We start from the raw sequence: 837315 nt of genomic DNA, 5'->3' as shown, positions 1-837315 counted from the left end.
ACTAAGGAGGTATGAAGGGGGCAACAAAGTACCTCAGTGATAGGTGCGTTTTATTTAGAAATCGTAAATAAAACATTGGTCGCAGTGTTGGGATCCATTAACTTAGGAAGTCTTTCAATATTATTACATTTCGACAGCCAGGCTGTTTTACCCGTTCTGATTTTATGTACGCTGGCTTTATTTTGTTATTTTTGTACATTTTCAATTATGAAATAATAATGCTCAAATGTCTTGCTTAGACTAAATTAATCGCTAATAACCAAAAAACGAAATTCGCCAAGCTTTAAAGAAGTATCTATATTACTCTCTAACTGTTAAGTTACATAATACTCCTATTTAAATTATTTAAAAAAAAAATTCTAAAACTAAACAATGAAATTATTTTGATTGTAGCTGAGCGCGCGAACCTTGGCTAAAAGTGTTTTGTTTTTATTTAGAAGGAATGATTTGTTGGGTAATTGCTTTGTAACCGTCCATAAGTATTTGATAAAAATGGCAGATTTGATCTAATTTTTAAAAAAATATCAAAAAAAATGATATTTTTAATCGTTACTCCTGTTCTTAATGTTTGAAGACTTGAGGTTTGTGACTAAATATAATTGTAAAGGCAACTAGTGTGTTTTAGTAACTAAATTTTTTATCTTAAATGTTGATAAACACTCGCAACTTTAAAATATGCTACGCACTTTGCCATGAAATCAATACTCTACTCTTAGTTATGAATATTCTTGCCAAAAATACATAAATACAATTCCAATTATTACATATAAGAATATTAAACTTAACAATATTCCCAATTAAGCATAGTTTTTAATGCAAAACCTTTACAAAACTTGCTTAGTAAAACAAATTATCAGTATTAAATCCTTTATTAGTCAATAAAAAAAAAAAAAAATTTAAAAATCGAAATAAAACTTATTTCTAAAATCGAACAAATATATGTTTACACAAATGAGTGTTCTAATTAAAGATAGAAATTAAAGATCATAGTAGATCCATTTTAAAAATCGATTTTGAAGTAGGCATTGTGTTGCATACGATTTTCAGTGATTCGCCGGTGAATTGAAAAACCAATGTTTTTTCTAGTTATAATTTAGACATATAGCATCCTGTTTCATATCCAACCACAGTAGGAAATGGAAAGTGGATATTGAATTGGACAATTTTTTATAATTAGCAAAATTGTAGAAAACACTCTTTACTACAATTCTTTATTCTAACAGTTTCTCTAAGCCTAATATTAACAGAAATATTTGCAGTTTAATGTTTTTTGCACCTAAAATATTTCGGTGATGGAAATTGGACACCTTTGGACTACGTCGAAATTTATTAATAAATTTTTACACATTTCCCTATTTTGATTTGTTGAAAGAATTTAGAAAGAAACAGACACGTGATTTTACAGGGTACTTCAAGATTTTAGAATTAATTTTGATATACTATGGCTGACAATGAACTTTTGAATGCAGGCAAATCCATATTTGACCGAGTAAGGAAAATGAAATTTAATGGAAGATTTTTTTTCCTAATCGATCATATTTGAAATCACTGACGATTTTTAAAACAAAATTTATTTTTAAAATGGAATTAGCTACAAAAAAATATCTAATCTTATGATAGACTAAGTCATAAAATGATTCGTAGATCTACATTTAATTTAATTATTATAAAATTTATGAAGTTCTAGATTTTCAGCTTCAGAACAAAATTTATCTTTACTGATCATTTGTAACAATTTTAGATGTAGAAATTGTGATCTTAATAAGAATTCTTAGCTAGAAAAAATTTAATAAACCTAACAATTTTCAAACAAACCGATTGTTGGTTAATACTGAAGAAAAGGCCATTACATTTTTGAAAAATTAATTATATAGAGATAACAGTTTGGAGAAAAAGAACACTGAATTAATTTATTTTAGCGAATATTAAAGTTAAAATTCCGATCGAAATCAGTCAATTTATAAATTTATGATTTTGTTTGGATAATGATATCGTTATAATTAATTAGTCTTCCCCAATTTGGGTAATTAAAATTAATGCCTTGTGTCTTTTAAATAAAAAAAAGGCCTTTGTAAAGTAATAAATAATTATAATTAAATAAAATTGAAAAAAGTTAACTCAAATTGTTATTAAATTATTAGAGAATAGTTCGTTTGTTAATCAATTTTAGAAAATTTTTTATAAATATATTGAATAAAATAAGTTATAATCTCAATTGAGTTTTGTTTTATTTTCTTACACTGTTCATTCTAATCATTAAATGCGTTTGCTGTGGGTCGTTTATATTTACAGATTTCAATTAATATAATTTTACCTTTTGATACGCTCACAAGTTTTGGTTGCAGTGGGTTCGTACGCACAGGTAGGATTTTGTAGCTCACTTCCCCTCCATTGAGAATCACTTCACATAAATTTGAATTAACATTATAATCCTAAACCAAGAAAACCAGAATCTTTGCAAGACTGTCAAACTGACTAATGATATAAGACGGATTTTGATTGAAAGAAGAGAAAACTCTGTAGAAGAGGAGAATAATTCAGAAAATTTTTTTAAACTATGAGCGACTTCTGCGATAAATACGACATGGAATTGCGGAAGCCAAGGCTCGCGTTAAACAGACTCAATACTCCAATATCGAACATCGATTTCTTTCTGACACTAATTGCATAATTGAATAATTGTCTGAAAAATTGAATAATTGTCTGAAAAATTGAATAATCTGTGGACGCTTGTACAATATATATCGCGGTATAGATCCGAGTTTTGGAAAATACTTTTCTGTGCCTCGCAGAATTAAGTCATTGAAAAATGGTAACAGAAAATCACATTTTGACAAATAAAATGTTCTCTTACTCGAAAAATGTGTTTCGTGTTTTTATTTCAACTCTCGTGTCTGATTTGAATCGAAAATAATTCGTGTGATATTAGGTAATTTGTATAAACTTACTCCGTTGACTTTTGGGTGATTCTAACAACTGCCATGAGTGGTGTCTAGATTAGGACCACGACAAATTGTTCGAGCCCGGGACTGGTTTACTCAAATTAATACAATAATTCAACAATTCAAATACAAGTATTCGCTTTAAGTTAGACACAAAGGTTCTTCGTGCGCCAAAATTGTTCGATTTTTATTTCATAGAAAATCTATTTTAATTTGTTTTTAGGAAATGAAAGGTGTGGCCGGTTGATCTTAAAGTAGTCAATCTCATTCCTGTCTTAGCTAGAAAAACAGCATTGCTTGAATTTACATATTATTTGCTAAACATAGGCTTTTCTAAGTTTTAAGTTATTAATTTAGGCAATTCATATTAATTGCTTTATTTTTACCAAACACCTGGTACAAACGTTTATTTAAATCAAGGCCACAAAAAAATAATGATTTCAGAGTAAAATAAATTTTTATTGCTAAGTATCCAGTCATGAACGTTGACAAAACAAATTAGTAACATGTTATTAAAAATTAATAATAACAAAAATATTTCAATACATATTATTACAAAAAGTTTATTAATGTTTACCAATTATTAAAATGCTAATTATTCTCTTTTAGATTCGTCTAGTTTTTAATGTGCGATTTTTTCCGACCGTGATAAAAACTTTGAAATATTAGCAAAAAACTGTGTAGTCCAAGTTAGTCTTTATACAACATTTATATTGTTAACGAAGGTGCTGCCGAAAAATTCGCTTTGACATTTAAATATTCTGTGTAGGTGTTGAAAAATGGCATTTATACCAAAAAGAACTGGTACTAACAAATAAGAAATGTACAAACGGCTATAATAAATTTTTAGGTGTGTTATGAGAGAATATTGAAGTGAAAACTTGTTTTAGCACGATGAACACTTTTTGTGTGAATATATATACATACATACATACCTCAATAAAAACAAGAATTCTCGCCCGATCACGGAGGTGTACGCAGCCTCTCAAATAAATAAAGAGCTGATAAGTAAAATTATCAGCGGAAAAGGTGGTAAAACGCATAGAATTCAATAGACTCTAGGGCCTAAGCGTGTCACTGGAGACCCAATATAACCTAACCTAGCCTAGCCTATCACTTGGAGACCTTTACTTTTCATAGTAAGCCATCACTTAATCAGTTGTGCCTTGAAAAATTTGGTTGTGGTATACACGGGAAAATTAACTCACCTAAACTGAACAGTTTCATTGTTTCTGCAATTCTGAAAGAGATCAAAGTGAGTAAATTATAGTTTTCATTTCCAGGTTAGGTTAGATTATATTGGCTGTCCACGAAGGACACACTCAGGCTATAGAGCTCATTATGACACCATATATGTGTTTTACCACCTATCCGCTGATAACTTCATTCATCAACTCCTCAATTTCAGAGGCTGAGTGCATCTCCTTCATGCATATACCATACACTACACCAGCCCATGACAACTATTAATTAAATTAATTTTGTTTCGGCGGTGGGAATCGAACCCGCTACCCTATGTATAACGCGGACGGAATTGGTTACGCCTTAACCAACTGAGCTAATAGGGCGACTTCATTCCCAAAAATAGAAACAAATTTATGAACATGAAAATAATAGAATTTGCGTATCTAAAAAGATTAGAGATTAGAGAAAAGACACAATTATTTTGTGGTAAATATTTATAATTATATTGTGGTTAAGTTAATTTGTATTTCACTATTCATCAAACTTATCTGTAATAAAAATGAAATGTATTCAGTTTTAATTTTTTTGTTGTTGAAAAAGATATTGAAAGTAGCTATCTTAATTGACTTGATTTAATACAGATTATTAGTCCATTAAGTTAATAATATACTTTTATTGTATGCACGAATTAATCCAAAACTGATAGTGATGTATTGCAAAAAAAATGCTTATACGTGCTTCTTCGTTCAATTGAAATCACTTTAGAAACCTCTTTCCAAATTGGTTACCTTTAGGTAACTGGATCAGCATGGATTCCAAGGTATTTCCAAGTTTTTTGTGTTAATTTTCTAAGAGTTATAGAAGTTTTCTCCTAATTGAAAGTATGAAAATTGATGTAAATAATATTGGTATGTCTACAAATGCTCAAGTGATCAAAGGCATCGAAAATTATTTCTATCCATTTAAGTTGATTCTGAAATACTTTCCGATCCTCTCCGAGTCGGAAGCGAGAAAAGGAGCTACTCAGATCCATCTTGTATAGGCTTGTCTTTACATTTGAAAACGCTGATATCTTAAATACAAAATAACAACCAAATTTTTATTTTTGAAATTTGATTTCCAGTAATGGAGTGCAAACAGCAGGCGTTGCTTAGGTAATATTTGTCCACAAAGCAGTCGCATACTATCGATTGTACACTTATTCGATAGAAACGCGATTGCAATGTCGTAACATTTGTGTAGTAACGAACTAAGAATAAAATAAATTTTCGTTTCCAGATATTTTTCTCGGAATGAAAAAAAAAACAAACTTAAAAAAAAATTGATTTTTGTGATTGTTCGTAGTTGGGGAAAAACCACAAAAAAGAAAAATTAGCTTAGGTATATAAATCAGTTTAAACATTATCATTATCGTTTAGTGATCGACTAAGGCAGCTCACTTGTAAAATGATTTTTCTGATCCATTGAAATATAAGATAAATATGAAATATAAAGATTAATAAAAGTATTCTGTATTTAATTTTAAAAAAATTCACCGTTTGAGGAATGAGATATTAGCAATCAAAAGGTGCATAATTAATATGCTGGAGGTATATCGGGTATAGAAAAAATTGATACGTTTCTATATATTTCGAAAACGGTTCTTACCATTTTTTTCAAAAACAAATATTTATAAATTTGTAGCTGTGTATAATTGGTCAATGTATGGATACAATGTCTAAGTATTGTGCACTGTTGTCACAAATAGTGCACGAGTATAAGCGGATGATTTTATGGACTTGACTTTAACTATCTTAAGTAACTTTTAACTATTTTAATATTCCTTAAGTAACTTTGCTATTTCTTGATCACCAACGACATGTCTATCTCTGCCAGCTTTCTGGACCGATAACTAGTTTTAATATAAAGGTAAAAATACGCAGGTACTACTCTGATATATAAAAATTACATTTATTGCTGTATTTCAATCAAATGCGTTTTGCTTGTTTGTTTACATTCTATAGACAGCGAACAACAAAAACGGTTAGTTCAAACACTCAGTAGCCAGCATAAAGATAAATTATTAACGGTATTGAGATTTTATATGGTTTATTTGTTAACTAACATTTATATAAAGATCATAATACTCTTAAACACGACAACAGATAGATACATGAAATTATTTATTTAAAAAGTGTGAAATTATTCTATTTTTGTGTGATATTTTGTTCTACTTTGTGCTGATTTTGTTTGAAGGTTTGTATGCATTTCTTTAATTTATTTTATAACAAATTTTCTTTTAATATTCAGTAATTATCGATATTTTTATTGACGTTGGATATTTATTAACGTCGTTTCGTCGGTTTTAATGAAATTTTTTGAATTTTTATTTAAGATATAATGTATTTGGAAATATTAAAGCAATAATTCAGGTTGAAAAAATTATTTAACATTTTTTATTAGCTAACAATTTGTGTTACTTTCTCGCTAAGGCCTGTGAAAGTATTTTGCACTTTAGTTAGAAGGTTTCTATCAAATTTTGTTAATTTATGCATCCTAATCGTCCTAGTTTGGAAGTATTCTGTACCATAAAGCCCTAAAAACTCGGAGCTATGAAACATGGGCGTCCAATTTAAAAATAGACAATGAAGTAACTGTTCGGCAGATATCTGGCATAACCGTATAATATTCGTTTGAGGATAAAAGTCAATGAATAATTTTTATTATATTTATTACTAAAAGCATGCTCAATAAGAACTAATACAATTTATTTTCCGCTTATTTTGTGTTCATTGCAGTCTCCACATTTTGAGTAAATGACATGTCTCAAAAGTTTAGGTCAGCATATTTAAGAACACTCTTTCCGTTAAATTACATTTTTCATTAGAGTCTTCTCCCGACTGAACCGATTTTGAAGATCATCACCTAGTTTTTAGTTGTTCCCGGTTCGAAACCCTAAACTCGCACTTAAAACATAGCTAAGAATACTCTCCATTAAATTACCTTTTAAAGAAAAGAAAATCAAATGCGTTTCATCTGACAGACAGACACACACACAGCGGTCAATCTTATAACAACCCTTTTTTCTGGTTTGGGGGTTAAAAATACATATATAAACGGGTAATTTCAATAAAATAGAAAATTAATTACATGGATATTTGGAAAAAAAAAACAGAAATAAATTTGACAAGCAAATAGCTGCGTATTTCGTGCCGATTGAAATTGAATTGAAATAATTACATATATTAATAGTGGCGGTCAATGGCCTCAAATCTTAGTAATTAATTTAAACTAGCAAAAGAAATACAATTTTAAAATTATACAAGATTGTATTTCGGAAGCAATAAATTCAATAAAATAAAGAGTAACTTTAACCGTTCATTGATGTATTTTAAGATTTACTGAATAAGAACTGCCAACCAAAGCCAGTGGGATATAAAGTTTTAAATCATTCGGTAATTCTTATTTTTAAATAATGATGAACTGGGTAAGACTTCATACCGGCTTTTTTTTGGAATAATTCTCGTTCCCTGTAAAGCAATAAGATTTATCTGAAATAAAGGGGTACCTTGTATTATCTTGGAAACATTCGTAGTAGAATATATTAAATTACTTTCTAAATATTTAATTTATTTATTTAAATAGTAATATGTACAACCTTAAACTGAAACTAATTAGAATCTAAAAATTAAAGCAAGGTTCTTTTCATAGTTTCATCTGATGATAAGAACATTTAATCCACCAAAGCGTTTAATTGTTTTATTACTTAAGAATATATTATTATATATAAACTTCCGTTTCCCTTCAGAATACCTACAAAATAGGTAATGATTTCACAAAATTATAATCATATTCAACTTTCTCAACTAGGTACTTAATTTTAATTTTTTTTACATACATTCGTTCTTTTTAAAATTATCGTTATTTAAGTTTTAATAAAATAAATTATAATCAAAACAATATTATTACACACGATTAAAATTTATTGAGAGTTATGCAAAACCATGTAATACTTTATAGCTTCTAAGTAAAATGTAAAAGTGAAATAAGTCCTGTCTTTACACTTATAATGCCAAAGGTTGAAATAAGTGAAATTTACATAATTGAAAAAAACCCATGTCGTAAAGCATAAAAGTATCATACTCTTTCGCTTTTTTTAAAATATATTTTTACCATGTATATGAAATATACCAAGGTATACTCCAGTATATTCGCCAAAATACAACGGAAATAAACCCCCCCCCCCCCCGATTTTGATCAGGAGTATAGAGTATAATTTATACTCGGTTAATAAAAATATAGCTGACATAATATTACAGTAGAGTGATTTTTTTCTTATTAGGTTGGAAAACTCAATTTGGATTACTCCTTACATTTTGTAATTATCAGAATGTAATGTTCAATCACTTACTTTTCTCAAGGCTTTAACAAGAGCCTATTATCTTCTCCTTAAAAAAAAAAATAGACAAATGCTCGCTAAAATAAGTTTTTATCATAAAATATCAGAGGTCCGAAAAGTGTGAGTAAATAGTTTCGTGAAAAGCGCAACAAGTTTTATTTTGCAATAATTTTCTTTCATTAATTGCTGAGAATAGTGACTGTTGAGTACTCAATGTTAAGCCTTGCAAAATTCAATTGATCCTTAGAAAACAGCTAAATAAAGTGAGACATCTATAAATAACTAAAAATAATAGTTTCAACCGCTTGGGTTTGATAGATCAAATGTATAAATTGGATTAACCGTTTTAAAACTGAATGCCTCAGGCTCTTATTTGTAAAGTCAAATGTCGGTGACACAGCAAAATTATTTTTTATTTCGAATGGTAAGATATTTTATAATAGATATTCAAAACAAAATCTTATTATAAAATGAATAAAAATTTAATATAATTGAAACTCGATTGATCAAAATTATATAATTTCTAAATTAAAATATCATACAATGCATGTATTGAAAAATATTAAAAACGGAAGTAAATTAGACTGAAATAATTTGAAAGTAAATTCTGCTAAAAATATTATATTTCAATCAATTATTCAAATAAGCTGATTATATTTCTACTGATATAAATGATTTTTTAATTTGGTTTTAAATATCATTTATTATATTAAAATAAAATTTATTTGTGTTGGGTTAACCTTGTTCGATTCAAAACTTAAATCAATTTAAATTTTCCAACAAGATTCCTTTGATGTCTTTATTGAATATTAAACATCTTTATCGTGAAAAATCATTAACCTCTGCAAAAACAATAGAGGGTTGCAGTTTTGACTGTATCAATATACAGTCAAATCTGATCTGATAGATCTGATCCAATAAAAATGTTAAAATTTTTACATAATAATTGAAATATTAAAATGAGTAGTTTTATACGCTTTCATAATTAAAATTTTATGGCTAATAACGACTAACATATTATGGAAGGTGCTTCTAATTTTTTTTAAAAATATTTACATACCAAATAATTTCATATAGTTATTAATATTTCATGTTTATACCATGTAGGTATATATGAAATATATCCAGGTATATTAATTTAATCCCAAGTTTGTAAAGCTTAAAAATATTAATGCTACGAACAAAAATTATGGGTGTTTATAAAAACCATTTCCAGTTGTCCGTCTGAATGTCTATCTGTCCGTCTGCCCATCCGCCTGACTTTAAACACGATAACTCAAAAAAAAGATATATCAAGTTGAAATTTTTATGGCGTGCTCAGGACGTAAAAAGTAGGATTGGTCCGTAAATGGGCAACATAGGTCAATTTGGTCTTGGATCCGTAGGACCTATCTTGTAAACTGTTAGCGATAGAACAAAAGTTTAAATGTAAAAAATGTTCCTTAAAAAAAAGGAACCTTTGTTATCAAACATTTTTAATTTTTTTGCGACGGCGGGTTTCGAACCTGCTACCCTAAGCATACCGCTAAGCTCGCCCTAAGCTTATAGGGCGACGTCAAGCTAATAAAAGCGTGCTAAAAAATTCAATGTTCATTTCTATGTATTGAAATTTTTGAATTGAAATAAATTGATCAAAATGTTCTGTTGATACAATCAATAATATCTTTAAAATTATTTTTGTTTATATTTCTTTTGTTTTTTTAATCAATGGTGGTTAATCAATCATTTATAATGTCTTTTATTATATTAAATATATCATTTTGTATTGTTTTGATTTGACATGCAATAGCTATCTATACAACAATACGCTTCATGATTACTTCCTGTTTGTAAATTTACGTATTTTGCTAGAAAAGATTTATCTATGTACATAATACGTAATATGTAATTTACTATAAACAGATAAATGTTTAAATAAAAACTAAAAACTAAAAAAATTAATTTGAGAGTAAAAGTTAGATATAGATGGATTAGTAGTTACTTGAGTTGAATAAAAACTAAAAAATTAAATTAGATAGTAAATTGATGTAAATTTATATAAAGTTTGAATAAAATGTGCGGTAGAAACTTAGCCAGATTAAGTTCTCAGCATGATGTTGAAAATTTAACGCTTTAGTACGATATTTTATATTACTCCCCGACTCAAATCTGACGAATACTTTTTTTTTCGTTATTCTCATAAGAAGGTAAATAAAAAAAACGCAAGAAAAAAATCTTTTGTTCGACACTTTTCGACACTTCTTCGGCATTTGGTATCGTTTTACGAGCATTAGTTAGCTTGATTAGATAAGAGGATTTTAGCATTTGTTTTTTATTTATTTTTTTGTAGGAAAATCGAATATGCACCCATTTGAAGATGGTAAGGAAAAGTAAAATTTGTAGGATACCTACTGTTATTGAATAGCAACATCTTTTTTACAGTTATCTAGCACGTCTTTATTACAGTTATCTAGCTATTTAAGGGCCAAAAAACTGTTACTTGCTGCAGTTCATGTTAAATATGCAGGGTGACCGTGACTAGATGAATATAGTTTAAGAACGCATTTTTTGGACAATTATAAGTAGAAATTGCCTCACATACTTTTTTTTCGAAACCCAGGGCATAGTTTAACAGCCACATATACTTTTATTCGAAATCTAGGGCATAGTTTGAGAGCCTCATAAACTTTTATTTGAAACCCAATAGTTAAGGAGTTATATGCACTATTAAATTTAACCAATAAAGTACAGAACTTATTCAGTGAAGTAGTATACTGTTTGTTAATTAAAAATTTGTGTAATGCTAACACAAATGTAAAGTTTTAGTTCAAAATGTCCCACCCCACTGCCTCAAAACACATAATTTCTTTTCTAATAATTAAAGACGTAGCCCCCTGAAGACTACCTTGATCGTCTCGGATGGAAGCAGCCGCAGCCATAATATTTTGAATTAGCTCTCTGAACTGTGGTTTATTTGAATACGCTAGATTTTTCATATAGTGAGGTAGACCGACCGACCCTTAAATTTTATTACATCTTACACCATCAATTTTATGCACGAGATCTAACAAATTAAGTCGAAAGTATCGAGTTATAGGTCATTGAACACAACAAAAACAAAATTTGCATATTTATAATACCACCAGCATAAGAATAAAAAAAAAAAAACAAACACCTGCTCTAATTATTACATTCTAATCATTTTGAAATAATTATTGCATGTATAATTAATTTATTAGTATTAATTAGCAACCTTGAATTATATTTTTGTTATGAATGAACTTTCAAATTCTTACAAAGTTTTGTATTAGTTATTAGAATTTTTAATGTATTGAAAATGTCATATTTTTTGCTGCATGATGAAAGCTGAAACATTTAAGGTTTAAACATTTTATTTGTTTTGTACGAAATTTTCTTGCTAATCATGGATACTTTTCGTATTCTCAAAAAAATATTTTGCAAGATTGGTGATTCCCAAACAATTTTTGACTCTGCTACTGCAAAAAAAAAACTACTGACGTCAAGTAATTATTATGGCAGTCATAAACAAGCATCTATCTAAAGTGATATATGATTCATTTCCCTTCATATTAAATGCTTTGCTTAACCTCTAATGGTTGACCCCAAAAAGCTCTTAAAGTTCAGTAATTATGAAAAATTTCTAAACGTTGTTCTGCTATTCTGCGTTTCTATCTTTGATATTCACATTTTATATTATTACTTTCTTCGTTGTAGTAGATATAGGATTCATCGTCGTAGCTGGCCGCAGTATAAGATAAACAAGTAATAATAAATATATGACGATTAAATATAATTTATCCTTTTTTATCTTCAGATCTATATTTATCATAATCCATATAAATAAAAGATGTTTCAATAAAAGTTTATAAAAGTTGATTATTGGATATTTTCACTTATATGGTACGAAAACGAAATTAAAAAAAAAACAAACACAATTGATTTACCATAAAAAATTGCTTAGTTTTTACCATATATGATATAAATTTATTAATAAATAGATCTTATTTATATAACAATATTGTCTTGTTCAAATTGAATCTTTACTTATTGATAGGTTTTTATTAACTCACTTTGTGTAACTTCCCGATGAGCTAGAGACTTTAAATTTGAACCACAGCTCAGAAGTAGATGACAATGTATGAAAATAGTGAAAAAAAAGGAGAACAGAAAGTTGAAGAAAACGTTTTTTAGGGTTCGGGTGGAACTTTGTAATTGATTTTAAACTATTTTCCGATGAGCTTAAGTCTTTTAGTTTTGTAATTGATTTTATGCTATTTTCCGATGAGCTAAAGTCTTGAAATTTGGACCATAGCATAGAAGTGGACATCCGCTAGTACTCTGGTACTCTGTACTAGACAAAAATGTATCTCATTTTACTACTGTTATACTCTGACATCAGATTGAACCTAGTTCTTCCGATTGTTTTAATAGAAAATTTAAATTCTAAACGGTAAGAGATAGAATAACACTTTAAATTAGAAAGTTGATCCTCATAAAAAAAAAACTAACAATTTTTGTTTAAAACATTTTTTCGAAGAACGTTATCTTTCTGAAGAAATGCGACTTATGTCATTATTGCAATTAATCGAAATAAAACACGCTTAAAGTTTATCGATATTGTAGGTCTAAGCCATGGATACAGGCAAATGTCCTCTACCTTTGAACACTTTTAGCTAAAGCATTTTTCCTAACTTAGCGTGTTTTCTTTCGATTAAATGCAATAATGACATTTTTTATTCGTATTTCCTCCTTAAGCTGGCGATATTCGAAAAAATGGGGTAGATGAAAAATGTTAGTTTTTTTATTAGGATAAAATTTATAATTTAAAGTGTCATTATAAATTTTACCGTTTAGGAACTATATTGGCTATTTAAGAACTAGGTCCACAAAGAACTAGGTCCAAGCTAATATCAGAACATAATGTCCCCTATTAAACTCTGCAACTTTTACCTTAGTTATTTTTTGATTAGCTAGCTACAAAACAAGCTATTAGCCATTATACATAAATATGACCTTCCCTGGATAAAATTTGACAATATTGTAGCGGGGTAATTACCTTAAATGAACAATATTTTCATTATAGTTCCGAAATATTTTCGAGTCAAACCGAAAAAATAAACAAAAAACCTCAATTAAATTATTCATTTTAAAAGTTGGAATTACTTTTACCGGCAAGTAGGTTTTAATGTAATTAGAAGAACATAAAAAGGCTAGTCGCAGTAAAACCCCATTAATCACCATGTAAGAGAAAGTAAATCTTGCAATATGTGTGAAAACTATTAGTAAACTGAGAGATGAAAAAACTACATCTCGATCACTTAAATATTAATATTTTATTTTGATTAAACATTTGTCGATGTTGGTATTACTATCAATTTATACATAGATGCAATTAAATTATAAAATGAATTAGTGTCTATCATTCATGTGCACGTTGTTGGTTGATTATTTAATCGCTTGATTAATTTTTATGAATTAAAAATATTCATTATTGCGTACTTTTACTTTTTTAATCATTGTAAAAGTTTATTTATTATAAAATTAATTGTAAATATAATATCATTGTATGAGTAAAACTATATGACTAAGCCTAATAACAAACAAGTGAAAACAAACAGTTGACTGAGTTAATTGTTGAAATACCATGTAGAGACAGCGTTGATTACGCAATCGTTTGTTTTTTATGTCATGTAAGTAAGAAAGATAGCAACACATACAAACATGTCACCAAACTAAGCAACTAAAAGACGATTTTGCGGTTTAAAAAGCATAGGAAATTATCTCTCAAGCTTAATTTTTAAAGTCCATATAACCAGGGCTTGCAGTAAATTTCCTATCAAAAGTTATTATTATTTTTATAAAAGTAAATATATATTCATTTTTATCCATTTTTTTTTCGTACTTCAAGTTATAAATTGCACAAGCAATTGAAATACGAGTTGAATTTATTTTTGTTTTATTTCTAAATGCAAATATTTCATGCTTTTAATTTATTAAGTTATAATTGAAAAAATGTTTGTTCTAGATTTCAAGAACATTTAGCAAACTCAATTATAAAATCAATATTTGCAAAATATAATCAAAGTAGATTAAAAAAATTACATTGATCTGGTTTAAATCAATTTTATAAAAATCTAATGAAATCAAGTTAAACTGCATTCATAACAGAATGCTATAGGTTCAATTAACTATAAGGATAAGCTACTATATCTAAGTCTGAAATCTCTGTTGAAAAAACCATATAAATGACTTTTACACGAATCAAATTAAAAAAAAAAAAAATACTTAAACAAATTTTTTTTTTATGCATAATTTTTTCACTTGAGTATTAATGAAATAAAACGGCGATGTAAAATTAAGGCTAAATTGTTTCTCGTTACCATGTATTTTTTTCTATGACAAATAAACTGACAAATAACCGAAATTTTCTTAATTTCACTTCGTTGTTAATTGTAAACAAAATATTACTATCTTCAAATGATTAAACTAGCAAATATCAAATAAATAATTTTATTTTACAGATTCAATATGGCAGCCATAAAAATCTTATTCAGTTGTTTAATTGCTTCATTGTTGATTGTTCAAATAATAAATGGAGCCACAACATCACCACGAAATATTGATAGTTTATATGTAAGTATTTAGTTATGAAACATATTTCGATTGAGTCCCGATAATTAATGATTTATTTTTTCCAAAGGCTACAGCAGCAGTTGATGCAAATTCAGTATTAGATCAAAAAAATCGTGTGTTACCAGCGTCAGAAATTATAACCGCTGTTAAACCCAGTGATCAAGCACCAGTAACAGAAAAAAATCCATTAGCAGATTTGCAATATCCAAAGCCAATTGATACTAGTACCATTGCTAAATTCTTCACAGACATTTTCCAGGTGGGTACTATTTAGAAAATTTCATCTTTAGATAAATGAAATTTCAGATTCCAAGTAAAAACTAACTTTCTAAAAACTATAGAAAAAAAATTGTATCTATAGGGTACTGGCACCATAAAAGGCTCACTTAACTTTAAAACGTCATTAACTCTCTAAATTATTCTTTCAAAAAATTGCCATCAATAAAATTATGATTTATTCACTGGTACTAAAAATTTTATAAACTTGACATATTTAAGAGGTTCTAGAACTGACAAACAGAAACTAAAGGTGGCTTGTCTAAGGAATCTAGTTGCCCAAGTTGGCTCCTTACATGCAAAAAAAAAACTGTCCTTTGCGGTTTTTTATCAATACGTACTACGGGCCAACTTAAGTATATCGAGACTCACAAAACAGTGAAATTTACTAAATTTTAAAACCTCCGACAAATTTTTTGGGTACTGATTCTTAAGCTCGCAATTGAAACATATCTTAGAAGACTCTCCATTAAATTACCTATTTTATTAGAGCCTTCTTGAAACAGAACCGATTTTAAGGAACATTAATTTTTACTTGTTCTGGGTAAAGAATCCTAAGCTCGCCATTAAAACCTAGCTAAGAATACTCTCCATTAAATTACCTTTCAAAAGAATAAAAAAAAAACAACAAACAAACAAACAAAATCGGTTCATGCGTTTAGGTCAGACTTGTAACACCCGTTTGTTTTTGTTTGAGGGGCTAAAAATATTACACAAGTTATAATTACTTCTTTCAGTCATTTATTTCCAATCATAATAATTTGTAGGCCATGTTTGATTGTTTGGAGGGTAATCACATACAATATCTATAATCCTAGAAAGGTCCGGGCCTGGACCATCTTAGCCAACCACGTATCGTGCCATAATACGAAACCTTATTCAATTGTAATAAATTGTTGATAAAAACGTATTAAAAATTTTATCACTGGTCACACTATTTTAAAATTTAAATTCCCCTATGTATGTATATCTCGATTTTGGAGAATAATTTATGGCATTACAACAGACTTGAAACTTTAAAACCATAAGCCAAAACATTAATATTGCCAAATTTAAAAATTATGAAAAACCATTTTCAATAAAATTTAAGAAAAGTGTCTCCAATATGCGGAATGACTATAAAGGAATTTACCAAACAACAGGTGGATTGCATGTTTTTCTGAATTCGCTTCTGATTATAATGTGATCAATTTTATTTTTACAGATCCCAATATCAGTTTTACAAGCAGTAGCGAATTTATTGTCGAATCCATTTAGACAGAGACCAGAAACATCCGCTGAAACGTTAAAATAATTTTTATTTATTTGTGATGTCTAATTAAAAGCAATAAAATGAATCAGTTCAAATATTCTAAGTATTACGTCTATAGTTGCAGAATAAATCTCTATTTTGGGAATGAACTACGAAATTAATGAATGTTACTATAAGAAATTTTTTTTAAAGAAATATTTCCAAAAGTTTATTTTCAAGACAAAGGCTGGATTAATATTAGGAAAAAAATTTAGATGGATATTTTTCGATATAGAAAAATGATGTACTTTCGAAGTTTGTTCCCGAACTAGAAATTTTCCTTATTTACAAATAAAACGGTACTTTATTTTTACAGTAATTTATTACGTATGTACACTTAGAATGTGATTTACTGATTCTTATAAATTGTAATGAAGTGTATATGAAAGGTGTGATTCTTAATTGTTAATATTATTTAATAAAGAAATTTTAAAAACTATCAATTTAATTTGTCTTATTAATTAACAAATTTTTTTTAAAATTAATGAAGTAAATTTTATTTAATATAAATTGCAAAATAAAATAATTGACTATTTATTCTTACAAGGGGTAGCTGTTAAAAAGTTCTTATAAAGTTGTGAAACACACTTTTAACCTTTTTTTTAATCTGTTCAAATTAAGTTAAAAATTTAGGGAATCCCCGAAAAAATTAAATGTTATCGATTGGTTTGTGGAATCATAGCTCTAAAACGGATCAACCGATTTTAATTTTTGTTGTTTGAAATATAATTTGATTCTTAGCTATATGTTCCAAGAAAATTTACAAATCTGTTTGAAAAAAATCACCTTTAAACTCACACTTGAAACATAGCTAAGAAATTTTCAATCAAATTGCCTTTCAAAATAAAACAATTAAATCGTTTTATTTGCTTGGTTATACGACGTCACAGACTGACACGCAGGTAAACAAATACACTGACCCGTTAACCTTATAGCATCCCTTCTTTAAGTCGGGGGTTAGGAATAGACTGTGGTATATTGTGGTAAGATGACGTATAGTTCTTCCTTTTAGTTATCCATCAATTCATTATATCATTGCTAAATACCACATCTCTAGAAATTCTCGTTAAGTGAAGCAGACATTCCCTTTCTGGAAGTAGGAAAACTTTTGATTATGTGGGATTGGGGCTAATAAGAAGATCATTGAACAATAAATGTATAACAGATTTTTTTCACTTTTACATTATGTCCTATTAAAATAAAAAAATTCCCTGAAAGGCATTATCTTGCTTTCGAGAATTTTCGTAGAGATTTTGGGAAAGTAGAGGTTTTTTTAGCCTAAACCCAACTAAACCACAAAAGAAGTCCTGGAGATTGAATACGTAGACGAACATGCAGCTTATTTTCATCATATTATTTTCTGAGGTAAGGAATTTATACTGTACGCATCACTTTAAAGCTAGATTCTGATGATTTATAGAGCCTAAAATCAATTTCTTTCTTGATTAGTGCAGATTATGGACAATTGAATTGAACACTATTTTTACTATTTGATGGTTAGCGTTTACCTAGGTAACTAATTTCATGTTTTTGTTTTCTATTTTTCACTTTTCACTGTAAAAATTGTTGTACCTAAATATTTACACTATAACTAAAATATTTAAGAATTTGTAAAATGGATCATAGAAGTTTTGGTAGCAAAAAAAAAAAAAAAATAGAAACATCAAGAATTAAAATCATTTTTAATTTAAATAAATATTTTAACAAACTCTTAATTAAAAACTATAATCTATAAATTGAGAGTTTTTAGAAGAACATAAAGGTACATTTACAATAAAAAAAATTAACAATAAATTACTCCCATAATTCATTTTTGTAATATCACAATTGATTTTCTATTTCAAAAAAAAAAATATTTTACTTTTCTAAACCAACAATTTTTCCACCCAGATGATTTAATTTTTCGTTTGTAGTTTGTACGATCGCTTTAAATACTTGTCCTGGAACCTATATATAATTCAAGAAAAATGTTTTTAAATGATAATTTTAAAGATTCACATAACATTTATTTACCTCAGCAGCTTTATTTAAGAAATTTGATAATCCTTCAGCTTTTCCAACAACAAATTTTCCTATACTTCTGAATTTTTCACCATCATTACCATATTTATCTTCCTCTTTTATTGTGTCTACAATTGGCTTATACTAAAAATCAAAAAGCTATGTGAAAACAAGTACCGTTTCTTTAACAATGCAAACAACAGGAAATAATCGAAAGTTATCTTTTCCCGATTATAACTCAAGAGATATTACTTGGAACGTATTAAAGCTAGTGGCATTATTTTCGTCAGACTATTTGTATAAAACGAAGATTTGTTGAAAATTGGGAATCAAGTTCTTTATCGACGCTTCTTAGGGTTATCCTTCACAAAAAACTACGAAAATTTGATTTATTTGCGCGGATCGTCAGTCTTACCAAGATATGATGTTATTTATTGAATTTTTATTTTGAGTCGAGTAAAGCTAATATGTCATAATAACAGTGCATTCAAGCTTCAGCGTACAGTAAATTTAGCTCCAATTTTCTCTGGGGTTTACTAGGTGATGGTCGGTAACTCATTTGTAAAAATTGAGCCTACTCAAATCAGGGAGTATGCTCAATTTTTATATCCTATTTTCCGGCTTGAGTGTTTTTTTGAATTGTAGAAATAAGAAACAAATTTAATAAAAAAAGTAACTTACTTGAAAGATGTTAGCCAAAGCTTCGTGTAACCCAGTATAAAAAGAATCTTTTTTACTGAAAATTGATTCGTTTTCTTGTGCAGCATATTCAATTTTTGTTGGTGGCCCATTAAACACAGATACAATTTGCTAGAAAATGGGTACAAAAAAATTTATATGTTTTTGAATCAGAAACAGTCAAAAATGATACTTACGCCGATACCACTTGCACCACCTACTTCAGCACTAAAATCAAGTTTTGGTTCAAGAAAGTTAGTTGCTGGTTTAATGTTTACATTAGCATCAAGTGACAAATCTACTTTTGTGGGTGCTTCGTATTCGTATGATCCTTCGGCTGAATTTTCATTATCAATTGGTTTGCAACTGATTACCGCTATGGTACTACATATAACAATAAATGTACCAATTTTTCGAAGCATTTTGACACTCTAAAATAAATAAATTTATTCATACACTTTTAAAAAACAATTAAAAATTGTGAAAAAACAATATAAATGAACAAGAAATCTAATTGTGAAGAAATATAGATTATTGATTTTTTATATTTCAAATCTTACAAAGAGATATCACGGTCCGAATTAAAAGATCCGAAATAGTACTAGGTTTATTAAATTTTGTAATATGTTGTAGGTTCTTGTAAACTTTATCGGTTAGGTATAAACATAGGATATTGATTTTAATTTTATACTTAAATTTGCAAATTAATTTATATCTTTAATTTGTTATGGTTTTAGTAAAAATTATTTCATATAAACAATAAATTATTTTGCAGATTAACGATAAAGAGTTGAAAATAACAATAAAATTGATAAATAAGAAGGTGATATAAAATTTACTTTACTGCACTAAAATGTAGGTAACAATTTTAATTGAAATGTAAAATTCAAAGAGTGAGGCGGTTTTAACATTCATTCTGTAAATAAGCTTATTTGATAGATAAAGACAACTTCACGCTTTGAACTTTACAATATTAAACTATAGTTAATTTTTTTATTTTTTAGTCTTGCTAAATTAAAAATTATATTTTCTTTAGGTATGGAAATGGAATTTAAAAAAATAATAATGGGTTTCGATCTGGCGACCGTCCGTATCTGATTTGTGTGCTAATTTCCCAGTTAAACGGATAATTAGGAGTAGGTCAAAATTTTTATTAGTTTTATATTTTGTTTACTAGATCTTGAATACAATTTTAAATGTCAAAGCATTTCAGTTATAATTGATGTATATTTATGATATAGTGGCTTTTATTACATTGTTTATTAGTTAAAAGTGAAGTTACTGAATATAAGCGCCTTAATTAGTTATTCTCTTAATGATATAAACAATATCAAAGGGTTTCTACACACTGGGCTAAATTATGGATAAGTGCTGTTTCTGCTCAATATTTTTGGTTATCGTAGCCAAGTGTAGAGTTCTTTCAAACCAAAGTGGCACCGCGAATGAGATATATATGTATGTTCACTCATATCTACACTCTTTTTTGCTCAGTGCCACTTTATTTTGATGAGAACAATAGGTCAATTGGATCAACTATATAATAAAACGTTTTGTAGCATGTTTAGAGTTTTCTTGCAGCGTGTTTATTTTTGTTGGCGGGTTTTTTTTGAAAAACGCAGCTAATAAAATAAAGCTTCTTTTCTTATATTTATAAGTATTATTTATTAGAGTTATTAGCAAAATTTTACAGCGTGAATGATTTGTTAGAAGCTTGAATATAAACGATAATCCAAAATTGTTTAAAAAAATGTATAATAATAAAATTATAAATTATATAAAGAGTGTATGCAAACACGTGACCATAACTATACGAAATAATTGATTTTGACATCAAAACTTTCACAAAAGTTCAAATGATCATAGTACCGAAAACGGATTCCTTTATTACTAAATCTTAAAATGGTAGAGAAAGGAAATTCTTAAGAAATGGTCGATAATAGAATAAAATTTTAAGTGACAAGAATGTTTGTCATAAAAATATCCACAAATTTTATTCGAAAATGAGAACCATCATGGGTCATAATTCGAGTCCATGACTATACATACAGAACAAATTCCTGAAGTTATGGACAAGTATTTATGCATAACTGTATATACAGTATGTTTATAAAAAAAATTTAGTTTTTTTTACTATATAAAAAAAACACTTTCCAAGGGGGAAATATATTCGAAATATTGGCATGATTTAATTGATATCCTTAATATTTATTTCAAACATTATATAACTGAATTTTATTATTCACCAACTTATCAAATAATTTAAATGTACCGTTTTGTTTAAAAACTAGAACAAATACCATAATAAATATACTTATATTATTTAATAAAATCTAGATCTTGTTTAGTATAAATAAATTATATAAATTAAACTATTATAATAATTTAATAACACATATTTACATTATATAATCATACATGTGATTCAGAAAACGAAAGTTACAGTATGTAATTTATATTATTATTTTATTTACTTTTAATCATACTTTAAGAACAAAAAAAACTATTTAAAATGAGTTAAACAGTACATACCTTAACCAAAATAAGTAGTTAAAATATTAAAATTAAAACTCATTTGTGAATAAAAATTCTTAAAAATAACTAAATAAATAAACACAAAAATGTAAGAATTATTAGCAAGTAAGTTTTGACTGTTTTAATATGATGTGTCTTTGTAAGTAAGTACTGAATATAGTAAAAACATTATTAATTTTTTGATAATATTTTATTATTAAAACACTTTCACTTCTTTTAAAAGGTATGTACGTCGTACGTGTGTGTATGGGAGAATCATTTAAGTAATACAAATATATTATGTTGCAATTTAATATATTGACGAAAAATATGAGGGTCAAAATATTATGTTATAATTTATAATTTTATAATATCAAACGTATTTGTAAGCTATTAGAAAGAGTATTTGTTTAATTTATGCAAGTAGTTAAGTTTATTGTCCTATAATAGCTCGTGGGCTCATTTCTCATTAACGAACATGAATTTTTAAGTACCAAAACCCTTCTTGATTCCAAATTTTATTCAAATAGGATTTAACTTGCGTTGCAATTTTCTATTATCAGCGAATTGTCGAAGAAAATGGAGCTATTGCTTTTGTATGATGGAATTTTGAATAAATTTCTTCTGATAATACCCGATCCTACCCAATAGATGTCAAAAATGATCATTGTTAAAATTTATGATGTTCAAACTACAAAGCAATAATTTCATTCAATTTTTAGGATTCTCTTACGGAATATTTATTTATAAGTGATATTGTACTACTTTAATAACTAAACTATACAGTTTTGTCTAAGTGCCACACGACCGCCATGCATACAAAGTTACAAGTCGATGAAATTTAATACAGTCGATAATATCAAAAGATACGGGAGCAAGAATGTAGAACTAAAAATTGCAATATGCTACTAGTGTTGTAATAAATTTATTTTAATCCCAAACTAAAATTTTGTGTAACTAGTGATTTTGATTAAGTAAAAATACTAAAACTATTTTGAGCCAGTTCAAAATTAATTTCGATGTTATTTTCATGTCCTTACTGGCACATTAATTTTTTGTCAATAATTATGTATAGCTTCAACCAGTTTCTCTTCGAAAGCTCTTGTAAGTTCGAAGGAAATTGCTTTTTTAAAAATTCTAATAGGATGATTGTATAATACATGCTAAAATTTTGCTCCACATATGATTTTGTACAGGAAAACGTTGTTACGATAAGCATAATTAAGTCACACAATAATTTTAGAGGTATATTTGTTCAGAAATAATTTTAAACAAGCCGTTGGTAGGGTCTGTTGCGACCCTTGAGGTCCACACGAATAACTTAGTTATAAAAAATTAAAAATAAATAAAAACTCTATCGACTCGATCAAATGTTATGCATTTATTTTCAGATCCTGTGGCTGTTAATTCGAATCGATAGATACCTAAACAAAGTCGATATCATTTTTTGTTAGCGCGAGATCGTACGCATACACACACATACTTCTTCTCCAAATAAGTATTAATGCCGTGCCCTGACCATGAAACGTAATGATATGTTGAAAATTTTGATTTCGAAAATCAAATCTATGAAAAATTTTAATTATTATAACGAATTTTCGTCAAGCAAATCCGTACAGGAGTTTTAAAATTTTTGATAAGTATTCTGTTGATGGAGGTAAAAACAATTGATTTATACAAAATGCAACTTATACAAAAAGTACATTAAGCAATTGGCATAGAAAATAGTTGCTTTAGAAAGTAATTAATTATCCGGTATTTGTAAATTTGTTTATTTTTAATGTAATCGTGAATCATTAAATATATCTACGAGTATATTGATGATGTCCAAATGTTTTAAATGATAATAGTATTCAAAATTATTGAATATAAATTTGAATGAACTTGAAAATAAGAGTTTTATTTATAATATTATGTAATTTTTAAATCACATAATTAATATGTGTTGTAATGTATGCATAGTTTTGTAGGTCAGAACAAGATTTTTGAATAATTATTAATAATTGATGCATATCCAAGAATATATCATTAAGTTTATGGACTATGATTTTATGTTAATTTTTAAGTAGAAACTATACTGACTTGAGAAATGTTGAGAAAAATAATTTTTTTGTCTTAATTCCTGAATCACGTATGTTGTGTTGCATCACGACTAGAGTTCGAATTTGAAGTAAGTTTTTAGAAAGATTTTGAGATGTTGGTAAATATTAGACATTTATAACATATCGTAAATAGCACCCTACGCTTGTTTACGATAAAATGATTTTTTTCTTAATCATTCAATTTTTTTAACTTAATATTTATTCAGTGTGTGCTTCATGGTAGGGACAATAAAATCGATGCCAGAGAAAAATTTTGGCGATAAAGGAGGCTTTTATGACTAATTTGCAATTCTTTACATGTTAATGTTATAAAAAATGTCAAATTAAAATTATTGAAAAACATTAAGTAATTATACTTTATGCATTAAAAATTGTGAAAATAAGAAATCAAATTGTATAAATATTATTTTTTAAATGTAAATTATCATAATTATTTATTTAAATTTGTGAGACAATAATATTAAGTTTTCAATGTAAGTCATAAATGCAATCCATACAATTATATACACACACGGTGCGAATAGAAATTATTTAAACCATTATTTATTATTTATTTTTTAATTCTCCTAGGAACAAAAGCGAGTTTTTTAGTATTTAAACTAAACTGCGCTTCCACCACAATTATAAGAATTATATTATAAAATCATTAATCTTAAAGATCTTGAACAGGATAATCGGACAATCAGATATTTTGAAGAGGATGAAAATCACGTTCAAAGATTTCGCTCCATAGAAACAAAAATACATTATTAAATTTTGCATTTCTTCAATTTGATCTTGTGTATTTATTTGCCTTTAAACGTTACCAAGAAAAATTTCATTAATTTTCAAGATAAATAAAACAAATATATGTGACTTTTAGATTTTTGTATCTTTTCGTATGGCCCATTTATTGAACAGCTAGTACTACCCCGTGAAATTGAAAAATTACAAAACTTCTAAAGCCAGAAATTTCTCTACTTTTGAGATTCTTGGACAAATGAATCGTTTGAATTATTTGGTAATATGTCGGAAGTAGATAAATATTTGATGATCTCGTTATTCCGAAACAAAAAATGGAAATATTGGAACATTTACGTTACACGATTAAATTAAATTCTAAAGTTTATTTGAAGTAAGCTTTAAACAAACTCATTTGAATTTTCTAAATAAAACTAAAAGATGATGATTGAGAAAATAGATAAATATTTTGACTACTAAGCGTTTACGTTTGATAGAATGAATTTTTCTTTACTTATGTCATGAAAATTTATTTTTTGTTTCTCATGCGGGAAAATTATTTTATTTCCATGAGCCTGGTTGTGTGACTCGTAACTAATTTCTTAATCATTGTAACAAAAATTCCTTAACAAATTTTTTGCACTCAGTGTACAAGTACCTATTTGTCTTTGCATTCAAAACAAAGCAGGGTTTCGATTTTGCATAATCTATTAACTGTTAACGAATTTTTTTATCTGACAATGCCGGGGGTTATTTAATTTTTTGCTACATAAATTAAAAACTATTAAAACTGTTAGTAAAGAATTTTTTTAATTAAGAAAAGTTATATGTGGTTAATTTTTAAAATAATTGATGTATTTCCTGAATATAAAGCCTACAATTCAAGTTTTAATTTATTTTATGAAGAACCACTATTTATGTTCATATTTCACTCTTTCAGTCAAATGACATGAAAGTCAAATTAGATGACTACTTAATTCTTAAATAAATAAATTTAATTTTAAATGTTAAGATTCATGTTAAATATTGACTCTATAAACATTTTATTTTAAAAAGGAAAGTTAATTCAATAAAAAAATGTGCCATTTAAAAATGTTTACTTACAAAAATTTAAATAAATAATACACTTAAAAAAAATGTTAATAGTTTCTGCTTCTGAATTGAAGTAATTTAATATATAATTTTAATTAAGAATCACTGCATAGAGGTAAGCACAGTAAACAATGAAAAATTTTCGGATGAATTATTGATATAAGTATCTCTTAAATTATAACCCCAATAAATTCCCTCTATTTCTTTTTATTTAATTAATTTATTAATATGTATGTATATGATTAATTATATATATTTATACATATATTATTGATCAGTAATAAAATATTCAATTCAGGACTGCAGGAAGACTTTCTTCATTGACTATATTGAGTGATGAATTAAAAGGTAAATGAATTATATCATAACAGGTAAGTGAATAAAACCATTATGTAATAAGTATTATTTTTATTAGTAATTGATAATATTAAAGTAAAAATTTAAAGAAACCCCTGATATTAAATAAGGGATAATCTATTCGCTTAGGACAACGTAGCAACTTAATGAAAGACCGATATTAATTTTCTTGGCTTGTTTGAAAGGTAATTTGATATCCAGTGTACTTACCAACGATTCAAGAAAATGTACTCAATCGTTTAAAGATTAGCGACACATTTCAGTTGTTTCGGGTACGCAACCGTAATCTAACCCTTGAAATATAGCTAAGAACACTCTTGATCAAATTTCCTTTCAAACAGACAAAATCATTAAATATCGATTCATCCGGTTAGAAGCTACGATGCCTCAAAATCTGAAATCAAAAATGGATGAACCAACTTTGATTTTATGTTTTAAGAGATTTTATTTTTCTAGTTGTTGTTGGATCCAAAACCCTAAAATAGCACTTGAAACATAACTAAGAACACTCTCGATCAAATTACCTTTCAAACGAGACAGAAAATCAAAATCGGTTTATCCGTTTAAGAGATACGATACCATATACAATACAACAGACAAACAGATACACAGGTACACAACCTCGTTAAACTTCTCACACCCGTCTTTCTAGTTGGGGATTAAAAAGATCATAAATACTTGGAAAATTCAAATCTTTTATTCTTTCCTGCTGATGATCTTCAAATGGCTGATTTTTAATAACAGTATGAAAAATTTCCGCTTATCTCATTTTTTTTTCAATTTAAGAAAAAGTCCTAGAAATATATAAGTATATGAGTGTATTTCAGACAAACACTTTTATTCTTTAAAAAATTTCGGCTTAATTGCAAACCTGCTACTTTTTTGAAATCGGTTAAAATCATGTAGCAGAACGATGTATACTTGAATCTGAATTACATATATGCACCTACAAGTTTAGTGAATTATATATAATAATTGCTTTATCTTAGAAATCTTCATTGGAAAATAATAGTTGATTAACTTTCTCAATGAAAAAATATTACTAATAAAATAATTTATATTCATAATTTATAATTAGCTATCGACCCCCAATATACTGGGTGCACGATTCTAAAAATTTTAATTTTGCTTAAAAGAAAAAAAAAAGATGAAATATTTGTTTTCTAGGCTCTAAATATAGTTATTTGACGATTGAACAACGATTTCAGAGGTATCTGTATAAAAAATTGTTTTTATCAAAATCGGAGGTTAAAAATTTTTCCGAATTCTTACAATTTTCACGATATGCAAAAAAACTAAAAAATTAAGACAAATTTTTTGTTTCGAAAAATTTGTTTGAAACTATGTGTGTCACGAAATTTTGACTCAAAAAATGCAAAACACAGGTGTATTCTGTTTTGAATTGGGTAACTCATGTTTGAGATATCAAACATGAATTTGCGAAATGGAAATGATTTCTCATTTAAACAAATTAATTTTCCTACTCTCATAAAAACTGTATTTGGTAGCTACAATTCCATCTATCAAACTGTTTCAAAGATCGAATTTTCTTTATGTTGTTTACACCGCTTTTAACCCATTTTCGTTCCCAACTAAATATATTACAGAGAATTATTCAGTAGGTTCATAACAATTCTGATAGATGTCAGCAAGGATACTATATGTAAACCAAAGAAAACAGATACACACAATTTAAACCTAATATTAAAGGCCAATAAAAATATTAAAATTCAAAACAAGAGGGTAGTTTAGATTATTTAGTAAATTAATTAATATACAGAGTGTCAACGAATTTTATACCCTGTGTATACGTTATAGTACCTTAGTCAAAAAGTTGTAATGACTAGAAACATAATAGTAGAAAAAAAAATTAACATAAGGCCAAATGCACAGATGAAACATGGATAGAAACTCATTTGTGGATATATTCCGCTGCGGACTAGGTATATTTTATACACTCCCATAATATGGGTATCAAACGAAAGGGCTTTCTGAGAAAATCCGAATAACATATACACATCGGTCTCAAACGTATTTTTGCGGTAGGGGGGCTATTCATTAATTTCATAAGTGTTCCCAGGGAGAGGAGTTGTTTAAAAATCCCTACATGCCCTTATCTTGGAGAAAGGGATGCTAAAGCATATTCTTAGACAATATTTTGTTAAATTTTAATATTAAGTTGAATTTTAAGGAATTAATAAATAAAAATTAATTAGGAATCTAGTTAAATATCGGATTCCAAATGCTTTTCTTCATTCAATAATGTGCACTTTGATTTACAACTTGTTTTACAAATTTTTAAGTAAAATTTTAAAATCTTAACTCCGTTTATTTAATCCGTTTTAAATGTTATAAATAATAATTACAGTATATTCTTCCCGTGTAGTATTCTAATTTTCTTTTAAAAATTCTAATTTTCTTTTTTCTATTTTTTTTTTTTTAAATTATTCTTTTATTTTCAAGCAACAAAGCATGCATTGATGACTAAAAACGAGATAAAACCTAAAAGAAGAAGGGGATGGCTTCCAGAAATCCTATCACCAAAATTGTCTGATTTTAACATCGCTTTCACCATATTTGATAGTCATTCCTTGTTTAGTTTTAAATACAAATTTTAAATAAAGAATACTTAAAGAAGACTATTTGTAAAAATTTTGGGCGCCCCGAATCATCGTTGATATTTAAAATTGAGTGCCTTCAGCTTGTACAAATAGTCATAGAAATAACGAGTGAGTCATAGAAATAATTATTTTCTACATTTTAGTAGATCAAATAAAAGCTTGTCTTTATAAAGTATTTTTATTGAAAATTTTATTTCGAAAAGTCTTGTGTATAGCTACATTACTAAATGGAAATAATGCGGATAACCAATATCCACAATATGTGTGACTGCAATGGCTTCTTTTATATCATTACTTCTTTAGTATTCATAGTGATCTAAAAAGCCTATTTTACATGCCTTAACTGCCCATTCACAGTTAGGATAGAACAAAAACGAAAAGAGATATCGAAATAAAATTAAAAGAGTATACTCAAAAAGAAGCTTCAAGTTAATGAAAAAACGATCGATGAAACAAAACATATGGAAGATAAAATCAATATTTTCTTTATTTCGGTACATTCTCACCAGATTAATTTTAAGTTATTGTATACTATTGTATACTTTCACTGTTCCTTCAAAATGTAAATCGTCAAGGTGCCTTAGATCGTAAATTTACTTGGCTAGTCGTTTCTACATTAAATTACTCTAATTCGATTGTACTAGCGGATCTGGGAATAAAAGTAGTTCTTTTTCTATACCTATTAAGATATTTTATTTTCAATAAATTTCTAATTATTTATTTTTAATAATGTTTATTGTTAAAATATCAATTTTTCTTTACAATATAAAAATAAATACCTTTTCTCATTCTCAGTAAGTCTTTTACCTGCTAAACTTATATCTTTCCACTTTACTACGATTGACATCATAGCCTCCGCTTGTATAGAATAATAAGAATATGTTCTTATAAGGATATTTCATTTTCAGAGTAACTTTTTCCAGGAAATGCAGCTATTGGTTTTGTATTGATGTAATGATAAATAAAAATATCAGTAAATTTTATGTATAGAATTATTGATAATACAAACAAAATTTTAGTATAAGTGTTCATAAGATCATCTAACCAGCCCATTTTCGTTTGTCCATTCGCCCGTCCGTTCGTGAGAATGATAACTCAAAAACATATGTATCAATTTGAAATTTTTATAGCTTACGTCCTGAACGTGAAAAATGGCTTTGAGTTCTTAAACGAGCATTATAGGTCAATTAAAATTTTAGGTCAATATGAAACCGTATGATCTTTTATGTTAGTCGTAATAAAAGAACAAACATTTATATCCAAAAAATGTTCATCAAATCTTTTGATTGAAACATTTTTCGTAAATATCTTTTTTTGTTTTCCGGAAGCACCGGATGGTCTCATTTCATTTTGATCCAGTTCTGACAACGGCATCCATAAGAAAACCATAAAAGTCTAAAATTTGCATTAAGTATGCACGCCAAGAGGTCGAATTACTCAATATCACGCCAACCGATTTCGATTATTCTTTTTTAGTGACAAATTAATTAAAGTACTTCAGATTCACTAAAAATCACAAAATAAAAAAACTCTTAACAAAAAGGAAACCGACTTCAAAAGAAATACTTTTCCAAAACAAATGAATATGCATTAAAAAGTGAAAAAATAACGATAATATAATGTAGTTAAAATTATTGTTATTTTTGGAGTCGGTGTTAGCCTAATGTAGCAAACTGTTCTGTCAGAGTTGTTTCCTTGGCTGACACCGATTCCAAAAATAACCATAATTTTAGTTACATTATATTATCGTTATTTTTTCACTTTTTACTTCATATTAATTTGTTTTGGAAAAGTGTTTCTTTTGAAGTCGGTTTTCTTTTTGCTAAAAGTTTTTTTTTTTATGTAAATAATGAAATACAAATTATTGTTGTTATAAATTTTATTTTTATTAAAGAGAATTGAAAAAAAGAATTTTTCTAAGTATTCTCTAAGATATTTGTCAATATTTAGTTTACGCTGTATGTATTATATTAAAATCGTCAATTATAATCGAGAGAATTTGATGTAAATAAATATCGTGTCATGATTAAAATAAACAAAACAAATAATAATCATTTTATTTTATTTGAGAATTCATTCAGCTTACGTATCTCTTGCGCTTTGAAGTTTTTTTGTGATACATTTTTTTCATTTTTATTTTCTTATCAACATCTTTGTAAAATTTCCACTGAATAAATAAAATGAATATTGTATTTTATTTTTTGTATTTATATATATATATAAATTTTTTTGAGTTCTTATGGTTACATATGTCCATATGCTCTTAAAAATATAAATACCTTCGTATTTTAGAAAATAATAATACAGTTATAATATTTTTGTAACGTTATATATGTTACGGTGGCCACTTGTTTATGTTTTACTATCTTTTTTTTTGTCATATACTAAATCATTAAAAAGTAGAAGTACTATCCCAAAACCAGTATATAGCTAATTCAGATGCCTTAGTCGGTATTCAATATTGAAATTTAGGAATTAATTTTTCGAGCATGATATGCCATAAACGATTAGTGCTAGAAATGATTATATTTAAAAGTCAAATAAATTTCTGACAAAACTTACGTTTGTGGATCAAACCATGGACTTATTTCAGACGTTAAGGCTTGCGCAGTTTGATTTTAATTTAAAAAAAAATAATTTGAAGCGATTTCTTGCCTCTTTAATTATGCTTTCGACATCGCCACTCAAACTTATTTCAATGCTGATTTAACCGTGGTAGTTCTTAGCCATCTTTGATACTTCATCAAACAAAGGCCGCTTCTAGACAGTGATAATGAAACGAAATTTCCATGATTTTTATTGTCTACTATTTAAACGATTAATAAAGCTAAGTTTCGTGGCTTAAAATGGGATTTTTGCTGTGGTTCAAGTGTCGAATTTATGGAAATCGGTTTTTAGATAGATTTAATTCGCTTGTTCTGAGCCATATTTCTCTAGCCTTTTTTTCTGTCCACGTGCGATCTTTTTTACTTCTTTATCAAACTATATTATTTACCCTTCATTGTCAAACTTATCGTGCTAGTTAATGACGCAAAATAGGGTCACAGTCTAATAATATAATGCTTAGTCATTTATATAACAAAACGTAGAAATTGGGACTGCAAACTCTCCAGTTTTCGACCGGACTTTCCGGTTTTCAAGGTGTATTTCCAGTCTCTGATTTTCTAAAAATAATATGGGAATTTTTGCATTTTTTATAAATAAGAAAAGTGGCCACCCCTAGTCGAAAATTGAAAAAGTTGATATCCATAAATGTAAAACTCGAGCCAAAGTTAAAATCTCATTGTCTCATACGCACCTTTATTCGTCACAAATTCACCTTTATCGATCTTCTGAAATTTTGCTTCAATTGAGCTCAACAAAGAGTAAAATTTTTTAATTTTTTAGGTATACATTATTTGAAGATTAGTGAGAAATAACTGCTTGGATGATGAAAACAAATCGTATGTCGGTTATTTTTAATCTTTCGCAAAAAGTTTTGCTGTTTTTCTTTGAAATTTTGAGGAATTTAATTTCTTTACTTTTCAAACACATAGTAAAGTAACAATTGCTAAGTCGTTGCATGAGGGTATTAAGTTTTATTCGTCAAATAATAATTTGTTTTGTTGAAAGTCTAGTTGGTATATTTATATAGGATATAATGTGTTACAGAACGTTCATAAAGTGTGGCAATCCCCGAATAACTTTTAAAATTAAAGTTTCTTAAAAAAATAAAAACCATAAATACCCAATACAAAATCAAAGAAAAATAACCAATTACAAAAAATAAGAACTACAAGTAGCAGAAACATGAAGGTTGTCAACAAAAGTAACTCAATGAAAAAACGAGTGCTTGAACTTTTTTTATGTGAATAAGAAGTCTAAATGATGTACGAGCACCAAGACAATTTTAAATAAAAGCTTAATTTTTTTATATGAAGTTAAAGTTTAAGTCTAAATCAATTCTGAAAATTTTAGGGGAAGGAGTTGCCAGATGATTTAAATAAATACATGACTTCAAAAGTAGGCATATTTAATATTGGTTGTATGGTAAAACGGTAGATGGCTAATATGTTTTAAAAATTTAATTAAAACCTTAATAAATTATTGAAAACAAAAAGAACGCGATGTGCCCAACTAAATTAGGATTCATAATTTCGTTTATATATTTAGCTTTTAATATTCCGAAAACCAAGGCAGATACAGAAAAAATTTATTCTTATTTTTCGTCTACATTCATGAAGTTATAACAAAATTACCAAAGTTGAAAATAAAGTTAAACTAATTTAAAGCCTTAATCAAAAATTGCTTTGGTGCTCGTACTACTTTAATTCTTTCGTGACCAAGGAATCATTGACTACACACTGCTCGAACTAGCTATGCTACAAATATATTATTTTCCACGTGTATAATCGATTTTTTTAGCGATTAACTAAACTTCCTTTCAATCTTGCGAAAAGAAGGACGTTTACTAAGGGCGTACACTAGTATTCTTACCTAGAGAAAAAAAACGTGGCATGTCAAGCCTAGTAAAGTATGCACAAGTCAAAAGTATCCACAAAGCGTGCACAAAAGTATGCACAAATCTTAGGACAGTAAAAGCTACTTTTCTAAAAGGTTACCGAATTTTATGTACGTTCTGTATATATCGTTAAATTTTTTTGTTCATTCGCCCACATCGTATTTATGTTACCGTTTCTATAACTTAATTTTATCATTATGTTATTATTATTTTTTACCTATATTATTGACCTTTACAATCTTCTTCAATAACTTTACTATATCAATATTACTTTGTCAATTCAATCTACCTGTGCTTTTAAAGAAATACTTCCTTATAGATATTTAACGTAATGAAAAACCTTTTTTAGAAAAATTATTAATTATATTGATAAATTACTTATTTTATCGGACTATATACTTAGTAGTATAGTTTTTTTTGTTCGTTTATTAAAACTTTTTATGGAATATTTCTTTTGAATTTTTAATATTGGACTTTTAATGTGCATTCGAAAAATCGAGTGAACGATAAGGAAACTTGGCTCTAACAGTTCGTTTGAATTACTTTCAGTTATATTTTCTAGATCCAATGATGTTATTTGTTATTTAAAAAATCTCGAATGAAAATTCGGTCATCAAACAATAAATAAATGTAATTGTTCGCATATTTATTAAGTGCAACAACACATGATCCATAATTAAACTGTAAGACAAAAAATCTGGCGAGCGAACCACACAATTTCTTCGATAAATAAGTAATAGTCTTAAAAACTTAAAGACACAATCACGCTTTTGTAACAAGAACTAAAAGGTAAAAAATAATTTCTTTAAATTCAAAAAAATCATTTTATGGTAAAACAGCGTAGGGTGCTATTTCAATCATTGTAAATATTTTATAGATAGATATTGGTAAGAGGAAAGTTTTCAAAATATCTTAAGGAAATTCTTTTCTTCCTTTTATTTCAGCTTATTACAAAAGCGTGTTTTAAGTTTTTCTAAACTATTATTTAATTTGTGTTTGTTAGTTTTGTAGACTTTTATTTATATATGTAAAATTCTGTATAAAAAATGGTGGGAGCACAAATAAATGTATATATTTTCAGATATAGAAAACGTTAATTCTGAAAATCCTGATCAGGTTAATCAAATAAACTTACTAAATTATTTTATTTTCATCGTTCCTTAAAAACTATACCAAAGTTCGAGTTAATCTGACGTTTTGAAGGGGGTCAAAATCATGTTCAAAATGTCCGTTACATTCTAACATACGTATGAAGCTTATAAAAGCGTGTTAAAAGAGGGAGGCTTGCCACACTACACGTACTCGCAGACGCCACTTGAAATCTAATCAAAATGGCTTCCGAGATACTTTCTTTGCATTGTACAATGAAGTACAAATTCAGGTAGTTCTTCAGCCGCCCGTAGTTTAATTATCATGATACATGACCTTGGTATCAATAAAAACGTAATGATGTTAGGTCGCGTAAAAGTTTCCGTTGAACAACTTACCCTTTCGAATAACTGTTTATTTAAATGGTTTTATTTAGCTACAATTTAGGTAAACAGATTAATAATCTTCGTACATGGATTGTATTCAAAACACCGTAAATAGAAAACATATTCTAAGTAGAGTTTTCGTGTCTATATACACTGCTTTTCAATAAAACTGTGCAATCTTCATGTAAACCTAGCTGTTAATGATTTCCGACTGTCAAGGGGTGGTTATGTTTTTCATTCGTATCTTGTTTGTATGTATGTACATATGTTTGTAAATTTCTTTATTACTTCATGTGCTAAAAACGAATCGATGGATTTTAACACTTAAAGTGCCGTTATATTCGTCTTAAACCCAAGTGTGTTTCAAGAAATTCGGTTAAATTTTGAGAGAGAGCTACAAGAAAATGCCCCATTTGTCGAGCGTTTTTAAATTTTGATAATTTTTCCTTTATTACTTTATTAAATAGAGAATACTTTCATTAATCTTATATTTCAATTATGTTGAATTCCTAAGAAAAGGCATTACATGATTGAAATGCATTAAAGTAATTACTGTCGTTACAATATAAGGCTACAACAAAAAAAAAAAAAAAAAATTGAGAGGAGCTGATAATCCAAAAGACGCCTGATCATTTTTTCATACAATCATAACCCATAGTCTTTATTTATCTAAGCAAGAAAGAAGTGATTTTTAATCGAACCATACGCTTATAAACTTTCAAAGAAAACCAGAACCATACCATACCTAACCATACGCTTATAAACTTTCATTTGGGTATATATCGAAATGTTTAGATATCTAGAAATTTTGATTTAGAAGAAACTACGATTTTCTTGAAATTTAGTATTTAGACAATGAGTGGAGACTGTAAAACCATGGTGATCCACGTCCATTTTTTTATATTTAGGAGAAAATAGTGAAAATGCTATTTAGTTAAAAGGCAATTCATAATTTTTCATTATTTATAAAAAATAACTTTAACTATTGTTGGAGTAATCAAAAAACAACATTTATTAGGTATATTATTTTTATTTAAAAAAAATAATATTCATTTTTATACATTGATTGCAACCGGCATTTGAGTTTAGCATGGATAAGCCATGATAAATAACGTGTTTTTCGTGCTCACATGTCAGAATTTTAATGTTAAGAAAAATTGGATCATTATCGTTTTACCTATCTACTGTTTGCTTTTAAAGTGTCACTAATTCTAAAATTATGCCATGAGTGTATTTAGTCTTGAAACTAAGTTTTCTAACTGCTAACTGAGAAAATATATCGAGCAGAAGTTTATCGAGAGAGTATTATGCATTAGAAAATTGCCGAAGGAAATGGGGGTATTGCTTTTGTACTGATGGTGGAATTTTGAAAAATGTTCTACAAATGTACAATTTTCATATTTATATCAAAAATTTTAAAATGTCAAAATTTTTATTTTAAGAAAAATTGGATCAGTATCGTTTTAGCTACTCTTTTCTTTTAAAATGTCACTAATTCCAAAACTATTTGCTATGTTATAAGCGTAATTAGTCCTCAAACTAAGTTTTCTAACTGCTAAAAATAACTTTTACGACACTGATCGATACTGATCCAATTTTTCTTAAAATAAAAATTTTGACATGTGAGCACGAAAAACACGTATGTGTCTGTAGATTCTCTAGCGGTGGCATTTAAGTCCGATTTGAATAAAATTTGGTATCGAGAAGGGTTTTGGTATTTGAAAAGGCAGTTCGTTAATGAGAAAAATCGATTGATAAACTGGGGGTGGGGGAATGAGCAAAGTACAAAATTTTGCATTTTTTTCAAAATAAAAATTTTCTTATTTTTTGATAAGATTTAAGCAAAAAAGTACTCTTGTGATTTCTTCTCTAGGCGCTTAGTTTTCGAAATAAAAATTCTTAAAAAATTAAAAATGTAATATTCGATTTTTAGAAAAACGAGTTTTATTGAAAACAGTGATTTTGTGATTCAGGATTGATTTAAGAAACACTTCATTTTTTCGTATTAAGAATGTAGAACCTTATACAGTCCCACCAATACCACATACATATCTGAATGTATAATATGTTTATAATCTAGGGAATTTTCTATTACTTTGCAATGTAATTGCTTTTGTACCAGAAATGCGTATGAACGTGATCAACATACTGTTTACTGCCTTATGAAGAGAATATAAAGTTACTTTTATTTTATTTTATTTATTTTTATAAGAAATGTATTGAAGTGGCAGCAAATGGCAAAAGTGTTGTTTGTAAACACCACAAATATTATTCAATTTTTTTAAAATTATTTTTAGTGTAGGCGCTGAGTGGATTTCGTATGCATTTAGAGGTCCTACCGAACAAGGAGTGTATTTCGACGTATTTTGACCCACTGAATTTGAATTTCGCTCATCGCTCAGAGTAGGAGAAAAATGTTATAAGCAATAACGTTTCTATGGCCATAGCTCCTAAACTGTTAAAAATTTTCGCAAAACAATTGTGTACTGTTTTATTCAACAAGAAAAAACAAACATTTTTTTAATTCCTCTTGATACGACCAATAGAACCGGAGATATGGTTAAAATTGCAAACAAAAATGATTGTGCATGAGGTCGGCGCTCAGCGCTTGGTTTTAAACGTCTGTAGAGTAACCAATAAATAATTGTACTTTAAGATACTCATTTTAAAGGTATTAGTCTATATTTTAATGTTATGTACATAAAAATACGCAATAGCAACGAAGCTGGCACGATTGTAAGTATTAAAGTTTATCATTTTTCCGGCCCGCTATTAGTTTAAGTCGAAAACGAGTCCTTGGCGAAAGAAAACCCCACATAATTATAAATGAGAAAAAGCCAATTTGTTCTAGTTTAAGAAGTTTTTTTATTTTTACAAACATCTCTATTAAAACTTGAGTTATTCTAACCGAACGTGAATTTTTTGCATGAAGCATATAACCCACCAAATTGCTTAGAAAAATTTCCAATAGTTTAGGAGCTATGGTCGTATAAGCAATTAATTTGTTTAAAACGTTAACCCCTCCCCCCTGAGCGATGAGCAAGTTGAAAATTCGGATTCAACGGGTCAAAATATGTCGAAATACACTCCTTATTTCTTGGAGCATGTAAATGCACACGAAACCCACTCAACGTCTATATTATATTATTTAAAGTATCACAATAGGAATTGATATTTATTTTTTTCTGTTAATTTTTAATTTTTATATTTTTCTATTCGATTTTATATATATAGATCCTGTGCGATTACGAAAAAGTATATGGATTGAGTCTAAGCAAAGGACCTCGCAAGATTAGATACTAAAAAAGCTTTCTGTGAAGCTTTTCTAAGCCACCCTAAAATGTTCTACAGATAGCTTTTGTCCAAAACTTTCTAACGAGTAGTTTTCGAGCTACGAGCGATCAAAGCTACACATAAATTCATAGTGCCTATATGACTTGGAAAATGGCTTTCTGTGAAACTTTTTCAAACCACCTCCAAAATGTTCTTCGGATCATTCTGATCAAATGCTTTCACGGACACAAAATTTTTTAAATGGTAGTTTTCGAGCTAGTTATTTTTGAAATTATCTCTTAAGGGTATGTGCCATTGACATACGTGTCATTTGATACAAGTTTTTTTATTTTACATGTATATGTAACACCTTACAAACAAGGTGTGGCAGAAACGCATGCAATTTTAAAAATTCTGCCAACAATCCCTTCAATTTCTTAATTATTTTTATACCTTCTCAAAAAAGTACATAAGAAAAATATATTTAAGTTGTATTTTCAAGTTAATTATGAATTGTATTTTTAACTAAATACTGTTATAAATTAGTCGGATCTAACTACTTGCGACTTTTTTTGTGTAAATTTACCTGAAAAAAAAAGAGTATCAGAAGTGAGTGGAAATAAGTCAGGGTAACCAAAAATCAAGATTTGAAGCATTGAAGCACGGAAAGGACAGATTTGACAAAAGGTGGTTATATTTCTGCGAATTGTGATAAATAACTTAGTTCACTAGAAGAATGTGTTTACCTAAGTAGACGTTATATTACTAGAGATATATTTGAATTTAATTACATTTAGTTAATTTTCTTGAATGCTTTTTATTAATTGGACAACTTCAGGTTGATAACAGAAAATAGAAATATTAATCTGTAAATTAATTAATTAAATTTAAACAGCATTCATTATACTAGTTTTTTATTTAGATATTTCAAAACCTTTGCCTGACTATTTTTTTGTTATTTAAACGTTATGTGGGAGATTTAATATGTATAAAAGTAGAATTTTTTGTCGTTTTAATCAGCAGAAGATGGCACAATTTTATCAAAAATAACTGCGTTTATTCAACATTTGCTATTCAACACATGCTAAATTTCCCACTTTTAGCCGACTTCAAACAAAAAAGGAGGAAGTTCTCAATTCTGTATTTTTTTTTATGTTTGTTACCTCACAACTTTCGACTGGGTCAACCGATTTTGATGATTTTTCTATTTGAAAGCTTCCCATGTGGTCCCATTACAATTTGGTCCAGTTTTGACAATGGCATCCATGAGAAAACCATATAAGTCTTAAATTTGCATTAAGTATGTGCACGATAAATGGACGAATAACTCAATATCACACCAACCAATTTCAATGATTCTTTTTTAGTGACAAATTAGTTAAAATACTTCGGATTCACTAAAAATCACAAAAAAAAAAAAATCTTTTAACAAAAAGAAAACCGACTTCAAAAGAAATACTTTTCCAAAACAAATGAATATGCATTAAAAAGTGAAAAAATAACAATAATATAATGTAGTTAAAATTATTGTTATTTTTGGAGTCGGTGTCAGCCATATTAATGTAGCAAACTGTTTTGTCACAGTTGTTTCCTTGGCTGACACCGACTCCAAAAATAACAATAATTGTATCTACATTATATTATCGTTAATTTTACTTTCTAGTGCATATTAATTTATTTTGAAATAGATTTTTTTTTTTTTTTTTTTTGGAGCCGGTTTCCTTTTTGTTAAAAATTTTTTAATCATTAATTATATGAAAGAACTCATCTGAATTTTTGATTTTTTCAAAAAATATTTTATACGTACGAATGAGTTAGAAAATAATAACGTCATATTTGTATCAATTTATATATTGTTTTAAAAATCCATCATCCTTATAAGTTGTTAAAAATACAATTTATTTAATTTAGTTAAAAATACAATACTTCTCTGCGCCATGCTATAATATTTTTACAGTCTATATATATAGATGTAAAAACAAAATATTCACGTAATAAGTAACCTGTAAACCTATAAAATATCGTTTCGCTTTTCAAGATTCAAGATGGGTACAATAATAGTAAGTGGAATAATAACATTGTAATATATATAATAATAATAATGATTAATCTCTTGTAATAGCGATGTTCAAGTACTTTAGAGTATCACGTATTTATAAGATAGGCGATAGGGACGACTGTAGGACTACTACAGTACCAACAGAGAACAGCATAGACAGACAAGTTGAGAGGTATGTATCGTAGTAGTCCCGGAGCCCATCAATACAATGTAAGCTTGATCAATTCATTTCCAGAAATTGATGTGTTAGACGATTATTCAGAGTCAACTGGTAAAAAATGTGATAACACCATGTGGAATGAAATTCTGCAAAATCCTATTGGATACCTATCAAATTATAGACCAATCAAATTAAAAAGGGGCTTAACATACGTGTTATTTTCTCGTTAAAATCTATAATATAAAAATGAATCGCTTAATGTGTTGTTAAGCGCAACAACATTGCATCTCGAGAGCAGCTGAACCTATTTCGTTAATTCTTTTTTATAAAATTCCTTGAAGTAAGAAGATGATTCTTACGGATAGAAAATTTTAAAAAATTGCCTGAAAAAGTCTAAAACTATCACTTTACTATATTGATTCCCATACAGAAGATTCGTAATAATAATTAAAAGTCAATTTGAACTTTAATACCTTACCATAAAGTTTAAGTGTAAGTAGAAGGATTCCAGGAAAGCTAAAAAATTGAGTGACGTTAGTATCGTATAAATATTAATGCCAATATATACTATTGTAACATTACTCATAAACAAATTGTCTAAAAAAATAAAGAATCGACTCTTAGGCGTTACGAAGTTTGCCGGGTCAGCTAGTATTGTAAATAAAAATTTATCAGTATGACTCGTAGAGATGAAGGTGGAGGGGGATTGCAAAATGCCATCCTACATAATCAATTATAATGTTTATAATTTATAATATTTTTTTTATAACTCTTATTAATCGCTTAATTAAGTGTCCAACAAAACGATTTTTGCATTTATTTTCCATTTATCCGCCAAACCGCGTGAAAGATAATACCCTATTTATAGTAATTTTCGAGGATTAAAAAAGTTGCAAGCCTAAGCATTATTAACCCAGACATCAATTTCTACAGGTATATTTATCAATGACAATGTATGCTGTTGAGCACCGGGACTACAGGGTAACTATTACCAACGATGATTCTCTTCTCTTCTGACTCTACCAATATTATTATTACCCGAGTTATTTACGATCCTCGACATCACACTGTCTACCCTGTATCTCATACTTAGGTATTTACTTATAGGGCTAGGGCTTGGCGTAACATTTTCATTAACAAATAAAAAAATTAACAAAATTTAAAAAAAAAAAGGTCGGGGGAACCAGGACAGAAGTGAAAATTATCTCGCTCCATGTTGCATCAAAATTTATATAAATTATAAGTATTTATAAATGCTTATGTAAAATGACAGTAAATTGTAAAATAGTCTGTATATAAATTAATTTGGTAAGCAATTCTTTTCAAAATAATTTATTAATTAATATCTATTTATAATATTTTATTTATTTTGCCCTTATAAATCAAGTAAAGAGAACAACTTCTCTTTTTTGACTAAATCACACAAAAGTGAAATCTATGAGTGGGAAATAGTACTATTGTTAAATTTTAGAACGTAAGCATCGCCTGTGAATGGGAAATGGAATTATTGTTAAAGTAAGACTGTAAGAAGAAGCAAAAAAGGGCGGAGTTTAATGTTTCGTAACAATACTAGGTGATAATGTCACGTTTTTTACCGTTTTTCACTCTCTGTATTTCTTTTTTGAATGGTGCGCGTACAAAAGATTCAGTTCGAAAGTAAATTTTCAATTGTTTAAAATTTATGAATATTCATTGAGGACGATATTCGAATAAAAATGACAAGGGCATAAAAAAATGTCAAAATCATCTCGGTCTAGACATTTAAGAGACCGAAAAACCTGGTATTTTAAAAATTAGCAATTTGCCACATCTTCGGTTTTGTATTTAATCAATTTATAATACCGTAAAAAAATTACAGGATTGAAGAAAATAAACTTATTTGGCTATTTATGCTGTGATAACAAGTTAAAATTTCTTGAGGCAACGATTTTAATACCTAATTCAAGAAAATAAGTACTTGATTGCTTAAAGCTTTTCTTTATTTTAAGTTTGTCTCATAGTTTTGCAGACCCTCTTTTAGATCCCTTGTATATGAAAATTTATATAGGGAAACATATGTTTGGAACGATTTTGGCAACAAGCTCTCCAATTTTTCTGAGATTTTCTTTTACCATTCTGAAATTGATATCAATTACTTCGCCTGGCTCAAGACCTATTACCTTCCCGACAATGTAGTAGGTATAGCATCTATGCATACCCTCTCTATCAGATTTATGGTAATTTATTTGAACGGTGTTTTTGGTTATAATTGAAAATATATATTCTATATATGTTCGAAAGATTTTAGTAAAGTGATGTGCTTAATTGATGCTGTTTTTCAATTTTATTAAATTGAGTAAAAAATATTATTAATTTCAAAGATAAATTTATTATGAAATTATATTTTGTTGAATAAAAACTGCTTCTTATTATACTAAAATTGATTAAAATGTAAGGGAAAGACAATATCAGCAGTTTGGATTAGAATATAGGCAATTAAAAATTTAAAATAATTTTGTTTTAAACATTAATTAATTATTGTTTATTTTTATGATACCCTGTATATATGTAATATACAGGTTTGTTCACGCTATACGACACGGCTAAGATTATGGCTAAACGGCTTGAGTTTAACTAAAATTTCTTGCAGAAATACACTGTGTTGGCTGTACAGTGTAATCTTTAGTCGCATGATGAGAGATTTACTCACGCGTTCTGCAAATGCGTTTAATATTTCGCGCGTTTCATATTTCTTTAACTTTGTAAATCATAACCTCTATATAATTTTATATAAATTTATTTTTAATGCTCTAAATGATTAAATTCATTTTATCTAATTTTACCATATTTCTATCACAAGTTATTTTATTTTAGACGACCGAGAACGACTTATTAAACTAACGAAAGTACAAAAACAGACCTAAAATTTCCTAAGTAAATACTTTTTTGCTTACATCCTTTGTCTCTTCCTCAAAAATTATCTCATCAAATATCAAATTTCTGAAGGACCTTAAAAATATATATTTAAATAAACTGTAGATAGGTTGAAAAATCTGAAAAATTTATTATTCTAAAAAACATAAAATTGTATAAAGGTAGAATAAGTTTGAACCACAGTGTGGGTCGTTTTAATTTATACACCTAAATATCTCGTTTTGTAGCTATCCAATCAAAAAATAACTTTCAGGATCAACTTTCTAATTTAAAGTGTTATTAAATCTCTTAACATTTAGGATCTTAATTGGCTATTAATGAAACCCAAACAACTAGTCAAAATTTGATGTAAGAACATGATGTCCCCCATCAAACTCTGCAACTATTATTAAGGTTATTTTTTGATTGTTAACTACAAAACGAGATATTTAAGTGTAATGATAAAAATAGCCCACCCTGTATGCCATTTGAAAAATAGAAGGTACTAGAGTGATACGGGTAAAATATATGTATGGTTTTCTATTTTTTTTTAATGTACAATACTAATTATTCATTGAGTATATCAGAGAAGATGGCCGTGAAATATTTTATATTGACTATTTTTACAGAAATCTGTAATTTATGGTAATGTCAAATGACTACTTTTACAGAAATTTGTATGTCAAATGTCAAATTAAATTAAATTTTTTTATTTTTTAAAAATATATCTTTATAAATTATAGTTCATGTGTTATTTTGATATATCAGCTATATTGCTGTACAAACAACAAACAAACAAACAAACAAAAAACATGCTTACTTTCGCATTTATAATATATAGAGATGAGATTTGTTTTTTTTATCGATCGTGACCAAAATGCTCATAACGCGAGTGCTGACGGGTTAGATGAGATTTTTTAAAATAAACTCTGGGACAAACATACAGATGATTTCATCAATGGTCTTAAATTTTCTATTTATCTGTTTGAATAATGAGACTATATTTGAGAAACTATATTATAGAAACGTCACATAATGAATGAATCATCCTGTATATGATAGACATTTACTTGAATAAAGAAGTAATTCCTTGTTATTAGAATGTATAATAATGTATAAGAATGTATTGACGTTAAGGTAATTTGTCACTTCGTTCTGATTTTGCTTAAGATGCAACTATGATCAACTGAACCGTGTAATTGGACGGCTATTCAACGTTAACTTGACTAAACATTTTCGGAGTGATATAAATATTGGAATGTGAGTTAAACACCCCACAACTAAAGTAACAAACTCATATAAGGTAGATAGGTAGATATATATATATATATATAATGTTGAATATATGTATAGCTAAGGTATATTTAAACGTTACTTAAACAGTATAACATAAATCTTATGTTTCCATCTATTTTCCTATAGAATTGAGACAATATTCTTATAGAGGGAATATCTAAGAAAAATGGTTTTTAAATAAGAGCTGATACGATTTTATTCTAGGTTTTCTTATTGACATTTAAAACAATATGTTGTTAACACGCATAACCTTTCAACGTAATTTTCCCCCAATTGTAGACTTAAACTTGATTTAGAAGTTGGGTCTCTTAGGAGCGCTGACTATATAATAATCGAATAACTTTATGTTAGCAAACTGACCAGGATCGTCAGGATCAATTATTTTAAACAGGTGTAGTGACAAGGGTGCTAATGCAGAAGATCTTCAAATCAAAACCAAGTCTACCACGTGTCCACACTATGAGAATTTCTTTTGCTTTATTGCACAAAAAAGTGGATAGAAATTTTGTCAAATTTTGGAAAAATAATCCACTTTTTGTTCTAGTAAAGCGTGCTTTTTTGGCTTTATTCATACTTTTTAAAATTGATTTTTAAATGACGATCAACCTCAGCCAATTTCATTAAGGCTGTAATGTACAAAATTTTGATTGGGGTGAAACATTCTTTGATTGGCATAAAACTTTATAATTTTTGAATTTTCCTAAGAATTTTCTTAATTATTCACTGGTTTAAAAAGCTTTCCAGATAAGAATGGTTAAAGTTACCATTAAATTTCAAGCATTGCAATTATACTCTTTACTCTATCGATTTGAAATTTTGATGTTACAGGCATTCATATTCTATCGATTCTGGATGTATTTATTTTTGAGTACTTTTTACCCAAGGCAGGTAGAATATGAATACGTATAATATATCCAAATTTCAAATCGATAGAGTAAAGAATATTATCGCAGTGCTTGAAATTTAATTGTAACTTTAACCATTCTTATCTGGAAAACCGCTTTTCTTTATACATTTTTATTTCTATCAATGAATATTTCAGAAGATTTTTTAAAAAGTTTCATGAAAATCAAATAATGAAGGTGTTCCATTGTAGAAAGGTTTGTAATGCTCTATTATTAGTGCGACAACTTTATCAAATACTTCAAAATACTGCATTAAGAATTTGTACTGGCGCCTTCAAAACCAGTCCTATTTCTCGCCTTCAAGCAGAAACTGGCATCTTTCCCCTGGAATCAAGAAGATGCAGTATGACAGACCATCAACGCCATCAAATTTATATCGAACACTATTCCGATTAATGAAGGAGAAATATAAAGATTGTGATGAATATTACACTAACGGAAGCGTCATAGATAATCGAACAGGATATGCGGTTACAACCAAAATAGCGGTATTAATCACCGAACGCATGAACAACGAGTGCTCCATCTTCACCTGTGATAACTCAGCCACAATCCATACATTAAAAATCATCGCAACCAAAAATTAAAAATCCAAGAACGTCTTCTATTCTGATTCGAAATCCCCTCTGAAAGCCATAAGCAATCATAAAAGTATCCATCCACTAGTATATATAGCACAGCGACTCATAGACTAAACCACAAAAGAAGGTTCCAATGTTGTACTAGCATGGACCCCAGCACATCAAGGAATACAGAGCAGCGAATTGGCTGACCAAGCAACTAAGAAAGCCACACTAAGTGAAGATATAATAAATCCAACAATAACACATTGTGAAGCTAAGAAACACATCCATCATGTAATAATGCAACACTGGAACCAAAAATAACTACAACATCCACCAAATAAGCTCCATGGAATACGCGTTGAATATACGCGTGAAATAGAATATTCAATTATGTATATTCACTAGAAAACCAGGCAAGAATGACCATCGTGAAGAGGACAGGACAATCAGTGTTTTAGTGAAAAAAATTTGAAATGATCTTCTACATTATGAGTTAAAAAAAAAACAAATAAAATTATTGAGGTATACAAAGGCAAAAATTTGTAAATGTATATGTAGAAAAAATCTAGCCTGAGTGGCCACCAATGTAATCATAGGAAACTACGCAGTTGGATTAATATTAATTCTTCTTCCGCTATGAAAATCGAAAATGACAATTACCCCAATGCAGATGAGGAGGAGTTGAGCTTCTGCTGTGCCACTGGTCCGAAATCAACGCTGTAATGTTGAAAAAAATATGGTATAATTTTTTTACTTAGAGCCAGCAGCAAGAGTAAATATTCGTTCTTTGTTATTTTGTGATTTTGTTCTTCAAAGCGCGTTGTCATTTCCCTAGCTAATGCCGTAATAGTAGGTTTATGATTTTATCAAAAGAGGTATTTTGAAATTATAAAACATCGAAGATGCCAAATACCTTTCTCCTAGATTTTATTATTTATAAAACGTATATTGTAAATCTTAATTTCATTAAATCAACCTTTATACTAGTAAATATAACACATATATTCCATGGTATGCCATCCAAGTACCATCTGCTTTTGTATATTCTTAAACATGTATAAGTTCCTCTTGTAACATATATTTTCTCTAGAAGTTTCCTTACTGATTATTCCAAGACTTTCAAAATAATCTTTTGGAGACTCTGCATTGGGATCTATACTAGAATCAAAATAATAAACAGCACTTCAGACGTTTTATTTCTCGGCAACTTGAAATATTGGACTAAATTTCGGATAATAACTTATATTTTATAAAAACTAAAAAAATATTGTTAATTGCACTAAAAAGTAGATAAAAATTTTGTATTAGAATTGCAAAATTCAAAGCGTGAGGTGGTCGATATCTGGCAAATCAGCTAATTCAAAGAATAAATGTAGACAGCACCCCACGCTTTGAATTTTAAATTACAATTAAAACTATTATCCACTTTTTAATACAATACAACGTAACTTTTTAGTTTTTTTTTTTTAACTGAAATAGGTTTTGAAAAAGTATGTCTTTTTTCATTTTTAGTCTTCTCTCTAAGTTCAAAACTCTTTGGGTAACAAAGTAGAATAAAATAAAATTCTTATAATATGTAAGTACAGCTTTCAACCTGACGAACTTCCGCATATGAAGTGGGCACCCTTGACATTACACCTTCCATTTTTGATAGTTCTATTAATATTTCAAAATAATATTATTAAGGAAACAAAGATAATATCATCGATCGTTTAAATGGATGATCAAGGTCAGGATACTAGGATAAAGCTATATTAATTTACTGTCCATGGACCTTGACACGTGAGCAAATTTTCAAGTTATTTGGGGTATTAGAAGTACGTAGGTTAAAATTGAATGCAAAGATTTAATTACATTGTTAGTTAGTTACAAGTGAAGCTAATAATAAAAGCGTGTTTAAAAGTACTCCTGTATGTTTTTTTACGAAGAAATTGGTTCGTTTGTTGGAAAATGATCTGTGCGACAAGTACAGATGAGTTCTACATCCACTCTCTTGCCGTTCCTTGTTTTGAAAAAATAATTTTTAAGCGATTACAGATGTTGATACTTTAAATTTTAGTGACAATGTTTTCCGACAAACTCAATTGGCCAGTAGACTCAAATCACTGAAATTAATTAATTCAAATCACTGCAAATTTATTAATTCTAATTATGGAAGTGTTCCTGGTTTTGTCATTAGTTTCAGCACCCTAAATAGCCTTATTAGTTGAAGTTCAAATAATTAACTGTCTATCCATGTATGGGATGTTAGAGCAGGGTAGATTTAGAGTTGAAATTAATTTTATCTTATTTTCAACTTTGATGATAAATTTTGTTATAACTTCATGAATCTAGATGAAAAATAAAAATAAAATTTTTCGATATGTGCCTTGGTTTTTGAAATATCGAAAGCTGAATAATTAAAAAAAATATGGCACATTTTGAAAATAACGCCAGTTATCAAAAAATTTGTATTCTTACTTTTCGTCTTATATCGTCAAGTTATAATACAATATCATCAAAATTGAAAATATATATTTTTTAAATTTGTGCCCCCACTACCGTGCTCATACACCCTTAAGATCACATACACGACATTTCATGGCCCAAATATATAGCTTCTTTTCTAAGACTCACGATATATAAAATCCAAGAACTAAAAAGAAGGTATATAACTAGATATCGTAAGTATCGATATATGCTCCAGTTATAACATCTTTCTATATACATATAATATAATAATAGACTTGTATTGAACATTATTTTAATTTATTAATATTAATTTAGTTATTTATTACATTAAAACATATAATATTATATATAGAAGCTGTGCTACAAGAAGCATCTATATCTCTAACATATAACGTATAATATAATAGTTTTTTGAATTATATTGCAAATGTTCAATCGATTTTCACGTAAATTAATATTTAATATTGTTAAAGCATATATCTGTGTTATATGTATAATACGATCTATTAAAATATGAGATTTCAGTATTATTACAAACGGTTCTCTGATCGAAATTAATTATCAAATAAAAAGTTTCATAAATTTATTATAAAAAAATCAGCTTTCATTTATATACTGGTTGTGGTATTGAAATTGGTTGTGGTAAGGAAAACTGTTAAAGACAAATCTAGTAAATAACACCATCTGCGAAAAATGCACACAATGCCAAACAGTTGCGAATCAAAAGTACATACTTTTTTGTTGCAAAGGTTAGGAAGGAAGTTTTTTTGTTAGAAAGTTTGTTTCAAACGAAGTCATCCCTACTTCAAATAGATGTGGAGGAAACGATGTGAGTACGCATCAATGTAAAAAGATATTCCGAAGAAAGTTAGGTCTATAACCGTACATAAAAACAGGAAATCCTGGTGTGGTTTGAAATTAAATAAAAAGAACCAAATTATGAGCTCCTAGCTTCATCGAAGTAAATAAATAATTCTCGAGTTCAAGAATCTAACAAAAGAGAGGGTGGAAATTAGATTTGGTAAAAAATATTTTCCAAAACTCTTCCGAAGAGATAGATAAGAATTTTTGTCAATTCTTTTATTCCTCCGTTCCAGCCATTCTTGACGTTGGATTCTTAAAGTCATAGAGACTAAATTTTAGTTACCGCTCGCCAAACTGGAAATTGAACATGTAGTCAGACTTATAAAAGGAAGTTTATAAGTACATTTGTAAAAGACATAAAACCATTTTAAAAAGACATAATCTACTCAAATAGCTAGTACTAAATAACAGAAAACCGTGCAATCGGGATGAGAATTCAGGAGTGGAAAGTCACAGATGACGATAGCTTTAGTAGGGAGTGCAATGGGTAAGAGGAGCCAATAAGCACTTGCTGTATTAGAATATAGGCTTAGAATTTGGGTTACAGTTGGGCCAAAATGGGCCACAGATCTTCGAGTAAGATAAATATTTTGATCGGTGTATGTAAGAGAACTACTCCCTACACCAATTTTTAAACAGAATTATGAAAATTTTAAGGTTATTTTAGGTATAATATTTTTAAAGTGAAAAGGGGAGTTAGATAGAGATCTCTTCATTATTAATTTAACTCTCTGTGTAATATCGTTTATTACATGAAATCATAATATTAATATACAGAAAAAAAACAACTGAAAACTGTCTATAAGATTTGTACTTGCAATTAATTAAAAGAATATTATATACACATAGATAGAGACCCTAAGCCCACGCAATAAAAACATACTGATAACATCATCCATGAAACGACTTCGTATTTTTCTTTCGATGCCTAGTTGGATAACTTCTAACATAAGAAAATTTTTGGGGGTTGGGGGATGTTCTTGAATTAGAATTTTCAAAGTGTCCTGGACATTCCATTTTATCAAATGATTTTGCATTTATTACTCAACTAGCTCGATACCCGCTCGTTACACTGGGTTTAAAAGTAAAAAACACCGTTTTATAGCCTCCACCTGTCTTGATGTGCACAGTTTTCAATTTTGTTAAATGTAAAATAGTCATCATTCATTGAGTATATCAAAAAAGTTACCCATGAATTTTTTGACATTTGCTATTTTAAATTTTTATGGAATACTTTAATTTATAGATCTGCTCCATCTATAATCATCATTTTGAACTATAAATTAAAATTTCTGTAAAAATTGAAAATAGTAAATGTCAGATTAAATTTTTTTTAAATATTCTTTTAATTTTTTTAAATATATCTTTATAAATTATAGTTCATGTGTTATTCCGAAGTATGAGCTATATTGCTGTACAGTTTCATTAAAAACTATTCGCTTGTTTTACCGTGAAAGCGTAACAAACAAACAAATGTCCTTACTTTCGCATTTATAGCATATAGAGATATATAGACATCTGCATGTTGGAATAACAGAAATGAAATATTCATCATTTTGGAGCTTAGAAGCGCAATCAAGAATTTTTTGGGTTTCATGAAAAAGAACGAGTTGCTTTCGAATATGTTCTCATCATAATAGGATGGGAAGAACACGTGTATGAAGTCTCAACGGTCTGATTTGGTCAGTTAATTATTAGGTGTGGGATTGCGGTGTAATACCACACAGAAAGAAAATACATTCTTACTTCAATACTTAACGTCTTATAGTATTTAATTCTAGGTACTCTTGGCCAATGAAGTCAGTCAGCCACCATCCAGTTAGAGTGTTAGTTAGAAGGGAGTTAAAAGGAGTTACACTGTGCTACCAAACTTCCAAACAACTTTTTAATTAAACTTCCTGTTCATTATATTCTATTTCGTTTTTTTTTTGTCTTTATATATTTTTTTTTGTATATTTTTTTACATCATTTGACTTCAAATGTAAAATAAAATAATGATGAAGAATTATATTCACGAAAAAAAAAACAACATAAAGAAAGAGGTAAGTATTACTGCAGGCGAAAAAAATTTATGCTATTTTTATAACAATCCATAGGAATTATGGTCCTCTAAGAGAAGACCAATAACTTTCTGCTTAAGTTATTAGTCTGCCTAAAGAACGTGACCAAGCCACGAGAAACAAGATAACAGTTACAAAACCATATTAAATAAAATTTCAATATAAAAAAATTCCTAGTTAGGCACCATTTTTACGAAATATCTTTTTTATGAATGTGTGTAAAAGTCTCCATCTATATCGTGTCAGAGTTATATGTATTTATTAAAAGAAAAATATGTCAAAAAAACAGTTTTCCTCGATCAGGTCTCGCGAACGTCGACATCAAAGGCAAATATTAAAAACATTCTACGCCATAATTTGTATTATTCATCAGTTTCAGAACCATAGGGTTAAAATTTGTTAAATGCCAATCACTATATAGTCTTAATTTTATTGATAAAAGGAAACGGTTGGATACATCTTAATATAGTGTATTACACATCTTGGGAAATATTTGACCATGAACATTAAGATCCGAGAGATTTTTACCTTGCTCCCTTGGCATGTATACTATTTTTCTGCTTGATGCCCGGGCGGTTTTTCTTGGATGATCTTTTTTTTCAATTTGACAGTTGATCTGTTTTTATTTTGATACGTCATTTAATAATGAAAGACTTACGCCAGAGCAAAGCTTGCAAATTGTTACATTTTTATTTTTATAAACTTTGATGAACTTTTTTATTATCTGCACGTTACGGACCTGTTAATTCGTCTCTAAAATACTGCGATAATGTCACTTGTTCAAGTTAATAAACCAGAAACGAATACAACATTGGGCGAATACAACGATTAAACCAGAAACGAATACAACGATTTGGAATACAACATTGGGCGAGTTATAAGCGAAATACGCTCGTAATTGCTGCAAAAAGTGTGTGAAAATTGTACATCTACATGACTGAAATCATATTCAAACAGTATCCCAGTGAACACAATGACGTAAATATGACGTCATGCAATGTCATAATTTACGTAAGATATGAGTCACAGATGAGTCAGGTTTGAGTCATTATTTCCGCTAAAATGTACGTAAAAAAGACGTAAGCAGGACGTAAACGTGACGTAAAATTGACATCTATATGACCTAATTCACATTATAATGATCTAACAATGATATCACAGTGACGTCACGTTTATGTCAAATATCTGACTTAAATATGATTCACCCTTACGTAAGATTTATAATAATAATAATAATAATAATAATTCTTTATTAATTCTCTTTTTTTACAATAGTCATTGTACAGAATAAGTCAAAAATAATAGGATGGGGCATGTGTAAGGAATGGGAAGGTTGTGCAGCTATGGCTGACTAAGTTAGGAACTATCCCAGTATTCACCTATGTGCAAGCCAATGGAAAACCATAGAAAACCATTGGCAAGGATAGCCGGCATCCGATAAACAAATGCCTACCTAATTCTTACATAATTCTTACGTTATTATATGTCACGATATTGTAATTAAAAAGACCTAACAATGATATCACAGTGACGTCACGTTTATGTCAAATATCTGACTTAAGGTTTCAAATCCTTACGTAAGGTTTACATAATTCTTACGTTATTATATGTCACGTTATGGTAATTAAGATGACCTGGAAATGATGTCATAATGATGTCAAATACCTTCCTATAATATGATTTTCTTTACGTAAAGTTTACCTAATTTTTCCATTGCTCGATGTCACGAGATTAAAATGTCATCGATATGTAATGAATTGATCTACTCATTCCTGTTAGACAATAATAAAAATTTATATATTGAATCCGAATGATATTATTTACTCATTGTGGGTTTGATCTTAGTTGTACAGCCGACTCCGAGAAATCTAAACAATACCTATTGCTGGTAAGGAACATGATTATATACCCAAAATTACATAAAACTAATTCCGCGAATAATACACAAAGTTCTAACTAGTAGAAAGAAGCAGTGATATTATAGTTGAGATAGGCATATGTATACACAAGAGTATAAGTATGTTTCTGAGGTAAGAATGATTCTCACATTACGTAAATAATACGTAAACTTATGACTTTTATATGACCGTACAATGTGACTAAAATATGACATCAGTTTTACGTAACATTAAAGTCATAAAAATGACATCATATAAAAATCACATTTAATGTCATTGTGACATAATAGTGAGGTCATTCAATATGACACCATATTAACATCATAAATTGAGTCACCATTATATCATGTTTACGTAAAATATGACGTATGACCTATGATCTTTTTATGACCTATGTATGACGTCATATTAAGGTCATGTGTTCACTGGGATAATGGCATAGAATTATCTTTCCAATAAAGCCAGTTTCATATATATTACAAATATTTTTCCTCGTTTTATTTTATTTTAAACTTGTGAACTTCTAAAAAACAACTTTACTTTGTGGATTAGTAATTTGAGAGTTCATTCAGAAAGACATACGTCCGTGGTTCGATTTCCGACAGAATGTGTAGTTTTACTATGCTTTATTTAAGTTTTTTGAGATATTTCTCTCATTTAATTCTGGACAACCTGCAGTTTGATCAACGATTTTGAAATGGTTTTGTTGACACGAACCGATTATAAAATTGATAAAATGATTTTCGGGTTTTGTTATTTTCTGGCTGGCTACCTAAAGAAGAATTCTAAAGAGGAATTCAGGGGGAAAAAGATAACTTTCTATCGAAACTGATTTTATAAGTAGAGGTATGTGTTTTTAATCTTTGAATTCTAACAAAACACAAAATGAATAATTATTTATTTAATTTTATTATATAATTTTTATGAGATAAAAACATTATGATGGATTTCTTGTTCTATTTATTTTTTTTTCATGCTGTAGAGAAGTATTTTAAATAATTTATGGAATTATACAAGAGGTTAATAGACCTATCTTCGTAGATTTCCGGAACGGATGTTAAAAAATATTACTGTTAATGAATTTTTTTAATAATTAAAAAATATTTATGTTTTTTGATGATATTTTTAGAAGTGTCATATCCAGGTAATACATTATAAATTTATGCTAAGTGTCTCAGTTATAATGAGTTTCCGATTTAAAATGATTTGTGTATGGGATCATGGTTACTTTTGTATTAAAGAGTAATTAATGGCAATTTTTGTGGTATATTATACTAGCCAAGGGAAATCGGCAGTTTTACCGGGAATATTTTCATACATCGATGGCATTATTTGTGCTTATTCTTAAGGTGATTCGACCTTACCTTATGTTACTTATTATTGCTGATTTGGTTGCCTTAACGCATTTTTTCAAACGATAAACAATCGACTCATGTTACGATATGAGCATATAAAAGTAAAACAGAAATTTTGATTAAAAGAGTGCAATTTGGTTACTTAAAAAATCGAATATTTATCATTTTGTCTGACATAATGGTAGACTTTAATGGAGTTATATCTATTTTGATGGAACCAATAATGGATTAGGAGCCAGACCAAAAAAAATTCGCTGAATTTACTAAAGCTGAAAATTTGGGGATTGGTTATAGTAGTTGTGTACACGCATACTGTGATCTGTCAAGCGAACGATAGAACAGGGGTCAGATATATGCTATCGAAACGGTGCAGTTTTCCGTGGTACTAAAATTAATTTATTAAAGCTGAAAATTTTTATACAGCTTGTATTATTATTATTATTATATTGTCGCATATAGATAACAGTTATGAAAGTAAGCCAGTTCAACGCTAGAACGGGGCTGGTTCTCTTATTTATGAACATTAAATAGATAAGATTCATTTATGATTTCCCGTGGAATTGAAATGAATTTATTATTGCAATATATAAGCTGTATAACAACTTTCAGATTTAATAAATTCATTTAAATATCACAGAAATCATAAATGAATCTTATCTATTTATTGTTCATAAATAAGGGCTGACTAACCAGCCCTGTTCTAACGTTTACCTTACTGAGAATCATAACTGTTATTTATATGCTATCGTTCGCTTGACTGACCACAGTTTGTGTGTGTATACAACTACTATAACACATCCTCAAATAATCAGCTTTAAACTAACACAGTATGTAAATATGTTTTTACAGTATGTAAATTCAACGAATTTTTTGGCCTGGCTCTCCCATTAAATTTAGTATTTTGTAAATGTAGTAGTTGGGTAAATTTTATACTTGCAAGGATTACTTACCTATTCTTCTTTTACTAAGCAAACACTTTACATCAAGCTTACCTTTCAATCTTTAGTCGACTTCTTTGAAATCCAAGCAAATTATGCATTGATTTCCGCTCATTCTTTGAGATTTTTTTTATATCTATGTTTATATCTAAAATATGGAATACCAAAATGAAATTATAAAAAGTAAATGATATAAATACGTAGTTGAATTATTATTCTAAACACAAAATGCCAGTGAAACCCTCAGCAAAATGTTTTAAGCCCTTATTGCAGATTATATTTCTTCCCTAGCAAGTTTGAATATATATATTTTTATACTATATTCAATAAATTTGAGTAAAAAATTTCCCAATATTAAAAAACTTTTTACATGAAAAAATTATCTTTCTGTCCAACATTTATAGCCTCTGTCGAGGGTTTTATTGGCATTTTCTTTCCATAATTTTATTTTTGTATTCGATTATTAAGATATAAGATATAAACATAACAAATCAGTGAAATTCGAAACAATCGAACTGTTTGTTCAGAACACAAATAGGTATCTAATTTGCACGTAGTGTTAATACACCAATCATCTTAGGGTTTCACCTCGGAATCTAACGGAATAAGATGAATTTTTGTACAAACCTTTATTTTGATAGTACAAATGTTGCCTCAAAAGTAACATATGGTCACGCTTGCGCGTCCTTAGATATTCAAGGTTAAAGGTCTCGACAATCAGTTTTTTGTGATATCTCGTTTCTTTTGCCTTCAATTGTATTAATATTTATTATCAAAGTTGTAAAAGATTAAATTTTCTACAAATTTGGCTGAAACTTTTTTTTTTTGTACGTTGAACCCTTTTTGAAATAGAGGGCGTAGAAGATGGTACGCTTAGCTTGACGTACTTCAGTGCTGGGTCAGTAATTATAAATATAAGGTATTAAATAATTATTTAAGCAGTATTTAACGAATAATTAAGGAAAAAACCGCATAATATACTGGGATACACAATTGACCCTGTCTATTATAGGATTTTTTCACTAAATACCTTATATTTATAAATATTGACCCTGGGATCAGGTGCGTATGGCTGAGCTCTCCATATTTTGCGCCCTCTACTTCAAAGACGGTCTAACGTATAAAGAAAAAGCTTTCAGACAAACAGTATCTCAGCGATACGTACCTTAGTAAAGGGTCAATATTTATAAATATAAGATATTAAATAATTATTTAAGTAGTATTTAATGAATAATTAAGGAAAAAACTCCATAATAGACTGGGATTCACGATTGATTCTGGCTATTATACCGTTTTTTCACTTATTTATCGATTAAATACTTCTTAAATAATAATTTAATATCATATATTTATAAATATTGACCCTGCACTAAGGTACGTAACAAGGATAATGTTTGTCTGAAAGCTTTTAATATATGTTGGACTGCTTTTTAAATAGAGGGCGCCGAAAATGGACCGCTGAGCTATACGTACCTTAGTGAAGGGTAAATATTTATAAATAAATATAGCCAATAATTAAATGAAAAAAACCTAAATAAGTAATTATTTAATTATAGCGCTGAAGTATGTTAAGCTAAGCGCACCCTCTATTTCAAAAACGGTTTAACCTCCAAAAAGATGTTTCAGACAAAATTTGTAGAAAAATTTATTCTCTACAACTTTTATAGAATTGTTAATACGATTAAAAGCAAAAGAAACGAGATATTTACAAAAAATTGATTTTCGAGACCCTTAACCTTGCATATCTAAGGACGCGCACGCGTGACCTTATGTTACTTTTGAGACAACATTTGTATTATCAAAATAAAGGTTTGTACAAAAATTCAGCTTATTACGTTAGATTCTGAGGTTGACCACTTATTTTGACTAAGATGATCGGGTTATATAATAACTATCTTCAATTTAACCAACAAGAAAAAAGTCAGTTAATACTATTTTGACGTAAAACAAAAACAAAACAACAAAATGTTTGATTTAATTTCCTCTATTATATTAAATATTTTTATCATTTACAAATTTTACACGAAATTTACAAATAAGTATTATTTATACTTTTTTATAGATAAATTACAAATCTAATATTTTTATACTTACAACGTCGTCATATGTTTTATTAATATATTTTTATACAACATAAATATTTTATTTAGCTACAAAACATTGGTTTTTTAATAAAAATATTTTGAACATCAATACATTTTTTTAAAACAAATTCGATTTTGTACAAAATCATAAAACTTAAAAGGATAAATATATTAGCTTTTTGAAAAATTTTATCTCGTGAATTTCAATTAAAATTCCCATTAATTGATGAAATTAGTTAAAACGATAATCAAATTAAGCTAGTAAGTAAAATTCTGATTGATATTAAACTGAAACCTTATAAAAAGGTAAATTTAAAAACATAACGTGAAATGTAAAATGTGAAAAAAAATAAAAAGTATTATTTGGTCTCGTGTGAACAATTTCATTGGGACCTGCAACAGCATAATTGACAGTAAGTTTCTCCACTAATTGTTTTTAGTACTCGTAAAATACTTGGAAAGGTATATCGTGGTTTCTTAGTTTTACATAAAATATTTAATTATCAGTAATTCGATTTAATTAAAAAATTTTTCGAAAAGTCCTCGAATACGTTTTAAAAGAAAGCTACTTAAAAAATGCATTGTACAATTTTCGATTCAAAAATAAAACTTGAAATTCACATAATATTACAGTGAAGGAATTCGATATAACCAGATCTAGACTAAAGAAGTTTTAAAGAATAAATAAAAAAACGATTCTATTTTGAAGATTTTTTAATGATTACTGTCTTAGGCTTAGTTCAAAAAACATTTCAAAATATTTCATGAAGGTTTATTTTTTGTACAAATATAAGTAGAATTTAAAGCTAAAATTTTTCAATTCCTTTTACATATCATTTATTTAAAATGCTTACAGTTTTAACTGATGTTCAAAATTTTGTAAAAGAAAATTACGAGAGCTTAAGTAGAGATACGATGCATTCTAGAAGACATCAGGAAACATGAAATTAATGTAGCATTATGTAGGTAAGTTATCTTCAAAATTAATAAGAGATTTCTCTTTTTAGAGAATGAAAATAAATTTTTCTTTTCAAATCTCCAGAAATAACTGCATACTTTTATTTCAATTATCTACTGTATACTTTTATTTAATACACATAAATTTACGGTTATTATATGGATAGGTCTAAGAAAGAAAACGGAACTAAAACTAATAATTTAGAAAAAAATCGAATGAAATCGGCTAAATATTGAAGTTAAAAATTATTTATTCAATTGATTTTCCAAATTCCTTTTTATTTGCCAAGTTTAAGAAAAAAAAGAGTCGAAAGTGGTTAGTGTTTATTGATCAATATTACAACTCAGATATTCTACCAATCAGATTTGATTCTTGATGATTTTTTCTTAAAGAAGAAAATCAACATATTTTCATGTTTCACGTTTACTTCCAGAATGAAGGATAATGCTCGTTCATTATTTTAGCTAAGGATTTGCACTAAAAGGATTAAACATTGGCTTGGAAATTTTAAAGCTACTTCAAATGATAAATACTTTTTAGCAACAGTTTATTAAATTTATTATAAGCGGCACTTTATATTCAATATTATTACTATTATTTTCTGTTAATAATATATTTACAATTTTTAAACTGTAGATAGGCTTAACAAAATTTTACATTTATAGGTACAATTTTTATAATTAAAGGATCTTGGTTTTTCATTTTTATAGCATGAAGGCTTTGTATGGTCAGTAATTTTTTTTTTGGATTTTATTTCAAAAGGCTTTTATTTACATTTATTTATATTTATTTTTTCGATTTTATTGACACTATTAATATACTAAACTACACATCATAATTAGTTTTATAGTTACAGGTTAAGTAAATGTGATTTTTATGAAAATATAAAAATCATTTTCTTCTATAATAATTGATTACATTGTTTCATCTAGTTTATATATTTTCTAAACAATAATAATTGTTGAAGTATTAGCACTTAAAACTGGTCAATAACTTCCTTCAGCTTGCCAGAGTTTATGTTCACTGTACAATACCATACAATAATTCTTCCGATAAGATTGTTGGTGTTTCTATAAAATCAAGGGTCTTCATTGTTCTTAAAAAAACTGCATTAAATGCAACAAAATAATTATGTTATGATAACATTGAAATTTTTTGAATAACATATTGTTTTTTTGGATTTTAATCTAAATTCAAAATCTATTTTGCTGATTGAAAACAGAGTAAGTTTACTTTTGAAATCAAGGATTCAACAAGTTGAAACACAAATTTCTATTTTCGATTATAAAATGAAAAAGGTCACCAAATGAACTCATATTTCATATTTCTCTTTATACACCTTGGTTAAACCTATTGGGCAAAAATATGCTCTTTTATGTTCTTCGTTTTTATCCGCCTAGAAATTTTACTAACATGTATTATATGAGAGCTAACCGAACCAAATTTGAAAATGGTAACCCAGGTAGAATTGTTCAAAAATTTCACGTTCCGCTCTAGATGCATTTGAATATGTGCTAATAAAAATTGTAGCCTTAATGCGTCCATAAAATTACTATTCAGGAGTAGAACCGTTTTTTGATAAACTTAATTCTTCATTTAATTTCCTTTACTTTAAAATTTTTAAATTAATCAAAAAAGACGAACTAATTAACTACATAGGTATAATAAAATATATAGTGTGTCGTCCGATGATATTAACTTCATACCCAAAAAATCCTCCCTTAATAACTCTTGACTTGATGTGATTAATGTTTTGAGTGAAAACACATCGATTTAGATATCGAGGAGAAAACTAAAAAATGATACCTAGAGAATTTTAAGTTTCACCCCTTTGGCCCTAGCCATTCCAACTTTGAAATGTCAAACGGCACCCCCTATCTTGTTATACATAATTTAAAAAGGCATAAAATTCTCTATTCACTCTGAAAAAAAAATGAAATCGATAGATTGGTTCTCAAGATAGACAACACAGAATATAGAAGGTATTAACCCTTAATAACTCTTGAACTGATGTTATTATTGTTTTGAATGAAAGCTCATCGATTCAGGTATAGACGGAAAAGTTCAAAAAAAGTAGAAATTTAAGGTTTAATACCGTCACCTCCTATACTTTGTGATACCTCAATTGAAAGGGAATAAAAATCCTCTCTTTAACCATGATTAAAAGAATGAAATCGATTCCCCCCTCGATATCTAAATTGACTCAAAACAATAACGACATCTGGTCAAGAGTTAGCTAGGGGTGAATACTATTGAAATGAACACACTATACAATACTTTGTTAATAAAATAAAAATCATTCTTATTGATTTTATAAATTTCTCTGCAGTCTAAAATAGTTGTGCTATTTTCTCGGAACACATGGTTTGTAGGATTCATATATTTTTCAATTTTTGTGAGCACGAGCTGTTTTGGTGAGTACGAGTTTCGTGTATGAAAATATTACTTGTTCCACAAGAGGAAGTATTTGTCCTGTTGTTAACTCCATCGGTGTACACACTATAAACGACTAAATAATGAATGAATTTTTTGCAGGACAATTCTGAGAAACGAATAAATATACAAAAAGAAGAACAAGATACAAACTTTTATTAAGTCTTCAATAGTATAATAATAAAAGTTAAACATTTTAAAGTTAAATATTTTAATTGTCTTCCGTGTATATTCTGAATATGTACAATGCGTTGTTTCATAATAATTACTAAATATAATGATCAAAACAATAATTAAATGCTTTTTATTTATATTAATAATATTCATAATAGACATTATTACATTATATTATAATTTTTTTGTAATTTTTAATTTTTTTGGTTTTTAATTTTTTAGTAATATTTTTTTTTTAAACACAGCCTTTTCTATTTTCTAAAAAATAATCGTTAATTAATTTTATGGTATATTTTTTGTTAATTATTGCCAATTTAATATAAGAAGTAATTTTAATCTACCATAAAGCCTTAGCAAACATTTATAATATCTTCTTTTTTTTTTTGGTAATTTGCATGTATAAAAGAAAAAAGAGCCCCCCTGACTTTAGAGTGTGATGGGAACATCTTCACACCTTCAATGAGATGTAAGGATTAGGCTTGAAGTTACGATTTTGTACCTTCTTTAATTTTCGTTGTACCTGCTTGTATATAAAATAACCGTACTTTCTCTATTTGTACATTAGACCAAAATGTTTTTGCCTTATTCTAGGACGCATGCAATTAACATGTTCAAAGAATTTCATTCTACCGTATTAAATCACTCTTATTTATTACCCCGAAGACAGCGAGGGATATTTGTTTAACCGGTATGTATGTATGTTTCCTCATAGCTTCTAAAATACTGTCATTATTTGACAAATAAGATGTCGTTGAAGGGCCACGATTATCCACTGGTGATAGGCTATATGTCACATCAAATTGAATATGACGCCCTTCGCCCTTTATAGGACATAAAGTCATGACCTAAAAATAATTTGGAATCCAATGAAAGTAGTAGTAGTTTGAAAACAAGGAAATATTTTCACGTGAAATTGTTATGATAAGTACAATCGTCATTACAGTCGGAAGACCTCTTTTTCGTCCTGTGGGGAACTTATAATCTTGGAGATCTTTCGACTGTAATGACGATTTTACTTATGACAATTTCCGAAAAAATATTTTCTTGTTTTCAAACTTTTTAGAACGTGATTTTGTAGTCGTCGTGGTTTCAGATTTTAAACTTTATTTTATTTAAATTAATCGAAATCGAAATCTGGTATACGGCGGTTAGGATTTTGAAAAAAGGATATAAGTAATTTCTTTAACTACCAGGAAATTTTTGATGGGCAATTGATTTGTACACATTCAAATTTACGATTTAAAAATAATTCCAAATGATTATCCATTATACGTATTAAGTATTTAACAGTTGATCGATACATCAAACCAATTACTTTTAAAAGCCAATATGTTTTAATATGTAGGTTTGTTTATTTGTGTTAAAATATTTAAAACAAAGTACATATATTTTCGAAAAAATTTGAAATTTATAATAACTACGCAATTTTGAAAATTATATATTTGTTGAAAATCAATTTTTAATAAATCATAAGTTCACTAAAGTCCACAAGTTGTCATAAGAACACAATATATTTTTACTTAATGTGATTTTTGTCAAATGTCTTAATATACCTCTATGGGCAGGCATATGCTAACACACATGTTGTCGGTTTTTTGGCAGCTCAGTGATTGATTATCATAAAACATTTGATGCAACTAAACTGGGAACGGTGGAACTAAAATGGGTCATTAGCTCAAAAATTACGTCTTTTCGATTCAAAGGTATTGAAACATGATTTTGACTCGAAAGAGGTATAAAAGAGTATCGGGGGAGATCTTTTTTGCAAATTTTGTTCGATTATTTCCAAAATGTTATTTAAAAAATAAAGACCGTAGGAGAAGGTAGTTTATAACGATCCTTCTAAGAAAAAATGTAATTTATAGCCAAATTATTTGAGATATGTACAACGTCGAAATATTTTTGGATTTTTTTTTTCATTCAAGTATTGCAATATTAGCATAACAATTTCTTTTGATTTGTTCAAATTATTAGAACTATTCAATGTTTTTCAAAAGGGGTCGTTTTACTGACCTTGTAATAGGTGGGTAAAATAATCCCATTGCATTTTTTACCAAATAGTGCACATAGAATATTAATTGTTCTTCTACATTGCATCAAAGATTAGTATGAAAACAAAAATCTCTGGTAAAATCATCTGAATCAACAGTTTCCAGACCCGTCACATGATGGGAGATCATTTTATCTATTATGATTTTGCACACCAAATAGAATCATTTAACCCATAACGGCATATAATAAATATCGCCATAGAACTATAAAAAGAAATAAATATCGCCATAGAACTGACATTAACATTTATTTCACACTTAGCAAATGTGTTATAATATTATTTAAAGTCGACAGTAGCCAAGTGTGAAACAACCAGTCGGCGAAAACTAACACAGAAAAAGAAATTTTAAGCAGAAATTTTTCTTATCATTAATCATAAGCAGTTTTATAAATATTTTTGCTATGAAACATAAATAGCTTATAGATAGTCATTGGTTTTTGTTGAATGATTCATTTGTTCACGTAGAAGCTATCACTTAAAACATCGAGGGATCATTATATACCACTTTCTCCTACCTATTTTGAAACTACTGAAAGGCTTATCAATATTATAAAATTAAAAATCAATCATTTTCATTCAAGGTTTTTCAATCCAAAAAGCAAAAATTAAAAATTCCACTATAAGTAAAAAATACAATTAACAAAAACAATAAATCAATCCATGTTACCGACAAACACGATTTGCTTCATCTGTAGAGCATGTGCCATGTGATGGTGCCAAAAACAATTTACCATCACCACAAACACATAATTGAAATATTTGTGTAGATGAACCACTATTAGTGCTGCTGCTACCCCCACTACCGGTTGATGATGCCGATGACGCTGAACCTGATGATGTGGCAGAGTGAGATGATGATGTACGTGCTGATGATGATGTATCCATTCTAGAATTACTATTACGAATAATTGATGCTGTTGGTAAATTTGGCATAAATACATTGGCTGCTTCTAATCGTACTGCGCCAGCAACAGATTGTAATTTCATATCTGTTAAACATTGTGCTTTAATTGCACCAGCACGTGATTCTATGGCAATTGATACAGGTGCACGTAATTCTAATGAACGTGTTGGTGATTCTAATCTGTAAATAAAATAAGTATAAATTATTTACTTGTTTTCAAAATCAAATACAATGCGAAGTTTCTAACAATTTTTTCTTTCCTAGGTTAATATTTGAGATATGAAAATGTATTTCTTGAATCATGGAGGATAAATTTTATTTTTCTGCAATATTTTCTGTTCGACAAATAGCTAATTACACGATTTATTTGTCACACGGTGTGGGTAATTAGCTATTTGTCATCGCACAGAACACGTCTATTTCATACTCGAATGGGTAAAAAAAAGAAAAAAGTGTTTATCGTTAAGTAACTCGATAAATAATTAATAATAAAGTTTAAAAAAAAGTTACGAAGGTAAAATATTCTACACAAACAGAGCTTTCTTAGTATGTTGTCAGTAACTAAATAAAGCAAATTGGAAATGGGCAAGCATTATTTTTAGTTCCATTGGTAAATTCATCAGTTTTTGTGCTGAATAAAACATACGAGTGTTTTTTTTTTTCATTTTAACTCCGTTAATTTTCGTGGAAATAACTTGAAGTTTTTTATTTTGAAAGTTTTGTATGGTATTTTAAAAAGTGTACGTTATAGTTTTTCAAAAAATTTTTTTTCAGTTATTCGACGTTAAATACTCCGAATTTCAATCGCCAATAACTTGGTAATATACTTTCCAAAATATATTTGGATTTTACTTTTTGATTAGAATTCATCACCCTATCGATGTCTGTCGTCATTTTTGACATATATTTTTTTAAGACCTAGTAGGGTTTAACATAACCTGGGGAAAAGCACCACTCAGCATCATATAACATTTGTTTCTTGGAGTCTTATCTACTAACCGTCAAATTTCCAAGTCAATTGGAGCTATAAAAAAAATTTTGAAGTTTAACTTTCGTATACTGTATTACGCGTGCAATTTGCAATTTATCGCGCTAGTACTTTCTCCCAGTAAAAATGTTAAAATGACCGTTCTGCACGTTTTCGTTTCTCGTGAGTCTTTAAAAGGATTTCGAAAACTACTAATGGGCTTAGCAATCTGTTATTTTTTGGTCCCATTTATTTGGAGAAAAACAGTCTGTGGCTGATGTACAAGCAAATTGATTTGGGAGCACTTTTAAATGAGTGCAAATTTGAAAAATTATCGTCCCGATTGATAATTATTTATTGTGTGAAAATATTTTTAAACAGATCAATTGGGATCGATCCAAATGAACAAATAAATATCAGAAATGAATAAAATATATAAAAATATAAAAAATTGAGAAAAAAAAAAATAAAGTCGTTACCTGGGTGTGTTAAACATGTTTTAGTTTTGTTTTCTTTTACTAAATCTTTCAAAATAGTTAAAATTTATTTGGAAAAATAAATGTTAAAACTCAGGTTTTTTTGTACAATTTATTACACCACTAATTCTTACGAAGATTGTAAGAATAATCACCACCAATAAATTTCATTTTTTAATATATGCATGCGTAGATTTTGTATAAAAAATTAATTTGTATAAAAAAAAAGAACATTATAATAATAATATTATTTAGATTTCCACCATAATAGTTGTAGTGTTGCAAAATACAAATTTATTTAACTAAGAGAGAAAAGCAGTTTCCACAAAGTATTATTACCACTGTGAGAACATATTTTTTTCTTGTTTCTTTTATAAAAACCATACTGTACGGCTATCTACTACTTATGGCCTCATTTCGTGATAGTTGTGTGTTGTGTGCATATAAGAATGCTCTGATAATAATAACTTTCATTTTATTAGTAAGATATTTCTCTTTTCATTTTCATAAAAAAAAAAATTTTACTCAATGAGTTTATACAAAGATGAGTATCTGTATACCATGTATGTCCTTTGTCCAATCTTCCTTAACACTTAAAAAAGAGAAATAGGTTTTATGATAAATTTATATATTTATCCTTTAAGTTTAAGAAAATTTCGTCCGCAGGAAAAGTGCGAGAAAAGAAATAATATTATTTTCGAGCATAAAATCATCTTCAAACCCTTAGAGTATCTTATCAACTTTACGTATATATAAAGACGAGGTGATATGTGCTGGAAGATATGTTGGAAGATATTCAGAGCTTCTTCTCTTTCCATAAAAACTGAATGTCCTGTCATTTACCGACAAATCTCATCCATTGAAACGGTCTAATCCATTGTTTTAAATTAAAACTTGACTTCAAAGTAGTTTTTACAAAAATTAATACGTAGCCACATTTGAGTGGTCAGGGAATAACGAACAATGATTGTTGATTAATATCAAATGAGGGACTAAACTGAAAATTTGAAACATTTATAAAGAATCATAAATGTACTAGCTATATGCCTAAATGTTTCTGATTGTATATTTAAAGTTGCAACGGGTTTGAGCGAATGTAATATTTATACCGCAGATTTTTTTAACGTATGTATAATATATATTTTTAATTTATATTATATTCTTTACAATTTATTTTATAATGTAAATATGTACTTATTGCACAGACCCGTAGATATTTAGTTTAGTTTTAGGAGATTTGTTTAATCGGTAGAAAATTGCAATATAAATTTATTAAGATTCCAAAGCTCTCCTTTGAAACATCAGTATTTTTTAAACAATGATTGTCAGTGCCGTACATAAAACGTAAGATATCTTAATGCGGGAATATTTGGAAAGATTTGAAATAACGACAAATATAAGACATTCATAAAAATTCCCCCTTACTCCCATGTACGATTGATAATAGTAAGTATGGTAAATTAAGAAATTTTGAGGTTTCAATAGAAACTCGAGTGTGATTTTTTAGAAATTCAGTTTTTTAATTTTTGTGTTTTTGAACAGCTTTTTTGTCTACCATAAATGATAAAAAGCATTTATTTATAACAAGACGATAAACAATAAAATCTGAAAATCTGAAAGCCCGACTGTGTTAAATCTTATATATTTAAACGAGCAATTTTTGTATATCTAGAAGCTCGGAAATGGCTACAATAATTTTCATGAAATTTAGGATGCAGGGGATTTCGAGGGTGATCTATCAACTGCAAAATATGACTCTTCTTGACATCAATTGGCGAGTATATACATTGTGGTTCGCTTTGTATGTATTGTATAGTGTGAAGTCCGTGTGGCATTGTCCATTTTGGTTGATAGATAACTGCCGTGATATAAACGTGTGTCGTAGATAACGAAATGAAGTATATAATCGGTACATTCAAATTGGTATTTGTGTGGAGACGTTTTAAACGGTTCTTATATTATTGATAAAATTTGTGTCTTTTTAAATAAAAAAATACGGAACAAATATCGGACATCCAAACTCTAAAAACTGAAAAGAGGAAAACATATCTGCTAGTTTACATAGAGACTTGAATAGTGAATCCCATTTAAAACCTAAACCGGTTCAAATCTCGCTGTATAAACTACTGGACTTGATTTTTTTCTGATTTTATTTAACGCAGCCAGACTTTCTGATTTACTGAATTTATTTATTTGTTTTTTACTTTTTAGTTACGATATTCAATTACCTATTTAACATAGTACTTATTATTCCTAATTGAAAAATATAACCACTCCTTGACAATCGGATAAAAATGCAAGTGTCTAAAGGGTTAAAAGTTAGTTTTTTCCACAGATCCTGGAAGTAATCAGTAGATTTGCAAGAAGTGATGGGCTCAATTTTCTTGAAGTGAATTATTACAATTGTATAATCTATTGATTTAATAGTTAATATTTCTACTATAATACTATGAAATATGTATATCGTATTTCGAAGCCCTTACCTGCATACAGCTCTGATTAAAAATACAAGATTTTTCAAACAAGAATACATACAAAAATAGTTCTGTATACTATCTTTAAACGAAAGTAGTATTAGTAAAGACGGCGCACCCTTATAAACCACCATGGAACTAGGAGTATGTACCCCCTATGATATTATACATTAGGTTTATGCACGGAAATTCATACATGCATTGTACGTAAAAATACTTCTACTAAATGAATTAAAACTTATTGTCACAATTTGAAATTAATGAGAGTAATATTTACGATACTTTTCGTAGCCCAGTGGTGCATTAAGTAAAACCATTTAGTAAATTAATTACCAACTTTATTTATATCGTAGAGAGTTACAGTTGTCGGTTCTACACATTTTTGGGGTGTAAAATTCGAGCCTGGAGTTTAAATTCTTGATAGCTTTTGGAAAATTTGCGAAATTCACTACTAAGTTCAAAAAATTCACTATTAAATTTTTCTAGAATCGTAACAATTTAGTTGCCAAGTTTCTAACTTATAAATCAAAAATTGGGAATATCACAATGACTTGAAGCCATCAATATGGTAGTCATAAATAGGATACAATCTTTAAACAAAACAGCAGTGGTCTATGGATTGGTTTCACCATTAAAAGAGTAGGCAATGTTTTTTGTTAGAAAGTTCACTTATGCATTTTAACAGTATTGTCGCAAATTTCTATGGTTTCATAGTCTAAATGTTTATTCAACGCCTTTTAAAACCAATTTTATGCCTGTTATCGTACTTCTATGTTAAACCACCGATTATCGCATGACAAAATGACTTCCCCAACAGAAACACGTGAAATTTATATGATACTAACTCGACCCAAACGGACTTCCGCAGGACGATAGTCGTGGCTAGAAACAGGCTAGAGAAATAATATAATTTCATAGCAGTTTACTTTAATTTATTCAAAGGCAATTTTTTATTTTCAAATATGATATACCAATTATATAAAGAAGTAAATTAAATTTTAAAATTCATTATATGGCCCGTTTTTTTTCTAAGCGGTACATTGTTAGATCTAATTAATGTTGGTAGACTGCACGATAAGCTTGAAAACGAGGGGGTGGGGGTAAATCATGGAATTTGATTAAGTAATAAGAAAGATATCGCATGGGCAGGAAAATCAAGTAAGAGAAATCTACTGTATATATTTCCAGTGTGTAGATGTTAGTGTTAATTTCATTCAATGGTGGGAGCGCATATTAATCATATATGTCAACATACTATGTACTATGTATTTTTGATAGTATTGAGGTTTGCGGTTTCGAATCCAGGCAGCGGCAGTCTGAGCAATTATAATTAATAGGCGATAGAATTGATCACATTGTCATCGCTCGGCTAAGAACGAAGTAACCGACTACATTCACATCAAAAAATGTAACTGTATGAATGATTGTAGTTTAATAAATAAATATTAACAAATAATGATGTGGGTGGGTCTCTGTTATAAGCGTATATGTCAAAGAAACGGAGGATAATCCCTATTATTATTATTATTGTTATTTATTATTATTATTCAGGTATTGAAAATAGGTACTTATTAAGCGCAGCGAGCTCAACTGTCAAAGGCTCCTGCCAGGTCGAAGGCCAGGCCCAAGGTTGAAGGAATAGATGGAAAAGTTTTGGAATAGTGGTTTTTAGCAGGATGGGTTCAGCGAGCAGGCTAAGTATAGTTCAGGTATTAATAAATTGGAGTCACATTTCCACAGGACAACGTCTGTCGAGTCCGCTAGTAATTATATAAGACTTAATGGCACATCGTATATAGCTACATATAATACAAACTATAACACACACATATAAAATGAAGTAGTTAGTATAATATTTTTAATATTACACACAACTACATATAAATATATTTATTTATATTTATATATAATATGAATAGATATTTTTTTACTTTATATACATATAATTTTTTTTTTTTTTTAAGAAATAAAGTTTTGTAAAAATATTATAATATTAAGATGATGGGTAAACTACAAAAGTTTGTTAATTTATAATTTGGTAAACAAGTTTTGAGTTGATACTACTCGTTGCTTGTTCGTATGGTACGTACTACTATAGTATTTATTACATTATATAACTACTAGCATAGTAAAGTATAGTATAAAAATACTATACATACTTGAATCTGATACTGCACACACTTATTATTTGTTACTGTACTGTGTAACATCTTTTTATATCATAAACTTCGTTATATGTATCATAGTATTATTATTATTATTATTATTATATTGAGATTATACATGATCGTATCAGGTGATTCGTCAACAAAGACTGGAGGCTACTCCTCAGGGGTGATCGCCATATTGGTTTGTAGGGAAGAGTTTGTTTATTTTCAATAACTGCTACACTATTGATTTCAACGAAAAAAATGCCGTAAGCATTTTTGTAGAGAATAACATGTCGCTACAAAAAAGATGCGCAAGTTACATATTAAACAATCTACTGAAAAATTAGTGCCAAATTTGAGACAAAATTTTGCTTTTTGAGATTTAAACATTTGCGGTGAAAGGAATGGAAAAAAAAGTCTCAATGAAAGTTATAGGCAGCATAACGGGCAATAACAATTGTTTACTATGACTCGTTGTTCTCGCGCCAGAGGTCGCCAAAATTGCACAAAGATGGCGGCCTTTTCCCAAGGGGTAATTTGAACTTACCTTTAATCACCCTAACCGTAACCAAAAAGTCAGAGTTCCTCGAAAAAAGCGATTAAAAATCATAAATTTTGTATTCTTCTCGTACCCCTCTGCAAGCCGCAATTCCAAATACACATTCGACAAAGTTCATCATAAAAATACTATGTTGTATCAGGTGTAACACGCGGGTCAATTCTCGAGCCATGTACATTCTCTTAGAGTTATTTCAACATATCGACGTACGAAAAACCCACTTTTTCCCGAAAATTTGACAATGAGTTGTGTTGACAAATAGTTTGCTTCAAACTCGATTACCCGTATTTGAAAATTACGAAATGAAATTTTACGAAACTTTAAAATGATGATGTTTTCGAATTATTTTATTTTCATACTTCAAATTATTTTATATTCTTCAGTTCAGTTAGTTACAAAAGCGGGTTTATTTTTTTAGTTTTCTTAACTTATTATTTATTTCAATTATCTATAATTTATAGTTGACATAAATGATTATTTAAAATTGAACTGATCATATATGATAAGAGATAGGTACATAAAATCAGAAAGTTTTTTTTTATGGACAAGCTAACAATTTTTGTTGGAAATATGTTTTGAAAATCAAACAGATTTTCCAGTAATAGAATGTGCATTTATTATAGTTTATATAAAAGTAATAATTAAATGAACAAATCACTTTGTATAAATATTTTATGTAAGTATAAAAACTTCTATGAAGCCTTTGACTATCTATATGTATATATAAGGCTTTCCATTAAGTGGTGTCATTTTAATTTTATAAAAACCTATTTCATACTATATTTTAGTTCATTTTCAAATTCTCCGTCTACTTGTGGAACTTAAATGATCCCCACGGCTGTGATTATACAGAATGTTCGATTTATATCTAGGCATATAAATATCACGAGTATGATAGAATACATGCGTTAAGCAAAGCGTCTAGGTGAGAGGTATTATATATACATGTGTTGAAGCTTCGATATGCATTGAGATAGTTAGTTGTAAGAAGCTTGGAGAGTGGGAGTTTCTTAGTTGAACAGATGAATAGATGAGCTACAACAGATAAGCCACGATACAATTTCATATAACACCTATCCTACCTCGTACTTAGATGCATTGCTTAACGCATGTTCTCTGTCATACTCGTGATATTTACATGCCTAGACGTAAATCGAACATTCTGTATACTTGTATTCATTTCCTGCATAATTTTACTGCGCATTGTCCGATTTATTTCGCAAATAAGAGTTCGGATATTATTCTTGGACACATTAATTTTTAGAGGGTTACTCGAAACGCCGCTTCATTCCGACCAAATGCTCATCAAACTCTTCAAATCTTTTCTGCAAAAATTTTCGCTATATTTAGAGAATTTTCACTATTTCTATTATTTATTGAAGTAAATCGTAATCTTAGTATTTACTTAGCTTTGACAGTACAAAAAATTTAATTTTAAAATGACACCTCTTAGCAGAAGACCCTTTATATTACCGTAATATTTATTATTTACTAACAAAATTATTCATAAAATATATACTCAACATAAAATTGTGAATAAGCCAAGTGCTAGATATTTATTTACTTTGTTCGAAATGATAGATAGTAGGTATGTGGCTAGATTAGTTTCATTCATATACTTACACGAATATGAAATTTGTTTTATTGTTATAGATAAATAAAAAATAAATTGTTGTAATTATATCAAATTTCATGGAGAAAATAAACTAATTTATTTTTATTACTATTCATATACAATGTAGCTTATTTATGCAAGAATAAAACTTTCAGGATTGATAATTCATTATTACTATTACAGCTTACCATGGTTTCTTCACCAAAACTTGATTCAAGCAATGTGATAAATAAAATTGTTTTTCTATTGGTATATTCCGAATGAAACTGTTGTCATGTTGCGTCTTCAATAATACTTACAGCGCTAGGTTCAAATTTGAAAGAAAACAAGTGAAAACGAAAAATTGACTGAGTTAATTGTTGAAATACCATGTATAGACAGTGTCACATTACACATACATACATGTTTTTCACATTACACATACATACATACTATACAATTTGCGCATAATTTGCGGTGTCACGGGTAAGCAGTGATGTTTACGAAAAAATGTTTGAAACAAAAGTTGTTAAATTTTTTATAAGGAACATTGTGATATTAAAATATTGTATTTGTGATAGATTTTGATCTATCTTTAACGGTATACAAGATGGGTCCTACGGACCCAAGACCCAATTCTGTTGCTCATTTACGAACTCGACCTTTCTTTTTACGTCCTTATCACGCTAAATTTCAGCTTGATATCTCTTTTCGTTTATGAGTAATCGTGACGGACAACTGGAAATGGACTAATTAGGTGATTTTATGAACACCTATACCAAAATTTTGTTCATAGCCTCAACATTTTTAAGCGTTACAAACTTGGGACTAAACTTAGTATACTTTGATATATTTTATATACATGGTTATAATAAACTAAAGGGAAGATGCAATATTTTTACTTTTGCTTACATTTAAAAAAATTCCATTAAAAATAGAACACCAAATATATAAAAAAAATTAAAACATTGTAATTTATCGAAAAATTGTGATTTTAAATTGACAGTTCTAATTTTCGTGCAAAAGCGGGCTCATAGTTTCGATGAAGTCATTCCCATTTGTAACTGGTCGCACTTGTTCGTTGCTGGCTTTCATACTTTTGCGTATTTATTCGACTTTCGAGATATTTTTTTGTAAAAATTTTAAATTGGACTATCCATCAACAACAGGTGATCATAACAATACCACTAATAATATCCCGAAAAAAAGCCGTGTTGACTCCTGCTTTGTGCCAATGTGTCCATCAATTTTAACAAAGTTACCCAATTAATAGTAGATATTTACAAAGCATAGAATTTTATTTAATAAATTTATAAAAAGGTTTTAGAAAAAACCGCTATCCAGTATTTCTTTGCAGCTTTTATAACATTCACAATTTGAATTCCCATATTTTGTTCAGAATGGAACCACTATTAGTTCTGCAGTGAGGGGCTTCATTTCTACAGTTGAAAACTCTGCACTTTCGAAAAAAAAAGTTACAACCATGTCAATACTAACTCTTGGTAAATTCCTGGAGTCTGCTTTGCTAAAACCAACTTCCATTTTTATTAAAAAAACACAAATAATATTCCCATAAAATAATATTCATTTTTACACCTAAGCTGTCAAAACAACAGTGACATCACTAAACCCTGATTGGTGTTTTAAAATACGTTTGAAACAAGTAGTTTTTAATTTTTAATTACTGTTAAAAATCAACATTATATAAAATAAAAATGTTGTACTGGCCCCCTTCTTTTATATTTTTTTAAACATTTTAATCATAAAATTTGCATGAATATTTTATTTACATCTTTCCAATTTCTGAGAATGCCCCCTTCATGCATAAGTTCTTAAACATTCAATTCTATACACCAGTGCTGGATTTAGGCTTAGGCCCGTGAGGCCCGGGCCTAGGGCGGCACAATTTTAGGGGCGGCAAAATTTTTGGAACGTCAAAAGTTTAAAAGCAAACCATTTAAAATGTATTGAATAATCTAATGATTGAAGTTACTTTTTAATTTGCCGCAATGTTAATTTTTTCATAGATCAATTTGCTTTTATCAATATTAGTTTTTATCGATAAATACTATGGATTATTAAAAAAAAAAAAAAACCAATGATGAATTGAAAAATTTTGAGAACTTATGTTCCTTTTTTGTATTTTCAGTGAAATTTTTGTATTTTCAGTATAAATAATCTCATTATACAATGTACAGCACCTTGAGACAATTTTTACTTGGTATAGGTGTTCATAAATTTACCTAGCCCACTTCCGATTGTCTCTCTGTCTGTACGTCTGTCAACACGATAACTAAAATCAAATGAGATAGCAGACTGAAATTTTTATAGCGTGCTCAGGACGTAAAATGTTAGTTTGAGTTCGTAAATGAGCAAGATAGATAAATTGGGGTCTTGTAAACTAAAAATAAACTGCTTTTGTTTGAAACATTTTTCTGTAGACATCATTGTTTACTCGTGAGGACGCAAATTAGGACAAAACTTTGGTGTTCATTTTTTCCAAAACTATGAAAGATAGGCAGTTGATTGAAATTTGTAAGTAGCTTCAACTAGTCGTTTTGTGAAAAATTCTCAGAAAATGAAAAAAAATTCTAGAAGCTACCTTCGAAAATTTTCGCAAACTAAATAAATAGGCCGAGAGGGTGGCATATCAAATCGGGCCTAGGGCGGCATCAAGCCTTAATCCGCCACTGCTATACACACACATTTAGTGTAAGTTTAATTTTCACATTATGCGAGACATGGAAAATTTCAAAAAGTTTATACTCAAAATATTGATTGTGGTGAAACAAACTTATCTATTTATGTGCAGTAGTAAGTTAAGAACTATAAGAGCTTAATTCTAACGCAAAACTAGATTCGCTAATAAAATGAAATTTTCTTAAAATTTGGAAATATATTCCATGAAAGTTATAAATACATATATATTTTTTGAAAGCATTATCATATAAAGTAACCACCATTTTCTTACGACCACCTCGACCGATTATATAGAGCATGCCGTTTCTCAAATTTCCCCTTAGTGTAAAATTGTATGGGAACAATATTTTATTCATTTAAATTTGGTTCAACTCCTTGCATTTTAGGTGTCACACTCCTTAAGTAAGGATTAAGAATTGTGTTCAGAATCTTTCAATCGTACTAATCCTATCTCGTAGTATTTACCTTCACTATATATTTGGCGGGTTATTAAATCCTTACACTTCTATGAAGGAGTAATGGTTTTGTTTTTCATGCGGATTTTGTATGTATGTATGCTTATTTTTTTGTAAATTCCTTTATTACGTCGTATCGCCCAAACAGCTCAATGTATTTCGACATTTAAGGAATTGCAATGTTTGCCTTAAAAATCCTGAGGCAAAATCCTCAGGAAAGGGTCCTGAAGCAAGTGTTTGAACAAAAAATCAAAATGGTGGATTTTCGGCACGAAATAGTAATGAGTTAAATAATAAGAAAAATAATCAAACCTACCGAGTAGGATGTCAAAATAATAAAGGAAATAAAAAGAGGCTACAAAAATATACATATCAGTAATATCAGTAAATTTAATTAGGAATAATAAATTTTAATATAGTATAATAAGAGGATTTTTTATTGCCGAAACACGAAATAATTTCAAATCAAATAAAAAATTAATATCTGAAATCAAAAAGAAAGAAGCAAGTCTAGTAGTTTACAAAGTGACTTTAACAGTCGAAGCCCATTATTGAAAAAATTTGAGCCGATCTATATTTTAATGGCACCCGATTGTTAAAGTCGCTATGGAAACTACTGGGCTTGTTTCAGATTTTACTTAACACGCAGTCGGGTTTTTGATTTCTTAATACGAATTGTATATAAAAAGATTATTTTCCAATGAAAATATAAAATTTTGGATAATTTTTGGGTAACTTATGTTTTTCTCACTCATAATGTTATGAACATTTTTTAAACCCATAAACCGTCTACATTAATTATGAAACTTGTGTGCGTATAAATAAAACAAACACTATAACGTGTTTGTTTTTATTTATATGGATAAAAATTAATCCTCAAATAGACCAATAAATGTCAAGGAATTTGTCTAAAAATAAAATTATGAATAAAATTCACTGAACATGTGTATACGTATTAATAACTTTGCCCTTATATTTAATAAAATTACCATAATATAAAGTTCACCATCAAATAATTTATCATGATGAAAAATCTCTGTAAAAACTTATAAATAAAGAAAATAAATTGGCTGTTGCGTGAAAATTAGTTTAAGAAAATATATATTACATTTTTTTTGATAAATTTATGTTTTTCTTGTAAAGAAATCATAAACAATTACATTTTTTCTAAAGATTAATTTTTGTGACAACCTTTTTATACGAATGAATAGATTCTAAAAATCAGAACATGTTTTTGCCAAATATAACATCGATTTGACATGTTTTTCCAATAAATGTTTGAAGATTAATTCTCAATTAATCTTTCAAATATTTTGATGACTTAAAATAACAAAAATATTTTGATGAAAATGAACAATTAGAAGCTTTTAGAAAAAACTATATTAATAAAAGAATCATAATTTATTGAAACGGTACTCCTATGACATAAAACATTACACTGACTTGATTCCTGTCAATGGTACAAAAACGCGCTAAGAAAAATTTCCGACACTTGAAACTCTCAAAGCGAATCAATTTTTAGTACGCAAAGATACTGCGAGATCTAGCTACTAAAACTACAGGAAAGCAAAGAAGTTAGTTGTAAACTTAACGGATTCTGAATTATTGCATTTATCGACTTTGAAGAAACAAGGAAAACAGTAAAAAAGGTGATTGGGTATAAATGGTGCTTCAATCAAGATGGTAGACAGTGCATCTGCTCAGAAGCATTGAATATCCAAATGTTGAACAAACTACATAGTGCATGTTACATGTTACAGAGAGAAAATTTTGACTATAAATGAAAATGCTAGGCTAATACAGCATTCAAATCGATTAATCAAAAGTAATGATGAATTGTAGAAAAATATTGAAAAGCGAACCAAACTAGTTTTCGCTAATTGAAAGCGATAAAGCAAAAGAAGTAATGATTTTCGATTGAACAATTTTCATTAAATCGTGATCTTTATGTTCCTATTTCAAGTAATTATTATTTACGTGAACGCTACCCTACAATATCTTGATTGGGAGGATTAAAGATTTTGTGCGATAATTTATATGTCAATTTTCTACAGTTTAAAACCAGTCTTCTTCTGCTAATACATGTCTGTCATAATCATTTTTATTAGATAGAAGGCAAATAAATAAAAAGACAAAGTCAAGTATCATAAATTTTAATATATTTTTAAGTTAAAAAATAAACAACACTAAAGAAAAACTAAAATAATGACAACCTCATCCCGAAGTTGACCGTTTCATATTGAAATAAAGTAAAAATAGTTTCAAACAATTTCCTAACGATTGTAACAAGTTGGTACAGCTAAATATTTGTATTGACAATAGAATGGGATTGAATTTAAAATACAAATTCATTGATACCAAATCACTGAAGATAAATAAACAAAATCATTACTTCTATGAGAGAGATTGATTTTAGTTTTAAGTCATGCATTTGATTGATGGAAAATAAAATTGTACTTAGTTGAAATATATAATCGTGTAAATGAAGCAAATCGATACATTAAAAGAAAATTTCTTTGCGTATGCTTTAATTAGATGATTTAGTTATTATAATCGCATATCTATCATGTCTAGTCCAGGTGTGATTGAGCCAACTACATCAAGATTGTTGTTACTAACTGACAGGAAGTTTGAAATAAACTCATTGATCATTTTTATAATATATTCCATAATTTTTGGTATATATATATATAAACATCGGTAGCTCAGTTGGTTAAGCTGTAGACGTAGGACACTAGAATCAATAGTAATCCATGTGTCGCTGGTCCGACTCGAAAAATTTTTTTTTAATAAACTTACAAGCAGGTATAAACCTTATTTTTTTTACCTGCTCATGTAGTTGTGACACTCACATCTGTATTTTGTTAATAAAAAAAGGATTGTTTAAAACTATGTTACATTTCAAAACAACAATATTTGAAATTTTGTTAGACAGTATATTACTTTCATACAAACAACTCATGCGTTTGTGTCAACTTCACTACTCAACTCCCTGCGATAGTTGTGTAACATTCGTGGCACCATTCGCCATATTTGATCTCGCGATGAAGTTGAGACAACCTCATATCGGTTGGTAGTAAGAATCATTTTTTCAGTGTAGCACCATCGAAGATTACTGAAGTACTGTCATCGTCTCTATAAAATTTAATATGCTCAGATATCTAATATGAAATTGTTAAATACATACTATCAAACGTCTAAAATAAACACCCTTGCACTAAATAACTAATAACAATTTAAATAATGCTGTTATAGAGTGTTTCTTAAATATTATGCGAAAATTCCCAATAAAATATTATGAAAATCAAGAATGGCAGAAGGGAATTTCAAGTGAAAATTAAAAAGGTTGAATTAAAATATTCTGAGATTTCGATTTAAAGTTAAAAAAAGCTATTCCAGCTTCGACAATTTTTATTAAGGGTAACATAAGCAAATAGTTTTAAAGATTTAAGGACTGTAAATTGACAAGTTGATTCAACTTATACAGAAACTTGTTTAATATTAAGACTAATTGAAGATGATACAGAATGGCATAAAACAATTGAAGAAGCTGCATTATGGATGATGCCTTCCAGACTACGTCGATTATTTGTTAGAATTTTAATGCATTGCAATCCAGTTTACCTTGAACTATTGTGGGATAAATTTAATGATAAATTATCGGAAGATTTCTAACGATATATGACTACCAATGAAGCTCAAAAGACATGTATTATAATTTTAACGTAAGAATTAAATAAAGGATCAGATATTTCTCGATCGATTTCTTGAATTTGAGATGACATCTTTGAATCATTAACAGCTGAACGAATTGAAATCGGAAACAGTCAATTATGATATCGATTGAATAAATCACAGAAAAATTTATTGAGTTTCCAAAAATATTCAAAGGTAATTGAAAAGAGCGCGGAAAGCATGCTTAATATATGCTTCCACTAAAAAGTGGATAATAATACTCATTGTTATGTAAAAAAATTTTAATAAAAAACACTTTTTAAAGGACAAGCTTTTATTGTACTAAAAAGTAGAAAATAAGTTTATCTATGAGTCACTTATACCAGACAATTACTCATACTCCACATGCCTAATTATTTTTCGATTCATTCTTGACATTAAGCGCCTCAAGCGAACAAATAGTCGAGTATGAGTGACTCATAGATAAAATTACTTTCAACTTTTTAGTACAATAAAAGCTTGTCCCTTAAAAAGTATTTTTTATTAAAATTTTTAATTTAAGACTAAAAAATGTATATATATCAAATATGGGGGATGGTGGATAGAAATTCACGACGCCACAACCTTACCATGCATTTTCATCCGAACTAAACGTGCATGTAAAATTTCAGCTCAATCGGAAACCGGGAAGTGGATCAAATTTGACTTGCAAGATTTGAGTAAAGACTAAAAAAAAGCTTGTAAAAGCGGGGTGGTCGATATCTGTCAAACCAGCTAGTTTAAAGCATGTATGTAGAGAGCACCCCACGCTTTAAATTTTATATAATCATTAAAATTATTATTCATTTTTTAGTGTAATAAAGCTTGTTGTTTTTTCCACTATAATTTATTTTCCAAACTTTTAAAGAGACGCTTTATATACAAATATAATACATAATTGTGATTATATAATATAAATGAAAATACTTAAAGTAAATTTCATTTGCATATCATCATTTCTCTACTCTAATTTAGTGAAATACATTTTATTAATAACTTGTAATCAGACCTATATTAAACCCATTAAATCATATCCCATTTAAATGAATATATAGAGGTTGGTTTGACTCTTGTTTGGTATCAAAAACCTTTTGCACTTTATATAATATCTGTGTAATGTTATAGCATTTGTTGGTTCCATATAGTTTATAGTGCTTTTCTTGCAGCAGTCTCTCCATATGGTACATGTAGGGATGATCCTTTCTTTATAATAACCTACTAACTTGCTTTGAAAATACTTATTGTTATTTCTATATTAGAGGTTAAATTATTTTATATTATGCTAGTTGTTATCCGCGTCTTTGACTGCGTGTAATTCATTCAAAATTGTACATGTCCATACGAACTTCAAATTCTTTTACTTCTTCGTGAAAAGGCAATATGCCAAAAAAATATGTTCATCTCCAGAATTCTGGAACTATTTATCTACCAACAGGTAACCTTTTATATTTACATATAAGCATTCGGAAGGTAACTACTTTCTTCTCCAAAATGTCAAAATTTTTTACCAACTTTCCAAAGATTCCTTGAGCAACTACAATTTTCTTTACTCTTAACCCCCCAACCAAAAAAGGGGTGTTATAAGTTTGACCGGTAAGTATTTTTTTGTTTCTTTTCATAGGTAATTTAATAGAGAGTCTTCTTAGCTATGTATCAAGTGCGAGTTTAGGGTTCCGTACTCTGAACAGCTAAAAAAAGGCGATGATTTTCAAATCGGCTCAGTTTGCAGAAGCCTCTAAGGAAAAAACTAATTTATTGGAGAGTGTTGTTAGACATGTCTCAAGTGCGAGTTCAGGGTTCCGTACCCGAAACATTTTTCGGTGGTTTTTTAATTTTTGTCACTAGATTAGTAAGAGTAACTCTATTAAAATCCTTTAGCCCATTATAACACTTTATAGTAGAACCTTATTAACTGATAACAGAATACCTCGAATTTCTTAACAAATTTAATTTTATTAAATTCTCTTCATTTTTCTGTACCGTTTTTAGTGCTGTGTTGCATACATAAGTCACTAGACAAACACTGAAGAACATCTGTGGAAGTTTTGATACTATGACCTCTTAAGCTCTGAGTCGCCTACGTGAAGAAAAATCTTTTGTCATATCTTTTGAAAAATCAATGACATATACAACTTCATATCCTGCCTCGATTGGCAGAGCCAGTCCTGATTATACGCAGACAGCTTCGAGATCCTTAACCCGACGTTTATTGTTTTAGATTAGATAAGCTCGATTACTCGAGCCTGGATGAGCCTGGAGGTATCAAGCTGTCACTTCAATATCTGGATGAAAATTCATTAACTTGATTTCGTCAAAAATTTGTTTGGAAGATTTAACGTATTTATTTTTGGAAATATATTATTGTCTACGTTGACTACTACGAAAAAAACATTAAAATTCGTAGTTTATTTACATTTGCGTCCATTTTTCGAATTATTATCTTAAAGTAAATTAATTTTCATATCTCCAGATAAATTAGGTTAGAAACTAACAATCTATTACAATGAAGTAACAAGTACGAGGCGGGGTGTAATTATAATAAAATGTATGTAAGTAATAATCATAAATTTACAAACCTTAAATCATGGGCGGATTCTGCACGAACTAATGGTGTTTGTATACTGCCTTCAAACACAACACCACCAACACCCGTTACTTTTAATACTTCAGCACCTAATACTACTTCACGTCGATCAGCTGAAAATATTACAGCACCTCTATCGTCTGTTATTCGAAAACCTCTTGTTTGACATTCTAGACGATCATTACCTATACAAACAATATCAAAATATAATTAGACATTATACCATTAATCATAATATACAGGATGATTTAACAATTGTAATATCGTCTACAACCCTTTCTTTTGGCGGACATTCTGGAGATATTTTTTGAGTAATAGTCGTCATCAATAATAGTTTATAGATACAAAATCTACTTGATTTTGTAATTTAAAGACAAGGGATATTATACCCCCATACGGCATTCGAAACAAACAAAATATCTTGATTTTTTGCAAATTTGTTAAGGTCTCTTTAAAAACTTCGGAAAAGTCACAAAAGAAATTGTATTTCGCAATTTCAAGAAAATTCAGGAAAATTGACTAATTTTGATTAAAAAAATCGGGTATATTTAAAGATTGGATGAGTAATATTTGAGATATGACTTAACAGGGTCAAAAAACTTTGAAAACTATCCAATTGGTTCAATTTGATAATGGGTTCAATTTTATAGTTTTTGGATATTAAGATCCAAAAATAAACCAAATTGAAAATTCTGAGGTATTGATAAGATAAGATTGCTCCGAGATATCACTCTAATAAGATACCTGTCGATATCTTAGAAACTGGTTTCTCAATCGTTAAATGAACGCAGTTTTTTTTTGTCAAAATAATTTTAGAATTTTACAAAATTTTTCCCAACTTTTTGCAATTTTCTTGAAGAATAATCCTAGAGTCGGGAAAATCGACCAAAAATGAAAAAATTTGAATAAAACTTTGTATATTAGGTAATTTTGCTGCACTTAAAAACCTGTACGAAAATCTTTTATTTTCAGTTGGCAATTAGCTAAATTTTTTTATAATTTGGATCCTAAAAGCCTAAAATAATCCAAAGACTCGAAAAACTGACTTGGAACCGAGACTTGGAACAAAACGAGAAAAGCTATAATTTTTTGAGATATTTCATTTTGAACTTTTCAACCGTATTGCCCATTGGATTTTTGCTAACGCCTGGAGTAATTATTATATAGTCTTATTTTATTAATTAATTGTGGAGAGCTTTACTTTGTGGAATGGCTTAACTTTGTGTAGGAAGCTTTACTACATAATTTTTGGACTTGAAGAAAATTTTAACCTTTTTTTCAAATCCTAAAAGTCTTATTTTGTATCAAATAAAATAGCTACTAACCCAATATTAATCTATTTAATAAATAACCATTTCTGTCCCTCGTTGATAAGGTTAAATTTTTACTGGATTCAATTGTGATTGGTACACCTTTTCTTGATCGAATTGTACTAGCTATTAATGCATCCAATACCATTGCTTGTCCATTTAATTGTATACCACCTGTTACAATACGTAATTGACCCATGCCTTCCTGTAATTAAATAACGAAAAAAAATTATTATTATTGAAATCAAATGTTAATATTATGAACATTTATGAATTAATTACGAGAACTTTTGCTGATTATTTTTAAGGTATTTGGTCTACGATTGCAACTATTTTAAGAAATTAACAAAACTTGGAAAATAAGTAATTAAATGCACTCATCATGTTAAAATTTCAAGGCAATCTATTTACAAGACCGTGTATGAGACAAGTGCGATTGAAATTGACATATTTTACATGTACAGCGTGAGAGAAACGTGGAAAACATTTAGAGAAACGAGAGAAACGTGCGGCCCTTGAGGTCCACACAAATAACTTCCAAATTATTTTCGGATTTGCAGTTATTTACGGATATTGCTTGGTTCAATACAGCAAAGAAGTCGATATAATTTTTTTGTTCTATCGATCAGGATAAAATTTTAAAAAATCTCGCCCGACTCGAAGTATCTTGGCCGTATTTTTTGAAATTCTTTTCGGATCATATTGCCGACGATTGCAGTGTATTGACCGAAATATGATCCAAAAAGAATTCCATAACATTGGGTCGAGTCGTTTCGAATCGGGTGAGCTTTTTTAAAAATTCTTTCCTGATCGATATCGCGCGAACAAAAATTGATATCGACTTCGTTGAGGTATCGATCGAAGAGAATTAACGGTAATATGATCCGAACGAATTTTATAACAAACACGTACGTACACACACACACACACTTTTCCTGAAAATTGGTATTAAAGTCTTGTCCTAACCATGAAACGTAAGGATATGTTGAAAATTTTGATTAAGGAAATCGGACCCACTACAATAAATATACTGGGAAGTTAATTTTTTCTACTCAGAAGGAGTATCATCATATCTATGCAAATCTGATATTCACTAAAATTATATATTTAAAATAAATTTAAAAAACTGAAATTTATTCATTACATAGTTTCTATGAAAAATTAAAAATAATAATCATATGTTTAGACAATAACTTTGGTGGATGAGAAACGGAAATAATTGTGCATGACAAGACATAAAAGAGTATTGTAGTTGTAGCAGAAACAACTATAGAAGAAAAATTAAAAACAACTGATCACACGCTGAGTATTCAGTCTCTGCTGATACAGTATTAGACAAAAATTAAATCTTCTTTCACTAAAAGCTCATATACTTTTATAGTCTAGTCAAAATGTTCAAATTAGTTAAATATAGAGATAATGGCCTTAAAAGTACGTGTGATGGCTTGTTGAATTCAGAATGAAAACTAAATAATTAAGTAACAATACATATTTAAAAAATTAAAGAAACCCCCGCCACCAAATCAGGTTTGATCGATTCGTTTGTGACACCGCAGCTCTTAAACGGATAAACGAATTTTAATTTTTGATTTTTGTTTGTTAGGGGATTCGATGAGAATGTTCTTAGCTATGTTTCAAGTTCGAGTTTTTCAATACTGACATTTACGGTGAAAAACTATTAAATCAAACTTTTTCTGTGTCAAAGTATAAATCATAAAGAGAATATACTGCTGACCTCGAAATTCGATTAAAATAGAAAATATTCTTAATTACATTAATATAATATAAACATAAAAGACCAATAAATTATATTTTATTTATTGTTTTGTTATCATTATTGTGTTATCAAATAATTAATGTAACAAACAATTACTAAAACACGGGTAACTATAATATGTAGTATAGGTGAGTGCAAACACAACCAGTTTGTGCTTATTCTATAATGGTACTGCCTTAAGAACTGGTCATAGTAAACCCTTCTTTATAACATAAAGTTTATGAATTTTGATTAAATATAAGTCTTTCATAACCCACAACAAAAATTTATAAAAATTCATTAATTATTGATTTACTTTGAAGTACTTTTTTTGTTAAACTCATGTATTTCCCACAGAAAATCTTATATATTATTATTATTGAAAGTTTTTTTCTGCCCTACCCTTATCTTCGTTATTCCTTTATTAAATTCCATGATTAACTCCTCATTCATTGCCATCCTTATTATGTTTAGTTTTGACGAAAAATATACTAACGGTCTAAAAATGTGCCGCTAATAGTCTAAGATCCCAATTAGGATTGACCTTCACCCATTTGTTGACCGAATAAAAGTTATTTTTTATGAAATATAAAATGTAAACAAGTATCCCTGCAATGGGTTGCCTAAAAAAATGTGGTCAAGACTATTTTTAGTGAAAATATCAAAAGTATATTTTTTTCGCATTTACACAGGTTGTGAATAGTAATTACGTTCATCTGTTAATTCATTGACTCGCATATCTAAATAAAGATAATTTTATTGCAAATATGGTGCTATATGATTGTCCACAAAACCATAATTTTTAGGCAGCCCACAACAGGGACATTTGTAAATATTTTACATTTCATAAAAATAACTTTCATTCGGTAAACAGATGGGTGAAGGTCAACCTTAATTCGGATCTTGTACTATAAGGGAAAAACACGCAAGAAAAATAAATTGAACGAAAAAATGTCATAAATTTCAATAATAAGTTTATTATGCAAACATGTTTGTTTTTACAGATGCTCTCCTAATACATATAATTACTTTTTCTTTAAACATGTTCTCCTAATAATAATTTAAAAACTTTTGATTTTATGTCCATTTTGCTACGGAATTTGTTGTTTGTTGTTTTTTGCCACGGGCACAGGGTAGCCACGGTAACTGCGGGTGCAGAATTTTGCACGGGTCAAGCTTTATCTCGATCTGAAAATGTTCATTTTTCTGGGACATTCCCTCCTTTTACAGTCACATAAAATGTTGAAACAATGAAAGAAATTTGAAATTGAAGTTCTATCAGGGAGGGTTAACTTCGATCCATTTTCCTACTAATATATGTATAGACATTAAAAAGCATGTGTTAAAACCATTCATTGTCATTTGGTAGTTAAATAAGCATTAAAATCAGATAGTAAAGAGTTTAAACTTGTTCCCCTTTTTGTGTTATAATTTATCGGTTCAGTGAGTTTGAGTTGTGTACGAGTGTTTGCATAAAACAAGGGTATGATGTTGATGGTTTGATGGTGTAACCGCATGAAGTGAAGATAGGTGGCAGCAGTGGTTATGGATAATAATGCTTTTGTTTTGTATATTTAAAACTGAGTAAATGCACTTTTGTTTGTTAGCAGTGTGTTTTGTTCTAAGTCGACAAATTGATATTATATTTTAATATTTTATTGAAGAACTATAGTTTGTGTTTTGTGGCTTTTAGACTTTGAGACTGAATAAATAGGATTTTATCACTATGTAATAATACTTCGTTAAATGCTGTTTAGAGAATCGTTTCTCTTTGTTTCTGCTTCGAGGTACGATTGAGGCTAATTTGTATGTTGTTGAGTAAGAAATTTTAGACTGTTAAATAGAAAAGGATATACGTGCCTCATTTTCTCGTTTCTTCGTTGAAGGGGACTGAAATACTTGTAAAAACATAGAATTAATTCAGAAAACATACAAAGACAAAGTTAACCTAAGTGGTTCTAAGGTGTATTTTCAAGTATTGCAGAGAAGGTTATACATTTTTCTAAAAAAGCGTTTTCTATATTTTTCTCCTTCTAAAGAAAAAAAATTCAAATAATGATTTACACTCTATAAATTAAAAGTGATACTTATGATTATTATTTATTATTATATTATCTAGGGGCATTGATGTAGTCTATCATACTTTCCGTTAGTCAAAGCATGAGAAATAGTTAAACAAACTATGCCATTTCTACAGCATATTCAAAAATTTTCTAAACAGAGATTTATTAATTTTATGAAAGTGGTTATAATCATAAAAATATTATTTTTGAAAATTTTGCTATGAGCTTTTAGATATACTTTAAACTAAATTTTCTTTCCAAAATGCATGTCAAAATCATAAATTGAAAAAGCTTGTAGTAGGGATATGCCCTGGTTACGTAGGTACTACTAACAACTAATAGGTTCCTTCGAAATTTTCAAGGATATTAGTTTCCTTACAGTTTTAGTTGAAACTCTAAAGAAGGTAATACCTTAGGGTTTCGAGTAAAACTTCTTCGAAATAAAGGACATCGTTTAAATTCTATTCCGAAACATGGAAATACGTACTGCTTAAGAAAATCGTTATAATTCGAAAATAAACCTTCTCCGATTTTCATGATAACTTCATTCCAGGCTTATTCGAATCCAGCAAACGATGAAACCAACCAAAACCAATTCAGGGTTGTGGATCTCGAAATATCGTCATTTGCAAAAAACGTTATAATAAAATCGATTTTAATTATTTTTTGTTTTTAAATTTTAGAAAACCATAAAAATAAGACTAGCTGGAGCTTGGCGAAAACAATGCCATCAGCCCAAATCATACTAAAGAGGAGTAAAATAATAATAAAAATATCCCCACCTAATTTTAAACATCACTTCAAGGCTATCACAATCCGGGGAATCGTGCACGTTTTTCCCACCAATACTGAATTACGGTTTCGTTCTATTGATGCAGCCAAAACATGCACTAGGATAATTTTAATGCATTTGGTATAAGGACAACGTAAACATATAAGTACTGTATAGTAAAAGCTCAGACTCCTAGTCATACTTTTAATATCATATAGCAGGGGTGGCCAAGCTTCTTGATAGTCCGAGCCATTTTCCGAAATTTGAAGTTTTTCGCGAGCTGCAATTAAATACGTATTTAAAAGGTATTAGAAAATTTTTTTACAGAAATTATATTTGTTCAAAACATATAAATAAAAGTTTATTCAATTTAAATATTAAAAATTAAACGAATTTATTTTATTCTCTTGATAATATTGGTGACAGCACTTGTCAGTAATTCTTTCAGATGCTGATTAGTTAATATTGATCGATGTTTGAATTTCACGAATTTGAAAGTGGCATAAAATGATACACATAAATACGTTGTTCCGAGTATTGAAATAAGTTGACAAGCAGCCCTTTTTTAGTTCAGGAAACTTGTCTTTTAGTCCAGATTAGGAACTATATTTGTAGCAAAAGTGATACAAATTGTTTTCTCCAGAGCACAATGTCAACTGTCGGTCGATTACGGACGATTACGCAGTATTTATATTCGTTGGCTCCGTTTTCGACGAGTCATACTGTACTTAACTTGGACAAAAATGAAATTTGTTACAACGTTTCTTCACTTTAAAATTTGCACTTATTCTTTCATATTTGTTGTCAGTTATTTAAAAGACATTTTGAAACACATACGGAACGATCAAAATTTTATAAAATATAATTTAATTACACAAAAATGATAAAGGAACTTGAGAGCCACAAATAATTCTTCAAAGATCCACATGTGGCTCGTTAGACTCAGATTAGCCACCCCTGTTATATAGCAATACGTCATTCTACCATTGTCATAGCTCCTAGTTAAACTTTTGTTGTTTTCGTATTCATTATATTATTGTACTTTTACTATAATAACAAAATGTAACGTTGCGTACCATACGTTGTTGACTGAGCTAACGTAAATAATATGTATACGTAAATAGGGTACATAAAATGCAACGGCTGTACGACCTATCGAATTAGAATAACTGGCTAACGAACGAACAAGTTTGATAAGCTTGGAAAAATATTTATATATATACTCTCATTCTCATCGCAGTTATAATTTAAAGTATTTATAAAACCCGTTGATATATTAATACTCCAGTAAACGCAGCTTAAACCTATAAATTAATTTTTTCCTATAGTACCGATTTAGATGATAACTTGGGATTAAGCTTTGATCAACCTCTAGATCACAAGGTATATGATGCGTAGTGGTACTTTTTCTCAGGGGGTTAAAAAATATATGTTGAAAATGGCAAGTGTTATTCAAGTATATTTATAAAAGAAAATACTTTCCGAATTATTGGCGATGGAAATTCGAAGTATTTCAATCGCATATGTCTAATATATAGTATATTCATACATGGCTAAGTATTCTACAAATGTAGTTACAAATTGTGCACGAATATAAGTGCAGTTTATGCGATCAAATATAACGATTGTACCACCTTTATATTAAAAACTACTTAAGTCTTCCTTAAAAATTAATAAAAAATATTTTTAAAGACAAGCTTTCTTAAAAAATATTTAACTAGGAAGTAAAAATAAAGCTTTTACCCACATGTATTGGATTTTAATACGAAAAAAGGCTCTATCTAGCGATAATAAAAACAACTATAGTTTGCAACGCCCATAGATACATAACATCTAACAGAAATGATTGTTTAAAATCTTATAAACCATACATTAATGTGAATGTAACAATTTTTACAACCGAAATTTTGTTAAGAGATTGTATAAAACAATAAAATAATTGTTTTTATTTTAATTTGTGTCATTATGCCGTTTGAAACAGTGAATCGTGAGTTAAATTTTCATTTTCATAAATTTGATTAGAAATCGAGTTATCTTATAAAGTCAATCAAATCATTGGACGAATAATTGGAATTGCAATTGGACATAGCGGTATTCGCTGGACGGAGACGTCATTCATCTTCATATTGGGACAGTGGTATTCTATGGATGCAACGCCAATTATTCAATAAGTACTTTGGTTTGGAAATTGGATAAATGGTTTTCGAATTTGTACCTGAAACAAATGGTCTGGTGACAACGCTCTGTCTATAACCGTACTGATTTGCCGTACCGTCTATTGGTTACGACAATATAATAAAAAAAGTACAAAGTTTAAATAAAAAAGAAGGAAAGCTGTCGCAATTATAAGACTCAAGGTCTTAATCAATGTAGGTATCTTTAGTCTTAATTTCTTTCATTTAATCAATGAAAAAATCAGTTGAGTGCTTCAAGTATGATTTACTTTTTTTACTCATGACGCTGACATATTTGGGTTAAAATTGAATAATAATTAAGATTAATAGTTATTTGCATATGTATAACTATAATTTTTGTTCCATTATAAAATAAATAAATATGTAGTTGAACTTTAAATCGCATAAATTTCATGTAATTAAATATATCATTTATTATATTGTGTAAGCATGTCTCTAAGATAAGGACCTGTTAGTTTGTGTAATAACTAAGTACCTAGTTGTTAAAATAAATAGTATGTTTTTAAGTAAAATGTTTGTTCATTGAGTGTAGTATAGTTATCAACGTGCCAAGTATTTACGTATATCATTTCTAACTAAACAAAAAAACAAACGATTTACACTTTGTGAGAAGAATGTAGATATAATAGTTTCTTCCTAGAAATTCCTACAAAATAGAGTGAAGAATAAAATCTCATCTTCTAGTGGGATAAATCTACCGGGTTTTGATAATCAATTTGGAAAACTTTGGGAGAAGGCTATTTTTTTACATAAGTTTCTTTCTATGTAAAAAATACCGAAAGGGAGTTTTCCATTGATTTCTTTGGTGGCGTTTTCTTGAATATATCTCCTTCTATTGATTGGGCTGAGACGAATAACAAAAAAAAGAATTTTTTTTTATGAATTTTGCATCGACCTTGCTTGCTATCGAACCCTGAACGTATAGCAAAATAATCTCAAAATGTAAAGAAAACCGCAGTAACCTCACATTTTCAACTTTCTCTGGTAACTTTCGAATAATGAAGGAATTGAGTTAACTCGAATAATGAAGGAATTGAGTTGAAATTCTGGAAAAAGAAGCAACTTATAATCATAAAAAAGTGTGGTTTTAGCCCGATGTGTAACCTCAATTTTGAGAAAAATGAATTATCCTGAAAAATTTCCACAGCTTGTCCTGTCCGCTCCGACAAACTTTTTTCTTTTTTTTTTTTAAGTTTTACTTGTTGACTTTTATTTTCGATTAAATGCAATAATGACCTATTTTTAAGTCGCATTTCCTCCGAAAGCTTTCGATTTTCGAAAAGTTTTTGAAAAATGTTAGTTTTTTATGAGAATCAATTTTCTAATTTAATGTGGTATTCTATCTCTTAATGTTTAGAAGAACTAGGTCCAATCTGAAGTCAGAACATAATATGTATTCCCCATCAAACTCTGCAACTTTTGTTCAAGTTATTAAGTTTTGATTGATTAACTACAAAACGAGCTATAAGCTATGCTAGCTTAAATGACCCCCCCCCCTTTATGTTTTAATTCAAATTAACACATAACCCACCAAGTACCAAAATCAAGGGAATTCTTTAACCAGAGCAAAAGCTTAATTGAAGATTATAACTTTTCTATCTTGTAATTTTCGAGAAATCTTTTACCAAGAACTAAAAATTATAGGAATATAAGTAGTCTAATTAAGCCAATGTGATTTTGAAAAAGTGAAGAAGCACAAAAAACCGTCTATAATATTTTACACTCTTTGGAGTGTATAACCAGTTGTATCTATTATCAAAACATTAGGGCACGTAAAAGACTTTAGTTAAATATATTATGTATCCGGTGTGATACATTTAACGGACGTCCTTCGTATTCAGTCAAGTAAGTAAGTAGTATATTTATTTACAGTAAATTTCTTGTTCCCTTGTTCTTCTTCTTGTTTTTTTTCTCTTTATATTCCTGATTATTTTAAATAACTTATTTATTTATGTAAAAACATTTAAATGTTATTAAAATCATGTTACAAATTTAATATATATATTTAATATTAAATTTGTTAAGGTATAATAGTTTCGGTGAGATTGTTTGGAAAATAATGAAGGTAGATCAATAATAAAATGGTAAGTTCTTCTTGCTCGGATAATAGATTAGCAAATAAAGCTGCGGAACTCTAGCAAGAAAAATTACCTCCAAGAATCGATGTCCAAGATTTTGTTTCATAAATAATTTGTATCTGACTTCCCGCATTTTTCTTTAGGTGTAAATAACATCTATAGTTAGGCTTGTTACAATAGACATGATTCAAGAGGGGCAATAATTGTGAATATATTCTGGAGTCAAATTATTAGAAGATTGTAAGACTAAATAATACTATTCTAGGAATGCATTTGAATCTGTTCTGAACCAGTTCATCAGCTTTATGGTTTTACAAAACACTTTCATACTTTCGATAAAAGAAAAATGATGTATTGTTTTCAGTCAATATATTGAAGTGTCCGGATATAGACACAAGTGAAATTTACAAAATTTATAAAACCTCCGACAAATGCGATTTATTCCTTGTAAACCGACTTTTAGAAACTTAGCTATAAAATGTTTTCAATCAGGCGGTTCGACCGTTTAAAGGCTACTATGCCACTGAGAAACATACACGCACAGATAAACACTTTAAACTTATAACACTCCTTCTTAAATCATTATCAAAGTGATGGTCAAGGACATCAGATGAGATGAAAAAGGATACTTAGACAGCTATCATTTTTTGGGAAAATTTTTTGGAAATATTTCAATTGAAATTGAAATATTTGGGTTGGCTTTGTTCTTTTGAATTATTGTTTCGAATTACCTAATTATTTTACCATTTCACTTTTCAAAATGAATTGAGTCAGGTTTATTTGACCATTCATTTCCATAGTAATTATTTATATGTTAAAGGTATACGTCATGCCTTTTCCAAACTGAATCAATTTTAAAGATCATCGCCTATTTTTTAGTTTTTTCGAGAACGGAACTCTAAGCTCGCATTTATATTATACCTAAGAACACTTTCCGTTTAATTACCTTTCAAAAGAAAAAAAAAAAAAATTAAAATCGGTTCATTCGTTTAGGCGCTACGATGCCACACAGGCACAATTACATAGCGGTCAAACACCTTTTTTTTTTAATTCGGAGGTTAAAAAAGTATAGCATTCTAGTTTCAAATCTCTGGGAGGATTGGAATGTGTTGTAATTCTGTGAAAAATTATTTCTAAGTTAGTCTACTTGATTTCACAAAAAAAGTGAAAATCTAGGTAGTAGAGAAAATTCAAAATTTAAATCCACTTTTCTCCTTTCAATTGTTTAAATGCTGCCTGTTGGTAAATGTTTGTAAGAGTTATTATACCTATTATATGAGCTAAATTTGTAAATGCATTCAATCTCTTGTTCACAAATTATACAGTTAATTAACAAGTAACAATGCTTCTATGAATAAATATAAACATCTTAGTTTGTATGCCTTTATAGTCTAATGAAATATGGACAGTTGTGAACTGCTGCTGAGAAATTACTTGCTGCAACATAAATGCCGTTTCTGCATTGCTCCGAGCGGATATCCTGGACTCAATCAAAAAAAGTGGAAACAATCATTAGAATGAGATAAATTGTTGAAATACCATGTATAGACAGTGTTAATTAGACAATCGTTTATTACGTCATGCAAATAAAGAAAGATAACCACTCTTACACACAAAGTAATAGAAGTATCTTTCTTCTCACTTCTCCATTGAACATATTATTTACTATAAACAAACATATACAATATATGTAGGTTCACTTAATAAAATACAAACATACTATATAATATCTAATTTGCACCCTCACGGGTAAACAGTGATGTTTACGATAAAATGCTTCAAACAAAAGTTGTTTATTTTTGTATAAGGAAAATTTTTTACATTTAAACTTTTGCTCTATCTCTTACGATTTACAAAATGAGTCCTACGGACCTAAAAACCAAATGATCTTTGTTGCTCATTTATATGAACTTGAGATTGATATCATTTTTTCGTTTCTGGGTTATGGGGGTTATTATGTTATCGTGTCGACAGACAGACATACGGGCGGACAGATAGACAACCGGAAATGGACTACTTAGGTGATTTTAAGAACACCTATAATTTATGTTCGTAGCATCAATATTTTTAGGCGTTACAAACCTGGTGCACCTTGATATATTTCATGTATACATATGGTATACAAATATCTAGAGCCTCATCGGAAAATTTTTTGGATCTATCTTAAAAATTAAAATTAAATATGCCAAAACTTGACACTCTTCATCTCGTTAACGACAGAGAAGGGTATTATGCCATGATAACCAACGTTTATTAAGGAAACATGATTTTTATCAAACAATATAATTGATTGATTATGATGAAATTCTGCGCCGGTGAGTGTATTATAAAAAATCTGTTTAAAGTTAATTAAAATAGAACTTTGCTTACGTACCGTTGAAAATTCCATAACTTTTAATACCCATAATGTCAACGCTAAATTGATAATGACCATTATTAATAAGCCGAGTATTAGTAAATATAAACATCGTTTACGCCATCCATAGATACCAATTTTAAAATTATAATGTGACGTTGTTGATGGATTTGTGTGTGTACTAGAATTTGGAATTGGTGTTGTTGAACGTGCACTTGTATTTTCTGGCCAATCTTCTTTTGATCTCCGAGATCTGTAACAAAAATAATTTTCATTAAATATATTGACGAACATTATTTGAATATGTGAGTAATACTCTCGCTTTTGTTCGAAAATTGATCAATTGTGTCTGTAGAGTAATGAAATTAAACTTCCTCAAATAATTAGCTAGTTGGAAATTATTTCTTAATTTTTCTTTTAGCTTTATGCGGAAATCATTAGGCGAAGGAAAAAAGAATCAATTGAAAAAACAGCAAGGTAATAATCGTCGTACACACTTCTGGGATAAAATATAAATAATGAAAAATAAACTTGTTCCATTGCACTCGTATACGAAAACCATTTAATTTAAAAATAGTATGAATTACAAGAGAAACTGAAATGAAATGAATGGATGACACTTTTCTCTATTATAAATAATACATCACTGGAATTTAACAATCAATGCAATTGAGACATATCCAACGATCAATTTTAAACTTCCCAGAAGAAGTTAATGTAATGGGGCCGATTTTAAAAATGTCCAGTTTTACATATTTCCGTGGTTTCAAGGCCGCAATATCCGAGTCAAATCTTTTCAATGTGAGGTCTGTGTGTGTTTGTGTGTACGTACGTGCGTTTGTTGGTTCGGATTCTTTCGCCTCGATAATCAAGCGAACCAGTTATGACATTAACACGTGACTGGGATTATTCGACGCGTAATCGTAGATTTAAAAACTGAAGAATTAGAATTTTCAGAAGAATTAGTTGAACCGTTTTGCAATGGTAATAAAAAGCTGGAAAAACTGAATAAACAGAATCTGAAAAGTGGATAAAACACATCATTTATCTATGGAGATAAAGCATAAGCTGTAGTACATGTTCGAAGAATAATCTACGAAGACTAACAAGACCCTTTTTTAATGTTTTTTCCCCCCTCTGGGAAGTTAGTCGTGTGGACTACAGAGGTCGCACTCACACGACTTCAGTACCACACTGACTACGTATCGGCCAATTTATTTAAATTTTAATTATGTCACAAATTTTGATTTACTATAAAATAAATAATTTAAAAAAAATCGGACTGTGTTAAATAAAATCTAAAAGGAAAGAAACAAGATTAGTGATTCACATATAGCGACTTAAACAGTCGTGGCCCATTATTGCATTTGAGCCAATATAGACTTTAAAGGAGTTTTATTGCATATCGACTGTTACAGTCGCTATGTAATCAATCTACGGGACTTGTTTCTTTCTTCTCAGGTTTTATTTTACAATGACGGTTTTTAGATGTTTTGAGTATTTATTTTATTTTAGACTTTTTAGTGTCCCGGTACTAAAAAATCCTATATGGTACTATATGAAAACTTTTTAAACCAATTTAAACATATAACTTATATAAATTTTTCCTCTTTTAATTTCCTAAATTTTGATACCCCACTCGAGAGATTTGATTAATTTTTTTTATTATCTTATTTACATTTTGTCTTTTTTTTTCATCGGGGTAATACAGAAATTTACAAACAAATATACATACATACAAGATACGCTCAAAAAACATTACCTCTTCTTGACATTCGGGTAATAAAGTCCATGCAACTTTTAACGCACAAAGGTCTGTAGTCTATATAAACCTTTAGTTGCGACCTATATTTTATTTTATGTAAAAATCGATTGTTATCGATTGCACCGAACAAAACCATGATTGTGTGTATGCACCCTATGACTGTAATAAAATGATGTGTCAAAATGCTTCAATTTGTGTTAAAAACTTTCTTTCCGCACTTATATACATTTATGAAAGTTTCAAAACAAAACTCATTCGAATGTCAAAATGACAAAAGAACAATATATTTCATGTTATTGTTGTGAATGTAACGCCTTCATTCACAGTACGTTTACTTCTGGGTTGCCAGTTGGGACTAATTCAGACCATAACAAAAAGGTGGGAGCTATGGTAAGTAAACAAAATATGTATATTTCCAATAAGCTGATTTTGAATTCAGAAAGAAAATAGCTTAAAAATTTTAATAAGAACAATGTATTACTAGGTTAAATTATGTATTACTAAGTTAAATTAATTTTTGTCTTCATTAATACCTCTTTTAATTACTGAGGTCAAATTGAGTACATATTACAATTTTGATTGGTTAAAAAAATACTTTCAAAGGCTTGTTTGACAAAATGTCCTACCTATCGCATGAAGTTGTTGTTTTTAAAGATATAATATTACGCTAATCTCTATCCCTATATAATATAAATGTGAAAGTGCGGATGTTTGTTTGTTATGCTTTCACGCAAAAACTACCGAATTGATTTGAATGAAACTATACAACAATATAGCTCATACATCAGAATATAGAACACATGATCTATAATCTATAAAGACATATTAATAAAAAATTTTTCTTTAATCTGGAATTTTACTGCTCCATCTATGATCATCATTTTGATCCATAAATTAAAAATTTACGTAAAATTTAAAATAGTAAATGTAAAACAATTCATGGCCTTTTATTTTGATATACTCAATGAATTATGACTGTTACACGCTTAAAAAATTGAAAACTGTGCATATATTTTAGCTGTGTAAAACCTTTCGAGTGTTATGGATCAGGGATAAGTGAGATCAAGAGTGGTGGAGGTTATGAATTGGTGCTTTTTACTTTTAAGCTGAGTGAAGCCGGTGGGTATCAAGTTATTTTTTATTCATAAATCATGATTATTTTTAATTACAACTATCAAAATCTATACCTATTAAAATATTTTTCTGGAGCATAATGGGATTCTGAGATTTCAAAGAAATTTTTAAGAATGTCATTTAGGGCATAACTTTAAGCTGAAAGCACTAATTTAATGAGATACGTACGTTTATATACAATATGTTAACTCTCTTCAACTGCCACAGTAGGGAGACCCATATGTAGATCATTCGGAACTAAACGTACTATATTCTCTTCTGCTGAGGTTCTATCCATATTTCTGTTGTGGTATTTTATTGTTTATGATAAAATTGTTGATAACAAATAATAATAATTTTTATATCTACATGAAAAATACTCTAAACGTATGTGGTGATTTATTGCGTTATTATATCCGGTATGTACAGAGTGCATCAAAGTAGGCGCCAGCAATTCGTTTCATGTGTATATTACAGATAAGAAAATTTTGTAGGTGTTTGACCCTTGTTAGTATCAAAAATAGAATTTTCTAATTATATTTTCCCCTTCGGTCGGTAGGATTGTGGGAGAAATATTGTGTAACCTTATGCAAGTATAGTTACATAAACATCAAAGGTCTAACTTTTGCGAAAATATTTCGTATCCCATAATGAAAGTCTGAAATCTTGCGGGAAACTAAGGAGAAAGTACTTGCACCTACGATGACCCTATTCCTAAGATGCCCTACTTTCAAAGTCTCATACTTGTAGGCGTTTAAATAAGTTTAAAATTCGTGTCCAAAGTTTCTATAAAGGCCCAAAACACGGGTTTACAATATGGTTTTGGGAATCTGCGTGTTTTTTTTTATGTTCAGTTTAAGTTAATGGTTATTAACAAGTTATAAGAGATTTTCGTACTTATTTCAAAGATTTTTTTTATTTGCACCGTGCGAGAGTTTTATTGGAGACGTTTCCATGGTAACGATACACTACTTTAAGTATAGAATTGTATGGATGCATATATAATTGTATGGATTGCATTTATGACTTACATTGAAAATTTAATATTGTCTCACAAATTTAAATAAATAATTATGATAATTTACATTTGAAGAATAATATTTGTGCAATTTGATTTCTTATTTTCACAATTGTTAATGCATTAAGTTTAATTAATTAGTGTTTTTCAATAATTTTAATTTGACATTTCTATAACATTAACGAATGGCAAATTTGTCATGACAGCCTTCTCTGAGGACTCCCAAAATTTTTCACTGGAAGCGCTGGCATTGATTTTATTGTCCCGACCATGACTACGCACACAACGAATACTCTTAATTGTAAAGAAAATATTTTGAGTTAATTTGCGTACAGTTCTTGTTTTCACTTTAAAAGATTCTTAAAATAAGAGAAAAAAATGTTTTTTATTGTTTTTATTTAAAGATTTTATTTTGCAGGTAGATTTAGATTGCTAATCCTAAGATTGCCCGCCGTACCCTTATGACCAAAAATACTATTGTAACAGACTAAGTAGCTTTACGTAAAAAAATGATATTTCTTTTGATAGAAACTACCTGAAATTACCTAAATTACCTGAAATTACCTGAAATTACCTGAAATTACCTACGTACCTCAGAGGGGCTATCGTAAGGACCAAATAAGAAGTGAATATTTTTTTAATGAAGGCGTGTAATTAAATACTGATTCAAACACTGATTGAATTCATTTACAAATAAATGAGGAATATTATTATAATTTTTGTTTTCATAAATTATTTATAATTATTTTTTAGATTAAAGTGTTACAAAAAATGGGTTTTAAAAGGTTTAAAATGTACCTTAGTTATAGTTTTATGTGTCAGCTATATTTTTTTAATAAAACTAAACAAACTGGACAAATAGATGGATAGGATATATTCGAATAGTTTTGAATAAAAATATGAGCAATGATTATTTTATTACTAAAAAAATAATATATACTTTGCACTTGAAACAAAAATGAAACATTTATTTTATAATGGTGGTAAATGTACACCAAATACAATAATAAATATACATTTACTATAAAAATAATAATAATAAAATGATTTTAAGATCAAACTCATAGCATCATGTGCGGTTGAAGGCGATGTTACCAATGTATCATATTATTTATAGGATGTTTAAAATGTGTGTTTAAACTGAAAGAAGTTGGCTACTTTTGAAAGCTTGATAATTAAATTCGTGTCCGCAGCCTCAGTGCATTCCGCCTAATCCTCTCCAGAAAAAGAAAATAAAAGGCAAAGAGTTCCAAAGAAACACAGACTTTTTCATCAACTCTGTGTCTGCAAGTTTATCACGTATTATGTTGTTGACGGTTATCTAATAATATGAAATCTTGTAATTTAGAAATCACAATTTTATTTAAAATCTATTCATTTATTATTTATGTTTTGTTCACTAGCTTGTATACAATTTTATACATTTTGAGTTCGAAAGTGAGCAATTTAGGTCAATTGAGCGCTAAATGAGCAAGTCAATTGGGTCTGTAGGACTCATTTTGTAAACCGTGAGAGATAGAACAAAAGAAAGAGCATTCCTTATAAAAACTAACAACTTTTGTTTGAAACATTTTTCCGTAAACTTCACTATTTAATTTACTCGTGAGGGCGCAAATTAGGAAAAAACTTTGGTGTCCATAATCTCAAAAACTATAAAAGGTAGAGAGTTGAAAATTTACAAGTAGCTTCAACTAATACTTAGTCATGTAAAAGATTCTCGAATAACCATAGTTGTGTGTTATTTTTTTGAAACTCTTCTAATTTATAAAAAGAAAATACAGGGTATTTCAACAATCATATCAATTTTTGTTTTCACTTGTTTGAATTATCTTTAATTATAGCTTGTTCTTAAAATTTGTATCCCAATAAAATAATGTTTTCTTTTAACATAGTCAAATTCCGGTTGTGAAAAAGGTAATAATAATAATAATAATACTGAAGTTTAACATCCGTTTCTCTGACATATACGCCTATAACAGATGTCACCCAGTTCATTATTTGTTAATCTTTATTTATTAACATTACATACATATATACAATTACATTTATGATGTGGGTGGAATCAGTTACTTCGTTCTTATCAAAGAGACGACAATATGATCAATTCTACCGCCGCCATTAATTAAAATTATTCACACTTCTGGTGCCTGGATTCGAACCCGCAACCAAATTCTAAGTAGACAAACGGTTGTGCAAAAGGTTTTTGAGAGATTTTGATTTGATGTGTTTGTCGTTACTATAATTATTGGCTTACCCAGGAAACTTACATAACTTTTACATGATCATCGTAAATAAGTTTGAAACCTTTAACTGCATTTAAGAAATATTATTGAATTCAATAATTGAAAACATTTCTATATTTTCGGATAAGTATCGACACACAGGGTGCTGTGTATATATAACACAATGTTTTAAATGTGTATAATATTTATTATAGACGATTGTACCATTTACCATTAACATCCTTTTAGATAACGAAAATAGCTAACAACATAGAACTCAGTAAAACAGAAGTATAACATCAACTATTTACTCAGAAATCGAGTTTCTATGTTTCCCGACTGAAATGTCATTGTTCGTTTATTTTCAAACAATACACTACACTACTATATCTTCTGTATAAATACTACACACATTTGGAAAACTATTCACACATATAATACAGACCCACTAGCTACCACAATCTATATATTACTTTGTAATTTATACAGACTGATTTATTTAGAAATCAATGAAATATGTCAAATTTAAATAGCCATCAACAAAAAAAAAAAACTTCTTGCTACGAATTTTCAAAATTTCGTTTATTTTTATAATGACGCAGAGGAAAGTTAGACATTTTAGAAATTCCAATATTGAATTTCATGCCTATATGAAAAAAATTTAAATTGACAAGTGAAAACAAACAATTGACTGAGTTAATTGTTGAAGTACCATGTATAGACCGTGTTGAATACTCTGTTACATTACACATAAATACATGTCACACATATATAACTGATATTTCCATATAATATAATATACAATTTGCGCATAATTTGCGCTCTCACGAGTTAACAGTGATGTTTACGAAAAAATGTTTCAAATAAAAGTTGTATATTTTTCTATAGGGAACATTTTTTACATTTAAACTGTTGTTTTTTCTCTAACGGTTTACAAGATGGATCCTACGGATCCAAGACCCAATTGCCCTATGTTACTCATTTATGAACTCGACCTCACTTTTTACTTCCTCGGCACGCTATAAAAGTTTTAGCTTGATATCTCTTTTTATTTTTGAGTAATCGTGATGACAGACGGGCAGACAGACAACCGGAAATGGACTAATAAAGTGATTTTATGAACACTTATACCAAAATTTTGTTCATGGTATCAATATTTTTATACGTTACAAACTTAGGGCTAAACTTAGTTTGCCTTGGCATATTTCATATACATGGTATAAAAATTTAGATGGTAAGTGTATTGGTTTTTAATATCCATCTACAGTGAACAACGGAGGTAACTACAGTATTTAAACTCGAAACAAAAATGTCTGTTAGATGCGTGCGTTTTCTTGGCATCGCAAGGAAATTATATAGTCAAATAGCTGTTAGGCTACATCCTTTGTGCACCTATTATCCTGATCACGATCTTCAGTGTTACGATTACGTATAAAATCTTAAAAACACGCTTTTGCAGTTGGCTGAACAAAAAACTAGAAAATAATTTCCATAAGGTCCATTACGTAAAATTGATAAAAATATTGAAAAAATCTGTTATACAAATATTTCATAAAAATAAAGCGTGAATCTATACATTATTAAATGACAAACCAAAGCATCTGTCTGCTGTCAAACATAAGAGTGTTGCCATCTCAAAGATGTGAACATCTAAAAAAACACTTTTATGATGTTTTCAACTTGGGCTAGGTCGCGCGACCAATAAACAAGTTCATTAGGTGAAACTAATAAAAAATTTCAAATAATTTGCATAAAATTATTTCATAAAAATAAAATATTTCAACAATAAGCAGGCGTTGCTCAGGGGTGAGTCTTCATTACAAACGAAAACTAAGCACAAAAAAAGTGAAAACAAACAGTTGACTGAGTTATTATTGTTGAAATACCATGTATAGACAGTGTTGATTACGCATTCGTTTATTATTTTACGTCATGTAAGTAAAGAAGATAAACAAACAAACACATACATACTATATGTAACGTATAAATTTAAAATATAAACAATAGGTACCTGTATATACTTACTATATAATACTTATAAGATAATTTGGGCCCTCGCGGGCTCAAAAAAGATACTTACGTGATATTTACGAAATGTTTCGAACAAAAGTGTTTATTTTTTTGTAAGGAACATTTTTTACATTTAAACTTTTGTTATATCTCTAACGGTTTACAAGATGGATTCTGCGGACCCAAGACCTTGATCTATTTTGCTCATTTACGAACTCGACTTCACTTTTTACGTCCCGAGTTGTTATAACCTTTCGGTTTGATATCTCATTTCGTTTTTTAGATATCGTTTTCACACGATACATCGTGGAAAGACGGCCGTTCGGATGGACGACAGACAACCGAAAATGTACTAATTAGGTTATTTTCCTATACCAACATTTTGTTCGTAGCATCAATATTTTTAAGCGCTACAAACTTGGGACTAAACTTGATATATTTCATATACACATGTTATAACAAAGGTGTGATGTCAAATTGATTATCAAACAAAAGAATGTTGACGACTCATAGATTCGAACCTCTTAAAAATACTTTAGTAATCATTCTATACTCATTGCAGACAACAATATACATATAGTAAAAAATAATACATTGAATTATTTAGATGTTCTGTAATTGTGATGTTAAACAACTCAATTATAAGTAATAAATGCTATTATATGTATGATCTCTCTATAACCTCTTTTATACATTCTGCTTACTGCTTTTATACATATGTTTTGTTTGTATTGTATATGTATGTCATTCATTTAATATAAAATGTATATTAGGAAACTGACAAGTAAAATCAAACGTTATATTCTAATTTTTCTTGCATGAAATCAATAATAATAATGCTTATTTTTTACTAGTTATAGCACAGTTAAAGATGTTACAAACAAAGGAAAATCAAAGAAATTGCTCGCATTTTGCAAAATGAACCTGGAATGTTTTTCTTAGGCGTCAAACAGCATGCAAATAATCCTATTTGTTAATAAACAATAAATTTTTAATCCGACGAAACGGTTATTGTTAAAGTTGACAAAATTAATAAAGGCAACTTGAATTACGTATACGTTATGTATGTATAATATAATTTTCGATTATTTGACAAACACTTAACATTTACGTCATACAAGTTGCATAATTATTAATTTTTTAACTATAAGGCCAGAGTATATTTTGGCAACTTATTTTGTTGACTTGTTGTACAGAGATTGGAGAGATTGTTACCGCATTTAACAAATTGTCTTCTTTGAATATTTTCAATGATATTTTTATTTGAATATCGACCTTAACTTCATGAATACCTGAAAATAGCTACTTCGGCTAAAGGAATTTTTTTCAAAATATATCCTATTGGATTCAAGGCAAAATAAATGATAAACAAATTTACCAACTTCATAAACACAAAAAGTTTTCAAGAATTTTAATTTCGAAAACTAAGCGTCTAAAGAACAAATTACAAGAGTAATTTTTCGCTTAAAACTGATTAAAAAATAGAAAAATATATTTTATTTTGAAAAATTTTCATATTTTGTTTTTTGCATATAGTTTATTTGAATATAAACTTTGCTTGGATTAAAATGAAAGTTGAATTTGATCCATTTTCCTACTTTCTGTCTAAATTACATATAATTGTGGCACATATGGATAGCAACAAATTTTACCACACCAATTTGAACATCCAGTTACACTTCTTAACTGCATTTTTTATTAAGACTGAAGATAATTTCTAGGAATACTTTATGATAAATGTGTAAGACATAATACGAATTACTTTTGGCATATTCATATCTAAAATCATTTTCTAAAAAACAAATTGTAAAACATTTTTCTTTACCGGATTTAAAATCTTGTCAGTTTTGTGATATCTCAAGTGTTTATATTGAATAAATTGAAATATTAGATATTTAATTTATTGTAAAGAAGTTTGTATTATAATTTTGAATATCACTATATAGGATATGACAATATTAATGATGCTGGCAATAATGCAAGCTAGATAAACGTTTATATTTGTTGCTTACTTTAATGCGCATGTTGAAAATAGCAATACCATTTTAGTTAAACTAATCTAATCATATACATTTTACCCTATATCGACAACTATTATGCAAAATGATCTTTATTTATTCAAGCAAAAGTTGTTTTTGAACAAATTTGTACACCATATAGGTCAATTAAATACAAAGAAATAATATTTCAAATACAACCAGAAATTCTAAATAAAACTATTCGAAGTTTGGTACTTACAACATAGATTAAGATTGGCTGTTAGTAGAAAGAACGTCTTAATTAAATTGAATGTAAATAAATATTAGTTTAAAAAACTTAAAAACACGCTTTTGTAACTAGCTGAATTAAAAAGAAGAAAATAATTTCTTTAAATTTAAAAAAAATCATTTTATCGTAAAAAATCGTGGGGTGCAAAATTTCAATTATTGTAAATATTTGATAGACAGATATTGGTAAATGTAAAGACATTATAGAATATCATAAAAAGAACCTCACGCTTTTTTACGAAAAAATGATTTTTTAATTAAAAAAAAAATAATTTTCTACCTTTTAGTTCAGCTAGTTACGAAAGCGCGTTTTTTAGTTTTTTTTTTTTTACAATTATTTATTTATCAAAAATTCAGTATAAATATGGTGAGAGCGCAAATAAAAGTAAATATTTTCAGGTATGGAAATCGTTATTCCTGAAAACCCTGATGAGGATAATCAAATAAACTTATTAAATCATGTTCACCATCACGTTTTAAAGGGGATTAAAATCATGTTCAAAGTTTCCGTTGCATACTATCATATACTAACATACGTATGAAGCTAGTAAGTAGCAGTAGTAAAAATAATTTATTTAAATCTTCTGATGTATTTTTTAAAAGTTTTCTGATAGATGCAGACATTTTATTATTCAAAACAACCGCCCAAAAAACGTACGAAAGATTTGCATAAAATGAATTTGAAGAAAAAGACGGCATTTGCCGTTCGGTTTTCGCTTATTTGCTATATTCCAGAGAAAAGGTTTTCTATTAGCGATTACTCGTTGTAATCACAAGACAATTTTATAAACAAACATAGCCACATAATTATCTTGATCTTCCCCATAATTCACTCCTTCCATATTTTGATTGACAGAAACTTATTGAGGCGAAAAATGTGTCTGAACAAAAGCAAAACCTTATTCAAAAATCGCTGTTTACAAAATGAGGAAAAACAAATTTTTCGATATGACATCGAACTCGTTTGTCACCGAAATCAATGACGATTTATATTACCAGTGTTCCAGAACATTAACAAAACATATTATGTAGGTAGATTGAGGGTTAAAATTGTTATATATTTTCAAAAAGAATATGAAAACTAAATTGAAGAAGTCACGTACAAAAACAATAATTCATTGCGTTAACTTTTAATGATCATCTTCCACTCAAATCATGCAATGTTTGTGATTTGTGTTTTACGGGTTGTCGGTCGAAGATATGTGTGTATATTTTGTATTTTATGTGTTTGGTAACCATTGGGAAAATTTGAAAAAATGATAGGGAAAGTTGTATCGCAGTAACCAAAAATTTTAGTTTATCAACTCAGTCGCATTTTTTTTAGAAATTTTTTAGGTTAGAAAAGTGTAGTCCAAAATATTCTAATAGTTTTTTTTTAAACTTTAAATAAAAAGAAGCTGGCGTCCAGAGTAGGGTGTTTCTGTCCAACTTTAAACCGAAAAAAGCCGAAAAAACCGAAAACCGAAAAAAACACAAGCTTGTATGGTTATAATTTTGTTGAGTACGTTCAAACAAACATTATCCGCAGATTTTCCTGAAAATCATTTTATGAGAAGTTGATTCTTGGGTTAAATGCTTTATTTGCTCAACTATAAGTGTTTTTCACTTTTTCAAAACGTTTATTTTCTTTTTCATTATCTAGTTATGAAAACTTAAAATTTATTTTTCTTTGCATTTTCCGAAACAGAAATATTTAATTTTAATGATATTACCAGTATTATAAGAAAAATATTATTTCTAAGTAATTCAATGAATTTTAGATTTCAAGTTTTCAAAAGCATGAAATTGTTAATAATTATATGCAGAAATACATCAGAAAAATAGAAATTGAGAAAAAGAAAACTTTCTGTAGCGTACTAAGTCAAAAATTGTGATTGCAACCGTTGACTTTTCGATAAATTTCTACAAGCTACTAAATATTTTCTTTAAATTACGATAGATGTGTTTATGTAGTTATCAAAATCCTTGGGTGCAGGAAATTTGCTATACAACATATTATATTCGACAATTTTTCTGAGAAATAGTCAATTTACACATTGAAAGTTATATTTAGGAGAAAATATTAACTACTACTTTTGTACTAAAAAAAATATTAATAACAATTGTTATGATATGATGATAGTAAAAAAAGGTACTAAAATGCGAAATAAAATGAATATTTACAGATCATTGAATGCTCATGAATAATTCAGTTTCATAACATAATGTATACTTATAGTAGGGCAATTTATTAACAAAAATTTGGAGTGAATTAAAGTACTAATTCAGTACTAAAGTAAGTTTTTATCAGAGTAAAGTAAGTTTTTACTTGTACCAAAACCACTGCCTCGGGACCACAACATTTGAATTTATAGTGGCCATTTCGGAGTGTAGGAATATTGTCAATATCTCGGCTTTTAAATTACTTAGACTGATATACCGGGTGCTTATAATAAATAAATTTAAAAAATACACAAATGAAATTATTTAATTTTTAATGTAATGGGTACAATTTTCGAAATCGAAATTTTCAAAATATTATTACGTATCATGGACAAGGCATTAACATCCATTTGGTGAGGAAGTATGTGTGTGTGTGTGTGTATACATTCCTTCGTGGCCATTTATTTCGTCATCGATATCGCGTAAAAAGAAATGATATCAACTTCATTAATTAAACACATTTTATTTGCTTAAAATCCACTTTATTTAAGATTTTGTAAAATATTTTTTTATGCACATTTCGACTTGTTAGTCATCTTCAGAACCATAGAATTTTAAACAAACAACGTACCTATATTTATACTAAAATAAAAATGGAAATTATATAATTATTATCAGGTGATAAAGAAACCTGTAGAATTGTTAAAAAAACATAAATAAAAACAATTGTATGATCCAAGATCGTTAAAAATTATTCATTAAAAGAGATGAAAGCAGTTTTCGATTGATAAAAAATTACTTAAAATTACACATAATAAATAAAATTAATAGATAAACGATTAAAAAGTTAATAAAGAATTATAATATGTTAAAATACGTTAAAATATATAAAATATAAAAGAGATTAACTTCTTTGAGGTGTCGATCAAAACTTTTTAACGGCAATATGATCCGTAAAGAATTTCATAACATTCAGTCTAGTCGTTTCGAGTCGGTCGAGTATTTATTTAATTTTTACTTTTTATAACTAAGTTATTCGTGTGGACCTCAAGAGTTGCACCATACTAGATTCTACCCACGGCTTGTTTCAACTTTCTTTCTGATCCCACTGCTCGTTTTAACTTCTAAATAAATATTTCTGTTAATTTGATCTAAATAAAATTACAGCATATGTAATTTTAATTATTTTATAGTTCATGAAAATTTTGAGGAACAGTCATAGCTTCTTAAAATTCGCAGCTTTAAATTTAAGATAAACTTTAGGGATAATTCCAATTTGGGAACTACATTTCTTTGAAATTATTTGTAATGTTTCAAAAATGATTATGTATTGTTCCTAGATAGTACAACAACATAGTTATGTGCGTTATGGAAAAATGAATTCCTTCCCCTTTTTGTTCTTTAAAAGCGTTACTTCTTCATTAGCCTCTTTGGTCAATTGGTTGTTGTGTTATACATTGGTTGTTTGGTTTTTTCACTTAATTATTGAAAATAGTTCACTCGCAGGAGCTGTGTTGGCTAAGCGAATTTCCTCAGATATTGAAAAAAATAGCAAATTTTTCTGAAAATCGAAATCGAAATTGTTTTTATTTCAAAAACTAAGCGTCGAGAGAAAAAAATTAGATGAGTACCTTTTTGCTGAAAACTGGTCAAAAATACAAAAATATATTTTTTTTTTAATTTAAAATGATTTCCGCATTTCGCATTTAAAATGAATTCTATTTCAAGATAAAAAAGCGCCGATCAGATACTTTTCTTTGTCAAACTCCCATCAGACAAACGCGCGATTAGGAACATAGTTCGAGTAATTACTACGAAATACATCGTCTGACCTCGAATTGATGCACTCATTAACTTTTAACAAAAACGAATACTTTTTATTCGTTTTATCTTTATATTATTTATTTCTATGAATAAGAAAGTAATAACAACAATAATATCTAATAATCAATGATAATTATATTTAATACTATAACAGCTCATGTGAACAGTTTGTTCGTTTGTTGGCGTGTTCATGAACAATTTCACACAAAAACGTTAATAAACTTTTATTTTAAAGGTAACTGTCATATGACACGAAATATATGTGTATGAATTGAACTTTAAGGCATACATATAAAACTTACGAAAATATGATGATACATAATGCTTCATGTAATACTTATAATAGAGGAAATAGTTGATAATAAAAAAAAAATGTTAAGGAACTTGATGAATTTGTTTATGTATTTAAGGAAATTAAATTGGCGATCTTTTACGATATAATTTTGAAGTATTTTCAGAATGTGTTACACAATTGCTCAAGTTAAGAATTTAAGTTTTTATATTTATGACCATTATGAAGCTAAATTCTATTATCAGTTTTCACAGCCTATTTTTTGAAAAATTGTTATTTTGAGCAATAGAAATTGAAACCACAGCTAGAAAGGGGAAAGTCATTTACAATAAAAAACATAAAAAATGCTTATTGCCATCTTTTATACATTTAGTTGTCAATGAGTTTCTTTTCAAATACATGGCAAAAAGCACGATTAATTAGATTTTGGTAAGCCTTCGTTCAAACCTCAATAATCTTTTAAGTATTTCCGCCAAGGTATTTGCCGGTCCTATGCTTAAAGAAATATGCAAGGATTGGATAATACTAGGAATTTCAATAAAATTGTATAAATAAATTTTTTGATTAACAAAGTTTCCAAAAATCACAAAAAATTTATAGGTCTTCGGGCTTTTTATTGTTATTTTATCGTTCAAAGTTGGCTGAAAAATTGATGAATTAATTATATGGGTTATCCTTTTCAATTGGATATTTCTATATAAAAAAATCTACATAGTGTGATAAAAAACTATCTAAAAAATTTAGACAATCTTGTAGTTTATAATAATACCATAAAAGTATAAAGTTGTCGATGATATAAAAACATAATTTAAATTTAATTATGAGTTCATGAAAATCATTTGATGAACAGAGACGAGTATAGTTAGCGTATTGATGATAGAAGAGAGATATCTATATTATCAAATTTATAAGCGGCACTTGCATAAAATATATTATATATTTTTGTAGTTATATATATGAATGTTCCGTGCAATAAACCGAACTTTTTTACAATACTGTAGGGAAACAAACACGTTAAGCTATGGTTAAATTTCATTTTCAACACAATTTAATGAAAAGTTAAATTTAAGAATTTAGTAAGGTTTACTATTAAATCCCCAAGTTTCAGAAACTTTGACCGCTTCAAACACGAGATAGTTGTGCTTACGTTCCCAATTTTGAACAATTTACGTCAAAATTAATATCTTGACAACGAAAACTAAAATCTTATTTTTATTTATTTTTTTTAATTTTATTATAAAAACATTCCTTCCAATTCTCGAGATAATTTTTTAATATCGTAAAAAATTGCTGGGAGGACAATGAGTCCTACATGCTTTAAATGGGGATAATCAGCTACAATTGCGAGATATCCAGTTGCAAGTCGCGAACTTTGCAGCTGATTCGATCTAAACAGCCAAAAATTATACAAGTTCGTATATTCATAGTAAAATTATTCTGTGAAAAACATAGGCCATATCTGCCGAAAAGTGCATCGATGCTGGAAATAGCTTAATACCACTCTGGGACACTCATATATAACTATTTATCAAAGGTGGGGTCAAGCGCAATTTAAGGATGTATGAGCATGGTAGTGGGGGCACAAATTTAAAAATAGATATTTTCAATTTTGATGATAAACTTATATTATTACTTGACGATATAAGACGAAAAGTAATAATAAAATTTTTCGATATCTGGCTTAATTTTCAAAATATCGAAAATTGAAAATTTTGTTTAATTATTTAGCTTTCGATATTTCGAAAACCAAGACACATATCGAAAAATTTTATTCTTATTTTTCGTCTACATTCATGAAGTTATAACTAAATTCATCATCAAAGTTGAAAATAAGATAAAAATAATTTCAACCCCTAATCTACCCTGCTCTTACATCCCTTATATGGACGGTGACAGTTTTTTTTCTTTTCTAATTCATTGCTAATATGTTTACTTTCTATTAAAAAGTTTTTTTTTAATTTGTTTTCATTCATTCCAAATGAAAATTATCAAAAACTTCCAAAATATGTCGTTTTTTGAGATTCCTCCATAAGAGCCAATGTATTTTATATCGATTTTTAATGACTTTTTTCTTAAAAATTTGCACGGTTACCTAAGCTGAAATTTTAAACACATATTCTTTGAGTAAAAGACTACCTACAAACAAATTTTGAGCCTTTAAATCAAACATTGTTGTCATGCTCATACATCCTTAAAATATCAAGAATGATTTGATCACCTCATCCTTTCATATATAGTCATGTATATGTGACTCATAGAAATTCATTTTCTACTTCTTCTATCGAATTCGAGTGTCGAATATGGTAGAAGCGATAGAAAAATTAGCCAGTGCTTCCCATAAAAATGCATTACTTTTTGATTTACCATGGTTATTCGTATTCTTCTCAACAAACTCATTTGATGCCCATATCATGGGAGTGCATAATTAGACGATCCGCCATATTGGATTTAGAATGACGTCACTTAGCTTATCATCCACTTTCACCCAAACAACACGTGTATGCAAAATTTCACCTCAATCGGTTGAGGATGTAACTACTTTAAATTTTCTTATAAGATATATGCATACATACACATACATGCATACATACAAACATTGGAACTTAAATAAAAGCTTGTACTTGTAAAGAAGTGTAAGCATTTGATTGATCATAATAAGCGTGTCAACTTCTAGTACTTGACCTGAATCTGGCCCTGCATACATTTAACATACTTTTACCATGAAAAGAGTATTAAAATTGATACCATCTGTACGTGAATTAAAAGAAAATAATAAAAATATTAACTTCATGTAAAATAGCTACAAATTCATTAGAAACACAAAAATATTATGTACACAAAATTTGTTTCTTTCTGAATACTTGAAAAACTTTTTGGTTACTTGAAAATACTTTGTTGAAAAATTCATTAACTTTTTTGTAAAAATTTAAATAATTACTTTCTCAATTTTAGTTAATATTACTCGTTAGATGCGTATGATATAAAAAGGTATTCATAAAAGTACATTATTGATAGGATTCCGTACACTTTGGTATAGTTTTTTGTTTTGTGCTTTGTAAGTATCGAAGTTCATTTACACTATGTTGCAAAATGGTGATATTATTTGGGACAGGCATTACTTGTTCTTGTGGGTGGACTTCACATTTTAAATAACGTATTTAAAGTTCGTTTCTTTTGAGTTATTTAGACTGAAATTGTCAGTTTGTCATCCAAAAACGCAGGATTTTGATAACATTTCGAATAATAAATTGGAAATCGTACGTTTGAATTTAAAAAAAAAAAGCTTTTTTTTTTGTTTCAAATACATGGATTTCTGATGTGTTGCAGAATAAAAAAAATTTTCTCTCTCAAAGGAAATCGAAAATTCTTTGATACTTTTGAATAGCTAGAAAAAGAAGGGTCTGTAACGATCCAAACTATCTATTCGAATTTCGAAGTAGAACACGTTTCCTACTCCTTAGTCTTAAATATTATGAGTAACATAAAAAATTTATTTAAATAAAATAAATAATTAAAATAATAAAAACCCGATGGCGTCAAATAAAATCTGAAAAGAAAGAAACAAGTTCAGTAGTTTACATAGCTACTTAAACATTCGGGGCTCATTATTAAGAAGCTTTGAATCGGTCGTAATTTTTATAGGCTCCAACTGTTCAAGTCGCTTTCAAACCAATTTATTAAAACTCTTAAACCAATTTATCATTCCTTATTAAATAATAAACATATAACTTATACTTATTTTTTTTAATCCCCTTTTAATATCCTTTATTTTGATACTCTACTTGAGAGGCTTTATTAAATTTTTTTTATTAACCGATTATTATATTGCTTCAAAAATCAGCTATGTGTTTTGTTTTTTCAAACCCCTATCTGAGAATAATTGGGTTTTTGAGACAAATATAATGATATCTTAAGTGTAGAAAGTTATTGTGCCGTTTGAAAGATACGAAATAATAAAGAAATTTACAAACACATACACATACATACATATATGTATGCGATAAACATCCTCCTTGACAGTCGGGTTAAAATAGTGCTATAGTGTTCTTGCTTTGCGCCTATACTTTACATAATAATCTTAACTGAGTAGGTACAAAAAGTTAAACTAATTTAACCCCCTTCAAATTTCTTAGTGAACTACGAAACCGTCTTGGAAAATTAGACAAGTACCGTTGAGTTACATTTAAATTACAAATAGACCGTTTGCAAGCAGAACTGTATATATTATGAAAGTAAATGAAGCTATTATTGATGGTTTTCGAGTTCGTAAATAACCAAATGTTTAACTTTAAAATATTATTTTATTTTCATAAATAATTTTATTTTTATTAATAAATATTTTATTTAATATTTATTATAATCAATAAATATGAAATTAAAACTAATAAATAATGTAATTAAAGTTTGAGAACGTTAATTTGTGGAAGTTATTAACATTAATTAAACACATTTTAGTTGCTTAAAATCCTCTTTATTTAATATTTTGATTGACAAAATCTTAAATTAACCCTAAATCTTGTTTAACCCTGTGATTGCATTCATTCACTGATCCACGGGTTGGTCTTGCCTTTAATGGATCTACGATGATCTACGGGTTGATTAAATTAGTGGTGATGAAATGGGAAAGTACCAAACTGTTTTAAGCTTTTATACTCGAAATGATCCGCGAGAGGGCATTGTCTGGTAGCATTTCGTCCACAACATGAAGGGGATCCCGCGATTCGTTCCTTACGCAGGTCGTAAGAAGTACCTCAAATCTGTTCACAACTGATGTCATAATATTAGTAAGTGATATTCAACCCCGTTGTAGAGCTCCTTCAAACCAAAACGGCACTGAAAAACCGAGAGGTTGTAGATACGAGTGCACATACATATACATCATACACTCGCTCTTGATCGGTGCCACTTTGTTTTGAACGAGCTCTAAGAGTTTCACAGAATTCTAGCAAAATTAATATCAATATTCTTGGAATAAATACTTCTTTTTTTTTTTGTAAAAATAATTTCTTGCCTCGAGATTTTTTTTTTCATAAGCTAGTTTCTTTCGATTCTTTGTGTTCTTTTTCATACCATTTATAATAAACGTATTGATTTATAACAGTTCATTTCGAAGTATTTTTCCATCAGAAATGAAATTGTTTATGAACTAGAATATTACATAATGAAAATAATTTAATTATAGGTATATTTTATACATTTTACTTCAGAATATGTTTTGCTAATTACAGGATAAACACAGCAACAGAAATATAAATAATGAAAAACAATATTTTTGAAACACCTAGAATGTCGTCCCCAGAAATGTTTTGACTTGATGTGAAATACAGAAGAAGAAGTGCAAAAAATAAACCAAGAGAATTTAATTTATTAAACCAAGAAGAATGAAATTACACCAAGGTAGAATCTGTAAATCTTCTAGGAAACGGTGATGTTACCTAGTAAGCATAAAAATACGACAAGCGGTTGGCATAAGAAAAGGCAGGTCATCCTGTAAATACGTATGAATGATTAAAGGTATGATTCCTAGGCTGCGGTTGACACAAGTATACGACGCTGAGTGTTCGACACTCACTGCGTTCTTGGCTGTTTCTTCTGCGTCAGTTGTGTGCGGTACTTCAAAGTGAAGTTAACTAAACTAAAGTAAAATGAGTGGCCGCTATAGGCGTAATAGCCTATTGATGCTTGAAGAAATCGGAGACGAAGAAATTCTATTGATGCTAGATGGTAATGCTGAATAATACTTATATAAAAAAAGGAAATATGAAGATTTCTTTGCAGAACTTATCAATCAGTGTTATTAACTGCAGGATGATAAAAATCTGGGAATTGTTTTGCTAAGCGTCGCTCAGTTTAATTTTGTTTTGGATCGTATAAAGGATGATATTAGAACAGATTCTTCACATATATATCAGTACCCTATCATCTCTGAAGAAGTTTTTGGTCATCAACACTTGAAACCACTACTTTGGAAGTCATTATTGTTAAATAATTAAAGAATTAAATGGTTTTGTTTTGTATAAATAAATTGTTTTATATATGTTTTTATGTCGTTGCGTCTGCGTTAGTACTGCTCAAAGAAAGGTATAACCGCATAGCCCCTTCTAGCTGCTGCCGCAGCACACAGCATACTGCGTCAAAATCTTACCTTTAGGCATTCATGCCTTAGTTAAATATTTCGAAGATTTTCTTTGATGATTTTACCATCGATTTTTCAACATGTTTTAATTAGTGCAGTATCATTGAAAGAATTCGAAGATGACTAAATACTATAAATATATTATCAATTTTCACAAATAGCTGCAGAACTAAATAAATAACATTAATTAACAATTACTAATGCCTACGATTGTTTTAGTGTTATGGTAGAATCGACTTTGATTTACTTGAAGCAATGATTCACAGTCTTAGTACAAACCATTAACATACATATGCATTATTGCATTATTTTATACGATTATATATATTATATTCGCTTAGAATATATTTAGTAACATATATATATATATGTATATACATAAATTAAATAATCGAAACCACTATAACGCCGAAAGGATCATTTTGCAATTAGATATGAAACATGTTTTAGTTACTGGCTTATTTTCATTTTTTACTTCTGGTGAATTCTGTGTTTATGTGAGTAGAATATTTATAATTTGAATAATAAATATATAGTCATTATTTTATTTTACAGTAATAAACAAATAATATTTTGAAATATAATATCCAACCAGAAACAAGTAAAAACAAACAATTGACTGAGGTTCTTGTTAAAATATATCTATTCGCCATGGGAACTGATTATAGCACTATCTAGTGGTAGAAAATAGAAGCTGTGTATGACAAGTCAAATTTATGCATGGCTATGACTGAATTGTTTATTTATATTTTGATAATTAGTGAAATAAAAAAAATAAATTATTTAAACTATGTGATGTGCCACAATGCAGAAAAACAATAAATTTGACTTGTCATAGACAGCTTCTTTTTTCTACGACCAGACAGCGCTAGAATCAGTTCCCATGGCGAATGAAAAGTGTTGAAAGTCAGTTTTTGAATTATTAAAAAAATAAATCAGAAAAGTTTAAAAAAAAACCAACGTAATACGGTTTTGGAAAATTTCGAAAGCATTTTCTAGAATTTTGTTGAAACTACCAACAAATTTTCAAATCCCCACCTTTTATTGTTTTGGTGAAAGCGGACACGAAAGCTTTGTCCTAATTTGTGCCCTCAGGAGTTAACAAAGTTGTTTAAACAAAAAAGTTGTTTTATTTTTTAAGAAATCATTTTCACATTTAAACTTTTGTTCTATCACTAACAGTTTATAAAACGGGTCCAACTGACCCAAGACCCAATTGACCAATATTGATCATAAACACAAACTCAGTTTTTATGCAATGAGCACGCTTTAAAATTTTTAGATTTTTATTTCTCTTCGTTTTTGTGTTATCGTGTTGACGGACACACAACGGGAAATGGACTAATTAGTTGATTTTATAAACACCTTAAGCAAAATTTTGCTTTTATCATCAATATTTCTAAGCGTAACAAATATATCCGCCTAAAAAGGCCGGAATTGTGGAAAGACAATTCAGAGTTTTTACACCACGATAATGCACCATCCCACATTGCACTCATAATTCGTGATCATTTCGTCAAAAACTCAATCCATATCGTTCCGTAACCACCGTATTCACCTGATCTGGTGCCGTGCGAGTTCTGGCTGTTTAGCAAGCTCAAAAGACCGCTCCGGGGACACCCTTTTATTACGATAGAGGAGATTCAAGCCGCAGCGAAGACGGAACTGAAGGCAATCCCGGAAAGTGACTACAACCAGTGTTTCGAAGATTTGAAAATCCGTTGGCATAAGTGCATTGCATCGGGAGGAGGTTACTTTGAAGGGGATGAAATTGATTTGGAAGAATAAATAAAGAATTTTCAAAATAAATACAGTGTCACCTTATTTTTTGGGCACAGTTGTACATTTTGAAAATATTTTATAAATGTTATTATATTTATATTAAATAAATTATTTATCAACAAATCAATAAATGATTACAATCTCAAGAGAAAATGCCCAAGAAAGCCAAATTTCAATATCGTATTCAGATCATCGTATTAGACTCGAATACAATTTTTTAATTAGACAGAAAGTGGGGCTATAAACTCGGAAAAAAATAAAGATTGATATAACTATGAAGAATATTACTACGTTACTTCTTTTGAAATAATATTTGAAAAAAAAAGAACGTTATCATATAATTTTGCTATTCACGTAGACAGATGATAGATTTAAAATCACTGTAAGGGAAACAAATTGTGCTCATATAGTTATTAAAAAAAAAAAAAGTGAAAACAAACAATTGACTGAGTTAACTGTTGAAAAAACATGTATAGGCAGAGTTGATTACTCCATCACATTACACATATACATAACTGATAATCCCATATTAATACATACTATAAAACTTGCATATAATGTGTGCCATTGTGAGTAAACAGTGATGTTTACAAAAAAATGTTTTAAACAAAAGTTGTTTATTTTTTGAAAAGAAACACTCTTTACATTTAAACTTTTCTTCTATCTCTAACGGTTTACAAGATGGGTCCTACGGAACCAAGACCCAATTGACCTATGTTGCTGAGTACGCTGTAAAATTTTAGCTTGATATCTTTTTTAGTTTTTTAAAAGAAACATTCTTTACATTTAAACTTTTCTTCTATCTCTAACGGTTTACAAAATGGGTCCTACGGAACCAAGACCCAATTGACCTATGTTGCTGAGTACGCTGTAAAATTTTAGCTTGATATCTTTTTTAGTTTTTTGAAAATGGGCTAATTAGATGATTCTATGAACACCTATACCAAATTTTTAAGCGTTCATCAATATTTTTAAGCGTTACAAACTTGGGACTAAACTTAATATACTATGTATATTTCATATATACATGGTATAAAAAGAAAATTTAAACAGTTAATTTAAAATTGTTTCAGTTTTATACGTAAAATAAAATATAAGTAAATTTTTTTTCAGATGTGTTTTACTCGTTACTGTATATACTTATTTATTAAGTTTTGTATGAATAAATCATTGAAAAAAAAAAACGAAATTAAATTGTACTTTTGGGAATTTAAAAGTGCTTTTTTACATTCATGATGGCTGTGCTATATTTTTTTATTGTTTTTGTTAAATGTGAATAAGATATATACGTAAGTTAAATAAAATAATTGTGTATGATCAATTAAAAAAAAAATTCTCGTTTTCAAGTGTAGTTTTGAGATATTATTTTCTTTAAGATTGTTTAGCCACTGCTTGCATATTCTTTTAATAAAAAGAAACTAAAATGTTAAATTAACAGAATAAAAAAATGCGCAATAAGGATAGATTTAAATTACCAGCCTTGTTCCTATATTTGACTTAGAGAAATGACCCAAAATTTCAAACCATTTGTTACTGTATGGTGACTCAGTTATTCGTTGAGTGCGTAGTCATGGTAGGAACAATAATAAAGATGCCAGCGCTTCCAGTGATTTTGGCGATAAAGGAGGCTGTTATGATTAATTTGCAATTCTTTACTTGTAAATCTTATAGAAAATGTCAAATTAAAAGTATTGAAAAACTCTTAATAATTAAACTTAATGCATTAAAAATTGTGAAAATTAGAAATCAAAATGCACAAATATAATTTTTCAAATGTAAATTATCATAATTATTTATTTAAATTTGTGAGACAATAATATTAAATTTTCAATGTAAGTCATAAGTGCAATCCATACAATTATATATGCATCCATACAATTCTACAATTAAAGTAGTGTATCTTTACCATGGAAACGCCTCCTATAAAACTCACACACGATTGCGAATAGATAGAATTACAGTAATAGGAACAGTTACGTTAATAATCAAAAATGATGGTCACAGCGCTGGCCGCTGGGTCGAAATCGAAGGAACGTTTTTGATGTGATGTCACGGTTTAAGTAGCCTAAAAATAGCCAATTCCAAAGAGAACATAATTTGAAGTGATAATAATGCATCGTATTTGTTTAAGTACAATTTTTTACCTGAAACTAAACTGAAATTAGTAATAAATATTTTATTATAAACATTTTATAACACTCATGTGTAAAAATTATAAAATATAATAAAAAGTGTTATTTTTAATCTTTTTACTGAAAATTCAAAATAACCCATATGGCATACTTACCGCAAATAATAAAATTTACCCTCCGTTTGAAAATAGAATTAGCCCAATTGGAGATAAATAGCCCAATTTGGTAACATTATGTGATACGGGTTAATTCTTTAGGTCAAGTGTTGCATGATGAATTTTTTAGAATGACAGAAATAAATATACTAGAAAAGTTAAGGAAAGTTAAGGAATTAATACCTTTAACAAATTGTCGCTCGTGTCGAATATCGTGACGGCAAATCCTTTGAATAATAATGATATTAGTTTGACGTATTAACTAGGAATGCTGGCTCAAATATTTCTAAATTAACAAATTTTCACCTACAAAATTGGTGTAGTTGAAAACGTTCTCTTTTACGGGTCCGGTAAATTTTGTGACCAATGGATCTCATTTTTTGATATCCATATAGGAAGGTAATTAACTTTGCAAGCCGTATAATTTTACCGAGATTTATGAAGAAATGATAACACCATGGGTTCTTACTTCCTGTTCAAAATATTTAGACGTTCAATTTTGGTCATCCAATTAATTTAAAATTTATTCTGATAATTCGTTCACTTGTACTAGGACAAGTTTTTCTTTATTATATCGCGATAGACACGAAAAAAATCGGTTCTGATGAAAATTTTTTTGATGAATGCAATACTAGGAAATATTTATTTTTATACCACAATACTATTCCTTAAATATCGTTGAGTAAAAAAAAAAAAAAACCTTTCAATTTTATAAAAATTTCCTTTTTTACGAAAGGATATAAAATGAACAATATAACTACATTTGAACAAGAAGCCAGCAGTCTAGTGAACATCTATATTATCCAAGATACAATGATTGACCTTTAGAATGTCCATTCTCGGTATACATATTGTGTGTATTAAAATTTGCTGGCAATATTTTCATCTCAAAGTTATCATCCTGTTCGTAAGAAAAAAATTTAAGTAAAAAATACTTTTAATAAACCACGTTTTCAAAAAAAATTTGATTATTATATTAAGGTAAAATTTACTGTTAAAAAGGAATGGTATGTATTTTGCTTTGCGTGCTCTAAGCAATGAATATTTATTGAGTTTCTTCACACATTTATTTTATACTTGTTTGTCGATTGGAATTTAATGCGAACTACTTATATTTGAAGGAGAAACTGACAGAAATAAATGCCTAACGCAGTTTAACTATGCAAATAATAATAAAAATAATAATGGGGTTTAATCTCCGTTTCTCTTACATATGCCTTAACAGATTTGACCCACATCATTATTTGTTAATCTTTATTTATTTAACTACATCCATATTTTTACAAGTACATTTTATGATGTGGATGGAATCGATTACTTCGTTCTTATCCAAGCGACGACAATGTGACCACCATTAATTCTAATTTTTTCTGCCACCATTAATTATAATTTTTTCACTCTGCTGCTGCCTGGATTCGAACCCGCAACCTCCCAGTCAGTAGTAAAAACGGTCAAAGGCTAACGCCTTAGACCGCTCGATCACTGAGCCGGTTAACTATGCAAATACATCCCTGCAATTTTAAATAAAAAGCTTAATGTTTTGATATAACGTTTAATTAAGTATTAATCAATTCTGAAAATTTTAAGAAGGGTTACCCGATTATTTAAATAAATAGATTACTGCAAAAGTAGGCATTTTTAACATGTGTTTTATGGTAAAAAGGTAGATGGATTATATGTTTTCATAAATTTCTCCAAAACTAGTCGGTGGAATTCACAAAAAGAGCACCGTAGTGGGGATAAAAATTCAATTTTGAAGGTGAATTTAAAATTTTTAAATCGAAAATGAAAATTTGGTTTAATTATTTAGCTTTCGATATTTCGAAAACCAAGGCATTGATATATCAAGAAATCATATTCTTATTTTTTGTCATCATTCATGAAATTATAACCAAATTCATCATCAAAGTTGAGAATAAGGTACAAATAATTTCAACTATAAGTCTAAACGTGCCTTGTCGCTCGTCCTACCTTCACTTAATTAGATAACTATTTATGTCCAGTTAAATAGTCATTCTTGGCGTGTTTGTGTGCCGTAGCAACCGTAAAATATTTGTAACATTCAGTATAGACAATAGTTAGCAGATATAGAAATTTCTATACAATTTTCAGTTAAACCAACTATGTTCGTAATGTGTGTATTAACGTCGATACTAACATTTTTAACAACAACAAAAAATTAAGTTGTCTATTTTTTTTTTAAACTAACAATTGCTATTGACTTATTATTTGTATTACGTACGTACGCTGTGTTTACTGATAGCTGGGTTAGTTTATATTATACTTGAGCTTTACTATACAACTAAGCTCACAACAACAAATGAACGAGCTTTGAATTCGATGTTTGTTGTATATATAGTATAGGTAGACATTAAATGGGTATTGGGGACGTTCCCATGGGTGAAAACTCACATCTATCTACCACACAAATACAATTTGTAACAAATAAACAGCTATCAAGAGATGAGGTAATCACCCACTGTATTTTGACTTTTATTAGGGTTTGTTAATTTACATTTTTTTTTTAAATTACAGTTTATTTATTTACAGGGCTTTTTTTGTTACTTCCGTATGATTTGATGGTTGGAAGATTAAAGTATTTTGGAAACAATTTTAATTTATATGGTATTCTTTTCGATAGTTTGACAATCTCTGACCTTTTTTTGGATTTATGTTCCTTATCCCATAATGTCGTTCTGACTTGTTTGCTGGTTGGGAGGTAAATCCAAAAAAGTACAACAAACGTACCGACCGATTTATCTAGGTTGCCTAGGAACTAATTTTTTTTCAATCGATTCAGCTTGTCATAAATTTTGGCAAAATGGAAAACAATTTTATAATTTGTCAAATTGTATTTTTTGTAAAAATTTTAAATTTTATCATTGAAAAAAATTTGTGAAAGCTATCAGAAGTTAAGGATAACAAAGACAATTCATAGTAAGTACAATTTAATTTTTATGTTTTGTCATAATAAATATCCTGATCAAACCAAACGTTAAGTACACACATATTGGGTTGACTAATAAGCCAGAAGTATGTCTTTTTTAAACTAACATTACAATTCATTCATACAGTCAAAACTAAAAGTAGCTATGAAATTGAATCCCTTAAAGAATCAAGCAAGTATTAGATAAAAGGGCTCGGACTCGTCCTACATATCATCAGGGGACCTCCAAATTTGATATGCATCCCTTCTTTTGTTTTAAATTAAAAATTTAAATAAAAAAATTATTTTGAAAGAACAAGTTTTTATTGTACTAAAAAGTAAAAAAATAATTATTACGATTTACAAATCTTCGGGCGTTCCAAATCATCCTTGATTTTTGTAATTTGTAATTCTTCTTTTTAGTACAATAAAATCTTCTTTTTTAAACAGTATTTTTTATTTAAATTTTTATTTCCATACAATTTAAATATACAGATTGACAAACGGAAGTCATGTATGGCAGACTTTAACAATCATTTTTTTGTGTACTTAATATGATTTTTAGTACTGTGGTGTATGATTTTTTGCCAAACATAGTATTATCTAAAGCAGTGTGTTTTATGTTTGATAAACAAGCCTTTTTTTGGTACTGAGAATACTATGCCTAATAAGGGGGTGTTATAGTAATACAGAGTGTCTCAGAGAAAGATAACTTCGGGTAGAAGAATGAAAGTAATTCTACATCAATTTCATCGATTTTGTTGGTTTTGATCCAAATTAACCAAATCTCGTTGGGAGCGGGATATTTTTATAATCAGCAAAATTGCAAAAAAGAAAGTTTACCACTATCGTTTATTGTCCACGAATTCGTTTTATTACTTAATTAATGAAGATATTAACGTAAGCAGCAAACTCGCAGAAAATAAAGTTTACTAGCATTTTTTTTCCAAGAATTCCATCTGTAACTCAATTAATGAAGATGTTAAAGTTCCTAAACACAAATTTTGAAATTTTTTGACAAAAAATCCATGTAGAGTATTATTCCATGGTTTAAAATAAAGGAACTTTTTGGCCTTTTCATTGGAAGTTCAATTCATTGTCGAGTTTGAGGGTCTCTTTATTATCTTTATGTGTCAAAAATTTCGGTTGAACTACAATTTGAGTTTGGATATAATCTATTGTCTACGTGTTATATATGCGTGTTGTTTTTAGTTACTTAGCGCACGAAATTCATTTCTCGAGTTCTCGAGGCTTTGAGTTTTTTCCTCTCTCGACTAATGATAAATTTAGCGAGATTTCTCGAGCAGAAATCATGGCCGATAGTTTTTTTTGGGACACCTTATATTGTACATGTTATCATATGATAAGGTGATCAAATTACATTTTCAATGTTTTTTGCTGTTGGTAGTTAATGTAATAACAGATAATTAATCCTTTTTTAACACTCTTATATATTCGTAATAAGTAGGTGGACTTTTTTTCGTGACTTGTGTTAAAAAAATTGTACAAAACATTTTTCTTTTTCAGAATTTTTACTCCAACGAATGTTTTAACTTGATTTACGGTAATTTAAATCGAAACTTTTTTGATGAAGGTACGCTTAGAGTGGGAGGACTTGATAGAAAGTTCAGTTAATATTATATCATTAAATTTTTTAATCAAAAGAAGGCGCAGACTTTAAAAAAATTATACTGTTGCTGTTGATATTCTAATAACAAGTAAATATTTCTTGAATCAACGGTCTCATACTTAAGTCATGAAAAAAAGAATATGACTGCTTGAAAATTAAAGGATTGTAAGTTAACCTATTTGTTTTTGAAAGATATTTATTTGCTTGCGTAAGTAATGTACGTAGCTAGACTCGTGCGGAACTCCGCAGCTCCACCTATGCCTAATCCGTGGCCGGTTAAATTAGTATTAGAGGAACATGTTCAAAAAAGTTCAATTGTACATCCCTGGGTAATGTTATTAATACACGTTAAACTTTTATACATAGAATGATTACCAATTATAATTCCATTCATTCATTTCAATGGAAATGTTCCGTGTCGAAGCATGACTTAAAAAATGAGAATAATAATTCAAAAGACTAGCTTGACCCGTGAGAAATTTCGCAGTGTGGTACCCGTGGTTAATCAGTGGCCTTTGTTTAAATCAGTAATAGGAGAACATGTTTTAAAAATAGTTCAATGTGAAATTTATTCTTCTTATAAATATCATTCTTTATTTTGTTAGTTGTTGCATTCAGTATAAGGAGAACATCTATAAAAAACCGTTTCAATCCAAATATGTTATTCAAAATTACACTTAATGCATTATGGCGGATTTGACATTTTAAATCTCAAATTGAAGGGAGGAGGTATATACATTTTTAAACTGTGAGTCCATTTTTCTCCATTAGCCAGCAAGAGAAGCTGGAAAATTAGGGATAAATCGAGGAATTTCATAAAGGAATAAGGAAGATATCGCCATGTGACAGAAAAACTGGATAGAAATAATATGTTAGATTGACTTACGCAAAAATTGGATAATTAGTTTAAGTGTTACTTTTTTACAGAATGAAATAATATTTTGTAGAACCGTCTCCATGAGAATGACTAAATTCATAATTTTTTGCCCGTTCATTTTTGCATGGGTATCAGTTGACTAAAGCTGCCACATTTTATCGAAACCAATTTTCTACAGATTTTGGAACCAAGGAAACGGTTCTTACCCCGTTTTCAAAAGTATCATAATAGGTCAAAATAACTTTGACAATTCACAAAAAATTTAAATCGAAAAATATAACATTCTAAGCCTTATTTGTAACTTGTAAGAAGAATAAAACTACATAATTGATTGATTTTCGTATAAAACCTCACAAATCAAACAAGAAAAAAATCATACTGTATGATAAATTCCATACAAATAGTAGTGCACATGTTGTTGCAGTGTAAGAACCACGATATTGTTAGGAATTATAGGGAAGGAGGGATGGCTTTGTGATCGGCAGATTTCCCATGAGAGACCAATGGTTAACTCACATTACCCTCTTCACAAAGTGGTGTTGTTAGGATAAAGTATCGTCTATATTATGTACGTATAAATATCTATGTGTATGGTATTCACGGACATTGAAAGAAGGAGGTTTGGACGTAGTGAAATAAGAAGAAAAACTAACCGGACAAATGGGGTATATAACTATACTATTACTAAAATTGACGGACTGACAAAGAGATATGAATTGACCATACTACCAAATATATAAATGGACGCTTACTTCAACTGGATGTACCATTTTACTTACAGAATTTCTTATTTTCTGATATAGAATGTTCGATGTTTGAATGAAGAAAATTTATGAAAATAGATGTCTTCTGACACGATTTCAATTTAGGTTACAAATCAGTTAGGCTAATTGTTTCAAACTGATAAAAGTCTAAAACCGTTTAAAATACCCAAACATTCATGAATGTAATTATATAACTCAATTCATTTCTCCGTTAGCTTTTCTAAAGTCTTGATTACTTTGTGGCAGAAGAAAGACAAAGATTATAAAGTGAAGCTTATATAGTCTTGGAGAAAATTATGGGTGGATTGCTACGTTAAAATGCGAAAACACAAAGAATTTAACTGATATATTAAGGGTAAACTTACTGCAGCTATTAATCCTAGTAGTTTTTGCTGAGAACATATGGTTTCAAAAAAAATATTCATTTTTTGGCACTCTGTGGGTTGAAAACACCTTTTTGAACTCTGAGGTTTTTTGACTCTGAAAGTGCAAACATTAGAAACATCACTGCCGTAATATTCATCTAAGAAATCACAGCAAGACTTTCAGTACTTATCTTTTCCGTTTGAATAACACTGAGGAACGAAGTTTCTTTTCCATTAGCTTCATTATTTGAGAAAGTTTTGGCTTATATTTTAAAATAGAATTAAATAAATCTGTTTCTTTTTTTCGAGAGTTTTTTTATTTGGAATTATTATTATGATTATTCAAAACTACACAGTTTCAGGAAGTTTTGGGTGTTATTTAACTACTATAAGATATCTTAATATCTATGCAAGGAGAAATATTGTTGAAGCATTTTAATTTCAGATACGGAACAATCTTTTAACAAAACAACCAATGAACCATTTTCATTCACTTAACTAAACTCAAACCACTTTCAGTGGCTGTTTTGCATATAATCCAAAATTGCTTATTGCTAGTTGCAGAAACAAAGCAATGAAGTTCGAAAAATTTGAACAGTAAGTCGGATAATAATGCGGTTTTCGTTAGAGCGTCAGGAAATTTTTGACCTAAATTGATTTATAAGAAATTAAAAATATGCAATTTGCATTATTAATATGCATTTTATAATTGCTTTTAAATTAACCGTAAATATACTAACTTCACAAGTAATGAAAATGATTCCAAACTTGTTATCTAAGGGTTTTTGAGGTCGCTGAACATGCATATCGCGACAGAATATGTCTCCAAGGTGCCTGGTGCACATGGTAAACGATATCCCTGCCCCCTCGTGGAGCTTTCGAGAAATTCGTTATATATAATCGTTGCAAACTTATTACTCGGGGTTTTTGGGATTGCTGAGCATGATTTTTGCCACAAAATTGATCTGCGAAGTATTTTGGACACTCCGTTCCCGATTTTGTTGCGATATTCATGTTCAGCGCCCCTAAAACATCCAAGTAACTATTTTAGACCGATTATAAAACGAATATTCAAAAACTATAGGAGACTAGGGGGATACCGTTTACCCTGGGCACCAGATACCTCAGACACCAATTCTGCCGCGATATTCAGGTCCTGTGACCCCAAAACCTTCAAAGTTTTTTTGCATTTATTTCTCGTAATGAAACATTTTTCTTCGATTATTATTAAGGTAAAACCTTTGATATGAATACTATATTCTTGTAAATTGATAAATTTTCAAAAGAACATTCTGTAGTTCCAGAACTTTGACTAGTTGGCTAACAACTTACATACAGTATATAACTTTATTCTCTATTATAGAAGAGGTTCGTTCTTCATTCGTTGTTTTGTGAAAAAGAAGATATAAGTATTCGAAAGAAAGAACGCGATCCGACAATATTCGAATTGGTTAGCCTAGCTAGTTTGTGTCTATTCTACTGGCACTACTTAAGGACTTTAGTATAAAATAAAATAAATTGTTTCTGGTGGTTTGTTGTGTTCATGAATACCATCAAACAATACTTCAATTTGAACCTCTGCATATCAGAAGATAAAAATGGCTTTAGACGACATAGAAAAATATAATATTATTCTAAAGATATTTGTTATTATGTTTTGACTATCATAATAATAATAAGATTATTTATCTTCTGTATCTATTCTCTTATATGTATCTGACGAGCTATATCTCTCTATATATTTTTTTGTTTTCTTTTTGTGTTCATAACAGCCTATTTATGTACCAAAAATTATTATTTTTGGGAAATAAAAAAAAAAATACATTTTTTATTTTATAATGATATTGTATACGGTCTGGGAGATGCAAAGAAAAAGCCGTGCAAGATGGCTGTATGGAGATTTGCGTACTTAATGTAAAATAAAAAACAATTTTTGAATATTTTATACAAAACATTTAATAATATAAAATGAATTTTTGTGAAAGTATCCATCCAATACAAAACTTTAGAATCAATCAAACATATCGTCTAACCTGCCCTTTACACCAACAATTGATATCGTAGCCCCGATCGGGAATTAGATACATAAGATGAGCCATTTTAATCTATACCCTTAAATATCTCGATTTGTAGCTAGCCAATCAAAAAAAAATTTGAACAAAAGTTGTAGAGTTTGATGGGGGACATCGTGTTCTGACATCAGATTGAACCTAGATCTTCGGTTTTCTTTAACATCTAATCTAGACCCTAAACGGTAAGATGAAACGATCCTAAGAGGTAGAATAACATTTTAAATTAAAAAGTTGATCCTCATAAAAAATCAAACACTTTTGACCTAAACCACTTTTTCAAAAATTTTCACCTTTCGAAGGAAGTACGACTTAAAAATATGTCATTATTGCACTTAATCGAAATAATATACATAGCTACAGAAAAATGTTTCTGCCAAAAGTTGTAAAAAAAACAATAGAGGATATTTTCCTGTGTCCATGACTTTGCCCTACAATTATCGATAAACTAATAATTATATATTTTTAAGTCGCATTTTCTCCGAAAGCTAACGTTTTTCGAAAAAATATTTTGAACAACAATTGTAATCTTTCTTTCTTATTCTATCTTTTACCTTTTTGGAACTAACTTGGCTCTTAAGGAAACCCGAAGAACTTGGTCCAATATGATGTCTGAACATGATTACTTCCATCAAATTCTGCAACTTTTTTTAAAGTTACTTTTTGATTGAAACATTCTCTCTGGAATTATTTCAATTTAAGGGGACTTTATTTTCTTCTTGATTGGGGTTTCGACTTCGAGTCTGAATGAAAACGTCAATATGTTTTTGAGTGGTATTAAAATCTTAATTTCCCTCGGACTATTCCCGTGCATCTCCTGGACCAATATACCTAAATAGTAATGTAGAGAATATATAATATCTTGAAATGAGATTATTTGAATATTTTTATATTTATTTCGAATCGTTACTAGTAATACAATAACCCAGATTTGAAACAATTAAAAAAAATGGTTTGATTTGAAATAAAATTTATTTTATTTGCGTCGGTAATCTTTTTCAAGAAGGTAATCTATAATTTTTATTCACTGATAAATTTCAGCACATTAGTTCGATACTATTAATTTTTATAATTAAACTTTAACAACTGAGCAACATAATCGTTAATGAATAACGGAAGGACATGTAGAAAGTCGGGGGATTGAGTGCTTAGAGGTTTAAATCCAGTCAGCGGCAATCAAAATTAACGCGGCGGTGGTCACTTAATGAAACAACCATTGTATATGCAACTCAATTCGGTAACTTTGCGGCAAGCGAAGTTTGTAGAGTAAATTTATCAGAAAATATTTGTTTGCAATAATTTGGGGTCGTCCAAATTTTCTCTGAAATACAAAAAAAAAATGCATACAAGGTATATTTTCAAATTTTATATATAAAACTGAGGAAACTTCTGAGAAAATTTTAATGACTTTAGAGGAAGCAACACAAGCAGGGCACATTGAATTACAAAATAACTCGATGTATTGCAGTTCTCTCAGTGAAAGGTCTGCATTTTAGCGAACCAATCCGTTAAACTTAACCTATCCTAACTTTAATTTCCTTGACTATATAACAAACATTTTTACTTCGATAAAATAAACTCGAAGTATTTACAATACGAAGGCAATAATTCAATCATTGAATTTAATATAACAAAAATAATAATAATAATAAAATACATATAACATTTATACAGCGTGTTCACCGACAAAAAAATTTTCCAGAAATTTATGAAAAAAATTCCTGATTATCGAGAAAGTTATGGTGAAATAATCCACCAGGAATCGTGTTGAAAAAGATACTCCTATATATAAAAGTAAGTTGAAGAACTATGATGTCAGTTAGTCGCGGTACGGGCACAGGTAAGAATATGGACAGTCCTTGGTGTCTCACTCCTGCAACAAAAAATATGTACGGCGTTACAGGATACTAACTCTTATAAATATTTAAAGCGAATTACTTAAATGCCGTAAAGAAATAAATTACGAAGGGCTTCGGAAATTGACGAGATATCAAACATTTTTTTTAACTTTCGGTACTGAAGTTACCGGATTTATTTCTGTGCGGCATTTATGTTTTGTTCGCTTCGAACACTTATCAAAGTCAAAGCACTCCTGCTGTTCTTACACAGCTCCAAATGGTTCATGGAGTAGTGAATGTGGGTGGGTCAACTCTTTTTTTGTTATCACAACGGACCCTATGTTGTAAGTGTGCCCCATCCCAGGGCAGCCACTCTAACCTAACCTAACCTTACCTATCACCACTTGGTTACTCGATCGGTGGACATACTATATTTTACAAATAATATAGGTAACAAATAATATTATGTGAAACCAATCACGTGTTCTGATTGGTTCCCTGTGAAATAAAAAATATAAAATTGAAACAATACACCTAATAATACTTTTTTTCTGTAATATTTGTTGATTTGGTTGTAGATATGTGTGGTATTCCCATGCCAATTACATTCTGATATGATTACATTTTTATTATCAATGATTCATAAATGACTCTGAATGAATGCATGTATGTATACACAATTCTGTACACATATGTTATCGCCTTAAACTACAAAATATAATTTTCTGTAATGTTAGTTTTAAAAATTGTTGTAGAAACATGACTTTCGCATGACTTCCCTGTAAACCTGTCAAAATGAACTTAAAGACTGTTGACGAAAGTGAAAACTATGAAATAACTGTGTTTTTTTTTTGTATGAGCACGGTAGTCGGGACAAACATTTAAAAATATATATTTTCAATTTTGATAATAAATTGTAAAATAACTTGACGATATCAGACGAAAAATAAGAATAAAATTTTTCGATATCTGTTGTAATTTTCAAATTATCGAAAATTGAAAATTTTGTTTAATTATTTAGCTTTCGATATTTTGAAAACGTAGGCACATTTTATTCTTATTTTTCGTCTACATTCATGAAGCTATAACAAAATTCATTATCAAAGTTGAAATTAAGATAAAAATAATTTCAACCCTAAATATATATACCCTTCTCTTACATTCCTTATATGAACGGAGACACTTTCAATAAAAAAGTTGTTTTATTTTAATTTTTTTTCATTCATTCCAAGTGAAAATTATCAAAAACTTTCAAAATATGAGCCATGTATTTTATATCGATTTTTAATGACTTGTTTCTGAAAAATTTGCATACCGATGCTGAAATTTTAACCACACGTACTTTGACTAAAGTTTGCATATATAAACATGTTGAGCCTTTAAATCAAACATTGTTGTCATGCTCATACATCCTTGAATTTTTTAATTAATTGTAGTATAAATAATTAAAATTTCATAATTTGTAAATTGAAATTATTAACGTGTGTATAAATAACTCTTTTAATAATAAAAAAAGCACAGCGTTTTCAAGCGGCCATCCATCCTAGAACTAAGTGTTCTCAATGCTGCTCAAGTTCAGTGTTGTTTTCGATGTAGTATGTATGGAGTGTGACACGTAAGTGTGACGCGAATTCCATGACTTTTGCTCCCCCAAAAAGTGCTCAACACCCGCCTAAAGAAGTTTTTATTTCAAAAATACGTGATTGAAGTTACCTCGTTTATAAAAAGTAAGTGGCTATTGAGGAATAACAAGTAAATATTTCTTTAGTCAACGATCTCAATACTTCGTTTTTTTTGACTAAGTATTTGACTAATGTAAAATTTTCCAGAAGGAAAAAAAATATTTACTTGCTTCCATGTTAAACCAAATCGAAACTATTATTTTTTTTTACAATGTATTGAAATTTGAATAGGGAAAGATATCCTTACGTCCTTTGTACAAAAAGGTACAAAAAGGAAGATACACACAAGAGAGATATTTTAAAAGTCTTAAAAACCACAATTTTAATTTAAAAAGTTATGATGATACATGCATAGCTACGTGAAGATGTCACGCTGCAATTAAAATCAGGAATGTTTAACTGGACATATTCATTAAAAATTCGCTTTCGCATTTTTTCGCAATTACAATAATTTCTTTAATTTCTACAAGGAAGTAAAAGCTCACTCCAAGGCATTTCATCATTTTTAGAAGAGAGCCAATATTAATGTATTTGTACAACATAGGTTTTCGACGACAAGAAGTGAGAACTTCTTACATTTTTTTCACCTATAAAGTCGTGTTGAAATCGTGGAGAAACCAATTACAATTATATATATTAAAAATAGAAATTGAAGACGTTCATAGAATCGCCACCGATTTCAATAAATTTTTGACGTGTTTTCTATCCTTAAATTCAGACTGATTCAGTTTCCGGTTTATAATAAGTATAGTAATGAATGTTTATAATAAGTATAGTAAGGAATGAAATAATAAAAACATGGGGCGAGCTTATTGTTTTTTTAATACTACCCAAAGATATTTATATTTTAAGGTACTCCCGAATCGCAATAGGTCTAGGGCTCTCGAATGCATAAATTCATTAATTTTAAGAATACCGCGTAATCAAAAATTTGCCGGAACTCTGATAGAATGCCTTGATATGAAAATGTCTGCACCAGTTATGTCGCAGAGGAAAAAGTTTTAAGATATAATCATAACAACACTCTTTAAAATTTTCAGTCGTTTTGAAACCTACGACTGACTCTAGACTTATAAGGCTAACAGTATTAGAACAATATTATTTAATAATAAATATTGGAATAAGTACACTGTAAAAAAAAATTAAAATAATGATAACCTCATCCCGAAGTTGGCCGTTTCAATTGAAATAAAGTAAAAATACTTTCAAACAATTGCCTCACGATTGGAACAAGTACGGTTAAATATATGTACTTACAATAGAATGGGATTGTATTTAAAATATGAATTCATTGATTCAAAATCACGGAAATTAAATAAAAATTATTTCTATGAAAGAGATTGATTTTAGTTTAAAGTCATGCATTTTATTGATGGAAAATAAAATTGTACTTAGATGGAATATATAATAGTGTAAATAATGCGAATCGATGAATTAGAAGAAAAATTTCTTTGCGTTTGCTTTAAATAGAGTATTTGATTATTATGATCGCATATCTATCATGTCTAACCCATATGTGATTGAGCCAATTTCATGAAGGTTGATGTAACCAGTTAACAGAGTGTTTTAAATAAACATATTGATCATTTTTATAACATTTACCATATCTTTTGGTATGTATGTAACAAGCATCGATAGCGCAGTTTGTTTATATGTAGAGATAGGACACTATAATAGTAATCCATATGTCGCTGGTTCAAATATGACTTGAAGAAATCACATGTTTTTTTAATAAACCTGTTAGCAGAACTCTTTTTTTTTTACCTGATCGTGTAGTTCTGACAATCACATTAGTATTTTGTTATAATATTTATAAGTGTTAAAACAAATCAAAAAAAGATTGTTTTAAACTATGTTGCATTTCAAAACAATAATATTTGACATTTGTTAGATAGTATATTACTTTAATACAAACAACTCATATGTTTTTGTCAACTTCACCACTCAACCATGTACGGTAGTTGTATCACATTCGTGGCACCATTCGCCATATATGATCTCGCAATGAGGTTGACTCAACCTCATATCGGTTGGTATTTAAGAATTTTTTTTCAGTGTATTTATATAGTATCCCTAATAATTACTATGAAAATAATATTATGAGGTAGATAAAATGGTCAACTAGCCTATGTAGAAATAAATGTATTTGAAGGGTTTACATGGGTATTTACTACTAGTCTTAATTATACTACTTAATTACGGATAAAAGGTTGTTTAATTGTTATTAATAATGACCAACAAAAGCTTAACTAATCTTTACTTGCCTACAATAAGTATATTTATTAATATTAAGTATCGACATATTCGAATTATTAGATAAAATTTTAGAGCTTTATTGTTAAATTAGATTAAATGCGTTACAAATGAATTTTTAACATGCTTTCATTATCTTCGTACGTTTGTTAGACTGTAAGTATTTAATGGAAATTTTGAACATGGTTTTGACCCCATTCAATTCGTCGGATTAACTCGAAATTCGGCATACTTATTAAAGACCGATGATAACACAATAATTTATTAAGTTTATTTGATTATCCTATTGAGGATTTTCATTATTAACGATATTTCCATATCTGAAAATATATACATTTATTTCTGCTCCCAGCATATTTATACTTAATTTTTGATAAATAAATAATAAACTAAAAAAATAAAAAACACAAATTAAATACAGTTTAAAAAAACTAAAAAACACGATTTTGTAACTAACTGAATTAAAAAATCATAATTGAAAACTATAAATAATTTCAGAAAAAAAATACAAAAAGAAAAACAAACCTAATTAAATGAAAATATAATCAATAAATTCTAATTATGTGAAGTTGAGAGATACAATGTTTTTTTACAGTTGTTTTACTCTTCTAAGAAGAAAAAAAAAGAGTCTTGTTTTAAGAAGGCGGTTAAATTACATGTAGGCTCCCTACGAAGCTAAAACTTTTTCAATCGATTCAGCTTCTCATGAATTTTGAAAAAAATGTAACTGTCAATTTGTATTTTTTGCCCAATTTTATGTTTTATCGTTTAAAAAAATTTCGTTATGGATGTTATCAGAAGATAACAGAGATAATTTAAAGTAAGTAAAATGAAATTTTTATGTTATGTCATAATAAATATCTTGATGAAAGTAAACGTAATGAACGCGCATATAGGGTTGACTACTAAATCCAAATTATGGACGGAGGGATTAAAATAGAACTAAGATAATGGGCTTAAACTGGATTTCAGCAGGTGTCAAATGAATATTTGGATATTAAGAAACCATAGAAATTTACAACAAAACTGTTCAAATATATGAATGAATTAAGCTGCATTCATAGCTCACTCTTTTTATGGCCTAATTATTCCATAGATCACTGCTCTTTTAAGATTTATGCGTGTTTACTTCTGACATATTGACTACTTGTCTTCATGAGTGATTTGCCTCCCCCCTCTTGATGATAGGGAAAAAATACAAACACATAAATAAATAAAATCCATATTAATTAAATTAATAACATCACCTGTAGGATATGCATAAACATATTCATATACAAATAATACAATAATTATTATTACATATTCATTCATTTGTTGTATATTAAACAGAATAGAATGAGACGATATTATGCATAATATGTATATAATATATCATAAAATGGAATGGTATGGAATGGAATATAATAATACCAAAACATGAAATGGTTTTGGTACCTATTATTATGAATATGTGTGTATACATATATATATATTGATGGGTGAAGACTCCTACAAACAGGAATCATTGTCATATCTCAATGAATATCCTATTACAACATCAACATTACAATATTATATTGTGTTTTGTTATAATATAGGCATGTACAGGCTGTGTTTCAGGTCATTCAGTAATTAATGATCAGAAACTTGTTTGTCATAAATGGGTTGGAAAATCATGGTGACTTTCGTACGCTAGTAAAATCTTACAAAAAACTAAAATTGCTAAAATATCAAAACGCAATGTAAAACTTCTTTTTTAACCCCCGAACTAAGAAAAAGTTTGTTTGTCTGTGGCATCGTAGCGCCTAAACGGATGAACCGATTTTAATTTTGTTGGTTTCATTTGAAAGGTAATTAATGGGCAGTGTTCTTAGCCATGTTTTAAAAGATTAGTGTTTCGAAAATCAATTCAGTTTGGAAAAGGCATGCCATATAATTTTAACATATAAATAATTACTATGGAAATGAATGGTCAAATAAACCTGGCTCCATTCATTTCGGAAAGTGAAATTGTAAAATTATTAGGTAATTCAAAACAATAATTCAAAAAAACAAAGTCAACTCAAATATTTCAATTTATATAAAATATTTCCAAAAATTTGTCATAAAAAATGATAGCTCTCTTAGTATCCTTTTCATCTCATCTGATGTCCTTGACCAAAAATTTGATATTGATTTAAGGAGGAGTGTTATAAGTTTAAAGTGTTTATCTGTGCGTGTGTGTGTTTTTCTCAGTGGCATCGTAGTCCCTTAACGGTCGAGCCGACTCGATTGAGATCATTTTATAGCTATGTTTCCAAAAATCGGTTTACAAGGAATAAATCGCATTTGTTGGGGGTTTTTCAAATTTTGTAAATTTTACTTGTTTGGTATATTATTTAAATACTTAGTAGAGTGTTAACCCACGTTTTGCCAGTAAAATAAAGTTGTGCAACCAGCGTAATACGCAAAATTTTCGGACATTTTTCAGTTTTTTGCTGTTCAATTCAAAAACTACAAGCTTTTAACATTAGTTGCTACTATCATTTTGAAAGTATATTACATGTGAAATAATTAAAGCCAACCCACAGTTCTGTATGTCTTATAGTTTTTGAGTTATGATGCTTTAAAAATTTACATAGTTTTCAGAAATGTAAAAATTTTTAGTTTTGATTATGCTAAACCAAAGAAAAAAAGTTTAAATGTAGAAAAGGTTACTTACACGAAAATAAACAACTTGTTTTAGAAAAAATTGTTTGTAAACATTGATTTATCATCTTATCATCTTTTAGTTTTTCTCCAAAAATATAAAAAATAGAGAGATTAAAATTTGTGGGTAGTTTTAAATTGCGAGCTACCTACAAATTTTCATCTCTCTATCTATATATTTTTGGAGAAAATGGACACCAAAGTTTTGCTCTGGTTCGCTCCACGAGATAACAATGATGTCTACGAAACAATGCTTCGTATATTTTCAAAATGGTACTAGCAAATATGTCAAAAGCTCATAGTTTTTTCATTCAACTGCAAAAACTGAAAAAGTCCAAAAATTTTGCAGTTTTTCACGTATTATGCAGGTAGCACAACTTTTTTTGCTGGCAAAACGGGGTTTCACACTCCCCTAAGGAATCCAAATAACATACCAAAAAAGCGTCACATCGCGCTTTGCGATTTAAATGTAGGATTTGACTGACGTATTCTGTAAAAAAAATTTGATTAATGGGCTGGATAATATTATTGTAAGCTTATATTAAAATTCGGTAAAATTAACACTTTTAAATAGATAACAGTAACACAGCGACTTACATACCACAATCATAAGTATAATGAATGAAATAATAGTAGTTTTTCTTAATGTGCCTCATCGATTTTCAATATTCAAAATAATATACGATTGGAATAAATTATATAATTTTTTATACCTCAATTTAATCCGAAAGGGAGATTTTCTGAAAATGAGATTGTAAAAAATGGACTGAGAAAATTTTGGGCATGTTTTTAAAGTGTCTATGTCTCAGTAAGTACCTTTCGTTCTCATTATACTCATATTCATCATATATTATAATTTCATATATTTCGACTTTTGACATGGATCATGAAAGAAATAATGGTTTTTGAACACATGTACTAATAATTTCAGTTTAGCCTTTCGTGCTACTAGACTGAGTAGCAGTTGGGATCTGGGACGCAATGCAGGTTTGTGAATAGGGAACAAGTTATCTGTTGTAGTATAATATTTAAAAGTATTTTGCATAATTCAATGGCACAATTTACTTTCTAGGCATAAAAATGCAAACTAGAATACAGTCTTGGCTGTGCCAGGCTTAGTCTAATAACAAAGATTTTATCGAATGCCTTAAACCTCACTCTGTATAATACCACATTCACAAATGTTTGTTTACATTTCATGTATGTATGTTTGTATGTTTGTTTGGTATTGTTAACAGGTATGTATGTATATATCCGGTTGTATTTGTCTATTTTAGCAAATGAACCTCATTTGTACACCTCACCTATAACACCCTTAACTTTCTCCTTCTTCATACCGTCAATTGTTTTGTTACTATAACCTATATTACTTATGTTATGTGACCAATGTGTTATTATGTATATATTGTGTTATTATGTATATATTGTATTATTATTAATTGCATGTCAATTTAATTTATATACCTAATTAGATGTCCATTATTATTTGAAATGTTCAAATAAATTAAAAAGTAATGTTTTTTAAATTCAAACTATGTACGCACAAGCAGTTATCCACCCGTTTCGCTGGCAAATTACAACCTTAAAAACGAATACAACCGCTTTAAAGTCTCCGCTTCCTTTGTTCTCTTTTATTCTCTCATTTTGTTTACAATTGTATGGGTTTTAATTTTTTGGTATGGCACCAAATGAAAAAAATAAAAAAACAATCCATGTTACTTGTTGATAATGTAGCTTTCTAAAGGAGAAATAATTTTTAAATCGATTAAATAATTTTTGAATTTATTTACTAGATTAAAATGAAATGAAATCAGCATGGTATATCGATAACATATTTTTTCCTTTTTTATGGTGATTAATGATTCTTCGTCAATCTGTTATGGATCAGGGGTTGGACGAGCAAATATATTTTTGAAGCGTATAACATTTAAAGTTAACTCATTATTGTTTAAGTATTCTTTATTTAATGTTTAAATATTTACAATGAAATTATGTTCAAGTTGTGTTTGAATCGAAAGCCAAAAATTAATAAAGTATTATCAGTTTGTAATAACTAATAGAACCGGAAACGAATGGTTCTATAACGAATGTTACTAACGAAGTCTACTAATAGAACCACAAAACGAATGGCTCTTTAACTAATGCAACTAATGATTTCCCCTTAGCTTCAGAGAACTTTGGCATATATACGCAGCTATCGTGATACAACTTGGAGCCCCCTGTATAAAATAATTAAATCTCTTTCCTTATTTGTGGGCCTCTATCGATAAAACATGTACCTACAGCTAAAATTTTCAAAAATTTTCTACAAGAACATTTAGTCAAGAAACATAAATAAACCAAATGACATGATTTTATAGATTTCTTAGAAATTCATAGAAAAGAAAACAATTTTAAGATAGAGGAAAAATAAATTTAAATTCTAAAATAATATAACAGATTTTAAGTTAAATAAAATTTGACTAAACATACATTTTATTCAATCATATCTTTACATAGCTAATCCCTTGGAATTGAATAGAAAAAAGTAAGCTTGTACGAGTGAAACTATAATAAAAGAAGCGCTGCAATAATTGAAGAAAACTTACAATATGTTTATAGCTTTCATCATTAAAATTCTATTAAGATAGCATTGGAATATTTAGGATTTTTACTGTGAGGAGTATGGAAAAATAAGTTTTGTATATAAGTTATATGTTTACATGTTGTTGTGACAGTTTGTTTATCGGAGATGTGAATTCTTATCAAAAACGCTGGATAGAATATCCTTTACCTGGAAAACCTTATATCATTCTTTCATGGAATTTTAAGGGTTATGAATATAATTTAGTATTTGTAACTTGTAGTAGTTGGTTAAACTTAATCTACTACTAAATAATAATCAACAAATGATAACGTTTTAAAACATAGCTTTTGGTTTGGAAATCAATAATTCGATGATTTCGATTATTTGGATTAAGTTTAACCAACTACTACAAGTTACAAATATTAAATTATGTTCATAACCCTTAAAATTCCATGAAGGAATGATATAAGGTTTTCCAGCTAAAAGATATTCTATCCAGCGTTTTGGATAAGAATCCACATCTCCGATAAAGAAACTGTCACAACAACATGCAAGCACATTAGTGTAGTTTTAAAATATTACGTGGTATTCGTTGTGTGCATAGTCATAGTAGGGACAGTAAAATCAATGCCAGCGCTTCCAGTGAATAATTTTGGCGAAGGATTCTGTTATGACTAATTTGCAGTTCTTTACATGTTAATGTTATAGAAAATGTCAAATTAAAATTATTGAAAAACACTAATTAATTAAACTAAAATGCATTCAAAATTCTGAAAAAAAGAAATCAAATTGAACAAATATTATTTTTCAAATGCAAATTATCATAATTATTTATTTAAATTTGTGAGACAATAATATTAAATTTTCAATGTAAGTCATAAATTCAATTCATACTTATACATATATGCATCCATACAATTCTATAATTAAAGTAGTGTATCGTTACCATGGAAACGCCTCCAATAAAACTCACGCACGATGCGAATACACTCACGTGGTTAACGTTTGTAATTTTTTGTTTCTATATAATCGAAATTATATTATTTTTTGAAATGGCTAAATAATTGCCCAGAAAAAAAATTCAAAATGACGTGAACAAAATTAACACCTATTTTCATGAAAAATTTCAATAACTTGCACGTGCTGTTCATCAATGTATGATGATTTTCTCAATATTAGTAACATCACGCTACCCAGCAAAGCATCGAATGCCAATTTATACTGGTATCATTTGTTACACCAATTGTCATAAAAAAAATTATATTTCATACAAAAGTTACTACTTAATTATAAATATATTTCGATTAGCCTTATTTTCTAAACTTACTCTATACTAAGAAATTCAATTGTTGGTATATTACCAAGAATTGCTACAAAATTACATTTATCGTTATTATTAAATTATCCATACAACATTACCTTGAGATACAAATATAATACGTATTTCATTAAAATGAAAACTTTATGAATATAAAATATGCAGTCTTTTTTATTTATTTATTTTTTTATATGGATGCTAAATTTATAAGGATTGTAACAGTTGTTATTATAAATGTTTGGTATAAAAAACAAAAGTTTATTATTATGCTAAACTAAGTATGGAGTTATTTATTCATCTATCACGATTTATAAGACTTTTGGGAACAAACGTACAATATAAAGTTTATGTTGACCACGCCGCTTTAAAATAATGAATATGAAAAGTGTTGTAATATAAAAGACTGCGTCCATCATTTCGAATTTATTGGTGATCATATGTTATTTCTAGATGCTTAAAGTAAAGTTTCCTTAGTTTCAGTGTTATAAATATGAACAAAATTTGTTAGCCAGAAATTGGATTTAAGGTAAGTATTGTAAAAAAAGTTTTGGTTTATTGCGTGGTACATACATATAAACCAAATGCATGCTTTGTAGTCAAGTAATGAGTTATTTTTTGGCATTACAATACCACGCAACTACAATAATATATAATATATTGTGTGCAAGTGATGCTTATAAATTTGATAATACCTATAGATCGCTCTTCAATCATCAATACTCTAACTATAGTGGTCTTTGTTCATCAAATGATGGATCTTCGATCAACTCATAATTGAATTAAAATTTTGTTGTTATATCATCGACAACCTTATATTTTATGATATTATTGTTAACTACAAGATTGTCTAAATATTTTAGGTACTTTTTTATCACACTCTCTAAACTTTTTGATATAGAAATATCCAATTGAAAAGGATAACCTATATGATTCAACATTATTTCAGCCAATTTTGAACGATAAAATAACAATAAAAAGCCCGGTGACCTAGGAATTTTTTGTGATTTTTGGAAACTTTGTTAATAAAAAATGTATTTATAAAGTTTAATTGAAATGTCTAGTGTTATTTAATCCAAGTATAATACGCCAAGCATTAAAAAAGTTTCCAAGAACGACTTCGTGAGTAATGATGAAAAAAAAGCGATGCCCATGATTGTCTACAAAAGAAGTTAAAAAAAGCAATACAGTACCAAATTGTGCTTTAAATTGTACGAATTGTAAGTTGCGTATTCTGCTATCTGCCAATCTTTCATGGTATTCTACTTTATTAATTAATTTTTTTATGAAAACGCACTTTATAATACTTCCTTGATTTTTTTTTCAAAAACAAAGAAAAGGAAATATATTTGCTATCTGTTACAGCTTGTTGGACAATGTTTCTTAATAAAAAATGTATCAGACTTAATTTATAATGCGCAGAAAATGGAGCTTAAAAAACGATAAAGCGATAAAATAGATGTCAAACCGTCTCTCACAAAAAAATGAAGGTGGAATTTTGACACGGCCCTTGTAAAAGCTTTTTTGTCCAAAAATCGCCATGTCCAAATCCTTTTTTCTGAAGGATTTGACATACATTTTATGCATAAAAATTTCATTTGTTTCCCTTGGTTACTATTCGGAATAGTCATACTGAAGAAAAAGTTTTTGGTATCATTTTGAAATTTATCGCTTCCAATGTCATTTGTTTCACCAACATTTTAAAGACATTTTACGTATTCTACTAAAATGGTATAATTAAAAAACAACAGCTTGTTCTTCACTTAAAATGATAGTGTAGGTAGGTACCTGGTGGTGAGTGTTATTTTCAAAAGTAATACCTATACTCACATCACATTAAAAACCAGTCAGTCAGTCACTCGTTTCTTTTTTGTTGATAGATAAAAGACATAGATAGAGATGTGACGATATTAGACAATATTAATTTTGCAGTAATAACTTTATTACACTTAACATTAACTACAATTCACATTGTAAAGCAACAACAATAACAACAACAAGAACAACCACACTGCTTGCTTTATTATTTGTAGTTAGTGAGCTGGTGGTTTCTTTTGACATATCAATTTAATGACATTTTTAATAATAAAGACATCAGCCTCGATATCCGTTAATTTTTTTAAAGGAATTTCAATTCACAAAAAAAAATGTTTTGGAAATATGTTCCTTATCGCACGTTATCGTTCTGGTTTGTTTTGCTGACTAAAAGGCAAAACCACAAAAAAAAAAAAAAAAAAAATTCAACAAAAAACACGACACAGAAAGCGTCATCTAGGATACCTAGGAAACTAAAACTTTTTCAATCGATTCAGCTTGAGAAAATGCAAAAATGTTTTTGGTTTTATCATTTTAAAAAATTTAGTTAAGTTATCAGAAGTTAAGGATAACAGAGATAATTTAAAGTAAGTACAATGAAATTTATATCATATGCTGTAATAAATATCCTGATCAGAAGTACCTAACTAATTCATACAGTAAAAACTTATTCAATTAAACTCTTTAAAGAATCAAACAAGTATTTGACTTCTAAAATTAATAACTTAAATTTTCAGAAAAATATCTTGTAAATAAAAAAGTAAACGCTACATTTAAAATGTAACGAGGTGCGAAAGGAATATAGTTTCACCGGGTGTTCTACGACACCTCTCGTTCTTTTAATGTTATTATGAGCCACAATAGCCAATCTATGTGCGCAAATCCTCATATTTCTGCTATGCGCCTTTGCCTTTAACCAGGACAACTTTCTTTCTTTGGACTTGTTAGACCATAAAGTAAGTGATTTACAGCATTAAGACAGCTTTATGTCTTAATGCTGTATATATCCCCTGATTGGGTTCTCATTTCATTTTCCTTAAAGCCCCTCTTCGCATAGCAATATCTGGAAGCTCATCAAAGATTCACTTCGCCAATTCTAGTCTATGACATTGCACAACTGTAGCTGATGACTACCTTTTATTGTATCCTTTTAGACGTTCTGGTTTGGACAGCTTTTATATCTATATCTGACTCTTTTATTACATATATGTCTGATGCCTGCTGCCAACATTTACAATTGTTTTTTTTTTTTTTTCATTTATGGATATAGAAATGAACAATATTAGATCAAAATCGAGAACAATATTATGACTAAGCGACATTTTTTGTATCGCTATAAATTTTTTTATGAAAAACAGAAACATTAACTACCGTCTTCATATAAAGTCAGTACCAAGAGTTAAAGGAAAGCAGGGTCATATAATAGAGCAGGTGAATTCAATCCCTTAAATGAACCTCAGATAATTTGAAAGCGGGGCCCAAATATTAAAGAAGATGCATTGATAAGGAAAGTAAAATAGAGGTAAATAGATAAAGAAGGAGATTGATGCAGCACTTTCACCGATAACCACGTGAAAGAACAGAAGGCAAATGTATTGAAAAGAACCGCAGCGATTTCCGCTCAGCTCGGACGTTGTGACTTGTCACAAATACAAATACACGTATTAAATTACTTAAGGATGTTCCAGCATGGTATTTGCTGTTTCTATGTTAAAGCAATGGTACATTTTTTTTTTCGACAGAATTTAACGAAAAATTAAATTTAAGAATTTAATAATGCTTACTATTAATTCCCAAAGTTTCAGAAATTTTGACCGTTTAAAATGGGAAATAATTATGCCAACGTCCCAATTTCGATCAATTTACGTCAAAATTAATATCTCGAAAGTGAAAATTAATTTCTAAATTTTTTTTTTTGAATTGTATTGTATAAACATTTTTTTCTACTTTTTCTTCAATATATAATAATATCATAAAAAATAGTTGGAGAGACCGGACATTTTACATGCTTTAAATGGGACATGACCCTCAAAATCGCGAACTTTGTCTTTAAATATCTCGCGATCTAAACGGTCAAAAAATATGAAATTTTAGGAATTCATAAATAAAGCTATTATAAACCCGAGAAAAAAAATTCGGCCAAATCTGTCGAAAAGTAATTTCATGCTGGTACTACCTTAAGTTCCTAATTTATCTGTTATGGTTTCGCCGATATATTATATCCTCCTCCTGTAACAAGGAGGAGGGTACAACTGAACGTTCTACTTTAAACACATTCAAACCCTAGCCTTACCTATCTTTCTCCTAGAACACATATTGAAAACATAAGAAAGTTTCGACGACTAGCTCACTAAAACCATTGTGTCTCTCATCATTTTATATCTTCTTCAATGTCTCTTCATTCACTATAAACATGAAGAAGATTGTTTTGCTGGTTGTGCTTGTGTAGTAGAGGTGTGTTACTGTTATAGATATATGTGTTGAGAGATAACTTTCCGATATTAAAATTAAGTTGTAAAATTTATACACACAAGTGCTGCTGCTTCTACCACCATACTTTATATCTACCTCCGTTGTCGTTAAACTACTTACTCTAACCATTTATAGGAATTACTCACCATGTAGCGGTGGTCGTATAACGTGTTTACTGGGTGATTGACTAAATATTTTTTTTATAACTATAAGTACTTTAGTCAACGAAATCAAACTAAAGATAAAAAGTTCATCTCGCTTAAGACATGCACCAAGCTTTTTGTGGCTCACTCTAACTATAGAGTTTGTTGTGATTACACTACAAATCTTGCTCGAGTATTAACAGTTAAGTAATTTTGTTTTTATTAAGCTTGGGCAAAAATGTCCTTGATTTCCTCTTAATCATGAATAAGTGGTGAGAGGAGACTAAAACTAATCATGAAACACAACACTATCAGTAGATCTACTGTAGTGCTCTTTTTCACTCCTAGTGCAAGGTCTCCACCACATTTTATCCGACTAGATAAAAATAATAATCGTTTGCCACGTTTGTTTGTATGTTTTTGGGCAGAAAAAATACAAAAACGCGGATATCGACAAGGTATTAACCCATCGTCACTCTCATTACCGTTCGGTAATATTTATTTCCGTGAGGAGAGATTGTCTTATGTGTCCAACATTTCGCACGTTAAATATTCTTTAATCGAGTACGAATTTGAATAAGTAAACAATTTTAGAGCAAAAATCAAAATAATCATGAATTCAATGAATTCTTTGCATATTAAAAATTACGGTTTTATATTGAAAATAAATGTACCAGTAAGAATACTTTAAATAAAAATTATAATATAATTATTAGAAAAATAAAATATATATAATATAATTATTATTAAAATAATAAACTTTTATCACAATTATTATCATTAAAATTATTTTACAATTAAATATTATTAAATTGCAATATTCTTGACAAATAAATTTCAACGATTTATAGCGTACATAGCCCAATATCCGTAAAATAACGAAATTACACGAACAGGCCCGAAAATTTCCCAAATTCATAAAACAAAATAGGGAATGAAAACTGAATTTCCATACGTCTGTTATTTGTGATCTAAGATTTGTAAACAATATATATTAAAATTAAATATTCATAACTTAAAAAATATAATATAATAATACTTTGTTATATTATCTTAAGCTATTCAATAGGTATTATTTATTGAAAATTATCAACAGTTCGGGAAATCGTTTTTAAGCAGAAAATCGTTACAAGCATAGTAGATTACTTCGACAATGACATTATATACTCAATTTACTCCTCTGTTAATTATAATAAACAGAATTCTTGTGTTAAAACGCTTGCAAACTTTTCTGGCCAATAAATAATAAGTAAGACTAAATAATTACTGGGAATTGAGTACAGGCTAAAGTCAAGAACAATTTACGAAGAAATAAAATATAATTATAAAGACATTTTGTATTGTAAAACAGTCCTCAAACAAATACTCTTCTATTGTTTACAAAACACTTTTTTTTCTCGTAGTAATATACTTAACAGAAACACATAGTTAACACAATTGTTCTTAAAGAGATAAAGAACTCTATAGTTTAACTATTATATGATGTTGGTTGGTATATAGCCATCCAGCCAGCCACCAAAGCTACGTCTACCACTTGAATACGAAGAACAAACTATAAAGTACGCCATGTTGTTTATTATTGTTTGAGCTAACAATTTAGTAATTTTACGTTATATTATTAACTTTCTAATAGAAAGTCGCTGTTTTTTATGTCAAAATGGAAATCTGTAAGGGATAAGTTAGAATTTTCGAAGAATCAATTTTTTTTTTTTGCATGGCCGAAATATACATTTATTTAAAAATATTCTCTGAAAATTTAAGTTGATCCGAGAAACATTTACGAAGATAAAAGCATAAAAAAAATTTAACTGAGTGAAAACGTCTTTTGAAACTTTAAACGTGTTTTTCTCCAATCAGCGTAATAGATATTCCCCAAGTATTAATCGAAGGACTAAGATTTCTGAGAATAATTTCAATATTTTAGACTTCTTTAAAAAAATAATTTTTAAAATTAATACTTTTGACTATTCCTTCCATTCATTCCTGTATTCATCTATAGATTAACCAAATTTTCTGGATTATTTCATTTTAGATAATCTAAACCAGAGATATAAAAGTATCCAACGCCGGAAACTTTTTTTGGAGGATCTCCAGAAGTCGTCTAAAGGAGCAGTACCATATCGAGTTTTTGAAATCGGACAACGGGATCTTAAAATTAAAGCAATGTCCACATGCATAAATTTTTTATATTAATGCAAAATAAATCCCGACATCCCAAAAAAAAACTCGTTTTTTTGCGCTCGTTACTGGATATAACCCCATTTTTGACAATCCTGGCATATAAAAAAAGCCTCTTTGGAATGATTTCAATTGTGGAGGATTATATCTTCCCCCTAACTTGAGGTAATGAAATTCATGATTGGAAATGGAATATGAGCTGATCTTGAAGTGAAACTAAAATCTAGGCGCAGCCATGTCACACGGATTTTTGTATTTTATATCTATAAATATGTAGCCCTATTAGCTCAGTTGGTTAGGTGTAACCAATTCCGTCCACGGTATGCATAGGGTAGCGGGTTCGATTCCCGCCGTCGCAACAAAATTAATTTAATTAATAGTTGTGATGCGCTGGTGAAGTGCATGGTATAGGCATGAAGGAGGTGCACTCAGTCTTTGAAATTGAGGTGCTGATAAATGAAAGTATCAGCGGAAGTTCTTTGGCCTAAGTGTATCCTTCGTGGACATGCAACATAACCTAATCTAACCTATCTATAAATGTTATTCCCGGATCATAAAATTTACACAGATATCGAAATTTATAATGTTGTAAAAACGAAAACTCGACTTTTCTCTGGAAAATTATTGATCTGTCAAAAATAATATTTACAACTTGTTCCATATTGTTGTTGACGGTGGTATGATGACGGTAACTCGTCACACGTATACATAATACTAGCTGCTACTAGATTTTATTTCAAATAAACAATTAAATAGTCATAAAAAAGACACAATGTTGTTTGTTTGTGTTTGTGTTTGTTTTTGTGATGGTTAGTACAAAATTTAACCACAACACTATTTTCTTTTTTGTTTGTAAAATATCACTCACAACTAAACTACCCCTCAGGTAGATTAAATTTAAAATAATATTCTCTCAATGTTTTATTATTTTCATAATTTAATTTTATGGATTTATTGTGATGTTGTTTTCAAGTTGTTTTTTTTTTTTGTTTTTTTTTTTTCGTTAAAACTAGATGTAGTTTTGTAGTTTTATTTTCAAATACATCTTATGAAAATAATCATAAAATTTTAGTTGCACTTTGAAAATAAAATTACTTTTGATAATACTTTTGTTATGAAAATCGTTAATCGTTTTTTACGATTCACCACTAAATTGGGTCAATTAAATTATTTTCGAGAATATTGTGGTTATTTTTTTTAAGTTATTTGCTATAATTGCGCTAAAGTTTGGTATAATTTTAGTTGCTTACATTAAATCTTGTTCTTCAATCTTTAAAAGGTTTTTTGGCAATGCCTTTTCAAATAGTATACTTGCTATGTGCAGTTGATTTCAGCCGCATTTGCTTCTTTCAACGATTGATATCCTCAAAATACGTATGTTTGTCTATATCATACACATTTGATATAAAATCTATCAATTTTCATCGTTTGTTTTACACGTTTAAATCTAGATATTTAAATCTATTCAAAGAATTGAAACTTCAATAAATGAATCCTAGTGCTAATAGCAAAAATTTTGAAATATCTGATGAAGGATGATGCTCTGAAAATGATGATTTACTCAATTCTTAAAATCCTTTTTGGATGATATCAACCTTAAATAATTCTTTCAGCTAAAGCTATCTACCAATTTGGAATCATCTATTTTTTAAAGATTGGAAGAAAAATTTATAATTTTTTTAATAACAATTTTTATCATTTTTATACTGAGGAAAAATTTATACTGAGTAGAAAAATTTGATCGGTACCCATTTGCGGGATAAAACTGTACCCAGCAAGTATGGTTCTAGAATTTACAGCAAGAAAATCAAATTTTTTTTCTCCCAGTTTCCAAATTATTTTTGCCAATAAATTATTATCAACTAGACAGTAATATTAAGCTTCATTCAAAATTTAAAAATCTCAAGTAATCTTGTTTTTAGAGAAATGTTGTTGTAAGAAGTCATATGACGCACACCGTATCTCGAATAAAATTATTAATCGGAGACTTACTCTTGTTTGAAACAATGAACTAGAAAGTAAAAACAAACAAAAAAAATTGTTTGATCTTTTGTGATTTAAATTCTGTGCGCAATGCCTTGGGTAGCGGGTTCCTTTGTTTCCGTCACAGCAAAAATAAATTTAATTAATTTGATGGTTGTGATGGGCTTTCGTAGTGCGCATATGCATGAAGGAGTCTTACGCAGCATCTCGAAATAATTGAGGAGCAGATAAATAAAATTACCAGGGCAAAAAGTGATAAAACATATCACAATGAACCCTATGACTTAAGTGAGTCTCACAGGGACAGCAAATATAACCTAAATTAATCTAACGTATGTGATAAGTGAAAACTTATATCACTATGCTGTCTCAATAGTTATATTTACATTTACAAAAGTCAGTTATAATATCATAGAGCTGTCAAATCGCCACCAAATAAATGGTTGATCACAATAGAGAGAGACCAGATAAAGTAGTTGCGTATATCTGTAGAGACACAGAAAAACACAGATAAAATGGGCACGTTTAGTAAGCATCGTTTTTTTATCGTCGCTGTTATGCGCTTACAATTTCTGCCTCTTTCTATTTCTCTCACAGCGGCGGTCAAGAATTCTTTTTTTGCGTTTCTTATGTTTATACAGCATAATGGTAAAATTACTGGATTGAAAGAAACGCGTTTACTTAGACTGTTGATGATGTTCTTATGCAAATAAATGTCTCATGAGTAAACAATCTTAATACTTAATTCAAGGAAATAATTTATTGACTATTTTCTAGGACATAGAAAATATATATTTACTTGCTACCATGATAAGAACATACACACCAGGTTAAGTAAAAGCTTTTAAAATAAACAAGCAACTTGGTAGATTAATTTTATTTGAAAACAAGTGAAAACAAACAATTGACTGAGTTAATTGTTGAAATACCATGTATAGATACTCTATCACATTACACATATACCTATACATGTCACACATACACAACGGATATTCCCATATGATACATACCATACAATTTGCGCCTAATTTACGCCCTCACGGGTAAATAGTGGTGTTTATAAAAACATGTTTCAAACAAAAGTTGTTTATTTTTTTATTAGGAACATGTTTTACGCTTTAACTATTGTTCTATCTCTAACGGTTTTTAAGATGGCTCCTACGGACCCAAGACCCAATTGACCTACGTTGCTCATTTACGAACTCGACCTGACTTTTACGTCCTGAGTACGGTGTAAAAATTTCAGCTTGGTATCTTTTTTCGTTTTTGAGTTATCGTGTTGACAGACGGACGGGACGGAAAACCGAAAATGGACAAATTAGATGATTCTATGTACACCTATACCAAAAATTTTTTCGTCGCATCAATATTGTTAAGCGTTACAAACTTGGGACTAAACTCAATATACTATGCATATTTCATATATAACATGTTATAAACATATTCTAGAAAAATGAACAAAAATTTCTGAACGATACAAAATAAATATTGCCATTACAAATTAAACAAAAATTAAAAAACAATTAATAAATTTGTTTTATAAAAACAAAACCAATTTTCGGATTTATTTACAAAGTATACAAAACAGATTGAAAGTAATGGTGTGTAATTAGTAGAATGTGGTCAGAGAAGATTCTAGGGTTGGGTTGATACGTTATATCTATTACATAAATACACATATGTGTGTGTTTGCGGGTGTTTTAAAGGCAAACAGCAGCTATGGGATATGTCCAATAAATGTTATGTGGAAGCTAGTAAAAGTTTATACCATATTGCTTCTACAGCATTTATTAGCCATTCGAATACATACATAAGGTACCCAGTTAAAAACATTCATAAATTTATGAAAATTCCTTTACTTGACTGTCGATGTTGTTATAAGAAGTACATGTTTCTAGAGTAAACGATCTCAGTACTTAATGCAAGAAAATAAGCATTTGATTACTTAAAAATTTTCTTGAACCAAGAAAACATTTTTATTAGTTTTTTGTTAAGGGTAAATAGCCACATAAGGCTAGAAATTATTTAAAACAACTCTAATCAGACATAAATTCTTTCTTCGAATATTCTCTGGCTTTAGATTTAGACAAAAAAGCACAGAAATCGAAAATTGTGGTTTATAACAAATGAACAGAAAGTTGTGAAAATTTACGTTAACAACCTCTTTCATCTGTGGTGTAGTAATAAAGTGCTAGACGTAAGAGATAGATACATCATGATCATTCTTGGATATGGATATTTTTTTCAATTCTCTAAATAAATTTAAATTTATTCGACGAAGTATGTTGCTTATATTAGCCTTTATTTTATATTATAAATTTAATGATTTAACCGAAAAAAGTATTGATATATATTGAACATATTCATAAATTTAGTATACAAGAAATGATGAGTTCCAAAGTAGGAAGTTGTTTCAGTAAAATTCAAGGTAACTAATTCGGTAATAAACGTGTTCAATATTCAAACTGCCACTCAAAATATCGGGTTGTTCATCTTTTCCAGTATTCCAGTATTTAAATGAAAATGCTATTCAAAATCCTACTGTCAACTTTTGTTTAATTGAAAAAGGGACTTATATTTCTTCGTTAAACACCATAAGCGTCGTTTCTATTTTTTGTAGACCTTAACGCTATAGGGATTAATCCTCAAGTTGACTTTGCCATATTACACATAAAAGTGTAAAACTGAACTTGATACCATGACCAAATTTGAAAGTAAAATTAAAATTGATTAAAAAACGAAGAAGTTATAAGCAATCAAAGATTCCATTAAAAGGTTTCCCATTTTTATTTAGCAAAACAAAGTTTAATATGTAATCTCTATAGCGATACCCTCGTATGACGTCTAAATAGTTTGGCCAAAATTTCTTTAGTGAATTGTTTAAAATGGCTGCCATTTTATGCCATTTTATCCTGCGGGGTTAAATTTTTTTTTAAAATGTAGCATTTCTTATTATCTTTCAATTTTATACCCGAGTTGCATACCCGAAAAATGACTTCTTGATCCTAAAAAGTTAGTTCGAAGTCCATAATAGGCAGGCGAAGAATTCGTACTGGAAAGGCAGAAAAGTGAAGTTGATTTTTGAAAATCTTTAGAAGTACGCAAAATATGAACGTTAAAAATTTCCAAATTTAACAAAGAGGAGGATATAGGTTCCGATATCACCATAGAGATACATATAAAGTACATATTAAACTTTGTTTTGCTAAAAGAAAATGCTTTGAATGCTTATAACTTCTTCGTTTACAATCAATTTTAATTTCACTTTAAAATTTTGTCATGATATCAAGTCTAGTTTTACGGTCCTATTTAATCAAAAAAAAATTAGTAATCTTGCCGTAATATATTATTTATCCTGAAACAGATCTCACTTGGGCTTTTAGTTCGTCTTTTGCAAAGAAAATACAACGTCGAATGGATTATATACACATTATATATTATGATATACATATATATTTGTACCATTGTGTATATTACATGTTGTATATATGTGTTGTTCACTCGACCAGGAAGCAATGATTGTGGGTACTTTAGTGGTGACCGGATCAACCACATTATACTAACTATGTAACAATTTCCGTTTACCTATCATCCCTCAGTATTTAACATCAAACTTGTTAGACATTTCTGTCACACCAAAATGCCAGGCCTGTCATACATATCGCATTTATGTATCTATCTCTGTGTGTATCTCATACACCATAGAACGCATAGAGATACATCATATTATTGTATTCTCTGGTTTAATAAATATATATATAATATGTACAATGAAAGCCATATTTTATGTCATAAGTTATAATAATAACAAACTGCCACAAAAGTCTTAAGGTACAATGTCCGTTATAGTCATGTTCTAAAAAATATACTGTACATCGAATGTGATGTATTATATAAACTAGATTGATACCCACCCGCTTCACTGGACTTAAAAGTAAAAACCACCGCTTTATAGCCTCCACCCTATCTTGATAAACACCGTTTTAAATTTTGTTAAATGTAAAATAGTCATAATTTATTGAGCAGGTATATCAGAAAAGTTGGCCATGATTTATTTGACATTTACTATCTTAAAATTTTACAGAATTCTTTAATTTATGGTTCCAAATGATAATCATAGATCTGCTCCATCTGTAATCATCATTTTGAATCATAAATTATAGATTTCTGTAAAAATTTAAAAAATGGTAAATGTCAGATTAAACTTAATTTTTTAATTTAAAAAATTTTTAAGAAAAAAATATATCTTTATAAATTATAGTTCATGTGTTATTCAGATATATCAGCTATATTTCTGTACAGTTTCATTAAAAACCATTCGCTAGTTTTAGCGTGAAAGCGTAACAAACAAAGAAGCATGCTTACTTTCACATTTATATTGGGATAGGGGATTACAACCGTTTATTTTGATACCAAAAAATTCGTCACTATTAACATAAGCACATATCAAAAATAACGGTACTATTAATAATAAAATATTCAATTTCATAAAATAGCCAAATCCTTAATATCAGCTCCGATGTTTATTATTTACAATATTTAAAACGAGAAACCATTCAGAAGGGAAAAATAATCTAAAAAGTAGAAAAGGCAATGTTCCGACTGATATATCAATGCCTAGCCGACTGATATATCAATGCTTATGATAGAAGCTTGAAATTTCGAGAGGATATTGATTTGATGAGAGGATTTGATTTATGCTGTAGTTGTCAACTAAGAAAGTATTCTTCGTAATTCATCTCTTAAAGGGATGACATAGTGGATAAAATTTTGCATGCTTTATTAGTCATTTTTGAGGTCACTACTTAAGCGAAAAATTATTTCATCAGTAGAATGTTACGTTATCACCAAAAAACATGGAATGTATTTTATTTAAGAAAAATTAGGGTTCTGCACCAAAATTTAAAATTCATAAAATAGTGAAACCGTGATTTTGAGTTCACTACTAAACCTGTTTTTATAAATTCGTACAGCCATTGAATGCTTTATGATCAGCAAGAAGCATGAGCTGTATTTATTTCCAAAAAAATTGGGGCTCGGCACCAAAAATTAAATTCCATTAAATAGTGAACAAAAGAGTTGTTAAGTAAATAGAGGTAAGGAAATTGAAATTTTATTTTAAACGAATAACAATAAATACTGATTTTAAAATTTGGTGCAAAGCCCTAAAAGAAGAAACATTCATTGACACACGACTATAAGAAATGATTTAAACTTTATTCGTCAATTGGTTTATTTAAAAAAAATGTCTTCTTTAATTGACGGGTTAACATTTAAAATTTTTATTTCATGCTGAAAAAAGTGTGTTTACTGACATTCTACCTTAAGTGAAAATATGATAACAGAGGATTGTACCTCATGAGATGTGTGCATTTTTGTTATGGTTGATCTTTTATTATTTTGTTCGATATAAATTTCTCTAAGGGGAATGCATGAATTTAATTCATTTTCATACCATAGGACAAACTTTGAGTAATTTGGTGAATATTTAATAGACCCTGTGTCTAAAATGAAGCGATATTTTTACTCTTTTTTGAGAAAAAAAATAATTGAGAAAAGTAAGTAAGCTTGGTTCAAAAGAAAATTAAAGTTCTAGTAGTAACTAGATTATCACAATCAGCACGGTGTTTTGATTTTATTGATTAATAAGAAAACAAAATTATTTATATTGATTATTTATCCAAAAACTTATAATGTGTATTACTTAGTATACTCTGATGATCCATATTATAGGACTGGATGATCCATACTATGGGAAATAGTGATTATATCGCCTGCACTCATAGATAGCTCTTAGATCATCTCTCAAGTGACAGAAAATCAATTAATTATTCTCGGCGAACGAAATGATTCTATGTAGGTACAATTATTAATGAGAATTATTGAAAAATTATGACTGAAATTATTGAAATAAAATTTCAATTACAAAATTATTGGAAATTAATTATCCGTTAAGCTTCTATTTGTCGTTAGCAGTTGAGGGCAAATGCTTATCTTTCATCCATATTTTAAGGGCTATTAAGGCTTTGAAGAGTGAGAAAGTGAAAAAAGGCTGAAACCATTACAAACATATTGAAAAACTTTTTTGCTAAAACGGAATTCGTTGTTTTTTATTAAATAATTATTTTAACGAGTGAAAAAAAAACAATTGACTGAACTAATTGTTGAAATACCACGTATTGACAGTGTTTATTAGGTAATTATGCTTAATGATTATGTTTTACATTTAAACTTTTGTTCTATCTTTAACGGTTTACAAGGTTAGTCCTACGGACCCAAAAACCAATTGGCCTATTTTGCTCATTTACGAACTCGACTTCACTTTTAACGTCCTAAGCACGCTTTAAAAATTTTAGATTGATATCTCTTTTGTTTTTGTTGACAGGTTTACGGACAGACAATCTGAAATAGACTGGACAAACTGAAGTGATTTTATGAACAACTATACCAAAATTTTGTTTGTAGCGTTACAAACTTGGGACTAAACTTAGTATACCTTATATACCTATGCAAGGGAGTTTATGAATGTATTATAACTTTTACAAACCTTTACAAATTATATATGAGGTCTGTAAATCGATCTACTTGAAGTCTTTAAAATAAAAAACTACTTCATTAGAGTTTTGTGGATTTACTACTACTCAGTTGAGTGGTAAAAACATACCTTATTCAACTGCTGCCTCATAAAAAACCTCATTTTTGTAATAAAAAGAGTAACTTATATACTTCCAGCATTTACCCGAATTGACTTATATTAATACTACTCACATTTACCTTTCACTTGGCCACATAATGTATTAATTAATAGTAAATGAAGCATATTTATGGTGGAAACGACGTGTGAAAGACATTAGCAATTTACTTCCAATCATATTTAGTATTTAATGCTTTTAAGGATTTAAATTTATATAGTTGTAAAGAAAATGAAAAATGAAATGGCAAACTATTTTCCTTTTTATATGAAAAACCGTTTGGTTAATATACCACTAAACGAATTTATTCAAAAACCAAAGATTGTAAACAGTGATTTAAGAAGTATATTGTCCCGGTAAAACAATTGATAAAAAAATTGCTTTGACCCCGAATTCTTGGACTAGCTTAACATAATTCATTTATTATTCAAAAATATGTAGGTCACAATTAAAAATACATTAATATTGTTCCAATAAATAGTATATTGCACATAATATATAAAACATTATATAATAAATATTATGTGTTTTATTAATTAAAAGCTAATACATTAATAATAAAGATTAGATTGATTAGAAATATTATATGTTCTAGGAAATGTTTTATTTAAGATTGTCATTAAACGAAAAATCGATTAAGTACCTATATAATAAAAATATTTAAACACTAAAAATGAATTGTCCCTGTTTCTAAAAAGCAAAAAAAAGTGGTGATGCAAAGTTGATTTCTTTGACTGCAGTCTGTCATACAACAGAAGTGAAGTTATACAAAAGACTCGATTTTAGTGGCTTTCTCAGCAGTCATGGAAAAAAACAAAATCGACATAATTATTTTTATTTTTCTTGAGTGTATATCTAAAAAAACACCTTTTTTTGTGATGATTTCTAAAACATTTTGAAATTTTTGAAAGCATTTTTGCTTCAAAAATATAGACCTCTTTTAAAAATAAATTTAGCCAATAAATAAAGCCAAAGCAAAAAACACCCCACAAACAATTATTTCCAGAAAGTGTGAAATTAAGGAAATTATTATAAAATCGAAAGATAATAAAAAATGCTACAATTAAAAAAAAATGTAACCCTGTAGGACAAAATGGCAGCCATTTTAACAAATTCACTAAATTAGAAATTTGGACAGAACTATTTATCGGATTTCGCTTAAATTTTAACCGAAAGTTGTAAGTAATAAAACCTACTATTGATATTAGTTTCATTCAAATCAATCAAATATTTTTCAGGTTACAGTCAAATGAACTGTATAACTAGGAGGGGAGGGGTGAACCCCCTCAAAATATGAGGAGTGAGGAGCAGTTCTTAACATTGACTACAAACCTACCAAATTTTGATATGTCTCCTCTTGCGAATATAAAATAAAAATGATAAAGTTTCTGAAAAAAATTCCATTTTTGACGCCATTTTGTTGCACCACTCCGGGAAAGTAAAAAATTTCAAAAAATACTTACTTTGATGTGAAAAGAGAAACCCCAAAGTTTCGGTGCCCGAACTTTTAATTCATACACAAGGCGTAATTTTACTCTACTATTTACTGATTTTTGAACTTTTGAAAATTAAATCTGCCCATTCTTTCAAACGTTTAAAAAATTGAATTAAAATTTTGTAAATCTGCATTATTTTGATACCAATATAGGATGATAAAATTGTGAAGCTATTTTGTGGAAGCGAAGAGGAAAATGTACAATCACTGTATTAAATAATTGCTCTCGTAATTTGGTGTCACTAAACTGTCTGCTCTATTAGGTACGTAAAAGCAAAATACATTAATTGTTCTAAACTTATTGAAGCGAAAACTTTCTTAGGCGCGTTGGGAACTTTTGGGATAGGTAAAAAGCAGTGAACTCGCACGGTAAACGGACGAAATTAAATACTAAAAATTAAATCTAACCCCCTCCCCTGGCGGATCAGTAGTATCGCTGCTAAGAGTTTAAAGAAATAAAAACACTCGACTGACTCGAAATGACTCGACCGAATTTTATAAAATTCTTTTCGGATTATATTGCCGTTAATACGCTTCGAAAGACATCTGAATGAAGTCCATATAACACATACTTCTTCTCAAATTAGTGTTTATGCTTTGCCTTGACCATGAAACGTAAATATATGTTGAAAATTTCGATTTTGAAATCGGATCCGTTACAATAACTTCCTATATTGAAAAGTTAAAAATTTCCGTTCGAATCCCAACGCAGTCAAAATATTCTTTATAATTTATAACAGTTTCTTATACCCATACGTATAAAAATTTTTAATTTAACAACAATGAAATTTCAATTAGTTATTTCAAAGTATTTTCACTTCTGTCGACAGTCCCCATGACTGACTGATCATTTTTTATCATTTCAATCCAGTAATATTAATAAAATTGTGTCGAGAGCAAATAAAGTAAAATTTTCACGTAATATAAAACAGAAATCAAAATAATTTATAAAAAAGAATAAATATGAGATTCGATTCGTTGAACTTCAAAACGAAATAGGTATAATTTTTCACTTCCTTTACAATTCAATTTATCGAAATTTTCACGAACTTGAAGAAAAATTTAATACGATTACGAATATAAAATATCACATACCACCTTAACAAACACTCTTCGAATAAAAGTATATATTTTATAAACCAAAGTATTTTTAAAATAAACAATAATTCTTTTTCGTATAGAATAGTCTTGAAGCCTATCATTATTGGCTTTTATGGCTCCACTTTTAATAAATTATCGTAAGAAAGAACAATTTTTTGTATTTTGAAATTTTTGAAATCGAAATATTTCATAGCAGACGTCAGCACTTGTGAATTTTAGCAGTTTCTTTTTTTTTACATGATACGTAAACTTCTTGCCCAATACGTTTGAAAAAGTAACTTTAAGATTTTTATGAGTTATAAGTATAAAAATTCGATAAAGTTTTATACTTATTACGCCAGTCAACTTCTGAATTAAAATTGCAAGACGCAATGTAAAAGCAGTTTCTTTTACCTGCGTAATCCGTAAAAAACAACAAAAATTACGTATTTTTTTCAGTTTTTGAAGTTTACTTAAAAAACCGTGAGCTTTTGACATTAAAAACCTTGAGCTTTTGACAACTATCATTTTGAAAGCAGGTTAAATTTGAATCAATTGAAGCCCACCCACAGCTCCGTATGTTATATAGTTTTGTGATGTGATGCTTGAAAAATTTACTTGTTTTCAGAAATGGTCAAATTTTGAGTTTTGCTTATGTTGAACCGTTGAACCTTTTTTGCTTATGTTGGAGATAGAACAAAAGTTTAAATGTGAAAAAGTTTCTTATAAAAGAGTTTTTGTTTGAAACAATTTAAACAACATTCTTTTCTAGTGAGCAGAAAAATTAGGCCAAAACTTTGCTGTCCATTTTCTCAAAAAATATAAAAGATAGAGAGATGGTGGTAGCTTCAACTTGTGATTCTTATGAAAATTTTTTTTTAAAACCGAAAAAAAAAGAAAGTTATCTTATCAAAAATTTCGAAGAATTATTAAAATTTTCGAAAACTGGTACAAATGGCATTTGGAAGGCAATGCAAAGCTGCTCAAAATTGTAAAGCATTGTAACAGGTAATTTTTTCTCTTAATTGTTATGAAGTGTTACCACTATAAGTTGACAAATTAATAAATTTTAATTCATAAAACCAAATCTAAATCAGTCAAAACAAAAATTGCTTCACTTACAAAAATTTTTGTGAGAGAATATATGTACCTCACAATAAGTATCAGATGAAGGCCACTGATATAAAAAATCAGCTTGCAAAGACGATCACTCGGACTATAAAATAAAAATTGCATACTTTATGTTTGATATTCAACAAATCATTAATATAACAGTTAGATAACGTCAGTTTAATAGTAATGTTTGGTGTTTTCGATCAGGTGTTGCAAACGGAACGCCCTAGTGCGTGATTTAATATTACCAACACAACGAACCCGCTTTAAATATTTATCCGATAGTAGTATACACCTTTCACATGGCATGTACTTCTGTATATTTACTTTAAAACGATTGTTGGCATTAAACATGAAATCAACCAATGCAGTAAATAATATGTTAAAATGAAAAATTACTTTTTTAAAACTAAATATTCTCTAAATTGTTTTAGATATACATATTTCTATATTGTACTTATGAAGTTAAAAGATGAACGATATATCATTTTGTGGACACACTCGATCATTATTTTGTCTTTCAACATTTCCAAAATTTAATAAAAAAATACTATCCTAATTCTGGGTGGAAGCTCGAAATAAATGAAGAGACAAGAGACAAAATTTATAGAATATATAGTGCCGCTCAAGCAAAAAACATTCTAAAACTAGGAAAAACCTGATGCTTAATCTTTCAATGCGTTTTCCAATTTTCTATTAACAGTAAAAACCATTTTGATCAGAAACGGCTTCGAATAAAAACCCACTTTCAAATCGATACATTTGTTCGAAAATTGCTATTGCAACACAGACAGATATACAAAGGTTTTAAACTTAAAACACCTCTTTATTTCTGTCGAGGGTTAAATAACCAGTTAATATTTTAAACAATAAATTCATAAATTAAAAAATCATAAAACATTGTTTTTTTTTAGAAAACTCTCAGCATGTAGATAAAAATCAAACAATATGTACATTATTTTTCTTTATTAATTTTCCCCACATTAGGTGTTTTGATGACGTTTTCGTACACACTTTGATTATAGTCAACCTCTACGCAATGTAACAGGTCATATATTTTACAACACATATTTTATAAATGAAAAAAATTTATTATGGAGAATCAAAAATATATCCAATATACTTATATGTAATTTAAGTATCGATTATATGTAAATTTATCATTTGATTAGGACTGAAAGAGGTTCAGTGATTTATAACTTTTAAAGTTTTGTTTTATTCTTGAGCCACGTCTTTTGCTTACTATCACTGGACTATTGTGGAATTTATTCCATCACTTTTGGGGAGGAAATATTGACTATTCTCAATTTTGTGTGGTAATTAGTGTTATATGCTTGATTAAATACTTCTAAAGACTCTTTTTCGTAATATGTTCCTTTATTGACTTTAAGATTATTATAAAAAAAGAACAATACATTTATAGAAAACGTCGTTCCATTTTTATACATTTTCTTGAGATGAATAAAAAAAAACTTTTAGCAAAAAAAAAAAAAAACCGACTTTGAAAGAAAAACTATTCCAAAATAAATTAATATGCACTAAAAAGTAAAAAATCTAGATAAAATATAATGTAGTTACAATTATTGTTATTTTTGAAGTCAGGCAAGGAAACAACTATGACAGAACAGTTTGCTACATTGGCTGGGCTGACTCCGACTCCAAAAATAACAATAATTGTAACTACATTATATTTTATCGTCATTTTTTACTTTCTAGTTCATATTAATTTCTTTTGGAACAGTTTTTTTATTTTGTGTTTTTTATAGTGAATCGAAAGAACACTAACTAATTTGTCACTAAAAAATAATAATCGAAATCGGTTGGCGTGATATTGAGTTATTCCTCCATTTGTCGCGCACATATTTAATGGAAATTTAAGACTTTAATGGCTTTCTCATGGTCGCCATTATCAGAACTAATTGAAATGAAAATTGAAATGGGACCATATGGGAAGCATAATCTTCTGAGGTAACAAGCATAAAAAATTTCTGAGGTAACGAGCATAAAAAAAATACGAATTGAGAACCTCCTCCTTTTTGTTTGAAGTCGGTTAAAAATTCATTTAAAGATACAAAATAGACGAAAGCAGGTACAAAAAAATAAAAACTATTTGAAAAACAGTTTAATCAAAATATATTATAAACTCAAGACAAAGATAATTCTTTATGAGAAACTTTTACGGAAATTTTTACGGAATCGTAGATTGGGTAGGGGATCCGAAAAATACCTCATGTTTATAAGAGAACTTGTACTTGTAAGCGATAAGAACAAAGTTATATCAGATCAATTAAAGAGAATTGAAAAAAATACACTCGAACCAGGACTCGAACCCGGACTTCTTGGATTCATGTCAAGCGCCCTACCAATTAGGCTATTCGAGTTCTAGACACGAATGCAATTTTTTCAACTCAATGAATTTTTTACTTTGTTTATCCACCTTATTTATTATTATTACTTATTATTGTTGTTCACATTTAATTATGCACACAATATTTACATCATGGTCTTTCGACTAATTTTGATATATAATATGTTACATTCAATCGTAAACTAAATTGACAAATGTCTTGTCTAGCAATCTTAATTAAAGAGAATTGAAAAAAATACACTCGAACCAGGACTCGAACCCGGACTTCTTGGATTCATGTCAAGCGCCCTACCAATTAGGCTATTCGAGTTCTAGACACGAATGCAATTTTTTCAACTCAATGAATTTTTTACTTTGTTTATCCACCTTATTTATTATTATTACTTATTATTGTTGTTCACATTTAATTATGCACACAATATTTACATCATGGTCTTTCGACTAATTTTGATATATAATATGTTACATTCAATCGTAAACTAAATTGACAAATGTCTTGTCTAGCAATCTTAATTAAAGAGAATTGAAAAAAATACACTCGAACCAGGACTCGAACCCGGACTTCTTGGATTCATGTCAAGCGCCCTACCAATTAGGCTATTCGAGTTCTAGACACGAATGCAATTTTTTCAACTCAATGAATTTTTTACTTTGTTTATCCACCTTATTTATTATTATTACTTATTATTGTTGTTCACATTTAATTATGCACACAATATTTACATCATGGTCTTTCGACTAATTTTGATATATAATATGTTACATTCAATCGTAAACTAAATTGACAAATGTCTTGTCTAGCAATCTTAATTAAAGAGAATTGAAAAAAATACACTCGAACCAGGACTCGAACCCGGACTTCTTGGATTCATGTCAAGCGCCCTACCAATTAGGCTATTCGAGTTCTAGACACGAATGCAATTTTTTCAACTCAATGAATTTTTTACTTTGTTTATCCACCTTATTTATTATTATTACTTATTATTGTTGTTCACATTTAATTATGCACACAATATTTACATCATGGTCTTTCGACTAATTTTGATATATAATATGTTACATTCAATCGTAAACTAAATTGACAAATGTCTTGTCTAGCAATCTTAATTAAAGAGAATTGAAAAAAATACACTCGAACCAGGACTCGAACCCGGACTTCTTGGATTCATGTCAAGCGCCCTACCAATTAGGCTATTCGAGTTCTAGACACGAATGCAATTTTTTCAACTCAATGAATTTTTTACTTTGTTTATCCACCTTATTTATTATTATTACTTATTATTGTTGTTCACATTTAATTATGCACACAATATTTACATCATGGTCTTTCGACTAATTTTGATATATAATATGTTACATTCAATCGTAAACTAAATTGACAAATGTCTTGTCTAGCAATCTTAATTAAAGAGAATTGAAAAAAATACACTCGAACCAGGACTCGAACCCGGACTTCTTGGATTCATGTCAAGCGCCCTACCAATTAGGCTATTCGAGTTCTAGACACGAATGCAATTTTTTCAACTCAATGAATTTTTTACTTTGTTTATCCACCTTATTTATTATTATTACTTATTATTGTTGTTCACATTTAATTATGCACACAATATTTACATCATGGTCTTTCGACTAATTTTGATATATAATATGTTACATTCAATCGTAAACTAAATTGACAAATGTCTTGTCTAGCAATCTTAATTAAAGAGAATTGAAAAAAATACACTCGAACCAGGACTCGAACCCGGACTTCTTGGATTCATGTCAAGCGCCCTACCAATTAGGCTATTCGAGTTCTAGATACGAATGCAATTTTTTCAACTCAATGAATTTTTTACTTTGTTTATCCACCTTATTTATTATTATTACTTATTATTGTTGTTCACATTTAATTATGCACACAATATTTACATCATGGTCTTTCGACTAATTTTGATATATAATATGTTACATTCAATCGTAAACTAAATTGACAAATGTCTTGTCTAGCAATCTTAATTAAAGAGAATTGAAAAAAATACACTCGAACCAGGACTCGAACCCGGACTTCTTGGATTCATGTCAAGCGCCCTACCAATTAGGCTATTCGAGTTCTAGACACGAATGCAATTTTTTCAACTCAATGAATTTTTTACTTTGTTTATCCACCTTATTTATTATTATTACTTATTATTGTTGTTCACATTTAATTATGCACACAATATTTACATCATGGTCTTTCGACTAATTTTGATATATAATATGTTACATTCAATCGTAAACTAAATTGACAAATGTCTTGTCTAGCAATCTTAATTAAAGAGAATTGAAAAAAATACACTCGAACCAGGACTCGAACCCGGACTTCTTGGATTCATGTCAAGCGCCCTACCAATTAGGCTATTCGAGTTCTAGACACGAATGCAATTTTTTCAACTCAATGAATTTTTTACTTTGTTTATCCACCTTATTTATTATTATTACTTATTATTGTTGTTCACATTTAATTATGCACACAATATTTACATCATGGTCTTTCGACTAATTTTGATATATAATATGTTACATTCAATCGTAAACTAAATTGACAAATGTCTTGTCTAGCAATCTTAATTAAAGAGAATTGAAAAAAATACACTCGAACCAGGACTCGAACCCGGACTTCTTGGATTCATGTCAAGCGCCCTACCAATTAGGCTATTCGAGTTCTAGACACGAATGCAATTTTTTCAACTCAATGAATTTTTTACTTTGTTTATCCACCTTATTTATTATTATTACTTATTATTGTTGTTCACATTTAATTATGCACACAATATTTACATCATGGTCTTTCGACTAATTTTGATATATAATATGTTACATTCAATCGTAAACTAAATTGACAAATGTCTTGTCTAGCAATCTTAATTAAAGAGAATTGAAAAAAATACACTCGAACCAGGACTCGAACCCGGACTTCTTGGATTCATGTCAAGCGCCCTACCAATTAGGCTATTCGAGTTCTAGACACGAATGCAATTTTTTCAACTCAATGAATTTTTTACTTTGTTTATCCACCTTATTTATTATTATTACTTATTATTGTTGTTCACATTTAATTATGCACACAATATTTACATCATGGTCTTTCGACTAATTTTGATATATAATATGTTACATTCAATCGTAAACTAAATTGACAAATGTCTTGTCTAGCAATCTTAATTAAAGAGAATTGAAAAAAATACACTCGAACCAGGACTCGAACCCGGACTTCTTGGATTCATGTCAAGCGCCCTACCAATTAGGCTATAGTAGGTAGGTATAGCCTAATTGGTAGGGCGCTTGACATGAATCCAAGAAGTCCGGGTTCGAGTCCTGGTTCGAGTGTATTTTTTTCAATTCTCTTTAATTAAGATTGCTAGACAAGACATTTGTCAATTTAGTTTACGATTGAATGTAACATATTATATATCAAAATTAGTCGAAAGACCATGATGTAAATATTGTGTGCATAATTAAATGTGAACAACAATAATAAGTAATAATAATAAATAAGGTGGATAAACAAAGTAAAAAATTCATTGAGTTGAAAAAATTGCATTCGTGTCTAGAACTCGAATAGCCTAATTGGTAGGGCGCTTGACATGAATCCAAGAAGTCCGGGTTCGAGTCCTGGTTCGAGTGTATTTTTTTCAATTCTCTTTAATTAAGATTGCTAGACAAGACATTTGTCAATTTAGTTTACGATTGAATGTAACATATTATATATCAAAATTAGTCGAAAGACCATGATGTAAATATTGTGTGCATAATTAAATGTGAACAACAATAATAAGTAATAATAATAAATAAGGTGGATAAACAAAGTAAAAAATTCATTGAGTTGAAAAAATTGCATTCGTGTCTAGAACTCGAATAGCCTAATTGGTAGGGCGCTTGACATGAATCCAAGAAGTCCGGGTTCGAGTCCTGGTTCGAGTGTATTTTTTTCAATTCTCTTTAATTAAGATTGCTAGACAAGACATTTGTCAATTTAGTTTACGATTGAATGTAACATATTATATATCAAAATTAGTCGAAAGACCATGATGTAAATATTGTGTGCATAATTAAATGTGAACAACAATAATAAGTAATAATAATAAATAAGGTGGATAAACAAAGTAAAAAATTCATTGAGTTGAAAAAATTGCATTCGTGTCTAGAACTCGAATAGCCTAATTGGTAGGGCGCTTGACATGAATCCAAGAAGTCCGGGTTCGAGTCCTGGTTCGAGTGTATTTTTTTCAATTCTCTTTAATTAAGATTGCTAGACAAGACATTTGTCAATTTAGTTTACGATTGAATGTAACATATTATATATCAAAATTAGTCGAAAGACCATGATGTAAATATTGTGTGCATAATTAAATGTGAACAACAATAATAAGTAATAATAATAAATAAGGTGGATAAACAAAGTAAAAAATTCATTGAGTTGAAAAAATTGCATTCGTGTCTAGAACTCGAATAGCCTAATTGGTAGGGCGCTTGACATGAATCCAAGAAGTCCGGGTTCGAGTCCTGGTTCGAGTGTATTTTTTTCAATTCTCTTTAATTAAGATTGCTAGACAAGACATTTGTCAATTTAGTTTACGATTGAATGTAACATATTATATATCAAAATTAGTCGAAAGACCATGATGTAAATATTGTGTGCATAATTAAATGTGAACAACAATAATAAGTAATAATAATAAATAAGGTGGATAAACAAAGTAAAAAATTCATTGAGTTGAAAAAATTGCATTCGTGTCTAGAACTCGAATAGCCTAATTGGTAGGGCGCTTGACATGAATCCAAGAAGTCCGGGTTCGAGTCCTGGTTCGAGTGTATTTTTTTCAATTCTCTTTAATTAAGATTGCTAGACAAGACATTTGTCAATTTAGTTTACGATTGAATGTAACATATTATATATCAAAATTAGTCGAAAGACCATGATGTAAATATTGTGTGCATAATTAAATGTGAACAACAATAATAAGTAATAATAATAAATAAGGTGGATAAACAAAGTAAAAAATTCATTGAGTTGAAAAAATTGCATTCGTGTCTAGAACTCGAATAGCCTAATTGGTAGGGCGCTTGACATGAATCCAAGAAGTCCGGGTTCGAGTCCTGGTTCGAGTGTATTTTTTTCAATTCTCTTTAATTAAGATTGCTAGACAAGACATTTGTCAATTTAGTTTACGATTGAATGTAACATATTATATATCAAAATTAGTCGAAAGACCATGATGTAAATATTGTGTGCATAATTAAATGTGAACAACAATAATAAGTAATAATAATAAATAAGGTGGATAAACAAAGTAAAAAATTCATTGAGTTGAAAAAATTGCATTCGTGTCTAGAACTCGAATAGCCTAATTGGTAGGGCGCTTGACATGAATCCAAGAAGTCCGGGTTCGAGTCCTGGTTCGAGTGTATTTTTTTTTCAATTCTCTTTAATTAAGATTGCTAGACAAGACATTTGTCAATTTAGTTTACGATTGAATGTAACATATTATATATCAAAATTAGTCGAAAGACCATGATGTAAATATTGTGTGCATAATTAAATGTGAACAACAATAATAAGTAATAATAATAAATAAGGTGGATAAACAAAGTAAAAAATTCATTGAGTTGAAAAAATTGCATTCGTGTCTAGAACTCGAATAGCCTAATTGGTAGGGCGCTTGACATGAATCCAAGAAGTCCGGGTTCGAGTCCTGGTTCGAGTGTATTTTTTTCAATTCTCTTTAATTAAGATTGCTAGACAAGACATTTGTCAATTTAGTTTACGATTGAATGTAACATATTATATATCAAAATTAGTCGAAAGACCATGATGTAAATATTGTGTGCATAATTAAATGTGAACAACAATAATAAGTAATAATAATAAATAAGGTGGATAAACAAAGTAAAAAATTCATTGAGTTGAAAAAATTGCATTCGTGTCTAGAACTCGAATAGCCTAATTGGTAGGGCGCTTGACATGAATCCAAGAAGTCCGGGTTCGAGTCCTGGTTCGAGTGTATTTTTTTCAATTCTCTTTAATTAAGATTGCTAGACAAGACATTTGTCAATTTAGTTTACGATTGAATGTAACATATTATATATCAAAATTAGTCGAAAGACCATGATGTAAATATTGTGTGCATAATTAAATGTGAACAACAATAATAAGTAATAATAATAAATAAGGTGGATAAACAAAGTAAAAAATTCATTGAGTTGAAAAAATTGCATTCGTGTCTAGAACTCGAATAGCCTAATTGGTAGGGCGCTTGACATGAATCCAAGAAGTCCGGGTTCGAGTCCTGGTTCGAGTGTATTTTTTTCAATTCTCTTTAATTAAGATTGCTAGACAAGACATTTGTCAATTTAGTTTACGATTGAATGTAACATATTATATATCAAAATTAGTCGAAAGACCATGATGTAAATATTGTGTGCATAATTAAATGTGAACAACAATAATAAGTAATTATATCAGATCGTTATTCTTTTGAACTCCTGGTGGCACGATTATGATATATAGGGCGCCACGATTTGACGATGGAATATTGTTAAACATAGTATTATAAAGCAAACAAAATTGGTTATTGAAGGGGTTTGTCAGAAAAACTGGATAAATTATAAATGAAGAACAGTGTGATGGAAGTAATCAGGTCAAGGCAATGCTAGAGGAAGCTGGAATAAGGTTCATATTACAAAATATTGGCAGTAAACCCTCGTTACAGCTTGTATGGAACATTAAACAATTATATAGCTGGTGCGAAGTATGTGAACTTGCTTCTCAGAGAATATGGTAGGGAACTTGCTAGATTTCGAATGGGACATTGAAACTGGATCAGTAACAAAGATAAGAATGGAAATAAGCTTTGTACTCTGTGCAACGAAGGAGAAAACGTAGAGCTTGTCATAATTTACTGTGAGGGGATGGAACAAGAAAGAAAAAACTAAGCCAATAGCATAGGAACAGAGAACTCAGAAGTCTCCATGATAATGAATCTGACCAAAATAGGGCGCTTAAGAAGTGTAGCGAGGTTTATTAAGGTATACACGTTAAAGAGAAACAAATATATGAATTGTTAATTTTTGTTCATTAGTTTGTATGTTTGAGTAATTTATTGTTTTTATTATTTTTGAGATTATTGTTGTTTTGCATATGTATGTTATATTTTACATTATTGTTTTTTTGTTTTAATTGTTATTTTTATTGCTTTTTATATAGTTTAATATTGTTACTACTGAATCTGATGAGTCTGCAAGTACTTTATTTAATTTATATGTATTTGTTTATATATTTACTTAAGATAAATTGTTAAAATCGATGTACGATTAGAAACAATAAACCTTTAATTAATAAAGCAAAAACTAATGGTATTATAATTTTTTGACTTTCGATTTCGTTTTCAAGTAATTGAAGTAGGTAAAATTTGAAATATTATATTATAAGGCCATTTTTGGATTTAATTAGTATGTTCCCTTGAAAACCAATAGTTCATGAATCCCTTGAAATGTTTCCTCATTTAAAGACTGATCTCTATTTTGAATATTGAGAATAACAAATTGTATTCTGCCATTTTATTTTTCTGTAGAACTCCTTCGATCCACTAGAAGTACGATTATACATACATAAGAATTTAAGTTAGAACACTTTGTCTTACTTGCACTTCGTTAATATCAAAGCTTTAAAGCCTTTTACAACAATAGACCAGCCACGTGAATATATGGTATATGTTATGTACATCGTGTATCATTATATTATATAATTAATGTTTTGATAACTAAACAATTTTGACTCTTTTTTTATGTATATATATATTTGATCGTGATAAATTATGTGTTGAATTAATAATTTAAAAAAATAATGTAATTTACATTCTAAATATTTATTTTTAATTTATTTATAAATAAACTTTTTATTTTTTATTTTTTGTGGTATTGGTAACATGCATTTATTGAAAATTAGTTTTTTTTTTTTATGAGTATGCTACAAATAAATATATGTCCATTAATTAATTTATGCATTAAAACATTCAAATTAAATTAAAAAATTTGGAATTTTAATGATAATCAAATAAATAATATAAAAAATATTTTGCTTTATTGATTTCGTTAAATAAATCTAGGTATTAGCGGGTAGGTAATTCATGAAATAAGCAAAACCAACTTAAATTTTTGATTGTAATTTTTGGGAAAAATTACTCTAATGTTTAATCGGTATGGATATGTGACATCACATTAAATTGAATGGCACCCTCTAGAGCACATAATTATATACATATTGTTATACTTATCACGAAAATAAAGCAATCACCAAAATAGTTTAAAAGGTTTGTATTTTCGCCTGTTCCCTCTTAACTTCTACACTATACTTTTCAAAATTTGATAAAAGAGGTATCGTTGAAAGCGTCTTGATTGACCCCTGGCTAATGACTTTGTGACATCACATTAAGTTGAATATGCTGCCTGGCATTATCTTTCTAACAACCTTATTTTATTTTAAAAGTAATTCAAAATAATAACATCTTATCAAGAGCATAATTAATAAACACTGGAAATTTATAAAGGAGTTTTACGTTATAAAAAAGTAAAATACATATTCATATTAAAATCAGTTATTTTAAACAAAAACATCTGATCAAGAGAGTAAGAAATTCATGGAAATTGATAGATGCATTTTTATGAATTCTATTTGTACATCCTACTAACACTGTCACTGTATTTATTACAAGAGACGACATAAGGTCAAACTTCACCCATCTGATAACCAGGTGAGAAATATTTTTTAATGAAATTTTATTGATATGAACACGCCTGTCATAGTTTCTATATCGAAAAGTGTTCTAGGCTGTTTTTACTTAAATTAATTTTAATAAATTTTTTCCATGAGCAGTTTTTTGCAGACTAGCTTATACCATTATTTTCGTAATTAAATTATCTCTTTTTTAACACCAATTTCGATTGATTAACAGATTGTTGTAGATCTGTTCATACCATACGAATTGGTAAGCCAATATAGGTAATTACATCGATCGAAATTGGTATCAAAAGAAAGAAAATTTAATTGAGAAAAAAATGGTATTGGGTTAACTGAAAAAAAAGTTCATGAAAGCAAATTATTAAAACTAATTTAAATAATAATAACCATGCACACTTATCGTCATAAAAATATATATTAATTTCATAAAAATATATCTCATCTGGTTATCAGATGGGTGAAGATCACGGATCTAGTAATTATAGTAGGGATGTAGTATAAAGTAATATTTTAGACGAGGGGGGTGTATCGCTCAGAGGAGATGCAATGTGCCTACTTTTGATTGGCTGCGGCTCTCATTTGCGGGAAATTCAAATAGAACGATAATATTTCGTGTGTTTTAGATTTTAATATTTCTATATCCATGGTTTTAGATTGCCTCCAGCAATATGCCTGCTTTTGATTGGCTGCGGCTGATCGCACTCTCAATTGCGGGAAAATTTAAATGGGTAGCAAATTTTGCGTGTGTTGTAAATTGGTCCGAGCAAAAAATCCTTCTATTTAAAGTAAAATCTTTTACCCTAAGGAAAAGAATGTATTTTTTTAATACAATTTAGAAATTAATTACAAATATAATATTTTTAACTAATTACCCTTGGATGAAGGAATATACCTTTAATATTCCTATGACCGACTAATTACCTAAAGAATATATCGTAAATAATTCGTAAAATAATAAAAATAAATCTTCACTTATTTAAATTAAGATTAGGTTCACGAGTACATAATTCAATACATAAATAAGTAATAATTTCCCTAAATAAATTTTTACATTAATGTCATATTTAAAAAATTCTATAATACGTTGAAATTTAGTATTGAAAATTCATCGACGTATTTTCGAGACATTCTTAAGCCTTCTTTTGAATTTCATTAGTTAACTTATAATAGTCGTAACACTAGGATTGAAGATTGAATATTCACTAAATCGAATAGAATATTGTTGTGTTTAGGTTACTTATATCGTTGAAAAAATTGTTTTAAAACAAGCATAAATATTTCATATACTTATTTTCTTTACTAATTTTATTTTTCTTTTGAAACAAGATTATTTATTTATGTTGTCCACTCACATCAACCATATGTCAAACATGTTTCCATGCTTACAAACGAATCAAAAACACTTAAAGAAGGCTTTGAGCATACTTTCAGCATGCGCCTAGTTAACAGCCAATAGAAAGTAGGCACAATGATACCCTGCCTCTTCCCCCTGAATGAGACTCGCCCCACTCGGTTATACTCCATCCCTTTTAAAATATTCCTATATCCATGGTGAAGATCGACCATTTTTGCACCGTGTGTTAGTTTTATTGGAGCTGTATCCTTGGTAACGATACACTACTTTAATTATAGATTGTATGGATGCACATAATTATATGGATTGCATTTATGACTTACATTGAAAAAAATTTAATATTATTGTCTCACAAATTTAAATAAATAATTATGATAATTTACATTTGAAAAATAATATTTGTGCAATTTGATTTCTTATTTTCACAATTTTTAATGCATTAAGTTTTATTAATTAGTGTTTTTCTATAATATTAACATGTAAAGAATTGCAAATTAGTCATAATAGCCTCCTTTATCGCCAAAATTTTTCACTGGTAGCGCTGGCATCGATTTCATTGTCCCTACTATGACTACACACACAACGAATACCGTATCTTAGACCACTAGTTTTAATTGGCCTAACGTCTCTCAGAAAAAGCTTCATTGATTTTATACAGATACAAAAAAATTATTAATATATAATAATTTGTTACGTAAATGCTTGTTATTATGTATTTAATGTTGTTATAATTTTTATATGTTTTACTTCTACCATAAATCATTCATGAGATTTTATTTTATTTTATTTTTTGCATTATGGGTAAATACTGGTTAGTTTTTGATACTTTTTAATAGTTTTACTAACTATCAACCAAAGAATAAGTAAACTAAACTATCATAGAACCCAGTCTTATATTTACTTATATTTATATGAATAAAGTTTATAAATATTATATAATGTAATATTTTTTTTACAGAATGAACAGTAAATAATAAAAATGACATAATTAAGTAACTATAAACCAAAATTTACAAAAATCGTTTATTCATTGAAGCGAATAGTGTGTTTATTTCAAATTATAGTCTAGCCAGTTCAGAAGGATTTTGAATATCAAATTTTTGCAGCTGATATTATATGATCTTAGCCGGTGTCACCATTTGCTAGGTTCAAGTTAGTCTTAACACATGTTTACGTCAAAATTGAGAAAATATTTTATTTTAAAATTTTCGTTTTTCTTAAGTGGTATACTGCTTAAGTTGTCCTGTGGGTAAGACGCATGGCATGAATCCTAGGGACTCGGGTTTAATTCCTTAGTATATGCATATTAATTTTGCTTTGTTCATGTAGATGTTGCTATGGTCTCAAATGCCCAATACATACGAGGCCAGTATTTGAGACCAGCAAACCAATAAAACGGACTTCATACAAGAAAAATTGTCTTGTTTTTAAGCATGAAAACCGAGTTCTATTTTTAAGTTATTGGCTTACCATGTACAAACAAGGTCAATTGTTCAAGCCACCGTAATATAATTATTTTTGCAGAATTTTCTTGTTTACTTAGTAAACGTGCCAGTAAAATAGTTAATAATTCACGCCCGCATACTAAAGTATAGCGAGTTCCATTTGTCAAGTTATTTTCGATTGAACTATTTGTTGTGTGCGTACTCATGGTAGGGGCAATTAAATCGATGCCAGCGATTCCAGTGAAAAATTTTGGCGGTAAAGGACGCTGTTATGACTAATTTGCAGTTTTTTACATGTTAATGCTATAGAAATGTCAAATTATTGAAAAATACTAATAAATTAAACTTAATACATTAAAAATTGTGAAAATAAGAAATCATATTGCACAAATATTATTTTTCAAATGTAAATTATCATAATTAATTATTTAAATTTGTGAGACAATAACATTAAATTTTCAATGTAAGTCATAAATGCAATCCATACAATTATATATGCATCCATTCATTTCTATATTTAAAGTAGTGTGTCGTTACGATGGAAACGCCTCCAATAAAACTCACGCACGTTGCGAATAGCACTTTTGCAAGTTTAATCAATCATACTGGCTTGACTGGCCTAATGTCAAGTCAGCAAATCAAACAAACCAATACGATAGAATAATGGCTTACAGGTACATGGCTTATAGTTTCAGCTATCTTTAAATACTACTATCGTGTAATCGAGGCAAATGGTGCTAAATTTTGCAAGTGTTTTACCCGAAAAATTCAACATAAAATAGTTACTTCATTTTACTTCTAAAGTTGCTTAATATTTTCTTTTTTACTTTGAATAGTAATGCATTTCGTGAAAATTAATGATTTTTCACTAATGTTCACATTCAAAAAATGATTTTAATATTAAAACACACTGTATTCCCTACAAAGTAGTATTTTCAAAGAGTTTTCATACTTAGAAAACTTTTACTACTTTCTTATCGTAGTTTAATATTATATGGTCTTCTTTCTTAGCTGTACCTATATAGTATTATATGTACTACTATCATAATAAAATATTAATTTTAAACCTATAAAGAAAGTATGAAGACAAGAGTTAAAGAGAGATAGGCAGATATAAGAAAAAAAGGAACAAGTGTATATGTTACTCGTAAAGTATATAATGTAGGTAAGACTTCTATAGAATCCCAATTCATCCTACACCATACTTTTCTTAGGAACATATAAAATTTATCACTATGCTACTGTTACTACCTTGTTTACCTATTTTGTCTAGGTATGTCACCCCCACTCCTATAAAATTATGTTAATTAATAATTATTTAATTAAATTTTATTCGATAATTACTCTCATGGAGTTTCTATACATAATATATATAAAAATATAGATAAAAAGGATTAGTTCGCAGACCAACGCCCAAAAAACTTACTGATTTTATCATCGTTTAGGCTTTGGTATATTTTCCTTATGTTCTTACGGTCAGCGTATCACATAAAACAATCCTCGGTGGAGGGCAATTCTTAATCACGGGGCACGGAAAGTTTTTGATTACTCTCCCAAACTAAAAATTGTAAGATTTCCGTTTTTTTACTATTCCAACAGAACGATAATAGGCATGTTTACTAATTTTTTTTAATCACTTCTAGTGAAGAATTGTCATTGATTTCTTGGTGGAAAGTGAGGTCGATTTATAATAATCTTTTATTGTATGCAACATATTTAGTAGTATGCAACGATTAAAATTCCTAATTAAACAAAGAAGATGATTTAGTTTAGTCATGTCATTCATTGACCGGTAACACCATAGAGATTACACATAAAAATTTTTGGTAAAAGTAGATGGGACAACAATCTTTGAATGCTTATTAAATTTTCGTTTTTCTATCAATTTTAATTTCACTTTAAATTTTGCCATGGAATTAAGCATAGTTTTAAATTTTTATGGGTAATATAGTAAATTCAACATCAGGCAACTACCATATGAAATAAGAAATGAACGATGATTTTTCCCAACAATATAATTTGAAACATAATTTTTCGTTTGTTACACGATTATCTTTCTGTCAGAATAAAAAAAACGGATATATTTTTTTCATTTTGCAGCTTGAGAGTGCAAAAAACACTTTCAAAACCTTGAAAAAAATCAAGGCACAGACTGCAAAGACATTTACACAAAATCTCAACGGAGATATTATCAGTAAGGTTTTGAATGTGGGCATGCGGATAAAACACGGTAGTATTTAGCAAAATTAAGCAACAACACTCATGTTTGTCACCTCTTGAAGTTCAATAGCTGAGAAGAGATTAGAGATTAGTGATTAATTCTTACCCTTTCTATATAAAAGTAAAATTTTTTATAAAAACACCTTTCTTATGAAAAATAAGAAAATTCAATCAGGTTAGTAAAAGAATCGAATAAAATTTCGTTAAATACGCGTTTCTTTGTAGGGATGTGGGCTGGCAATCAAAATTTGAATAATTATTCATTACATTGGATATAATATTCATTTCATCGGAAATCTCGATGAGAGAAGATCGAACTGGGCCTGGATTTGTTCTATATCTTACTCTTATTCTTACAAAAATATTTATTTATTTTCTTAATCAAATAGTTTGTTCATGCTTACGAAAGTCCGTCATTAACGACTTCTTTTTGGATAATCGTGTAAATATCGTCCTACTATTATACATATTGCCGACTGTGCGTTTTGGATCGTATAGAATTTCTAGGTAATTTGATAAAATGAACATTTTATGAATATGTGTTTATTATACATTCTGCCGATAACATCTACATAAAATTGGAATATATAACATCATGTTGTACAAAAACGTGTATCATTGAGAAAATCTATCATCATATTTTTTTCAATGACTTTTTGATATATAATATCAACATAATAATAACGATATCAAATAATATATGGTTATTATTTATATATAGGTTAGCTGAAACACGTTGAAAAATCAAGAACTGACGGTCTAAGAGACGACATAAGGTCGATCTTCACCCATCTGACAATCAGATGAGAAATATTTTTATGCAATTTTATTGATTTTAAACATGCCAATCATAGTTTTTTTTATCGAAAAGTATTCATGGCTATTTTTAAATTAATTAATTTTAATTATTTTTTTCCATGAACGGTTTCTTTCAGGCAAGTCTATACCATTCATTTCGTAATTAAATTATCTTTCTTCTTATACTATTTTCGATTAGCTAACATATTGGTGCGGTTATCTCATCTAGTATGAACAGATAAGTCAATATAAGTAACTACACCGATCTGTTGGCAAATCAAAATTGGTATCAGAAGAGAGATAATTTTATAACGAAAATAATGGTATAGGTTTGCCTGAAAAAAAACCGTTCATGGAAAAAATAAAATAAAATTAAAGAAATTAAAATTAGCCATGAACACTTTTCGATAGAAAAAATATGATAGTCAATACCGTCTCTTATACTATAAGTAGAATATTATGAATGCGAATTATGCTAATTAGTGCGATACTAATTTTGGTCCATCCACATCATAAATTTCCCAGATGATGAAAATAACCTTCCTTAACTGCCTTAAATACTGTAATGTTAATTATTCTATTAAAACAAAAATTTGTAGCCTAGAAACTAAACCCACAATTTCTGTATAAAAAGTTCGAAGATGACTCCTTAATATGTCTGTAATTACCCAGAAAAATGATCACAGGATTATTGTTTCATTTTTTATAACAAATAAACAATTATTTAATTGATTTTCTAAATGTATCAAAATTTCCCGTTTCTTGCTATAAAAAATAAATTTCAAGTATTTTTCCTCCCTCTTAACGCTCCAATTTCTATTCGCTACTTTTTTCAGTCTTGTCAGCACATTTTAATGTTATTACACAAGGATTGATGCAAATCCGAGATCTTTACCATCTTTCGTACTGGCTTGATTGTTCTAATGTCAAGAAATCGCGTACGAGAAATGTGCACAAACAAGCTCAATTTGAATTTTCGGTCCCATTACAAAAACTTGCCAATTGGAAATTAAAAAAAGAATGCTTTGCCGGCACTCAACATGGCGACGTGTTCATACTCCGTTGGAAGTGTCAAATAAGGAACATGACACTTTGTTGAACCGATTATCTTCTTAATCTTATAAATTTTAATAAATATGAATAATTCGTCTTCGAAGTTTCTGGATGCGAAAATAGCTTTGATTTCTAAATTTTCTTTTATGATTATGTTAATTGAATAACAGTAATGGAAACTCCACACTTAATAATGTTGGGGCTTCAGTGATAAATACTAGTACATATCACTTTTTAAAATTATTTCTCCACTTGGACAGTAAATGCAGAGAATTTACTGTGCAATAAATATAGCACAAAGATTGTGTATGTATATAATACGTATACTATTCAAAAATATATTTTCGGAATTTTTTCAGGTTCTTTATTTATTTATTTCTCTAAAAAACTGATTTATTTATTTTGAATACCCTCAATTTACATTTATCCTTCTTAGAAGTGGATTATAATCGAAGCTTAGCCGTAGAAGAAAGGTTTTTTAAAGTATAATTTTAATTTTTCAATTCTAATACAAAAGTATAATAAAAAATTTTGAATATTTTCAAAATAAAAAACATTTTTGTTTTTTTAATCAGTTTAAGGTACTGTTGTGATTTTTTCTCTAGACGTTTAGTTTTCAAAAAAATAATGCTTGAAAACTTCAAATTCTTTAAAACTTCAATATTCGATTTTAAGAAAAATTTGTAATTTTTTCAATCTTTGAGGGAATTCGCTTAGCTAACGAAGTTCTTATGCTACGAATATTGTTAACTTAATGGCTCCATCAAAATCTAAAAAATTTGTTTTTGCCAAATTATATCCGATTTTGATAAATCATGTGTGTAATCCTACTAAGTTAGGGTTTTTTTTTTCGTAGATTGGGTAACTATTCCTCTTTTATTGCACGATTATCTGTGTAATAACAATTGGCAATTAAGAGTGGTTTCCCTGGGACAGGAAAATAATAACTATATCCTTATTATCTCTAACTCTTCTTCACTAGTTTCGTCTGCATATCTAAAGAAGTAGACCCATTTGTTTACTATATTTCAAAAGCTGATCTTTTGATTTTGGAAATTAGGCAACTTTAATAAATATATAGTAAAAATTTGTAGGATTATTTATGTTCTACTTATTCTGCTTTTATATATTTCTCACTTATTTCGTTAAGAGTGTGTCTAGTAGAAAAACAACGTAAAGGTACTTTTTGTTCTAGAATTTGATCCACAATTATACAATTAATTAATAACATTTTACAGGACTGCAATTTATTGATCGAATATTGATCTCACTTGAGGTACTATATTCACTGCTTAAAGGTTAAAAAAAACTTTTACATATAAAAATATACAGAGTAAATAATACATATGTAAGAGCTAATGTTAGAACTAATAAAATTTTCCGAAAGATTTTTGAAATATGCTATTAAATATACATAATATTACATAACGGTACGCATTTCAATTATATTTTCTATGGTTTTTATAGTGAAACTCAAACACAATATTATATGTATCAGTGCTGATCAAACAATTATTATGTATAATTTTTTCATTCACACATCATAGTTGGGTATCCCCAGAGGGGATTTTTGAAGTAGAAGTTTCTTAGACTTTCCTTAGTACATTCACCAAATATCAGCCCTTAATTATGGGGCAGACGATCAGATTAGTAAAAACGAAATTGCCATATTTGAATTAACTCGAGCGCGTCAGGTTAAGATATGGTGGGTTAGTTGCATGCTTAAAAATGTACATTATAATAATCTGACGATTTAAGCGTGACGCATAGAAATGGGAGGCTTGCAAAGTTTGTTACCTGTAGTAACTCGAGCGTAATCATATTATTACTTTTTTCTTGTAATTAAGCCACTATATATTAATCTGACGCTCCAGAGTTTATTCACCTATCGCAATTTTGTTTTTACTAATCTGACCGTCTGCCCTACGCGGGTCCCTCCATATTTAGGGCTAATATTTTGTGAAGGTTCTAATAAAGGTCCAAGGAACCCCCCATATCTTAAAACAAGTCGAAATGTGTATGGACATTTTAGACTGTAGGTATTGAATATCAATCATATCTTCGTATTAATAAGATAAGTTTAAAAACATTTATTTGAAATAAAATTACGGCTTGCCAGCCGCCCGTTGATGTTACAAAATTTGTCCAATTTGACCTCCTTTCTATTATCGGCCAGATTTATTAGAGAGAGGGACGAAATGTCTGCCAGTATTTCCCGGTTTATAAAAAATGAATGCCCTCCAACAAATAATCTCCCCTCCAACAAATAATCAGATCTGATTTATTTGTTTGTGGAATTTTAGCTCCTAAACAGCTGAACCAATTTTGATTGGTTTTTGTTTTTGTTTGAAATATTTTTAGGTAGTCTTTTTATCACTATTTCACAGCCACTTGAATATCAGTAATTCTTTTTTAGTTGTTATCGTGCATGAAACCCTTAAAGAAATCTTGAAACGTTGGTAAGAACACTTTCGATCCACAAACCTTTCAAAAAAAGTTAAACTCAGTTCATCTGTTTATTAGTTACGATGCCACGGACAGACACATAAATGCACGAGTACACAGGAAAACATACACGTTAAATTCATAACAACCTCCTTTGTTAGTCAGGTGATAAGAACAGTTAACAAATTGATAATTGAAATACATACAGGATATTTAAACAATTAACTCAATTATGATATTTTCACTTGGTTGTTATTCACTACTACTGGTAACACATATGATATGGTTATATATAAATAAAACGCATACAACAGACTCATAATGCTTATATTTTCCGATCACGTACCCTAAAAGACACACTATTGAATTTTCAATACATTATATTATATAGAAAATACATAGTATGGTAGTGAAACGTACCTAAGGCAAAGAAGGGGCACGAAAGGAACACAACCAACGAAACGCACCCTTTTCAGTGTCATGTATGTAATCGAGGTGGGTACCTGACATATTAAAATCTGTGTACTCTAAGTAAATTATAATATTTCTAAAATATATGATAAATAATCACGTTTTCTTTTACTTATGATAGGTTTTGGTGATTTTTTTTTACAAAATTCATCGCACAGGAGCTGTGTATACTTGGCGAATTTTCACTTTGATCTTACAAAGAAACCTCAAATGTAACCTTATTGAATGATTTTCATTTAAAATAAAATTAGAAAAATAACTGGCAAAAAAGTTATTCAAGCACTTTTTCAAAATTTTAAAGAAAAAGTATATATTAGCAATTTCAAGATAATCTTGTGGTTGAATAGATTTATCTTGAAGGAAAATTTTGTTAATAAATTTTTATTATTTTATTAAATATTATTTTTAAGGTCAAACCAGCATGTCATTGAAGGATTCAAACTAAAAGTCAAGATAAAACTGGCACTTTCTGAGTTATTCTAAAAGTTAAATGTTATAATTACACAAAGCAACTTTAATATTGAATATCATTTGCAAAATGATGGATATTTGTATGAACTCAATAGAATATTTTCCTTTGAGAGAAAATCCGTTAAAAAAGGTTATGAAACGTAAGGAATATATGAGATTTGAATATGATACACACGCATTTCGACCAATATTATATGCAAATTTCTATTATATTACCTTTATTACCTGAGTACACACGTTGTTATTAAATTTTATGGTCTAAATCATAATGTATTGAAACAGAATATTAAAAATATCACATATTTTACTGGTCAAATTGGGTGTATATACTTAACCCCTATTCAAATTTTCATGGTTAATTGATTTAAGAAACCGTCTATAGAGAATAGAATTTTAGGCGTATAATAGCATACATTTTTTAATGTTAGTTTACTTAATCATTGATACCAGAAGTGTACGAAAATTTCGTAGCATAGACTTTCCAAATTCTTTTATTTATCCGAACCCATTTATTTTCAAATCATAACAAAGCCTTACCATATATAGAAAGGATCCTGAATTTATTTTACTTTCTAGTTATCCACATTTCAATGGATGAGAGATATAATAAGAATTTCATTCTTATTTTACCTATTAAAATTTCTTTCGCAGTTTTGCCTTCTATTTTTATTTTATTCTAGATCAAAAGCGTGTTTGTTAAAAATTAAAAAAATTTCCGGCACAAAATTTGTTAATGTATAATACTTTTATCCATTGGTAGATCGTAAAAAGATGAATAATCTACTGTGAAAACCTATGGAAGTTGTTTATATGTTCATCAACTAGAAAAAGCAGATGAAAAGCAGATCATAGCAGAGTTCCTTGAAGCATATCTTAGAACGAACACTCTTGATTAAATTACCTTTCAAACAAAAAAAAAATCAAAATCGATTTTATATGTAGAAGATACGATGTCACAGGCAGACATACAGACACTTTAAACTATTTAACACTGTTCTTTTTAATCTGGCGTTTTAAATTAAAATATTACTGAGCAAAGCTTATGGAAATTGCACTACATTTAAGAAGAAGCGCCTAGTCGCCCTACCAGCTCAGTTGGTTAAGTCGTAACCAATTTCGTCCGCGGTATGATTAGATTATGGGTTCGATTCCCGCTGTCGCAAAAAAATTAATTTAATTAATAGTTGTGATGGGCTGGTGTAGTGCATGGTATATGCATGAAGGAGGTGCACTCAGCCTCTGAAATTGAGGAGCTGATAAATAAAATTATCAGCGGATAGGTAGTAAAACACATATATGGTATCACAATTTATTGACACATTTAGGCTTTATGACCTAAGTGTGTCCTTCGTGGTCAGCCAATATAATCTTACCCAACCTAAGAAGAAGCACCTATAATTTTCTGGCCTATCAATCGTTTATATATGGTTTTATATATCCTAATTGTTCAAGAAATACAAACATATTATATCAATTGAAATCTATTGTGTTAGTCATATAAAATATATGAAGTAAGAAGGGTCATATAAATTGTGAACGTTCTTATGTATAAAATAAAGAGGGAATGTGTATTATGGTTTGCTATGGCTATGTGTTACTGTGTGATTGGTATTGTATGTGTTCAACTTCAAGTGATGAGTCAGACTAGCTGTGTTTATTCTTGTATGCACATATACAATCCCTCTTTGTTTTATACATAAGAACGCCCACAATAACATTTTTTACTTCATTTGAAATGTTCAAATTAAAGAAAAGATATTTTATATCTTGACAAAGCCTTCTAGGAAGAATACGCAAATAAATCTTTTTGCAATTAGTATCATTTATAATTAACAATAAATTTTATAATTAATAGAATACTAATTGAATAAACTATGTATTATGAAAGCTTTAAAATAATAAACTGCAAACTAAGAAAACATAATTCATAAAATATTTTAGTAGTATAAAAATTCAATCAAGAAGTCAAAGTATGCCATTTTACTGACACACTTTTTTCAATAATGCTTTTAAGAGTATTATTATAATAATGTTTATTAAAAAAAATATGGTTGTACTTTTATGAAAGGTGTTTATAAACATGTGTATATATAAATATAATACATTTTATGGGTACCATATAGATTTAGACCGTAAACCCATAATGCAGCGAAATTCCTATGAATATATTTATCTGCCGAAAACTGATAAAGATGAATTGTAACACTTAAAAATAGTTTTGCTACGAACAAAATTTTTGTTTAGGTGTTTATAAAATCATCTTATTATTCCATTTCCGGTTGTCTGTCCGCAGGTCCGTTTGTCAACACGATAAATTAAAAACGAAAAGAGATATCAAATTGAAATTATAGCGTGCTCAGAATATAAAAAGTAAGGTTGACTTCGTAAATGAGCAACATAGGTCAATTGGATCCTAGTTGCTTAGGACCCATCATATAAACCGTTAGAGATTCATAAGAATAAACCGTTAAGCAAAAGTTTAAATTTTTAAAATTTTTATTTCAAAAAAATGTTTTGTAAACTGTGTACCCGTGAGAACGCAAATCAGGCTATGTATTATGTATGTGTTTGCTCATAGCTATATGAACTATGACCACTGAGAATGTAAGAAGTATTCTCATTACTTTGTGTGTAAAAGTGGCTATTTTTATTAACTAACATGACGTAAAACACAAACGAATGCGTAATCATTAATTACTAACCAACACTACCTATACATTTTATTTCAACAATTAACTCATTCAATTGTTTTTATAAATATTATCGAAGATAAAAAATGAGAACTCTGATGGAAGTCGGCCACCAAATTAGCAAAAAGTAACACACATAATAAGAGTAATTACGACTAGCTAATTTATACTGATGATAACTACTTGTTAGTCAAAATACGTATTTATAAAATAAAAAAAACTGATCTGGGAAATTGGAGCAAAAATCGAAAATCATTCACTCAAGTATGTGTTTTCATTTTTTTCATAATATTTTTTTACCAGCCGCATCTGTTAAAAAAGAGCTCTTTAAAGATAGACGTTTCAACCCTAACTGTTGAAGGGGTTGAAAAACGAGAGGTTTTCGATACCCTTTTTAATCGTTTCGACAGTAATACAAACGTCCTGCCCTCTATTAATATAGGTTAGGTTAGGTTATATTGGCTGTCCACGAAGGACACACTTAGGCTATAGAGCCCATTGTGATACCATATATGTGTTTTACCACCTATCCGCTGACAATTTCATTTATCAGCTCCTCAATTTCAGAGGCTGAGTGCACCTCATTCATGCATATACCATGCACTACACCAGCCCATCACAACTATTAATTAAATGAATTTTATTGCGACGGCGGGAATCGAACCCGCTACCCTAAACATACCGCGGACGGAATTGGTTACGCCTTAACCAACTGAGCTAATAGGGTGACTTCTTTTAATATAAATTGTAGATGAAAAAAATGTCAGATTTCAAGATTTCCACAAATTCAGCACACAAGCCACAGTTAAAACCATTGATCGCTTCATTTTGGGATCATGGTCTAATTGTATTATGGTACCTACCCATTTATATATTTATATATATTGATAGGTAGTAGGTACTCAATTGGTGTATAGGTAGTCTATACAAAAGCACGTTTCATGTTAAGTGGTCACGTTAATGTTTTGGAATAGCGCTAGTGTATTATGTCAACACAGATGTCGCAAGTATACCAAACATGGTGCGATGCTGCCACCTATATGTACATTGTACACTATTCATTTAATCATAGAACGGCCTGGTATAAAATGTAGGTACGTGTTAAATTATATGTATGAAAGTATATATTCTTGTGTTGGTTGGTACTATATACACATATGGAACAAGCCTTTACTTGTTTTATATGTACTTAATTTAGGTAGGTAGCTGACATATACTAAACAATGTACGAAAATATAACAGTGTCGTATATATCAGATAAATTGATTGTGTTAAACGATTGAAGAGAGCAAAGAAAGAACCGTGCAAATCTTACTGTTAGTTCTTCGAAGTAGAAGAGTTAAACTTGTTAGATTTATTAGTTTTGGGACAAATTGCATATCCGCGCTCAAAAATACAGGAAATGGATTTCAATTTGGGTGTTTCTACTATTGAAATAGTACTAATACGCCTTTTATTGAACTAAATACTAGCTAATACACTCGTAATGTACAAAGAGAGGTTTTTCTGATGAGTATCACTAGTACAGAAAAGTTAACCGCTGAAGAAGTTTTACTTTTGGCACAAATTAATCCTTATCCTTAAAAGAAATCGTCACATCACGTTCATATATTAAAATTGGAATTTCGTTTTTATTGAGACCTCTCATGGCTACTACATGGTAAAAAATGCATGGCGTTTATTACAATGCTAATATGGTATATGGCGTTATTTACAATACTGTGGGTGCTATTTGCAATAGTGTTTTGTAAATAAGTCCATAGTGTATTGTAAATAACGCCATTTACCATGCCGGCATTGTAATAAATGATAATTATGTTATGATAATTAATCAGAAACAAAGGAAGTCAAAATTGTTGAAATTTTGTCAGTGTCTAAACACACTTGAATATCTTTTTATGTGTAATACAATGACATTGAAGAAACAAAATGTACAATGCCAAAGTCTCAAAGAGATTTTTAGACCTTACACTAGAAAATTTAAATTAACATTGATATTTTATCAAAAACGCAATTCTGAGTATTAAAATTGAACTGAAGCACAGATGGAAGACATGCTAAGAGACTGAAGGACAAAAAATGGACCACCACAAACGTACTCATTCGCACAATCAAATTTGACGTAGAAGAAGTTGATCTTTGCACAGAATTCAGAAATAATCATCAATAGTTTACTCAAGCACTAAATGTGCTATATGATAAATGCCCTTTGACTGATAGTAATAAGTGAGGCTACGAATAATACTTAAAAATCGGTTTGTGACTTAATGTAAAGTGGAGCATTTATTCTTATTTTCTGAAAGCCTCCTCATATTGATGGCAAAAATGAAAATGCAGTTCGATATAAAAAAAGTCCCGCGACACTGGTTTATAATACAAATATGTAGGTGTATATTTTAAATCACGGTTTTATATGAAAAGTATTATTTCCCCAGTTTATGGAAATCATTGATTCTGAATAATACACACATACTCGTTTTACTTTTTGATTGAATATGATTGCTTAATATCAACAATTTTTGATTTCCTCATGAATATTTAAAACTTTATGGTCGTGTGGACCATTTGAATTGTTACCTAAAAAAATATCAATATCCTCTCTGGTTTGAATTATTCGCTGAATATATCTTACTGTAGAGTAATTATGAGAATACAGAGAACATCAAATATATTTCGTTTAAGAATTAAAATTTTTGGTAAGTGTCTTTGAAAAAAGTAGAAACCATATAGAAGGATTTATAGCATCTGATGTATTCAAATAATCGTATATTTTTAGGTATCAAATAAATCGCAACTTAAGGCAATATAAATAGTAAATTATTAGTGAGTCTCTCTACATTTTTCACTTGCATTTTAAATAATATTAAATTAAAAATTAAAAGAAACTCCCGACATAAAATCAGATCTGATAGATTCGTTTGTGGGATCGTAGTTTTTTGTCATTTTTCGAAACATAACTTTCTGATAACTTTCACAACTCAAATTTTTTAAATGATAAAACATAAAATTTCGACGAAAAATACAGATTGATAGTTATAAAAAGATTTTTGCATTTTCTCAAAATTCATGGCAACTTGAATCGATTAAAGAAGTTTTAGTTTAGGTTTTTGGTGTGTGTTGCAATTTTTTGGTTTTAACTCCCAACTAACAAACAAATATCGTGCGATAAAGAATATAATTCCAACTACATATATAACGCTCAGTTTCCTTCTATACCGAAGAAGAAAAATATAAAGTAATAAATTGTAATATATTTATTGTTAACACATGCTCTTCATCTAATTCATCGTACGTATCGTCGACATTCCATATGTAAATTCCTATATGTTATATTGGGTAACACCATTATATTCTCTTCCCATATTATGATGATCATGAACATTCCCTTCCAGTACTCCTACACTGAAAAAAAATTCTTAATATCAACCGATATGAGGTTGTCTCAACCTCATCGCGAGATCAAATATGGCGAGTGATGCCACGATTGTGATAAACTACCGTACGGGCTTGAATGGTGAAGTTGACAAAAACGCATGAGTTGTTTGTATGAAAGTAATATACTGTCTAACTGATTTCCAATATTATTGATTTCAAATTCAACATAGTTTTAAACAATTCTTTTTTGATTGGTTCTATCACTTATAAATATTATAGCAAAATACTGATGGGATTGTTACAACTGCGTGAGCAGGTTTAAACCTTAAAAAAATAAAAGGTTTGTTTTTATACCTGCTAATTTCATTTAAAAGAACTTAGATTTCTTCGAGTCGCATTTGAACCAACTACATATGGATTTCTACCGCTTAACCAATTGCGCCACCGACGCTTGTTATATTTATACCAAAAAATTTGTTATATATTTTAAAAATGGTCAATAAGTTTATTTCAAACTTTCTGTAAGTTAGTAACAACAATCTGCATGTAGTTGACACAATCACATATAGACTAGACATGAAAAATATGATCATAATAACCAAATCCTCTATTTAAAGCATTCTCAAAGAAATTTTCTTTTCATCGGTTCGCTTTATTTACACGATTACATATTCCAACTAAGTACAATTTTATTTTCCAAAAATCATGACTTAAAATTAAAATTAATCTCTTTCATGGAAGTAATGATTTTGTTTATTTAACTTCAGTGATTTTGTATCATTGAATTCTGTACTTTACTGAACTATAACCAATCATTAGGAAATTGTTTCAAAGAATTTTTACTTTATTTCAATATGAAACGGCCAACTTTGGGATGAGGTTGTCATTGTTTTAATGTTTTTTTTTTTTCAGTGTACTATCACTAACAATATAGAATAAAGTATACACTTTGTCTATACATAATATAGATAATATGAACTCTAACACTCTAACATGTTGTATGTAGATGAGATAATGTCGGAAAACGTTAAAACCACACTAGTGACGTGTATCACACACTCACCTCTCTAACTCTAGTGTGGTTATCATTAACTCAGAACAATGATTTGATTTATCAAACATATTAAATATATACTAAAGTGAGAAAAGTGTTATGACGTTCATATCTTCTATCATCGTTTTTTACATTATGAACATGTATATTTTACTTTTACTCTCTTTTTTTATTTGTATTCCTATATTTACTAAATCCTAATGTGTTTTATTCATTTGTTGGGGATAATTTTTATTGATAACTAGATGACCCGGTGAACTTCGTTTCACCTACAATTTATTTAATTGTAAATACTAATCAGCGATTATTAATCTTAACTAACTTGCAGCTCTAATTCATTAATAGCTGTACTACGCTTAGACCGCCCGCTAAGTCCGTTAAGACCATCCGCCACAAAATCCTTTGTTTAAATACTTTGTATCCATCATTAATTTGTCATAAAAAATTTTCTTTTCGTTTCATCCTCTGTCTACTGCCTTGCTATTCAATATCTCTTAAAATAAATGTAAAGAGTGAAATTAATATGCCTGGACTGAGAGTTATTTAAAAAAAAGTTAACATGAAAGTACACCATGTGCTTTTAACAACTAATTTGTTTACCACGCTGGCCTTTGGAAGCTGAAAAAAGAAAATACTTATTGTCATATATGTGTCACTCATGCATCACTATTTGTAAAAGCTGGAGGTTAATTTGAAATACCAAGGATGAGTCGGAGCGCTTGCTTTATCTTTTACAAATATAGTCATGTATGCGTGACTCAAAGAAATAATTTCTTTCTAATTTTTATTTGACCTAAATTTTTAATTTAAAAAGAACGAGTGGTGTCATAGAACACCCTGTAGGAACAATATTCTTTTTGTACCTTAGAACATTTTAAATGTAGTACTTACTTTTTTATTTATTTGGTTATTTTTCTGAAAATTTAAGGTATTAATTTCAGAAGTCAAATACTTGTTTGATTTTTGAAATAATTTAATTCTATAATTACTATTATTTTTAATGTATGCATTAATTGTAATACTAGTTTAAAAAAGACATACTTTTGATTTAGTAGTCAACCCAATACGTGCGTACATTACGTTTGGTTTGGCCCGATATGTGCCTACATTACGTTTGGTTCATGGCAAGCTAAATCGATTGAAAAAGTTTCAGCTTCCTAGGTAACCATAAAAGTGTAACAATAAAAACGATACCAAAAATCGAGTATTATCAACGGATCAACACATGTTACTTATTTGCTTTATAGCAAAGTCTATCACTAGATATCCCTATCATGGGAGTGAATAAAAAATAATTAGTTCCGTCATCTTAGGCAGCCCGACCCGCCATATTTGATTTATACCCAATGATGACATTTAGTTAACCATGAATGCCATCCAAACTAAACGTGTATGTAAAGTTCAATCGATTGACTGCTTTAAAATTCAGTTATTAACAGTTACAGTAAATGTAAACATACATTATGATAAGAAAATTCCTAGAAGAGATAGGTTAGGTTAGGTTAAGTTAAGAAGAACACACATAGGCTATAGAGCTCATTGTGATACCATATATGTGTTTTACCTTTTCGCTGATAATTTCATTTATCAGCTCCTCAATTTCAGAAGCCGAGTGCACCTCATTCATGCATATACCATGCACTATACCAGCCATACACTAAGCATACCGCGGACGGAATTGGTTACTCCTCAATCAACTGAGCTAATAGGGTGAACAGAGCGATAAGAAGAGATAAGTGAACATAGAAGTACACCCTTAAAAATCAAGCCCCCGAAGGTGAAGACTGTAAGGTAATTTTGGGATTTGTAAATCAAAAAGTAGGTAAAAATATCGTGCCGTTAGCCTGTTTTATCCAATGTATAAAAAGGTTGTTAATTGGCAGTCAAGACTGAACATGGTACTGGAAGGAAACTGAAGTACCTCGTGTACAAAACACAGTATTTTACTAGCTCAAATGTATTGAATTTATGAACCTTAAAAACATCACCAATCTCTTTGTCAAAAGTCCGATACTACACTTATACGATACAATGCTTATGTATGAAACATGTGTGGCATGATAGTAGATAAAAAGGTATACATGAATTCAGGAAGTAATTTAAAATGTTCAACAACATATATTTCATATGTAACACCTACAATACCTATATAATAAATTCTAAAATTTAATTATACAGATAAAAAAAAACACTCCGAGTTAATAATATACATTTTGTCTACTTATAGCAAATATAATCTATCTAGTCTAAGCATGTGAAACTTTTTACAGTAATTACCATAAAATAAAATTAATATTAATTTAATAAATAAATGTTCATAAAAAGATTATTAATTCCCCAATGTAGGGAAGTTCTTGTTATATATCCGAAAATCCAAATCGAAAACGTTAAAACTTTTTATGGCCAGGACAATGTATTAACATCTATTTTGTACCATGTATATTTGAAATATACATAGTATATTAAGTTTAGTATGAAGTTTGTAACGCTAAAAATATTGAGGCAACGAAAAAAAATGTTGGTAATGGTGTTCATAGAATCATCTAATTAGTCCATTTTCGGTTGTCCGTCCGTCCGTCCGTCTGCGAACACGATAACTCAACAACGAAAAAATATATCAAGCTGAGTCCGTAAGACTCATCTTGTTAACCGTAAGAGATAGAACAAAAGTTTTAATGTAAAAAATGTTCCTTATCAACAACTTTTGTTTGAAAACATCACTGTTTACTCACGAGGGCACACATTAGATGCAAATTTTATAGTATGTATTAATATGGGATTATTAGTTATGTATCTATGGTATCTCAACAACTAACTCAGTCAATTGTTTGTTTTCACTTGTTTAAATTGAAGTTGTGTGTACGAACTCGTGTAAGCATGTGTATTCTGAGACATTTTTTTGCTGAAACTTTATCTTAGAAGAAGAGAATAATAAAACTTTAAATTTATCTGTTAACCTGGCAGCACTCGCTTCAACCGTTCGATAATCTTTAGACGCGTGATGAGAGATTTGCTCGAGGGTTTTGCACATGCGTCAAATATTTTATGTTTCAATTTCTTTAATTTAGTAAATCATAACCTCTACATAATTTTTTATAAATTTATTTTTTAATGTACTAGCTAAGTAAAAATAGTTTGGTTGAGTGATTATTGAATGATATTTAAGAGTGACATTAAGGAAGTTGCGCTCTCACCATATTTATCAAGAATTGTGAACAGGTATTTGAATAGAATTGAGGTAGTAATTATTATTATTCATGTATTGTGAATAGGTATTTATAAGAGCTAAATAGGTATTTATAAGAGCTAAGCAAGAGGTGAGCTTGCGGGTGAGCTTAACGAACTTAGCGAACAGGGTAAGGGTAGTATATCTATTAATGAATTGAAATTGCAGTTTAATTTAGATTAATAATCGCTGATCAATATTTATAATTAAATAAATTGTAAGCGAAACGAAATTCTACGAGCCATCTAATGCTAAAATAATAATACTATGAATCATAAAACTGCTGCGATTTAAATTGTGCATTTTCAATGACATATAGGGTAGACATGTTACAAACAATTAGTTCAGTTAGCGTCGAAGGCTACATATATCGAAGCGTAGTCTGAAAAATAATTGATTGATTTTTTCCTCATCCTATGCATCCATTTATATGAATATTAATATAAATATCCACATTCCTCCTAAACATCCGGATTAGAACGCTCCTATAAAAGTGCTAGTTTTAATATAAAAAACACAAAATATATCGAGAAAAATATTTTTTGGGATTTATAAAGGTATTCGTGAGAGAATGGCATCTACATACACTCAATATATAGGCTAGCCCTTTCGATACCCCAAAATATATAGGCTAGCCAAAAAACCATAGATATGAGAAAAATATTTCTCGCGGGCAGGTTTAGACACGATCAAGCACTTTCAACGCAATATGTAAGTGTCAATCAAAGAGATTCAAATCTTTCGATCAAACTAACTATAAGAATGTAAGGATACTGAATATTTTAAACATCTGTCAACATAAGGTACCTATCTAAAAGGAAGACATTCTTTTTCTTCTTTTCCAAAATTCTTTAAGAATATATTTCTTTTTGCAATGGTTATGTTTCAGAATATTTTTGACCATGGTTAATTTGCAAATAATGTTTGTGCAAGCCATGACTTCCATTTGAATACGCAACAAATGCGTTTAGGGAATAAAGAGTAATGAATAGTAAAATCAAAAACCACATTTACATCAAGTAAAACTATGTATGCATGTATGTATATGAAATGTATTATGATGATGTATCTGAAAATGTTCAAACTCAATTGTAATGAAATGAATGAATAAACTAAACATAATAAAAGTTAATTTAAATGAACAGTAATATTGAAATGACAACAAAATGTCTACATTGATAAATTGTATTATCTCAAACTGTATAGATACGTAAACCTATATCTGTGTATATCTATACAACCAAACCAACCTATATCTAGATTATCAATTTAAATGCACAAATTATTCATAATAATGCTCGATGATGTCAGTCAGCTAGAGCTCTACTATTCGCACCATGTGTGAGTTTTATTGCAGGCGTTTCCATGGTAAAGATACACTACTTTAATTATAGAATTGTATGGATGCATATATAATTGTATGGATTGCATTTATGACATTGAAAATTTAATATTATTGTCTCACAAATTTAAATAAAATAATTATGATAATTTACAATTGAAAAATAATATTTGTACAATTTGATTTCTTATTTTCACAATTTTTAATGCATTAAGCTTAATTAATTAGTGTTTTTCAATAATTTTAATTTGACATTTTCTATAACATTAACATGTAAAGAATTGCAAATAAGTGACAATAGCCTCCTTTATCGCCAAAGTTTTTACTGGAAGCGCTGGCATCGATTTTTTGTCCCTACCATGACTACGCACTCAACGAATAGTATTAGTACCTACAACAACACATAAGTGTGTTTATTCATCACAACAGTGAAATTAGAAACAAAAGGATTCTGTAAAATATGAATGAACCAGCCAGGATGTTCCAAAAGTCCTAACCTTCCTAATACATTTTCAGAATAGCTTTTCATCAATCATAAACTATAATCTTTTTATCCGACCCTTGTTCAAGGAAAATTTCAAGTGACGCTCGGCACACGTTTGAGATATTTAGCGGTGGGGTTCAAAACAATAACTTCCAATTGTTCCAATGGTCTTTCGGTATGTAAGATAATTATAATAGTGAAAGTCAGTTGGCACCTAAAATTCAGACACACAGACTTGAGCAAAGTTAAGTGCTAATTTATACGAATGTGTTTGTGTAATAGTCAAAGCCTGTTAGATTCGTTCTACTGCAAGACTCATGAAACAGTCTCTTATGTTTTACAAACTAAAGTTTTTTTTTCATAATCTAGTATTGGTAAAAAGACTATATTTGACTATCTTTGTTTAACGAACTTAGAATAATAGGTTTTGGATCTTTGTTTTACTTATTTTGGTCTTGGTCTTGCTAATCTTGTTTGGTCTTGTATATGTCTTAGAGCAAGATGACAGTTCAACACCAACTATGTAAGACAGAGGTAGTTAATTATGAAAGGACCAAGATAGATTTGTGAGACAAAGAGCAAAGTTGAAGCCTAAGTATGTAAGGTCAAATTTGTCTTGTTTTGGTCCTGGTCATCACTAATTAGAATTTAAAAAAAACTTACGAGGTGATGTAAACCAAGTATTAAATACAATCAATTATAAAAAAAATTTGACAAGTCTTAAGTTATAAAAATGAACTAAATATTTGGTTACCTGGTATATGTTAAAGAAGAAGTGGGACTGTTTACATCATTTAGGGAAGATAGTTACAAGGAAACTGTATAGGTAATACACTCACAAGCGCTGGTTACTCAAATTATATACTGTTTTGTCGTACTCCCAAACGTAGAATGAATATATAGAGCACTAAATTGACAAAAAAAGAGTAAATAATAATTATTGTAGGTCTTTTTTCACCACTTCTTAAACATGAGAAACAAAAGTTTTATTTTAATGATATAGGGATTTTTAAAGGGCTGAAAAAAAGATTACGAGCTTATGAAAAAAGAGACAATAGCAATTGTAATAAGTTTATGTCCCACAGGTTGCCGATTAAAGTGAATAAAATTCATGCATTATGCGATGTTAAATACACATTTGATGATAATTGAGCTGTTGAATAAAAAATAATAATCAATTTTTGTATTTTATTTCAATTCTTTAACAAAAATAATATTGAATTCGCCAAAAAAAAAATGCTGTAAGTTATGTGTAATAAGTTAATTAAAATAGATAAAATTAAGAAAATAATTTACAGATTACAAACGTTATTTGGGCGAAGTATGTTCGCTATGTTCGTGTTGTGGTAATATTAAATTACAAAGCCTGAATAAACATATTTGAAATTATTACGCCTCAACATGTTTTACGAAAAGCTTTTCTTCGAGCGTTTTCTTCTTTTGAAAACTGTCAAACTATTATAAACAGATAAAATCAAAAAAAAGTTTTGCTATAAAGTTTGTAGGTGATCATTCATTTTTGTCAAAAAAATTTTGTTTAACAACTCAGATGCTTATTTTATTGTTAATTGCTGTTTTCATTCGTATTTTATTGCAGCATTACAGCATGATTTTCAACTTTAATGAGCTCAGTAAAAGGAGTAAGTGATTATTTCAAACCTGTTGGAATAATCTTTTTCTGAAATGATAAAGAGCAAGAAAAGAGACAATGAAAATTGTAATAAGCCAATGTCCCATTTATATCGGATTAAAAGGAAAGCGTTAAGTAAAAAAAACCCTTAAATGTGTTCTTTTGGAACTTTTTTGTACTAAAAATTTGGTATTAGCTTTATAATTTTGTCAAATTCAAATTCAAAATCTCATACTACATTTTTCAAGTACACTACACTACCCAAAGTAAACATTGAATTGTGACATATACAAAATATTGAATTTAAACCGATATTCGATATATATATATATATATATATATATATATATATATGTATATATATATATATATATATATATATATATATATATATATATATATATATATATATGTATTGAATTTATATATTTTTAAAATTCAATATCAATATTATGTGTGATATCACAAGAAAAGGTAAGAAAAATATAGATATATAGAAAACATATGCCACCATTGTTTCAAACACATATTGCTATACATGAATATTTTATATAAAATGAAACTTGTAATAGTTCACATATCATATTACATGTTGCAGAATCATTGTTGCTTCTCTATATTACCAAGATACAAACATACAAGATAGGTACTAGTATGACATTGGAAGAATTGAATGGGAGACTGATGTATCTTAGATCGGAATTTGTGTTTTATGATTTTGAAGTGAAAATTTCTTTTAGGCGCGTTGAGCAACTTTTTGGGCGAAGAAAAATCATTGAGCTCGCATCATCGGAGCGCTTTACACTTCACATTTCATACATACCACATTGAAAACAACGATTTTTCACCCGAACACTGAAGTTAAGCAACACTTAGTTTTAGGATGGATGACCGCTTGAAAACACGGTGTTGGTTATAAAAGTTTTTATACACACGTGAATAATTTCAACTTACATATTATAAAATTTGAATTATTTAAACTATAATTAATTAAAAATTTAAAAAAAAATACAGTCATTTTAAAGTTTTAAGTTTTCACTTTCGTCGACAGCTCCCATGGCTGATTGTTTTTTAACATTACAATGAGAATAGTAATAGTAATTATAGCAGCAATATTCATGTACACTATGAAATCTTGTACACATTTACATTTTTGTGTACAAATGGTCTTGTACACAAAAACTATATTTAGTTCAATTATCCATTCCTAAAGTGCCATTAAACACACTCACGCCATCGTGTATTTTGCATCACCCCTACCTATTGCATATAAGAATGCTCTAATGCTCTTTTCAACAAGTAACCCTGACAATTTACTTCAAGAATAGCATAATTGGAGGTATATCTCAAAAATTGTTCTCGAAAAATGTTTAAGTTGATCAAACTTAGAATTTTTGGGTGTGAATTACACTTTATAATTACCTTTCGTTTTTTATTTTAACGATTCCAATTATAATAACGATCTTAGTTACTAAAAGAAGAAAAAAAACAAACAATTTTTTTGGATTTTAGAGACTAATAAGGATTCAAAGGACTATTCCATAAATAATCTCTAGAATAACGCTATTTATTTTCGATTTTGAAAGGTATCTCGAGAACAGGCCTCTAAATCGTAAAATGATCTGAATTTTTGTGTTACCTGAATTTCCCTGAATTTCTTCTTTACCTCAAATAAAAATCTAACTTAAAATCGAAAAAATTACACAAAAGAGCTTTACTTACTAAATTATGATGACTTTCTCCCATTTCTAGGGTCAATTATTTCCATTTAAATATCTTCATTCAAAAAATATAATATCTACTAACTTTTCATTGATAATAATACTTTACTAATTGAAAATAATTAATGATTATGTTATTTTTGTCGCTATTTTTTTACTATGTTGAATTATTGTGTTATTTGAAAAGGTACAAGGTTACACAAAATATTAGTGCACTTGGCTTTTATTGTAATTGATTTTCATGTTTAACAAATAAACAATTTTAGATTTATAAAATGAGATTATAGAACAATTCTATAAAATAAATAGCTTAAATATTTTATGGATTGTCTAACAATTTAATAGCACTATCACATTATTAGAATGTCATTGTAAGGTGGATTAGTTTTTATACCATGCATATATGTAATATGCAAGGTATACTACGTCTAGTCCCAAGTTTGTAACACTTAAAAATATTGATGCTATGAACCAAATTTTGGTATAAGTGTTCATAAAATCACCTAATTAGTCCATATCCGGCTGTTCGTCCGTCCGTCTGTAGGCACGATAACTCAAAAACGAAAAAAGATATCAAGCTGAAATTTTTACAGCGTACTCAGAACGTAAAAACTGAAGTCGAGTTCGGAAATGAGCAACATAGGTCAATTGGGTATTGGGTCTGTAGGATCTATCTTGTAAACCGTTAGAGATAGAACAAAAGTTTACATGTAAAAAATGTTCCTTATCAAAAATAACTTTTGTTTGAAACATTTTTTCGTAAACATCGTTTACCCATGAGGGCGCAAATTAGGCGTAAAGTTTATAGTATTTATTATATGGGAATAATAGTTATGTATGTGTAATGTGATAGAGTAATGTGATAGAGTAATCAACACTGTCTATGAATGGTATTTCAACAATTAACTCAGTCAGTTGTTTGTTTTCACTTGTTATTAATATCTAGTCCATTCATGGTATATAATGCAGTCTGGTGTTAAATTATTGAACTATCTATGTAATAATTCAAACCTTTTGGAAATTAATACCAAACCATTTGGAGATCATAGTGACTCAAATGTTAGGTATTGTAACAAAATCACAGGAAAATTAAATGCTAAGCAGAAAGTTCCTTTGTAGTTTTTGGATACTGTTTACGATAAAAAACTCTTTTTATTTGGGGGAATTCCGCGACTAATTTTCATCAAAATTTTATAATGAAGAAAGTTGTAGAAAATATAATTTGATTTAAATTTCTGTTTGAGAATTTTTAATATTTAGCATATTTAATAGTTAAATATTTACAGTTTCAGCTGTCTGTCGAAAATTATGGTTGAAAGAAAATTTCGTGTTTTAAACATTGAACTTTCTTCGATATAATTCAAAGTAAACTCTCGAATTATCTCTTAAAAAGCTATCGATAGTTTTGAGATACCCGTAGCTCAGACTACTGAGGATTTTTTTCTGCATTATATTACAGTCATTTTTTTTATTTAAATAGGTTCAGTATCACGTACAGAATGTAAATTCACAAAATCGTTATAAAATAGGCGGGGGAAATGCCTCAATTTTAAGGGAAACCGTTTTAGGCTATATCTCCATAACCGTGCACTTTAGATCAAAAATGGTAATAGCTTTTATTTTTGATAATTAAATTACCGACCTTTTTTCAAACTAATTTTTATGACCGTTTATGTCACTAACCGTTTATATCACTAACCGTTTATGACTTACATGATTATGACGATTTACTTCTTGACTATTTGACCGATTTGTCTTGTTTCAACAAGAAACTGAGAATTACTTAACTTTTAAATCTACAAATTTCCGAAAACATTAGTTTTAAACATTTTTTTCTTTAAATTAATATTTATGACGTTATAACTCGTTTATATAATGGCGTATAACGACACCAAGGACAAGGAGAGCTAATTGACATTAATTCCGGCTATTGAAATTAATTTTCATTCAACAAATATAGTAAATTTAATCTATTAAATACTAATTGAAGGGCACTTAAAAGGCAACTAAAAGTTTTTTACTGTCAATTCAATAAACAGTAAAAAACATTAAAATTATGTCCATATCTAATTAGGAATAATTTTTGCTTTGATTAGACATTGTATGCAATTCCTGAATTGATTTTAATATTTGCTAATAACAAATCTATTTCATAGATGTATATTACTTTTAAAATGAAAAATAAAAACCAATGAATAATTTATTTTTAGATACATTTAGTAGCGAAGCCAATAAAAAAATATTAAACACATTGATTGCATGAATTTCACATAAAATATTAAAATTTATGATGAACTTTTTATTTTTAGATTTCAAAAAAAAAAAAAACTTTTTGTTATGTTTTTAGTAATAATATTTTATATATTTATTTTTATATTTATGTTTTTGTATATGGTTAATTATAATTGCCCGTCGAATTACGTGTCGGTCTCGGTCGATGAATTTTGAGTCACACATACTTTAGGTCTATCTGCCAAGTGGCTGTTAAATGAAAGGCTTTTCAATTCTTAGGAGGAATTAGAGCTGCGACTAAATTGGGTGAAAATATATAATTGTTCACTATTTATTGCATTTAAAATTTTGGTGTGACACACTTATTTTTTTTTTTTTAAATAAAATAGAACCCATGCAACTTGCAGATAATATAGCTTTCTATAGGGGAAATTATTTTTAAAATCGGTTAAGAATTGAACTCAAAAATGGAGGTACGTATATATTTTCTTACTTCCATTCCTTATTTCACCTCTTTAGGGGATAAATTTCGAAATTTCCGTTCTTAAATGACATACACAGTATAAAATCAATATATTTTCGAAATTTCAAACTTCTATCATTAACGATTTGCCTTTCTCCTTTCACATTATTTCCTTTCTGATTTTAGATGGTATACAATCGAGGACCGAGTAAAAACATTCATTGATGTGACTAATTACTTAATTTATCCACTATAATGGCATAGTTTCAAAATATTTGATTTTTCCAGCCGTTTTTATACCATGTATATGAAATATATACAAGGTATATTATGTTTAGTCCCAAGTTTGTAACGCTTGAAAATATTGATGCTACCAAAAAAACTTTGGTGCAGGTGTTCATAAAACCTCCTAATTAGTACGTCTGTCTGTCATAACGATAACTCAAAAACGACAAGAGATATTAAGTTGAATTATAGCGTGTTCAGGACATAAAATGTGAGTTCGAGTTCGTAAATGAGCAACATAGGTCAATCGGTTCTTTGGTCCGTAGGACCCATCTTGTAGCCCGATAGAGATAGAACAAAAGTTTAAGTGTAAAAAATGCTTCTTATAAAAAAAATAAATAACTTTTGTTTGAAACATTTTTTTGTAAACATCCCTGTCTACCCACGAGGGCGCAAATTAGGTACAAATTAGGTGTGGTTATCTTACAGTGGATGATATTCTCCTTTAATTACATAACGTAAAAAAGCAAACGATTGGGTCATCAACACTGTATATACCTACATGGTATTTCAACAATTAACTAAGTCAATTGATTGTTTTCACTTGTTTTTCTTTACATTTTGTTTATTGACATTTTGTAAATAATATGGAAGTAAGTGGATATATTGAAGAAAAGGCTTGAAGAAAAAAATTTGATTGTAATTTACAAGATAAATAAAGTTTTATTAGTACCAAAGCATTTATTTATTATTTCAAATATTAATTATATTTATTTTTTTATTTAAATATTTATAATGACTGAGCAAAAAAATGTAAATTTCTTTCATTTTTTGTGTTTAAGTTTTTAGATGAAGTTTTAACGAATTTATATATTTGTTTAGTTCATTCTGATGAAATCTTAAATATTTATGTTATAATTGTGTAGTGTATAATTTTAAAATTAATTATAGACATTTAATGGAAATTAATTACTATCAATAAATTGTAAATATCTAATTGCGTTACATTCTCTTTCCACTTCATCTTCAACTGTTGGCCGGAAAATCAGTCGAATATTATTTATTATTCTTAGCCTCGCATCATTGAATGCATGCAAGTGAAATTTACCAAATTTAAAAATCTCCCGACAAATTTTTCGGCTTCGGAACCTTAAATTCGCTTTTGAAACATATCTTAGAACACTCTCCATTAAATTGCCTTTTTCCTTAAAGCGTCCACCAAACTCAAAGTTTTTTTAGTTTTTTTGGATACGAAACCAGAAATTCTCAATTTAAACATAGCTAAAATCACTCGTCATTAAATTACCTTTCAAAAAAAAAAAACAAAAAAATCTAAATCGGTTCATCCGTTTAGGCGCTAAAGTTTCGCAAACAGACACACACACATAGCGGTCAAACTTATAACACTCCTTTTTTTAGTTCGAATAGCCAATCTTAGGTTCTTCTCTCTTACGCCTGCTCCATAGCAGCCGTTTTTATACCATGTATATATGAAATATACATAGCATATTAAGTTTAGTCCTAAGTTTGTAACGCTTAAAAATATTGATGCTACGAAAAAAATTTTGGTATAGGTGTTCATAGAATCATAATAAGTCCATTTTTGTTTGTCCGTCCGTCCGTCCGTCTGTCCGTCTGTTAACACGGTAACTCAAAAATGAAAAAAGATATCAAGCTGAAATTTTTACAGCGCACTCAGGACGTAAAAGTGAGATTGAGTTCGTAAATGAGCAACATAGGTCTATTGGGTCTTAGACCCATCTTGTAAACCGTAAGAGATAGAACCAAAAATTAAATGTCAAAAATAAACAAATTTTGTTTGAAACATTTTTTGTAAACATCACTGTTTATTCACGAGGGCACACATTAGATGCAAATTTTATGGTGTGAATTAATATGGGATTCTCAGTTATGTATGTGTGACATGTGTGTATGTCTAATGTGACAGAATAATCAACACTATCTATACATAGTATTTCAAAAACTAACTCAGTCAATTGTTTATTTTCATTTGTTAATATTGAAATTTTGAATATAATAATTTAATCTACAAATGATTAAATCCAGTGTAAAAGACAACGTATTCTTAAAATCGATTAATGGTGTGAAAGCAACAAGAGGTATTATAAAAATAAAGGTCAAAATCATAAATATTGAAGAAGAAGTTATGGTATGTGTTATTGATAATAATGATTTCAATCATGATTTCTTGATTGGTCTAGACCTTATAAAAAAATTTAATTTATGTCAAAATGACAAACTTAAAATTGAGCAAAATAGCTCAAATAAACCTTATACAAAAACAGAGCCTACAATTCCCACTACAGAGGGTAAGGGCAAAATTAGCAATAAACCTATACAATCTATAGAAAAAAAAGAAAATAATTTAGATTTACAAATAAATTTTAATGAAGATATTACAATTAATAATTTTGAAGTTATAACAAATGATTGCAATACTGAAAGAAAAATCGAAATACAGAATTTAATAAATAAATATTCATCAATATTCGCAAAAGATAAGTTTGACGTTGGAACGGTGAAAAAGTATGAAGCAAGGATTGATCTACAAATAGACAAATACTGCAGCAAAAGACCGTATAGGTGCACTATTGCAGATAAAAAAGAAATTGAACAACAAATAGCAAGACTATTAGAAAAAAAATTAATAGAAGAATCCTATAGCCCGTTTGCAGCCCCAGTTACATTGGCCTACAAACGAGACGAAGGAAAAAAAAGCCGTCTATGTATAGATTTTAGAGATCTAAATAAAATAGTAGTGCCGGAACCTCAACCATTCCCGAGAATAGAAGACCTTTTAGTTAAAACACGAAATTGTAAATTTTTTTCAAAATTAGATATTAATTCAGCGTTCTGGTCGATTCCATTACGGATTGAAGATAGAAAAAAAACAGGATTTGTCACAGAAGATGGTCATTATGAATGGACCTGTTTACCATTCGGACTGAAAACAAGTCCAGCAATATTCCAAAGGATATTAAGTAATATTATTAGAAAAAATAAACTATCCGAATTCATCGCCAATTATATTGATGACATTCTGGTTTTCTCTAAAACATTTAAAGAACATGTAGCTCATCTTGAAAAATTATTATCAGCAATACGATCAGAAGGTTTCAGACTAAAATTATTAAAATGTGAATTCAACATGGACTCAGTAAAATACCTAGGACATGTGATTAAATATAATTCAGTCTCACCATTGAAAGATAATTTAATAGCCATAAAGAATTTTCCAACACCTAAGAATCAAAAAAATATCAGACAATTTCTAGGGAAAATTAATTTTTATAACGAATATATACCAAAGAAAACTGTTGTATTAGAACCATTACATAAGTTATTGAGGAAAAACCAGAAATTCGAATGGTCTGAAGAATGTCAGAAAGTTTTCGACTATTTAAAAAAACTTTTTATGTACAGAACCAGTACTAGCTATTTACGACCCAGAACTACCTATTCATGTGTATACAGATGGAAGTATACTAGGAATTGGAGCCGTAATGAAGCAACCACAACCAGACGATGACGGAAAAGAAAAGCCAGTTGCTTATTTTTCCAAAAAGCTTAATGAAGCACAAAAAAAGAAAAAGGCGATTTATTTAGAAACATTGGCAGCAAAAGAGGCTGTACTCTATTGGCAACATTGGCTGATGGGAAAATCATTTACAATATTTACAGATCACAAACCTCTACAAGATCTAAATATAAAAGCTAGGCCTGATGAAGAGCTAGGTGATTTAACTCTTTATTTATCTCAATTTGATGTAAAAATTATATATAACCCTGGAAAATTCAACCTGGAAGCGGACTGTTTAAGCAGAAATCCAGTGCTAGAACCAGAAGAAATCCAAAGAAATTCGATAAGAATAGTCAACTTAATAAGTTTTGAAGAGATCAAAAATGATCAAGAAAAAAATAAAAATATAAAGATAGAAAATAAAAATTTGACACAGCATACCTTTCTTAGTTAGCATACCTTTAATGAGAATAATCTAGCGGTCAATGTATGAAATAAGTTTAATATAAAAAATTGCATTCAAAAATATTCCGTGTATAAAATAAATTTTGGTGAAACTAGCAAATCAAAAACAAATTAAATTTTATCTCAGGTAAGTGTAGGTGGTACGTACGTAGTCCATACTCGTCTATTTTTATGCATTATACCCTATGTAACTATTATATTTATATAAAAGTTATTATGATAATAATAATTATAAATATTACAAATTTTATCATGTAAAACGTATGTTGAATTCCCATACGGATAGTGGTAGAAAATATATGAACAGTTATAATATTATATTCAACACGTCTAGTCAGTCGGTCGTAGTTAAAGTGTAAGTAATATTTAACTATTTTTACAATCATACACCAAAAAATACAATTAAATTTTATTCTATACACTGGGTATATAAAGAAAGTAATATTATACCATGTATATATGAAATATATATAAATGTATACTAAGTTAAGTCCAAGTTTGTAATGCTTAAAACCTAAAAATATTGATGCTACGAACAAAATTTGGGTATATGTGTTCAAACAATCATCTAGTGAGTCCATTTCCAAACGAAAGAGTCCATTTCCAGATAACTCAAAAACGAAAAGAGAGAGCAAGCTGAAATATTTATAGCGTGCTTAGAATGTAAAAAGTAAGGTCAGCCTCGTAAATGAGCAACTTAGGCCAATTGGGTTTTGGGTCCGTTTTACCCATCTTGTAAATTGTTAGAGATAGAACCAAAGTTTAAGTGTAAAAAATAATTCTTATAATAAAATAAGCAACTTTTGTTTGAAACATTTTTTCACAAACATCACTGTTTACCCGTGAGGGCACAAATTAGAAATAAAATAATAGTATGTATAACATTAGTAATGTATGTGTAACTATGTAAGAGTGGCTATCTTTTTTAACTTACATGACGTAAAAAAGTAAATTATTACGTAATCAACACTGTTTATACATGGTATTTCAACAATTAACTAAGTCAATTGTTTGTTTTCACTAGTTTTTTTAAGAATTCCATTCTTTGATTATTTCCTGATTTCTAAGACAGAGACTAGCAGTGTCATTTCTTGTCAAATGTTCAAAGCTTTGAAATATTAATGTTAATCAGACATTAAAGCAATGAATAATTAAAAATCTGAATTTCTGATTTGTTATTTAGTACAAATATAATTTTTTTTTTTGTTCTAACAAAGGGATTTCGTGTCATTAATCTTAAAAAATTGGATTCTAACATATTTTGAATGTTGAATAATTGGGTTTAGAATGCTTTTTTGATAATGTTGCTCCATTTTCATAGATTATAAATTAAATCTCGCACATAAAGTTAAAATTAAAAAAATTAAAAAATCTACGAAGAGTTTTGTAAGTATCTTAACTCAAAAGATAAAAAATTTATGAAAGTTTAACTCCTTCATAAGGCAAAATACGAAAAACGATTTTTATTATTCTTTATAATTAAATAATTAAACGAATCCGATTTTAAAATTAGATACTACTTTAAATAATTAATTTATAAATTAAAACTTTTTCTTTTCTTTTTTGAAAAAAAATAGTGTTCTTATTATGCCTTGCAGGGTACTGTGCGATCAACCTTAAGAAGTAATAAAACATGACTACTCAAAAGACGAAGAAATATGGATATGTGTATATCAAAGGATATGTGTATGTCGTAAGAGTTGATTGGAAAAACTTTTTGAACCACTTCGAACCTAAAAACAGACCTGGAATTTTTTTAGTGATCAGGAATACATGGAAATTGTTTTGGTAAAGCAGGTGATATCGAATAAGTCAATGATAGGTTGGCTCTGTAACGGTGGCTATTGCAATAACCTGAGCTACCAATTAGAATTATCCTTTAGATCAAAGGATGTAAGCACTCATGAGGTTATTAATTAATTATACACTTTGCTCTAGATGGATTTAGGTAACACGGGGTGAGATGGCACGAATTAACTTTCTTTAAAAGCCAATGTAAGGTGTGATATACGTGACTCAAATTTAGCAAAGTCAAACACTAGTACCTTATCCTCGAATTCAGCAAGTTCTGCTTTTCTACTTATTTTGAAAATATCTGCTCAAAACTTTATAAAGCATAGAATAAACGAGTGCATTTTTTGGAACAAATTCGGTGCAAAATTCTGTTTCAGCATGATGATACTGGTTTACTATCTAATCAAATGAAACAGTTTTGTGTTTCAAAATTTTCTGTTCAATACAACATTTCAATGAGCATTTACGTCTTTTATAACTTCAAATTTGTTTAAGTATTTCTATTTATGTTTTTCCAGATGAAATTTATTAAATAACTATTTTTAATAACCAGTGAACAACAGACTTAGGGAAATCGAAATTTGTATCATCTATATGTAATCAGACCGGTATTCTGTCTTCCTGTGCTAACTCTATACGCCTTCAAAGTCTGTTCCTTTTTTATTGGGCAGCCTATATAAACGGTTATATTCTTTCATTTGAAATATATGTATTCATATTTTTTTAACTTTGTGTGTGAAATATACGAAACATAAATATAATTTACGTGATGATACGTGCTTGGTTTTTTATGCACGTATATTTTAATAATAATATGGTGAGTACCATCTCATATCAGAATTATTATTAAGTTTAGAAAAGTGTTGTCGTGACTTTTTGGTAGGGTAATTTAATCTAACACTGAATAAATTCCTTCTTCTTTTTTCTTTTTCTTTTTTTTTTTGTATTAAATAAATGAATTTGTTTAAATTATAATAAATGTTTTCAACAGTATGCTTTTTTTATTTTTTTTTAATTGAAAACTAGGTTAATGTGGTATTTAGTAGGATATTTTTTATTCATTACGATATCCAGCTGTAATTCTGAATACAGTTCAGTTATCGAATATATAAACCGTAAGTCTACAATGAAATGCAATTCTTTGAATCCATTAACCTTCGTTTTAGAGCTTTTTAAAAAGTTAAGTAAGGAAAAGTATAGTGTTGCATACTGGAAATTTTAGTGTTGAAAAAAGCATTGTAAACAAAATACGTGAAAAAAATTCAGCTTCATTCTCATTTTCCATTTGGAAACAACTATTTGGAAAATGAATGGTAGTATGACCAGGGGCCAATCTAAGGGGGTCAGCTGGGTAAATTCCCAGGACAGAAAAAATAAGGAGAGTCAAAATTAGCGTCAAAGTACTTAGTTTTTTTCTCTTGAAGAGAAAAAACTAATTAAAACTCCCATCAGTGTAATTTTAAAAAAATGCTACTTTTGCAGCTACGAATACTTAAACAGGCCACATATTTGAAAGTGGTGTCTATAATTTTTTTACTGTCTCCAACGAAAATTATAAGATAGTCAAACTGAAAGAGAAGAAGAAATATCAAAATAGGAAAGAAAGAACCTACTGATATATATGTATGCATATTAAATTGAGAACACACAAAAATCACTCCGAATTTTTTACATATTTTACATTTCGGAACTAGAAACCCTTTTCCTTCCTTTAATGTTTAGCGGGAATTTCCCACATAAATACAAGGAATTATTTCCATTAGTTAGTATATTAGTACTATTTTAATATTTTGGCGGAGTATTCTTTTAACCTTTCGCAATCTACTAATACCATACTTTAGGGGAATTCCAAATATATCCTGGGAGTCACAAGTCTGCCATGGACGCCTCTTATTTTTCAGTTGGATCTTATAAACGGGCATACATACATATTCTCATAAACTTTTGTATAATTTTTCAGAAGCCCCAGTAGGCTAATATATGTGAATTATTAAATGGTTCGAACAATATCATGCATATAACATGCCATATATATTACTTGCGTAAAGGCCGACAAACATTATTTTTTCCGAAACGGCAAAATACCTAAGTCTGGCCCTGAATATGACATGTATTGAATACAAAATTCAATAAATTTACATACATATAATTAGTGGGTTTTTCAATTATATATATTAAAAACAGCGCGTAAATATTTAAAAGTTAACTAAGCAAATATTAAAGAATGTCCTAGGAAAAAAAAAAAAAAGTATTACCTTTAATCCTTGTAATAATTTTGAGTAAAGACCAAAATAATGAAAAATTAAAAATGCAAATTTTGCAATGAAAATCGGTATATGGATATAAATAAATATTTTAAACTACTATTTTTAATAATTTTTTTCAATATCTTCTAACCTCTGTCTTTAATTTCTGACGCTAGGAATAATATTAAGAATTGGCCCTATTTGTCAATTTATAGTAGGCTTAGTTTATAGTAAGTTCAGATTTCGGTTAAGTATCTTAAAAATGTGACCCATTACTGTGTATGACTATGCAAAATTTCAAATCGATATTCCTATAAATAACGAAAATATGAGATTATCTTTATCTTAAATGCAACACATTGCTGGTTTTTAGTTTTTTTAATTATTCTTTATTAGGTTTTTTTTGATTGATAAATCGTTTAAACCTAAAGTTTAATTCTTTAAATTATAATTTTTTATTTTTGGTGCGAAATATAGAAATTCCTCAGTTGATCCTGCCAGTAATTATCTGCTTCTCTCAAAGAATAAGTCACTTAAGAATATCCTTTAGTACACGCTGTTGAATGTGGCACAAAACAAAGCCGTGCTTTCAGATAAGGAAATAATCGTTAATCATAAAAATTCGAATCAGGTTAATCGGGCAAACAAATTAAAGTATTTTATTGTCATCGGTCCTTAGTAAGTGTGTCAATTTTCAATTCAATTCGATGTTGTAAAGTGGGTGAAAATTTCGTTCATAGATTCCGTTACATGGATACATACCAAGCTAATAAAAGCGTGGTAGTAAAACCAGCCTCAAAATAAACAATTTAACTTATACTTGTGTCAATACAATACAATGCCTTTGTATGCAGCTAATTATGTTTTAAAATGGAAGCTAATGAATTTATTTAAAAAAAAAAAAATCTTCATTATACATACAGATTATTACGTGACGCACTACTCCTACTGAATAACGTAAACATGATAATGTAAAATAAGTGAAAATAAATCTGATTTACACACATGGTATCATTTCGTGTAATAATATAATATGTATTTTGTTCTCTTGAAATAATAATGCATAATACATGTACTATACTTTTATTTCATTAGTCGTTTGTTGGATGCTTCATATATATTTGGTTTTACTCAAATTCTGATAAGAAGTTATTGTTTTCAGCCCGAAACACGAACTTTACGCTCTGAGTAGTGCTTGCTCATTTTAAACGATGATGTTCTACAGTGCAATCATTTCAAAAGTATCCACCCTTAATAACTCTTTAAGAGAGAGATAATTTTATGCCCTTTTAAATGAGGAAATAACAAAAATGGAAATGCCATTTGAAATTTCGAAGTTGTGGTGGGTGGGGGTGAAGTAATGTTTTCACTCGAAGAAATTATCACATCAGGTCAAGAGTTATTAAGGATGGATACTTTTGAAAAGTCATCGTCAAATTCAGATGTAGAAAAATTTAAAATTAAATTGATCGATGAGTACAAATTTACTAATACAAAAATTGATGGGGCTGCCTCCATAGCCTTTAAAATGAGTAAAGCACAAAAAAGGAGGTGCTATTTGAAATTTGTGGTGGGTGGGGGTGAAGGAATGAAACCTAAAATAATCTAGGTACCATTTTTGAGCTTTTCTAGCGATACCTAAATCGAAATATTTTCACTCAAAGCAATTATCACTATCAATTAAGGGTGGATACTTTTGAAATGATCACACTGTATATATGTTTGTATAAGTTGTTTGTAATTTTATAAAGAGGAACAATCTAATTTGAACGTAGCCTCTTTCTCTTATCACTTAAGATCATGAGTTTAATTTTCAATAACCTTGAAACTCAAGGTCTAATTCAGGATGTTCGTTTCATGGTGGACCTCTCTGAGTAGAACAATTTTAAATCGAGTCATTTTTCTAAAAACGCTTTGCTAAAGAAAAATTAAGCTGAAGAGATTAAAATTGATCGATGAATACAAATTTACTTACAGAAAATTGATAGGTCTGCCTCCAAAGTTCCTATTTATGACGACTGTTTAGTTTTGTTGCTGATATTTATATCACACTTACAATGGTGCTTATTTTATTTCATTATTTGTTAGTATTTTGGTTATATAATATATTTATTCTTATTTTTAGGTGAAATAATAATCACAATATTAATATGTTGTTATCACCGATCGTTATTATCAATTATAAATTTCCTTAAGATTATTCCACAACACGTCAGAAGCAATTTTAATAAGTGAAATTTACAAAATTTAAAAAACCTCCGTCAAATACGATTTAATTTTTGTAAACCGATTTTTGGAAACTTAGCTATAAAATGCTCTCAATCAAGTCGAATCGACCACGTCGGTTCGTTAGGGACTACGATGCCACTGAGAAACACACCGATAGATATACACTTTCAACTTATAACACTCCTTCTTAAATCAATATCAAAGTGATGGTCAAGGACATCAAATGAGATGAAAAGGATACTTAGAGAGTTATCATTTTTTGGGACCAATTTTTGGAAATATTTTAATTGAAATTGAAATATTTGAGTTGATTTTGTTCTTTTGAATTATTGTTTTGAATTACCCAATTATTTTACCATTTCACTTTTCGAAATGAACTGAGCTAGGTTTATTTCACCTTTCATTTCCATGGTATTTATTTATCTGTTAAAATTATATGTCATGCCTTTCCAAACTGAATCGATTTTGAAGATCATCGCCAATTTTTAATTTTTCGGGTATGGAACCATAAACTCGCACTTGAAAAATAGCTCAGAACACTATCCGCTAAATTAACTTTCAAATAAAACTTAAAAATTAAAATCGATTCATCCGTTTTGGAACTACGATGCCACAGACAGACAAACACACAGACACACATAGCGGTCAAACTTAAGCACCCCTTTTTTTTAGTTCGGGGGTTAAAAATGCCGTTAAAAATTAAAATCATAGTAGGTATCTACAAAAAAATATTTATCTTACCTTCCTACACTATCTGTTGTACTGTTTGGCATTTTATGATTTCCTGTTGGAACCTGAAAATAAAAGAAAAATCCAATTTAAAATGTTATTTGATTAACTGAATAATGGATTTTTAATAAACACGTAATGATAAATATACATTGAACAACTAATAACTTATTTTGTTTCTTATGGAATTGGAATATATTACATTTTTTACATTTTTAGATTTTAAGAATTTTTTGAAGAAGTTCAATATTTCATTCATTCATAACTATGAAATATCGGAAACAGAATAATATTTATTTGAATATCAATTAACCCGACGAAAAATTAATGATCTTACACAGGAAATATGATACAGCTAGGATTCATGTTTGGACATTGAATGAAATACTGCATTGTTTAAATTATAAATATTTTGCTCTTGTAAATTTTTCACAACCAATCAAAATCGCTAATCACTCAATATTTTTATTGATGTTTGATTTAAGTGCACAAAACTTCATTGATAAACATTAAAAATATAATTGGAATACTTTATTTAATGATTTATTGACACCGTTACCTATTTTCACCAAGCTACAAAATAAAATTTCATAAAAAAAAGTTCATTAGAAAAGCTGTAAACTGTATCGATTTGTAACCATGAAACATTTTTAGAATCTATGAGTTTGAATTCCATTTCTGGCGAAAACCGTAATAAAGTAATCTCGAACCTTAAAAATGAAAAATTCTCTACTAAGCTGTTATCAGTGCTTAAGAGATTTTCGAGATAAAATTGAAGAGCGTGATCCTTTTAAAAAATATGGTAATCAAGGGATATACAAATGGAGTTTACCAACATTAATTAAAAAAAAAAAAAACACACAAAATATAATATTGGGTAGTTATATGTTTTTAATAGAATATTGAGTACGCTCCATTTCATATGAAAAATGATGTCAACCAAATGATCATGATATCAGCCCAATGATTTCCAGTGGCCTCCAGAATGGCCTTCTGCAGCAGTTGATTAGTTCGATGATACTTTTCTGACTATTGACTATTGATTTTTAGGTGCTTAACGTTGCAGATGTATTGGTATAGACGACTCTTAAGAAAACCCAACAAAAAGAAATCCAAAGGCGTATTTTTCCGATGCGAATTGTTCTTCTTGAGCGTAAGTTAAACGATTCATATCGTCCATGGATACATGCGAATTTATTCACAATGCTTTCGATTTTTCGGTAAGATGAATCCAGTTAAAAAGAGATGACGTTAGAATTTCATGTGGCAAAAATATTGAAGAAGATTCTTCTTAGTACACTAAATTTTTTAGCCCACTTCGAAAGAGAGCCAACATAAGTTTTTATCTTACCAGAGAATATCTTTTTTATTACAATTGAGATACTGTTTTCAAAATATTTCCCAAATTAACAAACTTACTTTTCCACATGTTTGGCTGTACAATGGGCTTTCAAAGAGTTTTGTATTATTATAATGAAGAGTCAACCAATTTCAGTTTCCCAAGTTTGCAACTCTGTAAATTAGAATGCTTCGAAAACTTTCGCTTGTTCCAAATATCAAACGCTAGTGTAAAACATTCCATTTACGATATGAATTGTTTAACTAACGCGCAACACTCAAATTGTTAGGTACTTGTTCTCTAGAAATAACAATTCTGTAAGGACTGTGTACAGACTTTGACGGGATGAATATTGTCAATTTATTTGTCCTAGTGAGCAATCAATTCGCATCATTGTACAAAAGTTCAAAGAAACTGTGAGCATTAGAGATTCAGCCAATAATACGCCATCGGATTTCTTTTGGTTGGGTTTTTTAGAAGAGTCACATGTTTATCAACAAACCTGCAACCATGGGGCCACTAATATCCAATCTTCGTTAAGTAATATCCGAAGTAACTCCCCGAAAATTATCTCGAACGATTGAACTCCTATACAGAAGGACCAGAGGTTCATTTGTTTGACACCTGTTTTAAAATGAAATGTAGTTTACATACCTATATTTTTATATGAAATATACATAGTATATTAAGTTTAGTCCCAAGTTTGTAACGCTTAAAAATATTGATGCCACGAAAAAAAATTTTGGTATAGGCGTTCAAAGAATCATCTAATTAGCCTATTTCCAGTTGTCCGCCCGTCCATACTCAGGACATAAAAAGTGAGGTCGAGTTCGTAAATGCGCAACATAGGTCAAATGGGTCTTGAATTCGTAGGTTCCTTATAAAAAAATAAACAACTTTTGTTTAAAACATTTTTTAGTAAACGTCAGTGTTTACCCGTGAGAGCGCAAATTAGGCGCAACTTATATAGTATGTATTATATTGAAATATCAGTTATGTATGTGTGGCATGTATGTTTGGCATGTATGTTTGTGTAATGTGACAGTGTAATGAACACAGTCTATACATGGTATTTTAACAATTAACTCATTCAATTGTTTGTTTTCGTATAAAACTAAAGTTACGATTCTCAATTTGAATATTTAATTGACTTGGAAAAATTACCTTTTAACTAAATAAAATAAACTTTTTGTTTCTACAAATACAAAAATTTACCAATTGAAATCGTTCACATTAAATAAAAACATAATATTGTTCATAACTTAATTTATAGATTTTTTTATAAATTATAAACCTAAAAATATTCAAAACACAATAAAAAACACCAAAAACCTAATTAAGATGAACGAACTAACAAAAATCATTTCATAATATAATAAATAAATATATACAAAAATAAACACACGCACACCACATATGTTCGTTTCGTTACAAATAACGTGTCAGAGCCAGCCAAGGTACACGTCTTCGTTATTTAACTCTTACTAACACAAATATTTTCTAATAACACACACATTTAGAAAAAAAATTTTATTTAACCAAAAAAAGTATAAAAAAATTATTTTAATTTTAAACTTTCAAATAAAAATATATTCTCTCACAAATTTGTTAAATAAAGTTATACAATATTTTTTAAAAAAGACGATGAAATTTTTCAGTCAAAGTTTTTGTTGTATACGGCCGCGTACCGCGACGGTGTGATGTGTTAGCGTATGTTTTTCTTTCCGTTAGTAGTATAAGTACAAAAGTATTTATAAAAAGATGTGGATTTAAATATGTGAGGTAGATAGATATGTATAATATACAAACATACAATGTGGCTTCAGCTCATTCTGTACATCTGTTTCACCTCAAACACAACAAATTTAAATATATGTGTCCAAAAATTCTTACAGAAAGTTTTGAAAACTTTGAAAATAGAGTTTATTTTTCTGTAATTTCCTATGAATTTGAGACAGCAATCTAGGATTAATATTACTCGTTTTTCGGAGAAATAATTATATTTGATAACAAAGAAAATTAAGGCTTTAAAAATTGCGCTTGAGAGTCTTTACTAAAAATCCATTGTTTTTAATTTTTGTGTCTATGAATGATTTTATTTCTCTGTCGTATACGTTGAAAAAAAGTTATTGATAAACAAGAAATATCCGGAAGTGAACAAGTATCGGAAGAGCAGTAAAATTTTTACACCAAAAAAAAAAAACACGTCCTCGACATTTTCCAAAAACTTTTTGCAACAACTTTGTTTTAACATATAGGAAAGACAAATAAATCTTCGATAAGTACAAAAATAAAAAAATTTTAATAAAAAATACTTTTTAAGAGACATGCTTTTATTGTACTAAAAAGCAGAAAATAATATTATCTATAAGTCACTCATATCCAACTATTTGTAAAAGCTTCAGGCGGTTAATTTAAAATATCAAAAATGAATCGGAACGCCTCATCTACTCCACATGCCTAATAACTTTTCGATTCATACTTGAGATTAAGCGCCTTTAGCTTTTACAAATAGTCGGGTATGAGTGACTTAAAGATAAAATTATTTTCTACTTTTTAGTAAAATAAAAGCTTGTCCCTTAAAAAGTATTTTTTATTAAAATTTAAAAAAAAAATGAATTATTTTAAAATATGGTGGAAGCGATTGGAAAATCAGGACGGCGCAACCTTACCATGCATTATCATCCAAACTTAATGTGCATGCAAAATTTCAGCTCAATCGGTTGAAGATATCTACTTCAAAATTGAGTTCAAAGAATCCACCGTAACATACATATACATACATTGCAAGTTAAATGAAAGCTTTTAAAAAAAACTCTATTTTTGATAAATTAAACTTGAAGCGCGGCTAGTGTCCATTTGCTTTATAACCAAAATAAACTTCTCAAAACTTCCAAAAAGCTCATGGTCGTATAGGATTTGATTTTCGAATGACTCAGATAAACAAAGAAGGAACATAATCCAAAGCAGTCCAAGTATTTCGTTCCCCTTTCTGATTAATTATTTATTTGATACTTTCTTTAAGGAAGAATGTCCGATATAGAAAAATGTCATCTCCAGAAGTTATTGCATATAATACTTAGACATCATATGCTTAAATATATACATTTTTAACACCACGGCCAAAACCATTTTCTTGGTACCAACAAATTATTCATAAGTTAATGTATTGTTTTTTAAAAACGCAATGCATTTAGTATAGTTTTCTGAAAATCTGTAGAAAATTTTCTAAGATATGATCGAAAATGTGCTAGTTTTAGTCAACTTGTACATTTAACCCATGCAAAAAGTTCCAGTTTTTTCCGGTAAATATTCTTTTTAAATTGATGGACAAAAAATTTTTAATTTAGAAATCATGGGAACGGTTATTTCAAATAAAAAAGACTTTTCTTAATAATAGTGTTTGTTTAATTTACAAAAGTATACGCATGTGGTGTCTTGGGAAAAATGCCAGACAAAGAAATAAGTAATTATTATAAAATTAATAATTGATTTTATGTTCAAACTAAATTTACGTCATGACCTTGTTCGACTGCATTAATGACATTTAATGAATTTCTAAATTCTCACTTAACTATTTTTACATTAATTGTATCCACAGAGCAACATTTATATTTGATGCTGATTTTGGAAGCAAGGAAGAGGAATTAAAAAAAATTTATGTTATGTTATTTTTCGTGTATTTGAAGTATAAGCTCTGTTATCAGTCTGGTGTCACGCATACTATTACCTTTTACAAGGACATTATACCTTAAAAGTGATACAATCACACTACTTAGCCCAAAGATATAATCTTCCAATTTTAATTTTTGGTTTATAATTGTTATGCATTACTCTAATGTTTTGTTTTTTAAACACAATATAATATTATTTTTATTGAATTACTAGATTACAAAAAATTAGTTGGGTATTTTTTAAGTACCGATATTAGCTACTAATGGATTAAACGACTGATGATTATTCAGATAACCTGATGAACTAAAACATAAAAATATAAATATATAAATTAATTTCTTTTTCAATATTGATAGCGGGTATTTAAAAGAAATTAAAATAATTATTTTAATTTTCATTGATAATCAAGGGTTAACTTATCGCGTGTAAAATGTAAAAAGCGTATTACAGCAGTTAGCTAAGCTTTTAAGCCAAGAGGGCGCATAAAAATTTTTTTTGTTATTCATCCTATGATTGTTAAACCTTAAAGGTAAGTAAAAAAAAATTTATGATACTTGTAAGACATTGCGAACGTTATACATCGGATGTTTAACAAATGAATCTTAGTCTGTTAAAATAATTCCAATGAACCCAATCGTTGTTTCTTGAAATAAAGCTTTACCTAAAGACTACAGTTATTTTTCTGTAATAAGTTTTCGTAAAAAAAAATATATGTGTATGAATCAGAAAAATAACTTTTCAAAAAAAAATCATAGTAATATAACAATGGAGCCTGTAAAGTGAAAATTCTGCTGCTTTTCAATGAATCATGATATATTGTAAACGAACTTTTCTGAAGTATAAACACGGCTTATGTACGATCTCACACATTTAATATAGAAAGGAAGATAAGCTGTATTAAGTTTCAACACAAAATGGAAAACAAAATGGTGAAAACCTGGATTATTAAATTAAGTTATATTATATAGTCATGTCCTTTTCAATTCTCGAACCATCTAAAATAAAGCTTATTTGAAAAAAACTGAAATTTACGATAACAATTAGCTAGAAAAACTAGATATATATTTCTAATTTTAATGTAATTTTGATTGGGATAAACAAGGGATAGTAAAGAACAAAAAAATAGACATTGATATTAAAGCTGGTGAGGAATAATTGAAGTTAATTTTCGGGGCACTTTTTATAGGTACGTGAGTTTAAGTAGTTTCAAATCGTAATGTAATTTTATAGTAAATTACTAGTAGTTTCTATGCATGTCTGGATATTTTAATGAGATGTCTAAGAAATAAAAGATCGTATCTAAATTTTTTTATTCTTAATAACTTAAATTTGTATAAACTAGCAAATATAATATTATAAATTCTGAACATACGTATAAAGCTAGCGTCGTTTTCTCATAAATTGAATTTTTTTGCGACACGAGTAGAAAATTGATAAATATACCCTCCTGTTTTTTTTTATTAAAAGGTAAATCAAAATCTTAAAGAAAACTAGATTCAAACAAGCTGGATTCCGTAGTTCAATTTTGGATTTATTGCAAATAATTCTAAATATGTACCCTGGCTTAATCATTTAATAGCTCTTTGGTATAATTTTAAGGTTGCAAGAATTGGTATGCCATATTTTTTTCTACGATTTTGGGTCAGCAGAAACTTTAAGTGAAAATTTATTTAGATATGTTCGGCACTTTTGTGATTGTTCGGCACTGGTGGATCAGTGATACCGTTGCTAGACTACCTATCAAAAGACCTGCGCTCGAAACCCAAACCGGTTAAATTTTTATACCATGTATATATGAAAAAATATACATAGTATATTAAGTTTCGTCCCAAGTTTGTAACGCTTAAAAATATTGATGCTACGAAAAAAATTTTGGTATAGGTGTTCATAGAATCACCTAATTAATCCATTTCCGGTTGTCCGTCCGTCCGTCTGTGGACACGATAACTCAAAAACGAAAAAAGATATCGAGCTGAAATTTTTACAACGTACTCAGGACGTAAAAAGTGAGATCAAGTTCGTAAATGAGTATCATAGGTCAATTGGGTCTTGAATCCGTAGGACCCATCTTGTAAACCGTTAGAGATAGAACAAAAGTTTAAATGTAAAAAATGTTCCTTATAAAAAAATAAGTAAATTAATAAATAAATAAAAATAAAAAATAAATTTGTTTGAAACATTTTTTTGTAAACATCACTGTTTACCCACGAGGGCGTTAATTAGGTGCAAATTTTATAGTATGTATTAACATAGGAATATCAGTTGTGTGTGTGTCTATTTAAAAGTGAATATCTTTTGTTATTTACGTGACGTCAAAAAAACAAACGACTGCGCATCAACACTGTCTATACATGGTATTTCAACAATTAACTCAGTCAATTGTTTGTTTTCATTTGTTTTAATTATTATTTGTAATAGTTTTTTAAACCCACTTAAATAATTTTAGTTCAGAAAGTATGATGTTTTAATTATTCATACTTCATTATTCATACATATAATTAACTAGTCGACCCGTTCAGGGCTCACTAAACTGCTTTGTGTGGCATTCCACTCAAAAACCAACGCATTCATTAGGGGACGTTTTCTACATTATTTTAAATCTCAAATTTAAGAGAAGCGGTACATTTTAGGACCGTGAGTGTGTTTTTTGTCACTAAACGATGCTATAAGATATAAAAATTGGGGGGGGATAAAGGCAGAAAAAACAGGCCAGAGTAACAATATTTATGATTTAAAAATTTAAAAAAAAAACACAATTACTTTTAAAACTTAAAAGTTTTAAGTTTCCAGCTCATGACGGACTATCATTTTTTATTACGCTAGTAATAAAATGACCGTAATCGGATTCGTTAAATGAAAATGTAAAATCGTCAAATTCCGCTCTATTGTCGAAATTTATTTCAAAAAATTTAAATTCAGTAAAAACTTTAAAAAATATATTTCATTAAACGATTTTAAAACCTAAAATGAATAATATGGTTAGTTTTCATTACAACATTGAAAATGGTGATGGTGGTGGCTAGAGCAGATTCTCTTATATTATATTTGGTTGATGTGTTTACGTGATGATTCTAAATGAAATATAAAGTACGATTCTATTTCACAGCATACGATAATATCATCATCATGATTTCTGTACAGGATTTCAGAGACCGTAAGATAGTGAGTGACACATTTGGGTGCCACAACGGCAATCAAATATTCCAACGGTTGATAAAACTCTTTTTTCTATTGTTAGTTCTTTATATTACTAGTCCATTCACAAACCTTATTACTTGTTTTTTTACACAAAAATTGGAGAATATATCATCTGCGAAAAGTCATAAAAAGCTACCTCGAACGCATAAACTGCTGTAGAAAGCCATGAGGCGGTGATTTGCGGACACCATTATTCATATTAAATGAACTTTAACTTAATATTCTTAGAAAACTCAATTTGGATAACCCAGTTCTCTTGATACGAAGATTGAACGGGGCAAATTTCCATGTTTCTTACAAACTCATGTTCTTATTTATCATTATTCCGTTTGTCACTATCTTCCCAAATATTCAATGAACTCTACAGATCGAGAAAATAATGGTTGTCGAAATATGAGAAACTAAATCCGTAATTGAAAAATGAAAAACTAATTGTCGTACATGCTGAAATTATCCTAATTTCCCGTCAATCAAAACTTATTTTTTCATAGATTTTTTTCAGAGAAGAAATATATTGATTTAACGGTTGTTTTTTGGATTCATAAATTGTATCTCATCTCCGTTTATATCAACGAAAAAAATACAAAACGCAAACAAAATTGATTAATTACGGCATGAGTTTTATATATTTTGAGGCACAAGGGGCTACTAAACGAAAGTCTTTGTAAAGAATTTTGGCCTTTTTTGAAAAATCCCTTTCAAACTGAAGGTAAAGTGACTTATCCAAACGCCATTTATCAAACAAGCACTTGCAGTTTGTATTAATAAAATGGAAAATTTTTAGTAGTTATATTTCCAAGTTCCAACGTGAAAACTAATGAAGTTGGCTATAAATGTGTTTTGGAGGAATCTCAACAAATGAGTTGCGTCTGGATCAGAGTCCAGGCCTATTTTAGCGAGGAGTAGGAATTTCTGCTTTAGATATTCAGCTTCCATGTGTTACTAACAAGAATGCGTTTTTTTGCTAATTGGTTATTTATCCTCCAGAGTGAGGCTGGTACCTAATTTATAATGAACTCTATGGTTACTGAAATAAATTTAATGTTTCTCTCAGAAAATTTGTAAAAGTTGAAACGTGACGATGCAGGATCCCTGATTGCAAGACCTCATTGATGTTGCAGTTCCTCCGACGACGACACGAGAAAATGAGGCAATCTGAATGATCACCATCGTACAGTCTTTTACATTATGTTGTGATGAACGCCTAGATAACAGTATTAAAAGAGCGTACGTTGTTGTGAGTTCTACGTTAGCGCTGCTATACCAATATGAGAATAGTATTGTTAGAGAAAACCACATAGTATCCAGTCAGTACTAGTATCTGACTACCACAAAACCATCATCAGACCACAATTAACCATTTTGTATTCAACACTGAATGTCGACGACATTGTGGAAAATGCAAATTATTTTGTCGTAAATATTTTTAATATAGTGTGTTTTTTTTATTGTAATAGTATTTTCAATCAGTTAAAAGTATATTCAGGGTTAAAGAATAAGAAGTATTTGGTGGTGGAAGCGCAGTTAATTAATATTAAAGATGTACAGCATCAGGATAATTTTGGATAGAAGGCTTGATTTTTTTTATATGAAGTTGGACTAAGTCTAAATCAATTTTGAAAACTTTAGGGGGAGTTGCCCCATTAGTTAAATATATAATGGGGCATATAAAGCGGTATGTGGATATGTTTTGGTTTATTGCACGGTACATACATATAAACAAAATACATGCTTTGCTTTACAATACCACGCAACTACAAAAATATATAATATATTGTGTGCAAGTGATGCTTATTAATTTTATAATACAGATATCTCTCTTAAATCATCAATACTCTTACAATAGTTTTCTCTGTTCATCAAATAATGCATCTTCGATGAACTTTTATGGTATTATTATATGGTATTATTTTATGGTATGATTTTACTTTTATGGTATTATTATAAACTACAAGATTGTATAAATATTTAGGTAGCTTTTTATCTCACTCTCTAGATTTTTTGATATAGAAATATTCAATTGAAAAGGATAACCTATATGATTTTCATTGATTTTCATCAATTTTTCAGTCAACTTTGAACGATAAAATAACAATAAAAAGCCCGATGACCTCGGAATTTTTTGTGATTTTTGGAAACTTTGTTAATCAAAAAATGTATTTATAAAGTTTTATTGAAATCCCAAGTATTATTCAATCCTTGCATATATCCATAATACATTGTTTTATTATTATTTTTTCGTTATTTATTATAAATAAATACTATGATTAGTGACAGAACAATCATCCGAAATTTTTCTACCTAATAATTTATTAATTTGAAAATTACAGACAATTATGTTACATGGTTTGTCAATTTAAGGACTAAAATTATAAATTGAAATTGTTTAAAAATAATAAAATGTCAATCATTTATTGTTTTTTCTCAACAGCACTAATTGGTACATTGATTATAACTTTTATTATCTAAACGAAGGTAGTTAGTACCTATTTAAAACCTACACTGAAATTTAAAATAAATTACTATACAATATTTTATTATTGAAATAAATTGAAGTCGAATGCTATACTACATACAGTGTGTCATATTTAAGATGAAAACACCCTAATATTTTCGTTACTTATAAGAATATCGATTTGAAATTTTGCAGTCAGGCTATAGGGAGCTGGGTCACATTATTAAGATACCTAAATCTGAACTTTAAACTCAGCCTACTACAAATTGATGAACAGGGCCGATTCTTGATATTTTGCCTAGCGTCAGAGATGGTTGGGGATATCGAAAAAAATTATTAGAAAAAGTTGCTTAGAATTATTTTTAACACCCGCACTATAAAACAGATCGCTTTTAAGACCGCTATGTGTGTTTGTGTCTGTCTGTCTGTCTGTCGGACTATATGTTTTCCTGTCTGTCTGTGGCGTCGAAACGCCTAAGCGAATCAACCGATTTTGATTTATTTGTTTTGTTTGAAAGGTAATTCAATGGAGGGGGTTCTTAACTGTCTTTAAAGTGCGAGCTAAGCATTTCGTATCCGAAAAAAAATTTGGCGATGATTTTCAAAATCGGCTCAGTTTGGAAAAGACTTTAAGGAAAAGGGTAATTTAGTGGAGAGTGTTTTCAGATGTGTTTCGAGTGCGAGCTGAGGGGTCCGTAGCCGAAAAATTTGTCGGGGGTTTTTTAAATTTTGCTAATTTCACTTGTTGATACCCATACACTGATTTTCATGACAAAATCCGCATTTTTAATTTTTTCATTATTTTGGTCCACACTCAAAATTATTTCTAGTTTATTGAAACATTTGAATACATAACACTATTAAATTATCAATTTCTCCAGTTTTTACAATCCATATCATACTAGGTATAAAATAAAAAGTTAACTTTTATAACTAGTTTGCTATGGAATGTAAAACCTGGAAAAATGATAATTTAATAGTGTTATGTATTCAAATATTTCATAAACTTGTAATATATTTGAGTAAAGATCAAATAATTGCAAAATTTTAAATGCGATTTTTGCCTTGAAAATCGGTTTATGGATATAAAAAAATATTCTGAAAAAAGTTTCTATTTCTAATAGCTTTTTTCGAAATCGCTAATCATCTCTAGTGCTAGACAAAATAAGAATTGGCTCTATTTGTCAATTTGTAGTAGGCTGAGTTTAAAATTCTGATTTCGATTAAGTATATTAAAATATATTACTATCTCCTTGTATGAGAGTGCAAAATTTCAAACCGATATTCCTATAAATAACGAAAATATGAAGGTGTCTTCATCTTAAATGGGCACAATGTATAAATAAATCTGGCATACTCCATCTAAGTACTGAAAAGTAAGGTTTGAATCAAAGAATACGAATTTACGAAAAAATATAATTAAAATAAAATCTAAAAATTTGATTTTTTATTGAATTCCACTTCAAATAACAAAATTGGAACAGCCAGGAATCGATTAACGCACCCCTTTCTGTAAATAGTTACCGATCTGTTGAATTGTCTCTGTGACCAAAAACCCGATTGTATGATTTTAATTTTTTCCTTTTATTGATTTTGAATTATTTAAAAAAATTGAATAAAGAATATAAAATTGTTTATTTACTCAAAAAAAAAAAGAGATCAAATAAAAATCATTTGGTAGTGTGATAAACATTTATATTTTTTACTCCTTTTAAATTACCAAAAGTAAATAATGTTATAAATAATAAATAAATAATAGAATATTATTATTTTATTTGGCATAAAGAACAATAAAAAAAATTTCACAGTTGAAAGAATAAATCAAGAGCGGAAACAAATACAAATACATATACCTACACACAATTCAATGGAACAAAAAATAAAAGGGGTGAAGTATATAATGAATTTTTTACTGTATACATCACAAAAGTACAGGACGGATTTCGTTTTCCTGCAAACTTGTCTTTACTGGTCTGTATTGCTGGTCTTTTCACTTAATCTAAACTTGACCCTTCATTGACTCACTTTGATTCTGCTTATGCTTTTTTATCTTTAAAAGTGCCAAAGGAAGTCTTCGATCTGGCTTTAGCTTTTGGCTTTGGCTTTGGAGTTTGTTTCGCTTGCAAGAAATTGTTTTTCATTTAGGAACAACCGCTCCCTTATCTCACTAAATTGAAAAAAAAATTATATTTTTTTCAAAATTAACAGCCACAATTAATTTGTTTGTTAAAACCGCCTTTTTTAAGAAATATTATATATTATTATTCTTGCAAGCTTTTTTCTGCTACATCCGCATCTTCCTTATTCCTTTATCAAATTCCATCATTTACCCCTCATTTACAAGTTTATTATAATTAGGTAGGAAGAAAAATATTGTCACGGCCTAAAAATGTACTGCTTAGGAAAAAAACGCTAGACAATAATTTGAACGACAAAATATCATATATTTAAATAAATTTAATTAAGTTTTATTAGGAAAATACGCTAGTTTTTACAGATGCTCTCCTAATACTCTGGACATATAATACTCAAAACATTGTTAGGCAAACATGTTAGTTTTTACACATACTCTCCTAATACTCTAGGCCTATAATTACTATTTTTAATACATGTTCCTCTTATATTTATTTAAGAACTTTTGATTTTTTTCACCACTTTTCTACAAAATTTGTTGTTTGTTGTTTTTAGGCACAGGTACAGGTCAGCCACAGGTTACAATAACTACGGGACCAGAATTCCGCACGATTTCGAGCTAGTTAACCATTTTTAATAACACAGCAATGTGTAATATAAGCCACAATAGCTCCTGATCTACACAAGTAATCACGATAATGTGAAGATGAAGTTCATCGGTACTCTCCTTTGTGCTTGTTACCTTTGACTCGAGTACAAAATACCGCATTTTTAGGGAAGTCGGACATGGTCACAGACGAGACCACAGGGTGGAGACGTTAGTTTAAAAAATTAGGTGGGTGAAAGGGGTAGTTTTGAAAATAGAAAGTTTTACTTGGTAACTTTTTTTTTTTAAATATATTGACATTAACTACTGATTAACTTTAAATAGCTTCTTCGATAGAAGCTGAACTAGGAGAAACTGAACGATCAAGAAGCGATCTTAATTCAGATTGATTGTACATTATGAGGCAACTTGGCAAATAAATTCCAAAATATCACTTGTTATGTTTCCAGCCAATGCATTGACTATTTAACATTTTCCGTACAGTGACACACGGTAATATATAGATAATGTTACAAACAGTAGCTCTGATGGTGTGTATTGAACGAAAAACACAAGACAAATATGTACAATAGAAAATAATGTACACTTGTATGAAAAAGTACTAAAAAATACCTGTTTATTATTTACTAAGAATTTGGTTTTTCAAGTTTCTTCTTCTACCGCAGCTTGATATTACCTACTGATGGCTTACACATTCAACTTCTCGAATGATGAAAATAACTTCCCCGAACTTAACGCTGCAATAATTGTATCGAAACAGTCAATAACTAGTACCGGGAAAATATGTTTTATTAGTTTTACAAATTCATAAAGTCAATTCTACTGGGAAATTTATCGATATAAAAAATAAGAAAGTAATTTGAAAGAACTCTCTGGAATCTACCAAAATTTTCGTTTGAGCAATTTTACTGCCAATGATTTATTTTAACTAAAATTTTCTTTTTACACAAAGCAATTTCAAAACATTCGGTCGAGTTTTTATTTATTTTTTATATTCTAACTTAGTATTTTTGAAAATGTTTAGTATGTTGGAAAGTTATTCGTGTGGACGATTTGTTTATTTTTATGTCATAATTGTATATAATCCACAGATTATAGTTTTTAATTTAAAACAGATCTGCAACTCGCTGAAAATTTTTGGATATTTTAGTTCCCTGAATGTGTCTCACTCTAGGTGGCTCTACACGTTAAATTCGTGTAGGGCCATCTATTAGTTTAGATAATTAGTGTAATTCAGTTTAGGTCGTTTTAGGTGTGTTTACTTTTTTTTTTTGATTTTGCTATCGTATGTACTGCGTTTATTTTAGTGTTTGGGTCTTGTTAATCATATTTATTACATGTAGGCCGTGTTGATTTGTGATTATTATTGACTATTCACGAGCTAAAATTGTTAGACATTGCATTTAACTTACATCAAAGTTCCTAGTAAATAATTGTTAATCTTAAAGTAAATGCTATTTTGTTTCAAATATTGCAATAAATTATTATTTTACTAATACTTGTTATTTTATTTAAAAAATTTCACTTTATTTTATTAGAAGACAAATTAAAATTAAAAAAATTATAAACTGAATAGAAATAATTCAAATATTACCTAATTCGCGCTTTTTAGTAAAAGCTTTCTCAATATAAAGTACGACATTGTGTAAGAATTGTTCCTCCATTTTCTTCGAAATGTGTACAAAATGTACAGTAAAAAGAGAAGCAAATATATCACATAATGTTTATTCCACAAACCTGTTGCACACACAACTGAATCCATTGAATTCTACTCCAAACAAGTAATATAGAGTTACATCGTGAAGTGAACCTTCAGGAATAGAAAGAAGTGTAGGATATATGGAGATGATTTTTTCACTGTTGTGCGATAAACTTGGTTTGGCTGAACGTCAAACTGATAAATATAATATAGACAGGATATGAAATATTTTTATATAATTTCATTTATTTTTTAACCGTATAGTTTGGTGAAGATGTAATTATTTTATTTTGCTTTTTCTCCTTTTTACTTGTTTTTTGTTTAACATTCATAGGGTTTCTTCGTTCAATTAATAAAAAGTTTAACGTTATTATTGTTTAATTTTTTTTCGTTTCAATAATTGACTGAAAATTAATTAATTTTTTTATCTCAATTTCAATTAAATTATGAAATCGGAACTTTTATTTGAATGAAATTATATTTCTTTTTTCAACATGCTGATGAAATGTTTGTTATTCTAGATGACAGCATTTGGGTCAAAAATAGCCTTGATTACGAATGCTCGCTGAGAAAAAACATTCAGTGTCATTTTGTATAAAATATAAAAAACAAGTGAAAAAACAATTGACTGAACTAAATGATTAAATACCCTTTATAGTGAGAGTTGAATATCAGTGTTTGCATTATAAACAAGCTTTTATTAGGTTCATACGTATGTTAGTATGTTTGTATGTTAGTATGTTAGTTTGTAAAGGAAACTTTGAACATGATTTTGATCCTCTTCAAAACATCGGATGAAATCGAAATTTTGCATACCTTCTTATCCAGGACCGATGACAATACAATAATTTAATAATTCATTTGTTTATCCTGATCAGAATTTTCAGGAATAACAATTTTCATACCTAATAAATATATATTTATTTGCGCTTCTACCATATTTATACTGAATTTTTTTATGGTTTTCTAGTATTTATACGTAAAGGAGAAAAAAGACATCAGAATTTTGCCATAATTTACGCCCTCACGGGAAGGCAATGATATTTACAAAAAAATGTTTCAATCAAAAGATGCTTAGTTTTTATTTAACTTTTATATTTACGTATTTGATCTATTTCCCAAGTATTGATCTATCTCCTAATTTACCTATGTCGCTAATTTACGAACTCAAGCTTGCTTTTTATGTCATGATCACGCTTTAAAAATTTAAGTTCAACAATACCTCTTTTCGTTTTTGAGTTCTTATGATGACAGTAAAGTCTTGTAAGTAAAGAAAGATAGTCACTTTTAGGTATCCACAGGTAAACATTTATGTTTACGAAAAAATGTTTCAATCAAAAGTTGTTTTTTTAAGGAACATTTTTTACATTTAAAATTTTGTTCTATCTCTAACAGCTTACCAAACAGGTCTTACGGACTTCAGACTCAATTGACCTATGTTGCTCATTTACGAACTCGATCTCAATTTTTACGTCCTCAGCACGCTATATAAAATTTCAGCTTGAGACCTTTTTTCGTTTTTGAGTTATCTTGTTGACAGACGGACCAATTTAGTGATTTTAAAAACACCAGTACTAAAATTTTGTTCGTCGCATTAAAATTTTTAAGCGTTACAAACTTAGAACCAAACTTAGTATACCTTGATACATTTCATATAAACATGATATAATAATTTCCAATTTTGAAAAAATAGACATTTCCGAAGCGACAGAATATAGAATAAAATATAAATAATCTATGACAACTAAACTTAAAATAAAAATTTATTTTTTATTCAAATTTCTACTACCTTTATGGACACCTATATAGAATATACCAGAAGGATACAGTAATATATATTATATAGAGCTTTTTTTATTCAATGTGCTTAAAAATAATACGATTTGATGACATAGTAATCTCTCTATATAAGTATATATTTTTAAAATTATTTCCCCTATACCGGCTACCAATCTCGATCCCTATGGTTGGCTTTCCCTCCAACTTTATACGTACGCATATGGTATTGTAAAATAATGTAATGAGATATTGTGTCTAGGATAAAACAAAATATACGTACGTGTGAAATTGGAAATTATTAACGTAAATTATATTCTAAATTATTAAACATTTGGCTACTGACTGTTTTTAAACGTTTGGCTACTGACTGGGAGGTTGCGGGCTCGAATCCAGGCAGAGGAAGTGTGAACAATTATAATTAATGGGTCGTTGTCGTCGCTTGGTTAAGAACGTAGTAACCGACTCCACCAACATCATTAAAATTTAATTGGATATTGGATGTAGTTTAAAATAAAAATTTAAAAAAAAAATGATGGTGTGGGTGGCCTCTGTTATAGATAGATGTCTGAAAAACGGAGGTAAATCCCATTATATTAATAATAATTATTATTATTATTATATTCTAAATTATATTTTAATCATTTATCGTCGCGTCAAAATAGAACTTTCTTTCAATTCATCAACAAAAATGAAGACAATTTTTGAAATTCTGGATTACATTTTAGTTAGGTTAACATATCTATATGTATACATACATTAAATCCTTTGTATAAAAATAACTTGTGTCAGGTGTGTTTATATTTATTATGTGGCGGTGATAAGTCCATTTTAATTGTATTTTCAAATTTTTATGAATTATTTCACATTATTATAAATTTTTATTTTCTGATTTCATTTATTTTTTAATGTGTGAGGGGTTAAGGGTTCGTTTAATTTTTTAAAAAGTTATAAATCACAGGATTTTGTATAATATGATAAGTCATATCCGATTCATTTTAAGTGCTTGTCAATTTTGTTATTGCTATGATAATGCAAGCAAATTCTGGAGCATAAATGTATTGAGGTTTTAAAGATGTATGCATAATTTATACCAGAGTATTAATTTCTCAAACTTTTTCCGGTTGCCGCCCCCTTCGAGAAACAATGATTTTTAACGCCCTATATATATTTTTTCCCGATGTTTTATGTTTTAATGTGTGCAAATATATTAATATTAAATTACAAATTAGCGTAAACATCCCCTATAGGTCGGTAGAAGGCCATTGGCCATCAAATTTTAAACATTTGTACAGTCAAAGATGTTCTATCGGTTTAGATATTTTAGCCGCAGTTAATAAAAAATGTAGTTAAATGACGAAAAAAAGTAAGATTCAAGCATCATACCAACAATAAATTTTAGTTCAATTCAATTAACAACTAATCTAAGTGATAATGGCATTTTAAAAATGCTTATCACTGACGTCTTTGATGGCGATAAATCAGAATATTGAAACAAATTCAGATTTTTGATTCAACTCATTCTAGACACAACGCGTATTGTTAATGTTGAAGTGTAAGCCAGACAGACTTTTAATGGTAAGTACGTTCATTAGTGTTTAATTTTCGATGACACGTTAATCGATTCATTTTCTAGATGTGTAGAGATTTGGAAAATTCTGGATGTGTTTTCACACTTTTCGTCTCTTAATTTAAGGTTGCGATTTTTATCTTTAAAAAAACATTTAAAAAAAACTCAAAAAATCGAATTTATTATTAATTTTTTTTGGCAATTGTAAGTCTAAAGTTCCATTTACTACACAACTTTTATACGAGTGTAGGTATAACTCGATTTATTTATTAATAAAAACTTTTTAAGCAAAATGAACCGACTTAAAGAATGCTTTAAAAAGGAAAAAAATTATAAAATGAATACTTTCATTAATATTTTTCTTGAGAGCAATTAGTTTTCAAACGAAGCCAATGAATTGTTTTCCAGTCAATGATATGGTTGACGTCAGCTTGAAAGCGAAAAAAAAAGTTTATGGAAGTATTTTCAGGTCAGTTTGAAATAATTTTTATGTTTATAGTTGGTAATTTTTAGGAGTTTTGGTACTTCTAAGATCATATTAAACAAAAACTTTATTAGTCTTTATCATGAAAACTACTGACCCGATTTTGTGAAACTTGTATTGTCTCAAAATTTGAAGTAAATATTCAATTAAAAAAAAGTCACAAACCTATTAATAATTTCGGAGAAATACTACAAACATACAAACATACACACATATGTACAAACATAAAATTTTGTATATTTGTTTGGGGGCCCGAATAGATTGCCATATGTGAATATATTGTAGCTCCAATAATATTTCTACTTGTCGAATGAAAAACTTTTTTTACGTCGGTTAAAAGAAAATTGTAATATCAATGTTTATTATCACTTTTATTTGAATTAAAAAAAAAAAAAAAAAACGCTTGCTACTAGTTTTTATTTGTTAAAATACTTTAATGATTTTGTATTAAATATTAAACAGTTTACAAGCTATATGTCATACCATTAAAACATTTATCCATTTGTACTGAGAATTCAGTAGAATTCATTCAACAATAATAAATATTTAGTTCTGGGATTTTATAAGTACCTAAAATTAGAGCCTCCCTAATCTAATCTAACCTCAAGTTACTTTGAGGTTATTAGATTAGACTAGATTAGATTTTTTTTTTTTTTTTTTGGCTACTTTGCCTCTTAGACTGACTTTAATCCCATTTATTACCAGTCTGATCTAATAATCTTAGAAACCAATTTTTTGCAGTATGGTACAAACTCTGCCCCAAGAGCCTTAAGCCTTCCATTAAATAAGACTTGGTTGTTGATATAAAAAGTAGCTGTGTAGGCTCTGGTCGTTCAAACGATGTAGTTTAAATTTCCCGAATCGAAGAAAATAGTCTGAGTGAATTTTATTTCCTTACGCATAACTGTTTTACTAATTGATACATTAAATTTCAATGTTTTGGTGCTGGGTAGTATATTATTGTCACTTCATGATATTCAAGCCATATTGACATCTACACTTCGATTTTTTATGTAAGTGCGGCGAATTCACAAAAATAATTTTGATAATAACGAAAGAGATTTTAGTCGTGCGTCGAGTGTCACGCTACGCAGTAGAAATTTAAATTTTCGATTTAGATGCTTTGAGACAAACTTTTTTCCATTTGATATCGAAAGGATTGAAAAAAAAAAATTTCTTGTTGCCAGTTTTCAATTCTTTCAAAGCTTAGAATTTTGTCAATATTTTAAAAACCATTAATATTTACACACAATTTTTTTTATGAAAATCGAAGAAATAAGATCCATTAGCATTTTTAAGCGATACTCGAATCATCAATACGCCCTTACATTACGCCCTCACGGGCAACTATTGTAATTATAAATAAATTTAGATATTTAAACAAGTATATGATTAAAAACATTCATAAAAATAATAGTTTAAAACATTGTTATTAACTTTTGACAATAACTTTTTTCCTAGGTGATGAATATCTTAAGAACTTCTTGTACTTTCAATCGAATCAAGGTGCGATAAAACTGTCAATAAATTAGTGTATTGTTACTTTTTATAAATATTGTTTTATATAGTGTTTCTATTGTTATACTTTTTATTTTTATTTTAAACAACTATTTAATTGTAAATCGACATATTGCATGTTCTCTAATGATTTACGCAATAGTTTAATGTTGAATATATCGGTACATATATTTTATAATAAAACATGTGTCTCAGTTTCTAATTTTCTATTGAATATATGTGCTGTTAAATGACATTATATTGATTGCTTATTACAGATACTAAATAGAAGTTTATAGTTCCAAATAAAATCTTTGTGATGATTTTAAAGGGTGCAATATTCCTACACACATAAAAATAAAGGGGGATTGTTGTTTTTTTATCGTATTGTGCTTACCTTGAAAATTTTCGACAAAACATCAATTTTTCTATTTTATAATATTGAACGTAAATATTTCCTTACTAATATTACAAATGATCGACTAGAAATTTCCACGGACCCGCTTGGATTGGGGATTGGATTTCCAAATAGAGAACCCAAATTGGAATGTAACGTATCTTGTTTTGGGAACTAATTGGGCAATCCCTACTCGCCTAGCAATTTTTCGCAATCAAAGACCAAGAAAAACAAACAAATTTATATTGCATCTACATCCCCACCCTATATTGCACTTTTTCAATGATATTAAATTTTTAATTAAAATGTTAAGACAATGGTGATGATTGGATATGAGCTGGCGCCCCTCGGAATACGAATCTACGAATCTGACGTGCAACCTATTATACCATGGAATCATACGCATAACAGTTATATTCTATATAATTGTACACATTTCATTTCATTTTTTTTTTTTTTTTTTTTTGCTTATTAGTTATTGTTTGGCAACAGCTATTCAAAATTTATACATATAACAAATTCGTAATATTTCATTCAGTTTTCCCAAACATATCCTAAATAGCTCCAAGTTGGATAAACCTTATAATTTTCGATAAGCTTTTCCCAATCATATGCTAAATAGATCCCAGTTAGGAAAAATCAATTCCTTATTGTTAATTCTTATGTTTTATTACATTGGGATATTCAAATTTATTACATTGAAATATTCAAATTCTTTTTAGGTCCCGATTGGTTAAACCTTCCTTGACATAATCATTTGATTCCTAATTGGATCCGAAGGCAATTTCAAGTCAGGTACCTCTGCCTGTCTGCTCGTCCCATAACCTCGAACAGTTCAACTCAATTTGATATTTATTTTGGAAGTATCTTGTACCCTAAGAATGAGAAAAGGCTGCTTCTTTTCTGTAAAACTACTCCTTAAGAAGTAAAAAGGGATAAAAATGGTGGAAAAGTTTGTACTTAAAATTCGTTTCACTTGTGTTTAAAAACTAACGATTGCTGAATTAAAGTCAAAATTAATAAAATTTAAGGGTCGCTTATCTACATAACTTCACTAATCTATCGTGTTTTCCTGTATCCTATTTATTTAAAATTTGTGAAGGTAAATTAAAATCTAAATATATATTTTTCCTGGGAATTAGGAAGGAGCAGTGGGTCCAAAGTGGTAAATTAAGAAGTTTCTTTGTTATGCATGTGTTAATTTGTATAAATTTTTAGATAAAGAGAACATATATTTGATTAACTATTTGTGACGATACTGCTAACAAAACATTAAAACATAATTGTTGTATTTTGTTGCAATTTTTACTATCCAGTCAAAACAAATTTTAAGTAAATTTATGTAGAAAGTTTTGTCTCCTATACGAACGTACCATTTTTCTTTTAAATAAACCTTCTTTGTTGTGCTTTTATAAAAATACTTTATATGAGAAAACATTGAGAGATTATCCTCTTTTTAAACAACAACAAAAAAAAAAATGTACAATTTATTTTATAATAAAAGAGACAGAATCTTTTAATTTTCTTTTATTTTTTACAAGCTCTTTTGTTTTGGTTTTTTTATATTATGAATTGTTATTTAAAACAAAGACATTATAATTTATAAACAGAAAAAAATTTCTGTTTAATATTTATTTTGATACCCTTTTCGATAGATTCGGTTTTTTTTTTATTTACGGATTTTTTACAATCACCTATATCAGAAGACACTTGGGTTTTTAAACTAAATATAACGATATCTTCACAGTCGAAATCCATCGAGTTGTTTGGAAAAAACTAGGTAATAACTTGAATTTACAAAGAAATAGATATTCATACATCTCTAAATATTATAAAAATGTCAAAGTAAGCTTGTTTGTTTGTTGGTTTGTTTGCTACGCTTTCACGCCAAAACTAGCGATTGGTTTTAAAAAAACTGTACAGCAATATAGCTGATATATCAGAACAACATATGAGATATAATTTATAAAGATATATTAATAAAATATTCAAAAAAATTCAAAAATTAATTTAATTGGACATTACCATAAATTACATATTTCTGTAAAAGTAGCCATTTGACAATACCATAAATTACAGATTTCTGTAAAAAGAGTCAATATAAAATATTTCACGGCCATCTTCTCTGATATACTCAATGAATAATTACTATTATACATTTAAAAAATAGAAAACCATACATATATTTTACAATCCTTACCATTATATCGAGTGTTGTAGAAAGGGGATAAGCGAGAGCAATCTTTATCAATCTTTACTTTTAAACCTTCCGAAGCGGGTGAGTATCACATATATATATATATATATATATACATGATACGCAAGAAAAACATAGCCACTCACCTAAAAAAACATGAATTCTGAAATCTCCTAGAAAGAGATAATATACATATTTAGCAAACTAAATTTTGTTGTAATGGAAACATTCGTTTTTTAAATTAACTGACGATTTTTTTAAGCCGTAATAATAAGCAAAAATTCAAATAGGTAAAACCCAAAATTAATATGTTGAAAAATAATCATTAACTTTTCAAATAAAATTGTGCAAACTGTTATTAAATGAAAACATCATAGACCGCTAAGTTTCACATTGAATACATCTCAAATGCAAATTCTATATTTATGTAAGGTTTTTCATACTTCCATTACTTTGTTTAAAAAAATCAAGTACTCCCAATAAATTTTCCTGTATTGAGTATAGCCAAACGACCTGTGAGTATACATAAAGAGTTTTTAATATTGATGTCAACTATTTCAAATTTTAAGCGTGGTATTATTTTACCACAAAAATTAAAAAAAAAAGATAGAGAGGTATTGGGTTGACAACGTCTGATTTAGTAATCAACCCAATATGTGAGTACATTACGTTTGGTTTGATTAGAACATTTATTATGACATAACATTAAAGTTGCGGTTTACTTTATTTAAATTATCTCTGTTTTCTTTAACTTCTGATAACATTCACAACTCAATTTTTTTAAATGATAAAACATAAAATTTTAAGAAAAAATATAAATTGGCAGTTATAAAAAGATTTTTGCATTTTCTCAAAATTAATGGCCTTTTACAGTTTTTTTTTGGTTTTAACTCCCAACCAGTAAGCAAATATCGAACGATAAGGAACATAGATCCAAAAAACAAACAAACAAAGACACAATGTGGAAGTGTTATGAAGACATAGGAAAAATTGCTAGATATTAAATTGAGTGCATTATTTATTTCACGCATCCATATTTTGTGTAAATAATAGGTAATGATTAGTTAAATGCACGGAAAAACTTCATGCGAGATGTTACTGTCCTATCTTGGATTTAATGTAAAGAAGTGATCTTGTAGCCTCAGTCAGGGGAGAGATATAAGCCCACAAAATATCGCCGAGGAAGATTCACAAATATGGCTACAATTGCTTAACATCTGCAGATAGGTAACGATAGACTTTTTGCCATGAATCCCCTAACCCTTACGTTCAATCAAAAAGGAGATACACGCCTCCAAGATTTGCCAATATCATGAATTTTATGAAAATAGGTCGACAAATTTTGAGTAGTTTTGAATCTATGTTTTCCGCCGGGGAAAATTTACCTGTTTGCGAGTGAAACTTGCATGTTCTTTTTAGGTTCAGATTAAAATTTGGACACTTAGATAATCAAAAGTAAATCCACTGTTGTATCGGATATAAAATAATAGGGAATATTCATGCATCTTTTTATATTTTTAATTCATGCTTACACCAGTATAACATAGTAAAAAATAAAAATACTGTTTAAGAATGCTGTAACTAAGTGTAAAAAATATTTAAAATAGATAATAATTTTGAGATATTTAAACGCAATCCTTTTGGCGCTTTTTGCTGATGACGTATTAATATGTTATCTGTCAATTGGTGACAGTTAAAAGTATAATTTACACTTTAAAAAAAATGAATTAAACAACACTTTAAAAAAATGAATTAAACAACACAAAAATGAATTTACACACGTTATTATTAGGTTTTCTAATAAAAAGTCGTAGAATAATATTACCCAATTTTAATACCATACAAAATATAAGTCATGAATACCATGCAGTATGTCAACAAATCTGACAAGCCACATACTACGACGTCGATTCCGTTTTAAAATTTGAATTTCCGTTTAGTTAAAAAGATAAAAATTAGTAAAATAATGGGTTAGTTGAAATGTCCAGACAATAAAGATACGGAAAAAAAGAAATTTGAACCAAATTTAAATTTCATAGATATTCCCTATTGGATATGAAATGACGTAGGTGATACTGAACTTTTTGAAATCATGGAAGTAGCTAGTACATGTATGATGCGGTCGTTTAAAATAATAGAAACCCGTAATCGTACAGTGTTGTCTTTCTTGTATTATTCGCCATAGTATAACAATAATAATAATAATAATAATATTCAGAACCATTTCACTCTGTTTATATTTTAAATATTATTATTTTTATGATATGCAAATAATATTGTTGTGTTGTATTTTAAAACATAAGCGAAAAGTGTGTTGTCTTATTTAGAGGGAAGAAATGTGACTGACTGACTATATGATGGCTGTTGATGGTATATTTAAGGAATAGAAAGGAATGAAGACTTTCTTTATGTATAGGAAGAATAATACACCCATTAATCCTACTCTGCTTTTAAATTCTTTTCTTCTTTTAGAAACATTATTATTATATTGACTGCAGGTATAGGGTGATTTAGGAAACCACAAGAGTTTTCTTGACATGATTAGAACGTATTTTTATATTGAATATACTAAATTACTACTATGACACCTCTTACACGCAGTTATCCAGGTCTAATCATTATAGGTTTCCTAATATAATATATTAGGTATGTTATTTTAGCTAAATGCATTTAGCGATATCTCGAAAATGACTCACTTTTTCAAGCCATTTTCCTGCGAATTTTAGATAATTTTAATGAAGGCTACGCTATTTTTGGGCCTATCAGACAAAGATAATTATCTTTCTAATATCCTAAAAAGTGATGTACGTAAATTTTACCGCTCATTAAAATTTTAATGCTATACGCACCGTGCGTGAGTTTTATTGGAGGCGTATCCATGGTAACGATACAGTACTTTAATTATAGAATTGTATGGATGCATATATAAGTGTTTGGATTGCATTTATAACTTTGCATTTATGAAAATTTAGTATTTTTGTCTCACAAATTTAAATAAATAATTATGATAATTTACATTTAAAAATAATATTTGTGCGATTTGATTTCTTATTTTCACAATTTTTAATGCATTAAGTTTAATTAATAAGTCTTTTTCAATAATTTGAATTTGACATTTTCTATAACATTAACAGCTAAAGAACTGCAAATTAGTCATTAGTCACAGCCTATTTATCCCCAAAATTTATCACTGGAAGCGCTGGCATCGATTTTATTGTCCCTACCATGATTACGCACACAACGAATATACTATGTCTCGAGCTTAAATAAATTATTTCTTTTACTTCCCACTATAGGAAGTTATTGTAGTGGGTCCGGGTCAAAATCGAAATTTTCCACATATCTTTTTGTTTCATGGTTAGGACAAGGCATAAACAACAATTGGAAAATAAGTATGTGTGTGTGTGCACTTTTCTCGTCGTCGATATCACGTGAACAAAAAAGATATCGACTTCGTTAAGATGCCGATCGAAGCGTATTAACGGCAATATGATTCGAGAAGAATTTCATAACATTCGATCGAGTCATTTCGAATCGGTCGAGTTTTTATTTTTTATAACTTTTATTATGCTGGGAAGATATTCGTGTGGACCTCAAGGATCGCACCAGACTATACCCACGGCTTGTTTTGCTCGTATTTATGTCTATGCTGCAACTATGTGACTAACTTTTATTTAAAAAAATTTAGGGTGTCCTAATTCAAAAATAATGTATGTCTTACAGTTTGTATTTCTTCTCTGATAGTGCCTGTATATGTAGGCACTATAGCCAACAAAAACTTTGTGACTGACTTTTGTAAAAGAAAATGTTACGTACTACCTAAATTAAAACAAAGTCTTTTATAATGATTATTATCATTATTATTATGATTATTATTATTATTATTATTATGGGTAAAAAGAGAAAAATTAATAAAAAAAATATGTTGATAATTTTGAGTGTGTGGTATCATAATTATGTTAATTATTTTTTAATTTGTCTTTATTATTTGTCAGTTATTTATTATTTATTATTTGTTTTTTTTTAATTCTATTTAGAATTTTTTTTTATTGATTTTATTTGATGAGAACAAGTATTAGTGATAGGTCTTTTGTGAACAAGACTACGTTGAGAAAGGATCATACGACCGTGGTCCTCAACTTAGGTTAAGGTCACAAACGTGCTCAATAGAACTTTTCGGGATAAATAGGCATTCTTCAGTCTTAAATATTCATTTTTGTGGGTATTCATGAAGCAGACATATGTTTTTCTCGCCAACGCGACAGATTTTCAAATACCAAAATTTTTTGATTCGATATACTATTTATTTTAAGTATATATTTATTTGTTTAAATTAATGACATTGTAAAAAGAAATTCGTTGTTTATCAGAAGCATCGCACAACATTACAAATATGATTCATAAATTTACAATCAATTAAAAATTAAATTAAATGAATTATAATTTAGATGAGATTATTTCACAAACAAAACTAAAAATTAATAGTTAAATAACATAAATTGAAAATTGATCAAAATCCATTTTTGAAACAAAGACAGTTATTATTTAAATTACCTGTTCAGAATAAATAATCGAGGAAATGAAACAAAAAAAAAACCGTCTAACTGAGGAATTCTCTCCTCGTCAGTAGATTTTTATGGGAGCCGATGGAAAATGTTTTACTGAGTGTACTGAAAAATGTCATATAGGTGAGTGCTTGTACTTTTTTGATTTACGCCCATGGGGCGGGGTAGAAGTTCCCTACTCCCGGGCACCATGTTGTCTTTATTAAACATTTAAAACATTTTTTGATATTATACATTTTTTACTCAACCTCACCGTTTTCGAGATATAAGCATTTGAAAAAAAATTGCAGATTTTTTCCGATAATGCGTTGTTGACGAAAATAAAGATTATTTCGTGGTTCGAGTCAAAAATTTAATTTAAAAGTCCTTATATATTATAAATAAGACGATTCTAAGCATTTTTGTACTTCTAACAATTTTCTCCAAACCCCATCCTTGTTGATATATAAGCGTTTGAAAAAAAAAAAACTTTTTTTGCCAAAAATTCGTTATTGACGAAAATGAAGATTGTTTTGTGGTTTTGGTTAAAAATTCGATTTGAAAACTATATGCCATTTTATTTTGGACCATTCTAAATACTTTTTGACTTCTGGCATTTTTTAATAAATCTCACCGTTTTCAATATATAAGACTTCGAAAAAAAAAAGAAACGCATATTTTGGCCTCGATTTCAGCTATACATAAAAATATATGTTTTTAAGCTTTTTTTTTTACATTTATTATGAATTTTGATATTTAATTTATGAATTATTTATATTTTAGGCTTTTCTAAGAGTTTTATTTCATTATTTTCATTTTTTACCTGACCTAAATTTGAAAAATTAGCACTATGAAAATTTCTTTGAAATGATTGTTAGTCATACAAATTCAAATTTATATTTATCATATTTGTATAATTTATACATTTGGAAAATTAAAACATTCTTAAACTTGGACTTTTCATCTTGAAGATTTTCGCCTTCCAGGTTTATGTCTTCGCTATTACCTGGAGTGCATTCTAATCGATTGCTGCAACCGTTGATGCTGCAGTGCTTACATACTTTTTGCAACCAAGTATGTAAGCACTGCTAAACCTCACCGTTTTCGATATATAAGACTTCGAAAAAAAAAACGCATATTTTGCAACCAAGTATGTAAGCACTGCAGCATGCAGTAATTGATTAGAATGGACTCTAGTTAATAGCGAAGACATAAACCTGGAAGGCGAAAATCTTCAAGATGAAATTCTTGAAGACCAAATTTTAGAATGTTTTAATTTTCCAAATGTATAAATTATCAAAATATAATAAATATAAATTTAAATTTTTATGACTAACAATCATTTCAAAGAAATTTTTTGTAAATACTTTACATTCAAAAATTATAATTTTTATTTTCATAGTGCTAATTTTTCAAATTTAGGTCAGGTAAAAAATGAAAATAATGAAATAAAACTCTTAGAAAAGCCTAAAATATAAATATTTCATGAATTAAATATCAAAATTCATAATAAATGTAAAAAAATGAGCTTAAGAACATATATTTTTATGTATAGCTGAAATCGAGGCCAAAATATGCGTTTGTTTTTTTTTTTTCGAAGTCTTATATATCGAAAACGGTGAGGTGATTTTCGTGGACAGAAAAAAATTATTTTTCGATGGAAACAAACCAATATTTTTTTTATTTTTTTGGTAATTTTTCATCACGTTAGGATTAATCGGATGATCATTTTAAGATACTTAAACTTGAATCTTATTTTTAATAGCCAGTTTCTTTTAAAGAAAATTACATGGGTAGATTTGCACCATAATGTCCTGGTAATGATTTCCATATTTTTCTATTTAATAAGGGTTGTTAAGGCTTGCTACTAAAATAATGCGTAAAATTTGTACTTGATAAAAGTTTTATTCAAAGTATCCAAATTTGTTTTTAAAATAATAAGGATAAGAATACAATTAATTAAGGAAAGAAATTAAGAAATAATCATTTGATTTTACATAAAAACAACATAGACATTTTCACGAAAATGTTTAACCATTAACATTTTCCCCTATTTTTAATACACTAACCAACATTCAACCAACAACGTGATGGTTTTCTTCTCGTTAAGGATGAAGAATAAGAAGGCTTTATCATTATTTCCTTTTATGGTATACGAATTACTATTAAATACTTTGTAAGAATTGTGTGTGTAGTATAACAGACGATACATGCTGCTCTTCTTATTGCTTCTTTTACTAGATTGAATCATAAAAACAATTCGTTAAAAATTTAACAATTTTTAAATGATTATTTATTCTAATTCTCAAATTTTCATTTCCGTTTCATCTAAATGGTTAGGTTTTACCATAGAAACAATATAATATAATTTTCCCGAAGAGTAAAGAAAAAATAAAAGAACGAGTCGAGTATGTCGTGGGGAATCCGGTAGGAACTATGCATACTGTTGGCACTTGATTGATTATGCACATTAGATTAAGAGCCAGCGCCTGCCAGACATACGTTAAAGTATATGAGATGAAATTTTTTTGCGTATTCTCACTGGTGTAGGGAACAATCTTTGGGGGTTACAAACCTGGACTTACGGTGCCTTCGGTAGGTATCAGGTAATCAGGGGCGCAGAACCCGAGTTCTCTCACGTTAAAGTATAAAAGCTGAAATTTACACAGAGTATTCAAATGACCATTTTAAGTCAATATTGAAAAAGACAGACCAATCCGAAGGGACTAACACTCCCCCAGACGCGGTAGAAGGTCAAATGCACAAAATACACAATCTACATTTTCTTTCATGGTTATGAACTTATTTCACTGCAAGAGTTATTTTTATTTAAATATGTTCAGTATCACGTACTGAATGGAAATGCACAAAATCCTTACAAAAATAGGCGGAGGAAGTGCCTCCATTTTAAGGAAAACCGTTTTATGCTATCTCCATAATCGTGCGCTTTAAACCAAAAATGGTAATAACATTTATTGTAGATAATTAAATTACCTACCTTTTTTGTAAGCTAATTTTTTTTTGTATCACTAACCGTTTATGACTTATACAACTATGACGATTTACTCATTGACTATTTGACCGATATGTCTCATAATGTTAGTTTAAACAAGAAAATGATAATAACTTAACTTTTAAATCTACAAATTTCCTAAAACATTTACTTTAACCATTTTCTTTTAAAATTAATATTTATTAAGTTATAAAGCGTTTAATGTTGGAAACGTTAATCCAGGTCCATCTTAACATCTTAACGTTATATAGTTTTCTTTACATTTTCTATAAACAGAAGATGAAATTGTTTCAAAATACTGTGTTTTCTTTTTCCGGGTTCCAGAAGTTGTAAGCTGCACTACAAGCTTGAAATTAACAATTACCTAACATCTTTAATTTCGTTATTCTGGTGTATTTTACTTCATTAGTATAATATTTAACAAAAGGATCTAATCATCCATTTTAGTGTCGTGGTTCCATTGAAAGTTTTCAGGGTCCTCAGGGAAAAAAACTTCAAATCAATTTTGACAATTTTTCCACACAAATCATGTTAAAAGTTCATTATAAAGAAGTCACGAAATTTCAAATTTTTGCCGATATCAATGAAAATGATAAAAATTAATAATAAGGAGTATTACTGAAAATTTTAAAGAGAGCGTATGTTGAAACAATACATTGAACTTAAGCTATGTTTAGTTAATTTGTGAAGTTAAAGGAAAATTTATCTTGAATTGGTGGTTGTTTGATAAAAATCAAGACATATTTTTCGTTTTTTGTGAAAATGTGAACTCATTTCTAAAATTAAGATCATGACACCCTATATAAAACGAAAATCCGAATAATAATTAATTTATTACCATTTTTAACCCATATTCTCGTTTCTAACACAAATTCTTCTACTTATAAATACGTAAAATAGATACAAGTTGTTAGAATCTACCTTGAAACTTTAACTATTGATTAAAATTGACATATAAAATTAAATATTTACATTTATATTCTTTGATAGTTAAGTGTGGTATATTTATGCCTATAATAAGTGTTATAATATTATATAAATTTTTGAATATTTAATCTATTGATACACCAAAATAAATAACCCACAGCCACATTATAAGAAAGGGGAGGCTAATAACATTCAAATATGTGCTTGTATTAGTGATGGTCCGAAATGTCTTTTCGATTCGTGTATAGTATTCTATAGGAACCAACTCATATAATATTTAAGTGTATATATTTATATAAGTCATCCCAGTATAAGAATACTATATTACCACACTGAATAGTGGTCGTTTTACCTCTGCCTGTCAATTTTAAAAAATGGAGAGAAGAGGCACAACCCTTTTTATTTGATCAATCTAAGACATTTAAACGTTTTTTTTTTTTTTTTTTTTGTTATAGTCGAGATATTCTAGGATATAACTCTTGGATTAAAAAAAAATCCATGAAGCCAAACTTTCTACAGCGTGGTAAATAAGCTCATGAGTCGATGTGGAGCATTTTCTCTCATAGTACATATATATGGTAGTGTGGGAGCCTTTTTTCGAGATAGAGGGAAGAAGAAAATAAAATTAGGAAAAATTTTTGCCCTTCTTACCAAATAAACTCTCTAATTATCGCATAAACGTTACATGCAACTAAGAGTGACACGGTTTGATTAATATTAGCTGGTAAGGAAAGGGGGGATATGTCTGCTAGTAATGCGTAACACATTTGTGCGGTCTTGGTGAAGAAACTGTGTCGTTTCATCTTCCTCAAAAGTGGATTGGATTTTTCCAAAGTGATTCATATTTGCTAAAGATCTTTTTTGTAACTTTTAACTCCAGTATTAACGAAATCATATCCAAATGTTTGGATCGATCAGAAAATAAATGTGATTTCATCTCCCTGAAAAGTAGACAGAATATAATATATAACCATTACATTTATAGTTTTGTCCGAATATTCGTAGCAGTACTACAACTATATCATGTATATTATACAATATTAAAGCTGTAATATTTGATTATTATGCAAAGGTAGAATTTTACTTTTTAAAGATTAACATCAATGTATGATTGATTAGTACAAATTTATAACTATATATTATTAGGTAAATTTACTTCATATCAAACAAATTATTAACATATTAAACTACTTTGTACGTACATACATTTTAACAATATCCCTATTAGTAGAAGTAGTCCGTTTTAAGCTTTAAGTAGAAACATTGACAGTTAATTTCTCCTATAGCGTACGGAAATCAATATGAATTTTTTACAAAAGACGTATTAATGATGATTAATTGATAAACAGAATTTCAAATCTTTGGTATAATATTGAATTTACGGAATCGCAATACCTTAAAGAAATACCTTATTTCTTGCCAAAAACGAAGTTTTTTTTTATAAATATGGAGCGTTCTGTTCTATATTGTTCTTTCTAAAAAACATTGTATTGACCTAAAAACGAATTTTTGTTGACTACGAGTTGAGTTATTGAAATAAATACCACGATATTCGAAATAAAATTTTATTTCCAGTATCCGGGTATTTATTTCAATAACTGGTATTGATTGTATGATGAAACCACTATCAATTATTTGAATATTGTTAGTCATTAAATTCTATAGGACTTGGTAATAAAAATAAATAAATATGAGTTCTATGGAAAATTTTAATGCAATACCTCTTAACTCTTTGCTATATGCTATATTTAGAATATAGAAGCTAATTTGAAACAAAACCTCTATGATAGGTTGTTATCAGCAAGAAATAATTCCATTATTATTTCCTAAAAAATCACTAATGTATTTTGACTTGCTTGTCAAATACCTATAAAAATAGGTATCCAAAGTTTTAATGGCATATTCAAAAGTTTAAGAATAATATAAAAAAATTGCTCCCTTAAATATAATAAATAAATATTCCAATACTTAACTGTGTGGAAAAAATGCAAAACGTACGTCGTTGGTAAGTTTATTATCCCTAAAATCCTTATTTTACAATCAACTACTTATTGGAAATTGTAATGCAATCGAGTACCAATTATTGAATATTTAATTTCAATTTACAACAACTAAAAATAATAAAATATATTTTTTTGTTACTTGAGATCAGTTAATGACTTATCTATACATATTTATTTAATGAAACAATTATCCAACAAAAAAATTGAAACAAAAAAAATCTCATTAAAAGTTACTTTATTGAGGTACAGGTATAATCAGTGAAGATTATACAACGGATTACAGTTTTTAAATATTCTATATAATAGATTCTATATTATGTATAATAGATTTTTACCTAATATACTGGGTGTTCCAAACCACCCGTCCAGGCTGATTATTCTGAATAGTTTTTAAAAAAAATTGAAACGAAAAAACACGTATCAGATATTTTTTGAAACCCTATCTAACCATACCAAAAACACCCTCCACCCTCAACCCCTGTTAGGGGTAGGGGGTGTAACTTGAAAAAATCAAATGGAAACCCCTATTTTTTTCTGCAGATTTGGATTCTTCAGAAGAAAAGACAAACATTTTGTCTAAGAAATTTTTCCCGATTTTCGGTAGATCGCGCTACAATCGACAAAAATCGTTCTTTTAGATTTGGCATAAGAATTGCGCCGTTCAATGACAAAAATCAAAACGAAAAAGTAAAAAAAAAAATAAAAACACAAACACACAGAACCAAAACAAAAACAAAACAAAAGCAACACAAAAGTTAGAAATTCATCGAAAATAAAAGAGAAGCGAAAATGTCGAATTGCGGTAATTGAGGTAAACCACTAGACAATTGGGAGGATACTAAATAAAGCTCTTAGAAAGAATTAGATATGAATCATTTTAGATTTAATTTTTTTTCAGACTTTCCAAAATAAAAAAAAACATTTTTACAAAAATAATTTTTCTAAATCATAATAAAATATGAAAAACAAAAACAGAATAGTCTTTTCTTCAAAAAAAAAAAAACAAAATTGAAAATAACTATTCTCGACTCAAAAAACTTTTCTCGCCTTCACTTGAACTGCAATTCTAATGCCAAATCTAAAAGAACGATTTTTGTCGATTGTAGCGTGATCTACCGAAAATCGGGAAAAATTTCTTAGACAAAATGTTTGTCTTTTCTTCTGAAGAATCCAAATCTGCAGAAAAAAATAGGGGTTTCCATTTGATTTTTTCAAGTTACACCCCCTACCCCTAACAGGGGTTGAGGGTGGAGGGTGTTTTTGGTATGGTTAGATAGGGTTTCAAAAAATATCTGATACGTGTTTTTTCGTTTCAATTTTTTTTGAAAACTATTCAGAATAATCAGCCGGACGGGTGGTTTGGAACACCCCGTATAATCCATTATATCATGAGACGTCAATGTATTAGGTGTATCATTTCATTTTCAGATTGATGAGTTTTTAGAAGATATATTTTGATATTCACGTAACAGGGAACACGAGAATCCTTACCTGTAAGTCTCCCTACTCACGCCTTAAATTTTTTAAACCCAGGCAACCATGGATGTGACACATTTGACAAGGCTGTTAAATAGGGAATAAAATGAACATTCATTTTGCAAAAAATTCAATTATATCAGGACTACTTATCTGTTAGTACCTGGCAACTTCATAGTAGTGCTGAAGAGAAAGTAGGCCCACATTTTTCTTATTTTTTGTGTGTAATATTCTCTTCGCAGATGCTCAATTCTCATCAATAACAAACTTCCTTACAAAATCAGGTCCTGATATTAACATGCGCCTAGTTATATCATATGGAATGGCCCGACAAAGTTATTGTAGCTTCGAAAAATGGATAGTTAAGCAGAAATCTGAAGAATTGATTTACTTTTCGCGATCTCCCTTTCGGACAAATGCGATAAAATGAGACACTATAACATATCATCTTGTTGTCCAAAGGTGTTTTATGCAGGTTATAGAATATTGAAAATCATCTTTTGTGCACTCGTGTGTCATGAAAATTAATTTTAAAAAAAGTTTATAAAAAAACAGTACATATAATGTTTCATATTGTATGGATAGTTTATAAATATGCAAGCTTAACATATTTCATTTTTAATGAAAATAACTAATTATTTTAAATAACAATTGATTTTATTATTAATATTTTATATTATAACTTAAATTATATGCAATATATTTTTCTGAATAACAATAAATAATTATAATTTTTTATTATTGGGTTAATTACAAATTAATATGAATTTGTCAGCAAATTATCCATCCATCGATGATGTAGAACTGAATTTATATGATAAGTTACTTGAAAAATTGAAAAAATATTTTTTCGCATACGTACCTCCCAGTTAAGCAGTGTTTTATATTTGGTTAATTACACATATGTACCACAAAAATTGTGTTAAGGATGTTCCAGCATGGTATTTGCAGTTGCTATGTTAAAGCAATGGTACAATTTTTTTTTCGACAGAATTTAACGAAAAATTAAATTTAAGAATTTAATAATGCTTACCATTAATTCCCAAAGTTTTAGAAATTTTGACCGTTTAAAATGGGAAATAATTATGCCAACGTCCCAATTTCGATCAATTTACGTCAAAATTAATATCTCGAAAGTGAAAATTAATTTCTAAATTTTTTTTTTTTAGAATTGTATTGTATAAACATTTTTTTCTACTTTTTCTTCAATATATAATAATATCATAAAAAATAGTTGGAGAGACCGGACATTTTACATACTTTAAATGGGACATGACCCTCAAAATCGCGAACTTTGTCTTTAAATATCTCGCGATCTAAACGGTCAAAAATTATGAAATTTTAGGAATTCATAAATAAAGCTATTATAAACCCGAGAAAAAAAATTCGGCCAAATCTGTCGAAAAGTGATTTCATGCTGGTACTACCTTAAAAGATTATATACATTATAAATATGAATAAATGAAAAAAAAAAAAACAAAAAAAACATTGAAAGTTAATATAAATTATTAATATGCGTGTAATGGATTTTGTACAATGACAATAAATTTCCACCTGTGAATGGGAACAAGTGCTAATGTTAAATTTTAAAGCACGAGCGCTATCTGTGAATGGTAAAAGAATTATTGTTAAATTTAAGAACAAATGGAAATGAAATTATCATTAAAACTAGACAATGAGAACGAGTAGCAGCGTTAGAAGTTTCGTAAAATTCTTTTGTGATGACGTCACGTACTTTTACAAATTCAATCAAACAATTTGTTTCATTTAAAGTTCTTTCAAATTCAATCACACAATTTGTTTCATTTTAAGTGATAAACTTTTTAAAATTAGTAAAAAAATAAAAAATTTTAAAAATCGAGAACCCGACTTTGTTAAATTAAATCTGAAAAGAAAGAAACAAGTCCAGTTGTTAACATAGTAGTACCGATTAATAAAACTACCATTATCCAACAGAAACCATTTAGAAAAATTAAAACACATCCACCAAGTTGCAATATACAACGGATTTGATCCAAAAATAATCAAGAATATGATACGAAAAACAAAATTCATTAACCACATTTGTAAACGATGTAAAAGACACTTTAAAAGTATGTCTAAGGTTGATCAACAACCAACTAAAATTTCAATTACATTGTTCGAACCCTGTAACACCTCGTCTATATTGTTTATCTAAAATACACAAACAAGATGGATCCTGCGACCCATAGTTTCAGATATAAATTCTCCAACATACAAAATTGCAAAATAGCTAATAATTAAATTTCAAACATTAAATAACGAATCGGATTCGTTAAAACTTAAAAACACATAAAACGAAACGAAATCATAATTATTCTTGTAAGATAGATTACCATCAACTGTTCATGCTCTTAGACCATTGTTGACAGTCAAACAACGTGGTTGACAGTGATATCACTTTAAAAAGTCTCAATCCATTGAATTCTTACCATGAAACTCTTTGTTAGATAAAAAATAAAAGTTGAAATAATAAATTGATGTTATACTCGGTCATACATGATAACATTAACCGTACATAAAATAAATATTATAATTTTAAATGATATTATCACACACCTTTCATAAATGGTGTGTACGGTTCGTTACAAATTACTGACGGTGTAACAAAAATCAATTCAACTGTATGGTATGCTGAAAAGGTAACTGTTACACAAGTAACGGAATAGTAAAAGGTTACCTTACATTTACGTATATATAATAATATATGTATGATTTCTTCACAAGCTAGTATTTTATTGTGATGTGTACAAATACATGTATATATTGTATACTGTGTATAAGTTACAGTTTATCTCCAAGGATTTACGCATAGAAAAGTAGAATATAATTTATTTTTGTGCAAATAAACCACATTGGTATTATATCATTGTTGTGTTCATATTGTATATTTACACTTGCGTGCAAAACAATCAACCCTAAGAAAGTATTTTATACTTCTTGGTTTCACTTCACTTTACTTCAAACAATGTACACCGCACCTAATTAATTTTTTTTTAAGATAAGTTTCACAAAATAATTTTGTTGATGGGTTCCCAGTCAGAAGTATGGGAACTCAAAGGTTGACAAAATAGAAAGGCTATCAACGCGGAAGGACTAGTAGCAATTCGGAAAATCAGTACTTTCATCGATCACAGAAATTATACATCGAAAGAGAGACATAGTGACTATTTTATGTTAAAAAAGCAGCAATTATATATGTAAAAACATGCAAGCTCCTGCAGAACTCATTGGGTAATGAAAGAAAACCAGGAAATAATACAAACTTCAACTACCGCAGGGCTCAGAAAATCGTATGAAACAAAAAGTTTGATAGAACATCAGTTCTAGGTATGTTTCATTGCTGATGGAAACTTCCATAACGAATCTATGCATTATACATTGACAATTAAGACAATTAAGTAGATACAAGTGAAATTTACAAAATTAAAAAAACCAACGACATCTTTTTCGTATACGGAACTCTAAACTCGCACTTGAAACATATCTAATAATACTTTCCATTAAATTACCTTTATCCTTAGAGCCTTTTCCAAATTGAGCTGATTTTGATGATCATCGCCAACTTTTTAGTTTTTTCGGGTACGAAATCCTAAAATCGCACTTGAAACACAGCTAAGAACACTCTCCATTAATTTTTCTTTAAAACGAAACAAAAAAAATCAAGATTGGTTTATTCGTTTAGGCACTACGGTGCCACAGATAGACCTACAGACCGACAGATACACACACATAGCGGTAAGACTTATTATTATTTTTACCTTTTTTTTTAGATCGTTGTTTAGTCCATACGCACTAATAATCAGTATTACATATTTTGGAAAACAATTTCGTTTTTATAGAAAGAATCATTTTTGTGAATTTCAAATGCTGAGCATTTCGTTACAATGTTGATTTAACATTAGCTAGAACTTTTTAGAAAAAATATAACCAATTAATCGTTAGCTAAAATTTTGGACACAAAATTCAGCCTTAATTGAAAATCAAAATAGGGCCTCTTAAACTAATCGTGTTTTCCTAAAATGATCGTTATATATCAAAAATTCACTAAACACTTGGCAATGACTTAAAAAATTTCTTGCTCATGAGTGTATGCATGTATATTATACAATTCAACATTATTACGAAGGTATAAAAACAAAACAATATAACCGATAGAAAGTATGTACCATGTAACCCATATACTCATATACAGGGTCATCACTTTGCGAACGGAAACTTAATGCTTACAATGCGATTCACTAATATGTAAATATTAATTTTTTTTAGCTGTTGTATGCGAATATATGACATCAGATATCCTCTTGGAAGGTATATCTCAAAAACAACGTAGTCCGTAGATCTTATTTTATATGAGGGTAGATGTTATACTAAAAGGGTACATATGTTCTTATCACGGCACACCATAGGGAAGAAGTTCTTTCATGACAAGGTTTGGCTGAAAGATAAAAACAATAGCAAGAGGTTCATTGTGCCTTTGTACTTTTCCTAAAAGATGAAACATTTGCAACTCTGAGTAAAATTTACAATTTTCTCCATTTGCATCACCTGTACCTAATTTCAGAACTAAGAATTACACAGCAAATGTTCGCTTGCTTATATTTTTCCAACTAATGCCACAACAGCATAGTTTTCAAAATAAGTATTTTCAAAACGACAACGGTATCTAGATAATTTCAGCTTTTTTATATTTTACATAAAGTAGATACAAAATTTGAGAATATGTTACGAAGAAACTAACGTTTGTTTATATGTAAAATCTTTCCAATTTTTGATGTATTGATGAATATTTAAAACTCCAATTTCTAAAACTAAAAAAACATCCAGTAAAATTCATGTATGCACTTTATTATAACTATGTGTATGCACACATACCTGCGTGTCTGTAGAAAACAGTATTTAACATCACAAAGTATCCGATATCCGATGTAATATACACAGTTGCCTATTTTCCGTTACGTTTGGTGTTTGCCTTCTTATCTGGCTACAACATTACATATTAAAAGTAGGGTACATTATATATAGAGACTTTATAACTACACGAGTATATAATATACATATTGTTTTACATCAGAGAATTCAGTGCAGTAAGCGAGAACGCAACAAAATATGTCTGAAAATGTAATTCAACAAAATTATATTTCCAAGTTTTTGTAGATATATATTTAGGTATAAGGTGAAGTTAGGAGTTAGAATAAAATATTTTATCATTCCATTATTGTACCAGTTTCCTCTACTAAAAACTAAAGACATTAAAAATATTCAAAAGTTACATTACCTCACCAGTTCTATAGTAACTTTTTGTAGTATAATTAAAATACAAACAAGTCAGTATTGTTTACGGTAGCTTAGAAGGTTACTTAAAGAATTCGAAGTTAAATTATTTTTCTCCTGATTTTGGTTTCTCAAATATGAACCGAAAACCAGGTTTAATTTTCCTCAGGTACCGGAGTTATCACTTACATGCGAAGTTATCATCGACAAGACAGGCGGTATCTACTTAATACGTTAGGAGACCAAGCTTTCATATAATTGGGATGCAAAACATGGGTAAATAGAAAGGAACCTCTTTGAAACCTACAATTAAGCTCAAATATGATAGTTTCTAGATGTCGAATTTGCAATATTACGCATAAAAGCATAAAACTCGACTTGATACCATAGCAAAATTTTTAATTGAAATTAAAATTATTGGCATTCAAAGATTTCTGCCCACTTCCTTTTAGTAAAACAAAGTCTTATATATTATGTCTATGGTGATACCGTGCCATAACATCACTAAACTATATCTTTCTCTTTGTTTAATTATGCATTTTAATCGTTCATGTGTTGCATATTACTAAAGATTTAAAATTATCTTCACTTTTCTGCCCGTCCTGTGAAAATTCTTCATCTGAAGTGATAAAAAAATTAGAAACCATCTCTATTATCGTATTTATTTCTTTTAAACACGCTTTTATTAGCTTTTGCTTCGTAACTTTTCGATGATTTTTAAACAAGTTCATACACTTCGATTTTTTTTTTATATATTGTCTCTTGGTTTTTATAAACTACATTTTTATATTGTACAATGATTTTATCGATTATTTCTTAGAAACTATACACTAAGTCACACCTACATCTAGTGTTTCAGTAGTAAATAACTTCTGTAAAAAGTTTCATTTCGATTTCCACTGAAATGAGTACTCGATTTCCATTCAGATGAGTAGGTATAACTTCATTTCATCGATTTTTCGCGAAAGTACAATTTACATAATTTCTACAAAATTTGTTCAAGTCCTTAATATTCTTGTGTATACAAAAAACCCAAACCAAATATATATATATATAAATGTACGTTCAGTGTTACACACAAAATGGGAGACAGAAGGGTACGACAGAAATAACAGGAAAGATAGAAATTTATTTTATTTTATGTAACCGATTGATAATGCAATGTTATAAAAGTCAAAAAAATTAATTTTCAACCTATTCGGTATTTCCATCAAACCCTTGAATCCCCTAAATGAAAATATTATATTACGAGTAGGAATTATTATGTTGTTATATTTTTGGAAACATAGAAAACGCAGCTAGAACAATGCAGCAATAATACTTATTATTATGTTTTATATATATCTCACATATGCAAAAGGCATAAAGCCAGAGCACATTTTTATCTGCAACTGCGCGTTTCTTTCTCTACACAACAAACTCCAGAAACTTTATAAATATAAAATTAGTTCGTTGAGTGTGTAAACAAAACTAAACATCGATGGTTCGAAGACTGATTCATTCGATAGCATCATTTTTATTTTATAAGCAGTAGTGTGCTTAGTTCAAGCATCAAAGCATCATACATTTTTCTTTCAATTGCTTTTCCTTTTTCAGGTTCATCCCTATAGTTGTTGGTTACCAAGTTATTCCTATGATTTACTAATTACTTAATGTATAGATATCGTTTTGGAGCTTACGTCTTAAGTTAAAACGTTTGACTTGGTCTTGATTTTTCTTAAAATATTGTTGGAGTTATTTAGTGACATAGAAGATCTATAATATTCCACAACCTTTTCCTTCCTGCAGTCATTTGAACGAATTTAACTGACTTGACGGATTGTTACTTTTTTCATTTTATCAACTGAAATCAACTAACAAAATTCTAAAATTTGGTCCAGAATTTTTACCTACAAACATTCATTATGTTAAAATTTGTAAAAATAATTTTCATATTTATGCTTACTCTGAAAACAAAAGTATATTTTTTTTAATTTAAAAAAATATTTATTCAAATGTGAATCTTTTCAACGAAAAACATAAACATATTTAAATTCTTCTCTTATTAAAAAAAAAAAAAATATTCTAGCTAATCTTTGGTCTTAGCCGTACTTACAACGCGCAGTATATAAGGATTAAAGATTATATAATTTTAAGTATCTTCTTTTTTTTGTTTTTAAACAATCATTTAAATTACTTTACGTATTTTTCTATGTCATTTTTCTCTTCTAACAAGTACTTCTGTGCAATATAAAAAAATTTTTATAAATTGCTTTGGCTGAATAATTTTTTTTTTTTTTTTGCTTTTTATAGATAAACTAGATTGATACCCGCCCGCTTTACTGGACTTAAAAGTAAAAATCACCGCTTTATATCCTCCACCCTCTCTTGATATACACAGTTTTCAATTTTGTTAAAATGTAAAATAGTTGTAATTCATTGAGTATATCAGAATAGTTGGCCATAATTTGTTTGACATTTACTATTTTAAATTTTTTACAGAATTCTTTAATTTATGATTCTAAATGATGATCATAGGTCTACTCCATCTGTAATCATCATTTTGAACCATAAATGAATGATTTTTGTAAAAATTTAAAAAATAGTAACTGTCAAAATAAATTTTATTTTTTTAAAAATATATCGTTATGAATTATAGTTCATGTGTTATTCTGATACAGTTTTACAGTACAGTTTTATTAAAAAACATTCGCTGGTTTAAGCGTGAAAGCGCAACAAACAAACAAACAAACATGCTTACTTTCACATTTATAATATCTAGGGATTAATATATAGTTAAATTCATCTTGTTTTAGATGGATTATTTAAATGAGTACATTTTGAAATATCTAGTGGACCTTTGCAAATAAGTTGCGTCCTGGGGCCAGTCTCCCCATATTAATATAGTACAGAAATGAAAACAAACAATTGACTGAGTTCATTGTTGAAATATTATGTAAAGTCAGTATTGATTATTATGCAATCGTTCGTCTTTAAACGTTAAGTAAGTAAAGGAAGACAGTAACTCTTATACACAAAATAATAAGAGTATCTTTTCTCTCACTTCTTCAGTGTTCATATTAATAAACAAACACATACATATAGACAAAACATGTATAGGTACTAGATACAATACAATACACGTATACTTTTGTGCCCTCACGAGTAGACGGTGATGTTTACGAAAAAATGTTTCAAACTCAAGTTGTTTATTTTTTTATAAGGAACATTTTTTTTATTGAAACTTTCGTTCTATCCCTAAAGGCTTACACGAATGGTCCTACGGATTCAAGTGCCAGTTTACCTATACTGTTCATTTCCGTACTCAATCTCGCTAGAAAGTATGCTAAAAAGCTCGATATCTCCTTCTTTTTGAAGAATTATCGTGATCACGGACAGACGGTCGGACAACCGAAAATGGACTAATTCATTGATTTTATGTACGCCTACATCTAAAATTGTTCATTTCATACATTATTTTAAGCGTTACAAAGTTGGGACTAAACTTAGTATACCTTGATATATTTCATGTTTACAATGGTATACCTAATAAATGATGCAAGTATTTTTTCATAAGATGTTTTACTTTTCAAAAATTTTTTGAAAAACAAGTTTTACTCCTGAAGATTCTTCAGTATGCCTCCAGCCTGATAAGGTCCTTCAATTATTATTTATCTTGATGTAAAAAAGTTTTCAATCAGTATTCAGAAAATATTAAGGAAGATATGGAGCGATCAAGAAAATCTCGGAGGCTAATGGTATTCTTTGTTACAGATAAAATGTTTGATGTTATAGCATCAAAAACCGTCGTGGGGATCAAAAGTTTGGTTTCCAGCACAAATATGGTGGATATTGCCAATTTTTGTACTAACATTCAAACGGTATTAAAATTTGACCACCTTTTAATTATTGATTCGTTAGTTGAAATTACATTAAATAATCGCCGAAATGCTTCCAATTTCACTTTATTTTTTAACTTGGTAGATGCAGAAGCAAGAGTAATTACAGTCAATAAAACTTCTATATTTTGAGGAATAATGAACCACATGACAAGTTTCTCCTGACATTTGAAGGTAGGTTTTAACTAAATATAGTTTGAATTTGCTACGGGAGTTTACGTATCAGCCTTGAAGCTATAAAACCACCTTAGAGAGTAGATGCAGTCATCTCCATAGTCCATCTGACTTTGTCTAATGCTCATTCGAATATATAAGTGTACTTGTGGTTAGGAAGAAATTTTAGTTTATTTTAACGAATACAAATCGACAAGTTAGAAGTGAAATAAGTTTTAAAAAGTTTATCTAAAGGATTCTTTTCTTCATATTATTATTATTGCTTCATGTTATTAGAAAAATATTTTATAGAAAGTACATATTTTTAAGTTTTCTTTCGTTTTAAATATAAAAAAAAGTTGAATATTTAATGAATAATAACTTTCAAAAAAATTACGTTATTCTTTGAATATTCCTAGTGACAGTCCTGAAGCCACAATATTTGAGTTGAAGTTTTCATTTAATATTTCGTTTGATTTGGATTTATATAAGAGGAATTCACCTTTGGTATAAAGAGCTCAAACTCAGTAAATAAATAAAAATAGACAATAAAATATTTTATAGCAGAAAAATTAATAGTCGGATGGAAACTTTGACAACTTTGCTTGAGTAAAAAACACAAGATTTTAGAAAGATTAAATTTTCCGTAAGTCCAATGTTCCTGGTAGAAATTTGACAAGCTGTGAATGTTTCTGGCATCAAAAGGTCTATAAATAAACATTTCTGGCCACTACTTCATACTAAAATGCTTGTTTCTGACGTACCCTATTACCGCCTTGATATTATTTACCATTTATTCAGAGCCACTTTGTTAAATAAATACACAAATAATACGGATGAATGATTTTTTGATAAACAACATAAGAATCTAATAAGAATTTAAAAAAAATGTTTCATAAATAAAAGAAACTAAATCATTACGTAACTGATTGCTACGTGACAAATGAAACGTATATGCATTTTCAATAATTTAAGTGATAAATAATAATCTGAGACTTATAAACGTGAATGCGTCAAGGATAATGAAAGTTTTTATAATTCAGAAATTCTCCGAAAATAGAAAAAAAAAACTAAGCGTATTGATAAGAAACATGATTGGTGGTGATAAAAGTAAAATCTGATGAGTACCAAAGACGAGCACAAAGTGTCAGACTGATTAACCAATTGTTGCAAGGTAAGGTTAGGTTATATTGGCTGTCCACGAAGGCCACACTTAGGCTATAGAGCCCATTGTGATACCATATATGTGTTTTACCACCTTTATGCTGATAATTTCATTTATCAGCTCCTGAATTTCAGAGGCTGAGTGCACCTCTTTCATGCATATACCATGCACTACACCAGCCCATCACAACTATTAATTAAATTAATTTTGTTGCGACGGCGGGAATCGATCCCGCTACCCTAAGCATACCGAAAACGGAATTGATTACGCCTTAACCCAATGGAAATAAAATCTACGTGTTATCATAAAACTATAACCCAAGGGTAGGAAAAATCCTAGTTACTTAAGACTGATCTATAAAAAGATTCTCTAAAAATTCATGATTGCAATTCACTGTCAAACTATATACAAACATTATTTTGCACGATATCTATAAATTCATTTTATTTCGTAAAACTATATTCAATATTTCTGTAAAAAAATAAAGTAAAAGCAAAAAAAAGCAGCTTATGTATACACAAGGTAGCTGAAGAAATTGATATGGATAGTAAATGCACGTGACTTGTAAGATAATTATTACAACTTAAAGTCATTTAAATATTGGGTCTTAAAAAGGTTGTGATAGTTTGAGTTTTATATACCTTATAAGGTACGTTTGAAAAAGGCAGGTGGTAAACTTTGCATTATTTACATTACCTCAATCATTTTTGATTAGTAATACTCTTGTAGAAAAATTATCAGCGGAAATGGTGGTAAAACATCATGTATGGTATTACAATGGGCTCTATAGCCTAAGTGTGTCCTTCGCGGACGGATATAACATAATCTTACCTAACACTCTTGTGACGTTATCCAATTTTATTAGAAATTGGAAAAAAAATATGATACTGATGACATTGTTATAGATAAGCAGGCAAAAGACATTGAAGTATTTTTAAAAGTAAAAAGACTTCAATGACATTCAATTCAAAATTATCGAAATAGTCCAACAGTCATCTTAGGGTTTCACCTCGGAATCTAACGGAATAAGCTGAATATTTGTACAAACCTTTATTTTGATAGCACAAATGTTGTCTCAAAAGTCACATATTATGTGACTTTTGATCACGTGTGGTCACTTATGAACACGTGTGGCCTTCCTTAGATATTCAAGGTCAATGGTCGCAAAAATCAGTTTTTTGAGAATATCTCGCTGGTTTTGCCTTTAATCGTATTTATTATAAAAGTTGTAGAGGATAACATTTTTTGACACTTTTTTTAAACGTAGAACCGTTTTTGAAATAGAGGATGTAGGAGATTCATAAATATATGATATTAAAAAGTTATTCAAGGAGCACAATTTTTGTATGAAACATTTTTTTGTAAACATCATTCTTACACGCGAGAACGCAAATTAGGTTAGAATATACATACATATTGTATCAAGTATACATGATTGTATATATGTATGTGTTTGTTTATTACTAAATACACTGAGGAAGTGATGTTATTACTTTGTGTGAAAAAGTGACTATCTTTTTATACGTACATGGCGGACAAGAAAGAAACAAGAACTTAATCAACACTATCTATACACGGTATCTCAACAATTATCTCAGTTAATTGTGTTTCACTTGTTGTAAATATAATTGAATTAAGAGAAAACTTAAAAATTTAACACTTACGGGGCATAGAAAATTTTATCCTAACACTGAGAAAACGGAGTTTGTGGAAACGAAAATGATGAGAATCGTCGGCAAACTAAAAATAGATTGAAAGGGAACTTCAAAACCTGGAAGGATAAGAATAATTTGTTCTTGTACAAACGGAAATTACTTAGAAAAACTAAAGTCATATTCACTGAAGATGTGTTCAATTTACACACAAACCTAGAAGAGATAGTTGATGTTATTCGTTGTGTGCGTAGTCATGGTAGGGATAATAAAATCGATGCCAGCGCTTTAAGTGAAAAATTTTGGAGATAAAGTGGGCTGTTATGACTAATTTGCAATTCTTTACATGTTAATGATATAGAAACTGTCAAATTAAAATGATTGAAAAACACTAATTAATTAAACTTAATGCATTAAAAATTGTGAAAATAAGAAATCAAATTGTACAAATATTATTTTTCAAATGTTAATTATCGTAATTATTTATTTAAATTTGTGAAACAAGAATATTAAATTTTAAATGTAAGTTTTCAATGCAATCCACACAATTATATATGCATCCATTAATTCTATAATTAAAGTAGTGTATCGTTGTCATGGAAACGAAATTCACGCTCGGAGCGAATAGCTTCTTCTTTCGAATACTTATACGTATAGATAGCTAGCTATAGCTAGAGTTAGCTACCTGTGCACATGAATAGATTGGTGTAAGTACATGGTTTTTGTGTGTGCATTGAATGTAATCAGAGTTTTCTATTTAATGGTTTATATAACTAATATTTTATGTAAAATATTTCTAACACGTTGTGATTTTACTAAATATTTAATGAGTTTTATGAACACTAACCAATGAGAATTTGGTAGAGTGTTGTATCTTGGATAACAATTTATATTTATTAATTTACAAAAGATACTGGTTTTAAAAATATAACAGTGGAAATAGCCTCTTCTTATAGCAGCATTATTCACCATATTTTTAATATGCATTCAATGACAATATAATGAATATTTTCTGGAAAAATATAATATACACGCGGCAAAATTCGTCATTGAGCATGATTAATTTTTGCATGGAAAATTGTTGCAGGATCCCGTTAAAAACATTCTCCCAACTGAAAAAGTTTTCGAATATAAAACTAAAAAAAAAAGCGATTTTTACGATTGTTATCCTTCATAAAGGGATTGATAAATCAAATTTTTATTGTGTTTAAAATTTTTAATAATATTGTAAGGTTTATTCAACATCATCCCGCAAAAACATTTTGCCTGACCGTACTTTAAGTTGCACCTGTTTAATCCAGACAGAGCTCACCTCTGCACATTCTCACCTATCAGCAAAATAATCATTGCTCGTAGATGAGAAAATTTGGTTATGCTATATTTCATTTTTATAAAAAAGTAAAAGCAAAATTCATATTTAGAAATATCTTTTAGGAAATTGAATAATGATCAGAAGTAAATTGTCACCAAGGTACAACACTTACTCCATAGAGATGGGTGACTCGCCTGACAGATGATTTTCATTTTTTATCATTTTTAAATAAAAATCTGCAGACATTGATGATTATTTAATTTTTACCTCTACTAGCCTCTGTCATTGTCGCGTTCATTACTGCATTTGGTTCACCAACATATGGGCACAAATGCTGTCAAAAATTATACCTTGTAAATATTTTTTAATATAGTTTGTTACTATGTAAATGGGCTAATATATAGACTAGAAGATACTAGTAGGACATTTTTCACTAGTATAATGACCCTTAGTAAGGCAAACAATCTAATTATTGAAATAAACTGGCCGTCGAAGCATAAATATAGATTAATGAAAATATATTTATCCAGGCTTCATTTCCATTATACTTCATATCATCGACAAGTTATTGATTTGAAATCTATATGATGGATATTTGGAATGGCTTTACAGAAATTGATTAGTTGCGTAATTCGTCCTACTAAGGGTCGTCAAACTTATTACAAATTACTGGATATTTTGTGCCAGTGTTCCCAAGTTTAATTGCAATTGTAACAAACACTATTATTGTGCATTAACCAATCAAATTTCAAAATTTATAAATGAAATAATCCAGTAAGCTGGTACATCGAACTCTTTGTTCAATCAAAATTTGGCATTATGATAATGATTTTTAGATAAAAAAGTTTGTTTCCTCAAGTTTCATAAGATTTGGCCACAATCTGAAATGTTAGGGGTAAAGTCTACTCCAATAAAAATAAATAAATTGGATGTATTAATGTAAAAAATTGTTGTAATGTACAAAATTTATGAGAAAAATGTTTCTAATACATGTTGTTTTTTATTTTGTAGCTCATTTTAAAGTTGAAAACACCCCAAACAATTTTGTGTAAAGAAAAAAGTATGCACAATTTGGTGTTTTAATTCTTATGAATCAGTTTTATTACTCGTTAATTACAGAACAATATTAGTACCAAATACTACATTTATGCTAAGGCCCGAAATTACGCAACTAAAAGGTGGTCCAACAAATAAAATCCCAAAAATTGGTAAAATAAAACCATATATTACACAACTGCTGTATTGTAACAATATACAAAATTTGTAATTGAATTTTCGGAAAATTCTCATTACTTCTCATTACTTTTGGCCAATGAAATAATTTCAATAAGTAAATAAACATAACTTTGTTATATGGGATACTTTTATTTACATTTTTACCATTACCCATACATAATTTTAAGGTTTGAAGAATAAAATTTATGAAACAGGAAAGGTTTCCATATTATATAACATTTAAATTAATACTTGGAAACAGATATATTCATAGCGAAACCACATAAAATATTTGTATCCTAATTATAACAAAAAAATATTTTTTAGAACAGATCGACTGACACACTCTTATAGTAAACACTCAAATATAACCATTTTATACCATGTATATTAAATATACCAAGGTATACTTAGTTTAGTCCAAAGTTTGTAACGCTGAAAAATATTGATGCTATGAACAAAATTTTGGTAAAGGTGTTCATAAAATCACCTAATTAGTCCATTTCCGATTGTCTGCCGGTCTGTCGTCTGTCTTCTGTCCGTCTATAACTTAAAAACGAAAAGGACGTAAAAAGTGAGACCAAGTTCATAAATGAGCAACATAGGTCAATTGGGTATTGGGTCCGTAGGCCCCATCTTGTAAACCGTTAGAGATATAATAAAAGTTTAAATGTAAAAAATGTTCCTTATTTATTAAAAATAAACAACTTTTGTTCGAAACATTTTTTCGTAAACTTCACTGGTAACCTGTGAGAGCGCATATTACCTATGCGCAAATTGTAGTATTATATGGGTATATCAGTTATATGTGTGTGACATGTATGTATGTGTAATGAGACAGAGTAATCAACACTGTCTGTACGTGGTATTTCAACAATTAACATAGTCAATTGTTCGTTTCACTTGTTATTTCCATGAAATTAGTACTCATGGATTGAAGATAAAAAAACTAACGAATTTCATAAAACAAAATCTGATATAACTGTGTTGTATGCTGTTCAAGTTCAATTAAATTTCTGCAGTTTGTCTCACACCAATCGTATTGCAGAGGACTGGTTTCGAAAAGCAGAGGACTGGTTTACTCCACAAAGTAAAATTATTTTTCGTAATTGGGCGTATTTTATCGAATATTTTCACATCTCAAAGCATTTTTAGTAGACATTTTTAGTAAGTTGCATTTACCTGTATGATTAAGATAGTACGAGCACCCAGGCAATTTTATTTAGATTTAGGGTTGAAATTATTTGTACATTATTTTGAACTTTGATGATGGATTTTGTTATAACTTTATGAATGTAGACGAAAAATAAAAATCAAATTCTTTGATATCTGCCTTGTTTTACGAAATATCGATTGCTAAATATTTAAATATAATTTTCAATATTTGGAAAATTACCTCAGATATCGAAAAATTATATTCCTACTGCTCGTCTTATATTGTCAAGTTAAAACATGATTAACCATCAAAATTGAAAAAATATATTTTTGAAAATTTGTATCCCCATTACCGTGCTCATACACCATTAAATAGTCACAACGATTTTTTTTTGTTTTCAATAATTTATTATGGCTTCAACTATAATTTTAATAGTTTTTTTTTTTTAATTTCCACCGAGCAGTTTACGAGAAATCTATCAAAACATATCATCCATCTACCGTTTAACCATAAAACCAATGTCAAATATTCCTACTTTTGAAGTCATTTAATGATTGAAATAATCGGGCACCCCCCTACAAATTTTCAGAATTGATTTAGACTTAGTCCGACATCATATAAAATAAATCAAGCATTTTATTTGAAATTGCCTTGGGGCTCATACATTTTTAAGTTGTTTTGTCCATAATTTTGAATAAATTGGAATTATTTTGAGTTGCAAAAAATTTAGTAAAGTAGAAATCATAATTAACCTTTAACAGAGATCATAAAAATGATGCTTTCAATTACATACATCAGTATCGAAGTTAAGTGCACAAGTAAACCTAACTTTTCTCACTCGTCATAACAGAGATGCTAGAAATCCAATTTCCCTCGCTAGCCAAATCAGTCGCATACATAATGTGATAGTGAACGGAAGAAAATTACAAAATATATTGTTGCTTTAATTTTGCTTTTGGCGATATTGCTAGCCTCTTTATTGATATTTCTGAAACATACTATATAAGAATAAAAGATTCTTAGAATAAGATAAAATGAATATACAATATTATCCTTGTTAAATCTCAATATTCATTAAAGCACACAACTCGAGTAATTTCAGTATATAATAATTTACATTTAAAAAACTAAACGATTTACCACACACACACACAAAGAAAGTAAAATATAATAAAATTTAAATACTTTCTTTAACTTTTTTTTTGCGTTCGTAAAGACAATGGATGATAATAAAAAAAAATAAACTCTATTCTAATTTGGGACAGAAAATGGTAATAAAATGTAAAAAATAAACATTGAAAAGATTGACAGTATTAAATTTTCAATCATTCTTCTCGTTGATTCTATTTTTTTTTATTATGTATGTTCTTTCTCTACTGTCGTCATGTTCGTTTTAACTCGTTTTTTTCATTTTTTAACAAAAAAAAAAAAAAAAAAAAATGTAAAGAAAAAACAAGAAATACATAATAAAATAATAATAAGAAGATGATAGTATAGAATTGAAGAAGAAAGTTGAAGAACTTCTTCACGATTCCTAGACAAATGTCCAAATTATACACGAGACTTATTTGTATTGTCTGTCTTCAACTGAATCATGACTTTGTACAGGATAATTCGATTAAGCAGAGAATCATTAGTGAGTGTGGGTGGGATTTCGATTTTCTCTAAAATACTCGCCCCGCTATGTTCACACTTTTTTAAGCCAAATGTTTAAATAACCCTGAATTTACTCTAAGAAAAATACAATATTTACATTCGTGTGACGAAAAATACTGAATTCGTTTAGGAACATAAAAATATTTATATCAGGGGTGTAAGCATACATTTTTCGATATGATTTTATTATACGTTAAGAAGCGTGTAATCATTGAATCGAGTGAATCAAAAGTGTATCATGATGCCACAGGTTTCACTTCAAATTTTATGTTTAAAAAATATATATGGAGAGATATCGTGGGACACCCGGTAGGAACTATGTTCCTTTCACATCTTGGTGGATACATTAAAAATGCAGCGAACTTTTGTTATTAACAAGATATTTTTCTGAAAATTTAAGGTATTCATTTAAGAAGTCAAAAACTTGTTTGAATATTTCAAGAGTTTAATTTTATTCGCACCGTACGTGAGTTTTATTGGAGGCGTTTCAATGGTAACGATACACTACTTTAATTATAGAATTGTATGGATGCATATATAATTGATATATATATAATACATTGATATTGATTGAATTGATGCATTAATATTTTTAATAAATTTAATATTATTGTCTCACAAATTTAAATAAATAATTATGATAATTTACATTTGAAAAATAATATTTATGCAATTTGATTTCTTATTTTCATAATTTTTAATGCATTAAGTTTAAGGACGTTCATGCGTGTACCTGTTTTGCTATGTGCGTTCATAGGGAAACAGTATATAAATTTTAAAGAATTTTAAATTAGTAGAAAATAGAAATTTTTTTTGAAATTCTATTAAAAGTTTAAATAATAGTTAACTGGTAAAAGTTTCAAGTATGGTTATCGATATAATTTTTGAAAAATATCGATTTATATTTTCCATTTAGTCTCATGTTAAACCTTACTTTTAGTCACTTTTTAAACTTAAAATTTAATGAAATTAATTCGATAACAGGATATTTTTCCTGTTTTAAATCATAGAAAATCATTTAAACTATCGCTTTATCATATTGTTTTTAATTTCTCTACTAATATCGTTGACGCATGAACGTCCTTAACTAATTAGTGTTTTTCAATAATTTTAATTTTACATTTTCTATAACATAAACATATAAAGAAATGCAAATTAGTCATAACAGCCTTTATCGCCAAAATTTTTCATTGGAAGCGCTGGCATCGTTTTCATTGTCCCTACCATGACTACGCACGCAACGAATACCTACATTTAGTTTTTACTGTATGAAATAATTGTTATATTTATTAGTTTAAAAAAGACATACTTCGGATTTAGTAATCAATCCAATATGTGAGTACATTACGTTTGGTTTGATTGGGAGATTTATTATGACATAACTTAAAAATTACATTGTACTTATTTTAAATTGTCTCTGTTTTCTTCAACTTCTGATAACTTTCACAACTCAATTTTTTTAAATGATAAAACCTGAATGGATTGAAAAAGTTTTAGTTTTCTAGGTATCCTATATCTAGGTTTTTGGCGTCTGTTACAGTTTTTTTGTTTCCCAACCAGCAAGCAAAAACTCATCAAGTTCGAAAAACTCATCAAGTTTGGCAAATAATCCAGTAAATAAAACAAACATACACACATTCTACTTTGCATATAATTTGTTATACTACTAAAAAGCACGTTACATAAGAAGGTATACACACTATTTGAAAATAAATTGATGAAAGAAAGATAGAAATAGGATTACATAAAAAAAAAATATGCAAAAAATGTATATAAAAAAACAAAAGAACGTGAAAGATGTAGCGAATATGTCTTGGTTAGGAAACACAGTATACATTTGGAGTAAAAACGCGCGTTGCTTTGATGCTATTTTCATTATTTTCGTAATTAAAAAATTAATTTTATATTTGAAACGAAATCAGAAGAATCAAATCTAGGTTGACCGAAATTTTTTAGAAAACAGTTTCTTTACGGAAACCATACCATAAGTGTCTGTGATTTGTACTTTGTTATGGTTATATCGTTCAAACGATGCAGCAACAAAGTACATACATTCATTGGCGGATTTCGAACTTAAGCAGAAATCAAACTGTAGATATTGTATTATTTCCTAGACTGGACTGTTTTTAATGTTATTTTTCTTTCCAAACGATTGTTTAATCTTATCTGACGCACAATAGCAACTGCTGGTAGGAGTCTAATTGATTACACTTGGAAACTTACCAGCAGCATTAATTTTTTTTTATTCCCATTTATCGATTTTCAAGACAAAATTCGTATTTTTAAGTTTTTCAATATTTTGGTGTACACGCAGAATTATTACAAGTTTATTGAAATATTTAAAAACATAACACTATTATCAATTTGTCCAGTTTTTACATTTTGTCTACAAAAGTTTATTTTTTAATTTAACTAGCGCGCTATCGAAAGTAAAAACTGGACAAATTGATATTTTAATGTTGTTATGTATTTAAATATTTTGATAAACTTGTAAAAATTATGATTGTGGACCAAAAAAATGAAAAATTAAAATGCAAATTTTGTCATAAAAATTGATATATGGGCATAAAAAAAATTTTTTCTTATAATTTTTTTCGATATCTCTACTCATCTCTGACACTATACAAAATATTAAGAATCGGCTCTATTTGTCAATTTGTAGTAAGCTGCGTTTAAAGTTCAGATTTCGATTAAGTATCTTAAAAAAGTGACCCAATACCCTGTATGACTGTACAAAATTTCAAATCGAAATTGCTATAAATTACAAAAATGTGAGGGTGTCTTCATCTTAAATGCGACACTATATATTTTGTACGATTATTATAATGTTCAAATCGTTCAAAGGATTACACTTTTCTAAATTGAGTAATTTTTTATCTCTTAAATCCTCAAACCCTTCTTTGCATTATCCTTTAAACCCTTCTTTTGAAGAAAAATCTTTAAAGAAAACCATCATGCAAAACCATCAAAACATGTAGAATGTGTCATAAAGTAGTATATTTCGTTTGTATAAATTGAATAATAATTCAATCCTCAATATTAGTTTATTTTTTTGAGAAAAACTTATTCTTTTGAGAAAACTTTGTAGGCCTGGATCTCTCGTGTTAAATTACATTAAATGATTTATTTTTAAGTGAAATTAATATTGTCTTAACTCAAATTTCCACTCCATTTTCCAACAAATGGGTTCATAAATTTAATCTATCTAAACGCAATCATCGACATCTTTTTGTCTACTTCATTGAAAATATTCGAAAAACACAAACTATTTACTATTTTCTTTTCGAAAACATTTTAAAATAACATTGTCGCGTCAAACATCTTTCGATTGTACATTAGAGCTTTATAAATATATACATTTTCAAGAAGAGTCGTTAGTAAAACTAGATGCTTAACATTATGTATCACACAATGCTTATATAAACTCATTCGGAGTTTCTTACTTACTCACTCACTCATGCTCACTGACTGACTAACTGACTGACTGATAGACAGATAGATAGACAGACAGACAGACAGATAATCTAACTGACTTGTACTTGAAAATGATAAAATTTATTTCCACTGAGTATTCAAACTTAAAGAGGTTTAATTTGTTTTTGAATTGTTATTCTATGCATGAATCTACTAACTAGAAATACTTATTCTTATTTTCATTTATGTAATAATGATAATAATAATAATCATAATAATACAGTGAAACCGTATAAAATCTTAATCTATGTTTTAATCATTTAATTTATTTTATTATATTCCTTAATGTGCGATAAAGTGTGAAATCCTCCTGTACACTCTCGCGAAGACGCACAGGATAAAGCGCGGAACAAGAATGATACTTGAAGCAGATGATACTTGTGGTTGTGGTGTCTCGCCTGGTTTTGTTGAACTTCGCTTAAAGGAGTATTCTGGTGTAGAAATTTGAAAAAATTTATTTTTTTTGCATATTTTAAAGATTAGACCCTTAAGAATATATCCTTAAGCGAATTTTTCAAAATTCGAATTATTTTAGTAGATACAGCGAATTTTCTGGTAACGAAGTTTGACTTGATCGCTCTGAACTGCGAGCATCTGTCAAAAGAAGAAGAGGGCCCAATGTATCGATCTGGAATCGCAAATTAATCCAAAGTGAGTAATATTATTATCCAACTTTGCCGGAATTGTCTCTTAAACCTAAAACGCGTTTTTCTTAAAACTACATTTTTCGAGTTGGTTGACATGACATCTCAAGTTCAACTCGACCGATTCCTTTGAAATTTGGTATTAATCTTATATATAAAATATCTCTATCATCTGAACCTTGGATTTTTAGATTTTATTCTTATACTCGTTAAGAATTTTTAAAATTTTTTTCTTTCAGTGACTACAGAGGCTGGAATCGTGTCAATCATGGTGCCATGTTTTTTTTTTGTACATCCCATTCACCAGCCTGTAATTCGAAAAATTTTAATTTTTTTTTTACAATTTTGTTTATATTTAAAAAAAGTCAATTAACATCATATGAACAAATGGCTACAAAAATGTTTCCATTTTTTTTAATTATATTAGACCACAATACCTCCTGAAAAGGCGGTTTTTCCTATCTGAGTCAATACGAAGCACCACGAAGACTACAGGCGAGCTTCGTGGAGATGAAGCTCGTGTAGATCAATGACTTTTGTGGCTTATCTAAAATTGTTGATTTTTTGAAATTTATATTTTTTTAATGTACTAACATGAAGCTTCGTAATAATTCTTAGATCTATGCCGGATGAAAATCAAATTTTATTTCGAAGAACGTATGGAGATGTATGCAATTTTCTCGATTGACAATTTTATAAGGTAACTAAAATTATCTGATGCAATAAAATTGCTATTTAATAATAATTGCCTATAGTGAAAAATTCCTTGATTTATGTTATAAAACCTTGTATTATAATTTCTTTTTATTAGTTTTTCTATCTAAGAAGTTAGAGGTTATATTTCTAATAAGTTAAAAGTCTTCATTTCTATGAAAATTGAGTTTGCTTCATTTTCTTCTCTAAAGTAATATTTCTCTGAAAACTTTTTATGAAATAAAAGAAAATTATGCTATGAAAGAAAATAAAAATCGGCTATCGCTCTAAGCATAAAATTAAACATTTGATATTGATATGTATATGGTTGAATCGATTGGTTTAGTTGTGAATATGTGAAACAATAACAGATTAGAAAATGTTTGCACATGCAGAAAACATCACTACTCTCCCAAAAAAATGTGAATAGGAATCGATAAGTTTTAGTACCTCGTCCATCACAATAATTGGGTATATCAGCATTCAGTTTACGTTTTATGTATACGAACAATTCAGTTTGACACACACAAGAATTTAAGTTCAATACCACAGAAAACTGTAAAATCATTCACTGGGGTCGAAGTTCAATCAAGGCCTAATGTTTTGTTGAATTTTTAATTCTGAAAATAATGACAGGAACAATAAACTTTTCATGATCTTTTTTTGATTTTAGTGAAACCCATTTCTTTGGGGTTTTAAGAGTACCTTTAAAAACCATCAAAAATTTATAGTCTACAGTACAGATTTGAGTATGACTTCGTGACTAACACACTCACGAAACTTCGTGAGTGGCTTCATTTGAGTGTAACCTACAACATTTTTATTTACGAAAACTTTGGAAATTGGGGCGTTAGCATAATAAAACATAAAGACTAAACTGGCGTAGATCTGAGAAAAGGGCTCATGAAATATGCAGACCAGTATGTACATTTAATTTTACTTATATTTATTAAACAACTGTGTAAAAATTAGCCAGTAGTTCATAAATTTTACTCTTATTATATTCATAAAAAATAATTTAACATTTTATAAAGCTGTTTTTGAAATATCGCTGAACATCTCTCAGAGATTATTTGAATAAGTTCTTGACGATATCTTAGAATCTATTTGATGGATCATGAAATTAATCAAATTTCTTGGATTTACTCCATCATAATTCGGATTAATTGGGAGTTTGAATGAATAACTTTTGATATATTAACGAAAAAGTGCAGTGATAATTTAATTAATTTGATTAAGTCCTGCTTTTCCTGGACGATATATTAGGTACCATTTCATTAATTGTAAAATGAACTTGATTTTTGTATTTCTTGGGTAAACATTGCTTTATTTACAAAATTTTATCAAATTTGTGGAACTAAAACATTTTGTGATTATTTCGCCCTTTCTCGTTAATAAATTAAAAAAAAAAAAAAATCGATAATTTTATTTACTTTGATTTAGCCCCATTATATAAACTGGGTTAGGCTAAAAAGATACAAAAATCATCTTGATTAAGGACGTTCATGCGTCAACGATATTAGTAGAGAAATTAAAAACAATATGATAAAGCGATAGTTTAAATGATTTTCTATGATTTAAAACAGAAAAAATATCCTGTTATCGAATTAATTTCATTAAATTTTAAGTTTAAAAAGTGACTAAAAGTAAGGTTTAACATGAGACTAAATGAAAAATATAAATCGATATTTTTCAAAAATTATATCGATAACCATACTTGAAACTTTTACCAGTTAACTATTATTTAAACTTTTAATAGAATTTCAAAAAAAATTTCTATTTTCTACTAATTTAAAATTCTTTAAAATTTACATACTGTTTGCCCTATGAACGCACATTACCCTATGAACGCACATAGCAAAATAGGTTCACGCATGTACGTCCTTAAATGTTTGGATGATTTTTTTTCTTTTTTCTGATTTGAGAATACCCAAAGAATCCCTTGGTTCTTCTTTGATCCTAGCCTCGGAACATAAAATTAATTATATTGTAATTAAAAGATATGGTGGTTTATTTATACAGGAAGTAAATTATTACAGTTATGTAAAATAACTTGAATGTTATTTCTATATTATCGTACGATAATGTAATAAAATTCACTGTACAGCATCTGCGTAAACTAAATGAATCTATCAATGAAGAGTAAAAACAGATAAAATTATTGCTCGAAAATTTCAAATATTAACAATTACACTGTCCTTATAAAAGAAGAGATGGAAAAATGTGTTTTAAATATTGAGTAATATTTTGTTGGAATCATGGCAAGTCATTTTAAATAATATTCAATAAAAAATTTAAAGAAATCCCCGCCAAAAAATTGGGTTTATGATTCATTTGTGGTTCCTGAAATCCTAACGGCGAATTTAAATTTTATTGTTTATTTGAAAAGTATCGTAAAGGAGAGTATTTATGTTTGGCTATGAAGAAAATCCGAAAAGATACGGAACGCTTAAACTCACATTTTCAGGCACTATCAATCAAATTAACTATCAAAACAAAAATTGAAATTGGTTCATCCGCTTAAGAGCTGCGATGTCACATACGCAGATCGGAACGGATGAACCAATTTTAATGTTTTCATTTTTAAAAGTCAATTTGATTGAGAGTGATCGGGATTATGTTACAAGAAAATTTGCACAGCCGTGTGAAGATCATCACCTTTTTTCTAGTTATTATGGGGTACTAACACCAAATTCGCACTTGAAACATAGTAGCATTCTCGACTAAATTACCATTAAAAAATCATGATCGGGTCATTCATTTAGGAGCTACGATGCCACGGACAGACACATTGATATACAGATGCACAAACATGATGAACTTATGCCATCACCTGTTTAGTCGTAGATTAAAAAATAGTAAGTATAATGTAAGTAAAGTTTGTGTTGCTTATATTGGCTCAGTCTTTTTTAAACCAAAAGTAACTTTCTGGTTTTTCATGCTCATCGATTAAACACCGTGGCCACGAATGCGCAGACACGTAAAGCGCAGACACGTTTTAATACTAGGCGATTTCCGACGTCTAAAACTTACGATTTGGAGACAATTGAATTTTTATTCCGAGATTTCATCATCAGTATAAAAGCTACACCCTTTTAGAGAAATTCACGAACATATGGGTACAACTGTGAAAAGATATCTACACGAATTTTCATAATGCAATTTTCATTTATTTGTGATGCGTCACCATAGATTTTAAACAGTTGGTGGTAACTTCATATTACTGTACCTCGTACAATTTATTATATTCGTTTGTAATCTTACATATCTTACAGGTAAGTAAGTGAATTGCGTGTTAACACTTATAAAATATTATTAAATGCTGGATGGTAAATGTTATAATTTTAAGAATTTATGTACATTTGAAATATACACATCAAAAGTATTGTAGGGAAAATTTTATAACAAAATTTCAAACAGCTGTACCAAATCATTGAACTTGGAACGTCAATACTTCATGTGAAAACTGGTACTTTCTAGTTTTGGAATGTCTTTTTAAAACATTTTTGATTCTCCTTGGTTGCTTTGTACTGAAGGTTGAAAGGATGAGAAATTATATCCTTAACTTTATATGAAGCTAAGAAGTTTGTTAATTTTGTTTGATAGAATAAATAATTAATCAACAACTTATCCAGACCTATGTACAGATGATTTATAGCATCTCTGTGGGATACATGGACTGTGGTATATGTCTTTTCTGGAAAATAAATAAATAAATAATCTCCAGAAAGTTGAAGTCGCTATGTAAACTGTTAGATTTGTTTCTTTCTTTTCAGATTTTATTTAAAGCAGTCGGATCAAAATCCGTCTTTTTATTATATAAATTAACCCTTGAGCGCCAAAAATCCACCATCTTGTTTTTTTCTTTCACATACCTAAATGAATGTCAAAATTTATCGAGCTGTTTGGAAGATACGAGGTAATAAAAAAACTTGCAAACAAACATACATAATACGTGTGAAAAACATAACCTTTCCTTGACAGTCGGGTAAAAATGATTTAAAAAAAGTTCCTGTACATGCTTTAGCGAGCAAATGTAGTGAGAAAAAATGTTCGTGTTCTATAGATTTTGCAACAAATTTTACAATGTATAATCATGCCCTCCGAAGGCCTTCGATAAGGAGGAAAAGGCTATTGTTCAATAAAACACAACTGAAAAATCCATTCAATCTCTGAGATTCAAATCATATATTTTTTTTTTTTTTTTGGTTAAATCTTGAGCTGAAGAAAGCGTTCTGTAGAAAATAAATGCAAATACATTTATATATTTATTTATATACTTATATTATTTTATTTTTTTATAAACGTAATAAACATATAAAACGTAACGACAATGATTTACAGAATTGTTTATAGTGGCATTTTCTTGCATAATTATATAACATTATACATATTACTATTATACATAAATGTCATTTACATATTTACAAAATGTTTAAAAATCCACGAGCTATTTTTTTCTTATAAAAACTCAATCTTATATGCTTGGCAAACAATTTTGTAAATATTCATTTAATTATTTTCTATCGTAATCGTTCAAATTACATATCTCAGATTTACAAGTAATCACAAGTAAATGATACAAATACTAAATATTTCCACTAATCTTTTATTCTTATTTTTACGATAAAAGAATGGCCAAAATAGATCTAAAGACATAATATAGGTTAGGTTAGGTTTTATTCGCAGTCTGCGGATGACACACTTAGGCTATAGAGCACATTGTGATACCATATATGTGTTTTACCACCTTTCCGCTGATAATTTCATTTATCAGCTCCTCAATTTCAGAGGCTGAGTGCACTTCCTTCATGCATATACCATGCACTACACCAGCCCATCACAACTATTAATTAAATTAAGTTTGTTGCGACGGCGGGAATCGAACCCGCTACCCTAAACCAATTGAGCTAATAGGGCAACTAGGACATAATATAATAAAAATAAAAAATTCAAAGAATTTTACTAAAGTTCATCTACATTTGTATAAAAGTTACATATAAATATTTATTAGATTTATACAAAATTTTTAATTTTGGAGGCTTCCCGAATAAAGAAGTATATGTTATTCAGTTGATATTTACTTTTGATAGTGAAAAGCAAGAAGAAATCAATATGTTCTGTATTCCCGTATAAAGCGGTCATTCAAAAAACTTGTGATATAAATCGTCTGGTCTACCACTGTTACAAATTTGACAGATGGTGGCTGGATTTAAAGTTATTTTTAATTTGTTGCTAAAAATTTTCTATTTGGTTACAGCCGCAGCTTTCCATTGAAATATTAAGTACCCTTTGTCTGCCAATGGCGATGTTGCTATTGAATACCATTTCAGATACGCTGTCTTCAATTATTAAACTGTATAAGTGACAACTGTGGAGATTACATATTTTGTGTAAATCTCGTTGTGTCAAAGATTGGCTGTAATCTTCCAAAAGCTGAGGCATAGCATTTCGCTGATGGTTTTGTTATTGGGTATTCCAAGTATCACCCAAATCACAATCCTCCAATATAATTCGTAATTGTGATGTCCAGTTGAAATTTCCGATGTTGTCAGGTAGTTGATCGAGTTACCTTCGCAATATAATTTAAGAATGCTGGTCCTCGAATATCATACGAAATTTATTCTGTGCTTCTCAATTTATATCAAGATAGTTGCATGAGTTGGGCTTCATATGAAACTACACAGCCGGGCGTGTTTTTTGGAAGCCAGTATATATTCTTGAGGAATTGGCAAATGACTCTTTCTATTTGGTCTAGATATCGAATTGTACAAACTTCTGAATAATAAACAGCGCAGTGGTTAGCGTTCTAAAGAAAAGACTGTATTGCGAAATTTCATTTCTACATTCAGTTTTCGATAGTATCCTTATCAAATTTCTAGCGGTAATTCTACCCTCGGTACATATATTATCGATTACCTTTTAAAATAGACCTGATCAGCTAAACATTATTCCAAAATACTCGTATTCCTTAACCGTTTAACATTCGTGATTATAACTCTTGATATTTACTTAAATGATATTTATGAGTTTATCTTTATGAAATAATAAAATTTTAGTCTAATCGTTGTTTGTTAATAGAATATGCTCGTTTCAAAGAAAGACACTTTATCGTGTAAAAGGCATAATATTATTGAAAAGTGAACACAAGAGAAGAAGATATGAAAGAAATTGGAAGAAAAATGGTCGGCAAAGACAAAGATCCTGGCTTATAATACCACCTAGGTGCACACTTCTTCATATAGCACAGGCATGGGCAAACGTGACTTCAGAAGTAACTCAGACTTCTATAACTAACATACGAGTAAGACAGTGATAAACGAGTAAAACAGAGAGACAACTTTTTTTTTCTACCTATCTTATTACTATTAGACAAACTGAGATAGGTAGAAGAGTCGTATACCCGTCTCGCTTCCTCCTCTATGAGAAATGCGGACTTCCATAAAGAGACACACAATCAAGTTTATGGCACACAATAAAGTTATAACAATGGTGACTTCGACTTAAAATAACTCGCCCATGCTTGAGAGCATGGTAAATGAATGGACGTGAGCTCACAACATACTTTAAAATTTCTAAGCTTTAATTTTATTGTACAAAGTCGGATTAGGATATAAAATTATTCATTTATTTACTCTTTATGATCGCATTATTGTATACAAAATTTTCAGACTCTCGTTAAATTATTCACTATTAAGGGTAAATATACAATTTAATTCAATGAAATTGTTCTCTTATGCTAAAAATTTGACTATTGTAAATAATTTTTATGAAAAAGAACGCATTTTATGTTATTTTATCTGGACTTTCTACACGCGTACTCAAAGTGCCAACTAATGTTAGTAATCCTTGTTAGGTACATTGTAACGTAAACGTTAAATGAAATGAATTCTGTCTAAGGTTAAATTTTCCTTGTTTTTATAAGTACTTTTGAAACAAGATTTGATTCGGCTTAAGCCAAAAAAATTTAGTTTCTTTCCATTTTTCTCGTTTTGTTAAATATTTATGAATAATTATAAATCGGATATCAAGTAATACTAATAATTCCTATATAAATGAAAGAATAATTCATCTACAGTATATGTAAGTAATTTTTTTTTTTTTAAATTAATGTATCAATTTATTTTATTAAATATTAATATATTTATTAATAAAATATTATTTATTTATTTAAGATTTATTTTATAGCAAAACAAGTGAAAACCAACAATTGACTAAGTTAAATGTTGAAATACCATGTATAGACAGTGTTGATAACTCTATCACATTACACATATACCTATTCATGTCACACATATATAACTGATAATCCCATATTAATACATACTATAAAATTTGCATCTAATGTGTGCCCTCGTGAGTAAACAGTGATGTTTACAAAAAATGTTTCAAACAAAAGTTGTTTATTTTTTGATAAGGAGCATTACATTTAAACTTTTGTTCTATCTCAAACGGTTTACAATACGGGTCCTACGGACCCATTCAAGACTCAATTGACCTTTGTTAGTCATTTACGAACACGACCTTAACTTTTACGTCCCCAGTGCGCTGTAAAATTTCAGCTTGATATCTGAAAATGGACTAATTAGATGATTCTATGAACACCTATACCAAAATTTTTTTGGGACTAAACTTAATTTACTTTTTATATTTCATGTATAAATTGTATAAAAACGATAGTGACGTATTGACACCCGTTGAAGCTCTCAGCCAGTCGTAATCACGCTAAATTTACATTATTTAATTTGTTTCTATGAAAAATTTCGTAGTAATATAGTGAAAACAGTGGAGAGACAAACCATTTATCATTTCTCCGTACGATGGCGTTGCTAAAAATTGATGAAAAATCAATAAAAAAATTTTTTTTTTTTTAAAATTTTCATAGTAGTTTTTAGTAAACTTCGAAAGAAAATAAAATTTAAAAACATACAACTTCTATATCTCTCCATTCCGAATGGTCGGTATATTTTTATGAACATTAGTTTACAACTGTAACAAATATGTAACTATTTTTTTTAGAATGCATTCATCATTTTTTATTAAAAACATTATGTTTTATTACTGCAGGAGTTTTTCATTTATTGTGTTAAAAGAAAATATTTCTAGAATTACTATATACAATTTTTTTTTTTTAAATAATAATGATAATAGATAATTTTTAACATGTTAATTAATTATTTTTTAAAAAGTATTTTAGTATTTAACAAAACCATTATTATAAATAATAATATTAAATAAAAAATTTAAACAAACTCCAGAAAATCAGATGTTCTTGACACACAGCTAAAACGGAAGTTGTTTACATCATCTGATCAACAATTAGAAAAGAGATGATAATTTAACAACTGAAAATAATGTCTTGAAACATATAGCTTAGGACAACACAATTCATCAAATTACCTTTCAAGAAATTAAAATCGGTTCATCCGCTTTGAAGCTTATATGCCACACACAGATACACAGATTTAAACACGTGAAACTTATAACATCCCTCCTCCTCTTTTGTTAGCCGCGGTCAAGAAACCACTAATGATAAGTTTAATTAAAAAACTTTTGGTACTTACGAGAAAATTTTATACAGAATAATGAAAAATAGTCTTACCTGAAAAAGAAAAGAAAACACTGTTAATTGAAAAAACAAAATATATTTTTGGATAAAAACGATAGTTCGTTTTAAATACTTGAATTTAGACTTATTAAATAAAGGCGTGTGAAAACCGTTAAAAAATTAATTGGACACCACGATAACAAATCTCTTGTTTTCTCTTTTATGGTCATTTTCTTTTATATGGATTATTTATTGAAAAAAGGTTAATACTGATAAATTTGGTATACTGCTATAATGTAAGTTTGCAAAAAAGCTAGAATTTGTTCAAATCAGAAATTAAAATTTTAGTAAAACCTAAAAATTCTTAAATTTATTACCCAATTTGAGAAAATGTTTATAGTTTATTAAAATTGATTTTCGAATTAGCCACTATTATATTCGTAGTTTATTTAAAAGAAATCTATTACCATAGATAAGAAAACAAATTTTATGGAGTAAGGATCTTCTGTCGTAAATTTTACTTAACAGCAATATTGTTAATTTTATTATATATTTTATTTAACGACGTTCGCTGTTACTTGCGTTTACAGAGATATTATTTTTCTAAAATACCTTTTGTAAGTGTTTCTTTTGATAATATTAAAACCCTGAGTTACTGAATTATTATCGTCATGTAGAATAAATATATTTCACAAGAAAGAATAAATCGATTGATGATAATATAATCTACAACAAAGTAAATTTACGCCATTTTTGCTTATTATAAAAATTTCATTCAATATTAATCTAGAAATTCAAAAAATTATTGGCAGCTTTTGTTCCATTCTATGCATTAAGTACACCTTTCAATGACAAACTAATTTATTTGCAATTATTATTAACATTTTGTATCTTCTATTGGTTTAATATTATTTAATTAGGTTCAATTGAAATGAACACATCGATTTGTGTCACTAGTGACGCAAATAGTGGGCCTATTTCTTTTCATAATAATGTGGTTGTAAAAAGTGGAATGCATTTTCGATATGCCTGTCAAATGAAGTTACAAAAAAATAAGATCCTCGTGATCCTTATGTTTCCATGGCCTCCAAAAGATTATTTTAGTTATCACGTGGTATAATAGTTTTTAAGTTTTTTATAAGATTTTTCTTGTCGATTTTCAAGGTGAAAGCAATAATTTTCAATCAAAAAGTTAATAAGAACTAATATCACTACATTAGAAAATATGTACAAAATGAAAGTAGAAGTATTTCGTCTAATAACGTGTAGTAACCTAACGAACATACATTTATTCACTTAAACTATTGCACGTTTAATATATATATAGTTAAATGCTTCTTACTTGATGGCATTTATATATATTTTAAGCTCTTGCTGTTCTTGGTAAGATGTAAGTTTCCGAGAGATGACAACAATTTAGGTGTAGGTGGGTGAGTGAGTTTTATAAATATAGAGGGGTTATTAAATATTCACTATTTATAGTCCTAAATTTACAAGACATTCCTTGGTATTTCTAATAAAACACGACCATATTTTTACCTAGGAAGAAGAAAGTCTTTCGTTGTTTTATTCTAGATGGTATATATAGAGTAGGTACCTGCTATATCTACTCAAACATTGTAACAAAATGTATAACGTTTTGTATGTATTACATACATATTATATACGCTTGTAAATGTGGAGACGTTGGAATTCCAATGTGAAAGAAGAAAATTGTTAGATATATATTTATATATATTATATGTATGTGTTTGTTCTTTTGCAATGTTTAGCTTGAAAATATAGGAACTTTACAGTACTGTTGAAAATAAATACTAATTTTGGAAAGAAACATCGTATATGTGTTACTTTGCCAAGTGAGCGTTTCAAAATTCAAAATTCTAAAAATCATTTCTGATTAGAAAAATAACAATATTATACATATTATAGCAATATTATGCATATATAAAAAAAAACATTACTATTATACATTCACATAGATAAATTTGATATTTTTAACAAATTAATTTGTTTTAATTTTTCTATTTATTTTTTATTTTTTATAAATTAAGTTTATTTTAATTAATATTATTGTTTTATAAATTTATTTTAAAAAGTTTGTCATGTAACATCGGTAACGTTTGAATTAGATTGCCCTTTGGCAAAGGCCTCTCCTTCAGTTTGCCATACTTTTCAGTTTGCGGCTTCTCTTCTCCATAATGGTCAAGTTGTCTTCTTAATTTCTTCGTCGCACCTTTTTTTCTTCCGCCACTTTTTTGTTTTACCCTCACGAGGACACCACATAGTGATGTCTTTTGACCATCTTCTTGCCTTATTTCTGATCGTGTGACCTATCCAGTTCCACTTAAGTTTGTTTACTGTATAAGTAACATCTTGAATTTTGGTCTTTTGTCTACGTCTAGTTAGATTCATTATGTCTTGTAATATAATATTTAGGATACTTCTCTCCATTCTATTTTGACAGACTCTCAGCACTCTTTTCCACTTTTCTGTGTGAGGTTTCAAGTTTGAGATCTATATGTCATGCATGGTAATATGCATGTGTTGAATATTTTACTTTTTTCTTTTATTGTTATGTATGAATTCTTCATGACCTCTTTGCGGAACCAAAATCTTTTCCAAGAGTTACCTATTTGAATGTTTATTTCTTCCTACATTTGATTTTCAGGTGAGTTAATTTTTCCTAAGTAAGTGAGCTCTTATTGATATCAAAATTCGTTGTTATATCTTGCTTTAAGTTTGATAAGAGTTTTGTATTGAAATTTCAATCGTGGCTTGAGAGCTGTGTTAGCAGACATCTTAATGATAATTTCGAGATGTTTTATAACACATAAATGAAAAATTCAAAGAAACCATCGACACAAAATTAGGTTTGAGTAGATTTTCTTGAAGAATGGCTAAAAACACTCCTATTAAAAATCTTTTTCAAACATATAAAAATCAAGATCGATTAATCCTTTTATGAACAATGATGTCACAAACAGGCATACAGATAAAGAGCACGTTAAACTTATAACACATCACTTTGTTAGTCGGGGATTAAAAAAGATAGCAAGTTTGTTATTAGCTTACAGATTAAAAAAATTAAGTGAGCTTGTAAAACTACTTGCATTCAATTCAATTTTGTTATACAGAATGTTCGATTTACATCTAGTCATATAAATACCATGAGTATGACAGAGCACATGCGTTAAGCAATGTATCTAAGTAAGAAGTATTATAGGTGTTATATGAAATTGGAAAAGGGACTTGTATCGTGACTTATTTGTTGTAGTTCATTACTATTATTTGGATTATTAATTGTTCTTAAATCAGGTCAAAAGAATCACACAACTTTGCCTTTAATAACTAATGTCGATTAGTATGTCAAAATTGCATCTAAATATTAATCATTTTATAAGTATTAAGAAATTTTTTTGAATACATTCTTGATTTACTGTTGCTGAATTGTTTAATAGTTATTAAAGACACTTATAGGCTGACAGTATTATTAACGAGTAGGTTTCAATGCAAGTTGGACAATCGCAGAAGTACGTTAATAATGCGTTATCACACGTACATAACTTTATCTACGCCTTTAAAATGTGAAAATAAACGATAATTACTATAATTGTATAACGATAATTGAAAAAAATTAAAAAAGTTACTGTCGTAACTGAAATCATTACCATCGAAGTGCGGGAATAAGTGCATTATCACACTAGGGTGATAATGAACTATTTTTCCCATGCATATTGAGTTAGAAAATTACTTCTTTTCTAACGGGCGTAGATAATAATTATTTATTAATGTTATCAAGTGTTTATAGTGTCCAACAAATTCCATGTTACGTTTTTTCAAGCCGATAGCTTAAATGTAACGTTATCATGCTCATTTAAAACGCAGCACTTTCGAAAAAAATTGTAGAGGGAAATTTCGTAAACCAAAAGGAAACCACTCACGAAGTTGCAAGTATGTATTAATCATTTAACAAATCACCATTTTTGTCCCACATTCTACGTGGTTTCTTCTGCCGTTCTTGATCAGTATACTAGGATAAAATTCTTAAATTATTGTACTGTATTGATTCTAAAAGTTGTAGAAAATTACGATGAATGATTCTATAATATTTATGCATATCGGTCAAGTTAATAAAGCAAGTTAATAAATGAAACTCGACTGAAACAGTATACAGTAAATAAAAGGTGGAAACGCAATTAAATTATACTTATATCAATATTTTTTACGTAAAATACATTTATGTGCGCTTCCACCATATTTAGTAATCACAATTTTTTGGATCTTACGTTATATAATGTTTAAAAAGCATTAAAATGAGTTCTTTTAGATACAATTTTTCAGCAGTAGTGTACGTGTAGGTTATTTGACTCGTTGTAACCCTCAACGATTACTTTACTAACATGTTTGTCTTGATGGCGGCTATGTTTACTTTCTATATATGATGATAGTTTGTTTGAGATATATTCAGTAGTAGGTAGATGAGAGAGGTGTACTACCTTCCTTCAGGAGTTCTTCGTTCAACAATGTATTTTATATGAAACCGCGTACACTCATTCATCACTCTCCAAGTCCTGTTATAGAAGCATCTTTACACAACTGCTATTGTAAGCCATGTACATATTATATTGGTTGTACCAGTAAATTGTCATATTAAGGATGTTCTTTTTGCACTCGGTATTAATAGAAAACGATAGTCTTATACCGCACTACATAGGAATATTTTTTTGAAACTTATACTAGATGTAAAAACTGTAAAAGATGAATGCAAAAAAACAAAAATATCATAAATATAAGCATGTTATCATATGAAACGAGGCATTTTTTTCTTAAGGCTGTTATGTCCAAATTTTTGATTGTAGTGAAACTTTATAACTATATTAAGAATCCTCGTAAATATATTCAATGGTGGGAAAAAAATTTAAAAACAAAAGCTGTTTTTCCAGAAAGAATGGTTACAATCAAATTTCAAGCACTGATTATACCCTTTAATCTATCGATCTGAAACTGGCGTATGTTACAGGTATTCATATTCTATCTTGCCCCTATCTGGTACTTTTATTTTTCGAAAATTCTGTTATTTTCTCAATTTTCTTTCACTATTTTAAGTGAGGGTATTTTCACCTGGCCGAGGATTATACAAATTTTTGTTATTCCACATTATAAAAATTAATATTTATTCATTTTTTAAACCAATTGTATTAAATTTTGTAATCAATTATATTTTTACGTCCTTTATTTTTTATGTATGACAATTTTTATAAATAACAACTACATTTTCATTTTTCGTCACATTAATTTATTTCTCTTAATTTTAACATTTAATAACATTTCATTTACAAAACTTCTCTGTAAACAACATTCTTCTTACGTTTATCTGGTTAGAGAACGATGAGATCCTCAGGTGAACTCACTTTTGAACACGCCACATAAAATTGACTACGAAAAAAACAGTAACTTCGTATGCCTACACCGGCTTATTTTAAATGATGGTCCGACGGAATTACAGGGATTCTCGAAAGGAATACACTTTCACCCTCATACTTTCCTGTAAAAATTGTTGCTTTGATAACGTTTCTTTTGCATAGTTTTTACTCGTAGTCTGGTGCCATTACACAATTTTGGGAGATTAAAATTACGCAACAACATTATTGGTTCTCGGTGAGTTGACTGTGTGTTGAAACTCGACAGGATAGTGGACAGTATCTTCTACCTCTATGATTGTATCTACAGACTTATAAACTACAGAAAATCCGTTGTGATAGGAATTTCGTAAAATCCATTCTTAGTGGACGTCTATGTCACGAAAGAGGTAAGTATGAGAAATTTGAAATTAATCGGACCGATAGTTTCGGAGATTTCATGATGAGTCAGCCAGTTGTAAATCGCTTATATATATAGATATATAGATTACGCGCGGCGGTTAGATTGTATACACAAATGTTTGGATTTTTTTATTATTAGTGTGTAGTAAGTCTATATGTATATTGTATATCTTACAAACTAAACTCGTACATTTACTAATGTTTTTGATATGCATAATACGTTTTAGAACAATCAACCAAGTTTAAAAAGGAATTTTATAATTGGATAACATTTAACATTTAATGTATAATATGGAATGAGAAGAGAATTGCTGCTTGCTTTTGTAATAATTAAGGTTTTTTACTAGATATCCTATGTTTTATATATTTTTATGTTTAAAGAACACAGGAAATTTTTTCACATAATCTTTTTAATTTATTTAATAAAAATAGTTTTTCTGGATAAATGGTCACTATTTAAACATGCATAAGAGTATTTGTTCTTGCACATATATAAAGTAAATATGATTACTTTAATTTTTAATCTTAGAATTCAAATTTTGATTTTAATTGAAATTCAAAAATATAGTTAAATTCAAATAAATTAAATAATTTTCGAATTTAGGTTCCTTCTTCTGAAAAGCTTGAATTTTTTCAAGCGATAATAATCTGTAGAATGCTGTACGTGAGTGTCCTTTATTAAATGAAAACTGCACAAGAACAATATAAAAAAAAGTGGCAAATAGTTTTTCTTGGAGAAATTTGGAACCAAATATTGACTTTTAACTAATAATTTGTATGCAAAAGTTCGTTTCCAAATTTGTGAATTTCAATAAACATATCCCCATATTTACCAAAAATTGTATACAGTGTGATACAATTTTGCTTAACACTATCTCAAATTTTCGTTATTACGGGAATATCGATTTGAAATTTTGCGGAGTTATACAGCGACTTTTATTAAAGATATTTTAAAAACATCTGAAATTTAAGCTCCACCTGCAATAAATAGTTGGCCCTATGTGTCAATTTTTAGTAGGCTGTTTTAAAGTTCAGATTTCGGTTAAGTATCTTATTACATGTGACACATCACCCTGTATGACTATGCATTTTCAAATCGATATTCTTGTAAATAACGAAAATATGAGTGTGTTCATCTTAAATGCGACACACTGTATGCATAGTATTCCTAGAAGAAATTTCGTTACACTACTAATTTCACCATCCTTTTACAATTTGATTGGCATAATCGGATATAAGGACGATTAGAAAAATTTATAATTTTCAATTTTACATAGTAAAGGAAAGCCCCAATTAAAGCCTCAAAATTTTCACGCAGGATTTCACGTTGATATCGACAATATGAGACGCCATTTCCTCTACGATCGGATTTTTTTTTGGGAAGTGCCTCTTTTCCGTAAATTCATGGGATTAAGCAGCTATGAAATACTAGAATAGATTCTATTTCGTTTCTTTAACTACATCCCTTAAAATGTCTTCAAATTTTAAGAAATTTAGAATTTTATCCCAAATTTCGATTGGAGTAGCTTCTATTCTATCTAATCTTTGCAGATGATAATTTAATCTAACGTTATTTTAAAATCAATGCTTTTGTGTTGTTTTCAAGGAATTTTGATCATCCTGTAACTTTTTTCATATCAAGAATATATAAGAACAGTTGTTATTTTTATTAATTTTATTTGTTTTTGATATTTCTATAATACATCTATGATGTTGTTATTCGCTTCTAGATGGAGCATTCTTTTATTTTCCACTACAATTCATTGCATTATATATTATTAATATTATTATTGTTATTATGTATGCATATACTACTTCAAGCAATGTATATTGTTTTGACTTCTATGCATTCGAATCGTGCATGAGCTTATTTCAGGAGTTTTCATGTTAATGATACATTTCTTTTTTCATAAAATTTTTAAAGATGAATATATTATATAATATATTATAAGTTTGTATATATGGTTTAAATTGAAAATTTTATATTATTTTCTAACTAATTTAAATAAGAAAATATGTTAATTTTCATTTAAAAAATGATATTTCTGCAATTTCGTCTTTTGTTTTCAGAATTTCTTATGGACAACTTTAATTAATTTTTTTTCAATAATTTTTAATTTTTCATTTACTATGAAAATTAAATGTAAATAATAGAAAACCAGTCATATTTTTAATAAAACATCTGATTTATTGCAAATTTCATAAGATAGCACCGCGGCGATTGATTCAGTTGTTCGCTGAACCTATTTTCCACACAGATCATAGAATTCAAGATATGGGAAGGTTGTCAAGGTTCAATATGCTTTTGACTTTTGCCTGTACATAAATTCCATTTCAGGGAGAATTAGAGAAATCGAAATATTTAATTCGAAAATCGATTAAAAAAAATTAATAAAAGAATTAATTGAGTCTCGTGCGACCATCGAAGTCCACACGAAAAACTTCTCAGAATAATAAAAAAAATAAAAAAAAGGTCATGTAAACATTTATAGATCATGTTCGAATATGTCTTGTAGCTTATACTGTGATGATTATTATCTCCATAGATAAATGATGAGTTTCTGTTTATGGAGTTTTTCCTAATTTTTTTATTACCATTAAAAAACGGCTCAACCAATTCTGCTCCTTCAATTCTTAAATACGCGATTACGCGTCGAATAAGCCAGTCACGTGTTAATGTCTTAATTGGTTCGCGAGATAATCGAGGCCAAAGAACCCGAACGGGCATACGCACATACGGACATACGTACACACAGACATTAAAATGAAAAGGTTTGATTCGGATATTGCGGCCTATTACATTAACTTCCTCTGGGAAGTTAAAAAATCATCGTTGAAAATCAAAATAAGGTGCAAAATCTATTTAAAAAAATTAATTTACAATTTTAATAAATGTTTCTGTTTTCTAATTTATTATTAGTTAGAGTTAAATAATATCGGAGAATAATAATATTCTTAAGATTTCGTCAAAACTTTATCCAAATACTGCCACCAATATTTCGTAGGGGCGTGAGAGCCTAAAAATGAAAAACCCATTAGAATTTAAACAAATTTTCTAATTTCAGTCAGACAATTTTATTTAATACTATTTGGGAAAGAAACATAGTAAAAGTGACTTGGAGATAGAAAACTGTGACTCTTCATGATTTTTATATGGACGTTGTATGAAACTTATACCCTTTTTTATACAAATATTAATTCTCTTATCAAACAAATATATCAAAAAACTACAAAAAACATGAATAATATATACTTCAAAGTAAACGGAATTACATATAAAAATATACACGCATAACTTAACGTTAAAGAGTTTATATAAGCAACATTAATATTTATTTATCTGAGAGAGTGATAACATATCAAACCGTTTTACTAAAAGCCAAAAATATATTACCTTTAATTCAACATGCAGGTGATATAACGCATAAATTAAAAAATTCAAAGAAACACTCGACACTAAATCTTGTCTGATCGATTTGTCTGTCTGTGGCATTCTAGCGCCTAAACGGATGAACGGTTGATCGAGAGTGATCTTAGCAATGTTTAAAGAAAATCTGTGCAGCTATTTGAAAATCATCACCTATTTGTTAATTCTTATCGGATAAGGAACCCTTAACTAGAAAAACACAGCTAAGAACACTGTCCAACAAATTACCGCTAGTCACGGTTTAAAATTACTTCAAATTAAACTAAATCAAACATCTTAGATTAATATTAACCAAAACTTTTCGAATACTATTTTGGTTTTGGTACATTGATCATTGACAGATGACAAAAAGAAACGGTTAATAACTTAACAAGCAATTGCAACCTATATTCGCGAAGATGTTCGAACAAGGTCATGACTTGAAGCATATCTTTCAAAATATGCCAATAGACTTTCAATTTTCTTAAGACTAATAATATCAAGTAAGAAAATTCATCTTATGATGTTCCTCGGAAGTAAGGTGGTAAGAAACACATGATAAATAAGAATAGCAAATAAAGAAATTTCTCGCTATAATTATGTTTCAAGGAACACATGAAGAACATTTTCTGTAGAAAACCTTCTTTCCTGCTCATATAGTTAAGTGAGCAGTTCTCAGAATGTATTGTATATATTTTCAAAACAAGCATACGTTTTAAAATTGAAAATCAATCAGAAATAAACAAAAGCATGTAGAAAAAAATTATCATAATAATTAACCCCCGGCTAAAAAGGGGGTATTTATAAGTTTATTTTGCCTGTGTACCTGAGTACCTTTCTTGAAACATAGTTACCTTTCGAATAAATTACCGTTTAAACATACAAAAATTAAAAGCAGTTCATGCTACGATAACTTAAAAAAATCAAAGAGACCTGATTTTTAACAGAAATTTCCTAAAATGTTTAATATCAGTTAAATGATTAACTTAATTTTGAACTTATATCTCATTTTCCCTTATTTTTGTTACTTTTCAAGTGTAAAACTTAGAATCAATTTATTGTCCGAAGAACATTTGGTGCATGTATTAAAATAATTTCTTATTATTTAAAAAAAAAAAGAAGATAATTATACTCAATCGTAATTAAGTACAATTAAATTTTCAATAACAACAACCGAAGATAATTATCGGAAATTTTACTTATTGAATGAGCAATGAATAATGACATTTACTATTGTAGAAATTCATCTAAATTAGTGACCAACTCTTCGGTCAGCTAAGAAATTTTGAGGTTTGGTATTCAAAGAATGTTTTCCCCTTCTCTTCTTTTCTTAACGTTACATGTATATCTTTTTTTAATTCTATCAGAGCCTGAGATATATGAAGCTTTATTCCAAGAAAGCCATCTGTTTCTGATGAACAGATAGAAATCGTAAAACAGGGCTTTAAATTGAAATAAAAACGTTCAATAATTATTTTACTTATCTGCACCATGTTATGCAAAGAATTGTTAAAAGATCTTGTGGTATCGATTTTTTTCAGTGTAAAATGCGAACAGTAATCGCGTCAATCGATCTCCCGTCATCGTAAAAAATGAACCAAAATACAACACTCAATTAATTTCTTTCAGTCATCATTGGAGCATTTCCTAATGGTCAAAATATTGGAGAAGACTTCCTTTTTATTTTAAGACAACCGATAAATTTCACTCTCGTCTATTTAGGGATGAGAATAATAAGAACGCATTTGCTGTTTGTCACCTTGGTGCTTCGTATTATATCGTAATGTTTCGTTTTACGTCGGTATTACATTATTATTAATCTCTTCTCTTACTCGGTTAGAGAGAAATTTATCAGTAGTGTTACTTTTTTGGGACACTTTCGCTTGAAGCCAGAGTTGCACACTGGCCATTTAGAAAGAAGTATTACATATATTGTTGTGCTTTCCTAGAAACAAAAACTTTTATAGCACTATAATACGTATCGGTTCTTAAAAAAGGAATCGATAGGCATAAAATATTATTAAAAGCGATATATGAATTTACTGAGAAGGTTATATAATAGAGATCAGACAGTTTCTTCAAGAATAATTATTTTCTGTTCTAGAAAAATTGATTCTTAGGATACTAACGTTGTGAAAAAAGGATAAAAATATATATTTAATTATCAACTAGTAACTTAATTTTCGTAGAAATAAGAGGATGTCAAATTTGAAACTTTAACTCACAATACCAATAGAAAAGTTCCAAAAACTCTTAAAGACAATTTACCTAAATTGTTGGTCTTTTTACATAGTTATCCATGTTCACTAAAAGTATAAGAAAATAAATTAGCACACGGTATACTAAAATATTATATAATTTCACCGTTACTGAGTGCAAATAATATAATCTTGTAGTGATATTGAAAATGTTGTAACTATTATTGATACTTGATGGCAATGTTATCTGTACAGAATGTTCCAGAAATTTGTAGCCTTTTATTTAAAACTTGTTGGTAGGGCCAGTCGGATTGATAAAATTGTTTCAACCAAAAGTTGTTTATATTCAAGGGAGGTATCTCAGAACCATCTTGAATGTGCCTTTCGCCTACAAGATCTTGTAACGGTCAAACCGCAATTTTACTAATAAGAGATAGAAGACTACTTTAAAAGCCAAACATTTTTTGTTTGAAACACATTCAAACTATGAATAGATTTCGTAGAGTTTCAAAATAAAAAAATCCCCTGAAACTACTAAATACCTCGTATTTTAAACTTTAATTCAAATTTTTGTGTTAGAAGAAGTTTTGTATGTACAGAAAAATTTTTGCTTGCATGTCGAAAAAAACGAAAAAGTTTTGTTTTTGCATGTGGTAAAATTTTCTAATTTAAAGTCGTTTTCCATCCTTTCAATACCATTATCTCACCAGTAACAATAAATTATACTAAAAAGTGAATAATAATTTGAATTGTATTACAAAATTAAAAGCTTGGGGTGTTCTCTACATTCATTTTCACAGTTTTTTCATATTTCATTCGCTACGTTTAATTCTAATAACGTGGATGGGTTTCTACCCTACGACTACTTCCATGAGTGGCAGTCACCCTAGCCACTATACCATGTCATGGTTTGTTTGAAAAATTTTCAGTTTATCTAACCGTATATGAAAGTTCACATTTAATGACTTCTCGAACATACTGTATATTTATATTGTAACTGAATCTAGAATTCAGTTTCATTGCCCTCATCATCTATGTTTAATATGTTACGTTGCTAGTCAGTTGTCTCTTAGAGAGATCTTCTCTTCTGTTTTTGTACCTTTTTCATACACTAAGTCCCTAGCACGTTTTTGTTTCCCGTATTGGAACGTAGCGTTGCACCATACAAAACACATACATATCGTATCTAAATAATATCTCAAAAATGAAGACAAGAACAGAATAGTATATATGCGCTGTAGAATTTACTATTAGATCGTGAGCCTACAAAAAGTGCAAATTCTATAATTATTTTCACTAGCTTTATGGAAAATTGATTGATTAAGGTAAAGTTCTTGATTAATGTAAGTTTCTTGATTAACAAATATATAAATGGGCTCTATAGCCTAAGTGTGTCTTTCGTAGACTGCCAATATAAGTTAACCTAAGCTAACCTAACAAATATATATATTTACTAGATAATAATTTTTTCATTATCGAAGTTTTCAACGGTGTCTGTTTACCTATTACTTATGTTAAGGGCTAATCCATATTACACAAATGTCCACATTATACTTCCGACAAAATAGCTAAGAGAAATTTTGTAATTATAACAAGCGAAAATACAAAATTGACTGAGTTAATTGCTGAAACACCCTCTATAGACGAAGCTTGCATTATTTTTAATAAATGAAAGAAGATTCAAAAGCAAATGGATATTAGGAGAAAATGGACACCGTTTTGCCGTAATTTTCCCTATGGAAAAATTTTGTTCGTAGCATCAATATTTCTAATCGTTATAAACTTGGCACTAAAATTAGTATATTTTGATATACATTTCATATATAAAGCTGTATAAAAAGGGGTTAAAAGTTTGGTGAAATGTAAAAAACTCATTATTAACACTTTAATGAAATGGAAGCTTCCAGGCATTTTGTTTCATAAATCAGTTATCAGTAACTTTATTTTCATATAAGAATGGTATGAAAAATTCTGAAAACATCGGCTTTCTATTAACAACAACATTTCAGCAACAAACGGTGTTTTTTCATACGGTAGAAAAATAGAATCATAGAATTTCCACTTCATTATAAGCTCATGGTTTATATATTATAATGGTAAATCTGTGTTGCTTCTTCGATATATATTTCAACTACATAAATTCTTTTTTTTTCCTACACACGGTGATCATAGAGAAATCAATTTGTGTAAAACGAAGCATCAATAAAATACATACATTTACATGTCGATAATTTACGGTTTTTTTTAGTTTGTCTTACAAACCAAACAATAGAAAGGGAAAACAGGTGATTGTCACAGGGAAGAGGCAAAAAACAATTTATGTTTGCTAACGAAATAGTATTTAAATTTATTTGTTATGCCATGTATATATGAAATATAGCAAGGTATAATAAATTTAGTCCCAAGTTTATATCGCTTGAAAATATTGTTCTGAAAAATATTTTGATAAAGGAGTTTTTATTTACAATACTTTGGCTACCTAAGAATGACTATCTTTCTTTACTTATATGATGAAAAAAACTAAACGATTACGTAATCAACACTGTCTTTACATGGTATTTTAACAATTAACTCAGTCATTTGTTCGTTTCCACTTGCTTTTCTTATAAAATCGTATTTTAGCTGCATACAAATATTTAATTTTTTAAAGTAGAAGGTTTTTATTAAAAAAGCGTCAACCAATCTAAGTTGTAAAACTGTTCTTAATTAGGACCCTTTTTTTAATGTCAATATACCTAGAAAGACCAATCCAGAACTTTATAGTTAGTTAAAGATGAATCTCGTTTGAATGGGGAACAGATAGTTATTCTTCATACAAGTACAAATTTTTATAAATGATAAATAATTCCATCTTAGATGGTAACATTATATTCATATGTAATTCGATGGAAATTTGAGTGCAAACGGTATAATTACAGGTACAATTTCTTTTAACCTAAGCTAGGTTAGAGTGGCTGTCCTGGGGTAGGACACACTTAGACCATAGGGTCCATTGTGATAAATAAAAAGGGTTGGCCCATCCCCATCCACAATACTCCATGAACCATTTGGAGTTGTTTAAGAACAGCAGGGGAGCTTTGACGTCGACGGACTTTAGGTCGGAGAGGTCGTCAAAGCGAGGCTGGCTCAAGTAAGTTTATCTCCTCATGAAAAGAGTTGGACAGTGACAGATAAGATGAGACATTGTCCCCACCTCCTTACCACTGTGACAGTTCCTACAGTAGTCGTTATACACTGCCAGGCCCAAGCGTTCAGCATGCCTGCCGCCCAACCAGTGTCCTGTAATAGCCGCGACAATTTGGCGAACAGAGACTCTTGGAAGTGATATAAGATCTTCGAAACGCCTGCGATCGTATTCAGACCATATCTGTCTTGTAGTACCACAAGTACGTTCCTCTCTCTTTTTACCTTACTAATAATAAATAAAATATCAAGCATTGCCACGTACAATGAACATTAAATATTTTTAAAATTTAATTGTCTGATATATAGAAAGAATGGATTTAATCCGGGTTTACTCAGTTGTTGGATATTTTAAACAAACAAAAGACCGAGAAAATAATAATTAAAATTTGCTTTGTTTGGAATACTCGTTAGAAAAGTTCGCGAATCGATGCTCTGTGACCAAGTATAGTGTTGGCCATTAAGCGTTTATATTTTGAAACTTAAACATAAGTATTTTTGTAAGAATTTCATCGGCTGTCAATTTTTTAAAGTTTTCTACTAAGCCAATTCATTTGAACATATTTTATGCGACTTTTATGGATTCAATTTTTGTAGATGTAGTAGAAAAATTTATTCACTCGTCATTGTAATAAATATACACGTTGCACGACACTGGTAAAAACGCATTTAAAGCATTAAACGCATTAAAAAGTTGGTAAAAACGCATTTAAAGAAAACACTCTACTATAATAAGGGTGATACGCTTCCAATTTTTTTTAAATAACGAGTTTCGTGTCTAATGAAACCGTTGATTGTATTTTCTTTAAATGCTCTTTTTCGAACTTCTGCCTTGATAACTCGATGCCAAGTTGGTTGCATTTTCTTCGTATAAATTTGGCGGCATAATTTTTATGTGATATGTCATATTTTCCTGATGCACACATGTTGCCATATGATATAATCATAATATATGATATACCTTGTAATTTTTTTTCTAGTTACCCAATTCCGATTGAGAATGTGAATTGAATTTTAATAGAATAAAAAAAAAATATATATATATATATATATATATACATATATATATATATACGTACAACAGTACGTACTTATTTTCGTGATCTTCACGTATGATATGACTTGTTATTACCTTGTCGACTCCTGCCGTTTTGATTTAATAAAATAAATATAAAATAGCGAAAAACATTTCTCCCGTTGTTTAACATCGAATGTTTAAAATTTAATACGAAAACATAATTTTAAATCAGTCTCCTGTATCATCATCTATTCTACTATCTTGTAAGCATAAAATAATAAATTAAAACAGAAACTTTAACAGAAATAAAAATTTTGGAATTAACTTTTATTTGTGATATAGGTACATTTAATTCCAAGAAATAAAAGAATGGAATAAAAATGAATAATATTCAAAAATATATCCACAATAATAAAAAATATCAAACCACAAAGGTAAAAGCAGGCTACAAGAAAAAAAATCACAACATATTTTATTTTATTGCGCATAAATAACAAATACAAGTGATACAACATACTAAAAATAATAACAAGTGAAAACAAACAATTAACTAAGTTAATTGTTGAAATACCATGTAAAGACATTTTTGATTACGCAATCATTTGGTTTTTTACGTAAATAAAGAAAGATAGTTATTCTTAGGTAGCCAGTGTCGTGTAAATATAACACGACTGTGGGGTCACACATAAATAACTAATATTCCTATATTATACCTACAAACTATAATGTTCTAATCTAATAGGCGCCCTCACGGGTAAACAGTTATGTTTACAAAAATATGTTTCAAACAGTAGTTGTTGATTTTTTTTATGAGGAACATTTTTTTCATTTAAACTTCTGTTCTATGCCTAACGGTTTACATGAGTCCTATGGACGCAAGATCCAATTGACCTATATTGATTATTCACGAACTCATCCTACTTTTTACGTTCTCAGTTTGATTCGAGCAGACGAGCAGACAAGCAGGAATGGACTAATAAGGTGATTTTATGAACACCTTTACCAAATTTTTGTTCGTAGCATCAATATTTTAAAGCGTTACAAACTTGGGACTAAAACTAGTATACTTTGATAAATTTTATAAACACAAGATATAATATTGTTTTACTAAAACAATTGAAAGAAGATCATAGTCAAGTTGAAAAAAGATAAAATATATAATAAAAGGGCATAAGAGTACATAATATATAATAACCATACAGAATGCATATTAAAAGGCGCACATTTCAGGATATATTAGAAAATTTATGCAAAAAGTACCTAATCTCATAAGGGTAAAGGACTTCATTGTTATTAACTTCTTATCAATTCGGCTGAAGAAAAAGAATATAGAATTTTCAGACAAGTTAATTATTGTGATTTTGGTACAAAACATAATTTTGAAATGAAAATAATATAATAATTTTAAAATTTATACACAAAATTTTGAAAGGTCTTCATGTGTATTTTCACGATCTTTTGATGAGCAGTAATAAAACAATTACACAGCACGTTCCCACAGGATTTATATTGATTTGTTTGTTTACTATGTTTATCCCATATATATGTATATGGGATACATATATATATACATATGTACATTAGTTATGGAACCAGCATATAAAGGAATTCCTACAGACGTTATTTTCTAGTTTCAAATCCAATTTTTAAAAAAATAAAAAAATGAAAAATTATGACCATTTTGACGTAAATAGATTAATATGTTGCCATAATAAAACAATCTACACAATGGCTTAGGGAATCAATATCACGACGTATAAAATATTTTTACAAAATTTTAGTATATTAAATCTTACTCACATTGGACCTATGGTCCAACTATTTTAGCTATTTTCAAGGAATTGACAATTTTATGAAATAAGGATGCCAGTTCTATGATTTTTTAGTCATCTACCAGAGCTAAAAAACAATTAATCTCCTTCATTTCTTGTGCCTTCAGTTCTTATCAAGCAGTTTTTTGAGGCGTGTATCAGCAGTTATTTGAGGTGTGTAATGTACTCATATAGAATCACTGAGCCATTGGTCTGTAAATCTCAAATATATCAATTATTTGCTCATAAAAATTGTTTGCAATTCAGTAAAAAAAAAATTGAAAAACACTAGAATGAAGCATGTTAGCAGCCAAGGTAGTCATAGTTTAAAAAAGACATACTTCTGATTTAGCAGTCAACCCAATATGCACCGTTTGGATTGTTTAGAATATTATGAATTTCCTTGTACTTACTTTAAATTATCTCTGTTTTCTTTAACATCTAATAATTTTTACAACTCCATTAAATTAAATGATAAAACTTAAAATTTTGACAAAAAATATAAATTGACAGTTATGAAAATGTTTTTGCATTTTCTCAAAATTCATGGCAACCTGAATCGATTGAAAAAGTTTTAGTTTCCTAGGCAACCTAGATGTCGGTTTCTGGTGTCTGTTGCATTTGTTTTAGATTTAACTCAAAAATAGCAAACAAATATGGTGCGATAAGGAACAGAGTTCCAAAACTGTTTGTTTTCGATACCCGACTTGGTGTGATAAATTTTGTTAAGAAAATCATCGAATTACTAAACATCCTTGAAATATATATTATATCGGATAAAGTTATGAATTTGGACATAAACGTTGATATGCTTGAGGGAAATAAACACCACGTATGCATGTAAATATACCTACATAGGTAGATATATACTGGTGAGGTTTAGTATCAAGATTTGTGACAGTTATTTGCACACTAGAATTTTAGATCAATTACATTTAATTCTAGTAAATTTATTTAAGCTATTGGCAAATTAGTAAATAAACGCATCAAGAGTGTTTTGGCTGGTACTAATGTGTAATCGATAGCTTTCAAATCAAAATATTATGACTTACGAAATTACTGTACATAAACAACAACGACAAAATGAAATGTAGAAGAATACCACTTAAATTAGAAAGTTTATTTTCATAAAAAAATACAAATTTTTGTTAAAAAATTTTTTGAAATACGTTATCTTTTGGAGGAAATGAGACTTATAAATATGTTGTTATTGCTTTAAATCGAAAGAAAATGTGTTGAAAGTTTATGGATAACTTTTGGTCAAAGTCATGGACACAGGTGAATGTCCTCTAGTGTCCATTACAAATTTGGCTATGGCATTTTTCCGTAGATAACGTGATTTCTTTCGATTAAATGCAATAATTACATATTTTTAAGTCGCATTTCCTCCGAAAACTAAATTTTTTCGAAAAACTGTTTTAAACAAAAATGTAAATTTTTTTATGAGGATCAACTTTCTAATTTACAGTGTTAATCTGTCTCTTACCCTTTAGGATCTAAATTGACTATTAACCCCCCAGCATTCGCATTAATCGTTTGGTAATCTTTAGGCGCTTGATTAGAGATTTGGCGCACGTTCTGCACATGCGTCAAATTCTTATATAGAAAAAAAATTAGCTTATTTATAGGTTATGTATTATTATAACATAAATAAATTAAAAAAAAAACGCACGTATATCAACATTTTCGGCATTTATGAAATTTTTTATCAAAATTTATTGATAATTATTATTACAAATATTATAACTAAAATAAATTTTTTTTAAAAATGACATTTCGATATTTAACACCTTCTCCTATTGGACAGACAAGAAACATTCAACCCGCGGAAGTACACGAACAGGACCGAACATATGCGAAGATAATACTTTTGAATAACGCGTTTATGCACGTAATGAAAAAAAAAACACAATTTCTGAAGGGTTTTGAAAAAAATAAATTTTTAAAACCTGTAGATTGGTTGAAAAAATCGGAATATATAATTGATGTGCAACATAAAACTCTGAAAGTTTTGTTTAAGTTATTTTGGATTAATTAACTACAAAGCAAGATATGTATAGATGTGATAGATTAAAATGGCCCTACCCCTGTATACAAAATCTCAACAGTGAAGTTATTTAATTAGAAAATTCTAGTGATCTCATTTTAAATACAATTTGATGGTATTTTATTATCTATGTTTGGTATAAATATTATAGATGCAGTGCATATAATATGATATGAGAAAGTAAAACTAAATAATATAAAATTGTAGAATATTTATTATCATACATTATTCATATAATAGCCATAATCATTTTTTGAACAATATTCAATTTTGTGAAAATGATTTCATTTCAATAAAATTCAATGGAATTCTAGTGGTGTGTATGACCATACCATGTGTCAATCGAAAACTGTGTTTTTATATATAGAAATATAAGCTTAACGTTAAGAAATAAACAAGTGAAAACAAACAATTGACGGAGTTAATTGTTGAAATACCATGTATAGACAGTGTTTATTACTCTGTCAAATTAAACATTTATACATGTCACACACATATAACTGATATAACCATATAATACTACAATTTCCGCATAATATGCGCTTTCACGGGTACTCATAAACAGTGACGTATACGAAAAAATGTTTCAAGCAAAAGTTGTTTATTTTGTTATTAGGAACATTTTTTACATATAAGCTTTTGTTCTATCTCTACCGGTTTACAAGATGGGTCCTACGGATCCAAGCCTCAATTGACCTATGTTGCTCATTTACGATCTCGATCTTACTTTTTGCGTTCTCAGCAGGCTATAAAAATTTCAGCTTGATATTTCTTTTTGTTTTTGAGTAATCGTGACGACAGACGGGCAGACGACAGACGAGAGACGTCAGGCAGACAACCGGAAATGGTCTAGTTAGGTGATTTTATGAACACCTATACCATAATTTTGTTCATAGCATCAATATTTTTAAGCGTTACACACTTGGGACTAAACTTAGTATACCTTGGTATATTTCATATACATGGTATAAAAATGAGTAAATGAAGAAGCTGAATCGCGACATAGAAGGTGTCCTTAAATAATCTCTTAAGGAAAAATGTAATTGACAGTCAAACTATACGAGATATGTATTACGTCGAAATATTTATTGTTTCTTAATTCAAGGGTTGTAATATAAGCATGCCAATTTCTATTTATTCCTAGCAATTTTTAAAATAATGTAATGTTTCTCAAAAGGGATCGTTTTACCGACCTTGCCAGAATGGGTGGATAAAATGATCCCCTTTCGTTTTTTATCAAATAGTTCATAATAATTTGTAATTGTTCTTTTACCTTGCATCAACGATTAGTATAATCACAAAAATCGCCGATAAAATTATCTAAATCTACACAATTAACACCGCCCCATGCTGGGGGATCATTTAACCTAATACAATTTTACACACAGACTAGTGATCATATTAACCACTATAAAGGGGATCATTTTACCTGCAACGACATATTTGAATATCCTTAATTGACCTTAAAATTCATTCTACGCAGGTATCAAAATGTTATAAAAGTATTAAAAGTCAACAAAAGCCAACAATAAAACCAGCCGGAAACTAATACAAAAATGAAATTTTACGTTGAAATTTGTCTAACCAAAGATTCATATTTTTCTACGAAAAACCAAATAGGTCTTATATGATCATAAGTCTTGGTTGAACGATTGTTTTGATCACATGGAAGCCATCTGCCGATAAATATAATTGATGTCTTTAATGATTCATTTAGCGATCATTTTATCTCGAAGGATCATTTTAGAACACTTTCTCTTACTTGAAAAGAGTGAGGGGCTAAAAATCTTTTCATAATATACTTTTATGGGCTAGAACAAATACTTACGGTAGCAGCATAAGGGAAGGTAACCTTTATGAGAAATCTAGAACACTCAAAATTTTGTGAACACGACTAACTTTTTAACGTAATCTAGAACATTATATAACTAGTCAGTTATCTGCGGACAGTCATTGTGGATAGTTGAAAAACGATGCGAAATGATCTGTCGTTGTAGATTTATTGTATATATTTACCAATATATGTGATGTGAATATATTTGGAAATCAAGATTTTAAATTGATTTTGTGTGGAATAATTAATGCACCTTTACATTAAATATTAAAGTAATAGCCAGAAATCCGCCCGTTTCACTGGGCTTAAAAGTAAAGAACACCGCTTTATAGCCTCCACCCCTCTGGCCATGAATGATTTGCCATTTAATATTTTAAATTATTACAGAATCCTTTAATTTATGGTTCAAAATGATTATGATTATCTTCTCCATCTATAATCATTTTGAACCATAAATTACAGATTTCTGTAAAAATTAAAAATAGTAAATGTCAGATTAAATTTTATTTTTTATCTTTTAATATATCTTTATAAATTATAGTTTATGTGTTATTCTGAAGTATGATGAAGTATGATATTGCTGTACAGTTTCATTAAAAACCATTCGCAAGTTTTAGCGAGAAAGCGTAATAAAGAAACAAACAAACAAACATCCTTACTTTCGCATGTATAATATATAGAGAGAGAGATAGAGATGGTAAGTTTTCAAGAGATAAACCTTGCGTTGTTTTATTGTACTAAACCTACGGGCTGAGGTAGTTATGTCACAATATTATAAAATTATGCTCCATAAGAAATTTTCACATTGTCTAAAAAAAATCATTTATATATAACAACTTAGATTCGCTAGTAAAGTTATTCAATATATAATCAAATTGGAAAGTTTGGTGGTATATAACACTATACTATTATGATTTTTAAACCTTCTCTTTTTCAATATTACAACCACGACCTACTATAGTTCTATGGTCATTGGTATTGTGTGACATGTATTGAAAGAATGAATTGAAAAATATTTGATAAATGCCAGTCAATATATATTTGACTGCATATTTTTGTCAGGTGAACAAAGCACATCGAATTTTGAAGTACCAAAAAAAAAAAAAAATGATTTTGATAATAAAAATTCAAAACTATAAATTAACAAGGGATTTTACCACAAAATGAGTTTTAGTTTTGTTTACATTTATTTAAGAACAGCTTGACTTTGTCTAAGCTGATTTTTTAGCCCTAAAAATTAACTTTTTTTACTTAGAAAATTACGATACCTGTATGAAAAACAGTTTATTAATTCAAGTCAATCACTCTTTTCCAACGTCGTTGTCAAGGCGGGGGCCAGTGCTACTCCCCTAAAAGACTCGAAAAAATTAACCAAATACCAGTAATATATTATCGGCTTCAAAATTTCCACCAGTAAGATCGGATTTTGTAGGCCTGTGGAGTTGTACATCATTTTTTACCTTTGCATATGACTCAAATTTGATTTTGATATTTTATCCCGTCAGCTGCACTCGCGTTAAGAGCATTTTGCTCGCGCTAAATTTAAAACATAAATAACTTTTATTTTTCAAATGGTACATGTGATTGAAACTTTTTCTACCATCATATAATTTTATCAATTTTTCAATTATGGATTTTTTTATCTACAGTTTTTAAAGATATTTTTTTTTTTCAATTAAGAAATTGTGAGCAAAAAGATATTAACTTCGGAAATTTTTGGCCTGTTCGTGTATTTTCATTAGTTTAACATAAGTCTTAATCGTAAATTTAAAAAAACTTGTGAGAGATTTTTTTGACCAACTGGTTTTCGACGTCCTTGAATTAGTGAAGTCTCAAAAATAAAATTACTCAAAATTTCTTCGTTTAAGGAAAGTTACACAATGAGATATTTAAAAACTTTTAATTTCAAAATTGACTCCAGAATACTCAAAATGTATACTAACTTTGAATATTCAACATTGAATTTTCGGTTACACAATTTTCCATAGTACAAGAAGGTGACAAGTGAAATTTACAAAATTTAAAAAACCTCCGACAAATTTTTCAGGTACGGAACCCTAAACTAGCATTTGAAACATATAAATGAACACTCCATTAAATTACCTTTTTTCTTAAAGCATTTGGAAGTCGCAAATTTTTTTTTTCGTGTACAGAACCGTAAAGTCGCACTTGAAACATAGCTAAGAACACTCTCCGTTAAATTGCCATTCAAACGAAGCCATACAAATTAAAATTTCATTCGTTTAGGCGCTACGATGCCACAGGTTGACAGGCAGATAGACAGACACAAAAACATAGCGGTCAAACTTATAACACCCCTTATTTTAGTTCGGGGGTTAAAAATAGAACCTGATGAAAGGAACTTTTTGAATACATAGAAATAGCTTTAAGTTTAGGATCACGTTCTTTGTTCAAAGGGAAATGAAACTCAACATAAAAATAATGTTTTAATTTTATGATATTTTTAAAATTGATTGGAAAATTCATTAAGTCTTTCTTAGTTATTGTAAATAAAATAATAAACAATTTTATTCAAGTGATTTTCGTTACATTTTCCTCTTGATTGAAATGAATTTACCTACTTCGTCTCTATGTAACTAAATTAATTTGAAATAAATTTTATTACCAAAATCATCATACTGTTGGATCGTGAGCCCATAATGAGGAGACATTCCTGATTCTTGTAGTCCGCTTTTTCAAAACTTGATTAAGGTAAGTTTCATAATAAAGGAAATTGATGTTTTAACCGGAGCTTTAATGCCAAATTCATGAAAACTGAGATTTAAGTAAACGTTGTCTCTACGATTTTTATTTTTTTTGGCTACAGTATAATCTTAGAGAGATAATAAAATTAATAAAGATAGTTATTAACAAATAATATTTCATTTTTCGACCATCCCTCAAAAAATTTGTAGATTGCATGGCAATTCTTCCAGTGCTCTGTTGTCAATAATTTTTTTAAACACTTACAAAAACAAAAATCATAGACCACGAAAATCGAAAAAGTCGACCTAAATTTTCTTTATCTACCAAACTTATCTTTATCAATTCTCAAAATCACGGATAAAAAGAATCATGGCAATTTGGCTAAATTATGAGCACACGATCTATGTTGAACATGTCATGTTTAGAATATTCATTAATTAGTTAAAATGTGTGTACAGCACACGTAATAAATTAAGTACTGATTAATTTATATTAATTGAAATCAAAATGATTAATATATTAATTAATGTTAAAACATTAATTATGTTGTCAATTAATTATTTATGTATATCAAAACTCTGATGAGATTTTCAAGTTAATATTTAACATTTATTTAACAAGGAAATTTTGTACTTTTCATGTGAATTAATAGCTGGGTTTAGCTTCTTGTGAATTTATACAAAACATTGATCATAGTAATTCTAACTAATTTAAAGCCGAACCGATGAAATTTTAGTATCAATAAATTCAAAAGATGAAATAAAAAAGCAAATAAAGCAAAAAAAATCTGAATAAATGATGTAGTTTCTTTATTCGGATGCAAGATATGGAAAGACAATGTACACACAAAAATTTTTTAAGGTCAAAGATCGCAAAAATAGGTTTTTTTTTCATTATCTCGTAAACTATGCGGATAGTTTTGGCATCATAAAATTTGTTAAGAGTTAATTTTATAAAAAAATAGGTTCCTTACAAAATTTCCGTAGAAGCAATAGTTTTCGACTATTACGTTCTGCCCAAACATATTTTATAAATTAAAAATTGACCTGGATTTGAATAATTTATTTTTGCACATGATTTTCAATGAATTTTTCATAGATCGTTTCTTGCATCTAAATAAAGAGATAATTCCGGTAAAAACTTGAATTTTTTAGGCAGATCGACTGTTTTTTTTTTTTCTGGGTTATTAGGGCCTATTTGTATAGTTTTCAAGGGAATCAAAGTCAACTAGATAAATTTACTTTAAAATTAAATACAAGCTTAAAATTACTCAAAGAATATACCCATAACGTTTGGGCCTTTATTTGCGTAGCATTATATGTAGATAGTATTTTTATTAAATTTTATCATTGTATATATAAATCGTACACAACAAACGTCCTTCTCACTTGAAATGATCGAGATAAAAGTGACTTAATAATTTATTTGAAAACACCACTAAACACAGTTCATTAATGTTAAACGAACAAAAAACAAAAACAAAAACCCCAAAAAATAAAATAGAAAACAAAACAAATTGAAAAAGAAAAATAAGATTAATTGATTTAAGTTGCGATTGAAGGAGGATGATACACATATCAATTTGTTAACAAGAAAATAATGACCAAAAACAAATAAATGCTGTATAGATTTACTGATGTGTGTGTGTGTGTGTTTAATCTGATTCAATCTAAACTGGAATTTATCAAAGTGTGAAAGTCAACAAATCAATGAATACCTTACAAATACCATTTGTGTATGTATTTACAGAATGGCTCACAATGTTTGTAGCTTAAGCCTTAAAAATGTAGGTTTTGTGGAAACTTGAAATTTAATGTTACACAGTTTTTTTAAAAGTGTTTAAGACGGTTATCTACACATTTTCAATGGCATGTAATCATTATTTTACCGGCGTGAAACTTTATAATTCTTTTAAGACTCTTAAACATTCGTTGATGAAAAAAAATTTTTATAAAGAAAAGCGATTTTCCAGATAAGAATGGTTAAAGTTACAATTGAATTTGAAGCACTGCGATATTCATATTCTACCTGCCACGGTTACTTTTATTTTTCAAAACTCCTGTTAGTTTTCACAATTTTCATTGTTCACACTAAGGTACTTTTTCGTATTAAACTGGATGTGACAATGAAAATTGAGAAAATTTATTTGAAAGGATTTTTGAAAAATAAAACCAGGGAAGATACAACATGAGTACCTATAACATGTTAATCTTATAGAAAAGTCAAATTAAAATTATTGAAAAACACTAATTAATTAAACTTAATGCATTAAAAATTGTGAAAATAAGAAATCAAATTGCACAAATTATATTTCAAATATGAATTATCATAATTATTTATTTAAAGTGAGACAATAATATTAAATTTTCAATGTAATTCATAAATACAATCCACACAAGAATGCATCCATACAATTCTATAATTAAACTAGTGTGTCGTTACCATGGAAACGCCTCCTATAAAACTCACGCACGGTCTGAATATAGACTCTGTTTCTGTTAGTAGCAAAGTTCTACCTATTAGAACTTTTTTAGGCATCACTCTCTATAGATTTCTGCTAATAAATGTGACACTGTGAGACTACACACATAGAAAGAGAGACATATATATGTAAAAGATTCACAGATCTAGGAAAACACTCACGTGTATACTGTGTTGTATATGTTTTTCATGATGTGTTGTTGTCATCATATCATCCATCCATACGAACAAAATGAGTGTTAGATTTTCTTCAATTTCTTGTCTTATGTTTTTTTTTTTTTTCAATGTTATAATACAGAAATAATACCAAATTCGCTCTTTTTTTATATGTATGTATATAAATAAAAATCAATCTACCATGTGTATGTGTGTACTGAATTTCAGGATTGTATTCATAATGAATTTCTTTTTTTTTTTTCTTCCCACTATTTGTTTTCGGTAATTGAATTTTACAGTACAAACTTTCGTGGAATTACATGAAATACTATGCTATGCATTTCTCGTTTTTTAAATTTAATGCTACGATTTTAATGCTGTTTCTTCAAAAGTAAATAGAAGAAAATTTTACAGCAAATTTTGGATTCAGTTACAGTTAACTGTTGAGAAGGAGAAACAAGGAACAATGAACGGCAATCATCGATCTTATGTCGGTTGACTAATCTGAGATATGCATTTCTTTTGAAAAAACTTCGAAAATTATAACGACAAACCTTTAGTCTGTGAGATCAAGAAAATGAAACAAATCTGCCTGTTTACGTGCTAGATTAATATAGGAGATTGGTCTAGCACCAAAGTTAGTCGATATTCAGTTTTCAGGCTTGGACAATAGTTACTTCAAGTTCGGATTTTGGAAAAAAATTTCGTAATGTGAATGAAAGTGAAACTAGAGAAAAAATTTAGTTACGATACAAACATGAAAATATTCCACTGTGCTCTATAAGTGAGTTTTGACTATGTCGAACAACCCTTCCAGTTGCCTGCCTACACTTACGAATTATTGTATTTTTTGGGTGAACAAAAATTTGCGTTATCGGTATTTGTAATTGACGGATAGGCCGATTTTGATTAAATTATTTGTGTGTGATCAAGTGGATGGTTTCGACATACAATTGGGCCCACTGAAAAATATTTTTGAGGGTTAGGTACCAAAAAACTAAAACCCGTGAAATAAATAGTGGAAACGCCTATAAATAACATATTACATTACGTCTAACTATTCAAATGTATTTATTTGCACTCCCATCTTATGTACGTAGAATTGGGAACAGCTATTTGAATAGAATTGAGCTATTATTTATAGTTATTCAGATAGTGTGAATAGGTATTTATGTATTAATTAGAGCTCTATACGAGCGCAGCAAGCACCACTGCCAAATGATTCAGCCAGGTCGAAGGCCAGGCTAAAGACCAATTATTCCAAAGCTTGAAGTTTTCACTTCACGGTCCCCCTGACAGACTATCTTCTGTTCATTCATTGGTCGTGATTTTATTATTCGTTTGAAATTTGCGTACACATAGGTTAAAAATAAAAATTTTATTAACATTCAGTTATGTACACAACATGTAGTTATGCACAGTTTAGTATGATATTATGCTCCAACCAAGTAACCTAACTTACTATAATAATCAAAGCATGTCTGTGATTTAATTTCCGAAATATTGAAATGTTTAATGTAAATTGAATTAGTCAAATTAGACAGGTTATAATATCCGATTTGAAGATTGGATTATATATATATATGTATAAGCCAACACTGTTTATATGTTTTACTAGAGAATGAAATCTCGATGAAACATCATCTATTGCTAAAAGAATTATACTACCTAATCTCAAAAAAAGGTTCACTATACATTTAATATAAGGTAACATCATCATGAGTTGATCAACATCGTCGATCCGTGAGATTGAACATTACGATGAAGGAAATCACTGTTACAGCACTGATACCTTTATAGATATATGTATATGTCGCAGATCCATTTCCGAAACAGTTGTTTTCAAAATCATTTGTTGTTTTACAAAACAGTTCCGTTATACATAACACGCTGAACAACGTTCAGATAGATTATTATTATACTACGCTTAACAAAACTGCTACCTAAGTTTAGACGTACTGAAGAATGGCTTATCTACAATTGGTGTGATTTAATGTAGGTCGACCATGATGGAATAAAAAAATAGTAAATAATTACTGTGACAAACAATTGAACTAGAAAAAAAAATTAATCGAAGTCTAAATTAACCAATAGCTTATGACGATAAAAAAACAATATTTCTTTGGTTACAAAATCTAAATAAAGTAATAATAAAAAATTAAAATTTTCCTTCAAAGAATAAGTAAAAATAAGATAAAATTGAACTAAAAGTTAAGTTATAATATAATCAATAAAACTAATAAATTAAAAATAAAATTTTTTTTTCTATAATCAAAACGATTAATAGATTCACTAGCAGTTAATATTTTAGTACATATTCATAATCTCAATAAAATTAACCCATAAGATAACAAATATATTCCTAATTCCTCGTCTTAAATAATCTTTGAACATAATTTCCAATAAGTTTTAGATATGCTTTCACATAAGAACATATAATAAGTGGTATTTTTTAATACTTTGATTAAATAAACTTTAATTTTTTAAGAATCTCGATTAGACAAACTTTTGTCTGATGTATCATCTTACATGCTTTTGTAACTCTTATGTAACCGCATAGCATTTTGAATGTTTTACATAACGTCTAATTATTCATTTGTTGCATTGATAATGCAAAACGTTTATGCCTATTAATTTTACGTGATAAAGCTTAATGTCTTCCGGCTGCTTTGCATAACGAAACTGTTATAAAACAACTATCGGTTATGTTAAACAATTGATTCTGCAATCCATCTGCGACATATACATATACATTGGATACATACATATATATAGAAAATAGTATCACTATTACATGTTATTACCGTGTAAAAGTGTTCCGTATCAACGGAAATTTCGTTATTAATTTGATTTCAGTTTGTTAGGTTAAGCTTTTATTCGAATCGATTCAGGAGGTATTGATATAATTGTCAAATGAGCTGAATGGTTATGATTTTTAATTCCATACTACACAAGAAAATTGGTTATTTTTTCGATTTGAAAATGACTTTCTGTACACCTCTCGTATACGCATTTGTTCGGTATCGTCGAAACTACAGGTTCAAACATCAAAGAGATGCGATTTTTGGATTTTTTAAGTCAAAATTACTCTAAAAATTTATTTTTACATGCATATAACCATTGAAAAGAAAATCTCTAAAGCGCTTAACATGAATACAAGAGGTTGGGTCGAACCCGAGTGTGATTTTTACAAGTATCTTTAATTAATTAGGTGAGAAGTTATTTACAATATTCACCAAATAATTAACTGGTTACTCAAAAAACTTAAGGAACCTTATATTCCAGCAGCTAGTGTCATCAAACAAGAATACTAAAGATTAACTTCCCCAATCAAATAAAGACAAAAAGTACAAAACCTGTTGTATTAATTGTAAAATGGCGCATGTAATAATAAACATCGAAATTATATTTACCCAAGAGGTCTTGAAAATGTTTAATAATTCTGTAATAATAATTCCAGTGCGATTTTATAAGCTTCCTCGAAAGAAAATATGGCAACATTTTACCGAAATTACTTACAAGCTGATTTGGCATCCTCAATGTGATGGAAAATGTTCATGTTTAAACGAATTTATTTTTTGCAAACAAAAATACTAGAACTGAAGTAAAAATAATAATCAAACATTAGTCCGTGTTCCTATAGAGTTCGTCAATAGTGCGTAGAATGTCCATATTTTATTCTATCTATTTGTCAATGATCTTTCTCAACATTTCACACGAAAAGTGATTTTTATTCGGAACTAATTGGTATCCACGATGAATCTTCTCATATTTTGTCCTTTTTAAATTTGAATTTTTTGAAAATATAACAAAATTTAAAAAACTTTTTTTGTTAACGGGTATGGAAACACTATAAACGTTATAGATGATGGATTACATCTTACTCTTTTGGATTTTTTGACACTATTATATCATGATATATGAAAATTTATGTTAATGAAAAACCAATATAACAGATGAATCCAACTTTATTCCCGGTTCAATTTCATGTTACATAAGCGTCTTTCGACTATAATTTTTTTATCTTCAGTCTGAACTATATCTATTTGGTAAAGATTTCGCAATTATTATTAATCTAATGAAGACAAATTAAACTATAATTTTCAAAATAGTTTGTAAGCCTGTAGGACGATAGAATTGAAATACAACTTTATATTCAAAATTTTTGTCTTTTTGTATCCTCTATTTAGATCCTTGAATAACTTAAAATTCAATTTAGATCCTTTAAATAAGTGGTGCAAATAAAAACTTGTATAATTTATTTGAATAAGCACCATTAAATTTTATTTAACGCATCATATAAATTCCATAAAGTTCTATAGAATACGTCAATTTCATAAAAGAAAATGATATCTAAAACATATAAAAATATAGAATGTTTACTAATAAACTAGCAATTGAAATTGCTACAGTTAAAATCATAAAGGAAATATCCATTTTTAATATATTTTAATTAGGAAATCAAATCAGTTTGAGAAGCTTTATCCGTGAAAACAGCTCGAAGCAGTTTTTCGTATGGTTAGCTTATTATACGTTCGTATGTATCTTTATTCTGTGACTCAAAAAATATTTCCAATAAAATGGTGTTGGTCACAAAATCTTCCGCTAATAATGATTTTTTTGAAAAGACACTCTCTAAAAATTAAATTAAATTAAATTATAGTACCTGCATGATCGAGCTTTACTCCGTATTTTTTGAGTTAAAAAGGCATACATTTTATCCTAATATAATAATTTAACACTTATATAAGAATAATGTAAAATGTATCCACACCAATACCAATTTGAATGTCCCGGTAGTGTACTTTATTTCGTCGCCAATAGATGTTAGGAAGAGTCTTGTTTTGCAGTCAATATTTCAGTTTTTCCGGAAAGAATAGATAAAACGACGTTTTTTAAAAATATAACCAAGCTAGATTGATTTTTCCTCCAAAAAAACCCTGCATAGTAATTTTAAAGAAAATTGTTGCAGCCGTTTCCGAATCCGAATTAAGGTTATGTAAGATTGGCTGTCGTGGGGGGATCACTTAGCCCGGACGGTCTATTCTGGAACCAAAAAGAAGTTTAGCTCACCTCTGGCCACTACTCCATGAATCATTTGCAGCTGTTTCAGCAGGAGTGTCTTAACTCCTCTATCGTGATGAATTGGTAGGCCCAGTAGTTAGTGTACTATTTTAACTATTAGTTCGTTATCTACTTTCTCTTTTGTTTGTACCTTATCGTTGAAAGCGGTATCTAAAATTTATGCCTCGCATATCTCAAAAATCTATAGCCATTGTATGTTTAGAATCTTTAGATTTTATATTTAAGATTTTATATTGTTATATCTAGGTATCTTTTTGTCATTCTTTGAAGGTACCACTAACAAAAATTTTTGTTTCTTAAATTCCAATTGAATCATCTTTGACAAGTTTATAAGTATACAGGGAATATTTTTTGGTTGTCCACATCATAATTTTTTCTTAGACATTCTATAAAAAACAATATCATCTACAATAATTGAAATGCACATCGAAGGTCGGTTCACGTCGGAATAAACAAACATCTACCGTTTTTTGTGCTTTTGTATATAATGTTGTTTGTGTTGTTCACCTAGACACGTTCATGTTCCATTTATTATTATAGAAAGACTTCTAATTTCCGATTTCTCAGAGACTGTCTTACCATTATATCAACAAACCCCATGTGATTATCTATAATATTCCGTTAAAAGAATATATCATCTCTTCTATTCTAAATTTAATATGAAAAATATGATTTTCTTATATGTTGGTATAAGAGCTGGAACGGCACGAAAAAGTTGACATTTCGAGTTTTTTGCATTTTTTGTTTTGTAATGTTTCGGTTAAATCAGATTGAAAAAAAACCTTTGGCACTATCCGAAAGTACATGAAAATGTGCAATTTAAAAAAATTAAAACTCCGATGGCTGAAGTCGGCGAGCTGTTTCCAATATTTCAGAAAAATTCGTTTTTTTCAAAATTGTGGTTATGTATCGGGCTAAAATTAACCACACCATCATAACAATCTCAACTCAATGTCTTCATTTTTTGAAAACTTATCAGCGAAAGTTGTAAATATGGGGTTACTGCGGTTTTCTTGAGATTTTGAAGTTTTTGTTATGTTCAAAATTCGATAGTAAGCGAGATCGATTCACAAATTCGTAGCCAACAATTCTTTTTTTTTTATTTGAACAAAAAAACGTCACCAAAGAAAACAATGTAGAAATAATTTGTCCCAAAACCACGTTCAGAAGGTCGGCGGAACGATCCGGAACCCAATTTTTTAAAAGTTAGTCTTCTTTCAAAAATTTCCGCATTGGTTATCAAAATCCGGTAGATTTACCCCACTTAAATCAATACATTATCTTGGAAACTTTTGGGTAGTTGAAATATACACAGACTGAAAAATAACAGCAACTTGTTACATTCAAAATGAAAGAGAGCAGTCATTTTCCTGTGTCATTTTTCGAAGCGTAGTTTCAAAAGAAAATCATTTACATATAGAAAAATGTAAACCTGTTTGTAAACTAATTTCGAATAATACATGGAAAAAATCCATGATATTTTTATTACAGGGATAAAAAACAAAATTCCTTTCAAAAGTATAGTAAAAGGCTAATTCTATATTGTATTGTATCAATTTATTATAAAATCCTTAGGGATAAATAATCAATTTCACCGACATAACAACAACAAAAATTCTTCACTTCTATATAGTGGTATTTTTAAGGATTCTGTATCGTAGTACTCACTTAAATCTACAATACGTGGTGAATACTGTGTAATTTCTTTTCAAATGTTATATGCAACTCTCGATGTTTATTTTATACCTCTGGTCCTGATTTTTAAAAGTTATAATCAGATTAAGGCCAGTTGGTTGAATTTTACGTTTTTAAATAACGATATTGCTAGGAGTTAAATTTGACTTTCTTTTGAAATTGTCTCAAAGCAAAATTTCTGCGTTCGACGAATCTACAGTTTTTTTTCTGCTTAAATATATTTACGCTACGAACCAAATTTTGGTATGTGTTAGAATAAAATCCATTTCCGTTTATCGGCCTGTCCGTCTGTCTGCCTATAGATACGAATAGCTAAGAAAGGAAAAGAGATATCAAGCTGAAATTTTTATAGTTTCAGGACGTCAAATTGGTGGTCGCGTTCGTAAATTAGCAACATTGGTCAATTCCGTGGAGCCCATCTATAGAATATTAAACTAGAGAACACCATGGCCCAAAACTTGCGATATGATGAATGAGAGAGAATATTGACAGTGAGTTCCTCTGTGTCCTGGTCTAATCTATATATCATTGGCAACATATAGTTTACATTATTGGAGAGACACAAAATCTCAATCCATCATATGATTATGTCAAATGACTATGACAAGGACACAGAGGAATTTACTGGCAGTCTTCTCTCTCATTTATCATATCGCATGCACTTAAAGGCTAGCAAATCCCTTGCGTTCTCTATCTATAATTTTCTATGGGTCAACCTTGTAAAGCGTCAGAGATGGAGATTTCGCTTGTTAAAGTTTTTTCATAAGAAAAGTTTAAATAATACAGACAGACGATAAACACGCATTAAACTGTAAATTTAAATTTCGTCTTGTGCTAGCAAGTCTTCAGCTAGGTTCGTATTGTGTTTAGCTTGTACAAGCTAACAGAAAAACGTTTATAAGGAATTGAAGTCTCCACATACTTATTCTGCACTACTTACACTTGAAAGAGTCGCCCTATTGGCTAAATTGGTTGAGGCGTAACAAATTCCGTCCGCGATATGCTTAGGTTAGCGGGTTCGATTCCCGCCGTCGCAACAAAATTAATTTAATATAATATAATTAATAGTTGTGATGGGCTGGTGTAGTGCATGGTATATGCAAGAAGGAGGTGCACTCAGCCTCTGAAATTGAGGGGCTGATAAATGAAATTATCAGCGGAAAGGTGGTAAAACACATATGGTATCACAATGGGCTCTATAGCCTAAGTGTGTCCTTCATGGACAGGCAATATAACCTAACCTTAACTAACCTACACTTGAAAGTGAGTGGAAAAATATTTACAAAAACCCGAAATACTCTGACATGGAAAATAATTTATACCCTTTTGAATCCTACATAGCATCATACGCAAGAAAATTGTTTAAGCGAAATTTTACTTTCTTTATTTTTTACTAAAATCACAGTAAATAAATAAAAATGTTTGAATTTGCCCGTAAGAATAATGTGTGGTATTTTTAATTTAATGTACACTATATACATGTATTTACTTTTTTTTTTGTATCACATAAATATTCTCAAAAGAACCAAGGTATGTATATTGTGATGGTAAGTGAGACTAATGGATTTCATTCTCCTGTTTTATACCTACGAATTAGGATTAAAAGTAATTGTCTAAAAATTCCACAGGTATATATTAAAATATATTGATTTGAATTTGATACGAATGGTACTGATACATCAACGATTTCTAGGAAGAATCCAACCAATGAATAAATTGCCTTTTATTTGTAATTTTTAACTAGCCCGACTAAAAAGAGGGCTTTTAGCTTTAACGTGTCTGTGAGCCTGTGTATTGGTGTATCTATGTATCTGGATGTTTGTCTGTGGCATCGCAGCTCCAAAACGAATGAACCAATTTTGATTTCTTTTTGAAAAGTTGTTTGATCGAGAGTGTTCTTAAATAAAAGTTTGAGTTTAGGATTCCTTACCCGATAACAACTAGAAAATATAGATGATGACCTTTTATGGATGACGGATGAGCAGGTATTTCAAATTACTTTTCAAACAAACAAAAAATCAAAATCAGTTCATCCGTTTAGAAGCTACGATGCTACAAACCACTGATTATATGGCTTCGTTAACTCATCGTAGCTCCTTATCGGATGAACCGATTTTGACTTTTTTTTTTTTATTTGAATGGCTGTTTGATAGAGGTTGATCATAGCCATGTTTTAAGTGAAAGTTTAGGATTCCGTACCCTAAACGATTAGAAAAGAAGTGATGATCTTCAAACGGCTAACTGGATTTTCTTGAAACATACCTGAGAACACTCTCGATTAAACTATATTTCAAATAAACAAAAATCAAAATCGGTTAATACGTTTAAGAGCTACGATGCCACAAACAAATCGATCACACCTGCTTTTATGTCGGGATTTTGTTTAAATTTTTAATTTATTATTATCATTATTTTATTGAAAATAATTCTTTAGGAATTTTATAAAACATTAATAAAAAGCAATAACATTCTCCATTTTATTTCAGTTTTTTTTTCTTTTTTTTCATTCAAAATTTCTATGAATTACAAGGCATTATTATGCTTTTCTTCAAAAATGTTAAAGTGGAAATATACCTGAAAAAATGTTTTTTTTTAATATCTGATAAAAGAAAGAGAAACTTTGAAATTATAAGACAAGGTCCACTAAAACAAAATGAAGATTAGTAGTGTTAATTCAGTCTAAATGTTCAAAACAAGGCATAAATAATATTATTTTCAAAAGTAACCTTTAGTTAGCTTTACGCCTTTCTCGTAAACTTTTAAAAAGCGGACGATCGAAAGAATTGCCGGAAAGCATTGCAGGAATTTTTTTTTAAATTATATTATTATGAATCTAGCAAATGGAATGTCCCGGCGGTAGAACCCGGGGTGAGTACAGGTTTTGTTTTTGTTTCTTACAATGTAAGTTAGAGTAAAAGTAAGTAATACTGGAATGCCTTTTTTGATTAATTTCTAAATAAAAGGTTTAATAAGCGTGATGCAAAACGTAATACGTGCAAGGTCCGTATTTAAACAAAAATTTAAGTTTAACCAACAAGATTAGATTCACAATATATCCTACTTTCTGCAATTTTACAATATAAAATTTAAAAAAAAGGAGGGAGTCCAGTTCTATAACTGGATACTTAGCTTTATATTTTATATCTTGCTTGAGAATCACTTTCTCTTATCTGATTCATCTGACGGTAATCAACGTCTATGAATATAACTGTTTTACTTCGGTGGTTTGGAATTCAAATTAAGATAAAATTGGCAGGAATTGAATTTCTATGAGATTTTTATCGAAAAATTTTGAAAAAATTAACGTAAAACAGTAAAGATTTATTTTTTATTACTATAGAAAATGCGTGGAAATAATTTGCGGCACTCATTTTCAGATTCCACCGCAAGTAGAAAATGCGGTAATGTATTAACGAGATTTTTCATCGATCCTTTACACTTTAACATCGATTCATCATCTAATTCACTAGAACTATCTGAAAACAAAAGTTTACAAACATCAGGTTAAAGAAAGGAATAGATGGTAAAATATTTTTCACTATAAGCTATAACTTAAAAATATAAGAAATCACTGCAGGATTTTAATAAACAATAAAAAGAAAACAGCAAAAACCATTGATCCTATAATTTTACAAAATATTAAAATATGTGTTTTTACTTTAAAGAAGAATAACTTTTTCGATATAGTTCATACACAAGTATATTATATAATGTCATGCTGGCGACAAAGAAGGAAATACCATATTTCCATGGAAATGAATACATGTCGTCTTTATATTCTTTACAAGTGACTTTATTAGTTTGTTGTACCTTTAAAAAAAGAAGTGACACAAACAAAAGATACTACTACTACTTATGTACGGTATGTACATCCCTATATATTATAAATGTGAAAGTAAGGATGTTTGTTTTGTTTGTTTGTTACGCTTATACGTTAAAACTAGCGAATGGTTTTTAATGAAACTGTACAGCAATATATCTCATACTTCAGAATAACACATGAGCTATAATTTTAAAGATATATTAAAAAATTAAAAAAAAAATTAATCTGACATTTACTATTTAAAATTTTTACAGAAATCTTTAATTTATGGTTCAAAATGATGACTATAGATGGAGCAGATCTATAATCATCATTTTGAACCATAAATTAAAGTATTCTGTAAATATATAAAATAGTAAATGTCAAACCACTCATAGCCAACTTTTCTGATATACTCAATGAATTAAGACTATTTGACATTTAACAAAATTGAAAACTGTGCACATCAAGAAAGATGGAGGCTATAAAGTGGTGTTTTCAACTTTTAGGCCTAGTGAAACATGCGGGTATCAAGCTAGTATATATATAAAACGGTAGGTAAAAATATATGGAAGTATATCCCCTTTACTTACTTCTTACTTATGACAAAGAGCGAGGTAGAACAACAACACCAGTTAGTATCTGGTAGATATCTGTTACCTATATCTATTACATGTACTGTAATATGTGTTGTTTACGCGCTGATTGAATATAAGTAATTTAATTCATTCTTCTTTTCTTACGGTAGCTTGTAATGCACTAAGAGATAGAGCCGAATTTTGCTCATGATCTGTAATCCTGTCCTGTCCAATGCTGTGGTCATTATGTAAAGGAGGTGTGGGGTAGGGTACCTTTTTCGGTAATGGCGGATAAAATCTCTGATGCGAGGATGAAAGTGAAAATGGGGAAAAAGCGGTAAGGGGTTGAAATAGGGAACGCAAGTTTGTATGAAAATATCGTAATTTTTAAAGCTAGAAGCTTTAAATTAATTTTTTCGACCTAAGATTAGATATAAATAAATACGAAATTCAAACTTTCTATTCTTCCCTTAGTGGGATGAAAAACAGGGGCAAAGTTTGTATGGAAAAACATGATTCCTTGGTTCAATCTAGTACAAATTTTGCATAAACATTCCTCAACATAATTGAATTTTTATTTAATCTTGGCCCTCTAAGGGGTAAAATAGAAACTTTGAATGTCGTATTTATTTATATCTAATCTAAAGCCTAAAAAATAAGTTTCAAGCTTCTGGCTTTAAAACTACAAGTTTGCGTCCTCTTTTTCAACACTACAGCCCTTTTTCGTATAAAAAACCTAACCTTTGTCTTTCCTCAGACTCTGAAATATCTCTGTGCCAAATTTTATTTAAATAGGATTATTAATTTAGGCGTGATTGCGTAACGCATAGACAGACAGAGTTATTTTCGCAATTATAACATTCGTAAAAACTAGTAAGTACATTAATAGTTTTTTATTAAGTTTACATTATTATTTACAGGTGTCCATAAATTGTATCTCCTTAAAAATTTTCCTTAAAAATCTAGTCATTCCTAGGCAAGACCAATCATCCGCCCACTTCAATTTTGACTTCTTAGGTGATGTAAATTATATTTGAAAAAGGATGGACATAACATATCACGTTCAAGTGAAAAAGCAGATTTTCACTTTCATCCTCGCACTCTTCACCCCCGCATCAGTGATTTACATAATGAACACAAGATTGGAAGGACTACAGATCACGCGCAAAACTCGTGTCTGTCTCTTCCTCTATCAAAAGGTTTCTGCTCGAAAATTTTCGAAAAACTTGCCTTTTGTTCGTGCACTAGGTAACTAAAAAGCACACGTTACAAGCCCAAAGCACTGAATTAATTACAAAATCGTTAGTAAATTCAATTGTTGTAAATTGTTAAGACGCAAATGTGGATTTTTTCCTTTTTTTTGCATTTTTGTTTTGTAATGTTGGCTATATTTTACTAAAATTAGTTTTAAGTTTCTTCTCCTCTCCTTGATTTCTTCGTTCGGTAAACAAATTGAGTGAAAAATATTTTTTTTAATATCTAGTCGCTAACTTGTAGGGTTAATCATCCAGCATCGTTCATTCTAAACATATGTCCAAGGAAAGAAGCCATTCCCCGAGACAATGGTTTTTTGAGATACAGGATTTAATATTAACATTTTGAATTAGATTTCAACTGAAACCGTCTCTTTTTTAAACAAATTAATAGTCGATTGAATTTCTAAATTAAATAATTAAATGATAACAAACATAAATCACAATGTACATACGTTATATGTAAAAACAATTTTAAAGAAATGGGGATGAGTAATAAAATTCTTCTTTTGCACCATAAGGACCAGGTGTGCGTTTTGTTTATCTAGGTATTCTGAAATCATTTCAAATGGTAAACATTCTGGTAAACATACATGATACAAAGTGAATCAAAAGAAACTCTACAAAAGTTTGCCAAAGTAGACGGCTTTAACTAATACTAGTAAAATTTGGTATAAAAAATAAATGCATATTTGGTTATTTCCTGTCAGTTGCTGGCAGTTTGAAAAGGGATTTTCACTCGAAAATTAAATAATTCCGAATACTATAAAAAATTTCAAATAATTCCGAATACATCATGACAGTGACAAAAATTGTCAAAAAAGAAAGAAACGTTTGGAATGCTATCGGTGTATGCGAGAACGTTCGGCGTTGTGAAAACGTTAAAATGATGACATCAAAGTTGTTTTACTTATAGCCATGGAGGTGTGTAAGATAAGTGTGGACTTTGGAGAAGAAGGGCAACTGAGGAAGTTTATGTAATGTATAGGGACCCCACTATTTTAAATGTAATCAAGCGCAGTGCGTTGAATGGCTAGGACACATTTGTCGGATGCCAGAAAAAAGAATTCCAAACTAGATAATTTCCGAAAGAGAGGGCAGAAAACAGAAAAGAGGGAGACTGAAAAAGAGTCACAATAGAATATCTTCAACGCATTTGAATTAAGAACTGGAAAGAAGTGGCATTGGACAGGAAAATAATCTATAAAAAATTGAAGCCATGGACCCTTGAGGCCTGCAGTGCTTATATATATAGCCGTCCAGCCTTTTATATTGAAAGGGAGGAAAAAGATATATTAAGGAATGAAAAGTCCTTAATTTTTTTTGTGACCATAATTTACCATCTATATATTTTGGACTAAGAAAAACCAATCATTTGCAGTGCGAAATCTTCTTTAGAACATTCGAAGTTTTTTATATGTTAAATCTGCTGAAATAGTCTGCTCAAGTACCGTTCTTACGAATCCACTCTGTATATAATGTTTATAACATACACAGCGTACTTGTCAGTTGATTGAAAATTTACGTTTTTTTTTTATGGATGTACGACCACCAGGGCAATTTTGGATAAAACAATTTTTTTTTATATGATTTTGGACTAAGTCTAGATCAATTCTCAAAATTTAAGGAGATGGAGTTGCCCGGCTATTTAAATAAATAAACGATTTTAAAAGTAGGCATATTTAACATTGGTCTTATGGGAAAACGGCAGATGGATGATATATTTTCATAGATTTCTCCAAAACTAGTCGGTGGAAGTTAAAAAAAAACTATTTTAATTAAAGTTAAAACCTTAATAAATGATTAATAAATTTTGTTTTATAATTAGGCTTTTGATATTTCGAAAACCAAGGCAGATATCGAAAAATTTTATTTTCATTTTTGGTCTACATTCATGAATTTATGACGAAATTCACCATCAACGTTAAAAATAAGGTACAAATAATTTCAACCACAAGTCTAAACTTGCCTTGGCGCCCGTACTACTTTAGATGCCAACTTACTACCATAAAACTTTAAAATTTAACTATCAAATTGTCTCACATTCTTTGGTCATGAATATAATGGATTAATCCATTAAAGGATGGCCAGTTTAAAATTTGTCTTTCAAACGTAATTCATTTTTGGACACTGTGTACTTACAAACTGTTGTTAGCTACTTGGAGTAGTAGCAGCTTATACCAACAATACTCTTTATTTATATAGATAGGTATCCACTTTTATATAAGTCGAATGCTCGAACTGAAAGATTTCAGGAACATTAAACTGAATAACATGAAAGTAAATATTCGCGGGATGGTGGAAGAATAACGTGCAGTAGTAACATCATATTTTGTCTTTTTTTTTATTTAATATTCTATATAAAATATAATGTGTATGTTATTTTAAAAACATTTAGTAACCGACATCAAAAAAGTAAGAGGTTGTATGTTCGATTGCTTGTGTATACTGTGAAAGTTGTGTAAATAAAAATTCAAAAAAATGCACAAAAAGTCGACGTCAATAATATCCTCAGATATCACTGATTGGAGTATTTTCTTAAAAATTTTAATTTTATTGTTTCAGTGCTTTTTTTGAAGTTGGTTCGATTTTCTTCAAATAAATTTTATTTTATCCTTTTTTTTATCTACTATATATATTTATAATAAAGGTATCTTGTTCTTACTATCTAGGTATTGCTTCCACTTAAACTAGGATTACCAATGTTAAAATACAATGAAATGCCAATTGCATTGCAATTGTTGTTAATAACAAGATAATCTTGAATTTCATGATACTTCGATACATTTGGTCTTTGGTGGCATAGTCTGAAGAAAGAATTGATTAGAACCGAAAATAGATGCAAATCCAACTCGTTTGTTGATAACTTGAGTACTCCATTAAGCATCTCTAGAATTGTTCCAAAAGAAAAGTTTTGCGTACAGAATTTCCAGCAATATCTCAAACGCTACTCAATCTGATATTGGTATTTTTGTTTCTCTATCTTTCCTTTATTTTTCTCCATAATCTTTCATAATGTTTTTGAAAAAGAATATCAGGAAATTTGGCCTTGGTTTGGACCGAGGTTACTAGTGAAATTTTGGCCGGGAAAATGTTTAACGCTTGTCACGTAAGATCGTTTACGAAAAGTGCTATCCTTGAGCATACAATGTATAGAATTATTCGAAAATGTATGAAATTATTTATCGAAAAGTAATCATGAAATGTTCATATCTTCAACAAAATTTTTGCTGCCGAGTTGCAGTAGCAGAAATCTTTCAAGTTTTTAGAAGATTTAAGACCTTAGTTTTGTTTTGTTTGGATCACTAATAAATTCGAGATATCAATGGAAAACCAACTAATTACTAGTGAATTTTGTAAAGTGTGGTTTTTAGAGTCTCATCTTTGAATTGGTAACACTCTTTTGTTTGATAACCAATTTGACAACAGAGTGAGTAAGCAGTTGCTTTGTGCTTGGTTTGTCTTTGGATTGACATGCTTAAAAGTCAATAAAATTTCATAAAATATATGTCTCATCTGGTTATCAGATGGGTGAAGATCGACCGTCTTTTGCCGTCTCTTAAACTACCTACAAAACATTCTTTATGTGCGAGTTACCTACATTGTACATTTTTTGTTGAATGCTGTAACCGTAATTTTTGGCAACCCTTAATATTTGAGGATACATACGTGTACGTGCATATGTAACGTATTTGCCTTACTATATAATAAAATGAATTGTCAACAAAACGAAAAAGGCACATTAACATTATGAATACATGGATTTATTATACAAGGACAGATATTAAACCTACGTTTACTCTTCTGTATTCATATAAAGTACTTACTTTTATTGTTATTTTGATAAAAATGGATGCAAAAATTGAGGAATGTTAGAAGTAATTACCTTTGAACTAATGATTAGTTATTGCTTAAAAATGTGTAAAACTTGATTAAGCTACTCTAAGAAATGAATACGAAATTAGTCCCTCATTAAAAATCCTGTAACATTTGAACTATTTTGCAGTAAAATATTTCAGAAAATTTAATATTGAATATGTACCATGATAGATCTTGTGAATATCTTAAAATATATATTGGAAAAATATTAAAATATTGAAAGGGAAATTTTTCTGAATCACTTCCTAGAGAAAATAGGTTTATATCAAGGTAATTTAAAGAACAAGGTTACCCATCGAATAAGGCTGATGTACAATTAAACAAAGAAAAAATTTCGACCTAAAGTATATAAAAAAAATTTGGTTGTGAAAAGTTCTTTTTGGGTTAACAAAATTTTGGAACTCGCGTCATCGTTACCGTCACTGCCAGCGCGTGTGTTTGTTATTGAAGTCCTCCTAAACAGATAGACCGATTTTGATGAAATTTCTTTTGTTTGTTTAGTGGATACATATGTTGTCGGCAACATACTAAGTTTTCGAGGGTTCCGCACCCAAAAAATACCTTCATAATCATCCCGTGTTTGTAATTGAACTTCTCCTAAACAGATGGAGCGATTTTGATGAAATTTTGTGTGTATGTTCAAGTGTATGTTCGATTAACAATTCGGTCTGCTAAAAGATATTTTTGATGGTTCCGCTTCAAAAATTAAAACCCATGTGTTTATTGGTGGAAACGCAAATAAATAATATTTAATTTATATCTTGACATAGGCAGCTCCCACGAGTATGACAGAGTCCATACGTTAAGCAATGCATACAGGAAAGAGGTGTTATATGTTTCTTGCAAGTGTTTTTATCGAAGCTACATTCAACTCATAGCAAGAACATATGCCTATAACACATCATTCTTGTACGCATTTCTCAATGTATACAGACGTAGTCTCTCATACTCGTGATAAATGTACTATACCAAGATGTAATTTAAACAACCTATAATGCATATCATCTTACTATTCAAGTGTTTTTCTTTCTTTCAGGTATTTACTAGAGCTACATGCAAGCGCAGCGAGCTCCACTTCCGGAGGATCCAGCCAGATCGAAACCAAGGCTAAAGGAATGAATTTGTCACGATGCATGTATATTGTAAATTATGGCAATGATTCTTGAATGGAAGTTTGACTCGCGACATTTAGATGTTCATGCAGTGAAGTTACTAGGTAATAAGATACTGACAATAATGCGGAAAAAGTAGGCAAAGTAAACTAACCAAATAATTTTCTTGCAATGATGGGGAAAAAATTTCTCTATGACGTCGCGTTAGGATTAAATGAAATATTTCGTGCAAAACATAGAAAATTCGTACCATAAAGAATGTGATCTTGATAAAAATTACATTACATGAACATAACAAAATAAATAAGGAATATTATATTTATTTTTGTACATATTACATAAAAATCAATAACTTAAAAATAGCATGATGCACTTCTTATTATTAACTTCATTGTGTTATAACAGTTTTCTTCTTCTTCTTTAAAGACACTGAAAATACATAACAGAAGACCGTACTTACTACTGCTATACAATTTAATAATTTAACTCTATGCATACGGTATGATTCAGGATTTAACTAAAAATTGACCGAAAATTGGCGAAACTTTCAAATTTTAGCTTATTTAATCTTTTCAAATTTATTTATTTACGAGTACAACTTGTACTACTTGAAGTGGCGTGAAGAATAATACAATCTAAAGGCATATTTTCTCTAATCACGCTCATATGGATTTCAAGCGAACGCAGAAAACGACACAAACTTTAAAATTTGAATCAAATGTTCAAACTTAAAAAATCATCGCAGGAAAATCTTCATGATGTAGCCAGAAATAATATTTTACATAAGTACACATTAACATGTGTAAGATTAATTAACAAGGCAAGATAAAATTGAAAGATAGGAAATCACAAATAAAATGAAGACGATTTTAAATCACTTGTAGAAACTACCATACTACCATAGCAGCCTTAAGTTTATCCAAAGATTAAACAAAATATTCATTTGAAAATACGAAAATCTTCGAAGATTGAGTTTATAGAAATCAAAATGGCGAGGTAGGACTAAGTGAGTCAATTATTACTGAAACAAAATTTTATAGTCATAAAAACAAGACTAGAAATTCAAAATTCCTTACATCTAAAGGATTTTTTTCTTCATCCAGCTTGATTAGATTGATACAAAATCAGAAGAGAACCCTAAATACAATATTTAAATTTAGCAAATTTAAAATGACTTTTTGCAATTCGCAACTGATGTAGTGAATTCCCCCCGATTTACAAGTAGGGATTTTGGATATCAGCAGTTTTGAAAAATGTACTATTTTACTCCGTTTTTGTGATAAAAAATATATAATTAAATTTTTTGGCTCAAAAAAAATTTAAGTTTTATGAATTGTGCAACAAATTTTATTTGCAGGTTTCGAATGGTAAGAGTATTCGTTGTATGCAAAGTAGATGGAGGGACAAATAAATCGGTCGCAGCGCAGCAATATTCAAGTTGCAATAAATCGTTTAATTTAAAATATGACTGTTTTTCAATTGTTTTTGTAATTGTTTAATAAAAATTATTGATTTATTATTGCGTTAGAAATCTAAAAAATAAAAGACGAAATTGTATAAATAATATTTCTTAAGGAGGAGCAAGAGTTTTTATTTTCTGTAACTACAACTTTAAAAAATATTCTCGGAAAATTTTTCGAGTTATAGACATTTGAGTCTCCGAGAGCTCTTTTTATCTCTATTTTATTCATGTATTATTGTGTCAAACCATAATCGCGTTTTTCTGAAAACTTTTTCATAATTTCTTGAAAACCTTCGAGCCGATTTCTTCTAAACTTTACACACTGTATTTTTCAATTACAGCTTATTTTCAAATGAACAAAAAGAGCAATTTTTGGCAAAAACCTAAGTTTAAATCAGAGTTTTTTGGTTGCACCTTGAGTTTAAAAATGAATATTTTGTTAATTCCTTGGTTCAAATTCTGGATAAACCCATTTGTAAAAGAAATACCCTTCTTTTTTATTTCAGATTAAGCAATCATGAGTTATCCTAAGAATCCTGACTACCACATGGAAAATTTTTTTTTTGAAGTGGCTCGCTTCTCACTACTACCGTTGACAGAACTTTCTATATTTTTTTATGAAAATGTAGCAGAATATTCTTAGAATAATGCATAACAATATACAATAAATTTAGAAATAGATAAGGCTCCTACTCTGTAAAAAAATAAATGTTGTTTTGGGTTTCTCAGTCCCTTGCCCCCCGCTTTAATATAAATTAACATAATAACTTCTTTTTTGTTAGAAAATAGTAATAAATTTTCAATATAAACCATAGACTCATATGTTCATCTATAAAACTATATTGATAAAGTTTAGTGTGTGCCATTACCATGGAAATTCATTTTTAAACCGACTTCAAACAAAAAAAGGAGGTTCTCAATTCGACTGTATTTTTTTTTTAATGTTTGTTACCTCAAAAATTTCGACTGGGTGAACCGATTTTGATGATTCTTTATGTATTTGAAAGCTGGTGCTTCCCGTGTGGTGTCATTCGGTGTCAGCTAAGCTTATGTAGCAAACTGTTCTGTTAGAGTTGTTTCCTTGGCTGACACCGACTCCAAAAATAACAATAATTTTATCTACATTATATTATCGTTATTTATTTACTTTATATACCATGTATATATGAAATATACATAGTATATTAAGTTTAGTCCCAAATTTGTAACGCTTAAAAATAATGATGCTAGGAAACAAATTTTGTCATAGGTGTTCATAGAATCACCTAATTAGTCCATTTCCGGTTGTCCGTCCGTCCGTCCGTCTGTGGACACGATAACTCAAAAACGAAAAAAGATATCGAGCTGAAATTTTTACAGCGTACTCAGGACGTAAAAAGTGAGGTCAAGTTCGTAAATGAGCATCATAGGTCAATTGGGTCTTGGGTCCATAGGACCCATCTTATAAACCGTTAGAGATAGTACAAAAATTTAAATGTAAAAAATGTTCCTTATCAAAAATTAAACAACTTTTGTTTGAAACATTTTTTCGTAAACTTCACTGTTTACCCGTGAGGGCGACAATTAGGCGGAAATTTTATAATATGTGTACAAACTATACACTAAATGTCGGTCGGTAATGCAGAAACCTATAAAGTCATTTACATATGAACTATACTTGATTATCAGTTATTTATGTGTCACATATTTGTATGTGTAATGTGATAAAGAAATCAACACTGACTATGCATGGTATTTCAACAATTAACTCAGTCAATTGTTTGTTTTCACTTGTTAGTGCATAGTAATTTGTTTTGGAAAAGTTTTTCTTTTGGAGTCTGTTTTCTTTTTGTTAAAAGTTTTTTTATGCAGACCATGATACATTCTGTATATTATACAATCTAGTTTAAATCGCTATATGCATATGTAGGTATATAAAAGTGTATTGAAGAAAACACGGGATAAACTTTGCTTACACATATATATTCTTCTTATCCATTCACAGTATTGTTGTTACAAAATAAATTCTTCGAACACACGTTCCTCTCAACACAGAACACTATACTTACTTAAACTACGAAGTCTACGTTAGTCACTGACTTGTTTAACATAACTAATCCACCATGACACAATGCGACCAACAAACAACATATATATTGTTGTTGTTGTTGTTTACTTTTGCTATTGTTGTTATCAAACAACAAGTACTTATTCATTCATTCATTCATTCACACAACAATGTGTGTGTGAGTACTTTTTGTGAAAAGTGTTATTTTTTGTTTGTTGATAATCTGTTTGTAATGTATAAGAATTGTGTTGTGGTTTTTCTCTGTAATATTAATTACTTTATCTATTTATTCTCTATGTTCACTTATGTAGAAATTTGTAGTGGTATAAGGATGTTGAGGCATTAGAAATTATGTTTGAACTTGAATACTGAAGTCCAAAGCCTGAAACACACCTATTGCTATATTTTTATAGACTAGATTGATACCCGACGGCTTCACTGGGCTTAAAAAGTAAAAACTACCGCTTTAAATCCTCTCTTGATATTCACAGTTTTCAATTTTGTGAAATGTAAAATAGTCATAATTCATTGAGTATACACCAAAAGTTGGCCATGATTTTTATATTTGACATTTAATATTTTAAATTTTTACATAATTCTTTAATTTATGGTTCAAAATGATGATCATAGGTCTGCTCCATCTATAATCATCATTTTAAACGATAAATGAAAAATTTCTGTAACAATTTAAAAAATGCTAATGTCAAATTAAATTTTTTTATTTTTTTTTAATATTTATAAATTATATATTATTTTTAAGATTTATAAATTATAGTTCATGTGTTATTCTGATATATCAGCTATATTACTGTACAGTTTCATTAAAAACTATTCGCTAGTTTTAGCGTGAAAGCGTAACAAACAAACAAACAAACATGCCTTTTTTCACATTTATAATATATAGGGATGTTGGAAGATCTGTTTGTAATCGAGACTTCGAATATCAAGTTTGATGAGGAATGAAAAACATCATTTATGACCATAGTAAAAATTAATTCATTTCTCTATGTTTTATCCTGTTTTTATAAACTCGCTTTTGTATGCCCATGTGGAATTTTGTAATTGATTTTAAACTAACTTTCCGATGAGCTAAAGACTTGAAATTTGAACCATAGCTCAAAAGTAGACGACAATGTATAAAAATGCAAAGAACAAAAAAGAAAGGAAAGGAGGAGAGGAATATGAAGAAAACGCTTTGTAGAGTTCGTATGGAATTTTGAAATTGATTTTAAAGTAACTTTCTGATGAGCTAGAGACTTGCAATTTGGACCTTATCTCAGGAGTGGATGACACTGCATTCCACAAGGCCTTAAAAAGAAGAAAAATAATTTAAACAATTTTATGTACCATGTTTTCATAATGGCCTAAAAAGTCTAAAATAATAAATAGCTATTAAAATACTTGTAATATTAGAAACGAAAAACATGGGGCGCATGTTTTTCGTTTCCAATCTTGCAAGTATTTTAATACCTATTAATTATTTTATACTTTTTAGTCCGTTATATAAACATAATACATTCAAAAAAAAATTTATTATTTTTTTTAACAAAAAGACCAAAGTGTTCGTATTTTTGGATCACGGCTCGCGAAATTTTCAAAAAGGGTGATCTCTAGGTTTGCAATTAATGGTTATTTATATTTTTAAAAGAAAATCTGGATCAAAATAATATTATTTTTGTAGTTCAATTTTTGTGTTGAAACTGCTTCCAATGATTACAATCGCGAGTTTCGACAAAGAGAAATTGAGTCTTATGAAGAGTACCTCTTTTAAAGTAAGCCAGAGAAAACAAATAATTTAGTTAATGGTTAAAATACACTGTATGAAAAGTGTTGAATTTCAGTGCTTTGCTTTTATAAATTGTATGTTCCATATATCTTTAAGAGATGTTAGAGACAACTTTCACCCATGTTTTTCGCTTTTCCTTCGACACATTTCGCTTTACCGGCGCACATTCGAATAAAATTCCAGTCCAGGCTTTAAATTATCCATCTAGCTAATTTTTTTCCTTCCAACTTATAAATTAGAAGAGTTAAAAAACCAACATAATTATGGCTACCTTCCGGTTGCCATTTATTTGGTTTTCGAATTTTTCAAAAGTATTTTCTAAAATTATAGTATAGAGTCACATACATCATTCAGTTCATGGATTGGAAGGACCCATCTCTTAAAAAATAATATGAAAAATTTAAATGCAAAATGTTAATTAATAAAAAAGCCACTTTAAAAGTTAATTTTCTCGAAAACTAGTAGATTTTTTTAAAGCAGGCTTCTAAAAACGAAAACAAATCCTAGAAAAATTTGTAAAATTATTGTGGAAAAAATTCCTACCATTTAATTTTTCATGAATTTATAAAGTTATTGCAAACACTAATATATCAGATACTATCTATATCAGATATTTCAACAATTAACTCAGTCAATTGTTTATTTTCACTTTATTTTATTTTATAAATTTATCCACTTAAGTAGACAGCAGGTTTTTTAATTTTGTAATTTTTTTTTAATTAAATAGTCATTTCATACACAAAAAATATAAAGTGATTTAAGAAAAGGCATTAGTGAATTAATAAAATAGAATACAAATAAATTTTATTCACATACTAAATTCCCAATGAGAATATATTTTTATTTTTATTTTTTTTATACATTTTAAATATATAATAACGTAATCTTAAAAAAATGAATATAAAATATTTAAAAAAATTTAAAAATAAAAAAAATGATAAATAATTGTACATTAATGTTAAGTTTATAAAAAATTACATTTATATAACAAATAATAATGATTTTTTTTCTCTTTTCATATATGAAAAGTCTTCGTTTGTTACGCTACACCTATAGTCATAAAGCTTGCGTACAGTTTTGGGAATTACTTCCACTTAGTAAAACATTTGCTGGCTTTTTTTGTACAAAGTTCAACAGTACCGAGTATTAGCGTTCTTGAGAAACTCGCACTTTTTAGTTCTGGATCCGGCATACTCTGGAGACCGAACGAACTTAAAAAACTCTAGACCACAAATGACATGCCAGTCATAGAAATCATCTATCCAAATTATCTATATGACGCTAGCCAGTGCTATGTTGTTTAAAAGAAATATGACGTTTAGCATTCTGCATATGAATTTTATCATTCCTAACCCATTGGAAAGACTCCAAATGATCTAGATTTGTAACTTTTTAATTTTTTTTATTTAGACTTTTTATTTATTTTATTTAAATAAATAAAAAATATATCATTTACTCATTTTTGATTGCCTTTCAACTTTTCATCCATCAAACGTTTATTAGAATATATATATATATAAAAAAAAAAAAAAAAAAAAACATATTTATTCACTTTAAACTGCCAAAATTTAACCGATACAGAACTTAAAAATCGTAACCATCTTAATACAAAAAAAATGATGTTGCGTTTATTAGAATAAAGAAAAACACAAATGAAAACAAACAATTGACTTGGTTAGTTGTTGAAATACCATGTATAGACAGTGTAGATTACACAGTCGATTATTTTTAAACGTTATTAAAGTAAAGAATGATATCCAGTCCTCTTACACACAAATACAATACATGTTTATACATACTACATGTTCCCAACCTATTTTGCGCCTTCACGGGTAAACAGTGATGTTTACGAAAAAATGTTTCAAACAAAAGTTGTATATTTTATTATAAGAAACATTTTATACATTTGAATTTTTGTTCTATCTCTAACGGTTTACAAGACGGATCTTAAAACCCAAAACCGATTTGACCTATTTTGCTCATTTACGAACTCGAGCTCAATTTTTAAGTCCTTAACACGCTTTAAAAATTTTAACTTGATATATTTTTTCGATTTTGAGTTATCGTAATGACAGACGGCCAGACAGACAGATAGACAGATAGACGGACAACCGAAAATGGACTATTTAGATGACTTTATGAACATCTATACCAAAATTTTGTTCGTAGCATCAATGTTTTTAACCGTTACAAACTTGGGACTAAACTTCATATACTTTGATATATTTCATATACCATACATGGTATAAGAACATTTATTTATTCAGTTTAAACTGACGGTACTTTTAAAAATTTAACCGATTCTCAACTTAAAAATCGTAACTACCTCAATAAAAAAGGGTGTTGTTGAATTTTTTTAAGGGGTACGTCAACATAAATTTGTAATATTACAAATTAATAGTGTCCGACCGAAGGTCGATTTTTGGCCGAAGCCGATTAATCAGATATCGCCACAACCTTCGGTCGAAGCTGAAAGTTCAAAAACATGATTTTAAAATTTTAATGTAAAAGTTGATCTCTAGAAGTTAATCTAGAGATTATGATCTCTAGAAGTTGATCTAGAAGTTGATCTAGAAGTTGATCTAGAAGTCAATCTAAAGATGATTAAAAAAATTACCTTGAAATTTATTTGCTAGGAATCTTCAACTTCAGCCTAAATTTCGGCCGAAGGTGGCTTTTTTGGCCGAATGTGGCCGAAGCCGAAGTAGAAACCGAAGCTTCGGTCGGACACTACAAATTATTCTTGGAAATATACGCTAGCTTTATACGTAATCAACTATGTTTTTGTTGGTTTGTAATATACAAACATTATGGGTTTAGTTTAGTTTTCCTTGCTAGCAATAGTCATATATTAAGAACGAGAACATACGAGGGTATTATGTAATTTTCTTTTCTAATAAATATTAAAGATTCTTACTAAAATATTATTTTTTTACATAAAGAGATTATTTTTATTATGAAATATATAAGAAAATGTTGATATTATTTTTCTGCAATAAATAAAAAAAATGTAGAAATTAACAGTTGCTTGCCAGATAACTGATTTGAATCAAGTTATGACTTATATATCTTAAGCGAACTTAGTCCTTTGTTCTTATTATCATTGTTGTTTGACATTTACTATTTTTAATTTTTACAGAATTTTTGAAATTATGGTTCAAAATGATGCACATAGATCTGCTCCATCTATAATCATCATTTTGAACCATAAATTACAGATTTCATTTAAAAAATGGTAAATCTCAAATTAAATATAATTTTTTAATATATCTAACATTATAAATTATAGTTTATATATTATTCTGATATATCAGCTATATATCATCGTACAGTTTCATTAAAAACCATTTGCTAGTTTAGCGTGAAAGCGCAACAAACAAACAAACATACATGCTTACTTTCACATTTATAATATATAGGGATAGGTATAGGGATTTAATATACGTATTATATGAGAATGATAGAACTATAATGATCCAAGTAAAATTGTTATGCTCGAGAGAAAATAACGAAAATGTGTTTAAAGTTTTAAATAAAAATTTGATTTTATTATTTTTAAATATTAACATGGTTAGAATATTAGACAACAATATTGCAGTAAATTATTTTTACTAAAGAAAATAATTAGAGATTTCTCTTCATGGTACTTGACCATATTCCAAAAGATTGATTTTATGAAAACTGACACTTGGATCTCTATATTCTACCATCGTCATTTAAAATAACCAACAAAACACCAAATAATAACACATAACATCACAATTATTTATAAACATCATCTAGTTTTAAAACACTAATTAACATTTAATTAACATTTGTAGTTTTTTATCCGTAAAACAAATGGCAGTTAATGTATATTGGGATGCAAAATAATAAATAAAAATGGGGTTAATTGCTGCTATATTTTAGCTATTTGATATATCTGATATATGGCATATATTTTAATATTAATCTAGCAACAACAACTAATCTAAAACAACAATATTGTCTTAAACATAATCAATTACAATTCCTATATTATTTGTATGCCTTATATTTTATTTTAGAATTGTTTGCGTTTAAAGAAAAACAAACTATCGGGGCAATTGGCGCTACTAAAAAAGCAGTCAACCATTGTTAAGTATTTAGTAAATACCTTGCAGTCTCTTCACTTTCGTAGTTAGAATAAATTGGCAGTACATAGTCGGTGTGGTTCTGAAGTCGTGCGAGTACGACCCCTGTAGTTAACACGAATAACTTCCCAGAGGGGGAAAACATTCATAAAAAGGTCTAGTAAAATTCTATTAAACCTAATTTTATTATATTTAAGTTCTGGGCTGGGTAGTCATGTTTTTTATTACGAAACAAAAACTTTTACAATTTTATGTTAAATCATTTAAAAAAATTGAGTTAAGAAAATTAACAGAAGTTAAAGATAACAGAGATAATTTAAAATAGGTACAAGCAAATTTTTATGTTTTGTCATAATAAATAGCTTGATCAAACGAAACGTTATGTACGCACATATTGGGTTGACGCATTTATTGAATTAAGTTCTTTAAAGAATCAAACTAGTATAAAACTTCTAAAATTAGAACCATAAATTTTCAGAAAAATATTTACATTTCCGTAGAAAGTTTAAAGTTCATACACGTCATATTCGGTGTTAATCGAGATGATGTAAGGATTCTAACGATACCTCATACAACTAAAGTATTTGGAAGATAATGTAGTAGTTATAATAGTTAAGGTAACACAAAAGAAGAAATGTTCAAACATGTTCAGACTCAATCATGTGATAAATAAAAATACTTTTGTTATCAATCTTTAATGATTTCACACAATAATGAAAATTATTTAAATTTAAAACAAAGCAGTACTTTACCTATTAAATCAATTTTATAAATAAATGTTATACTTTCATGTTAATAAAAATAGCGAATATAAAAATAAATTCAAACTTAAAATAATATTATTATTTAGAGACCCCGTAGGTAAATCATAGGAGAATGTAGTTTCAACTTTGTAGAACTGTCAACAAGTTTCATAAACATAATTAGTACAATATCAATTATGAAAATCGAAAAACCAGTGTATATACGTTTTGAACCATTTGAACATTTAAATGAAATGTGTCCCTTAGTTTCTATTAATTTTTATGTAATTGAAAATTGTTTTCAGTAAAATGACATTAATGTAGGTAATTATTTTTACCTGAAAATAAAAAATTCAAATTTTAGTTTGTATTTGCCCATAAGCGATAGTTTATTTTCAACACATGCCGATCGAATTTTTAAATAATATGCTTCCATTAGTTGTTTAACATAAATTGTCGATATGACTGTAATGAATAAAATATGTTTTGATTTTAAACTGATTAAAAATAATAGAATTTTAATGTATCAATATTTTAGTGGATGTTCCACATAAATTGTGAAAAAATCCAATTTTACTTAAATAATTTTTGTCAATTTAAAATTGAGGCTTTAGAATCAAACAATCTGTAATTACTCTTCAGCGCTTTATATAAAAACACACTTTTAACAAAAAGAAAACCGAATTCAAAAAAAAAAACTTTTCAAAAACAAATTAATATGCACTATAAAGTAAAAAAATAACGATAATATAATGTAGTTAAAATTATTGTTATTTTTGAAGTCGGTGACAGCCAAGGAAACAACTCTGACAGAACAGTTTGTAACATTAGCTTAGCTGCCACCGACTCCAAAAATAACAATAATTTTAACTACATTATATTTACTTTTTGATGCATATTAATTAGTTTTGGAAAAGTTTTTCTTTGGAAGTCTAAAAAAGTTTTTTTTTATTTTTTTATTTTTAGTGAATCTGAAGTGCACTAACAAATTTGCCACTTAAAAAAAATCATCGAAATCGGTTGGCGTGATATTGTGTTATTCGTCCTCTTGTATAATACTTAATGCAAATTTAAGACTTTTATAGTTTTTATCATGGATATCGTTGTCAGAACTGGATCAAAATGACATGGAACCACACGGGAAGCACCAGCTTTCAAATTGATAAATTCATCAAAATCGGTTCACCCAGTAGAAAGTTCTAAGGTAACACATATTAAAAAAAAAAATACAGTCGAATTGATAACCTCCTCCTTTCTTTGTTTGAAGCCGGTTAAAAAGGGGTTAAAAATCCTCGGATAGCTTTATTTGGCTCAAAAAAAAAGACATTGTTTCTGGGGAGGGAGAGCGATGTACATAAGTTGGACCAATGGAGATCCTGTCGACATCAGGAACTTTATTTAGCGCCTCCTCTTTTAGTATCCTACAGCTCTACGTGGAGAAACTGATTGTTTCAGAATTTAAGTACCCAAATTTCTAATTTGCTTGAAGTATCTTTATTATTTTCAATTTAGAAATTGTATTATAAACAAACTAGCTCGACCCATGCAGAATTCCGCTCCCGCAGTAAGTCTAAGGTATGTCTAGAGTATTAGGAGAGCATCTATAAAAACTAACATGTTTGTCTAATAAGGTTATTATTTAAATTTATGATATTTTTTTGTTTAAGTTATTATTTGTCTAGAGTGTTTTTTCCTAAGCGGTACATTTAAAGACCGCGAGTATATTTTTCAAACTAAGACATAATGAGCTTGAAAATGAAGGGTGAATTATGTAATTTGATAAGGGTAGGACAGAAAAGGAAGATAAGTGTAGAACAGCAAAAAATTTATAAGATATATAAGATACTTATGATGGAAATGTCAATAATTATTAATATGTATTAAGATGAAGGTATCGCTTTATTTTGTTTATTTGTAGGTACATCAATTTGAATGTTTGCACAGTCACTCTGTATGACTGTGATGGGTCACATTGTGAGGGTGATAGGTCACATTTTTTAAGATATTTAACCGAAATCTGAAAACTTTCAACTCAGCCTTCTACAAATTGACAAATATGACCGATTCTTAATAGTTGCTATTTGAATATTTTTCAATACTCATATAAACCGACTTTCATGACAAAATTTACATAATTTTCAATATTTACTTTTTAGAGAATTTCCGAAGGAAATGAAGCTGCTTTGTACTGATGATTGAATTTTGGGAAAAGTTTCTTCATCGATCCTACCTAATGGATGTCAAAAATTGACCATCTTTGAATAAAATTTGGTACCTTAAGCATATAAACATTCAAATCGTTTAAAACTTACAACTTTACTCTGAAAAACTGCTTATTTTTACTGATTATTCGCTTGGCCCATTTGATTATTATTGATAGAGGTGTCAATAAGGCAACAATCGTGAATAACAGAAGCACAAATATTGCCATGCTATACAATTTAATATAAATAAAAAATAGCACATTATAAACGTAATAACATATAAATTTTTATTGTAAAACAATATATGATTATGATTATTATTATTATTATATAAGTATCTACAGTGAATAAAATGAGGTTGTTAGTGTGTGTGGTAGTATTATTAACATGTTCATTTTCTGTTCAAACAACATTCACACGAAAATAACATATCATTTTCGATCGGAAACTCAATTTAATGTATGAATAGCATATATGAGGGAAAGTGTAGTGCCAGGGATAAAAATTTATTTTTATGTGTTTTTTTAAATATAATAACAGAAATAGTTAGCAATACAAATACTAAACATTATTGCACTCCTTGTAAGACTATAATTCCTACACAATATTAAATTGTACAAGACAAATATAAGTGCGGTCTATCTAGAATTGACAACGAGCGATTGTACTTCAAAGTGATTCAAAATTTAATAGTTTGAATTCACCGCAACCCCACTTAAAATTGACTCAAGGTACACATTTGAACCAAATTGGATATTGATAGGGCATGCCCGGGAAAGCATCCCCAGTTGGAACAAGAATGAGAATCTATTGGGAAAACTCTATGTACGAAAAAATGGTTCGCTAGGGAACCTTTTGGGATATTCAATTAACTTGTCGAACTTTTATTTATACCACCATGAGTATTGATTGTCAAATTTGGGCTTGGTTGGGAACTCATTGGAACAACCCAAAGTTTAATATATTGTATTACCTGAGGTTTTTCCTCATTAGGGTTCGTCTGGGAACACAGTCCACTGCCTAAATCTTTGAAGTATTATCCGTTTTGCTTCTGTACCTTTTGTTAGGACCAGATTTGAAACACATTTCATTGAAAAAAATTTCTCATTGAAGTTACCTTTAAAGAAACGTTAACAATTGTCATACTAGCTGATCTGTGTCTATAAAATTTTCTTTTATCATAAATTGTACTACTAGCTGTAAACTACCCGATTTGCTGGGCAACATCCCTGATGTTAACTAGGATAGTGTAATGGCTAGGAACTTTGGCTCTCAAACCAACGGTCTCCAGCTCGAACCCCGTCACAGCCATAATCACAACGTCAAGTTTAATTGAATAATTTGTGCATAAAAGTGAGAAACAATAGTAAATGAGAGAGTTCTGAATAAAACTGATTAGGCAACCCAGTTGAGCCTTTATTGGGTGCACACGAAAATTTCTATTAGGGAATGTGCTTCATTTAAAAATCTGATAATGTATTTCATTGAAAAACCTCTTTTAGTAGAACGCATACTGTTCTCTCAAAGTACAGTAACGACAAAAACTGATGTTATTCAACTAACTCTGGGTGAATGATATTACACTTTTTCCACAACGTTAACCTTTACATGTTAGCGCATACCTAACGAGAAACAACTGTAAAATGGCGTAGGACCTTTTATCATATATCAGTGGGACATTTGATCTAAGGTTCATGACGTTGTGTATTTTCAATCTTATTCTACTCAAAATTTTATGTGATGTTTTAAACTGAAATGATTTACATATAATTTATGAATAGTACAAGCAAAATTTATTATTTTTGTACACTAGTGCGCATAGATAATCATTTTCTAGGTTGCTTGCATAGTCATTAAGCATTGTTTTTTTATAGTTTACTCTTTCCTAAAAAAGAAATATATGTCGATAAATATGATTCAAGGTAAAATGTATCCAAGGTATTACATAATTATTATCCTTTAAATGACACCAACGAGCGATGAGTATTATTATTGAGTAAGTGAGTAAAAGTTGTTGAACGTACGTACGTATGTACTTATAACGGGAAATGTAATTTGAAAAACATCATCGCATCTATAGTGTGTCTATAGAGTTGTTTTGTGTTTAAAATATTTTTGTTCAAAATAACATTATACTTTGTTGGTACTTTTGTGTATGTCGTTTGTTGTTCATCATTGATATTTTTAGGTGATGACTGTTTCCTCTATATACAGAACGCAGCTATCGTGGAGTACACCAAAAGTTATTGCAACTAGCCATATACTCCCATACAACTAGCTCGTAAAACCAAAAAAAAATATTTTTTGAATAAATATAAAAATATCCAAAATAAAAGCCCCCAAAAATTAGTTTGTATCTCATTTACCAAATGTATGGTTAAGATTGATCAATCTTATGTGTAACAATATTTCAAGAATTCCTGAGTTCGGTGTCTATATTCCTTCAAATGGCAGAACATAACATTGCATGACGATAGAATACAGAAATTGACCAGAGGAGCACACAGAAAATTGACCCTATCGTTGCTGCAAAGATATTGCGAGAGAAGTTTGATAAACTTGGATGATCCATTTTTGACCGATTCTGGGAGTATAAATTTGTAGAAGTCTTTGCTCTGGGGGTATAAATTTGTAGAAGTAAAATTTGCTCAGCTTAACGACATTAAATTTCTTCTATAAAATTATCTTACTTCTTTAACAATTTAAAATGGATCTAGGTGTAATGGTTCTTATGAAAAAATTTCTTGCGCTGTTCGAATCAGTGGGGTCATTCGAACGTGTCTTATAGCCTAATTGTATAGGATTGTATAGGATTGTTCCATAGAGGTGTTTTTATACCCTATTTATATGAAATGTAAGTCAAGGTATACTAATTTTAGTCCCAAGTTTGTAACGCTTAAAAATATTGATGATATGAAAAAAAATTTTGGTAAACGTGTTCATAAAATCACCTAATTAGTTCATTTCCGGTTGACCACTATCCGTCTGGCTGTCAGCAAGGTAACTCAAAAACAAAAAGAGATTTCAAGCTGAAATTTGCTTGGCGTGCTCAGGACGTAAAAAGTAAACTTAAGTTCATAAATGAGCAACATAGGTCAATTGGGTCTTGTAAGGAGATGGAACAAAAGTTTAAATTGAAAAATTGTTACTTATAATAAAATAAACTGTCTCTTATAATGAAACTTTTGAAACATTTTTTCGTAAACATCAGTGTTCCCCGTGAGGGCGCAAATTAGGGCCTAACGTTGTTGTCCATTTTCTCCAAAACTATAAAAAAACAGTGTTCTTGTGTAACAACTAGAAAATACCGAAAACCAAAATGACATGACGGCCCTCCAGCCTTTTTTTTTAAACTATTCTAATTTATCGTAAATAATACAAGCATTAATATTTAAAACTTTTTTATACGCGGTATTTCAACAATTAACTCAGTCAATTGTTTGTTTTCACTTGCATAAGTAAGATTATTTTTGCGAATATTTTGCCTGAGTATCTTGTCGTTGGATATTATTTCGGGTGTTATTTAGTAATGAAATTGCATGTGTTTCTGAGAGTCACTATAGAGGTAGTGTGGTTATTCTGATAATTTTTATAACTATATTATACAAATATATTCAGTATGTATGTGTTATTTAGTAAAATAATCCAATATTATATTATTACTATATTCATATTATGTGACTAAATATATATATAACTTTAAAATGTTTGGAAATTAGTTTTGTAGAGTTATTTAAATAAACAGGATGATTATAATATTCATAATTTTAGAAATTTCTTCTATGGATAGATTTCATTATATCCATTTTATTTTGATCAATATACGATTTAAAATTGACTAAAAACATTTGATTTAATTACTCTGCTATAACGTACCTTAATTGCCTCATTGATAAAACCCATTATTTAAGGTAATTTTGACCAGAAATGTATAGAAAAGGGTGCATTTGCTGACTTGTCGAATAGTTTTAAAATACGGACTAAAAGCGATCCAAATATTGTGATATCTCAGAAACTCTGCATCCAGTCATAAAATTAACCTGATTTTTATATTTTTTGTATAAAAAATACGCCACCCACCGACTTTCATCAAATTCCAAAACAAAATTTTTTTAAGTGTGTTTCTTGATTTCTTTATAGTAGGTATATAAGGAAATTTTGAACCAAAAAGTACAAAAATCTGTTCCATTGACTGATGACTGATCAAGTATTTCTTGAGATACGGACCAAAATCGATTCAAACATTGCGATATCTCAGAAACTCGTATTGTAACTTTTTATAGGTAAAATAGTTTTTAAAATAGGTTACGTAATTAATTCAAAAATGACAAAGAATGAATTTTCATATAAACTTTCTTCCCCAATTTGACCCTCTTAAAGACTGAATTTTTATGAAAAAGTAAAACCAACTTTTGTCTCAAACAAAACCCATTTTGTAAATCTTGTATATTAAAAAACCTTGGTAATATTATATCATACGTTGATCTATATTTGTCTATAAAATAATTAACATGCAGTTCTCATATACAAAATTCACATCCTCTTTGAGCCCCTTTCGACATGAATTTCCAAAAATCACTTCTCAGTGCTCACTTACGTTAGGTACGTAAGGAACGTGTGTACAATTTCAGGCTTCTAGACCCAGTAGTTTCAGCTGTGCATTGATCGATCAGTCAGCTTCCATTCTTATATATATTTCTAATAATATCATTTTTCTTTTTATCACTTATATTTATATTAAATCTGTTGGATATAATGAAACGAAACACCAAAATCTTGATTTTTAGGAATATCGCGCGTTCGAAAAACAAAAAAATTGTTGATCCAAATTGGCCGCCACTTTAAATTTGCCTCCAAAAGCTCCAGCCTGCTTGTAAATCTATCTCAGATTATAATCACTTGCCTATTAAAAATTTTGATTATTTTGAAATATACCTATAGCATATTTATTTTAAATAATATTGAGTTTTTAGCCACAGTAATATTTCTAATCAATAAATTTAATTATTTAATTAAAATAAAACCAAATTACAGCCAGGTTTTATATATTTTCAGAGGATAGAAAGAGATAAAAATATTTTTAATATTATTAAAATATAAAATATGAGTGCATATGGGATAATGGTTAATACTGGATGAATACTGTGTTCATACGGACGTAGTGATGTATTATTTCCGAATTAATTCCTTTGTTCAAGTTTTAACATAAAAAATTCAACATATTTGATGAATTAAATTAAAACTGTCACATGACTTTAAATGCACATTGCTAGAACACCAATTCTCTGATTGAAAGGACATAAAATATACAAAGACCTTCTATCATTAATTCTCTCTTTAAGCTGTACTTCTCTCTTTTAGGAAATTTAAATATAAAATATACCAAATATTATCTACATAGAAAAAAATTAGTGCGGAAGACTTTTTTCTTTTTTTATCTTTTATAATGCAAAAAATATTCAGTATTCAGTATTTAAGCTGTTACTACAAAGATTCCCCCTAAAGACACGAACCGATTGAGATGTGTTTCACCAAAAAAAATGAGTCCCACTCTTCTATTGAGTGGGAAAAATTTTAGAAAAAGGAAAAATGGAATATTATTTCGCGCTGAAATTTATTTATTCATACAATAGACATTTTTCATGAAAAGTAGAAATGCTTTTGGTAAATTTTTTATGAAAATATAGGTTGAGTAGAACCTGAAACTCGGAAATTACGCATTTGTTAACAATCAAACATTATGAAAAAAATTGTAAAAAAGTCACAATATTTGAAATAATTTAAAACGATTTTTTTGGCTCGAGCACACACGCGATCAGTGTGTCAACAGTCTATAAAACATTGTCAACAGTCGTATTAATATATCGTTAATATCAACTTTAAAGGGGTCTATGTTATTGTCTAAAAGAAAAAAAATTAGAAAAAGGTTTATGCTTATATTCCGATTTCTATACATTGAAAGGTATTTATACATTACTAAAATCGTGCAACAGGTTTTCAAATATTTTCTTTTTTTGTCATATTTATTAAATTATCTCTGAAGCATCTGAAAAGTCTTTTAAATATTCCTTGTGAAATCTCAGGCGGTAAATACTTCGTCGCCAGTCAATTGAGACAAAAAAACAAGGGAAACGACGCGTATATCATGCAAGACTTCTATGACACTTACACTCCTTTCTCGTAACTGCGGAATTGAGAATTTGAAACAAACTTTTATTTACAAAAATGGAAAGATCATTTATAAGTTTTATAGCAAAACTGATTATCATAGAAAAAATATTTTTCCATGATAATTTTAAAGATACGGACAGTTTTAAAAGAACTTTTCAAAAGAGAAACGAAAACTCCAGATAAAAAAATGTTAATTGAATAGTATACACTGTATACAATTATTAATTAACATTATGGCGTTACACGATCTTTTATGAAGATTTTTTTTGTCGGGCACTTTCGTTTCCCTTTCAAAAAATTCTTTTAAAACTACCTGTCACTTTAAAATTATCATGAAAAAATAAAAACAGATTTGTTATAAAACATATATATGATCTTTCCATTTTTGTCAAAAAAAGGGAAATCATTTTTTTTCCAAATCCCAATTAAAATGTCAATAGTTTTATAAAAGACATTTAATCGTGTTATGACATATACGCGAACTCCCTTCTGTCAATTCTGCGTTCCAGGAACTTAAAAATTGTTAATTAAAATTGCTATTCCTATCCATGACTCATGGAAAAGAGACCGTTTTAGATCCGTAGTGGCCGTAGAACATAACTTCCACTTATTGTTCAAAACACTTATACGGAACGATATAGCGCGATAGAGCGCATATTATTGGTCCTAGGGACTACAAACACTCAGACATTACGGCCTTAATATACAAAAACCATCATACGATCAAAATTATAGAAAAATAAGGTTATCCAAGAATTAATATCTTACAAACCTTTATTAAAGCAGATGTTAAAATTAAATAGTTTCTTATTTAAAAATTGGTATCAATGCTATTTATTTAGCTTTTTAGTAAATTTTATGTGGCAAATATTTTTAAAACATTCACAAACTTTTATGTGTGATTTTACAAAACGATTACGCACTCGAATTTCTACTTTGTTTAATGAATGTATAGCAGGGCATTTTTTATGATCCACTAATTGAAACGTTTCATTGAATTCCTGTATAATAAAAGTGTTCGAGGTTTGATTTTCAATCAACCAAAAGCTTTATCAGTGTTTTACTAAGGTATGTATAATTAAAAAAATAATAATTTGTAATTGAATTTTTCAAATTATTTTATACTGAACAAATATTCATTGAAATATTTAAGAATTTTTATTATTTATACTTTATACAGTTTGACATGTTGAATGAATAGATATTGTGTGTAATGAAATAAAATGGTACTGATCATATAATTGTTCGTAAAAAATTATAGTTGAAAAATTAAGACAATATTTGATATTGTCAAGTATGATTCTACGTTGTACCTATTTCTGTTTTCTGTTAGGTTGGCTATTACTCAAAACCATTTCTCTGCCTTTATCAAACATTCTAATAAGTATAAATTTGTGTCGAAAAAAGCGAAATAATTTTATGTTAACTATACTCATTTCATCACTTTTGATAACAATATTTAATTCGATTGATTATATCATTTTCTGCATTTGTATAAAATCCATGTATTCTATAAAATTAATTATTCTATAAAGTAATATTGTAATCTATACAGTTTACCAAAATTCGATTCTCTGTCTGTCGATAACCACACTCCTTACACGTATTTTTTATTTTCGGTGATTTTAGGTTACACATAGTATTCGTGTTCTTTTTTTTTGCGAAGTGATCTGCATTAGGACGATTTTAATTTTGTTGCAAACAAAATGAAGTCATTTATTTCATTTATAATTTTTCTCAAAAATCACCTATTTGTTGTGTACAAAATAGGTGGAGGGGACTGAATCGATTGCAGCGTTGTTATTTTATGAAATTTTCAAAAAGTCACTCGTTTTATTTAATTGCTTACAAGTATTTGGTTAAGTAAATGGAAAAAAAGATTATTCCATAGAAACAATTAGAAATTGTGCTAATAGAATTTGTATAAACAATATTTTTATACCATGTATATATGAAACATATCAAGGTATAGTAAGTTTAGGCCCAAGTTTGTAACGCTTAAAAATATTGATACTGCGAACAGAATTTTGGTATAGGTGTTCATAAAATCGCCATTTCCGGTTGTCGCCTTATTTTTAAAGCGTGCTTAGGTTGTAAAAAGTGAGGTAGAGTTCGAAAATGAGCATCATAGGTCAATACGTTAGAGGTAGAAATAAAATATAAATGTCAAAATTATTCTTAAATTATCAAAAAAATAAAGAACTTTTGTTTGAAACTTTTTTTCGTAAACATCACTGTTTACTCGTAAGGGCCCAAATTAGTTTAGATCCTTGTTCAGTATGACTATATGGGAATATCAGTTAAGACTGTTGTTATCTAACAGTTACGAATGTGGCTATCTTGCATATGACGTAAAAAACCAATCAATACTGTCCATACATGATATTTCAACAATTAACTCAGTCAATTTTTGTTTTCAATTGTTTAAATGTAATTTAACATAATAGTTTGCTTCAATTTGTAAGAAAATAGTGCTAATTTTTCAAAGTAGTGTGTCATTAACATGGAAACTCCTCAAATAATACTCGCACGATACTAATATTTGGAGCATAGAGAGATAGACTAGAATATTATCTCTAAAGAGCAAATAATTCTGACGTTAATTGAATGATTAGCCGTACAAAGTATAAAATGACTAATAATAATAATAATAATCATTACATTACGATTATTATAAGAATCTGACATTTTAAAATAAAATAAAAATCAATTTTTACTTCATATTTTATTATATATTTCATTTCATTACATTTATCGTTAGTTTTAACGTGTGGTAATAAATTTTTACAACCTTTGTGGTTTTTTCTACTTTTTATTTTATTTTACACAGTATTTGTATCTGTGTTAAATTTGAAATATATATAAAATATAATTTATATAAAGGTTGTTCAAAAATTTCGAATTTCACTCCCTGAATTTTAGAAAATAATCCCAATTGACCAAGACATAATTTATAGGATTTCAATCAGACCATCAATAGCTTTGGATTTATTTGTTGATTATTTACACAGATTTTTGCATGGAATTGATGAAATAGCTCACAAAAGTTCGAAGCAAACAGTGGGATGAAAACGTTAGGTTGTTAAATGTATTTAGTTCTTTTTGATTTCCAATGCAAAGTTATGAAAACCATTCAGCAATTTTATTATAATAATTTTAGAATAATTTCATTTAAGGATGTAGGAGTTTTGTAGCAACTTAAAGAATAAGGCTTGCATTTTTATATGAAGTTAAAATACATATAAATCATTTATGAAAGTTTCAAGGGAAGTCATTTGGATCTTTAATTAATAATTGAATATTTTAGTTCCAATTTAAATGCATTTCTCGTATAGAGAAATCCCAAAAAATGACGTATTTTGAAAGTTTTTGATAATTTTCACTTGGAATAAAAAGAGACAAATTTAAAAAAAAAAAAAACTTTTTAAAAGAAAGTAAGCATATTAGCAATGACATCGAAAAGAAAAAAAAAGAAAAAAAGTGCCTAGATAAGGGTAGACTTGAGGTTAAAAGTTTTTATCTTATTTTTAACTTTGATGATGAATTTTGGCGAAACTTCATGGATCTAGACGAAAAATAGAAATAAAATTTTTCGATAGCTGCCTTGTTTTCGAAATATCGAAAAATGAGTATTTAAACAAAATTTTCAATTTTCCATATTTTGAAAATTACGCCAGAAATCGAGAAATTTTATTGTTACTTTTCGTCTTATATCGCCAAGGTACAACAATAAACTTAAAAAATGTGTTTTTTTAATTTATGGCTTTTACTGGAAGCTGCTACTCTGCTCCTACATCATTAATTCTTAAACCATTTCAGACTCTCACTCAAAAAAATCGACTTCACCATATAGTAACCTTCATGGTTAAGGCCAGGGTCGAACAAAGGTCTCCATTTTATTGTAATCCTACAGCTGTTTGAACACCCCGTATATATAAATGTATAAGTTATTTTAACAGTCAGAAACAGTATGGTCTGTATTAAAGATAATACGACTCTGGTATACGTACATACGAATAACTGTGGGAAATACCATGTTTATAAACCTGTTGTTATATACTAGAGATGATTCCCCCCCCCCCTAAAATATCAGAAATTGAACGATCCTAAAAATAAAAAAAATTAAAATAAAGAAGGTAATCTCTTTACAAAATCTTACAATCGCTTTACCCAGATGCATCCCTGAGGATTCGACGCCAGCCAATGTCTGAATAGAACGCCATATTGGCCTTTTCGGAATTTTAAAATAACATCAGAAGTAATGCATAATTATTTCATTGACAATTTTTAGTTTAAGGGGATTGTACTGCAAATAGGAAATGCTGCGGCCATTACAATCAATTTTAACATACATTCATCGATCACCTTAATATTGCGTCGAGTCTGGTATCGTAGATTGCTAGAAAGACCTACATTTAAGTCTGATATCAGAAGTAGTTCGGAAAGGAACAATAATAGAATGTGGTTTCCATGGAAACGATATTTGCGAAACATGTAATTATAAATTCGTTGTGATAATAACAGTCAGTTGATATAAAGAGTTCGATATGGACGGTTGGTACAACAATGCAGTACGAAAGGTTGTTGTTGAATTATCAAAAATATATAAGTTTTGAATATATTTAATATATTTCAAAAATCAATATTGTAAATTGATTTTGTGGAAAAAATAACTGTACCTTTGTTAAACAGTAAAATACACAAAGTTTACAAAGAATTGACATACATTTTGTAAGAATGCAACCATTTTACACAATTAAAGTAATATTTTTGCCCAAAAGGTTGTTCTACTAATTCTTGATCACTTTATATATGACAAAGATTTTCTGCAACACACGTATATCAATCCATGCTTCGTACACTGATGCAATCATATGTATATATATATATATATATATATATATATATATATGTTTAATTGAAAAATGTCAGCCAAATAATTAAATAATTGTATTTCTTTTATTATTTTAGTCTATTCGTAAAAAAATCATTATTTCCAAAATTTAACAGTTTTTTATGTATACGAATTCAGTAGCTGGAACAAAAGCCCTTTGGCATGCGCAAATACGGCCATTACCTCTTTGAATAAGCTTAAGCCGAAGTTACCATATTAAATTTAATCATTAAACAGAAAAACATTCAGTTAAATTTCATTTTGAAAAAATAATTACGAATATTGAAATAACAAAAGGGAATCATGATACCCGTTGGCAACATTCATACGTATTATTTTATTGATGACACAAGTTGATGACGCAGAATTTAACACAAAAACAGAAACATTCTCTATTCTATTAATATTTAAAACAATATTAAGTACAGAAATACGTTCACGACTGGGAAAGGTAAAATGAGTGTACAAGTTCTTTGGAAAGAGGGTAATGGGAGGTTAGAGAAATACGAATAAAGAAATACAACAATAATATCAGATTTATATTATATTATACAAGATGTACTGGAGGTAATTTTAGACAAACAAAAAACACCTACATCAATTTCATTGCCTTATAATCCAATCAAATTAATGATTTAGAGGCATAAAAATATTTTGATATGTTAGGAGGGTTCTTTGGTGAGCTCATCTTCCTAAATTCGGGATACTACCATTGAGGAAACGTACTGCCATCTTGAATTTAAGGATGCGTTGAGTTTTTCCACCTTATCTGGGTTGCTTGCAGTTTTAGCGAAACAAGTAGAGACAAAAGTTATTGTAAGTTTTTTAAAAAAGTTATCGCATTATTTCGCCTAGAAAATCAAAAATAGAGGTTGAAGTTTTTTCCGCGTGCTTTCCGCTGCTTTTTCCAATAAATTTTTTTTTCAAAACATTCTGTTTTACTAACTATTTGTTTAAATATTATGTATGTAGGACGCTAAATTATGGTAGTGGACATTGTTTGAAACCTGAAATTGATATATCCCTTCCCTATCCGTATCCCTATCCCTATATATTATAAATGTGAGAGTAAAGATGTTTGTTTGCTTGTTACGCATTCATGAAAAAACGAATGTTTTTTAATGAAACTGTACAGCAATATACATCAGAATAACACATGAGCTATAAGTTATAAAGATACAGATATTCAAAAAAAAATTAAAAAAAAAATTAAATTTAATCTGACATTTATTATTTTAAATTTTTACAGAAATCTTTAATTTGTGGTTATAAATGATGATCACAGATAGAGCAGAATCATCATTTTGAACCATAAATCAAAAATTTCTGTAAAAATTTAAAGCAGTTAATGTCATAATTCATGGCCACCTTTCTGATATATTCAATGAATTATGACTATTTTACAATTTAAAAAATTGAAAAATGGAGGCTATAAAGCGGTTGGTTTTTACTTTTAAGCACAATGAAGCGGGGGGGGGGGTATCAAGCTAGTCAGTATATAAAAGAAGCAAAGAAGTTATGTTAAGTTTGTACGTTATCTACTTGGTCAAAGATATATTGTTTTTGATGAGTTCAACCGTGAAACCGTGGATTCCATGAGTGAAACAAATTTTTGAAACCATCGAAACACAGAAAATGTTCTCCATCAAGTAGAAAATGTACCAACTTAACATATTTGCTTCTTTTATCTATACTGCTATACCAAGTTTGAAATACTTTAAAAATAGAACAATGAGTACTTTAGAAATAATATTTAAACAAAAGGTTAGTAAAAAAGTGTCATCTAAATGTTAAGAAAAACATTATACCAAATTTTTAGATAAAAACAGTGGAAAGATCGAGAAAAAAGCTTCTATCCTTATTTTTTATTTTCTAGGCGAAAATCTTTTTAAATAAACAATATACCGGGAAATTTTAAACTAATTTTTTTTGTAGACAATTTGATTTACCATAGTTTTCACCTCTTCATTTTTTTCATTAAAAGTACTAGGGTACGAGAGAAGGCGGAAAAACCGGACGTATTCTTCTTCTGGACGGTAGCATCCCGAATTTTTAAAGTTAAGCTTACCAAAGGACCACCATACATCAAAATATCTTTCGGACTCAAATTATTTTTTTTCTATCATCTATTGATTAGAAATTATTGTTTAAAAAACTAAAAGAACACGCACTTTTGCACTTAAAATGTAAAAAAACCAAAATCAATATGTTGATATCTGGTATCTTAAATAATTTGTATCCATACATCTGAAACATCTTGCAACTAAGATATTACATTATTTTATTTTACCATTTACTGTATTGTTGCTCATTTTTGATTCAATTCAATTTTGTGAATCAAGTTTTCATTTTCAGTCAATTAATTATTTAAATAGTTCAATAATAATTATTTTTGTTCTCGAATATTATATGTAAACCGAAATCTATATCGTTGTATGGAAAGGTGGTGTTTTGCCATTATAATTTGTAGAATATTTGTCTTAAATAAAATAAGAAATTACACGTTACAGAATAATATAGGTACAACGAAGATATAGGCATTGGAAATATTGAAAACAAAGTCTGGAAACATTTCAAAGTCGAATATGAGCAAAATTTTGACAAACGTTCGCCATGTATATTTTTGACAAATTAGCAATATCAGTTCTTGCTTTCCATGTGAAATATTAATTTTCTTTGTTGATAGAATTTTTTTTTATAGATATATAGGGTCGAATAACAAGAATCCTGAAAAAAAATTGATTTTTGGTAAATATTTTTTGGGGTTAGTATTATATTTATTTTAGTCCAATAGGTAATTAGTAGAAAAACGTTAGAAAAAGTATGACTTAGGATCAAACTCAATTTGATACTTTTGGAAAACAAATTCCTTAACAATCAAGCCATTGACAACGAATTTTTATGAATATTATGCACAAATGCACAACCTACCGCTCATTTTGACAGCTAAATGTATCGTAGCACCTAAACAAATGAACCAATTTTGAGTTTTTTGTTTCTTTTGAAAGGAAATTTAATAGGAAGCGTGTTTTACTATGTTTTAAGTGCGAGTTTAGAGTTCCGTTCCCGGAACAATTAAAAATAGGTGATGATCCTCAAAGTCGGATAAGTCTGAAGAAGGCTCTAAGGAAGAAGATCATTTAATTGAGAGTGTTCTTAGATGCGCTTCAAGTGAGAGTTTAAGATTTCTTACCCGAAATATTTCTCGGAGGTTTTATTAATTTTGTAAATTTCACTAGTTATTTATTAAAGATAACACAATCAAGTAATAAATGCTAGTACAAGTGAAATTAACAAAATTAAAAAGCCCCGAAAAAATTTTCGACTACGGTACCCTAAGCTCGCACTTGAAGCACAGCTTAAAACAATCTCCATTAAATTACCTTTCAAACAAAACCAGAAAAATCAAAATCGGTTCATCACAGATAGTGATCAAACTTATAACATCCCTGGTTTTAGTTCGATCTCGATTAAATTACCTTTCAAACAAAACCAGAAAAATCAAAATCGGTTCAAACGTGTAGGTGCTACGATGCCACAGACAGACACTCACACATAGCGATGAAACTTATAACACCCCTTGTTTTAGTTCGGGGGTTAAAAATACACTTTGTACAACTCAAAGAAAGTTTGTTTACTTTAAAATATTGTTTAGACTTTTCTGTTAGCCTTCATTGGATACGCTCCAATTTTTTCATATGCATGAACTTGGTCTACTAACTACCAATGTTATTTGTTTAAAATAATTGCCATTATTGCTAGTTTGTTGTTGATGATTAAATAAAAATTGTTTTGTATCTTTTATTTCCCGATCTTTTTTCGACAATTTAGTATATTTACTAAATTAATATTATTTACTACATTATATTTTTTTGTAATTAATGAATATTAAATTATGATAAATAAAAATCATATGAATAAGACGACGATGCCTTGATATGTTTAAACATATACAGAAATGGTATTACAGTTTATTTATGTATAAAATACACAAATTATATATAAATAGTTTGAAAAATAATACTTTAAGTAGGTAGTTCCATAATCGTGTATTCATCATAGTAAGTATTTTCTTCTATATATGATGTTTAGTTGGTTTTCGAAATAAACTTATTAATTTGCAAATCTGTTAACTAAATTACAAAGATGTATAACAAACACAACTTGCATGTATAATGTATTTAATTATGTTAATAAAATGAAATCAGAAATATTTTCAAAGTCTTTTTGGTTTGGAAATGGACAGATATAGCCTCTAGATCAATATTTTATATACATGAATTTAAATCTTACCAAGGGAATTTGTATTATCTAAAAATTATGTAGGCAAGCATAATCTAAATACACATATTAAATGTTTTCAATATTTCATTTTGGGAAATAGTAATCGAAGAACGCTCTTTGAACAACTTGAGTGGGACTTCACTGATCATATTTCCCCTAGATTAACAAACTGTGGGTAGGATCTGTGGCCCTTGAAGTCCACATGAATATCTTCTCAGCATAATAAATAGTTATAAAAAAAAAATCGAACCGACTCTACCGAATGTTATGAAATTCATTTCGGATCATAATTCTGTTAATATGCTTCGATCAACACCCCAACGAATTCCATATTATTTTTTGTCCGCATGATATCGATCAGGAAAGAATGATAACGAACGAACGAACCTCTTCTCCAAATTCGTATTAAAGCTTCGTCCTGGTGAAAAATACTCTCGAAACGATTCGACCGAATGTTATGAAATTAGTATCGGGTCATGTTTCTGTTACTACCCTTCAAAATACACCTCAACGAAGTCGATATCACTTTTTGTTCGCACGAAATTGATGACGAAAAGAATGACCACGAACGAACGTACTTTTTCCCCAAATTGATGTGAAATCCTCGTCTCACCCATGAAACGTAAAGATATGTTGAAAATTTCGATTTCGAAAATCGGACCCATTACAATAACTTCCTATATTGGGAAGTTACAAAAAAAAATCAAATTTAGTAGCAAAAACTAGTGATTTTTGGCAACTGCCCTTCTATACTGAAAAAGCTTACAAAATTATGAATAATAAAGACGCCTGCGACAAAGCATCAACTACATATAGTTACTTTATAAAAATTATTCCTTGGATTTATTCTTGTTTTGACTAATACTGAAATTCATTTAACTTTTCATAAGTAAAATAGGGACTATTCCTGTATTTTTTTTATATTTTTAATTCATTGTTTACACCGTTACAACAAAGTAAAAAATGTTATAATATAGTAATAAATACTGTTTAAAAATGCGTTAATTAAGTGTAAAAAAATATTTAGAATACAATATAATTTTGAGATATTTAAACGCAGTTTTTTGGCACTCTTTGTCAATGTATACGTATAAGTACGTGGTCTGTCAATTGGTGACAGTTCATTGTAAAATTTACACTTTAAGAAAATGAATTTACAACACAAAATTTACACACGTTATTATTAAGTTTTCTAATAAAAAGTCGTAGAATAATATCTCAATGTAATATCATACAATGTATAAGTAATTTATACCATATAGTATGTCAACGAATTTGACAAGCATATACTATGACATTATGTCCGTTTTAAAATTTGAATTTATGTTTTAGAAATTTTGAATTTCTCTCACTGAATTTTCACTTTTATTAATTAATTTTAATTAATTAAAAAGAGATTAATTACTGAAATAATGGTTTAGTTGAAATGTTAAGCCAATGAAGTTAAGAAAAAAAAATATTTGAACCAAATTTAAATTTCATGAATATCCCCTATTGAATGAAAAACTCTTGTTTAGTGTAATTTTTACATTGGAGCATTGCATATGACTAGTAAAATTTTAATTTTCTGAATTAGATTTGCCTCTTGTTACACATATGTTTCATAACGACTAATAGATAGTAGTACTTTGAATGTAAATCATGTTAAAGAAAACTAAAGCTGTGTAGAAATTCTCATAACTATAATAACTATTGAAGATACCAAAAATTTAACTATTAAACTTCGTTTGAAATTTAAATGCTGGAGCATAATTGATGCATTAAAATTATAAAACACCTACTCCTAAAAGTGCACCGTTGAGCAGAATTTTATTATCCTGGGAGAATTTCCTTGAATGTCTATTAGCAACGCCATTGATGAATAAAACTTGATAATTTATTGTGAAACTTAATTATGCTTGTCGCCCTATTAGCTTAGTTGGTTAAGGCGTAATCAATTCCCGCTGTCGCAACAAAATTAATTTAATTAATAGTTGTAATGGGCTGGTGTAGTGCAGGGTATATGCATGAAGAAGGTGCACTCAGCCTCTGAAATTGAGGAGCTGATAAATGAAAATATCAGCGGGAAGGTGGTAAAACACATATATAGTATCACAATGGGCTCTATAGCCCTCTAAGTGTGTCCTTCGTGGACAGTCAATATAACCAAACCTAGACTATCAATCTTCTATACAAAAATTATCGTAATGAATCGCTACCGGAATAAAATTGTTTTATTGACTGTCAGACAAAATGAATCCACAAAAACAATCAAAAATTTTCCGAGCCTCGTAAAAGAGAAATCCCCATTTTAAAGAAATAACGTTAGAGAAAAATTTGTTTGGCTAAGTATTAATAAGCCACACCATAACTTCTTAAAGTGTACGTTTGTCTATGATTTTCTGACGAACGCTTTACTTGTTGAAGCTGTAACTAATTGAAGGATGTATGAGCACGGTAGTGCATACACAAATTAAAAAAAATTTATATTTTCAATTTTGATGGTGAATCATGTTTTAACTTGACAATATTTGACAAAAAGTGAGAATAAAATTTTTCGATATCTGAATTTTTTTTAAATATCGAAAATTGAAAATTATTTTTAATTAAATAGCTTTCAATATTTCGAACAATTGTATTCTCATTTTTCGTCTACATTTATGAAGTAATAACAAAATCCATCATCAAAGTTGAAAATAAGGTAGAAATAATTTCAACAGCCTAAACTTGCTTTGACACTCGTACTCGAGACTAAATATAAATAGATTTAATCGATGCTTGGCTTAAATTTTCCCAATAGCTAACCAATACAAAATATAAACATTATTTCATTTAAAAAAAATAAAAGTATCAAACCATTATTTAATTAGAAACTCAACAATAATGTATAAAAAAAATTTTTTTTTAAATTAACACTCTTCCATTTTGCCATAATTCAATGTAGCAAAATAATAAATAATATATAAAAGCATTATCTTAATTGAATAATAGAGTTTCCGTAACCAAAAGAAAGAAAAAATATCTTTTGCTAGAAAAATCTAGTTCACATTTAATACAAAAAATAATTATGAAGAAAAAAATAATTATAATAATAAAATAATGCATCACATCTTTTTTTCATTTGTTATACTATTTACTAAAGAAAATTAGAACATCATTTTGCTCCAAGAGATATAAACTAAAATTATTTATATATTTTTTCCTTTATAATGAAAAACTTGAAGCAAAAAAAAAACAAAAAAAAAAACAACAACAACAACAATCATATTACGGTTTTTCTATTTTGAGAAAATTTTGTTATTTTAAACAAACATTCAAATCAAATCGGTCAAGTGTGAAACAGCAAACTTGTCCATATGCTGTTGTAAAAATGTAATAAAATGCATTTTTAAAATAACTTTTATTAAAACTTTTTTATTTTTCGCAGCGCTTTTGTTCTTAATTATTCATCAAATCGTAAAAAATTAAATATGCGGAAAAAATGAGCAACTCGATGTTCATACAATCGACACTCGTGACACGGTTGAAATCTCTTTTTGAAAACAATATCCATATTAATCCCCCAAATGACCAAATTAGTTACAGAAATTCTTCTTCGTAATAATCTCAAAATCTATTAGATGCAGATACTAATGTCTGGTAGAAAGAAAATTTATAGAAGCCGGCTCTTTGTAAAGCAGGATTTAAAAATTTGTCTAAACAAAAGGTTATGTTCGATGCCGTCGTTCTTTTAAAAAATAGATTTGACGTAAAATACAAACTTACGAACGTTTAAGGATGTATGAGCATGCCAGCAATATAATTGATTTGATTGATTTAAAAAATAAATTTATAATTTATTTTTTTATTGGTAGACTTTTACTCAAAGAATATGTAGTTAAATTTTCAGCTATGGTTGTAATTCCATGCAAATTTTTAAGAAATTTCATTGAAAATCGATATAAAATACATTGCTCTTAGGGATAAATCTCAAAAAACCACATATTTTGAAAGTTTTTTTATAATTTTCACATGGAACGAATGAAAACAAATTAAAAAAAAAAAAAAAAACTTTTTAATAGAAAGTAAACGTATTAGCAATGTTATAGAAAAGAAAAAACCCAAGTGTCTCTATCCATATAAGGGATGTACGAGCAGGGTAGATTTAGGGTTGAAATTTTTTTTATCTTATTTTCAACTTTGATGATGATTTTTAGTTTACCTTTATGAATGTAGACGAAATATAAGAATTTAATTTTTTGATTCCTCCCTTGGTTTATTAAATATCAAAAGCTGAATAATTAAAAAAAAAAATCAATATTCAATATTTTGAAAAATACGCCAGATATCGGAAAATTGTATTCTTACTTTTCGTTTTATATCGTCAAGTTATAACATAATTCACAATCAAAATTGAAAATATCAATTTTTTAAATTTGTTCCCCAACTACCGTGCTCATACATCCTTAAGTAAGGTTCAACGTGTGTGTCCTTGAGGATAAAAAATTGCACGTTCATCTTTTGGACCATACAAAAGTATTTTTCTATAAATGTAGAATACTTTATTTGGGAAATTCACAAGAATGAACAAAATTAACCCAGAATTCACAAATTCCAAAATAAATTTCATTTTTTCTCTGCTAAAAAGGAAAAACTATGTTAATAGAATTTTTACAAAGCCCTAATAATGTTATAAAATTTTTATGTACAATCATTATTAGTAAAATATTATACACAATTTGTAATCGTTCAACTTGGGAAAACTACTTGGAAAAAACTATATATAGGTTATGGAATGTATATGTCTGTATAAACGCGATGTCCCAAAAGTTTGTATACCTACATTTCAATTTTTTTTAAGTGAAAACTTCTTTAGCCGCTTTGAGTGTCAATAGTTTTTTAGTAGGGGGTAAAAATTTTAGATTGGTGAGCATCATTGTTTGTCAACTTGTATATCACGTTAAAATAACGCAAAAACAACCGTCCATCACTGAAGTAATATTGGACACAGTCAATAGTTAGATAGGAAATGACTGAACAACATTGTGTCCTGTTGTCTTATTATTATTTAGAATAGTTGTTTATACCCATTGTGTACCTCATATATAAAAATTTACCTTCCGTAGGTATATGGCCACAAAACTCGAAAAGTAGACGTCGGGTTGCTTTGAAAATTGGACAAGTCGTTGCATTTATACGTATACAGACTTTGCCCGAAGTTTTCACGGGAAGCAATATTTAAAATCAACTGAAAAAAGGGATGAAAGTCATGTTAATGTCTGACGTGTTTCTAGACCTTTCTTATTTACTCTCATAATACTTAACATCAAGGAAAGCTACTGCGAAACGTTCCCGGATGCAGCTAGCATATTAATAATTTCAATTTTTTAATTATGAAGTTTTAATTACTAATACTTTAGTTTGTTAAAAATTCCGAAAAAAACACAAATATTCTAAACTTTTAAATTTTTAATTGTATCCATAATTTTGAGACACCATGTTTATGTATATATGTGTTACAATTTTTCTTTGTTTTATGTTTGAAACAGGAAATGAATTGAGATCGCGTGAAATAATATTTTTTTATAATATTATTATATGAAATAAATATACCCACGTATGAAATTTTTTAATGATGTTATGCTTTATAAGAATTATGAAAAACCTTCTTCTTATATATTCTAGTTTGTCTATCCTTTTTTAATATTAAATTATACAGAGTGTAAATTGATTTTGAATTATTACTTAGTCTTTCTTATTACAGATGTAAATCTTGCATACTTTTCTGGAATTATTCGCGACAAGTGAGAAATTTGATAACACATAGCCCTTAAGGATGTATGATAACAGTGTTTGATTTAAGGAGGGTCCCTCACCAGTAATAGAAAAAATAAATTAGTAGAAAATGATTCAAATTTTTAGTATGTTGTAATTAACAATACATATTATTAAATCAAAAAAAAATTTGGGTATCTTATCGATCAATTAAGAGAGTAATTAATTAATTAAAAATACACTAAATAACATAGCTAACATAATCATCCTCATATCATGCTATGTTATTTAGTGTATTTTTAATTAATTAATTACTCTCTTAATTGATCGATAAGAAACCCAAATTTTTTTTTGGATTTAATAATATGTATCGTTAACTACAACATACTAAAAAACTTGGATCATTTTCTACTAATTAATTTTTTTCTATTACTAGTGAGGGAACTTCCTTAAGGGCTTAAAATTTCCTTATAGGTAATAATTTTACTCATATGTGATTAAAATTTCCGCTTAGGTATTAACGTAAAACCATGTAAATTGTTAAGAAAACAATCGTTGAAAATCGATATAAAATATATTGCTCTATTAGAAAAATCTCAAAAAAACTACATATATATTGAATGTTTTTGAAAATTTTCACTTGAAACGAATGAAAAAATTTAATTTAATAGAAAGTAAATATTTTAGCAATGACATAGAAAAGAGAAAAATCAAGTGTTTCCATCTATAAAAGGAATGCCAGAGAAGGGTAGATTATAATGTAAGAGCTGGGTAGCGTTGAAATTATTTTTGTCTTATTCTCAACTTTGATGATGAATTTTATTATAACTTCTTGAATGTAGAGGAAAATTGAGAATACGATTGTTCGATACCATTGGTTTTTGAAATATCGATAGCTGAATGATTATGATGAGAAAATTCCAGTTTTCTTCTTATATTCATAACAAAATCTGAAAACATTTACTTATCTCCTTTTTTTCTTCCCATTTTGGAATCTGATTGTTAATAAATATATGAAAATGTTGGAATGAGCTAATTTCCCAGATTTGAAATTCTGTATTGGTGATTAAAAACTGTTTTTTATAAAAAGGATTGTTGGTTTACGACGATTATTTAAATTTAGAGCACGTGAAATATTTCCATGCTCGTGGATATAAAAGTTATAGTATAAGCGTTGAAAAAAGTTATTATATAAGCTTTGGTACAATATTGTTAAGGATTTTGTACACAATATTAACACTTAATAATTTTTATCTTAGTCAGTATAACGATTATCGCCTAGAAAAATGTCTTCACTCAAAAATAATTTCAACGTACCTACGTACGTTTGCTATAATTTATGCAGACACTCTGTATTCAATGAACTGTTGTTTTTTTTATAAAAATTGTTTTATTTTTTCGATATTGTTGTTTTAAATTAAAATAAAATTTATACTAACGGCTAATAACATAATTTTAGGTATGTTGGTGTAAGATTAATTAGTTTTAAAAATAATTTTGACAAAATAATTCCTTAATATAAAATAAGTCCTTTGAACTTTCAATTAGTTTCTAATCAATATAAAATTTGGAATTAAAGGGTCATTAGGGTTTTGCTGAATTGGGATTTTGAACCAAGTTATTTTTTGACAAAAATGCATTTTTTTTTTCATAGTAATTTTGAATAAATTTATACTTGGTTTTTGGCAGTACATACTATAATACAATAAATAATTTAATAAAAAATCATTTTATTATTGGTGTATGAATACAAGTTTTATTATGTTATCTCAAAATTTTTCGAACTTTCGTTCATTCTCAAGGAGTTAACTTAATTTATACAAAATTTGATAATAATAAATGTAACAAAATAAATACCATGATGGTTTTATAAAAATTTTGGCATTATTGAATACCTTGGAAACTGAAATGAAACTTTAAAGAAAATTACTTAACCCTTCTAAAACGTTCATAAGCTTCCCTTTCTCGCACGTGTGTAAAATTTTGAATAGATCATCTAATTTATGGGAATTTAGAATGCAATGGTCTGCTGTTGCGCCAATGTGTTTTTGTCAAATGGATGCGCTATGTTCCTTTATTCTTTCTTTGAATGCGCGGCCCGATTGCCCCACATACATAACGTTGCATTCTGCACAATTAATTTGGTAAATACCTGATTTTTCTTGATCTAAAGTTTTTTTGTCTATTATTTACTAACAATTTTGGTAACTATTTGAAAATATAATGGTGTAATTATGTTTTTTGAAAAAAGTCCCAATTTTCAATCCAATACTTTTTATTAATAATTAATAATACAGTGTACGGTAGAGAGGCCTAATTATCTTCTTTGCTTGAAAAGATCTTTTCAAAAGAGAAACGAAAACGCCTGAAAAAAATTGTCCGTAAAACATCGTTGTGACGTAATAATGTAAATTGAATAGTATACTCTGTATACAATTATTAATTAACATTATGACGTTACAAGATCTTTTACAAACATTTCTCTTGTCGGGCGTTTTCGTTTCTCTTTTAAAAAGTTCTTTTAAAACAGCTTGCAAACTTTAAAATTACCATGAAAATAAATAAGAACAGTTTTGCTATGAAACTTACATACGACCTCGTCTCTTTTATCAACAACAAAAAAATATAAATAAATAAAATGCAAAATACCAATTACAAAATTAAATGTTTCAGAGCTGGTAAAAGAAAAACTATAAACGATATGTAAACAATTTTTCATCTTCACTATTGTCTTTTTCAACATTTGTACTCAATTTATGAAAATTGCATTGCTATCTTTGACATTTACGCACATTTTAATACATTAAAACCCTTAAGTAATTACATTAGGTATAGTTCAAATAGAATCAGTAAGTCTCCCAAATTAAGATTTGGAAATTACTGTCGTATATTATATTAATTACACACAGTAGACATTTATTATTTTTTTACAAAATGAATTGTTTTTTTTTTTTTCGTTTATGTGAGCCCAATTATATTATTAAATAGAAATCTATATAAAGATATCAAATAATAGAGTAAGTATAAGTTGAAAATAAAGTGATAATCCACAAAATGACATATTAAATAATAAATAAATGGAATTAAGATAAAGAAAATGAAATAAAAATGATAGGAGAAAGTAATGAAAAGTGTATATATTTAATATATAAACAAAAAATCTGGTGTGCTTTAGTCATATAACCTCCGTCGCCAAGTATTCGTTGTATCACAGTTGAGTTTTTCAAAACACCTTAGATTTTTACATATTAGCGTTGACGACTGACCACGCCTGGTGGTTAAAATTAAAACTAAAATAAAGCTGCATTGGATGTTGTCAATACAAATGGATCATTCTATAATGATGAATAAAAACAGGTAATTATTATGCAATGAAAAGGGAAACAACTCGTAAGATTGTCCAAACTCATTCTAGAGCTAGATATATTTGTAATGTTTGAGGCTATGGTAGAAAATCTCATAACAATTTAGGTTCGATTTTCATATTTTCCCCAAATCAGGTGAAAATGTTGTGTAAGTTGAAAATATATTTGAAAATTTTGAAAAATTTGATAGAGTAGGTAGAATTTGATAGAATGAAAAGAATAAGTAATACCTTCAAAGATTAGAGCGGTTAAATCTAGAAAACTCTTTTTAGGACAAAAGGCTATATCCATGTGAATACTAAATGATTGTACTACGAAGTTTTGTGTTTAGAATATCTCATTTAAAAGAATTTCTTACCGTCACGAGACATTAAAAACTTTTTTTTTCTGTCGGAGTATCTTCGAGTTTAGTGACAGTAGAACATTGCAAAAGCAATATAAGGTCCATTTGTATACAAATATGGAGGTAATAAGATTTATAACAAAATAGCTATAATAATGATAATACCATTATTATCGAATACTATTCTACCTTTATCTTTCGTATTTATCTAATACCGAGTGTATCAGTAAAATTGATCTATGTTTTTTCATCAAAATTTTAAAAGAATAGAACATAATTTGTGTAAAATAATATTTATTTAAGATCAAAAGTGAGTTAAAAATCAAAATATTTGCTGCAGAGATCGGAATTAAAATTGTCTTAAATAACTTCAATATGATTTGACTGTTTTTCGAATATGAAAAACTACTGTATTTTTCGATATGGAGACGTTTCCTTTAATATTCGAGATTGATAAATTTCAGTCTGTGTTTTTTAAATTTTTTACATTTGTGACTGTAAGATTTTTTGACAATTTTTTTTTTTTTTTTTTTATAGACGCAGATAATATAAGAAATGTATTTTATTCAACATAATTATAAATAGTTTGTCTATTTTCAAAACTTTTTATGGCACTTCTCGAAGACAGAGATAATACTAATTTCTTCAGATACAGAATAGACTTCGAATTCTTCCAAATTTTAAACAACGAATACAAACACAGTTTTATACCGAAAACTTCTCTTCTCAAGAAATGATACGAGATAAAATAGCCAAGAAACAAATGAAATTGTATTAGAAATATTCGCAAAACATGGAAACAGCTTAGATCTCTATTATTTCTATATTTTGTAAAAAAATATTTGGGTTTAAAAATTGTATCCGTTTTAACGTTAATAGTTACTTATAAAACCGATGAATATTGGTCGGTATATTCGGTATGTTTTTATAACTGATATAGTCGCTACATTCATATATACATATATGTCTTTCAATTGTAATTTCATCAGGTCCCTTCTATTTCATAGCCGTTATATCCGTCATCGTTATAACCGATTTTGATTTTTTTAGCAGTTTAAATTAAAGCGTTAAAATATCTTGAAGCTTCTTGTATACTCACCAACCTTAGCGTCCAATAGCTTAATAATTTAAGCTCTATAGGTATATAAAAAAGGGATGGGGGGGTGAGATCTTCTAAAAATACTAAAAAAATAACAACAAAAAACAAATAACAACGATATAATTTCACGATTTATTATTGTCAAAGAAAAAAAATACATTTAGATTATCGACTGACTTATCTTCCGACTTTGACATTTTTATTTTTTACAATCATTTACGCATAGGTATATAACATAATACAGGTTCATAATGTATATGAAGACATGTTTATTGTACACAAGAGAAATCTATTTTAAAAATACCTGTTCCATACAAAGTCAAAAACCATTTTACAATTTTTTTTGCCTAGAATAAAAAAAACATTTGTAGAATTGATACCAGTATATTCGCATCAATTAAACTTCCATAGCATGAAATTTCTTTACAATATTAATTGACATTTGCAAATTGTTCATTCAAAAGTTTTTCTATATTAAAAGTTCCTGGTGAGCTTCTTAAAGCTGAGCTTTAGAATGACCTTCCTAAAATTATAAGAAAACTATTACTTCAATGTGATCATAATGAAAATAAATTACCTTAGATGGAAACGAACCTTTATGGTTACGCATTTTAACTTCCCAGGTAATAAAAATATCTTTCTATAACTGCCAAATATTATTACTGACTTTTTACTAACCAACTTTATAAAGTATTGTTTAAGTGTTTATAATATTTCTGATTACAAAAATTTCAAGTTTTATTTTTCTATTCCCAACGCCTCATCTTCTACATGCTAAAGTTGGCTATCTTTTTGATATTATGTTAGTTGCAAATCAGCGATTGCAATAACCTTTCATTCACAAAAAATCGTTAACGAAAAAAATGTCCCTGAACACAACAAAAATGCGTAGACACACACTTTCACATATAGTGATATTGATACATTTTACTGACCACGAAACGTAATTATATGCCGGACCGATTACAAAAACTTCCATATACTGGGATTTTAATAAGAAAACAACATTATAATGGAAGTAAAACAAAAAAGACAGTTGAAAATATCCATCCAAAATGACATATGAATGATACTTTTAAAAATAAATTTGATTATACACATTATTTAATGTAGTACAAAATTTAATAATAGTAAAAGCCAAACATAGAAGTCTACTACTCTACTCTGCTACCACTACTTAATACATCTCAAGAATCAGCAATAATAGAAATAAAAAAAATCGAAACGAAAAAATATGTCACAATGACATTGTGTTATTTATGAGCATTCATTTCGACACAAACCTCTATCGTATCTTATCTTAACATAGTACCGTTAGTTGGTATAGTATAGATATCATCAGTTCTGTAGGCATACGAGTCTAAAATCATTATGACAAAACAAAACGGGAACGAATAGTTTCGATGTACAGGGTATTTACAAAAAAATTTGCTGAATGAATTGAACTAAATTGATTATTGCCATTAATAATAATATAGTTAATAGTATATTTTTGAGTTAAAAAGATACTATTATCACTAATATAAGAACCGCATGAAATGTCACCACACAAATACCTATTTGATTGTACCGGTGATGCACTTTATTTTGTTAACTAGGATATACGTATATCACACTAGCTATCTATCAACCAAAACTGACTTAGCCACACGGACCGCACACTTTACAATAAATACGAAACGCAACACGCACAATGTATCTACTCGCCAATACATGTCTGACAGAGTAATATTTTGCTGTTTATGTTCCAGTTTTTCCCGGAAACACGGATAAAATGACATTTTCTAAAAATGAAACCTATCTCGATCGATTTTTATTTCGAATCTAGAATATGCCATTTTATCCGTGTTTTCAGAAAAAACTGAAACATAAACGGCAAAATATGACTCTTTTTATAAATATAGATAAGAATTGCTCGTTAAAATATATAAGATTAAAGTTATTTTTGTAAATTATAAAAATAGCAAATTGAATTACTAGCTATCCATTAAAGTTCGTGGAGGTTTAAGAACATTGAATGAAGTGGCTTAAATATTCAGTCTGAAAAGTAGGAGAAAGTAAATTAAGCTGTTATAATTGGTAAAGTTTTTATTTTTTAGCTAACTTTGTTCGTATTCTATCATAATAAATTTTGAAATAGTGCTCCTTAACTTACTTTCTGGCATAGGTTGACCTTTTCCCATTATTGTTAATATTCTCCCGTTTTTTGTCCCTTATTTTTTGTTATATTTTACATTTTTCGAAAATAGTTTACATTGTCCGAATATTTTGCTCTAAATTTCAGAATACATGATATGGAATACTCCAATTCGTTTTCCTCATTTTTTGGGTTTTTGCGCAAATATGATGTCAACATAAAAATTTTTTGTTCCTCTGTAAATATCATTTTTTAAATAAGACCACTTTTACTATATAGTTTAGCCAGAAGTGAAGAATCAGATGGAAAATTGGTTCATACTCTTGGAATGCTATGCAATAGTTTATGGCTAGGAATACCAATAGCTAACTCATGTATCGGGTCAGAATACTACAGATATTGGAGTACTCTTGTATATTTACGTAGGACGAAAAAAAAATGTGTATTTTGTTTTGTGTTTAGCTGAATTTAGCGCTGTGCGTAGAAAATTTTTTAAGTTCTTTTTATTACATCATTAATTTATTTAATCACTTATATGTAATAATATTGCTTATATTTTCAAAAAAAAAAAAAAAAAAAAAAAAACAAAAGTATAAATTAAAAGAGTGAATATTTTCGCGCGTGGTGCTAATTCGGTTCTACACGCAGCGAGTTATAGAGACGGAAAGATGAAATCAATTATTTATCTATATTTTATTAGCTAGTAAACGGTTCTATATACTATATATTTTGTGTATATTGTTTTCTACTTCATTTTTCCTGTCTATATAATTTTATAACATTTTGTAACACATGTGATTGAAAAATTAATGATACACCGACACTTTTCAAAATTAATTGTTCGTTTTCGTATAACAAAAAGGCTTTTATTCTTCAGAGTTCCGTAACCAAAAAACAAAACATTTAAGAACCACATTTGTGTTCGCACGATTGTCTGTCATTGATACTCCAAGCATCTAAGGGTTTCATCTCGGAAGCTAGAGGAATAAAGGAATTTTTGTACAAACCTGTATTTTAAAAGTACAAATGTTGTCTCAAAAATCACATATGGTCTCGCGTGCGCTTTCTTAGATACTCAAAGGCAAATTTTTTTTTCTGAATATCTCATTTGTTTTGCCTTCAATCGTATAAAAGACATATACTTTAAAAGTTAAGGAGCACAAAATTTTTTACAAATTTTGTCTGAAACTTTTTTTTTTACGTTGAATCGTTTTTGAAATAGAGGGCACAGAAGATGGACCGCTACTTAAATAATTATTTAATACCTTATATTTAAAAATATTGACCCAGCACAGGAAGTACGTTAAGCTGCGCGCTTCATTTTCTGCGCCCTCTATTTCAAAAACAATTCAACGTACAAAAAACGGTTTCAGACATTTGTGGAAAATTTTGTCTTCTACCCTTTTTATAATAATATGATTGAAGGCAAAAGAAACGAGATATTCACTAAAAACTGATTTTTGATACCTTTGACCTTGCCTATCTAAGGACGCGCACGGAACCATATGGGGCTTTTGAGATCACATTTGTACTATCAAAGCAAAGGTTTGTACAAAAATTCAGCTTGTTCCGTTAGATTTGGAGGTTCGCTACTTTTTTTAAACTAGGATGATCGGGTTCTGTATATTACTAATATGGAGATAGCAATATAAGTGTAAATTTAAAATTCGGAAAGTAAATTTTCCAAACCACTTTCCAGGGTTTCCTTAGAAAAGTTTATTTTGGAAATGTTTCAAAATACAGTTGAATTACATCTAAAAGCTGCATTCTAAGAATGAGATACGGTGAGAATGATCAAACGGTGAGTATGTTTGATACGAGCAAATTTTAATAACGTTTTTGTAAGTTTGATAAGAGAAAATTTTTATATCGAAATTTGTATAATGCATTAGTACCTATTATTTGCTAAAATATCGGGTAAGTACGGACAAATTTGCATAAGACTGGACTATGAAAATTAATAAAATCCTATTATTGTCCTTGTTATTTCACTAAAACTTACTCTAATTATGTATCTCATCACTTAAACTAGAACTTACTTTTGTTGAAAAAATTTAATTGTTCCCGAATAAAAACAGGGTAATAAAATTCCCATTAAATATACATTTGTGCTATAAACGCGAGGTAAAGAATTTATTTATTTATTTCGATATAAAAGAATACAAATAAGATCTTCTCGCCTATAATATAAAAAGCCAAAAGAAAAAAACATACAATTATACAAAAGTTTAGGGTGTCTTTGGCTAGAGGGTGAATAGAAGACTACCAATATTACAATAACAAACGAATATATTATTTGAAACCGGTTGAAAAATTAACTGTGTCATTAAATATGTATATTTTCATTATGAACCAAATTTTACTTCAAACTTGTGTGAACTTCATATAAGTCAAAGTACCTTGTACATGATTTTAATAGCTCTTTCTATCTCAACACATTATACTACTTAAGATATTAGAGTTAGACTGTACACTTCAATGGAAAACTTAACCTTAAGTATCTTCATTTTAACAAACAAAAAGAAACCAAAAAGTTAAACGGAAGACGGGACTCGAACCCGGCCCTCTAGATATCTGGTCTAGGGTGCAATCAATACCGATACTCCTGCTTTACGGAATAACTCAAATTATATGTAATTTATGCGTGTCTTTGTTCTATTTGTATGCTTGTGTATATAGAACACACAAACGTTCCACACAGCTATATAAGTGATACAAATTACATTTTTTTATTATAAAACTATATTATACCATGTATATATGAAATATACATAGTACATTAAGTTTAGTCCCAAGTTTGTAAAGCTTGCAAATATTGATGCTACGAAAAAAATTTGGTATAGGTATTCATAGAATCATCTAATTAGACCATTTTCATTTGTCCGTCCGTCCGCCCGTCCGCCCGTCATACTCCCGTCGCTCGTGAACACGATAACTCAAAAACGATAAAAGATATCAAGCTGAAATTACATCGCACTCACTACGTATAAAGTGAGGTCGAGTTCGTAAATGAGCAACAAAGGCCAATTGGGTCTTGAGTCCGTAGGATCCATCCTGTATACCGTTAAAGAACAAAAGTCTTAACGTAAAAAATGTTCCTTCTCAAAAAGAAACAACTCTTATTTGAAACATTTTTTTGTAAATCTCACGAGGTTTATTCACGAGGGCACACATTAGATGCGAAAATTCTAGGTTATATTAATATGGGATTATCAGTTATGTAGTGTGACATGTAGGTATAGGTATATGTGTAATGTGATAGAGTAATCAACACTGGCTATACATGGTATTTTAACAATTAACTCAGTCAATTGTTTTTTCACTTGTTTACTTCAAAGTTTGTTATAAGCCAAAGTCTATCTCAACTCATTATGCTACTTAAATATGAGGATGAGACTGTACACTTCAATGGAAAACGCATATTACGTATTTTCATTTGAACCTGAGAACCAGAAGCTGGAACCTGAACCTAGATATTATCTAGAGGACCCGGTTTTTTTTACCGTCTATGAAATTATTTGTTCATTTGACTGATTATCAGAACGGTTAGAACGATTTGGTTTTATTTTTTTGTTATGAAATTATCGAAGGAAGTATACTCCGTTCACTTTAGCAAAGTGTGTAAGTAAGCAAGACAAAAAAAGAACGTTATACAGAAAGTCGCATAAAAAATTAATTTCGCCACTAATTTGGCTCTCTTCGCTTAGGTGTTACTCGTCATCCTTGACTTTCGAATCAAACTCTGATAGTTATTGAAAAATTGGCAGAGAACTTAGAAGATTATTTAACATTTACAGTTAGTGAGTTTGTAGTTTATACATATCTATTTATTCAATTTAGACGAATTGTATGAAGTAAAATAGTAATAATCATAATATACTTAGATAATCCATGATAAAACAACCAAAATTTTACACCGTACTTCCATAAACTATGTAGAATAATACAATTCGTATATGTTTTGAGGGTCTTGTGTACAATATCTTTCAAGATACTGAGAGTACAAGGCTCTTTTCACAGTTTGTTTTTCAATTTACTAACAGGCAGACAGACAGACAACCGGAAATGGACTCTTTAGGTGATTTTATGAAGACTTGTGGCAAAATTTTGTTTGTAGCATCAATATTCCTAAGCAATACAAACTTGGGACTAATCTTAGTATACCTTGACATATTCAATATATACATGGTATAAAAACACACAAAAAGTAATATTATCTTGGAAGTATAGCCGCCTCTGGATTGTCTGCAGCAGATTCGTTCAAGGTAACTTCATATGAATTCTCGCAAGTTTCTGGAGATTAATTCGGTTATAACTTGATGGATGCTAGCTTCTAAAAGCCAATTTTAAGAAAACCCCACAAAAAGAAGTTCACTAGTTTTTTCTTGGCTATTCGATTAAGCGATTAATATCGTAAATGAAATGTTTCAAACATACATTAGACGTTTGAAAACATGCGAAAATTTCACAGCATTCTAATTTACAGTTACTAGAGTTGTAAACATAGGAAACTGAAATTGGTTTACCCTTTCTAAGTAGGTAAATTCAAAAAGTAGGAAATAATTTTTAAATGTAATAGAATTTTACTGTTCAAGTAATAGAAAAATGGAATGATTTTTTTTCCCACATTCTATAATGAATTTATTTATGATTGGATTTGAAACATAAAATCGATTGGTTTAAATTTTAGCGCTTTTTTTTTATATTATCCTGTAGCATTCTGTACTTTAAAAGTAAATTTAGTTAATTTCACAATTTCATATACATAGCGTTTTAAGAATTTAACACCATTGATTATAGTAACAGTGTTTGTATTCTTTACTTTCTTTTCAAAATTATTTTCTCATTTTCTATTTAAACCTTTTTTATATGAATTCAAAAATTTATGACTAACTGACTTATTTTTAATCAAATGATTATATTAAAAAAAAAAAAAAAAAAAAAAAACATAACAAAGGCACAAAAGGAGGCGAATTTTGATCATGAAGAGCATTTTCTCGAAAAATTCGGGAAAATTTAAATAATTCTAAATTTAAATAATATGTAGTGAAATACAGCCTTTAGGTATTTGATGTTGCGTTTTTGTACCTACAGGCACAGTGCCAAAGAGAAAGGAAACAAGTGAAAACAAACAGTTGCCTGAGTTAATTGTTGAAATACCATGTATAGAAAGTGTTGATTACTTTAACACATTACACATACATACATGTCACACATACACAACTGATATTCCCATAATACATATAATACATATTATACGATTTGCGCATAATTTGCGCTTTCACGGGTAAACAGTGATGTTTACGAAAAAATGTTCCAAACAAAAGTTGTTTATTTTTCTATAAGGAACATTTTTTACACTAAATTTTTTGTTCTATCTCTAACGGTTTACAAAATGGGTCCTACGGATCCAAGACTTAAATGACCAATGTTGCTCATTTACGAACTCGAACTGTATATATATATATATATAAATTAAGCTTGATATTTCTTTTCGTTTTTGAGTAATCGTGATGACAGACGGACAGACGACAGACGACAACCGGAAATGGACTTAATTAGGTGATTTTATGAACACCTATACCAAAATTTTGTTCATAGCATCAATATTTTTAAGCGTTACAACTTGCGACTAAACCTCGTATACTTTGATATATTTCATATACATGGTATAAAAATAGTCAGCAAAATGAATTACAAAAATAAAATATTGGATATTCTAGCAGGTTGTATCACACGCGTTGCAAAGAATATCAAATAAATTGAGATAATCAACTTGAACTAAAAGTTCAAGGTATGTTTGTCGTCACAATAAAAAATATTGTGTTTTTATTTCGTAAACATTTGTAAACATTAAATGTCAAATAATTTGTAATTAGGGACTGTGAGAACACAGACAAACAAATAAATTAATTTAGAAATTATATCAAAAATTATATGGGCACTGCTTGATTACAAATTATTATCGTCTGATTAAATAATTTACGTTTGAAATAATATTGTTTCATTTGCAATAGGTGTAGAGCTGAAAAAAGTATTTGAAATTCAAATGGGTCATCCACAAATGGGACAGAGCTAAGTAAGAAGAAAGATACAGAATATTTATTATAAAAAATTCCTGAATACGACAACCCTGAACGCGACAAAGAACTTGTCAAAGCTCTCCTTTCTTGAAGCAAAGTCCGCTTCAAATTTGGTAGCTCCATATTATCTGAGTGTGTATTTTTAGATTCTATATTACACAGGCGGGTTCAAGATTAAAGGAGGATGTATGTTGCTCCTACCTCCTTTTTTGTTTGATTTTTTAACAACAGGTCAACAATTTGTGAAGACTTAGCCCATATGAAACTCGACACCGAGAAAATGATAATTGCACCGAGAAGATGAAAAACTATTGCAAGACACTAAGAAATTTTTTTTTATAGAGGTCTGAGTAGGCTCATATAACTCATGAAATAAGAGAAACATACTTCTTTCTCTCCTTCTGGTCTTTATACATCAGATAATATGCAGGCCCGGCCATATTGTTTCCTTCAATCAGTCGACTAATAGGTTGAGCCGCATCTCGTAACCCAACTTGAATGTGAAGAGAGACTTGAATTATAGCGCGATACCTGTCACCCTCCAGTCAAAATTGATAAATAGAAAAATAAAATAAATGAAATATAAATGAAAAACAGACTTAACAGCGTTTTCATAACCCATTTTTTGTAAAAATTGCTGCTTTTGAACGTAAGATTTCCAATCTTTGTATTATTGGATGTGAGTCAAAAGGTTTTTCAATTTTTTTTCAAATATAGATTTAATAATAATTTTTAAAATTAAATTTTAAAAACCTTAAAAAGGTACGCTGGCTTAGTACCTACCAAGACAAAGATTGAATCATTTGAACTCAATAAAAACTAAACGAATTTTATTACATTTGCTTTTTTGACAAAGTTAAAAACCCAACAGATTTTGTTTTAACACTACCACGTGTCAAAAATCTACCACGTAAAATATATGTTCTTTACGTAACATATTCTACAAAATCTAGTTGAAATGTATCTCTAAAGCCACTGATTCCAGTCGGCAATACCGCAACATAGTTAGTATTACTATATATGGTTTTAATATTTGAATTCATTGTGTGTATCCGAACAGAAAATAGTTTTTTAAGTTACTCTTCTTACTTACTTTTTCTTATTTCACAGTAGCGTATATGCAGAACTTAAAATTAGGCAGGGGTGGTAGAATTTTTTAGTTTATACACTTTTTATTTATAACCAATTGGACAATTAAGTCTGAAAATTTCTTAAAAATCATTAAATAATTACAAAAAGAAATACCTTGAAGCGATTTCAGGCAATGACTTAGAAGAATTGGGTTTTTTAATTATTATCATACTATCATCATTTCGATAAAAGAACTGTTTTCTTAATTCGATAATTATTTTTTCTAATTTTGATAGAAAAAGGACAGTTCAAAATGTGACTTTTTAAACCCCGAATTAAAAAAGGGGTGTTATAAGTTTGACCGCTATGTGTGTGTGTCTGTGTGTCTGTGTGTTTGTCTATCTGTGGCATCGTACCGTTTGAACGGATGAGCCAATTTTAATTTTTTTTGTTTCATTTGAAAGGTAATTTGAAGGAAGTGTTCATAGCTATGTTTCAAGTACCCGAAAAAACTTAAAAATTGGCGATGATCTTCAAAATCGATTCAATTTGAAAAAGGCATGACATATAAATAATTACTATGGAAATGAATGGTCAAATAAACCTGGTTCAATTCATTTCGAAAAGTGAAATGGTAAAATAATTAGGTAATTAAAAACAATAATTCAAAAGAACAACTCAAATATTTCCATTTCAATTAAAATATCTCTAAAAATTTGTACCAAAAAATGATAGCTCTCTAAGTATGGTTTGGCATCTCATCTGATATCCTTGATCATCACTTTGATATTGCTTTAAGAAAGAGTGTTTTAAGTTTAAAGTGTTTATCTGTGCGTCTGTGTGTTTTTCAGTAGCATCGTAGCCTCTAAACGATCTAACCGACTCAATTGAAAACACTTTGTAGCAAAGTTTCCAAAAATCGGTTTACAAGAAATAAATAGGTTTTTTAAATTTTGTAAATAACACTTGTTTGATAATATTTCGAAAATTTTTAAATTAAACACAATTTTGATTTTTTGGAAACAAAAAATATGAAGCATTGACATTTTTTTTACAATGAAATCAGAATGGATTTTATACTGACTCTCTAAAAACGGTTGATGTGTATTGATGTTGTTGTGAACTATAGGCTATTTATAGAAGATGTGGGCTCTTATTTAAATCGCTAGATAAGAATTTCTCTTATAATTGGACCATGTAGGGTTCGATTTTTCATTTTCTAGCTAAAACTATAGAAATAAATAAAAAAACCAAAACCCTTTGTCTTCAGATAAAATATACTTCGTTTGTTTATTGAAATTCTTTTTAATAAATGTTATTGTACCTTCTACAACCCTTTTGGATCCGCCACTGTTTATTCAGTATTACCAGTGGCAAATGAAAATGTGTTGTTACAAAACTTAAATTAAAATAATGTTTTCAGTAAACAAAATGTAACTTTCTATAAATAATACATATATATTTATAATTAAAAATGTGAACATACTTTAATACGATACGTACCTATACCACATTTCTATTAAACAAGAATATATACTGCGTTTGTTTATACACAGGGAATACTTTACTATGCGATAGTTGTAATATTATCTAGCCAAAACTATCTCAAACTTTACACGATCGATCAAAAGTCAGTTTTATTTTTATTTATATATGATCACATAATTTTATCACAATAATAACGCCAAAAAAGTTTTCTTTGAACGGCCGAGGTCTTTATTTTCAATAAATGCTTTACCCAATTTCCATTACAGAAATAAGATGCATACTTCCTTCACTTACGATAGTAACATTAAAAATACCTATGGACTATTTCAAATTTTGCGAGCTTTCTGTCGTTGAGTAGTTAATCAATGTCAATAGGGAATATTCATGAAATTTAAATTTGGTTCTAAAAATTTTTTTCCCTATCTTTATTGGCTGGACATTTCAACTAATTCATTATTTTAGTAATTAATTACTTTTTAATTACTTAAAATTAATTAATAAAAGTACAAATTCAGTGAGAAAAATTCAAATTTTTACGGACGTGACATCATAGTACTGGCTTGTCAAATTTGTTGATATACTGTATGGTATTAATTATTTACATTTTGCATGGTATTACCAAGTATTATATTTACGATATTATTTAACGTTATGTAACGTAAATTTTGTGTTGTAAATTCATTTTTTAAAGTGTAAATTATACAAAGAACTGTCACCAATTGACAGATCACGTACTTATACGCCATTAACAAAGAGTGCCAAAAAACTGCGTTTAAATATCTCAAAATCATATTGTATTCTAAATATTTTTTTACACTTAATTAAAGCATTTGTAAGCAGTATTATATATATTTTACTATGTTATAACGGTGTAAACAATGAATTAAAAAAAAAAAAAAAAAAAAAATACATGAATATTCCCTATTTTGACAGTATTGTTATTTTTAATGTTATTGAACATTGTATTTTTCTTTCCTACCTGATAGCGTCTAGACGTTTCGGATGTATTCAAATTTCACATACGTTACAAATAAAGATGTATTTATGGTCCGAGAGCCCGCTGAAAAATCTTGGGCCTATCGAGTTACCGGATAAAAGATTTTTTTTAGTGAAGTACTCACTATTATATTTTCAAATATTGAACGGCTGCCATCCTGAGTGGTGCACAAATTTTTTATGGTTTTTTAAATAATTCATTGTACGTACAGTAATCGTACCGAACGAGTTACCGGTTAAATTTGTGCTTAAAATTTACTACTTACCGTGTTAAACATGCATATATGTAATATGCAAGGTATACTAAGTTTAGTCCCAAGTTTGTAATGCTTAAAAATATTGATGCTGCGAAGAAAATTTTGGTTTAAGTGTTCATAAAATCACCTAACTAGGCCATTTTCGGCTCTCCGGCCGTCCATCCGTCCGTCTGTGGACACGATAGCTCAAAAACGAAAAAAGATACCAAGCTTAAATTTTTACAGCGTACTCAGGACGTAAAAAGTAACGACGAGTTCGTAAATGAGCAACACAGGTCAATTGGGTCTTGGGTCCGTAGGACCCATCTTGTAAACCGTTAGAGATAGAACAAAAGTTTAAATGTAAAAAATGTTCTTTATAAAAAAAAAAAACAACTTTTGTTTGAAATATTTTTTCCTAAACATTACTGTTTATCCGTGAGGGTGCAAATTAGGCGTAAATTGTATAGTATGTACTATATAGGAATATCAGTAAGGATGTGTGACATGTATGTATGTGGAATGTGATAGAGTAATAAACACTGTCTATACATGGTATTCCGACAATTAACTCAGTCAATTGTTTTTTTTTATAAATAAAACAAGTGAAAAGTGGTCCAAACATTCTCGTTAAAAACGTTAACCATTATTGATTCCAAATGAACAAAAATCAATAGTTTTTGATATAGAATGTAACATATTATGTCCTTTCAAATAACATATACATTTTGTATGAAAAATGCTTTTTTTTGGTAAATAAATAAACAACAAAACATGAAATGGTTGTTTAAAGTTATTAAAAATTTATTTCGATTAAAGTACTTTTTTGTGTTTCATTAAAAGAAAAATTAACAGAATCTTTGTGCTTATTTGCATGCATTTTAATTATTAATCTCTATACCATAAATTTAAATTATACTGTTGCTTATTTCTTTTTAAAATAAAATATTTTTTTCTCATACGTAATAGTGAAAGGTTTTAAAAGTTAAAATTCATTTTGACAAAATTTTATTAGCGTCAGTTGTAGGTAGATACTATCATCTATGCGAGTCCTTGAACCTGGTCTTTTTTGTATTATTAGTACATATATACATAACTTAAGTTTCAGAAAGACTTTCATGCATATTGATGGAAAGTCCTAAAGAGGACGATAATTTTGCCGGATATAATAAATTTAAGAAATGTAGTCATCAATGAAAATTGACAAATGTGTGAATTTCCTAGTTTCATAGAAAACGTTGGTTTCTTGCATTAATAGTTTAAAGCATTAATACGTCTCAGATTATTAAGTCTAAAGTTTATATTAAAATCAGAAATTTTGTAAAACACAACAGATGGTTATAGAAAGTTTTAAAACTATTAAACAAGTTTTAGAACGATCAGGTTAGGTTGGGTTATATTGGCTGTCCACGAAGGACAAACTTAGGCTATAGAGCCCATTGTGACACCATGTGTTTACCACCTTTTCCGCTGATAATTTCATGTATCAGCTCCTCAATTATTTTCAGAGGCTGAGTGCACCTCCTTCATGCATATACCATGCACTACACCAGCCCATCACAACTATTAATTAAATTAGGCACCCTAGGCACACCACGGACGGTTACGATTAGTTACGCCTTAACCAACTGATTTACTAGAAAACGATCAAGATTGAATAAAAAAGAAATCAAGGAAGTCCAAAGTAGGAATATTCTACAGATTTATAACTAAGTTTTAAAACATGACTTTATGTTTTAGAAAGTTATTGAATTTACCCGGATAGCGGCAGATTCAAATTTCCTATATTGCAAAAATGTTTTAAATTTGTACTCTGCACTTTTTAACGCATTCTTAACCAAGTATAATAAATCATTTTGTAATTATAACAGAGACATTGTAGACTTTATAAAATAGTCTGTAAATTCTTAAAAGAGTAAACTTAAACTTAAGTAAAATAAATATTTCTTTTTATACAGAAAATATATACTTACGAAAGAAAATATTCTTCATACAAATTAATAAACATGTAAAGAAAACTTTTAGAAAATATTGTTCAAAACAAACTAATAACTTTTTATGTCATTTTTTATTATTTATTTATTTTATTGGTGAGTATTAATAGCAAACTAATTTACAAAATATTGATTAATTAACGAGTAAAAGTTCATATTTTATATTCATTGAGTTTCGTAATTATTGATTTAAAAATTATTTGACATATTTTTAATTTCCCAGAGGAAGTTAATGTAATGGGGCCGATTTTGTCCAGTTTTACATATTTCCCCGGTTTCAAGGGCGCAATATCCGAATCAAACCTTTTCAATGTGATGTCTGTGTGTGTGTATGTGTGTCTATGTTCGTTCTGATTTTTTCGCCTCGATTATCTCGCGAATCAGTCTCGTAATCGAAATAATTTTCGACGCGTAATCGCGTATATTTAAGAACTGAAAGAGTTTTCAGCAGAATTAGTTGAGCTGTTTTTAATGGTACTAAAAAAAACTGGAAAAATCTGAATAAACCGAATCTGAAAAGTGAATAAAACACAGGAGATAATGATCGTTTTAGCATACGCTTCAGTACATGATCGAAGAATAATCTATGAAGGCTAACAAGACCTTTTTTTCTCCTCTGGGAAGTTAGTCGTGTGGACTACAAGAGTCGCACTCACACGACTTCAGTACCACACCGACTATGCACTGCCAATTTATAAGTATTTATTTTGAACATCATGTAAACAAGATGTTAACTCAAGGGGAGCGATTCTAATTTTCTTTTCGCTTTAATATATGACATATTTTCAACATATTTCAAGATTGTATGCTTTGAGGTTGAAAATTGAATTACTCACTTGTTTTTCTGGTCTTATCAGTTTTATTAACAAAGGGCAATCAGGACAAAAGGTAAGAAACGTTGGGGATAAATATTACCTTTATTAATACAAATTCCATATCATGAAGAGCAGGAATGGAATGTTTTCAATATGAAAATTAAATTGTAGTTAAGCTAATATTTCATATAAACGTTTATTACAAGTTTAAGTAAAAATATTATTAGTTATTTTTACCATCATTTTAACTATTTTCCATTCAAACATTTTTTATATTTACCTAAACCAGACTGCTTTTATTGGTATTATAGATATAGAGTGTCTTAGAAAAAGCCACTCACTTCTTACGTCCTGAGCACTATATAAAACGCTTTATTCCAGCTTCATATCTTATTTCATTTTTGAGTAATCGTGTTTACAGACAGACAGACAAACAACGGGAAATGGACTAATTAGGAGATTTTATGAACACATATATCTAAAGTTTGTTGGTGGCACCAATATTTTTCAGCGTTGCAACTTGGGGACTAAGCTTAGTATACCTTGATATATTTCATACATACATGGTATAAAAAGTTGAAAATTTACTATATACCTCAAAAACGGTTCTTGCCTTTTTTTAAAAACTTTTTATTTTTGTTCGATTTGTTGAAATATAAGCAAAAAAAACATCTTATAAAGTTGCAGTTGTATTTTTTATATCTTTAGATATAATGTCTTAGTATTATGTACTCTATTCACAAATAATGAACGAACATAAGAAGTGTTTATATAGATTTGAGTACAACGGTCATACATTTTTTAATGGTAAAAAATAATTTTGGAAAATCCTATTAATATTATGAAAGTTTCTTATGGAAAAATTAGGATTTCAATGCAAAAAGTTAATTCCAATGAAACTGCGAACAAAAAAAGAATGAGTGTGGAAAAAGAAAGTTGACGAAACTGGTGGTTAGCTGCTAGTTGAAATTGATAGTTGCTTTTTCGTCCCTTCTATATGAAACCTACTTCCAGATATAAAATGCATACAAAATATTACCTATAAATAAATTCTGGCACTAATTTAGTAATTATTTTTATTATAATAAACATTTGTATATTTATAGATTGGTGTAAATATAAAAGTCATCAATAATTTTTAATTAAATATTTACTGAATATTACAACTGTAATAAATATACTAACGCGCTCTGCTACACCTATTTTTTATTTGTAAATAAAGGGTTAGTTTTTCATAATTATATATCTTTCTTTAGTTTTTTATTAAATATATATAAGGTTATATTATATACCTTTATAAAAGTGGGGTAGATTATAGTGGTGTTGAGTTTCCTAGAAAGAGACTCTGAATGAAAATCGAAAAAAAAAGTTAATATCTCAATTATAAACAAGTATTTTTCTTTCTTGACATCTGAACTTAATATAGATATTTTAAGTTATGGAAATTCTATAATTAATAACAACCAATTGAGAACCTCACTAAAACGCTTGCAGAAAATATAATTTATTCTTAAATTGTTATGTTTGTCGGATCCGATATCGGCGACTTCATGACTTGAGTTCAGTTTCAAGGGAACTAAATTAGATCTCATGTTTCGACAATGTAAACATTTTGTCTGATTATGTCCTGAGTCACATGATTATAAATTGTTTTTAAACGACGAAAATTTCGATATAAGATAACAAAAATCACTTAGTACTGGTCAAGAAACTCAAATTGAGTACTCATTTTCATAGGCGGTCATAGGAACTGCTGATCGAAGTGAAAAGTTAAAACTTTGGAATAACTTTTTTTTAATTAATTGTAGAGTAAATAATTAAAATTTGATAATTTGAAATTGAAATTATTAACATACCAACAAAACCCGGTCACGTTTCACTGTGACTTTGTATTATAATAATTATAAGAGGAGTAAGTGCATATAATCTAGAAACACATTTCCCATTTACTAGACTTTCTTCATTTGATTTATTCAGTTATTTTTTAAATATTCGTTCCCAGGAGAACTTTGGGATACTAATGTTTAAACACTCTGGGGTATAAATGAAACGATCTGTCAAAATTTCAAGTTAATAAAGATAAATAAATAAATGTGATAAATATGTGAAAGATAACTTTTTACATATTAGTGTACCATGGTTATAAAAAACTAGTAAAAATAATAAAAATGCAACAGCACAAAAATTTTTGAAAGAGTTGCTCATTATAGCAAGTAATATTACATTATAATTTTCCAATATTAATCAAATCCCTCACATCCTTTTTTTTTTAATTTTTTAAATGTTAAGCAGACTTTTATGAATGTTCTCTGTAGTATCTCTTTACGAGAGTTGATGCACAGTTTCTTTAAAACTTCTGCTGCATCGCCACAATTTACCAGTTTCTCTTCATATTGTAGTATCCCCTTCACTAATTCGTCCTCATATCGTATTTTTAGTTTTCACATTGTATTAATTATAACGTAGGTTAGCAAACAGAAAAAAATAACGTGGGTGAGTCGCTTCTAATAAACATTGGTATAATGGATTCCAAGAAGATGCTATTTATAAAGTAAACAATTATTCAACAAATATAAATAAATAAAAAACTAACCCATTTAAACCAAGTTTTTATTTAATTAATTAAATATATTATTTTTTTGGTAGCCTCGTGTCTACCTGCTAAGGTTTTTCTGGATTGGGAAAAGGGATAAAAATAGATCCAAAGTTTTTCGGGCAAGCAAGCAGAGGAGCAGCCACTACGAGTTAAAAGAAAGGGAGTACAAATGGCGTCATATTCAAAATACAGAAAAATAGGTACTGGAACCATTTAAAGTAAAATTGTCGTTTGACTGCGTTTTTTTAATAATACATATTTTCATTTACATTTGTATAAATATTATCGAAGATAATAAATGAGAACTGTGGGTTATTTGAAATAAATTTCGATTTTTTCCCTAATTTCTTATTAGCTAATCGTAAGTACTCTTATTATGTGTGGTACTCTTATTACTATTTGATAATTTGGTGGCGGACAGCCGATATTTTTGTGCCCTTACAATTTATACCGTAATAAGTATCTGTCAAATTGTAGTGTCAATGACGCCAGCCAATCAGCTTCCCTCAGTTGATTAGTGCTTGGCCCATGTGCATCATCCTTATGCGCAAGTCTATTGGAGTATTTTTTGACGTTTAAATTTTGACGTTTCAATAAATTACAAATCAAACTTAAATTAAAAATTATAAATAAATCGTGAAAATAAATAATCTTTTATTTTCACAACGTATTAACAATTTTAGAAATTCTACCTTTATTTTGCCATTTTTACTAAAGGTGAATTTGGAATAGCTCCCTTCCAAGTTCATTGATTTCTTACCCAGTTTTTTATTGTAGATGCTTTCATAAGCGTCTAATTCGCAAGGATTGGGTACTGATTTTACGATTTTAAGGTTCGATTTGTCAATTTGATGGTCATTTTCGATAACGTGAGCGGCTACACATGATTTTCTATTCTTCTATATTTTAAATGTCTCATATGTTCTTTAAATATTGTAATAATTTGTCTTCTACTTTGACCTACATATTTCTTCAAACAATTTTGACAGTCCGCCACCAAATTAGCAACGAGTAACATACATAATAAAAGTTATTACGATTAGCTAATTCAGACTGATAATGACTACTTGGTAGTCGAAATACATATTTATAACATACAAAGAGCTGATCTAAGAAATTGGGGCAAAAATCGAAATCTATTTACATTTATGTTAAGAATTTAATCATTGAAAATGAAAATTCTGTCAAAAAAGAAGCTGGGGTCAATCTTATGTCTATCAAACCTCAAAATTGCTAAAAATATAATTTCTTTTCTTAAATCAAAATGAATCTCACATAACAAGATCTATCATTTTCTTTTATAACAAAATTTAAGGAAAACACAGTCAGATATTTATTTTCAAGCATTATTTTTTGTGGGCCATGTTTGATTGCGTGGAGGAGGATAATCAAATACAGTATTTTTAAACTTAGAAGTCACGTATCGGGCCATGATACGGAACCTTACTCAATTGTAATAAATTCCTGGAAAAAAGGTTAGTTATCAAATAGAGAACAACAATTTGTTTTCATGCAATGGTTTTGGTATGAAAAAGTATTGCTAATAACAGAATAATTTTAATAATCTATTTTTCTTTAATTATTTCTAATTCACAAGTTAAAAAATTAATTATAGAGCGGGCGCTGGATGGGTTGAGTGTGCAAAATATGAGTACCGCATTTTGTCAATTGATTCTTGATGGATTCTTGAATCCATTCTCCACAGAAACAGTTAAATGACATTTTATTGAATCAAGTAAAAGTTACTCTAGGGTCTATGGGCCATTTAATGCCAAGAAGGTTTGACAGTGAGACAAGTTTGACAAGTTAAATGTTTGGAAAAACTCCACAAAAGCCATTTTTAAAGCTGAAAAACGGGGCTCACAATTACATTTTTGAGCTTATCAAAGTTCTAAAATAATGTTTGAACATCCTTTATGAAGTTCTGAAGAGTAATTACAGATTCTGCAATTCTAAAGCCTCAAACTTTAATTGTTTAAAGATGTTATAATTCTTAATAATAACAGTGTGTAAGATTGAAATATTTAGTACCTCTGTCTTACTTATTGCTAATAATGGGAACTAAACATCTTTTTAAGAATTAAAACTTGAGCTTCTAGAATGAAGTAACCTGTATTACTCTTCAAAACATATTAAAGGATGTGCAAACATTGTTTTAGAATTTTGATAAACTTAAAAATGTAATTGTGAGCCACGTTTTTCAGCTTTTAAAATGACTTTTTTGGAGTTTTTCCAAACATTAAACTGTTTATATCTCGAAAAAAAAGAAGTTTACGTAAAAATCACAAAGAAATTTTTGACGTTATGGGTCATAGAACCTAGAATAACTTTTATTTGGAGTTTCTGGCAAGATCCAGAATATTAATCTATAAGCTTTTTTGATCAAGAATCAATTGACAAAATGCGGTACTCATATTTTTGTCACTCAACCCCATCCAGAGCCTGCACTATTAGCTATATCCCTGAAATTTTAAACGTAACGTTTAAATATTCCTGTATAGCTGGTATTGCCTTTTTATCTGTGATAGTTTTTACGCATGTCTACGTAATATGAAATGAATAAGTCATTGAATACTTATTTTTTTGAATGTGGGTATCATAGAAACCGAGCTATTAGTTCCATTACCTTCGTGATATAATATTTGTCATTTTGTACACCGCACTAGATATGTAGACGACAATTTCTAACAGCTAGATAACATTATGTGAAATGTAAACGTATTCATTTGTAATAAGGTGCGGTTTGACGGGAAATGAGTGGGTTTTGAATTCAAAGTAATTAATATTTGATAGTTTTATAAAATTGGTATCGATATATCTACCCCTTTATTCGTTTGTTATGCACTGGTCGATGCCCGTCTCTTTGTATCCGTTGTGCGATCCTCCTGTGGATAAGTCTTTCACTTTTGGTATGTTGTCATGAAAGACATCTCAATATAATTATGGCAATTGATGGACAGGTTAAATAAATAGATTTACTAAACCCTGCGATCAACAAATTTTTTCCGTTTTCCTCGATCTTCTTCTTCTGTATATAACACACAAATTAGCGTTATTTCTTCGATGAACATAAAACAACATTCATTTAATATAAAGTGTAAAAATATTTTATCAGCCAGATTTATTATATAAACTACTGCGACGAGTTTTTAATCATTTTTTAGAAGGCTTGCGTCTATTTAGTAAAATGAAATTATGTTTGCTATATGATACTAGATTTTTCTGGCAGCTTCACTAGCTGCAATGATTCACTTTGAGAACGAACCTTATTCACTTATTCTCTCTGTACCCTTGTACAGAAAATGTCAACTTTAAAGAAAAATCTATCACATGCCGTCTACCGTAAGCCCATTTGTTCCCCCTTAGTAACAACTTTACTTTCATCCTTTGGACAATAATGCAGGCGGCTTTCAGCCGTGAACTACTCGAATGGATATCAGCCCACATCACAGGAACAGTCTATGATGCAAATAAAAATTAATAGTAATTGCTACTAATAGTTTATTTAATTAAGAGGTGCCTGTAATGGTTTGAAAAAGTATTCGATTTTTACCATAATTTTCATAATATGTCACGTCAAAAATAACCTTCTGTTCTGTCCTAAAACGAAGAAGAACGGTAGTTTGGAATGGTTTTTTTCTCATTTTTGTAGAGTTGTGGTATATTCTAAGATTATTGAGAAGTTTTTAGTAAATATGACTTCATCATTCTACTAGCGTGAATAGAAGTGAAACGGGTAGTTTAAGAGTGTTTTTCCTACTTTCGGTGAGGTATGACAAGGATAGAAGCGTTTAATCAAACAAACAAACAAACTCTTCAGCTTAATATATTAGTTGAGGGTTTAGCATAAAACTGTGAAAAACCTAGCCCTAGAAGAGTAGAAAAAATTGATTCCTCATTAAACAATCATCCTCTTTTTTAATATTTATTACTTTTATTTTCGCGATTAAAAGTGTTCAATGTCCTATTCTAGGACTCCTTCTATCTTCTACCGGAAATTGTCAAACTTGGTTCATCAACTTAGGCGTGAAAACGTAGCAGCCAGACAGACAGACTTAGTTTCACAATTATTATATAATGTAACATGATGCCTTATTCATATCAAGGTATCTGTAATCAAGGTATCTAACGCACATAGCAAAAGTTGGCTTTTGCTTTATAATACATATAAATATTGTGTAGGTATTGGAGAATGACTACTACAACTAATACCATATTGGTTTGGTTAAAGTGAATCAATGAAAATTGTAAATGAATAAAGCGTTCGTTTCGACCATCACAGACATATCATTAATAAATTATAAATAGATTTTCACTAAACGAGTTTGTAGCGTTTGTGTAATTGATGTACGTGTATTGAGTGTTTCCATGAAATCGATTTTTAACGTCTCAATATTAAGGAATTATTGAACTGTGTACGAAAATCCAAATTAAAATTTTCATCTTAATTTCATAGTCAGGATAATGTAGGTATTTACAGAACTTTAAGATTGATGATTTCGTTCACAATATCTCGTGAATGAAATACGATAACGATCTCGGATTTGCATCAATCGATATCCAAAGCGTCAAGAAGTGGTGAAAATAAAAAAAACGATTCGTAGAAATTGGGTGTTAGGGTAAAAATTTCGATAATAAGTATAGTTCTTCTTTTAAAGAGTACTTTAAGCTACACACTTTTTTTATATAATGAATTGTAATGTTTCAGGAAGTTGTGGAAATTATTTTCATCATCTGGGAAGTTGATGGTGACTTCTGAGCTGATTGCTAAAAATCACTTCTGAGCCGATTTGTGAAGTTATATCTCCAGTGAAAAATTTTAGACCATAGATAGTTTTAAAGTCTTAATGATTTTCTCTTGTCATGGGCATAGTATCAGAAAATTTTAAATTTTTTAAATAATTTTTAAAAATATTATAATAAAATTATCATAAAATATAATTTCGGTTAATAAACATGAAGAGCATAGAAAAGGTTGGGTTTTTAATAAATTTTTTAACTCTAGAATAAAAACTAACATATATCTCTAATAAATTCCTATTCACAATACCTGAATAATAATAAATAATACCTCAATTGAATACCTGTTCAAAAATCTAGGTAAATATGGTGGGATGCGCAAATAAATATGTAGTAAACTGATACCCACCCGCTTCGCTGGGTTTAATAGTAAAGATTGCTCTCGCTAATCTCCTTTCTATAAAACGCAAAATAATGGTAAGGATTGTTTTACACAGGTAAAATATATGTATGGTTTTATTTTTTTAAATGTATAATAGTCGTAATTATTCATTGAGTATATCAGAAAAGATGGCCGTGAAATATATTATATTATATTGACTTTTTTTACAGAAATCTGTAATTAATGATAATGTCAAATGACCACTTTTACAGAAATCTGTAATTTATGGTAATGTCAAATTAAATTAATTTTTATTTTTTTTTTTATTTTTTATTAATATATCTTAAATTATATCTCATGTGTTATTCTGAAGAACGAGCTGTATTGCTGTACAGTTTCATTAAAAACTATTGGCTAGTTTTACCGTGAAAGCGTAACAAACAAACAAACATGCTTACTTTCGCATTTATAATATACGAGTTTGATACTCGCCCGTTTCACTAGGCTTAAAAGTAAACAAGTGAAAACAAACAATTGACTGAGTTAATTGTTGAAATACCATGTATAGTCATTGTTGATTTCTTTATCACATTACATATACCAACATGTGACACATACATAACTGATAATCAAGTATAGTACATATTATAAAATTTCCGCCCTAATTGTCGCCCTCACGGGTAAACAGTGATGTTTACGAAAAAATATGTCAAACTAAAGTTGTTTAATTTTTGATAAGGAACATTTTTTACATTTAAACTTTTGTTCTATCTCTAACGGTTTACAAGATGGGTCCTACGGACCCAAGTCCCAATTGACCTATGATGCTCATTTACGAACTTGACCTCACTTTTTACGTCCTAAGCACGCTGTAAAAATTTCAGCTTGATTTCTCTTTTCGTTTTTGAGTAATCGTGACCACAGACGGACGGCCGGACGGACATGGATTAATTAGGTGATTTTATGAACACCTATACCAATTTTTTTTTTGTAGCATCAATATTTTTAGGCGTTAAAAACTTGGGACTAAACTTATAATACTATGTATATTTCATATATACATGGTATAAAAACATCACTTTATAGCATCCACCTCTCTTGATGTGTACAGTTTTCATATTTGTTAAATGTAAAATAGTCATAATTCATTGAATATATCAGAAAAGTTGACCATAAATGGTTTGACATTTACTATTTTAAATTTTTACAGAATATTTTAATTTATGGTTCAAAATGATGATTATAGATCTACTCCATCTATAACCATCATTTTGAACTATAAAACATTGATTTCTGTAAAAATTTAACATAGTAAATGTAAGATTAAATTTTATTTTTTCTTTTCTTTTATTTTTTTTTAAAATTTTTATTTATAAATTATAGCTCATGGGTTATTCTTAAGTATGAGCTATATGGTGTACAGTTTCATTAAAAACCATTCAATAGTTTTAGCGTAAAAGCGTAAGAAACAAACAAACAAACATCCTTCTTTTTGCATTTATAATATATAGAGATAGAGAAGAGATGTGACTATATATAGAGCTATGTAATGAATTGCGTTATAGATATGCGTTTGCACCATTTATTGCATTTAATATTTTTTTCTTAAATTTTATAATGTTTCTACCCTAATTTTTTCTTTCATATTTTTCCCATGACAATAATTAACATTAAAAAAAATAGCGAAATTGTTCCACCCATTCACGCGTAATTCGCTTACTTGAAAAATAGGCGTTAATAAGTGAGGGCAAGGAAAATGATGGTTTTATCAAGGCATTCCTTGTTTTTAAACTTGAATTTGTCCTGCGAATTGGGTGTGTAACTGCTAGTTATGAAATATATTATTAGTTAGCTAACTATATAAGTACTAATTTGGTTGAAGAATGACATTTGTATAGCATATAATACAATACAATACATTGAACCCAGGATTAAATTGATGAACAACAAAAGTCTATAGTCGGTTGGGATTGTTGCCGTCTGTCTATGATCTCGTTAGTGGTCGCTCTCTAATGGTATTCCTACTCATCATATATTCAGAATGAATTAGAATATATCGATTTACTTACTTCACGAGGATATTATTAACTATTTTGATAATGTTCTAAGTGAAGTTTTATAGTAGTTTCAATATGTTGTAAAGGGTTTTCCATTACGAGTTACATACTTGTGATATTAAAAATAAAATTTATTTGAAAAAGTATTTAATGTAATATTTTGTGAGATATATTATACAAGCCAAATTTAACCCATAGATTAGTTGTAATTGAAAAGTACAATTTTTCAAGTGCTCGGCTGAATAGATTCGGCTCGATATCGTCGATGACATTTTTTTACAAACTTTGAAGGACAATCACGTTCGCGTACTGTCTGATTATGTACCACAACTGCAGTTGATTTTAAACGATGACAACTCGACACAATTTGTTGATAGGAGTTATATTAATAACAAAATCCTATAATAAACGGCGATTTGTTATAACCAAACACTTATTTTGATAAATAATTTTCATGCGGTGTTCCTGCATGTTATATTTTTCCATTTATTACATCGCGCTGTTCTATGAAGCAAGGATTTAATTTAGATTGGTATCGTAATATATCACACAATTAAGATAGTGCAAGCGCCAAGTTAAGTTTAGTCTTGTGGTTGAAATTATTGAACCTCTTTTCAGCTTTTAAGAAGCTTTTAAGATGTATTTTGTTCTAGCTTAATTAATGTAGACGAAAAATAAAATTTTTCAATATCGAGACTTGTGTTTGAAATTAGTCGAACACAGCGGTTTTTTTTTCTTTCAATAATTTATTCAGGTTTTAATTTAAGTATTTTTATTTTATATTTTCCACCGATAAGCTTTGGAGAAATCTATGAAAACGTATCAACCATCTACCGTTTTCCCATAAGACCAATGTTAAATATGCCTAATTTTAAAGTCATTTGTTTATTTAAATAATTTAAAATTGTCAGAATTGATTTAGACTTAGTTCAACTACATTAAAAAAATAATAATAATAATGCCTCTTATCCAAAACTGCCCTAGCGCTCGTACATCCTTAAGTTTTATAAAATACTCAATTTGTTTGTTACTTCAAACACAAAATGTTAAATTTAATTTGAAATTTCTACTATTCTTAATGGAAAACCCTTTTCAAGTGAATGAAACTACTTAAAATTGTTGTTACAGGTAGGTTATTATTCTTGTATAGATTATTATTGTCTATGTAATCGATATATAGAAATTGTTCGAAATATCTTTCAGCTTAATTAATTACATTATGCAAGTAAATGTACACTTAGTAAATATTATAATTTTATTCTTGAAGAAATAGTTAAAGTTCATATTTTTATGTTTGTGTTTACAAGTTAAATGATATTTTACTTTGACGAAGAATCTGGTTATCCTCAAAAGTTTCTTAAGTGTTAACTTATACTATTTATTAAACTTTACCTTACGTAACCATAATTTCAATTTATTTTTGCAGGTGTTCTTATATTCACAACGCCTTTTATTTTACAATTTTCAATTTGTATTTCGCCAAATTTTTGTAAAAAATATTTTTATACAATGGTTTCAGAATATTTCGAAAAATATAACTTAATGCAAGTTTAAGTTTTTATACAATTTTTCAATTGAGCATAATAACTAAATTGCTAAGCTAAAGACTGATTGAACGATTGGTTTAATCTTAAACGAGATAAAAGCTGGACATAGGGTAAACAATTTACTTTCAAAGGTTATATTCTGTTAAGGCTATATTATTGGTCTTATTTCGTGAGACAGAGTTGTGATAAATCTATAACAACAATAATATAACAGGCCACAATACAATGGTAGGCTAGGTATATTAGCAAAAAAAATTCTGTTTGGAAGAAAGTTTTGCTTTTTTTTGATTTTTTCCCAACTATGTTTCTTTGCTCCCTGAGCAAGAATTTGAAGATTGCTGGCAACCGAATTCAAATTTTGGCACTTTTTATAGTTTTTTGCCTATAACAGAAAGGACGTTTTTTATTGACAATTTTATTCCGTACAAAATTTCCAACAATAGACAAAATTTCCAACATTTATCAAACATAACCGTCAATGCCTTTCATGAAGAATGACATAGGGAAAGTAATGAAATTAATAATAGTTTTAAAAACTGAAGAAACACGGTTTTGTAATAAACTGAACTACGATGTAGAAAATAAGTTCAAAAAGTTCCATCATGATTTTAGACATATGACGATAAATTAAGGAAACACCGGTATAGTAGGGCCACTGAATTAATATAGAATACAATAACCTTATGAAATGCACCATGCTTGAAGCAAACCAATTTTCCAATTTGTCTATGCAGCCGTTTTGGTACTATTCACAATAATATCCTGTTCTAAAATTTAAATACTCTGTATCTAGATTTCATATGTATAATGGTCTTGAGAAATTGCCATTATGTTAAAAATATCTACCCTTTTATGAAATCCTGCTGTTATGACGTGAATCACCCTGTATGCTACTTAGTCTATTAACTTGTTCAAAAAATGCATTCATAAATAATAAATAAATATCAAAACAAAAAATCAGAAACACATTATTAACTTTAAAAAAAATTATATCGATCAAATAATAACTATATCCGGTTTTATAAAATAAAAATCAATTTGCATAATTTATATGGTAAATACATGTTAGATACATTGTTTTGTTATGCTACAATTAGTAGGTGAGTATTTGCAACTAATTATTCACAGATATTAGCAATAAATTAATTCGAATGATAACGAACGATAGGTAGGTAATATATTTATTTTTCATTTCGTTAAATTCAATAATAATGTAAAACTTCAAATTCAATTTGGTGAATTGTTTACGATGCGATCGTTTAAAAATGTATAAAAAAAAAAAAACAAGTTCCTTTATTATATTTTACAAAAAATTATAGTCTGGAGTCATCATTTAATGACAGTATTTCACGGATGACCCATCAGTTTCTAAACAGGTAAATGTTGGGAAGGTAAAGTTTGGAAGATGCTTCGTCATGCACCATGGATCAAAACAGCTTCATATTAAAAATTTTAAAATTTTAACGGAGTGGAGCCAAGTAACCTGATTTCCGAAAAAATCCCCAAATAAGCCAAATAATCTGTGGAGCATGTAGATGTTTCAATTATTGTTACCATTTATTTATTTTTCGTTATATGCCAGCATGCACACATAAAAAAAATCTTTAAGTGACCTTAATAACCAGCCCAGTGGCTTGCTAAGGTGTCTTAACTTGGCTAGGAGGTTGCGGGTTCGAACCCAGGCACCGGCAGTGTGAACAAAAAAAAATGTTAATGGGGCGGTAAATTGATCACACTGTCGTCGCTTGGATAAGAACGAAATATTCGACTCCCTCCACATCATAAAATGTAATTGTATATATTCGAATGAAGTTGAAATAAATAAAGATTAAAAACAAGTGAAAACAAACAATTGACTGAGTTAATTGTTGAAATACCATGCATAGTCAGTGTTGATTTCTTTATCACATAACACATACATACATGTGACACATATATAACTGATAATCAAGTATAGTACATATTATAAAATTTCCGCCTAATTGGCGCCCTCACGGGTAAACAGTGATGTTTACGAAAAAATGTTTCAAACAAAAGTTGTTTAATTTTTGGTAAGGAACATTTTTTACATTTAAACTATCTCTAACGGTTTACAAGATGGGTCCTACGGACCCAAGACCCAATTGAGCTATGATGCTCATTTACGAACTTGACCTCACTTTTTACGTCCTGAGCACGCTGTAAAAATTTCAGCTCGATATCTTTTTCGCTTTTGAGTTATCGAAATAGACTAATTAGATGATTTTATGAACACCTATGACAAAATTTTTTTCCTAGCATCATTATTTTTAAGCGTTACAAACTTGGGACTAAACTTAATATACAATGTATATTTCATATATACATGGTATAATAATGATGTGAGTGGCCTCTATTAGAGACTTTTATATCTGAGGAACGGAGGTAAAATCCAATTATTATTAGATATTAATTGACCTTTAGTCAATGTAGTGAGCAATTATTTTCTGAAAGTATTTCCTAACAAAATTTCACAAAATTATTACTTTCAGAAATTTTAATCGCATTGTTTTTTATTTTACGAGATTTTAGGAACCGGTATTATTTTTCTGGAGTTAGTTTCAAAATAACGAAAATTAGAGATGTAATGTGATGTTCGCTCAAAATTTCAATTTATATCAGAAAGAAATCATTCTGCTGATGCTTAAAAATTGTTAAACGACGAGACAACACCAAGATGTTCAATGAGAATTATTGTTCACCTGCTTCTTCACTTCCGACGGTCGAAGAAAATCATGTCGGTATTTTTTTTTTATGGCATTTTTTGGAGTGAACGACATACTCTTATTTGTGCGGTTAAAATCGAATATAGTAAAAATCATTGATTGGTCGTTGATCGAAGCTTTTGTGGCTAAAAAGATCCAAGCAGTTAATTTGGTAATTTTTCGCACCTTTTGTTACACAGAAATTGATAAATATTATTTATCACTTTTGATAAATCATACCATAACTATATGCGGTAGATTATAAAGAATGGGAATGAGAGATGAGTAAAAAAGAGAATTCTTAACTTATTATTATTTTTGTTCTTTTTGAACTAAGCTGAAACTTTTATTGTTTTTACTTTTTCATAATATTTATAAGGGGTAAAAGATCAGTTACCTTGTTACAGTTTTAACTTACATATTTTATTAAAAATAGAAGTTTCTACATACTTTTACTTTTATTTCTTCTTTTTTTTTTTTTGTAAAAATAAAAATAATAAATATCAAAAAAGAAAACACCTAGTGACGTAATAACTAAATTCATTTTATATAAACGAATTTTTTATAAACCAAAATTTGCTCCACATCTTATTTGAAACCAATTACCAATTGGATCAAAAATTTCAATTATAAATTTGGTTTTTGTTAATTTTAAACATTTATAACATTAAAAATCTATTCAAGGGTAATATGACTGTTAGCAAAATAGAATCAAAATTAAATCAATACATAGTATCAAACAAAGTCGCTTCAATCCGCCTGCCTGTCCCTAATTTCTATGTGTGCCTAGATATTTAAAACTACGCAACGGATTTTGATGCCGTTTTGTAATAGATAGAGTGATTAAAGAGGAAGCTTTTTTATGTATAATGCATACAGTAGAGTAAGAGGTTGAAATAAGAGTTGAAAGGAATGTGCTTCAAAATACAAAAAGGGTATCGATTAAGCTCAAATATTGATAAGGTATACAACCAGCTTCAAGGATTGTTTTTATCTAATTTTAGCTTTCAGGGGGTGGAAAGATGAAGCGAGAAAGTGGGAATAAATAACCGAATGTTTTCAAATTTATCCAAGTGAGGTAGGTATCAAATAAAAGAGCATGGCGTGTATATTACAAAACTGTACTAAGGGGATATAGGGAGGTGGGGTATAAGTGGGGATGTTGCCCAGCAAAACAGGTAGTTCACAGATAGTTACATATATGTACGTATTAGATTTGTAGATTTTGATAGTTTTTAGTCTTGAAATTAGAAATTTTATGCTTCCCTGTCTTACAAAACGTGCTTTGCGAGCTTCGATGAAGATCAAGAGAAGATATTAGAACAAGCACAAAATTAAAATTTTTTAAATCAAATTCGATAATGTTTGAATTTTACAGTCAAAATGTCAAAGTTTTTTCAAGGAAATAAAACCTCGTCATTTTCACTTTCTTTTCTGTAACAACTGAGCAAAAGCTTTTCTAGTTATTTAAGGTAAACAATTGTTTTTGTTGTATTACCGTTAATACTTTTGTAGTACAAGGTTTCCAATCCAATGTCTATTCTCCAACCTGCGAATTTAAGGTAAACAATGGGATTTGTTGTATTACCATTAATACTTTTGTAGTACAAGGTTTCCAATCCAATGTCTATTCTCCAACCTCCTCTCTGGGGGCTTATAACTTAACCTAACATTCAACGCCAATGAATTATTAATTTGTAACTTGAATTTGAGTTTTGCCAAACGGATTCACTTTCACTTATATGTACGCTTGACTCGAGCAACAAAGTGAGTACAGACTTTTTAAAAACATCCTTTAGAAAGTATAAATTTCATTAGGACAATTTGTAAGAAATTTGTCCGATTTTTTATAAATATATTTTAGAAGTAATGTGAAAAAGCGTCAATGAATATATCACTAGCCAGCATGATCGTCTCAACTGAAATCAACTAAACGAACACATCGCAATGAGATAAGAAAGAAGGAAACAGCTTCTGAAGAATGAAAATGAATGCATAGACTATAGGTAGGGAGGTAGATGTACATGCCCTGCATTCAAAATGAAAATATTTCCTTTGGCATTATACTACCAGTACCCTATTTTTGGTTAGTAATAATTATGCTATAGACTTTTCAACGGACTGTCTTATTACAAAATTATATATTAGCATTATATATTTCCAATTACCATCTGGATGTGAATGGTAAATACGCTTCGAGTTATAAATATACTTTCGTGTGAAATTGACAATGATTGCACTTGTTGAACAATATTGTACATTGTCTAAAAACGGTTGTAGATAGTATTTTACAAACATAAAAGTGAATAGTGGCGAATTGCACGTGCATAAGAGAAGTAATCTCATAAGATACTGTCGTACACTTATGATTTTAAGCATGATTTTTACAAGAGTATAATAATATATCACGAAATTTATACTGTCTAAATGCTACATTATTATATTGCAGTTACTTTTTCTAATTAAATTAGAGAAAATTTGGAGTTGTTTTATGCTAGAAATAATCTAAATGGTTTTATTTTTGAATACTTAAATGATATTAATTAACATTACATAATCTTTATTAAATCTTAATGATTTTATATCGTATACACTAAATTGAAGAAATAAAAATTCAACTTCAATAAACTTCAATTCATTCAATAAACTAGCTGTGAACTACCCGCTTGGCTAGACCTCAATTTTCATCAAAGACTATTCAAATACAAAGACTATTGTGTTACAACCTTCACTTCATATGCCGTCATTTATACTCACTTTGTTCACACAATTTTATCGATTTTATTATTTTAGTTGCCTAGAACTCTAACTTAAGGGCAAAATCCTTAACTGTACCCTCCCACACTTCACTGTAGGACATTATGGTTACGTAGAAATGGATGAGAAGTATCTACTAAATTTAATGAAATTTGATAAACCTCCGATAAGAGTTTAAACAACTCTTAAACGGCTGCACTAATTTTCATGTAGCTTACAGTTTTTTAACGTACACATCATGTCCTTTTATTTGATATCAGACTTGGGTATAGTTGCAAATATTCGATCGTTCATTCCCACTTCCACCCGTCCCCCGTATCCGCTTTCATTGGGGTAACAGTTTTGTAATGTATACGTCATGCTCTTTTATTTGATACCCCAATTTGGTATATTTGAAAATATTCGATTGTTCATCCCCACTTCCTCGCACCCCCCTAACCGAAAGTTAAGATTAGATAAAAGTTAAACCCCTATTTCAATTATTCAAGCCCTTTTTCGCATTGTGTAAATCATTGAGCATATGTGTTAATCCTGGTTATAAATTATCTGTGTTTTAAATTTCATCCAAATGGGTTCCAGCCGTTCTGGCGTGATTGAGTAACAAACTTCCATACATCCATCTATCCAATTATTCAATGTAAAATTTGAAATTTTTGTATATGTAAAAACATGACACTTTTCAATATATAAGGACCACATTTAAACACAGTATTCATAAAATAAATCTATTTCTTACATTGCAATATTTAATTGTTAGCCTGAGTATATTAATTCATACATGCATGACTCAGAGAAAAAGCTTCTTACTGTTGAGTGCAATAAAAGCTTGTGCATTCAAAAGTTTGAAGTGAGCTTCTTTGTTTGTTCATGGTTACTTGTGTATAAAATCATCTAAGGTCTTCAAATATGTAAATTCTTGTTTAGTTGATTATATTTATTGCAGTTGTAGTTGTATTTATTGCAATCACAGTCTACTACAATAAATACGTTATTGTCCTTAAATTATATTGTTGTAATTTTTGTGGGCCACTCTGTTATAAGTAAAAGCTATAGCAATAATTTTTTCGTGCTTGACAGTTACATTAATTGAATTGACGGGTAGTTTTAAGAATTATTGCCATTGATTTTATATTTTGATTTACACTTAATGAAAATATTTTTATCTATCTTTAAATAGAATTTAGTATTAAGGTTATTCGATAAGAAAACCACACAACTCCGCTTTTATTCAGTCGTATTTTTATCTATTTTTTGGTGGTTTTGAGTATTAGAAATATTCGATCGGCAAAGAAGACCAAAAATATAATTTTTTAAGCCGATAATATTTGTATGTTTCTTGAAAATACAGAGTATGAACGTTTTTCGGTCATCATAGAAGACAGTAAACGGAGCTTAATATTTCAAATTAGGTAAATCTAAATTGTCTATGTTATTGTCTATTCCAAATGTACGTCATCATATACCTATAGAAGTATATTAAAGAGAAGGATAATTTTATATTTTTGCTCTGAATAGGAATATCAGCAGATTTATAGTAATTACTTATTGTTGTTGTTTACATTTAATCATGCACACGATATTTACATCATTTTTTTTTCCGGGTTCGAGTCCTGGTTCGAGTGTATTTTTTTCAATTCTCTTTAATTTATAGTAATATTTACAAACTAGTTCGAATTACTTATATTAAATCAGTTTCTTGCACATACATTAAAACATCGATTAGAAAATGTATTTACGTTCACAAATGTAAATAAAAAGATATTTTTCTATTTTACTATTTTTTATTTGACTAGTTTTTTCTGTTTGGTAGCAATTTTATAAATCATTACGGGTACCATATTTTTTTTTTACAAATTTTATATAAACACAGTGTCGGTACGAAAATATTTAATATCTATTAAAAATTTTTCAACCATTGTTTGGTTTGAACAAAATTCTATTTTACAAAAAGTATGCAATCTTGGGCTAGATACAATTTTTTGGTGTGGAGTTTTATGAAAATTTTCATCAAAAAATTTATAAATTTTATATATTGGATGATCAAACAAGTTCTTGCTAAGATATTAATTACATTAAACGCTACAAAACGAATATGTCATGGAGCGATTTCTTGAACATCTTGGAAACTGTTCATTCGATCGTTAAATGTATTAGATTTTCGAACTTTTTGGGTCAAAATTATTCTAAAAATAGGTATTAACAAAAATTACAAAGCATGGTTTAGATTTCTGACAATTTGTTTCAAGGATTTTCTTTGAAAAACGAAAAATTTCGAGAGAAAAAAATGTTTGTATTAGATTTGAATGAAACTCAAAGCATTCAGATCAAAACAATTCTCAACTTTTTCTAGTAAGTTAGGTTAGGTTAGGTGATATTGGTTGTCCACGTAGGACAAATTTAGGCCGATTGTGATACCATATTTGTGTTTTACCAACTATTCCGCTGATAAGTTCATTTATCAACTCCTCAACTATTTTGAAAGGCTGAGTGCCCCTCTTTATTTCATGCACTACAGCAACCCATCACAACTATTAATTAAAATAACTTTCGTTTTAACTGATACTCTAGGCATAACGCGAACGGAATTGGTTACGCTCTAACCAACTGAGCTACAAGGCTTCGAGTAAGTTGTTTAAAATTTTTCCAACTGGCCGCTACCTTTTTTATATGATCTAAAAGCATCCCTACAGTCAATTTCAATCAACCTACTCTTAAAATATAATCTGAAACATATGTTTCAAAACAGCAAACAATGAAAAATTTCAAATAAATCAATCGAATAAAAATCAATATTTGAAATAATATCAACAATATATTTACGGAGATTAGTGTTTGTGTGTTCAGGTATAAAATATTTTCCTCTTTTTTTGCAATGTACGACACCTGTGTTCCCTACAACAGGTACACAGCACAAAGTTCCACAGTAATTGTATCTATCTAACGTGTTCGTTTCGAAAACAACGTAAACTGGAATGAGAAGACAATCACTTCCCCACCAGCTTCACTATTTTATAAGTAGATGTAATAAATTAATATTAAATTGTTCGCTCCGTCATTGATTTTCAAACATAACTATATACTTAATGTATATGTCACCGGCGTATACCGTATATAAATAAATATATGTTCCATAGAATCCTTCTAGTGCGATCGGTATACGACAAAATGCATCAGTACGCTGAAATTTTGAGCAAAGCATTGAAACTTTGCACTTAATATCTCGAAACTGTAAATTGACAGCTCTTCTGATGTGATTAAATATTTTCCCATTCGAATAATTAATTTTATTATTATTATTTTTTAATAAAAAGTCGAATAAGACTAGTATATTTTGCCTCTTTTTTGAAAACAGGAAATGATACAAAATCAATACGAATGTTTAAATGTGGACGACATTAAACACGAATGTTTAAATAATAACGATTAATATAAACTTTACTCCAACCGACACAATGCACTCTTTTTTTCTTGGAAAAATTTAAATAATGCAAAATCCAACATATGGTATAAACCATTACATATTTTGACCACTGTGATAGTCGATTAAAACCACCCCCAATTCATAGAAAGCATGATAGATGTTGGATAATTTCATTTTTCAATAAGTAATCAATATTTTCCGAATAACAAAAAGTTATTGATGATTGAATCAAAGCGGGAAGGAATTCGGCTAATTGACCTACTATATGTGGAAATGATATTTCGATCGCTAATTTATTCGAGTTTTTACAAATTTGTAGACTATTTGAAAAAAAAGGGTTATATCGTATATTTCACTGAAAAAAAATTGGGCCACATCATGGTAAAATTTCATTTAATATCATTTAGGAAGTGTATGTTAAGTTTCAAAGCTGTATCCAAAATTGCAGTATTAAAAAACGTAACGACCTCTTTATTGTTCAAAAAAGTATTCTATAACACGTCTATAGTAGACAGGGTTTTTCAATAGAACGTTACCATGTAAATGAAAGAACTTTTTTCCAAAAGGATATTGCTACTAAAATGGATCGGGCGTTGCATTTTAAGAGCATAATACAAGAGTAATATATAATTTAAAATAACTGGTTATATATAATGAAATGCTAGTCTTATCTTATGCTCTCCAAATGCACCCCTCTTCTATTTAAATGGTAACATCTTTTCGGATAAAATTTTTTCATTTACATAGTAGCATTTTACAGAGCAACGCTGTATAACAATTCACTCAAACTTTTTCAACAAAATTACTTACATTCTAAGATCTATAATGAGCTCAGAAGAGAAAGGTATTGGATGGCCAGAACTTTTATGGGATGTTTACATTATAAACTTTACCGATAACATATACATATTATACATATGAATATCACATTGCTTTTTCCAGGAAGAAGAAAATCTACATTACAAGATCAGCAGTTTTCTCTCCAGAACATTTATATCATATGTTGCTTGTGCCTTGCTTCTTCTACTCTTCCCACTATAAGGCTATACAGTTATGATGTTTTACTTACAGATACATGTAAGACTATAATATTACTAGTTCGTAGTTGAAAAGCTTATCCTAACCTTATTCGAATATAAAATAGTCAAGTTCTTCCCTAAAAGTCAAGTTCCTCGAGCTCATTCCACATTTTAAAATGTAATATTTCCTATTGCACATTACTTTATACAATTTTTATCATAATATCATTTATATATGATGTCCATATTTATATACAGGAGCGCAGTTCTAACATTTTATAACATAAAAATCTTATTTTTTTATTTCAAATTAATTATTTGTATGTCTCTTAAATTTGCCATTTATGGTGGGAGTGCAGATAAATATAAACTACTTACTATGAATTGATATATTTAATAGCTAACTTGCGCTTCCGCCATTCATTTCCTGGTTTATCTTTAGAAGCGTTGTATTTACGCTGAAGCAATATTGCTTCGTAATACTAATGCAAAGTTTTCAAATTAATTAAATATATTTAGCCACTGTAGACTCAAATATCTGCATATGTCGTCAATTCTGAAAGATGTTGCTTGGAATATAACCCACAAAGAATATACAGTTCTTACAATTCTACGCGACTGATTATACCGATTGAACTATTTCCGAAAATGTACCGAGTGATTAAAGAAACAGAGGTAAAATTCATAACAATCCAACAATGGAATTTTGAATCAGAACCTTGTTGTTAAAAACGACATCGTAGCGTTATAAGAGTAGAATAGAAATTTTATTCAGTAATCATCAAAAATGAAATAAAATTTGTTAATAACGTTCGTATAAACGACCTGTCATAAATGAAAACGAAAAAAAAAAACTGTCATAAATGCTGATATGTTTAAGATTATAGATTACAATCATTGCATTTGGTTAATACAATATCGCATTTGGTACTTCCTTAAATTTGATATAAGATCCTTTTCAGTGTTTTTTATATGATGCATATATGTAATATGCAAGGTATACTAAGATTAGTCACAAGTTTGTAACGCTTAAAAATATTGATGCTATTAACAAAATTTTGGTATAGGTGATAATAAATTCACCTACTTAGTCCATTTTCGGTTGTCTGTCCTATGTCCATCTGCCTGTCTCTCTGTCTCTCAAAAACGAAAAAAGATATCAAGCTGAAATTTTAACAGCGTAAAAAGTGAGGTCGAGTTCGTAAATGAACAATATAGGTCAATTGGGTCTTGGGTCCGTAAGACCCATCTTTTAAACCATTAGAGATAGAACAAAAGTTTAAATATAAAAAATATCCCTTATAAAAAATAACCAAACCTTTTGTTTGAAATATTTTTTCGAAAACATTAGTGTTTACCCGTGAGGCCACAAATTAGGCGTAAATTTTATAGTATGTATTATATGGGGATATCAGTTATGTAGGTGTGACAGGTATGTATGTGTAATGTGATAGAGTAATCAAAACTGTCTATCCATGGTATTTCAACAATTAAGTCAGTCAATTGTTTGTTTTCACTTGTTTTGTTTAACAAAATTGTTTTAAACTCTTGATTTAAAGTTTATTTATTACGATATCTGCTAACTATTAAAAACAATTTTGACCCCCCAATCAAAAAAAGGGGGTGTTATAAGTTTGACCGCTAAGAATGACTGTCTGTGTGTCTGCATGTAGCATCGTAGCACCTAAACGGATTAACTGATTTGGATTTTGTTTTTAATGGTAATTTAATTAGAAGTGTTCTAACCCATGTCTCAAGCGCCAGTTTAGGGTTCCATAAGAGAAAAATTTCTTGGAGTTTTAAAATTACGTAAATATCATATGTGATGAAACTACTCTTTATTTATAATATAAAAATATATATTTAACAATATATTATTGTATTCATAAATCAATCTTATAATGTGTAACCTAATGACAAAACATAAAATTAATCCATAATTTACATCTATTTTAATAAAGAATTGTTTGTTTTCAAATTCTAAGATGCTAGTAACACGGCTCGAAAATATTCGTAGAGTTATGACATCGTACAAAGAATATTTGTCAACTAGATTGAATCATTTTGTATATTTTATGTAATGATAAATAAATATTTCATACCCCGTGCGATTTCATTTTTGTGATCATACGATTTATAACAACTATCAAATTATATACTAACAAATGTTTTTATTTCGCAATGACAATGAACATTGTGTTTTATTTGGAAACAAAAAAAAATTATTTGTTTACGATAATAATAAAATATGAGACAACGTATTTATTTGTTCCATAAAAATTTCAGATTTACTCATCATAAAAATACTAGATTTATACACAGGCGTATCGTTCTGACATACATATTTTGAAGGCAATATTATCACCTAATCTACCATGTATGTTATTTGAAATAAACATAGTATATTAAGTTTAGTCCCAAATTTGTAACGCTTTAAAATATTGATCCTACGAAAAAAAATTTGGCATAGGTGTCCATAGAATCATCTAATTAGTTCATTTCCGGTTGTTCGTCCGTCCGTCTGTCTGTCAACACGATAACTCAAACACATAAAAAGTGAGGTCGAGTTCGTAAATAGGCAACATAGGTCAAATGGGTCTTGGTCCGTTATACCCATTTTGTAAGCCATTAGAGATAGAACAAAAGTTAATGTAAAAAATGTTCCTTATAAAAAATTACACAACTTTTGTTTGAAACATTTTTTCGTAAACATCAGTGTTTACCCGTGAGAGGCGTGAGAATTAGGCGCAACTTATAAAGTATGTATTATATGGGAATATCAATTGTGTATGTGTGACATGTATGTGTGTGTAATGTGACAGTGTAATTGACACAGTCTATACATGATATTTTAACAATTAACTTAGTCAATTGTTTGTTTTCACTTGTTCAATATTAGTTTCGAAGTATTTAAATGCTTTTAAAATATGCCATTAAAAGGTGAATATATGACATACAAGTGTGACTTCATTGAATGTATTTCTTATGAGACAAAAAGTATTGTAGGTAAAGTTCTTAGATAGTCTAACAAAACTTAAAAACCGTAAACCGAGACCCGTAAATTTTTAATTGATCCATGTGCTTAAAAGTGACAATTGCTAGTGTTTTTGGAACTATGTTTCTTAGCGCACAATATTTGTTTGCTGGTTGAGACTTAAAACCAAAAAAACTGTAATAGACACCAAAAATCGACATCTAGGTTACCTAGTAAACTAAAACTTTTTACGTCGATTCAGGTTGCCATAAATTTTGAGAAAATGCAAAAATTTGTATAACTGTCAATTTGTATTTTTGCTAAGATTTTATGTTGTATCATTTAAAAAATTGGGTTGCGAAAGTTATGAGAAGTCAAAGAAAACAGAGATAATTTACAGTAGGTTCAATGCAATTTTTATATTATGTCATAAAATATATCCTAATCAAACGAAACAAAATGTACTTACATATTGGGTTACTACTAAACCAGAAGTATTTCTTTTTTTAACTAATATTACAATTATTTCATACAGTTAAAACTAAAAGTAGCTATAAAATTAAATTCAAACAACAAGAATCAAATAAGTTTTTGACTTCCAAAATTAATACCCTAAATTTTCAAAAAATGTCTTGTAAATAAAAAAGTAAGCGCTACATTTATAGTGTAACAAGGTACGAAAGGAATATAGTTCCTACCAGGTGTCCCACGCTTTTTATAAATTCTCTTTAGACAATAATCTACTTTCATATTCACTCTTTTTTTAGAATAAGAAATTAATTTTATACAAACAAAAATGTACGACAAAGGCGTGTTTTACTTTATTCTGGCGAATATTATATAAAAACTATTTGGTAGCAAATTTCACATTCTTCAAACTTGTTGGCTACAACATTCTGTTTACAATAGTGTATATTTTTCTGGATGGAAAATTCTCGGATACGAGTTCTATAATTTCTCGCACGAAGTGTACTTTTGGTGTAAAAAAGCTCAACCAGTCACGATCCTGTGTTTTGTGGAACTAATCTATCTTAAGAGGTCAAAGTATCAAGCCATTTTTAGAATTTAATTAAGTTATATTATCGGTGATATTTTATTTAACAAATTAGTAACATTTCTGTTACAAAATGAGTGTCGCAACTGTATGTGCCATCTTTTACTATACTTATAAACTGTTCACTGTATTTGCCAATTGTTGGATATTGAAAAAATATCATAAAAAATTATTTAAAATACGCTTCCGGCATTTTCCAAAATCTTGTATTTAATTTGATTTTATCTACATTCAACAAAGAAAATTGTTCAAAATAAAAAGAAACAAACAAAATTTAAAAATTTTCCAGTACAAACTAAGAGGTTAAAATGTGCTTACCAAAACTTGATCAAAACATTTACGTACCTGAAACAACAAAGAACAGTGATATTATAAAACAATTGAAATTTACAAAACATAACTATTGTAATAAAAATAAATACCCGTTTATATATTATTAAACAAACTTTCCCAATTTCAATTGATAACTATTGACAGACAAATTTTGTGTTTAAACGAAAACTTTTTCTATTAAACAATAATATACCCTAAATATTTAAACATCAAAGCTTTGATTCATTTCAATAATGTTCGGGATATAAATATCTATTTACATGTAAAACGTTTTTGGAAAAAAAAAGTTATTTGAAATTTCAAAGGTTAAATGCCCAAATTTTGAAATGCAAAATTTGATAAATCATTTTTGCGCTCTATAATTTAATAACTCCTTTGGCTTAAAATTTTTTATGGTTTTGGTATAATTTATGTAAAGTATAGGAGATCGCAACGTTTTCGAGAGAGAATTTTTATTTTTGTTATTATGGCTGATTTTATGATATGTTGATCTTCTTGCTCTTTCAGTTAGAGCTTCGGCCATCTGGCTGTCGGTAGTGGTTGTGTTCAGTACTATGCAGCTTAAATGTACAGGTAATAATATTACATTTTAAAAGTATTTTAGTATGTCTGTAATTTTAATATAATGTTATATATATTATGTTATATAAGTATTCAAATACCTAAAATTAATTTGCTAGACGTTAATTTGGTTTCTTGACCTTGAATAGAAGCGAAAAAGTTATGAAAAATATTGCAATGCTAATGAAATTAATATTATATATATCTTATGTTTTTTTTTAATGCTTGTTAGATGGCCGCGGTTGTGAAGGCGCTATTACTTAATATATTATTTCAGTGATAACTAGTTCCGAGTTCGAATCCAGCAGCAGTCAGCATTTTTTTTTATTATCTTTTGTTAATTGTTAATGTTAATTCTATTGACTTTTTTTTAAATTTTTTAAATTTTTGGTTTTTGTATACTTAAATAACATAATATTAAAATTACAGACATACTAAAATACTTTTAAAATTTATGATTATAACCTGTACATTTAGGCTGCGCAGTACTAGACTCAACCACTACCGATTAAAAGTTTAGATTATTTTAAAAGTGTTTCATGATAAAAGTTATAAATTCTTAAACTTTTGATTAACTTTGTAAATTGTTTATCAGTTGTACAAATTGAATCGATTTAATAGATGTGTATATAGAATTTATTCAATTCTTTTTTTATACCATGTGCATGAAATATATCATGGTATACTAAGTTTAGTCCCAAGTTCGAAACGCTTAAAAATATGGATGGAACGAACAAAATTTTGGTAAAGATGTTCATAAAATCACCTAATTAGTCCCTTTCCGTTTATATGTCGTCTGTTCGTCTGTCATCACGATAATTCAAAAACGAAAAGAGATATCAAACTGAAATTTTTATAGCGTGCTTAGGACGTAAAAAGTGAGGTCGTAAATAAGCAACATAGGTCAATTGAATCTTGGGTCCGTAGGACCCATCTTTTAAACCGTTATAGATAGAACAAAAGTTTAAAATATTAAATGTTCCCTATTAAAAAATAAACAACTTTTGTTTGAAACATTTTTTCGTAAACATCACTGTTTACTCGTGAGAGCGCAAATTATATAGTATTTATTATATGGGAATATCAGTTATTTATTACATATGTGTGACATGTATATATGTGTATATCAATGGTATATTGTTGTATTCACTAATATTTAATTTTTTTTATTTTTGTAACACAATAATGAACACTTCTCACTGTCAATTCAAAAATTGTACTCCCAATTCTTTTCGTTTTTTATAAACTATACAAAAACATATTAAAAAAAAAAAAAAAAATTGATTTGTTTTGTTCAGAAAGCATTACCTGTCATGTTTCCCGTATTTAACAACCGTTATGTGTTTATGCTACTATGCTTAGGTAATCCCTATCCCTATGCCTATATATTATAAATGTGAAAATAAGCAAAAAAAAATTTAATTTGACTTTTACCATTTTTTTGATTTTTACAGAAATCTTTAATTTATGGTTCAAAATGAAGATTATAGATGGAGCAGCTCTATGATGATCATTTTGAACCATAAACTAAAGAATTCTGTAAAAATTTAAAATTGTGAATGTTAAACAAATCATGGAGAAAATTTCTGATGTACTCAATGAATTATGACTATTTTACATTTAACAAAATTGAAAACTGTGTTTATCAAGAGAGGGTAGAAGCTATAAAGCGGTGGTTTTTACTTTTTAGCCCAGTTAAACGGGCGGGTACTAATCTAGTGTATACATAACTTAAGTAAAATTGCTGGTATTGGATAAGAATTTTTTAATCATCATCAGTAATTTTAACTATACAATTTATTATCATAAAATTGCATTTTCTAGACTAATAAACTTATACTTTGTAAGAATATATAATATCAACCTGAAATATGTACATTCATAAACTACAAAATATTTCTAATAGCAGAAGTAGATGTAGTGGCATTCATTGTTGCGAAATTTTAGTTAAATTTAACGATGCGAAACGGTTTATAGAAGAGGATTCATTTTGAATTACTCAAATATATTTCAATTGCTCTCTAAAATTGATTGTTTTTGAAAATGTCTAATTGCGTTGGAGATCGACATAACCGTTTGATTGTCTAGATTGTCTAGAAGATCAAATATTGAGTGCTCGGTGTAAGAATAACGCCATCTTACTGGAGTCAAATATGGTTTAAGTAGAATCCTACAACGGAGCCTTGAAAATTGGATGATTTGGTGATCATTAAATCAACAATATTCCTACTTCTTTAGCATTGCATTGGTTTTGCCTCGAACTGAAAATCAACATTTTCAAACTTCTGACCATTTTTTTACTTCCTAGAGGAAGTTCATGTAATAGGGCCGATTTTGAAAATCCCCAGTTTTACATATTTGCGCGATTTCAAGGCCGCAATATCCGAATCAAACCTTTTCAATGTGATGTCTGTGTGTGTGTGTGTGTGAGTGTACGTATGTGCGTATGTTCGTTCGGATTCTTTCACCTTGATTATCTTGCGAACTAGTTATGACATTAACACTTAACTTGGCTTATTCGAATCGTAATCACGTATTTTAAAACTGAAAGAGTTTTCAGCAGAATTAGTTGAGCCGTTTTTTAATGTTAATAAAAAAAACTGGAAAAACTGCATAAACAGTTTATCTGAAAAGTGGATAAAACCCATCATTTATCTTTGGAGATGATGATCGTTCCAGCATAAGCAGCAGTACATGTTCGAAGAATAATCTATGAAGGCTAACAAGACCTTTTTTTAATGTTTTCCCCCTCTGGGAAGTTAGTCGTGTGGACTACAGGGGTCGCACCCACAAGACTTCAGTACCACACCGACTATGTACTGCCAATTGATTTTAATTTGTTTTCAACAAGTAGTTAAAATGAATATCGAGAGTACCTTTGTTAAAATATGGAAATGTTCCCAAGTGAAAGTCTAAAAGCAACTTGATGAGATTTTTAACATTTCTAACACTTGGTTGGCATGTAGACTTCAAAAAGAGGGGCTAAAATATGGCAACGCTTTAAAGTGGCAAGTTATTGGATATGGTAACAACAGAAAATTGTGTTTTTATAATCGATTTAAAATGTTAAGGTGCTATGTGTGGTCTGCACTATACTATATTCGTGCGAAACTTGGACATTAAAAATTGTATCTGAAGCCAGAATGAATGCATTTGAAACATGGTTCACCGGGAAAATGATAAAAATAAAGTGGACAGAGAAATTAAGTAACGTTGAAGTAAATATGAGAGATGTATAGTTACATTAACTAAGCAGAGAATATTGGGATACTTTGGACATATATATAGAGGATATAGATACGAACTTCAAAGACTAATCATGTTTGGTAAAATAGATGGCTTTGTATCAAGCTATAGAAAGCGGATAACGTGGGTATGGAATATTAAAAAATACTCTAACTTTACATCATTCAACAGTTTAAAGTCGGCCGCAATGGACCGAATTCAATGGGACAGAGTGGTCTCAAAGATCCTGTAACACGATATGGAAATTCATGATGATGCAACATAAAGTAGGCAATTCAATTAACCACATGAGTGAGTGTTGGTTGCTTTGCATATCTTGCCCTCCAATTTGACCTTAATTCTGAAATTGGAATGATTTGCACATAATTAAACAGCCACACTATATACCCATACAAATACCACTCACCTCACAACGGTATAATATACTCTCTATTCTCTAACATAAATATGTGAATGAAAATTACTTTTATTACTTGATAAAACTACTGTTTATATATATATAAGATTAGATTATCAAATTAAATAGTATACTTGTATTGTATCTTGTCAATTCTGCATATTATATAACACATTGTATGTGTTATATAATATTAACACCTTGTTGCTTAGCTGACTTATAGTATAGGAGCTGACCTATAGCCAAAATCGAATATAACGAGATTGAAGAGCTAATTTTGATTGAACAAATTGTCATTATAAGTTGATACGAACCGGCTCAGTATCCGAGCAAGTTAAGGTGTCTTCACTGGTTGGGAAGTTGCGGGTTCGAATCCAAGCAGCGACAGTGTGAAAAAAATAGTTAATGGGACGGTTAATTGGTCATCCTGTCGTCGGTTGGATTAGAATGAAGTAATCGATTCCACTTACATCATAATTGTATATTGGGATGTAGTTTAACAAATAAATAAAGATTAAAAATAATGATGTTGGTGGCCTCTGTTATAGACGTCGATACGGACATTTTTATATTCAAGTGTAAGTATGTGCATATGTACAAGTACGTTATCACTGACTTATAACACTGGAAATTGTTCACTACAACCGCTTTATGAGTAATTAAGATCCAAAAAAAGAGTTAATAAGGCTGAAAATTCAATGAATAATATTCACTTCAGCTAATATGTTGTTATAATCGATGTTGTTATAAGCGATATATTCATATATGTGTTTATATAAGCTGTTCTACAATTAACTGCAAACTCTTTATTTCCTAAATTAGTTTATTTAGGCGAACGAAAAAGTTCTTTACCTTATTTCAATCTAAGATAATTAACCAAATCAATCAATTAATTTATCCAATAACAGAGCACTTAGTAAAAGAAGGATGTTTTTATTATGACTGGGTGAGGATTATGAAAAATTTTAAAAAGTGGGATAGATAATTTGATAATTAAATGCAACGATAAAGAAAATAACAATGAGACAAAAATTATTGCTACCTTTATCGTTGCATATCATTATCAAATTTTCTATTCCACTTTGAAATTTTTCTTAAACCTTACCCAATAATTCCCATGGTATGTATAAATTCACAAAGGTTACTGGGTTGTATTTAATAAAAATTTAAAAAAGTGAGCTAGATAATATGATAATTAAATGCAACTATAAATACAGCTTTATATTTCTAAGTGTTCTGTTATTGAATAAGTTTATTAATTGACTTGGTTAATCATCTCGGAAATTTTTTTCGTTCGTCTTTATAAGCTTTTTTAAGAAGTCAAGAGTACTGCAGTTAATTATAGAGCACTTTGTATAGGAATTTGGCCATGGCCTTTCATTTTCGTTACTTTAACCGCTTCGTCTTTATAACCGATGTCATTATAGCCAGTTTTCACTGTACATCTATGTGCAAAGATCCTAATCGTATTATGGTGAGATGATACCTGTTTATGAGACATGTTTCCATTTATATTGATTGGGAAATCGCTTGTTATCGAATTAATTCGATTTTCGGCTGCTGGAGGGAGTTCGATTAAATAATTTTGTTTGGTCTTATAAATAACTATTTTCTAGTATCAAACAATGCAATAACCATATGGCTAGACCAAAATTTTATTTTTTATCTCTTCATTCTTTTTTGAAATATCTTGAAAGCGTCTGATTTCCCAAAAAAATGAAGAGGTTACAAAATTAATAGCTCATGGCCAACTATCAACCTACCAATCATCAGACGGTTAGGATTTTGCATAAAGATTATTGTCAGCTCCTTAACTATTATGTGTATCTATTTTATCTATGTAGCAGCTATTACTAAAACTATATACACCTTCAATTTAATAAATTTCTTCATTGTTTCACAAATTCACTGTGTGGATAACAGTGTACAAGCTTAATATATACCTAACACGGTGTATATACAGGATGTTTAAGAACTGAATACATTATTAGGTCAAAGCACTACATTTCCCATTTCCCAGTAGGTATTTATATTAAAACAAGGAGTAAGGAAAAAGTGTCCATAGCGGAAGAGTGGAGAAACAGCTCCGATTTTTATGAAACTTTTTAAACATGTTTATACTACTCCAAGCAACATTCAGCCAACTTAACTTAGCCACAGGTGGCATAGAAATCCAGCGAGGTGCAAATGTAACCCAAATTTTTTTTAATCACTGAATACGAATCCGATGTCCGATTTCACGATCTATCACGTATTCGAAAAATCGTGCTATTTTTGATTGGAAATTCTTTTTGCACGAATTCCGTCACTTCTTTAGAAAATCATTACTTTTTTAAGGTCAATAATTTTACTTTTTTGGCATAAAAACACACACAATATTTTTTTGGCACGAAAAAACATTAAATATAGACGTTGGAAATACTAAATTTTACATTTAGACAATTTTGTCATGTATTAGAAGTTTCTAGAGATGTTCAGAAAAACATATTTTATTTTTATTTACTGGCAAAAATGGCACGGTTGGAAGACGTGACAGTTTTGACCTTAAATACTTAGTATGCCATTTTCGTACCACAACGTGGAATTTCTGGTCAATAATTTCCCCAAAATAAACGTCTAATATGAAAGATTTCTGTATGTAATTTATTTTTAATTTTTTTCGATAAAAGGAATCTGACATTTACTTTTTCGCATTAGGAACACTCTTTGTATTATTAACAATTTCAAATATTTTTCTTAAAAATTAGGCTTCAAAAAGTTAAATAAAAAATAATTTCACACTTGAGATAATATATTCCATCTACCCGGTATAAAAATTCCCGCTTTTCTTGAAAATAAATTTTTGAATAGACCTTTGCTAATAGAAGCTTAATGAAAAAAATAAAATTAATTGTAAATTTTTAAAAGTTTAGCTATGCCTTTCAATGAATAAAGAAATCATTGAAAAATCAACTCTAGTTGCTCTAAGAGAAAAAACATCTTTAAATGCTCTAAAAATTACGAAAAACAAAAGAATACGCGTTCAAAAGTTCAGTTCCAACACACCCATGAGTGTTCTTACAACTTTTGTTAATGAAAGATGGACGGATTTCTTCTCTCATCTAGTATGACCACGTACTAATTACTAGTGTTTATATAACGTCACAAAGTCCACTCATATAATGCATATTGTATTGGCAGTAGTTAATAACCTTTAAAAATTATGATGTGAGCCTTTTTTTTTTTAAGTTGTAGCGCATAATTGACGTATTTAAAACCTCATCGTTAAAGCCTTCTTAATTACAAAGCTCTTTCGAGAAATGAATCGAATTACCAATCATCCTTAGACTACATATTTATAAGATATATTCTAGGATATATTTTCATATTCCTTTGGGAACCATACAATTTCTATTCATTAGATAAATTTCTCCTTGTACATATATATGTCTACTTATACAGTACATACATTGTACTATGGAAAAGTTGGAATTATATTTGATCGATATTACATCTGCTAGTGAAAATTATTTGATTGAAGTTATTCGTTGTCTGCGTAGTCATGGTAGGGACAATAAAATCGATGCCAGCGCTTCCTGTGAAAAATTTTGGTGATAAAGGATGCTGTTATGACTAATTTGCAGTTCTTTACATGTTAATTTTATAGACAATGTCAAATTAAAATTATTGAAAAACACTAATTTATTAAACCTAATGCATTAAAAATTGTGAAAATAAGAAATCGAATTGCACAAATATTATTTTTCAAATGTAAATTATCATAATTATTTATTTAAATTTGGGAAACAATAATATTAAATTTTCAATGTAAGTCATTAATGCAATCCATACAATTATATATGCATCCATACAATTCTATAATTAAAGTAGTGTATCGTTACCATTCGCGCGGTGCGAATACCTAGAATTTCGAACAATAAAATGTAGCAGGAATTATGAAATTCTATCGAGTTATTTTTATCATTTAATGTTTCACTTAAGTGTATACAGCCTACCCTGACTTTTCCAGATATGTTTTATAGTGTTTCTTTACATATTGATCTGAAATCTGTCTGAAACTGGGTATACCCCAAGCACGCTGATTGTGTTTCTTTGAATTTTTCTGAGAATACCATCTTCAGAGAATTAGAAATCGGTGTTGATGCTGGCTGGCATCAATTTCTCTAAACGTCTTTTATGTTAAAAAATACCCAATCCAGCGTTGTTCTAAAAGACGACACAGTACTAGTACGTTACGTTGTACAACTTTGAAGGAATAACTTTTTTAAGAAAAATTAAATAAATAATTTAATCAAAAATTTAAACTTTAAACTATGAACCACTACTAATAAAATGTTTACGCTACGAAACATTGTACTAGTAACTAATATAATGAGACTTATTAGTTTCGTTAATATTATTATTGAGTCGAAAATCCGAAAGCTTTAGGCTCTAGATATTCCAAAGGCGGCTTCACCTGTCCTGGCGTACTCCTGGCTACGGGGAATAAAATCGTCGGTACACCGAAATAAATAGATCAATCGCTTGCACATGCATATGTTTGATATTTTGACTGTAATTATGGTAAGTAGTGACTGAGCATGTGATCCAGTAATTTTTAACTTTGTCTACAATCCAGCTTACAAAATACAGTTCTAAAGTCCAATAAGTATTTAACAGTCAATAACTTCTAAAACGAAAATATTATTAATGCCTAGATTACAACGTAGCAGCCTGTGAGATATTCTCAGCTTCACCTGAATGTGATTGATCGGTATAAAGATATTTTATTCTGAAATGATACAAAAAAAAACAGTGAATTTTTTGAACGTACCAATTTTACTTTTATTTAAATTTAGAGAAATCTTTTAGATAAATGTATTAATAATTGAGTTCACTCTCATTACTTAAAATTGGTATTGAAAATTTTCAACAGTACTGTAATTATTGTAAATAGTTTTACCTATATATGTTATATATATATATATATATATATGCTTGATACAGTGTTGTATCTAAAGTGAGACAAGACGAAACAAATACATGATTCTCTATCTTGTTTTACTAAATAATTTATTTAAAATGGCTTATTAAATATTAACTATAACATATATATGCATGGAAATCTTAAAGTTGTACAAAACCATTCCCCCTTCATGATTCTTGATCGAAATAATTTATTATTTATCATTTTCCTTCCAACTCATTTAAAACAAAACGCAAATGTTGTCATCAAAACTTCGGTACAGAAAATTCCTCTTCTTTGAGAATATAAATGATATATATTCATTCCTTGTCTGGTACAGTATATACTCGTATATTATAGAATTATTTATTTTCAGAATTCATATTAAATCTGCGTAGATATAATTTTGATTAAAATAAATAAACAAAATCGAACGTAATTTACTTAATGTGATGAAATAATAATTTGTTTTCTGTAAAATAATCGAAACATGCAGTTCGGTCGCCTAATTTTTGATCACAGTAAACACGATAATCTAGCGCTTTTGTATTAGTACAAATAGAGATCGCTTTTGTTTTGATAGAAATGGGGAAAGGTAAGAAAAAAAAATCAACATCAAATGTGAATCAAAACATGGAACAAATACTTTCTTTGTGGTTTTACGGAATGAAAAGGGCTAGTAAATAGAGAAATTAAAAATTTTGTGTTTAACCCCATAATAAATAGCCAAATTATTCATTTTCACATTCCTTAATAAATTTTTGTCTCAAATATGGGACGCCAAATTTTCATTTAAAAAAATTAAGTTAACCTATTAAGTTAACCTTTTTTAAACTTTCAATTTATCGTGCAGTTATAATATTCAACTCAAAATTAAGGAAAAAGAAAATTTTTTTCAATCTATTTATTGGGCTCAACGGTTGTAAAATATTCTGTCTCATAAATGGTACAAAAGCTACCTATCATGAGGTTAACAACATGAGTTTATAAATAATTTCCAAAATATAATATTAAACCGCAAGTGGAAAATAAATTTTGGCTTTATTTTTTGAAACTTTGATCATGTAAAAGTTTTCAAACATTTTTAACATCAAAATTAGAAACGTATACTTTGAGCAGGAATCAAAACTTCAATTTTTGACATTTTGAATTGAAATCATTTAAGCTGTTGAGCTACCAATTTATTAATTCACAAAATATTGATGTCATCTATTACATAATTATTTTCTTTCTAAATTAACATTAAAATATCTGTTGGTTAAAAGATAATAATTATTTAAAGAGAATTGAAAAAAATACACTCGAACCAGGACACGAACTCGGACTTCTTGGATTCATATCAAACGCCCTACCATTTGGACCTTTCGAGCTTTAGACACACAGTGCAATTTTTTCAACTCATCGAATTTTTTTTTACTTAGTTTATTTACTTATTTTTTTTATTGGTTACTTTTAATCATGTATACGATATTTATTTACATCAAAGTCTCTCGATTAAAATTGACGATTTTTTAATATGATACATACAACGTAAACTAAATATTGACAAATATCTTGTCTAGAGATCTTAATTAAAGAGAATTGAAAAAAATACATTCGAACCAGGATTTTTAACATCTAAATTAGAAACGTATACTTTGAGCAGAAATAAAACCTTCAATTTTTGACATTCTGAATTCAAATCATGTAGGCTGTTGAGCTACCAATTTATTAATTCACAACATATTGATATCAACTATTAATTATTTTCATTTTAAATTAACATTAAAGTATCTGTTGATTAATAAATAATAACTAATTGATAAATTACACATTTACAAATGTAAAATAGGGATTTTTTCTGATTCGATGCCTCCATCATTTGTGTGATAATATTGCCTATACTTAGTTAAACATATAGGTAACATCATTATATCAATGATGCAATGATTGTGAGAAAACTCGAATATTATTACCGAATATTATGGAAAGATATTCATGATAAACTTTCGACTGAAATCATAATTTACAATATTTTTGTCATTCAAAAAGCTCAGGCGTAATACCGGTGATTATTCCTAGCAATTACTATCTGTGTAAAGTTAATAATAACATAAAATTATAAAAAAATAAATAAATAAATAAACATTTGGATCAAATAGGTGAAGAATTTAAATATTTAAAACTATTCATGTCACTATTCAATAGGGATATTCATGAAATTTAAATTTGGTTCAAATATTTTTTTTCCGTAACTTTATTGGCTGGAAATTTCAACTAAACCATTATTTTAGTAATTAATATATTTTTAATAACTTTAAAGTAATTAATACCGTACAAATTCAGTGAAAGAAATTCAAAATTTCTAAAACGGAAATTCAAATTTTTAAACGGACGTGACGTCATAGTAGTGGCTTCTCAAATTTTGTTGACATACTGTATGGTATTAATTACTTATATTTTGTATGGTATTACATTGAGCTATATTATTCTACGGCTTTTTATTAGAAAATTTAATAATAACGTGAGTAAATTCTGTGTTGTAAATTCATTTTTTAAAAGAGTGAATAATACATTGAACTGTTACCAATTGACAGATCACATATAAATACGTCATCGACAGAGAGCGCCAAAAGACTGCGTTTAAACATCTCAAAACTATACTGTATTTAAAATATTTCTTTACACTTAATTTCAGAATTTTTAAACAGTATATAATTTTGTACTTTTTTATAACGGTGTAAGTAATGCATTAAAAATATAAAAAAATACATGAATATTCCCTATTATAACAATTTGTTTTAGGAAGAAAGAGTAACCAAAATATTCGACTTATAATTCGAAGCAATGCGTGCAATTTTTTATTCATATATAAATAATTCATAAAAAAAATCAATATTTAATTATAAAAGTGTAATGAATTACGCGTAGAAAAAACCATGATTTGACGCTGGTACATACACATAAAACCACATCAATATCCATCGTCATCCACGTACAACAGGTAACATAAATTATATTCATTAAATTTTTATAATAAAAATGGTTTATATATGTATATAATAGGGTTAGTTGTAGAACCTCGGATAAATTTTACCTTTAATCACTCGAATAATTACCAGATATCGTTATCAATGAGATTGTAACTAAACATAGATCAAGTCTTCTTCCTATTAGTGACCGAAATAATTATTGCTTAATGGGCAATTTTTTTTAATATACACTTTTGGAATAAGTTTTGTTTCATTATTAATTTTTGTATACACAGTTTTTGCCGAAATCACTATATAAGTATATAGGCGTGAACGCAATATAGTAGGGTTTCGATGGTTTTGATTTGCCATAAAATTTTCAACATCGCTAATTGGGCGGTTTAATACTTAAAATCTGAAGAAAAAAAACAGATAGTGTGTAGGAATAATATAAATTTAAAAAAAATAAAAACCCGAATATGTTAAATAAAATTTAAAAAGAAAGAAACAAGTCAAGAAGTTAACAGCGACATTAACAGTCGGAACCCTTTATTGGGAAAATTTTAATTGGCCTAGACTTTTCAAGTTGTATTGTAAACTACTGGACTTGTTTCTTAGTTATCCGATTTTATTTAAAATGGTTGGGTTTTTTATTTTTTCAAATATTTATTTTATTTTAGACAATTTAGTGCCCAGCCACTGAAAAAACCCTCTTCTTATAATATATTAAAACTTTTTTAACCAATTTATTATTCCTAGTTATGGATACATGCATTCTACTGGTAATACTGTATGGGTGTCAAACTGTATGGGTGTTGTAGACATGTTTTTATTAAGAATAAAATTTTAACTTTCTACTCGCATTATGTTCTTCCAATTTTCAAATTCTTCATAAAAAATAAGGAACTGTTTGAACCTTACAAAGTAACAAACAAAGGGTATCCTATTAGAAATATGATTGAATATGTACATCCTAAATGTAAATACTCTTTTATAAAAAGGAACACTAGATACCTTTCTATTCAATTATATAATATAATTAGCAATGGACCTACCATCCGAAATCTTATGCATTCAAAAAAATTAACGATAGTCAATTCCGTTCGGGAGTTCGTTTTGGACCAATGCTTCTATTGTTTGAAAGAAGGCTTAACTAGTAAATATTATGTTTAATAAATTCAATATCAGTTCTTGGTAATTCGAGCATCCATAATTGTATTTTTATTTATTTATTTTTATTTTTTTAAATTTGGTTTCAACTCATTTACTTGGACACACATAGTTAGTTTAGAAACTAACAGTGTGTAATATGTATTTTGTTATAAATTTTATATTGTTTTTAATTATCGATTTTAATCAATTTTATCTGTTAAGATATTTTATATATGTTTAAAGATTTAATTTCTATTGATTATTATTGTTTTTCTTAATTTATTTTATTTATATCATTGTAATTATTTATTATCATTGTATATGAGATGATATTTTTGACACATTCTATGCAAAGAATATTAGAGTATTTTGAATAAAGATTATTATTATTATTATTATTAAACCTGGCCTAGGAAAGACACAACAAATAAAGCAATAGCATTATGTCAAAGAAAAATGGAAAGAGCTATACTAAATATACGATTACGCGATTGAATACCAAATGACAGTATCCGTAGTAAAACGGAACTTAAAGATGCAGTTTTCATGGCCAAAAAACTCAAGTGGTCTTGGGCCGGTCACATTTTGAGAACACAAGATGGTCGGAGGACTAAAAAGGTAATATATTGGACTCCTACCGATTGCAAAAAAAGGCAAGGAAGGCAGAATCAAAGATGGATGGGTGAATTTAAGCATTATGCTGCTAACGAGTGGATTAGGTTTGCAAAAGACAGCCGTGCGTGGAAAAATGCCATTAAAATTATACTAGCTATTTAAAATTTAAAATTAAAAAAATACTTAAAAAACTTAGCTAAAATAGACTTAAACTATATACTTAAAAAACTGCAGGAGAGGCCCATACCCACTAAGTGGGTCCAGTAATTGATTATTAATATTATTATTAATTAAATTTAAACATAACTTATTTCTATTTTTATAATTCCCTTATTATTTTCGTTACTTTGATACCTTACTTGATATGTTTGGTTTATATTTTTTTAATAACGTATGACTATTAAACGCTTAAAATCCAACATTCTTATCTTTTTTTACAATAACTTATCTATGGACACATGGTTTTTTGAGACCAATATAACGATATCTTATCTAACTGTCGAAATCCATCGAGCGGTTTGGAAGATATGAGGTAATCAAGAAATTTTCAAACAAATATGCATACATAGAAGAACCTCACGAAAAACATTCTTGCTTCTTGACAGTCGAGTAAAAATAGTGGATAAAGCAAATCCACTGTTATATTTTTATCCTTGGCACTACATTCTCTCCTGTAATACTATACAAAATACATATATATTAATGTAATAATCCATTCAAAAGATCAAATAAAATTTATATCGTCTGTAAACATGAAAACAAGTAATTTTTGTTATACAAAATAAAAAATATGAGAAACATAAACATAGTTCTTTTATGCAAAATTTAGATTAAATAACTATTTTCTATTCAAGTTTTAGATATGTACAATATCACCATATTATAAAGTATATACGGAATTAGGTTGGTTTTATATTAGATGTACTAACATTAAAAAACTACATTGGTTTTTTCATCTTTTGCTTAAGTTCTTCAAATACGCTCAGAAATATGATTTTGAAAATATGACGTTCATCGCTACAAAATAGATATATGTTCTCTGGACGTACGTGCAAATCGATTTATTTGGTTTTTTTGATTTTATCTCCTAGACTATAAAATTAAAAAAATTATTGAAACTTCCAGTTAAAAATTTTGAACTCCTTTTGTTGGACGTTCAATTATACTTGATTTTCGTTATTTTTGGATCATAACAACTCAAAAAACAAAGATTTGAACAAAAATCGGAAACAAAAACTTGTTCTAAAATTTTGTATATTTTTACAAACAAACGCTTAAGAAAATTGAAAATAAAGAAAAAATTTTTAATACAAGAGACAGTATAAGGTCGAACTTCAATCTGATATTTCAGATGAGGCACATTTTTTATAAAATCTTATTGATTTTTAAGCACTCCTATCATAGTTTTTATATCGAAAAGTGTTCAACTTGAACTGCTTTTTTCAAGAAAGCCTAAATCATTATTTTCATAATTAAATTATCTTTCTTCTAATACAAATTTCGATTGCTTAACAGATGCTTGTGGATATGTTCATACCATAAAAATAAGTAAGTCAATATAGGTAACTACATCGAATTGTTAACCAATCGAAATCGGTATCAGAAGAAAGATAACGAAAATTATTGCTTGCTTGAAAAAAAAGTTGGAAAAATTGATTCAAATAAATTTAATTTAATTCAGTCATGAGCACTTTTCGATAGAAATTATCCTCAAGAAAATTGCAAAAAAAAAAAATGTTGTTTCCAAAAACGTTAATATCGGCTTATTACAACCCAGTAAAAACAATGCCACTAGTTACAATACGATCAGAGATATGGTTTTCAAGATATGGCCAGCATGGCTATAAAATTTAAAATATTGAGTTTTTCGGCTCAAGTTTTTCCTGGAAATACTTTGGTTGCACGATTAATGTTACAAAAAAGTTAAAGAAAACGATTTACACCGAATACTTCTCGAATTTTGTAAATTTTTACAGAAGTGTTATTAATATAAAAAATTGCAAAAGTTAATATGAGTTAATTTGCTAAAACAGTGCCACTATTTAATATATGCTCAGAGATATGGTTTTGAAAATATGATCTTCATGTTAATGCAATTGAAAATACTGAAATTCACGACTCCCATTAATGATCCACTGACTAAGGATGCACTTTGTATGTATAAATTTCTAAAGATCATATGGGTACATACAGACATCCATCCATCTAAAAATGGTGTAATACATTGGTTTAACTATGAAGCAAAAAGACGTATTAAAAATTTCTCTTTGGGAAGTTAATCATACGACGTGCCATAAATGTTTTCGGGATTGTCGAAACGGTCTCATTTACGAAAAACGGTGTTGCACTGTGAACTATTCAACTATTCAAGAACTGTTTCGAATTATATATAAAGTTATAAAGAAACATTATATTTATTACAAAACATTTAAAATACTGATGGTACTTCTCACACAAGTATAAAGTTCTTCTACCTACAATTTATTTTGAATACAACAAAAAACATTTAAGTTACAAATGACTTTTACCTATAATATAATCTACAAAGGTACCCAATACGTATAGCCCGTGAGCCCATGGTGAAGTAAAATTTTAATGAGCAGTTTTTTAACCATCCGGATGGTTGATAAAGTTTGATAATCAAGAAAAATACAGTTTCAAGTGTGGTTCGAGTGTCAAATTATAGAAATAAAATATCAATTCAAAAATCATTGACTGAGAAATAAATGACAAGAAGTTTGCAACTATTGAAGGAGTTCAAGGGGAAAATGGAGTATAATCTTATATATTATTCCTCTAGCCTGTTTTTCTGTTAATATACGATATCTTCTTTATTATTTTATCCTATTCCATGATTTACCTTTCATTTAAAAGCTTATCGTGCTGGCTTACGACGAAAACTAGAGCCACGTTCTAAAAGTGTACCTCACCGAATTTGGTTTTTAAGACATAATTTCGTTCAGTATGTAATTTGTATATCATATATGTAGTAAAATTTTCTATATATAATAGAAAGATGGTAAATTACTAACATATTGTTTCTCTTAGCGTGTTTTTAGCTAATGGTACCTCACAGCGGAAATCTGGACATATCTACTAGTACCAGATTGTTAGTTTAATATTTGTATAGCCCATAAAACGTATTTTTAATCGAATTCAAACAAAAAAGGAGAAGGTTATCCAATCGCTTTTTTTTTATGTGTGTTACAATAAAAACTTTCGACTGGGTGAACCGATTTTGATAATTCTTTATCTGTTTGAAAGATGGTGCTTCTCGTAAGATCCCATTTCATTTTGCTTCAGTTCTGATGTCTAAAAGTCTTAAATTTGCACTCAGTATGCACGACAAGAGGACGAATTACTAACTCAATATCACGCCAACCGATTTCGATGATTCTCTTTTTAGTGACAAATTAGTTAGCGTACTTCAGATTCACTAAAAATCACAACAACAAAAACTTTTTACAAAAAGAAAACCGACTACAAAAGAAAAACTTCTAAAATAAATAAATTTGCAGTAAAAAGTAAAACATAACGATAATATAATGTAGTTAAAATAATTGTAAATTTTGGAGTCGGTGTCAGCCAAGCTAATATAAACCAAAACAAACAATTATTTTAACTACATTATATTATCGTTAATTTTTTACTTTTTAGTGCATATTTATTTATTTTGGAAAAGTTTTTCTTTTAGTGTCGGTTTTCTTTTTGTTAAAAGTTTTTTTTAACAAAATTGTTCATACCTACTTCCAGAAAGTTTTTGCTATTTTTCGACACGATTTGATTTTTCAACTCTTTTAATAATTGCTAACTTATTACCAGTCATTTCTTCGTATCCTGTTGTTTAATGGCTCTCTTTTGACATAGACGACAAACAAAAGAAAATAGTCGAAATACCTTAATTGAAACATGATAATTGTAAAACTCGATTTGTATAAAAATTCTGATTTTTTTTACCACCAACCTGATTATTATCAAATCGTCAAATGGTATACAAAGAAAGTCATAGAAATTTTATTTGATTATAGGCTTACGGTCCGATATTTATATTATAGTACTACTGTACAGACTTCTTTGAATAAAGTATCCCTTATAATATGTATTTACGTTTATTGAAAACACTTGTAACATATAACATTAAAATAGGAAACTACAAGGAAAGTTGAAGGGTAGCGTGTATCCGGTAGTTGGCATCGAACTAGGAAACACTAGTCACGATATATTCATTTCACGTTTATACTTCTCCACTGTAATGTGCTTCTTGACTTTCTTCTTGATTTCTTTTTGTTGTTGTTGTTGCATATAATAAAAATTATTTTATTTTAATAGATAATTTATACTGTATAATTAATTTATGTTATATATATATATATATATATATATATATATATATATATATATATATATATATATATATATATATATATATATATATATAATTTTTTGTATCTACTTGAATGTAAACTTGAAATATATCTATCTGTTCTATTTAATGAAGTTTGATGAAGTGTTTTGTGTTTCATCAGATTGTGTACAATATATTATTTTACCCCTGTTTGTAAATTTCGGATAGAAAGTTTTTCTTGCAATCTCGAAATCTAAAACTATTTTATGTTTTGATCCATCAAAACAAATTATAAAACAAAATCGCATTCCGCTGTCTGTACCTATCATCTCCCTTTGTATGCTTCGATTTTTAAACTACGCAACGGATTTTGATGCGGATTTTCTAATATGTAGAGTGATTCATCATTGGAATGGTTTCTATGTATAATATCAGCATAATATAGTAGAGTATAGAGTTGAAATATGTATAGAAAGTGATGAGCTTCAAAAACTTAATTTGTATATCGATTAGGCTCAAATATTGACAAGATATACAACCAGCTACAAACATTCAAATATATTCAAGTCGGGTATCAAATAAAAGAGCATGAATTGTACATTACAAAACCGTAATCCCTACGCAAAGGTATATGGGGGGAGTGGTGATTTTTCCCAGCAAAGGAACATGCTGGAAAGTTCACAGCTACTTAACAATAAATACATACGAGTATGTGTCTAAATGTGTCTGCTTATCTATCAGTGTTTAAGGCTGATTTTTCATCCAAAAGGATGTTAAAAAAATGGCTTTATGGAATACTATTATAGAGATAGCTAGTAGATAGAAGAAAAGCTTGATTTATTATTAGATAACGCCAAAAACTTTGATATGACAGTCTCCATAAGAATGCTGCGCGGACAACTTCAAAAAATACCAACAATAAATAAGAACTACTTCATGAAATTCAATATCACATCTGTGGTCTACAAGCGTGGTATTCTAAAATCTTGGGATAAAGCTGATTAGACAATATGTAAATTGAAATACATATATTTACAATGTTGAAGTAATAATATATTTAGCAAATATTATTTACTATAATCCATTAGTTACAGTTTTTGTTATATCTTTTTTCTGTACATATGTGACTTGATTCCCATTTTTAAGTCCTATTTCTAAAGGTAATTGGCCGTTAGCCTAATCATAATGATACATGCGAGATAGTAATCATAGATGTAATTGAACTTCTTTAAGATCAATAAGAAATATGAAATTTTCATTTCTTTGAAGATGCTTGTGAGGCTTATTATAAAAGGTTTGAAAATTTCTTTATTATATTATATTCAAATTCTTAGAAATGGTGTATTTTCAGGACGTGTAAGATTTTTTGCGATAGAAATTTATGTTTGCTTTTATTAATTTCTTTCCTTCTTACTTGAACACCAAAAAAAGAATAGTCAATAATAGTTCGGCCGTCACATGTATCGTCAAGGTAGCAACTAATTTAAATTCATTGAATTTAAATCTTAGTTATGAATAAAATTAATATTATGAATAAAATTATGATTAAAAATAATATTTGTATCACGTAAATGTTTTCTAATGCTTCAAAAATATCGTAAAAAATAAAATTTATATGTCAATTAGACTAGTTTTTGTCCTATAAACGTCAAAAACCCAAGTTATTTATCTTTTCTTTTTGAAAAGCGGCGTAAGGTAATATTTTTTTTAACTAACAGAATCTGTGATAAATTTTCTACATGATGAGAACTATTTGGAAGCTCAATCACCGATTAATTTTCTGCAATTAACATTATTGAGTTTTTTGATATGGTACTGTGTTAAAAAATCACAATTTTTAAATGTAATAATTTACAATTTTGCCCCGTAAGAGGCCCCAAAACTGTGTTTATTGTGATCAAAGGACTTTGAACTATCATTTACCACAAAAAACATTAAAAATTCATCGTACTTGCTCAAACAACTGAACTACTTTAAGTTTATGGCAAAATTATAAAGTTTTCGGAATCTATGAATGAAAACGCTGATTTTTATAATTTAGATTTTGAAATCTCTCAATAATGTAGCAATTGCTGGCAAAGTATTCATTATACTAACGTACAATTGTCGATAACGGAGAGTCCTACTTACCACGGTTTAATTTAAAACATTGCAGTTGCTTGTTTTTTACACTTATGTTCATGCTCTGTACAGTCATATTTATTTAATATACATAAAATAATTGACATTATCTGCAATATTATTAGATGATAAATAGATTTTATAATTTACATTATTGTGTAGTCAGTATAGTAATAAATTTATGCATCAATCTCTTGTGTATGTTTTACATAAACATTGCATTATTTCGTCTATAAAGTATAGTTATATTTTTGCTTTTAGAAATCTCGTCTCTCCTGCGGCAATTATTTTAACCAAAAAGCATGTTTATTACATATTGGCTGATCCGTAAGTTTTAATATTTATTGCCCCAAGTCACCTCGAACCTACAGAAATCGTCACTAAATTCGTAGAAGGACAATGAAAATTTTCACTATGATAACGCTCCTGATCATCGATCTTGAGTATGTTAAGAATGTCTCATCATAAATCGAAAATCTGAACCTTTCGTCTATAAAGTATAGTTATATTTTTGCTTTTAGAAATCTCGTCTCTCCTGCGGCAATTATTTTAACCAAAAAGCATGTTTATTACATATTGGCTGATCCGTAAGTTTTAATATTTATTGCCCCAAGTCAACTCGAACCGACAGAAATTGTCACCAAATTCGTGGAAGGACATTGAACATTTTCACTTTGATAACGCTCCTGATCATCGATCTTGAGTATGTTAGGAATGTCTCATCATTAATCGAAAATCTGAACCTGAAGTTCGAACCGGAAGAAATTGGCAAACCATTCAGATGGAAACTTGAATTTTTTACAGATTTCTAAAGCAAATACTAGATAAAAGATTACGGAAGAACTAGTAATTATTACGGTTCTATATAATATCCACTAAATCTGTTCTTTTCTGTCACGGACCCGCATTTTCAAATATACCCAAGTGGTTGGAGTGTCAAATAAAAGAGTATGACGTATACCTTACAAAGCTGTTATCCCGACCCCAGGGGATATTTGGAGGAGGGTTGAAAGTGAGAATGAATGATACAATATTTTCAAATATATCCAGGTCTGGTACCAAATAAAAGGACATGATGTGTGCATTAAAAAACTAGTTAAATAAAAACCAGTTCAGCCGTTTAAAAATTGTGAACTTTATTATCGGGGGGTTTAACATATTTCATAAAATTTACTATACTTTTACTACTACGATACTTTTCTTCTATTTCCATGCAACCATAGAATCTCACAGAGAAGTATGGCGGGGTACAGCTAGTTATCATATAAATATCTCATAGTCCTACGTCAAAAAATGTCTTTCGGCTGCATTAACTATTTAAAAAACGATCATTGTAAGAATGAGGAATATTCGTATTCCTACAATTTAATCTTTCAACAAAATAGATTAAATTAGGGAGCTGTGTGGTATTATAAATGTTTAATTCCAAACCACTCAAACTATCAACATTAGATAGTTATAATAAGCATTAGGTTAGCACTGTAGCTGTGGTTAAATTCAATATGGGCGTATTAACTGACTGATATTATTACTAATAATACTGTCTAACTGATTAGATGATATATATTAGGTCAATATTCATATAAATTAAATAAATGTTCAATATAATATATAATTTATGTTTAAAATACTATCAATTACTATTTTATATTGATGTTTATAATTATTATTATTATATATTCACAATATACTTATTGAATTTATTATATTTAATATTAATATAATTTATAATATACCTATAATTAATTATTGACTGTCTGTATTTATTGTTATATAATAACAATTGACGTTGACTAAAAATGAAGTGATTAATATTTTTTATTTAATAGTAATTTAAAAATTTTGTGCGTATACGGAATAATTTCTTGATAAGTTGTCTTTTTAGGCTATAAGGAAATAAATAAATAGTTTGAAAACCTATTAACAAAGAGAGCCGTTTTGTAATTAGCTTTGTTTAGGACAAAAGTTCAAAAAAAACACAAAAAACAAAATAAAATGATTAAGAAAAAAGTGGGAGTTAGATATCAATGATTGTAACTATTTTATTGACAAATAAAATTGGTAAAGGTAAAGTCATTATAAAATATCTGAAAAAGTTTATAAAAATTTATCGAAATTATTTTATACTTTTTAGTTCAGCTTTTTTACAAAAGCTTGGTGTTTTTGGTTTTGTAAACTATTATTTATTTTCTACTTTTAGCTCAGCTAGTTACAAAAGCGTTTTTTTAAGTTTTTTAATATTTAATAAAGCATGAATTTTTATTTATTAAACAATAATTGTTCGCTATAATCTTTAAACTATAATTATGCTTTTTTCAAAGAATAAATCCCATATGCTTCAGTACACTCTTTAGTACTTGGTACAAGACACTACCGGAATCAGATATGGAAAAAATCGTTAATCCAAAATATTTTTGTTTCGATAATCGCACAGTTACATTCGATTAATTTCATTCAATTAAATGCAATATTTTAAAGTGGGTGAAAGTACGTTCAAAGATTCCGTTACGTAGATACATAGATAAGCTAATAAAAGCGTGCTAAAACCAAATTATTCTAACGTATTTTTATTATTTATAGCAGTTTGTAACAATATTTTTGTTTATATAATAATTATAAACAACATATATTGTTAAGGAATTTGGTCATAGATTGAGTAGGTCTTAGCCTGAGCTGTAAACTTTTGACACTGCGAGGCACCAAATTTATAACGGGCTCACATTATTTTTTCTTCTTTATTAATTGCGTCTTTAAACTAACGTTGCTCACAGCTACAAATGCCACAATAACGCATTGACTTCATATTTACAGACAAAAATAAAAAACACTGGTTTCTACGCGACTGATTACGCGATCAGGCAATTCGTTCATTTTAAATAAGACGAGACGCTCATTTCAAACAACGTAGTTGGAGGATTCTAATGTTTTTACGCATTGTTTAAAAAAGTTAATCGATTTCAATCTACTGAGATGTTTCTTGATTGATCACCGTAACAAAGTCATTTTAAGAAAAAAAACACCCTATATTGTTGGTCGAATCAAGCGCTATACGAATTTAAATGACAGACTTGAATCTTTAATGAAAGTAAAATTTATTTTCTTTTATTCGAACAATATAATCATTTAGATAAAGAAAACTTCAAAACAAGACAGAATTGTAATTGACAAAATTAAAAACATTAGCGGGCTTCTGAAAAGGGCAAACTATCGAATATAAAAGCTAAAACTTAAAGCCCAGCTATGCAAAATAGACCGCCGAACAGCAACTTTTTTTGTTAAATGATCAATACTTACTCTAAGCTTCCTGAGTGTCTTCCTCTAGGCAAGGCCATCACACTACAATTTAAAATATTCCGGAAAATTTTTTTGCTGAATTATTTATAATACCTTGTCGTTTGAATTACGGGGTAGTCTATATCAAATCCGATAGTTTCCATTTTTTTGCAGACTTGTTTATAATGTTGGTCTAATAAATAATCCAAGTTTGTGACCTCGAGCGGTGAGCGCAACTTTATCAAAAATCGAAAAATTCGTAAAAATTTTGGAATTTAGCAACCCTTATCCTAAAGGACTAGTTTATTGATAAATCCTTTTCAGAACTTTTTTAAATTAGGTTATTGCTACAATAGGAGGCGAGAGTGGACTCTGTAGACTCAATACTTTCCGAGATAAAGCCTTTCAAAATTTATCGACGTAACTTTATACATCAGAGCTAACGTATAATCCGTAGTTAGATTTTTAATATAGTTGCGTTCTTCGCTCGAGGTCACAAACTTCGATTATTCATTGGGACAACATCTGAAATAAGCCTGCTAAAAATGAGAACTACCGGATTTGATGTTAGGTCTGATGTATAAAGTTTCGTCGATAAATTTTGAAAGGCCTTATCTCATAAAATATTGGGTCTACTTTTCGAGTCCATTCTCGTCTCGTATTGTAGCAAATTTAGTCTACTTTAAAAGTATTCTAAAAAGATTTTATCAAAGAACTAGTCCTTTATAATTATAATCGCCAAAAATCGAAATTTTCCCGGATTTTTCGTTACGTTAGGCGCTCGAGGTCACAAATTCGGATTATTCATTGGAACAACATCATAAAGAAGTCTGCAAAACTGTAATGTATTTGATGCAGACTGCAATGTATAAAGTTACTGAAATATTAATAATTATTTATTTTATTAAACGGTCATATACCTCAATCCGTCAAGACTTTTAAACTGAAGAATTGAGAGTACACAATAATTTTCGTAAAACTTTGTCGATGTAGATCCTTAGTTTACAGAATTACATAGACCAGTCAGGTATATTATTGTTAACATTTTACAATAACATTATATATGAAAGATTTGACTGTAATATAATAATAATAATAATAATAATAATTATCATAATAATAATAATAATGAAATAGAGGTTATATTATTACAAGTTAAACAATAGATTTGAAACAATATTCAAATAGCATAAAGTTTTGTTTGCCGACCGATCCTGGATGGGTACACGGTAGGTACCTACATTATAGTTAGAGGTAGTTAGGTTATAAGTATTATATAATAACAAGTCTAACATATATACTCATACTATACGGCGCGGCGCAAGAAGCGTCTGTTTGGCTCATAGTGTCCTATTCGTTCAATGTGTTGGTTGGATAGAGTAGTGCCATGGAATACAACGGTAGTAATGGTGGACACTATCTATCAAAATTATTTATCCATTCATATCTCGTTAAATTGTTAATTACTATGCATGCAAGCGTTATCGCATTAAAACAGAAACACAACTACTCTATGTTTCTGTATAACAATCTCGTATCACTATAATGTTACAGTATGTTTCATATCTATGATTTTGACACTTTAGATTGAAGTTTCTTGATAAAGTTTCTTTAATCAATTTAGAGTTTAAAAAGCTAAAAATTATCGGAAAATAAGAAGTGGGTTAAGTATGACCTCTAAGATTTATTATTTTGGTTCTTATATTCAAACGAAATTAGTGACCGAACTTAACTTTTTTATCACTTGAAGAATTTTTATTTCACTAATAGAAAAGTGAAGTTGTAAAAAAAAATTATCTAACTAAACAAAGAGGAAGATACCCATTAGTGACGTCATACGAGGGTATCGTCAAAGAGATTATATATAAAACTTTGATTTGCTAAAATGAGATGGGCAACCTTTGAATGCAATCTTTGAATGCTTATAACTTTTTCGTATTTTAAACAATTTTAATTTCACTTTCAAATTTTGTCGTGGTATGAAGCATAGTTATGCATTTTTAAGGGTAATATGGCCAATTCGACATCAGCATTATCCCCTATTGCCTGTTTAGTAAGCTTGTTTTGTAAGTAACAGAATTAGAGTCTTTGATATATTTTATTTTCTTTATTTCTGATTATTCTGGAGTTTCTGCTATTAGACTGGAAAATGGTGACAATTTTCTCTGTCGAACGGTAATAGTTTTTCTTCTTATTCTTAACATTTCTTGAGTAGAAAAAGATTCTATTTGAAGTTATGCAGGGTTCAATCTACTTGCTAACCATCCGTGATTGAAACCAAGAATGCAAATTTTGAACGAAAATTAATAAATTAAATTGCTTTTGTTTGAATGGCACGACGCGTCAAAGCAAAGATAGGGAATGGAACGAAATCATACGTTTATGGTTGATTTGTTGATGGCACCAACCCTATCTGAAATGATCCTTCTCAACCCTAGTGTAACAATTGCTTATGTCATTCACAGCAGGTTAATTGTAATTTTTTTATTTATTTTGAAATCACCCTATATAATATTAACATACATATATGTACATTTCATTACTGTGTTCCCTTTAACCTTATATTATAATATGGCAACATACATACATTGTCTCTTCATGTCTAAACACATCTCAACGCAATTTTATTAAAAGAGATACACACATTATACTCAACATACATACAAGATTTGCATATGAATAGAAGTGAGACAGACTAATGCATACTGAATGTACAAGATGGTGTCAATTTTAAGTAAAGAATCTTTATGTTAACCGGTATTTCGCCTGGCAAGAGGTTCGGATTTGACTGACAATTGATAGAATCTTTTAGTAGAAGAAACCTCATAAAAGTCGGATTATTGGCTGGGATGTAGCGATACTTCAAAAAATACATTGAAGTGTTGTTTTATTGATAAATATTTATGAACTCGTTCTTCTATTAATATATGTTACCATTTTTATGCACTTACGCGTTTACCACTCGCTACTAAATTCCTTCCAGTTTAAGAATGAATGAATTAATGTGAAACATGTCGCACACAAAAAACAATTTTTCCTCATACATAACAAACATGTTTTAAATATACATCAATAGCAATAATAAAAATAATTTGCAAATTTATTTTAAAAATAAGTCCCTTAATTTTTACCAATCGCAACAAAAGGTCAATGATTATAATGAATTGGGTATTTAATAAACAGTTTTATTCAAAACAGATTATTTGCGCTCCCATCAAAAAGAAAGTTTAATTAAAATATATAATAATAATTAAGATATCCCCGGTATAAAATCAGGTTTGACTTATCTTGTTCGTTTCAATTTTAGGTAGCGGATTCGATTACCACCATCACAACAAAAAATAATTTAATGCGAAGGGCTGGTTTAGTGCAAGGTATGAGCATAAAGAGATGCTCCTCAGGCAACACCAATAATTGAAGAGCTAATAAATGAAATTATCAGCGGAAAGATGTTAAAACACATGTATGGTATGACAATGGGCCCTGGTGCCTCAGTGTGCCTCTCGTGGGTAGTCAATATAACCTAACCCAACCTAGCCTTGAAAGGTATTTTGATCGAAAGTGTTTTGGATCGAAAAACAATTTTTCAAGAAAATCAACTCAGTCGTTAGAATTTCGTCGCCTCTTTTCTAATTTTTATGGATCAAATGAAACTATGTTAATCTATTTAGTACCTACAATGCCACGGGCAGGCACGTTGCGCAAATACACAGATATAGAGATACCCAAAAGACATTAAAAACTAAATAGCGATAGCGAAATAGAAATTTTTTCTTCAAATACAGACATTAAATTAGTGTCAAAACCGATATGTGTTGCAAGACGTTTTTCAATAGAAGATTAAGAAAAAAACTAGTAATGACGTTTTAAGCACAAACCGTTTTTTTCATGAATGAGCACAAATTTTCCATTATTTGTGAATTGCATATCGTTAGACAATACTTCTTTCTACTTTTATTATTAAAGAAATAAAATTACCAAAAAAATTATTTTGCAATCTCTCTTTTATGACTCACTGAAAAAATTTTAGTTTTGAAATAATATTTATGAAATAAATTTTCAGAAGGGGTTTATAAAATATCGATACAATTCTTCCAAGGTCACTTTTTTAAAATCGGAGCCATCCTATATATTATACATATATACAATTATTTATCTTTTTCATATCCGTATACAGTACATACAATATGTAGTAACACTTTTTATTTGAACTTATCTCATTTTCGACTTTAAAATAGAAATTTGCTGAAAGTTTAAAAATAATTCACACATCCATACATATATATGAGTATAGCAAGTTGTATATTTATATAAAATTTTCTTTCGTCGACGCGGTTGTAAATCAAAAAATCCTGTTCTCATGTTCAAATAAGATGAGAAAAATTATTTTCATTGAAGCCAGACTTTTTTTGTTATAAAAAAAGGCTTATATGTAGAATAAAATGAGTTTATGTGCATACTCCTTTATACACTATCACTATTTACTGTTCGTACAATAATTTCACATGTTGAATATATTGATATATTTATGTGGCCTATACTCATTTGGATGTAGTATAGAGGATATATGAGCCGCTGTAACGAATATTTTGCATTTGAATGTAGTATAGGGGATATATTTTCTATAATGTAAGTAGGGCATATATAAGCCGCCGTATAGGCCATAAATAAGCTGCCGTAATGAATATTTTGAAACTATGTTCCTTATCGCACGATACTTGTTTGCTAGTTGGGAGTTAACACCAAAAAAAACTGCAACAGGCACCAAAAACCCACGAAAAGATTACCTAAAAAACTAAAATTTTTTCAATCGATTCAAGTTGCCATGAGTTTTGAGAAAATGTAAAAATATTTTTATAACTATCAATTTGTATTTTTTGTCTAAATTTTATGTTTTATCATTTAAAAAAATTCTGAAAGTTATCAGAAGTTAATAAAACCGAAATAAAAGTACAATGCAATTTTTATGTTATGTCCTAATCAAACCAAACGTAATGTACTCGCATGTTGGGATGGCTACTAAAGTCAGAAGTATGTATTTTTTAAACTAATACTACAATTATTTCATATAATAAAAAAAAAATGTATTTATAAAATTATATTCTTTAAAGAATCAAACAAGTATTTGACTTCTAAAATTAATAACTTAAATTATCCGAAAAATATGTTGTAAATAATAAAATTAAGCGCTATATTCATAAAGTACCAAAGTACGAAAGAAATACAGTTCCAATCGGGTGTCCCACGACACCTCTCGACCTTTTTTTTATTTGTTTCTCATATAATGGCCGAAACACATGCTGTATGGATTAGTAGGGAAATAGTAGGAATTGAACCAAACTTTTATTCGATATAAAAAAAACTAAATAAAATGGAACATCTTGCAAGATATTGCGGAGGCTGATAAATTGAATGCTATAAATTCAAACCATTTGTGTATAATCAATTCTTCACGTTTACTTATCAACTTGTCAGTGAATTTTACATAGAAGTCTCCTAGTGTTGTATCGAAAATTTCAAAGGAAGAGATAAAATCGTGACACAAGATCAGTCAAACTGAGGCCAGAAAGACTAGATTTTCGACCTAGTTTTGTGGTAATATTACATTCGCGATATTCTAGACTAATCAAAGCTATTCGTATTCGGCATGAGTCTTAGTTCAGTAGTTTCAATGATAATGACACATTATTTTATTTATATTATTTTATGGGTGGGCATATAAGTCTATGGTTTGCATATATAGTTTACAAAGAATATTTAATAATATTTCTATCAAATTTAAAGTAGTTATTATGTTAATTTACATTTAACAAATATTATTTATGTAATTTCGTCGCTTATTTTCCGAATTGGGTATTATTATACCAATTTATGAAAAATGTCAATTAGATTCTATAGTAACCTACTAAAAAACAAAAGTTAAACGATAAGTGGTATAAAATGTATTTAAATTTTACATTTGACGTAATTTGACGAAAACGCACGATTAATATTAAATAATAATTTCTCTGTGGTCAAACAGATGTGTAAAAAATGCTATTTCATGTAGTTTAAATCAGATTAAAAAAACTGAAAACTTTGAATTGAATTTTAAAATTAAAACTAACATTCTCCGACTGTTTTTTGTAAGTTATCTCAATAATATATATTTTTAGCTTATTATTCATATAGAGTAATATAGTCCATTTCTAATTCAACAAGTTAAATTAGTTGTTGTTACTCAATATTATTTATTTGACATTTGCTATACTTACATGAAATAATTAAAAAATGATCAAGTTTGAAATAAAACGTGTAATTTATTGCAAACACAAGACAGCAGCGTTGCTATCGATTCAGTTGTTCTCTCTACCTACTTTGCACACAATGAAAAAAAGCAGTTCCATTCTTTACTGTTAAAACAAAAACCAAAATCGAAAAGAAATTTAAAATATCAAAAATATAATTCTCTAATTTTCCAAATGTTTATAGTTCACTAACATATGGAAATTTTATCCAATCTATTTCTGGATAAATTCCTTTTTTCCAAAAATTAGTCTGCTTAATATATTCGTGCTTTTGTTATTATTATATGAATTATGTTTTTGACGTCAGAATACTTTCTTTAAAAACTTTTTTCGTGATCTAGAATGTTTTCACTATAAAGAAGGATACTTGTACTCATACATAATGAAAAATATGCAATTTAAACGCAATTTCTTATTGACTAGAAATTAAACATTCAAACATACATTCAATTTTCAGTCAATAGTGTATAAATAAAAAATGAAATTTACAAAGTTTAAAAAACCCCCGAAAAATTTTTCGGGAACGGAACCCTAAACTGACACTTGAAACATATATAAGAACACTCTCTGCATTCAATTACATTTTTCCTTAAAGCATTTTGAAATCGTCGCCAATTATTTAATTTTTTTCGGGTATGGAACCTTAAACTCGCACTTAGAGCAAAGAACACTCTCCGTTAAATTACCTTTCAAACGAAACCAAAAAATTAAAAAAGATTCATTCATTAAGGCGCTACGATACCACAGACAGACACACACATCCAGACACATAGCGGTCAAACTTATAACACTCCTTTTTTTTAGCTCGGGAGTTAAAAATAAGTCTAGTTCTAACAAAAACCGATTCACTTTTATGATGATAGTTGCTCGAATAACCTAAATTGAGAAATATAATATGTAAAAGTTTATTATAATAATATTGCAATAAAATATTTAATCGATTTATAATCTTTGGATCATTACTTTAATCAGACAAATATATAAAGAATTGTAGATAATAATAATATTATACATTTATTACACATAAAATAATAATACATATTATAATATACTAAAATAATTAATTTATTCACTAACTAATTATCATAAATACCTTCATAATAATAAACAAACATTTATATTTGTCTATTCCATATAATATGGTAATGTGTAGTACCTAGGATACAATGTTTCTTGAACGACATTACAATAAATGCGAGAGGTAAGTAACTTATTAGTGATTATGTGCTTTTACTGTTCTTTTATTAACAACGATGGCTATTGCGTTTCTATACCATGTATACATATATGTATGTATACATGTATATATACTACTAGCTGTTACCCGCCCGCTTTGCTGGGCAACATCCCCACTTGCACCCCTCCCTCCACACTTCCTTGCGTTGGATAACAGTTTTGTAATGTACAGGTCATGCTCTTTTATTTGATACCCCACTTAGGTATATTTGTAAATATTCGATATTTCCTTCCCACTTTCTCGCTACACCTTTCTACCCTCCGAAGGTTAAAAAAATTTCTAAATGTAATTTAAAACATTCTGACCAAGTTTTGAACTATTAAAAGCCATAATTGAAAAATATGAATTTTTTATTCATGAACACCCCCGCAACCCCTCTTGTGGGTGGAATTTCGTAAAATCCGTTCTTAGCTGACCTCTACTTGGCAAAAGGAATATTCGTGCCAAATTTCAAGTCTCTAGGTCTTATAGTTCCAGAGATATCGTGATGAGTGACTATCTATCTATCTATCTATCTATATCTATAGAAAGTCTCCTATATATTTATAGAAGATGTATATGAAATATACATAGTATATTAAGTTTAGTTACAAGTTTGTAACGCTTAAAACTATTGATGCCACGAAGACAATTTTGGCATAGGTGTTCATAGAATCACCTAATTAGTCCAATTTCGGTTGTCTGTCCCTCTGCCCGTCTGTCCACCTGTCTGTCAATACGATAATTACGATAACTAAAAAAACGAAAAGAGATATCAAAATGAAATTTTTATACCGTACTCAGGACGTAAAAAAGGTCGAGTTCGTAAATGAGCAATATCAATTTTGTCTTGTAAATCTTGTAAGCTATAATCATTACTAATAAAAAAAAACCAATATTCAATAACATATTAGAATATAGAACATAGACATTAAAAAGATCGAGAATGGGCGTGGGCCAAGGCGAGAGAACTATATTCCTTTCGTACCTTGGTACATAATAAATGTAGCGCTTACTTTTTTATTTACAAGATATTTTTCTGAAAATTTAAAGTATTAATTTTGGAAATCAAATACTTGTTTGAAGCTTTAAAGAATTTAATTTTATAGTTACTTTTAGCTTTTAATATATGAAATTATTTTAGTATTCGTTTAAAAAAGACATACTTCTGATTTAGTAATCAACCCAATATGTGAGTATATTACGTTTGGTTTGATTAGGATATTTTTGTGACATAGAATGAAAATTTCATTGTACTTACTTAAAATTATCTCTGTTTTCTTTAACTTCTGATAACTTTCACAATTCAATTTATTTAAATGATGAAATATAAAATTTTGACAAAAAATACAATTTGGATGTTATATAAAGATTTTTTCATTTTTTCAAAATTCATGGCAGCCTGAATCGATTGAAAAAGTTTTAGTTTCTTAGTTAAGCTAGATGTCGGTTTTTGGTTGCAGTTTTTTTGGTTTAAACTCCCAACCAGCAAACTAATATCGTGCTATAAGGAACAAAGTTCGATAAATACTTAAGAAAGCATGCCTTAAGAAAGCATAATGAATGCTCTAAAGTGTTAACCTCTGGTACTACTCTCTCTTCTATTACAATATTAAATAGAAAATTCTATATCACTAATAAACAATACGTTTTACATACCTACATCATATTAATATCGAATAAAATCGATTCGATGTGTATGGATTATTACACATGATTATAATAAATTGATATGTTATCATTTATTATTATTGTATAAAATATACTAGATAATACCTACAATATTTTAATCTATATTTGAGTTTTAGACAAAAATATTATCCCATTAATAAAATAATAATCAAATATATGCTAATGTTATATTGGTCTAAGAGCTTGAATAAAAACCTCAATCCAGATATAAAATCAATATTTTTCTATAAGAAGATATAATTGGAAAAACCATGTAGGGTAGGGAGCCATTCATTAATTTCATAAGCATCATTTTGATGTATTTGGGCCACCTCTTAGTTTTGTACCCCCACGTAAGGTTTCTCAAACCCCCCCTTCCCCTTTTTACGTTAGATTCAATTGAGTTTTTTAATATAGTAAAACTTACTATATTTTTCAATAGTAAAACGTTGTTCGATAAGGATCAGTAACACTTAAACTCACAATTTAAAGGTAATTTAGGTTTTAGATACTCTTTCATTGCTATCATATAAAGATCTCTTCTTTATATTTTTAGTATTAGACAACTGTCTATTCTTTGGGATATTATTAAGTCTATTATATAAAAATGAATCTCTGAACGTGTTGCTAAGCGCAAATCTCGAGAGCAGCAGAACCGATTTCGCTAATTCTTTTTTTATAAGATTCCATGAAGTACGAGGATGGTTTTTACGAAGAGAAAAATTAAAAAAATTGTCTGAAAAAGTCTAAAAACAACATTTTATTTTTACTTATTCTAAATTAAGTTTATTTTCTTTGTAGTACTTTATGGTACACGATATTTTTTGTTTGATTACCTGGCGCGTAAATAAACAGAGCAGATGGTTTTCCAACACAGGAACAGGCAACATACAATTGACTAAGCGAAAAACATGGGTTTTCTAGATAAATACCACAAACACTTATTTACGGCCCGTGGGATTTGTTTATAGTCATAGCGAAAGCAAGCCGTACTGGAAACAGTAGTCGTTTAAGCTCGAATGGTAGGTCAGTCAGAATGTTTGGGATGCGGGGTTTACTTTTTTACATAATGTAATTGTTGACTTATTAACTTTCTTTTTTCTTTTTTTATCTTGCTAGCTGGCTCGTGTCCCAAATAGCAGAATATATTTTTTTTAAAATAAACAATCGACTGTTTGGCGGCACGAAGTTCGCCGGGTCAGCTAGTTATAAATAAAAGTAAGTTTTTAAATAACCTTAAAATGAGCAAACATGAAGCAATTAAACTGTGTATCTGTAAACCAATAATTCTTATAACAAGTGAAATTAACAAAATTTAAAAAAAACCCTAGACATTTTTCGCGTACGGAATTTTAAACTCACACTTGAAACGTATCTAAGAACACTCTCCATTCAGCTATATAGCCTTCTCCAATCTGAACCGATTTTGAGGATCAACGACTGTTTTTTAGTTCTTCCGGGTACGGAACCCTTAACTTGCAGTTGTAACATAACTAAGAACACTTGCCGTTAAATTACCTCTCAAACGAAACTAAAAAAATCAAAATCGGTTCATCCATTTAGGCGTTACGATGTCACAGACAGACACACACACAGACAGACAAGTCATAGCGGTTAAACCTGTAACACCTCTTTTTTGGTTCGGGGGCTTAAAAAATAATAATAGACAAGTTTTATGATAGTATTAAATTAGTAGCGTTGTCTGGACTGCACATTATTTCTAATGTTACTTATGAATGGGTTTCATCCTCTCCCCCACGTACGAGCATGTATGGATTTTTAATCTTGAACTTCTAAGTTACCTAGTTCGGCCAGCTCTGATAAGAAAAAGTCATTTTAGAAAGTACTTTTGAGAATAAAACATTTTTGGCAAATCATTTTTTTTAATTTTTTGTTCGTTTATGTTTTTCAGTATTTACTAAGACTGCCATTGAAAAAGAGTAAAATAATTCAAAAAAAGTTCTGCGACCATCACATAAACAATTACTTTCTAAATTCTAATGATTCCCTAATTAGTTAGCCTATATAAATATAATCAGATCTAATAAACATTATTTCTATAATTTAAAATAATTTTATGAATATATTATTATAATATTTTTGATTCACAAAATTATGATAGAATATGATGATATTAAGGTGATAATCCCTGACATAAATGTGATACTAATCTCTTATAAGGATTTATGATTTACATTTAACGTGATAAAGTAATTGTAATGCAAAACACGTATTTTCAGAAAACAGATTGTCATCGCTTTATATATAACCCATATTAAACCTTACTGAATGTATGTAATACCCATGTACATATTATACCTATACCTATATATATTGTTTGTGTATTCCACACTCAAATTCTTAAATACCGGGTGAATTTTTGTTTTCTTTATTTAGGACCATAAAATTATAAACCATTTTTATCTTCTTCTAAAAGGTTAATAAGTGAAACTTACAAAATTAAAAAAAAAAACCGACAATTTATTCCTTGTAAACCGATTTTAGCTTTAAAATATTCCCAATGAAGTCGGTTTGACCATTTAGGGGCTACGATGCCACTGAGAAACTCACAAACGCACAGACAAACACTTTAAACTTATAACACTCCTTCTTAAATCATTATCAAAGTGATGGTCAAGGTCATCATATGAAATGAAAAGGATACTTAGAGAGATATAATTTTTTGGGACAAATTTTAATTGAAATTGAAATATTTGAGTTGAAATTATTTTACCATTTCACTTTTCGAAATGAATTGAACCAGGTTTATTTGACCATTCATTTTCATAGTACTAGTTATATGTCATGCCTTTTCGAAACTGGATCGATTTTGAAGATCCGCGTAATTTTTTTTCCACACCTCTATCCGGTAGAGCCTGAATAGCCGAGCGGTCTAAGGCGCTAGTCTTAGAACGTTGGACTATTTAGAATTAGGTTGCGGGTTCGAATCCACGCAGCGGCAGTGTGAACAATTTATATTTAATGGGAGTGCAGAATTGATCACATTGTCGTCACTTGGATAAGAACGAAGTAACCGACTCCACCCACACCATAAATTTAATTGTAGATATGTTTGTAATTGAATAAATAAAGATTAACAAATAATGATGTGGGTTTCCTCAGTGATAAGGCATATGTCATAAAAACGGAGGTTAAACCCCCATTATTATTATTTTATTCGGTGAGGACTTTTTAGATTTCATTTATGATGGTGTTTTAATCAACCCTACCAAATTTCCGCCGGGTGCGAATTTTATACCTTCGGGTGTTAAAGTTGACTGGATAATTTCAGAAATAACTGACTTTTAGAAGAGCAAAATAAGATTATCAATCAAAGTTCTTCTTTCTGTCAAAGTTCTAGTACGTACATTAATGACGTCACAACCTTTTATACCATATATTATGTATATATGAAATATACATAATAGTTTGTAAAGCTTAAAAATATTAATGCCACGAAAAAAATTTCGGTATAGGTGTCCGTCCGCCCGTCTGTCAACACGATAACTCAAAAGCGAAAAATGTTATCAAGCTGAAATTCTTACAGCGTGCTCAGGACATAAAAAGTGAGGCCGAGTTTGTAAATGAGCAACATAGGTCAGTTGGGTCTTGGGTCCGTAGGACCCATCTTGGAAATCGTTCAAGATAGATCAAAAGTTTCCATATACAAAAAATGTTCCTTATAAGAAAATAAACAACATTTGTTTGAAACATTTTTTCGTAAACATCAGTGTTAACCCGTGAGAGTGAAAATTAGGCGTAATTTATATAATATGTATTATATGGGAAAATCAGTTATGTATGTGTGGCATATATGAATGTGTAATGTGACAGTGTTATCAACACAGTCTATACATAGTTTATTAACAATTAACTCAGTCAATTATTTGTGTTCACTTGTTTCAAATAATATTTAATATTTTTTAACCTTTCAGAACTTATGTTTTTTTCTATGACCAACTCTTGGAGCATTTACTTGTGTCAAGTTTATAGCTCACCCGGTGTATATCCTTCTCTATTCGAATATATTTAAAATAATTATGTATAAATATTTTTTCTCTTACTAACTAACCTATGCACATTATTTTTCGTATATTTTGAAAGTAGATATATGATGTCGAGAATAAAAATTAATGATATGTAAAAAAGTAGAATTTTTAATTAGATTAAGAGCGACTTTTCTATCCAAATTCAAAGTATAAAAAAAATTTAATTAGATGTTCTCGATAGCTTGTAATGCAGATACATTCTAAAAAAGAATATGCTTAGAAGTCATGAATTTATTTCACATTCCCGTTGAGTATACAAAGTTATTTTTAACATTTTGCTTTGTTTCTATTTTGTTGCCTTTATGTTTTAGATATCACCCAAAACTTAAATTTCGCTACTAATAATGATTTGTGGGTATTAGTTCGCACCATATCATTTCCAAACCTCACGTTCTAAATTATAAACTGAAAATTATTTAGCTAATAACCCTAAGCAATTTTCAAGAAATTAAATCCAATAAATATCAAATCCAATATCTACGTTTCTTTTGAAGAATGTTCGCTCATACCTATCAATTTGTGGTTTCCGCTATCTACAAAACTTTATCTGCAGTACGAGGGTAAAGGTGTAAGCAAAAACAAATTGACTTTCTATTGCAAAGTTAAAGAATATTTATTGCGCGATATATTTGACGCATGTGCAGAACTCGTGAGCAAATCTCATATTATGCGACTAAAGATTACCGAACGGTTTATGCGAGTCTGCTAGGTTAAAAGTCATGTTAGAGTGGCTGCAATTTTAATATTATTTAAGAATGTACTTTTAATTTGGGACACAGAAATTTGGATTTTAAAGTATTCAGCATTAATTAATACAAACACTCTCTGATATCAGACGAATTTCATCACGATCTAAGATCAATAAGAAAATGAATATGTGAATAAATAAATTAGTGACGACCATGTCTGCATTTAAAACAAATATACCTGTTGTCTTATATAAATCACATTGCTGTGTTGTTAATAAAAAATTGAATTAACAAGATAAAACAAATATAGCTCATGAAAAACGAAATATTCTATCTAGAACCTAAACTAATAATATGTAAGCCTACTAATGTACAGTTAACTAGTAAACTATACAAACTAGTAAATTGCCTTCGTACACTATGCATCAGGAGGTGTTGGTGATTCTATCTTTGTCCTTCGAATTCAGAACTTTCTTTACTCGTAATTTAGTATAAACAATTAACTTTACAATCCCAAAGAAGTAATAAACTTTTTACTAGTACCACAACTTTACAAAACTTCTACTCAATTGGATCAAAGGTGCCTGAACGCGTAAAAGATATTCATCTTACACGAAGTTTTCACACCCATGAAGTTTTCTGCCAAGCACTACGGTAACGGCTAGTTATTTATTATGCGCAATCATAAACTAAAACTACATTTTTAGAAGAAGAACCACAAATTGATGTCCGTTAACAAAAACAATTTTTTTTAATCGCCACAACTGATTACTGCAACCGCAAACAATTGTTTTTAAAAACATTAAAAGAAAACGTTGATTACGAAACCAATTAGATAAAAATTAAATAATAATAACATCCACATAATTTGTAAATTATGTTTTCCTACATACATGTATATAATTCTTGCGATCAGCAAGCAGACTCTAGTTCCATCCCAACGTTTTTGGCACAATTTTCTTTTCGTCGCCATACTCATAATAATTATTTTTTACTACTTCTGAACCCCTACTACCTCCTACACATCCTACACTTGTTCTCATTTATTTTGCTATGCAAACCTTATATAGTCCTAGAAGTCAGTGGTTGGTATAGTAAACCTTATTCAAATAGAATTGAAAAAGACACACACATACCAAGATCAATCCAGGATGTCTTGGATAAATGCCAAGCGCCTTAACCAAATTTTCCATTAATCTTACTTTTTAACAATTCTTGCGATCAGCCAGCAGACTCCATTTCCATCCCAAAATTTTGACACAATTTTCCTTTCTTAGCAATACTCATGATAATTTTTTTTTACTACTTTTGAACTCCTACTACCTCTCACACATCCTACACTTGTACTCATTTATTTTGCAATTCATACCTTAGATAGTCCTAAGAGGCAGTGGTTGACATAGTTAAACTTATTTAAAGAGAATTGGAAAAGACACACACATACCACGGCCAATCCAGGCTGTCTCGGATAAATGCCAAGCGCCTTAACCAATTGGGCCATACGTGGTTCAGGCACAATGTGTAATTTTTTTAACTCAACGAATTTTATTATTCTTCACATCAACACAAAAAAGAAAGTGTTAAAAAAAGATACGAATTAGTTATTTACTTTAAATTTAAATCCAATACGAAAAACTTTAGCTTAAGATTTCGCCTTAAAATATGTAATGATTCTGGCATCATTCACCATTTGGAAAAGAAGAGAAAAAAAGAAGAGATTCTAACAATTAAAGTGAGTGCCGCCCATTTCTAAACCTCGACCATATTTTATGACTGGGGACCTTTCTATGTAGCAAAAAGTTAGGGTTTGTTTAAATATCATTAGCGTGTCAGTCAACAATGACACTTTTTAACACAATTATCAAGTCAAAAGTCCCCATTGAGATGACCATGAGTCAATCAAGGATCAACCATGATCAATGAAATAAATATTTCATGATACATGCAGTACAAATATTCGTAGAGAGGACGTATCTAGGTAAAAGTAATTTGTTTTATGTTATTTAATAAAATTAATGATGTAATTACACGACCTTAAAAACCTTAACACAAATGTGATAAGCTTAATTGGTTTCCTCTTAGTAATGTTGGTCGCTTAGCTTTACAACGATATCTATCATTTAGAGAGACATTGTACTATTATTATATTGTTGGTGAATAAAGTAACACTTAACAGTATGTAACATTCTCCCTTCTCTATATAGAAAGGATTCTCTCATCCTTTTTAAAACTATATTCACACACATATGTATCCAGGTACACAGATAATGCCTAATTATCCCTTATTTAGTTATTTTTATTGTGTGTAAAATTGTATGTTTCATGCTTTATGTGGTGTAAAAACAAGCCTCACTTTTTGTGTGAGGAAACATCACAAAGAAATCGAATAAAATGTGACAGTTTCAGGATCGTAGCATATTTTGTGTCAAAATACTAGCTTATCACTTTTTATCTGAAAGTTCAGATCAAGTGGAATAACTTTTTATCGGATGATTTTGTGCTACCTCGCTACCCTTCATAGCAAAATGTCAGCATTGCTTGGTCACAAAAATTTAAAAGTGAAAATAAGTTCGAAAATATTAACGAATCATAATCGCGATTTTTTGTATCTAACCTCCTTTTGGTTTTTTGAAATGTGTTGTATAAAGAACTGTCATATCAAAATTTACTGAAAAATATTTTCGAACCCCTTACATAAAAATGAAGTAGAATTCAAAAATACCTACATTTTGAATGGCATATATTAAAAAAATTTTAGGAGCTGTTTGTAAGACAATCTTGTAAATACAAGTATGACGTATTTATACGGCAAATTTTACTTCGGAATTAAGATCTTTAGTTTTATGTTAAATCCAGAGCTTGGTAATTGTAGTAAACCTCTGTAATCAACCCTAGTAGCTCCGTTGGTTAACGTGAAGCCAATTCCGTTCGCGGTATGCCTAGGGTAGCGGGTTGGATCCCGCTCTCACAATAAAAATTAATTTAATAAATAGTTGTGATAGGCTGGTGTAGTACGTGGTATGTGCATGAAGGAGGCGCAAAATGCATTAAGCAGCTGATATATGAAATTATCCGGGGAAAATCACATATATGTGGCATCACAATGTGCTTTATGGGCTAACATAAAATTCTGGAATTGTGAGCTTAATATACATATATCTAATTTTTTTAAATGTCTAACGTTATATTAATTTGTATTTATATTTGCATGAGTGTTCGAATAACTTTAAATATTAAGTACAAACAAGTAAATCTTATAATACTGAACTTACAAATTTTAACTTTTCAGTGAATGTATTCACAGTTTATATATTATGTCACTAGATAAACACATGTGGGTGGGTGTATATGTTTTATAAAGTGACACATATTCTAAGTGATAATCATGGTTGACAAGCAAAACAAGGGTACAATATAAAACCAATCAGTGAATGTGTTATTTTACACATATAAATAATAAAGAAACAAATTATAATTTTATTTACAAAAACATTTTCACGAGTTTTGATTTATCTATTGTTCAAAATTCATCAAAATTTTATTTTCGTAAAATTAATTAAAAATTTAATAAATTATTTAATTCATATATGGCATTAAAGGCGTGGACCATGGAAAAGGATCATGGATAAATGGTCCTAATATGAAAATAGAGGTATTTTATTTCGTCTTTTCGTCTAAATTGACTTGATGAATTTATCACGGACGAAAAATTCATCAAGTCAATTTTGCATGAAATGAAATTAGAAAAAGAAATCAAAAATTTTCGTGATTATCAAAAGTTCGCTTTATTGAAAGAAAAGAAAATTTGAAAATTATAACTATTGGATTACGTTATAGCCGTAAGTGATACCCAACATGGGAGATGAAATGAATAACTTCTATTTCCAAATCAACAATTTATAATTTACTTCTCTACCCAGCTCAGCACACTTCTTGTTTAGTGATTAAAACATAATTTAAACTTCCTGAAAAAAGTGGGTGGTTTACCTTGTGGAATCCACAAACTTTCTCTCTATGACTTTCTTCGAAAGTACTACGATTTCAAATGAGCCATGATACGAAGTTTCTTTGCTGTCCCCTCAGCTTCTCCCTAGAAAATCCCATGTTCCTGTAGGTATTTGGAAAGGTTTTCCCTAGGGTGTGGGCCTTCTCGAATTTTTCCGGATATGTGGTTTATACCAATCCTAGGAACACCTTAAGGTTGAGCCTTGTGCCTAGTTTAATCGAAATTGTTAGAGCCGTTTTTGAGAAAACCCCAAAATTCCTGTTTTGACCTAGAGGGAAGTACCCTTGAAAAAGGCCTAGAGAAAAATGAAAAATCGTCTGGAATTAAGACCAAACTGAACCTATGTACCCAGTTGGAGAAAAATCAGTTGAAAATTGAAGGGTCCAGCTTGGTAACAGACATATCGACATACCGACATATCGACGGACGCAACATTTTTTAAAAACCAATTTTTTTGGAATCAGAGACCCTCAAAACGTGTATTTTCGTTGAAACCCCGATATCGATTATTTTTTAGATCACAATAATTTATTATATTTATAATATATAATAATAAAGTAAAAATAAATTAGAATCTTTATAGCTTACAACCGCTTAAATCCGAATTACGACATTATAATTTTTTTAATTAATTTATTAAAAATAATAAAAATTACACAACACCTGTTTATTATATAGTTTCTTTTTCTAAGAAAATGAAAAGTGTTTTGAATAAATAAATTTTAAATTTACTTACATACACTAATTCTTTGCAAAAATAATAATGGTGGATGGTTACATGACTTACCTGAAATAAAAAGAAAATTATTTAAATTAAAAAAAAAACTTTTTGTTTATTTAATAACATAATAACTCTTTTATTTAAATTCGTTATTTTTATTATGAAAGAGAGAAACAGAGAGGTTCTAAACTTTTATACTATGAATGTTTTCTTTTTATATGAAAATTCAACAAATTACGAAAATAAGTAAGAACAATAATTTAATATCTACTTGAAGTGATTTAACAAAATATTTTATTTTTTTTTACATAATAATTTCAGTTGTTTGTTAAGGTTTATTTTAACTTAAATATCTATATTCTATGGAAATTAAAAGAATAAAAGAATAATGCTACTTTTATATATACAGTGTGCTTTGTTTAATAGACCTTTTTCACATTTTTTTTTTCTTTTTAATAAATGAAAGTAAATGTTTTGATAAATGGACTAATGTTTTTCCCCGTTTTTTTTTGGAGTCCTATGACCGAGAAAACAGACAATGAAAAACATTATAATTCAAATTGGCGAAAACGATCCAGAAACACGGAATGTCGTTGTGACGTCATTTAAAGTTGATAATAACCATATATTAATACGACTGTTTTATTGTCATTGCTTGTCAGATTGACATCACAGATCACGTGTGCAGGGGAGCCAAAAAAAAAATCGTTTTAAATTTTTTCAAATATTGTGACTTTTTTACAATTTTTTTCATAGTGTTTGTATTGTTAAAAATGCGTAATTTTCGAGTTACAGGCTCTACTCGACCTATATTTTCATAAAAAATTAACAAAAAGCATTTCTGTTTTTCATTAAAAAGGTCTATTGTGTATATTTATTTAACAATGCTATAGACAGGGTGTTCTGTTATTGACTGCAGAATGTGGGCCTACAGAATAAGCTCATAAAGACGAAGGAAAAAGTTACTTACCAATTTTGGATCTGATACCTACTATTCGAGATAATTTACAAAATAAATTAATAAACTATTAATAAAAAGTGAATAACTTTATCGAATCACAGTTCAATAAGATATTGAAGACTAGTATTGTGTTATTTACTATGTATTAATATTATATTAATTTATTTGGTTAGTTATTTCTCAAAGTAGGCCTCAGATCTTTATGAGCTTTTGTATTGCCAACAAGTATTCTGTAGGCCAACGTTCTGCAGTCAATAACAGAACATCCTGTATACACAGTGTGTATATTATGTATATTCATTCATATTCATTATTACACTGCTAAAATCGTTGATATTGAAAACACCTTGTATAAAAAACTTTGAAAATAGAAATAAAACGAGAAATTTTAATATTTATTTATATATATTTTTCTATTGGTACTAATCAAATTTTACTCAAGTTTGCAATTAAATGGAAAATTGTGAAAAATTGCAATCCCCTGTTTACTTCTTTATTCTAAAATACAGAAAAATGCGATTGTATTATGTGTAAAAGACAGTAAAGACATTAGCTACAACAAGACATTTAAAAATTAAAAAAAAAAAAGCAGTAAAATCAGAATCAAAATAGAAACATCCAGGCTTAAATATAAACACATAGAAACGAAAAAACTATAACTATCCAAAAATGATTATATCTTAAAATATATAAAAGCAATACTCACATGACCACGTTACAAAGAAAACCAATAGTTAATAGGGTATTCTACAATTTTTGAAAAAGTACTTCAAAATGTTGATTTTGCTAATAAAAAGCCACCAAAAATTTATTTCGGAAAAATTCACACGCTTTGTTGCCAAAAACTTAAATTAAATTTTAAACCTTTTTTAAAACGCGGGCATCCAACTAGATGACGTAATATCGGTATCATTATACGAAATAACACAAATAAGTTTGACAAATATATTCATAGACAACTAATTATAATAAATATAACTAATGATTATCTATGGATATATTATACTCAGCTGTCTATACGGAACTAACAGATGGTCTATGGCTCATATCGATATGACATCATAGCAGGGATTTCCCGCGTTTTACGATTTTCAATTTTAAAATTACAAAAGAAAAATGTGCTTTTATGACTCGAAATCAGAAAATTTAATTATATTTTTACATAAATTTTAACATTTTTCAAATTTCATAATTTATTTTTGACTAACGATAATACCCTATTATACCCCATTTATTAATTACTTATTTAGCCTATGATTTGCCAGGATTTATTTTTTCAAATTGAAGAGGAGGATCTACGTTGAATCTAAATCATTATTACGCTTTCTTTTTTATTTATAATGTCAAGTTATAACATAATTGACCATCAAAATTGCCGACATATATATTTTTTTTGAATGTGCCCTTCCTACCGTGCTCATATATCCCTAATTAGTCGCGCATAACGTTTTTAACTTCCCAGATTAAGTTAATGTAATGGGGCAAGTTTTGAAAATCTACAGTTTTACATATTTCCGCGGTTTCAAGGCCGCGATGTCCGAATCAAACCTTTTATGAGAATCGCAAACCAGTTATGACATTAATACTGGGTTTATGCGACGCGTAGTCGCGTATTTAAAAACTGAAAGATTTTTCAGCAGAATCAACTTAGCCGTTTTTTAATGGTAATAAAAAAACTGAATAAATAGAATCTGAAAAGTGGATACAACACATCATTTATCTATGGAGATAATGATCGTTCCAGCATGAGCTGCAGTACATGTTTGAAGAATAATCTATGAAGGCTAAAAAGACCTTTTTTAATGTTTTTCCTCTCTGGGAAGTTAGGCGTTTGGACTGCGGAGGTCGCATTCACACGACTTCAGTGCAACACCGACTTTGAACTGCCAATTTTTTTCAATAATTTATTACGGTTTTAAATATAATTGAAATGGTTTTTTTATAAATTTACACCGACTAGTTAATAGAAATCTATGAAAACATGTCATTTTTCTACCGCTTTCCTATAATACCAATGTTAAATATGCGTTGTTTTGAAGACATTTACTTATTTAAATACTCCCCTCTAAAATATTCAGATTTGATTTATACCAAGTTAGACTTCATGTAAAAAAATCAAGCATTTTATCCAAAATTTCTCTGGAGCTCGTACATCCTTAACTTGAGTTGCAGATGATGTTTACGAGTAGAAAATTCCACATAAAGTATTAAAAGATCACCTAACTGTAGGTATACCTAGAGTTATGTGATCTTTTTTTATTAGTGACTATAGTCACTAATATACAAATAATTTTATGTCAAAATAAACTTAAGGGAAAATCGTTTAATGCTTTAATGATCCATATGGGAATTATTTATTCTAATGTCATCATCATGATCATATCTTGTCATCTCTATAATGTGCAATAATTTTACCACTGTAGACTTACATACATATAGGTACATCATATGCTATCGTTATATTTTGTAAATGTGCATCAAGAATTCACTTGATACAGCACAATTTCCTGTAATAATAATACTTATTTCATGATTAGTTCTGAAGCTGTAGTTGACAGTTGACAGAAAAGATGGCTGATATGATATTAGTGCATGGATACGTCCAAAATCATATTAAAAAAGTAGTTAGTTATAATCTAAAATAAGTTAAAAATGAATAAATGTCGTCTTAAGGATGTACCAGCACCAAGGTAATTTTATATATATAGCTTAATCTTTTATACATGAACGGTAATGGGTACACAAATTAACAAAAATTTATATTTTAAATATTGATGGTGAATTAACCCATTAGAAGAGGTCTCTGTACCCAATTGAGTACAGCTATTTACCCAAGTGTAAATAATAGATATCAATAGAGTTTACGTGTCTTAACTTGTTATTTTACTTAGTAATAATACAGTTCAAGTTTATTGATAAAAATTTTGCGGGTAGTGTGACATTTTTTTGTAAAAATTGTTAGTGAAAGTTGTTTGACCGAAAACGTGTGGAGGTAAGTGATTGATTTTGGGTTTTTTTAAAATAGTTTCTACTCTTTAATTGTTTTTTCATTGTTTACGCATAAAGTACATGTTAGAGTTATAATGTAAGCAATAATATCAATATTTTTTTTTACCAAAATAAAACTACGACCTTGTCAATGTAACTGTACTCGATTGAGTACAGTGACAACATCAGTAAGTAAGTAAGTAAGTAAGTAAGTATATGAATAGACGGCAGTATATTGGCCAAAATGACTACAAGAGGCTTCAAGATGCCATTGAAGCCGTTTTACAGGACAGCGATGATGACGGGGAGTGTGATTTGGCTATCATACCACCAGACCCAAGTGCATTGACTGATGAAGAAGAAGGTGCCGATGAGGACATGGCGGTGACTTCTTTACCGCAAGACGTGCCCGGAACTGTAGAAGTGTTTACGCATCGAGTGGAGAGTGATAGCGATGACAGTACGCACGACGACAGTAATGATGAACCGCTGGCAGCAAAAAGAACACGACAGGATACTAGCAAGCAATCATCTTCGAACCTGAATCTTATCTGGCGTAAATGTGCCCCTTCATACTCTTCAACTCCTCAGAGTACGTCTAAAATAATTGAAAGAAAGCGTGCCATTTGTGAAGAACTGAAGGAACTCAACCCTGTACAAATATTTGAAAAGCTGTTGGATGATGATGTTGTTGATATGATAATATCTAATAGCAAACTATACGCTAATCAACATAACAGACATGAGTTTCAGCTGGACTCCGCGGATTTGAGAAAGTTTTTAGGCATATTGATATTATCTGGTTACCATAAGCTACCTCGAGAACCCATGTACTGGTCTTTGGATGAAGATATAGGTGTAGAAGTCGTCGGTAAAGCCATGTCAAGGCATAAATTTCGAGACAAAACGAAACCTTCATTTTGTGAATAACGACTTAGCAGCATCGTCGAACGATAAGATGTTCAAAGTAAGACCATTGGCAGATAAACTAATGCAGAAGTTTTTACAGTGGGGAGTATTTCATGATAGTATCTCTGTTGACGAATCAATGGTCAAATACTATGGCCACTATCCCGCCAAACAATTCATTCGCGGGAAACCAGTCCGTTTTGGCTACAAAAACTGGGTAGCAGCTAGTTCGTCCGGATACTGTTACTCATTTGATTTTTACTGTGGGAAATCGCAGTCACCGACTTCAGATCCTTTGGGTTCCCGTGTAGTAAAAACATTGCTGAAAAAGCTCAACTGTACCCCAACTAATCATGAAGTGTTCTTCGACAACTTTTTTACAAGCTACGATCTCTTACTGGAGCTGAAAAGTCTAGGCTACCGCGCTACAGGGACAGTAAGAGAAAACAGAACCAAGAAATGTCCATTGACTAGCACCAAGGAAATGAAAAAGAAAGAACGTGCCTCTTATGACTACAGGTTTGAGAAGAAAGGTGAGCTTTTGTTAGTAAGATGGAAAGATAACAGTGTCTGTACAATGGCCACCAACTACGATACGATTGAGCCACTGGGGACTGTAAAACGTTGGTGCCCAATAAAGAAAGAGAAAGCAGACGTAGCCATACCACGATTATTTCAAACTTATAATAAAAATATGGGAGGTGTAGATGAACTAGACCAGTCTGTCTCTTTATATAGAATTGCTGTTCATGGTAAGAAGTGGTGGAGGGTGTTGTTCACCTATTTGTTAGATGTGGTTATTGCTAATGCTTGGCGGCTACATGTTATGAGCCGCGACAATCCTATGGATCAACTGATGTTCCGCCGCCATATTGCACGATACTATTTACGTCAAGGTGAACAAAGAAAAACTCGCCAGACTGCGTCTATAGTAGAAGGTTTGCCTCAAGATGGAGTCGGTCATTTTCCGGCCAAAATTGAAAAGCAGCTGCGGTGTGTCCTTTGTCATGCGAGAGTACGGTGGCAGTGTAAGAAGTGTGTAAAAACACTTTGTATCGAAAAAACATGTTTCGAAATTTTTCATACCTAGGAGGTCAATGTACTCAATCGAGTACACCCCCAATTTTGTCCTAAAGAAAATTTTTTTTAATTTTCTTTTTGTACTTTGTGTTTCTTTGTCATTCATTTAATATAAAAATAAATCAAATTTTAAAAAAATAGTAGTACTTTTTATTTGACCTCTAATGGGTTAAGTATGATAACTTGGCAGTATAAGATGAAAAGTAAGAGTAAAATTTTTTCGATATCTGGAGTAATTTTCAAAATATTGAAAATGGAAAATTTTGTTAATTTATTTAGCCTTCAATATTTCGAAAACAAGGCAGATTACAACAAAATTCATCATTAAAGTTGAAAATGAGGTACAAATAATTTAAACCCTAAGTCTAAAATTCCCTTGGTGCTCGTACTACCTTAAAGAGTAATTAAACATTTTAGGGAAATCCACGTAACAATCCAAAATTATAGGTTTGTCAAAATAAATTTTAAAAATATTGCACTTATAACAAATTCTCACCCTTTCATTGCAATGCATGGGGTAGATAAATGATAATCCCTAAAAAGATAAAAGTGGACGTGATACCATAACAACATTTGAAAGTAAAATTAAAATTTATTATTAAGTTATAAGCATTTAAAAATTGGTGTCTTTTTTGCAAAATAGTGTTTTATATGTAATCACTATGAATATAGGTATACCAGTTTCACTTTTCTGCCCGTGCAGTGAGAATTTTTCACCTGAAGTGATAAAAAAATCAAATCACCATTCCTATTTTCCCCTGACTGTCTGTAAAAATACGAAAATGTTGATGGAGTTCTATTATCTCCTGATTACTTGACTAACAATGATTGGTTAACAAACTTGATCAATACCAATTGCTTAAAACAAAAATATTTTGCTAAAAAAAATTTTACTATCCAGAAAAAAGTTAAGTTTACATCTTTGAAATATAATACGACTTTAAATACGACTTGGGTCAATTGTCATTGAATTAATTGTCGTGTATACATTGTCGCGGAACAATTTCCGTGAATATATCAAAGAATGGTTTAATCTCTCTTCTTTACTACATAGATTGATCTAGAAATGTGTTCTACGCCTGCACTAGAACAATATAGAAATGTATTGCACTTTATATCTATAGCATAATTTATAGCAGCATCATACATAAGTATTTTATATCATATGTTTACAGATATATATAATATGTCATTACTTCCCAAACATATAATAATATTGGAAGATGGTATTGCTCTCCTAAAGGATATAAAGTCAATTGATTGAGGTGTTATCATGTTTTATTCACGGTTATTATAGTATTTGTATAAAGGCATTTTTCAAATTTTTTTACTGTTAAAGTGCGTTCCAAGTGAATCCTTGATTTTCATATTTTGTTAGATAATTGCTGATGATCCCCAATTTTTGTTCTGGAACTTGAAATCACTTTTCTCTGTTTCGAAAGGTTTTTAATTTCGTAAGCAATATCTTTTCGTTTTTCAAGTGTCAATTCATTATCAAACGAACAAAAAAGAATCGGGCAGATTGGTAGGCATGGGCTTATTAGATTTCATTTTAATAACCATTCTAAGCGTAGGAATTAATGCTATAGCAGAAAAAAATTATAGTTATAGAAATTTTTTCTAGCAAAAAGTCTATTTCTGCTAATTAAAGTTAAGGTACGTTAAGTTAAGATAGTTAAGTGTTAATTTTTTTCAAACAAAGGTTGTTATCCAGACTTCTGTGTTTTCTCGATTTTTACCCGCTGAAACACCGTTTTTTTTTTTTTTTTTAATTTCTCCTCAAAATTATATTCTAGCTGCTTATATACTAGCGCATACTTTTCTTAAATTAAATTTTTTGAAATGCAGAAGTTAAAAGAAAAATGCTGTAGATATGGAATACGTTAGAATTGTAAGTTTATAATAATGTAAAACTGGCTGGACAGGTACTATAAATGTAAATTTTGATGCAAGATTGGCAAGTATATATTACTTGATTATCAAAATATAGTCAGCAATATTCGACTTACGAAGATTCCATCGTAAGTACTATAATGTCGGTTGAGGAGGGTGTAAACTTTTCTAAGAACTAGAGTTGTGTGAATGATATAAAATAGATTAATAATAATAAAAATGGGGTTTAACTTCCATTTCTCAGATCACGTCTATAACGGAGACCACCCACATCATTATTGCTAATCCTTATTTATTTCTTAAACTGCAACCGAATATACAATTAATTTTATGATGTGGGTGTAGTCGGTTACTTCATTCTCATCCAAGCGACGACAATGTGATCAATTCACCGCCCCATTAACTTTTTTGTTCACACTACGGCTGCCTGGATTCGAGCAACCTCCCAGACAATAGAGATAGCAAGTTAAGACGCCTTAACAAGCTCGGCTACTAGCCAGATATAAAATAGACTATATGTTCCATGATTTTTTATTTGTTTAAGCTGTGGAGATAGATGTTTACAGCCTTTTTAACCGCCATTTTAGTACTACTAATGGTATGTTGGACTCGCGAATAGCCAATGGTTTTAGAGCGGGTACACTTCAATTAAATGTGAAATTCTTTAGATTTTAGGTTTAAATTCTTTTGGATAATTAAAACACCATGCTCAGTTTATAATTTAATCATCTTAAGATATCTCAAAAATATTGTGTCATATTCTTGAGAAATAATTTCTTGTTCAAACGTTTTATTTAAATTTAAGTACAACTTAAAATGTGTGATAATTTTAAAATAATTTCTCAAAACTTTATGTTCGTTATTAAACTTTATTTTTAAGTTCAATGAATATATATCTCACGTATTAGTTTTGTGCACCGATGAACGGAGAAGAACGCATTGCAGACGGAATATCTGTATTCTAGGTAGCTCCTCTATAACCTACTGATGATGATGAAAACTTTGTGTTTGTATTCAAGCGTGTGTGTTTATTCACACTTATTAGTGACTTTCTCCTTCATAGAATATAAGATATTGGTTTTGTTGCGATATTTTGGCTACAATTTTTCTCCGATAAATATAAATTCATATCTCAGCTGTTTTGGTATAAAAGAAAACAACAGTTGAGACGTACAATGGCATAAAGTTTTTGAAATTCCTCGATTAATATCAGTAAAATTACAATTTCGATTAGTTGACGCGTGCGAAAATTTGGGTCCCAAAGTAGACACCCGACTTACCTTCAAGTACCTTGGCTTCGCTTCGTTTATAGAATTTAGAATATACAAATTTAAAATTTTTCAAATTGTGACAATTTGTAACTCAAATTGGATAAAACTTCTCATTTAATTTTTAACCATGTATATATAAATTTGTCAAGTTTAGTTCCAAGTTTGTAAGCTTAAATATATGGATGCTACGAACTGCTACGAACATAATTCTAGTAATGGTGTTCATAAAACCACCTAATTAGTTCATTTCTGGATGTCTGGCCATCCGTCCATCTTTCTGTTATTACGATAATTCAAAAACGAAAAGTGATATCAATCAATTTTTTTAGCGTGCTTAGGTCGTAAAAAGTGAGGTTGATTTCGTAAATGAGCAGCATTGGTTAATTGAGTGTTGGGTTCGTAGGAACCAATTTGTAATCCGTTAAAGATAAAACAAAAGTTTAAATATAAAAATGTTCCTTATAAAAAAATGAACAATTTTTGCTTGAAACTTTTTTTCCTTAACATCACCGTTTACCTGTGAGGCCACAATTAAGGTTGGAATAATAAACACTATATTCTACATAGAAATATCAGCTATGTGTGCGTGTGACATCACAATCTTGTTAGGTATACACGACTATGGTTATCTACGAGTGACTATTGTTCTTCACTTTCATGACGTAAAAACACAAACGATTGCGTAATTAACTCTGTTTTTAAATCGTATTTCAACAATTAACTCAGTCAATGGATTCTTTTCACTTGTTTATATAGTGTTTTTTTGTTGCGAAATCAATTTTTTTTCTTTCTTTTATTCTTATGTTTTGTCACGGCAGGAAAAATAATATTTAAAATGACACCACATTCAAATAAATTGAAGAAGTGTTAAAAGAGAAATAATATATAAGGATAATAAGCAAAATTGTAGACTACTAATTATACCATGTATATATGAAATATACATAGTGTATAAAGTTTAGTCCCAAGTATCTAGCGCTTAAAAATATTGATGAAACGAAAAAATTTTTGGTATAGATGTTCATAGAATCATATTATTAGTCCATTTTCGGTTGTTCGTCCGTCCGCCTGTGAACACGATAACTAAAAACTAAAATAAATATCAAGCTGGAATTTTTACAGCGCTCTCAGGACGTAAGAAGTTAGGTCGAGTTCGTAAATGAGCAACATAGGTCAATTGGGTCTTGTAGGACCCTTCTCGTAAACCGTTAGAGATCGAACAAAAGTTTAAATGTAAAAAATGTTTCTTATCAAACAATCACTGTTTACTCACGAGGGCACACATTACGTGCAAATTTTATAGTATCCTTTAATATGAGATTATCAGTTATGTATGTGTGACATGTATATGTATTTAATATGATAGAGTAATCAACACTGTCTATACATGGTATCTCAACAATTAACTTAGTCAATTGTTGGTTTTTCCAAAAAACTGTCAAGTTTTGATCTGACTTCGAAGAATTTTTGCTCAGTTTATTATTCTAGACGAAAGAAATGTGCAAAGGGTCAATTAACGAATAACTCATTCATTTTTATTGGGAAAGTTTGATTGCTCCAATGGCTTCTTGTATTTTAAGATATTGCTGGTCACAATATTCTAAACCATAAAAAAATAGTTATTTTCCCATCACTTATTTTATTTATCATTTTTATTGCATAATGCTCTAGCTTACTCCTGGAAAATTCTGAATATTATAAGCGTGTGTTTAAAATTATATGACAAATTATATTAGTTGAAGATAGAATAAATCAAAATTGAGAGAAAGACTTCAGCCGGAGTTCGATTAACATACGCAACGCCTACGTGATGAATTTATCCTAAGTGTAGTCGAGCTAAATAAGTGTATTTTACATACAGATAAACATATGCAGTGCACTACTCAAGCTACTGTTATAACATGTAACAGTTTCTTCGAAGATTATATTCAATATATATTTAGAAACAGCAAACAAAGTTAAATTCGACATTATATGTATATAGTTTTCGAAATATTCAATTTATATATTTTGTATATGTATTACATTTTTGAGTTAATCGATATATTATATAAATGACATTTTATATTTAAATTTTATTTTAAACATACTTTTGTTAAAAATTTACTTTATTTTATCTGAATATACAAGGCTTTCCAGTAAAATTGAAGGTCCAGTAAGATTTTGGTTTACTATTCAATCAATAAATTACAACTCTTTCGAACAAAAAAAGGTCTACCCTTAACCGTTGATAAATAAGATGGAGTGATTAATAAAAACTATATAATTAATTAAATTTTCCTAATTTTTGAATCAATGTGGCCTTAATAAAAGTTTTCATTTTAATTGAAAAATATTTTTTCCATTTGTGGTACCTAGTAATGATACTGAATTTTTTGCATTTTTGTTTTGAATTGTTTTGACTGATAATCAGGTATTGGAAAAAACCGTTGGCACTATCCGAAAGTACATAAAAACATCGCAATTTAAAAACAAAAAAAGGGGTAAAATCCGATAATTTTTCTGAACAGTACGAGTTGTTGTTTGCCTCAAAATTGAGGTTATTTATCAGGTTAAAATTTCCCATAATTTTTTATGACTATAATTTACACCTTTTTCCAACTTTCTTGAAATTTTGTAGTTATTTTGATGTTACGGGTTCAATAAGTCTGTATCTCAATGCGATCAGTACAAGCAGAAATATTCAAGAATATGTCAAAGAAAAAAAAAATAATCTAGGGATGTAAATTGTCCCAAAACAGTATGCAGAAAGTCGTGCAGATCGTTCTAGAATCGGTAAAGACCTTTTCTCTGTTTTTATAACGAAAGAAACCTATTTTAAAAGGAACTAACCATCTCCCAAAATTTTCCGAATTGATTATCAAAACCCGATAGATTTACCTCACTATGTGTTAAATCGCAATTTTTGCAAATAACTCGACTCGTTGTCCTATATTTGTTTTCTACAGAAGCTCCGCGTCTAAAAATCTTTAAGATTGTATAATATTCTGAGAAAAAATCAACAAATTTACTTTCATAAATTTGCATAAAAATTAAACTGCAAAAGAAATCTGCAGTTAGACGTAAGTAAAAGAACTCTGGCTTAGACGTAAGTAAAATTTTAACTTGCTGCATTCAGTGTCTAGGTCATTTGGATAATAATCAATAATATTACGTACATTTTCCAGATCTACGTGATCCATATTTTTGTCTGATAAATTCATTAAAATTTGAATTACGTTTTCAATGGAGACAAGACAACTATTGTATCTACGGAGACTTGGCTGCGACCCTACTAAATAGAGAAATTTAGTAAAAATAAAAATTTTTAAATTACTTTTAACAATAATTTATCTGAGTTTTTTTTTGTTTGTTTGTTTGTTTTTTTTTTTTTTGTAAATTTCATTTGTATAATAATTCAATAGTTTAAATTTATACCCCACAATTATTGGATTTCATCATATTATATATATATATATATATATATATATTGTTTACAATTCAATTCAAATTATATTATAAATGTTGGTTCTCTATTCATTCATTCATACGTAATCATTTTAATTTGAATGTAATTCAATTATATAACAAAATGTTTTTAAATAATCATCATGTTTGATTATAAAATGTACAGGATAGGATTACAACATTTTGAGGATTGAAAAAATTTATTGGTCGTGCAAGAATATACCTAACTAGTTTTTACTTTTTACTTGACGGTGACATAAAAATGGAAAAGGTCATAAATTGTATCTTTCATGTTTTATGAAATGTCAAATAATTAATCAGTTTTCAATTTTTTTAATGTAAAAAGTATGTCTGATAACCTTGAGTGACAGATGTCCATAAATTGCCTCCTTCACTCTGGTTTATAAAACGTAAAAAACAAAAAAAATTTTTTAAAAATATATTTTTATAAGTTATAGCTCATGTGTTATTCTGATGTATGAGCTGTATTCTTGTACAGTTTCATTCAAATATATTCGCTAGTTTTTGCGTGAAAGCGTAACAAACAAACATAACTACTTTCACATTTATAATAAACTAGAGTGATACCCACCCGCTTCGCTGGGTTTAAAAGTAAAGATTAATAAAGACCACTGTGTTATAGTCTCCACATCTCTTGCTCTCGTTTATTCTTTTTCTATAACACTCGAAATAATGGGAAGGAGTGTTTAACACAGGTAAAATATATGTATGGTTTTCTATTTTTTTAAATGTAAAATAGTCGTAATTCATTGAGTATATCAGAAAAGATGGCCATGCAATATTTTAGGATAGGGATAGGGATTAGCAAAAGTTTTTTTGGAAATTTATTTATTTTATTTTTAAATCATGCTTGTATGAAATATATCAAGGTATACTAAGTTAATTCCCAAAGTTGCTCAAACGAACGAAAATTTTGCAACTTTTAATATTCGATTCTAAACAGTTAATTTCGAATCGCCCAAACTGCTATATAATTCATTTTATACATGACTAACATATGAATGAAAAAAAAAAAACAGCTTCAAAATTATATTTTCTCAATGGAAAGCAATTTTCTTATTGTTGTGAAAATAATTTCCATAAATAACAAAGTTTAGATGCGCAAACATTCCAAAATGCCACATAAAAACGCAAAAATCAAAATTTTTAACAAAAAAAATATTTTTGTATACCTTCATAAATATAAATAACGAAAAAACTTTCCTTTTTTCAAATTAAAAATTTTTTATTCAATACATATGCAGCGACTTAAAAATATATGAGAGTAAGTATAGTTCAATAGTTTATACAAGTGAAAAATATTCTTGGAGTACGACCTCCATCATTTTGTGATCGTATAAGTTGTTTTCATACAGAGTGTACAAAAATAAAAGTGCCTTTTTAAAGAAAAAGTAAAACCAAAATAGATAAATTTCAATTGAGGTTATTTAAAAAAAGGCAGAGAATGAAAGATATTCAAATTCGCTTAAATCAGAACATTGCTTTTAATTAGAGTAAGCTTTTATTCAATATTTGTGACAATACAGGTGTCTTATTTATTTATTTCAATAATTATTAAAATGACAGTTTCTTACAATGGGCTATTATTATACCATGTATATGAATATACATAGTACATTAAGTTTAGTCCCAAGTTTGTAACGCTTAAGAATATTGATGGTACGAAAAAAATTTGATATAGGTGTTAGACTATAGAATCACCTAATTAGTCCATTTCCGGTTGCCTGCCCGTCTGACTGTCAACACGATAACTCAAAATAGAAAAGAGATATCAAAATTTTTATATCGTACTCAGGACCTAAAAAGTGAGGTCGAGTTCGTAAATGAGCAATATAGGTCAATTGGGTCTTGGGTAGGACCCATCTTGTAAACCGTTAGGGATAGAACAAATGTTTAAAGGTAAAAAATGTACCTCATAAAAAAATAAACAACTTTTTTCGAAACATTTTTTTGTAAACATCACTGTTTACTCACGAGGGCGCTAATTAGGTGCAAATTTAGTGTGTATTAATATGGGAATCTCAGTTATGTGTGTGTGGCTATTTAAAAAGGGGTATCTCTTTTTATTTACGTTACGTCAAAAAACAAACGATTGCGTCATCAACAATGTCTATACATGGTATTTCAACAATTAACTCAGTCAATTGTTTGTTTTCACTTGTTTTAAACGATATTTATTTGTATTTAAAAAAGATATTTTTGTTACTTTATCAGCGCAATAAAATAAATTATCAAACTTCATACACGAATGCAAAAAATTGATATCTAATTATTTCATTTTGCGTTTTAAATCATGCATAACTTTTGATCAGGAATAACTTCTTTATTAAGTTTTGCATATTTTAATAAATTTTCGATACGGCACCGACTTAATTGGCCACACTGTATAAAACTTGTGTTTATTGCTTTAAGGAATAGTTTTTCTCGACACACAATATGCAGTATGATCATCTACGGCTGTATTATATCATATGTTTCAAAAGAAAACAACATTTGAAATAAGTGAAGAAAGACTCTTGACTTCAAGATATTCAATACAATAAATGTGTCTCTGAATATAGAGACTTTATAGTGGGTGTAATGAATACACTTACTATATAAAGGGTGTTGGAATATGATGGAAAAATTAAACAAATACCATTTTCTAAAATCAAATGTAATGATCTTTTAACGGTTAATTCTAATTAAACTATCCATCAAACGAGTACTATCTCTTCTTTTTTACCGAGCATCATACAAACTCAAGAGGGTATTCTGGTCTAGAAGCCTAAATTGTAGACATTTTTCAAACTAAGATTATAACAAAATGAAAAACATTTTTGAAGCCATTTTTTCTTATAATGTTTATTGACATTTCAGTCAAGTGAATTTTACAAAATTTAAGAAACCCTCGACAAATTTATCGGCTACGGAACCCTAAACTTCCACTTGTAACATAGCTAAAAAATTAAAATAGGTTCATCAAAAATTAAGTTCGGTTCAGCTTTAATACTCCTTTTTTTAGCTTGGGGGTTAAAAATTTGCTATCGTCTGGACCTCAGCCAAAAAAAAAACAATAAATAAATAAATAATTTACAAAATAAAGTCGAAATGAAAAAAAAAATGGTTTTGACCCCTTTATTGACCTTTTAGAATTTTTAAAAATACTCAAAAGTGAATTTTTTTAAATACAAATTAATTGGTAAAGTAGAGCTTGAGATATCATGTCAACTACATCAAAAAATCTATTTTCAAGAAAAAGGCGTTTTAAGTTTGAGAGACAATTTCGGCAGAGTAACTTGGATAATAATATTAATCCCTTTGGATTAATCTCCGATCCCAGATCCATAAATTGGACCTTCTCTACTTCATATGAAATATCTTGCAAAGTTATTTCTGCTAACCGTTTTGTCTTTTTTTGAAGCAACAAAAGCTCACAATACAAAGCCATCAATTAGAACTTCGTGACAAGAAATCCGGCGTATTTGCGAAAATAATGCGGATTTTGAATGGGTTTGCTTTTTTCAAATTTCAAGACCAATATACTGGCTCAATATACTATTTTGAGCGACGTCAGTATATTTCGCTCGTCCGAAATCATCACTCACGGTACTCATACCTTGAATATCGTTTCATTATATTATTAATTTTAGTTGTCACACAATGATTTCATCATTTATGTAATAATATTGTCTATATCGATAAATAAATAATGTTATTTTTTAAAAATACAGGCAATATTGTTACATTAATGGTACCAAACATGCTGGTATGACAACACAAATTTAAAATATAATGAAAGGATATAGAATGCAAAAATATTTTCATTTGTAGTGCTGAATTCGATTCTGCGCACAATAAATTAACGAAGAATATAATATTTCAATTAATTTAGCAATCACCCTGTATAAAATAGGTATACATTTTTTTAAAGGGGTATTATTCAATGTGTTTTCAACAGTAGATGCCGATGGCGACTATTACACGTTCCAATTTTGATGATATCTACGGTGCTATATACAAAAACTGAATTCCAGAATTTTCTTTTACACATTACTTAGTTTACCACATACATTTAAAAAAATTTGATGTGATCGCCCCATAACCTGCATATTCGTATAATCAAACAAAATTTAAACGTAAAATTTAAAAGTAAAATTTTCAAAATTTTAGAAACGCCAAACAAACTTTTTGGGTACGGAACCCTAAACTCGCACTTGAAACGTATCTAAGGACATTCTACATTAAATTACCTTTTCCTTAGCGCCTTCTCCAAATTGAACCGATTTCGAGGTTTATCACCTATTTTTTAGTTGTTTCGGGTACGAAATTCTAAACTCGTACTTGAAACATACCTAAAAGGATTCATCATGAACAGACAGACACACAGACACACAGACAGACACACATAACGGTCAAACTTATAATACCCCTTTTTCTGTTTCGGGGATTAAAATTGCTCAAACTAGTCTTTTTTGGGGAAATCATCTTTGCCAAGCTCTCTTTCATTCAATAAATACTAGTTTGTACAACTAGTGTAAAAAGTAATATGCAATTGAATTGCTAGGATTTCAAAATCGAAAAATGGAAACCATTTTTTCACACCTTGTGCTTGTGTTGAAAGGCAGTTGATTTATGCACACTTGATTGTAATTAAGGATAAGTTGTAACGTAAAGTATTTAAATTGAATTACATTTTGCAGGCTGGCGATGGGTCTAAAACTTTTTATTTTGGAGTTCACGTTTTACATTCTCATTAATGAATAACAATTGTATTCATTGAATTAAGGTGTTTGTTTCCCTACAGTATTGTATAAAAGTTTTCGTTTATTGCACGGTACATACATAAAAACCAAATACATGCTTTAAAGTCAAATAAGGTGTTATTTTTAGCTTTACAATACCACGCAACTACAAAAATATATAATATATTGTGTACAATTGATGCTTATAAATGTGATAATATAGATATCTCTCTTCAATCATCAATACTATAGTCGTGTCTGTTCATCAAATGATGGATCTTCGATGAACTCATAATTAAATTAAAATTTTTTTTTTATATCATCGGCAACCTAATATTTTTATGGTATTATTATAAACTACAAGCTTGTCTAAATCTTTTAGATAGTTTTTTATCACACACTCTATATTTTTGATATAGAAATATCCAATTGTAAAGAATAACCCATATGATTCATCATTTTTTCAGCCAACTTTGAACGATAAAATAATAATAAAAAGCTCGATGACCTAGGAATTTTTTGTGGTTTTTTGGAAACTTTGTTCAACCCTTAAAGAAAAAGAACATTTACGACTTTGTACATAGAGGTAAAATATACAACCATAGGTACATATTGTTACAATATTTCATATTTAGGTATTTTCCACCAACAAAATCAAATCATCTTATCATTATCAATAGAATGAAATTGTATTGACAACATTTTCTGTTGTATGTGATGTCAATGCAGTAACAATAAAAAAGCTTATAACAAAAAGTTAACCGACTTCAAAAGAAAAACTTTTCGAAAATAATGTAGTTAAAATTATTGTTATTTTTGAGTCCGTGTCAGCCAAGGAAACAGCTCTGACAGAACAGTTTGCTACATTAGCTTGGTTGACATCGATTCCAAAAATAACAATAATTTTAACTACATTATTATTATCGTTATTTTTTTACTTTCTAGAGCTTATTGATTTGTTTTGTAGAAGTTTTTCTTTTCAAGTCGGTTTTCTTTTTGTTAAAAGTTTTTTTTTTATTTTGTGATTTTTAGTGAATCTGAAGTACACTAACAAATTTGTCACTAAAACAAGAATCATCGAAATCGGTTGGCGTGATATTGAGTAATTCGTCCTCTTGCCGTGCATACTTAATACAAATTTAAAACTTTTATGGTTTTCTTATTGATGTCAGTGTCAGAACTGGACCAAAATGAAATGAGAACACACGGGAAATACCAGCTTTCGAACAGATAAAGAATCATCAAAATCGGTTCACCCAGTCGAAATTTGTGAGGTAACACACACTAAAAAAAAACACAGTCGAATTGATAACCTCCCCTTTTTTGTTTGAAGTCGGTTAAAAATGTTTGGTAATATACACACATGTAATTTCATTCAAACATTCCATGTCATATATTATTATAATGTGATATGTTTTGATAGGTTTATATAAAGTTTAGATGAAGCTGGGAGGGGGTTAATTTTGTACTAGTATACATTGTAGTTTTATTTTATCTAATTTATAAAATAAAATTCTATCTGTTTCTTATGGTATCTTTTGATCAAAAATTATCTTTATCTAAACAAATTTTCTATTCAATTTGATATTTTCATTCTTTTTTATCTTACAAACGACTACTTACCTCCGTTATAGAAGACAGAACCTTCTTACAGAATTCGATATTTTCATTCATTTTTTTATCCTATAAACGTCTGCCTACCTGTTTTGCAGACGTTTCTTCAAGACTAAATGTTTCTGAATGATTAACCGCCAAAATTAAGCAATATCCGTTTTATATTCAAATTATTACATGGTATGAAACAGAGTCGCTTCCGCCTGTCTGTACCTAATTCCTATGTATGCTTAGATCTTTAAAACTGCACAACAAATTCTGATGCGGGTTTTTCAAATAGATTGAATGATCCAAGAGGCTGGTTTTTATGTATAATACATGCATAATGTAGTAGAGTGAAAGCTGAAATAGGGGTTGAAAGGGATGTGCTTCAAAAACTTAAAAAGTTGTACATCGATTAAGCTCAAATGTCAACAATATATACAGCTACTTTCAAGGATTATTTTGATCTATTTTTATCTTTCGTAGGGTAGAAAGGTGGAGTGAGAAAGTGGGTATTAATAATCGAATATTTTCAAAAATACACAAGTGGGGGATCAAATAAAAGAGCATTACGTGTACATGTTGCCCATTAAAGCGGGTAGTTCTAACCTAGTTATTATATAAATTGAAAGGCAAAAGTAAAAATCACTCTGTCCAAAGAATTCGTTGCATCATGTACATCGTTTGATATTCCGACAATTAAATTTTATTAGTGTTCTTCTTACTATCAAACTTTCATATACACATTTTTTCCGAGAGTTGGAAAATGTTAGTTATGCGTCTCTTCTTCAATTATCTCCTTCCAACGATAAAAATACAGGATCACACGTTAATTAAAAGTTTTCTATAACATCGAAATATCCGGGGATGTCCTGACAGAGAATCATACAATTTGCTTATCAGGCATTCAATCGTAAAATGGCTTTTGTTAGGAATTCAATAAAATTGAAATCAACTTTAAAACAAAGACTGCAATTATAGCCTCCACTTTTTTTGAGATTACACATTACAAAAAAAAAAAAAAAAAAATATTTCTAATGAAACACATTACCAACGCTTTGCCTATTTTCCTTTGAAAATAAAAATATTATAATGGCTAAAAAAATTATTTAATTAATTTGTTTATTTTGCACCACTCTGTATAAGAAAATAAATCTGAGTGTAAATTTAAACAAATATTATTTGAAATATTTCATAAATATTTTTTATATTAGTTTTCTTGAAAAATATTATAAATAACCTAGAAATATTATTGTGGTATAATGACCATTTTTTATATAAAATTTAAAATAATTTATCAAATACAAGTGGGTTTTATGTAATGTAGGTACAAAACCGTATTATTCGTTTACTCTTCGATGCTACACACAAAAATCGACCGTGAACGCATAGCGATGTAGAAATTTGCCAATCCTTTTATTCCACATTTTCCAGAATTGATAAAGACAAGTATGATAGCTAATAGAATTGAGGCGTTAACGATGATAATTAAGGCGTTAAGTGTCGCAGTAAAGAAATCCTGTTTTTTGTTGTTCTTGTTTTTTATCTTCTGTGTCGCGTCGTCCGTGAATTCAATTTGTGGCCTCTCCATGGTAATGTTACACTACTTTATTAATATAATTTTATGGATGGACATATAGGTCTATGATTTGTTTAGATGGTTAACTCTGAAAATTTAACACTACCTATATTCTAATAAATTTTAAGTTATTATAGCTATTATGGTCAATTTACAAAAAATTATGTTATTTTTGCAATTTCGTCTTTAATTTTCACAATTTTAAGTACAACAAGTTATATTAATTGTTATTATTCAATTTTTTTTATATCATTTACTATACCAACTTGGACTTGACTGTGTATCCTGACTATTGCAGGACACAATGTCTCATTTTCTCTACCACTGTTCGGTTCTTGCCCTGAGAAGAAGGACTTACTTAAGCCAGCCTCTCTCTAACGACCTGTCCCAAAGTTCGTCAACGTCAAAGCACTCCTGCTGTCCTTAAATAGCTCCAGATGGCTCATAGTAGTATTCAGAGTAGTGACCGTTCATAGTAGTATTCAGAGTAGTGGCCGTTCATAGTAGTATCCAGAGTAGTGGCCGTTAGTTCAGAATAGTGGCCGAGGATGGGATAACCCTTTGTCAGTATCACACGGTCACTATGGTCAAAGTGGTCTACCCGTTCCCAAAACAGCCACTCTTATCTAACCTATCCTACTATACCAATTACACGTAACCAATTGAAACAAAATCATATTTCAAATAAATCGTGTGATTTGCTGCAAATTTTACAAGAGCAACGGTTTGATCGATTCAAAGAAAGTCAATTGTTGCCAGATTTTTTACAGCCAGTGTTGGAAAAGTGATCGAAAAATTAGATTTGATTTAACATAGCACTCCAACCACGGTTAAAATTTCAATTTTCTGTATATCAAAACGTGCCTTTATTAGTTCTTCGATGGAAAGACAACAAGGAACAATTTGCTTTAATTATGGGCTTACGATCTAATTGAGTAAATATTTTTGCCACCATTACCACATATGGTAACAACAATAATAATACCTCATTTGGCTGGTGGTGGTAGAAGTGGTTTGATGTCAGTGATAGGTCTATTCTATATAGGTACGTATACATTTCCCGACACCCAAACATTCACCCACATACTTTTAGCAGAATAACCAAGCAAGGCAAACAGTGAGCACCTATAGCTCTAGCGAGCAAGCACAAGGTTGCTATACCTACCTATATTTATTTTATCATTATTATTTTTAATAAAACATACAATCTTGTTATGTAAAATCATGCATGGTTATGAATATAAATGACTTATGGGTTATATATGTGTACAGTCTGATTTTAAATGCAAATGTAAGTGAAATTTTATGGTAACTTTCGGTAAACATTTCAAGTGAAACTTCTCCAAAAAGAGCACCTAAAATTTTTCGATCGAAAACATAAAGTAATACTTGTATAGGAGAAGTTCATTTCATTAGAGAAATATTAACTTGTTAATTCGATTAAAGTTTTTTTACCATTGATCAGTATTTTTGACTATTTAGCAGAAAGGTACCTGAAGAGAGGTGATACAGATTTGAATTTCCTCCCTCAAGGCGTGAATGGTCGCAGGCTTGGTGTCAGAAACCTCATACCAGGAAATATCATGTTAAACTCCATGATTTGGGCTGTCTAGTCTTTCTGAATTATTTAAAATTTATCTCTTCATATTTAATGGAGCTAAATCACTATTCCAACCTTAATTAATACGAAAATAGTGAGCTGTAGCTGCTCAACCTATTATTTTTAAACTTTGCCAAATAGTAAAAAAGGGTTTGTAATGGGTTATACGAATAAATTTTGCTACTGACGATGATTGCGTTGCAATCGAAATATCGATATTTAGCGACATGTAAGTCCGTTGTATGTTTTTTAATTGTATTTTTTAAATAGAATTTCTTAATATACAATTTTATTTCGAGTATCGTGGTATTTATTTCAATAACTGGGTCTTTTTTACTTCGATACCCATTTTCAAAAATTCTATACTACCAGCTGCCTGTGCTTTTTCATTGTCATCACTTTCCACGCGAATGAGCAGAGCTTTATTATTTTTGAGTAACCTCTATAAGTGTTATATATGGCCTTGATGATTTTAGCGGTCAAATAGATTTATCTCTAATTGCGTGAGTTGGATTCATTTATATCAGTCTGTGAGTTTCTATGTCAGCACTTTATTGCAGCAATTAATTGCAGCACTTAACTCTCCCTCTTTTTCTTTACGTGTCAAAAAACAAAATTTTCTGTTTTTTTGTACGAATTTAAAGAAATTTTCCAAAAAGGATTAATGAGTATTTATTTATTAATAATAATTTATGAAAATTTTCCATTCCACATAATACAGTTTATATAGAAGCAAGTTACTCTTGTCCATAATGCACTAAATTACAGAAGTTATTTTTTTTATTTAAATATGTTCAGTATCACGTGCTGAATGTAAATGCACAAAATTCTTACAAAAATAGTCCGGGGAAGTACCTCCATTTTAAGAAAAACTGTTATAGGCTTTATCTCTATAACTGTGCACTTTAGACCAAAAATGGTAATAACCTTTATTGTGGAAAATTAAATTACCTACCTTTTTCGTTAAACACTTCTCTTTTGTGTCACTAACCGTTTATGACTTATCGACTGTGACAATTTACTTATTGACTCTTTGACCGACTTCTCTTCTAATATTTGTGTAAACAAGAAAATGATAAAAACTTCACTTTTAAATCTACAAATTTTCATAATTTTTTACTTGAAGTTTTTTTTTTGTTAAAATTAATATATTTATGTAGTTATAATGCGTTTAATGTTGCAACCACCTAGTACAAGATTAATAAAAAAGAAGTATACATAGTGTAATGATTAAAATTCAATAAATATATGAAAAATGTTAACGGTTGTGGCATAATTAGCAATAACTAATTTGCCTTCGTACCTACAAAAGCAACCCCCACGATCCCCAAATTTTGTTTAAGATTTTAAATAACATTAACTAAAAAGATAGGAAATCTAATTATTTTCCAAAAAGGTTATTACCATTTTTGACTTAAAGTGCTTGGTTACGGGGTTAGGCTGTAATGATGTTTCTCAAAATTACGGCACTTCCCGCCTCCAAGTTTGTGAGGGTTTTGTGTATTTACAGTCAGTGCGTGATAATAAACCTAATTTTTAGACAAAAATAACTTCTGTAAATTAGCAAAAGAAAAAATTGTCAATTATCTGTAGCTATAATGCAATATTGAACGCATAATATCTTCAACAATATTAATTATAGAAAGAAAAGTTCAGAGTAAAAGTTTTAGAAAATTTGTAGATTTAAAAGTGAAGTTATTATCATTTCTTGAAACAAATATTAGAAGAGATATCGGTCGAAAAATCAATAAGTAAATCGTCATAGTCGTATAAGTAATAAACGGTTAGTGATGCAAAGAAAATATTTTACAAAAAAGACAGGAAATTTAATTGTCTATCATAATTGTTATTACCATTTTTGTTCTAAAGTGCACGGTTATGGAGACATGGGAAAAAACGGATTTCCTTAAAATGGAGGCACTTCCCCCGCCTATTTCTTGAAGAATTTTGTGCATTTACAGTCATTTTGTGATACTGAACCTATTTAATCAAAAAATTACTCCCGTAACTTAATACGGGAAAAAATTTTCTGTAGTCTGAAGTAACAATTTAATCGAAATCAATGACTTTAATTTAAAAAAAAAACGCCTGTATATACGAATTTTTAAATAACAAAATAACTTACAAAAAAAAAAACATCTTGTGTGTTTGGTAACCAAAGCTCTGGTGTTAACAAACAATATGTTTTAAAGTGTTCCAGTTTTTTAAAATGTAAAGTGTTATTTATATATTAAGATACACGATTCAAATCTTGCTTTGTAAATTTCATTTATCCTTACTTTGTAAACTTACCACAGCTATAGCTGTTATGAATAGGTACTAAACTAATGTAAAACATACATATATAATTTTCATTATACCGTTTTTCAATTTCTCTATTGAGAAGACAGGCTCAGTGAGATGAAACACTCAATTTTATTCAATTTCAAGGGAGCCACAGTTAGAATCAAAGAGGAATAAATATAGTTAAGAAATGCCGTCAAAAAAACTTCTAGTTCAAGTTTGTCTTTTTTTCTAAATACTAATTTTACGATGATTTACGAAAAAGAACCACCCCAAAATGCAAAATAGTACAGGTAAAATAAAGCAACAGAGAAACAGCAGAGAATTTTGAACAAATTTTTATAGGTACCCTGTATATTAGAAGTATATATCAAGGTATACTAATTTGAGTCCTAAGTTTGAAACGTTTCAAAATATTGCTGCCAAGAACAAAATTTTGGTAATCAAATGAATAAAAGGAGAGAGAAAATTTCCAAATATAGCTGAGGCGGTTCTTAGAAAATGTTTCAAAGCCATTAAAAAACCACAGCCAAATGCAACATAAAATTGGTTCTAAATTTGAACCTTTAATATTTGCACTAAAATGAGAACTTTTGATTGATTCAAATAATTGTATGAGAATAATTTAGGTGTATATAATATCTATGTATAAATGAATGTTTGTTTAATATGTGACGTTTCTTAATCCTGATGATTACAGTTGACAAATGAAACAAGGGTGTGACAAATCAGTTAATGTTTTATCTTACACAAATAAAATAATAATTATAAAAGTTTTGTATTAAGGTAGTATAGCATTAACGAGGCGGGAAACTGTACAGTGAAGTCAGACATCATTCTTAAGTTTTTTTTACTTATGACACAAGAAATTTTATAATTAAGATAATACAAATTAATGTTTTATTGCTCGTATTTAATGCGTATAAATAATATATAAAAGTCGTAATAAAAATTTATAAAAACTGAGTTTACTCAAATTTAAGTGTCAATTCAATTATCAGCTGTTGTTTAATTAATATACATAGCCACAAATTCACACACTTTTTTGATCGGAAATTGACCCGGAAAAAATAGATCGAAAATTGTAAAGACCCGAGGTATTGTTGTTATTATAAGTTGATTCGATTGAGTTTGTAGAGTAGTTCTGAAGTTTTTAGCCATAGCGTAAAAAATGAGACAGTATCACTATTTTGATGATGATTAAAATAAAATTAAAACCAAATACTATTTACATTCATACAATTATGAAAGTACTTAATTACCATTTATAAATTCGTTATATATAATCTAAGGAATTTTTAAAACACTTTTCTTAGTTTTACCTTCCAATCTAGAAACAAATCAGTACTATATTCTGCGATAAGAATCATAATTCTCTAAAAACGATAACTATTCATTATATCATCATAAAAAAAAAAAATGAAAAACTTTTATTTTTGAATATGTTTTTAATGTAGGTAATATGAAACGAAATCCTTATTTAATTTTTTTTCAGAATCTGGTCACTTGCGTAATCGGTATGTCGAGTGATTTCTTCGTTCGTCTATGAGGAAACACGTCAATTTACATAATGTAAACATACATTTAGCATCCAAAAAGCTCTGAATAGACTTACCAAAAAGTCACGTTAAAAAAATTCAATTCTAGAAAATACTGTAGTATTTTTAATACTGTACGAAGCCTAACTAAATTTTAAATTCAATTTACAAAGTTTTTTTTCGTTTCTCTCATTGGGTGCTACAAACTTGTTAACTGAAAAATACGTTTAAATACATTCAGTAGAATGTATACAGTGTTTTAATTTTAATGTGGTGATGTACGTTAAATATACATACCTTTGTCAGTATTATAAAATTGTAATATTCAAACATTGCTTTCAGATTGGACATTAAAAAATTAGTCAAATGTAGTAAGACGGGTTAATATTCGACTTATTATTCAAACTTCAGGCACAATATTTCATTGTTATTCTTTTAGCATTTAAAGGAACTATTTCAGTACGTCCCCTGAGCAATCTATTCATAGATTTTCAAAGAGATTTATTTTTTTTTTTTTATAAAATTTGAACCCAAACCTTAATAGTATTTTAAAATAGCAAGTTTTAGAAAAAAAACCAAGATTTTCAAAACGACAAGTAGCGTTATTAACAAAGTCTCTCTTTGCCACCTCTTTACTTTCGTATTAGATGCTTAGAATATACATTAACCCATCGTCAATCCGACTATGATCATTTTGCTCACGCTCTATATAAAACATAAATAACTTTGTTTTTTCGAATGGTTTATGTGGTTGACACTCTTTCTATCTTCATATAATTTTATCGACTTTTGAATTATACATTTTACCGATTTTTTCAACCTATCGACAGTTTTTTTAAATATATTTTTTTCAATCCCTTCAGAAATATGAGAATTTCTTTCATGAAACGAAAGAGTAAAGCAAAAAAATATTACGTCGCTGCAAATTTTTAGGCTTGTTCGCGTATTTTTTTTATTTTACGGATATTCGGCTCGATGAAAATCGTTGAAATTTATTTTGTAAAAAAAAGCAATGTCCTTATTGCGTTGTTTTATGTAACTTTTTTCATGATTTATTTATATTATAATTTTTGTTGAAAGCATTCTTACTGGTACATAACCTATAAGTACGTTTGTTTTTAATTCAAAATCATCATTTTTAATATGCAAAGAATTAAGTCAACAAATATTTACATTATAATTAATGAATATGATTACGATTATTTTGATTTTTAGTCCCCGAACCAAAAAAATGGGTGTTATAAATTTAACCGCTTTGTGTGTTTGTGTGTGCTCTCTGCCTGTCTGTGACATCATAGCGCCTAGAAGGTTGAACATTTTTTTTTTTTCATTTGAATTGTAATTAGTATAAGGCATAATATTCAAATTCGTCCTCGATTAGTAAATTAAAGAATATTTCACGCACCAAATATTTGAGCCAAGTTCTAAGTGCTGACGGGTTAATGGTAGTATTATAGATAACCCCATTGCTTAAGATAACTTTTGCATACGTTGAAATAATGTTGTCCTCACGTTCCACCCTTTCGTGCATTAAAACTGAAAAAAACCCGTTTGTTTTCACAGTGAAAGTGGCCGTACGGGAATATGAAATAGCCAAATAAATGAAAAATTTAATGAGGTACAATTAGTAAACCACTTTTTTGAAATAAATCGGTGATTGCGTGTAGAAGGCATTCACTTTAAATAATACTATACACACAAATACAGAACAGGTATGTGAACTGACCTCTACACCAGATTATACAGTCAAATGAGATTGTGGAATATGCATGAGATCTATATAATACGCTTGTCTCATCGCCACACATAGCTAGTGAAAATATCTCTCGTATATAATAACTATTATATATACACAATATACATATACTGTGTATACGACATAACATCATCTCCAGAGGGTAGTATCTGACTAAATGGAGGTCGTTTACTACAATATTTGTAGTAGAAGTCACCATAGTAATGCTACTTATATTCAGTAAGCTTATAAAATAACCACCATAACACCTGGAAGTGTCTGAATTTGTTAATATTAACAACCTCGAATGTAATCATAATAACACAAACATCTCATAAAAGTGGTCTAGACTTCGATAACTTCAACCGATGTGAAAAAAAAACAGAAGTCGACCACAAAATAAACAAAGAATTACACAAATCATTAAACAAGAAAACTTTTACTATTGTGGTATGTACTACGTATGGTACGTTGGCTATTCTGTCTAATTCACTGGATAGTCATAACGATGAAACTATTGAAACTAACGGTATAGTTCAGATAAATTACGAATAAAAAACAAAATGTTTAGGGAATTAAAAATATTTGTTTATTTTTAATTTATTAGTTTGAATTTACCATAATATATAGGGAGTTTTTAATAGATAGTCCAGTAATATGAAACTCTAATGGTACGTGGCGCATGTCCCGATTCCCTTGACTTAATCTTTCATGTTATGGCTGTTTGAGTCCTTGAATATTCAGTTAAACGTTCAAAAATGTGCGATGTAAATGTAATAATTTAAATTGGATAAGTATAACTTTAGTAACTTAGAAAGTAACTTAGATATTTCAGTTGTAAATGAACAAATGAAATTTATAAAATATGAAAAGCTCCCGGCCAAAATTTTCGGGTACTAAACTCGGACTTGATACATAGCTAAGAACACTTCTCATTAAATTACCTTTCAGACGAAACAAAAAAATCAAAATCGGTTCATCCGTTTATAGCCAGTGCCTACCAGGCATGCGTTAAAGTATAATAAGCTTTTTTGATTGTTCTCACTTGTGTAGGAAACAATGTTTTGGGGTTACAAACTTTGACTAGCGGTGCCTTCGGTAGGTATCAGGTAATCTAGGGGCGCAGTACCTGAGCTCTCTCAGTTAAATTATAAAAGCTGAAATTTACACAGAGTGTTCAAATGACCATTCTAAGTCAATATTGAAAAGGCCAGACCTATCCTAAAGGTCTAACACTCCCCCAGACGCGATAGAAGAATGTCTTATAGCACTCTCTATGGTAACCATCTTCCATCTCTGCACTTGGTAAAACCACATTTTTATATTTAATGTTTTCAATGTTTGTTCAAGAAATAAAATCACATATCCACTACTTTCATGACAAAATACACAATCTACATTATCTGCCATGATTATGAACTTGTTTCACTGCAATTTTGCTTCAAAAAATTTTTTTCGAAACACTACCTTCAACTTAAAATAATATATTAAAATATTATAGTCATATTTCGTTGAATATTATTAAATTATTCTAAATTCTTTTAAGTTATGTCATTATTGTTGAATAATACATACCATTTATGTATATTTTATTTTATTTTAAAACTACTAATAAATTCAATAATACTGATAAATATTGTTTTCCCATTTATTCATATACATAAGTAACGACCTATAAATTTAATTGATTTACTTATATTAATAAATAAACAATCTGAATTTAATTTTTATGTACTGAATAAATAATTTTTTTAGCATCAAATTTACTAAATTTAACAGTTTTCTGATGCACCGTTTATGCCTTCGGTAGGTTAAGGTTTGTCACCCCCAAACACTGTTCCTTACACCACTGTTCCTTACACCAGTCCCTTATACGCAAAAAAATTGTCACATTTTATACTTATATAAAATATATACGTATGTATGGCATGCACTGGCACTGGCTCTGACTCTATTAGGCGATATGATGCCACAGACCGACAGACAGACAGACATACACACACACACATAGCGGTCAAACTTGTATCACCACTTGTTTTTAGTTCAGAGTTTAAAAATAGGATGATTCAATGTTTACAGCTTTACATGAATATGTTGAAATCACGTATCAAGCAACCTCTTCCGCTAAAAGTCGTCCAGCCAAGCGCTTAATAACTCGCCATGAATGGTAAACAATCATATTTTGCAAGGAATGAATCATCATATTTTGCTATGCTCGGATATTAAGACCATAATGGAGCATAAAGTAGAGTCTATAAAATAAGTTTAATCCAGCTTAGTGAGCATCGATTGTTTTGAAAACAATCTTGAGTTAAAATCGTTCAATTTTGTTTGTTTGTTTTAGGTGCAAAAAACCTATGCATGAAGTTGGTCAGTGTATTTTTGAATCATTCTGTATATATCCAAATAAATAGACTTCTTGTATGGACACTGGAATGTTAGTTTGAACCTTACTAAACATAAACATATTTATCTATGTTGTTTGTTTACATTTGTTATACCATTGAGTAGTAAAACGTATTTTAAATCAACATTAAACGTTCAAATAACGTCAAATATTCCAGTTTAAAGTGCAGTTCCTTATTTTATACTTTTAGATCAGATACTTAAAAATGTTTTGAAAAATGGGAAAAATACAAATACTATTGAACGGTTATTTTATATTGGTGCATTTTTACTTCCAGATTTTTTGTTCTTGTGAGAAAATTTGTCCTCTCTGAAAAATTGTCAATCATGATAATCAAAGCGATTTACAAAGGTTACAAAGTGCAGAGTGAAATATTTTTACAAAATTAAAAAGCAACTAACAACTTGACTTTTTCAATGTCACAACTAGTGACCCTTCTATCTTCCGTGCATGAAGTAAAGTCCCATTTTTCTAACCCTTGGTTTTTTTAACCCTTTACTGAACTTAAGTCGCAATCATGCGTTGGAACATGGAGAAGCTTGCCATTGAGGCTTACTTTTCGAGCGGTGTTTTGTTATTGCCGCAAACCTTTTGGAATTTTCTTTGATCTCTTGTGATTTTTTCTATGGTCTTGTTTAAAATTCTGTCCAATTCTGCTCCGTTTTTACCTGAATTGCCCAAGAACCCTAAAAGATTTGAAGACAAAATTTAATCAGTGTAGAAAAAATGGGAGCTGTACCATACCTGATTTTATTGACAAAACAAAGTAAACCCAAACCTTTTGTGTATGTGATTACATTATAAAACAAATTTTTTTGATTCATACAATGGGTTTATCAATTCTTGAAAAAAGGAAGCTATGCAGCCGCACCCTGTACAGATATAAGAAAGTAATTAAGAGATCCGCCTAAGAGCCGGGCACTGGATCTAAGAGATCATACTGAGATACCCACCTAAGTATGGCGACCATTTATAAATTTTACCCCATTTGCATTTTTGATTTGGTTAATTACAACTGTTAAGTTTATTAAAAATCACTATAGAATAAAACTAAAGAAAATTAGTTAATTTCAAACTAATTTTAGACATAAATAAAAAATGATTCAAAAATTTTTTTTTTCAAATAAATACATTTTACTTTAATTTTTCTTAATTAAATTCCTTTATTTATATTTTTTTCATTCAAAGCTTTCGTGCTTTATTTGTGAGAGATTAATTGCTTAGTGTAAAAGTTGTGTGTGTAAGTAAATTAATTTTATTGTAGTTTATTTAAAAAGTTTTCATCACCATTAAAGTAGAGGCGTGTACGGTAGGTTGGAGACGTAAGCATTTTTATTACTACGTTTTATATAAAAAAAGACGATCGTCGTTCATGAGCTGCGTAATCTAAGTGAATTCAATAAAAATATAATTACTTTTTCTAAATTTGTTTTAGTATTTAACGCGTCAATTAAAAGCAGTTTAATAATTAAAGCAGTTTAATAAAAACATATCGTTTTATCCTTCCTTGTAATCTAACTAGTCGTTTCTGTTTTTATGACATCAGTAGTTGCTAGTTACAACCTTTAAGATCTTCTTTAGATATTGGAAGGCTAAAGGCCAAAAACCACCCTAAATTGGAAATAAGAAACGATTAATTAAATTTGAATTTCTTAAATATGGAAAACAAAACTGAAATTATTTAATGAGAGCTAGGGTTGAAAGCCGTTAAATCGTAACAGAAAATCACTTGAAAAGGAGACCTATAGCTTTTTGTCATCAGATTGAGACTATAGTGCGATGTTGAAGAGAAAATACGTTTTCTCTTTTCAATAACGCAAGGTTTTGCGATAGAAAAAAAGAGAGGCCGATTTCATAGTAGTTTATCATTTAAGATCGCTTGACATTTAAAGAGACTTCATTATCGTAACAAAAGCAATATCTCAGTTTTCTTAAGGAAGAAATTCGCTTACAAAGCTCTTGTTTTTTATCCTCTGCCACACTTTTTATCTTTCTTTGTTTGTGTAACAAAAAAAAAACATTCATTCAATCTGTCAACATGCATAAAATAAACATAAAAATTATAATTATGTTGATCAATTAAACAACAATTTGTGTGTGGTTTTTCTTAAGAAAGTATATATATATATATATAATATATATATATATATATATATATATATATATATATATATATATATATATATATATATATATATATATATATAATTTACGTACTGAAACGAAATGATGAAAACTTTATTCAAACGATTACACAGTTGGTTTTATGTTAATTTATCATTTTCATAGACAAAACTTTTTAAAGTTCTGTTTTTCGTACATAAACTTAGTGAATACTGTTTTCGTTATATTAAATCTCATAGCTGCAAGATAAATTTCAAAAAGTTCATGGTAACGTAAAATCATACAGCGAAGTTTGCGTTAAATCGATGCCCCGATAAATTTTAATAGCTCAACAGATATTCACAGGATTTACTTCAAGAAAGTCCCTCCCTCCCATTTGGATTCCAAAGAAAATCGCATATAAGTAACCAACGAGAATTTCTCAAAAAATCTTAATTTTATGTAAAAAATGATTATGACAAATACTGTTGAGAAAAATTTTTGTTTGAAATAAATCGTTACTTGATTAAAAAGTTATGCTTAAAAAATATCAATTTCCGTCTGGAAAAGTTTTTCTATTTACGCCTAGAACTCTTCCCTACCCTTTAATGCTATCGTTCGAAATTATATAATTATTTCAATATTCAAAATTTGAGAAACAATTTTAAGCAATGATTTTTAAATATTACGTTCTCAAAAATTACACCGAAGGACACACTTAGGCTATAGAGCCCATTGTGATACCATATATGTGTTTTACCACCTTTCCGATGATAATTTTATTTATCAGCTCCGCAATTTCAGAGGTTGATTACATCTCCTTGATGCAATGGGCTTGTGTAGTGCAATTTACCATGCACTACACCAGCCCATCACAACTATTAATTACATTAATTTTGTTGCGACGGCGAAAATCGAACCCGCTACCCTAAGCATACCGCGGACGGAATTGGTTACGCCTTGACCAACTGAGCTAATAGGGCGACATTTACGAAAATAGGATGGTAATCGGGCTGATTTGAAACCGATTACCTTCAGGATGGTAATCGGTTTCAAATAATTGAAACATTGCGATAAAAAGATGCAGAATGACTGTTTATTTGAGAGTAAAGTAATCAATTTGAATGTATTTTGTGCTTTGTTTGTGATCATGGAGGAAGCTTTGCTATTGAATCTAGAAGCTGTTGAGTATATGATATAATTAAATACAAATAAGACTGATCCATGCATTAAGCAGGAAGCAAGGGAAGTAAATAACGCATACCTTTTTGTATTATAATCGAATAAATTTGTTTAAAATAACTATAAATGTATTTTCATAAGTAGCTTAATAAAATCTATCCTCTAAAAGCGATTAATTATTACTAATAATATTACACATATATATGCTATTTTTTTAACTATTAGGAGTTTATTATACACATTATTAAATTTATTGACAAAACATCACTTTACCTCCATGTTCAGTTAGTAGGAAAAATTAAAATACGAGTTTACTATTCCGTTGTAATTTTAAAATACGAGTTTACTATTCCGTTGTTAGGAGTGTTAGAAAGGATTTCTGACAAGTGAATGGTAGTTTAACCCATCTTTGCTTAACATGTAACCGTAATATTTCTACCTATATGATCATAGCATTTAAACGAGAGTATCGATTCCAATGCAGTTTTTTATTTGGAAATTGGTTTAATCGGATTGCTATTCTGCAATTTAAGAAAAATTCTGCATTTTATTAATAGTTTAAGCTATAACTTTCCTAAGCTAGGTGTTTTCGTGTATGTGAAATAATAAATTTTTTGGGCGTACAACTATTTGTCACATAACCAAATATACCCAATGATTCCACCATAATTAATTATACTGCCATTTCAAAAGAATGTATCAATAAAGTTTGGTTTTATATCATGCATATATGAATTATGTCAAGGTATATAAAGTATAGTCCCACGTCTGTAACGCTTCAAAATATTGACGCTACGAACAAAATTTTGGTATAGGTGTTCATAAAATCACCTAATTAGTCCATTTAGCCCGACCGTCTGCCAACAAGATATCTCAAAAACTTAAAACGAAATCAAGGTGCTTACAACGTAAAAAGTGAGGTCAGGTTCGTAAATGAGCTAAATAGACAAGCAGTCAAACTCTAACGCCTTAGACCTCTCGGCCATTTAGGCTCTTATACGTTACATATGTTATGTATGTGTTTGTTTATATACTTTATACACTGAGGAAGTGAGAATATTTATATTTCTATTACTTTGTGTGTGAGAGTAACTATCCTTTTTTTACTTACGTGACGTAAAAAAAATAAACGATTTCTATAACAACACTGTCTATACATGGTGTTTCAACAATAAACTCATTCAATTGCTATCACTTGTTTTTGTATTGTTTAAAAAAGAATTTAGAAAATTATATAAATACTAGCGGACCCGACAGACGTTGTCCTGTACACACGTCAGGATTAACTACAATTAACTACAATTCATTAATACCTATACTACGTTTAGCCTGTCTGCTATACTCATCCCGCTAAACCCCAATTTGACTCCCATTTATTGGACCGACCTGAGCTTCGACCTTTGGCCTGGCCTTCGGCAGTGGAGCTCGCTGCGCTCGCATATGGCTCTAATAAATGCCTATTGACAATAAAAAATACATAGTACACATAGTAAGTTGTAATATAATGTGATATGATTTATATGCGCTCCCACCATTTAATGAAATTTCATTTTTTTGGTACGGAGCCCTCAAAAACAGTTGTACTGGACCAAATTGTAAATCTAAACCATCCTCGAATCCCCTTGAACTCACACAAAAAATTTCATCAAAATCGGTCCAGCCGTCTAGGAGGAGTTCAGTCACGTACACACGCACACAAGAAATATATATATTAAGATATATTTAAAAAATCTGGGTAAGGGCTCCAACTATTTACAAGAAAATTGGTATGCAGGCATTTTTAGAAAACGTCTTTTGATCCGTGTTTTAAAGAAAAATTGAAACATTGACTGTAAAATATAACTATTCTTGACGTCTATTGGCGACGAAATAAAGTATATAACCGAGAAATTTAAATCGGTATTTGTGCGGAGACATTTTAAATGCTTCTTATATTTATGATAAAATTAGTGTCTTTTTAACTCAAAAATATCGAGTAAAGCTCAAAAAGGTACTAGATTTTATTTAAAACATACAAGAACTTAAATGTACCTATTCGATATATGTTTCGAAGAACTTTAAAATATATGCTACAAATTTAGGAACAAAATTTTTTTTAAAGAAATACACTCGTGGTAACTATTGTGAATGAATAGTGGTATTCTTGTTTGAACAAACACTGACAGTAATTACAATAATCTCCTTGGATTATCTAATTTCATTCATAAAAAATACTTGGATACTAATAAAAAAATGCTAGCATTTCTAAATAAATATTTAGAAGTTTCTCAAATATAATGTGAAATCTAAATCAGACTTGCTTATCATATTGATCTTATTTGAAACATAGAAGTATTTGAATGATTATATATATTCAATATATGTTATATATTTACTGTTTTCATTATTACAAATCACTGATTCATGAAATAGGATTCAATTGGTAAAACACATCGTATTGAAAATAATATTGTTTAGGTATTATTATATATAACAAATATGTGTAATATGGTGTATTTGTATACAATCTACATCTCTATATATTATAAATGCGAAAGTAAGGATGTTTGTTTGTTTGTTACGCTTTCACGCTAAAACTAGCGAATGGTTTTTAATTGAACTGTACAGCAATATAACTCATACTTCAGAATAAGACATATTTTATAAAAATATATTAAAAAAACCTAAAAAATAAAATTTAATCGGACAATTACTATTTTAAATTTTTACAGAAATCTTTAATTTATGGTTCAAAATGATGATTAAAGATTGACCAGATCTATAATCATCATTTAGAACAATAAATTTAAGTATTCTGTAAAACTTAAAAATAGTAAATGTCAAACAATTCATGGCCAATTAAACTCAATGAATTATGACTATTTTACATTTAACAAAATTGAAAACTGTGCACATCAAGAGAGGTGAAGGCTATAAAGCGGTGTTTTTTACTTTTAAGACCAGTGATAACCGGCGGGTATCAAGCTAGTATATAAATGTATGTATAATAATGTTCATGACTGATCAAAGTCCTCTCTCAGTTAATCGAGAATTGATTTATATAATAATTATAAATACACAGAAATTAATTTATTTATGTTACAAATAATATTAATATGTACAAACTAAAAATATGATATATCCGGGGAAAAGCTTTGCCTGAAGGTATATTAAAAATATATGTACCCAAATGTGGGAAAAATGTTGCAAAGCCTATGTATTCAATAAATTTTTTCAAATAATACTTCTGTATATAGTCTACAAAAAATTGGATATGGACATCAAAGGACAGGGGGGTAAAATTCAAATTCGAATTACAGCCTGGTACAGTTTTAAAATAAAACTATGATAATGTTAATCGATTTTCGTCCTTGCAAAGATAGTATATTACACATCTAGGGAGAAAAGTAAAGATTGTGACGAAGCCGAGGGTGACAAACATGAGATCTGAAACATTCTTTACTTGCTCTCGAGGTGTTTATTCTATTTTTCTCCCCGACTGAGCCAAAAAGCGGCAACTTGATTTTGCACAGCGGGACGAAAGGTGACACTTTCTGCACGAAAGTGAGAAAAATTGATTTAATTCCGATGAGCTAATGTGTATGGTATCTCTAAAACGTTACCGTTGCTATATCACACTGTGTTTCAAAAAATAACGTTTTAGTACCTACATTTTGGTGCTATGTATGTTTGTTTTTGATGTACCATAAAAACTTTCGAAGTTTAATTTAAGATTTTCAATTTTATTTTATTTTTTATTAAGGTACCTACACTCAGAAATAAATTATATCATTTAAGTAGATTTGAAGATTTTGTTAGTTTTGTAGATTACAATTCCTAAATATTGTGGTCATATTGTTTCAGTCTTTTGTTCAACTGTCACACACTGTCGTTTTCAGTGATTCGTTCATTAAGGAAGAACGAGCTCCAAGGAGAGTTTAGACTTGTGGTTAAAATTATTTGTACCTTATTTTCCCTTTCGATGGTATATTTAGTTAGAACTTCATGAATGTAGACGAAAAATAAGAATACAATTTTTCGATTTCTACCTTGGTTTCGAAATATCGAAAGCTAGATACTTTTCAATTTTTGATAATTTGAAAATTATTCCAGAGAGAGAAACTTTATTCTTACTTTTCGTCTTATATTGTCAAGTTACAAAAATTTCACCATCAAAATGGAAAAAAAAATTGTTATTTGTGTCCTCACTACCGTGCTCATACGCCCTTAATTAGTCGGGCACAAAGGTTTACCTTAAAATAACACCAGATAAATAAAAAGAATGTTTAAAGTTAAATTTTCACACTAATCGTACCATATAAGTAATTTTAAAGTACACAACCATTGTTTTGTATCTTTTTTAGCACTTTCATATTTTATAATAATTACATACTTTGTATACAAAATTCGTACATGCATGTATGAATTTTAGATGATTTCCACAGTTGCACAAAAGAACTTTTCTACAAAATACAATGAAAAAGATAAACAAATAAATTTATTGTAGCATTGCACTTTCTGCATATTTACATTTAATGTTGATACAGAAAACACAATCAAAGCTAGCCTTTTTCACTGTCACACTTACAGCAAATCCACTTAAAGTAGGAAATTTAATGCTCTAAAATGATAATAAATTAACAATAATTTTTAACATAGGAAATTTTGTATTTCCTTTTACGGCGCGAGATTTTTTCAAGGTCACATCAAATTCACTTCGACAGTTGGGGTGGTTTTAAAGATAATTCGTGGTGATTTATTATCCCGACTTAAAAGAGGGGTATTATAAGTTTAAACTTCCTGTATATACCTATGTATCTGTGAGTCTGTGTATCTATGTATCTGAGTATCTGTGTGTCTGCCCGTGGCACCGTAGCTCTTAGGCGAATGGATCGATTTTGTGTTTGTTTAATACATTCCTTTTATTTGATTGAGAGTGGTTTTAGCTTTGTTTCAAATGGCAATTTAGGGTTTCGTACCCGAAATAATTAGAAAAGACGCGATGATTTTCAACGGATGAATAGATCTTAGAACGTAGGAAAAACTCTTTCGATCAAATTACCTTTGATTACCTTTCAAAAAACTAAAAATTACCAAATCGATTTAGGAGCTACGGGACCATAACCAATCGATCAGTCCTGAATTTATGTCGGGGTTTTCCATAAATTTTTATTTTAATGTAATATGGGAAAATAGTTTATGAGAGTTATTGAAAATATTTTCTCAAAAGGATTGTTAACCATAAATTTAGCTCAAATTCTTCCCGTAACTTTTGTTTGTTTGTTTTTTCTTCGATTTATGTCATTTAATTACTTTCCAAACAAAACTATGGAAATTTTTCAACAGAAAATTACTGATTTATTCTTAAACTATTTTTTTTATTACGGTTTTGGAATAAGTTTTCCTATTTCAAAGTATTGATTACCAAATTATTTATACGGAATATATAAGAGGGTCAAGTAAATGTCCGGATTCATAATTGTTCTAGTGATCTATTCAAACGCAAAGAACCAATCCAAAAGACTAGAATTGCAAATCGAAAAATTACTTGAATCTGAAATTTCCATAAATTGAATTCTTTCTCGATTATTAGAATAAGAATCAATCCCACTAAAACAAGTAACTAGTCACGGCATTATTTTTGGATTGTAGACGACATTATTTTTGGACAAAAAAAGCTGTTATTTCGGCTTATATTTAAAAATTTATTCGTAATAAAACCAAATTTTTGACGACAAATAAATTTTTATGTCGATACTAATAAAATAAACACAAACAAAGAAGAATAAAAATATATCTGTCTTTAGGGATCCTGCAATGAACAACAATTATAAAAATGAACTAAAAACAAATAACATTTCGATAGATATTGTCCAAGAGGAAAGTATAGTAAGCCCTACCTGTTAATGCCAAGCTCGTATAATAAAAAAATATCGTAATAAAAAAATTTATCTCTATTGAGAATGTATTTATGATTGTTCTAGCTAGACAATTTCTAAATAAAAAATTAATTTCAATGAACGGCTTGGAAATTTAGCAGTAGAGTTACTTCTGGTGGATATGTTCGAGGTTAAATAGTGACCAACTTCTTTCTTCTATTAGCTTTTCAAATATAACCCTTTAATTTTTGGAAAATCGTTTTAATAAGGGAAAAACATATTATTAACTTGAAATAATATTTTGAATTATTGTTTTTAAAGAAAATTCTTAGAATGTAAAAAGTTTTTCTCGTTAAAACACAAAATCATTTTTTCAAATATCTGTCATATATTTTTTTTTATTTTTATACAAATGTGAAGTTAAAAAACTAAAAATATTTTCTGATTTATATGTGGACCTCTAAAAAAACACCAGTCACAATGAAAACTATACAATAAAAACAAAAATTGAAATTTAGTGTTTTTTGCTGGAGAGTTTACTATGATCAGCTCTATAACAAATATACAGTAGTAGTAAATTGTAAAGGAGGAAGCTCATATAATATAGATATATAAATATAACCAATTGTATAGTTTACTATCGTAGTAAATATCTCTCCACAGACAAAATAGAGAGATATTTACTACGATACTACCTTAAATTGTAGGTAAAATACTGTAGCTTATACAACAGGTACCATCTACAAATAGTTTGGCCTTTTACTGTAATATTTGTACGTATATTAGACATTGTTTTAGGTTTATCATATAATTTTTTTGTTTTCGAGAAACTGTTCATTTATTTGATATACTCCAAGGAAATAAGTAACGTACAACGTGAAGTTGCAGGTTTTAAATCTTTCGAAAGGTATTCGGAACCCGTACTCTAACAGCACCTGGAAAATAATATATATTTATATATACATTTAGGTATCTATTTTCACTATTTAACCACCGAACTAAAAAAGAGGGGTGTTATAAGCTATATGCGTGTGTGTGTCTGTCTGTGGCATCGTAGTGCCTAGACAGATAAACCGATTTTAAATATTTTTGGTTTCATTTGAAGGTAATTTAACGGAAAGTTTTCTTAGCAATGTTTCAAGTGCTAGTTAAGAGTTCCGTACCAGAAAAAACTAAAATATTGTCGACGATCTTCAAAATGCTTTAAGGAAAAACATAATTTAATGGAGAGTGATCTTATATATGTTTCAAGTGCGAGTTTAGTGTTCCGTACCCGAAAAATTTGCCGAGGTTTTTTAAAATTTTGTTAATTTCCCTTGTTTAGGATTTTTGATGTTTATATGATTAATATTGAAATGAAAGATCGTAGTTGAAGTATAATTAATTTAACTACAAAATGTCGCTAAAACTCTCAACAGGGTCCATAAATTTTGTATATTCAGAGGATTATAAATTTTGTTTATATGAAAATGAAAACATATTTTTTTTGCCATATCAAAATTGTAATTTTTATGAAATTACATTTTAAACTATATAAAGCTAAGTAACTAGATTACGACTTTTGTTTGAAACGAAGAGTATCAGGATAGAGAGTAAACAAAAAAAATTAAACCTATCAACAACTGTTGCCTGAATGAAATCCTTTTTCTCTTTTAATTAAACATTTTGGTTTAAAAATACAATTTACTTGAATATATAAAAAATACAATTTACCTTGAAAATAAAATTTAAATAATTTTCTTCAATGCTAATTTATATATTTTAAGATGGAGCAATGTTTTACAGCATTTTTTAAATAATTTCACACTCCAGCTCGTTCAATTGTAATGTGTAAAACATACTCGACAGGATATGTCCTATTATAACGATACACCCTGTATTATAAACATATATTTCGTGACCATATTTGTTTTAGCAACACACGAGTCTTGGTTTATTTTTAAATAACCCAAAATAACCAAACCAATTCTGGTTAGGCATACATTTTCGTCTTTTAAACGCAATGGCTATTGTTTCAAAAATTTTAATGTGTCTAACATACTCGACAAGATGTTTCCCATTAAAACGAGCCACCCTGTACTATATACATATATTTACTGACTACATTTGTAATAAGTAACAAAAGCAATTGTTATTCAAATTTACAAAACAATACAATATTATAATAACAATAACAATAATGATAATAATAATAATAATAATAATAATAATAATAATAACAATATCATAGTAAAATAGTAACCCATTCTTACAATACACGTTATTATAATTTTATAACGTGTTTCATTGATAAAATTTGTAAGTAAGTCTGATGACAATATCATAAAATATTACCACTGAGATGATATAATTAGATAGAAAAGAATAAATAACCTGGACTTGGGGATCAGTTGGCAATTCCGACACTTACTTAAAGACATGGGTTGTCTATTGTGCGAGGCTAAATTCAACAAATGATCGGATATTCTTTTATTCTTTGTATGTTAAAACAAATTCAATCTGTTACAGCTATAAGAAGAAAAACTTTTCCAAAACAAATTAATATGCACTAAAAAGTAAAAAAATAACAATAATATAATGTAGTTAAAATTATTGTTATTTTTGGAGTCGGTGTCAGCTATGGAAACAACTCTGACAGAACAATTTGCTACATTAACTTGGCTGACACCGCCTCCAAAAATAACAATAATTTTAACTACATTATATTATCGTTATTTTTTTACTTTTTAGTGCATATTATTTTGTTTTCATTTTGTTTGTAAAAAAAGTTTTTTTTATTTTGTGATTTTTAGTGAATCTGAAGTACACTAACTAATTTGTCACTAAAAGCAGAATCCGGTTGGCGTAATATTGAGTTATTCGTCCTTTTTGTCGCGCATACTTAATGCAAATTTAAGACTAGATTTTGTCATGGATGTCGTTGTCAGAACTGGACCAAAATGGAAATGAACCACCCGAGAAACACCAGTTTTCAAATAGATAAATAAACATCAAAATCGGCTCTCCCAGTCGAAAGTTCTGAGGTAACAAACAGAAAAAAAATACAGCCGAATTGATAACCTCCTCCTTATTTATTTGAAGTCGGTTAAAAATCTAGAGACACATTCAGAAACATTTCTTCAAATATATTCAAATATACACCAGTAATGCATTGGAGTCAGTGTATTCCTATTTGCCTACAGACAAGCATGCCGTAGACTGAGCAACCGACGATGAAATGCTAAGATAGAATCCAATTCCTTCATGCTCCTAAACATCGGTTCGACACAGATTTCTCTTCATCATTAATAGAAACCACTCCACAATATTTAAGTATTGGCATTTTTCTGAACACTTTTTGCGTTTAATGTTCCTTATATAGCAATTCTGTCACTGATAACTTACGCGGTTCAAGTTTTACTCGTGTTTTGATACCATGTATATGAAATAAACCAAGGTATACTACATTTACTCCCAAGTTTGTAACGCTTAAAAATATTGCTGCTATGAACAAAATTTTGGTATAGGTGTTCATAATCACCTAATTAGTTCATTTCCGGTTGTCTGTCTGTCTGTCATCTGTCTGTCGTCTATCCGTCTGTCATCAAGATAACTTAAAAACGAAAAGAGATGTCAATCTGAAATGTTTATAGCGTGCTTAGGACGTAAAAAGTAGGGTCGAGTTAGTAAATGAGCAACATGGGTCCATTGGGTCATGGGTTCTTGTATGCCATTAGAGATAGAACAAAAGTAAAAAATGTTCCTTATAAAAAAATAAAACAACTTTTGTTCGAAACATTTTTTCGTAAACATCACTGTTTACCCGTGAAAGTGCAAATTATGCGCAAATTGTATAGTATGTATTATATGGGAATACCAGTTATATATGTAATACATGTATGTTTGTGTAATGTGACAGAGTAATCAACACTTATTATTCATGGTATTTCAACAATTAACTCAGTCAATTGTTTGTTTTCACTTGTTTTAAATTAGAGTTTGGAAACTCAATTTGGATGATAATTTATTAAACATGTATATGTATTATATTGGATTTTGAAGGCTGTCATTAGAAATTGATACTGAGAGTCCAAGCATTCTCTTCGAGTCCAAGATTAATCTCACATTAGATAAAAGCGACTTACCCTATTATTGATTTCTCTAAATCCACTAACATTTTTGAATCCAAAATTGCAGCACTTTATAAAGAATAATTAAATTGCGGTAATTTTAAATAATTAATTGAGGTAATGAATAAAAATTCAATAGATTCACTCATTTTCAAGATTATTTTTTGTTATTTCTGTTACATCTTGTACATATTTGAGTAATAAAACATTGTATACAAATTTTAAACATACCATATATGGTATGAATAAGTATATATAATTGTATGTCACAAAATCCATTTCAACCTCTGTGGACCTATTTCTTTTACGGTATAGAATAAATTATTATGTTTAACATATAAAGAACAAATGTAAATATTTTAAAGTTATCATCCGTTTATTTAAGTTTGGTTTTACTCATATTTTTACTATTTTACTCATTATTTATTACATAAATTTACTATGGCCAATTATTTTAAAAGCTCTATTATTTTTAAAATTTAATCAATATTTAACCCTAAATTTCAGCCTGGTTCTTACATTTTCAAAATTATCTTGAATAATTATCTAAAATAAACTTCATTGTAACGAATATAAAATGTTTTAGGATTTTTATGGGCAGAACCATTTTTTTTCTGCAATTTGTCATTTGATTTCTTGATATTTCATTTTCAAAGCTAAAGCATGGGGCACAAATCTTTTGGAAATGCCTTCCAGCTAAATTATATGAATTTTTGCATAAATACCTCAATAGGAAAGATAAAAAAATAATGATTAAATCGTGATAATTACTCTGATTGAATTACAATAGACTTTAATCTACGAAATGTATTTTGGTTTTAATACCACAATAAATAATAAACAAACAGTTATAATTCATTAAATTATATTTGCGGTTGCAAATATTATTAATTGTGGTCTCATTAACTAATTACACTAATTTGTTCATTAAAATGTTTTTAATCAAATAATTTTTAGGTATTATTATTTATGCAATTGAGCTAATTAAATATTAAACTAATCAAATTATAAACCGTCGCTTCCAAAACGGTTTTAAAATAGGTCTAACATCCTGCAAAAAAATGTATATGGTATATGTCTAATATCATAAATATTTTTTAGAAGAAGGTAAGGTCTCAAATATTCACATCTAGATTACTTGAGTACCTTAATAGGTGTAGGCTGTGATTGACAAACATGGAAGGAAGCAGCTATAAAAATATGGTCTAATTTTAACCCGCATTAGGACAAAGAGACTTCCAAACAGACAAAAAAAATTGTGTGTACCAAATCTGCACTGGGATAATGACTGACAGGAAGCTGAAGTGTCAGAATAAACCAACAAAAATGAGCAAAAGTGTGGTACGTGAAAGAAATGGAGCGAAAAAACGGTGTTTTTTTCCGTTGACCAAAATGATTTATTTTTTGGAATGGACGACTTTCTAAATAATCGTCGATTGGATGGTCCTAATAGGTTGGAAGAACACTGCAAAAGATCTCTCAGCTATAGTAGGTGTAAATCTTCCCGCAATGCATCAATTTTGGTTTGGTTTTGTTTTCTTTAAAATAAGTATAAATCGTAGGTCGCATCTGCAATGAACGTACAATTTCCTGCATTTCCAACGTTAAGCACGTACATTCATGAGACTTGCTAATAGAAAAATAAAAAAAATTACCCCTATATTATAAATGTGAAACATGGTTGTTTGTTTGTTTGCTTGTTTGTTTGTTTGTTACGCCTTCACGCAAAAACCGAATGGATTTGAATGAAATTGTAGGTAAGACATCAAAATAACACATGAGCTATTATTAATTAAGATATATTTTAAAAAATGAATGAAAAATTGAATTTAATCTGACATTTTACTGCTCCATCTGTGATCATGATTTTGAACCATAAATTAATGATTTCTGTAAAAATTTAAAATAGTAACTGTAAAACAGTTCATGGCCATATTTTTTCATATTTTCAATTAAATATGACTATTTCACACACACTGTTATGGTATTACTTAAAGTGTTTTGGAAGTGACACCAATAGAGGTGGACCGGTGGTTTTTACTTTTAGTTTACTTTTAGTTAAACATGGTAATAAATGGAAAATATAAATCGATATTTCTTAAAAATAATATCAAAAACAATGCTTGAGACTTTTGCCAAATAGTAGTTATTTAAACTTTTAACAGAATTTGAAAACAATTTCTATTTTTTATTTATTTAAAAATTTTTTAAATTTATATAGCTTTATAGAGCTGCTACTGATCTATGAAATTATAAAATTAGCAAAAGAAATTAATAGAGGATTTGAGGATTAGAATCTTAATCCAATATAAGTTTACACAGATGAACGGTATTATCATATATTCAAAGTAAAAAGTTGACGACCGTATTACCAACACAAAAATAATTTTCATATTTACAAAAAATTTACGCAAATTCAATAAAAACCACTTTATATATATAAAAAAAAATTAAATAAAAGAACTTAAAAACATTCTACACTAAGAACTCCACTATTTTTTTTAAAAACATTCTCTCTTCTCTACCTTCTATAATATGTAGTAGAAAAAAAAAATTAAAAGGTATTTTCCTTTTAAAAAAATTGTTGTGAGTAAAAGTTAGCTTTAACTAGTTTCTTCTTTACTCTGTGCTGCTACTGATGTATATAAAAGGTAGAGTAAAATTTATAAAATAATTAAAGAAAGATTTCCTTGTCGTTCTTTGATCTAAAAACATAAACATACTAATTATTTTAATAAAAGCTGTGTTGATGGTGGCTTAGCTCCTGTGAAACACATAGGGGAAAATTTATATATACTACATATTAAATACACATTGAATACACACGTGTATTAAACTCTTACGATACTCTAAGAGAAGGTACAGTACATTGATATTGTACACGGCCAGGCACATAAATTATCGACTTTGAAAACTGTGTAAATAAATTCCATCAATTTTTGAAAAATATTCTCATCTTCAACTACAGAAAAGTAGTTGACACAGAAAAAGAAATTTAAGAAACTGAAATTTTGAAGAAAAGTTATTCAAAATTGTCTTGATAAAACGATTTCCACTTCGTAAACGCATTGAAAGAGTATCCACTGCTCTATAATGGCTACTCAATTAACAATACACAATTGATTTTCTCCAGTACTCAATGGTTTTGTGTGCTTTTTTTATGTAGTTTAAGTAGCTTAAGGCTATAATAGGATAATCTGAAAAATTTGATGATATTAATTTTCACAGCGTTTTCATAGTCGCAAATTTCTCTCTGCCCCACACTGAATATGTACACTTATTGATGCTTTTTTTAAACATACACATATTTGAAAAAGTTTTGACACTGAAATCTCAACTCATATCAAATGAAAAACAACATAAAATTAAAAAATTGCACAAAAATTACTTCAGATCATGACTTCTTTATGTTTTTTAACAGCAAAAACGTATACTTGGATATAAGAGCACCAAATCTTTAAAAATTTTTTGTTTCATTTTATATTGTTGCTGGCAAAAGTATTATCATCCAATAAAAAATTTTTTTATAATCTGAAAATTAATCCTAATTTCTATGCTTAAAATTCCTGTTATCAAATAAATTCGTCTGCGCAACGATTGCGCAAGTAAAATAAAAAATTGAATGAGGTAATTGTTGAAATATCCTGTATAGCTTATGTTGAATAACAGTGCTTTCATTATTTTTAATAAATAAAAATTTGAAGAAAAAAAATTATGGCGGCCCTTTTCTCTTGTTTTCGAAAATTTGGAAAAGAATTTTCTAAGTTCAAAGTTCATGAACGGATAAAATATTCTACTCTTTATCTTTTATAGTTTTAGAGAAAATGGACTCCAAAGTTGTGGACTAATTTGGTCCTTCGCAAAAAAACAGTCATGCTTACTAAAAATGTTCCCTACAGATTGTTTACTTTTTTTAAAGAAATTTTTTTATTTTAAACAATTATTCCATCTCTAACGGATTGTAAGACCCAATTGGCCCATTGCCCATGACCCCATGGATCCTTGAGGATCCGTGAACGATGTTGCTCATTTATGAACTCAAACACATTTTTTAAGTTCGAAGCACACTATAAAAATTTCAGCTTGATATCTGTTTTCATTTTTGAGTTGTCTTGTCGACACGAACGGCCAGACAAACAGAAATGGCTTAATTAGGTGATTTTATGAACAAATATACAAAATTTTAGTTCGAATCATCAATATGTCTTAGCGTAACAAACTTGGGACTAAATTGAGTATACTCTGACATATATAGTGTATAAAAAATGTTCTCATATGCGCTTAGTATATTGGTAACTACAATTTCTTTAACTTAAGTATAGCAAGATCTATTTTGTATAATTTTTGCAAAGATTCTCATCAAAGAATCGTCGAATCCCCTAGCCACATTTTTTGAAAAAAAAAAATTCGTAAAAATTTCTTATTAATAGAACTTTTAAACCAAAAATTTTCCATTGATGTGTATTTATCAAACATAAGATGTGGAAAATTATATGGTTCCAGGTTGTATTTATGTGGGTGTGTTCAGTGTTCATTTAATTTGGAATTTGACTTGCCATTTAAAATCTAGACACATAAGTAAATATATTTTAAAATTATATCATCCTTCTCTTTTATTTACATTTTTATAATAAAATATGTATATACTAGTTCAATTCTCAAGAGGTATATCGGCTTTGAGTTTTTTTTTTTTTTTTTTTTTTTTTTTTTTTTATATTTACGTATTAAATTTTCTGGTTGAGTACTTTACGGCTAAAATTTATTGGAGCTTCATTATAAACCAAGTTAGTTCAACTTAATTTAGTTATATGTGACATTTAAAACAGGCTTGGAAGTGAATTTAGCCGTTAATTGGTATTTAAGATTAATAGCCCTGCGCATGCTTTTCTTTCCTAATTGAGTGGTGATTATATAGGGGTAATTGTGATAATTGATATGTGTATTCTGAAAATTTCAACAAGAATTTAACTTATCCATTCTTATAATATACAAATACGTTAAAAATGAGAAATTTAATGCAACTTCGAAACGTTCCAAAAATAAATACAGCAGACTGTAAGATAATATCGAAATGAAAATTGATAATTTCTTTTTGTCTTTTTTGAGTATTTATAAACTTTACTTTGGTAAATAACAAAATTGAAAGATTAATTCTGAACATGACTAATGTCGAGTTACTATAGGAATAAGAATAATGTCCTGTTACTAAGGTTTTTTTTTAACTTCATGTGGTTTGTAATATTTACAAAAGAAAATTCAAAATATTCTTCTCACAGAGAGTAGTTAGAAATGTTTTTTTTATAAATCAAATATCTGAAATCATATTTCATCGTTGTACGAAAAATTTGAAACAATGGTTATAAAGCTATAACCACTCGAACCGGTCGAAAAGTTGAGGGCAAACCATTGAAGATAGATACATGAATTTTGTTAACAGATTTCTTAAAAAAACACAGTATAATAGAATTTCTTACAAAACCAAATATCATAGAATAAATATTTGATGAAGTATCAAAATTGGTATCCAATTTTCTGTTCATAAAAATAAATATTTACTAATCAAAAAACAAAAATCAAGCACTTTAGGTGGTGAAAAAGCGGATGAAATTTTTTTAATATATTTATAAATTGGATACTCCGCATCAAAAAATTTAAACCATCTAAATTACCGGAAATAAGTGATGGCAAATGAAGTGAAATTTTATAACGCAATAGTCTTTGTATTAAAAATTGCAGTTGCCTAGCGAAGCGAGTAGGTTAACTAGTATGATATAAAAAGTCAAAGCTCGATCTCCATACATACAACATTTGATTAAAATATTAATTCTATTTAATTCCAAACTTTTCTTAATCAAAAGGCAAACAAGATCAGTTAATACTATCGTTTGTAATGATAATATTTTAATCAAATATATGAAGGATATTTTATAACTCTTGTTTTTGTAAACTTGAAAAATTCATAGGAAACTTTCTTGATGAAATAAATTTTGCGGTTTTTCTCGAACAAAACTTTTTTGAAAACAAAGACTTGCATCGTTCAATTTTTATATTTTTATATTGAAGTATTGTTAGGAGTTTAACTGTTAGGCGATCCAAAATGCAATTCACGGTTAAAATTAATTGATAAAAAACTGACTCACCTGTTTGAACCCGGTTTTGCTGTGATGTCGTCGTTGCCAGTACGGTTGTTCATGAGCTCATTTTTAACCTCTAACAATTTCGACGTGTGGATGTTTCACGTGGGTTTACACAACGAAAATAACAGATGAACCAGCTTACAAATTAACTCACACTTACTAATTTACAATTAAATTGACACTTATTTATTTCTCAAAACCTTCGTTCACTACTTAATCGAACGCGGTTTAAATTTTACCAACGGTTATAAACTAACTAGGCCGGTATCCGATCGAAGCGGATGCTAAACTATAACTACTTAAAAAATGAATGGGCGCGCGTCTACCCGTGTTTACAGTTGTTTACTTTTTGTTTACTAAGTTTTGCGCCTTGGCGCCAACATACCACCCACCAAAGCGCGAAGAGCTTTCACACTCAAAGAAGAGACTTTATAAGGCTAGGTAACAAAACTTACGACAAATCAGCACTTCTCAGTGTTCAATCAGTTTACGACGCATTTTCCACCCACCAGATAACAACAAATTTAGCAAGTAAAAACATAAAAGACGAAACAAAACAAAGATTATTAACTAAAGTAGACAATATTTGGCAACTAATGTGGCAAGCGAAGAAGCTTGTTAACTGGGCGAGTATAGATACCTCGAACAGTGCGAATAGTAGCAACTCTAGCTACTCCGTCACTACCTGGGTGCAGTTCAGTAATGACACCCATTGGCCAGGAAAGAGGGGTAGTGGAAAAATCTGATAAAAAAACTATCTCGCCTATTTCGACAGGTTTACAATCAGTCGACCATTTTACACGTTTATTTAGGGTTACTAAATATTCCTGGGACCAACGCTTCCAAAACGCTTGGGCCATTAATTGGACTTTACCCCATCTCAATTTAGGAGTACAGTTTTCAGGAATTGGCATTTCAGGGGTAGCTAATAACGGAGCTCCCGTAATAAAATGTCCAGGGGTCAGATAATCTGTACCATCAGGATCCTCACTTAAACGACAAAGAGGGCGACTATTTAAAACAGCCTCAATTCGAATAAACAAAGTAGAATATTCTTCAAATGTTAAGATGGTGTCTCCTATTATTCGCTTCAGTAAAGTTTTGGTTGATTTTACAACGGCTTCCCATAAACCGCCAAAGTTTGCTCCGTAAGCTGGGTTAAATTGCCAATTAATATGTTTAGAGGTACAGAATTCAACAATCCTATCCGAATTGCTATTTAGGAATGAATCTACTTCCTTCAAATGTCGAGCTGCTCCTACGAAGTTCCTTCCACAATCAGAGTAGATGGTATGAGGGGAACCCCGGCGTCCCACAAATCGGTCCAAAGCTGCCAGGAAACATCGGGTTGATAAGTCCGTTACACTTTCGAGATGGACTGCTTTGGTAGCCATACAGACAAACACACACAAATAGGATTTGGAAATGCGAGATTTCCTCAGTAAATTTTCTTTACACTGAAAGGGGCCGGCAAAATCTGTTCCGACTTGACTAAAAGGTCGACCTACACGAACTCTAGATGGTGGCAAGTCAGCCATTATAGGCTGATCAGGTTGCGCAGCTAGTTTATGGCATCTAAGGCATTTATGAATTTGCGAACGAACCAATGAACGGCAAGAAACAATCCAAAATTTTCGCAAAATTAAAGATTGAACCAATTGAGGGCCAGAATGCAGTGAAGTTTTATGATAGTAATCACAAATCAGGTAAGACAAATTACAATTTTTAGGAAGAATGAAAGGGTGTTTTGTATGACTCGGTAATAATGAATGGGTTAAACGACCACCCACCCGCAAACAACCCTCTTCATCTACAAAAGGCTTTAATTTAACAAGTTTTGAATTCTTTAAATTACCCTTTTCTAGTAATTTAAATTCAGGAGCGAAATAACATTGTTGAGTTTTCCGTACTAAGAGTACTAAGGAATTTTCCAATTCTTTGGTGCTTAAAGGACCAGAAAAATTAAGAGCGCGATCAAATTTCATACCTAAACGGGATTTTAAAATTGAAATGTAACGCAGGACAAAGGCAAACGTTCTCTGCAGTCGCATGAAAGAACTAAAATGGGTGATCATTTGTACTACGTAATTTTCATCTATATTAATAGCCAACGAAACTGGGCTCTTTTTCAGCTCAGGAATCTCCAGATTATCAAGAACTGGCAGCGGGGATGTATTTTCAAAAATATTTTTATCCTTTATAAAGGAAGGTCCCGTTAGCCATAAAGGGTGATTTAACAAACTGGACATTTTCAGACCTCTTGATGCACAATCAGCGGGGTTATCTTCAGATTTAACATGTCCCCAATCAGTAGGCGAAGTATCCCCTAATATATCCGAGACTCGGTTAGCTACATATGTATTTAATAAATAGGGAGGGGTTTTTAGCCAACATAATACGGTTTTCGAGTCCGTATATAATTTAATTCGATGGAGTTTTAAATTATTTAAACCCATTTCGGGCGATTTTAATAAACGTGTTAATAAGTGTGCACCTGAAAGTTCAAGGCGATTTATACGAAAAGATTTTAAAGGGGCAACTTTAGTTTTTGATGCAATCAACGAACTTTGTACTGATAACTCGGTTTTTACTACAAGGTAAAGACAAGCAGCGACACCCTTTTCACTGGCATCACAAAAACCTACTAACATTTTCTCACAATTAGCAGAGCCTATGAATCGGGGTATTTTGATTACAGAAACTTGCATAAGATCATTTGTAAAATGAATCCATTCTTCTGCAAGACTTCCTTCAAGCGGCGTGTCCCAGTCTAGTTGGGAAAGCCATAATTGTTGTAAAAACCATTTCATAAAGTGAACAACGGGAGATATGAAACCTAAAGGATCAAAAACCCGGGCCACATACGAAAGGATTGTTCGTTTTGTCACTATATCTTTAAATGGAGAAATTTTAAATTGAAAACAATCAGAGGTAGGATCCCAAATTAATCCTAATATTTTTATAATATTATCCTCGGTCGCAAAAGATAACGTTTGTTCTCTAAATTCAGTAGGAACAGCTTCCAAAACAGATTCATTGTTGCTGGACCACTTTCTAAGCTCGAAACATCCCGCAGTTAATAATTCAACTAACTCCTTTTGCAATAACTGGGCTTGTTCAATAGTGTCTGCTCCCCCCAGGATATCATCCATATACGTTTGGTTTTCTATAACCGGACTGGCCAGAGGAAATTTTTCCCCTTCATCTTTAACTAACTGTAATAATACTCTTTGGGCAAGGAAAGGGGCTGGTTTCAAACCATAAGTTACAGTATTCAATTCATATTCAAGAATTTCGCAATTCTCTTCAGGCCTCCAAAATATATGCTGATAAATTCTATCAGCTTTATCTACCAGAATTTGGCGATACATCATTCTGATGTCGGCACATAGGGCATATTTATATAATCGAAATTGATTTATAAGATTAGGCAAGGCTTTCTGCAATTTCGGACCTCGCAGCAGGACGTCATTTAAGCTACGGTCAACAAGAGATCCCGGAGCAGATGCATTGAAAACAACTCGAACCTTCGTGCTGGAACTATCGACTTTAGTGACACAATGATGTGGCAGTAAGTAGTCACTAGGGCACTTAGCTGGGCTCATATGGGAAAGGCTTAAATAGTCCTGCAGGAACGAATTATAGGAAACTTTGAGTTCCTCATTTCGAGATAATTTTCTCTCTAAGGATAAATAAGATTTATAGGCAGCGGGACGATTTCTTAATCCATGATTCTTATCCATGAAGGGCAGGCTGACAGAATATCTCCCGGAGGCTTCTCTTTCATAAGTGTTACAAAAATGACTTTCAGCGGCTTCATCTTCCGGGTTTACCAGAATGGGCAAGGCAACTTCTTCTTGTTCCCAAAATTTTTTAAGAATGGACTCAAGACTAGGAGATAAGGCTAACAAAGAAGTTCTACTTCCAGTTACACTATCCGAGGCCACGGGCCCGGTTACAACGTATCCAAAAATGGTTTTAAGTAGGCTAGGCTCCCCTAAAATTACTGACGAGTCAGAATTAGGTTCCAACAAAAACGGATAAACATCAGACCCTAACAACATTTCAACCTTTTCAGGACGATAAAATTCTTCATCGGCTAGGCAAATGTTAGGAAATTTATTTTTCAACTCAGGCAATGGCACGCTAGGCAAGGATTGAACGATCGACGATAAAACGACAGGACACAACGATACAGTACGCTTGCTACGATTAGAAGCAATTACACAATTAACTTCACCACAAACCTTAGCACGTTCATTAGTAATTCCAACTATTTCACAAGAGGAGTAGAAAGGCTTTAAACCCAGTCTTTGGACTAACGATGAAGTAATGGCAGACACCTGAGAGCCACAATCCAGAACCGCTCTGGCTGGCTGAAACTGCCCACAAGTATCACGCACTAAAACGACAGCCGTACCTAATAACACTTGTTTAGGTTTCGCTTTTTTAGATACCTGACACGCAAATGAGTTGTTTTGCATGGCAACAGCTGACGTTTGAGGAGTCTGGGTTACTTCTGGCTTACTTTCCGTAGCCTCAGCTTTACTTTCGAACGTTTTACCTTCCGGATGTAATAAACTGTGATGTTTATTACTCCTACACTTGGAACAGGATTTAATTGATTTACAAAGTGTTCGTAAATGAGGGCCTAAACAATTAAAACACAAATGAGAACGGCGTACTAAATCATATTTTTTTTCTAACTCTAAAGCTTGAAATTTGCTGCAAGTAGATAGGGTATGGGATTGCTGACAACATGGACATCTCATTATTTTAGGCTGACTTTTAATGGAACCTTCAGACTTTGGGTCGGTTTTTTGAGCAAAAAACGACGTACTAGGCTTTCGACCACAATTAGAATCTTTGGCATCTGAATCAATCAACTCATTAGTCCGACACTGTTCGGTTATGAAATCAATTAAATTCTGATAACTAGGTATTGACGAAGAGGCGTGTTTATTTTCAAAAACTTTACGAGTTTTATTATCTAAATTGTGTAACGATAAATGTAAAAGCAAATAATCAATTTGATCGTTTATGCCTAAAGCCTTAAATGCATTAACAGAACTAGTATGAGTTTTCAAAAACTTATGAAGGTTGGCAGAGTTTCCATTCGCAATTTTACCGAAATTTAAAATATTATCAATATACATTTGTGCTAACCTCCTTTTATTGTGATAACGATTCTTCAATGCAGTCAAAGCTAACAAATAATTTTCCTCTGACAAATGGTATTCAGAAATAACTGCTAAGGCGTCATCGGTTAACAAAGTTCTGAGATACTGAAATTTTTGAATTGCTGACAATAAATTATTATTGTGCACCAAAGATTCAAAAAGCGAGAAAAATGTAGGCCAATCTGCCATCTTATTTGAAAATCGTGGGATATTCAATTGAGGAAGTTGTATTTGCGTTACAATTGGCGAAGGTGCTTGCGCCACAGGTTCCTGTTGCCCTTTTAACAGCATATAAGCAGCTCTAGCTTCAAAAATCAGAGTATCAAACGATGTTTGCACATCATTGACTTTAATTTCACTTTTACGGTCCGTTAAAGAAGCATTAAATTCAATAATGTCCGCTTGAATGTCATCAAAACTTTTCTCATAAGTATCCAATTTTTGAAACCTGGGTAAAAATGATTGTACATTGGCAGAAGTAAGCGTTTTGGAATAATCATAAATTGATTGAACACTGGCGAATATTCTTTCTCTACGCGCCGTCAAGCTTCTAATCTCATCAGCTTCAACAAGTGGCATGGTTTTAAATATTAAATTCAAAAAACAATCTTGAAAAAAGTAAACAAATAGTAAACTTTAAATTTAATATTGACAGATATAAAGTAAATACGCTCGGTAGTAAACAAACTTTTATCAAAATAAACAAATCCTCAAAAATAAATTGTATTTAAATTTATTGTAAAATCAGTTTTATAATAATAAATTCTATTCATTAAATAAATTCATTGAAAAAACGAAAAATACTATAATAGTAAAAATATCAGCTGAGTAATCAAGATCACTAAAAATATTGAAAAAAACTAAGTTATTTCAATATTTAAGTTATTTTTCAATATTAGTTTTAATACTATATCTAAGTTATATAGTATTAAAACTAAACTATGACAAGATCAACTTTTTGAGTCGCACGCAAACCGACTTGACTTTCAGAAACTGGGCTTGGCGTATAGTATGCGCGCGCAGAACGTTGATCAGTACAAGCACAACTTTACAATTTCAATATGGCTGAAACTTTTATTTATTATTTTTAACACTAATTACTTTTTTAACCGCGAATTTACTACCCGCATTGGTCAAGGATCCAACTCGAAGGACCAATTTTGTTAGGAGTTTAACTGTTAGGCGATCCAAAATGCAATTCACGGTTAAAATTAATTGATAAAAAACTGACTCACCTGTTTGAACCCGGTTTTGCTGTGATGTCGTCGTTGCCAGTACGGTTGTTCATGAGCTCATTTTTAACCTCTAACAATTTCGACGTGTGGATGTTTCACGTGGGTTTACACAACGAAAATAACAGATGAACCAGCTTACAAATTAACTCACACTTACTAATTTACAATTAAATTGACACTTATTTATTTCTCAAAACCTTCGTTCACTACTTAATCGAACGCGGTTTAAATTTTACCAACGGTTATAAACTAACTAGGCCGGTATCCGATCGAAGCGGATGCTAAACTATAACTACTTAAAAAATGAATGGGCGCGCGTCTACCCGTGTTTACAGTTGTTTACTTTTTGTTTACTAAGTTTTGCGCCTTGGCGCCAACAAGTATAAATAGTTCTTAAATAAAATAGAACTTTTTAAATACTCAAAGGTTCACATAAAAACAACTAAAACCTGTCATCTTTTATTTTCCAACAAGCATGTAAATATAGTGATGAAGTATATTAATACGTCTAGGTTTTAAAAACCAATTAACAACTTCATGATATAGAATAATGGATTAGTAAGGGTGTTGAGAATATCATACACATATAATACTATCAGGTCTAACAGGTACCCATCCACTGCGCTGAATGACTCCAGCACCCGCGTCAATCTTTTGCTAATCTTTTGGCGCATGATTAACGATTTGCCGCACGTTCTGCGGATGGGTCAAATATTTTTTTTAGTAAATAATTATGCTTATTTATAGCTTATGTATTATTATAACAAAAATAAATTAAAAAAAGACGTACGTACCTACATCAACGTTATCGGCATTTATGAAACTTTATTAAAATTACGCCTCTGGGGCAGACATGAAACAATTGACCAACGGAAGTAAACGAACAGGCTCGAAAATATACGAATATAGTACTATTTTGTTGCGCGTTTATGCGCGTAATAAAAAAAAAAAGACCACAATTTCTGAAGGGCTTGAAAAGATATATTTTCAGAACCAGTAGATTGGTTTAACAAATCTGAAAAATTCATAATTCGAAAATCGAAAAAAATATATAAGGCAGAAAAAGTTTCAACAAACATGTACCATTTGAAAAATAAAGTTATTTATGTTTTAAGTCGAGTCTGAGTAAAATGCTTATAACGTGAGTGCTGACGGGTTATAGCAATTGAAAGAATATACAAACCTGTACATTAAACAAACGTTGGCGTCTTAATTCAGTTCTGATTGTACAATATAACACACAGTACCTTCTATCACTTTCTCAATTCGTTTGATCCACCCCTCAGACCTCATTTTACGCGTTATTAGTAATACCTACCTAGATTTATGACCTCTTGACTTCAAAACAATTGGAAATGCTTTTAATTTACTCCGGAAAATACTTCAAGATTAGCGAAAACAGAAACCAAACATATTTCATCTTATTTTATTTCTAAGGGGTTGCTTTTCAGAATAAAGCATTTTATTCATTCCCAGAATCCAAGATATTTTCATACAAAATTCCATTATTTATTTAGGCGTAGAAGCCACGCAAACAGACAGACAGGCAGAATTCGTTTCATTTTCATAATGTTAGTAAGGATGTTTATACATATTCATCATACCAGGTTGATAATATCGTCGATATATTATTATGGTTTTTCTATAATTCTGGTTTATTTGTGCTACGTACTTTACAAAGTGTAACAGCTATGATTTATAATTGACCTTATTCTTTAAATTTATTCAGTAAATGTAATTATACTCAGTACTCATTACTAAACTTGTTTTTCCAGAAAACGACCTGTGGAATTGGCTGATTTTATTATTGTCTGGTTAAGTAACAAAATTAGAAAAATCATTCAAGAATGATTCAATAATTATAAATTATTAATCAAGCTCTTATCCTTGCAAGTTAATAAATACCACTAACTTCAGCCTAATTGAATTTTTTATACCACGTATATATGAAATATACATAGTATATTAAGTTAAGCCCCTAGTTTTTAATGCTTAAAAATATTGATGCTACGAACAAAATTTTTGTATAGGTTTTTATAGAATCATCTTATTAGTTCATTTTCGGTTGTAAGTCCGTCCGTCTGTGAACACGATAACTCAAAAACGAATTAAAGATATCAAGCTGAAATTTTTACAGCGCACTCAGGACGTAAAAATTGAGGTAAAATTCGTAAATGAGCAACATAGGTCAATTGGGTCTTGGGTCCATAGGACCTGTCTTGTAAACCGTTAGAGATAGAACAAAAGTTTAAATGTTAAAAATATTCCTTATCAAAAAAAGAAAAAAAAACTTTTGTTTGAAACATTTTTCTGTAAACATCACTGGTTACTCACCTGGGCATACATTAGATGCAAATTTTATAGTATATATTAATATGGGATTATCAGTTATGTATGTGTGACATGTATGTATGTGTAATGTGATAGAGTAATCAATACTGTCTATACATGGTATTTCAACAATTAACTCCATCAATTGTTTGTTGGCACTTGTGCTTCCTGATTTTGACAATATTTCTCAATTACTTTATTCGTTTAAATTGAACTAAGATAAAAAACAAGTTTGGACTTAACTAGGAAATTTTTTTATCATTGCCAAAAACTAGTTACTAGGTATAAAATAACTTTATTGAGAATTAATAATACCTTAATTGATCTCGAAAATCATGATAGTATCGGGTAAAAATAATTTATAGTACTAATAAAAACTTTCATGCAACATACTATATATATTTAATGTAAAGTTTGTCATTTACTCTGAGAATTAACTTTATTTTCTCTTTTTATTCGACATTGCTTGAACATACTAACGGTAGGTAATCTGATCCAAGCAATGTTTACATGTATTTATTTAAAGCTTTATTGTAAATTTTAAATTTGACACTAACACGATTATATTAAAAAATTGATTAAATGATTTTATTAAACTTAGATGAAAATTTTTTACAATGATTTTCATCGAGTGTTAAGTTTAGAAAATGTGGGCTTTGCGTTTCAAATTTTTACTGATAAAAATGGGATTGTATTTAATTTTAAATTATACCGAGGCATAAAACAGAGTATTGTTAATAAAACAGAGTTTTATTAAAACAATTGTTAAATTAAAATTTGGGAATTTTGGAAGGCAGGTTTGAAAACTGGATAAATTTTGTGAGATACTTCGAAAATTGAAATTTTTGGGATGTTATATGATGAACATATGGTTTTTGCATCTTTAAATTATTTTTCTTCTTACAGAAAAAAATGCAAAAAATTTTCGGAGCTAGTTTCGTACAAAAGATAAGTTCTCTCGCTGACGCCTTTGCTTTGTTAAAGAAATTCTTATGCTTTGCTGTACCAGAGCTCTTTACCAATCCGTTTCAGAATAATTTATATTAAGTTCTTTATTTGAAGAAAAATTTTTTTTTGAATAATATACACTGTAGAGTATGAGCCAGTGCCTGCCAGACATGCGTTAAAGTATAAAATCTGATTTTTTTTTTGCGTATCCTCACTTTTGTAGGGAACAATGTTTGGGAGCTACAAACCTTGACTAACGGTGCCTTCGGTAGGTATCAGGTAATCAAGGGGCGCAGTACCTGAGCTCTCTCACGTTAAATTATAAAAGCTGAAATTCACAAAAAGTGAATTATTGTATTTTCTTTAATTATAAAAACTGTAACTTCAATATTGACTTGGAATGATCATTTAAATACTCTGTGTAAATTTTAGCTTTTAAAATTTAACGTGAGAGAGCTCAGGTACTGCGCCCTTAGATTCCCTGATACTTACCGAAGACACCGTTAGTCAAGGTTTGTAACCCCCAAACATTGTTTCCTACACCAGTCAGAATACGCAAAAAAAATTCAGCTTTTATACTTTAAGGGTGTTCTATACATATTTTTTATCAATGTATTAAATTTTAGATTGTTTTTCCTACCAATCTGTTGAACCAAATATTATTTCAATTTGAAATTTGGATATGTTGTACTACTTTCAAATCTACCTGTTATGTCTAGCTTGATTTTTCAAAATTTTCATTAATTTCCCCAATTTTCATTTTCAAAACGAATATATAATTAAATTCGAAAAAATTCGAGATAGCCTTAACATAGCAAATAGCATTTGCAAAGTATACATTTGCAAAAATTTCAAAATTTTCCTTTACTTTTCATTATTGGTAGGAAAAATACTTTCAATTTTATATATTTTTACAATTCTCCTTCCTATCTACAATATAAGCAATAAAACGTTATGTATGTATGTGTATTCAATTTCTCCTCGTTTAGTTAGGTCTGTTTAAACTTGTATGCCTGTCTATATAGAATATGGTTTGTTTTATCTTTTCCTAGTGCCACTGAGTTTTAAGTGATATTTTCATTTTTTAGTGACAAAAATTTTCAGTTTGTTAAAGAGTTAAAGAAGAAGCTTTGTGTAAATTTATTTTAAAGTGTTTTATTTTGACGTGGATTTTTATATAGAAGGTGTGTACATTATACTGCTATTCTAATAACCTAATTATTTTAACCATAATTTAATAATATTTTTTTTTATAAATAGACGTTTAGTTTCGATCACAGAAAACTTTAAGGTATGTTTTTAAATCAATTTTTTAAAACAAATTTTATATAATATAATTTATTAGCTCGACTGAAAATCTAACTTTCCCTGATATTGAAGCGTCTACTAGCCGTTTAGTTCAGTCCAATTCAAGGTAATTATCTTAAATTTTTTTCAGTTTCTAAAATTATAGAGTAAGACGGACAACTTGGGCATCTCATAAACCTCTTGCTTGTAATGTTTTTCCAAATAACATCAATGCAAAATTTTGGGAAAACTCGAGAATTTGGAAAATGTTATACCCATAATGATTTTTTTTTAAAATTTTATTGTGTTTATTGGTCGAATACGTATTTTTTAACTTACATGTGAAAGTGGGAAAATGGCTATATTTCGAGAACGGTTAGTTTTAGGGCAAAAAGGACGAAAATTTTCAGCATCTCCTGAACCTTTTGTTTAGAAATTGATAAGCTAATTTGTTTTATCGGTTAGTTTTTTATTAAATTATGAATCCACATTTATATTTCAAAAATTATGAGGGTCGCTTCACGACACACAGCATGAGCTCATTTACAAATTTTACATTGGTAAGAAAAATTAAACTTATATGAAATAAATGCTGATATGAACTTTTAAATTATAATTGGGATCTAAAATAAGGTAAGCTTATAAAATCAAGAATTGTATATAAATTATTTTACTAAAGTCCATTTAAAACCATTTCAGGTTGATGCGGATCTCTTTTAATATTAAATACAAGGGCAATTAAATATTACCTAACAAGCAGTCTGCGACTTTGTTATTTATAATGGAAAAGAAATTGTATTCGAAAAAATCGTTTGATGGTTTTTCCTACCAATCTCTTGAACCAAATATTATTTCAATTTGAAATTTGGATATGTTGTACTACTTTCAAATCTACCCCTTTTGTCTATCTTGATTTTTCAAAATTTTCATTAATTTCCCCAATTTTCATTTTCAAAACGAATATATAATTAAATTCGAAAAAATTCATATTTAATTAAAAGGAATAAAATAGCATTCCTATCCAATTGGTGAATGAAAATTTCAAAATTTTTCTTTACTTTTCATTATAAGAGGGAAAAACGCTTTCAATAAAAGAATAATAAGAGAATACACACAAGGTTTTTCCTACCAATCTCTTGAACCAAATATTATTTCAATTTGAAATTTGGATATGTTGTACTACTTTCAAATCTACCCCTTTTGTCTATCTTGATTTTTCAAAATTTTCATTAATTTCCCCAATTTTCATTTTCAAAACGAATATATAATTAAATTCGAAAAAATTCATATTTAATTAAATGGAATAAAATAGCATTCCTATCCAATTGGTGAATGAAAATTTCAAAATTTTTCTTTACTTTTCATTATAAGAGGGAAAAACGCTTTCAATAAAAGAATAATAAGAGAATACACACAATGTTGTATGCATATACAAAATGCAATGAATATTTGTTGTGTGTTATAAAATAATGTAGTATGATATTTGTACCTCCATCTACACAACACAGGTATGATAAGAAGGAGTGTTTACAGGAAAATAATAACTATTTGACGTCGCTCCTTTTCATCGCATAATAAAGATATATTACTGTATCTTATGTATTGGGAATTGAAGTTGGGCCTGTTAATATTTGACCCCATTATTAGGAAAGCAGATCGTGTAGCTTTCGACGAATCAACCAATGAAGCAGAGAGGTATGGTATTAAACTGGAAACTAAATAGTTATAAGAAAGCATTTGAGTGGAAGAATTTTAATTGTTTTTTATAGATACCTGTCGTTAGTGTCCAAATTTAATGAGGGGAAGAGGACAAGCTTAACGAAACGAGGTGGATATGAAATGCGTAGCGTTGACGCTGCTCTATCGCATACAAGTGGACCTAGTTGCCATTTAGGCCCATCTTCACCTAAATGCACGATCATTGGTAAAACATTTAGTAAAGTATTTATCAAAACGGCCAATAAAGCTATGAAAAGAACCTGATAAAAACTACGGGCCTTATAACTCCCAACCAAATATTTGTGAAGAGGCCATGTTAGAGGAAGCAAAAACATTTCTTTTACGATTAAAAAACAACGTACCATCAAAAAAAAAGTCGAGGAAGAAACAAGGGGTCAACATGACAATGCAAAATGGCGAAAACTTCACAAAAATATGTTGATTAATCGTAAATAAACAACTTCCTCACATAATTTAGTTGAAAATTTAATAAATGGGGGAGTAAGTATTTTCAAAATCAATGGAATATGGTCGTATCAATGAAACGGTGGCATTAAATCTGTATGAAATACAGAATAATGTAGAAGTTGAAAAATGCGGCCTGTTTATTGATTTTGAAAATCCTTGTCTTGGGTTAGTCCCGCTGGTTTGGTGGGGACCGAAGTCATTGTAGACATTAAATGCTTCGTTTCGTTAATAAGATATTTTGGCCACAAATAAACAAAAATGTTACACTGTAGAGGGAAATAAAAACCGGTAAGCTTTTTACCCCTACTATTATCAAATACAAGGGCAATTGATATTACGTAAGTGAAATATGCGATTTGGTAATTTATAATGGAAAAGAAATTGCAGTCAAAAAAATCGTTAGGGATAATGATCTTTGGAAGATTGTAATGCTTCCAAAATTGCAAGCATTTTATTTAAATTGCATTATTCCAGAAATTATTGATGCCCGCATTCCCAGAGACATGAAAATTCGAACCTGTAATTTGTTTTCCAAAATAATCTAGATAATAAGATAAGATAGTAAAATGAAATGTACAAGTACCATACATATCATATTTCTTTCAATAGTTAAAAAATACAAAACATAATGTTTCAAAAATAAATAAAAATTTATTTCTATATATGTGTGTGTGTATTATTTTTTTTTGTGTGATTTTGTTATGAGTGAGATATGTAATATATGTTTATAAGTAAATGAGAGAGACAGTATATATATGTAGTGTTCGTGTATTCAAAAGTGAAATGACAAAGGGAATATGTATTTGATTAACAGAAGATAGAAGATTGTATCGGTAATGAATATATACATATTATTGGCTACTTGATGTTATTATAAAGTATTTCTCCTCAAAAATAAAAAAATACTTTTCAGAAGAAAGGGTAATAAATTTAACTAAAATATTTAAAATACCGTGGCGGGCTCTGGGCGGACAAAGTTTACTTTGTTTTGTATAGATTCGGCTTAACGTATATCTGGCAGGCGCTGGCTCTTAGTCCACTGGCTTTCTACCTACCATTATTTAATTAGAAAGTTATTCTCTTCATTTCCCAAACTTATACTCAGCATGACTTAAGTTTTTTCTCCTTTTCGGTACATTTTAAGCTTTACGAACTGAACTAACATATTAAATATTAAAAGACAACAACATGTCGTTAAAGCTAAAACTAAATCAACGAAAACAAACTAATGTTGAATGGTGATGTGAGGAGCAAACACTTAGTGAACTTAAGCATAAATGCGATAATAATCAATGATAATATTTCGAACATGATATGAACTTTATACAACAACGATATTGCGGAGGGAGCTGGTGGTTTTCAGGTACATCACCGAAAGTATAGACCAACAGATAGTGATAAAGTTAAATTTGTATGGTTTTACATATATACGGCTTGGAAGATTGATAAAAGTATAAATTGGGATTTAATCAATTAAATTCTAGACGAGCCGGAAATGCGCCAGTAAAATAAAAAAACTAAAATCACAAAACCCGATGTAAAGTTTCTTTTTTGGTAAGTTATTTGAACCCTTTAGGGGAGTGTTAAACTACGTTTTGCAAGCAAAAAAAAGTTATGCTACCTGCTTGTTCCGTTCTGCAGTTTAATTAAAAAACAATGAGCTTTTGACATTAGTTCCTATTATTAAAAGTATATTAAATTTGAAACAATTGAAGCCACCCACAGCTCCGTATGTTTAATAGCTCTCGAGGCAAGATGCATAAAAAATGTACATGGTTTTCAAAAATAATAAAATTTTATCTTGAGGGGCAAATTAGGGCAAATTTTTGGTGTACATTATCTCTAATAATGAAAGATAGAGAAATAAAAATTTGTAGATAGCTTCAACTAGGGAGCATTATAAAAAAATTTGCAAAGGAAAAAAAGTTTTTTTAGAAAAATGTAGATAAAAATAGCGGTAGGAAGGCGATGTAAAGCTGCTTTTTTGATATGTTATTTTGACCCCTTAGAGGAGAGTGAAATTACGTTTTGCAAGCAAAAAAAAATTTGTGCTACTGGACTAATAGGTGAAAAACTGTAAAATTTGAAGCACAACTTTTTCTTGCTTACAAAACGTAATTTAACGATCGATCTAACTGGAAACCGCGTGTTAATAAATTTTGCAATCGCTTTCCACCCTTAAAATTCGAATAAATTAAGGCATCCACTTTTGTAAATATGTGAATAATTTTGTAAATGTGTGGGTTGATGCATATGAAAACCTACGACCGGGCTATAGTCAAATGTATATGTCCCTTGTTCTTCATTTATCGAATTTTTCCCCTTACCATCTTGTGTACAGTGACAATTCTTCAACAACAATATTTTTGCCGATTAGACATTTCTATTTGTGTCTCAAGAGATATGGATTTTGTTGGATCACGCCAAATAAAATTTGATAAAAAATTTCAATCACCAGCTCCTCCTAACCAATATGATCGTACACTTTTACCACCACACTAACTCGACTACAACACCCATAATACTACTCTATATCTATGTGTGGTTATGATTTAATTACTATGTGGTCGTCTCAAATTATTATAACTTCGTTAATGTTAAGCGAAGAGTTGTCGTGTTATGTATGTAGTATTACAACAACAACAACAACAACAACAACAACACTAACAAACGACACAGCAAAGATATATGTTGTATGCACGTATGGTTTCACTAAAATTGTTTATACCAACAACATGTTAGGTGTAGTTATGATGCTGGATATGTAATATTTTCATACAGAAAATGTTTTAAATCTTGTGGATGAAGTTCTGTTTTTAGTCCGACGATAGCTTTAAGCCTACCCGTAACGTAAAATACTTCGAAACAAGTGAAAACAAAAAATTGACTGAGTTAATTGTTGAAATACCATGTATAGACGGTTTATTCCGCATTCTTTATTTGTTTGTTTTTTTACGTTATGTAACTAAGGAGGCATAAACAAACAAACACAAACATATAGGTACCTGTTCGACATATGGGTATCTGCATATACACATGGGTACCTGTATATAAATATAATGTTTCTAGGCTAATTTGCGCCTTCACGGGTAAACGGTGATATTTACGAAAAAATGTTCCAAACAAAAGTTGTTAATTTTTGTATTATGAAAATTTTAACATTGAAACTTTTATTCTGTCTCTAAGGGTTTACACGATGGGTCCTACGGACCCAAGAACTCAGCCTCAATTTTTACGTCCTGCGCACGCTTTGAGAATTTCAGCTCGATATCTCTTTTCGTTTTCGAGTTATTGTGTTCACAGACGGCCAGACGGACAACCGAAAATGGACTAATTAGATGATTTAATGAACACCTATACCCAAATTTGGTTCGTAGCAACAATATTGTAAAGCGTTACAAATTTGGGACTAAGGTTAGTATTTCTTGATATATTTTACATAATATGTAAAATATATCAAGGACTACAAGGAATATATTATATACATTTTATAAAATATATGGATTTAATAATAGACCGTGGGACAGAAAAGTTGCTTTGTAAAATGATCAATACATACTTGTAATTTCCTGTGTGAGCGACTTCCTTTTGGTGAGTAAACCAGACATCTCTCTACGACTTTTTTCGAAAGCGCTGGGTGCTTAAATGAGTACGATGAAGTTATATTTAAACTATCGGTCTGTAAATATGTAGCAAAGAGTTATACGCACTATGGCCACTTGAAAATATTAATAATTATTAAACAATAAAACATTTTGTCTGACAAAATACTGCACCGACGAGCCGTAGTTAAGTATTTTTGCCTTTCAATACATTCGCAAGTTTCCCATTGAACACAAGTAGCTAGACCGATAGTTTAAATATGACGTCATTGTGCTCATTTGAGAACGCAGCGCTATAGAAAATAGTCGTAGAGAGAAACAAGTATTTATAAATCATTAAACAAAGCACCCTTTTTGTCACACGGTCTATAAAATCAGAACCATTGAAGCAGAATGGCGCATCTGCACACACAGGTACATAGCAGATATCCTGGACGGTGAAGATGTCGTGAAATGATTTAAATCCCAGAAGTTTCCGTTATTTTGGACAAGTTCAGAGAATGGAAGACACTTAAATGCCAAAGAAAATTTTAAGTATCAAGATGCCACCTAGAAAAGAAGAACACCACGGCACAGATTGATGGACCAAGTGCTTGGTGACCTGATGACAACACGAGTATTCGACCGGGGAAGAAAATGAAAGAACCCTATAGCTTGAATGCGAAAGGTCAAAGTAGCACCCTATTGATTGCAGGCTTTTAGAATGGCTAAAAATTAAGAATTCATGCCAGTATTTTTGGGGATACTATTTTGACATGCGTAGAAATTAGATATGATAATCATAAGCTTGCTTTTAAGAACTTCTACGAAGAAAATAACAGAAAGTGTAACCAGCAGAAAAAAGCAATTCCAATGAGATACAGTTTTCGTAAAACCTATTCGGACGTACGTGATATTTTGTGACTCGAAATTTAATAATTGAAATCTAGTGATTTCCTCTATCGAACAGTTTTCTTTATTCTAGAATGTACACTTCGATTTACATCCTATTTTACAAAATTTTAATTATTTATTAAAATTTTAAAATCTTATTCATTTTTATCCATTTTAAATTTTATAAATACCAAACTTTGATTTTTAGTTTAACTGATCATTTTCTAACAACATTCTATTATTCTGAAAACCATGTACAATTTTATGTAAGAAGCGGAAATTTTATGTAAAGAAGAGTTCGAGAAATTTTATGTAACCTTACATGGAGGGTAGGGATGGTCAAAAATTGCCAAAAGCAACGGTCCCTTATTTAATATTGAATATTTTCAATACATATAGAACTCTCTGTACGCCTATAGGTAGATGATTGCCAACTTATTTTCATACCAATGTCTGTAGATATGTAATATCAACAACGCTGAAATAATATGGTGGTCGTTGCTGTTACATACGAAACATTATGATATGAATCATTGGTTAGCTTTGGGGTCATATATGATATAATTCAATTTAGATTATCTATTTTTGTACACACAAAAAATTATAAAAAACTTGACCAAGACATTCTTGCATCTATTAGATTATACCGGATGTTTTGGGAACTATGTTCTTTACCTTATCGCACATTACCGCTAGGATTTGTTTGCTGGCTGGGAGGTAAAACCAAAAAAAGTACAACAATTAAAAACGACCCCGAAATACGACATGTACGTTACCTAGGAAACTAAAGCTTTTTTTAATCGATTCATCTTAACATGAATTTTGAGAATATGAAAAAATATTTTACAATCTGTCAATCTGTATTTTTAGTACAAAATTTGTTTTTCATTCAAAAAATGAGTTGTGAACTATCAGAAGTTTAAGATAATGGATATAATTTAAAGTAAGTAAAAACAAATTTTATGTTAAGTCATAATAAATATCCTGATCAAACCAAATGTAATGTACGGACATATTGGGTTGACTAAATCAGAAGTATGTTTTTAAACTAGTATTACAATATATTAATACAAGAAAAGTAAAAACTAAAAGTAGCTATAAAATTAATTTCTTTAAAGAACCAAACAAGTATTTGATTTCTAAAATTAATACCTTAAATTTTCAGGAAAATTTGTAAATAAAAAAGTAAGCATTATATTTATAATGTACAATACGAAAAAAAATAATGAAATAAGTTGAGCAGCCACAACCATCATCACCTCAAGCTAATTTTCTCCAAAACTAAGGGACGTATTGTAATTGGCCTAAAAGACTATTTTTAAGGAAGTCTTTAAGGAGCTATAACCGTAAAAGCCAAAACCTGCTCAACAAGCCCCGGTCTACCCTACATGAACAGCAGCTCGTAAAATATATTGTATCTATCCAAGGTGTCCTGGTTTTTGTGTTAACGTGCTGTACTAAATAGGTATTTGTTGATAACACTATTCTAAGCATAATTCTTATATTTATAAAAATTGCAATTAAAAATGTTCTTGTTTTTTATCCGACGTACATAAATAAAAAAAAAAAAAAAAAAAAAAAAAAAAAACAAGATAGTAATTAGCATAATAATTTTAATGATCATGATAATCTCAATTAAAATTGAATGACGATAATAATTATAATAACACTTATAACAAATTAAATAAAATAAGTGGTAATATAAATTGTATCTAACATGTATATATATATATATATATACATAAATATATATATATATATATATATTATATACATATATTTCGTAGATTTAATTAAAACAGGATAATTTCATCCATCGTTTATACAAAGTTACAAAATGAGTCAGGATCATATGTTTTTAACTGAATTAATACAACTAAAAACAGTAAACTTGACTAATTTAGTGTAAATTTCATAAAGAAAATGTATTCTTTATAAAATGATCTCCATCAAATATTAATGTGTAAGCTTTATAAACAGTAAAATCTCCAATGGGTTTAGTATTTTTCTGAAAGTTAAAACTATCATAGTTAAATTATTATACAGTGTGTCGTATTCGCCATGGGAACTGATTCGAGCGCCTCTAGTGGTAGAAAATAGAAGCTGCCTATGACAAGTCAAATTTATGCATGGCTATGATTGAATTGTTTATTTATATTTTGATAATTAGTGAAATAAAAACAAAAATTATTTTAACTTTTGACACGTTCGTACTCTTATTTCTGTTGAAATTTGACTTGTCATAGACAGCTTCTATTTTCTACCACCAGACAGCGCTAGAATCAGTTCCCATGGCGGATGGGTTTGATCTTTTGCACAATCATACACAGTGATGAGTCACATTTTTTAAGATACTTAACTGAAATCAATACTTTAAACTCAGCCTACTTCAAAATGAAAAATAGATTCGATTCTTAATATTTTGCCTAGCATCAGAGATGGTTAGAGATATCGAAATAAACTATTAAAAAAAGAAACTTATAATATTTTTTTATACCCATATACCGATGTTCATGACAAAATTCGTATTATTAATTTTTTCATTATTTTGGTCTTTACTCAAAATTATTACAAGTTTATTGAAATATTTGATTACATAACACTATTTAATTTTCTCCAGGTTTTACATTCCATCTTAGTTATAAAAGTTTATTTTTTATTTCTATAACTAGTTTGCAATGGAATGTAAAAACAGGACAAATTTAAAATTTAATAGTGTTTTATAAATTTGAATATTTCAATAAACTTGTAATAATTTTGATTAAAGACCAAAATAATGAAAAATTTAAAAATGCGAATTTTGTCATGAAAATCGGTATATGGGTATAAAAAGATATTCTAAGCAACTTTTTTTAATAGTTTTTTTTTTTTTTGTATACCTCTGTCGTTAGACAAAAATTAAGAATCGGATCTATTTGTCAATTTGTAGTAGGTTTAGTTTAAAGTTCAAATTTCGGTATATTCCTAATCTCTCTGTTTGACTGTGCAAAATATCAAATCAATAACACTATAAATAACGAAAGTATCAGAGTGCCTTTATCTTAAATGTGATACACGTTATAAATCATTAAATTTATATTCATAGTTGAATTTTACCTAAATACTATTTTATTGCCTGCCTTAGACATTTCAAATTTTAATTTTACGTTAGACTTCATGAACTAGTAACATTGACCAAAAAGGCTGTATATCATGCATGGGAAAACGGGTCTTAGAGAAGACACTCATACTTCTGTATCTTAACCCTAGAGTGGGCGCGTCTTTTTGCGTAACGTCAGTAAGCGCGTGGAGAGCATTTTGCCGCCTCATTTTCTTTGACCATTTTGACTAGTAATATAGCAATTTAATATTTTTTCTTTTAGGATTTAAATAAATAAACAGTAAGTAATATTTAATCAACATATTTATTCAACTTTGTTCTATAAACTTTGGTTTACAAAAGACTTTAGAAAACTTAATATTTTTATTGACTTTTTTTCTCTTATGCTACATAATACTTTTTAATACGTGAGTGGGCGACACCTGATGGTAGAACCTTCTTCTCCAGCGTTCCCCCGCGCACTGACGGCGTCCAGATTCTCGACAAACGTTGCTAACGAGAGTGGGGGCAGCTACTAAGAAGCGCAAGTCTAACGGCTAGTTATTTTAAAAAATATTTATTTTTTTTTTAGCGCGGGCGGCAAAATGCTCATAGCGCGCCCACTCTAGGGTTAAATACGAGTAAGACAGTGACAACCTAACCAGTGACAACCAAAAATACGACAAAGACAAAGACACTACATTTTTTTTATACTCATTACTATAAGAGAAACTGAGAAAGGTAGACGAGTCGTATACCCGTCTCGCTTCCTCCTCTATGAGCAATGCGGTCTTGGATTAAGGTACATACAATAAAGTTTATGGCACCGAATAAAGTTATAACAATGGTGGCTTTGACTTAAAATAACTCCCTCGCCATGCCTGCTGTATATACTTAATAAGTACGATATATTAATATAAAGCATGGAAGTACAGAACACAAAGTGTCACTTTATGAATTACACTCATATTTTATCTTAAGTTGATTTTTTCTAGAAATTATTCAGAAGAAAAAAACGAAACAATGTGTTTAGTGTTGTGTAGTAAATAAAACAAAATGTAGTCTATATAACTAGATCACCTGGTAAAGCTCGAATCTTCCTAAATATCCAAGTAATATTTAGAAATAATATGAATATGTACATAATACGTATTTATATGAATATAAAAGGTTTTCTCTCCTTTTAAATGTGTTATTAAATAAAATCAAAATATCCAACAAAAGCACGTGTTAAAATTAGTTCAATTATAATTTATATAAAATTATTTATAATAATAATAATAATAATAATATTCCTCAACAGACGTGTTATATATATGAGAAAGTCGTTAAGTTAAACTTCCATTCTTTGATTATTGTTTATAGCTGTCGTTTTAAAAAAAAAAATTTATGAAAGCCAATCGGACAATCATTGTTGCAAACCTCTGAAAGAAAGGACTGTTTTTCTTATTGCAAATTAATTGAATTTTATAAAACAAAATACCTGCAGACATTAAAAAAAAAAAATTAAAAAATTTAATCGTGGCTGGGCTTTTGTGTCTAGGTTAAAATACGAAACATATGCTGCAATTACTGAAAAGAATTAGAACGAGTGAAAACAAATGGCTAAGTCAATTGTTGAAATACCATGTAAAGACAGTGTTGATTAATCTGCCACATTACACATACATACATGTCACACATATATAACTGATCTTCCCATATAATACATACTATACAATTTGCACTCTCACGGGTAAACAGTGATGTTTATGAAAAAATGTTTCAAACCAAAATTTTCTTTTTTTATAAGAACCATTTTTCTTTTGTTCTATCTCTAACGGTTTACAAAATGAGACCCAAGACCCAATTCACCTATGTTGCTCATTTACGAACTCAACCTCACTTTTTACGTCCTAAGCACGCTTTAAAAATTTCAGCTTGATATCTTTTTTCGTATTTGAGTTATTTAATCTTGATTGCACAAATGGCACAAATTTGATCACAATCATAACAATAACACTTCATTGAATTACCACCGTGGCATTTTTTCAATTAAGAACCTTACAATACATGCACAATACCAAATGATGATTGCACGATTATATGCACATCGAAAGCCGCAGTCCTTAAAATTTTTTTTAATTTGTTTATGATTGCAAATCACATGTATGTAAAAACCCATTTTGATAAAGTATGCCAGTTTAAGTATGTTTTTAACCGAGACAAACTCAACCTAACCTAGTACGAAAAATTAATAAGTTTCACCGCAAACAAAAGAAAAACTAAGAAATATCAGTTGGCTCAACTAGATAGAGTATCTTGACAACTTTCTCCTACGAGCATAATATTAAATTTAGTAATACAACAACGTATACAATAGTTATATGAAAATAATATAATGCTAAGGCAGATGAAAGAAAACTTACTTCTAAGTGAATATATCAATTACAATTCTTTATTCTTAAAAAAAAAAAAACTTTTTATTTGTTATTAAATCATTAAAATATACTTCAAACGAAAATTTTCTTCGTTTTCACCATAAAATTTATATGGGGCTCGAAATATATTTGCACGAATAAAAACATTGGAGGTGATCATCACTGATTTTTCGTATTTCAAAATAATATTTTAAACACATTCTATACATATTGTAAGAAAGTGGACATATTTTCTAGATAAAAATAACGTAAAAACTATGGCACTAAAAAAGTTAGGGAGGGTATTTTTGAGGCATAAAGTTTCATGAGTTAAAAATAAAATTAATTTACGATTTTAGCTGTATAGAAGTTTTCTTATTTCGTTTTTTTTTTTAATTTTTATCTTTAGTGTACGAATAATGAAAGAAGAAACTAGACACAGTTCGTCTTATCTGCTATTTGTCTAATTAATATTTTAAGATTGCATTTGTAATAACATTCGTTTAAGGAGTATAATTTATAATGAATGCATTACTCAGATGATGATATTATTAGTACAAGAGAATGATAGTGGATTTAAAGAAAGTTCGTCAAGACCAAGCACAATTTTCATTTCATCAATTTAAGGTGTACGCCTGTATAGCCTGTATGAATAAAAAAGTGTACTCAAAGTCGGCTTTATTGCCGTGAAGGTTGAAAATAAAGTGTAAAATGAATTTTATAAGGAAATTTGGGCTGACAATTCAAGATTAGGTAGCGATAAAGATTGGCATTCAAAAAATTAACGAAATTTCTATAAAATAGATCGATAAATTTAAAATACTGTAAACATAAAAAAAAATAATCATGTGTATCAAATATGGTGGAAGTGGTGGGAAAATCAGGTCATGTTACCTAAAATGCATTATCGTCAGATTTATATATCTAATTCGCATTCTTCTCAACCAGTCCTCTTAGTTGATACCCATATCATGGAAATGCATAAAAATATCCAGCCCCGCATATTGTATTTAGAATAAATTCACTAAACTAACCCATGCATTGTCCATCCAAGCTTAACGTATATGCAAAATTTCAGGTCAATTGGTTAAGGATAGCTGCTTTAAAATTCAGTTGCAATTCAACCGATCTAAAATCTTGAATTGAGAACAGGCAATGAGCATGCATAGCCAACCTGAAAATAATGTTTTGAAAATTAACATTTCATATTTTTTCATTATGACAGCCAAAAGCTTTATAAGCAGAAAAAGCCCATTTAAAGCATTATAAGTGTGCTGTTCATATTTGGCCAAACCAGTCGCAGGTCCTCAAATAATTATTTAAGTTTCATGTAACTGTGACAATAGCCCCTTAAATAGCAAAATACACCGGGTAAGTAAAATTAATTTGATCAAACCCTGCCCGCCCGACAGAAACATTTTTTCTTCGATATAATACAGAAAACGCAGAAATGAAGCGACTGTATAAAAAAAAAACGATCTTTTAACGGACTACATGTGTATTAAACGTAAAAACGTAAAAAGGAAATTATTATTTACTTGACTTATACATCAAGGAAAATAAGATACAGATTTAACACAAAAAAGAAATATATAAATGAGTAAAAAATCACAACCACTATAGAATATTAAAACAGATAAATTATTAATTCAAAATCCTCTTTCTAAGTTCTCCATATAAACCTACCGACTGCTTATGTATTATTTTAATATATTTTTTTTAGTCTGCCATTATACATTTATTGTTTCATGATTTTATTACAAGAATAATTTCGTACTTTTTATTTATTTTTTGCTCAGACATATAAAATATTCAAATAACTAACGTTGCTTTATCTATTCTCAGTTTTTTCTTATATTCTGACTTATTTACTACGCTTTGATTTTGTTAGAGAATCGTGTTAGAAATGTTAATGTCAATAATTTTGTTTACGTGAAAGTTTTGATAGCATTGAAATCATCTTCTTGGTTACTTGATCGGATCATAATAAAATTATCACTTATTTCAAACAGAAATTAAAAATTTGAATCTATAAATTAATTATTCAAAACATTACATCTAACATCACTAGTAATCGGATTTATTTATTTAACTAGATTCCCGTCCGCTTCGCTGGACACACTAACCATTTGGATGCGAATCTATACTTCTTTTATTAACGAAATGTTTAATTTCGATTTGATATTTATTGTAAATTTTTTAAATTTTAAATAGGAAAATATAGTGCCAGTCAGTGAATACACAGATTTGCACATCACCCATGAGGTAGTATGCATTGGGATTTGTTCCCGTTATTAATTGTGGCGGGATCCCGAGTAGGTCTACACCAAGAAAAATTGCCACCATAAAACTAAGGGCAAATTTAGAAAATTTTTTTTTATAAAAAATATTTATTCATATAAATATTTTAAAAATATTAAATCTATTAAATTAAATGTTGTTATCAATTATATTTTTACGTACTTTATTTTTTATGTATGAAAATATTTATAAATAACAACTACATTTCCATTTTTCTTAACATTAATTTATTTCTCTTAATTTTCATATAATAACATTTCATGTAAAATACATTTACAAAACTTCTCTGTAAACAAAATTCTTCTACGTTTATCTGGTTGGAGAACGATGTGATCCTTAGGTGAACTCATTCTTGAGCACGCCACATGAAATGGACCATGAGAAAAATAGTCACTTCGTAAGTCTACACCGGCTACTTTTAAATTCTGACCTTGTGCTTTATTGATAGTCATCGCAAAGGAAAATTTTACTGCAAACGCTTAAATTCAAAATGATAGTCTGATGGAATCAGAGGGTTTTTTGGAATGAATACACCTTCATACTTTCCTGTAAAAATTGTTGCTTCGATAACGTTTCTTTACATGGTTATTACTCGTAGTCTGGTGGCATTACACAATTTTGGGAGATATAAATTACGCAACAACATTATTGGTGCACCAATTTTTATATGAAGAATATGATCCGAAAATCCGAATAAAATCCGTTCTGAGTGAACGTCTATGCTACGATGGAAGTAAGTATGCGAAATCTGAAGTTAATCGAACCGATAGGTTCGGAGATTTCGTGATGAGTAAGTCAGTGGTGAATTGCTTATATTTACATAAATAATAATAATAATAAAATATATAATAGATTTCTAAAAATAATAAAATACTTCTTTCTTATTCGTCAAGTATGGAGGGCGAAATTAATTTATACGTATGAGTTAGCAATTAAAAACATATCAAAAATCAAATTTTATCTTTATATTACCTAATTGTCCAATTAACTAACAAATATTTTATTCAATTATTAAGATTCAAATAAACATGTTATATTTACCACTTACCTTCAAATGAACAAAATAATAACACCTCTTACAAAATGAGTGTCAGAAGCTTTTACGCGCGGCTTCGCCTGAGTTTTTGTACTTAACTAATTGGCAAAGACCATTAAATTCAACTTTTTTATTTATTTAACTGATTGCAAATTTTTACATAGCAGCTATTCACAAGCCAAATGCTTCAAATATTTTCAAGACGGTAAGGTATTAACATCAATATATTTTTTATTCTCCGAACTAAAAAAAGGGGTATTGTAAGTTTGATCGCTATGTGTGTGTTTCTGTCTATGTGTCTGCCTGTCTGTGGTACCGTAGCGCACTAAACAGATGAATTGATTTTGATTATTTTTGTTTTTTTTGAAAGGTAATTTAATGGAGAGTGTTCTTAGCTATGTTTCAAGTGCCAGTTTAGGGTTCTGTAATGGAAAAAACTAAAAAATCGGCGATTATCTTCAAAATCGACTCAGCTTGGAAAAGGCTTTAAGGAAAAAGGTAATTTAAGGGAGAGTGTTCTTAGATATGCTTCAAGTGCGAGTTTAGGGTTCCGCACCTGTCAGGGGTTTTTTAATTATCACTTGTATGTTTTCCTAACAAATTTGTATACAATCTGGTTTGTGTATTTTACATAGTAAGACAACTATCTCAAGACCGTACGGAAATTTTTCTGTTTCCTCAAGAACGCACTAAATAAAATAAAATAAACAAATTAAAAAAAAAAAAATTTGTTTATTCTTAGACCAGAAAAAAACAAAAATCATTCTTCGAATGTTGCACGTGTGGCAACATCTGTTTACAGTCGTGCCAAAAAATTCATTAAATTTTTTCAATTTCATATTAATAATAAAATTATGAATTTTGTTATTGTTTATTGATGGGTTGTTAGTAAACTAAATAAGTGCAGGAAAATCTATTAAAAATGTTTTGAATGTTTTTTATGTTATCAAAACATTTTTTCCGGAGTGAAAAATTAATTTCCGTTAAAATAAATATGTTTTAATATTTTCATCAAATTATTAATAAATATTTTTTCATTTACAAAAAATGATCAAATTATCAAATTGACTAACATTTTCAAAGGAAAACATTACGTTATTTTATATTTATATAATTTTAAATCAGCAGGTGGTAACATTTTGTATGTTATTTGCTTGGCCGTGAGCTCATATTATAGTAAAAATGCATTTTGAAAATGGAAATGTTTGCGTTTTTTACCGACTTCAAACGAAAAAGGAGGAAGCTATCAATTCGACTGTATTTTTTTATGTGTGTTACCTCAGAGATTTCTACGGGGTAAATCGATTTTGATAATTCTTTATCTATTTGAAAGCTGGTGCTTCCCGTGTGGTCCCATTTCATTTTGGTTCAGTTCTGACAACGGCATCCATGAGAAAACCATGAAAGTCTTAAATTTGCATTAAGTATGCACGGCAAGAGGACGAATAACTCAATATCACGCCAACCGATTTCAACGCTTTTTTTTAGTGATAAATCAGTTGGTGTACTTCAGATTCACTAAAAATCACACAATAAACAAATTTTTTAACAAAAACAAAACCGACTTCAAAAGAAAAACTTTTCCAAAACAAATTAATATGCACTAAAAAGTAAAAAAATAACGAAAATATAATGTAGTTAAAATGATTGTTATTTTTGGAGTCGGTGTCAGCCAAGCTAATGTAGCAAACTGTTCTGTCAGAGTATTTTCCTTGGCTAACACCGACTCCAAAAATAACAATAATTTTAACTGAATTATATTATCGTTATTTTTTCACTTTTTAGTGCATATTAATTTATTTTGGAAAAGTTTTTCTTTTGAAGTTGGTTTTCTTTTTGTTAAAAGTTTTTTTTTTATTGATAAATTAATGTTCGCAATAACAATACAGGTAAATTAATTTTAACGATAATTATCTAGAAATTAAAAAAAATACATTTTAATTATGGTGTTATATTTAAAGCTATAACATTATATAATAAATCTTTGAATTATTCAGATTTAATTAAATTAAATAGGCTGAAAAAAAAAATTACCTGAGTTTGAGAGGTATTATGAAGGATAATAAGAAATATCGGAACGATATAAATTAGAATATGTTATATTCTTAAAACATCCTTAATGCTCTTAAATATATTATATTTACGAGTAAATATATTATCTACAAATATGAATTATTAATATGATGTAATAATTAATTAATGAAAACGAAGTATATGCATGTATTTTTAAGTAACAAGAATTGTATCTATAATTTGATAGATATGATGCTTATAACTTGTTAAATAAAACAATGTATTCAAAGGGAAATACGGAATATTTCCCTTTTTCAAAATTTAGCAACTACCAATTTACACCGTAAGGTGATGAATTAATTTCTGGATTCTGGCTCAAATGAATAACTAATCGAATTCAAAATAAATAATTTTGAAAATAAAAAACCCGACTGGGTTCAATAAAATCTTAAAAGAATGTCCAGTTGTTAATAAAACGACTCTATTTAACAGTTGGTAACTTATAAAAATCTACATTGACTTAAATCTAACCAATAATGGATCCGACTGATAAAGTTACTATGTAAACTACTGGGCTTGCTTCTTTCTTTTCAGATTTTGTTTAACAAGGTCTTGTTTTGATTTTTTTAATTACTTTTTTATTGCATTTTAGACTTTTTAGTTCCTCAGCTCTAAAAAAACCCTCTTATTTTACGAGATGAAAAGTTTTTAAACCAATTTATTATTCCTAAATAAATTTAAATATATAACGAATATATATTTTTGTAATCCCTTTTTCATTTCCTATATTTTGATGCACTACTATTAACGTATTATAATTTCGCTTAAAATACGCCATTTTTCATTCAAACATCTACAGAATGACACTTGGGGTTTTCAAGACGGATATCATCTAGTTGTTTGGAACACTCAGTAGCGGATTTACCGGGAAGCAAAGGAAGCAATTGCTTGGGGCCCCGCTTGGACAGAGGCCCCAAAAAATGGAAAATTTTGAAAACACATTCGAAAATTTGAAAAAAAAAAAAAAATAACACATGAAAAAAAGAAAAAATCCATGTCAACAATATCGATCATTCATTGTCCCCAAACGATTTGAAATTAGTTTAAATCTGTATGTCCCGCGTATAGTTGGCGCTTCGGTCGCTCGTATTTGTGTCTTCGTCTGAACAGCTGTAATTCTAAAAGCATCATCTCTCTCTTTTCTTGTCAATTTAGACGCGTCGCAGGAGGAAAGCACACAAAGTTTAGAAAGACTGATTAAAGACTATCCAAAGGATGTTAACATGAACTGTGTGACTGAAATCCAAAATTTTCACATTTATGTGAAACAGGTGTACGGAAATGAGCGTAAAACATTTGTTGAATTGTACCAAATCATTTTCAAGGATGAACTGTTTTCAGTGTTTCCAAATGCCTCATCAGGCTATTCCTTACAATACCGATAGCTAATAGTACAGGGGAGAGATCGTTCAGCGCATTAAATCGCGTCAAAAATTATTTACGCTCATCGATGTGTCAAGAAAAAGTAAGTGATTTAGGCTTACTGTTTATCGAAAAAGACAAGCTTGAAAAACTTGACTTTGATGATGTCATTCATCAATTTGCGACTGAGAAAAGTAGAAAAAAGTTGTAATTTAGATAGTAAATTATAAGTTAACTGTAGAATATATTGATTATGCAAAATTAAGTAGTTATTCATTATTTTGAAATATCGGGGGGGGGGGGGGGTATTTTACAATGAGGGCCCCAAAAACCTGAGGTTGCTTGGGGCCCCGTCCGAGGTAAATCCGGCACTGTAACTACTCCTTGACAGTCGGGGAAATACAAGAGGCCAAAACATCATCAAATTCTAGCAAGAAATTAATTATTTAATTTATAAAATCAATTCATTAGTTTCAATGTTTTTTCTTCCTTTGCATGTACCGAAACAACTTCGTAGATAAAGACTGGGATTTTAGTTATTATATTTGTATAAGGTAGCGTATGGTTTCAGAGTGGGAAAAAAATTTCTTACGTTCAGGATTGGGTGGGGACGAAAAATTCAGAGAATTAACTATTTTTAAATAGTTTCAAATTTGAATGATTTTTAAAATTGTACAAGGGTAGACGTTTAAAAATCCATAAAATTGAAAATTGTTTCCGAAGAATGAAATCGATTGCAAAACAATTCCCAAAATACTAAACCTTATTTTAAATTAAATATTTCTGTTGATTTAAATTTCCCTCTTAGCAATTATGTTTTGAAATTGGCGCCAATGGTACTAATCAACTTATTACGTCGACTTCATGTAATTCCTCAAAAGAAAATTTTTAATAGAAGTATTTATTTTAAAATCCTTCTTTACTTTTTAACAGTTTTTTTCTGACAACATTTAATGTAACTGAAAAAAACTTCTTTGGCACTTGCGGAGTTGAAAATATGTTTGAAAATATTTGTAATAATTAACGTCCAAATATCAAAATACTTGGATATATTCGAGGAGTAATCAAAAATAAGCGTTTTATTTCAATTTCAATAAATACATCTCTCAGTCAAAATTTTATCTTTGTAAATCTAATATAAGAAGTATATAATACAAAATTTTTATTCTATATGGAAATGAATTTACGTAAGTTACTAAATAATGAATGAATTGTTATAGGGAAAGGGTATAGAAAGTGTGCGGTAAAATAACTGCAAATTATTATCATACAAAGAAAATGAACATCGAAGATGTTGGATCTACGATATAAAGTTATGTGTATCTGTACAGGTTGTTACAATATATTTTTATTTTATCGATTTACTTGAAATATAAATTGATGTTGACAGAATAAATAAAATATATACAGATAATAAATACTGTACAACTCTTTCTTAAAATAATTTTTCTATAAAATCTTTAAACATTATTGTATAGTATAATCTTATCTCGGCTAGCAGACATAATTGTTGAGAAAAAGGTCTGCAAAAATTGGGAGATTATTTACGATTTTCTGATTTCTACTTTCCGATAATTTGAACGCATATCAATTATGCCTGGTAATATTATAATTTTCAATAATTAAGAATAAAGAATGATTTATGTAAAATAAATATATACTAATCTTTATCAACGTCCTTTACGAACTTATCCTAGTAACGTGATTTTTATGCTATGAAACAGCTTGCAGAAAATGTATGTCATTTATATGCTTGTAGGGTTTTGAAAATTTTCTACTCAAACTTATGAAAAATAAAGAACAAATCGAAAATAAAACAATCAAAAATTCTCTGTGTTGACGATTTAACTATTGAAAATTATTTTTAACCCCCGAAGTAAAAAAGGGTGTTATAAGTTTGACTGCTACGTGTGTGAGTATGTTTGCCTGTAGCATCGTAGCGCCTAAACGGGTGAACCGATTTTGATTATTTTGTTTCGATTGATATGTAATTTTAATGGAGAGTGTTCTTAGCAATGTTTCAAGAACGAGTTTAGGTTTCCGTACCGAAAAAACTAAAAAATTGGTGATGATCTTACAATCGGTTCAGTTTGGAAATAATTTTAAGGAAAAAGATAATTTAATGGAGAGTGTTCGAAGATATATTTCAAGTGAGGGTTCCGTTACCGAAAAATTTTTCTGAAGTTTTTTTATTTTGAAAATTTCACTTAACGTAGTTCCAGCATGGTATTTGCAGTTTCTATGTTAAAGCAATGGTACAATTTTTTTTTCGACAGAATTTAACGAAAAATTAAATTTAAGAATTTAATAATGCTTACTATTAATTCCCAAAGTTTCAGAAATTTTGACCGTTTAAAATGGGAAATAATTATGCCAACGTCCCAATTTCGATCAATTTACGTCAAAATTAATATCTCGAAAGTGAAAATTAATTTCTAAATTTTTTTTTTTAGAATTGTATTGTATAAACATTTTTTTCTACTTTTTCTTCAATATATAATAATATCATAAAAAATAGTTGGAGAGACCGGACATTTTACATGCTTTAAATGGGACATGACCCTCAAAATCGCGAACTTTGTCTTTAAATATCTCGCGATCTAAACGGTCAAAAATTATGAAATTTTAGGAATTCATAAATAAAGCTATTATAAACCCGAGAAAAAAAATTCGGCCAAATCTGTCGAAAAGTGATTTCATGCTGGTACTACCTTAAGTTATTTCTAGCGGTGAACGAAGTTATGGGTAAATATTAGTTTTATTCAATTTTGAAAAGATTTCAACCCATGATCGTATTTATATTTATCAACGCCCATTATGCCCCTAGTATGGCAATGACTTCATTACCACACTACAAATAACTGTCAAAAAGTAAACTAACAACAAGTTTATATAGTAACTTTTTTTACTTTCTATTTTTTCCATAAGCCAAGACAAATTTTAAATAAAAATTTTAATATTGAAGGCATAGATACAGTTTTGTACGATTTACGTGTAATAACGCATTAAAAACGTACTTCTGTGATTGCCCAACTCGTGCTATGCACTCATAGGGCCAGGTTGGCATGAACCGGTATGTTTTAGAGCACAACGACCACTACTATATTTTATCTATGACAACGACTATCGAATAACATAAACAGAGAGCATAAAGTTCATATTGTGATTATTTAATTAAGGCTCCAGTCATTACTATTGAAAGAACTTTCAGCTGTTCAAAACCAATCGGTTTGACGTTGGCATTTCATTTCAGAGAGAACACAAAGAATAGGTAACAGAAGTGTGTGAATCCCTTTAATAACATAAGCGTGCAAGCTGAAAGTGATAGGGAAGCTGGTACTTCGTTCCCTCTTCATCATATTTGTGGTAGCTCTTGCCGTTGCCATTGTGCTGGTTGCTCGTACTGCTACAAGCATGTATTGATGCGACCAGCTTTCACTCTTGAGCTCAACTGATCATACCATTTTTACGAAGTTTGCGGGCATTGTAATTCTCTCGAATCAGACACATTATACTAACCTTACTTTATTTACAATCTTTGAATAAAAGCAAAGATACCAACCTGTATTAAATTTATATAGTTGTTGGAAAAGTTTTTGATTGTGTTTTTGTGTGTTTTAAATTTACTTTTAATTCTTTTGAAATGGAAATTACATTGAAGAAAATGGCATCCGCAATTGAAAATTTATTCAAACATTTGGCATTGTATTTTATTATTGATGTTCCCATTCGTTCTATTACACAAAAACTATATAGAATATGTATTTATTCTACAATCTAACTTGACGTACCTAAGTGTTAGTTAGTAATAAGTGAATATATACATTTTGCTGAATCACTAGATAATAATTCCTGCTACTCAAATAATATTTGTTCAAAAGGAATAAAATTTTTTTCGGGATTTTATATAAAAAAATTTAGTCCGTGCACACGGTGGTGCTTACCGAATATTGCCTTTTTATAATATGACCAACTTACACTGATTCAGCACAGACGCAAATAGTTTCGGTTTGCAAATAGTAATTTTACTCTCGGACATAAGCACAGACAGATGATATAGATAAACTTTTATCACTCGCCATTACTGTGGTTCATCCGTCAAGTAATCTTTAGTCCCATGATGAGAGATTTGCTCATGAGTTCTGCATAAGAGTCAAATATTTCACATGTATATTATTTAAGTTCATCTACATTATTTTAAAATAGTATGATAACGTGATTATTTAATGACGTTTGAGAGTGAAAATATTAAAGCAAAGAAATAATCTAAATAATGAAATTCATTTTAACTAATTTCACCATATTTCTATCACAAGTTTTATATAATTTACTGAGTACGACTTATATTAAACTAGCGACAGTACACGAACAGGAGTAAAAACTTAAATTAATATTTTTCGCTTATCTGAAAATTCGATAATTTGAAAATAGATAGCATTATATGAAGGTAGGAGAGATTTCAACCACATATAATTGAAAGATAAAAGTAATTAATGTTATCGAGCATGAGAAAAATGCTCTTAACGCGAAAGCTGCCGGATTAACAATTGATTAACAGTAACGAGGTTTGAAAACATTGGACTAAATATACCAAAAGCAATTTGCGGAATCAAACACGTGAAAAAATAACGCAAAAAAATTTCTGAAAGCAAAAGCCCATACAGCCCATATGTACATACGACCAAAACAACTCAGACTATATTATCCTCATCAATGTATATGTAGCAAAACGTTTTGAATACAAACATCCCCCCCTCCCTGGAATATTTTTTCGTCAAAGTTCTTAGGGATTTGTAGTTCCAACACGTTGAAAAAGAATAGAGTATACTTTAGCTTTGTGAAATTTTGGGAACGAATCATTTGAGTTTTACTAAATCATTTGGGTTTTTTTAGAAAGTCTAGGAAGCCAAGTAGTACAATAAAAGAGACAGTCGATCTGTAATAATATATTCTTCATATTAAAAAATACATTTCTGAAAGAGATTGCTAATATTTGTAATAATATTCGCTTAGGTTTAGTAGAGTAGACTGCATTAATGGTCGAGTAAATTACACATAACAAAATAAAAAAAATTCACATACTGTTTATAAACTAAATATTTTATTTTATTTTCCACCCAAATGTCTCTCCTCTATTTGAACTAACTATATAAAAGAACGTGTCTCGACGTCTAACGTATACTTAGCCAACGGGTAATTTTTTGTTAGTCATATTGCAATCACCCTGCACTTCTATAAATATCGAAAAATCACTTATACATGAGCTTAAGGCAGGCGAATTCTCATTTTCTTTTCACAGCAAAAATTGACCGTGTACTCATAATGAAGCAAAATGTCTCTTTTTAATATAAATTTCTAACTATAAATTTCAAAAATTCAATTTGTAAACTACATAAATATGAATCTATAGTTATTTTAAATAGATTGTTCCACTTAATTTTAACTATTGTTGATATAAAATAGTGGACCATGCTAATGCCGTATTTAATTTTGAAAAAAATCCTTGGGTACATAACAGAGACAACACCATAGGGAGCCAATTAAGAAACATCAAACTAAACAGTTAAACTTGAATTTTAATTTAATTTCATATATGATGTGTCAACAAAATTAAACATACCAAGAAAAGTTGAATTTGGCTGTATGGCCTTATTTATAGCGAAATTATTCTAAGAAATAATGTTTTTTAACAAATAACACCCCACAGCTTACACTTTAATTCATATAATGTGCACTAATTTTGACGTATTTAGTAAAATCGTTGATTTGGTATTTATTATTAATTTAAAATTAAAACACAAAAGTAAATTAGATTCAAATAAAATTTTTTTTCTATATCTGTCGACTGAAGTTAAAATTATCAAGATGCATTAAAATATACATAGATACAAATCTTTAAGAAAAATTGTCGAGATAAAGTCAAACTATATCTAAAAAGTCAAAACAAACAATTGACTGAGTTAATTATTGAAATACCATGCATAGACAGTGTTGATTACTCATTACACATACATAAATGTCACACTTACATAACTGATATTCCCATATAATACATACTATACAATTTACGTCTAATTTGCGCCCTCACGGGTAAACATTCAGGTTTACGAAAACATGTTTCAAACAAAAGTTGGTTATTTTTTTATAAGGAATATGTTTTACATTTAAATTTTTGTTCTATCTCTAACTGTTTACAAGATGGGTCCTACGGACGGAAAGACCCAATTTACTTTTGTTGCTCGTTTACGAACTCGACCTCACTTTTTACGTCCTGAGTACGCTGTAAAAATTTCAGCTTGATATCTTTTTTCGTTTTTGAATCCTCGTGTTGACAGACAGACGGGCAGACGAACAGGCAACCGAAAATGGTCTAATTAGGTGATTTTATATACACCTATACCAAAATTTTGTTCATAGCATCAATATTTTTAAGCGTTACAAACTTGGGACTAAACTTAGTATACCTTGCATATTATGTATATGGATGGTATACAAATTTGTGTCTATACTTGAGTTATTTTATCGATCCCAACATTTAAAAAAAAAACACGCAGTTTAATTGAAGTAGTTATATTTAGTAAAATATAAATTCGAATGAATTAAATTGTTATATTAGGTTCGAAAACCCACTTTAAAATTAAAAAAGTTAGCCTCGATAACTATAACCTCAATTTACATTATTACCAAACTTAACTTTATGAATCCTTAAAAAGGTTGACACAATCACGGAAATCTTGTTTTAATGTAGGCTCATGGTCTAAAATATTAACCACCAGAAAGAAAGAAAGGATTGTACAGTATTTATATTTATTAATTGTAAAATAGTAACTTTCTGGTAGCATAAAATATGAATATGTTGTACATATACTTACTATAGTGTTTCTTGTTTATTTGAACATATAACAAACATGGTAAGACAGCGTAGGTTGCGAATAAAATAAATAATACTAAAAAACCCATGAGCATTAGATCTCCATTACAATGATCATATTTTCCTCTTATAAGCAGAAAACTACTTATTATAAGACGTTTTTAATTGCAAGGAGTTTTTTTTATACCATGCATATTTGTAATATGCAAGGTATACTAACTTTAGTCCCAAGTTTTTCACGCTTAAAAATATTGATGCTATGAACAAAATTTGGGTATAGGTGTTTATAAAATCACCTAATTAGTCCATTTTCGGTTGTTTGTATGTCTGTCCGGCTGTCTGTCAACACGATTACTCAAAAACGAAATAATATATCAAGCTGAAATTTTTACAGCGTGCTCAGGACGTGAGGTCAAGTTCGTAAATGAGCAACATAGGTCAAATGAGTCTTGGGTCCGTAGGACCTTCTTTTAAACCGTTAGAGATAGAAAGAAAGTTTAAATGTAATAAATGTTCAATATAATACCATAAACAACTTTTGTTTGAAAATTTTTTTCGTAAACATCACTGTTTACCCGTGAGGGCGCTAATTAGGCGTAAATTGTATGGTATGTATTATATGGGGATATCAGTTATGTATGTGTGACATGTATGTATGTTTAATGTAATAGAGTAATCAACACTGTCTATGCATGGTATTTCAACAATTAACTCAATTGTTTGTTTTCACTTGTTTTGTTTTGCAATGTCTTATGGCAGACTAGCAGTTATGCGGCCACTTCGCTGGAAAATTTCCCTTGTCCTTACTTAAGCCACCTTTTGTTCTAAATTTCACAGGGTTTAATTTTTTGTGGCGGAACAATAATTATTTTTCTTATATAAAATAAAGCTCATTTTACTTGCTGATAATGTAGCTTTATACTGGAGTAAGAATTTTTAAAAGCGTAGTACAGTAGTTTTTTATTTTATTCAATTCAAACAAACAATCAAATATTTTCTCTTTAAAAATTAGTGTAGATGTACTTTTAAATAGATATTCGACACAAAACGAATTTGTTAGCCATCTTAAAATTTAACTTCTCCTCGGCAATCTTCGATAAAGTGCATATGTCTTTATTTTCATGGAAACTATGACAAAAAAGCATTTATAGAACAGTAGAAATATGATGATATTGTTTATAAGCATAGCTGGAATATATTTATATGATACAGCAATCTTCAAAATTGCATTGATGTAGATTTTTCTTGAGAAATAAGTTTTTCGAAATAAATACAAATTGTAGAAGCCAATTTCATTAAAAAAATTGATATGAAACCATTTTTCAATTATTTTAAAATAATACTAGTATTAAAAATTTTGATGCCAATTTTTTTTCTGTTTTTGTCTATTTGTTATCTTCCATGTTTTCATTCAATCGAAAAATTTTGCAGTAAAACTGCAGTAAATTGGATGAATTGATTTGGTGATTGGATGATTGGATGATTGATTGATTTGTATTTGAATTTGGTACTTTCCTTCTTAAAGTGTCAGTAACAACATGATTCATACTAGAAATAATATATATATTCGCTTTATTTCCGTTTAAATATTTGTTAGATATTGTGATAAAAATCATTTTGCTGGTTCTTTGTATCATTAGGAGGAGGATAATGTATGTATTAAGCCACTAAGTTTTTATGACGATACTTATCAGAAATTTCCAAATCAAGAAATACATAAAATGTACACTGATAAATTCTTGAAGAGAAATGTTCACTGAATAAATGTTAATTAACACGCGAGTCAACACTAATTAAATCTTAAAACTCTCATATTTGGGTGTTAAATTATAAAGAAAATTTTTCAGAATATGATAATTCAATTCAATTTTTCAGATAAGCTGCCGTAGTTAAACAGAAATTATTAAACAACTACAAAATAAAAATATTTTATAAAAATTTTGCTGGTATAAAACAGGTGAACCGTGTATGAATGGCGTAGATCGATCTCGATTAGAAGGGCATCCAAAGTACCGTTACAATATTTTCTACATTTAGACATGTTCAATTTTTGAATAGTGAGTGTACATTTATATGAGCATGAATAAAATGTATACAGACACAAATACGGTCTCATTAAATATTCCATTTAGAGTTGGTAATGCTTCCGGCGTCACTGACTTACTAAATGAATACATACTAGCTACTTATTTGCTTCACTTACTCGTGAAGAGTTTATGTACGATGACACAAAATACTATAGCATTAAGGGGTGACGAGGATAACACAACAGTACAAAGACCAATATATTCTTCTCTCAATCCTTACTTTTATCTAGAAATATGTTTAATGTACAAATGAATGTCTTCAATTTGTAAGTTTTGAATAAGAACTAAAAAATCTTTGCTCATTCGAATAGATAAATTGAAACTAGGCCATGATGCTACAAATAAGCCTTGCCGAATATTTTTGCCAAAAAAATCGTTTTCTTTTACTGTAGCGGTCAGTGATGTACAGTGGCACGAAAGTGACATTTTTTTTAATGCAAACATTAAATGTCATCTCTTTATACTTTAACAATAGTGGAACCCTATGATCGTTTTTTGGGGCGACATCAAGGCGATCTTGATATTGATAAATCTTACGTCATTATTGTCAACCTTATATCTCCGATTTCATATTTGTACGCTACGATCAAGTGAAGATATTCCTGAAACACAAAATGACATTTTATTCGCATTCTGGCTGGATGATAGCGGCAAATAGTTTGTATTTTTGTTGGTTGGGGCATTGATTGACATGTTTGACAAGAAGAAAATGTTTAAAGTCGTATTGTTATATCAGATAGTAGTAGTCATAATTAATATGTTGTTGACTCTTTTAAAAGTTTTAGTGCCAAGTAAAACCAAACGTAACGACCGCATAAAATGCTTTGAAAGCAGCAATAATTATTAACAAAGAGCAGACACAAAATAAGAGTGGTGTCAAGGCAAACATAGATCCTCTAATATCATTTATTTGCCATATTCCTTAAAACTGTGTCACTATTATGTGTAGTTTGTTTGTTTATCTTTTTTTACTTACATGACGTAAAGAAACAAACGAATGCGTAATCAACACTGTCTATAGTACATGGTATTTCTACAATTCGCTCACTGGTTTCACTTTATTTATTAAAAGTATCTTGAAAAATAATTACTATAAAGAACACCTTAGTGTTTTGTAAAAGGTCGAACGCCTTAACTTCAATTTTTTTTCATTTGCTTGAAAAAGACAATCATAACTCCATTTTAAGATTGTGGCACAGTTAAAAATACCCATGGGAATCTCATGAAAGAAAACCTCTTTGTCGATCTCGATTCCTTAAAATGACTAATTATTTCATATCCATATTTATTTAGAGACGCATTATGTTCCTTAACTTGCATATTCAACACCAGTCTCTGACAACACCAATCCCTAACATTGTGACGGTGGGATTCGAATTGAACTCGTTAAATAACTGACCAACTGGGTTTGGCATATTAACCACAAACAACCAAATTACATTAAGGCTGTTCTATACGTATTCTTGATTGGCGTGTAATCACTCTTTGATTGGCGTGAAACTTCATAATTTTTTTAAGAATTATCCTAAATATTCATTGGTTGAAAACAATTTTTATAAAGTAAAACGTTTTTCCAGATAAGAATGGTTAAAGTTACAATTACATTTCAAGCACTGCGATTATACCCTTTCCTCGATCGATTTGAATTGTGGATACGTATAGGTAGGTATTCATATTCTACCTGTCCTGAGTAAAATCCTGTTAATTTTCCCAGTTTTCATTGTTCACTTCCAGGTACAATGGAAAAAGATGAAGTAAGTGAGTGTGAACAATGAAAATTGCAAAAATTAACAAATTTTTGAAAAAAAATAAACATACCCAGCGCTGTAAAATATGAATACCTATAATATATCCAAATTTCAAATCGATAGAATAAAATGTATAATCCCACCAATGAATATTTCAGAGGATTCTTGAAAAAAGTAACTTCAGTTTCACACCAATCAAAAAATGACTTTAGGCCAATCAAAGAATGATTTTACGCCTATAAAAAATGTGAATAAAATAGTCTTACGAAAAAATATTCAAACAATATAAATTATGTTAAATTATCTCTGAAAAGTTAAAAAAATGTCGAAATAATCTTCTGGTTAAGAGTAAATATTACATAATATAAAATACAATCATAAAATAATTTTAAGGTAGTTCCTCCGCGACCGTCCAGTCAAAAAGTTTTGGACTAATACTATCATTCAGTGTATCAACTGTGCTATGACTATTATACATATACAATATATTATTTTCAACAGACTGTAGTTACACACAATTATATCTTCTATTCGTATACACACACATACTTTCATATATACTTTTAACATTAGTTTTTATATGCTTTCCACAAAAATCATCGCTAAAACGAGTTATTAATTTAAGTTTTTTATCGAAACTATATGGTAAATAATTTTTATTTTTATTTATATATTTTCTAAATATAGTATTCTACATTATATTAGTTTTTCATAGAGATGGTGGACGTCATTCATTGGTAAATAAATATAATATTTGTAAATTTGTGTATTTTTATACACTTCTCCCATGTACACGTACAAATTGCGTCACTTTTAATTGCTAATATCTCATGTATGGCATGGTAAATCATCTTCTAATTTTAACAGCAAGTGTATTATGAATTAAATATTTTATATTCTGAGTTTTGAGAAATTCTTGGAATATCACTTTCGTGTAGGTACTACCTTAATTGATGGTTTTATGTTTTATGTATGTATAATAATAATCACAATAATGTTGTTTTCAAACATAAAACATAAACATATTTCATATTTATTTATAACAGAGCTAGCTATCTCGAATGAATGTGTGATACTCAACACTATATTATAAGTATATGTATATCTTTTTGTCATTAAAATGGCACCAGTTAAAACATTCTAAATGCCTTTACTAACATTACAATACACTTAGAATGTTCTAGTTGGTGCTAGTTCTATGACATAGGGATATGTATGCATGTATTACTTTATGTGTAGAGAAAAAGCCACATGCGAATATGGGTTTTTCAGACAAAAATAACTAAGCGGTAGGTTATCATATTTTTAAAAACTATACTGCTGTACGCACAGAGAATATTTTTTTAAATCTGTACACAATATGATTGAAATGGATAAAGATTATTATAAATATTCTCTGGTAAGAGAAATACTCGTTGAAAGATTAATGGTACATGTATGAGATGTCCCTATACATGAGATGTCCTGAACGGGAAAATTTTGTTACGCCCGATAGTGATAAAAATAATTTTCTTGAGTTATTTTGACCCGCAAAATTTAAATATGATTGAAATGAATAATTTCATTTTTGCAAATATATCGGTTTCTATTGCAAATACGTCAAAAGTGATCAGAAATGATTTTATAGAAAATTTTGATATCTACATTTTTTATTTTAAATTTTCTCCACATCTTTGTTTGTTATCTAGATATTTTCAAAAAATTGATTTTTGGGGTAGTATTTAATTTTTTTCTACCCCTTTAATAGAATTCAATATTTTTGAACTATGTATACTTCAAATTTATATCAAAACGAACTTCAAAAATGCTGGCTTCCAGTTTGAATAGTAGTCTTAAAGTTCATTTTGTTGGCTTAAACTTAGTAGTTCATTCGTTATATTAACCATATTAGCGTATTTTTGGATTATTTAAAATAATGACTCAAAAATCATAAGACGAGATTACTAAATAAACGGATGAACCGATTTTGGATTTTGTTTTTTTGTTTTGTTTGAAAGGTAATTTAATGAGGAGTGTTCTTAGCAATGTTTCAATTGCGAATTTCGGGTTCGGTGTCCGAACCAACTAAAAAAGAGGCGATGATCTTCAAAATCGGTTCTTTAAGGTAATTTAATGGAGATTATTCTTAGCTATGTTTCAAATGCCAAATCCGTATCCTAGACATTTGTTTGAACTCAATTGTTGTATTTTTTTGAAATAAAATTAAATTTAAGTTTCATCGAAACCCCTTAAGAGTATAAAATTGCAAAAAATCGGGAAAATATATTTTTTTTATAATGCAAAAAACTGATTTCTTTCACAATTGAAAAAGTTATTTCTGAGATACTGATGACGATTGAATACGATAGCAATTTTTCAGAGATACTTCTTCATTTTATGCCTTAGAAACATGTAGTTTCATCAAAATCAAATCAAATAGATGTTGGGTTTTTTTTATTATTGAGAGGACTTGATCATAATGCTGGTTTTCCACTAAACGGAAAAACAAAACTAAGACTCGAGTTGAAAAAAGCAAAGGTACAAACAATTTTTTGAAGACTGGCATTGCATTAGCCAATGTTTATTACAGTTCGTCCGTTTAGTGGAAAACCGGCAATAAAAATCAACATATTCAAAGGTTAGATGAGTATTTTTCAATATAGCTCCAGAATTGCAGCGAAAGCTTGTACAAAATTAAAAAAGATATCTGTTAAGCTTCTCTTCACATTCTTATATTAAAAAAGAAAAAGTTAAAAAAAATCGAGAAGAAATGCTACGTATCCAAATTTGAACAAAAAATTTTTCTAGAGTAGTTTTGATCCAAAAAAAACAAAAATTTGTTCTCGTTCAATTATCACGCTTTACCGTTCATGACTGGCGATACGCAGAATTAAGTAAATTAAAGGTCTAGTACATTCTTAGACCCACTTGAATATGAGCAGTCGATCATCTAGGTCAAACTGTGTGAACTCAGGTGACCAATATCGCGATAATAATAATTGTGAAACATTCGGTGTATAAAATGGTATCAGTAATTTATTTATACTGATGAGAGACAATGCACATATAATACTCGAACACTATATACGGTCAGTTATATAAAACAATGCATTAATTTGTAATGCATCACGTGACTTTCATAATTTATCACATATCTAAATACAGGGATAGATAGCAAAGTACATCTGATTAATTATTACAGATAATTAAAGTATATACAACAATACAAATCAAACCTGAGCTTGTAACGACATTGCAATTGCGTTTCTATCAAATATGTGTACATTCGATAGATACTTACGACTTTGGATTTGTAAACAAATACCTAAGTAAACGTTACAAACTGAGGGTTAAATTTAACGATTAATAATTTATTTTCTCAAATCTGAGCAACGTATATGTCGGTACAAAACTGAAAATGCTTGATAATATTATATACGTACCAATATTGATCGGTAGTAAAAACGGCAGACACAATTGGCAAAGCAAAAAACAAACAATCACTAATTCGTTATTTTTCGAACTTATTGGAGAATACGAAAAAATTATTGGAGTAAGCTCTAAATATAGTTTTTGGTGTGATTGTAACAATTTAAGAACTACATTGTGGTTTATATACAAATTGAAGTTCCTTTATCCTTAAACTTACCTGCTTACATTACAAGATTCTGGATCTAAAATATTTGTTGAGGTCAAAGAAAAATCTATTAGTATTGGATTTTATTAATAGCGTTTTTATTAAGAACTCATATCTCCTACAAGCAAAATACATCAGTTGTTTCCTAATTCCATGACAAAATTTATTAATACTTGTTATTTTCTATTTCTAAAGAATCAAAATGTTATTGTTTTTTTAATTTTCTCAATATCTGTAAAAAAATCTCAAAAAACAAAAAAGTGATGCTTTGAACTGTCAAAAATTATTTAAAAAAAAAATATTTGACATAATTAATAAAAATTTTCAATTTTTGATATTTTATTTCTATCGTATAAAATTTAGTATACGAAAAACAGCTGTTTTCGAAGAATATGGTTGATATTTATGGTATTATGGCACTGAAATCTTAATTGCAAAACCCAATACATAAAGACATTAAGAGTCATCCAAAAATTACAACATACCCACCCCTGTCCCAGATGGTCACATTTTTGAAGCCCCCCTCTGGGTGTAGCGTCATATATTTTATAATTTAATAGAAATAATTGAAATAAAATAGCAGTCAAAATTTTTTTTTATACCATGTATATATGAAATATACATAGTATATTAAGTTTAGTCCCAAGTTTGAACACTTTAAAATATTAATGCTACGAAAAACATTTTGGTATAGGTGTTCATAGAATCATCTAATTAGTCCATTTTTGTTTGTCCGTCCATCCGTCTGTGAACACGATAACTCAAAAACGAAAAAATATATATCAAGCTGAAATTTTTACAGCGCACTCAGGACGTGAGGTCGAGTTCATAAATAGTATGGCACGCCATTTTACTATTTAATGTCCGAAAAAAAATGATCGTAATAATAATACATTATTATTATGTTATCATCATAATAATAATCATTTTCATTATGTACATAATTTTAATTCAATCATTTTTATTATGTACATAATTTTAATTCATATTAAATAGTAAAACGGCGTGCGATATATTACCATTATGTACATAATTTTAATTCAATCATTTTTATTATGTACATAATTTTAATTCTCTATTTCCATTATGTACATAATTTTAATTCAATCATTTTTATTATGTACATAATTTTAATTCTCTATTTCCATTATGTACATAATTTTAATTCAATAATTTTTTTTTTATCTAATTCAAATAAAATTAACTGATTTATTATTATGTATCATCATAATAATAATACATTTTTATTATGATGATAACATAATAAAAATGTATTATTATTATGTATCATCATAATAATAATACATTATTATTATGATGATACATAATAAAAATACATTTTTATTATGTTATCATCATAATTTTAATTCTCATCTCTCTTTTCTCATCTTATCTTATATCAATCTCTCTTTTACTAAGATTTATTTTACAAAATATAAAATATAAAATATAAAATTTCTGATTGAAAAAAAATAATTAATTAATTTTTTTCTCGATAAAAATTTGCCTATTAAATAGTAAAATGGCGTGCCATATAAATATTGTCTTGGGTCCATCTTGTAAACCGTTAGAGATAGAACAAAATTTTACATGTATCAAAAAGTAAATAAGTTTTGCTTGAAACATTTTTTGTAAACATCACTGTTTACTCACGAGGGCACACATCAGATGCAAATTTTATATTATGCATTACTATGGGATAATCAGTTATGTATGTGTGACATGTATAGGCATATGTGTAATGTGATAGAGTAATCCACGCTGTCTATACATGGTATTTCAACAATTAACTCAGTCAATTGAATGGTTTCACTTATTTTTACATATAAGTTTAAACATGCGACGTCACAAAGGTTTGGGCCCCCCCCCTACTTCTTGTCTCACATTTTCACATTTCGTTTAACGTGTGACTTAATTAATGAATGGTACCTTACGACTATATGTATATTCAATCCAGACTTTGGTAACGAAATCTATCTCTATGATACTCGGATACTCGTTTTCAACTTTGCTCCATCGAGTTTTAGTTTTTAACTTTTTTTATATTGTTCACTTCTTACACTACGCACGTAATTAGTTTGTAAATAATGTTAATAACGGAAGTAATCACAAACACATTTATGTAGAGTTAGAAAAAAAAAACAGAATACAATTTTTTTGCACCTACTATGTCCTATGTTTTTATATAATGGTTTTTTATCTCTTTTTTTTGTTAAAAAAAAAACAAGAATTACCGTAATAAAGTAAATATACGACTGTTAAATTATATTAACATAACAATTCTCCAGTATCATACTAGTTAAAAGTTCGTTCATATGACAAGTTTTCTGTTTCATTTCAACTCTTCGCCCATATACCGTTATGATTCATCTCTTTTATTTAAGGATAATGTTCACATAATAAAGAATACGATGGCGTTAGGCATTCTATAAATTATCACGACTAAAATTGTTTAAATAGGATTGAACAAAAATTTAAAAAGACACGACACCAGTATTTTATTACTTTCATATTAGTCTAATATCCCAATTAGGATCGACCTTCACCCATCTGTGTACCGAAAGAAAGTTATATTTTATGAAATATAAAATGTTAACAAATATCCCTGCAATGGGTTGCCTAAAAAAATGAAACTTTTAGTGAAAATATCAAGACTAAAATTTGTTGAAATTTTTCATTGACTTGCATATCTAACGAATTTTGTTCTACTCGAAAGTAAAAACCATAAAGAATATGAAGCAGCCATGGTGTCTGCCTCTTTTCTTCACTATTATCGCATTTATACAGGTTGTGAATAGTAATTACGTTCATCTGTTAATTTATTGACTCGCATATCTAAATAAAGATAATTTCATTGCAAATACGGTGCTATATGATTGTCCACAAAATATCAGTCAAAAAATAAAGTGTACCAAGTTTTGGTATTTTTTATTAAAAGTTGTCTTGACCATAGTTTTTTAGGCAACCCACTACAGGGATATTAAATGTAATTAAAAAATAACTTTCATTCGGTAAACAGATGGGTGAAGGTCGACCTTAATTCTTGTACTATATGTTTTTATTGAACCATTGGGCTATATCTTGCAAAATGGTTTGTATTGTGATCACTAGCCCTCGGTTGAAACTCGATAAACAGGTAGAAACAAAAAAGTTTTTTGTACTATTTGAAAGAATTAGATTGAGTTCCCTCACTAAAATACATTATTTGTAATAAAAAGAAACCAAAAAACATTTTTTTTTAAATTAACAGACAGTATTTGTTAACTTCCCAGAGGAAGTTAATGTAATGGGGCCCATATTTAAAATCTCCAGTTTTACATATATCCGCGGTTTCAAGATCTTAATATACGAATCAAACCTTTTCAATGCCTGTGTGTGTGTGTACGTATTATCTCGCGAACCAATTATGACATTAACACGGCTAATTCGACGTGTAATCGCGTATTTAAGAACTGAAAGAGTTTTCAGCAGAATTGGTTGAGTCGTTTTTTAATGGTAATAAAAAAGCTGGAAGAAACTCGATAAACATAATCTGGAAATTGGATGAAACTCATCATTTATCATAACGATAATGATCATTCCAACATAAGCTGCAAAACATGTTCGAAACATGATCTTTAAATGTTAACAAGACCTTTTTATAACTTTTTATTATATTGGGAAGTTTTTCGTGTGGACCTCGAGGGTTGTACCAGACTCAGTTTGTTTTTTATATTTAAAAGAAAGTCTCAAAATCTGTAAGAAAACAAGATTTATTAACACACATCGACCAAAAATTTAAAACAATTTGGCTATTATATTTTTTTCATACACATGTTAATAAAATCTGGAGCCTTAGAGCCGAGCGGTATAAGGCCATAGATTTCGACCGTTTGTCTACTTCGAATTAGAATGTAGGTTCGAATCCAGGCAGCGGCAGTGTGAAAAATTATAATTAATGCAGGAGGTAGAATTGATCACATTGTCGTCGCTTGGAAAAGAACGAAGACATCGACTCCAGCCCCATTATAAATGTAATTGTAAATATGGATGTAGTTAAATAAATAAAGATTAACAAATAACGATGTGGGTGGCCTCTGTTATAGGCGTGTAAACCCCATTATTATTATTAGCTGTATTTTAAGTTTGAGGCTAAAAACATCGCTTGCGATAACTAATATATGTATTCCTGCAATTCCAGCACTCAAATTAATATTTTGTATCTTGGGATCTGATTATCGTTTGGGGGTCTAATTAATCTCCTCATGTATCAAAACTTGTTTAATTTCATTACCAGACAGTGCATTTGAAAGATTAATAAAGGCGCCATGTAAATTTTGTAAATAGTTGTATTTATATTGGTACGTAACCATATAATGCTAGGTAAATAATGACTTGACCGTTTTGTTTTTATAATTGTCTTTTTTTATATTTCATATAAATATAAATGTTATATATGTATAATATACTGATGTTGACTTTCATTTCTTGGTTTCATTTTTCATGAATTTTAAATCAACTTTTTTGTAATTAAAAATGGTCTTTCGCCGATATATATTTTATGTAACAAATATTCATTCTATCTATATGTCGACCCTCAACAATTTTAGAATGTATATGTTTTACATTTATTGAAAAACAATACTGGAAATTATTGTTAAATATAAACAATATTTCTGTTTGTTTTTTTTTTTTAATTATAGAAGAGATATCAAAGTTCAAAATCAATATATAGAGTCCGATTTAAATTGAGTTTCGCAACTCTACTTAAAAATAAAAATAAACTTTTAACAAAAAGGAACCGACTTCAAAAGAAAAACTTTTCCAAAACAAATTAATATGCACTAAAAAATAACGATAATATAATGTAGTTAAAATTATTGATATTTTTGGAGTCGGTGCGGTGTCAGCCAAGGAAACAACTCTGACAGAACAGTTTGCTACATTACCTTGACTGAAACCGACTCCAAAAATATCAATAATTTTGGCTACATTATATTATCGTTATTTTTTCTTTTTAGTGCATATTAATTTGTTTTGGAAAAGTTTTTCTTTTGAAGTCGGTTTTGTTTTTGTTAAGAGTTTTTTAAATTATTTATTTACAAATTTGTCACTAAAAAAAGAATAATCGAAATCACTTAGTGTGATATTGAGTTATTCGTCCTCTTGTCGTGCTTACTTAATGCAAATTTAAGACTCTTATGGTTTTCTTATGGATGCCGTTTTCAGAACTGGACATAATTGAAATGAGCCCACACGGAAAGCATCAGATTTCAATTAGATAAAGAATCATCAAAATTGGTTCACCCAGTCAAAAGTTCTGTGGTAACACACATAAAAAAAACACAGTCGAATTGATAACCTCCTCCTTTTTTGTTTGAAGTCGGTTAAAAAAACTCACACACACAAAATGTAATATTAGTTACATTTTTATAAATCGAATATGAAGTTTACTCCATTTAATATGCAAAATAATGCCAACATCTGCAGTAGTTCAGTTGTTCGATGTAATTAGCTGATGACTTTTCATAAGTTTCAGGGGGTTATTTTGGCTAAAAGTAGGTTTCTGGATATAGACGAGACTATTAGGAAACCCCCACAAGAAGAAACCCAATGATAAAGTCTTAGCTGAACGCACGCTACGATGATACAGAAACCGACTCTATCTCCGGTGCATACAATTTTCTCGAACTTTTGCACAATGTTCACAATGCACATTCCCTACATAATTTTTATTTCTTTATATAAAGTGGACTATTTAAGCAATGAATATTTGACGTTATAAACAAGCAAAAGTATTATCTGCATTCTAATTTACAGAACATATGGGAAACTGAAATTGGATCACCCTTCATTTATGATAGGAAATGTATACCGGAGTTGAAGCTGAGAATCAAAATATCCAATATGTGAAAAAAATTCTTAATTGACCTGAATAGAACAGCTGAAAGCAGTTCTTTGTAAATTTTGAGAAGATTTTTTTCATTTTCTTTCTGTATCGATTCCACCTCAATTTCACTTAAAATACTGTTGTTTAGTATACGTTTTTTACTATTCGGGGTGAAGGACTAAGATACATTTCCAATTTTTAACTTGCTTTTAAAATTATTATTATACTCCCATTCTTACTGTAAGAATTTCGAAAAATTAAAATTTATTCTATAATTAAATGTTTTAACTTAATTGAATCACGAGTAAGGGTTAAAAATTGATCCAAAATTTTTTCCGCAAGCAGAGACCCAGGCACTGCTAGTTAAAAGAAAGGGTTACAAGCAGTTAAATTAAATAAAATTAAATTTACTTTTTATTTTCAATCAAAGATTTCGAAATCAAAAATATTTGACGGAAAGAATCAAATTCAAAGCAATTTTCGATCCAAATTAGTTTATCGTCATTTATACTGACGATTAAAGTTTTATGTAGAGAAAAGGCTTGAAAATATTTTTGTATACCCAATTTGCGTTGTATCGCGATATATTATTAGAGTTAAATAAGTAACTCCCTAAGTAAAAATGTTTAGGGCAGAAGTTATTAAAAACCATATTTCTGAGACTTCTGTTTGAATTAAAACTTTTAACATAGTTTCGAAAATGAGAAATTGGATGATAGGAAAAACCCTTTTAGATTTACTCATAGACATGTAAGCGAAAAATATAAGTGAAAAAAATTTAAGGTTCTTATCCTTAAAAATTTAGGGGAAAACACAAGTTCTTATAAATACTATTTTCTATTTATCATTTTTCACGTAAATTCTCATTCCCCGACATAATTGACCTTTTAAGTTCAAAATAGTAGACATTTTTTGGGATCTGAGATGGGAATCTCAATTGTTCCAAGGGCATCGCCTAATTAAAACTGCGATCTAATTTTTTTGGGAATTTATTAAACTGAAACTAAAGCTGTGATAATGCTTTATTAATCAAATAGTTACAAATATGTTATCTTACTTTAAAGGAATATACAGTTTTAAAAAATACAATCCGTATATGAATAACGAAGGAACAGTTCAAGTTCCAGTTCTATGATTTTTTTCATTCCCAACAACATGGTAAACATTGGTCTATATTATTATACATAGTTAAGTAGGTAAGTATCTACAATATAGGTATAAAGCCAGTGTATACTTTTCACTTGATAGTCTAAAATCACAAGCAAAAATGATATTGAGCATTGACATAGTCGGCCAAAGTCATAGTCGTTACATTACTAGTGGAAATTAAATAAAAAAATACTATTTATATTAAAGCAAACATTAATAAATTATAAAAAAAAAAAACTCGTTGTACTGAAATAGCTTGTAATTTAATTTAATTTAAAAATATAAAACACTTGATACTTAAATGACCCGGCCAATTTAAACATTCGAAGGTACGAAATTTCGCAACCGGCTGAAACTTGATTGGATAGATCAAAACACCTTCTAAAATGGAATCTAAAAAATCCTCATCGATCCGAGTAGTGAAAAAAAATTTTTGTTCCATCGTTTCTGAGATACATATAACGATTCAAAAAGTTGTAATCGTCACGTGATTTTATTAATGGACATATATTTCTATGGCATTAATTGAAAACTCAATAATATTTTCTAACAAATTTAAATCAGTAAATATGTGTATTTGCATATAAAAATAATAATTTATACAATTTTGTATCTTATTTTCACAATTTCTAATCCAACAAGTTTAATTAATTGCTATATTTCAATAATTTTAACTTGGCATTTTTAATTTACATGTAAAGATTTTAAAAATAGCCATAATAGCCACATTTACACCAAAAGTATTCACTGCAAGCGCTGGTATCGATTTGATTATACACCCAACGGATATATGTAAGTAAAATTTTTATATATATAAGTAACACTGACCGAAAGAAAAATATTGTTATTAGTATTACACCTTCAGTGATGTAGGTATATATACGTAATCTATACATACTGAACGATTCCAACTTTTTGAATTGTTATATCTTAGAAACAGTGTCTCTTAGGGAAAAAAGTATTGCAATATTATCTATAAATATATAGGAGACTTTCTATAGATCTATATAGATAGATAGTCACTCATCACGATATCTCTGGAACTATAAGACCTAGAGACTTGAAATTTGGCAGGAATATTCCTTTTGCCAAGTAGAGGTCAGCTAAGAACGGATTTTACGAAATTCCACCCACAAGGGGGGTTGCGGGGGTGTTTATGAATAAAAAATTCATATTTTTAAATTATGGCTTTTAATAGTTCAAAACTTGGTCAGAATGTTTTAAATTACATTTAGAAATTTTTTTAACCTTCGGAGGGTAGAAAGGTGTAGCGATAAAGTGGGAAGGAAATATCGAATATTTACAAATATACCTAAGTGGGGTATCAAATAAAAGAGCATGACGTGTACATTACAAAACTGTTATCCAACGCAAGGAAATGTGGAGGGAGGGGTGCAAGTGGAGATGTTGCCCAGCAAAGCGGGTATATTTTACGCCACGCAAAGCGGGCGGGAAACAGCTAGTTATATATAATTATCTGATCTACAATTTTTGCCTAAGGCAGTTTTATGATAAAACTTACCGTTTTGCTAATAAAAGCAAACCAGTCACAAAAAACGAGTTTTTGTAACCTTTGACCCCGCGTAAATTTTTTCCATGTCTTGGATCGATAAGGACTTTTAAGATTTCATTTATGATGTAGTTTTGAACAATCTCACCAAATTTCAGCCGGGTGCGAATAATTGTACCTTTTTTTTGACTGGATCAAAAATTTAATATGTTTTTTATACAAAGGTATTTTTAATACTAACTTATGTACAGTTCGTTACTATGAAGAAATACTACACAGGATTTTCCTTGGATACATTAATATACATTTTTTCCTTGTTTAAAACATGCTTGCTTTGTGTCCAAACTACAGTGTTGATAGACTTCCTAAGGACTACGCCTCCGTACTGAACGGTAGCTTTATACCTAATAATATGTACAGTAACCAAGACGTTCACTCGCTCTACTAACTAAATATGGTATACATAGTTGGTTGAAAATATTTTCTTGTTATATATTTTTTCATCCTACTGGGATTTAAAAAAGGTGGTAGGTAGTAGCATCCACAACCCAACAAACAAGCGTGTGTATGTGTATAAAATAAATAAATATGTATTTTTGAGTATGTTATTTATACAGCAAATAACATAATAATGATAATAATAATAATAAAATATTGTTATTTTTTTTATTTTATTATATATTTTGTTCTTCTCCTGTTGATATTGTTCGTATATATTTATTGTCTAAAATGAAGAAAATATGAGAAGGTTGTCAAGGTTGACCATGAAATTAAGAAAAGTTATGGCTGGAAAGGTTTGAATTAATGTAGTATTTTGTATATCGCAAGTTTATTGAATTACAAATGTCGATTTTTCGGCTTTATGGTGCAATACAAAATAATGAAATAACTCGCTGTCATAATCTTGATATTTCAATGAGACGATTTAGAAATTCTTGGTGGATTTAATGGCCTTTTTGCGGCGCTCAATTTATTTAATGATCGAAATTAAATACACCAAATATACGATGATGAATCGGTCGTTTGAATTAAAAACCCAACCATTCAAATGAAAACAACAAGAACTAGATGTGTCGTGGGATACCCGGTAGAAACTACGTAACAGCGTTACATTCGTAAAAATAACTGTAGGTATCATTGTGTACATTACCCACAATTTGTATTCTATGTTTAACTTTGACAAAATTCATTTTTTTGAATGAAAAAACATAAATTTTGGACAAAATACTAACTGACAGAGGAGAATATATTTACACATTCTCAAAATTCATGGCAAGCTGAATCGATTAAACAAGTTTAAGTTTTTATTTCTTGCAATTTTTTTGGTTTTATTTCCCAACCAGCAAACAAATCAAAACGTGCGATAAGGAACCTAGTTCCAAAAATAAAAAATAGATAACACATATATTTTTTTATTCGTATTTTCTTATTTTAACCTTTTCTTTATGTCATTTTTGTCAAAAGCATCAAAGATTGATTGATGGGCTTACTTTTACTCCCCCAATGGTCTGACCAAGTAAAATTGCCAACGCTTGATGGTCTCACACTGCTACCAATATAGTTTCGAGACACAGTCCACATTAATTTTTACGATAGTTTCACGCTTCAATTGTGCACACGAATTGAAAACTATTTAAAAACTTTTTCTGTGAATATTTCAAATCATGTGAATTGATAAGAATTAGGGTGTCGCGAAAATTGTTTATCAATAGGAAAAGTGAAAATATATTACGGCCGACTTAGAAGTCTGTCTCATTTAGACAACTTTCCTCCATAACCACAAACTTTGTCAGGAAGCATAGGTGTTGAATGAGTAAATTTTCTATGAAAAATAAATCTGGTTTTATTTACCTTTTTAGTCCAGTTCATAGAAACTTACGCGGTTAATTTGCTAACAGTCAGAACTTAAACTGAAAATAAAAAGTTCTGAAAAAAATTAATCAAAAAATTTGTGTGTAATAGCGTTTGAATGCCATGAAACAGAATACTTTTGCGCAATTTTATTCACGGTAGGGGATTCGCGGAATTTTTCACTTCAATTAGGACATTTTTCAGATTTGGCACAAGAACACGCCAAAATTTTATGTTTTTAGCATAACCGATAAAATATATTTTCAATAAATAAGTAAGTTTTCTAGTCTATTAAAATTTGGTAGAACTTTGTCACCCTAGACTGAATACAGAGCCATATGATAATTCTCATTACCATACTTCATCTGAAAAACGTATATAAGATTAGGAAAAAGACCGAAAGAACGAAAAATTTACAAAAAAAAAGAGCATTGCATTTTCACGGAACAAAAGAAATTGATTGAATTCTGCATTCCCATTAACTTGTTAAATAAAACAATAGTTAAGAGAAGTATTTTATAGAAAATATAAGTGATTGGGAATAATGCAACAGATAATACTGAATATTTAATCAATGAAAAAGAAAGAAAAATTTCGTGTCCGAGCCTAACATTTTTAAGTGTCATCAATTTTACAACAGGTTTCGGTATACTAGATTCTATAGACGCTATAAACTCATTATAACCATAAAAATATGTCATTTAAACACAAATGAATGAGTTAAAATAAAAAAACGCAAACAGTTGTTGTAGATAAATTATATTCTTTAATGGAAATTAGTCTCATCATAATATTTCATATACAAAAAAAAATTTTTTTTCACATTTTTAAATGTTCAAAATATATTATATTCTGGTTGTACAATGACTGCTACCGCACAGTCGGACGAACATACCACTCATACATTTATTTAGATGTAATGCAATATTTTAAGGAAATATCTATATGATGATAAAAGGTATTATAAAACTCGTTTTTTTGTTGCGTTTATATAGTAACTTAATTCAGTCGTATACATTTATTTCTTGCTAGGCATCAATGCAACTTCCATAAAACTAAGTGGCAATAGACCTTTTTCACATTTTTTTTCTTTTTTTTTTTTAAATGAAAGTAAATGTCTTGATAACTGGGCTAATTTTCCCCCCGATTTTTTTGGAGCCATATGACCGAGAAAGCAGACAATGAAAATCATTAAAATTAAAATTGGCGAAAACGATCCGGAAACATACGAATGGCGCTGTGACGTCATTTGTCAGTTGACTTTTATTAATGATCATAAATATACGAATTGCGAATGAAATAAACCGACAATGACAGATAAATCGGTCAATATTCACGATGAAAAATCGGGCATAAAAATATATCGGGCGTGTTTTGTGCTTCTGTGCCCAAATATTACTTCAAAACAGCCAGAAAAACTTTATTTTAAAAGTGGTTTGATCGTGCTCATCGCAAGGCTCCGATTGGAAAATCTAATTATTATTGTTGCGGAGATCATTTTGTAGTACAGTACGAATATTATCATTGTCATGATGAACATTTTTTTTTACTTTACATGATTCCAAAATTCAATATGCTACAAAAGTCCCCATAGCTCTCCCTCGAAGATATTTTTTTTCTCCCTTCGAAGAGATGAAGAGAGTGAAGTTCGTGCAGGATCAAAAAAAGATGTTAAGGTATTTTTTGACTGGAAATCGAACCAAAGAAGGTTCTAGCAGTTTGAACTAAAAGCTGGATAATTAAATTTACGCCTTCGAAGCCACCGGTTTGGCAGACAGATTATACTATATGATCAAATCGGTAGCTTCGATGAATGGTTCGTTAGGTTTATATTTCTAAAACTTAAACTTTCATTTAGTTTGCTTGATTGTATAATTCATTCAGACATTTTTGGCTATTTGCCCTATCGCTATGTTATTGGACTGAGCATATCAATTTAAAGCTGTCAATTATCGAAGACTAAGCCTTTGTTTAAGAAATGGTGTACCATTGTACAGAACTCGTGTTCTGCATGTTTTCTCCCATTTAGTCATATTTCTACAACCTCATCCAGTGTTCGATTTTTCGTTTCATTCAGTCTTATTTTTATTAAAACCACTTACTAAGGTTTGCTGTGTGACTGAAGAGGGCAAGTGGGCCGTCAAAAATTACTTTCATCTAGTGGCAGTAGCTGAGTTGCGTGCCAATCTCCACAATTGTTCTTACTTTGTTCCTATTGCATTCTCATCCTTTAAATGTTCTTAGTAATATTTGAAATATCGGACGAACGCCACAGGATCATGGATTCTTTTAAATTTAATATTATGTTCTCTCTATGGAAGTTACTATCTAAAGAATTACTTATTCGTAAAGAAAATGACAAAAATAGTAAAAACATCATCAGAACAGTAGTAATATTGTTGTCAACAAGAACCCAAATAAAAATAACCCATCCTCACTTTTTTTGATGACTTGTGTGATAACAATACTTCTAGACTACATAAAGTAGTAAAGGAGAGCAGTACATGAGGACAACGAATTGTAGTAGTACTAGTTAGAAATGTTAAAGAAAAAAAACATGAAAAGTTACTTTTTCGTATCGAATTTCTTTAGCAAAGTAGGCTAACTGTAAATGTAAAATAGTATTAGGGAAAAAAATACCAGTTACGAATCATCATATTCATTCTTAAACTACTTAGTCCTCTGCACTAGGTATACTTACTTTTAAATATCATCACATAGTCATAACTCTTGTTAGAAAATATTATGACATAATGTTAGCTTTTAGATATAGAGTGAATTTGTTTTCATACTCAGAAGACTATTCTCTGAAATCAGAAAGTATGGACACCACAGCTTTCGCTAAGAAAAGGCGGTCAAAGAGATTTCTAAAACATTGAGAGTGTTCACAGCGCACAGTTTAGATACAGAGTAGAGCAAAGAAGTGGGTAGTTTTTAAAACGCTGTGAAATCAATCTATTAATTTTTCCAAATTGTTTTCTTATCATTTTCAAATACAGAAAGAAGCATTTAAAAGCTATCTGGGTTCGTTTGTTCATTCGATAACTAATTCTAAACCACCTGAGTAAATAAATTCCTGAGTCGATGTGGACCATTTCCTCTCACAGGACATATACTCTGGGTCGCAAAATCTGCACTGAACAAATGTAAAAAAGTGTCATGCTTTTTTCTCTAAAATATATTTGATGATATAGCATGTCATAGGTTAGGTTGGGCTATATTGGCTGTTCACGAAGCACTTAGGCTATAGAGCTCATGCATGTCGTAAGTGTTATAACTATTTTTTGACATACATGTGATATACCTATCAATAAAACCTTAGAATTTTTACTGATTTTATAAATATGCATAATCAACTTGTGCAGATTTTGTGACGCAGAGTATACCTTTGGCAGAATGGCCATTTTCGAGATAGAGGGGGATTGTAAGTCAAAGCATCCATTTTTTATAAAACGGGGAAAACAATGACTTTCGTGGCTATGAAGAGGGATGGGGATGAAGTAAACCGGAAAAAAGTAGATCCTATCCGGCGAAACTCAAGTAAGATTTTCTTGTTACAACATGTACTTTTATGAAAAAATAGACTGTACTTTCTTTTAACGGTAATTTGAAATAAAGTGTGGAGAAGTCCCGAAAACTGCTGTAAAACAAAGTACATACAAACTGAAATTTTTTTTTGTCTCTTGCCAAACCAAATAACTTGCCAAAACTTTCCTAGAATAAAATTTCACCATTATGTAAATATTTTTTCTGGAAGTTTTTTATGTTTCAATATTTTATGTTCCAAAGTTTTTTATAATCCAATTTTATCCTAATAAAATCTGCGTAAATTGTGTAAATAATAAATTATAACATCCATTCGTACTTACGCATGCTTCCAAGTAATTGATCACATTCTCCATGATTTGAATCTACTATTAGAAATTCTATTCTTTCAATGCTTTAAGCGTTGGTGGGCGATTAACTCAAGAAAAAAATGTAAGCTTTTGGATTCGAATAATTTATAACTCAGTGGTAACCGATTCGAGAGCAGCCGCCCTAATCTACCTTCCCTACGGTACATCCATGTATACTTCACCCTTTCGCAAATTTAAAGTTTTTATTTTCGAAAATTTTGTCTTTTATGATGCAGTTGTATGTGTTGTTTGCTGTTCGATAAGTTTAAAAGACATCCAATAAAAAAAATTATGGAAAATATAACCTTGATAATATTCAATTTTCTGTTTTTTAGCAAACAAATAAAATATTATATGATATTGTTATATTTATCCATATGTTTACATATAATACACCTACAAACGTTTCCTAAATAGTTTCTTTTCTTTTATTCTTAATAGAATGAGAAAACACTTTTTAGAAAACTTCTTTTTATACCATGTATATATGCAATATACAAGGTATACTAAGTTTAGTCCCAAATTTGTAACACGACGACTCAAAAACGAAAGGAGATATCAAGATGAAATTTACAGCGTACTCAGGACGTAAAAAGTGAGGTCGAGATCGTAAATGAACATAGGGCAATTGGGTCTTTTGTTAACCGTTAGAGATTTTGTAAACCGTTAGAGATAGAACAAAAGTTGAAATGTAAAAAATGTTTCTTAGAAAAAAATAAACAACTTTTGTTTGAAACATTTTTTCGTAAACATCACTGTTTACCCGTGATGGTGCAAATTAGGTGGCAATTGTATAGTATGTATTATATGGGAATATCAGTTATGACATGTATAGGTATATGTGTAATAAGATAGAGTAATCAACACTGTATATACATGGTATTTCAACAATTAACTCAGTCAAATGTTTGTTTTCACTTGTTGTTTTTTACATTTTTTGTAAACTTTGCATACCTTCAAGCCTGCATGATTTTGCTATTTATTGTTTGGTATTTTCTTGTGTTATCTTGTATATGAAGTAATTTATTGTTCTTTTCGACCAAATAACTCTAAAGGCTACCTTTATGTAAAAGTTTCTTCATTTCCAGAATTCATGTGAATATATTTAAGCCCACACACAAAATTTTCGACATAAAGAATATACTCCTGTAATTTTGCTCCTTTTTATTATCTTTTGATTGAGTAAATATCAGGTTGATTTAATCAATATACCAGTTATCTAAGCACAAAATCATCAATTTTTCTCCAATTTGTAGCAGTTTTTGGCATTCGATTCAAAAAGCAATCTAAAAATTTGTACGAAAAGATTTTTGGGAGGGAGATATGAATTATATTATTTTAATGCAAAATTGATTCTCATTGTCACCTTTGTCTCTAGACCTCAACGACCTCTGTATGTTCGTCACCTGCGTCCTCAAAAATCTGCAAGAGGCAACTTTACGCTTATTTCGAAGATAAAATGGTACAATACCATATTGTCACCCGCGATCTCCCGTTTTTGACCCTCAGAATCGTTGAATTCATTTTGTATGTCATGTCCATGATAAGAAACCAAGAAAACCGTGAAGTAACGAAATCTAAGCTATTTCGGTCATCTACAATTTATATTTTACGTGCACAAATGAAGTTATGAGACCAACATTTTTTTGTGCACAAATTTCTGGATGGCTTACTGAATGGAATGCCAAAAACTGCACTCAAATGCATCCAGTCAATGAAAAATTATATTGAGTGGTAAGATTACTGGTCTAAATTTTTTTACAAACAAAGTTGTACATTTGATATGGCCATGTAAAGAAGAAGTAATAATTTTATACCCACAAATTCGTCGATATTTTTTTATATACCGAATCAAAACTTGACGTACTGATCCAAAAACATTGATTTGTTGTTGTTCCCTTGCGATGTCAAAAAAATTTAATTTTGGTTGATCACACAAAAATTTCGATAGGTATTGTTCAAGTACGTAATTATACTACATTTGGGATATATTCTAACCTTAGATTATCTGGGATAAGGAGTATATGTTTTTCATGCTGGAACTTTGAAAAACTCACCCAAGAAGATTTATTCTAAACAATCTGCTCATATATTCAAATGTGAAAAGAACATCAACAACAAAAAATTATGATCTAATTTTCTGTTGACATGTATGAGCACGTTATCCGGAAAAAAGAACGAGAAAGGGGATAGTTTGTTCTTTTTTATTCGAGTTATTTTCATTTACTTTAACTCCGATAAAAGTTTTGTCATTCGTTTTCAACAAAGTGTTTTTCATTCAATACTAATAATGGATATATACTGTAAGCATAACTTCTATCTAGTCATATTATAATTTAGCTAGTTACTTTATAATCAAGACCGTAAATTTTCTTGAATAAAAATGGTTATATCAACGTTATGATTCTAAGCCAGTATTCTGATTTTGAAATTTTGAAGAAATCGATTATTTTTTTATATATTTTTAATGGTTAGACCCTTAAGAATATGTCCTTAAATGAATTTAAAAAAATTTTAACTACTTTTCGAGATACAGCGAGCTTTTATTGCTTCAAACGAAGACAAAATAGCTCGGTAAGCAGAAAAAGCTATGTAAGACATTGCATTTGAAGTAGAAGAAGATCTTATGTATGGATCTGGCAGCGCCGATTAAACCAAAACGAGTAATATTATTACCCGAGCTACTCAGCCGGAATTTTCTCTCAAACTCAAGTTTTATTCTTCCAATTTCTTTAAAGTTTCGTGTGAATCTACCCCTCTTTCGCCTGAGCCACAGATTTTAAAAAATTCCAATTTTAAGTATTAAAAAAAAATGGAAAATGTCACAAAAAAGAGGAAAAAATGATTTTTTTTTTTCATTGTGACTCTATTCTGTTCATTCAGACGATAAAGATATCTTTACTTATTAGGAATTTTTCAAATTTTTTTCATTCAGATCACTACAAGGACTGGAATTGAATCAACCATGGTACCTTGTTTTTTGTTGTTGTCCACTTCAACGGCATGTAATTTGAAGAATTATTTTTTTTGTTTGCAATTTTGTATTTTTTTGAAATGCCATTAAATATCATATAAAAAAATCGGTTACATAATTTTTTTTCATTTTCTTTTAACCTCTGTTTGAAAAAGTGCCTACAATTGAAGCTTCTGGACAAAAATATACCCATATAATCGTCAGCGCAGCCGTAAGAAAACATTCACAGAAACTTTAACCAAATGCGACATTTTTTCTCGTGATATAAATAATGTCTTCTTCCACAAATATCTAATTCACCATTCATCATTCTTTCATAGTAAATGGAACGAGTATCACCGTTTCAAAACCGGTAAGGCACAAGCTTTGAAAGATGGACAGGCTCATTTTGAACACATTAACGATTAACCGAAGTCCATTATTTTATTTAAATTACGAGTACAAAAAAATTAACGGATTAAAATCTACCTAGAGTGATTAAAGTATGGCTACAAATACTTTATTAGAATGTGGAAGCCATATCTACGTGTTTGTAAGTTAATAATAAACATTTGAAATAATAAAGAAAATATTGTTGATAGAACGTAAACACCGGCAACCACACTCACACACGCTACGACAAAAAAAATTCATTTTTTGTTCTTTTTGTGTACATATAATCTTCTCGACCCGTTGTTGTATAAGAAACAGGTACGTTTCTTAGTTGAAATAATTTTATATAAAAGTTAATATACTGGTTGATGAAGAATCTTTGTTAAATTCATTCTCGAAACACATGTGATAAATTTTTTAAACCAGGTTAGTAAGCTAATATTCAATTGTATTGGGCTGATTTACTTGCCTTCTTTATACAAACTTGTATATTATGCTTAAAAGCAGAAAAAAATTGTTCATACTGTTTATAAAAGCTTTACGCGCTCGGTAAGTCATATATATAAGCTTTAACAAATAGCCATGTAGGTATGTGTGAATCATAAGAAAATTATTTTCTACTTTTTAGTACAGTAACAGCTGTTTATCCTTAACTATTTTTTTTTATATTTTTAAATTTAAAACTATACAAGTGAAAACAAACAGTTGACCGAGCCCGTCTTAGATGACGTAGACATACATACATGTCACACATATATTCCCATATAACATGTAACTGATATTTCCATATAACACGTACCATATAATTTGCGAATAATTTGCGCCCTCACGGTTAAACAGTGATGTTAACGAAAAAACGTTTGAAACAAAAGTTATTTCTTTTTTTATAAGGAACATTTTTATACTTTTTTGAACTTTTCTCAATCTGTCCTGACGGACAGATGGGCAAATTGATGATTTTTTGAGCACCTATACCAAAATTTTGTTCGTAGCTTCAATATTTTTAAACGTTACTAACTTGGGACTATACTTAGTATACCTTGATATATTTCATAAATAAATGGTATAAAAACGTATGAATATAAAAATATGGTGAAAGCGATAGAAAAATTGGATCAGATTGATCATAAAAACCATAGGGATATATTACCATACAGCTGTATAGATATTAGAAACGCAATAAGCAAATATTTGACCGCAATGGGAGAGGTAGAAAGAGACAGAAATTGTAGCATATAAAAGAGACGTATAAAGGAAACGAAGACAGCTATACGCGCCTACTTCAATTTTTCGAAAATCATATTATTTGAACATACCAAAATTTCAATCACATAGATAACTTCATGAAAATAAAAGTTATTTATTTTTTAAATTGAGCATGAGCAAAATGCTCATAATGGAAGTTCTGACGGGTTAATTCGAAGTTTGCCTCATCATCAATGAATCACCCATTACGAACGCTACTAAAAGAATGATGATAAGATATATATATATAAAAGAATAAATTCACAGGTGCCAACCAAGTATCATAAATCATTAAAACATGACATTATATGATGTAACTCATGTAAAAGTTAATAATTTCAAACTTTTCAGTTGAAGTTCTTTTTAGAGAAAAACATATCACTACTACCTACCTATCTACCTACCTACATACATGATATACCAACAACCAATACTAAGTACCTACATAGATAATGTTATGTAGAAAAAACTGTAACCCAACATTAACTGGTGTAAAATAACATACATCAAAGTCACTTACATACAACAATACAACAAATATGTGTGTATCTATAAAGAATATGAAATACTTATGATATTATATTGAAATTATGTTATTTGAAAATCTACATTTTTTAGAGAACAAGTGAAATTTACAAAATTTAAAAAACCCCCGACAAATGCGATCTAATTCTTGTAAACTGATTTTTGGAAACTTAGCTATAAAATAGTCTCAATCAAATCGGTTCGACCGTTTAGAGGCTACGATGCCACTGAGAAACACATAGACGCACCAATAAACACTTTAAACTTAAAACCAAAAAGTTAAAATCGGTTCATCCGTTTAGGCGCTACAATGTCACAGATAGACAAACACACATAGCGGTCAAACTTATAACACCCCCTTTTTTATTTCGGGGGTTAAAAACAGAACCGGCGTAAATGTCCTCGAAAGTAAAAAAATAACAATAGGAAGCGACTTCAATCAATAATCAACTAATATTTTTTATTTATTATGAAACTGGCTAGCGCCACTGATACAAAAATTTGACAGCTACTGTGAACAGTATAAATTGTAATTACACGAAAGTAACATTGTGCAGTCCGCCACCAAATTAGCAAAGAGTAACATTCACTAGCTAATTCTTACTGATGATGACTACTTGGTAGTCGAAAATACGTATTTTAAAAATACAAAAAACTGATCTAGGAAATTGGGGCAAAAATCGAAATTTATTTCGATATATCCTAGAGTTCTCTATATTATATAAGGTACACAAAAATTTGAAATACATGTAAAAATTTAAATTCATAAAAAAAAGTATATGTAATTAGTAGCAACTAGTATAACAGTGTGAAACATTTGTGTGTTCTGTACACACAAACAGACAAAATAGAATCTAGACATGAACAGGCATAATTTAAGTCACTCACATAGAACAGAAGTGGCGGAGTTGGTTACAGCTTAGACCGGAAATATATATACGACCTGGATTTCAGTCGCAGCATGTTACTCAACTACAAATTTAATTACTTGGCATAAACCGAGAGTTTTTCAAGGAAAAAATGATTTGTTGATACGCAAAACTTGGTAAATCTTCATGCGTGGCCATACTTTGGAAAAAATTATATGGATTGAATTGAGAATCTTCCTCCTTTTACGTCGGTTAAAAACTGTAAATATCAGAAAAAAAATTATCTTATTTGTTTGTTCTTTGATTGATTCACTCAATATTATATAGTGTTGCTACTATTTTACAATTTTACAAAAGATGAAAAATGAAAACTGTTCATCAGTAGTAATACTATTGGGAAAATGACGCCCTTCAGTTAATATGGCAGTCATACGTAGATTTATATCTTTTAAAAACCAGCAGTGATCTATGGATGGAATGACTAAGCCATTAAAAGAGTAGGCTATTTTGTATTCCATATTTCATTCATCATACATTTGAACAATATTGTTGTAAAATGCTATAGTTTCTTAATGTACATCAATTTACTGCAAATCTACTGTTTTATTTAAAGCATAAGAGTCACATGGAACAATGATTTACCCATATAGGTAAAAATTGAGCGCAGGAAAATATTGCTGCATATAAAGCGACAAGATTAAGTGTAAAATTTAACTTTTGGAAAATAACAACAAACCACACACTTTATGCTCTAATTTACAATCTATTTGTTTTTTCTAAAAATATATAAATTGATTTCACCACCAAAGAACGACGGGCAATTGTGGCGCTAATGCAACCACTTTTCATGAATACGTTTTTTCAGTAGAATAATATATATCATAAACACAGGGTATAACATGTGAAATTTACAAAATTTAAACAACCGATTTTTAGAAACTTTGCTATCAAATGCACTCTACTCGAGTCGGTTCGACCGTTCAGGGGCTACGATACCACTGATAACACTTTAAACTTATAAGACTCCTTCTTAAATCAATATCCAAGTGATGGTCAAGGACATCAGATGAGATGAAAAGGATCCTATCATTTTTTGGGACAAATTTTTGGAAATATTTTAATTGACATTGAAATATTCGAGTTGACTTTGTTGTATTGAATTATTGTTTTAAATTACTTAATTATTTTACCATTTCACTTTTTCGAAATGAATTGATCCAGGTTTATTTGACCATTCATTTCCATAGTAATTATTTACATGTCATGCCTTTTCCAAACTGAATTGTTTTTAAAGATCATCACCAGTTTTTAATTTTTTCCGTTACGGAAACCTAAGCTCGCACTTGAAACATAGCTCTTACCGTTAAATTACCTTTCAAATGAAACCAAAAAAATTAAATTCTGTTCAACCGTTCAGGCGCTACGATGCCACAGACAGACAAACACACAGACACACACATATAGCGGTCAAACTTATAACACCCATTTTTTTAGTTTGGGGGGTTAAAAATACCGGCAAATCTCTAAATACAGACAGCAGTTTAAGTAATTTACAGATTAAATTTTTCAATATTTAAAGAGAAACCTTTTAATAGATAAAATTCATTCGTTAAATAATGAAAACTGCAAAGTATATATATATATATATATATATATATATATATATATATATATATATATATATATATATATATATATATATATATATATATATATATACAACATTATAAAAAGAAAATATTTAGAAAAGTTTGTGAAAATGTTTTAGAAAATCTATGTTGACAAACATCAAATGATAAAACACGTACGGTATTAGTTTTAGTTTTATTTTAATTTAATTAAATACATAATATACAGCAACTATATACTTACAGGATATAATTATTCTTAGTATACCTAAATATTTTGTGGTTTTTCAATGTTAACTAAAGGTGAAACAAAATCCAATTAGTCCTTAAATAAAGTTGACATATTAACAACAACTTAGTAATTACATCAAAGATTAAACAAGAAACCAGTAGGAGAAATAATAATGTTTGTATTATATATACAGATGTGTATACCTACAAACATGCATGTACCTATATTTAACCATAGGTGATAGGTGTACATACCATAAATACACAATGTATCAGGAACAGACAATCTTAACTTCGACATTAATGAAAGTATGGAATTTAATAAAACGTGTTTGTTAGGTTTAAAACAGCTTCCTGTTTCAAATTGCAAAAAACCAAAACATAAATTTTGTTTAAAGTTTGAATTTTTTTCTAACATTTAAGACCTTAAAATCATGAAAATAAAGTTTATTTAACTATTAGAGAAATGCTTATGTTTATTAATCTATTTTCAAAAAAAATCGGGTTTTGTTTTTGTTGATAGGACGAGTAGTTTCTGAGATGTCATGCAAAATACCATTTGAAGAGCGACTTTCTCAGAAAATACGCAACCAATAAAAAAAACGCATTTTTACTTTATTTTATTATAAATATATAATAAAGTATTGCGATCGAAAAAAAATCGATATCGGGGTTTCAACGGAAATACACGTTTTGAGGGTCCCTGATTATAAAAAAGTGGTTTAAAAAAAAATGCGTCCGTAGGTATGTCGGTATGTCTGTTACCAAGCTGGAGCTTTCAATTTTCAATCAATTTTTCTCAAACTCGCCACATAGGTTCAGTTTGGTCATAATTACAGATGATTTTTTCATTTTTTCTCTAGGCCTTTTTCATCGGTACTCTAGGTCAAAACAGGATTTCTGGGGTTTTCTCAAAAACGGCTCTAACGATTTCGGTTAAACTTGGTACAAGGCTAGAAATTAAGGTGTTCCTAGGATTGGTATAAGCCAGATATCCGGGAAAATTCGAAAGTGATAAGCGAAACTTGAGTTTGCCGCACTATCTTTTTGAAAAAGGCTTTCAGTCATACATTCTGAAACTATGGATTTTAGTAGATATTGATGGATAATTCATTCGACATTCAATTTTGCGTTTTTTTGCGGTCGACGAATATATAAAACAAAATTTTTACTTTGATGAAATAAAATTTTTAATATCACTCGTTGAATTTGTCACTATTCATCTATAGCAGTAGTAGATGGTAAATAATAATTTGAACTTTTCTTCTTTGCGATATTTTACGTGTGTACTTTTCCTTGTAATATGGATAAAGATGCAAATCTACGATCTTTTTTTTCGGCAATAGTTGCTTTTCCATCAAAATAATGTGGCCCTCCTGTTAAATCTTTTCTCTGAATTATATCACTTGAGTTCCTACCGATATAATTACGGAATATTAAAATTTAGATGTAATATTGAACAATAATGATGCACACTGTAAAGCTCTCCTCATTTTGTATATAATATGCATTGGATTTTAGTATTATATATGGTGACTTGATGTTGTAAATAATAGTGTGCTTTCAAACTACTATAGTGCTTTACGTAGATCATGTATGCGACAACCGTTACATTACAAATAGTGAACAACAATTTACTTACTTACCTAAATATATGTATATGTAAAATTATATGTCTCTCTCGCTCATTCACAATGACATTGAATGATATCTTTGTCTATTTTAAATATATCATATCATTAAAATTTGTACTTCATATTATATATTATAACGTATGAATTTATATAAAACTACGTAAAATTTGTGTTTTTTGTAAGTCGTTTTTCAGAAACGGAATGTCGATTAAAAATAACGATTCTGAAAAACATTAGAACTACATACGCACTGGAGACAAATCGATAAATTGGATCCTTACCTCTTTCTATTTGTCAACTAAGCTTTGTTGGAGCACCCTGCATTTCTTCTTAAAGATTTGTGTACATATAAGGCAGAAAATGTAACAAGACTGAGAAGAAGAAGTGTACATACCAGAATGCATGAAACCAAGAGAATGGTTAACCGGGTTCTTAATTTTCAAAAAGTGCGGAAAAAAAAATTTTAATACTACTGTATTTTGTGCTTCATATCACCTTGTAATTAGGTCCTTGTTTAGTGGGGGTAATAACGTAAAATGTTGAGGAGGTAAAGTTTGAAAATGTGAAAAGTCATATTGCATTAAAACTACGTCTTGTATCTGTTATAAATAGACTTAGGTACTTAAAGGGACAATTATTTTGTTCAACGTCAACAAAATGTTGTTCAACGTCAATATGAAATGCAATGAAACAAGCGTGGATAGGGTCTGGTGCGACCCTTGAAGTGCACATGAATAACTTCCCACAATAATAAATAGCTAAAAAAAATTAAAAAAATTAAAACTCGATCGAATCAAAACGACTCGAGCGAATGTTATGAAATTATTTTCGGATCATATTTCTTTTAAGTCGATATCATTTTTGTTTCGCGCGTTATTGACGACGTAGAAAAAAATGTCTACGTATGTACACACACATACTTCTTCTTAAAACTTATATTAAAGCATTGTCCTAACCATCAAACGTAAAGCGTTGTTAAAAATTTTGATTTCGAAAATCGAACCCATTACAATAACTTCCTATAATGGGAAATTAATAATTAGTCAATTGTAACGATTATGGTACTATAACAAAAAAAGAGTGCACTTGCTCATTTTTGTTAAGCACTCCAAAGGAAATTCTTAAACATGTCTTTGACTTTTTGCAAATTTATTCCAAAAAAGGTTTTTTTCAACTTTCCCAGATAATTACCCTAACAAGTTAATTTATTATTTAGGCTTGTTTACTATATTTTTAAACAAATTTAAACGTCAAAGTCATTCGATTATTATTGGTGTTTTTTATGATACAATACGTAAACTATAAATCCAAAAAACTTGTCAAATTCAGCTTTATTAAAGAAAATTGGAAAAACATATACATACACATAACAGGAGTCAAATGCGGGTCTCTTGTATTCATTCGATGCACCAACTGGACTTTATGCGGTCAGATGCGATGTGTAATTTTTCAACACCACGAGTTTATTTCTGTTTGGTAGTCCGAATTAATTTATTGATTAAGTTAATGTTGTAATTATTTATTAAGCAAGTTAAAGCAGGAAATGATAAAACATACTTTAAGAATTTTTATTAATTTTTGAGATAGCCAAAGTAAATATCACGACAATCTAAATTGTCTTGAATATCTTTTATAATCACACGATATAGCTAAGGTCCACTGAAAATAATTGCTCAAATGAGCCTTAAATCTTTATGCAGTACCTAATACCATGAGGTTGATAATAATATCAATACCAATTTACACTGTATTTCCCCTGTCTTTTCATTCTATGATTACCCCCAAGTCAGTACGTATGTTAGACTGGGAGACACTGATACAAAATTAAAAGTCATTTATTTATAATTTAAAATATGATGATATTTTTAAGTCGAATAACGTAATTATTGAAAGAAACATGGCGCTACCCGCCTTTACATCGCTTCCACCGTATTTGACATACAACTTTTAAATTTTATATGTAAATAAAAAATAATTTTTTTGTGGCAACGTTTCATTGTACTAAAAACTAGAAAATAACCTTTCAAACACAGATAATGATATAATCACTAATGTTTGTCTATTTTAATCATTCTGGATATTTTAGGTTCAGCGCTTTTAGAAATAGTCATATATGAATAAATCAAATTCATAAGTAACCTCTAAATAATAGTCATATATGGGTAAAAATTATTTTCTTCTTTTTATTAAAATTAAGACCTGCAGATACTGTAAAAAGTCGTTCAAGAAACCCTCGCAAACGTGATCTTTTCGGTACCTTTACAGCGGTTTAGATGCTATTTGGAAGAGTAAAGGAAGTATGATAAAATTCTTCAAGAACGATTAATTCGAAAATGATTAATTTACAAAAGTAGCCTGTAAGTAGAATGAGACTTAAATCGTATTAGTTTTTAATCGCATTACTTTTCTTTGAAAAATTACCTAGGTTTTTCTAGTAAAAGTAACCATTCTTAATGAATCTTTTCAGTTTTTACAACAAATCGATGGTTTTTTGGATTATTTTTTTGAAGAAATTTTAAGTAAATACGGTTAAAAAAATTTGCATAATATTATCAAAGTATTAAAGAGTATATAAAAAATATTTTTTTTTTTTTACAAAAAAAAGTATTTTGTTAAAAATTGAAGATAAAGAAAATTATTCATTTTTTGGTAAATTTTGGACATTTGGGGACTGGTTTTAGCTATTTTCAATAAAGTGCAGAAATATTTTAGTCGATAGATAAAAATACTTTTTTCAAAGTTTTAGAATCCATTTTGTAAAACCACATTTTGAGAAAAACCCTGTACCATATAATAAGCCAGATAATTTCTCATAAGTTTCTTCTTGTTTCGCAAGTGCTGTTTTTACCTGTTATTTTTTTAGAAAGGATTATCATAAAGTGCCCTAAATAATATAGCTAAATATAAATATTATTTATTTTGTAATTATTTAGACCTTCCTTATATCATTAATAACTTCTAAAATAATACGAATTTTACTCTATATTGCTGTTGTACAAAAATGCAAATTTTTTTTTTTTAGTTGGACATTGAAAAGATTTCTTAATGTTTGTCACAAATGACCTAAAATTTTGAGTCTGTATCTCCCACTCTATGACATATTATATAAACACCAAATAACCACAAAATTTATGTACATATATAAAGCACATTTAATTTACATAATACATCAAATCTAGTCCGGTGTATATACATACACATAGTCTATATTATACTATAAATATGTATAGTATAATTATAAAACACATTCAATTTTAATACACAACATTCTAATTAATGTAGTAAAAATCAAAAAATTACCTTAACATTAACTGGATAATATTGTTTGCAAAGTGGATTGAAGTAAGAACTCACCTAGAAAAAAAAATATTTATTATTAATTTATGAAATTCCTAATAGCACAGTTGATTAAGGCGTAACTATTTCCGTTCGCTGTATACCTAGGGTAGCGGGCTCGATTCCCGCCGTCACAATAAAAATTAATTAAATTAAAAGTTTTGATGGCTTCTGAAAATAATAGAGTAACTAAAATTGAAAATTATCAGCGTCAAAGTTGGTAAAACATATATATGGTATCACAATGGGCTCTATAGCTTAAGTGTGTCTTTCGTGGACAGCCAATCTAACTAAACCTAATCTACCCTAATTCATGAAATTTGTAGTATTTAATCGATTATTTTTGGTAAGAATAAAATTTTGGATACCGAATTCTTTCATAAAACGGCAGACAGATGAAAAAACTTCTTAAATATGAAATAAAGTAATGCTGAACAATGTTTTATGACATTATAATGCGTTTTGAATTCAAATTACATTTCTAAAAATGTTTACAAAACATTTTTTGTTAATGTTTACAAAACATTAAACTACAAAATTGTTTTCCATAAAAGGACCTGTAAACACTTATGTATATGAATAATATAACAACATCATCGATTCTAGCTACCAATATTCGCAATTTAAAAACAAAAAGTGGGATTATGATAGAATTTTCTTTCAAAACAATATGGTAAGACTAAAAAGAAGGCACATTTCAGTTTCGAATGGTATGAGACCTATTTCAGTACCTACGGTGATTATTTCAGGTGATACAGGATTTTTAATCGAGTAGGTAGTAACAATTTTGCTTGGAAAGCGAATATCTTGATACAAAAAGTTCGTAGGCAAGATTTTTATAGCTCATTATCAAGAAAACCAAACAAACTTTAGATTGGTCTTGGAAGATAGTTGTGAAGTAATTTTGAACATTTTTGTACGTTTCTAAACTTTGTATAAAATTTTGGTATAACATTTATCACTCTTTCATCTCTCAGTACAAAGAAATCAGCTATTTAGGTTCCAAATTCGATTATTTTCCGTAGAAATACAGCTGTTGGAAATTTTGGAAAATTGTAATATTTTAAGTCTCCTAGTAATATTTTAAACTGCCTTGTTTCCAAAATAGGGCATTAATCTGCGATAAGTTTTAAAATTATTGATGTTAAGTCACTGGGAATAAGACATTCGATTAATGTATATAAATCGTTCGAGATTGATTCGATATATTCAAGTTCAAAATTGTGTCCAATGGATTATTTTCATTGGATTTTCTGAAAGCGTAGAACTAGTTTCCGTTTATTTGTGTAAATTTCAACAAAAGACTCGACTTTCCGTGGAATAATTCAAAGCGATAATAAAATATATATTTTGTACTAGCTGACCCGGTGAACTGCATACCGCTTCCAGTCGATTCTTTTTTTTTTTTTTTAAATACTTTTCAGATTTCTTATTTGTAAAAGGGAAAATTATATGGGCTATAATAGTTATGATTAATAAACATACAACTACAAATACTATTACAAACCTTAAAAGTTGGCATGAAACTTGCCCGAACTACTTTTGTTGTTCCAAATGAAGTCATTTGAAAGCAGTCGTTGTATTGTTTTGCTTTCCCAGAACCCCACTTAAACTTTATGGTATGGTAAATTAAAGTTCAAATGAACTTTTAATTATTATTACGAATCTTCTGTATGGGAATATAGAAAAGTTTTGTTTTTAGACTTTTTCAGGAAATTTTTGAAACTTTTCTCTCCGTAAGAACTATCCTCGTACTTCAAGGAATATTATAAAAATAATTAGCGAAATTGGTGTTGTCGGCTTGTATCGTTTTGTGCCCACTGTTGAAAATTAAGAAATAACTGAAAAAATGTTGTTGTGTTTTGTAGATAAAAATTAAAATTATCTCTCTTATCAGAAAAAAAAATTACATAAATTGATCGAGGATTTATACATGAAAAAAAGAATATTCCAGAAGATGTCAAAAAAATTATTATTTGAAATGATATTTCATTCAAAGTTTAAAAATTAGAATATGTAAAAGGAAAAGCATACGCGTTTATTACTTGTTGCTAATGAAACGCGAAATTAAATTTTCCATATGAGTACATAAATATAATTTTCTTTAAGAAGGTATGATATACCTATGGTTAAATAAATCAAAAAAATGTAATCCTTTATTATGATTTCTTCTTATTCTCTAATTTTATATAACTTTATTCACATTATACCGCGTGCATGTTAACAAAACCTTATTATATTATAAATGTGAAAGTCTGCTTGTCGGCGCGTATGTATGCATGTTATGCAATCATGCCTAAACTATTGAACTGATATAAATGAAATTTGGTGTTAAAATTTTGGAGACAGTCTAGAGCCCGAGGTAGGACACAGGCTACTTTTTAATGCTTCAAGTGGTTGAAAGGGGTGTGCTTTAAAATCTTAAAAAGTTTTGCACCGTTTAAGCTCAAATTTTGACACGATATACAACCATCTTCAAGGATTGTTTTCAAGGATGGAAAGTTGGTTCGTTAAAATGAGGATGGACCATCAAATATTTCATTTATACAAAAGTGGGGTATCAAATAAAAGAGCATGACGTGTACGTTACAAAACTGTAGCTCCGACGCAAGGGAATACGGGGGGAATGAACGGAAGAATGAAAGAGCGAAATTTTTCAAATATAACCAAGTCTGATATCAAATAAAAGGGCATGATGTGTACATAAAACTGCAATTTACATGAAAGTCAATTCTGCCGTTCAAAAGTTGTAAACTTTTGTATCAACGAAAGAGTTGAATATATCCAATTTTTTTAACTTCATGAATACTCCAAAGGAAAATAAAAGTAGCAAAAGAATTATCCTTTCATAATTGACTCACGGTTTAAAACGGAAAATTAACTCAATCAAATGGATTTCATAGTACCTATCAAATAATATAATAACTATTTAACGAAATATAACGAAGAACGAAAGAAATTATCCTCTACGTTTATGTCAAACTAATAAATTCATCAATTGATGATATTTTACATGAAAATGATATGATTACAAACATCAAAAACTTAATAGGCTATTCTGTTATAAAAATGTTTTTTTGAAATAACAAAAAACAATTTTACAGATGATATATTTCGTTAAAATAAAATTTTATTTTTTATTTTAATTTTTTATGAAAAATGGATCCTTTTGGTATTACTTTTGAAATTTAAATTAAAAAGCTGTTATTGAAATTTTTGTAAATTACGTTAAACTAGAATAAAGTCATTTAATTAAGTTCAAATGAAAGTCAAAGAAATGCTACAGTTAAACCTTTACAGGGTTTAGATATAAAAAATCGGAAAATTTGTAGACAGTTTTCTATTTTAACAAAGTCAAATTCTGTTATTGGTCAAGAGTCGACAGTCATAAACTACTGGGTCTCACTAGAACTCGTTATTTTTAAGTTTTTTGTTTTAATCGGCTCTAATATTGCACGAGGTTTTATGGAATGGGAAGTAGTCCAAAATCTCTGTAAAAAAGAGCTAATGTTTGTGATAGGCTGATGTAGTCTCTGGTATATGCATAAAAGCGGCGCAGTCAGCTTCTCAAAATAATTGAGGAGCTGATAAATGAATTTATCAACGGTAAAAGTGGTAAAATACATATATGGTATTACAATGAACTCAATTGCAACCTAAGTGTGTTCTTCGTGGACAGCCGATGTAATAATGAGCCTCCCTCATAATTATTTCTATAATGTTCTTTCATTTTATTTGAAACTACATTCAATATACAATTAATTATTTATGATGTGGGTGGAGTCGGTTACCTAGTTCTTATCCAAGCGACGCCAGTGTGATTTTACCGCCCTATTAATAATTATAATAAATCACACTGCCGCTGCGTGGATTAGAACCCGCAATCTCCCAGTCCGTAGCCGAACGTTTTAAAGATGATTTAGAATGCACGAACATTGAGTCGAATCGCTAATACAGCTTAACCTAACCTAATCTAACATAACCTATATAATTATAAATTTACAATTTACGTTTAAAATTAGGTATTGCTTGCTGTTAATTTGTAACAAAGCTCCCATACTAGGTAGGAAACATCAAGCTTCTTCATTTTTCGATGTTTTCGGAATATATTGTAAAAAATCGAAACTAGGAACGATCAATTTGTTAAATAAAGATCTCGTATATTTATCAGAAATAATAAATGAGAATTCGACTCATTTATTAACAGAGATTTGACTGTAAAATAAAAAAAATTCTTTAATATATTTTCAGATCAAATAATGATGATGTTCCCTATTTTATAAACTAAATTATTAAAAGTAAGTACCTATCTTTAATATTATATATTTTGTCGTAAAATGTTAGTAAAAAACATTTATAATTGAAAAAACCACTCTTGAATAACAGTGTCTCACCGCTAAGGTCATATTTCCCCCCTTATTAGCTGTTTTAATTGATATGATATTTTTTTTGGTGTTTCGGTCACGCAAGAAAACATATCAAAAACTTGAATATGAGTAATTATAAGCCCTATACACACGCTGCTAAAATTTGATTTAAAAAAAAAAAAATAATTTCACCATTTAGTTTTCATAAAATGTTAAATTAAATTACATATAAGATTATTTTTTATTAAGGGGAGTATGTATTCATTATGAGTATATATAGGTATTGTCTGAGATAGTATGTATAAAGGTCGAGCACCTAATAGTTAAAAAAATTTGGTTAATAACGTATAGTATATGGCTCATGATTATGTATTAAAAAGCAGAGAAATAAGGAAATAAGATATAAAGTTGTTCCATAGGTTTTTAAAGAAGAAAAAACCACGGAGTGCTATTAAATGAGAGGGTGGAAATTTAACAAAGTCAAGAAAATGTAGAAATAAGAGTATAAACAACTCTGCATACCGAATTTCAGATCATTTGAATGAAAGAGTGGTGCTCAAGTAGATAGGAAAAGGTACTGTGTTCCCCCCGCCATCCCAAATTAAATATATTCTGAGGGTGATAAAATGACATTATAGCACATCCCAACCCTTCCCGAACGTCTGCCAATCAGTGTCTATATTTTTAGGGGAAATATGACTAAAAACAAGTGTTTGATATAACGTAATTTTATATCACCTACAATGTTATTTCAAACTTTATTAATAAATAATATAATATTATATATTATTCAATAATATTGGATTATTATTATTATTATTCAATAATCCATGTCGTTATTATTAATAACAATATAAATTATATACATAAATAAAGTACACACATACATACATACATCATGTAAGACAGACGTACACCATTTTTATGTCATGGATAAGTTACTTATTAAAAAGTGCAGAATTATTGATAAAACACGAGCAAGGATTGTCTAAGGGTCACGGTCAATACCGTGTGCATACTAAAGAGAGTACTGATAAAATCGAATTATACAAAGGCGTATTATGTACACAGATAGACGACTTCCTTTCGCATACGTTATTTGACTTGGAGTATTACCAAATAATGGAATATGTACAGAAGATGAAAATTGGCACATTTAAAATGCTAGTGAAACATTTCTCCATTTTTTGGTCGCTATATGCCTAAAGTAGTGGGTTCGATACCCACCGTAAAAATTAATTATATTAATAATTGTGATTGGCTGGTGAAGTGCGTGGTAAATGCATGAAGGAGGTGTAATCAGTTTTTTCAAAATAATTTAGGAGCTTATAAATTATCAGTGGAAAAGATGGTAAAACACATATATGGTATCACAATCGGCTCTATAGAGTAAGTGTGACCTTCGAGGACAACAAATATAACTTAACCTAACCTAAACCTAGCCTAGGTCGGATAGGTATTTGTACGGTTTATTTAACGGCAATATGCTGTGCAATTCTGTTTGGATCTTCCCAACTTGCTGGTTGCGTTGTTTTCTAAGTGGTTGAGAGAAGATTTTTCTCGGAGTATGCAACGAATATAACTATTTATGTTGATGACTGAATGAGATATTATTATCTTTAAGAAATCAAGCACATAAGTAAGAAGAGTAAGATTTGCGTAAAAGAGATTGAAATCTTTCCAATCATACGTCCGAAGTTCCTATTACACACCCTTTCCAGTTAAACGAAACAGAGACTGGTGAATTCCGGGTTGGAATATGTTCAAAAAGGAGAAAACGAAATTGGGAGGTTTGAAATGCCACTGAAAGATTCCTTCATCTTTGAGGTATCTGTACTGTTTATTTAACGGAAATATGCTGTACATTTTTGCTAAGAGCTTTCCAGGTTGCCTATATTTTTGTAGAAAATAATTTACTTCAATTACTAAGAGATACATTATTGCCAGCCCTTAAAGAAACCAAAGACATAATTACAAACCGTTAGATTTAGATAAAAGAAATTTAAACCTTTCATATTATACGCCCAAAGTTCCTATTTTACGCCCTTTCCTGTTACGAAGACTGGTGGATTTCGGACGAAAAACTGTTAAGAGTTCATTTAATATTATTTCATCAATACGAAAGCAATATAAAGTTGAAAACCTTGGAAAACGAATTTCGACAAGAGATAAGAAAAAAAAATTTTAATCTGTGTGAGGACAGCTTAATAAATGTATCGTTCAATAAAGTAATAAATAATTTTATTATCTCTGTATAGAATATTGGCAATTGTTTCGATTTTATTAGTATTTTTATACTTTTAATTAAGGCATAAAAAAAATCACATAACTTTTATCCATACTATTTTATCATATAATATCGTTAGTTAATAATAACGGATCATCAATAATAAACCATAATGAAATTTTAAATAAACTTTTGAAATATTTTTCTTTTTTACAAAACCTTTTATTATCAACTATAGTTGACCTATGTAATAACTATTGGAAATCAACGATGCACAATAATAGATGGGTATTATTCGAATAATTATTTATCTGAATCATTATTCGATTAAACAATAACTAAAGTTTTTTTTTTTTTTTCACGAATAAAATATTCGGATAAATCTACGAAAAATATTTAAGGTTATTTGATTATTCCATTGTTGTTTCATAATTTTGTTGTTTGTTTTGGTATAAACAAACATATTTGGTTTGTTTTGGTCTTTCAACTACGTTCAAATATTCTTTTTAGAGAAAAGTTAACAAGGTATCCCAATAAATAATTATTCGTGGAAACTCATTCAACGAATCATTCGTAAATTAATTAGTCCAGATATATAAGAAAAACCCCGACCAATGTGATATATTCCTTGTAAACCGACTTTTGGAAACTTAGCTATAAAATGTTCTCAATCAAGTCGGTTTGGCCGTTTAGGGGCTACGATGGCACTAAGAAACACACAGACGCACAGATAAACACTTTAAACTTATAACACTCCTTCTTAAATCATTATCAAAGTGATGGTTAAGGACATCAGGTGAGATGAAAAGGATACTTAGAGAGCTATCATTTTTTGGGACAAATTTTTGAAAATATTTTAATTGAAATTGAAATATTTGAGTTGACTTTGTTCTTTTGAATTATTGTTTTGAATTTCCTAATTATTTTACCATTCCGCTTTTCGAAATGAATTGAGTCAGGTTTATTTGACCATTCATTTCCATAGTAATTATTTATATGTTAAAATTATATGTTATGCCTTTTCCAAACTGAATTGATTTCGAAGATCATCGCAAATTTTATAGTTTTTTTCGGGTACGAAAACCAAAGCTCGCACTTGAAACATAATCTAGAAACACTGTCCGTTAAATAACCTTTCAAATGAAACCAAAATAATTAAAACCGGTTCATCCGTTCAGGCGCTACGATGCCACAGACAGACAAACACACACCTAGCGATCAAACTTATAACACCCTTTTTTTAAGTTCGGAGGTTAATAAAAAACAAGCTTCTAACAGCATCAATAATTTAATAAGCTTGCCATGTATTACAATTACTGGATATTCTTTGATTTCTGAAAATGTTTAACTTTTTGATGGATAATCAAGACGACTATCAGTCTATCACTTACTTCAAATAGTCACAAATTCAGATGAAATCTTTTAGATGTTACAGTCTCGATTAAACGCACAAGTTTTTAAAATTCAAAATAGTTTATCTACGTAACAATCTCTTAGAATTAGAAATATTTTATTTATATATAATTATATTATTTATGAACTTATATATTTTATGTAAATATAAAATAAAATACCTAATTAGATTAGAAAAACTATTGATATTCGAAATGAAAAACTTATTCTTACAATTTATGTATGTATAAAATTTATTTTGAAAAATAAATAAAAGTTTTTTTAAAATTATATATACTTCCATGGAGTACAGTATGATTCATTCGAGTAACCAAAAACTATTTTTCTCGGTAAAATTTCCATTTTATTAAAAGAAGCTTTTGTTAACCAATTTTTCGGATTAACATGGATTTACCTTCCAAATCAAAAAAAACATTTTACGCGCCCTACCGCTTGACATGAATCCAAGAAGTCCGGGTTCGAATCCTGGTTCTATTTGTATTAATTCAGAGAACTTTTTATTATTATTATTTTTATTTTTTTATGAAAATGTGGTCACAGAATTTCAGTAATAAAACAAATTTGCTTTTCCTTTATCATAGCTCAAGGAAATATAATTAAACCATCACAAGATAGTCAGAGGAATTCACCTCTGTTTTCTAAGACCTGTCAGGTGAATTCCAAAAAAATGATCGTCGAGTGGATTCTTAGAAGCAACAATGATCAGTTACATTTGTTGCTATCAAACTTTCACATTACTTAGAAAACCGTATCAATAATTATCGCAAATGAAATTTTCCACTTTGAGACATTATCGAATAGAGGAGCGGACTAAATGTTTTTTATCACTTCAGATGAAGAATTCTCACTTCACGAATAGAAAAGTTGGTTTTTAAAAATCCTTTTTAGTATGCAAGATATGAACGTTTAAAATTCCTAAGCTACCAAGGGGGAAGATATTTAATAGGGACGTCAAATGTGGTTATCGTCATAGAGATTACATATTAAACTTTGTTTTGCTAAAAGGAGGTGGGAAACTTTTAAATGCAATCTTGTATTGCTTATAACTTCTACGTTTTTTAATCAATTTTAATTTCACTTTCAAATTTTGTCATGATATCAAGTCTAGTTTTACATTTTTATGGGCAATATGGTCAATTCGATATCAGGATTATTTTCTAAAGCTACGTTTTGATAATTCTGAAATGCTGCTGGAAGTAGAAGAACTTTATCTTCAAAACCTGTATAGAATCTAGCGGAGTAAAAAATCGTGAATACAAGGTCTTTCCGTGCACATAATACATTTTTTTTTTTTGCCGAAATGCATTTTATTTTCATGTTTTTTTTTTTTTTCATATACAAAACTGACCAATTTAAAAATAAAATACTTGAAATAAAGTGGTATTTAAGCAGAATTGATCACCCGAAGTAATATTTAGTATTGCGTGTCCCTTTTGTGTGTTCAACTACATAATAGGTACTACAACTTCTTACAAATTTATAGTTTCCTGTAACATTAAAATATATTGAATAATGGAAACGATCGCAGCGCAACTTTCTACTATGTTTTGTATTAATAGCAACTAAAACCACATTACAATATCGACCACACATCATTGACCACACACAACGACCGATATTATATCTATTAGTACCGAATACTCCAATGAAATTGTGGAACGGTGTAGTTACTAATTTAACTATAAAAAGTACAAGGGATTTGTTAAAAATCCAATATGTAGTAAATTAAAAATGGTTTTTTACAATTTGTTTGAGACTCACGAAAGGTTATAGTTTATTCTCAAGGTATGACATTGTTTTCGAAAAGTTGGAAAGCCTGAAATACCGCAAAATTATCAAGGCATGAGCATTTAACCGAATTTAATATTTAAAACATTTTCAGAGTACTTCAAGGTAATATTATACACAGATCATTATTTTTTCAAACTTAAAAAAACTAAAAATCCACGCTTTTGTAACTAGCTGAACTAAAAACTAGAAAAAAATTTCTATAAATAAAAAAAAAAAAAAAATTGAATGATGAAGAAAAAAGTCATTTTATTCTAAAAAGCATGGGGTGCTAGATTTCATTGATTGTAAATATTTTATTGAAGACGTTGGTGAAAGTCATTATAAAACAAGTGAAAACAAACAATTGACTGAGTTAATTGTTGAAATACCATGTATAGTCCGTGTTGATTTCTTTATCACATTACATATACCAACATGTGACACATACATAACTGATAATCAAGTATAGTACATATTATAAAATTTCCGCCCTAATTGTCGCCCTCACGGGTAAACAGTGATGTTTACGAAAAAATGTTTCAAACAAAAGTTGTTTATTTTTTTGTAAGGAACATTTTTTACATTATTTAACTTTTATTCTATCTCTAACGGCTTACAAGATGGGTACTACGGACCCATGACCCAATTGACCCATGTTGCTCATTTACGAACTTGACCTCACTTTTTACGTCCTAAGCACGCTGTAAAAATTTCAGCTTGATATCTCTTTTCGTTTTTGAGTAATCGTGACCACAGACGGACGGACGGACGGACGGACGGACAACGGGAAATGGATTAATTAGGTGATTTTATGAACACCTATACCAATTTTTTTTTGTAGCATCAATATTTTTAGGCGTTACAAACTTGGGACTAAACTTATAATACTATGTATATTTCATATATACATGGTATAATTAGCTTAAAAGCACCCCTCGCTTTTTTACCATAAAATGATTATTTTCTTAATAACGCTATTTTTTTAAAATATTAAATTACTAGACATATATTTTATAGATAGTTACAAAAGCGTGTTTTGTAGTTCTGACAGTTATTTATTTTGTACTTTTCAGTTCAGTTACCTAAAAAAACGTTTTTTAAATTTTCTAAGCTATTATTGATTAAAAAATTGTCGAATGTTATTTGCGCCTCCACCATCAAAGATTTTTAAGTTAATCGTTAATCCTGACGATCTTGATCAAGATTACCTTTTAAAATGAATGTATTGTCATTAGTGGTTAATAAGTGGGCGAAGTTTTAAAGTTTGGGAAAAAGACGCTCAAAGATGTCATTATATAGATACATACATAGGTATACATCAGGCTAGTAAAAGCATTTTCAAAATTCGTTTTAACAAATGACAACAAACAATTGACTGAGTTAATTGTTGAAACACCATGTATAGGCAGTGTTGATTAGGTACTCTATCACATTACACATATACCTATACTTGTCACACATACATAACTGTAATAATCCCATATAAATACATACTATAAAATTTGCATCTGATGTGTGCCCTCATGAGTAAACAGCGATGTTTACAAATAAATGTCTGAAACAAAAGTTGTTTATTTTTTTATAAGAAACATTTTTTACATTTAATCTTTTGTTTTATCTCTAACGGTTTACAAGATGGTACGGATCCAAGACCCTATTGACCTATGTTGTTCATTTACGAACTTGACTTTACTTTTTACGCCCTTGATATCTTTTTTCGTTTACGAGTTATCGAGTTGATAGATGGACGGACGAACAAGCGAAAATGGACTAATTAGATGATTCTATGAACACCTATACCAAATTTTTTTTCGTAGCAGCAATATTTTTAAGCGTTACAAATTTGGGACTAAACTTAATATACTATGTATATTTCAAATATACATGATAAAAAAATAATATTCCGTTTCGGCTCAAATAAGTTTGTTTACATTCAAGTTGTATGGATTAATTAATTTAAAGCTTAATAGAAACTCTTTTACGCCATACTTTCTAAATTATTAAAGTCATACTATGTGTATGACTGAAGTAAGATGTAATTCTACCTTCAAAATTTTAAAAACTATCTGTAAAAGAAATATACTATTAAAAAATGGTTTATATTTTATTGGACTTTTCAACATGAATATACCAATATTTTTCATCATTTTCACTACGAACGTTTATCTGTCGACTACTTACATATTCGACTCGGATACAATTATTTATCTGATATTGTAATGAAAAACAACGGTTAGTTAGTATGGTTTTTTTTTCTTCGGAAAGTAACTTCACGTTTCCTTTCGTTAAATGTTATCATTTATTATCAAGATAGTAGTAATACCTATAAAATCTATTTTGTTACGTGTATGTACTTTTCTTACCATAGAATTTGTACGATCCGTAGATAAAAATTAAGCACTTTTTAAAATGTGTATTGATTGAATATTTAGATAATGAGAGTCCCAAGTTTTTAACGCTTAAAAATATTGATACTACGAAAACAATTATGGTATTGGTGCTCATAGAATAACCTTATTAGTCCATTTCCGGTTGTCTGCCTGTCTGTCTGTCGTCTGTCTGTCCGTCTGTCATCACGATTATTCAAAAACGAAAAGAGATATGAAGCTGAAATTTTATAGAATGCTGAGGACGCCACAAGTGTGGTCAAGGGCAATTAGGTCTTGGGTCTGGGTCCGTAAGAGATAGAACAAAAGTTTAAATGTAAAAAAATATTCCTTATAAATGTAAAAAATAAACAACTTTTGTTTGAACATTTTTTCGTAAACATCACTGTTTATTCGTGAGAGCGCAAATTATGCGAAAATTGTATAGTATGTATGTTATGGCTATGTCAGTTATATATGTGTGACATACATGTATGTGTAATGTGACAGAGTAATCAACACTGTTTATACATGGTATTTCAACAATTAACTCAGTCAATTGTTTGTTTTCACTTTTTTAAGATTTTAATTTGACCAATAGACGATTATTCAAGATTAAGATGGTGATACATGTCTAACTTTCTTGCTTTTTTCTCCGGATGGGTTGAAAGTGTCTACGAAAATGAAATTTTCAGAATGAAATGAAAGATGAAAGTTGCTGGGTAACCTATCATAAGAATTTCGTTTTGCAAAATTTTTATTACCTGCCTTGTGTATTTTTATACCCTTTATACATGAAATGTATATCAAGGTATACTTATTTTAGTCCCAAGTTTATAACATAGAAATATTGATGTTACAAAATTCATAAAAGCACCTAATAAGTCCATACCCGCTTGTTCGTTTGCCTTTTCGTCCGTCACGATAACACAAAACGAAAAAGGACATCAAGCTGAAAATTTTACAGAATGCGCAGGACGTAAAATGTATAAGTTTAAGTTTGTAAATGAGCAACATATGTCGGTTGGATTTTGGGTCTGTAGGACGCATCATGTAAGCATTAATGTGTAGGTACCCGTGAGGGTGGAAATTAGAAAAAACTTTGGTGTTCATTTAGTCCAAAACTATGAACGAAAGACAGTTGGTTTTGTTGTATTATGACACATTCTCGACAAAGGAAAAAGAAAACTTGAAAATAAATCCGCAATGCCGGCTGAAAAGCCGTCATAGTTGTATCGGTTTTCTTAACTCTTCTTATTTAAAATAAATAATGCAATCACTGGCATTCAACAATTTCTATACAGGGTAATTTAACAAGTAACTCAGTCAACTGTTTGTTTTCACTTGTTTTTCATTCACTCAATTGATATTCATTTCTAAAACGCAAAAAAATTTCGTGTTTTCATGCAAAATTTTATCCAGATTTTTAGTACTTTTTTACAAGACTTTGAATAACACTTAACATATTCGAATCGTGTATTCGATCATAGCATTTATTCAAAATCATTCACTGAACATGGCTGAGCTAAAAAAATCGTAATTGGAAATGACTTACATTCCATTTAGCCTCCTTCGCAGTTGAAACGACAAAGTTTTTGATATTTTAGCATGAATTGTCATTCCTAGGAAGAAAAACTTTGGAAAATACAAACTTCAGACATATGAAATTAAAAATGATGATGAATAAGAAATTCGAACCCAGCATCATTGTTTCGCGATAACGTGTTTCGGTCCAAACGACTTAAAAAAATAAAATATATATTTGAAAAAAATTTCCCCAGTTATTCCAAATTTATGTAAATAACATCATTTCCAAAAGTTTCTCAATGTTATTATATTACATACATGTTAGAAACTCCATTAACTTTAGTATTTATCACACGTAGAGATTATGACACGTTAGTTAACTTATTATGATTAGTAATTCTAAAAGTTAACTTTAGAGTTTTGTTAGTTGATCTAACTTCATTTGAATAAACTATACCTATATGGCTTGTACGTAGGTAGGTATATCATTTTATATATACATTGTGTAATTATGTGCCAAATAAACTTCTTTGGCTAAAATAATATTGTTTTGATTTCAAATATACAAAAAACATTCTTTCACTTTACTTTACCAACGAACATAAAATAATATATTTCATATTGAGGTATATGTTAAGGTTAATCGGACATTAATAGATATAAATTTGAATTTTGATTACGTTATAAATTGCTAAGTCATACGTACCAACAACACTTTAGTGAAAAAACTTTTCAAAAAGGGCTTTCATCTAATTAATCACATTGTCAATGCTGGGAATAGAAAATGTTGAGTGAAGGCATACGTATTAGATAATATTGCTCCACCTTCTTTAGAATAAAAATTAATAATCTTTTCTTTTCATAAATTATACTAGAGTGATACCCACCCACTTCGCTGGGTTTAAAAGTAAAGCTTGATAAAGATTGCTCCCGTTTATCCCTTTTGTATAACACTCGAAATAATGGTGGGGATTGTTTACACAGGTAAAATGTATTATTTTTTTAAATGTATAATAGTAATTATTCATTGAATATATCAGAGAAGATGGCCGTGAAATATTTTATATTGACTATTTTTACAGAAATCTGTAATTTATGGTAATGTCAAATGTCAAATTAAATGAAATTTAAAAAAAAAATATATCTTTATAAATTATAGTTCATGTGTTATTCTTATATATGTAAGTTATTAATTTATTAAATAAATAACGAGATTGTATTTAATCCTGAAAGGAATATATTGACAAAATTATATAAAGGAATTACACTAAATTTACAAACAAAAACATACCTGAAAGGAATAAAAAAAATTACAACGTTATTTAATAGAATGTCCACTAATAAACGTTTATGATTCTAACACAATATAAATTATAAAAATCTTTAGTTCAGGTATGTCAATTGAAACAAAAGTAAACAATTATATCACTATGGAAGTGATAATAATTTACACCTTCCCCCCCGAAGTCATTTTTTGCGAAGTAAAAGGTGACAGCTTACTGCTATGAAAATAATTTGATTCACTTCTTTTCTTGCCACAATCAACTTCATAAAACGAAGATGAAATCCGGCTTAATATTTTAAAAGGCCCAAGGCGAACTTTGTCCATTTTATTGCGATTTAATTTGTTCCCATTCTCTACGTACACAAGATCTCCAATTTCAAATTGAAAAGTTGTTCGATTTTTGTCAACTCTTTTTTTATTTTCCATAAAACTTCTGGATGAATTAATGAAAGCTTGCTGGCGGTCTTCAGCTAAATCACTAGGTGGTTCATATATTGGCGAAATGTTTGATTTCTTGCCTAGGAGCAGATATTGTGGCTCATAGTTAGTAGAGCTATGAATCGTTGAGTTATAATTTTCAACACATTCAGCAGCAATCGTAGGCCATGCTCGTTTATCTCCATCAATAATTTTACACCTAATTCTATTAACTAGAGTTTGATTTAAACGTTCGTTGAGACCATTTGAACTTGCACAATCTATGCTTGTAAAAACAAGTTGGATACCTCTTCTATTTAGGTAATTTTTGAGTTCTACGGAATTTAGTCCAGTATATTGATCGGCAAGAATCAACTTTATTTTATTATTTTTAGCGATCGGATGTATAAGATTTATAAAATCTTTTGCGCATTGGCTTTTTGTAGTAGAAATCCAAGCATACCTGCTAAAATGATCCACTAGTATGTGCATAAATTTCTTTATAGACTTATTTCCGGCAAAACCACCCACTGTATCTATGGACAATATTTCATAGGGTTCTGTTGCAGGTCCAATTCTTGACAATTTTCCAATCAATCTTCCTCGGCGAGTTTTACTTTGCCTACATGTCACACAGCCTTTACAAAAGTCAATGATAAGTTTATCTAAATTTTTGAAATAGTAGTGTTGTCGTATTTTGTTTCTCATTTGTGCAACACCAATGTGACCATAGTGATTGTGCAACTTGTTAATTATTTCAAGGCCTAACTTTTCCGATACAAAAATCCGCTTTCTTCCTTTTAACATCTTAAATATAATATCGTGTCTACGCTCAGTTCCCTTTGCAGTTGTAAGTTCTCTTTGATTTTCATATTGATCCCTCTTTATTTCAGACAATTCTATTAAATTGACCACTTGAATGACATCTTCATTTTCGAAATATTCTAAAACTGGTTGACGTGATAGTAAATCAGCGATAATATTTTCTTTTCCTTTTTTATATATTATCTGGAAATTAAATTGTGACAAGTAGTGGACCAGATCGCCAAGAATCTCATCAGTTCGTGACTTTGTTCTTAAATTTTCCAATGGTTTATGGTCACTACAAACGAAAAACTTTCGTCCAATAAGATAGTATTTCCAGTATTTAATGGCTTCTTTTATCGCCTTGCATTCTAAATGAATCGTTTCCATTTTCTTTTCTCTTTCTGACAGTTTTCTAGAAAAATAAGCTACAGGGTGTAATAGACCATCTGACTGTGGTTGCCTCAAAGTCGCTCCAAGTCCTTTTTGACTAGCGTCTGTGTCAATGTAAACATCTTTTTCGACATCATAAATTGATAAAATTGGACGGGAACACAGATATTCTTTGATCATGGAGAAGCTGCGTTCACATTCTTCCGTCCAAATAAATTCAGTATTTTTTTTCAGCAATCTGTGAAGGGGCTCAAATTTTTGAGCACTATGATCGATATATTTTATAAAGTAATTTATTGTTCCTAGAACACTTCGAACCCCAGATTTATCTGTAGGTCTTTTCAAATTTTTTATTGCCTTTAAATTTTCTTGTGCTGGTGATATTTTATTTTCTTCAATGTAATGGCCAAGATACTTAACCGATTGGGCTGCAAATTTACACTTTTCGAGCTTTAATTTAAATCCTTCTTCTCCTATTACTTCAAGAAATCTTGAGATATGTTGCATGTGATCTTTCCAATTGCGTGAGAAAATAAGACAGTCATCCATGTAGTTGACGCAAAACTCATCTAGGTTATTTCGTCTTATAATATTTGAAAGTATGCGTTGAAAGATTGCAGGAGCATTTTTCAATCCAAAAGGTAATACTTTGAACATAAATTTCCCGTACTTTGTAACGAAAGAAGTTTTCTCACGGTCCTTTTCTTTTAACCTAATACACCAAAAAGCGGAGTTTATATCAACAACAGTAAAGTATTTACATTTCGAAACTTTTTCCGTTATATCATTTATTGTTGGAAATGGGTAGCACTCTGGGATAGTTATTTTATTTAAGTTTCTAAAATCGATGCAAAGCCTTGATTTTCTTCCATCTTCTTTTTTATATGCGAGTGTTACCGGTGATGCGAACGGTGAATCAGATTCCTCTATTAGATCGGATGCTAGTAACTTCTGTACTTGATCTTTGATTTCACGTTCATCTGGTATAGAACATTTATAAGGGCGGGCCGTAACATATTCATCTCTCATTAACTTTATTTCGGCCTCTCTAGACTTTACTTTACCGACATCAAATTTATTTTTGGCAAAAATTTTCTTGTGATTTTCAATAATATTTAAAAGTTCTACTTTTTTTTCATATCCATCTATGTGATCTAATTTAGGTTTGAACTGATTTTCATTAGTTTCTTCTTGATGGTAAATTCTAATATTTTCAGTGTTTTTCTCTTCTTTTTCATTTTCATTGATTTTACCTTCTTTATTAAAATTTTTAACATCTTTATTATCTTCTTTCTTTACATCTCTATTATCTTCTCTCTTTACATCTCTATTATCTTCTTTATTGACATCTTTATTATCTTCTTTCTTTACATCTATATTATCTTCTTTCTTTACATTTTCTTTATCTTCTTTATTTTCATTTGTAATTATTTTGTTAGAAATTTCACAAGATTTCTTCTGATTTTGATTACTTCTTATTTGGAGCATCTCATCATTTTTAGGTTTTTGGTATATGTTTAAATTCTCGTCTTGAATTAGTTTAAATTTTTTAATAGCATCTAAACCTAATAACAGGTCATAAGAAAATTCTGAATTTTTAACTACAAAAGTATTCAAATTGTTTGTAATATTTCCAATTTTAAGCTTTATGTTTGCCCGGGCCGAACTAAAATTGAAACCATTAATTGTCTTGAATGCAGTGTTATGCTTTAACAAACTTGTTTTTAATACATCTACAACTCTTTGATTAATTAGACTCACGTTAGATCCTGAGTCATACACTGCTTTTATTTTCATTTTATCATCAATAATTACGTTTACATGAATTAATGGAATCAAATTATCCGGGCTCTCTAGTTTAAAGAATTTTGGTCAATTTCCATTTTCATCATTTCAGCCTCATTTTCTGAATCAGATTTCGTTTCAATTAAATTAGATTCTTTTTTCTGAGCGTACAGTATTTTATTTCGGCATTCGTTAGAGGGATGAAATCGATTTTTCCAACCAAGAGCTTCACACATGTAGCATGGTTTTTTCAAGGGTATATCAATTTGTTTCTTTTTAGTCGATTCTCCTAATTTTGTTTTTTCATGCCGATTATCATATGGTTTATTTTCTTTCGAACGTTTATTATATTGACCATCTAGCTTTCGGAGTTCATTGTATAATTTTTTTATAGTGTTAATGTCTTCGCGATCTAGCTCATCTTGAACTTGAGATGGTAAACCCATTACAATCAAGTTTATTCTGGAACTCATAGTACTATCACTTTCTACTTCTAAACATAAATTTTCTTTTGTTAAAGCGTAATCGATCAATGAGCCGCCTAAGTATTTATAGGTATATGCTTTTCTGACAGCTATCCAACCTTTGTCAATAAAAATGGAAAAAAATGAATTTCGCCATTCAGACCAATTAGTTAGACCAAATTTTTTCAAATTTCCTTCATACCAGTGTTTGGCCGATCCAGCGACAAAAAATCGTAAAGCTTCAATCATCTGGGTACCACTTTTTATTTTATTTCGGTCACATTCACTTTCAAATTTAGAAAACCACTCAGAAGGGTTTTGTGTTTTGTCATATTTATCAAGAACAAACTTCTTTTCTATATTTTGCAATTTTATCTCATCTTTGTCATTTAATTTTAATTCTAATTCCTTGATTCTTTTAATTAAAAAATTTTCTTCTTGGAGTTTTTCACTCACATCAAAAAAAACTACAGATTCCTGTAACGGATAGTTTTTGTAGCTAAGGTTTCCATCTTCATCAAAATATTCTTTTTTCAAATCCTCATCTAATTTAATGCCAATTTTTCGGAAACCATTAATCGGTTTAATAGCAGCAATTGCACTTTTAATGGTGGTTTTTGATGATAATACCTTATGTTCATATAAATTTTTATGTTCATCTGGTAAGCTAAACCATAACCGCTTATCTTCGGATAGTCCAGCTAATTCAAAATATTCATCGCTTCTTCTTATTAAGTGGACAAACAATTTTTCCATCTTAAATGATTGTAATTTAATTTGTAAGTTATTAATTTATTAAATAAATAACGAGATTGTATTTAATCCTGAAAGGAATATATTGACAAAATTATATAAAGGAATTACACTAAATTTACAAACAAAAACATACCTGAAAGGAATAAAAAAAATTACAACGTTATTTAATAGAATGTCCACTAATAAACGTTTATGATTCTAACACAATATAAATTATAAAAATCTTTAGTTCAGGTATGTCAATTGAAACAAAAGTAAACAATTATATCACTATGGAAGTGATAATAATTTACATATATCAGCTATATTGCTGTACAGTTTCATTAGAAACCATTCGCTAGTTTAAGCGTAACAAACAAACATGCTTACTTTCGCATTTATAATATATAGAGATTTCGTACGTTAAGTTAATCCTTAAAAAATACTCTAGTGAAGTGTCTTTTAAATATATTAATTAAGGAAGTACCAGCGCCAAGGCAAGTTTAGACATGTGGTATTTGTGCCTTATGTAGACGAAAAATATGAATAAAATGTTTCGATATCTGCTTTAGTTATCGAAATATCGAAAGCTAAATAATTAAACAAAATTTTATTTTCTTTTTTGAAGAAAAATATTTTTTTAAATTTGTGTCTCCACTACATCGTTAACTAGTCAGACCCAACAGTTTTTTGTTTGTTTTTTTTTTTTTTAATAACTTATTAAGGTTTCTACTGTAATTGAAATCGTTTTTCTTAAATTTCCATAACTAGTTTTGGAGAAATCTATGAAAACATATCATCCATTTACCGTTTCTCCAATGCTAAATATGCCTACTTTTGAAGTCTTCTATTTATTTAAATAATCGGGATCCCCCCCCCCCCTAAAATTTACCCTAACTTGCAAACTGGAATTTTTACTACCCTGCTCTTCCACAATTGATTTAATTGTACGCTGTATACGTATACAATATGCTTTAATATATATATATACACATCCTCAGGGTATTTTAAACAAACAACATGTAATCTATATGTTCTTTCACTACGAGTTACATTTCAATTACTTGATCAAATCAACAACTTTAGTTGAAATTAATCTAACATACGCCTTCGTCAAGCATTACTTCAAAACTTAATCCGAACCAAAATCGCTACAAAAATAATAGAAATAACGAATAGACACTGAATAGAAAACACGGATTACAAACGGACATTCGTTTACCAAGGTCCTTTTATTTTGTTTTATACTTTGAACAGTCGACCATTAGTCATACAGACCGTAATGCAATTATTCATATTTACCGTAACATATTCACAAATGTGAATTATTATTATTAATATAGTTAGGACACCAAATGTTATATGACAACATTTAATCTCTTGATACAAGATGAAATGAATCTGACAATAATATCTATTTGCAGTCACAAAATGTATCATTTGGTATCTGTGAGAACCGTTTGTGGACAGCCGTAAATAGAGGAGAAATAGGGAAGTTCATTGAGGAAGATTTGTACATCGTTTTCATAAAAATTTTTCATAACGCGTCATAGTACCTAGATCAGTTTGTTGGCATAACAAGTACAATGCTTACGACTTCAACATCATCAATACGAACCTGGCAATCTTAATTATCTAATTTGGTGACAATTTCAGTGAAAGTCTATTAAAAATGTATTTTAAAATTTTTATATACAGTGCAACCTCGATATAACAAATCGGAATGGAAACAATTAAATATTCGTTATATTAAGTAATTCGTTAAACTGAGATATATCGATGTGAGGTTGGTATAAAATTTGTTATAAAGAAGTAATTAATGATGTTTCGCTTTTCTCCGATCGATTAGAAACACCGTTTACGTTTCTAAGCTATTGCAACTTAATTCTTTAACAATAGTGACTAGCGGCAGTATTTACATTACTTTCCATCAAACAACAACGATTGTTTTACGAAAAAAACGTGTCGGTATTGGTATATTGGTGGGAACGGTATACAACAAAGCTTTTGGGTTGACAAAATTCGTTTATTAGAGATATTTACACTGTTTTTTTTTTTTTTTTGAGAGTTGAAAATATTTTTTTTTTTGATAGTTGAAAATTCGGTTTAAAGAGGTTGTCCGCAAAAAATGTTGGCAATGTAAAGGTATATTTTACATTGACTCTGATCGACAATTGAAGGGAATTACGTAGAATTTAAAGAAATCGAGACAGTAGCTCTATTGAAATACGTTTTATTAAGGTTGTATTCAAGTTTGTCCAAAAATGGATATAAGTTTTTATAATTACGTAAAAAATTGTTTTTAAGAAAGATGTTAATGCTTACTGTTTAACCATCGAAATCTTTTTTCTAACACATTATTTAATAAAAGTTTGAATTCAAAGTATGTTCCCAATAAAAAACTAAACAACTTTTGTAAAAAACATTTTTTCGCAAATTGTTTACCCATGAGGGCGCAAATTAGGAAAATAATTTGATGTCCATTTCCTCCAAAACTATAAAAAATAGTGAGTTGAAAATTTGCTGGTAGCTTACACTAAGGCCACCATTATTGTTTTTGGTTGCCTAAAAACTATTTCTCCAACAACGAAAACAATTATCGTATCAACAATTGTCTCAATACGTTTCAAGTAAAACAAAAAACAGACGTACGTTAATTTGAAATTATAAAATGAAAAGAAACACACTTCGATACTTCTTTTAATTTTAACTAAGCATAAATAAAGCATGAAGGAAAAAATAAGGTATGATGGTTGTTCTCATATGAAAGTCTGTACCTATGTATGTATTTATATGTTGTATGTATATGTGTCATTTTAATGAAAAACATATTACAACCCTAGTGTGTGTTATTAACACCACATCATTATCATGTTGATGCTGTAACACTCTTTCCAGTGATATGAGGGAGTCTTTGTATTCAGCAGGATGGGATGGATTGAAGTAATATTAGTGCAGCATTAAGTAGCGAACGAGATTCAAAAAGATTTCTATCAAAATTTATTTTTCAATCTATGAAGGTTACTAAAACCTATTTTGCTAGCTTGAAATGCCAGAAAAGAATTTTCAACGATTTCAAAACTTATAACAATAGATATAAGAATTGGTAAGCGAAAATATTTTTCTCCGGTTTGAGGGGTTCAATTAATCGAAAACCCATTTTTTCCATTGAGTTTATTTACCCTCGAAGAAGACTAAAAAGCAACAAGTTAGGATCTAGGTTAAAGTTTCCCAAACTTTGGAATATTTCTTCTTCTACTACTCTCAAGTATTTATTTTTTTCAGATATTTACCTGTAAATTGAGAAAGACAAAAGTGTTTAAGCATATTAAGAAAAAGTATACCAACCATAATAAATCCGAAACCAAGATCTTAGGAAAAATATCTGGAAAACATGAAACATTTCAGGTAAAGAATTCTCAATGCACCGGCAGAGAAGTGAACTTGGTCTTTGAAAATTTTTAGAAGTACGCAAAATATGAACGTTTAAAATTCCTAATTAAACAAAGAGGAAGATATAGGTTAGCGACGTCATTATCCGACATCACCGTACATACAAAACACATATAAAACTTTATTTTCCTAAATGAAGATGGGCAACAATATTTGAATGCTTATTACTGATGCGTTTTTCAATCAATTTTAATTTTACTTTCAAATTTTCTCATGGTATCCAGTCTAGTTTCACATTTTTATACGTAATATGGTAAATTCGATATTACGCAACTACCGTATTGCTGTTCCTTCCCTCATTAAGTAAGATTTCCCAAACCAGAAAATTTGACGAATAACTCCTATATGTTAGTTGCCTGATGTCGAATATTACCCATAAAAATGTAAAACTAGGCTTAATTCCATAACAAAATCTAAAAGTTATTAAAATTCGTAAAAAAAAAATTCTACACATTCAAAGATTGTTGCCCCTTCTCCTTTCAGCAAAAAGTTTTATATGTAGTCTCAATGGTGATATCGGTCAATGACGTCCCAAGACTAAATCATCCTTTAAAAATCGACTTTTTTTTCTGCCCATCCAGTGAGAATTCTTTACCTTGCCTATTGTGCTTTTTTTTATTAGAAAATTTTCCACAGCCATGAACCATTTCATGTTGCACTATATATAGATAGCGTTGAAACGAACAAAATCTAGACGAATATGAAAATGTATAAGAACTACACACACCTTCAGGTAAGAAAGTAACAAGGAACGAATAATATCTCTTTAATAAGTGTGTGTTAGGATCATTAAACCTCACACGATAAGATGAAGAAAATTTTCATTCACATAAATACTAAAACCTTGAAGCGTTTGTTAACATTGTTTCATTTACTTGAGAAACCATTAAGATGCGGATGGAGTTTGGAACAGTGCAAAAAAAAAAACCGTATATATAAGAGTAAGGAATTTATTTAATGATTATTATTGCTTTACCTACTTCAGGATATGTTTAAGGTACTTAAATTTTCTTTGGTTGGTAGTCATACCTTTTTACTTTCTTGTACAACGAATAGGAAGTATTGAAATCACCAAAAAATTCGATGTTTCAGCGTGTCGTCTGTACGTACGTAAATGTGTGTATTTCACATAACTCAAACGTCGTATTCTACGAATATTGAAATTTTAAATTGAGATTATTGTAACGTACATCTACCTTTTTGAACTCCTTACTGAAACCATTAAATATTCTGCATTAAAAATCAAATATCAGTTGTAAAAATTTTGGATTAAGGACTGTTGTAAGTTGCTTAGCCCAACGAGACCAACTCGTCGTCGTTTTATTGAATGGGCGATTTTTGGGAAAGGAAATAAACGATATCGACTCTGTGGTTATGTCAATGAGACTTTACCAGACTTACCGAACCATTGTACCATCCATTCAGTAGCGTAGAAACGGCGGTATAACGGCTTTCAAAATCGATTTACCCCGCGGATCGCGTTTACCCCCGGATGCTGTTTTGAATATCAAAAGACAAGTACCCGGCGAAATCTTCGTCCTGGTGGTCCTGAATGAGACACGCAAGAAAGTAAAAATCATAGACATCGGCATTACATTTGAGGGTGCCCCTGCTGCCCTGACAAAAAGCTAAGGTAAGCTCGGCAGCAAAACCTCGACAAATATAATCAAGTTGTTGCAAAATTTATAGCTGACATTTTATGGTTAAAGTAATACATAGTAGTAAATTAAAAGTGAAAGCAAACAATTCACTGAATGCATTGCTGAAAGACCCTGTATAGAAATTGTTGAATGTCAGTGCAAGCATTATTTTTAATAAATTAGAAGAGTTTAATAAATGATCACAATTACGACGGCTTTTCCATCGCCATTTATTTCGTTTTTGAATTTTTTTTTTTTCAATTATTTTTAACCACTAGCTGAATCTATTCGCGAACTCCGAATCTTTAATAGTATTGGAGGAAATGTACACGAAAATTTTGTTCTATTTTGCATCCTCATGGGTAAACGTGTTGTTTCCGAAAAAATGGTTAAAACGAAAATGGACAATTTTTTTAAAGAAAAATGATTTTGAATTTAACTTTTGTTCTATTTCTAACGTTTTACAAGATGGATGGTCTACGGGCCCAAGACCCAATGGATCTATGTTGCTCATTTACGAACTCAAACTCACTTTTTACGTCTTGACAACGGTATTAAAATTTCAGCTGGATATCGCTTTTAATTTTTGAATATATTTCTAAGCGCAAATTCAAATCCTGCGTCTAAAATTATAGTATACCTTGATATATATTTCACATATACCGGCTGTTAAAACCTACAACTTTACCTCGAGAAAATACTCGTTTCATCTTTTAATCAAATGGCTAATTTGGTCGGACTAGAGGTATTTTTTTGACCAGCCCTTAATCTATTTTGATTAGTTTATAAGCGTACAAGGAAGTCCTGTACTCTTCAAATTAGATTTTTGGTTTTACTATATGTATTAAGTACTAATGTGCAATATATTGTTGTAATACATAAATAGGGCTATAAATTCGAGAATATGATGTATATATAGAAGGAATTCTTTTGTTTTTGTACTGCTTTGGGTAGCTCATCTAAATCTCATCATGGTTTGGTGAGTTTTTTGTGATAAATGTTGGTGAAGGGTTTTGGTTGAAGAAGTTGTGTTCGTAGAAGGTAATATATGTTTTGTTATCTTTATTAACTATTTGAATATTTAAAGGAAACATTAATTGTTCAAAATTATTTTTTTTTAACAATTTTTTGTTTTTCAAGCAAATAATTTTTATTTCAATAAATTTCGAGCTCTTAATAAATCACTCTTTTAAGAGAGCCTAGAAAACTTGTTCTATGTCTCAACTAGTATAATGTCAAGTACAAATTTTTTTTTTTGGGAAGCGAGCCCTAATCTTGCACTTGAAATATATCTGAAAACACTCTTCATTAAATTACCTTTTTCTTTAGAGCCTTCTTCAAACTGCATTATCGCCAATTGTCTAGTTATTCCTTGTAAGGAACCCTAAACAATTACTTGAAGCATAGCTAAGCACTCTCCATTAAATTGCCTTTTAAATGAGAGAAAATGAGAGAAAAATTAAAATCTGTTAATTCCTTTAGGCGCTACGATGCCACAGACAGACAGTAACACACACACACACACACACACTCACGCAGATAGCGGTCAAACACCCTTTTTTTTTATTCGAGGGATGAAAAGTAAAGAAAATGGATATAGGTACTATTATAACATTAAGAATGTCTAAATTAATTATATTCTATGTTTTACAAAAATAATTGAGCTTGCTAGTAATTATAATAATATGATTAACTAAATGTCCGCCATTAAAAAACAAAACTCTTTTATGTATAAATATCAGTAACAAAAAAACTATTGATAAAATAATAATGTTGCTACAATTAAAGAAATTATATTTTTAGTACCTACAAACTATGAAATTATATTTCTAGTCACATTATGCGATAAAAATTTTACATGTCTATTAGTTTTTTTTTTTGTCAGTTAAAAAATAGTAGAACCGCATTATAACTATAAATATTGTCGAAACAACATTTTTACACTAATCACTTTACAATTATGTTCTAACTATTAATTAAAAATACGCACAATTGTTGAAACAAATTTTTGACATTATTAACATTAATATATTACTTTTTTTATTTTCATATTATTTCAGCTTGGGCATTAAAATATAAATTAATATAAAATTATGTAGAGGTTATGATTAACAAAGTTGAAGAATATATAACGAACGAAATATTTAATGGCAGAACGCAAAGCAGATCTCTCATCACGCGACTAAATATTACCGAACTAAGGAATTCAAAAGGATGATTTCGGGAAATAATATGTCCAAAAATAAATTCACATCTGTACTATATATAAAAAGACAAAATATTTCATTTTTTATATGTGGTTTGTTTGCTTGTTAGTAATGGATAACCTAAAAACAAATTAATCGATTTTTAAAATTATTTCACTTATAGATCCCATGCATTTGGGATATAGTAGGACACCACGGGTTTGTTTTAATGATAAATACATCTTTGAAACTTCGTGAGTGGCTTCCATTTGACGAGTTATATTTGAGTTATCGTTCTAAAAAAACGCATTCGGAAATTTGTCGGACAATACGACCACTTGATAACTAACATTAATTATTATTAAACAATAAAATATTTTGTCCTACACTGCTCTGGTGGTTCACTTTTGCCAAATTGTTTAATAATGTTATCAGGTGGTCATAGTGTCCAAAAAATTCCCTACTACGTTTTTTCAAAACGATAATCAAATAAGACATATTCATGGTCAATCGAAAACGCGGCCTTTTGAAAAAATCGTGGAGGAAAGTTTGGTAAACCTGTCAAAAGGAAGCCACTCGTAAAGCTTCAAGCATGTATTCATCATTTAAGAAAAAAAAATTGTATTCCACCATCTAGATTTGCGATCTAGTAGAATTTATGTAAAATATCATTGAATATTTTTAAGCATTGCCGTTTGTTGTAGACTTTGTCTATCGTATTATTGACAAAAATAATATAATTAGAATCCATACAATTATACTGACATGTAAACTCGACAGAATATACGACCAAATGTTTATTAAACATAACGCAACCAATATGCTTAATAAATAGTCCGTGGAATGGATGATTCCAACAGTGCATTTATAATACAGATGCTGGACATGTGCATCATGATGCATTAGCTATACACGTTTTGTCTGACATTGGGTGGAAATTTTTGGGTGGAAACACCCTCTTCAAGCAAGGCTTATTATATATATCGTGCAACATGCTTAAAAAATTTAATTTTGCTTTATCTTCTATATCGGTGAAATCAAAAACTTGTAGATAATCATTTCCCTTATTTTAGTATTTTATTAACTATTAGATATCGGACTTTTGAGTGTCCTTTCATGGATTATCTTCATTGCTATACGTTTGCTATTCGTTGTGTACGTAGTCATGGTAGGGGCAATAAAAACGATGTCAGCGCTTCCAGTGAAAAATTTTGGCGATAAAGGAGGCTGTTATGACTAACTTGCAATTCTTTACATGTTAATATTATAGAAAATGTCAAATTAAAATTAATGAAAAACACTAATTAATTGAAGATAATGCATTAAAAATTGTGAAAATAAGAAATCAAATGGCACAAATATTATTTTTCAAATGTAAATTATCATAATTACTTATTTCAATTTGTGAGACAAGAATATTAAATTTTCAATATTAGTCATAAATGCAATCCATACAATTATATATGCATCCATACAATTCTATAATTCAAGTAGTGTATCGTTACCATAGAAACGCCTACAATAAAACTCACACACGGTGCGAATACATTCAAATGGGATTTATTCTTCACAGAATCCCATCACGTGTAACAAGAATTATAAATGTTTACCAAACTGAGCTCAAAAAAAATTATTATTAATTTTAGTGAAAATTCAACCATTCAGATGAATATATTATTGGCAACCGATTTAATCTTTACATTTTGACGGGTTTGAATTACCTATTTTCAATTTTGTTTTTCAGTACTTTAATATTGTTGATAATTATTTATTCTTGTACAATTTCTATCTCTACTGACACTTTTTTTTCATGTTTGAATGTTTTCAACCATTTTCTATTACTTATGGGGTACGGAACTATAAACTAGCATTTGAAACATAAGAAAGAACAATCTCGATCGAATAACCATTCAAACAAACAAAAAAACAAATTCGGTCCATTTGCTTAGAAGCTCCAATTCCACAAACGAATCGATCAGATCTTATTTTGTGCGATTGTAGCTACTACATGGATGAACCAATTTTGATTTTTTTTTTGTCTGAAACGCTATTTGATCGAGAGTGTTATTATCTATATACTTCAAAAAACTGATCATCCTTTGGTCGATCATCACCTCTTTTATAGTTGTAATCGGATACGGAATCTCAACGCAAATCAAAATTCAAATGGTTCATCCTTTTTGGTGCTACGGTGCCATTGATAGACACACAGGTACACCGATACATAGACACGTTAAATTTATAACACCCCTCCTTGTAGCCAGGAGTTAAAAATTTGCATTTTTAATCGCAAGCTTCTATGCTCTTTATAACTTAAAGATATCATAAAGTATTCTATTTCGTATTTTGAAGTAAAAGCAGAAAGTTCTGTATGTATGACATCCAACCACTATACTAGAATTGTTATAATTAAACATATGCATCGATGTACATATGTATATATGTATGATGTAATAATATATAGATAGATTAAAATATTTAGATAATAATCCATTATTTGATAATATCCAATTCTGTTCATTATATCAGCCAACCCATAATGACTATAAACAGGTACCTGTTCTATAACTGAACATAATGTCAAAGGTATGCGAAAAATATGCACGTACATGTACAGAGTTGGCAAGGAGTATGAAAGCACCTAGAAATGTGACTTTAAGCGTGGAATGTTTGATCTTAAAAAATTTGTCACATTTTTCCAAAAATAAGTTGAAACAATTTTGCTTATGATATCATCCGAATTAATATTTAATCGTTAAAATTTTTCCATCAAAAGTAAGTAGAATAACTTCCTGATTAAAATTGTATCTACATCTCTTATCAGTCATGAATATGAGTTGATTTTAAATGATCTTTTGATAATAATAATTTTTCCCCTGAGATGTTTTCGATATTTTCAGAGACTTCAATTATTTTTCCCTATCCTGTATTATAGATAGATGTGTGTATTATATATAATCAGATCTGTGTAATACAAAGCTTTAGCATACATATATCCATCCTATCATGTAATATAACGTATTTATACATTCAAAGGACCTGTATATTTTATATTATACTAGCTTGATACCCGCCCACTTCACTGGGCTTAAAAGTAAAAACCACTGCTTCATAGCATCCACCTCTCTTGATCTCACTTATTCCCTTTCCATAACACTTGAAGGGATTGTATGCACAGTTGTCTATTTTTCAAATTGTAAAACAGTCATAATTCATTGAGTATATCAGAAAAGGTGGCTATGAAAATTATTTGACATTTGCTATTTTTAATTTTTACAGAAATCTTTAAAGACATAATCATTTTGAGCCATAAATTAAAGATTTCTGTAAAAATTTAAAATAGTAAACGTCAGACTAAATTTAATTTTTTAATTTTTTTTAGTATATCTTTAAAATTAATAGCTCATGTGTTATTCTGTTGTATGAGCTATATTGCTGTACAGTGAAAGCGTAACAAACAAACAAACAAATAAACAAACATCCTTACTTTCACATTTATAATATACAGGGATGTATAGAGATAGAGATACAGGTTGTTTGAAAATGTGTTAATAGGTTAGGCCGAAGTCACACACTGCATCAATTCATCTCTTAGATTATTTGTTATTTTTAACGTTCGTCTTAGCAATGCGTGTGAATAAATAGAGCTATTCACACGGACGCTAATTTCAATCCGCGTAAATTTTAATTAAAGGCATAAACATATTATTATTACAAACAGTGTTGGAAAATAAGTGTATTCAAATAAATGCTCCTGTCAGCTTAGCCCGATCAGTTCTTTGCAATGAATTATTTTGACAATTTTAGAAGGCTTATTTTTGATTTAAACCTCAATGCCACTTGTTTACTTTAGACGACGCCATACAATTTCAGCTTGCCATTACGGTTCTGTTTTCTTATTTGTCACCTTTGATGGTTGCGCTCGCAGGAATACGGATTTTTGAAGCTGCATGAATTGGATTGAAGAATAATAAGTGTATGCAAAAAATTAAGATAATTGATAGATATTTAAGTATGTAATCTATGTCTTTTTTCTTCATAAAATTAAATTAAAATATATTTCATTTTCGAATTGAGATGCATAGATGAGACTTTTATAATATAACTTATAATGCTCCTTCTTAAATCATTATCAAAGTGATGGTCAAGGACATCAGATGATATAAAAAGGATACTTAGAGAGCTGTCTTTTGGGACAAATTTTGGAAATAATTTAATTGAAATTGAGATATTTGAGTTGAGTTTCTTCTTTTGAATGATTGTTTTCAATTACCTAATTATTTTACAATTTCACTTTTCAAAATGAATTGAGCCAGGTTTATTTGACCATTCATTTCCACAGTAATTATTTATAGGTATGTTAAAATTTTACGTCATACCTTTTCCAAACTGAATTGAAACAGATTTTGAAGATCATCGCAAATTTTTTAGTTTTTTCGACAACAGAACTCTGTGCTCGCACTTGAAACATAGCTAAGAACACTGTCTGTTAAATTACCCTTCAAATGAAGCCAAAAAATTAAAATCAGTCCATCCGTTTAGGCGATACGATGCCACAGACAGACAACAAATAGACACACACACACATAGACACACACACACATAGACACACACACACACATAGCTGTCAAACTTATAACACCCCTTTTTTTCATTCGGGGGTTAAAAATGTACTCAATCAATAAACGTTGGTTTTATTAAATCAAAATATGTTTAAAATTATCCATCAATCTTACGCCAAAAAGTAACACTGGAATTAATATATATGGGTTTGTACCATAGATAAATAGATGCAAACCGAATGTCTATGTAGTTTCATCTTTATGATCCATAATGAAATGAGTTTGTTATTTAGTTTGGTTATATAATTGTGATGTTCTCTTGTTTATATTGTTAGGTTAAATTTGATCTGTATTATATATGCAAGTGATAATATAGATTTTATAGAGTGTGTTTTATATAATACCTGTCAATCATACTAGCAACAAATAAATACAAATAATCTTGAATGATCTGGTTCTGAATATTTATTTATGGAAAATTAATTGAATCCTTAAAATTTACAAGGGCACTGATGTTCTGAAATCTTGTTGAATGTTCTTCTAAATCGTCCTTAGGACATTAAATTGAGAAAATAACGATCTTTTGTAAAATTTGGAAAGGCTTCAAGACAAACGTTTAAGACAAGTATATCAGTTTTTAAGACAGAATAGCAAAATGGGCGTAATATCTTCGAGTAAATGTTAACATGTCCGTCAAAGATTTTCAAACTAATATTATTTAAATATGACAGTTGATACTCAAAAGGTGCTAACCAGGCACTTTAATCATAATTATTACTAACAACATTCGATGGAAATACGATAGGTTGCTTAAAATCAGTTTTTTTTCGAAAGAAATCTGTTATATTTTGAAAGTGCCGAAAAGTGTACTGCCACTTCTTCCAGATCCTTTAGGAAACCGTATACCAAAAGTTAAATTGGTTAACCGGTGCAACGATAGGTCAACTATAATTCCATGTGTATTAATTATCAATGGTCGCGATTTATTCATACCTTCTTTTAGTGAGATACTTTTAATAAGCCTGTTCAAGCTTATCGATAGACACTTTTACCAAAAATTAATTTTTGGTTGAAGACATTTTGTGTATAAAAAAGATAGGTGTCATGGGACACCCGGTAGGAACTATGATTCCATCGTATCTTTTAAATGTAGCCCTTATTTTATTATTATTACTTATTTTTGTTGTTTACTCATAATTATGCATACGATATTAACATCATGGTCTATTCGATTATTTTTGATGTAATATGCTACATACAGGCGTAAGCTAAATATTGACAAGTATCTTGTCTAGTAATCTTAATTAAAGAGAATTGAAAAAAATACACTCGAACCCGGACTTCTTGGATTCATGTTAAGCGCCAAGTTGTAATTACAGTTAGAAAAAGACATACTTTTGATTTAGCAGTCAACCTAAAATGTGCGCACATTTAGTTTGATCGGGATATTTATTATGCCATAACATAAAATATCCTTCTACTTACTATAAATTATCTCTATTTTCTTTAACTTCTGATAAATCACTTACACTGATAACTGACTGATAACTCACTTCCACATTTTTTTTAATGGAAAAACATAAAATTTCGTTAAAAGAATTACAAAAATATTTTCAAATATTCTCAAAATACATGGCAAGCTGCTTCGCTTAAATAAGTTTCCTATGTGACCCGGGTGAAAATGGTCGATTTTTGATGTTGTTTTTTTGTTGCACTTTTTTGATTTTACCTTCCAACCAGCCATGGTAGAATTAGATATGATATGCTCTGGTACAGGTAGGGATAGGGTGGATTCTCTCAATCTCGGTAAACTCTTTCGCACGGTACCCAGTCACCGCCATATTGATTCTTTTTTTACGTTCGAGGTGTCAAGTTGGTCAATGTTTTGTTTGCATATTTGCAGTGTCGAACTGTCTCATAAAAAAATGCAAAAACCTGAACGATTTTTTCATTTCTAAAATCAAAGACTGTTTTTTACAATACTTGAATCAGAAAGCGGGAACAAGCTAAGATGGTGTCGCCTGGGTAGGTGCGCGAACTGAACCAAAACTCTTCCTCCTTCGTACATACCTTGTCTAATTCTAACATGCAACCAGAAAACAAATTGGAACAATAACTTGCGATAAGGAACATAGTTCTATTTTCATGAATGAATCATGTTTTACAGGATGAAAGGCCATTAAATTCCGTACGAATGCTGTAATCATTCATTATGCTATATGTATGCATTTAAATGAAACAACCTATATTCATATAATATTAATATACACAAAATTGACAAGACAGGTATGTGTGCTGTTGTTATAACTGTCAACAATGCTTTTATATAACTAACATGTGAGAACTTAAACAACTATTAACAGCGTACACATAATATTACCATATTACAAAATACATATACTAAAGGTGTGTTACAAACACACTTGAAATGTACTCAGTATATCATCACATCCAGGGCAGAGCCTATTTCTATAGTTCAGGTCAACTATTCAAGTTCTTAAAAAGCTACTAGGTTTATATCAAAAGATATATATACGTAATCCAAATTGCGTATAACGACATTACCGATATCAACAAATTTTGTTGTTAAAACCGTTAGTCGTTATAAACAATCTATATAGATATATATTATACCATGCATATATGTAATATATATGAAGGTATACTAAGTTTAGTCCCAAGTTTTTAACGCTTAAAAATATTGATATTACGAACAAAATTTTGGTATAGGTGTTCATAAAATCACCTAATTAGCTCATTTCCGGTTGTCCGTCTGTGAGCACGATAAATCAAAAACGTAAAGAGATATCAAGCTGAAATTTTAACGTGCTCAGAACATAAAAAGTGACGTCGAGTTTGTAAATGAGCAGCATGGGTCAATCGGGTGTTGGGTGCGTAGAACCCATCTAGTAAACCGTTAGAGATAGAACAAGTTTAGAAAATTTTCCTTATAAAAAAATATACAACTTTTGTTTGAAACACTTTTTAGTAAACCTCAATGTTTACCCGTGAAGGCGCAAATTAGGCGCAAATTGTGTAGTATGCATTATATGGGAATATCAGTTATGTATGTGTGATATGTATGTATGTGTAATGTGACAGAGTGATCAACACTGTAAATACATGATATTTCAACAAATAACACAGTCAATTGTTTTTTTTTCATTTGTTGTTATATTAAGGTATTTCCAGCATGGTATTTGCAGTTTCTATGTTAAAGCAATGGTACAATTTTTTTTACGACAGAATTTAACGAAAAATTAAATTTAAGAATTTAATAATGCTTACTATTAATTCCCAAAGTTTCAGAAATTTTGACCGTTTAAAATGGGAAATAATTATGCCAACGTCCCAATTTCGATCAATTTACGTCAAAATTAATATCTCGAAAGTGAAAATTAATTTCTAAATTTTTTTTTTAGAATTGTATTGTATAAACATTTTTTTCTACTTTTTCTTCAATATATAATAATATCATAAAAAATAGTTGGAGAGACCGGACATTTTACATGCTTTAAATGAGACATGACCCTCAAAATCGCGAACTTTGTCTTTAAATATCTCGCGATCTAAACGGTCAAAAATTATGAAATTTTAGGAATTCATAAATAAAGCTATTATAAACCCGAGAAAAAAAATTCGGCCAAATCTGTCGAAAAGTGATTTCATGCTGGTACTACCTTAAAGTGAAAGTATATAATATATATATATATATATATATATATATATATATATATATATATATAGGTAGAGTTATTTTAATCTATAATGGTTAATAGCTCGTTTTGTAGTTAACCAATCAAAAAATAACTTAAACAAAAATTGCAAAGTTTGATTGGAACATCATGTTCTGACAGCAGATTAAAAATATAGTTCTTCGGGTTTCTTTAGTGGCCAATTTATATCCTAATCGATAAGAGATAGAATAACACTTTTAATTAGAAAGTTAATCGCCATAGGAAACTAACATTTTTCATCTAAACCATTTTTTCGAAAATCGTCAGCTTTGAAAGGAATGTGACTTAAAAATATGTCGTTTAATCAAAAGAAAACACGCTTAATACGGAAAGATGCTTTAGCTAAGAATTTTCGAGGGCGATAGACAACATTCGGCTATGTCCATGGATTTGGCCTACAATTATCGATAAACTTTAAGGGTATTTTCTTTCAATTTAATACAATAATGACATATTTTTAAGACACATTTCCTCTGAAAGCTGACGATTTTCGAAGAAATGTTTTAAGCAAGAATTGTTAGTTTATTATGAGGATCAAGTATCTAATTTAAAGTGTTCTTTTATCTCTTATCACTCCGTTTGGAATCTTATTTGGCTATTATGACAACCCAAAGAAGTAGGTCCAATCTGATGTCAGAACATGATGTTCCCCACTGTAGTTTCAATTATTTTTTGATTGGTTAACTAAAAACAATATATTAGCCATTTGAGTTTAAAATGGCCCACCCTGTATATGTATACATCGCGGTTGTTATTACTTACTAGTTTCAATGACGAGACCAATCGTATAAACGACATATCATTATATAAAAGAAAAGACGGGTCATTTAGACCATTTATAATATTACTCAAAAACTACCGTATCGATTTTAATGATTTTGTGTATTAATAATTTTTTTAACTAAGAACAGCTGCAATAATTTTCATTTAGGTTTTTTTCCAGAATTAATAAACCTGTTAAAAGGTTAGGAGAGGTTATGTTCCTATGCTCTCCATATTAATTATCCAAACTTAAATTAAATTTATCTCGAGTTAGAGACGGTCAATCTACAAATTTTACGATAATTGTGTTATAATATCTTTTAGCAGGTATAGAAAGAAATTTATAATTTTCTGATACCATGCCCCTATAGAAAGACAACAGCCTTTATATACATGACAACTATCAAATTACCAAAAACGTACATGGTACGATGAAAAACACAGCAGGCTGATACAACGTGTTTTTTTTTCTCTTGCAACAAGGCCTGTGTGAATATTAGCTACTCAATCTTTCCTTATAATTAAAAATTCTGAGTTTACAAGCTTGATCCAATCCACAAGAATCTTCCCCTTCCCCGATTATCTTCCTAGTTATTTTATATATGGGTAGGTTTACTTCTTATATCTAAGCATAGAGAACTTCACTACATATCAGGTTTTAAGTTTATCAAAAACCATATTGCACATAATAAAATTATTTGCAAATCCCACTAGTCTCGATATAATGATATCTACATCGGATGACATTATTATTATCTTTCACTGTAGGGAATGTATGTATGTGATTAAAGATAACACCTCATCATAGTGTACCAAAAACGATGAACAAATGTATAAGGTTATGTATGTTATGCTGCTGTGTTTATTTACTAAAATTAACATGTAGGAATTTTAATTTTTGTTGTGTATGAGAAAAGATTTTATAATTATCATTAGTTTTTAGTTAATAAAAAAGTGATTTAAAATATACCAATTTTTTATTTTATTTTGAATTTGAACTAGATAACTTTAAAGATTCAAACTGGTTTAATCTTTGCCATAATTTTCATTTCGTTATATTCAATTTTTCTCTTGATAACGTAATTTTCAGAATAGCGGTAATATATTCACTAAAATATAAAGCAAATGTATCTCTTGTGGATTTTCTTTGTAAATTAACCAATTATTTCTCTATTTTAGGATATGTCACGTCACAAAATCCATGAAACGTAAGTTTCTGACGCGTAGTTAATAAGATTCTGAGTCAACGTATTTTCTCTCATAGGATATTGTATTGCAGAACGGCAATTTTAGAGATCGAGGGGAGTGTAGAAATTTGGGGGAAAAAGTACGCTTCAACCATCGGGAAGCAACAATAGATCAAAGCATTCATTTTTTATAAACCGCAATAAATAGTGGCAGGCAAAACTTCATGGCGGAAGTTCATTTAATCACCTTATTTTGAGAAAAAAAAAACCGTCACGAAATCAGTGGAAGTTCACTCTTTTATGTGTCAAATACCAGCTTCAAAAGTTAAATTATTCAAAAAATAAAACCAGTTCAACTTACATCACATATAAATAATTTTTGAATTAAAGTTCGCAAAATTTATTACAAGAGCTATCCCAAAATTTGATTTAATAACGTTAACTTTTCTCATTCGATTGTTCTCCTATGTATAAACATAGAGTTTTTCATTTAAAATGATAGAACTTTAAATATAGATTAAAGAACTCATGCTTGAGATATATCAATTTTTTATTTGTAAGAGTATTTTGAGGCAACAACAAGTCAATTGTAGCCCGCAGCTTTGCTGGAAGACTCGTTTGCGTATTGCTCGCTTGTTACACCGTTCTTACTCATACTTTTTTTTTAAATTATTTAAATTCACTGAGTCTGTGGAATTAAAATTTCTTGCCAAACGGTGCTTTATTGAATGATTGAAAGGGTGCTTCATAAAATGACAAATACATAGGATAACACATTCTTGAAACTTCGTGAGTGGCTTGTTTTTGGCGAGTCTATTACACTTCTCTACTACATGATTTTTTTCGAAAGTAGTGCATTTTAAATGAGCATGATAACGTCAAGTGTAAACAATCGGATAATTATCCTTGTCAATTTTTTAAAATCTTTTCTACTCAATTAAAAAAGACATTCGCTAAAAAATTGGGAATATTTTTCATTGGTTAAATGTACCAGTTGATGAAAACTGACACATTTAAGAAATATCTTAAAAACTATTTTACAGTTTTGTTCAAAAACAATTTGATAATACCTTAGGTTAGGTAATATAGGCTGTCCACGAAGGACACACTTAGGCTATAGCCCATTGTGATACCATATATGTGTTTTACCCCCTTGCCGCTGACAATTTCATTTATCAGCTCCTCAATTTCGGAGGCTGTGTGCACCTTCTTCATGCATATACCATGAACTACATCAGCCCATCACAACTATAAGCTAATAGGGCGACTGATAATAACTTAATTTATGACAAATTTTTTGTTACCAACAATTCTTGTCTGTCTATATACGTATGTGGCAATATGTTTTTATCTCTACACAAGTTGCTTAATTTAAGTTTAATGTTCTTAAGTTTAAATGGAAACCCTTTATTATACATGTGCATATTAAATTTAATCCACTCTTCAATTCCCATTAGAAGTAAAGATCGTAAGTAGTAAAGCAGAGATTCTTCCACAATTTATTGTATGTTATAAAATTTCGTATGTAATAAATTATAAATTTTGTGACATTTCTTCTTATATGGTGGTCAGAAATAATATTACATTCAACCTCAACATCAACAAAACTAATACTGATTCTCTGAGAACCGAAGAAGACGACGAAAAGATGAAATAAACTCTCAACAAGGATAATAGGGAATCACTAAAGAAAATAACACAAACGTATATTATCGTCTTGTTTTATGCTCATGCATCATGTACAAACATAATGTAATAATATAATGTATTTGTTTGTAAAACCACACGTTTCATCATGTTTAAACATCCCGCCTTTCACTGTTAACAATGTCACGTCCGCCACTAACCGGAAACGAACCAATCTCATTCTCAAACAACACATATACACAAACTATATACTACACAAACACTCAAAAGATAAACGGAACATCGGTTATTATTAGCTCTCTCATAAAATACTATCTACGATACCTATGTTGGGTTCGATGAATATGAGAATGTCTGTGTTTCTAACAAAACAAAGTTGTCGATTAGTCTTAGGATAAAAAATTTTGATTAATCAAATGATTTCTTTCATGGATGTTGATCAAATGAGTGGATATAAATGATACTTTTATTTATTCGTGTAAAAATATCACTAGTACAAGATGAATAAAAAATAAATAAAATCCGTCAAAACTAAAAGAACAAATAAATTTAAAAAGCATAAATTAAAAAAATAAAGAAACCCCCGACATAATATCAGGTATTGTCAATTTGTTTGTGGCATTATATTAGCATAAGTTTCATGGAAATCTGCTCTGGCTTTTGACACTGATCACTTCCGTTTTTATTCTATTGGATACATGGAGCCCTAAACCTAAACATGAAGAGATCCAAATCGATTCATCAGCTTAGTGTATCTGTTGAATCGATTCATCGATTTAACAGATACACGGTTACAGAAACACGTGATAAATATAGCACCCCTCTTCTAGACGGAGGATTAACAAGTGAAAACAAACAATTGACTGACTTAATTGTTAAAATACCATGCATAGTCAGCGTTGATTTCTTTATCACATAATACATACATGCATGTGACACATACATAACTGATATTCAAGTGCATACAATGAAATTTCCGCCTATGTTTATTTTAAGGAAACCAACTTGGAGGAGAGAAGGCAAAACTAGGAAGGTTTTTAAAATAAGTTTTTCTGATTTTCAGGAAATTTGGAATTTTGATGAAAAAAATAACTGGTTTGTGGCATTTCTTTAAATGAAGATTTCATCGGAAGTATCAGAAATTCCCCCTTGCAACTTAATAAAATATGAGAGACAAAAATAATTTGACCCAAATTTACTACGACATTTTGATTATTCTTCAACAGGAATTTAGCATATTTTAATGGTAAAACGGGTAGAGAGTTCTTTGCACCACAACAATTTAAACCACAAAAAAATATTTGTCGAATTTTGAGGGCGTCGTTTGATTCGTGTTTTCAAGAGAAACTGAAACTACGCACACAACGAATAGTGTGAAGTCCTTGGTCTTTGTCAGTTTTGTTGATATTTAGCTGGCGTGATATATGTATATCGTAGATAACGAAAGAGTACACTTCCGGGACATTTTATTTTAAACGGTTCTTATATTAGTGATAAAATTTATGTCTTTTAAGCTAAACAAATACCGAACCAAGCACGGTCATTCAGGTAAGTACTTTCTTTTAAAAGCAGGAAACCTAACGAATGTGTTTCAAATTAAATGATTTAAATTAATTGAATGAAAAATTAAATTCTTAATAAGATTTTCTCAATCTTGTATCAGCAAACAACAAACAAACAAGGTAAACTTTAATTCTGATCGAATATATTGTTTGGGTATCATTGTGTGTTGTAATCATGATTACGTGTACACTAAAGTATTATTTTTGATTAAAATGACATCCAATTTTATTTTATATATGATTTAAAATAAAACTTTGTAAATTATTTGTTTGTTTTTACTGTGTTTTTTTTTAATAATGATAAATATTTTTATTTTATTTATGCGTCATGTAATTTTTGATTTAAAACATGTATTTATGTTATCGTTCCATTAAAGAGTTTTATTTTTTTAGGATACAATATCTGAATTGAATTATTAATAATGCCTAGTTGACACTTAAGTTAGTACCATCGGTAATAGACTTTGCATTCAGAATTTAATGAAACTTGGCATAGTTCTCCATTATTATATCATAATTAACCAGTTAAATTTTTAGGGGCCTTTAGAGAACTGAAAATTTGAACGTCCAGTTTTGTGAAATAAAATAAAATCTGTGATTTCCCATAAGGATCAATGTTAAAATATCTTTTTTTCAGTTCTCTGAAGGCCCCTAAAAATTTAACTGGTTAATTATGATATAATAATGGACAACTATGCCAAGTTTCATTAAATTCTGAATGCAAAGTCTATTACCGATAGTCGGTAATACCTTAGTATTCGTTAATAGTAATTTTATTGTATTCACTCGAAATCTAATCACTCGAAGAGTAAAAGGAATAAATGAGCAATTTGAAGTAGTTCGGCTGTTTGAGCAAGTACGGTGAACGTTCTTTTTTTTTTGCGGTAAATGTGCACATCTAGAGAGGTGGAGGCTATAGAGCGGAGTTTTTAACTTTTAAGCCCAGTGAAACGGGCGGGTATCAGGCTAGTCCCTAATAACTAGGGTTACAATAATACAGAAAATATTTTCAATTGTTTTCGTTTGTTAGAATTCAGGTAGTAAGATTAAGTGATGTAGCAAATCTTTATGTAAATGTAATTTTATTTTTTTAAAGAAAAAATATATTTTGAAAATACTTAAGGCAATATAATTTTATTATTGTTTTTCGTTTGTAATTTTCCCAAAAAAAAACTAACCAAATAAAATTATTACATATTTGAACAAATATTACCGTATAATAATGTTTTACAACAGTTTTTTATTTTTGCAAAACAACAATCGTGATGTTATGACGTTGTTTCACATTTACATTTTAAATATAATATATTTTTATATGATTTTGTGACTTTTTCAGTACATAAAAAAAAAGTTTTTTATGTTATTTTTATGCAGTGAAATTCTGTGTATTTTCATTCAAATTTTTGTGTTCATATTCAAATAATTTTATAATATTATTTTTATGTATAGCAAAGAAATCATCGGTTAAATGAAAATATCGCTGGATTTTATTAACTTCCCAGAGGAAGTTAGTGTAATTGGACCGATTTTAAAAATCTTCAATTTTACATATTTCCGCGGTTTTAAGGCCGCAATTTCCGAATCAAACCTTTTCAATGTGATGTCTGAGTGTGTGTGAGTATATGTATGGGCTTATGTTCGTATGTTCGTTCGGATTCTTTCGTCTCGATTATCTCACGAACCAGTTATGACATTAAAACGTGACTGGGTTTATTCGACGCGTAATTGCGTATTTAAGAACTTCAGCAGAATGAGATTAGTCGTTTTTTAATGGTAATAAAAAAACTGGAAAAAACGGAATAAACAGAATCTGAAAAATGGATAAAACACATCATTTATCAACGGAGATAATGATCCTTCTAGTATGGGTTGCAGTACATGTTCGAAGAATAACCTATAAAGCTAATAAACCTTTTTTATCTTTCCCCCCCTCTGGGAAGTTGATCGTGTGGACTACAGGGGTCGCATTCACACGACTTCAATACCACACCGACAATGTACTGCCAATTTATTTGTTTGCGAAATTTTATCATTTTTTCGGTAAATTTCAAGGTATTAGTAATACATACTCATAGTTATAAATGTATATTCTTGAACTGCTAAACGGGATAAAAGGCTTTATTTAGGAAACCGCTACATGGGGGGAAAATGTTCGCCATCGAACAAGGCCCAAGTTTTGATCTTCTAGACCTTTCTGTATCTTTGTCATAAAATTTAAAACATTCCATTCGATGACTAATACTAATTTGAAATTTCTAAGATTTTTTCACTTGGTTTACTCGATAAATTCAAAAAAATGTGGCCATTATATTCCAAGTATTAATTTAAGAGGCATGTATTAATCGTCTGAATCGCAAATGAGTTGTTTGTCGTTTTGAGAAATAGTGACCAGTCCACAGTTAATTGACATGCATCCAAAACACATCGCTGTGGTAACTATCTGATAAGTAAATCAATCTCAATTCTAACTGTCAAAAACATCAAAAAAGCACTAGCATCTGTAACCACTTGTAAGAACTTTTGTCTTGTTTTTAAATGGAAAGTTTTTAATACCTTTTGATTCGGTTCTCGCTCAATCAATATACTTACGAACCACAATTTTCCAAAACGCGAAAAAATTCAAAATTCAAGCACATTATTAACCATCCAAAAATAATCTATTTTAATAGATTTTGCTACCATCATGGTAAAATGATTTTGAAGAGGGAAGTGGGAATGGTTTTCTGTAAATTAGTTTTGACAATTAGTTCGTTTGTCAAAAGTTACCTTTTTCTGCCTGTGCAAAAATATGATTTTTCAAACAACATCTATTTAAAACAGTATTTTTAATTTTGTTGTTGTGGCTGTATGAGCACTATTGTTAACTTTCTTCACTTGTATCGTGTTAAAATGGTGCTAGATGTGCATCCAAACGGTACCTACGTTTTTAAAGGCAAGTAACGGGCTATCATATTGAATAGTTTCGGTAAGACTGGCACTTCACTTAAAAGACACCATAGGCGCAGGGTAGAAAAAACAATTGACTGAGTAAATTATGGAAATACCCTGTATAGAAAATCAATGCTTGTATTATTTATAAATTAGAGGAGTTATTTTTTATAAATTAGAAAACCCAACACAATTATGGCGGTACAAACCACAAGTATTTTATAGAATTGTTTTTCGAGAAATTAAAAGAAAACTTTCTGTCAATTTTCTTCCAAACTATAAATTTTTCTCCAAAACTAACTCCTGTTATGATAGGGAGTTAAAAATTAGCAGAGAGTTTTATTTAATTTTCGCCCTCGCATTTTAATTCATCTCTAACGGTTATCAAGGTGGGTCCTACAAATTCAAGACCCTATGTTGCTAGTTTATGAGCTCAACTCACTTTTTAATTTTACTTGAACACGCTATATTTTCGCCTGATATCTCGTTTCGTTTTTGAGTTATCGTGTTGACAGATGGACAATCGGAAATGGTCTCATTAGGTGATTTTATGAACATCTATACCATAATTTGGTTCGTACAATCAGTTTTTTATAGTGTTACAAACTTGAGACAAAACTTTGTCTACATCTTGATTTCATGCATACAGGTATTCCTATATTTAACAATCAATTCCAGTAGTTTCAATAGTTTTACTAAATGATAAACCCTTAAAACTATTATTATTTTTTGTTTATTTATCGTTTTAATAACATTTTTATATACATTTATTAGAATTGAGTATACATTAAAAACTTTTAAAACGGTTTTTTAAACAACCACCATGCATACATACATATGTTTGTTGTTTTAACAGTTTATTAAATGGTTATAAGTTGTATGAGTATAATTCTGGTAAATAATAATATTCATTCAGTTTAAATGTGGTCAACAAAATTTAATGGATAGAACAATAACAATAATATTAAACATGTAATGTATTACTACAAAACCTTATCAGTAAAGTAATTAATAACATATATAACATCTACAATACATGTGAAGTATTATTAGTATTATAACAATATATGTATACATTCTATTGCGTTTTATATGTATGTATATTAATACTTAGCCCACAAACTTCTACATTTACATGGTGATTTAATTTAGTTAAAGTAAAATTTTGTTTTAGTAAATGCACGTAAATAGACAGGTTATAAATACAACCCAGAACCTTGAACTTACGCGACAAGGGAGACAGAGTGATAATCGTGTATATCAAATATTATTTTAATTTTGAAAAAATCACACCTTACGATACATACGAAGCGAAACACGTACAATGTATATACTCGCCAATATATGTCACGAAGAGTCATATTTTGCTGTTGATGTTTCATTTTTTCCTGAAAACACGGATCAAACAACGTTTTCTAAAAATGAAACCTAGCTGGATCGATTTTTTGCCTCGAAACCCCCATCAATCTAACTAGGTTTCAATTTTAGAAAAAGTCGTTTGCTCCATGTTTTCAGGAAGAAATCAAACATAAACTGCAAAATGTGATTTTTCCCGACAACTATTGGCCAGCACACTCTCCAACTCTTTCCAAGAACAGTTTATTGTAGCAAAAATTACAAATATTTCTCTCTCATTCAATAGGTTTTTATCCATTTATCATAACGATTCTCACTATGATCTATTTAAAATCTTTTTTTGGCTTTTCTATTTGCAATAATCTGAGTTGCGATGAATTGTATTTTATTTATCTTAAGTTAATTTTCAATTTCACAGAAAGGTATCTTTAACATCGTGTATATAGTTTTCCCAAACCTAATTCACAATTTTCCTTTTGGAGTTGTGCTTTTGTTTTATTTGAAAATATTGTCATACAGTTTCAGTAATATTTTCTTTCATGGTGTTTGTAAATCAACCGATAACCTACAGTCCAAATTATAATATATGATATATGTTCATAAATGTCTATCTTACAAATATGGACACTAGACGGACAATTACATTTATGTTTTAATTTAGTATCGTTAATAAAATGAATGACGTATCATAATAATATCTAGATGAAATTATTACAAAATGAATGTGCTTAAAGCAATTCAAAACACTCATCCGAGTAAATTTAGTAAATAAATATGTATTGTACAAATGTATAATATAGGTGATTCATATAAAGCTTTTTATATTTCTCATGCAAATGTACAAATTTTTATTTTAGCACATTTATTTGTATTTTTCTCTAATTTTAAAAGGAGTAGAATCGAAAACTTTATTTTCTTATGTCGAAAAGTTACCATACCAAATAAAAATTGTGGTAATGCAGAGTTAAGAAATTAGTCGGATTGGTATAAATTTTTAATTCGATGCTAAGCTCAGTAATAATGTTGGATTTGTCAGTCTGTTTATAAATCAAAAAATTGTATCCTCTTTAATATCACTGTATGAGACAGTTTTTTCTATGGGTGTGAAACGGTTTTATGAGCCAGGCACTATTTAAAAGGGTGTTTTAAAATTGAAATCGATCCTCTGGTAGTTAAACGCCGTTATTTTGATGTTTGTTCCCCAATTTCCACTCCATACATTAGAAAAAACAACAATGATATTCAAAAACTTTGAATGCATTTCAGAAATATTAGAACATATAGCAATTTGTGATAGAAAATTTCTATAGTTCATGGGGTTGATTCAGAAGATTATATCCAGTCTATCGTTTTTTGTAACTATTCATTTTCATTTACAGAAAAAAAAAAACTAAACTAAAATCACAAAAGCAGATGTAAAGCTACTTTTTTGTTATGTTATTTGGACCCCTTAGGGTAGTGTGAAACTAAGTTTTGCAAGCAAAGAAAATTTGTGCTACCTGCGTAATGCATAAACATATTTTTTTTATTTATTGCACGTAGTTTCACACTACCCTAAGGGATCAAAATAAAAGCATCTTTCGATCGCCTTCCGGTCGCATTTTTACTAGTTTACGAAAATTTTGAATATTTTTCGAAGTTATTTCTAAATTTTTTTTCGTTTTTTTTTTTTCTCAAAAGAGTTTTAAAAAAATGGACCCCAAAAGTTTGCACCCTCGCGAAAACAATGATGGTTACCAAAAATTGTTTTAAACAAAAAAAAGTTGATTATTATAAAAAATAAGGAATATTTTTTGCATTTAAACTTCTGTTCTATCTCTAAAGGTTTAACATAAACAAGACTCTAAATTTTAACATTTCTGAAAACCATGTAAATTTTTCAAGTATCATGTCTCAAAAACTGTTAGACATACGGAGAAGTGTGTTGTTTAAATTTAATATACTTTCAAAATGATAGTAGCAACTAATGTTCTAAAGCACTATATAGTTTTTCAAATGAACTGCATTCGGATATGCCTCGTTAGTTTTTGCATTAAACTGCAAAAACTGAACGGATTACGTAGTATAACTTTTTTTACTTGCAAAACGTTTAACACTCCCATAAGGGAATTAAATACCAAAGCAGCTTTATATCATGCTTTGCGATTGTGATATAGAATTTGACCGGCGTAATGCCCTTTTATCTACTAATTAGATCACTTAATAAGGTTAATAAGGATGCTGAATATAATATTTTTCGAATTAGCCAATAATTTAAATATTAGCAATAATTAACCACTGATATTTTCGTTATACTTTGTGGTAACTGAAAGTATTCATATAATTAATTCTATTAATTGCTGTTAGTTTAATTTTGAACCGACTTCAAACAAAAAAGGAGGAGGTTATTCGACTGTATTTTTTTTATGTGTGTTACGTCTTAACTTTCGACTGGGTGAACCGATTTTGATGTTTGAAAGCTGGTGCTTTCCGTGTGGTCTCATTTTATTTTGGTCTAGTTCTGACAACGGCATCCATGAGAAAAGCATAAAAGTCTTAAATTTGAATTAAGTATGCACGACAAGAGGACGAATAACTCTATATCACGCCAACCGATTTCGATGATTCTTCTCTTAGGGACAAATTAGTTAGTGTAAAAAAAAAAACGATAATATAATGTCGTTAAAATTATTGTTATTTTTGGATTCGGTTTAAGCCAAGCTAATGTAGCAAACTGTTACCGACTCCACAAATAACAATAATTTTAATTACATTATATTATCGTTTTTTTTCTACTTTTTTTACTTTTTAGTGCATATTAATTTATTTTGGAAAAGTTTCGATTTTCTTTTTTTTTTTTTCTTTTTTTTTATGGTATTACGTAATCTAAACTTAAAAATGAATTTTAACTTATTCGTTTTTGAATATAAATGATTTTATTAGATATTTTATACCCAACAACAACGATCATAATAACGTTCATGTAATAGTGTTTACTTTGATATATGTGTCTTAATCCCAATGGTTTAAGTAGGTCACTTAACAATTAATTATTGCTCATTATCTAATCCCAGCAATTAACATACAAGAGGTTAACATCTCTACATCTCTACATATATGTGAGAGCTAAATTGTATACATTAAGAGGTTTGTTACAACACACATGTGACGAAAAATATGTGCGCACAGATAAAATGAGACAGAAAGAATGTAAACCCACAACACGATTTAAATGTGTAAGATGCGTACGTGATATGTTTTAATATCTCTAGCTCTATGACAACGAAATTTTGGACAGTGAACATTTTGGGCAACGAAGTTTTTTGGAATAAAAGAAAAATTTGAAAGCTTGTATATAAACATAGAAATTCGTTAAAGAATCTCTTTAACATGAGTCTTAATTAAGTGAAATTTCTAAGATTTTTTTCTCTGCTTTTTGAAGCACTGATAAAAGAATAACGAAAAACAAAAAGTGTTGATTAAACTGTCACATTATACACACATACATGTCATACATACATAACTGATATTCCCCTATAATACATACTATATAATTTGCACCTAATTTGACTATCATCATGATCAATCTACAAATCATGATTAATCATTAAATAACTTTTATCCAATCGATTTATTCTTAGTGATCAAGAGCCTATTCGTGAAAAAAATGTAAAAAGTTTCGCAAGCTTTCTGCCATTTTTTTCATCTATTGTATGGTAAAGAAAGCATGATAGTTCAAAAGTACGAAAACTAGAAAAATCGTTTTCCGAAAATTCGACACACGAACCATAAATTAAACTCATTTTTTATCAAAACAGCGGCGAGTGGAAATTATGGTAGGAGCGCAAATAAATATATTCCTATTATTAAGCGGGATGTAAGCATAAATAAACGGTGTGTATACCCACTATTTATTGCCTATAAATTTTATTTTACTTAAGTATGTTATGTGCTACCAATAGGGAAAATAGGGAAACACAATGTTAATTCAAGTGAATCGCAAATTAATATATTTTGAGAAACTCTCAAAATGTAGATTACAATTACTTAACGAGTGCAAGGTTTCAAGTATATAGTTATAGAAGTTATTTTTTAGAAATTTTTCTGTCTTAAATCATTAAAACGTGGTTTGAAAACGTTTCACAGAATGCCATTTTTCTTGGCATATAGGTACATACTATAAATATAATACATGTGTAGCTTTGATCACCCGTAGGTCGAAAACTACTCATTAAAAATTCACTAATATGTGGCCGTGAAAGCTTTCGATCAGAATGATCCAAAGAACATTTTAGGATGGGTTAGAAAATATTTCACAGACCATTTTTCTATCTAATATTGTGGGGTCCTATCTAGAATACTACAGGATACGAACCATGCTTGGTAGAGCTTAGAAGAGTTCATAATACTACTGTTAGTAATACTTCCAGAAAAAATATCGCTAGTAGTAGATTCAACGACATACTCGGTATATATACCGTGCTCGATAACCCAATCATTCAACTGATACAAATATGCTTTGCTTGTATTAGATATTAATTATATTAACCGAATATTTTCATACCATGTTTACATGAAATATATCAATTGGTACAGGTGTTCATATAATCGCATAATTAGTCCATTTTCGATTGTCCGTCTGGCTGTCGACACGATAACTAAAAAACGAAGAGATATGAAGCTGAAATTTTTAAGGAAAGCTAAGGACATAAAAAGTGATGTCGAGTTCGTAAATGAGCAACGTAGGTCAATTGGGTCTTGGTTCCTTAAGACCCATTTTGAAAACCGTTAGAGGTAGAACAAAAAATTGAATTTAAAGTATGTTTCTTATAAAAATATGCAGAACTTTTGTTTGAAACATACTTCGTAAACATCACTATTTATCCACGTGGGCGCAAAATAGGTGAAAATTTTTATACCATGTTTATATGAAATATACATATTATACCAAGTTTGTAACGCTTGAAAATATTGATGCTACGAAAAAAATTTGGTTTACGCGTTCATAAAATCACCTTATTAGTTCATTTTCGGTTGTCTGTCCGCCTGTCTGTCCGTAAGCACGATAACTCAAAAACAAAAAGCGATATCAAGCTGAATTTGTTACAGCGTGCAAACGACGTAAAAAGTGAGGTCAAGTTCGTAAATGAGCAACACATGTCAATTGGGCCCGTAGGACCCATCCATAGTAAACCGTTAGAGATAGAACAAAAGTATATAAAATAAACAACTTTTTTTAAAACATTTTTTGTAAATATCACTGTTTACCCACGAGGGTTTAGGTGCAAATTTTGTAAAATGTATTAATATGGGAATACCAGTTATGTGTGTGTAGCTAGGCTATTTACGAGACGTCAAAAAACAAACGATTGCATCATTAATACTGTCTATACATGGTAATTCTATCATTAACACAGTCAATTGTTTGTTTTCACTTGTTTATTATTGGCTATAATTATTATTTAAATAAACATATATTCGTAGACATATCATTTTAATATCGTGTAATACGTGTACGTATAAAGAACGTTTGTAGGTATTCATTGAAGTGGGCACTTTGTTATTATTTGTTAATTTAAGAGGACTTGAATACAATGATACTTGAGATAATGTTATTTCCTTCACCATAGAAGAGTCGAAAGATAGACAGAGAGTTTTCCTTTACTAGTCAGTCACACATATATAAGAGAAAGTGTGTGCTAGTTAGTATTATAGTCATATTACAACAAACATTCATTCAGACATAAAGTGGAAATCTAGCTGAGAGATGTCAATGAAAACGATGTTCACTGAAGATGATCTTTATGTGATGATGTTAACTTACTTCTAATTTGTGTATATATTCATGTGTACAGGATGAGGCACAGTTTGGATGCGATTTTGAAAACAAAATTCATCAATTCATTCAAAAGTGCATAACATCTAAAAGTACATTAAAAAACATGTAAAATAATTTCATAAAAAAAAAGTTTTCAAAAATCGCGCCCATTGAAACGTTACTGTAAAAGATTTTATAAGACATTTGAACTTAAAATATCAAGAATTTGAATTCTAGAGACAAGAACCAACGCTGGGTTTGTTGGGTTTTTTTTACCAACTCTGGGTTTAAATTAGTGTTGAACAAAGTTTAATCAGAAACGAATCCAACCAAAATTAGTGGGTATCAAAGTTTTATCAGAAACGGATTCCATAAATTTTTATTGATTTCACTTAATTTCCTGAATGTGTACCCTATTCAAAAATTTTGAAAATCCATAAAAAATGAAAGCATTAAAACTATTCGAAAGAATTTGAAGATATTTGAAATGAAAATCTCAAAAATTAGAATTCTGGGACCAGAAAGTTAACATTTCGAAAACCGTATCCCTGAGCATTTTTTTCAACAAAAGCATCGATGTCGTTGAATCAAAATTAGTGTAGAACAAATTCTTTGTCAGAATCAGTAACAAAAATTATTTACGTTTTTCGTGATTTTTGAAAAGGATAATTAAATAATTACGAAATTCCAAACAATTTGATCCCCATTTGGATGAAAATCTTTTTTTTTTCTTTCCAATCTCTTGAATAAATATTCTAAAGGATTTTAAGATAATTTCTTATATTATAAGTCCTTTAAATTTACATAATTACAAATTGTAGGTTTATATCTCAAAAATTGAATCCCTGAGCTTTTTTTCCGATTTCACTGGGCCTAGATTAGTAACTTGGTTTAAATCAAATACAAAAAAATCATCTTTTGGTGATTTTCCTAAGAAGCCCCTGTCAAACATTATGAAAATCAAAAAATGTCTAATTCTGATTTGGACGAAAATCATTTATTAGAGTTTTAATGATAAAAAAATAAACAGACCTCTATTTATACACGATTCTAAATTATTAAAATTTATTGAATTTGGAATAATAATAATTTTCTATTATATAATCTTTCGATAATTTTCTATTGGTGTGCTATAATTTTTCGTAATATAATTTCCTTAAAACCTTGATTTGTTCTGCAGCCTAAAAAGATTGTTCAGCAGACTGTGATAATATTTCATGAAAATAAAAAACAAAACACTCGCATTCAAACGAGAGATACGACTTTTAAGATTTAAACTAATTTAAAAATTTCCTCATTATAGATATCAAAATCTTTCATATAACTAAAAGTTTGAAAATTTCATTATAAAGAACACAAAACTTATTTGATATAACCCATTATTTCAAATCTATAATACATTTCAAGATATATTTGAATTTTAATTAAAATTTATATGAACAACTTGTCATAACAATATCTACAACCAAAAACAGTTTCTTCTCAAAATATTTGACTAAATGTGACAGCATTGAAATAACTGAATCAACCAGTAAGTTGTAAGACAGTAAATAAGTAGAATTACAAAGAAAGGTCTAAGGCCAGACTATTTGGAAATCATGTTACAACAGCTGAAAGTTTAATATTTGGTGGCCAAGGTTTTGACTAGCAACTTTTTCCTCTACGAAATTGTTCCGAGCCAAGGAATTCTCTTTTAGAGGTTTTTTTATCGTTTAAAATTTATTGAGGACGATATTCCAATAAGAATAACATTCAAAATAATTAAAAATGCAAAAATAATTTTGCCCGGCACAACAAAGAACGTACGATAGGTATTAAGCTACCGTACATTTTCGATCGAAATGATTTGTAAAATGTCAAAAATTTGTGTCGATTTAGTTATAAGGTAGTATAAAAACATGGCGATATTCAAAAATTTTGCGCTTTTTAAGTTTCGACTCCCGCTAATTTTTAATACTATCCTCACCTTAAAATTGATGAAAAGTTACGATTTTTCTTATCCTTAAATAAAAATATTTAACTCTCCGACAATGTCGATGTTCTGCGGCTCAACAAATCAGCGGGTTTAGCTTCTGATACCTCAAAGAGTAAGGTGACAAAGGATAGACAAATCATTTTATAGAGTACCGAAAAAATTTCTACAGTGTTTGAGAGTTGATAATCTTCGTAAAAGAATATGAAAAAGACATACTATTGGGCAATTTTATGTTATAGGTGTCTATTAAAATTTTGCAGGGCCCAGGGAAAGTTACAGTTCTATTGATAAAAATACATCCACGTAAATTTTGACTGGCTGCAAATAAGCAAAAAAATGGGCTGTAACTTTAAATTAAAGTAGATTGATACCGGCCAGCTTCACTGGGCTTCAAAGTAAAAACCACCGCTTTATAGCTTCCACCATTTCTTGGTATACACAGTTTTCAATTTTGTTAAATGTAAAATAGTCATAATTTATCAGAATAGTTGGACATGATTTGTTTGACATTTACTATTTTAAATTTTTGCAGAATTCTTTAATTTAAAAAATGGTTAATGTCAAATTAAATTTAATATTTTTATTTTTTTAATTTTTTTAAATATATCTTTATAAATTATGGTTCATGTGTTATTCTGATATAACAGCTATATTGCTGTACAGTTTCATTAAAAACCATTTGCTAGATTTCGCGTGAAAGCGTAACAAACAAACAAACATGCTTACTTTCACATTTATAATTTATAAGGATACCTACCTACTTGAGTCAACATCTTACATATGACAATTTTTCATGTGTTGGTTTTCGGACCCCCTACTTTGTGTCGGGCAAAATGCTTTTTATAAGCTTTTATTTAACTTGCAATGTATGTGTGTATATGTGTATGTTTTCTCGGATTAAACCGAATTTTAAAACACTTATCCTCAATCTATTGACCTAAAATTTAGCATATACAACTAGTTTGATTGACAATGCATGGTTAGCTAAGTGACGTAATTCTTAAGTATAAATTTGTGGACTATACAAGATGGGTAACTAGTTATTTTCTATGCACTCCCATGATATGGGTATCAAATGAAAGGGTTTGCTGAGAAGACTATGAATAACAATGTAAATCACAATACATTTTAAAGGTAAGCACGATCTAATTTTCCCATCGCTCCCTCCATATTTAAAATTATTGAAAGACAATATTTTATTGTACGAAAAATTAGGAAATCATCAAAGCTTAACTCATAGAAATAAATCTCTACTTTTTGAAACAATAAAAACGGTGTCGAAGGGTCCCCGCCTGTGAGAATTTTCCTTGAGGTAAAAGATTGTTATATTATCTGTTGACAACAGTCACTAAAATTTCTAGGCTTTCTGAAATGACTTTTAAATATTTCGTCTGATCCTAGACTATAAGAAGTAATGTAGATAATGTGAATGATGTTGTATCATCATATTAATTTCATTTTATATGTTGGTTCCTAACAAAGTATGACAATTATTTCATACTAATCTAATAGAAATTACAAAACTTCACTGAATAGTATGAATACACGTGAAGTTAGTTTTAGAGAGTAAATTATTGTTTGCTTTAACGTTATTATTATTAACAAATTCTATTTATTAATAATTTTATGATTTGATGTGTCATGTTATTTACACAAGAAAATTTTAAACAAGGAACAAGATTTTTTCCACAATTTTTTAGCTTAAAATTCTTTTTAAAAGGTTTTTGGCTTAGACTAGAACGGGGGAAGAAAACAAATGTAATTCGATTCTCTTTTCATCTTCAGGGACAATAATAGCATTTATTTAATACTATTTTCTGTACAAAGAATATGCTTTTATCTCCGAACTTTTGATACTTAACGATACCATGAATCGTTAACTATATATTTAGCATTAACCATTTGAAAAAAGTTTGGAGCGCTATAAATAGAAACCCATGCAATAGATAGAAAAATTTTTAATAAAGGTTATAATCTATGAAAATGAAGGAGATATTGAATAAAACGTATTTTGAAAAAATGGTGGCTGAACTCGCACCCTCCAGTCTTGCCACCCGGGGATACATTCAAGGGATACGCCTGAACATATTCCAATAAGAAAATTGCATTATAAACCTAAATTTTTATCTCTGGATACTGGGCTATACGAATAATAGATGTGCTTGTATATTAGAAAATCGAGAGGACATTTTATGCTTATTGTAAATTTGCATCCACATATATTCCACTAATTCCACTTTTACCCTTATTTGAACCTACCCTGCAGTATTTTATTAGCTTGTTTTCTTGGTACATAAAGAAAATTGCCTTATAATAAATTTATAGTTAACATTGAAATAAAATAATTTTTTATTTCCTTTTTGCCAAGTCTCAAGAAAATCGGTTTAGTTTGGAGAAAGTTACAAGCAATTTTCAACATAACTGGAAAATTCTCAGCCACTAGAAAGAGGCAACTCTTTACCTTAAATCTGAACAGGCAGTTTCATCTATTTCACTAGGAGATTTTGAAAGTTGGTCGTCTTACGAATAGAGACATCATAAGCGCATGTACTTAAATTTGAAAAGGCTTCGTAATAGGAATGTTGACAAAATTTTTTTATCACTTCAGATGAAGAATTCTTACTGGATGGGCAGAGAAGTGAAGTTGGTTTTTGAAAATCTTTAGTAGGATGCAACATATAAACGAAAATTACTAATGAAGCAAAGAGAAAGATATAGTTTAGTGACTTTGTTGTACTGTATCACCATAGAGATTACATACTTTGTTTTACTAAATAGAGATTGACAACAATTTTTAAATGCTTATAACATATTCGTTTTTTAATCAATTTTAGTTTCACGTTCAAATTTTTTATGTTTTCAAGTCTAGTTTTACTTTTTAAGGGTAATATGGCAAAATCGACATCAGTCAATTACTGTATTGGGGTTGTTAAACGACAAGAAATCAAAATTTTAAACACATCACAAAAAAAATTGAACTAAGCAGAAAATTCTTACAAGTAAATAAAAATTTTATACTAACTAAACAGATGCATCAATCAAAACAAATATATTCAAATGATTTGGCGTGGACTTGAATATAAACACAGATTGTTTAAACGCCATTAAATACATATAATGGAAGTGGTTTGGTATGATTTTACAACAATAAACATTTAAAAGATAAAGCGATTAATGTATAATACATTACAATAAATTAAAGTGAGAAAATTCAATGAGAGATAAAATAATAATCTCGATGAAACGGACAATTACAGAAAGGGTCAGTTAATTGGTAATGAAAAAACTGTATGTTACAGACATATAATGAATTGAATAAGAGAAAAAAAACTAGTAAAAAGCGAGAAAGAATCTGATTTTAAATACACTGTATATTCTTTGTAAAGATATTTCTTTGTTTAATGATTTGAAAAATTTTTGTTCAATTAAGGTTTTAAATTTTGAAATGTTTCTCTCCACTTGTAAAAGAAGGGCAGATTATATTCTATGAATTTGTAAAATTGGTTGTTTGTTAACAAAAGAATCACTTTCTAATTTTATATTAATATCAAATCCTTGGATAATAAACAAAATGTTATTTCAGCGACTGAGAAGAGATTTATCTCTATCTGGTATCTCTATCTCTATATATTATAAATGCGAAAGTAAGCATGTTTGTTTGTTTGTTTTCATTAATTTAAAAATTAATTTAATTTATCATTACCATAAATTACAGATTTCGGTAAAAATAGCCAATATAAACATTTCACGGCCATCTTTTCTGATATACATAATGAATAATTACGACTATTATACAATGAAAAAAATAGAAAAGCATACTTACATTTTACCTGTGTTAAACAATCCTTGCCATCATTTCGAGTGTTATAGAAAGAGGATAAGCGAAAGCAATCTTTATCAATCTTTACTTTTAAACCCAGGGAGCACTCTAGTCAATTCAAATGAATGGTCAAATGAACATTTAAACAATAAAACTGAGATATAGGAACAATTCCTCCAAGGGTATTGAAAAATATTAACATTATTGTTATATTGGTGGAAAATTTCTTTTTTAAAATTAAAGTTTAAGGGCAAATTTTTTAATCTATTTAGGAATATTTTATTTATTAGTGCAATTAAGTGTAATTCAACTTTTTTGTATATATTCTTTTTTTTTATAGGCATTTTGACACTAGAACAAAATAAAAAAGGTACAATATTTGTATAAAGTTTTATAACAATTTTAAATGGCCTTTTTAAATCACTCGACCTTATTTCTTCTTTTAATTGAACATAAAATAGACTTCAATCTTGGTGTAAAAATTTGGACCAAAAGAAATTGACAATCATGCCAATTTCCGTGCGAAATTAACAACGATTTTTTCGATATGATTTAGACGCCATGGCTGATATTTTCTTCCTAGAATACAAGCTTGCAGATTTATTTAAAAATTATTGGAAGAACACGCGACAAAATCATTGAAAGGTTTAGGAGCGTTTCAATAAGAAGTTTTTCTATGACTAACAAACAAATTAAAAATGACATGAACACCATCATAGCCTGTATAAACCGTTCTTGAAGTCACTAGACCTTTTTTCTGAGAGAAGTATACCCAACTGCAAATATCATGGTATACGAGGTTTTTTTCTTAGGTAACTAGTAAAGTTTTTAGAATAACTGTATCAACAATTTAATTTTTTACACAAATTATGGAAAAATAAGCTATAGCTATTTTACAACGGTCGTGTCTTGTATAATTGTAATATAATTGCCTCAAACAAATATGATTAATTCGCTTATGATTTCAAGTATTGAAGTATGAATTCCAGACTAAATAGTCCAAGAGCTCACTGCAAAAATCCTGGCCTATTGAGTTACCGGATGAAGTATCTTTTTAATGATACTTACTATAACTATTAAAAAAATCATTTAGTTCCAGAGTAAAAATAGTGCATAAAATTGCTATATTTTTTCTACGGTCAAATCTACGGGACATTTTTTTTCATAAACTGTACCTACCAATCAAGTTACCGCTAGAAACTGATTTTAAAATTTCTGATTTCTTGTTTATATTTTGTTTTTACTCACGTAAAAATTTAAATGAATAAAATATTAACAAGTGCCTCGTTAAATCTGTTGCTAACCCCATGGAACGATACATTTTTTTTGTTGCCTTACGGTTTTCATTAATTAAATACATTAGTGCCACTTCTATTCTAGTGCAAAATGCTTGGCACGATACTTTCTATTTCTTCAAGTCCTTTGCTACTACTAATACAACGTATTACAGAAATTTTCTGGAATAAAAAAATAAAAATCTTATGAATAATGATGATGATTTTTAAACGATTTTTTATTTATTTATAAGGGTATTTTACAAAAAATAAACATAAAATACTTTGAAATTTTTCTCATATATACTCTACAGTTAAATAATATCATTTAGAAAATACTTCATCTGGTAACTCGAGGGCAGGTTTTTTTGCAGCGAGCCCTCGCTTTAAAATATTTGTAATGGCATTTAAAATTTTTGTACTCTAGTTTTATCACCAGCGCTTACCACGTGTATAATTCAATCGTTTATCTCTGATACACACGGTATAAATGTGTGTTATATTTGTATATTGTATTTATTGTTGTTGAGTTTACATTGTTCATTACAAAACTTATCAACAAATCTACTTTTCGTTGTGTGTAATTCTGTTGTTTGTATTATTACACAAACAAATACAAATATCAATGTAATAATACTACAGATAACATATTACATTTGAGTGGACACTTGATGCTTTAACCTTTAAATAGAGCTTAACTATATATCCGTACACACATTTAGTTATATGTTATAAAGAGCTACTATATGTTTATAGGTTAAAACCATCTCTCCATTTAACAAATTATTATCAATCTATTCTATACTCATAATATTAGCAGCATAGACATTGTTATATGGGTGATCCAAATTGAGCTTCTAAATTTTTTTTTTTTTTTTTAGCACACAAACTGTATTATTCTATTAGTTATATTTTTCTTAATCGAATGTTAAGAGATACTCCAAGCACTATGAACAATTATGACGCTTCTTAACCTTCTGCTGTAGTTCGGGATAATTTTCTATGACTTTTCTCAAGTTTCATGGGGTAATTTCGGCTATAACCTTAAACACACAAAAAAAAAATTGCTATACGATGAATGAGAGAGGAGACTGTCAATTAATTTCTATGTGTCCTTATCTAATCTATATGTCACTTGCTAGATATTGTTTACATTACACAAAAGCTGTATACATCATATGATTATGACATATGGCTATGACAAGGACACAAAGGAACTAATCAGTAGTCTTCTCTCTCATTCATCATATCGCATCCACTTATAGACTAGCATATCCTTCGCGTTATCTATCTCTAGTATTCTATGGTTAATGCCGATATGACATCACATCTGGGCTCGCTCATCTTTTAGATCACATGACATACAGTTTAAAATTACCACTTTTAATTTAAATAAAATAAAACAATTATATGCTTTTATGACTCAAAATGAAAACATTTAAGTATATTTCAATAAAAATTTTAATTTTTATCAAATTTCATAATTAATTTCTTACTACCTTATTGTATGTCGCTAGTTCCCGTGTTGGTATACCAAAAAACCCTATTCATATACGCATCAGAAAAAAAGCGAAGAATTTTGTGTATTGTAGAGCAATTTGAATTCAATATTCGAAGGTAAATAACTGGCTGACCCGAAAAACCGGACAACTCTTTCGGGTCAGCTAGTTATTTACAATTATTCAAATATATATTGAGAGATGTAAATAAAGTGCTATGCTACCAAGTCACAGAAATCACAGCACACTTTAATTTCATTAGCTTTAGCAAGCTAAAAAAGGAGGTCTTCCTACTAGGGGATGCATTTTACTAAAAATTTCAGTGATAACAAATAATATGAATGTTAATGTCGTTTGTGCAACAGCAACTGTAATAATCTTCATTTCATTATATTATTAAGATATTCAATCTTACCCAACCTAAAATTAAATAATATTTTAATTGATGTTAAGAATACCATTAATGATAGTTGATTGTACTTGTGAATGGAAGAAACTACTTTACTTATATTATTACTTGTTACAACTTTTGTTCTTAACTAAATGAGTGAATTATTATTGTATGTGTAAGCCTTAATACTTCAAGTATCATTATATCATCTACATCTCCTTATACTTATTATATTACGTATATATAATATAAGTAGTCCTAACCGAAAACACCAAAGAAAGTTTCCCTAAGTCGTCAACTATTCAACTAATAATTTAAATATGTTACTTTATGAGATATTAGCAAGTTTTCCATGTAGGGGAAAACTAAAGTACCTTTATTAATTTTATTTTGAAGTTAATATGATTATTATATTAAAGGTAGATGGTTTTTTTTTTACTGTTTGTTTGAAGTTTACGTTTGATAAGAAAATGTAATAAAAGTGTATACAGAGTTTCAGTTTTACCTCTGCATAGAGAAATATATTTCAATTTTAGCCCTGATCTGCTTGATCATTTTATTATATAAATACGTCTAGTATTATATAAATACGTATTTTAACTACCAAGTAGTCATCATCAGTATAAATTAGCTAATCGTTATTGCTCTTATTGTGTATGTTTCTCGTTGTTAATTTGTGTGACGGACTGCACATTAATGATATGAATATCGTCAGTTTAAAATGTTAAAATACAATACGTCTTAGAATCTATAGTGCCTAGCCTAGACTTTACCTATAATACATCATCTTATTTAATAAATACATCGACGTATATAAACATTTTACATAGTTTCTGAAATGGAAAAAGCTTACATAAAAAATCATTGTTATCAAAAATTAATCTAAGGTGGACGGGTAAGCCCATCCTAAAACTAGACCTTATAGAAAAATCTAAGTATCGACCAAGGTGGTCAGTGCTTGGCCAATGAGCATGATCCTTATAGGCCCATAATATTCGAGTATTTTATCATGTGATTTGGCATTTAAAGTAAAAAATCAAAATTAAAATTACTAATCAAAAATAAATCATGAAAGTATATAATTTTTCATTTTCAAAAAATATATTATTAATTTTAAAAATTCAAACTTTACATGCAATTTTTATTAAATCCAAATTGGAATAGGTCCCTTATTCAAGTTAATTGTGTCATTACCCAGTTTTTGAACTGGGCATCTAGTTCTCAGAAGCATCTAGTTCTCTAGGATTGGTTGTACAAAAATTTTAATTTTTTGTGGATTCCCAGCTGTGTTATTAGTGTAAGTGTAGTGTTCCGTACCCTAAACAACTAAAAGAGGTGGTGATCACCCAACGGTTGAATAGATTTTTTTGAAATATAGCTAAAAACACTACCTTTTAAATTACCTTCCAAACAATATCGGTTAATATATTTAGGAGCTATCATACCCAAAACGAATCGATCAGATTTAATTTTAGATCGACAGTAAATTAATAATTTAATACCTTTTGCTTTTGCTCCACCTAATCATTTCCTATGATCTCAATTCTTGATGTTTTTTGAACATTTTATTTTGATATTTTCTTATTTATGGGATGAAATCGACATGATATAATTATCAGTCTCGTATAAAGCAATGCATTTAAGATAATAAGTTTAGATAACTTCTGTGTGTAATTTCGTTAACAAATACACAGTATTTTGAGCGTTTCTAGAAATAAGTGAAGTTAACATTTTCTTGGTAATGAAGATGTCAATAGATTGATCCAGGCAATCAAATTTCATACTTATGAGAATGAAGTCATACTGATGAGACATTTTATGATACCCTGTATTTTGTTATAAAATATTTGTGGGTACCTACTTGTGTAATTTTTTTTACTTCTTACTATTTTTGTAAATGAAAAACGTAATGTATGTTAATTTATTGAAGTGTACAGTCATGCCCACAAATATTAAACTATAATGCGTTTATATAGCAAAGGTTATTTTAAAATAGGGGAGATCAGGGGGGAGGGTATTGACTCATTTGAAAAATACATACATTGAAAAATTAAATACCTAAATGGAAAGGCATGATAGATAGGTATAAATTTGCCCATTTATGGAATTTCATAATTCTACGATTTGAATGTAAGATAAAAAATTATGTAAAGCGTTTCAGAATTGATAAATTAATACTTAGAAGCTATATTTTAATGAGGAATATGTTGACCTGGAGGAAAATGTTAAGGAATATTTTGACCTGGAAATTCGTAGCGCAGGAGCTCCGGGCGGAAGGAATTCATAATGCACAACAAACGCGCGCAGTGTATATATATATATATATATATATATATATATATATATATATAATATTCCTTGTTGACTGCTTGGCCGGGCGGAAGGAATTCATAACTGCATATATATATTGTCCAAGAAATAAGGTGACATTTGCATTTAAACTACACGCGTTTGTTGTGCATTATGAATTCCATCCGCCCGGCCATACAGTCAACAAGGAATATTATTTGAACGTTATGCGTCATTTGCATAACGCTATCGGCCTCAAAAGGCCGGAATTGTGGAAAGGAATTCATGGTTTTTACACCACGATAATGCACCATCCCATACTGCACTTATAATTCGTGATAATTTCGTCAAAACCTCAACCCATATCGTTCCGAAATCACCGTATTCACCTGATTTTGACTTCTATTAGGTAGGATCCATAGACATTTGAAGAAATTTTCCAAAATTCCAGCATCAGTACAAAAGCAATAGCGCCTTTTAAACATTAACAAACTGAAAATGCTTCAAAACTATCAAGATATTAGAATGATTTTTGTGATTTGAATTAAATAAAAGCTATAAAATTTTCATTTGTATCAAAAAACACCGTTGAAATTTGAATTCCAGCTAAAAATATTTTTTGAAATACAATTATTCTTAGATAACAAAAGAGATTTTCTTTTTCCTTTCTTTATACTTTCTTCTTTTTTTCACTTTTCTCTTCTTTATTTTTTACTTAATAAATAAATATATAATATCTACGTGAGAATTGTATGGGATGTGTTTAACGTAGTACTACGAACGAATACTATAGTCTAGTAGTATGTTAAACTTAACTTTTTGCCATCTGCGTTTGTTCAAAATGTATTTATATATATTTGAGGAAAAACTTTTTGAGATATTAAACATGAAAAGAATACTATACTTTTACTAATACTTTTTTACTCATTCACTCCTTACAATCTTTAGCTTTAGTAAGATGTTTTTTTGAAAGGTGTGTGTGTGTTTTGTGTAATAGACAAGAGATAGGGTATAGTTAGTTAGTTTGGTTCCTAGTATAGTAGTCTTTCTTAAATAAGTTAACAATACACTAACCTTAAAAAGTTTTAAAGCGTTTTTAAAGATTAAATAGTTTGAAACAGGTAGTTTTAAAGAAAATTGCAATGATATAAGCTTTGTTTTTCAACTTGTGAATGGTAGCCTAACAGCCAATAACAAGTCAAGGAACCCACTAATCTTATACGCATTGGATCTCGATCAAATTTTCTCATATATTGCAACATTTTATAGATGTAGTTTTTGAGTTACATGTAATCAAAAGTGAATAATCACTGTGTAAAAGTTGTTTTCAAAATTAATTTGGAAAGAATTTCTTTCGTGTTTTAATTAGAGTGTGTTAATTGAGTTAACTGTTGAAATACCCTGTATAGAAAGTGTTGTAAGACAGTACCAATTAATTTTTTTTGTAATTATTTTATATAAATTTGAAAAGTTTATAAAACACAACCATATATTTGGTTTTCGAAAATTTTCGAAAATTTTTTCTATAATTTTTTTGGTTTTCATGTTTTGCAGGACTACTTGTTAAAGCTATCTGCCAATTTTCAACTCCTTTTGTTTACCCTCGTAGATAGACAAAGATATTTAAGAAAAAATGTTTCAAACAAAAGTTGTTTATTTGTAGATAAGGAATTTTTATTTTATTTTAATGTTTGTTCTATCTGTAACGGTTTACAGTCATGGATGTATCACCCATGTTGCTCATTTACGAGCTCAAACTCACTTTTTACGTCTTGAGCACGCAATAAAATCTTTAGCTTGATTTATCTTTTCGACGGACGGGCAACCGGAAATGAACTATTTAGGTAATTTTATGAACACCTGTATCAAAATTTTGTTCGTATCATAAAAAGCGTTCTAAACTTTGGTCTTACATTAGTACTTTGATATAAATTTTTCACAGGAAAATGGCAGAAATACCTACGACGAAAACCAACCGTGAAACTAGTATACAACTACAAAATTTTATCATTGTGATATGCTGCTGACTGTAAGAATTAAATGAAAATTGAGAGTAGTTTCTTAAAAAATACAATACCAGTATTGTAGTAGTTTCTTAAAAAATACAATACCAAATTCGGAATTTCTTGGTTAAAACTCAACAATTTGATGAATGTGGCTTGAACTTCAATATTTCAGTTTTTAGTTAAAAAAAAATCTTTCCCGCAAAATCATTCTATAAGCGAGCATACGCGGGATTTGAAGACGCCAAAGCAGATGTTGAAATGATGACGTAAAAACCGATTAAGTATGCGAAGTCAGCCTTAGAATCAAAGCGAAGAAAAATTTACTAGCCTATGTGTAATTTTCGCAAAATACTGCTGTACTTTACACTGAGTACTAGCGACATCAAATTCAGGGTGGTTTATGCTCGAAACTGCGTTTCACAAAAATTATTTACAACTCTTTAACAACACTGTACATAGTATAAAAAAAAAGAATCGTACTGGTGTAATTTTCTACTTTATATCATCTCCATACTCATTCTCTAATATCAAACACACATTTTCAAAAACTCATCATCACTTTTCTATATTTTATTGCAGGTAAAAAGATGACGACATTTCTTTACTCTTCCGCCATCATTACCACTTTTCACATAATTTTACTCCCTCCACTCTTTCACTTTTATTTTTTTCTGTTCGTTCATTCTTTTTTCCAATTGTGTTTAAAAAATATTGTGTGAAGAACAATTTTATCCGTTTTCTTCATAACATTTGGTATTCTGTACATATGATCAAGTAGTACCTAGCTACTATAGTCAGTTTATTTTTATATAGCAACAAAATACACACAACAACATGATACTCACATCGTCAGAGAGGCAGGAAACATCGAAAATCATCCCTGCGTCCATGTCATAGTCGTCATACTTTTTGAAACAAAATATTGTTTGGCGTTCTATGATGTTTGACGAATATGAATTGGATTCGTGTCTAACGTACACGAAGGGTGCCTTTTTAAGAGTATTCTACTACTCCATTTAATCTGTAACATTAGTTCATTTCTATTTTGCTACCGTAGAATGATGTACTATTTTTCAATTATACAATTATTTTCTTATTTGGAAATCGTGGATTAAGAGCCAGACAAAAAAAAATTATTTGAATTTACTAAAGCTGATCATTTTTGGATTGGTTATAGTAGTTGTGTACACACACATACTGCGAACAGTCAAGCCAACGATAGAATAGGGATGTCATATATGCTATCAAAACGATTTTGATTGCCGTATTATTTAAATGAATTTACTTTAGCTGAAAAATTGCCATACAGCCTAATGTGAGAACAGAGATGATCATTTATAACTTAATCTTATTTATTTATGCACATACACTAGGGCTCACTGGCCAGCTTTGTCCTCACATTTAACCTCACAGATTGACTGACATAACTGTTATTTATATGCAATATACAACCTGTAAAACAATTTTCTGTTTTAGTAAATCCATTTAAATACCACGACAATCATAACTGAATCTTATTTATTTATTATGCATACATTAGGGCGGCCTTACCAACCCTATTCTTACAGTTAACCGATTGACCATCATACCTGTTATTTATATGCAGTATACAACCTGTAAAACAATTTTCAACTTTAGTATCTCCATTTAAATATTACGGCAATTCTAACTGAATTTTATATATTTATTGTACATACATTAGGGCTGACTGACCAGTCCTATTCTAACATTTAACTTACTGACTGTCATTAATATTATTTACTTTTTTCAATTTTTCAATTATTTATACAATTTTCAGCTTCAGTAAATACATTTAAATATCCCGGCAATCATAACCGTTTTGATTTCATATATCTGATCCTTGTTCTATCGTTCGCTTGACTAACCGCAGTATGTGTGTATACACAACTCTATACCCATTCGTCAAATCATCTGCTTTAGTAAATTCAAAGAAATTTTTTTGGTCTGGCTCTCCCATCATCGGTTTCAATAAATATTTCCTCGATTTGACATTTCCCATACAATTTTAATTTTAAGGTCCTCTAAAAAGATTATGCGCCTCAAGCTAGGTGCAACATTAAAATTTTCAACCGTTTTGAAATTAGAAGGCCAACCATTGTACCTGGTCCTAGATCTATTGCGTTTTCTAAAAATACGAAGCAGTTAAATTATTGGATATGGTCTAAGCAATATTTCCTTATCAAATACATTGTGTGACCAATACGTTTTTATAACAGCTAATATGTAAACAAAAACTAATGTCTTAATCTTTATAATGCATTCAAAAATACTTCAAAAACTTCTTTTTCAGAATATTCGCTATTTAATTAATTACTTTCCGATTCAGTCAGAAACCATAAGAGAAATTTCATAAAAATCCACATTTTTACACTTTTTCTGCAGCTTCTGGTACACAATCGTACACAAAATAATTTTATTTATTAGTTTTACAAAAAAATGGATAAAACTATTTAATTTTTTTATTTTTATCTCATGAATTATCAATTATCAAGTTCTTTTTCATCCCATAAACTATTTTTTTCTTACAAGTCTTTTCTTACAGATACAATTTCGCACACAATTTTGCTACACGCAAAATCTCTTCAACAGCAGTGTTGTTTTTTTTCAAAATAGTAAATAAACAACAATTTTTTGTTGTAAATTTAGTTCAATTTAAGTATACAGGAAATACATTTATATCAAATAGGAACGCCTATGATATAAATAAAATTGACAGCATTAAAGTAATACTTACATCAATACAATGTGTACCATATAAATTGCTACTTTGAATAGAGAAAATGGGCACATAAAGAAGATAAAATATATCAACGACTTTTGAAAATACAGAATTCATCTCAATTGCGTTAAAATAAAATAGTGGTTTGTTTGCCGTAACATGTGTTTTTAATAATAAATTTAATTTTGCCTTTTTTGAACACAAATTCCGATTCAGATAATCCGTAACAGTTTTTTATATATTATTGTATATTTTGTATCTACGCCCGTGAGATAAGAAATACATTTTATCCGCGGGATATATATCGTTCATTATGGCCCTTCATTACAACAATCCAAATTACTCAAATTGTAAATTAATAACAAGTTACTATAGTAACATATTTAATTTTCTATTTTTCTCAATAAGCCACGTCAAATTTAAAAAAAAATGTCGTTTATTTTCATATTTTAGAGGCGTAGATAAAGTTTCGTACGATACGCGTGTGTTAACGCATTATTAACGTTCTTATGCGATTGTCCAACTCGTGCTACGCACTCATTGTCCATATTTCTCAGGCGTACGTTAAAAGTGTTATCGTTAGTTTCGTAAATTACTATTTTAAAATGTTTTATGCCTTATGAAAAAACTCGATGATCTCGGGAAAACCCATTTAGGTGACATTAGCTCTCAAAGCATGGCAAAACTTTTTTTGGTAGACCCTGTACACCATTGACATATAAAAACACATACATATACACCTTCCCGACCGATAACAAATGATTGCTTTATACAACAACGGAACCATTCAGTTTTTTTGTTTTGTATCGTGAGTAAAATGAGTCAGATAATAATGACATATACAGAATGATTCATTTGCTTGATTGTAACGTTTCGTAGGGAAAATGCTACAATCATAAGAATGGAAGTTTAACTTGGAAATATGAATACATAGTTTTCCTTAGCAATTAGAATTTTAAGTGTTGTGCACTACTTATTATGGAATAATATTTTCGAGTTTTGTGTTTATCCACTCAGAATATCGGTTGAAAGACAATCTTACGATCAAAATATGCACCTTATCAAAAAGTGACCGTCCGTGGTTTTTTCTTTTTCTTTTATATTTTTGGAGAAAATGGGCATTAAAGTTTTATTCTAATTTGCCCCCGCACGAGAAAACAAAAATGTTTACGAAAAGTTGTTTCAAACAAAATTTAATTTTGTTATAAGAAACATTTTTTTACATTTAAACTATCTCTAACGATTAAACATGTGCAAAACTCACAATTTTCACATTTCTGAAACAATGTAAATTTTTCAAGCATCATATCTCAAAAACTATTAGACATACGGAGCTATCGGTAGGCTTATATAGTAGCAACTAATGTCAAAAGCTCATAGTTTTTGAATTGAACTGTAAAAACTGTACAACTTCTTTTTTGCTTACGAAACGCAGTTTCACACTCCCTTCAGGGGTCCAAATAACATACCGATAAAGCAGCTTTACATCGCGTTTCCGATTTTAGTTGTTTCTGTTTTTCTATGTTTCTGTTGTTTTTTTTTTTGTACGATTTTACTGGTGTAATATTATTTAATTATAATACTATCTATTTATACATATTCCATTAACTAAAAAAAAATAAGGTTGCTTTTATCAGTTAGCTACCATCAAATTTAACGAATCACTCAGTATTTGATAAGGAAGGATGATACACATTCAACGCACTTACAACTGGGGACAATTTTTTTTCTCTTGATTTTCAATTTTGTTTCATGACGATTATCTGATATTATCGTTCATAAGATGTAAAAGAATTCGAAAATAATACTACTACCATATATGAACTCTACATGTTGGCTGATACAGAGTTATAAATGTGTATATTACTTCAGACTTCAGAGAATTTTTTTGTTTTGTTTTAAATTACAGGAGTTACGTTTCTGTTCAAATAGATTCAATATCACGTCCTGACTATAAATGCACAGAATCCTTACAAAAATAGTCCGGGGAAGTGCCTCCATGCTAAGGAAAAACGTTTTAGGCTATATCTCCTTAACCGTGCACTTTAGATCAAAAATGGTAATAATCTGTATTGTAGATAACTAAATTACCTACCTTTTTTGTTAAATATTTTTTTTTTTGTGTCACTAACCGTTTATACGACTATGACGATTTACTTAAAGACTATTTGACCGATATGTCTTGTAAAACTTGTTTAAACAAGAAAATGATAATAACTTTTAAATCTAAAAATTTCGTAAAATATTTTTTACTTTAAACTTTCGTTCTAAAATTAATATTTATGACGTTATAACGCATTTAATGTTGCATTACAGCTACAGATAATTGAGAATGTTTTCTTGCACTAATTTACAGGACTTATTTTTTTCTAAAAAATAGGTTTAATATAACGCAATAATTATGCCACTAACGTTAACATTTTTCAAATATTTATTGAATTTTTAACATTACCCTATGTATATTTCTTTTTTATTAATCTTGCACCCGGTGGTTGCAACATTAAACGCGTAATAACTTCATAAATATTAATTTTTAAAGTAAACGTCTTAGGAAATTTGTAGATTTAAAATTAAGTTATTATCATTTTCTTGTTTAAACAAATATTAGAAGACATATCGGTTAAATAGTCAATAAGAATATCGTCATAGCCTTATATTTCATAAACGGTTAATGAAAAAAAAAATTCGGTTACAAAAAAGGTAGGTAATTTAAGTATCTACCATAAAAGTTATTACCATTTTGGGTCTTAAGTGCACGGTTATGGAAATATAGCTTAAAACGGTTTTCCTTAAAATGGAAGCACTACCTCCGCCTATTTTTGCAAGGATTTTGTGCATTTGCATTCAGTGCGTGATATTGAATCTATTTAAATAATAAAATAACTCCTGTAATTTAGTGCATTATGGACAAGAGTATATAGCTTCTATATAACCTGTATTATGATACACTGTGTATATGTATGAAATAAAAGCTATGTATACATGGTAACATACACACATAATAATATTGATACATATATTATTATATACAAAAGAGTAAATAAAAAAAAATAGATGTATATAAAAAACACTAGAAAATAAATAAAGACAGATATAGATGGATGTAAATACATATATCAGAAAGAAAGTTTTTAGTGTTTTTCAAATTTCAAGAAAATTAATATAGTTTTCTTCATTGTACAGGAATGAACAAAAGTTTGGAAACACGTTTATGACTCAAGAAATAGCTTCCAAATTTTTTTACTATAACTTATTTTAACGATTTGTCGGTTAAGAGTACGGGCTTAATATTTCGGTAGAATAGACCATTATTTAGGCCAAAACAATTTCTTTTTTTAATTCCTTATATTAGAAAATTATAATTTTTTTTTTATCTACTCATCTAAGTGATTATGTATAAATTTAGAAACTTTACCTAGAATTTGAAACAAATTGTAATAAGATGAACACAAACGGATGAACCGATATTGATTTTTTTGGTTGCGTTTGAAAGGTAATTTAATGAAGGGTTCCGAAAAATTTGTCAGGGATTTTTTTAAATTATTAAATTTCAGTTTTTGTGGTTATTAAATTAGCTATGGTAAATAAATAGCAAATAATCCAATTTTCTTTACAAAAAAATTAATAAGATATTTTGTTTCGAAGTATACGTACTCTCAGATGCTAGATTTTCTTGCTTAAACAACTTTTTTGCTAAGACGTCAGGACTATCATCCTGACCCTTTTTTGGAATTAAATACCGGTTTAATAGAATAAATTAGAAATTCCAGTTTTATACCTTGTATACGTAAAACATAGTTATGAGGGGTGAGGGGTTAGTTAGAAAGTCTTTTAATCTTACATTTAAAATAAAATCTAAAAATTATTAGTATTAGTCATACCAATCAGATGGCCGTTTCCAAATTTATTCCGCAATTTCGATATCTTCAGGAGTATTTTCGAAATATAGGAAACTTAATTATAAAATGAAATTTAAAAAAAGTTTTAAGAATATAAAAAAGAAGAGTTGTCGTGGGTACCCGGTGAGAACTATTTTCCTTTCGAACCTCAAGATATTTTCTGAAAATTTCAGGTATTAATTTTTACTTGTATGAATTTATTGTAATATTAGGTACTTAAAATAAAAGAAAGGCATAGTAATAATTTAGTAGTCATTCCAATATGTGGGTACCTTACTTTTGGTTTGATCAGGATATTTATTATGACAAAACATAAAATTTCATTGTACTTACTATAAATTATCTTTGTTATCTTTAACGTCTGTCTTTCACAAGTCAATTTTTTTAAAATTATAAAAGATAAATTATCACAAAAATTACAAATTGACAATCATATAAATATTTTGCATTATCTCAAAATTCATGACAAGCTAAATCGATTGAAAAAGTTTTAGTTTGCTAGGTAACCTAAATGTCGCGTTTTTCGTTGCACTTTTTTTGGTTTTACCTCCCAACCAGACCGAAACGTGCGATAAGGAAAATAGTTCCGATAATCATGAACAAAAGAAACTTTACCCGAAAAGCTACCATAAGCCAAGAATGAATTTTGACAATATTTGGTATCTAACTTCAATAAGTTAACATTAAACAAATTGAAGGAAATTAAATTAAATTTTTTGTTAACTTTGACAGTTTTTAAATAATACTCAACTGGCAATAAAATGAACATTGCATTAAACACTATTGCGTTGCAACTTTATTGTCGCTTTCATGTATCATTTTATGAGATTATTTTATATTATATGAACTGAACTTAGTATTTACTTTAACTAGAACAAAATTGTATATGTGAAAATATAATGGAGATGTATTTTAATAAAAATAAATGTAATACTTACTTACTTTACTCAACATATGCCAACAGTTTCAATATATACGAATTCAATGTAATTTATGGTTTTAAATTTTCTTGCAGGATGTATGTTGTTATATAAATGTTATTTATATACGGGAAGGTTGTTTAGATCAACCATACTTTTAAGAGATCTCATGCAACGGTGAAAAATAATAGTATTACTTAATTAAAGAGAATTGAAAACAAGTGAAAACAAACAATTGACTGAGTTAATTGTTGAAATACCATAGGCAGTGTTGATTACACTGTCACATTACACATACATACATGTCACACATATATAACTGATATTCCCATATAATACATAGTATACAATTTGTGCATAGTTTGCGCTCTCACGGGTAAACAGCGATGTTTACGAAAAAATGTTGCAAACAAAAGTTGTTTAGTTTTTTATAAGGAACATTTTTACCTTTAAACTTTTGTTCTATCTCTAACGGTTTGCAAAATGGGTCCTACCGATCCAAGACCCAATTGACATATGTTGCTTATTTACGAACTTGACCTCACTTTTTACGTCCTTAGCAAGCTTTAAAAATTTCAGCTTGATATCTCTTTTCATTTTTGACAGACGACAGAAAGACAGACAATCGGAAATGGACTAATTAGGTGATTTTATACCAAAACACGTATACCAAAATTTTGTTCATAGTGCAATATTTTTAAGCGTGACAAACTTGGGACTAAACTTAGAATACCTTGTATATTACATATACATGGTATAATAAATAGGTACACGCATACTGGGAATCCGAGTTTGTAAGATTCTTGCCAATTGCCTTACCAACTGGTGCCATATGTACATAATATGTAATTTTTCCAACTCAATGAATTTTATGGCACGTATATATGAAATATATCAAGGTCCGCTGATAGTTTAGTCTCAAGTTTGTAACGCTTAAAAATATTGATGGTATGGACCAAATTTTAATAAAATCAACTAATTAGTTTATTTCCAGTTGTCTGTCTGTCGGTCTGTCTGTCGGTCTGTCTGTCTTTGATCGCGAAAACTCAGAAACGAAAAGAGATATCAAGCTGAAGTGTTTATAGCGTGCTAAGAACGTAAAGAGTGAGTTCGAGTTCGTAGTAACATAGGTCAAATGGATCTTATGTCCCTAGGATCTATTTTTAAAACGATTTGAGATAGATCAAAAGTATATATGCAAAAAATGTTCGTTATAGAAAAATAAACATCTTTTGTTTGAAATATTTTTTCGTTGTATGTAAACAGGTTTGTATATATTTGAAATAAATAAGTTACATATATTATGTATATGTTTGTTTGTTTATAGCTTAATATCTGGATGACCGAGCTTTGCTCGGTATTCTTAAAAAGACACAAATTTTATCACTAATAGAAGACCGTTTTAAATGTCTCCACACAAATACCAATTTGAATGTCCCGGTAATGTATTTTATTTCATTAACTACGATATACACCAATAGATGTCAGGAAGAGTTATAATTTGCATTGTATTTCATTAACTACGATATACACCAATAGATGTCAGGAAGAGTTATAATTTGCATTGTATTTCATTAACTACGATATACACCAATAGATGTCAGGAAGAGTTATAATTTGCATTGCCGGTTTCATTTTTTCATGAAAAGACGGATAAAACGACGTTTTTTAAAAATGAAACCTTGCTAGATCGACTTTTCGCCCCAAAAAATCCCTGCATACTCATTTTCATAAAAATCGTTGGAGCCATTTCCAAGATCGTTGATATATATATATATATACAAGAATTGCTCGTTTAAATATATAAGATACTATATTCATGAAGTAAGTGAGGAGAAAGATACTTTTATTACTTTGTGTATAAGAGTAGCTATCTTTCCTTACTTATATGACGTAAAAAAACAAACGATTACCTAAACAACACTGTCCATATATCGTATTTCAACAATTTACTAAGTCAATTCTTTGTTTTCGCTTATGCTATTTTTATTTGTACTCAACAATAACTTATTTATTTATTATTTCTGTTTATTTATTAAATTTTGTATACAAATTTAAAGAACAAAGTCGATTTACGATTATTATAGCATGTTAATGATAAAATGGCGTTATCTATCAAGACAAATTACTTGTCGAATTATTCTTCATTAAACAAAGTTGAAATGAATCACGCACATATCAGGAACCGAATCCGTTCGCTTTTGTTCTTATCAAGAACCCTACCAACTGGACCGCTGTAGATATAATGAATAAGTTAGTGTTGACTAACAAATAAAAATTTAAAAATTCCTTCAATTAGAAAAATTATCCTAGTGCATAGACTAGCTAGTTACTCAAAATGTACGAAATATTATGCCGAAAATGAAACTAAAGCTTCTTTTTGCTAATTTTTTTACTGTTTTTACCACCATAAAGTAGAGCATGACTGAATTTTAGCATTGAATCAAATCGTGCCTTGCGCTCGAAAAGACCAAATATACGATAATCCGATAGGGAAATCTTTTTTTGTATGACACTAATTGCAAAACATGTGTAGTACTAAGATTTTCAAAATTTTAATAGAAAAAAAACATTTAGGAAGAATAAATACAAATAACTCGAAAAACTAAAAAATTGCAGTGGACTTTCCTGGATAGAAAACAAACCTAGACAACTATCTCCTATATATTTTTTATTGAATAATATTTTTTTTTATATATTTTGATTATCAATAATAAATTTAGATATTTTTTATGGTATAATCAAAAATATGTCATTCACACGTCACTTTGGTGTTTTTTCTATTACTTAGGGTGTATGTTTATGTATAATATTTATAGAGTTTGAGTAAGTTTTCAAGGACACCAAATATTCTTAATAATTCTATTTGCAATTAGTTATTTTGTTTTCTTTGTAAAAAGTATTGAAACACCTTTGCTTATTACAATAAACAAACATCAAATTCCTTTTTATTTTTGAAATCAGTAATAAATAATTGACTAGAATTAATTGCACAATTTGTAAAGTTAATTGAAAAATTATGCGGAAAAAAACTTTACAAGAAAAGATTCAACTGTATGGATATATTTAATATTAGGTTTAATCTTTAGAATATCCCAGATAATATACAACGTGTTCGAAAATATGGAGCAAAGGTTAATTATCGAGCATTTAGTGAAACTTTTTTTAGAAAACTATACGGGATTAAATTTGAAAATTTTTAGATAACTCTATGGCAATCATTATTCCTCATTGGAAATTTAATGGAATAGATATGTCGAAGATATTATTAAATTTCAAATTGAACAGTCGGTCGCTTTGAAAGAAACAAAAATATATCCACTGTTAAAATGTATAAATGTCATAAAATCTTTAAATTGAATTTTTGAAATGAAAATGATCAGAAATTTAAGAATTTATTTAGTTTGATGTGATATATCAGTTATTCAATTATTTGCACTGTGTTTTTGAACACCCTTTGTACAGAGATATTTAAACAATTGTATGGGGTAGATTCGTAATAATCGACATGAGAATTGTGTATAATATTATGTAATCAGAACGGGCTTATAGTTGATTCTAGAATAGAAAATATAGAGGTTGTTTCCAAGATATAAAGAAAAAAATAAAACAAACGAGGTATACGAAGAAACTAACCACCGTTCATTCTATTACAGAGCTGTAGTATAGTTCATTAATAAATGCAAAACATATATCTAAAGATAGGACACTTAACTCACTTTCTAGCAAAGTATGTTCGCCGAGCCTACTTGACAAAGTGAAGCTCTTATTATCACACTCTCGTCTGTAACTTTGCAAGTATCTCGTTGCTATGACTGGCGTATTTGGGAAAAAATGCGAAAAAATAGACCCGGAAAAAAATTTCTGTAATAGTGCCCCATTTTTTGAAATTTTTGAAAGCAAGGACCAGAACCAGACATCAGAAGAATCATTTTCCATATTCTTATCCCTCACCCTCTTTGTGCTACTTTGCGAGAGTGTTGAATAGGCTCAAACGATTTATCATAATTCCGCTTCTGTCTTTGCAAAAATAATTCACTATTGGCTTAAATAAGTTAAGTGAACCGTATATCGAAAATATTGGAAAATTTGTTGTCATATTTCGGGACGTGAATCATGCTCAAAACCTTATTCAAATATTTTCGGAGGCCCTCACATTTTTCAATTTAATATTTCCATTGTCGGAAACTTCTAAAATACGGAAAGTGTCCATCTCCCTTAAAAAATCAAGCTCTAACTTCAATCACTATTATCCTTGTAATGCTTATGTCTATTATTTCAAAATGCCAAATTCTATTATTAAATTCAATCAATTCTATTATCAGTAAATATTAGATACATAGCATGATATTTCGAAGGGCCTGCCATCAAATATAGGCTACAAATGACTTATTTGCAAAATATAAAAATGCGTGAAAATTACGTACGAGTACATTTCGTCAAGCTAAATATTTATTACTTTGCTAAACTTCTTTATTTTTTATCTGAGTATATATCTTGAGACAGCATTATTTAATGTTTAATCAGTTTTTTCTGAATTTTTTCTGAAGTAACCTCTAATTCGAGGTGTTTTTTGAAGGTTCCATTTACAAAAATATGATTCATTTATATACTCAATAAAGGATCTGGAATCAATTTGACTTCTGATCATATAACTATTAAGAATTGCTTAACGTATTCATGATAAAGTACAACTATGCTTTTGTTTTTTTTCCCTTCTTCTTTTATAAATGGAAATATAAAAAGAAGCGTTATGGCATATCATTGTAATAAAAGAACGTTAAGACTCGCGTTCTTACGTTAAGTCGTTGTCTAAGTGGTACTCTCATAGGAATAATATTTTTCTGATCATAATTTCAAGACTTCGTCAATATTATAGTTTCATTTTTTTTCTATAATTTTATAACTATGTAAGATATACGATGTACCTATATTGTATTGGTTATATTGGATGATTATTAAGAAATAAAACTTTCTATCCGCGGCCATTTAATGAAGTTCAATGGGCGGATTTTGTGCAGGTTAGCATTTTAATAAAGCCGTATTGATAACCAATTATTCCAATGGCTAAATATTTTATATTATTGTCGTTTCCAACCTTTTGTGCTTAGATGAGAAGAAATAATTTACATTATTGATACTTAAGAGATAAATTAATCAACTTTAATCTATTTTTGACCGTCCGTTTTCTTGAAAATTTGCACACATATCAACATTATATGATAATAAAATAATTGAAAATGTACACTAGATTCCAAAAAAACTGCCACAGTTAAAACATTCTAAGCGTACTCATCATATGTTATGTTATAATAGTAACACTTAGAATGTTTTAAAACGAGCATTTTTTTTGACATAGAGTATATGTTAGTATCTTGATGAGCTCACCAGAATTGACTATCTTACCTTATTCCATGAATAATATTATTTTAAAATATTGACAATAAATGTAACGACTCTGTGATGTAGTGTCTATAGTATTCACTCCTCATCAGTTCAAAGCTCAGCGTTGTTAATTAATTTTTTTTTTTAATTCACTTTATTACCTAAAGAGTAAACAATTTTAACTCATGAGAAAAAAAATTATGTAAATAAATATTAGTGTAAAAAACGTTTTATTGAACTAAAAAGTGGATAACAATTTCAAACCCTGGTTTGATCCCTAAATTCATTTTTAAAATTTGTTGACTTGACAAATGTTGACAACGCCATGTTTAGAATTTTACTATTATTATCCATTTTTTCTTGTAGTAAAGTGTGGTATTTTAAATTTTCAAAGAACAATTCCCAACGGACAGAAACCATTCAATTACCAATAAAATTATTCTAAGACTTCGTAATCAACCAATCAATATTTGTTTTAATGATATCCTACCGATAATGGAATATAAAAATGAAATAAAAATATTAATAATGCTGTTTTAATGAATCAACTATAGTCGACATAATATCTAATTACGTAATATGAGAGCATAAGTTTAAAAAAAAATATACGTATTATTATTTTTTGTTTATTTCATTAAAAAACAAAATCTATTAAACACAATTTTAACTAATAGTATAACTTTTATTGTTTTTCACCAAAGACAGTCATTTTTTTAAATAAACCGCTGTAAAATTCCGATGGCAAAATGACAAAAACCTGGAAAATAATTACGTTTGGCTAATTCACATTGATGATTCCTTAAAGTGAATTTCACTTCGGCTCGATTGGCTCGGGTGAAAATAGCAAAATTTCCAACTGTGAAGGCTTTAAAAAAGCTTTTTCAATTTATTTTATATTAGTTCTTTGCGATTACCTACACGTCTCATCTAACACTAAACACGTTGTTTGATTTAAGCAATTTCTGGCACATTATCAAAAATGACCCCACTATTTATTCAAAATACCAACCATGAAGATTTCATATTTTTGATTCACTTATGCACATGAGCTAAAAATTTTATCCTGCATTATTTTAATGCCACTGTTTTTAAAACGAGTGTATCTTTCAAATTTTAATAGCACGAAATAGTTCTTTAGCACCAAGGAAAAATAAACAAGCTGAAAATGGCACATTTGCATTACAGGATAAACTAATAATTTGTAATTAATTGTAGAGAGCTTTATTTTGTGGAACTCCATAATTAGGATAAGAAATAAAATTTCCAATTTACTTTGCTTAGTCCACTTTTATTTTTTAATATTTTAATGATTTAAAATATTTTGACTAGTTTCGTCTAACATAGACATTTTCATTACTGTCACTATTTGTTAAAGTTTGTTTAAAGTAAATTGGAAATTTTATTTCTTATCCTAATAATTTGTAGTGAATCAACTTGAACAACTGTCTTATTTAGATAATAATAAGTACGATAAATACATGGAAGTAATAAGGAGTGTTTTTACAATTGAAATCAATATATTATTATTTAAATTAAAATTAGCATGCCAAAGTGTAATAAATTTCTTTTTTAGATTTACCCTTATTTTACAATTCTGCACCATTTTTAATCGTTTATTATAGTGCTTTTATGTAAGAAAAGGCATCGACGTTTTTTTTTATAATTCCATAAATGTGCAATAATAGACAATAATTTTTTTATTGACATGCCGTTGTTTCTTAGAATGAAAATTTTAGTACTTAAAAACGTTATTCTCCTCTAGTTCACTTTGATAAAGCTGTGAGAAAAAATGGAAGTTTTTAGGAAGTGCAATAAAGAAAGGTAGGCTTTCGTATTCTGACAACAGTTGGAATATTTGGAAGTAAATTCAAATGCCACAATTCGCTTATAGGCTAGTTTGGTAGTTTGTTAAAACAATTAGAAAATACCTGAGATGTAAAAAGAAAACTGACTTTTTCCAAAGCAACATGCACTAAAAAGTAAAAAAAAAAACGATAATATAATGTCGTTAAAATTATTGTTATTTTTGGAGTCGGTGTCAGGAAAAGAAACAACTCCGACAGAGCAGTTTGCTATATTAGCTTGGCTAACGTCGACTCTAAAAATTACAATAATTTTAACTACATTATATTATCGTTATTTTTTTACTTTTTAGTTCATACTTATTTGATTTAGAATAGTTTTCTTTTGAAGTCGGTTTTCTTTTTGTTAGTAGTTTTTTTATTTTGTGATTTTTAATGAATCTGAAGTACAACACTAAATAATTTGTCAATAAAAAAAGAATCATCGATTGGCGTGATACTGAGTTATTCGTCCTCTTGTCGTGCATACTTTCTGCTTTCAAATAGATAAAGATTCATCAAAATTGGTTCACCCAGTCAAAAGTTCTGAGGTAACACACATAAAAAGATACAGTTGAATTGATAACCTCCCCTTGTTTTGTTTGAAGTCGGTTAAAAATACATAAACGAATTCTATGAAAAAAAAAACAATTTTGACCGAAATGCATGCTTTTGTTAAGTAGTTTTACCCTTAATTTAGTTCTAATATTTATCCCGTGGTCATTTTTTGTCTCATGATTGTTTTTTTATCCGACGCACCATTTTCCTTAAAAAGTCTAAAACACCAAAACAATTGAAATATTCGCTAAAAAACATAATTTTTAATAATTAAGCGCATTTTTTATTTTTTATATAAAAAATCCCTGATTGGCCTCTTCAACTTTTTGACGAAAATCGATTATTTTGACTTCAATAAGAAACTTTTTCTAAAAACGAATGATAGGACAGCAAATATATAAAATTATTCTCACGGGTAGAATGATAATAAGTTTTTACGAAAATAAAAAAACCACTACATAATACAACCAATAGAATTTTATTTACAAGAACAATTCTATAACTACTTTACCACTGTTTTAAAAGATGTAAAGTAACTTTTCAATTTAACTAACATTAACATTAGTTAAAGTGTTTTTTGATTTTGGATAAGAAGCTTTTATGTAAGTATTTTTTTTATATGAAAAGGGAATGCACATTTGACACAATAAATACGATTGGTTTTTTATCAATTACTAGAGTGATACCCACCCGCTTCGTTGAGTTTAAAAGTAAAAGTTGATAAAGATTGCTCTCGGTTATTCCCTTTCTATAACACCCGAAAAAATGGTAAGGATTGTCTTACACAGATAAAATATATGTATGGTTTTCTATTTTTTTAAATGTATAATAGTCGGAATTGTTCATTGAGTATATCCGAAAAAATGGAATATATGTATGGTTTTCTATATTTTTAAATGTATAATAGTCGGAATTGTTCATTGAGTATAAAAAAAAAGATGGCCGTGAAGTATTTTATATTGAGTATTTTTAAAGAAATCTGTAATTTATGGTAATGTCAAATGACTACTTTTACAGAAATCTGTAATTTATATTAATGTCAATTTAAATTAATTGTTTTTTTATTAATATATGATTATAAATTATATCTCATGTGTTATTCTAAAGTATGAGCTATATTGCTATACAGTTTCATTAAAAACCATTCGCTAGTTTTAGCGTGAAAACGTAAACGTCAGCAAATCTAACTATATTTGACCTGCACGGCTCAATTTACTTAACGATATTGATATGCATCCTTAAGATTGAGTTATTGTTAAAAATTTACCAAGCAACTCTTTTATAAAATTTATGATAAACGTATTAGCGTTGTTCAAGACGGGTAGCTTTAGGTAAACAATTTATTCTAAATTTTCACATTAAACAAATTAAATCAAGAGTTGATTAAACCGAAGTGGTAGGGCGGCTTTAGTTTCTTGGCGTGTAATATTTCTTTAAATCCAACAAGAAATATATTACAATAATTAATTTTTTATACATAAATAATATTTATATACTTATGATTATTAAAAAACGTAGCTTTAATTTTTCATTATTTCTGTTAAGTTAAGCAAAATAGAATAAAAAATCGTAACAACACAACAACAAAAAAATGATACAAAACATAATTCTACGTACGAATGTTGATGACGGTAGCAGACTAGAAAAATATTGTGAATAAGGTACCAACAAATAATACAGAAACTTTAGAAAATAATGATTTTGACAATATTCTTGCTGGCTAATTTTTTTCATCGGCTAATCACTTAAGGTGAAGAATTCTCACAGATTGGGCGGGAAAGTGAAGTTGGTTTTTGAAAATCATTAGAAGTACGCGAAATATGAACGTTTAAAATTCACACTTAAACAAAGAGGAAGATTTAGGTTAGTGACGTCATTGTTTTGCTAAAAGGATATGGGCAACAATTTTTGAATGCTTATAACTTCTTCTTAATCAATTCTAATTTTAATTTCAAATTTTGTCATAGTACCAAGTCGTGTTTTACATTTTTATTTTGTCAAAACTCCAATTGAAATTTCAAACGTCTTTTGTCCATTTAATTTGAATTAATTTTCATTTCACAAAATTCGTTGACTGTCCGTCTATTAGATTATAGAAATGAATTTTATGTGTCTTAGCTGCTTATTGTATTTGATTGTGTCAAGTTGTAAGATTACAAACAAAGAGAGAAGCGTCAATTACTTTTTTGAAATTTTTAATAGTAAAATAGAATTTTTATAATGAGAAACCTTACAAATTAAGTATTTCTTCTGATATTATTCACTAAATCTCTCAGTAGCATGATGGTAAGCACGGTAACCTTCCAAACAAAAGAAATGACGCTCAGTTTCAGATACCAGAAAAATTTATCCTGTTGTTTAATTACGAATTCTTCTCATTGTATTACAAAAATAATTGAAAGATAGAGACTCTATACACTTCTTGCTAACGAATACTGAAAAGAATATCAAATGTTATCATACTGAATTTTAAGATTCGTAGTCCTTGTGAAAACATTAGTCGATTTTTGAGAGGCTCATATTATCTCACGTAATTGGCTCATTGCATTAAATATTTATGGAGAGACATTTATATACAGAATAAAAGCCTTGCAGTAGCTTTTACTACTGGATACAGGCTTCATAGGGCGTATATTACTGTCTATTACTTTTCTCGTGAATGCATTTTGGGCCTGAGAAAGCATTCTTTCAGAAAGTTTGACAGAATGTCATTTCCCAAGTGAAAACTCTGCTCGGCTGTTATTCATGCTTTGAATAATTCTGCTACAATATTTTACAAACTCTACTTATTACTGACTCCTATTAGTATATTATTGCACATTCGTAGCCTGTAGCCTCATGCAACACAACATATGCATATTTTCATACATTTACAAATATAAACCATACCATAGATATATAGAATATATATATGCAATCATAATCATCATAATAATATAATTTTTATATATTCTTTACAACACAATGATAATAAAGAATCCTGAATTATTGTTGTTGGTTCTCTACTACCATTTACAATTTTACCACCAGTATTCGTCTAGTGAGTAGTGAAGGTAGCAGTCAGGCTGTACACTATTATAGTCTAGGAGTCTCTATTGACTTTATTTTCGTTATTTAGTCCGTCACACCTGCTGGAAATGAAATGTGTAAAAACAGGAAATTTTTATCACTACAAAACAATCATAAGGCAGACAAAATAAGCGGTTTTAAGCTCTTGGTTGACAGTTCTAATAGTGTCAATAAAAAAATTATGCATGACAGATAACAAATAACAAAAAGATACAGAGGTGTCGTGAGAAACCCGGTAGGAGCAATATTCCTTTCGTATCATTCATTATAAATGTAGCGCTTACTTTTTTTATTCATAAGATATTTTTTTGAAAATTTAAGGAATTAATTTCAGAAGTTAAATACTTGTTTGGTTCTTTAAAAATTGAATTTTATAGCTACGTTTAGTTATGAAATAATTGTAGTATTAGTTTAAAAAAGACATACTTCTGATTTAGTAAACCCAATATGTGAGTACATTAAGTTTGGTTTGATCAGGATATTTATTATGACATAACATAAATATTGCATTATTGTACTTAAATTATATCTGTTTTCTTTAACTTCTGATAACTTTCACAACTAAATTTTTTAAATGATAATACATAAAATTTTCCCCATAAATACAATTTGACAGTTATAAAAAAGGTTTTTGCATTTCTCAAAATGCATGGCAACCTGAATCAATTGAAAAAGGTTTAATTTCCTAGTTAATCAAGGTGTCGGTTTTGGAGTCTGTTGTGGTTTTTTTGGTTTTAGCTCCCAACCATCAAACAAATACCATGCGATAAGGAACATATTTCCAAAATACCCTTGCAGACAGATGTCATTACTAAATTTTGATTGTGTCCCAAAAATAAGACACTAAACGGATTTTTCAAAGACTATATTTTGCAAGATTACTGTAACGTTGAACTCATCCAAAGTTGTATATATATTTTGTAAGTTGAGTAATTAAATGACAGAAATAAATGGTTTACAAAATTTCTGTTAGTTTGCCAGGCACTAGCTCTTAGACCAAATAACAGTAACAACAAACTATGTATGGTATATGGTATTACCGAACTACCATACTGTACTGGTACTCTATACAGAGAAAACACTCATATTCGTTGTGAGGAGAAAAGTCTGTTGTAAAATTATTATCATGGATGATTTTTTTATTTTATCTGCATACAGGATGAAAATGTTTCATCTCTAATTATTTCAAAATTATATATATATCTATATATATATACATTCTGATTTTTTTAAGACCCAACAAGAACTGTTGGGCATTGGATGGTGCTTCATTTATAAGGCCACAGTGGGGTGAGGAGAAACATACGAGTACACTGGCAATGATACCAAACCAAAAGACATATTTGAAGGTTTTGGAAGATTAACACACTAAAGTGAAACAAATTTAATCATATAATAGAGAAAAAGCTGCGAGGGGTATGATACAGCCGAGATGATTGTACCATATCTCGAAACTTGTGGCGGAAAGCTTCTAAATCATAAAAAGAACCTAATATGCATGAACAATATTGTAATCACAGAACACAAATTTGTCAAGCTCAACTTCAAGACATGGAGCTACATAAAAATCAACATCTTTAAAAGAAGCTATTAATTCGATGCCCTTAAACACATGATCTGGGATTAGGTTTTCTAAACATACCGGGGACACTAAAAAGGAAATAATAACTCCAGCTTCAAAGGAACAGCTCATTGGGTGAGGTATCACACTATCAAAAGTATGACATCAGAAATGAAATTTGAATTGCCGTCGGAGGACCGTTCTATATTGTATAATAATACTTTTTAACCTAAGAGGTTCCCTAACTGAAAAGAAAATTTTATTTCTTATTCATACTTTTTAGAGCGGGATTTTTCATTAGCCAGGTTTTGGTTTTTCAACTTATTTTTGTGACAAAGTTTTATATACACGCGGTATACAAATAGCCAACCAAAAGCAGACAGACAGATGTATAGTTGAAAGTATAACATGTTATGTTTAACTTTTTAGATGAACGTGATATAATTTATTAAATAACAGCTAATATTCATGCTCCGCTCTTGTATTTCTAGGAGCTGTTGTAATACTTTTCTCTTCGAGTCCTTAGCAAAACTAACCATCCAGCCAGCAGCTCGCCAGCAAGTAATATTTATTCATTTCACAGCTTCATATACATTTTTTTTTTTAAATAATAAACGAAATGAATTTTAACAAATTATTTTTTTATATATAAAAAATTATGATGATATTTCTACGAATTATATATTACCTCATTTTTCCAATGTTTTTTTTTTTTTTTTTGTAAATTTTTTGTGGTTTTATCATGTCATGAATATCATCATTTTTGTATTATATTTTATGATATGCCACATGTGAAAGAGCACATAATTACTGTCAGTATCGTCAGCATTGTTAAAAAAAGCAATATTTTGTCTCTAGAGGTAAGAGCTTGAAAATTTCGATTGCTTTTTCGTCCATTAATTAAATATAAAATTATATATATACCATTTATCCACAAACTTGCCTTAAGCATTTTTTTAATAAATTTACGATCTTTACCAGACAATATTGAAACAAAATATCATTTCATACATTGTCAATGGCTTCTCTTATTCCTCAAGCGTGCGAAGTCGGGACGATAATTGCACTGTTGCTGAAAAAAAACTCTTCACAAGTTACCGAAAGTACTTGGAAAGGCAAAACGTGACTTTTGCCAACGTAACGTTAAAGCAGCGCAGCGGCATGGTGATTCATTTTAAAAAACACCAAAAATAATGAAATAATTTTCTTCCAATTCGATGTCAATAAATATTCAGTAAACCAAACAATAATTATTTATTTTATTGATTTATTTCCTAGAAATAAATTTATGAAACTAATATTTTTGTTCATTATTTAATAAAAGAAAAAATTGAAAGAATGATAAATGTGTATGATAGAAAACGCAGGGTGAAATAGGTATTAGAAATAATATTAACCACACGAATAGAATTGCAATACATAAATACATATTATTTGCTTATATGTATACATAACTTGCTAATGGAAGAGCCAGGCCAAAAAAAAATTCGTTGAATTTACTAAAGCTGATAATTTTAGGACTGGCTATAGTATTTGTGTACACACACATACTGTGGTCAGTCAAGCGACGATAGAACAGGGGTCAGATATATGTTATCGAAACGGTAAAGTTTTACGTGGTACTAAAATTAATTTAATATAGCTGAAAATTGATAGCTGATGAGCTGTATAACAATTTTCAGCTTCATTTAATTCATTTCTAAATTTCACTTCATAAATAAGGTCTGACTGACCAGCCCTGTTCTAACATTGAACTGACTGACAATCATAACTGTTATTTATATGCAACATACAATCTGCATAACAATTTTCAGCTTTAGTAAATTCATTTAAGTACCACGTAAAACTTAACTGTTCGGTAATATATATCTGACCCCTAATCGTTCGCTTGACTGACCGCAGTTTGTGTTTGTACACAACTACTATAACCAATCCTCAAATTATTAGCTTTAGTAAATTCAACGAATTTTTTTTTTTGGTCTGGCTCTTAATCCATGCTGATAAACAATTGAAAAAATTCTATGACCCTGTAGCTATTACAAGTGTTCTTTAGTTATGGTGTTCATGATCATACATTACCTTTGATAAATACTCTTCAAGAAATTGTTGTGTAATTTAGTTATGCTTAACCTATAACATTTTTTTTATCTATTATTTGCAATTCTTAAAGAAAGTTAATGGAACAATAAAAGCAAAACATCCTTTTTCTCGACACTAAAAATAGAAGATTCCAACAATTCGAAAATTGCATCAGATCTTAGTTTTCAAGATTTTTGCAATTATTATTCAAATATCTTTCAAAGTAACAAAAACACTGATATACGTCAACTTGAAACTCGTACGTGCGTAAACTTATAAACGAACATCAATTTATAAACGTTAATTATTTATCAAATTATTATAACTTATTAGTTTATAACTTTATTTAGGTGAGCAATCAAAAACAGATAACCTATATATATTTATTTAGCGTTTACATTTGTTTTTGTACAATTTCGTAAAGAACTTCTCTCCTGACGGGGGTCCCACGATTTCATTTTTTTTTTCAAAAAAATCGATTTTTGCAAAAAAATTTTCATACTCGCTCTTTTTGGCTTATTAAGGGCCAAATTCTCACCAAGTTTCGATTAAAAATATTCTTCTTCAAACAGATGCGAATGTTTCACAAAGTTGCGATTTTAGCGCTTTTGTTTTTCATTATTTACATTAATTATTTTACAAATTTTTGACATCAGACTGAAATAGAACCTTCCGAAATAAATAGTTACATAATTTTTGTACGAAACTTTTTTTGATACAGAGGCAACTTTTTTTAAAACCGTTTTTCACCAATTTGGTCTCCATTTCACAAAAAAATAGCGCATTTCTCAGTAGTTTTCCAATTTTTTACACGCATTGGTTTATAGACAGACTAGATTAGAATGCCATGGTTGAAAAGTCAGCGTGTAAAAAACTTGAAAAATTTGAATGCGTATTTATCTACCAACATTCCCTTGCAGAGAAAACAACTTACGAATAGCTTGCACATCATGCAGTGTATTATTTGGAAATGTGATTAAAATTAATAAAAAGATTTTAAAGTTTCGACTGGAATTCTATGATTCTAAAGAATTTTTAGCTATTATTTCATATCAGTTACACCGTTAAAAAAATCAAATAAAAACTCTTTTTAAATAACTGAAAACACTGAATAAAAGTAGTATTTAGAAAAACAAAGAGTATCAAAAATATTGAAAGAGGAAAAACTTCAAACGTAATGGACAAAAGAAGTGATTATGCTTTAATGTACAGTTATGCAGTTATAGCATTGGTGTAATGTATACTTATGCTGTTATAACTTGATGTGAGAGGTAAAATATTACGAAAAATTTAAGAATATAATATTTTGAATATTTTATCCTATTTCTGGAAAAGTTGTGGTTATTTCATGATAATAAAATTAGTGGTTTGACAACGAAGTATGTGGTTGATCGAGATAAGTATATGATTAATAACAATGAGTGTAAACAACTTTTGTTTTTATTACATAATTTGTGGACGCGAAAAGATAACACTAGATATCTTCGTGGAAGATCATATAGGAGATAAACTATTTGCTAAAGGCTATACAAAGTCTGAATTCGTAGTTCAGCTTGTGAGGTTCATAAAATTATGCAATTTCTTAAGTCAATTTTCACCTACTTTCGAATATCTAACATTTAATTTCACAGATGAATTTGGAAGCAAAAACAATGCAATAAAACCAATAGTCAATTTATGTTTTAAAATAACTGAAAAAACACGACTGATTAAAATACGAGGTAAATAGCAAAAAATAACAATTGATTGATTGAATAATTTTAAATATATGTAAAATTTAATTCATATAAAACTCATATATTTTACAAAGTTTCAGTTGGGTTTTGGTGAATTGGAGGGGGGAGTTACTTTTCATGTAAGGAAGGGAAAACTCTAATTTTGATGGTATTTTTTAGATTTTACGGGGTGTTGAGATGTGGAAAATTTTAGAACTATAATTTGACTTTATTTTGAGTCGATTGGTGAAAGTCTCATCTCTTTAGCTTGTATACAACATAAAAACGTAATTTACAAATTTTTCAAAGTATTCTGTTATCTTAACTTTATTAAGGGTCAAAACCTTGCAGAAAACCTCATTTTTGTAGCATCTATGTATAGGCTAGAAAAATGTAATATTTGCGGATGTTTTTTAATTTTCCGGATGGTTAGTGAATTGAAAAAGTTCTTCGTGCTTATCCGTAGGTTTCAAGCAATTTTGCTTCGAATGCAAAAAAACTCATCTTTCTAGCATGTCTAGAAGTGTTTTACAATTTGTTTATGTCAGTGAGTCAGTCAGTCAATGATTCTGGTTAACATTGTGACCCGAATGATACTCTCTTATTTCGGAGTCCTTCAAGCATAGTTAGAAAATTTTTATACCCAAGAATGTACTCCAAATTGTTGCCAGCCTCTCGAACTGTAAGAGTTATGGATTAAAAGTCTTTATTATTATCGTTGTTTTCTTAAGTTTAAAAATTATAATTTTTATCATTGTTCATCGTTGTAGGAACTCTCGGTATGTGTATATATTCAAACAATCTATGTTATTTAGAAATGTATTTCATCACGCGATTACTACATATAATATAATGCATAAACTGTAGGTATAAATGTTTAATTCCACTACACATAAGTTATAATTTAATATTACTAATATTCATTATTACAATTGTTATTATTTATGTAAATAATAGATTATAAATAATTAAATAATTGTATACATACATTTATTATTGTTTTGTTCATATTGTTCTTAATAGTTTCAAATTGTTCATTTAATGGTTACAATATTCAAAAGAATTCATGTTTTACACATAATATATATTGTGTTATCGTTTATCGATTATTGCAATATTTTATGTTTTCATCAATTTTTAGGCGACCTACTTTGTGGAACGTTTTCAATATAAATTAAATAAAAGTTAATAGTTAAGGATTAAAGAATTCCATTTAATTTTTTTCGGTTTATAGAATTATCTTCAGGTAACAACTGTTTAAAATGAAAGTTTAATAATACATTCCTAAAATAAGTAAGACGCAAAGTATTGTTATACCATGAAATATGAAATATATCAAGGTACACTAAGTTTAGTACCAAGTTTGTAACGCTTAAAAATATTAATTCAAGGAACTAAATTTTGGTAAAGGTGTTCATAAAATCACCTAAATAGTCCATTTTCGGTTGTCCGTCTGTCTATCTGTCATCTGTCGTCTGTCCATCCGTCATCACAATTACTCAAAAACAAAAACAAAAAGTATCAAGCTGAAATTTTTATAGCGTGCTTAGGACGTAAAAGTGAGGTCGAGTTCGTAAATGAGCAACATGGGTCAATTGGGTCTTGATAAACCTCTGGTAAACCGTTAGAGATAATAAAATTTCCGTATATAAAAAAATAAACAACTTTTGTTTAAAACATTTTTTCGTAAACATCACTGTTTACCCGTGAGAGCGCAAATTATGTACAAATTTTATAGTATGTATTATAGAGGAATATCAGTTACATATGTGTGACATGTATGTATGTAAATTTCGATTTTTGAGCCCAATTTCCTAGATAAGTTTTTGTATTTTATAAATACGTATTTCGACTACCAAGTAGTCATCATCAGTAAGAATTAGCTAGTCGTGATTCCTCTTATTATGAATGTTACTCTATGTTTATTTGGTGGCTGACTCAGCTGACTACACAATGATACTTTCGTGTACCTACAATTTACGCTGTTCACAGTATCTGTCAAAATGTAGTATCATTGTCGCCAGCCAATCAAGTTTTATCAGCCGACTAGTGCTGGGCCAATGAGCATGATACTTAAAATAATAAATTACAAATCAAACCTAAATTAAAAACTATAAATAGATCATGAAAATAAATAATCTTTTAAAAATGTGTAAATGTATAAATTCCAAAGACCAACTCCTATTTAGAATTAATAAAATCACAGAATTGGAATCAAAATTAACCATCAAGGGATTCAAATTTACATGTGATCGTATACTCTTTCTCTAAGTCGGTCTCAATTCAATTTGAACCAACTATATTTAAATAATAATAAAATTTCACTTCGTTTTTTGTGATATCACAATATAAAATTATAATATAAAATGTATTAACAATCTTTTAAAACGATTTTAAATGTCATAAATACATACAATTCTTGAACATGCGGTGTCAAGTCAAGGAAAAAATATTTTTCAATCGCTTTTAAATCTCCAACGATTAATTTTTTTGGATATTTTAACTTTTTTAGGATCTATCTAACTACCAATTACACTTGATGAAATATATAGGTTGAGCTTCCTTGGGAAAAGTACTACCCTAGTACATTCCATGCTTCTCTTTTTCGATTCAAACTTCGTCGCTTTTGAACAGTTGTTATCTCAACAACGGCGCGGATTATGTATTTGCCCGATTTGTACGTATATATGTTCATATCTTCCATCATAACTTCTAAGCAACTTATTATAATTTGACAATTAATATATCGTATGTATTTAATGTATACATTAAATTTTATATGGCGCTCTCTAGAGGACATAAAGTCATGAAATAAAAACAAATTTTAATCCAACAATACCGTGTTAGGTATTAAATAAAAGTGCGTAATGAAAACTTTTCAAATATTAGATATTGTTATACTTTTCCACGAAATAATAGCCCCAAAAAAATAAATTCCCGGAGACTGCAAAATCACACTCAGAAAAGAATGAAAACAAAAAATTATTTTTATATAAAATTGTTTTGAAAAGTAAAATCATCATTACCTACAGGCGGGGGACCTCTGTTCTGTCGTGTGGGAAACTTAGAAATCTTAGAGAGCTCCCGACTACAATGACGATTTTACTAACTATATCAATTACAGCTGAAAATATTTTCTTGTTTTCATACTTTTTAGAACGTGGTTTGTAGTCGTCGGGATTTTATTTTCTATTTTTTCTTATATTAATCAACGAGTTTCAACTTGTAAATTATAAAACCTACAAAAAAACTTCAATACAATATTTTTAATCATGATTATAAAAAGAATATAATAATGGAAAACATCAAAGAATGTTCAACAAATAGTTCAAAAGTGCTCTTTATTTAAGAAATTTTTCTTCGTTCACTTACACATAAGTAAAAATTTTATATTGTGACGTGTACTTATTTGACGGACTACTTTACTATTGGTATTCCGTAGTTTAAAATTATTTTTAATAACAATAGAACTCTATGAAAAGTACGTAAAAAAAACAGTTAAAAATAAAAGTTAAATAACGTTAAGTAAAAGTTAAAAATACCGTCTGTTTAATTGACCTAAATTCAAGCTTAGGTTAGGTTTATATTGACTGTCCACAGGAGACACACTTATTTTGAGAGGCTTAGTATATCTCCTTCAACACGCTACCCTTGACATACCGCGTACGGAAGTGGCTACGCTTTAACTGAAAGAACTACTAGGATTGACAAACTAATCAAACAATTAGACAATACTTCGTGTACTGTAACGCATTGAGAGTCAATGCAATTCCTTTTAAACCGTGAAATATCAGTCTATTAGCTTGATACCCGCCCGCCTCAGGCTTAAAAGTAAAACCACCTCTTTTGATCTCACTTATCAAAGTTCCATAACAGTTGAAGGGATTGTTTTACGCAGCTAAACGAAATGCACAGTTTCCAATTTTTTAAATTGTAAAATAGTCATAATTCATTGAGTATATCAGAAAAGGTAGTCATGAATTGTGAAATTTTTTACTTTTAATTTTTACAGAAATTTTTAATTTATTTTTCAAAATGATGATCATAACTCTGCTTCATCTGTGATCATCATTTTGAACCATAAATTAAAGATTTCTGTAAAAATTTAAAATAGAAAATCTCAAGGGAGTTTTCTCAGAAGAATTTTTTTCAAATTATGTTTATACCTATGTTTAAAGTGAGATTTATTTGGTAATTCATTTTGTTAAGAAAAATTTAAAGGATGTTTGTTAAATCTGCAAAATTCTTATATAGCTAAACATATCTTTTAGTGTGCTTGTTAAATTTCAATTTACAAGAACTTAATGCATGTAATTAGTTCCTTGCTGGCTTGTTTTAATTTGTCCTACATAACCATTTATTGTGTACATCAATAATTATTATACACTCACAACTTGTTTTTCCAATGACCTAGCTTGAAAAAACTGGGTAAAATTATCTTTTGAAAAATTTTATATTTTTACGAAAATTACCAAATTATAATAAATTACAGTTAAGGCTATCTACACATGTAGACTATTAATCTAGACACTAATCGATACACAACTTACACCAATTGTTAGAAAAGTTTTTAAAGAACATTTTCAGCCCGACATTTCTTATTATGTTATGTTAACTGAGCGAAATTACTTCTAAATTCAAGCATTAATGGAAGCAAGCGAGAATATATTTTTTTGAATTTTTTTTCGATGAACGGCAAATTTGTATTAAACGAGTTTTAAGGTATCCCGAATTTTTACCGCAGAACCAATTTTTTCCATTCTGAAATTTCTTTAAAAAACTATCTACTAATACGAAGAGTAGATTCGTCGTCGTTAAATAATTCAAATATACGAAAACATTTATGATTAATTTATAATAGGGTACTTTTCGAAAGTTAATTTATTTACCTCGAATCCTGGTCAACTTGCCCCATACATTAGCTCAACTTACCCCAATAGTGGGGTAAGTTGTGCAGCTACGACTATCGTCACTTAAAGCTAGTTTTTTCAAAAATAATAAGTGATAAAGAAAATTTTTTGAAGCGCATTTTCTTAAGGAAGGAATGTGCTATTTATTGATATATGAATCAAATTAATATGATTACTCGTTTAAAAGCTACAACTCTGAAGGCCAAACCCCGCTCAACTAGCTCCGGTCTACCCTACCTAATTTGCTAACATAAGATCCTATACATTATCCAAGATACATCATCATACATTATCAAAGTCTATATCATATCCATATCATCAAGAAACGAAGTAAGAATTGTAAAATTAGTTTAATGAAATAAAAAATAAAATCCATCATTAGGGTTCATAAAAACTAAAACCATGAATATAGCGTTGGTTTTTCAACGGGCTGTTTTTAGCCATTAAATTATTGGTATCAATGAGTTTCATGTAGTTTTTAATTTAAACAAACTTCAGGTGAGTTCTCTTACATAAAGGCAAAAATAAATTTAAAAAATATGTCAAAAATATACAATATTTATAAGCAATAAAATTTTCCTATTATTTAATATTAAAATAAATTGAATTTAATTTTCGGGAAAAACTTTTTAATGTGCACTATAACACCAACATTCACCATCACCATCACCAACATATGAAGTTAGAGGTATATTAATATATGGCCACTTACTTTTCCAACTCCAACAACAGATAATAATAATAGGGTGTTGCACGTTTTCGTTTTTCACTTTACTGACGTTAAACGTTCTATATAATATAGTTTTTGTTGCTAATGTAGTATGAGGTTCGAGGTTCGAGGTTGATGTAGTTTGGGAGAAGAATATGGCATATGGGAATGTTGTCAGGGTCACCTAGTTTTGACCAAAACTTTCGTTTAAAAAAATAATATTAAAAAAAAACTAAAAACACGCTTTTGTAACTAGCTGAACTTAAAGGTAGAAAATAATTTATTTAAATTAAAAAATTCATTTTATCGTAAAAAGTGTTGGGTGCTAACTTTTAATTATTGTAAATATTTGATAAACAGATTCACTGGTCAACAAAATTTGATTTTTTTTTTGTCATATTGATGCGACAAACATTTCTTATAGTTTTTGAGGGTGCTAAATTCGAATTCGAATTCAGAATTTCTCTAATACATAAGGTTTTCGAAATATTTTTAGCTAAAATAGGGAACAATTCGTTTTTTGGTTATATTTGAAATTCCATAACGCCACTATGTAATTATTTTTTCATATGAAAAATTGGAAGATTTCCTTTTCCTTCCTTCTTCCTTTAAAATACTTTTTGAATCATTCCGATATCCTTTTTGCTCTTTGAGAAATCAGATGACATTTATTATAGTTAAAATACCTATACATTGTATTACTAATAATATAAATATTTATATATAATTAATTAATTCTATGCTTATATATTTATATATTACCAGTTCTATTTCTTGGAAAATGGTTTTTGAGGGGGAATTAATGGTATTTTCTGATGACGTAAATGTTTTCGTGAAGAAAAAATATTCACTGGTGAAATATGACCTCGAATTAAGAAGAAAAACAAGTTTTTTTCATGTTAAGGGGCGAATTTCTCCATAACGTGACGTGCTGAAGCAATCTTGCAATCAGATTCATATTCAGCACGTCAAAAACTTTTCAAAAAGTAAAGTCATGCTTCTGTGACAAAATTTGTGTTGACCAGTGAATTATTGGTAAAAGTGAATTCATTATAAAATATCTTAAATGCACCCCACGCATTCTTACGATAAAATGATATTTTTTGAATTTAAAGGAATTATTTTTTTAGTTCAGCTTGATACATATGCGTGGTTTTTAATTTTTTTAAACTATTATTTATTTTATGTTTTTTAATTTTTAAGACTATTTATATCATATCGATTAATTATTATCAAAAATTCAGTAAAATATGGTGGAGGCGCAAATAAATGTATATATGTTCAGATATGGAAATCGTTAATCTTAATTAGGATAATCAAATAAACTCATGGAATTGTTGTATTTTCATTTAAAAGGGAGTCCAAATCATGCCCAAAGATTTCGTTACATATTAACATACTAACATATTAATATACTAACATACGTATGAAGCTAATAATAGCTTGATGAAAATAAGAAATTCAAGCAAGTATTATTATTATTATCAAACGAATATATTTCTAAGTTTCACAAATTGATAAGACAGAGAACGACTGAGTGAATGACAATTAAAAATTTTAACAGAGCTGTTGGTTTTGCCGTTTGCTCATCATTTAAATGACTGAAATTACGTGGCGAATAATTTATATATTCGGAATTATAATTCGTGAGAATGAATGATATTGCAATAATATTTGAAATATTCTCTCCAAATATTAATGATATTCTCTCCAAAAATCTCCCCATGACAGATTCTACGTTATTATCTTGGCTCAAGCGTTATTTTTCGATTAAAATTTCGTATAGAACGTATAATAAGTTTTAGTCGCTTGGTCCCAAATATATGATTTAAAACAAGCTGTGGGTAGATAATAAAAAGCTATAAAAGATTTAAAAAAATAAAAAATCGACAGAATCGAAACGAATTGACCGAATACTATGAAAATCGTTCATCCTAGCAGGTAACCGATATTCTTTAAATTGAGCCTGACTATACATTCACAATTTTTTTCATATGGTGTTCTAAATTTGTTTGATTTCAAATTATTTTACTTTCCAATTATTTTATGAAGCAAGGGTTTATCATCCTTCAGGATATACGAGCGCCAGGGCAATTTCGGATAAAAGGCTTGATTTTTTTTTATATGAATTTGGGCTAGTCAAAACCAATTCTGAAAATTTTAGGGGAAAAAGGGATGCCCGATTATTAAAATAAATAAATTACTTCAAAAGTAGGCATAGTTTATATTGGTTTTATGGGTAGATAGATGAGATATTTTCATAGATTTCTCCAAAGATAGTCGGTGGAACTGGAAAAACTATTTAAATTAAGTTAAAACCTTAACAAATTATTGAAGAAAAAAAATTTCCGACTAATTAAAGGCTGTGTGAGCACGGTAGTGGGGACACAAGTTTAAAAAAAAATATCTCTTGTATTTTATAGTGAATTATGTTATAAATTTTATTCTTATTTTTCGTCAACCTTCTTGAAGTTATAACAAAGTTCATCATCAAAGTTGAAAATAAGGTACAAATAATTTCAACCACAAGTCTAAACTTGCCTTGGCGCTCTTACTACCTTGAGAAAAATCCTTAAACAAACGAATTACAAATGCAAAATTATAATATATTATTTATGAGAAATCTAGGTGATGAACCACCTTTATAAGTAGATCATAGATCTTTTGTATTATTAATACGTATTTCGATTACAATATAATCAGAGTCAATTTGAAATAGCCAATCGTAATTTTTGACCCGAGAGATGCTACCCGTCGATAATTTGGTAACCATTACCAAAGTATTGATTCAAATTTGATATTTTAAACGAATTACACATAGATAAATGAAAACCAAAATAGGGAGCTAGCCTAGATAACTTTCTCCTATATGTAGGAAAAGTTCTATTTTGAACTAAACATATTCATACAAAAATATATATGTATGTTGTATGTGTATAATATATACATATTAAGGATTAAATAAATGGCACCTAAAAGTTTTCCTATAACTTAGCGTGAAACATGACACCTTCACAAACAACTACCAAAATACCTGGCTATATTAGCTATGAGGAATAATACATTTCATTTCTGTTTTTAATGTAAATTTCAAAATACTATTTATTTATTTATTAATTGCATCTATCTATTTATAAAAGTACAGGATATGTAAAATTAAATGCTTCCAATAAACAAACTTATTTTCATTGAAATAAGGAAGGAATGAATACGTATGGCATCTGAGATCGGTAACGTTAATTCCATTTACTAGCACGCATCCCCGAAAATGGCTACTAAAACTGCTTTCGAACAATTTTCTAACATCATTTTTCATGCCCTTTTTGCAACATAAATTATAATTGCCAAACTGTTTTGCCATTGCTAACACCGAAACAGATCAAAAATCGTATTCATTTAATTTAAGTGCGGCTGTAACTGAAATATGATTTAGTTTGCCAGTTAAAGATGTTATTTTAATTTGCCAAACACAAATTCGTAAGTAAATAACGTAAGATGAGAGAAATTTTCAGGCACAAAGAATCATGATTCAAACTAATTATTCTAGGATACGGCACGTAAAAAAATCCATGAACTTTTTGTCATGTGGTAAATAAGCTCCTGAATCGATTTGGAGATTTTTTTAACGGGGAATTAAAATTAGTAAAAATTCTGATCCTTTCCAAATAAGCTCCTTAAAGATCGCACAAACGTTAAATAAAACGAAACGAAACGCTGGAAAAAGGGTAACATGGTTTGACTGATATAGGTCGGGAAGGGAACGGGGGATATGTCTGCTAGCAATACGTAACATTTGTGAGGTCGTTAAAGACTTTGTTCAGTTTTTGTTCATTTTATTTCTATTTTGCTTTTCATCTCGAAAATGGCCACTCTGCCTAGGAGAGAAAATGCGCTATAGTTAGGGCCCATTGATTTTTTTTCATGCCATTAGCCTTTAAAAAAATATGCTCTTGGGAATAGGAGAACAGGAGAATAAAAGTATTTGAAGTCAAAGTACAAATAACTAACCTTAGACCGAAATTGATGAATGGATAATTTTAATTGTAGAGGGGAATATTTTATGCAATCCGAGTATACTAATGTTTATTTAGGTACTTACGCTAATCGGGTAACTAGAAGTCGTTGTTTAGTAACTTACCTGAAAACAAAAATAAAATTCAATTAATCGATACTGAAAACATGTAATCACATTGAAAAGAATACTGAAAAAATCTAGTATTTTATATACTCTAAATTTTTCTTATATACTCTAGAACACCAAGCCATTTTTCGTATTCAATTAGCCTTTTTCCTTTGAAGATTAAAAAAGATTCCCTAGATGGCAGGATATATTTGTACCCCACCTAGTGTTGCCATCTAACGGATCTTTTTTTAATCTTCTGAGTAAAAAAGGCTAATTAAAGCATTATTAACTACTTAAGACAAATTATAAACATTATCATATTACCATTAAATCCGGACATACAATAATTAATCATTCCAGGCCTTTTTCCACTGAAGATTAAAAAAAGATCCGCTAGATGGTAACACTAGGGGGGGCAAATATATCCTGCCATCTAGAGGATCTTTTTTTACTCTTCAGAGGAAAAAGGCTAATTGATTTCTATCTTTTTCTTGCATATTATTACATTGTGAATCAGGGAACCAAAAATTATTAGAAAAACTGAGCTTTTAGACGGCAAAACTGGCAAATTTTTAACTCATATTTTGTATGCTTAATGAAATGTATTGATATGAATAATGAGTTTCTCTTGTCTATGATACTGATCTTTCCATCATGAACACTGCCAGGTTGGAACTAATTATCCAACTTTCAAGTCAGAGATACCCAATACTAGGAACAGAGACAAAGATGGCCGCCATAGGCTATGTCAAAGATCAAAACATCCTGTAGTTTAGTATTTAATTAATAATAATAGTAATGGAATAATTATTATTTCAAAATATTATATAACTTTTAAATTGGTATCGCGTATGCTTATTTGTTGTCTACGGGGTATTTTCTACCACCAACATATTCAAACAGGAGGTTTTCAAATAAGTAAAATTATTTATCACTAGCCTGATACCCGCCCGTTTCACTGGGCTTAAAAGTAAATAACACCGCTTTACAGCCTCCACCTCTCTTGATGTGCACAGATTGCCATTTTGTTAAATGTTAAATAGTCATAATCCATTGAGCATATCAGAAAAGTTGGCCATGAATGGTTTGACATTAGCATTTGAAATTTTTACTGAATACTTTAATTTATGGTTCAAAATGATGAATATAGATGGAGCAGATCTATAATCATCATTTTGAATCATTTATTACAGATTTCTGTAAAATTTAAAAAAGTAAAAGTGAGATTAAATTTTTGTTTTTTCTGTACAGTAATATAAAGATAGAGTTTATAATATATAGAGATTGTAAATTGAATCAAAAATATATATTCAAGAATTTTAGGCAGACTTTTCTATTTTTAATAAAATTGTTTAACTTTTCTCAATCAGGATCAAGATATTTTTTAAAAAAAATCACTTAATGGCGTGGTTTATATATATTTGATAGTTTCGTGTCCTGTTAAAATAGTTAAATGTAAAAACTGTTTTTTAAGCCTATATATGAAAAATATCAGAGCAAATTAATTTTAGTACCAAGTTTTTAATGCTTAGAAACAATGATGCTACAATTCAAATTTTGATATTCGTTGTGGGCGTAGTCATGGTAGGGACAATAAAATCGATGCCAGCGATTCCAGTGAAAAATTTTGGCGATAAAGTGGGCTGTTATGACAGTTCCTTACATGTTAATCTTATGGAAAATGCCAAATTAAAATGATTGAAAAACACAAATTAATTAAACTTAATGCATTTAAAAAATGTGAAATAAGAAATCAAATTGTACAAATATGATTTTTCAAATGTTAAATATCATAATTATTTATTTAAATTTGTGAAACAATAATGTTCAATTTCCAATGCAAATCATAAATGTAATCCATACAATTATATAGGCATCCATACAATTCTATAATAAAAATAGTGTAGCGTTACCATGGAAACGCCTCCTATAAAACTCACGCATGGTGCGAATAGGTATTTATAAAGTCCATTTCCGAGTATCTGTGCATGAACACGATAACTCAAAAACAAAAAGAGTAATTGAGCTGAAATTTTTATAAAATGTTTAGGGCGTAGAAAGTATACCTTAATTTTATCATAGATTTGGTCGTAGGACCCGTTTTGTAAATCGTAAATCTTTTGCTTCCAAACTATGCCAAAACTTTCCATTTTCTCAAAAACTATGAGTTTTGAAAATTTGTAGGAAGCTGCAAATATTTAGTCTATTGGTCTTAGCTAATACTAAACATTTACGATAATATAAGAGTGTCAAATAGGTAAATTTTCGGTGAAAAAAGTTTTTTTGTGTAAAAAATCATTTTAAAGCAACCAGATTCCAAAAAACAAAAAATTCAATCAAAATTTTCGGAAAATAATTGACCGCCATTTATAAATAGAATACTGCAACTGATATTCAACATTTACAATTTATTCATTTCAAATTTCTAGTCATGCTTTTGTTGGAAATAATTAAATAATAATTAAAAATATGTAGGTACTAAAAGAGACACACGCGAATGGAAACAAAATTTCTATAATTAAATTTACCCACGCAAAATTTTACGAAAAGAAATTATGTGCAGTAACAAAAAATAAATAAGAAATATATTTGATCTTGATAAATGATTTTTATTGAAGCTTGAAAATAATATTGATATCATTTTCAAAGCGCTACTATAAACACATGAAGGAGATATATTTATTTGAACTTACATAATAGAGTTTGACTAGAGTTAACGGGTCAGTTTCGACATTTTATATATAAAGTAAAACAAACAAATTTTACTCATAAACTCCATATAAATAAGGATATTTTCTGTGTTCAATTTTATATTAACCAAAAATATACACTGCTGTTGTAAATTTTAAGAAACAGTACTGCAAGGAAAGGAAAGTAAAAAAATCTAACACGAAAAATTATCGTGTGTTATAAATAGTAGAAATTAATAGGTACGGTAGATTTCTGATGATATATTACATAAATTACTTTACTTTCGGTCGTTCCTGATATAAGAATAAAGCCCATATTCCATAGATTTTATAGTCCATGTTATGGAATTTGAAATCAAGTTACCGTAATTTGATAAAAAAAATAGTGGATTGTTTATTTAAGGGGATCATTTTTGTATTATTTATTTTGAGAATACATATTCTTAATGATTTGTTGAGAGTAACACATTCGTAATTCGCATTGATTTTGAAGTTATAAATGATATAAGATTTTAAGTACAAGATAAGAAAAATATTTTTTTAGCTTGTAATTCAACGCACGTTATAATAAACATTCTTAAAACATTAAATCTACGAAAAAACAATTTGCGGAGCAGAAAGAAGCTTTAGACGAATGATTTCGCTCATTACATGGTCGAAATATATTTTTTTATATATAAATAAAAAAAATTGGAACGTGTTTTCCTCAAATAGTGATCTAAATTTCAAAATGGCTCCCACGATTCTGAAATAACTATTTTACCTATATATTAAGTATATGTGCATCATTTAAGAAATAACCAGAACCGTTTTTATCTCAATTTTTGAACAAAAACCCGTTGTTTTTACAAGCTTTTATTTAGTTTCACTCCTCCGTTGTCTGTCTGTTATCAAATCTTGTAAGTGAAATTTGTTCCACTTCCCGGTTTTCGATTGAGCTGAAATTTTGCATGCACATTTAGTTTAGATGACAATGCATGGTTAGGTTATAGCGTACTGATTTTCCTATAGGTTCCACCATATTTGATATATATATTTTTTTAGTCTTAAATTAAAAATTTAAAAAAAAAATGTTTTAACGGACAAGCATTTATGTACTAAAAAGTAGAAAATTATTTTATCTATGAGTCACTCATACCCGACTAGATACGTAAAAGATTTAGGTGCTTAATATCAAGAATGAATTGAAAAATAATTAGGCAAGCGGAGTAGATGAGGCGTTCTGATTAATTTTTGATACTTTTGTCGGGTATGAGTGACTCATAGATAAAATTATTTTCTACTTTTTAGTACAATAAAAGCTTGTCCCTTAACAAGTATCTTTTATTAAATTTTTTTTAAAAGACGATATAACTAACAAAATTTTGTTGAGTTATTTTATTTTTGGACCACTGAAAGCGAAGTTAGAGTGAGAATTGATTTAAGAAATCAATATTAATGTGTTGTAATTGTCACAACACTAATATGTTATACGCTTTTATAAATAATAAAGTTCCTCCATAAAAAAACTGAAAAGTCCCCTTAGAAAAACCGAACAAAAACCAAAATTGATCTAGCTGTTATCACGTGATTTCAGACATTTTAAATTAGCTGTCGTTGTGATGATTTATGCCTTATACCGCCTAGTCATAAGCCTACAATGTATGTCTAGCTCTTTTACTGCCATAGATACCAAACTTATTTGGCTGAAAATATCCCAATTGCCAACAAAGGACCGTGTAATTAAAAGGATCTCATTTAACTAACCTATAATTTTCAACAGTATTCTACGCAAGTATCTCACACAAGTGTCATGTATGTATTATCCAACCCATCAATGATGGAGCACAGTACCTTCCCTATACCTACCGAACGTAGCCTAAACGTAAGAAGGATTTTTGTTGAATGATTTGTCGTGAATTTATTGTGAAAATGTATCAACCATTTGTTTTACAATTTATCAAAATGAAAAGAAGAACAAAAAACAAGAACGAAGAACTATTGTAAAAATACAAAAGATATTTGTTATATTCATATAGAAAAGTTGTACGAATATGTTCAATAAAATAGAAGCAATATTTATTTATGTGACAAAGAATAAGAAAAAACTTATCTCTTACAAATGGCAATGCACTATATACGCAACAACGAAGTCTATTCATGCTGGACTTCCAGCCATGTATGTAAATAACAAGATATAAATGAAGCGACAAAAATGACAAGGCTCAAAGGAAGAAAGATAATGCAAAGATTTTGGACGCCCCGATCAAAATACTAAAGAATATTATTGAGGGAAGCAATACATTCGCATCGTGTGTCAGTTTTATAGGAGGTGTTTTTATGGTAACGATACACTACTTTAATTATATAATTGTATGGATACATATATAATTGTACGGATTGCATTTATGACTTACATGGAAAATTTAATATTATTGTCTCACAAATTCAAATAAATAATTATGATAATTTACATTTGAAAAATAATATTTGTGCAATTTGATTTCTTATTTTCACAATTTTTAATGCATTAAGATTAATTATTTAATGTTTTTCAATAATTTTAATTTGGCAATTTTCTATAACATTAACATGTAAAGAAATGCAAATTAGTCATAGCCTCCTTCAACGCCATAATTTTTCACTAGAAGCGCTGGCATCGATTTTATTGTCCCTACCATGACTACACACCCAAAGAATGAATATCAAGGAGTGACTACGTGGGAACAAGTGGATTGTAAAATTTCCGATACTTACGATCAAAGAGTTTTAAAATTCAGGGCAAGGTCTTGGCTACATGGCCTTGAAGAGGTTTTGATCCTGTGATTTCTTAGGCTTGGGCTCCTTTTTTCAGTAGATATTAGTATTTGGACTGAAAAATGGGTCGGAACTCTGAACTGGATACTATTGAGAGCAATTAATCTCTACCAATTTTGGAGGCTAACAACCAGTTTAATAGTACCTTGTTTTAGCCCATGCAGCTAGAATCAATATATCGGGTAGATGTAATGGGTATGATTTTTTTTAACTCATGTGTACGAAGGACTCCAAACTGTTTAGTTTGGCTGAAAGAGGTAAGATATATATATATATATATATATATATATATATATATATATATATATATATATATATATATATATATATATATATATATAAGAGGTACGGGTATTTTAACTATATAAATACATACATTTATATCAGATGAAGAATTCATCTTCGATATTCGTTTCGATATATATCCAATTCGATTGTCATTTTTAACTGTTCGTTTTGAAACTTAAAGAACACAGTGGAGGAACATTTATATAGAAAGAATATTGTAACAACAACATCAATTCAAATCAATTTTCAAATAAAATACTTAAACAATACTACTATTTTCTTTTTGGTTCGTTGTGGGGGATAGAAAATATCTTCTTTTGTAAACAAAAAAAAAATTTTATAAACACTTTTTCTTTATGTATTTTGATTATTTAGCATTTTGTTTGTTCGAATTTAACTTGGAAATCCTATACACGTAGTTTCAATTTCATAATAGTACCTGACCGTCTTCGATATGTGAGCTTAAAAAGGTAACAATATAATTTTTTTAAATGTACATAGAAAATTGAAAAAATCATTTCGTGCTTAAACGAGAACTGTTTGGTGCTTGTTAAAAACTGTTTTCAATCCAAAGAAAATGAATTTTTCGCCCTCAATATCATCAGTTTCAGAAACTTCTATAAAACGTTTTAAGTGGTTTTTTGAGAAAGTTCTGAAAGTTTGGTATGTTTCAACCTAAATTAGCTAAATGGCATCCTGTTTCTGTTGAAAAATTCTCATGATGTTGAGATTTCAGTTTTTTGAAGGATGCCTGAAAATTAAGAATGGCTAAAAGAGCGCAAATCAGTGCACGAAAACAATAAAAAATAAAAACACATCTTGCAAATACAAAAAAAAAGTAAAATTCGTGAAACTTTTGTGTGAAATATAAAGATACCCGAATTTAGGGTTAGTAATTGCAAGGCGAAGGCAAATGTGTATGCCTAAAACCAGAGTAAAGTCTTCAGTACACATATGAAGCTGTCTCATTTGAGTTTCTAGTATCACCCAGCGAAAGATGTTCCATCGTTGTAAGAAACCATGATTTATAATGTGTCTCTATTTATTTCGTATACGTGTCAATCTTATGTTTCAATCGAAACACAGGAATTGCATTCCAAAACTGGAAATTATTAATTTTTGTCTGTTCTTTAAACACAAAACATTGAAAACAAACCACATAACAGATTATTGTTACAAGATTTAAAAAATAATTAATTCTAAAACAAAAAATATTTAAAATAAAAAAAGGATATATTTCTCATTATGATGAACTACCAGTAGTGACGTTTAACTCAAATGAGACAAGTCGTAGTGAATGTGGCTTTTAACGACTAGACTAACAACTGTCTGATTACTTAAATAAATAATCTTATGTTAGTTGATAAAGCATATATCTCTATTTGCGCCAATTTTTGATACTTATATGTAAAATAAACTGCGCCAATTTATTGAGGCAACAAAATTTTAACACATAATTTTACCTTAATTTTAAACAGCTGTATCTCCGCGAAAACTCACCGAATTCGGAAATTCAATAGCTCATTTAAAATCTTGTACTATATTTTGTCTTTGTATTTATTGGAAAAAATTCTATATCTCCCCTTGCCCCTTTGCACAGGGGGTTTGAAAGGATGAGAAATGTTTTCCCTAAATATTATGTAAAGTTTAGAAACGTACCAAAATTTTAAAATTTATTTTACAACAACCACTGCAAAGCTTGTTTATTTTTCATGAAAATGAGCTATACAAATTCCCGTACGAACTTTTTGGACCAGTTATTTGCTTTCCCAGCAAAATTGACACTTCTGGGTTTAAAATCCTACATCTTTTGAAATGATCATCGTACTGAAATTTTTTCATATCGTTCAAAAACTTAAACTACCTGCTTTTAAGCTCTAGCATATCTTATCATGCTCTTTAGAAATTTTATACTTTTTAGTTTTGGAATCTATGAATGACAAAAAATGTAAAAGCGTGCACAAATTTTAAAAATTATTTTTCAAAAAATATGTTAAGACCGCACAAAAGTTTGTTTATTTTTTTTGGTAATGAGCTAAGAAAAGTTCCCGTATAAGCTTTTTTAAATCAAGGTATTCGCAGTCCAAGACAGACAGGCAGACTATTATAATCATTAGAAGTTAAATGTTGTAGTTAAAAAGAAAAAATTTGAATTAATCATAAATAGCGTAGCTCTTGATTGCTTTGCAGTTTATGTGGCCACAAATAATACGCATTTATGAAATCAGATTTTATCATATTCGTAATGGAAAATAGAAATATTTTTAAAATTGATTCAGTTTGAGCTAAATTTGTATGTAAAATCTTGATTAATATTTCAGTTCTAGAAATAAACACGATAATGTTCAGATGGAATTAAGTTTATTAATTTCTGGTTGAAAATAATAAATTTCTACTAGAAAGTTTAAAAGATTGTCTTTTGTATTTTGAGTTGTTATAAAAGGCAACTCAGACGTTGATATTTTTTTCCTTGTTAACTTGTTATTATACACAGAGAGAGCTATGTTACAATATATACATATTTCTATGTAGAAGATTCTCAACGACAACTTTAAGACGTACGTTTTAACGGTGATGGAAATATGAGAATGATTGAAAAGCGAGACAATTAATACATTATTGTATGATGTGCTTCTGTACTGTTTTTATTATTAATATGTACAAAACGTATATTGTTACTTGAAAATTGATTTCTCTACAGAATGTAATATAATGGAAGAAATGTGACTATTTAATCAAGCAAACAAAAAACCGTATCTCTATTCAAATCTTTTGATTTTAAAATTATTATTTTTTTATCGATTTCGATCCCTTTTCATTTCATTGGAATTATTACAGTTTTGACAATTGAAATCATTCCAATCACAGATTATAATTATTATATAAATAGATAAGCAACTCTACTGATCATGAAGAAGCCCCCTCGAGTAAGGCATTTACAGTGAACTATTAAAAACGAATTTTGAAAAACGTAATTATTATAATAAAATATTGTTTCCCCAACAACCATTAAATTAGGTAAATTATTATCTTAACTAATACATGGCCCTACACGAATTTAACGTGTAGATCCACCTGGAGTAAATCACCTTCAGGGAACTAAAGTAGTAAAAAATTTTCAGGGAGTTGCAGATCTGTTTTAAATTAAAAACTATAATCTGTGATTCCGATTTTACATTATTAGAAACAAATTTTGGCAATAGTCTACAAATCCCAGCCAACTCTAATTACTTTTGTGGTCAGTTCTTACCCTTTTTCCGTTCCTCTATATATGAATCAAGGTATACAAATTTTAGTCCCAAGCTTGTTACTCTTAGAAAAATTAATGATTTGAACAAAATTTTGGTACGGATATTCATAAAATCACCTAACTAGCCCATTTCCGACGGTTCGTCCGTCCGTCTGCCTAACGAAAAAAGTCGATCGAGTTAAAATTTTATTGCGTGCACTGGACGTAAAAAATGAATTTGAGTTTGTAAATGGATAAAATAAGTCAATTAATTGATTCTTGAGTCTGTAGGACCCATCTTGTACACCGTAAGAGATAAAACAAAAGTTTAAATGTAAAAAATATCTCTTATAAAAAAAACAGCTTTTAATTTTTTGAAACATTTTTCCGTAAACATCATTGTTTTCCCAGGAGGATGAATATTTTGACAAATTATAGTATTCATTTTCCACAAAGCTATTAAAAACAGAGAGTGGAAAATTTGTAGTTAGCTTCAACTAGTGAGTTTTGTAGAAAACTAAATTTCTAGGAAATATTTTCAAAAACACTGATATTCACACTATCTATGGAGGTTAAAAGAAATTGTGAATATCAAGAAGAAACCTTGTAGTCTTCGAAATTGGCAGCTGATTATATTCCAACAAATTAACGATACCTTATTAATTTATGATGGCCCATGTGGGAAACAGAAGAAAAAGAAAACGTTTCAAAGAAAAGATGGTAAACTGAAATTTAGGGATTATTTTCATCCCTGGTAAAATCAATTCAAATTCAGCGGTTAGAATCATCTCAACGAACCCTTTCAATGGGGAAAAAAAGCGATAGAAGGAAATGGATGTTAGGTTTGGATTCGGCTCTCTAGTAAACATATAATTTACCAAAAACAGCCCATGAAACTGACAAAATATTCGCAGACATGCAACTGACAAAATATACTCTGTGTTATTGATTCTCCTAAGGACAAACAGAGTGATTGCCCAAAATGCTTTTGAAATTTTATCCCAAAATGTATTAAAAACATAAGAAAATTATCATATTTCAAATAATGGTTACGTTTTCCAAAACACTGCATAGGTACAAATGAAAATTGAGAAGAACAACAACATGACAATATAATTCTATCCTTTCTCTCATTCTTTGATTTTCTCTCTCATTCTCTGGATTGTAGTACTACATATACAGTGAATAAATAATAATATTTGAATAATGATGTTACTTAGTTAAGCAAAGTTATGTCTCTCGTTGATACTACAATGATATAATAATTTCTGGTAGCACATTTTGTATAATAATATAGCCATAGTCCGTTTGTACAAAGAGTTTGTACAATACTGAGCAAAGAATAGCTTGTTAACTTAGCCAATTCATCTATCTATAACAGTCAAACTATTTAACTAAATGAATATTAATCAATTTTAAAATTTTGACATAATTATAAGATTTCCAAGTGCTCTGAAAGAGAAAATTAGACTCTCTGTCAGACTGTAAGGGGGGTGATGAATTATTTCAGTATTAACATATCGAAAACTTTATTTCCCAGAACTATTTAGAAATGCAGAGAATTTCTCGTACCTATTTCAAAAAATGAAAAACAAATTTTCATTTATAGCGGGTACGAGGAAAGATCTGAAACTATCCATAAGTCTCACCAAAACTGATTAATGTTTGCTTCAGAGCTTCGCTTTGTGGAACATGTTTAAGAAACAAAATTAATAATATTTAGCTTGATTTTTCAACTCCCGGTGCAAAAAAAAGGTGTTATAAGATTCATTTTGGGTAGTATTCTGGTCTAGATATTTGAAAAAAACGATTTTTATTTTTGTGCATATTTTCAAAGATTAGACTATTAAGAAGAAGATGTCCTTAATTCGATTTTTCAAAATTCGAATTATTTTTGGAAATAGTTACAGTAGATTTTCTAGTACCGAAGTTTAAATTGCAAGACATTGCACATGAAGCAGAAGAAGGAAAATGTAGGGATCTAGGTTCACCGATTTATCCAAAGTGATTAATATTTTTACTCGAGTTAATATGCCGGAATTGTTTTTAAACTTAAAAACGCGTTTTTCTTGAAACTACATTTTTTGTGGTAGTTGACATGATATCTGAAGTTCTAGTCGACGGATTCTTTTGAAATTCATCTTCTGTATAAATATTTTTACTGTTTACGACTGGGATTTTAAAACAATCAGACTACGAGTTTCTTTTTTTAATTTAAAAAGTCAATAAAGGGGTGAAAACAAATTTTTCGGCGCCAGTTTTTTTTTTGCTAAAGTCCAGGCGAGTGCGAAATTTTTACTGATTAACAATTTTTCAAATTTTTTGTTTCAGTCCCACTACAAGGACTGAAATTCTATCAGCCAGTGTGCACCGTTTTATTTCGTACCCCTCCCACCACTTCACCGGCTTGTAAATCACAGAATATTTAATTTTCTTTTTTTTGCATTTTTAAAATGTCAAAAAAGATCAAATGAAAAATTGACTACAAAAATGTTTTTAATTTCTTAGTTTGAAAAATGCCTAAAATTTAGTCTTCTTTACCAGAATACCGCCTTTAATCTCGCTCAGGTAAAGCTAGTTTTAGCTCTAGGTAAAATTTTTATAAGAAAAAAGGCAATGCCCTCCAAAATTCAATAAATAGCAAAATCTATGTACAATTTGAAGAATCTAACGTTATATTTAAAATTTAAAGGCTATGTTGTTCATTCACATTGATATTATAATAATAATTCCTTACTCTTCATTTGTTAAATATTATGATGGCGTATATTTCTGTGTATACATAGTGATGCTTTTCTAAGCCAGATCACTGTAGATGTATATATGTATGTGTGTGCCGGATATCCGTTAGCCCAGGCATTGTAGTATAAAGTCATCATGAACATCATCAGTAGCTTTTATTACCTCTTTTGCACTACTGACTATCGTCGTTCGCTAGCTAGATATATATTATATAAATTTTGAACTGAATAATACAACTAATATTCGTTTATATAATATAATCAAGAATTACATAAATAAATCTTTAAATATATAGGATGCTCCCGTTCAAACCAACCAGGCATTAATCTTGAAAAGGGTATATTTCTTAAAACAATTTCTTGAAGGGCGTACGAGCGTCGGAGCTGATAAATTTTGGATAAAACCTTTAATTTGTTTCTATATGAAGTTCAACTTAGTCTAAATCAATTCTGAAAATATTAGATGATAAGTGATTATTTAAATAAACAAAATTACTTCGAAAGTAGGAATATTTACCATAGGTGTTTAGAGAAAACGGTAGATATATGATATATTTTCATAGATTTCTCCAAAACTAGCCGGTGGATATTTAAAAAAACTATTTAAATTAAAATTAAAAACTTAATTATTGAAAACAAAAAAATCCGTTGTGCCTGACTAATTAAGGATGTATGAGCACGGTAGTGGGGACACAAATTTAAAAAATATATATATTTTCAATTTTAATGGTGAACTATGTCATAACTTGACAATATAAGACGAAAAGTAGGAATATAATTTTTCGATACCTGGAGTAATTTTTAAAATATCGAAAATTTAAAATTTTGTTTAGTTATTTAGCTTTCGATATTTCGAAAACCAAGGGACATATCGAAAAATTGTATTCTTATTTTTCGTCTACATTCATCAAAGCTGAAAATAAGGTACAAATAATTTCAACCACAAGTCTAAGCTTGCATTGGCGCTTGTACTATTTTAAAAGAATTGCATCCTTTGCATGGTGAAATGTATGAAGAAATATGTAAATATTTTGAATGGCACACGGTTAGAAACTTTTTGTGGATATTGCTGTCAGAATCGGTGTGAATGCAATTCTGTGTACTGCGTTAAGAGAATATTCGCAGTAGTTATGGCGGGAGAGTCAATGCAGTATGGGCGTCAGTCTCATAATGGTTGGCGGTAGTTGACGATACTGTTGGTGGATAGCCCTATTCAAAACTGTAATAACTTAGATACTCGTAGTATACGTCTCTATACTATACCAGCATTACAGTAAATGTCACGCATTTCTCAAAGTGCACGACAAAGGCAAATTGTACAAAAATTTGAGAAGCTCAATAATAACCCCTCCACAAATTATTTCTAACATTTCTTGTTCTTTTGTATTAAACATAAATATGATTTTTTTTACAAAATTTTTAAAACACGTTCTCTTAATAATAATTAAGGCTAAATATTTAATTTTTTTTCACCACATTTTTAAGAATTTTGTTGTAGTTTTCTTACCACGGGTACATCGCACGGATTGATTTAGTTAATAATTTTAATTGTTATGTAAAATTTATAGCGTGGGGTGATTTCTATATTCATTCTTTAAATAAGCTGATTTGACAGATATCTAACACCCCATGCCTTGAATTTGACATTACATTAAAAATTACATAGTTTAATAATACTAAAATTTTGCAACAATAATTTATTTGGAAATATTATGGAAATTTATAATTAGTGATATTGTACTACTTTTTTCAATAAGCAAAACTTTTCGACTGATAAAAGTAGTTTGAGAACAGTGAAATGTAATTTTTTATCAATAGCATAAATCACACCCTGACTATGTGTGAATATATGAATGACTTTTAATCAAACAGGACAATTCCATTTCATTGCACTTTGAACAAGAAGAACATTCTGTGAATATTATATTGTTACAAACAAAACTTTAGTCGAATATCATCAGCATCAGCGAATGAAGTGAGGTGACTAACTAAGAATATTTCTCAGAAATGAATGTTAACAACATTTTAACAATCCTTTCTTACGTAAATGAGTAAATGAAGTAGAAAATACAAGATACGATATGAAATTCAAAGAAACAGATAATTATAATATTTAACTAATATAATAATTAAAAATAATTTAACATTTTATCGATGGTCATGTATTATTATGCTTTTCCAAACGAAGTATGAGTGAGAAAATCATAAGAAAAACTTAAAATTTTGTATTTAACATAAAGAAAATTGAAGCACAGCAATTTCTTTTTCTAGTAAGAAATTTTAGTCTTTTGGGGATCAAATTGAAAACAAATGAAATTTACAAAATTAAAAAAAAAAAACTCCGACAAATACTGTTTTTTTCTTGTAGCACTCTTCAAATTGAACCGATTTTTTTGAAACGCAATCGGTTCATCCGTTTAGGAGCTATGATGCCATGTAGATAGGCACAAACACATAACAAAAAATAACTTTTGACTAACAAAAAAAATCAAATTTTGCCAGGGCGAAATAAATCAAACGCTATTTTACGTTGTCCGAGCAAAAATAAACTACACAATTGATGACATGAAGACCTATTTACTTATTTACTAATATAAAAGTTTTTAATAATCTGGACCAGATCATTCTCGACTATTGTAAATCTTTCTTGAAAAATCATTAGTATTCAACATTTTTAATCATTCTTGAATATTCCAAAACTGCGTCTTTGAACCTGAACAATTCTGGACCATTCTTGAAAATTTTATAAGTGTGTCGCATTTAAGATAAAGAAACTCTCGTATTTTCGTTATGTATAGGAAGCTAGATTAATACAAATTGATAAATAGGGCCGTTTTTTTAAATTTTGCCTACTGTTAAAGAAGGTTCGAGACAACGAAAAAAATTATTAGAAATAGTTACTTAGAATAAATTATTATTATTTTCAAACCCATATACCGATTTTCATGACAAAGTATTTTTTAATGTTCTCATTCTTTTGGTCTTTACTCAAATGATATTTATTTTTTAATTTTATAGTTCGGGTGCTGTGGAATTTCAAAACTGGACAAATTGGTAGTTTAATAGTGTCATATGTATTCAAATATTTCAATAAACTTGTACTAGTTTTGAATGTAGACCAAAATAATGAAAAAATTAGTCTAATGAAAATCGGTATATAAATTATTCTAAGCAACTTTTTCTCTTTGAAAAATGTGACTCATCACCCTGTATGACAAAATTGCAAAATTTCAAATCGATATTGCAATAAATAACGAAAATATTAGGGTGCCTTTATCTTAAATGCGACACACTGGATCATCCTTTCAAACTTATAGAACATTTAACGTGACATTTTTTATTATTCTGAGACATTTTGGACAATTCTCGAACATTTCAAATCCTTCAAAAATTTGAATTTGTGTAATCTGTGAAGTCTTTTTTAAAATTTTATTCATTTAAATTAACTTATATATGAAAAAGAATTGAAATGAAATTGAAAATTATTATTTTTTATTCAAAACTCTATGACATAGCAAGTCAATTCTTTGCTTTTTAGTTGCTTCAAACAAAACGGGAGGAGGTTATCAATTCGAATGTATTTTTTTTATGTGTGTTACCTCAGAACTTTCGACTGGGTAAGCCGATTTTGATGATTCAATATTTTTAACTACATTATATTATCGTTAGTTTTTACTTTTTAGTGCATATGAATTTGTTTTGCAAAAGTTTTTCTTTTGAAGTCGATTTTCTTTTCGTCAAAAGTTTATTTTTTTTAGCAAAATTTTTACATAAATAATCATAGCAAACTATACTCAAATGTTCTAGCTTTGTTGAAAATTTATCTCAAAAATAAAAGTCAAATGTTATGCGAAGAGACAAATATAACAAATATAAGGAGGACGAAGACGAAGAAACAAAATAATAATAATATTGTAACAAAAACCCAACGACCATATAATTATCACACGATATGATATTAAATTACAAGAAGACTCATTAACAACACCGTTTTTAAACAAGAACTATACAGTCTGACACCAAACGACTGTACACTTATCTTAGTCCAAGCCCACATATCAGTAAAAGAAAACATAATAAGAGACCAAAAAATACTTAAATAACATCGTTAAACACATTAAAAACATGATAAGATTTTCTTAATAAATTTCTTTTACTAATTTTTTTTTTTTTTTTAATTTTTGAAAAAATAAGTTTAAGAGGCATTAAATTCGATTTAAGTCGATATATTTGAAACAACTCGCTTATTCGTAATGCCATATACCGTGTGTGTAACTACCATCTTGGGATATACATATGTCTGTAGTATGACTGAATACATCCGTTTACTAATACATCTAAGCGAGAGGTATTATTCATGTATTGTAAGACTACAGATACGATAAACAGATAAGATACGACTGTTGTATGCATGCAGAGAGTGGGAGATTTGTTGCATACAAATATTAACTATGTAACTAAAAAACTCCCACCTCCAAGTGTCTTCCAAATAATTCAATGCATGTATATAATACCTCTCGCTTAGATGCATTACTAAACGGATCGGATGTATTATGTATTCAGTCATACTACAGACATATTTATATCCCAAGATGGTAGATACACACATGGTATATCTTTTATATTTGGCGGGCAAATAAATACTAAATAGTTTTTGTTATTTTCTTAACAACACTCCTTTGAAATAATCGAGAAATTTTATCGATTTCAGTTAATGATTGGATGAGTAGTTGTTGTGATGTCGCCTAAATTTCTTTTATTTCGAAGCGCTTCTGGAAATATTTCGAAAAACACACCTCGTCAAAGGAAGATTTATCATAAACAGTCACGAAAAATAAGTTTATTTTCCGTTTAAACAACTAAGTTTTAGGTCTCAACTGCATAAAATGCTCTTTAACACTATCACATGTGAATTTAATTCATACCTCAGAAACCACTCGCCAAATTGTGTCGATTTTTGAAATTCTTTCCGTCAATCAAACAGATTGAATTTACACAAACAAAAGCTTGTTAGTTGGCGGCTCTTATCATAATAGGCATGTTGACTAAATTTTTTGATCACTTCAGGTGAAAATTTGTCACTGCACGGGCAGAAAAGTGAAGTTGATTTTGGAAAATCTTTAAAAGTAAGCGAAATATGAATGTTCTTAATTAAACAAAGAGGAAGATATAGATTAGTGACGTCATTATCTGATTTCACCATAGAGATACATATAAAATGCATAGAAAACTTTGTTCTGCTAAAAGGAGTAGCAACAATCTTTGGATGCCTATAATTTTTTTGTTTTTTATTCAATTTTAATTTCACTTTAAAATTTTGTCATGGTATCAAGTCTTGTTTTACATTTTATGCGTAATATTTTAAGTCAGTCAACTACCGCATTTCAAGATGTAACTGCTATGCGGGCTTGAACTGTCTACTTTATAAATGGCGTTAGCTTAGCGGCATTCATACACAAACATATACACATATCATCATACAAACAGTACTAGAAATGTTTAAAATTTCTCCTTCAAGGAAGTGAATGTAATTACTCGTTACTTTAATATCACTGCAATTAGTTATATGTGGTAGTACCTATATACTACTGCTGCTGTTATACGCGAAGAATCAACCCGGAGTAATACAAATGAAAACTATATATTCCAAGTTATTACAGTGTAATATTAAGGATGGTTTTCATTATGTTTCCAACGTTAAGACAGCGTATAATAAAAGGGCCGTGACAATGAAATTACTTTCAAAAGAGACATTATCAAAACAAAATTTTGCGGACCCGTGCGGAATTCCGCAGAGCGGTATCCGTGGCTAACCCATGGCAGTTGTTAAATAAATATTAGAAGATATTTAAAAAAAATTTAATTTGATATATATTATCCTAATAAACATTACTATTAATTTTGTTAGTTGTTGAATTAAGTATTAGGAGAACTATTCAAAAGTGCACTTAATTTTTTGACGGCTGGATCATTTATTACTATGGAGGATTTGAGATTTTAAATCAAGAATCGGTGTAAATTTTTGAAGCGATAAATATTTATGGAATTTAATAAAGATAAAAGGAAGATGTTTCCATTGACAAGAAAACATGATAAAGAAATAATTTGAGTGACCCTCGTCGATCAAAATTGACTTTATACAGTTTTCCCGTACAAGTTGAAATTTTTGAGAATCAATTTGATAAAAAATTAAATGCGACACTCCTTTATACTTGAAAATATATTTTTACTTTCAATTTCTTTTCTTTTTCATGGCTGTAGTGATTTAAAAGTTTTATGAAAACAGAAAAATTGTAAAATAAAAATTATTTAAACACAACACTAAATTAGATATATAATGAAACCTCCGACACAAAATCAGATCTGATTTATTCGTTTGCAGAATCCTAGCTACCAAACGAATGAACTGATTTGTTTTTTAAAGGTAATTTGATCGGGAGTGTTTTCAGCTATTTTTCAGGATAATCTGTTCAGCCGTCTGTAGGTCATCACTTTTTTTCTAGTTTATATCAGGTACATAGTCCTAATCTCGAACTAAAGGCATAACTAAGAACATTTTAGACATAACTAAGAAGAATCAAAATATGTTCGTCCGTTTATGAGATACGATGCCACAGGCAGACACACAAATCAACAGATACGCAAAAACGTTAAACTTATAACAACTCTCTTTGTATGTTCTAAGCTTTTGTGGTACCCGGTAGCACACCATGATATGGTAAAAGGACCTTCTCTCTTTTATAATAATTCTACAATACTGTCTCAAACAATATTGTTGTCTCTTTTAATGTGTTATCACATAAAATAAAAGTCTTATTTTCTAACTATTTAAACATACAGTTCTTTTTCTATGTGTCTGCTTAACAATGCTTTAATGTTACTTTTTTTTTTTTTTGTAAATATGCCATTGATATTGTTCTTATTATTTAATTAGCGAGATTAACATCATTTGAAATTAGATTTGAATCTATGTTTATCCATTAATTCTATTTATTTGGTAAAAATTGTTAGAAAGAATGAATTTGTAAAAATTAAGGAAGGGAATTTTTTTATTTTCAATGACCTCAGATCATTGATATTATAGTACATAGACAGAGCATCACCAAAATTTTCGTATAGTGAGAGGTGTGCCAACATCTGAGGTAATGTCTGCTTGAGTCAGCTAAGAAAATTTATTAAAAAAAATACATTTATCTAAAGAATTTAGGGACATTTATCAAAAAAATATACATTGGATGTCAAATTTTCATATCACAAAATGTTTAATATAAAACATCGTGATTTCACTTAACTTTTTCGTTTTTTGACTTTAAAAATACTTACCACGTATTACTTTAAATTTTTTCTTATGAATTTACAATGGCCAGTATGGCGACAACAAATTACCTCAGATGTTGGCAAGCTTAAAAAAGCATTTGGCGCTCAGTCTATGTAACTTAATGGTTCAAGTCCCGGATCCAGATTTATCTCACTTGCCTGATCATATATTAAAGATAATCCAAAACGTAGCAAGACTTTACAAGAAGTAATGAGTTGAATTTTGCCAAAAAAACTCGTTAAACCATCTTAAGTTATATTGATTATTGGACGTGATCATAGCAATTGTAATGTTTTTTTGATTTCCTAAATATTTGTCAAAAATTTAAAAAAAAAATAGTGACGTTTAGAACTCAAAAATAAGAAAAAAAGTAATTATTTGACACAAATTAATAATAATTGTTGTTATTTTGTTTCTATGGTATTTAATATACACTTTGATAAAAAAAAACTGCGATTCTCAACGCAAAAAATTTAAATAAACAAAAAAAGGTGTTTTATCGAAGGTGACGGTTGATATTTGTGACATTTCGTCGTTAAAATATTAATTATAAAAACCAATATTGTTATGTTTTGCTAAGATGTCAAAGTCATCTAATAAAAACTAATATTTTGCAAAGTTTCAATACAAAAAAAAAATTCTTTTTCAGTTAAAATTTTCATTTTTAACTAATTATTAAAGTAACATATCTACATATATTTAAAATTAGAAATATTTTTAAATAAAATTCAATAAAATAATATATAGTCCACAAGCCCATGCTATAATTTTTCGGGTGAAATGACCCACAAGAAATCATTTAAAAAAAGATGCACCTATATTTAAAAGTAAGTTTAAGCACCATAGCGTTAGTTTTGCGCGGTGCAGATGAGTACAGGTGAGAATATATCACACCATTTGGCATCTCATCTCTGCAACAGCAAATATGTACAGCGTTGCAGATACAAACTTTGTATAGATAATTGAAGCGATTACATAAATGCCATAAAGAAAAAAATATTGTAACTTCGGTACCGGAAGCTAAAAAAAAACTTTTGATCTTCCGTCAATTTCCGAAGCCCTGAGTGATTATTTCTGTACCGCATTTCTGTTATTCGCTTCAAATACTTATGTAGAGTTAGTATCCAGCAACGCCGTATATTTGGTGGTGCGGGGGTGAGATACCAAGGGATGTGATATCCATATTCTCACCTGTACCGCGCAAGACTAGCGCCATGGTGCTTAAAGTAAAATTTACATATAGGAGCATTTTTTTCAACATGTTTACTGGTGGGTCATTTCACCCGAAAAATTTCAGCATGAGCTTGTGGTCTAATATCCTCACCTCAGGTATTAAAGGTAAAATAAAATATGTAAACTAAATGTTAAAAATATTTATCAAATTGATAACATCTACTACACAGACTGGTATACTATACTGATGTCTAGTGTTTTGAATCACATATTGCATTCAATTTATTATTGAAATAATTATTTTAATTCAATATTATGTCAGTACATAAACTAAATTAATTCTAGCTAACGTATCCAATAATACACGCAACCATCATACTAATACGAGAAGGTTGCTAAAGGTTGGTCAAACATCAGACTAATGTCCATAATAGGGAATATGATGCATGTATTTTTTTATATTTTTAATTCATTGTTTGCACCGTTATAACAAAGTAAAAAATATAAATACTGCTTAAAAATGCTATAATTAAGTGTAAAAAAATATTTAAAATACATCATAATTTTGAGATATTTAAACGCAGTTTTTTTGCGCTTTCTGTTGATGACGTATAAGTACGTGATCTGTCAATTGGTGACAGTTAAATGTATAATATACACTTTAAAAAAATGAATGTACAACATAGAATTTACACTCGTTATCATTAAATTTTCTAATAAAAAGCCGTAGAATAATAGAAATTAATGTAAGTAATTAGAGCCATACAGTATGTCAACAAATTTGACAAGCCAGTACTATGATGCCACGTCCCTTTAAAAATTTGAATTTCCGTTTCAGAAATTTTTAAATGCCCTCACTGAATTTGTACTTTTATTAATTAATTTTAAGTAATTAAAAAGTAATTAATTACTACAATAATAGTATAGTTGAATTGTCCAACCAATAAAGTTACGGAAAAAAAAAACCTTTGAAATATATGCTAAAATTATTGAAAATGATATGGAAAATGAGTTAAATGATGAAATGTTTAGTGTTTAGAACTATGTTAATTATTATCGCCTGTTATTTATTTGCTGTTTGGTAAAACTGCAACAGACACCAAAACATCTAGGTTATCTCGGAAACTAATACGTTTTCAATCAATTCAATTGATTGAAATGAAAAATTCCCTGAATTTTGTGAAAATGAAAAATTCTTTTTCATAACTGTCAATTTGTATTTTTTGTCAAAATTTTATGTTTTATCATTTAAAAAGTCCAGTTGTTAAGTGAAAGAAAAAGAGATAATTTAAAGTAAGTACAATACCATTACCATGTTATGTCATAATAAATATATCCTAATCAAACCAAACTTAATGTACGCACATATTGGGTTGACTACTAAATCAGAAGTATGTCTATTTTAAACTAATACAACAATTATTTCATACAGTAAAAACTAAAATTAGCTATAAAATTAAAGTCTTTAAAGAAATAAACAAGTATTTGGTTTCTAAAATTAACTTAATTTTTCAGAAAAATATAATGTAAATAAAAAAACGTAAGCGCTAAATTTATGATGCCCCAAGATACAAAAAGAATATAGTTCCTACCGGGTGTTTTACTATTCGAAATTATAGGTTTCCAAATATAGTTGCAAGGTGTCATAATTTTCGTTTATGAAGCAACTGTAGAAAGTGAAGTAGATGACTGCGAACATCTTGAAAAAATAGTATTTTTCTATATGTTCGTCTTTACGATCTTACCACAAGTTTTTTTATGGCAAGTAACTATTTTGAGCGATCTTACCGCAAGATTTTTATGGCAAGTAAAATGCATCAGCAAATGAATATAATGTAACTAGGAAAAATACTGACCTAAGCAGCTCTCCCCTACTACCCATAAATACGCCCCTCTATTTTAAATCAATTGAATATTATAAATATAACCACCAACCATTTTTTATAATCCATTAATTTATTAGGTAACTAATCAAATATAATCAATGTTCATTATCATAATTATTACTCACTTTGACATTCATTAAAAACTCAATATATTTTGAAAATTGTTCGATTATCAATAATTAATCAAATCTCAAAATCAACGACAAGTTAATAAATTCTCAGATCAAATTCTGTCCAAGATTTTCGATATCTATTTTACGCTACAAATGGTATCCGCCATAAAACGATATACCAAAGAAATTTCAAATTCATTACTTAAATTTTAAATTATTATTTACTTTGTGACTATTATAACACGACTGTGGTATTACACACACATAACTGATTTTCCCATATAATATATAAGTACATAATATATAATGTTCAAGCCTTATTTGAGCCCTCACAGGATGTAACGAGAAAATGTTTCAAGCAAAAGTTGTTTTTTTTTATAAGTAATATTTTTTACACATATTTAAACTTTTGATCTACCTCTAATGGTTTACAAGATGGGTAATACGGATTCAAGACCCGATTGACGTATGTTGCTCATTTACGAACTCAACCTCACTTTCTGAGAACGTCCTGAGAACGCTATATATTTCAGCTTGATATCTTTTTTCGTTTTTGAGATATCTTGTTTACGGACAGACAGAGAGGCAGATGAACAACCGAAAATGGAATATTTAAATGATTTTATGAACGCCAAAACCAAAACCACACATGGTATATAAAAATGAAATAGTTTTATGTGTTTGGTATTTGAGCGAATTGTCTGTCTATTACGTGTCTTGTTATAAAGCTGTACGCATATTGTACTTTTAACCTTCATCGGGCTTAAACTATCCTAAAACGATAAGTTTCTTAGATAATTCGATCACAAATTTTTTAAATCGATGTTCTAAAATTTTTTTAAGAGGTTATTTTAGCAATGTGATATGTGATACTTTGCGAGCCATTATGTGGAAAAGGTTAAACGATTAAATCGTTTTCGAAGAAGTTAAAATTAGCTTAATCATATTTTACATGAAAAAATTTGGTTTCAATTTTTATGAAATTTATTTTTGGGGATGGCTATGACATTAGTTGGAGAGGTTAATGCCAAATTGGCACTTACAACAGTATAGAATGGACGAATTATGAAGAATTGTTTTTTTCACATTCCAAGATATTGAATTACAATGTTTTTTCCATCGTCAACAATGAATAACAGTGAAATTTCTTAAAATGAAAAACTAAAACTATTAGATCTGTAAGAATAAGAAGACAATATTAATTATATTTTCCGTTCTTGAAAGTAAAATAATTTGTGAAACTATATTGTTTTATTATGTCTAAAATCTTACATTAATAATTTGAATGTTCCATTCTAAAATCTTTTATATATTTTACAAACCTCATCGTTTTAAGAAGACAAAAAAAATGGTTGGACAAAAATATGAATAATAATAAAACAACAGAAAGGTTTAAAATTGTGTCGACACACAAAAACGAAAGAAAAACAGAAGACATTAACGATAATAATAATAATAATCATAATGATAATGATAATGAGGAGAGCATAAGAATATTTATCATCACAAGAAACATTTCTATGTATGTTGAAATGAAGAATCAGAATGAGAAGAGATGGGTAGTGTAGATTTTTGTATAATAATAATATGTCGTCTAAGAGTGTCTTAAAATTTAAATGACTAGTATTAATCAGGTTTAACGGGTGATGTCAGTTTGCGGACACGTATAATATGAAATGTATCTTTTTGGATTAAAGATGTGCGGAAAATGTCACACAATTCAAGCTGTGTATATACGATTTTCTACTTACTGTTACTACTTTACCCTCTGGTAAGAAAAACCAAAGCAACATACATACGACAGTGTAGTAAACCCACTTTGCGATGATGTACTATCATTATCATCGTCTTTATTTTATTTAGTGATGACGTTACGTACCATCGAAAGTTAATTTAAACGCAATCGTCAGAAGCAATACATATTTGAAAACATTTTAATGAAAAAAAATTCACCTTTTTATCGAATATACGTGTTTATTAATAGGTAACTTTTCCAAAAGAACCCCTTTTTAATTTGTAATATTGAAGTTAGGAAAAGTGGTAAGAGATTCTCTCAAATAGAAATTTTAAAAAAATTACTTGAAATGCTTGCAATTTTTCTGCTTAGTTTCATCATATTTTGATGTAAAAGCAATAAATTATACATGATATAAAATTGATCTGAATTGAATTGATCTGAAATTGAATGAATGGAAAGTTAATGAAAACCTGTTATGATAGACCAGGAAGATTCGTCAACGAACTAGAATGCCAATGACTTTTTAAACATTTCAAAAAAACTATAATATGAATTGCAAGGTAATCGTTAGATTATAAATAAATGACTCCTACTTCGCCCTCGAATAAAGCCAATGGATGTTTCATAGTTAATCTTAATCAGGGTAAACTGAAAACTTGCAAGTTTCCGCCAAATTCATTTTCCTTTTTCCTTACTTTCGATTGGTAGAAACTTAAAAAACGCGTAAAATTTCTATGTTGCTTTTTACGATCAGATTCCTAATTAAACTTTTTGCCGCTTGCAATCCCTATAACAATCATTTTCACATTCTAGAGAATACGAAATCGTACCAGTTTTCAAAAATTAAAGTTTTCGATACTTGAATCTGGCCATTGAACATTTGCCCCAATCCAATCCTTATCAACCCATTTCAAGAAGAATACTAAACTGTATAGAGTATGCTAAACGGTTATCATATAGCTGTAATCAATCGGTCAGAACAATTCATCGAAAGGGTTTTGAAGACTCCGTTCAAAGGATCCAAGTATCCATTCCACAACACTAACTACGTACCGCTGAACTGCTATAAAGAGGAAGTTGTTTGTAAATGAATGCTATTTACCTAGCACCACGCTTACTATTCTTAGACATGATTCACGAAATAGAAATTAAGAAAATGCTATCTTAAGGTATCTCAATAAAGTTTATGTCTACCCAAATCTTAACGCCTCATTCACTCTCTCGCGAAGTATCCATGCCGTGTATATTTGTTAAAGTTAGCCGAAGTGAAGCACTCATCACCAGACTTCCGTCTTACTACGCAAGCATATATTGCTATGCCTCGCATTGAAATGGTAACAGCTGTAGATACGATGCTTGCCTCTACTTTCTGAGGTGCCTCCGGTTTGATTTTACTCGGACACAAAAAACCGCCTTTTTAGCCAAGTTAGGCATGGCGAGGCGATGAAACACCATAAGTATTACCTTTACATTTTCGTTCTTCGCCTGATTTTCTTCTACTCTACGGGAGTGTGAAAGAGATTAGAAAACTGAAGTGCCAAATAAAATTATATTTTCGTGGGTTTACTTATAGCGGCATTACTAATTTATTATCACAATAATCACAAACTGTAAATATATAAAGTAGAAGAAACACAGAGGCACATCATCTTTCAACATAAATTCAACACTTTGCTTCACAGTGTTCTTCTCACTTTGATACCCATTATATGTACCTATACTACTACCATCGTCATCATACACTTCCTTATTACGATTATTATTATTATTATTATTATTACACACCTTTTCATCATATTTTGTTGGTGCTATCTCTGTCATGTCTTTTAATTTTCTAATATTATCATTTCTTACTTGTTGTTTGTTATATTATACATATAGTTAGTAGGTAGGTAGGTTGGTAGATACATCTATATATTTATAAGAAACATATAATATTATATATTTAGATGGGACTATTTATTTGCTTTTACTATTAATATTATTTTATTCCCTATTTATTTCTTATACTTCCGTTATTGTAACATAAATCTTTGATTTATTCGATGGTTTGCATAGGTAAAACCAAATGTTTATTCTAGTTCTATTTAAGCCACGAAGTGCTAATTATGCCTACTTTTTACCCCGAGGAAGGCGGGAGCTATTTGTTTGGCCGATATGTAATAATAAAAATAATGATAATAATAATAATAATAATAAAATAACAATAAAATTAATTAAAATAATAATAATAATCGCTGATTTTAAAATTTATTTAATACAGGCAATTTGATTTCGAGTATCGTGGTATTTATTTTCAATAACTAAGTTTAACGTTTCTGTATATCCGTATATCTGCGTGTTTCTGTATATCCGTATATCTTGTTTTTTTTTTAATTGAAGGTTACTTGGTTGAGAGTTTTTAGCTATATGTTTCAAATTCGCGTAAAGGGTTCCGTGCCCGATAACAAGATAACAACTACAAAAGCGGTAATTTTCTTTAAACAGCTGAGTAGATTTTCTTGAAACATAGCTAAGAATATTCTCTTTCAAATTACTTTTCGTAAAAAAAAACACGTAGGTATATCTAGAAGCACGAAGCCACAAACGAAACAAACATTCCTGAGTTTGTGTCGGGGGTTTTTTTTAATTTTTAATATATGTGTTATACAAGGTATTATGGGATGCATTCGATATTAACTTATCATTTACGATATTTCATTTTTAAGAATCATTTTGAATGTAGAGTTTATTGTAAATGTAGGGGCAAGTTATTCCAACACAAAAGAATTAGGGATAGCGGACTGTTTTAATTTACTCACATGTGTTTCGATGATTAACTCGTGCCAATGAGGTCTGTTGGGAAAGACAAGGAAAATGGGAATTATTTAAGGAACAGTCAAACCTCGTTATTGTCAGCTTCTTGGACGTTGCACATGGTATCACGCCGATGATTTCAAACAAATACAATGTTTAATTGGAGTTTTAATGTTTTAATTAAAATTTGTAAAGATATTTTGGAAAATTACACAATTTATTTAGAAAACGAAAAGGAATGATGATGAGCTAGCTGCACGTATTTTTTTTTTTACGGTTATTAGTTGTAAACATATTCGAATTGTTCGCACTGTCAACTATTAATCATTAAACTGTCAAAAGAAACTTTTAGGGAGCGTTCAACTAGTTCATGATTGAACGGCCTAAGCAGTTAATATTTTATTGATCACGCGAATAAGATATTTTCGAATTTTTCTTAGAAATTTGCAAATGGAAGTAAACATGATGTATTATTGACATAGAACAGATTCTTAAACATACAAGTATAGGTATAATATTATATATTATGTAAAATACACATTATTATAATACATATAACCTATTTAGTTACATAATATTGTCATTTATTTTAAATATAATTTATTTGTTAAAAATTTAATATAACGTAAATGAATTATGTTCATAAATTTATTTGTAACAAAGTTACTATCATACCTTTAACTACTACCTACTAGTGGGTATCAAGGTTAGGTTTGGTCGTAAGATATACCTTTAAGAATAGGTATTATTAAAAAGAGTTTTTCATTAAGAATTATAGAACTTTAAACTTAAATTTATCAACATGGTTAAGTGGCTTCGATATGCGTTCCGATTGTTGTAAGATGCTTTGGGAGGGGGAATTTCATAGTTGAATAGATTAATAGATGAACTACAACAAATAAACCACTTTACAAGTAACTTTTACAATTTCATATAACACCTATAATACCTCTTACTTAGATGCATTGCTTAACGCATATACTCTGTCATACTCGTGATATCTATATGCCTATATGCAAATAGACCAATCTGTATAATACATTCGATATAGGCATATATCATAAAGAATTTGTTTTCACTAATACATATCCAAATCGTATGCTCACGAGCAACACACAAATAGTATGATCTATATCTGAGAAAAAACACTGTTTTGGATCTGTCATAGTAAAAAACTCATAATTTTAAAGAAAGAACCATGAGAGTATCAAATTTATTTCAAATGGGAGTGACTAAAACTTTCAAAGTACTCTTGAATTATTTATACTACAATTTCAAAGAATATTAAAATGATGAAATAAAATATTATTAATATTTACAATTATCAAGTACTAAAATGGGTAAACTTTTTGGATTCAATAAGTATATATTTATTTTTGATAAATATTTCTATCTTTGACGTAGAAAGCTTTGTCATTTGATGCAGTGATATAAATATCTTGGTCCAAGAAACTACTCGCTTTCTACAATACGACGCATTGTTGTAAAAAATCACAGAATAGTTTTACTCAATTGTATTATTACCTAAGCCTAATAAAATGAATCAAAAGATACATGTTTCACAAAAAAAAAAAAAAACCTTTCAAACCCCGCAGACGTTTGACTTTTGATTCCCAATTTTTACAGTGTATGACACTAGTTCAATGCAACTCGAAGTAGCTTCAGAGGTAGCGCACGAGTACCATCGGACGTTCTGAAATGAGCTGGCCGAACCAATGAATGCACCCTAATCTATGGTACCGGGACATTTTAAAGAATGGTAAAGATGGCGAGCTCTTTAGAAAAGGTACGAGACTGTCAGACACAAGCATCAGTGAGTTATATTTATGAACTACAAGTTACTTCGAAAGGTTGATATCTTAAAAAAGGCCAAATTTAGAATCGCATATTTTCGGTTCGATATCATAGTTCGATATATGTATATATATATATATATATATATATATATATATATATATATATATATATATATATATATATATATATATATATATACATTATAAAGTTGATTTAAAATTTCTTATCAAACGATTTACAGTCGGCTCAGATTGACAATATGAGTACTCGGTAGCCCGAGCAGTTATTTTGATACAAACTTTTCAATAGTTTGCATACGTTGTATGACAACACATATGACGTTGCACGATAATTTTCCGAGTGTTAATGACAATAATTTTCCCATGAGATGTTGTTACAAGTACAAGCTTTTTCTGATATCTAAATCATAAGTTTTTTAACTGAAACGTTCTGACAATCTAAATGGAATACGTTTTTCTTCATGTGTTGCAGGTTTTCTATGTGTATGAGTATACACTTTTAGTATGTAAATTAAGAAAATGTTTTTAATGTTAAAATTAATTTTATTATTAAAATACCTCATAATATTAATTATTTATTTTTACACATTTATTTATTTTTTTTTTAACTTAAATTCTTTAACATTATTTATAACGTTTTGTTGGGGAAGAATTTTCTCGAATCACATATATGAATGTATCGGCTATAGCGACCATGTATGGGCTATGTAAAGATCAGGACTATTTTCCATGTACAGTATTGTATATATATTTTGGAAATAAATTATTATTATTATTATTATGTATGGGCTATAGCGACCAACGCATGTAAACGGCACTTTTATTACGTCCTCCTAACTTTCAGTCAAACAAAACAACGTCATAATACTTATTTGAACCATATAAATTTTCTTGTGAGTTTTATTAACTTTTTTTTAACCTTAGTAACTCATATGTTGGTTAGAGTGACCAACCATCCCTGGATTTAGTCAGCAATAACGACAATACATCTTTTCACATCAACATAAAAATGTAAACATCGCTTATAACAACTATCGGTTATAACGACGAAGTTTACTGGTCCCTTCAATTTCATTATAATGGATTTTGGCAGTATTTCCTACATACAGGGTGAGTCATTTTAATATATAATGGCTAATAGCTCGTTTTGTAGTAAACCATGTTCTGACCTCAGTTTAAACCTAGTTCTTTGTTAGACGGTAAGAGATAGAATAAAAATTAAAATGAGAAAGTTGATTCTCATAAAAAAAACTAACAAATTTTTCGAAAAAGCTTAGCTTGCGGAGGAAATACGACTTATAAATATGCCAGCATTGCAATTAATCGAAGTTAATCGATAATTAGGTCAAAGTCAAGAACACGGTCAGCTATTGCCTTTGACAACTTTTATAATTAAAATCAAAAATTTCATTGGCAGATATGCGGTCTCATATGATCACGTCAGTGTTATTTTTCTTGTTTATAACGTGGCCAACATTAAAATTTATATTCATAGAATATTGGATTAAATAATAATTTCCAAGGAGTTATATAGTATTTTATAGTCGTAAAATAAAAATTATTTGGTACCATAAAGAAAGATTTACAAAAACGAAGACAACAGTTTAGGTGAAAATTCTCGTAAATTTAAATTATTGAGCCAATTCTGAGAACATTAAAGAGTACGGAAAGCATTCTCTTGGGATAAAAGTATCTAGATACATCATTTCTCTGAAAAACCACCAGTTATATCCCGATGGGAAAAGCTAAGTTGTCTCACAAACAACTCTCGAAGTAAAAATTATCCTACAGAAAGAGTTGAATTCGAATATCTTCTAACCACTTTTACTCTTTTTTTGTATACTTAAATGTAATTTTTAAATTTATTTTAAACATTATTTTGTTTAAAAAACAAAACGTCAAACTAAAATAAATATGGTTTGGTGGAATGGTTAATGGAAAATAAATTTATAAACAAAACAAAATAATAAAAAAATTATTGTGAAAGATTTTTTAGGTATTTAAAAATAATATCATCAAATCTATACAATAACGGGGAAGTGTTGTACCCTGGGTCGTATTTTACATTTGATGAAAAATGTAACCTTTACAATTAACTCAAGAAAAAGCACTTAAGAATTTATATACGTAAAGCATTGAAAACCGTTGCAAGTTTTCTTTTAGAAACCTTCTTCTTTGGCCGTACAGTAACTGCTAAGTCTTTCACCGGTACAGGGTACATGACATGTGGGTTTTTTCAATAATTGCCAAATAAATAACCTATATTCATTGATACAGGACGTTATTTTGATCCAAGTTAAAGGATGGTACGTTTTTCAAGCTTTATTACATTAAATTAAGTGATTTAAAACACAAAAGTCACCTAGGAAAACAAAATTTGTAACGTCATGCATTAAAAAATTTTATTTTTATTTTACTTCAAGATAAAAACACATGGACTGCCATACATTTTATTTTCACTTAAGGATGTACGAGCACCCAGGCAATTTTAAATAAAAAGCTTGATTTTTTTATATAAACTTGGACTTGCCCGATTATTTAAATAAATAAATGACTTCAAAAGTAGGCATATTTAACATTAGTCTTATGGGAAAACGGTAGATGGATGATATGTTTTCATAGATTCCTCCAAAGCCAGTCGGTGGAAATTAAAAAAAAAAAAAAAAAAAAACGATTTAAATTAAAGTTAAAACTTTAATAAAGCATTGAAATAAAAAAATAAAAAAAACCGTTGTACCCGACTAATTAAGGATGCATAAACATGGTAGTGGAGACACAAATTAAAATTTATATATATTTTTAATTGTGATGGTGTATTATGTTATTACTCTTAATATAGATGAAAAGTGAGTTTAAAATTTTTCGATATCTAGAATAATTTTCAAAATATCGAAAATTAAAAAATTTTGTATAAGTATTTATCTTTCGATATTTTAAAAACCAAGGTCAGGTATCGAAAAATTGTATTCGTATTTTTCGACCACATTCATGAACTGATTACAAAATTCATCATCAAAATTGAAAAGAAGGTACAAAAAATTTCAACCCTAAATCTAAATTTGCCTTCCTGCTCTTACTAATTCATTCTTCCTGCTGACTCATTCCTTCTTCAGTTTTTTAAAAGAAATCAGCAAAATTATTTTAAGAAACTCATTCTTCGGTTATATTGTACCCTGGTTATTGTACCACCTAGTTATATTGTACCATGGGTGCCATATTTTACCCTACATATAACTAACGAACAATTTCTACCACGTACTCCCCTATAGATATAGTCGTAGTAGTAGTACAAGTATAGAATTGCCGTACATATACAAGCGGTTGTTACAATTATAAATTGTATTGACGAATCAATTACTGCTATTGGTGACACAATTGATGGTCTATGTTGAAAATAGATTGATATTGATAGTATTTTTTGGTTTTAAATTAAATCGCCGATTAATGAATATTGATGCCGATTTTCAACGTATAAATACCATAATCATTATTGCAATTGCATGTATATTGTGTGTATTCCAGGTACATATATAGACTATAGAATGCAACTATATTTAAACCACCATTCGATTCATCTACCCCTGTTATCTATTCATTAATAAATGAATTGCCTATCTTCATTTTAATTATGTTTATACAGGCTGTTCTATTTTCTAATCAAAGTTCCACGCGAAACTATGTCTATACTGGTATCAAAAATCAAAAATCAATAAAGCTGAACAACAAGATTTAAACTCCCTGAAAATGGTGAATCCAAGTCATGTTTGCAATTTTGATTTATTTAAACTAACAAGTGAAATTTACAAAATTTAAAAAATCCCCGACAAATTCGATTTATTCCTTGTAAAGCGATTTTTGGAAACTTTGCTATAAAACTTGCTCAATTGAGTCGGTTCGACCGTTTAGGGGCTACAATGCCATCGAGAAACACACAGACGCACAGATAAACAATTTAAACTTATAACACACCTTCTTAAATCAATATCAAAGTGATGGTCAAGGACATCAGATGAAAAGGATACTTAGAGAGCTATCATTTTTTGGGACAAATCTTTGGAAATATTTTAATTGAAATTGAAATATTTGAGTTGACTTTGTTCCTTTGAATTATTGTTTTAAATTACCTAATTATTTTACCATTTCACTTTTCGAAATGAATTGAGCCAGGTTTATTTCACCATTCATTTCCATATAGTAATTATTTATATGTCATGATTTTTCCAATCTTTTGAAGATCATCGCCAATTTTGTAGTTTCTCGGGTACGGAAATTTAAGCTAGCACTTGAAACAGCTCACTCTCCGTTAAATTACCTTTCAAATGAAATCAAAAAAATTAAAATCGGTTCATCCGTTCAGGCACTTCGATGCCACAGCCAGACAAACACACAGACACACATAGGTACATAGTGGTCAAGCTACTCACTTTTTTTAGTTCGGGGGCTAAAAAGACAAAGAAAATGTATACATAATGTCAATTTTTCTTGAATGAAATGTTGAAAAATTTACGTTAGCTTTGGAGTGAACATAAGGTCGTAACCGTACACTGACAAGTTCAGGATGAAAAAAACATCAACTTTATATCACGTTTTATTTTCATTAATCATATCTACAATAGTGGTAAATCGATAAAATTTTTTGATATATTATTTATATATGTAATGTGTTGTACAAAAAATAAACGTAACATAAAATTTAATTAAGGTACCAAAGTTAAATAAAAAAATTTTCCGTAACTGAAGCCCTGAATTTTTTTCCTGCTTTGAATACACAATATAAAAAATTAAATGATATTCCTACACTCATTGGCTAGTAGTACAAGGTGCGAATTAGAGTCGACTTTCACACATCTGTTACCAACTGAAAGTTATTTCTTATGAAATGTAAAATATTAACAAATATCCTTTTAACACATTTTAGTCAAGACTACTTTTAATAAACATATCAAAACTAAGAAAGCTTGTTAACTTTATTTTTAAGATTATTCCCACCGTATTTGTAATAAAATAATTATCTTACAGACATACGAGTGAATGAATTAATAGATGAACGTAATTACTGTTATCAACTTGTATAGATGCAATAATAGTGAACAATAGGCAGAAAACTCACCTGCTACATATTCATAATGACTTTTACATTCAGTAGTCCGAAATTCATTATATATGCAAGTCAGTGAAAAATTTTACTCTTTGTACTTTCACTAAAAGTATCATAACTACATTTTTAGGCAGGTCATTGCTGGGATATTCGTAAATATTTTACATTGCATAAAAAATAACTTTTATTCGGTAAGCAGATGGATGAAGGTCGACACTAATTCGGATCTTAGACAATACTTGTCGTAGTTAGATCATATTTGATAAAACGAATGGACTGAAATGTTATAAAAAGTCTGTTGTAATAATTGACTAAAATGAATGGGTTATATGTTTGGAGATTGCCTATTATCGTTGCCGTTTCATGTGCGCCTTCATGTATGGCCGTAGCTTTTCAGTAAACATCTTGTAGAATCTTCGAATACAGTAGTTTTCCATAAGTCCTTATGTTATACACTCATTAATAACAAATATCTTGCTAACTAAGGCCAATACAGCAAAGTGTTTCAAACAAAAACTTACAATTTATAAAAATAAGACAGTTATAAGTAAGATAAAATAAGAAAGTTATAATAACTTAGAAATTCATTCAGAAAATCTTTCTAAAATCGAATAGATTAGCTATAAATTCAAAATAAAATTACCAAATAATAACCCAGAAATAATGTGTTCAAGACAAATTGATAATTTTTCCATTAAGAGTAATTATCCATTTTTACCCTTCAAAAATTGAATGCAAAATGATCATAGATTTTTACATTTTTTCAATTTTTGTCGAAAGTCGTTTATTTACGGAATAAATTTGGCAAATGAATACCCAAATATAGACAAACAATTTAAGACAAAATATTTTGTGGCTGGAAAAAAATTAAAAGGCAAAATTGTCATGCTAAAAAACGGTGCCACATTTTATTTTCTGCAAAATGTCTTATTACAAAACGTATTATTATTTGGTTGTTACACATGGCTTGAAATTTCCTTGTTAATTGGAAAACTCCTGATTTCAAACACGTTACGTTAAACTTAGGCACTCGATATAAACAGTATGAAACAGAACAACAAACGATATATATACAATTTATATATATGGCAGTATTATATTGGGTAACTAACTATACTATAACTATTTACATATTAATTTTGGTAAATCATTTTTATACAATCTCTTGTACAGTTTACAAAATACAAGGTGCAACAAAATAAATTTAATTAAAAATGAAATTCCAAAATAAAATCTATCTGAGAAGTTACACTACTGCAGATTGATAAATTAACCCATTTTTTGACATTTTTGGATACACACAAACTTTTATATGTTGAGTTTTATCAAATTCTGAATTCTTTTGATTTTCTTGCTTTTTTCTAATGGGTACCTTTTAAGAAAATTTCGAAAAAATCGTGAAAAATCTTGGTACCTGATTTTGACAGAAACCTGAAATGAATTTGACCCAATAATGACAAAAATCGAATCGATTTGACTTTATGTCGCACTTCAACCATAACTAAGAACACTCTCGATCAAATTACAAAATTGAAAAAAATCAAAATAGGTTCATTCATCCAATTACGATACCACACCACACGAATAACTTCCCAGCATAATAAATAGTTATAAACAAGTGAAAAGTAACAATTGAGTTAAATGTTGAAATACCATGTATAGACAGTGTTGATAACGTATCAACACAGAGTTGATAAGGTAGTCAACACACATGCAGACAGTGTTGATCGTTTGTTTTTATACGTCATATAAGCAAAAAAATATAGCCATACACACTTAACTGATATTCCCATAAAATACATACTATATAATTAGCCCTCCCACGGGTAAACAGTGATGTTTACGAAAAAATGTTTCCAGCAAAAGTTTTTTTTTTTTTTTGTAATGAACATTTTTTTATATTTAAAGTTTTATTCTATCCCTAACGGTTTACAAAATGGGTCCTAAGGGATCCAAGACGCAATTGACCTATGAAGCTCATTTACGAACTCGACCTCACTTTTTATGTCCTGATCACGGCATAAAAATTTCAGCTTGATATATTTTTTCGTTTTGAGCTATCGTGTTGACAGCAGACAGACGGGCAGACAACTGAAAATGGACTAATAAGGTGATTTTATAAACACCTATACCAAAATTTTTTTCGCATATTCTATATTTTTAAGCGTTACAAACTTGGGATCAAACTTAGTATACCTTGATGTTTCATATACATGGTATAAAAATGAAAACAAATAAAAACTCGACCTAATGTTATGAAATTGTTTGATATCTCAACGAAGTAGATATCATTTTTTTTCGAGCGATATCGATCAGGAAAAAAAATTCCCACGTACGTACATACGTACGTGTGCACACACACACACACACACCAATGACCAACCAAGACATGTTGAAAATTTCGATTTTTCGAAAATCGGCCCCATTACAATAACTTTCTATACTGGCAAGTTAAAACAATAAATTATTCCATTTTTAACATCAGAATTTTGGGTCACCTTGTACAACATCAAATCCAATACCTATTTATATATTTGGAAAATTTTCGACAAGTAATGATTTTTAGAGACCAAATCACCATAAACAAGTATCTAGTAGTATAGCATTAAAATTAATAACCCATGCATTTTAAAGGTTATATTACAAATATAAAATAAAATACAACTCTATTGAAAGTTGAAACTTTAATATCCTCTTTTATTTAATGTGTGTTAATTCAATTGAAATAAAACATATTTTGATTTCCGGATGTTATGTCACGGATTTTTTTTTTTTAAATTTGTGCACACAATAATTAATTTTTGTCGTGAAATAATATTTAATTCTGATAGATAGCATTTTTATTTCCATCGAAAATCGGATACATTACATTTTGTGAACATTGACAGATTTGGAGTTAAAAGAGAACTCTAAACATAATTATATTAAAGGAATTGCAATACGTAATAGACTTTTTTCACATTTTTGTTTTTTAATTTCTTTTTATATGAAAGTAAATGTCTGAATAAATGGGCTAATTTTTTTCCGATTTTTTAAGAGCCATTTGAACGAGAAAACAGACAATGAAACTCATTAAAATTGAAATTGGCGAAAACGATCCGTAAACACACGAAGTTATACGAATGGCACTGTGACGTAAGTTCGTAATTTGACTTTTATTAGTTGTATTATTCGTTAATATGTTCATTAATTGAATTGCGAATGAATTAAATCGGCAATGACAGACAAATCGGTCAACATTGATTTTGATTTCATGAAAAAGCTCTATTCATGCGATAAAGCAACATTCTATGAAATAATTGATCTTGATAACTTGAATAACACTCCTACCGCTGCGTAACCCGACTAGAAATTTTTTCGTGATCCTTACCAGGGCCGGACCGGGCATACCCGATCTGGACCAGATAAGGTGTGTAACGCAGATGATGTACCTGGTCCCGATCAGGAAAGCCTTGTCGGGACCCGATCAGGAAAACTTTATCGGGACCAGATTCAGAATTCCTAATTGGGTCCAAATCAATCATCTGCGTTACATACCTTGGCTAATCCAAATCCGGTATGCCCGGTCCGGTCCCTTTAAGAAACACGAATCTTTATTCTTGTAAAAATTATTACACTATTATTATTATTGTAATTAAAAATATTATTTATTATATATTAAAAATTGTTTACACAGCAAAAAAAAAAATAATTTTTAAAAAAGTGAACAAAAAAAAGTAATTTTTTTATTTTCTTGTTTTTTTATCCTGGCTACTCTGTGGCCATCCCAATCTTTAGCATTATTTAGCACTGACGATAATGCTTGATGCAATTTGGTGTCAGGAATAATATCTTGATTTTTTTGGGATTTTTGTCTTACAGCAACTAAAATAAAAAATTTTAATTAATTATGTACGTAATTAAATAAGTAATAAAAAAATAATAATTATAATTATGTATAAAATAATAACATATGATTAAGAAATAATTAATTAGTTATCAACGAGAGTAATCCTGCAATATAAAATAACTTACATCCTTTTTATACAAGTGAAAAAATTTGTATCTTTGAAAATTTTTTTGTTTTGAGTTGCTTTTACCGCCACAAACGGCAGTGCTACGTCTCTTGATATATATGCTCCAATAATATTACCCATGTTACGAGTAATGGTATTTTTTCCATCAAGACAATAGTATAAACGTTTATTCTGGAAAAGAAAATTTATTTTAATGCTAATTATTTATTTTAGTTATCTGTTTTATCTTATTTTAATAGATCTTTCTTATATTTATAAAATCAATATCTCCTCAAAATTTCTAACTTCTCTCATTAGCGATTTTGGCTGGGCATCGATATATCAGTTGCGACATTGGCTATTCCTCCTCCAAATTATTTCCCCCAACTTAAATATTTCTGATTTTAAATAATACTGAAAATACTGAATAATTTTGAAAAAAAATTCATCAAAATCGGAGCTGTTATTGAAGACTCCTGACTAAAAACATATTTTGATGCGACTATAAGATGAATTTAAAACGAAAGATTTGATTATTACGCCAGTAAAATCTTACCAAAAAAACAGCTAAAATCACATAACGTGATGTAAAGCTACATTTTTTATATGTAATTCCGACACCTTAGGAGAGTGTAAAACCACATTTAGCAATCAAAACAGAGGAATTGTGCTACCGGCGTAATAAAATTTTCGGATTTTTTCAGTTCAATTCAAAAACAATGAGCTTCTGGCATTAGTTGCTAATATCATTTGGAAAATAAACTAAATTTGGAACAATTTAAGCCGACCCACAGTTCCGTATGTCTAATACTTTTTGGGATATGATGCTTGAAAAATTTAAAAAGATAAAATCAAACACAAAAGATTATAGTGAATTAATAACTTAATATTTTATACTAACCTTGTATGATTTACGTAATTAAACTTAAAAACGAAGCTTTAAACACAACACAAATTTATAAATAACCTAATTGTTTCATTTACTCAGTTTTTTTATCAAACTTATAAATTTCACTTATAATTTTAATAAAAATTATCTTGTTAACTAGTTAATGCACATTTGTTAGCTAGTTGAATTATATTTGTTAATTATTCGTCGGGTTTAATTAATTAAACTTAAAGACCGCATGGATTTCATGATTTTTATTCAATGTCATTATATACCTAACCTCATTCTATATATTATATATTATTCATATGCCTGATCTACACACCTACATATCATCATATTCATGCCTGAGATACATTCATGTTTGACACTTGCAACATACTTTGCAAGTATATACGTAATTCCAAAAAATATATACATTTAAAGTAAACATACGAATACTTGCAAATAAACAGGTTTGTGCTTGAATATATAAATGTTCTAAACAAAAATAATATACTCACTTGAAGTGACCACATGTTTGACTTTCCTTTCCAAAATATAATCTATCCAAAAAGGACAAGATTCAATTTTGCTTATATTACAAATTGATAATATTTATATTTCTTCAGGTGACAATAATATTACAATTACTGGGCAAACACTAAAAAAGAGAAAACCAATTTACAACTATCCATGTTCATCAGAATCATTCAATATGTGGAAAGTGACTAGAAGAGATTCCAATATTATCACTTGTTCATTAACTAACATTGAGAAAAAAATGATTTGTATTGACTTAAGTACAAATCAAAAAGAAAAATTGTATGTAATTCCTTTACTTCATACTTGAAACACTCGCATAAAAAATAATGTATTATGTTGACTATGACATTTAATATCATAGCATACTTTGTTATTAAGTTATGTCATTATAATTAAATATATGCATTAAATTTTTTTTGTGTATTTTTCAAATTTATGAACATGATATGTAATCCTAAGTTTATGATATCGATGTAACTTAAAAAAACGTTTATTTATCAAACATTAAATTTATTATTATTACTATTATTATTATTTCACCAGACCAATTATATTGAACGATTAGATTCATTAAAATTTATATGAAAAATATTTTGAATTGAATTAAATTATCATTTATTCCATTATAGAAAAATGGCATGATGTGAAACATGTCATATACTTGATAATCTTTTATATTATGATAACTGTATCTAGTCCTGATTCGGTCCTGATGCAGTATGCCTTACCATACTTGATTAAATTTTACATCAGGCTTTCCTCATCTGGCCCAGATCTGGTCCTGATGCAGTATGCCTTACGATACTCGATTAAACTATACATCAGGCTATCCTCATCTGGTCCAGACCTGGTCCTGATGCAGTATGCCTTACCATACTTGATAAAATTTTAGATCAGGCTATCCTCATCTGGTCCAGACCTGGTCCTGATGCAGTTTGCCTTACCATACTTGATTAAATTTTACATCAGGCAATCAACATCTGGTCCAGACCTGGTCCTGATGCAGTATGCCTTACCATACTTGATTAAATTTTACATCAGGCTTTCCTCATCTGGTCCAGATCTGGTCCTGATGCAGTATGCCTTACGATACTCGATTAAACTTTACATCAGGCTATCCTCATCTGGTCCAGACCTGGTCCTGATGCAGTATGCCTTACCATACTTGATTAAATTTTACATCAAGCTTTCCTCATCTGGTCCAGATGTGGTCCTGATGCAGTATGCCTTACGATACTCGATTAAACTTTACATCAGGCTATCCTCATCTGGTCCAGACCTGGTCCTGATGCAGTATGCCTTACCATACTTGATTAAATTTTACATCAGGCTTTCCTCATCTGGTCCAGATCTGGTCCTGATGCAGTATGCCTTACGATACTCGATTAAACTTTACATCAGGCTATCCTCATCTGGTCCAGACCTGGTCCTGATGCAGTATGCCTTACCATACTTGATTAAATTTTACATCAGGCTTTCCTCATCTGGTCCAGATCTGGTCCTGATGCAGTATGCCTTACGATACTCGATTAAACTTTACATCAGGCTATCCTCATCTGGTCCAGACCTGGTCCTGATGCAGTATGCCTTACCAGACTTGATTATATTTAACATCAGGCTATCCTCATCTGGTCCAGATCTGGTCCTGATAAGGCTTACCGGATATGGCAAGCCTTATTCTATCCTGATCCGGCCCAGATACATGATCTGGTTGAACCTTACTTACTTTCTACTCGGGAAGCTTTTGAAGTGTGCATAACCGGCCCATGGTTTTCGACGTATTTTTTCTGCTGAATCCGAAAATCAAGGTTGTTTCTTTCGAAAGATGTAGTAGCTTTTTATAAACAATTTAATGCCTTGCCAACCACGCTAGGCAATGATTTTTGCAGTTTTAACTGTAAAAACGGATAATATAATTCTCTGAAAGTAACCCTTGAAAAAATTTTTCAACAATATATTAGAATAAAAGTTATTCAAAAATTTCTGGAGAAAGACGAGAAAATAGCACTTTTTTATAGACATTTTCGCTAATATCTCCGGCTCTAATGAAAATAGGAAATTCTACGGCGTATCGTTTTCGAGATTAGGGTCTAAACATTTAATTTAAGTATCATTCAACAACCAAACACTTTTAAAAAGGAAGGTACACCGGTTGAAATTTGTAAATTGTTTAACCACTTTTTTAAGTGTAGCTAAAAATGAAACACCAATAATAAAAATGCCATTCCACATAATTGTCCTACATAAAACAAATATTTTACACTTTCTTAGATATTTCTAATATGATTTTTATTACAGATATGAGAATTTGAAGCTTGATTCCAGTAATCGCCAGTGTGCCCTATCACTTGCATTTAATGTAGCAGACTAGAGGCCATTCATAAATTACATAAGCGTCGAAGAGAGGGGGTCAATTGTTACCAAAATCCGAAATTTCAACGTTCTACGGGTACTACTTTTTAATTTCAAACAAATAAACTAAAACAAGCTAGTCAACATGTATTCAGAGAGACTCAAAATGGATACATTTTCATCGGAAAACTCACCAACGGATTATTTTCGCCGCTATATACTTCCCTTATTTTGTACAAGAAATTTAAAAAGATTGTATTTATTTTAGTTGAAGTATGAATATCGCTTTCTGGTAAATTTTTAGCGACGCTTCTGAGTAGTCTTTGATCAAAGCTACGAAAGTTTACTGAGTCATAGAAAAAGAAGTTTGGAGGAAAGAAGAATCACAAAATTCGGAACAGCCTATCAAAAACAATGGGTTGTCACATAAATCGATGAAAAGAAAATTAAAAAATTGAATTTCTCTTAAAAGGATTACAAGATATTTATAATTGACAAAGTTACAGAAAATAATTATATGCTGATTGTGATTTATCAACCAATATTCGCTCCGTGCGTGAGTTTTGTTTCCATGGTAACGATACACTATTTAAATTAAAGAATTGTATGGATGAATATATAATTGTATGGATTGCATTTATGACTTACATTGAAAATTTAATATTATTGTTTCACAAATTAAAAAAAATTTGAAAAATAATATTTGTGCAATTTGATTCTTTATTTTCACATTTTTTAATGCATTAAGTTTAATTAATTAGTGTTTTTCAATAATTTTAATTTAACATTTTCTATAACATTAAGATGTAAACAATTGCAAATTAGTCATAACAGTGTCCTTTATCTTTATTTATTATTTTTCAATGGAAGCGCTAGCATTGTTTTTATTGTCCCTATCATGACTACGCACACAACGAATAACTTGCTTCTCTAAACGTAATTGGTATTCCTGATCATAGATTATGTCTTATCATTACATGGTTTGTTTTGATTTAGATATACTATTGCGGTTTGTAATTTGATATAAATGTACTTTGAGAATCGTAATCAATATTGCGGTTTTAACTTATATTATGAAATGTGTTGATTCTTTTTATAAATATTCTATTTTCATTATAAAATAATCAACAAATAATTTTTTTGTATAAAACAAGTGATTAACTGTATAAAAGCTTTATGGATAAAAACCTCATAAAATTTTGAATATAATTGTGAAGGTTGCGGCTTGTTTATCTTTAAATAAAGTATATTAAAAAATAATTTATTTAGAAAAATACTTTAAGATGAGTGATTTTAATTTATATAGAATTTTTCTCCCCATCAAAACTTAATCTTTACGCTCAGATGCGCTTGAAAAATGAAATTTTTTGTGTATAGTGCGTGCTTTATTAAAAAATTCCCCTCATTATTGGTACTCAACACAAAAATACTTTTCAACCACCTTGCTAGGGAAACACAGTTATTATTGTACGGTCTATCATTTGAAAAGCGTAAGTCTTCAGTGTCACTTATAAAACTCTAAAAAGTAAGACTGGGGCGAGAACTTAGTTAACTCAATAATTGAGCTAATTCAGAAAATCCAAATCTATGACTATCATTTTGACTGCCACACCACTGCGGGTGCCATTATTGAGGTGTGGGTATGGTTAAAACTTTAATACTTTAATGTGCATCGACATCACGACACCCTAGAAGTAGTAAAATCTGAAAGCTGATATATATATATATATATATATATATTTTTTTTTTTTTTATATCAAGAGGGGGAAATGCATGGCTGACTGACCGGGAAGTCTCCTTCTCAGGGGACATCCGGCACGGTGCGGGGCTCGGACTAGTGTTTCAAGTCTAGAACATACCCTGCCCTAGCCTTTGGGAGCTCCAATCCCTACCTGCAAGGCAGCAGTGGTTTTCTTATGAGGTGTCCTTCCTCAGTCTGTTTGGACCGCGGGAGATATTTTATTTCTCTCCTACCCTCTATATCTATCGAGCATTCCCCTATCCGCCACCTGGGGACGCGTCACGTGTGGGTTACGGGCTCCTTTACCGTGATATATATATATATATATATCTCCAAAGTTAACACATGGCGGTCATCCTTGTTGCAATAAGTTGTCGTCTGCCAATGGAAAGCTGAAATGTACATCTGGTCATATCCTTTGCAGACTACACACAATCTATTACTTCTCTATAAATATTAACGATTAAGCACTTGCATTCCAATTTTTGCAATGTCTCACTTTCCTTGCCACTACTCAGTACTGACCATGAAGAGATTCTCTCATTTGGTTTGACTCTTTTTTTTGGTTACTTCTACGATTGAAGTCCGTTGATATTAAAACACTCTTTCTGTTAACCAATTATTCATTGAGTATTGTCTGATAATGAGCTAGTCTTATTTATTGGTACCAAAATGGATTTTATAGTTTATAGTCGAGTACAATATTAAGAAGCACTTTAGTGATGAAATGTGGCACAGTTTTATATAGATGGAATTCATTTGGTAGCGCTGGCTTATGTCGAATAACTTCTGTATAATTTTTTTGTAAAGTGGGCGAACAATATGTTCTCCGTGGCATAAAAAGTCACAGTGTACAAAACTTAAAATCTCATCATCTTAATATTGACAGAGGCCATAGTAGGTAGAGGAAACAGCTAAATCGACCACAACGCTGCTATGTTTTAAAATTTGCAATAAATTATGCGCTTTATTTAAAAAATGACTTATTTTCACGTGTTTAGATGTAAATGGTATAGTAAATATCAAATTAAAATTTAAAATAATTAATACTTTTTCAATATAAATCAACATAATTACTTTTTTTACTTTGTTAGTAAATAGTAGTTAGTAAATTTTGAATTAAAATATATATACAATCCACACACTTATTTCGATCCATTGAATTATTAATTACATAAATATAGTGCTCTGTCGTTACTATGGCAACTTTCTGAAATAAAACTCATGCAAGGAGCGAATGTATAATAACTTTTATTCAGAATCCACCATACATACTCCAACGTTGCCCGATCCAAACACAATTACCTTAACTAGTCCTCATTCCATGCAACATTCTGTGTACGTGAACTAATAATAGAGATACAATAAAAAATTTAATTAAATTGAAATGTCTGAACATAAGCAGGACGATGTGACATTTAAATCAAAATTAATATAAATAATTAACGATAATAAACACATCTAATGCATCGCATATAAATATTTTAATAATAATTGTTATATTCTATTTATGTATGCGCATACAAATATTTTGAATTTTATTTCATAACACAAAGAGTACACTTTTGTTTAACCAAACATATTTTTCCAAAACAAAAAAAAATTAATTTTAATTAAATTTAAACTAAAATTCCTAAACACTATGAACATATAGCAATTGATCGTAAGCCCATAATGAAATCAATTATGATTATTTATTATGATTTTTCTTTGTCAATTGGAGAATTGATAAAGATTAAACAAAAATGAGGAAGTAAAAAATGGAGTTTTTTTATTTTTTCTGTATTGTATTTTGACAATTTTTACCTTTGAACAAATCACAATAGGCTCAGATCAATCGAAGCCGTTGAAAACTGAAGTGGAATGAAGTGATTATTGACAATAGGAAATATTCATGAAATTTAAATTTGGTTCAAATATTTTTTTCCGTAACTTTATTGGCTGGACATTTCAACTAAACCATTATTTTAGTAATTAATTACTTAAAATTAATTAATAAAAGTACAAGCCAGTGAGAAAAATTCCAAATTTCTACAACGGGAAATTTAAATTTTTAAACGGACGTGACATCATAGTACTGGCTAGTCAAATATGTTGACCTACTGTATGGTATTAATTACTTACATTTTGTATGGTATTACATTGATTTCTATTATTCTATGGCTATTTATTAGAAAACTTAATGATAACGAGTGTAAATTCTGTGTTGTAAATTCATTTTTTTTAAAGTGTAAATTATACATTGAACTGTCACCAATTGAGATTAAATATCTCAAAATTATAATGTATTTTAAATATTTTTTTACACTTAATTAAATACAGCATTCTTAAACAGTATTTAAATTTTTTCCTTTGTTATAACGGTGTAAGCAATGAATTAAAAATATAAAAAAAATACATGAATATTCCCTATTACTAAATTACACTCGTGATTTGTTTCTATGTAGTATGTTATCAAAATAACCTTGTCGAAATTCGAAAATCGTAAAACTATAAATCTTACTCTATTACTTAATTCGTCACTCGATGTACAACTAAAATCTTAATATTATCAATTAATGAAACCTCCAAATGGCAAATACAAATAATCATAGAAATTTTGCTTCACTATGAGCTTACGGTAAAAAAACATCTATAGGTAGTTGGTAACAAATATGAGCCTATTAAATTTAAAATTATTTTTATGAAAATATGGTGCATTTTGTGTTTTGTTTGTTTATAATAATTTTCAATTATTATTATTTTTTGGGGTGTATTAACCAGAAAAAAGTATAATGGAATTAAGGTATTCTATTAAAATCTGTCATTGATTGACTATTATTATCACTTTGAATATATGAGGTCTTGGAAATTATTAACGGATGCATATCAATTTTATATAATTTTCACACTATTCGTTCAAAGAGAATAAAGTTATTAGTCATTAGAAATTAAATACGATTACATTGTCTCCTTGACCTCTTACAGATTTCAAACTTTGATCACAGAGACCATATTGAAATTCCCTGAGTAGGTAAAAATAGCAATTCTAAATAGCCTGGAACTAATTTTAAGTTTTTTTTTTTTTTTTTTTTTTTGTTTTTTTTTTATACTGTATGTTTAACTAATAATGTCATATATACAGTGTGAGAAGGTTAAATCACTTGTTGGTTATATTTTTTATATATATATATTTTTTTTTGTTTCTTGAGATTTTTTGTATTGTTAAGTTTGTAGTTTATGTGTTGAACATAGGAGTTAAATTGAGTTATACACTTTGATTTTTTTTAAGAAATTAATCACTCTGATATTATTTGATTCACTGTCACTTAATATATTTTTTAAGTTGTTTGTGTTGAGATTTAGTTCGATTCTCATCTTTGAGTAAATTTTGCAAGTAAGTAGTAGGTGTTTTATGGTTAAGGGAGTATTGCATGCAGATACTTATGGGTTAATTTTGAGTGTTCCATTCTCAGTCTAGTTATTATCTTGGTCTTTTCTATTGGTGTTTAGTGAGGTTTGCCATATTTGAGTGTCATCTTTTATTTCTTTGAGTTTATTATGATGTTCATTTTGCCATTCGCCAGTACGTTTCTTTATAAATAAATCATTTATATGGTTTAGAATGTCATTTTTAGTGCTTTTATGGTACTCTTGTCCAGTAGCGTGGGCTTCTTCAGCTGATAATTTTAAGTTTAATACCGGTATAAATAATTGAAGATAAAAACAAATATAGTTTAATATTTATTATTTGTAAGAGTTTTTGAATTTTATAAGTTTTACATGGTTAGCGAACAAAAAATACCATTTTATGTGCTTACTCTTAGGGAATATAAATATTTTGTCCTTTCTAATGTCCAACTACGGAATTCGTTTATGATGATAATATTCTTTGTCGAGTTAATTTTCTAGCCCAGAAAAACACGGGGTACCCACAAAGGTAACACTTCTGGCAACTGCTCATAAAATTATCAAAAAAATTAACATGTATAATACTTAGATGACAAGAAATCTGGAGCAATCCCTGCCGGTGAGTGAACAACTAATTAAAGAGTAATTTTTGGACATGTTTTTATTTTTTACTAAGAAAGCATAATAGAAACGTAGAAATAATGTAATATTAATAATATATCAGAAGTGAAACTAGAATTAAAACTATTAACTTATTCTAGAAAATTTAATTAATAATTAAGTTAAATATATTAAGTCATACATATTTATTCACTGATTTCAACAAATATAATTTTCTATTTACGAATTTATAAAGGTTACACGTATTTTATTAATAATTATCCAATAGATTCAACTACACCATGTGTTCGATTTAATAAATCACCCTCATTATTTCCTTAACAAATTCAACTCTAATTAGAAACTGTCATCCTACTGAACCCTCGAACTTGATTAAAAAATAAGTTATAGCTTACGAAAATATAAAAGCACTCTTTGCCGCATCTAGCACTAAAAAGTGGATAGTAATTGGAGCGTGGGTGCTTGCTGTCTTCCTTCATTTTATGAACTTAAATTTTACCTCACAATTTAAATTACTATCCACTTTCCACTTTTATTCCACTTTTTAGTTTCGCTAGGTTAAAAATTGTGCATTCTTTGGGTAACAAAATAGAATTTAAAATAATCGATTAACATGGCTGGGTTTTGATCTTCCCTATTCAAAGCAGAAGACACTACTACATCTGGCCGTTTACGAGTAATGCAAGAATTGAATAATATTAGGGATTTCAATAAAACTTTATAAATACATTTTTTGTTTAACAAAGTTTCCAAAAATCACAAAAAATTCCTAGGTCATCGGGCTTTTTATTATTATTTTATCGTTCAAAGTTGGCTGAAAAAATGATGAATCATATAGGTTATCCTTTTCAATTTGAAATTTCTATATCAAAAATCAAGAGAGTGTGATAAAAAACTATCTAAAATATTTAGACAATCTTGTAGTTTATAATAATATTATAAAAATATAAGGTTACCGCCGATATAAAAACAAAATTTTAATTTAATTATGAGTTCATCGAAGATCCATCATTTGATGAACAGAGACGACTATAATATTACTGATTGAAGAGCGATATCTATATGATCAAATATATAAGCAGCACTTGCATATATTATATATTTTTGTAGTTGCGTGGTATTGGAAAGCCAAAAATAACTCATTACTTGACTACAAAGCATGTATTTGGTTTGTATGTATGTACTTACCGTGCAATAAACCAAAATTTTTTTACAATACTGTATGTTCAAAATCACTTTAAACTAACTATTAATATTTCAACATCAATATCTGGTCAGGATGCTAATATAAAATTTATAAATTATAAATTTATTGTCATCGGACCTTGATATGTGTTCTAATTTTCAAGTTAATCATGCAGTTAGAAACAGGTGGAATTAGCCTACCTAGATTTTTTTTACATTGCTTGTTAAGTTAAGTTAACATAAGCGTTTTGTAAGTAAAAATTTATAGCTTGGTATTTTAGCCATGATAGTCTAGCTCTTTAGAGATTTCTCTCCAGTCTGAAAATATTTTTGACTTATTTATCCAAAAACACTGTTTAAGAAATATCCAGGGTAGCTTCTTCAATAATTTTTAGCCGAGTTAATTACTATAGTTATTACCTTTACCATATTCAGGGTAGACGGCTAAAATTGTACAACCGGTAAATAAGATTAATAAATAAACATCTAATTGGAGTTATAATTAGTTATTAAAATATTGACATGTTTGTATAAAATATTATAGTAATAAATCCACATTTATTTATCTGTGAGAAGTTAAGATTTAATTGCAAACACGCAAGTATCCACCAGAGTGCTTATATTATTTATTTTCAACATATTTGAAAATTTATAAATTGCGTGTAAAGGATGTTTTTTTAACGTAATATCTTATTTTTACGCCATTTGCATGAAAAGTATTGAAAAAGAAAAGAGATTGAATCTGATGCGACCCTATAGGTCCACACGAAAACTTATATAATAAAAAATTATAAAAAGGTCTTGCTTACATTTATAGATCATGTTACGAACATGATTTGCAGCTTTTGCTGGAACGATCATTATCTCCATAGATAAATGATGAGTTTCATCCACTTTCCAGATTCTGTTTATCGAGCTTCCAGTTTTTTTATTACCATTAAAAAACGTCTCAACCAGTTCTGCTAAAAACTATTTCAGTTCTTAAATACGCGATAATATCGTAATTGTTTCGTGAGATAATCGAAGCGAAAGAAGCCGAATGAACATACGCACATACATACACACACACACAAGCATAACATTGAAAATTTTTGATTCGGATATTAAGGCCTTGAAACCGCGGAAATATGTAAAACTGGAGATTTTCAAAATCGACCTCACTACTTTAACTTCGTCTGAAAAATTGAAAGTTTAGTTCATAACTCGCTATTTTCATTATTACTATGTAGTCCAAAGAGTCTGATGAATGACCTAATGATAAAGTCTTAACGCATGCTATCGAAGCAAAAAATTTGTTCGGCTAGAAGAAAAACTTTTAGGAAAGACATTTTTGCATTTTTCAGCTGATGCAGAACATATGAAAATAAATTTGTGCTTTTATAAAAAAAAAAACGAAACAGTCTAAAAAAATAGCTAAATGAGAAAGTTGTAGAGGATTAAAAAAAACCGAACGACACACATTGGATACTATTTCTTTGAGAAAATCGCGATATTTCATCGAAAATAATCGTATTTTGTTTTCAATGTGAACGGATCCATTTTCATTATAATTATTTGTAATTAACACAATATATTATCTTTGCCAAGTCAAAAACGAGCATTTTTGAAAAATTACAAATAAATTGGTAAATAATTTCGCCTTTTATAGTCAATTTTCGGAAAAAAAGGTCAATTTTCAAATTATCTCTTGGTCGGGATTGGGATGGCCTAGACAAACGATCTAAGGTTTAAATTTTTCGTAAAGTATTGTATTATCATATGAGCAAGAGTGTGTTTTTTTTTTAATTTCTTTATAACCACAAATAAAACGATTTTCGATTAACTTTCGCGATTTTCTCGGAGAATAACCAACAAAATCGTATCCAGTCTATGTCAATCGATTGCTTTTTTTCCCTATCAATTTCTTTATAAATGTGAACAACTGTTTTTTATATTTTTCAAATTTTTAAGGGCTGTCTTCTGCACGAGTTTAAAAAATGCGACAAATTCTTTCTTTTTCGAATTGTTTCTTCTACCCGACCAAAGTTTTGATAAGAACAGTGATTTGACGTCATAAAATGGTACAAGACGAATTAATTAATAAAATTTCGAATGATTAAAACAAAATCGAGCGAATTAAGCTTTGAGGTTTTCTCGACATGTAGGTTTTTCTTCATATGCTGTTGCATACATAAGTCTATAATTCTTTACTGTATACTTTACCGGATCAATAAAAAACGGATCAAAGTTTAAAAATCTCTATTTTCTATCAAAATTCCTTCTTGCCCTAATTTAAGACACCCTATATTATATAATTAGAAAATACTTTTCTTATTGTGCTTAATTCATTCCAATTATATTGACATAACTTGTTGCTACCTCAATATTGGCAGTAAAACACTCATTAAGTTAAAATTATAGTTAGACGTTCATATTTTCATTATATTACAATAGATAATTTTGAAATGTTGGATGTTTTATTAAATTTTAAGAGTTTTTAAATAAAAAGGTTTCTCTTTTATTATTTACGTTCTGGAAGCCCAATTATCTTCACTAATGATTTTTAAGCTGAAAGTACGTAATTCTTTCCGGTAACTTGAGCGAATCAGAATCCAGATTCTCTTGATTTTATAAGTTTCCTTGAAAATGGAAATAATAAAATTATTTTTTTTTCCCAAGCTTTCCTTTTGAAATGCCTCGAGAATTTATCTTTTTATACATGATTTACATGCTAAATCTCAAAAACTTATAATCGTCCAAATTAAATACTTACAAAATAAATTTAGATGAGATAAGTTTTATGAAACGAGTTAAATCAGATTCCATAATAATTTATTATTTATTATTATTATGTATTAAATTTTGAAAGAAAACAAAATTTTCCAATTTTATTTTGCGTTAACCCAAAAATACAAAAATCTCATTCACTTTCCTTCCCTCCTCAAACGATAAGACAGAGGAATTTTTGCATAATTTTTATTAAAAATCAAAATTTAAATTTGATATATCAAATGGTAGTAAAAATGTTACTTAATTAAGGTCTAATTTTTATACTATGCATATATGTAAAATGCAAGGTATACTAAGTTCAGTTCCAAGTTTGTAACGCTTAAAAATATTCATGCTACTCACAAAATTTTTTGTGTAGGTGTTCATAAAATTACCTAATTAGTCCATTTCCGGTTGTCCATCCGTCCGTGCGTCTGTGTGTACGATAACTCAAAAACGAAAAAATATATCAAGCTGAAATTTTTACAGCGTACTCAGGACGTAAAAAGTGAGATCAAGTTCGTAAATGAGCAACATAGGTCCATTGGGTCTTGGGTCCGTAGAAACCATCATGTAAACCGTTAGAGATAGAACAAAAGTTTAAAATGTAAAAAATGTTTCTTATCAAATATTAAACAACTTTAGTTTGAAACATTTTTTTTGTAAACATCACTGTTTACCCGTGAGGGCGTAAATTGTATAGTATATATTATATAGAAATATCAGTTATATGAGTATGACATGTATATATATGTAATTCGACAGAGTAATCAACAGTGTCTGTACATGGTATTTCAACAATTAACTCAGTCAATTGTGTGTTTTCACTTGTTTTTTACTAAGTACGTTTTTTAAGTACGAAAATAAATGATATAAACTTGTGTAAGTTTCTCCTTAGTACGTATTTATTTAATATTTTCTTGGCAATTCTGTATGTGTTTTGCTAAAATTTTTAGAAAATGGTAATTTAAAAATAAAACGTTATTTAGTAAGTAACTTTATTTACTTTTGCACGTAATTTAACATTGGAAAATATAAAGATTGAAAGTGTTTAATTTTTTTTTTTGTTACCACAAATAAAATAAATTGAAAAACAATCAAAGAAAAATAGCTAAGAAGAAAAATACATCAAAAAGTTTCTATTGTTATCGAATTATTTCATATATTGTCATTTATGATGTTGAATTATTCAATTTTTAAAAATACTTTCTAGAAGATAAACGTTTATTCTAGGTAAGGGAGAAAACCTCCTTGGATTCTTATTTCACTTTATTTCATTTCGGAGTTTTAATGAAATCTGGTGGAAATGGTCGTTTAGACTGTTAATAAAAATTTTCGATGATAACGGTGGTGTACTTAATAGAAATTTAAAGAAATATTTAGTTTTTTTATAATAATAATTTCGCATAAAATGTAACAAAACAATGATTAGATATTTTCAGCCTACATTTTCTAAATCGAGTAAAAAACAAGTGAAAACAAACAATCAGAGTTACAAACTTGGGACTAAACTTATTATTCCTTGTATGAGAATATGTAGAAAATCAACTACAAAAATTGTGGTGAGAAGCACTTTTTGAAAGGTTTCTATTTATGGGAACATTTTGTTTATTGATAGAACAAATTTTATCAATAGGCGAATATTTTCGAAAAAAAAAATGTTCAAAAGTCTTTATTAGAGGAGTTTTATATGCATTTTTGAAAAAATATGTAAAGTCAAATATAATTTTTAACCGCAGGAGCTTACAGGAGTTCCATCCTTTGCTGAGAGTAAGTCCCAGAGTTGACACAGGGCCAAACTACTTATAAATTTTCTAACAATTTTTCTTCAGAAAAACTTTAAAATATCATCATCATCATCTACTTAAATAACATAAGAAATATAAAATGTTCTTCATTCAATATATGAATCAAAAAGTCTTAAATAGTATTAAGTTTCTCTATTGTTATATGAAAAATATACAGGGTGGTTACTCGATTCTGGTATCGATTCTGGTATCGTAGTGTGACTGTGGAAAAACCTTGTAAAAAGATATGCGGTAGGGAAACAATGAAAAATGAACACGGTATCCTAGGCAAGTACATGTATAGAAAAGCGTATTTAATAGTATGGTACGAAAACAACAACAGGTGATACAAATGAGTTGATACAAGTAGTTCATAGGGGCTAGTTGTTGCGCTAGAAAATATACTGCAAATGGTAATGTATATCAAAGTTTCAATGAATTTACTTGAATTGAATCGAAACCGGGAAAAACAGGCTGTAGTTAGGGTCTGAAACGATTCTTGAAGTCCACACGAATAACTTCCCAGCATAATAAATAGTCATAAAAAAAAAATAAATAAAAAAATAAAAACTCGATTTCAGATCATATTGCCGTTAATACGCTTCGATCGACACCTCAATGAAGTCGATATCATTTTTTGTTCGTGCGATATTGATCATAAAACAATTTAAAAAACAACTCGAAACGACCCGAACGAATATTATAAATTTCAGTTCGGATCATATTTGCTTCGATCGACATCTCAACGAAGTCAGGGAGAAAATAACCACGAACGTACGTACGTTCAAACACACACACACACACATACATACACACGTACTTCTTGTCCAAATTGGTGTTAATGCCTGTTCTGACCATGAAATGTAAAGATATGAAAATTTCGATTTCATTACAATAATTTCTGTAACTGGGAAGTTAATATTTACACTTTAATCAAGAATTATTAATGAATTATACAAAAAGCGAGATTGAATATTAAATGTAGCTTTTTGAGGACGTGGCTTTACCTCCAGACTATGTCTTAAATACTATGCTCTACGCTTAACTAATTCACTGTCCATAACCAGATATACATTAACTTATCCGTTATAAAAAATAATATTTTTATCGTGTAAAGTGCTGAAGAAGTCTTTCACAATTCACTCTGATCTTTAATCTATAGAAAAGTGAAGTTGCGGTTACAAAATATGAATGATCATTGTTTAGACAAAAAGTAATATTAGGATTAATTTTTCTTATCTTTTATTTTACAGCAAATCGATTTATAAACTTTAAAATCTGGTTCAACGTAAGTAAGTGAAATTAAAATATTTTATCGAATTAGATATATAAAATAAAACCTAGTTTTAGAAATTGATATAAAATAAAAAATTCATCCTGTAAATACCACCTGTGTGTTGATGGTATCAACAGAAAGTTTTTCATAAAAAGAAAAATTCTGTAAGACAACAACATAAACAGTTCTGAAAAAGTTTTCACCTACATATATTTTACTTCACGTCATTCGCTTCATTCCCTTTTAAATAATGTAATACCACACAATAGAACAAATCATTTTTCAAAAACGCTGTAAAAAAATGTGACGTAAACGCCACATTACATCTATATACAGGCTAAGACACCACATACAATAATCTACAACTGTTTTATATTATTTAGGAATGCGGAGGATGAAAGTTCAATGTCGAAAATGGAAATCATTCAGACATATTATTAGTGTCAAAATAAGTATACGTTAGTCACCTTCGATTATACAGGTTCTTATACCCTTATATGAAATCAATGGTTAAAATTAAATTTCCAAAAATAATAATGAATAAGAAAGCGTAGTTGAAAAGTTACAATTGGGGTTGCAAAAGTAAGTTAAATTTAATTATTATTATCAAGGTTTTCAGGATTTTTGTAAAGCTACTATTTGCCCTTTGATCTGTATTGTACGGAAGCCTGAATGTCTCAGTGTCAATTTATGAGAAAATGGCGCTACACTAGCTTATTTTTTAAATGTGTACTACCCACAAGTATAAAATCAAGTTGTGTATTTTCAACAAGTGCACTTGTGACTTATGGCATTATAGAAACAAACCTTTTTGACGATGTCAGTAGGTGATGACATCCTTTAATAAACCACTACCAATCTGTATGGAATTATTAATAAGTGTGTGTCCGAATTTAATAATAATATGATGTTCATAATTTGTCTTATGTTGTTAGTTAAAAATTTGCATTAGTATTATTTAAGAAGATTAAAAAAAGATTTACTTGATGGCAGGAAATCAAAATATTCGTACCCCCCTAGGCCTGCCTTCTAGCGGATCTTTTTTTAATCTTCTGAGGAAAAAGGCTAATTAACACATTATATTTTTTAAATAATACTAGAGAATATTTTTAACTAACTACAAAAGACAAATTATAAACATTATCATATTATTGTTAAATCCGGACATACAATTATTAATAATTCCAGACAGTTTCGGTAGTAGCTAATTAAAGGATAGTCAAAAAGGTTTGTTTCCATAATGCCACAAGTAAGTTTTTTGAAAATGAACTAGTTGGTTTTATACTTGTGGGTAGTACACATTTAAAAAATAGGCTAATGTAGCGCCACTTTCTCATAAATTGACAGTGACACATTTAGGCTTCCGTAGTATTGATCAAAGCAGTTGCCTATAAAGTGTTTATTGGTTATTTTAAACACATCCAAATAACTCTTTGATAAATACGCAAAGGATTAGTGAAAAATTATTTTTAAAAAAATACAAAATGCAATATTTTCATTTTTTCTTTGGATAAAATTTTTTTATATTAAACGTTTCATTGTATTCACTATACGGAGGTAAAAATTGTTTAAGTTGTAAGTATGCTGTTTCTCTCTCTTTTTAGCATCACAATCATAATAATAAAAATAATAACAACAATAGTAGACAATTTCTAAATAATTTTTCGATAAGATATTTTTATACACTTACACTTGAAAGAAATTCTTGGTGTTTATTAAAGTTTTCAATTTCATTCTTTGTTCTGTCCTTTCCATCAAACACTAACCTAGAATTTCTTTATATTTTGCAAAAGTTGATGCTAGCTGGAAATAATCGAGAAAACAGCTTTATAATCATAAACAAACAAAAACTCTAGAAATTCAAAAATCACCAAACAAAAATCACAAATCACCTACAATTTTCCTACGTTTTAGCGAATTAACGAAGGAAATGGAGCTATTAATTTTGCACTGATGATGGAATTTTGCAAAAATTTGTTCAAATATTCATCGATCCTAAGTGAAGATGGTCATTTTTGACCATTTTGTTAAAATTTATATGTATGTATGTATAAACATATGTATCTATACGTTTATGTGTCTGTAAACTCTCTGGCGGTCGTTAAGTATGTAGGATTTGAATAAAATTTGATATCACGAAGGGTTTTGATTTTTGAAAGGTCGTTAATGAGAAAATCGACAAATAAACAAGACATGAGGGGGTTCACAAAGTACAAAACATTCAATTTTTTCAAAATAAAAAATATTTTTGTATTTTCTGATCAGTTTTAAGCAATAAAGTACTCTTGTAAATTTTTCTCTAGACGCTTAGTTCGAAAAAACAACTCTTGAAAAATTAAAAAAAACATTAGTCGATTTTAAGAAATTTTGTTATTTTTTCAATCTTTGACCGAATTTGCTTAACTAGCTAACGCAGCTCTTGTGCTGCGACTATTTTCTAGATATGATCGATCTTTATATTGAGACGGATTCAGTTCTCGGTCAGTCGAAAGTGATGAAAATGAATGTAAATAATAACAAATTTTGAGTCCTTTTCATGATCATTATTTACAACGTATTTTTTAACCATTTTTAGCAGCAAACTTAAAAAACCTGTCCAATATTGGGAAAGTTATTTTGCTATGCGTCAACCGGATAATTCAAGTAGAACTACGAATAGACCATTAGACCACGGACAAAATTGTTTTAATAGTATTAACGAACTTAGTTGTCTAGTTGCCCTAGGCGACCTCTATTAATGGTTAAAATTGAGTCAAATGACAAATGAAATGTTGAAACTATTACTCTTCAATTCGATGATTATGAACATAAATGCGTACAAACCGTTTCATTCAATTTATTCTAGTTTGTCGATTTTCAACAAACTTTTCCTCGAATGTCTGTTAAGTATTAAAATTAAATTTAAAATGTTCATTTGAAAAAAAAAAGCTGCGTTTCACAACTATTAAGTATCTTAAGGTAAATGGTTGGATTTTAAGTTCCCTCTATTGAATTTTCAATAATATTTTCTCATACTTTACTTTTCAAAAAGTTTTTCACACCTCTTTTAGGTTTGATGGTGTTGATTTACGATACGATGAGTTCAACTACACCACTCTTTACATACCGCATTTTCTACATATATATCGAATTGTTACTATACCTTCGAAAAGTTTCAATACTTTCTTTTTGATTGAATAATATTTTTTATTTTGACATGTTTTTTTTTTATGGCAAAGGAACATAAATAGACTTTTAAAAATATTAAATAGACTTTTGGGATTTTTATGATCTACAAAGAATAAAAAACTTATACCAGTTTTCAATATTAGTTGAAGAAATGTTTTGTGATTAATGATAGAAACTATGGAGGATAATGTGGGCTATCATAATCCATATGTTATCATCCTGGGTCATATTTGTCAAAAAATGTATTTTTTGTAACATTTAAATCCCATTTTATACTGTGATAGCATTCACTTGAATTATTTGTATCCCGGATTTGAAAGTTATATATTTAATTGGTTTAATATATCCGGTTCATTAGCGAGTTGCCAAAGGTAATGGAGCTATTGCTTTTGTACTGATGATGGAATTTTCGAAAATTTTGCAGAAATTTTTCCAAAATTCCATCATCAGTACATAAGCAGTAGGTCAAGTACCTACCTTCGGCCGCGCTTCGGCGGCCCTACCAGCGTTGTAGAAGATTAGAGCTATTAGTGAATTGTCAACCCTAGTATCTCAGTTGGTTAAGGCGTACCCAATTCCGTTCGCGGTAGGCCTAGGGTAGCGGGTTCGATTCCCTCCGTCTCAAAAAAAGTTAATTTAATTAAAAGGTGTGATGAGCTGGTGTAGTGCATGGCTTATGTATGAAGGAGGTGCACTCAGCCTCTGAAAATAACTGAGGAGATGATAAATGAAATTATCAGCGGAAAAGGTAGTAAAACACATATGGTATAACAATGGGCTCTATAGCCTAACTGGCCTTCGTGGACAGCCAATATAACCTTACCTAACCTAAGTGAATTGGCAAGTTATACCTTAAATATGCTTTAAAATTCGACGGGTAGGGAAGACATATGTACTTTTCGATCAGATAGTCCAAGAAAGAGATTTCCTGACAGTGGGCAAAATTTAAGAGTGTTTTCACCAACATCAAGGCATCGCTTCTTCGATATTTTTCACTTCGCTCTCTTCCATGCCAATCGATTTCACGAGCTGATGGATAGATTGATTGTATACTGCAAATTTTTGTATATTTAGGACAGCAGTGTATAAAACTAAGTCAACATATACTCGATTCATATATGTACTTTTCAAACATATGTAAAACTTTTAAAATATATTTATAAACCGTTTGTCTTCAACAGAAAAACATTTAAACTTTGAATAACAAAATGTATGCATAAAAAAAAAGTCTAAATTCAATAACGAGTACTTTTCATCATGTTCATGTTGAAAAATACGTTTTTAAATGTACAATTTTTATTCGAATGCTTTAGAAATTTTAAATGTATTTTTAAATGTTAAATTCTTTTATTTCAATGGATGCAAAATGCATAGAGAAATTGATTAATGATTTATCAATAAAAATTTAAAATGTTCTAAAATGAAACTCGAAACAACTTCATAATAAATAGATAGAAAAACTCGGGCGAAATGTTTTCGATTTGAATACCAGTCAAAGGTATCGTGCTATTTGCTGTTTTCCTTTAAGATTCGATCTGAGAACCCCAATCAGAGGAGAGATATAAATGCTCAAAATTGACATAGCTTCGAGAAAACTTTTTCAGTATAGCTGCATGGACAGATTTCTGATCAAATTGCATCCACCTACTTAGAGGAAACTCATTATTTCAGAGCACATTGTGGGCATATATCTTTCTACTGATGGGAAGAAGATGGGTAAAATTTAGTGCTAGGTGAAATGGTCTATCGCTACTTATATGTCCATGTTTTTCGAAGATCATCCAATGGCACTCAATTAATTTCCTGTATTCCTATTCTTCCTGAAAATCAGCAGTATTTTTTTTTTAGTTTTTTCTAATAATTTTAATGAGCTCTATAGCCTAAGTGTGTCCTTCGTGGACAGCCAATATAACCCAACCTAAACTAACCCAATAATTTTAAATTAAATATTGCATAAATAGATCCTTAAACTCAATCTGAGATTCGAGTTATGGGTCTATATATTTTCCACGCATGTCAATATCATCAACTGAGCCAAATGTATGCACTATATGAAAATTTTAACATACTATTGTTTTTGCTATCTAGCACGATGCTGAAGATATTTATAGCATAAACATATTTTTGAACTTCTATGTTTGTGAAATGTGTTGGATACAAATAATTTCATGAAGAAAACGATTGTTAAGAATTTGTGATGATCTTTTTGCAGATTATCCGAGGTTTCTCTCCCCAAATTTGCAATCAGGAGGTGAAAATATATGAAACATTCAGTGGGCCCTATTCATTTTGCTGTTATTGTTTTTCGTGATTATAATAATTAGAAATTTAGTAATTGACTTGCGTAAATAAAAATGTACGTTTTGTTTAACGATAATATTTGATGGAATTCTTTTGTGAAATTTGTGCACACTAGTCAATTTTTTGAGAATTCTATAAAATACTCAAATTATTGACAATACAAAAATACGATATAAAATATTCAATTTCTATCAAACATATATCAATCAAAATCCATAATTTAATTAATGCCATAGTTAATTAGTGATAATCGATGTAAATATAAATTAATTTATGAATCAACAATCACAATTATAAGTTTTAATTTACGAAAATTTGAATAAATTATTTTCAAATAATAATAAATACTACATGAAAGTATATCAACGAAACTGTCTATCAGCTTGTCATGAAAATTAGATTTTTTATTCATTCCATATTACTGAAATTTACTTCTCGTTTTGTATATGGTTATTTTTGTCTATTCGTTGTGTGCGTAGTCATTGTAGGGACAATAAAATTGATGTCAGAGCTTCCAGTGAAAAATTTTGACGATAAAGGAGGCTGTTAGGAAAATTATTGAAAAACACTTATTAATTAAACTTAATGCATTAAAAATTGTACAATAAGTTTTAAAATAAGAAATCAAATTGCACAAATATTATTTTTCAAATGTAAATTATTATAGTTATTTATTTAAATTTGTGAGACAATAATATTAAATTTTTAATGTAAGCCATAAATGCAATCGATACTACAATTCTGTAATTAAAGTAGTGTATCGTTACCATGGAAACGCTTAATATAAAACTCAAGCACGATGCGAATATGGTATGCGGTCTTCGCCAAAATATGACCCATTTTTATAGACTGGGTGACACAAAACTTCAAATCATTTTTACAAGCTTTTGCAATGTTTGTAACTATGTTTGTTCGGGTGGAATCTTGTAACTCAATGTTGATTTTTACATCGCTTCCAGCGTGTTTGATATACATATATATATATATATATATATATATATATATATATATATACCTTCTTTAGTTTTGAATTAAAAATTTAAGTAACTAATGCTTTTTAAAGCAAAGGTTTTATTGTACTCAAAATCAGTAACTCATACATGACCATTAGTAAAATCTTGAGCCACTCAATATAAAATATTGATTCGGATCACCTGAATGTATGTAACTATGATTTTTTGGATAGAATCTTGAAAGTCAATTTTTATATTGGCCGCCTCAAGCTTTTACAAAAAGCCATTTATGAGTGACTACAAGATAATTATTTTTTACTTTTAAGTACACTTGTAACTTGTCTTTAAAAAGTATATTTACAGTAAATCTCTGCGTTGATTCGTCGAACAACGTAATTTTAAGGACGATTGTGTTACAGGCATTATTTTATTAGATACAGTCTAAATTTTTTTAACTGATCGCATCTCCTTTTCATTCTCAAAAACAATCATGTCAAATTTTTCCTGTGGAACTAAATAGCCATACAGTCGTAAGGACGGCATATTTTTAAGTTATTCATCTTATAACTATTTCATAAACTTAAATATCACGTGTGCCGATTTAAGGTAAAATTGCAGTAAAAATGAAATACGCCCCCATTAATATGGAAAAGAAATACAACATTTTCTTTGAATCTTCACACCCAAACTCTATAACTATCCCATCTAAAACTGGGATGAGGATACCAAGCTTTTTCGCGTCTTGTAAAAATTGATAAAAGAAATCACATGGGTGTATTTAAACATAGTACTATGGAGAAAAAAGAAATATATGAAAATATGTCTGTGAATGTCTAACCAACCATCAAGTTTACTTAAAAATATTTTTATAAAATGGAAAAACAATAATTTATAAAAATGAGTGTTAAAACATATAAGAAGATTTGTATCTCCTTTGAGTTTTAAATCATATTTTAAGGGTATGTAAGTGTGTGTGTGTGTGTGTGTGTGTGTGTGTGTATTTGATGTCGGTTCAATGTATAGGTCTTGAGAAAATTGGGCACTGATTGCCATGTAATTTCCCATTCGCAAATATTATGTCCCTGAGGAATTCATACTTATGCTGGAAAGATTCCATATTGAGATTGAAATACGATTTCATTCGATATTGTACCTCGACTATGAGAGCTCAAATTAATTTAGTTTGTTGATCCAAATTTTGGGAAATAAATTTTTCGAAGGTTTTTTAAAGTATGTAAAACTAGAGTGATGCCCATCCGCTTCGCTAGGTTTAAAGATTGATAAAGATTGCTCTCGCTTAATCTCCTTCTATAAAACTCAATATAATGGTAGGGATTGTTTTACACAGGTAAAATATATGTATGGTTTTCTTTTTTTTTAAATGTATAATAGTCGTAATTATGCATTGATTATACCAGATAAGATGTAATTTATGGTAATGTCAAATTAATATATTGCTGTACATTTTGATTAAAAACCATTCGCTAGTTTTAGCGTGAAAGCGTAACAAACAAACAAATAAACAAACACACATGCTTACTTTCGCATTTATGATATATAGAGTTAGAGATTTAACCTGTAACTAGTATTCAATCATTCATTCTTTCTTCATTACGAGTAACGTCTTGCTACAGTATTATGAAAAAGTTTTGAATTATATCCAAAAATATAAAGGCTTGTAGTGAAACCTTTAACCATTTATTTGAATGCCGCAATTTGCATATGCTTTCCCTTCTCGAAATCTTATATCGTTCCATAGCTACATTTTATGGTAAATTAATAAAATCCCGTTTATTCTACAATAGAAACTGCCCTCTATTCAGTGATAATGGAAAAAGTGCCCAATTTTCTTTCTTGAATATGTAAGCCAGTATACAATGTATTACAAAACTTTCCTCATATGACGCATAGGTAATAAATTATAATCGTCATATATTATATTTTCAAATGTCTTCATTCGATATGGTGAATGCGGTGTATACCCTAAACGCAAGACCAAAAAAAAACGTATGAAAATTGAATTTTACATGTTTATTTTGTCATTATTTTTCATTTAATATAAAACAGATAAACAAAGGAAAATATTTGTGTATCCAAAAGTGATATTGATATTCATAAATCTGTAACATTACTTGTAATATTCTTAAAATAGTATATATTCCAGGAAGTACACACTTTTCATTAAAACTTCCAATAATGGCATAGAAAAATTTAAAAAAAAGTGATTAAAATTAATATTTACTGACAAACTTAAAATGATTATGATCGTAAAGAATATATTCAACACTTGTTGTTATTGTGTTAGGATACAGTTAACCCTTCTGAATAAATCTTTTCAGGTTCCTGAAGGCTTCGAAAGAAGTAACTGTAAATTTACGTACACAAAAAAAAAAAACCTTTCACTTAATGTATTGTGTTGAATGTTAATAAACAGTTTTGAACTGAAATCAACTCCCCTGCCTGGAACCTGAAAAAAATATCGGGATATTCAATTTAAATTTTTTCCAATTTCTGATATCAATTTTGTATTATTTAAATACGTATTTCGATCACTATCATGGTGGAAAATTGGAAAAAATACTTATTTATTAGGACCTGTTTAGGAGGATCAAATCAATCTCAGATTTTTTTTTTTTTAATATTCGATAGGCATGTAAAATAACAATTAGTTATGTGCGTCGCCCTTTCCAATTTTTCGTTATATCATAGTATTACCCATTACCGGAGTATGATTTGAATACAAGCTCATCATTTGATTCGTTGACTGTTAATTGTAAATTTATATATTTAATATTTTCAAATATTAATAAAAATTGTTATTTTATTTTTTTGGTTTCTGTTATTTAATATTTTTCACTTTGTTCATAAACTTTTTTTTTTTCATTTTATTCAACAAAAACATAAAACTTTAAACCCAATCAAATGGTAAAACCGAAACAATATAATGCATAAACAATCAGTTTTGTTTTATATGTTTTGTATATTCGTTTGGCACAGTGTCCTCACATATAAACCACTACCACATGGGCACATATCTATATATATGTAACACCTAAAACACCTCTGTTCCTATTACCAATCATACCCAGTTCGATGCATGTAAGGTTTACTCTAGGACAAATATTTTCAATGCAATATTACATAAATCAATTGAAGCAAAACTATGAAATAACTAATCACAATAGTTTCAGGTAAATATTTCTTGATTCATGTTGATTTTTTTTTCCGTATACGATTATACGATTTTTGTAAATTTTTGGATTTCAATTATATCTTAGGAAATGATTATCATTAGAAATGAAAACTCTAAAACATAGTCGAGGTACAATATCGAATGAAATCGTATTTCAATCTCAATATGGAATCATTCCTGCATAAGTATGAATGCCTCAGGGACATAATATTTGCGAATGGGAAATTACATGGCAATCAGTGCCCAATTTTCTCAAGACCTATACATTGAACCGACATCAAATTCACACACACACACACACACACACACACTTACACACACTTACATACCCTTAAAATATGATTTAAAACTCAAAGGAGATACAAATCTTCTTATATGTTTTAAATAATATTTTCCTGTTTGTTCATGTATATTGTCTATTCGTCTGTCCGTCGATACGATAACTTAGACCCGAAAAGAGATATCTGTTGAAAGAGCTTTGATAAGAGGACGAAAAAATTGAGGCCGAGTTTGTAAATGAGAAACATAGGTCAGTTGGGCCTTGGATCCTTAGGACCCATCTTGTAAACTGTTAAAGAAAGAAAAAACTTTAAATATAAAAATTTCTCCTTATCACAAAAACAACTCATGTTTGAAAATTTTTTTTTGTAAACATCACTGTCTACCCGTAAGGGCGTAAATTATATAGTATGTATTATATGAATATAAGTTATGTGTGTATACATGTATCTATATGTGTTCTAAGAACGACTATCTTTCTTTACTTACATGACGTAAAAAAACAAACGATTGCGTAATCAACACAGTTAATACATGGTATTTCAACAACTAAATCAGTTAATTGTTTGTTTCACTTGTTTTCGTATTATATTTATTTTATTTTTCCAATATCTTTGAATGAACTAGAAAGTTTTCCAAAGGTAAATGCATACCCAAGTGAAGTAAAATCAGAAAAAAAAGTCAATACGTTAAACGAAACTCGATTTTCGTAATTTTTAGATTAAATTTAAATTTGCATGATAAATAATTTTCAATACAAGTGAAAATATTTTTATTTTGGAATTTGAGTATTTGGCCACCGGGTACCTCTTAAAAAATCCTAAAAATTAGATCAAATTATTTTTTACTAATATTGATGAAAATTTTGTTCACTTTATTTCAACTTTTCGAAAATGATACCATCAGATCCATTCCCATTTATGGTTTTTGAAATATTAAAATTCAAGGAAATGAAAATCTTATAGCTGAAAATAGATAAATAATTCGTACCTCATCAATGCGAATCCCAAAATTTTTTTCATTTATTACAATTTTTTCCTTCGTAAATATTCGTTAAAAAATCTTCCTCACTGCATGACAGACTGAGTTAAAACCGAAACACATTGGCGTTGTTATAGCGGATAATTTTGCCCGCCAAATAAAAATATTTTATTTGGAAATTTTTTTGTCAGATGAACTGTACTTACTGGAAAAATATACACATAAATATATATGCAGAAACATGACTGTATTTTTAGCTCATATGTATTGTTTAATTTTAATCACAATCAGTGGCGTTTGCATCATAAAGGTTATACATTAGTTATTAAGCAGATTTTGAAAATATTCAATCATAAAATGCTTGCAATAATTATATGCTTATCAAAGCGTTCAATTCTAATGTTATGGTTTCTATCACGTGATTCAAAAAATATAAAAAGAACATCAAACACGTCTTTTAAATTAAAAGAAACGAAAAGGTGTAAAATTATGCAAGCTATAACTTTTGTATCAAAATTTTCTTGAATTTACGTCAGCCCTTCTCGAAGTAAAAACCCTCCTGGTCTGCCATCATAGCACCATTTCTTAAAAGCACTTAAAGTGTATATGGTCCGCTCAAAGTAAGGTCTTTACGTGAATTTATTCAAAGGCAAAAAAAAAAAATAACTACAAAAAAGTAAGGTTTCGGCATCTAATTTAAAACCCTACTAACGTGCAGTCTCACATTAAAAAAAATACATAAAAAAAAACGATTTTTGGCCAATATCTTGGAGACCATCAACTTTATGAAAAATAGTTTCAAACAAAAATTGTCGGAAATTTTTTTCCGTAAGAAAAATGTAGGATCAAAAATTTTGATATCTTTTTCCCAAAAATCGGGAAAGCGGACAAATATATATTTATATGCTTATTAACAATATCTTGAAACTAAGTGATTTTATTAAAAAAAATCTAGACTGAACAATTTCGCAATTTCGATATCTTTAGCCGTTTTCAAAACGATCAATTTCATATATATTTTTCGTTAATTATTCAATCATTAAGAGGAATATTTATAAAATTGATCGTTTTGAAAATGGCTAAAGATATCGAAAGTGTGATTGCGCGTTAGAAGGGTCTTAAACTAGATGCCAAAACCTGCCTTTTTTCGTTTTTTTTTTTTTTTTTTTTTTTTTTGTGCCTTTGAATAAATTCATAATACGCTTATTCTCAGTTTCTTTGAACGGTCCAATGTGGTTTTGCAAAATCTCAACCGCTAAAATATTTGAATATTTCACCACTGGTTATTACGATATTATAGTTTTGTTTTTATTTTTAAATTTATCACCCGTATTTATCCAATCGATTCATGTACAGACCTCTTTTTTATATATATTCAAGAATAAATATCAGATATATATTTATCTCAATGCAGATATGTCAATATAATATACGTTGGGTTTTTTTTTCATATTTTTTTTTTTTATTTTTCCAATATCTTTCAATGAATTAGAAAATAAATTTCTATAGGTGAATTCATATCCGAGTGAAGGAAAATAAGTAAATTTCTGATCATAAATAAATTTATTATCGTTTTACAAAATCTTGTCGTTTATTTTGATTGCATATGTACCTGATTTTAAGTAGAAAAGCATTTATAAGAATGAATTTTCGTTGTCTTCGAGTTGAGACAAAGTTATTATAAAATAAATACATTTATTTTAATAACAAGGAAAGTACAGTCAAACCTGGATAAGCGAGAGTTCAAGGGAGCACAATCTCATTCTCACGTATACGAGTTTTCTCACTTATCCAGTTCTCACTTACCCAGGTTTGACTGTATTGTTTTTAAAGCTTCGTACCCGAAGGGTAACTAACAGAGGTTAATCAAGGATAACCAATTACTCAGTCAGTCAGTGAACTATTTCTTATAAACCGCTGTAGTTAGACAGATGGAATTTTAACACAGTATGTATTAACTATTACCTCTGGCCGGAAAAAATGGCCGGAAAAACAATTTAAAAAAAACTTCGATCATTATATATTAATCAATAATTATATATGGTAGCTTGTGGTGTGTGTTGCATAAGTACACATACATTATATTTCATTAAATTATTAATAACATACTGTTTTAATGCCACTCTTGTTTCTTTTACAAATGTATTTAAAAAGTACGTATGGTTGATATCTGATACGATGGTACGGAACCCTTCGTGTGGAAGCCTGACCACCACTTGACCGCTTTTATTAATAAATTAATAACAAGTTTTTCGGCGAATTTAGACATTTGTTACTTTGAAATTTACGTAAACTTGTTTTTGTTTTGGCTTAAAATTACTGAAGAAATGCGCGCTTAAATTTTTCTAGTTTATTCGCAAGAACTCATGGTGTTGGTGTTTATTTATGATACTTTTACTAAAGATAGACTATACTTCAGTCAATTTTAAATAATTATACTTAGCCGGAGATACAAAAAAAAATTATTTTTAAAAAAGGTAGGTAATTTAATTATCTACAATAAAGGTTATTACCATTTTCGGTCTCAAGTGCACGGTTATGAAGATATAGCCTAAAACGGTTTCCCTTAAAATGGAAGAACTTCCCCCGTCTATTTTTGTAAGGATTTTGTGCATTTACATTCAGTTCGGTATACTGAACCTACCTTAATAATAAAATAACTCCTATAATTTAGTGCATTATGGACAACAGTAATGAATTTCTCTATTATCTGTAGTAATCGAAGAATGTTAATATATTGAAATTTCTTACTTTTTAGAATTTTCCACAATCTTTATTAAAATTGAGTTGCAATTCAAAATCCATTGTTTTTTTTGAAAATATTTTACATTTACCGAATATAAAACGTTTTACAGACTCTTTTAAATTAAAAAACGTTTCAAAATGTAAGAAACGAAGTGGCACAGCTAATAAAAAATATTACCATGTACATTACCAAACCAAATTGTTTGTCTTTAGCGTAAAATACTTCCCTTTCTAATTGCCGTCCCAAATGAGATTTTTTTAGAGCATGTGCGATCATGAAAATGGAAATTTTTTATGGAAAGGTACATTTTAGTCTCGTTGGGCACTAATATTATCGGAATCATACATCTTTCGAAACGTAAACCCTCAAAAAAAAATTTCATATAATATCTGGAAACGAAATTAATTTTAACTTTTGCTTCCTGTGAACAAGGTTTTTGGTAATAAGCTGTAGCAAAACTTTATTATAATATTAAATTAAAAATTTAAATAAACCCTCGACACAATATCAAGTCTGATCGATTCGTTTGCAGCATTGAACCGATGAACGATTTGCAGCAAAGGAATGAACCGATTTTGATTTTTTTTAATCAGGTACGGAACCCTAAACTCGAACTTCAAAGAAAGCTAAAAACACCACCAGCAAATTTTTTACCACCACCTTTCAAATTAAATTACCAAAAAATTTTCTGGTGTTAAAAAATTTTTTAACACCAGCAAATAGGTTCATTCAATTCGGAGCTACGATGGCACAGAGTATAGTCTGATCGATTTTTTTTTGGTATCGCAGATCCTTAACGGATGAACCGACTTCTTAGCTATGCTTCAAGATAATCTACTCAGCCGTTTGGAGACCATCATGGATTTTCTAGTTGTTTCGTGTGCGAAACACTAAACTAGCATCTGAAATCAGGTCAATCAAATTACCTTTAAAAAAGTTTCATTTCATCCGCCTAGAAGCTACGATTCCGCAAGCAGGCACATAGATACACAGACATGTTAAACGTATAAGTACTCTTTTTTTAGCCAGGAGTTAAAAAGAAGCCATCAATATATCCAACTCCCTATATACCACATCCATAGACTGATACTAGATAAAAAATAGCTCAATGTCAAAAATCAAAATATGTGTAACTAAAAATTACTAAATCATAACATAAAATTACAAGACTAAAACATACTGTAGTGGATTTTTCATTTTAATGTGTTTGTTGCATAAACACCTTTGTGTGAAATAAATGTTATGGTAATATTATATGGAAAACTGTACCATTGGGAAATTACACATACATTGTGTTTTGTAGGGTCTGTTAGAATCGACTGTATAATATACATAATGGGGAAAAGGGTTGTACCATGCTGAGAAACACACTTCAGTTTCTTGAATAATATTGTCTATGATAACAGCAGGAGAGAATGGTTGTTCACGTAATTTTGTTTTCAAGTGAAATAAAAACAAGTGAAAACAAACAATTGACTGAGTTAGTTGTTGAAATACCAAGTATAGACATTGTTGATTACTCTGTCACATTACACATACATACATGTAACACATATGTAACTGGTATACCCATATAATACTACAATTTGCGCATTATGTTCGCTCTCACGGGTAAACATCACTGTTTACGAAAAAAAAAACGTTTCAAACAAAAGTTCTTTATTTTTTAATAAGGAACACGTTTGAACTTTTGTTCTTTTGTTCTATCTCTAACGGTTTACAAGACCCAATTGACCTATTACATTTTGAAATCCCTTTTCGTTAGTAATCGTGATGACAGACGGACAGACGACAGACAGACAGACAACCGGAAATGGACTAATTAGGTGATTTTATAAACACCTATACCAAAATTTTGTTCACAGCATCAATATTTTTAAGCGTTACAAACTTGGGACTATATTTGGGACTTAGTATACCTTGATATATTTGCTTTAACTATTTCTTTTCTTTCAAGGTGACAGTTGTACTTTGTATTTTAAGTCTTATTGAGCCAAAATCATTGCTTTTTGATTATATTTAAATTTAAGATAAAATGCCTGCATACAAAGAATTTCCTAGACTTAAGAACGGACTTCTGATTTAGAAGATACTTTAAATGGTAAACTCTCTATTGTATAAAGTCCTATACGACCTAAGTCGATAGTCCTGACCTAAGATTAAGTGTGGGGTATTTTCAATATTTAAATTTTATACTTAAAAGTAAATTGTAAAGACTTTAAATCAAAGTTTGCACCCCCAAGTTTAGGACTTCAATTGGCTATTAAAGAAACGGGAAACATTAGCTCCAATCTGATGTCAGAACATTATGGCCCCCACCAAATTCGGCAACTTTTTAGTCCCAAGTTTGTAACGCTTAATAATAATGATGCCATGAAAAAAAATTTTGGTATAGGTGTTTATAAAATCACCTAATTAGCCTATTTTCCGTTGTCTGCTCGCCTGTCCGTCTGCTCGTCTGTCTATCAACACGATAACTCAAAAACGAAAAAATTTATTAAGCTGAAATTTTACAGCATACTCATGACGTAAAACTTGAGTTACAGTTCAGCATAGAGCATGATTTAATGTTGCCGCCAGTTTTAATGTTCATCGCGCTCTCTACGAATATATAAATGTAAATTTAGATAGATCCATGGTACGATACTTCCCCCATACAATATACCTACACAAATAAAAAGTAAAGGGGACTTCATCATATTCACAGGTGGTAATCTTTATGATTGGACCAGATACATCATATCACAATGTAAATGACTCTTGTTTTGTGCAAACACAACATCGCTTATTTCTATTTTGGTTTATAATTGAAGTAACCTTAATTAACTTTCGAATTTTATCACATTAATATATTCAATATAATATTTTATAAATTCAATGTATTTATGGCCATTAGTAAATCAAAGTCAAATTATCACTAATCTTGTCAAATAATCAAAATAAATCATAGTTTAATAAAAACTAAAAAACACGCTTTTGGAACTAGCTAAACTAAAAGGTCGAAAATAATTTCTTTAAATTCAAAAAATCATTTTATCGTAAAAATATCATGGGCTGCTAATTTGAAATTATTGTTAATATTTTATAGACAGATATTGGTAAATTTCAAGTCATTATAAAATTTCTTAAAAAGCACCCCACTCTTTTTTACGATAAAACTTTTTTTTTGAATTTAAAGAAATTATTTTCTACCTTTTAGTTCAGCTAGTTATAAAAGCGTGTTTTTTAGTTTTTTAAACTATTATTTATTTTGTGTTTTATAGTTTTTAGACGATATTTCTTTATAAAAAATTCAGTATAAATATGGCGGAAGCGTAAATAATGCATATATTTTCAGATGTGGAAATCGTTAATCAAGAAAATCCTGATCAGGAAATTCAAATAAACTTATAAAATTATTGTATTATCATCGCTTCTTGATAAGTGGGGCAAGTTTAGGGTTAATCCGACGTTTTGAAGGGGGTCAAAATCATGTTCACAGATTCCATTACATGCTAACATTCTAACATACGTATGAAGCTAATAAAAGCGTGTTAAAAATTCATTAAGACATTTGAAAAATTCGTTAAGACAATTGACCGGTCTTAAATTTTCCCCATAATTTTTTTACTTAAACTACTAAGATTTTATACCTGTTAAGTTATCAAAAATTAAAGACAGATCAAAAATCGCTCTAAAGGGACATTTTTTTAAAATTTTAATGCATTAAATTATGAATAAAATTTTAAATAGAAGAGAAATCGGACAAAAGGTTAATAATTAAATTGTAATAATCGTATAAGTCGTTAACGGTGAGCCATACAAAAAGCATTAATGGTAGGATATTTAATTATCTACAATAAATGTAAATATCATTTTTATTTTTTTGCATTTTAAAAATACAAAAAAATGCCTTTATTATTAAATAACTCGAAAAAAAATGTAAATTTATTATTCATCGAGTTATCTAACGAAAAATACATTTTTTTTTTTTGGAATTTTGAAAAAACTTTTTGCATTTAAATTGCAATATTTCAGAAAATATATATCTGTAACTGCTAGAACTTTTTGAGAGTGTTACTAAATAAATTTAATTGGAATGCGGCAAGCATTAATTTTAGTTCTCGTGGTAAATTCATCAGTTTTTGTGCTGAATATAATATAAAAAGAAAGGTACGAGAAACTTTATTTTCATTATAACTCCATCAATTTTCATACAAATCACTTGAAATTTTTTCCAAAGTATTTACTTTTCGAAATATAGACTCAAATGACTTTTTTTTGTTTAAAATTTACCCTTCTATCGATTTCCGTTGTCATTTTTAACATTAACTTTTCCCAATAAGGGTCTCCCCCACCCCTTAAGCCAGATCGCACAAACTTTTGTTTTTAACTTCTTTAAATAAGCTATAAACAATGCAGTCGAACAGTTTTTATAAAGATTCGTTTACTATCCCTGGACTCAGAGGTATAAATCTAACGGCTCTCTACTAGTTTATTTATAACTTGGAATTAATTTTTCCTAAACTACAGTTTTCTTAGAGCCTCGAGTCAAAGCACGGAAAGAATTTTCGAGTCATATGAAAATATTAAATAATTTTCTTGGATTCACAACTAAAAGTATACATTTTTTTATTAACACAAACTTACCTAACGAACGTTCGAACAACGAAAGAAAAACAGAAATATATATAATATACTTGAATCATTTTCGAAACAGTAATAACTTAAATTTATATTTCTTTTGTATTTTTCAAGCATGAAATTGAAAATGTTTTACAAGAGTGAAAGAAAATTCATTTTTAAAAACTATTTTTATATGTGTTTCTTCGTTTAATATTTTCAATTAGGATAATAGTTTTATAAATGATTGGGAAAATGAAATTTTTTATTTGAATAATGTTTTTGCTTGGGAAAATGTACGTCTTGTAGGTGATTTTTTTTTCTGTTTAATGAATAAATTTTAAAACCCAAAAATAAAAAAAATAAAAATCAAAGATAATAAGTGAGAAGTCTAGGGTATTTGGAATTAAATTTCGAATTTTTCTGCCAATTTTTCTGGATCAATTTTTTTTTTTTGGATCAATATAAATACGTATTATGACTTCCATGTAGTCATTATCAGTATGAATTACATGCTTGCTAATCGTAATCACGCGTGATTATAAATAAAGTATGTTTCTCGTTGCTAATTAAGTGCCGATCTGCACACGGGTGAAGAAAAGGATGGTATAAGACCAAAATGTTTCATCAGACTTCACTAAAAGTGCAGGCAAAAGTTCACGCTTTATCACGGTCAAAATACATGTGTTGTTTAAAATTATAAAGGATTCTTAATATTTAATTTCATTGGTTATAAATATTCGAAAATTATATCTGTCACACTTAAAATATAAATTTTGAAAGTTTTTGGTGTAAAAATGGTTATATTTAACAAACTAGTAGAAGTGATGAAAAATTCTTGGATATTTAAGAAAAATATGCTCGACCCGTGCGAAATTCCGCATTGTAGTGGGTACTCGTGGCTAAAAACAGTGATAAACACCAACAGTAATTTACTTTATTTTTATTTATAGGTAAATTTATAACAAAAAAGGTTTTCGAATTACATAATGAACACAATTAAATCTAAATATTATTTCATTATTTCTCTGACCTATTTAATCTTAACCGATACCTTCTTAGACCGAAAATGTTCTCTTTTTCGCAAGCACGATAAGCTTGAAAATGAGGAGTGAATCATGGAATTTGATAAAGCAGGGAGCAAGAAATCACGTGAGCAGGAAGGAACAGGCTAGAAAATTAGAAAATTATATAAAAATTTACTTATTCAAATACGTTAATAAATACGGCGGAAGTGACCTTAAATTATTATATATATATATATATATATATATATATATATATAATAATTGATTGCCTTTTCCTTTAATGATCGTTTACATTACTTGAATTACTCCAAAGTTAAAATTTATAAAAAATTTCACCGGAAAAATTATCTCTAAATAAAATAAAGTTTCCTTTTTCTAATAAATTTTAAAAGTAATTTATAAACAGGTAACATCCATGATGACGTAATAAAAGGAAATTAGTATATTAATTTTTAATTGTACATAAAAATTATGTTCCATTTCCTGAAGACATTTAACGCTTTAATTTTGTTTCTTAGACACAAGTGTGTTCTTATAAATTCAATATAAAATTATACTGATGTTAAACAAAAGATAAGTTAAAAGTCTGAAGGGAAATACTCATACGACCTCCGCAAACAGATTTAAAAATAAAATCCGTCTCAAATTTCCATGAAAAAAGTTAGTTATGGAATTTGAAATATTAGGCAAGCACTAATCCGTGGCTGTTGCTTGAATTAGTATTAGGGAAACATATTGTAAAAATATCATCCTTATAATTATTACTCTTTAGTTTGTTAATTGCTGTATGCAGTATATAAAAGAACATCTGTAAAAACTGTTCTATTCGTTCGCCTATTCAAAACTACATTTACATTTATTACTTTTGGATTTATAGCGGATTTGAGTTTTTCAATCTCAATCGTGATTCTACTTTCCGTTATTAGCCAGCACGGTAAGCTTTAAAATGAGCGGTAACTCATGAAGTTTGATAAAGGAATAAGGAAGATATCTCGTACCCAAGGAAATAAAGGCTAGAAAAATAATATATAAAGAATTTGTTGTCTTATGTCTAAGGAAAGTTTGATACAATAGCATGCCGAATAGAGCAGTTGGTCTTCGATGACTCTGTTGATAATGTTTGCTTGGAATTTAATCATCGATTGCCTTATTGGTTAAAAGAGTAAAAATTAATTAATATACAGATAAAATGGTTGATTCTTAAAGTATTATGTCACCCATACAACAACACATTTGCGTCAACAACTTTTCATATAGAGGTAGAAAAGTTACCTGTAAAATGTTACTGTAGGTAGTCACCTATTTTGAAACAGCGTTATAAACGGTAAAGTTTTTATCTTAAAACGTGTGTATGTGTGTATGTGTGTATATTGTATTAATTAAAAATATTTTCAAACGTATTTATCATCAGTTTAAAAATAAATGAATTTGTCGACAGATAATTAAGCAATAGATAATAATACCTTTTATTTTAAAATATAGAGTGTCCCCTGCGACTATATCCAAAAAAAGTTATTTACTTTAAAATAAAAGGTTGGAATTTTCATCGATATAACTTTATACAGTATCTGTATCTACCGTCTGTCATGTTGACCACGTTATTCGCCTAACAAAACTGATTTAAAAACAATAAATTTGCAGTTCATTTTGCCTATCCTTTGTAGAGTTTGTACAAGAACCTTAAGTGCTATTATGGTTATAAAATGGTATGACATAATATCCAAGAAAGAGAAACAACCACGTTCAAATCACGAACTTATTGTCATCAATATTATGCAATTCATATGAAAGTAAATGATCCCTTTACTCCGATAAAAATCAAAATAATACAGCTATCACAATCCTTGATTGTGAACACAAGGTTCACTCGGCAATAACTTGAAGAAGAATTTTAAAGTGTTAATTTAACAAGTGAAAACATACCATTGAGTTAATTGTTAAAGTACCCTGTATAGAAAGTGTGAAATATCAGTGCTTGCATTATATTTTATAAATTGAAGAGTTTAAAAAGCCCAGAGAATTATGGTTTTATTTCTTTGGTTTTCGAAAATTTTTGAAAGGATTTTTTTGAATTTTTTTCGTAGCCAAAGCACGTAAATGCTAGTTGGTTAGGGTGCTTGACATGAATCCAAAAGACCCGGGCTACATCCTTGATACATTTTCATTTTTTTTAATTATCTTTCATTAAGGCATTCGACAAATTAAGTCTTAATTGTTTAACGCCATTGTATCACAATAAACATCAATAATAATCGAAATGATTTTGATGGTTAATTTGAATACAACGTGAGTAAACAAACATAAATAGTAAATTTCCTTTTTATTAATTTGGAAAACCATTCCTCGTGAGCTAAAGTAATTAAAAATACATACTTCCTCGAAAAGGAAATTGTGTTATGCAACCGAAATTTGTTCGTCTATAAAAAACGTTTCCATAAAGGGCCTACTACTTTACTGGTTCTTTATCAAATTTTTCGTCAACCTCTTTTTAAGTCATTTGTTTCCAGAGTTTTATTGGGTATGATAATTTTTGTCATTTGTGTATCAAATGATTTCTTCATCAACTTCGGGGTTCGATTTCTTAAAAACTCAAGTAGATGTCAAAACTTTCCTCTCATATATTCAGTATACATGAAATATATATCAAGGTATACTAACGCTTAAAAATATTGATACTCTTAAGCCTATGTGAGATATGAAGATGAAATTTTTATAGTGTGTTTCAGACGTAAAAGATGAATTTGAGTTCGTACATGGCCAATATAGGTCAAATGGATCTTGTAAGCCATTAGAGATAGAATTAAAGTTTCGGTATAAAAAATGTTCCTTATAAAAAAAATAACCAACTTTTGTTGGTAAAATGTTTTCGTAAACATATCATGGTTTACCCGCAAATAAGGATAAAACATTTGTGTCCATTTCGGTGTCCAAAAGTGTAAGAGATAGAGAGTTTCAATTTTAGGTTTTGTGATTGAAACAAGAAGAAAAGTTCTGGATAATAGTAAGGCCACCATAATTGTGTTGGTTTTTTAAGCCCTTCTTATTTATTAAAAATAATGCAAATACTGTCATTATCACTTCTTTCTATACAGGGTATTTCAACAATTAACTCATTCCATTGTTTGTTTTCACATGTTTTTCGACAAATTTTGAAAAAGAAAAGTCTGATCTCACACATTTACTCTGAGTGAAACTAAAATGGTGAAAATTTGAAAATAATTTTCCAAAATATGACATTCTGTACATATTTATGTAAATAAATGGTAATAAAATTGTGTATGAACAATATATAATACACGCATCCCTAAAATATAATCAAAAACGTAACTAAATGAGATAATATTGTTTCTAATTGTGTGAGTAGGTAGTACACGCAGTATCTACACTATACACCTAAATATAATGAAAACAATAAATTATAAATATTCTAATTACTTACAGAGTTACATGAAAGGGTTAAATATTAACAAATCTTTATACAATTTCTATTTTCATATAATATGGTGTGTTGTTTTCTATTATATTTATATATATATATATATATATATATATATATATATATATATATATATATATATGTATATATATATTGTATTATATATGTTATGTTCTATTATATATAAATATCAGCAATATGTGTTGTTCTTATATAATATATGTTATAATATTGTTGTATTTTTATAAACATATTATATTATAATTCAGTTATTAATGAAATTTTAATGTATGATAAAATCTAATTACCAAAGCTGTCTGCAAGATGTATCAAGACTAATAAATATTATTTTTAACAAATCAGTATTTCGATATAGCACAACATAGACCACTAACCGGGTTTCGTTTTTTCTGTAATATACTACAGAAATTTTCGTGTTGAAATATGTTTAGGGGTATCCTGCAAGTGTAAATCCAAATAGTCGGGACGGAGAGCGAGAGCTTTAGCCGCAATCTTGGAAAACACGTTGTATCAAATATCTCGTTAACCGAGCATCGTACAACAAAAATGGTAGGTGTCATTTTCATAGAGAATTACATTTTCTGTGACTTTTATTGGAAATTTTTTCTGTATAATGCATAGGTTTTTATTTATACCTACCGCTACAAATTTTTCTTAATATTGTTGTTGCTAAATATATAGTTAACGGTTCACGGTATATTAAAATGGTGATAAACAAATTTTTAGAACATATAATTTCCAATAAATTTCATTTCAAATTATCGTTCTAATGGCAGATTAACAGACAGAAATGGATTAATTGGGTGATTTAATGAACGCCTTTACCAAAATTTTGTTGGTAGCATCAATATTTCGAAGCGTTACAAATTTGGAATTAAACTTATCCTACTCTGCTATATAGGATAAAAAATATTCATGTATAGTAGACCGTGGGGCACCACTTTTTTAAATCATGAAAACATTCTTGAACTCTCGTGAGTGGCTTCCTTTTTAGGAGTCTACCAGTATTTCCTCTACTATTTTATTCAAGAGCTGCGTTTTCAAATAAACATGATGACGATGGTGATTTCTCGGACAACATGACCACTTGATAACATTAATAATTATTAAAGAATAAAATATTTTTCCCGAAAAATAAACTGCAATGATAACTTGTCTATCACTTCGAACTTGCCGTACTTAAGTATCTTTGTTTTTCAATACATACATAGTTTGTTTTTGCTGAATTGTTAAATAATTATTAATGTTATCAAGTGGTGATATATATTATCCGACAAATTCCCTGCTGCGTTTGTTTAGAACGATAACTCAAATATTCCTTTATCATGTTCATTTAAAAACGCAGCACTTTCGAAAAAAATCGTAGGAAAGAGGTTGGTAGACACGTCAAAAAAAAAGTTACTCACGAAATTTGAAATATGTATTTATTCATTTAAAAAACCCATAGTACCCCACGGTTTTAAAAGTAAAGTGTAAAAAAAGCAATCATATTTACTATTTATGTTTAAACTATATCTCTACCGAATACGATAACAAATTTTATAGTTTAACAGTAAGAAAAATAAGGTGTACTCTGCAACTAAATTAAATATTTATAAAAATACAACTTGATTTTCGATACAGAAGATAATCATCTAACAGCATGTATTGTTGTGATATCTATGTAAGAAACATACATACAAACATATACATGACTTCGGATACATAGAGTTCGTACAAAACAAAGTGGCACCGAGCAAGAGAGAGTGTATGATGTATATGTATGTGCACTCGTATATACACTCTCTCTTGTTCAGTGCCACTTTGTTTTGTACGAACTCTACTACGTACGTAGTACTACTATATTTTTGTATAAAATATATGAACAGTTGAAATCGCTTATAACGATTAAAATGAAAGGCCCTGATTTAATCCCGATTTAAAATATCTGCTGTAGCGGCATCGGTTTTGACACCATAGTGACTAATACATATTGGAGTTATAGGAAAATATACAGATCCAAAGTATTTCTGAACAAACAGCTATATCTCTGCGAAAAATCATCGTATTTCGAATCGCAATGCGATCGCTTGAAACTTGTACTTTCTAAATTTAGAATATATTGAACAAAAATTTTTATTATCTCTTGCTGCTTTGCCTGGAGGGTTGAAAGTATAAGAAATGTTATCCCCAAATTTAATTAAAAATTATTTTACAACAGAGATCAATTGAAAGTTTGTTTATTTTTTTTGAAAATGAGGTATACAAAATATTTGTACGAGCTTTTTGGACCAAAATATTTGTTTTCCCAGCCACATTGGCACTCCTGAATTTAAATTTCTGTAATTTTTTTAAATAATTATCGCATTGAAATCGCTGGCATATTAATCAAGATAGCACTTTTCGTTTTTAAAAAATCAAATCAAAATTTTTCCATATTTTGGTGATTTTCATCTGACCTGGAATTTTATAAAAAAGAGCGTTTTCAAAAATACTATTATGCTCAGAAAATAAATTTCAAAATTTTAGTACGTTTCTAAGCTTTATATAAAATTTAGAGATAACATTTCTCATACTTTCAACACTCCGTGAAGGACGTCAAGGGGTGGTAAATTTTTGAGAAATAGATTCCAAAACTAGAAAGTACAAGTTTTCAAATGACTCATTGTAATTCGAAATTCGATGATTTTTCACAAAGATACAGCTGTTTGAAATTATGGTAAAATTTTGTGTTAAAAAAAATTTTCTTTTAATACTTTGGCTCTGTATATATTGACTAAAACGCCCAACGCATGTAAGAGCACACTTTTTTTCATTTTTATAGACATACATACTTTTTCAGTTAAAAAATCACCGTTTTATATTATTTTTAAAGTAAACCTTATTTTGAGTTTAATAACTTATTTCTTTATTTTGTATCTAATTCACTCATATATCGATTATAACGACCAATCGTCCTTGAAGTTTGTCAGCAAAAACGACCGACAGGTGTAGATACTTTCACCTTAATAGCAAAATGGACATATCGCTTATAAAGACGAAATTTGTTGGTATCTTCAATGTCTTCATAGCCGATTGTGACTGTATGTATAAAATCTCTATCTCTATATATTATAAACGCGAAAGTAAACATGTTTGTTTCTTTGTTTGTTACGCTTTCACGCTTAAAATAGCAAATGGTTTTTAATGAAACTGTACAGCAATATAGCTGATATATCAGAATGACACATGAACTATAATTTATTAAGATATATCAAAAACAAATAAATAAAATAAAAAAATTTAATAATTTGACATTTGACATAAATTACATAAATTACAGATTTCTGTAAAAATAGTAAATATAAAATATTTCACAGCCACCTTCTCTGATATATTCAATGAATAATTACTATTATACATTTAAACAAATAGAAAACCATACATATATTTTACCTGTGTAAAACAATCCTTACCATTATTTCGAGTGTTATAGAAAGGAGATAAGCGAGAGCAGTCTTTATCAATCTTTACTTTTAAACCCAGCAAACCGGGTGGGTATCACTCTAGTTATATTATAAATGCGAAAAAAAGGATAGTTGTTTGTTTGTTTCTTTGTTTGTTTGTTACGCTTTCATGCTAAAGGATACTTCAGAATAACACATGAGCTATAATTTACAAAGATATATTTTTTTTAAAGGAAAAAAAATGAAAAAATAAATATAATCTGACATTTACTATTTTAAATTTTTACGAAAATTGGTAATTTATGGTTCAAAATGATGATTATAGATGGAGCAGATCTATAACCATTTTGAACAGTTAATTAAAGTATTCCGTAAAAATTTAACTAGTAAATATTAAACCATTCATGGCCAACTTTTCTGATATATTCAATGAAATATGACAATTTTACAATTAGCCAAATTAAAAAATGTGACCATCAAAAGAGGTGGAGGCTATAAAGCGGTGTTTTTTACTTTTAAGCCCAGTGAAACGGGCGGGTATCAAGCTAGTATATTATAAGTACGTATGAAACACACTAACTACTATTGCATGTACCATGCCTTAAAGACGAGAGAAGAACATTCAACAGTAATATTTATATAACAGAATATTATTAAATAAAGATAACATTATGTGATAACAAAGTAAAACTAATTACATTATCTCATTCATACACATGGTAGCCAAGATATATGTTGTATGATGAGTATATTATATACATGTGTGGATAATAAAATCTAAATATTTGTTTATCCAAGAAAAGCTGATTTTTAAAAATTGTAGAAAATGGATTTTGGTCAAATAATAACACAACATGACAATATTTCAAGAGGGCTGGATTTGGCTATTTCTATTGATCTAAGGTAAGGATTAAAAAAAAACCGACTCCAAAAAAAAAAACAATTTAAAAAACAAATTAATATGCACTTAAAAATAAAAATAACAAAAATATAATGTTATGTCGGTGTCAGCCAAGGAAACAACTGTGACAGAACAGTTTGCTACATTAACTTGGCCGACACCGACAAAAGTTTTTCTTAAATGATTTTTAGTGAATCTGAAGTACACTAATTTGTCACTAAAAAAGAATCATCGAAATCGGTTGGCGTGATTGAGTTATTCGTCAATTTATCGCGCACATCCTTAATGCAAATTTAAGGCTTATATGGTTTTCACATGGATACCATTGTCAGACCTGGACCACATTTAAATGGGACAACACGGGAACCTCTTTCTTTTTTGTTTGAAGTCGGTTAATAATACATCCGAAATTTAAAAGCGATTGTGTTTTTAAAAAAAAGAAACGAAAATTGCTTATTTTAGTGTCATAGTTATTAAATTGTTTGAAATTTTAGTATGATTTAGTTTTATATTAGCAGATATCAGCTGCGCAATTTAGTCTACCTTGATTTATAATAAATCCTCGTATAAAAATTATGTGGGGTAAAAAAAAAACTAACAATGGCCACAAAGTTCCAAATTGAGTAATATTTGATACATTTCCAATCGGAAATACATAGATATGTTGATAACTTTGTATCGATTTTTAACATTGATTGCGAAATCTATGTTTATCACGACTATTTCGATACTATAAAAAGCTTTTTACATTCTTCACTCTCTTGACTTTAAAAGTGTGAACGTGCGCAAAAAATTTTTACATAAAATAGCATTCGCACAAAGTTAAATTTGCTTAAGGATTTTTAAATCAATCTGTTTTTTATAATTTCTAAGCCTGTGTAATTTTTCACATTAAAATAATAAAATTTTGTTTACTTTTCACTTCATTTCTATATAGGCATGTCATATTAGTGATACTCCACCAATTCCCTTTTTTTTTCCTTACAAATAATTTTTAAAATGATCGGTGATTGATTTTTTAATACTGCTAAAAGTTTTTCTCTAGCAGTTTTTCTTCCGAAAAGTGTTCATGATTTAAAACTATTCTAATTAAAATAACCATGGATCCTTTTCGAAAGAAAAACTATGAAAGTAGTGTTTAGGAATCAATAAAATTCCATTCTATATGTTCCATTTAGTTATGGGTGATGTTCGACCTTATACCGTCTCTTGTGCTATTAGGAACATTGTAAAAAATATTTTATCCAAAAATTGCGTTTTTAGTACCAGGTATTTTCGGAAAAGTTATTTTAAAAATACTTATTTGAATTAAATTTATTAATTTCACAAATGAAAACAATTAACTGAGTTAATTGCTGAAATACCATGTATAGACAGCGTTTATTACTCTGCCACATAACACATACATACATACATGTCACAAATATATAACTGATATTCCTATATTATTTATACATACTATACAATTTGCGCATAGTTTGCGCTCTCACGGGTAAACAGTTATGTTTACAAAAAAATGTTTCAAAAAAGTTGATTATTTTTTTATAAGGAACTTTTTTTACATTTAACTTTTGTTCTATCTTTAACGGTTTAGAAAATGAGACCCAATTGACCTATGTTGCTCCTTTACGAACTTGACTTCACTTTTTACGTCCTAAGCACGCTATAAAAATAAATTTCGATTTTTGCTCAAATTTCCTAGATCAGTTTTTTGTAGTTTATAAATACGTATTTCGACTACCAAGTAGTCATCATCAGTAAGAATTAGCTAGTCGTGATTACTCTTATTATGAATGTCACTCTTTGCTAATTTGGTGGCGGACTGCTCCATTTCGAAAAATCCTAGAGTTCTCATTTATTATCTTCGATAATATTTATACGCTATATAAATTTCAGCTTTATATCTATTTTCGATTTTGAGTAATCCTAATGACAGACGGACAGACGACAGACGACTGACGATAGGCAGACAAACGGAAATGGACTAATTAGGTGATTTTATGAACACCTATACCAAAATTTTGTTCATAGCATCAATATTTTTAAGCGTTACAAACTTGGTACTAAACTTAGTATACCTTGGTATATGGTATAATAAACATATTTAACTTGCTTTCGGGGGTTGACACGGTAATTCGTAACAGCACTATATGTATATGGTAAATTACACATACAATGCATATAATATATAACATATAATATAATATGTTTGGATACAATTTATAAATTCATATATGAATGTTCAATTAAAGTCACAAAAAAAAAATTGGTAAAAGATAATTTGATTACAAATTTAATCAACTTTTATCGTACTGGTGAATAACCTCAACCATTTCACCTCCATCCCCATACGCATACCAATTACCACACTTGTACCTGCAGGTAGTTAGTTATTTATCATAATAAATTTATCACATGCATATGAATTTCTGGTCGTAACACAGTAAAAAGTGTTACATTAAGGAATTTTACAATATCTATTTTCATTAAATAAAAACTTAAATAAAACATACAAAGGACAAGCTTTAATTGTAAGTACTAAAATGTAGAAAATTATTTTATGTGTTACTCATACATGGCTATTTTCTACTATTTAGTACCATGATACTTGTTCTTTAACAAGTATTTTAATTTAATTTATTAATTTAAATTATAGTATAGTATATGAAATATGGTGGAAGCGATGGGAAAATGAGATCATGCTTACCATAAAAGTGTATTGTTATTTGATTTTTATATGATATACGTATTCTTCTCAGCAAATCCGTTCATTTGATACCCAAATCATGGGAGTGCATTAAAAATAACTATGGTTATGTAAAATCTTTGAGCGGCCATTAAAAGAATGGATTAGAATCTTGTTGATAAAAACTTTAATTAGCTTCGGACCGAACCTAGTTAAATTTTTTAAGCTTTATTAACTAATTGCACTTCTTAAAATTGTTCAAAATAATATCAAAAGCATAGCTTTTTTCGTCAATTTAGAATGTCGAAATCAAAGGCTTCTAATCTTTAAATATGGTAATGGCAGCATCTTTTTCCTTATTTTATTTCAATTTATTAAGGTTTAGTCTTAGAATATCTATCAATCAATCTATTCATATTGTCTTTTTTATGGTTTTTATTTCTTTATTATCAAAAAGTCGTCAATCATTTTTATTGCTACTCGCAGAGAAAAAAAATTGGTGTAATTCGCAATGAAAGCGAAAGAACTGGTTGCTAGGATCCAAACAGCACCGTACGTTTGAATTAACGGTCATGAAATGAAGCGAAAATTAAAACTATATTTCACCAAATAGTTATAAAGAGTGTTTTTTCGTTTGTTGTATGTCTATCGTAAAGTATACATCGTAAAGTGCGTTTGTCTGTCTGTGACATCGTAGCACCTAAACGAATGAACCGATTTTAATTTTTTTTGGTTTCATTTTAAAGGAAATTTAACGGAGAGTGCTCTTAGCTATGTTTCAAGTACGAGATTAGTGTTTCGTAACCGAAAAAACTTAAAAATTGGCAATGATATTCAAAATCGATTCAGTTTGGAAAAGGCATGATATATATATAATTACTATGGAAATGAATGGTCAAATAAACCTGGCTTCATTCATTTCGAAAAGTGAAATTGTAAAATAATAAAAGTTTAAAGTGTTTATCTGCGCGTCTGTTTGTTTCTCAGTAGCAGCGTTGCCCCTAAACTGTCGAACCGACTCAATTGAGAAAATTTTATAGCTAAGTTTCCAAAAATCGGTTTACAAGGAATAAATCTAATTTTTTTTTTAAATTTTGTCAATTTCACTTGTTTTGAATATTTCAATTCTGAATTTTAAAACTAGCGAAAGATAATTTTATTTCAATATAATACAAATAGATTGAACCATTATTAAACTATTTTCGGTAGTTTAGGATTAACAAATCGCAACGTTAAACTATTTTCATTCGGTAAATTTGAATAGATATAGTATACATACCTATAGTGTCTATACACACTTAAAATTTAACCGAACATCATGATCGGACCGTTTTGTTAATCAAATTTATTTTATAAAATTATGTGAATTTATTGTTTGTAATTTTGAGTAATCGATATATGTACCTGTATCTATTTATCCACCTATTCCCTATATATGTTGTGTTCATTTATTATATTGGGGGTAAATTACACACACCGTGTTGTATTTGGATGATAATTGTTTTTAATGGTGACCGCACATGAAATCATATTCCAAGTATAATGTACATTGATTTATAATTTGTAACAAAAAATATAAATAATTTTTTTTATCGTTTATGATATAAAATTATTCTCCCAAATAATAATCAATCCAATCATACTATTTCTTTTGCCTAATTTTCTGACACATGGCGATATCTTACTTATTTATTTTATCAAATTTCATGATTTATCCTTCATTTTAAAGCTCACCGTACTGACTAATGACAAAAATTAGACTCACGGTCTGAAATGTACCGTTTCTCTAAAATTTGAGATTCGAGATTTCAAATTTGCTATTAACAAACAAATGCCCAAGCAAATTTATCATTCAACTTTCTACGATTCCGAGAAAAAACGACGCTTATTGAACGCAAACTAATGCGAAAAAACACCCACGCAAATACATCATTAAACTTCCTGTTTTCGTCATCAGCCATTTCCTGCTACAAGCTTAAGCGATTTTAGCGACACTAGCGGCCAAATCTGGAAGCTCGATCCAAGACCGGCGTACTATACTACTTAATTTTGGACAAGATTAATTAACCTGCTGATGGCTGGTGAATATTTAGGAAACATAAATTTACATTTTGGTGAAAGCGCTGAGAAAAATTTAATTCAAGCGAATGTAAGTTTTAACAAGCTCTTCTTAAAAAAAGTATCGGTACTACTGTCAAAGTAATTTTTAGTTTAATCGAAACCATAAAATGTGCTTTGATGGGATCTCGTAATAATTGCATTTGGAAAATCGCACATTTGGGGAAATAATGTTGTAAAAGGGTGCAGAATATGTTCACATTGTTAGTTTTTAACGAGTTTCATTTAGCAAAGGTAATGGTTTTTCACGAATGTAAATAAATATTTTTAATAACATACATTTTTTTCATAATATTAAAATATCGTTCGTGGTATTTGCAATAATTTCATTCAAAATTGAATTTCACAATGCTTAATGAGCTTTCCGTTACTGATTTCATATTAATTTATAGTATTAATCATCATTTTCATCAATGAAATATCGTAAAAACTATTTTATATATTTTTTTGAAATTTTACAGGACAAAAAAATAATTCTACAAAGTAGGTTCTACGAATAAATTTTATTGCATATTGACAACTGAACAATGTAAGAAAAAAAAAAGAGGAAGCTTTTTTCAAAACTCAATGTTTAAGGATCAATTAGACCGATTATATTCCTAACAGACTTTGGTTGATACAAATACAATACTATTAAACTATAGTCAAATTTGAGTATATTTTTTTAGATTTCAAAGCCGTAATAGGAGAAAATAAACTTTTCATTAGGTCACCCAGCTGATCATTTTCATTGAATGAAAAGATTATAGATCGATTATAGAAGGCGTTGATAGATTTATTTATACTGTAAAAATTTTTTATTATTGTGATTAAAGCGTGCCTTTGAATTTTGACATCAATTTGTATTGATGTTATCCTCAAATATAAATTTCTTAATATTTTTTTACGAATTTTTCTTATTTTAAACTTTTGTATAATTTGTAGATTGCCTGAAGAAATTGAAAATAATCAATGAAACGTCGCAACTTTTGAAAATTAACATTAATGATTTATTTTGTCCAAGTACCCTAGTAATTTAGTATAGTGTAATGGATACTATTTGTATTTATCCTACAAATAATTTGAATTCTCAAAAAAAAATTTTTTTTTTAATATTTCCAATGTGCTAACTGTAATGGTTTTGTTTTAATTCATTTAATCTTTGTTTATTTTTATAAAAATTATTAATTTTTACTTTGATTTTAAATTTTAAAATTTAAAGTAATTAAAAAAATTTCGTATAGCATTTCATAAAAGAATGCCATATAGGCGACTAAAACTAACTTTGCCTATAAACACAAGAAAAAGGACTGATAGACAAACAATTAGAATTCTCTGCCTAGAGATCGATTATAGCCTTCAACTTTCAACATTTAATGCAAACGTAGTATTTTACCGTTGCTTCCTGAAAATTTGAGACCCTGCGATAAAGTTGGTATAAAGTCGTGTAAAAAATTTCACTTATCTCAATTTTCTTTCTGCGATTAAAACGTTGCGATTCATGTTTCATGTTTTAATCATTTTAAAGTAATAATATGAAGTTCACAAAGTTGTGATCGAAGTTCAAAGACAATTTTTGTTCCAAAAAGCCGTAAAAATCATTTCTGAATATTATCTTCGGGATACACATGTTTAAAGACAAATGGCAGAATTTATGCATATAGAATTTTCGGTCAAAATCAAAATAAAAACAACCAGTTGTCTTTAAAATGAATTTTATTAATTTTTCTAAGATAATTTTGTGGAATTTCTATTGTAGTTAGAGATTTATGCTCGACAACCACAAGTATTTATCCATACAAACACGCACGATAGAGTCTATTAATTAACGAAAATTACTATTAATATTTAAAATATATAGTCTTCTCTTATCGAACATCGTTTTTTTATGTTTGCACTCGTTTATCCAAAAAGTTTGTCATGTCATATCGAATGTAAATTTTAGGCAACATTTTGTTAGGTCCTTTTTGTATTTATCCAATCACAAATATCATTTTAAAAGATAAAAAAGAATAATTATTATACATATATTATTTATATGTACTTGAAAACATAATATTTTTATTTAATATATACAGTCCTATCTACAATGTATTGCTCAAAAGGCCTACACACACTACACTTAAGTGTATTTTCCCTTATCTTATAAATAAATATATATACATTATAGACCATGAGTCCATATAAAAGTGATAATTCTAAGATATAACTTTACTTTTAAAGGATTGATGAAAGTTACTAAAAAAAGATAGTCAGTCATGGGGACTCTCGACGGAAGTGAAAACCTAAAACTTTGAAATAACTGTTTTTTTTTTTTTTTTTTTTTTTTTTTTTTTTTTTTTTTTTTAATTAATTATAGTATATTTAATTAAAATTTCATTATTTGCAAAGTGATATTATTATTACTTGTGTATAAACAAATATAATAAATAATCAAATTAGCAACAACACACAAAGTTTGCAAGCGGGCACCCATCCAAGAACTAAGTGTGCACAATGATGCTTAACATCAGTGATCGGGTGATAACCGTTATTTTTAATGTGATATTTATAAAGCGTGACACGTGACGATGGCGCTATTTCCATGATTTTTGACCACCCAAAAAAGTGCTCAACGTACCTAAAGAAAATTTCATTTCAAAAAGGTTGTGGTAATGAAAGGTTATTTCAAAAATTCAAACATCTTATTTGGGCATTTGCAACGACATATTTTTATCAGATCAGGTATCGTATCCTGAAAATATTGGAGGGTGAATGTACGGATTAGCCTTTAAAAAACATGTTTTCAATTTATTAGGCACACAAACCACGTTAAAACATTAATTTTCTATTACCGAATCAACCCAGTTAGATGCTGATAAACGACTTTCATAGAGTTATTACATTATAAGTACAACTTAAAAAATTATCAAGGTACTATCGTTATTTTTTGCCAATCTGTTTATTTGCAAGAAATAACTGCTTGTGATTGAATTTAAATATCTTACGATTTTTTTAAATAGTTTGTTTTTGAAAGACTAGTGTTATGTATTGCCAATCTAGTTTTACTAGAACTCAATAATGCCGAAACAGTCAAAAGTTATTGTCGCTTTATTTAATCATTCTGAATTACACGGTGAAAAAAATAGAGAACATTGGTTACACAATGTCTTCGAATGAGGTACATAACTTCTAAAATCGTTCGTTTAAGCTCACAAATATACCTAATTTCCAAAATTACTTCGTACAAGAATGTAAATAAAGAAAAAGATAATTTTACTTGAAGAATGGTTTTCACGAACCGTTTGATTTTTATTACCCGGGGATTTTGTTGTAGTGTTGCCCATAAAAGCAACAATACCTGAATATAGTGTACGATATAAGTAAGACTGTCAGTCTTTAACTTAGACTTTCAATTTGTGTTGTCAATTTTGCAATTACTTTGATTTTAATTAACCTAATCCATTTTATCAATTTTACAATATTTTACAATGCAAACTGACCATGTCAGCGTCGCTTTAAATAAAGCATACAATTTTCGCTACATTATGGGCTCACGGTCCATTATTTTTATTTCAATTTTACATATTTAAAAGTAAATTAACCTAATTGTTTTGCACAAAAAAAAAAGTGAAAACATTTTTTTTTTTAAATACGCATTTCAAGAAAAAAACACATAAATATATTTGAAAAATATGCAAATATATTTAAAATTGAGGGTATTATCTAGTAAGTATGTGTTGGGTGTTATGTTCAAATAGGGTACTTACATTGGTAATTGTAGCCCATGATGGTGTACCCTGTGACCAACTACGTGGTGGAGGTTCTTCAGAACCGGTAGCACTTGGTGCTGGTGACGTTGGATAAAATAGCACGTGTTTTTCACCCGATGCCTGTTGGTAAATTGTTGTTTGGGTTCGTGGCGGTGGTCCGCCTGAACCATTACCTAATGTACCATATTCATCGTTCCCACTCAACATCATTGTTGCATTTAGTTTTTTGATTTCCTCAATTTGAAAACATTGTTTATCTCAAAAATTTTATTAATTTAAAAACACAAAAACAATTTTATTAAATATAAATTTTGAAAATCACCCCTAAAGCAAAAATTCACTATTAAAATTCATAATCTAAAAAAAAAATTGTTTAAGACTTTTCAAAATTTATTCGATAAAAGTTCGTACGAAGTAATATCGTAATAATACGCGTAAGTTTATACCGTCGCGGTATCATATGATACACGTGTTCACACGTTTGCCGTTTGACAAGCGACTATTTTCATTTCGATGTAGTAAGGATAAATATTCTGTGATATGAAAGGGTTTTCTATATAGAAACTTTATGCGCATGCTTTTATAATATCATTCGAGAAAAAAAAACTTAAAATAGATTTTATGTATCCATGCAATAGGTATACGTACTCAAATATACATTTTTTTTCATTATTCCTCAATAGAAAAATAGATGAGAATTTTTTTTAGGTTATTCTAATTAAATTTTTTTTATAATTTATATTAATTAACTGATTTTTTTTTCTATCTTTTTAATATTATTAATTTTCAAAGTAGGTAAATGTACATGAAATTATTAATCAAAACTGTTAAGAAATATTTATTTTTACACATTCACCAAAATCCAAATGATTATTATACCATGTATATGAAATATGTCAAGGAATACTAAGTTTAGTCAAGTTTGTAACGCTTAAAAATATTGATGCTATGAACAAAATTTTGGTATAGGTGTTAAAATCACCTAATTAGTCCATTTTCGGTAGTCCGTCCATCTGTCTGTCAACACGATAACTCAAAAACGAAAAAAGATATCAAGCTGAAATTTTACACTATACTCAGGACATACAAAGTGAGGTCGAGTTTGTAAATGAGCAACATAGGTCAATTGTGTCTTGGATCCATAGGACCCATCTTGTCAACCGTTAGAGATCGACCAAAATATTAAATGTAAAAATGTTCCTTATCAAAAAATAAACATCTTTTGTTTGAAACATTTTTTCGTAAACATCACTGTTTACTCGTGAATTGTATAGTATGTATTATATGGGAATATAAGTTATGTATGTGTGACATGTATGTTTGTGTAATGTGATAGAGCAATCAACACTGCCTATGCATGGTATTTCAACAATTAACTCAGTCAATTGTTTGTTTTCACTTGTTTTTTTATAAGTATTACTTGCGACTGCACTCTACGTCTTTACAATTTACGCAAAATTTCAACCCAGTTTTTACCTACTGTGCTAATAAGATAATAATACAAGAATCTGATATTCTCTAAGCAATATTATAATGGTATTACAAAATAAGTAATCTACGAAATTGCATTTTCGTGGAAGCGTTCATAAATAAAATCAGGTTTGATCGATTCGCTTCTGGCAACGTACTTTCCAAAAGGATAAACCGATTTTGATTATTGTTTGTGCTTTAAAGGTAATTTGATCAAGGGTGCTCGTTTCGAGAAAATTTGTTCAGTCGTCTGAAGACCATTACTAATACCCGAGTCTTTATCGCGTACAGATCGCCCTAAACAGAACACACTCCATCAGAAAACCTTTAAAAAAAAACACAATTCAAAATCCGTTTTAGAGCAACGATACCATAGGTAGGGAACATAGAAACAGAGACACAAAGATTTTTAGCACCACCTTTTTCATTCGGAGAATAAAAATTAATTTTAAGTAAAACATGTTGGTCTCAACTAACCAAATAAAGAGTTTTAAATACCTGGGCAACTTTTATTGTTTGAGAATGAAAAAGCAACAAATAGTTTTAAAATTTGAGACATATAAATAGCTTACGATCTTCTCCATTTTTGTTTTTTTTTCTGTAGAACAATCATTATAGTATAATCTATTATGGAATTCAGGCTAAGTAGTAGAGTGGCATAAAGCGTAATCGACTTTAACCATTTGCCTATATACTAAGGCTGTGGGTTCGAATCCAGGCAGCGGAGTGTAAACAATTATAACTTATGGGGCGGTAAAATTGCTCATACGATCGTCGTTTGGATAAGAACGAAGTAACCGACTCCACCCACATTATAAATGTAATTGTACATATTGAAGTGGTTTTATTAATAAAGATTAAAAACTAATGATGTGGTTGGCCTCTATTACTATTATTATTATTCATTATAGTCCGTGAATCAATAATGAAGGAAAATCTAGCTGATTTTTGTCCGTCTATTTAAGAACTGATAAAAGGTGTGATTATGAAGATATTTTAAATTTTATCTTGAGCTCGATTGTTAAATTTATGGAAACCAAGTTTTTCGATTATCGTTTTTCGTGACGAATATCTTTTGTCTGCCATATACTTTAAAAGAACTATATTTACGAAACCAAACTTAGTGGTTTAAAATAGAATAACCTTAGTGGTTTAAAATAGAATTATGATAACAAGCTTAAACTGGGTTTCAGCAAATGTGAATAAATAAATGTATACATAGAAACCATAAAAAATAGTCTACTGTTTTAATTGACTAGTCATTCCATAACCCACTGGTGTGTTTTTTAGATTAAAGTGATTTTTCCAATAGTTAGTTGCATAATTTTTAAATTAAAGAAAGAATTACAGAATACAAAGCCAAATTCTACGGAAGGCTGAATGGCTCACAATCAATTTATGAGGAAGTGGCGCTACACTAGCTTAAATTTTTATGTGTACTACCCACAAGTATAAAACCAGCTTTTAAAAACACTAGTTCACTTTCAACAAGTGCACTTGTGACTTGTGGTATTATGGAAACGATTCTTTTTGAAGATGACAGTATTTTGTCATGTAGAGATTTCTAATTATAACGTCATAGTTAGAATTTAATAATACTCTTAAAGGAAATTAGAAATGTGCAGATGCAAAAGAAAAACATCAACAATTAAAGCATTATATTTTTTAAATAATACTAAAGAAAATTTCGAACTAACTACATAAGAAAAATTATAAACATTATCATCTTATTAATAAATCCGGACAAATAATTATTAATAATTTCAGACAGTTTCGGTATTGTCTAATTAAAGGTTCGTTTCCATAAAGTTCGTTCTTCAAAAAAGTCCGTTTCCGTAATACCACAAGTCATAAATGCACTTGTTGAAAGTGAACTAGTGGCTTTTTAAAAGTTATGGTTTTATACTTGTGGGTAGTACACATTTAAAAACTGAGCTAGTGTAGCGCAACTTTCTCATAAATTGATTGTGAGCCATTCAGGCTTCCGTAAAATAGAACTGTTTTTAAAAACAAATTACATGACATTTCTTGTAATTTAAATAAAAATCTTATAAGTAAAATTGTTACATTTTTAACAGGTGGATTAACTTACTAGACCGTAAGAACCCAAAATTAATTTAATCACTACATAGTATAAAACAAAGTCGCATTCTCTGTCCCTATGTCCCTATGTCCCTTTGTATGCTTAAATCTTTGATACTATGTAACGGATTTTGATGCGGTTTTTTTAATAGATAGAGTGATTCAAGAGGAAGGTTTATATGTATAATAACATCCATTAAATAGTGGAGAAGTACTGCTATTTTTGAGGTTAATAGTTAAAAATGTAAAAAGTAAATAAGTAAAAATGTAGTGTATGAATTTAGATATTCCAAAGATAGCAGGAAATCTTCATGGTATAGGGAAAGGGGGATTGTTTTACTCCAAATTTAACGCGTGCGGGCCACGAGCAGTAATGAATAAATCAAAACTACTGGATCGATTTTAATCACATAGGCTATATATTTTATACCCGTGCGAAGCCAGAGCGGGCCGCTATGTTTTTATATACAACGTTCACAGTTTTTCTGTAGTGTATTTAGTATCAGCATTGCACCCGTACGAAGCAGGGGCGGGTCGCTAGTTAATTATATTTAAGTTCATCGTTTAAAAAACATCAATAAAATATCGTAAAAATATTTATTTTCCAACAGACTTCCTCCACTTATCCCATTCGGATTTGGTATTTAATACACTCTATTATATTTTTCAAATAAATATTTATTTAAAATAATAAATACTTATGAACAAACAGATTACACTAAGAATAAGATTGTAAAGGATCTACACATAAACTCCTTGAGAAGGATTAAACATATACAACATATATGTTTATATATTGTAACACTTAAAACATAGCTAGCTAACTATTGTTATGTATTGTTGTCTTCATTATTATATATTATTAAATCTGATTAAGTAAAGTAACGCTTTTAAATACCTCCAACCCAAGAATGTATTTCGTCTTTCTTACATTATTAAATTTCTGATAGCAAGTGATAGTTTTCTTCTGGAAAAATAAACAGTAATGCAATTTCCGTTTACTATGCTTGCATCTGTGTAAATAAGAATGTCATGAATTAATCATGGAAATGAAACCAAATATACCGTCTAACTGCGGAATTCTCTTCTCGTCAGTAGATTTTTATGGGAGCCGGTGGAAAATGTTTGCCTGAGTGTACTCAAAAATGTCATATACATGACATGAAATAAGCTTAAAAATGTATATTTTCTATGTATAGCTGAAATTGGGGCCAAAATATATCTACTTTTTTTTCGAAAGCTTATATATCGAAAACGGTGAAGTTAGGCAAAAAAAGCAAAGAATCAAAAGTGTTTAAAATAGTCCAAAATCAAATGTCATATAGTTTTTACCAAATCCAATTTTTTACCAGAACCTCAAAAAAAAACCTTCATTTTCGTCAATTACGAATTTTTGGCAAAAATACGTAATTTTTTTTTTCAAACGCTTATATATCGAAAAGAATGAGGTTTGGTGAAAATTGTCAAGAGTAAAAATGCTAAGAGTGTAAATTTAGAGTTATCAAGTGGTAATATAATATGAGATGGGGGGTAAGTACAAAAAATCCATAAGAAAACCCATTTGAAAGTCTAGCAGAGTGAACCATACTCTATTCAAATTTAAAGATATTTAAAATAAACGTGGAAAAAAATCGCTGGGCCCGGCCGTTACAGAGGCTCGTAAATCTTTTTGCTTAGCCCTTTTAAAGATACTTATTGGATCTGAAAAAGATATATAAAAAAAATAAGACTAAAAATATATTTGGCTGTAACCAAATTGTAACAATAATAATTTATTAATATGAGAAAACTGTAACAACTTATTTTGCTTTGAACTATCTTTATAACAAAGCAAAACATTAAATATAAAAATAGTTTTTGAATTCAAAAATAAGATATAAGTACATAAATAACGTACATATAGATAATCTATAAATTTTAAATATTACATGTCTGTGGACTGAAGACAGTCCACACTAAATTTAGATATCAATATACAAAATAACACATAAACAAATGTCAGGTCATTTTTGACCTCAAAATAAATCGATCGAAAGAAATTATCTTATATGAAAAATAAAAATACATTCACAATATTAAATAAATGTAAGTAAATAAGTAAATAAATTTCAAGCTCAAAATATACAGAACACCTGCAATCATTTTTTTTTTTAAATTTTATAAAGAGCTATTTTTGCACCGTTTGTACGACATCTTAAAACCAGTCATTATTAAGCTTAAAAAATAGCTTGTGTTTTTTTAATAAATTTTATGTATAAGAAAATATTTAAATTTATAGATTTGATACTTTTTTTTAATCTGAAGCTAAGTGTTTCCAATTAAAAAATTTCGAATCACCACTGTTTCCTTCCTATTACCCGTTATCCATTTGAACTTTCCATTACTGGCTGGAATCTATATGACATAGATATCATTAGTTTAGCAGGTGAATCAGAGTATATTTTTGAGAGCAAGAGAGAGGTTTATTTAAGTAAAAAAAATTTGAAAATAATTTTTAAATTAGAATATCTCTGGACCCTATTATCTCTCTATTATTTTTTTATACCATGCATATATGTAATATGCAAGGTAAACTAAGTTTAGTTTCAAGTTTGTAACGCTTAAAAATATTGATGTTACGAACAAACTTTTGGTAAAGGTTTTCATAAAAACTATTTCTGGTTGTCCGTCCGTCCGTCCGTCTGCCAACTCGATAACTCAAAAACGAAAAAAGATATCAAGCTGAAATTTTTACAGTGTGCTGAGGGCGTAAAAAGTGAGGTCGAGTTCGTAAATGAGCACCATAGATCAATTGGGTCTTGACCTATGGGTCCGTAGGAACCATTTTGTAAACCGTTAGATATAGAACAAAAGTTTAAATGTCCCATATCAAAAAATAAACAACTTTTGTTTGAATCATTTTTTCGTAAACATCACTGTTTACCCGTGAAGGCGCAAATTAGGCGTAAATTGTATAGTATGTATTATATAAATTGAATATGTATATGCAATGTGATAGATTAATCAACAATATTTATGCATGGTATTTCAACAATTAACTCAGTCAATTGTTTATTTTCACTTGTTATAATTTTAATTTTTTTTTTGTGTAAATGGAAATTTCATCGACACCATTCTTAACTATGCTTCAAACCAACTCAATCGTTTCACGATCATCGCCTCCTTTCTAGTTGTTTCGGGTTAGGAACCCTAAACTCGCACATGGAAGATAGCTTAGACCACTATCGATAAAAAAAAATCAAAATCGGTTTATTCGTTTAAGAACTACGATTGAAGTGTAAACTTCGAAAAACGAAATAAAGTATTTTATGATATATTTTCGTTGAAAGTTGTTCTCAAACAACATGCTGCCAACCATAATTTATGCTTTTAATTAGATTAATCAGGAAGTGATTGGTTTTGACTTCTAAAGTTCATATCTACTCCGCTTGTATAACATTGTAATAATGTAAGTATTTTGAAGGAATCTGTTCTCTTCTTATTATATACAAGAGTAGTACTACTAGTGGTTAAAGTCACTCATCTGGAATTAGTTATTTAAATGCAATACAATTTATTCTATTCTGTATTATTATGTTTTAAATAATATCTAAAGTAAAAAATATATTAATTTTATAAAAGAAAAGCACAAAGAGACGAAGCGAATAGAGTCTGCAGACGATGAAAATATGTTATCAAAGTTTTAAATAAGCAACGAGTATAAGTAATATATAATAAATCATTTATTGTGTTTTTGAATAATCCAGAACTAAAATAAAAATCGGTTTTAAGCCATTAGATATTTAAAATTATTTAAAAAATCTCAGCCAATGAATTCGAAAAAATCATCAAACATTTTAAATTGGTTATATATAGTTCGGTAAATTTTCCAAAATATACATTTTTAATGTTATCTAACAAATGATCTTTTTTGATCTATTGGAATTCCATTCAACTGATTTTTTCTGTTAATCTGTTTGTAAAAAACAATTTGAAAATAATATTTTTAATTTTCACCATTATCAGACGTTATTGTAGTTATAATTCAGTTATTTTAATATTTTTGCATACAATATTTAAAGTTTTCCAGAAATAATATATATTGGTGAAATTTCAAAGTATCGTACTAAAGTCTATACAATGCCATAGTATCGATTATCTTTCTAGATATAAAAAGACAAAAGGCAAGCAAATTCATGTCAGTCAATGCTGAAGAGGCAATTAAAAATTAACCGAACCTATAACTACTTTACAAATTAGTTCAAAAATAATTCCAAATTTATTCCTGCTTTGAGACTAAAAATTTGGTGGCGGACTGCACCAGACTAGCAAAGAGTAACATTCATAATAAGAGTAATCACGACTAGCTAATTCTTACTGATGATGGCTACTTGGTAGTCGAAATACGTATTTATAAAATACAAAAAACTGATCTAGGAAATTGGGGCAAAAATCGGAATTTTTTTCGAAATATCCTAGAGTTCTCATTTATTATCTTCGATAATATTTATATTATTTCATTGGTTAGTTACAAAACGAGCATAGTTCGATTCGAGCATAAACGACCATAATAGCTTAAGATGGTTCATTCTGTATGTCCTAACATCCTAGAAAGAATTTGGATGTTAGGATATAGTTTAGACTGAAATTGATACCAAATATCTAGCTTTTTGCGTGTTTCTTCATTCCATTTGCACGAAAATGGTCTTTAATGAAAACAAAACACTTTAATTGGTTTCATTAGACAATTTTTTCGAAGAGTGCCTAGATTAATGAAAAACAAATATACAAAAGAATACTTTTGATACAAAAATCAATTTTAGGTAAAACTTTTCAGTTCTTCCCTAAACTATACGTCGGAAAAATGTTTCGGACAAAAAATGTTACCTTTTTATAAAGAATCAGTTATGGAGTAGAGGGGGTTTTTTATTGAGCCTGATTATCAATAAAGTTTATTTTTAAAGTTTCAAGCATATGTCAACTTAAAAAACCACGCTGTATAAAGATGATTTTAATCTGTCATTTCAATTTAGAGAAAAAGCCCACATTATTTAACAAAATAATATTAAATAATTTAATAATATACAAGTTAACCAGAACAAATTATCAAAGACTAGGAAGAATACAAAATATGGTCCGCTTGGCCTGTTAACCATGATATCATTCACTCATAAGTGTTTGTATGTTAGGGCTATCAATGTGTCAGGTCGGTCGGTTATATATAGATACAGCCACAGTATAGATAGCTCTTTTCTATCTATATAGATATATGTATACATAAGAGCTTGAGCTTGTTCCACAAGTAGTAACAGTGGTGTTCCAAAGTATAAAGATGCAATACTCATAAAATATGTAATATCACGTACAAAAATCTCCGACATGGTGAAATATTCAACATAAAGATTATATTTTCAACAATCTTCTTACATACATTTTTACAGAGTGAACATAACCTATATACCAGCTACAAGATGTGTAAATACAGAACGATTGGATGAAACGTTCTTCTATCTGCAGAGTAGGATGAGGAGTCTTCATAGGTACTTGCTCGTACGATATCTTTCCAGGGAATTTGGTTTTTTGGTCTTAAAATATATAATATACAGTCAATATCAGTTGTAAGGACATTGAAGGGACCAAAAAATTTGGCCGTTACAAGCAATAGTCTTTATAAGAAGTATTACACCAGTCAAATTCTATCTTAAATTCGCAAAACGCTGCTTTTTGTATGTGATTTGGACCCAATAGGGGAGAGTGGCCTAAATTTTTGGACCTTCACCAATTTCAGATTTTTATCTATTACGCAAATAACCAAATTATTTGTTGCTTACGAAAAGTAGTTTCACACTTTCATAAGAGGTTCAAGTTATATTCAAGAAAAGCACCTGTGCATCGCTTTTCAGCCGCTATTTGATGTCTACTTAAAATTTTCTCAAACAAAAGTTGCTCACTTTTTTATAAGGAACATTTTTTATTTAAACATTTGTTCTATCTCTAACGGTTTAACATAAGCAAAACTCAAAATTTGAACATTTCTGAAAATCTTGTAAACTTTTCAAGCATCATATCTCAAAAACTATTAGACATAAATATTAGGACTAAGGGTTGGCTTCAGTTGTTTCAAATTTAATTTACTTTCAAAGTCATATAAAAGTAGCAACTAATATCAAAAACTCATAGTTTTTTAATTGAACTGCAAAAACTGAAAAAAGTCCGAAAATTTTGCCTTTTTTCCATGACTGGCTATTTTCTTTTTTTTGGAAACTATTCTATTGAGACGTCTGGTATGCACATCGTATTTACAAAAAGGGATATTATGAAGAAACGGAGGTTAGATAGATGAATGCGACCCACAACGAGATGTATCACATATACAGCACACTTCTTGGGTGATTTGGTTGATGATGGGCTTAAAAAAGGAAGATATAACGAAAGTACACTTTATACATCAGAATGCACGCGTCAAAAAATAATTTGAAAACGGTGGTTCATAGACTTTTTAGTAAGTGATTAGCAGTTTTTGTATTTACATGAATAGCTTCCTTATTAAAACCGACTTACCAAAAACGGTGTTATAAGTTTGTCGTGTCTGTTTAATCTGTGTATCTGTTTGTGGCATTGTAGCTCCTAGACGGATGAACTGATTTTGAATTTTGAATTTTGTTTGAAAGGTAATTTGAAACAAAATCAACAGATCATTCCTTAAGGAGCTAAGATGCCAAAAAACGAATTGATTAGACCTTATTTTGTGCCGAGGTTTTCTTTAAATTTTAATTTAACATTATTATTTTAGTTAACTTAATCAACTTTTTTAGTGTAAATTTTTAACAGCTCTTCCTGAATTATATAAGAAAGAAAAACCTTTTATGAGGAGTTGGAATAAGGTGTTAGGCCAAAAGCTCTTCTTAGTAGACTTGGACAAGTAAGTATTACTGAAACTTGTTAACTTCTTCCACCTTCTTCCATGTTTGGTTCATATTGTCGTGACTTTTGATCATTCTTTAGCCTACCCGGTTTTGTTAAGAATTGTTTGACAAAGCTTCTCGTTACTTGTATTTAATGCTTCTTTATTTCAATCGAGCCAAAGTCTAGTATGTTGATCTTGGAATAGGACAAAACAAAAGCACTTCTGCTAAGTCTCAATTCGAATAGGGTCCCGCTACGTAATGAAATAGGATTCATTATAAAAATTGTAGTTATGAATTCCGTTTTTCTTAATTTTAAATATTTGCATTCGATTTTTTTAATGGTGTACTTCTTTAGGTCATAAAATTATATAATTAATTTAATTTTTGAGGGATTAGGTGCCATTTTGGTTAGATCAATGTACTCACGTTGACTTTAAATGGTTTTCCTTAAAATTCTATGAATTTCGTTAAAAAATACATTTAATAACAAGAATACAATTGAAACAGACCGATTTTTTTAATAAATAATATAGCTTTGCTATTTTATCGTTTTAGCTTTGCTATTTTATTTTTTATCGTTGTTAACAATATTATACTTATAATTTCTGGTGTACATGGCGTAAAAGTAGCTTTTTTTAAATAAATTATTTTCTAAACTTCTTTATTTTAACGACGTCAGTAATACATCTAGATAGAAATAAATGCATTTTTTTGTGAAAATTAAATTCTTTCAATGAAACAATTTTTTAATAAACATTTTTAAATATTTTTATAAAAACAACATTTTCTTACAGTAAATTTCTTTCAGTACAGTAAACCGTAAAAATCTCCATAAAAAGAATTAAAGCCTCGATCCAACAAATCATCTCAGAATTCAAAATAATTTTTGCAAATATTTACTGCCTAAATACGGATATTTGACTATACCATATAAATAACGCACAGCAAAACGCTTAATGTGAATGTCTACAAATACGTATTAATCCGTCAGCACTCGCGTTATCAGCATTTCGCTCACGCTCGATTTAAACCATAAACAACTTTTTTTTTCAAATGGGAAATGTAGTTGAAACTTTTTCTATCTTCATATAATTTTATCTATTTTCGACCAAGCTACAGGTTATAAAAATATTTCTTTTCAAGCCCTTCAGAAATTGTGGTCTTTTTTTTAATTACGCGCATAAACGCGTAACAAAAGTATTATCTTCACATATTTTCGGGCCTGTTCGTGTGTACATCCGTAGCCTGAATGTTTCTTGTCTGCCCGTTAGGAGTCCGTGATTTGTTAAAATAATGAAATGTATTTTTTTATTTTAGTGATCATTTTTGTAATAATAATTAATATTTATTAATTATTTTTAATAAAAAGTTTCATAAATGCCGATAACGTTAACGGGGATAATAACACATAACCTATAAATAAGCATATTTATTTCCTTTATAAAATATTTGACGCATGTGCAAACCGTGCGGCACATCGCTCATCACGCGCCTAAAGATTATCAAACCACTGACGCGAGTGCTGGCGGGTTAAAATTACAGAGCAAACTATTTTAAAAAACTAACAAATAACTTCCAGCTCTTAACCATAGCCCGTAGCTTACATAGTCCTATATCTTGTTGCAATATATTCATTGAGATTCTCTCTTTTTTTTCCAAGCATAGAATAAAACTGCAAAATTTACTATGATATACAACTTACATGTAAATAATAGAAAATAAGTCGTAACACCTTTTAAGCCAAAATTATCCACTGAAAGCGCTGGCGTCGATTTGCTTGTTCCTTCATGACTACACACTCAACGGATACAAAAAGTTTCACCAATGCCAAAACTGAACTTTTTTTGCTATTTTCTCGATATCTTCAAAGGGCATACTGTTGTCCCCCAGTTGTATAAAAATCACTTTCAAGAGTAACTTTGACCTGGTGAGTACAAAAATCGAATTCATTTGACGATTCGAAATACGATTTCTTATATTCGTACACAATATTTCTAATCTTGTGTACGAAGGGCAATATCCCCGAGAAAATCAATTCAGTCTGTTCAAAAGTTGCAAGTCTTAACATAACGAAACCATTCATCAATTTCAGAAGTCAATTTATCAATATAATCAAATGTTTCATACAAAATCGTAGATGACCTTCGTAGACCAATGCCGAAGCATTCAAAGATAGTAGAAAATGAAAAAAAAATTACAGTAGGATGAAACCCATTAGAAAAGCAGGGGAATATGATCAAAATGAGAGGAAACATAAATTACGGTCGATCTGAGTTCGGGAAGTGGGAGGGGGTGAGTTTTTAAGGGTAAAAAATGGTTTATCTTGATTTCCGGCAAAACTACAAGTCCTATGGAAAAAAGTTAAAGGCAAAGTTGTAGGCAATAAAAAGATCTACAACTTTTGTATTAGCAATTTTTTCACATAACCTCAAAATTTAGGTGAAAAATTCAAAAAACCAAGTTTTTGGTTTTTTATTTATATCTTTTTCAAAAAAAATTTTTTTTCTACGAAATTTTGTGAAAACTTACCTTATTATGTCCCAAATACACTGTAATTTATTTGATTAAAAATATTTATTTTTTCGCTTCATTTTAACTTAATATCAAAAAAGCACCCTAATTTTCAATCGAAAATTCTGACGTCAAAATATCAGTTTTTTTCAAAAAGTTTGGGGGCTTTTTGTTCCTTGAAATATCTACTTTCTGATGGTGTAAAAAAAAATATACATTACTATAGGAAATATTCTTAGAAAATGCAAAAAATTGAAAAAACAAATTCGAAAATTTTTTTAAAATCATTATGTACAATTTTGAGGTATTTATTAAAATTTACACTTTAATTACTCAAAAAACGTAAGATTTCATGTTTTATTGATAAACGAAAAAATTGCAAATTAAAATATACTTCTATAATTAACAAACAAAAAAGTTAATAAAGTTAATATTTAATAAGACATCTACAATATTTTGAAAAAGTTGTAGAATCTTCTTTAAATAATATTTATAGATGCCTATTTATTGCTGTTTCAAGATAATTTCAATATTGCCGGAAAAGGAAAGAAAAGTATCGTTAATTCTATATTAGACGCGAAAAATTTGTCAAATTTGGGCAATGTTTTTACAAAAAAGATGAAAGTAAAGAAAATATAAAAAAAATGGATTACAATTAATCAAATCTATTTATAAATGTAAAAAAGAAAAAATAACACTGAATCAATTAAGGTTTCAAAAATATCAATTGGCAAAAATTAAATCATTCTTCATTTTGGCAAACCTCCCACCCACAGGGGGAGCAGCAGAACAACATTATTACAGAGCATATTATCAGCTTCAAACTTGGTTGGGTAACGAATTGACAGCAACAGATTGGGGCTGGAAGCAACATCAGCGTGGCATTATGCCCAAATTTACAGAAAAGGATTTAATTCCGGAAGTATTGCTCAAAACTATTTGCTGCAGCTGTGAAACTGGATGTAACAGTTTAAAATGAGGCTGCCGAAAACATGGTTTAAAATGCACAAATTTATGCACTAATTGTCATGGTTCTGAAAATTGCTCCAATATGGAAGAAAGAATCTACGAGGAAGTAAATGATTCAGAGGAAATTATGGATGAAGAACCAATGCAGACTGGAAATAACATTGGAGACGAAGATGATGGTCTTGAAGATTTCGACGATCAACTAGAGTTGGAAAGATTTGTCGAATCTGACGATGAAGAAATGCCTCCAAAGAGACAAAAACTAATGAATAACTGATTAGAATTTCAGATAAGGTATTTATAAATAACAAATTTAACGTTTTTAAAAAAAAATTTAATGAATAACGTAATCAGAATTAAGTTTCTAAATTCAATAGTACGATTTACATGTATATTTATTTTGTATGAGATTTTCCATGACATGAATGTAATTCGAGTAAAATAAATAAACTTTTTAACTAAAAAAAATTGCAGCAATCACATTTTTTGATAAAATTGTACATAGTAATTAAAAAAAAATTTTCGAATTTGTTTTTCAATTTTTTGCATTTCCTGATTTTTTCCGATTTCATGTTTTATTGATAAACGAAAAAATTGCAAATTAAAATATACTTCTATAATTAACAAACAAAAAAGTTAATAAAGTTAATATTTAATAAGACATCTACAATATTTTGAAAAAGTTGTAGAATCTTCTTTAAATAATATTTATAGATGCCTATTTATTGCTGTTTCAAGATAATTTCAATATTGCCGGAAAAGGAAAGAAAAGTATCGTTAATTCTATATTAGACGCGAAAAATTTGTCAAATTTGGGCAATGTTTTTACAAAAAAGATGAAAGTAAAGAAAATATAAAAAAAATGGATTACAATTAATCAAATCTATTTATAAATGTAAAAAAGAAAAAATAACACTGAATCAATTAAGGTTTCAAAAATATCAATTGGCAAAAATTAAATCATTCTTCATTTTGGCAAACCTCCCACCCACAGGGGGAGCAGCAGAACAACATTATTACAGAGCATATTATCAGCTTCAAACTTGGTTGGGTAACGAATTGACAGCAACAGATTGGGGCTGGAAGCAACATCAGCGTGGCATTATGCCCAAATTTACAGAAAAGGATTTAATTCCGGAAGTATTGCTCAAAACTATTTGCTGCAGCTGTGAAACTGGATGTAACAGTTTAAAATGAGGCTGCCGAAAACATGGTTTAAAATGCACAAATTTATGCACTAATTGTCATGGTTCTGAAAATTGCTCCAATATGGAAGAAAGAATCTACGAGGAAGTAAATGATTCAGAGGAAATTATGGATGAAGAACCAATGCAGACTGGAAATAACATTGGAGACGAAGATGATGGTCTTGAAGATTTCGACGATCAACTAGAGTTGGAAAGATTTGTCGAATCTGACGATGAAGAAATGCCTCCAAAGAGACAAAAACTAATGAATAACTGATTAGAATTTCAGATAAGGTATTTATAAATAACAAATTTAACGTTTTTAAAAAAAAATTTAATGAATAACGTAATCAGAATTAAGTTTCTAAATTCAATAGTACGATTTACATGTATATTTATTTTGTATGAGATTTTCCATGACATGAATGTAATTCGAGTAAAATAAATAAACTTTTTAACTAAAAAAAATTGCAGCAATCACATTTTTTGATAAAATTGTACATAGTAATTAAAAAAAAATTTTCGAATTTGTTTTTCAATTTTTTGCATTTCCTAAGAATATTTCCTATAGTAATGTATATTTTTTTTACACCATCAGAAAGTAGATATTTCAAGGAACAAAAAGCCCCCAAACTTTTTGAAAAAAGCTGATATTTTGACGTCAGAATTTTCGATTGAAAATTAGGGTGCTTTTTTGATATTAAGTTAAAATGAAGCGAAAAAATAAATATTTTTAATCAAATAAATTACAGTGTATTTGGGACATAATAAGGTAAGTTTTCACAAAATTTCGTAGAAAAAAAAATTTTTTTGAAAAAGATATAAATAAAAAACCAAAAACTTGGTTTTTTGAATTTTTCACCTTAATTTTGAGGTTATGTGAAAAAATTTCAAATACAAAAGTTGTAGATCTTTTTATTGCCTACAACTTTGCCATTTAACTTTTTTCCATAGGACTTGCAGTTTTGCCGGAAATCAAGATAAACCATTTTTTACCCTTAAAAGCTCTCCCCCTCCCACTTCCCGAACTCGGATCGACCGTAATTTATGTTTCCTCTCATTTTGATCATATTCCCCTGCTTTTCTAATGGGTTTCATCCTACTGTAATTTTTTTTGGTTTCAAAAATTATCTACTCTGGTCTATCGTAGTAGTGCATCAGGGTTTTTCATGACCCCCTTAAGAACTAAAACATTTTGCGACCCCCTACTCCCAGTTCTTTCTAACCTGTATTTCATTATTTTATTATAAATTTCAAATTCGTAACTACAACATTTTTTTTTTTTTTTTTTTTACAATTAAATGTCAGTAAGAAAATCTGTTGATTAAGATTTTAACAATATAATTCCTTAAAACGATATTTATTTTTACTTCCGGTGAAAATGAGAGTAGATAGAAAGAGTGAGACACAACGAGCTTTGCGATGGGTACTGAGAAAGGTACTCAACAGCAACAGTGCGATCAACCCGATTGTGTCAGTATATCCGCACAATGTTTGACGGACGCAAGCCATTGTTTTATATTAATGTTGAACTCTCGTACCTTTTTGAATTTATTGAAGTAATTTTTTTTGGTAATTCTTTCAAAAATTTCTAAAACTATTGTATACATTTCTAAAAATATCAACATTATCACCAACTTCTTGTGAAAGAAATGAAACTAAACCAAAGACAAACGTCTGTATAACCATTTTTTAAGTATACGCGATTTCTTTCTTGAGGTTTTGCTATCTCCACACGGTCGCAACCCACTCTTTAAAAAACACCCTTATTATTCGTTTATTCTTTATTGGCACTCCAAAATTCGTCTTTTACTGCGCAGACTATTCTATATGCCAAATTATTATTGGTTTAAGGATGATGCATTTATTATTATTGGATGTTAAATAAAACCCCCCACTCAATTTCATTTTACGGCCATATCCTAAGGGCTATATCGGCCTAAGAGCTAACAATTTTTGTAATCGCTATACACAAAATAATTGTTTTACCGTGTTAAGTTGAAAACTCAAAATTTTTTAATTTAACGCATTACATTCACTTATTTTACAACTTTACAAGAAGCATGCATAATTGAATTCACAAACTTTTACCGTACGCTCTCTTTTACCACGTCAACTCAGAATGATGAGTTTAATATTTGAAAAATAATTGATGCACATTAAAAAAATTAATTTATTTTAAGCTGAAATAGTAAATGAAACTAACTATGCATATGTTTTTATCACATACGTATATAAAACCGTTGTGGAGAAATGGAATAGAAATACTTAAATCCTTCGAATGTGTAACAAGGATAAGTATATCACATAGACATAGAAGATTGGAAAACAACACATAACAACAGCTGGGGAAAGTTGAAAGCAGTAGCATTTATATATACCTAATAATATACGTAAGCTTTACTAGTTGAAAGATTGGTTACAGAGGTTGTCCACGTATCAATTATTCAGTGCTCTTAAAAGGGATGTTTTCAGATTAGAGCAGTAATAGCTCACCCCATGTAAATAAAAGATTTTTTAAAAATAAACATTTTTTACAAAATGTTTCAGTTAATAAAATTAATAAAATAAAGTTTCTCAGGGTAAAATAATTGTACATTACCGATGTACAAGATGATCCTTCCTTCCATTAAGTAAATTCACTATATCGGGTGTTCAAAAAATTAAAGACCCCTCAATTTAAGAAAAGAATTACTAAGGCAAAAGTTGTAGATTTCGTATAATCTAATGCTCGCCTTGGATTTGACTTTATCCGTAACCATGAACGCCACTTCAAGATCACGTCAAATTTTTAAAATGAGATTCTTAAGTTTTAACTTTTGAGATTACTTAACTTTTGTTCTGGAGCATTACGTATTGCTTTTTGATTAATTTCATGCAAAATTCTGTGAGAACTCAAGAACTAAAAAATTGTCATTTTAGAAAATCAACTTGACTTTGAATGACCTTCACGGACCTTCATGGTTCGTAACGTTAAGAAATATTGATGGTACAAACAAAATTTTGATAAAGGTGTACATAAAATCCTCAAATTTTTTAAGTTCGTTTGTCTGTTTGTCTGTCTGAATTTGTGTCTCAGTGTCTGTCCATCATTACGGTAACTAAATAGAAAAGAAATATGAAATTTTTATAGCGTGTTCACGGTATACAAAGTGAACTGAAATTAACATAATACTGTGTCCAAACACTAAGGTGACATTTGAATTTAAACTGCGCGTTTGTTGTGCATTATGAATTCCTTCCGCCCGGCCAAACAGTCAACAAGAAATATTATTTGAACGGTATGCGTCATTTGCGTAACGCTATTCGCCTAAAAAGGCCGGAATTGTGGAAAGACAATTCATGGTTTTTACACCATGATAATGCACCATCCCATGCTGCACTCATAATTCGTGATCATTTCGTCAAAAACTCAACCCATATCGTTCTGCAACCACCGAATTCACCTGATCTAGCCGTGCGATTTCTGGGGACACCGTTTTGATACGATAGGTGAGATTCAAGCCGCAGCGAAGACGGAACTGTAGGCAATACCGGAAAGTGACTACAACCAGTGTTTCGAAGATTGGAAAATCCGTTGGCATAAGTGCATTGCATCGGGAGAGGATTACTTTAAACGGGATGAAATGGATTTGGAAGAATAAATAAAGAATTTTCAAAATATATACAATGTCACCTTATTTTTTGGGCACAGTAGTACATCAATTGGGGTGACGACCAACAAAGGACTCGATCCCGTAAATGTTAAAATTTTTAAAAAAGCTCAAGTTTCAATTTTTCAAAATAATAAAAGATAATAAGTTTCAAATGTGTTAATTGCTTCCAACAGTGGGTTTGTCTGTCAAAGAGATCATAGTCACACTTATAAGTTAGTCGAACCAACCTGTATGTTTACCAGCAGAAAATCTTTCCCGTATCTTTCTTAGTTTAGTCAAGTACTCAAACAGAATGGATAAATTGACTTGTAAAGATTATATTATCAACTTTAAAGAGATCTGAAAAACCACCTACTTTGAAATTCTAAAGTAAAACTTCCTCTATTTGCATTTAACTCATTAAAAAACAAAATATATAGAACTAACTGAACTAAGAAATAACATGTTTATTTAAAAGTAATGTTTAAATTTATATTCAAGCACCTACATTTTAAGGACTCTTCTTAGTTGATTTTTTTTAAATCGATTTTTATCCCATTTTTTGTATTATTTAATGTGTCTAGAATATAATCCCAAAATACGCAAAATTCTTACTATTTTTGAAGTTATAAATATTATAAGTTTAATATAAAATAATAAATGCCTACCTATGAATTTTTAGCATGTAATTTAACGCTAGTAAAATAAACCACTTAAAAAAATTGAAAAATAAGAAACTTAAACTTGCGGAGCCGCATCAATCTTGAGGAATTATTTGGCTTATTATATGGTCCAGGAATCGCAATCTAATGATTTGAAAATCTTAGATGACCTTTCAAGAACTTAGAATACGCAAGCAAAATTGATGGCCCGAAAAATGCATATAACGAATTTGTTTATGTGTTAGCCACTCGAAACTGTAGCTATTTCCCCTATTTTGTCAAAACTTATACACTTTTAGGGGTAAAGCGCAGCTTTTCCCGGTAAATGGGAAGCTAGATAGGCAAAATGAGGCACCCAAATGTTATATTATTATATTTCGGTCTATAAGAGCACAATTGTTTATTGTCCAGAATTGAGTCGATTGATTTAGTTCAACTTTAGTTGTAGAAATTTTCACACAAGGTAAAATAACACTGCTGTGAATAGATATGGTAGGAACAATAAAATCGATGCCAGCGCTTCCAGTGAAAAATTTTGGCGATAAAGGAGGCTGTTATGACTAATTTGCAATTCTTTACATGATAATGTTATAGAAATGGCAATCGTCCTGAAATATTTTTTCTTACTCAGAAAAAAACACAGAAATTATTTTAAAACTTCGAAAAACAAAATTTAACTCAATGTCGAAAAACACGAGGAAAATATATTGAGAAACTTAAAAACAAAGTTTGTTTGATTGAGATATTTACATTTTCAGTAAGTGTGTGTGCATGGGTATGTTAAATTTATTGACATGACATTATAGAATATCTAAATATATCGATATATGTTTACGATATATACATTTAAATATATCGCAATGATACAAAATAGCATATCTTCTTCTAAAAATGTTGATATATATAGTTAGATTAAGTATGTAATGGAAAATGTTTTGAAAAAGGTGTTTTGTATATTTACATTACATGGAAGAAAACATAATAGGTCAAGAGTCAATTTTTATCAACAAGTATCAAAAGGGTTCGGTATACCAATAAATTTTATTTTAAAATATATCAAAATTCTTTTGGAAGTCAGTTGCCAAACCTAAAAGAAAATAGTTCACACAAAATGGGAGTATGGAAGTGCCGCAAAATAATAATAATAATAATGGGGTTTAACCTCCGTATCTCTGACATATGCCTATAACACAGGCCACCCACATCATTATTCGGTAATCTTTGTTTATTTAACTACATCCGTATATATACATTTTATAATGTGGGTGGAATCGGTTACTTCGTTCTTATCCAAGCGACGACAATGTGATGAATTCTACCGCCCTATTAATTATTATTTGTTCACACTGCCTCTGCCTGGATGCGAACCCGCAACCTCCCAGTCAGTAGCCAAACGGTCAAAGACTAATGCCTAAGACCGCTCGACCACTGAGCCGGTTTGCGGCAAAATAAATAATGTAAAACTATTAAAATGGAAAATTAGAATTCTTAGGTACTCTTCACAGATTTCACATTACCGAGGGGTCTACAAAACTGGGAAGAATACCGACTCACAAGCACTTTAAAGTTTAAATTTCACACCCTCTTTAAGTCGGCGGTTTGAGTGAAATACTGTCCCATTTTCATTCAAAATAACTAATAAGTATTGAAGTATTCAAGTGATTTTGGAGAGCATGAATTTGCTTAGAGAAAGAACTAAGAGGATACTCATGACATTTCTCCAGGCTACAATTATCGAGGCTTCAATGATTTATTATGGTACGGAATCTTAAAACAAATATAAACCGATATCAATAAGATAGCATACATAAGTACATATTGAATCGATTGTTTTCGATTGTTATACAGGGATAATAGACACTATCATATTGGAAAGGATATAGTTTCCGCTGTGCTTACTAGTCTCCTAAAATTATGTTTTTTTCTAATAAAAAAAAAATACAGTCGATTGATATCATCGAATTGACAACCTCCTCTGTTTTTGTTTGAAGTCGGTTAAAAAAAGAAACATATGGTATATATTTTGAAAAATAAAAGTTAATTTCTGAAAATTTTGAATTTTTTTGAAATAAGTAAATAAATAAATAAAATCACTTGAATGATGTCGTAAACTGGATCATTATGAGGATTCTTTCAAACAATAATTCCAGCATTTTCCGATATTTTTTTTATTGACCTTTACTACGACGTATAACGATTTGATTTTTGTTTAAAAATCTGAGCGCCAAATATATTTAAAACAAGAGTGAAAGTTCTTGGCTTGTGGAATAGTCCCTTTATCTTGAGTTTGAAACAAATTTTTTTAAGACTTCGTAATCTCATTCTGACATTAGCACTCCGTTATATCCTAAAGTCTTAAGAAATGCATTTATTAATTTTGTTCCAGATTTTTATCCTCCATCGTAGGCTGCCTAAAGTGTGTTTAGCGAATTTCCGAAGGATGTAGAAGAACTATTGCTTTTATACTGATGATCCTACTTAATAGATGTCAAAAATGAACAACGTTAAAATTTATGTATATGTAGTATGTATATACAATATTCATATGTATCTATACGTTTATGTGTTTGTACCTTCTCTAGCGGTCGAATAAAATTTGGTATCAAGAAGGGTTTTGGTATTTGAAAGGTCAAGTTCGTTAACGAGAAAAATCGACAGATGAATAAAGGGTAGACTCTAATGCAGCTTTAAGCGAAAAAGTACTCTTGTAGATTTTTTCAATAGACGCTTAGTTTTCAAAATAAAAATTCTTGAAAAAATAAATAATGCAATATTCGATTTCAAGAAAAATTTTTTGCAATTTTTGAGGGAATTCGCTTAACTAACGCTGCTGCTGCGCATGGACTACGAATGACATGCGAATGAAATTTTTCAGGTTAATATACTTGTATTCATATTTTTGGAAATACCAAAATTTTAAAACAGCAACAAAAATCATAATTCTTTGAAACTTTTAATCAGCTTTTAACTCAAGTAGAATATATTTACACTGATTCATCACTGGGAAACTTGAATCCAGATGATTCACCCGGTATACTTTAAAAAAATAAAAAGTATCTTTTACACACGAATCTATTACCCATCTCATGTATATAATATGTTGTTATAAACGAAACCTTATTGTTATATCTTTCAGAAAACCATTCATATGGATCACACATAGGAATGAAACTCTTCATACATAAAAGTGTGTTCATGAAATGAACCATATCATTTTTCCAGTTGTACATTTTTCAATATTCAATTTTGTAGCATAATATTTACATCATGAAAAACAGTGCCCTAGCTTCAAAGTTGTGTTAACCTTGAATATTTTACAATAATTGAATGAATTATTTTTGTATACCATGTATATGAAATATACCAAGGTATACTAAGTTTAGTCCCAAGTTTGTAACGCTTAGAAATATTGATGCTATAAACAAAATTTTGGTATAGATGTTCATAAAATCACCTAAATAGTTCATTTCCTGTTGTCTGTCTGTTTGTCATCACGATAACTCAAAAACGAAAAGAAATATCAAGCTGAAATTTTTATAGCGTGCTGAAGACGTAAAAAGTGAGGTCGAGTTCCAATTGGTCTTGTAAATTGTTAGAGATAGAATAAAAGTTTAAAATGTTCCTTATACAAAAATAAACAACTTTTGTTTGAAACATTTTTTCGTAAACATCATTGTTTACCAGTGAGAGCGAATATTATACGCAAATTGTATAGTATGTATTATATGGGTATATCAGTTATATGTGTGTGACATGTATGTATGTATAATGTGACAGAGTAATCAACACTGTCTATACATGATATTTTAACAACTAACTCAATCAATTGTTTGTTATAAGTTGTTGTTTTTTTTTTTCTGAAACGAAGAGCATTCTCCTTGTCACTTATTCTGAACGTGAAAATAGAAATTGGGTGAAAATAAGTAGTTTGTACCTCTACTGAAAATATTAAATACTAAATACAGAATTTTAGGATTCTAAATTTTAAAAAAAATTCTTCAAGTAACTTAAGATGGCTAACGGGTATTTTCAGAAAATTGTAAAATCTTGCGACGTTTCGTATCATATTTAATACATCATCAGGTAACTGAAATAATTACAATGATAATCGCGATTCCAAGAAACTTTAGGTGGCACTTAAATGGCAATTGAAGAGGGTATAAACCTCTATCTCCATGGTATAAACCAACAAAAATCCATGGAACATATAATTTTTTTTATATTGACAACTCCAGTTCGTAAGTGATTTAGTAGAAATTCCTTTTTAATTTCATTTTATTATATTTTCTAAGAGAATGTTTACCTTTGAAGTTACGAATCTTTTTACTATCAATGTTTTAAAATAAAATGCTTTGTAAAAAAAAACATTATCGTCTCGTGTTACCATCGGCAATATCTGGTCAGAATTCGAGCGGTCTATAAGAGAAAAGCCTTTTTATCGTTTTTTCTTATTGTGTCTTTGGTACACAAGGTAATTTTTAAGCAAGTTTCTACTCTTATAGTTCCAAAACAGGCATGAAAATAAAAAAAACTCGAAAACGAATATCCGCTCGTTATTAGGGGAACGAAAATACAATATTTAGTTTTTTTTTAATCATATATTTCTATTATATTAAGTGACCGTCTTCATTTCAAGCCGGATTCAACTCTATTGTTTAAATGGAATTACATGCATATTTTTTGTACCTAATTTTAAGTATCTTTAGGTTAAAAAAATTTCACCAAAAAAGTTTTAATCTCCAAATTCTTCAAAGAGTCTTAGCTAGAGGGCCGCAAAGATCGTAAAATTGAAGTGTATGAAGAAAAATTTTCAAACAAAAGTGGCACAGAACAAAAGACTTTGCTACAAAAAATATGTGGTTAGATTAAAAAAAACCAAGTTGACTCCTGTCCAAGAAAACCAAGCCACATGGACTTCAGAAGCGTTTTCTGGAAATTAAAAGGGGATTTAAAAATGTACATAAATTATATGCTTAAATTTAATTAGGAATAAGAAATTGTTTGTTTGTTTGTTTGTTTTTTTATTAAGATATTGAGAATTGTTATTAGTGCTGGGACAGCTAAAAAGTCTAAAATAAAAAAAATAATTAAAAAAATATAAAACCCGACTGCGTTAAATAAAATCTGAAAAGAAAGAAACAAGTCCTGTAGCGACTTTAACAGTCAAAGCCGATGAAACTCCAGATCGATTCAAAGCATTCCAATAATAGGCCCCGACTATTAAAGTCGCTATGAAAAATACTGGATTTGTTTTCTTCTTTTCAGATTTTATTTACCGCAGACGGGTTTTTTATTTTTTTAATTATGTATTTTTTATACTCATGTTAAGCTGCGAAAAAAATTCGAACGAGAGCCGTAAGGATACCTTAAGATAGTGTCTATCGGTAATAGACTTCGCATTCAGAATTTAATGAAACTTAGTATACTTAGTTGTCCATTATTATATCATAATTAACCAGTTAAATTTTTATTTCACAAAATGGACGTTCAGATTTTTAGTTCTCTGAAGGCCCCTAAAATTTTAACTGGTTAATTATGATATAATAATGGACATCTTAAGGGTATCAAGTTTTTGTCATAATATAGAATTATAAAAACAGAAGGTTTTATGAATTTTGATTTAAATGACTGGAAAAGCGAAAGCTATCTCTAAATAAAACGGAATGATTTTCGATCAAGATAATCGAAATAAAATTTCATTATTAGCACCATTTTGTGCAATATAATATTTTATTTATAAAAGTATAAATTTCTAATAATAAAAAATTATATCTCATTGTAGCAATGATATATATATAATTTTATATTCTTTTGTATTACAAACGTAAAGAAACCGACATTTTTCATTGATCTTATGAACATGATGAGACAACGGTGGTGTGTAGTCTTGATACTCCCATGTTGCTACCCATACAATATTGTAAGATACGTATTGCAACAACCCAGATTATTTTTTTTTTTTTTACCCATTGTTTCAAAAAGGATATATATGTAAAGATGATATATACGAACGGATTTAAATGCTCAATCTACGGCTATTGATGACAGACATCTTTCATACGGGATGTTCATATCATTGTCATCTTTTTTCCCTTCAATGATCAATTTTCTTTATATTTTTTTTCCATAAATAATACTTTTATCTTTGATATATTCATACTGTATAATATGTTCCAGGATTTCCAAGGTATCCAAATAGACCAAAACAAATAAATATTTTTTTATCAACTTTATCTTATTTTAGAACAAGTGTCCTGACAAATCAATCTAATATTCGAATAAATAAAATGAAAAACACTGAAAGATAGTGAATTTCATTTCAGATGAGTATAAATAATCAAGGAGTCCGATTCTAAATTTTTTTTAGATTAATTAGTTTAGTGTAAGACTAAATATTACACTAATTTTTTGTCAAACTTTTCATCATTGCAGTTGGTGTTTTGCTACCATTCACTTTTAACTATTTAAACTTTTAACAAAATTTCAAAAAATTATCAATTTAAAGCAATACTCATAAAAGACTCTTTTTTTAAAAACATACTCTTTCCCTATGAACATAGCAAAACTGGATAATAGGAAAGCTAGAAAGGGCAAGCTTTTACTGTACAAGTAAGAATAAAACAATTATTTCTATAAGACACTCATATATGTGTATTTGTAAAACTTTGAGGTGCTCTATTTCAAATAATAAAAATGATTCGCAGTCCCCGGATCGGAGATTTATAAACAACCATATATGAGTGACTCCTAGATGTAATTATTTTCTTATTTTCAGTATAACAAAATCACCGCCTTTAAGCAGTTTTTTTTATTTAAATTTGTTAGTTAAAACTTCTTAGGTAGGTATGTAAATCAAATATGTTGAAAGGGATGTGGAAATCACATCTTCCTTACCATAAAAATGCATCGTTATCCGATTATAATATGTTATTCGTGTACTTCTCCGAAAATCCTTTCATTTGATACCCATATAATGAAAGTTAATAATTAACAGTTAGTTCGCCAGATTGGAATTAGAATGACGTCAGTTAGCTAACCATGATATTATCATTCAAAATAAACTTAATTGTCATTCAAATTCAAAATGTATGCAAAATTCCAGCTCATGGGTTGGTATATCAACTTTTACATTCTGGTAAAAAATACATACACACCTACGTACATATATACTTGCATACAAACATTGCAAATTAAATTAAAGGTTGCAAAAATATAACACATATTCCTGTAACACACAATATTCTAATAAATACTTTAAAGATTAAATTGGTATCATTATTTGACGCATTATCAATCACTTTAAAGACAGTATCACGAGAAATGGTATTTGAATCCATCAATTAATGAAGAATTAGACAATAGTTTAATTATCCTTATAAAAAGTAAAATTATAGTAGCATAAATTATGCTTAATGGGAAAGAAAAATTTCGTTCTTCAAATTAAAGATGGTAAATATACGCAGTTAGATATAATGGCCATTAAAAGATTGGACCACAAATCAAAATCAAATTTCTATAAAATTTCAAATACGCCACGCATAAAATTTTAGTTGTTCCATTTCAATAATTCCGTTTTTATTGGATAGGATATACTTCAAAGTTGGTTTCAAAATAAAATTTGAAAATATATTTAAAAATAAAGTGAAAATAAAATTGAATTGAAAAAGTTTAAAATAAAAATCCATTCGTAAGGCTAGAAAATTAAGGAATGGTTGACTGTTTATCCTACATACGAGTTTTAATCTGTGAAAAGCTTCTTATGTATATTCACCAATTTCAACGCCTACTGTTATCGATTTAGAATTTTTGTATGTTTAAAAGGGTATGCTCTTTAATTATTTCTTCAAATTAATCGGTTAATAAAAAGTACAAAATTAAATTTTTTTCAAAAAATAGAACCCGTCAAAATATGCACAAAAATAAATAAATAAATAAATTAATTAATTAATAAAGTACCGATTTCAATCAATGTTTTCGAGAAATTGCGCTTTCGACGCTAATGAATCGATTTTTAGCAAAGTGTAATGCTTACAAAAATAATTATGCATTGAAATCAGTACTTTTTCTTCGAATGTATTCCTTTGCAACATTTTTATACCATGTATATTTAATATACAGGGTATGTTCAGTTTAGTCCCAAGATTGCAACACATAAAAACATTGATACTACGAAAAAAATTTTGGTATAGGTGTTCATAGAATCATCTTATTAGTCCATTTTCGGTTGTCTGTACGTCCGTCTGTGAACACGATAACTTCAAAACGAAAAAATATAGCAGGCTGAAATTTTTACAGCGCACTCAGAACGTTCAAAGTGACGTCAAGTGCGTAAATGAGCAACATAGGTCAATTGTGTCTTGGGTCCGTACGACCTATTTTGTAAACCGTTAGAGATTGAACAAAAGTTTAAATGTAGAAAATGTTTCTTATCAAAAAATAAACAACTTCTGTTTGAAACATTTTTTTGTAAACATCAATGTTTACTCACGAGGGCACACATTAGATGCAAATTTTATAGTATGTATTAATATGGGATTATCAGTTATGTATGGGTGACATTTATAGGTATATGTGTAATATGATAGAGTAACCAACTACAACTTTCTATACATGGTATTTCAACAATTATCTCAGTTAATTGTTTGTTCTCACTTGTTTTTTATAATTTATTTAAAAATGATCACATTTAAAATAATAAAACAAAGTGTGTTTAAAATTGAATTTTGAAAAGCATCACTAATACATATCTTAATTTATTCTAATATAATACATTACGCGATGATAATATATTATATTCAAATAAATCTATTACGATATGTGGGTTCCCAACCTGTCCGAGGTCTTGTTTTATTTGAGATTGTTAATATCTCAAAAATTAAGGTTATCCCACCATGAAAGCACTTATTGTAAATTAGCTGCAAAGTTTGCAATTTCTGAAACCTTGGGATTTAATAGTAAGCCCTATTTCTACTCCGTGAAAAAAACATAGGCGGTGAAATAATTTTTTTAATTCTAAAATTCAAGCGCTGAAATGGATTGAATAGAATAATGCTTTAACATAATTTCAGGGAATTCTGTAAAAATTATAGATTTTTTTTTTTTGTAAATCATGCAAAATTTCTAGTATGTTTGTAATTCTTGTGTCGAAACCAAACAATATACAAATAGTTGATAATTTTTATACCATGTATATGAAATATATCAAGGTATACTAAGTTTAGTCCCAAGTTTGTAACGCTTAAAAATATTGATGCTATCAACAAAATTTTGGTATAGGTGTTCATAAAATCACCTAATAAGTCCATTTACGATTGTCTGCCTGTCTGTCTTCTCTCCATCTATCATCACGATAACTCCAAAACTAAATAAGATATCAAGTTGAAATTTTTACAGCGTACTCAGGACGCAAAAAGTGTGGTCGAGTTCATAAATAAGCAACATAGGTCATATTGGGTCTTGGGTCCATAAGACCCATCTTGCAAACCGCTAGAGATAGATCAATAGTTTAAATATAAAAAATGTTCCTTATAAAAAAGTTAACAACTTTTGTTTGAAACATTTTTTGTAAACATCACTGTTTTCCCACGAGGGCGAAAATTTTATAGTATGTATTATATGGGATAATTAGTTATGAATGTGTGGCTATCTAAAAGTGGATATCTTTCTTTACTTACGTGTCGAAAAAAAGCAAACTATTGCGTCATCAACACTGTCTATACGCATGGTATTTCAATAAGAAACTCAATCAATTGTTTGTTTTCACTTGTTATTTTTAAGAGTCGAGATACAATTTCATTTCGTACCACAATATTTTATCTTTCCAAAACCCAACATAGAAAGTAACGACTACATATCTAGTCTACTACAAAGGCTTTTGACTGATGTCTTATCCATAGTAAGCAAATATCTATGGATCGTTAGAGAAAAGCTCATCCAAAAAGCAGTTAATCGAAATGGATTTCAACATAATTTTAATATATTCATACATTATTCTATCGACGTAACGGGTTTCAACTAATAAAATATTATATAATATTCGATTATAGTATGTATTTTACAAAGCAAACTCTTGTTGAACGAGAAAATGTTGATCCAGAATGCGTGTTTCTTCATAAATTGTCATATCACTAATACATTATGGAAAAATAAAATGATATGGGTACATATAATGTAAGGTTTGTCTGAAAAGCTTTCAATTATACTACAGTTAGATATGAACATTCTCAGAAGCCAATGCAGGTCACAATGAAAAGTTCAGTCGTTTGAAAAATAAAACTATTTAATACGCTTAGAAATCAAATTTTACCGACTTCTAATTGTCCGATTAACTTGAAAATTTACATAAATATCCAATAGTCTAGTCAACAAGTTCAATTTTGAACTTTTCTAGTCAGCAAGTCCAATCTTTTGGATCAATTTTAGATTGTTGTAATATCGTCAAAATATAGTCAATCAACAAAGGTATCGCGTTAGTATCACACTAAATATAGGCGAATTTATCATCTCCTTTTATCTCGTGGGTTAATAATCCAATTAATCTACGAAACGGATGACAATTTTGCTATCAAAAAACAAAAATACCTTGTTATAGCAGGAAGCAAGCCAAGAAACAAAGCGTTCTTGTTTACGGCTAATCAATGGCTAAGTTAACCGAAAAAATTCGCAAAAGTCAAAAGAAAAAAGTTGAGGTCCAATGCAAAAAAATTAAATTGGGAAGTTCTAGATCTCAAAAAACCTATCGATTGACGTCCAATTTGGATGCGCAGGTGCCGAGAAAACTTGAAAAATGAGATTGAAAATAGTAGTTTTTACATTTGCTTTCAACCTTTTTTCTTTTTCGATTTTAAAGTTGATATATAGTGGAGTTACGAGTAATGGGTTCACAAATCTTTTCGAAAAAGGACACCTTTCGTAAAAACTTTCCTTTTGGTCGAGGGACTATTGTAGAGCGGTTTTTCGGGGCTTAATCTCTTCGCCTAGACTTCTTCGAGAATGATATTATAGCAGCAAATGATATTTTTTGAAATTGGGCAACGAAAAAGTCCACTTAGCCATTGATTATCCGTAAACAAAAAACGCTATGTTTCTTGTGTTGTTTTCTTCGGCCTCTGTAGATTAATTGGTTATAAAACGATTTTCGCATTTTTGATAGATCTGCAGATTAATAGACTTTAAATTACAGACAATATTTTGTGTAGCTTTGCAAACACTCTGTATCAATTCTATAGACAACGTTTGCTACCATTAGAGTCCTTAAGCTTCTGGAATATTGAATAACACATACTCTTTATTCATTGGATAAATATATGAAACACACAATAATTGATTGCCGTGTAATGATATACATATTATTTAGGGGGGTAATATGCTTTAATGGTTGATAATAGAACCCAATACTTCATGATGCACTTATAAAACACAACCAAAGAAACTGAATCACTCATTTTCTTAAATTAGATGATTTTTGTTGTTAATATTTCATTTAATTAATACGAAAAAAAATTTTAAAATTACTTGTTTTTGAATTCTTTTTCCCAAACCAATTTCGTATTAAAAATAATGGTCATTTTTGTCATTCCCTTAACAATTCTTACTCTTATCAAAACTTGAATTCTAAAGACTTCAGACAGTGCATCTGATTTCAATATATATTCCTCTCTTTTAGTTCCTAAAAAAATGTTTCCAGCAACTTGAATTGAAAAGAATAAATATCCAACTCAATTTAAAATTCTTCTTCTAAAAGAACTTGAAGGTTTTTTTGACCCAGATCTTTTATAAAAAATGCATAAATATTTTTTAGGAATTGAAAAACAAATTTAACTGATAGTTTCCAAAACAAATAAAAATTCCTGTTGGATTTGACATTTCAACTTAGAACTAATAATATTTATTGGCATATTAATTAATCTTAAATTTATTTATTTATAGTGGAACTATAATAGTTAGGGAATTTTGTAACTAAAAATAAAATTACACATTTTTTTTCATTTTTCATACAAAATTTTTACGGTATGAAAAAACATAGCAAACACATTAAGTAAGATAAAGTTAAAGCCCCATATTACCTTATGAGAATCGCAGCTTACCCCCTTTTTCGTTATAAAAAAAGAAAATTATTCAAGAAAAAAAATTGCGTTTGGGGAAATTTATTTTTATCATTTATTTATTTATTTATTTTCATTATTTTGATCTATGTGATTAAATTAGTGGTTGTCTTTATTTTGCGTAAATACCAGAGCAGCAGACAACCGCCAATTATTTCAAATAGATAATAAGACGGCCAAAAAGTGATATTTCCTAGCCATGGTACCTATCCTGAGATGGCATTCTTTTAGTTTTATTTTGAATTTACAATTTTATTATTAATGCAGCTTGAATTAATATGTTTATACCATGTATATGAAATATATCAAGGTATACTAAGTTTAGTCCCAAATTTCCGCTAGTCCGCCAGTCATCACGATTACTTAAAGGTGAAAAGAGATATCAAGCTGAAATTTTTATGGCGTGTTGAGGATGTAAAATGGGAGGTGAAGTTCGTAAATTAGCAACGCAGGTCTATTGGGTCTTGGGTCCGTAGGACCCATTTTGTAAACCGTTAGAGACCGAATAAAAGTTTAAATGTAAAAAATATTCCTTATAAAAAAAATAAACAACTTTTTTTTGAAACATTTTTTCGTAAACATCACTGTGTACCAGTGAGAGCGCATATACTGTGCAAATTGTAGTATTATATGGGTATATAAGTTATATTGTTGACATGTATGTATGTGTAATGTGACAGAGTAATCAACACTGTCTATACATGGTATTTCAACAATTAACTCAGTCAATTGTTTGTTTTACTTGTTTTGCTATTTTTTTTATGAATTTAACCATAAAAAAATATCATGCAAATCCAAATTTTAATTTCAGATTATTTGAATAATTTTCCAATTTTAATACTTAGATTCATAGACAACTAATTTTAATATAATATAAATATTTATTATCTATGCTTAGATTTATACTTTTGTACCCCTTCCATAATATAAAATTATTTTACGCGAGTGAAGTCGCGGGTGAAAGCTTCTGTATTACAAAGAAAGAAAACAAATGAAAAGATGTTATTGAAGAAAAATCTGTTTGTTTATTATGAATACTACGATGTGGTCACAGTATGAGATGGCGATGAGGTTTTATATTAATATATGAACATCGCATTCACAATAAAAAAAAACACAGAAATTGTAGGTCAAGCGCCAGGAGTAGTATTTAAAATTATTATTTCAAGAGAGTTTTAGGACAGTCTTGAAAATTTTTAAAATTTGTGCAAAAAGTCGTATCTACCATCACTTTCCTCTATATAACCCGCGCCTTCTGATTCATATAGGACGATGTTTAAAAACGAAGACAAAAATAACACCGACGAAGTACAAAAAAGTCGACTCCAATTAATCGAATTTTAGCTAAGGATATGGTTAGCGTTGAACTCAATGAGTAATTGTTCAGGAAGAAATTATTTATTGGTGTGGGTACTTAAAATTATTTGTAACTTTTTTGTACATTCTATTTTTTGTGGTTCTATATTTTGCAAAAAGCTTAAAAAATAATTATATATATATAAATTAAAATTGTATACATAAATTAAAATTTTACACTTCATAGTCAGCTAAGACCTACCTGGATTCGTAATAAACAAAGACACTTCCACGAATTAGTCCATCTCTTAAAAACTACAGGATCGAATTTGATGAAACAATTATAGAAACATATCGAGAGTATATCCTCAAACAAAAATTGATTCAAATTTTTATGATACCAACTCCAATACTTAATTCAATTATGGTTAGAAATTAAAAAATATAGATGAGTTTCCTTGAGAACCATATCCTTTTTCGTCGGTAAAAACTACAAAAATTAGTATGTCTGAAAAGCCATAATGTCGGTAATATACCTGAAATTGCAATTAACAAGATGTTGAAAAACAGATCCACTACTTTTTGGAATGACATTTGCATTTGAAATAAAAATACGTAATGTGAGTTTTCCATTGAAGTGTACAGTCTTACCCTCACATATGAATTAATATAATGTGTTAAGATAGCAAAAGCTATTTAAAGTGTCATCACCTAAGTTATTCTTGGCAGTGTTGGAACATATATTTAGGAAAATGGACTGGGATTCGATTGGAATAAATATTAGCGGTGAAAAACTAAATCACCTGAGATTCGCAGACGACCTTATTTTCATTAGTGAAGACCCACGTGAATTACAAGAAATGCTATTCCAACTAGAAAGAGAAAGCAAGATTGAAGGCTTAACCACGAACGCGGAAAAAGAAAATTGATGACAAATAGAAAATGTGGATCAGTACACATACTTAGGTCAAATCTCGCCTGAGGATCAAATGTGGAAAGAAATAAACATTCGAATAAGCAACGCTTGGAAAATATTTTGGTCCTTCAAAGAGATTATGAAGAATCCACAAATAAGAATAAAAGAAAAAAGTAAAATATTCGACACACGCATATTACCATGCATGACATATTGATCGCAAACTTGGAACTTCGCAGAGAAGTGGAAAAGAGCGCTGAAAGTCTGTCAGAATAGAATGGAGAGAAGCATCCTTAATATTGGATTACATTATAAAATGAATCTAATAAGACAAAAGACCAAAATTCAAAATGTTACTTATACAGTAAACAAACTTAAATGGAACTGGATGGGTCACATAATCAGAAATAACACAGAAAAATGGTCAAAAGACATCAATAAGTGGTGTCCCCGTGAGGGTACAAGAAAGAAGGGACGAAAGAAAAAAGGTGGGAAGAAGAAATTAAGAAGGCAGATTGAGAAGAGAAGCCGCAAACAGAAAAGTATGGCAAACTCCAGTTGAGGCGTTTAAATTTATAAAATAATTAACTGACCCGGCGAACTTCATACCACCTAACAGTTCAAATTGACTTTTAATTATTATTACGAATCTTCTGAATGGGAATATAAAAGTGTTGCTTTTAGACTTTTTCAGGCAATTTTTTAAATTAATCCCTCCGTAAGAACCATCCTCGCACTTCAAGGAATATTATAAAAAAAGAATTCAGCTGCTCTGGAGATTTTTTTGCGCTTAGCAACACATTCAGCGATTCATTTTTATATTATGGAAAATAATAATTTAAATAAACCAAATATGTAGAAAAAATAAAAATAATTGTAGGAATTTAATTTATTAAAGAATTAATTCATTAAAAATATGAAATTGATATATGAGAGTGCTATATACAGTAGAACCTCGATAACTTAAACCTCGGTAACATAAAAACCTCTGTTACTTCAAAAAATACTATGTTCCCTTCCCATCAGAGCCCAAAACCTCTATAACTTAAAATATTTTGTGTTTCCCTTGGACTTTAACTTATCGAGGTTCTACTGTATATGTATAATATTGTTCATTTTGTTAAAATATATTCCCTTCAGAACCCACAATAAAAATATTTAGCTCGATTATAAAACTATTATTAATCAGCTAAAACTCATCGTTATCAGTAATTTTATTTCTAAATATTTAAATACGATAATAACTAGTTGATCATTCTTTAATTTATTTGACTTTTTTATTGATAATAATGAAATTTTTTAACGCAAAAACGGCAATACGTTTCCACTGACATGACTACTAAACCACAGTGACTTAGTAGTCATGTCAGTTTTTGCGCTACAAAATTTTCATTATCATCAATAAAAAACTCAAATTAATTAAAAACCAATCAACTAGTTATATTCGTATTTAAATATCCCTATATATTATAAATGTGAAAGTAAGCATGTTTGTTTGTTTGTGTGTTTGTTACACTTTCACGCTAAAACTACCGAATGGTTTTTAATGAAATTGTACAGCAATATAGCTGACATGTTAGAATAACCCATGAACTATAATTTATAAAGATATATTAACAAAAAAATTAAAAAAATATAAAAATTAAATTGAATTTGACATTTACCATTTTTTAAAATTTTGCATAAATCTTAAATTTGTGGTTAGAAATCATGATTATAGATGGAGCAGATCTATGATCATCATTTTGAACTATAAATTAAAGAATTCTGTAAAAAATTTGAAAATAGTAAATCTCAAACAAATCAGGGCCAATTATTCTGATATACTCAATGAATTATGACTATTTACATTTAACAAAATTGAAAACTGTGTATATCAAGAGAGGGTGGAGGCTATAAAGCGGTGGTTTTTACTTTTAAGCTCATTGAAACGGGCGGGTATCAATCTAGTTTAGAAATAGAAATTACTGATAATCTAGCTAAATATTTTATAATCTAGCTAAATATTTTTATTGTGGGTCCTGAAGGGGATATATTTTAACAAAATGCATAATGCAGCCCACAGAAATGCTCATCTAAATTTGAATTATAATATTGTTATTTACTTCATCAGAAATTAAGGCTTTTTGAATTTGAAATTGAGAATATGAAGGCCTTTGACCTATATAAAGTATGCGAAAATTTGAAATAAATGTAGAAATTTAGTTTCATAACAAAAATATCAAATATTATGTGTGACCGTAGTCCTATGACAATGATTATCATTATTGTACTAATCATCATACTGAATACAACAATGTTTATAAACTATAGATGAATAACAACAAACAACATACATACACGTACAAACAAACGAAGGAACAAAATAAAAAAAAAATAAAAAGTGGAACAAAACACAGAAAAAAATCAAAACAATTGTAATAACAGTAGAAAACAGTAGTTAGTCACTGTAGAAGTAAAAATACCGCCATCGTATTAAAATATGTAGTTTAATACCATAGAGTATAAGATTGGTGTATAGAGAGCCTCTAGGCAGATATATTGGCGTCAACTTATGTGAAAAATTCTCATTATGTAAAATTTGGCATCAAGTTCACGACTTCGACAATTTGACACTGTCTGACATCAATTTAATACCGTCGAATACACAAGACTCGCTTTTATACAGGGTGGGTGATGTTAATCTATAATGACCGTTTTGTAGTTAACCGATAAAAAAATATCTTAAACAAAAGTTGCAGAGTTCGATAGGAGGACATTATGTTCTGACATCAGCTTGGACCTCGTTTTTCGATTTTCTTTAATAGCCAATTTAGATCCCAAATGGTAAGAGATACAATAACACTTTAAATTAAGAAGTTGATCCTCATTAAAACACTAACATTCATTTAAGTACGAGTTATCACTAATGTATCTAATCGAAAGAAAACAATCTAACTACGGAAAAATGCTGAAGTTGCCAAGGGTAACACAGGACATTCTCCTGTGTCCATGACTTTGACCTACAATTATGGATAAAATATAAGCGTATTTTTATTAAATACAATAATGATATATTTTTAAGTCACATTTCCTTCGAAAGCTGATGATTAAAAATATTTTGAAAAAAAGTTGTTCGTTTTTTACGAGGATCTACTTTCTAATTTAAAGTGTTATTTTATTTTTTTTTTTAAGTTTGAGAGCGTTAATTTGTGGAAGTTATTAACATTAATTAAACACATTTTATGTGTTGTTAAGTTGAAATGATCATCAACAAAATATTTTGATAAACAAAATTTTTAAAATAAAGTGGATTTTAAGCAAATAAAATGTGTTTAATTAATGTTATTTTATTGTTTACACCATTTAGAATCCAAATTGGGTATTAAAGAAATCCAGCAGGAACGAAGCCCACTCTGATATCAGAACATGATGTCCAAATAAATTCTGCAATATTTGTTTAAGTTTTTTTTTTTTTTTTTTGATTGGTTAACTATTAAACGAGTTGTTAGCCATTATAGATTAAATTGACTCACCTTGTATATCGGAATTTTCTTTTTTTTAAATCTAGAACAGTGTTTTATCTAGAATATTGTTATTATCTATAATAGTGTTTAAAAAGCTGTACTTCCAAAAAAATTGATTACTGTTGAAAGTCTCTTCTAGAAAATACCAGAAGGTTTTTTTTTTTGTTTTGAAAAAACTACATGTTGTTTAACATTTCCTAGAATCTATTTTATAATTGAAATTAAAACTTGAAACCAAAACTATAAGTTTTTTTTATTCACATAAAATAATTATAACTCTTTGAAAATCAAACTATCTGATATTAATTAAATATGTACGGAAGCAGTTGGTTTTAAAAAAACAACAATTTATATACGAAATTCGTGAAAAGTTTTCATCATAATATTGCAATATTTTGATTCTGCTCAAAGTTCGAATATTTAGTTTTATATACTGGCGGCAAATACTCAAATTTATCTCTAGGATAACCAAAAAAATAAATAAATAAAATATTAATAAAGCAACGAAAAACGTTCCCAATTTTAAAGCTTCCAGAAGATGGTAGTTTTTTCACCTCTCATATCTAATTCTACCGAAGCATCGAGTTTATCAAAATGTAAATGGCGGTCTCGCGAGGCGTTGCCCTATGGAACCATATCAAATAACTCCATTATGTTGAGTAGATACTCTTTGTCGTTCTTTTTCACATTTACTCATTGCTTTTATTGCACGGTACATACATATAACCAAATACATGCTTTGACTTAGGGGTAGAGCTGGAGCTGCGTATCATATTAAGTAGGTACTTTCCGGTGTAACATAATTCGTTTCTAGAATTGATAAGCACTTTCCAGTATACGTACTTATCTGTCAATTAGTTAGGTCCTTTCTTTGCATTATCGACATATTAACAATAGAATCAAATTTTAATTTTAGGTCTGTTCAAATGATAGAAAACCCATAATTATTTGTATAACTCCATCCCAATAATTATAAAAGTGAAAGTAAGGTTGATTGTTTGTTTGTTTGATTGTTTGTCACGCACACAATTTCATGAAAACTGGGCCATTAGTTTTTGGGTAATGCTCGAATAAACGGCTCTATAATATTGAAAACAATCAATACTAAACTTCTTTAATTATTTTCATTAGCAATATTATTATTTCAATGTCTATGAACTTAAAAGCTTCATAGATTTATCAAACAACACAAAAGGTTGACTAAAGGAGGAAACAGGGGGGTAGGCAAGAAGCGACGGTTTATGATGAGTTTCAAATTATTCTTTCTGATTTTTTTTCTCCATACTATACTGCATACGTAGATTCTAAACAAAAGACAAAATGAATGAACTGTATACGTTTTTCATTATTTGCTTTTTAAAAAAAAAGTATTTTTTATTCGTGAGTATTTTTGTATATTCTTTCTAGTATATATGTGACTTGATTACGACTACATTCTTAATCACCTTAGTTTCTAGTTAATTTCAGATTATAATAAGACATTGGTACAGATAATCATTTGACTTCAAAATAATTGTATTTATACCTAAACGTAGTAAGTAAAATTTTAGCTTAAAAAAACTAAAAAAAAACTCGCTTCATTGCATTAAAATGAGGATCAATATTCTCAAAAGGAGATAATCTTGATGTCGAATTGGCCATATTACCCATTTAAATGTAAAACTATACTTGATACCATGACAAAATTTGAAAGTGAAATTAAAATTGATTAAAAAACGAAGAAGATAAAGATTAACTGTTCGCACCGTGCGTGAGTTTTACAGGAGGCGTTTCCATGGTAACGATACACTACTCTAATTATAGAATTGTATGGATGCATATATAATTGTATGGATTGCATTTATGACTTACATTGAAAATTTAATATTATCGTAAAATAATTATGATAATTTACATTTGAAAAATAATTTTTGTGCAATTTGATTTCTTATTTTCACAATTTTTAATGCATTAAGTTTAATGAATTAGTGTTTTTCAATAATTTTAATTTGAAATTATCTATAAGATTAACATGTAAAGAACTACAAATTAGTCATAACAGCCTCCTTTATCGCCAACATTTTTCACTGGAAGCGCTGGCATCGATTTTATTGTCCCTACCATGACTACGCACACAACGTATATTCAAAAGTTGCCCATCACATTTTAGTAAAACAAAGTTTAATATGTAATCTCTATGGCGATATCGACATATGACGTCACTGGTGGTATCTTCCTCTTTGTTTAACTAGGAACTGCAAACGTTCATATCTTGCATACTAGTAAAACTTCTTAAAAACCAACTTCACTTTTTTATTCGTGAAGTATGAATTGTTCATCTGAAGTGATAAAAAATAAACTAGCCCAATCCTCTAGATGGATAGAAGTATACAAATCTGAGCGTTAGGTACTTCCTACAATCATTCTTTAAATTTGCCGATTTGATACATATCGCGCGTATACCTGTAGTGAGACAGATAAAGGCAGATTAAGTAGGCGCAGATACCTGTCTCTCTTATACACCTTTCTTATACGCGGACAATTTCTGCCTCTCTCTACTTTTATTTACTGCGATCAAGAATTCCCTGCTTGAATCAATAAATGTGAATCAAGAATTACCATTTATTGCTTTTTCTTTGACTATACAAGCTCTATGGTATTCTCTCTATGATTACATCTTTTTTTTTTACTTAAAGAGACAGGATATGTTGGAAATTGAAAGTAGGAAAAATCCAAACGTTTCTTATTATCCGTAAAAAGTACTTTATACATCACATCCGGTATATATTTTAATTTACAAATGATTTATTAACTTGTCCAACTGTTTGTTTACAAGATCGTGATTCTTTAATAATTAATTGTAAACTGAAAGAAAAATAATCAAATAAAAGTAATATAAAATAAAATTTCTTACTTTTTTATCACCTCCGTGTTATTATTTAATTAAAATCAAGAAGCCACATTATATCAATCCTGTGGATTTATTATTATATGGGGTGATCGATTTTATTTTTCAAAACTGATTGATTCTTCAATGAAGTGTTTGTGAAAAAATAACTAAAATAACAAATAAGTAAAGCTGTTCTATTCGGATGAAGGCATCTGACCTTGAATTTGACCAGTTGGTCAACATTACCGAAAAATCAACTTATGTTCGTAGCTAATAATAAATAAAGGAAAGATTTTTGTTAATAAAGGTCGAAAAATTTTTTTTGTTAACCTAATAAATCCGTTCGCGGCATGTCTACGGTAGCGGGTTCAATTCCCGTCGTCACAACAAAAATTAATTTAATTAATAGTTGTGATGAGCTGGCGTAGTAAATGGAATATGCATGAAGGACGTGCACTCACCCTATGAAAATAATTGAGTAGCTGATAAATGAAATTATCAGCGGAAAAGATGGTAAAATATATTTCGCTAAATATCAATATTTCGATTACAACACAAAAAGCGTGGGGTGCTTGTACCAATATCTCTAAATAAAATATTCACAGTAGTTGAAATCTTGCATCTCACGCTTTTTTACGATCAAAGGACCATTTTCTTATTCACTCTTTTTTCTTCTTTTTTAACTTATACAAACTGTTTTTGTCTTCTTTGTTCAGCTTTTTACAAAAACCGTGTTTGTTTTAGCTTAGCCATTGTTTATTATAGTAAGTATGACTTAGTTTTCCCATCGTTTCCACCACACATATATATATATATATATATATATATATATATATATATATATATATATATATATATATATGCATATTTCATATAGCTTTTATTAAAAATTATTTTTTCAAGCATTGCTGTAATAAAAAGTAGAATATAATTTACTTATGAATCACACGGGACTATTTGTAAGGGCTTGATGAGCAAATAGTCATGTATGATAAGAAAAATTATTTTCTACTTTTTATTAAAAGTTTACAAAAGTTTTCAGTAAGGATAAAAGTTTGTCCCTTAAAAATATTTTCATTTAAATTTTTCCGCTATACGAACTATACAAACATGAAGTGAGACTATTCGCTCTTCTTGGCAAGCAGGACAAATTCAAGGCCCTGGATGAGATGCCCCGTTTCGAATATTTTCTAAAGTAATAAGGCTATTTTTATTCGAAAAATGGGGCAGCCTATATTTAATAACAGTCTTATTTTTTACATATTTAATTTAATTAGAAAACTATTTTGCATTCCATATTATGGTTAGAATAAAAATTAAATCATCCAATCGTTTCAACCACTAAGTTTTATATTAAGAAGCCAGATTAAAATATTAAGTGAATGTCGAAAGTTTTGTACTGAGCACTGAGTAAAACTCGCATCAAATACCATGAAAACAATAAAATAAAAACAAGTGAAAACAGTGAAAACAAACAATTGACTGAGTTAATTGTTGAAATACCATGTATAGACAGTGTTGTTTAACCTGTCACATTACACATACACAAACAGTGATGTTTACGAAAAAATTGTTTTATTTGTATAAAAAATGTTACCTGATGGGTCCTACGGACCCAAGGCCCATTTGACCTATGTTACGTATTTACGAACTCAACCTCACTTTTTACATCCTCAGCAAGCTATAAAAATTTCAGCTTGAAATTTCTTTTCTTTTTAGAGTTTTCGTGATAGGCGGACAGACAGACAACCGGAAATGGACTAATTAGGTGATTTTAAGAACACCTATACCAAAATTTGGTTCATAGCATCAATATTTTTAAGCGTTGCAAACTTGGGATTAAACTTAGTATACCTTGATATATTTCATATACATGGTATAATGAGAAGTTAATTACTCATCTGGTACCATGTGTACCAGTCACTCGAATTAATTTTTTCAAATAATTGCAAGTAATTCGAAGAATCGAAAAAAATCCTTGATCTAAGCAGATTTTACAAACCGTGGGAAAACAAATATTGAAACAAACATAATTAAAGTTACAGTTAAACCTGTATAACAAAATTATTTCGTTTTTTTAATAATTTGCTATAGATTTTGATTACGTATAACTATCAGCCATTACAGTCAAAACAAATAAAAATGTAAATAACAAATACTTTTTAAAAGACAACCTTTTTTTATTCTTAAAAGTAAAAATTACCTATTTCTATGAGTTTTTCATTTTTACGAAAATGAATTGTAAATGCCAGAAAAAACACGTTTTCAAATCATACTAGGGTGCTGTAAGTTTGCTATGATTTAGTTTTATAATAAAACAATTTAATTTAAGTTAATTAGCGTGCATCAAATAATTTTTGAGCTGTCTAAAAACGAACTGTAGAGAATGATACCAGCTCTCGTACCCATAGCTTCAATTGAAACACAAATTGTTAATGACATTCAGTCTCCGGCCATGATATTTGAAAGTGGTAGTATTAAATGTTTAAATTTCAATGACCATTGCCATTAATGTTTTTATTTCTTTTCCAAAAGTTAAAATTAACATTATTCAAATTGTGATAAATATCATCCATTATCTATAAATAAAACTTTTTTTATGAGCAGATTTATTGGATAAATAATATATTGTTAATTGTTTATACTTAATTGTAAAATACTTTAGTTCGCCACTGCTTTCAAATAAATTTGATTATTCTTCATGCAATCTATAGTAAAACAAGTGAAAAATAAACGATTGACTGAGTTAATTGTTGAAATATCATGTATAGACTGTGCTGATTACACTGTCATATTACACATGCATACATGTCACACATACATAACTGATATTCCCCATATAGTACATACTGTATAATTTGCGCTCCCACGGGTAAACAGTGATACTTACAAAAAAATGATTCAAACAAAAGTTGTGTTTTTTATAAGGAACATTTTTAACATTTAAACTTTTTTTTATCTCTAACGGTTTACGAAATGGGTCTTACCCTGAGCACGCTATAAAAATTTCAGCTTGATATCATTTTTCATTTTTGAGTTATCGTGTTGACAGACGGGCGGACGGACGGACAACCGAAAATGGACTAATTAGGTGATTTTATGAACACCTATACCAAAATTTTGTTCGCAGCATCAATAATTTTTTAGCGTTAGAAACTTGGAACTAAACTTAGTATACCTTGTATATTACATATATACATGGTGTAATAAGACTGTGCATGTGGAGCATTTTAATCTATTATGGCTAGTAGCTTGTTTGGTTGCTAACTAATAAAAAATTACTCAAACAAAAGTTGGGGAGTTAGATAGGGGCATCATGTTCTAACATCAGATTGGACCTAGTTCTCCAGGTTGCTTTATTAATCCATTTAGATCCTAAAAGGTTAGGGATAGAATAACACTTTAAACTAGAAAGTTGATCCTCATAAAAAAGCAAACTTTTTTTATTTAAAATATTTTTTCCAAAATCGTTAGCTTTCGGGAAAATATTACACTTAAGAGAAAGACAGAAACGCTAGTTACAGAAAAATGCTTATGCCAAAAATATTGTCAAGGGCAATATGTTTTTTCGCAATGAACTTACCAATTTCAAACTTACCAAGAATTTTTATTTCCAATCACGCATAAAATTACATCATTATCTTTAATTTGCGCACATAAAGCAAGAATAAATAGCCGTCATTAATAATTTAATTATTGAACTTCGAACGAACAAAACGTCATCAAAAAAAATTATTTAATTATGCAATATTTTAAATCAAGATTTTTCTTGAATGTTTTAACTTCCTTGTAATAAGTAAAGGAACTTTTAGTTCTTATATTTGCTGTCAGTACGAATGCATGTACGTATGAACCAAAGGATGGTGAAAGTTTGGCTTTAGAACTGTAATCTACTTGTGTATATTTTGCTTTTACTTTCTTGTACTTATTGAGTGATGTCGCATGAAGAGCGAGCACAATAACCACAAGACCTTGGCCTCGTTGAGGATACAGTTTATAATTCAAGATAATAAAAAATATAAAAAGTATCGGTTGATGCTGGACACTGTTTTTTCCGTCTAGTCGACATCCTCCAGACGCGCGACAAGGAACATAGTTCTAATATTAAATAAAGGAGTTTTAGCAAATGGATCTAAAACTGTACTTGTGTAACGCCGTGGATGTGTCGATATTAAGACCGATGAATTTCCAAAATTTGTTCTTATTGAACTTGAGATGAAGTATATTTTAGAGCGGGATGTGCGTTAGCAAAATAAGCAAATTTATGTTTGGCAAATTAAAATTATATTATTTAATAAAAAATTTTGGTTTATTTTAAAATTTAAAACATTCTAAAATTATTTTTAAGGTAAAACTGTCGGGCTATTATAATTTACATTGTTAAGAAGGAATTAAAAATGATTTTAAACAATTGAAAGAGTTTATTGTAGAAAGGAATTAAAAATGATTTTAAACAATTGAAAGAGTTTATTGTAGAAATACCCTGTAAAGACAGTGTTGAATGTCAGTGCTTGCATTATTTTTAATAAATTAAAAAAGTTTAAAAACCCAACATATTTATGGCGGCCAGAAGACCCTATTTATTCTAGTTTATTAAAATTTCGAAAATTTTTTGAAGTATTTTCTAGAAAACTTATTTCGTTCAAAAATCTATTACAACTCTTCCTACTTAAAGCTGCTTACAAACTTTCAACTCTCTATCTGTTACAGCAGAGCAAACGGACACCAAATTTTTTTCATTAATTTGCGCCCTCATGGAAGAACAGTGACATTTACAAAAATATATTCCTAAATTTCTTTTATAGGGTACATTTTTTTCATTTAAACTTTTGTTTTGGTTCACAAGATCCATTTGAACATTGTTGCTCATTTGACAGACAGGCAGACAGACAGACGGGTAAACGGAAATGAACTAATTAGGTGATTGCATGAACACTATTATATGCATCGTCAATATTCCTTAGTATCACAAACTTGGGACTAAATTTGAATACCTTGATAAAATACAGGGTACAAAAAGTGTCCCGAAAAGCTTTTTTAGAAGAGGTACATTAGTAAACGCTGCAGTTAACGTAACTTAACAAGGTCATAGGTGCGAGCTGTTATAGCTTATCCTTGTATTAATTTTACTGGTTTATTTGCGTACAAGACAGTTATGCGGAGTCCACATCAGGCATTTTAGTTCTGTAAAATCAAACATCAAGTAATTGAATTATTTATTTTACCTCCAATTAATTTCCAAACATTCCAAACTAAAAAAAAATTGACTAAACTTATATACTCATTCAATTTTTAAATGATTGATGAGATCATATTTATCTGAATTGAGCAAAAAAAAAACTATATACCTTTAGGATAAATAAATTATTTATTTATTTAATAATTTATTAACTAGATAGTGAACTATTAATAATTAAATTAAGTGAACTTTAATCAAATCCGGTTCGATGACGTAGGGAAATAAATACCGGGATTCAATAGGATACATGATTGTAATATTACTGAGTTCTACAAGCATTTTCACATTTCTCTTAAGCTACGACCATACACGAAGCAAATAGCAACGAAAATATATAAGTACTACACAGTGTCTACTTTCAGTCACCCATAAAAAATCATATCGGGCTATAACAATAAATTAAAAAACCGGTCAGGTGCGAAATTTGGCTTCCGTACTTTTCTCATCCACGAAAGTATTTAATTAGAAGCAAATTGTATTATCATATAATAGATACTTGACAAGAGTGTGTTTAGGGCTCCGTACCGGAAGGGCTCTTTTTCTTTTATTACTTTATTATATTATTAATATAATAAAGTATTGCGATCGAAAAAAATCGATATAGGAGTTTCAACGGAATTACACGTTTTGAGGGTCCCTGATTCCAAAAAAGTGGTTTTTAAAAAATGTTGCATCCGTCGGTATGTCGGTATGTCGGTATGTCTGTTACCAAGCTGGAGCCTACAATTTTCAACCGATTTTTCTCAAACTCGGTACATAGGTTCAGTTTGGTCATAATTCCAGACAATTTTTTCATTTGTTCCCTAGGCCTTTTTTCAAGGGTACTTCCCTCTAGGCCAAAACATAATTTTTGGGGTTTTCTCAAAAACGGCTCTAGCTATTTCGATTAAACTTGGCACAAGGTTAGACCTTAAGGTTTTCCTAGGATTGGTATAAGCCACATATCCGGGAAAATTCGAGAAGGCCCACACTCTAGGGAAAACCTTTCCAAATACAGAAAAATGGAATTTTCTAGGGAGAGGCTGAGGGGACAGAAGTGAAACTGCGTATCAGGGTTTATATCAACAAGGTCCTAGGTTTGGTATAACTCTCCTACCCCTGGATGGGGGATGAAATCGTCAAAAGTGGTCAAATCAACCCTACCCAAAATTGATCAAATATTATTTAAAATGTCTTTTTAAGTAACTTTTGTAACTTGGTAATATTTGCTTAACGTCACCCTTACCAAACTACATCCTTCTAAATATTATATTAAATCCAAGAAATACCTAAGCCTGTTCCTCAGAATTATTCAAATGTTCACATCATCAAATAAATCAAATAAAGAAATAAATAAAACTTAATTAAGCCAAATTAGTGAAGTTAAGAAACTGAAGCTTTTCCTTGTTTTTAATTTTTACAATTGGCTGCTTTCAATAAAAATATTACCTACAAGTCTTGTCTGATCTTTCGGACCGTTTATTTCATTTTGTATTTAATGAAAAGTACATAGTGTTATATCTTGTAAAATGATACGGAACCCTTCGCGTGCGTACTCATACGTGACCAAATAATTTTCATATACCTCTGATACATCTGGAACAAATCTTCTATTTATAATTTTAACACGAATATTGCTTAACAAAATTATAATAGTTTTTCATGGTTTTCCCATAAAGCTTAAAGCAAATGTCAGAGTGCCTGTTATACAAACCATGCATACGTGCAAGTTTGGTCCATCCGCCAAACATCGATGAAGATAATTTGTATTTGACATGTTTCGTTAAGGCCGTTTGAACATTCTCATTTTCATTCTCTTTTTGAAAAGTCTATTCGCACCGCGCATGGGTTTTATTGGAGGTGTTTCCATGGTAAAGTAACATTACTTTACTAATATGATTAGATGAACATATAATTCTATGGTTTGCATATGGTTTCAATCGAAAATTTAATAATATTTTGTATCAAAATTAAATACGTAATTTTGTTAATTTAAATTTTAAACATATTATTCATGCAATTCGTCTCTTAATTTCAAAACGCCTAATGATACAAGTTTAAATAATTTTTATTATACGATGCATATATGAAATATATTACAGTATATTAAGTTTAGTCCCAAGTTTGTATCGCTTATAAAATGTTACGAACAAAACTATGGTATGGGTGTTCATAAAATTACCTAATCAGTCCATTTCCGGTTGTCTGTACGTCTGTCTGTCCATAAGCACGATAACTCAAAAACGAAAAGAGATCTCAAACTGAAATTTTATGCTTGCTTTGGACGTAAAAAGTGAGGTCGAGTTGGTAAATGAGCAACATATGTCAATGGGTTTTCGATCCGCCTTAGACTCATCATGCAAACCGTCAGAGATAGAACAAAAGTTTAAATGTAAAAAATGTTCCTTATAAGAAAATAAACAACTTTTGTTTGAAACATCTTTTCTTAAACATCATAGCTTACCCGCGAGAGCACAAATTAGTTCAGATCATGATACAGTAAGTATTATATGAGAATATCGGTTATGTGTGTTGCATCACACTCGTGTTATACTTTCTATACTTAACTTCTAATGAGTACGTAATCAACACTTTCTATACATGGTATTTCAACAATTAACTCAGTCAATTGTTTTTTTTCACTTGTTATCAATGAATTTAACTAAAACAATACAATAAAAACATTAAAATCTAAAAGGATGAAGCTGCTTTTTAAGCATTTAGGCCGTCCAAAGTAACTGAAAATAAGCGATTTTATGAATTTAACAACGGCAAAAAAAAGAAAAAACTTAAAAAAAGAAAGCTTTTGGCATTTAGTTTAAGGCCCTTCTAATGCTCAATCTAAAAAGCGCTACGGTTGCGGTAATTAACGCTTTGTATACATAAAAATGAGTTTTGGCCAATATCTGGGAAACCAAAAACGAAAATCAATTAGTTTCAAGATATTGTTTATTAGTATATAAATATATCCAATTGGCCCTTTTTCCCGATTTTTGGGAAAATGGGTGAAAATTTTTAGGGAAAAAAATTTTCAACAATTTTTGTTTGAAACTATTTTTCATAAAATTCATAGTCCGCTTCATAGTATCGAAAATACATTAACGCAACCCTAGCACTTTTGAGACTGCGCGTTAGTAGGGTCCTAAATTAGTTGCCGAAACCTTCCTTTTTTTACCTCAATAAATTCACGTGAAAACATTATTTTGAGCGGACCAATTATTAATCTTTTATCAGAAATCCTTCAGTTAACGATTTATGATGATATTATGTTCTAAGCAGTTCATGAGCATGTATGGGTAATATAAAATTGTATTATATAATTGTATAATAACCTTTGAATCGGATTTAAGTATAAAAGAACATTGATTTCAACGTGACTTAAACCACATTTTACACATCAATAGTTAAATTATTCAATAAGTTATTGAATAATGAATATTTACATCTTAAACACACTAGAGATTTAAATTTTAAATACAACACTTTGCGGTTTGTTTTTTTCTTTCTATAAATTTGAAACACTTTACTCTTTAACCGATTTAATACCAGAAGGAGAGGAAAACTACATTTTTTGTCCAAAAACGTTGTTAAAATAGTAGTTAGGTTAGGTTATATTGGCTGTCCACGAAGGACACACTTAGAGCCCATTGAGATACCATTTATGTGTTTTACCACCTTTTCGGTTGATAATTTCGTTAATCAGTTGTCAATTTCAGAGGCAGAGTGCACCTCCTTCATGCATATACCATGCACTACAACAGCCCATCACAACTATTAATTGAATTAATTTTTGTTGCGACGGCGGGAATTGAACCTGCTATCCTGTGCATATCGCGAACGGAATAGGTTACGCCTTCACCTACTGAGCTACCAGGGCGTTAAAATAGTGAAATGGTATACAAATTTTTCGATGTAAACAGCGAACGTATAAAATTTCTCTCTCCAAGTTCCGTCTAAGCGACTTCAGTGGTACATGAAAACAGACCTGTGTCTGTTTATTTTACAACAAAACCGGAACAATTTTATAATATGTGTTAAATTGTAAAAAGTCCCTTATTTGAGGAATTCCAAAATCGCAAAGTTTCCATAAATAATAATTTATTTGAAATTAGTGCCAAGTAGTTTCCATATTTTATTGATAATTTGAAAATTTTAGGGAAAATTTATCATTTTGTAAACTTTTTAATTAAATATTTAAAAAAAATTAATTTAACATAAAAAAATTTAATTTTTTCCAAAAAAATTCTAGCTGGCTAAATGCTTGGACCTTAAGGTTCGTGGTAATAACCCTAAAAGGGTCAAACCCATCCATATACAATACTTCGTACATGATTTGGAGCTTTTGATATCATTCGAAAACTGCTATAAAAGAATTGAATGCGAATTTTTTCGACACCGAGAATTTGATAAATAAGGTTATTATAATCCCAAAATAAAGTTTGTACCACCTTTCCATTTGTATAATGTCAGCCCGGTAGCTCCATAAGGCAATAGGTACCAAATTTAAATTTTATTACCGTGATTCATAGTTAAAAATATTGTGATAATGGCCATGAACCGCCATTCTTCATAACCGCTATCTGGAGGATGATTTAAATTGGTTAAAAGAAAAAATAAGTTACACAATTTCTAACAAATTTCCAAAGAAAATAGAATACAAAATTTTGAATTTTTTCAAAATAAAAAAATATGTTTGTATTTTTGTATTAGTTTTTAGAAAGAAAGGTACTCTTGTGATTTGTTCTATAAACGCTTAATTTTCGAAATAAAAATTTTTGAAAAATCAAAAATGCAATATTCTATGTTGAGAAAAGTGTGTTCTTTTTTCAATCTCTTAGGGAATTCGCTTAGCTAACTTCGCTTATTCATTCTGTTCCTAATAACAAAATTAATTGTTACATAAGCCAAAACCGATAAATTCGATTTTTATTCGAATTAAGGTGAAGACCATTAATGTCTTGACGCTCAGGTCACAGTGAATATATCGATCTTCTTATCCAAAAAAGGATTATACCATTATTATACCATGTATACATGAAATATACATAGTATATTAAGTTTAGTCCCAAGTTTGTAACGCTTAAATATTGATTAATATTGATGCTACGAAAAAAATTTTGGTATAGGTGTTCATAGAATCACCTAACTAGTCCATTTCCCGTTGTCTGTCCGTCTGTCTGTCCGTAAGCACGATAACTCAAAAACGAAAAGAGATATCAAGCTGAAATTTTTATAGCGTGCTTAGGACGTAAAATGTGAGGTCGAGTTCGTAAATGAGCAACATAGATCAATTGGGTCTTGGGTCCGTAGGACCACATATACAAAATAAATATATGTTTATACAAAAATAAACAACTTTTGTTTGAAACATTTTTTTGTAAATATCGCTGTTAACTCACGAAGGCGGTAATTAGGTGCAAATTTGCTAGTGTGTATTAATATGGGAATATCAGTTATGTGTGTGTGGCTATTTAAGAATGGATATCTTTGTTTATTTAAGTGACGTCAAAAAACAAACGATTGCGTCATTAACTCTTTCTATACATGGTATTTCAACAGTTAACTCACCTAATTGTTTGTTTTCACTTGTATTTACTTCGATAAATAAACATCGTTAAATTCTGTTATAATCTATCATTTTATTAATTTATAAATTTCTTTTTTATAAGAAATTTCCGGTAAAAGGTGAAATTAATAAGTGAATTCATACATCAAATAATAAGAAACGATAATTTAAAACAAAAACGTTGACTTTGTTTGCACACAATGCACGATAGATAAAGAAAGAAATCATCACAAAATTTTAGGTTTTTCCCAAATAGATATATTGGGTTATTCCAAAAAAAAAACCTTTACCGTGTGTACAAACACATTATGTGCATTAAAACGTGTAAATAAGATTATTATTCAATTAGTTTGACATTTTTATATCAACTTATGGAATTTTATTCTTTGAATTGTTTGGAAATCTGATAATTTGATTTCATCATAAACTTATTACGATACATTAAATCCGAAGATAAATTACACATTCGTTTTTTTTGACCGTTGTTTGTTTACATTACTTATAGTTTTGGTTGAGAGAATTCTTTGATTCTTGTTATCCATCAAAAATACGTAATTTGGTATTTCAGTACATTAATAACAACACGACAGCACGTATCATGTGTTGGGAATATCCAGAACGTGTATTTCCGTAATGGGGATCATATGATATACCTACATATTTCAAACCACATTTTACTTTCATGTTTGCTATAAAGCGAGGCTACCGATCTTAATTTTTAATCCTCGAACCAAAAAAGGGGTGTAATAAGTTTCAAAGGTGTGTGTCTGTCTGTGGCATCGTAGCGCCAAAGTGGATGAATCATTTTTAATTGTTTTATTTCGTTTGAAAGATATTTTAATGAAGAGTGTTTTTAGCTATGTTTCAAGTACGAGTTTAGGGTTCCGTACCCGGAACAACTAAAAAATCTAACGTTGATCTTCAAAATCGGCTCAGTTTGGAGAAGACTCTAAGGAAAAACTCAATTTAAAGGAGAAAGAATGTTCTTAGATGTGTTTCAAGTGCGAATTTAGGGTTGCGTACCCGTAAAATTTGTCTGGGTTTTTGTTTTCATTTTGTAAATTTCACTTGCAATTTTTATACTCTGTATTCATGGTATATAACAAGGTATACTAATTTTAGTCCCAAGTTTGCAAACCTTAGAAATATCGATGATAGGAACAAAATTTTGGTATAGATGTTATAGGTGTAAAATAGGTGTCCGTCACGCCAATTTAAAAACAAAAACAATATATCAAGCTAAATTTAAGGCATGCTCAGGGCGTTAAAAGTGAGTTTGAGTTCGTAGAGATGGAATAAAAGTTTAAATGTAAAAAAATAAACAATTTTTGTTTGAAACATATTAGGCCAAGCTGTGGTGCCCATTTTCTTCAGAGCTTTAAGAGATAAGGAGCTGAAAATTTGCAGATAGCTTCAACTAATGGTCTTGTGAGACATTCTCGAAAAACGAAAAAAAGGGCCATAATTGTGCTGAACTTTAAAATTCGTCTAATTTATAAAAAATAAGGCAATTGTTGACATCAAAACTCTATATTTCAATAATCAACTCAGTCAATTGTTTGTTTTTACTTGTAACCGAAATCTACTTCGACTAAGACGTGTAAACAGTACTGTAATAGAGGATATCCGTCGGCGTACATCCTGTGATTTGATCGGACAAGTTAACGTACATAACTTCTGCTAATTTTACGATTACGACACTATCTATTGGGTTCTACCATGAGTTTTTTTGTCACACTCACGATACAGAAAGGCTATTTGCATTTTAACTCATAATTCCGATAATCTTATCGACTTGTGTGGTTCACAATCTTTAAAAATTAGTGGTTTCTTTTTCCTTATTTCTGTTTTCTTCTCTTGCCTTTTATTAAAGTTTTTCAATGTTAAAAACTTTTTGGGTAAATTATTTGTTGAAAAATCTACTAATTAATAAAGGGAGAAATTTGTCTTATAGAATATAAAAATAAAAACACTCTTAGCTTCGGGAAACTTTTATTTTTACACTGCAACACACAGTAATTGAAAATTTAAAATTCACTTGACACTATAAATTATTTATAAGGAAATCATTTTATTCATACCGGATGATTTTTTTTGAAATTAATAAGAGAGAAATATTTGACTTGAAGCGACCTTGAATTTTACCTTGACATTCGGAATCAAAAATTAATAGACAGCTTAAGAGATTTAGATTTAATTCTATTTTTGTAATTAAATAAAAATTTTGGCTTAAGAATTTAATGGCTTAAATAATTTAAAAATTCAGACTCTCTAGTTTATATCGCTTAAGAATAGAATTAGTATACAATTTCTATTTGGAAAAATTTGTCAATTATGTTTTTCGACTGTACGTGGGCATATGAGAGTTATATGAAGATATTGTACCCAGTCATAAAAAATAATTTTTTTTGTTTCCAATTACAATAACCTACCTTTTAACAAAATAATTTTAGTGTATTTTAATATTTAAGGTATAGATCGGTACTTTTCTGTGGTTAAATTATGTCAGCGCACGAAATATATTATGTTATTGAATACGATTATTAGTAAAGGTGTAAATCAAACAGTGGCGCCTTTGTTCAAATAAACTTTGTAATAATTAAATCTAATAATTTACAAATATAATTTCAATTCGATAAACTTTTATTTTTCCAAAATGATTAAATATTACGATTAAACAGATCGCGAGATTTTCCCTCGAATGTCTCGTACTATTTGAGTAACGATTAAAAATGAAACCTATTCGCATTATTTTGAGTGTGTAAATTTAAAAAAGAGATTTCTTTAAATGAACATGAGAAGGCAATCTTATACACACTTTCTTTTTGAATGTACTGATTGTGCCTTACCAAATTTAGAAGGATAAAAAAATTCGCCAAATAAGAAAAATTCTGGATTAAATAGAATAATATTTTGCCAATATTCTGAATAATCTGTTAAAATTAGGAGTAAAATTAATAGTTTGTTTAACATTAAAACAGTAGGTAACAAGTAACAGAGCGGGAAATTTTGTTTAATAACCTCAGTCTACTTAAAATTTTACATTACATAAGAAGGTCAAATTTGGTATAGATGTTCATAGAATCACCTAATTAGTCCATTTACAGTTGTCTGTCCATCTGACTATCAACACGAAAACTCAAAAACGAAAAGAGATATCAAGTTCGTAAATGAGTCGAGTTCGTAAATGAGCATTATAGGTCAATTGGGTCCTGTAAACCGTTTGAGATAGAACAAAAGTTTAAATGTTAAAAATGTTTGTTATAAAAAAATAAATAACTTTTGTTTGAAACATTTTTTTGTAAACATCACTGTTTACTCACGACGGCGCTATTTAGGTGCAAATTTTATGGTATGTATTAATATGGGAATATCAGTTATGTGTGTGTGGCTATTTAAAAGTGGATATAATTTTTTATTTACGTGACGACAAAAAACAAACGATTGCGTCATCAACACTGTCTGTACATGGTATTTCAACAATTACCTGAGTCAATTGTTTGTTTTCACTTGTTTTAAATGGTTTTAAGTAGAATTTTATCTAAAATCATATTCGCATAATAAACACACAAAAGATCATGCAATAGTTATTTAGGAAAACCAGCCAATTAATCCACTTCATTCCGAGAGTTTGGATGCCTTTTATTGCGGAGAAAAAAATGAAATTCTTCTTATACTTATTTTAATTGAAGCGGATAATTTTATGCAAAGGCATTATAGTAAATAATTTTTAACTTCCCAGAGGAAGTTAATGTAATGGACTTTGAAAATTTCCATTTTTACATATTTCCGCGATTTCAAGGCCTTAATATCCGAATCAAATTTTATCAATGTGATGTCTGTATGTGTGTACGTATTGACGTATGTTCGGATTATTTCGCCTCGATTGTCTCGCGAACCAGTTATGAAGTGTTTAAAACACGTGACTGGGCTTATTCGACGTGTAATCGCGTATTTAAGAGTTTTCAGCAGACTTAGTTGAGCAGTTTTTTAATGGTAATAAAACCTGACCTGGAAAAACCTAAACAACAAAATTGAAAATTGGATAAAATTCGACATTTATGTATAAAATTAATGATCATTTCAGCATAAATTGCAAGACATGTTCGAAACATGATGTTTTTATAACTTTTTATTATTCTGGGAAGTTTTTCGTGTGGCTCTCGAGGGTCGCACCAGACTCAATTCATTTAAGTATAGAAATTGCAGGTATTAGAAATATTTCCCGTTTGAGAAGATCCTGTTTCCAAATGTATATATTTTTTTCAAAAAAGCTTCTAAAAAGATTTTGTTATTCAACAAGAAGGAACTATTTAATGTCTTTCAAATATCTATCCTGAAATGTAAAAAGTGAAAATTTTTACGGAAAAACTATGAATGTGTTTTATGTGGAAAATATATTTTTTTTTAATTGGAAAATTTAAATATCCCAGACAAAATAAAAACTTTTGAAGTTTATACTTAGATAATTCCATTCAACACAAATCCAATTTAGTAAAATAAAAATCAGACGACCTTGTTAAGAATAAGCCTCAATTTTATCATATTGCGTTTTTTGAGGGGATTTATTATTATAATAGAATGGAAAATTCATTAAATTCAACTTTCTTCAGTGATATTAAAAGAAATTTGCACTTGTTATCAATATTTACAGTTAAAATTATATTTAAAACAAATCTAAATTCTGATATGCACAAAAAAATTATAAAAAATTAGACCTCACATGAACTTTTTGACGTCATATAATTTATCAATTACGTAATTTTATCACTTTATGATTTTTTATGAATATTAATGACGTACAACATTAATTGTTGATCAATAAAAATGTTAATTAAAGTGAATTATTACAATCTGTAAAGTTTTTATTTTTATTTTCTATAAATTTTTTTAATAACAACCTTCTTTGACTCAGTATTGTAATAAACTGCTGATTTAAAATTTATGTGGTACTTTCCATATAGTGCAGGCGCTGCGCTCTGGGGGGACCTTCACTCGACAGTACATTTCCCATCTTTTTTTTTTTAAATTTTGAATCCATTTAATAATGAAATACCTCAGCTATTTCAACCCCAATACTTTGTTTAGGGGTTCCAAAATCAACCTTCGTCTGATCGAGTTAAATTTGTACATGTAATTTCAATGAGAAAAGTTAAAAATGCCCAGAAATATTTTTTCCTAAATTGAGACATTTCTTAGGTATCCCAAGAACAGTAATTTAAAAAAATTGTCAATGGATTCCTAACACGAAAAGTCTTTAGACTATTTCGTTGAGATGAACTTAGGGCATCGTTAAATATCGTTTGTAATTTATGTGTGTAATATATGTCAAATAGAAAAACGCCACAGGGCTATTCCCTTTACATCATTTTTCTTTGATTAAATATTTTAAGATTAAATATGGACATCCTGTATATCTCGACTAAAACTTTCAGAACTCCTGATAGCGGCGAGACTAAAGTTTACAAACATTTATATTTAAGATTAATAATAAATAGTAAATATTACATATGAAAAGTTATCAATAAACTAAATTGTGTTTGAAATTGTGGTGGGGAGATACAATTGTACTACAAATACTATAAAACAATTTAAAAGTATTGCATTTAACCATAAAAATAATATCACAATTGTGTTTTTCTCAACGTGCTTCGCATACTTTGAGACTGAGTAAATTACATTGAATGTGTCTTTAAATAAATTTGTTTACATTTTAAAAATAATTTTAAAATTGTGTGCTTTTTAAAATAAAATGTTAATTTTGTGCTTTGAAGAAAAATATTTTTGAAAAAGTGAATTATAATTTCGTTTGATAAGAAACTTTTTGAAGGTATTTAAAGTTCTTCTTAATCCTAACAAAATAAATTTAAACTTTTCTTGTGTTTTTAAAATTAAAATTAACCCACAATTCAACTCCCTTTTCTTCACTTATTGCTAAATTATTGCGCAGAAACCGTGAAAAAAACTTTTAAGAATATATGTCGCTAAATCCTAATCGCTTCTAATTTGTGGCAGTATTTGGTTTTTTTCATTTTTAGATATTGTTTTTTTTTTTTTTAATCGGAATAGATATTCACAGATCTATTTACTTCTTGGCTGGGAATACGTGAAGAAAAGGAAGCCTTAGATCTTTAAACTAGTGACTCTTCAATATATTCTCCTTCCACAATTTCTAAATACATAAATTAGCGCTTTCTAACTCAGTTATTTAGCAGAATCAGTTTTTTTTTCTAAGAGTAACATTAGGTCGTTTCTCAATAGATTCAAATTTTCATTTCCTTTGACTCTTAACTTCTAATAAAGTATTGAAATCTGAAAATTATTTCAGACATTCGTTATAACCTATACCTATTTGAAATCTTTTGTTTATTCTGAATATTTCTCAGTGAAACTGTTAAACTTTTTAGGTAATTTACACATAAGTTAATTATAATAAAGTAGGATATTGATATATAAAGTTTTGATTAGTTTTATTCCTGGAAAATATATAATTTTCTTTTTAGAACTATTAATATTTCTGAAATGAATTGAATTCCTCAAAATGGAATAACTTTTCTTAGAATGCTCACAGAAAAATCCGATAAAATCTTAATATTTTATTACTTGTATATAGTAAATATTAAAGCAGAAATCTACACGAGCTCTAATCATTTAAAATTTATCTTTAATATTATTTGAAATAGGTAGATACAAAATTATGCTGATCGCTCTTAATGTTTATTGCCCAAGAAATTTGTTTAAAAAATTTGCACCCCATCTAAAATCATAAATACAATTTTAAATTTGTTTCATTATATTGCTCGAACAAATCTAACGTCAAAAATAAACAATTTACTAACCTTTTTTCTTATAAAACTATTTTACTTTAGAAAATTGGAAATAAAATGAAAATCGCTTACATATTTTGGACCTTAGCCATCTTATTCACGAAGTCTAACGGCCAATGCCAAAGAAACTTAAATAATTGCTCTCAATGGCAAGACGATGGTAATATTAAATTAAGTTGTGGACCAATGTTTGGTCCACGTATCGACTTAACAATGGATCCACAAGAAAAAAATATTCGAATCCAATGTTATTTAAATGAAAAAACTGAGATGAATAATTATTTTCATATACTACCAAAATTCAATTTAAATAAAGTTGATTGGGTAGGAATTTATGGATGTAACACTGAAAATACTACGATTACAGCCATTTTAAATCATCTTTGCATAAATAATACACTGGATTTAACAATTGATGGTAGATATAACAGGAACGCCGTCACTTCAAATTGTGTCGATAATGAAACGTTAAGAAATCTAAAATCTTTAAAATTTACACGAGTGTCAATAAAAACAAATTTATTTGAAAACATGGCAAATTTAAAGAGCTTGGACCTAAATGCGGATGAATTTCACATCGACGGCGATTCTTTAAAAAATTTAGAAAACTTGCAAATTTTGATTTTGGAAAATTTCCATAAACTTTTCATAAATGGGCTTCCTACAACTACCTTACCTAATAACATATTTGATACATTAAAAAACTTACAACATTTAAATTTGAGAAAAGTTCCTATGCAACAAATTTTGGATAACGCAGGCTTAGATAATCTTGAAAAACTTCAACGATTATATATGGAGGAATGTAAAATAAAAGCCATAGCTAGAAATATATTTACTAAAAACAATAATTTAACAGATTTATCGATGAAATTTAATAGTTTAAGAAATTTACCAGAAAATATATTTGCAAACACAATAAAATTAACTGAATTATCTTTGAGTTGGAATGAATTGGAAAAATTATCACCGAATTTGTTTAAAAATCAAAGAGAATTAATCAATTTGGATCTAAGCCATAATAAACTTGAAGAATTGCCATCAGATTTATTTGCCAATTTAAGAAAATTACGGATATTAAAATTAAATAACAATAAAATATCGATTATCCACTTGTAAGTGTTAGTTTTTTTTAGCTAAGAAACAATCGCCAATTTTCGCAAAAAAAAGTAGTTGATTTTTAAGCCAATCCAAGTTATTTATATTTAATTTTAACTGAAATAGAAAGTTATATTTTTCTAATAAATATTTAATGTTTTCTAAAAAAAAAATTACTCCCTTCAAATTAGATGAAATATAAATGATTTACTGAATGAAGGCTTGTAGGCATCTATGCCAAGGCTTAGTCTTTTACCTTAGAATACCAATTTTCATATGTACAGAAAAACGGGTGATTTGAAAACAATTAAAATATACAGAACAATAGAAAATTTTACACCCTATAACTTTGTAGCTGCCTATTTTATCTCTAAAATGCTTTTCGAGTAGAAAATCGTTCCTTTTTCCTAAATATTTTTCTCAAGACTGACCTTTTAATTTATTTTATTGCAGGAATCAGTTTGAAAATTTGTATGAATTGAATGAATTAAAATTAGGAAATAATAATATTAAATATTTATCACAAAAGATATTTAAACGGACTACATCATTAAAAAATATTAATTTAAATCATAATTTCTTATCAATATCATCCGATATTTCACCATTTGGATTATTAACAAACCTTGAAGAATTACATTTATCACATAATAATATCACCGATATTTGTATGGATTGGTACGCAACACTCTTACGACTTAAAACTTTGGATTTAAGTTATAACAAAATTGGTCTTCTTAGGCCTCTTACTGTAAGTAAAATTGATAATACCTATTATAGAACAACAAATTTGATAATTTGATTTCAACTACTTGAAAATTTTATGCCTCCAGATAACCATTGATGCATTTATTTGTAATAGGCCTTTGTCTTAATGTCGATTTCATTGTATCTTTCGTTAAAATTTGAAAATGTGCGAGAATAGATGACAAGATCTTAAATCAAAATTAAAATCGATTTATAAACATAACACATATTCGCAATTCAATAATTTTTTCCATCTTACTCTTGCAAAACAATTTTCGATAGATAGTCTCTATGGCACTTGCAGGTTATGACGTCAATGAGTGTTATTTTCCTTTCTTTCTATCTGTACATTTAAATCCTTGATATTTTCTCTTTTAAAGCAATAAAAAAATTTTAGGACAAAGACCTTGTTATATAATATTTGAAATTTGAACTCTTTATTTTTAAATTTTGCAACACTATTTTAAATTATATCAAAAAAAAAAAACCACAACATCAACGAGCAATGTTCCTTAATTGTGAAATTAATTGTTTTTTATTTTTATTCTAGATTCAATTTCCAAAAAATGCAAATGTGGATTTACGTCATAATAACATAAGTACAATTCAATTCTTTAGCAGTGATTTTACCGGAGAGAATGCAGGGATCGCACCAAAAAATACTGGAAAAATATTTTTATCAAGAAATCCAATTAAGTGCGATTGTAAATTTTATTCATTTTACAAAGCAATAACTCAAGGAATTGAAGTAAGAATTTTGATTCTGCATTAGATTTATATTTTTTGACCTCATATTAGACATCAATTTTAGTCATATTTTATTACAAAAAAAAAATAGAGCGACCCTTCGCTGTCTTTTTTATTAAAATGATTAAATTTTCTTTGATAATCATTTATGAAAAGGAGGCCTATGTCGTGGATCAAATACTTATAATGGGTTTTATAAACAAAGTAGCTCAAGAGTTCAATACTATTGAATTTTTCTTCTTTTTTATGTTCGAAACAAAGCTGTTATCCATGACAATAAAAATAACACTTAGTCTTAGACTTATCACGTAGCCTTAGCATTATAACGGTTGATACCTGGCTTTCACCCAGGAAGCTCGGGTTCGATTCCTCGTATCGTAACCAAATATAACGGCTGAAGAAATCTTCTTCTGAAGATACTGAATACCCAAAATAATAAAAAATCAACTTCAAAGTAGGAAATTTGTTATCGAATACATGTTTTATGCAAAATATGTTGCCATGGTAAACACAACAGATATACAGCACTCTTTATTATGGCATGCCAAAAAATGGCAGGCCATACATATGATTAATTACTTGGATATTTAAAAGTAAACAAATTGATCAAATTGATTTGTCCCTTACACCCTCTTTAATTTGAAAAAATAATTAACAATTTCATTTATTTTCAGTCAAATTTAATGCCACAAATAGAATACGAAGCTTTATATTGTAACGAACCAAGTAATTTGAAAGGCATCGAAATCTCGAAATTGAATCCGAAAGACTTTATATGTCCAATGGGAGATTTATCTGCAGATAACTGTGCATTTGAATATCGAACATACGACAACAGTATCATCATGAATTGTTCAAATAAAAATTTAAACGAATTACCAAAAGTACTGCCAAATGATTCCATTCCAACAGGTTTTTCTATTATATTGTACATTGACAACAATAATCTAACATCATTGGATATTAATTTTGATAAAAATTCTATTTTAACTAATGTGAAAGAAATTTATGCGTTTAATAATAAAATATCAAAAATTAACTTTACAAATTTACCGCAAAAATTAGAAATATTACAATTACATGATAATTTATTACAAAATATCAACACAACGCTATTAGCAAGTATAAAATCTTTAAAGCAATTAACATTACATCAAAATCCATGGGATTGCCATTGTGGAAATAAAATTGTACCATTTATCCAGAAGTCTTATGTAATTTTACATAATTTAACACAAATTGAATGTGTTCAACATTTCGAAAAATCAATTCTCGAACTTATAGCCTCAGATGTATGCTATCAAAATCAAAATAAATTGGATTATAAGATAATTGCATTGGGATTAATTGTGATTTGTGTAGTGTTTATTGCAATAATATTTTATTTAAAATATAAACTTACTACAATTTTATGGAAGCATGAGAAATATCAAGGAATTTTACCATCATATACGAACGCAAATAATTCTAAATTATATGATATTTTTGTAATTTATTCAACTAAAGATATTAAATATCTTACATATGAATTAATTCCCAAATTACAAAGTGATAGATCGATACGATTATTTCTATTTTGTGTTGATTCCGAAGAAAATGTATGTAATTTAAAATCGATTCAAAACTTTATCGATACATCACATAATACAATATGTATTTTATCCGATTATTTCATTGAAAAAATTTGGGATCACTGTCATCAAACGTCAAATATGATTTTCATTAACACTGGTGAAAAATCTATTAATAATAATTATTTAAAACAATTTGTTAATTTAAAGACGTATGTTGATTATAATAATATTTTGTTTTGGGATAAATTAAATAGTTTATTCAAATCAAAACAAATTTGTTGTAAAGATATTGTTTAAAACATTTTTGATATCAATACGGAATATTCATGAAATTTAAATTTGGTTCAAATATTTTTTATTTCGTAACTTTATTATTTTAGTAATTAATATCTTTTTAATTACTTAAAATTAATTAGTAAAATTACAAATTCATTGAGAGAAATTAAAATTTTAAAACGGACGTGATGTCATAGAATGTAGCTTGTCAGACTTGTTAACATACTGTATGGCATTAATTACTTATATTTTGTATAGTATTACCATAGATATATACTATTATTACTAGATGCGTGGGTATTGCACCTTTAGTAAATAATACAATGAACTGTCCCCAACTGACAGGTCATATATTAATAAGTCATCAATAGAGTGCGTTTAAATAATCTCAAAATTATTCTTAATTTTAAATATTTTTTTACACTTAATTAACGCATTTTTAAAAAGTATTTATATTTTTTACTATGTTATTACGGTGTAAACAATGAATTAAAAATACATGAATATTTTCTGTTATGGATAAATAGATAGGTTTATTTGACTTTTACCAATGATATAAACTAGAGTATGAATTAAATATTTATTGCTGTTTACTCGAATTATGGCAACGATATTTTTGTCTGACAGTATTGTTAATGTTATTAAGGAGTAGAATTTAAAAATGTTAGTTTAATTTTACAGAATTTTGTTGGTTCCTACGATATACGACAGGAACGAAGAAGTACTTTTTTTAAGCTTTAGAATAGATCGAAATCTAATTTATTTTTATTTATTTATTTATTTATTTGTAAGTAGTACATTTTCATTTTTTAAGAATATTTATTTTTATACCAATTTATTTTATATTAAAATAAATATTTATTTAAATCAGAGGAAGTTATGTTTTATTTTAATGATTAAAATATCCCAGAACAATGATGAAAACCAAATTTAAGTATTAAAAAATGATTTTCCTCATGAAAATATTTTTTTTTGTAAAATAAGTATACTTTATTTATTTAAATTATTATATTTCCTTTTGATTAGATAATTAGGTTTTTAACAGACAGGAAATTATTATATATGCAGTTCAACAATCTTAAAGCGTTTTATAAACACATTAAAATTTATTAGTGTCTTACGTAAGTTTGTGTGAGAAATTTTGACATATATTTGGGGCTATTTCATCCAAATCGACATGCAAAAATTGGTTTTGAATTTCACATGCTTTCAATAACTATGATAATTGATAATTGCTGTACTTACCAACACAAAATTGTAGAAAATAAATTCTTTGTAACGGATACGAGAATTATTAATCAGAGAATCAATCGTGTAGTCTCTAAGGGTTATATTCACTACGGCTTATTACAGTTTTTACTTATTAAAATCATCTAGGTGTATTTATATCTAAGGAAATTTTTTATTATTTCCTGATTGAATAAAATATCCCCAGAAAAATCTTATAACAAGTGAAATTTACTAAAATTTAAATAACCCCCGACATATGCGATTTTTTCCTTTGTAAACCGATTTTTAGAAGCTGGGCTATAAAATCTTCTCAATCAAGTCGGTTCGACCGTTTAGGCGCTACGATGCCACAGACAGACAAACACACAGACACACACATAGCAAAATTAATTTCTAAATTTTTTTTTTAGAATTTTATTGTATAAACATTTTTTTCTACTTTTTCTTCAATATATAATAATATCATAAAAAATAGTTGAAGAGACCGGACATTTTACATGCTTTAAATGGGACATGACCCTCAAAATCGCGAACTTTGTCTTTAAATATCTCGCGATCTAAACGGTCAAAAATTATGAAATTTTAGGAATTCATAAATAAAGCTATTATAAACCCGAGAAAAAAAATTCGGCCAAATCTGTCGAAAAGTGATTTCATGCTGGTACTACCTTAAGTAATTTTGTTGCGAACTTATCAAATAGGGCGACTGAGAAACGACACGTCATAGAACTTTTCACTCCCGCAAGTGCAATAGTAGCTTACCTTACTAATATTAGAATAATTTTCTTGCGCAACTAAGTTGCAAGACAAAGTTATAAGAATTATATAGCTGAAAGAAAAGAGGCGTACTCAAAAGTGTTACAGAGAGTTTAAGTTAAGAAAAATGAGGCTCAATTTAGCCCATCTTTTTTGTAATATGTATATGTATATTTAATAAATACCACGTTAGAAACTGAAGATAATTTCACTGAATAAGAGTCTAAATTGAATGGAAAAAATTTATGTTAAAACTATTTTTTCAAAACAAAATTTAAACTTGTTTTTTATCAAAACTCCAGTTACATATATACAATACAATGAATTATACTTAACATTTGTTTATATTTAACAATAATGTGTCTTCATTTTGGTTCTAAAACCTTTCACACCATATATAAAGAGTAAGGTGTTGTACCTTGAGGGCAGTATACCTTGGATCATCTTTCAGTTTCTCTAAGCAACCAATTTCTCTCTATTAGACAGTAAAATTTACTTATCATGAGGCAAACGGGATAATGGTTATTCCTATGTTTGCTTACAAAATTTTTTAATGGAAAAAAATTATATTTTACTGTTTATTTATTTATAGAAATCTGCTTATTGGCTCGTATTTTGTTATACTGTTAACCATAAGACAAAATGTCCAGGAGGAAAAGTTTGAGAAAACCAACGTATGTACTCATGATCAATAATTATCGTTATATTTTGCAATAATTTTGATTTTCTGATAAATTTTTCCTGTTATAGACTTGCACGCATCGATTAGTGTCGTACAAATGAAAAAAGGAGTATTATTCATCCTGAGTTTATAAAAAAGGGAAATCCTGAGTTTATAAAACAGGAAACTATTACTGGTCGCTCAGAGAAAATGATGCCTGTGGAACTGTCACATTCAATGGCGCTGGAGTTCAGAATGTAATTGTTTTCATGGATAGCTAAGGAAAGATAATTATACCATGTATTTATGAAATACACATAGTATCTTAAGTTTAGTCCCAAGTTTGTAACGCTTAAAAATATTGATGCTACGAAAAAAATTTTGGTATAGGTCTTTATAGAATCACCTAGTTAGTCCATTTCCGGTTGTCTGTCCGTCTGTCTGTCAACACGATAACTCAAAAACGAAAAGAGATATCGAGATGAATTTTTATAGCGTACCGAGGACGTAAAAAGTGAGATCGAGTCCGTAAATGAGCAATATTGGTTCATTGGGTCTTGTAAACCGTTAGAGATAGAACAAAAGTTTAAATGTAAAAATAAATTTTATAGTAAGTATTAATATGGGAATATCCGTTATGTGTGTGTGGTTATTTAAAAGTTTATATCTTTTTTTATTTACGTGTCATCAGCACTGTTTATACATGGTATTTCAACAATTAACTCAGTCAATTGTTTGTTTTCACTTATTTTCATTGTAATATTTGCAAAAAAATGGTTATATAAAACTTATAATAGTGTAACTTTTGATCCATGGTACCAAACTCTCCTTATATAGTAAATACTGTCAATTTGATAAAAATGTCAATAGCAGACATTGTTGTTAGCGAAAGAAGATGAAAAAAAAAATATACAGAAAATATTCACTATACCAAACAGTTAACCTCATGCTGTGCCTTTTTATAAATATGGAAAAACCAAAATCATGTCATTAGTAAACTGTGTGTAATATAATGTTTAGAAAAATAAAAATTTAATGATATGAATTTAATTAAATTTGAAAATAATTTTTTATATTTATAGAAAATTGAAAACATACCAAATCATATTATTATATAACGATCTGGAACAGGCTAGAATAAAGTTTACATTAACTTGCAAAGTTTTCTAATTTTTTATCAGTTATAATCAATTGGGAAGATCATTCAAAGTTTAATAGCAAAACTGTTTTTATGTTTAACTTCCAAATTAAAAAAGGGGTGTTATAAGTTTGACCGCTATGTGTGTGTGTGTGTGCCTGTGTGTTTGTCTGCCTGTTGGCATTGTAGCGCCTAAGCGGATGAACCGAATTTAATTTTTTAGCTTTTATTGGAAAGGTAATTTAACGAAGGGTATTGTTAGCTATGTTTGAAGTCGCCTTATTAGCTCAGTTGGTTAAGGCGTAACCAATTCCGTCTGCGGTATGCTTAGGGTAGCGGGTTCGATTCCCGCCGTTGCAATAAAATTAATTTAATTAATAGTTGTGTTGGGCTGGTGTTGTGCATGGTATTTGCATGAAGGAGGTGCACTCAGCCTCATTTATTGAGGAGCTTTTAAATGAAATTATTAGCGGAAAAACCATATATGCGTTGGTAAAACACATATATGGTATCACATTCGTGGACAGCCAATATAACATAACCTAGCCAAGAGCGAGCTTAGAGTTCCGTACTCGAAAAAAATAAAAAATTTTCGACGATCTTCAAAATCAATGCCGTTTGGAAAAGGCATGGCGTATAATTTAACGTAACGTAACAATTAAATAATTGTTATTAAAATGAATGGTCAAATAAACCTGGCTCAATTCGTTTTGAAAAGTAAAATGGTAAAATAATTAGATAGTTCAAAACAATAATTCAAAAGAACAAACTCAACTTAAATATTTCAATTTCAATTAAAATATTATCAAAAATTTGTCCCAAAAAACTATAGCTCTCTAAGTATTTTTTTCAACTCATCTGATGTCCTAGACTATCACTTTGATATTGATTAAAAAAAGGGGTGTTATAAGTTTAAAATGTTTATCTGTGCGTTTGTGTGTTTCTCAGTGGCATCGATGCTCCTAAATAGTTTCATAAAATCGGTTTACAAGGAATAAATCGCATTTGTCGGAGGAATTTTTTTAATTTTTAAATTTCACTTGTTTATTTATTTTTTTTTTATTATAATTTAAAAGTTACAGACAGTTTAAAAATAACTTTTCAAAAGAGAAACGAAAACGCCCGACCAAAAAACTGTTCGTAATATGTCGTTGTCACGTAATAATGTTAATTGAGTAATATACACTGTATACAATTATTACTTAACACTATGACGTTACACGATCTTTACGGACAATTTTTTTTGTTGTTGTACGTTTTCGTTTCTCTTTTGAAAAATTCTTTTAAAACTGCCTGCAAATTTAAAATTATTATGAAAAAATTAAAAATAAAAATAGTTTTGTTATAAAACTTATATATGATCTTTCCATGTTTGTCAGAAAAAAAGGGAAAATTTTTTTTTTCAAAATCCCCATTAGGTATATCACAATTCCCAATTTTGATTCAATTAATACAAAAATCGTAATTTAACAATTGGGTATGGTTATTTTTTAGATATCCCTAATAAGCTTTACAAAAAGTTTTTATGCCTGAGCGATTCTAGAGATTTCTCGAAGAATACTTATCTCTTCTTTTTTTTTATGTTTTTCATGTTCTTAAGTAAGAAAATGAAACGAAAACTGGATTTTAAATTGAAAAAATTTCTGAGATAAAATAAAGACCGATTGTGAGCAATTTTTATCACCCCATAATAGTAATAATAATTATAATAATAATGATATTTATTTGTTTTAAGACGGAATTGCCTCATAAAAAGAAGTTTGAGAATGCTGATTTTACATGTAATCTTAACATAATTAATCTATAGGTATGTAACAATATGTAATAAGAAAATTTAACAATAACAAGAAAATTTAAAAATATGTAAAAAATTTTACAGTACAATATGAAAAAATGTAACAGTAAAATATGAAAAAACAAGTAAAAATCAGGTGTAACAATAAAATTTGTGAAAATTATTCGTTGTGGATGAAGCTTCTATGTCTTGATGCACCCTTAAAAAAGTAATATATGTCATTAAGCCGTCTGATGTTTTTTATATTAAGAAGAATCGTATGGAAATTATGACGGGCTATTTCGCAGAACACATATTTATTTATATGTAATAAAATATTTTGAGCGAAACTAGCGCTATTCAACCTACAATTTCAAAAATTTTTTACCTAGCATACTTATAGGGATATTATTAGCCAAATCACAGCGTGTTTTGTAGTGTATCTAAAGAGCCGTAAAGTAATAAAGTTGTTATAAAACTTTTAATTTCAGTATACAACATAGATAATAAATTAATGTTTTATTAAAACTAAATCCTCTATTGTTCAATTTTTAATAAAGTATGGATAAATGAATGTATTCCTAACAGATTGAGTCGAGTCGTTTATAATGAGTAGACCGAGCAAACTAGTCATTTATTATTAGTAAAACGAGCAGTTTATTTTATATTCTTGAAACTTTACCTGGAATTAAAAGTCATCAACACAGCAGAATGACCTTTATTGTTCTTGATAACTTTTAAAAAATCGTCCAAAGTTAAGGTATTTTTTTCGAAGTGCAATAATGACATATTTTTAAGACGCCGTTTTTCCGAAATCTAATAATTTTCGAAAAAATGTTTTATTTAAAAATATTAGTTGTTTTATGAGGATCAACGATCTAATTTAAAGTGTTCTTCGATTTCTTACCTTTTTTCTTCTTCCTAATTTTCCCAGACTAGGAACGTTTATTACATATACGATGTACCATACATCCACTCATATGATATGTTTTTAAATGGGTAACCCGTTATACAATGTTGAAAAATCATTAGTTTTGATAAGTTTTGGCCAAATGCAGAATTTGACATCTGGACATAGTTGATTTGAGTTGTGTCACAGGAAAATATCTATAGCCATATACTTCTTTTTCAGATGGCTGGAAATATGTTTTTAATAGCGCGTGAACCTCGAAAAATTATTAAATTTTTATTGAGGATGATACTTCAATATACAGATATAAAAGAATTATTTCTTAATATTTGCAGAGAGAGAAAAGTTAATTGTGAAGTAAATCGGGGACTGATCTCGTTATGAATTACCGGAGTTCTTTTATATCTTTATATCCAGAAAAATTATTATTAAACAAATGATACTATTCTTCAGTTATTTGTACAAAGCATAGAATTTTCGAACAGTGTAAAAAAGATTCATTTGTAGTCTGTGCATATTATAAGGTTTATGAAATATTTGTACATGAATAAATATTTACATATTTATTGCTACTTCATATCTATATGTTATCATTATTTGCAGATTCCAATACATATGTGTTTTCTCAATAGTCGATTTCATGTCTAAAAAAATTTAAAATTCTTTTCAAAACTGAATCTCAAATAAAACATAGAAGTTGAGGGGGCGTCCATTAATTAAGTGAGGCATTTTTATGGATTTTTCTCCCCTCCACCCTTGGTGTGATGTCGAAAGATTTTTGCCGACACCCTTCCTCCTTCCCCAATCTCACGTGAGATTTTTCAAAGCTTATACTTTGGGTATAAAAGTATTGGATTTATTTAAAAAAATAACACAATTTGCTCAATTACTTTTATTTAATACTGGCAAGACTAGTATTTGCTGCTCTGTGGTGTTCCGACAAATATGATAAATATAATTGTGTCAGATTTTTTTTTTTGTGATTTGATTCAAGATACGTTTTTTACTTTCATTCAACTTTAAGTTAACTTAACTTTCATCAGGGGCGTAGTTACCGACGTATCAGCCGTATCAATGATACGGGGTCTCCGAGCTACAGAGGCCCCTTACATATGCAAGCAAAAATTAGTAAATGTTATCCACAATTTCACTTAACGGCCCATTAATGAATTACGTAAGCATAGAAAAACTGAAATCGTCTTCAGCTATCTAGTTTCAATAAATCATTTTAACGAAAAAAGGCAAGAAAAGTGTATATTTAATTTGAATTGTTTGGCTAGGTCAATTTCTAGGAGGAAAAGATAACTTATAATCAATCAATAAATATTTATTTTAATTTAATGCAAGCAATTTTGTTTCTTTTGTGAGAAATCTTCACCCTTCATTTGGGCCCCCCAAATAATTTTTACACGAGGCCCCTCCAGCTTTACAGCATTATCTGCTAAAAACAATTACATGATATTTGGCAAGACCTACCCCCTACCTCTCCCCGAAGTGAGATTTAGTAAGATTCGGCTATATTTGGATTTATTTATGGTAAATTATGTTATAAGATTCAAGGTACAATAATCGTGTATTTGTAACATTGGCTCCTCAAACGTTGTTTAAAACAACTTTGAAATATGGCGTAACAACTTATTCACTAAAAAAGGTGGGTATGATCGTTATATAACAATATGCGATTGTCAGAGTTTGAATAGAATAATTAAAATTGCTCCCTTTTTACCCGACTGTCAAGGAGTGGTAATGTTTTTCGCGGGTATTTTGTATGTATGTACGTAAATCTGTTAATTTCTTTATTACCTCGTATCTTCCACACGGCTCAATGATTTCAATATTTAAGGTTGATGAATATATTTGTCTCAGAGACCCAAGTGTTCTTAGATAAGTGCTTGAAAAAACAAAACAAAATGGCGAATTTTTGGAGCGAAGTAGTAATACGTTAATAAACTTCAACTTCACAAAATTTACCAGTGTCATAAACTACTAATATTGTAGTTCTAAAGCCACATGCAATAAGAAAGATGCTTTGTAAAGTAAGTGTACTAAATTTCCCATAACTGTCCGCAGTCTCCTCTAGAATGAACTATTTGAGACATTTTCCTACATCTACGAAATATTTTATATTTATGGACCTGCTTCTAGTTTCCTCTCTAACTCTTTACTTAAGCCGGTAGTAACGTTTCTTACTAATTCCAATTGGACCGAATTAAATAATTTTAGTACGTGCGATAATTCGGTGATAATAATAATATTTTCGTTACTGTCGTTAATAATGTCGGAATCCTACTTGCTTGTTATATTAATTAATACTTAATTAACTAATTAGCAAGTTAATTGATTAATTTCTTTAAATAAGTTTATAGTAATTATTACTAGCAAAATAATTACATGAAAATAAGATAATGCTTGTATGTATATACATAAAGATCTTGTTAATGGTAATTATTATACTTTTTAAGATATCAAATTAAATTATTTTTTAATTATTTAATGGAATATCTTACAGTTTTTCATATTCCTTTGACATAAATAATGATATTTTTTTTCTACGTTTATCACTTCATCGTTATTACAAATTTTCTTTATTACCTGTGAAAATCTTTTTTATAGAAGTAAACAAGTGAAAACAGACAATTGACTTGAGTTTTCGAGAGTTTTTTTTTTCTTTCGACGAGAATCTTTCACAAGATCACTTTTATAAATTGTCTAAAACAAATGAAATATAACAGCAAATTAAAATAGTCGGGCCGTCACGTAACTAGTCAACTAGCCAACTAGCCGTAAGGTAAAGCTTTTTTTGCATAAAACGAAAGTGCGATAAATTTTCTTCATGATGAAAACTTTTTTGCAGCTGAATCGCCGATTAACTTTTATACAATTAACATGATTGTAAGTTCTTCCATCAGGTGCATCACAATTTTAAAATGAAATAATTCAAAATTTTGCCCGCAAGAGGCCCAAAAACTTTGTGATCAACGGACTTTAAACTATCATTTACCGAAAAAAAATTAACATTCACCGTACTTGCTCAAACAGCCGGACTATCTTAATAACAAGTTCTCTTTATATATAAAAATCTCGTGTCACGATGTTTGCGTTTAAACTCCTACGAGACGACTTGACCGATTATAATTTATTTTTTTGGTTTTTGGAATGTATACATTCGGTAAGTGTTAGAATAGGCAGTAAAGAAGTTTTCCTCCCCCACCTACTCTCTAAGGTGATGAAAAACGGAATGACAGTTTGTATATGAAAGCTTCATGTAAAGTCGGATATTTACGTTCTCCAATAATAATATGTTTTAATAGTTCAGAGGCACATTTTTGAGGAGAGAAGAAATTAAGTAGTCTACTGGCGGAAAAAGTGTTAATCCGCCACAAGTTCGAAATATGAGAGAGGAAATTTTTTAAAAGATCATCCTGCACATAGGTTAAAGATGTATGATCGCCAGGGCAATTTGGGATAAAAGACTTTTTTATATGAAGTAGACCTGTCTAAATCAATTCTGCAAATAAAAGGGAGGTTGTCCGATTTTTTAAATAAATAAATCACTTTAAAAGTAGGCATATTTGTCTTATGGGAAAACAGAATGTACAGTGGGAAAACATGAATATGTTTTCATAGATTTCTCCAAAAATAGTTGGTGGAAATTAAAAAAAAAAAAACTATTTAAATTAAAGTTAATAAAACCTCAATAAATTATTGAAAACAAAAAACCCATTGTGCCCGACTAATTAAGAATGTATGAGCATGATAATAGGGACACAAATTTAAAAAAATTTTTTTTTTTTTCAATTTTGATGGCGAAGTATGCTAAAATTTGACAATATAAGACGAAAAGTAAGAATAAAATTTTTCGATATCTGGAATAATTTTCAAAATATAAAAAATTGAAAATTTTGTTTAATTATTTAGCTTTCGATATTTCAAAAAAAACAAAGTAGATATCAAAAAATTTTATTTTTTTTTTCGCCTACATTCATGAAGTTATAAGTTGAAATTCATCATCAAAGTTGAAAATATGGTACAAAGAATTTCAATCACAAGGATGTATGAGCAGGACAACAATGTTTGATTTAAAGGCTCAAAATTTGTTTGTAGGTAGTCTTTTACTCAAAGAATATGTGGTTAAAATTTCAGTTTAGGTATCCGTGCAAATTTTTAAGAAAAAAGTTATTAAAAATCGATTTAAAATACATTGGCTCTTATGGAGGAATCTCAAAAAAACGACATATTTTGGAAGTTTTTGATAATTTTCATTTGGAATGAATGAAAACAAATTAAAAAAAAACTTTTTAATAGAAAGTAAACATATTAGCAATGAATTAGAAAAGAAAAAAACTAAGTGTCACCGTCCATATAAGGGATGTAAGAGCAGAGTAGATTAAGGGTTGAAATTATTTTTATCTTATTTTCAACTTTGATGATGAATTTTGTTATAACTTCATGAATGTAGACGAAAAATAAGAATAAAATTTTTCGATATGTGTCGTGGTTTTCGAAATATCGAAAGCTAAATAATTAAACAAAATTTTCAATTTTCGATATTTTGAAAATTAAGCCAGATATCGAAAAATTTTATTCTTACTTTTCGTCTTATATCGTCAAGTAATAATATAAATTTATCATCAAAATTGAAAATATCTATTTTTAAATTTGTGCCCCCACTACCATGCTCATACATCCTTAATTATATTGCTTAGGTATAAAAGTACTCCAGGAATTCATAACGAGATCAGTCGCCGTACTACCTTACAAACCTAAAATGATTGAAATATCATATATTAAAATGAATTACTTGTATAAGATTGAATCATGAATAATAATAATAATAAATTCTATAGCTATATAATATTATTTAAATACGTTATTATGGATTTGATTTGATGTAGATTGTAGATAATGTAGAATGTTGATAACCATTTAATATAGAATATTAATTCAAAACGGTATCTCTTTACTTAACTAACAACAACTATGAGGACAATATTAGTTTAAGGGATAATTATTGTCCTTGTATTAAATACGTATTGAGGCAAGATTGGTTTCAAATGTTTGGTTTGTAATATATACATTATATACAGTTTATCTTAAAGAAGAGGTGATTAAAATATATTTTATACACTGCGTGTATTAAAAATACAGATTATACAGAAGCTGTTGTACTCTTGTCCATAATACACTAAGCTATATGAGTTATTTTTTTAATTTAAATCGGTTCAGTATCACGTACTGAATGTAAATGTACAAAATCCTTATAAAAATAGGCGGAGGAAGTTCCTCCATTTTAAGGAAAACCGTTTTAGGCTATATCTCCATAACCGTACACTTTATAACAAAAATGGTAATAAGCTTTATAGTAGATAATTAATTTACCTACCTTTTTGTAAAACAATATTTTTTTGTATCACTAATTGTTTATGACTTATACTACTATGACGATTTAGTTATTGACTATTTGACCGACATCTCTGCTAATATTTGTTTAAACAGGAATACGATAAAAACACAACTTTTAAATCAAAAATTTTCTAAAATTTTTACTTTAAACTCTAAAATATATATGAAGTTATAACTCGTTTAATGTTACATCCATTGGATGCAAGAGAAGTAATTTTCCTTCTTACCTGCAAAAGCAGCGACCGCCCTTTGCAATTTTTTTTTCTTGAAATTTAATTATCTATAAAAAATGTTATTACCATTTTTGGCTTAAAGTGCACGGTTGCGGAACTATAGGCCGCAACAGTTCTTTTCCAATTCAAGTATTCGCAAAAGTTTTTTTAACTTCCCAGGGGGATAGTTATTGTAATGTATGTATGTATGTATGTATGTATGTATGTATGTATGTATGTATGTATGTAACCTAGACCGGATTAGGTTTTGAGAAAAATCGGTCAAGCCGTTTTTTGTACCGAATGAAAAATTGTATATTTGTCACTATTATCGCTTATCATTTATATAGTTTTAACATCATGGGGTGCAGGGGGCGAAGACCCCACGGGGGTTGCAAGAAGCGAAGCGCCTAGGGTACGCAGGGGGCGAAACCCCCGCTAGAGGGTCCACGGAAAAATGAAAAAAAAAAATACAAAAAAGTATAAATATTAAAACATATGATATTTTTTTATCCTTTCCACTGGGAAGTTAGTCGTGTGGACTTTTCGGGACGCATCTAGACCGCTTTTTTTTGTATCACCCATTGTTGGGAATTTTTCCCCTATAAAAAATATATATAGAGAAAGCAGAATGTATGAATTAATTTGTACTTACATGCGTGTATTTTGATGTTACTGCGGCATTCAAATTTGGTCGGAAAACTAAAGGAAAACGGGAAATAGTTTTTAGGAAGATCAAACCATTAATGAAGGATAATCCGTGATGGATGTGAAAATAAACCATACACCGATTTTCCAACAAACACTCACTGAATGTTATGAATTTAACTTTGTGAAGTTTAATAAGAGAAAACGCGATATTCATTTAAATTTTACACTTTTTTTTCTATGCAGAGACACAAGAGCACGTGAAATTTACATTGAAAATAAAACTTGAATTGAAATAAGTACTTACGAACACAATTAACATTGAAAATAGTATTGAGAAATGAATGTGTCTCAACAAGAACACTGAATTGAAGTGAATTTAATGAGAGGTCGGTACACTGTTCGTTCATCGTTGTTAAATCCGGACAACAAATTTTGAATAGACCTTTTCATTCTAAAAAGTGATAACCTTGATTCAAACAGTTTGTTAAAAAAATCTTGTATCTTTGTTCAACTTATAACTGTCTGTCCGAAACAATAATGAATCAGTAATTAACATAAAAGGTTCTATTGTACGTTGTAATAACCACAAAACTTAATCTGTCAAATTTAGTGTGCGTTCAACACTTTCACCTTAGAACGACCTAAACACTTATTTTTTAACTTTTTAGTGGGCTAGATTAGATTATAGGTAATTGTTGCTGTCAAAGAATGAATTAAACAAGAACGTTCGTTATATTATCCAAAAGCAAGAGCTATATCTTGGCATTAATTCATAGCCCATTTGAAAGTGTGTAAAAGGTTGAATTTGATCACAAATTTAAAAGTAGGACCCAAATTTAGTATAATTTCATACTTGGATTATTGAAATCGGATATAATTTGGATGTGGTAGAGCAAAATTCAATTTTCTAGATTTTAATGACGTCATAAAGAAAATCGACTATTTTCATGAAACACCCAAATTTTATCCGATTTGAATGAAATATGTTTTAAGCCCACTCACTTTGTATAAACTTTTCATTTTTAATGTTATTTTTTAGCTTACTTACACCTTTCTGTGAAATATCGGTACCCGGACCTTACTATCTTCAAAACTTTTATAGGTAGGTTAAATTTGACCACAAATTTAATAAGTATAACCAAATAATATAATATAAGTATAACAAATTTAATAGTATAAAAATTAAATAAATATAATAAATTTAGTATAATTCCATACCTGGTTGATTAATATTGGATTTAATTTGGATTTGATGGAAACATCCAAATATTATCCGATCTGAATGCAATTTTTTTGAAACCCACTAACTTTAGAATAAACTTTTCATTTTTAATGTTATTTTTTTAGCTAACTCACATCTTTGTGCGAAATGTCGGTACCAGTTACCCACTATCTTTAAATTTTTATAGGTAGGTTTTTGATTAAGAATAAGATGCTTTTCTTTTACCAGTAGTATTAATTAAAATCATTTTTGTTTATTTATGTGTAGCATACTTTGCTTCTGTAGTCTTTCGACATTTTAAACACACTAAGACCTGTTTAAATTGTATGATAATGAAATAAATTAATTAAAAGTTCACAAAAAACGTTTTGCGAATGCCTCTCTCACATCTTTTAACTAAGTGTTCAATCGATCAAATAATTTCAAATGTTCTCCAAATTTCCATGTTTCATCCTGTATATTTATACAAATTTACATGGTTTAACACTCCTCAAGTGTATACGTCGGAAAATATTATGTATCTCAGAAGACAAGATTGTATTTGACACCGTTCTAGCAATTATTTAATATATTTATAAGATTTGTAGTGCCTATTGGTTTCTAAATTCTATTTTCATATATGGATATTTTTAACCCCCGAACTAAGAAAAAGGGATGTTATAAGATTGACCGCTATGTGTGTATGTCTGTGTCTTTGGCTGTCTGTGGTATCGCAGCGTCTAGACGGATCAACCGATTTTAATTTTTTTGGTTTCATTTGAAAGGTTTTTTTTTTAACGGAGAGTGTTCTTAAATATGTTCCTAGTGCGAGCTTAGGGTTATATACCCGAATAAAACTAAAATATTGGCGATAATCTTAAAAATCGATTCAGTTTGGAAAAGAATGACACATAATTTTAACATATAATTATTATAATTAGAAATATTTTTATTATACCATGCATATATGTAATATGCAAGGTATACTAAGTTTAGCCCCAAGTTTGTAACGCTTAAAAATATTGATGCTACGTTTTTAAAATATATAACCAAAAGAAAATATTTAACGAGAACTTAGCTCCTTAAAGTTCAGATTCTAGGGGGGATGCATTACATTTATCCACTTAACAAGTACAAAAGGTTAATCTTCATTATGATAAATTCATTCGATATTATTATTGCCATTTTCAAAGGTTTATGTTATGCGAAAAAATTTTGCATGGAATTTGAAAAAAAAAACGAATCCTCATGTCTTTTAATAAGAGATTTTGCTAAGTGTTGCATGTGAAGGTAGAATAAAGCATCTCAGACACTGCAAGTTTTCGAATTGAAATAAGGATTTTCGAAATAATAACGTGTGATCAATTTGAAAGAACATTGAGGGAATTATTGCCATTCCATATTTATGAACAATTCGGAAGGGCTTTCGTTAAAGATTGAAATTATAGTTAATTTTTGAGCCAAATAATTTTTACCATTATTAAATAATTAAATTCGCAGGAAACAAAAAAAACAATTGTTTATTATGCAAAATATTCAGATGAAATCCCATTCGGCGAAGCTTCCAGCGTAAAAAGTTAGAAAACAAGGTTTCTTGCGTGTATATGAAATGCACGTTAAGTTTCTGAATGAATTTATTAAAAAAAGTAATGACTTCCATGTTTGAATTCTGTTGTTTTCACCCTCATTCTTAATCATCTTTCACAAAACAATATTCAATCCATCACAAGCTCAAATGGAACCATTTCGATAATAATATTGTCAATTATTATAATTTAGTGTATTTGAATGAATATTACAATTAAATAATCATATTAATAAGTAAAATATGATATACATTATATAATTAATGACAGCTTATAACATGGAATGATTTAATGAATAATTAATTGTATTATAAAATACACATTATAGGAGATTATTGTACCTTGGGTCATAATATTTACATTTCATATATTTTTATTTAAACTGGCATGCAATATCATAATGTGCTATAGATCACACCGAAGAATACCTTCTTTAGAGCATTCCATGCGGGAGGCGATTTCTTACGATTTTTACAGTTCTCTTTAAGAAACAGTATCGGATTTAGAAAAAAATAGATCGGAAAAATAAAATTTCTGTAATAGCGTACCATTTTGGAACGCAAGGGCTAAGAATTTGAGAACTCAACCAACTTCACTATAGTCGACAAACTCAATCCAACCAACTCGTAATTACAACAATACTTCGGATCCATAAAATTTTCGTTCTATTTTTTCGGGGTCTATTTTTCCGATTACCAACAGTATCAAATGAGATTTTTTTTGGGTAGGTGAAAACCTCCAAACGCAAAAGGATCTCCACTGTCCTAATAGTGCGGGGGTCGAAAACACCTCCCAGGTGGTTACACAGAGCTAGGCTCATTTTAACTCCGCTTTCTTATTGACCTTGGGTGTGTGGATCTTTCCCAGTGGCTAGTCCCGTAATTACAATTTTCTTCTCTCACATCGACCTCAATTCATCTTCAATTACTTTCAACAGATCATGCTGTTTCCGTCTCTTAAGTCTTCTTGTTATTGTTTGACCTTCCTCTAACATGCTTATATTGCTGGATTTTCATGGTAATGGATCCGTTGGGCATGACTATGAGCATACTGGGATACCATCTCGGGGACATGCTCCACCATCGAGTCTCCTTGGAGATTCCAATTTCTTATATACCAAAGAGCATCAACTGTGTCTCTCAGTTCCTTATTAATATATGTGTTATGTTAAGGAAAGTCATAAAACTTTCTCTTATAGACATTGAATTTCTTTCCTTGAGCGCCTTTTTGACTCGGAAATTATAGGCTTTCTATATTTTCTTCTTATACTATGTGTCATACCAACCAAATAACAAAATTAATGTAAAATTAGTTCGAACGGTTCGTTGTCTTGATCTCCGGAATAGGAGCCTGATATATTTCTAAATTTTATCAAAGTAATACGCTATGTCTACTACTGGTATAGGGTACCACAAAATAGTTCCCAATAAGTGGTGATTTAGGATAAATATGTGTGTCTGCCTGTCTGTCTGTCTGTGGCATCGTAGCGCCTAAACGGATGAACCGATTTAGATTTTGTTGGTTTTGTTTGAATGGTGATTTAATGGAGAGTATTCTTAGCTATGTTTCAAGTACAAATTTCCATACCGGAAAAACCTAAAAATTGGCGATGTTATTCCAAATCGGCTCAGCTTGGAAGAGGAAAAAGGCAATTTAATGGAGAGAGTTCTTAGCTATGTTTCAAATACGAGTTAAGGGTTCCGTAGACGAAAAATTTGTGGTAGATTTTTAAAATTTTGTAAATTTCACTTGTCATAAAGTTGCTGTCTTGTATACTAATATCCTTCATATAACGTTTCAAGCTAAACTAGAATCAAGGTAAAACATTATACCCCACTCACTATATTATTGTGAATAATTTAAATGTATTAATATTTACAGTAATAATAATTAATGTAGTATTTACATTATATAAAGACTGTTTCTTAAATATACCGGCAATCTTGTAAATCTAAACAAGCTAAAGGTTGTGAGGGACCTATCAAAAGAAACTTGTACCCAAAATCACATGTACCAAAAACATTGAACATCGAGTAATAAAATTTTATTTAAAAACAAATGAAAACAAACAATTGACTGAGTTAATTGTTGAAATACCATGTATAGACAGTGTTGATGCGCAATCGTTTGTTTTTTTGACGTCACGTAAATAACAAAAGATATTCACTTTTAAGTAGACACACGCACAACTGATATTCCTATATTAATACATACTATAAAATTTGCATCTAATTAACGCCCTCGTGAGTAAACAGTGATGTTTACAGAAAAATGGTTCAAACAAAAGTTTTTTATTTTTTTATAAGGAACATTTTTTACGCATAAACTTTTGTTCTATCTCTAACGGTTTACAAGATAGGTCCTACGGACCCAAGACCCAATTGACCTATGATGCTCATTTACGAATTTGACCTCACTTTTTACGTCCTGAGTACGCTGTAAAAATTTCAGCTCGATATTTTTTTTCGTTTTTGAGTTATCGTGTCCACAGGCGGACGGACGGACGGACAACCGGAAATGGATTAATTAGGTGATTCTATGAACACCTATACCAAAATTTTGTTCGTAGCATCAATATTTTTAAGCGTTACAAACTTGGGACGAAACTTAATGTACTATGTATATTTCATATATACATAGTATAAAAATGATAGTTATTATAAATATAATTGACTAGTAGAACAAATTTTTGATGTGACGTAATAGTTTTTGTACAGTTTTATGGTTGATTCTACATTTATCCCTATGTAGCAAAAAATATGCTCAAAAAAATGTTTGATTTATGATTTATTTAGCATAATACCATTAAATGTAAGTCGAGTACAAAAAAAATTATTGGCAAAAGGGTAAAATAAAGACTAAATCTATTAGAAAAATAGTTCGTGACTGACTCTATAGAACAAAACGTGGCTGACACTACCGTCACTTCTCACTTGCAAAATAGTTGTATTTTAAAAGAAACCTTAAAAATTAATATTACGCACACAAGATAGGACTTTTAACGTTTTTATAGGCATAAGTAATGAAAATTTGAATAAAACTTACGAAGAAAAAATATTAATTAGGTACTTAAGATACTGAAATTTAATAGTGTTGTCACCAGACTAAAGTATTTTTACCATCAAAAACAGTAATTTTTTTTCCATTCCACACTTTTTCATGTAATCACCAACTGGCTTTTGTATTCTTTATTCATTTTTACTACCTTGCATTTAATTATACATAATTTTAAAAAAATTTTCTTGTCGAAATACAATATTATTTATGATAAAAAACTAAAATAAAATACAAAAACTTATTATTTAATTAGTTTCTATTCAACAATACCAATTATTATAAATATGATAATTAATTTTTGAGATTCCTCGTTCAAATAAAAACTTATGCTCAAAGACTTTCAATTATCTTTTTCCGCAACATAGCATCATGAAATTTTTATTCCAAAACCTTATGTTTGCATGCTTCGAAAATAAATAGTTTTCTACCATTTACTTATAAAATCTCTTTGTTATTTTTGTGTATGGAATGTCAAAAAAAAAAAAAATTAAATACTATATCAAATTTTTATACAAAAACTGTATTAGCTTTTATTTCGAAATCAAAACTTATGCTACATTTCTAGACTCTAACAATCGCTAGGTGGGCGGTATATTTATGCAACTTCCTATATATTTTAATTCTATTGTATAATCATTATCTGGTAATGTTATGTAATTGTAACATAATTTATACGAATATGAATATATTATATCATACATGAATTATAATCACTGCTTAGATATTTGTTACTACCCCAAAAAAAAATTTAATACTAAATAGTCTATAATTTTTTAAATGTAATCTTACCTAAACATTATTGTTTCCTAACATTGCTCGTCGGCCTAAAAAATGCTTTCCGATGCTCTCCGGGATAATATCCGAACTTTTATTAAGTTTATCTCACATTAGAAAAACTTAATGAAAGTCTTCAAAATTTTATAGTGATTTATTTTATCCTTAATAATTATAAATTTTTTTAATAATATTATACTATGCCCAGAGCGGGACGGCAACTCTATCCAACTGTAAGTGGATATCCTTATTTCAACTCTAGTTGTACACTAAATCCTAAAACACCACCTTCTACTGTTAAAGGGACTTTTCTCATTTTAAATTTTCAAAAATTTATTTACTAGTAAAATCTCTAATAAACTATCCTAAATTTTATCAAGAAATTTAAAGTAAAAACTATTCTATAATCACATGCATGAAATCCGGCTTCCATGCCGGCAGCGCTTTGTAAAAACCTATAAACGTATTTTTCTCGAAACTGGTACAATTAACGTATATAACGTATTTGATACGGTATAATAGAAACTAGACAATAAACCTCTAAAAAGTTTAAAAAAATTATGCATTCTTTTTCATAAAAATTAGCCCACGAAAATTGTTAATTAGTTTTAATTTAAAACAGAACGAGAATATTAACCATAAAAACAATTTAACTTTTTGAAGATTTATTGTTTAGTTTTGATTCTCTCGAATCAAATCGCGTTTGAATTTTTTTGGAAGACACTTTCTACAGTGGTTTAAATGGATACACGTTAATATATGACAAGCCCAGTCTTTTATGCCGAATTGGCTATACAATGCTCAATATTCTTCGGCAAAACTTGAATAAATATATATTTGTCTCGTTTTCGTTTCTTCCATGGTAATCGTATTTTCATGTAAGGTATACGTAACTGGCGTAGTGTTTTACAAAATATTACGGTTCAAGACACTTAATTCTTTACCTACGATCTAAAAACAAAAGGGGAGATATAAGTTTGACCGCTATGCTATGTGTGTCTATCTATGTGTTTATCTTTTTATCTTGTTTGTCTGTGTGTCTATCTGGCTGTCTGTCTGTGGCATCGTAGCGCCTAAACGGATGAACCGATTTTAATGTTTTTTTGTTTCGTTTGAAAGGAAATTTAACGGAGAGTGTTCTTAGCTTTCAAGTTCAAACTAAGGGTTCTGTACCAGAAAAAAACTTCCGACGATATTCAAAATGCATTAAGGAAAGAGGTAATTTAATGGAGAGTGTTTTTTTATATATGTTTCAAGTGCAAGGTTAGGGTTCCGTACTCGAAAATTTGTTTGGGCTTTTTATATTTTGTAAATTTCACTTGTTATTGCTGGTAGTTGCGAACAACAAATCTCTGCTATTCGTTTGAGGAACACAAATATAAAAATATGAATGAAATACAATTCATATTCGTAATATGTGTTTAGAAAAATATCCTTGATGCCCCATCTGTGTTTGAAGATGGTATTTTTTAATATTTATGTTTCTTACAGTTGTTTTTCAATTTATACGACTGTAACATATTATATGTTGTTTATGCATTAGTATATGTTTTTTTTTTTTTTTCATCAGTAATATTCATTCATATCATATAATATTTTGACTTGTAAACAAACAGTGATGTATTCGCTGGCAACAACTTTAATTTACAGGATCATCCATAAGTTGATAATTTACTGCGATCTATGAGTTCTGTCACGATGTCACGCTATTTGTGACCATAGAGTGTTGTATTTTTGTTAGTTTCCAATTGAAAGTACTTTTTATTTTATTTTATATTATATGGCCGACAGGTTAACAAAATAAATACTAAATCGCGAGCCGGTGCAGTCATTCAGAAACTTTGAGCATGTGTTGAAGATTGCAGTTTTAGCGAATTTCCGAAGAAAATGGATTTATCTTAAATGCAAAAGAATAAAAATGAATAAAAAACAAAAGAATAAAAGGCAAACGGTGTAGTTCTTGGCCAGTGTTGTTGGACTATCTAAAAACTTCCTTTGAATAAATATTTTGTTATCAAATAATAATTGCAAAAATGTAGTATGCCGGCTTTAGAACTATAAAAACAAAATTCTATACCTTAAAAATATTATTTCTACATTTCTTTAAAACAAATGCACATAGATAATAAATTCCCTTGCTTTTTAGTAGCTAATTTTTATTTTGATATAATTCCTGTCCCATAGATAGCAATGTCTTGGTACTACATTTTACCCAATATATTTTAAAAATAACCAGCACATTTTCTGTATTTTGAAATAGGTGAGTATTTGAACTATGCTATTTTTACTCAGCGGTCTAGAAATTTGCAGAGACAAGCTAATTATTTGATCGAGTATTGGTATTATAGTTGTGTGTGTATTGTCTACGTTTTGTGCGACCAAGATAACATTGGCTAAGATACAAATACTATGTTCAGTCATCATTATATTCTCAATAAATATTTTATTCTTGAAAGACACTGTATAAATTATAGAGAATATTGTCTAGAGATAATAATCAAACACAGCAGTTTACAACAACAAAAACAACATCGCAGAAGGAATGTTATGAAAAGGGCATTTGATCAAAAAATAAATATTGTGTGATGAAAAACGTATAGAAGAAGAAAATATGAATAAGAATAATCATAATAATAATAAACAGTTACTATAAGAATAATAATCATTTATTTTGTGTTTTATCATTGTTTTTATGTTGACATTATTTCGATTTATGTGCTGTAATCGAAACAATTGAATAATCATTTTACAAAGTGATAATGGCTCAAAATCACAAAGAAGGTTTTTATTTCAGATGTCTATTTCACCTCTAATTCCCACATTTTGTTTACAATTAATCGAGCTTTTAGATACCCTTATTAACTTTACTTAAAGGAGTAATTAAAAAACAAAATAATTTTTTTGTAAAAAAGAGATCATAAAATGAAGGAACTACTTAAATTAAAACAAAAAGGAAAACGCCTATCAGAAAAGTGAATAGTTAAGGTATTTCCAAACTGATGATCTTCTAAAATCGCTCTTAAAATATAGTTAAGAACACTCTAAATTAAATTTTTTTTTTTATATAGCCTCCTCCAATTTGAACCGATTTTGAAGTTCATGGTCTCTTTTTTATTTGTTTCGGATAAGAAATCCTAAACTCGCACTTGAAACATAGCTCAGAACACTTTCCATTAAATTATCTCTCAAACAAGAAAATCAAAATTAGCTACCATACCACAGACACATAAGCAGACAGATACACATAGCGGTCAAACTTATAACACCGCTTTTGGTTAGGGGGGTTAAAAAATGATTATTTATGTACGAAAAAAATTCAAAAATTTCACTTCTTCTAAAGACATTCTTTAAAAAACTTGACGCATATTTTATTAAAAATCTCAACAACTCGATGGGTATGACCTAAAGTTTTAGGAAAAAGTATTTCTAAGAATTAAGGAAAGTATATGTCGAATTTCTAACAAAACAATGGTGACTATTGATAGAGTTCAAAGTAATTTTATTTCACCATGCTTATGAAGATGCATGTTAAATTTCTCCAAGTAACGTGGAAATTTTGGAATTGCATGTAGATGATTTTTGAAAAAAATAAAGTACCGTTTTGAAAAATTGCGAAAGTTATAAACAATTTAGTTTAGTTTAGTTTTTAGCAAGTATTCAAAAAGTAATAGAGTTTTAAGCAATCTAAAAAAAGATTCAAAAAGAGAAGAAAATTTTCTAAAGAAAATTAAAACGCCCGGGATAGTAAGACTACAATTAAAAATTTTTTCTCTGGTTTATATCATTCAAAAATGTTTACCGCTATATTTCATTGAGTTATGCATATTAATTAATAATTACTTAGTGCTTAATCATGAACATTGCAAGTAAGATGATTGTTAAGCTATGAATCTGAAAATCTCTTACTTGTTGAGATACTCGCAAAATACTAGACCTTTTTTTTACACTAAATTGTTTATAGCTTCTGCACTTTTTGGAAGCGGTAATTTTTTTTCTTCCAAAAAACATCTACAATCTTATACGAATCAAATGATACGTTGATCATAATTTCCCGAGACTTCTGAGAAAATTTGAACAAAAAAACATTTATTGACTAGACTATTTAACCGACTTCAATGGACTGTATTTTTTTTATGTACGTTACCTCAGAACTTTTAACTGAGTGAACCGATTTATATGATTCTTTATCTATTTGAAAGCTGGTACTTCCGGTGTGGTCCCATTTCATTTGGGCGCAGTTTTTACAACGACATTCATGAGAAAAGCATTAAGTCTTAAATTTGAATTAAGTATGCACGACAATAGGACTAATAACGCAATATCATGACAACCGATTTCGATGATTCTTTTTTAATTGACAAAGTGTACTTCAGATTCACTAAAAATCACAACCAAAAAAACTTTTAACAAAAAGAAAACCAACTTCAAAAGAAAAACTTTTCCAAAACAAATTAATAGATAAGCACTAAAAAGAAAAAAATAACGATAATATAATGTAGTTAAAATAAATATTGTTATTTATGGAGTCGGTGTCAGCCAAGCTAATATAGCAAACTGTTCTGTCTGAGTTGTTTCCATGGCTGACACCGACTACAAAAATAACAATGATTATTTTATTTACATTATATTATCGTTATTTTTTTACTTTTTAGTGCATATTAATTTTTTTTTTTAAGTTTTTCTTTTGAAGTCGGTTTTATTTTTGTTTTTTTTTTCTCGTTACTAGATAGCACTACAAATTTCTAATGTTTTAATTTTTCATTTCTCAGTATGTAAAAAGTGAAAACTTATTCCAAAGTCTAAAGTTGGTATTTAAATTTCAACCATATCCACTCACTACGGTACATCTACACAACCTTCAAACGTTCAACATAGTGGAATATATTATTTAATATGTCTCTATAAATGTGTATTTATGTATTATAAAATCATAAACAAATTATACACATTGAAAACGAATTTCTGTGTTGATTGGCGTTTTGCTTGTGAAAACGGAAATTACGAAATTTCGGTGCACCAGTAAAGTTATTTCCGGTGCTGTGCTAGTGTATGTGTGTTTGTGTGTGTGTGGGTGTGTGAGAGAGAGTGAGAGTGGGGTGTGTTAGCAGCTTAGATCATCTATTACTAGATAGGCCCAACGGGTACCATATATGTACATGTTTGCTTCACAGAGAAGATTAACAAAGACAACAATACAATATTTTAACAGATGATAGAGCATGGTATTAAATGCGCATGATCATATTGACGGAAATCAGCTGCTTAAATAGTTACTGTTTGATTAATGAATTCTGTGTTAAAGTTTTAAAAAATGGTAAGATATTGTTTTATTTGGAAGGAATGTTTTAAAGTAGACATTATATTATAGTTTAGTAAAGTTTAATTATTAAATTATATTTATTAAACGGCAATTATTATGTTGTAAATACGCGCCAGGATATCATATTGTATACTAGCTTGATACCCAACCGCCTAATTGGTCTTAAAAGTAAAAAACCTAATCCCCATTTCATAGAACTCGAAGGAATTTAACACAGCTAAAATATATGCACAGTTTGCAATTTTTGTAGTGTTATTGAGTGTAAAATAGTCATGAGTAATTGAGTATTTCCTAAAATATAGCCATTATTTGTTTTACATTTACTACTTTACTTTATGATTCAAAATGATGATCATAGATTAAGGAGTAAAGTAACAGAATAAATTTAAATTTTTTAATTATTTTTTTTAATGAATCTATCTTTATAAATAATAGCTCATGTGTTATTCTAATGTATGAGCTATATTGTTGCACAGTTTCATTCAAAATCATTCAAAAGTTTTTGCGTCAAAGCGTAACAAACAAACAAACAAACATTCTTACTTTTACATTTATAATATACTAGCTTGAGAGCCGCCCGATTTACTGTACTTAAAAGTAAAAACCTCCGCTTTATAGTTTACACCTCTCTTGGTCTCACTTATCCCCCTTCCATAACATTTGAAGGGATTGTTTTAAGCATGTAAAAGGTATGCACATTTTTCAATTTTATAAATTGTAAAATAGTCATAATCCATTGAGTATATCAGAAAAGGTAGCCATGAATTGTGACATTTACTATTTTAAGTTTTTACAGAAATCCTTAGTTTATGGTTCAAAATGATTATCATAAATCTGTTCCATCTGTAATCATCATTTTGAACCATAAATTAAAGATTTCTGTAAAAACTTAAAAAAGTAAATGCCAGATTAAATTTATTTAAAAGACATTTTTTTTTTTTAGTATCTGTATCTTATTAATTTATAGCTCATGTGTTATTCTGATGTATAAGTTATATTGTTGTAAAGTTTCATTCAAATCCATTCGTTATATTTTGCGTGAAAGCGTAAAAGTAACCAAACATCCTTACTTTCATATTTATAAGATAAATATAGGGATAGGCATTAAAGCATGCGCATTAATAATTATGGTCTCGCATTTATTATCCATCTCTTTTCTTCCTTGAGAGATGATTCTCACTCTGTTGCCAATTCCAGTTAGTATATTTTCAAAGGTTAGCAGCAATCATAACATATATCTCTTCTATATTATTTGTTAGTCCTTCAATTCGTCATGTGTCGTGAATGAGTATACAACACAACATCATAATGTACTCAATTTAATTACTTGATGCATACTGTTGTTGAATCAATTGCAATTTACGTGGGTAATGTTCGATGTACGTACCTACAATCATCATTGGTTCATGCATTCAACGATGAAGAAACATAGGTTAAAAGTATACAGGATGGTTTAATTTATAACAGCAGAACTTTATCAATTAATATACAACGTGTTCTGTGGTTGAATGCAGAAACCTTCCGAAAATAAGCTCATCAAGCGCAACAAAAAAACTCCAAATTTTTTTCTGAGGCCTCATTTGGGAGATACAAGTATGGAAAAAATTGATACATTTGTTCATGTACTGACAAATATCTACTGATTATCGTTGGCTACTGGTTGTCGAATGATAGTCAGTGAATGAACAAATGTATCAATTTTTGCCATACCCGTATCTCCCAAATTAGGCCTCAGATCCAAATTTGGAAAAGAGTTTTTGCTGTTGCTCTTGATGAGCTTATTTTGTGAAGCTAGGTTTCTACATACAATAACGGAACACGTTGTATAACATCAAAAGAATGAAACTCAAAACATCATGGGTCACATATTTTCCTTATTTGTCGGTATAAACTTTAAATCATGAAGAATTTTTAGCTTATACTATGAATTAAAATTCCAATTTTTCTAGACATTTCAACACTCTGTATCTATAAAAGGACGTTTTGAGAGCTATAGCTATAAGTATATTGAGAAAAAAATCAATTTTCTAACGTCATCTATCTTGGTAGCAGAAACCCACAATTTTGCAGGACTTCAGGAAGTCAGGGAGGTATTTGATCTGGTAAAAAACCTTCAAAATTGTTTATTTTTGACAGCTTTAAGATAACAGATCAATTAGATGA

The 837315-nt window shown here is 29.0% G+C and overlaps 5 protein-coding genes and 1 long non-coding RNA gene across 6 annotated transcripts; 2 read left to right on the top strand and 4 right to left on the bottom strand.

Annotated features, from left to right (window-relative positions):
- Nucleotides 1-6127: 6127 nt before the first annotated feature.
- LOC123293766 lies at nucleotides 6128-16833 on the top strand. Its single transcript, XM_044874672.1, has 4 exons — nucleotides 6128-6362; nucleotides 15027-15138; nucleotides 15206-15397; nucleotides 16619-16833. Exons 2-4 carry the CDS (start codon nucleotides 15034-15036, stop codon nucleotides 16706-16708), a joined length of 387 nt encoding a protein of 128 aa, XP_044730607.1. The 5' UTR covers nucleotides 6128-6362; nucleotides 15027-15033; the 3' UTR covers nucleotides 16709-16833.
- Nucleotides 16834-18562: 1729 nt separating this feature from the next.
- LOC123292931 lies at nucleotides 18563-25854 on the bottom strand. The gene is made up of 5 exons (XM_044873645.1): nucleotides 25822-25854; nucleotides 19582-19815; nucleotides 19388-19516; nucleotides 18719-18850; nucleotides 18563-18652 (listed from the first exon to the last, which is right to left on the bottom strand). The coding sequence occupies exons 2-5, from the start codon at nucleotides 19804-19806 to the stop codon at nucleotides 18563-18565; spliced, it is 576 nt and encodes a 191-aa protein (XP_044729580.1). The 5' UTR covers nucleotides 19807-19815; nucleotides 25822-25854.
- A 37952-nt stretch (nucleotides 25855-63806) lies between these two features.
- LOC123293908 (zeta-sarcoglycan) lies at nucleotides 63807-748360 on the bottom strand. The gene is made up of 6 exons (XM_044874903.1): nucleotides 748330-748360; nucleotides 209918-209970; nucleotides 94308-94542; nucleotides 83085-83274; nucleotides 81752-81944; nucleotides 63807-64266 (listed from the first exon to the last, which is right to left on the bottom strand). Exons 2-6 carry the CDS (start codon nucleotides 209947-209949, stop codon nucleotides 63846-63848), a joined length of 1071 nt encoding a protein of 356 aa, XP_044730838.1. The 5' UTR covers nucleotides 209950-209970; nucleotides 748330-748360; the 3' UTR covers nucleotides 63807-63845.
- Nucleotides 579672-581012, bottom strand: LOC123293907. The gene has a single exon (XM_044874902.1). It carries the CDS (start codon nucleotides 581010-581012, stop codon nucleotides 579861-579863), a length of 1152 nt encoding a protein of 383 aa, XP_044730837.1. The 3' UTR covers nucleotides 579672-579860.
- Nucleotides 695983-697186, bottom strand: LOC123293909. Its single transcript, XR_006535063.1, has 3 exons — nucleotides 697151-697186; nucleotides 696269-696441; nucleotides 695983-696118 (listed from the first exon to the last, which is right to left on the bottom strand). It is a non-coding gene; the product is annotated as an uncharacterized LOC123293909 (long non-coding RNA).
- A 56625-nt stretch (nucleotides 748361-804985) lies between the features above and the next one.
- On the top strand, nucleotides 804986-811509 carry LOC123292930 (protein toll-like). The gene is made up of 7 exons (XM_044873644.1): nucleotides 804986-805040; nucleotides 806080-807152; nucleotides 807694-807886; nucleotides 808433-808630; nucleotides 809304-809679; nucleotides 809749-810412; nucleotides 811506-811509. The coding sequence occupies exons 2-7, from the start codon at nucleotides 806095-806097 to the stop codon at nucleotides 811507-811509; spliced, it is 2493 nt and encodes an 830-aa protein (XP_044729579.1). The 5' UTR covers nucleotides 804986-805040; nucleotides 806080-806094.
- Nucleotides 811510-837315: the final 25806 nt, after the last annotated feature.

This window comes from Chrysoperla carnea, chromosome 2 (assembly GCF_905475395.1).
Source record: "Chrysoperla carnea chromosome 2, inChrCarn1.1, whole genome shotgun sequence".
NCBI classification, from domain to species: domain Eukaryota; kingdom Metazoa; phylum Arthropoda; class Insecta; order Neuroptera; family Chrysopidae; genus Chrysoperla; species Chrysoperla carnea.
The sequence above is the reverse complement of the archived record's forward strand: the minus strand, read 5'-3'. Positions and strand labels throughout refer to the sequence as shown.

Coding starts and splice junctions, on each gene's coding strand:
- LOC123293766 (XM_044874672.1), top strand. CDS start 15,034: ATGGCAGCCATAAAAATCTTATTCAGTTGTTTAATTGCTTCATTGTTG. Junction 15,139..15,205: donor GAAATATTGATAGTTTATAT/GTAAGTATTTAG, acceptor TTTTTTCCAAAG/GCTACAGCAGCAGTTGATGC. Junction 15,398..16,618: donor TCTTCACAGACATTTTCCAG/GTGGGTACTATT, acceptor TTATTTTTACAG/ATCCCAATATCAGTTTTACA.
- LOC123292931 (XM_044873645.1), bottom strand. CDS start 19,806: ATGCTTCGAAAAATTGGTACATTTATTGTTATATGTAGTACCATAGCG. Junction 19,517..19,581: donor GTGGTGCAAGTGGTATCGGC/GTAAGTATCATT, acceptor CCCATTTTCTAG/CAAATTGTATCTGTGTTTAA. Junction 18,851..19,387: donor CTTTGGCTAACATCTTTCAA/GTAAGTTACTTT, acceptor TTTGATTTTTAG/TATAAGCCAATTGTAGACAC.
- LOC123293908 (XM_044874903.1), bottom strand. CDS start 209,949: ATGCCAAACAGTACAACAGATAGTGTAGGAAG. Junction 83,275..94,307: donor AAGTTATGGAATTTTCAACG/GTACGTAAGCAA, acceptor ATTTAATTACAG/GAAGGCATGGGTCAATTACG. Junction 64,267..81,751: donor GAATCCGCCCATGATTTAAG/GTTTGTAAATTT, acceptor TTTTATTTACAG/ATTAGAATCACCAACACGTT.
- LOC123293907 (XM_044874902.1), bottom strand. CDS start 581,012: ATGGAAAAATTGTTTGTCCACTTAATAAGAAGAAGCGATGAATATTTT.
- LOC123292930 (XM_044873644.1), top strand. CDS start 806,095: ATGAAAATCGCTTACATATTTTGGACCTTAGCCATCTTATTCACGAAG. Junction 807,887..808,432: donor GTCTTCTTAGGCCTCTTACT/GTAAGTAAAATT, acceptor TTTTTATTCTAG/ATTCAATTTCCAAAAAATGC. Junction 808,631..809,303: donor CAATAACTCAAGGAATTGAA/GTAAGAATTTTG, acceptor ATTTATTTTCAG/TCAAATTTAATGCCACAAAT.